Below are 1,023,834 nucleotides of genomic sequence, written 5' to 3'. Positions count from 1 at the left end.
ATCTCGGTTGATATGGTTGCATGTTATCCTGGAAGTGTTCTTGGAGTGGGAGAATGTTCTAAATACTTAAGAGATCTGGCCATGTAACACACGAGATGACCAGATTTGCGATAAACGGACCCTTACTAGATTTTGACCTGATTGGATTTGCTTGTATCGAGTCATTTGAATTTGCACCATGAAGCCTTCATCCGATCGTCGACTTTTGGGTTGGAAAACATTTTAGCGAACGCGGTTGTGCTCCAAGTTTTATTACGATATATACTTGATGTAAAACTATTGATATCGTTGATTGTAAGTGAAGCAACTATAACATATAGTTCACAGAAACAAGATTAGTTACCACAACAAAAGAAATATTCTGGTGATGAAAATCCTGATAAAACTGATTTTGAGAATAAAATAACAAAACATCTTGACACAAAACTTATTGGCAAATTTACGCAAGAAGGACCATATGATTATAAACGACATTGTACAAGATTAATTATAGACAATGCTGAACTCGATTTTATAATTATGAATACAACGGAGAGAAACACATTTATAAGTCAACGTAATGTTAACTTATTGGATGGAACTAAATTAGGTGTAACTGAGTTGCACTGATAGTGAGTCGCCGCAAATTACTCACTTAAGATCTTCAATGCTGGCGTACGATTCGATAAATTTATTAAAACTTTTTACGTGCGCAAGCTGGCCCACGTATATTTATCACGATATATTTACATGATCCTCGGTCGCGATATTGTGTACGTCTTGATACAATTAAGAAACAGTAGCAGGTAGGGTGGCGACCAACAATGAGTGTCCGGGTGGGTAAAAAAACACACATACAAATTTGAAAACACGAGCAAAAAGATAAAATAACAAAATGAGCTAACCCAATTAGAGAAAATCTCGGTGGGTTAGAGGCTTCTGTTGGACGTTATTGACCTGGTAATTTTATTTTTCGTAGGAAGCCTTATTTTCAAAAATAGACACTCCTAAAAATGGGCTGTTCTAGATCTGTGCTGCTGTTTCTTTGAAGTCAGATTTTACTGCATATATAGATTGCAAAGCATGATCATTTCAGTAATGAGAATAGTGTTCAAGTGTAATTCATTTTTATTTAATTTATATTTGAATTGTAGCCATTGCAACGTTGTGTGACAATATTTAAAAAAAGGAAAATTTTGGGCTGTGGAAATTTGAGTCCGTCAAACCTGTCAACTTTTTCAAAGCTAAGCAAGTATAATAACAAATAAAATGGTGAGTTTGGGAAATAAAATAGAGAGATTTTACGTAGCATTTTTTAAAAAATATCGACTGATCTACCGGGTCAAATAAGGGTGAAATTCTCAAACGTTGCCCCCCCCCACCTTGCCTCATTGTGCGATGGGACGCGCTATTTCTCCCTGTGACACGCCTTATCTTTCCCCAAGACATGCCCTCAATTTACAAATTCTGGTCAACTGTCTCTAAACTGCATAATAGCTAAAGGTTAGACTTAGTACACAAGCATAAGGCCAGGGTAACAAATTAATGGTTTATCTTTATCATTGCATTTATCTTGCGAAAAGGCCTGTCTTTCGGAAACTTCAAAGAAACCATGTGCTACGGTGTGTTTTATATAAACACCAGCAATTCATTTTAACAGTCACAAGTTACTGTACATATGGCAACTGTTTTTCCCATGTTTTGTATTACACCTTATTTCCTTACGTTTAAATCTTAAGACATGTGACACTGTTTACTAAATACAATATTGACTCTGAATTGGCTCTTTGGGGGCACATATACTGCGTGGCATATTTTGGTTTATTTCTTTTTTAAATTTAATGATGGTAATTAAAGTTTCCATGTACGGTAAAGGAATGCCAGGTGTTAACTGGCTGAGTTTCTTTGGCGCGAATGGAGATGCGATTTTTGTTAGCGGAGAAAATAACACAGTAATCATAGTGATCATTTTAGGGATTAAAATTCATTGGTGACACTTTTACTTTTTCAATTTGTTTTTACTGCAGTAGGGGTATAAAAAATCTGAAATTTACGTGAATAATGTTTAATTTTAACATTACCTTTACTGAAGAAAAAAAAACTTGGTAGTGTGATACTAATTATTTCGTCACTGCAGTATTCACAAGTGATAAAGTAGAATATGACATACGTGGATTGCATACAATATTTCTATTTATGTATGGTATGTTGGGATTTTTTTTTGAGAAATGAAAATTGACAGACAATATAATAATCGGGAGATCTCTGCGAAAAATCGGGATATATGATGAGATGGGGAGGAAGGTGTGGAAATACCTCCAAAATCAGGATGTTTTTCTCTCAGCTTGAGAGTTGACATATATGAACTGTCCGAGCTTGTGGATTTTCAGTCAGGGCTTGTGAGTTCATTTAAGTCACCAGCCGGGGGCCTGTGCCTAAAACTTTTCTTTAAGCGCTGACATGGTGTAGATTAATATACTGTTACGTGCGTAGGCTCTTTTAAACAGTAACAAAAAAGTGAACACAACAAGCCTTGTAAAAATTAACGAATAATTTATTTCCCTAACAAATGAGGCAAGAAAGAGAAAAAGAACTTCCGATTTTACGAATCAATTCCTAAAATAATCCAAGAATAATCATAGAATTAAATAATAGAAGTCCTAATAATAAAAATTCCTGATGAAACTGAGTTCAAATCCCGACGAAATCTTAAACGACGTATGCTGGTCACAACAAAAACACTTTGTCTTCTCAAGTGTTTATTCCAAGAATAAATTATTATTTCTTAATACATCAATGATGAAACTGGCTACGGCGCAAAACAGACTCCCGGATGTGGGTCAGTCCACTGGGAAACCCTAATTAATACATGTTATTTGTCATATACTTCAGGCATGGCCTCGAATTCACTTACGAATTTTTACTTTGAGAAAGAATTTAAAAAATAGAAAAAAGAAGTTGTTTACTTCAACTCATACTGATTCTGAATCAAGCTAAAAAAATAGGTCAAAAAATAGGTCATCATTAGATACAAAGATTGCATTATTAGTGGTTACGAAAAACAGAACTGAATTTCTGGAAAATGAATTTTCTGGAAAATGTGAAATCAATGAATAAAATTACATTACAATGGCATGTAATGGAGTACAAAAATTAGGACTAACAAATAAACAATTAAATTAAACCAAATATACATAACAATACAATGTGCATGAGCAGATTAACATACAGTATTCATGAGTGTGGAGTAACATACATGACGGGTAAATATACAGTATGCATAAGTGTATATTAATATGTAGTATGCTTAAGTGTAGAGTAATATAAAGTATGCATGAGTATATATTAATATACAGTATGGATATGTGTGGATTAACACATAAATATCCATGAAAGGGTTAGCATACAGTATGCATGATTATAGATTAATATACAGAATTCATGAATGTGGATTATTACACAGTATACATGAGTGTATATTAATATGCAGTATGCCTGAGTATAGATTAGTATACAGTATGTATGAATGTATATTAAAATACAGTATGCATTTGTGTGGATTTTAGATGAGATACATTTTACAATCACTAATTATTAAATTATTCTTCGTGTATTCTGATATTACACTGAAGAGTTGGTAATCGTAAATAGAATGTCATTACTACGTGGAAAACAAGCTATGAGGAAGAGAGACGGTTGTCAGGAATCTGGATTCTCCACCCCGTCTGTTGGGGCATAGTACCGACATTGGTCCTGTTTAATTATTTGCTAACCAGTCTAGTCTTTAATTAATGGAATTTATTTAATTATTCATCGGTCGGTGACTTATGTGCTAACTTAATACCTATAAATACATGTGAAAATACAGCAGAGAGAATGAACATACAAAATATTCAGTCAAAATAGGGCATACAAAAAAGTTGGCATTAGATGGCGGGGCTTGGGTGGAGGGGCCTGGAGTTAGGGAGGCTGAACAGGCCAAACATTTGCGACCTTAGCACGCCATTACCTAAATATATATTATCGGCCGAAAAATCATCATTCCGACCACCGCGTATTGAGGAAGAAGAAACAATTGGAAGTGGCCTTGATTTACGATAGACTTTGCCCCAACAACGTCCTCGCTGATGTTGATCGATCGAAAATTTCGACTGGTGGAAGACGAGTCGGTAATGCTTCCCACGATATCATCAATGAAGCATTTGCAATTTGCCTGCGATTACTTACAGGTGGTGTTGTGAACATCTACGTCTATAGGGCATTAATCAATGGAATTACCGACGCATTTGACATGGCCGATCTGGTAGTTAAAGACGATTCTCTGCGTGATTATCAGTATTGTTCCAATGAAGCACGAGAACCAAACCAACTTGGACGAAACAAATTACAAGTCCAATATATCTCCAGGTATTTCCTACCCGCCGAGACAATCGTTGACGTTCAGTGTAAACTTGTGAAAAATAACAATAGCATATGCAGCAAATGACTAATGTGGCTTTGTTTGTAATGGTATTGTGGCGTTATTTAAAAGTGCCTTGTATAACACCGATGGCAGACAAATCGAAGTATGACATACTGACGTCGATGTTGCTACGATGATACTCGGCCTTGCAAGATCTTTCGATGATTATTCACGATCTGCTGGTTCATCAATGATGTTTCTCAAACGATAACATCGACCACTCTGAACATATACAGTATAACGTAGGACGACCAAGAAACAATGGCAGCAACGCTGACGCCGATGTAGCCCTTTTAGTCATCGCAGTTAATCCCGAATTAAAGTTGGCATCTGCACCACGACGATCACATGTTAACGCCAATGATAGATTCAGCAGTGTGATACCGCTGTCACATATCTTCGGATTCTGTAGCCATGTTAGAAAAGTTATCTTTGCGGCAAAACGTATGGTTCGGTTAGTTCGAAAGGACACCACAACGATATTGCTGCAGCTATTGGTAAAGTGGAACTATGAAAACTTGCATTATGGATGTCAATGATGACACGATCAATCACTGAAGAACAACGGCTACTCTTTTTCATGGATAGCGGTGGTAAGTCGACGCTGTCATGGTTGAAAATGACCACAGACTCAGCCACAAGCACAGCACATTCATTTTCGTGGCAGATAGCGTCTCAACAGGGAATTTCAGCATCACGACATATATTTGCTGCATTTCAAACTAGCTCAGGATTGCAAAATCAATAAAGAATCTACATGGTGTGTGACTCTTTAGGGGTGTCTACGATTTAACTAAGAATAAACGGACAACAGAAACATCCGAAGACATCATACTAAACTTCGTACAAACAACTTAGCACAGGCGCATCATAGTTTCATGATATTCATGGGGCGTAATCAAAATATTGATACAGATCTGTATATGTTTCACCGTGAGTCGTCGTATCCGATCTATTATTTCTCATTGGTACATCTGGATTTGTTCAGATAACCTGTCATTGGCATACACTTACGAGCTGCTGTTAATGATATACCGGTTGGCCCTGATGGTTATAGAGCAATCTCTGTCATATTATCATAGAAAATAATGAAGCCCGAAGATGGTGGTAGACGAATGAAGGTCATTTATGCATCTGTGGGAAACATGTACTTCAATTGCAAATGATCATTCATAATTCAATAATTCATAATATTAGTATGTCATATCAAAACGTCAATGTTACTTTGACACCTGGTCAGATTAAAAAGCTACAATCAGCATCGAAGAAGAATTCTGGAATAAAAATATTACTGAAATCAACAGCGTTGCAAGGTCCAAATAGATTATCACTGACATAAAATCAGCTCAGGCACATTGATAACACGAAGAAATCAATGACCGGTATCAGACTTCATCTTTCTGTGACTGCCATTAATGATATAGTCAAGACTGGTGGCATATTTCCACTTCTTGTAGCTATACCAGCCTTGATTGCTACCACAGCTCCAGCTGTTGAAAAAGCTTTTGGAACTGCTTCCGGGATGTCATATACAAAAGCGACAGAACATGGTCTAAAGTTGTCACAAAAAGAGGACATGGTCTAAGACTGCCATGAACCTCCCCATTCCTGGTTCGAATGAGGTCTAAGATTACCAGGAATGTTTAGCTTAAACTCCCTATGTCCTCTGTTGATTTGGTCGATGCTGCTAGGAGATGAAGCATAAAACATTAGAGGAGTTTTCATGCGCGATCATTTAAGAAAACAACCAGATTGTATTGAAAATGGTATCTTTAATCTAGGTGGAAATTCCGTTCCAGGTACTCGCTGGGTTGCATATACTATTTTTTTATTTATAGATTTGTATGGATTGGCGCCACCTAAAGAATGTTTTGAGTGTATTAGTGGCAATTCACGAATAACGAACATACCGATCTGGTGGTGACGAATGAGTAAATGACACGGGTTCCAGTAAAATACACAGACGATACAGATGTAGTAAATGAATTACTGTATAATTGTTTTACTATCTTATGTGTCGTTGCTCACTTATGTCAGCAAAAATATTCACGTATGGAATTTTTTGAAGATGTTCAAGGCTCGTGTGTTGAATATAGACAGGGAGGTGTCTGAAATACTAAATATTATTCCAAGGACGTTATATCGATTGGCGTGGCTACATGTTATCCCAGAATCTTTCTTGGAATGGGCGAGTGTAAGCCTTATTTGAAGAGATTTGGGCATTTACAGATGAAATGAATCGAGTTGCGATGAAAGATTACTGGATGTTGATCTTACAGGATTTGCCAAGATTGAATCAAATTCAAATGTATTCAGAATTTCATTTGGTCAATACTGCTTGGCATGGTCGTCAATTTAACTTACCAGATCCAGAGATGATTGTCATGGACAACTGCGCAAAAAACAAACGTGGTTATGCTCCAATAGTACAATTGCGATTTATGTTTTATACGAAGCTATTATTATCGCAGAGAGTGAGTGAAGCAATAACTTCATATTGGCCACAATACGAGGTCTGGTTGCCAAAACCAGAAATCAACGACAAGAAAGACAAAGGAGGAAAAATTATTTGTAAATTTACATATGGAGCCTCATTTGATAATAAGCACTGTGTTCCAAGATTAATCTTAGACGAGACAGAACTCGAATCTTTAATTGCTGATACGGCCAAAAATGGCTTATTTGCCATTAACGAAAGAGCAAAACTACCAAATTGGAACTAAATGAGATGCTACTATCAGCTGCTAGGATGGTGATTCGCCGATGTAGGCTCATCTGAGATCTTCAGTGCTCGCTTATACATCAACAACCCTGTTATCGATGATTAATCGATTTCCTAAGGAAGCCTTTAGAGTAGCCACATATTTATTTCATACCAACGAGTCAAAATTAGGCCTGCTAGACGAACGTCTGATAATTGTAGACGAAGCTCCATGGGGACACTGGCGAGTACAAAAAAATGAGCAGAGTCTGCAGATTATTGACCTCTTCCTAAGTATTGCAAAAATGAACAATTGTCACAACCATCAGCAGCATAATCGGTTCAAAATCCCTTCTCAAGGTATGAAACGGTTCATCTTATCGGTTTTGGTGGGTCTGGTAAAGCTACACGTGCGTTAGATTGTTTAAGTCCGATAACCCAACCACCTTGTTAGTGTTAACCCCAAATCACCGACATGACAAGAAGATAAGAGAAAGAGGTATTAAGTCACATATTTATCAAACTTTTGGTCGATGGTGCGGTAATGCGTGAACTTCAGAAGGAATGGGCGAGAAACATATTCCTAAGATCATTTTCGGGGATGAAATATGTAAGGTAACTAAAATATTTTAGAAATGTTTCTTGATTGGCTGTCACCAGAATCAACGGTGATTGGCATGTGCTGCGATCATCGACAACCTCCCCCATTCACAAGAGAATCGCCGAGCGCCTGGTTAAACTGTAGTATGTCGATTATTACGGGAAAATGTTTGAGGAGCACAGATCCACCGGCGAATCATTGACGACGTTAGAAGCAACGATGACACTTAAATCCAAATAATTTCAATGTAAGTAGATTCGCACTGAGATTTCAGAGACTGCAATAGATGATATCTGGAATTTGTAGCGGTCTAATGATCTGATAGTTGCATCCAGGAAAATAGTTCAAGATAAAGTAAACTCACTGCATAAGGAGATAATTCCAGAGGTATCCCATTATGCTATCGCCCAGCAGATACCAGAGAAAAGAATACTGACGTTGAGTTTCCAAGATATTGTTGTTGTCCCCGCTGATGCATTTAAAAAAGATTTAGCTCAGCGATCATGCTGGACTCTTTTATATACAGTAACAATTTACTCATCGCAGCGATTAAACAATCCACGACACCAACATCTGGATTAACGATGGTCGTGTCGAATGGTCAAAATTGGTGTAGCTGGCATAATCAAGAGTTACAAGAAAGTCTCAACTACGCAGTATGGTTTATATTGTGGAGGATAAACAAATTAAAAAAACTAACGAGACTGCGGTAAGAAAAAAAGCTGTTATCAGCGAAATGAGACAACGACAAAACAATCACTTTGCCTGCTGTAACACACTAATGTCATGGTAATATTCTCCTTATGACCCATGCCAATTTACATTCGACTGTGTCAATAGTAGTTAAGTCCATACACGTGCGAATGTGATCCTGATCTGTCTTGAATGTAATAGACTAGCGAATTCATTCTGGTGGTAATTGTGTATCTTCAGGAATTACTTGTAACTGTTCACGGACGAACCCACATTGAGGAGCAGTCGAATCGAGTCTGTAGACTGCAGCCCACTGGAAATTTTACGTGTGATTACACTCCAAATAGGATCAGTTTCTCTTTTATTTGCATTTTAAAGCTCACCAGGTTCATAAAAATACAGAAATACCTGACCGTCACGTTACTAGGTAATGGTCTCTGCGAAAGAGTATCGCGCCGCTTAAACTGTGTGTATTTCTTCGCGATTGCATTGATGGGTGTCGTTGAAATTCCACGATTACATGTACTTCATTGTTTAACGAGATTATTACGCTTGGTAGTCCTGCAACCCATTGTCGTAATCTCGTGTCAATTGAAAGTTCATAAGCTTACTGATATCCAAACAAGCGCTCAGCAGAGTTCAATTAAATTACTCAACGGTTGTCTGATCGCGATGTATTGCGATGTCCCAGTCTGATTATTGACGTTATGTTGTTGCATTACCGATGATAATTCACCAATAAATTCTTTTCCAGGATGAACATGTAGCAATCGTGGCCATCGTAAACGTCCGCGTTAATAAATTAGTTTAAACGCAGTTTCAACTTCAGTTACTGTTTTAGTTAATAGAGGTCCTGCTTCTTTGTACCTATTCGCAACCTCAACAACCGTCAATACGTATTTGTTTGTACGCTAACGACTCTGTCGTTTGTGTTGCGATTACGTGTAGTGCCAGGTAAAACAGAATCCTGTGATAAAAATTATCTGCCTGGAGGTGCTAACATAAGATCGTCCATATTGAATCGTTGTTGGTGGCGGGAGATAAATTTGCCATATTGCCTGTCGGGCCAGACAATATGAGGCAACATTATTCCTGACACCTGCTACATCAGTGTGTTTTACTAATCGCCGCTCTACCTTTCCAGTGTCCTCTTGGACTATAATAAATCGACTCCATTATAATAATCATCGGACAATTAATTTCCAGCCACTACCTCTAGTTTACCACTCATCACTGACATTATCAGCTAACTGTCAAGCGATTCAGTTGAGATTTTTTTTTACAGACTTCAACGTTTGAATCAACTTGACATCTGAGATATGTCGCTGTTGATTTGTAAGCATCATGAACATGACACGCTTGATTAATCGCATTTATTGGATATTCTCCTGGACAGGTTCAGGATGATTTATTTCGTCGAATTTAATATCAAGTCTAGTTCCAAGGCCACACTAATTATATCCCGCAAGATGTTTCTCATCATAACATTTAGCCCATGGAGTTCCTGGAAATCTACTGAGAGCCTTAGCTATACCACCACCACAAGACGCCACAAATTTGTATTTTTCTGTGCACATTTCACGCACATAACTGTAAGTACACGATCTTTGTCGTTATTGTTTTTAATCCACTGGTATGAGTGACGTTTTTGTACCGAACACAATATAAACTCATACAATTATCATATTTGTACAACATGAATGTAATTGACATTTTCAGGAACCCGAGAGCAGGAGCCAGTGTAGCATCGTCAGGCATTACCTATCTCTATTCATGTCATCATCATTGGCCCATCTCGGTCTTGTAAAGCGCAGTTGTTACCTAGCCTCAAAATGAGATGGCTCACGTTAGACAATCTTTATTTAATTGCAACATCCGTGGAAGACCAGTGATGCTATAATGTTCTTAATTAATTCAATGAAAATGCAAAATGTTTGAAAAACTACGTTGACGGTGACGTCATCGAATTTATCACTAACATCGATGATGCCCCATCAGTCGATGATATTGACAGTATAATTAATAATCTAGTTGTATACGATTGTGTTATTATAGACAAAGAAACAAGTTCTACCAGAATATTCTCACGAGATAGACATTAAAACACGAACGTCGTTTACGTCACGCAACGATACATTCAGATCCTAAATGTGATCATAAATAATGCAATCTTCTGGTTGTCTTTAATGGCTTTGATATACATATACATCATGTTACAGTGACATGGATATGGTCAGGTTTCAAAACTTCATAGCTAATGATCAGGAACCCCCTGATGGATTCATTACAATAAATCTACAGAAATAAGGTTTCGCCTGTTGAGCCACCCTCACTCCAGCCCCCCCCCCCATATTTGGACAACGTTCTTGTAATCCTTATTTTGACCAAATATTTGTCTGTTCAGCCTCACTCCACTACCCTTGGTATTAGCTTTGTTTTGCGTGCATAATTGGTCTGCTCAGACTCCCTGCTGCTGAAATTTATCACATGCACTTGCTAACATATTTTTATATTTGATCGACTTAAGCTTAGGGCGTGAAAAGAAACGTACCGAGGTCTTATTTCACAAATTTTTTTTTTCTCTTCGACAAGGAATTTCACGAACGTCTAAGCAAGTTTTTCCAAACCTGTTTTGGCCGCGACCAATAAATAATAGTTTTCTGAGCCTCACCACCCCGCGTCCACATTTTGTTACGTTTTGTCACTCTAAAACGATCCTGCCAACGCTCCACAATCCTCCATTACGTCCTCGTGACCCGAATTTGGTTCGCGACAATGAGGTGGGAGTTCAAAGGTCTATTCAGTGGTCTCAATTTGTTACTGTACTGACCTCGAAGTCATTGACACCTAATTGCTTCCATGGGACCATTTAAAGAGACGCAATAACTAAGGAGCTCCTTTTTAATAAAAAATCGATAATATTAATAGAAATGATTTGTTTTGATAGCAAGGCGTCTAACGTCCACTTATATACATTCATCAAGGAATGTACTCATTGCCGATGTTTCAGATGAGTATACGTTACCAGTATTTAATGGCAAACTGTATTTTTATTGCAATATACAATATTGAGATTTGAAAATTAAACTGTTTGAAGTGTTTTATTTTGAGAGAAGAAAACTTATTAATGGCGCTATTCCTCAAACCTGGCATTCTATTTTAAGATCAGATACAAAAGAACCATTACGACCCGGATTATTAAGCTTCACATACAATATTTTGAAGAAGCGACGTGATCTTAAAATAGTTTACATTATTGTGGAATTAGTTTGCAATTACTTAAACATTGAGTCGGGTATCGTGTGCTACAATAACTCGATCCATGAGAGATGGAAATGAATACTTCACACAGTAACGGAACATTCAGTAAAATACTGACAATATAACGTATGGAAAAAATGATATTTATATGCACAGATATCACATCTACTGGGTTTGAATTTTGACATGGACGTATCAATCGGACTTTTTATTTATTTATTTATTTATTTTATTTTTTTTAATTTATTTATTTATTCATGTTTTATACATGATTACTTGCAGTTGTAATACACAAATGGATAAAGAGACTAACATTATATATTGCCTTTTGAAAATAGACCTTTCTACATTAGGATATCCAAGGTTTCACGTATACGGAAGTATTAAAATGCTTTATTTTGCATATATTTTGTCATTTCATAAGATATCTTACACAGTTTTAATTTTTATATTGTTATAGATATGTCAAAGTAAGCTTTACTGTTTAAATCTTTTTTCTCTTTATGAGGGTATTAGTTATTTATATTGATTTTATATTATGTGCTTGATTTTTGTCCATGTTCAGAGGATAGAGTTTTAATCTACGTGTTCTTTTGTCATGTTTTGTAAGATATTTACTCAAAATTGACTTCAAGACCTAACCTTGGCATGTTCTATAAGTGAACTTGTTTACAATATTTTGGAATTTTTTTTAGTTATTCATAAAATGATATTGCCATATTGGTCAAGGGAGGAATGTATAAAGTAAGTTTCGTAAAATCTTTATATCCTTTTGAAATCATTCTTTGGTAATCTTTGATCAGAGCTTGCAGTTGTGTTCAGATATGATTTGAGACGAATTATTTGTTTAAATTATTTGTCGGAATTGCAAAGCGCACTTTTTTCTGTTACATAGCTTAAGGCCATATAATGATGTGCCCAATCAGTTCCGTTGATAGAAAATGCAAATATTTGTCATGTTTCTACCCGATACTCATATTCCTAATTTATACGGTATCTTATGAACAGGTTGCAGTCTGGTAAGGAGAACAGTACCAGTGAAAAGGTATATAGAAGTTAATACTGCATGGGGTTTTTATATATAAAAAAATGTCAGTGTCTCCAAAACTTGTACAATTCGTCACCGTAAGCATTATCAATAAACATGTTATATGGTAATGTATAAGCATTAGCAATACATATTTTACACTGGAAGTGCATTCTATATATTAGATTTTACATCCCGCAAGTCAACTTGCTGAAATAGAAATTATCATATGCTTTGTGACATTGCATTAGAACACGCGTTCATATGTATATTCAACTATGTATCCTTTCCATATCTATGCGGCTTTATTGTTGAGCCCAATGTTTGCAGACTTTGCAACATGTATTTTGGTGTCTAACTGTATTCCAGATTGAAATCAGTGCTAAATGTTTTTAGAAACTCACTAAATTAAAGTTGGGGTTGAGAAGGAAATTCTCTCGTTTCCTGTGTTTTAATATCGACCGATGAATATGTATTCACCAGTCGAATCGTCTTATGTTACTACGGGCATTCGGGTCATTTCGTGTCATTCCGCATCAACTTTCAATCTAACCCCTCCTTAGCAATTAATAGATTGCTGAAACTGTTTGAAAAGAAGATTCGCTCTGACAAGAAAATAAGTTGATGTAACAAGGTTCGCATTAGTACCTTCAGTGTTCTACATCCTGTGACATTGGATAATGAGTCAAAGATAATCTTAAAATCCTTGATGGCGTCAGTTCCAAATGGATTGTCACATTCCTGATATAACTGGTTTCTAATCACGAGGATGTAATGCAGCGTGTAATTGCTTCGTACTTCATATTACCCAGCTTGGACAGACTTGACTCCGCTCCCCAAAAGTAAAGTAAAAACAAACTGAAAGGCGACGATGTATCAGCAGGCAGGTTGAATATAATTAATATTCGGTCAGAATATAAGGTTTATAATAAAGTTGGTTATACATAGGTGGGAGGCAGCTGAAGACAGATAGGCTGAATAGGCCTTACATTCGAGACCTTATTTAGTGAAATAAGGTTTATAATACAATTGGAGGTGGGATGGTGTGGGAAGACCACTTCGCTTTAGGGGTCGTAAAAGTAACGCTTACCACAAGATCAGTGCTTGCGAAAAATCTCACATATAATTGGGGGTTCATAGACGTTTTAACGATTTTAATACACCAGTGAACGAAATAACCGTCCGATGGTATAACCGTCTCTTGTTTAAAACCGGTTACGAGTTTATAATGGTTGTCACTTACGGAAGATCTCGCGCTAGAGTTACGAAATCTGGTCCCGATACGTTGATTTGCAAATTATGCGACACTAGATGAAAATGATCTTATGAACCTCGATGAGGTTGGCAAGAATGAAATTGTTGTTTTTCAGGATCATCATGGACGGCTAAAGACACATACATTTTTGGGTTGGTTGATATTGTCCGGCGAGTTTTAGACGCTACCACCGATAATATTCTGGTATTTACTGAATCCGGGAAACTCAGGCACTCAAACCTATCACTCGGAAGGATCAGAATCGAGATCAAGTATCGTGTTGCTAAAGACGGCGGTACAATGACTGGTGAGCGCAGCATGAAGAGAAAGAAAATTGTTCTCCGGAAAGAACCAGTGTCTGAAGATGACGCCGTAACGAAGAAATACGTGTACATTAGCGAATCCACCACTGATAATAAATTAGCCACTTTGCGAACTGAGCATGATAGCCAATATAAAGGGTGTATAGGTCTGCGCAGAAACTTTCAACGACTTAATAAAATCACCTATGATTTCTTTGCAATTCCAATGGTCCTGAACGTAAAGCTCGCTGCCGAAATTAACACAAAACACGGCGATCTAGTGAAGATTAAAAAGTCAATCACATCTATCAACGAATCGCTCGCAGCTATATTGGGCAAAATCTCCGACGTCGTTGAACGCGTCATATAGATTGAAGCGGGTGTAATTCATACGAACCCCATACTCAACGCGGTATACATGGCGGGGTCAAGTTCAGCAACATGATCAAAACAAAATAACACAATCAAACATACCACTGAGGTCACTGGAGTGGGTACAGGCTCTCAGTGTTTAGAGCTGCGAAATTTGCTATATTTACGATATATACATGGCGTCATTCACCCGATACATTTTCTGGAACCGGGTCAGTCGTTCTATATCAAAATACCAAGACACCATGGATATTGGATCCCAAGGACAAAAAATAAATTCGGCATTGCACTTGTGGTCTCTTGAATTCGTCTCAAAAACTTCTCAACTGATTACTTAGCATTCATATAATGAATCGCCATACTGACACCCAATCTCACACAGGCTTTCAGATATGATCAAGAATGTGCATGGCAAGCATTCCTGAAACATATCGACACGCACACGACATAAAATATAGTAGGCACGTTGTCGTCATCGACAATGTTGTATACCTCGGTATTCGCAGAAGTCGCTTAGACAATTGCGTTAATTTGTACTTTATCAGCGACGTACGTGATCACGCAGTAATAGGAATCGGTGTTGCCGTTATCGCCGGTGATGATTAATTTTTTAGTATCATCGCGACAAAATGGGGCAAAAAAATTAACATGAACTAACATATCTATTATAAAACACATTGCACGCGCATACACAGCTATCGTCGAAGACAACATCGGGGTTGAACGACGGTGTAATATCCGACGACGAGTTTATTGCAATAAGCAATATTTATCATAACACGCTTGTGATTTTGACAACGTCGATTAGACCACATTTAGAATCTGTGTAAATACTAATGACAGAACATGAAAATCTTACACAATCATTATTAGAACAAATTGTCACTAATAGAACGCCATGAAAAACCACAATGGTATAAGCGACATCAAAGGAATTTGATATTAGTTTTCCTACCCCGATGAAAGCACCCTGATCCGCTTACGGATCAAGCAGAAGATTTGAAATCGCGCTGGTACTATTACGAGTTTAGAATAGTTAGCATAACACGACATAAAAGTCATTCGGTGGATCACTTACCAACAATTAACTGGTAATCAAGTATAAAACCAAAGAGGCCTCTTGTCCCCCCCCCCCCCCACGACAGACTGGAATGCCGATTACATTTCAACAGACTCATATCATATCAAGCAAATCCAAGATGAATTTCAACACAGAATTAAAATTATTACGGAAAAAAGAAACAAAGATTGCTATAACAGTATATGAACCATCGCCGAGTGCCACCATTGAAATATCAACACCAGATTACGCTGGTGATATATACAATTCATCGATCAGAATCGTGATGGGATGGCGGTTAGATCTGCCGGTTTATACTGGACAACCACAACTACAAAGACAAAGATCTCATTATTTATCACACAAACAAATATTTGCAAAACTTCCAGAAACACTATCAAAGGATTTATGATCAGGTATACTATTCTACGCATGGTATCTGGGTGGAAGTTAATGCAAGTGATAAAAAATATCTGGAATGAATATATCTTGAAGAAACACTAACATAACCACTGTTAAAAGAATAGCACGTGAGAGGGTTTCTAATAAAACACTAACATAACCACTGTTAAAAGAATAGCATTTGAGAGGGTTTCTAATAAAACACTAACATAACCACTGTTAAATGAATAGCATATGAGAGGGTTTCTAATAAAACACTAACATAACCACTGTTAAAAGAATAGCATATGAGAGGGTTTCTAATAAAAAAGAGTGTCAGAATATACAAATACACAACATGATCAGAGAAATCTACTGGAGCAATAGGGACTTGAAAATCCGAATGATGTTCTTAAACAAAATCATTCAGAGAATATAACATATGAACCCAGTGAAATCTGATGCAGAATTATTTTTAAAAATCTGCGATAGAAACTTTCAACGGGGTCTTATACTCTCACATAACTCATTATGTAAAAAATTGTTTTCTTTATTATTTTAAGATCACAGAAGATCAGGTACTGATTTTCAAGTTACTCGTACTTGATATGGATATTGTGGTGGTCGTCATATATCACCGTGTGTGGTTAATATTGCATCGACGATATCAGTGAATCTTGGTTGTGACGCCGTTGATGACAATTATCAAGCAGATCTTAGAAAATCTAAACAGGCTCGAAAAGGATATATATTTACAGCTTTTCTCCTGAAGTTCCTACTGGTCATTTGATTGTATCAGTGCCTGTTAATCCTGAATATTTACAATGTCTAAATTCATCATTTTCACGAATAAATTTTCGTCTGACTGATCAAAACGGGCATTTATTGGATACTCGATGTAACTAATTAACCTTGGAATTCGTATGTACGCGACAGACCATGAAAGGTAAAAAACAGTGAATAATAAAAAAGAATCTAAATTAGCGAACAAAAGACATTTTTGTTTTAGTTGGAGTGCTTGCAATTTAGTGCTTTTCATTCTGATTCCTTGGAGAGCTCGTGTTCTGAGGATTCCACCATGAATTTCTGTAGCCGTTTCACAAGCGGAACTAACATATTTTTTGCTTCATATTCTTTAGTGTCACAGAATAAGACAAGAAGTAACTTGGTTTCGCCTTTGAACTATTAAACATTTTTCGTCGTACAAGCGTACAACGTTACCTAGGATGGATAATTGTTTTTCTAAGCAACAGAACCTGCATGTATCTTGTCGTAGATGGCTTGCACTGTATGCACGGGTATTTTACCCTGACTAATACTTTCCTTTGGATTTAAGGCAAGTTCCATTTCTAACTGACACATTGGTCTTTGGATCATGTCAAGGAGTGAACGTTCTCCATTTGTTTTTCTTCAGCAATAGGGATAAGTGTTACATGTGTATTGTATTCGATATGTGATGTGTATTCAGTTTTTAATGTCGTATCTTGAAATTATGCCTATACTACTACGCAAATTAGAAACGTTGTGAACTTTGAATTACAAGTTGCTATTAGAGTTTAATTTAGTAGCATGTATCTATAGATTTTAATTCCGAAGAGAATATAATGACCAGTTTGATTTTTGGTGCAGCTGTTTAGGGCTGTCTGTAGCTGTCTAGGACTGTCTGTAGCTGTCTGTACATATGTATATACGTATGTCTGTGCGCATGGTCGATCCATGAAGGGTGGGCGTGGCCAATACAAGTTTGCCAACCCAATTTTGGAGAACTCTGTGCTGTCGGTGCGTATGTGTGTGAAGGTATATCAGGCTATCTGTCTGGCAGTCTGTGTGTCGATATGGAAGATGATATAACCATCACGGCTATACGAAGTCGAAACTGCTTGTTTGTAAATTGAAGATACCTGCATTTATCGTTGTTTTACGGAATATGCTCCCCAAATATTGTTTCTTCCGTTACTAGGCAGGCAAATTATTGGTAAATTTAAACAAGGAACCTCATCGCATCATCGACACCTGTTGTACACGATGTATTATCGATGAGGCTGAACTAGTTTTATAATGAAAGACGTAACGAGAAAAATCACGATTGCATATACAGAGCGTATTCCTGAACGATGGAACTAATCTGGATACTATTGTGCGTTATTATGATGGGAATTCGCTACAATATACTCATTTAAGATCTTCGATGCTAGCGTATGTTTCCATAAATCTAACATCAGTGATCAACAGATTTCCTGATACAGTGATAAATGGACTCCATTATTATAATAATAATCGTCTGATTAATTACTAAGCCCCTAACACTAATTCGCCTTTCACCGCAAATCTTATCAGCCAATTAGCTAGTGATTCTCGCAGATTTTTATTTTTTTAACCAATTTTATCATGTACATCAACTTCATGTCTGCGATATGTCATTGTTGTAAATCTGGACTTTCATACGCGACATCATGAACATAACAAGCCTGATCAATGGCATTCACTGGAGACTCTCCTGGTTTGGTTTATTTGGACCTTTGTATTTCAGCCATATTTTTATTCCAGAAATCATTTTCGATGCTGATTGTAGTTTTTTAAGCTGACCAGGGGTCAGAGTAACATTAATATGATAACACGTCATTATAATATCATGGGTGATGTAATTACTGATCGTATCCGCTTTCCCGTGATAAAGTCACATGTTTTCCACTGGGGCATAACTGACTCTCATTTGTCCACCAACACCTTCTAGCAATATTGTTTTGTCCGTGTGTATAACGGCGATTGCTCTGTAATCAGTAACACCAGATGGGAGTGTACTTACTCGAGCTCAAAAATGTATGTCAACGACAGATTGCATAAACAGATCCAGTGTTCCAGCTAAATGTAGTAGGTCGGATACAACGTAGACATATCTGCAAACCAGAATTAATATTATGGTCATGCCCCATGAATGTCATCAAATAATAATATGCACGTGAACTGTGATTATTTTCGAAATCAAGCAAGACTTCTTCAGATGGTTCAAACTGTCCATTTATCCTCAAACAAACCTCATTAACACCAAGTTTGTCAACGATCATATGATTTCGTATTTGAAAATTATGTCGTCGGATATAATGAAAAGCTATAAATACATGTCTTGGGGATGAAAGACCCTAAAGTGATGACATGCAAATGTGTCAACAGTTGTGATTGTGATCGAGGCTGTAGTCATCGTCAACCGTGACACCGCTGATACGTCGCCTGAGTCTATAAAAGAGAGCAGCCGTTGTTTTACAGCGAGTGATGGTAATATTATTTGCAGTTTCACTCTTCCAAGCGCCTCAGTTGCAACTGGATCAATTCCGTCAGCGTGCCAGATAGCATTGTTGTTATTGTCTAACATGTCTGCAGAAACCAAAAATATTGACAATGGTATTGCACAGCTACATCTCTCTTGAGGATCAATTTGATTCTAACGTGCTGCGAATCCCTGATTATAGCTGACATTTACAAAGGAACTTTCAACATTGGGACTCAGAAAAGTATAAGTCTGCCTTCTGCACGATCAGCGGTAGGTTTGCAGACATCATTGATTAACAAGCGGACCGCGTATATTCATTGGAATATCTTGCTAGACCCAACTTTGTCGTGGCAACGTCAAAGTCAATATAACAAACCTCAATTTCTCGACTGTCAATAACATATCGTGCATTGCTTAGTAATGCCATAATTCCGTTATTAACAAATGCACCTTGCGCATCACCATAGGGATCACTATTGGCTTTTACAAGTCTACCCTGAACTTCAATGAATGCCGCGACGGTTAATTATATCGATGTGTCCCGGAGTTGTAGTTCGATTGGGTTACTCTGATTTTGTTCTCGCGCTTCACAGACTCATCCTTTCATACTGGTGCGTCCATGTCAAATGCAGGATCCAATACACGTCTGAACGTTTTATTAATATTTGCTGTTATATAAAATTACACAACATCATCGCTAGCGATGAAGACGACGAGATAAACCGCTACCCTCTACCAGATTTGCAGTTATATTCCGAACTTTTCCACCGGCCAATTCATTTAACCATTCATTTGCAACTTGCTAGTCTATCCGTGATTGCTTAGAACGCTTTACTAGCAACATCACCAACAGTACTAGTAACCTTATTATGAACAACATCAATGGCTTTCATTCCTAGTTCCTTTGCATTCGGGATAGCCTTTGGGGCTCCAGTTCTGAATAGACGCTGAACAACATCGCCGAGTCCATTTCCGTAACTTTATATGTTGGTCATCGTGAATGTATCACCCTGACCATCTCAGGTCCACGTTGAGAGTTATGTATTATCATATTATTTTCTAGTCACGGATTTAATTGCATACCTGGTCATTGTCGAGATTCGTCTCTATCGAGAATAGTCACTTTAGTAATCATCGGTGATTTCGTCGATGAGGGCCGATAAACATTAGTAACCATGATAACACCTGTGAATAATCGCTGACAAATAGCAACTGCCTCATTAATGTTCCTGGGGAATTATTGCCGGCTCGTCTTCCACCGGTACGAATTTCTATTCTATCAATATATGCATTGCCGGGAAATAAGTTAATAAGACCGCTATTTCGTGTAGCAATACCACATCCAGTATCCCGCTTCGACAAAGTTACGCTCGTGTAGAACGTAATAAAACTGGCTCAAAAGGTAGAATCATGAACCAGATGCATGGCAGTTGTTTAACTATTACCCTTTTAGCCAATTATATTTCGCCGTTAACGCGTGTGTCGCCTAGTCTGGATAATTTGAAAATCATTGTAATGTGTATTCGTTTTGAGTGGAGTTTGATAATTCTTCTATGGAACTGAATTACTTAAGTTTAATAGAGTTAATGATAAGTAGATCATACGGTTGCGTCTATCATTGTTTTCAGATTAATAAAGGAATGTTTCGCAGAGTCGCAAATACCGCCCCACTCAGTAAAATAGGGCTCGATGGACCGGAACTTTGTCTCGGCAGGCAATATTCTCGAAATTCATAGGTTTCGGAGCCCCCTTTCGGAGCCCATAAATTCAGTTTGGTCTAACTCAGAAAAATCAAGTATAACTTTATGAATAGAAAACTATTTCAGGTGTAAAACAGCCATTTAGTATGGTCGTGTACATTCAGAGAGGGAAATAGTAGAAGGAAATCGAGGGTCAAGGGTGAGACGAAGTTTGGAAGTACTTACCTTGTCTCTTTTATAGTATGATAGACAGGGTTCCTACGTCAAAACAGGTCATGGGGGTAATCTGAGGCAATTTTGTCACTCGGTATGATTAGTTTACCGTTATATTATTGCTTTTTTCAACATCAAGTTTGCGTCGATCACATGTATTCCCTACACTACGTCACTTTCGTTTTGTCTTAAGGAAATTACCGAGCGCGAAATCGGCTAGGAGCGTGCTGCCTGCAGCGTTAAATAATCGATCTTTTGTTGTCATCGATTTCATTAATGATGAGATATTTGACATAATACCTTTACAAATCACATCTAGAAGACTAAATGTATGACATAAACGAAGTTGTGAGTACACTTGTTGACCTTTAAATAAGCGATTTATAAACCATCATATAAAAAATATTTTAACTATCTTAACCTATCACATACAACATCAGTCTTAATCTAGATACATACAACATACAAGTTGCACATATACAACACCAATATCTTTGTTATCTTATAGTCGAGCTTGACCTAGACACGCAATATTCCTAGGATTGTCAAGATCGACTGATTCCTCAATTTATAGAAGATAAAATATCGTCAGTGGTGTTATTCGAATCTATAGTGATTTGCCCTTAAGATGCGCTATCCATTATACCACGAACGCTTGTTTTATTTATATTTCGGAACTCTATTATAAATGTATGCACTGCTGAGAAAACCCCGGAGTGAATCCCTCATCTCCAGGTATTAAACACTACATCATGTTAAATTCTGCCCGCCCACCGATCGATAACATGACTTGCGTTTTATACCTGACTAAAGTCTCCAGTCAGGGTAATACATGAAAAACAGGGTTATTTTACGACCAGCGTTTTGATTTCCTCCTGAGAGTATGTGAAAACCGTAACACAGAGACACACAGAAATCAAACGTCTTACCAGAACCACAAGTTCGTAAAACACCCCGGTAATCGTTTTATTTATGAGTATGGTTTCGAAGCTCTGGATTTGTTGCCACCGCATGGAATACAAAGTTCAGAATTTTCTCTAACACCATTACCGAATTTCAGGCATGGTTTTTGTCATAAAATTCCTACCAAACACATGCCTGATGATAGCCCCAATACTCGTAATATCATGGTTTTCCACACAGAGTTGTTGATCAATCATGAGCCATTTGCAATGTTTCTGTAGTCATGACGTCAATATGTATTAATGTAGGATAATATATTTGCCTTAAGTATATAATGACGGAATGGAGCGCCTTTATGATGAAGAGTTTGCAATATTAGCTATGATCAAGTCCTCCCAGGCTAGGTTCGAGTTTGACAGATTAACCGATAAGGAAAAACACCACATAATACCAAATTTGCAATTACGCAGTCGTATTCGCGAAGCCAAGGAGGAATTTGGGGATGATGAAGCAGCGCACATTTGGTCAACGTTTCAAATTGCTTACTATGATATTTTCAAGGATACTACAATGAACGACAAACAAGCAATGGCGATGTTTTATTAACTTTGACGAATGAAGATACTTTCTTTAGAATCGAATTTATCGTTGTCGTTGGTGGCGTTGTCGTTGACGTTTTAACTTAAGGTGACGATGACAAAGATGGATTACCCGTGATAATGTAACGCTGTTCGGAAATCTCAACATAACCAGGATGTTATCACGTTATGAAAAAATTCTAGACATGGGGTACTGACAGTTATCGACAAGCCATATTATGATTGATCATATCTTCTGACATAAGATTTATTCGTTAAATTTACATAATAGTGATGCTCTTTTAACGATGCGGACTGTAAACAAGAGTAGGACCAACGATCAGATCGTAGAATCCAAACACGATTCTAAACTTTCTAGGCCAAAGAATCGCAGAACATTTCTTGCACACGTCACGAGGAAATGGACTAACAGATCAGCGACGCAAAACAATAAACAAATGGGCCAAATGTGTCAGAGAGAATGTAGCAAAGATATCGCTGACTTAGAAAAAAGTTAAAATTCCCGATAATGTTAAGGACAATAGTCACTGAGATCGTGTGCACCCCTAATTATCAAATCAGTGACACCCCAATAGTAAAATTTGACCACAAAGCCCATGCATGAACCACGAACATAAAAAAGTTCCGCACTGAACAAATGTTATATTTTACTACATAATATCAATAAAGAAGTTCCAGTGTCGGCCTGGCTACCAGATGACGAATATCGTCAGGACTCGCCGGGGGTGAGGGTGGCAGCACACCATGGATTGGATCAATGTACGTTGCCATCTGGTGAACGTTATCGGACGGAATCTCTTCATGAGCAAATGACGTGGGTTGCACTAAAATATTCAAACGGTACAGACGTAATAAATGAATTACTGTATAGTTGTTTTACTATCTCATCTGTCGTTGCTGACTTTTGCCGTCAGAAAAATTCATGGCGATCAATACGTATGGAATTTCTTGAAGATGTTCAGGGCTCGTGTGCTGAATATGGACATGTAGGTCTCTGGAATTCTAAATATGATTCTATTGACGTTATCTCGAATGACATGGTTGCATGTTATTTTATAAACTTTATTGGAATCGGTGACTGTAAGCCTTATTTTGAGAGATTTGGGCATCGGAAACATGTAATGACTCGATTTGCGATAAATGGCCCGCTGTCGGATTTTAAATCTTACCTGATTTGCCTAGATTTATAATTTGAATTTGTAAAAAAAAAAAAAAATTATCCTGTCATTTCTGCTCGGTCTGGTCGTCATTTCAACGGACCAAATCCCGACAAATATTTTATCGATAATGGCGCAAAGAATAAACGCGGTTGGGTTCCAATAGTGTTATTCCGATTTATGCTTGATGAAAAGATAATGTTATCGCTGACAGTGAGTGAATCACTATTTTAACATGTACCACATAAATTGTCTGGTTGCCAAAACCAGAAAGCAACGACAAGAAGGAAATATCCTTTGCAAAAGACTTCGGCCGAAAAATTATTGGTAAACTTACACATGGAGCCTCACCAGGCAATAATCGCCGTTGCACAAGATTAATCATTAGACGAGGCAGAACTCGATGTTATAATTGCTGACAAGGCAAAAAGGTGTATTCGCCACCAGAAAAAAGTGCAAAACTACCAAATAGAACTAAGTTAGGTACTGTTATCTGCTATCCTGATGGGGATTCTGTTTGCTTATTTGAGATCTTCAGTGCTACACGGGAGCAGAAGGAGAAAGTTGTTAAGTCTCATGCATGTCACAGTTTCTTTTGATGGTGCGTTGATGCGTGAACTCTAGAAAGTTTTGAATTTTATATCTGAAAACAAATGTGGAGGATGTAATATAACAACTCTTGAATAAAATGTCACCTAGACCCATTCTTCAACGGGGATTAAACCTGTTCTTTACTGCTGAATGGTGCGCTTTGTAATATCATGAATAAACGAAGTATAAAATAACATTATCAAAGAAAATGATTTAGCTATTTCTGATTGTTCCAGACAAAACTCACCAAAACCATGGCACGCCAAATCAGTAAAAATGAATGAGCTGGAGTAGGCAGGATGCAGAGATCGTTATTTGAGCTAGAGAGGACGTGCTGGAGTTTCCGATAATCAGTTGCATAGAAGAGTTAAATGATATTGTGTGTGTGTGTGTGTGTGTGTGTGTGTGTGTGTGTGTTATTTGGATTTCAACGTGGCTTTGACAATTTTTCAGTCATATCTCTACGATATCTGCAGTGTGGCAGTTTATAGTGATGTCTAGCACTGGGGCATCATGTCACATTATCCTGACATCAGGCCGACCAGTCCGAACACTAACCTCATAATGCTGTGCGCCAAACGAGACAGCTATTGGTACAATTTTTCTAAACCTTGGTATGACTCATCCAAGGCGGGTTAAATGATCGACATTTCTCTATCAGGAAACTGTAAATTAAGGTTTACAAAAGTATCAGAAAATTACTTTCTGAGAATCCCAGTAAAATTCACTTACTTTATTATTTCATACAAGTGCATTCCGAAGTCATACAGTGGTGATCCGAACCTGTGGCAAACAGGGAAAATAAAGTACACAATTCCAGACAACCATATTTATTTAAAATTGGTTTTGTCGATACATAGAATTTGTTGGTATATTTCATGTTTGCTAGTTAAAATCCGTGCAAAATATAATGGTTGTCAATCGATGCGAACAATAAATGCAAATATTATGTGACTAACCTCTGTCCCTGGTCTCTGTGGTTACTGTCATTATAAATGAGGCAGATACAGTAGTTCATGAAAGTGAGGATGTGAGAAGTTTTGTGTTTTTTTTCATCTCTCGGTAAATTTGACTTAGTCATTCGGTCATCTTGCAAGTGCTTGTTAGTCTCCTCAAATCAAGTCAAATTAACTCGACTCAAAAACACAAATGTCCTCACATGCCTCGGTTTCCTTAACTACTAAAATCATTCACATCAAAGTTTGCTTGTAAGTTAACTATTATTAATAGATCTTTTTACAGGAATAAACCAATTCAACTAATAGCATTTGAATCACTGGGCTCAAAAGAAATTCACCTCAATAAGAAGCCTCAACGTGTACTGGACATGCTTCTAGTATTATAGCAAGCTGCTACAAAGACAAACGAACTAACAAGTTTCACTACATACGCGATCTTATTGGGATTTTCAATATGAAAATGAAAAGGCTTAAAATGTTTTACCCATGGTTCGGTTGTTCTTAGAGGGGTTTTCCCCGGGTTCTTCGACCAACTCAAAACTACATCAATTTAAAATATTTTTGTTGGCAAACGAGCTTTGCCAAGGCGGGCATAGTGTTTTTGTTAGCTGTTATAATATTGTTTAGATACAATTTTCAACTTGTTATAATAAAGATTAGATAACTTTATGTAATATTGTTTAAATACGACTTTATTGCTAAACAAATATGATTTAATAACTATATTAAATTGCAATCGACCTTAAACAATTATTGGCAATATTTCGATCATTAATATTAGCAATGCTTTTATTGGGAAAAGCACCTTATTACTAGTATTTGTTGTAAGTTAATGTTTGTTACGTATTAGTACTGTAATTTCCACGTGATGCTTTTTCTCTGCTAGCGCATATTTAGTGTTATTCCATCTAACACCACTATCAACAGCATATGTCTTAATTCCTTTTTTTTTACAACACCATCACCTGTCATTATAGAATACATTTTTCTCCTCAGCCCTGCAAGATCTTTCACTGGAACAAAAGGTTTGTTTTTATCCTTGAACATTCCAATGACATTTTTCTACTTATCCATCTACAGTCCACTGAGACCAGAGTAATCGGAAACCTTTCTGAGTACGTATCTTCATAAAGACCGTTTGTGCATATTTATTAACACAGCAAATCCGTGTCAGTAATTCTGCTGTTGGGTACTGCAGTTTAATAATATTATAATTAAAATTGTACACGTGATATTAAGACAATTCCAAAATTGCAGCGCCAACATAAATCAGCTTTTTTAGGTTTAGATGTGTGTGTGTGTGTGTGTGTGTGAATCGCGACTTAAGATTCATGAAATAGTTTTTAATAGAAGCAAAGTCGTAATTGGTAACAAGTTTATCTCGTATGGTAACATTATTAACAAGCTCAACATTAAAACGTTTCCGAATGTTTCTTTGTCTAATCAAACACAGTAATCTTATATAAGGTGGATTATTAGCCAAACCATATTTTTGTACTTATTCGACAGCATGAGTTTTACCCCCTGATCCCCCCCCCCCCCGGGTTAGCCTCAACATATTTTTTTAAAACAAATTTGTTGAGGCAACAAAATCGATTTATCGATTAGCTAACTCAGGGATCTATCAAGGAAATCACCATCGTCGTCAGAAAACTAGGATTTGCTCAGAAACTATCCATTTTTATAAGACTACTGCAGTTTTAATATATTTTTTCACACAAACGTTGACATAGCCAGTCGAGATATTTTTAACGTCTCATCTCATAGTTTCCTCTACAGTAATATCTCCCACATTTTATATTTAAATTTACAGAGCATCGTATTTCATATTTCACAACTCTGTTCGGTATCACATCAACAAGTAAATCACTCTTGACTCGAAGGTCCTGTATCAGATCTAACACGATGAACTTTTCCCCTCTGTGATAAGCTCGACGCTGATTGAGAATTATGTTGTTGGTTGCTATTGCTATGTTACACAAAGTGATTTTATTCTCGTATTTTGGCTCGCTCTTTTTCTTTATTGTTGATAATATAATACCTGCTCCTGACACCATCATGGATGATGCTATTTCCAATATTGTAAGTCACATAAGAAAGTAGTTTAGCACGCCTGTTATTTGGCAGTAATATTTTCTTGCGCGTCTGACGCACTAACGTTTTTATGATAGTACTTGTAGTATTTAATAAGCTAATCCATGTCGTTGTCTGACAGACCTGATGATATGTGACTGAGTTCGATTATTTCTTCCTTTTTTGTTGTCATTATGAAACTCTTTCAGTAATTATTTCAATTGACGTAGTAAACTCATTTTCAGAAGCAGCCTTTTCGTTCAGCGTAATAAAATTTTTTATTTACTGGATCAGCAAGAAATTCTCTGTACTTATCTTCAGATGAGATATCATTATATCTCCTATCTGTTAAAACTTAATGACATGAGGATGAAAATGGAGGATCAAAATGTGTTGGTGTCTCAGTAATATCATTGATTCTATCACATATCTTCTGTTTCATCGATATAACTAACAACATAACATCACTGTACTAGATTCTGCATATGAATTGCATATGCTGTCGCAAAACTCAAACGATTACGAATATCTGCGTCTTCTATATTTATGTCATTGACGGGTAGTTACAGGTACCAACCAATCAGCTCTTTGATATTTTTGAAATTTGGATCTGTCAGCACATTTTAAGTTTCTTTTTTATAGTTTTTTTTAACGCAATGTTTTTAAAACTATGATGCGCTGAATAATCATCAATATTAGGTTTTACAGTTGTAATATCGTCAAACTCCTGATGAAATGTATCGAGTTCGACATTATCCTATGACTTAATCCTATGCTAAGTTTCTGATATTGCGTTTCGTGCAGCATTAATACCTATTTTATCACCGTTGAGAGAGTAAAACTAGATATGCTCATGTTAACAGGTTAGTATCAGTATGATTATCTACAATTTCCACAACGTCTTTTTATCATAATAGCCCATGCCTAGCACACAAAATATTGAACGTTTAGCAAATGTGTCTTTCAGCTTACGATTTCTAAGAAACCTTAATTTTCTTATTTCAGCTAGTTTGTAAAGCTCATTGTGGACTTTTTTTTACTGGCTCTTGGTTTCGGTTTTTACCAGTGTGTGATTTTGTTTTTACAAGTTTAAATTTATGGATCGTCAAAAGATTTTCCGCCTTTACCTCAAGCAACGTATTGAGAGCAACTTTTCAGCTTTAAAATCTTTTTTCCTCACGATCACTTTCAGGACAGTATTTGCTACTTATATTAAAGTCTCTGATTCCGGATTTTAGTTGAGGGCCTCTCATTCCCCCAGCTCTAGCAAAGATGTAATTTTCTCATTAAAGCGGATGAACCTAACGTTAATTTTTACATTAGAGCAATTATATGTATTGTTCTTGTTTAATCAACACTTCCTGGATTTAGCGACTCAATATCAGCTATTTCGATCTCCGTTTTCCGGTTTAGTATAAAATAATAATGACTCTTTCGCGTCTCAAATGGACAGGGGATCAACATACATTATAGATAACAATTACATTAAATCGTCATCTGTATATATCTGAAACATCGTCGAACCTGGGTATGGACTCTTCGCGTTGGAAACATAAATCCGGAAATGAGTATTCGTTTGTGGTTACTGCCAGATCAAGTGTAAATTGCTGAGATGTACTACCATGAGCAATAAAAATCCTATACAGATTAGTCTATTTTGAGTTATCATTCGATCCTTCTAATTTTCAGTTATATATACACCCGAGATCAGCACTTCGTCTACCTCGTAATTTCCAGATCGCTACGGCCACTTAATACTGTATTTGGAGCCAAAAGTTTAATGTTTTTCGGTTTGGGAACCACTCTGACCCGCCAGATATAGAGCTGTTGAACGCAAACGCCTAATTTGCATCATTTCCCACATATTGTTGTGATGCAGATGCAACAAAATCCAAACGATTATCAGCATCATCAGTGAAATGTGGAAATGATGGACAACATTTTTTTACTTGCTTTGTACTACCACCAATCGCAAGGAATTGGGCAACACTATCCATGTACTGTTTATTTACAAAATCAAATGTAGTAACTGGAACATAAGTAGAAGTTATCTTATTGACAACCATGTCGATCGCACCTGTTATCGTATCTCCGGATGTTTTGACGTGAATTGCATTTTGTTGCAGTAATTGTACTTGCTGATGATGCACTTTGTTCAAGTATTGTTTATTTGTAAGATCCGATGCGGCAATTGCGTTATACGACGATGTGACTTTGTTGGAGTTCATTTTTAACATGCATGATACCTGTCATCGTGTCACTGGATTTTATTACAAAATTGTCTTCGACAAAATTATCGAGTTGAGTATTCAGTATTAATTTTCCAGTCATACCTATGTTTCCAGCCGTTGTTGCACTAGTTACTGACAATTTGTTATTATCTATCTCCTAATCTGTGCATAACTTACAGCGTGTGTGATTTTCGTCAGTAGGAGGGTATTCCGTTTTCAAATTTATTATTTTATTACCTGCCATGTTAATCGATCCAGTCATTATTCTGCCAATCAGTGATAATTTTCTGTTATCGATCCTTTTAAGCTGGGCAACACTTACAGCTTGTGTGTGATTTACGTTCATAGATGAATATGTTGTTTCAAGGTCTAGCACTCACTGACCTGACATACTTAGGTTACCTGTCATTGTATCTCTAGATTTTTTGAGATAATTTGTTAAATCTGCACCAGTTTTAGTTGCTGTTTTTTCCTCTGTTGAGCTTCCAATTAACGTACCAAATTATTACCGCGCGATAAAAATTTCCAAAATACATAATATAGAATTAGCATAATTAACTTTGACGCGGAGCGATAAATCAAACATCAGCACAACCACGACCTACCGAATTGTCATTATGTGATAGTAGGACGAACTGGATTGGGCAAAACTAACCTGCTGATTAATCTGTTACTTAACGACATCTTCAACTACAATAGGGTATATATCTACATAATAAATTCACATCAGGACTAAGAAAGGCTGCTTAATGATTATAACAAAAAACGAAAAAAGAAATGAACTTGGCGTTGATCATGATATTTTTTATCATAAAACAACATGAAGATCTCATTCCTGTTGCCGAGCTAGATTCTGACAATAATTGTATTTGATGACACCCCCTTAAACAACAGCGAAATGAATAAGATAAAATCGAACTTTTCACTGTCGCGCAACAGAAAATATAATGCCATTTATCAAGCAAAGGGCTTCTATAACGTCGATCCATTTATCGGACGAAATACATCTTGTTTTATAAAAGATACATTTTCTGAACTTTATCATCATAATAATGGCCAGGGAAAACATAATTATATTTATTTGACAAGCTAGCACGCGATCAAAATTACATGTTTAGATATGGAATAGAAATGTTTTTAATTGTTAGAACTGTAACATATATCTGATTTAATCATGTTTATTTTTAATTTAATTGTTTGTGAATTTTAACATTTTATTATATTTTAATGTAATTGTTTTCACTAGAGATATTTTTTTTCAGAAAATTCTTTGACATTGACTGTTAGCTTATAAACACAAGGTGTTGATCTAAATTCTAACCTTGATTCAAAATTAGTAAACAAAGTTCTATTTTATTTTAAAATGATTGGTTGTTTCCAAGGTCATGATGGGACTACGTGGGTTAAGAAGTAAACACTTTAAAAAAATTATTCTGGGAATAAATTCATTGGTCTAATCAAGGCCATGTTCTGTGTACGTGATATAAACATGATCACGTGACCCCCTTTTGATTTCACAATTCCGGTTTTTCCATAGCTAAGAATTTGCTACTTTTAATAGAGATGTGTAGAGAGAGATTTCTCAGTTTTGGGTTTTTCACACTGATAAAAAGTTAATTTGTTGTAGCCCGATTTTGAGCAATTATCATCAGATCATTTGTATTTCAAAAGGATTAATTCTTTATTCTCTGGAAATATTTGAAGAGTGCTCACACAGATTTTGGAAGGACATTGTTTACAAGTTTAATTTGGATTTACAATGCCGGAGTGCCGTTATTTGTATTTCTACAAGGAACTGTAGATAAGCACAGAGCAACATCAGGATTCGAACTTGAAATTATCAGAACATTTATTACTAGCACTTTTGCAATTTAATTCGTAGATTTTTTTAATTATCTGTTATGTTTAATTCAACAATCGAACTTGGGCCAGGAACTCAAGTGTATCCGATGCAATATGAAACGCATTAGTTTCAGCTACTGCTTTGTATGCTATGACAAATATAAAACTGACATGAATGACGATTTCACATTTCAATGGAGCCAGCCATGGATATATGTTAAATTACCATGAGGAGCTTACAACGTTACAGACCAAATAAAACAATAAAGTCGTTGATTGCAACTGGAGTTGGATCCGCAGCCGTCAATTTGGAACTTCCTCCAAACTATAATAACCTACGTACCACAATCACGTCAAAAAAGATTTTATTATTGATTTTAGTGCGACCAACAGCATCGGATCGTTGTTAGGCTTTGCTCGACAACAGTACGGATCTAGATCGCAAAGCGATGCAGCTGCTGATTCAATTTCATACGAGGGCGAACTACCAGCGGATATAACAAAAGTAAATAATTCGATATAGGTTATTTGTTCCATTCCTAGCGGATCTTATATGACACGTAGCAGTAGAGGACACACTATTTATTCTTTTTCTCATGATGTTCCACTAGGTTCGCATATGCAAGTAACACCACGGTAAATAATCTACTCTTTGATAAAGACTGAAAATATGATATCTAATATCACGATGACATAATTGCGACAGACCAATTTTTAACAATGGAATTGTGACCTACTATCTGCACTTGAGGTCCTTCAACTAGTAGATGGAGTGAGCTCTGCTCACCGTGATAAATATTATCATGCAGTTTTGTATACCAAGATCAAACAACGAAAAATGTATCGTAGAAAAATCGGAGGAGGATCCTTCGGAAACATATTCTCTAAAATAGTTGAAAATATATCGGGAATAGCTTACAGGGTACCACATATTGCGTCAGACGCAAGATATGTTTTGGCTACTGAGGCTGCAGCTGCAGCAAGTACAGCTGTGAGACAACAGATTACTGATAATATTAAGGGAACTCCAAGTTCAGCAGATACAAATAATTTCTGAAAAATCATCAACATCTGAAACGGCTACGGCATTGATAACTACGACAAAAAATGCTATCAGCGACGGCAAAGAAATTATTAGAAAATTGTTACGAAAACACGACCTCAAGCCGCGGCGCGATTCATTGACGTGGCCGCAGTTTTGCTATATACCGCAAAACGATTCGCGATTTTATCTAACAAGTACAAATGAAAAATGTTTATGAAAATTACCTTGACCTGACAGAGGAAATATCAACAGAAAACTCAACAACAGAATTTGAATACATTAAGTATCTAGATGAAAGATCAGACATGTCTAATAATATGGGCATATATACGTTTAATACACGTGACGAAGACGAGTCTCTACTACCGTATAAAGCCGTACTTGAAGTAATAGGTAGCATAAAAACTGCAGAAGGTGGTAATATTGCTGCTGATACCCAAGCATCACTCGCGAACGGTTAGAGTTTGTGCAAAAGCGCTATATAACAACTAGCTAATCAAACCGTAGAATATATATATATATATATGCATTTGCCAGTAGCAATTACTACTCTTAACGTAGTTACGTTCAGCGACAGCTACTTGCGATCTGTTGAAACAAATATTATGTGATTTAAAGATACTGGACGTGGCGATTCTGTTTCAAACGAGTTTATTTATTTTGATGCACTAGCTGCTAAAGCTGATGCTGCTGCCAGAGCAGTTACGGTAAAATATTTTCTTATCGCAAACGCCACTACATTTGAAATTGATGCACTAGGTGCAGATGCAAGTGCATATATTACAAGGACTTTTCTGATTGCAGCATGTAATTATTTTGGAGTTACTCCACCCGGCGCGGCGGATTATGAAACTACAATGTTTGCAATCGTAAACAGGGTAATAAATATAGTAAATAAATTGAAAATGAGGGATACGTTAAACGAAGAGTGTTCATAGATGTATAGATGGCTCAAATCAAATAGCAATGATGCTTCCGTTCAGCAAAATATTTGGGTTTTTTCCGCCACTACAACTAAATATTTCGCGGTATTAAACATACTTTTATTCTCGATCGAGCAGATCAAAATGATTGTTTGATGCATGCTGCAGGTGTTAATGATGCACAGTTTATAAGTTCACGACTTGCGCTGTGGATGCCACGAGTTGTTGCATCTATTGATAAACAATCGAACTTGAGGCGATGTTGACCACGTTTACCAAAAAAGATATACCTTGAACAAAATAAGATTTTTCAAACGGCTTGGCCGAATTCTACTTATAACACGTGGAGAATAACGACCGCACCAAGTGAACAGCTACCAAGACACGGATTTGTTGCGTTTCAACGTCAAACGTGTTAGTCAAGAGCTAAGCAATTCAGTTTTTGATACCCCTGAAGTCCGGCGAATATATGTCAGAATAAATTTTAAGCAGTATCCAGAAAGAGCGATCGAATGTAATTTTTCAGAAATGTATCTCGTGCGTGTCTGTATCTTATGGAAGCGATGCAAAAGTATCAGGATGCTGGCAGTGGATCTCAAATTTCAATCGAAGAGTTTGAAATACTTTATTCGACATTTCACTTTCACGTCAGTAAGCATAATGAACGAGCTATTGGATCAACTTTTGATATTGATGTTACATCGACACTAGGAGGGATTATACATATGCATTAATTGTACCTGATATTTCATTGTAATCGGGTCTACAAAAGATAGAACGAATATCCAGCTGTGAAGTGATCACCAATTTACAGCAAGCGTATATTGATTTTGTAGCGAGCGGCAGAATGTATTGATTTTCTAACAAAAGGCAGACTGGCTTTCCAGGTGCGAAGTGTTTTGCACAAACAGCAAACGGTACAATTTTATCAAACGAAAGAAAAATAAAATACGATGAAAAATATTATACACGAAATAAACTTATCGCAAGGACAAGTCTTAATACAAACTAACACAGCCTATCGCTAAACTACTGTCTGTTTCGCTGAAGATCGATTTCGAAACGCATAGGGATCCGCACCCAGCAAAAATGATATTTAACACAAAGACAAATCAATAAAATGCGACTACAAAAGCACTTTTATCTTAACTTATCAGCAGCATAAGTTATTGCATTGGCGCGAAGTAAAAACATAAGTAGATGATTCCTTTTACCTGCACTAGCAACTATTGCAAAAACGGTGCTACCGAAATTATTGCACGTATTAGGAACATTCGGAATAGCTGCAGCATCAGGTGCAATATCTGGGGAAAAATAAAAAGCTGTTTAGGAAATTGGAATCAGACAACTTGTGTGATTTTGTCTATGAAACACGAAGTGTACGGAAACGTAAAACAGCAACGATACGCAGGGCAACAGCTAAAAAAAAGAACCTCGGTCAATGAAAAAAGAAGGTGGATTCATAGGGCCATCGCTAGCAGGAATATCGGGAAGTCTACTTCCGAATCTATTAAGAACAGGGTGGGGAATGGAAACGAGAAAACGAGAGGAAAAGAACTATTGCTACCTGGTACCCGCCATTAATCAACTTTCAAAAGATGAGTTATCGTCACAACCGTCGCTGGCAATCAAAGTTGTGTAATAAATATTCAAAATTTAATTATGGATCTGGTACACATTGGGTAGCGCTTTACAACAACTATTTGTATTCGTTTGGTCTACCTCCGAGTGATGTTATCAAACAGTATGTTTTGGATCTAAAATATACAAACAAACAAAAAAATACTCTTCTAAGCAATTTCAGCCAGTTGGAACTTCAACTTGTGGATAATACTGTGTCATGTTTATCAAACAAATGTCCAGGACGCAAGCACAAAATGCAAAGTACTCCACAGGTGATTTTCTAAAATTTATATTCCAATTTACTCAGTATAAAAGTGACTACGTATTGCCTCAAGTGCAGAAGTAAAACAGAAAATACAAACAAAACAATGGGAACAATTAAAATAACAGATTTATGCTATTCAGTGTCTGTGCCACTTGTGGCAGAAAAAAGAGTATGTTTCTAAAACCTAAATTGCATGACTCACTACCTGAAGATCATTGAATACAAAAATGTCCTAATGTTTTTTTCGTGAACGATTAAATTATAAGATGAGCTGCAAATGTTAAGCTCTCTACAATCTGTGTATAGAGCTGTACAAACTAATCACTTCCGTACAGTGTTGTAATCGGATCCGGCTTAGATATTTACAGTTTAATTAGCAAATTACCGAAACCCAAAGGTTGATGGACTTTGCCACCTCGCAAATAAGCTGTACCTTGGAACCTGCTTGATCAACAACTTGACGAAATTGACAACCCCAAACAAAGACAAGAACCTTATAAAAAGTTGCCTCAATTGCAATGCCCCATGACCTATTTTACCTGGACAATAAAAACGATAAACCTTGTTGTGAGCGTGTTATGCTTGACGAACTGAGAGACGCGCAACCGAACGGAAAACGAGAGCAAATTCATCTCAAACTATTGCAATGTATTATTGGTGCAAAATATAAGCACGTGCTCCTCAGCCTCAGATCTGTTAAAATGTCCTTTCTGACACCTTGGTGGATGAACAGCACAACTAAAAATATTTTTTAAAAAAGTTTCCTCGACGAACGTTCATCACGAACACAGTTGATGACATTTGGGCAATAGATCTTGCTGATATGTCAACATTCCACAGTACAAAGACTCCAAAATATACCTGATTAACATAGCTGATATTTTTAGTAAATACGCGTTTAGCACACTTGTCGCAGATAAAACAGGAAAAACTATACCTAACGTAGTAAGAGATAGTATTATTATTAGAACATAAATAAAACCAAATAAAATTTGGACTGAACATGGAGTGGATTTACTTAATAAGCAATTCGAGCAGTTTCTACAACAAAATAGTATCATCAAATACGTCACTGGAAATGAGGGAAAAGTGTTATGATAGAGAGATTTAACCGCACGTTAAAGAAAAAGATCTGTAGGCAACTCACAACTAAAAACACTAACAGGTATACTGATGATCTGCCAAGGATCAAATCGGATTAGAAAAACACTAAACACGAAATATTTCGAATGTCACCGGCGAGCGCAGTTAATTATCCAATACTGGTGAATGAGAATATGTACTGAGGACACAAATTTAGCATTGGAGATAAAGTTAGAATTTCGCTCGTAAAGAAATCATTTGAAAAAGGATTTACCCCAAAATGGCCAGAGCAAGTGTTTTTTGTGGATAAATTTTACCAACAATACCTGTTATGTATAAGCTGAAAGATCTAGAACGGAAAAATAATCCAGGAGAAGAAATTACTGGAAGTTTCTACGAACAGGAGCTGCAGCGGACAGAGCAGGATATATTCGTCATCGAGCGAGTGATAGCAAGAAAAGGTAAGTGAAGTTTGGTCAAATGAAGAGGTTATAGCGGCAGTTTTAATACTTGGATACCAAATAGTGAAATCAAAAATCTTTGATCAGATCACTAGCTATTCGATAAGATTATGGTAAATCTTTTCGTATTTCAAAAGGACAGACTTACATTTCACCGGCCTGCACAATGATATCAAATGTTGTCTTCTCGTTGTTGTTATATCCGTCATCAGGTTAAAAATCTTAATAAACAGAAAATTTAATTTTAGATTTTTTGACGACCATAAACGTCCAGCTGTCTACGATTCTGAACGGCTCTAACATCTCTAGGCCACGTGTTAAATTTCAGTTGTTCCCATAGCGATCAATTTGCATAGTAATTTCTCATCGTTCACCATAACTACTTTCATTGGCTTTTATAAAGATTGCAACTTACTTCATTGACAGGAGATTATGGTCTCTTAGAACTCATGGGATGTGAAAGTAATACCCAAGGCAGCTTGTTTATATTTGACTTTCTTTAACTGTTCAGTCGCATACACTAACAACATAGAGTGATGTTAAAAGTCACTAGAGATTAAATCAGTCCTTAGTGTGAGGACGAAAAGCTTCAGGTTAGCTTTAAATTTGTACTTTGATTTATCCATGTAGCCAAAACAAATATACGAAATGATCGAAAGAATAATTAGCAGTACTTTATTTGATCAAAAGAATATTGAACGGTGTTTCAAATGATAAAAGAAGAAATTAATAAATTTCAGTATTTTTACACAAGTTTTTGCAGCATATCTTCTCCAAAAGTGAGTACACAAGTTATAGCATATCTTTTCCACAAGTTAATACACACGTTACATCATATATTTCCCAATATACACAATTTGCAGCATATCTTTTCTAATACTTAAAATACAAGAAATCATACAGCATCCGCAAATGTAAAACATGCTCTATTACTGGGTCTAAATGGATAAAAAAGACGGTACTTTTCTGCTTTTTAAGTTAAAGAAAAATTCTAAAAGTACTGTTATGTATATCTATATTATGTATCACTTTTCATGATTACGGTCATTTAAAACTTAATATGAAATAATTAATTCTTGATAGCTGTAGGTTTGCACTTCAGTATGAAACCATTCTTGTAAACACAATCCTAGCTTCTGAGATAGTGAGATGTAGTCTTATTGACGTAGAAATGTCCACGAATTTAGTTCATGTCATGGGTTTCCTTAAAAAACTAGGATACATCATTCCTGATTGAATAGCTGCTAAAGTACTTGACCTTGTTTAAAATTAGAGTGATTTCTAATATTTTGCTGAGCCTGATTTTGCTCTCTGCATGGCGTCTCAGTTTTTGACATAATGGATGATTTACTGAACATTAGGTACTGGTAGCATGAACGTCAGTCTTATATTAGACAAATAGTTGTGATAATTGTAATGGATTTACTTATTGAGTTCAATGATTGCATTGAAATTGCAGAGTACTCTTACCTTTAACTTTTAATAGCTGTATTTAATTAGTGTCAATTGATTTAAAGACATCTTGTATTGTATCACTGTGATACAGCAAGACCAATGGTACATCAGCTTTATAGAATGGACTTCATTGGAGTACCTCCGGAATTCACTTAGATTACTCGATACGTTTGGAAATATGATAGAACTTTTAGGACTATTTTGAATCATTTAGTTTACAATACTGAAAGTTGTTTTTAAAATTTCAGTTTTGTAATCTATGGATATAATTCATTTGTTGCGCTTTTCAAAGCTTGGTCTCTTTCACTCTTTTTTGTTACTTAATTTAAGACCAAAGAGACGTAAAAATATATAGCTCGAACCATATAAATGCTCCTTGAAACAATACAGATCTGACCGATGGGTAATGATTCGAATCTAAACATAAGGTTTTTAAGCAGGTCGCATAGGGGTTGAAACTAATTTTATTGATGGATTATCTAACTGATACTATCGCATAGATAGTACTTTTCCGGGTCGAAAATTCCCTGACCGTATTATGAGAATTTGCCCTCCTCTTTAGGTGAACCAGAAAGTTTCAGAAAACTAGATAACCTGGTGACATGGCCTTCAATGATACTCACATGTGGAGCATCATGGAAGCCAACGTATCAGGCTAAACACTAAATCACCCCTGGGAAACCCAGTACTGTAGATGCTCATGCATACTACCTTCATTCTTTTCTAGGAATCAGTCCAAGTTAGTGCAGACTGGGAGAAAGAAATTTGTTAGCAGCAACAGGCAAGTAGTACATCATTAAACTTAATCCCCCACCCACCCCAACCCGCAATAAACTCCACAAAATTAACTACATTTTAATACCATTAGTACATAACCAATAGATGGCGAATAAAAGAAAAGTAAAATTAAAAATATGCAATGAATGCTTACAGTAGGAGACTACAGCTGAATGGAATCTCCCTGGGTCAATTTTGAACGACGACGATTGGGCCCAGAAAGAAGATAGTGGCGAAAGTACAAATAAGAGAGAGTAGGGTGAGTGTGCCAAGATTCGGTTTTCATCACATCTGCCAAAGGGAACTGAGTAATATAAGCAGGTCTCTATCGGTAAGGGACTGGTAAGATGTTTTGATAGTTAATGCAGCCCAACTAGAAACAGTGAAACCTGAATGATTAGGTGAACCTTTAAAAGGCAGCAAAGATGATTCCTACCATTTCTTCTCCATTAAGAGAATACATAATAAAAGCGTAAAGCCTTAATTAGACATAATAGTCATTCTTGGTCCTTCCCAGCACATATACGGCTGAGACTGGCAATTGATGCAAAATGGTTTTCTGCTTAGAAAATTGCGGTTGGGAAAGAAGAAAAACTGACTCATAATTGCCATTGAACGGGGTACAGTCCGGCTCTATGGTTAGGGCATAAAGCTAGCTCCTTCGGTAAAGCAAACAAGAAGACCTTTTGTAAGGTTCGTCAGGAGTTTATTAAGAGATTACAAGACACAAACATGAAAAATTTTATTTCGGCATTAGAGACCGAGGCGGTGGTCTTTGCAGCTCGAAACACCTGACCATGTCAACTTTATGTAAATCTATCCCAATGGCGGGGCCTTTCTCAAATTTTAGCGTTTTGGAAAGAGCTGCTTGATAGTCCTTAATAGAATAAACCGAAAATTGTTTCTGTTACAAAATACAGAGATGAAAATCAGCCACTGCACTCACAGAGACATCTGGGATTTACACGTTTTCTACCATTCAATCATATAAAATCAAACAAAAAATCTCCAATTGACGTCATACATCTTTGACGTAGGTCGTCTCCTGGATTAAATGATGCACTTGGCAACTTTGAACGATGCCTTTTATTGGCAGAGAGATTATTTGAGATGATCCAAGAGTGAAGGTGGAGAATTTGTTGGCTGTTGTGAAAGAGAGAACCCCTGTGCTGAGACCGGAGTTCCTCATCTCAGGTAGGGCCCTTGGATGGTCCAAAAGCATATCGAAAACATCATTGAACCAAGACCGCAAAATGCATAGAGGTCGATTAAAATGAGCTGAACAATGGAGTGTCTGACTTTTAGTACTCTTGGGATCATTCCGAAAGGTGGGAATAATATAATCTTTATTGGGGTTTGCACCAAGACATGGAGATCCCAGACAAGGGTTTATATTATATGTCTCCCCACGAGGCTAAGCAGAGTGGGGTGACAAAAATGTAACACCGAGAATGGGATTTCATTATCTTGGTACAAACACCGATATACATTATTTTTCTCGTCCCATTTTTCCCAATTGAAAAGAAGAAACCTGCATGTTTGCAATATAGTTAGCAGATTCCACAAATATAGAATTAATGAGCAACTAGTGTTGCCTTTTACAGTAAAGCTCATTAGGTATTATACCCTTTTATGAAAATCTGAACAATTATCTAATTATAATTTTACTGTATATGCCGCTCTTTGAAAAGAAAAGAAAAATCAAGATTTTTTTTATATAATTGTTATGTGTTGGAGGTATTATACAACGAGCGGCTTGGATCAAAGTGTTATTGTTTATAGAAATACTTCCCACAGTACGAATATGTTAATGAGGGAAATGGGGTGACCTACCCTAAGAACAGAAGTTCTACGCATGAGAAAATAGAAACATAATTTTGTTTAGATATTATTACTGGATTATCACGTTTAATCGATGAATGTCATGAAAATAACTGATATAGTAAACGGTTAACTTTTGACTCTCATCAGTCCTAATTTGGAAAACGTTCTGTGGTAGGCAAAGGTACGATACTGTGCAGTAAATAGGCCCACCGGGCACAATTATAACTAAGTTGATATTGACTGATGGGATTCCTAAGTCATGACATTCTTGGAAATGTATACATTCTATCCTGGAAATATGGAAAGTATTGCTATCATTAGCGCAATAATACGCTACAAGGAAATCTTCTTGTGGAATAGATTTTGACTGATGAATGAACCACTCTCGCTGGCAAGTGCAGTTTTTATTTGCATGCGCAATGTTATCTTTGATTGAACTTGAGCGGATTCAGGGTGTTTGACAAAGTTAGAAGAAACCAGTTTGACAGAACACGTTTCTGTCTTTTCCGGCTTTCCAGTATCTCTTGAAAGAGTATGGGTTTTTGTATCCAGTGATGTGTATTGCCTGTGTGTCTGGAGCTCTACCACATAGCCCGATTTAGCGAGCGCGTTTGCGTGTGTGTGTGTGTGTTACCAAAGTTTCAGAGACGTTAAGTTGCTTTTTAAGTTAATTTATTTTGCCATATGTTGTTGTTGCTGTTGTTGAATTCTATAACTTTTATAATAACCCCGTCAGGCACAGCAAAAGACAAGAATGATTTCTTTTTTAAATAGTTCCTGGTGCTTGGACACCATAACTGAGACTACCGGACTGAGATAACCAGACTGTGACAAGAAAATTAAGGTTAGACAAACATATATAGATTTCTCTATCGCATGGTGACAACAGACGACCCCACTTCAGACTGAAACCCTACATCGCTCAGTCCCTCTGGTCGGGAGACTTGGAAAACGTAAAAGAGGAGCTTGATGCTTACGTTGGTGCAAACAAGTCAACCATACCAGTAACCTCAAAGTCATAACAGGGAGTCTTATACCGAATTGAGAAGTGGCCATTCTGTGAGGACAATATTCCAATCTTTGACATACTATCCTCCAAACTATTTCTTTTGCCAGGAAACAGGGCAAACATATACGGTAATTCCTTACGAAATAGCCAAGCGAAGGAGCTCCAAAACCTCCACACAGATATAAGATGCACGTGTGTCTCCTTGTATGCCGAAGTACTCCACCACTGACGTTTGTCGTCGGAGACTATCATGCAGCGAGCTGTTATGTGGCGACGCACCCCATAAGAGATAAGGTCAATGCCGTCAGTTTGAAATTGTTGATGTTGAGGGTAGAATATTCTAGGGTGCGAGAACCCTCATGAAACAGTCCTTAAAACTATATATGAAAGCCCCACACTGTTTCTGAAGCATCTGTGAACAGGTCGGGGTAGAGATGTTTTGGGGTGAGATACACGGGGACGTCTGCTAGAAACCGGGTCCGTTTTGTTCACCAAATCAGATAATCCTGGAAATCTAGACCGAGAGAAATGGGATCACTGAAAAGATCCATGTGTGATTTTAACATCGCCAAAACGAGAAGCAAGAGAGGAGGCAAGTGTAGTCTGCGTAGGACAACCAGGTCTGAGGAGTAGTTAAAGGTCCCCAGCATAGCGAGAAAATGGCGAGCTGTATCATTGTAGTTTACTCTTAGCGCCTCCAATAATGGTATCATCTTGTCTATTCTATCCAGAGGGACACTGAGTAATCTCGTCCATGGGAAATTCATCTCCACGTTGACACAATTTTAAGAGAGATTGTGCTCCAGTTTATCCAGATTTATCAGAAGGCCCAGCCTGATCACTCTGTACCAACGGCGAGACAGATGTTATCTGAGAGATTCTAGACGACTATCGTGAATCAATTGTGGAAGTGCTGCATGACTGTGATACAGTAACTTTAAATGGGCTGAGAGACGTTCTTTCTGTACAGAGGAAAGACAAAGATGAAAAGATACGTATCCTGCTAATCTATGGAGGCCGCCCAATCGCCAGGTCTTATGATATTCGTGAATGAGTATGTGGTGTCTATCTTGAAGTGTTCCTCAAGAAAAAAATGTGTTGCGGGAGAAAAGATGGACAATTAGACGGAACGAATTTTCGGAGCTAGAAACATCCGGGAGTAAAAGGTTGCAGATTGATCGTTTAACACCCTCTCTACAGCACCCTTCTGGAAAGGGAGTGAACGCCTTCCATTAAGTGTACCAGGTTTAACTGATGGATGAACATAGGGGAACTTACTAAATGAAGGACGCACCAAAACCGAAGGTGTGACCATCTTTTATGATAGAAAGGACGAGCTATCAACCGTTATGCCAGACTAAATCTGTGAAAAGAGATTTAGTCTGGCTCCTACAGGAACCAATGGAAGATGTACACTCTGCATGAGGGAGAGCGAGTAAATGGGGCTTTCCTTAGCAAAGGGTCCTCAAACCTTCTCCTTGTGCCTTACAGAGACAGCCTGCCCATGCAGAGTTCTGAAATAAGGTTTACACTTTAGCTGAGCCTGTGCATCTTTAAAGAATGTAGCCGATGAACCATGACAGAGGGCAGGATGAATTTGTTTCTTGCGCAGTTTCAATGAGTCAGAACTCAAGTCCTGAATAGCCACGGGGGCATGGTCCATCGGAGGAAAGTCACTGCCTCGTGGAGGAGGAAAGTCTCAGAAATTTCCTACTGTTCTCTACTGAAACCTTTAATCTGTCCAGGGCATTGTCCCTGCTGAGGTGCAGAAGCTCCGCTGACAAGAACATTGACTGAGATTTGGTATGCCTGAATCTTTAGCCATCGCTTCCAACAAATGTTGAAGATCGATCGACGACAGAGATTCCTCTTTCAGCAGACTAAACAAGGCTGTTGAAAAGAGGTCGGCAAGTATGGCCTTAGTTACCAGTAAGCTATACCTTTTTGTTCCATGGATTAGAGAGTTTTCGCCTGGAGGAGAGGCCAGGTCACCGAAGAAATGCCCGCTTAAGTTGCTTCAGCATCCATGGTAGGAGGTGTATTGAATCAAGAAGGGGTATGGAACTTATAGCTATAAGCAGTTACCAGGGGTCGCAAGGTTGAGAGCAGGCAAACTACCTCTAGAATGTCAAGCAAAGTCTTGGCTGATGCTAAACTTTTGAGAACTCCTAAATTGCATCCGACTGAGGAAGCACGAGTTTACCTTAGAAATTTGTTCCAAACTGGAGAGAAATTTAGAGTCACCTTAACCTGAAGTTGGGATTGAATACAGGTCATTTGACGAAAGGTCTTGTTCACCGCTTAATCAAAAGGTCATGTCTCTTCCTGCTCTGTTGCATAGCGAATGGGTGAGACAAGGTAGGGGGTAACACATCAGCCTGTTCTGTATCAATCTCATGTGCAGCCACGTGGGCAGAAATGGCATCTTCATCCCCCTATCTCTCCTGGGAGGCAAGACTTGGGGGAAGAGGAGTTTAAACCAGTTACTTCTCTGAAGGCTCTAATGGACCGTTCTTAGCAGTGGACTAAGAAGGTGGTAGATGATTCGTCACCAGCATAGAGAGTTTGGTGAGAAATATCCATCCCTGTCCTATTTCTTGATATAACATAAAAAGCTATGTAGATCCATGTCCAGCAGCAACTGCCTCACTCTACCATATGGCCATGGTCCATCCAGAAATCCATGGCATGTAGGAAAAGGGCCGCTCATATCATGCAGTGGAATGCCACACCTCGTAGAGATTTAGATAAATAATTGGCAAGGTGGATTCTAGTCTCCTTCCATAATCTGGCATCTGTGATACGATTCACAATCCTCATGGAATGAAATGGCAATATCGACTCGATCCCTATTCTCATGCTGTAGTGGCTCCATTGACTGGTTCCCAGTGACTGTCCACTGGGAAAGACCTGGCATCTGTCAGTCGACCAGTTCTGTAGGAAGACCCTTTCACATATCTGAGCCCTCTTCTCACCTGGTGGCTTGATCTTGTCAGCATCCAAAAACGTCTATGACTGCAAAGTTGCTCTCTTGTCTGTTGTAAATGTGATGGGGCAACTAATGAACAGTCTGCACTGAGTTGTGAACGAGAAGAGTGTGCTGCTTCTTCTCAGGGGTGGAGGTGACAAGCTCTCTGCCATCTGGACAAAAGAGGGGGATGCTTCTCCCTGAGGGGAGGCTGCAACTTGCTGTCTTAATGTAAAAGAGAGAGAGAGAGAAAGAGAGAGTGCTTCTTCTTCCCCTTTGGATGATGCAACACATCTTCCACCCATTTATAACCTCCTTTTGTAGGGGTCCACTGACCCTAAGAGTCTCTTGTGAGACTTGGGCAATCCTTCTCTGAGACCCAAGGACTCAGAAAATGAGAACCCCTAAAGTTCTGAATATGAGGAATGAACTTTCTTCCTCACCTTATAGGGATGCCTATGCTCTGTAAGGTCCCAGATGTCATTAGACCATAGACTGCAGAGAAGACAACTATCTTTTCTCTCATGACAAATGCAAGGGTACTTCCTATTACTGCTTCCAAGTTAAAAAGATTTTATTTACAAAACTTCTATGCAACTAAAAGTAACACAAGAAATGTGTGTACTAAGTCTATGCAAATCATATTTTCAGCAATAAGTCACCTACCAGGAATTTTCACTAATGTATAAAAAAAATTGATTTATTTATTTTTGGAGAAGAAAAAGTAACTAGTGCTAAGTCCAGAAGAGTAAAATACAAAATAATGACATCAAACAGGTTTCAGAAAAAGGTGGAGACTACTAAATTAACAAAAATAAAATTGGTAACAGTCATGGACAGCTATCTGAAACTAACTTGTAATCTGTATTAAAAAACCTGGGCACATAATATGAAGGAAAATGGTGTTGTGTAACCTATGTTACCAAAAGAATGTGAATTAAAACAAGCTGTAATGAATAAGTGTATGAATCAACATTAATATATGGCTACAATTATGAAATGATAGGGAAAGTTCACAAAATACCTTAGCAAGACAAAAGGCACAATCAGATTTTGGATTTTTTTTCTTCTAACCCTTTTGAATTGAGAAAAGAAGGATAAAAAGCAAAGTTCACACAACATGTAAGGATTTTCAAATTCCAGTAACTCAACCGCAAGGAGGAGCTTAATAAACTGAGAAAAAACTTGATCAGAGTACTAATGTGCACTAATGTACCAATGTGAACTAATGTGTATTAATGTGTACTAATGTGTATTAATGTGTACTAATGTATACCAATGTGAACTAATGTGTATTAATGTGAACTAATGTGTACCAATGTGCACTAATGTCTATTAATGTGTACTAATGTCCACTAGTGTGTACCAATGTGCACTAATGTGTATTCAAATGTGTATTAATGTGCACTAATGTGTATTAATGTGTACTAATGTGTATTAATTTGTACTATTGAGCACTAATGTATACCAATGTGCACTAATGTGTATTAATGTGCATTAATGTTTACTAATGTGTACTAATGTATTATTGTGTACTAATGTGCACTGATGTACATGAATGTATACTAATGTGCACCAATGTATACTAATGTGCACTAATGTGTATTAATGTGTACTAATGTGCATTAATGTGTACTGATGTGCACTAATGTGTACTAATGTTTATTAATGTGTACTAATGTATATTAATGTGTACTAAGATGAACTACAGTATATACTCACGTATAAGCCCATTCGCGTATAAGCCCATTCATGTATAAGCCGACCCCCAAACTGAACAGGTATAGACACTAACAAGTGCATGACCCAAGTATAAGCTGACTTACAACTTTGAGGCATCTCAAGATGCATGAGGTAACTTCTAAATGCATTTATTTAGACAAACTTTTAAAAATGTGTATTAATGTGCACTAATGTGTATTAATGTGTACTAATGTGATTTAACTTGTACTACTGAGCACTAATGTATACCAATGTGCACTAATGTGTATTAATGTGCATTAATGTGTACTAATGTTTATTATTGTGTACTAATGTGCACTAATGTACACTAATGTTTACTAATGTGTACTATTGTGTATTATTGTGTACTTATGTGCATTAATGTGTACTAGTGTGCACTAATGTGTATTAATGTACACTAATGCTTACTAATGTGCACTAATGTGTACTATTGTGTATTATTGTGTACTAATGTTTATTAATGTGTACTAATGTGTATTAAGATGGACTACAATATACTCGCGTATAAGCCCATTCACTTATAAGCTGACCCCCAAACTGAACAGGTATAAACACTAAAAAGTGCATGACCCAAGTATAAGCTGACTTACAACTCCGAGGCATCTCAAGATGCATGAGGTAAGTTCTAAATGCATTTTTAGGCAAACTTTTATGCTAAAAAATTACATGTATACTTATCTTGAGGTTGGCATGCATGATTATTAAAAAGAAATGGTATAAACTTGTTTGAAAAGTAATTTATTTAGTTTTCTGTTTTCATATTGTTTCTGCCTAATTAAGATTGTGTATAATTTGATCAAACGATGACAAGAATTTAGCAATCGCAAATTCCTGTCCTGTAACACTACCTCTCTTTTTTGACTCGATTATTGTTTGTTTATGCATTTATTGCACATTTTATATTAGTGTACCAGTAATTACATTTTTACTTGGCTTTGAAACTGTAAATACCCAAACTCATTAAAATGTAATCCCAGTATGACAACACAATAAACAAAACATATGGTTCGATTCAAAGCTAGCAATTGGGCTGCTGAACGTATTTACATAATGGTGCCATCGCATGTACATTGTAGGTTTGATTACATGCTGAATTAAGTATATCCCTTGGAGTCAAATCATGGGCACCATTGTGCTTAACTTTTATTATATCTCCAAAATACAATAATAAAGTGTCGGAAATAATGCTTCAAAAATTATGCTAATACCATAAAAAACTAAGTTGTAGTTCGCTTTGATGTAAGTGACCTTATACCATACCTGTCAACTTTCATGTCGGGAGGAAAAAACTCCCGATTTTTTGGGTCACTCCACGCCTATCTCCCAATTTCATATTTTCCGATTTTTGCAAAGAACTCCTGATTATTACATTATGTCTTCAATTTTCATTTCTTCTAAACAAGAAAAGTCCTACATGTTCTGTTGTGTCACCTGTGAACTATTGTTTTGACGAAATAAATTTTTTAGTATAAAGAATTCACTTCTTCACTAAATATGTGACATTTAAACATTATTCATGTAAATTAATGATTCTTGTTTACATCTATAATAATACAGAAATACAAAAAAATAGCAGAACAAAACAAACCCCACAACAATAAAAGCATCTACAATTAATTTCAGTCCCAAGAATGATCACTACGAATACTGTAATTCCATATGCTATAGCTCCATTCCCATGAAAAGAAACTTACACAAGTGAACACCTTGCCTTTTTATACCATATAAACCAATGTTAAACTGGTATAGTTACCGGTCAAAATTCTCTCTTATCACAAGCCAGTTTCAGGGTTTTAATGATTAACTGGCCTGTACTGCTGTTGCAAAACGAAAAACAAATTCGCTGACTATCAACATAGGAGACATTGAAACATTAAGCTTTCCATTGTGTGGAAAGTTATGTTTGTTCAGCTAAAACAAAACTAAAATTGATTAATGTTGATCTTAGTTGATCTCTATGAGAATTTTAGCCTTTATTATTACCACTTTCATGAACTTATATCTCTTCCTTTATATACGTCTATAACTATTATGTCTCAGTCCCTTTATATACGTCTATAACTATTATGTCTCAGTCCCTTTATATACGTCTATAACTATTATGTCTCAGTCCCTTTATATACGTCTATAACTATTATTATGTCTCAGTCCCTTTATATACATCTATAACTATTATGTCTCAGTCCCTTTATATACATCTATAACTATTATGTCTCAGTCCCTTTATATATGTCTATAACTATTATGTCTCAGTCCCTTTATATACATCTATAACTATTATGTCTCAGTCCCTTTATATACGTCTATAACTATTATGTCTCAGTCCCTTTATATACGTCTATAACTATTATTATTATGTCTCAGTCCTTTTATGTATGTCTATAACTATTATGTCTCAGTCCCTTTATGAATGTTGGGCAAACCTGACCTAATTTAACAATGATCTGTGCCAAGTATGATGAGAATCTATCAAGGGGTTTAGGAAATATATGAAACACTTACGCCAAAACGTAACTGTTTCATATGCAACTGGTATGTCCTGCTTTGCTAATGTGATTCAGCAATAAATCTTAGCTTCCATTTTGATTCATACATTTTCAATAATTTATCACTAAGATGTATGTTGTGGTAGCTTGCTTTGCTTGTAGTGTACTTTCTAACATCTTACAAAGAAAAAAGAATGAAGCTAGTAATAAAGATTGCTTTATTTCTTGATTAGGTTAGATACATTTCAAAATATGTTTATTTAAAAATATACATATTGCTGGAATATATTCTCAAAAGGAATTTTACAAAAAATAGATACAATTTTTCTATTGCGACTAAAACTGGATGTGATACATCAATATCAAGGGACAAAATCTCATACTAAATATTGTGAATGTTTGTATCTGTCAACATTTTGTTCCAAATTAAAATGGCAGGTTACCCAATAACTTAACGCATTTCAATTATAAAATCATTTTTACATTATATATTCTAACAAATTTAGTAGGTACGGTGAAACAACTGACAGATTAATTTTTACATAATTAAAATAAAGTTGAAGGGTTTACATTCAATCCTAGAGATCAACGGAAGAATTTACAACAGGGTCTTTTTTAAGAGCAAGATAAATTCTAAGAAACTGTGGCATAAATATTAAGCTTAGGGTTTTTGTGGAGGAAATCTTCAAAAAAAATAATTGCTCCCCTTTTTAAGACATTTTTGTGAATGGTCATAGAGAAATCCTTTTAATGAAGTATCAATATTCTTTCCTTAACAAATAGTCCCAATCAGTTAGTAATGAAATATCAATATTATTTCCTTTACAAATAGTCCCAACCAACTAGCAATGAACTATCAACATTCCTTCCTTTACAAATAGTCCCAATCAGCTAGTAAGGAAGTATCAATATTCTTTCCTTTACAAATAGTCACAATCAGCTAGCAATGAAGTAACAATATTCTTTCTTTTACAAATAGTCCCAATCAGCTAGTAGTATTATGAAGGATCAATATTCTTTCCTTTACAAATAGTCCCAATGAGCTAGTAATGAAGTATCAATATTCTTTCCTTTACAAATAGTCACAATCAGCTAGCAATGAAGTATCAATATTCTTTCCTTTACAAATAGTCCCAATCAGCTAGGAATGAAGTATCAATATTCTTTCTTTTACAAATAGTCCCAATCAGCTAGTAGTATTATGAAGGATCAATATTCTTTCCTTTACAAATAGTCCTAATGAGCTAGTAATGAAATATCAATGTTCTTTCCTTTACAAAAAGTCCCAATCAGTGAGTAATGAAGTAACAATATTCTTTCCTTTACAAATAGTCCCAATCATCTAGGAATGAAGTATCAATATTCTTTCCTTTACAAATAGTCCCAATCCGCCAGGAATGAAGTATCAATATTCTTTCCTTTACAAAAAGTCCCAATGAGCTAGTAATGAAGTATCAATATTCTTTCCTTTACAAATAGTCCCAAGCAGCTAGTAATGAAGTATCAATATTCCTTCCTTTACAAATAGTCCCAATAAGCTAGTAATGAAGTATCAATATTCTTTCATTTACAAAAGTCCCAATCAGCTAGTAATGAAGTATCAATGTTCTTTCCTTTACAAATAGTCCTAATGAGCTAGTAATGAAGTATCAATATTCTTTCCTTTACAAATAGTCCCAATCACCAAGTAGTATTATGAAGTATCAATATTCTTTCCTTTACAAATAGTCCCAATCAGCTAGTAATGAAGTATCAATATTCTTTCCTCTACAAATAGTCCCAATCAGTTAGTAATGAAGTATCAATATTCTTTCCTTTATAAAAAGTCCCAGTGAGCTAGTAATGAAGTATCAATATTCTTTCCTTTACAAATAGTCCCAATCAGCTAGTAATGAAGTATCAATATTCCTTCCTTTACAAATAGTCCCAATGAGCTAGTACTGAAATATCAATATTCTTTCCTCTACAAATAGTCCCAATCAGCTAGCAATGAAGTATCAATGTTCTTTCCTTTACAAATAGTCCCAATCAGCTAGTAATGAAGTATCAATATTCTTTCCTTTACAAATAGTCCCAATCAGCTTGGAATGAAGTATCAATATTCTTTCCTTTACAAATAGTCCTAATGAGCTAGTAATGAAGTATCAATGTTCTTTCCTTTACAAATAGTCCTAATGAGCTAGTAATGAAATATCAATGTTCTTTCCTTTACAAATAGTCCCAATCAGTGAGTAATGAAGTAACAATATTCTTTCCTTTACAAATAGTCCCAATCATCTAGGAATGAAGTATCAATATTCTTTCCTTTACAAATAGTCCCAATCCGCCAGGAATGAAGTATCAATATTCTTTCCTTTACAAAAAGTCCCAATGAGCTAGTAATGAAGTATCAATATTCTTTCCTTTACAAATAGTCCCAAGCAGCTAGTAATGAAGTATCAATATTCCTTCCTTTACAAATAGTCCCAATAAGCTAGTAATGAAGTATCAATATTCTTTCATTTACGAAAGTCCCAATCAGCTAGTAATGAAGTATCAATGTTCTTTCCTTTACAAATAGTCCTAATCAGCTAGTAATGAAGTATCAATATTCTTTCCTTTACAAATAGTCCTAATGAGCTAGTAATGAAGTATCAATATTCTTTCCTTTACAAAAAGTCCCAATCAGTGAGTAATGAAGTAACAATATTCTTTCCTTTACAAATAGTCCCAATCATCTAGGAATGAAGTATCAATATTCTTTCCTTTACAAATAGTCCCAATCCGCCAGGAATGAAGTATCAATATTCTTTCCTTTACAAAAAGTCCCAATGAGCTAGTAATGAAGTATCAATATTCTTTCCTTTACAAATAGTCCTAATGAGCTAGTAATGAAGTATCAATATTCTTTCCTTTACAAAAAGTCCCAATCAGTGAGTAATGAAGTAACAATATTCTTTCCTTTACAAATAGTCCCAATCATCTAGGAATGAAGTATCAATATTCTTTCCTTTACAAATAGTCCCAATCCGCCAGGAATGAAGTATCAATATTCTTTCCTTTACAAAAAGTCCCAATGAGCTAGTAATGAAGTATCAATATTCTTTCCTTTACAAATAGTCCCAAGCAGCTAGTAATGAAGTATCAATATTCCTTCCTTTACAAATAGTCCCAATAAGCTAGTAATGAAGTATCAATGTTCTTTCATTTACAAAAGTCCCAATCAGCTAGTAATGAAGTATCAATGTTCTTTCCTTTACAAATAGTCCTAATCAGCTAGTAATGAAGTATCAATATTCTTTCCTTTACAAATAGTCCTAATGAGCTAGTAATGAAGTATCAATATTCTTTCCTTTACAAATAGTCCCAATCACCAAGTAGTATTATGAAGTATCAATATTCTTTCCTTTACAAATAGTCCCAATCAGCTAGTAATGAAGTATCAATGTTCTTTCCTTTACAAATAGTCCTAATCAGCTAGTAATGAAGTATCAATATTCTTTCCTTTACAAATAGTCCTAATGAGCTAGTAATGAAGTATCAATATTCTTTCCTTTACAAATAGTCCCAATCACCAAGTAGTATTATGAAGTATCAATATTCTTTCCTTTACAAATAGTCCCAATCAGCTAGTAATGAAGTATCAATATTCTTTCCTTTACAAATAGTCCCAATCAGCTAGTAATGAAGTATCAATATTCCTTCCTTTACAAATAGTCCCAATCAGCTAGTAATGAAGTATCAATATTCTTTCCTTTACAAATAGTCCTAATGAGCTAGTAATGAAGTATCAATGTTCTTTCCTTTACAAATAGTCCTAATGAGCTAGTAATGAAGTATCAATATTCTTTCCTTTACAAATAGTCATAATCAGCTAGTAACAAAGTATAAATATTCTTTACTAAATTATTTTCTTAGTGACATTCACCAATTCTCAAAGAGTCTTCATTCATAATTTGAAAATAATACTGTAACCAGCTTTTGACACACAGCTAGTCTAAAAGAGTCTTCATTTATAATTTGAATGGTATACAGTATTCAGCATTACTGACATTAAGCAAGTCTAATAGTCTTCATTCATGATATGAATGGTAGGTATACTGTATTCAGCATTGGTGATATTCAACAAGTCTAATAGAGTCTTGATAATTTGAACAGTATACTGTATTCAGCATTGGTGATATTCATCAAGTCTGATAGCGTTTTCATTCATGATATTTATGGTATACTGTATTCAGCATTGGTGATATTTATAAAGTCTAATAGTCTTCATTCATGATATGAATGGCATACTGTTTTCAGCATTGGTGATATTCAACAAGTCTAATAGAGTCTTCATAATTTGAACAGTATACTGTATTCAGTATTGGTGATAGTCATCAAGTCTAATAGAGTCCTCATTCATAATTTGAATGGTACACTTATTACGTTTTTACATGTAAAGAAATCATCAACCAGATGTGGAAATAGCTAATGCTTGCATGGAGAAACATATCAAACATAATAAACAGTATCAGGTTGTACAGTGACAATTCCGTATCTAAGCAAAAGTAAAATCATAACGTGTATGCTATAATTTATTCTCAATTGATAAAAAAGGTCCACGACTTTTGGCGTGACTTATTATGAGACTGTATTCTTGAAGATAAAAATCCCAACCTTTCATTTTAGCAGGTTTCATCTTTTAATGTTTAGACACAAGCTTAATATGACCTTTATTCCACCTCTAACTTGATTAGAGACATCGTACATCAATATGACCTTTATTCCACCTATTATTAGAGACATGGTGCATCAGATACATTATCATAAAAACTCATATAAAACAGGGATTCATATAAACAACTCTTGATGGCAACAATATATAATTAGCACATTTTCAAAATGGAGATGACTTGTTCAATCAGAATCCTGTACACTTTTTCTTACTTGATGTTACTGACTAATGCTATGTTGATTAGAACTTAAACACACATGTCATCTAATGCTATGTTGATTAGAACTTAAACACACATGTCATAAATGAAGCAAAATGCTCAAAATCTTGATTAAACATGATGGTTATAAAAACAATGGTGGTGAATTCTTCAATAAGAGTCCCAAGTGGGACAGATATTAATTGCTGAACTTAAAATTATACTAGGGACAGATATTAATTGCTGAACTTAAAATTATACTAGGGACAGATATTAATTGCTGAACTTAAAATTATACTAGGAACTGATATTAATTGCTGATTTTAAAGTTATATTATGGGACTGATATTAATAAGAGTTTAAATTTATAGAATGGAAATGTAGGTAGATTTTATTGTATTTCTTGACACAGAACCAATACAGAGTGTCTGATTCTCCCAGTATGAAACTCTCTGGCAAAACGTTGACAACCAGTCTTCATGCTATGGAATCCACCCAGACTCAAATACAGGATATCTGAAGAAACATTTCTGCAAAATTTGAATAAGACTGACTTGGCCAATATGGAGAAGCTGAAACCAGTTTTCCACCTAGACTCCAACTGAGCCAACACCAATCTTAATGGTAAGAGTTGTCAACTTTGCATAAGATTTAAATTATATCCAATCAGATAAATAGATTCCAAAATAAGATTTAAATTATATCCAATCAGATAAATAGATTCCAAAATAAGATTTAAATTATATCCAATCAGATGAATAGATTCCAACATAAGATTTAAATTATATCCAATCAGATGAATAGATTCCAACTTAATTTTAAGAACAGTTTTAACTTCTGTAGATGGAATATTTGCATGACTGCATTGGAACCTACACCATGGCTAATGAAGCCAACCTGTGCATAATACTTCTGATGGATATCCTAAAATTACATTAATACCAGGGCTGAGTATGTCCTTAAAAAACAACAATGTTATACCAAGTTAATTTAACTTCTGTGGGAACAATTTAAAAACTATTTTCAACCTAGATTCTATAAACACTATACTGCAGCTTAGAAAGCCACCCTGGACACAAATTAGAGTATGCCCCCCAAAAACGATATCTAGGATTGAATTGAATAGATACTGTATAACTAAATTAGCTGTTCTGGAGAAAAGTCAAAAATAGATTCTCCACTTGTCTGCAATGGGAAACACCCCAGACACTAATTCAATAGAGCATGTCCAAATGAACACTTCTGCTAAGTTTGACCAAGTTACCTCATCCATACTGGAAAAGCTATGGAAAACATATCATTGCTAGGAAAGCTACCCCAGACGCAATTTTTTTTCTTCAAAATATAAAGTAGGGAATGTTACTGCCACACTTGAATCAAATAGGCTCAGCTGTTATGGAGAAGTTGATTTCCATCTTGCTTTTATAGAAGTTGCATCACTTATTCAAAGGCAACCCAATATTTGCTTGGATTCAGTATGTCCTATGGAACATTTTTAACAACTTTGATCTAAACTGGCTTAACTGTTCTGTTGAAAATTGGTTTGTCCATCTGGTTGCTATGGAAACCACCCCCTGTATAATTTTAAAAGCTGTCTTAAGTTGCATTCTGTTAATTTAGGTTAAATTCATATGTCTTTCATAAGTTGAAAATAGCAAATGTTGACAGATGGACAGCCTAGCAAACTAAAAACAAATGTCAATCTACAATGTTCTCTTTTTGCAGGTATAAATAAACTCTGCATATTTTCATACAATTAAACAAAAACTTCAAAGACATGACAGGAGCTGAAATATTTTTGATTAAGGTGTAAATGAAACTATGTCATTTTGATACAATGAACAAAAATTTCAAAGACATAACAGACATTTTAGATAAGGTATAATTCAAACTATACATAATTTCATACAATGAACAAAAATTTCAAAGACAACAGACGTTTTTGATAAGATATAATTGAAAATATATAAAATTCATACAATGAAACAAAAAAATTATAAAATTACAGGAGTTTTATTTTAGTACAAGCATTTTAAATTTAAAAGCTAAAATAAAAAAATACATTAACAACTTATTGTCATGTATTTGAAAGGTTTCTCATGTAACATCTGTTGCTACAATACTGAAATGTGTGAGCTCATTTTTTTCCATGCAGAGTACTGTAAATAGGTCAACAATAGGTAAAGGGCACCGGCATTAGGTCAACAACAGGCTTAGAGTACTGGACATAGATCAACAAGAAGCTGAAAATGCTTTAGATGTAAGCAAAAGCTAAAAGCTCCAAGCTTTAATAGGACTCAAGCATATTGCATTTGTAATAAGTAGTGCAGAGGAAGCATCATAAACTTGTTAATGACTTACATTTAACAGCTTTTGGATACCATATTGAAGTCAACTATTTGAATGCATGCATGAAATTACAGCCCTTGAGATATTCACATTGAAATAACATTTGTTGGCAGTCTTTCATTATGTGTCTTTGATGTGAGTACAAGTCCTGATATCTCCTAAATATATGTCCCTGTATATGATTACTCTTCGATTTTTGGAAAACAGCTTCAGTCTTGTCAGGTATCATGGAAGATAGGACTGACATTTGCAAAATCTTTCACATGCAATATGACTGTTCAATTAAAATTTAACATATGTATTTTACACAGAAGATATTTCTTTCCATGCTAGACCTTGAGAATTAGCATTGATAAATCTAAATGGATATATAATTTTTTTGTCTCCAAATCAAGTATAATAACTAACCAACAAGGTCTTATTCAGTACATACTAAAATGAATAGTCATACATAAGTATATCCTACATTTAAAAAATTTTACAAAATAAAATTATGACAAAACCAGTGATACAAGCAGATTATATATATGTACAAAGTTGTGAACATTTCATGGTACTAATTTGCTTTGATTAGGCTGAGAGTTTCCATACAAACTGATCATTGTCTTCCTCATACTTGATGCTAGGTCTCTCTTGGTATGCAGAAATACCCACATCTGACTGCTGGTGGTAGGGATTGTACTCAGTTTCTGGGTTGGCATAACCTGGGTAAGGCCGAGCTGGGTAGGGACTTATACCAGAAGGACCATTATCATAGATTGGGTTGTGGAAAAACTCTATTTCTCCATAATCTCCTCGACTGACCACTGAGTGTTTGTCACTCTTGCCCTTCTTCACTCCCCTTCACAAAAAAATAGAACACACAGATGACAGAAAGAACTTTAAGGAATGAAATCAAAATATATTCTTTATGTGTTTTTATAAAGGTAATAAAATGGGTAGGAATCAGCTGAAATTCAAAGACAAATTAGCAGAACTCCTAAACATTACCAGGGGTCATGCACCCAAGTACATGTAAAGTGGGCAACTAAATCGCCTAAAAAATATAAATGTCACCTTCTTCTGTTTGGAAAGCAAACACTTCATCCTGAGATTTTTTTAGAGGAACAATGAATGACCATCCATTTTGAGATGCCCCCTCACCGTGACCAGGCTAGTCCCAGTGTTATGTTATACCTCAAGGCAAAATGTACGCTTCAAGCCGTCAAATAGTTGGTGTTGATATCAACTGCACCAACAAACTCTTGCACATTCACAGGCATGTGTCTTGATAGCTGATTGACCATTAGCCTTTTCACAAGTAAGTTAGCAACAATTAATGCCTGATTGCCGCAAATTATCCCTTGATGATAAAAAAATACAAACTTGTGTTTCGAAACTTAAAATTATGTAAATAGCAATTTGTGTTTTAAGAATAGAATTGGCAACTTGAATATTTTAACAGTCTCATGTACATTATTTTCTTATAAAAATTAGTTTGGAGCCATAAGTGAACCTCTTAAGGAAAAATAATGGCGGACATCGCTGTGTCTGGGAAACACAACTTTATTAGATTGTCTCTTTTTGTAAACTTTTGGGCAAATATATTCAGGAAAATTCATAGAAAGTCTAAAATATCACGGTATTGAAGATTTTGCTTTAAAATGCAATTACAGTATGTAGGTCAGAAACATACAAGACAATGCTATGTTATGGAATTTGAGAGATGGCGTAACTTTCAGAAAGTCAAAAGAAAAATTCTTGACTAATGGTAGTTGATAAAGCATTTGTACTAACTTGCAATTACAATACTGTAACCTAGTTACTCAATTAAAATGCATTACAATGTATAGCTTCTGTTATTCTCTTTTTAAGTCATACTGTATTGCCAAAATATGAATATGAATATGGTAGTTTTTAAACATGCACCAGATGTGTTTTAATGTAGAAAGAACTCAAAAAAATTTCTACTTGAAAATAAAGGACTGCTTAAAACCAATGTCAAATGCAATATGCATACTGGGAAATAGAGAGCATAATTCAAACAAGAGAATGAAAACAACACACACACACACATCTATCTATCTATCTAGTGTTCCCACTTCTCCCTGTTCAGCTCTCACTTCTCCCTTTCTGTCAAAAAGGTGAAGTCACTTCTTCCTAAAATTCAAGTCTAATGTGATCCCTGAATACTGATTATTGCTGAAATCCAACTTACTGAAGTTCAGGGGCCCCGAGTGGCTGAGTGGTCTAAAGCGCTCTCCGTTACGGATCACTGCCATCTCACCTACGTCTGCATGGGTTCGAGTCTAGGATTCAGGCAATGTTGGTATGCGAGAAAGCTTGCCAGTAGCTTCACATGGGTCAGTGGTTCTTCCCAGGGGTTTTCCCAGGTTCTTCCTCCACCATTAATACTGGCAAAAATGTATAGCCTATCATGTGCTAAAAAATGGCGTTAAACCCTATAACAACAACAACAACAACTGAAGTTCATTTGCATAGAACACATTAGTAGTGCACATGAAATATGGCAAAGAGGACATTTAGTGGAGAATTAAATTCTTTTCGGCACATGACATATTCAGAGTAGCTTACTGGAAATTGTGCAGACAAGCTGAGAGTACAAGTGGAGTTTTAACATAGAATTGGTAAACTCTATGGAATCTAGAAAAATGTCATTATGTATAATTTCCTTGTTTCCAGGAATGTCTGGTCAGGATTACAATTTTAGTACAAGAAAAGAACTGAGATAAAATAAATAGTGTCGCATCTAAATTTGCCTATGAGTGTCTCAAGTGGCCCATGATTCTTATTGAAATTACATGTTGCTGTGTACATTATATTTATGTTCATTTACTAAAGTGATTCTTAAAAAAGAAAACACGGCCTAACAGTCTAAGAAAAAATAAAGAATTCTAACTTAAACATTCTTGGGGTAAAGAATGTAAAAGTAAAATATAATGACCACATTTATCTTCTATATTTAAAGCTTACACTTCACACTGCATTGAACCTTCTCCAATTCTGATATCATTCTATTTATATGTATTACATGCTGGCTGTTGGAGGTCAGCTGGGACTTTAACTCATAAAAACATTATCCTGAGAGCTAAAACTCATTTCTGTGTGTGTGTGTGTGTGTGTGTGTGTGTGTGTGTGTGTGTGCACATGTATTTCTAGTTTATAGATATTTTATTCTTTTGCACTACTGTAAACTCCAGAATCAGGATTAGTTGTTGTTGTTGTTGTTGTTGTGGGGTTTAATGCCATTTTTCACCACATGATAGGCTATGCATGGCAGCCAGTATTAATGATGGAGGAAGAACACAGGAAAGCCCCGGGAAGAACCATGACCCACGAGAAGCTACTGGCAAGCTTTCTCACATACCCACATTAGCCAAATCCTAGACTCAAACCCACACAGACAGAGGTGAGTTCAGGTTTAGTACATTATATGTGAACCCTGTGTTTTATGTAGGTACTAACAGAGCATGGATGACAGGAGATTATTTTTCAATGGGTCATAATAATTCAGTCAGCAACCATAAAGTATGACCTTTTTGACCCCCAAATGAAAGGCTTCTTGCTTCCCCAAAATACAGATTATTTACAAAGTAACTGTAGATGTTGAAGAACTCATGTCTGGAAACAAAATAAGTAACAGATGAATAAAATGTACTGATTACAAAGTAAGACAACATGCTGTGCCATATGTCTGGCACAGAAAAATGTCCAGAATGTTTCTGGAGAAATATGTTCTGACTTTTCATTCATTCTTTGTTTTGGACTGAGTGTTACTGTTAAATTCATTGTTATACTTGCAGCAAATCTACATAAACTTTAACCAAATTACACTTCACTATGATAACATTTAAAGTGAATTTCTTCTCTTTCAAGTACCTAATACATAATATTTAGAGTGAGGTTTGGTAAACACAATTGTTTTGTTAGTCTCCAGTTTAGATTGACTTGTGTGTTTGGCATGATTACAATACTAGTAATTTCTTGATGATATAATTCTAAGTCTGTTATTCAGGTACCAAGTTCACTTTTGGTCATCTAGCATAAAAAGTACTGTATAATGTGGATGAAAATCATTTACAGCTCATCAGATGAAGTCAGTAGACCGCTACCATAATCACATTTTCAATTTGTCACAAAAATTTATTTTCTACAAGACAGCTAGTTTTACTTATAATTATCCAATTTTGACTAATGAAACCTTGTAAGAGCTCAGTTGTCTATATTATGAAAAGTTATGGCCACTGATTGCCTAACCTCGAAACTTTCATTTCCACAGTTGAACTTTAGTAAAGATAGTGAATTTCAACCAAATCTGACATACAGTTTTATAATGAAAAGATCCTGAACAAATCAGGTTTCCAGAGTTCCATGACATAAATTAATAAGGGATTGTGCATCCCACTAACTTTGGTTTCTGTTGCATTACTTTTACCATCTGATTTTCAAGAAAATCTGACATGCAGCTTTAAACTAAGGAGACCTCAAATGAATTCAATTTCCAAAGTAATCTGAGATTTTTTCTCAAATTTGGCATGCAGCTTTATCATTTACAGCAGTTAAGCCCCCTGATTACCTCTCCTCCTTATGTTGTTTTCAGTAGCATAACCATAAACAAATTGTAGGATTTCAACCAAATCTGTCATACAGCTTTATACTAATTTACCAGTGCCAGTTGGATTTCAACTAAATCTGGCATACAGCCTTATTTTATCAATGCTAGTTGGATTTCAACCAAATCTGGCATACAACCTTAATTTACCAGTGCTAGTTGGATTTCAACCACATTTGACACACAGCATTATATTAATTTACATTATGCAATTTGGATTTCATGTAGATTTGATATAAAGCCTTAATTTACTAATGCCAGTTGGATTAAAGACAAATATGGCATACAGCCTTATATTAATTTACTAATTCTAGTTGGATTGCATGCAGATATTGTATACAGCCTTAATTTACCAATGCAAGTTGGATTTCAATCAAATATGGCATACAGTACAATATGAATTTCCCACTGCAAGTTGGATTTCATGCAGGTTTGGCATACAGCCTTAATTTACCAATGCTAGTTGGATTTCAACCAAAATGGCATACAGCACAATATGAATTTCCCACTGCAAGTTAGATTACAGACAAAAATAGCATACATCCCTAATTTACCAAAGAAACTGGAATTCAGTCATATATGGCATACAGCCTAAATTTATCAGTGCTGGTTAGATTTCAACCAAATCTGTCACACAGCATTATATTCATTTACCAATTATAGCTGGATTTCAACTGAATTTGGCATAAAGTATTATAGTTTACCAATGCTAGTTGAATTTCAACCAAATTTGGTACAGAGCATTTATATTAATTTACCAATGGTGACTGAATTTTCAACCAAATTTAGCTTATACCATTTATATTAATGTACCAGTTTATAGTCGGATTTCAACCAAATCTGCCATACAGCATTTATGTTATTTTACCAATGGTGGTTGAATTTCAACCAAATCTGCCATACAGCATTTATGTTATTTTACCAATGGCGGTTGAATTTCAACCAAATCTGCCATACAGCATTTATGTTATTTTACCAATGGCGGTTGAATTTCAACCAAATCTGCCATACAGCATTTATGTTATTTTACCAATGGCAGTTGAATTTCAACCAAATCTGCCATACAGCATTTATGTTATTTTACCAATGGCGGTTGAATTTCAACCAAATTTAACATAGAGCATTTATGTTTTTTTACCAGTGGTGATTGCATTTTCAAGAAAATCTGGCATACAGTATTTATTATTAATTTACCAACACTACTTGGATTAAATGCAAATTTGGCATAGAGCTGTATGCTGAAGCTTAATTTCCCGCTCTCCACAACATCATTTCATGGAAATATGGACCCTGATTGACCATTCACTTAAGTTTCTGCAATTGATATATAACGTTACATAGGAACTGGATTTCACTAACTTTATTAATATTATCAGATCTACATGCACTGTTTTGCCTATGAAGTTGATGGTAGACAGTTAGAGAGAGCTTTTTAACTTGTAGAATAAAAACCAGCACCATTTTAAGCTGACAAATTTTCATCAGCATGAACGCCATTCAGTGGAAATTATATTCCATTTATTTTCTATTCCACTCAAGAAGAAATCAAATGTCCCACTGAAAATAAAGTAGGCCGTAAATGAACAGTCACATCATAAGTAATTTCAACAATTTCTTTTCACAGAGAGTGTTTGTCAAGATGTAGATTTGCAAAATTTGGAAGTCCACTGAGTTGAAAATATGTTAATAGCTTTTACTCAGTCATTGCAATTTCAGCTGCACTGTGTCATGATTTTAGTCAACCTCTGGTACAAACTGAAAATGGTCATTTTGAGCATGTTTTTTGCATATAAACAAGACATAATATTTTCAAACAAAAGACATTAAGTGCATCTGGAATATTTCATATAAGTACACAATTACTGATAGCTACATGTACTTCCAAGTAAGACTAATTTATATAATTGTACATTTAAATTTGATGTTTAACCATACAAACATTAATATCACCTCCACAAGACTCCATGGAATGAATGACCATACCAACATAATAGCACCTCCTCATCACTCCATGGAATGAATAACCATACCACCATTAATATCACCTCCATAACACTTCCTGGAATGAATAGCAATACAAACATTATTATCACATCCTCAACACTCAATGTAATGAATAACCATATTAACATTGATATCACCTCCGTAACACTTCCTGGAATGAATAACCATACCAGCATTGATATCACCTCCACAACACTCCATGGAATGAATAACCATACCAACAATAATATCACCTCCACAACACTCCATGGAACGAATAACCATATCAACATTATTATCACCTCCACAACACTCCATGGAATGGATAAGCATACCAACAATAATATCACCTCCACAACACTCCATGGAATGAATAACCATATCAACATTATTATCACCTCCATAACACTTCCTGGAATGAATAGCAATACAAACATTATTATCACATCCTCAACACTCAATGTAATGAATAACCATATTAACATTGATATCACCTCCGTAACACTTCCTGGAATGAATGACCATACCAGCATTGATATCACCTCCACAACACTCCATGGAATGAATAACCATACCAACAATAATATCACCTCCACAACACTCCATGGAACGAATAACCATATCAACATTATTATCACCTCCACAACACTCCATGGAATGGATAAGCATACCAACAATAATATCACCTCCACAACACTCCATGGAATGAATAACCATATCAACATTATTATCACCTCCACAACACTTCCTGGAAAGAATGACCATACCAACATTGATATCACCTCCACAACACTCCATGGAATGAATAACAATACCAACATTTCTATCACATCCACAACATTCCATGGAATGAATAACCATATTAACATTGATATCACCTCCATAACACTTCCTGGGATGAATGACCATACCAACATAAACATCACCTCCACAACACTCCATGGAATGAATAACCATGCCAACAATAATATCACCTCCACAACACTCCATGGAATGAATAACCATGCCAACATTAATATCACCTCCACAACACTCCATGGAATGAATAACAATACCAACATTTCTATCACTTCCACAACTCTCCAAGGAATGAATAACCATACCAACATTTCTATCACCTCCACAACACTCCATGGAATGAATAACCATACCAACATTTATATCACTTCCACAACACTCCATGGAATGAATAACAATACCAACATTCCTATCACCTCCACAACACTCCATGGAATGAATAACAATACCAATATTTCTATCACTTCCACAACACTCCATGGAATGAATAACCATACCAACATTAATGTCACCTGCACAACACTCCATGTAATGAATAATCATATTAACATTGATATCACCTCATAACACTTCCTTGAATGAATAACCATACAAACATTAATATCACCTCCACAACACTCCATGGAATGAATAACCATATTAACATTAATATCACCTCCATAACACTCCATGGAATGAATAACCATACCAACAATAATATCACCTCCACAACACTCCCTGGAATGAATAACCATACCAACATAAATATCACCTCCATAACACTCCATGGAATGAATAACCATACCAACATTAATATCACCTCCATAACACTCCATGGAATGAATAACCATACCAACAATAATATCACCTCCACAACACTCCCTGGAATGAATAACAATACCAACATTGTTATCACCTCCTCAACACTCCATGGAATGAATAACCACACCAACAATAATATCACCTCCACAACACTACATGGAATGAATAACCATATCAACATTGATATTACCTCCACAACACTCCATGGAATGAATAACCATGCCAACATTAATATTCACCTCCACAACACTTCCTGGGATGAATAACCATGCCAAAATTTTTATCACCTCCACAACATTTCCTTGAACGATAACAACATTAATATCACCTCCACAACACTCCCTGGAACGAATAACCATATCAACATTATTATCACCTCCACAACACTCCATGGAATGGATAAGCATACCAACAATAATATCACCTCCACAACACTCCATGGAATGAATAACCATATCAACATTATTATCACCTCCACAACACTTCCTGGAAAGAATGACCATACCAACATTGATATCACCTCCACAACACTCCATGGAATGAATAACAATACCAACATTTCTATCACATCCACAACATTCCATGGAATGAATAACCATATTAACATTGATATCACCTCCATAACACTTCCTGGGATGAATGACCATACCAACATAAACATCACCTCCACAACACTCCATGGAATGAATAACCATGCCAACAATAATATCACCTCCACAACACTCCATGGAATGAATAACCATGCCAACATTAATATCACCTCCACAACACTCCATGGAATGAATAACAATACCAACATTTCTATCACTTCCACAACTCTCCAAGGAATGAATAACCATACCAACATTTCTATCACCTCCACAACACTCCATGGAATGAATAACCATACCAACATTTATATCACTTCCACAACACTCCATGGAATGAATAACAATACCAACATTCCTATCACCTCCACAACACTCCATGGAATGAATAACAATACCAATATTTCTATCACTTCCACAACACTCCATGGAATGAATAACCATACCAACATTAATGTCACCTGCACAACACTCCATGTAATGAATAATCATATTAACATTGATATCACCTCATAACACTTCCTTGAATGAATAACCATACAAACATTAATATCACCTTCACAACACTCCATGGAATGAATAACCATATTAACATTAATATCACCTCCATAACACTCCATGGAATGAATAACCATACCAACAATAATATCACCTCCACAACACTCCCTGGAATGAATAACCATACCAACATAAATATCACCTCCATAACACTCCATGGAATGAATAACCATACCAACATTAATATCACCTCCATAACACTCCATGGAATGAATAACCATACCAACAATAATATCACCTCCACAACACTCCCTGGAATGAATAACAATACCAACATTGTTATCACCTCCTCAACACTCCATGGAATGAATAACCACACCAACAATAATATCACCTCCACAACACTACATGGAATGAATAACCATATCAACATTGATATTACCTCCACAACACTCCATGGAATGAATAACCATACCAACATTGATATCACCTACATAACACTTCCTGGGATGAATGACCATACCAACATAAATGTCACCTCCACAACACTCCATGGAATGAATAACCATACCAACATTGATATTACCTCCACAACACTCCATGGAATGAATAACCATACCAACATTGATATCACCTCCATAACACTTCCTGGAATGAATAACCATACCAACAATAATATCACCTCCACAACACTCCCTGGAATGAATAACAATACCAACAATAATATCGCCTTCACAACACTCCCTGGAATGAATAACCATACCAACATGAATATCACCTCCACAACACTTCCTGGAATGAATAACCATACCAACATTGTTATCACCTCCTCAACACTCCATGGAATGAATAACGATACCAACATTAATATCACCTCCACAACACTCCATGGAATGAATAACCATATTAACATTGATATCACCTCCATAACACTTCCTGGGATGAATGACCATACCAACATAAACATCACCTCCACAACACTCCATGGAATGAATAAACATGCCAACAATAATATCACCTCCACAACACTCCATGGAATGAATAACCATGCCAACATTAATATCACCTCCACAACACTCCATGGAATGAATAACAATACCAACATTTCTATCACTTCCACAACTCTCCAAGGAATGAATAACCATACCAACATTTCTATCACCTCCACAACACTCCATGGAATGAATAACCATACCAACATTTATATCACTTCCACAACACTCCATGGAATGAATAACAATACCAACATTCCTATCACCTCCACAACACTCCATGGAATGAATAACAATACCAATATTTCTATCACTTCCACAACACTCCATGGAATGAATAACCATACCAACATTAATGTAACCTGCACAACACTCCATGTAATGAATAATCATATTAACATTGATATCACCTCATAACACTTCCTTGAATGAATAACCATACAAACATTAATATCACCTCCACAACACTCCATGGAATGAATAACCATATTAACATTAATATCACCTCCATAACACTCCATGGAATGAATAACCATACCAACAATAATATCACCTCCACAACACTCCCTGGAATGAATAACAATACCAACAATAATATCGCCTCCACAACACTCCCTGGAATGAATAACCATACCAACATTAATATCACCTCCATAACACTCCATGGAATGAATAACCATACCAACATTAATATCACCTCCATAACACTCCATGGAATGAATAACCATACCAACAATAATATCACCTCCACAACACTCCCTGGAATGAATAACAATACCAACATTGTTATCACCTCCTCAACACTCCATGGAATGAATAACCACACCAACAATAATATCACCTCCACAACACTACATGGAATGAATAACCATATCAACATTGATATTACCTCCACAACACTCCATGGAATGAATAACCATACCAACATTGATATCACCTACATAACACTTCCTGGGATGAATGACCATACCAACATAAATATCACCTCCACAACACTCCATGGAATGAATAACCATACCAACATTGATATTACCTCCACAACACTCCATGGAATGAATAACCATACCAACATTGATATCACCTCCATAACACTTCCTGGAATGAATAACCATACCAACAATAATATCACCTCCACAACACTCCATGGAATGAATAACAATACCAACAATAATATCGCCTTCACATCACTCCCTGGAATGAATAACCATACCAACATGAATATCACCTCCACAACACTTCCTGGAATGAATAACCATACCAACATTGTTATCACCTCCTCAACACTCCATGGAATGAATAACGATACCAACATTAATATCACCTCCACAACACTCCATGGAATGAATAACCATACCAACATTGATATTACCTCCTCAACACTCCATGGAATGAATAACCATATCAACATTAATATCACCTCCACAACACTCCATGAAATGAATAGCGATACCAACATTCATATTACCTCCACAACACTCCATGGAATGAATAACCATACCAACATTAATATCACCTCCATAAGACTCCATGTAATGAATAACCATACCAACAATAATATCACCTCCACAACACTCCATGGAATGAATAACAATACCAACAATAATATCACCTCCACAACACTCCACTGGAATGAATAACCATGCCAACATTAATATCACCTCCATAAGACTCCATGGAATGAATAACAATACCAACAATAATATCACCTCCACAACACTCCATGGAATGAATAACCATACCAACAATAATATCACCTTCACAACACTCCATGGAATGAATAACAATACCAACAATATCACCTCCACAACACTCCATGGAATGAATAACCATGCCAACATTAATATTCACCTCCACAACACTTCCTGGGATGAATAACCATGCCAAAATTTTTATCACCTCCACAACATTTCCTTGAACGATAACAACATTAATATCACCTCCACAACACTCCCTGGAATGAATAACAATACCAACATTGATATCGCCTCCACAACACTCAATGGAATGAATAACCATACCAACATAAATATCACCTCCACAACACTTCCTGGAATGAATAACCATACCAACATAAATATCACCTTCACAACACTTCCTAGAATGAATAACCATATCAACATTGATATTACCTCCTCAACACTCCATGGAATGAATAACCATACCAACATAAATATCACCTCCACAACACTTCCTGGAATGAATAACCATACCAACATTGATATTACCTCCTCAACACTCCATGGAATGAATAACCATATCAACATTAATATCACCTCCACAACACTCCATGAAATGAATAACGATACCAACATTCATATTACCTCCACAACACTCCATAGAATGAATAACCATACCAACATTAATATCACCTCAACAACACTTCCTGGAATGAATAACCATACCAACAGTAATATCACCTCCACAACACTCCATGGAATGAATAACCATACCAACATTGATATCACCTCCACAACACTTCCTGGAATGAATAACCATACCAACATAAATATCACCTCCACAATACTTCCTGGAACGAATAACCATAAAAACATAAATATCACCTCCACAACACTTCCTGGAATGAATAACCATACCAACATAAAGATCACCTCCACTTCCTGGAATGAATAACCATACCAACATTGATATTACCTCCACCACACTCCATGGAATGAATAACCATGCCAACATTAATATCACCTCCACAACACTCCATGGAATGAATAAACATGCCAACATTAATATCACCTCCACAACACTCCATGGAATGAATAACCATACCAACATAAATATCACCTCCACAACACTTCCTGGAATGAATAACCATACCAACATTGATATTACCTCCACGACACTCCATGGAATGAATAACCATACCAACATTAATATCACCTCCATAAGACTCCATGTAATGAATAACCCATACCAACAATAATATCACCTCCACAACACTCCATGGAATGAATAACAATACCAATAATAATATCACCTCCACAACACTCCATGGAATGAATAACAATACCAACAATAATATCACCTCCACAACACTCCTTGGAATGAATAACCTTACCAACAATAATATCACATTCACAACACTCCATGGAATGAATAACAATACCAACAATATCACCTCCACAACACTCCATGGCATGAATAACCATGCCAACATTAATATTCACCTCTACAACACTTCCTGGGATGAATAACCATGCCAAAATTTTTATCACCTCCACAACACTTCCTTGAACGATAACAACATTAATATCACCTCCACAACACTCCATGGAATGAATAACAATACCAACATTGATATCGCCTCCACAACACTCAATGGAATGAATAACCATACCAACATAAATATCACCTCCACAACACTTCCTGGAATGAATAACCATACCAACATTAATATCACCTCCACAACACTCCATGGAATGAATAACCATATCAACATTAATATCACCTCCATAACACTTCCTGGGATGAATGACCATACCAACATAAATATCACCTCCACAACACTTCCTGGAATGAATAACCATATCAACATTGATATTACCTCCTCAACACTCCATGGAATGAATAACCATACCAACATAAATATCACCTCCACAACACTTCCTGGAATGAATAACCATACCAACATTGATATTACCTCCTCAACACTCCATGGAATGAATGACCATATCAACATTAATATCACCTCCACAACACTCCATGAAATGAATAACGATACCAACATTCATATTACCTCCACAACACTCCATAGAATGAATAACCATACCAACATTAATATCACCTCAACAACACTTCCTGGAATGAATAACCATACCAACATAAATATCACCTCCACAATACTTCCTGGAATGAATAACCATAAAAACATAAATATCACCTCCACAACACTTCCTGGAATGAATAACCATACCAACATAAATATCACCTCCACAACACTTCCTGGAATGAATAACCATACCAACATTGATATTACCTCCACAACACTCCATGGAATGAATAACCATACCAACATAAATATCACCTCCACAACACTATCTGGAATAAATAACCATACCAACATTAATATCACTTCCACAACACTCCTTTTTGTGTTCCTGTATTAAAATGATGCCAATTCCAACAAACAAAATGGCTGCCATGATTGCTTTAAAGGGCTAGTGCTACTCCTGCATGGGCTGTCATACTGACACAGGATTTTCATTAAACTTCATGGCAACATGTTGTTGGTTCTAAATGAAAATGATGCTGATGGCCATTAACCACTGGTTGAGAAGTCTTATTGTGATCATGTGATCTTACCTGTCAGACAGACAGCTAGTTATTATAACAGACTGCTGTTTTAGGAGTCATGTGATCTAACCTTGTCAAATAGGCAGCCAGTTATTATAACAGATTGATGTTTCAGGAGTAATGTGATCTTGCCTGCCAGACAGACAGTTAGTCATTTTCTATTATGTCCGCAAAACAACTGACCCAGTGAATCTGATTCTTATATAGTATCTTTTAGGTGCCTGTACCTTTTGTTGGAGGTGTTTTCATTATACATTTAATGGTTTCAGTCCTTAAACAATATAGTTAATGGGTAATGGTACCCTTTCCTAAGGCAGCCAGTTATTATAACAGATTGATGTTTTAGGAGTAATGTGATCTTGCCTACCAGACAGACAGTTAGTCATTTTCTATCATGTCTGCAAAACAACTGACCCAGTGAATCTGATTCTTATATAGTATCTTTTAGGTGCCTGTACCTTTTGTTGGAGGTGTTTTCATTATACATTTAATGGTTTCAGTCCTTAAACAATATAGTTAATGGGTAATGGTACCCTTTCCTAATTATAGTTAATGGGTACCCTTTCCTAATTATAGTTAATAAGTACCCTTTTCTAATAATAGTTAATGGGTACCCTTTCCTCAGTATAGTTAATGGGTACCCTTTCCTAATTATAGTTAATAGGTACCCATTTTTAATTATTATACTTAATGGGTAACCACTTCTAATTACATCAGTGTTACAGTTCACCATAGTATAGCTCGACAAGACTTCTAAGGCTATTTAGTTAGCATACCTGTATTAACTATTCAGAACCAAACAGGTCCTGGTGTAATGTGATAATGGCTTTATTAATTAAAACAAGAATTTTTACAGTTTATTCAGAGGTGTGTTACTTGACATTGGAACATAGGAGTACCTTCTCAAGAGGAAGATCACAATTATTAGGTAACTGAATAATAAAGATTGCAACCTGTCTCTCTCCACAGCTACAAAAGCATACTGTTTATTTGAAGATACTGTAGACCTTACACCATGACACAACACTGTTTTATTCATCTCTCTTTTTCGCACACACACACACACAAATGTACACACACAACACAAGAAAATCAAAAGCCTTTTGAGTTCTTATATTTTTTTAATTTTAAATTGATAATGAAGTTACATTGCTGTAAGAATAGAAGTTACACCTTACTGCAACAACAGGGGCTTGTATTTGTTCATTACACTGGTCTTGTAAATAATACATGTACAGTACATAAAATAATATGTAGTACATGTATTATTGTTAGGTAATTATACTGATGCAAGCCTCTGTGATTCTGACCATCTTAATGCCAACATAACAAATCATAACAACTGCAAATTATTACTCCTAAACTAGTCAGACAGACAGTTAATTATTATAGTGTGATCTTACCTAGTCAGACAGCCAGTTATTTTAACAGACTTGTTTTAGGAGTCATGTGATCTTACCTAGGTAGACAGCCAGCCAGTTATTATAACAACTGTTGTTTTAGGAGTAGTGTGATCTGATCTAGTCAGACAGCCAGTTATTATAACAGACTGTTGTTTTAGGAGTCATGTGATCTTACCTGTCAGACAGACAGCTAGTTATTATAATAGACTGATGTTTTAGGAGTCATGTGATCTAACCTTGTCAGATAGGCAGCCAGTTATTATAACAGATTGATGTTTTAGGAGTAATGTGATCTTGCCTGCCAGACAGACAGTTAGTTATTTTAAGACTTGTTTTAGGAGTCATGTGATCTTACCTAGTCAAATACACAGATAGTTATTAGTCCTGTGATCTTACCTAGTCAGACAGCCAGGCTATTATAACAGACTTGTTTTAGAGTCATGTGATCTTACCTAGTGAGATAGACAGCCAGTTATTATAAAAGACTGTTGTTTTTGGAGTCATGTGATCTTACCTTGTCACATAGACAGCCAGTTATTATAAAAGACTGTTGTTTTTGGAGTCATGTGATCTAACCTAGTCAGATAGACAGCTAGTTATTATAACAGAAAGTTGTTTGAGGAGTCATGTGATCTCACCTTGTTAGACAGGTATAGCATCCAACAACTAACAGTATGAGAGTCAGTAAGCCCACTCCTCCCCCAATGGCTCCACCCAAAATGGCATCTTGGTTAGACTTTGGTTCTGAAAAGAAATATAACATATAGCTAAACCACACATCTCCACATAAGAATTTAACCAGTACCCAAAATAGCCTGAGATTCAAAGGGTTAATTATGTGATAAACCTAGCACACAAAGTAGCCTGAGATTCAAAGCATAAATCCTGTGATAGACCTAGCACCCAAAGTAGCCTGAGATTCAAAGCGTAAATCCTGTGATAGACCTAGCACCCAAAATAGCCTGAGATTATAAAGGGTAAATCCTGTGATAGACCTAGCACCCAAAGTAGCCTGAGATTCAAAGGGTAAATCCTGTGATAGACCTAGCATCCAAAATAGCCTGAGATTTAAAGGGTTCTGTGATAGACCTAGTACCCAAAGTAGCCTGAGATTTAAAGTGTAAATACTGTGAAAGACCTAGTACCCAAAGTAGCCTGAGATTTAAAGGGTAAATGCTGTGATAGACCTAGTACCCAAAGTAGCCTGAGATTTAAAGGGTTCTGTGATAGACCTAGTAGCCAAAGTAGCCTGAGATTTAAAGGGTAAATGCTGTGATAGACCTAGTATCTAAAGTAGCCTGAGATTTAAAGGGTAAATGCTGTGATAGACCTAGTACCCAAAGTAGCCTGAGATTTAAAGGGTAAATGCTGTGATAGACCTAGTACCCAAAGTAGCCTGAGATTTAAAGTGTAAATACTGTGATAGACCTAGTACCCAAAGTAGCCTGAGATTTAAATGGTAAATGCTGTGATAGACCTAGTACCCAAAGTAGCCTGAGATTTAAAGGGTTCTGTGATAGACCTAGTAGCCAAAGTAGCCTGAGATTTAAAGGGTAAATACTGTGATAGACCTAGTAGCCAAAGTAGCCTGAGATTTAAAGGGTAAATGCTGTGATAGACCTAGTACCCAAAGTAGCCTGAGATTTAAAGGGTTCTGTGATAGACCTAGTAGCCAAAGTAGCCTGAGATTTAAAGGGTAAATGCTGTGATAGACCTAGTACCCAAAGTAGCCTGAGATTTAAAGGGTTCTGTGATAGACCTAGTAGCCAAAGTAGCCTGAGATTTAAAGGGTTCTGTGATAGACCTAGTAGCCAAAGTAGCCTGAGATTTAAAGGGTAAATGCTGTGATAGACCTAGTACCCAAAGTAGCCTGAGATTTAAAGTGTAAATACTGTGATAGACCTAGTACCCAAAGTAGCCTGAGATTTAAAGGGTTCTGTGATAGACCTAGTAGCCAAAGTAGCCTGAGATTTAAAGGGTAAATGCTGTGATAGACCTAGTAGCCAAAGTAGCCTGAGATTTAAAGGGTAAATGCTGTGATAGACCTAGTACCCAAAGTAGCCTGAGATTTAAAGTGTAAATACTATGATAGACCTAGTACCCAAAGTAGCCTGAGATTTAAAGGGTAAATGCTGTGATAGACCTAGTACCCAAAGTAGCCTGAGATTTAAAGGGTTCTGTGATAGACCTAGTAGCCAAAGTAGCCTGAGATTTAAAGGGTAAATACTGTGATAGACCTAGTAGCCAAAGTAGCCTGAGATTTAAAGGGTAAATGCTGTGATAGACCTAGTACCCAAAGTAGCCTGAGATTTAAAGGGTTCTGTGATAGACCTAGTAGCCAAAGTAGCCTGAGATTTAAAGGGTAAATGCTGTGATAGACCTAGTACCCAAAGTAGCCTGAGATTTAAAGGGTTCTGTGATAGACCTAGTAGCCAAAGTAGCCTGAGATTTAAAGGGTTCTGTGATAGACCTAGTAGCCAAAGTAGCCTGAGATTTAAAGGGTAAATGCTGTGATAGACCTAGTACCCAAAGTAGCCTGAGATTTAAAGTGTAAATACTGTGATAGACCTAGTACCCAAAGTAGCCTGAGATTTAAAGGGTTCTGTGATAGACCTAGTAGCCAAAGTAGCCTGAGATTTAAAGGGTAAATGCTGTGATAGACCTGGTACCCAAAGTAGCCTGAGATTTAAAGGGTTCTGTGATAGACCTAGTAGCCAAAGTAGCCTGAGATTTAAAGGGTTCTGTGATAGACCTAGTAGCCAAAGTAGCCTGAGATTTAAAGGGTAAATGCTGTGATAGACCTATTACCCGAAGTAGCCTGAGATTTAAAGTGTAAATACTGTGATAGACCTAGTACCCAAAGTAGCCTGAGATTTAAAGGGTTCTGTGATAGACCTAGTAGCCAAAGTAGCCTGAGATTTAAAGGGTTCTGTGATAGACCTAGTAGCCAAAGTAGCCTGAGATTTAAAGGGTAAATGCTGTGATAGACCTAGTACCCAAAGTAGCCTGAGATTTAAAGTGTAAATACTGTGATAGACCTAGTACCCAAAGTAGCCTGAGATTTAAAGGGTTCTGTGATAGACCTAGTAGCCAAAGTAGCCTGAGATTTAAAGGGTAAATGCTTTGATAGACCTAGTACCCAAAGTAGCCTGAGATTTAAAGTGTAAATACTGTGATAGACCTAGTACCCAAAGTAGCCTGAGATTTAAAGGGTTCTGTGATAGACCTAGTAGCCAAAGTAGCCTGAGATTTAAAGGGTAAATGCTGTGATAGACCTAGTAGCCAAAGTAGCCTGAGATTTAAAGGGTAAATGCTGTGATAGACCTAGTACCCAAAGTAGCCTGAGATTTAAAGGGTAAATGCTGTGATAGACCTAGTACCCAAAGTAGCCTGAGATTTAAAGGGTAAATGCTGTGATAGACCTAGTACCCAAAGTAGCCTGAGATTTAAAGGGTTCTGTGATAGACCTAGTACCCAAAGTAGCCTGAGATTTAAAGTGTAGATACTGTGATAGACCTAGTACCCAAAGTAGCCTGAGATTTAAAGGGTTCTGTGATAGACCTAGTAGCCAAAGTAGCCTGAGATTTAAAGGGTAAATGCTGTGATAGACCTAGTAGCCAAAGTAGCCTGAGATTTAAAGGGTAAATGCTGTGATAGACCTAGTACCCAAAGTAGCCTGAGATTTAAAGGGTAAATGCTGTGATAGACCTATTACCCAAAGTAGCCTGAGATTTAAAGGGTAAATGCTGTGATAGACCTAGTACCCAAAGTAGCCTGAGATTTAAAGGGTTCTGTGATAGACCTAGTACCCAAAGTAGCCTGAGATTTAAAGGGTTCTGTGATAGACCTAGTACCCAAAGTAGCCTGAGATTTAAAGGGTAAATGCTGTGATAGACCTAGTATCTAAAGTAGCCTGAGATTTAAGGGTTAAACCTGTCATAGTCTCAGTACACCTAATATATGAAGCAAAAGCAGTTGACCAAGAAATCTGAATCAATATGAATGCAGATGTTATAAAAACAACTGTTTCAAGGGTTTTCTAGTTTTTGTATCATCATCCATGTATCAGACTGCACCTCAGCATAAATCCTCCAACACTGAAAGTCCCATGTGGCAGGACACATGTCAAAATTATTCATTATGTTTCTGAAATCAAGTTGTGTAAATATTTTTATACTTTTAGTAATATCAATCATATATGATGATGAAATGGCATCATCTGCATAAATCTGAAAGGCATTCAAGGACATTGTCAAATTTGGTAAAGTTCAAAATATCTGAAGGGCATTCAAGAGCATTGTCAAATTTGGTAAAGTTCTGTATAAATCTGAAGGGCATTCAAGGACATTGTCAGATTTGTTACAATTCTGTTAAATGATTTTTTTGAAGAAGTTTTGTTTAAGGATGTTCTAACTTGGTAATGTTAGTAGCAGCTGTCATATTTGATATTAGATTGTTATTATTTGTACAAACTTACAAGTCCATCATGTCTAAATGTTTTCTCAATTCAGCTCAGCGGGTTTTGAGAAAAAGTTGATTAAAAATATTTTCATTTTGCCATTAATTGTTGCCAAATCTAAGAGCAACTGAGATCACTACACAAATCTGAAAGCCCTTAATAAGGGAAGCTTGTAAGTCAGATTTGGTCAAATTCTGCTCAGCAGTTCCGAAATGACCTTATCAATGATTGCCACATTTAATGGTATATTAACACTATTTGAACAAAATTTGAAAGGTCTTCATGCCAGGATGCCTTCTGTCAAGTTTGGTTAGATTCTATTATGCTGTTTTGGACAAGTCAGTTAAAGTTTTTATTTTTTATTCTTGGTTATAAGAGATATATTTGATGCCAAATTCAATTTCACAGTTTTTAAGAAGATTTCTTTTGAAGGTTTTCTATTTTCAGCAATGGTAAATTTACCTGAGAGCAGATTGGCATCATTCTGAAAAAATATTTTATTGGCATCATTTTGTAAAAAATATTTGAATGACCTTTAAGATTGGCTGAAACTGGTTAAGTGGTTTTTGACAAGTTCAAAATGTCAATTGTTGATGGACCATGCATGCTTGATGCAGAACTATACCAGAAGATCATTATGGCCCCTATGGCTTGCTGAGCTAAAGCTGCTGTTTTTCCTCTAGGTCTTGGGAATTTTCAAACCTGGACAACATGGACCTACAGCTTATTGACCAAAGTGACCCAATGAAATCCATCTGATCCACACAAAATGCATTGAGGGTGCTCTACAACTTTTAAAACAGCTAAAAGCATGGATGTTGCAATGATTCCTGTACCATCCAAGGAGCCACACTGATCATCAAAACTACTGAAATGGCTTAATTTTTGTTACAAAGAGCAATCATTGATTCTGTTTAGGACCCTTGCTAGTATAAGGGTGTTCTGCCATCGTGAAACTTTTTCTTTACAAGAAACTTTTATTTTCATTCATCAAAATTCCTATATAGCTTTCTATGCAGCTATGTAGCTTAACACACTGGATATTGAACTAGCATAAGGATGTTCTGTAAAATGCATATAAGACTGTTTAGTATAAAAGCTGGATTGCTTTTCAATATTCCACCAGTATGATGCATATAAGACTGTTTAGTATAAAAGCTGCATTGCTTTTCAATATTTCAAAAGTATGATGTACATAGGGCTGTTTAGTATAAAAGCTGGATTGCTTTTCAATATTCCACCAGTATGATGTACATAAGACTGTTTAGTATAAAAGCTGGATTGCTTTTCAATATTCCACCAGTATGATGTACATAAGACTGTTTAGTATAAAACCTGGATTGCTTTTCAATATTCCACCAGTATGATGTACATAAGACTGTTTAGTATAAAACCTGGATTGCTTTTCAATATTTCAAAAGTATGATGTACATAAGACTGTTTAGTATAAAACCTGGATTGCTTTTCAATATTCCACCAGTATGATGTACATAAGGCTGTTTAGTATAAAACCTGGATTGCTTTTCAATATTTCAAAAGTATGATGTACATAAGACTGTTTAGTATAAAACCTGGATTGCTTTTCAATATTCCACCAGTATGATGTACATAAGGCTGTTTAGTATAAAAGCTGGATTGCTTTTTAATCCAGGAATATTCAACCAGTATGATGTACATATGACTGTTTACTAAAAAAAAAAAGACCCAACTGCTCTGGAATGCTGTTCAATGACAAAATATTTTACTTTTCTACTGTTCAGTAACGATGACCCAATTGTGGATAATGCTTATTATAAAGGACACAGTGCCATAATATGACAAAATAATGGATAGATGGTGATTTTTGGTAACATGAGAGTGTTCTGCCAGTTTCTTTGTCTATACCTGAATCCTATGTTGGTTAGTGATCTACTTCTAAATAAAATGTCATATGTACCATATATACTAACTTATAAGTCCAACTGCAAAATGCACCGACTTAGATCTGCATTACATAATGTGCCGGCAGAACTGGGTCTGTGCAGTTTCTTAGGAGTAATCAGTTGAACAATCAAGATATACCCTGATCTGCAGGTGCATTATGCTATGGAAGACCAGGATCTTTGTTACTTGCAATTTTACTTTACTTATGAGCAAGTATATATGATACCTTCCCATGCTACAAAGTTACACAAATGTACAAAGTTTACCCATCCCAGATCATACATAATATTTATCCATGTTTATGGCATTTTGTTTCATGCAAACCAAAACCTTGTCATTATCTTTTGTAGGCTGAAACTGAAAAGTGCAAAGTTAACTATAATGCAACAGCTATAACAGTCTTTGAAATAGCAAAAAACTTGATGATTTGGCAGGAAAAGAAGATGATAATTTCGCTGGAAACAAGTTGATAATGGAAGACCAGATCTTTATATGTTGCTACCATAAATAAAGAAAAGGACAGTTTCTCATATTTGTGTTTATGATTCTTGCAGCCATAAAAATGTTTTCAACTGTTATATTCAAGATTTACATCAAGAATGTAAGCTTTGGAAATCTTTGGAAAAACACTTACATTTAAATACAGTAATTGATGTGGTATTAACAAGTAAGCAAGCTTTATTGATGTGGTATTAACAAGTAAGCAAGCTTTATTGATGTGGTATTAACAAGTAAGCAAGCTTTATTCCCCAATTAATCTGACATGTGGATGAATGTATCCACAAGTCATATTTAGTGTGTAATAAACATTCCTTCTTCATTCCCTTTTTCTCTCCTTGCATCCTCAAACTGTCTAATCAGTGCTTACTCCATATATTTTTCTTTGGTTTATTGGCATTTGCACATGCTCTTGTTTACTTGTACCCTCCATACTGATTATTAAAATGGAAAGCATCAAAAATATAAAATATGCACAAAATTTAGTCATTTCATTCATTTCTAATCTGACTGTCACAAGAGGTGATGCAGAATTATTGGTGTCTTGATGTAAGCAAGCATACAGACTGTTCACTGTCTATTTTTGGTTTCTAGAATAGTCTATTTTAGTAAGACATTTGTCTGCATCTGTTGCTTGAAAAGATATACTGGCTAAAGTAAATATGGTGACTGTGTTGCTAAAGAAACTCCTATCTGATTTGAAATGCCAACAAGTTCAGTGTTTGGGACCCCTGGCAGCAATCAGGTTAGAACTAATAAATCAATGAATGAATTTATTTAGTTTTTTTATATTCTTGATGCCATCTGTTTTTAAAACCAGTAGCAGGATACAAACAAACAGGACAGTGTGAGAATACTATAATTCTCACTATCTTCAGCTTAACACTTGTATCCAATGGCATTTCCACTCATTTAGAAACACATATCATATTAATTAAAAACTGTTGTATGACATATTTTCAAGTTGAAAAATGCTATGTTTGTTTCCTTATTCAATCAGGTGGAATTAAGTGTCTTTTTACAAGAATATTATATATTCTGTGCCATATATCAACACTTGCCATTTTTTTATTTTAGCTGAAACACATACATGTATTCATCCATTTTATTAAAACCAACTTATGTATTCTGGTGGGTTTTTTATGCTTTGGTTCTTATTATTATCACAGATTCCCATTAGTACTTATATTTCATAGCTCCCAAAGTTTCAACTGCCCCAGTGGCCTAAGTGGTTAGAGCATCTGCCTCGAATGCAGGAGGTCGTGGGTCAGCCCCCCGCCAAGACAAACCTAAGACTTTAAAAAATGGCTCTAAGCAGCTGCCTCGCTTCCCACTCAGCATTAAGAGGACAGTATTAGAACTGGACAGCCTGGTGTCAGGATAATGTAACTGGGTGGGACATGATGTCCCAGTGCTAGACATCACTATAAACTGCCACACTGCAGATAACCAAAATTGTTAAAGCTACATTAGAATTCTAAATCACACACCCACCCACCAATGTTTCATACTGACTGACCTACGGAGCTCTTACAGACATTAGTACAAACCTGCCCTGGTCTCACATCTCGACCCTGTGTAGCCACTCTTGCAGTCACATGTAGCAGACTGTCCACTTGGTGTACAGTCTCCTCTATTATTGCAGTAACCTGGTTGTATCTCACAGAGTGCTGTAAATATGTAAACAAACTGATAGGTAAATATGTATACAAACTGTCAGGTAAATATGTAAATATGTATACAAACTGTTAGGTTTTAGAAATCAAATATGTATAAAAGTAAATATAATTATTATTTATTTTCCCAATTAGAAGACTAACCATTTAACTTAAATTAGGAAAAGGTGTAATGGCCTTGATGAATGCCTAAATGTTACAGTATGCAATCAGCTGACTGAGAATATGGCTATTAATTTGAGATTAAGTTAATTGGTTTATTATACCTGATTCATCTACACATTGTCTGGTCTTCTCTATCAGTGGTTGTTCATGTGATAAACAAGTTTATGAAAAGGTAATGTCTTCAACACTTTTGTTATGACTCTATCATCAAGCTCCAGCTGAGATTTAGTGACATTTTTACTTTGAAGTCTGCTATGCTTGTTAACAATAACCAGTCAGGAAGGTATTGAGCCTTGATGTTTTTAGAATTTAGCACCAATGTTTCAAAAGAAACATAGACTTCTGAATGCAAATGTTTTATGTTGATTGTGTTATAACAAATTTTTAACTTATAATATGGACTGAGAAATGCAGTATGTTATATTTTCATGCATTATTGTTCTTTTCTTACATTCTTATGATCTATTTATTATCAAATACCTCTGAAGCCAACACCTCTTCCACATCCAGTATGGAGTAAACAAAATTTTACAAGCAATACCTGTTTAAAGCTGTGAAAAATAAGAAGCCACATTGATAACAATCAATGCAATTTTAAATTGATTTTGCCTTGGCAAAAATATGGTTTAGCCATTTAGTGTGATTTACAAGGCATTATTGATAGATACGTGTTCACCTTGCAAACTAAACAAGGGGGAAATGAAGTGAACAAGGGGGAAATGAAATGAACAAGAGGAAATTTCACTTAGATAAAACTTTAAAAAAACATGCCAAAATGGAGGACATTTGTTGTACTGTAAATATAATCTATCTACCATAGATACCCATTCCACCGCAAAGGCTTGCATACAGTAGCCATTTCCACTGACTTGCCAAGATGATGATATGATGATGTACGTGTATGCACTAGAGAAACTACAGGTAACTGATAATGCAGTAAATTGTCATGTAGATTGAAACAATGTTATCTACAAAATGTTTATCTGCATTAACTGAAATAATACATACAAAAGTTATCTCCTAGTGAAAATATTTTAGTGGTTTCACATTTTCATCACTTTCATCTGTCCATTATGTAATACAGTGTGACCCCGCTATAACACGGCAGTTGGGAGCCATAGAACCCGACTGCATTATAGACTGAACCATGTTATAAGCAACCAGGTCAGTTAGCTGGATAAAATTATGCATGTACCCAAAAAAAATTGCAGGGAGGTGGGTAGGTAATAAATGCGGGCTGTAAAATATGTGCTTCATTGGCACAGTTACCATCTTAAATCGATGCATATTAAATGAGAAATACACCTGTAGTGAAAACAGAGAAGACATCTATAATAGTTTACTTTATTTAGAGAACCACGAATTGGTACATTTATGTGATTACTGTTTATATATACATGTATAATGTATAGCACGAATAGTATCAACACCGTGTACTTACCTGTGAACCTCATCATACACATTGAATCCACAATACAATTGATTCCATTGAAAATGTGCGCACACACAGCTTTAAAATATTCAATAATTTTGTCACAGGTCATGTTGGTCTGAATTTAGTGGAAAAATATAGCACAATCATGTAACGAATGATGAAGCACATTTACTTTTCAGTATGTCCCAAGTCGGTAAAAGTTAGCTTGCATTTTAAGCCATCGTTGGTAGCATTTGTAAGCATAAACTCTTTCCCTACAAAAAGAAAACTTTGATGGCACAGTTAACGTGTTCCAGTCACGTTGGAAAATGCAAAAATCCATCAGATTCCATCACTTTCATTTAAGTTTGGTACTGACTTCCTTTGATGAAATGTCTTTGTTTTTTTTTAAAGATTGTAGTCGGCTTTCTTTGATGAAGGGTGCATGCATTAAGTCACCGCTAAAGAACAGCTTTGGAGAACCAAACAAATGCCCATTTTTTATTGCGGTGGCAGAATCAAATAATTGTATTGCATGATTGAGACTGATTTTTTTTCTCCATCTGCTGAGTATGTTTTCATAGCAATCAGTGCTTCAAAGGTAATCTGTTTTCTTTGAAATTTCTGCAAACTATTTTATCTGTGTACATTTTTACAAAAGGAATTGGCCATCATTTGGACTATTCTAGTTACTGTCCCTCCATACCTATTGAATAAACCAATAAGTAAGATGTAGTTTTTATTTTATTTTTTTAAATTTTTTTTTATATTTATGGTAGCAGCATGATACTGCCTTCCATGCATGCATCTGAAAATTAAGAAAGGGTCAATGGACGATAGAGACACAGGTGTTCTGGTTTGATGACAGGGATTATTACAGAAAATGTGAGTTCTAAAGGGTTTATATCTAAGTGAAAACAAGAGGAATTTTACTTACCATCCACATACAAATGTCAGTCTTTGTAAATTTATTAATTACTAGCAAGCAACCAAAAATCTGATGAAAGATAGATTATGTGATAATACCTCATCCGGTTGATCTCCGTTACCAGAAATGTCAACAACAAAAAAGCGGATATTTCACAACAAACAGTACTCATGCTAGATGTCAAAATAAGCGGATTATGATATAACAATGCACTGTTAAGATGGTTTGTCAATATGGACAAAGAATTAGTTTGTGTAACAATAGATAAATTTCAGTGCATTTAAATCCAGTTTGAGGCTTCCTTTCATGGGGCCTCTGAATTTCTGCACTCCAAACCAATCATTGTATATAAAAGTTTAAACAGCCAACAATGTCACCAATAAAAAAAAAAATGCCACATGGTATGTTTTGCCGCCAATAAGGAAAAACAATCTAAATTATGACACTGGCAAAGACCTACACGATCAAAGAATAAACTTTTTATGCATTATTGTTCGTACTTTTAAGAAGAAAAAAATAATTTTTCATGTACAAGAAAAATACATAACAAAATTTCAGGAGCCACGCCACGAACGTCTTGCATTATTCATACTTGATCTCTTCCTCAAAATGATAATACAGTTTTTATGTTTTTTTCGTACTTTTAAGAAAGAACTTTTTGTGTACAAGAAAAATACATGTATATGAAATTTTGGGAGCCACACCACAACCATGTTATATTTAAATTCATGTTACAATGGAGCGTGCTATAGCAGGGTCACACTGTATTACATGTAAACTCATCAGATGAACCAACCAACAATCCTACATATATCTTTTAAGTTGTTGATTATAGAATGCGGCATTGCATGCTTTGTACAGCCTGGGTAAAACAGGAGGTAAATATGTTAAAAGTAAATACATGTCAAGTTAAACTCATGAAGTTTTATGACACTTGAGATCTTGAGTAATCCAAACATAATCAATTGACATTTTTAATCCTGTTCAAAGTACTTTTCTTTATACATAGTACACCTCTCCCTTGATAACTCGTGCACAATGGGGTCCACAAACATAGACATAAACATAGAACACAAACATAGACCACACTATAAGTGAGGGCACGGGTTACCGAGGGACCTCCAAAAAATTGAAAAATTCACTTTGACATCAAGAAAACCATGGTGGGGGGGGAGGGGCAGCATTAGGGAACTCGGCTGTTTAATGACTGAATCCTTATTTTACAATCACATCAATAATAATGTTTAATAAAGTGCTTTTTCTGATGAAGTTATTTGTTATTCTGTTTAAATATCTTTTATTATGCAAAAAATCAGTGTATTACATCACTGCTTTTTGTTTTCATGACGAGTCTGGTTCCGGTAATGATGTTTATAGTGTAGTGTAAGCCTTAATCTAATTAGCTTTGAAACATCACTTGACAGTAAAAGTAATCAGACATTCCACACTGCACTAGAACTGATACACACCAACAGCTGGTTTATGTTATACATTCACTAGGGTTTAAGTTCCATGGGAAATAGACACTCAGGGCAGACTTTACTCCCCTTCCAAGCTGTATTGATGTCTTGTATATAATAAATACTATAGAACGCCTTCTGCAGTTATTCTTCAATAACAAATAACATTACATGGTGGCAGCGGTAAAAACACAGGATCGAAATTATCAGAGTTGAAAATGGCTTCATTTCAATTTACAAATCCGGACAAATTTGACTTTTCGAGACCTGAAACTTGGGAAAAGTGGTTTCAGCGCTTTGAACGCTTTCGGCAAGCATCTGGACTTAGTGAAAAAGAGGAAGAAATTCAAGTGAATACCTTGATTTATTCCATGGGAAGTGAGGCTGATGACATTTTGTCTTCGTTCAACCTGACAGAGGAAAATCAAAAGAAGTGGAAGCCCGTGACAGATAGATTCATGCTATATTTCATTCCAAAGAGGAATGTAATTTTTGAAAGGGCAAAATTTAATCAAAGAAAACAGGAGGAGGGAGAAACAGTGGACAGTTTTGTTACAGCTATCTATGTGTTAGCAGATAATTGTAATTTCGGGCCACTACATGATGAAATCATCAGAGATCGACTTGTAGTTGGACTGCGAGATTCAAAGCTGTCAGAAAAATTGCAGTTAGATGCAAATCTAACTCTAGAGTCAGCCGTTAGTCAAGCTCGACAAAATGAAGCTGTGAAAAAGCAACAAACAACGATACGAGCAAGTGGAGAACAAATGTCTGAAATGGATGCAGTAATATCGTCTTCACTGAAATATGGGAAACAGAAACATAAAATCCCAAATGTTCAGCAAAATAATGTCAGCAGAAAAGGATGCATGAGATGTGGAAAGAAAATTAATCATTCTCGAGACCAATGTCCAGCAAAAGAAGCAGAATGCTACAAGTGTAAGAAAAGAGGACACTATGCAAAATGCTGTTTGTCAAAGTCAACAGTTCGCACAATAGAATCTAGAGAGGAATCTGGATTTCTAGGGACTATTAGCACGAAGAAGGGTCAGCCGTGGATAACGCGTGTGAGATTAAACAACACTTCACTTGTATTCAAGATTGATACTGGAGCTGATGTGACTGTAATTCCTGAGAGAGATTTAAGAAAAATTGGAGACCAAAAACTATCAAAGTCTGATCAAAAACTGTATGGACCTGGAAACTTTGAACTTAAAGTGCTTGGAAAATTCACATGTGGACTTGAATCAAACGATGCATTCAGTGTACAAGACATATTTGTTGTAAAGGGACTGAATCAGGCACTCTTGGGCAGGCCCGCGATTCAGGCTCTCAAGATAATTGAACAGGTAAATATATCCTCAGTAAATGCCTCAGATAAAAACTCACAAAATGCAAGCAAAATTCACGATAAATCCATACATTTAGATAGGGATTATCGCGAGAAATTTCCAAATTTGTTTAAAGGTCTAGGGAAAACAAAATGATTCTATAACATAACTCCGGACAAAAATGCCAAACCTTATGCCTTATCTACCCCAAGATAGGTTCCTATCCCTTTATTGAATAAAGTTCAAGAGGAGTTGGATAGAATGGAAAAAATAGGTGTTATTTCAAAAGTAGATGAGCCCACTGAGTGGTGCGCGGCAATGGTTGTTGTTCCGAAACCAAACGGTACGGTACGAATTTGCGTGGATCTAACAAAACTGAATGAATCGGTTAAAAGAGAAAACCACCCACTACCATCAGTTGAAGAATCCCTTGCAAAACTAGCAGGTGCAAAGTTTTTCACCAAACTTGATGCAAACTCAGGCTTTTGGCAGATAAACCTGTCAGAAGATTCACGCCGCCTTACAACTTTCATTACTCCTTTTGGAAGGTTTTATTTTAATCGCCTTCCATTCGGAATCAGTTCTGCGCCTGAATTTTTTCAGAAAAGGATGTCAGAAATGCTGGAGCGACTTGACGGAACACTCTGTCACATGGACGATGTTCTTGTCTTTGGGGAAACGCAGAAACAGCATGACGAAAGACTAGAAATGGTAATGAAATCAATTCAAAAGGCCGGCGTCACTTTGAACGCTGAAAAGTGTGAATTTTCGAGACCATCAATAAGGTTTCTTGGGCATGTTGTTGACGAAAATGGTTGCCGACCTGATCCAGAAAAAGCCAAAGCTATAACGGAAATGGAAACACCGAAATGCGTAACAGATATACAACGATTTCTCGGTATGGCAAATCAGCTTGGCAAATTTAGTCCAAATTTGGCAGAAAAATCAAAACCATTACGTGAGCTTTTGAAAGGTAAAAACTCGTGGACTTGGGGTCCAGATCAAGAACAAGCTTTTAGAGATATCAAGCAAGAAATGATATCTTCACCAACTTTAGCACACTATGATCCAAATAGAGAAATAGTTGTATCTGCAGATGCATCTTCATTTGGACTAGGTGCTGTGCTACGGCAGAAGCACGGAAGCACTCTGAGACCGGTGGCGTTCGCATCACGAGGTATGTCAGAAACTGAGCAACGCTATGCTCAAATAGAAAAAGAGGCCCTTGCAATCACTTGGGCTTGTGAACGCTTCAGTAGCTATTTAATTGGGTCACAATTCAAACTTGAAACTGACCATAAGCCATTAGTACCACTAATGAGCACAAAAATCTTGGGAGATTTACCCCCTAGAATTCAACGCTTTAGAATGCGTTTGATGAGATTCAACTTTTGTATAGTTCATGTTGCTGGCAAAAATCTATTAACTGCTGATGCTCTATCCAGAGCACCTTTAAGTTATCACTCTGAGAGTGACAGAGAATTTCAGGCTGAAACTAACGCCTATGTTGATTTCGTAGTTAGCAATTTGCCTGCATCAAATACCCGACTTGAACAAATAAAGTCTGAATATCGAAATGATTCGATTTGCAAACAACTTGTACAATTCTGTGAAACGGGGTGGCCAGAGAAATCCGCTATTGACGGAAAACTTCAATCGTACTGGGCAGATAGAGGTGAATTTACAGTTCAAAATGGTCTTTTAATGAAAGGTACACGTCTTGTCGTACCAGAATCACTTCAAAGAGAAATCCTAGAGAGAATTCACGATGGTCACCAAGGCATAGTTAAATGCCGAGAACGCGCCAAAACGTCAGTTTGGTGGAAAGGACTAAGTACTCAGCTAGAGCACTTGGTAAAGTCTTGCCAAAATTGCATCGAAAACTCACGAGATCAAGCTGAACCAATGATACCAAATGAATTTCCAAGTCGACCTTGGCAAAGAGTCGCTTCAGACTTGTTTGAACTGAATGGTCAAACATATCTCTTGGTGATTGATTATTTCTCACGATACATCGAAATAGCAAAATTGCAAGGCACAGGTTCGAAAGCAATTGTCAATCATCTCAAATCAATCTTTGCGCGACACGGTATACCAGAAGTTTTAGTTTCAGATAATGGTCCGCAATACACATCCGCAATACTCAAAGATTTTGCAAAAAGTTATGGATTCAGGCATATTACAAGCAGTCCAAAATATCCACAGAGCAATGGTCTCGCCGAAAGGGCTGTTCAGACAATTAAAAGAATGCTTAAAAAAGCAAACGATCCTTACATAGCTCTTTTGACATATCGCGCAACACCATTACCAAATGGATACAGCCCTGCTGAATTACTGATGGGAAGAAAATTACAAACTACTTTGCCAATGGCACCAAACAACTTAGAGCCGAAATGGCCAGATTTAATGAAACTGAAGAAATCGGAAAACTATCAAAAGCAAACTCAAAAGAGAAATTATGATCGTCTACATCGCGTCCGAAATATGAAAAAACTTCAGGTAGGGAATAAAGTATGGATTAAAGATCATTTTTCTTCAGGGATAATTAAATCTGAGGCATATACACCTCGTTCATACATGGTAGTAACTGATGAGGGAGAGATACAGCGTAATAGGAGAAATTTAGTTCCCATGCCTACCACATTATCGGAGCCTCTAAAAGTGACTGCTTCAGACCCTGATACTTTGACTGACTCAGATGAAAGCAAAGCAGTGCCAACCAGTCAAAACGGATATTTCACACGTTTGGGAAGATTGTCGAAACCACCTGAGAGACTGAACTTGTAAAATAAATTAAGCTGATGTAGCTTGTTTAGAAATGCGGTCATCAGATCACGTTTCGTTTTAATGTAAACTTCTCAGGAAGGGAGATGTAGTGTAAGCCTTAATCTAATTAGCTTTGAAACATCACTTGACAGTAAAAGTAATCAGACATTCCACACTGCACTAGAACTGATACACACCAACAGCTGGTTTATGTTATACATTCACTAGGGTTTAAGTTCCATGGGAAATAGACACTCAGGGCAGACTTTACTCCCCTTCCAAGCTGTATTGATGTCTTGTATATAATAAATACTATAGAACGCCTTCTGCAGTTATTCTTCAATAACAAATAACATTACAATAGTATCCTGCAATGCTGTGAGTTCACAGAGCAGGGAACTAGACTAACTGTTGATACACCACCAAACAAGATTCCGTTTTCCTTTTTTTTTTAAACGCGACATTTACTTCATGAGGAAATTGAATACATTGAAACTAAATTTTTGTATTGTTTAATCAGTACAATATTGATGTCATGATTTAATTGGAAGTAATAATGAAACTTCTTATCATCCTTGAGGATATCTCTAAGTTCCAGTTCAACAATTCTTGGAAACTCACTTGCCCACAATGGTCCATATCTGTGAAATAAAGCTCTTTACTTTATGCAGTATTCATTTCACTCGGCTGCCTTGCTATCTTTGATCACAATTATGAAAGAGTCAGTTAATTTAAGGTAGTTTATGTTACATACACAATAACATTTATAACACTGTTTGATTGATCAAATGAAGTGACTTCACCTGACATATGACCAGGATCGCTAGATTTTAAGTTTGAAAGATTTTTGTGCCTTTTAACTTTTATTTTATTCCACTTACTTTATTTGATTCAGAAGACACAATTAGCGTGATAATACAAAGGAGACAAGCTTTCAATTCAGTGCAACAAAACCACAAATATTTCCACAAGGCAGTTATCAAAACACAGTCGGCTCTTAATTAGGTTCTCAGAGAAATGCACGTGGACATAGCAGTTATGGCAGATTGACGCATTTTACATTTAGTTACAAGAGGACACATTGCATTTATGATGATTACACTTAAAAGGAACAAAAAGATAGAATCAGAACACAAATTTCTATTGATAAAAAAATAATTAATTTCTATTTATTTATTAAAGTACTGCCTCCATATGGTGTAAGTGACATTTTCTTTGATTGAAATTTCCTTACATATCATTAATTGTGGTGTACTAGAAACATTGTTTGGAAAAAAATGTAACAAACTGTATGACCTATTTTAAAATTTTATATTTTATAATGTTGATTACAATTTCCAGGTCCTATCTACCGTTTTTGATGATAAAACAAGTGATATATCAAAGTTTCCATTACCAATTTTGATTGCGATTTTCTTCAAGTTCAACAAATAGGGATCAATCTTGGGGGTATTTTCTGGTTTAAAAAATGGGATCCATGCCTGCCCCTGCATTATAAGCAGGTTCACAAGTTATCAGAGTGTGGGTTATCAAGGGAGTAGTGCATACAATATTTTCCATCTCTGCAACTTTAAGCACCAAAGTACTTTGTTTATACATAGTATACACTATTTTCCATCTCTGCAACTTTAAGCACCAAAGTACTTTGTTTATACATAGTATACACTATTTTCCATCTCTGCAACTTTAAGCACCAAAGTACTTTGTTTATACATAGTATACATTATTTTCCATCTCTGCAATTTTAAGCACCAAAGTACTTTGTTTATACATAGTATACATTATTTTCCATCTCTGCAACTTTAAGCACCAAAGTACTTTGTTTATACATAGTATACACTATTTTCGATCTCTGCAACTTTAAGCACCAAAGTACTTTGTTTATACATAGTATACACTATTTTCTATCTCTGCAACTTTAAGCACCAAAGTACTTTGTTTATACATAGTATACACTATTTTCCATCTCTGCAACTTTAAGCACCAAAGTACTTTGTTTATACATAGTATACACTATTTTCCATCTCTGCAACTTTAAGCACCAAAGTACTTTGTTTATACATAGTATACACTATTTTCCATCTCTGCAACTTTAAGCACCAAAGTACTTTGTTTATACATAGTATACACTATTTTCCATCTCTGCAACTTTAAGCACCAAAGTACTTTGTTTATACATAGTATACACTATTTTCCATCTCTGCAACTTTAAGCACCAAAGTACTTTGTTTATACATAGTATACACTATTTTCCATCTCTGCAACTTTAAGCACCAAAGTACTTTGTTTATACATAGTATACACTATTTTCCATCTCTGCAACTTTAAGCACCAAAGTACTTTGTTTATACATAGTATACACTATTTTCCATCTCTGCAACTTTAAGCACCAAAGTACTTTGTTTATACACAGTATACACTATTTTCCATCTCTGCAACTTTAAGCACCAAAGTACTTTGTTTATACATAGTATACACTATTTTCCATCTCTGCAACTTTAAGCACCAAAGTACTTTGTTTATATATAGTATACACTATTTTCCATCTCTGCAACTTTAAGCACCAAAGTACTTTGTTTATACATAGTATACACTATTTTCCATCTCTGCAACTTCAAGCACCAAAGTACTTTGTTTATACATAGTATACACTATTTTCCATCTCTGCAACTTTAAGCACCAAAGTACCTTGTTTATACATAGCATACACTATTTTCCATCTCTGCAACTTTAAGCACCAAAGTACTTTGTTTATATATAGTATACACTATTTTCCATCTCTGCAACTTTAAGCACCAAAGTACTTTGTTTATACATAGTATACACTATTTTCCATCTCTGCAACTTTAAGCACCAAAGTACTTTGTTTATACGTAGTATACACTATTTACTATCTCTGCAACTTTAAGCACCAAAGTACTTTGTTTATACGTAGTATACACTATTTTCTATCTCTGCAACTTTAAGCACCAAAGTACTTTGTTTATACATAGTATACACTATTTTCCATCTCTGCAACTTTAAGCACCAAAGTACTTTGTTTATACATAGTATACACTATTTTCCATCTCTGCAACTTTAAGCACAAAAGTACTTTGTTTATACATAGTACACACTATTTTCCATCTCTGCAACTTTAAGCACCAAAGTACCTTGTTTATACATAGCATACACTATTTTCTGTCTCTGCAACTTTAAGCACCAAAGTACTTTGTTTATACATAGCATACATTATTTTCCGTCTCTGCAACTTTAAGCACCAAAGTACTTTGTTTATACATAGTATACACTATTTTCCATCTCTGCAACTTTAAGCACCAAAGTACTTTGTTTATACATAGTATACACTATTTTCCATTTCTGCAACTTTAAGCACCAAAGTACTTTGTTTATACATAGTATACATTATTTTCCATCTCTGCAACTTTAAGCACCAAAGTACTTTGTTCATACATAGTATACACTATTTTCCATCTCTGCAACTTTAAGCACCAAAGTACTTTGTTTATACATAGTATACATTATTTTCCATCTCTGCAACTTTAAGCATGAAACACCAGAGGTCTCAAACACACGACTCATGAGCAACATGCAACTTGCCAAGCCCACAAAATGATTGGCATCACAAGGTGTCATGAATAATAGCTCAGAAGCTCCAAGTTATGACACTAAAATGGCACTCATTCCAGGTAATTTTTAGTTAAATCCATTACAGATTATTACTATGGCAACAATTGGTATGTGGCAACAATTGGTCTCTAACCAGTAATGTCTATTGAATACAACAATTCCAACAGATAGTGATTATTGATTTTAGTCAATGTCTGCATGTAGGAATATCATGACAAATGTTTTGGCAAGTTGAGTGATATTCCATCCCTGACATAATGTTAAAGGTCAAAGTTCATGACCAGCATGACATAATTTTTGGCAAGTTTAGTGATATTCCATCCCTGACATAATGTTAAAGGTCAAAGTTCATGACCAGCATGACATAATGTTTGGCAAGTTTAGTGATATTCCATCCATGACATAAGGTTAAAGGTCAAAGTTCATGACCAGCCTTGTGAATATTTTACCTCAAATGCAGAAGAACATATCTGAAACTAATCTGACATGTTGGATTTTCTCTCAAGTATCTGACATGGTTTTAATAATCAGCAGTTAAAAAGAAAGGTGGAAACAAACACACTACTTGTTTATTTGTATCAATTCTTATTGGCCAGTTTGTCAAGTTTATGGTAACTATATCTGACTGCAGATTTCCGTTGTCTGATCACATCTGAAAGCTCCTGGTGCTAGTAAGGTCTTTATCAAATTTTGTTAAAATGTTAAGAGTTTGCAAAAATTTGTTCAGTTTTAATAAAAACATCTATATATAGTAGCAAATTGGCACAATTTATATAAAGCTGAAATATATTAATGCCAGAATAATTTCTATAAATCTTTGCCGAACTCATGAAGTGGCCATAGAGAAGCTTTTACTTTAAGGTTTACCTATTCTATAAGGTAGAAATACATGAGAGAAGATCCTGAGCATTGATACAAATTGTTTAGGTGATGCTTAAAATTTCATTCATTGGTGGTAAAGAGGTTGTGTTTAAAGGTTTCATATGTAAAGGTGGAATGATATCAAAATCATAAGGCAGTTCCTGTAAAACTTGGTAGAAATTATTCAAGCAGTTTTTTAATAAAAAGAAGATAGTGAATGTTGATCAAGAAACATATGACACATGGTCTTGCAACCAGGTAAGCTAATAATTGATCCTATCAAGTGATCAGTAGTGGATAGTTTAATAGTTTACCCTAAATTCTTTCACCCAAATCATCAGCACATTTAAAAAAATTTATTGTGCATTCAACTTTCACATATTATTCTGTATGCTTTAAATGAATTGTTGGAGACTTAGACATTGTATGAATCTGATAGTTGGATACTCACTTTTACACTGTGACACAGATGTTGACCCACTTTGTTGTGTGAATGACTTTGGTTCTACACATATTATACACATGGTCTGTCCTGTCAGATGCTGGTATGTTCCAGTGTCACATTCTACACAGCTTCCAGGAGACTCTCCCTTGGTGCCAGCTGGACATGACACTGCAGAAATTCAGTGAACAAACATTTTTAGTACATTTTGACAACACATCAGATATCACCAGGTTTTGTTTTATATGACATCTTCATATTATAATACATAAAACCATATTTCTGACTGATTCTGCAGAGCCAAAAATAATGACTATTTTGTCCCAAAAATATGCTAAAATATTTATTTCAGGGTCCAAAAAGAAAACAAAATTTAAAAAAATACAAATTCAAGCAACCAAACTAACAAATATGCGATCAGGCTATTCCTTAAGTTATAAATCAAAGTAATTATACTTTACATGTACAACAGTTATTGAAAACCGATATTACTTGCCCAATTTCATCTGTTTTCAGCATACCAAAGAATTGAAAATATCAACAATTTAACATGTGAAGTGAAACAATGTCTTAATACCTAACATCATCTACTAAATATAGATCTAGAAAAGACTGGTTGATCAGTTTATCATTAAACAGAAACAAAAAGAAAATAGATATAATTAGATTAATCTTGATTGCAATTTTCTACATAATTAAATCTTCAGTGAAGTTTGGTAATGAGTAGGAGAGTAGATGGTTGGACCTGAATATTACTGACAGAACCAATAAGCTGTTCTGAGTTTGTGCAGTCTGGTATAGAAACTTATGCTCACAGGCAACTAATGTTTTGTGCGATTTGAATGTGTGGTTGTATACACCATTTAAAAGAATGAATAGTGTAACATGGTTCTAATAAGAAAGTCATTTTTCCATTTTCCAAAAGTGGTATTAGTCCATCTCTCCTGACTTATCATTGCATAATAACAAATTGTGTCCTAAAACATTGTTGATCAGAAAAAATTATTCTAAAATAATGCCAAAAAGTTATAAGGCATCAAAAGTTATTTGGAAGAAAGATTCTACAAATAAACTGTGTTCAAAGATATATGGAAAATAAGGTAACATTGTCAGGTATCAATATGTACATCAGTCAACTGACAATACTAATTTATAGTGTTAAGTTTCAATATGTACATCAGTCAACTGCCAATATTAATTTATAGTTTAAAATTCATTTAAACCTGTGACTTTGATCAATTTCATTCATTCAATATTGAAATTATTAAAACTGGTTTTTAAAAAATGAGTTCACAAAACACTGCAATTATTCAGCTTGTTTGTCAAATTTCACTATGTGTTAATTTATTTTTATAATACTTTAAACATGATCTATCTCTGGTTCTCTGTGATAGTTAATTTGAAGGTGATCACTGTTGAATGAATAATGTAGCGGTTTCAATTTTTATTCCTATTTACATGCATGCTTCCTAAGTGTTATCAGGCCAATGATTAGATGGTCTTGTGTATGTAATTCTGTGATGCCTACTTGACTGAAATACTAAAACAGGATTTACCTTTCAGGTACAGTTTGGGTGTGTATTATCTACCATTTGGGTACAGTTTTGGTATGTGCTACCAACCTTTTGGGTACAGTTTGTGCATTTCCTACCTTTCTAGATACAGCCTGAGTGTGTCATCTAACTTTTTGGTACAATTTGAGTGTGTGTTATCTACTTTTAGGGTACAGTTTGGATGTGTTGTCTACCTTTTAGGTATTTTAGGTACAGTTTGGCTGTGTTATCTACCATTTGGGTACAGTTTGGGAGTGTGTTATCTACCTTTTGCACGTAGTTTGGGTGTGTTATCTGCCTTTTGGGTACAGTTTGGGTGTGTATTATCTACCTATTGAGTTCAGTTTGGGTGTATGTTATCTATCTTTTGAGAACAGTTTAAGTGTGTTATCTACCTTTTGGGTTCAGTTTGGGTGTGTGTTACCTACAGTTGGGTACAGTTTTGGCATGTGTTACCAATTTGTTTGATACAGTTTGTATGTGTTTTGTCTACCTTTTGGGTATAATTTGGGTGCAAGTTATTCTAACTTTTGAATACAGTTTGTGTGTGTGTTCCCTAAATTTTGGGTGCAATTTGTGTGTATGCTATCAACCTTTTGGGTACAGATTTGGTGCATGTTACCTACCTTTTGGGTATAGTTTGGGTGTATGTTACCTTCTGCATACAGTTCAGGTGTGTGCTGGCTACCATTTTGGACACAGTTTGATTATGTGTTATCTATCATTTGGGTACAGTTTGCATATGTGTTATTTATCATTTGGATACAGTTTGGGTTTATGTTAACTTTATACTACAGTCAATTCATAATATATAAATGTGATGATTGATGATGTATGAACCAGACTTTGTTTTCTTGGCTTTCATACCTTTTAGGAAAGAATCTGAATTCCTTGGCTTTGTCTTTGTCCATGAGATCTGTCTTTATGTTCAGGCAAGTGTATAAACTTGGCAAACCATGTGTAATCTCTGCTACTGACACCACTGGGTTCAGACAAGTACATGTCCTGCCACAGCTTACATTAGCAGTGGTTTATTCAAAAAGTAGAATATTGTTTTCTGAGTTTTAAATCTTTTCTTACTGCCTCTATGGGTAACATTACAAAGGTGTTTTTTTTCTTCAAGGATATCCTCATGGAACTTAAGAGTCTAATAATAACATAGCAAACCTCACACATGATACTGAATCTTCCACAATTTTAGTGTTATTTTTTTACAGAAAAAAGCTTAACAATAGCAAGACTTCATATGTGCACATTTTGCCTTAAATTTTCTATAACTTTGATGACATAAATTTTAGGATGTTTTTTTCTGTAACAGATTGCTCTTTTTGCAATGTATGAATGACCTTTCAGAGGATGTATGTTTTATTCATGCTGTAAAGTAAAATGATTTCTGAATTTTACTGAAGATTCATCCTCTCACCTTTTGTTGGAAAAGATTGGATTTTTAGTCTTTATTATTGTTACTTTGAAGTTGACACCATGTATACAATCAGCAAACTAACAATTGTTGTGATTTTTAGATCTAATAAGTATTTCAATCCAAAACCTAATTTATATTTCTTATATTGGACATTAAAGAAATCAAAACTTTAGATACCACATCCATTCTGTGTCAGATTTTGTCCTGCATTGCAAATTACAGTTATCTTTGGGTCAGTCGTAGTCCTCAAACTCAATGACAAGGCCTGAAAAAGACAGAATGAAAAACCATTTAAATTGTTAAAAGGAATGCACAAATCTATGCATTTATCCATCCCCCCAAAATTTGTTTAACTTTCTAAATTTTTCATGATTCACAGAAACCCAAAATTTAATTGTTCAATGACTTCCCATGCAGTACTTTTTTAATGAAAATGGAATTTTCTCCATATATTATGGTATTTATTGCTGCACCAATAAGTACAAATTAGTCAAAGAATACAGCATGCAAATAATTGCATTTATCAACATGTCATTATTGTTAATAAGTATTGCATCATCTGATAACTGTTTGATGCATAAAACTGTCTCCAAATTTATTTATTATCTTTTTTTGGAAACTACACAAATAGCGAAAGACCTGAATTTACAAAACTAATCTATTCATTAATGCTTCCTATTCATCCAGCTTAATTCAAGAAGTTTTAAAAAGAAATGCAAGAAATATTACAACAAATTCAAGAACTTTCCAAAAAAAAAAAAAAAAATTTAAAAATTCAAGTAGTCTTCAAAGCGAACCCTCAGATTCAAGGGTTTACAAGGTTGTACAGACTATGCTCTCATGTAACTTCCAGAGTAGCAGTGTGTGTGTGTGTGTGTGTATATATATATATATATATATATATATATATATATATATATATATATATATATATGTATGTATATATATATATCATGTACACTGATACATGATGCAAAGTGTAATTCAAGTTCACTTTTATCATGGATCTTACAGGAGAATGTTTGATAACTTTGACAATTTTTAAATAATAATAAATAATACCATGATATGAGTTGGAGAATTTTTCATTCATACTAAATAGATTTAACATAGGGTCTTACTACAGCCTATAATACAGGATAGAATAAGGCAATACATCAACAGCATTTATTGTCTCAAGACACCTCATCTTGAGAAACCTGTGCATTATATACATATATATTGTTATGTATATTTGGTTTAATTGAATTGTTTGTCTGATATTTTTTATTTTTTATTTTATACTATTACAGCTATTGTAATGTAATGTTGTTTATTGGACTTGATTTTTCAAAAATAGAAATAAGTTCAGTTCTGTTTGATCTGATTTTTTAAAATTTTCATTGGTAAACACCTAATAATAGAACCACTATATCTAGTTTCTGACCTTGATTCAGAACCAGTGACAGTTTTATTAAACAACTTTATTTTAATTTTTTAAAATTTTTTCTCAGAGTAAGAATTATTAATGTAAGTCAAGGCCATACCTGGACAATGTGCATACCTGGACAATGTGATATTTTTCATGTAATAAACTTCCATTTCTAGAAGGCTGAGTCCCATCCAGGAATATGTTTTGTGTCTTAGTTAGACTTATTACTAATGTTTTGAGAAAGAATTATCAGTTGTGCCTTAACACATGAGACGTCAAGTTGGTTATGTTGTGTCCATTTTGGGGTAATTATTTTAGTTTCTTCAAATTATTTTGAATTCAATGGATCCTTTTCCCTTGAAATACTAGTGCTCAAAATTAATTTTTGGACAAGGACATTTATCAAAATTTATACAGAATTAAAAAATTGGAATAATATTTTCTGTGATTCGACAAGAGACTGTTGACATTGCTGCACTTTGCTGACAATTAATGATGTCATCGTCTTCCATTTTGGATTTCATCAGGATTTGAACTCAGCATCATTCAGGACTTTTTATTACTAGGACTTCTGTTTTTTAATTCTTGGATTACTTTTGGAGTTGATTCATAAAACCGTAAATTCTTTTTTTAATATTTTTTCACTTGATATTCTAGGGAAATAAATTATTTGTTAAATTTTACAAAGCTTGTTGTCTTCACCTTTTTACTGTTACTTTTTGTAAATGCCTAGACTCATAACAATATATAGATATTGGAGAATTGGTCAGTTGACCAAATAAGCTTCTTCTATAAAAAGAGTCATTATTATAATTATTATTATTACATTTACCCTCTTTTTCTTAAGCTATGACATGTTGGAAATAAGATAATGTGATTAGTTTAAAAACAACCAGTATATTATGTATTTACATGGTAGTACATCAGTGTGTTATGACTAGTATATTATAAATGTATTTACATGGTAGTACATCAGTGTGTTATAACTAGGATGTTATGTATTTTCATGGTAGTACATCAGTGTGTTATAACAAGTATATTGTGTATTTTCATTGTAGTACTTCAGTGTGTTATGACTAGTACATTATGTATTTACATGGTAGTACATCAGTGTGTAGTGACTAGTATATTATGTATTTTCATGGTAGTACATCAGTGTGTTATGACCAGTACATTACGTATTTACATGATAGTACATCAGTGTGTTATGACCAGTACATTATGTATTTACATGGTAGTACATCAGTGTGTTATTACCAGTATATTACGTATTTACAAGGTAGTACATCAGTGTGTAGTGACTAGTATGTAATGTATTTTCTTGGTAGTACATCAGTGTGTTATGACCAGTACATTATGTATTTACATGGTAGTACATCAGTGTGTAGTGACTAGTATATTATGTATTTTCATGGTAGTACATCAGTGTGTTATGACCAGTACATTACGTATTTACATGATAGTACATCAGTGTGTTATGACCAGTACATTATGTATTTACATGGTAGTACATCAGTGTGTTATGACTAGTATATTATGTATTTTCATGGTAGTACATCAGTGTGTTATGACCAGTACATTACGTATTTACATGGTAGTACATCAGTGTGTAGTGACTAGTACATTATGTATTTACATGGTAGTACATCAGTGTGTAGTGACTAGTATGTAATGTATTTTCATGGTAGTAAATCAGTGTGTAGTGACTAGTACATTATGTATTTACATGGTAGTACATCAATGTGTTATGACCAGTACATTATGTATTTACATGGTAGTACATCAGTGTGTTATGACTAGTATATTATAAATGTATTTACATGGTAGTACATCAGTGTGTTATGACCAGTACATTATGTATTTACATGGTAGTACACCAGTGTGTTATGACTAGTACATTATGTATTTTCATGGTAGTAAATCAGTGTGTAGTGACTAGTATATTATGTATTTTCATGGTAGTACATCAGTGTGTTATGACCAGTACATTATGTATTTTCATGGTAGTACATCAGTGTGTTATGACTAGTATATTATGTATTTTCATGGTAGTACATCAGTGTGTAGTGATTGGTACATTATGTATTTTCATGGTAGTAAATCAGTGTGTTATGACTAGTACATTATGTATTTTCATGGTAGTACATCAGTGTGTTATGACTAGTACATTATGTATTTTCATGGTAGTAAATCAGTGTGTAGTGACTAGTATATTATGTATTTTCATGGTAGTACATCAGTGTGTTATAACAAGTATATTGTGTATTTTCATTGTAGTACTTCAGTGTGTTATGACTAGTACATTATGTATTTTCATGGTAGTACATCAGTGTGTAGTGACTAGTATATTATGTATTTTCATGGTAGTACATCAGTGTGTAGTGACTAGTATATTATGTATTTTCATGGTAGTACATCAGTGTGTTATGACCAGTACATTATGTATTTACATGGTAGTACATCAGTGTGTTATGACTAGTATATTATAAATGTATTTACATGGTAGTACATCAGTGTGTTATGACCAGTACATTATGTATTTACATGGTAGTACATCAGTGTGTTATGACTAGTACATTATGTATTTTCATGGTAGTAAATCAGTGTGTAGTGACTAGTATATTATGTATTTTCATGGTAGTACATCAGTGTGTTATAACAAGTATATTGTGTATTTTCATTGTAGTACTTCAGTGTGTTATGACTAGTTCATTATGTATTTTCATGGTAGTACATCAGTGTGTAGTGACTAGTATATTATGTATTTTCATGGTAGTACATCAGTGTGTAGTGACTAGTATATTATGTATTTTCATGGTAGTACATCAGTGTGTTATGACCAGTACATTATGTATTTACATGGTAGTACATCAGTGTGTTATGACTAGTATATTATAAATGTATTTACATGGTAGTACATCAGTGTGTTATGACCAGTACATTATGTATTTACATGGTAGTACATCAGTGTGTCATGACTAGTACATTATGTATTTTCATGGTAGTAAATCAGTGTGTAGTGACTAGTATATTATGTATTTTCATGGTAGTACATCAGTGTGTTATGACCAGTACATTATATATTTACATGGTAGTACATCAGTGTGTTATGACTAGTATATTATGTATTTTCATGGTAGTACATCAGTGTGTAGTGATTGGTACATTATGTATTTTCATGGTAGTAAATCAGTGTGTTATGACTAGTACATTATGTATTTTCATGGTAGTACATCAGTGTGTTATGACTAGTACATTATGTATTTTCATGGTAGTAAATCAGTGTGTAGTGACTAGTATATTATGTATTTTCATGGTAGTACATCAGTGTGTAGTGACTAGTATATTATGTATTTTCATGGTAGTACATCAGTGTGTAGTGACTAGTACATTATGTATTTTCATGGTAGTACATCAGTGTGTTATGACTAGTACATTATGTATTTTCATTGTAGTAAATCAGTGTGTAGTCACTAGTATATTATGTATTTTCATGGTAGTACATCAGTGTGTAGTGACTAGTATATTATGTATTTTCATGGTAGTAAATCAGTGTGTAGTGACTAGTACATTATGTATTTTCATGGTAGTACATCAGTGTTATGACTAGTACATTATGTATTTTCATGGTAGTAAATCAGTGTGTAGTGACTAGTACATTATGTATTTTCATGATAGTAAATCAGTGTGTAGTGACTAGTACATTATGTATTTTCATGGTAGTACATCAGTGTTATGACTAGTACATTATGTATTTTCATGGTAGTAAATCAGTGTGTAGTGACTAGTACATTATGTATTTTCATGATAGTAAATCAGGGTGTAGTGACTAGTATATTATGTATTTTCATGGTAGTACATCAGTGTTATGACTAGTACATTATGTATTTTCATGGTAGTACATCAGTGTGTTATGACTAGTACATTATGTATTTACATGGTAGTACATCAGTGTTATGACTAGTATATTATGTATTTTCATGGTAGTACATCAGTGTGTTATGACCAGTACATTACGTATTTACATGATAGTACATCAGTGTGTTATAACTAGTACATTATATATTTTCATGGTAATAAATCAGTGTGTAGTGACTAGTATATTATGTATTTTCATGGTAGTACATCAGTGTGTTATGACCAATACAGGTTTTACACAGGGCCTTACCACACCACTCTACAACAGGACAGGTTTTACACAGGGCCTTACTACACCACTCTAAGACAGGACAGGTTTTACACAGGGCCTTACAACACCACTCTAAGACAGGACAGAATAAGGGGTGTAGGAGTAAGATCCATTAGAATCAAACATATTTTAAATACAGCTATTGTGGTGATCTGTCATTCTTGTTTGGAGCAAATTTAGTTAGATTAGGACATGATTATATAATATTACCCCTTCTTCAACATTGAATGGTACTGGGTCCTGTAAAGTTTCAATCAGGACACTCTCTGCTGACCTCTGGCTTCCATCTGTTTCATTTAAAACTGATCTGAAATGTAAGCAGGAATGTCATGGTATTAACTAAAATTAGAAACTAGTATGTTTTAAATAATTTACCTTCAGAGTTAATGACAATTAAATTGTGAGTAACTGGAAAAAATGTATTGTGATGGATAATGCTAATTGTATTTGTTTTAACTGTGCATTTCTCTTTTTAACAAGGGGCCAAAGTGGGCCTCAGAATGCTCATCTGTCTGATATTGACCTGAAAGCAAAATGAAAGTGTTTTTGGCCAAGAAATTTCAATCAATGAGAAGCTTTCTGTAGACACTGTTTCCAAGGATAAGACTGCATATTTTATGAAAACAATTGTTTCAATGCTCGTCAGTTTTTATATCTTATCTGTATCTTTGATACTAATATCATTTGTCAGATATTGCAAAGCCTTTACAACAAGACATATTCTTGCACAGTTGGTTGAATCCTGCTAAAAGTTCCATTGTTAGTTGCACCAATTATATCTGACAGCAGCTTGGCATCATTTTGTACCTCAGAATGTTCTGGACAGTGGGGGTGGTGGTTTCAGACCAATTTTGGGGGCTATATGGTTGAAATGTGCTGGTGGTAGAGCCTGTCATTGAACTTAGCCTTGGTAAATGAAACGTTTAATTAAATAAAATTATATAATTAATATTATTTGGCACTAATATCTTCTTTATTTTTGTGGCAATTTTACATGCATGATAATATAAGATGATAAATAATATACTGAAGCAAAACTGTTTGGCCATTACTTAATTGTAAAATGTGTGGATGCATATTTTAGAGTTCAAATTTGGCTTTACTTAATTGTAAAATGTGTGGATGCATATTTTAGAGTTCATGTTGGTGTTGGCCATTACTTAATGGTAAAATGTGAGGATGCATATTTTAGAGTTCATGTTGGCCTTTACTTAATGGTAAAATGTGTGGATGCATATTTTAGAGTTCATGTTGGCCTTTACTTAATTGTAAAATGTGTGGATGCATATTTTAGAGTTCATGTTGGTGTTGGCCTTTACTTAATGGTAAAATGTGTGGATGCATATTTTAGAGTTCATGTTGGCCTTTACTTAATTGTAAAATGTGTGGATGCATATTTTAGAGTTCATGTTGGTGTTGGCCTTTACTTAATGGTAAAATGTGAGGATGCATATTTTAGAGTTCATGTTGGCCTTTACTTAATTGTAAAATGTGTGGATGCATATTTTAGAGTTCATGTTGGTGTTGGCCATTACTTAATGGTGAAATGTGTGGATGCATATTTTAGAGTTCATGTTGGCCTTTACTTAATGGTAAAATGTGTGGATGCATATTTTAGAGTTCATGTTGGTGTTGGCCTTTACTTAATGGTAAAATGTGAGGATGCATATTTTAGAGTTCATGTTGGCCTTTACTTAATTGTAAAATGTGTGGATGCATATTTTAGAGTTCATGTTGGTGTTGGCCATTACTTAATGGTGAAATGTGTGGATGCATATTTTAGAGTTCATGTTGGCCTTTACTTAATGGTAAAATGTGTGGATGCATATTTTAGAGTTCATGTTGGTGTTGGCCTTTACTTAATGGTAAAATGTGTGGATGCATATTTTACAGTTCATGTTGGTGTTGGCCTTTACTTCATGGTAAAATGTGTGGATGCATATTATAGAGTTCATGTTGGCCTTTACTTAATGGCAAAATGTGTGGATGCATAGAGTTCATGTTGGTGTTGGCCTTTACTTAATGGTAAAATGTGTGGATGCATATTGTAGAGTTCATGTTGGCCTTTACTTAATGGTAAAATGTGTGGATGCATATTTTAGAGTTTATGTTGGTGTTGGCCTTTACTTAATGGTAAAATGTGTGGATGCATATTTTACAGTTCATGTTGGCCTTTACTTAATGGTAAAATGTGTGGATGCATATTTTAGAGTTCAAGTTGGCCTTTACTGAATGGTAAAATGTGTGGATGCATATTTTAGAGTTCATGTTGGTGTTGGCCTTTACTTAATGGTAAAATGTGTGGATGCATATTTTACAGTTCATGTTGGCCTTTACTTAATTGTAAAATGTGTGGATGCATATTTTAGAGTTCATGTTGGTGTTGGCCTTTACTTCATGGTAAAATGTGTGGATGCATATTGTAGAGTTCATGTTGGCCTTTACTTAATGGTAAAATGTGTGGATGCATATTTTAGAGTTTATGTTGGTGTTGGCCTTTACTTAATGGTAAAATGTGTGGATGCATATTTTACAGTTCATGTTGGCCTTTACTTAATGGTAAAATGTGTGGATGCATATTTTAGAGTTCAAGTTGGCCTTTACTGAATGGTAAAATGTGTGGATGCATATTTTAGAGTTCATGTTGGTGTTGGCCTTTACTTAATGGTAAAATGTGTGGATGCATATTTTAGAGTTCATGTTGGCCTTTACTTAATTGTAAAATGTGTGGATGCATATTTTAGAGTTCATGTTGGTGTTGGCCTTTACTTAATGGTAAAATGTGTGGATGCATATTTTAGATTTCATGTTGGCCTTTACTTAATGGTAAAATGTGTGGATGCATATTTTACAGTTCATGTTGGTGGTGGCCTTTACTTAATGGTAAAATGTGTGGATGCATATTTTAGAGTTCATGTTGGTGTTGGCCTTTACTTAATGGTAAAATGTGTGGATGCATATTTTAGAGTTCATGTTGGCCTTTACTTAATGGTAAAATGTGTGGATGCATATTTTAGAGTTCATGTTGGCCTTTACTTAATGGTAAAATGTGTGGATGCATATTTTAGAGTTCATGTTGGTGTTGGCCTTTACTTACCGTATTTTCTGGCCTACAAGTCGATGCGGAGTATAAGTCGAATTGACCAATTTTGTAAATTTTCCATCCTTCGTCCATATATAAGTCGATTCGGAGTATAAGACGAGGCCAGGTCAATAACTTGGCTTTGTATTTTATACCAGTAACTGCCGGTTCCATGAATATTGATGGTATCATTGTATGATATTCCATATTACTGGCAATCGTGAAATTGCATTACCGATGCTAACATGCTTGTGATTTTACTTCTGAACTGCTATATTTTGTTATCAATTGACACAGCTGAATAAACAGTCCATGCTTGTTTTATTATAATTGAAAGCACATCCATGTTGTAGTTCATTTTATTACCTGTAGTTACGAACGTAACTTATACCAACTTTTCTATCGTAAGTTTGAAAGTCACGGACTTCGTTAAATCGATTCGTATATATATATATACATATACTATTTTTTAAGTGTTTGTTCTGTTTGGACTTGGATATAATTAACATTTTATTACTAATCTATTCAATGATATACCCCACTATTATCTTTATCGGTGAGTTTGAATACAAAGTAATGGGTATGATCTCTTGTCCTTATAACAAATTTTGTATGGACAATGACTTCAATAAAATGTTGACAGATTTTGATTTCCCTAAAAAAGCCTCATTTCCCTACTGGCAGCCTCGCTGATTTGACCTATTCTGTCGATTCTTGCCCTCAATCTGGTTTCAATTATAGCCAAAGCGCTAAGCATGTTTAATTACCATGTAAATAACACTGCATAGCCATGTGGTTGTTGTGACAATGTACATCGTAATTAAAACAAGAATGAATTGTTGATTTAGAGGTGTTTATTGATAATGGAATATAGTAGGCTCGTAATACATGAGGATTATCACAATCGTCAGGTAACTCAAAATACCGTCCTTTTTCTCTTTGCAAAAGCTACAAATAAAAACCGCCCTGAATACAAGGACGATCTTGTACGCAGACAAATTTTTTCATCTCTCACTCTCTCTCTCTCTCTCGTGCGCACACACACAAGCACGCGCGCGCTCACAATATATCTGATTTTAGTTTAGTTTAAACCATATTTGTTTTAATTATAATATCCATTGCAACAAGAGCCACGTTGCTGTGCATGCTATGATTATTCCTTCCAGTTGAAACCAGTCTTGAGTGCAAGATTCAACAGATGAGATAAACTCAGTGAGGCTAACAATAGGGAAATAAGGCAATTCATAGGGAAATCAGAAATGTGAAGAAAATGAGGAGACAGAAAACAAAAGTTGCAAACAAAAAATAAATAAAAATACTTTTCATTATACTTTAACATATCTGTGAAATCCCACCGTTCTCTTCAGCGAACTTTACAACTTCCAGCTTAAAAGCCGCTGTATAAGACTTGCGTGATTTGACGGGAGGCATTGTGAGATAAGTTGTATGATTTGTACAGGGATATTTATATGAATGATTATGACTGAAAAGATTGATCAAAATATACCGAACTCATTAAAATGTGCCCGTACTATAGCAATGAAAACAATGCCCATGGCTAAATTCATTATTTACATCTAGAGAAGGGAGTGGGCATCATTTCCTGTTGTACTTAATCCCATTGATATTAAAAACGGGTAGCGTAATTGATGCGGATTAATGATAAAGAACAATGGGGTACCGGCAATATGGTAACTAGTATCGGTAGCTAAAGCCAATATCAAGGTCTCAACAATTGCGGCAACTGGCTTTGATTGTTGTTGGAAACCAAAGACCAATTTATCAACAACCGGCATAATCAAAGAAAGACACCAAATCGTCAGCTGGTTAAGAATGAATAGAGGTGAAGTGTTGACATTACAATTTGCTTTAAACTGAATTGCGAAACTAAAAATCATCGATCAATGATGATCTATGAGTACTGGTAGTCCATCTATATATCTGATTTTAGTGTAGTTTAAACCTAATTTATCTGAGAAACTTTGTCAAATACAATTAGAAACATATGATTTGGGGGATTCAGTAGAATGCATGATCTACATTATTTTATAAATAATCATAGAACGCTCAAGTTAATATGGATTACATCCCTTTGTAGGATCAATTGGATCAATCAAAAAGCTATGCCGGTAATTGCTCACGTGTGTCCAACATTATACTGGAAAATCAAATATTAATGGACCAGTTATTTCATATCTTTTTTTTTTAGGAACAAACAATATGCTTTGAATTAGTACAGTACACTATAGAGTATAGACTGTAAGTGTGCTATGCGGCCCGGTGAAGTTTTTACCAGTATTGTAAATTGTTTTCTTTTATTTTATGTTTGAGAAATAAGAAAAAACACGCAGAATGCAAAATAAATAATGACAAAACTTACAAATATAAACGCAGTCATATTAGTTTATGACAATTTATTGACAAAGTAATTTAACATGAATTTGTACTTCTATGTGACCTGTTTTCAATTATGCCGATTATAGAGCAATGTCAATAGCATACCGGATACTGTAATCTATATATAAGTCGATGCAATTTCAATGACACAATCCATATATAAGTCGATTTGGAGTATAAGACGAAGACCGAACTTTCAAGTCAAAAATTATCGACTTATACGCCGGAAAATACGGTAATTGTAAAATGTGTGGATGCATATTTTAGAGTTCATGTAGGCCTTTACTTATTTGTAAAATGTGTGGATGCATATTTTAGATTTCATGTTGGCCTTTACTTAATTGTAAAATGTGTGGATGCATATTTTAGAGTTCATGTTGGTGTTGGCCTTTACTTAATGGTAAAATGTAGGGATGCATATTTTAGAGTTCATGTTGGTGTTGGCCTTTACTTAATGGTAAAATGTGTGGATACATATTTTAGAGTTCATGTTTTGCAGATCATTTTGTCACTTAAATAACCCTGACAGTAAGGCATTAAATATTCTTCTATAAGTTAGACAAATTTTAAATATGGAATTAGACAGAAACATGTATTATCAACATGGAAAACATCTGTTTGGGTGAGGTGATGGTCCAACAGCAAATGCAACATCATCTTCAACTAAAAATTGCTTAATATACACTTTAGTTTCATAACTCCCAGTTCAGTTTCAAAAACTGCAGTTGTACACTCCATGGATGATAACCCATATGAAATAATTAGGTGGATTCCACCTGGAACTTAAGGCGGAATCTGCCTAAAATGTTAAAAATCTGGTTAATACAAAGGCAGACATGGAAAATTGGAGAAATCAAAGATGAATCCATCTAGAGTCGGTCTAACTCTAAGATGGACTTTTGTCAAATTCCTGCTATAAATACATCATTAGGCATAATTTTGGACTTGGTTGATTTTCCACCCACCATCTAGGTGGAATTAGGAACTTAGTCACTGGCATCTATTATATGAAAGGAGGAATCTGGACTTAGTTTATTTTCTAACCAACATCTAGGCGGAATGAAGAACTTAGTCATTTACATCACTTAAATAAGGCATAATTAGGACTTGGCTTTTGTGTGTCTGTAAAGTTAAATGACTGAAAATATAGTGATATTTTGTGATTGTAATATCACTGACATTTCAATAAAAATATCAATAAGATATAATAACATTTAATGTTTCTTGTACAATTTGAATGATTTTCAGCAGCATTTATATTTCCTGTTTCTGATAGCTGTAATTTTATTGTTTATTTTTGGCACAATTTATAACTTCTATCCACAACTTTCCTTGTTAAATTTTTTTTCAAATGTGTTGTTGTTGTTGTATTTTCATTTAACTTCAATTGGATTTTACTGCCCTCAAACAAGTTTTCATCTTGTTTTCCATTTTAAAACAGAATTTCATTTTTCTCCTGAACTGAATTTCCTCGATATGGACCCATTTTTTAATATCGTCTCCTAAACTTTTTTTTAAATAACTTCAGAATTTAAGGAGGGACAACGTGTATGTCACTGGTGGGAATTGTTGCAAGATATCCATGTCTATCAAAGATAGAAGATAGTCATATCTTTGCAGAATTTTCTTTGCTGAAAAGTAGAATCTACTTTCAATCTCATTAGGCATTATTGTGTATATTATCAAAATATTCTTGGTGTGTTGTAATTCAGTATAAATTAAGAGTAATTATATCATGATAAATGTTTGTCAGGGCTGCTTATGGAACAAGGACTAATTCAACAGTCCAAAACAGCATCATAGTTTGTGCAATCAAAAATCCAGTCTACAGTACAAGTTACTAGGCGGAATCTTTACTTCTGATGGAAATACCTGCAGAAACCCCATCCAATAATGAAAATGTCATGGCGGATTTCAGACAGTTTTTTTTAAAGCAATTTCTGCCTAAACCATAAAAAATATACATATTTAAAATGGATCATAAATTTTATTTTGACATACATTATCAAATAATATTTAGGTTTTTCTTGTCCTAAGGGGCAATGCCATTTTCTTTCTTGCATACAAAATGTAATCCAACTTGGCATCACTTAAGTATTTTTCATTTCACTTTAAAGTTTGGTGAGATTTCACACATATTTTGACCAAAACTTTCACTGAAATTATGTTGAGGTCTCACTCAAATTTCTTTGAAATATTTGTGAGGTTTCACAAAAAAATTGACTAAAACTTTTGTAAGATTTCACTAAAATTTTGATCATTATATAGTATTTTACTGGAGTTTTTTATAGTGCTTCAGACATTTCAGCAGGTTTCAAAAAAATAATGGATATGAATTAAACAGGACTTTATTAACCAAGGTGATATTTAAGTGTGCATGAAAACAATTACACTGATGTTGTAATTATATGATATCCAAGGCAAGAGAAATGGGAGTTAATAATACTAATTAAAAATAATAATAATAATAACTTTATTTACAGAATGTAATTCAATTAGTTACAGAACTAATCCACTTTGAGGCCTTCTATCTGTGATGTACAACATATACAGTATATACAACATGATATGAAGTATCTGACACTAAATAATTAGGTGGTTTTAAAAATCAAAGTATCAAGCCTGGAACATATGCACAGGCATCTTTGAATACATAAACATATATAAAATATAAAATAATAATCTGCATTGAAAAATTCAACCTTGAAAATAATACAAAATTACAGAAAAGCATCCATTTGAGACAATTTGATTATGAGAAGAAGAAAAGCTAGGAGCCTGCCTTATGTCACTTGTACTGTACACTGGATTTTTGATTCCACAAACTATGATGCTGTTGTGGTCTCTCGAATTAGTCCTTGTTCCATAAGCAGCCATGACAAATGTTTATCAGTGATATAATTACTCTTATTTTACACTGAATTCTAACACACCAAGATTATATTTTGATAATATACACAATAACGCCTCACGATATTGAAAGATGATTCTACTTGTGGGCGAAGAAAATTCCACAAAGATATGACTATCTTTGATAGACATGGGTATCTGGCAACAATTCCCACAAGTGATCTAAATGTTGTCCCACCTTAAATTCTGGAAGTTAATCAGTTTGGAGTTATATAACTTCAAAATCATCCTGGTTGAATTCCTTGTCCTATTTAGTATGTTAGCTGCTTCTGCAAAGCTCTTTATGGCACAAAAACCAAAATGCTAGTCCTGGTGTTCAGTTTTCATACAAATTGACCAATTACATTCCCATCGAATTTGCAATCAACCTATTCTCAATGTCACACATTTTTCAAATAGTTATTCAATCTCGTATCCTGCTAAAAATGTTGAATTCCCATGTTTAGCAAGCATGCTCAGTCCCATCTGTTTCCGTTATGCAACGATTCATTGGGCAAGTACAAAACTTTGACCAATCAGAAAGTTCTTTACAGCGATCATCTGTTAAATAATAAATGGAACAAATACTTATTGGAAAGCTCATTGCCGAATGGGACCAGATAGAACATTATTTAAAAAAAAGGTTTGGAGACAGTATTAAAAAAAGGGTCCATATCAAGGAAAATTACATTCAGGTCAGGAGAAAAGCGAAACTCTGTTTTAAAATGGAAAACAAGAAAACTTGTTCGAGGGCCATTAAATCCAACTGAAGTTAAACAAATATACAACAACAAAAACAAAATTTGAAAAAGTTATAACAAGGAAAGATGTGGAAAGAAGTTATTGTGCCCAAACTAAACAATAAAATTATAGCTATCAGAAACAGGAAATATAAATGCTACTGAAAATCATCCAAAGTGTACAAGAAACAAAAAATTAATTTTATTATATATCTTACTGATATTTTTTTGTTGAAATGTCATTGATATTGCAATCACAAAATATCACTTTTTTCATAATTTCTTGACAAACTCTCAGTGAAATTTCAATCACAAAATTTAACTCATATTTTTAGACATTTTGGTAAAATCTCCTAAAATACCTTAAATTTTAGTGAAAAAAGACATTTGAGTGAATGAAAAATAAATGTCACTGACTTTGCTGAAATTTCAGTCACATTTAAACTAGGGTATGATTTTTGTAAAGCACTTTTTAATAGGAAGCAAAACAAATTATTTTTGAGAGTAAATATCAGATCAAGCCCAAAATCCACCTTGCACCAATTTTCTAAGTCCAAAGATTCCTCTATGCTTGTACTACCAGATATTAATATTCTGATCATGTTTACATTTTCTCTACTTTTTTGGTCATGTCTTTGTCTGTTTTTAAACATCTGTGGAAATAAATTAAAGAAAACTGACATGCATGTGTTTCTTCAAATTTATATGAGTATATATTCATCCTTCACATCAACTACACTGACATATACATGTACTCTAACTCCCATCAATATTTCTATTTGAATCAGATAGTTTAGGTTATTAATTCTTCAGAGAGTATTTTCCATGATGCTATAATACATTAGCCTGCTTTCCATATGGAAAAAAGTGCTTATGGATTAAATTTGCAACTTTATTCCATATGGAATTTTCACTTGCTGTGAAGTACTTATGGAATTGATATGGAATAACTTGTCTGATTCCATATGTTTTTCAGTCCATATTTCTTCCATACAGATTCCTGATGTATTCCATATGGAATCCAAGAGAAATTTCTGTATGGGACATTGTATAGCCTATCATGTGCTGAACAACAGTGTTAAACCACCACAACAAAAATTAAAACCAAATATACTTGTTGCAGTGCTAAAATAAAACTGATTGCCTGATGTCTGGGCCCCTCAGTGTCAGACTGGACTTCTCCTGTCAATTCTAGGCTTGTCTGGAAAAAGTCTCATTTGCCTGAGAAAACTTTGTGTTGACAAAATGTGATTTTTTGTTGTTGAAGTTGTTGAAAGACAAGAATATTATTACTATTTATTTACATGTATGACCCTTAGCTATACGAAGATTGTAAACTAACCATACTTCAATCAAAAGCTGTAAACTTCATGTACAAAGTGAAGCATGTAACCTATATTGCCTGGATTTCCTATAATTAGGGCTCAGCTGGTTTTAACATACATGTGATTCAACTGACAGTAGGACAGAAATACCATTTTTATGGATGTCCTCCAAACATAACATTCTAAGCCAAAATTTACCACTTTTGAAAGCTGAGATTTTATTACATTAATGAAAAAACCATGAACAGTGATTTTTACACAATTTATTCCCATATTACAGAAACCAGTGAGAACCAGACTACTGGGGACCGGAAATATTATGAGTAATGTATGACTGAGTAATAGAATTATGGCTAACATGTCTAAACAACAAGTTGTTAGTTGATTGCAGTTACCTTACAGTTGTAACATGGAGAATTTAGGCTAATTGCATTATGTTCTTTGAGGCCTTATGTGGTTCATGATGGCTTTTGAGTATTTGATTAAAAACTGACCTTTCCTTTTTGTCAGAAACATTTGTGTAAGTAATGCAAGTTGCAATGCACTGGTTAAACATATTTAGTGGCACCTATGAACAACATCGAACATGTAAAGAGAAATCAAGATAGGCTGCAGATACCAATGGAACACCAACACTACCAATCCAATTAGTAAGGTGGATACTGATGGAGCATTCTGACAATGGCTGGCCTCAGGATCTGGAGGAAAACTTTCCAAAAGGTCATTTCACTAAGTCTTACAGAAAAATTGTAAGGGATGGTAGGTCTGTGAATTTTAAAGGCCATCATTGGTTAAATGTTTGTCAAATTCTGTTCAGAAATTTTCAGGAGAATGTAGTTTAAAGGTTTTTCTATTTATGTTATTTGTGGACATATTTAAATTACAGTTCAGCACCATTTGTATAAAACTGAAACTCTTATTTTGCCATTTCTGTCAAATGGTCAATGTTTATTGAGTACTTCATAAATAACTTGTTTAACAGTCTAGTTTTAGTAATGATGGTCACCCTAAATTATAAATTGTCATCCACTAAACAAATTTTAAATGCCTTGATGCTTGAATGTCCATTGTGAAATCAAGTGCACATGGGTCAAGCAGTCTTTGAGAAGTTTTAAATGACAACTGTGATGGAATGGGGAAGGGCCTGCAAACTTGATCCTTGTGCCTTTGTAGAGGTCTGCATTGCAGTTCATGTCTAGTTATATATAGCTGCAAAAGACTAGTTTTAGTGACCTATGTTATCATTTACCATAATTGCTGGTTTTATCAACCAATCGGATAAAGCCTTATATCTTCACATTTGGGAGAATGAACAGATGGCTGAAAAGCAGAACTGTGTGCCAAACAATCTGATTCACTTTCAGATTTCTGAAAGCTGCATTTCCATTCCATAATTGAAAAGACCACCAGAACAGGACCCCTCAGTGGCCACTGTCAGGTCTTCGCATTGGACAGTGGAGATCTGATTTTAATCAGATTGTCAGATTCCATTGCTTTTATTCAAGTTTGTGGTTGGCCTGCATTGATGAAAGGTGCATGCGTTACTGAAGTCACAGTGAAAGGCAAGCTTTGGCGGACCAAACAAATACCCATCAGTTATTATTACAAATAATTGTAGAACAAAATATGGAACTGGCAGGTTGTTGACACATATGATTAGAGAACAAAAGATTTGTTCAATTTGGGACCTAGGGTTTGTGTCAACAATTCAATTTATTTTTCTGTTGATGTTAACATAAGCATGACAAATTTGGTATTAACAATAGACCATGGACCCAGGACTTTGCATTTTCATTAGCATGGGCAGCTTGCCAAGATAAATGATGTTGATGTAAGTGGGTAGGACTGTATTATTATTTTTATTATTATTATTATTAAACTGAAAGCCCTTCAAAGCAGGATCCTTTCTGTACAATTTGAAATCCTTCATGCCAGGATGCTTTTCTGTCAAATTTGAAAACCCTTCACGTCAAGATATATTCAGTCAAACTTGAGGTTAATTTTTTGAGTAGTTTTTGAGAGAGGTTGTTTAATTGTTTTTTTCTTCCATTTTTATTGTCCTACTGACAATATTGAATGCTGGATCAGCATCCTCTAAAAATTCTGGATGCCAAATCACGTACAAATTGGTAAAACAGATTCTGAGAAAAAGTTGTAAATAACTTGTAATTAATGGTGCATGACTGGCTATGCACAATACACACTGACCAAATGAACCCAAACCATGTTTTTTTGGCCAGGTGAGTTACATTTGACACTGTTTTGAAGGTTAGGGATATTGAGATACTCTCCCTCTAAAATGTTTGTTGCTTACTCACATCTAAACTGCTGGGTGACAATGTTGCCCCAGTGATAACCATATGGATGAGGGTTATGTTACCCCAGTGATAACCATATGGATGAGGGTTATGTTACCCCAGTGATAGCCACATGGATGAGGGTTATGTTGCCCCAGTGATAACCATATGGATGAGGGTTATGTTACCCCAGTGATAACCATACGGATGAGGGTTATGTTACCCCAGTGATAGCCATATGGATGAGGGTTATGTTACCCCAGTGATAGCCATATAGATGAGGATTATGTTACCCCAGTGATAACCATATGGATGAGGGTTATGTTACCCCAGTGATAACCATACAGATGAGGGTTATGTTACCCCAGTGATAGCCATATGGATGAGGGTTATGTTACCCCAGTGATAACCATATGGATGAGGGTTATGTTACCCCAGTGATAACCATATGGATGAGGGTTATGTTACCCCAGTGATAACCATATGGATGAGGGTTATGTTACCCCAGTGATGGCCATATGGATGAGGGTTCCCATTATTACCTCACACACATGAAGGGGGTAGTCAGGTGGTGGTGTCCAAGGAGGGGATCAAAGGTCCAATGTACACAAATTGCAATTACAGTGACAGCTGACAGATTCAACTATTTTCTAAACTAGCTTCATATAGCCGTGTCACCGAGATGTATCATTATGTGACAGATTTGGCACTTATAGTCTGAGGTGTGAGGAATATTTTTTGCAATATGCAGTGAAATACTATTTTGATACAAGTCTAATGCCCCTGACAATATCATGCAACTGAACTACAAAGTTTCAAGCAAAAAACTGGGTCCATAAATCTGAAAATTTTATCAGAGACTAAAAATTGAACCCAGGTTGCCATAATTAAAAGTAGGATACCTAATATTGTTTCAGTCATGAAATCCTTAAAACATCACTGAGTGGATAATTAAGTGCTCAGTAAACCAAGTTAAGTGTCCTGCCCATGGTCAAATCATGGCAACCAAACACAGCTTACAAAGTTAAGTGTCCTGCCCACGGTCAGATCATGGAAACCAAACACAGCTTACAAAGTTAAGTGTCCTGCCCATGGTCAAATCATGGCAACCAAACACAGCTTACAAAGTTAAGTGTCCTGCCCATGGTCAAATCATGGCAACCAAACACAGCTTACAAAGTTAAGTGTCCTGCCCACGGTCAGATCATGGAAACCAAACACAGCTTACTAAGTTAAGTGCATTGCCCACAGTCAAATCATGGCAACCAAACACAGCTTATGTGATAGCAGTATTGAAACCTGAATCCTTTTGGTCAGGAGTCAGATATAGTAACCACCAAGTCATCACAGCTCCTCTCCTAAGCAGAAACAAAGTTATGATGCAAAGTTCTTAGAGTGTCAATATCCTAATTACCAATAACATGTTTATATCTGTAATAGTAATCAAATGACACATTTATATCTGTAACAGTAATCAAATGACATGTTTATATAAGTAATAGTAATCAAATGACAAGTTTATATCTGTAATAGTAATCAAATAAATATAATGCACTGTTTAAATTATCTATCATTTATTCATGCATTTTAGAAGATCTATACATTTTTTATTTGCACATTTCTGAAACTTGAAAATCTTTAGACTGTTCATCTGATGCATATGAATAAAAGTTCATAACTCATTATGGTTTTTCTATACTAAACATTTTCAACTCATGGTTTTTCTATACTGAACATTTTCAACTCATGGTTTTTCTATACTAAACATTTTCAACTCATTATGGTTTTTCTATACTGAACATTTTCAACTAAGCCTTTTTAATTTTATGAAAGTACTTCTGAATCCCAATTTCCTCAAAAATGCATTTATATGTAATTGATTAGGTATGAAATTATCAATATCTTTGGCAGGGAAAGTAAAGTTACATGTTATTTTGCACATTTGGCAAGCTGACTAAAAAAAGAAGTAATGGATGTTCTAAATTTGATAGCTAGGAAAATGTCAACTATTATGGTTTGGAACTGTCTTGGTCTTACATTAACTTCTCATTATTTAGCTATTTTTAATCTCAAAAGTAGTTACTGTGACTGGCTCAAGTTAGTGAAGAAGTTCCCTGCATGATTTTGTTTTTGAAAAATAAAACACCATGTGTAAAGAGTAAATGATCATTCATGAATGGAAAAATAAAATGCATGATGAAAGTAATGCTGCTTGGTAGAGAGGAGGAGAATCCACTAACTCACAGTATTTGAAAGAAAGTGAAATTTTAGTAAATAATAAGTAGAAGTATCTATTAAGTCTAACATTACTTACGTAACATTATTAAGTCTAACATTACTTACGTAACATTATTAAGTCTAACATTACTTACGTAACATTATTAAGTCTAACATTACTTACGTAACATTATTAAGTCTAACATTACTTACGTAACATTATTAAGTCTAACATTACTTACGTAACATTATTAAGTCTAACATTACTTACGTAACATTATTAAGTCTAACATTACTTACGTAACATTATTAAGTCTAACATTACTTACGTAACATTATTAAGTCTAACATTACTTACGTAACATTATTAAGTCTAACATTACTTACGTAACATTATTAAGTCTAACATTACTTACGTAACATTATTAAGTCTAACATTACTTACGTAACATTATTAAGTCTAACATTACTTACGTAACATTATTAAGTCTAACATTACTTACGTAACATTATTAAGTCTAACATTACTTACGTAACATTATTAAGTCTAACATTACTTACGTAACATTATTAAGTCTAACATTACTTACGTAACATTATTAAGTCTAACATTACTTACGTAACATTATTAAGTCTAACATTACTTACGTAACATTATTAAGTCTAACATTACTTACGTAACATTATTAAGTCTAACATTACTTATGTAACATTATTAAGTCTAACATTACTTACGTAACATTATTAAGTCTAACATTACTTACATAACATTATTAAGTCTAACATTACTTACGTAACATTATTAAGTCTAACATCACTTACGTAACATTATTGACAGCAACTTCAGCTATCACAGTATCATTAGTTTCACGTTTTCTTCGGTTTCCTCCACATGAGGAAGCAGAGATGGTCACTACAATATTCACACAGTTGTTCTTGCACAGGCCTTTTCCTTTTTTCTTCATCTGAGCATGGATCTTAATCTCAATCTGGTTACGTATTAAACCCCGGTTGCTAGTTCCACAGCGTGTGTTGGAGGTGAAGGTCATGGAGAATGAAAATGATACTGTTTCTATAACAGGTCTAATTGCTGAAAAAGAAACAATGCCTCAGTCTTTCATGTATACAGTATGAGGTGAACCAAAAGATCTATTTATTCAAGATTTAACACATTTTATCATGCAAATGGCAGCTAGTTATAAAATTTGGCAAAATGTCAGTAAGAATTAAATGAACAAATCATTAAGTCAGTTTCTATATTTGTATGATAATTATAAACTGAGAAATATTTCTACATTATTTGTGGATGTGGAACCAAAGTTTAAAATGAACCTTCTTTAATTTATATTAACAAACATGCACACCCAGAGTACACAAAGGCATCAAGATTTCAGGACAGAGGATTAAGAATTGTGGAAAACCAATGATCTCACACCCAAGGTTGTTATCAATATTTAATTTGTATTGTGTGTTGGCTTTTGCCCATGATTATAGTCAGTAAGGGTCATTTTGTAAACAACATATTACAAAGCTAAAAATGTGTCTATGATTGTAGATTATCTTTTAAGATAATCATTACTTGTAGGTAAACATTTTTACTTCAATATGAGTTCAGGACATTGTTTTTCTCTTGGGAATTCCAGGACTACTTGATATCTGCCATGTTTTTGACAAATACCTGATCTTGTTTGTGACTTAGAATGTTCTAGAAATAAACATTTGAAACTTATCCTGGTCCTCTTATTATGTTATAGGTTTTATATTCATTGGAATTACAAAGTACATTTTGGATTATATAACTGTGATACATCATGACTGTTAACACATTAACACTGTTCCAGGATATTGGCACATTGGCAAATCCAAGATTAAAATTCACAGTGGAACACCAATGGAATTCATTTGGAATACTCAACATACAATTGGACTTGTGATAGAACTTTTAGGACTATTTGGGATTAAAATCACAATACTGTAAGTTTGCTTTTAAATTTTCACTTTCTATGCTAGAAAATTGGGGAAAAAGGTTCAGTTTCATAAATGGTTTTATTTGATTTATAAGTTAAAGTTATATGCTAGAGACGGTAAACTGGACTTGTGTACGTCTTGAACTGCCATTGTCTTCTTAATTCCTATTCATAGACACAGTCATTGAAAAGGTTTCTATTATTTGTTAATCCATTGTGAAAATAAGTGTTACCATTGCTAACTCTACTACATGTTATCGATGGAATAAAAAAGTGTCACCATAACTAACTGTGCTACATTTTATGGATGGAATAAGAAAGTGTTACCATAACTATACTACATTTTATGGATGGAATAAGAAAGTGTTACCATAACTATGCTACATTTTATGGATGGAACAAGTAAGTGTTACAATAACTAAACTACATTTATGGATGGAATAAGTAAGTGTTACCCTAGTTAACTCTACATTTTATGGATAGAATAAGTTCGTGTTACCCTAGCTAATTCTACATTTTATGGATGGAATAAGTTAGTGTTACCCTAGTTAACTTTACTACATTTTATGGATGGAATAAGTAAGTGTTAACATAGCTAACTCTACTACATTTTATGGATGGAATAAATAAGTGTTAACATAGCTAACTCTACTACATTTTATGGATGGAAAAAAAAAGTGTCACCCTATCTAACACTACTGCATTTTACAGATGGAACTAGTAAGTGTTATCCTACCTAGTTAACTCTACTACATTTTATGGATGGAACAAGTAAGTGTTACCCTAGCTAACTCTACATTTTATGGATGGAAGAAATAAGTGTTACCCTATTTAACTCTACATTTTATGGATAAAATAAGTTAGTGTTAAACTAGTTAAATCTACTACATTTTATGGATGGAATAAGTAAGTGCTACCCTAGCTAACTTTACTACATTTTACAGATGGAACAAGTAAGTGTTACCCTAGGTAACTGTACTACATTTTATGAATGGAATAAGTAAGTGTTACCCTAGTTAACTCTACAGTTTATGGATGGAATAAGTAAGTGTTACCCTAGCTAACTTTACTACATTTTATGGATGGAATAAGTAAGTCTTACCCTAGCTAACTTTACTACATTTTATGGAGGAACAAGTAAGTGTCACCCTAGCTAACTCTACATTTTATGGATGAAAGAAATAAGTGTTACCCTATTTAACCCTACATTTTATGGATGGAATAAGTAAGTGTTACCCTAGTTAAATCTACTACATTTTATGGATGGAATAAGTAAGTGTTACCCTAGCTAACTTTACTACATTTTATGGATGGAATAAGTAGTCTTACCCTAGCTAACTCTACTACATTTTATGGATGGAATAAATTAGTGTTACCCTAGTTAACTCTACATTTTATGGATGGAATAAGTAAGTGTTATCCAAGCTAACTTTACTACATTTTGTGGATGGAATAAGTAAGTGTTACCCTAGTTAACCCTACATTTCATGGATGGAATAAGTTAGTGTTACCCTAGTTAACTCTGCTAAATTTTATGGATGGAATAAGTAAGTGTTACCCTAGCTAACTTTACCACATTTTACAGATGGAACAAGTAAGTGTTACCCTAGTTAACTCTACATTTTACAGATGGAATAAGTTAGTGCAACCCTAGTTAACTCTACATTTTATGGATGGAATAAGTAAGTCTTACATTAGCTAACGTTACCACATTTTATGGATGGAACAAGTAAGTGCTACCCTAGCTAACTAGGAAGAAATAAGTGTTACCCTATTTAACTCTACATTTCATGGATGAAATAAGTTAGTGTTACCATTGCTAACTTTACTACATTTTATGGATGGAATAAGGTAGTGTTACCCTAGTTAACTGTACTACATTTTATGGATGGAATTAGTAATTGTTACCCTAGTTAACTCTACATTTTATGGATGGAATAAGTTAGTGTTACCCTAGTTAAATCTACTACATTTTATGGATGGAATAAGTTAGTATTACCCTAGTTAACTCTACTACATTTTATGGGTGGAATAAGTTAGTGTTACCCTGGTTAACTCTACATTTTATGGATGGAATAAGTAAGTGTTACCCTTGTTAAATTTACTACATTTTATGGATGGAATAAGTAGTCTTACCCTAGCTAACTTTACTACATTCTATGGATGGAATAAGTTAGTGTTACCCTAGTTAACTCTACTACATTTTATGGATGGAATAAGTTAATGTTACCCTAGTTAACTCTACATTTTATGGATGCAATAAGTAAGTGTTACCCTAGCTAACTTTACTACATTTTGTGGATGGAATAAGCAAGTGTTACCCTAGCTAACTCTACATTTTATGCATGGAATAAGTTAGTGTTACCCTAGTTAACTCTACTAAATTTTATGGATGGAATAAGTAAGTGTTACCCTAGCTAACTTTACTACATTTTACAGATGAAATAAGTAAGTGTTACCCTAGTTAACACTACATTTTATGAATAAAATAAGTTAGTGTTTCCCTAGCTAATTTTACTACATTTTATGGATTCGAACAAGTAAGTGTTATCCTAGCTAACTCTACATTTTATGGATGGAAGAAATAAGTGTTACCCTACTTAACTCTAAATTTTATGGACGAAATAAGTTTGTGTTACCCTAGCTAACTTTACTACATTTTATGGATGGAATAAGTTAGTGTTACCCTAGTTAACTGTACTACATTTTATGGATGGAATAAGTAATTGTTACCCTAGTTAACTCTACATTTCATGGATGGAATAAGTAAGTGTTACCCTAGTTAACTCTACATTTTATGGATGAAATAAGTTAGTGTTACCCTACTTAACTCTACTACATTTTATGAATGGAATAAGTTAGTGTTACCCTACTTAACTCTACTACATTTTATGAATGGAATAAGTTAGTGTTACCCTACTTAACTCTACATTTTATGGATGGAATAAGTGTTACCCTAGTTAAATCTACTACATTTTATGGATGGAATAAGTTAGTGTTACCCTAGTTAACTCTACTACATTTTATGAGTGGAATAAGTTAGTGTTACCCTAGTTAACTCTACATTTTATGGATGGAATAAGTAAGTGTTACCCTAGTTAAATGTATTACATTTTATGGATGGAATAAGTAGTCTTACCCTAGCTAACTTTACCACATTTTATGGATGGAATAAGTTAGTGTTACCCTAGTTAACTCTACATTTTATGGATGGAATAAGTAAGTGTTACCCTAGCTAACTTTGCTACATTTTATGGAAGGAATAAGGTAGTGTTACCCTAGTTAACTCTACTAAATTTTATGGATGGAATAAGTTAGTGTTACCCTAGCTAACTCTACTAAATTTTATGGATGGAATAAGTAAGTGTTACCCTAGCTAAATTTACTACATTTTATGGATGGAATAAGTTAGTGTTACTCTAGTTAACTCTACTACATTTTATGGATGGAATAAGTAAGTGTTACCCTAGTTAACTCTACATTTTATGGATGGAATAAGTTAGTGTTACCCTAGTTAAATCTACTACATTTTATGGATGGAATAAGTATGTGTTACCCTAGCTAACTTTACTACATTTTATGGATGGAATAAGTTAGTGTTAACCTAGTTAACTCTACATTTTATGGATGGAATAAGTGTTACCCTAGTTAAATCTATTACATTTTATGGAATGGAATAAGTAGTCTTACCCTAGCTAACTTTACTACATTTTATGGATGGAATAAGTTAGTGTTACCCTAGTTAACTCTACATTTTTTGGATGGAATAAGTAAGTGTTACCCTAGCTAACTTTACTACATTTTGTGGATCGAATATGTAAGTGTTACCCTAGTTAACTCTACATTTTATAGATGGAATAAGTTAGTGTTACCCTAGCTAACTCTACTAAATTTTATGGATGCAATAAGTAAGCGTTACCCTAGCTAATTTTACTACATTTTACAGATGGAATAAGTAAGTGTTACCCTAGTTAACTCTACATTTTACGGATGGAATAAGTTAGTGCTACCCTAGTTATTTCTACATTTTATGGATGGAATAAGTAAGTCTTACCCTAGTTAACTTTATTACATTTTAAGGATGGAACAAGTAAGCATTATCCTAGCTAACTCTACATTTTATGGATGGAAGAAATAAGTGTTACCCTATTTAACTCTACATTTTATGGATGAAATAAGTTAGTGTTACCCTAGCTAACTTTACTACATTTTATGGATGGAACAAGTAAGTGTTATCCTAGCTAACTCTACATTTTATGGATGGAAGAAATAAGTGTTACCCTATTGAACTCTACATTTTATGGATGAAATAAGTTAGTGTTACCCTAGCTAACTTTACTACATTTTAAGGATGGACTATGTTAGTGTTACCCTAGTTAACTCTACTACATTTTATGGATGGAATAAGTAAGTGTTACCCTAGTTAACTTTGCTACATATTGTGGATGGAATAAGTAAGTGTTACCCTTGTTAACTCTACATTTTATGGATGGAATAAATTTGTGTTACCCTAGTTAACTCTACTAAATTTTATGGATGGAATAAGTAAGTGTTACCCTAGCTAACTTTACTACATTTTACAGATGGAACAAGTAAGTGTTACCCTAGTTAACTCTACATTTTACAGATGGAATAAGTTAGTGCTACCCTAGTTAACTCTACATTTTATGGATGAAATAAGTAAGTCTTACATTAGCTAACGTTACCACATTTTATGGATGGAACAAGTAAGTGCTACCCTAGCTAACTAGGAAGAAATAAGTGTTACCCTATTTAACTCTACATTTCATGGATGAAATAAGTTAGTGTTACCCTTGCTAACTTTACTACATTTTATGGATGGAATAAGGTAGTGTTACCCTAGTTAACTGCACTACATTTTATGGATGGAATTAGTAATTGTTACCCTAGTTAACTCTACATTTTATGGATGGAATAAGTTAGTGTTACCCTAGTTAAATCTACTACATTTTATGGATGGAATAAGTTAGTATTACCCTAGTTAACTCTACTACATTTTATGGGTGGAATAAGTTAGTGTTACCCTAGTTAACTCTACATTTTATGGATGGAATAAGTAAGTGTTACCCTAGTTAAATTTACTACATTTTATGGATGGAATAAGTAGTCTTACCCTAGCTAACTTTACTACATTCTATGGATGGAATAAGTTAGTGTTACCCTAGTTAACTCTACATTTTATGGATGGAATAAGTTAGTGTTAACCTAGCTAATTTTACTACGTTTTATGGATGGAATAAATAAGTGTTACCCTAGTTAACTCTGCTACATTTTATGGATGGAATAAGTAAGTGTTACCTTAGCTTATTCTACATTTTGTGGATGGAATAAGTGAGTGTTACGCTAGTTTACTCTACATTTTACAGATGGAATAAGAAAATGTTACCCTATAGTCAAATGATATGCCATAATGCCTACAGACTCTATGTGAACTTCAAATAAAATAATGTTTTATTATCAATGTATTTTCAGTGCTATATACATTTTTATATGAATGCATGTAATGTTTTAACAAGAACTATATTTAAAGAACAATGTAAAAAGAGTAATTATGCGTATTTTCCTTCTGTGTATGTATATTTTCCTTATGTGTATGTGTATTTTCCTTCAGTGCATGTGTATTTTCCTTATGTGTATGTGTATTTTCCTTCAGTGTACATGTATTTTCCTTCAGTGTATGTGTATTTTCCTTCAGTGTATGTGTATTTTCCTTATGTGTATGTCTATTTTCCTTCAGTGTATGTCTATTTTCCTTCTTAAATACAGACAAATTTCAGCTCTGAAAACTCACCCTTATTCACACACCTATTATGAAAGAAGATCAACTGTCTTGAGCAGCTAGTTTTTGCTTGTAGAAGTGGCAGTCTTTCAAGACTGGTCATGCTGTTTTGGCCATAACTGATCTTTGACCAGTATCATTTGTACAAACTTCAAGACCTTCATGTCTAGATGCTCCCTGTCAAATTTGGTCCAATTCTTTTGGATGATGTTTCAGAACTTATTTTACAAGTTCTGATTAGTGATGGTGTCTAGATTTCATCACACATGTCCATATCTCAAATAATCTGACTATCAATATGTCTGTCTGTCAGTCTTGGGAAGCCTGTTAGCATTTGTACAATTGAAATTTGGTAGATATGTTTATATTCATCTTTAGATGATTTAGTTAGATTTCATACCATATTGACAATTGTCCAATCTGTTTCTTATCTTAACTCTTTGGACCCTTACTTCTTGTGGTTCAGTGGGGTCATACATGTTTTACAATCATAAATATAGCTTTATCATGATTTCCAGTGATTTGGGTTTTTAAGAAATCTTTGTATTCTCAATGTTCCAAAACTGTGTGTTTACAGTTTAATTTAAATTCATGGGTAAATCTTCTTTATTGAAGTTTTACAAGATCAACTGAATAATGAAGATTACCAATAGGATTGTGTCCTGTTTGTAACTTTTTATGGATAAATGGAAATGATTAAGTCTGCTTGCTATTGGGATATTGTCTCATTTTAGGGGTTGTTGGCAGAAGACTGTCAAATGTTTGCCATCTTTGTAGATGTTATAATGCCCATGTTGTTGAGTGAGATAGGCGTGGAAATCTGTTCAGTGTAAATTATTCAGCAGTGATAGAGGCTTTGAAGCTTACCGATCACTGTAGTAGAAGACAACAATTACACGAGGAAGTGAAGGCTCCTTGATAGTTGTTACAACAGTTAGTACAATGTGTAAGGTAAATAGGACTGTGTATAAGTACATATAACAAAGGGGACATAAATCTGTCTTGTCTTGCAAATTATGTAGTATTAGCAAGAGAGGTGAGACTAGAGTTAGAACATTTTCATGCCAATCAGATGGCAAGTATGTGGAACTTACGATCTTTAGTGTCAGGTAAACAATCAAGCTGTGATTTGCTTCCTGTCTGAGCTGTGGATGTGCCAGAGCCACAGAGAATGCAGCCATCCGGCATCTTCAAATCTAGATCTGGTTCTCTGTACTCACCAATAGGACATGGTACACAAGTCCCATTCTTGTAATATACACCACCAATGGTGCGACAATTACCTGCAACAGAAGCAAAACAAAAGATGTCCATTTCATTTCTTTCCTTGTTTTTGATTATAGGTATTAGTGATAGGTATATTGCAAAAGGGATCTACTAAACAGAATTTTGTTGGCTGGGCCTTAAAATGAGAAACCTTTATAATAAGAAACCAAAAGGAGGAAAATGGGCAACCAGTAGATGTAACTCCCTTAGATCATGACATGGAATCCTGGTAATCCAGTTCATTCAGGACTCCACAATATAAAGATGCATAATAAATTTGGTTAAAATCGAACATTCCTTGGTAAAATTCTACTGCAGGAACCAAATCACCCACTCAGTGAAATATATATTTTATTCACTCTTTCAATCAAATATCCACTCTGTATCTATGTTCAATTTCTGTCATTTCTGGCAGTAACTTCACATCCTTGCCATGTATGTAGTTAGTGAAACCTCATGACTCTGTGTGTGTGTGTGTGTGTGTGTGTGTGTGTGTGTGTGTGTGTGTGTGTGTGTGTGTGTGTGTGTGTGACTTGGATTTTTAACATAGCTTTAAAAAAAAATCAGTCATATCACTACTATGTCTGCAGTGTGGCAGTTTATAGTGATGTCTAGCACTGGGGCATCATGCAACAGACATGTAGCATGATGTCCCACCCAGTCACATTATCCTGACACCGGGCTAACCAGTCCTAACACTAACCTCTTAATGCTGAGCACCTCATGACTGAAGTCTTCGAAAAACTTAAGATTTTTTCTAAGGGATTTTTTGGGTTTAGTTTGGTTGTCAAGTTCCATCTATGATTCAGACATGAGACCCTCTAAGTACATGCATCTATTTTTGTGTTGAGAGGAGTCTGTTATGTATATTTCTCAATGATAATATTTGATCTATATCTGTATTTTGTAACTAACCTTAGACCAAAATCAAGTTAATGGTCTACCTGATCAGAGACATTAATGTTGTAAACAACATAATACATACCTAATATTTCTCTGTGAGTATAGATTAAATATTCAGATCATTATTAATGGACGTAAACATGTTTACTTCAATCGAAATTTATGATATTAGTTTTTCACTTAGAAATTCCAAAATTTGCTGACAACTTTTAATGTTTTAGAGAGGAAACTAACCTACATACTGGCTCTATTATTGTGACTTAGTTTTTTACATCAATGTAAATTGCTCATTCCAACCTTAACATCTGAAGTGGAATCAGTCTTATTGTTGTGTCCAGTTTTTAATTTGGACAAATTGAGTTATTTAAATTATTCATTGGAATTACAAAGTGCTCTCTAACATTGATTGGACAAAATTAGTAGTTTGGAATTATAGTGAATTCAGTCAAGGACATCTTGTATTATAATTACTGTGATACATCAAAATACTGTTAACACTTTACCACTTTCCAGGCCATTGGCACATTAGCATATTCTATACTGCAGCAGATCAGCACATTCATTATTAGGATTTATTTGGAACATGACTGGAATTCAATTTGGAACTCTATACATTTGGACTTGTGTTAGAACTATTAGGAATTTAATTCACGATACAGTAAGTTATTTTTTTAAATTTTTACTTTGTATTATATGGAAACAAATTACTTGTTTAATTTTACAAAACGTTTTGGCTTTTACTCTTTTCCATTACTTCGTTTAAGACAATAGAGTAATAGCAAGTCCCTTAATAGGACTGATATAAATAACTTGCTGGCATTTACAATATATTCATTTATACCTTCCTTTAATACTTTTTAACAACCAAGCCCTAAAACCATCTCAGACACAGAAGAGAAATAAGATGATACCAAATTAGGTAAGAGAATATTTTTATACAAGCTATGGGGAAAACATTTGTATGAGTATAATGCAACCTAGAAACTGATCTCATGGATGGAACATCACTGAACTCATCTAAGATGTTTCCATGTTGGGCTTACTTGGTATAGCCATAGGCTGCTTAAAGACCATTGGCTAGCAACATGTCTGATTATTTATATTCATGAGTTTTACAATGTTTAGTTTTGTGTATGTTGCTTTGTACATTAAGTGAAATTCAAGTTTGATGATCAAACTCCCTCACTCACAAACAAATCTGCATTAAGTTGTGTATTTTACTTGGTGTTGTGGACTGCACACACAAACACACAGAAACACACTTAGTATTGTGAGAGAACAGGAAAAGCTGATCGATTCTAAAAAAAACAGAGTGTCATGGTTTTACTTATTAAAAAGAGAATGTTAATTAAAATGGTGAATATGGAAATTCTTACTTTTTTCTCATTCATACAAACTGACATTGTTTACTGGCTTTAGAGATTACTAAAGCAGTTGATAGTCTGATGTTTGAATGGATTCAAATGCCAATAACAAATCAAAAGCCAATACACACAAGGCATTCATGCATCTAATTGCTCCACACCAAACTCATGCTATTTTGAAGGTAAGATATACATAGTCTAAGAACATTGATAATCAGCTATGATGAAAACCATATACAATCAGGTATGAAGAGAATCATATAGATATATAAATATACATACGAATGCAGCTGGTGTTGGAAGAACTGCCAAGTTCTGATGTAGTGTAGTCAACAGCACAAGATAAGCAAAAGGTCTGGTCACTGACAGGCTGGTACTGTCCTCTTCGGCAGAGACTGCAACTGGTATTCCCCTCAGGACGGTATGATCCTGGCTGGCAAATATCTGCGAAGAACAATCAATGAAAATTTATCACTGCACCTGGGACCATCACAAATCTTGTTTACTATCAACTCTACAACAATCTGAAAACTGAGTCTAAATAGGACTTCTCCATCTCTCTGCTCTCCGAATAAAAGTTTATCATTTTTGGGGAAGAGATCATATTTGAATTCTAACATAATATGATCATGGTGTGGGTCCTGCAGTTTCATATATATGTATTTTTCTTGTACTCAGGGATCATGCTGGGCTTCACCAGCATCACAAATTGCAATTTATATTCTGTACTGGCAACAAAATATACCATTTAATTGATTGCTTAAACTTGTATATACAACCTTGGGTTTGGAGTGGAGAAATTCAGAGGCATCATGAAGAGAAGATGCAAGCTTGATATAAAATGCAATGGAATTTATCTATTGTTTCTTTGTTCATATTGACAAACCATACTAACAGTGCATTGTCATATCATAATCTGCTTATTCAGACATTTGTCCCAAGTACTGTATAATGTGAGATCTTGGCAGGTAGTGAAGATCAACTGGACAAGGCACTATCTCATAATGGATCTTTCTGACAAAATAGTGTCAGTTTATCAACCGATCAGCTAAATAATATATTTATTTTGACTGACCTCTTTATGAGATGGTAAGTAAAATTCCTGTTCTTTTCACACATAGAATTAAATCATTCAGAACACTCATATTTTCTGTAGTAATCCCTGTCAGGGCCTAACAGAACAGAACACCTATGTAATTAATTGTCTGTTGGCATTTTTTTTTTTTAAATTCTGATGCATGCATGGAAGGCAGCATCACTCAGCCACAAGAAATGTTACGAACACCCCACCCCCAAAACTGGAGATCTACTTGTTGGTCTACTTATGCAACCAGAACTAGCTACAATTGACCAACTTTTGAAGGCAAAAAAAGTAACTGCTAAAATCGACCAAATGATGACTATTTCCTTTTGTTTTCAAAATGTACCCAGAAACTTTTTGCTGAAACTTCAAAGAAAAATGATAACCTTTGAAGCACTGATCATTCTGCATAAATACTTAGCAAGTGAGAAAAAAAAACAGTCTCAATGTTCTACAATTATATGATGTTGCCACTGCAATAAGAAACAGACATTAGTTTGGTCCGCCAAAGCTGTCCTTTAGGGATAACTTCAATAACACATGCACCCTTATCTAAGAAAGCTGACAACAATCTTCAATAAAAACAACTAACCTTTCATCTAAGGAAGTCAGCACCAAACTTAAATAAAAACAATGGAATCCGATAAATTGTTTCATTTTCCAAAGTGACTGGAACATGTTTATTATGCCATGAAAGTTTCATTTTTGCAGGAAAAATTATGCTTATGTTAGCTACTAACAAAATTAAATTTCCAATCATCTGAAACCATATATATGTGGCCATCAAGTTAATTGATGATGGGGTATCTTGCAAAGATGTTTATTAAACTTTTCAATTTGTTCAAGTTTCCATTTCCCTATCAATAAGCTCATTCCCTGGATATTCTCGGTAAGATGATAATGTATCCAGCTGACCAAAATTTAGGCCAATTGAAGTACATGTACATGTAAACTCCTAGAGCCATGTGCTGTTGGCAACAATTGTAGTGAATTGTTAAGTGACAATCGGTAACTGATCAAGATGAGGATTCCCATTTATTTAATAAATATGTGTTATTTGTGTTTTCTAATGGAATATGAGTCATATGTGAAGTTTATAACATGTGATCTATACTTGAATTCATGGATTTATTATATACAAGTACAGTACTTAACAGATTATGGATTGTACTACACAACTATAAGTTGTCAATATACAAGTGTTTTTCAAACTAGTTTGTCTTCATTTCATACAAAGCACATATTTTTGCGCCTGCTTTCTAAACCCCACCCCCTGCCTGCCCTCCATATTTTAGGTAAATGCATCATTTTCTTCACCTGACTTGGATGGTTATAACACGGTTTGGTCTAAAACACAGTCTGGTTCTATGGACCCCAACTACCATCTTATAGCAGGGTCAGCCTGTGTTGTGCAAAACTATTTTTATTCTTCTAGTCAATGACCTTTAACTGTTTTGGTTGCAAAATCCACATACTTCTAGCTTTCCCCCATGTTCATGTTGTTCACAAAGTTTGGTCAACTGAAGGTAAATATGTAAAACCAGTCTTACAGAATAAAAACCATTTTTATTCTTTCACTTTCAATCATGATGACTTTGATCTTTGATGCTTTTACCCCCAAATTGAATGAATGTTCCTTACAGCATGTACAAGCTATCCACAAAGTTTGTCAAAGATAAGTCCTGTATTACTAAGGTTATCATACACACAAATGGAAACTATAATGACAGAAGTATGAAAACTGGCACTGTAACTCTTTACAATTTTGTCTCAAAATAGTGAAGACCTAATTTGACCTGGTATTCTTAATGCAAAGCCTCACTGCTAAATTTATTTCAGTTCATCAATTTCTTGAAAAGATATTCAGTAGAAATAAAATTCCACAAATAATTGATCTGCAAAAATAAAATTATGACCCATTTATAGAGCTGAGTCAAAATTCCATTCCATTATTTCCAAAATAGTGAACATAAAAATACATAAGTGGAAGCAAATTATGATGCAAAAAAAGGGCCAAACTTGAGATTAAAGGGTGCCACAATTTCATTAATGGGTACCACAATTCGATTAAATTTTTGGGTGAAACATTTGGAAATTGGATCTATCCTAGGTTATCTCAAAGTAAAGCCTCATATCAAATTGATTTTGAATAAAGGAAATGCTTAAAAATGTAATTAGCAGCAGGAACAAAATTCATTGTGGGATGTGAGATTATGCGACATGATGTTACATGGCTCCTGCATAACTATGATGGGCATACAAATGCCTATTTGAAATGAATTAGAACAAGTACTACATTTTGTTAGTCTCTATTAAGATGACAACTCACCCATTTCCAGTCATCTAATGAATGCATGAGGTACAAAGCAAGAACATAATGACGCAAAGTGAAATAAAAAACATGCATAACACTGTATGATCCCTGCATAGATATGGCATGGAAATAAAAATCATGGAAATACAAATCACAACTAGACTTTTTTAAGTCCCAGTTTATGCCTATAAAGATGGTAACTTACACATTTTACATTCCTCTACATGAATCGATGAAGAGCTTCAAAAAGAGAGTAAAGTAAAATTTGTCATGCCATGTGAAATGGTGCGACCTGACAGATATGGTTAGTACTGTGGCAGTGAAATAGAAATCAACATGACATGTACTACATTGTGTTAGCTTTTATGACAACTTACCTAGTTTACAGTCTTCTAAGCTGGAGGAACCAGTTGTCACAGTAGTTTTAGTGGAAGGACATGGGACACATTGTATAATTTGGCTATTCTGTACATTTCCATTGGTTGCTTTGTAGAACCCACGTGGGCATTTGTCACACTTTCTAGTACTACTGTTGTACTGCTCACCTGCTACACACAAAGCTGTATAACAAACAGGCATTTTTAGGAATCTCAGTCACCAGGCATGCTTTGCAACTTTCAGTGGTCAGAAGAATTACATTTTTATTGATACAGAGTTCTTTTTTAAAGGTTCAAAGGAAGATTTTCAAAATGGACATCATAGCAGACATATTGAATGTTATATACCAGCACCATTTTCATTTAGGTCCAATAAAATAGCATATGAAGTCTCTTCGTGAAAAAAACACAACAACATACATGTAAGAAGTAATATTTTATGGCAACCTGGCACAATAGTGGCTACATGGTGCCAATTAAATATAAGTTTCAGAATTGCAGAATTAGACTGCACAAAAATTAAGGAAGAAAAACTCTTCCAAAGAAACGTAAACATGAAGTACAAGAAAAAATATAGAATGCAAAAATCTCAATTCTGTAAAATGTAAAAGACAAAGGTATACCATATAAAATCGTTCAAACATGATCAAAATTTGTTATTCAAAATGCATTTCCACCAATATTTCCAAGTTTATGTTGGATGGTACATCATCACTCAGGAATGTTGACATGACTATCCATTCAGGAGGAGTAACAATAACAAGATTTTCAAGGTGGCAATGTTAGATATCACATTTGCATCATTTTCATCAAAGTCTTGTGATGATAACCCTATCTTGACACTGCTTCTGTGTTGCTGGGGTAGCGATAACTAGGTTTTTAAGATGGCTGCCATGGTGGCAATAATGAATGATAGATTGCTTCCAAGTTTATTTAGGCCCAATGAGACATCATAAGAAGATCTGGGTTGAAAACACCATAGTCATCCATTCAGGATTGAAAGCAATAACAATATTTTCAAGATGGTCACCATGTTGGATATATCAGTAGCCAGATCAGCATCTCTTTTTCATCTAGAAGCAACTAGACATCATAAGAAATATTTTGAAAAGCCATATTAATTTAATCCATTAAGAAGACGTGTGGTTTTGAATAAGGCCACCATGGCAGACAAACTGGAGGTTTAATCAATCAGCACCAGTTCCATTTAGGACCAACTGGACTTCATCAGAAGCCCTCTTCAAATCCTCATGTAGACCTTTCTTTTCTTTGGGAGTAGTAGCAGTTACAAGATTTTTAAGATGGCATCTATGATGGAAATATTGAATGTCAGATTAGCATCCTTTTCATTTTGGACCAACAAGGCATACTAAGAAGTCTTTGATACAAACGATGTCAATATGACCATCATTCCAGTAAAAATAACCATTACAAGACTTTCAAGATAGCTGGCATTTCAAGATGGTGGCCTTGGTAACATTAGCACAATTTTTATTTAGGATGAATTAGATAGCATCAGTTTTCTGGCAAAAACCATATTTTGATATCATTTTCTGGGTAAGTGGAAATAAGAAGATTTTCAAGAAGGCTGTGGTGGCCATATTGGATGCCAGATTTTTGTACAATTTTATTTATAATCACCAAGAAATAATATTCATAAAGCAAAAAACCAATGTTACTGTGACTATCTGTCCAGGTGAAATAGCATCTGCAAGATGGTCACAGTAGTAGATGCTCAATGAAACAGGATTTTCATTTAGGCTCAGTTAGACCTTGGGATGAATGTGCATGTACAGTTTTATGGAATCCTCTGAGTAGTTTAGAAAAAGTAGTAATAACAAATTTGTGTTAATAGATGGATAGTTAATTATCATTACAAGACAACTTATATATGACTGCTAATGAAGGACATCTGTACATAATTTGATCAGTATTTTGGTGTAACCATAGTGAAATGTTACATCAGTGTTTTACACACAGTACTAAATGATGAATGTCAAGTGACTATAAGGTTGATCTAAACATGAAACCATAAGTACAAGACAAATTATTTTGAAAATTATTTGGTTATCAGCTCCTACAGCTTGGGATTAATAATGCACAGCTGTTTTGGGGAGGCTGCCAAATAAAAAGGTCTTGGCCATTTGGAAAATCCCCAATGAGTAGCAAGGGTTTACAAACCGCATAAAAAATGTCTATGAGAAGTGTTCCAAACATGCTGAAAATGTAATATTTGAACTGCATGTTAATGTGATTTTTGTTTCATTTTCTGCAAACAATATGCAAAGTTTTGTAAAATACTTAAATGTGATATTCAATGTTTTAAAAATAGGGCAAACTTACAAACACAGTCTGTGGAAGAATTTGAGCGGGTAGATAATGTAATGTTGCCGACTCCACAAAGTTTACAGCCTGTTTGTCCTATTTCATCTTGGTAGGTGTTGAGAGGACAATTTTCACAGCCAGTTTTCTTACTAGAGTTACGATACTGTCCAACACCACATACCTCTATAGTGAAAATAAAAGTGTTAAAAAATAACAATATTTGTCAACGATAAGGACATAAGCTATTTTAGAAAGTAATCTAATACTATTACAGTCAAACCTGTCTTGACAGGTGGTATCTCATAATAGGTTTGTGTAAGATGATCAGTTATCACAGTTAAAACTGAACAGGTCTACGTAGGAAAAATACGCAAAATTACTGTACATGCATTTTATGTTACTCTTTATTTACAATTCTTGTTAAATTATTGCACTGATTTCATCTCAGAATAATTTTATACAGTAATAAAGATTTATATCCATCATAAAACATTACATCTATATTTGAAGATTGGGTGCATATGTATTAGCATAACTAAGGTAATATTTATATATCTTCACCATAAATTAACTTCACATGACCATAAATTTTCACAGTTATATTAAATGTAGCATAAGAATGACACAGTTAGCTACAACAACAATTACTCATTGCATGTATGAGTGTGTGTGTGTGTGTGTATTTTGGCATTTTAACATAGCTTTAACAATTTTTCAGTCATATCACTATGATGTCTGCAGTGTGGCAGTTTATAGTGATGTCTAGCTCTGGGACATCATGCCACAGACATGTAGTATGATGTCCCATCCAGTCACATTATCCTGAGCACTTAGTGAGCCAGTTGTTAGTAATATTTTTATAAGTCTTTGATATAACTTGGCCAGAGTTCATACCCGCAACCTCCTGCAACCAAGGTGGACTCTCTAACCAATAGGCCACCGGAGTAGTCCATATTGCATGTATGAATTATTGGTTGTAATCAGTCTTTGGGTATATAAAGGGTACACTTCAATGAACAGATAATTGCCAGTGGATGACCAGGTGGTATTAGAAACCAGTAGCCTGTGGATGAACAGTCAGTATTAGAAACCAGTAGCCTGTTGATGAACAGTCAGTATTAAAAACCAGTAGCCAGACTCCATTTCTGTTTGGTTTAGAACAAACCTTCTGTCATGTTTACAAAGGATTAAATAAAAAATGTCTAAGCTCTTGCAATGTGGTCAAATCACAGCATTGTTGTTTAGAATAATAAGTACTTTGCCTGAAGCCACTTCCAATGCATCATGGTTAAAAAGGATTACATAATAAAGGACAGTGATGTTTATCTCTGTTTTTGCAATATGGTTGTTTATAAGTTTTGAGATCAGTTTTGAAGGTGGTCACTCATAACTGACAATCACGGTTTCTGGTCATGTTCTGAAGGTCGTCACACATAACTGTGCAATTATATTAATGAAATAAATGCATGCAACATGATGACTGATGTGTAAATGACATTGTTTCTCACAGCAGTAGTTGCTCATAAGAGGTTTTACTATGCTACTAAATCTCCTCAAACTTGCTTCAACTTTACCAGCCCATTTATTACTGGATATAAGTTTGAATCCTACCACTGGATTCAACTGGACTGGCTACCATGGTGTGCAAAGTCAACCCACTTTAACTGCCTTGGTAGATAATAAACTCTGCATGCAGTAAAACATCAAATTAAAGCAAAACTTCACTAAAAACAAATAAATGTATCTTAATGTGTTAATTATGGACCAATGATAAGTTCAACATCTTCATTATGCCCTTCAAATGTCCCTACATAATACTCAAACAAATTTTTGTTCTTCTTCAGTGTGACATCAGAACTTTGAATTGCTGCCTCCAAAATTCAGAAAGAGGCTGAAAGATCTACATACGCTCAAACTGAGATTACAATGAAAGGTAATATTATCAGTAATAGCAGATGCAGCTTTAGTCTTAGACCTATCATGTCAATCCTGTATGTTTAGAAACATGGTTTAAGGTAAATCAAAACAAACTTGGAACTCATTTCCAGGATTTCAAAAGTAGTACCACTGAAAAGTTTTGTGAAACAAATACTTTTTGGTATTAAATGATCAGAGTCTAACTTGTGTTCTATAATATTGGAGTCTATGTTTACACATTGTCATATGGATCATATAATGGCTTCAATCATTAATTAGGAGTGATATATATATATGTCTTATTTTTGTACTTTCCTGCTTCAAATTCCTTAAAAATTGTCCAGATATTTGTGGTGTTGTTTTTCTGTCATCAAGAATTTTTTGGTAATGGTTTCTCTTTGTTTTTGTTCAATTGTTTTACTTTTTTTATTTCTCCAGATTTTGTATTCATCTTCATTACCTACAGATTTCAAGTGTTCTCATTGTTTCATAATATCAAACATTTCTATGTGTCTTCAAAGGTGAATATTTATTAGCAACCCATAAAAACAGATCAGACCAAGTGCTCAAAATACCTTCAGTATCATCAAAAATTTGATAGTATCCAAGGGGATTTGCTCTAAATCATTTATGAAATTATCATTATTGAAATTTTTAAAGATGTTGTATGTGATGGATTTATGAACATTCTTTTCCCCTACATTGTTTTTGCTTTCTTTTGAGAAAAAGGTTACAAAAAGATCATTTAAAACAATTCTTGGAACAGAAATTCTTTAAACATTTTCTTTAGCATTTGTGTATATACGGTCTATAAGTGTTTTTGAATTGGATGTTACTAGTGAATTTATTGACTAATTGTGAAATCAAACAAGATTTAACAAAATCCAACAAATATTTCATTATTTGTTCATTTAGGAGACCCATAGTTATGTCACCTAAAATGAAAAAATTCTTTCTCTTCATTTAAAACTTTCTTTCTTTGAAATTCAAAGTCATCACTTATGGTTAATGATCTCTCACTCACCTGTATCACACATGTCTGTACTGTTGGCACCTGTGCTCTCTGTGGTTCTACTTTGATTGCATGGGTTACAAGTCATGTTACCAGCCTCTGATTTCCAGGTACCCTTGGGGCACTCCACACACGTTTGGATTTTTGTATCAAGTGTCTTTCCAGGTACACAGTGTACTATACAAAGGCAATTCATACTGTTCATCAAATATAATAACAACTAAGATAAGTTAAAGTTCTTTATCTGAAAATGACAGCTTAATTAGTAAGCAACTAAGTTTCCTCAGGTCTCTCTACTACTCTAAAAAATGTACAAAATAAATCTACACCATGCATGTACCAAAAATCAAACACAACAGAGTAATAACTAAACTATCACTAGAAATATGGTATAAACAAATAGATGATAATATGAGACATTAAATCATGACAATGTAAATTAAGATAAAATAAGGAAACATTTTGGACATGCTGTGACACTGCAATGGCAGGAGGTAAAACTACTTTTAGTTAGAAAGATTTACTCTCTTTGTACAAGAGATATACTTTTTGAGATTATCTGTGGAACTTACCATTCTGATATCAGATGGAAATGAGTTCCATTTCTTATGACGAGAACAATGAAAACTGCATCTGAATTGCTCAGTGTGTGGTCTTGGAATCTATGGATTACACAGCATTGTTGAGAAAAATGAGTAGTGTGTTGAATTAAGTTAACAAAAATCAGTCATGTAAGCAGGTGCACCCATGTATGTTTTGTAAACAAGAGCTGCTTCTGGAAAGTCAGTTTTGGCAGCTATTTTTTTGCAATTTAATTCCTTAAAAAGAGCTGCTGATGATGTAAGATGACTGAGGAGCATCAAAGATAATGTATGAGACACACAATTGTATTCCACATAGTCTGCATAATTGTTCTTCACAACAATTTCTCTATCACTTGTATAATAATCAATGACAGGCAACATTCAGGCATTGGTGTTATGTATTCTTAATAAGATGGCTTCTGTCAAATTTGGTGAAACTCTACTAATTTGCTTTTGAATAGAAGTCATTTCAAGTTGTTCTTTTTAGTAATGATAACAATGGCTTGTGATTGTTATCACTGACCTAAATGTAAAAGGTCTTTACGAAAGGATGATTATCAGTTTTCACACAGGTAACATAATTGGAGCTATAGTACATAAATCGCTATTCATCAATTGAGTGAAATATTTTCTTTCATTTATATATTATTAACAATTTTCATTTATGTCTACCTGCTCCTGAAGCACAACAAGAAACCCAAGTGGGTCTGAGGTTGCTCACCTTTAAAAATTCAAGTGCAGCTAGCCAAGAAATATGGGCCAGTAGGATGCATAATATAGAAACTACTGCAAATGATGACAAATTTTACTGAAAATTAAACTTGTTTTTGAGGTCTACTTAATATGTGTGGCAAAAATTTGAAGTTATCCTGTGGAAAGTATATTACTGATGGCTGGAAATACAGACTGATGAATTGAAAAAAAAATGTGGTTAATATTGTTTTTCTTTTACTTCCCTAAACTTTACCCTGATTACAACTTTTGCTGCAAGTGACATTTCGAACACATTCAAAAAGCCTATTAAGTATCATGACTTGTACCTTTCTTGGAAGAACAATAGTCTCTGAACAAGAAACAAAAGCCTGCATGTCAAGCCTCATATCAAAGGCTCTGAACAAGAAACAGCAGCCCGCATGTCAAGCCTAACATCTAAGGCTCTGAACAAGAAACAGCAGCCTGCATGTCAAGCCTAACATTTAAGGCTCTGAACAAGAAACAGCAGCCTGCATGTCAAGCCTAATATCAAAGGCTCTGAACAAGAAACAAAAGCCTGCATGTCAAGCCTAATATCAAAGGCTCTGAATAAGAAACAAAAGCCTGCATGTCAAGCCTAATATCAAAGGCTCTGAACAAGAAACAAAAGCCTGCATGTCAAGCCTAATATCAAAGGCTCTGAATAAGAAACAGCAGCCTGCATGTCAAGCCTAATATCAAAGGCTCTGAACAAGAAACAAAAGCCTGCATGTCAAGCCTAATATCAAAGGCTCTGAACAAGAAACAGCAGCCTGCCTGTCCAGCCCAATATCTCAAAGGCTCAGAACAAGAAACAGAAGCCTGCCTGTCCAGCCCAATATCTCAAAAGCACTGAACAAGAAACAGCAGCATGCATGTCAAGCCTAATATCAAAGGCTCTGAACAAGAAACAGTGGCCTGCATGCCAAAGCATTGCTGCACAATGTGTTGTCATGGTTATATGAACATGTTACAGAATTAATCATCTTAGCATCATAACCAGCCATCCTCTAATATGAAAAGATCCTTCATGAGAATTAGGAAATATTGAGCCAAAAAAAAAAAATTCATCCACCTAAACCTTAATACAAATTTCTGTAAGCATGGCTTTTACTCTAGTCAAAGGGGCAAGGAAGTGTTTCTCAAAATGACTTGTCTTAGCTTTATAAAGAAATACTGTGAACAGCACATTATATGCACAACTCATGTTTCTTAGTCCCTCTTTGTATGCACTACAAGGTGTAATTGACTCTGAAGATGATTAACCAATAGACCACAAGACCCGGATCTTTCATCAAGGCTGAACTGAAATTTACTTATCAGATTTAATATGACCATGACAACTGACCCTTGGAGGTTTCTTTATTTTGTATATGTAAGCCAGATACAAAGTCTGAACAAAAAACTTACTATTGACCAAAAGATACTCACAAAACCCATTTTTAGCTGAACCACAATGAGAATGACCTATTGACCTTTTCACCCCTAAATCAATAGGCCTCTTCCGTATTTAAAGTCCTCAACATAATTTTGGTTAAGGCATGTGATCCATAATTGTGCTTACCATGCAAAAGCTATTATTCAATGTCTTTGACATTCTGACCCCAAAATCAATAGTCTTCTTTTTACCTAATGTGCAAGTCAACCACAAACTCTGGTGAAGTTACCTTGTTGAGAACTGACACTTTCATACAGAAACCATTTTTATTCTCTCAGTCACAGTGATCTTTCCTTGATGCTTCTTACTTATTCCAAGTGCAAGCTATCAACAAAGTTTGGTTTGTGACTTAGAACTTATGCTATTTTACAGAAGCCTCATTTTTTCTTTCAGTCATATTGACTTTTACTTTTGACATTATGACACCAAAACTGCAAGGTTTTCCTCATCTCAAGTACAAGCTATCCAGAACATTTTGGTAACTATGAAAACAAGTTATCTTGCGGGAAAGGGAAAGTGTGTATGTGAGTGTGTGTGATATGGACTTTTAACATAGCTCGTAACAATGTGGCAGCTAATAGTGATGTCTAGCAATGGGCCATCATGCCACAGACATGTAGCATGATGTCCCACCCAGTCACATTATCCTGACACCAGGCTGAGCAGTCCTAACACTAACCTCTTAATGCTGAGTGCCTAATGAGGAAGCTGTTAGTACCATTTTTATAAGTCTTTGGTATGACTCGGCCAGAGTTTGAACCCACAATCGCCCATATCCAAGGCAGACACACTAACCACTTATGCCACTGGAGCAATGGAAAGGAAATATAATGGACAGACAGGTGAAAAGACAGGGTCACAGCATAAAATGCTCTGTCAAAAGGTTGGCATAAATGGTACAGGGAAGATGATGCAAGAGTTCACAGAAAGCTAGGGACCTTTGGTTAGTGGTCCAGTGAGATCAGTGACATCCCCTAGGTGACTGACAGTTATGAATAGGCCAGTTCAGCCCCAAGCAGTTACTTACAGACTGGACAATCTATGCCTCCATCCATGGATGTATTGCCTGCAGGACATTTCAGACACTCTGTGTTCCCTCTAGCTGATTTATATGTTCCTGCTGCACAGGGTACACAACCAGTGTTGTTTTTGTAATAGCCCTTCCTACAATATACTATGAAAAGAAATTTACACTTCAAAAGGATTCCAACCAGATATGTTGTCTCTTTAAATCTCAGTGAAAAAATCTTATTAAATTTATTTAAAGTGACAAAAGCTACAAATAAATGTGACAAAAATTAAGGGGACAATATAGTACAAATGACAATGAAAATTCCATCAAAATAGTTATGATTTCTTAGTTTTCAACATGTAGATAACTCCAAGTCAATCAATATTAATGATTCTCATAGAAGAGATAACATATTTTTCAATTGTTTTGAACAATATAAATATAAAAATAATTTTGCTGAAAGTTTTAAAATGAATGAAACACTGTTTTTTTTTTATACCAACATTCAGATAGTCAAGAGAATAATTATAGCAGAATGAAAATTAAAATTAAAATAATTTTAAAAAATCTAAATTTCTTCAGATCTCAACATTATAACTGACTGATGTTATTATTACTAGATACAGTTCATTGTAGTGCTAAGAATTTATTGAAACTGAATATTTTTCTCATTCATTTTCCCAGAAACCTCATATTTAAATTTGTTATAAACTGAATTGAAACATTATTGTCAGTAATTTAAACATAAAAATAGCATTTCCATATTCATATATATATATATATATATATATATATATATATATATATATATATATATATATATATATATATATATATAGAGAGAGAGAGAGAGAGAGAGAGAGAGATATGTGTCATCAAAAGAATGCTTATATAATACTGATTAAAGGTAAAGTTCTAAAAATAAAAAATAGTAAAGAATTGCACAAAAATCTTTCACATGATAAACCTTTCCAAATAAATGAAAATATTAGGTAAAATAAGGGGAAAAAGACCTTGAAGGGTCTGAAAATCAACAATACAAAAAGAATTTCCAGGAATCCAAGATTAAACTGATTTGTCTTTTTACTGCTAAGCATTGAATTCATTTCTGATATTCTTCAGCAATAACACAATTTTAAAAGTAGCTCCAGTGAAAGCCATACTGGATGTCAAATTCAGCACCATTTCCATGTAGGGCCACTAATCCATCATCTTTTGGTAAAAACCTAATGTCAGAATAACCAACCATTCATGAGTAGAGATAACAATTTTCAAGATGGCTGTCAATGGCAGCCATACTGGATTAAAACTGACACCTTGTGGAGACATTTTTGGAAAGCCATACCATGTATAGATGCAGGATGCTACTTGAGATCCTTAGTGTATGCCAGTTGTTTATGTCTTCCAGTCCCTCCTTCCTAGCCATTCAGGAGGATACACAAGAATGTCAACATGGCCACAATGGTGGTGATATTGGATATTATTTTGACATTATTTTTATTTAAGACAATCAAAACATCATAATAAGGTTTTAGCTGAATAGTTTCAAGATGGCTGCCATGGCAACCATATCTGAGGTCAAACTGGCATCATTCTATGTACACTAAATACATACTATGAGAAGTAGCCCCATATTAATGCATCTTTCCATTTAGGAGTAGTGATACAGACTTTTGAAGATGGCTGCAATGGGAGTCATGTTGGGTTTCAGATCAGCAAACTTTTTTAAGGACCAAATAGTCACCATGATGAATCTTGATGAAAACCTCATGTCAATTTCACCATGAATGTAGGATGAGTAGAGATAAAACGATTTTCAAGATTGCTGTAATGGTGGCCATATTGGAGGTCAGATATGTACTATTTTCATTTAGAATCAACTCATAATAAGTCTTATAGTAAAATTGGCTAATATATAATGTGACTATGCATTCAGGAAAAATGGGATGAATTTGTGTGCAGACATGTATTCCTGCATATACACAGTTGTTTGTTACATTCTAATTACAGAAAAACTGTCAGTGCTGCTTTAATAATTTCTCGCTGTCCACTTACTGTTTTTTCCCCTGCCAAGGAGTACAAGTATGTAGAATTTAATTCCAGATGGTTGTAAAATTTAACTTGTTTTGAGTAAGCCACAAAACTTGGAATACAAACTTATTCTACAAGTCTATAAGTACTTTTCTGATCAAAATTAAGCATACCTTAATGATTTTCAATTCTGGTAACTTTCTGATTCAAAATAATGTAGTATCTTTTTGTTAAATATAACTCAGCATGACATTTGTCTCATATAACTGACCTAAAATTTATCAATACTGTTTTTACAAAATGACATCCAAAACTAAATAAAGCAGGGCCTCTTTAGCTTCATTATGAAAAGTACATAATCATGAGTCAACAAGTTTCATTTCAAGTAATCCACTATTAGTAAAGAGAGAACTTTGTACTGAAAAGTCATCTGTTCTGTATCCTCAACTGAAGAGAAAGGAAGAAAAGATATTGATACCAAATCATCATGTGACCAATTCTGATTCAAAACAGAATTCCATTTGGTTTCTATTTTAACTGGAACTATTTTTAATTTCCTCATATATAACACATAAAATGACTTTCCTAGTATTTATATCTGTTTTTTTAAAAAGTTCCTGATATTGCACACCCCATATTGCAAAAGTAATATGATATTAAATTTGTTCCGGTAACTCTCTGTATGCAATGAACATGCTATCTGCCTTAATTATATTATTAATAAAAAGTACAGACTTTTCACAACATTTCTTCAGAAAGATTGTATTATCATTTATTTTGATATAGTTATGATACCAGAAGGCAATGGTATAATTTGGGTGAGAGGTGGGAGTTACAGTTTGTGGGTTGTTAGTCATCCAATTCTTACCATGCAATACACATATGTTTCCAAACAATTTTAAACTTCTCTGAAACTTTGTGATGTCTTTCATTACTTAAAAAAAAATAAAATTCTTCCCTCCAAACTCTTCAATTATATCCACAAGGGTTGTGTAATCATGATAGCCTCTGACTAGGATGTTTCTTTTAATTTTGTCACCCTTTCCACAATAAAAGATGTTACAAAAATAGACAGTTTGAATATGCTGCATAATTTCCTTTGAAGAACCATGAAGTACCACAAAACAGTGAACAAACATACAAAAAGCTTAAGATTTGCAACTTTTCCAACCAAGGGCAGGTTTCTAAGGACCAGTTAGCAAATCATTTTTTAACTCATTCAATTTTCTCTGTATAACTTACTATAGTATTGCTTTTGTTCAAATAAAATTTAATTCCATGAAGTTTGAATGACCAGCATAATTCCATGTAATAGTTTTGCTGCTCTTAATCTTTCATTACAACTCCAAGCTATCTGGAATATAAAGCACTGTTGATGGAAGTGTTGTCATAAGCTAATAAGACAGCTGAATCCATAGCATATTGACTTGTCAGGTACTTAATATTTATCCCATTTTTGTCTGGATTGCCTTTTAGTACAGCACTTAATAACTCAAGAGCTATTATGAATAGATATGGGGAAAGAGGGGATCTCTGTCTGATCCAAAGTAGCAAGGAAAGCATTTTGAGCAGCGTTCATAATTTGGCATATACAATGAAAGGCTAAAATAACATTTCAAGATGGATACACCAAAACTAAAACATTCTAATGACTTCTCTACAAAAGACCATTCTATTAAATCAGAAACTTTTTATCAATATGCAAGTCATTTTCACATTTTTTCAAGTAAATAAAAAATGAGGTGTGTAGAGGAACTAACTTATTAACACTTTAAAACACCTGCTTGTGTTTCACATATCTGGTAACGCCTTTTAAAATTTGATTTTTCTTCTTTAGGAATACATATGATAACTCCTTGTTTTTATGTAACTGAAAGACTATTGTTTTTTTCATATGCATAATTTAGGTCTCTAATGAGAAAAGGCCACAGGTAAATCCAGAAATATTCACACAGCATGTCAGAAACATCATTTAATGCAGCTGATGTGCCATTTTTCAAGCTCTTCAGTGCAAATGGACATTCTTGCAGTGAGAGAAGGCCTTTTAATGCTTCCTTCTTGGCTGCAAATAATTTGCAAATAAAGAAACTTGTGGAGTTAACAATGTTCTTCAAATTGGCTTTCTTACTGAGTAAATATTTTTGTCAAGGGTCTATTTTGTCTATTCAATCAAAATGTTAATTCATTTCCATCATCAAGAATAAGCTTCTGTATCATCTTTTCATTGTAAGTTTACACCTCTACATACTCTGAAGGTCACACCTCTACATACTCTGAAGGTCACACCTCTACATACTCTGAAGGTCACACCTCTACATACTCTGAAGGTCACACCTCTACATACTCTGAAGGTTACACCTCTACATACTCTGAAGGTCACACCTCTACATACTCTGAAGGTCACACCTCTACATACTCTGAAGGTCACACCTCTACATACTCTGAAGATCACACCTCTACATACTCTGAAGGTCACACCTCTACATACTCTGAAGGTTACACCTCTACATACTCTGAAGATCACACCTCTACATACTCTGAAGGTCACACCTCTACATACTCTGAAGGTCACACCTCTACATACTCTGAAGATCACACCTCTACATACTCTGAAGGTCACACCTCTACATACTCTGAAGGTTACACCTCTACATACTCTGAAGATCACACCTCTACATACTCTGAAGGTCACACCTCTACATGCCATCTTCAGATGGCTCTTAAGATCATGTCTCCAACTTTCCTTTTCAGAAAAAGTTTCACATTTTCTTCCAGTATGCCAATCTCACTGACATTATCTTCAAAATTGTTATTCTCATCTAAACATTTTACTTTAGACTCAACATCTATCTCCAGCTGATCCTTTGACCATTTTTCTAAAAGAGGAGTAAGAGATACTTTTTCCATGCATCACAACAAAACACCTCCCTACACCATGACTGAAATCCAATCCTGTGACATGTATCTTGTGACATACATGCAGGGGGACAAAACATATTCCAAAAACGGCAATAGCACAAGTCTTCAAACAGAGAACCTTGCCAGAAATGTCTTGTTTACTCAGCACACTTTCACCAATATATTTTGACATTATCTACATGTGTTTTTCATCTTATCAGTTGCTCTATGTTAAGGATAAAATTATTCTGGATATCGTCTAATAGGTCAATTGTGCATTTTTCAAAATGAATGTGATTTAGTTGACTTGGCATTGTGCCAGATCAGAATTACATGCATAACTTTATTCAGTAACTAACTGAAGAGCTCTCCTAGAATCCAAAAACTTGACTAATTCAATGCAAAACACTACACATGATGATTTAAATTACAATGTCATGTGTATTTTCTCTGTAAATTTCAACTTTAATCAATTTTTGTGAAGATGAAGGGCTTTTCCAATTCAGGAACAAACCTATTCTTATTCCCAACTTTTTTCCTTTTTCCTGGAAGTGTGGAAGCCATGTATGAAACATAAAGCTTCTGAACAGTTTGATAGCAATGTTGACTGACATCACATGGTCTCATAAATATGTATTTCTGCAAACAGACCTTTTGACCCATACAAAAGTATATATATAACTGTTTTACTGTGCACTGGTCTGCGATTATCAACTTCCTTGCCAAATGAAACAGTTGTAAGGAATAACCCTTCTTACACTAATATGAGGCAATAAGTGCTGCACAGGTATATCAGTGTTACACTGGCTGAATAGGTATTGTGTGCTTATAATATGGATTTCAGGTACATAAGCCCCAAAATGTAAAGTCAGACCCTCTGAAATTAATTACCCTATGCCATGGTACAGTGCAACAGTACTGTAATTGAAGTATGTTAAAGCCCCTTGTGACCATGTTAAATGCCCCTGTGACCAATGTCAATTTAAAAATGAACACAATAATTGTGTCCTGCATGTTGAATGTCCTCTGAAATGAAAATAGGCAAGAGTCAACCTTTGGTGCCAAACAGACCAATTAGATAACACAATACACCACTAAAATGAAAATAGGCAAGAGTCAACCTTTGGTGCCAAACAGACCAATTAGATGTCAACCTTTGGTGCCAAATAGACCAATTAGATGTCAACCTTTGGTGCCAAACAGACCATTTAGATAACACAATACACCACTAAAATGAAAATAGGCAAGAGTCAACCTTTGGTGCCAAACAGACCAATTAGATGTCAACCTTTGGTGCCAAACGGACCAATTATATACCACATTACACCACTAAAATGAAAATAGGCAAGGGTCAACCACTGGTGCCAAATGGACCAATTATATACCACATTACAACACTAAAATGCAGGCTTTCTTTATACAGCTCATTTTGCAGATGAAGACTGAAGTACTTTCTATTATTGTCTTGGAGTTGTTATCCAAATATTCTGGCAAAAATCTAAAGTGAAAATAAAACCAAAGGGCAGAAATGAATCATTCGGATTGAGATTTTCCCCCAAAATGCAGAATTCTGACATCTTTGAAATAAATGAAAACATGTACTACTAAAAGATTAAAGGTATGAAAGTGACATGAAAATGATAATGAAGGATTCTGGATCAAATGTACCATCCTTTCTTGAGGCTCATGCTTGATAAGCAGTTGTACTTACAGACATCACAAATGGTTCTATTCATGCTAGATGTGAAGTCTTGATCAGGATTGCAGGACACACACTGTCCATAACCAGCCGTGGATTTGAATTTGTCTTCTGGACACAATGTACAGTTTGTACTTCCTTCTTGCCCTGGTCCACACCAAACTGGAATAATAATAATAATAATAATAATAATAATAATAATGATAATAACAACAACAATAATCATCATCATCATGTTTTACATAAAGTAACTCAAAATTAGTTAATAAAATTATTCTCCCTTGAGGCCCTCTACTACGTAAAAGAAAAAAAAGTATTATCTGTTGTATTAAGGCAAAGTATTATCTGTTGTATTAAGGTAAAATATCATCCACTGTATTAAGGCAAAGTATTATCTGTTGTATTAAGGTAAAATATCATCCACTGTATTAAGGCAAAGTATTATCTGTTGTATTATGGCAAAGTATTATCTGTTGTATTATGGCAGAGTATTATCTGTTGTATTATGGCAAAGTATTATCTGTTGTATTATGGCAGAGTATTATCTGTTGTATTAAGGCAAAGTATTATCTGTTGTATTATGGCAAAGTATTATCTGTTGTATTATGGCAGAGTATTACCTGTTGTATTATGGCAAAGTATTATCTGTTGTATTATGGCAGAGTATTATCTGTTGTATTAAGGCAAAGTATTATCTGTTGTATTATGGCAGAGTATAATCTGTTGTATTAAGGCAAAGTATTATCTGTTGTATTATGGCAAAGTATTATCTGTTGTATTAAGGCAAAGTATTATCTGTTGTATTAAGGCAAAGTATTATCTGTTGTATTATGGCAGAGTATTATCTGTTGTATTAAGGCAAAGTATTATCTGTTGTATTATGGCAGAGTATTATCTGTTGTATTAAGGCAAAGTATTATCTGTTGTATTATGGCAGAGTATAATCTGTTGTATTAAGGCAAAGTATTATCTGTTGTATTAAGGTAAAATATCATCCACTGTATTAAGACAAAGTATTATCTGTTGTATTAAGGCAAAGTATTATCTGTTGTATTAAGGTAAAATATCATCCACTGTATTAAGGCAAAGTATTATCTGTTGTATTAAGGTAAAATATCATCCACTGTGTTAAGGCAAAGTATTATCTGTTGTATTAAGGCAAAGTTTTATCTGTTGTATTATGGCAAAGTATTATCTGTTGTATTATGGCAAAGTATTATCTGTTATATTAAGGCAAAGCATTATCTGTTGTATTAAGGTAAAATATCATCCACTGTATTAAGGCAAAGTATTATCTGTTGTATTAAGGTAAAATATCATCCACTGTATTAAGGCAGAGTATTATCTGTTGTATTAAGGCAAAGTATGATCTGTTGTATTAAGGCAAAGTATTATCTGTTGTATTATGGCAGAGTATTATCTGTTGTATTAAGGTAAAATATTATCTGTTGTATTAAGGCAAAGTATTATCTGTTGTATTAAGACAAAGTATTATCTGTTGTATTAAGACAAAGTATTATCTGTTGTATTAAGACAAAGTATTATCTGTTGTATTAAGACAAAGTATTATCTGTTGTATTAAGGCGAAGTATTATCTGTTGTATTAAGGTAAAATATCATCCACTGTATTAAGGCAAAGTATGATCTGTTGTATTAAGACAAAGTATTATCTGTTGTATTAAAGCAGAGTACTTTCATGCAAGTATTTGCATTTTCTCTTAAAAATAAGTATTTACAAGCAAACACAACTACTTATACATTACTAAAATATGTTATGAAAGGCTTAAGATATAAGTGCATATGTAAATTATTGTTTCATCTTTACATCAACTGTGTTTTGATGTGACTTATAGCCTAGTTCCCTCATCTAAATCCATGCAAAGAGCAGTTATGGGAGAAAAGAAAAATATTCACGGCATGCAAACACACAATGATACAGAATAGACTTTATTTTCACTTTAGGTTTTTCCATTTGAAAGATCACACAAGTCTCTCATAACCCAATTTAAAGAAAAAAACAGAGAAAAAAAAAGATAAAGTCAAGAAGTTTCAATAAAGAAGTTTAATCATCAAGTTACTTTTTCCTTATATATATATAATAAAGGATACCAGTAGACAACTTACAAAGTATATTTGACATATATGCTGTCCTTACAAGAAAACAGAAGCAAACACACACAGGACCATAGGAGATCTCTGACAAAGATCACAGAAGGAAAAGGAGGAAGGAAACTAACCTTAGACTTTTGTCTCTGGTGGGAAGTACGGAACCCAAAACCTTAAAATTGGGAATGGCAAGAAACCAGCCCGGGTACCAAGACCAGTAAGAATCTAGGTAAACCAACCCCGAATTGTAAAATAATATCTAAATAAATATTTTAATCCAAATTCTTTTTGATTTCTCATGGAAAAACAACACCACAGACCTTTCAGGTAACATGAACATATAAAAGCCTTTATACATTTTGGAAACATGGTGGGACACCTCATTGGTTACCAGATAACATAGATTGAAGCTAACGAGGAGCTCACATATAAAACAAAATGACTTATAGCAAATTTTTCAGGCATACATAGCAGCTGATGATCACATCTGATTTGATATACCATTAGGCTACACTGCAAAAATGTGACATGTAGTAAAATTTACATCAGTATTTACTTTGTCATAAAACATTATTGGGTACAAAAGTACAGAAAGGAGTTCATACACTGCTCAGATTATCACTTACTTGTACAATCATTCTTACTGACAGCTCCTGTGTTAGAAGTGTTCAAGTTTGTCCCACATGGTATGCAAGAGTTCTGGCGAGGAAGGTCTTGGTACATTGCATATGGACAAAGGATGCAATCTCCTCCACTGATATAGGTCCCTTTTGGACAATCTCCTGATGAAAGGAAACATGTGAAAACTTTCAAATGCAGCTCAAATTAGCATATACAGACCTGTAACAAAAACAAGCACATACAGACCTGTAATAAAAACAAGCATATACAGACAGCTGTAACAAAAACAAGCACATACAGACCTGTAACAAAAACAAGCACATACAGACCTGTAATAAAAACAAGCATATACAGACCTGTAACAAAAACAAGCACATACAGACCTGCGACCACACTAATCATACATAATTACTGCAAAGTGAGGTGCGAGTACCAATGTCTAATTTCATTTGTACTCTGGACAAGAACATGTCAATCACTGATTCAAGTCCAGTCATCGTTGATGCGTAATTTCCTTGTGAAACTGAAAAACAGAGTTCCCAGATCATGGCTAGAAGACATACATGTGACACCTCCCAGATTTTCTGTGAGTCTAATTGAGAATCAGTGAAACTCCAGGTTTTCTGTGAGTCTAATTGAGGATCAGTGAAACTCCAGGTTTTCTGTGAGTCTAATTGAGGATCAGTGAAACTCCAGGTTTTCTGTGAGTCTAATTGAGAATCAGTGAAACTCCAGGTTTTCTGCGAGTCTAATTGAGAATCAGTGAAACTCCAGGTTTTCAGGACAGGTGCCATATCTTTTTTTACTTCAAGAATTTTGTGAAATTTTATGGTGTAACCCATGTGTTTCCCATAATATTGGCTCAAAAATAACAATCCTGTTTAAAATGACATGTGGAATAAATCTGGGCTTGAGTAATGCATCTATTTTACTAATGATCACTATGGTACAAGTCAAAGCTAAGGAACAAATATTAAACTGTCCTGAATTGTCAACTATTTAAGCATTACATGAGTACTCAGGGAATTCAGTTTTGGTGTACACACAATTTCTTGAAATGACAACTCAGCAAACTGAAAACTCACCAAAAACTTTGTTAAAACATTGGTAATACTCATTTCTGCATGATTGTCAAAGAATTAAGCTGCCTTTGATTAGCACTATAAGATTGCTTTTGAACAGAAAATTATCAAAATAATGAGCAGCAGGGGGGGCGAATCGGACATTTTGTCCAATCGTCATTTTGCTTAATTAATACTTTCTGCACTCAGCGGATCCGGTGTCGTCAGCGCCCGGTAAAAAAAAAACGACGTCGTCGTCGGGGGGGTCGTCCAATCGTCATTTGGTTTAATTAATACTTTCTGCGCGCCGATCCCAGCGTCGTCAGCGTCCGGTAAAAAAGCGCGACGACCGCGTCGATGTCATTGCCCCCCCTGCTGCTAAGAAGTTATTTACAATGAAAATTATTTACAACTAACCGAATATTTGGTCAAGTCCGATACGATATCGTGTCCGAGGATCATGTAAATTTATCGTTACAAATCCATGTGGGGTCGACTGAGCATGACTAAAAAAGTTTCGAAAACCATTAAAGTCCATGTCACCGCCACACCAAGTTTGCCAGATATTTCGTAGCGTGTGTGTATCAACGCCGTTGAATACAGCAAGAATATTACAGTTGTCTCTGATTACTTTTGGAATCTGAGTGTATCATTGAGTGACATATATCACGTCGGTGTTTTTATGCCTGCCTCTGGAAAATATCCTAGCTGGTTTTTTTTGATTGTCTAACATAACATCATCGTACACGACTAGATTGTTAACGTCGCCATCAATATCATCAATACCTGGTGCATCATTGATATCTGTAATAAACTCAATAACATTTTTTTCAGCGATCGCTGATGCATTCTCGTTAAAATCTTTTAACACCTCGTAGCATCGTTGATCATCCACGCTAGGGGCGATTAAATACAACTTATCCCACTTCATCCATCTCATTATTAAATTGAGTAACAATTGCGTCTTGCCGGATCCAGATGGTCCGATGATAATCATCTGGATCGAGTTTGGTAACGCTGCAACATGCTTAACTGGTTCTCTCGTTTTAGTCGCCGAAAAATCAATTATATTCATATCTCTATACATAAATTATGGATTTATATTGTGTGAAGTGTAGAGTGCGTACTGGCACAAATGATATGACAACCGTTACAACGAGAAATAACAGATCGGCACTTACTGGTAAGTGTGTACAATGCGGTACAAAGAAATTTAGATTTATTTCTATTAGACCCGGGGATGTTTTAAAAAAAAGCGAGGAGGTGATATTGCAGCCAAGTTATCAAAACTCCCCGGAACACCGTGGGCAAAGTATCCAGGAGAAAAGCACCTCCCAGGATATAGCTACTGTGGCCCCGGAACACGATTAGATATCAGACTCGATGATCAAAATCAGCCCAAACCCGGTGAGTATCCAATAAACGCTATCGATAAGGCGTGTCATGCTCATGATGTTGCTTACTACAAAAGTAGCGATCTGCAACAGCGTCATATCGCGGATGTAAAATTAATTCACGCGTTAAATGCTATTCCTGATAAATCATTCAAAGAAAAATTGGCTTCATGGTTGGTAAAATCGGCTATGAAAGGTAAATTAATGATTGGAAGCGGAGCTTCTCGCGCTGGTAATTGAAAACGCTAGCGTTTATAATAACAACATGGAATCCATCTATTATTCTCCGAGAGGATACTGGAAGGGGAAGGCCGCAATTGGTAAACTCGCAAGCGCTGCAAAGGTAACAAAGGCCACTGCGGCTAATTGGTTATCCAAACAGGCTATATGGCAAATCTATCTACCGCCACCTAAACAAATCAACTTCTCGCGCTTTGATGTCAACGTACCCAATGAAGTTCATCAGGCTGATATACTATTTCTGCCGCATGACAACGGTTACAAATACGCGCTAACCATAGTTGATGTTGCGAGTCGATACAAACAAGCGGAGCCGTTAAAAACAAAGTCAGCAACTGAAGTAGCCGATGCGTTTGAGCGGATTTACCGAAGGGGTCCTCTGTGCTGGCCAAATCTATTACAAGTTGATCCTGGCAATGAATTTCGCGGCGCTGTTTTATCAGCGTTGAAACATCATAATACCGCGTTACGACGAGGTCATACTGCGCTACATCGTGATCAGGCAATTGTTGAACGATTCAATCGGACTCTTGCTGAACGGTTATTTGGGTATCAATACGCAAAGGAATTCATCCAAGAAAAACGATCTCGTGAATGGGTCAAAAGGTTGCCAGGCGTAATTGCAGCGTTAAATAACGAGATTACCCGAGCAATCAACATGAAGCCCAGCGACGCGATTAAAAAAAAGTATATACCCGGAAGATCAAAAATAGATAGCGTTTCCAAGCCGATTCTCGGCGATGTCACTGTTAGATATCTGTATGAACCAGGAGAGCTTGAAGGCGGTAAAAAAAGAGCTACTGATCCTATTTGGAGTGTTACCACACATAACATATCAACGATAACACGATCAACTGGTAGACCACCGATCTATAGACTGGATTCAACTGCCCCACAGCGGGGGTTTACACGCGAGCAACTACAAGTGATACCTGACGATACTCAATTGCCCCCGCGTGGTCTTAACTAGCGCCGTTGCGTCTATTGCACTCAAGACAGGTCAACCTCACATTGTTTTTGACATGACCGAGACTGTTATCGATCCTGTCCACGGTAAATTGGCGAGCGTCTTTATCCGAATAACGCCAGCGCATTACACAATTGCAACTCGCGCAGTGATTATTCTGTTGTTGTCGTAACGCAATTATTAATTCGGCATCAATATCAAAACGCCGCTGTTTTTTTTTATCCTGTTGGCGGTAACCTGAGAGTTTTCTATCAATGACGCTAGCATCAATAATGTCATCGTTGTCACTGGCTTCGTCAATAACAATTCTTCGAAGCTGATTCATTCTCCGTACTCTGGACACTGCAAGATAGACTAGATTTGACCATTCGATGCGATTATCGACCATCCAAACAACTGTGTCCGTGATGGTTAATCCCTGCGAGGAATGTATTGTCGTTGCGTATCCTAGCGTCCACGGGGATTTATCAGCACGTAGCGCATCCTCGACGACGCTGATATCAACGAGCACAATATCATTCAGCACGAGAATTTGTTTTTTTGTCCCTGACGCTGTCGGGCCCGGGATTTCAACTTCAATGTTCTGCCGCCATGTGTCAGCGGGTCTATAACACAACGGCACTGGACGCGTTGGAAACTTTTCCTTATGCAACGCAAACAACTTCCGCTGAAGTGTGTCTCTGACTATCTTTCTACTCGCTACAATCAAATCGTTTGGTCTCCATATTTCCCAGAATTCATTTAACGGCGTTTCCGGAATCACCTCGCGGATTATTTCACATTGAACTCTATCCGGCTGTAATCTGATTAATTTTTTAACCTCGCGCAGTTGTTCATCAAGTGCTCGGTAATCAGTATCGGTTTCTTCATAATAGTCCACAAAACCCTTTAACCAATCATGTGGACCCTCGCCGACAAATGGTGGTGGTTGGCCATGATCTCCGCACATTATCACCACTGTATTCGCGCGCAGCAACCACTCAAGAAACATTTGTAAAACATCTAACGAAACAGTACATATCTCATCCCAGATGATAACCTCAGGAATAAATTTTTCCCCCATTCGATCAGGAGTCCACTCACCGCCGCTGTATCGAAAAAAGCTGTGATAAGTAACGGCGTCAACATTTCGTTGTTTTATCTCTCGTGCTAGTCTATAGGTCGGTGTAAGCACGATTATACTTGCCCGCGTTTGAAATAATTCAATTGCCCGAGTCGTCTTTCCTGACCCGCCACAGCCGCTTAAATAAACTGTTTTATATCTACAAATTGGATCAGAACACGGTGGTGCATTAGACCATTCTGATAGATTATCACCGCGTAAGTAATTATTTTCAACGGTGACATCTGCTGACGGGGAATAATTGCGTCGTATTTCATTTTTAATTCTCCATATACCCCAACTCTCGTCCGGACTAGTAAACTCGGCTATGTTTCCCTTATACTTTACGTCTATGTAAAATGAATCAATCGCAACTCTAACCGCGGTGTCGGGAAATCTATTTATCATCGAGAATAAATTGATAGCGGCGTAACCCAGCATAGACGCCCTCAAATGTGGATATGCCGGGCTGTCTCCATCGCTGTAGGTAACAACTGTACCCAACTTTGTTCCATTGGACAAGAAAGCTGTTTTGCAGTTCACGTATCTATTTTTTGCCACTGCGTCCTTGATTACGAAATCATATTCTGCGTCATCTATAATCAGCCATGAGCAATATCATTTGTAGTCGCAGTTTTTTCCACCTTGTGTGAACTTACCAATTATTCTTCTACCGAGATCTTTTGCCTCGTGGTTTCGTTGGTTGAATATCTTTTTGGACCATTCGATGATATATTCCTCGTCGGCATCAATGTGTTTTCTGGATTCGTCAATTATGCTATCTAGACGCTCTGGTTCTGGTAACCAGACTTCAGTCTGCGCCCGATATGATATTATTGCGTCACTGACAATCAACGATACAAGCATGCTACAATCAATCATATACCGTAGCAGCGCTATTGGAAGCCATCTCTTTTCAGCCATGTGTCTACCGATCCAAATATAACAACAGCGATGAAGTCCTGCTGCGAATTCAAATGATACTATGCGAGCGAATCCGGTTAAATCAAAATCAGGCAGTGGTCCATTAATAGCAACACGAGTCATTTCAGGTCTGGGGTGTCCAAATCGTTTAAAGTACTCAGCAGCGGATCCATACCCAAGAAAACTCGCTGGATAACAGGCAACCATATCAACGGAAATCATAGCGTCGCGGTTGTATTCAGTGTTCCATAGTCCACCGTGATAGTATTCCAAACAACTGGATTGTACATCCGGTAGAAATTCCTTGCGCGTTGGTCTCCACGCATTTTTCCTTGCTGCAACATGAGCCGCAACCGATGGAATCGTAAAACAATTTATTAGCAGTTGTTCATCATGCTCTTCAAATTCCATGGCGGTTTTTTTCATCTTGTTGTGAAACGCTTCAGTGCGATATAATTCACCGTTTGGTCTTACAAACTGATCAAAGGTATCCACATCGTTTTCAGCGCTGCGAAGTAACCACACTGACACAGGGTCGTTTTTACACAAACAAGCAATAGCATCAAATAGTTTCCTCTCCGCGAGAAAACCATCCTCTCCCAGGAATTCCATGGGATATACTTTACTGTTCTATCCCGTGGAAATATTGTGACCGCGGGCGTCCACGCGTGTTCGTTATGATCAATAATTTTGATTGGGGCTCCCTTTGATTTATACTTTGATTCATATAATACTTCACCGGTTATTGTTGTAACGGTTATTGGAAATCTCAACGACGTTTCTAATTTCGCTATGTCGCTGATGGTTGCTCCTCGCTCGCGCACTGTCTCCTCCCATTGGTTTATTTTGCTACGTCGTAAATCGGTCAGTTTATTTCCTCGACACGCATTTGTAAAATGCTCTATTACTCGTTCTGCTACACAATTTATCCCCGTTGACTGTTTCATCGGCGCTAGTTTTCCGATATCAGGTTTCTTATTTAACGGGTATATTCCATAGTCAACTGCTGTTTCAGGATACGCTCGTTCATAGTATGGTCTGTCAATTCCGGTTAACAACCCCGGCTTGGAGTCGCGGCTAACAATAACTGTTTTCCTGTCGCTGAGAACCGGTTCAAATTTATCACGTATGATCCAATTACCTGATTCCACCCGGACAATGAATTTTACTCTGAAAAAATACTTTTTACCGTCAAGTTGTGATATTATCGTTGCCGCGCGTTTGTCGTTCATGGTAGCATCAACAACGCCATCAATTCAAAATGTTGACCAACTATGAGATGCACCATCACGCTTGAATTCATTGATACAATCGCGTATTTTATTCAACAGGGTTCTATCGTTTATTAACGCTTTTGGTGCGTCCTTGAGGACTCTATCGAGATTGAACTTAATATTTTTCCAGGGCTTAATTGCTGCTAGTTTCTTGAACTCCTCCTCCATATAATTAAAACAAGTATTTAAATAAAAGAATATAGTATAATGAATCACTGCAAATGGTTGATGATTGGGTCGACAACCTCGTGCAATAAATCATGTAGAGGTGAATTCTGCGGGTATCATTTACAAAGCGTTCGTAATGGTTCTCTTGGCCCCCTCCCGTGCTTGGTTTGCCACGTTGGTGTAAGAGGAAAATCACAGTTGTGTATCAATTGTGGCGGAAAGCGATACAGAGAGTTAAAACGTTATTACGACAAGCGAATAAAAAACGCCGTCATTGACTCCGTCCTTGACTCCGTCAAGGACAAAATCATCAAAACTCCTCAGGACTACATTGCAAGGTTTATAATTAAACCAAATAATGAATTAGACAAGTAGTATTATTATACAAATGAACCAAGAATTTCAGCCGCATCCTGTGCTCGTTAATTACGAGGCATCTCGCGACGGCGTTGTTAGAAACCGCAGACTGAAGAAGCCGGTTGGTACCGTAAATAATCATGGGTATTTGGTGTTTGGTGCCGGGAAAAAAAACTATTACGTTCATAGAATAATCTATGAAGCGTTTAACGGATTGATCAACGACGGTCTTGTTATTGATCACATTGATGGATGTCCTCAAAATAACAGACTGTGTAATCTGCAAGCCATCTCTCAAAGTGAAAATAGTAAAAAAGGCCAAACTGGTAAATGCTCAAAGCAAGCAAGGGGTGTCAAATCGTTTGATACATCAACGCACGAAGAAAAAATATTTCGGTCAATGAATGAGGCAGGAAAATATTTCGACATTTGTAGTGCCTCAGTACGAAAAGTAGCAGAACGAGTATATCAAACAGCTTTATCGGGTAAAAATGGACACATAATTCGATTTTCGTATATAAATAAATCCTCCGATTATATCAAGGTCACCGTGACGAAGTCGCCATGACGAATTGTCTGTTAAATACTTCATACTAGATAACACACCTCGGGATTGATACGCAGGGTTCATTTTGTAAAATAATTTTTTTTATATTTAGAAATAAGATGTTTTATAAGAATATGAATATCGAAGACATCAATAATATATTAACCGAGATTTCAAAATTAAAAAATCAAGGAATTGAATTATCTGATGGTCTCAACAGCGAAAGAATATTATCCGATTATGAAATTATTAACGAACAATCGAAACGGGGGCGTTTTACCCTGGCCCGCGAGTACGCTTTTATAAAATGATTACAACATACGATTAATGAAAACCTGTACCACAATGACGTAAATGCATTCATTGAACTATTCACTGCCATTGAGACAGTACGAAAAAAACTTGGACGTGTTTATGAACGACGGCGGGAGATTTCTAGTAAGATCAAAAACATTAGAAGGATTATAGACGAAAACTCCGTGGAACCCCCAATTTAATGGCATACCTGTTCACGTAGCGTACGGAAGTGAATTTTTACGTTGTATACATTTTTTTTTCCCCCGATAGGTCGTGGTAACGTGCGTCTGACGCTGCCACAGGGAAATTAGAAATTACGGAGCAATTTATAGTAAATGGTAGGCGAATCACTTACTACTCGGCTAGCCAGAGAGCGGCTAGCAGCGCTTAAAAAGTTCATACCGTTACGAGACAGGGTCCGAAAACAACTTCAAACGCGGCAACAACTACAAACTGATTTTGCTGTTGGAAGTGAACAGTTATTTGCCCCGGTAACTAAAGCGACCAAAGATGTTACGGCGGCAACTGTGCCCGTCCTCGGTGCGCTTGAAAAGATAGCGGCTCAGACCGAACAAACAAAAAAGTCTTTAGAAACACTTCCCGTGGATATAGTAACCACCTCACGGCAACAACAACGAAAAGAACGAGCATTAAAAGAACTACAACAGCGCCAACCACGACCTATTGCACCGCCCCCCGATCCACAAGAACCTTATGTTACAATCGCCGATGAAGAAGAACTAGGCGCCACCGCAAGAGAACCAGAAGAAGAAATACCAGAAGAAATACAAGAACAGGAGGAGATAAAGGAGAATATACCCCGTAATGTACTTAAAAAGAGCACAATAGACACAATCAGAAATCTTGACGATGAAGAATTAGTTAATTTTACTGCCATAAATTTTGATAAGGATTCACGAGAGATGTATATCAATAGCGATTACGAGAAAAATATAAAGTCGTTAAAGGATTGGACAAGAATAGTATATTTGGCAAGTAAATATAAAAATGTATTACCACCGCGTGATAATAATTATATAATATTCCACGATAAAGTAAAAAGTAAAAGACCAACAAAAAGGAAAAGGATACTCTGTTGGTAAAGACGTTACTTGTCCTGGTAATGTTCTCAGTGATATATCACGGCTGGAAGTACTAATCGGAGGAAAACGAGCCGGAAATAACTCTCCGGAAATAATCAATGAGGCCGCTGATATTTGCAGGCGGTTATTTGCCGGTGGTATCATGGACATTAATGTATATCGAACGCTCATAGACGAACTCGTGGACGGTTTTGATGACCACGGTCATTACAGCGATTGACCAATCACTGGTGATCAATCACTAATTGGAAAACACTGGTGTTTTTATAATAAAGATGATTATACACTACAAGCATGATAAACCAGTCAGCATCTACGTGTTAAACTCACGATTGCCCGTATACCGCGCGTGGTACGGAGACGGTCTCGGTAGCACCATTGCGGGGTTATTTACAAGAATGGCTCCAAAAGTGGCGCCGTTAGCTAAACAATTAGGAATGAAGGCTATTGATGTTATTCGTGATAGGGGTATTAGTGCTATTGGAGATGTTGCCGGAAGGGCGTTTTCTGCAGCACGAGATAAACTAATGTCGTTGGTGAGAAAAAGAAAACAGAAACCACCGGTGATGCCATCAACGACAGTGATGCCTGCAAATGTCAGTAAAGTAATAAATAACGCCGTGGAAGAAAAACTAGAGTCGTTGGCGGCTCTGGCAAAGCCATCCACCGATGCAACAACCAACGCGCTCATGAACGCGATAGCGGGAAGTGGCTTAAAGAATTTACGACGAAAACGACGTTGATGAATTTCAATTGAAAACACTCACATGATAATAATAAAATGTTTGCGCGAACCGCTGATCCCGCATTTGATATGGACGCCCCAGTGCGCAGGGATGATTCTGTCCGCGATTATCAATTTTATTCCTATCAACCACCACAAGCCGACCTACGATCGCGAATTGAACTTCAAGTCCAAGATACCAGTAAATACTTTTTGCCGTGTGAAGCGTTTATCGAAATTGAGGGAGAACTTGTAACAAATGTTGCCGATAATGCACCATACGCAAATGACGGTCGTGTTCGAGTTGGCTTCGTCAACAACGGTATCATGGCGTTATTTGAGAGTGCCAGATATCTTATTGACGGGCGAGAAATTGAATCAATAGAACGCGAGGTTGATGTTTCAACGACGATAATTGGGCTAGCAAGATACTCAGATGATTATACAAGATCGGCGGGCCCATCTATGATGTTCGCAAAGGACACCACTAATAACGCTGATCATATTCAGTACATTAACGTGCTGACACCACAAGATACTTCAGTTGCTAATCAAGCTGAAGCAGCCAACCCAGACCGCAGGGCAAGACCAGGTGACAATTTTACTTTTATAAAAAGTACTAACGATAATTTTAATCTAGGGTTTGCAACACGAGTAGCAACATTACAAGGACAACGCCGACAGTTTTCATGCTTGATTCCACTCCATCACATATTCGGATTTTGTAGAAATGTCAGAAAAGTTATCTATGGGGCTAAGCATACAATCGCGCTAACGCGAAGGGGCGATGATAACAATGCAATATGGCGTGCTGCTGGTGTCGCTGCCAGTAAAGTCGTTTTAACTAAAATAGCATTGTGGATGCCGGTGTTGACTCCATCAGTTACCACGGAAGCACGATTGTTATCATTTATGGAACAGGGAGGGAAATCGTTGTTGAGTTGGCTAGCGGTAACAACTGATGCTAAAGAGGATAATGTCGCTGATACATTTACATGGCACCTGGCATCAAAACGAGGCGTTTCAGCCCCGCGTCATATATTTATAGCGCTACAGAATAAGGATCGATTGGGTAATCAAGAACGCAGTCATATGATATTTGATCGATTAGGAGTCAGGGAGGTTTCGCTGAGAATAAACGGACAACAGGAACCATCCGAGGATATACAGCTTAATTACGACAACAACCATGTCGCACGTGTGTACCATCGATTGCTGTCATATATGGGTCGTGATCAAAACGTTGACACCGGTTTGCAAATATCACAACTTGATTTTAAAAACCTGTATCCGATTTATTACTTTTCGCTGGAACATCTTGATTTAACGAGACAGTCCGTCGTTGATATACACTTCCGAGCTCGTATAGCCCCGGGTGGTGTTGATTATAGAGCGGTTGCTGTCATTCTCAGCGATAAATCAATGCTGTTGGAAGGTGTTGGTGGACGAATGAGAATCGTTGATGCACCAGTGGAAAACATGTAATTGAAAACATAAACGCGTTTACAATAAAAATGTCGTATAGTGTTGTCGGTGTAGAGTTGACCGATGGTCAAGTCAAGAAATTACGATCAAAGTCCGCTAAACAATGTGGAACCACAATAACGTTAAAGCCGTCACAGATGGCAGGTGGTAATCATAAGATATCGTTGACGGCGCGTCAAATAAAACATTTCAATGATGCGATGAGGAATAAAAAGGGTGTTCAAATAGATTTTTCGGCCGCAGCGATCAAAGACATGGAAAAGACCGGTGGGATATTTCCGCTGTTAGCTGAGATTCCAGCGTTGATTGCCGCGGCGGCCCCAGCAGTGGCGAAGGCGGCGGCGTTAGGAGCCGTTGGTACCGCGGCGGGAATGGCATTGAAGAAGGCAACCGGGAAAGGCTATAAAAAAAAGAAACGAGGACGACCAGTAGCCGGAAAGGGTCTAAGACTACCGGGAACCCCGTATTCATGGTACTCGGGGAAGGGTCTAAGACTACCGGGAACCGTTTATTAACGCAAGAGTCAATGACTCCTATGTCTAATTTTGATTTAATAGATGCCACCGACGCGTTAGCGATAAAAAACTTCAGAGGTGTTTTTATGAGGGATCAATTACCAACGAAACCAAGGAATATTGAAACCGGTATAATTAACCTCGATAAATCCTCCGGAGCGGGAACTCATTGGGTTGCATACGCAATTGATCCGCGTGCGATCGTCTATTTTGATTCATACGGGTTAGCCCCGCCAAACGAGTTCATGCGGTATATCCGGGCGTGTTCAGCCCCGGTTTTTTATTCCACGCTGCCAACACAGCAATTAAGTGACCCACCGATATGCGGCCGTGAGGTATTGAACGTACTCGCGGAGATTTCATCATCGCGGAAACCACCTCATGTGGTTGTAAACGAATACACTAGTGGGGTCGTAGAGGCCCGGCGGGTTAATTAAAAACACTGTGTTTTTTTACAATAATAATGATTGATATCTGGGGACGACTGGTTTCGGCGCTGAAAGAATCCACGGAAACGCTCGCCACCGATGACATAAAAAAACTAATCGAGGATGAAATCGCTGATACGTTAAATCTAACCAGTGTTGACCCGGGCGAAATAGTTGTATTTCAAGACCGCCAGGGTAAATTGAAATCCAGTAATGTGTCGCTGGATGACGTTTTAACACGACAGCGTAATGCCGCCGAGAACACTATCGCGCTATATATCGGCGACGGACGACTTAAATCAGGTGAATCCATCTTGACGACAAATAGAAAAATAAATACACTGGGTGACAATTATATATCCATGTCGAATTCGTTAAAAAATTTCTATGATAAATTTAACGCGCAAGCAAATCAGTTCGAGGGGATACAAAAGTCTGTCACCGATATACAACTCACTACTGCTAGTTTTTTTGGGACCCCGACGGTGACCGAACCAAATCTTGCAGTGATAAAAAATAGTATTTCGGAGTTTACAACGCTGTCGGGCTAATTTACCTCGTTACGAAAAAATTTTAACAGGGTTGATAACGCCGTTGATAAATTCTTTGGTAGAAAAAATGTCAAATCGGATGAAATTACAATAACTATAAATGATATCACTGCGTATGGACAGGAAATAGAAACAATCAAAACTGATGTTGCAACGAACAAAAGGAGTGTAGACGTGCATGAACGGGAAATAGAAATAATCGGCGCTAATGTTGCAACGATCATAAATAATGTAGACTCGCATGGACGGAGAATAGAAACAATCAAAACTGATGTTACAACGATCATAAATAATGTAGACGCGCATACACAGGACATAGAAACAATCAAAACTAATGTTGCAGCGATTAAGGGGAATATAGACGCGCATACACAGGAAATAGGAACAATCAAAACTGATATTGAAGCGAACAAAAAAAATGTAGACGCGTATTGGCGGGGAATAGGAATAATCAAAACTGATGTTGCAGCGAACAAAAAAGGTATAGACGTGCATACATATGAAATAGGAACAATCAAACTTGATGTTGCAGCGAACAAAAAAAGTATGACCGAGAATACACGGGAAATAGAAACAATCAAAACTAATGTTGCAGCGATTAAGGGGAATATAGACGCGCATACACAGGAAATAGGAACAATCAGAGCTGATGTTACAGATATCAAAGACAGACTACCGGAAATGACAAAAATAAAAATCCCTCATGAGAACACCATCAACACAGTATACACGATTCGGCATGGATCATTCACTTGGACTCCTACACAGAATATAGTAAATATTACCGCAACTGTTAAGGGCATTTATCGATTGACACTGGTTTCAATGATGCAGTTTAATATATTATCGTCGAGTTCATCCGGGTTTAACAATACAATATCAACAATCATAGACAAGGACGCAACTGAACCGTTTACAATTTATGCCGTTGATAGAAATTTAACCAGGGCAAACATTACATGGTATGTGGAATTTGTAGCGGATCTAAGTAATTAAAAACACTAGCTCTTTTAAAATAAAAATGACCGCCAAGGTAATTGAATCAGAGGTATCACCGACGTCACATCAATATCGATTCAATACCGTAAAAGAATTCTCCGCGAATTTGAAAACGCTTTCCGAACAATACCGTGTAAAAATAAAAAAATACCGTCGAAAAATAACCGCCATCGACGCGGTCGTGTACTCGGTGTCAGGTATAGTAGCCGGTACCGGTGTTATTTTATCCACGGTGACCATGATGGCCCCGATCGCTGTTCCAATCGCTATCTCCGCGGTGACAACAATTGCTGGAGTCGCCAACGCAATCACTAGAAAGATATCATCGTGTTCTCAGAAAAAACTCAACGAGTATACAGTAAAACATCAAATAGTATCCGACGCGTACTCGAAATTATCCGGGTTGATTTCGTTGGCAATAGATAATTCGTTTATATCCGATGTTGAATTCTCCACGATGGTCCAGTTGTATGACTCCGCGATGTCAAAAATCGAGGATTTTCAACTGGAAGCTGGAAACCACGTCGCTGAAACCACTTCAATGGGCTTAAAACATTCTCCTGAAAACAAGCAGGTTGTTAATATTCGGTGTTGAAATTAAACACTAGAAACGACGAATAATAATAATGTCGCTGAACCCCGAAGGGTTTCAATTACTTCAACGGATCGCGGAGAACACCACTCCGGTACAAACAAGTATGATATCGATAACATCAACGAAGCCAGAATTCAGTGTAAACTTCCCTTCTCCGATTCCAGTGAAGGAAATAGCGCTGGCAAAATTGCGAGTATATCACAGTTGGCCTAATATCCGAGCGGAAGCATTTAACGGACAACAACCTAATAACTCGCTGGTTTTTGCATGGACAAATAAACCCAATGGGACCCCAGACTGGAAGGAGGTTACAATACCAACTGGGTCATACCAAATAGAACAAATCAATAAAGAATTTCAACGCAGGATAAAATCGATCACAGGAAAAGAATCAAAAATCGATATTACGGTTCATGAACCGACGTTATCGTCGACGATTGAAATAAGCACACCGGGGTATATGGTTGATATTTATAACAGTTCAATAAGAACCATACTAGGTTGGCCCAAGAATCCACCTCATGAAAGTCCGCGGGAATTTCACACGAATGCGCAATCGTATCATGAAATTAATCCCAGTTATCGAGATAAATTGTCTATTATGAAAAACGTGTTATTATACAGCGGGTTTATATTTCAAAACAGGAATACCATGCAATGGTATTTTCATTATGAGGAAACTCCTGAATCGTCCGTCGTGTTCACAGTTAATTTAAATGATATCGATAGTTTTTTTATCGAGATTAATCGTAATTACCGATTGCAACTAGAACAACTACGGAAAACAAAAGCACAAAAAAAACGTTGAGGTGTTAAATCAACTTATATCAGACATGGAATATATCAATGAACGAATCGTTAAAATAATATCCGATAGCAGAGATGATAATAAACAAAAATTCCTAACCGAGTATAATATCACAGAAGCCGATTTACCCGATTTCAAGTTTCCAGGATACAACGCGCCAGAACTAAGAAAGTCTCTTAATGATTTTTTCGGTCCATCAACTATCCTCAGACACGATAACGGAGATGGTGGTAGGCATATTGCCCCATACAACGTAAATATCGCATCGGTGATAGCAATCAATCTAGTGTGTGATGTTATCGAAGGGAGTTACCAGGTAGATACCAAGCAATCAAATCAAGCTCAACAGGGGTATATCCTTTATTCATTTTCACCAACAGCCCCTCCCGGATTCTTAATCGTTGAGAGCCCGATTAATCCGGTCTATATGCGATGCCATAATCGGTTTTTAACGAGAATTAATTTTAGACTTACCGATCAGTCAAATAACCTAATTGATCTACAAGAGGAGGAGTTAGTGATCACTCTGTTTGTAAGATCATTGTAAATAGCCCCTTAGCAGCAGGGGGGCAATGACATCGACGCGGTCGTCGCGCTTTTTTACTGGACGCTGACGACGATGGGATCGGCGCGCAGAAAGTATTAATTAAACCAAATGACGATTGGACGACCCCCCCGACGACGACGTCGTTTTTTTTTTACCGGGCGCTGACGACACCGGATCCGTTGAGTGCAGAAAGTATTAATTAAGCAAAATGACGATTGGACAAAATGTCCGATTCGCCCCCCCCCCCCGCTGCTTAATGAATACATCTTATTCCCTGCACGAAAATGGTGAGATATAGGTATGACATTTTTGTTGGTGATTACGGTGCTCTATATTATCATAATGCTTTTAGCATTTCAAGAAATGTATTAAAATGTGGCACTGGGATTTTAATCCCAACCTTAACAAAACGTGATATTGGGATTTTAATACCAATATTGAAAATGTTGTATTGGGATTATGCCCATATTAAAAATGGGTATTGGGATCCTGGCAATATTAAAAATGGGGTTTTGGGAATATGCCCATATTAAAAATGGGTATTGGGATCCTGGCAATATTAAAAATGGGGTTTTGGGAATATGCCAATATTAACAATGGGTATTTGGAATATACCAATATTAAAAATAGGGTATTGGGAATATGGCAATATTAAAAATGGGTATTGGGAATATATCAATATTACAAATGTGGTATTGGGAATATGCCCATATTAAAAATGTGGTACTGGGGATATGCCAATATTCAAAATGGGTATTGGGATCATAGCAATATTAAAAATGTGGTATTAGGAATATGCCAATATTAAAAATGGAACTACATCTACCATATCTGAACTTCAGTTAATACCAACTCAAACACATTATGTAAGTTTCATTCAAAAGTTTATGGTTATGTGCTAGTCATAAATAAGGATTTGATATACTTGATAGCACTGTTATGAACAAGCTGAAAATATCAGAATCATGGAAACATTTAAATACCCGCCTTGAAGGTTCCTTACTCAACACACTCAGCTCAACCTTTTCTGCATCATTCTCTTGCTTTAGTATGTCTGATATACCTGAAGATCAGAGCCACACAGATAATTCCACGCAGGAAAGTCATGTTCAGAATAAAAATGAAAACAATGGTGCAGATGATGATTTGGAGTTATCCAATATGGCTTACATTTATCCAGAATTCCTGAGGGTCAAACATAATAAATACAGTATCACTGTGAATACAGATCCACAAAAATTTGAGTTTGTAAAACAGATATTGGATTCAGAACCTTGCATGACTTCATGCAGTTCAAGTGTACAAAATGGTATTATCTACAGAACACAAGAGAATTTAAAATGCAATTTTAAGCTGGCCATTGTAGCAGTAGATGATGTAGCACCATTTTCATTTAGAACAAGTTATTGCAAATGGTCTATTGGTGAAAAACCCATGTTGATATAGACATCCATTTGGATGGTATAGAGATAATGACATTTTCAAGATGAATACAATGGTGACCATCCTAAGGGCCAGTTTTCATTCTGGAAAATCTAGAACATGTTGAAATAACTTCAATTCAAGATAAGTAGTAAAAACAAGATTTTCAAGACAGCCATCATGGTGGTCATATTGTACATCAAAATAAATCAGAATCATTTTATTTCACAACCAACAAGATATCTGAAGTCTTCCAGTGAAAACTGCATGCTGACGTGACCTTCTATTTTGGAGGAGTAATGATAAAAAAATGTTCAAGATGGTTACCATAGTGACCAACTGGATATCAGATTTGGACCAACAAGATATAATTAAGGATTCATTAGGCAAAAGCATAACATCAATACAATCAAATATCTTGGTGGACTAGCTTTAGGAGAAAGCACAATATCAATACAGGCAAAGCTGTAATAATATTTTCAAGATATTCATTGTGGTGGATATACTGGAGGTCAGATCTGCACCATTTTCATTTAGGACTAATCAGTGGTCATACAAGGTCTTTTAGCAAAAACCACATGTTGTATAACCATCCATTCAGGAGAAATAGCAATAACAAAAATTTCTACATGGCCAATCTGATGGCCACATTGGATTTCCAAACAGCATCATTTACATAAATGACCAACTGGGCCATGTGATGAATATGTGGACAAAAGGTTTCATGATAATCCTCCCAGTAGTTTAGGAGGAGTTATGATAACAAACTCACATTAATGGGCAGATGATGGCAGATGGCTGGCTGATGATGGACCCATAAACTCTCCTGGTCTATGATCAGTAGAGCTATGTGAAATACAGATCATAGTGACCTTCTTTTGTTGCAAGGTGTGGTACAAATGAATACAGTCATTAAGTTTGATGATTCTAGCATGAATAGAGCTTAAGATATGAAAACAATTTTTTTTCCAAACTCAGTGAATCATGAAAAAGGGTAACATTGACCTACTTGTACAATGGCATTTTGTACTGATCAAAATGTATCCTGTCATCAAATGTTATGATTATGGTGCAACAGGGTAAATACAGGAGCTAAAATTCCTATTCAGTTCAGACCTAAACCAGAAAAATGTAACCTAAGTCATTAAAACTGTCAATTTAGGTCACAATGATCTTCTGTTGAGTGTGTGATACTAACAAATATGCATAAAATCATTATAGTTTGATGACCACAGCATAAATATAGCTTGAAAAATAAACTTAAAATACATAATCTAATCCAAGTCATTGAAGCATAAAATAGTAATTACATGCTCCTATGGGTGTAGTATCCAACAAGAAGCATTCCCTCATCACATCAAACTAAATATAACTATATATATTATGCAAACATTATCTGGTCATCAGCTACTCTCAAAACTTAAACTAACCAGTCAAGTATTATAGAATAAAGTGCCCTTCTTTTGTTGTAACATAAAGGCATGCAGTCATCTAATTTACTTATTCCAGCATGGACAAAGCTAGAGAAATAAACATAAAATGTAACATTTAATCAAAGTCAGTGAAGGGTAGGTGCTCCTACCTGTTCTCAAGGTCATGAGATCCTAACTGTTCTCAAGGTCATGAGAAGACAGATTAGATGAGATTATTATTTATACATTTTTATTTGTGTGGATGCAGACACAGGGGATGGTATCCACATCAAAATAAAAGGATATACATATATACAATCTTACTGAATTTCATTTATTTTCTCTTCCTGTTAACTAAATCTTGGTATTAAAATCTAAAAGCTGGTTGGGGCAAAATGCAAGGTCCATTATGAATTACACTCCACCTCTGATCATTAAAAGTATTTACTAAGCACAGTTACAATCAAGCTGAAAATTATTTAAATCCTTTTAAATCTGAAACATTTCAAACCAAACCTTGTTTTGTAAGTGCAAACCTTTTATAATTTTGAAAAATAAAGTCACTAACAGTGAGTGCAATGTTAAAGAAATGCTATTTTTTGCAGATCAAGCAGCCTAATGTATCTTTTCACATAATTACTAGTTATCACTTACTTCAAAAATTTAAGTAAAAAATGTAGTTGAGAGGAGGGGTGGGGACTAACTTTAAATATGAAGTATTTGTTATTGTTGCACTGCTATATCTTTTTCTGGCACTGGTCCCCAGTCCAAAGTGATTATTCCCTCCTTCAATAAGTAACAACATGATACCATTCTGGTACCTCATTGAACTTGTTATTTTGATTATCTCCTTCTTTGACTTGGAAAATATCTGAAAGGACGTTAATGGAGGGAGGGAAAAGGGAACTGAGCAATAACAGCAGGTAAGTATTACATAAATAAAATTCATTTTCAACTCCAAACACTATATTTTCATAGCAGTAATACATTACCTTCCATTAATGTATTTCAGAATTTGCCAGCCCAGTGGGAGACTGGTGGCTTATGATAAGATGTCATAATGAACTTATCATTGCTGTCAGTAGGGTGCTCAGCTGTAGACTGGAGGATGAACTGACAACTTGCTGGGTTGACATATTTAGGTCTAATGTGTGAATGATTATCTCTGGTGCAACACTGGTTGGAGCTTAAATTCCGAGAAAGTTGAATGAAACCATGAGTAATCTGATTTCATGATATCATTAAAAGAAATCTGATTTCATGATATCATTAAAAGAAATCTGATTTCATGTTATCATCTAAAAGAGAACAAAGATAGGATTAAGGTGCAGTAAAATCCTGACCATATCGGGTTTTTTTTAATCATCATGAGAAGAAAGATCTCTCACAGTGAGAGATAGACAAGACCTTTTAATAGTCTAAACAGTCCACTTTGAGATCATGGCTGCCAAAATATTAGAGGTACCTTTGAGAATGGAAAAGACAGTTCTGACCTTTTCTTTATAAAAAAAAGTAGAAAAAAAGTATGGCCAAATATGGGGATATTAGTAAAAATAGTATGAAATTTATGTAAATTATGTTTAAAAAAATACTTGACTTACTTTTTAAAAATTTGAAGAAAATCATGAATTGTTTATAACCATTAAAGTTTTAGCTGTTAACCATTATGGTCTTAGCTGTTAACCATTATGGTTTGAATTATTAACCATTATGGTTTGAATTGTTAACCATTATGGTTTGAATTGTTAACCATTATGGTTTGAATTGTTAACCATTACAGTTTGCATTATTAACCATTATAATTGTTGACCATTATGGCTTGAATTGTTAATTATTATGGTTTGAATCATTAACTATTATGGTGTGAATGCATTTGTGCATGTGCTATCATATATCATATACACTGTTTGAAGTTGTTTAAAAATTGCTTTAAAATGTTTCTGACTTCATCACTTTTTGTAATATTGTTTTAGAAAATAAAATAAACTAATTGCTTGTTCTGCTGGAAGTTGGTTAAATACCTGTCCAATTCATAATTACAACAATGTAATCTAGGTATTCCTCACAGCTTTAATTAATTAATCCAATTCCTGAATTCACTTCATGCAGCATCCAATCAATTTTTAACATAAAATTGAAAAAAGAATAGAGATGGAAAAGTCTATTTTTTCCCAGCAAGTTTGATAAAATGTAGGAGTAGGAAAAGCTAGGGCTGCTGGAAAGACTGCCAATGAGACTGAATATTTCAATAGGTCCAGAAGCTAGCAAAGGCAGATTCTTGACCAGAAACTCAAGTTGGCAAAGAAGAGAGACTGAATTATAGTTCCCATCTAACCATAAACAACTCTTTCCCAAAGCAAAGCATGAATTTCACTCCTTCTCCTCTGCGATGCAAGGGAGAGAAGACAGTTTAAAGGTGAGGTTCTCAAAGAACAAATCAGTCAGATGTTCATCTGGAGGTTGTTGTTGATGTTGTAATGGGGTTTAATGCCATTTTTCAGCACATGATAGGCTATACATGGCGGCCAGTATTAATGGTGGAGGAAGAACCCGGGAAAACCCTACAAAGAACCACATTAGCCGAGCCTGAGACTCAAACCCATGCAGACAGAGGTGAGATGGCAGTGATCCGTAACAGTGAGTGCTTTAGACCCCTTGGCCACGCGATGCCCCCTCTGGAGGTTAGATAATAACCAATGAACAAACAAATGGTTCAACCTAATCATAAATACAGACCGGTCCCTGAAACACAAAGTACCTGATGACTTTTGAAATCTGTGGGTCTGACCCAAAAGTGGAGCCCAAAGACAGCTTATTAGTATTAGACTCAAACCAACATTGGGGCCGCCAGGTGGTCTAAAGTGCTCACTGCTATGGATCACAGTCATCTCACCTCTGTCTTCGTGGGTTCAAGTCGTGGGTTCGGCCAGTGTGGATATGTGAGAAAGCTTGCCAGTAGCTTCTTGTGGGTCAGTAGTTCTTTCTGGGGTTTCCCAGGTTCTTCCTTCACCATTTATACTGGCTGCTATGTATAGCATATCTTGTGCTGAAAAATGGCGTTAAACCCTACAACAACAATAAACCCACATAGACAGAGGGGAGATGTCAGAGATTAGAAAAGGCAAGTACCTTAAACCAATTGGCTACCTTATGCCCCACAGGTCAAGGAGATCACTTATTACAAATACTTGGCCACCCTATGCCCCACAGGTCAAGGAGATCACTATCACAAACACTAGGCCACCCTATGCAGCACAGGTCAAGGAGATCACTGTATCACAAACATTAGGCCACCCTATGCCCCACAAGTCAAGGAGATCACTGTATCACAAACACTAGGCCACCCTATGCCCCATAGGTCAAGGAGATCACTGCATCACAAGCACTAGGCCACCCTATGCCTCACAGGTCAATGAGATCACTGTATCACAAACACTGGGCCACCCTATGCCTCACAGGTCAAGGAGATCACTGTATCACAAACACTGGGCCACCCTATGCCTCACAGGTCAAGGAGATCACTGTATCACAAACACTGGGCCACCCTATGCCTCACAGGTCAAGGAGATCACTGTATCACAAACACTGGGCCACCCTATGCCCCACAGGTCAAGGAGATCACTGTATCACGAACACTGAGTCACCCGATGCCCCACATGTCAAGGAGATCACTGTATCACAAGCACTGGGCCACCCGATGCCCCACATGTCAAGGAGATCACTGGGCCAAAAGGGCAGCTATCCTGATAGACCATAACTTACAGGTCTTGAATTGGTGAAGGGATTATTCTGAAAGGTGGGATGGCATATGTGTAATGTCACTCCCACTTCAAACTGAAAACATCCACCACCCATGACCTTTGGTCTGGCATTGGAGAGACATAAAACATGAATTTTCATTCAGCCTTGTTGTGAACAAGTCTACCTTTCACTTTCTCCATAGATGATAAAGTGTTTCTATTACTGACTGGTACAGGGACTATACTGCTAGTTTATGAATCTGGACTCCAGTCAGAAGCTGGTCCTGATCAAGCCACTAACAATAAGGTTGGTGCTGACAGCAGGCCTCTGTGTAGTCTCAAGCAGGAATTGGATTGAATTCAAATGAAGTTTCCTTAGGGAAGAGGATCTTAACCTTTTTGGGTGGCAACCTGGATTAGGTTTGTGGTGTTAGCCTTGCCACTATCAAATGCTAAAACACTACTTCAATAGGAAATGTCAAATTATTAAGGATGATCTAGGTGACCCCTTCAAAACAGCATAGTGACAGTTTGGGGTCATAACCTGTGGGTTAAGAACCACTGCACATGGGGAACTAATTCCACCAATGCATCCTGACGTTTTGGGATAGAGAGAGGTAAGGCTGAGCTGATAATGAAGTCTTGGCAAAAAGTTCTGGTATGAGGGACATAATATGAGCAATCCAGTCTACAGGAATGTGAACCCTGATGGGTGAGGAAATCCATCTCCATGTACACGAAGTTCTCAGAAGGGATAAGGACCAGCTTTTCTAGGTTTGGTGCACGGCCCAACCAAGTCACCATCAGCAAACAGGAAGACAGATCCTGCAGAAGTGTATTTACAAGGATGTAGTACACATCAACCTGTCATTGAGATACAGAAAGATCGGGACCCATCAAGACCTGAAGTGAGCCACTATTACCACCATCACCCTGGCAAAGACTAAGGAGTTCAGGCAGGGTCAAACAGAGAAGTCTGAAATTGAAAACTCTGGGCCCAATCTGAACTAGATGCATTTCCTACTAGACAGAAGATTGGTACATGAAGGCATGCATCCTGAACATCTTCCGTTTTGAAATAATATTCCATAAGACATTTATAAAGGCAGAAAGACTGATTATGAGTTAAACTTTTCATCCTTTCCCCAACAATAAACAGAAACATGGACTTTGGTGATTTGCCACCCTGTTAACTGTTTGTAGAAGACTGTACAAGTCTTCCCTTGCATGAACCAGTTTACACTGGTGAAAATATATAGGGGTCAGTGAAAGGGAAGGAGGTTCCATGAAATAAAACTGGTGACCACTTTTTACAGTAGAAAGGACTCCGTGATTCTCAACCAAGCCTCTGAAAACAGGGCTAGTTGTATGCCTACTTGGATGCTGGGAATTGCTGGAAAAATGCAGCTCTCCAGGGTCAACTTCATCCCTTAGAAAACCCTCAGCAACTTCCCAAACCATTGCTGAGCATAGGAGCAACAGAAAATTCTAAACATGAATGGGTGCCAGAAAGTCTCTCCAGACTGGAAACAATCAAAGTGTACTCACCTTCTGAAGGCTTTGGACACAGTTATGCAGGAGAAAGGCTGTAAACATCATTTACCACCTAATCAAAAGACTAGACTTTATTGTCTTCCTAATGAAAGTGATGGTGAGTTTTTTTGGGAAATCATTCAAATCTAGGTGAAGGGAAAGGACATCATCATTTTGGCCTCATTCCCAAGACAAGAGAGGACCATCATTCCATCTCTGGATAAGGAAACATTAAAGCAGGGGGTTCATCATCCCATAACTGCTTGCTAGAGGCATTAAAGCTAACCCAGAATCAATCTTCCATCCTTGAAGACTGGGATAAATGATACCTTCTTGATGATCTAGGAGGGGAGTACTATCTGGGTTCCATTTTGTTCAACAAGTCCAGAGGGGATGGAAAAGGTCCCTTAATACCGCAACTGATGTATAATGAATTGTGAAGAGACATTGTTGTTTTTGTTGTTGTTGTTGTAGGGTTTAATGACATTTTTCAGCAAACGATAGGCTATGCATGGCGGCCAGTATTAATGATGGAGGAAGAACCCGGGAAAATCCCAGGAAGAACCACCGACCCACGAGAAGCTACTGGCACACTTTCTCACATACCCACATTGGCCAAATCCTAGACTTGAACCCACAGAGACAGAGGTGAAATGGCAGTGATCCGTAATGGATAGTGCTTTAGACCACTCAGCCACTCGGGGCCTGGGAAGAGACATGCATGATGTCATGTGGGGAAAAGAAGACTCACTAATCAGTAGCAGGAGTCCCCAAACCCTTTAAGGATCAAAAGGGAAAATATGGAAGGGAGGACATGCTAATCCAATCTCAGGGTTTAATGGCTAACAGACCATCAATAAAAACCTAGTGTTTTCTGGCTGCAAGAAGAGTGTTGGAGGATGACTGGTGCTTGAAGCCTGGTGCCTGATGATCAACTGGCAACCAGTCTGGTGATGATATGATACAAGAATCTCGTGAGAAGAAAATTTAGCATCAGATCTGTTGAAGTAAGAGTGCTGCTCTTCCCTGCCTTTGGTAAGGCATGACATGCTGTTAATTGGGGCTCCAACACATTCCCTTCTTTTGGGATATTACCATAACAGGACTTTTGAGTGATTTTCTAACCTAACCGAGGAAAGTGTTCCTGATTGCCCCTCCACTTGAAATGCTGACTTCCCTAAGACAGCTAAAACAGGAAGTGACCTTGACCACTACTGGGAATAGAGAGAGTCATCCTTGAAAGAGGAGGAGGAAGTGGGGCACTTCTCCATCCTTGACAGGTGTGTTTACTTTCTATCAGGTCACACTGGCTACGAACAGGAAATCTGTCAGTAAGTACATATTTAATGCACACAAGGCATACTGGTACAAAGACATTTCAAATACCCATACTAATTACTATATTAATTGCTGAAAGATAAAAATGCACAAACAATATGAACCAGAAAATGTGGATAGTTGGCTTACATTACAACAATGGTTACTAAGCACGGGTATAATTTTACTGAAACACCACATTGCTAATTGAGGTATAGTTGATGATATGTCCCCATAATAATCTGTGTTGTTATTCAGTACAATTATAATGAGTACATAGGGTTGTCTCTGGGAAGTAGCCCTAATCTGGCCTACGGTATGTTTGGGTCAATTTTACACGTATCAATTGAAGCTCATACTCCATATGTTGGATATAACTGAAGAATCAGACTGGGGTAGTGTTCATTCTTTTATGAGCATCCAATTTAAATGGAGGAGGGAATATTTAGCTTGATTTGGTACATAGTGTCCCAGAAAAGGTAAGCAATGCAAAAGTAGCTGTCAGTTTATCACTGGCATTAAACTGCTGAATAAACCATAAACCAATTTCTAACATTTTTATTTGTCAACCAAGTAATAACTGTTATACTGTTTGCAACAAATTTTGTGGCACAGATGTCTGATGTGTGATGCTTTGCTGAATTTAACTTTGTTGAAAAGCTGCTAACAATGTTGACAGGTGGAAGAGACTGACCTTATATTAATTATGAGAAACTTGCTGTCCAGCCCTCTTTATTCTATCTTTTTTATCTGATTTAAAAAAGTATAGAGTCTAATTTTCCATGTATATCATTGAAAATATTGTAACCTATTTTCTATGGGAATGACACTTTCCTGTACAAAGTCATATACAGACACTTTCCATACTTAGTATATAGAGATACTTTCGATATTTATTTTTCAGATACTCTGCATACTTAGTATATACAGATACTTTCCATACTTAGTATATACAGATACTTTCCATACTTAGTACATACAGATACTTTCCATACTTAGTACATACAGATACTTTCCATACTTAGTATATACAGATACTTTCCATACTTAGTATGTACAGATACTTTCCATACTTAGTACATACAGATACTTTCCATACTTAGTATATACAGATACTTTCCATACTTAATTATACAGATACTTTCCATACTTAGTATATACAGATACTTTCCATACTTAGTACATACAGATACTTTCCATACTTAATTATACAGATACTTTCCATTCTTAGTACATACAGATACTTTCCATACTTAGTATATACAGATACTTTCCATACTTAGTACATACAGATACTTTCCATACTTAATTATACAGATACTTTCCATTCTTAGTACATACAGATACTTTCCATACTTAGTTTCCAGATGCTCTGCATACTTAGCATATACAGATACTTTCCATACTTAGTATATACAGATACTTTCCATACTTAGTATATACAGATACTTTCCATACTTAGTACATACAGATACTTTCCATACTTAGTATATACAGGTACTTTCCATACTTAATTATACAGATACTTTCCATACTTAGTATATACAGATACTTTCCATACTTAGTACATACAGATACTTTCCATACTTAATTATACAGATACTTTCCATTCTTAGTACATACAGATACTTTCCATACTTAGTTTCCAGATGCTCTGCATACTTAGCATATACAGATACTTTCCATTCTTAGTACATACAGATACTTTCCATACTTAATTATACAGATACTTTCCATAATTAGTATATAAAAGGGAGGGAAAAAAGACATCCCTTAAACTCACTATAGGATCATTTACTTGGTGTCCACCCAAGTCTGTAATACATACTGTGGAGAAAAATGTGGTTCATAAATATCTCATGTACAATGAAAGATTTTATATTTTTCTCACCCAATTCCCACTGTGCTTATAGTAAGATATATACAGCTGTACCAGAGACTGAGTTTCATGTGCCTATCATGTATTCAAACCATTTCAAGGTAGTGTGATATTTTAGTGTAAAATATGTAATCAGTTTCCTTTTCATGTTTTAAAACTGTGACATTTAATTAAAAGTGTATAATTTATGATGATTAAAATACATACTTATATTACAACTGGTATTAGAGGTCTGACCATCTCCATTTGTTGTGTAGTTCTCTCTGCACTTCAAGCAGCTGTCAAACCTGAGCTCTGTTGGCTTATAGTATCCCATGGGGCAGGGGACACATTTCTGGGTGGCATTGTCAAACTGCTGACCTCCAGGGCAAACAGCTGAAATGTACCCACAGTACAAGTGCATGAAACTGATGTCAGGCAAAGATGAGCTAAAGGTAATATCGGACATAAATTAGACAGGAACCAATGCTAATCTCATTCAATTTATTTGTAATATTCAAATAACAAACAAAAATGCAAATGTTTGACATTCTAGTCAGTTCATACTGACCTTTAAGTATTCATAAAATTTGTTGTTGTTGTTCTAGGGTTTAATGCCATTTTTCAGCACAAGATAGGCTATACATGGCGGCCAGTATAACTGGTGGAGGAAGAACCCTGGAAAACCCAGGGAAGAACCAATGACCCACGAGAAGCTACTGGCAGGCTTTCCCATGTACCCACGCTAGCCGAGCCTTGGACTCGAACCCATGCAGACAGAGGTGAGATGGCAGTGATCCGGAACGGTGAGCACCTTAGACCACTGAAGGATATGGTTGTATACATACAAAATTAAGCACACAATATAAAATTTAATATGCATAACAATTTGCATATATAATGATTTTAATTCTCAGCAAGAACAAGTACAATTTCTCTTTTCATCTGGAAGAAGGTGATATGTGCAGCCATCAAGACTAAAGCAGAGTTCAAAGTGAAATGGAAGTTGCAAGATAAAAGTTATGCCTTTCAAAGTATCTGGGTCAAAGTCTACATTCTACAATAGTGAATAAATAGCAGAATGACAAACTGAAAATGCACGAAATAAGAAACTTACCGATACAAGCTGTCTGATTTTTGGACTGTATGGATTTGGTTCCTGTGCTATTAGGACATGATATACAACTGACAGATGAATTGGGCTCATTCATTGGTTGGTAATAGTCCACCTGGCAATCTCCACAGGTCTTGTTTGCTGTTACATACTGCCCAGCCATACATCTAGCTGTAAATAAGAATTTTTCTATCAGTGTCAGACCAATCATTAAAAGATGGTATTTTGAAACATAAACTAGCATGCAGATGTAAAGATAGTTTTGTACCCTCTGTTAATGTATTTCATCTGGCACTCAACTAAATGCATAGAAACAATTATTCTCTCTTAAGATTTACCATGAGTAGAACAAATTCTGAGCCTGAAGGCATTATTATCTAATAAGGGTTACCTTGACTAGGTCATCTGAGCTTGAAGCCAGAGAATCAATAGGTTCCATAAGTGTAAGCCATCCAAAGGTCAAGGTAATTACTCTTGAGTAATGATTATTGTAAAATCCTTTTTCTTCTAGTCACAATGACCTTGACCTTTAACTGTTTGACCCCAAATCAACAATCCTCTTTCATACCTTAGATGTAAACAATCCAACAAATGTTGGTAAAGGCAAGTAGTCTGGAACTGAAGAAATTACGCAAAAACAATTTTCTTCTCTCAAAGTAATCTTGAACTTGCTTCTGCAATATTTAATTTGTGTCCTCTCTTGGTATAAATTATTTAATGTGTGTCCTATCTTGGTATAACTTATTTAATGTGTGTCCTATCTTGATATAAATTATTTAATGTGTGTCCTATCTTGGTATAAATTTTATTCTTGTACAATTAAGATTAGTGAAAAAGTATGCAATCACTAAATATAAAAACAATTCACATAGCTTTTTCATTTTCTGAACCCTATAATAGAAAACTACCAATGAGTGTTCCTTACAATCATAAATGGAATAATTTGCAATAATTAACTTGTGTCTAAGATGTGCTCAATAATATTACATTTTGTAAAGAGCTATACCATGTTGTACTTACATATTACATTTTGTAGAGTTACCATGTTGTACTTACATATTACATTCTGTAAAGTTGTATCATGTTGTACTTACATATTATATTTTGTACACAGTTATACCATGTTGTACTTACATATTATATTTTGTACAGAGTTACCATGTTGTACTTATGTATTACATTTTGTACCGAGTTGTACCATTACGTGTACTTACATATTACTTGTGTAAAGAGCTATACCATGTTGCACTTACATATTACATTTTGTACAGAGTTACCACTTTGTACTTATGTATTACATTTTGTACTGAGTTGTACCATGTTGTACTTACATATTACTTTTGTACAGAGCTGTACCATGTCGTACTTACATATCACATTCTGTACAGTTGTACCATGTTGTACTTACATATTACATTTTGTACATATTTGTACCAAGTTGTATTTACAGTTATCAGTCTATACTGTTAAAACATGTAGAAGAAAATAGTGAAAAGCAACAAGCTTTGTAAAATTCAGCAAATAATTTATTTCCCAAGAATACAAAGTGAAAATGAAAAAGGAATTTACTTTATTGTGAATTAATACCAAATAATCTATGAATTAAAGATGCAAATCAAAATAATAAAAGTTCTGAATAAGCTTTAGTGGAGATGCAAATTAATAAAAATAATAATAATAATAATAATAATAATAAAATTGCTTTAATTATAGAGGGCGACTCTTTAATCAAGGACTATTCTCCCCTGAGGCCTTCTTAAGGAGAGTATAACAATGCACATTATATGAAGATAGCAATAATTACTGTTTATTTTAACATGTTTAGTATTAAAATACTAAATTCCATTATATATTAGAAATTATGTCCAATGCTGAAAGTGTTGATGAACCTGTGATGGCTCACAAAGTGTTGATGTGCCAACAGTCTTGTGTAGAAACACAGTAATATAATTCCAGGCTTGAATTCACTATAAATCCCTGTGAATGTCTCTGTCCAAGAATATTATTTTATTTCAGAGCACCCTGTATTTCCAGAGAAAAATCACATGTATTAAACAATGTGAAGAAGGAAATTCCAAATAAGGAAATTCCAATGAGTTAAAGGTCTACAACATAATACAAATGATTCTGCTAAATCTTAGAAAATGAATTAATAATTTTTCCAGTGACAAGATTTGATAGTCCTCTACTTGACCTCAGGTCACAAGTAGCATTTTCTCAAAAAAAATATTACCCAGTAGAAAATAACCATCAAGAAACTTCTTCATGTTTACAAAATAATATGTTAGTTATGATTACTAAAATTAAAATATATAACCTGGACTATATCAGGTATGCCAGGGGAATCCCAATAACCTAGACCCAGACCAAAATAAACAGGTCTACTTCTATTGATAATGATAATAATATTAAACCCATTCACACAGAGAATATTTTAGCTATATATTAGTTGTTTGCAGAATGAAAAATAAATCAATGATTCAGGTCAAGTAGAAAATGAACTCAATTTTGGACAAGGTTAGGTTCAACATAAAATGTTACATTATGAATAGCATATAATGAAATAAAAAATAAAAATAAAAATCCCTAACTAACAAACAATGCAAACTGAATATACATAACATTACATATTACATTTTGTACAAAGATTTATCATGTTGTACTCACATATTACATTTTGTATAGAACTGTACTTTGTTGTACTTCCATATTACATTCTGTACAGAGCTATACCATGTTGTACTTACATATTACATTTTGACCAGAGCTGTACCATGTAGTACTTATATATTACATTCTATACATATTTGTATCATGTTGTACTGTTGTATTACATTATATACAGAACTGTATCATGTTGTACTTACGTATTACACAGCTACTATTGCTGGTAGACCCTTCCATGTCAGTGGTTCTACCTTTATCTGAGCAAGAAACACATGGTCCCCAACGAGCTTCAGGCATGGAGTGATCTTTATAGAGTCCTCTTTTACATGGGGTACAGCTCCCACTTATATTTTCATAGCCAGCTAAACAGAAATCTGGAAATAAACCAAAACAAACACTGGTCTTAAACTTACTTTTAGTACATTTCTCTATTCACACAACTCACCAAATTAAAAGAAGCGAATAATGGTTCTTTTATGGGGATTGTTTTTCTTGGATATCTAGTTAACCATGAAACTGTTGCAAAACTCTTACAGGTAACAATTCTTTTTACAATTAACTTAGACTTTGCCAAAATAAAAGGTCTGAACAGTAACAAGCAACTCATATTGGTATAAACATTGATTTAGTTTGATGAATACAAGTTTTGAATTCATTTGCATTTGCCTTTTTGTAAGCCAGATCTAATTCCCAACTAATATTTCCATAGTTGTCTGCCAGTGATTGTGGGATGATAAGCAATCAGCTACTAAAGGCAGCACTCACTTTGCTTTCCCAGTTGACAACTCCTTTGATAGAGCCATGAACGTGATACCTGTTGAGTGCTTAAGTATAATCATATATTTAGTTAACTGGGGGTGCTTATTTTGAGAAATCTCACAATTTCTTGTGTTCATCTGACTTTAATTCCTTACCATGTAAAAGTAATAGCGATTTTGCTATCCTAGCTGACAATCTTTTGATTGAGCCACAAATCTGTTACTAGTTTAAAGCCCAGTCAAGTCCTATTTTCAGTTAAATGTTTGTGCTTATTTTAGCTATCTGTGATTATGCATCACAAATGACACCTATTCAGTTACAGCAATACCTTAATAGATTTCACCAACCCTAACAAGACCGCCCCATTCAGGCAGTTAATTTTGTTTCCCCATCACAAATGACACCTATTCAGTTGCAGCAATACCTTAATATATTTCAGACTACATGTCACTTAAAGAGCTCAGTCTCAACTTGAGTAATGGTACATGACAGTGACATTTATAGAATAAAGTCAATCAAAAAAGTACATACTTTGGTTTCATTGCTAAATTTGTAGATGGAATTAACATATTATGGGATATTGTTTATCATATAATTATGGACTTCGTTTTTCTTAATGATGGTTAGTGGATTTTTCATTCATTAAGTTTTCACCTCAACTTATAAGTAGGTGATAAAAAAAATGATGCCATTTATTAACTCAGATTGGGGATTTGTCTATAAACAAGTATATATGCTACTTCTTGTTTCTGGTATGCAACAAAACTTCTGTCATAATATGGTTTATAATCAGTGTTAGACCAAACATAACATCACCCATATTTCTGTGACAAGTCTCAAGTTCAAAAATGAATCACCACTACAATGAACAAAATCCCACCATTTCAATTCAGAATTGAATGTTTAGGACAACACTAAACCAAAGAGTTAATGTTAATGTTTATACTTCAAAAGATTTATCAAATGTAATGGATTATTTTAGCTCCTCTGAAGACTACAACGGAAAACATTGGACAAAAAATTAATCTTACCTTTACAGTCTGTGCTATTGGTAGAGCTCACATTCCTTGTTCCATAGTTAGATCCTGAAGTAATGTTGCATGGTGAACAGCTTGTGTTGGAGTAGGGCATGTCCATTGGCTGGAAAGTATCCAGAGGACATGGCATACACCGGTCACTGGATATAAACTCACCAGCAACACACCTCCCTATGAAGAGAACACAATTTTTAACATTATACAAGGAAAGAAGTACATGAATCAACAATTTATGAACACATATTAACCATGCAATAAATAATGAGTAGTTGAGAAAAAACTTTTTAACAATATTAATTTCATGCATAAGCAATTCAAATGGTAGGTCATGAAAACTGTTCCAGCTGCAGTAGTTTCCCTGCAGGAAAATGAATACTGCAAATAATAACAAAAGGCCCCAGCACGTAAGACATCTGTCACGTGTTCAAAAAATAAAGCAATGTCTTAATGATGAACTGAAACATAATAGATGAATAGCTAGTGACATAAAATCAAATAATAACTGGTTCTCATGAGCCATGAACTAATATGAGGGTAAACCAATTTAATGGTATCCATGACCATAAACGTAATAAGAGGCAGTGGTATACTGAGGGGTGTTATAGCAGGGGGCTATTGTATATCCTTGAATGATATGCTATTTTGCAAATGATTAATTCAGAACTGTTTGAAAGACATTTGTTCAGTCCAGTGTCTGACATGCAACTGGAAATAACTCAACATGCAAACTACATCCTTATTGACCAGTTATCATTAAATTGAACACTAATAATACAATTTTTTATATCTGATTTGTATGTATTATCCTCCATTTCTTCATGTAAGAGGATATTCTGTATTGTGCCTAATCACATCCACACAGATCTGAAACTTACTATATTTACTTATTACATTCTTTATAGATCTGTATGATGTTATAATGATAATTTATTAAATTTGGTTTATGCACAACTTGATGATCTTGAGTTATTTTAGGTACAAACTGGCCTTTTTGCAATGGGCTTTGTCTGGTTATGACCATTAAGGGAGGAATTGGTGGTGTGGTAAGCTGATATAATGTTGAATTATAAGGCTTAGCCATTGACCAATACTTGTATAGAGGTGTTGTGCATGGTCTTGAAACTGAGAGGAAGACAGGGTCTTGAAACTGAGAGGAAGACAGGGAATTATGCGTAAGGCTATTACTAGACTCTTTACTTGCTGCCTTCATGGAGGTAAAAGTGTGGGAAGGTCATGTGGGGTGGGCATGATCAGAACTTTTCCTATGGGTTAGCACTGGCAGCTGAATTCAAAGAGCCAACCAATGTCGATAATCTTATATAACAATGCATGATCATGTAGAGTAACATGGGATCAGTCATTTCTCTGGCTTTTCAAATGGGTTAAGAGTCTCTACATCAAACTGTTCTTATGGATTTAATGTGTTGGATTTGAATCTGGTGGTATTCTATATCATTTAAAAATACTTTCTTCCCCTCTCCCTGATTCTTGCGCTATGTTAGGTGGATTTCATATTTCTGTTGTGATTTTATTTCTGTTAGTAGTCCACACTTGGACAACATTAACTTGAACACTGCTGACAGGAATTGGAGAGGCTATCATAACAGTTGAGTTGACCCTCTTGCTAGCCATAATTGGGTAACCATGAAATGACATTACAGGAGAATTGGTCTCTGCCAAACTTAGATAAGAACTTTCTAGTCAAAGCAGAATCATTTCAGCCTGCGATTAACGAAATCTTATCAATTCATCTGTTTAGGTAATGTAGCGGCAACAGCGATAATGATAGTCAACCAGTTCTCAGAACAGACAATTTTGCCCATGCACAACTGGAAGCGCCTTCAACACATTCTAATGATTCGACAGTGACCCAATTGTCAAGGATGTTTAAAGTGGCATTGCAAAATACTCTGGCTATGTTATCTGAAAGCATTTTGCTCTGGTTTTTCTATACATCACCACAGCACTTCCTACTGCCTACCTGTACGAAAACTTCCACCCTGACTTTAACCAGATTCCAGGTGGAATTTTAAAGCTCATTTCACTTAAAGCCTAGATTCCACTTATTATAAATTTTAGGTGGGGTCAGGGTGGAATACAGCCCAAAATAGGCAAATTAGTCCGTCTATTACTAGGTGGAATTTGTTTATTCCGCCTACTAGGTGGAATTTGTTTATTCCTTCTACAAAACGGAATATGTTTACTCCGCTTATTTAGCATAGATTTCCCTTATTATCACTTTTAGGCAGATTCAGGGTGGAATATAGCTCGAAATAGGCAAATTACTGTTACTAGGCGGAATCTTTACTTCTGCCTAATTAGATGGAAATACCTGCAGAAACCCTATCCAATAATGAAAATGTCAAGGCGGATTTCAGACGGGTTTTTTTTAAGCAATTTCTGCCTAAACCATAAAAAATATACTTCAGATTTCTATTAAACTGCCTAATGATTTTTAGACATTATTGGGAATCAATGATAAATATTCACAGTAATATTTAAAATGGATCATAAATTTTATTTTGACAGACATTATCAAATAAGATTTAGGTTTTTCTTGTCCTAAGGGGCAATGCCATTTTCTTTCTTGCATACAAAATCTAATCCAACATGACATCACTTAAGTATTTTTCATTTCACTTTAAAGTTTGGTGAGATTTCACACATATTTTAACCAAACTTTCATTGAAATTATGTTGAGGTCTCACTCAAATTTCTTTGAAATATTTTCACAAAAGAAATTACTAAAACTTTTGTAAGATTTCACTAAAATTTTGATCATTATATAGTATTTTACTGAAGATTTTTTAGTGTTTCAGACATTTCAGCAGGTTTCAAAGAAATAATGGATATGAATTAAACAGGACTTTATTAACCAAGGTGATATTTAAGTGTGCATGAAAACAATTATACTGATGTTGTAATTATATGACATCCAAGGCAAGAGAAATGGGGGTTAATAATAATAATAATAATAATGACTTTATTTAGAGAAGGTAATTCAATTAGTTACAGAACTAATCTACCTTGAGGCCTTCTATCTGTGATGTACAACATGTACAGTATATACAACATGATATGAAGTATCTGACACTAAATAATTAATTGTTTTTAAAAATCAAAGTATCAAGCCTGTTGCATATGCACAGGCATCTGTGAACACATAAACATATATAAAATATTAATCTGCATTGAAAAATTCAGCAGTGAAAATAATGCAAAATTACAGAAAAGCATCCATTTGAGACAATTTGGTTTTGAGAAGAAGAAAAGCTAGGAGCCTGCCTTATGTCACTTGTACTGTAGACTGGATTTTTGATTGCACAAACTATGATGCTGTTGTGGTCTCTGGAATTAGTCCTTGTTCCATAAGCAGCCATGACAAAAGCCAAGTCCTAATTATGCCTTATTTAACTGATGTAAATGACTAAGTTCTTCATTCCGCCTAGATGTTGGTTAGAAAATAAACTAAGTCCAGATTCCTCCTTTCATATAATAGATGCCAATGACTAAGTTCCTAATTCCACCTAGATGGTGGGTGGAAAATCAACCAAGTCCAAAATTATGCCTAAAGATGTATTTATGGCAGGAATTTGACAAAAGTCCATCTTAGAGTTAGATGGACTCTAGATGGATTTATGTTTGATTTCTCAAATATTCCATGTCCGCCTTTGTATTAACCAGATTTTTAACATTTTAGGCAGATTCCGCCTGGAGTCTGCTTAAGTTCCAGGTGGAATCCGCCTAATTATTTCATACGGGTGGTTCTGCTTTCCAATTTTTCTTCTTTCAGGTCTTGTGGGTGCACATGGAATACAAATATTTTGGCAGTCTTGTGGGTGCACAGACTGATACAGCTGCCCACATCATAGCATGACCATCTTACAACACATCTTTCTTCCAGTGTTGTTCTGTGGCATGGAATACAAACATTTCTGGATATTGTGTGCCATTTTGACACATGTGCAGGACTGGTGGTATTTATGCGTGTACATTAAAACTAGGTCAGTGTACAGAACTGGCTTCCAGTGTTTGTTGAATTTTTGGCCATGTCGTGCGTTGTTGCTCATGCTAAGCTCTTTAACCATATTTTCAGAAGATATTTTGATTTATTTTGTCACAAACTGTCACACCATGTGCAGCTGCAGTACTCCACAATTAAGCTCCAGCTTGCAGGAATTAGATTCCATTACGTACATGCTGGTCATAGTGACCCCTTTTCAGGAGTCTGAGAGGCTAGAGTGCATTTCCTCATGCATCTACCCAAGGATTCATGATGTGAAATTTCCAATGGACAAATCTATGTTTATACTCACCTTGGCCATCTTCAAAAATGGACCCGTTTTGTGCTGGTGTCAACATTTCATTCTTTCAGAATTTGTGGCAAGTCTGGTGTCCTTTGTCCCATATCCTGTATGGAGCAGTATTTGAATCAGCTGACTTCTTTCTGCTCAGGAACAGTTGTGGGCATACATTTAGTGTCAAATGCTTTGGACACCATTCCTTCCAAATTGATTGTCACATTCAAACTGGCATCCTCTTTGGGGCTCTCATTTGATATATTTTAAGATCAAATTCAATCTGGCATTTTCCCCCAATCGGTTACTCATATACTATACTAAGAACATAAAGGTCATGACTGTTTAATACATTTCTTTTGTAGTTTTAAATAGGAAACAATAATACTTTCTTCAAGCTGGGATCAGCCTAGCTTGATTCCACTGATCTGGGATCAACCCAGAATACACTCTGATGTGGGGATCAGACTAGCATAGATTTAGTTGAGATAGGATCAGCCCAGAATACAAACGTATGCTGGGATCAGCCTACCACATAGTCTACTTAATGTGGGATCAGCCAAGAATACACCTGAATGCTGGGATCAACCTAGCAGAGACTCTACTTAAGCTAGGTTCAGTCTAGCACAGTCTATGGAAGCTGGGATCAGCCCACCCAGACTACACTTCAATGCTGGGATCAGAATAGCACAAATTATACTTGAGCTGGGATCAGCCTAGAATACACTATAATGATGGGATCAGCCTAGCATAGATTTACTCGAAGATGGGATCAGCCCACCAGAATACACCATTATAGTGTAATGCATCTGCAATTTGCACTCTTTTGGTCAGTGAACACTATGGAATCTGGTTGGTTATTGGTCACATGACCTTTTTCTATGAAAAGCACCACATACATGTAATAGAGAGCTTCACTTATCTTGTCCAGCATTTGGAGCAGACAAGAGTAAGGCATCGGGTGATGTACCCATTTCAACTATTTTATAATGTCTCAAGCTATGTTGGATAAACATAGTCAAGTTGCAATGGTTAGTTCTAATGAAATTTGATATGCTTGCTTGACATTACGGGGAATTCCACAAGTTATTTATTATTCATGAGGTGACGTCTGCTACTGTATTGGTTGATATTTCACCTTTAGTGAATTATCACCGCAATTAATCTATGTAACTGAAGGCGAGAGATCATTACAATATATACAAATTGTTCCCTCAGGAACTTGTATATAAGTATATTAATGCTACTAAACCGTCACTCTTCACCTTCATTAGAAGGTGAACTCACATTGCACCTTCACCTTACAGTACTCATGACCTTGAACACCTGAAGGTTAATACTTCACCTTATTCACTGCCCCGATTTAAGCAACTCTTTCTTGTACTTCCATAATGTGAATTCTATGTGATATAAATCATTACAAATATATTCTTAAACCCACTCAGAGAGAGGTGGAGAAGGTGCAATTATATTTGAAGCTCCATTGCACCTTCCCCCACAGGAGTCAATCACCTTTGTCTCCCGTGATTCTCTGGTTTACATAAGTCTGGTATTAAATCTTAAATGTTTATGTATATGTAACTGTATTGACATTCAGTAATTGCATGTTCACCTGCTCTTGTACTTAAGGTAATTTACAAATAAATACTTTCGATGTTGATTCTATACAATTTTGTATTATTCTTTCTAATCAAAAGCTAGACAGGAGAATCCAAAAATATTGTAACCGTTACAATACTAAGATCAGCTTAGTGCACACCATACCTTATGCTGGGATCAGCCCAAAATACACTCAAATGCTGGGATCAGGGTAGCACCAATTTTACTTGTGCTGAGATCAGTCTAGCACTGATTCTTATACTTGAGCTGGGATCAGCCCGAAAATACACTGTAATGTTGGGATCAGCCTAGCACTGATTGGGAATCATAATCTTGTACATTCAGATTCTAGCCCATGAGTAGCCCCCAAAGAGAGCGACAAATATTTTAAATATTTTATTTAAGTATTGAAGTAATTTTTTGTTATGATGTTGATGTTGTATAATATTGGTAATAATGAATAGTCGTTTGTTTGAGAGAAAGGAAAAGAGTGAGTGAGAGAGAGAGAGAATGAATGCATATATTCATGTATCCTATATTTTCTTACAATGCATGTGTTAAATCTTTCCTTTTACAATTTAGTAGTTTTAGTTGTGCATAAACTTGCATATTAGATTATGTACAGATCTGTACCATCTTGTACTTATGTATTGCATCTTGTACCATGTTGTACTTATGTATTTATTCTGTACCATGTTGTACTTATGTATTAATTCTGTACCATGTTGTACTTACATATTAATTCTGTACCATGTTGTACTTATGTATTAATTCTGTACCATGTTGTACTTATGTATTAATTCTGTACCATGTTGTACTTACATATTAATTCTGTACCATGTTGTACTTATGTATTAATTCTGTACCATGTTGTACTTATGTATTAATTCTGTACCATGCTGTACTTACATATTAATTCTGTACCATGCTGTACTTATGTATTAATTCTGTACCATGTTGTACTTATGTATTAATTCTGTACCATGCTGTACTTATGTATTAATTCTGTACCATGTTGTACTTATGTATTAATTCTGTACCATGCTGTACTTATGTATTAATTCTGTACCATGCTGTACTTATGTATTAATTCTGTACCATGCTGTACTTATGTATTAATTCTGTACCATGCTGTACTTATGTATTAATTCTGTACCATGCTGTACTTATGTATTAATTCTGTACCATGCTGTACTTATGTATTAATTCTGTACCATGTTGTACTTATGTATTAATTCTGTACCATGCTGTACTTACATATTAATTCTGTACCATGCTGTACTTATGTATTAATTCTGTACCATGTTGTACTTATGTATTAATTCTGTACCATGCTGTACTTATGTATTAATTCTGTACCATGTTGTACTTACATATTAATTCTGTACATCCCTGTATGATGTTATACATAAGTATTCCATTTTGTACCATGTTGAAATTGTTATTAAATTCTGTACAGATCTGTACCATGAGGTACTTATGTATTCCATTCTGCAATGATAGGTATGATGTTATACATATGGTTTATATTCTGTACCATATTGTACTTATGTATTCCATTCTGTATTAAGTTGCCTCACTAGGTACTCAGCATTAAGAGGTTATTGTTAGGGCTGGTGTCAGGATAATGTGACTGAATGCAACATCATGTTCCATGTCTGCAGCATGATACCCGGTGTTATACATTGCTATAAACTATCATAGTGCTATGACTAAAATTGTTAAAGCTATGTTAAAAATCTAAATCACATCACACAAGTGAGACTGAGTCAAATTCTGTGAGATTTTCTGACACTGTGAGATTTTCTGACACATTTGCATATGCTCAGTGCCTTACTATATTTGGAACAGTTTGACCCTAAAATCAAGAAGAGGTTCAAGTCGGCCTATGATTGCTCACCTGGCTGATATCTGTCTCAAAGCCAAATGCCAGTGATGTTAGTCAATACATCTAGATTAGTATCATCCTTTCTGACATTTTTTCTTCTCAAATTTAGAAATGTCAGCAATGTTGTATAGCAGACGCTTCTCAAAATGAGAATGAAATTTATGTCAAAATACGTTATTTCAAATTTTGTCAAATTCTGCTAAGCATTCTTTGGGAAGAAGTTGTTTGGAGATTTTTTCTTGTCTTGGTAATTAGTGCCATAGACAATGGTGAATCAGTGATTGTTTGTACAAATTTTAAAGCCCTGCATTGAATAATGCATTAAGAAAGGTAAAATCTGATACCAGAAAATGTCATAAATATTGATGGAATAATAATGCATTAAGAATGGTATAATCTGATACCAGAAAATGTCATAAATATTGATGGAATAATAATGCATTAAGAAAGGTACAGTCTGAAACCAGAAAATGGCATAAATATTGATGGAATAATAATGCATTAAGAATGGTACAATCTGATACCAGAAAATGTCATAAATATTGATGGAATAATAATGCATTAAGAAGGTACTTACAAGTTACTGCATTTGTATGGGAAAATATGAACAAGTTTTGGGATGGAATACTGCACGACCTTGGGAGTGCAGTATATCCTTCCGACAAAATGAGTTCATATTTTCCCATTCAAATGCAGTAACCTTTTTATTATATGCTCATTTTTTAATTCTACCTAAGGTTTAATTATAGAAACAAAATACACTACAAGAAACAACGTAAATGAATGAATGCCATATTCCAAACTAAATACAGAAGCGCAGATTTGTCATTACACAATAACATCATTATTAATTCACACATAACTCCGCCCAGATAAATTTGAACTTAGTCGCGTGCTCGACATAACTTTCAAAAGAAAATGGCACGTCTAGTTAAAATTGAAATTTGCAGTCATAGTGTGAATGAATGCGAATTGCAACAACTTTTCCATTTGATCTGGAATGAATATATTTTGGTATTTTGTTTCGGTTCAATGAAAGTTTGTGATTTTGGACTGGATTCATCTGTGCAAATTATACATGAAATATATCGGATTGAAGCAGCGTGGGAGAAGCATGTTTACGTCTGCAAAAGTGTTTCTGTTTCTGTCATTGAATGTTTGAAATCATAATGTGGGAAAAATATGAAGTCTTTCAATTGCAATTATCAAAAAGAGGCTACGGAATTTAATGCTTATTTCATTTTGAGTGCAGTAAGGAGGATGCAATTGCACTTATCATCGAAATTACAGCACAATTTTGAAATGTGTAATCGAGATTGAAAACCTATGACATGGCTCATGTAATTTGGATTTGCAGAATTAAGAAAATACATTTTGAGGAAATTCAGGATGTAAAACTGTAAGTATATTTTATTTTGCCATTCTTATCACCAGCTAAAGAAGAGAGTATATGACTTGTCACTTGTATGTTATTTGTAAGGACCTTATCTTGCATCTGTTATATACTGTAGCTAGCCTAAATCTGTAACATTGTATCAATGCAGAATGTGCCAAAACAGCTGGTATGTGGCAGTCCACAAAACATCTGTTTTAGTTCATTCAGAAACAAATTTAAACAACCACAATGTAAAGAACCTCTTACACGAGTGTTCATGATTTGTGTACAAATCAAAAATGCTGGTGTCTGCATCCATTGTTTGTTTACAATAGAAAGTAGTTCCTTTATGCATGTGAATGCTATATGTGTATTGTCGTGCAAGTTCAGTATTGGGTAATACTGAACGATTATGACAATGTAAAGTTAACGTGGAAAAAAATGAGCATATAATAAAACCTGATACCAGAAAATGTCATAAATATTGATGGTTGAATAATGCATTAAGAAAAGTGCAATATGAGACAAGAAAATGTCATCGATGTTGATGGAATAATAATGCATTAAGAAGGTTCATCCTGATACCAGAAAATGTCATAAATATTGATGGAATAATAATGCATTAAGAATGGTACAATCTGATACCAGAAAATGCCATAAATATTGATGGAATAATAATGCATTAAGAATGGTACAATCTGATACCAGAAAATGTCATAAATATTGATGGAATAATAATGCATTAAGAATCGTACAATCTGATACCAGAAAATGTCATAAATATTGATGGTTGAATAATGAATTAAGAATGGTACAATGTCATACCAGAAACTGTTATAAATGTTGATGGTTGTTGCTCATATTCAAATCTGCCTGAAATTTTGATGGTACTGTAATTTTACAAGTCTGAATAAAATCTGCTTATAAATACACCTTCTTAATTAGTAACAAGCTCAACTTGATGATGGATCATCTCAAAACTCAGGTGAGATCTTGATGATGGATCATCTCAAAACTCAGGTGAGATCTTGATGATGGATCATCTCAGAACTCAGGTTAGATCTTGATGATAGATCATCTCAGAACTCAGGTGAGATCTTAATGATCATCTCAGAACTCAGGTGAGATCTTGATGATGGATCATCTCAGAACTCAGGTGAGATCTTGATGATGGATCCTCTCAGAACTCAGGTTAGATATTGATGATGGATCATCTCAGAACTCAAGTGAGATCTTGATGATGGATCATCTCAGAACTCAGGTGAGATCTTGATGATGGATCATCTCAGAACTCAGGTTACATCTTGATGATGGATCACCTCAGAACTCAGGTTAGATCTTGATGATGGATCATCTCAGAACTCAGGTTACATCTTGATGATGGATCATCTCAGAACTCAGGTAAGATCTTGATGATGGATCATCTCAGAACTCAGGCGAGATCTTGATGATGGATCATCTCAGAACTCAGGTGAGATCTTGATGATGGATCATCTCAGAACTCAGGTTAGATCTTGATGATTATATGTACCTACATATCAAATTTCTGCTCAGAACACAGCCTCCACATTGGAAATAAATAGAACCAATCATAAAATATCACCTCATTATTATTTATGGGTGTCACTCTTAACTAACTTCAACTGAGATCTTGATGATATATGCCTATAAACCAAGTCTGATCAAAATTTAAATTGTTACAAGCAAGTATTAATGGAGGAATGATAGATACATGGCCATTCCACATGGTTACAACCTACACAATTCTGGCTAATTTCACATTCAATTAGTCATTAACGTATTAACTAAACTCACTTTCAAAGTTAAATATGTCAGGCAAATGTATTTTTAAACCAGTATAATGATACTTACGGACTTTGCACATGTTGCTATTAATGGATCCCTCATCATCAGTGGTGTAATTTGTGGGACAAAGCTGACATTTGCCAAAGTTTCCTATATTTGGATCTGTGTTATTCTTGTATAATCCTCGTGGACACTTCTTGCATTTATTTTGTGACTCAACTTCTTCTCCAGACTGACAGAAGACTGAAAAGAAATATACAAAAAATCCTTTAAAATAATTTATCAAAACAATAATATATGGGCAACAGCTTTATGTAAGCTGCATGGATACATAATTTAGAGAACTAAATTGACTAAAAAATTTGTTTAACAGATTGCATTGACTCTTGAAAAAGTTTAACTTTAAGCACTTAATCTAAAGTCATAAGCGTACTTCTTCTGTGAAAGGTACAGTGAATATTTTATGGTACATTTGATTTATATAAAAGAGATACCAAGTCATGTTCTGGCTGTTCTTGACATGCTTGAAGTAATAGTGCTTAGTTACAATGGACACATCACAAAGAGCCATATAATCAAGGTCACCCTGTGTTAGTCTCAGTGACTATGTTATCTCATACATTTTCCCAGGCATGATAAATTTCCAGTCTGATGTCATTAACAACATACTGGCATGAAACTAGTGCATAGGTGCAATAGAATGTAAACTAGTGTTTACTATTTGTTTTCAGATGATGTATTTGCTAATTTATGATATTTATTTTTGTTACTAGAATACCTAAGTTTTGGGAAATGACTGCAGTTCTGTGGTGATAAAACAACAGCTAAAAATTGGAGTACAACATTTTACTATTTGTAAAGTCAATGGCATGGATAATACAGATAATTTTGTAAGAAAAATATATTATTTACTTATATGGAAAAATGTTCATCCTGAAAACATGAGGAGTTGACATAAATATATCTCTGCCATCCCACACATCCAACCTCTGTACATAGTCAAAACAAGGGTGTAATGCTTCCAAAAACACTGCAAGTACAATCACTGAGGATGGCCATAATATCTTAGTTTTACATCAGTCCACTAAAAATGACAGAGCGGTTGCATTCACAAAATTCCCTCCTAAAACAGACCCAATTGCAAGTAAAAGATAGAATTATCTGTTATAAAAACATTCTTAATTCTAAAATTGTTATGGAAACACAGAGATCTGTCAATTTTTGCATTTTTATATCATGATCATAACATGTACCAAATTGTATAGCAACCAATAAAAAAAGAATTGCATGACAAAATGCATACATTTGTCATCTTGTTCTCAGCATTCTACCCCCCCCCCCATTAGATTTCTCTATCAGACACATGGTGACCACTTCAAACTTTCACTAAACATCCTTAATAAACATTACAAGGAATTTAACCACCAAGGGAATCTATATTTACTGTAATTCAGTCCACCAGCTTGCAATATTTTTAAATACTACATTTTGACAAGAAAAAAGTAAATTCAGCTTTAGTATGCAACCATCATTGTGACAAATGTTAACACTAATGAAATCTGACTGACACTTAAGTCAGACCTGTAAAACTACTAGCAGATATGAAAAGTCGCAAAGTTTCCATGCCCCATCTCAATGAGCACTGGACAAAAAAGTGCAGAAAAGACTGATCAGTAACCTTGACCTTAAGATAAAAACCTGACTGCGATACATTAGATGCCATCAAAATGTGAAGCATAAGTATACTGTGCTTCATCTCCGTATTATTGAACCATGACCTCAATCACGAAGATACCTAATGTAGTACATAACCTTCTAATAACAACACAGAAGTATGCCAATCTTCATCCTTAATCTCTTACCCAATGTAGTACATAACCTTCTAATAACAACACAGAAGTATACCAATCTTCATTCCTTAATCTCTTACCCAATGTAGTACATAACACACCTTCTAATGACAACACAGAAGTATACCAATCTTCATTCCTTAATCTCTTACCCAATGTAGTACATAACACACCTTCTAATGACAACACAGAAGTATGCCAATCTTCATCCTTAATCTCTTACCCAATGTAGTACATAACACACCATCTAATGACAACACAGAAGTATACCAATCTTCATTCCTTAATCTCTTACCCAATGTAGTACATAACACACCTTCTAATGACAACACAGAAGTATGCCAATCTTCATTCCTTAATCTCTTACCCAATGTAGTACATAACACACCTTCTAATGACAACACAGAAGTATACCAATCTTCATTCCTTAATCTCTTACCCAATGTAGTACATAACCTTCTAATAACAACACAGAAGTATACCAATCTTCATTCCTTAATCTCTTACCCAATGTAGTACATAACACACCTTCTAATGACAACACAGAAGTATACCAATCTTCATTCCTTAATCTCTTACCCAATGTAGTACATAACATACTTTCTAATGACAACACAGAAGTATACCAATCTTCATCCTTAATCTCTTACCCAATGTAGTACATAACACACCTTCTAATGACAACACAGAAGTATGCCAATCTTCATTCCTTAATCTCTTACCCAATGTAGTACATAACATACTTTCTAATGACAACACAGAAGTATACCAATCTTCATTCCTTAATCTCTTACCCAATGTAGTACATAACACACCTTCTAATGACAACACAGAAGTATGCCAATCTTCATCCTTAATCTCTTACCCAATGTAGTACATAACACACCTTCTAATGACAACACAGAAGTATACCAATCTTCATTCCTTAATCTCTTACCCAATGTAGTACATAACACACCTTCTAATGACAACACAGAAGTATACCAATCTTCATTCCTTAATCTCTTACCCAATGTAGTACATAACACACCATCTAATGACAACACAGAAGTATGCCAATCTTCATCCTTAATCTCTTACCCAATGTAGTACATAACCTTCTAATGACACCACAGAAGTATACCAATCTTCATTCCTTAATCTCTTACCCAATGTAGTACATAACACACCTTCTAATGACAACACAGAAGTATACCAATCTTCATTCCTTAATCTCTTACCCAATGTAGTACATAACACACCATCTAATGACAACACAGAAGTATGCCAATCTTCATCCTTAATCTCTTACCCAATGTAGTACATAACCTTCTAATGACACCACAGAAGTATACCAATCTTCATTCCTTAATCTCTTACCCAATGTAGTACATAACACACCTTCTAATGACAACACAGAAGTATACCAATCTTCATCCTTAATCTCTTACCCAATGTAGTACATAACACACCATCTAATGACAACACAGAAGTATGCCAATCTTCATCCTTAATCTCTTACCCAATGTAGTACATAACACACCATCTAATGACAACACAGAAGTATACCAATCTTCATTCCTTAATCTCTTACCCAATGTAGTACATAACACACCATCTAATGACAACACAGAAGTATGCCAATCTTCATCCTTAATCTCTTACCCAATGTAGTACATAACACACCATCTAATGACAACACAGAAGTATGCCAATCTTCATCCTTAATCTCTTACCCAATGTAGTACATAACATACTTTCTAATGACAACACAGAAGTATACCAATCTTCATTCCTTAATCTCTTACCCAATGTAGTACATAACATACTTTCTAATGACAACACAGAAGTATACCAATCTTCATCCTTAATCTCTTACCCAATGTAGTACATAACACACCTTCTAATGACAACACAGAAGTATGCCAATCTTCATTCCTTAATCTCTTACCCAATGTAGTACATAACATACTTTCTAATGACAACACAGAAGTATACCAATCTTCATTCCTTAATCTCTTACCCAATGTAGTACATAACACACCTTCTAATGACAACACAGAAGTATACCAATCTTCATTCCTTAATCTCTTACCCAATGTAGTACATAACACACCATCTAATGACAACACAGAAGTATGCCAATCTTCATCCTTAATCTCTTACCCAATGTAGTACATAACCTTCTAATGACACCACAGAAGTATACCAATCTTCATTCCTTAATCTCTTACCCAATGTAGTACATAACACACCTTCTAATGACAACACAGAAGTATACCAATCTTCATCCTTAATCTCTTACCCAATGTAGTACATAACACACCATCTAATGACAACACAGAAGTATGCCAATCTTCATCCTTAATCTCTTACCCAATGTAGTACATAACACACCATCTAATGACAACACAGAAGTATACCAATCTTCATTCCTTAATCTCTTACCCAATGTAGTACATAACACACCATCTAATGACAACACAGAAGTATGCCAATCTTCATCCTTAATCTCTTACCCAATGTAGTACATAACACACCATCTAATGACAACACAGAAGTATGCCAATCTTCATCCTTAATCTCTTACCCAATGTAGTACATAACCTTCTAATGACACCACAGAAGTATGCCAATCTTCATCCTTAATCTCTTACCCAATGTAGTACATAACACACCATCTAATGACAACACAGAAGTATACCAATCTTCATTCCTTAATCTCTTACCCAATGTAGTACATAACACACCATCTAATGACAACACAGAAGTATGCCAATCTTCATCCTTAATCTCTTACCCAATGTAGTACATAACACACCATCTAATGACAACACAGAAGTATGCCAATCTTCATCCTTAATCTCTTACCAATGTAGTACATAACACACCATCTAATGACAACACAGAAGTATGCCAATCTTCATTCCTTAATCTCTTACCCAATGTAGTACATAACACACCTTCTAATGACAACACAGAAGTATACCAATCTTCATTCCTTAATCTCTTACCCAATGTAGTACATAACACACCATCTAATGACAACACAGAAGTATGCCAATCTTCATCCTTAATCTCTTACCCAATGTAGTACATAACACACCTTCTAATGACAACACAGAAGTATGCCAATCTTCATCCTTAATCTCTTACCCAATGTAGTACATAACACACCTTCTAATGACAACACAGAAGTATACCAATCTTCATTCCTTAATCTCTTACCCAATGTAGTACATAACACACCATCTAATGACAACACAGAAGTATACCAATCTTCATTCCTTAATCTCTTACCCAATGTAGTACATAACACACCATCTAATGACAACACAGAAGTATGCCAATCTTCATCCTTAATCTCTTACCCAATGTAGTACATAACACACCTTCTAATGACAACACAGAAGTATGCCAATCTTCATCCTTAATCTCTTACCCAATGTAGTACATAACACACCATCTAATGACAACACAGAAGTATACCAATCTTCATTCCTTAATCTCTTACCCAATGTAGTACATAACCTTCTAATGACAACACAGAAGTATGCCAATCTTCATCCTTAATCTCTTACCCAATGTAGTACATAACACACCATCTAATGACAACACAGAAGTATGCCAATCTTCATCCTTAATCTCTTACCCAATGTAGTACATAACACACCATCTAATGACAACACAGAAGTATGCCAATCTTCATTCCTTAATCTCTTACCCAATGTAGTACATAACACACCATCTAATGACAACACAGAAGTATGCCAATCTTCATCCTTAATCTCTTACCCAATGTAGTACATAACCTTCTAATAACAACACAGAAGTATGCCAATCTTCATCCTTAATCTCTTACCCAATGTAGTACATAACACATCATCTAATGACAACACAGAAGTATGCCAATCTTCATTCCTTAATCTCTTACCCAATGTAGTACATAACACACCATCTAATGACAACACAGAAGTATGCCAATCTTCATCCTTAATCTCTTACCCAATGTAGTACATAACCTTCTAATAACAACACAGAAGTATGCCAATCTTCATCCTTAATCTCTTACCCAATGTAGTACATAACACACCATCTAATGACAACACAGAAGTATGCCAATCTTCATTCCTTAATCTCTTACCCAATGTAGTACATAACACATCATCTAATGACAACACAGAAGTATACCAATCTTCATCCTTAATCTCTTACCCAATGTAGTACATAACACATCATCTAATGACAACACAGAAGTATACCAATCTTCATTCCTTAATCTCTTACCCAATGTAGTACATAACACACCTTCTAATGACAACACAGAAGTATACCAATCTTCATTCCTTAATCTCTTACCCAATGTAGTACATAACACACCATCTAATGACAACACAGAAGTATGCCAATCTTCATCCTTAATCTCTTACCCAATGTAGTACATAACCTTCTAATAACAACACAGAAGTATGCCAATCTTCATCCTTAATCTCTTACCCAATGTAGTACATAACACACCATCTAATGACAACACAGAAGTATGCCAATCTTCATCCTTAATCTCTTACCCAATGTAGTACATAACCTTCTAATGACAACACAGAAGTATGCCAATCTTCATCCTTAATCTCTTACCCAATGTAGTACATAACACACCATCTAATGACAACACAGAAGTATACCAATCTTCATTCCTTAATCTCTTACCCAATGTAGTACATAACACACCATCTAATGACAACACAGAAGTATGCCAATCTTCATTCCTTAATCTCAAATGGCTTTAAACCTATAGTACAGAAATTGAAGTGTGACAGGCAAACTGATGGACAGAACTACAGATACCAGAGCTATTAGCAATGGGCGTGTCACAAAGGATTCTGTTTACTACAATTTCCTACATACAGCCTTAAAATGCAGAAGTGCTTTTGACAAATCAAAGTTAAGAGAAGATGGGGATCTATGGGCTGTAACTCCTCTAATGTTTACATTTGTGTGTGAATCCATAAAAGCTATATTTAGCTTATGTTGACCATGTTATCATGTTGGCAATTATCTCTAGTCATAATCTGCTTGAAGTCCCAAACTCTATTATCGCAACATTGTTGAGTTCAATATATCCTTTAAACACCAAGAGTAACACATGCTCAGACACAGGCTGTTTATAGGAGCCTTTTCCACATCTTTTTTTAAAAATCTTTATCAATTCAAGTGTAAGATCATTCATTAATGATCTGAAATCTGTCTGATTTTCATTCTGAACTGTTTTTGTTCTTGCACAAAAGTAATCCTTTGTGATTTTACTGTCTGGAAAACATGTACGAAATGAGCAACACTAGTAACTGAAAGAGGAAGGTTCATTTCTAATCCAATATGGCAGTTAAAGACAGGCATGGTAAACTTGATTTCAAATGAACCAATCATATTTTAGAACTCTAGTCCTGTACACATGGGATATGTTTCTATCAAAATGAAACTGAGTGCCTGTCCGACAGAGAAAATTGCAAGGAAATGTTTACTTAAAGTCTTTTATTAGAAAAACAAGGAAACCATACACCCGTCCAAGTCCAAAATATGGGGTAAAAGGGGCACTTGGCATCTATGTCAATGTAAACTTAAAAGGCCATTCAGTCAAGTTCCAGATGTTTTGTAAATGTTGGAAATGGTTCACTCAGGTAGTCATAAAACTGAATGCACTTTAAGCTGGTTTTTGACACATCTGACATGTTCTGAAAGGCATTATAAGCATCTTGATTTTTAAGACTCTACTAGGAATTGTGTACAGTGTGGTATGTCTCCCTCACTGGGAACTGATCCAAGAATCTCTCAGGAGAGTGGAATGCACAGTGTTCACAAAATAATTCATCAGATGTTTGCTGATTAAATAAGTTTCAAACAAGGGAGTAAAATAGCTGTTTCAATTATTTTTTTTAGAGTTTAATTACAAGCAACATCCATGTGAAGATACGAAGTTAATTATGGATGGCTATATCAAAATGAAGTTGAATGGGTCTTGAGCTGTGCTGGCTAAAAGCAGCATACCATGTGAAGGTATGAAGTTAATTGTCAAGGGACATAACCCTATTCAAAATGGACTTGACAAGATAAAACCACCAAAAATCATGTGCATAACTTTAGTCAAAATGGAGTTAAGAGACGGAGTAAAAAAAAAAAAGAAAACTGTTGAGTTCAAGTATGCACTACATTCCTGAGCAATGCTAGTACAATCATCTGCTTTACTCAGGATAGAGTGCAGAAAGTATCTTTAAATGGCCAATGTTCTCAAAGTAAATATATTAACTGTGGAGTGCCACAGGGCTCTATCCTTGGAACTATGTTATTCATTACATTTATCAATGGCTTGCCTCTTAAGATTGGAACTTCAATTTCTTCCACTGACCTCTATGCAGATGATACCAAAATGGTACTTGAAAATAACTTACAAGATGCTCTCAACAGACTTCAACCATGGTGCAAGGAAAACAGTATGATCACAAATACAGGATAAACAAAAGGCCTACTAGTTACACTGCAACAAAAACAAGCAAGGCTAGACAGCAACAAACTCCAGGTTCTATTTGACTATGTAAGCCTTAATATGACCTCTAATGTTAAAATTCTTGGTGTATTCAAAGATAACAATCTTACTTGATCTATTCACATTAAACATGTCTCAAAAAAGGTTAATTCTTATCTTTGGCAACTGAGGAATTGAGGAATATCAAAACATACATTCCACTTCAGTATTGGGTCATGTTTTATAAAAGTTATATTCAGCCATATCTGGACTACTGTAATGTAATTTGGGGTGATACCTCTAATTCAAACATAACAACACTTTAAAGACTCCAAAAGAGGGCTTGCCATTTAATTCTGGATCAATGTATAGACATTTTTCAGGATGCAATGAATAATATCAAGATTTTAACAATAAATGAAAGAATATTTCTTAGAAAGGACAACTGATGTATAAAGTATCCAGAAAAGCCATTCATGTCTACCTAAGCAATATCTTTCACCAAAGAGATGCTGATGGCACTCCAAATTTAAGGTCCATAAGAAGAAAAAATTACATTATACCAAGGCCAAAGAAGGAATTTTGTTTTTAAAAAAATTTTTCAATGTACTGGTCCACTGGTATGGAACAACATTCCCAGTGACATAAGGCAGGCTCCTAAGCATTTCTTCTTTTCATAATCAATGTCTTAAATGGATGAATCTTTAGACAATTTAACAGTTCTTGTACAAAAATTACCACCTGCTTTTCTCTAATTCTGCATCATATTTACAGTTGAATTTTTTAATGCAGAATTATATTTTATATATGTTTATGTGTTCAAGATGCCTGTGCATATGTTCAAGGCTTGATACTTTGACTTTTAAAATCACTTAAATATTTAGTGTCAAGCCAGACTCTTCACATCATGTTGTATATATTGTACATAACAGATAGAAGGCCTCAAGTTAGATTAATTCTGTAACTAATTGAGTTACCTTCTCTATATAGTCTTCATTATTATTATTATTATTATTATGTGGTGATTTAAAACTGATTGACAAATTGGAAAACACTTAAAAGTATGTATGTACACCAGTCTCCCTTGACAGCTGGTGGACAGATCACTCATTTACCCGCTTATACCTTGGGATCAAGTATGCATCCCATTTGTCATACTAGACAATACACCCAAAATTGACCATTATTTTGTTGAATGTGAAGAAAATTGCTACTGAAAATGAAACTTTGATATATATTGCCTGTTTTATCATCAAAAACAGTGGTTAGTTCCCAAAAAGTGTTTCAACATCAAATTCTCAACTTTTAATAACAAGTCATATACTTTCCAAAAACATTCTCAGTGCACTGTAAATAGCAACACTCACATTTTCATCAATGAAAATGTCACATATGCCTATCAGTGGCAATACTTCAATAAATAAGTTTTGTCAAGTGAAATTCTTGCTTAAGTTCTATCTTTTAGTTCAGTTTCAGTGATATCATCATCAAGGATATATGCCCACTTGTATTCAAACATCAAAAATGACAATCTACCATTACAGATATGTCTGTGAGCATTCCTGTGAGAACCTAATATGTGCTGATCATGTTTTGATCTCCAACCTGCAGATGTGTTTGTCATATTCTTACACTTAATTAAAAGCAGACCTATCATCTTTGCATCAAATCAAATTAAGAGGGTGGAATATAAAAATGTTAAGTGGCATGCAAATCCTACCTTCATAAGAACTAGTGGTCACAGTCAAATGTCAGGTCAATTGAATTCTTTTTTCATTGTTCTATTAGTAAAATAGTGATACCATAATCTCATTGCAAGTAATTGTGAAACTTCTCATTCTTGAGGAATGCTATGAGTGCATGTCTATTCAGGAATTTTAAGTTCACTACAAATTCTTGAACTTGCTTATCCATAATGAACCGTATCTGGGAAACAAAGCTTTTTATTCACCTAGCACCCATTTATTCACCAAGCACCCATTTCAAATGTTTACCTAGTTATCTTTATTGCATTTGTGAATGAGTAGGCTAATTTAAGGTAGTAATTAATTACATAACTCATCAAGAGTGAAAGCCAGGACATTGAACTCTTGAATCTTATACAGAGTGAAATATAGAATATAAGAAAAAAAAAAACCAACAATGATCAGATCTCAAACAGCATAAAATCATGAAATACATTCAGTAGGGAACACACACCATGTGAGTGAACAGTTCTTATTCTATTTGGATTACTACTTTTTCTGAACAAATGTATTGGTTTCAGACATCACTGCAGTTTAAATGGATTACATACATATGTGCAAGTTTGTTATTGTTTCTCCTTTTATCTGTTATTTTCTGCTAAAAGCATGCTGCATATAATGTGATATCACTCAGTTGCTTAAAGCATGCTGCATATAATGTGATATCACTCAGTTGCTTAAAGCATGCTGCATATAATGTGATATCACTCAGTTGCTTAAAGCATGCTGCATATAATGTGATATCACTCAGTTGCTTAAAGCATGCTGCATAAAATGAGATACCACTCAGTTGCTAAAAGCATGCTGCATAAAATGAGATATCACTCAGTTGCTTAAAGCATGCTGCATAAAATGAGATATCACTCAGTTGCTAAAAGCATGCTGCATATAATATGATATCACTCAGTTGCTAATCATCATTTGTAACTGATATTTTATTCTGAAGATGAGATATTTTATAGATAACAATGAAGACACTAGTGAGTACACTTGTTACACAGATGTTCATTTACTGAATTGCAAAATGGGTGTAAAAGTGGAAAACATGTGATTGTGAGTGTCTAATTAAAATAGAAGGAAGCTTTTAACATCAAGATGCATTGGCCTCAAGTACAACCAAAGTTTAATCATGGGTGGGTGGGTAACATTTTTTCATCAATTTAAATCCTATTAAACCTGATGCAGTTGTAGATATAAATTATGACAAGTAAGTATATTCATTAGGATGAGGTGTTTTAATGTTTTTCTTGATCTAATATGTGTTTAGCTCTTGACCATTACACACTATGCATATACTAGTCTACATAAAATGCCCTTTCTGACCAGTGCAGTCAAACTAAAAATAAACATTTGTTAGAAGTATACTTTTCATATTTATGCATGTTAGGTTACTTTTAGGTGGTCAAGTGTTTCAGCTGGTCAAGTGTTCTAAGATGATCACCTTTACAAATCACTCACAGATCTCACCTCCTTACTTTGTACAGGTGAGCTATAAATCTAACATTCAAACAAAACATTGATATCTACTATGTGATGAATCATACACATACATTCACATAAAGTAATATTGTTTGCTTTTGCTGATCTTGTAGTGTAGTTGACAGGACAAGACTTGCAACTAGTGGCAAGAAGCACATCTTGGAAGTAGCCAATGTCACATCCAACACATTTCCTGTTGTTCTCATCCCAGAAATGGCCCAGTGGACATATTACTGTAAATAAAATACAGCAATCAGAAATCAACAACTTTCCATCATTGTCTGTACATTGATTTGAAAACAATGGAATTACAAATATACTAATTTAAATCTAAGACAGAGTATTGGGAAGAATTTAATGCATGAAAAAAAGTTATATAAAATGACATTTTTAAATATACTTAAAGTCTATATTCATCTTTGCTTACAATAGTAAGCAATGACAATCAGCTGATGTCTCTATAATGACAATCAACTCATGTGCCCATTAGAGACAATCAAATAATGTACCAATTATAGACACCCAAATGATATATCTATTACAGAGAAGCAAATGATGTGCACATTATAGACAATCAAATGATGTACCCACTGCAGACAATCAACTACCCATTATGGACAATCAAATGATGTAACCATTGCAGACAATCAACTGACATGCCAATTACAATCAAATGATTTTCCCATTACAGACAAACAACTGATGTGTCCACTATAGACAATCAACTGATATGCCCACTATAGACAATTAACTGATGTGCCCATGTGCCCATTATAGACAATCAACTGATATGCCGATTACAGACTATCAACTGATATTCCCATTATAGACAATCAACTGATGTGCCCACTATAGACAATCAACTGATGCACCCATTATAGACAGTGCCAATTATGGACAATCAACTGATATGCCAATTACAGACTATGAACTGATAATCCCATTACAGACAATCAACTGATGTGCCCATTATAGACAATCAACTGATGTGCCCATTATGGACACTCAACCAATGTCCTCATCATAGACAATGAAAAGGTGTCCCCATTACTGACAATCAACCAATGTCCCCATCATAGACAATGAACTGGAGTGCCCATTATGGACAATCAAACAATGTCCCCATCATAGACAATGAACAGGTGTCCCCATTAATGACAATCAACCAACATCCCATCATAGACAATGAACTGGTGTCCCCATTATGGACAATCAACCAATGTCCCCATCATAGACGATGAACTGATGTTCCCATCACAGACAATGAGCTGGCATCTCCATTATGGACAATCAACTGATGTCCCCATCAGATACGATGAACTGGTGTCCCCATTACTGCCAATCAACCAATGTCCCCATCATATACAATGAACTGGTGTCCCCATTACTGACAATCAACTGATGTCCCCATCATAGACAATGAACTGGTGACCCATTTTGGACAATCAACCAATATCCCCATCATAGACAATGAACTTGTGTCCCCATCACAGACAATGAACTGGTGTCCCCATTATGGACAATCAACTGATGTCCCCATCACATACAATGAACTGGTGTCCCCATTACTGACAACCAACCAATGTACCCATCATAGACAATGAACTGGTGTCCCCATTACTGACAATCAACTGATGTCCCCATCATAGACAATGAACTGGTGTCCCCATTACTGACAATCAACCAATATCCCCATCATAGACAATGAACTGGTGTCCCCATTACAGACAATGAACTGGTGTCCCCATTATGGACAATCAACTGATGTCCCCATCATATACAATGAACTGGTGTCCCCATTACTGACAATCAACTGATGTCCCCATCATAGACAATGAACTGGTGCACCCATTATGGACAATCAACTGATATGTCAAAATATGCAATGTCTTATTGTGGGAGCAAAAGTTATTGAAGCAAATGAGAGAGGTCTCCAAATCCAAGACACACAAAATATTTCTGATCGGTTATGTAAGGGGCCCAGTTGGGCCTCATATATAACTCACCTGGCTGATGTAACAACTAAATGCTACATTTTGTCCCTCCATCCATGCTTTTTTAGCACATAAACATCATTTTCTCTAATATTGGAAAATTCCCAATGCCTAAACACTTTCAAGCTAGACCATTTTCTGTCAAATTTGATCTAAGTCTGTTTAAGTATATTTATAGAATAATGTATTAATTAAAGTATCACGAAGTTTAGAAATAAACACTATAGAAATAAAGAAGCCTCTAATCATAAACCACAGTGAAACTTGGATCAAAATCTGTCAAGTGCTTTTGAAGAAATGAGCTCTGGTTTATTTTCAGAGGAAATAACTCATCACAAACTTATTACCTTTTCCTAATGATGACATCACAGACGAAAATAACAATTTAAAATAAATTAAATTTTCTTTAACTACTTCATACCTTTCTTTTTTTATTTTCAGGAAAATACTTATAAATACACATATCTCCAGATAAATACATGTATGAATGAAAAAGAAAAAATATTGTAATTAGTGAAAAAAATTGTTTAAATATAAATTTGACGTTTCTGGAAAAATGGACTGGAAAAATCTCCAGTTGCAAAATATTCTTAGCGCAACATTCCTCAACATGTTTAGTGACATATGAATAAAGTTAACCAGGTATAATATTGAAATTTGAAGACATTTTTATTTATCTGAATCAATTTGACATAAATGTTCAGTGTTGCTCAAATTATCCATATACATGTAGATATGTGCAGCACCATCTTCCATATCTTTTCTATTTAAAACTTGCCAACTATTACATGTAGTATGCATTATAAGAGATCATAACAAATTTAAACTTTTTACCTCTACTATGGCATCAATAAATCAATGAATATTAATGAAATAGACAAAAGTTATCTTTTCTGAAATGCTTAACAATGAAATATCTTGAGAAGTTCTTAACTGATTTTGATGCAATTTTTGATTTTCTTTATGTTTTAATGTGATCTTAATTTGTGTTATACTTATTTCTAAACTCATTTTCACTTTAAAGGTTTTACTTTGTTTTTTTTGCAAATGTAATAGGAATCACATTTCAGGGAAGATTTGCATCATTTATATAAATTCTCCTTATGGCAGAAATCCTTCTGTCAAACTTGGTCAAATTTTTGCTGAGTAGTTTTTGAAAAGGATTTTCCACTCTTAGTGACAAAAGCCAGATGGATGGCTGACAGGCTTTATTTCAATAATTCTGGTCACCAAAATATGTCAAGCAGTTTTTCAGGTGATGTAGTTTAATATCTCTTTCTATTATTAGCAACTGTGGCCATATTTTATGGTGTATCATTGTGACATCAGTTTCGGAGCATCATGTGTTTCTGAGTGGACATTTTATCTTGTTGATATCATGTGATAACATGTAACTGATGATGCAATTTTCAGAAATTTTCTCGACAGTTAAGTCATGCTTTGCTACAAGTAAATAAAATGCTTCCAGTCTAAATCCCATAAAATGTGTATGCTCAAAATGATTAGCAATGACCAAAACAATGTAACACTGCCTAATACACTTTTATACCTTTAGTTTTCAATAATGTCAATGAATTGAAACCCTTAATTTTTTTCTTGTTGAATACAATCAGGTGACTTCTATCTCTGTCCACTTTGCATTTTGTTTTCCTATTGAAGCCCATTAATGAAATGATTATAATTTTGCTGCTGAATTTAAGGACATTTTCTTTTTTCATTCTTTCCTTATTTCCAGTACTGAATAAAAACAGTAACCTGAGACATTGAAATCAACATAATGTTTTAAAAAGATATATGGTTATATTTTGGTACACTAACATTTATGTAATTTTGGAAATAAAACAGTAATAAATGTTTCTAAGCCTGTCATAAATGTGTCACTTGCCATTAGCATGATTTTCAGAATGGTAGAAAGCTGCACTGCTATTGTGACCAAGAAGCCTTCACAAAAGCATACATAGATGCTAAGTAGAAAAAAAGATTATTTATTTTATATTCGCCATTGTTGCCATATTTATTTTCTCAACTCTATGATGGTGGTGACTGGCACTGTGATCAACTGCTCTGAAACAGCTGATGTTCTAAACACAAAAGGCAATTCGTGGTACTCAAAAATAAACTGTCACAAAACAAATGTTTGCAGTCATGAATAGTTTTAAGTTTTGAATTTTGGTATGATGATGATTCAAAGTGTAAATTAACTTTTAATAAAACTTTACGTTGTTTACTAATTATTCTGTGATTTGTTCTTAAGGGCTCTGAAACCGATACCATGAGGATATCAACATCATTTTTATAAAACTGAAAGATCTTATACCAGAATGCATTTATTAAAATTTGGTCAAATATTATTTGGTACATTTTGTAAAGAAGTACTGTAAAAGATTTTATCAATTTTAGAAATAGTGACCATATTTCATGATGGATCAGGTATAGAAAGCCATCTGTGTCAAGATGACTTTCATTTTTATGTACTTGGTCAAATTCAGATGAGGAGTTTCTGAGAAGTTGTTTACTGCCAGATGAGCTAAAATGAAGATAATTATTTAGAGAAATGAATCAACTCATGATTAAAACATCAAACAGACATCAGTTTAAACTGAGTATAAAAAAGGGCAGAATCATTGCAAGATATACTGGGGAAATTTACTGCCATAGGACTAGGATGACAAATACTTCAGCTTGTTTATAATTTACTATTTATATTTAAAGTAAAATTGTTATTTCAAAAACAGGCTCTAAAAATCGTAGTTGAAAAAAGGGTTGCAGCTAGGTTTGCCCAAAATTGGGGTATATGGTAAGAAACCTTTAAAATAAAAATAAATAATAAGTAGTCCTGAAATGAATATTTGGATATTGAAAATAAGAATACTTTTAGGTGAAAAGTAAAATAAGAAATCAGTATTTGAATATTTGTTGTATCAGTTATGTATGAATAAGACCACTTATAATGCACTTATAGAGATACACAAACTTTGATATCCCCTGCACTCCCCAACAAGACATAGTGTCATTTAGTGACCATACTTTGTACACATACACATACTGTGGACCTACAAAGCTGGGGACCCAACAACAGCATGGACAATGGATGCAGCAAACTTTGTCAATCCCTAAATTTATCATGTTTAATCTGATAAATGGTTTAAAACACTAACACCAGGCTATGTAGGTAAACATTATCTATAGAAAGAGTGATTACATTGATGGAGAATTTAAATGATGAAAACAGACACTGAGTTGAAAGGTCCCCTCAATGGACTTGATCTAACTACATCAATATAATTATGTTGTAGTTTAGTATATTCCTGATCCTAGATTTAACAGCTGAAAAAGGTTTTAATTGGTTGACTCTATATGATGGTTAATGAGTCATCAAATGCCATTTGTTGTTTGAATCTTTGAAAGTTTGAAATTGTTCACAAATAATTTATTGTTATGTTTGTATTTCTTTTACACAATATCTCTTTAGTGATCAAATGAAGATAAGTGGAACTTCTAAACAATATTCTTGGCTTTTGACCAATAAATGTTACTTATATATCAATGTAAAATTATCCATGTCCAGTCTTCTTGTTTTGTTATTGATTTGTTGATTAGAATTATTATCAAGTTTAGTAATTTAAAAATCTCATTCAGTTGTTTAAAATTATTTTTAATTATTATGGTAAAATTATCTGGTTAAACTCACCTTCTGAATGTTATGAGGAAAGAAATGTAGGACAAACTTAAAATACATAGCTTTAACCTTGACCTTCAAGACAGAACCTCTTTATTGTACTTGACACACCTGCTAATGATCATGTAAAAATATAAGGAAGCAACAAAACAATTTTGTGGAACATGTTTCTGTCAGAGTTATAAAAAAACTGGTGGTGACTGCATCAAGAGGTCAAAACAATCAGGCGATGAAATTCTGGTCAATAAAAAATAAAAAATAATACTGTAAAAATGTCTGGTCTTGAAGCAAACCTTCATGGTTATGGTGTACTTACTAATGTAACAATCTGCTGCAGAGGTGCTTCCATTTCCCAGGGTTGTGTTTTCTGCTGGACATGGCTGGCAATTGTCATGTACACCACGAGTACGATATTTACCTCTTGCACACTTCCTACAGGGGGCATCACTTCCAGTGGCAGGTTCTTCGCCAGACAAACAGTCATCTTGAATTAGAAATATACACACAATCATGATTTTTGTTCCGCAAGGAATGAGACTACTGTAAGGGTTAAGGGATAATGTAAGAAAGGTCTGTTTTATCTGGTATTCACCAAAATACATATAACATAAATCAGTTAATAAGACAATCAGGTTGAAATTGCTGATATGTGAATGTCTTCAGATTTAGCATGGAAATTAACACAAGCATAATGCAAAGAAACATTTCAAATGTATGGTTTATTTCTGTAAAATCTAGATGATGAGCATATGCTGGGGTTTCCCTATTTTCATGGGGTTCCAATTTTCATTAATTTTATGCCTGCTTTAATTTTCAAGCCCCAATTAAAAATGAGTCATGAATTTAAAGTCCCAATTAAAAATTAGACAATTTTAAAGTCCCAATTAAAAGCAAGTCCCACTTAAAAATGAGCCACAAATTTAAGGTGCCAATTAAAAATGAGCCATATTGCTTAGTTATTGATAATTGAAGTATTTTTTATCAGTTAAAAATATATTTTCTGACCTACTATGACAAAAGAAAAAAGAATTATAAGCATTTTATGTTATTTCAATGCAAATATAAGTATGCAACAGCTAGGTGTCTGTTCCACTTGCTACCTTAAAATGAAATAAGAATAACAGCTGTAATACCAAGCATGAATGAAAGAAAAATTAATAATGAAAATTATATTTAATATTTATTTACATTGATCCCTCATACAAGTGAAACTGCTGTCAAAAATGCTTGTTTGTCAAAACTGCACTTTATTCTGTGCATTTTTTTGATTTAAACACAGTCATCATACATCTTATAAAATTAATCAACATAGATAAATGTAAACTTCTGATTACAGTGAGTAAATGTTCCAGTTAAAACTGAAACCTTCCTGAAAGCAGATCTCATTTTATTGAAGCATTTTAATACACAGAAACAACATGACTGTGGGAGGCTATAACTATTTCTTGAAGCACCAGTGGGTAATCAAACACTATGTACATTGTATATACATTGGAAATAGCACATTATTAAAACTCACACATCATGATTTTTAAATAAAACAAGGGAGAAAACATCATGCCAATCAAGTCTCCTGGTACACAAACATTTGCCATATAAATAAAGTCCAGCTTTCCTCCACTACACATAAGAATTCTTTTGCAGCCCTTGTATTATATCTACTTTCCACAGAAATCCCAGTACTGTCAACAGTATTGGAAGCATGATAATGCAAAATCTTGATTTTATGAAAGATTTTGAGAAATGTCAGACCCTATTTTCACTTCAAAATGTCTTAATCAAATTAAACTTTTTGAAAATCTTATTGCTTAGCTGGTAAAAATTATCTACCAAACGTTTGGTAGGCATCAGGGATTACAATAAAGTTATAAAATCCTGAATTTTCCTTGAAGGAGTAATGACTTGTCTCTATGGAAATCTTGAGGTTTCCATTATCTTTCCACTATCTCTACCCCTTACAAAAGTACTTATATTGTATAAGTTGTCCTGAGCAGGACAAGTAAATATCTCAATTTGGTGATAAACTTTTAGAATTTCAGTGAAACAAGGACGTGACTATGATATTTGACACACCATCTCATTAGGATGTATAGCTGGGCAAAGTTGCATGAAAATCTCTCCAACCTTTTCCAAAGGGATGGCCCAGACAATAGAAGGAAAATGCCATAGCATAATAGGTCCTGACTTGAGACAGGTGAATAAATAGTCATGTTTATCACATAATTGAGTGAAATGATTTTAAATTTAGCTTTTAAAAAAATATAAAATATGCCTTTACATGCCCTATAAATAACTTGCATGTATTTTCCATACAAACTAATTACAGAATGTGTTCATTACCCATATGTTACAGTATTTTCCATACAATATAATTATAGAATGTGTTCAATTACCCATATGTTACAGTATTTTCTATACAAACTAATGACAGAACATGTTCATTACTCATGTGTTACAGTATTTTCTATACAAACTAATGACAGAACATGTTCATTACTCATGTGTTACAGTATTTTTCATACAAACTAATTATAGAACATGTTCATTATCCATATGTTACAGTATTTTCCATACAAACTAATTATAGAACATGTTCATTACCCATATGTTACAGTATTTTCCATACAAACTAATGACAGAACATGTTCATTACTCATGTGTTACAGTATTTTCCATACAAACTAATTATAGAACATGTTCATTACCCATATGTTACAGTATTTTCCATACAAACTAATTATAGAACGTGTTCATTACCCATATGTTACAGTATTTTCCATACAAACTAATTATAGAACGTGTTCATTACCCATGTGCTATCGTATTTTCCATACAAACTAATTATAGAACGTGTTCATTACCCATGTGTTATCGTATTTTCCATACAAACTAATTATAGAACATGTTCATTACCCATATGTTACAGTATTTTCCACACAAACTAATTATAGAACGTGTTCATTACCCATATGTTACAGTATTTTCCATACAAACTAATTATAGAATGTGTTCATTACCCATGTGTTACACATTTTCCATACAAACTAATCATAGAACGTGTTCATTACTCATGTGTTACAGTATTTTCCATACAAACTAATTATAGAACATGTTCATCACCCATGTGTTACACATTTTCCATACAAACTAATCATAGAACGTGTTCATCACCAATGTGTTACAGTATTTTCCATACAAACTAATTATAGAATGTGTTCATTACCCATGTGTTACAGTATTTTCCATACAAACTAATTATAGAACATGTTCATTACCCATGTGTTACACATTTTCCATACAAACTAATTATAGAACGTGTTCATCACCAATGTGTTACAGTATTTTCCATACAAACTAATTATAGAATGTGTTCATTACCCATGTGTTACACATTTTCCATACAAACTATTATTGAACGTGTTCATCACCCATGTGTTACAGTATTTTCCATACAAACTAATTATAGAACATGTTCATTACCCATGTGTTACAGTATTTTCCATACAAACTAATTATAGAATGTGTTCATTACCCATGTGTTACACATTTTCCATACAAACTAATTATAGAACGTGTTCATCACCCATGTGTTACAGTATTTTCCATACAAACTAATTTTAGAATGTGTTTATTACCCATGTGTTATAGTATTTCATTATGTCATTTTCATCTCAGCTAAGTTTTGATACCTGATGTTAATGAGGCAAATTAAGTGGTATGACAATACATTTTTCACTTTCACACAAGTAGGTAGATAATATGTAATAAAATACAAGAAAAATCAAATTAAGAATAATCATCAATGTACCAGTTTTAAAGCTAATTATTGCAATGTGATTTAAAGTCATTTGACTTTTACCAGACAGTGTGAAGTTGTTTTTATTCCATTCTATTAATATCATCTGGCTTACCAGACAGTATGAAGTTGTTTTTATTCCATTCTATTAACGTCATTTGACTTACCTAACAGTATGAATTTTTATTTCTATTCTATTAATATAATTTTACTTACCAGACAGTATAAAGATGTTTTTATTATATTCTATTAATGTCATCTGGCTTACCAGACAGTGTGAAGTTGTTTTGATTCCGTTCTATTAATGTCATTTGACTTACCTGACAGTATGAATTTTTATTTCTATTCTATTAATATAATTTTACTTACCAGACAGTATGAAGTTGTTTTTTTTCTATTCTATTAATGTCATCTGACTTACCAGACAGTATGAAGTTGTTTTTATTCTATTCTATTAATGTCATTTGACTTATCATACAGTATGAAATTGTTTTTATTCTACCAGACCAAAGTGGTTTTTATTCTATTCCACTGCTGTAATGTTATTTGTTATTGAAGAATAACTGCAGAAGGCGTTCTATACTATTAATTAAATACAAGACATCAACACAGTTTGGAAGTGGAGTAAAGACTGCCCTGAAAGTATATTTCCCATGGAATATAAACCCTAGTGAATATACAACATAAACCAGCTGTTGGTGTGATATTTCACAGCTGCTTAGATTAAGGCTTACATTACAACTGCCAACAGAGTTTAATACATGGGAATCATATAAAATAAATCTTAATTAAAAAGGATAAATTATGAAATATTTAGCTAATTAGTTTGTAGAACACTAGCAACTTAACTGACAATAACAATATTTAGAAACATTATGGTATATATCTTATGGACATTATGGTATATATCTTATAGACATTATGGTATATATCTTATGGACATTATGGTATATACCTTATGGACATTATGGTATATATCTTATGGACAGTTACATATCTTACAGAATGGAAGAGCATACTGAACCCAATGAAGTGATATCATCAATTTAAGCATGACAGTTTAACTCTTACCAAAAATAATTATATGATTAAATTTAAAACACTGTCACCCCTAAAATAAGTAACATTAAGCTTGCAGGATACCAATGTATACTCGTGATATTTCTTCTTGAATACTATAGCATTTCCTACATAATTTACATGCAGTGGAAGTTTTTTTTGACATAACTGAACAGAGTATTGGAGTACATGAAGCTTTTCTCAAATAGGTATGTTCTTGGTCTTGGTGGATGAAGATTTCAATGTGGTATTGATCTCATCTGGTAAAGTGTTGAATAAATCTTGAAGATACTATGGTGTAACTCCATGTAGATATTTGATGTACAAGAACTGCTCTGAAAATCAATTCTTTCATACAGTGTAAGCAATTTTAATTTTCTAATAATTTTGATGACTAATCAATAGCTGCTCCTTTCTGAAGTTTATCAATCCTGTCCAGCTGAGATCAGAAGGGTTTTCCCCCAAAACTTTTTTGTGTCACCTATCACTCTCCTCACTTACTGAAATCTCCTGGAAATCCAAAATTATTAATAAAGAAATTCAGTAGCAAAACATTTTCCATCTTTTATTTCACATCTTGATTTGCATGTATATTTCCAGTAATGACTTCCTGTGATCACATGACTGTGTGCTGACTTACCCTTAAACATATCACTTTAACTGATAATTTGACAGACAATAACCTAAAATTAATAACTGGATTAAACTATGTGTGATTTGTAGCAATTCAGACAGGATTAAAGACATTAATGGATTATGACTGGATTACTCAAGCTGCATAAATCAATTGACTTTACTTTGGTTGAGATGGATTATACTATGTGTAATCAGATGTAATCTGAAAAGGATTAAAGACTTTGATTATGGTTGGATTATTGTTATTAAAGTACTTCAGTGGCATAAATCAGGTTGATTTGGTATTGATATTGAAGCAGGTTTTATCTCCAAATGCTAAATATTACAATACTACATTTTTGATATTCAATACAGAATAGTTCTTTAATATACATAACAGATTCCAGCCCTAAGCAAATGCGATTCAACAATGAAATAAAACAGTAATCTCAGTGCTTTCTAAGAGACATGAAAAAGCATTCTGCCATTCCTGTTGAGACAATTTGAAGGAGAACTACAGCACCTAGATAGTACCAATTTTGAAAAATTCTGGCAGGCAGTCAGCAACCTGAAAGGCTGGGAAGAATATAAGCTTATTGGTGGACAATGTAGACTTGTACTAACATTGCCTAATTCCAACACAGATACTGAAAGGACATTATTTATTCTGAGGAAAATTCAGGATGACACCAGAGGAAACCTGATCCAGTACCAACACATAGTGTGTTAAGTGTTGAGATGAACAGGGATGAGGACATGCAATTCAGACAATGATTTACTAAGGCTAAAAATGGCTGTGCAGCATACAAGGACACAATGAAAGGCAATAAGTTGAAGAACTGATGTGTTGAAATGATGTGCATATTGTAACACAGAGAAAAGAAATTTGTTCAGAAGTTGTCCTTTTTGTCCATTTTGCCTACTAAAAATCAGGTCTGTGAAAATCCTTTTTATTTAAGTCAAAATCCTGATCAAAGTTTGTTAATCTCTGGATATGTCCTAATCAAACCTCTCTGTTCTGTCACATGTCAATATGGTAATTGCATTGTAAATTATTATCTACTAATAAACCTACAAGCTATTTTCATTATTAATGTTTCAAAGTGACAATTATTTATTGTGACAGTTAATTTTTGGGTTGCCTAATTTATGTAATTCTGATTAGTATTTTGGCTTAAACTATCCAAATAGGGGCAATAAATTAAAACTTGGTTGTTGTCATGGACATCAATGCTAGGTCTGTGATTGCCATCTATGACAACCATCATGCTAGGTCTGTGATTGCCATCAATGACATCCATCATGCTAGGTCTTTGATTGCCATCAATGACAACCATCACACTAGGTCTGTGATTGACATCTACAAAAACCATCATGCAAAGGCTGTGTCTGACAGCATTATGGATGGATTAATATCCACCAGACATTTAGATTTTCTGAAATCTGCAATGCCTGTATTTAAGTCCACAAGTACACTGTTTCCAGAAATGCAAGATAATACCATTCTTTCTTTTAACTGGCTAGTGTTGAAACCATCTCTGATCATCTTCTGTAATAACAATATTTTCAAAGTGACATTTATTGTGATAATTAATTTTTGGGTTGCCTAATTTATGTAATTCTGATTAGTAGTTTGGCTTAAACTATCCAATATGGGGCAATAAATTAAAACTTGGTTGTTGTCATGGACATCACTGCTAGGTCTGTGACTGACAGTAATGACAACCATCATGCTTGGTCTGTGACTGAAAATAATGACAACCATCATGCTTGGTCTGTGACATTAATGACAACCATCATGCTTGGTCTGTGATTGACAATAATGACAACCATCATGCTTGGTCTGTGATTGACAATAATGACAACCATCATGCTAGGTCTGTGATTGGCAGCAACGAAAACCATCAAGCTAGGTCTGTGATTGGCATCAATGAAAACTATCAAGCTAGGTCTGTGATTGACATTAATGACAACCATCACACTAGGTATGTGATTGACATCTATAAAAACCACCATGCAAAGGCTGTGACTGACAGCAGCATGGATGGATTAATATCCACCACATACATAGATTTTCTGAAATCTGCAATGCATGTATTTAAGTCCACAAGTACACTGTTTCCAGGAATGCAAGATAATACCATTCTTTCTTTTAACTGGCTAGTGTTGAAATCATTTCTGATCATCTTCTGTAATAACAATATTTTCAAAATAGATGCTGTGGTCGATGTAATGGATGTCTAATCTCCACTAGTTTCATTTAGGATCAACAAGATATCATCAGAAGTCTTCTGGTGGAAACCTCATATTGATATAATTATACATTTTATGGAGTAATGATAACAAGATTTTACAGATGGCTGCAATGGTGGCCAAATTAGATATCACATTGACATCATTTTCATTTAGGACCAAGTAGACATTACAAAATGCTTTTGGGTCGAAGCACAACATAAATATGACCTACCATTTTGAAGAAGTAGCAATAACAAAATTGTCAAGATGGTCATTGTGGCAGCTACAGTGGAAATCAAATCAGCACCATTTTCATTTACAATCAACTGGACATCATAAGAAGTCTTTCTGTTAAAACCTGATGCTAATACTACCATTCATTAGTGATAAAAAAAAATATGGTTGTCTGACTGACACCATTTTCATTTAGGACCAGCCAAACATAATAAGAAGCCATTCAGGAAAACCCCCATGCTGATAACAACTATACATTCAGGAGTATCAATAACAAGATTTTCAAGCTAATTGCTTACTGAGGTGTCATATGGGATCTGCAAATAGCACCATTTTTATTTAGGACTAGGAAGACAGTACAGGATATCTTCTGTTGAAAGCTTCATGACAATATTACTATTCATTCAACAGGTGTAGCGATAACAAGATGACTGTGGTGGCCATATTGAATATCAGATTGGTGCCATTTTTATCTAGAACTTACTCAGCATGGTCAACAGGGTTAATGTGTTCTCAAAGTTTCATGGCAATCCTCCAAGTACTTAAGGAGTAATAGCAATAGCAAACTTGTACTAATAATAATAATAATGACTTTATTTAAAGAGGGTAATACAGTTAGCTAAGAACTAATCTCCCCTAAGGCCCTCTGTTCATTAAAGTTGTTTTATATCACTGGTTCTTTTAACTTTGTGGTAATGTTGTTGAAAAACTCATTGAAAACGTTTGCAATATCAGTGTCATCAGTGACTATGGTGTCATTTATAAGAAGCGAGTGAATTTTATTTGTCTGATCTTTGTGTGTTCCTCCAGTGAGTTAATTGAAGACTTTCCAAACGGAGTTTTTGTTGCTCTTTTTGTTTTCGAGCAATGATTGATAATAAGTTTTTTTAGCTTTTTGGAAAACAAATGATGTATTATGGACAATAGACTATCTCAATGGAATGACTGTTAAAGGAAACAAAATCAAACTTCTAATGCCACTAATTGATTCAGTTGCATAAAAATCAAATTATTAATTGGCACATACAACCTTTAACCTGTAAATACAAAATCTACTGGTATTCCTGAAATATAATAAGATTTTCAAGCTGATTCATTGCTGAGGTGGTCATATTGGATCTGCAAATAGCACCATTTTTAGTTAGGATTAACAAGACAGTGTAGAATATCTTCTGTTGAAAGCTTCATGACAATATTACTATTCATTCATCAGGTGTAGCGATAACAAGATAACTGTGGTGGCCATATTGAATATCAGATTGGTGCCATTTTTATCTAGAACTTACTCAACATGGTCAACAGGGTTAATGTGTTCTTAAAGTTTCATGGCAATCCTCCAAGTACTTTAGGAGTGATAGTAATAACAAACTTGTAATAATGGATGGATGGACAACAAATTATGTATTATGGACAGTTGGCCATCCTAATGAGATGACTGTTAGAGGAAACAAAATCAAACTTCTAATGCCACTAATTGATTCATGTTGCACAAATATCAAATTATTAACACAAAAAAAGTTGAACCTGTAAATACAAAAACTATTCCTGAAACTGGTCCCATCTCAAGAGTTGCAATGAAAATTCTAAAACCATTATATCTATCTAAAGACTAGCAGGAGTCATATCCCAAAATTCAAAATCATGCTATCAGCTAGATCATTAACAAACAAGCATTTGAAGTTAATTTTTTTGTCATGCTCTTATCTTTCCGGCATCAACTTACATGGTCATTTTCTATAGGTTGGAAGTGTTTAGCTCCATTGTATCTGTTCTCTTTCATGAAACTACTCCCATCTGTACCAATGGTTTTTCCACAAAAAACATTTCCTGTTCTGGAATGTGGGTCTTTATCATGCTAATGTTTATATGGATACATCAGCTTCTATGGTAACAGCCACAGTTGTTTGAATATGTATACCTTATTCCTGTATGCCATTTATAAACTCAAAAATGATGTTCAATGCTTTTCAAAATCTGAAAGTTTGACGTTGATTATCTATGTATACCCAAATGTCTAAAAGTAATTTAGGGGTCAGAAAATTGGTTTTTTACTATGATTCCCTACAGTTTTCGAGAATTTAGTATTCTTTCATAATATGGAGTAGTGTTCCTTTAAATAATGTTTTAACAAAAATTATACCAACTGCAATATTCTACTCACTCTGACACATTACTGAGGAATTTGCCCCTTCATCAGCTGTAACCTTTTGGAATGGACAGGGCTTGCAGAATGACTGACCTTCTTCATCCTGGTAAAAGTGTCGTGGACATTTCTGACAGGAATCCATCAATGTAGTTGTATTGTATTTGTAATATTGACCTTTAGGGCACACAGCTGCAGGAATATAAAGTGTAAAAATAATACATGTGACTGCCCTCACAGGAACATCTAAGGTAAACATATTGTACATTTCCTCACTTTGTGGGTAATATACTAGTTGCATCAAATACAATGAAACCTCTCTTGGCCAAAAACAAACAAGACCAAATTATAGCCATCAGCAAAGGCAGCCATGTTTTAGTCTATGTCCAAAAGATGCTAGAAAATATTAGGAGAAATAAGAAGCTTATTAATTAGCATGATGTATAATACTGCTACCTATCAATGAAATCAAATGTGGTCTGGTCACAACATTTGCATAATCTGGTATTCATTTCATTGTTGTAATTATAAATTTTATTTTTAAGGTTGAAAAAGTTCTTGGGTCAGCATCCAGAAAATTGGATGATCCATATATCTGGGTTAATGGTGATAATTAAATCTGCAAGTGTTTCCAGGCAAAAGCATATTGTGTTCTTGTTTCAATTTATTAAAAGCTAAAAGTACAGAATATGAATTATAAAATTGTTGACAACATGTAACACTATATATATCACACAAAAGTAATTACCATTTACTTTAACACGTCTTTAGTACCATATATATTTTTTTATAAGTTGAGACCATCTACAAAATGCACAGACCCATATCTATCATTGCATAATGCACTGGCAGATCTGGGTCTGTGCAGTTTTTTAAGGCTAATCAGTAGAACAAAAACATAGACCTTGATATGCAGGCATATCATGCTATGGCAGATCAGGACCTTTCTTATTTGCATTTTGACTCGACTTATAAGGGAGTATATATGGTATTACAAATACCAAATTCTATTGCAATACATTAGTAGCACATGCATGCCCAGATATCTCTTCTTAAATAATGTAAAATTTTCTTTGAAAATGACATCCTAGATCAACAGATGGATGGATATTATTAGCACAAAACTTAGTTGATTTTGTTTGGGGGGGGAGCCTAATTACAGGGAAAACAACTAATAAACACACGGACTGATGGAAATGACAATCATAATATATTCCCAAAATACACAGACAAACTTGCTAATTTCAGAGAAGTAAATGAAGACAGGTGACACTCACTATACATAAATTCAATTTACCTGCTTTCATTTTAATGCCATTTATAATGATGAAATAAAATTTAATTTGTGTGATTGTCATGACTGGTGCCATGTACTGTGTGATTCACATGTAGCTCACTAATGTTTTATATGTATCAATTTGTTTAAAAATTACAAATATATAATCATTATTTCAAAACTCTAAGGTATAATTTTCCCAAGAACTTTCTTAATTTTCAGGTATCCTATTTCAAAATTACTTTCAATTTATGCTAATTTTGATTTATACAATAACCTTAACAATGCGTGTATGGCATAAATTCAGTGTCACCTGTATGCAAATATACACAGAAGACACTTACCAATACAGTCTGTTGCTGCTGTGGAACCAATAGTACTAGTTGTCTGGGATGAATTACATGGGAGACAACTCTCTTTACCTTGAAGCTGCTGGTATGTTCCAATAGGACAGAATTCACAAAAGCCTGTCTGATTGTTGTAAAACATCCCCTTCCCACAGTCAACTGAAAACAAGAATCACAATTTCATACATTTTTTGGAAATGTATGGTTTAAAGTAATGTTTGTATATACCTTGCACAAAGATCTAAAAATTTAAAGCAAATTCATGTATAAAAAAGTTGGACAAAATGAGTAAAATATTTTCTGTTATAATATGTACTCTGTACACCCCAAAATGTCCATTATGAAGTGGTTACCATCTTCCCATGGTCAACAGCTAGACATTTCCATCTTCCCATGGTCAACAACTAGACATTTCCTGACCAAATAATCATTTATTATGGCTTTATGTGTAGCTTAAATCAAAATTAGAAACAAAAATACAATGGAGTTATTGGACAGTTACACTGATTGATTCACTCCATTACAAAAATACAATGGAGAGATTAGTTATTGGACAGTTGCACTGATTGATTCACTCCATTATGATGAATATAAATATGACAGGACATGTTTTCACATCAATGCATATGGCACTTCTTTCCCCCAAAACAAAAGCTTCATTTGCATAGAGAGAGTGGCTGCAACCAAGAAATAACAATCTGTTACTGTCATTCATTTATACATGGTATTTAATATACAGTGTCACCCCACTGTAACACGGTAGTTGGGAGCCATAGAACCCGACCGCATTATGTACCGAACCATGTTATATGCAACCAAGTCAGTAAGCTGAAGAAAATGTACCCCCAACAAATTGGGGGGGGGGGGTAATAAATGCAGGCAGGAAAATACGTGCTTCGTCGGCACAGTTACCATCTTAAATTGATGCATATTAAATAAGAAATACACCTGTAGTGAAAACAGAGAAGACATAATATAATAGTTTACTTTATTTAGAGAACCATGAATTGGTACATATACGTGAATCCTGTTTATATATAAATGTCTAATGTATAGCATGAATAGAGTATCAATACCATGTACTCACCTGCGAATCTCATCATATACATTTAATCCACAGTACAAGTGATTCCATTGAAAATATGCACACACACACACACAGCTTTAAAATATTCATTAATTTTGTTACAGGTCATATTAGTCTGAATTCAGTAGAAAAACACAGCACAATCATGTAACGAATGAAGAAGCACATTTACTTTAAAGTAAGTTCCAAGTCAGTAAAGGTTAGTTGGCATTTTAAGCCGCCGTTTGTAGCGTTTGTAAGCATAAATGTTTTCCCTACAAAAAGGAAACTTTTACAGCACAGTTAACGTGTTCCAGTCACGTTGGAAGATGCAAAAATCCACCAGATTCCATCACTTTTATTTAAGTTTGGTACTGACTTCCTTTGAAGAAAAGTTCTTTGCTGTTATTGAAAGATTGTAGTCAGCTTTCTTTGATGAAGGGTGCATGCACTATTAAAGTCACTGCTAAAGGACAGCTTTGGAGAACCAAATGAATGCCCATTTCTTATTATGGCGGCAACATCAAATAATTGCATTGCATGATTAAGACTGTATTTTTTCCATTTGCTGAGTATGTTTTCATAACAGTCGGTGCTTCAAAGATAATCTGTTTCCTTTGAAATTTCAGCAAACTATTTTATCTGGGTACATTTTTAAAAAGGAATTGGCCATTGTTTATACTATTCAAGTTACTGTCCCTCCATGCCTACTGAATAAACCAATAAGTAAGATGTATTTTTTTTTCTTTGTTTTTTAACATTTGTGGTAGCAGTGTGATGCTGCCTTCCATGCGTGGGTCTGAAAATTAAGACAAAGGGTCAACGGACCATAGAGACGCAGGTGTTCTGATGACAGAGATTATTACAGAAAACGTGAGTGTCTGAAGGATTTAATTCTGAGTGAAAAGAATAGGAATTTTTCTTACCATCCACATACAAATATCAGTCTTTGTAAATATATTAATGACAAGTGAGCAGCCTACAATGCGATGAAAGATAGATTATGAGACAATGCCTCATCCGGTTGATCTCCTTTACCAGAAATGTCAACAACAAAAAAGCGCATATTTCACAACATACAAACCTCATACTAGATGTCAAGATAAGAGGATTATGATATAACAATGCACTGTTTAGATGGTTTGTCAGTATGGACAAAGAATTTGTTTATGTAACAATAGATAAATCTCAGTGCATTTTATATCCAGTTTGCAACTTCCTTTCATGGGGCCTCTGAATTTCTGCACTCCAAACCAATGGTTGTATATAAAAGTTTAAACAGCCAACAATGTCACCAATAAATAAAAAAGCCACATGATATGTTTTGCCACCAATAAGGAAAAACAATCCAAATTTGTGACATTGTAGAAGACCTATGCGATCCCAGAATAAACTTTTTATGCATTTTTTTTTCCTGCTTACTTTTAAGAAGAAAAAAATACTTTTCCGTGTATGAGAAAAATACATACAAAATTTCAGGAGCCAAGCCATGATTATTTTGTATTATTCATACGCAATTTCTTTGTCAAAATGATAAGCAACTTTTTACATTTCTTTCGTACTTTTTAAGATTTTTTTTGTGTACACAAGAAAAATATATGTATATGAAATTTCGGGAACCACACCACTACTGCGCTATATCCGAATTTGCATCATAACGGAGCGCGCTATAGCGGGGTCACACTGTACCAGCAAACATAGGCTGTAATCTGATTAAAATCAGATCCCCACTGTCCTACGTGAAGATCTGACAGCAACTTCTTAGCAGCTTATGTTCTGGTAACATTTGAATTAGCCAATGGAAATGCAGCTTTCAGAAATTTGAAAGTCAATCAAATCATTTGGCACACATTGATGCTCTTCAGCCATACTACTCAGTCTCCAAAATGTGAAAGTATACTTCATCTGAAAGTATAGGACTTCATCTGACTGGTTGAAAAAAATTACCAATTATGGTAATAACTTAGGTCACCAGAACATGACTCCTAAGTGGTCACTATCAGATCGTCATACATGACAGCAGATATGCCTGTGACCAAAAGGCATCGCAAGTCTTTAAACAAAGGTGACCTGTCAATCATTGGGTTGACACATATATTTGGTCTTGGTCTGATACTTATTAGACTTCAGACTCCAACTGCAATATACAAGCAGTTGAGCTTACTAATTCCTGTATATGCAAAAGTTAGTTTCTACAAGAGACCCATGCTGACCTCATATCACTTACTGGTTTACATAACTTAAAATTTGATCATCTCACTAAGAAGGTTTACTTAGAATTGCAAGAATACATCCTATCTCTCAAACTTTATAATATCATGTTGATTTAACCTATTTTACAACATCCTGATAAAATATATTTCTAAAGATAAAAGCATAATTAACATGAAATTTTTTGGTCATAATCAGTCATCCAAACAATTTATGATATAAACTGGAGAAGAAATATAGACTCTTGACCTAGACAGGCATCAATCTCAGCAATTGGATGCAAGGTTTCTCATTAATATGCACTGATCCAGTCTGTGACAGTCACAATATATGCACTGATCCAGTCTGTGACAGTCACAATATATGTACTGATCCAGACTGTGACAGTCACAATATATGCACTGATCCAGTCTGTGACAGTCACAATATATGCAAAGGAGGGAGTAAAATCTAATGGTAATTTGGTCTCCAGTGTGGCAACAAGCACACCCAATCAGATAAAAGATTTCCTCAATAATATTAGTAGATCTTGATCAAACTCATCAAACACAAAGATAATATAAAACTATTTGACAAATTTGATAAAAATCTTATCAGAAGTAAGAAATTGAAATCCTATTAGAAATATAGTAGCTAGTGTTGAAAAGCTCAGCCAATCTACTGCAATGTCAACCATGATCTTCATGACGTAGAAAATAAAATATGATGCATGAATACAGATGTTGGTCCGTGTCTATACTGTTGAATGTGTTATTAGTTTATCCCAACAAATATTCTTTATTATATACCAAGGTGAGCAATCAAGGAAATTGTTGGTAAAATAATTATCATATCTTAAAAATCACACACACACACATTAATTTATCCTGGGGCCCAGTGTGGTCAAGTGGTCTAAAGTTATCTCCATTACTGACCATTTCCATCTCACCTATGTCCGTGTGGGTTTGATCTCAGGCTTAGCCAATGTAGGTATGTGAGAAAACTTGCCTGTAGCTTACCATGGGTCAGTGGTTCTATCCAGGGTTCTTCTTCCACTAGTTTAAACTGGCTGCCATATATGGCCTATCTTGAAACTCCATAACAACAACAACAAATATATATATATATATATAGAGAGAGAGAGAGAGAGAGAGAGAATGTACATTGTATCAATGATATACCATGAGATGTATACACCTTTCATTAAAAGGAAAAGAAGATTTTAACAAATTATGCAACCTTAAATGTGTTTGTATGTGTGTATGTGTGTCAACAGGAGAATGCAAGTTCTAGAAGTGGCATAAGACATGAACAATGTTGACAGCTAGCAAATTCTCAAATATGTCTGAATAATGGAAGGCAGTAAATAATTCTTGTTTCCTTTATAAAACATGTAACACTTACCACAAAAACCATTGAGGAATAAACTCCCTGGGTCGCAAATTTTTCTTTCAGAAATTACCACTGAATCCTCCAGCCATTCAGATTGACCAATGTGCTGAAAAAGATATAATCATAATGATAATAAAGATAGATATGAAAATAAAAGCATGTATATTTCATCTGCTGAGAAAGATCATTAGGTACAGTCTTTCAAATCCATGAGGAGCTCCTTCTCAAAAGGGTAAGTAAATACTAATTTGGCCTGGCAATGTTACAGTTGCCCCAGAATTACCATTAACATTCACACATTACATGCTGTTGAAATGTATTTATAAAGCAAAGGCTGTCAAATCAACAGCTGATTGGGGCAGTGATTTCGAAAGGTTCCAGTTCTTCTGGCCATCTTCATTTATATGGTGCCTGTATGTAGCTCTCCAATATTGACCATTTAATACAATTTCCCTTTGATCAGATGCCTGGGTAACTAATTCTTAAGATCGGTGGGTACCCAGTAGGTTTTTACTTAAATTTTCACAGTGCTACTGGTTGAAGAGAATTATTATCAGAATTTTTCTTTTAAGCAATTTTTCTGTGTTTTTACAAGTTCTTCACTGAAAATATAAAAAACACAAGATATTTTGATTGGTTGATAGGAAGGATATCCTCTTATACCCTGTCAACTCAGATGAACCAAGTAAATATGAAGAAAAAAACCCTCAAGATATTTCAATTTGTCAAACAAAGTTTGTCCTGTTCCTCCCTATTGACTCAGAACAACTTGGAAATATGAAACTAAAAAGGCCCAAGTTATTTCAATTTGTCTGTACAACGATTGCCCTGTTACTTCCTGTTTACTCGGAATGATATGTTATTTTAATCAGGAGAATTTTGTTCCCGCTTGGAACTATGAAGTTTTCTACACACAATCAGCAGACTCCTGATTAAATCGGGAGAGTTGGCATATGTCTTCAGTACCCAGAACAAGATTTCTAAGATGGACACTGTGGTGGCTATACTGGATATCCAGACTACACCATTTTCATTACAGAACACCTAGTCCATGAGATGAATGTGTTTTTTAAAGTTTAAAGTTACTGTGCAGATGTAAAGTAAATGAGTCTAATTATCAGGGGAAGTAACCCCACAGAAAGATGATGCAGAATGCTGGGCATCTATTTATTTAAAACCCAGTAAAGGAAATGATTCTGACTATCAAGTGGTTTTAACATTGCTAAATGATTTAGATGCTGAGAAAAGGAACTCAGCTATGGTTTCACCAGTATCCTACTAAATTTGTTTAAAGTCCAATAAGGAAGTCTTTATGATGATGAAATAAAAGAGTGCTTCCTTGAATCTGCTAACTGATGACATAGAATGCTGACAATTATCCTCAGTCAAAGCCTCATCAAGCTGCCAATAAAATCTGGTTGAAATTCAATTAAGAGATTTTTTGCATGAAACGTAAGTGGCTGTCTGACAATCAATAACTGTTAAATAATGTAAAAACTAACAATCAAACTCATTCTCCCTTGCGCCTAACTCTCTGGGTCATAACAAGAAATATATATATAAATGCAAAAAACTGACAACGAATAGTGCTTAACTTTTTTCTAAATAGCCTAAGCACTTTCAACTCTAAATGAGTCTTTTTCAAAGGCAAAATTAAAACATAGATAAAACAAACAGAAAATACAAAAAGCGTTTAAGTTACAAAATTTTACATGACTACTACAACAGGAATAAAAGCTTGGCTTCAACTTCATTTTGATGCTGAAACATATTTCATATTGACGTAGAAATCTATGAGCCATATCACAATCTGTTTTTCAATGTAAATTTGCATAACATCAAGTTATATCCAAGATATTTCATTGCCTTAGTAGTAATTGTAGGCTATTGGATAACTAAGATGCAAAATGAAAGAACTATTTAAATGAAAATGTGCCAGCTAAAAAAAGATGATGACTTTATTTTTGCATGGCTTTCTTTTCGAGTCTTCCTGGTTTAAATTGCTTGGTTTCAATGTTCTAAAGTGGCAAATCCAGTCTTGGTTTAAATTGCTTGGCTTCAATGTTCTAAAGTGGCAAATCCAGTCTTGGTTTAAATTGCTTGGCTTCAATGTTCTAAAGTGGCAAATCCAGTCTTGGTTTAAATTGCTTGGCTTCAATGTTCTAAAGTGGCAAATCCAGTCTTGGTTTAAATTGCTTGGCTTCAATGTTCTAAAGTGGCAAATCCAGTCTTGGTTTAAATTGCTTGGCTTCAATGTTCTAAAGTGGCAAATCCAGTCTTGGTTTAAATTGCTTGGCTTCAATGTTCTAAAGTGGCAAATCCAGTCTTGGTTTAAATTGCTTGGCTTCAATGTTCTAAAGTGGCAAATCCAGTCTTGGTTTAAATTGCTTGGCTTCAATGTTCTAAAGTGGCAAATCCAGTCTTGGTTTAAATTGCTTGGCTTCAATGTTCTAAAGTGGCAAATCCAGTCTTGGTTTAAATTGCTTGGCTTCAATGTTCTAAAGTGGCAAATCCAGTCTTGGTTTAAATTGCTTGGCTTCAATGTTCTAAAGTGGCAAATCCAGTCTTGGTTTAAATTGCTTGGCTTCAATGTTCTAAAGTGGCAAATCCAGTCTTGGTTTAAATTGCTTGGCTTCAATGTTCTAAAGTGGCAAATCCAGTCTTGGTTTAAATTGCTTGGCTTCAATGTTCTAAAGTGGCAAATCCAGTCTTGGTTTAAATTGCTTGGCTTCAATGTTCTAAAGTGGCAAATCCAGTCTTGGTTTAAATTGCTTGGCTTCAATGTTCTAAAGTGGCAAATCCAGTCTTGGTTTAAATTGCTTGGCTTCAATGTTCTAAAGTGGCAAATCCAGTCTTGGTTTAAATTGCTTGGCTTCAATGTTCTAAAGTGGCAAATCCAGTCTTGGTTTAAATTGCTTGGCTTCAATGTTCTAAAGTGGCAAATCCAGTCTTGGTTTAAATTGCTTGGTTTCAATGTTCTAAAGTGGCAAATCCAGTCTTGGTTTAAATTGCTTGGCTTCAATGTTCTAAAGTGGCAAATCCAGTCTTGGTTTAAATTGCTTGGCTTCAATGTTCTAAAGTGGCAAATCCAGTCTTGGTTTAAATTGCTTGGCTTCAATGTTCTAAAGTGGCAAATCCAGTCTTGGTTTAAATTGCTTGGCTTCAATGTTCTAAAGTGGCAAATCCAGTCTTGGTTTAAATTGCTTGGCTTCAATGTTCTAAAGTGGCAAATCCAGTCTTGGTTTAAATTGCTTGGCTTCAATGTTCTAAAGTGGCAAATCCAGTCTTGGTTTAAATTGCTTGGCTTCAATGTTCTAAAGTGGCAAATCCAGTCTTGGTTTAAATTGCTTGGCTTCAATGTTCTAAAGTGGCAAATCCAGTCTTGGTTTAAATTGCTTGGCTTCAATGTTCTAAAGTGGCAAATCCAGTCTTGGTTTAAATTGCTTGGCTTCAATGTTCTAAAGTGGCAAATCCAGTCTTGGTTTAAATTGCTTGGCTTCAATGTTCTAAAGTGGCAAATCCAGTCTTGGTTTAAATTGCTTGGCTTCAATGTTCTAAAGTGGCAAATCCAGTCTTGGTTTAAATTGCTTGGCTTCAATGTTCTAAAGTGGCAAATCCAGTCTTGGTTTAAATTGCTTGGCTTCAATGTTCTAAAGTGGCAAATCCAGTCTTGGTTTAAATTGCTTGGCTTCAATGTTCTAAAGTGGCAAATCCAGTCTTGGTTTAAATTGCTTGGCTTCAATGTTCTAAAGTGGCAAATCCAGTCTTGGTTTAAATTGCTTGGCTTCAATGTTCTAAAGTGGCAAATCCAGTCTTGGTTTAAATTGCTTGGCTTCAATGTTCTAAAGTGGCAAATCCAGTCTTGGTTTAAATTGCTTGGCTTCAATGTTCTAAAGTGGCAAATCCAGTCTTGGTTTAAATTGCTTGGCTTCAATGTTCTAAAGTGGCAAATCCAGTCTTGGTTTAAATTGCTTGGCTTCAATGTTCTAAAGTGGCAAATCCAGTCTTGGTTTAAATTGCTTGGCTTCAATGTTCTAAAGTGGCAAATCCAGTCTTGGTTTAAATTGCTTGGCTTCAATGTTCTAAAGTGGCAAATCCAGTCTTGGTTTAAATTGCTTGGCTTCAATGTTCTAAAGTGGCAAATCCAGTCTTGGTTTAAATTGCTTGGCTTCAATGTTCTAAAGTGGCAAATCCAGTCTTGGTTTAAATTGCTTGGCTTCAATGTTCTAAAGTGGCAAATCCAGTCTTGGTTTAAATTGCTTGGCTTCAATGTTCTAAAGTGGCAAATCCAGTCTTGGTTTAAATTGCTTGGCTTCAATGTTCTAAAGTGGCAAATCCAGTCTTGGTTTAAATTGCTTGGTTTCAATGTTCTAAAGTGGCAAATCCAGTCTTGGTTTAAATTGCTTGGCTTCAATGTTCTAAAGTGGCAAATCCAGTCTTGGTTTAAATTGCTTGGCTTCAATGTTCTAAAGTGGCAAATCCAGTCTTGGTTTAAATTGCTTGGCTTCAATGTTCTAAAGTGGCAAATCCAGTCTTGGTTTAAATTGCTTGGCTTCAATGTTCTAAAGTGGCAAATCCAGTCTTGGTTTAAATTGCTTGGCTTCAATGTTCTAAAGTGGCAAATCCAGTCTTGGTTTAAATTGCTTGGCTTCAATGTTCTAAAGTGGCAAATCCAGTCTTGGTTTAAATTGCTTGGCTTCAATGTTCTAAAGTGGCAAATCCAGTCTTGGTTTAAATTGCTTGGCTTCAATGTTCTAAAGTGGCAAATCCAGTCTTGGTTTAAATTGCTTGGCTTCAATGTTCTAAAGTGGCAAATCCAGTCTTGGTTTAAATTGCTTGGTTTCAATGTTCTAAAGTGGCAAATCCAGTCTTGGTTTAAACTGCTTGGCTTCAATGTTCTAAAGTGGCAAATCCAGTCTTGGTTTAAATTGCTTGGCTTCAATGTTCTAAAGTGGCAAATCCAGTCTTGGTTTAAATTGCTTGGCTTCAATGTTCTAAAGTGGCAAATCCAGTCTTGGTTTAAATTGCTTGGTTTCAATGTTCTAAAGTGGCAAATCCAGTCTTGGTTTAAATTGCTTGGCTTCAATGTTCTAAAGTGGCAAATCCAGTCTTGGTTTAAATTGCTTGGCTTCAATGTTCTAAAGTGGCAAATCCAGTCTTGGTTTAAATTGCTTGGTTTCAATGTTCTAAAGTGGCAAATCCAGTCTTGGTTTAAATTGCTTGGCTTCAATGTTCTAAAGTGGCAAATCCAGTCTTGGTTTAAATTGCTTGGCTTCAATGTTCTAAAGTGGCAAATCCAGTCTTGGTTTAAATTGCTTGGCTTCAATGTTCTAAAGTGGCAAATCCAGTCTTGGTTTAAATTGCTTGGCTTCAATGTTCTAAAGTGGCAAATCCAGTCTTGGTTTAAATTGCTTGGCTTCAATGTTCTAAAGTGGCAAATCCAGTCTTGGAACTCCGTTTGGGGTTGTGAGCAATTGCAATAAGTATCACATCAATGAATGCTTTTTGTGTTTTCTGTTTGTCTTGTCTGTTTTGTATTTGCCTTTGGAAAGACCCATTTAGAGTCAAAAGCACTCGAAGGCTAGTTACATACTAGTTTTTGCACTGTTCATTGTCAATTTATTGCATTTATCTTAATCAATGCCTGACACATGTGATCCCTTGCTGGATCCAGTGCACTTGAAAGGACTGTTATGTTTTGACCTAATTCTAGGTGTGGACAGAAGATGGAAATGCAACATGATGAAAAATCAATGACAATTGTACAAAATTTTCTAAAGTAAACTGCACGTTCTAATAGAAAAAGTCAAAGAGAATGGTGTGGTGTAATAATGGACAACAACAGCAGCAGCAGCAGAAGCAACAACAACAATAATAATAATAATAATAATAATAACAATAGTAATAATAATAATATTAATATTAAGAAGAAGAAGAAGAGGAAGAAGAAAAATAAGAAGGATAATGAATGCAATTACTTGGGTAAATATTATCACAAAAACTGTGGATGGGGAAAACTGATGACTGACTGTAATCTTAATAAGACTGCAATGGAAAGTTAAAATTCTGAGAGTTAGGGTGAATTCCCTATGAGTTTTCAAGTGTAGTATCAAGTATAGTTCCTAAAATGTTTGGTCTATGTTGGTCCACTCCAAGTTTGATTCAATTTGTAACATCTTGGAGACATAAACTGAATGTCCAGTCAAATTGTAGTGGTTGGGGACTTTTGCATTGATTGTGTTGTGACTGGCTTTTGTAATTCTTCATTTGCCTTACGAAATTAATGGTTTCACTAACATATTAAGTGGCACTTTCTGAAATGGTTTTGCCAACATATTGAGTGAATTGAGTAAATACACATACTTGTGGGGCATGCAAAAATGAGTGGAGATATATGACTAACTTTGTAACAAAATATTAAAGGTCACAGTGTGTGTTGGGACAAAGTTGTCAAGACCTGTCAACTGTATATATATATATATATTGCAAATACCTGTATGGAACACAGTAATATAGAAAATAATAGCAATAATAAGGAAAGATATGCTCACAACAGAAAGGGTACACAAGAATGGACCAGGGTTGAGAAAGAGATAAAATGTAAATTACCTCAAAAACAAATTTCCTTTCCACCAGTAGTAAAATTCTTGTAACTTCTGTCAATGTATATCTCACTGTACCAGACAACAAAAATTCTCTGTAATGAGGTAAAAATGATCTGTCAGTCATTGTATAATGTATAGGGTTTAACTCACATCAGCACAATCCTTGATAGATAATGCCAACTGAAGATCTACTTCTAAAAATGGAAAGATAAAAAGTGGATAAATATTTATGAAGACACACCCTTCCAAATAAAAATTAATAATGTACTCCTATGATAAAGAAGATAAAAAGTAAAGATGGATTAATTTTGTAAGGAAAATGAACTAGAAATGCATTCATATAAGGCAGGTGCCCATGTCAATATAACTAAATGGCACAGAAATGAACTAGAAATGCATTCATATAAGGCAGGTGCCCATGTCGATATAACTAAATGGCACAGAAATGAACTAGAAATGCATTCATATAAGGCAGGTGCCCTTGTCGATATAACTGAATGGCACAGAAATGAACTAGAAATGCATTCATATAAGGCAAGTGCCCTTGTCGATATAACTGAATGGCACAGAAATGAACTAGAAATGCATTCATATAAGGCAGGTGCCCATGTCGATATAACTAAATGGCACAGAAATGAACTAGAAATGCATTCATATAAGGCAGGTGCCCTTGTCGATATAACTAAATGGCACAGAAATGAACTAGAAATGCATTCATATAAGGCAGGTGCCCTTGTCGATATAACTAAATGGCACAGAAATGAACTAGAAATGCATTCATATAAGGCAGGTGCCCTTGTCGATATAACTAAATGGCACAGAAATGAACTAGAAATGCATTCATATAAGGCAGGTGCCCTTGTCAATATAACTAAATGGCACAGAAATGAACTAGAAATGCATTCATATAAGGCAGGTGCCCTTGTCGATATAACTAAATGGCACAGAAATGAACTAGAAATGCATTCATATAAGGCAGGTGCCCTTGTCGATATAACTAAATGGCACAGAAATGAACTAGAAATGCATTCATATAAGGCAGGTGCCCTTGTCGATATAACTAAATGGCACAGAAATGAACTAGAAATGCATTCATATAAGGCAGGTGCCCTTGTCGATATAACTAAATGGCACAGAAATGAACTAGAAATGCATTCATATAAGGCAGGTGCCCTTGTCGATATAACTAAATGGCACAGAAATGAACTAGAAATGCATTCATATAAGGCAGGTGCCCTTGTCGATATAACTAAATGGCACAGAAATGAACTAGAAATGCATTCATATAAGGCAGGTGCCCTTGTCGATATAACTAAATGGCACAGAAATGAACTAGAAATGCATTCATATAAGGCAGGTACCCTTGTCGATATAACTAAATGGCACAGAAATGAACTAGAAATGCATTCATATAAGGCAGGTGCCCTTGTCGATATAACTAAATGGCACAGAAATGAACTAGAAATGCATTCATATAAGGCAGGTGCCCTTGTCGATATAACTAAATGGCACAGAAATGAACTAGAAATGCATTCATATAAGGCAGGTGCCCTTGTCGATATAACTAAATGGCACAGAAATGAACTAGAAATGCATTCATATAAGGCAGGTGCCCTTGTCGATATAACTAAATGGCACAGAAATGAACTAGAAATGTATTCATATAAGGCAGGTGCCCTTGTCGATATAACTAAATGGCACAGAAATGAACTAGAAATGCATTCATATAAGGCAGGTGCCCTTGTCGATATAACTAAATGGCACAGAAATGAACTAGAAATGCATTCATATAAGGCAGGTGCCCTTGTCGATATAACTAAATGGAACAGAAATGAACTAGAAATGCATTCATATAAGGCAGGTGCCCTTGTCGATATAACTAAATGGCACAGAAATGAACTAGAAATGCATTCATATAAGGCAGGTGCCCTTGTCGATATAACTAAATGGCACAGAAATGAACTAGAAATGCATTCATATAAGGCATGTGCCCTTGTCGATATAACTAAATGGCACAGGTTATTAAGACATAACTCAGTAAAAGTTTTGATGGAATATAGTGAAAATGTAACATAACCTAGATCTTCTTCAGGTACAGTCTCATACCAATTTAGCTTTCAATCCAATTAGTCTTTCAAAAGTTACTGAACAGAAAATGACAGACAAAGTTCTAAGTAAAACTAAGAAAAGCTGCATAATTTTTAAAACAATTTGTACAATGGTGAAAATCAGACTTGACCTTGTTCTTATAAAATCCAACCTAATAACAAATTTGGCTTCAAGTCATGAAGTTCTATAAAAAAAATTCATTGAGTGGAAATTGCTGTGAAAAGCTAAAGGTTAGCAAAGAACCAGAACTCCATAAAATCTTTCCACAAAACTGAATACTTGTCTTCATTTGAGGGTTTTTAACAGCACATTCAATAAGAGTATTGATTACATCATGCCAAGGAAATGAAGCTAACTGCCTTTCCCAAGGACACTTCAAGGCAGCCATCCCAAGAAGAACTGGGTAAGTATTGGACCCATGTCTCTTGGATTATGCGTCTGGTGCTCTACCAATTAAGCTAAAATGACTCCTGGAAAGCAATGAAAACCAAACTTAGTCAAGATTGCCTTAATGAAAAGCCATGCACTCTACACACTCATCTTAAATTTTAAGGTAAGTGTGTATGTCATGAAAGAATACTTCCCAACATATTTTGAAATGTAGACATATCTGCAGTGTACAAAGTATGCAAATTTGTTGTGAACAAAAAAATTGCACAGCCAGATGGAGATCTGAATCCAGACTGAGTGGGTCCAATTGAGTACTCTATAAACTGAAAATATCAGTACATCAAATGAATATTAAAAAAAACTCGCAACATGAAGAAAAAGAGTTACTCACATTTCTAAATCAATTCGTATAGCCATGACTGCGTTTCCAGCCATACAGTTTCCAAACACATTGATATTTGTGCAGTTAGAGCTGACACAGAGTTGAGGGAAGGTACCATTGCCTGTTATGTCCTTAAATCTCTGCATTATATTTGTTCTGAGTGAGGACAGATACAATTCAGAACACTGTACTTTGCTGAATCGATACTTCATCTGTATATCAATCTGGTATCTATTTAATGATTTACCTGGAAAAGATAAAATATCTAGTGTAACCTTAATTGTTGATCTTATGGTATAAAATCTCATAAGATTATAAAGTATCTCTATTGAAATTATTGTTACCGACATTCAACAGCAATAGTTCAAGAGATAGCAGGGAATAAAAAATTAGCACACTCAATGTAATTTGTCTACCTTAATCTGCTCAGGTAATCAATATACAAGAATGCATACATACAAGCACACCCAATGTAATTTGTCTACCTTAATCTGCTCAGGTAATCAATATACATTTATACACACATACAAGCACACCCAATGTAATTTGTCTACCTTAATCTGCTCAGGTAATCAATATACATTTATATATACATACAAGCACACCCAATGTAATTTGTCTACCTTAATCTGCTCAGGTAACCAATATACATACATGTATGCATACAAACAACACACCCAATGTAATTTGTCTACCTTAATCTGCTCAGGTAATCAATATACATGTATGCATACATACAAGCACACCCAATGCAATTTGTCTACCTTAATCTGCTCAGGTAATCAATATACATGTATGCATACATACAAGCACACCCAATGTAATTTGTCTACCTTAATCTGCTCAGGTAATCAATATACATGTATGTATACATACAAGCACACCCAATGTAATTTGTCTACCTTAATCTGCTCAGGTAATCAATATACATGTATGCATACATACAAGCACACCCAATGTAATTTGTCAACCCTAATCTGCTCAGGTAATCAATATACATTTATACATACATACAAGCACACCCAATGTAATTTGTCTACCTTAATCTGCTCAGGTAATCAATATACAAGAATGCATATATACAAGCACACCCAATGTAATTTGTCTACCTTAATCTGCTCAGGTAATCAATATACATTTATACATACATACAAGCACACCCAATGTAATTTGTCTACCTTAATCTGCTCAGGTAATCAATATACATGTATGCATACATACAAGCACACCCAATGTAATTTGTCTACCCTAATCTGGTCAGGTAATCAATATACATGTATGCATACAAACAACACACCCCATTTAATTTGTCTACCTTAATCTGCTCAGGTAATCAATATACAAGAATGCATACATACAAGCACACCCAATGTAATTTGTCTACCCTAATCTGCTCAGGTAATCAATATACATTTATACATACATACAAGCACACCCAATGTAATTTGTCTACCTTAATCTGCTCAGGTAATCAATATACATGTATGCATACATACAAGCACAACCAATGTAATTTGTCTACCTTAATCTGCTCAGGTAATCAATATACAAGAATGCATACATACAAGCACACTCAGTGTAATTTGTCTACCTTAATCTGCTCAGGTAATCAATATACAAGAATGCATACATAGAAGCACACTCAGTGTAATTTGTCTACCTTAATCTGCTCAGGTAATCAATATACAAGAATGCATACATACATTGGTCATATGACTGACAAGTCCAACCGTGCTTGTTGACTGAGTCTGCAATACTACTTGTACCATTGCAACTACTAACAATGACTTTACTTTCAGAGCGTGATTAAATCAGTTACAAGTAATCTACCTCCCCAACTGTTATACACATATGTACAAGCTAATATTTTTAAAAAAACATTTATGCACATGCATACACAAAGAAACACAAACATGCACACACACAAATAAACACACAAAAACATACACACACAAAGAATCAGACACACACACAAATAAACACACAAAAACATACACACACAATGAATCAGAGATAAACACACAAAATCGTACACAAAGAATCAGACACACACACAAATAAACACACAAAAACATACACACACAATGAATCAGAGATAAACACACAAAAACATACACAAAGAATCAGACACACACACAAATAAACACACAAAAACATACACACACAATGAATCAGAGATAAACACACAAAAACATACACAAAGAATCAGACACACAAATAAACACACAAAAACATACACACACAATGAATCAGAGATAAACACACAAAAACATACACAAAGAATCAGACACACACACACAAATAAACACACAAACACACTTACAAAGAATCACACACACATATATGCAATACATTACCTATTCAAATTAAAGCTATGTTGCTAAATAAGTTAAAAGCAGGAGGTGGGTGGGTGGTGTATCTTACACTTTATAAGTACCTCACATTGTTTAGGATTTGATAATTTGTAGCAACTAATACTTTAGGGCTGATTTAATAACATTAGAAATATTATTTCAAACAAGAACACCTACAAATGCAAATTATTTTTAATAGCTTCTTGCCTGGCTTGACTACTTTGAGATTTTCAGCTTCTAATGATGTAGATTTGGAGTAGAAGTAGATTCTCTTTGTTGAAAAATGTTGTACAGGTAAATGGGGGAAGATTTCATAGACACCTTGTACATCTTTTTGGCCTTCCTAAAGACACATCTTCCATGCATTAATAATACACTGTATACATTGAATTTGCTCATTTTAAGAATTAGTTTACATGCCATTTCCTGAAGCTGGGGAAAATTTCTCATATTCATAGTTTTGTATTCTCCCAAATTATATTAAATTACTGAGTAAGGAATTTAATGTAACTTTTGTAAACCTAGCCCTGTACTGTAATGGAATAAAGACCTTGTAAACCTAGCCCTGTAGTCTTACTGGCAATCACACTATTATAACAGAGAATTTGCAGCATATCACACTGCAGTCTTATTGGCAATCACACTTTTATCTTTGTCATGACAGAGAATATGCAGCATATTACACTGCAGTCTTACTGGCAATCACACTATAATAACTGAGAATGCAGCATATCACACTGCAGTCTGATTGGCAATCCCACTATAATAACAGAGAGTATGCAGCATATTACACTGCAGTCTTACTGGCAATCACACTATAATAACTGAGAATATGCAGCATATCACACTGCAGTCTTATTGGCAATCACACTGTTATAACAGAATATGCAGCATATCACACTGCAGTCTTATTGGCAATCACACTATTATAACAGAGAATATGCAGCATATTACACTGCAGTCTTACTGGCAATCACACTATTATAACAGAATATGCAGCATATTACACTGCAGTCTTATTGGCAATCACACTATAATAACAGAGAATATGCAGCATATTACACTGCAGTCTTACTGGCAATCACACTATAATAACTGAGAATATGCAGCATATCACACTGCAGTCTTATTGGCAATCACACTATTATAACAGAGAACATGCAGCATATCAAACTGCTGTCTTATTGGCAATCACACTATTATAACAGAGAATATGCAGCATATTACATTGCAGTCTTATTGGCAGTCACACTATTATAAAAGAGACTATGCACCATATCACACTGCAGTCTTATAGGCAATCACACTATTATCTCTGTCTTAACAGAGACTATGCAGCACATCACACTGCAGTCTTATTGGGAATCACACTATTATCTTGGCATCATATTCAATGTCTGTAAAGAGTATTCTGGCTGTTGTCCTCATGTTGACTTTAAGTACCACGCAAAGTAATGATATTGACATGCATACACTTGATGAGACTGCATCTCCTATTTTCAGGGAAGGTCATTTCTGAACAGAACAAATAACAATGGTTTTAACTCAACCCTGTGGTACTCCTAATATTTTCTGATGGATGTCCATTTAATAATGACTTGCTTACACAATATAAACTATATAGAAGTAGGAACAGATGAACTAAGAACTGAAACACCTGATTTGCTCAATACATATGTACCAGTATAGTAGATGGACTGTGTGTGTGTGATTTGGATTTTTAATGTAGCTTTAGCAATTTTTCAATCATATTGCTACGATGTCTGCAGTGTGGCAGTTTATAGTGATTTCTAGCACTGGGTCATCATGCCACAGACATGTAGCATGATTCCAACCCAGTCACATTATTCTGACACCAGGCTGACCAGTCCTAACACTCGCATATTAATACTGAGCACCTAGTGAGGCAACTGTTAGTAACATTTTCTAAGTTTTGGTATGACTTGGCTGGGGTTCAAACCCACAACTTCCTACATCTGAGGTGGATGTTCTAACCACTAGGCCACCGGAGTGGTCAGTGGATGAATTGATTGACTGTACATAAGATATAGCATACTATAAGTATAAGATGAAATAACAGAAGTAGCCTACAAACATTTTTAATAGGAAACTACTTAATTATATATATATATATATATATATATATATATATATATATATATCTTTGGCTTTCTTTGGGTCTCACCTTCAATTGCCCTAGTTCACTAAAGCAAGGTGGTAGGAAAGCATACAGTTGCAGTTTCACATAATGACATAATGTATTCTGAAGTATCACCATTTTAATGTATCACATGGAATCACCATTATAACTTAAGGACAGCAATGCAGAGACAGAACTGATCACAATTAGGCAAAGCTGTCATAACTATCTATGAGGAAATCCATAGAAAATATCTAAAATTTGAACAAAACATGAACTCTAATTCAGAACCTTGTAGTACTCCAAAACTTTTGATCTTATTTTCTAATAGGAAGTGAATCACTTAAGAGTATCTTCACTTAATTGATAGATTTTCAAATTTTCAGGAATTACAGGATCTATTAGGTTCAGAGACTTATGAAAACCAATCATTAAAATGGCTACTAGTTCTCCTTCATCAAAGGTTTGCAGCTGCTCATAAATCACTGATATAAATAGTGTCACTGGAATGAACATTTTAATTGATTGTCATAAAGCAGATTGTGATTGTTGACACAGAACAATGTGATAAAACAGAAAGGTAATACTGTTAGCAACAGAAGATGCAGCTGGTACAAAAAGTCTTAAACTTATCATGTCAAGTCATGTAGTTTCAGAAACTTTATTTATTTTTTAAAAGTAATTCAAAGCAAATTCAGAATTAATTTCTGGAACTTCTAATTTTGCATTATTTAGGAGTTTTGTGAAACAGAATCATTTTAGTTCATTTTGATAAGAGTTCAACCCATGTTCATTAATTTTTGTGGCAATGTTTACAAAAAATTCGTTGAAAATATTTGCAATGTCATGTGGATCATAGACATGGTTGCAATGTCATGTGGATCATAGACATGGATCCCATCAGTATATAAGAATGAAAAATTTCTGAATAGTTCTGAGTTTTTTTGTCATCATCAAGAATCTTTTGGAAGTGGTTTCTATTAGCTTGCCTAATGATTTTGTTTACTTTATTTCTCCCAGTTTTATATTTATCTTGAATAGTAACAGACTTTCAAGAGGTCTTGTCTTTACATCGCAATTAAAATTTCTGTGTTCATTGATTGATGATCAGACTTTATGTTTCTTCAAAGTCAACTGACAATCTCCATTTAAGACCTGATCAAATGATTAAAAATATTAACAGTATCATCCAATATCTTGATACTCTTTCAGGGGATATGCTTTGAGTCCTTGAAAAAATATTATTTAAATCTGTTAATATCCTATATGTGATGGATTTATTAGCATGTTTTTATTCTTGTCAGACAAATTACTTAAACCAAATTTTGCAACAGAACTTGGGTAAATATGGTTTCTCGAAACATTTTTTTTTAAGCAGACAACCAAAAGGGTCAGAAATTTAGGTACTGTTTAATTGGTCTGATATTAAAGACAAAAGCAAAGCTAATTATTCTGTATGGTAAATCAGACTCTGATAATAATCAAATTAATGTTGTTTCTATTACTTAAGCATTAAAAATAAATCACAGGATCCCACTTAGAGAAACAGATGTTGTGTCTTAACTTTGCATGTAATTAACATGCATGCCAACCTCCCAGGAAGTGTTGATTTTAAAACACTTAAAGTGTTTGGAGGTTCCAATATGGATCAGTTTGTGTGACCCCAAAAAGCAACATCAAGACTGCTCTTAATAGACTGGGATGGGGTTGGGGTCCTGCATGTGTCATTAGAGTTCATTTTTTCCGTGATGGGATGGGGCTGGGGTGATGCAGGTGTTATTAGAGTTCATATTCTCTGTGATGGGATGGGGTTTGGGTGATGCAGGTGTCATTAGAGTTCATTTTCTCTGTGATAGGATGGGTTTGGGTGATGCAGGTGTCATTAGAGTTTATTTTCTCTGTGATAGGATTGGGGTTGGGGTGATGCAGGTGTCATTAGAGTTAATTTTCTCTGTGATGGGACGGGGTTGGGGTGATGCAGATGTCATTAGAGTTCATTTTCTCTGTGATGGGATGGGGTTGGGGTGATGCAGGTGTCATTAGAGTTCATTTTCTCTGTGATGGGATGGGGTTGGGGTGATGCAGGTGTCATTAGACTTCATTTTCTCTGTGATGGGATGGGGTTGGGGTGATGCAGATGTCATTAGAGTTCATTTTCTCTGTGATGGGATGGGGTTGGGGTGATGCAGGTGTCATTAGAGTTCATTTTCTCTGTGATGGGATGGGGTTGGGGTGATGCAGGTGTCATTAGACTTCATTTTCTCTGTGATGGGATGGGGTTGGGGTGATGCAGATGTCATTAGACTTCATTTTCTCTGTGATGGGATGGGGTTGGGGTGATGCAGGTGTCATTAGAGTTCATTTTCTCTGTGATGGGATGGGGTTGGGGTGATGCAGGTGTCATTAGACTTCATTTTCTCTGTGATGGGATGGGGTTGGGGTGATGCAGATGTCATTAGAGTTCATTTCATCAATGATGAGATGGGGTTGGGCTGATGCAGGTGTCATTAGACTTCATTTTCCCTGTGATAGGATGGGGTTGGGGTGATGCAGGTGTCATTAGAGTTCATTTTTCTCTGTGATAGGATGGGGCTGGGTGTGAGTGTGTGTGTGTGTGTGTGTGATTTTAATTTTTAACATATCTTTAACAATTTTTCAGTCATATCACTACGATGTCTGCAGTGTGACAGTTTATAGTGATTTCTAGCACTGGGGCATCATGCAGCAGACATGTAGCACGATGACCCACCCAGTCACATTATCCTGACACCAGGCCAACCAGTCCTAACATTAACCTCTTAATGCTGAGCACCAAGTGACGCAGCTGTTAGTACCATTTTTGTAAGTCTTTGGAATGACTCGGCCAGGGATCGGGGTGATGCAGGTGTCACTAGAGTTCTAGCCTTGCTCGTTTTTGTTGTGTTGTAACTAGTAGGGCTTTCATTTTTTCTGTATTTATGATCATACTCTTTCCCTTGTACCATACTTGATGTCTGTTGAGAACATCTTGTAAGTCATTTTCAAGTACCGTTTTGGTTTTATCCATCTCAGATGGCATAGGATCATCTGCATAGAGGTCAGTGGAAGAAATTTGAGTTCCAATTTTAAGAGGTAAATTGTTGATAAATAGAATGAATAACAGAGGTCCAAGGATAGAGCCCTGTGGTACTCCAATTAATATTTTTACTTTGAGAAAGATGACCATTTAAAGATACCTTTTGCACTCTATTGGTTAAGTAAGAAGTAAACTTGTTTAGGGAGTTTTCACTGCATTGATAGATTTTAAGTTTTTCAAGCAAAATTTCATGGTCTACAAGATCAAAAGCTTTACGAAAATCAACCATAATAATGCCTACCATTTCTCCTTGATCTAATTCTTTCAGCCATTTATCAATCAAAGATACAAGTGCAGTTTCACAGGAGTGATTCTGGCGAAATCCAGACTGGTTATCATGAATAAGATCATAAGTGTTCAAATAGTTGAGAAAAGAATCATGTACATGTTTTTCTAGTAATTTGGAGAGACAAGGAAAGATAGAGATGGGTCTGTAGTTATTTACATCATCTTTTGTTCCTGCTTTATGCAATGGCATAGCCTTGGCAGTTTTCCATGTTTGTGGAATTTTATTAGACCTAATACTTTCATTGCAAATGAAAGCTATACTCTCTGCAATTGCAGGTGCAGCAACCTTTAGTAGCCTTGGTCCAATCATATCAAGTCCTGTAGCTTTACAATCATCCACTTTTTTAATATATTTCAACACAAATTCTGGACTCATTTCAGGAATTTCAAACTGTATATTGTTTGTTAGATTTTTAGCACAAAAATGTTTGAGTTCCAGATGATCAGATGAAGTTCTGGGCTCTTTAAGTTTTTCAGCAATTTGAACAAAAAAGTTGTTAAAAATATTTGAGATGTCAGTTGGATTATCAGTATAAATGCCCTCATGATTGAGGGATATGATTTCAGTTTAACTGGTTGGCTTACAACAATATCTATGTTCCTAGCATGTCTAGAAGTGTAAGATTTGATCTATCTGATCTCATGGAAGTTAAAAGGGAGTGGTCTAGAGATGATTCATTGAGGACTGTTTTCCTGTCTGCTAATACATTCTTCTTTCCCTGAATGTGTTATATGTATCATACTCAGATGTTCTCCAAGGAAGCCCAGTAGAGGAGACTCAAGATCAGTGCAACTGGTGATGAAAATCTGGTCCTAGTGGTATCAAAACTGATAAAGAATCTCTCTGTGGTTTCCATCTTGTGAGAAGGAGAAAATTTAGAGGGCAAGTATAGAGATGCATCGGCATTCAGGGTTCCCAACAGGGATAGGTATGGGTTGGCTTACAACAACATCTATGTTCCTAGCATGTCTAGAAGTGTAAGATTCGATTTATCTGATCTCATGGAACCTGGAATAAGTTCTGGTTTGTGAGAAAGTTCATCCTCACAAAAACATATTGGAGTAGAATATGTCAGACTAATTGTTCAGAACCATCTTGACTGCCCATTTCTGTAAAAGGGTGTGCACCTCCCTCTTCGATTTCATCAGATAGGACAGGTTGAAAAACACAGTGCTTTTTTCAAAAAGCTATTGTCAGTGACCCTCACAAACAATGGGAAGGACCCATTTATCTGTGATGCCTCTGAAAAGATGCCTAGATTAGCTACTATGGGGATATTTGGAAAAGGAACACCTGCAGGAAATAGGTCCCTATGTCTGCTCCAACTCTGTTTCTTTAGGAAATGGAGAACTAAAGAACTTCCTACTATGGGGCTTCAGTGAATGCACCTTGGTCCCAACAGTTGAGATGGTTTAAACTGAGGTTGCAGATTGGACAGGGATTGCATTTATTTAATTTACTTAGTGAATGGCCTATGAGGGTGATGTGAATTAAAATTGCTATCTGGCTGAATTGGTTTCTGAAGAAGCAGCTGGGAGAGGGTCTTTACTATGGCTGAGTAACATGATGTTGGATGTGTGCAAGTTCTGTTGACAAAACCATAGACATAGAAATAGCATATCAGAAGGTGACAGCCACAGTTTGCAGCACAAGTTGCAACATGGCTGGGTTCAGTGAGGTCTCATTCAGCACAACTAAACAAAGAGAAGAGATCAGCATGAGAAGCTAAGGTATCCAAACCTGAATTTTCAGTTCAATGGTTTTGATTAGAAGATGGGCCCAGGCCCTAGTAGAAAGACGTTCTTGAGATAATCTGACTGGTGACTGGCAACAAGTAGTTGATAACCATTGACCAGTGACTTGTCACAAGACAATGACTAATGACCAGTCAATAATTGGTCAGGTGATATAGATCTGTTTGAACACCATTCCTCTGATCTGCCAATGTGAGCAGTGCAGTGTTTCTCATCCCTCATAAAAGGGTGAGCCCTGTTTTCCTGGAGGACTTCTCTTTCTCCATATAGTGCCTCTATAGGACTCTTTGAAGTTCAGTCCACCCATTATGGAGGGGCTTCAACTATCTCCAGAGAGATAGGGTCCATAAGATCTGGAAGCAAGGCTCTTTGGACAATGACTAGTGACCAGTCAATAATTGGTCAGGTGATGAAGATCTGTTTGAACACTGTTCCTCTGATCTGCCAATGTTAGCAGTGCAGTGTTTCTCATCACTCATAAAAGGGTGAACCATGTTTTCCTGGATGTCAGGGGTGCAGTAATTCTCTTTCTCCATATAGTGTCTCTAGAGGACTCATTGAATATTCAGTCCACCAGTTATGGAGGGGCTTCAGCAATCTCCAGAGAAATAGGATCTATAATTTCCTGGGATCTGGAAGCATTCTTTAGACACTGGTCATCTTGCAGTAGGCCTGATGGATTCTACTAGATAGTCACTTGAAAACTCAAGAAACCTTGTAAAGTTGATATAGAATATAAAGGTGCCCCACCAATAAATGGGTAGGATACAGCCTGACCACCTGGATGGTCACTTAAAGAACAAACGTTTGATTAGGTCAGTTGCCAGTAAGGCAAAATGGGAGGTGCAAATTATGAAAAGAAAAGAAAACTTTCTTGTTGTAATACATTCTTAAAAGATCTTCTGTTTAAACAACAAATATTCCAAAAGAAGATAAATAATAAATATTTGATGAGGCAAAAGATTATTGTCTATAATATCAGATAAACACAGCAACAAATGGATAAATACAGGTAAAAGGGGCAGATGGACAGAGACATCTACTGACATGGAGAGGAACAAATAATTTGCATATGGATCAAATGATGGATGAATAGACAAGTGGCAAATAGGAAGACTTGTGATATCAAGATTTTCAAGTTGGCCATGAAGACTGCCATATTTGACATCAGACATTTTCATTATCATGTCTTTTAGCGAAAACCATTCATTCAGAAGCATTAACATTAACAAGATTTTCAACATGGTTGGCATGGCAATCATACTGAACATTTAAGACCTGTTATATATATACATATATAATGTGTTTAACTTTTGTCCATGATTATAGATTGTAAGGGTCATTTATAAACAACATGCTTGTTCCTGATTGTAGATTATACTTTAAGAAAATGATCTTTTGAAAATAACATATTTTCTTGGATTTGAGATGAGAACACTGTTTTTGCCCTTGGAAATTCTGTGTACCTGATTTTCTTGTCTTGTTTGTAAGTGTGTGTGTGTGTGTGATTAGGATTTTTAATGTAGCTTTAACAATTTTTCAGTCATATCGCTATGACATCTGCAGTGTGGCTGTTTATAGTGATGTCTAGCACTGGGGCATCATGCCGCAGACATGTTACATGATGTCCCACCCAGTCACATTATACCGACACCAGAACAACCAGTCCTAACACTATCCTCTTAATGCTGAGTGCCTAGGGAGGCAGCTCTTAGTACCATTTTTGTAAGTCTTTGGTATGACTTGGCTGGGGTTTGAACCCACGACCTACTACTTCTGAGGTGAACACTTTAACCTTTAGGCCACTGAAGCAGTTTGTTTGTAAGTAATAAATAAGTTTTTGACTGATATTTGAGTTGAAGGTCTAGTTCAAAATTTAGAATGTTCAAGAAGTAAACTTCTGACCCATATCATCGTCATCTTATTGTGTCTAGGGTTTTTATATATGGTTGTGATCAACAAAATTATTTATTCCTATTTTAATATCAGTCTTTATGGAATCACTTTTAGTTGTGTTTAGATATAATCTGACAGAAATTTTTTATTAAACTATTAATTTGAATTACAAAGTGCTCATGAACATTTTGGAGGAAATCTTTATTTTGGAATTATTGTGAATCATTCAAAGACATTCTGGATTATACCATTGTGATACAGCAAGACTGTTGGTACATAAGTTCATTCAAGACTATTGGTACATCAATACATTCAAGCTACTTTTAGACTTGCAATAAAACATTTAGGAATATTTAGGATTCAATTCAAAATGCTATAAGTTCATTTTAAATTTTCACTTTGTAACTTTGACAATTAAATTATTTGTTGAAATTTACAAAACTTCAAATTCAAATCATCATGGTAAAGGCTGATATTCATGTCAAGCTGCATTTACCATTTAGACATTAACAATATTTTGTCTTCTTGGATGATAAAATTTAGGACTAGTTACTCATGTGAACTTGCAGACTGACAACTGATCCAAGGTTGTCTGAACTAACTATAACTACGAACCCATAACCCATTGGTTATAAGCATATGCAAAAGACAGAGCCAAAATGCAGGGGAAGGAACTACTGTAATAGACTGACTTATTAAGATGCATATCACCATACCAATTTTCAATAATTGAAGGTTGAAATTAAGGTTGATTACTCAATGTATAATTCAGTACAAAATACAGAAGACATAACAAACAAATGGCTGAAAATACCAACATCAGTGTGGGAATTCATTCAGAGTGATGTGGTTTGGGAATGGTTAAATTTCTTTCCTTAACATGCATCCAAATACCAATTTTCATGACTGTAAGTGAAATAATTTCAAAGTAATTTATGATTTAATGAACAAATCACTGACAATCCAAACTTCACTCAAGTGTGATAATTAGGTCACAGTGATGTAGTTTTGTATGGTAGAGTTGTTCTTCTTGACATGCAATCACATACCAATTTTCAAGAAAACCGGTGAGATAGGATCTAAGATGCTGAGGATAAAAGGAAAAACAGCTGAAACTACAAATGTTATTCATGCAGTAAAAACTGAAATAGTGACCTATTTTTCATGTCTATAATTCCCTGCTTAAGAGGGCTACGAGTGGCCGAGTGGTCTAAAGTGCTCACTTTTATGGATCATTGCCATCTCAACTCTGTCTGCATGGCTTCGAGTTTTGGGTTGGACCAATGTGGGTATGTGAGAAAGCTTGCCAGTAGCTTCTTGTGGGTTGGTGGTTCTTTCCGGGGTTTTCCCAGGTTCTTCCTCCACCATTAATACTGGCTGCCATGTATAGCCTTTCGTGTGCTGAAAAATGGCATTAAACCCTATAACAACAATTCTGGCACTAAAGGCATTTCCTTTTTCACTGCTGGGTTGATCGTGGGTTGGTGGGTCTTTCCGGGGTTTTCCCAGGTTCTTCCTCCACCATTTATACTGACCACTATGTATACCCTCTCTTGTACTGAAAAATGGCATTGAACCCAACAACAACAAAACCAACAATCCCTTCTTAAGAAACATCCACATACTAATTTTGAGTGTTGGTAAAATAAAGTCCAAGCCATTGAGGGTGTCAAACAACTCATAGATGAAAACATAAAAATTACACAATTGTGAAAAGAAAATACTAACGTCCACAAGAGGGCAGTACTTTGATCTGGTAGGGATTCTTTGAGTCATAAACACCCAGTACCCCACATGGAATATACTTCGGTAGGGCTGCTGTTGGTCCGTCATTTGGATCACTGCAAGATACTACAGATATGCTGTCCACAGTCTTCTCTTTGTTTTTGTACTTGGTTAATCCTGCATCTGTCTTTGGTAATGTACATTCGCTAAAGTCTGGAAAGAAAGTTCATAATTCATTCTTTTAAGTGTGGGAATAAAAATGCAAATGAGAATTACCCAAATATTAACAAATAAATGAATATACTTGTATTAAAAATATGAATGATACTGAGGACCAGTCCATTGGCTTATCCTTCTTGCAGCCAGTTAAGAAAAGAAAGCTTTGTTGTGTAAGAAATGACATATTTGCTATATATAATAAGCATTGTCCATTGCTGCTACATATCAATTGTTACCTCCAGACAGTCTTTGTGTTGTGATCAGAATGGCCTCCATTTTATCATCATTCATATGCAGCTGGTTACATATCATCAACTACATGTACTTCACATTAGAAATGCACCTCTCTACACCTTGGATGGTAGCATCAACTTCAGTTGGGTGGTTAGATTTGTATATTTGGGTGTCAGCATACAAATGGATGATGATCTATGACACTTGAGAGCAGCTGAGTGTATAGAATGTATAGAATGAAGAGAACAGATCCAAGAACAGACCCCTGTGGAACACCACAACATACATCAACTAGGCTGGAGTATATTCCATTTGTGGACACAATTTGTGTCCTGTTGACCAAGTAGGACTTGAACCACATTAAGACTGTATCATAAATGCTAAATACATACTGGAGACAGTGAAGTAATGTATCATGGTCTATTGTGTCAAATGCTGTAGACAAATCAAGGAGAGTGAGGACTGTAATCTTTCTGCTACCAACTGTTACCACCAGACAGCATTTGTCAGATGACTATGTCATTAAAGTTTAGATGCTTAAAATTTGCTTTATCAGATACTGGACTATGAGAAAAAACATCATTATTTCTTTAACTAACTTACACTTGACATAAATTGGAAATCGGCAATCCTGATAGTTTCCACTTTCATCTTTGGCCACAAAGATGGCATCATACTGTCCAAGTGGATATGTTGCATCTGAAAGGTACATGAAAGCTAGATAAAGTTTGCCATCAACTAGAGTTTCAATTTACTGAAAGGTACATGGAATCTAGATAATGTTTGTCATCAACTAGAGTTTCAATTTAATGAAAGGTACATGGAAGCTAGATAATGTTTGTCATTGAATAGAGTTTCAATTTAATGAAAGGTACATGGAAGCTAGGTAATGTTTGTCATTGAATAGAGTTTAAATTTGCTGAAAGGTACATGGAATCTAGATAAAGTCAATATTGAATAGAGTTTAAATTTAATGAAAGGTACATGGAATCTAGATAAAGTCTGTCATTGAACAGAGTTTCAATTTAATGAAAGGTACATGGAAGCTAGGTAATGTTTGTCATTGAATAGACTTTAAATTTACTGAAAGGTACATGGAATCTAGATAAAGTCTGTCATTGAATAGAGTTTAAATTTATTGAAAGGTACATGGAAGCTAGGTAATGTTTGTCATTGAATAGAGTTTAAATTTACTGAAAGGTACATGGAATCTAGATAAAGTCTGTCATTGAATAGAGTTTAAATTTACTGAAAGGTACATGGAAGCTAGGTAATGTTTGTCATTGAATAGAGTTTAAATTTACTGAAAGGTACATGGAAGCTACATAATGTTTGTCATTGAATAGAGTTTAAATTTACTGAAAGGTACATGGAAGCTAGATCAAGTTTGTCATCAACTAGAGTTTCAATTTACTGAAAGGTACATGGAAGCTAGATGAAGTTTGTCATTGACTAGTGTTTCAATTTACTGAAAGGTACATGGAAGCTAGGTAATGTTTGTCATCAACTAGAGTTTAAATTTACTGAAAGGTACATGGAAGCTAGATGAAGTTTGTCATCGACTAGTGTTTCAATTTACTGAAAGGTACATGGAAGCTAGGTAATGTTTGTCATCAACTAGAGTTTCAATTTACTGAAAGGTACATGGAAGCTAGATGAAGTTTGTCATCGACTAGTGTTTCAATTTACTGAAAGGTACATGGAAGCTAGGTAATGTTTGTCATCAACTAGAGTTTCAATTTACTGAAAGTTACATTAAAGCTAGATAAAATTTGTCATCAACTAGAGTTTCAATTTAATGAAAGGTACATGGAAGCTAGATGAAGTTTGTCATCGACTAGTGTTTCAATTTACTGAAAGGTACATGGAAGCTAGATAAAGTCTGTCATTGACTAGAGTTTCAATTTAATGAAAGGTACATGGAATCTATATAAAGTCTGTCACTGAATAGAGTTTAAATTTACTGAAAGGTACATGGAAGCTAGATAAAATTTCTCATCGACAAGAGTTTCAATTTACTGAATGCCATAAAAATGGGAAATCTTAGTGCTAATTTTGTTCTAGCAGTTAATTATTATATTCAGCTTCCCATTCATTAAGATCTTGCAGACTTTGAAAATGTTGAAAATACACCAAATGCAAAGAATGATATTAAAATGGTAACTGTAAGTAAATTTATATTTTTGAGAAAGGCTAGTCTTATGCACATAGTTTCAAACAATATGACTCCATTATATCTCAATGAACTATTTCATGCTAGAAAACAAGGCAACACTCCCAATTTAAGACCAATTTTAGCTAACTGCAATTCCATCCCAAAACCAAAGAAAGAACTCTTTAAGAAAAGTTTTCAATATTGAGGACAGCTAATTTGGAACAGAATCAAAAAATAAATTAGATAAATTATAAATGCAAAGCATTAAATTATAATCTAATTCAATGGATGAAAAGTGGAACCTGCTCTATTTGACAAATATATTACAACCGAAGGTATAAATTCACTAACCTACCATTTTGTTTGTTGTCTCACTACGTTTGTACTATATATACATATATATATATATATATATATATATATATATATATATATATATATATATATATATATATATATATATATATACACACACACAATGTACCCAGTTGGAGCATGATCATTTAAATTTTCTGTTTATTATGTCCATATCTAAATATAGCTTATTATCAATACTCTGTGTGTGTGTGTGTGTGTAACTATATACATGTATTTTGACTCTAAATGTGCATATAATAGAAGACCACAAGGAGGATTAGTTCCATGCATGTTCTTGTGTCACCCTCTTTAAAAAAGTCATTATTATTATTATTATTATTATTATTATTATCATTTTTATTATTATTATTATTATTATTATTATTATTATTATTATTCAGTGACAAGATGTTCACCATGGTCACCATAGTGTTCTATAATGAAATGTTTGAGTGGCACCATTTTAGTTATGGTAGGATAGACAAGACATTATAATCTGACTTTTAGTGAAAACATCATGTCAGTATAGTCATCTGTTAAGTAATAATAACAAGATTTTTAAGATTGTTGTCATGGCCAAGTTAAAATCTACACTGGCACCATTTTCATTCTAACTAAGCTCCCTGTTTGTTTGCATCATGTAAGTGTTTAAATGCCAACAAGAAAATGGAGTCATCTATATCCCCAAACCAATACTTCTATTACAACTACTACTAATACAACTACTACTACAACTACAACAACTACTACTACAACTACAACAACTACTACTACTACTAATACTAATAATAATTAAAATATCTATTAGGGGACAGAAGAGGCTTTCAAAGATTTCCTATTTCAAGTTTGTATTTGCAAAGCATACTGGGAAGTGAAAGGCATTTCGCTTGTAGGAAAACAATTCCTTTAGCAGAAGTAATAAACTAATAGGTAATTACTGAGATGACATACAGATAATTTTTTGACGTAATAGAACTTAATTTACAGTATTTATTTCATCTTTGCATGTGTGTATACACATGTTCGGATTCACATTAAAAATACCATTGAAGCAAATAAATGCAAAAATAAAGTATAAAATCCGTAAATTACAAGTTATATTTTTTGTAATAATATTTTTAACTGTCCAAAAACCTTGTTAACTTAAACTTCATGACAGGATGTATCTCAAGCAAAAAGACTACTCCCATTGGTGACCTCTTATAACTTGCAGGATGGTACACCTGACCTGTTCTACACCCTTAAGCCCACAAATTGATCCACCCCTACTAGTGGTGGCATGGACCAGACTACACTGTTGACAGTTTATGGACTAGTAGTAGCCTGAAAAACTTGCTACACACACTCAAATTATTATATATATATATATATATATATATATATATATATATATATATATATATATATATATATATATACATACCATCAATTAAATCACACATATTTTGATACCTACCCTAACACCATAAATCACAGTGATCTATGAAATGTGTATAAAGATATTAGTTCTCCTTTTATCTTTACAAGGATTATTAGCCACCTTCAATCAAGACAGCTGTCAAAAAGTTTATTAAACTAGCTGAAACTCAAGTGCAACATTTTTAAAAGCAATGAATAAAATTTTGTACTAAATTATTTTCTTTACTGAAAAACATAAATACAAATTCACCTTCTACTCAAAATAAAATGCTAAGACAGCTACATACTTTATATATTATGTTGGTGGGGGTGGGGGCCTGTGCCACTGTACACTGCATACCACGGCTTACATTCTAATAACAACAGGCACAAAGATCTATTATGTGTACCAAGCTTCAAGAGATATCATAAATAGATTTTGAGTTATGCCCTAGATCAGGTATGAACAACTTCCTTCAGGAATAAGTGATTTCTAAAGCCACATCCTACAATATAAATTAATGAATAAACCAGGTCACAGGTCAGACCTGAGCCCCTGGGTCATATTTTACCCACTCCTGCTCCAGATGCAAAAGGGCATAGGATGGATAGAAGGGTGAGAAACAGATTAGGAATGTTGAAACTAATGAGCTGTGGATAGCAAAAGACACATCTCTATCCGTAGTCCAATAACTGAATCAAGACTCATACAGGTAATTTAAACTGTTTTTGAGTTTTGCTCTGGAGACTAAAGTGTGGATGATAGATGCAAGAACAAATGGATAAACATTAAAAATACGGAAAATGTGAATGCCATAAGGAAATAAGGACAGCTAATCTAATGAATATATAAAATTACACAGAGCTTTTGTTTTTGAGTCATGCTTTGCAAACAAAAGTATGAATGATGGATAGTCCAATTGGTGTACCAGTTATAACTAACTTAAACACATGTAATCTACTAGTCCAACTGGTGTACCAAGTAAACTAACTTGAACACATGTAATCACTAGTCCAATTGGTGTACCAAGTAAAACTAACTTGAACACATGCAATCACTAGTCCAATTGGTGTACCAAGTAAAACTAACTTGAACACATGTAATCACTAGTCCACTTGGTGTACCAAGTAACAATACCATAAATACATGTAATCCACTAATTCAATTGGTGTACCAAGTAACAATACATTGAACACATGTAATCCACTGGTCCAACTGGTGTACCAAATAAAAATACATTGAACACATGTAATCCACTAGTCCAATTGGTGTACCAAGTAACAATACATTGAACACATGTTATCCACTAGTTCAGTTGGTGTACCAAGTAACAATACATTGAACACATGTTATCCACTAGTCCAATTGGTGTACCAAGTAACAATACATTGAACACATGTAATCCACTGGTCCAACTGGTGTACCAAATAAAAATACATTGAACACATGTAATCCACTAGTCCAATTGGTGTACCAAGTAACAATACATTGAACACATGTTATCCACTAGTTCAGTTGGTGTACCAAGTAACAATACATTGAACACATGTAATCCACTGGTCCAACTGGTGTACCAAATAAAAATACATTGAACACATGTAATCCACTAGTCCAATTGGTGTACCAAGTAACAATACATTAAACACATGTTATCCACTAGTTCAGTTGGTGTACCAAGTAACAATACATTGAACACATGTTATCCACTAGTTCAATTGGTGTACCAAGTAAAAATACATTGAACACATGTAATCCACTAGTCCAATTGGTGTACCAAGTAACAATACATTGAACACATGTTATCCACTAGTTCAATTGGTGTACCAAGTAAAATTACACTGAACACATCTAATCCACTAGTCCAATTGGAGTACCAAGTAAAAATATCTTGAACACATCTAATCCACTAGTCCAGCTGTTGTACCAAGTAAAATGCCTTGAACACATGTAATTCACTAGTCAATTGATGTACTAAGTAAAAATACCATAAACGCATCTAATCCACTAGTCCAATCGGTGTACCAAGTACAAATACCTTGAACACATGTAATCCACTAGTCTAATTGGTGTACCACATAAAAATACCTTGAACACATGTAATCCACTAGTCCATTTGGTGTACCAAGTACAAATACCTTGAACACATCTAATCCACAAGTCAAATTTGTGTACCAAGTAAAAATATCTAGAACACACCTGATCCACTAGTCCAATTGTAAAAATACATTGAACACATGTAATCCACTAGACCAATTGGTGTACCAAGTACAAATACCTTGAACACATCTAATCCACTAGTCCAATTGGTGTACCAAGTAACAATACATTAAACACATGTTATCCACTAGTTCAGTTGGTGTACCAAGTAAAATTACCTGGAACACACCTAATCCACTAGTCCAATTGGTGTACCAAGTAAAATTACCTTGAACACTTCTAATCCACTAGCCCAGTTGGTGTATGAAGTAAAAATACCTTGTGTTACAGTTTGATCTAATAAGTGTATCAAATTTCAAGAAGTTACTTTAAATGGCCTTGGAGATTTATAATGGAAACAAAACAATGGATGGGGCCCCCAATAGCTGGTTCACCTAAAGTGCTCATTGTTACTGGTCACTGCCATCTCACCTTTGTATGTGTAGATTTGAGTCTCGGGCTGAGCCACTATGAGTATGTGAGAAAACTTGCCATTAGCTTCCCACATAGTGGTAGTTCTTACCAAGGTTTTCCCAAGTTCTTCCTTCACTTATTAGGCTGTCATGAATAGCCTATCTGCACTGAGAAATGGTATTAAACTCAAAACAACAACTAGACAATGGAGAGATAGATACCCAGAAAACATGGAGAGAAAAAAATTAAAATAATATTGAAGCTAAAGAACTGTGACTAATTAAAGGCACATCAACACCTCTAGCCAAATATGTGTATCAGATTCATAGAGATATTATGAACACTTCTTGGAGTTATACTTTGGAAATGAAAGGATAAATAATGAATGAATGGATGGATGAAAAGACACAAGGATGCAAATAAAAAATATTGATATTGAACAATTATGAATAGCAAATGACAATACAAATTTAATACCAAGATACAGTGAGCTTTCAAGTGTGACTTTGAAACCATGGTCAAGTGATGACAAGTGGGAATTATGAATTAATGTATGAACAGACAGATAGACATACCCATTAAAAATACTGAAGCCAAAGAAATGGGAATACCCTAACGTACACTTAAACTGCCTGTCTAATATGTGTATCAGATTTCTTGGAGTCATCTCAAACCATTTTTGAGTTTGGCCTTAGGAAAGAAAGTGGGGATGCTGACTGAATGAATGAACAAGTAGACAAGTAGACAGACTAAAAATACAACTGGGCAACTAGTTTGACCAAAAGTACAGCTGAACAACTACTTTGACCAAAAGTACAGCTGGACAACTAGTTTGACAAAAATTACAGATGAACAACTAGTTTGACAATAATTACAGCAGGACAACTAATTTGACCAAAAGTACAGCTGGACAACTAATGTGACCAAAAGTACAGCAGTCAAGCAGTCAAGGATTATATAAATGTCTTGAACAATTTTGGAGTTGTGAATGATGAGCAATTAGTTGAAGAGAGAGTGATATGAGAGAATGATGTGCAAATGATGTCCACACCACTAGCTGGATATGAACACAATATTGATAGATTTATATATCTAATATATGTACCAAGTCTGAAGAGACATCTTGAATCATCTTGGAGTTGTCTTATGGAGTCAAAAGTATGCATAATGGATAGAAAATTGGATGAATACATTAGGCTGCTTATCAACCACTGGTGTTTGTATTTTTCGAGTTATACTCTGGAACAAATGTGAATGGATGAAATGAAGGTTGAATGGGTAAGCAGAACTCATATCTTGTAGGACAGGTGACAAATAAAGCTTATATCGATCTTTACATGATCTTTTAGTTGTCTAAATGTTTTAATATGTGACAAACCTTGAGGTAGGGTACTTGTCACATTGTCCATATATCTTGTACGTGTTCCATTGTATCCAACAAAGGTAGCTTTGCTTCTGAGCTTCTGATATTCCACTGAGACAAACCTGTCAGTGTTAGAGGACCTTGTGACTTCATAAGGGTCCCTGTTACACTCTGCTTGTGGGGGTGTCTTGTCCACTGAAATCAAAGCATATAATTTTCACACCTTATGATCATGCATTTTTATATTACTTTTCTGGCTTTGAAAAAAAAAGACTGAACTTTCTTTGGTGCTTCAATATGCAGTTTTAGAGAAGTCGCAATATGTTATCATGATTTTCAAGATAGCCACCATGACAGCCAAGTTAAATGTCAGGGAAACGTGATTTTTTTAAAATAAAGAAACAACCAAATATTCATTTAGGACCAACTAAACATTATAAGAAGTCCTGGTGAAATCTGGTTTCAAAATCATCATCCATTTTGAAGGAGTAGCAATTATAATATTTCCAAAGTGGAGGCTATAGTGGCCAAACTGAAGATCATATTGGAACCATTTTTAATTTAAAACCAACTAGCTATCATAAGGAGTCTTCTGGTACAAGTCCCATGTAGATATAACTTTCCACCGACTGAGGAGCAGTCATGATAGGATTTTCACAATGGCCACAGTGGTGGTTATATGGGAAGTCAGATCAGTACCATCATTTAGGATGAAATAGTTATTGTAAGAAGTCTTGTTGGGAAAACATTATCAGTCACATTCTTAAAAGTAAAAAATTGAAGACATGACAATTTGACAAGTAATCTGGAGTCATGGATACCTGATCATGCACCAAATTTGGTGTTTCAAAACCCAGTTTCAGAGAAGTAACAAAAAGTAACAAGATTTTCGAGATAGCCACAATGGCAGCCATGTTAAAGATCAGAGAAGCATGATTTTTATATCTCTGATTAAATTTGAACAGAAATTAATTAATGATCACCTACAGCAGTTCGTGAGTGATTGCATGATTTTTATATCTCTGATTAAATTTGAACAGAAATTAATTAATAACCACCCTCCAGCAGTGCTATCAAAGTGCTATCATGAGTTGTGGACAGGTGGACATACATGTACAACAAGTGCAATCTTCAGTTGTGGACAGATGGACATACATATACACCAAAGTGCTACCTTGAGCTGTGGACAGATGGACATATATATACACTAAAGTGCTATCTTGAGTTGTGGACAGATGGACATACATATACACCAAAGTGCTATCTCAACCTGTGGACAGATGGACATACATATACACCAAAGTGCTATCTTGAGTTGTGGACAGATGGACATACATTTACACCAAAGTGCTATCTCAAGCTGTGGACAGATGGACATGCATATACACCAAAGTGCTATCTTGAGCTGTGGACAGATAGACATAAATGTTCACCAAAGTGCTATCATGAGTTGTGGACAGGTGGACATACATGTACACCAAGTGCTGTCTTGAGCTGTGGACAGATGGACATACATATATAACAAAGTGCTACCTTGAATTGTGGACAGATGGACATACATGTTCACCAAAGTGCTACCTTGAATTGTGGACAGATGGACATACATGTACACCAAGTACTATCTTAAGCTGTGGACAGATAGACATACATATATACCAAAGTGCTATCTTAAGCTATGGACAGATGGACATACATGTACATCAACTGCTATCTTGAATTGTGGACAAATGGACATATATGTACACAGTGCTATCTTAAGCTGTGCACAGATGGACATCCATTTACACCAAGTGCTACCTCGAAGTGTGGACAGATGGACATACATATATAAAAAAGTACTATCTTGAGCTGTGGACAGATGGACATATATATTCACCAAAGTGCTACATTGAATTGTGGACAGATGGACATACATGTACACCAAGTGCTATCCTGAATTGTGGACAGATGGACATACATTTACACCAAGTGATATCTTAAGCTGTGGACAGATGGACATACATATACACCAAGAAACATCTTAAGCTGTGGACAGATGAACATACATGTTCACCAAGTACTATCTTGAGCTGTGGACAGATGGACATCCATATACACCAAGGTGCTATTTTGAGCTGTGGACAGATGGACATACATGTACACCAAGTGCTATCTTGAATTGTGGACAGATGGACATACATGTACACCAAGTGATATCTTAAGCTGTGGACAGATGGACATACATATACACCAAGAAACATCTTAAGCTGTGGACAGATGAACATACATGTTCACCAAGTGCTATCTTGAGCAGTGGACAGATGGACATAAATATACCCCAAAGTGCTACATTGAATTGTGGACAGATGGACATACATATACACCAAGTGCTACCTTGAGCTGTGGACAGATGGACATACATATTCACCAAAGTGCTACATTGAATTGTGGACAGATGGACATACGTGTTCACCAAGTGCTATTTTGAATTGTGGACAGATGGACATACATATACACCAAAGTGCTATTTTGAGCTGTGGACAGATGGACATACATGTACACCAAGTGCTATTTTGAATTGTGGACAGATGGACATACATATACTCCAAGTGCTACCTTGAGCTGTGGACAGATGGACATACAAATTCACCAAAGTGCTACCTTGAATTGTGGACAGATGGACATACATGTACACCAAGTACTATCTTAAGCTGTGGACAGATAGACATACATATATACCAAAGTGCTATTTTAAGCTATGGACAGATGGACATACATGTACATCAACTGCTATCTTGAATTGTGGACAAATCGACATATATGTACACAGTGCTATCTTAAGCTGTGCACAGATGGACATACATTTACACCAAGTGCTACCTTGAAGTGTGGACAGATGGACATACATATATAAAAAAGTACTATCTTGAGCTGTAGACAGATGGACATATATATTCACCAAAGTGCTACATTGAATTGTGGACAGATGGACATACATGTACACCAAGTGCTATCTTGAATTGTGGACAGATGGACATACATTTACACTAAGTGATATCTTAAGCTGTGGACAGATGGACATACATATACACCAAGAAACATCTTAAGCTGTGGACAGATGAACATACATGTTCACCAAGTGCTATCTTGAGCTGTGGACAGATGGACATCCATATACACCAAGGTGCTATTTTGAGCTGTGGACAGATGGACATACATGTACACCAAGTGCTATCTTGAATTGTGGACAGATGGACATACATGTACACCAAGTACTATCTTAAGCTGTGGACAGATAGACATACATATATACCAAAGTGCTATTTTAAGCTATGGACAGATGGACATACATGTACATCAACTGCTATCTTGAATTGTGGACAAATGGACATATATGAACACAGTGCTATCTTAAGTTGTGCACAGATGGACATACATTTACACCAAGTGCTACCTTGAAGTGTGGACAGATGGACATACATATATAAAAAAGTACTATCTTGAGCTGTAGACAGATGGACATATATATTCACCAAAGTGCTACATTGAATTGTGGACAGATGGACATACATGTACACCAAGTGCTATCTTGAATTGTGGACAGATGGACATACATTTACACCAAGTGATATCTTAAGCTGTGGACAGATGGACATACATATACACCAAGAAACATCTTAAGCTGTGGACAGATGAACATACATGTTCACCAAGTGCTATCTTGAGCTGTGGACAGATGGACATCCATATACACCAAGGTGCTATTTTGAGCTGTGGACAGATGGACATACATGTACACCAAGTGCTATCTTGAATTGTGGACAGATGGACATACATGTACACCAAGTGATATCTTAAGCTGTGGACAGATGGACATACATATACACCAAGAAACATCTTAAGCTGTGGACAGATGAACATACATGTTCACCAAGTGCTATCTTGAGCAGTGGACAGATGGACATAAATATACCCCAAAGTGCTACATTGAATTGTGGACAGATGGACATATATATACACCAAGTGCTACCTTGAGCTGTGGACAGATGGACATACATATTCACCAAAGTGCTACATTGAATTGTGGACAGATGAACATATATGTTCACCAAGTGCTATCTTGAGCTATGGACAGATGGACATACATGTACACCAAGTGCTATTTTGAGTTGTGGACAGATGACATACATATACACCAAAGTGCTATATTGAGCTGTGGACAGATGGATATATATGTACACCAAATGCTATTTTCAATTGTGGACAGATGGACATACATATACACCAAAGTGCTATCCTGAGCTGTGGACAGATGGACATACATGTTCACCAAAGTGCTACCTTGAATTGTGGACAGATGGACATATATGTACACCAAGTACTATCTTAAGCTGTGGACAGATAGACATACATATATACCAAAGTGCTATCTTAAGCTATGGACAGATGGACATACATGTGCATCAACTGCTATCTTGAATTGTGGACAAATGGACATACATGTACACAGTGCTATCTTAAGCTGTGCACAGATGGCCATACATTTACACCAAGTGCTACCTCGAAGTGTGGACAGATGGACATACATATATAAAAAAGTACTATCTTGAGCTGTGGACAGATGGACATATATATTCACCAAAGTGCTACATTGAATTGTGAACAGATGGATATACATGTACACCAAGTGCTATCTTGAATTGTGGACAGATGGACATACATTTACACTAAGTGATATCTTAAGCTGTGGACAGATGGACATACATATACACCAAGAAACATCTTAAGCTGTGGACAGATGAACATACATGTTCACCAAGTGCTATCTTGAGCTGTGGACAGATGGACATCCATATACACCAAGGTGCTATTTTGAGCTGTGGACAGATGGACATACATGTACACCAAGTGCTATCTTGAATTGTGGACAGATGGACATACATGTACACCAAGTGATATCTTAAGCTGTGGACAGATGGACATACATATACACCAAGAAACATCTTAAGCTGTGGACAGATGAACATACATGTTCACCAAGTGCTATCTTGAGCAGTGGACAGATGGACATAAATATACCCCAAAGTGCTACATTGAATTGTGGACAGATGGACATATATATACACCAAGTGCTACCTTGAGCTGTGGACAGATGGACATACATATTCACCAAAGTGCTACATTGAATTGTGGACAGATGAACATATACATTCACCAAGTGCTATCTTGAGCTATGGACAGATGGACATACATGTACACCAAGTGCTATTTTGAGTTGTGGACAGATGGACATACATATACACCAAAGTGCTATATTGAGCTGTGGACAGATGGATATATATGTACACCAAGTGCTATTTTGAATTGTGGACAGATGGACATACATATACACCAAAGTGCTATCCTGAGCTGTGGACAGATGGACATACATGTTCACCAAAGTGCTACCTTGAATTGTGGACAGATGGACATATATGTACACCAAGTACTATCTTAAGCTGTGGACAGATAGACATACATATATACCAAAGTGCTATCTTAAGCTATGGACAGATGGACATACATGTGCATCAACTGCTATCTTGAATTGTGGACAAATGGACATACATGTACACAGTGCTATCTTAAGCTGTGCACAGATGGCCATACATTTACACCAAGTGCTACCTCGAAGTGTGGACAGATGGACATACATATATAAAAAAGTACTATCTTGAGCTGTGGACAGATGGACATATATATTCACCAAAATGCTACATTGAATTGTGAACAGATGGACATACATGTACACCAAGTGCTATCTTGAATTGTGGACAGATGGACATACATTTACACCAAGTGATATCTTAAGCTGTGGACAGATGGACATATATATACACCAAGAAACATCTTAAGCTGTGGACAGATGAACATACATGTTCACCAAGTGCTATCTTGAGCTGTGGACAGATGGACATACATGTACACCAAGTGCTATCTTGAATTGTGGACAGATGGACATACATGTACACCAAGTGATATCTTAAGCTGTGGACAGATGGACATATTTCTACACCAAGAAACATCTTAAGCTGTGGACAGATGAACATACATGGTCGCCAAGTGCTATCTTGAGCAGTGGACAGATGGACATAAATATACCCCAAAGTGCTACATTGAATTGTGGACAGATGGACATACATATACACCAAGTGCTACCTTGAGCTGTGGACAGATGGACATACATATTCACCAAAGTGCTACATTGAATTGTGGACAGATGGACATACATGTTCACCAAGTGCTATCTTGAGCTGTGGACAGATGGACATACATGTACACCAAGTGCTATTTTGAATTGTGGACAGATGGACATACATATACACCAAAGTGCTATTTGAGCTGTGGACAGATGGACATGCATATACACCAAAGTGCTATCTTGAGCTGCAGACAAATGGACATACATGTTCACCAAAATGCTACATTGAATTGTGGACAGATGGACATACATATACACCAAAGTACTATCGTGAGCTGTGGACAGATGGACATACATATCCACCAAAGTGCTACATTGAATTGTGGACAGATGGGCATACATGTACACAAAGGACTATATTAAGCTGTGGACAGATGGAAATACATGTATATCAAAGTGCTATCTTAAGCTATGGACAGATGGACATATATAAATACCAAATTGCTATCTTAAGCTGTGCGCAGATGCACATGCATATACACCAAAGTGCTATCTTGAACTGTGGACAGATAGACATACATGTACACCAAGTGTTATCTTAAGCTGTGGACAGATGGAAATACATGAACACCAAAGTGCTATCTTGAATTGTGGACAGATGGACATATATGTATACAGTGCTATCTTAAGCTGTGCACAGATGGAATACATTTACACCAAGTGCTACCTTGAAGTGTGGACAGATGGACATACATATATAAAAAAGTACTATCTTGAGCTGTAGACAGATGGACATATATATTCACCAAAGTACTACATTGAATTGTGGACAGATGGACATACATGTACACCAAGTGCTATCTTGAATTGTGGACAGATGGACATACATTTACACTAAGTGATATCTTAAGCTGTGGACAGATGGACATACATATACACCAAGAAACATCTTAAGCTGTGGACAGATGAACATACATGTTCACCAAGTGCTATCTTGAGCTGTGGACAGATGGACATCCATATACACCAAGGTGCTATTTTGAGCTGTGGACAGATGGACATACATGTACACCAAGTGCTATCTTGAATTGTGGACAGATGGACATACATGTACACCAAGTGATATCTTAAGCTGTGGACAGATGGACATACATATACACCAAGAAACATCTTAAGCTGTGGACAGATGAACATACATGTTCACCAAGTGCTATCTTGAGCAGTGGACAGATGGACATAAATATACCCCAAAGTGCTACATTGAATTGTGGACAGATGGACATACATATACACCAAGTGCTACCTTGAGCTGTGGACAGATGGACATACATATTCACCAAAGTGCTACATTGAATTGTGGACAGATGAACATATATGTTCACCAAGTGCTATCTTGAGCTATGGACAGATGGACATACATGTACACCAAGTGCTATTTTGAGTTGTGGACAAATGGACATACATATACACCAAAGTGCTATATTGAGCTGTGGACAGATGGATATATATGTACACCAAGTGCTATTTTGAATTGTGGACAGATGGACATACATATACACCAAAGTGCTATCCTGAGCTGTGGACAGATGGACATACATGTTCACCAAAGTGCTACCTTGAATTGTGGACAGATGGACATATATGTACACCAAGTACTATCTTAAGCTGTGGACAGATAGACATACATATATACCAAAGTGCTATCTTAAGCTATGGACAGATGGACATACATGTGCATCAACTGCTATCTTGAATTGTGGACAAATGGACATACATGTACACAGTGCTATCTTAAGCTGTGCACAGATGGCCATACATTTACACCAAGTGCTACCTCGAAGTGTGGACAGATGGACATACATATATAAAATAGTACTATCTTGAGCTGTGGACAGATGGACATATATATTCACCAAAGTGCTACATTGAATTGTGAACAGATGGACATACATGTACACCAAGTGCTATCTTGAATTGTGGACAGATGGACATACATTTACACCAAGTGATATCTTAAGCTGTGGACAGATGGACATACATATACACCAAGAAACATCTTAAGCTGTGGACAGATGAACATACATGTTCACCAAGTGCTATCTTGAGCTGTGGACAGATGGACATACATGTACACCAAGTGCTATCTTGAATTGTGGACAGATGGACATACATGTACACCAAGTGATATCTTAAGCTGTGGACAGATGGACATATTTCTACACCAAGAAACATCTTAAGCTGTGGACAGATGAACATACATGTTCGCCAAGTGCTATCTTGAGCAGTGGACAGATGGACATAAATATACCCCAAAGTGCTACATTGAATTGTGGACAGATGGACATACATATACACCAAGTGCTACCTTGAGCTGTGGACAGATGGACATACATATTCACCAAAGTGCTACATTGAATTGTGAACAGATGGACATACATGTTCACCAAGTGCTATCTTGAGCTGTGGACAGATGGACATACATGTACACCAAGTGCTATTTTGAATTGTGGACAGATGGACATACATATCCACCAAAGTGCTATTTGAGCTGTGGACAGATGGACATGCATATACACCAAAGTGCTATCTTGAGCTGCAGACAAATGGACATACATGTTCACCAAAATGCTACATTGAATTGTGGACAGATGGACATACATATACACCAAAGTACTATCGTGAGCTGTGGACAGATGGACAGACATATCCACCAAAGTGCTACATTGAATTGTGGACAGATGGACATACATGTACACAAAGGACTATCTTAAGCTGTGGACAGATGGAAATACATGTATATCAAAGTGCTATCTTAAGCTATGGACAGATGGACATATATAAATACCAAATTGCTATCTTAAGCTGTGCGCAGATGCACATGCATATACACCAAAGTGCTATCTTGAACTGTGGACAGATAGACATACATGTACACCAAGTGTTATCTTAAGCTGTGGACAGATGGAAATACATGAACACCAAAGTGCTATCTTGAATTGTGGACAGATGGACATATATGTATACAGTGCTCTCTTAAGCTGTGCACAGATGGACATGCACATACACTAAGAGCTATATTGAAATGTGGACAGATGGACATATATGTACATCAAAGTACTATATTGAGAGTCCATCAATACTTGTTCAACAATAAGTTTATACAACTTTCCCATAAATCATCTTCATACATGGCTATGTGACCTTCATCCACAGGGGTAAACTAGGAATCTCATTAATTCTTTTCTCTGTTTCCAACATGGCAGCTTGCTCTAATCTGTGTCATATGACTTCATTTTTGGTATACATATCATCTAGATGAAAAGACATTTTTAAAATAACAAAAATATATATCTTTATTACTTCAACACTGCTCTGCTCATCATAAAATCATCATCTGACATAAAAAACAAATATACAAAGAACCACATAGAAGGATTGCAAACATTGTCATGCATCATCTGACATACAAAAATATACTGAGAACCACAGAGATGGATTGTAAACATTGTTATACATCATCTGACATAAATAAATATACAGAGAACCATAGGGAAAGAGTGCAAACATTCTCATGCATCATCTGACATACAAAAATATACAGAGAACCACAGAGATGGATTGCAAACATTGTCATGCATCATCTGACATACAAAAATATACAGAGAACCAAAGGGAAGGATTGCAGACATTGTCATGCATCATCTGACATTAAAAAAATATACTGAGAACCACAGAGATGGATTGTAAACATTGTTATACATCATCTGACATAAATAAATATACAGAGAACCATAGGGAAAGATTGCAAACATTCTCATGCATCATCTGACATACAAAAATATACAGAGAACCACAGAGATGGATTGCAAACATTGTCATGCATCATCTGACATACAAAAATATATAGAGAACCACAGGGAAGGATTGCAAACATTGTCATGCGTCATCTGACATACAAAAATATACTGAGAACCACAGAGATGGATTGTAAACATTGTTATACATCATCTGACATAAATAAATATACAGAGAACCACAGGGAAAGATTGCAAACATTCTCATGCATCATCTGACATACAAAAATATACAGAGAACCACAGGGAAAGATTGCAAACATTCTCATGCATCATCTGACATACAAAAATATACAGAGAACCACAGAGATGGATTGCAGACATTGTCATGCATCATCTGACATACAAAAATATATAGAGAACCACAGGGAAGGATTGCAAACATTGTCATGCGTCATCTGACATACAAAAATATACTGAGAACCACAGAGATGGATTGTAAACATTGTTATGCATCATCTGACATAAATAAATATACAGAGAACCACAGGGAAAGATTGCAAACATTCTCATGCATCATCTGACATACAAAAATATACAGAGAACCATAGGGAAAGATTGCAAACATTCTCATGCATCATCTGACATACAAAAATATACAGAGAACCATAGAGATGGATTGCAAACATTGTCATGCATCATCTGACATACAAAAATATATAGAGAACCACAGGGAAAGATTGCAAACATTCTCATGCATCATCTGACATACAAAAATATACAGAGAACCATAGGGAAAGATTGCAAACATTCTCATGCATCATCTGACATACAAAAATATACAGAGAACCATAGAGATGGATTGCAAACATTGTCATGCATCATCTGACATACAAAAATATACAGAGAACCACAGGGAAGGATTGCAAACATTGTCATGCATCATCTGACATACAAAAATATAGAGAGAACCACAGAGATGGATTGCAAACATTGTCATGCATCATCTGACATACAAAAATATACAGAGAACCACAGAGATGGATTACAAACATTGTCATGCATCATCTGACATACAAAAATATACAGAGAACCACAGGGAAGGATTGCAAACATTGTCGTGTATCATCTGACATACAAAAATATACAGAGAACCACAGAGATGGATTGCAAACATTGTCATGCATCATCTGACATACAAAAATATACAGAGAACCACAGGGAAGGATTGCAAACATTGTCATGTATCATCTGACATACAAAAATATACAGAGAACCACAGAAATGGATTGCAAACATTGTCATGCATCATCTGACATACAAAAATATACAAAGAACCACAGAGATGGATTGCAAACGTTGTCATGCATCATCTGACATGAAAAATATACAGAGAACCACAGGGAAGGATTGCAAACATTGTCGTGCATCATCTGACATACAAAAATATATAGAGAACCACAGAGATGGATTGCAGACATTGTCATGCATCATCTGACATACAAAAATATACAGAGATCCATAGGGAAGGATTGCAAACATTGTCGTGCATCATCTGACATACAAAAATATATAGAGAACCACAGAGATGGATTGCAAACATTGTCATGCATCATCTGACATACAAAAATATACAGAGAACCACAGAAATGGATTGCAAACATTGTCATGCATCATCTGACATACAAAAATATACAGAGAACCACAGAGATGGATTGCAAACATTGTCATGCATCATCTGACATACAAAAATATACAGAGAACCACAAGGAAGGATTGCAAACATTGTCGTGCATCATCTGACATACAAAAATATACAGAGAACCACACGGAAGGATTGCAAACATTGTCGTGCATCATCTGACATACAAAAATATACAGAGAACCACAGAGATGGATTGCAAACATTGTCATGCCTCATCTGACATACAAAAATATACAGAGAACCACAGGGAAGGATTGCAAACATTGTCGTGCATCATCTGACATACAAAAATATACAGAGAACCACAGAAATGGATTGCAAACATTGTCATGCATCATCTGACATACAAAAATATACAGAGAACCACAGGGAAGGATTGCAAACATTGTCGTGCATCATCTGACATACAAAAATATACAGAGAACCACAGAGATGGATTGTAAACATTGTCATGCATCATCTGACATACAAAAATATACAGAGAACCACAGAGAAGGATTGCAAACATTGTTATGCATCATCTGACATACAAAAATATGAAAAGAACCACACAGAAGGATTGCAAACATTGTCATGCATCATCTGACATACAAAAATATACAGAGAATTACAGGGAAGGATTGCAAACATTGTCATGCATCATATGACAATTGTTTTACAGAGAACCACAGGGAAGGATTGCAAGCATTGTAATGCATCATGTAACAAAGAAAAATATAAAGAGAACCACAGAAAAGGATTGCAAACATTGTCATGCATCATCTGACATACAAAAATATACAGAGAACCACAGAGAAGGATTGCAAACATTGTTATGCATCATCTGACATACAAAAATATAAAAAGAACCACACAGAAGGATTGCAAACATTGTCATGCATCATCTGACATACAAAAATATACAGAGAATCACAGGGAAGGATTGCAAACATTGTCATGCATCATATGACAATTGTTTTACAGAGAACCACAGGGAAGGATTGCAAGCATTGTAATGCATCATGTGACAAAGAAAAATATAAAGAGAACCACAGAAAAGGATTGCAAACTTTGTCATGCATCATCTAACATACAAAAATATACAGAGAACCACAGGGAAGGATTGCAAACATTGTCATGCATCATATGACAATTGTTTTACAGAGAACCACAGAGAAGGATTGCAAACATTGTCATGCATCATCTAACATACAAAAATATACAAAGAACCAAAGATGGATTGTAAACATTGTTATGCATCATCTGACATAAATAAATATACAGAGAACCACATAGATGGATTGTAAACATTGTTATGCATCAACTGACATAAATAAATATACAGAGAACCACATAGATGGATTGCAAACATTGTTATGCATCATCTGACATAAATAAATATACAGAGAACCACATAGATGGATTGCAAACATTGTTATGCATCATCTGACATAAATAAATATACAGAGAACCACAGGGAAGGATTGCAAACGTTGTCATGCATCATTTGGCATAAATAAATATACAGAGAACCACAGGGAAGGATTGCAAACATTGTCATGCATCATCTGACATTAAAAAAATATACAGAGAACCACAGAGATGGATTACAAACATTGTCATGCATCATCTGACATACAAACATATACAGAGAACCACAGGGAAGGATTGCAAACATTGTCATGCATCATTTGACATACAAAAATATACAGAGAACCATAGGGAAAGATTGCAAACATTCTCATGCATCATCTGACATACAAAAATATACAGAGAACCACAGAGATGGATTGCAGACATTGTCATGCATCATCTGACATACAAAAATATACAGAGAACCACAGGGAAGGATTGCAAATATTGTCATGCATCATCTGACATACAAAAATATGTAGAGAACCACAGAGATGGATTGCAAACATTGTCATGCATCATCTGAAATACTAAAATATACAGAGAACCACAGGGAAGGATTGCAAACATTGTCATGCATCATCTGACATACAAAAATATACAGAGAACCATAGGGAAAGATTGCAAACATTCTCATGCATCATCTGACATACAAAAATATACAGAGAACCACAGGGAAGGATTGCAAACATTGTCATGCATCATCTGACATACAAAACTATATAGAGAACCACAGAGATGGATTGCAAACTTTGTCATGCATCATCTGACATACAAAAATATACAGAGAACCACAGGGAAGGATTGCAAACATTGTCGTGCATCATCTGACATACAAAAACATATAGAGAACCACAGAGATGGATTGCAAACATTGTCATGCATCATCTGACATACAAAAATATACAGAGAACAACAGGGAAGGATTGCAAACATTGTCGTGCATCATTTGACATACAAAAATATAGAGAGAACCACAGAGATGGATTGCAAACATTGTCATGCATCATCTGACATACAAAAATATACAGAGAACCACAGGGAAGGATTGCAAACATTGTCATGCATCATCTGACATATAAAAATATATAGAGAACCACAGAGATGGATTGCAGACATTGTCATGCATCATCTGACATACAAAAATATACAGAGAACCACAGGGAAGGATTGCAAACATTGTCGTGTATCATCTGACATACAAAAATATACAGAGAACCACAGAGATGGATTGCAGACATTGTCATGCATCATCTGACATACAAAAATATACAGAGAACCACAGGGAAGGATTGCAAACATTGTCGTGCATCATCTGACATACAAAAATATAGAGAGAACCACAGAGATGGATTGCAAACATTGTCATGCATCATCTGACATACAAAAATATAAAGAGAACCACAGAGATGGATTGCAAACATTGTCATGCATCATTTGACATACAAAAATATACAAAGAACCACAGAGATGGATTGCAAACATTGTCATGCATCATCTGACATACAAAAATATACAGAGAACCACAGAAATGGATTGCAAACATTGTCATGCATCATCTGACATACAAAAATATACAGAGAACCACACGGAAGGATTGCAAACATTGTCATGCATCATCTGACATACAAAAATATACAGAGAACCACAGGGAAAGATTGCAAACATTGTCGTGCATCATCTAACATACAAAAATATAGAGAGAACCACAGAGATGGATTGCAAACATTGTCATGCATCATCTGACATACAAAAATATACAGAGAACCACAGGGAAGGATTGCAAACATTGTCATGCATCATCTGACATACAAAAATATACAGAGAACCACAGAAATGGATTGCAAACATTGTCATGCATCATCTGACATACAAAAATATACAGAGAACCACAGGGAAGGATTGCAAACATTGTCATGCATCATCTGACATACAAAACTATATAGAGAACCACAGAGATGGATTGCAAACTTTGTCATGCATCATCTGACATACAAAAATATACAGAGAACCACAGGGAAGGATTGCAAACATTGTCGTGCATCATCTGACATACAAAAACATATAGAGAACCACAGAGATGGATTGCAAACATTGTCATGCATCATCTGACATACAAAAATATACAGAGAACAACAGGGAAGGATTGCAAACATTGTCGTGCATCATTTGACATACAAAAATATAGAGAGAACCACAGAGATGGATTGCAAACATTGTCATGCATCATCTGACATACAAAAATATACAGAGAACCACAGGGAAGGATTGCAAACATTGTCATGCATCATCTGACATATAAAAATATATAGAGAACCACAGAGATGGATTGCAGACATTGTCATGCATCATCTGACATACAAAAATATACAGAGAACCACAGGGAAGGATTGCAAACATTGTCGTGTATCATCTGACATACAAAAATATACAGAGAACCACAGAGATGGATTGCAGACATTGTCATGCATCATCTGACATACAAAAATATACAGAGAACCACAGGGAAGGATTGCAAACATTGTCGTGCATCATCTGACATACAAAAATATAGAGAGAACCACAGAGATGGATTGCAAACATTGTCATGCATCATCTGACATACAAAAATATACAAAGAACCACAGAGATGGATTGCAAACATTGTCATGCATCATCTGACATACAAAAATATACAGAGAACCACAGAAATGGATTGCAAACATTGTCATGCATCATCTGACATACAAAAATATACAGAGAACCACACGGAAGGATTGCAAACATTGTCATGCATCATCTGACATACAAAAATATACAGAGAACCACAGGGAAAGATTGCAAACATTGTCGTGCATCATCTAACATACAAAAATATAGAGAGAACCACAGAGATGGATTGCAAACATTGTCATGCATCATCTGACATACAAAAATATACAGAGAACCACAGGGAAGGATTGCAAACATTGTCATGCATCATCTGACATACAAAAATATACAGAGAACCACAGAAATGGATTGCAAACATTGTCATGCATCATCTGACATACAAAAATATACAGAGAACCACAGAAATGGATTGCAAACATTGTCGTGCATCATCTGACATACAAAAATATACAGAGAACCACAGAGATGGATTGTAAACATTGTCATGCATCATCTGACATACAAAAATATACAGAGAACCACAGGGAAGGATTGCAAACATTGTCGTGCATCATCTGACATACAAAAATATACAGAGAACCACAAGGAAGGATTGCAAACATTGTCATGCATCATCTGACATACAAAAATATACAGAGAACCACAGAGAAGGATTGCAAACATTGTTATGCATCATCTGACATACAAAAATATAAAAAGAACCACACAGAAGGATTGCAAACATTGTCATGCATCATCTGACATACAAAAATATACAGAGAATCACAGGGAAGGATTGAAAACATTGTCATACATCATATGACAATTGTTTTACAGAGAACCACAGGGAAGGATTGCAAGCATTGTAATGCATCATGCAACAAAGAAAAATATAAAGAGAACCACAGAAAAGGATTGCAAACATTGTCATGCATCATCTAACATACAAAAATATATAGAGAATCACATAGAAGGATTGCAAACATTGTCATGCATCATCTGACATAAATAAATATACAGAGAACCACAGAGATGGATTGTAAACATTGTTATGCATCATCTGACATAAATAAATATACAGAGAACCACATAGATGGATTGTAAACATTGTTATGCATCATCTGACATAAATAAATATACAGAGAACCACATAGATGGATTGTAAACATTGTTATGCATCATCTGACATAAATATATATACAGAGAACCACATAGATGGATTGCAAACATTGTTATGCATCATCTGACATAAATAAATATACAGAGAACCACAGAGAAGGATTGCAAATGTTGTCATGCATCATTTGACATAAATAAATATACAGAGAACCACAGGGAAGGATTGCAAACATTGTCATGCATCATCTGACATTAAAAAAATATACAGAGAACCACAGAGATGGATTGCAAACATTGTCATGCATCATCTGACATACAAACATATACAGAGAACCACAGGGAAGGATTGCAAATATTGTCATGCATCATCTGACAAAACAATATACAGAGAACCACAGAGAAGGATTGCAAACATTGTCATGCATCAAGCAAGCAGAATTGTCAAAAGTAAGTTTTGGGATGGATAAAACAGTACTAATGGATTGTGTAACTCATTAACAAACAATCATCATTTTTTAATGTCTTATGTAACACATTAAAAATACAACTTGGTATTCCTGAATGGCTTGTGTTATTCATTAATAACACAACTTAGCACTCTTGAATGTTTCATGTAATTCATTAATAATACAATTTAGCACACTTGAATGTTTCATGTAATTCATTAATAATACAATTTAGCACACTTGAATGTCCCTTGTAATTCATTAATAATACAATTTAGCACACTTGAATGTCTCATGTAATTCATTAATAATACAATTTAGCACTCTTGAATGTCTCATGTAATTCATTAATAATACAACTTAGCACACTTGAATGTTTCATGTAATTCATTAATAATACAACTTAGCACTCTTGAATGTCTCATGTAATTCATTAATAATACAACTTAGCACACTTGAATGTTTCATGTAATTCATTAATAATACAACTTAGCACTCTTGAATGTTTCATGTAATTCATTAATAATACAACTTAGCACTCTTGAATGTCTCATGTAATTCATTAATAATACAACTTAGCACTCTTGAATGTTTCATGTAATTCATTAATAATACAACTTAGCACTCTTGAATGTCTCATGTAATTCATTAATAATACAATTTAGCACTCTTGAATGTCTCATGTAATTCATTAATAATACAACTTAGCACACTTGAATGTTTCATGTAATTCATTAATAATACAACTTAGCACTCTTGAATGTCTCATGTAATTCATTAATAATACAATTTAGCACACTTGAATGTCCCTTGTAATTCATTAATAATACAATTTAGCACACTTGAATGTTTCATGTAATTCATTAATAATACAACTTAGCACTCTTGAATGTTTCATGTAATTCATTAATAATACAACTTAGCACTCTTGAATGTCTCATGTAATTCATTAATAATACAATTTAGCACTCTTGAATGTCTCATGTAATTCATTAATAATACAACTTAGCACACTTGAATGTTTCATGTAATTCATTAATAATACAACTTAGCACCCTTGAATGTCTCATGTAATTCATTAATAATACAATTTAGCACACTTGAATGTCCCTTGTAATTCATTAATAATACAACTTAGCACTCTTGAATGTCTCATGTAATTCATTAATAATACAATTTAGCACACTTGAATGTCCCTTGTAATTCATTAATAATACAACTTAGCACTCTTGAATGTCTCATGTCACTCAGTAGTTACCCAGTGAAGCGGTTTAGAATTTTGAGTCATTTTTTAATGAATGCTTGTTTAATCAGAGTACCCTTATGCATATTTTTTTTAAAACAACATTCCATGGGTAATACCTGTTTAAACAGAACAGCCATTAGCATTTTTCAATGGCTCATGGAACTCAACAAGTGTACAACTTAGCATTATTGAATGATTCGAGCAACACATTAAAAATACAACTTAGCATTCTTGAATGACTCGAGTAACATATTAAAAACACAACTCAGCATTCCTGAATGACTCAAATGACTCATTATTAACACAACTTAGCATTTTTGAATGACTCATTTAACTCATTAAAAGTACAATAATCTCAATGGCTTGTGTAGCTCAAATTACACCATGACATTCTTTAATAACGCATAATGCTACTTTAACTCATTAATAATAAAATGTAGCACTCTCAAATGGCTCATGAAATGTGACAGTTTAATATTATTGAATAAACTCTTCCCTCACCTTGCCCTTGCTGACAACTGCCTCTCTCACACCATCGCTGGTTTAGTTTACTGGGATACTGGCGTGCCACTCCTGGGTGGAACACATAGCTCCACCATCCTTGTGCCAATGTTCCCTTTGGAACAAAGCTGATATTAAGAAAGGAATCTATGATGTCATCAACTGACAGGGATGAATTCCATACTGTAACTTGGGACATTTCTCCTGTGTACTTCAGTCCAATATATGCTTGGGCACTGAAACAGTTTACAATACATAAAACATTAGCAGAAATAAGCCATCTATTTTGCATTGTATAATTTCATTTACTATCTTGCCATTTTTCATGTGATAATTCTGTGAACACAATGAACTGAACATGAATGTATATGAGTAAAATATAGATCAAGAGAGATTTAATAAAAAATCTGTATTTTTTTCTTCTAATAAAAGATCTGGGTTTCAGAAAAATTAAATACTGATATGAACAAATATGGAATCATGGTCCATCAAAATGGGAACTCCTGCTTCTAGTTGTTCAACCAGGCAATACATTTTAACTTAGCATATGCTGTCATTGTGGATCAGGTGGAAAGGTATTAGTATCTATCACTGAGTCTGATGTTCAAATTCCAGTGAAAAGATATATTAAAAAATTTATATGACATGTATGTTAAACAAAGTAAAATCTTAATTCCTTATTTGAAAGTGAAATATAATTTAGTTGATGTGATAAATGCTGCCTACTCACTTGCAAGCTAATTAGAATGTCAAAACATGTGATTAAGAAACACCATTAATGACTTTGATAAATGTGCAATTATACAGACAATTGAAGAAATGACAAATAGCATGACTGATGGCATGATGGATAGCGTGACTGACTGACTGATAGCATGATTGATAGCATGATGAATAGCATGACTGTAGCATGATGGATAGCATGATTGATGGCATGATGGATAGCATGACTGATTGACTGACAGCATGATGGATAGCACGACTGTAACATGATAGATAGCACAACTGATTGACAGCATGATGGATAGCATGACTGTAGCATGATGGATAGCACAACTGATTGACTGATATCATGATGGATAGCACAACTGATTGACTGATAGCAAGATGGATAGCATGACTGTAACATGATGGATAGCATGACTGTAGCATGATGGATAGCATGACTGATTGACTGAGAACATGATGAATAGCATGACTGTAGCATGATGGATAGCATGACTGATTGATAGCATGACTTTAGCATGATGGATAGCACGATGGTAGCATGATGGATAATATGATTATAGCATGATAGGCATGAAATTCTAGCCCTTAAAATCCCTTGGCAGAAACTCAAAGCATGGACTCTAATGACTTAAAAGGTAGCAATTTAAAAAAGAAATGTGAGAGGCCTAAAGTATACATTAATGAAAGAGGTCAATTGATTCTACATCATCCACAAAATGTTGGTAGACTGACAAATTATGCCTATGGTACCTATAAGGAAGAATGATTACTGTGAATTATGGGTCTACAAATGGATTTGCGCTACTAACATCTTTAGTTTTTAAGGACTACTCTTGAATGGTGAATGCCATGCTGAGATGAAATCTAAAAATATCAAGAAGTAGCTTACTAAGTAGCTAATATCTGTTGTGGTATTAAACAATTTCTTTATCATGAAGTCAACGATGGCAAACAGAAATGAAAAGATTGAAGAATGGCCATGACAAACAGACTTAACCTCAGTCAATCAGATGCAAGGTATCTCATGAATATCTTACTTATAATGGTGAAAATATAAGGTGAAACAAGATTCAAATGGAATTTAGACAGGTAACAAACTCAGCCAATCTAATAAAGGATTATCTAATTAATATGCATACATCATAATCACACAATCCAATTAATATGTATGCATCATAATCACACCAATCCAATTAATATGCATGCATCATAATCACACCTATCCAATTAATATGCATGCATCATGTTCATAATCACACCTATCCAACATCCAGATAAGTTTATTTAAAAGTAGACTTTATTCAGCCAATCAGATGTAAAGCCACATCATTTATATTCATGTATTTCACTCATAATCCTACTAATCCAAGATCTTGATGACACAGGATAATCTACCATGTTAGATCAAAAACCAAGAAAAATATAGCAATTCAGGTGCAAGATAACCTTATAAGTATACATGGGTCTCACTCTTTATAAAATTATCCAACATTTGGATGATATTGATCTATTTACAAATGGCTTATTGAAGTCAGTATACAGTCTCTTTGGAGTAAGAAGCTCAGTGAATTATGTGTATGATCACCTCAATAATATGCACAAAGCTTGATCATAAAAAACACATTCTATATCTCGATGAAACAAGCAAGTTTACTACATTAGATAAAAATATGACCAGAAACAAAGCCAGTAATTTAAATGCAAACTGACTTTATTATGCATATGTCTTGTTCATAACACAAACCGACTTTATTATGCATGTGTCTTGTTCATAACACAAACCGACTTTATTATGCATGTGTCTTGTTCATAACACAAACTGACTTTATTATGCATGTGTCTTGTTCATAACACAAACCGACTTTATTATGCATGTGTCTTGTTCATAACACAAACCGACTTTATTATGCATGTGTCTTGTTCATAACACAAACCGACTTTATTATGCATGTGTCTTGTTCATAACACAAACCGACTTTATTATGCATGTCTTGTTCATAACACAAACTGACTTTATTATGCATGTGTCTTGTTCATAACACAAACCGACTTTATTATGCATGTGTCTTGTTCATAACACAAACTGATTTTATTATGCATGTGTCTTGTTCATAACACAAACCGACTTTATTATTCATGTGTCTTGTTCATAACACAAACCGACTTTATTATTCATGTGTCTTGTTCATAACACAAATCGACTTTATTATGCATGTGTCTTGTTTATAACACAAACCAACTTTATTATGCATGTGTCTTGTTCATATGATGGATATTTAAAATATTCTGAACAATAAAGTTACTTTTAATTAAGGAATGGTATGTCAGAGCATCCCCTCAAAGTACATACTCCCCATGCACCTTTACACACTTCCTTAGTCTGATTATCCAATTATTTATGCCATTTTGTATTCACTCTTAGGTAATCCATTCATATAATGGCAAACTGCACTTCCAACACACTCCCATCAGTGAATCTTTGATAACAGCATTCAGCCAAAATTCACATGGAGCAAAACCAGTGCTGTATGGAGGATGTGGCAAAGCTAAATCAGTGTTTTATGAAGGATGTGTCAACTCTAAATCAGGGCTGTATGGAGGATGTGTCAACTCTAAATCAAGGCTATGGGAAGGATATGGCAAAGCTAAATCAGGACTGTATGAGGATGTGGTAAAGTTAAATCAGTATGCTCTGGAGGCAAAGTTAAATCAGGACTGTATGAAGGATATGCATGGAGGGTGTGGCAATGCTAAGTCAGGACTCTATGTAGTATGATGTGACAAAGTTAAAGGTCACTGGCCACCTCTATTGTACAAATGTGTGATATTATTGTAGTCATTAAAAACAAAACATTTGTTATACATGCATACCACAACAATGTTTAATTAAACTAAAATATCCATTTTTTTTAGGAAAACATTATTTGCCAATCTCCATAAAGAATCAAAGGTTTCTGCATGCCAAAAACAGAATGATATGACATACAGTTATCCCTTCTAATCAACCTAGCCTGGAGGATGTGGCAAAGCTAAATCAGGGCTCTATGGAGGATTGTGGCAAAGTTAAATCAGAGCTGTATGAAGGATATGCATGTGGAAAGGCTAAATCGGGGCTCTATGGAGGATGTAGCAATGTTAAGTCAGGGCTCTATGGAGGATTGTGGCAATGCTAAGTCAGGGCTCTATGGAGGATATGCATGGAGGATGTGGCAAGGCTAAATCAGGGCTCTATGGAGGATGTAGCAACACAAAGTCAGGGCTCTATGAAGGATTGTGGCAAAGCTAAATCAGGCCTCTATGGAGGATGTAGCAACACAAAGTCAGGGCTCTATGAAGGATTGTGGCAATGCTAAGTCAGGGCTCAATGGAGGATTGTGGCAAAGTTAAATCAGAGCTGTATGAAGGATATGCATGGAGGATGTGGCAAGGCTAAATCAGGGCTCTATGGAGGATTTAGCAACACAAAGTCAGGGCTCTATGAAGGATTGTGGCAAAGCTAAATCAGGGCTCTATGTATGATGTAAACAATCAAAGGTTTCTGCATGCCAAAAACAGATATGACATACATTTACCCTTCTATTCAACCTAGATATTCAAGTATTTAATTGTTCCACGTAAATATCTATGTGATATATCTTATGACTGTGCTTTTGTACAGCAAATATGGTGCATTGTATTGCATATGAATGTACAGTAGAGCAAATATGGTACACTGTGTTGCATATGGATGTAACCAAAAGAGTGATGATGGGAAAAAAGGGTTCTTTCTTTTTCCAAAGTCCCTATTTGCCACAAAAAAGTGAACTGAAGATGTGGAATCAAATAGGGTGAGGGATGGGAAAGTCCTAAATCCTCCTAAATCCTGTAGAAAGCACTGAGAAGAAAGATAGAAAGAGCGTAAGTAAAATATATCAAAAAAGGATTACAGTACAGTAATGTTACTGCAGATGTAAAATATTAATGTTGAAAATAATCATAATACTTTTTGAACATGTAGAGTGTAGGCTTTGATAAAACTCTTTATTCAGCATTATTATAAATGACCTTATGGACTCCAAAGGATTTTAAAAAAGAAATATGAGGTATTACTCTGGGGCGTTTATCATTTATAAGTGTACAAGTCTGTAGAATCAGTATTATAGATATGTATGTGTGTATATATATATATATATATATACCTTATTTAACATATATATCAGGCCATGATAAATAATTATTTTTTTTCCATTCCATAACTTACGGTGAAACTTTCTGTCCCAAGACTTAATAAATGATTTAATTTTGTTTTGAATTTATGCCCCCCCCACCACTGCACAGTACAATAAATAGATATGAGATAACAAAATTGCAAATGAGATGAAAAGTTTAATATTTTTGCTAGCATGGGTTGCGAAAGTATTATTAGAGAAAGATTTTGCTATTTACTCTACAAATATCAGTTATGATTACATAGGGCACACAAATAGAAGCCTGGGTGATGAATAAGGTTAGAGTATGGCTGGTGACCTTTAAATCAGGGCTGCAGGGAGGATGTGGCAAAGCTAAATCAGGGCTTTATGGAGGGTGTGGCAAAGATACATCATGGCTGTATGGAGGATTTGGCAAAGCTAAATCAGAGCTCTAAGAAGAGTGTGGCAAAGCTAAATTACGACTGTATGGAGGATGTATCAAAGCTTGGATGCTGAACTTATTAAGGAATTCTGCTGCTGTTGTCGATTTATGTACCAGTGCATTGTTATGGAGTAGAGGGAAACCTTGGAGAGCAGTGCATCGACACATGGTTTGGTAGTGTTCCACAGCTTTTGGTAACTCTTTGCAGGCATAAAAATGTCCAGTGACACTAGCAGAGTCAGGCAAAAGTACCTCGTTGAGCAGACCTTTGCACAGAAAAATAATGAGCATAAAACTCTCTTGAAAGTCTGACAACGTCAAGTGATTTATGATTTCTGCTTGTTTCTCTAATCTAAACTTTATTATTTTTATTTAGCTGGGTTGAACAAGGAAAAATTGTCTTTGAACATCTTTAACAATCTCATTCAAATGTCCCTGGTCATTCTTTTCATATTTGCTGAGCAACCTGTTTGGCAATTTCAACGAGTATTTCAGTAATTGGTTTTTGAAAATAATGATAGGTAATTCTATCATAGTGTTTTCATGACTGAGGATTAAACTCAAATTTATATTATTGGAAGACATAAGCATTCTACATGTGTTTGTTGTCTGCAATATTGACTAAATTATCTTACTTGAAAGCAAAATCCAGGGGAAACTCTCCTATCACATTTGTTTTTATTCCATCCACCACTATGGTGGCACTCTTTGCACTGATGGTAAATGCAAAATGATGCCAATACCCATCTGTCAGATAACTTGCTGGAGTTTCTTGTGGTAACTTAAGTGTTCTGCTTGCGAAGTCATGTCCCACTGTCACACCATTAACTGTTACAATCACATAGAAACCATCAATACTTGGGCCTCTGTATCTAACTGCACTTCTATTTCTGAAAAGATACAAATATCAAATTTATTCCAGAGAAGCTAGATAAAGGAGTAAAACTCCAAAATGTAATCTACTACAGATGAAAGAATTTAAATTAAAAAAATTTTCATGTGCCTTAAATGAAACTGACTTACGTCTGACATTCAAATCTGTCCCTTATAAAGCAATAAAACATTCTATAAACTATTTGGAAGATTACTTAAAAATTCTGAAAATAATTTTAAACTGGTTTACATAAACAAATGCAATCTTACCAACTGTTCCTCTACCCAATATAACAATGACGACAATATTTTGCATAAGTTCTTTACTTTATTTACATTTTCAGAAACTTTTCAATGATACAGTATTCTTTTTCAACAAAAACCCCATAGTTTCAAGGTTTTCAGTGTTGACTTAAAAAATCCTATCTTAACATAATGTTTTTTTATTAATTAAAACTATTGTTGTTAAGGAGCAGGAGACCAGAAGAATCCCCCACAAGAGACCCACGAAAGGACTAATGCTGTAGTGAACTTCCAGGAATTCAAATTAAGACCTTTTTCTTCTTTTTAATTGCTGAGTGTTGGAACCATCTGTGATATTCTTGAGTAGCCATGGTAGCCATAATGGATAGAAAGTCAGCACCATGTTTGTTTAGAACCAACTAGACACCTTAAGAACTCTTTTGGTGAAAACCCCATGTGAACATGACCATTGATTCTTCTGGAGACGGGATAATAAGATTTTCAAAAAAGCATTCATAGTGACCATATTCGATGTAAGATTAGCACTATTTTCTTTTGGGACCAAAAAGATATTTAAGCCTTTGAGTGAAAACCCCATGCTTATATGGCTATTCATTTCTGGAGTTGTAGCAATTGCAAGATTTCCAAGACGGCTACCACTGGTGAAGTGCATTTATTCCAAGATGAACTGTCAGATTACATTTGGTAGTAATTGTTGATAAGGTACTGAAATTATATTCCTTATAGGTGACAACCTTTATAAATATCTCAAACTCTATTTACACAAGGATAGGCCTTATTATAAGTATCTCAAACTCTATTTACACAAGGATAGGCCTTATTATAAGTATCTCAAACTCTATGTACACAAGGATAGGCCTTATTATAAGTATCTCAAACTCTATTTACACAAGGATAGGCCTTATTATAAGTATCTGAAACTCTATTTACACAAGGATAGGCCTTATTATAAATATCTCAAACTCTATTTACACAAGGATAGGCCTTATTATAAGTATCTCAAACTCTATGTACACAAGGATAGGCCTTATTATAAGTATCTCAAACTCTATTTACACAAGGATAGGCCTTATTATAAGTATCTCAAACTCTATTTGCACAAGGATAGGCCTTATTATACATATCTGAAACTCTATTTACACAAGGATAGGCCTTTTTATAAGTATCTAAAACTCTATTTACACAAGGATAGGCCTTATTATAAGTATCTCAAACTCTATTTACACAAGGATAGGCCTTATTATAAGTGTCTCAAACTCTACTTACACAAGGATAGGCCTTATTATAAGTATCTCAAACTCTATTTACACAAGGATAGGCCTTATTATACATATCTGAAACTCTATTTACACAAGGATAGGCCTTTTTATAAGTATCTCAAACTCTATTTACACAAGGATAGGCCTTATTATACATATCTCAAACTCTACTTACACAAGGATAGGCCTTATTATAAGTATCTCAAACTCTATTTACACAAGGATAGGCCTTATTATAAGTATCTCAAACTCTATGTACACAAGGATAGGCCTTATTATAAGTATCTCAAACTCTATTTACACAAGGATAGGCCTTATTATACATATCTGAAACTCTATTTACACAAGGATAGGCCTTTTTATAAGTATCTCAAACTCTATTTACACAAGGATAGGCCTTATTATAAGTATCTCAAACTCTATTTACACAAGGATAGGCCTTATTATAAGTGTCTCAAACTCTATTTACACAAGGATAGGCCTTATTATAAGTATCTCAAACTCTATTTGCACAAGGATAGGCCTTATTATACATATCTGAAACTCTATTTACACAAGGATAGGCCTTTTTATAAGTATCTCAAACTCTATTTACACAAGGATAGGCCTTATTATAAGTATCTCAAACTCTATTTACACAAGGATAGGCCTTATTATAAGTGTCTCAAACTCTACTTACACAAGGATAGGCCTTATTATAAGTATCTCAAACTCTATTTACACAAAGATAGGCCTTATTATACATATCTCAAACTCTATTTACACAAGGATAGGCCTTATTATAAGTGTCTCAAACTCTACTTACACAAGGATAGGCCTTATTAACTGATACTAGAAAAGTCACTCACAATGTATCCAATATCTTGATGATATATAATCAAATCTGATTATGATCAGAAATATAGCCTTTAGAGTGCTAGCATGCTCTGCCACACAGACAGATGTAATTTCAGGGATAAGTGGGTGGATGTATATTCATGTCACCATTATCAATATATCAAATATTTCTGATGGCATTCTGAACAAAAAGAAAGAATTTAATGCGTTACAAAAATGTGCAATGTCAGTCTATATATGACAAAGCTAAATAAAAATCTGACAGTTTAAATATAAACACAACAAAAAAATTCTGGCCAATCAGAATCTTAGACATCATAATGAATGCAGAAGAATTCAAATATTACCCTATGATGTATAAAAGGGTAGCATTAGCAGACATCTTTCCCTCTACAGGGTGAAACCTGAACCACATCATCACTGACATCTGATTTCCCTCCAGTCTGTAAACCATCTCTGGCATGGTACCCACTGCCATTCGTTCATCAAACACAATGTCATAATTGGTGGAGACATCTATGAAGAAATCAACAGTTTTGATCAAACTATAAAAGAACAATATATCTGGAATTAGCTAGATAATATCTATGTATTCATATCTGGAATTAGCTAAATAATATCTATATATCAATCAAAATTCTAAACATCTGTTAATAACAGCAGTGGATTAATGATTATCAAGGGTTGATTTTATGACTGGGTCGATGGGTAAACATCTTTATTTGATGACTTACAAGGATACCATAATAGCTGGAAAAAGAAGTGTGTGTGTCTGCATCCATGCATGTGTGAGTGATTTTTGGCTGCAGTTTAACCCTGTGCTTCCCATATTCCCAATCTGCCACAGTTTGTGCTGTGGCATTTAATTACTAATGGATTGATGGATGCTCTACTGGAAGAAAAGAATTTCCAGGAATCCAAGACAAGAACATATGATGTTGTTAGCCACTGAGTGCTGTAACCATCTCCTAAGAAATTCCAACATACCATATAACTTGTTCAACAAGACACCTGTATGTTCAGGACAAAATTTTGTCATGGCCATTGACCATGAATCTGTTAACATGGAAAGAAAAACATCAAACTTGTCTCAATGTCAATTTATATCCATTTGCTAAGTATAAATTAAGTGAATGCTTTTTAAATTAATATTTAAATGTCATGATGCAAGGTTTTCATCACATGCACACACAAACTGGATTTATTTTATCAAGCTCATAAGCCTGTGAAGCTAATACCCAGGGTGATGACCTTTGACCTTAAAATAAATGTTAAAGTACTGGCCATCAATTTGCTAAATCAGGTCAAAATTCACTTGTAACATGTACAAAGTTCCTGTATTATAAGCTCAGTGAAGTACTAAAATGCTGACAGGGATCTTTGACTTTAAGGTCACTTTGAAACAAATCTAAAAACCCCTTCACAAAAATGTTGATATGTTGGTAGCTTGTTTTGGTGAAAAACTCATGTCATTTCCATCATTCTTGCCAGAATAGTTACAAGAACTCTATTAAGATGGCCACTCTGCAAGGAATCATGATGGAGACCAGATGAATTCCAAGCCAGCAAGATATTGCTTTTATGATTTAGGGCAAAACCATCCTATCAGAAGCAGCCATAAAAAGATTTTCAGGATGCCCATCAAGGCAGCCATTTTGGAAAGTGGATCAGTATCATTATCATACAGGAATAACTATGTTTTCTGTTTGGCAAAGTGACTGTTTAGAAGATGTCACATTTTTGGGACATCACACTGGCATTGTTTCTCTTAGGGCTAGCAACAATATGAGAAGCATTTATAATGAAACACCCATTTTTACAGGATTAGCTGTATATAGTGCTTTTGATGTGTAGGGATTAATGATACAATAGTTCAATTTTGTTCTTGCATAGCTGGATCTTTTTCAGATGGAAAATACTTCAACTGTATTATAAAAATTCATTCTCCAACAGGGTGAATCAGAAGATTCAAGAACACTTTGCCACCACTGTTCACTCCACCAATTCCTTGCCCATGTGCACTGTCCATCATTAATTTTTAGGATACAGCCTAACTAGTGGGACATCAGTATGGAGCAGGGGGAGGGAATCTGGCAATAGCAAATGCTAAGTAGTACATCATTAGAACTAGTTTTATCCCACTTAAAAAATACATTTTAATATCATTCATAGACACCTGTTTGTTACTTTGTAGCTGAATTCATTGGGTTGGTTGGAGGCTGATGATTCCACAAATGGCAAAAGTAAAACAAACACATGGACTACTCACCCTTATGCAGAAGTTACAGCTGGATGGTATCTGGATGGGCAAGTTACTGTGTATGCCACTTTTTGAGTTATAACAATCAGATCCAAGAAAAATATGCCTTCACTTTGGTGAGCCAACAGACAAAAGTTAAAGGAGAAGAAGGTAGAGTGAGATCATTAAAACATGACTTTAATGATGTCCTCCAAAGGCAGAGTGAGATCATTAAAACATGACTTTAATCATATCCTCCAAAGGGAGAGTGAGATCATTAAAACATGATGTTCATCACATCCTCCAAAGGTAGAGTGAGATCATTAAAACATAACGTTCATCACATCCTCCAAAGGCAGAGTGAGACCATTAAAACATAACTTTAATCACATCCTCCAAAGGTAGAGTGAGATCATTAAAACATGACTTTAATCATGTCCTCCAAAGGTAGAGTGAGATCATTAAAACATGACGTTCATTGCATCCTTCAAAGGTAGAGTGAGAACATTAAAACATGACTTTAATCACATCCTCCAATGGCAGAGTGAGATCATTAAAACATGACTTTAATAACATCCTCCAAAGGTAGAGTGAGATCATTTAAACATGACATTCATCACATCCTCCAAAGGTAGAGTGAGATCATTAAAACATGACGTTCATCACAACCTCCAAAGGTATAGTGAGATCATTAAAACATGACTTTAATCACATCCTCCAAAGGTAGAGTGAAATCATTAAAACATGCCTTTAATCATGTCCTCCAAAGGCAGAGTGAGATCATTAAAACATGACTTTAATCATGTCCTCCAAAGGAAGAGTGAGATCATTAAAACATGACTTTAATCACATCCTCCAAAGGTAGAGTGAGATCATTAAAACATGACTTTAATCATGTCCTCCAAAGTTAGAGTGAGATCATTAAAACATGACATTAATCACATCCTCAAAGGGCAGAGTGAGATCTTTAAAACATGACTTTAATCATGTCCTCCAAAGGTAGAGTGAGATCATTAAAACATGACTTTAATCATGTCCTCCAATGGGAGAGTGAGATCATTGAAACATGACTTTAATCATGTCCTCCAAAAGTAGAGTGAGATCATTAAAACATGACATTCATCACATCCTCCAAAGGCAGAGTGTGATCATTAAAACATGACTTTAATCATGTCCTCCAAAGGTAGAGTGAGATAATTAAAACATGACATTCATCACATCCTCCAAAGGTAGAGTGAGATTATTAAAACATGACTTTAATCATGTCCTCCAAAGGTAGAGTGAGATCATTAAAACATGACTTTAATCACGTCCTCCAAAGGTAGAGTGAGATCATTAAAACATAACTTTAATGATGTCCTCCAAAAGTAGAGTGAGATCATTAAAACATGACTTTAGTCACATCTTACAAAGGCAGAGTGAGATCATTAAAACATGACTTTAATCATGTCCTTCAAAGTTAGAGTGAGATCATTAAAACATGACTTTAATGATGTCTTCCAAAAGCAGAGTGAGATCATTAAAACATGACTTTAATCAAGTCCTTCAAAGGTAGAGTGAGATCATTAAAATATGAATTTAATCATGTCCTCCAAAGGGAGAGTGAGATCATTAAAACATGACGTTCATCACATCCCCCAAAGGTAGAGTGAGATCATTAAAACATGACCTTAATCACGTCCTCAAAAGGCAGAGTGAGATCATTAAAACATGACTTTAATCACGTCCTCCAAAGGTAGAGTGAGATCATTAAAACATGACTTTAATAATGTCCTCCAAAGGCAGAGTGAGATTATTAAAACATGACTTTAATCACGTCTTCCAAAGGCAGAATGAGATCATTAAAACATGACTTAAATCACGTCCTCCAAAGGGAGAATGAGATCATTAAAACATGACGTTCATCACATCCTCCAAAGGTAGAGTGAGATCATGAAAACATTACTTTAATCACGTCCTCCAAAGGCAGAGTGAGATCATTAAAACATGACTTTAATCATATCCTCCAAAGATTGAGTGAGATCATTAAAACATGACGTTCATCAATCCTCCAAAGGCAGAGTGAGATCATTAAAACATGACTTTAATCACGTCCTCCAAAGATGAATGAGTTACAGAGGCCCATGAGATAGCCTCACTGGTTTTAGTTGTCCTGAATGACAGGTTCTTGTCAAGAAGGTACTAATAAGCTCTCTTGGTAACTACCGTAATCCAATATAAATGGAGGAAGCTGAAACATCAACTGTAACAGTTGATGTGGAGGAAAAGATATAAAGCCTGAATTGGACATAAAAGTCTTGTTCAACCTCAGCACATTAACAACTGAGACTGGAGATCTCAATAGGAGTGGAACGAAAAAATGGAAGCTGGTTTATTTGCAAAAATATCTAGTTGGCAAAGGAGACAAACTAATTCATAACTTCCACTGAAACTTGTACAGCCTTGCTTACAGACTGGGCATGAAGCTTGTTTCTTAATCGTTTAGAATCTAAGGACAGCAAGTAAACTGTCTTGAGGGTAAGGTTCTCAAAGTTAGCTTCACACAAAGATTCATTGAGGAGAATTATCTAGAGACCACATGACACAAGAAAGATTCCATTTAGGCATTAGTGAGCAATGCACTGACATTTGCAGATAAAAATACCTGATCAGGTCTGCTAAGTGAGAGTCCATCCCAATGGCCAGTTCTTTTAAAATGTAAGAGTGTTGGATAAGGCTGCCCTATAACCCTTGAGAGTAGAAACAGCCATTAGCAGTGTTTCTCTTCAAATAGGAAAAGAGGAAAATCAGCTACTGTACTGATAGAGGGACAGTTAGGACTGCACCAATCATAAAAGAATCTTTACTTGGCATCATAGATCTCAGACATGGATTTTCTCCTGGACAGATTTATGCACTTGCCAACTCTATTCAATAACTTTTTCTGGAGAGATTGTTTGAGATTGAGGTAAACATGAACATTGAAAATCTATAGGCTGTTGTGCAGGAGACAGCTCCTTTGCTGTGAGAGGAGGTCATTCCTCTGGGTAATATTCTGGAATGGTCCACCATCAGATCAAGAAAATCATTAATCTATAATTGCAACCGCCAATGAGAGACTATCAAAACTAGCTGAGTAGTAGCATTACTAATTCATGAAATAAATGTGTGATCATCCTGAAGAGTGGGAAGACAATAGAACAGACAATCTCACTTAGGCTGAAAGAATAAACTACTTAGGCCATCTGGTTTGGAACTGGGACAATAGAAAAGGGAAGACTGTTGTTTAGCACTTAAGTATACAAGTACACCTGTGGAGTCCCACTGACTAGAACAGGAAGTCCACAACAAATCGGTGTAAGGACCATTCCATGAGCACTATCTTGCCTTTCTTGACAACCTGTCTGCCAAAAATTTCTTTTTGCCAGGAATGTGGTGAGCTTGGAGGGTAATTCCATCAAGGTTGCCATGCAAAGGAAGGTTCAAACCTCCATGTGTGACTCCTTGTCTCCTGAGGTATGCTACCACTGACATGTTGTCAGAGAAGACCATCATGCAGTGACCTATTATTTTTCGACACACCCCTGAAGGGCTAAGAACACTGCCCTCATTACCAAATTGTTAATGTGGAGGATAGATTTTTCTCAGGACCATGAACTCTGAAGAATCCATCCTTGTAGCTCCAGTTGCACAGGGACTGTGCCTAAAAACTTATCCTGATTTGTCCACCAAATAAGATGATGGTAGAAATCCTGACCACATGAAATGTGAGCAGTCATATGGTCCCTGTGTAGTTTCCAGATCAACAAAAAGAAGAAAAAGGAGAAACTGCAGAGGAACCAGGTCTGCTGAAGAGTTCGGAGTCTGCAGCAGAGAAAGAAAAAAAGAGTGGACGATGCATTCTTCGCTGTCAGTGCCACCAACTCTATCCATGAACTAACCCTCTGTTTGTGAGGATATTCATCCCCATGCAGACAAAATCTTGAGATGGAGTATGTTCCAATCTCTCTAGTTTTGTTAAAAGAAACAATTTGGTCAATATGAACCAACAAAGAGACAGATCTAGTCTAAGAATCTATACTGCCATTGTAGAAAAAAACAGTATTTGACATATTGGACTTGGATACTTAACAACCTTAAATAGGCTACATCTACTTCCATGAACTTGGTAAACATTATGGGTGTGGAGACTAGGCTGAATGGCAAAGCTCAGATCTACGGTATGTATTCCAGATCTGAGCTTTGCCATTCAGCCTAGTCTCCACACCCATCCAAGCAAAGTCAAAAGTACTTCCTGTGGGGAAGAAAGATGCATCCTGAAGATCAGTAAAGACCATTCAGTCACCAGGAATCATGACATTCCCAACTGAGGATGTTCTCTCCATCCTGACATGGTTCACTGCATAAATCTGTTTAAGGAGGAAAGATCAGTAATTACTTGTAACTATCCCTCATTCTTGGGAACCAGGAACATTTGGAAGCATAAGGCTGGAGATTGGTCATTGAAAACTCTCTCTACTGCACCCTTCTTAAGACTGGAGTGAACCACTTTTAATCACATATTAACTGGTGGAAGTACATGGGGGAACTAAAGAGAGATACTAAAATTTAAGCTAGTAATCACATATTATGATTGAACGGACCAAACCATTGCCTGTTACACCAGACCAAGGCTCTGAATACCAGAACCAATGGATGAGGGTCAATATGAAGAAAAGGAAGCAAGTCCCAAGGGATGTAGACTCAGTTCTATGGAAATATGGAGAGGCCAGACAACTTCCCTTGTTGCATGCTCTTTAAGGGCCCAACTGCCAAGAAGGAGTTCTGGAATGGGGTTGTTGCTTTGATTGAGGTTTGTAGCTTTAAAGAATTCAGATGATGGACACCAATTCTGATAAATAATGCTTATCTTCTTGGTTGGTTTAAAAGGGTCAGGAGCAAATGCAAGTGACCAGTGTTGTTGGTCTCTCAAATCCTGAGAAGCCATGGAGGGGATGAGTTTCCTAAAGAGAGTCTCTTTCTCCAGAGGAGCAGCCCTCAGAGGTTCTTGCTATGTTCTAATCAATATCCCTTTTAGAGATGGAGAAGCTAACAATGCCATGAACAAGGATAAGACACACCCAGAAGGTTTTGCCACTGCTACCAACAAATGATGAAGGGCAACTGACAACAGAGATTCCTTAACTTTAGCAGGTTGATGCAGACTCAACAGGTGAGAGTGACTCTCAACTCTCCTGTGGCATTTGGGTGAGAAATGTCTATTTCCTTCCATTCTGACCCAACCTTGTAAGAAGAAGATTTAAGTCCATGGCTCATGGCATTGACCTCTATACCATGTAACCAAGGTCCTGAAGTACAAGACAGCATGCAAGGAAAAAAACAACCAAAAAAGTTCACTTTGAAATTCTTGATCAAGGGTAATTCCATACATCAAAGATGCACATAAGTAGTAAGCGACATTGCTATGTTAACACATTTTAGTGTAAATAAAGTGACCAATAATGTTTGCAACCAAAAAAGAGAATGAAGGACAGTGTCCATGGGTTGACCAGAAGAGACCTAATTTACTAGAATCTTCTGGTTTATCCTATGGGAGGATGAATTCTTACCAAATCAGGACATTTTCCATCTCAAAAAGAACCAGCTATGCAATAGCAACAGGGTATGTATCTAGAAACACACCCTTGCTGTCCACTGAGTAGTAATAATGATATTTATTAAGATGGCTGCCATGGCAGACATACTGGACATTAGATTACCATGATTTTCATTCATGACCAACTAGACACCATTCATTTAGGAGGAGTAGAGGTGGTGGTCATATTGAACATTCCAGTGGAATTATTTTGACTGGACATCACAAGTCTTTGCATGAAAACCTCATTCCTGCTAGACTTCTGTTTAGGACCAGCACTTTCTGTACGGCTGCCAAACAAAACATAACATCAGCATCAGTTTCATTTCCCATGTATGCAGAATTACTGTTATTATTTTTTTCATTTCTTGCATCCTGTTTAGCATATTTAAAATAATACTTCATGTGATAATATATGACTTTGAGCTGGCTTAATCAGTGCAAGATGATCCAGTTCTGATTTCAAGAAAACATTTAACATTTCTTTTATTTTGTCCACAGGGTCGGTTGGCTTCATTGTTAGAATATTGCCCACATAAATTATGCTATGTGTGATCAGACAATTCCAAAAGGACCAGTTATTAATTGTTTATGCTTAGGTTACAAAATAGCTCAATAGGCATAAAACCAGGTCAGTTTGGTTTCATTGTTTAAACTTTGCAGTGATGTCTAAGCATGCATCATCGCCCAATGCTAAAACATCAAAAGCTAAGCAATCAAAATATCACATAAAATTTAAAGATGGATGGAAATTAGGGAACTTCAGTTGTTTGAATCAAGTTCAAAGGACATCAATTCTGCCCTTCCCGTAAAGCTGATTTTAACATCTGCTACAGAGGCAAGGATGACATTACACGTCATTCAGCATATTAAAACATTTTAAATGTAACAACAAATATGCTATCATTGAAATCCATGATCAGTCTCAAATGTGAATCAAAATATACATGCTGGAACAGTTTTCCAACTTTGTAGCTGAATATAATCTACTGCAGATGGTATCAAATCATTTTTCAGATCGATTCAAAGGAATGTTCCCTGACTCGGAAAGACAAACATTCTTTTTGAATGGATGAAAACTTTTAAAACTGTGACCCAAGATTATCTTCAGGACTTATTCAGGACTTTTCAACACAATACCAGTCGAGATCAATATCACATGGAAACATTCTACCACCAAAACCAAGAACAGAGCAATTTAAAAAGAGCTTCCAATATACTCTGGTACAGTTCTGTGGACCAAGCTTCCACTACATGTAAAATCTGCTTAAAATATTACAGTATTTAAGAAGAGATACCATGAGCATGTATGTTTCTAATTTATAATAAAATGTAGTATTTTAATACTAAACATGTTAAAATAAACAGTAATTACTGCTTTCTTTCATATAATGCACTTGGTTATGCACTCTTAAGAGGACCTCAAAGGAGAATAGTCCTTGACTAATGAGTCACCCTTTCTAAAGTATTATTATTATTATTATCATTATTAATGGCCATTATATTGGTTACTTGCTTTCCATCAGTGAAATAAAGGGTATTTTTAAAAAGAAAGAAAACAAAATTATACAATATTTATTTCTAACTACCCTGAATTTCACTATTTTAATGGCACTGAATTTCATTACAGTGGTCCCCCTCATAAACACTCCCCCCACCAGTGGCCACCCACTCTTTATGGCCAGAATCCCTTGGCACTGACGAGTTTGTGTTCAAAAGTACCCCTCAAGAAAGGCCACCCCTCTAACTTGACCAGCAGCCAACATATTAGTGCAGAATTGTAAAATTTACCCCTCACAAGCAGCCACATTGTATTATTATTAACATGTGTCCAGAGTCAATATTTAATTATGGTAAGGTAAGTAATCTGATTATCTTTCCTGATGTTGGTTTCTGGATGTCAGGTTTTCATTGCCAAAAAAGAAGTGCTGGCTAAAGTACATGTACTACTTAGGTTATTATTATATCATTAATGCCAACATTTGCAGGAAATGGGGTCAGCAGTGTTTTGATAGAGCTTTGCGTTTCACACATTATTTTGTTTTTGTTTTAATAGACGATTGCCACCAGACATTTTAACTGTCAAGATCATAACATGGTCAGATAGAAATTGGGTCAGCAGTGCTTTGATAGAGCTTTGTGCTTGACACAGCATTTTTTTTTTTTTTTAAAATTGATGATTACAATCGATGTAAATGTCAAGATGATAACATGGTCAGATAGGCTAAAAATAGATTTTGTGGATTATCACACACACACACACACACACAGAGAAACAAGTAACATTGAACAAAACAGGGTACCAGACAAAGACCAAAAACTCATGTGACAGTTCATGTATCACTTCCTGTATAACAAGACATTTCAGTCACAAATGTCTCATCTGCAAAATTAAATTGCAGTACTGTACAATTATCAACATAGGAATAAATCATTATAAAATTTTAACATGTCATCATGTACATGAAGAATTAATACTTTAGAAGAAAAATTAAAAGTTATTACACTCAACAACAATTGGTAGAGTTCACTTGCCCAAAAATGTTATGTTGGGAAGACTCAAATAAACACAAGATCATAAAAAATAAGGAGAATATTCTGTAACAGTGGTAAAGTGGAATAAATGGAAAGAAAATTATTTTCAATACAGAACAAAGTATGTACCAAGATTTAAATAATGTTTTTGAATGGTTTTGTAATGCGCATGCCAACAATACCCCACTCACATTTCACACATAAGAATACAAACTATTAATTTATGTTACCATGAAATAACTGTTTAAGACAGGAAGAACATTTTAATAATTAATGCTACTTTTAAATGAAGATACTAACTGCTTTTAGTTATATGTAGCTTTTCTACTACATACACATCTCACAAATACAGTTCCCCTCTGGAAAGACCACCTGTCTTATAAAGCCACTTTCCCGGTGCAGAAGGGGTGGACATATATGAGGGGGACCACTGTATTTCTAACTGTCCTGAATTTCATTATTTCTAACTGCCTTGAATTTCATTAATATGTTCAGATCTTCCAAATAATAAAACTCATCAGACATAATAATAATAATAATAATAATAATAATAATAATAATAATAATAATAATAATAATATAACTTTATTTATAGAGAGTGATACATTTAGTCAAGGACTATTCTCTCTTGAGGCCCTCTTAAGAAGGGTATAACAATGTGCATTAGTGAAATAACAGTAATTACTGTTTAATTGATGATTTAAGTCAAGTTAAAAACATTTACTCATGATCTGATATGAAATAGTCATTAGAGTGGCAATATGTTGAGCCATCACTTCATTAATATGTGTGAATATCCCTCATCATCAAACCAATCAAAATGCTTTATGATTCATGCCCACATTCCAAGTTTGATCAACTTTGGAAATATGGCTTTCCTAATGAAAACAAGGGCAGCTAATTTGATGCAAGATCACCTCAATAATCTGTGCATCTCACTCGTTATCAAACTTTGTCCAAGATCATGATGATTTGCCCAAGATGTTTCTTTTCCATGGTGCCACCACATTTCAGTATATAAATAAGAGAGAAAGAAAGAGAGAGAGAGAATGAAGAGATGAAGAGAGTTAGTTTTTGAAGTCAATGCTGGTGAATTGTGAAGATAATGCTGCATTGTTCTTACCTTTACATCGCATTTCAACATAGGGCTTCCCTTGTGGACACTGACAGATGTAATCCGTGATAGTTGACCTACAAGTGCTGCCACCTTTACAGGGACTGCTGTCACATGGATTGGCGGCAATCTCACAGTTCACTCCACTGTATCCTGGGTAACAATACAAGATAGGTTACTGCTGATGGTGATGGAATAATGACTTAATACTGTGAATTCAATAAAGTTGTTAAGTACCAACTGGATACTGGTCAGAATGATTTAATACTGTGAATTCAATAATGTTGTTAAGTTCCAATCAAATACTGGTCATAATGACGTAATACTGTGAATTCAGTACTATTGTTAAGTTCCAATTGGACACTGGTCATAATGAATTCAATACTTGTAGATAAACACTTTCACTCTCCAGACTTTCATCTTTCACTCAAACTCCACTCAAAAAATTTTTACTTTAGGTAAGACATTAAGTTCTAAATGTGTGTTGTAAGACATAAAGTACTAAATGTGTGTTGTAAGACATCAGGTTCTAAATGTGTGTTGTAAGACATCAGGATTTAAGTGTGTGTTGTAAGACATCAAGTTCTAAATGTGTTGCAAGACATTAAGTTCTAAATGTGTGCTGTAAGTCATCAAGTTCTAAATGTGTGTTGTAAGTCATTAAGTTCTAAATGTGTTTTGCAAGGCATTAGGTTCTAAATGTGTTTTGAAAGACATAAAGTTCTAAAGTTACACTGGCATTTGTATTCGAGGGGTTCAAGTGACCCAAATTCCCCTTCATTTTCACAGACAGCTGTTTTCATGCTACACCAGTATCTATGTATCAGTGTTTAATGTCATGAAGTCATGGTTACCTGTTTGACACTGGCATTTGTATCCAAGGGGCTCAAGTGACATACATTTCCCTCCATTCTTACAGGCAGATGTACCATTCTCAAGATTACACCAGTCCTTCACCAGGTCACATGCTTTCCCAGTGTAGTCTGAATAACAAGATCACAACATATATGGATAGTGTTGTCATACGAAGTTGAATTTCTAACTGTCAGAACATATGACAAAGTCCAATTTCTGTCAGAATGTAGTACATATGGGTCATATTTTACTCAATCAGCTCATGTGTGGACTCAATAAGTCCATGTGGGGACTTGCTAAGTCCATGTGCAGACTCAATAAGCCCATGTATGGGCTCACTAAACCCATGTGTGGACTCAATAAGCCATATGTGTGGACTCAATAAACCCATACGTGGACTCAATAATTCCATGTGTCAACGCAATAAGACCAAGTGTTGACTCAACTCAACCCATGTGTGGACTCACAAAAACCATGTATGGACTCAATAAGCTCATGTGTGGAGACAACAAGTCCATGTGTGGACTCACTAAACCCATGTGGACTTCAGGGATTAGCATAAAAATCTGAAGACTGAATATATACTGAACAACACAGACCCCAAGACAACAAATATTTTATAAATTATGACATCAAAATATATCAGTGGGGCATACAGTGAAATGTTTTAATGATGCAGTCATTAGTTTTCAGTACTTGTCTGATACTCTGTAGAAATGACTCATGGCTGATTGATAACTTTGGAAGAAAACAATCAAGTCCAAATTTTCATGTACAATTAGATTTGTTGCATATGATTGTAATATCACCTGATTCACATTATCATGGCAGTGAAGATATTTTCAAAATGTTTGATCTCAGGAGAATAGGTAAGCATGGAATAATATTAATTTGGCATTTCCAATTAACAAACTAATGATGAGTTATGTGGTGGTGGATTATCAACTTGACAGAAATAATCAATAAGACCAAGCGTTGACTCAACCCATATATGGACTCACAAAAGCCATGTGTGGACTCAATAAGCCCATGTGTAGATTCAACAAATCCATGTGTGGACTCACTAAACCCATGTGGACTGCAGGGATTAGCATAAAAATCTGAAGATTGAAAATATACTGTAACAACACAGGACCCATAACAACAAATATTTTATAAATTATGACATGAAAATATATTGATGGGGCATGCAGTGAAATGTTTTAATGATGCAGTCCTTAGTTTTCAATACTTGACTGATACTCCATAGAAATGACTCATGGATGATTGATAACTTTGGAAGAAAACAATAAAGTCCAAATTTTCATGTACAATTAGATTTGTTGCATATGACTGTTATATCACCTGATTCACATTATCATGGCAGTGAAGATATTTTCAACATGTTTGATCTCAGGAGAATATGTAAGCATGGAATAATGCTAATTTGGCATTTCCAATTAACAAACTAATGACTATCAACTTGACAGAAATAATCATGTATTACATATTTTACAATAAATGGCTGCAAACTGTCTTCCAATAAACTAGTTTAAACATCACTGTTCATAGTTTGATATAAAAAAATCTATTGAGCTACCTGACCATAATAAGTTATCCATGCCAATATTATTGTGATAATCTGCTGACCATGCAATCCACTGTTCATATTAGGGCTACACTCCCCATGACAGTGCAATCAACTGTTCATATTTGGGTGACACTCCCCATGACAGTGCAATCCACTGTTCATTTTCCATCCGTAATACTGAAAGTTGTTGTCTTATCCAAAAACAGTGTTTTATTGAAAAAAGTCACTATACTCTGGCCATTTTCCAATGCAAATGTTCTCCACACCATATTTTACAACCTCTGATGCTTTCCTTACTGACTACCAACTCCTTAATCTGCATGTTTATAATTTGTACAAATTCAACAACCTCTGTACATACCTAGTACATAATTTGTCATATAATATTAAATATAATTGGGGATATAAGTCTGCTACCTACCAAATCCAGGCCTGCTAAAGATGAAAATTCATCTTTTCTGCTTGTATTATATAGACAAAGGCTAACAACTCTTGCCCATTACTTCCCCTTGCCACCATTAGTTGTCACCAGTTATTAAGTTGAATGAACTAACAATGAAGATACTTGCATAGTAGAGTGGAAGGAAGGGTTAAGTATCGTGATTGGGTAAGTATTCTTCAAGAAATAAAATTTTCCTTTCTCTTTTAAAAACTTTTGCTATCACATTAACATTAGGAGAATATGTAATATGAGGAAGGATTGCTGAGCATCCTTCCTATCCCTTCAGTACTGTTACAGGGGAAAAAAGATTGGATTCCATATGTGAATGATAACCTGCTCTCGAACTTAAAGTAACACAGCATATGATAATGTGAACCATGACCATTCTATCCGATTAAGAAGATGACTTTTTAAATCTTCTTAGCTGGTATCATCAAAATTCACTGGCAGATACAGCAAAACTAAGAGGCTGTGTTGGTAGGATTGGATCTGGCTGTCATTTAGGCTGCAGTCACATGACCCACCAGATTCAGGTTTTGTCTCTGCAGAAGTAAATCCCCAAGATAAAAACTCGAAAAGATTGACTCTGCATATAGCCAACAGCTGTTGTCATGTTTTGGATCAAAACACTGCATTAAAAATTGAGGATTGCAGATATTTTTCTAATTTCATGAACTCATGAGGTAACTCTGATCTCATGAGACATACGGGTATGCCAAGCATAGGTCCCACTTATGCCATGAAGATTGAGTTTAGGAGGTGACATCCTGCTGTTTTCTAATTTCATGAACTCATGAGGTAACTGATCTCATGAGACGTCAGAGTATGAAGAAACATAGGTCCTACTTAAGCCATGAAGATTGAGTTTATGGGGTGATATCCTGCTTTTTTCTAATTTCATGAAATCATGAGATGATGTTTAGCCACTGCTCTCAGCTTATCTATAGATGATAGAGACTGTATGAATACTCTCTGACTGCAAACAATGATACAGTGGTTCTTGGCATCAATGTCTGATTGTATTATGAGGGTCACTGAACCATGTGAACTGAACTGAAGATAGTCTGGGTCAACTGAAAGGGCATGTAACTTCTTCACCCTCCATGTCAAAGCTAAAGCTATCAGGAAACAGTTTTTGTATAAAAATAGCTTTAGTGAGGTCCATTCTAATAGCCTGAATTATCAGAATTGAGCAAAGTTAAGATCCACAACAGATTCCATGTTTTTAAACAGGATTAGGGATTTTGGTCTCTTCAAATCAAAACTGGCTAGTAGGTTTGAGATAGGGATTTTGGTCTCTTCAAATCAAAACTGGCTAGTAGGTTTGAGATAGGTATTTTGGTTTCTTCAAATCAAAACTGGCTAGTAGGTCTGAGAGATCATTAACATGACCAATATGTCTTCTGCCATGATGCCTGAATGTGTGAGATAACATGGAACAGTAGCATTTAATAATAATAATAATAATAATAATAATAATAATAACAATGACTTTATTTAAAGAGGGTAACACAATTAGCTAAGAACTAATCTACCTTGAGACCCTCATACCAAGGACTTTTTTTAAATATTAGCTGCATCTCTGAAGCCACTGGATATATTGGGTTTGGAAGAAGGAAATAGAGAGGGTATTTCTAATTTCAACTGGAATACTATTCCAGAGCAAAGTTCCAGAGTATTGGAAACTTTTTAAAAATAATTCCTTATTTAGTTTGGGAATTTTGTACTGTTTGGTAGATATGGATCGCAGGTGGGAAGTATTGCCAGGTAGCCTGTACTGGAACAGTGATTGTAAATATTCAGGAGCACTATTATTGGATATCCTGTACATTAATTTGACTTTTCTCAGATGTATTTGGTTTTAATAGGTAATATTTTTAATTTACCAGCTAAATTGTCCTTGCTTTCTTTATGAACTGATATTAGCCCAAATGCTCTTTTTTGAAGATGTGCCATCTTTGGTATGATTTTATCATTTGAATTCATCTTACTCTATTACAGTTGTCTAAATAGGGTTGTATATAACTGTTATAAAATAGTTTTCTGTGCCTTTCAGGGAGAAAATGTCTTATCCTACTGAGAAGCCATAAACTTGAATTGACTTTTATATTGATATGTTTGATATGGTCAGTCCATGATAGGTTAGTATCTACCAAAACACCAAGTAGTCTATCATGACAGACCATTTGCAAATTTTTATCCTTCCATGTGAGACATAGTTTATCACTATCAAGATTTGTCCTTGTTTGCCATGTTGAGATAAGTAATATTTTAGTTTTGCTAGTATTTATCACCATTCCGCTGCATGTGCACCAGTTGTCCAGTTTGTTTAGGGCATTCTGTAAAGAAATTTCGAGGTCATGCTTTGTGTTTTGGATGTCTGACAATGATGTGTCATCTGCATAGAGATCTGTAGATGATATTGAGTCTCTTAGTAAAAGTGGTAGGTCATTAATAAATAAAATAAAAAGTTATGGACCTAGAATTGAGCCATGGGGTACTGCATATCTAATTGTTCCAGGTTCAGACAGAACATTATTTATATAAACATGTTGTGTTCTCTCACTTAAGTATGAAGTAAACCATCTAACTGCTTTCATCACATTGGTAGATTTTCAGTTTCTTCAAAAGGATTTCATGATCCACCATGTCAAAAGCTTTCCTGAAATCTGCAAATACAGATCCTATTATTCTACTTTGGTCAAGTGCTTGAAGCCATTTATCAGTTAGGGAGATCAAGACAGTTTCACATGAATGTTTCTGTCTAAAGCCTGATTGATTAGGGTGTAGCAGCAAGTGTTTGGTTAAATATGACATGAATGAATCATGGACATGTTTTTCAATCAATTTTGACAAGTTTGGTAGTATTGAAATTGGTCGGTAGTTATCAGCATCATCCTTAGAACCAGATTTGTGAATAGAAGTTACTTTTGCAGTTTTCCATATTTTGGGGATGGATGATTACGAGTGTTATGCTATCTACAATAGCAGAGGCAGAAGATTTAATGAGTCGTGGACCAATCTGATCCAGTCCTGTTTATCAAAGCTTTTTGATACTGGTGGAATAGAGAAACATACCTCCTTTGAGATTTTACTGCTGCAGAACTGTTTCAGTTCATTCAGTATGTTTCTATCACTGGTTCTTTCAACTTTGTGGTAATGTGAGTGAAAAAGTCATTGAAAACATTCGCAATGGCAGTGTCATCAACAACTATGCTGTCATTTATCAGAAGTGAGTGAATTTGATTTGTCTAATCTTTGTGTGTTCCTCCAGTGAGTTCATTGAGGACTTTCCAAATGGAGTTTGATGATAATCAGTGCTACATTGTCACCTGACAGATGTAGAGAAAAAAGTCAGCTAGTTGAGGAATCAAGGCATTCATACAGACAATGTTACTGACTTGACACCGGACCCTGAAAACACAACGTTTTTCATTTCAAGCTTTCAGAGTGTAAGGCCTTTTTACTCTCAAGATTCTCTCCAAAATAAAATGTATTCTATCTCTCACAAAGCTGTCCTGACAAGAGCCTGGCATGACCATGGTTGTTTGAGAAGATTTAGTTGGACATAATCTTCCAGTGTAGCCTATCACAAGATCCAGTCAATCATTGACCTCAGAATTGCTACATTAGAGAGGATCATTCAAAATTAGCTTGCAATTCTGACATATTATTTTCATTATTAATCTGGTATTAAGACAATGGGGAGGGTGTGCAAATGCTAATAACCATATTGACAGTGGCGCAAGTTTCTAGGTTCAGAACTGATGAAACAAAGGTGGACTATTTGTCGTTCCACTATGAAACAAAAAGGTCATTCAACAGATGCCCCCAAAGTGCACAAATTAATGAAAAACTGATGGAATACGTGACCATTCCATATAGATAACTTTACCCTTCCTGGAGAACATTGGCTAGGACACTGAGTGTGTTGGGAATGTGTCTGATTTGTACATTGATCTGAAATTAGCAGTATCAGTAAAGAAACTGTCAAAGCAACATGTACAGGTCAGGCAATTTGGTGCCCAACCCCATTTTAGGATAGTTTTCAGTTCAAGGTTGATGTAAAGAATCTGTGCCCCAGGACCTCCTTTGCTACTGACTCTATAAAAGTCCAGCAACAAGTGGGCTCCCCAACCATACATACTGTTTTATGTACATACTGTCGCTTCTGGCTGGGGCTTCTCTAGAGAATTCCTGTCATAAGCAAACTCACTGACACAAGAAAGATGGTACTTGATTCATGATATTGACATGAAAGCAGGCATCTGTGAGATCAAGAGTTCCTTCAGCTGGAGAGTTCCATACTTCTCACTATATCTATTTTGAACCTCAGCAGAAAAAGGAATTCATAGAGGTGACTCAGGTGTATGACTGGTCTCAACCTGCCATTGGCCTTTTTGGTAAGGAACAGTCATGAATAGAGAACTATTGTGTTTTTCTTGTACACCCTCCATTGCCCATTTGTCTGCGAGCAACTGTACCTCCTGCCGAAGAATATCATCCTTCTCCCAATCTGACATCACATCAATTAGAAGAGAAGAGAAAGAAAGAGGAGGGGCCAATAAATGAAATCTGAAGCCTCTCTGAAATGATTTGGATTACCCATTCATTTTGCAGAAACAGGCAGAAATGGGTTTTCATGCCCTCACTGGGTGGACAGATGGATCATTAGAAGGACAAAAATAGATCATTTGATGGATAGATGGACCACTGGATGGATAGATGGACCAATGGATGGACAGACAGACCACTGGATGGAAAATGTGACTGAAGAAGATTAGTTTTGAATCTTAATGCAGAGCACTAATTGAAATTTGGCACCTTTAGATTTACTGATTGTACTTCATGGGAAAAGCTAGGGTAGAACCATTTATTCTTTAGTACTCTATATATCATAGCATATTCACTAACTGAAGTCAAAGCTGGTACCTGTACTAGTAGTCTTAGCTTCTTGCCCACTAAGCATTTGCTGTACATTTTTCATAAGAGAAAAATTCCATGAAGGATACTTACATGATGGACACTGTTTGATATATATTGTTGAATCATTAGAAGGAGTCAATGTGAAAGTCCTTTCTCTATAATGAACGCAATTTCCATTCAGAAATGCAGCTGCTCCACAAGTTACATTCTGCAGACAAAGATCAACACATTTTGTTGAGTTGACTGAAGGTACATGGGTATAGTTCTCACCACCAAAGGTATTTATTTTCATGTCCATCAGGCAGCGCTCATCTTGAACTTTAAATAAAGAACAGTAATTTAATCATTATATAGCACTAAAAAACTAAGTTCTGAGTGGCATCAATAATGTATATAGTATAATTTATATATATATATATATATATATATATATATATATATATATATATATATTATACTATATACATTATTATATATTACAAAGTAAACAACACCAACATGTAAAAATTACTTTCTAAATAAATCTTTTTTAAAACCAGATGTTAGGTTAAGATTTCTAGTTTTTATGACCTGGATTAGAAGACCTTTACTATTTCATATTTTAAATACATTACACCCAACAATTAAATTTACATTAAATGTGTCTATAACTAAAGTATTTTTGGACATAGAAGACATGAAAAATTAAAGTACCATAAATAATACCACTAATGTTCATCAATATTATTTATGTCATCCAAAGCCATGTAAAGACGGAATACCATATAGTCAAGCAAAAAGTATCTCATATAATTTGATTCACAACAATGTAAAATCAGAGACAATGCCAAAGATATCATTCCTTTTGTTTTTGAAAATAATCAAAGTTCATGTAAGTAGTATATGGGGACAATATGGCAACAATGGAACCTTAATGGGGGGGTGCACTTTGGCGACAGCAGGAATTTAATATGGGAATGGCACCTGGGGGTCAATGGGAATAGAACACTGGTAATGTGGTGGGGTTTACAGGGTCAAAACTATTTATAGGGTGAAATGCATTTATAGTGATAAAGGTTGATAGGGGCAAATATAGACATACATAGACATACAGAAACAAGCAAATACACATCCAAACAAAGAAGATAGAAACATACAGAAAAGAGGACAGAGATGTTCAAAGAAAGACTCACAGACAGAATAGAGACTCCAAAAAGAAAAGTCTATTGTATGGGTACAAAACATTTATTCAAATGTATACATGGGTTATCGGACCTGTGTTTTGGCCTAAGCACTATCCATTTAATACATAAAATCTGAACAAGAAACAAACCTATTTACGAGTTATTTAGTTCTTGGAGGTACAACATATGCCATATGAATGGTTACTTTTCCATCGGTGATATCAATTTTTTTTCTCATCATCTGCACATTTTCAATAGCTCTCAAAAGTTTGGAAGAAGTTAATTTTGCACACATACTAAACCTGAGACATACAGGAGTGTTCAAACTGTTGTGATACATAGATAGGCTCTAACGACCTCAATCTTTGACTTGGCACTCATGTTTGAGTTCCTCTAACAGTGAGTCAAATAAAATCATAATGAAACCTGCTGCTTCCTCAGGTGGAATGTCAGACGTGAAGTCTTTAAATTTCACAGTGTAGGTTTAAGTTGTCCTAAATTTTCTTGAAGTCACTGTCTGAGTCATTTGGATGCTGAAATACTTCTTGAAATCTATTGAATCCTTTTCCTTCTTGGACACACTTTGCTGTGATGGTATGGTGGTGAAAGAGGTCAATGATGTTTTGTTCCTTCTCTTTTTTCATCTGCGTAGAGTGATTCATCTTTCTCTGCATTCTTCCTTGCAACAAAGTGTCATTCTTGGAAGTCATCCCTTTTTTATAATGGTTGATATCAGCGTGTCCATAAGGTAAAGTCCTGTAGTCTGGAAGTCACACTGGTTGCACATAGTTTTCCATGGTGTTAGTAAATAAACAGCTAAGATGTGGTACTGCATTGATGATGTGATTGTGAGGCACAGCATCACACTCAAGTGTCTCATTGGACTTGAGTATCTGGGTTGATACTTGCTGTGTCGAGTGATTCATATTTCTAGCTTGGTGTTTGTAGTCCCAATGAAGTGTCAGTCTTGGAAGTTTTTCCCTTTCTGTGCTGACCAATATCGGCATGTCAGTATGATAAAGTGAAGTTGCTGGGAAGTTGCACTTGCACTTGCTTCTGGTATACAATTTGATACACTTTTTCCAAGGGTTGACTGATCATTTGGTGTGTTGGTAAATGTACAATCTTGTGCGGTTCATAGGTCGTCACTCTGAAATCTCTATTCTCTACAGACTGCAACGCTTCTTTCAGCATGCTAAAGTTCACCACTAGACTGGTGTGATGATTTAGAATAAATCCTTTCACTTTACACTCAGTTGGTCCTGGTATTCACAGCCATCATTTTTTGGACTGCCAAAACTTAGAATCTTGCCATCAGGGTGCTCATCTGTCCAGGCTCTTAAATGGCCTCTTTTGATTTCAGGGTGATAGTGACCAAGGCGATTGATGTAGATGCAACTGTCCGTCTGTCCGTGTCAAAATACAGCACATATCTCCAAACTGGTGTAAAGCTTCATACAATTTTAAATGAGCATGGGTTGTCATATAGGCAGCAATGATGACATTTCCAAACTACAGATCTTCTTCACAACTGACCAGGGTCAAGTCTTAATGAATGATATCCATGTGTTTCATGTATTTGGTTTTGTTGTGAATCATCTGAAAGTAGCGGGAAGGTTCTGTCAAATATGCCATTTTGGTAAACACAGCCACTGTGCCATTTTTCCCAACAAGCAATTTAACATCACTTTAGCAAACAATTGCCTTCTTTCATTTTTCTCAATGTGGTCTATAGTGATGCCTTCCAGTTCAAAGTATTTCTCTTGGTCTTCAGGAGTTTTCATGTACATGTACACTTGTAACTTTGATCTTAGGGGATATTTTGCAATTTTATAATGGCAGATTTTAATTCTTCGGGGCATAAAAATGATAGAAATATATCTCTACTATAGCTGTAAAATTAGACATTTGAATATAAAACATATGCATATGGAAACATGTAACATTTTCATGTCTTCTTTAATCTCCTCTCACAAGCCATTTTCAAGGCCATCTGTACATGAACATAAATCTTTTGTCTCAAAATACATCTCATACATGTAAAATACATCACATGAATTTTAGAAATGGTAGAAAAAGACCCTTATTTATAATAGTCCTTTAAAAGTGTAAAATAAACCACAAAAATACAGATTAATTTATTAAAGCCCATTTCTGTCTCCAATAAATGAATCTAATAAACAATGATAGGGCATATTGTTTTATTCAGCTGTTGTTTCCCATTGTCAATATGGCATTGCATCCACAATTCCTTCAAATTATTTATTACAGTTCCAGAATAATATAGTCCAAATAATTTGCACTTTCTATTTCCAATGAACAGTCCAAACAAATGGTTTTCCTTTCAAAAAATATCTAAGTATAAAACCTGAAATATGTCTGCATACTTTCATCAGGAACTAAAGGTGTGAATGACTCCTGAAATCAGAATGGAACTGAATGCTTTACTTTCGCTTATATATACACCGTGTATTGCGACTTTACTTCACAATAGACCCTATGTGACAACATACACTATTGATTTTTGACAAATTAATTCACATGACCTCATGGAACCAATGGGAAACCACATAATTATTCTTGAAACTTCCATATCACATCAGTCACTGAGAAACTATGACATAGGCACCATTTTAAGTCTTTTTATTTAAGATTATTATTACTAACTGTCAACACATACGTAAACACCTATTTATAGGGCCTATGCAATTTGTGTTCTTAACTGATTCACATCATATACACAATTTCTATTAAAAAATAAGTCGTTTACAAATATGAATAAAAATTACGTAAATTAAAAAAATAACCTATACAAGGAGTTACAAAAAATATAGATATCCATAACAATCTACAAAAGCAGAGAATTCCCTACCTTGATAGTGTAAGTGTCCATGCCCTTTTGGTTTAATGCAAAGGTTGTGTGCATGTGTATGTATGTATGCATTTATGTATGTATGTATGTATGTATGTATGTATGTATGTATGTATATATAAAGCAAACTTGATAATGTTCATTTTGCAAAGACATTTTACCTAGTTTACAGGAGCAGCTGGCTGAGCCTTCCTTTTCTTGGCATGACCCATTGTTTGTACATGGATTGGTGACAACATTACACACAGGAAGTCCTGTCTCACATGTCACACCCTTAGTGTTGCCTGGGCACCTGGAGCATGATGAAATAAAATAAGCCATTGGATGAGACAATAAATTTATTAGATCACTATTTCATTGAAAATCAACAGTATTGCTGGTCAGTGTAATTTGTTCTGAAATGGAATATGCCTTTAAAACTGTTATAAATAATACTAAATTGATTATCTTAAATCCATTTAGATTAACCCAATGTGATACAGCCTACCTGGATGTTTGTATCACCAAACTCCATCCAGACTGACAAATCAAATTCTACCTTGAGTGACAGACTAAACTCTACCCAGACTGATTGATCTAACTCCAACCCAAGTGACAGACTAAACTCTACCCAGTCTGACTGATCTAACTCCACCCTAAGTGACAGACTAAACTCAACCCAGACTGACAGATCAAATTCCACCCTGAGTGACAGACTAAACTCCCCCTAGACTGACTGATCTAACTCCAACCCAAGTGACAGACTAAACTCTACTCAGTCTGACTGATCTAACTCCAACCCAAGTGACAGACTAAACTCTACCCAGTCTGACTGATCTAACTCCAACCCAAGTGACAGACTAAACTCTACCCAGTCTGACTGATCTAACTCCAACCAGAGTGACAGACTAAACTCCACCCAGACTGACAGATCAAATTCCACCCTGACTGACAGACTAAACTCGACCCAGACTCACTGATCTAACTCCACCCTGAGTGACAGACTAAACTCCCTCCAGACTGACTGATCTAACTCCACCCTGAGTGACAGACTAACTCTACCCAGACTGACTGATCTAACTCCACCCCAAGTGACAGACTAAACTCCACCCAGACACACCAGTTAGACTTGTCATACCCATGCTTTCTGAAGAAATAATACATTAAAAAATATTACTTGGCAATTTCCTTGATTTAAGGAAAACTTTCACTACCGGATCATTACTCATGTTAACAGATATTGCTAAATTCAGTAAAATAAATCACTTACCATTGTTACTAAGCAATCAAACTACTTAATTTTCAAGCATGAATTACATATATGTTTTGCTTTAAAAAGATAGTCTACTTGAAACAGTAAATGAAATTACTTGACAGCTGTTTAAGCTTGACTTTTCAAGTTTTACAAACTGATTACTGGCTTTTATTTAAAACTAACTCTGACATTTTTACATGGATAACTTAAAAAACTCAGAACAATGCAGTGTCCTAGCATGCTGAATGTACATATGCAGCCATACTAAATTTACATTGATATACATGACAAGGAAAATGTAAGCAATACTGCATTTGTAATTTACATTGATATACATGACAAGGAAAATGTAAGCAATACTGCATTTGTAATTTACATTGATATACATGACAAGGAAAATGTAAGCAATACTGCATTTGTAATTTACATTGATATACATGACAAGGAAAATGTAAGCAATACTGCATTTGTAATTTACATTGATATACATGACAAGGAAAATGTAAGCAATACTGCATTTGTAATTTACATTGATATACATGACAAGGGAAAATTAAGCAATACTGCATTTGTAATTTACATTGATATACATGACAAGGAAAATGTAAGCAATACTGCATTTGTAATTTACATTGATATACATGACAAGGGAAAATTAAGCAATACTGCATTTGTAATTTACATTGATATACATGACATGGAAAAATTAAGCAATACTGCATGTTTGTGTGCTGCATTTATAATTTCAGTTTTCAAGTTTCTAATGTCTTCCCTTCTTGACATGAGAATTTCCAGATCTATAACTACAGAATAATATTTGACTGAGGTCATCTCTGATGCTATTGTTTGAGTTTTTTTCCTTAGGAATTTATATTTTACCTTAATAATAGTAATAATAATAATAATAATAATGCTGCTTTATTTTTAGAGGGAGACTCATTAGTCAAGGACTATTCTCCCTTGAGGCCTTCTTAAGGAGAGTATAACAATGCACATTATATGAAAGCAATACTATCTGAAAGTTGTTCAGTAAGCTTATTAGGTCTATTCCATGATCATTGGTATTTTGTTTTCAAAGATTCACATTTTGTTACAACTTGGTTTTTTCAGACTTTAAACATGTAATTTCTATATGCAATAATCAATTTTCCTTCGACCAGGTTGTTTTGTTTTCCTCCTGAAGAAATTGGATGCTATAATCTACTGTTCTGACTGCCATATCCTAGTTACTTTCCAGCCTAGATACAATTAGTGAAGGGGGCCTGAACCAGGCTTTCCGGGAGTTTTCTCAGATTGATTGGTGTAGCACTGCTAATTTCTACGTCTGAATTTCCAATTGTGAAATTTGTATTTGATCACCACTTAAATGAAAATTATCACCACTTGATGCAATGGAAGACTGGTCTGGGGTGCTACAAATCTGAAATTTACTTTAGTTAATAACATATTCACTATCACAGGTTATGGAAAAAAAATTCTTGAGCAATGGCCTCCCAGTGGGTGACTAGCTCTACCAATCAGATGTAAGATCATGAATTAATAATATAAGCATCAGAATTTGATCAAAGCAGGACCAGAAAGGTAGAATCCTAAGTTGTAACAAGATTAACTAGATATAAGATAACGTCATTAATATGAATCCATCTCATTCAATATTGAACTAGTATAATGATTTAACAAAATCATAAAAATCTGTGATGAGTTCAATTCAAAGTTTGATTGCAAATGGACCATACATATGGATTCTAAAGTGGCAACAAGCAATTGTTAATGAACACGCAAATGATGATGCACAACAGATGCATGGTCATCTGAGAAACTCACTAGGTCTTTATGCACAGGTGAGCTAAAAAGCCATTGGAATAGTTGCACTAACAAGATTGTGTCATAAACTGCATTAGGATACATGATAAAAAATGGCAATTACTTTAATTAGCCTTGCAGGAGCAAGAATGGATCTATGGATATGGGCATCTTCAGGTGATGACCATTATATTTACCTAGTTTCATGGAAATCCATTAAAATCTGATGGACAGAAGAATGGACGGAAGGAAATACACAAAGAATATATATAACCTCAGTCTCAGAGGTGGAGGTGTCAAAAAAGGGCAGAGGTCTTCCAAAAATAGAGGTTGTGATTTGTCAACATGTATATCTCCTAATGATGATCATCCTACATGTGTACTGAGTCTCACAGCAATCAAATAACAAGACTCCTAATGATGATCATCCTACACATGTACTGAGTCTCACAGCAATCAAATAACAAGACTCCTAATGATGATCATCCTACATGTGTACTGAGCCTCACAGCAATCAAATAACAAGAGTCCCTTGGATGATCATCCTGCATGTGTACTGAGTCTCACAGCAATCAAATAACAAGACTCCTAATGATCATCATCCTACATGTGTACTGAGTCTCACAGCAATCAAATAACAAGACTCCTAATGATGATCATCCTACATGTGTACTGAGTCTCACGGCAATCAAATAACAAGACTCCTAATGATGATCATCCTACATGTGTACTGAGTCTCACAGCAATCAAATAACAAGACTCCTAATGATGATCATCCTACACGTGTACTGAGTCTCACAGCAATCAAATAACAAGACTCCTAATGATAATCATCCTACATGTGTACTGAGTCTCACAGCAATCAAATAACAAGACTCCTAATGATGATCATCCTACACGTGTACTGAGTCTCACAGCAATCAAATAACAAGACTCCTAATGATGATCATCCTACACGTGTACTGAGTCTCACAGCAATCAAATAACAAGAGTCCCTTGGATGATCATCCTGCATGTGTACTGAGTCTCACAGCAATCAAATAACAAGACTCCTAATGATGATCATCCTACATGTGTACTGAGTCTCACAGCAATTAAATAATAATAATAATAATAATAATAATAATAATAATGACCTTATTTAAAGAGGGTAACACAATTAGCTAAGGACTAATCTACCTTGAGGCCCTCATACAAAGGAATTTATTTATTTTAGCTGCATCTCTGAAGCCACCAGATATACTGGGTTTGGAAGAAGGAAATAGAGTGGGCATTTCTAATCTCAACTGGAATACTATTCCAGAGCAGAGTTCCAGAGTATTGGAAACTTTTTTTAAATAACTACTTATTTGGTTTGGGAATTTTATACTGTTTGATAGACATGGATCACAGGTGGGGAGTATTACCAGGTAGCCTATACTGGAATAGTGATTGTAAATATTCAGGAGCACTATTCTGAGATATCCTGTACATTAATTTGGCTTTTCTCAAACAGATTCAGTCTTTAATAGGTAATAATTTTAACCAACCAGCTAAATTTTCCTTGCTTTCTTTCGGACTGATATTAGCACAAATGCTCTTTTTTGAAGATGTGCCAGCTTTGCTATGTTTTTATCATTTGAATTACCCCATACTGTACTACAGTAGTCCAAATAGGGTTGTATGTAACTGTTATAAAATAGTTTTCTGTGCCTTTCAGGGAGAAAATGTCTTATCCTACTGAGAAGTCATAAACTTGAATTGACTATTTGTTTACTGATATGTTTGATATGTTCAGCCCATGATAGGTTATTATCTACCAGAACACCAAATAGTCTATCAAGACAGACCATTTGCAAATTTGTATCCTTCCATGTCAGACATAGTTCATCACTATCAAGATTTGTCCTTGTTTGCCATGTTGAGATAAGTAATATTTTAGTTTTGCTAGTATTTATCACCATGTTGTTGCATGTGCACCAGTTGTCCAGTTTGTTTAGAGCATTCTGTAAAGAAATTTCAAGTTCATGCTTTGTGTTTTGGATGTCTGACAATGTTGTGTCATCTGCATAGAGATCTGTAGATGATATTGGGTCCTTTAGTAAAAGTGGTAGGTCTTTATTAAATAAAATGAATAGTAATGGACCCAGAACTGAGCCTTGTGGTACTGCATATCTAATTGTTCCAGGTTCAGACAGAACATTATTTATATAAACATGTTGTGTTCTCTCACTTAAGTAAGAAGTAAACCATCTAATTGTGCTTTCATCACATTGGCAAATTTTCAGTTTCTTCAAAAGGATTTCATGATCCACCATGTCAGAAACTTTCCTAAAATTTTGCAAATACAGATCCTATTATTCTACCTTGGTCAAGTGCTTGAAGCCATTTATTAGTTAGGGAGATCAAGGCAGTTTCACAGGAATGGTTCTGTCTAAAGCCTGATTGATTAGGGTGTAGCAGCAAGTATTTGGTTAAATATGACAGGAATGAGTCATGGACATGTTTTTCAATCAATTTTGACAAGTTTGGTAGTATTGAGATTGGTTGGTAGTTATCAACAAGACTCCCTTGAAAGGACTGATGCTCTAATGACTCCAGTAAGTCAAGATAAGACCATTTCTTTTGTATAAACTGCCAAGTGTTGAAATCATCTCTGATATTCTTGAGTGGCCATATTTTCATACCGGATATGAGATTCTAATTAGTTTAATAACACAAACTAGAAATCATTAGATGACTTTTTGTGAAAACCCCATGCTAACATTCAATTTCATTCCAAATGTGTAGTGATCCTTTGTCCCATCCAGCTGCAAGTCTAACGGGCTAATATTTCTTTAAAAAAATAATGGGAACATAAAGATTTGTCAGTATGTGTATCTTAAAAATGTGACAATATGCACCATGTTTCACAGTAATCCATAAAATAATACATTTCCAACTGTTGGAATAGCTACTATAAAAACAAGGACAATAACTCTGCAGAAACTAATGAAGCAAAATGATTTATCAAAATCTGCCTCTTCAGATTATGACCATAATAATTACTGAGTTTTGAGGAAAAGGGCAATAACTCTAAAACAAATTGTAATGAAGTTATTTATTGATATGCGATGTACAGATGCACAAAGTCTATTTCAGTGCAAATTTACCTGCAAAAGAATGTATCCTCCATGCTGTAGCAAGGTGCGTTATTTTTACATGGCATGCTGCTACACTGATTAGTTGGCAGACTACAATCTTTCCCTCCCCAGCCCACAGTGTCACTGCAGTTACACTGGTAATCATTGACAAGGTCTGTACAGACTCCACCATGTTGACAAGGATAGCTGGCACAGTCATTTATATTTACCTAAAGAAACAAGAAACAGACCAGGAAGTGTCATCTACTGCAGTTACTATGGTGATTATTGAGAAGGCCTGTACACACTCCACTACACATAAATGGATAGAGTGGCATCAATAATTACCTTTTAGAAATCAGGGACAAAAAACAAAATACATACAGTGTGTCAGATCAGTTACACTAGTTACAATATTATACACAGAGTCTGTACACAATCCCCACCAAGCTGACAGGAATATAGCTGGCACAGTTATTAATATCAACCTACTGAAACAAAAAATTAATTCAGCAATCATACTTTTTTGTTCTAACAGGAATAATGGTTTGATTATGGTACATTATTGAATTTGAACAAATCTGACAGCTGAACATGGACATTGTCCTTGTTACAAGCATAATCTTCCTATCTGCCATATACATTTGACAGAACTGAAGTTTTTATGCAATAAAATTATGTCCCATTGTCAATTAACTCTGACCTTGGTGTCTGACCTTAAGGTATAAAATTAGACAATTACAGGTCTCTTAGTATCAAGGGCAACATATCTACATATTAGAGTGAAGTTATGTTTAAAAAATTCTGTGGAAATCATTTTACAGGGGAACTTGATAGAGCATGCTTTGTTATAACATGAAATTGGCTAATAACATGAACATTAAAAAGCCCCTTTTTTCTTTCTTATCTCCTGACTGCACTGCTACTCAAAACATCTGTCATGCTGACAAAGTGACAGTAGGAAATAATTCACTAAGTGTCAGAAACCAACTGCTCTCAGCTAATGAAAACATTTTGCTGTCAATAATTATACAGCAATGTCAAATTGTTTATTGCTACTGTTGGTACAATTGTACATTGAAAAAGTCATTTTACAAAGTGGTGCATGCTGAAAACAAAACACAGATGAAATTTCTATTTTAGGAACTCAACCACATAACCATGATCTTTTGTCTCTAAAATTAGAATTTTGGCATCTACAAGGTTCATACAGTTCCAAAAAGTACATTTTTAAAGACTATTAAAAGAGTTTTTAAGGGACCTCCAACAATTTTCAATATTTGTTTTCTTGTGGAAACTGAAGTTTTGAAATGTTACTTTACTGATCACAGCATGAATGGAAGAAGAAAACAAATGTGCAACTAACAAATGGAAAGGGACACTACTCCATCTTGTAAAATCCCATGCTGTGTGTCATTTGATCGAGTAATTTTATCCCATTTTAATTATATATTTATTATTCTAGGAAAATATATCTTAAATTTTTTTTTAAATTCTGAATTTAGAAAGTGATTGAGTTTCTTCATTTTTGACATCTTGTATTCAATTAATGTCAAGGAGTTTTTCAACAAATTTAAGGATTTCTCAAGGATAAAATCAATTTTCAAAATTCCAGGAATACACAAGGCAATGTTTCAAATATGAACATTTGTCAAAGTTGTATGAACCATGATCCACCTTATTCCAGGTACAAGCCATCTGTAAAGTTCATTCCACGTCTGTGATTAACAGAAGTAAATTTATTGTGCAGAATTAATTTTTCTTCCTCTGTCAGTGACCTTAACCTTTGACAGCAAAATCAATAGACTTCTTCCTTCATGGTTCAAAGCAGACACTTCATTAGGAAATTTAAGCACTTTCTGGAAATTTTCCAAGTATTTTTTAATGGTTTTAAATATTTATCATTAGTCCTTGAGTTGTAAAATCTCAATAAGGAAACATAATACTATGTGATGCCTTCAGATTTTCATATAGGATATGTAACTTGCTTCAGGAGAGGACATACACAAAATGGTACTCGATAGTCTCTCCTCACTAGAACCACCACATCTAAAATGACAAGTTGTGTTTTTCTCCTCTTTTACACTACGATGAAATCTTTTTGGTCCTTGGAACTCAGTATAATTACAGTAACCATGTTATAAAAAGCCAAGACTAATCAGTACTTCATCTTTAGACACCCTATGATGTTACAACAAGCCAAGACTAACCAATACTTACTTTATCTTTAGACACCCTACCATGTTATAATAAGCCAAGACTAATCGATACTTACTTCATCTTTAGACACCATATCATGTTATTACAATGCAAGACTAATTAATACTTCATCTTTAGACACCATATCATGCTATTACATTGCAAGACTAATACTTCATCTTTAGACACCGTACCATGTTATGCAATCATTAGGGCAAGGTCATACATCCTTACCTCACAGTTCTTGCCTGAATAACCCGGTTTACAAGTACAGTTGTAATCATCCACTAGATCCACACAGCTGGAAGATCCATTGCTTGTACAGTTGCCCACACAGTCATTAATGTTGCTCTCACAAGTTGTGCCTGTAAAAGAGATTGCGAATGTGTTTTTAATTACCAGTCTTTAATTAAAAACCTTTAAAGTAACAATTGAGAATGTATTTTCAATTACCAGTCTTTAATTAAAAACCTTTAAAGTAACAACTGAGAATGCATTTTTAATTACCAGTCTTTAATTAAAAACTTTACAAGAGATTGTGAATGCATTTTAATTAATTAAAAACCTTACAAGAGATTGTGAATGCATTTTCAATTACCAGTTTTTAATTAAAAACCTAAAAAGATATGGTGAATGTGTGTTTTTAATTACCAGTCTTTAAATAAAAACCTTTAAAGTAACAATTGAGAATGCATTTTCAATTACCAGTCTTTAATTAAATACCTTTAAAGTAACAACTGAGAATGCATTTTTAATTACCAGACTTTAATTAAAAATCTTACAAGAGATTGTGAATGCATTTTCAATTACCAGCCTTTAATTAAAAACTTTACAAGAGATTAGTTCTTCTGTAGATTCCTTTCCATCATCTATGACTGTTATAAAGTTCCAAATGTAGTCATTAATGAGAATAAATAATTTGAACTGCAAGGCTTTCAGAACAAGAATCCGTCAAAGTGGCTGATGACTGACCAATGTCCAGTTTTCTGAGTCCCTCAAAAGCTATGATGATCTACTGGTTCAAACAAATTATGATAAGATTATTACCATTATCATTTATGACAAACAAGACATTGTAAGAAGTCATTAATCTGTGAATTTCATGGCAATCCTCTATTTAGTTTAGAAGGAGTATCACTAATAAATGTCTGCTGTGGTTGGACAGATGAAGAGTAAATGACAGAAAATAGGCCATCCTATAAGCACTACTGATATATGATGAGTAGAGCTAAAAATAAAGTATACGGATCAAAAAGAGAAGTTGATGGCACATTTTTTCTAATTTCAATACTCTGACATTTAATTAGACAGCAATCTTTGTATGCTGCTTTTTAAAAAATGATTATCATATTGAGGCTGCCATGAAACAGTTACTGATGAAGGATGAAATTTACATCACATTCAGATGCAGTACAAAATTTTTAAAAAATAATAATTAGAGGAAAGGCTTAGTACCATGGCACGTTAAGTCAAAGTTGGTCAAATTCTATTTGATGGTGTTTTCAGATGAAATTGTAGCCATAAACAAACTGAAATATGTACAAAAGGTGACATCTTTACAGAATGCCACAATAACTCAGCTGGTCAAGCATCTGACTTGTAATCAAAGACTGCAGGTTCAATACCTGCACATGCCAAACCAGGTGGCTGCCTTAGAGTGTCTCTGAGAAAGGCATGAAAATAGCCAATAGTGTGGTTTAAATGCCATTACAACCAACAAAAACTGAAACAGAACAAGACCAACTGTACAGGTGCATCCTTTCTGACAAGAGTTACTCTGGCAGTCATTAGTACTGTGCTGACATATGAATCTACTGTGTCCAGCAGTATATTTCTCAATGACCAGACCTAAGAAGACTAAGAATCCTAAATAAGTTATTGCAAATTAGCAACTTTCTGGAGAAGGAGATTGTGAAGTAAGCAGTCAAATGCATTCCACAAATCCATCAAAACAGCTGCAGCATATTTTTTTCAGTCTAGGGCTAAATGCAAATCTTTTAGTAGTCAAATTAGTCTGTAGTTTGACAGCTGAAGCCCATTTTGAAAGCAGAAAGGTTTGAGTGTAAGATATTGTACAAGTAATTAGTGATCCTGTCACAGGTAACTCTTTCAAAAGGTTTTGATATACACTATAGTTAGGATATAGTTTGATACAGTTAGATTTGTTTATCAAGTATATTGCTTTTCATGTATGCCTGGACCACCTGGGCTTCCTTGAGTCTTGTTGGGAAAATGTTATGGTCAAGACAGTCTAAGGGAGTGGTTATAGGAAAGATCAGTGACTGAGTTCCAAGTTTTAAACATTTCTGTGAAATGATATCTGTCCCAGCTGCCTTTTTAATGCTAATATTCGTTATGACTTTTGCTGTAAATTCTTTGGTGACTCTATGTTCCTAAAATATGTAAAAGAAAAGAGTGAGAAGCAACAAGCTTTGTAAAATTCAGCAAATATTTTATTTTCCTAGAAAACAAAGTGAAAATATAAAAAGAAATGAAACTTACTGTATTGCTAATTAATTTCCAAATAATCCTAGATTTACAGCCAAAGTAATAATAATTCAAGTTCTGAATCAACAATAATTCAAGTTCTGAATCAACTTTGTTTGAAATCAAAATTAAATCCAATACTGGAAGTGTCGATGTGTCTGTGGTGGGCCATGTTGTGGTGATATACCAACAGTCTTTTGTTGGATCACAATAATACAGTCCAAGCATTAAATCCTTATTTGAAATTTCACTATTAAATCAAGTCTCAATTTTCAAAAATGCTATTTTGAGCACTTTGTATTTCCAGAGAAGAATTACTTGAATTAAATAATCTGAATAAATTCCAGCCAAAATGAAAACTGGACACAACAATAATACAACTGATTCTGCTAAGATCTTACAGCAAAAAAAATTAATTTCTAGAAAAACAAGATAATATAGTCCTCTACTAGACCTCAAGTAAAAATTCCTAAAAAAATAATGTTACCTAATTGAAAGTTTCTTTTAGAAAATCTCCAAATGTTTACAAGATGAAATCTTAGTTATAATTAAAAGTCTATTACTAAAATAATAATATAAAATGTAGTAAACAACAGGTAGACCTGGTAATTCATGGGGAATTTCCAATGTTCTTGACTCAGATAGAGATAAACATGTTGTTTACAAAACCAAAATCAATGATTCAGGTCAGGTAGAAAATGAACTTGATTTTGGACAAAGTAAAAAATCCAACATACAATGTTACATTACCAATAACATATAATGAAATATAAATAAAAAATAAATAATAAACAATGCAAATTAAATATACATAACAGATGACATGACAGAATTCAAATATTTTTGACATGAAAGTTCTCTACCATTCAGTTGGGGACCTTCATTATAGCCAGTGTGCTCCTTTCACTTTGGCCATTGCCATATTTCTTGCATTCAAAACTTTGCTTTTCTCCTCAACTGTTGTCATTACTTTAATGTATTTAACTAGTATACCCATATACATCAAACCTGCTTCCTACTGTGTGTTTATCAGTATACTTAAATGTATTTAACTAGTATACCCATATACATCAGACCCGCTTCCTACTGTATGTTTATGGGGTATCAAATGTATCATAGTAATCCCAAGGATTTGACTTCTCCAGTTCCAGTTATCAGTTTCCCTATACACCTTGCATCAGCCCCTTGTGGATCCAGATAAAGGTATTGGTCACTCTTAAAAACCTTACAAACTCCCCCCAAGCCTCTCTTTCTGAGGTATTTGTACAGCTGGTGTAGTGTTTTGTAATGTGATTTGCCCTCATTAAGCTAAAGATTATTTTATAGGTACAATAAACTTTACATAAACCTTATGTCTTGTATATTGTTTACATTGGAGAAGTGGGAAGGGGGAGGGATTTGGGTTATTTAAATGTGTATTGGTCAGCCATTACACATGTAATTAGAATATAGGATTCACCAACCCTCAGGCAGTTGGAAGCCCCTGACTGTATTTAAAAACACAAAGCATCATGGATATAAAAAAGGCAACATATTTAGTAATTTCATTCATCAATATATAATCTCGAACCTGACTGCCACCATTAGGGTTGTTAAACACTGTGATCTTGTTCACATTTTAAACCAAAGAAGAGTTTTTTCCACTAATGTGTCTACCATATCTGCATGATCTAGTCCAGATATTTTAGAACAGCAGTGATGTTCTTCATCGTTTCCAATAAGTTCCAAATAATTACATAAATTTCCTTAACTCCAGGAGTTAAATACCTTTGAAATGATAGCCCTTTTTAATTTGGTCAACTTTCTTTTAGGAATAATAAAACTAGATATTGCACATTTTGGATACAGTTTTTTTATAGTTTCAATGTATGTGCAATAAAAAAAGGACCCTTCACTGATAATGAACTTTTCCAGGAACCAGAAAAGGAAAGTGAGTGGCTGGCTGTTTGCACTAAAAACTGTTTTGGATTGAGATGCTAACAAGATGACAGTGTTAGAGACAATTAGGGCAAAAGTTATAAATTAATAATGAAATTACCAAGTAATATGCATTTTTTTATATCCTTTATACTTTTCATTTTTAAAATTACAAGTGGTCTATAAACTGCTGAGAGGAGAAGGCAGACAAAATTTATAGAATCTTTTCACTTAAATTGATTTCTCTGCCATGAATTTTTTAAAATATAATTATAAACTGGGGATGGGGTTGGATGTAGACTGGGTGTGTATTTCTAGCACAGAAATATTACTTTTGTAACCAGTCATTAAAAAAACCCATTAAACAAATATATGTATGTTTGTAGGTATGTCCAATGTTTAAGGTTATTGTTATATCACCGTAATCAGCAAAATAGCTCCAGTGAACTAATGTTATCTTATTATGTAAATGCAATTTAATACTAAATGTGTATAGGACTATGCTGTAGTAATGTCTATACTTCCCATTATAGCCCTTGGCACACTGACTTGTGTGAAAAGGTAACCATCTATGCCTATGCTTACCATTATAGCCCTTGGCACACTGACATGTGTAGGAAAGGTGAGCATCTATGCCTATACTTACCATTATAGCCCTCAGCACACTGACATGTGTCGGAAAGGTCACCATCTATGCCTACATTTACCATTATAGCCCTTGGCACGCTGACATGTGTAGGAAAGGTGACCATCTATGCCTACACATACCATTATAGCCCTTGGCACACTGACATGTGTAGGAAAGGTGACCATCTATACCTACACTTACCATTATAGCCCTTGGCACACTGACATGTGTAGGAAAGGTGACCATCTATGCCTATACTTACCATTATAGCCCTTAGCACACTGACATGTGTAGGAAAAGTTACCATCTATGCCTACACTTACCATTATAGCCCTTGGCACACTGACATGTGTAGGAAAGGTAACCATCGATACAGATGCCTCCATTCTGACATGGGTTACTCAGGCAGTCATCAATGCTGTGTTGACATGTAAATCCAGTGAATCCCGCTTTACACATACAGCGGCCATTATTACATGTACCATTGTTAGTACATGTTATGTTTCTACAGCTGTCTATGAGTTGACACTCAGAATCAACTAAAAAACAGGTTATACATAGTTATTGGTCAATGTTATACAACAATATATATCAATAAACAATAGGACTAATATTTTCAAGACCAAAGAAATATGTGTCAATTTCAGTGTTATGTTTATTAACAATGACTCTTGTCCTTCATTAAAACATAAAGTTACCACACTGCATAATATACACTCCAGTAGACATTAGTTATATTTGTATTTCAAGTCTGTATAGTAATAACCTACATGTTTTATTTGGTAAATCATAAAAATCAATTTTAAAGGGGCTTGAGAACATTGTAATTAAAGATGCCAATGGGTACCCAGGTACTCGGGTACCCGCTGGTTGATAATAACCCGGGTAATAAAATGAGCAACCAGGTAACCATTAAAAAAAAAGATGTTTTCCAAGTTCAGATCGAAACACAGAATAATGATTACAGTTTGAGGTTCGTGTCTTGTGCACATTTATTTATCATCACAGGGGCTCATATGGCTGCTTACAATTTACTTGTCATACATGTACTATATAATAAAACAATACTGTCTGGTGTGACCTATTTGAGAATCAATGCTGATATTTCAAGCTTGACTGTCCTAATTTCATGCCTGTCCATGGTTCATGTGCCATTTTTCTCGCAACTGAAACCCACTTGTTTTGAGATAACAGTGACAGCAAGAACTGATTAGGAAATATTCAATGAAATAAAATTTAAATATGTACTATAATTGAAATTAAAGAAAATACGATAGAAATGTCTGGCTTAACTAATGCCATTTTTGCCTCAAGTTTGTGGCCAAGGAGCGAGTGTTAGCTTTTCATGTTAAGGCTGCTGTTCACATGTTTGTTTATTTGACCTTTTTTATTAGTGTGAAACCCAAGTGATATTTTTTTGTCAGGCAAAGGCATCACAAAAATTTGGTTACCATAACATTCACTTCTTATACCATATTGTTAGGAAAAAAATATTTAAATATAAAGGAAAAAAATCTTTTATATGTAATAACATTGAGAGAAAAAAATCAAATAAAAATTCACCACATGTGTAAATGTAATTTTTGCATGAATTTTACATGAAACAGTTCCAAGAAAACAAACGGGTTTCTTGAATTTGAAACCACTTTCCAAGATTCATTATATTTTGATGCTACATACATAGCAGACCAGTCTAAATTGAAAACAAATGGTGCCAAATATCATTCTAAAAAAATATATAAAAAACCAGGATGGATCAATGTGACTGATGGATGTTATATAACTGAAAAATGTTAGAGGAGAGGAATTTTGTACTGGACTGTCATTAAGGAACGAACCATGGCAGATTGAGGATAATACAACAATCATCATTTGTGGACTTTACAACAACTCACAAAAGTTACTGTAGACATGTAGACAAGTTAAAGTGAGTGATATGCATACATAATTTATCAATTTCTTTTGTGTCTATACTCGTGTACTAATTACTAATTGATATTTGTGTCTATACTCTTGTTCTAACTACTAACTGACATTTGTGTCTATACTCTTATACTAACTACTAATTGACATTTGTGTCTATACTCTTATACTAACTACTAATTGATATTTGTGTCTATACTCTTGTGCTAATTACTAATTTGTATTTGTGTCTATGCTCTTGTACTAACTACTGATTGATATTTTTGAACAAAAATTTAACTGCAGATCCAGGTAAGAAGCAAAATTAAATGTACAATTTTCATAGTTTTCTGTAGTTATGGCCTGTCATATATAGATTGCTCTATTTATGCTCAGATTACACTTTTTGCCAATTATAATAATTAGTAATAAATTAAGCTTATACCTCTCTTGGGAGTTTGCATGTGTGAAACTACAACAAAGCAGTTCACATTCACATTGAATACAATTTCCCTTTGATTGGGTAACTGATCATTAGGACTGAAAGGTACCCGGTAAAATGTTCCCAAAATTTTGACATCTCTTATTGTCATGTAAAAGAAAATTCAATTCAAAAGATGTTATTGTGTTTAGTATGCAATCTTATCTTTATAAATTTGTTTAGGTTGCCTAGGAAATAAAAATGTATAGCAAAATCAAAAATAGTGATTGTTTAGAAGTATCCAGTTGTACATAAAAATTTAAATTTCTATTCTTCTCATGAGATGGAATTTTGACTAATGATTTTCTCATGAGACAGAATTCTGATTAATGATTTTCTCATGAGATGGACTTTTTATTAATGATCTTCTCATGAGATGGAATTTTTATTACCGATCTTCTCATGAGATGGAATTTTTATTAATGATTTTTGTATGATATGGAATTTTGATTAATGATCTTCTCATGAGATGGAATTTTGATTAATGATGTTCGTGTGAGATGGAATTTTGATTAATGATGTTCTCATGAGATGGAATTTTGATTAATGATGTTCTCATGATATGGAATTTTTATTATGCTCTTCTCATGATATGGAATTTTGATTAATTATGTTCTCATGATATGGAATTTTTATTAATGCTCTTCTCATGATATGGAATTTTGATTAATGATCTTCTCATGATATGGAATTTTGATTAATGCTCTTCTCATGATATGGAATTTTGATTAATGATGTTCTCATGATATGGAATTTTTATTAATGCTCTTCTCATGATATGGAATTTTGATTAATGATGTTCTCATGAGATGGAATTTTGATTAATGATGTTCTCATGAGATGGAATTTTGATTAATGCTCTTCTCATGATATGGAATTTTGATTAATGATCTTCTCATGAGATGGAATTTTGATTAATGATCTTCTCATGAGATGGAGTTTTTATTAATGATGTTCTCATGAGATGGAATTTTGATTAATGATCTTCTCATGAGATGGAATTTTGATTAATGATGTTCTCATGATATGGAATTTTGATTAATGATCTTCTCATGCGATGGAATTTTTATTAATGACTTTCTCATGAGATGGAATTTTGATTAATTATCTTCTCATGAGATGGAAATTTTATTAATGATTTTCTCATGAGATGGAATTTTTATTCATGATGTATGCTGAAGTAAACATTTTAATACATGCTTAATATATCAGATGATAAATACTTGAAAACCATTGTTTTGTCATTTTTTTAATGATTAATTACAATTTTACATTATTACCATTCAAAACATTGACAAACTGTTGATTTTTTTAAAAAATATTTACAATTATGCATTCATTATCATGACAATAAGCATATCTGAGGAAAATGGTGGACAGAAACAATGCCTGGAGACATGCTGAGTTAGGTTTGCTGATTGGTTAACTGATTAGAATGGTGGTAAGACAATTGTTGCTTCACTGACTTGTATGAGATGGATTCAATAACATATTTGTATTTCACAAGACACCAATTACTACTGCATCCTTGTCAGTAAAAGTTTTCAAATAAGAGTTCAGAAAAAAACTGATCCATAGTACTACTTTTTGTGGAGAACTTTTATTTTATTCCCATATCTATGGATCAATATCTAAACATTAGACAGTTTCTTTCTGAAATCAGGATTACTTTCAAGATGATTTCTTTATATGTACATCTATAAAAGTAATTTAGTAGTAGATGTCCCTCATTATAACATGGTTGTTGGCTTCATAACCAAGTTATGTACTGAAACATGATACACTGAGAATAGCATAATATACCAAACCATGATATATTGAGAATAGCATACTATAACAAACCATGATACAATGAGAATAGCATAATATACCAAACCTTGATACATTAAGAACAGTATAATATACCAAGTTGTAATATTTTGAGAATGGCATAATATACCAAACCATGATACATTAAGAATAGCATAATATACCAAACCATGACACACTGAGAACAGCATAATATACCAAATTGTGATATTTTGAAATGGCATAATATACCAAGCCATGATACATTGAGAATAGCATAATATGCCATTTCATGATACACTGAGAATACTCTAATATACCAAACCATAGTACAATAAGAATAACAAAATATACCAAACCATGATATAAAGAGAATAGCATAATATACCAAGTCATGATACAATGAGACGATTGCCACAGTGTACATACCAGATCATTAAATCCATGTTTGAGATGAAAATGTTGACAGGAATTTGGTCTTACGGTCTTTCATTTTAATCCAAGAATTGATAATGGATAAACACTACCATCATATTTTATAAAATTTTGATTGTTCAAAACTCTCTGTGATTCAAAAGGCAAATAAAACATATTATTTCACTAAAACATCTGACAGTATTACAAAAAAGAACCCTAGAAAACTCTGGAAAACTTCTAATGACTTGAGGTAAATCTGTCAATAACCTGTCATTTACATGTATTAGTGATGAAAGGCAAATCTGTCAATAACCTGTCATTTACATGTATTAGTGATGAAAGGCAAATCTGTCAATAACCTGCCATTTACATGCATTAGTGATGAAAGGCAAATCTGTCAATAACCTGCCATTTACATGTATTAGTGATGAAAGGCAAATCTGTCAATAACCTGCCATTTACATGTATTAGTGATGAAAGGCAAATCTGTCAATAACCTGTCATTTACATGTATTAGTGACGAAAGGCAAATCTGTCAATAACCTGCCATTTACATGTATTAGTGATGAAAGGCAAATCTGTCAATCACCTGTCATTTACATGTATTAGTGATGAAAGGCAAATCTGTCATTTACATGTATTAGTGATACAAATGGTGATATTAAGCAAGAACCTCTTGAAATTGCAAATACACTCAATGATTAATTTGTGAATATAAATGGAAAACAAGTGGATCTCATAGCTCATCAAAGATTCTCCAGTTATGAATTAAATAAACACATTTCTTCAAATCTAGCAAAGAAGAGTGCTTCAAATCCCTAAAATAAGCCTTGAATTCATTTTAAACAAATTACTCCAACTTGATGTCACAACAGCAAGAGGTCTAGATAATATAAGTGCTAAATTCCTAAAACTCTCATCTCAGTTGATTGCACCCTCACTAATGTATATCTTCAATCTAAGTATTTCCACAGGTATTTTTCCAAACAGGCTATAAATGGCAAATAAGAAGGGAGATCTTTCTGATAAAGATAACTATAATAGACCTATATCAGTTTTATCATCACTTTCAAAGATATTAAAAAGACATGTTTGTAATGAATTTAGAAACTACCTGGAATTATTTAATTTGTTAGATTCATGACAATCAAGCTTCTGTGAAGGTCATTCATGCCATGCTACACTAACTAGAATGGTGGATGATTGGTTAACAGCAATAGAACAAGCAAACCGTGTAAACACATCATTTCTTGACCTTACAAAGGCTTTTTACCTTGTAAATCACAAAATCTTGCTGGAAAAGCTCAGCCTATATCAAGTTAACCATGAGAGCTTAACTTGGTTTTGCTCCTATCTTGAAGGCAGACAACAACAAGTTTCTTTTTTAATTAAACTTTCAGATAAGAAACTGCTAAGTCAGGTTTATCCACAAGGATCAATTCTTGGACCATTACTCTTACTGCTGTACATCAATGATTTACAAAAGAACATTGAGCTATCCACCACCAACATGTTCGCAGATCATATGACATTATATAACATTTGTTCAACAGGCCATGAGATTAGCATTAGATTAAATTAAGTGTTGTGAACACAAAGGTGTAAAGATAAATGTAGCCAAATCAAAAGCCTAATCATAGATAGTCGAGCCAGAGTAAAAGCTGAAAAAAGTTATTTCAAAGAACAGAGAAAGATGTTCTACGATGAATATATCATGTAACACCTAGAATATTGTTGTTCTATCTGGGTTAATCGTGGTACAGAAAATCAGGAAAGATTTGAAATTTAAAAAATGAGCAGCTAGAGTTATTCTGGATGCTGATTTCAATACAGTCAAAAAATGTTTTTATAACCCTAAAGTGGTTTCAGCAGAGAGCAATTTCAGAAGGGTTCATAAGACTATAAATCCTTACATGGTTTAGATCCTGATTACCTTAAATGTAATTTTTAATTTGTAAAAAATGTACATATGTATGAACTAAGATCAATCTCAAACAACAAGTTATATTTAACTAAACCAAATTCTGAGTTTTATAAGAGTTTAGCTTTTACTAGAGCCAAACTATGGAATTCCATACCACCTCATATCAAGTCGGCTGACACATGCCAAGTTTTTAAAAAGCTTCTTAGTCAACATCTACAGAAACAATCATTTGTATGATTTTGTTTCATTCAGTACTACGTTTTACAACATTGTTATCATGTACTCACCTGTAATGTTTAACACGTGTTCGCTACTACTATTTGCATGAATCCTGTATATACTCATTCTTGAAGCCGCATACATATTTTATTGTAGCAGTAGATCAATTGAAATGTTTCTAAAAGACACCTCATCTGGTAAAAACTGTGCATTACATATATGTTTTATCTGGACAAATGTCACTATAAAAGTCTCAAAGAAGGATGTGAGGAATGTGGACATGATTTCCAGGGCATTTTGGTAGAAGAATGTGAGGAGTGTGGGCATGATGTCGAGGGCAGTGTGGTAGAAGGATGTGAGGAATGTGTACATGACATGCAGGTCAGTGTGGTAGAAGGATGTGAGGAGTGTGGACATGATGTCCATGCCAGTGTGGTAGAAGGATGTGAGGAGTGTGGGCATGATGTCGAGGGCAGTGTGGTAGAAGGATGTGAGGAATGTGTACATGACATGCAGGTCAGTGTGGTAGAAGGATGTGAGGAGTGTGGACATGATGTCCATGGCAGTGTGGGAAAAGGATGTGAGGAGATTGGACATGACTTCCAGGGCATTGTGGTAGAAGAATGTGAGGAATATGGACATGATGTCCAGGGCAGTGTGGTAAAAGGATGTGAGGAGTGTGGACGTGATGTCCATGGCAGTGTGGTAGAAGGATGTGAGGAGTGTGGACATGACTTCCAGGGCATTGTGGTAAAAGGATGTGAGGAGTGTGGACGTGATGTCCATGGCAGTGTGGTAGAAGGATGTGAGGAGTGTGGACATGACTTCCAGGGCATTGTGGTAGAAGAATGTGAGGAATATGGACATGATGTCCAGGGCAGTGTGGTAGAAGAATGTGAGGAATATGGACATGACATCCATGGCAGTGTGGTAAAAGGATGTGAGGAGTGTGGACGTGATGTCCATGGCAGTGTGCTAAAAGGATGTGAGGAGTGTGGACATGACATCTAGGATAGTGTGGTAGAAGAATGTGAGGAATATGGACATAAGGTCCAGGGCATTGTGGAAGAAGGATGTGAGGAGTGTGGACATGATGTTCAGGACAGTGTGGTTGAAGGATGTGAGGAGTGTGGACATGACATCTAGGATAGTGTGGTAGAAGGATGTGAGGAATATGGACATAAGGTCCAGGACATAAGGTCCAGGGCAGTGTGGTAGAAGGATGTGAGGAGTGTGGACATGACTTCCAGGGCAGTGTGGCAGAAGGATGTGAGGAGTGTGGACATGATGTCCAGGGCAGTGTGGTAGAAGGATGTGAGGAGTGTGGACATGATGTTCAGGACAGTGTGGTAGAAGGATGTGAGGAATATGGACATAAGGTCCAGGACATAAGGTCCAGGGCAGTGTGGTAGAAGGATGTGAGGAGTGTGGACATGACTTCCAGGGCAGTGTGGCAGAAGGATGTGAGGAGTGTGGACATGATGTCCAGGGCAGTGTGGTAGAAGGATGTGAGGAGTGTAGACATGATGTCCAGGGCAGTGTGGTAGAAGGATGAGAGGAGTGTGGACATGATGTTCAGGACAGTGTGGTTGAAGGATGTGAGGAGTGTGGACATGATGTCCAGGGCAGTGTGGTAGAAGGATGTGAGGAGTGTGGACATGATGTCCAGGGCAGTGTGGTAGAAGGATGTGAGGAGTGTGGACATGATGTTCAGGACAGTGTGGTTGAAGGATGTGAGGAGTGTGGACATGACTTCCAGGGCAGTGTGGTAAAAGGATGTGAGGAGTGTGGACATGATGTTCAGGGCAGTGTGGTTGAAGGATGTGAGGAGTGTGGACATGACTTCCAGGGCAGTGTGGTAAAAGGATGTGAGGAGTGTGGACATGACTTCCAGGGCAGTGTGGTAAAAGGATGTGAGGAGTGTGGACATGATGTTCAGGGCAGTGTGGTTGAAGGATGTGAGGAGTGTGGACATGACTTCCAGGGCAGTGTGGTAAAAGGATGTGAGGAGTGTGGACATGATGTTCAGGGCAGTGTGGTTGAAGGATGTGAGGAGTGTGGACATGATGTCCAGGGCAGTGTGGTAGAAGGATGTGAGGAGTGTGGACTTGATGTTCAGGACAGTGTGGTAGAAGGATGTGAGGAGTGTGGACATGATGTCTAGGGCAGTGTGGTAGAAGGATGTGAGGAGTGTGGACATGATGTTCAGGGCAGTGTGGTTGAAGGATGTGAGGAATGTGGACATGATGTCCAGGGCAGTGTGGTAGAAGGATATGAGAAGTGTGGACATGACATCCATGACAGTGTGGTAAAAGGATGTGAGGAGTGTGGACATGACATCCAGGGCAGTGTGGTAGAAGGATGTGAGGAGTGTGGACATGATTTCCAGGGTAGTGTGGTAAAAGGATGTGAGGAGTGTGGACAGGACATACAGAACTGTGTGATGACATACAGGACTGTGTGGAAGAGCACATGGTAGAAGGATGTGAGGAGTGTGGCCATGATTTCCAGGGCAGTGTGGTAGAAGGATGTGAGGAGTGGACGTGATTTCCAGGGCAGTGTGGTAAAAGGATGTGAGGAGTGGACATGATTTCCAGGGCAGTGCGGTAAAAGGATGTGTGGAGTGTGGACATGAAATACAGGACAGTGTGGAAGAGCACATGGTAGAAGGATGTGTGGAGTGTGATGTCCACAATATGGAGTTTGAAAATAAGTCTATCATTTCTCTACTGTAAATATTTATATCATGTCATTCTTTACTTTTTGCAATCCAATACTATATAACTTTAATGTGAAATATTTTGTTAGCCCAACAGATACAAATATACTTGATTAACAAGGCAAAACTGTGTATCCTGGATAGAAGTCAATAATTCAACTTCATATGTATAATTTTACACTATAAGCAGATTAATATTACCTAGAAGAATAAATATTTCTTACCATCTGAGCATCCTATGGTATAGTATGTTGCATTGATTCTTGTTTCAAGTGGATAGGAGTCGTTGTTGTATCCAATGCATGCCAGATCATCTCGGTAAAATGTAAATGCTCTACAACCCGGTGTACTCACACATGCATGTTCACAACCCACAACTGTTGCACCATTTCCAATCAATGTATAACCATACTGTTCTGGAACTCGGCGATTTTCCGTTGAAGTCGAGATTTTGCAAACATTTAAGTACTCTGTGTTTATAATAAAATGGTTCAAGGTTTATGTGTCTGCCAATTATAACAACCCAGTGACATCCTGACAACTTTTTACAATGATCTGAGAAATGGTTACAACATAAATTCTACATACATTGTAATTATGGAATCAGGTTCATGATTACAACTTACTGAATCATGTCCTAAAATTGAATTCAACATGTTAAAAGACTAGATAGCTTGATGACACTGTCAAATATTCAAATGTCACTTCAAGATAGCTTGATGACACTGTCAAATATTCAAATGTCACTTCAAGATAGCTTGATGACACTGTCAAATATTCAAATGTCACTTCAAGATAGCTTGATGACACTGTCAAATATTCAAATATGACTTCAAGATAGCTTGATGACACTGTCAAATATTCAAATATGACTTTAATATCATGAAAAATATTTGACTATATAACTTGGTATTTGTTTTGCATTAGTATGCACACAATTGTCTCCTTGTGATCTGAATAAAAATTGGACGTAAAACAAAGATATATATGAGGGTTATCTATGAAGTCAGTTAAATGAACAAAGCAACAGAACTGAAAATTTTCAGTATACAATAGATCACAAACTTTAAGCAAGTATAACATTTTAGTGAATTTAGCAAGTAAACCAATGTTTTTAGAAGTATTATTGATACTAAATTTATGTGATGAAAAGATTATAACGCCTACAATGCAAATGCATATAACTATCCAAACAGCTTGTTCTGGAAGTTTCTCACCTGGGTCAAATATTAGTAGCCACCAGAAGTGACATGTTTTGCCATGGATGTTAAACTGATGTGTGAGCAGAAAAACCTATGATTTTGCCTTAGTGAAATACAGCTCTCCCTTGCTATAATGCTTTTCATTATAGCATGATTCAGAATATCATGTGGTACCACTTTGGACCCCATTACCAGAATGAAACCACTGTATCTGAATTAGTTGATCAAATGTATGAAAACATAATTTGAAACAAAATAGCATGAAGATAAGCATTATGTCTTGTTCCTTTTTGAAAGATTATTATTTGATAAAATTAAAAGCCCCAAAAATGTAATTAAATTACATAGCCAAAATTATTACTGTGTTTGACTGGCATTTTGTTCATTTCCCCTACCCATCCCGCATGATAAAGATATATACAATCATTGAATTTTTTATCTTGCCGTACTGAATCTCAGTTCATAATGTGCTATATGTCTAGATTCCTTTATTTCAGAAGTTATAACTTCCATTTAGGTAGAGAGTGATGTTGTATGCATTTTATTTTTCTTGGTCCATGTTTTTTTAGAACTTTGTTAAAAATCCATACCACATGAGCAATGTTGAAAATGTTTTCAATCTCATGGTAAGGAATTTGAGCCAAGTCATAAAGAAACCATCTTTTATCAAAATGTTTCATGTCTATATACTGTTTTTCTGTGTGATGACCAACAGAAGATGTGAGAGTATCTGGTTATACACACTGTATTGTACTAGTCACTTACGGCATACACACCGGATACTAGTCACTTATGGCATACACACTGGATACTGGTCACTTGTGGCATACACACTGATACTAGTCACTTATGGCATACACACTGGATACTAGTCACTTATGGCATACACACTGGATACTGGTCACTTATGGCATACACACTGGATACTAGTCACTTTTGGCATACACACTGGATACTAGTCACATTTGGCATACACCCTTGATACTGGTCACTTTTGGCATACACACTTGATACTGGTCACTTTTGGCATACACACTGGATACTAGTCACTTTTGGATACACACCTGATACTGGTCACTTTTGGCATACACACTGGATACTGGTCACTTTTGGCATAAATAGGTATTTTAATTTCACTAACATTTTTCTGTTTATACGTACTGAATAGTGGTCACTTATGGAATACATGATGGGTACTAGCAATTTTTAGCATAATAGGTATTTTCATTTCACTAACATTTTTATGTCTGTTAGTGTAGATATTGTCAGTAAGTGTAGTGAAGTATATTGGATATCCTTGTTGGTTTATCAATTGTTTGGGATAAATTGTGTGCTTGGAAGAAATTTAACCATTTTGAGGAGGATTTTTCTACAGACCAATATTAAAGTCACCTAGAATGATTTTTTCAAATTCTTCAATCAGAAAGGCCTTTTCAGCTTAGGGGTCGTCCATTAATTATGTCAACAAAATGGGGGAGAGGGGGTTTGAAGAAGTTTGACAATTGTTGCCATGGGGGAGGGGGGAGTTCAAGATAAATTGATGTCAAATTTACAATAAATTTAATAAATCAAAATAGGAAATTAGTCAGTGAGTTGGTATGGCACACACTCGCTCGCCCATCAACAGCCCACCAGTTTAATCCTAAACCAGCTGAGCTCTTGCCAAGGAAGTCATAGCCTTGCATCATCATATTTTGTTTTTATTCAATGTTGATTGTAGACTGTAGACAGATTTTGAAGGGAAGCTGTTACTAAATTCAAAGACTGCACTGAGCCATAGACATGTAAATGGTATAGCTATCCATGGACTTCTATTAAATAGCATCTATGTTATATGTATAGATGCTATATATATATTGAAGTCCATGAGCTATCCCTCCTAGGATGGATAACTGAGCCTAGGAAACTTGAGAGCTTGACTATTATACAGTCATCTTTAACATGATACATAAAATAAATTATGTAGCCTACACAAGCATACAACTACTTCAACCAGATGCAGTAACCTTAATGCCTTACAAATATTGTACACTTTGATAACAGACTTTTGTTCATTTCAGGCAAAAGCCCCCCCCCCCCCCCAATTTGCATGTGCTGTAAAATTGCTGTGGGGGGGGTCACTGAAAGTTTGACAGTTGTTGACCGGGGGTGGGGGTGGGGTAAAAAATTGCCAAAAATTTTTTGACATAATTAATGGACGTCCCTTTAGGTTTCTTGTTTATCAACCTAGTCAGAAGTGGAAGCTGAGGGTCTAGATGAAGAACACAAAATGATTGGTTTGGATGGAGGAAGAGATATCTGAATCCATATTGTTTCTATGTTATCTTTCTAAATCCTGCCATTGCCTATAGCTAAAGGACTGTGTAATGTATAACAATACCCCCTTCATGACCATTTTTGTCTTTCCTTTCCCTTCATAATTATCTATATTCAGTACTTTATTGGCAATTGTAGAATTCCAAAATGTCTCACATAAAAGTCCAGAAATATAGACTGACCCTAAAATTCTTATGCAACATTAACTTAATTTCACCTACTTTAGGGTGAGTGTTTAAATTTTTTATCCTTTTTATCCTTAAACTTTTCCTAGTTAAATGAAATGTTGTATAGTTAATATAAATAGTTTTATTCAAATCAGTTGATAAAATATTATCTCTTAAAGATTTCACATCATTACTGTACAAATAGTTCCAGTATTGTATCTAATAACTCCAACATATCAAGAATTATCATACAACCTGACAGATATTATCTCTTAAAGATTTCACATCATTACTGTACAAATAGTTCCAGTATTGTAGCTAATAACTCCAACACATCAAGAATTATAATACAACCTGAAAGATATTATCTCTTAAAGATTTCACATCATTACTGTACAAATAGTTCCAGTATTGTGGCTAATAACTCCAACACGTCAAGAATTATAATACAACCTGAAAGATATTATCTCTTAAAGATTTCACATCATTACTGTACAAATAGTTCCAGTATTGTGGCTAATAACTCCAACACATCAAGAATTATAATACAACCTGAAAGATATTATCTCTTAAAGATTTCACATCATTACTGTGCAAATAGTTCCAGTATTGTAGTTAATAACTCCAACACATCAAAAATTATAATACAACCTGACAGCTATTTGAGTCGTATGGGTGAGATTGTCCATTGCTGTAATCGTATAGCCTGTGGATTATACAGTTTTTAATTACTTTTAATTTTCATTTTGGAGAAATCAGAAACTATGCACATCAAATAAAAATATCAGTCCTAGTAGTGTGTAACAGCTTATTGACTTGGTACTTGAACAAGAGCAGGTCATTGTTTGCATAATGTGGTCATCTTACCAATTATGTCATGAATATTTTATGCCTGTAAATGTCAGGACATGTGTACAAAAGTCTTCTGACACAAAAGAAAATTATTATTTTTTTGTCCCAAGACTTACAGCCATTACAATTTTGATGTTTTGTCAAAAAATTAATTTTTACCATCCCATACTGTTGGCAGTGATTCATTTATTTTCCCCATGATAGTCTCTTGTTTTGGAACATAACCATATTTTCTTGCATCTTTGTACACAATTATGTATTTAGTGTAAAACTCCTACCAAAACTTTTTTGAGCCATTGGAAAATCATTAGAATTTTATTTCACTATTATGACTAAAATCAAGATTTGCAGGAATTTAATAATGCTAAAGTGTTGTAAATTAATTATACTTTCTGAAGATGTATAAAATTGTGTAAAATCTGCAATAAGTTTATCAATTTCTTCATGGTCAAGTAAATGATATATGTCACATGTCAAAAAAAGAGCTCAAATCATTATTCCAATTCTTGGGATTCCCTTGACAGCTCCATGTACAAGAGCCAAAACTTCACCAATGTATTTGAACCAATATTAAAATGGAAGCATGTGACCTTGAAGGAACTGCTATATTTGCAAACTCTCCACTTTTTTGAGCAGAAAACTATCATCAAATGGGCAGTTTATAGACTTAGTGCTCATGGAAAACTGTCATCAAATGGGCAGTTTATAGGCTTAGTGCTCAAGGAACCAAATGGACAGTTTATAGACTTAGTGCTCATGGAAAACTGTCATCAAATGGGCAGTTTATAGGCTTAGTGCTCAAGGAACCAAATGGACAGTTTATAGACTTAGTGCTCATGGAAAACTGTCATCAAATGGGCAGTTTATAGGCTTAGTGCTCATGGAAAACTATCACCAAATAGGCAGTTTATACACTTAATGCTCAAGGAAAACTATCACCAAATGGGCAGTTTATACACTTAGTGCTCATGGAAAACTATAATCAAATGGACAGTTTATCCACTTAATGCTCACAGAAAACTATCACCAAAGGGGCAGTTTATACACTTAATGCTCATGGAAAACTATAATCAAATGGACAGTTTATCCACTTAATGCTCACAGAAAACTATCACCAAATGGGCAGTTTATGCACTTAATGCTCAAGGAAAACTATCACCAAATGGACAGTTTATACACTTAATGTTCATGGAAAACTATAACCAAATGGACAGTTTATACACTTAGTGTTCATGGAAAACTATCACCAAATGGGCAGTTTATACACTTAATGCTCAAGGAAAACTATCACCAAATGGGCAGTTTATAAAATTAGTGCTCATGGAAAACTATCACCAAATGGGCAGTTTATCCACATAATGCTCATGGAAAACTATCACCAAATGGGCAGTTTATACACTTAATGCTCAAGGAAAACTATCACCAAATGGGCAGTTTATACACTTAGTGCTCATGGAAAACTATCACCAAATGGGCAGTTTATACACTTAGTGCTCATGGAAAACTATCACCAGATGGGCAGTTTATACACTTAGTGCTCATGGAAAACTATCACCAAATGGGCAGTTTATACACTTAATGCTCAAGGAAAACTATCACCAAATGGGCAGTTTATACACTTAGTGTTCATGGAAAACTATCACCAAATGGGCAGTTTATACAATTAATGCTCAAGGAAAACTATCACCAAATGGGCAGTTTATAAAATTAGTGCTCATGGAAAACTATCACCAAATGGGCAGTTTATACACTTAATGCTCAAGGAAAACTATCACCAAATGGGCAGTTTATACACTTAGTGCTCATGGAAAACTATCACCAAATGGGCAGTTTATACACTTAATGTTCATGGAAAACTATCACCAAATGGGCAGTTTATACACTTAATTCTCAAGGAAAACTATCACTAAATGGGCAGTTTATACACTTAGTGCTCAAGGAAAACTATCACCAAATGGGCAGTTTATCCACGTAATGCTCATGGAAAACTATCACCAAATGGGCAGTTTATCCACGTAATGCTCATGGAAAACTATCACCAAATGGGCAGTTTATACACTTAATGCTCAAGGAAAACTATCACCAAATGGGCAGTTTATACACTTAGTGCTCATGGAAAACTATCACCAAATGGGCAGTTTATACTCTTAATGCTCATGGAAAACTATCACCAAATGGGCGTTTATACTCTTAATGCTCACAGAAAACTATCACCAAATGGGCAGTTTATACTCTTAATGCTCACAGAAAACTATCACCAAATGGGCAGTTTATACATTGTCAGTTGTCACTAATGCCACTCAAAGGGTAAATTCACTTTGAGATAACATCAATCGTTTCACAGATTACTTATTTCAATGACAACTACCAGGGTGATTTTATGTTTGCATGCTGAAGGAGCGATGATGAATGAGAATGTTTCTTAATTTGTTTTTATTTCATTGGTTAAAATGGTAAAGCTAGCAGTATGGAAGTATTATTTGTTTTCCAGGCAGATGCTGGAACACAGTTATGATTTAGGGAAGGATGATCCATCTGTCAAGTGAGCAAGGTCAAGCAAAACTAATTTCAAAACTGATTGTCAGAGTTTCACTTCATCAATTACAGGGAAGCATTTCATACTCTGCACATGCTACAAACACCATACTGACAAAAGTCATTCTATAGTTGACACAGTAAAATTATTCTGCATCAAAGCAGCTGAAGAGAAATCATTCTGAATGTTCAGATAAATGAGACAAAATCTTTGGGGAAGTTTGAATAATGGGACCATCCAGTCTCTAATGGGACAAAATCTTTGGGGAAGTTTGAACAACAGGACCATCCAGTCTCTAATGGGACAAAATCTTTGGGGAAGTTTGAATAACGGGACCATCCAGTCTCTAATGGGAGAAAATCTTTGGGGAAGTTTGAACAACAGGACCATCCAGTCTCTAATGAGACAAAATCTTTGGGGAAGTTTGAACAACAGGACTATCCAGTTTCTAATGGGTCAAAATCTGTGGGGAAGGTTGAACAACAGGACCATCCAGTCTCTGATGGGAAATAATCTTTGGGGAATTTTGAACAACAGGACCATCCAGTCTCTAATGGGTCAAAATCTGTGGAGAAGTTTGAACAACAGGACCATCCAGTCTCTAATGAGTCAAAATCTGTGGAGAAGTTTGAATAATGGGACCATCCAGTCTCTAATGGGACAAAATCTTTGGGGAAGTTTGAACAACAGGACCATCCAGTCTCTAATGGGAGAAAATCTTTGGGGAAGTTTGAACAACAGGACAATCCAGTTTCTAATGGGAGAAAATCTTTGGGGAAGTTTGAATAATGGGACCATCCAGTCTCTAATGGGTCAAAATCTGTGTGGAAGGTTGAACAACAGGACCATCCAGTCTCTGATGGGAGATAATCTTTGGGGAAGTTTCAACAACAGGACTATCCAGTCTCTAATGGGACAAAATCTTTGGGGAAGTTTGAATAACGGGACCATCCAGTCTCTAATGGGAGAAAATCTTTGGGGAAGTTTGAACAACAGGACCATCCAGTCTCTAATGAGACAAAATCTTTGGGGAAGTTTGAATAACGGGACTATCCAGTTTCTAATGGGTTAAAATCTGTGGGGAAGGTTGAACAACAGGACCATCCAGTCTCTGATGGGAGATAATCTTTGGGGAAGTTTGAACAACTGGACCATCCAGTCTCTAATGGGAAAAAATCTTTGAGGAAGTTTGAACAACAGGACCATCCAGTCTCTAATGAGACAAAATCTTTGAGGAAGTTTGAATAATGGGACTATCCAGTTTCTAATGGGTTAAAATCTGTGGGGAAGGTTGAACAACAGGACCATCCAGTCTCTGATGGGAGATAATCTTTGGGGAAGTTTGAACAACAGGACCATCCAGTCTCTAATGGGAGAAAATCTTTGGGGAAGTTTGAATAACGGGACCATCCAGTCTCTAATGGGAGAAAATCTTTGGGGAAGTTTGAACAACAGGACTATCCAGTCTCTAATGAGACAAAATCTTTGGGGAAGTTTGAATAACGGGACCATCCAGTCTCTAATGGGAGAAAATCTTTGGGGAAGTTTGAACAACAGGACCATCCAGTCTCTAATGAGACAAAATCTTTGGGGAAGTTTGAACAACAGGACCATCCAGTTTCTAATGGGTCAAAATCTGTGGGGAAGGTTGAACAACAGGACCATCCAGTCTCTAATGGGAGAAAATCTTTGGGGAAGTTTGAATAACGGGACCATCCAGTCTCTAATGGGAGAAAATCTTTGGGGAAGTTTGAACAACAGGACTATCCAGTCTCTAATGAGACAAAATCTTTGGGGAAGTTTGAATAACGGGACCATCCAGTCTCTAATGGGAGAAAATCTTTGGGGAAGTTTGAACAACAGGACCATCCAGTCTCTAATGAGACAAAATCTTTGGGGAAGTTTGAACAACAGGACCATCCAGTTTCTAATGGGTCAAAATCTGTGGGGAAGGTTGAACAACAGGACCATCCAGTCTCTAATGGGAGAAAATCTTTGGGGAAGTTTGAATAACGGGACCATCCAGTCTCTAATGGGAGAAAATCTTTGGGGAAGTTTGAACAACAGGACTATCCAGTCTCTAATGAGACAAAATCTTTGGGGAAGTTTGAATAACGGGACCATCCAGTCTCTAATGGGAGAAAATCTTTGGGGAAGTTTGAACAACAGGACCATCCAGTCTCTAATGAGACAAAATCTTTGGGGAAGTTTGAACAACAGGACCATCCAGTTTCTAATGGGTCAAAATCTGTGGGGAAGGTTGAACAACAGGACCATCCAGTCTCTGATGGGAGATAATCTTTGTGGAAGTTTGAACAACAGGACTATCCAGTCTCTAATGGGACAAAATCTTTGGGGAAGTTTGAACAACAGGACCATCCAGTCTCTAATGGGAGAAAATCTTTGGGGAAGTTTGAACAACAGGACAATCCAGTTTCTAATGGGAGAAAATCTTTGGGGAAGTTTGAATAATGGGACCATCCAGTCTCTAATGGGTCAAAATCTGTGCAGAAGGTTGAACAACAGGACCATCCAGTCTCTGATGGGAGAAAATCTTTGGGGAAGTTTGAACAACAGGACCATCCAGTCTCTGATGGGAGAAAATCTTTGGGGAAGTTTGAACAACAGGACCATCCAGTCTCTAATGAGTGCAACAGTGATAACTAATGACACTTGCATCACCTTCAAACCTTCATTCCAATGAACTACTGAGAGTAGCAATGTCAGCAATTGCAAGTTAATACTGTATTCCACAGTCCTGTGCATTTTAAAGAAACATTATACATTTTGGTATTTAATGACTCTGTGTGTGTGTGTGTGTGTGTGTGTGTGTGTGTAAATATCTTATAATGCTAGCTCTACCAACCATTTTTAGTTTAAAAGTTTATTCAGTGAATAAACTTGTATCTATACCATATATACTTGCTTATTAAGTTGAGTCGAACTGCAAACAACAAAGATCCTGATCTGCCATAGCATAATCCCATAACAGATTGTGGTCCATGTTGTTTGTTCTACTGATGATTCCTAACAATCTACACAGACCCAAATCAAATTATGCAATTGCCGATAATAATAATAATAATGATACTAATAATAATGACTTTTTTTAAAGAGGGTAACACAATTAGCTGAAGAACTAATCTACCTTGAGGCCCTCATACCAAGGACTTTTTTTATATTAGCTGCATCTCTGAATCCACTGGATATATTGGGTTTGGAAGAAGGAAATAGAGTGGGCATTTCCAACCTCAACTGGAATACTATTCCAGAGCAAAGTTCCAGAGTATTGGAAACTTTTTTTAAATAATCACTTATTTGGTTTGGGAATTTTATACTGTTTGGTAGACATTGATCACAGGTGGGGAGTATTACCACGTAGTCTATACTGGAACAGTGATTGTAAATATTCATGAGCACTATTATTAGATATCCTGTACATTAATTTGGCTTTTCTCAGTTGGATTCATTCTTTAATAGGTAATATTTTTAACTTACCAGCTAAATTTTCCTTGCTTTCTTTCTGGATTGATATTAGCCCAAAAGCTCTTTTTAGAAGATGTGTTGCACTAAGGAATGTTTTTGACATTTGAATTACCCCATAATGTATTACATTAGTCTAAATAGGGTTGCATGTAACTATTATCAAATAGTTTTTGTGCCTTTCAAGGAGAAAATGTCTTATCCTATTGAGAAGCCATAAACTTGAATTAACTTTTTTTTTACTGATATGTTTGATATGTTCAGTCCATGATAGGTTATTATCTTCCAAAACACCAAGTAGTCTATCATGACAGACCATTTGCAAATTTTTATCCTTCCATGTCAGACATAGTTCATCACTATCAAGATTTGTCCTTTTTCTCCATGTTGAAATAAGTAGAATTTTAGTTTTACCAGTATTTACCACCATGCCATTGCATGTGCACCAGTTGTCCAGTTTGTTTAGGGCATCCTGTAAAGAAATTTCCAGTTCATGCTTTGTGTTTTGATGTCTGACAATGTTGTGTCATCTGCATAGAGATCTGTAGATGACATTGAGTCTCTTAGTAAAAGAGGTAGGTCATTAACAAACAGCATAAACAATAATGGACCTAGAATTGAGCTTTGTGGTACTCCATATCTAATTGTTCCAGGTTCAGACAGAACATTATTTATATAAACATGTTGTGTTCTCTCACTTAAGTATGAAGTAAACCATCTAACTGCTTTCATCACATTGGTAGATTTTCAGTTTCTTCAAAAGGATTTCATGATCCACCATGTCAAAAGCTTTTTTGAAATCTACAAATACAGATCTTATTATTCTACTTTGGTCAAGTGCTTGAAGCCATTTATCAGTTAGGGAGATTAAGGCAGTCTCACATGAATGTTTCTGTCTAAAGCCTGATTGATTAGGGTGTAACAGCAAGTGTTTGGTTAAATATGACATGAATGAGTCATGGACATGTTTTTCAATCAATTTTGACAAGTTTGGTAGTATTGAGATTGGTCGGTAGTTATCAGCATCATCCTTAGAACCAGATTTGTGAATAGGAGTTACTTTTGCAGTTTTCCATAATTTGGGGACAGATGAGTTTGCAGTATTTAAATTGATTAGGAATGCTATGCTATCAGAAATAGCTGAGTCAGAAGTTTTAATGAGTTGTGGACCAATCTAATCAAGTCTTGTTGCTTTCTTGGTATCAAGTTCACTGAAACACTTTTTAACAACGTTTTTTGATACTGGTGTGATAGAGAAACATATCTCCTTAGAGATTTTGCTGCTGCAGACTACAAAGCTTGATTTTGGTAGACTGGTTCATTTTCAATTTATTCACCTTGTCATCAAACCTTTGTATCAACTGGTGTACATTACAGCACTAAAGAGATTGTGAGAAACATGTTGGGGTTAAGAGCACGACTATATGTAATGGCTTGTTAACTCACTTGTCTCATATGGGTAGGAACAGCTACATCTGGCAGTGAAATTATTAAAGTCATTGTAACAGAGGTTCACATGAGGACATGTTCCAGGACAGTAGTTGGGACTCAAGCTACAGTGGTCTCCACTAAATCTGTTGATACAGGAGCAGCTGTACTTGTTGTCCCAGTCATTACATATTCCGCCATACAGGCAACCTTCTGGATTCTCTTTACAGTCATCTGAAATGAAAATTATTAACCAATATGTACTTTCACATTTTCTTTGTTTTATAGTTTATCTCAAATTGTTTATTTTCAATAATATCAAATGAAGTTGACATAAACATCTCTTCATCTCACCTTTGATAATCAAGCAATTATGGATTCAAAACAAGAGGACTAAATGGACTTGAGATAAATGGCTGACATCTGCCTACTAAAAAATGCATAGTGAAGTTGGCCAAAAAATCTTAGCTAGTAGGAAGTTTATTTATAGAAATTTTCTTCCATGCTGTTGATTGCACATGTACTGAAAAACAGCTGGATGATTTCTCTCAAAGCTTGTTGAAATCTGTTGGGAGGTTTGAAAATATATTTCCTTTATAGGTTTTTCTATTCTTTTGTAATGAAAGCCATATTTGATGCATGCTAGCCACCCCCACCCCTCACCCCCTGAGATATAAGCATAATTTAATTTCTATTATAAGTGGCAAAAATTATAATTTGGGCGAAAAAAGTGTATTCTCTATATTACATGCCATATTTACAGCACATATGAAAAATATGCTTTTATTTTGGCTACTAACCAGGTTCTGCAGTTGGTCAAAATTCTTGTCCCAAAGGGCAAACTCCATATGGATTTGAACCAGAATATTCTCAAATTTGTATGAGTGGAATTAAAGAGATGATAATTAAAATGACAAAAAAAAATATTGCTTTATTTGTATTTATTTGGTAATGTACTAAAACAGAGTAATTGATTAATATGCAAGTGTAAGACATAATTTGATGAATAAAAATGTAATGAGTATGCCAAAACCCTATTGATTATGCCCAAAGCCTACTGATTATGTCAAAAGTGTAATGATTATGCCAAAAGTGTAATGATTATACCAAAAGCCTAATGATTACACCAAAAGTATAATGATTATGCCAAAAGTGTAATGATTGTGCCAAAAGTATAATGATTATACCACAAGCCTAATGATTATGCCAAAAGTGTAATGATTATGCCAAAAGTATAATGATTATGCTAAAGCCTAATGGATGGCATGTATGTTGATGGTGCATTGGCCATCATTTGTATATAACAAAATAACCTTCATCCCATGATGCTGTCAGATTTTGTCAAATTATGCTGAGTTGTCTTTATGAATCATTTAATTCTTGTTCTATTTTTAGGAATGACAGCATTATTTTATAGCATATTTTAACATCATTTGTAGTAATGACAACATAATTTGATAGCATATTTTTGAATCATTTGTAACTATGACAACATAATTTGATAGCATATTTTTGAATCATTTGTAACTATGACAACATAATCTGATAGCATATTTGCAGCATTGTGCAGCAGTGATAACATCATTTGATAGCATATTTTTGAATCATTTGTAACTATGACAACATTATTTGAAAGCATATTTGCAGCATTTGTACAAAATTGAAAAAGCTTTTTACCTAGATGATTTATAACAAATTGGTCCAATTATGTTCAGCAAAACAACTGACAAGTCATTGAATATTTTTTTTTTATTTTTAGTAGCAGCAGCCATATTCGACAAAACTTGTAAAGGCCCTAATTCCATGATGCACTGTTGAAATTGTGTCAAATTATCTTCAGCATTTTTATTTTTTAAAAGAAGAGGTTCTTTGAACTTATATTTGTAACTGCAGCCATATTTGATGGCAGGCTGATATCATTTCATATAAATCTGAAAGCCCTCCATGTTAGCAAAATTTCTTCAAATTTTTGGGTAAATATTCTGCTGTGGATTTTTTTTTAAAGTCATTTAAAAGTTTCTCTAATTATAGAAAGGGTGGTCATGATTAATACATTTTGTCAAATCAATTCCACTCGGTGATGTTTGAAAAATCATTTAAAGTTTTTCTTTTTTTGTAACAGCCACTATAATTGATCACAGATTGATACCAGGTGTATAAACCTGAAATTGTAAAATATTTAAAGTCCTTACACCATGATGCTTTTGTAAACCATGGTCATATTCTGTTGAGCAGTTGTTGAGAAAAAGTTGGCATTTTCTTGGTTTCCCTGTGGCCATGTTTGATGGCAGATCAACATCATCTATACACATTTGAAAGTCCTTCATGCTAAAATACTTTTGTGTTGAATTAGAAAGGATTCTGTTGCTGTTCAAAAAAAGACACTTAAAAATTTCTCTAATTTAAATAAAGATGGACATATTTATTTGGGATCAGCAGCACTGGTCAACTTGAAAACCCTCTGTTTGATTAAACTTGAGAGTTTTTCAAACAGAGATGTTTTCTGTCAAAGTTTGTCAAAACTGATTCAGTAGTTTTTGAGAAGTTTAAAATACCAATTGTTAACAAACACAATGGCATATCATTGTCACCCTGGACATAGCTTTTACCAATACCATTATACCAGTTTTGATACAAACTTACCCATTCTGGAAAAGAAGCTGAAAATTTTGTTTCTTTTTAAATACTATGGAAGCACACCACTGCTAGGAGAGTCATTCTGAACAAGATTGTTTTAGAACCAAGTTTGATGAAAAGCTGCCCAGCTATTTCTGTGGAAAATTGCAATGTTGATGGACAATTGATTAAAAATACCTGGGATGCAGGACCATACCAAAAGCCACAGCAAGCATGACCAGGAGCCATGCAAAATTCAATGATTTAATTTTAGTGTACACGAGGGAAATCGGAACATCAGGGCACCAGTTTATGGTAAGGTTAATTAGTCAACTTCAATTTCCAGTTGTGCTCAAGCAAAATGTCAGGAAAAATGGTGATTATTTTGCTCTTATTGCCCACTATCCTGACCCTTTCATCATTGAAAATAAATAAATTAAATGATAATTTATCATGGAATACTTTTGTCTTTTGTTACTTGGTAACTTACCAATATTAGTCTCACAGTTCTGTCCAGTGAATCCAGGCCTACATGTACATTCATAACGCACAGAGTCAAACTGTTGACATGTTCCCCCATTTTTACAAGGGCTGGAACTGCAGATATTTGATGATCTCTCACACCTGCAAAACAGGCAAAGACATTTTTTAGGGGACCCATGCCCAGCTGTATTTTAATCATGGTCCAATATGAATTTGACAAGAATTTAAGGTCTTCTTGTCTTTTTATTTCTACATCTATGATAGTTCTCCAATTTAATGCATCCGAGCAAAGATTTTGATGGCTGTCTTGGGATATTACTGACCAATGTTTCTCAATGGCCTGAACCTTTGCTCAAGACATGTGATCTTGAAACAAACTTTATGTACAGAAACCACTATCTTCTTAGTAGATGTACCATTTGTATCAGTCTATGCTCTTAAAACAAGTAAGAGAAAAGATTGAAAAGCAGCAGGCATAAAACATTAAACAAATAATTTATTTCCCTAAAATACAAAGTGAAAATGTAAAAAAAGGAACTTTGGTATTGTGAACTGAATCCAAAATAATCCTAGAATTACAGACACAAGTCCTAACAATTAAAATTCTGAATAAACTTTAGTCGAAATCCAAATTAAATCTAACACTGTAGGTGTTGATTTGCCTGTGGTAGCCTGTTTCATGGTGTTGAAACACAGTACTTTAATTCCAGGTTTGAATTCGCTATATATCCCATTGAATGTCTCATTCCAACTAAATTTATTTTGAACACACTGTATTTCCAGAGTCATCAGCTTCACTAACATTAGCTATTGAAAAATAATTATCATCAGGAATTTTAGCTCTTATGAATAACAGAAGAGCATCAAGTTCAATTGGGATGTTAGTCTGGTTCTGAATACTGTTACTGGAGATGCTTATGAAGAAATTGTTGAACATTTCCACAATGTCTTGTACAGATGTTGCTATATCATCATTTTGCTTAAGTCTAGGGGGAAGACAACTGTTCCTGGGTGGGTTCAGCTCTTTTGGATGATTCCACAATGTCTTGGTACTCTTACTTTCATCAATAGCCTGTTTATAGTATTCTCTTTTGTCTTATCTATCAGGTGCTTAGTTTTATTTCTCCACTTTTTATATCTTTTCATGTCTTTTTTCTCGTGGAAATTATCTTTGGTGCCTAGCCTCACTGATCTCAGGGTAATCCAACTGAGTGTAATTTGGTGTTTAACCCTTTCTGTTTTAATTGGGGCATGTTTGTCTAAGGCTGCATGGAACATCCAATACCATTAGTCTAAGGCAGTGTTGACATCAGCTACATTGCAGACTGACTGGAAGATTTGCATTTTATAATTAATCCAGAAAAAAGTGGCACACTATGTAAAATAGGTTGCTGACCCCTGTGCTAGATCTTAAAGCATGAATGAATAATCTTTCCAGTGACAAAATTATAAAGTCCTCTACTTGACCTCAGGTCACAATTAACATTTTCTTGTAAAATTAACACTGCCTAGTAGAAAATAAACTTCTAGAATGTTCTTAATGTTTGCATAATAAAATGTTAGTTATTATTAGAGAATCTGTTATTAAAATTATAACACCAATAAACATGTTTACTTCTATTAATAATGATCCTGATATTAAACCCATACACAGAGAGAATATTTTAGTGATGTATTAGTTGTTTACAGAATTAAAACAAATCAATATTTCAGGTCAAGTAGAAAATAAACTTGATTTTGTAAACGTTTAAGTCCAACATACAATGTGACATTATTAACAGCACATAATGAAATCTAAAAAAATATTTTAAAAAACACCTAACTAAGAAACAATGCAAATTAAATATACATAACACTCTGTCTGTCTGTCTGTCTCTCTGTCTCTCTCTCTCTCTATATATATATATTCTTTATTAACCTAGGTTCAAGCCATCTGCAAAGTCTGCTCAAGGAACATAGTCTAGAACAAAAGGCATTCTGCAAAATCCTTTCTTCTTTGAATTGTATTAACTTGACCTTTGACATTTCGACCCCAAACTTAATAGGACTTTCAAAATTTAAGTGCAAACCTTCCACAAAGTTTGGTCATGATATATGGCCCAGAACTATAGATACAGTAAAACCTGTTATGAGAGACCACCCCTTCTGCCAGCAAAAAGTAGTCTCTCAAGACAGGTGGTCTCTTATAGCAGGTTTGTACAAAAAGACCAGTTTCCAAGGTCCAGTTTCAGAACAATTTTAAGAAAAATAACCACAATCACTGTACATATATTCCATTCTTTATTAATAGTTCTTGCTAAAATATTGTATGCATTCACCTAAAAATCACCTAAAAACAAAATGCTATAGCAATAAAGATATACTTATATTATTAAACATGAAATCACACTTACATTTGAAGGTCACATAATTTAGCATATGAACTCATTTCTGCATTTACTCCTTTTTCTTTATAACAAACTAAATTTGTTTTACTGATGTTTAAACTGCTATTTGGCAAGTGGTCTGCTCTTTTTCACTTCTTTCAGTTACAATAATTATTTTCTCCAGCTTTAAAATTTGTCTCTTTTTAGCTGGAGGTTCGTCCATTGTTATTAGGGTTGTAGGTGTTAAAATTATAAGTGCTCAGTTGTAATATCAAATACAAAGACAATATTTACAGGACTGTGAGAAGATATGAAAAATCTATAAATGTGCATTGCATATCTAACAATTAATGAATAAAAAGAACCAATTATCTCAACCAGAAACAAAACCATTTACTCAGAGACAAAAATCAACAGCTTCATTCAAACATTACATACAGGGATTAACTCTAAAAGCAAATTGTGTAACCCAGTCACACCAACTTGAATAGATGACAGCTTTGTGATTGGGATGTAATCACTTAAAATCGGGGGATGGGGGCGACAACATCACAAATCTTGAACACTATCAATTGAATCCCACAACCAATTCTCTCTTGCTGGTTTAATAGACAATGACCTTATTCACCCCCAGCAATACAGATTAAATCTAAAGACAAACAACATATGCAACTACTGTGTCAACTTTGGCATTACAACAGCAATTCATGACATGTTCATTAGCCTGGTTTATGGACTGTAGCATCTATCACCAGTAGCAACAATCCTTTTTTTAAATATTCCTTTTATGTTTGTTTTTTATCAGAACAATCATTACTAATCAAGCAGTCATTGTAATAATTGATTACATATAGGTCAGTGGTGTCTGTCTGTTCTCGCAATACAGTCATTCATAGGGATGCTGGGTCCTATGATAATTCAGGGAAGCAGGCTAAGTGTGGGAATAATTCTGGTTCCCTGCTTTGTATGCTCCCTGCGTTGCTCACCCCTATACAAATAGTGGAGAACAACATAGAGAGCATACAAAGCAGGGAACCAGACTAGGAAATAATCTACATATACTTTAGTCTGGTTATGACAGAAAATATAAAACACTATAAGTATAGCTAAAATAAAATCAGTCATCAGTAGCCAGCCTATTTTTTTTATTTTTTATATATTATATATTTTGAATGGTATGAGTGGTAGTTCTTACAGGGCTTAAATAAAGGTTGGTGGAGTTTATCCTTGTTTTTGTGATGCGGTCATTCATAGCAGAGTCGAAATGCATATTTTTCCAAGACATCACAGTCACTGGTTGCATTTAGCAGGTGCTTGCTTATAAAAGAGTGTTTATATAATAAAATTAATCCATGCATTATGATTATGGTCAGAAATGACAGGTGGTCACTCATAGCAGAGATCGCTCATAGCAGCTCTTACTGTATAATACAAAAAAAGGTCTTTAAGTTAAAGTAACCTTGACCTTTTACATAGTTCACCCTAAAGCCAAGTGGCTTGTTCTACCATACATGTTAGTTTTCCACACAGTTTCAAAGTATATGGTCGAGACCTGAAAGTTTGTTCTAAGAAATCATAGTTTTTCTTTGAATCACAGTCACTTTACATTAGGACCACTCCAGCAGCCTAGTATTTAGATCATCTACCTCAGATGCGGGAGGTTTTGGGTTCAATCCCCGGCCAAGTCATACAAAAGACTTAATAAAAATGGTTCAAACAGCTGCCTTGCTTGACATTCAGCATTAAGAGGTTAGTGTTAGGACTGGTTGGGTTGGTGTCAGGATAATGTGACTAGATGGGACATCATGCTACATCAATATAAACTGCCACACTGCAGACATCGTAGTGATATGACTGAAAAATTGTTAAAGCTATGTTAAAAATCCAAATCACATCACATCACATCACTTTTCTTTAGACCTTTTGACCCCAGAACTGATTCCTTACCATAAGTGCAAGCTATCCGCAAAGCTTGGTAAAAGTATGTGATATAGTAAATGGTAAAAAAAAAAAAACTTTGCATCTTTTTCAGTTACCTGGCATTAATTTGCAGAAAGTAAACTGAAAACAGATGGATAAACTATCAGATGGATGGATGGATGGATGGATATAAAATGCTCTGCCTGAAGGCAGGCATATAAAAAAAGACAATATGAGCAACATAGATCAATGTTGTTGTGTTGATCACTTAATCAAAATGATTGAGGAACAAATTTATTTCTTGGATGTGAGTCAAATGTGATTCAACTATGCATGATCCTAACTACTGCAGGCACTTCAGCAAACACATGCTGACTAGAGTTTCCTGGGAACTATGAATATGATATGCCCACAGGGCTAATTCAAGTTAAAAAGTCTGACACCCTAAAAGAATTTCTGGAAGTGAAGATGAGACCATAGATTCATTTTAACTGCAGAGTGCTGAAACCATCTCTAATATTCTTGAACTAAAGGATTTCAAATTAGCCACCATACTGTGGTAACCATACAGAATAATAATAGATCAGTACCATTTTCATTTTAAGACAAGCTAGGCACCATTAGAAGACATTTGGTGAAAAACTCATGTTGATATGACCATTAATTGTAGATAATTATTGCCAAGATTTTCAGTATGTTTATTGTCACAGCCATATCTGAAGCCAGGTTGGCACCATTTTCATTTAGGATCGACTAGATATTCTACTTAATCTTTAGAGAAAACCCAAAAGGACTTTCCATCCCGGAGGAGTAGGAATACCAGTATGTTCAAGATGGATGCTATAGTAGTGGCCATAATGGAGATCAGATTGGCACCTCTTTCACTCAGTTCCAACTAGACATTACAAGAAATCTTCTGGTCAAAAGTCAATGTTGATATGATTTCTATCTAGGAGAAATAGCAATAATAAAGATGTATATTGTATATTAGACAGGTACAATTTCTATTTAGGACCAACCATACACTATAATTAGTATTAGTCTACTGGTGAAAATCCCATGTTGATATGACATTCCTTTTAGGAGAAGCAATGACAAGATTTTCAAGAAAGTTCTTCCTGTAGCCATATTGGATGTCAGACTGGCCATTTTCATTTAAGACCAACTGAACACCATAATTTTTCTGGTGGAAACCCTATTCCAATAAAAATTTTTTGAGCACAGATTACGATTTGAATTTTAGTCAAGGACATTAGTTTTTCACTTTGAAATTCTAAAACTTGTTGACAACTTTAAATGTTTTAATAGGAATTTGACCTACATCCTGGCTCTATTATTGTGTCTAACTTTTTATTTCAATGCTGTTTACTTGAAAAATTACTCATTCCTACCTTAATATCTGAAGTGGAATCAGTCCTATTGAAGCATTCACTTTTCAGTTTGGGTGAATATATCTATTTAATTTATTCACTGGAATTACGTGGTCATTTACTTCTTGGACTAAATGATTATCTTGGAATTATTGTGAATTTATTCAAGGACTTTTTGGATTATATTATTGTGATACAGCAAAAGACTTTTCACACATTACCACATTCCAGGCCATTGTCAAATTAGCACATTCGAGACTACAGCCACATCAGCACATCCATTTTTGGAATTCGGATCACCATTATACACCAGGACTTTAGATAGAACTTTAGGACTATTTGGAATTTAACACAATACTGTATATTCAAGCTTCACTTTGTATTCTAGAGAAGTAAATTATTTGTTGAATTTTACAAGACTCAGTTTTTGCTTTTTTCTGTCCCTAAGTTTAATACCACAGAGTCATAACAGTGCATAGTCAGATGTCTGTCTGGCAAAACAGTACCACTTTGGCTCTGTCAATGGTAATTTTGATTTATTTATGAAACTTTTGCTCCCAACTTATACTCTGTCAAGAGTCCCTCTGATTCTTGGAGCTCTGGCACAAGGTATCCCTCCAATCCCTAACTAGAACTACCTTGACTGATACAACCCCAAAGCTACAGTTAGTTGCCTGGCATTATGTTTGAGGTTGTTGGGACACATTCTGAATGTATCTCCTCAGCTTGGTGCACTTGATTAATTCAGTTCTTTTGTTATTCATTAATTCAGTTCTTGTGTTATTTATTAATTTCATCCTTGTGTTATTCATTAATTCTGTCCTTGTGTTATTCATTAATTCTGTCCTTGTGTTATTCATTTTATTCCATTCTTGTGTTATATTCATTAACTCAGTTTTTGTGTTATTCTTTAATTCAGTCCTTGCGTTATTAATTACTTCAGTTCTTGTGTTATTTATTAATTAAGTTCTTGCATTATTCATTAATTCCATCATTTTATTATTTACTAATTCTGTACTTGCATTATTCATTAATTCAGTTCATGTGTTTTTCATTAATTCCATTCTTGTGTTATTCATTTAGTTCTTGTATTATTCATTAATTCAGTTCTTGTGTCATTCATTGTCATTCATTAACTCCATCCTTGTGTCATTTATTGTGTCATTCCTTAACTCCATCCTTGTGTTATTCATTAATTCAGTTCTTGTGTTATTCATTAATTCAGTTCTTGCATTATTCATTAATTCAGTTCTTATGTTATTCATTAATTCAGTTCTTGTGTTATTCATTAATTCAGTTCTTGTGTTATTCATTAATTCAGTTCTTATGATATTCATTAATTCCATCCTAGTGTTATTCATTTAGTTTTTGTGTTGTTCATTAATTTAGTTCTTGTGTTATTCATTAATTCAGTTCTTATGATATTCATTAATTCCATCCTAGTGTTATTCATTTAGTTTTTGTGTTGTTCATTAATTTAGTTCTTTTGTTATTCATTAATTCAGTTCTTGTGTTATTCATTAATTCAGTTCTTGTGTTATTCATTAATTCAGTTCTTGTTTCATTCAATATTTCCATCCTTGTGTTATTCATGAATTCAGTTCTTGTGTGATTCCTTAAGTCAGTTCTTGTGTTATTGAATAATTCAGTTCTTGTGTGATTCATTAATTCAGTTCTTGTGTTATTCATCAATTCAGTTCTTGTTATTTATTAATTCCATCATTCTTGTGTTATTAATTCAGTTCTTGTTATTCTATGCAGCATATTTCCTAAGCTAGTTGTGTGCTGCAAGTGTGCTATGTATCCAAGTATGCCCCTCTATCTATACATATGTAAGTGCATATGCTCAACTGAGTGAACTTTATGAACTCATTTCTTGTGCTATGGCATGCAACATTTCATAGCTTATCAGCTAGTTATTTAGCATGTGTGTTGTGGATGCAGGAGAACAAATCACCCAGTTCTTAGCAAAATTAAAAATTTAGGATTTTATTTGTTGTTTACTGCTCTCACTCTTGCAGTGTCAAGTAACCACACATCTTTTACACACATTCATGTTTTTATTTTTGCTACAATACTGTCTGGAAGACCTGCTATACAATTAATTTCTGAATACAGTTTTTTACATATGCAACTTACTGTCCAAATTTTACAGCATACTGTATTGAATAAACCTTTCACTAGGAATGAAGGGTGCCTAGGAAGTCTGGCAAAACTGATTTTCATCTATGGCCATCCTCATGTAAACCAGTTTAGCAAGAAGTATAATGTAATTAACTATTCATGAGAAATACCAATGACACAATCTTAAAGATAAATACCTTACTGGTTGTGATAGCTGTGTATTGGCCTTATGTTTACAAAAGACCAGCAAAACAATATTAGGTGTACAGTGTTTCTGAAGAGCTGCAAATCAGTCAGAAAAGACAGTTTCAGAATTCAGGAGTACAAATAATGAAGAAAATCATAGCTACTGGCCAAATTACATGCACATGTCAGATTACCTTAAATAAATCAGATTTAATATTTTAAGGACAGAAAACACACTACCACATGTTTCCCCCCCCCCCAGTGGCTGGGTTGCATGTACCAACCATCTGAACTGGCCTTGAGCCTTGCACACATAATTGGTAATGTTATAGCTGTCCTATGTTACCATATTTTCTGACCTTACATATTGCATTCAATCTCTTTAAAGAATGTATGACACCCTCTTTCCTGCTCACACCCAATGGATGACAAATCTCGTCAGTAAAATTTTACCCTGCAGACATCCAATCTCTTTATTTTTAATACTGAGCCAGCATTATCTTTTGCTCTTGAGTATATGTCTATTGCCATAGAGCCCTGTATATGTATATTGCCATGGAACCCTGTATATGTCTATTGGCATAGAGCCCTGTATATGTCTATTGGCATAGAGCCCTGTATATGTCTATTGGCATAGAGCCCTGTATATGTATATTGCCAGAGAGCCCTGTATATGTCTATTGGCATAGAGCCTTGTATACGTCTATTGGCATAGAGCCCTGTATATGTCTATTGGCATAGAGCCCTGTATGTGTCTATTGGCATCAAACCTTGTATATGTCTATTGGCATAGAGCCTTGTATATGTCTATTGGCACAGAGCCATGTATATGTCTATTGGCATAGAGCCCTGTATATGTCTATTGGCATAGAGCCCTGTATATGTCTATTGGCATAGAGCCCTGTATATGTATATTGCCATAGAGCCCTGTATATGTCTATTGGCATAGAGCCCTGTATATGTCTATTGGCATAGAGCCCTGTATATGTCTATTGGCATAGAGCCCTGTATATGTCTATTGGCATAGAGCCCTGTATATGTCTATTGGCATTGAGCCCTAAATAGCTTGAACAAATGAGCTACAAAGCAAAGATAAATAAGTATCATCACAAACAAATGGCATATCCAGGTAATAGGTAACATCTTCATAACTAATAACTGACATCACACAAACAACCCAACGTCTCTCAAATCCAGAACCCTAGTAACAATGATGTGAATAGAACCACACATACTAATTTGGCTGAGGAAAACTATTTAATAGAAGAACTTGTTTTACATTATGACTTTGGAGTCCTTTTTCAGAACCATTTGTTTCAATAAATGTGAGAAAATCAATACTTCAAGAACTAGTTGAACTGATTAAATAGAAAATTTACTAAGTTTTACTTACCCATCTTTATTATTACACCATGTATAACTGGGGGTCAAATTAAAAATTTGCGGTCTCCAATGCACAAATGAGGGTAAAGGGAAACATTGGTAGACAAGACATGTGACAACTGAGTCTTACCTGGGAAGCTGATAGTTGCCATAAATTGGACACAGACACTTCGAGCCATTCACCAGGTTCTGACACATTCCATACTGTGAACAGGGGCTGGAGGCACATTCATTGATGTTGTCTGTTTCACATCTATTCCCCACAAATACTGAAAATACACAATATGAATTTAGTGACTGACCTGTTAAAAGAAATTCTTTATACCAAATACAAACTATCCACAATATTTGGTCCAGGTATGTATTGTTTAACTGATGTTATTATACTGACACCTTTCTTTCTTTCAGCCGGTGACCTTAACCATTTGTCATTGTGTGGGAACCATTTTCCTTTTCTCAGTTACAGTGACCTTTACCTTTGATCCCAAAATCAATAGACTTCTACCTTACCAAAGATCCAGGCTATCCACAATGCTTGGTCCAAGTATGTTGTGTAGAACAAATGTTATTGTCCTGAAAACATTTTCCTTTTTTCAATTAGTGACATTGACTTTTATACATTGGACTTCAAAATAAATAGGCTTCTTGCTTGATGTTGGTCCAAGTTATTCAAAAAGGTCAGGTTTGACATGTAGTACTGATGTTATTGTCCTGAAACCAATTGCCTTCCATTAGTCAGAGTGACCTTCACCTTTGACTACAAAATTGAGTGACCTTGATCTGTAACCTCTTGCCCTCAAAGTCAGTTGGCTTCTTCCTTACCCTAGAAGTGCAATCCATCCTGAAATTTTTTAAACAGCAGATTGTGGAGAACTAGTGATACTGTGCAAAAATGAGATTGGTAACAGTATTATGGCCAAATAATATCATAGCATTATACAGTTATGACAGTTATTGAAAGTTCCAGTAACATTCAATGATTTTGTTATAATTGTTTTCATGGTTGAGTCCTTTCATGGTACATGCACACAAATATTAACAAAACATGGAACAAAATTCATATTCATATGCTGTTTTTAAGCAGTAAAATACATGTCTGTGAAAATAAATACTGTAACAGTTCCAGAGTGTAACATGCAGTTATGTGAGTTAGTAAGCATTCATGCATTTATATTTGCAAATAAAATTACTTACATAATTCACAATTTTTATACAGCAGTATCGAAACATTATTCGGTTTTGGCATGACAAGGGACAGGTTTGTATAAATAACACAAAATCCTTCTGTATAGGCAAGTGCAACACATGCAGCATAGTCCAGACAGACTTTTTCACATGCTGCCTGAGAGGACTGTAGTCCAGATCTAGGTCCATCATAATTGTCTCCACCATAGGTTTTGTTCTGGATGGAACCCATGCTGCATTTGCTATCTGAAATAATCAGAATTATTGCCATTAAGCAAAGCCCACATTCATGAGATTATGAACTGCTACTGAAATATTTATATATTACCATACAGATTTCATGACTTGATTAAATGGTGACTTTAAATAATAGTAGAGAACTAAACATACTGGGATTTCATTGGGTGGGTCTGTGTAAGAACAAGATCTGGGATATTGTAGAAAATGCCCCTGTACATCAGTCTGTTCCTTTTTGTTTATGGCAAAGCTTGGTAAAACTCTTCAGACACCACTTGGAAAATAGTATTGAAACTTTGTAGGCAGGATATGTGGTTGTTATAATAAACTTTTACTTTTATTCAGACACATTTTTATGGTAATCAAAGATAAAAGCATTTTATTGAAACTGTGTACTCTATGTTAGTAGTTGATGTAGTTGCCCTAAATGATTTTTCTCTGGCTCATTTTGGGAATAATCTTGAAGAAGAAAAAAAATGAAGATTATTTTGATAAGGTAAGCTTGTCACTGCATCTCATTCTAGTCTGCTTCATGGATTTTTAAAAAAAATTGTAAAAAAATTTCTTAGGATAAATATGTGCTTATTGTATATGCAACAATAAGGTTTTACTTTTCTCCTCTTCCCATAGTTCAATTTTGGGTACAGTTCTTAAAGAAGAATCCCAATTCTGCCTTACAGTAAATCTGGGTAGCATGACGCTATCTCACATTTTAAGCTTTCAGTAATGACAGCCATATTAAATAGTTACTCAGCATCATTGCAGCAAACACTTTAAAGGTCTTATGCCAGCATGATTTCTATAAAAGAACAAAACTGAATGAGGGCTGATTTTGGCCCACAAATTTGTGATAAAATAAGGTGTTTGTAAGAATATTTGTGATGGTTATAATGAAATCACTACATGTCAACTAAAACATATACACGCATAAATAAACATGATATGAAGCTAATTTTGTTCCTAAACAGGCAAGTGTTCATCCATAATCTCAAATTCTGACTAATTTTCACATCTTCAAAGTCTTCAAAAACTACCAACACAATCAAGGACATGTTTGATTTTTACAGTGTCAGAAGACACTTTTTAACCAACTAGCATGTATTGGCAACAATTTCATTTAGGAAAAAGCAGACAATATTAGATGATTTTTGTGTTAAACTACATGCAAATATGACAATCCATTCAGGAGGAATGTTAACTAGATTTTCAAATCCAGCCTTGTGACAGCCATATCTGATATAAGATTGGCACCACTTGCATTATGAACCAACTATATATCATAATAAGTCTTTTGGTGGACTGCCTCAGTGGCATAAGTGGTTACAGCATCCACCTCAGATGCAGGAGGTTGAGGGTTTGATTCCCTGCTGAGTCATACCAAAAAGACTTATAAAAATAGTACTTGCAGCAACCTCACTTACCACTCAGCAATAAAGGATTAGTGTTAGTAATGGTTGGCCTGGTGTCAGGATAATGTGACTGGGTAGGACATGATACTACATGTCTGCAGCATGATGCTCCAGTGCTAGACATCATGATAAACTGCCACAGTGCAGAAATCATAACAACATCACTGAATTTTTTTAAGGCTACATTAAAATCTAAATCACAAACATGCTCATTTGGTGAAAATCCTATGTCAATATGAACAGTAATTCTGGAGGAGTACTGGTAAGATTTTCAAGATGGCAACAACAATATTAGATGCCAGAATGGCATCATTTTAAATGAGGACCAACTAGACACCACAGGAAATCACCTGATGACAATTACATGTTGATATGGCTTTCTTTTCTAGAACAGCGATAACAATATTTTCATACTGGCTGCCATAGCTCTCTTTAGAATGCATGACTATTCTGGTGTAAACCCAATGTTAATATGAATTTCTGCTCAGGAGGTAAGGCAAAAACAAGATTTTGAAGATGACTGCCAAGTGGCAATATTGGAAGTTAGATTGGTACCATTTTCATTTTGGACCAGCTAAGCATCATATGAAGTCTTCTAATGAAAACCCAATGTCAATACAACATTCTGTCTAGGATAGAAGGTATGATGACTATACTGGATGTTTGAGGGCATTATTTTCATTTTTCAACAACTAGATATCATAAGAAGTCTTCTGGTGAAAAGTCCGTTTCACTTTCAATTTACCTGGACATGATAAGAAGTTATTCAGTGAAGAAAATTTTCAAGATGGCTACTTTAATTCATACTCAATGGAGACTTAAACCCAGGTCCACAGGTAAACAGCAACCATCACCATGCATGCATTCACCAGTCATAGAGTACAAATTTAAACATTTTTAACCTATATGATGGTATTATTTGTATTAAATATTAATTCTGCCTAGTATTATCAAGCATTCTGCTGTAGAATCTATAAATAACACTTTCTGTTTTGTTTGGTGCATACTTGTAATTCTCTCTCTGTGTGTCTCTATCTCTCTCTGTCTCTCTCTCTATCTCTCTCTCTCTCTCTCTCTCTCTCTCTCTCTATATATATATATATATATATATATATATATATATATATATATATATATATATATATATATATATATATATATATATATATATATATACACTACTACCCGTTTATCTCAACATCCTTGGGTCTGGGGGTGATACTGTCAAGATAAGTGGCTGTCAAGATAAGTGTTGTAGTGGGGGGAATGTAGCTGTACATGTAAGTGAAATTAGTCGGTATGGGGTAATGTTTCATCAGTGCATAGGATCAACACAATGTGAAGATAAACAATTGAAAATTTCATTAAATGATGGCAAAAAGACAAAACCAGTTTGAAAAACACTTGTATACTGACAACTTGTGTTTGTGTTACCTTTGCACTATACTGTATAATCCACTGTCAACCATTCAGGAATAGCGTAGTGCATTTAATTAAGCATATTGAATACATTATATTCAAATGGAATTTAATTAAAATTTAAGGTAATTAAAATTATAACCTGTCAGCATGATGGGCAAAGATGTAGACAGTTCTGAATTGTATGCAATCTTATTCTGTTTAGCCTTGATAGTTGTTATCTCTGTACGACTTGCTTCAACTTTTCTAAATGTCCATGTGCTTTTCTGATATTGCCAATGAGCTTGATTGTGAAAAAAATCTAGTCAAACCATTACACATTGAAAACACCACCACTGTTAGCCATCAGAAGCATAAAGTTAACACCTCCACTGTTAGTCATCAGAAGCATAAAGTTAACACCACCACTGTTAGCCATCAGAAGCATAAAGTTAACACCACCACTGTTAGCCATTGGAATCATAAAGTTAACACCACCACTGTTAGCCATTGTAATCATAAAGTTACTTTTTTCCAACAGAAAACAAAACTTGTAAGACACATTTAATTTGTTCCAATCTCCGATAACCTTCGAAAATGCCTTTATACAAATTTGGTACTGACTTCATTTAATGAACGATGCATTGTTTTTAGAAAAGATTTTAGCTGGCTTGTTTTCGTGAAGGGTGCTTCATTTTTAAAAAAGATTGTAACTGAATTGTTTTCAGGAGGGATGCAGTGTTTAATAAAAGATTGTAGCTGGCTTGTTTGATGAAGGGTGCAATATTTTTATAAAGATTGTAGCTGCCATGTTTTTATGATAGGTGCACATGCTATGTGTTGAAGTTGCTGTGAAAACAAACTTAAGAAGACCAGACATATTTCCTTTGTGACAGCAGAATTAAAACTTGGGGGCAACATCAAATAACTGCTGTTTGTCGAGATAAACAATAAGAGAAAAAAATTGTTCAAGTTGTGACTGAGGACTTCTGTCGACATGTACAGTCATTTTTTATCTTGATGTTGACATAAGCATAACATATTTGGTAGTAATAATAGCCAGCAGGACTGGGACTTTGTATTTTCTTTTGCATAGACAGCTTGTTGAAACAAGTGATGTCGACATAAGTGGGTAGCAGTACTATATATATACGGAGGAACCCCACTAAAATGCAATAATTGGGGTCCCAAAAATTGGATTGCATTAATATTGGGCTCACGTTAATGTGGGGTTTTACAGTATTTTACTTTTTTCAGAGAACAATCATATTATATATGGTATTATATCCAAATTCTTACATGATCTATTCTCCAAAATGAAAATAATTTTTTGGCCCAATGTGCAGAGAATGAATTGCATTTGTGAACTTGCTTTTCCATAACGGTCAAATAATTTTATAAAAAATTAGGAAATTAATAACGAGTTCTTAAGCAAACCCCATACACATATAAACCGGAGATCTAAGAGCAGTAGGCCTGCAATGGTCATGAGTCACTTTTATAAAAAATTTTAAAGCTGAATGCATATACAATTTCATACCCCTTCAATTTCCAGTTAATAAAGCAGACATTATTTACTGTCCAACTGATTGCGTCTAATAACAATGCCAAGCCCAGTAAACATGTTGGCGGCTTTCGTTTTTGGATGTTTATTACATTGTAAGAATCTTCTATCAACCACTGCATTGTCTAATGCTTGGTTGTGTATACAGTTAAAGAAGAAATACATGTTGGCTATTGTTGAGCAGTGATTGCATACAGAATTAACTGAAGACAATCACAAGGACGACTTACTCATTGACCATTAATAAGTAACATTTCTGATAATGTTTATTTTGGCATAACACTTCAAGAACCTGGTGAAATTGTTCCATTTCAAAGGCCAAGCCATGATCATATTATATTCAATTTCACACGTGAACTCTTCACCAAAATGATAACAAACATTTTACACACTATTTCTCATACTTAAAAAACCAAAAATTCCTGGTACAACAAAAATATATATACATGTATTTAAATTTAATGAACCATGCCACGATTATATTTAATTCAAATTCATACGAGATCTTTTACCCATAACCATAATACATTTTTATACACTAGTTCATGTACTTTGAAAGAAATTTTTTTTTCATGTGCAAATGAATACAGGAAATTTTGGGAGCCACACCATGACTACATTATATCCTAATTCGCATTATAGCAGGGCTCGTTATGGCAGAGTTGCACTATATATATATATATATATATATATATATATATATATATTAAAAAAACCAGGATAAGACACTATTATTATTATTGTTATTATTATTATTATTATTATTAAAAGAAGGGTAAAACTGTCAAAATTTCAGTTGAAATGAATGTATATTGCAATGCTTGACAAATCTTCTCAGCAGGCCTAATGGCATAAAATCAAAGAGTTGGCATGTGTACTGTTTAAAGCACAATGCACATGGTAAAACTGGGACATGTATAGTGCCAGCCTAGACAGCCTAGACAGCAAAAGACACAATGATGTGATGGCTTCACAGTATTTTAGAATTCATTTAAAGGTTTATCTATATTTTTGCAACAGAAGTGATATCTGATTAGAGATTGTTATCAATAGTATACATTTTTTTAGGCCTGCTTACTGAGTCAAGATTGTTACTGCTGCTAAACATTTTTAAAGGCCCGTTTACTGAGAAGCTTTCTGTCAAATTTGGTCGAATTCTGTTCAAACAGATTCTGTAAGAAACTAGCCATATGTGATAGCAGATTGGCATTATCTTTGTAAGTTTGCAAGGGCTTCTTGTATTTAGGAAGCTTACAGTAAGCATGGTCAAACTCCAAGTGCTTTATATATTTTGTGACTGTGGCTATATTTGAAATATTGTTTTGCACCTTGTGTAAAATTTGAAAAGCCTTCATGCCAACATGGTCTTTGCTATGTTAGGGTGAAATTTTGGCATTTCTACTGTATGTACCATTTGGAGAAGGATTCCTGACCCATGACATTCAAGAAAAGGGATTTGTTTTATTAATTAACTGTTAAACATGGAATAAGACCACACCTGCAATCAATGTAATTACTTTTGGTGGCAGTCAATGTAATTACTTTGGTGGCAATCAACGTAATTACTTTCGTGGCAGATAATTTAACACCTTGCATGGATGAATCAGTTCTAAATTTGTTTCCCACACATTTTTAACTCTCAGGTCAATATATTTTATGACATTCCTACTAATATAATTAAAACCTACCTTTTGGGCAGGTACACTGAACTTCATTATACATGGCAGATCTATTGCACACCCCTCCATTCAGGCATGGCTGGGAGTCACATATATGTACTGCAGTTTCACATCTGTTTCCATAATATCCTGGAAAGAGAAGAACATAGATTATCTTATGACCATACATACTGAAGGAGATGTGATAACAAGGTTTTCAAGATGGCATTCATGGTGGCCATACTGTGAAGGCAAGACTGGCACCATATTTACCTAGTACAAATTAGGCACAATAAGAAGTCTTCTGGTAAAAATACATTTATATAACTTTCCATTTAGGATGAAAGTGATATAAAGTTTTTCCAGATGACTGCCATGACACCCATATTGTATGTCAGAACTGCACGTAGTTCATTTAGGATGAAAAGTGATATAAAGTTTTTCCAGATGGCTACCATGACACCCATAGTGTATGTCAGAACTACACCAATTCATTTAGGATGAAAAGTGATATAAAGTTTTTCCAGACGGCTGCCATAACACCCATATTGCATGTTGGACTTAGTTCATTTAGGATGGTGGCCATAATGGATGTTAAATCAACATCATTTTCACTATAGGACATCCAGACATCATAATAAGTCATCTGGTGGAAACATCATGTTGATATGGCACACAGGACATCCAGACATCATAATAAGTCTTCTGGTGGAAACACCATGTTAATATGGCACTGTTTTCATTTAGAAAAACTGGACATTATAAGATTGTCCTGCAATGAAAACTCAGAGATATTTATTCCTTATACTTGAGAATGAGAATTATGAAGAAGAAAAATGACATACAGATTGATGTGCATGAGGATTTCCGTATCCAGCCACCCACCTACTCTGCACTGATAGTGGTCTCAAAACTACTTGAAAACTTTTAGAAGTTTTTGAAAACTCTTTTGGGGGGAAGGGAATGAACTAAACTACAAGGCTGTATGATCAGTGTTTATTCAGGATTGACACTGTTATCAGCAGGGTGGGAAACTGTCAACACAAAGAATTTTGTCATTCAAAGATTTTCAGAGTTGAGATATTCTTATGTGATAAAGACGTGTGATGTGATGTGATGTGATGTGATTTGGATTTTTAACGTAGCTTTAACAATTTTTCAGTCATATCGCTATGATGTCTGCAATGTGGCAGTTTATAGTGATGTCTAGCACTGGGGCATCATGCCGCAGACATGTAGCATGATGTCCCACCCAGTCACATTATCCTGACACCGGGCCGACCAGTCCTAACACTAACCTCTTAATGCTGAGCGCCAAGCGAGGCAGCTGTTAGTACCATTTTTGTAAGTCTTTGGTATGACTCGGCCGGGGATCAAACCCATGACCTCATGCATCCGAGGCGGACACTCTAACCACCAGGCCACTGGAGCGGTTGTGATAAAGACTGCTGATTAAAATTCTAGTTCATATTAAGAATTCATATTATGATTCAAAGTTCTGAACATCTATAAATCACTTCAGGTGAGATATCCTGTACGAAAACTTCCGCCCTGAATGTTAATCAGCAGTCTTTATCACATAAGAATATCTCAACTCTGAAAATCTTTGAATGACAAAATTCTTTGGTTTTAGCTGCTGCACATTAAGTATGACAGCTTTCCAAGGTTTACTGAAAAAGTGAGGCTTTAAATACACCCCTCCCTTGATAACTCACTTTGGCCAGGGCCCCTCAACAGACTGCAGATTAAGCCATGGTACAAGAGAGAGAAAGGAAAATTCAGACTTTCACCAAGCAATGGGAGATGGAGAAAACAAATGTACTTTGTCCTGAACTGACATTTTTGTTCAGAAATAGTTTATCCAGAAGTTTTTTAAGTGGTAGTAATCATCAAAGTTCAGTCAGTTTGTGATGTAGAACTAATGTTATGATGTGAAAACTAGTGTTACTTTTTCAATAACAGTGACCTTGACCCTAAAATCATCCCAGGCACAGGCCATCCATAAAATCTGGAAACTGCTGAGACCTCAAGCCACTGTGTAAAAACCATTTTGATTTGTTTTGTCACAAAAACTTTGACCCATTTGATCCTAATATTGATAAAGTTCTTCCTTACTCCAAGTGCAAGCCATCTGCAAAGTTTAGTAACTGCTGATGGTGGAGAATTTGAGCTGTTGTAAAAAAAAAAAACATTTCTTTCTTCAGTCAGAGAATTTGACCCCAAAATCGATAGAATGTTTACTTACTCCAAGTGCAAGCCATCCACTTTGGCAACTTTTGGACAACTCAAGTGTTTTATATGGAAGCAAATTCAGTAACAGATGGACAGATGACATCATTACATGATGTGCTCTGCCACAGGACAGGAATGCAAAAAAGGATAAAAGAACCTAGACTTTATTTACAGGCCATTTGTAACAGTCAAAGAATTTTACCACTATTATTTCATCTTTATTTTATTTGTAGCCATGGTACATACAATATCAATGTTCTTACTGTTATTTTACCTAAGTTAGATTCTGTATCACGCCAATCATCATGTACATTAGGCTGCTCCATCTCCAAAACAACAGCACATACTGTACTGTACTCTCACTGTTGATGACTAGATTTGTTTAAATCGCAAATGTCTGCATGCATGGAGAAAGGTATGGAGTGACAATTTTGGGGATAAAGGGATTCACTAATTCTGAGATAGGCTGTAATACTGCCAAGCATTTACTTTCCAAAATTAAGGAGGGCTACCATTAAAAAACCAGTCAGATGCAGACCATAAATAAATTTTAACAGAATCTAGTCAGAGACTTACCAGGGTAACAACTACACACTGGTTTGTGCTCATCGTACATACAAGTCCCACGACCATAACACTGGACTGTTGCATTACAAGCTGAAATATAAAGATATGCCATTCTAGAGACAATTTTATAAATTCTACTTTGCACATATCAGAGTGATCTCCTTTATCAGCTATCATGTCACATGAGGATTTAGCTAATCATCACAAAATTAATGCAAAAAACTGACACAGATCAATTCATTATTTACTGAAGTACTTTCCTTGATGCTTCAGCTATTTAAACTTTGATGATTTTCAGATAAACCTGTATTTCTGACTGCAAACATAACAACAATGCCAATTTTTGGGGTGGTCAAATGTATATATTGCAACAAGTGTATACTGTAGTTGCATTGCATGGTCATTTGACTTAGACTGAAGGCCATCATGAAATTTATTTTGCAATAAATATTCAAAAAATGAGCAAGAAAACATTTTATACATCACTATATATATTTTAGAAATTCATCTCATGAATTGAGACTGGGGTATCCCCAAATTATGTGTGATTTTTCTTCACTTTATGTGGTATCACATGTCTGTAGTTTAATTAGCTGCAGAACACCTGCTGACACAATATTATTCTATATCCTTTTTTCACTCCAATTCCATCAGTTTCTACCTATTTGGAAGTAAATTATCAATTTCAGGTAGTAACAATAAGACATTAATTGTCAAAGAAAGAGTTAGACAGCAATAAAGAAAATAGAAGAGAAAAAAACATTTCCAAATCTCTTTATTCCCCAGAGGGTAATAATGATTTCAGTATATGCAGACATTTTGTCCCATATCCTCAAATGATGTCATGCAGGGGAAGCAACTTAAAACATATCTTTTGTAAGGATGTATAATTTAGTGCTTAACCACATACACATGGTTCATAGTTATTGTGCTTCAAAGTTCTTAAACCCAACTCATGAAAATGACTTTGTCAATTCTGGATGGAATCTGAGACATATTTTATGCAATAACAATGAAAAGAAATGTTAGCACAATGATGTTTATATCTGGACAATATATGGATAGGAAGCTCATTGCAAAGCAGCAGACCACCACTGTTCACAGCACCAAGATCAAATCTAAGGGAGGTTACCCTCAAACTAGAAATGTTACTGGTACATACTAGTTCATAATGACTATTTATTGGTCCTTCTGTCATTTTCATTTGAAACATGACAACATAAATGGCAGCTGAAGCATTTGTCAATCAATACTATGAATGGTCCATTCAGACTAAAAACACAAACTTTGCAGGTAAATTGATTCAAGCACTATTAATGATATTAAAAAATACACAATAGTATTGATGATTGTGTTCTCCCCAAAGAGTATTTATTATAACAATAGCAGGAAGAACCAGTTGCCTCCAACTTTCACCACCTATTTTGTGTGTGTGTGTGTTTTTGTGTGTGTGTGTTTACACATTTATTGAACAGTAATAGAAGAGAAATATCAGATACAATGAGGAAGTATGAGACTGTGAAAAGGTGCAAGTTTTGTTTCTATCATCTCTTTCTGCTGAAGTTAACTGATGACCAGGTAATAATAATAATAATAATAACAATGACCTTATCTAAAGAGGGTAACACAATTAGCTAAGAACTAATCTACCCTGAGGCCCTCACACCCAGGTTGGTTCTCTGTCTTAATCATTTATATAGCAATAGGATCATTGCTGCCTTTTGTGGTTTGATTTCTTACAGAAATAACATCTTTTCTGGGGAATTTAAAAAGTGTTTTTGTGAGAGGATGCTATAAGTCTTACAAGCATTGCTGATGAAGAATATTAACTTGTTGAAAAATTACACCTGATAGGCTTGTTGTGCATCACATTAATCATCAAACCATTTTACAAAGGTAACAATTAGCTCTGGTAGGCTTCTTGTGTATCACACTGATCACACCATTTTACAAAGGTAACAATTACCCCTGGTAGGCTTCTTGTGTATCACACTGATCACACCATTTTACAAAGGTAACAATTACCCCTGGTAGGCATTTTTTTTTGCATCACACTGATTGCACCATTTTACAAAGGTAACAATTAGCCCTGGTAGGCTTCTTGTGTATCACACTGATCACACCATTTTAAAAAGGTAACAATTACTCTTGGTAGGCTTTTTTTTGCATCACACTGATCACACCATTTTACAAAGGTAACAATTAGCTTTCGTAGGCTTATTGTGTATCACACTGATCACACCATTTTACAAAGGTAACAATTAGCCCTGGTAGGCTTGTTGTGTATCACACTAATCACACCGTTTTACAAAGGTAACAATTACCCTTGGTAGGCTTGTTGTGTATCACACTGATCACACCATTTTACAAAGATAACATTTTACCCCTGGTAGGCTTGCTGTGTATCACACCGATCACACCATTTTACAAAGGTAACACTTAGCTCTGGTAGGCTTGTTGTGTATCACACTGATTGCACCATTTTACAAAGGTAACAATTACCCCTGGTAGACTTGTTGTGTATTACACTGATCACACCATTTCACAAAGGTAACAATTAGCCCTGGTAGGCTTGTTGTGTATCACACTGATCACACCATTTTACAAAGGTAACAATTACTCTTGGTAGGCTTGTTGTGTATCACACTGATCACACCATTTTATAAAGGTAACAATTACCCTTGGTAGGCTTCTTGTGTATCACACTGATCACACCATTTTACAAAGGTAACAATTACCCTTGGTAGGCTTGTTGTGTATCACAGTGATCACACCATTTTACAAAAGTAACAATTACCCTTGGTAGGCTTCTTGTGTATCACAATGATCACACCATTTTACAAAGGTAAAAATTACCTCTGGTAGGCTTATTGTGTATCACACTGATCACACCATTTTACAAAGGTAACAATTAGCTTTGGTAGGCTTATTGTGTATCACACTGATCACACCATTTTACAAAGGTAACAATTAGCCCTGGTAGGCTTGTTGTGTATCACACTGATCACACCATTTTACAAAGATAACATTTTACCCCTGGTAGGCCTGCTGTGTATCACACCGATCACACCATTTCACAAAGGTAACACTTAGCTCTGGTAGGCTTGTTGTGTATCACACTGATTGCACCATTTTACAAAGGTAACAATTACCCTTGGTAGGCTTCTTGTGTATCACACTGATCACACCATTTTACAAAGGTAACAATTACCCTTGGTAGGCTTGTTGTGTATCACACTGATCACACCATTTTACAAAGGTAACAATTACCCTTGGTAGGCTTCTTGTGTATCACACTGATCACACCATTTTACAAAAGTAACAATTACCCTTGGTAGGCTTCTTGTGTATCACACTGATCACACCATTATACAAAGGTAAAAATTACCTCTGGTAGGCTTGTTGTGTATCACACTGATCACACCATTTTGCAAAGGTAACAATTAGCTTTGGTAGGCTTATTGTGTATCACACTGATCAAAGCATTTTACAAAGGTAACAATTAGCCCTGGTAGGCTTGTTGTGTATCACACTAATCACACCATTTTACAAAGGTAACAGTTACCCTTGGTAGGCTTGTTGTGTATCACACTGATCACACCATTTCACAAAGGTAACAATTACCCCTGGTAGGCTTGTTGTGTATCACACTGATCACACCATTTTACAAAGGTAACAATTACCCTTGGTAGGCTTGTTGTGTATCACACTGATCACACCATTTTACAAAGGTAACAATTACCCTTAGTAGGCTTGTTGTGTATCACAGTGATCACACCATTTTACAAAAGTAACAATTACCCTTGGTAGGCTTCTTGTGTATCACACTGATCACACCATTTTACAAAGGTAAGAATTACCTCTGGTAGGCTTGTTGTGTATCACACTGATCACACCATTTTACAAAGGTAACAATTACCCTTGGTAGGCTTGTTGTGTATCACAGTGATCACACCATTTTACAAAAGTAACAATTACTCTTGGTAGGCTTCTTGTGTATCACACTGATCACACCATTTTACAAAGGTAAAAATTACCTCTGGTAGGCTTGTTGTGTATCACACTGATCACACCATTTTACAAAGGTAACAATTAGCTTTGGTAGGCTTATTGTGTATCACACTGATCACACCATTTTACAAAGATAACAATTAGCCCTGGTAGGCTTGTTGTGTATCACACTGATCACACCATTTTACAAAGGTAACAGTTACCCTTGGTAGGCTTGTTGTGTATCACACTGATCACACCATTTTACAAAGATAACATTTTACCCCTGGTAGGCTTGCTGTGTATCACACCGATCACACCATTTTACAAAGGTAACACTTAGCTCTGATAGGCTTGTTGTGTATCACACTGATCACACCATTTTACAAAGGTAACAATTACCCCTGGTAGGCTTGTTGTGTATCACACTGATCACACCATTTTACAAAAGTAACAATTACCCCTGGTAGGCTTGTTGTGTATTACACTGATCACACCATTTTACAAAAGTAACAATTACCCCTGGTAGGCTTGTTGTGTATCACACTGATCACACCATTTTACAAAAGTAACAATTACCCCTGGTAGGCTTGTTGTGTATCAAACTAATCACACCATTTTACAAATCATAAAAGTAACTAGATGAAGACTTCATGTCAAAATAAGTAACTGATCTGGAGAAAAGTCAAGCATATAGTAATTTTCTTGTCACGCAGCTACCATTAGAAATCTCTGAGGTCAAATTAACCCAAGAGCCGAGTGCAGATCACAAGCAAGAATCATCCTCCACTGAACTAATTTTATGATCTTCCCATGTTCCTTTTGGGAAACTATCATGATAAACAATTTCTTTATCACCTTCATCTCACATGTTCCAGAGAAGTTTACTTACATGGTAAGTGTCTGTGACTGATGACAGTATGGCAATAGATCACCTCCACTGGTCATTGGTAATAAAAGACTGTAGTAAGTCAAGAATAAATTCAGTATTTGTTGGCATTTCTGAAAGGAATTATTTATTTGCTGGTTTTAAAATACTTTCTTAAATTTCTGAATGACCTGTCTGAAATGTAAATATTAAAAGCTGGACAAGTCAGTATTAGTGCTACCATTTTGAGTTACCTGCAATTAGAAATTAAAACAAAAATGACAATTACCAATTAAGGCAGCCTACAACTGAATAAACTTACTTTGTTTTAGGCAATTGCTAGAAGAGTTGCTACCAGTAAATGATGTTGTACTGTCAGAGGGACATGGCTTGCAGGTGCTTCCCCTGGTTTCATTCTGGTAAAAATTCAATGGACAAGGCATACATGGCATGTACCCAGTAATGGAATATTTACCAGGTCCACATGGAGCTATAAAATAAAATATTTAAGCTAATTAGTATTAAGACATCCATGAATGTATAGATATAAGCAAATATATGTTAATGTTACCGAGCTATCATGATGACAATAAAACCAACTACCTAGCTACAGTGCTATCTTGACGACAATAAAACCAACTACCAAGCTACAGAGCTATCATGATAACAATAAAACCAACTACCAAGCCACAGAGCTATTATGATGCCAATAAAACCAACTACTAAGCTACAATGCTATCATGATGACAATAAAAACCAACTACCAAGCCACAGAGCTATCATGATGACAATAAAACCAACTACCAAGCTACAGAGCTATTATGATGTCAATAAAATCAACTACCAAGCTACATAGCTATCATGATGTCAATAAAACCAACTACCAAGCTACAGTGCTATCTTGATGACAATAAAATCAACTACCAAGCTACATAGCTATCATGATGTCAATAAAACCAACAAGAAGCTACAGAGTTATTATGGTGTCAATAAAACCAAAAACCAAGCTACAGAACTATCATGATAACAATAAAACCAACTTAGTTACAGGGCTATCATGATGATAGTGAAACCAGCTACCAAGCTACAGAGCTACCATGATGACAATAAAACCAGCTACCAAGTTACAGAGCTATTATGTCAATAAAACCAACTACCAAGCTACAGAGCTATTATGGTGTCAATTAAACCTACTACCAAGCTACAGTGCTATCTTGATGACAATAAAATTAACTACCATACTAAAGTGATATCTTGGTGACAATAAAACCAACTACCATACTAAAGTGATATCTTGGTGACAATAAAACCAACTACCAAACTACAGTGCTATCATGAAAACAATACAACCAACTACCAAGCTCCAGAGCTATCATGATGACAATAAAACCAACTACCAAGCTCCAGAGCTATCATGATGACAATAAAACCAACTACCAAGCTCCAGAGCTATCATGATGACAATAAAACTAACCAGCAGGCTACAGTGTTATCTTGATGACAATAGAAGCAACTGCCATCAGCTAATTTTGGATCATTGCAAATTCCAAAGCCTGTCATACTCTTATCATTTATATTTGAAAATTCCAGTGAGGGAGATGTGACCAAGAGGCATCTACAGCTAGGTGATCTAGGTAAAAATAATAAAAATAATACAGCTCTCATTCATTAAAACACCTTCAATTTGTAACAGTTCTAGATATGACATGGTCCCATGCAAAATCCCATCTCAATGCAGAGGCCATATAAGTAAACAAGGCTGCCCCTTTCCTTCTGTCTGAATTTCTCCAATGTTATATCAGTTAGGTTAATGTTACAAAAAGCAAATCCTGTGGAAATCTATAAGATCTGTGAAGATTGTTCATGATTTGCTATAAAAATAATTCTAGGAAAACCTTTTCAAATGTTATAATTTTTCCATCTCTACCCATTGTTTTTATTTCTACAATTCCTTAAATTTTTTAATTTTGTTAAATTCTCATAAGGTGGGGGTCCATTTATATGACTTATGTCCATGAAGCCCCTCCCCCATTGAGAATGAATATGATGCAATTGTGCATGACGGCATTGTTATGTATATTTGATTTGCTTTATTTGCTGGTTAGTTCTGTTCTATTTTGTTTCATTACATTCTGTTGTGGTGTGGCATTGTGTATTGGGCTTGACTTTGGCCAGGGTTGAGTTCATTTCTGCTTGGCCCGGGTTGACTTTTTTTATTTGGTTGATTGTGAACAACTGATATATGGCTGGGTTATGAAGGCACTGTATCTAACATTCACTCAGTGTAATGTATACACAAATCTTATACTGTACTATGACTAAAAACGACTTTCATTTTGTAGCCACTTCCAACCCTGGAGAGTTACGGTCAGGTTGAGACTGCTAAAGGGAGATTATACTAATCATGGAATCCTCCCACAAGGGCAGACAAACCCAGGACATCCTAAGAAAATCAGGACATGGGAGACCCATTCACAAGAAGTACCCTATAATTCACTACACATTGGAGAAGCTATTGGAGGGTGTACCTTCACAAAGAAGCCATTGGAGGGCGTATATACTCATTGAATAATAATTCAGCGCAGAAGTATCAGTGACCACATCATGCTCATAAGAACTTTAACTCATTCGGCCTTAAATCCCGCCTGTAGGCGTGATGAGGCTGTACCCTATTTCCGAGCTCTGGAAAGCATCAAGGTCATTTAAGATACACCAAGTGGGTGGTATTACAAAAAAGCTGACAGATATAGCTCTACAATGATACCAAATAATTTGGTAGTTCTAGTTGCACTACAAAATACAGAGGGATAAACCAAATTTTTAGGACCCATTTTTTTTTCACCCGAAATTTGCTCATGGTCTGAATGCAGTTTTGTGTCCGGATTTTAGACCTTTTAGATAACAGATGTAAGGCAGACCAGTCTGAACTGCAAACAGACAGGTGAACATTTGCATAAACTAGGATACAGTGGGCATTTGGAATAAAGAGTGGTCTCCATATGAAAATGACGTCTATTAAGCACAAAAAAAAAATTAAAAAATTAAAAAATCCACCTTTTACCCCTCTGCTCATGCACAAGCAAAATAACCAATAGAAAGCAATGTTTCTAATACAACAAGGCATTAGTCTCATGGAAAATCTGTTGAAAGCCAAAGTATTACGATGTATTCAGAAATAGCCCCCCAAATGTCCTTCCTACTCGCAGTTCAGGTGAAAAGGACAAAAACCTCCAGGACCAAATGAGTTAAAAATAGCCAATAATATTTAAGAACAGTTTAACTGCAATTTGTTGTTTTCTTTTTACTATTGTGCAAATATTTTTAATTCATCATATCATCTAATTAAATCACCTTAATGTTTGTCCATGTTGTCTCTAAATTCTTCATAAGTAGCATTCCAACCATCCATTCATACATTCTGTGAGTTTATTTCAAGTTACTGTCAATGTGCACAGCAAGACATTTCTCTTTAGTAACATTCCCATAAAGTTTATCTCCAATTTTCAGGCTGAAGTCTTTTTCATCTATCTGTGAGCATGCATCAGTTTTGCAACTCTCTGGAAAAGCAGCATTTTTTATGCTGATAAATCACTATGAAAAACTGATTTATTTATTTGTGTTAATTATTCATACCTTTGCACTGTTGCTGGTCTTTTGCTCCTTCAATATCAGCTGTGCTGTAGTTGGTGGGACATTTAAGACAAGATCTGGAATCATTCCAGTAAGAGTCCACTGGACATGGTGTACAAGGAGAAAGTCCATTAGCAGATGTAAATCCAGCTGGACACAACTCTGAAACATAAATAAATCAATTAAACTAAAGTCACTCAAAAGACCTGATACTCCTTTCCCACAAATCTGCAGCATGTCACAAAAAGTATGTTTCTTCCTCTTTCTGTGTTGTTTATTGCTGGATACCATAATGTATTTCTCAGCTACACCAAAAGAATACAAAGTTCTGTCTAAACACCTTACAATAACCATTGATTAAAATATTCAATAATTATCAGCAGCAAAACAATACAAATCCATAAATACTCTTTCCTAGAAAGATAATGTTTAAAATCCATTAGCAGAGTATCACAGCTGATCTCAAGGTCACATTGACACATTTTACCAGCCAAAAATAATTTTATGGGAATAATATCCGTATTTTCTTTCAAATGTCTGAGAACAGATTATCCTGAAAATAATTCAGAAAATGTATAATTTTCATTAGTATATGAATTTATCTGGACAGACAGAAAAATATTTATTTTTTAGTGTGAGGATAATTTAGTCATTGATGGTAGGAGCATAGTGTTGATGTTGGTAATGTGGAGATCTAGTTTGTTGTCATTTAACCAATTAAAGACATTAGCATCCACAATCTACAGAACTGATCTTGTTTGGTTAACATTTTGATTAAAATGCAACAGTAAAAATGTAGAGCAAAAATACAAAAGCAAAGTAACAAGCAGAATCATTCATGTTTGTTCTGACTTCTTTAAAAGAAATATGTAGATCATTACATCATTACTGACAGTATCCACTATAGTGTCTTCCCAGATAAAATGAAATCAGCAATACATTAAACTGTCTCCAGGTTGGACCCAGGAAACTAAAGACTTATTTCTATTCTCTTTACATTATCAAATATCTTTGAGAAACTGATTGCTAAGCAAGTGTATGATTATTTTAAAATATTTTGTCTCTTTCACAAATAACAATCAGGATCAGCAAGAGCCATTCACACCAAACAGATTTAACACAACTTACAGACTGTTGGCTGCAGGAAATCAACAAGGAGAACCTATTATACATTTTATTGCTTGACTTTTAACTTAGTCAACCACCAGGTTCTTTTATCTAAGCTAATATGCTAATAATAATGCCTAAATCTGATTCCCATCCGATCTTTGTAAGAGGAAACTAATGCCTAAATCAGATTCCCTTCCAATCTTTGTAAGAGGAAACTAATGCCTAAATCAGATTTCCTTCCAATCTTTGTAAGAGGAAACTAATGCCTAAATCAGATTCCCTTCCAATCTTTGTAAGAGGAAACTAATGCCTAAATCAGATTCCCTTCCGATCTTTGTAAGAGCAAACTAATGCCTAAATCAGATTCCCTTCCGATCTTTGTAAGAGGAAACTAATGCCTAAATCAGATTCCCTTCCGATCTTTGTAAGAGGAAACTAATGCCTAAATCAGATTCCCTTCCGATCTTTGTAAGAGGAAACTAATGCCTAAATCAGATTCCCTTCCGATCTTTGTAAGAGGAAACTAATGCCTAAATCAGATTCCCTTCCAATCTTTGTAAGAGGAAGCTAATGCCTAAATCAGATTCCCTTCTGATCTTTATAAGAGGAAACTAATGCCTAAATCAGATTCCTTTCTGATCTTTGTAAGAGGAAACTAATGCCTAAATCAGATTCCCATCCAATCTTTATAAGAGGAAACTAATGCCTAAATCAGATTCCCTTCTGATCTTTATAAGAGGAAGCTAATGCCTAAATCAGATTCCCATCCAATCTTTATAAGAGGAAACTAATGCCTAAATCAGATTCCCTTCTGATCTTTGTAAGAGCATACTAATGCCTAAATCAGATTCCCTTCCGATCTTTGTAAGAGGAAACTAATGCCTAAATCTGATTCCCATCTGATCTTTGTAAGAGGATACAAAAAACGTCACTAACGGAAATATTCCATCTAGCTCAATATGTTCCCCAAGGATCCTTTTAGGTCCTTGTTCTTTCTTATTTTCATAAATGACCTTTCTCTATAATGGATAGAGCCCATGAACACATACTTTTGCAGATGATGTTACAATGACATCATCAGGTAGTGTTGCAATTACTATAACTGCTTCAGGTAGTGTTGCAATTACTATAACAGTATCAGGTAGTGCTGCAATTACTATAACAGTATCAGGTAGTGCTGCAATTACTATAACAGCGTCAGGTAGTATTGCAATTACTATAACAGCATCAGGTAGTGTTGCAATTACTATAACTGCTTCAGGTAGTGCTGCAATTACTATAACTGCTTCAGGTAGTGTTGCAATTACTATAACTGCTTCAGGTAGTGTTGCAATTACTATAACTGCTTCAGGTAGTGTTGCAATTACTATAACAGTACCAGGTAGTGTTGCAATTACTATAACAGCATCAGGTAGTGTTGCAATTACTATAACAGCATCAGGTAGTGTTGCAATTACTATAACTGCTTCAGGTAGTGTTGCAATTACTATAACTGCTTCAGGTAGTGTTGCAATTACTATAACTGCTTCAGGTAGTGTTGCAATTACTATAACAGTACCAGGTAGTGTTGCAATTACTATAACAGCATCAGGTAGTGTTGCAATTACTATAACAGCATCAGGTAGTGTTGCAATTACTATAACTGCTTCAGGTAGTGTTGCAATTACTATAACTGTTTCAGGTAGTGTTGCAATTACTATAACTGCTTCAGGTAGTGTTGCAATTACTATAACAGCATCAGGTAGTGTTGCAATTACTATAACAGCATCAGGTAGTGTTGCAATTACTATAACTGCTTCAGGTAGTGTTGCAATTACTATAACTGCTTCAGGTAGTGTTGCAATTACTATAATTGCTTCAGGTAGTCTTGCAATTACTATAACAGCTTCAGGTAGTGTTGCAATTACTGTAAGAGCTTCAGGTAGTGCTGCAATTACTATAACAGCTTCAGGTAGTGTTGCAATTACTAAAACAGCTTCAGGTAGTGTTGCAATTACTGTAAGAGCTTCAGGCAGTGTTGCAATTACTATAACTGCTTCAGGTAGTGTTGCAATTACTGTAAAACCTCTACCAGCTACCGATAAAAAATAGAGATTTGGTCAAAACAATAAAAAGTGGATATAAAGAAATAAAGCAAAATGTATGGTAACATCTAAGAAACATTCTACTTCTGAGAAACTTGTATTTATGGCAATAACCAGTCAACTCTTTGAAAACATTAAAGAAGAATAACTTTTAAGAGTGATAGTATAAAGTTATTTTATATGGGACATATATATTAACTATATCTGTAGATCTCTAGGAAGTAAAATAACTTTACTAAATAAAATTAAGAAATTCCTACCCATACAAACTAGAATACTGTACTGCAATGCCCAAATTTAGTTACTATTATTTAACAATATGGGGAAACTGTCCCGAAAGTCTGTTAGAATATACCAAAGTAAGCAGCTCACCCAATTCTGGATGCTCTTTTTGAAACATTATCTAGTATTTTTTTCAATATGACTGACATGTTCAGAGTGACATGAAATCACATCAAAAGATTGATCCTTTGTTAAATGTTGTGACTTTGCTTTTTTCTACATATATTGTCAGATACATGCACACAGACTGTTATAAAGTAGCTGAAAGCCTTAATGGAGACTATATACAACTGTATTCTAAATGAGCTATCCAAATAAATAATGAATGATTATTATTGTTATTATTATGATTATTATAACCAAAAGGGTCCCAGAATAAATCCTTGTGGAACAACTGTACCGATAATCTTAAAATCATAAATGTTACCATTATTACAGTTAATTGTTTTCTGTTTGACAGATTCCCCAAATCACAACAGTTCAGTGTCTTTGATGTCATGTTTTATTTTATGTGAAAGAATGAAGCGATTAACAATGTCAAAGGCTTTCTTTTATTTAAGGGCTACCAATCCAATCATCATTCAATTTTTAACAGTGTCAAAGGCTTTCTTTAAATTAAGGTCTACCAATCCATTCTTAACAGTATCAAAGGCTTTCTTTAATTTTAGGTCTACCAATCCATTCTTAACAGTATCGAAGGCTTTCTTTAGTTTAAGGGCTACCAATCTATTCTTAACAGCAACAAAGGCTTTCTTTCATTTAAGGTCTACCAATCCATTCTTAACAGCAACAAAGGCTTTCTTTAATTTAAGGGCTACCAATCCATTCTTAACAGCAACAAAAGGCTTTCTTTAATTTAAGGGCTACCAATCCATTCTTAACAGCAACAAAAGGCTTTCTTTAATTTAAGGGCTACCAATCCATTCTTAACAGTATCAAAGGATTTCTTTAATTTAAGGGCTACCAATCCATTCTTAACAGCAACAAAGGCTTTCTTTAATTTAAGGGCTACCAATCCATTCTTAACACCATCAAAGGCTTTCTTTAATTTAAGGGCTACCAATCCATTCTTAACAGCAACAAAGGCTTTCTTTAATTTAAGGGCTACCAATCCATTCTTAACAGCAACAAAAGGCTTTCTTTAATTTAAGGGCTACCAATCCATTCTGAACAGTATCAAAGGCTTTCTTTAATTTAAGGGCTACCAATCCATTCTTAACAGTATCAAAGGATTTCTTTAATTTTAGGTCTACCAATCTATTCTTAACAGCAACCAAGGCTTTCTTTAATTTTAGGTCTACCAATCTATTCTGAACAGTATCAAAGGCTTTCTTTAATTTAAGGGTTGCCAATCCATTCTTAACAGTATCAAAGGCTTTCTTTAATTTAAGGTCTACCAATCCGTTCTTAACAGCAACAAAGGCTTTCTTTAATTTAAGGGCTAACAATCCATTCTTAACAACAACAAAGGCTTTCTTTAATTTAAGGGCTACCAATCCATTCTTAACAGTATCAAAGGATTTCTTTAATTTAAGGGCTACCAATCCATTCTTAACAGCAACAAAGGCTTTCTTTAATTTAAGGGCTAACAATCCATTCTTAACACCATCAAAGGCTTTCTTTAATTTAAGGGCTACCAATCCATTCTTAACAGCAACAAAGGCTTTCTTTAATTTAAGGGCTACCAATCCATTCTTAACAGTATCAAAGGCTTTCTTTAATTTAAGGGCTACCAATCCATTCTTAACAGTATCAAAGGATTTCTTTAATTTAAGGGCTACCAATCCATTCTTAACAGCAACAAAGGCTTTCTTTAATTTAAGGTCTACCAATCCATTCTTAACAGCAACAAAGGCTTTCTTTAATTTAAGGGCTACCAATCCATTCTTAACAGTATCAAAGGCTTTCTTTAATTTAAGGGCTACCAATCCATTCTTAACAGCAACAAAGGCTTTCTTTAATTTAAGGGCTACCAATCCATTCTTAACAGTATCAAAGGCTTTCTTTAATTTAAGGGCTACCAATCCATTCTTAACAGTATCAAAGGATTTCTTTAATTTAAGGGCTACCAATCCATTCTTAACAGCAACAAAGGCTTTCTTTAATTTAAGGGCTACCAATCCATTCTTAACAGCAACAAAGGCTTTCTTTAATTTAAGGGCTACCAATCCATTCTTAACAGTATCAAAGGCTTTCTTTAATTTAAGGGCTACCAATCCATTCTTAACAGTATCAAAGGATTTCTTTAATTTAAGGGCTACCAATCCATTCTTAACAGCAACAAAGGCTTTCTTTAATTTAAGGTCTACCAATCCATTCTTAACAGCAACAAAGGCTTTCTTTAATTTAAGGGCTACCAATCCATTCTGAACAGTATCAAAGGCTTTCTTTAATTTAAGGGTACCAATCCATTCTTAACAGCAACAAAGGCTTTCTTTAATTTAAGGGCTACCAATCCATTCTTAACAGTATCAAAGGCTTTCTTTAATTTAAGGGCAACCAATCCATTCTTAACAGCAACAAAGGCTTTCTTTAATTTAAGGGCTACCAATCCATTCTTAACAGCAACAAAGGCTTTCTTTAATTTAAGGTCTACCAATCCATTCTTAACAGCAACAAAGGCTTTCTTTAATTTAAGGGCTACCAATCCATTCTTAACAGCAACAAAAGGCTTTCTTTAATTTAAGGGCTACCAATCCATTCTTAACAGTGTCAAAGGCTTTCTTTAATTTAAGGGCTACCAATCCATTCTTAACAGCAACAAAAGGCTTTCTTTAATTTAAGGGCTACCAATCCATTCTTAACAGTATCAAAGGCTTTCTTTAATTTAAGGTCTACCAATCCATTCTTAACAGCAACAAGGGCTTTCTTTAGTTTAAGGGCTATTGATATAACCATCATTCAATTTTTAACAATTACAGATTCATCTATTTCAGGTTTAGGATTGGCAGTATTGTTGTAGGTAAGTAGAATGCAATGACTCAATATTTAGTTGAAATCTCTCTCCTGCCTGTTTCTTTTGTGTATTGGTTTATGATTTTCAAACTACACCAAGTCAGAACTCTTGTATACAGAAGGTGTTATTATAGTTTTTAAAAAGGTATAATTTGTTGTTAACAAAATGAACACAGAGAAAATATATAAGGCTTGTTAGACATGTTCAAGTCTAATACAAATAATTAAACTTTAAATAACAGTTACATATTTGACCATGCTTCAAGGTTTTGCTAAATACAAGTTACACACCAGAGATTCTCCACAGTATCATGTCATTCAAATAAAAAGATCAGGACTAAGAACAACTTTTATGAACTTCAAAATTCAAGATATATTCTTCTCTGGAGAAAGTTTTGAATTTTTACACCGGGTTTAAGGTAAGCAACACCATGTTGCTTATATATTTTTCTGTCAAGAAAGTTTTGAATTCTTACATTGGGTTTTTGATAAGTAAACACCATGTTGCTTATATATTTTTCTGTGGAGAAAGTTTTGAATTTTTACATTGGGTTTATGGTAAGCAAACACCATGTTGCTTATATATATTTCTGTGGAGAAAGTTTATAATTTTTACATTGGGTTTATGGTAAGTAAACGCCATGTTGCTTATATATTTTTCTGTGGAGAAAGTTTTGAATTTTTACATTGGGTTTTTGGTAAGCAAACACCATGTTGCTTATATATTTTTCTGTGGAGAAAGTTTTGAATTTTTACACTGGGTTTAAGGTAAATAAGCACCATACTGCTTATTCATCATAGCTCAATCAAGGACATCAGACTAATTTATTCAGTATGAACAAACATGCACACACTATTTGGAAGAAAAAATCTTTGAAAAAATAATTTAAATGAAAAACACAATCCTACCCAAAAGCTAACATAAAAACTTGCAGCAGCATCACAATTTGGTACTCATAAATACAACACAATGATGGTCACAGTGGAAATTATGGTCTGAAGATCAAGCGCTAACATTATAGGAAGTAGCATTCTTTTTTATCCAGCTGGACTGGATGAATAAATTAAGCACAATAATCCAATGAACAAATGCAAGAGAAAAATAAAAGTAAAGAAAACAGATCAAAACACTTCACTATTCAAAACAAAGATTAAAAGAACAAGGTTTGTTGACAGTACTTAAATAAACCTAGGCAGTGCATGACTTCATATGTATTTACTATCTGTGTTGATGACAGAAATCAAGCATTCCTTGTTAGGAAATATGTGAAAAAGAAAGTAAAAATAAATTGATCTCACTTCAAGCACTGTATCTATTGAGTACATTACTCTGTATCATAGTCCTTCAAGTTCAGAAAACTTTTCTAGTTTATTAACAAATATTAAAACACTCTTTACATAAATATTTCTGTCCACGATGTACATATAATGACACCAATCTATATAGATCCTTTATTCCAATGTAATGGTACCTTCCATACTTGTAGCTATTAGTACCATCACTGGAAGTATCTTTGTTTTGATATCTCAGTCTTAGTTACTCTAACAGTTTAAATATAGTGAGCTGCACAAGCCTCACATATATACATAGCATGTTACTCTGTCATTGGCATCACATGTATACATAGCATGTTACTCCATCACTGGCATCACATGTATACATAGCATGTTATTCTGTCATTGGCATCATATATATACATAGCATGTTACTCTGTCATTGGCATCACATGTATACATAGCATGTTACTCTGTCATTGGGATCACATATATACATAGCATGTTACTCCGTCATTGGCATCACATCTATACATAGCATGTTACTCTGTCATTTGCATCACATGTACACATAGCATGTTACTCTGTCATTGGCATCACATATATACATAGCATGTTACTCCATCATTGGCATCACATGTATGCATAGCATGTTACTCCATCATTGGCATCACATGTATACATAGCATGTTACTCCATCATTGGCATCACATGTATAAATAGCATGTTACTCAATCATTGGCATCACATGTATACATAGCATGTTACTCCATCATTGGCATCACATATATACATAGCATGTTGCTCCATCATTGGCATCACATATATACATAGCATGTTGCTCTGTCATTGGCTTAAACAGGCTCTCTTCAAAGGAAAAGTATCCTATATAAACAAGCCATCTACAAGAAGTATCTCATAGTTATTCTGGCGTTGTAGCAGAGTGATGAGTTCATAATAGGTGTGTCTTTGTTATCAAGATGGTGTTGTAGCCAGCTTATGACATAGTCCAAGCTATACCTGTTATTTGTCATTATTTCTTTTTGCTTATTTGTAATGGCTACTGATGAGGATGAAGTCCTCTCAATTACCAACCTTGAGGCCAACTCAGAATTTTCTGATTTTGGGCCTGATGATATGGCAGCTTTTAGCCAAGTTGAGGCAAGTTCCTCAAAAGAGAGAGGAGTTAAGAAGCCACGAAACAGAAAAATAAAGAGATAAAATTGAAGTCTGTTGTGACTAAAGTTCAGAAAGTGGCAAAATGCAAGCCTGTTATGGCGACCAAACAAGTGAAAAATGTCAGACATTCGAGGACATCAAGTCTCATATACATAAATAACCTGTCTGAAACAGATGTTGAGCTTTTGAAGAAAAAATTAGGCCTGAATGAAATATAGCCTGTTATGGCAGATGACAATGAAAATGATGCCTTTTTGGTGAACATTTACCTGAATTACATGTAGAAGTTGACAATGAAGGACCATATAGCTATTTTGATGTTACCCCAGCAGAGGGTGATACAAGTAGACCAATCAAGCAAATTTCTTTGAGTGGAAAAATAAATGGGGCATTATTTGATATTTTGCAACATAATTACAACTGTCTTTCTACTAGCAATGCTGATAATATGTGGCAGTTACCAACACTGAAAACTCCCCAAAATGGAGAGCCAATACCTAAATCCTTAGCAGAGCTGATTAATACAGCATGTACTTCTTTATGTGTAGCAGATGATATTGTACAGAAGTACAAGATCCCAGAAAACTGATAAGTTGGGCCTCCCACTTGTCAACCAAGAAATTTGGAATGACCTTAGCAAATGAGTTCACTCTTATGACAAAGCCTTTAGGGATATACAAAATCTTGTTGCTGCAGGAATTATGTCAATTGTCCAATTAGCAGAATTACTAAAGTCTCAGATTGCCACTAATGAAGAAGCAAAGACCCTAATTTCAGATGCTATTACCCTTATGGGTCAGGTTTAATATTATCTCTCCCTCAGAAGGAGGTATATGATTTGACCACATTTGAAAAGGAAATGTTCCAATCTTTGTAATATGCATATTCCCATAACATCCATGCTTACTGGGGATGATGTGGCCAAGGAAGTTAAAAGATGTGACACTGGGTGGTTTGCACTTGCAAAAGACAATTTTGGCCAAATTTACAGAGGTTTCAATAGAGGCCATGTTGCTAGAGGCGGTGGGCCCATACGAGGTCCAGGTTTCAATCAGAGGGCAAGATTTCAATCTCAACCATACAGTGCTCAAAATACGTACAGGTATCAATACCAAAATTCCAATAGAGGAAGGAGACCTGCCTATACTAGTCCCCTAGTCTCCACAAATTAAAATCTACAGAGGTAAGTTCTGTGGGAAAACTTAAACACTGTATTGCTACATGGAATAATTTAGATTTTGCAAACGGTTTCTGGGGTACAAAATAGAGTTTGATTCCATGCCTTTCCAGTCCTTTTTTCCAAAAGAAATTCCCTTTTCTGATGAGCAGAGAACCATTATATCCAATGAAATTACTGAACTTCTATACAAAGGAGCTATAGTTCCAACCACATGTGAGAGGAATAAATTTCTTTTGAACATTTTTATTGTTCCCAAACCTAATGGACAATTTCTGACAATTATTAACCTGAAACAGTTGAATAAATTTGTTCATTGTGAACATTTTAAGCAAGAAACATTTCAAATTGTTTTACATCTCATCCAGAAAAATGATTTTTTTACTTCAATTGATCTAAAGGATGCTTATTTTAGTATTCCAATACATATTATCAGAAGTTTTTAAAGTTTATTTGGACTGGTCAGCTTTTTCAGGATGTATATTTCACTTTTTGGGTTTTCCTCTGGTCAAAGAGTTTTCACTAAGATCCTAAAACCCATTTATGCATGATTTAGGCAGCAGTGCATTAGGTGTTCCTATTATATTGATGTCCCATTGAATTTGGATGGTGATGGTCACATTTGCTTGCAAAACACATGGACTATGATTGAGACATTAAAATCTCTTGGTTTCACTATCAATCTTGAAAAATCAGTGCTTATTCCATCTCAACAAATTACCTTGTTTGGTTATGTATTAGACTCCATACAGTTTAAGGTTTTTCTTACTGAGCAGAAAGTGGAAAAGATCCACATTTTTGCCAAGAAGCTCATTGGTAGAAAGTATGTTAGAGTACGAGAGTTGGCATCATTAATTGGTATGCTTATTAATGCTTTTTATGCAATCCTGGAAGCTCCAATGCACTACAGGTAATTGGAACATGATAAAATAAGAGGCCTTAGAAAAACAAACACTTTGATAACACAGTACAGTTATCTCCACAAAGTATCCAGGAACTTAAATGGTGGTATCTAAATGTGGCAGACAGGAATGGGAAATCTATCAGACAAGACAAGATTACTTTTACTATTCAAACTGATGCATCACTCTCAGGGTGGGGAGCTTATGCACTTGATTCAAACAGATCAATCTCTAGTAGATAGGAAAAGAGTGAGACCATTTTTTCCATAAATTGCCTAGAGTTGTTAGCAATTTCTTACAAGCTCTTCATTCAGATAACAAAAATATCCATATTGAGATTCAGTCTGACAACATATGTGCTATCTTGTATATTAATAATATGGGTGAAATGGCACCAATTCAATTGGATCAGCTAGCCAGACAGATTTGGGAATGGTGCTTGGAAAGGGAAATATTCATATCTGCAGTCCTTATTGCTGGCAAACAGAATATACAGGCAGACTTTCTGTCCATGAAATTTCCGGATCTGTTCTCATTAAATTATTCTTTGAATGAATTTCAAGATCATTTGGTGATAATACTGTTAAAATTTTCAAATTCATTTGACTAAATCCTTTTTGTTTTTGTATCCATATTCAAAATAGCCTAGATTTTTTTCTGACTTTCTACAGAATTAATAATCAGAGCAATGAAGTCTTCATCACTGAATTTGTTTTGTTCAATTTCAAGATTTGTTTCACTAATAATTGTGTACATATGAAAATTTGGTTTAGCTAGTTTGGTTTATTTACATTTGAAAATTTGGTTGCATATTTCACTATTCTGATTTATTTAAGTTTGAAAATTTAAATGCATGTTTCACCATTACTTTTCTGGACTGAAAAATGAATTAAAAATAAAAAGACAATTCAACAAATAAAACAAAAAATGAAATGAAAAAAAGAAAAAAGGTATTTTAAAAGCAAATTGAACCTTGCTGTACATTTGTACAAAATACCTAACTCATTGTCTAAACCTTCTATCCTGTGCATAGTACATTGGAACTGCATTGCTTACACTGACTGACATTTCAGAGAAAATTTGCTAAATTTAATCCCTAACTTATGGCAAACTTAGCACAATCCCAACATAAACATAAAGGATTAAACCAAGAAATATATGTCATCATGACCTTTTTTACACTAATGTCTACACAAGTCCTCATTATACAATTACAAGGGATAACAATATTAAGCTGCGTCCACATCTCTTTCATACTAATTATTTAGTCCAACATATATTTAAATATTTAAAGTGAGCCCAAAACTAGCAGTTCCCAGTTATAGTGGACACATCTTTTCATGTCCAATGGCCTGTCCACTTTAAATTCCATAAATAACTATACTTCTCGTAGTCAGAGCTGTTCATAATGGAATGGAAGTCTCACTTTGGGAGGCCACTGATCTGTTTCAGCCAACCCAGGATCATCAAATTTAACTGCTGAATCCAACTTGACATCTAGCCTGCTGAAACCAACCCCCAAAATGTCATAATCACACCTTCTTATGGATCCATAAAACCCAGAAATGGACCCACCATTTTGTTTCTGAAATATGTGTTAAATGGGTCCAAGCTTGTCAGGCAGACCAGGGCTAAAAGAAACTATGTAATCCCAGCAACTAAGTTATGTTATTCCACAGGCAATAGTGCCTGAGAAAAAGAAATAGACACAAATGCAAGCCAAATCTACTGATAGTGGAAATATAGGTCACAATGATCAAGTTTTTACTGAGAGGTTTTACTCCATGTTACAGTGATCAAAGTTTTACTGAGAGGTTTTACTCCATGTCACAATGATCAAGGTTTTACTGACAGCTTTTACTCCATGTCACAATGATCAAGGTTTTACTGAGAGGTTTTACTCCATGTCACAGTGATCAAGGTTTAACTGACAGGTTTTACTCCATGTCACAATGATTAAGGTTTTACTGAGAGGTTTTACTCCATGTCTCAATGATCAAGGTTTTACTGAGAGGTTTTACTCCATGTCACAATGATCAAGGTTTAACTGACAGGTTTTACTCCATGTCACAATGATCAAGGTTTTACTGAGAGGTTTTACTACATGTCACAATGATCAAGGTTTTACTGAGAGGTTTTACTCCATGTCACAGTGATCAAGGTTTAACTGACAGGTTTTACTATGTGTCACAATGATCAAGGTTTTACTGACAGGTTTTACTCCATGTCACAATGATCAAGGTTTTACTTAGAGGTTTTACTACATGTCACAGTGATCAAGGTTTTACTGAGAGGTTTTACTCCATGTCACTGTGATCAAGGTTTAACTGACAGGTTTTACTACATGTCACAATGATCAAGGTTTTACTGAGAGGTTTTACTACATGTCACAGTGATCAAGGTTTTACTGAGAGGTTTTACCTCATGTAAATACCAACTTATGTGACTCTATCAGCAATAGTCTCTGAGAAAATGACCCAAATGCAAGTGCTATCTCTAGTGTTGATGCCAGTTTGTGTGTGTGTGTGTGTGTGTGTTTACCAACATGTCAACACAATAATGGGTAATAGTACCAATCCAAAGCAAAGTTATAAAAATGTAAATATAAAGAAATATACAAAAGCTTTGGGAAGAAAAACCATTCTAAATAAATGTAAAGATGATAATCTACAAGGTTAAGTAAATGGTAATTCTGTCTAAAGTATATAAAATGAAAGAAATAGGTAAAGATAACATATAATCTGTAAAATAGAGGGTCACTTTTTTAATAATAATAATAATAATAATAATAATAACTAAATTTGTAGCTAATATCACATGAGGCCCTCCAGAGTACATGACAACTGTATTCCCTTAAAAAATCCAGGATTTTCTCTGTAGGTACATCATAATAAAATTCATTAATTTAGTGCACATAAAAAACATTTATGTCTAACATGGTGGAAGTTAATAAACTTGACAGGAAGGTGTACATTGGGAGGATAATGACTTGGCCCAAGTTTCACTTTCCATTAGTTATGCATGAGTCAGGTATCCTAAAGGAAATGGACACAATACCACACCTCAACTCTGTGATTTGTTCTTCCGTGTTCACTTTTCATTCCAAATATTATGCCAAGTTATATAAAACATTCCAATTTAATATATGATTTTTGAAGTCAGTTATACAGACTCTAGTTTTATGTACTAGATATAAATGGCATTTGGAAAGGGTTACAGAAATGTAAGTGATAGAAAAAGACTTTCACATCAAACATGAGCCAAATAATTTCCTGAATATAATTCTTGACCTCAAGTCTCCTCTGGTAACAGCTAAATTTTTAATTCATCACTTTTTGTATTATGTCAGGGCACAGCTATGCCATAAATCTTGTCTCTTTGCTACCATTTAATCTGGTTATGGTATCTTTTGTTCATCTTTGATGCAGTATCTGCTATTAGCTTTCCTGTACAAAAGAGTTTAATTAATGACTGCATCCCCTATTGGCTTCCTGTACAAAAGAGTTTAATTAATGACTGCATCCCCTATTGGCTTCCTGTACAAAAGAGTTTAATTAATTACAGCATCCCCTAATGGCTTCCTGGACAAACAAGTTTAATTAATTACAGCATCTGCAACTGACTTTCCGGGAGATAGGAGTTTAATTAATTACAGTTGTCAGCCTTGATGGTTACTAAAACACATACAAGTTGTCAGCCCTGAAGGTTAAACACATACAAGTTGTCAGCCCTAATGGTTACTAAAACACATACAAGTTGTCAGCCCTGAAGGTCACTAAAACACATACAAGTTGTGAATCCTGAAGGTTTACTAAAATACAAACAAGTTGTCAGCTGTGATGGTTACTAAAATGCATACAAGTTGTCAATCCTGATGGTTACTAAAACACATACAAGTTGTCAGTCCTGATGGTTACTAAAACATATACAAATTGTTAGCCCTGAAGTAACGTTACTAAAATAGATACAAGTTGTCAGCCCTGAAGGTTACTAAAATAAATACTAGCAGCCCTGATGGTTACTAAAACATACAAGTTGTCACCCTGAAGGTTACTAAAACACATATAAATTGTCAGTCCTGATGGTTACTAAAACACATACAAGTTGTCAGCCCTGATGGTAACTAAACACATACAAGTTTGCTAAGCATCAATTCCTCTTAAATTGTTTTCCTACTGGACTTACTTTGACAATAAGTCTTTTGTAGTGCAGGTGTATAACCATATGAACAATTTTTGCAAGATGTCTGTCCGTATGTCTCTTGATATGTACCACTTGGGCAGGAAACACAGCTGTTTTGTCCATAGTAATTGCCTGGGGGACAGGGTACTGAAATAAAGATAGGCATATTAATCAACAGAAACAGCTACGATCTTCAAGAAAATTCAGGCTTAAATTCATTATCTAGGTTCAAATAATTGGCTTTTATAACATTTATGCCCCCCCCCCATTATAGTGTCTTCTGCAGAAATTTTAATCTTAATCATTTTGTAATATTAATCATTTAAATCTGGTACAAGTGTTCAATTTTCACTGCACAAAATCCTAATAAGCCAGGATACATGCCTCAAGTTAAAAATTACAAGAGTCTCTAACGGATTGATGCCCTAATAGCCAAGATGAATTTGTTCAGATTCCAAGATTTTAATGCTCGTTGTAAAAAAAAAGATTTAACTTCTCTAATTTTGCTTTCAAAATTGAGCTTGACCATATCATCTAATTTTGTTGAGAATGTAATACATGTACCTAGATACACTGCTGTTGGGCATTTCTGCACACCTAAGGTTTTCGTTTCCAATATTGAAGCAAAACGCATACCTAATTCAAGCGATTGACAAAAATAAAATACAGCAATGCTTACCATTTGAAAAGATGCAATTGTCACCAGAATATTCTGTTCAAAATAATATTAATTTTGGACACAGGGGATACCACCCCCTGTTTTCCTGACTTGCGATATGTCGGCCTATTCTGCGCATAGCTTTGAAAAGATGTAATGTTTATCCATCTTGCTACAGAAATGAAATATATTACTTTTGGACTATTTTTGTCAGCAGTTCAGTCAAGTCATTAGGTCAGGTTTATAGCTAGTTTTATAAAATTCCATGTGAAAATGCCAATAAACGGCAAGAGATATTAAGCAAACTAAACCAATCTTGTAAAAAACTTAGTAAAGTTCAACATTTTATGAAAAATAAGCTATTACACGGAAGAGAAATAACAACGAATAGGACTTAATGTGTTTACAACATCTTGTTGATGGGGAAAAATTACTACAGAATTTAGAAACAGACTATACGCCGGGTAATTTGTTGAGCATTTATGTTGTAATGGCAAGTAGACACGTTGGGTAGCAGACGATTTTGTACGTGTGGGACAACTTCTTGCTAAATTGGAAACTTGGATTAGAATAGCTTTGTTTTAAGGTACACATTTCCATCTTTTATACAATGTATTTATTTGTATGATTCTAAAAGATGCATAATAAATCAAATTTTCTGGGTTACTGCTTCAAGAAGGTCATGGAGTGGGTCTTCAAGTTGCCATTTAGAAATCACATTTTTATGTGCATTTTGAGCCTAAATTTGGGATATTTTTGTCCACTTCATGAATATCACTTTTCTTAATGTATGATTCTTCTTTCTGGATACAAAATGGATTTTTGACCCAAAATAGCACGTGATCAAATGTTTACAGAAATGATGTATCGTTGCACAGAATTACCTGATGTGCAGAATAGGCCGACATGGCGGGTATATGAAATAAGATTTATTCCAATCTAAATCATATTCTTGGCAGTACTTTCTAGTACTTCAATTTGTACTTCCTACCCATACACATTTAGTTATTTCATTATTCATACTGAGCCCTGAAAATTTAGAATATTGGTAGATAAGGTTTAGAGCTGACTTAAGAGAGCCATCCAGGGTGAGAGTGGTGTCATCTAAATACTGTGAAACTAAATATTCTGCGTTATTTATTTTAATTCCTTTAATATTTGGATTTGTTCAATCAAATGGGCTAATATCTCTGGACATAAAAGAAAAACTTATAAGGATGGAGGGTCACCTTGTTTACTGTACATCCTCTTGATTTCAAACCATGGTGAGCACTGCCCATTAAAAGTGGCACAAGATTTACTGTTTTTATAGAAATGATGGATCTAGCCTTGAATTCTTGCTAAAATTTAGAAAATTTAGGACTTTATCAATAAAAGGCCACACAAAAGAATCAAATGCTTTCTCAAACTCAATTAAAAGAAGAAATCCTTGCATTTTTTTGAGCAAAACATAAGGTCATAAAGAGTACAGATATTATCTCATATGTATCTGACTTTAATGAAGTCTGTACAAGTACTACTTATACTTTTTTCATAGCATAATTTAGTTTCTGTTAAAATTTGTAGCTCATTTTGTGAAAGTGTTCCATCTTGTTAAGCTAAATTTGTTATCATCTCACTTGTATAGTCTCTATTTTCCAAATTACAGAAATATTTTGAAACCCTTTCCCCATCTTCAGTCCATTTTGCCTTAGATCTTACTCTGACCCGTTCCATCTTTTTGGCATGAATTTCCACTAATTTGTTCTTTTTCCTTTCTAATTCACGCAGATTATTTATTTTGTTTTCCTCTTTGAAAATAGTTTTTTCTCATTTGTAATTTGATCTTCCTGTTGTGCTTGTACTTTTTTATATGAAGCATAATAAATAGTTTTGCCTCTTATTTCTAACAAAAGCATTAAAAAAATAATTGGTCATTAATGGAAAATCTAGTGTCAGAAGCTGAAAAAAGTTTCAATTTGATGTGGGAGACACATATTTGTTCTGGCACTCTAGAACCAAGTTCTTAACAAATGCTATGTATTCTAACTCTTTCAATAGGGAATTGTTAAATTTCCAGAATGTTTTATCTTTTTATGTTATTCAGAAATTAAGAGTTACTAGGACTAGACTGTACTAGTGGCTTTTCCAGCTTGGTGGGAGGCTGATGGTCCCATGACTATCATTATTGTACTACTGGCTTTTCCAGCTTGGTGGGAGGTTGATGTCCCCATGACTATCATTATTATACTACTGGCCTTTCCTGCTTGGTGGGAGGAGGATGGCTCCATGACAATCATTATTGTACTACTGGCTTTTCCAGATTGGTGGGAGGCTGATGGCCCCATGACAATCATTATTGTACTACTGGCTTTTCTTGCTTGGTGGGAGGAGGATGGCCCCATGACTATCATTATTGTAGTACTGGCTTTTCCAGCTTGGTGAGAGGCTGATGGCTCCATGACTATGATTATTGTACTACTGGCTTTTCCAGCTTGGTGAGAGGCTGATGGCTCCATGACAATCATTATTGTACTACTGGCTTTTCCAGCTTGGACGGAAGCTGATGGTTCCATGACTATCATTATTGTACTACTGGCTTTTCAAGCTTGGTGGGAGGTCGATGGCCCCATGACTATCATTATTGTACTACTGGCTTTTCCAGCTTGGTGGGAGGTTGATGGCCCCATGACTATCATTATTGTTCTACTGGCTTTTCCAGCTTGGTGGGAGGCTGATGGCTCCATGATAATTATTATTGTACTACTTTACTAATGGCTTTTCCAGCTTGGTGGGAGGCTGATGGCTCCATGATTATCATTATTGTACTACTGGCTTTTCCAGCTAGGTGTAAGGCTGATGGCTCCATGACAATCATTATTGTACTACTGGCTTCTCCTGCTCGTTGGGAAGCTGATGGTCTCATGACTATCATTATTGTACTACTGGCTTTTCCAGCTTGGTGAGAGGCTGATGGCTCCATGACAATCATTATTATACTACTGGCTTTTCCAGCTTGGTGGGAAGTGGATGGTCTCATGACTATCATTATTGTACTACTGGCTTTTCCAGCTTGGTGAGAAGCTGATGGCTCCATGACAATCATTATTGAATGACTGGCTTTTCAAGCTTGGTGGGAGGCTGATGGCTCCAAGACAATCATTATTGTACTACTGTACTACTGGCTTTTCCAGCTTGGTGGGAGGCTGATGGACCCATGACTATCATTATTGTACTACTGGCTTTTCCAGCTTGGTGGGAGGTTGATGGTCCCATGACTATCATTATTGTACTACTGACCTTTCCTGCTTGGTGGGAAGAAGATGGCCCCATGACTATCATTATTGTACTACTGGCTTTTCCTGCTTGGTGGGAGGTTGATGGCTCCATGACAATCATTATTATACTACTGGCTTTTCCAGCTTGGTGGGAAGTGGATGGTCTCATAACTATCATTATTGTACTACTGGCTTTTCCAGCTTGGTGAGAAGCTGATGGCTCCATGACAATCATTATTGAATGACTGGCTTTTCAAGCTTGGTGGGAGGCTGATGGCTCCAAGACAATCATTATTGTACTACTGTACTACTGGCTTTTCCAGCTTGGTGGGAGGCTGATGGACCCATGACTATCATTATTGTACTACTGGCTTTTCCAGCTTGGTGGGAGGTTGATGGTCCCATGACTATCATTATTGTACTACTGACCTTTCCTGCTTGGTGGGAAGAAGATGGCCCCATGACTATCATTATTATACTACTGGCTTTTCCTGCTTGGTGGGAGGTTGATGGCCCCATGACAATCATTATTGTACTACTGGCTTTTCCAGCTTGGTGGGAGGTTGATGGTCCCATGACCATCATTAATGTACTACTGGCTTTTCAAGCTTGGTAGGAGGCTGATGGTCCCATGACTATCATTATTGTACTACTGGCTGTTCCAGCTTGGTGGGAGGTTGATGTCCCCATGACTATCATTATTATACTACTGGCCTTTCCTGCTTGGTGGGAGGAGGATGGCTCCATGACAATCATTATTGTACTACTGGCTTTTCCAGATTGGTGGGAGGCTGATGGCCCCATGACAATCATTATTGTACTACTGGCTTTTCTTGCTTGGTGGGAGGAGGATGGCCCCATGACTATCATTATTGTAGTACTGGCTTTTCCAGCTTGGTGAGAGGCTGATGGCTCCATGACTATGATTATTGTACTACTGGCTTTTCCAGCTTGGTGAGAGGCTGATGGCTCCATGACAATCATTATTGTACTACTGGCTTTTCCAGCTTGGACGGAGGCTGATGGTTCCATGACTATCATTATTGTACTACTGGCTTTTCAAGCTTGGTGGGAGGTCGATGGCCCCATGACTATCATTATTGTACTACTGGCTTTTCCAGCTTGGTGGGAGGTTGATGGCCCCATGACTATCATTATTGTTCTACTGGCTTTTCCAGCTTGGTGGGAGGCTGATGGCTCCATGATAATTATTATTGTACTACTTTACTAATGGCTTTTCCAGCTTGGTGGGAGGCTGATGGCTCCATGATTATCATTATTGTACTACTGGCTTTTCCAGCTAGGTGTAAGGCTGATGGCTCCATGACAATCATTATTGTACTACTGGCTTCTCCTGCTCGTTGGGAAGCTGATGGTCTCATGACTATCATTATTGTACTACTGGCTTTTCCAGCTTGGTGAGAGGCTGATGGCTCCATGACAATCATTATTATACTACTGGCTTTTCCAGCTTGGTGGGAAGTGGATGGTCTCATGACTATCATTATTGTACTACTGGCTTTTCCAGCTTGGTGAGAAGCTGATGGCTCCATGACAATCATTATTGAATGACTGGCTTTTCAAGCTTGGTGGGAGGCTGATGGCTCCAAGACAATCATTATTGTACTACTGTACTACTGGCTTTTCCAGCTTGGTGGGAGGCTGATGGACCCATGACTATCATTATTGTACTACTGGCTTTTCCAGCTTGGTGGGAGGTTGATGGTCCCATGACTATCATTATTGTACTACTGACCTTTCCTGCTTGGTGGGAAGAAGATGGCCCCATGACTATCATTATTGTACTACTGGCTTTTCCTGCTTGGTGGGAGGTTGATGGCTCCATGACAATCATTATTATACTACTGGCTTTTCCAGCTTGGTGGGAAGTGGATGGTCTCATAACTATCATTATTGTACTACTGGCTTTTCCAGCTTGGTGAGAAGCTGATGGCTCCATGACAATCATTATTGAATGACTGGCTTTTCAAGCTTGGTGGGAGGCTGATGGCTCCAAGACAATCATTATTGTACTACTGTACTACTGGCTTTTCCAGCTTGGTGGGAGGCTGATGGACCCATGACTATCATTATTGTACTATTGGCTTTTCCAGCTTGGTGGGAGGTTGATGGTCCCATGACTATCATTATTGTACTACTGACCTTTCCTGCTTGGTGGGAAGAAGATGGCCCCATGACTATCATTATTATACTACTGGCTTTTCCTGCTTGGTGGGAGGTTGATGGCCCCATGACAATCATTATTGTACTACTGGCTTTTCCAGCTTGGTGGGAGGTTGATGGTCCCATGACCATCATTAATGTACTACTGGCTTTTCAAGCTTGGTAGGAGGCTGATGGTCCCATGACTATCATTATTGTACTACTGGCTGTTCCAGCTTGGTGGGAGGTTGATGTCCCCATGACTATCATTATTATACTACTGGCCTTTCCTGCTTGGTGGGAGGAGGATGGCTCCATGACAATCATTATTGTACTACTGGCTTTTCCAGATTGGTGGGAGGCTGATGGCCCCATGACAATCATTATTGTACTACTGGCTTTTCTTGCTTGGTGGGAGGAGGATGGCCCCATGACTATCATTATTGTAGTACTGGCTTTTCCAGCTTGGTGAGAGGCTGATGGCTCCATGACTATGATTATTGTACTACTGGCTTTTCCAGCTTGGTGAGAGGCTGATGGCTCCATGACAATCATTATTGTACTACTGGCTTTTCCAGCTTGGACGGAGGCTGATGGTTCCATGACTATCATTATTGTACTACTGGCTTTTCAAGCTTGGTGGGAGGTCGATGGCCCCATGACTATCATTATTGTACTACTGGCTTTTCCAGCTTGGTGGGAGGTTGATGGCCCCATGACTATCATTATTGTTCTACTGGCTTTTCCAGCTTGGTGGGAAGTGGATGGTCTCATAACTATCATTATTGTACTACTGGCTTTTCCAGCTTGGTGAGAAGCTGATGGCTCCATGACAATCATTATTGAATGACTGGCTTTTCAAGCTTGGTGGGAGGCTGATGGCTCCAAGACAATCATTATTGTACTACTGTACTACTGGCTTTTCCAGCTTGGTGGGAGGCTGATGGACCCATGACTATCATTATTGTACTACTGGCTTTTCCAGCTTGGTGGGAGGTTGATGGTCCCATGACTATCATTATTGTACTACTGACCTTTCCTGCTTGGTGGGAAGAAGATGGCCCCATGACTATCATTATTATACTACTGGCTTTTCCTGCTTGGTGGGAGGTTGATGGCCCCATGACAATCATTATTGTACTACTGGCTTTTCCAGCTTGGTGGGAGGTTGATGGTCCCATGACCATCATTAATGTACTACTGGCTTTTCAAGCTTGGTAGGAGGCTGATGGTCCCATGACTATCATTATTGTACTACTGGCTGTTCCAGCTTGGTGGGAGGTTGATGTCCCCATGACTATCATTATTATACTACTGGCCTTTCCTGCTTGGTGGGAGGAGGATGGCTCCATGACAATCATTATTGTACTACTGGCTTTTCCAGATTGGTGGGAGGCTGATGGCCCCATGACAATCATTATTGTACTACTGGCTTTTCTTGCTTGGTGGGAGGAGGATGGCCCCATGACTATCATTATTGTAGTACTGGCTTTTCCAGCTTGGTGAGAGGCTGATGGCTCCATGACTATGATTATTGTACTACTGGCTTTTCCAGCTTGGTGAGAGGCTGATGGCTCCATGACAATCATTATTGTACTACTGGCTTTTCCAGCTTGGACGGAGGCTGATGGTTCCATGACTATCATTATTGTACTACTGGCTTTTCAAGCTTGGTGGGAGGTCGATGGCCCCATGACTATCATTATTGTACTACTGGCTTTTCCAGCTTGGTGGGAGGTTGATGGCCCCATGACTATCATTATTGTTCTACTGGCTTTTCCAGCTTGGTGGGAGGCTGATGGCTCCATGATAATTATTATTGTACTACTTTACTAATGGCTTTTCCAGCTTGGTGGGAGGCTGATGGCTCCATGATTATCATTATTGTACTACTGGCTTTTCCAGCTAGGTGTAAGGCTGATGGCTCCATGACAATCATTATTGTACTACTGGCTTCTCCTGCTCGTTGGGAAGCTGATGGTCTCATGACTATCATTATTGTACTACTGGCTTTTCCAGCTTGGTGAGAGGCTGATGGCTCCATGACAATCATTATTATACTACTGGCTTTTCCAGCTTGGTGGGAAGTGGATGGTCTCATGACTATCATTATTGTACTACTGGCTTTTCCAGCTTGGTGAGAAGCTGATGGCTCCATGACAATCATTATTGAATGACTGGCTTTTCAAGCTTGGTGGGAGGCTGATGGCTCCAAGACAATCATTATTGTACTACTGTACTACTGGCTTTTCCAGCTTGGTGGGAGGCTGATGGACCCATGACTATCATTATTGTACTACTGGCTTTTCCAGCTTGGTGGGAGGTTGATGGTCCCATGACTATCATTATTGTACTACTGACCTTTCCTGCTTGGTGGGAAGAAGATGGCCCCATGACTATCATTATTGTACTACTGGCTTTTCCTGCTTGGTGGGAGGTTGATGGCTCCATGACAATCATTATTATACTACTGGCTTTTCCAGCTTGGTGGGAAGTGGATGGTCTCATAACTATCATTATTGTACTACTGGCTTTTCCAGCTTGGTGAGAAGCTGATGGCTCCATGACAATCATTATTGAATGACTGGCTTTTCAAGCTTGGTGGGAGGCTGATGGCTCCAAGACAATCATTATTGTACTACTGTACTACTGGCTTTTCCAGCTTGGTGGGAGGCTGATGGACCCATGACTATCATTATTGTACTATTGGCTTTTCCAGCTTGGTGGGAGGTTGATGGTCCCATGACTATCATTATTGTACTACTGACCTTTCCTGCTTGGTGGGAAGAAGATGGCCCCATGACTATCATTATTATACTACTGGCTTTTCCTGCTTGGTGGGAGGTTGATGGCCCCATGACAATCATTATTGTACTACTGGCTTTTCCAGCTTGGTGGGAGGTTGATGGTCCCATGACCATCATTAATGTACTACTGGCTTTTCAAGCTTGGTAGGAGGCTGATGGTCCCATGACTATCATTATTGTACTACTGGCTGTTCCAGCTTGGTGGGAGGTTGATGTCCCCATGACTATCATTATTATACTACTGGCCTTTCCTGCTTGGTGGGAGGAGGATGGCTCCATGACAATCATTATTGTACTACTGGCTTTTCCAGATTGGTGGGAGGCTGATGGCCCCATGACAATCATTATTGTACTACTGGCTTTTCTTGCTTGGTGGGAGGAGGATGGCCCCATGACTATCATTATTGTAGTACTGGCTTTTCCAGCTTGGTGAGAGGCTGATGGCTCCATGACTATGATTATTGTACTACTGGCTTTTCCAGCTTGGTGAGAGGCTGATGGCTCCATGACAATCATTATTGTACTACTGGCTTTTCCAGCTTGGACGGAGGCTGATGGTTCCATGACTATCATTATTGTACTACTGGCTTTTCAAGCTTGGTGGGAGGTCGATGGCCCCATGACTATCATTATTGTACTACTGGCTTTTCCAGCTTGGTGGGAGGTTGATGGCCCCATGACTATCATTATTGTTCTACTGGCTTTTCCAGCTTGGTGGGAAGTGGATGGTCTCATAACTATCATTATTGTACTACTGGCTTTTCCAGCTTGGTGAGAAGCTGATGGCTCCATGACAATCATTATTGAATGACTGGCTTTTCAAGCTTGGTGGGAGGCTGATGGCTCCAAGACAATCATTATTGTACTACTGTACTACTGGCTTTTCCAGCTTGGTGGGAGGCTGATGGACCCATGACTATCATTATTGTACTACTGGCTTTTCCAGCTTGGTGGGAGGTTGATGGTCCCATGACTATCATTATTGTACTACTGACCTTTCCTGCTTGGTGGGAAGAAGATGGCCCCATGACTATCATTATTATACTACTGGCTTTTCCTGCTTGGTGGGAGGTTGATGGCCCCATGACAATCATTATTGTACTACTGGCTTTTCCAGCTTGGTGGGAGGTTGATGGTCCCATGACCATCATTAATGTACTACTGGCTTTTCAAGCTTGGTAGGAGGCTGATGGTCCCATGACTATCATTATTGTACTACTGGCTGTTCCAGCTTGGTGGGAGGTTGATGACCCCATGACTATCATTATTGTACTACTGGCCTTTCCTGCTTGGTGGGAAGAAGATGGTCCCATGACTATCATTATTATACTACTGGCTTCTCCAGTCTGGTGGGAGGCTGATGGCCCCATGACTATCATTATTGTACTACTGGCTTTTCCAGCTTGGTGGGAGGCTGATGGCCCCATTCCTATTATTATTGTACTACTGGCTTTTCCAGCTTGGTGGGAGGTTGATGGCCCAATGACTAGCCATCAGAGTAAGCTTTTCATCATCTGCCAGCATGATGCTCTAATGCTGACTAGGATAGCCTGACAAATTGTTGGGGGTAATAGAATCAGGCCTAATGAGTAGATCTTTTCAACGAGTAGAGGTAGGATAAAGATGTCTGCCAGAATGTGATTTTCATGACATGGTTAAGAAAGATATAAGATGCAGCAACAGCTCAAACCTTGAGTATTTTAATCTCACGAGAGAGACATCTCTCTCAGCAAGAGACTGATAAATCAGTCAGTCAGACATGAGATCATATCATCATAACATGTAGATCTCACTCATTATCTAAGTCATCCAAGAGTTTGATCCTATCCAAGAGTTTTATCCTATCAGCCCATATTCAATGCCTGATCAAATTCTAATAATAAAAAAATGGAATATATAATGGTAACAATTTTAGCCAATCCAAATCAAAATACCCCTATTACTATGTGTGTATCCAATGCTTATTATCTAAGATGTCTGAGATCATGATAATATCCTAGTTTAATTCAGCATAACTAAACCAATTCCTCACTTGACTGAAATCATGCAACAAAATTACAACCAGAATGGTCAAAAGCAAATGTTGACAGAAGAATGATGTTAGACAGGTACAATGACATGCCATAAACTCACAAAGTCTTATGGTCAGAATGGTTGCAAGCAAATACTGACAGAAGAATGCTGTTAGACAGGTACAATATCGTGCCATAAACTCTCAAAGTCTTATGGTCAGAATGGTCACAAGCAAATGCTGACAGAAGAATGATGTTAGACAGGTACAATGCCATGACATAAACTCTCAAAGTCTTATGCTCAGAATGGTCACAAGCAAATGCTGACAGAAGAATGATGTTAGACAGGTACAATGACATGCCATAAACTCACAAAGTCTTATGGTCAGAATGGTTGCAAACAAATACTGACAGAAGAATGATGTTAGACAGGTACAATGCCATGCCATAAACTCACAAAGTCTTATGGTCAGAATGGTTGCAAGCAAATACTGACAGAAGAATGCTGTTAGACAGGTACAATGCCATGACATAAACTCTCAAAGTCTTACGGTCAGAATGGTCACAAGCAAATGCTGACAGAAGAATGATGTTAGACAGGTACAATGCCATGACATAAACTCTCAAAGTCTTATGGTCAGAATGGTCACAAGCAAATGCTGACAGAAGAATGATGTTAGACAGGTACAATGCCATGACATAAACTCTCAAAGTCTTACGGTCAGAATGGTCACAAGCAAATACTGACAGAAGAATGATGTTAGACAGGTACAATGCCATGACATAAACTCTCAAAGTCTTATGGTCAGAATGGTCACAAGCAAATGCTGACAGAAGAATGATGTTAGACAGGTACAATGACATGCCATAAACTCTCAAAGTCTTACAGTCAGAATGGTCAAAAGCAAATACTGACAGAAGAATGATGTTAGACAGGTACAATGCCATGCCATAAACTCTCAAAGTCTTATGGTCAGAATGGTCACAAGCAAATGCTGACAGATGAATGATGTTAGACAGGTACAATGTCATGCCATAAACTCAGTCTTATGGACATAATGAGCTTCAAATTCAAATGTCTCCATGTCAGATGCTTTCTCTCAAGTTCCATTTAACAGTTATTGATAAGTTTTTAAGGAGATCAGCATTTGGTAAAATTCTGTTTGGTAGTTTGTGAGAAGATATCATATAAAGTTGTTTTTAATAGTTTTAGTAATAATTGCCATATTTGATGAGCAGTAAAATTGTCCAAACCTGCAAGTGACTTACACCAGTAAACCACTTGTAAAATAGCTATTTTGGAGATGATTAAAGTGCTGGCATAAAATGCATAAATTGCACGACACATGGATGTAAAGACACATGAATGTAAAGACACATGGATGTAAAGACCCATGGATGTAAAGACCCATGGATGTAAAGACACATGGATGTAAAGACACATGGATGTAAAGACCCATGGATGTAAAGACCCATGGATGTAAAGACACATGGATGTAAAGACCCATGGATGTAAAGACACATGAATGTAAAGACACATGGATGTAAAGACACATGAATGTAAAGACACATGGATGTAAAGACACATGAATGTAAAGACACATGGATGTAAAGACACATGGATGTAAAGACACATGAATGTAAAGACACATGGATGTAAAGACACATGAATGTAAAGACACATGGATGTAAAGACACATGGATGTAAAGACACATGAATGTAAAGACACATGGATGTAAAGACACATGAATGTAAAGACACATGGATGTAAAGACACATGGATGTAAAGACACATGAATGTAAAGACACATGGATGTAAAGACACATGAATGTAAAGACACATGGATGTAAAGACACATGGATGTAAAGACACATGGATGTAAAGACACATGAGAGACAAAGAACTATATGATAGTATACTTGGACTTACAGGCAAGTTAGCTAAAACTTCTGAAACTCAATCAAAATTTAGGCAAATGGTAAAGTTCTTCCATGGATGTCAGAATGCCAAATAAGACTCCACACTGGATTGCAAATCACCTGTATTGGAAATAAAAACTTCCTGCATTTGTACTTAGGGTTTATCACATGTATTAAATGTCAGTGATACATATTACTTAATTCTGTTTCTTAATTTTATTTTGCAATCTCTCTGCATGCAATATAAATACTAATACTTACAGCACTGTAATCCTCGATCTGTGTTTGAAAGAGTTTTATCAGGATCACAGGTTAGTCCTGGTGACTCGTCCACTTTTACTGCAGTCACATCCAGAGTGTATGTTGTTGCATTACAAGTCAAGCTTCCATAATCAAATATGCTGGTGGACAGATTGCTGCTCAGAGTTGCACGTAGGTTATTTACACATGTAGTTCTTGTACTATTATTTACTGTTAGGTCATTAAGATTCACAGAAAATGCAGTGATGATCTGAAAAAATGCAAAGAAACATATTTTCTTCAAAATTTCCCTAAAATGATGTGGCTTTAATTGCCATTGAAAAAATTAATTGCTAGCTGCCGCTATTTATTTAACATAAATACACACACATACAAACACAAACATACGATGAAAGTTGAGGAAACATTTGTCAAAGTGATCAAGCAAGTGTGTTATGACTCTATGGTCTTAAACTAAGTAACAAAAAAGAGCAGAAACCAGCACATTTTGTAAAATTCAACAAATAAATTAAATCCCAAATAGAATTAAAACTTCTATCACATTTCCAAATGATCTAAATGAATCCAATACTGAGTGTGCTGATGTACTTGTAGTCTTGAATATGCTAATGTGCCAATGTCCAAGAATGTGGTGATATGTTAACAGTCTTGATTAACAGTCTTGATGTAATACAATGCTATAATCCAAAAGGTCCTTGAATGAATTCACAATAATTCCAAAACAATGGTTTAGTCCAAGAAGTATTAAGAAGCACTTTGTAATTTCAATGAATAATTTAAATTTTAAAAAATCCACACAATTGAAAAATTAAATAATTAATAATTTTGAATTAAAAAACATTAAGATAAATAACTCAGACACAATAATAGAACCAGTATGTGGATCAGATTCCTTTGTAAAACATCCTAAGTTGTCGACAAGATTAGGAATTTCCTAATTTCTAATTTCCTAGATGCAGCAGGGATGGTACTTGGCTTTGCTAATGTCACAAATTGCAATCATTTTTTACTTATTGGTGACAAATTATATCATCTGTCAATTTTTTGGTGACAACATATTTTGGCTGTTTAAACTTGTTTATGCAATCTTGGGTTTGGGGTGGAGAAATTAAAATGCATCATAAATGGAAGCCACACACATAGATATAAAATGATCAGAATCTATCTACTATTACATAAACAAATCCTTTGTTCATCTTGACAAATGCATCTTAACAGTATTTTTAAATTATAATCCACATATGCTTATGCCTACACCTGGCCTGGGTACTGTATGCTGTGATACACTCAGATAGTCCTGCTACCAGATTAGCTACAATCAATCAACAAGGCAGGAACAGGAACAGCTACAATTGACCAAATTACCATTTTTTGTGTGTTTTTAAATATAAAAAAATGTACCCCAAAAATAGTATTGCTGAAACTTCAAAGAAAACTGATTATCTTTAAAATACTGATTGTTCTGTATAAATACTAAGCAAATGAAACAAAACAAAATTGGTCTCAATCAAAGTTCTACAATTATTTGTTGTTATCACTGCAATAACAAACTGGCATTAGCTTGGTCTTTGAAAGTTTGCATTTAGCAGTGACTTCAATAACACATGTACTCTTCATCGAAGCAAGCTAACTACAATCTTCAATAAAAACAAAGCAAGTGAGAACCAAACTTCAGTAAAAAAACAGCAATGAAATTTGATCATTTGTTGCATTTTCCAAAGTGATTGAAACACTTTTTTGTGCTGTGTCAGTTTCTCTTTTGCAGGAAAAATGTTTACACTTACAATCGCTACCAAAAACAGCATAAAACTCAAATTAAATTTCAAATATTTTGAAACTACAAATATTTGGTCACAAAGATGTTTGTTAAGCATTTTAAATTGTTCAACTGTTTTAATTCCCTATTAACAGCCTCATCCCCTTGGTAGCCTCAGCAAGATGATAGCTGTCTCCAGCTGACCAAAATCAAGGCCATGCACATGTAGAATGTAAACAACTATAAAACCACATGCTAATGGTAACAATAAATATCTCAGTAAATTGCTTAGCGACACATATTTGTTGAATATGGAACAAAATCTTTTTTCTTTCTTTATGTGAGAAAGCTTGCCAGTAGCTTCTCGTGGGTCGGTGGTTCTTTCCAGGGTTTTCCCCAAGTTCTTCCTCCACCATTAATACTGGCAGCCATGTATAGCCAATCATGTGCTAAAAACTGGCATTAAACCCTACAACAACATGACACCTATTTGGTAACTGTTGGATATAGATCAAACAAGATAAGCCATTCATCTTTCTGCATACGAGTTGTTTGTATTTCCTAGCATGATGTGAATGATATATAAATTTTCTAACACGTGATCCATACTCAGATTTATGGATTTTTCATATACATGTATAGTACTTTATACATTATGGATTCTTCTACACAACTGTAAGTTTTCAATACACACTGTATTTCAGAATAGTTTTGTAATCAATTATTCAATTAATCAACATTTCCATTGTTTATTTTCTCTCAGCATAAATCCTACTCATTCATGACAGATCACCTCTTACAAATGTAAGTAAAACAGTTTTGTTTATATAATTGATCAAATTCAGATGATTTAGTGGTGTAGATGTAGATAAAGAACTAGTAAATTCTGAGTATGAGAAATGGTGGCTATGGCTGATCACATGGCTTCACTGGCTTGATAGTGAATAAGTTCCCTCAAGATTTTAAAGCACATAAGAAATTCTTCCAAGAAAAATAATTATACAGCTAGAATTATTAGATTTTGCTCTTAAAAGTTTCTATACATATTAGATGTGCACCAAGAATGTAAAATGGTTAAAAATGGTGTTGAAAGTAACATGTACTACACTGATTTAACAGTTAGCAGGCAGAACTATGTGTGTGGAGTCAAATAGGTGTTCTATTTATAGCACACTGTACTGTGTACCTTTGGTACATGTATATCAACTGCCTACAAAGCCATACACTCAGTGAGGTAAAGGGTTAATGTCAGAGCTCTCCCTGCTCAGATTCAAGTAAACATATTTATTCCATTAATAATGATCTGAATATTTATTCTATAATCATACAGAAATATTAGCTATGTATTATGTTGCGTATGAAAGAAATGCCACTAGTCAGATATACCCTTACCATGATTTTGGTCCAAGGTCAATTACAAAATATAGATATACAAAAACATAATCAAAGACAAAAGCCAACAAACTATATAAATATACATAGCAATTGCATGTAACATTTTGACACACTTAGATATACTTTCCTGATAATATACAGATACAATAAATATACTTCCTGAGTAAGTTTGATTTTGCATAAAATAAACAAGAGACCCAAAAGGGCCTATTACTGTTCATTTCACTAAGGAGGCTTGTGTATCACTGTAAGACCACACCCTATGCAAACTATCTCCCAAACTTGCAATGCATCAATTTGAACTATTCTACTATATTATTATAAAAATATCTTTGGAAAGATAAAGGTATAAGTCTTTTGCCTATAATCAAATCATCAAAGATCTTTACATGGTAAAGACAAATCTATAATTTGTGGTTCACAAACAAAGCCATATAATATATAAATTATTATTATTATTATTATTATTATTATTATTCACAAAATAACTGTTTTACTTCACTCTTTTCCAGTGGTTGTAGATGTGAATGTTTCTGTTCCAGATTGTTTGAAGCTTCTGAATTCCAAAGATTGGTTAAATCAAAGTCACTACAGTCAGATTGACTTCCATTGGTTAAATCAAAGTCACTACAGTCAGATTGATTTCCATTGGTTAAATCAAAGTCACTACACTCAGACTGATTCCCATTGGTTAAATCAAAGTCACTACAGTCAGATTGATTTCCATTGGTTAAATCAAAGTCACTACAGTCAGACTGACTTCCATTGGTTAAATCAAAGTCACTACAATCAGACTGATTTCCATTGGTTAAATCAAAGTCACTACAGTCAGATTGACTTCCATTGTTGAAATTGTCATTTACAGATATAACTAAAATAATGCAGTAATGAACTGGGTTATCTCTACCTTAAATCATTTACTTTGTTTTTACTGTAAAAAGCCCATAAAATTTAAAATTTAGCACAAAGAGGATTTTAAGGTATGGGCACAAGAGCCAGAACTCTATCATCAGGCTGAAAACTCCTTCCCTTTCTATTTCTGTCATCCTTTAATTCTATTTTGACTGAGTAGAGTCAAGGTTAGTTCTTGCTACTTCACAAGCATTTGACAAATTAAAATCAGAGACAGAGGCAAGAAGATTAATCTTGGAATATTCATTTGAAAGAAGATTTTATTTTAATAACTACAATGGTCTATAGACAGTATGTCCAAAAACTGTTTTAAAAGGACTAAAACTAAAAGATTCTTGAACTGATTCCCTAACAGCAAATAATAGTAGATGAACAAAGTATCAAAGCATTATAACTGAATCATATTCTTCAAATTTGATAAAATTGTTCCAAATCCCCTTGACCTTCTGGGTAATAGGCCAAGGGAGTTTCATGGGATAGTCTAAGAATTTTCTGTTGATGTGACATCAGAATGGCAATCTGATAGCTACTGACCACTGTTTGCTAGCAAATACCTAAAGTGTATGATAGTACATGGTATGATAGTACTTGGTATGATAGTAATTGGTATGATAGTACTTGTACATATTGGTATGATACTACTTGGTATACTATAGCCACAGATAGTTATGTACTAAAACTGCCTTGTGAAAATCAGTCCTTTCATATATTGCAAGCCATTAAATTTCTATTAACAAATCTTTTGATAAATGATAACAGCATAATGAGTAAAAGTATTGGACTACCACAAAGTCAGTAAAAAATGGGTCTCAGTAACCTATTTTAAGATAAAGGCATAATACTCTCAAGATGCATCCACACCAAATTTCATGAATTTAGGTTTAATAGTGTTAGAAATAAGATATTAAGAACCGATATGGTCATGAGTTAAATGCAAAACCTTAATATAAGCTATGTAGGTCACACTGATATTCTTTTCTTATGAGTCAGTTCTATGAACAGAGACATATACAATCACCTAGCTTGATGACTGTGACATGAATAGTGTTGGAGATTGAACCCAAATCAATGAAGTATGAAATATGGGTCACAGTGACTTACTTTTGTGACTAGGGTATGGTACTCATCAATATATATTTCTGCACATCTACCTGGTTCAACAAAAATATCAAATGTAATTTTAAGTATTTAATGCTTAGTCACCATCAAACTGCTCCCGCTATAATCATGGTCAATATTTAATAATGGCATATATGATTAACGGTAGTGTAAACTATGCTACTGAGTTAAGTTGAGATTTGTACATATTGTTATGATATTACTTGGTATATTAGTACTTGGTATGATAGTACTTGTACATATTGGTATGATAGTACTTGTACATATTGGTATAATAGTATGTGTACTTGGTATGATAGAACTTGGTATTATAGTACTTGGTATATTAGTACTTGGTATGATAGTACTTGGCATGATAGTAATTGTACATACTGGTATGATATTACTTGGCATATTAGTACTTGGTATATTAGTACTTGGTATGATAATACTTGGTATATTAGTATTTGTACATATTGGTATGATAGTGCCTGGTATGATAGTACTCGGTATGATAGTAATTGCACATATTGGTATGATAGTACTTGGTATGATAGTACATGGTATGATAGCATAATAGAACTTGGTATGATAGTACTTGTACATAAAGGTATGATAGTACTTGGTATGACAGTACATGGTATGATAGTACCTGTACATATTGGTGTGATAGTACTTGGTATGATAGTACTTGGTATATTAGTACTTGGTATGTGTCATGAAACTGTGTATGAGTTATATCAATATGTATATGTTGTCAAAAATGTACTTGGGTTTCGTTGCCACGTACAGTGTCACCTGAGGGTGGTATATTTTTTCGGCTCTAGTTATTTCGAAATCCTGAGTGAAACTCAGACCATGCTGCATAAACAAATTGCCTGCAGCTGGGAAACCTGAGTACCTAGCTGCACATATCTGTCACAGCTAGTGTACATATAGAGTAAATTCTCCATAACCAAATTACATTACGCCAAGTCTTGTCAGGAAGTTTACCCCTTTATGAAAGCAAATCTCCAGCTGTAGAGCTTCCTTATGCCATGCCTTGTTTATGGATTGATGTGGAGTCACCAGCTGTAGAGCTGCCTTATACATGCCTGCCATGCCTTATACATCATTTGATGTGGAGTCACAGAACTCTGTGGGGTTTTGTGTGACGTATACGCTGTGTTATGGTGACGTTGGATTGGAAGAGTAGACTGGTTTTCTCGATGTGAGGGACCAGGGCTTTGCGACCATTGGGTCTGTGATGTGAGGGCTCTCAAGGAACCCTTCAACAGACTGAGAGAACAGACCATGCGTGGGTGCTTCTCTGGCCATTGACTAGAGCGCATGGAACCGGAGTTACATCTTGGACGTCAAATGGGAGCCACGATAGTTATATACAGTGTTCCATGTTATTTCCACTATTGCATTTCATAATTTCATTCATTTCAATTGCTATCTTGGTATGTGAATGATTGATAGGTTCATAATTTAATTCATTCCTATTGCAATATCGTTATGTGAACGATCGATAGGTTCATAATTTAATTCATTCCTATTGCTATATCGTTATGTGAACGATCGATAAGTTCATAATTTCATTCATTCCTATCATTATATGAATGATTGATAGGTTCATAATTTCATTCATTCCTATCGTTATGTGAACGATCAATAGGTTCATAATTTCATTCATTCCTATTGCTATATTGTTATGTGAAAAATCGATAGGTTCATAATTTCATTCATTTTTTCAATATCGGTTTATGATCGATAGGTTCATAATTTCATTCATTCATTTTTCAATATCATTTTATGAATGGTACATTCATAATTTACCTGCTTTTCAATATCGTTTTATGAACGATACATTCAAATTTACATTCTTTTCAAAATCATTATTTGAATGATACATTCAAATTTACCTGCTTTTCACAATGGTTATTTGAATGATACATTCAAATTTACATGCTTTTGAATGTCATTATTCATAATTCATAATTTCATGCATTTCAATATCGTTATTTGAATGATACAGTCAAATTTACATGCTTTCCTATATTGTTGTATGAACGATACATTAAAGACTTTCTCTATATTGGGGTGTAGATCACTTTTATTTTTTTGATCGGTGATAGGAATTCACATTTGTTTGAAATTCCATTTGTTAAATTCATGTTTGAGTTTTTTCTCATTGAGTTAATTGTTGTTGATAGTTCCATGTTAGGAACTTTATAATTTTCCTTATCTTTTTGTTTATAATGGTGTCAGATTTGTTAATATTTAAATTGCATTTATAAATAAACATCTTGTAAACGCAGTTGCTTTTGGTGTCTTCCCTAATCCAGTCCCAACCTGGCTTCATCCTGTGACAGTATGATAGTACTTGGTATGATAGTACATGGTATGATAGTACTTGTACATATTGGTATTATGGTACTTGGTATGATAGTACATGGTATGATAGTACTTGTACATATTGGTATGATAGTACTTGGTATGATAGTACATGGTATGATAGTACTTATACATATTGGTACGATAGTACTTGTTATAATAGTACATGGTATGATAGTACTTGTACATATTGGTATGATAGTACTTGGCATGGTAGTACATGGTATGATAGCACTTGTACATATTGGTATGATGGTATTTGGTATGATAGTACTTGGTATATTAGTACTTGGTATGATAGTACTTGGTATATTAGTACTTGGCATGATAGTACTTGGTATGATAGTAATTGTACATATTGGTATGATAGAGCTTGGTATGATAGTAATTGTACATACTGGTATGATAGCACTTGGTAACTCCAAGAACAATCATTTAACAAGAATTTTATAACTGAATGCACCTAAACTGAATAGTCTTGGATACATCTGACAGGTTCCGAAAAGGGTTAATGTCTTAATAATGTCTAGATTCAGTCAGGGGTTGTGTGCACCCTCCATGTAGAGGACAATGGTTCATAAAACTTCCCTCCATGGGAATCCACCCAAATATCTGTTTTGAGAGCAAAATGTGAGTTGTTCACAAAGTAACCCATTAATTATTTTTAAAATGAAATCATCTCCAAACGTATATTAAATCCTTATCTAGAGCTCTGCTTGCAACATTCATGTGACTATATGAAGTTAATTGTCAACAGTCATGTGACTATATGAAGTTAATTGTCAACATTCATGTGACTATATGAAGTTAATTGTCAAAATTCATATGACTATATGAAGTTAATTGTCAACATTCATGTGACTAATTGAAGTTAATTGTCAACATTCATGTGACTATATGAAGTTAATTGTCAACTGTCATGTGACTATATGAAGTTAATTGTCAACATTCATGTGACTATATCAAGTTAATTGTCAAAATTCATATGACTATATGAAGTTAATTGTCAACATTCATATGACTATATGAAGTTAATTGTCAGCAGTCATGTGACTATATGAAGTTAATTGTCAAAATTCATATGACTATATGAAGTTAATTGTCAACATGCATGTGACTATATGAAGTTAATTGTCAACATTCGTATGACTATATGAAGTTAATTGTCAACATTCATGTGACTATATGAAGTTAATTGTCAACATTCGTATGACTATATGAAGTTAATTGTCAACATTCATGTGACTATATGAAGTTAATTGTCAACATTCATGTGACTATATGAAGTTAATTGTCAACATTCATGTGACTATATGAAGTTAATTGTCAACATTCATATGACTATATGAAGTTAATTGTCAACATTCGTATGACTATATGAAGTTAATTGTCAACATTCATGTGACTATATGAAGTTAATTGTCAACCTTCATGTGACTATATGAAGTTAATTGTCAACATTCATGTGACTAATTGAAGTTAATTGTCAACATTCATGTGACTATATGAAGTTAATTGTCAACTGTCATGTGACTATATGAAGTTATTTGTCAACATTCATGTGACTATATCAAGTTAATTGTCAAAATTCATATGACTATATGAAGTTAATTGTCAACATTCATGTGACTATATGAAGTTAATTGTCAGCAGTCATGTGACTATATGAAGTTAATTGTCAAAATTCATATGACTATATGAAGTTAACTGTCAACATGCATGTGACTATATGAAGTTAATTGTCAACATTCATGTGACTATATGAAGTTAATTGTCAACATTCATATGACTATATGAAGTTAATTGTCAACATTCATATGACTATATGAAGTTAATTGTCAACATTCATGTGACTATATGAAGTTAATTGTCAACATTCATGTGACTATATGAAGTTAATTGTCAACATTCATATGACTATATGAAGTTAATTGTCAACATTCGTATGACTATATGAAGTTAATTGTCAACATTCATGTGACTATATGAAGTTAATTGTCAACCTTCATGTGACTATATAAAGTTAATTGTCAACAGTCATGTGACTATATGAAGTTAATTGTCAACATTCATATGACTATATGAAGTTAATTGTCAACATTCATATGACTATATGAAGTTAATTGTCAACAGTCATGTGACTATATGAAGTTAATTGTCAACATTCATGTGACTATATGAAGTTAATTGTCAACATTCATATGACTATATGAAGTTAATTGTCAACATTCATGTGACTATATGAAGTTAATTGTCAACATTCATGTGACTATATGAAGTTAATTGTAAAAGTTCATATGACTATATGAAGTTAATTGTCAACAGTCATGTGACTGTATGAAGTTAATTGTCAAGTGCCATCAATCTATTTGTAAAGGAGTTGATCAGACAAATTCCATAAAAGGCACATCCAGGTCTACAAGACAATGATCCTTACTAAATTCAATCAGAATATGTGGAATGGATCTTGAACTGTGTTGGTTACAAGCAATGTATCACGAAAAGGTATCAAGTTAATTATCAAAGGCCATAGCTGTATCCAAAATGAAATTGACAAGAAAAAAAATGATCAAGTCTATCCAAAATGGAGCCAATATGGCAGACTCATATAATAAACATCTGTGTTAATGAGACAATGTTCTAAATTGAATCAGATATACTGAATGGTTGTTGAGCTATGCCAGTTACTATCAATATCCCATGTGAAGATGTGAAGTTAACTTTCAAAGTCTATAACTCTATCTGAAATGGAGCTGACAAGGCAAACCCATAAAGTACATACTGAGGGCTATGAGACATGTATACACCAAACTGCATCAAAATATGTTGAATGGTTCCTGAGTTATACTGGCAACAAGGCTTTATTGTAGTATAGATATAATATTGACTGAAAAAATGAAACAACCCCATTAATTCTGGACCCATAAAGATCAGTTTTAAATATACACATCTACATGTAATAAACTATCCATGCTGGATGTTTGAGGGACAACATTTTTATTTAGGACCAACTAGATTGTGGAATAAATGTTGTGTTTAAAGTTTTTGTGACTACGGTCTCAGTAGTTTAGAAGGAGAAATACAAAATTTGTGCTAATGAATGGATGATGGACAGAAAATGTACCAGTAGAACTAAAAGTAGCATTCATTTGAAAAAGGTTAAATAATCCAATATTTCACCAGCAATCAATCAATATTAAATGTAATCTCTTGAACAATGTGTGAATGGTCACTCTTGATATTTCTGATCAGCATGACCATCTGCCACACGTAGGAATCTGGAATTAAAGTTCAGCTTAAAACAATGTGTTTCTCATTTCATGCTAAAAAATAGTAATTTGGTAAGAATATAAAAATGAGAAAAATCCTTCCATTTACTCAAAGTGAACCACAACTTCATGAAAAATTATTTTAAAAAAGGAATGACCATGTCAGTATTATTCAGCAACATGATGTTATATAATAAACAGACATGTACTTAATATATATTTCAAAAATTTGATATCAATAAATAGTGAAAAAAATTGTGTTTGTATGATATACACTGCCATAAAGTTAAGTTCTGATTAGCAAACAATGCGTGTTGGTAGCCATTACTGACTCAGCTTTCTTGTCATTATTATATACTCATATTTAAGTGTATCAAGGAAAGCAACGTATAACATGTCAAGGAAAGAAAAGTATAACATGTCAAGGAAAGTAAAGTATAATGTGTCAAGGAAAGTAAAGTATAACATGTCAAGGAAAGAAAAGTATAATGTGTCAAGGAAAGTAAAGTATAATGTGTCAAGGAAAGTAAAGTATAACATGTCAAGGAAAGTAAAGTATATCATGTCAAGGAAAGTAAAGTATAACATGTCAAGGAAAGTAAAGTATAACATGTCACGGAAAGTAAAGTATAATGTGTCAAGGAAAGTAAAGTATAACATGTCAAGGAAAGTAAAGTATATCATGTCAAGGAAAGTAAAGTATAACATGTCAAGGAAAGTAAAGTATAATGTGTCAAGGAAAGTAAAGTATAAGATATCAAGGAAAGAAAAGTATAATGTGTCAAGGAAAGTAAAGTATAATGTGTCAAGGAAAGTAAAGTATAACATATCAAGGAAAGTAAAGTATAACATGTCAAGGAAAGTAAAGTATATCATGTCAAGGAAAGTAAAGTATAATGTGTCAAGGAAAGTAGAGTATAACATGTCAAGGAAAGTAAAGTATATCATGTCAAGGAAAGTAAAGTATATCATGTCAAGGAAAGTAAAGTATAACATGTCACGGAAAGTAAAGTATAATGTGTCAAGGAAAGTAAAGTATAACATGTCAAGGAAAGGAAAGTATATCATGTCAAGGAAAGGAAAGTATAACATGTCAATGAAAGTAAAGTATAATGTGTAAGGGAAAGTAAAGTATAACATGTCAAGGAAAGGAAAGTATAACATGTCAAGGAAAGGAAAGTATAACATGTCAAGGAAAGGAAAGTATATCATGTCAAAGAAAGGAAAGTATAACATGTCAATGAAAGTAAAGTATAATGTGTAAGGGAAAGTAAAGTATAACATACCAAGGAAAGTAAAGTATGGCATGTCAAGGAAAGGAAAGTATAACATGTCAAGGAAAGGAAAGTATAACATGTTAATGAAAGTAAAGTATAACATGTCAAGGAAAGTAAAGTATAATGTGTAAAGGAAAGTAAAGTATAACATGTCAATGAAAGTAAAGTATAATGTGTAAGGGAATGTAAAGTATAACATGTCAAGGAAAGTAAAGAATAATGTGTCAAGAAAAGCAAAGTATAACATGTCAAGGAAAGTAAAGTATAATGTGTCAAGGGAAAGTAAAGTATAATGTGTAAAGGAAAGTAAAGTATAACATGTCAAGGAAAGTAAAGTATAACATGTCAAGGAAAGTAAAGTATAACATGTCATGGAAAGTAAAGTATAATGTGTCAAGGAAAGTAAAGTATAACATGTCAAGGAAAGTAAAGTATAACATGTCAAGGAAAGGAAAGTATATCATGTCAAGGAAAGGAAAGTATAACATGTCAATGAAAGTAAAGTATAACTTGTCAAGGAAAGTAAAGTATAATGTGTAAAGGAAAGTAAAGTATAACATGTCAAGGAAAGTAAAGTATAATGTGTAAGGGAACATAAAGTATAACATGTCAAGGAAAGTAAAGAATAATGTGTCAAGAAAAGCAAAGTATAACATGTCAAGGAAAGTAAGGTATAATGTGTAAGGGAAAGTAAAGTATAACTTGTCAAGGAAAGTAAAGTATAACATGCCAATGAAAGTAAAATATAGTGTGTCAAGAAAGTAAAGCATAATGTGTCAAAGAAAGAAAAGTATAACATGTCAAGGAAAGTAAAGTATAATGTGTCAAGGAAAGCAAAGTATAACATGTCCAGGAAAGCAAAGTATAATGTGTCAAGGAAAGTAAAGTATAACATGTCCAGGAAAGCAAAGTATAACATGTCAAGGAAAGTAAAGTATAACATGTCAAGGAAAGTATAACATGTCAAGGAAAGGAAAGTATAACATGTCAAGGAAAGTAAAGTATAACATGTCCAGGAAAGCAAAGTATAACATGTCAAGGAAAGTAAAGTATAACATGTCAAGGAAAGTATAACATGTCAAGGAAAGGAAAGTATAACATGTCAAGGAAAGTAAAGTATAACATGTCAAGTAAAGTATAACATGTCAAGGAAAGCAAAGTATAATGTGTCAAAGAAAGTAAAATATAACATGTCAAGGAAAGTAGAGTATAATTTGTCAAGGAAAGTAAAGTATAATGTGTCAAAGAAAGCAAAGTATAATGTGTAAAGGAAAGTAAAGTATAACAAGTCAAGGAAAACAAAGTATAACATGCCAAGGAAAGTACAATATAATGTGTCAAAGAAATCAAAGTATAATGTGTAAAGGAAAGTAAAGTATAACATGTCAAAGAAAGCAAAGTATAATGTGTCAAAGAAAGCAAAGTATAATGTGTAAAGGAAAGTAAAGTATAACATGTCAAAGAAAGCAAAGTATAATGTGTCAAAGAAAGCAAAGTATAATGTGTAAAGGAAAGTAAAGTATAACATGTCAAGGAAAGTAAAGTATAATGTGTCAAGGAAAGTAAAATATAACATGTCAAGGAAAGTAGAGTATAATTTGTCAAGGAAAGTAAAGTATAATGTGTCAAAGAAAGCAAAGTATAATGTGTAAAGGAAAGTAAAGTATAACAAGTCAAGGAAAACAAAGTATAACATGCCAAGGAAAGTACAATATAATGTGTCAAAGAAATCAAAGTATAATGTGTAAAGGAAAGTAAAGTATAACATGTCAAAGAAAGCAAAGTATAATGTGTAAAGGAAAGTAAAGTATAACAAGTCAAGGAAAGTAAAGTATAACATGTCAAGGAAAGCAAAGTATAATATGTCAAGGAAAGTAAAGTATAATATGTCAAGGAAAGTAAAGTATATTGTGTCAAAGAAAGCGAAGTATAACATGTCAAGGAAAGCAAAGTATAATATGTCAAGGAAAGTAAAGTATAATATGTCAAGGAAAGTAAAGTATATTGTGTCAAAGAAAGCGAAGTATAACATGTCAAAGAAAGCATAGTATAATGTGTAAAGAAAAGAAAAGTATGACAGGTCAAGGAAGTAAAGTATATCACTTCAAAGCAAGCAAAGTATATTGCGTCAAGGAAGGTAAAGCATATTGTAACGAAGAGAGCAAAGTATACTTTGCCAATGAAAAAAGGTATAATGTGCCAAGGAAAACAAAGTGTAATGTGTCAATTAAAGTATAAAAGTGTCAAGAAAAGTAAAGTATAACATGTAAAGTATAACAAGTCGAGGAAAGCAAAGTATAACATGTCAAATAAAGCAAAGTATAATGTGTAAAGGAAAGTAAAGTATAACATGTCAAATAAAGCAAAGTATAATGTGTAAAGGAAAGCAAAGTATAACATGTCAAATAAAGCAAAGTATAATGTGTCAAGGAAAACAAAGTATAACATGCCAAGGAAAGTAAAATATAATGTGTCAAAGAAAGTGAAGAATAATGTGTGGAGGAAAGTAAAATATAAAGTGTCAAGAAAAGTAAAGCATAATGTGAATAAGCTCTTTCAGCTACATACAAAATTTGGTTTGAATCCAACAATCCTTAGTAAAATTATTTCCAAAAGTGTCTTGGAAAGATGGGCAATCTGAGTTAAAAATGCCGATAAATGAAGACAATAAAGGTTGGAAATCAAATTTGCTGAGATCTTGCAAATATGAAGAAACATACTAAATTTGGTTAACATGCATTAATTCTCAGTGTTGTTACCATCCATAGGTCAACAGATATAAAGACTCATAGCAAGACCAAATGAATTTGCCCTAACTACTGCAGGCAAACACAGCACAACAGTCAAGTTATGTGTCTCTAAGAAAAGAATATATACTCCCTCTGCAATCCAAAATGTTAGTGTCAAAAATTTAAAATTGTTTATAAAAATTTAAACATTTGTTATCATAACATGAAAATATAATAACTCATCTGCATATACATACAACCAAGCCCACCAAATTTCATGTTGCTAACTCAAGTGCTTTTGCATATACATACAAAGAAGCCAACCAAATTTCATGTGGCTACCACAAATGGTTTTAGCTTCATTGTGCTAAAAAGGTTTTATTTCTTTAAAACATGTCCAACTCCAAAAGGTTAAATAAGAAGATATTTAAACTGCTTTAAATCCCCCCATCCCAAGTCATCAGTTGTGTCAAGACTTCTACTACAATACCCTATGATCCAGTACTGTCATATTTTATACTACTTATGCCAGTACTCTAAAGTTGTGTCAGGACTTCTGCTACAATACCCTATGATCCAGTACTGTCATATTTTATATTACTTATGCCAGTACTCTAAAGTTGTGTCAAGACTTCTACTACAATACCCTATGATCCAGTGCTGTCATATTTTATACTACTTATGCCAGTACTCTAAAGTTGAGTCAAGACTTCTGCTACAATACCCTATGATCCAGTACTGTCATATTTTATACTACTTATGCCAGTACTCTAAAGTTGTCAAGACTTCTACTACAATACCCTATGATCCAGTACTGTCATATTTTATACTACTTATGCCAGAACTCTGAAGTTGTGTCTGGACTTCTACTACAATACCCTATCATCCAGTACTGTCATGTTATATACTACTTATGCCAGTACTCTAAAGTTGTGTCAAGACTTCTACTACAATACCCTATGATCCAGTACTGTCATTTTTATACTACTTTTGCCAGTACCCTGTTGGAGAGTACTCTTAATGTATATACCACTTGTGCTACACTTTATTTCCATGGACCAATACTTTTACATTTTAAACTACTTATTCTGGTACTCTGTAGTGCAGTACTCTAACAGTATTTACTAACTATGCTACACTTGTTTTCAAGTTTTCTTGTTGCAATTACTCTAAAGTTGTGTCAAGACTTCTACTACAATACCCTATGATCCAGTGCTGTCATATTTTATACTACTTATGCCAGTACTCTAAAGTTGTGTCAAGACTTCTACTACAATACCCTATGATCCAGTGCTGTCATATTTTATACTACGTATGCCAGTACTCTAAAGTTGTGTCAAGACTTCTACTACAATACCCTATGATCCAGTACTGTTATATTTTATACTACTTATGCCAGTACTCTAAAGTTGTCAAGACTTCTACTACAATACCCTATGATCCAGTACTGTCATATTTTATATTACTTATGCCAGTACTCTAAAGTTGTGTCAAGACTTCTACTACAATACCCTATGATCCAGTGCTGTCATATTTTATACTACTTATGCCAGTACTCTAAAGTTGTGTCAAGACTTCTACTACAATTTCCTATGATCCAGTACTGTCATATTTTATACTACTTATGCCAGTACTCTAAAGTTGTGTCAAGACTTCTACTACACTACCCTATGATCCCGTACTGTCATATTTTATACTACTTATGCCAGTACTCTAAAGTTGTGTCAAGACTTCTACTACAATACCCTACGATCCAGTACTGTCATATTTTATACTACTTATGCCAGTACTCTAAACTTGTGTCAGGATTTCTACTACACTACCCTATGATCCAGTACTGTCATGTTATATACTACTTATGCCAGTACTCTAAAGTTGTGTCAAGACTTCTACTACAATACCCTATGATCCAGTACTGTCATTATATATAACACTTATGCCAGTACTCTAAAGTTGTGTCAAGACTTCTACTACAATGCCCTATGATCCAGTGCTGTCATATTTTGTACTACTTATGCCAGTACTTTAAAGTTGTGTCAAGACTTCTACTACAATACCCTATGATCCAGTACTGTCATTATATATAACACTTATGCCAGTACTCTAAAGTTGTGTCAAGACTTCTACTACACTACCCTATGATCCAGTGCTGTCATATTTTGTACTACTTATGCCAGTACTTTAAAGTTGTGTCAAGACTTCTACTACACTACCCTATGATCCCGTACTGTCATATTTTATACTACTTATGCCAGTACTCTAAAGTTGTGTCAAGACTTCTACTACAATACCCTACGATCCAGTACTGTCATATTTTATACTACTTATGCCAGTACTCTAAACTTGTGTCAGGATTTCTACTACACTACCCTATGATCCAGTACTGTCATGTTATATACTACTTATGCCAGTACTCTAAAGTTGTGTCAAGACTTCTACTACAATACCCTATGATCCAGTACTGTCATTATATATAACACTTATGCCAGTACTCTAAAGTTGTGTCAAGACTTCTACTACAATGCCCTATGATCCAGTACTGTCATATTATATACTACTTATGCCAGTACTCTAAAGTTGTGTCAAGACGTCTACTACAATACCTTATGATCCAGTACTGTCATATTATATACTACTTATGCCAGTACTCTAAAGTTGTGTCAAGACATCTACTACAATACCTTATGATCCAGTACTGTCATATTATATACTACTTATGCCAGTACTCTAAAGTTGTGTCAAGACTTCTACTACAATACCCTATGATCCAGTACTGTCATATTATATACTACTTATGCCAGTACTCTAAAGTTGTGTCAAGACTTCTACTACACTACCCTATGATCCAGTACTGTCATATTACATACTACTTATGCCAGTACTCTAAAGTTGTGTCAGGACTTCTACTACAATACCCTATGATCCAGTACTGTCATATTACATACTACTTATGCCAGTACTCTAAAGTTGTGTCAGGACTTCTACTACAATACCCTATGATCCAGTACTGTCATATTATATACTACTAATGCCAGTACTCTAAAGTTGTGTCAAGACGTCTACTACAATACCCTATGATCCAGTACTGTCATATTATATACTACTTATGCCAGTACTCTAAAGTTGTGTCAAGACTTCTACTAAACTACCCTATGATCCAGTACTGTCATATTATATACTACTTATGCCAGTACTCTAAAGTTGTGTCAAGACTTCTACTACACTACCCTATGATCCAGTACTGTCATATTATATACTACTTATGCCAGTACTCTAAAGTTGTGTCAAGACTTCTACTACACTACCCTATGATCCAGTACTGTCATATTATATACTACTCATGCCAGTACTCTGAAGTTGTGTCAAGACTTCTACTACAATACCCTATGATCCAGTACTGTCATATTATATACTACTTATGCCAGTACTCTAAAGTTATGTCAAGACTTCTACTAGAATACCCTATGATCCAGTACTGTCATATTATATACAACTTATGCTAGTACTCTAAAGTTGTGTCAAGACTTCTACTACAATACCCTATGATCCAGTACTGTCATATTATATACTACTTATGCCAGTACTCTAAAGTTGTGTCAAGACATCTACTACAATACCTTATGATCCAGTACTGTCATATTATATACTACTTATGCCAGTACTCTAAAGTTGTGTCAAGACTTCTACTACAATACCCTATGATCCAGTACTGTCATATTATATACTACTTATGCCAGTACTCTAAAGTTGTGTCAAGACTTCTACTACACTACCCTATGATCCAGTACTGTCATATTATATACTACTTATGCCAGTACTCTAAAGTTGTGTCAAGACTTCTACTACACTACCCTATGATCCAGTACTGTCATATTATATACTACTTATGCCAGTACTCTAAAGTTATGTCAAGACTTCTACTACAATACCCTATGATCCAGTACTGTCATATTATATACAACTTATGCTAGTACTCTAAAGTTGTGTCAAGACTTCTACTACAATACCCTATGATCCAGTACTGTCATATTATATACTACTAATGCCAGTACTCTAAAGTTGTGTCAAGACTTCTACTACAATACCCTATGATCCAGTACTGTCATATTTTATGCTACTTATGCCAGTACTCTAAAGTTGTGTCAAGACTTCTACTACAATACCCTATGATCCAGTACTGTCATTTTTATACTACTTATGCCAGTACTCTAAAGTTGTGTCTGGACTTCTACTACAATACCCTATGATCCAGTACTTTCATGTTATATACTACTTATGCCAGTACTCTAAAGTTGTGTCAAGACTTCTACTACAATACCCTATGATCCAGTACTGTCATATTACATACTACTTATGCCAGTACTCTAAAGTTGTGTCAGGACTTCTACTACAATACCCTATGATCCAGTACTGTCATATTACATACTACTTATGCCAGTACTCTAAAGTTGTGTCAAGACTTCTACTACAATACCCTATGATCCAGTACTGTCATATTATATACTACTTATGCCAGTACTCTAAAGTTGTGTCAAGACATCTACTACAATACCTTATGATCCAGTACTGTCATATTATATACTACTTATGCCAGTACTCTAAAGTTGTGTCAAGACTTCTACTACACTACCCTATGATCCAGTACTGTCATATTATATACTACTTATGCCAGTACTCTAAAGTTATGTCAAGACTTCTACTACAATACCCTATGATCCAGTACTGTCATATTATATACAACTTATGCTAGTACTCTAAAGTTGTGTCAAGACTTCTACTACAATACCCTATGATCCAGTACTGTCATATTATATACTACTTATGCCAGTACTCTAAAGTTGTGTCAAGACTTCTACTACAATACCCTATGATCCAGTACTGTCATATTTTATGCTACTTATGCCAGTACTCTAAAGTTGTGTCAAGACTTCTACTACAATACTCTATGATCCAGTACTGCCATTTTTATACTACTTATGCCAGTACTCTAAAGTTGTGTCTGGACTTCTACTACAATACCCTATGATCCAGTACTTTCATGTTATATACTACTTATGCCAGTACTCTGAAGTTGTGTCAAGACTTCTACTACAATACCCTATGATCCAGTACTGTCATTTTTATACTACTTATGCCAGTACTCTGAAGTTGTGTCAAGACTTCTACTACAATACCCTATGATCCAGTACTGTCATGTTATATACTACTTATGCCAGTACTCTAAAGTTGTGTCAAGACTTCTACTACAATACCCTATGATCCAGTACTGTCATTTTTATACTACTTATGCCAGTACCCTGTTGGAGAGTACTCTTAATGTATATACCACTTGTGCTACACTTTATTTCCATGGACCAATACTTTTACATTTTAAACTACTTATTCTGGTACTCTGTAGTGCAGTACTCTAACTGTATTTACTAATTATGCTACACTTGTTTTCAATGGCAACATAACAAATACTGGATGCAGACAATTCTAAGTATCAAAAAGCACCTTGAATGGTTCAAGAGATATGCTTCAGAATAGAAAATGTTTATGAGCAGACAGGCAGAAAGACAGATAGACATATGGACATTGCAATAGTCTAATATTTGAACAAAATATTTCAGAGATTAAAGGTTTGGAGTGTTACCCAGAAGTGAAAGTATGTGGAAATAAACAAAAACATTAAAAATACTGGAAATGAAGAATTAAGAAAGTATACAACACATAAAGAATATCAATCTGTTCACTCACATTCATGGAGATATCCTACAATGTGTTAGAATATTACTCCAGAAAGGAAATACAAGTCAAGGACAGATGAATGAATACTCAAATGGATGAAAACAATAAAAGGTACTGAATCATCTAAACCACTAGTCAAATGTGTGTACCAAATTTCATTGATATCTTAAATTGTTTGTAAAGTATTGCATCAAAATTTAAGTTTTCATAAAGCACTAATAAACAAACAGATTCAAATATGATAAATATTAGGACTGAAAAATTTTGAATTAAAAAGGAACATGAGCATCACTGGTCTAATAAGTGTACCATGTTCCTTGGATATATCTTAAACAGAAATTTAGTGTAAATGTAGAATGAACAGATAAAAATGCTAAAATTAAAGATTTTGGATAGCAAAAGGCACATTGAGACCACTAGTCTAATATGTGTACCAACATTCAAAGATATATCTTAAATGGTTTTCAAGTATTTCCCTGGGAAGACAATTGTGCAAATGTTGATACTGGCTCCATGGATTGCCTACCCACTTACTATGGTGAAGCACAAAAAAAAAAACACTTAAACAAAACAATTATAAATAACAAAAAACAAATTCAAAATACTCATCTATTACATGTACAATGTTTCATTGAGATACCATTGAATGGTTTGCAAAATCATGCTCAAGAAATGAAGGTATGTTTAATGGATGGATGGATGAACGGGAATAGGGACAAAAACTAAATGCATTGATTTTAAGAAATGTGAATAGCAAGAGGCATACATCAATAATTAAATACGATTACATCTAGATGACTAGTCCAATATGTTTACATCGAGATCACTAGTCCAATATGTTGACATCTAGATGACTAAACCAATATGTTTACATCTAGAACACTAGTCCAATATGTTTACATCTAGACCACTAGTCCAATATGTTTACATCTAGAACACTAGTCCAATATGTTTACATCTAGAACACTAGTCCAATATGTTTACATCTAGAACACTAGTCCAATATGTTTACATCTAGATGACTACCCCAATAAGTTTACATCTAGATGACCAGTCCAATATGTTTACAATCAGACCTCATGTCCAGTATGTTTACATCCAGACCACTAATTTAATATTTTTACATCTAGATTACTAGTACAATACATTTACATCTAGATCACTAGTCCAATTTGTTTACATCTAGATCACTAGTCTGATATTTTTACATCCAGACAACTTGTCCTATATGTTTACTTCCAGACTACTAGTCCAATATGTTTAGATCTGGATCACTAGTCCAATATGTTTACATCCAGACCACTAGTCCAATATGTTTAGATATAGATGACTAGTCCAATGTGTTTACATCTAGATCACTAGTCCAATAAGTTTAGATATAGATCACTAGTCCAATATGTTTACATCTAGATCACTAGTCCAGTATGTTTACATCCAGACTAGTCCAATAAGTTTACACCTATATCACTAGTCCAATATGTTTACACCTAGATCACTAGTCCAATATGTTTTCATCCAGACCACAAGTCCAATCTGTTTACATCTCGATGAATAGTCCAATATGTTTACATCTAGATCACTAGTCCAATATGTTTACATCCATACCACTAATATAATAAGTTTTCATCTAGAACACTAGTCCAATGTGTTTACATCTAAATCCCTAGTCCAATGTGTTTACTTCTAGATCACTAGTTCAATATGTTTACATCTAGATCACTAGTCCAATATGTTTACATCCATACCACTAATATAATAAGTTTTCATCTAGAACACTAGTCCAATATGTTTACATCTAGATCACTAGTCCAATATATTTACATCCAGACCACTAGTCCAATATGTTTATATATTAAGTTTTCATCAATGGACTAAAAAACAAATTGATTCAAATATGATAAATATTAAGTCTGAAAAATTTTGAATAAAAAACAAAGATGAGCATCACTGGTCTGATAAGTGTGCCAAATTCCTTAGAGATATCTTAAAAAGTTTTGAAGTTGAACCCCAAAAATGAAAAAAATGGTGTAAATGAAGGATGAACAAGCGGACAAAAACTTAAAAAATCATATTTTGATGAAATTAAAGATTTGTGTTAGCAAAAGGTATATTTGGACTACTAGTCTGGCATATGTATATATTCAAAGATATATCTAGAATGGATTTCAAGTTTTTCCCTGGAAGGACAAGTGTAGATGTTGGATGGATGGACTGCTCCCAAACCCAATGGTCAACAACAATTGTAAATATATAAGGACAAATGTGAAACACTCATCTATTACATGTATAAAGTTTCATTGAGATATCATGAAATGAAGACATGGATAATGGATGGATGGATGAATAGGAATATCGACACAAATTAAATGCATTGATTTTAAGAATTGTGAGTACAAGGAGGCACATCTACACCACTAATTATATATATTTGCAATATTTCATAGAAATACCATGAACAGTTTCAGTTATGCTCTGAAAACATAATTGTTTATGGAAAGACAGGTGGATTATGAACAGACAGACAGACAGACAGGCTTGAGGAACAAACATGTTTATTAAAAACAATAACCACTCAAGTCTTCTATGTATGCTTACAAAATATTACCACTAAATTTCAAATGGATGCCTCAGATCGTTTTTGCTTACCAACAATTTAGTCAAAATAAGTCTAAAATGTGTTAAATGTGCTAACAAAATTATATATTGTTGTAATAACCTTAAACAGACTGTAGGCATTAAACATGACAACCAAACTTCACAGGGCGTATTTTAGCTCCATCTTTTCTAATGAGCTTCTCAGGGCAGGACAAAAGATGCTGCCTGCAGTGGAGGAAGCTATAAAAACCTTAATATGATAAAAGTTGTGCTACATCAAGACAAATAGACCTAATTGGTATGATAATCATTAATATTATATTGGCAGTCATATTCAGTATTTGGTATTGATAAAAAATGTGCCCAAAAGTAATTATTATCATCACAGTCACTATCATCTACCTTGAATGCATCTGTCATTGTAGCAAAGTTTGTGATTGTCCACTGGATGCCACATATGTGTGAGAAATCATTCTCAAGAGTGATGTTCCATGCCCTGAGCTGATTGTCATGGCTCTCTTTACAATCTCTTGCCAAAGTGTTAAGCTTGAAGTCTACTGTTACAGTTATCTGAAAGTATGGATTGGTGTACTCTGAAATGAAAAAGGGACATAATACATGTACTACTTAGTGATAAATAAAGGGACATAATACAAGTACTAATAAGAGATGAATAAAGGGACATAACACAACAAGTACTACTATATATATATATTCATTGTGGTCATGGTTATATAGCATGTATACATTTTACTTTTGTTCTAGGGTGAAAATGAATGCTGTAATTACAACAAATGAATTCATTCTTATTTTTGTACACTGAGCATGAGATCATGGGTTTCCCACAGTGCTTTGTCTCCTAAATCTTAGCTCCATGCATTCCATGCCTCTACCTTTTTGTCATTATGATTATTTTTATGCTTTGGTGGAAGAAGAAGAAAAAAAAATCACCAATTATGCAAGTCTGTATAGCTCATGTAATTATTAACTCTCCCATCTCTACTTCAATGTATATGATAACACTAAAAAGTGCAAATATTTGCCAAAGTAATCCATATTTTTGGGTTGCAATTCATTACATTCAAAATAATGAAATTCATGAAATTGATGATGGCATCATTATTATCAAGCTGCCAATAAAATTTTTTTTATTTAAAGTCCAATTAAGAGTTATTGTGTGGAAAAAGAAGTGGGTGGGTGTGGCAATCAAAGGATATGATTCTGCTAAACTACAAATGCTGACAATCAATCTATCCAAGATTTTTTTTTTTTAAATCAAGCCCCATACCAAATTAGATTTAAATCCAATAATAATCAAGAAATTTATTGTGTAGATAACAACCTGGGTGGGTCTGACAGTCAGGTTATAACTCCCTTCAATGACAATGTACAATGTTGACAAGAACCCTCAAAGTCCCATCAATATGAAACCCCCATATCAAATTTGACTGCAATCAAATAATAACAAGCAAATTTAGTGACTTTGTCCCCACCTACTGTAATCAGGTAACCGAAACTACAAATACATATCTATCTTCCAACTCCATCCAAACATTTTGGAAAACATGTTCATGACAATTTTTTTGATAAACTATAACTTGATTCACCAAACACCAATCAGGGTTTAGAAAATAATGCTCCTGTAAGATAACCTTGGTCTCCATGTCAGATAGATGGATTAATGATTTAGATCAAATGGAAATAGTTTGATCCATGAAATATGATCTTAGGAAATCTTTTAATCTTCCTGATCAAGATATTCTCATCAATAAATTGAACATTTATCAATGTGACAATTCCATAATTTATTGTTTTACATCATGTCTAACAATGAGAAAACAGTGTGTCAAAATAAATGGGAGTTTTTCCAAAGAAGAAACAATTACATGTGGATAGTGGGTCCTCTTCTTTTTTTATATTTTCATAAATGATTTGCCTCTTAAAATGGGCAACTGTTTTGCATCTACTGACCTCAAAGCAAATGAAACCAACTCCATCAGGTTTCAAAGAGCTAAAATCAAACCTAGAGGTCTCCTATCAGATAGCCTTGCTTTGACTGGCTTCCTGGTGTAAGGAAACTGGGAAGCATTTATTTGATAGAAGAAAAAAACAGATCAGGTTAGGACTGATCAGAAGATTTTCAAAATCTGAGTTTTGACCACATGAAGGGAGGATTTTCATTGACCCAATTTTTAGCACGCAAATGGACACAAATTACGATTACTGAACAAATTTACATGTTTTAAATATTAAAATATCCACATTATCTCATCAACTCAGTCCTTTCTTAGTACAGTAACTTCATGCCATTAATAATCTTCTTATAGGTTTTACGCTGAATTGGCTCATTAGTAACCCACCGATAATCAGTAAAATCCACCTCAACAAGCAATGAAGCCAGCCAGCCAACAGGATCAAAAGGTGAAATTAGAAACTACATGGTCTTGCCATTCTAATGCCAGTCCATTCATGTGATCATAGACAGTATTACTGTGAATATACTAAACAAGAATCAGAATAAGAAAAAATTTTTAAAAAATTAAATTTTTCACTAATAATTTTGTGGGGGTGAGATTTTAGTGAGTGACATGAGGTATGGAAGATAGCCCTAAAATTGGGAGAAAAATCATCCTGTGCATGATATTCACGTATACTTGCATGAAAGAAATATCGACAAGATTAAAATATTAATAGTTACTACCCTAAATAAGAAAATGAAATTGAAAATGACAATCTGAATCTTAAATTGATTTGAATTTGTCTATAAATGGTTTTTAATGACAAAATCCTTCGGTGACGGCTGACAATAATTTGCAATGGAATGAACTCATATTGTATGTCATGAAATTGACTCATATATGTTGTTATGAAGCAAGATTTGGCCATATCTAATTAACTAAACATATTACAGAGCTACTGACAACCATACCTTGATTACTGTCATGTTTTCTGAGGAAGAATATTTGCAAGTTATTCTGCTTGCAAAAAGAGCTGGCAGAATCATCTGCTGAAAACATCCCAACTGCCATCAAGCATATTAAAATGTTAACAGTAAGTTAACAAATATTTTTGAAAAAGTCTAGGATTATGCACAAAGTTTCAAACATTATGGCCCCATTATCTCCATGAACTATTTTGTGCTAGAAAACGAGGCAAAAATCCCAATTTAAAATCAATTTCAGCTGAAAACCCTTCCATCCCAAAACCAAAAAAAAGAACTCTTTAAATAAGTTTTCAATATTCCAGGCTACTAGTTTGCAACTGAATCCCCAAGAAAATTAGAGAAAATGCAATTATAAATGATATAATTAAGTGGATGAAAGCTTTTCCTGTTTGATTTGACAGATATATCAAAGTGTCAATTGTTCAAACTCCACTTTGTTACCTCGTTATTTTGCACTGTATATACCTGGTTGGTGAATGCTGATACAACTGTCTGTATATTATGTCCACATTACTTATCTTATAATTGGTTTCATATTAACTTCTATATTACTTTTGTTTGTGCCTTTCATTTTTGCATTTGCAGCTATGTGCTATGTAAATATGCAAATAACTGAGGATCACAAGGAGGATTAGTTCCATGCAACTATGTCTCCCTCTGTCAATTATTATTATTATTATTAGCAAAATTATATACTGATGAAAGCTGGCTGTGACCGTTGTGACAGACTGAGTTACTACACAAAAATGTCTCTATCTCATGGGGAATGAGAATTAAAGTGCAGAAAAAAAGAGAAGAAACTGGTCAATGACCTTGACCTTGAATTTTAAACCTTGATTGTGATTCATTATATGCTACAAACAGAGAAACCTTAAGTACACCATTGTTCATTCCTGAATCTCAAAGTGTTTTTAAGATATAAAGAAGAAACAAAGCCACCATGAAATATATATACCTTTGATATTGACTCAGGTGTGGAATACAACACGTTTTCTATTGATCTTTCATTATAGTATTTCTTAATCTCACATTGGTCTTAAGTCAGAGACAATCTATTAATCTCATATTGTTCTCAAGTTATACTGTATCTCTTAATCTTATATTGCTCTTACATTAGAGTGTATCTCTTAATACCATATTGCTCTTACATTAGAGTGTATCTCTTAATACCATATTGCTCTTACGTTACAGACTGGAGGAGGAAATTTTGATGGAAAATGATAATAATAACCCATAACTTTGACCCCGAAGAAATGGATTCCAAAACAAACATAATGACCTTAAAAAGATCTTTTCAGTAAGGCAAACAATATTTTGTTTGCATGTTAGACCAATGTTCAGTAGAGTGAAATGAAATATCATGAGATGCTTTTTCATTAATTGTCAATATGCTAAATCATATTACTTAATTATTATGTTTTATCATTTGAATTACTCAAAACAGTATTACAGTAATCTAGTGTTTTATGTAACCATTATAAAATAGTTTCTTTTCTGGAATAATGTCTTACTTTCTTACTGACATATTTAATATATTCAGTCCATGACTGGTAGTACATTTGTGGAGGAGGATCCAAAGAAAATGACAGGAAGAACCACTGACCCACAGAAAGCTATTGGCATGCTTTCTCATACAAGTTGGCTGAGCCAAAACTTAAACCAACACTGAATGTGGTGAAATGTCAGTGATCTACAAAGGTGACAACCTGAGACCACTTGGCTGCCATAGGCCTTGCATAGAAATTGAGAATTTGGGGGAAGCAGGACAAACACTTGTAAGAAGCATACAATCCCATAACTACAGTTTTCATTCTCACTATAATATGTGCCAGTAAAGGACATATTATACCCTCAAAACCACAGCAAAACAGAGATATTTTATTGTTGTATTCACAAAGAAGAAATTTTTAGAATTCTTCTCATTTTTGTTATCTTGTATTTCAGTACTGGGGTATTAACATCTGACATCTTGTATCTCAGTAGTGGAATATTATATGGATTGATATGGGTAAACATCTGGCAGCTTGTATCTCAGTATTTGGACATTAAACATGGACTGCATTGAGTAAACACCTGGCAGCTTGTATCTCAGTACTGGGATATTACATGGATTGCTATGGGTAAACATCTGGCAGAGATCATGAAGGATTGCTCTAGTTCATAGTTTGGAAGTCTTTTCAAACTGCAACATGTAGCATAACAAGTTATTTGGTATAAAAATGGCATACCTAATACATTCCAATGACTGTGTATTGCTGACATCACAAAATCTCAGACATCAATTCAACCTGATTACACAGTAATACATTTTTACGAACAAGTCATGAACCTGGGTTTTACTTGTAATTACAATTACAATGTAGTAATTAGTGGACTGGCTTACTGATACAAGTCTGGAGTGGCAAAACTGGAGACCACAGTCCACCCAGGGAACACACTGCAACTTGTGTCACTCGGCCATCTTGGTACCCATACCCATCGGCACACATATGGGTGACATTCACACCACCAGGAGACAGTACCGAAACTGTCTTATTGCCATGGGGATCATCAGGGATTATCTCATGGAAACAAGCTGACACTGAAAAATAAAATATTTCAATTAATTTACACTGATTAATATGCTAATTGTTTTTTACCCTCTCTCAATGCACAAGAAGGCAAAAGTTCTAGTAATACTGTAATCAATTTTACAAATTATTAATTTTTGCATATGTTATACTATAAAGAAATGTTAATGGCAAAAGTAATCAGTATTAATGGCAAACAGTAATGAAAGTTAATGGCAAACAGTAATTGATGTTGATGGCAAACAGTAATCAATGTTAATGGCAAACAGTAATCAAAGTTAACAGTAAACAGTAATCAATGTTAATGGCAAACAGTAATCAAAGTTAACAGCAAACAGTAATCAATGTTGATGGCAAACAGTAATAGATGTTGATGGCAAACAGTAACTGCTATATATTTAATAAATTTATCATGAAACTATTAAGGACAACTTGTTTCTCTGATATGGCCTCAAAACTATCACAGGTTTGAAATTTCATTACACATATATCTTATTTTCTGAGTCAAACTCATGTTGTTCACGAATAACCCAACCCAACTCTAGTTCCTATCTGAACCAATGGAAAGTATAATTAGGTAATGGCATGGCATTGTATATTCCCACACTTCCAAGCCATGCCACTTTAGGCATGGAGGGAATAGGCTGAACTGGAGGTCAATGTTCCAACATTTCATATATTTATTTATATCTCCATTTCAATACACAGTAAAAACCCTCAATACCAAGAATCTTTGGTATCCTAAATAATGTTTGGTTTCGAGAAGATTTCTGTTTAATGAGGCTTTTGCAGATGCAAAAAATGGTATTATGTGACAAAAGAGAGAAAAAGAGAGAATACAATTATGAGAATTAGTGTCTGCATGTGCACGAGTGCCCAAAATTAAGAAAACTATTAATTTTTGTTTTTAAATACATGTATTTAATGAAGAATTAGCTGAACACTATATGTTACTGTAAAAAAAATCACATCCTGTCACAAAAAAACATTTGTTCCACATTGAAATAGTCCTCATTACATGAAACACCAATGAATAAGATACTTTTATAACTTTACTATAAGTATGTTTATAAATAGTTCAGAAATTGTGAAAGCTTTTAAAGTAGAGTCCCTGGCCATGGGATAGACACTCAACTAGCTTGCAAGAAATTCCAGAAATCCAAAGTAAAACTAATTCTTTCTTTAAACTCTGAGTTTTGAAACCATCTCTAATATTTTTGAGCAACAACATGGCTTTAAAATTGGCCACTGCATTGACCATATTGGAAAAAATCAACTCAATTCTCAAGAGGAGATCATTCAAAGTCACTGCATTGACCATATTGGATATAATCAACTTAATTCTCAAGGGGAGATCATTCAAAGTCACTGCATTGACCATATTGGATAAAAGCAACTCAGTTCTCAAGGGGACATCATTTAAAGTCACTGCATTAACCATATTGGATAAAATCAACTCAATTCTCAAGGGGAGATCATTCAAAGAATATACAAGTTTATCTTGATCATCGCCATGTGACTGAGACTGGGGATCACAATCAGAAGTGGAGCTACCCCTCAGCGCTGGACTTTTGCTATGAAAACTGGCATGCAAAGAAAAGAAACCTACTAATAACTGAACCTAATACAGACTGGTTCTATGCCATGGCCATGAAGCTCACTCTTTTGTCTCATGGATGCTAAGGGAAACAATAAAACAATCTTGAGGGTCAGGTTCTCAAAAGAAGCTTCACACAAGGGTTCAAACAGCATTTTAGTTAGAGACCACAAGACAAAAGATATTCCATCTAGGCATTAGAATGTGAGACACTGGTCTTTGCAGCTCAAAATATCTGATCAATTCTTCTATGTGAGAGTCTAAACCAATGACCAGGTCCTCTGAAAATTTGAAAATCTTGATAGTAGAATGTAGCAATGTTTCTCTGCAAAAAGAAGAGAAGAAATACTGCCACTGTGCTCACAGAAGGACAGTTAGGCTTAATGCACTTCATAAAGCACCACTGACAAAAATATTCCCCCTTTGGCATCATAGATCTTTAGACATAGATCATCGACTTGTCAAATTTGTTTTTAAAAAACCTGTCAAGGCAGAGATATCCCTTGAGATGAGCCAAATGTGAAGGTGGAGAATCTGCACACTGTTGTGTAGGAGACAGTTCCTGTGTTGTGAGGGAAGGTTCCATATAGACAGGATGTCCTCATCGTGCTCCCACAGCAGGGAGGCAGGACTTTGTAACCCAGAGTCTCTCTGTGTGAGATATGTGTCTCTTTGGTGTGCTGGGGGTAACATAAGCCTTATTCTGAGACTTCTTCCACAGGGTGAGAGGACAGTTCCTAATAGCAGACTCAGCTGGAGGATAAGGATGCTTCTTATTCCTGGGACACTTCAGTGAAGAGGGCTTTATCGATCTCTTTACTCTCTGCCTCCATATTGTAAGGAGGGAATGTCAGGCCTGGAATGGAAATATCTACCCTACCTCGAAACCAGGGCACTAAAGTCAATGGCAATATGAAAGAGAAATATAAGTCATTTCTCTGAAAAGGATGACCCCACATCCTGTAGGGATTCAAAGGGATATGGGCAGGAAGGGTGATGCCTTCCTGATCATATTCCCTTGCCAGGCATCTGTATGCTGATACCAAATCCCTATGTGGGTTTGCTGTAGATTGGCAAGATTGGGAGTCTTGATCCAATCCTGTTGCTGTATCAAAGATTGCTGATGAGTAAACACTGAACAGTTATTGGTGTCTGATATCTGGTGACTAAATCTACAGAAGAATCCCTCCTCAAAAATAATCAAGCACACTCATAGCTTTCCCTTACCTTGCAGGCTCGATCAACAAGTCATCACAGGGTTCATTTTAATGATATGTTTAGCACACTGTTATGTAAATTGAATTTGTATTATGTCCTTGAACTTTATTTGTAACTGAGGATAAGAGTTTGGGCCTATCTGACTAATGTCAATTTTTAAAAATGTCATCACTTGGACTTGAATTCATGACCTTAGGTTTTCCTTTGCAAATTATACTGTCTACCTGATTTTTTCATGATGTTCACTTCAATTCATATTCAAGGCCTGAGGCCTGACCTTGATTACCAGTTTGGTATTTTCTGGAAGCAAACTAGTTAACAAATTTTATGGGAAAGATACCCACATCATGGGCATTTTATTCTGTCATAGGTCTGGTGACAGCCTCCACCTAAGGGATGGGTGGGCAATTATTTATTTAAATTTTAATTCCAGTCTTCTTTCATCTAAGTTCCTCTTAAATTTTCACTTTGTAACTTTAAGAATTAAATTATTTTTGAACTGTACAAATCATGCTGGTTTCATTTATTTCTGTTTATTAGTTTACGGCTGTAGATTGATAAGAACACTATAACATACAGAGGAAATGGGAGCTAAATCCCTTTCCTAGGGAAATAGCAAGACCCAAACCCAAAACTAACTGATCACATCTACAGCCAATGATGGAGATCATGTCTGGTGCATTTCAACCAAATTGCCTTTACAGCCAATGATGGAGAGATGGACAAAGGATGTAGGACCATACCAAAAAGTCACTTATCCTTATAGCCTAGTGTAGGACCAAGCCAAAAGGTCACTTATCCTTATAGCTTAGTGTAAGACCATACCAAAAGGTCACTTATCCTTATAGCCTAGTGTAGGACCATACCAAAAGGTCACTTAACCTTATAGCCTAGTGTAGGACCATACCAAAAGGTCACTTATCCTTATAGCCTAGTGTAGGACCATACCAAAAGGTCACTTATCCTTATAGCTTAGTGTAGGACCATACCAAAAGGTCACTTATCCTTATAGCCTAGTGTAGGACCAAGCCAAAAGGTCACTTATCCTTATAGCCTAGTGTAGGACCATACCAAAAGGTCACTTATCCTTATAGCCTAGTGTAGGACCATACCAAAAGGTCACTTAACCTTATAGCCTAGTGTAGGACCATACCAAAAGGTCACTTATCCTTATAGCCTAGTGTAGGACCATACCAAAAGGTCACTTAACCTTATAGCCTAGTGTAGGACCATACCAAAAGGTCACTTATCCTTATAGCCTAGTGTAGGACCATACCAAAAGATCACTTAACCTTATAGCCTAGTGTAGGACCATACCAAAAGGTCACTTAACCTTATAGCCTAGTGTAGGATCATACCAAAAGGTCACTTATCCTTATAGCCTAGTGTAGGACCATACCAAAAGGTCACTTAACCTTATAGCCTAGTGTAGGATCATACCAAAAGGTCACTTACCCTTATAGCCTAGTGTAGGACCATACCAAAAGGTCACTTAACCTTCTAGCCTAGTGTAGGACCATACCAAAAGGTCACTTAACCTTATAGCCTAGTGTAGGATCATACCAAAAGGTCACTTATCCTTATAGCCTAGTGTAGGACCATACCAAAAGGTCACTTAACCTTACAGCCTAGTGTAGGACCATACCAAAAGGTCACTTAACCTTATAGCCTAGTGTAGGACCATACCAAAAGGTCACTTAACCTTATAGCCTAGTGTAGGACCATACCAAAAGGTCACCTAACCTTATAGCCTAGTGTAGGATCATACCAAAAGGTCACTTATCCTTATAGCCTAGTGTAGGACCATACCAAAAGGTCACTTAACCTTTTAGCCTATTGTAGGACCATACCAAAACGTCACTTATCCTTATAGCCTAGTGTAGGACCATACCAAAAGGTCACTTATCCTAGTGAGATACTAATGTAACTAGTTACCGGTAGTTGTATATGTATGTAAACCAATGAAATATGTATAAAAAGGATTCAGGCCACTGAGTGGATCGACAACACCATAACATAATGTACCAAACTTAAGATAAATGAATGAATGGCATGAGTAAACTTATGAATTTTGTAACCTTTTCAAGGTCAAAACCATGGTTTTTAATGTGACATAATGCATGACATGACATAGCCTTTACGCCAGTTTTAAAATCCACTTGTCCTTTGAGAAAGCACCAGGAAAAATTACTTGTCTCTTAACACCACTTGCATATGTCCAGTCAACAAGCTAAAAACTTGAATTCTGTCCCTAATTTGGGGGCTTCTATGAATGAACACACACACACACACACACACACACACAGAAACTAATGAAATACTTACAATTTGTAGAAACTAGGAATGTACAGGTCTTCTCTGTTAAAAATGTATTTTCAGCTACAACTGTGACCTCCATCATGTTGTTCAACAAGTAAGTCATATAATTAATAGTAACTGTCGAAGGAGTAATATTTTTTATATTCCCAGCTGACACATTGACAAAGTCCAGAACATTGTATACAATGGAAGAAGCATTCATTACATCCAGTATCTTGTAATCTGGGCAGGTTAAGATTGGCTTCATGGATCTATCTGCAATGAAATGAGCAAAACATAATCAGAACATTTTGTTTTATTAAATATAACACTATCAATCAAAGTGGTAATAATCATTTAACCTCTGCAAGCCTTCAATCAAACTGATAATCTGACACAAAACCAAAACTCAAACCAAACTTTTGACAGAGCATGTACAGAAAATTTCCTTTTAAAATCCTGAACAAACTGAATGTTGCACTAAACCAGAATAGCCAAGATAAAATATTTATAAATTAACTTCACATCAGCATTGATTAAAAAGTTAAATATTTATCAGATGCAAAATTCATGTCCTGTGCGAGTCCAGTTTCTGTCAAGCATATGCCAACTCTGTGATAGTGTCATCTGAGCTTTGGTTCAGCAAGATGTTTTGACTGAAAGTAGACAATGTGTTGTTTTGTCATCAGGGTGACAGGAGTATGTTTTGAGTGAAAGTAGACAATGTGTTGTTTTGTCATCAGGGTGACAGGAGTATGTTTTGACTTAAACTAGACAATGTGTTGTTTTGTCATCAGGGTGACGGGAGTATGTTTTGACTTAAAGTAGACAATGTGTTGTCATCAGGGTGACAGGAATATGTTTTGACTGAAAGTAGACAATGTGTTGTTTTGTCATCAGGGTGACAGGCGTACGGTCTGACTTAAAGTAAACAATGTGTTGTTTTGTCACCAGGATGACAGGAGTATGTTCTGACTGAAAGTTGACAATTGGTTGTTTTGTCATCAGGGTGACAGGAGTATGTTTTGACCGAAAGTAGACAATGCGTTGTTTTGTCATCTGAATGACAAGAGTATGTTTCAACTGAAATAATACAGAATACAAGACATGTTCTCATGGTCACATTGGTCAAACATACTTATTAGAATTACTAATGTAAGAATAATGACCATACATGGTTGCCAGAACACATGGAAAAGACTTTAAAACCCTTGGACTCAAAAGTCTTCCTTCATAATGTCAGTGTGCATTCTTCTTATAAAGACTCATTACATCAAAGAAACAATTACAACAGCCATTTTACTGACCAAGTGGCATCCAACTGTGTGTAAGGAATGCAGAAAGGCTCATAACACCTAAAAAAACAATTACAACAGCCATTTTACTGACCAAATGGCATCCAATTGTGTGTAAGAAATGCAAAAAGGCTCATAACATCTAAGAAACAATTACAACAGCCATTTTACTGACAAAATGGCATCCAATTGTGTGTAAGGAATGCAGAAAGGCTTATAACATCTAAAAAAACAATTACAACAGCCAATTTACTGACCAAATGGCATCCAATTGTGTGTAAGGAATGCAGAAAGGCTTATAACATCTAAAAAAACAATTACAACAGCCATTTTACTGACCAAATGGCATCCAGTTGTGTGTAAGAATGCAAAAAGGCTCATAACATCTAAGAAACAATTACAACAGCCATTTTACTTATGAAATGGTATCCAACTGTGTGTAAGGAATGCAGAAAGGCTCATAACATCTAAGAAACAATTACAACAGCCATTTTACTTATGAAATGGCATCCAATTGTGTGTAAGGAATGCAGAAAGGCTTATAACATCTAAAAAAACAATTACAACAGCCATTTTACTGACCAAATGGCATCCAGTTGTGTGTAAGAATGCAAAAAGGCTCATAACATCTAAGAAACAATTACAACAGCCATTTTACTTATGAAATGGCATCCAACTGTGTGTAAGGAATGCAGAAAGGCTCATAACATCTAAGAAACAATTACAATAGCCATTTTACTGACCAAATGGCATCCACTTGTGTGTAAGGAATGCAGATAGGCTCATAACATCTAAGAAACAATTACAACAGCCACTTTAAAGACAAAATGGCATCCAACTGTGTGTAAGGAATGCAGGGCTATGCTTGTTATGAGTATCATCACATCTGAAGATATGATGTTGAATGTAAAGAGGAGCAAACAGGGGCCATAACCTCTGAAAATGATGTCATGGAATGGTTGAAGTCAAACACACTGAAAAATCTCATAAATGTGAATGACATGCCATCTCTGGATGAAATCTAACATATTATGGTGAAGGTATCTTGCAGAAACCAAAATCAGGAGGACAAACACTGTGAAATGGAGTTTTCTAAACTGAACATGAAACATTCTTAAAAAAGTTATCCATAATTCCATTAACTGCATTAAAATAAAACTTTACACCCATTAAAATTTGCTGACAATTTTATAAAAATAGCTGGATGCAAATTATCAATAGTGTAAGCACAGAAAAGATGCAGTTGAATGAAAACTAAATACAAATGTATGATCATCTACAGCATGATTGAATGAAAGAGACTATTTCTGTCACAACATAACTTTTTAATTGCAAACTCACTCCCTGTTTTCCATAAAAATGAAACTTGTTCTAAGCAGTTATAAAAACAGAGAGAACTCTTGAAAAGAATGAATACAGTAATAAAAATCTAGTATCTAATTCTACATTGCCTTAAAGTTAACAACTATATAAGGCAGAAAGTATTATTACTTATGAGCACCTCATTAGGCTTTTATCATTTAAAAATGAATCAAGTTAATGGACACTGTCATTTTGCTTGGAGTTTAGGCTTTTATCATTTAAAAATGAATCAAGTTAATGGACACTCATTTTGCTAGGAGTTTAGGCTTATATTATTTAAAAATGAATCAAGTTAATGGACACTCATTTTGCTAGGAGTTTAGGCTTTTATCATTTAAAAATGAATCAAGTTAATGGACACTGTCATTTTGCTAGGAGTTTAGGCTTTTATCATTTAAAAATGAATCAAGTTAATGGACACTGTTATTTTGCAAGGAGTTTAAGCTTTTATCATTTAAAAATGAATCAAGTTAATGGACACTGTCATTTTGCTAGGAGTTTAGGCTTTTATCATTTAAAAATGAATCAAGTTAATGGACACTGTCATTTTGCTAGGAGTTTCATACAAAATACAGTCTCAAGCCCAATGAAACTATTTGCAAACTACAATCAAAATTTGACATAGGTGTTACAATGTTGTTTTTAATCTGAAATTCATAACTTTCCACCAGATTTATCAATTTCAACAAGTCATATCAGTGACAACAACAAAACAATTTCATCATGGTCATTGAAGATATTTTAAGATTTAAAAAACAAAACCAACTACAAAACACAAAAACTTTGATGTATCTTGCATATCACAGCTAGAAGAAAGCAATGCATGTGTGTGTGTGTGTGCGTGTGTGTGTATATGTACGTGTGTGTATGTGTGTGGTGGGGGGGGGCTAAATTGGTAAACAGTGACATTAACATAGACAAATACATAATGCAGACAAACTTTTAAAATAAAGACTTTTCAGCATTTATTTAAAACAAATTTATTTAGCACCAAAGAATCAACTGTGAAGTGAAATGGTCATCATATTCTGCAAGACACTACACTGCCACCTATGAGTTGAAAACTGCTTTCACTTGGTGTATACTTGATAATGACAGATTCTGCCCACATTGTATGTTTGAGAAAAAAAATTGTACTTAATACTTGGGGATAAATTATGTTTATGGTTATTACTTTCTGTTTTATTTATGCTAAAATTTCCTCTTGAGCAAGTTGTGTCAAATGTAGTGATTCAAAGCAGCAGGAAACCACTTCCATGTATAAATTCTATAAAACTGATGACACTATTTGAATGGAAGGGGTGAGAAGCGTCTTTTGAGAACCCCAAATTCATTGAATTTAGTGGAAATTCACTCTTATCTCCCATAAATGTTTAGTATGTTAATGATTTACATTTCACTTATTAGTGAAATATAATTCATTTATAAAGTGAAATGCCTGATTCACTTTGTATATCATTTATAAAACCTGTGTAAATGTCAACAATTGCTGAATTATCCAGTAATTGGTTCTAAAATGCTTGTTCATGAACCATTCATAAAATGCAGCTGAACATTCCATGAATGGTTCATAAACATAAAACGACAAAATGTTCAAGAACTTAAGATCTAAAATATCAGTTCTTCAACATTTCTAAAGTCCCTAAGAATTTTTTTTTGCAGAAATGTAAAATATGCCATTTTGGATAAAATTGCTCAGTCTTATATCCACTAGAAATACTCATTATATGGTCTAATTGATACATATCGACTAACCTAACAGTAGCTGATGGCCACTCAAATACAGATGCTGAGATGGTGCCAGAAATTTACTTGTTCTTGTTCTTGTTATGGGTTTAATGCCATTTTTCATTACACAATAGGCTATACATGGCAGCCAGTATAACTGGTAGAACAAAAATCCAGAAAACCCCTGGTAAGAGCCATTAACCCACAAGAAGCTAGTGGCAAGCTTTCTCACAAACCTATGCTGGCCGAGCCTAAAACTTGAACCATTGTAGACATAGGTAAAATGAAAGTGATCAGTAAAGGTGAAAACCTTACAAAAACAAGCCACCCAAGTTGCCCAGAAATTTACAGCCTGCAGGGATCTTCGCACCTTGACAAAATCAAGGAAAAATGAAGGAAGAAAAAAACTAGAAGAGTTATAATCTTTTATCAGTATTTACCTTGAACATCGGTCTCTTCTGACCCAGTTTCCAATGAATCATTCACAAATTCTTCTGTTTTAACCATCACTTCTTTCATTCCCTGTTTCACTACATTGTACACACTACATGCACTTCTTTGTACAAACAAAATGCACTTAACTACTTTGTGCTGCCAACAATGACATAAAAATAATTTGTAATTTTGTTTCCTGCAATGCTTGACAGCACTGTCATCTATCATCTAATATTAGTCTTCTACTGGAAATAGCATCATATTTGTCGATGTGCATAGTTCAATGTAATGGCATCTACTGGAGAACCCCATGTCTTTTGTCATAAATATTTTACAGGACTTTCATTCAAACTTTTGTAGTCAACCCATGACTGTATTTTTGTTGTTTTGTTTTTTTTTTGTATTGAGATATTACATTTTGTTAGAAAGATTATCCAAACTTTTATAATTCACTGGATTTTCTTTGTTCCTACTTTTTCTGTTAGGATTTATCTCAAAATTATACTACAATGTGCAAAGTGCACAATTCTATGTGCAACTTTAAATATTTTTGCAGCGATTATCACACATGGCTGATTTTTGAAATCTTGAGTAATTTGAACTTTTGCATGCCCAAACAGCTCTGCACATGGGGTACAGACATCATAGAAAAATCCATAAAACCTCCAACTGCTTTTGAGTTTGCTTTGAGATCTGATAGAACATTAAATAGTGCCTTATGGGTTTGCTTTGAGATCCGATAGATCATTAAATAGTGCCTTTTGGGTTTGCTTTGAGATCTGATAGATCATTAAATAGTGCCTTATGGGTTTGCTTTGAGATCTGATAGATCATTAAATAGTGCCTTTTGGGTTTGCTTTGAGATCTGATAGATCATTAAATAGTGCCTTATGGGTTTGCTTTGAGATCTGATAGATCATTAAATAGTGCCTTTTGGGTTTGCTTTGAGATCTGATAAATCATTAAATAGTGCCTTAATGGTTTGCTTTGAGATCTGATATTAAATAGTGCCTTATGGGTTTCTGCACTGAACCATATATAATGGGATTCTTTTGAAGAAAATTCATATATTTTGAGCCTCAAAAGTTATCAAATATTTATCAAAACATCTGTTACACTATGAATGTGATTAAAACTGAGGACTTTTTTCCAGGAAATAGGGAATCACCATATATGTATTTAGCCTCTACCTGAAGAAGTAATCAAAATGATATTGCTGTTTTGTCAGTTATCCACATGAAATTAACAATCAATAGTATAATTCATGTAAGTTAAATATTCCTACCTTTTACACTGATGTTTTTCACACATGTAGCATTATTATCAGAAAAGTCAGTGGCTGTGACAACCAGTACTGTAGTTACAGATATGACATCCCCTTCTCGAATAGCATTGTTGTATGTGACCTGCTTGATTCCTCCAGAATTGTCTGTCACATTAAAAGACTTCCCAAAGACAACTTGGTCCATTACATCTACATAGATATCTTCATTACAGTCTGTGAATATTGGTGGTGTGATGTCTGAAAGAAGAAATACTGGCATTACAAAGTGTAAAATAGAATGGTATCTGTAAGCTAGAATATATCCATGCTATAGATTACCACATTTCTATGTCAGGAATACAGGTAATTAGAAAGTGTAATTTACAATGCTACCAGTAAGCTGGAATATATCCATCCAACAGATTACCACATTTCTATGTCAGGAATACAAGCAATTACAAAGTGTAATTTACAATGCTACCAGTAAGCTAGAATATATCCATGCTATAGATTACCACATTTCTATGTCTGGAATACAGGCAATTAGAAAGTGTAATTTACAATGCTACCAGTAAGTTAGAATATATCCATGCTATAGATTACCACATTTCTATGTCAGGAATACAGGTAATTAGAAAGTGTAATTTACAATGCTACCAGTAAGCTAGAATATATCCATCCAACAGATTACCACATTTCTATGTCAGGAATACAAGCAATTACAAAGTGTAATTTACAATGCTACCAGTAAGCTAGAATATATCCATGCTATAGATTACCACATTTCTATGTCAGGAATACAGGCAATTAGAAAGTGTAATTTACAATGCTACCAGTAAGCTAGAATACATCCATGCTTTAGATTAATCCATACTGCAGATCACATTATTTTAGTTTGTATGTTTACTGGTGCAACAATGAAAAGATATGAGAAAAAGCTCCATTTCTCTTTTCTGAAGTAGACATTACCTTTACAAACTGGTCTACTGCTTGTGTTCCAAGAAACATTGCCACTGGTACTATTATATACACACTCTATTGGACCTGGAGGGTCAGGCTGAAACCCAATTCTTGAGCAGGTGTAAGAAACCTTCTGGCCAATCTCATAGCTGGTTGCATTCTGCACAGTACCACCTGGGGTTCCTGGGTCTGTACAAGTTTTACCTATAAAAAAAAATTATATATATATTTGTTTTGTATAATGATTATACCTCCACTGCCCTATCAAAATAACCAGTGCCTCAAAAGTACCAAAACTGATTTTTAAAAAATGTTACAAATTGCTATGATGGTATACAAATCTGCTGATGTCATCTAAATATGCAAGCAATTCAGCCTACAAATTAAATTTCACTAAGTAGTTTTTTAAATACAGCTAAGGTTTTCATCACAAAACTGTGAATCCAAAAGGTAAAAAAATTACGCAAGATTAGCACTATGAATGGCACACCTGCTCTGTATGTAGAGAACTGAAATTTGTTTGCTGAAAATGTTTTTCTTCCTTCACTTACAGTGACCCTGACCTTTGACTTTTGACCCCTAAATCAATACGCCATCCTCACCCCAAGAACAAGTCATCAACAAAATTTGGCTTGTCTGTGATATAGAACTTATATTATTGTGCAGAAACCATTATCTTCTTTTCAATCAGTTACCTCGACTTTTACTTCATTACCCCAAAACAACAGGATTTTTTCTTACACAAAGTATAAGCAATCCACAATGTTTGGTCCAGGTATGTGACCTTGACCCATGACCTTTTGAACCAAATTTGATAGTTTATCCTTACCAAAAGATCATACCATCCATATTTTGGTAACTACAGCATATATGTGAACCTCCCAGCTCTAAGAGGTTTCCTTCTAAGATGAGGTGTGTCTCCTATCACTCACTGAAATCTCCCACATACTCAAAATTATTTATACAAAAATCTGGAACATAAATTTTTCTAGGCTTTTATCCAGCTTGCTTACAGTATAGTATATTTCCAGTAAAGACTTCTTATGATGACATGAGTGTGAGCATGGCACATTAATTGCAAGAGCTTGAAATTAATAACTGGATTATATTATGTGTGATCAAAAGCAATTTGGAAAGGATAAAATACGCTAATGGATTATAACTGGATTATACTATGTGTGATCAAAAGCAATCTGAAAAGAATCAAAGACGCTAATGGATTATAGCTGGATTAGACTATGTGTGATCAAAAGCAATTTGGAAGGGATCAAAGACGCTAATGGATTATAACTGGATTATACTATGTGTGATCAAAGCAATCTGAAAAGGATCAGAGACGCTAATGGATTATAGCTGGATTAGACTATGTGTGATCAAAAGCAATTTGGAAGGGATCAAAGATGCTAATGGATTATAGCTGGATTATACTATGTGTGATCAACCGCTCCAGTGGCCTAGTGGTTAGAACGTCTGCCTCAGATGCTGGAGGTCGTGGGTTCGATCCCTGGCTGAGTCATACCAAAGACTTACAAAAATGGTACTAATAGCTGCCTTGCTTGTCACTCAGCATTAAGAGGTTAGTGTTAGGACTGGTCAGCCTGGTGTCAGGATAATGTAACTGGGTGGGACATCATGCTACATGTCTGTGGCATGATGCCCCAGTCCTAGACATCACAGCAAACTGCCACACTGCAGACATCGTAGCGATAAGACTAAAAAATTGTTAAAGCTACGTTAAAAAACCTAAATCATGCACACACACACTATGTGTGATCCAAAGCAATCTGAAAAGGATAAAAGACACTAATGGATTACATCTGGATTTGGATGGCATAAAACTGGTTGGTTTTGGTATCCATATTTTTTATAGCTAAGTGTGCATCATCCCCTAATCCTAAAATGCTAAACTATAAACAACTTTAATATTACATAAAATTCAATAATAGACGGAAGCAGACTTTCATTACTTGGAAACAAGTTCAAGGAGACAATGAGGCAAGTATGCTGTCATAGAATTAATTGTCTTATTTTAATTATTAATAATGCCAAGTATAATGAGAGTGTAATTAAAGATTCAGAAAATACAAGCAAATCAAATAATGCCAAAACCTTGGCACATATTTTATATAACTATGACCTTGAATCCCAAATAAATATACCTTATGCTCATCCCAGTAAGCATATTGTACAATACTCATCCAAGTAAGCATACTGTACAATACTCATCCAAGTAAGCATATTGTACAATACTCATCCAATTAAGCATAGTGTACAACACTCATCCAAGTAAACATACTGTACAATGCTCATTCAAGTAAGCATACTGTACAATGCTCAACCAAGTAAGCATATTGTATGATGCTCATCCAGGTAAGCATACTGTACCATGCTCAACCAAGTAAGCATACTGTATGATGTTCATCCAAGTAAGCATATTATATGATGCTATATAAGTAAGCATACTGTATGATGTTTATCCAAGCAAGAATAAAGTATGATGCTCATCAAAGTAACAATATTCTATGATGCTTATCCAAGTAAGCATTATTGTACAATGCTCATCCAAGTAAGCATAATGTGCAATGCTTTGTGCAATGCTCATTCAAGCAATCATACTGTATGATTCTCATCTAAGTAAGCATTTTCTATGATGCTCATCCAGGTAAACATACTGTATGATACTTAACCAAATAAGCATACTGAATGATGCTCATCCAAGTAAGCATATTCTATGATGCTATCCAAGTAAGTATATTGTACAATACTCATCCAAGCAACCATAAAGTATGATGCTCATCCAGGTAAACATACTGTATGATGCTCATCCAAGTAAGCATATTGTACAATGCTTTGTGCAATTCTCAACAAAGCAATCATACTCTATGATGCTCATCCAGATAAGCATATTCTATGATCCTCATCCAAGTTAACTTATTGTATGATGCTCATTCAGGTAAACATATTGTATTATATTCATCCAAGCAAGCATAAAGTATGATGCTCATCCAAGTAAGCATACTGTACAATGCTCATCCAAGTAAGCATACTGTATGATGCTCATCCAAGTAAGCATACTGTATGATGCTCATACAAGTAAGCATACTGTATGATGCTCACACAAGTAAGCATACTGTACAATGCTCATCCAAGTAAGCAAACTGTATGATCCTCATTCAAGTAAGCATCTTGTATATTTTTGGAAGTCTTTGTATTTAACTTCCAAATGTTTATGTTATTCGGACCACTGCAGTGCATGATTAGTGACACACCATGAATAAACAGTGGTAACTAATGGCAGATATTGGCACCTGTATTTATTACATTTTTTCAGGTTTGTCTGTAAAAATGTGAGGGAAAAAATGGTTTGATTGCAGTAATGCCTGTTGCCTGGGAGATAACCTGTTCAAAATTGTATAGTTTATAAAGATGTTTACATTTCTGAGGTTGTGATTTCAGGAGGTCTATGTTCATATCTCCAGCAATAGTGATTTCTGCATTGTCCTGGCTTCACTCACTTCAGTTTTGAACTTGTCGATACATACCTTTTTTCAATTTGGTGGTCTGTACATTGTCTCTACAATGACTAGAAATGGATGGCCTGTACATGGTCTCTACAATGAGTGTGTGTGTGTGTGTGTGTGTGATTTGGATTTTTAACGTAGCTTTAACAATTTTTCAGTCATATCGCTACGATGTCTGCAATGTAACAGTTTATACTGATGTCTAGCACTCGGGCATCATGCCACAGACATGTAGCATGATGTCCCACTTAGTCAAATTATCTTGACACCAGGCCGACCAGTCCTAACACTAACCTCTTAATGCTGAGTGCCAAGCAAGGTAGCTGTTAGCACCATTTTTGTAAGTCTATGGCATGACTCGACCAGGGATCGAACACATGACCTCCCGCATCTGAGGCAGATGCTCTAACCACCAGGCCATCGGAGCGGTCTGTCTCTCCAATGACTAGAACTGGATGATCTGTACATTGTTTGTACAATGACTAGAACTGGATGGTCTGTACATTCCCTGTACAATGACTAGAACTGGATAGGATTTGAGTGAGTCTGTACATTGTACTATGACTAGAATTGGATGGTCTGTACATTGTCTCTACCATGACAAGATTGGATGGTCTGTATGTTGTCTGTACAATGACTAGAATTGGATGGTCTGTACATTGCCTGTACAATGACAAGAACTGGATAGGCTTTGAGTGAGTCTGTACATTGTATTATGACTAGAATTGGATAGGCTTTGAGTGAGTCTATACAATGTTTGTACAATTACTAAAATTGGATGGTCTGTATGCTGTCTGTACAATAATTAGAATTGGATAGTCTTTGAGTGATGCACATTAATTTACATCCTAATGCTTTCAACTGCTGTTTTTAGATGACTACACCCTATACAGTTGTTAGCATTTGATACACAGATGATGATATCTATTACTTCTCTTACCTGTATGTATTGTCTCTCAAGAAAATCCATCATATTAAGTTTATCAACATTCAAACTTTCATTCAAAAATTTTTCACAAATCTCAAAATGTCAATGGATCTTTTTCCTTTAAGAATTTATTTTAATTCATTAAGTTTAAGTAGAATGTGCCTCATGTTTAGGCTACCTGTTCCCAAGCCTCTGGTACATGTAACTAGATGAAATTTTGGAACACTATCATGAACGTCTTCAATTATCTGAGTCATATAACAAAAATGCAGGAGGCTGTGGGTTCAAACCTGGGCTGAGTCATACCAAAGACTTATAAAAATGGTGCTAACAGCTGCCTCACTAGGCACTCAGCATTAAGAGGTTAGTGTTAGGATTGGTTGGCCTGGTGTCAGGATAATGTGACTGGGCGGGACATCATGCTGCATGATGCCCCAGTACTAGACATCACTATAAACTGCCACACTGCAGACATTGTAGCAATATGACTGAAAAATTGTGAAAGCTATGTTAAAAATCCAAATCACACACACACACACATACACATCTAACAAAAACATGCCTTACTTAGGTAACATACATAATGCCAAATAAAACATGCAAGAAATGTCATGAACCTTGACAATGTGTTACATTTAAATTAGCCATCAACTGTGAGTGCAGTGTGCAAATCAGGAACAAGGATATGTTTTGAATTGTTTCAATTAAACAGCACCATATTTGCTAGTGTAAACACTTAAAAGGTTTGGTACATGTTGCATCCTTGCCAAATGGATAAAAAAATCTAGTAAATACACACTCCTTTTACATGCAGCTAATATTTAATGACACTTTGGAGTGTATACACTTAAAAGGTTTGGTACATGTTGCATCCTTGCCAAACTAATATTTAATGACACTTTGGACTGCATGCTTTTCAGTTAAAATTCTTGAGAAAAGTCTAGATAATTAAAAACATGTGTCATGATGATACTCATTCCAATTTTAATAGAAGGTGCTGAAGAAACTGCAGGCCCTCTCTCTCTCCCATGTAATCCCAGAAAGTAGACAGATCATGTATTTATTTTGCAGTCATCAAAAGGTATTTAAAATGTGTTTGTCTATATTTTGGCAATTAATAATATCTCAAGTTCCCAACAATCTGGTTTGACATCAGGAGACACAACATTACTTCAATTAATTTTCATTTTGCATTGTCATTGTAGGGTTTATTGTAGGGTTGAACCCCAATTTTCAGCCAATGACAGGACATACATGGCAGCCAGTGTAATTGGTGGAGGAAGAACCTGAGAAGACCCAGAAAGATTAACCTCCAACACTTCGGAAGCTACTGTCAAGATTTCTCATATACCCACATTGGTCAAATTGAGATTTTAACTCATGCATATAGACATGTAATATGTTGGTGATCAATCATGGCAAGCACACCACTCAGTTTGAAGTTAATTTCAATTTTATGGGGTTTGTTTTAGTACAAAGTGAACTGCACAATTCATGTGTGCACCCTGTTTAATAGTTCTCTAATTAAATAACTTATCCTTTTGGGCAGAAACAATTTTTTGATCATATGCATTTTTCTTACCCTGAGTGCAAGCCATCCATAAATTCTGGACTATATCTGTGGTGCAGAACTAATGTTATTGTGCAGAAACAATGTTTCTTCTTTCAGTTAGTGATCTTAACCTTTGACCTTTCAATCCAAATCAAAAGCCTCCTTCCTTATGCAGGTGCAAGACATTCACAAAGTTTGTTGAGAAATGTTATGTAGGACTAACATTATTGCTATTCAGGAACTAGTTTTGCATTCCTTCAGTCACATTGACTTTGGTCCCAATTCATCCACATGACTGGTGACTATAGATATAATACATAACTCCAGTTATTGTACGGAACCCATCTTCTGGTAACAGACAGGTGGATAAACATCACAGCATAAGAAGATCTGAACCTCTATTAAAACCCTCATGCCACTACATCTAGGTGAGATGCTAAACTGCTGGCCATATTGTCTATCTAAGTGGTATCATTTTCGTTTAGGAACAAGCAAACATGGTACAAAGTCATAGGCTGAAAGCCCTATGCAGTTATGTCCATCAGTTTAGCAGAAGTGATAAGAAGATTTCATGACTTACTGGAATTCTGATTTGCACATCACCAATCATTTAATGAAAAGCCATTCAGATATAACCATCCATTCAGGGTAAGAAATAATAAGATTTTCAAGATGGATTTTATGTCAGATTGGTATCATTTTATTTAGGATCAGCTAGACATCATATGAAGCCCTTCAGTGAAGGCTTCATGTCAATACTGACAACATGAATTTCAAGATTGGTCTGAGGGCCTATGTATTCTTATCACTTTTATCACACTGCTGGCATATGCAGCTTGGTTTGTCTTCTTATCATCACTTTTATCACATTGCGGGCATATGCAGCTTGGTTTGACTTCTTATCATCACTTTTATCACATTGCGGGCATATGCAGCTTGGTTTGACTTCTTATCATCACTTTTATCGCACTGCAGGCATATGCAGCTTGGTTTGTCTTCTTATCATCACTTTTATCACACTGCTGGCATATGCAGCTTGGTTTGTCTTCTTATCATCACTTTTATCGCACTGCAGGCATATGCAACTTGGTTTGTCTTCTTATCATCACTTTTATCACACTGCTGGCATATGCAGCTTGGTTTGACTTCTTATCATCACTTTTATCGCACTGCAGGCATATGCAGCTTGGTTTGACTTCTTATCATCACTTTTATCACACTGCTGGCATATGCAGCTTGGTTTGACTTATCATCACTTTTATCGCACTGCAGGCATATGCAGCTTGGTTTGACTTCTTATCATCACTTTTATCACACTGCTGGTATATGCAGCTTGGTTTGACTTCTTATCATCACTTTTATCGCACTGCAGGCATATGCAGCTTGGTTTGACTTCTTATCATCACTTTTATCACACTGCAGGCATATGCAGCTTGGTTTGTCTTCTTATCATCACTTTTATCACACTGCTGGCATATGCAGCTTGGTTTGTCTTCTTATCATCACTTTTATCACATTGCGGGCATATGCAGCTTGGTTTGACTTCTTATCATCACTTTTATCGCACTGCAGGCATATGCAGCTTGGTTTGTCTTCTTATCATCACTTTTATCACACTGCTGGCATATGCAGCTTGGTTTGTCTTCTTATCATCACTTTTGTCACATTGCGGGCGTATGCAGCTTGGTTTGTCTTCTTATCATCACTTTTATCGCACTGCAGGCATATGCAGCTTGGTTTGTCTCCTAATCATCACTTTTATCACATTGCTGGCATATGCAGCTTGGTTTGTCTTCTTAACATCATTTTTAGCACATTGCTGGCATATGCAGCTTGGTTTGTCTCCTTATCATCACTTTTATCACACTGCTGGCATATGCAGCTTGGTTTGTCTTCTTAACATCATTTTTAGCACATTGCTGGCATATGCAGCTTGGTTTGTCTCCTTATCATCACTTTTATCACATTGCTGGCATATCAAGCAGAGGAAATAGAAGCAATATAGGTTCCTTTCCCAAAAAAACAAAAGGTCAGCTAACTTGGGGTGGCCCAGGTGTGTATGTAATTCCTCAACAATGGATTGAGAGTCTGATTCTCTACCAATCATTATGAGCACCACTTCATTTAGGACAAACAAGATAATACAAGAAATTCTACTATGCTGATATGACCATTCATTCAGGAGAAGTCATAGTGACAAAGTATTAAACATGGATGCAAATGCAGTCATAATGAGTCTTAGATAGACATTATAATTTATTAAGGACTAAACAGATATTATAATTAGTCTTTTAACAAAAGTTCCATGGCAATATGACCATCCATCAAAAGGCATAGCAGGTAGCACTGATATAAACCTCATGGGCTTTAATCTTTACTAATGAAAGATTCTTCATGGAATGTGGATGAAAAACCAATTTAATAATTTATGAAGTCCACCCTGAAACTATGGAAGCTTAAGAGGCTGCCAAAGGAACATTTGCCTAATGATGGGATCTGTACTTTGAGCATCATGACTGACAGATGCTGGGTTTCCCAAAAATCCCTGATTGGCAAAAGAGAGTCGCTAACTCATAGTTGCAACTGAACCACAGACAATCTGTTCTACTGATAGGGCATGAAACTCACTCAGACATCCGAGAGATACTAAGACAGCCTATTCTATTGATAGGGCATGAAACTCACTCAGACATCTCAGAGATACCAAGACAGTCTGTTCTATTGATAGGGCATGAAACTCACTCAGACATCTCAGAGATACCAAGACAGTCTGTTCTACTGATAGGGCATGAAACTCACTCAGACATCTCAGAGATACTAAGACAGTCTGTTCTACTGATAGGGCATGAAACTCACTCAGACATCTCAGAGATACTAAGACAGTCTGTTCTATTGATAGGGCCTGAAGCTCACTCAGACATCTCAAGATGCCAAAAACAGTCTGTTCTATTGATAGGGCATGAAACTCACTCAGACATCTCAGAGGTACCAAGACAGTCTGTTCTATTGATAGGGCATGAGGCTCACTCAGACATCTCAAGATGCCAAAAACAGTCTGTTCTATTGATAGGGCATGAAACTCACTCAGACATCTCAGAGATACCAAGCAGAGTAGAAAAATCATAATGAGAGTAAGGTTCATACAAGAAACTTCACTCAAGAGTTCAAAGGGGGTATTTGTTAAAAACCAAAAACATGACAGATTCCATCTAGGAATTGTGACTGAAACACTGGTCTCTGCAGCTTGAAATACCAGATCAGGTTGGATGTGAACCGATGGCTGGACTTTAGAATATCTGAGTGTGTTAGAGAGGGCTGCCCTATAGCTCTTGATGGTCGAAACCGAGCATTGTCTCTCTTCAAAAAGAAAGAGAATATCAGCCATTGAACTCAGATAAGGAAATTCCAGGATTATTATGTTTCCTACTAAACTAAATATTGATAGTTTAACCAAGCATGAAAACTGAGAATCAGCAGGCTGTTGTGTAGGAGTGATCCCTGTGCTGTGACAGGCTGTACCTCCTCTGGGGTAATGTCTTGAGCTGGTCAACCAGCAGGTTGAGAAAACAGCTGACTCACAATCACTGTGGCAACAGAAGGGTTATCAAAATGAGCTGAGCAGTAAAGTCCTTACTTTCTCAAGTACTTGTACTATCATCCTGAAAGATGGGAAGGTGTAAGTGAATAGACAATCATACTCCTGGCTGAATGTATCCACTGCCCAAGTTCTTTGGTCATGGACTGGGGAAACATAAAAGGGATTTTTGTTGTTTATCCTGTGTGCAAACAAGTCCACCAGTGGTGACCCCAAAGTCTACACTGGGATCTCTAACAGACTGGTGTAGAAATGAATCCATGATGACCATCTTTCTCTTCCTTGACAGACTTTCTACCAAACTATTCTTTTGTCATGAATATGTCACAATCAGAAGGCTGTCTCTTCTGAGACTGCCCAGTAAAGGCAGTTCCAAATCTTCATGTAGATAGAAAGGGCATGTGTGCCTCCTTGCCTCCAAATGTATGCTACCACTGACATGTTGGAGACACCATCAAACAGTGACCTCTTATTTTATCTACACACCTCTCAAAAGGGCTAGAAACACAGCCCTCATTTCAAATCACTGAGTGCTGAAAAACTAGAAAAGAAAGAACACAGACCCAGTCTGACCTCCAAATCATAGACCCATGCAATGTATCCATCCTCAAAGGACATTGGAGTGGGATGGGGGGAGGGAATCTCACAATATAGACAGGTAAGATGTACATTACAAAAATTAGTTTTACCCAACATTTTAATAGCAGTAATGTAATACCTGTCATTATCACCTTACCGAATTTGCTATTTGGTAAGGAGGCTGATGACCTAAAAACTTGGTAGGTAAAATTTGATACACTTGCCATCGTGGTAGGAGTGTCCACTACTGTAAGACAGCTGGTTCATTGCCAGAAACCCAGGCATGAAAAGGCAAAAAAAGGATTCATAATTACCAATGAACAGTAAACAACCTTCTGTACAGACAAGGATGCTCACTCCTACTTGGAGATCCTAAGGACTGCAGGAAGACAGTTTGAATGCATGGTACTTGAAAGAAACTACATTGAACAGTCCACAAGGCGATTTGGCATGTGTCACAAAATACACATCTAGGCATCGGTGAACATGCAGCTCAAAGTACTTAGTAAGATCTGAGAGATGAAGACCAATCCTACTGCCAAGAATAACTTGAGCATGTTAAATAGGGTTGTACTATAGCCTTTATAGCAGAGATTGAACATTCTCTCTCTTTAAACAGTAGAGAAGAAAGTCTGCCACTGCACTTAGAGGAGACACCTAGGATCAGCATGTTTCCTACTGCACCAATCACAAAAGATTTTCCACTTTGTATAGTAGACATTAAACAAGGGTTATTTCTTAATATGGATGATGCAGTTGGCAACTTTTCTCAAAATGTGTATTTGCAGATTGATCACTTGAGCCAAATGAATGTTTCCGTCTGTTCAAGCTTTCTGATCTGGGATTGGGGAGACACGAATAGGGAGCTTGCTCTGAAGTTTTGTCATGAACAAATCCACTTAGAGTCTCCCCCCCCCCCCACCTTGTCTAAGCAAGGGACTCTGCTAAGTACTTGTGTAGAAACCAAACCCTGTGTACAAACTTACCTACCCTGCATAGATAGGATGCCAGAATTGTTTTCTAGCCTCAAATATGTAAAACCTGGAGGGTGATCCCCTCTAAGGTTACCAATGGAAGGAGGTTCCAAACCTCTGTGCATTTAGAAGACCATGTGTAACTCCTTATTTGGATCAGACATGCCTGTATGGGTTCAGAATTATGCCATCTTTTCCAGACTTGATTATATAGGAGATAACTTCTTCCTGGGATCACAAGCTGGAACAAATTACCCTTACAGGCTCTAAGCAAGCATCCTAACCAGGTGATCATGGACTAGCAATGGGACAAATCTTACAAGAGGGACTCTTGGAGTCTCTTGTGCAATTACCAAAGTCATCAAAATACTGGGGGATGTCGTCCCTCAATGTCCACAGGTGAGTAACAAATACTCCCATCACTCTATTAAAAGCACTGGGATTAAAGGCTAAGCTGAATGATAGGTCTCAAAATTAGAAAACCTCCCAATCCAGGCAAAGACAATAAACATCTTGAAAGTTATTGATGACTACCTAGTCCTTGTACGTTGCATTCCTGACTGAGGTGGTTGTCTCCATTTTGAAATGCTCCACCTGAAAAAAGTATTTCAAGTGGAAAGACTGATGATAAACCAAAATATTTCACATCCTTTGGATGCTAGGAAACTACAGAGTAAAAGGACAGTGACAGGTTGTTGTCTACTCTCTATAATGTGTCCTTCTGAATAAGGGTGTGAACCCATTCCCTTATTTTGAAACAGATTTGAGTAGAAGGCTGGGGTCTGTTTATTACCTACTCACTTGGCTGCACTTTATTACAGTTGGGTATGACCCACATATCTTTATGATGCTCAACCGAACCTGTGAAAGAAGGCTGGCCAAGCATCCATTGGAATCACAGGAAGAAGAATGAGAGAGAATGAGTTCCATAGGCTGTACCCATTCCTTAGGAAAATGGACAGTGTATGTGAACTTCTTCTCTGGGTCCTTCCAGACACCACATTTAGTTACAGACAGTCTGGAAAGTGGCTTAAATTGGGATTGCTAAATGAGCTGGAGCTTCATCTATTTAAAGAACTTTACTGAATCACTGAAGGTCCCAAGGGGCTATCAGGATTAACATGCTTTCTGGCCAGTTTTTATGAGCCAGGAGTATTGTTGCATATTTTTGGTAAATCAGGACCTCGAATTCCACAGAGGTTATGTGACCTCTGAAAAGCATCTGTGCCTCCTTTGAACTATTCAGGGCTACATTCCTGTAGAGATGCAGTAGCTTCACTGAAAGCACCATTGACACACACAAGGAATGCCTTTTGGTTTTGGCAATTGCTGCAGCAAATACTGTCACACAACTGGAGACCAAGATTCCTCCTTCAGAAGACTTTAGAAGGCTGCTAAATTGCTATGCATGTCTGTGGTGACAAAAGACCTGTCCACAAATTCGAGCACCTCTGGCATCTAAACTGGAAGGTGATCCAATAACCCCAATAAAATTGCTCTAGCAACACTCCAAGATTCAATGAAAGGGTCTTAAGGTACCAAGAAGAGAAGTGCACTTTGAAGCTAGCCACAGAGACCAGTGAGAATGGAAATGGACCAGAACTTCATTGCTTAGCAAACTCCTGGCCCTTCAAGAACCTTTGATAGATCTTCCAAATCATTGCTGAATGTGGGAGTAAAATTAAATCTGGCCATGGGATTGCCCGGAGAGCCTCTCAAAACTGAAGGAGAATTTTCCTGTCCTCCTGTAACAAACATTTGAGGAAGATAGTAAACTTCAGTTATCAGCTATGAAAAGACCAGATCTCTCTCTTCTCTGCTACCCAAGACTGTGGGTGGGAGAGGACAATGAAACCCAATGGTGAATGATTGGTTTAGTTTTGTGCGTTTAACTCCATGTTCAGCACATGATAAGCTAAACATGGCAGCCAGTATATTTGGTGGTGAAAGAACCCAAAAAACCCAAGGGAAGAACCACCAACCCATTGGAAACTTGATAAGTTTTCTCACATATCCACATTGGCTAAGTAAAGATCCATGGGGACAGAGATGACATGATCTGTAAATGCAAGACCACTCAACCACCCAGTGGCTTTGATGGGAAGAGAAGGCAAACTCTCAGCCTGTTATGCAGTGAACTCAACACTGAGAAGACATCCTCATTCTAATCTCACAACTGGGAAGACCAGTGACCCATGTCTCTCTGTCAAGAGGGAGACCTGGTGTAATGGTATCCTTGTTCCACAGCTTCTCACTGGGAGTGATGTAACTGCTACTAATAGCAGGCATTACAAGAAAAGAATAGAACTTATCAAACTTTTTCTGGCATCTAGGGCAAGCAAAATGGCCCTGTTCCCTTCTCTTCAACTTCAGGCAAGCAAATGATATAGGTCCCATGACCCACAACATCTGTGATGCTATAAGACCGAAGACTAGGTGTACATGGTGCCATAAAATGGAAGGACAATTCCCTTCCCTGAAATATATGCCTCCACATCCCATAGGAATCAAGTGGTATCATAAGAAAGGATGAATGTCAATCCAACCCCCTTCCATAGTCTATTCTGTATAAGCTGACTTCTTGTCCAGAGCAGGATTGATTGATACCATAGCAACAGGAGAATGGAGATGGGGATATCAACCTGATCCTATGGATTATCCATTTAATATTAGTAATACAAAAAAATATAAATATAAATTAAAAATATATACAGAGGTCACAAGAATTCTGGAATAAGGTGAAAGATGATACCTAACCTCAAGATCCAGGAACATCCAAAATAATTACATTAAGGACATGGTTTGAGGATTACAAAATTGTGTTGTGGCTTGTTTACAATGTTATACAAAGTTTGCAAAATTCTGAAACACAGTTATGTATCAGCACACAATCTCCATGTACAAAAGTTGCAAAAGACACAATATCAAACTGGATCAAGACTGTTATGAGGAAGTCTGGTGTTGATACATCAGTTTTCAGGCTCATAGTACAAGGGCTCATCTGTTTCTGTGGCCTTTGCTAAAGGCATACAATTAGGTACAATCTTGAAGGCAGCTGCTTGGGCTAGTTCCTATACTTTCAGGAAATTCTATGACAAGCCTGTTACAGACAAGACTGAATTCACTACAAAGATCTTGTCAGCATCCAGAATTTCATAATGGTAATGTAATGTAAAATGTAACTTTGTGTTATCTGGTTTGTTAACGACACATACAGTTTTCTTCTTCTTTTTGTCGTTGTTGTTAATCTATTCCATAAATGGAAAACTCTCTGAAATCTCATGGGATTATGAGGCACTTATGGGGGAAGTGAAATTGATAAATTAAACTAGACTTACCAAGTCGAAGTTTGATTGTAATTTCATGAACCCCATAAGTTCTTTTATATTATATTCTTAGCCTTTGTCAGTGTAAATTTTGTTTTAGCCAACTAGATAAGAACTCGTGAATATGTAAATGATGTGCACTTATTTTAAAAGGTTTGCAAAATTTTCTGACAGTTCATGTTATAATAGACAAACCAGAGAAATGGCAAGGAGAGAACATGGCTCTGCCTTTTCTCTATATAACTGTGCTGAAAAAGGATATGCAGTGTTTCAATTAACACATGGAAAACCACTTTAATAACAAATTGTAATCAAATTGTTTATCTGATTTAAAAGAGATGTGTAAGACATTATACTGATAAATGTAAAACTACATTTTGCAGGCAAGAATTCAAAGAAAATGCAATGTCTATCCATATGGTTCCAGGTGATACTGTGGTGTGAAAAGTGGCTCTAAGAAATGGTGTACTCACTTGTCCAGGCCTATTATGTTTGCTTATAAAAGATGGTCATGTGGCACTGATATGCTCTAAGAAATGGTGTACAAAACTCACTTGTCCAGGCCTATTATGTTTGCTTATAAAAGATGGTCATGTGGCACTGATATACTCTAAGAAATGATGTACTAAACTCACTTGTCCAGGCCTATTATGTTTGTTTATAAAAGATGGGCATGTGGGACTGATATGCTCTAAGAAATGGTGTACTAAACTCACTTGTCCAGGCATATTATGTTTGCTTATAAAAGATGGGCATGTGGCACTGATACGCTTTAAGAAATGGTGTACTAAATTTACTTGTCCAGGCCTATTATGTTTGCTTATAAAAGATGGGCATGTGGCACTGATATACTCTAAGAAATGATTTACTAAACTCACTTGTCCAGGCCTATTATGTTTGTTTATAAAAGATGGTCATGTGGCACTGATATACTCTAAGAAATGATGTACTAAACTCACTTGTCCAGGCCTATTATGTTTGTTTATAAAAGATGGGCATGTGGGACTGATATGCTCTAAGAAATGGTGTACTAAACTCACTTGTCCAGGCATATTATGTTTGCTTATAAAAGATGGGCATGTGGCACTGATATGCTTTAAGAAATGGTGTACTAAATTTACTTGTCCAGGCCTATTATGTTTGCTTATAAAAGATGGGCATGTGGCACTGATACGCTTTAAGAAATGGTGTACTAAATTTACTTGTCCAGGCCTATTATGTTTGCTTATAAAAGATGGGCATGTGGCACTGATATACTCTAAGAAATGATGTACTAAACTCACTTGTCCAGGCCTATTATGTTTGTTTATAAAAGATGGTCATGTGGCACTGATATACTCTAAGAAATGATGTACTAAACTCACTTGTCCAGGCCTATTATGTTTGTTTATAAAAGATGGTCATGTGGCACTGATATACTCTAAGAAATGATGTACTAAACTCACTTGTCCAGGCATATTATGTTTGCTTATAAAAGATGGGCATGTGGCACTGATACGCTTTAAGAAATGGTGTACTAAATTTACTTGTCCAGGCCTATTATGTTTGCTTATAAAAGATGGGCATGTGGGACTGATATGCTCTAAGAAATGGTGTACTAAACTCACTTGTCAAGGCATATTGTTTTCTTATTAAAGATCGTCATGTGGCACTGATATGCTCTAAGAAATGGTAAACTACACTCACTTGTCCAGGCCTATTATGTTTGCTTATAAAAGATGGTCATGTGGCACTGATATACTCATTTAAGATAGATTAACCTTTGTCTATGAAGCAGACTTACCTATGCATGTGAGATTGCCCAAACTCCATCTTCCATTCTCTTTGCATGTAACAATCATGCCTCCAGACTCACTCTGTCCTCGTGCCTCATACCCTGGCATGCAGCTGAATGTAAAGCTAGGATTGTCCAGGAAGAGGGTTGAAGAGTTAAATATTGATTTGTTTGCTCCATTGGGCAGCACATCTATAACTGGGCCACAATCAATCACTATGAAATTGTTAAGTAAAAAACAGTTTAAATTTAATGGCAATTTCATGTCAATTGAAAACAAGTTTTGTTTTATTTGTGCAAATTACCTAAGCAAAATATGAGTAATAAATTGTTAAAATAATTAATTTAATGGGCCAAAATATTCCACGTCATTTTCATCAATATTTGTAAATAAATGTGTGGATTGAGGATGAGGTCATATTGTTTGCACAGAAGGAGTATTGTTCAAATAGCTAGATAATAATAAACCAGCCACTACACAATATTTTGAATCATTATAAGAGAATTAGTTCATGGATTAAGCATTCTGAGTAGAAAACACCAGTCTTGGAAGTCATGTTAAAAGGAATTTATTTATTTTATTTAATCATTCATTGGAATTACAGTGCTTGAAATAGTTCATATTATCTGGAAGAATAGGTGTATAGAATTACTGTGAACTCATGTAAAGATTATTTGGATTAAACAGCTGTCATGGGATTAATGTGAGACCATTTAAAGACTTTCTGGATTTAATAGCTGTCATGGAATTACTGTTTATTCATTTAAAGGAATTCTGAGATTATATCTCAGTAATTATTCTCTACTGTTGATACATCAGTACATTATTATCATCATTTGAAATACCTTTGGAACTCATTCAGATTATTTGTAATATACAGAACTGACAGAACATTTAAGAGTTTTGAATTTCATTCATCATACTGTGTGTTATTTTACTTTTTAATTTGTACTTTACAGAAATAAGTAATATTTTTAATTTTACAAAACTTGTTGGTCTTTGCTCTTGCTTGTTACTTATTTTAAAACCATAGAGTAGTAATAATACTGACCTGGACATGTCATGCTATCCCCCAGCAGTTGCACTGTACCATTCTTATAGCCACAGATTATTGTTTTGTTGATGTAAGTTGTGTTTGTGTATTGACATTCAAGGTTGACTTGTTCTCCGAAGCTGATGCGTGTTGAATTCTTGAATTGTCCCCTTTTAACAACAGGAAATACAGGGCACTGCAAGGCTGAAATGGATACAAACATGCTATTATCACATGGTCAGTACACTTTGCCTACAGAGTGAAGTTTCATATTTTTGATATTATAACATGTGAACATATCACTTTATGTGATTCTGATTGGACTAAATAAGCCAATGAAAGTATGCACATTATTCTCTTTACCGATTGGCTGCAATGAAGGGAAAACTTTTTTAACCTGTCTTTTGGAATTTTTTGTTTTCAATGAACATTTTGGTGGCTGGTGGCCATTTTTCAATTTGAGTCACAAAAAGAATTGGTGAAAAAATGATCTCATCTGTCTGAATATGGACAATTTACCACTACTGTGGCTTGTCATGTCATGTATAACATCTCATAACATGAAAAATGGCTAAAACCCCAAGACAAGAAGTACAACCAGAAGTAAAACTAAGGGTATTGATCAGTTTTTATAGCGGGTGTGTGCGGTGGGGGTGGTAAATCTGTAGCATGGAATCCACCCTATATATTAGTGTGGTTTAAATGTTAACATAAAGAAGTAAATAAACTCACCTCTGCAAACATCCAGCCACAAATACATTACAGTAAATATGGGAGTTTTTGCATCCAGTAAACCTTCTTTCACATGAATATTGCAACAATGTAACATTTAGTTGTGAAAGTGACATGTTAAGTTATGTAAACATGGAACATCAACTGCACTCTAATGGGTTCTGCATCAAATAATATGACATCATGCGCATTGGACATTCTGTGTGGAAAAATGATTTTGTAAAAGTGTACTGTAATCTACTTTTAAATGTTAATACTAGTTCAACTTTGTTTGGGACTATTTTGTATGCACAACAAATGAAAGGTGCAGCAGCTGTTGGAATGAACATAACCAATCATTCTTCTTTCTATCTAATAATAATTTTCACTGAAATAAAAACTATCTGATAAACAGAATATCAAATGGGTAATGATTTAATATTAAATTTATGAAACTCATTAAATAATGTCCAGTTTTTTGCTCACCAAGGCTCGCAAAAGCTAGACATTATTCTAATCATTTAATAAATTTAATATTAAATCATTACCCATTTGAGATCCTCTATATATCAAACCATGACCAACAAGATATCCATGTCACTGTATGACTAAATTGAACAAAACTAATATCAAACCATGACCAACAAAATATCCAGGTCACTGTATGGCTAAATTCAACAAAACCTTGCTAATATCAAACAATGACAAACAAGAAGTCCAGGGCAGTGAATGGCTGAAATAGATACAAACATGCTAATATCAAACAATGACAAACAAGAAGTCCAGGGCAGTAAATGGCTGAAATAGATACAAATATGCTAATATCAAACCATGACAAACAGCAACTGCTGATGCATGTATACCAAGAAATGTTTATGTGTATCAATCTTTCTGAACCTATTACTTGCAAGAAATGAACTTAGCTGAAAGGCAAAATAGTGTTGATAATAATAGTCCATCTGAGAATGGTGATTTTTCAATAAGACATGACAACTTTTCAAATTAAACATCTGGAAGATGTACAAGATTTACAGATAGTTAATCAAGGTTCACTGGGACTGCAGTCAAGGCATCTTCACTGGCCAAGGGTTGTTGATCCACAATGCATTACATCCATGTCAACTGGCAATCCTTGGCTAGCAAAGATGCAGTTAAATCATCTTAACTTAATAATAATAATAATAATAATAGCTATATTTTAATATTTTCTTATAAAGGTATGATTTGTCCACATTTTTACTATATGTATAATATTCAGGCAAACCAAACCAATTTTACCCAGCAATCACAATGGGTTCAATGTCAACATTTTTTGGTCCATACTTTCTTGTGAATGAGTCAAAGTACTTTCTTCTCTTTATTTAAGAGTGCAATAAAGCATGTTCACAGTAATCACAACTACAGTATAAATTTTACAAACTCAATGATATTAAAAGCCATATCAATGTTGTACACATTAAACTTTTGAAAAACTTGACAGTTCTATTTAGCAGACATGGAAAGAAATCAAAATTTTATTTCTATCTCAAATAACTAAGGACTAAAAGTAAAAAACTTGGACAGATTTTATCAGTGACCTTGACCTTTAATATCTAACCCTGAATGTGTTACATGTTATGCCACCAAATGAGAAACACAAATGTACCATGGTTCATCCCTGCACCTCAAACAACTTTTATGATGTAAAGAAAACTAAATAAACCTACTGAGTTTTCATCTTGACCTGGCTTGCCCAAATTGCAACACCTATTCTAATGACATTATACAAGTATACCAAGTTTTATCAACTTACTTTAAAAAGCTCTTAAGACATAATACAGAAGTCAATATGTCAATAAAATATGTGAGACCATGACCTTGAAGATATGACCCCAACAATGATATATATGTATACGAGGATTCATCCATTTACTGTAAACAGATGTAAAATAAATAATGGAAAGGAAATGAGATGAAACCTTAGCATATTGACATGTAACTCTGACCTAGAGGAAAGAACCCAAATGAGATAAAAGACATTCTTTCTAGCAATGACACATGACTATGTACAGTTTGAAGGATTAGAATGTTACAGAGCAGAAGGGAAAAGGTGAACAAAAATTAAAATACTGACTTTTAACATTGACCAAGAAGAAATGGACAAAATTCTGAGGTGTGACACACTTTCTAGTAATATTTAATCATGCCAAGTTTGACCCCTCAATCTCAAACAACTTGGAAGTTTTAGAGCATAAAGAAAAGTGTCACTGAAAATTAACATGTAGATAAGATGCATTTTTGCATATTTTTTACAAACAAATTGACTAAGATTACAAGACAACATTTTTTTCATGCATTAAATCATGCTAATGGATTTCAAGATAAGCTTGTTGTCCAAGATCATGCTAATGGATTTCAAGATAAGCTTGTTGTCCAAGATCATGCTAATGGATTTCAAGATTAGCTTGTTGTCCAAGATCATGCTAACAGATTTCAAGATAAGCATGTTGTCCAAAATCATGCTAATGGATTTCAAGATAAGCTTGTTGTCCAAAATCATGCTAATGGATTTCAAGATAAGCTTGTTGTCCAAAATCATGCTAACGGATTTCAAGGTAAGCTTGTTGTCTAAAATCATGCTAACGGATTTCAAGATAAGCTTGTTGTCCAAACTTGCCAGTATCCTGCTAGTGATGTGAAGAAAGTTCCAATTGAATGATGGTATGTCCAATCAATATAAACTATGCTATCAGGATAAACTCTGCATGTAATGTCACACTTAAAATAATTCTAGAGACAAACCTGCCATAATGGTCACATCTGTATTGCAGTCACCTGGTGTACCCCCACCCTCATGAAATTTCCTCTCTAAAAGTTATCTAATAAATGGTCACCTGCTTTCTGTGGTCAACAACCTTGTGTTTCCAAGCCAACCAAGACTTGAATTACACACTGGTGTTTCATGCCATCTGCTTGTGCAAAATTAATGCTTACCATTTAATCCAAATTAAAGTTATTTCACTGTGACATCACTGATGTAATGCCACATCTTCCTGGCGTTATCATAAGGCTATGAACTCAGGAAGAGATTGGGCATATAATGAAATGGTTACACTTTCTGTCTCTTATCAATATTAACAATTTGAATAACTGCAATAAGTCTTATGAATGCATATAATGACAACCAAAAGTGACCTGCCATAAATCAGTCACCCATGCTTTCTGTTATGCAAACTGAAGTGATCTCAACAACTTTGTCATAATGAATACAAAACGACCCACCAGCATACACCTTTCATTGTGCTTTGGATAACACATGACTGTGATCTTCAATACGGATAAATATGATCAATTTTTAAAATACTCATTCAGCTATTATTTTATGGACAATCAGTAACAAAAAGATACATAATGACCCTGACTTGGGGGAAATATTAAACTAGGAGTATGAAAATGCACATCAACCGATAAACAGTTTGGTCATTTTGGATTACTGGGGCTACTGTCATTTTGGATTACTGGGGCTACTGTTGTTTCAGATTACTGGGTTACTGTCATTTTGGATTACTGGGGCTACTGTCATTTTGGATTACTGGGGCTACTGTTGTTTCAGATTACTGGGCTACTGTCATTTTGGATTACTGGGGCTACTGTCATTTTGGATTACTGGAGCTACTGTCATTTTGGATTACTGGGGTATTGGCAGAGTTAAATGCTACAAAACTTCAAAAGTACTCACCCTTAGAAGTCTGAATACAAATGACATAATAAAATTATATACCTTGATGGGAACTGGCACAATCATTTCAAACAAACTGAGTTCTTACAATGCAAAGGAAAATGTTAAAGTCTAATGCTCATGTAATTATCAGAGGCTCCTAAGTCAATGTCCTACTATCCAAGTAGGTTTTATTGTTTGTTTTATATATATATAATCAGTTACCTGTGCACACTGGGTCAACTCCTGTCCATGATCCAGAACTGCTACACTGTCTGATTAGGGTCTGGGCACCACCAGAAAAACTATAGCCTACATTGCAGATGTATAGAATTTCCTCACCAAAATAAAAGTTCTCTTTCACTGTAAGGATCGTACCATTGACTGGAACTTGAGGTTTCTTACAGAGTTTTCCTGCAACACAATAAACAAAATCACTCAATTTACTTCAAATTTGTGGGATAGACAAAACACACCACATGTAGCGGATGCTACATCATCGAAAGCAGAGTTTTATTTGTCAATCCCTCAATTTATCTGTCAACAAATTCTACACCTATCAACTAAAATCATGCCTTTATGGGGGTATTAAACAAGATGATTATTCTGTTATATGAAGGGAAGGACAATGGTGATCTATATATAATATGAATTATTATTGTTGTTGTTATTATTATTATTATTACTACTATTATTATTATTATTATTATTATTTAATCAAGATACAAATAAATTATGTTCTTGACTTGTCAAATCAGGTGGTAAAGCTACAAATGACTCCAAAGACCAGCTGTAAAGCCAGGTGTTACAGAATTAGTCTGTTGGTAACTTACGGACACAGGTATGGTTGATGTAGTATGTGTCTCCTTCAAGAAGTCCTGTTTCTGATGGAGCCAGAAGAATCTCATTAGAACCATTCCTGATATAAAGGTCATAACCTGGATAACATTGACACTGATAGCTTCCTGCAGAGTTATTACATATCTGGTTACAGCCTCCATTGTTGATATTGCATTCATTAATATCTGTAATTGAAAATAACATGCAGGTGTAAAGGTCATAACCAGGATTACATAGACACTGATAGCTTCCTGGAGATTTCACAAAATGGCACATGATACCATGCAAATAAAACCCTACAGTCATAGCTGTGTATGGGGGATCTGAGAATCTAAACATGTGTTATGTGGTCCCAAGCAGTGATCAGTGAACAGGACACCAAAAAGCCATGTGGTTCAATTGAGAATATCTTACCAGTGTCTTTATAGATTAGACTATAAAACTTAACCACATATTCAAAGTAAGAAACTAAATGTTTTCTTTAATAATTTTGTACATTTCCAAATAGAAAATAGCTGGTAGACATAGTATTGTCATGCATAATCAACACATATGCACACACACTAATACATTAAATAATAAAATATACAATAGTGGTAAGGCCTAGGATTTTCACAAAAATGTCTGACTCATGAACAGCTCCAAAAATATTCTTGTTCTAATTTACAAGAAAAAATTAGGTCAGTTTATCATATTAGTTTAAAAGAATCTTATTTTGAGAGAAAACAATTTCCTGGTTGAAAAAATATCCTAATTGAAAAAAATATCCTGGATGAAATGAAATACCTAATGCCAATATAGTGTTTGCAGTATGTAAATGAAATACCTAATGCCAGTATAGTGTTTGCAGTATGTAAATGAAATACCTAATGCCAGTATAGTGTTCGCAGTAGGTAAATGAAATACCTAATGCCAATATAGTGTTTGCAGTATGTAAATGAAATACCTAATGCCGATATAGTTTGCAGCATGTAAATGAAATACCTAATGCCAATATAGTGTTTGCAGTATGTAAATGAAATACCTAATGCCGATATAGTGTTTGCAGTATGTAAATGAAATACCTAATGCCGATATAGTTTGCAGCATGTAAATGAAATACCTAATGCCAATATAGTGTTTGCAGCATGTAAATGAAGTATCTAATGCCAATATAGTGTTTGCAGCATGTAAATGAAATACCTAATGCCAGTATAGTGTTTGCAGTATGTAAATGAAATACCTAATGCCAATATAGTGTTTGCAGTATGTAAATGAAATACCTAATGCCAGTATAGTGTTTGCAGCATGTAAATGAAATACCTAATGCCAGTATAGTGTTTGCAGTATGTAAATGAAATACCTAATGCCGATATAGTGTTTGCAGTATGTAAATGAAATACCTAATGCCGATATAGTGTTTGCAGTATGTAAATGAAATACCTAATGCCAATATAGTGTTTGCAGTATGTAAATGAAATACCTAATGCCAATATAGTGTTTGCAGTATGTAAATGAAATACCTAATGCCAGTATAGTGTTTGCAGTATGTAAATGAAATACCTAATGCCAGTATAGTGTTTGCAGTATGTAAATGAAATACCTAATGCCGATATAGTGTTTGCAGTATGTAAATGAAATACCTAATGCCGATATAGTGTTTGCAGTATGTAAATGAAATACCTAATGCCAATATAGTGTTTGCAGTATGTAAATGAAATACCTAATGCCAATATAGTGTTTGCAGTATGTAAATGAAATACCTAATGCCAGTATAGTGTTTGCAGTATGTAAATGAAATACCTAATGCCAATATAGTGTTTGCAGTATGTAAAAAGCATATACTGATTCCTCTGGCTAATGAGCCTCACAGTCCAAATGATCTGATTACCATGCCTCTTACTGACATAACTCATAAAGCACTAAAGGAATATTCCCATGTCAACAGAAGGAAGCCAAGGTTATGCCTGCTTATAAATGTTATTCAAAATCAAATCTAGATAATTACCGACCAATATCTAATCTGCCAACCATATATAAACTTTTTGAAAGATATGCTTCCAAACATCGCTATGGTTACCTGTCAAAGTACCATTTAACTCACCCATCCCAATCTGGATTTAGACAAAATCACTCCTTTCAATATGTGCCAATAAAACTCATTGATGACTGATTGCTTGCTATGGTCAATGGAGAACTGGTTGGAACTATATTCCTTTCAGCTTTGTTTATCAAAATATACTTACATGGAAACTGGAAAAGTACCAATGTTCTCACTTTTTGCTCTCATGGTTCAACTCATACCTATCTACCAGAAGCCAACAAGTTACCATGAGTAACATTAAATCACAGCTGATGTGCATCAACAAAGGATCTATTGTATGGTCTGTATTATTCTTATTGTTTATAAATGATGTTGTTGTTGTTGTTGTAGGGTTTAATGCCATTTTTCAGCACAAGATAGGCTATACATGGTGGCCAGTATAATTGGTGGAGGAAGAACCCTGGAAAACCCTGGGAAGAACCACCAACCCACGAGAACTACTGGCAGGCTTTCTCATGTACCAACGTTAGCCGAGGCTGAGACTTGAATTCACGCAGACAGAGGTGAGATGGCAGTGATCCATAATGGCGAGCGCTTTAGACCACTCGGCCACTCAGGGCCCCGTTTATAAATGACTTGCCCTAATATGTACAACATTAAAAAACTGATCTATATTCTGGTGATGCTACTTTCAATAAGTCTGATTCTAATGTTATAACATTAAATAAATATTTTATGAAGATTTACATCAATATTGGTGATCACTGAATATCATGTTTATCAATACCGTAAAACCAAGGCACTGTTGCTTGGAACTAGGCAAAGATGAACAGTGAACAGAAATCCAAATCATGAGCTGTACATCTTCAATAATCTAACTGAAATTGTTGACACAAAACGTTTTGGAGTTCAAGACTGGTGAAAGTATGTAAAACACATTTGTACTGTAGCAAACTCAATAATTTATCTCTTGCAAAGGATAAAATGTTATGTACCACTCAACTTTAAAAACTTATCTTACAATCCACATCAACCAGCAATTTTATGATCATGAATGGATTGAGAACAAAAAGAAATAAAGCCTTCTCTCTTCTCACTTGTGTCTCTTTGCTCTTTTATTTAATAGATATAGCAAAGAAACCTTTTATAGTATTGTATCTTTTTCTTTGTAAGTGACTTTTCTATCATTTTGTGTCTCTATCATTAATTTTCTTAATTTCTTATTTCCCTATTGGTAGCCTTACTAATTTGATCTCATCTGTCAAATCTTGTTCTAGACAGGTATCAACTGGAATAACCTGGCCAAAACTCTGTGCATATTTAATTAACTTTATTTTAATGTTTAATTTTTTAATATTTAAAATATTTAATTTAATAATAGTGCATAGCCATGCGGTTCTTGTGACAATGTTTATAAAACTTAAAACAATAATGAACTGTTTACTCAGATGTGTCAACTGATAATGTAATATAGCAGTGTCCTTCTACATGAGGAAGATCACAATCATCAAGTAACTGAACAGTGCAGATAACAATGGCCCTGAACCACCACCCCAATTCTCCAAAATGAAATGGGGCAAAAACACATTACCTTCAGTATCTGCCACTTCCCAATTAATCAGGAATAGCATAGTGATATCATTAATATTCATGAAACTGAAGTTACTAATGAAAAAGATGAAGCCAAGGTGTTAATCTAGCTTTGTCTTATACTCAACATTGTCTAAAATATGGCTGAAGGATGAAAAATATACAAAATTAGCAAATCTGACTTATTCTCCACTTTAACCTAAGCCCTGAAAATATGATATTCATTCTTCCTCGTTTGGACAACTAATGCATAATCCAGTTGACAGCAATATTAAATGTATGCATAAACTGTAAAAAAGGGCAGCTAGAATTATTCTAAATTTAGCATTTCATATACACTATCCAAATTTTATTCTCTGAATTGAAATGGATGAAATATGAATTAGTCTACCAAAAGTCCACATTAATGTTCAAAATAAAGACTGACCTTCATCCACAATACTTGCATGGTACATTCCAGTTTAAATTTTTTTTTAAAAAATACCAAAGTCCTAAACTGACACTGATTACAAGAGACAACTGCAGAACACCATTTCCCAAAACAAATACTTCTAAAAAATCATTTGCTTACTATGATGCTATTCTGTGAAATAAAATATCAACAAAACCATTAGATCAGTAACAAATCCAAATGTGTTCAAAACAAACTTTATGGCTACTATGCCAAAAAGCTGATGTCATGGTAAATATTGAAATATTTGCACTGCTGTATATTCTTTTAATGTATGCTGTCATATCATCCTTAATGAATTGAGGCATGTCTTACTATTTTCTTTGTTTGAATTTAAAATAATTTCTTCATCCTGAGGGACTCAGAGGAGAATAGTATATTACAAATAATTGCATTACCCTTATAAAAAAGTATTTATTATATATAATTATTGTAAACTCTAACAAAATGGAGTTCTGAAGTTTAGGTTTGCTGAGCTTTCCTCATACTTTCCTTAATCTCAACTGTTTTTTGGCATTCTGCCTTCCAAAATGAATCTCAAATTCCACATCATTCTAACTACTTAAATAATCATGTTTCTAACTTAAAAAATATGCTGTTATTGACCATTAACTTCTTTTTAAAACAATGGATTAAACATTCTTATTCAAGGCAATGAAGTGTAATTACTTCTGTTTCTTCAGCAAGTCTTTTTAATTTGCCCAACTTCAAATTAATTGGGTCATTCCACTTCATGTACTTTATCTTTGCAAATTGGGTTGTTCCACTTCATGTACTTTATCTTTGCAAACTGGGTTGTTCCACTTCATGTACTTTACCTTTGCAAACTGGGTTGTTCCACTTCATGTACTTTATCTTTGCAAATTGGGTTGTTCCACTTCATGTACTTTATCTTTGCAAATTGGGTTATTCCACTTCATGTACTTTACCTTTGCAAATTGGGTTGTTCCACTTCATGTACTTTATCTTTGCAAATTGGGTTATTCCACTTCATGTACTTTACCTTTGCAAATTGGGTTGTTCCACTTCATGTACTTTATCTTTGCAAATTGGGTTATTCCACTTCAAGTACTTTACCTTTGCAAATTGGGTTGTTCCACTTCATGTACTTTATCTGTGCAAATTGGGTTATTCCACTTCGTGTACTTTACCTTTGCAAATTGGGTTATTCCACTTCATGTACTTTACCTTTGCAAATTGGGTTGTTCCACTTCATGAACTTTATCTTTGCAAATTGGGTTATTCCACTTCATGTACTTTACCTTTGCAAATTGGGTTGTTCCACTTCATGTACTTTATCTTTGCAAATTGGGTTATTCCACTTCATGTACTTTACCTTTGCAAATTGGGTTGTTCCACTTCATGTACTTTATCTTTGCAAATTGGGTTATTCCACTTCATGTACTTTACCTTTGCAAATTGGGTTGTTCCACTTCATGTACTTTATCTTTGCAAATTGGGTTATTCCACTTCATGTACTTTACCTTTGCAAATTGGGTTGTTCCACTTCATGTACTTTATCTTTGCAAATTGGGTTATTCCACTTCATGTACTTTACCTTTGCAAATTGGGTTGTTCCACTTCATGTACTTTATCTTTGCAAATTGGGTTGTTCCACTTCATGTACTTTATCTTTGCAAATTGGGTTATTCCACTTCATGTACTTTATCTTTGCAAATTGGGTTATTCCACTTCATGTACTTTACCTTTGCAAACTGGGTTGTTCCACTTCATGTACTTTACCTTTGCAAATTGGGTTGTTCCACTTCATGAACTTTATCTTTGCAAATTGGGTTATTCCACTTCATGTACTTTACCTTTGCAAATTGGGTTGTTCCACTTTATGTACTTAATCTTTGCAAATTGGGTTATTCCACTTCATGTACTTTATCTTTGCAAATTGGGTTGTTCCACTTCATGTACTTTATCTTTGCAAATTGGGTTGTTCCACTTCATGTACTTTACCTTTGCAAATTAATCTAAGAGGCTCTTCCTCACAAGTTCTCAAACGACTCTTAACACACAATCACCCTAGGTTTTTTCAGTCAGGTAAGTAATCTGTGGAATGAAGGTTGCTTATCTTCAACTGCTTTAACCTTTTAATTGCATCTATGACATTCAACTGTATAAACTGATAATTGCATTTATGACATTCAACTGTATAAACTGATAATTGCATTTATGACATTCAACTGTATAAACTGATAATTGCATCTATGACATTCAACTGTATAAACTGATAATTGCATCTTTGACATTCAACTGTATAAACTGATAATTGCATCTTTGATATTCATTGAACTGTATAAACTGATAACTGCATCTTTGACATTCAGCTGTATAAATTGATCCATGAGCTGTTTATGCATGGTATGGATGTACATCCTGGTGTCTAGAAAATCTCCCCCACTTCATACAGTTCTGAAGAAACAATTTTCAAAGACCTCTCAAGGATTTTACCATGTATTTCAAGGAGTATGTTTCCTGATAACAATACCAACATTCCAAGCAATTTCAAAACCTTTCTAGGAACAGCTTGTCTGTTTGTTTTTTTCTTATTATGCTATAAAATGTGTATATCCAGGGTTCTCAAAGTCCATAATATTTCTGCTTTTAAAACATCATCTTTTGCTATGCAATTACCAATAATACCTGAAGGCAGAGCAGTTGCTGATGTGGGGGTACCATTGACCTTGCAATCCATAGAAAGGGTACAGTTCCAGAATCCTCTCTTTTCATCCCAGACTCATACAATGAATGTAATGTGATAGCATATGAGTTTGCATTTCTCAAGCATTTCTCACTTTTCATATCAGCCTCAAAAGCACTTTCTCCAGTTCTGGAAATGTTTAGTATCTTTTTGCAAGCATACGAATTGCCTTGTTTTTATGTATTTTCTCACAAGCATTACAAATTGCCTTGTTTTCATGTATCTTCTCACAAGCATTACAAATTGCCTTGTTTTCATGTATCTCCTCACAAGCATTACAATTTGCTTGTTTTTAGTTATCTTTCCACAAGCATTACAAATTGCCTTGTTTTCATGTATCTTCTCACAAGCATTACAAATTGCCTTGTTTTTATGAATCTTCTTACAAGCATTACATATTGCCTTGTTTTTAGTTATCTTTCCACAAGCATTACAAATTGCCTTGTTTTTATGTATCTTCTCACAAGCATTACAAACTGCCTTGTTTTTATGTGTCTTCTCTCAAGCATTACAAACTGCGTTGTTTTCATCTGCCTTCAATGTTTTCCACAATCCACAATAAGGTCGGTGACATTCCCATTTGCAATTGTATACACAGCTAATGGTACGTAAGTGTGAGTTAGGTCAGTTATTTGCATTGTTGGTCTGATTACAAAGGAACACTACTCATTCCAATACCTAGCAGTGTCATGTACTAATTCACCAACTCATATTACTAGAATGTAGAACATAATTCTCAACAGACTAGAGCCTCAAGCAGAGAAAATTATTGCTGAAGAGCTGGCAAGCTTCCAAGCAGGAAGTAGCACCACAGAACAAATCTTTAATCTAAGACTACTTTGTGAGAAATATCTTCACCATCAACACAATCTATACCATGTCTAAAGCCTTTGACAGGGTATGACATGCAGACTTATGGGCAACTATGTGAAAGTACAACATTGACTCAAACCTGGTGTTGGTTACAGAATACCTCCATGACAAAGCCAGCAGTGCTGTCATCATCAATGGCAACATATGAGATTGGTTCTGAATAACAGCTGGAGTCTGACAGGGTTGTCTACTATCACCCACACTCTTCAACATTTTTAAGAAAGGGTCATGGAGGATGCCTCAGAAGACCATGAGGACACTCTTAGCAGAGGACATAGAATAGTTGATATTGTTGCTTTAATGATGACATTGATGGCTTAATAGTATTGAGCAACTCAATACAACCTCCACAGCATACAATATGGAGATTAGCACCAAGGGACCAAGAGATAATATTCAGTTGACAGAAGATGAAAACAGTTACAAGCTTCTGATACTAGGGGTCAATTATAACATAAGAGGGCTCCCACTCAAAACAGCTTCCCATGACTGCCGAGACAACAACAGCACTAACAAGGTTGAGACCAATATGGAAGGACAGCAACATTGCTCTTGGTTCTGAAATAAAGCTGATGTGCTCAAATGTCATATCCATCTTTCTGTATGCTTGTAAAACATTGATGCTGACAGCAAATCCAGAAAGAATGAATCAAAATTTGGGACTGAGATGTTACCACAAGACCTTGGGCATCTCAAAATATTACATTGACCACATAATCAATAAAGAGGTCCACATTAAGATCCAATGATCCATCAGACAGGACAAAGACTTCCTGACCACTAAAAATGTGCAAACTGAAGTCATGTCTTGCTATTATATGGACTAGCAAATATAATCTTGCAACACAAAGTAAGAGGGTGCAGAAGAAGTCAAGCAGACAGATAAAGAGTTGGAAAGACTACATTAAAGAGTGGACATGCATGGGGTTTGGAGATTCCCATAGGTCATTGGAGAACAGGGAAAGGTTTAGAGAACTGGTGTTGAAATCATCTGTGGTACCCCGATGATCTTTTGGGTTATGGGATTGATAATGATGATTACAATGATGTATGCTCTTCAATTTTTTATAAAAACTTTCTATTTTTCATATTATATTTTTGCAATTTGGATGTTAGTGCTGATCAAATTCAAGGTATTGAAGTAATGTAAGTTTTTTTCAAGTACTTTTCAAAAGCAAAAACAGACTTTTGTGAAATTCAAGGATATTCCAAAACAACTCCCTGAATTCAAGGATGTTTCAAAGCTATGCAAACATCACATTTCTCTTTCACTCTCAGTTTTTTCATTTTCATAACATTAATGAAAGTTATGTTTCTGTAAAAATTATTATGTTGGGTTTGGGAGTCAAGACCATTTTTATCATGTCACATGTTCTGGCAGACATGAATATTGTCTCCAGTGTGGTAATAAGACCAGTCACTCAGAAACAAAATCACCTCATTACTGTGCAAGTTCTTGTTCATATCAAAATTCATACAATATCTTGATGATGCAAACATATATTACCAGTTTAATCAAAATTAGTTTAGAAAAATGACCTTCAGATTGGTGATTGAAGGTTACATTTTGTTTTGCTTGGTTTTAGTGACACCTTTAACACATTATTGGCTTTTTCAAGCCAAGAAATTGGGAACTGAGTATCTCTCCCAAGGACACACAAAGGCAGCCAACCAAGGCTGACCTTAGCAGGTATCCAACCCACATTGGATTATGCATTTTATTATTACTCTCTGGTCTTAAAATAAGTAATAGAAAATAGCAAAATCAAACAAGTTTTGTACTTGTCAAAAATAATTTATTTCCCTAGAATACAAAGTGAAAATATAAAAATAACTTATGGTATTGCAAATTATATCCAAAATAATCCAAGAATTACTAACTCAAGTCCCAATGAATAAGGTTCTGAACAGACTTTAGTGGTATTCTAAATAAATTCCAATACTGAAGGTGTTGATGTGCCTGTAGTGGCCATTAGTCTCTAATGTGCTAATGTACCAAATGACCTGAATTGTAATATTGTGCCAACAGTCCTTTGTTGAATCATGGTAATTCAAGTTATTGTCTCTGTCCAAGAATATTTTTGAGCACTTTGCATTTCCAGAGAAGAATAATTTGAATTAACTAATTTTAGCCCAACTCAAACACTGGACACAACAAATGATTAGGCTTGAAGATTTTATACCCTGAATGAGTAGATAAATAATAAAACACTAAGACACAAAGCAAGCTATAATCTGTCAAGGTCTGTTACTAGAATTATAATATAGATTGTGGTAAACATCAGGTAGACCAGGTATTTCATGGAGATGTCCAATGTTCTGGACTCAGACTGAGATCAACAACTCACTGCCTCTTACAGTTTGTTCTGCACTATAACAATCAACTCTAGAAATTGCACAATCAGGTAGTATTTTCCAAATGAAATCATACTGTAAGAATGAATTGTGCTAGGTGTCAGCCATTTTGAGTTCTTAAAGTAGCATGTGTTTTAAGCAGCATTTGTAAAAACATTTGCTAAATGAATTGTGGGTCCAATGTACAAATAAAATTTAGTTTCAGACCCATTCATGTCAAACTGAAGTATCCAGATGTGTAAATGATTGTTTACCTGGAAAATGGCAAACTGGATGAACAAATCCTTGGCCACTTCATATGCATACTCAAAGAACTAGTCACAATTTTAAATCTATTGAATACAAAGATACAGCTAATCTTTTTAATAAAGGTAAAAAAATATTTATTGAATGTTCATTAGGCAAGCCATACTCAGAATTAGGTTGAACACTCCTCATGTGCAACTTATGCTGCATCAATAAATTTAATATTTTCTACCTGTCAAACATCACATTAGTTAGTTTTTCAAGGTCTGTGTTTTGTATATTTAACTTGTATTGTGTGCTTGACCTTTTTCTGTAATTGAGAGTTTAGGTTTTTCCTACCTGACTATTCTCATATATTTTTCATCCTCGTAAGTTATAAATAAGTTATTTAATAACACTTGAGCTCAAAGCTGAGCCTTATATACAAACCTAGAATGTTCTGGAAGTGAACTTGTGACCCACATCCTGGCCATTTTATTGGGCCTTAGGCTTTTATATAAGGTTAGGATAAACAAAATCATTCATTCTTATCTTAAAATCCTATCAGTTATGTTCAGATACAACTGAGAGGAAGCATTTGTTGAAAAATTATTCATTAATAACAAAGTGTTCATTGACAGTTTTTAACTTAAACACTATTATGGGATTATCATGAATTCATTCAACAACATTCTGGATAATATCATTGTGATACATCAAGACTTGGTACATCAGCCTATTCAAGTCCACTGGTACATCAGTACATTCAATATTTGCATTCATTCAGACCACTCTGACCAATCCAGTGGCCTAAGTCGTTAGAGCAGCTGCCATGAATGTGGGAGGTCATGGGTTCAAATCCCATCCAAGTCATACCAACAACATATAAATTTGGTAGTAGCAGCTGCCTCACTTGGCACTCCACATTAAGTGGTTAGTGTTAGGACTGGTTTCAGGATAATGTGACTGGGTGGGACATGATGTAACATGTCTATGGCATGATGCCCTAGTGCTAGACATCACTATAACCTGCCACACAGCAGACATCATAGTGATGGCACAAACACAAAGTCAGACCACTAAATACATTGTTTTATGTGATAGAACTTTTAGGCTTATTTGGAACTGAATTCACAATACTGTAAATTCCTCTTAAATGCTCATTTTATATTTTAGAGAAATATTTATTTGTTGTTGTTTTAATAAATTTGCTGTTTTGGCTTCATTCTGTTCCTTGGCAAAAAATGATAGAGTCATAACAGTCTGTCATTTACAGAGAACTTAAAACAGCTTCATGTCTCATTCATTATTCTGTGCCTAGAGAAGTTGCTTTTTATGCAATACACCAATCCCTAGATAACTCACGCCCTGATAACTTGTGACACGCTTATAGCATGGGGTCAGTCATGGATCCCATTTTTTAAACCAGAAAATACCAAAACATTAATCTCTACTTGTTGAACTTGAAGAAAATCTTATCAAAATTGGTAACCAAAACCTTGATTTATCACTCATTTTATCATCGAAAATGGTAGATAGGACCTGGAAATTTGAATCAACATTATCATATTTTCAACTTTTAATAAGAAGTCATATAATTTGTTACAATCTCTTTCCAAACAACATTCTTACTACACCATTATTAAAAATATTCAAGGAAATTTTGATCAATAAAAGTGTTACTTATGCCAAGTGGAGGCAGTACTTTAACAAATAAATACCAAACTTTTATCATGTAAAAATTTGTGTTTTATTTATATATTTTAGTTCCTTTTAAATGTAAACATCATAAATTGAATGTGTCCTCTTGTATTTAAACATATAATGCATCAATCAACCATAACAGCTATGTCTATGAGCATTTCTCTGAGAACCTAAGTACCGGTAAGTGCTAATCGTGTTTTGATATTGGACTAATGGCAGTATCTGTTACATTGCTGCACCTCATTAAAAGCCTCCTTTATATTATCATGTTGATTGTGTCTTTTGAATCAAATAAAAGATTTGAATAAATGAAAAGTTATAAGTCATGCAAATCACACATGCTTAAGATCTAGCAGCATCAGTCATTTCAGTTGATTAATTGAACACTTGCAAAAATGTTATTGTGTACGTAATATAATTAAACTACCTTAAATTAACCTACTCAGTCATAACTGTGATCAAAGATAGCAAGGCAACTAAGTGAAATGAACACTTCATAAAATAAAGAGCTTCAAATCAGGGAACCCAGAACTATCTCTTGCAGGAAATAATCATCCAATAGAAAATGTCAAACATGAAAAGCTTGTAGGTGTGACCGTAGATAATAATTTATTATGGAATTACTATATTGATAAGCTTTGTAAAATACTGTCATCCAAAATTGCCCTACTCAGCAGAATCAAGAAATATTTACCTATGGAAACTCTAAATCTATACTACAAGTCATATATTCTTCCAACAATGGATTATTGTTCAAATGTATGGGAAAACTGTGCTAAATCTGAGCTTGACAGGATTTATAAACTTCAGAAACGAGCAGCATGTGTAATTTTAGATGCATCTATTGATCATCCCTCAAAAGCATTATTTACAGAACTCAAATGGTTCACAATATATGACAGGATAGATTTTCCCAAGGCAGTTCTTTTATATAAATGTCTACGTGGAACTGTACCAGAGTATCTTCAGGACTTATTCAGGCCTTTTTCAACACAATACCAGTTGAGATCAATATCACATGGAAACCTTCTACCACCAAAACCAAGAACAGAACAATTTAAAAAGAGCTTCCAATACTCTGGTACAGTTCTGTGGAACAAGCTTCTACTACATGTAAAATCTGCTGAAAATATTAGAGTATTTAAGAAGAGATATATCATGAGCATGTATGTGCTTCTAATAGATAATGGAATTAAGTATTTTAATACTAAACATGTTAAAATAAACAGTAGTTATTGCTATCTTCATATAATGCGCATTATTATACTCTCCTTAGAGGGCCTCAAGGGAAAATAGTCCTTGACTAATATGTCGCCCTCTATAAATAAAGCATTATTATTATTATTATTATTATTATTATTTCACAGATAAGGGTCATTGTGGGGGAAAAGATTTTCAAAGAATCCCTGAATTAGCACTCAGAGATATCCTGAAGGATAAAAAGAAGTTTCACTATTACTTGCTATGAAATCAAGGCATCAATATTTTACTAAGTGAACAATCAAAAATTGAGTTTTGATATAGACGATCAACTAACAAAATAATTGTCGCTAGTTTTTTTAAAAAAAGGAATATTGTTGGGTGGTGTATAAATAGTATGGTTCCCTGCTACACTCTACACTATTATATACCACTCAGGGAACCAGACTCTAAATCAACAAAATAAAAAACAATGACATAATTCACAAGTGTTTGCATACATGTGATGGTTGTTGAAACCAGTTGGAATAATGTTAACCATGCTTCAGATATTGGATATTCTTTCAAATGAATGTAATTTATACAGAATAAATAACAACTTCACTAGAAAAAGAGCTTTATTGACAATTATTCTCAATGCAATTATAAAATGAGAATTCAGTCATTAAATAGTCCAGTTTCCACCATAACCCCACTTTTTTCTGGATGTCAAGTGGATTTTTTGGGGAGGGTCCTCACTTATAGTGTGGTCTGTGTTTCTGGACCCCTGTTGTAAACAAGTTATTGAGGGAGAGGTGTATATCTGTACATTACAATAAAAATTAAGAAATGGATGATGACAAAGTAATATTGTTTCCAGATGTATAATCACATGGGATATCCAATTTTCCATGTTAAAATGTACATTATCTTTTGATATTAAATGGGAATATAGAGAAATATGTGAACAGTTACAATGACACAAGATGAAATTTAAAGATCAATAACAGGCTCATCAAAATTGATCAACCATTAATTGTAATCAGTGTAAGACAATGTCTTTTGGATACATGGTAATTAATGATCAACCATTAATTGTAATCAGTGTAAGACAATGTCTTTTGGATACATGGTAATTAATGATCAACCATCAATTGTAATCAGTGTAAGACAATGTCTTTTGCATACTCAGTAATTAATGATAAACCATCAATTGTAATCAGTGTAAGACAATGTCTTTTGCATACTTGGTAATTAATGATCAACCATTAATTGTAATCAGTGTAAGACAATGTCTTTTGCATACTTGGTAATTAATGATAAACCATTAATTGTAATCAGTGTAAGACAATGTCTTTTGCATACTTGGTAATTAATGATAAACCATCAATTGTAATCAGTGCAAGACAATGTCTTTTGCATACTTGGTAATTAATATCTTCATTGTTCCCCTAAACTGAAATGGTCAACTGGCACATTTGTTGTTTGACATGCTGATGGCACTTAATAATGGAAGAATATATTTTTAAAAACCTGTTATATATACATTAAATTTTTCAAAAAAGACTTTGTCTAAAAATGCCCAACATAAAAAAAAACTCTTAAGCATTCAAGTTTTATTATCAAAAATCATATATTTGAATGCTTGAACATTTAACTTTTCTGACCAATTTTCAATTATTTGTATTAGTTGTCACACTATTACACAAAATGGCTTACTTTTAAATGTAATGACTACATCATCAAGAACAAGATGATATCAAAATGATAAAAATGAAAGTTGAACTAATCTGGTCAGGAGTTTTGACATAAAATCAGGAGGATTTTGACTGGCCTTATTTTAGAATACAAATAGACAAGCATGATAACTATTAAACGAAATTCCTTTGTCGATATTAAATAATGAAATTCCTTTGTCGATATTAAATAATGAAATTCCTTTGTCGATATTAAATAATGAAATTCCTTTGTCGATATTAAATAATGAAATTCCTTTGTCGATATTAAATAATTAAATTCCTTTGTCGATATTAAATAATGAAATTCCTTTGTCGATATTAAATAACAAAATTCCTTTGTCGATATTAAATAATGCAGTTGAACTGACACTACATCTTCAGCAGCTAAGTTATATAAATGTGGCAAAGGTCAGAGGTCAGCTCAAGACAGATCAGGAGATTAGCAAAATTCGGTTAAGAGTTTCAACTTGAAATTAGAAGGATTTTCATTAACCAAATTTTAGGTATGCAAGTGGACAAAGATGACAACTACTGGACACATTTCCTTTGTCTATATTGACCCATTTCAGACAGGATACAAGTCCAGTCATACTTTACCTTTTCATACTGGATACAAGTCCAGTCATACTTTACCTTTTCATACTGGATAAGATTCCAGTCATTAGTTCACTACATTTCATCTACCACTTATTGAATTTTATGTTTAACTGTGTAATACATCATTATTTTATGTGTACTCTTTTTAAAGAGGGAAATAAAGGCATTTGATTTGAAAACTGAATTTTGATCAAAATGACCATGATCTCATCTACGTTGAAATAAACAGATCAGATAATAAGTAGCTAATTGGTAGTTTTTACTCAGATAGTCACAATGATGAAGATTGATGATCTTCAAAAGAACTTCATGCTAATGGGACATCTGAGAACTTCACTGCTCATAAAGATTGCTGTATACTGATATATGTGCATAAGATAATGAAACTTAACTGCATTCCTGGAAATTTACCAATATAAACACAACAAAACTCAGACACATTAATTTAGAATTTAATATGGAATAAAAACGCTCAAACAAATTTAACAGCTTTGTCAACTTTCTAGCAAGAATCTATTTTGCTTGATTTTTATAGTTTTTTTAAAATTTACTTTCATGAGGACTGGAGAAGTTCTCATGCAAGTAAATTTTAAAAAAATATAAACACCTTTGACATTCTTTATGGAGTTTTATTATTTTAATTATTATTTTTCACTATCTTAAACAGCATAAAATTACCCACATCCAAGCACTTACATAAAGGATGTAAAATTATTATGGCAGACTTACAAATTGCACAGAAAGTAATAAAAAATACCTAAAGCATGTTTTTACTTTTAAAATTTTTTTAAAACCTTATATTTTCAATTAAAAGGTATATGACTTCAAAGAAAAGTTCATGCTTCTTAAATTGCTATATAACTTTAAAAAACTATAATTTTAAAAACTTGTCCTATAAAGCCAGATTGACTAACATCACTGCATTGTCTCATGCTGATATACCACTGATTGAGCAATTTTCTAGATCAACACATATACCTGTTTGATTGGACTTACCGTATATACTCGCGTATAAGCCGAAAATTTAGGCAAAAAATAAGGCCTGGAAGAATGGGGGTCGGCTTATCTGTGGGTCAAGGTCCAAGTCTGAAATTTTTTACGCTTTTTTCCCTTGATTTTTAGTATTTATTGTTTCTGTCGATTGCCGAAAATGAGATCACATACCTAATGATGCCACATGGCTCATAAGATTTGTGCTGTCGTGAAGTGAAACAAATATTTTATTTCTAACTTAACTGGTAGGATAATGAATGAAAAACATGTTTTAACGTATTGGTGTGTATTTGACAGATGTCCATCCACCAGAAAATGCAGCCATACGTGTTATTTGAGCCACGGTGGTGCATGTATTTTCCAAAAGAACCGCCATATTAGTATCTCCAGTCAAGTATTTAACCCTCAGCTAATCAGTAATCATTGAACTCTATGGTATCGTACAAATGCATGCTAGCTTATTTCAGTGTAAATATGAAAAGAATCGACGTAAAAAAAATGAAAGAATTACGATACTGAAGGTATATACGACAAACATTTTGATCGAGAGTAGAAATACATGTACGATAGTCTTAAAGGAACAATATCGAGAGGCTCCATAGGGGTTTGTTGCGCACACGCTTAGGAAGGGTAAATAACAGGGCAATATACCAGTCAGCGTGAATAATTGTAAAACAATATAATTTGTGGAATTTCTTTGACAGGTGTTTAAGAAGTAATTGGCAGCCACAGTTTATATACTACTGTTGTTTGGTTATTAGTAAAGCAAAGTGGTTTGTTAGCGGTTGAGTGTTGTATAATAGCTACCATATGCTTAATCTGTGGTAAATGCCTCGGGGATAATATGAAGAGATCTCGCTAGGATTTTAAAACTAGGAGTCCATGACTCCCATTTTGGTAAAAATAGGAATTCCACCATCAAAAGTTGCAGTCCCTTCTTTTATACAGAATCAACATAAACGTACATGCATCTATTTGTAGAAGGAGAGGTTTTCGTAATGTAATCACTCACTATAATATAGCTTCATTACAAATGGTCCATTGACATGATCACAATTTTTTTTGGTTTATTTATTTGTCTACGTCCTTGTAGTAATTTTAGGCAATTATTAAATAGTATCTTATTTGCTGTTCCTCCCCCCACCCCCCCGTATTTTCGCAAATACGTGTCAGGTCGGAAAACAGATTAGACCTTACAGCACATCTCGCGAATTCCACAACATAGCATTGTCCCATACGTTTTCTGGCCTACATAATTTTCAATTTAAAGTTAAATCTTTAATCAAATAATACCTTGGCGTTGCTTTCAATGATCTGTATATTTTTCTGAAAATAGTTGCCCGATGGTTTAGAAAACAGACAATCTAATAAACTAGTACATCCCAGACTTAGCGAAGTCCGCCATTATTTTCCGTTAGGCCTAATGGTTCACTTAGAGTTTCGAACTAATTTTATGATGAAATAGTGTACATGAGGCAGTCAATAATCACCGATTCTGATCTTAGAAAACATGTTTGTATGTTTTATCATTAAAGGGTATCATGCAGGAAATTGATAGTTGCTAACTTACTCGGAAAAGGGTTAATGGTCAATCAGCTATCAAAACATATGTTTGTGAATGGGTAAGAATTTGTTTGTCAACGTAATTGATATCAAAACTAAGCCTAGCTACTGATGTACTGATGAATACATTTTGATACAACACTAAAACTAACCCGGCTAAGGCAAGCTGCATTTTTAAAAAAAGTATGGTCAGTCAGTGTACCTCTTAAATAGCTCTTGTTCGTCCATCAGTGATACTGAATTTTGTCAATCCAAGTCAGGACTTATTCCAAACACTAAGCTAGGCATCACACACTTTCTTACAATTGGCTACTGTCCTATCTGAACTATCAATGCTAGAAGCTTTAGCACTCTTCTGAATCTTGTTACAATCTTCGTAAGTTTGCCGTTTAACCCCAAAATACTTATCCAAATTACGAATGGCATTTTGTCGAAGTCTCAACATGTCTTGATTCTCATGCACTACTTATTCCGATACATTTGGAAATGAACACAGTAACGAAAGCTAAAGTTGTTTATTTGATGTACTTTTTTTATAAATGACCACATGTACATCTCTGGGTCTTTCTGACTCTGAATTCAATGACTGTAAATATCAGTACATTTTCACATCTGGCTGCCAGTCAAACAAAGCCTTTGATCTTGCCGCACAGCTATTGCATCATGTTCTTTTTGATGTAATCTTATAATGGCAACATGTATGTACATCAAGGGGTCTTTCAGTCACTGAATTCTGTCATTGTAAATATCAGCATAGCTAATTATAATCACATTTTCCCACAAAGCAGGTGGCTGAAGCAGGACTGGCAAGTCTTTGAAATTTGCCGCACACCTATAACGTGAGTACGGAGGACTCCTGCCTCAGGGATTTTCTGTGTCCCAGATCAAAAATTGGCATCCAAATACACGTAATTAAGCGTTTCTGAGATCTCTGATAGGTTTGTTTTGTTGCACAATGCCAATGACTTTACTAATCAGATGTATTGTTTAATGAGATATGGTTGTGGACATGGTTTCTGCTCAAAGTTATAAACTGTCACAATGCTTGAATTATGTCCACGCTGAAACCAATCATATTTTGATCAACTGAATCACACTATCAGATGACCATGATGACAATGACGATGTATATGATGAAAACATGCCCGTAACAGAAGCCGAGTTTCATGAACTGTTTGGCGAGTCTGATACAGAGCCAGATTTTGAAGGATTCTAAAAGTGATAGAACTTTTATAATTCATTATTTTAGAAAGAGGATTAATTAAATTTCCATTAAAACTTAACACTTTAGAATTGTTTTTATTTCAACATATAAATTAGCTTTCTTACTTCATTTTATTTAATAATGTGACTTGCTGAAATAAACGTATTCAGAACTCACTTTGTGCATCTCGTGATGTACCGGTAGTCTAAAAATTATGTGTCGGCTTATACGCAGGTTGTGCACTTTATAACAGTTTTACTGCTTCAGTTTGGGGGGGGGGGTCGGCTTATACGCGAACAGGCTTATACGTGAGTATATACGGTAGGTATGGAAAGACTAATATAAGCACATCACATCAGTCCTTTTAAAGCAACAAGTTACCTTTCATACTGTCATTTTTCAGCTATGGCAAGTCTATTTGGTTTCTTGTTGGACTGTTTGATGGAATGTGGTTGATATAAACAAGAGAAATTTTGACCCTATATTTTAAGGATCTTATATTTTACTTTTTACAGATTTTTCTAACAGTATTATATTTTATCTTCTTTTTCCTGTTGATTTGGAATGGTTGATCTACCAACAGTTTTTCTGCAATTCTTTATATTGACAAATTTTAACACCTAACTTTTAATCTACACCATATACCAAGTACGATGTTGACGTCACATTAGGCTTTAATATAGGTATACATTGTTAGAATGTTCTTTTCTAGACTTATATTCTATGTAGTAGTCTATCATAATTGTGCTGTAGTACTTTTCTCCCAACCTGTATCCAGAAAGAAAACTTTTATTCCAGTCTGAATCCAATACAATTCTGATGTTCAGAAATTTTCAATAATGATATGTAATAAAGTTGTAAAATAAATCATGATTGGCATTACTACTCCTATTCATTTGTATTAAAATTAAAAACCCGTTAGATGAATATATGTGTAGGTCACAACAGATTATAACTCTAATATGCCTTCTCCCCCCCACCACCATGGTAACATATGTTTTCATCTCTCTTACATTTTCATGCTTTGCTCATGCCACAATCTATATCTATGGAGCCCATCACTCAAAAAGCATCCTGGGAAAGGTGTGCAAATCTTTAAAACAGTTGAAAACGGAAGAACTATTGGTATATTTCAGCAAATTATATCCCTTGTACTATAGATAGACGATAATAATATAACCTTGCTGAAGTCACATATATATAATTTTAACGCCACTGGCTTCTGATAAATTTTAGTATTATTGTCTATTGAATACTGATGCAATCTCATTGGGTAATGTATAAGACAATAACTTAAGCATTCAAAAACAGCAATCCACTTAGAATGAGGAGAGATTTATTTTCCTTACCTGTACATGTTGATCCAGCGCCAGATTGCTTCTTGTAGCCTGGTTTACAGTCACATCTGTAAGAACCTACCATGTTGTTACACACCTCTGCATTAAGATTACATGGTGATTTCTCACATTCATTTACATCTATTGGAAATGGAGGAAAAAAGTATATATATATATATATATATATATATATATATATATATATATATATATATATATATATATATATATATATATATATATATATATATATATATATGTTCAACCCTTTACTTTATAACAAGAGTCTCTCTATGGGACTGGGACTGAAAATTTGCATGAGAAATTCATTTCTTCCCTTCTCTTACCTTATTCAATTGCAGAGTATTGCAATTATCTCAGAAGATACTAAATTTGGTAACAAAAATAATTTTTATATGCCTTATTTAATATGATGATACATTTCAGTACAAAAATCTATCATGGCCTCTGACCTTAATCTTGGCCCATATAGTCAATAAACTATTGAAACACAACAACTGAAATTATGCTCAAATTTCCAAAATCTATAATTTTGCTTTCAATGAACTTAGAATCAGTAAAGGGATAATACTGTTACTATATAAACATAAATGTCAAACTTCTACAATATTGAAAGGAACTGAGTATGAATAATAATTTCGGAGTTTTGAGTCGTCTGATTTCACTTATTGCGCTATGATAGTTTTATGATTTTGGTGTCTGATATCACAGGTAAAGTACCAGTCAACTCATCTCAAATACTGTCAAGATATACCCACACACCAAGTTTGGCTAATGCCAAGATATACCCACATGCCAAGTTTGGCTAATGCCAAGATATACCCACATGCCAAGTTTGGCTAAGTCCATAAATAATAAATTTATTATGTGATGGCAGATCTGGGTCTGTGCAGTTTGCAGTTAGATTAAACTTCTAAGCAAATATATACAGTACGGAACAAAAGTACACAAGACAGAATAATACTTTCTAGTTTTTGTTTAGTATTTTATCTAGTAGGCACTTAAAAATATTGGGAGAAATATAAAGTCTTAACAAGTGTGATGTCTAATATGATGACTGACCAACAAAATGATCATTGGGTCATCAGGAAACCAGAAACTAACAGTATTTATAAGTCTTGTAAACATCAAGTGTTCTAAAAACATCTATAAAGTATGTAATGATAGAGGGTCATACCTGTAGAAACATCATCAAGTTATCATGTAACACTGAAATCCCTTCATAAGAGGCAGGGCAATATACCGAGTTTTATGTTAAGCAACTCCTTTTACAAGTTATATCTTATAGATAGTTAAATCTATGAAACAGGAGAGCAACCGTGGCCCCATCAATGGGATTTTCTTTAAGTAATTTGAAACAATTCGTACTTACAAGGGATTTACAAACCAACTTGTTTTGAATGACCAGCCAAACAAGAGGTTTTCAGTATCATTTCATATTGGTGACCATAATTTGGCTTTATTTCTTAAACTCACAAAGTTTAATGCCTCTCGTTGACGAGTTACATTATCAATGTCAAACTCCTTCATACACAAACACATGCACTCACAGCTGAACAGCATGTTTGCATAATCCTAGAAATATAGTGCTGATTAAAAGTTAACACTAGGTTAAAAAATGTAAAGTTACAATTGCACAAATTTTTAGATGGAAACAAATATAGAAACATGGTCCAACAAGATAAAAACATAAAAGGTAATGATGTCAGAATTCTTTAAAAGGTAATGATGTCAGAATTCTTTAAAAGGTAATGATGTCAGAATTCTTTAAAAGGTAGCTAAAATGAATGATAAAGGGAAAACATAATAAACTTTAAATACATGGTGAAAATCTGTCATATAAACTTAATTCTTTAAAAGAAAACCTGGTAGTGCTTGTATTTCAAAATAGAAAATGTCTTATTAAGTGGATCATATCCATTTTTTTATCTGTTGCAGGACTGGCAAGATTTTTCATTAGAGTTATGTTCCCTTACCAATGCATTCTGGTAGATCATTCAAAGTCTGATTGCTGAGACAGAGAACTGTACGATTGTGGCTGAGCTGAAATCCAATAGCACAAATCACATTTAGGATACCTCCAGACTCGACAATAGAGGGTGAAAGTGCCATACTGTTACGGATCACAGGTAATGGACACTTCAACTCTGAAATAAAGCAATCATATACACTGATTTCAGTATTTTGTAGACAACAATCTTACATCTTCTTGTGGTTTATTGTTCTAATCCTATAAATGGACCAACCAAAATCAAAACTGGTCACTCAAAATCTCTAATAGATCATATCCATACAACTATGAAGGAAAATCTGACAAAAATACATATTCTTAGTACAAACTCTAGTTATCACTTAATATTTCTGTATCTGGAAAATCTGGCTTAAAAACAGCTGCACAATCCAAAATCCATAAAACCATAGTAGATCCTTTTAAGGCAAATTTCTGGAAGATTTCATTACTGTTCTTTGGAGTATAGTATCCATGTTTGATGATGTAGATGATGTTGTTGTTGTTGTTGTGGGGTTTAATGCCATATTTCAGCACATGATAGGCTATGCATGGCAGCAAGTATTAATGGTGGAGGAAGAACCCGGGAAATCCCATGGAAGAACCACCAACCCACGAGAAGCTACTGGCGAGCTTTCTCACATGCCCACGTTAGTCGAATCCTAGACTCAAATCCACGAAGACAGAGGTGAGATGGCAGTGATCCGTAATGGAGAGTGCTTAACACCACACTGCCACTCGGGGCCCCGATGATGTAGATGATGCTGTTGATATATGGACACAACTTTTATACAGGTGGTTGATAAACATATACCTTTAAAAAAAACAGAGTAAAACTGGACTTCCAACTTGATTGGTTGACTCCTGGCATTCTATATGCCATGAAAACCTGTGATAATTTCACATATGGTCAACAAGCACATTACAAGACATGGAGAAATAAAGTAACCAAAATGATCAATTGGGTAAAGAAGAATTACTATCAGTTGACTTTAGAAATTAATTGCAATAAGAATTATATGTGGAAAGTTTTTAACAAACTAAATATAGGTAGATGTTTCACAAGTTCATCCAAAATCCACAACTTAGCCAGGAATGCCTGATTAATGATGAAGGTGATGAAATAGCAAATGTGTTCAATCAATGTTTAGTCAGCATAACCTCCAGAATTAAAGAACCCATTGTCAGCTCTAATCACAATGAACAAATATATATGTTCTAAAAAATTTCGCCTGACACAATTTTAGATAAGTGGTACCTTTGAAAACACATTGACTTCAAATCCTGACTGGCTAACTCCTGATAATCTATTCACCATGAAAACTCATGATTATTTTGAATCTGTTGGTCAAAAAGCCCATTATAAAACATGGTGAAAAAAGTAAACAAAATTATCAATGATGCAAAGAATCCAGGTTTAGAAAATAATTGTGTTAAGAATTCTGTGTGGAAAGATACTTAACAAATATTGTGCAGGCAAACATTCTGCAAGGTCATTAAAGGTCATCCAGGAAGGCCAGATAATCGAAGAGGATGTTGAAATAGCAACATATATTTAATGAATTTTTGGCCAATATATTTTCCAAAATTAAGGAACCCATTGTAAACTCCAATCATGATGAATTAAAAAAATTCTGTTTGGAAAAATTCGAAGCTGACACAAAAGTTGTTCACTCTGCAATACCAAATGAAAAAGTTAAAATCTTTCCAAAGTTATCATGACAATGAAATCAACATGCCTAGATAATAATTGACCACATCTCATGATGCTTGTTACAAATATAATATCTGATAGCATAGCTCCAGAACAGATAGATGCATTACTGCCTTAGATCATGGGAAAATTGCTGGATCCTTATATAAGTTGATTGTAGGAAAGCTTTTGACATAGTTGAATATGAATTTCTAATCAAATAAACTGAACATTTATTCCACAACTGGTTGGTTTACATCATATATAACAGTGAGAAAACAGTGTGTCAAAATAAATGGCAGTTTTTCTATAGAAGAACCTATTACATTTGGAGTACTACAGGGATCAATGCTAAGCCTACTCCTCTTTCTCATTTTCAGAAATAGTCTTCCACTGAAAACTGGCAACTGTATTTCATCTACTGACTTACATGCAGATCATGCCATGAAAGTAAACATAGACAAGACTAAAGTATTCATGATTACCACCCAGCAAAGGAGGGCAAAACTTGAAAATAATAATCCTAAGTTTAATGAAATCTGTCTACAAATGGTTACCCACAGAAAAATCCTTGGGGTGATGGTTGACAATTTTTTTTTGCAATGGAATGAATATATTCAAGTCTATGTCATAAAGTCAATTACTGTTTGTGGTTACATAAGCAACTAAGGCCATATCCATCAAATAAGTTAATACATTACAAAAGCTATATACAAACATACTTGCACTAATGTAATGCAAGTTGTAGAAACATTTCTGAAAGAAGATTTGCTAATTATTCTGCATGCAAACTCCTTGATAATGCTGAAAACATCCCAAATGAAATAAATGATATTAAAATATCCACAGTAAGTGAAATTAATATTTTTAAAAAGACTTAAGACTTAATTGTTAAGACTTAAAAAGACTTAATTTGCAAAGTTTCAATCAATATGGCCCCATTATATCTCAATGGACTATTTCATCCTAGAAAAAAGGCAACACTCCCAATTTAAGATCAATTTCAGGTAAACCACTTTTCTACTCCAAACCTATATAAAAAAGCTCTTTAAGAAACATTTTCAATCTTCATGGTCATTAATCTGGAACAGAATTCCAAGGCAATTATAGAAAGTACAATTATAATATGCTCATTTTTTCTTCATTAGCTTTACATTGTCAAAATTGTGCTATACTTTGCATTGCTTCATATTGATGATGTGAGGATAGTATAGTGTATTAGGAACTGCTCTCATGTAGACATACCATATACTCTCATGTAGTATGGTAGATGATTTAAGTTTTCGTTTATTAGAATTGTTTGTGGATGAACTAAACAAGCTGTTTCATCTATTTGAAAGTAGAGATGATAAAGTGAATGATGTGGATAAGTTTACCAAGTCACAAAGATAAAACTTTCAAACAAGCAAATGAATGAACTTGATATTTACCATGTCAACATCAAACGTAAGAGAAGCGGTTATTGAAAATACCATTCTGATTATTTAAACAGTTATTTAGGAGAAATGTTCATAACTTTTCCAAAATGAAATGGTTCAAACTAAGACCAGTACTCTCTGGGGTATGTAAAAATAGCATAGAAATGCATACTGAGACCAAAGGGTATCACATCCAGTACTCTCTAGGGTATGTAAAAATAGCATAGAAAAGCATACTGAGTCAAAAGGCTATCACATCCAGTACTCTCTATGGTATGTAAAAAATAGCATAGAAAAGCATACTGAGTCCAAAGGCTATCACATCCAGTACTCTCTAGGGCATGTGAAAATAGCATAGAAAAGCATACTGAGACCAAAGGTTATCACATCCAGTACTCTCTAGGGTATGTAAAAATAGCATAGAAAAGCATACTGAGTCCAAAGGCTATCACATCCAGTACTCTTTAGGGTATGGGTATGCAAAAATAGCATAGAAAAGCATACTGAGTCAAAAGGCTATCACATCCAGTACTCTCTATGGTATGTAAAAAATAGCATAGAAAAGCATACTGAGTCCAAAGGCTATCACATCCAGTACTCTCTAGGGCATGTGAAAATAGCATAGAAAAGCATACTGAGACCAAAGGTTATCACATCCAGTACTCTCTAGGGTATGTAAAAATAGCATAGAAAAGCATACTGAGTCCAAAGGCTATCACATCCAGTACTCTTTAGGGTATGGGTATGCAAAAATAGCATAGAAAAGCATACTGAGTCCAAAGGCTATCACATATCTATCAGAAACATACCATTCTACAAGTCAAAGTACAAAGTTTGAGAAACAAAATGCAAATTAAGGTTTTGGTAGAAATGTAAGGACCTCAGAGTCAGTAAACCAAGTCAATGAAGAAATTCTCATTTCCAGTGGCTGAATGGACTGTCACACACCAGCTGCTTTGCAATTTTCCACATTAACTCTGTTGAGACAATATTTCAGATTTAGACAGGTAATAGAAGCCATACTAGAGGTCATTACATAGCTGGGGTTCCTACAAGTGACCAGGCATAAATATGTCTTCTTTGGATGGTAATAAGAATGGCAAACAATATACTTACATTTTTACTTGAATTTCCTAAAAATGTACTTTCTTAGTTAGTTCTGCAAATCTGAATTATATGAGTTTATGTCATGGGTTCTAAAACTTGATTAAACACCATGAAATTGTACTGTAATTTTGACTATATTTCCTACTACAACCACATTCTCCTTAATACACTCATAATGCATTGAATGTGATATTTTGATAATTTCAACTGTAAGAGTTCACATATTTCCCACATTATGATTCCAAACAATCAATGACAGAACATAAACACACATGCAGCTGATTCAAGGTGGGTCCCCTACTTCTCAAATCACATGTACTTCATGCGGAACTGACACAGCTGATAAATGCAGTCCATCAAAAGCAAAAAAGCAGAACTGAGTAGAATAACAAAAAAATGATCCATCCATTCCAGATCGGCTGGAAAAGTTGTTCCAAGGTGCATTCATTCAAAATATGACTCTAAATTTCAACTTTAAGTAGATCAAAATAATAATTCTTTTTTAAACTAATGTCTAGTACGCGACAAAGTTCAAACATCGCTGGGCGGTGCTAAGTGCACATTAATATTGTTATTGTGTATTGATGAATCTACAGCTGTGTATTTATTTTGGAATACAGCATGAATTCAATTACTTTGTTTCTTGTAGCTCAGTTTTGATAATTAAGCCTTAGGTAAAAAAACAGAATGAGCATCTAATCTAATAAAAAGTTTACTGCATTACTCATGTTTTTTATAGTAATACTGCACTCCCAAGGTTGTGCAGTAGTACTCCAACAAACTCATTCATATTTTCCCATACAAATGCAGTAACCTATAAATATTATTGTTATCTTGCTATTTTTGTATACAATAGTTGTAGTATGATCTTATTATCAATGCTTTTTTATACTTGTATGTACATGTATTATGTAGGTGAATATGCATATAATAGAGGGTCACAAAGAGGATTAGTTCCATGAAACTTAGAGTGTCACCATCTTTAAATATAGTCAGTATTATTATTATTACTGTATAAGTAAAAAGTAAATATAATACAGCCAATGATTAAGATAAACATGAAGTGAAAGTGATTATTGTCAATTAAAATTGTAATCAAACTTACTGATGCATTGTGGGATTTTCTTGTGGGACCATGCAGTGCCATTACAATAGGAGTACTGAATGCCCTTCAACTCATATCCATTATCACACTGAAACTGAGCCACAGAACCATACTGTCCACTGATGTTTCCCTCTACAAACTTGATGGAGCCAAATACAAGATTGCCTATGGGTGGACAGGTGGTAGCTGAAATGTATGTATATATCTTTGAAAAGCAAAACTCCATAGGTGTATTTCTTATTTCAAATACAACTAATTGTTTTTAGTTATTAAAATATTCAGGAAAAAGTCAAATGATTGTGTTGAAACAGTTTTCCTTCCTTTATTCCCTGTGACCTTGACCTTTGACCTCTTAAACCAAAGTTATATCAGTTTCTTACTTTCCCAAAAATAAAAGCTGCTTGTAAACTTTTACAACAGTAAACAGTAGAGAACTAGAATTATTATATACTCCTTTTTTCTGTTCACTTTACTTTGTGACAATGGTGCAGTATTCTACGATACTGAACACCATGATATTGCATGCACATGCATGACACATGTGCCTAAAACTAGTATAGCATATTAGGAACTAATCTGTAAACAAACCATGTACACTCATGCAGAGGACTTTAGTCTTTAGATTTGTTTGTGGATAACTAAAGCAGCTCTTTCATCTATTTGAAAGTAGAGATGATAAAATGAACAATGTTGATGAGTTTACTGAGTCACAAATGAAACTTTCAAACAAGCATATCAATGAACATGATATTAGCAAAGCCCACAACAAACAAGAGAGATGCAGTATTGAAAATACCATTCTGATCATTTAAACAGTTATTTAGGAGAAATGTTCGTAACTTTTCCTTAATGAAATGGTTCAGACTATGACCAGTGCTTTCTGGGGAATATAGCATAGAAAAGCATACTGAGGGCAAGGGCTATTGCAAATCTACTAGAGATATATGATTTTTTTAGTGAGACTTGAAAGTACTAAATTCATAGGGGGAAAAAGCCAGCTGAAGGTCTTTGTAGAAAAGAAAAGGGCCTCAGAGCCAATAAGCTTAGACAATGAAGAATTCTTATTTCTGCTGGCTGAATGGATGGTCACACACCAGTTGTTTTGCAATTTTCTGCATTAACTCTGTTGATACAATGTTCAGATTTAGGCTAGCAATAGATGCTATACAGGCCATAACATAGATGTGGTCCCTACAAAGAGCATGCAAGCGACCAGGAATAAACATGTCTTTGTTAGTTTGTAATAAGAATGGCAAAAAATATGCTAACATTTTTTGATCTTGAATTTCCCCAAAATGTACTTTCTTAGTTCTGCAAATCTGAATTACATGAGCTATGTCATGGGTTCTAAAGCTTGATTACATGCTTCAAAATTGTACTGTAACTCTGACTAGATTCCAACTGCAATAACATTCTCAAAATGAAATCAATGTGATATTCCATAGCATCTTTTGGATAATTTCAAATGAAAAAGTTCTTCACATTTTTCCCACATTATGATTCCAAACATTCAATGGCAGAACAGAAATACACATGAAGCTGAGTCAAGGCACATCCCTCCCTGCTCAAATCACATGTACTTTATGTGGAATTGACACAGCTAAATCCAGTCCATAATCAGTGGAATTAAGTAGAATAACAAAAAAAATCCATTCATTCTAGACCAACTGGAGAAGCTGTTGCAATGCACATTCATTCGCAATATCACCCTAAGTTTCAATTTTAAGTAGACCAAAACTGCAATTCATTTTGAAAGCGATGTCAAATGCATGACTAAGTTCACATTTTGCTGGGCGTTGCTATATGTACATTAATATTGTTATTGTGTATTGATGAATCTACAGCTGTGTATTTATTTTGGAATACAGCATGAATTCAATTACTTTGTTTCTTGTAATGTATTTTTTTTATATAATTAAGACTTAGGCAGAACCAGGTTGTGCAGTATCCATCCAACAAATACTCATCATATTTTCCCATACAAATGCAGTAACCTATAATTATTGTGCAAAAACTAAATTCATAACAGATGCATGAATGGACACATGGACAGTAACATAATACACTCATCTTTATAGCTAGGTTACGACATTTGGAAAAAGAAATTCCCTCCTATCATAATTTTATTCAGACAGCCATAGCGGCCCAGTTGGTACAACATCTGGATCCCAGATCTGAATAAATATATATACCTACTATCTTCCAATCTACTACCTGGGGCCCCGAGTGGCCGAGTGGTCTAAAGCGCTCTCCGTTACGGATTACTGCCATTTCACCTCTGTCTGCGTGGGTTCGAATCTAGGATTCAGCCAATGTGGGTATGTGAGAAAGCTTGCCAGTAGCTTCTCGTGGGTCGGTGGTTCTTCCTGGGGTTTTCCAGGGTTCTTCCTCCACCATTAATACTGGTCGCCATGAATAGCCTATCGTGTGCTGAAAAATTGCGTTAAACCCAACAACAACAACACTTTCCCATTGCTGTTGCTATTTTGGGTTTAATACCATTTCTCAGCACAAGATAGGCTATGTTATTATTATTATTATTTTTTATTATTATTATCATTATTATTATTACTCGATTGAACTTACTCTAAAAAAGGAGAGTGTGTGTGCGTGTGATTTGGATTTTTAATGTAGCTTTGACAATTTTTAAGTCGTATCACTATGATGTCTGCAGTGTGGCAGTTTATAGCAATGTCTAGCACTGGGACATCATGCCACAGACATGCAGCATCATGTCCCACCCAGTCACATTTTCCTGACACCAGGCAGACTAGTCTTAACACCAACCTCTTAATGTTAAGCACCTAGTGAGGCAGCTGTTAGTACCATTTTAATGAGTCTTTGGTATGACTTGGCTGGGGTTTGAACCCGAGACCTCCCACATCCAAAAAAAGGACAGTATTTGTTAAGGACTTTTTGAATGTGCAAAGATAGAATATAATATTTCAGAGTTTTTAAAGTGGTGATTTTGAACACAGCATATTACAGTATTTCCAGCAATGGTTGTTGCAAGTTCTGAGTATGGCTGAATGCCAAAAGGTGGAATGAAGTCTGGTTTCTAAGCATACAAGGTTTATTAAATGAGCCTAAAGGTGGAATGAAGTCTGGTTTCTAAGCATACAAGGTTTATTAAATGAGCCTAAAGGTGGAATGAAGTCTGGTTTCTAAGCATACAAGGTTTATTAAATGAGCCAAAAGGTGGAATGAAGTCTGGTTTCTAAGCATACAAGGTTTATTAAATGAGCCAAAAGGTGGAATGAAGTCTGGTTTCTAAGCATACAAGGTTTATTAAATGAGCCTAAAGATAGAATGAAGTCTGGTTTCTAAGCATACAAGGTTTATTAAATGAGCCTAAAGATAGAATGAAGTCTGGTTTCTAAGCATACAAGGTTTATTAAATGAGCCAAAAGGTGGAATGAAGTCTGGTTTCTAAGCATACAAGGTTTATTAAATGAGCCAAAAGGTGGAATGAAGTCTGGTTTCTAAGCATACAAGGTTTATTATATGGGCCTAAAGATGGAATGAAGTCTGGTTTCCAAGTATATAAGGTTTATTATATGGGCCTAAAGATGGAATGAAGTCTGGTTTCTAAGCATATAAGGTTTATTATATGCACCTAAAGATGGAATGAAGTCTGGTTTCTAAGTATATAAGGTTTATTATATGGGCCTAAATTTGGAATGAAGTCTGGTTTCTAAGCATACAAGGTTTATTAAATGAGCCAAAAGGTGGAATGAAGTCTGGTTTCCATGTATATAAGGTTTATTAAATGAGCCAAAAGGTGGAATGAAGTCTGGTTTCTAAGTATATAAGGTTTATTATATGGGCCTAAAGATGGAATGAAGTCTGGTTTCTAAGCATATAAGGTTTATTATATGCGCCTAAAGATGGAATGAAGTCTGGTTTCTAAGCATACAAGGTTTATTAAATGAGCCAAAAGGTGGAATGAAGTCTGGTTTCCAAGTATATAAGGTTTATTAAATGAGCCAAAAGGTGGAATGAAGTCTGGTTTCCAAGTATATAAGGTTTATTATATGGGCCTAAAGATGGAATGAAGTCTGGTTTCTAAGTATATAAGGTTTATTATATGGGCCTAAAGGTGGAATGAAGTCTGGTTTCTAAGCATACAAGGTTTATTAAATGAGCCAAAAGGTGGAATGAAGTCTGGTTTCTAAGCATACAAGGTTTATTAAATGAGCCAAAAGGTGGAATGAAGTCTGGTTTCCAAGTATATAAGGTTTATTATATGGGCCTAAAGATGGAATGAAGTCTGGTTTCTAAGCATATAAGGTTTATTATATGCGCCTAAAGATGGAATGAAGTCTGGTTTCTAAGTATATAAGGTTTATTATATGGGCCTAAAGATGGAATGAAGTCTGGTTTCTAAGCATACAAGGTTTATTATATGGGCCTAAAGGTGGAATGAAGTCTGGTTTCTAAGCATACAAGGTTTATTAAATGAGCCAAAAGGTGGAATGAAGTCTGGTTTCCAAGTATATAAGGTTTATTAAATGAGACAAAAGGTGGAATGAAGTCTGGTTTCTAAGTATATAAGGTTTATTATATGCGCCTAAAGATGGAATGAAGTCTGGTTTCTAAGTATATAAGGTTTATTATATGCGCCTAAAGATGGAATGAAGTCTGGTTTCTAAGTATATAAGGTTTATTATATGGGCCTAAAGGTGGAATGAAGTCTGGTTTCTAAGCATACAAGGTTTATTAAATGAGCCTAAAGATAGAATGAAGTCTGGTTTCTAAGCATACAAGGTTTATTAAATGAGCCAAAAGGTGGAATGAAGTCTGGTTTCTAAGCATACAAGGTTTATTAAATGAGCCAAAAGGTGGAATGAAGTCTGGTTTCCAAGTATATAAGGTTTATTATATGGGCCTAAAGATGGAATGAAGTCTGGTTTCTAAGCATATAAGGTTTATTATATGCGCCTAAAGATGGAATGATGTTGTTGTTGTTGTTGTTGTAGGGTTTAACGCCATTTTTCAGCACAAGATAGGCCATATATGGCGGCCAGTATAACTGGTGGAGGAAGAACCCTGGAAAACCCAGGAAAGAACCACCGACCCACGAGAAGCTACTGGCAGGCTTTCCCACGTACCCACGCTAGCCGAGCCTTGGACTCGAACATACGCAGACAGAGGTGAGATGGCAGTGATCCGGAACGGTGAGCGCTTTAGACCACTCGGCCACTCGGGGCCCCTAAGATGGAATGAAGTCTGGTTTCTAAGTATATAAGGTTTATTATATGGGCCTAAAGATGGAATGAAGTCTGGTTTCTAAGCATATAAGGTTTATTATATGCGCCTAAAGATGGAATGAAGTCTGGTTTCTAAGCATATAAGGTTTATTATATGGGCCTAAAGGTGGAATGAAGTCTGGTTTCTAAGCATACAAGGTTTATTAAATGAGCCAAAAGGTGGAATGAAGTCTGGTTTCTAAGTATATAAGGTTTATTAAATGAGCCTAAAGGTGGAATGAAGTCTGGTTTCTAAGCATACAAGGTTTATTAAATGAGCCTAAAGGTGGAATGAAGTCTGGTTTCTAAGCATACAAGGTTTATTAAATGAGCCAAAAGGTGGAATGAAGTCTGGTTTCTAAGCATACAAGGTTTATTAAATGAGCCAAAAGGTGGAATGAAGTCTGGTTTCCAAGTATATAAGGTTTATTATATGGGCCTAAAGATGGAATGAAGTCTGGTTTCTAAGCATACAAGGTTTATTTTATGGGCCTAAAGATGGAATGAAGTCTGGTTTCTAAGTATATAAGGTTTATTATATGGGCCTAAAGATGGAATGAAGTCTGGTTTCTAAGTATATAAGGTTTATTATATGGGCCTAAAGATGGAATGAAGTCTGGTTTCTAAGCATATAAGGTTTATTATATGCGCCTAAAGATGGAATGAAGTCTGGTTTCTAAGTACATAAGGTTTATTATATGGGCCTAAAGATGGAATGAAGTCTGGTTTCTAAGTATATAAGGTTTATTATATGGGCCTGAAGATGGAATGAAGTCTGGTTTCTAAATATATAAGGTTTATTATATGGGCCTAAAGATGGAATGAAGTCTGGTTTCTAAGTATATAAGGTTTATTATATGCGCCTAAAGATGGAATGAAGTCTGGTTTCTAAGTATATAAGGTTTATTATATGCGCCTAAAGATGGAATGAAGTCTGGTTTCTAAGTATATAAGGTTTATTATATGGGCCTAAAGATGGAATGAAGTCTGGTTTCTAAGCATATAAAGTTTAATATATGGGCCTAAAGATGGAATGAAGTCTAGTTTCTAAGTATATAAGGTTTAATATATGGGCCTAAAGATGGAATGAAGTCTGGTTTCTAAATATATAAGGTTTATTATATGGGCCTAAAGATGGAATGAAGTCTGGTTTCTAAGCATATAAAGTTTAACATATGGGCCTAAAGATGGAATGAAGTCTGGTTTCTAAGCATATAAAGTTTAATATATGGGCCTAAAGATGGAATGAAGTCTGGTTTCTAAATATATAAGGTTTATTATATGGGCCTAAAGATGGAATGAAGTCTGGTTTCTAAGCATATAAAGTTTAACATATGGGCCTAAAGATGGAATGAAGTCTGGTTTCTAAGCATATAAAGTTTAATATATGGGCCTAAAGATGGAATGAAGTCTGGTTTCTAAGTATATAAGGTTTATTATATGGGCCTAAAGATGGAATGAAGTCTGGTTTCTAAGTATATAAGGTTTATTATATGGGCCTAAAGATGGAATGAAGTCTGGTTTCTAAGCATATAAAGTTTATTATATGGGCCTAAAGATGGAATGAAGTCTGGTTTCTAAGCATATAAGATTTATTATATGGGCCTAAAGATGGAATGAAGTCTGGTTTTTTTTAAGCTTATAAGATTTATTATATGGGCTTAAAGATGGAATGATGTCTGGTTTCTAAGCATACAAGGTTTATTATATGGGCCTAAAGGTGGAATGAAGTCTGGTTTTTAAGCTTACAAGGTTTATTATATGGGCCTAAAGATGGAATGAAGTCTGGTTTCCAAGTATATAAGGTTTATTATATGGGCCTAAAGATGGAATGAAGTCTGGTTTCTAAGCATACAAGGTTTATTATATGGGCCTAAAGGTGGAATGAAGTCTGGTTTCCAAGTATATAAGGTTTATTATATGGGCCTAAAGATGGAATGAAATCTGGTTTCTAAGCATATAGGGTTTATTATATGGACCTAAAGGTGGAATGAAGTCAGGTTTCTATGCATATATGGTTTATTATATGGGCCTAAAGATGAAATGAAGTCTGGTTTCTAAGCATTTAAGTGAGCATACAAGGTTTATTATATGGGCCTAAAGATGACAACATTTGAGGGATTAGATGGATTTGAAAATAGCTTGGTAGTAAAATGAAAAATGAAAAGCCATTTTCATTCATCTGAGATCAAGTCATGGCCTGTTTACTTCAACATGCAAGTTTTCGCAAGACAAAGTTTAAAATGCACCCAGCCAATGTCTGAATCTTTACCACATATCTAATCAAGGTATGATTTATAGATAAATGAAGTAAAAAAATTTAAACAAAACTTTTACATTCATTATCTCTGTGACCTTGACCTGATGGCAAAGGAACAAGTAAGCATGATTTGGCATTATCTGTCTTATCTTTATAATCATTAATGTGATGAGAATCTATCACAGGGTTTAAGAAATATATGCACATGAAAAGTTTTCATGTCAACTTAAAATGTTGAGGAAGCCACTGACAAAGAAACATCTGCAATATCTTGCTTTCCACTAAGGTGGACTCAACAATAAAGTTGTCAAGGACTTTGTTTCAGTTTACCAGACAGAAACTGAGGTATTAAAAGGACTTTTTTCCAAGTTTTCAAAAGTTTTATTGTTCCATGAAATTTAAACCTAATCCAAGACACAAGTCATTACTGAAGCCTAGGTTGACAGATACATGTATAAACACATCCAAAGTACAGACAAAATTTCAGTTTAAAAAAAAAATAAGAAATTTTCATTCATCATGTGTAAGCATAAAAGCCTAAAATATCCTGTGTAAGCATAAAAGTCTCAAATATCCTGTGTAAGCATAAAAGCCTAAAATATCCTGTGTAAGCATAAAAGCCTAAAATATTCTGTGTAAGCATAAAAGCCTAAAATATCCTAGGTAAGCATAAAAGCCTAAAATATCCTGTGTAAGCATAAAAGCCTAAAATATGTTTAAAATGATGTGTAGCTTTGCAATCACCATTCCAGTCGGATTGCTTTTAGCATCTTTTGTACTTACATACACAACTTGGAATATTTATCCAAATTCCTGAATCTGAGCATACAGCCATATCAGCACCTTCCCTTCTGAAGTTACTATTACATTCATATCTGGCAGTTTTATTGTATGTCACCCCGGTGGCATTTGCAATATATCCATTATCAATGGCAGGTGGAACTCCACAATATGCGACTACAATGTAAACAATATACAGATAATTCTATATAACAAACTACACTACAAACAAAAATACAAACTCAGAAAACACAATAAAATGAGAAAAAAAAAATCGGGGATTTTAGTATTTTCCAAAACATTCATCATTGAATATGCATTATCATAATCTGAATATGCATTCACATCATCTAAATATGCATTCACATCATCTAGCCAAATCAGACTGCTAAAATAAAAGACACATTTCAAATAATGTTTTCTGTGCAGCATGCATAAAACATTGGTTGACATTTTTATTATAAATTACTTGAATCACAAACACCAAACAAAATATTAGGAACCCATGGAAAAGCAGTGGACTGTCTAATTAAGTTGCAGAATACTTAACACGATAAATTCTTGATAATAGCAAAGATATATTAAAATACATAAAGTAAATATTTTGAACAAACAGTATGAACTTTTTAAATACCCCTCCTTTAACCAATGAAATGTAAAGTTGCAAAGTGTACTTTGACAGTATGGAATCCTCTCTTTGTCCCACTGTCCCCGAGAGAGACAGGTCATCTCCACTTGTGACTGTTTGCTGTACTCCTCCTGTCTGAAGGAATAACCTGTGACACATTTCACAGCTACTGTGGTTTCAAATGAATAGGAGGTCACATTCCACACTGTGAATTCTGAGACATTCTCTTTCACTTTGGGACAGTCTGGAAACCAAACACATTATTATCAGGTTTAATATTTCATATAAATTATCCAGGAAGCTTTCTTTTCATGATTATTCCATTTTAATCTATCAGGTTAGTGGTGAACAGCAATTATTTTTAGGGGTACCACCACAAGAAATGAACTAAATTTATTCAGAAAAAACAAATAAGAGTTTTAAGAGGGCCTGATGTACTAGGCTTACATAACTAAACAGTTGACCATTTCATTAAGAAGGCATATGTAGCATTGTAACCTATGTAAATTAGAGCCCAAACTGTACCGTATTTCATTATCGCCCAAACTGTACCATATTTCATTATTGCCCAAACTGTACCATATTTCATTATCACCCAAACTGTACCATATTTCATTATCACCCAAACTGTACTGTATTTCATTATCACCCAAACTGTACCGTATTTCATTAGTGCCCAAACTGTACTGTATTTCATTATCACCCAAACTGTACCGTATTTCATTATTGCCCAAACTGTACCGTATTTCATTATTGCCCAAACTGTACCGTATTTCATTATCACCCAAACTGTATCGTATTTCATTATCACCCAAACTGTACCATATTTCATTATTGCCCAAACTGTACATCATGCTATTTTATTCATTTCACTTAAGTCTGATAAACTTTCATTCTAAAGATAATGGGATAATAACTATGCATAGTCTATTGTTCATAATCAGGTCATCCAAGTTCTTTTAACAGGTACTACTGACAAAGATTTATTTGTTGTCAACATATAGATATTACTTTTACGTGAATTGAAATTATAATTTGCAGGTTTGGGGCTATGGTGTGGGTGTTTGAAGCCATTTATTTGTTTATTTGCTCTTGGTAATTAAAATCTATTGTTCAAAACATAGTTGCTTGGATCAGCCTTAGAGTACAAAGAACTGAGTACACCACCTTACTGAAAAACAACCTTCACTGGATACCGGTTTGATCCAGAATCAAACACAAAATTTGTTCACTATGCTAAATTTCATTAACTGTCTCCAGTCCAATACACCTATCTGACCTTGTCAACTGTCTCCAGTCCAATTTTCCTATCTGACCTTGTCAATTGTCTCCACTCCAATATACTTATCTGACCTCATAAACTGTCTCCAGTCCAATATACCTATCTGACCTTGTTAACTGTCTCCAGTCCAATACACCTATCTGACCTTGTCAACTGTCTCCAGTCCAATGCACCTATCTGACCTTGTCAATTGTCTCCACTCCAATATACTTATCTGACCTCATAAACTGTCTCCAGTCCAATATACCTATCTGACCTTGTCAACTGTCTCCAGTCCAATATACCTATCTGACCTTGTTAACTGTCTCCAGTCCAATACACCTATCTGACCTTGTCAACTGTCTCCAGTCCAATATACCTATCTGTCTTCACCCATATGTACTCCCCATCGAAACAGATGCTCCTCTTCCAACACTTGCATTTGTATTGTTCCCACTGTTAAAATGAAGTCATACAGACTACATCTGCATACCAGGGCCCAACTATGTGGAACGAATTGCCCATAGATCTTACACACAAGGACAATGTGATCTCATTCAAGAGTGCTCTTAAAACTCACCAACTTCAAGTACAAGAAAATACTTCAGATATAATAAAGTATACTTCCTTTTAACTGTTATCAGCATGTTTTTCTTCTGGAATTTCATAGCTTTTGTTTTTGTATTAACCAAGAACAGAGCAATTTAAAAAGAGCTTCCAATACTCTGGTACAGTTCTGTGGAACAAGCTTCCACTACATGTAAAATCTGCTGAAAATATTAGAGTATTTAAGAAGAGATATATCATGAGCATGTATGTGTTTCTAATAGATAATGGAATTTAGTATTTTATTACTAAACATGTTAAAATAAACAGTAATTATTGCTATCTTCATATAATGTGCATTGTTATACTCTCCTTAAGAGAGCCTCAAGGGAGAATAGTCCTTGACTAATGAGTCACCCTCTATAAATAAAGCATTATTATTATTATTATTATTATTATTATTATTATTATTATTGTTGTTGTTGTATATGAGTTTATGTGTAGTACAATATTGTAATGCAGTTAAACTTCTCAAGATTAGGTGCTGTACTAAGTTCACATTTTATTATTATTATTATTATTATTATTATTATTGTTATTATTATTATTGTTATTATTATTATTATTAAAATTAAAGGTGTTTCAAGACAAAATTATATTGGGGTATTTTCTTTTTATAAATTATGCTAAAAATGCAAAATATGAATTTCAAACAGTTTGTCAGTAATGGCACTAAATAGATGAAATGCCATAAAATAATATACAATGCACATTCAATATATTAGATAAATTAGAAATGAGAACTGTTTAGGTATTTTAACATTGCAATGCTAGCATTTGTCAAACTCTTTTTTATCAAACATACCAAACCTGAATTTCAAATGTGGTAAAGGTGTTAGAAATAATTATCTGCAAATAAATGTATAAACTTGGACATATTTCTTGTAAAAAAAACTACATTCTTATTGGATCAAAATCAGTATTAAACAAGACAATTACATGCAAATAAGTATCTATAATTATGTAAAGATATTCTTATCTTTAATTACAACATTCCACAGAGCTAATCAAAGCCTGGATTGATAGTATCTCTAACATCAATGCATCTAATGAAATGTTTCTCAGTTACCATTTCTTATTGGTGCACATTAGAGGCACTCAATAAAATTCCTGGTTCAGCTGGGCTAAACCTACTTTATTGTCTTTTTCCTAGTGACTTTAGTAATTGTTGGACAATGAGAGCACAGTGCCTTGCCTAATGATACAGCACTGCAGCCAAAATAGCCTGGTCTGAGAATCTAACCTGGCACTCTAGCATTAAAGTCCAGCAAACTAGCCACTGACCTACCATGCCTTTCTTCAGTACCACCTCTCTGTGCACTTGCATCCCATCACCTCAAGATTCAATGGCTTCACAAACTGATATTAAACACAATTATTTTATCTACTTAGAGTATTACTTATTATATTTCTATTTAGTAATATTTGTCAGTAATAAATTACAAATTATTCATGTTAATAAATAATATGCATTGTTTTTCATAATTCTGTAAAAAAAAGTTATTGAAATATATGCACCTTTGATTCTGAAATTATTGCATTTTATAAAACCTGGTTTGCATTTTTTTTCAAGAGGAAGAACTGTGTAAGCCCAAACCTGTGATTATCAATGTCATTATCATAGGTTGCTTCCTGTGCTTCCCAACTGATAGGTTTTTTAAAACAGAAAACAAACTGATTACATAACATACTAACAAAACTCTTTCTAACTGTACTGAATTTCATTAAAATGCACAGATTTTGTTCAAAGTGGAAAAATTACTGGATACCTTCATTATAAAAGCATATTTACTAAGTTTGAAAAAGATCTGATCAGAAACATTCATAAAAGTGATGACAAAATCATTCAATCAGATGTAACACAGTCTCACCATGTGCTGATCTAACTGGTCAATGAACCAATCAATAAAAATCTTACTGGTCAATGAACCAATCAATTAAGATCTTACTAGTCAATGAACCAATCAATTAAGAACTTACTGGTCAATGAACCAATCAATTAAGATCTTACTGGTCAATGAACCAATCAATAAAGATCTTAAAGCCTTAAGTATAACCAAGTTGACTCAAAATCAGACCAGAAATGAAGTCCCTAGAGTTCTTACAAATTCAACCAATCCACTGTAAGATCACCTCACTTCTAAATGTTGATGATGATAATATATCAAAATGGTGTGAGATCATGACCATACAAGCCAATATCAAAATCAAATGAGAAGTATGGTCTCAAGAATTCAGTCTGATGGAAGATCGCTTTATCAGTATCCTGGGATCTCATCATCATCAAACTTGTCAAGGATTTTGATGACATAGCCATACATTCCAAGTTTGATCAATGTGAGAAATGTGTCCATCAGTATGGTAGAATGACCAACAATATTATTAATGAGCAAGATGGGCTCAGTGGTTGTAGTACAAGTTTTGCAACCAAAAGGATGCAGGGTTAGAAGCCTACTACTGGTTCAGCTATAGCGGCATACATTTGGGCAAAGCACAACATTCAAATTGCCTCAGCACTGAAGAACTTACTTTTGTTGTTGTGCAGTAAGAAACCAAACTGAACCAAACTCTCAGTCTTAAGCATAAATCTCACTTCATTATGGAACCTGTCCAAGATTTTGATGACATATATTCCAAGTCTGAACAAAATCAGAATAAAACAGGGCTTCATGTGTGACAACTAGCTCAGTCTTATCATCATATCTGAATCCTGCTCAGTAACAAACTCATCCAAGATATCAGCCCATATTCCCAAATTTTTAAAAAATCGAAATCAGGTTAAACATTTAACTTCCAAAATGGTAACAATTAACCCAGCCAGTCAGACACTTTATCTTTTGATTATTATACTTGGATCTCACTTGTTCTCAAATTTGTCAGTGATCTTGATGATATAAGCATATACTAATGTCATTGAAATCAGATGAGAAATATGGCCTCCAGAACAGTAAAAGGTGCACAAATCACAAGCAAGTTCCTCGACTTGTTAATATGCATGGATCTGGTTCAGATTTGACCAAGATAATTAATATAAAAGCACATGTTCCAACATATTGACTGTAAAAGGACATGTTCCAAGATATTGACTGTAAAAGAACATGTTCCAACATATTGACTGTAAAAGGACATGTTCCAAGATATTGACTATAAAAGCAAATGTTTTCCAAGTCTGATTGAAACTGGATTAAAAACTATGCTTCCCAAAGTAGTAAAAGACAATTGTTAAGGGAGGGATGACAGTCACTGGGCCATACCATTGTTAATGAAGAGATGACAGTCACTGGGCCATACCATACATACACTTGGTCATGTGGATAAAAGACTACAAATTAGTCTATTGGCAACACAGATATATAAAAACATAGCGCAAATTAAAGGGTTAAGTTCAAAGTCAGACAAGGAAGACTTTGCCAGCAAATGGTGAAAATCAAAATTCACCCAGATGTTTCTAACTAACTCCTCATAACAAATCTGATTTCAATACACAAAGGCCTTTTAAACGACAATGCAAAAGTTAATTAAATCTGTTCTAGATTATATGTGACAGGATGGACAGATAGGGGTATCGCTATATACCTCCTGCATGGATATGGTGGGGCAACAAAATTGGTTCAGACACCCAACCCCTACAGAATAAGGCTGCAATATTTACACATGTAAATAGCTTAGTTTAGTGTACTGCCTATAAATGTTTACAAAACCATTTACCATGTAAAATAACATGCATGTGACTATCAGTGAGGTCACTTACTGTTACAAATAAACAATATATATATCCACATCAAGTCAGCTTACCAAAGGACTGTTACTTCCTGTTCCAAATAAATGATATTTATCCACATCACTGCTTACAAAAGGATTGTTAAGTAGAATATTTCTGTACAATTCTTTTCTTAAAGTATCTATAATTTTCACATCAAATGTGTCATGGCTAGGAAAATAGCTGAAGTTGACAAGAATTGGTTGTAGTTAACATTATACATCTGGTAGCTTTACTGATAATGCTGATACAATATGTTTAACTGTTTTTGGCTGAAACTATCCCTGATATTCTTCAGTAATAAGGCTCTAAAAATTGGCCCACATGTCAGCCATACTGGATATCAAATTGGTGTCATTCTCATTAGGACAAACCAATATGCCATTAGAAGACTTTTAGTGTATACCCCATGCCGATATGACCATCCATTCAGGAGAATTAGTGACAAGATTTTCAATATGTTCATTGTGGCAGGTATTTTCTGGCCAGTTTCATTCAGTACCATCTACCCTATTATAATTAGTTTTCTTGTGAAAACTCCATGTCGACATGGCCAATCAGCCAAATGAATCTCATAATCTATGATTCAGTTAAACTCTACTAAAACCCAAGAATTCTACATAATTACAAAAGCAGTCTTGCTTATTCAGGCACATTATACTGAAATTCCTCTCATTAACTTTAAAATCAGCTCCTGGAGCAGTTTTAAGATGGCATACCATTATCTGCTGCAATATGATAATTTATTATACATAACATCTTCCTTTCTGGTGTGTATGTCTGTGTGTGATCAGCAATTAATATACATATGGTAAATGTTGTAACTGCTGTACATTCACTATCAGAGTGGGCCACTGGGAAGATTAGAATTTACTGTATGCTTAATGTGTTACCCTCGTTCAATAAAATATATAGTATTATTATTATTACTAGTATTATTATTATTATTATTATTATTATTATTATTATTATTATTACTATTATTATTATTATTCTTATTCTTATTATTATTATTATTATTATTATTACTATTATTATTATTATTATTATTACTATTATTATTATTATTATTATTATTACTATTATTATTATTATTATTATTATTATTATTATTATTACTATTATTATTATTATTATTATTATTATTATTATCATTATTATTACTATTATTATTATTATTATTATTATTATTATTATTATTATTACTATTATTATTATTATTATTATTATTATTATTATTATTATTATTATTACTATTATTATTATTATTATTATTATTATTATCATTATTATTATTATTCTTATTATTATTATTATTATTATTATTACTAGTATTATTATGCAATGGGTAGGTTTATTTCCATGTTTTGTGGGTCCATGAATGAGCTTGAAACTTGGAAATGGTCTGTTAGACAATTAATTTTTCATTGTCTCTCATACACAGATACTAATTCGGGGTAATATTGTGCAAGCTATGTCAAAAGCCCTAAATAAAGTATTACACACTTTCCCAGGACACATCTCTTTGACAAATAATTTGATTACACAACAGAAAAATGAGGAATACTCTTTCCCAGAAAAACATTTGATTGAATGTTTAATTATAATGCAAACATCTAGAGAAATGACTGTTTTCTTCATGAACTGAAAATGAGGAAATGCATATTCAGCTGGTTTTAGCATATACAAAAAAAAAAAACTATGGAATTTTACCTGGACAGCCAACACACAAAATCAAAAGAGAAATGACTGGTTCTCATTTCCACTGAAATGTTGACCACTAAAATAGTTTGATTACAGAAAAAGATCATATTCAATCAGTCTAAATGCATAAAAAAATGGAATATTTCCAGGATAGTCAACGCACATAAACATGCATACACTCACAGTGGAAAATGGTCATAATATATTACTTTATGTATTCAACAGCAACTAAAAGACTGAAAGAGAGTGTGAGACATGAATGTACAGCCTAATGCCACCTCTGTTAACTACAGAATTACTAGTAATTTAACATCTTGTATAACTGTATGGTTTCACATTATATAACAATTCATAAAATATTTATCCTATATGGTTCACATCATCTCATAAATGTATGTAAAACTTTTCAGCTGTCTATTGACTGTTAAGGGCTTTTATTAGTTAAGAAAATCAAAATCAACACCGAATTTCTTAGTACTGAATAAACAGCAAGAATGCCAATAATTCATGGAAATTTTAACATGTTAAGGTTGTAGCAAAGAAACCCATTTTTCCTTAACTTTTCTCTCCACTGATAGCATGTTTTTGGAACAAAACCAGAATGTATCCCAGATAAACATAAATGCCCTATCAGCCATCCTCTTATTGCAGCATGAATTTCATGTCACTTCCTTTTTTGTATCTCTAACACTTTATGACAAGCCCAACTGACTTTTGTTAATTATGAAACAAGTTACAAAAATATGAAGGTCATAGTGACATAGTTTTGTTGGAATGGTATTGCACTCACCAAGACAAAGGGGCATCCATATACAATATATACAATGTTGCATGCTTAGACAAGATGACAATATAACGGACAGATGGACTGACAAGAATAATATAATATGCCTTTTCCACTAATGGAAATAAAGTAAAGAAATGTTTACCTAATGTAATATGTGACGTGATGTGATTTTGGATTTTTAACATAGCTTTAACAGTTTTTCAGTCATATCGCTATGATATCTGCAATTTGGCAGTTTATTGTGATGTCCAGCACTGGGGCATCAAGCCACAGACATGTAGCATAATGTCCCACCCAGTCACATTATCCTGACACCAGGCCGACTAGTTCTAACACTAACCTCTTAATACTGAACACCCAGCAAGGCAGCTGTTAGCACCTATTTTGTAAGTCTTAAAATTGGCATGACATAGATGGGGATCAAACCCACGACCTCCCTGCATCTGAGGCAGATGCTCTAACCACAATGCCATTGGAGTGGTACCTAATGTAATATGAATTATAATTACCTATGGAAAACTTGGCTGAGAATCCTGTGTCAGTAAGAGCTTGATTTGTGATGAACTTTAGTTTGATAATCCCTTCATTTGACTTGACTGGGTCTGGAAGTTGATTTCCTGTGAATCCCATCCCACTGTGGACAGCTGTTTCTGAGCTGTTAATAAACACCTAGAAAAGAATTTAATTGTCATAACTGAGAGATTAACCTGAGTGAATTTAATAGTCAGTCTTAACTGAGAGATTTGCCTTAGTGAATTTAATAGTTAGTCTTAACTGAGAGATTAACCTTAGTGAATTTAATAGTCAGTCTTAACTGAGAGATTTGCCTTAGTGAATTTAATAGTCAGTCATAACTGAGAGATTAGCCTTAGTGAATTTAATAGTCAGTCGTAACTGAGAGATTAGCCTTAGTGAATTTAATAGTCAGTCTTAACTGAGAGATTAGCTAATTAGTGAATTTAATAGTCTTTACTGAGAGATTAGCCTTAGTGAATTTAATAGTCAGTTGTAACTGAGAGATTAGCTAATTAGTGAATTTAATAGCCTTTACTGAGAGATTAGCCTTAGTGAATTTAATAGTCAGTTGTAACTGAGAGGTTAGCTAATTAGTGAATTTAATAGTCAGTTGTAACTGAGAGATTAGCCTTAGTGAATTTAATAGTCAGTCTTAACTGAGAGATTAGCTAATTAGTGAATTTAATAGTCGGTCATAACTGAGAGATTAGCCTTAGTGAATTTAATAGTCAGTCGTAACTGAGAGATTAGCCTTAGTGAATTTAATAGTCAGTCTTAACTGAGAGATTAGCTAATTAGTGAATTTAATAGTCCGTCATAACTGAGAGATTAGCCTTAGTGAATTTAATAGTCGTAACTGAGAGATTAGCTAATTAGTGAATTTAATAGTCAGTCGTAACTGAGAAATTAGCTAATTAGTGAATTTAATAGTCAGTCGTAACTGAGAGATTAGCTAATTAGTGAATTTAATAGTCAGTTGTAACTGAGAGATTAGCTAACTAGTGAATTTAATAGTCAGTCGTAACTGAGAGATTAGCCTTAGTGAATTTAATAGTCAGTCATAACTGAGAGATTAATGAAAGTATGGGTATTTCTAATGCTGAATACAAATCAACTTACAATATTTAAATTATTTAGGAAACTGAAGATGATAGCTAATTATTATGAAAGCTAAATTCTTGAGACTAAATGTTGGCAAATTTTAAACGAAGCCCTAACATTATGATACTGCTTCATATAAAATGAATGTAATTAAAATACAGTAGTTTTACCACGCTCACTGTAATCCATCTTGTAAATTAAATCATTACTGACTTCTAAGTTTGTCTTGTGGACCATGACACAGTAATTTCGCTATTGATCACATGACTAAAACAGAGGACTCTGTCATCAGCCAAATTGTATAAGTTTCTCTTGAAAACAGCTGTTTATGCTTTAGGTCAAAAGATAGTTGGCTAATGTGGAAAAGCCTGCTATGAGTAATAAATTCAAAGAATTTGTATGTGTGGATATTCCTTGTGACCCATGAACTGACCAGTTTTAAAACTGAATACACCTGAACCCAACGAAAAGCTGGGATGTAACTCTTATTTCTTCTAAAAGATGAACATTTTCTTCAGAGATAGCTTTTAATTAATACGCAAACAGATGAATACAAAAAACTATACATGTCACACTATCATATTTCTAACAGAATGACTACCTTTCCCCACCATCTAGCAAACAAATTGCTTTATTCCCCTATCCTAATGAAAAAAAGTGCCTTGGTTTTGAATTTGACAAATTGACACCTTTGAATTATGCTGTCAATATGACTGAAGTATGATGAATAAAGCAAGATAAGAAATGTTTGCACATTGATTCACATGATATTCCTTTATCAAAACAATGCCTTCCTCATAAAGAAAAAATTAAGTTTGCATAGACTGAGTGGTCACAATGGAATAGCTCCATTAACACTTTAAGCAGGGAGAAACCATTGTTTGATTAGGATACACCTGCTGACCATGGAAGGAGGTGACCATTACATACTGGACATTTATACAGGAAAGTTGATTTGATGAAAATGTGGGGTTAGGGTGGGAATTAGAAAAGCCATTATGAACAGGTGACCATTAGAACAGGTTTTAATGTACCAAGAATCACTTTAAATTTGTAGGCATAGTGCTTTTTGTGTCTTTTTAAGTCATGGAAAAGAATAACTCATTTCTTTGCTTGCATTAATATCAACATATTTATAGTAAAAGAAATATATATTGGTATTTAAAGTAATGAGAAACAATGTAAATGTATTCGTTTGGATTTAATTTGTATACAAAATTTAATCAACTTGAAAGCTAAAAACTAATGTATTTTGTATTGGATGTTATAGCTATAAGTACAAAATTATTCACGGTTTGTGTCCTTTCTTACTTCACAAAGCACATATTATACCCACTTAAACTAATTTACAAACACCTGAGAAACTAATTTATAAACACCTGAAAAACCAATTTTTAAAGTAAAACAGGTTTCTTTGCTAATACTCACCAAACCATAATACCTTAGTAGTACATTAACCACTGCCTCACATATCCAGCCCTCCAAGGCTAAAAGGGTAGCTATAAAAGCTTAAGGTTGTCTGTCTATATAGGCAGTACTCATAGTGATGTCCCCTTCATACAGGGATTGATAATATATCCTCATCTGTGCCCCAGTTAAAACTTGAACAGAATGCAAAAAAAGATGTTTTATTTTTTAAAATACACTTCTCAATCATAACACCTTAGAAGAATAGGCAAGAGGTGGAGGGACTAACATCCCATTATCCCAGAGAAGGCCCATTTCCATACCCTAAGGTATGTGAGGCAGCTTCACAAACTCTTAAGATAAACTTGAATAGTGATTCCATATACCTCAGTGCAGGGAATAGAAGTCACAGACCTGCATCACTTAGAAGCTGGAAAAGAAGTCTGATGCATTGCTGCTTTTGGTCCCACCAGGTTAAATGAAACCCTTGGAATGAAAGATTTCAGAAGTGAGAGCCAAATAAAGTCATCTGTGACCTTGATCCCATGACTTGTACATTATAACATTTGCACTTAAATGCAATGCTGGTGGCAAATGCCCTAACATCATGAGCTGAAATACATACCAACCTCATTTGATCTTGGGTTTATTCTCTGAATAACCCGTTTTATCCATGACAATAGAACCTGGGCTGAGATATCATCCTTTCTCTATTTCAAATGTAAAAATAAACAAGACCTCCTTTTTCACACAGGCTCAGTTGGCTTTAGGCAACACATCTAAACTGGTCCTGTAGATGGCCCTGAGGCAAAGGATCTAGTGTGGAAAGAGGTTTCACCTTAAACGACTGATTGCCAATGGAGCCTGCTCTTGCCACCAAAAGCTGACTAAGGGTTGTCATGAGTAAATCAAACTATCCCAGCAGAACTGTAGCCATTCCAGGTTGACCAACTAGGCATGTATTCCACTGATCCTGCCTCCTGACACAGGATGAGTAAGAAACAGGTCCTGTATGAGATGAACAAATGATGCCCTAGAGATTTGTTCAAATGGCACCTCATTCAAATATGTTAAAAGCTCATATGGTAGATTCTATGTCAAAGCACAGTGCCAAAATCTTCAATCATGACAGACCAATGATTGCCAAAGAATGGAAAGGTTTTTGTTTTGTCCTGTATCCTTCCTTCCATGGTGACAGAATGTGTCAGAGATTGTTGAATAGTTAAAGTTCAATTTTATAATAATGGTTTCTAACTTCTTCACCTTAAATAGCCAAAGGAAAAAATTAGCTATCTGGGGCTTATGATGCCTTAAGCAGAGAAATATGTCCTCACTTACACTACTGCAAGAGAGTTCTCCACTTCCCCTCAAACTTTCTGAAAGTGGTGGTCCTTCTCAATTCTCTCCAGCATTTGTTCCAAGATGAGCTTGATATGAGTCTGGATCTCGAGCACACTCTAATTTGTCCCCCTGACATCATTGGATCAAGAAATAATGATGAAGATTGAGTCATCATAAACCAGTATGGCATCAGGCTTCCAGGAGATTAATGATGCCATAGCTGAAACTGTACTTGTTAGTCATGATGGGTCATGAAGCAGTATGACAGTGGTCTATGATGACAAGGACCTGACATGAAGCAGTATGACAGTGGTCTATGATGACAAGGACCTGACATGAAGCAGTATGACAGTGGTCTATGATGACAAGGGCCTGACATGAAGCAGTATGACAGTGGTCTATGATGACAAGGACCTGACATGAAGCAGTATGACAGTGATCTATGATGACAAGGACCTGACATGAAGCAGTATGACAGTTGTCTATGATGACAAGGACCTAACCTATCTAGAGATGTCACTGACTTCCAATCAAGGCTTTGGGGGCTGTTGCAACAGCAGACAGCTCCACTCAACATTCAAGTAATTTGGCATAATAACTGATGTTAAATAAGCTAATACCTATTCCGATAATTAATACAGTAGTTTTATGATAATAGAGTTAGTGTCAATGAAATTGAATGTGCACAGTGTCAGTTATTCAAGAGAATTTTGGAAAACTGTGTTTCTCTTTACCCTCATTTGCACTTCAGAGACCTCCAAATGTTTAATTTGACCCCCAGTTTTTATACCAAAGTTTGTTTTTTACCCAGTCTGACCCCCAGTTTTGGCACCAAGGAGATTTTGTACTCTCAGTCTTGCACACCTAGGGGATACACTGACTGTTCAACAAAGATTTTAGGTAATCTGAGATGGCTACCCAAGTGGATTAAGTTGAATTACAACTGCTATATCTGAACTTCAGATGATATATCATTTACTGCACTGGCACAGAATAGAAGAAATCCATCAATGTTAAGATCAGGATATGACCATCTGGATTCAAAATGAAAGATTTCTGTCCTTTTGTTTGATTGCATTCAGCCCAATTCAGTTTGAAATAAGATATTCTAAAGAAATAAACTTTGCCTTTGAACCTTACCATGGAAGACCCTATCAATCTATTGCGATTCATTCAATATATCTCAAAAGAAAAGCAGCAGCTTCTCTGGATTCTCTAAAAGTGAAAGTTACACTACTGAGTGCCAGGGATCCACAAAACAATTGTCAAATATTGATGATGATAATTACAGCCTAAAATACAACACATTGACTCTGTTTAACTGTTTGTAATATAAAGCTAATATCTGAATGGCAGAACAAGCTGACCTCAAGATATGGTCAAGGAACTGGTGACAGGCATACTGGCTTGATCTTCAAAATTCTGAATTCACCAGAAAATCTGCAGTCCTAAAAAGTTACAGTGACTCTTTATAGTTCCACTTATTCAGTGACCTAACTATAAAGAATGGACATAAACTAATTTTCATCTCCTACCTGCAGAAGTTTATTCTGGAACAAGTAATCATGGAAACAATCAGAATATTTGTACATGCCAGTAGTACCCCAAACGAGTCTTTGCTAACCTCTAGTGGGCCTACTGTTCATTTAACAAAGGGCAATGTACAGCTCTCCCCTATTTGGAATTCAGAAACAGAAATAAGGGCTGTTACACCAATTGACTCTGGTAAAATTCACCTGAGATCTTCCAAGGCTTCAGGAACCAGAAACTGAAAACCACAGTGGTAAGGAAATTTCAGTTGAGCTAGTTGGAGGAAACAATGATAATGAATTGCTCCCCAAGGCCATCACAAAGGCTGATGCTCAGTCAGATAAAGTTTCTGAACTTCAGGGTGAAAAAGACATGAGAGCCCAAATGAGGAAAACAAATTGCTACAGCAAGAACTTGCAAAAATGACAGAAAAATCCATTAAACTGTCAATGGAATGTGAATCTTTAAAAACCAAACAGGAATCTGCAATGAATAAGTATGAAAAACTTGAAGAACAACTATCAGATTTCAAGACTAAATTTATGAGCCTTAAAAGAACAAACAAAACCATCAGATGTGACTTAAGTAAGACATCAAGCCATTCCCTTATTCTGGAAGAGGACAACACAAAAATGAAAGAGAAAGTAAAACAAATAAAGACAAAGATTCACTCCTGTCAGAAATGATGCAGCTTAAATATGGCTATGATGCTTCCAACAGCATGCATCCTGACACTTTAACAGCATGCATCCTGACACTTTAACAGCATGCATCCTGACATTTTAACAGCATGCATCCTGACACTTTAACAGCATGCATCCTGACATTTTAACAGCATGCATCCTGACACTTTAACAGCATGCATCCTGACACTTTAACAGCATGCATCCTGACATTTTAACAGCATGCATCCTGACATTTTAACAGCATGCATCCTGACACTTTAACAGCATGCATCCTGACATTTTAACAGCATGCATCCTGACATTTTAACAGCATGCATCCTGACACTTTAACAGCATGCATCCTGACATTTTAACAGCATGCATCCTGACACTTTAACAGCATGCATCCTGACATTTTAACAGCATGTATTCTGACATTTCAGCAGCATGCATCCTGACACTTTAACAGCATGTATCCTGATATTTCAGCAGCATACATCCTGATATTTTAACAGCATGCATCCTGACACTTTAACAGCATGCATCCTGACATTTTAACAGCAGGTATTCTGACATTTTAACAGCATGCATCCTGACACTTTAACAGCATGCATCCTGACATTTTAGTAGCATGCATCCTGATATTTTAACAGCATGCATCCTGACATTTTAGCACCAGGCATCCTGACATTTTAGCACCATGCATCCTGACATTTTAGTAGCATCCTGACATTTTAACAGCATGCATCCTGACATTTTGACAGTATGTATCATGAGATTTTAGTAGCATCCTGACATTTTAGTAGCATGCATCCTGACATTTTAGCAGCCTGCATTCTGACCTTTTAGCAGCATGCATCCTGACATTTAATAGCATGCATCCTGACATTTTTGCAGCAAGCATCCTGACATTTTAGTAGCAGTGCATCCTGACATTTTAGCAGCATGCATCCTGACATTTTAGCAGCATGCTCTAATTGTACATATGTGTCAGGAGTGAAATTACACAATGATAGACACTGAACATGGATTTATGACAAAGTCTGGATTAGTTCTGGAACTAAATGGCTTAAGATAAAATCCATCTAAATAAGAAAGGTTTATCCCACTTTCTCAATGCAGTAAATGAAATTTTTCCCAATACTAAAGGACAGCTATGACACCTCTACAAGGCATAGAAACATAGATCACAAACATAATTAGGACAGAGTAAACTGTTCTACATTATGTCTTTGATTTTCATTTATCCTTAAAAAGAAAAGTCCTACATAAATAGATATATTGTATATGTCACGTTATAAGTAAGGTACAATAGCCAGATTGCAACATGTATATGCTAGACCCTGAGGCTAATTATTCGCTTCATAAATGTTGCGAGTGTAAGCCGACATCAAAAAGACGGATGGGAAGCCAGTTGTATATAACATGGCCATAGGAACTTGTTACTGGCGCCTTATTCTACTGAATGTGATTCACAGGTAAGTGGCATGAATTGCCGGTGTTGGGCTCAAAGAAACATCAAGTGGGGGTCATAAATCCACCCTTGACAGACTGCCGGGGAGGAGGCAATGTTTGCTAATTATGTAGACTATGGGTGAATCAACATCCACTCGGAATTGAGCAAGGCGTGACCACCATTGGAATTGCAAGTTTAAATCTAGTGTCTTGAAACTAAACGTCAGCAGTCGCTAAACCATCTTGCAGGAATTACATAAGGAAGTTATAAGCTACTCCGATGTCATTCAAAATTGGCAGGAAACATTGTTATTCTGGGAATTACAAAGGAACTTCGGACAGATCAGTGACTCATTTGCTCGATTGTCGCAATTTATTATGGCAAGGTAATTATACTTTAATTATGTGCAGTATGTATACTTCATTACTAGAATTGTTGGTACGTAGAATTACCATTTGTATTGTTTGATCTACATGCATATTTTGAGATATGAGCAATGTTTATGTAAAGAATTAATACTGTAATTTGCTATTTGGTTAATTTGTAGTAACCTCGTGCATTTATTCATGTGATATTCTAGATCTGCAAATGTTGAATTGAATTATAACTTTGTATAATGGTTGCAGTGTGCAACATTAGTTAATAGGGGTATTTGACTATTTGTGTATACTTTGTAGGAGTATAATTTGTAAGGATATATCAGCACATGGATATGTGGATATCTGTGTACATTATCTGTGTACACTTTGTAGAAGTGTAATGTACAGAAATGCGTCTGATTATGTGATATTGTTCTGTATAATAAGACTGAGAATCTATATATACCGATGTGATGAAATCAATTGATATATGCATGATAAGCACTTGATACCGTGTATACCATACCAGAAAGTATGGGTATTTAGATGTGCACGAATGCATGACCATAGAAGGTAATGGCTTATCTGATGATAGATTATTGTTTAGTGTGAAACTAGATAGCTAGAGGAATATATTAATGTCCTTGTGTGTGTTCGGACAGGAAGCTTTTAGGGACCGGAGGAGCTGTAGGAGACAGAGAAGGGAAATACCCTGGTACAGTTGGTCCCAAGTCTCTGGGAGACAACAAAAGGAGAGAACGGAAGTGGAGGTAGTGGAAGGGTGAAGGACGTGGTTGTTGGACTGAAGGGGTACTGGGTACCAGTCAAGAAATACTACAGATGAGTAGAAACACAGGAAGAAAATCTATCACACTAAGTCAGATGATGAAATAGGCCATCACTTGGTTGAGTGAAAGGTGAGTGATAGGGTTTCGAATATTGAATTTCATTTGAGGAAAGACTATCTGTTATTGAATGGCATTAAATTTGTTGTTTATTTGAATTCCACCTTTTGTGTATTCAGTAATTTAACTGTCGGCATCACTGACTGGAGGCTCGGAGCTTTGCATCTCCATCACTACTTCAATTTCTAACAAAAACGAGCCAGGGTGGGTCTTCTGTAATAATTAAAGATAATACTGGGACCACCCCAACCCAACCTAAGGTAGTCTACAAGATCTTTACAGTATGGAAGCCATGTTCTGTTGTATCACCAGTGAATATTGTTGTAATGAAATAATTATTTTGCTAGAAAAAATTTGCTTTTTCAATATATAGAATGTTATGTTTAAACATTACTCACGTGATTTTTTTTTACCTCTACAAGAATTAAAAAAATCAGAAAATAAACCACAACAAAAAATAAACCACAACAATAAAACTGTCGACCATTAATTTCAAGCCCAAGAACGATCACTATGAATGCTGTAGCTCCATATGCTATAACACCATTCCCACCAAAGAAATGTACACGAGTGAACACCTGGCATTTTTATACCATATATGCAAACGTTAATTACCATAATTAAATTAAAAGAAGGAATGTAAGTACATAACACGCAGCATGTGTCCTCCCAAAAAATAATTCAGACTACAAATCTTTATAGTAAGCAATACTAAATGCCTTATGAGTTGACAATAAGGAAATAAGGTCAGATATACAATGAGGGGAAAATAGTTGCCACATGTACGGTACCATGAGGCTGCCTATTTAGGTATCTTTAGTTCACCAAAATTGGGAATCTTTTATTTGCCAATCAATTGCTGGTGCTTGCATAACACTGTAGTGTAGAACATGGTTTCTGTGAATTATGATGGAAGGCTAGTTGTTTTCACAAAATAATTGCATCAATAAGCAGGATTAACTTTTAATTAGTCATACTGGCTTTGTTGCTTGTTTATTTAAGATTAACCTTTAGCTATGAAAATAGGGCATGTACTGGGGGAAAATAAGGGGCATCACAGGGAGAAATGGTGTGTCCTTTGTGAATTTCATGCATATTGGACCTGTAAGATGGGTCAATATTTAGTGAAAATAAGGTTTTAAAATGCCATAAAACCTCCCAATTTTAGGTCCCAATCTCCCTATTTTTTTTATTCAGTCAACCTACTTGGATTTTGAAAAGTTTTCAGGTATACCTTACACCCCATTTTACAAAACTACAGTAATCATGCTAATATTGCAGAATGAAAGCCAATTACACATCAATGTACTGGTATAGTTGCCGGTCAAAATTCCTTCTTACCACAAGCCAGTTTCTGGGTTTTAACGATTAATTGGCCTGTATTGCTGTCAGAAAATGAAAGATAAATCAGGCCACCTATCAGCTACCAACAAATGAGATGCCAAAACATCAAGCTTTCCATTGTGTGAAAAGTTATGATGTTGATTAGCCAAAACATAAAACTAAAGTAGATTGATGATGATCATAGTTGATTATAATGAGAATTTTAGCCTTTATTATTACCACTCTTTGTGAACATGTAAGCTATGCTGGTTATGTGCCTTGTACAATTAAATGCGCAAACAATTTCATACATATTACCTCAGTTTGTAGGATCGCTTATATCACTGAAAATGAGTAACTTGTGAGCGTGTGAGTCAACGTAAATGAAACAGCTATTTAGGATGAGCTGCAATGTTTCTGGAAGAATGCAATTTGGTCAAAACAATGAATAAGCAAAATCTGCATCTAATATGTTGGGGGAAAAAATAACGATTTAAGTGACACTATGCATGCTTTGCACTGTGTAAGTACTGTACATTATAGTTCAGCCTGATCTCCCAGGTAAACTAAACCGGCCCGTGAATTATGAAGTCTGTATTTACCATTATTTAATTTCATGTTGGAGAAATCATAAAATATGCACCTGCAAAATAATAACAAAATCAATCATAGTACTTTATAACAGTTTAATATGTGTCAGGACATCGAAAATGATTTATTTTTTAATGGATATCTCTTGGGACACAGAAAAAATTATTTTTCATGTCCCAAGATTTACAGCCATTACAGTAGTCAACAAAAAGGCTTAAAACTGTCAAGTTTAGACATTGGCCTGTGGATAAGCCGACCCCCTCCCCTTCTTCCAGAGCTTTATTTTTTCCTAAATTATTTGGCTTATACGTGAGTATATACAGTAAGTGGTGTGAACACATTAGAATGAAGATTAATGCAGCTAAATAAAAAATTATGATCATAGGTAGTTGAGCAAAAGTAAAAGCTGAGAAAAATTATTTCAAAGTAATGATAAAAGGTAGGGATATACACAGTGTCAACATGAAAAACTACTTTCAACATCACAGACAATAGCTTGTGCTGTAAAATACAAGTTGATAAAGTCATTAAAAAAAGATAACTCACTGCTATATCTCATGAACACAATAAAATCTTATCTCCCTCAAGAACAGAGAAAGATATTCTACAATGTACATATCATGCCACACCTAGAATATTGTTGTTCTGTCTGGAGTATAGTGGTACAGGAACTTGGGAACTTGGGAAAGATTAATAAAATGTCAAAAAAGAGCAGCTAGAGTTATTCTTGATGCTGATTTAGATACAACATCAAAGAATCTTTCAAAAACCCTAAAGTGGCTTCCATGTCAGCAGAGAATTCAGTTTCACAAGGGGTTACTACTTCATAAATTTTTACATGGCTTGATTACCTTAAATTTAACTTTAAATTTGTTAAATATATACATATGTATGAACTAAGATCCATCTCAAATTATATTTTATATATGCCTAAACCACATTCCGAGTTTTATAAAGAAAGTTTTGCTTTTTCTGGAGCCAAACTATGGAACTCCATACTACCTTATATAAAGTCAACTCACTCATGCCAAGCTTTCAAAAAACTTATTAGTCAATATCTACAGAAACTATTATTCAGTACTACTACTTGTTTAAAACATTGTTATGTCATGTACTCACCTATAATGTTTTACACATGTTTGTTACTACTAATTGGGGGCCCCCGAGTGGCCGAGTGGTCTAAAGCGCTCACCGTTACGGATCACTGCCATCTCACCTCTGTCTGCATGAGTTCGAGTCTCGGATTCGGCTAATGTGGTTATGTGAGAAAGCTTGCCAGTAGCTTCTTGTTGGCTGGTGGTTCTTTCCGGGGGTTTCCCGGGTTCTTCCTCCACCATTTATACTGGCCGCCATGTATAGTCTATCTTGTGCTGAAAAATGGTGTTAAACCCTACAACAACAATAACTACTACTAATTGTATGAATCCTGTATGTACTCAACCTTGACGTCTTGTTTATATTTTATTGTAACACTGTAGATCGATTGTTTAGTTTTTAACAGCATTTGTTGTCTAAAGACACCTCATTTTGAAAAATTTGCATATATATATCTTCCTTGTGTTGTCCACCTTCATGGGGTCATCAGAGATGCCTGTGCACATAGTGTGTACATTCCAGCTTGCGAACCAAAGAGCTGGAGTCTTCTTTGTTGGTTTCTTGTTTCTTTTGAATTTCGGTCTGCTGAGCAACACATTGAGCTCCAGGCACCCACTGGAGCAGGCAGACACCTTACTAATGACCAGCTTGAGGCAGATGGTAGTTGGCCAGTGGGATGCTATGATCCCTCCCACCATCAAAGCTGACCTATGGCGCCCCTTCCCTATGTAAATCAGGTGGAACTTATAACCCATAGATTGCCAGCTTCCATGTTGTTCCTCATTGAGGAGCAAGGCTGAAGTGGCCTCTCCAGGGCGCAAGACTGGGCATGGAGTATGGAGATCCTGGGCTGCCCAGATGTCAGGATCCCCCTCTCATTACTGGTGGGGTCCAAAGGAATGCTTTGCATGACATTTGGCACCAGTTCAGATGCAGGAGCTGCTGGAAGGAAATCGTAGTTGACACCCAGCCACCTTAGGGGCTCCACTCCAGATTTTCTGTCTGGGTATACTCCCATAGCCTTTTCTTCTCCCGAATATATCCACAAGGCAGCAGAGCCATCATCCAATGGCTTTGACTTGGTGGGTTTGGCATCAGAGTTTTCTTCTCCTATATAAACTGCCTGACAGGACTAACAGGCTCCATCTGCCTGGGTTTGGAGTCAGAGTTTTCCTTCTGTTAGACTGGCTGCCTGCCAAGGCTAACGAGCCCAGTCTGCCCATCCAGTTATACCGCCAGGCATTCGGTCATGCCGCACAACAGGTTCTGTGAAAACAGGAGGCCCCGCATGAAGGTGCTGCTGTGGACACAATAGTGTAGGAAAGGCCATATGCAAGTAACCTCCTGTCCAGCAAAGCCAGACAGTGGTCCCGCGGCGATCACTACACCTGAAAAGGAGAGGCTAAGAGAGATGCTTCCCTTTCCTTTGGTGAGCGGGACGTCTAGCCTAGATCTCGCATACCCCCCATTATTATTATAATTATTATTATTATTATTATTACTATTATCACTAGTATTATTATTATTATTATGGACTCACTGGTTTCATAATGGTACTGGGTACTGTGGTATATACCCCAGTACAGTCACACTATATTGTCTATAAAAAAAAACATGGGTTCTATGCTGGGTAGAGATCATGTGATGCTGAAGCCAGTTTTCATGGTGCCTTCTCAGAATACATAATATTGGATCACAATCACCCATCCCTATAGGTATTAGAAAAGGTCATATTAGAATTCATGTTGCCTGTACATATTCTAAACTGGAGCCCAAGGTCCAGTCTTGATGGAACAGAACAATCATTTCCTTCTTTTGTTGCCTTTGTCATAATACCTATCGCTGACTTATCTTTCATGGTCTTGATGTCACCATAGGCAATATCACAATAGGTCATGACCATTTGCCCTGGAGCCATTTCACATTGGTTGATGATGGCATTGGACTGAGATGGGTCTATAAGGTACCAGTCCTGCTGGGATCTATGATAATGGATGTTTCTTCTATGTGCCAAGGAGCCAGGATGGGATGCATGATATTAGATCATCATTAGTAGTCCCTTCAGGATGGAATACATGATATTAGATCATCATTAGTAGTCCCTTCAGGATGGAATACATGATATTAGATCATCATTAGTAGTCCCTTCAGGATGGAATACATGATATTAGATCATCATTAGTAGTCCCTTCAGGATGGAATACATGATATTAGATCATCATTAGTAGTCCCTTCAGGATGGAATACATGATATTAGATCATCATAAGTAGTCCCTTCAGGATGGAATACATGATATTAGATCATCATTAGTAGTCCCCTCAGGATGGGATACATCTTCCCATTGTCTTCCTCCTAGACATAAGCAAAATGATGATATAACAAGACAAGACATTGTGGAAATGTTCAACAATTTCTTCATAAGCATCTCCAGTAACAGTATTCAGAACCAGACTAACATCCCAACTGTACTTCAAGATGCTCTTCTATTATTTACAAGAACTAAAATTCTCAATGATAATTAATTTTCAATAGCTAATGTTAGTGAATCTGATGTTTTTGATATGCTAATTAAGGTGAATATTAATAAATCATCTGGATTGCATAGTATTGGTCCATGAATTCTTGCACCAGTAACAACAAATTGATGCACCAGTAATAACAAAGTCACTAATGCATATCATAAACTTAAGTATAATAAGTGGTAATTTTCCAGAAACACTGAAATGTGCAAATGTTAGACCTATCTTTAAGAAAGGAGAAAAGGAGGATCCAGGGAATTACAGACCAATATCAATTCTACCTGTATTGTCAAAAGTATTTGAAAAGCATATAGCCATTCAGGTCTATACATTTTTTGAAACATACTGTCTATTTCATAAAGCGCAATCAGGATTTAGAAAGTACCACTTGTGCCAAGCAGAACTTACCAAATTAATTGATCTTTGGCTGAAGGAAAAGGATAATGGACATATGACTGGGATTGTTTTCCTTGACTTCAAGAATGCTTTTGATCTTGTTGATCATGAAATTCTGCTGCAAAAGTTGAACTGTTACAGGTTCGACAATCCTTCTTTAAACTGGCTTAGATCATACCTAAACCAAAGGTCTCAACAAGTGAGCATTGGCAATATTAGCTCTCAGACTCACACTATTCACTCAGAGGTCCCTCAAGGCTCAGTTTTAGGCCCCCTCCTCTTTCTTATCTATATCGATGACCTACCACTAAATAACAAATCCACAAATACAGATTTGTTTGCAGATGATGCAACCTTGTATACATCTAGTTCTGATACTGAAGTTATTCAAATGAGATTAAACTCAGACCTTATTAGAGTTCAAAACTGTGCACAACAAAATAGGACGGTAATTAATGAAGGTAAAACAAAATGTATAATATTGGGGGCATCACAAAAGCTACACAAGTCAGGGAACCCAGAACTATCTCTTGCAATAAATAATCATCTGTTAGAAAATGTCAAACATGAAAGGCTTGTAGGTGTGTCCGTATTCAATTATTTATTATGGAATGACCATATTGATAAGCTTTGTAAAATGCTGTCATCCAAAATTGCCCTACTCAGCAGAATCAAGAAATATTTACCTATGGAAACTTGCAATCTACACTAGAAGTCATATATTCTTCCTACAATGGATTATTGTTCAAATGTATGGGGAAACTTGCTAAATCTGAGCTTGACAGGAATTATAAACTTCAGAAATGAGCAGCACTCATAATTTTAGATGTATCTATTGATCATCCCTCAAAAGCATTATTTACAGAACTCAGATGGTTCACAATATATGACAGGATAGATTTTCACAAGGCAGTTCTTGTATATAAATGTCTACATGGAACTGCACCAGAGTATCTTCAGGCCTTTTTCAACACAATACCAGTTGAGATCAATATCACATGGAAAACTAAGCACCGAAACCAAGAACAGCAACTTAAAAAGAGCTTCCAATACTCTGGTACAGTTCTGTGGAACAAGCTTCCACTACATGTAAAATCTGCTGAAAATATTAGAGTATCATGAGCATGTATGTGTTTTTAATAGATAATGGAATTTAGTATTTTAATACTAAACATGTTAAAATAGACAGTAATTATTGCTATCTTCATATAATGTGCATTGTTATACTCTCATTAAGAGGGCATCAAGGGAGAATAGTCCTTGACTAATGAATCACCCTCTATAAATAAAGCATTATTATTATTATTATTATTATTACTCCAGACCATTGGCACATTAGCATGTTCATGGCTTCATACAAATCAACATATTCAATATCGGAATTTATTAGGAACACCACTGGAATTTAATTGGAACTTCATACATTTAGACTTGTGATAAAACTTTTTGGCTAAGGACTATTTGGGATTTAGTTTATAATACTATGAGATCTTTATTAAATTTTCACTTTGTATTCTAGGGAAATAAATCATTTGTTGAATTTTATGAAACTTGTTGGTTTTCACTTTTTTCTGTTACTTAGTTCAAGACCATAGAGTCATAACACCATGTGTATGATACCAGGATGAGTAATAGAACATTGAATCCCTGTGACCAGAAGACAAAAATATTTCCTGGTTTCAAATTAAAGGTATTGATCATACATGATCAAGTCCAACCATGAAGAAACGAGGCTATCTTATCCTCCATACATGATTTAAACTCCGCTATGGCATGTTCCTGATTTGGACAGGGGGAGACAACTGGCCATTACCTAATATATATATTTATGACAAAGTTGTAATTCTACAATATAAAAACTGGTCATCTCAGATAGAAAAGAGCAAGGAATAGTTTGAAATATCAATTGAGTAAAATTACTTCACTGACATAAGAAACCCCTTCAACTTGCTCTAAATTTGAGTAACTGAAACTCTTGATGTTGATTTCTGAGTTCTCTGAAGAAAGCATGCTGCATGGCACAAGTGGACATAGAAAGCGATGTACATATAAGATTTTACATCAATCCTTTATCAAGGGGAAATCACTCTGACTACCACCTATGTGAGCAAGTGAAGTTAGGCTTGTAAAGCCAAATTTTAATCTGGTTTGGTTTTGGGGATTAAAGTCATTTTTCACCACATGATAGGTTATAAATGACAGGCAATATATTTGGTGGTGCAAGAACTCAAGAAGAATCACAGCCAAACAAGGAGATACTGGCACTTAGCTTTCTCATATGCCCAGACTCAAACTAAGATAGACATGAAATATATGTGAGTGATCTGTAAAGGTTAATACCTTAGACCACTGGTTCCCCCCTCTAAAAATGTTAGCCATGGTAGGCTGGATTTGTGATGTAATGGTTGTACTCCTAAGGTTTTATCATTGGGTAATGTATTTGAGGAAGAAACATGACTGCATTCAAGTGAAAGAAAAAATGTCAATCATGGTTTGCACATTTCCCTAACTAGACACTAATGCTGAAAGTAAGAGTACCAAGACATTGTGGAAGCATCTAAAAGAGCTGAACCTACCCAGGAACAGTTTTCTCCCCTCAGACTTAAGCAAAATGATGATATAGCAACATCTATACAAGACATTGTGGAAATGTTCAACAATTTCTTCATAAGCATATATGCCGCATCTCCAGTAACAGTATTCAGAACCAGACTAACAGCCCAATTGAACTTGATGCTCTTGTATTATTTATAAGAGTTAAAATTCCTGATGATAATTAATTTTTAATAGCTAATGTTAATGAAGCTAAAGTTTTTGATATGCTAATTAAGGTGAATATTAATAAATCCTCTTGATTAGATGATATGGGTCCATGAATTCTTAAAATTGCTGCACCAGTAATAACAAAATCACTAATGCATATCATAAATCTAAGCTTGACAGGATTTATAAACTTCAGAAACGAGCAGCACTCATAATTTTAAATGTATCTATTGATCATCCCTCAAAAGCATTATTTACAGAACTCAAATGGTTCACAATATATGACAGGAAAGATTTTCACAAGGCAGTCCATTTATATAAATGTCTACATGGAACTGTACCAGAGTATCTTCAAGACTTATTCAGGCCTTTTTCAACACAATACCAGTTGAGATCAATATCACATGGAAACCTTCTAGCACCAAAACCAAGAACAGAACAATTTAAAAAGAGCTTCCAGTACTCTGGTACAGTTCTGTGGAACAAGCTTCCACTACATGTAAAATCTGCCGAAAATATTAGATTATTTAAGAAGAGATATCATGAGCATGTATGTGTTTCTAATAGATAATGGAATTTATTATTTTAATACTTAACATGTTAAAATAAACAGTAATTATTGCTATCTTCATATAATGTGCATTGCTAGTCCTTGGCTAATGAGTCACCCTCTATAAATAGAGCATTATTATTATTAGTAGTAGTAGTAGTAGTAGGATTCCATACTGAATATGTAAATTAGTGTGAAAGCAATTACTCAGTCTGGTTAAAATGTTAATCATTTCATTAATAAAAACACTTCCATTCCATTTTTTCTTCTATTCATCACAAGCACTATTCATTATTCCATTTAGCAAATGGAACAAAATATTGCATTCTCGTCACTAATTACATTTCATTCTTCTAACTGATGAATAAACAAACAGATCAGTCCCACTTTTTCAAAGCTTAATTGAAATGCATCAATCTGAAATTATATTACTTAAATGTGTGTCAAGATAATTCGCTTTTTATTAATTGGCTTAAGGGATGATGTTTTCCAGGTTCAATTGTTCACAGATATGGCAGTTCTACACATGTGGCTGATGTAAATGTATGCCGCCATTTCCTTCAAATGTGACAGCAGCCCAGAGGTGTCAACTTGTATGGTTTACCCATAATTTGTACGTTTTTTTCCATTTTCATCAGTGTATGGCCGTACAACCGTTTTTTATGGGGTTTTTTTGTTCTTTGTGCATCCGAGAGTCTGGACATAAATTTATTTTAGAATGACAATTCAATGAGTTCAGGGTGGCCCGAAACAACCAATCAGATCATACTCAAAACCGCACTTTTCCTTTGATAATGAAATGAGTTTCATTTCATGGTTCAACTCCTGTGTGTGAAGATCTTGTCATTTTGTCACTCTGAAATTTGACGTTCACTCTGGTTTCTAATATTGGCTAACTACCTGTGTAGTAAGTATGTTTTCTTATTTTATGTATTATTATTTTATTATTTGTACTTATTACTATCAAATGCTCGAAGTTTACATCAATTTTCATACTCTACATAGTGTGGCGGTGATCTTGGTGTCACAGGGGCTCGTATCATTGCTTACAATTTACCTGTCATACATGTACTATATAATAACTATTATTATTATAAATATTAGGCAGTACATGTATGACAGGCAAATTGTAAGCAATGATACGAGCCCCTGTGGTTGGTGTAACTGTACTTCATCCGACTTTTCTGTGTGGAGATAAAGTTGATTTATAAATATTTGTGACAATATGCTAATTAAATAGTCTGCTGAATTTAGCACCAGCATTTTATTGTGCTGTCATAGTTCTGAATTAAGTTTGTCAGATACGTAATGCAAACAGGAAGATGCAACACCAGATATGCAACTTTAATAGAAACAATCAACCGCTTATGAGGCATAAACTTCTGGACTGCTACTTTGATGTTTTTTTTTATTATGTTTAGATGTCAATTTTTTAATAGCTCCTGGCATAATATCTAGGGGTTTATTGGGAAAAATATAAATTCATAACATATTTGTAATCAGGCGATCTTTCTCTATCACACGTCAAATCTAAATTTTTTAATCTTTTTTTATTTCTTTCATCTAGTTGAAATATTCCATCCATCAAATGGCTGAGCCTAACTCAAAGAAATGGAAGCCTGAAGACACTGACCGAGGTCATGACAAGTTTCAGGCTGAGTGGATTAAAGTCTTCCCTGGCATTGTAGATGTATCCAAGTCAGGATCTTCACATGCTTTTTGTAAATAATGCAGTAAAGGCATTAAAGTGGTGTGTCGGGCATATATTATCTGGAGGAACACTTCAGGACAAAACTGAATGAAAGAAAATTGAGCAAAAGCAGGAAGACAATAGTGTTATAAAAGTAAAAAGAATGAAATAAAGTTTCAGAAATGTAAATAATTATGTAAATATGTGTAAAAATAATTTGTGTATTGTTTTAAAACTATTGATCTTATATAATATATGAATACCTTTCTTCATGTAAGTTTTTTTGGTCCTTGTTAGGTTTTTATTGGTCTGGTGTACAGGTATTCATCTCAAGGGGTTGACACCTATGGCAGCCTCTTTCTGTGATGTGGTTTGAAAACATCAAGGAGGACTACCACCTTCCGTTCACATTTATTACAGCCATGGTATTGATTTTGTTTGATATAAATAGTACAAAGGGATATTGGAATCTTGTTTCATTCAAATCTCCACATTTATACAAAGTAATAGCAATGAACATTTTACCTAATCATTCCAATTACTGCCATATGGATTAAGCTTACTTACCTAGAAATGAATTGGAGTGCTAATGACAGTATCATTTTTAGATACATACATCATCGTTCAATATTTTATTATGTTTTTTTTTCTTTCCAAAATGTCATTTTTGTCTAAAATGACAAATTCATGAAATTATGTACCAATGGAATATGATATTTTCTAACAAAACCACAAAATTTTACAACCAAGAGTTTAAAGTAATTCACAATACAGTATATTTGGGAGATTGTAGATTCATCATTTTATGGCTTTATTTTCTGTTTTACTGTTAAAGAAAAGATTAGAGTTGAGTCTTTCCATGTCATTTGTATAGTGAAAATGAAGTAATGCTTGATCATTATTTATTCCATTTGCTAAAAGGCTTGTAAGACATGGAAAAACTCAGAGAAGGCACCTGATAATAACATTTTTATGGACTATTATTTATATTAATTACTTTCAAGAAAATAAACAGGCTCTTCTTTATTATTTATCAAGATCATCTACCTGGACAAAGTCTGCTACACTGTTCAGTGAAAATTCTATAAACCTCAAGGTCATCCCCCTGCCCTTGGCTCTACCAGCATTTAGTATCCACAGGCAGCTGACATTGTTGGGGTACTGTCTCTTTCCAGCATCCTGAATAAACCCAGGAGACTGGATCAGTCCTTCATCTGCTGAAATCTCCAAGTTACAACCTGACACAAAAGAGAATTGGTTTTCTACTAAATTTGGTGTATGCTCAAATACTCTATGATGAATCTGACCTCTCTAAGTAAAACAAAAGAATTATAAGTTATGGTGATCAGACATTTATGATAATTAAAGATCAATGAAATGGTAACTTATCTAGCTCAAAACCTTATCTGAGATTTGGTGGATATAGTTTTCAAATGCATATAAAATCAAACAAAATTATTCTTAAAAATGACAATTAGGTTACTACGAGGCAGAGACCATATGGTCACTACAAAACATAGACAATTAGGTCACTACAAAACAGACAATTAGGACACTAAAAACATAGACAATTAGGACACTACAAAACATAGACAATTAGGACACTAAAAACATAGACAATTAGGACACTACAAAACATAGACAATTAGGACAGTACAAAACATAGACAATTAGGACACTACAAAGCAGACAATTAGGACAATACAAAACATAAACAATTAGGACACTACAAAAGATAGACAATTAGGACACTACAAACCATAGACAGATCACTACAAAACAGACAATCAGGTCACTACAGAGCATAGACAATTAGGACAATACAGAACATAGTTAGGTCACTACAAAACATAGACAATTAGGTCACTACAAAACAGACAATTAGGTCACTACAAAACATAGACAATCAGGTCACTACAAAGCATAGACAATTAGGACACTACAAAACATAGACATATAGGACACTACAAAACATAAACAATTAGGACACTACAAAACAAAGATAATTAGGTCACTACAAAACATAGACAATTAGGTCACTACAAAGCATAGACAATTAGGACACTAAAAAACCTAGAAAATTAGGACACTACAAAGCATAGACAATTAGGACACTAAAAAACAGAGACAATTATGTCACTACAAATTGTAGACAATTAGGTCACAACAAAATAGCCAATTAGGTCACTACAAAACATAGACAATTAGAACACTACAAAACAAAGATTATTAGGTCACTACAAAGCATAGACAATTAGGACACTACAGAACATAGACAATTAGGACACTACAAAACATAGACAATTAGGTCACTACAAAGCATAGACAATTATGTCACTACAAAGTGTAGACAATTAGGACACTACAAAATAGACAATTAGGTCACTACAAAACATAGACAATTAGAACACTACAAAACAAAGATAATTAGGTCACTACAAAGCATAGACAATTAGGACACTACAAAACATAGACAATTAGGACAGTAAAAACATAGACAATTAGGACACTATCAAACATAGACAATTATGACACTACAAAACATAGACAATTAGGACACTAGAAAACATACACAATTAAAACACTACAAAACATAGACAATTAGGACACTACAAAACATAAACAATTAGGACACTACAAAAGATAGACAATCAGGACACTACAGAACAAGAAAAATTAGGTCACTACAAAGCATAGACAATTAGGACACTACAGAACATAGACAATTAGGTCACTATGAAGCATAGACAATTAGGACACTACAGAACATAAACAATTAGGTCACTACAAAACATAAACAATTAGATCACTACAAAACAGACAATCAGGTCACTACAGAGCATAGACAATTAGGACAATACAGAACATAGTTAGGTCACTACAAAACATAGACAATTAAGTCACTACAAAATAGACAATTAGGACACTATGAAACATAGACAATTAGGACACTACAAAACATAGATAATTAGGACACTACAAAACACAGACAATTAGGACACTACAAAACAAACAATTAGGACATTACAAAACATAGACAATTAGGACACTATAAAATATAGACAATTAGGACACTACAAAAAATAGACAATTAGGACACTACAAAAGATAGACAATTAGGACACTACAAAACACAGACAATTAGGACACTACAAAACATAGACAATTAGGACACTACAAAACAGACAATTAGTAAAAAATGTAATATATAATAATCTCAAAGTAAATTTAAATGACGTAGATGAACTTTACTGAACCTCTATCATAAACTAAAATGTTGCAGCATCACTACCAAATTTACCTTTCTGGAAGCGAAGTCTGAATCCTTTACCATTTCCCACGTTAGTCTTCATCCTTATCTGTACTGTTCTGCTTACAGAAATATATATACTAGGATTGGGTACAGATGTAAGACGGGACAATGCTACTAGAGAATTAAGCATATCACCATCTCTTACTGTCATTGATCCAGGAATGTCCATCTCCAAAAACTGAAAGTAAGAATTCTAAAAATATCAAAAAACAAAACTTCTTCCAATTACTGTTAATTGATTCTGCATAGCCACCAGTACACGACAGACTGATCCATGTTAATCTAAAAGTAGCTGCCACTGAAGTAATTAGCATTATTTCTAATGAAAATATACCAATCAGATTTCATGACTGTACACAGAGCAGTGTCCAAGAAAATGAGCTAAGTAATGCCTGCATCATCAAAAGTAGGTCACTCTGATATATTATTGCACCTGCTGACTTCAAAGATGATTACACTCAATAAATTTTATGATTTTTGCATACAAAAGTGCCAAATAAATTGAGCTAAACACAAAACTTGATGCAATCCCTGCAGCAGGAAAGGGAAGTCATGATGACCTACTTCAAGTGACATACTTTTGCCTCTGGTAGGTTACAAGTACCCTCCATGATGAATACACAATACATTTCATAACTGTACTAACAAAAGTTTCGGTCATAAATGTAAAATACTGACATAATTATGAGAGAATGAAAGATAGGTAATAATGATCCACTTTTTTCAATGGTAAATAGTACACTTTTATGTACACACCTATCAAGTTGCATGATTATATAATATAAAAGTGTCAAACAAATTATAAAAAATGTCTTTTAATTGCTGAAGCAGGAAAGGTAAATCACTGTCACCTACTTTTGCTTGTGGAAAGCATTACACTCAGAGAGGAATATATCAATCAAATTTCATGACTCTACATGCAACAGTATTCATGTGATATGAAATCCAAACACTTAATACAATCCCAGAAGCATGAAAATAGGTTACCATTACTACTTTTGCTCTAAGATGAATACATCCATCAAGTTTGAGGAGTGTACAAGAATGGCCACCAAGAATACATTCTCCAAGTAATGAAAATCTGCTGAAAATATTAGAGTATTTAAGAAGAGATATCATGAGCATGTATGTGTTTCTAATAGATAATGGAATTTAGTATTTTAATACTAAACATGTTAAAATAAACAGTAATTATTGCTATCTTCATATAATGTGCATTGTTATACTCTCCTTAGAGGGCCTCAAGGGAGAATAGTCCTTGACTAATGAGTCACCCTCTATAAATAAAGCATTATTACTATTATTATTATTATTATTATTATTATTATTATTATTATTATTAAAAGCAAACGTTGACCTAGAATAAATTAAATGTAACAGCTACTTTACAGATAATGGTAGGTAAGACACAATTTTATCTTTCCTGAAAAAATGGTCCCACATAACATATATGAACATGAAAATTAAAAACTCAGTCACTAAACTGGACACAAGTTTTTAAATGTTTTAAACAGACATAAGATGGTGTTTACTCATAGACACTTATCCCCATGCCAACAGGAGCACATATGGAGTAGAGGAAAATATTAAGACTGGCAGGGAATTTAAAGCCAAGGCATAAGAAATAATGTGCATTCAATAGGGATGTGCAAAGATAACAAACCAAGGTTGGTCTGGACAGCAGATGGTCTGGTTACCTTGGGTTTTGAGTCTAAACTATTAAGTGATCCACCATGTAAAGGAGGTAAATATTTCAAAACTATAAAGTGATCCACCATGCAAAGGAGGTAAATATTTCAAAATTATAAAGTGATCCACCATGTGAAGGAGGTAAATATTTCTAAACTATAAAGTGATCCACCATGTGAAGGAGGTAAATATTTCAAAACTATAAAGTGATCCACCATGTGAAGGAGGTAAATATTTCTAAACTATAAAGTGATCCACCATGTGAAGGAGGTAAATATTTCTGCAATATATTAATCATTACGATGAATGAATACACAAAGTTTCTGATAAAAACAAATCATGATGTGTCTATGTGTAACTGAAAGATACAGAAAATGTAACAAACATATTGCTGACAATTAACAAAAATCAAGCAAGTATGAAATATTAGGTCATAGTGACCTACTTTTGGTATTCCTTCAATGAATCCAATTATCAATTTTCATGGAAAGAGGTAAATGATATTGAAAGTGTAAGTGACTTTTCTATGGTCTGGGATATCAAGAGTGTAAGAAAATGTATAGTCAAATATGTAGGTGACTCAATCATAACAAACTAGATCACAGTAACCAAATTTTCATATATGCCTGAATACCTTTCCTTAAGATGCATCTACATAGCAATTTTCATGTCTAGTTTAAATAAAGTCTAATATACTGAAGCAATAACAAACACACTTAAATTAACATACCAATGAATCAACAACACACAGAAACAAAAAAGCAAAACACTTTATCCCTTCCTCTGCGATATGAAGGCTGTATTGACTGGAGAGCTTAAAATTAAAACTTCACTCAAAAATAAAAAATAGGTCAAAGTAAGCTACTCTTGGAATCAATAATCACAGATACAATAGGGTCCAGGATATTAAGGGTGTAATAAATGAAAAGTTGAAACATTAGGTCACTCAAACATGTCAATCAGGCCACAGAGGCCTATTTTTATAATAATAATAATAATAATAATAATAATAATATTAATAATAATAATGACCTTATTTAAAGAGGGTAACACAATTAGCTAAGAACTAATCTACCTTGAGGCCCTCATACGAAGGAATTTATTTCAGCTGCATCTCTGAAGCCACTGGATATATTGGGTTTGGAAGAAGGAAATAGAGTGGGCATTTCTAATCTCAACTGGAATACTATTCCAGAGCAGAGTTCCAGAGTATTGGAAACTTTTTTTAAATAACTCCTTATTTGGTTTGGGAATTTTATACTGTTTGGTAGACATGGATCACACATGGGGAGTATAAACAGGTAGCCTATACTGGAATAGTGATTGTAAATATTCAGGAGCACTATTATGAGATATCCTGTACATTAATTTGGCTTTTCTCAAACAGATTCAGTCTTTAATAGGTAATATTTTTAACCTACCAGCCAAATTTTCCTTGCTTTCTTTCTGGACTGATATTAGCCCAAATGCACATTTTTTGAAGATGTGCCAGCTTTGCTATGTTTTTATCATTTGAATTACCCCATACTGTATTACAGTAGTCTAAATAGGGTTGTATGTAACTGTTATAAAATAGTTTTCTGTGCCTTTCAGAGAGAAAATGTCTCATCCTACTGAGAAGCCATAAACTTGAATTGACTTTTTTACTGATATGTTTGATATGTTCAGTCCATGATAGGTTATTATCTACCAGAACACCAAGTAGTCTATCATGACAGACCATTTGCAAATTTGTATCCTTCCATGTCAGACATAGTTCATCACTATCAAGATTTGTCCTTCCTTGCCATGTTGAAATAAGTAATATTTTAGTTTTACCAGTATTTACCACCATGCCATTGCATGTGCACCAGTTTTCCAGTTTGTTTAGGGCATTCTGTAAAGTTCATGCTTTGTGTTTTGGATGTCTGACAATGTTGTGTCATCTACATAGAGATCTGTAGATGATATTGAGTCTCTTAGTAAAAGTGGTAGGTCATTAATAAATAAAATGAAAAGTAATGGACCTAGAATTGAGCCTTGTGGTACTCCATATCTAATTGTTTCAGGTTCAGACAGAACATTATTTATGTAAACATGTTGTGTTCTCTCACTTAAGTAAGAAGTAAACCATCTAATTGTTCTTTCATCACACTAGTAGATTTTCAGTTTCTCCAAAAGGATTTCATGATCCACCATGTCAAAAGCTTTCCTGAAATCTACAAATACAGATCCTATTATTCTACCTTGGTCAAGTGCTTGAAGCCATTTATCAGTTAGGGAGATCAAGGCAGTCTCACAGGAATGTTTCTGTCTAAAGCCTGATTGATTAGGGTGTAACAGCAAGTGTTTGGTTAAATATGACATGAATGAGTCATGGACATGTTTTTCAATCAATTTTGACAAGTTTGGTAGTATTGAGATTGGTCGGTAGTTATCAGCATCATCCTTAGAACCAGATTTGTGAATAGGAGTTACTTTAAAAGAAATTTGCAGTTTTCCATATTTTGGGGACAGATGAGGTTGCAATACTTAAATTAATTATTAATGTTATGCTATCTACAATAGCAGAGGCAGAAGATTTAATGAATCATGGACCAATCTGATCAAGTCCTGTAGCTTTCTTGGTATCAAGTTCACTGAGACATTTTTTAACAAAGTTTTTTGATACTGGTGGGATAGAGATCTTTGAAAAGCATCCACATAATAAATTTCTAGAATGTAGGTGAAATAGGGTCCAACATATTGAGTGTGTAATTAAGAAACAGCTGAAAATTGGTCACCCATGGATGAAAATTAGGTTAAATTTGGTATGGCCTAGTTATCCTCCTCACGTTGCTTTACCACACTAATTTTAATGAATGCATATGAAATAGGATCCAAGAGTTGAGAATGCAAAATAAAATAATAGCCAAATGTGACATATTAACAAGCAGCAAAGCTATATTCACTCCCAGGTTTGATGGTAAAGGAATAAAAGCTTGTAAATTTATATAAGGCTCTCATTAAAACCTTTGATTAAATTTCCTTGAGTGCCATGGATTGTAAGATTGTTCCACAATTCAATTTGTATTTTACCAATGGAAGTCTCAATGGAAGGAAGACATGAGTCAGTGAAACAAGTGTGAAAGGATTTTTTGTCTGGATGACCCATATCAAACACAGCAATGACCCATATCAAATACAGTAATGACCCATACCAAATACAGTAATGACCCATATCAAACACAGTAATTACCCATATCAAATACAGTAATTACCCATATCAAACACAGTAATGATTCATATTAAACACAATAATTACCCATATCAAACACAGTAATGACTCAAATCAAATACAGTAATGACCCATATCAAATACAGTAATGATTCATATCAAACACAGTAATTACCCATATTAAACACAGTAAAACATGAGAATATTTACAAGTACTCTGATTTAAGAAAATATTATACAGGCAGCCATATGCTTAATTATGCATTGGCCATTGTGAATCCCTGATACCAGAATAATCCCACACATTTGTAGCTGGCAGTTTTGATACAGAAATTCTTTCTTCTCACCTCTTCTGTTTCTTTTTATAAAAGTATTGTGCTGGAACTTGTCATCATTTGTAAAACCTGTCAGACATTGATGCCAGGATAACCTGTCATACATTGATGCCAGGATAACCTGTTAGACATTGATGCCAGGATAACGATCAGACTCTGTCCAAATTCAATAAAGTTTTTGACAGGAAGCTGTTTTAGTAGCAGCAGACATAATGGACAGTATTTATTGAGAACCATTTACAACAATATGTAATGGACAGTATTTATGCATTATATAATTAAAATAATCTTTGTCACATTTTGTAAAAATTGGTCATGACTTTGTTTAACTTTGTTTAACAGTCCTTCATATTTGGTACATCTGCTATCTATCTGCAGAACTGGATGGCAGATTAAGGAAAACAAATGCACCAATCCAATAAGTTGGTATATACCTTATGAATGAATGGTATTATTAAAGTGAAGTTGTATGCTGTTTCAATTTTAGCAATAAATGCTACTATATGTACAATGTGTTTTGCATCAGTCAAAAAGGAAATGCTTCATATAGGATGTGTTTTGCATCAGTCAAAAAGGAAATGCTTTATGTACGATGTGTTTTGTGCCAGTCAAAAAGGAAATGCTTCATGTAGGATGTGTTTTTCACCAGTCAAAAAGGAAATGCTTTATGTACGATGTGTTTTGCACCAGTCAAAAAGGAAATGCTTCATGTAGGATGTGTTTTGCATCAGTCAAAAAAGAAATGCTTTATGTACGATGTGTTTTGCGCCAGTCAAAAAGGAAATGCTTCATGTAGGATGTGTTTTGCGCCAGTCAAAAAGGAAATGCTTTATGTAGGATGTGTTTTGCATCAGTCAAAAAGGAAATACTTTATGTACGATGTGTTTTGCGCCAGTCAAAAAGGAAATGCTTCATGTAGGATGTGTTTTGTATCAGTCAAAAAGGAAATGCCTTATGTACAATGTGTTTTGTGCCAGTCAAAAAAGAAATGCTTCATGTAGGATGTGTTTTGCATCAGTCAAAAAAGAAATGCTTTATGTATGATGTGTTTTGCGCCAGTCAAAAAGGAAATGCTTCATGTAGGATGTGTTTTTCACCAGTCAAAAAGGAAATGCTTTATGTACGATGTGTTTTGCACCAGTCAAAAAGGAAATGCTTCATGTAGGATGTGTTTTGCATCAGTCAAAAAAGAAATGCTTTATGTACGATGTGTTTTGCGCCAGTCAAAAAGGAAATGCTTCATGTAGGATGTGTTTTGCGCCAGTCAAAAAGGAAATGCTTTATGTAGGATGTGTTTTGCATCAGTCAAAAAGGAAATACTTTATGTACGATGTGTTTTGCGCCAGTCAAAAAGGAAATGCTTTATGTACGATGTGTTTTGTATCAGTCAAAAAGGAAATGCTTCATGTAGGATGTGTTTTGCATCAGTCAAAAAGGAAATGCTTTATGTACGATGTGTTTTGTGCCAGTCAAAAAGGAAATGCTTCATGTAGGATGTGTTTTGCATCAGTCAAAAAAGAAATGCTTTATGTATGATGTGTTTTGCGCCAGTCAAAAAGGAAATGCTTCATGTAGGATGTGTTTTGCACCAGTCAAAAAGGAAATGCTTTATGTATGATGTGTTTTGCACCAGTCAAAAAGGAAATGCTTTATGTACGATGTGTTTTGTGCCAGTCAAAAAGGAAATGCTTCATGTAGGATGTGTTTTGCATCAGCCAAAAAGGAAATGCTTTATGTACGATGTTTTTTGCGCCAGTCAAAAAGGAAATGCTTCATGTAGGATGTGTTTTGCATCAGTCAAAAAAGAAATGCTTTATGTATGATGTGTTTTGCGCCAGTCAAAAAGGAAATGCTTCATGTAGGATGTGTTTTTCACCAGTCAAAAAGGAAATGCTTTATGTATGATGTGTTTTGCGCCAGTCAAAAAGGAAATGCTTCATGTAGGATGTGTTTTGCATCAGTCAAAAAGGAAATGCTTTATGTACGATGTGTTTTGTGCCAGTCAAAAAGGAAATGCTTCATGTAGGATGTGTTTTGCATCAGTCAAAAAAGAAATGCTTTATGTATGATGTGTTTTGCGCCAGTCAAAAAGGAAATGCTTCATGTAGGATGTGTTTTGCACCAGTCAAAAAGGAAATGCTTTATGTATGATGTGTTTTGCACCAGTCAAAAAGGAAATGCTTTATGTACGATGTGTTTTGTGCCAGTCAAAAAGGAAATGCTTCATGTAGGATGTGTTTTGCATCAGCCAAAAAGGAAATGCTTTATGTACGATGTTTTTTGCACCAGTCAAAAAGGAAATGCTTCATGTAGGATGTGTTTTGCATCAGTCAAAAAAGAAATGCTTTATGTATGATGTGTTTTGCGCCAGTCAAAAAGGAAATGCTTCATGTAGGATGTGTTTTGCATCAGTCAAAAAGGAAATGCTTTATGTACGATGTGTTTTGTGCCAGTCAAAAAGGAAATGCTTCATGTAGGATGTGTTTTTCACCAGTCAAAAAGGAAATGCTTTATGTACAATGTGTTTTGCACCAGTCAAAAAGGAAATGCTTCATGTAGGATGTGTTTTGCATCAGTCAAAAAAGAAATGCTTTATGTACGATGTGTTTTGCGCCAGTCAAAAAGGAAATGCTTCATGTAGGATGTGTTTTGCGCCAGTCAAAAAGGAAATGCTTTATGTAGGATGTGTTTTGCATCAGTCAAAAAGGAAATACTTTATGTACGATGTGTTTTGCGCCAGTCAAAAAGGAAATGCTTCATGTAGGATGTGTTTTGTATCAGTCAAAAAGGAAATGCTTTATGTACAATGTGTTTTGTGCCAGTCAAAAAGGAAATGCTTCATGTAGGATGTGTTTTGCATCAGTCAAAAAAGAAATGCTTTATGTATGATGTGTTTTGCGCCAGTCAAAAAGGAAATGCTTCATGTAGGATGTGTTTTGCACCAGTCAAAAAGGAAATGCTTTATGTATGATGTGTTTTGCACCAGTCAAAAAGGAAATGCTTTATGTACGATGTGTTTTGTGCCAGTCAAAAAGGAAATGCTTCATGTAGGATGTGTTTTGCATCAGCCAAAAAGGAAATGCTTTATGTACGATGTTTTTTGCGCCAGTCAAAAAGGAAATGCTTCATGTAGGATGTGTTTTGCATCAGTCAAAAAAGAAATGCTTTATGTATGATGTGTTTTGTGCCAGTCAAAAAGGAAATGCTTCATGTAGGATGTGTTTTTCACCAGTCAAAAAGGAAATGCTTTATGTATGATGTGTTTTGCGCCAGTCAAAAAGGAAATGCTTCATGTAGGATGTGTTTTGCATCAGTCAAAAAGGAAATGCTTCATGTAGGATGTGTTTTTCACCAGTCAAAAAGGAAATGCTTTATGTATGATGTGTTTTTCACCAGTCAAAAAGGAAATGCTTTATGTACGATGTGTTTTGCACCAGTCAAAAAGGAAATGCTTCATGTATGATGTGTTTTGCATCAGTCAAAAAGGAAATGCTTCATGGATGTGTTTTGCGCCAGTCAAAAAGGAAATGCTTCATGTAGGATGTGTTTTGCACCAGTCAAAAAAGAAATGCTTTATGTAGGACACGTTTTGCATCAGTCAAAAGGAAATGCTTTATGTAGGATGTGTTTACCATGAGTGGAAAAGGAAATGCTTCATGTAGGATGTGTTTTGCATCAGTGAAAAAGGAAATGCCTTTATGTAGGATGTGTTTTGCATCAGAGAAAAAGGAAATGCCTTTATGTAGGATGTGTTTTGCATCAGTGAAAAAGGAAATGCCTTGATGTAGGATGTATTCTGCATCACTGAATAAGGAAATGCCTTTAGTGCCAGAATGCACTCACTACATGTGGTTCAACTGATAAAGTTGTTTGTAAACGTTAGAGATACTGCTTTTTTTATTAACGGTTGTGTTATTGTATTGACAAGTTGGGCAGCTGCATACACTTTATAGGCCTTGATGCCAGGAGGTTATTAACAACTGGTTACACATCCCTCAAAAATATTTGATATATATGTGAAAAAGATAGCCACAATTTGAATGTTAGATCTAACTTTCCATTCTTGACACCAAAATGATTTCCAACAAATGTGTGCACCAGTGGTTATGTGGGGGTTTGTTTACAAGTAAAAAATCAGATGTTCAAGAAAGAACAAAAAGCAAATAACAACAAACCATGCATAAGGATGATTGACAAAGATAGTGGGTATACCATAAACTAACAATTATGTGCCTGCCTATCAGTTATTTATTTACACTGTTCAGCTGCATAATGAGGGTTTTCTCTTATCGGTCCTTATGTAAATCATACACACAATGCTGTGTAATGAGTGTTTTCTCTTATCGGTCCTTATGTAAATCATACGCATATCGGTCTTTATGTAAATCATACACACAATGCTGTGTAATGAGGGTTTTCTCTTATCGGTCCTTATGTAAATCATACACATAATGCTGTGTAATGAGGGTTTTCTCTTATCGATCTTTATGTAAATCATACGCATAATGCTGTGTAAAGAGGGTTTTCTCTTATTGGTCCTTATGTAAATCATACACACAATGCTGTGTAATGAGGGTTTTCTCTTATCAGTCTTTATGTAAATCATATGCATAATACTGTGTAATGAGTGTTTTCTCTTATCGGTCCTTATGTAAATCATACGCATATCGGTCTTTATGTAAATCATACACACAATGCTGTGTAATGAGGGTTTTCTCTTATCGGTCCTTATGTAAATCATACACATAATGCTGTGTGATGAGGGTTTTCTCTTATCGATCTTTATGTAAATCATACGCATAATGCTGTGTAAAGAGGGTTTTCTCTTATTGGTCTTTATGTAAATCATACACACAGTGCTGTGTAATAAGGGTTTTCTCTTATCAGTCTTTATGTAAATCGTACACACAGTGCTGTGTAATGAGGGTTTTCTCTTATCGGTCCTTATGTAAATCATACGCATAATGCTGTAATGAGGGATTTCTCTTATCAGTCTTTATGTAAATCATACGCATAATGCTGTGTAATGAGGGTTTTCTCTTATCGATCTTTATGTAAATCATACGCACAATGCTGTGTAAAGAGGGTTTTCTCTTATTGGTCTTTATGTAAATCATACACACATTGTTGTGTAATGAGGGTTTTTTCTTATTGGTCTTTATGTAAATCATACACACAATGCTGTGTAATGAGGGTTTTCTCTTATCAGTCTTTATGTAAATCATACACACAGTGCTGTGTAATGAGGGTTTTCTCTTATCGGTCCTTATGTAAATCATACGCATAATGCTGTAATGAGGGATTTCTCTTATCAGTCTTTATGTAAATCATACGCATAATGCTGTGTAATGAGGGTTTTCTCTTATCGATCTTTATGTAAATCATACGCATAATGCTGTGTAAAGAGGGTTTTCTCTTATTGGTCTTTATGTAAATCATACACACATTGTTGTGTAATGAGGGTTTTTTCTTATTGGTCTTTATGTAAATCATACACACAATGCTGTGTAATGAGGGTTTTCTCTTATCGGTCCTTATGTATATCATACACACAGAAAATGTAAAATATCTGTGTTGTCTTGAAAATTAATTAACTCTAATCACCAATTAAAACTATATACAAGAAAAAGGCAACTCCTCACCTCAACTGATATGACATCATTGTCACTAGTAATTGTCCACTCCAGGTCAAGATTCAGTAGACTGGGGAACTGGCCATAGAAAGGAGATGTAAGTTCCTGCCATGTGGTTGTGGCTGTCAAGTTTCTGGATCTTTCCAGCTCAGCAATGTCTGAGAGAGAAAATTCAAAAACATCTAAACTACCATTGTCCAGAAAGAGGGCTAAATTGGCCAGGTCAAACAAGAAAATATGATCACTCAAACTTGTCATACCTAGGGAGCACATGCAAGGGAGGAGAGGTCCTGTGATAAAGGTAGTTCTGTTGAATGAAATTCAGAAGGCTGCTCCATGTTTTGAGTTATCACCACTTTGCCAAAAAGATTGCATAGTTCTGCTTATCTAAATATATTTCCCCATCAGTGATGTAATCAGATACCTCCACACATGGAAAGTCTGTGCTTGTTGACAATTTTCAGGCATGCAAAAATAGAGAGGTTAGGAATTTATAATGACATCAATATTATCATCCTCATAATAATCATTACAAAATTTATTCTTATTGGTTAATTGATTTGATTGCTTGGAGGTACAAAAAGAACATTACAGACATTACTAATTAACTGGTGCTTATCGATGACTGGAGAAAATTCAAAGATATATACAAGTGTATACTATCAAGGAGTATTAAAACTAAAAGATGCATGTAGGAAACATACAGATCTCTCAATACAAAACATGCAGTGGGATTTTCATTCTTAAAAATACAATATTTCATGAAAAATCTCTATGCACATGTTCAAAAACAGAATTAGCACAACAATTGGGGAAATAATCTTCATATTTCTTTCATTCCTATATTTTCAGATGTAAAAATATAAGATTTCCCATCATGCCATGTGATGCTTGATTGTACATGCCTGCAAAAGTTGAACATGTAACAACAACAAAAAAAGAGTACCTTGTGAACTAGAACAAATAAAAAGAAACTGCCTTACATTAAAGACATAGAAATTAATCTTTGATAAAGAAATTTGATCAGATGCTGTTTGCATCTCTCTAAAATTATTTCCCCTTACTTCCTTGACAAAAATGACAAAATCCCACTGTGATGTATTGCTGATCAGACTTGCATTCTTTTCACATACGGTCAAATAGTTTACAAAATGACAAAAATGTAATTTACCATGACAGATTACATCAACACAATCTGACCACTTTCTTAAGTCATGTATATTTATATGATTTACAGACTGGGTCAAATACCTTACAAAATGACAAAAATGTAATTTAGCATGACAGATTACATCAACACAATCTGACCACTTTCTTAAGTCATGTATATTTATATGATTTACAGATTGGGTCAAATAGTTTACAAAATGACAAAAATGTAATTTAGCATGACAGATTACATCAACACAATCTGACCACTTTCTTATGTCATGTATATTTATATGATTTACAGATTGGGTCAAATTTAAGCTTACAAAATGACAAAAATGTAATTTAGCATGACAGATCACATCAACACAATGTGACCACTTTCGTAAGTCATGTATATTTATATGATTTACAGATTGGGTCAAATAGCTTACAAAATGACAAAAATGTAATTTAGCATGACAGATTACATCAACACAATCCGACCACTTTCTTACATCATGTATATTTATATGATTTACAGATTGGGTCAAATAGCTTACAAAATGACAAAAATGTAATTTACCGTGACAGATTACATCAACACAATCTGACCACTTTCTTATGTCATGTATTTATAGTATCAGGTTATGAAAGAGAGGTGAATTTACAAAAAGGGGTGGGGGTGAGTGTTCTATATTGAAGAATGAGTTTAATCTTCTAAACTTTGATTCAAGAACAAGTCTTGTATATAATAAAAATAAAAAATTTCCTATGTTAATACTGGAAATATTTCCTGTAGTGATACCAGAAACTATATATTTAACTCACCGCTTTGCCACTCATTAAATTATCATGTGTTTGGTACTACATGATGAAATATAACTGCAATTAATGTAGGATAAGAAAATATCCTCTATGTTGTCTTTAATATTGATGACATTGTTATCCTTAATGTTGCTGATATTGTTATCCTTAACGAAGATAACAATGCCCCACCCATCATGGGTTTGATTCAATGTACAGACATCCAAGTTAAACAGTTATATAAGCTACTCAAATATCAATGGAAAACACTGAAGATTACATGAAGATATCATTACAACAACGTATTTAGCAAATCATTTTAATTTAACCAGTCATTTTCAAGAAAAATTGTTATACAAAATGTTGCAAATATTTCATCCAAATCAAGTGGTCAGTGCATAAGATTCCCAAAAATATGGATGAACAGACAGACAGGACCAAACTAAGAGGCACCTACTGTAATTCAATACTATCTTTATATTTCATTTTGCAAACCTATTCCTATTAGCTTTCAACTTTCACTATATTTTGTTTGCTTTAGTCAAAATATCGTAGAGGGCCTGTGTTTGTTACAAAAAATTATTCAGTTATCTACTGATGCAAAGAAAGGGGAGATAATGCAAGTCTTTTCAAAAGAAATTACGTGTCTTTGTCACATTAAAAAATAATATGAAACTTGAAAACAAAGGTTTTACTTTAAATTACATCAAGAAAAAAAAGTAAACAGATGGCATGTCTTAATGAATGAAAACATCTCCATGGCATGTCTTAATGAATGAAAACATCCCCATCTGTGCAGAAACCAATGTGAAAATGAGAAAACAAGGAAGAAAATAAGAAAAAATTTGATCTTTTCCTGTACATGTTTAGCATTGTCTTTTTTTTTCTTTTTTAAGCAACAAAGGAAAGAGAGGAATGCATACTTGTTGTCCAGTCAACGCTAAATCCTGCTGTCTTGATGATACTGTCATCTGTTACAAGGCGGATGAATATGAAGTTATTGGAGGAAAAGAAAGTGCTAGGTTGAAGAAGCCCTGTCCAGTTGGCCAGCAGTGTGGATGTCATAAAGGAAAGACTACTGCTCCCTGTCCACACCTGTAGGAAGTCTGCCATCTCCTCTATATTCACAGCTGACAACTGAAAGAGGAATACCATGCATCCAAATGTGCTTGATTACTTACAATGTTCTGGTTTAAATTAAAAATCAATAATTTCTCATAAATCAAATGCCTATTGCTGTTAAGGAAATATGTAGAAGTTTGTTTTTGAATGATGTTAGATTCATGTGTTCTTAATAATCATTGCAAGATCATTTATTAGAAAAAAAGAATTTTAATGCCATAACACGATATGATAGGAACAAAAAAAACTTCATAACATGGTATGATAGGAACAAAACTTTCTCATTAATTTTTAAACACAATTCTTTTCAGAGAAAACAGACACAGATCATTACTTCTTCAATCTTAATCATTTGAATCAAATATAACCCAATACAATATCAATACCATAACCCTGCTTCTATGATTTTTTTAAAATAGGACATCTACCCCATCCCTTTCTAAAAGTGAGAACATTTTAAATTGAATGAGACAAATTTTGCTGTCTTGAGAATTATGAGTCAAACAGAACAACATGTTTCAAGTGATTGCAGCATCCTTAAAAGAGACAGACAAAAGGTTACTGTGTGTCGATTTATTTCATGTAAGTAATTCTTTAGCTTCTATACCTAATCTGCATTTTTAAAAATATTTACCAAGATGGATTCCTTTCTGATGGCATTCATACATGTCAAGCATGGGTGTAATAAAGCATTTCTCTTCATTTAAAATAGGGCAGCAAAATTATTTTTGATATATTGACCACACCAGTAGCCTAATGGTTAGAGTGTTAGCCTCAGATGCGGGAGATCGTGGGTACGAACCCCGGCCAAGTTATATGAAAGACTTATAAAAATGGTGCTAACAGCAGCATCACAAGGCACTCAGCATTAAGACAGAAGTAGGAATGGTCAGCCTGGTGTCAGAATAATGTGACTGGATGGGACATCATGCTAAATGTCTGCAGCATTATGCTCTAGTGCTAGACATCACTATAAATTGCCACACTGCAGCCACTGTAGTGATATGACTGAAAAATTGCTTAAGCTACTTTAAAAATCCAAATCACACACTTTTTGATATTCAACACATTCTGGTACATTCCTCTTGACTGAACACATGTCAAAGCAGCCTTGGGTTGGCAACTCATAAAGCTACCAATATTGCAGAAAAAGCACCAGTGTGCAGTCTTTCCCTATTTCCTTTCCACCTAGATGATGAGCTACAATGTTCATAAAAGCAGGATTTGCATCCTTTAATGACAGGATTGATAATAAAATTGAGAAGGTCAGTACATAATCCTGTTCATGATCATTTTCACCTAAGGTCATCCTTGTCATGGACAAGAAAATATACTATAAACAAATCTCTTGTACAATATTATACCGTTCATGTATCTGCAAGAAAAACATTTGCTTTCTGTACATTTTTCAGACATAGGGAGTGTATTATGAGCACATTTTTATTCTGGAAAAGGGTTAAATAGTTTGAAGTTTGAAAGATTAGTGAAATTTATGTCTGAACAAAAGGCCCCAATGAGCCAATTATTTTGGTTGATGATTATTACCAGCATTGGAGTAGGGGGAAGAGGTTCTTGTTGGAAGACTTCACTACATGAATTAAGAGCAGAAATATATATTGCTTTGTCCTAACTCTTCCCTTTTTTTTGATTTACCCAAAAAATATATCCACATCCAAAAGCAAAATCTGCACCAGTATCAATCAAACTGTGCGACTTAAGGCACATTGGTTCATTGAAAATAAACTGTGGGATTCTCACAAACCCATGTTCCTAGAAAGAACACTGCAATGTAATTCACAGTTATTCTGGATACTGCACTATCATGATGTTGTATTTTCATGTCATTATGGGCTGTTGAAATTGCTTTTCACCATACTGAAACAAGTTGAATTTCAGAATTCTGCATTCAGTCATGAATTTGGAAAAGGGTTTTTGTGGTGGGTAAAACTGATTTTAATGATGTAATACATACCTGTCACTACTGTATTGCTTTAATACATACCTGTCACTACTGTATTGCTTACAGAGGAAAAACTGGGATGTGAAGATAAACATTCTCAAGGTCAATGGTTGCTGCGTCTTATGGAATTCCCTACTGAACCTGTAGTCTCCATCTTTAATGGTACCTCTGCAAAAAACTTGTTTCAGGCAGACAGACTGATAATCAACCAAAATTTTCCACCCTTTTTGGGAATCCAAGAAAATCCAGGAGCAGATTACAGGAGAATGCTCATTTAACACCCTGCATCCTTCTATAGAAGCCTATGCACCTCTTTTCTTAATTGCAGCAGATTTGAATGGTGGGAAAGCATGGGTCTCCTTGCCTGAGGAAGACTTTTCCAGAAATCAAGCTGGTATCCTTTCTTTATTACTGAGAGGACCCATCAACTGCCTGTTATGCTTGACTAGACAAATGAAAAAAAGAACTAGCCAAGCACCAACTGAAATTCTGGGAGGATGGATGCATGGCAGAAGAGGGAATGACTCCCTTGGGCTGCCTGCCAACTAACCACCATCCCCATTCTTAGGAACTGAAGTGGGCTTTGTAAACTTCCTCCCTGAGTCTTTCCAGTGACTTCATATATCTATATATGGGCTAGAGGTTAGGCTAAGTTGAGTTGCTTCCAACAGTGGGTCTGCATACCTTTAATAAACTTTGCTGAAGGTCACATGTGGCAATTTGGATGAACATGCTTTCTGGCTGTTTTCAATGATCCAGGAAGAGATGTGAGGGACCTGTGTTATTTGTCCTTCAGGTGCTGAGTTGCCATGGAGTGAAGAAGATCTCAAATGAGGGACTCTTCCTCCAAGGAAGCAGTCTGATGAAGGTTCTTATTGTTATCTAGCAACATGTTAAAGACTTTATCAGTGTTTGGATCAACTTCCCAGTGGAGATGGAGCAGCTCCTTTGACAGCACATGGATATTGAAAAGGCATTAGTAAGCGTTTTGACAACTAGAGCTAGCAAATGCAGCTGAAGACAGATATTCCTCCATCACATGATTGGAGGAGGCTGCAGAGAATGCAAGGCTTGCTGAGAATGCAAGGCTATGGTGATGAGCAGCCCAGCCTTAAGTTCCAGTGCCTCCAGTATCTTAAGTGGAAGGTAAGCTCAGGCATGTGTGGAAATCCCAACTTACAATGCTGCAGCATCTAAGGTGGAGTTATCATAGAGGGGGCAACAGACCACCCCTTACACTGTCCAGTGAACTCCTGGTCTTACAAATCATAGCTGATGAGAAACAAACAGGATCTGGGCATGAGGCAGTCCCTAAGAATTTATCAAAGGACCAGATCTTGTCATCATCATCCATTGCAAGAGTTGATGAGTGAGAGGTGGGAAGGAGACACCATCTTGGCCTGTTCTTCAGCAAACTCATTAGAGTCCACTAATGCAGACATGATCTCCTCATCCTGCTCCATATACAGGCAGAATATTCTAACCTCATGTCACTCTTTTGTGGAGGTATGTTCATCTGTTAACACCACATGCAGAGCAATGAGACTGACCTTAGGCAGAAGAATGAGAATGCTTCTCAAGCATCAAAGGGAAGAAGACTCACCCACCTTCCTTCCTCTTTCTCTCCATAAAAACAGGTGATGTTAGTCTACAACTCACAACATCAGCACTGTTATCAAGACAAAACTCTGGTGTCCATGGCAGAGAAAAAGGAAGGGCAATTCACTGCCCAGAAATGGATGTCCCACATTCTGTAAGAATTAAGAGGGATCAGAGGAAAGGAGGGAGGATGCCAATCTGATTCCCTTCCCTCATCCAGTGCATGTACATAGATGCCCTGTCCCCAGGGGAGTTGATTGATAGCTTGGTGAGAGGGGGTCTCTTGCAGAAGGTGTGCTTTTGACCAGAGACCAGTACTCAAAGCCTGATGCCTGAATCCCAATGTCCAGTGACTGGTATCCAGTAAATGGTCTATGACCAGCCAACAGTAAGTGACCTGTCACAGGTGACTCCTTTTCTAGGGTGAGTCCATCTGCTCATTGCCAACACTGAACTATTTGCTTAGATATGGTACTGATGATAACAAGTGGTGCAAGACCACCAAACACACTATTTATAATAATGTATAATAATGAGTGGTGTATGATCACAGAAAACTGCTATTAATGATAATGATGAGCGGTGTATGACCAATGAAAACTGCTATTGATGATAATTATAATGAGTAGTGTAAGACCACTGAAAACTGCTTTTGATGATAATGATAATGAGTGGTGGATGACCACTGAAAACTGCTACTGATGATAACGATAATGAGTGGTGTAAGACCAATGAAAACTGCTATTGATGATAATGACAATGAGTGGTGTATGACCAATAAAAATTGCTACTGATGATAATGATAATGTGTGGTGTAAGACCACTGAAAACTACTATTGATGGCATTGATAATGAGTGGTGCATAAGCACTGAAAACTGCTATTGATGATAATAATAATGAATTGTGTAAGTCCATTGAAACTGCTATTGATGACAATGATAATGAGTGGTGTAAGACCATTGAAAACTGATACTGATGACAATGATAATGAGTGGTGTATGACCACTGAAAACTGATATTGATGATATTGATAATGAATCATGTAAGACCACTGAAAACTGCTATTGCTGACAATGATATGAGTGGTGTAAGACCACTGAAAACTGATATTGATGACAATAATAATGAGTGGTGTATGACCACTGAAAACTGATATCGATGATATTGATAATGAATCATGTAAGACCACTGAAAACTACTACTGATGACAATGATAATGAGTGGTGTATGACCACTGAAAACTGCTCTTGGTGACAATGATAATGAGTGGTGTAAGACCACTGAAAACTGCTATTGATGACAATGATAATGAGTGGTGTATGACCACTAAAAACTGCTATTGATGGCAATGATAATGAGTGGTGTAAGATCCCTGAAAACTGCTATTGATGACAATGATAATGAGTGGTGTATGACCACTGAAAACTGCTATTGATGGCAATAATAATGAATTGTGCAAGGCCATTGAAACTGCTATTGATGACAATGATAATGAGTGGTGTAAGACCATTGAAAACTAATATTGATGACAATGATAATGAGTGGTTTATGACCACTGAAAACTGCTATTGATGATAATGATAATGAATCATGTAAGACCACTGAAAACTGCTATTGCTGACAATGATATGAGTGGTGTAAGACCACTGAAAACTGATATTGATGACAATGATAATGAGTGGTGTATGACCACTGAAAACTGCTACTAATGATAATGATAATGAATCATGTAAGACCACTGAAAACTGCTACTGATGACAATGATAATGAGTGGTGTATGACCACTGAAAACTGCTATTGGCAACAATGATAATGAGTGGTGTAAGACCACTGAAAACTAATATTGATGACAATGATAATGAGTGGTGTAAGACCACTGAAAACTGCTATTGATGACAATGATAATGAGTGGTGTAAGACCACTGAAAACTGCTATTGGCAACAATGATAATAAGTGGTGCATGACCACTGAAAACTGCTACTGATGATAATGATAATGAGTGGTGTGATAATAAAATTGGTACCCTGCAAAAAAAGATTGGTGAATAACAGGAGAGCTGAACCAGCTTTAAATGTCATATCTTATAAGCAACCACTTGTTTTAAACAGCAACATCTGAGATGACCCTACAGAACAACATTTTTGTAGAAATAAACATGTGTTAAAGTTATATCACCAAAATTCAGCCATTCAAGTAATTTCTATCACATTTAACACCCAAGTGAAAAATAATTGTTACCTACATTACACTTATATTTTATTTGCAGTGGAAAATTTATTATTTATTGTCAATGTGACCATTTGAAAATCAACATATAAGATGTCACCATTGTGATAAAACTAAATTGACAGTTATTATATGTGTCAAATCTTCAACAAGACAGAACCAATCAGAATTAACAAAGTTGACACCTCATATGTCTGATTTTCAGCTGCTAACATCAATTAACAATATATCAGAAATTATTCTCTGGAAATATATCCAAAAGGTATTTTGTTTATGGTAAATAAAAATCACAGGAATGCCTGTATCATGATGAAGTGCCTGAATTTGTAAGCACCCACCCACCCACTTAAAGTGACAATTTTTTTCCTTCCCATGATTACTGGTCAACACAAGTTTGACTCTGTATGTTACCACAGGTAGTAACAGGCTTACTGGGTCATTTTAATGAGAACTGGCTGTATTTAGTGTATCAAGTAATCATCTACAGATTACTATGTAATTTTAACCATTTACCGATAGTCTTGATTTCATTTTGAAGTAACACCTGTAGGTAAGCTAAGCTGTTAATCAACACCAACTTACATAATGACCTTGACATTATGTTGTTTGCTCTGTGATTCAGCAACTGACAGTTTATACCACAATAAACTCAGAAAAAAATTAAACTCTTAAATCATCTACAGATTACTGTCATTTTCATCATAAATGGCTGTATTTAGTGTAACAAGTAATCATCTACAGATTACTGTCATTTTAATGAGAAATGTCTGTATGTATTGTATCAAGTAATCATCTATGGATTACTGTCATTTTAATGAGAAATGGCTGTATTTAGCATATCAAGTAATCATCTACAGATTACTGTCATTTTAATGAGAAATGGCTATATTTAGTGTATCATGTAATCAACTACTGATTACTGTCACTTTAATAAGAACTGGCTGTATTTTGCATAACAAGTAATCATCCTTAACTAATTACCATGCTATTTAAATGAGGACTGTAACTCTTATAACAGCTAATTATCTACAACTATGTCATTTTAATGAGGACTAATTCCTTTGTAATATTTTTCATGGTTTGGAAGAAAAAAACCAGCTGAGTCATCCTATGTATGACATAATAGATGAATAGACATCATCAAGCAAGACATTCAGAATCTTGTATCACCCTTGCATGTCCATTTTCAGAGCTATTAAATGTTTTAGCAAAACAAGTTTCTGGTGATTGAAGTAATTAAAAAACAACAAAATGAATTTAATAAAATTATATACTGATTTACTTACAGAAGCAAAAATTGTATTGATATTGTAAACTGGGATTTTGTTTTAAATTCCAAGTATGAGCCTAATTCTTACATTTATTTTGATCCTCTTGCCAACTGGTGCTTCAATAGTCCAAACACATTCACTGTTATTATTAATGCCGGATACTTGGAATCTGTCTGATATTCTTCCTCGAGTAGTTACAAGAAAGTGGCATTGGAGAGCTGAAATAGACAAGACAAGCTCATGTAAAGGGTTACAGTCTGGTTATTCAACTAATTAGAGGAATAATTATGTGTACAGCTGCCTCAATTCAGGTGCAATGAACTATCATTAGTCAACTAATTATGTGTACAGCTGCCTCAATTCAGGTGCAATGAACTATCATTGGTCAACTGATTTCACTTGTTACAGGCAGTAACTCTTTCATCTACAACATGACACTTTTTTTAAACACTGGTTCAGCTACCTACATATGCCACAAGTGGAATGCAATTAATCGACAATCCTTAAGTAGCAAAGATGGTTTCACATGGCATATGCTAATGCTCTTCATCTAAGAAGACTGGTAAAGCTAAAATCAAGATGGTGATAGTGCTGAAATGAATATTCAAATATTTTAATGAGAAAACTTTTTGGCATATATTTAAATCAGACATTTGTATTCAAACATCTATTATATCACTTATTATGAACATGTCCATTTTTAATGCACCATGAGAGTTAAAAATTAGACATTAAGATGGTCCCTGTAATAAGTAGTGTCACTTAGCAACCATTCCTATCAGAGCAAGAAATTGTGTTTTGCCTCTTTTTTCATTTATCAGACAATAATGTGATAGTCACAAGTAATGTAGATAGATAAAAAGTGGCAGAGACAAACTTGTTGGTCTACACTACCCTGTACATATACACTAACTTGTTTCTGTGAAGCTAGCAAGCTGATGGCTGCCATGGACTAATTACAAAGAGCTGTATGGGAGATGGCTGCCATGGACTAATTACAAAGGGCAGTATAGGAACACTTTCAATCTTTGTAAATCCCGATTGGCATTGAATGGTATGACATCTAATCCAATTCAGTTAGAAAAGTGACTCTACTATCAATTGGTGCTGAGACTATTCCATGAGGACCTCATGTTCTTACCTGGAATGATTATCTGCTAGGATATTGCACAGAATATGGCAGTCTCAGAGACTGAGCTCCTCTAATGGGCAGCCTTCCACAAAAAGAGTAGGCACATGTGTACTATCTTGATATCTGAGGTGCACTATAACTGATAAAGCAACCATAACACAGTGATGCATTATAGGCTGAAACACCCTATAAGGCTGGAAATCAGTGCCACATTTCCAAGTTGTTTTATGAAGAGTCGCTTCTTTTTGGTACCAAATCCTTAAGAACTAAATCTGGCTCCATCTAATATTCTGAATCTGTTGCATCAGTGGTGTCTTGGGGTGTTAATGAAGACACTGGTAAAACAAAACAAGCACAATTAGCCACCAAGACAGATGGTATTGAAAATCAGGTCTCCATGGAACAGAGTCCATAGAGTGTCTTTGTATAGTCACTAGTCTGCAAGAAGCAGTAACTGGATAGGGTACAAGTAATGTCTCTCTATTTTGTTCATCCTTACTGGAGGAATACAAATCCTTCCAAGACTGATGGCCATATTCATACCCACAAAGACAGTGCCATGACAAGAAATGAGATCTGACTTCCTAGATTTGGGATAAGACTGAGACAGTTCATGACAAGAAATGAGATCTGACTTTCTAGATTTGGGATAAGACTGAGACAGTTCATGACAAGAAATGAGATCTGACTTCCTAGATTTGGGATAAGACTGAGATGACAAGAAATGAGATCTGACTTCCTAGATTTGGGATAAGACTGATACAGTTCATCATTGTCCAACAGAGGAAGGGTCTTTAAAAGAATCTCTGACAACAATGTGCATCAACCAATCAACAAAATACTGGAGGATACAAATCCCTAGCAACTTCAAGTGGACAGCTATCACACCATTTACACTGATAAATACATTGGGAGCACAGGCATGGCCTAATGGAAATCTCAAAATTGATTTAAAAAATCTCATCGAAAGAAAAAACATATTTCCTTTGTTGACGTAAAATGGGGATATGAAGGTACATACCCTAAAGATAGATGGAAACTGCCCGTTTGCAGGGTCACATGACATTCCTGACCAAGGCAGTAGTATATGTAATGAAGCATTCTTCTGAAGAAATCTATTTAAGACAGAAAGGTCAATAATGAGCTGAAACATTTAGCCTTTGTTTTGACACCAGAAAGATCTAAAGATAGAAACAGAAAACTGGAGCCCAGTCATTTTGCACCCTCTTCACTGCACCATCCCAAACAAGGGTGTGTCCCTCTGCCCTTAATTTAGAAAGACTCTATAGATTGGAGAGTATCTTTTTATCCTCGGAAAAGTAAGGTTTAGGATACAAGTCAGGTGAAGTTAGGATACAAGTCCAGTATTCCTCCTCCTCCAACACCTGACATAACAGGTGGGATGTGCAGGGGACCACAACAGAGGTGAAATGAAAATACCCACTGGTTCCTCTGAGAACTCATTGGAGGAAACTACATCATTGTCCTCAACCCTCTCCTGAGGCAAGACAGGACTTTCCATCCTAGTATCTCTCCAAAAATGGAAACATCAAAATAGGGTTCCCATCATCCTGAAGTTGCTCATGGATGGTGATGGGACTAACTGTACTAGCAATCTGCCAAAAAGAATGGGATCACTAAGGGGTAAATAGTTCCCCCACCTCTTGATTTTGCTGGCCAAGGCCCATAAGGGATGGTGCAGATCCAGGGTCTGTCACATCTGCTCTGACTTAAAACCATGGTGCTGGGGGGCAGGGGGCGGTAAGGAAGACTCACTTTAAAAGGTGGTAGCCACATACCCAAAAAAACAAGAGCTGGAGGGGATTCCAATCCAATCCTCCTCAGTGGTATTATAAGTCCAACCATTATACTCATCAGAGTTAAACAGAAACATATTACAGACAGAGGTGGAACATAGAGGAGGTGGGATTGACTCAGTTATTTTTCCCTGACCAACAATCAAAATGCTGTGACTGGTGGGTTACTAGTGCTTGCTGATGGTGACTAGCTAGTTATGCCTAGTTACAGGCAGCTAGTCCAAGACCAGTCTAGCAATGAAGATCTGATGGACATGGTAATAAAGATCACTGCTCCTTCAATCTCTGCAAAACATGATTGAGTCACTGGGATATGGACCTTGATAGGATACCACCATCCCTAAGTGGAAGGCATTACTCTCTGTAAGGTGTTCTTCCTCCCTTGTTAGCAGCCGAGGATTGATCCCTCACCAGTAGTCTTTCAAAACCTAGGGCAAGTTACAAGTTTTGTGGATTTTAATGCCATCTTTCAGCACATGACAAGCTATACATGGCATCCAGTATATTTGGTAGAAAAAGAATCCAGGATGAACCACCGATCCACATGGAGTTAGTTCAAGGTTTATAATAATGGCAGCCATAATCTTGACAGATCAGAATTATTAGTGACAAGAGTTCCAAGTTGACCTGATATTTCTCACCTGGCAAACATTGGTTTAGAAGGTAAATGTGGCCATATTGCAGATGCCTTTGGTTCAAATACATCGTGTCATAATTTGCATCTATTGGCTGAAAATGGTACTACTTTAAGAAATTTGTATGAATATGAACTGTGCTATTGTTAGAACTCTACCTACCACATTTAGTACAATATATTAAGGCCAATATTGGTGAAAAAGTTTTTCAATTATAGTGTTTTTTAAAAATAATTAATAGTAATACCTGATGGGATTTAAGTATCCATTGTAAATTCTTCACCTGGTTGCAATGGAAACAACAAAACAAGACAACTTTGACAGAGCATATTCAAAGAAATATTCCTAGCTTTTGATGGTAACCTGGCTCAGCCATTCTAGAGATATTGAAATAGGTTGACTGAGGTAGTGTAAGTAAGGTAACAACCACTGACACAAAATTTTAATACAGCACTCTCCACAAACATTCCTCTGAATCATGATCAAAACTAGCTTTTCCTGAGAAGAAAATAAAAATGGTTCTCCATTTGGTTGCTGTGGAAGCAACATTGTTGCTAGGGGATCCTATCCAGACATAATTTGAAAAAGTATGTCCTATAAAACATTCCTTCAAAGTTTTATCAATATTGGCTTAGTTGTTCTGGAGAATAAGCTTAAAAAAGGTTTCCCAACCAGTTGCCATGGAAGCCACACCATGAAGCCAGACTGGGAAGAATTTTTATAGTGATTGCTAACAAACATTCCTACTGAGTTTTACCAAACTGGCTTTTGTAGAGAGAAGCTGAAAGATGTTTTCCATTTTAAATGTTGTTAAAGCCAAGCCACTGTTAAGGAAGCCAACCTGAACACAAATATAGCATGACCTGAGAGGCATTCCAATCAAGTCTTATCCAGAACTCAAGATAATTTACTGTTTGCAACAAATATGATGGATCTTTTAAGTTATTTTTGTTTTCTACAAATCAGTGCATAAATATTTTTTACAAGCTATATTTGGGGATCCCAAAAAGATAAAAGCAAATAATTTTACTTGCAAAATCAAAATAAACATACAACAGTTTAAATTCAAGTAGTCTTTCTCACATAAAAAAGATCACATCTTTGAATGTTAATGTATTCAAGAATGAGACTTTCATGGCAGTAAAGTTTTTGTCTGCTTTGTTTTGTGAGGTTTAATGAAATTTTTCAGCACAGGTCAGCCAGTATATTTGGTGGAGGAAGAACCCCATGAAGATCAACCAACCAATGGGAAGCTACTGAAATAATTACTCACATACCCATGTTGGTAGTCAGACAGGTGAGATGTGTGAGTGATATGTAAGGGCAAGCACCTAGTAGACCTCTCAACAGCCTGGAGAATGCAGGATATTACAATAATCTCATACTTTCCATAATCATTACATTAGAATAATTATACTTTCCATATTTATGACATTAGAATAATTATGGCACTTTCCATATTCATGACATTAGAATAATTATGATACTTTCCATATTCATGACATTAGAATAATTATTGTACTTTCCATATTCACAAAATCAGAATAATTATAGTACATTCTACTTTCATGACAGTAACAACTGATAAATCTTTTAATTTTCCTAATTACCATGATGATTGTTAATGAAACTTTCAGTCCACTACCACTGTCCAATTACTGACTAATGAAGCTATTCAACAAAAACTTACGGCAGTTCTTCTCATCAGAGTTGTCTCCACAGTCATTCTCCCCATCACACTTCCACCTGGGATTCAGACAACCATGTCCATTTTCACATCGGAAATAACCTGCATAAAATGTTTGGCAAATAAACAATGGAGGATATACACACAATGACCTTGACCTGGAAGTTACCAACACAAACATATCAGAATATTTTCATCTTTAAAACATTTCACATTCTAAATTTTATTTAAATTTACTAGAACTAAATTTCTTGTGCCCACATAATTCACAATACTCAGCTTTTTGGTTGGCATTGTATGTCTTATGACCAATTCCCTAGACCACAAATTCCATTATAACATTAGAAGTTACGAAGAATTTCTACATATTATACTTAAGATGTCAACTTTCATCAAATCATAGCTTACTGCACAGTTTGAAATGATGCAGTTATTACATCATGATATAATGCACAGTTTGAAATGATGCAGTTATTACATCATGATATAATGCACAGTTTGAAATGATGCAGTTATTGCATCATGATATAATGCACAGTTTGAAATGATGCAGTTATTACATCATGATATAATGCACAGCTTGAAATGATGCAGTTATTACATCATGCTATAATGCACAGTTTGAAATGATGCAGTTATTACATCATGATATAATGCACAGTTTGAAATGATGCAGTTATTACATCATGATATAATGCACAGTTTGAAATGATGCAGTTATTACATCATGCTATAATGCACAGTTTGAAATGATGCAGTTATTACATCACGATATAATGCACAGCTTGAAATGATGCAGTTATTACATCATGCTATAATGCACAGCTTGAAATGATGCAGTTATTACATCATGCTGCCAATATGATCACTGTTGCCTAAGTGTCAAGTAAAGTAATGCTATGAACTCTGGAATTGAGCAAGTAATATGGCATAGTTGCAACTTTGGTCTCATTAAAAAGCTAGGTCAAAGAAATATGCTCTTAAATTAGTGAAATTTCTGCACAGGCCAGTTAGACCCAGGTCTAAGGCATCATATTTTATTCACATCAAAATTCCAGAGTTTTTTTAAATATTAAGACATATGCTGAAGTGATTAAAATATACAGTGAAGTTACAACACTAATAAGCAGTTGCATAACTTAGATTCACAATTCACAACCCTTCTCGGGGCCCCGAGTGGCCGAGTGGTCTAAAGCGCTCTTCGTTACGGATCACTGCCATCTCACCTCTGTCTGCGGCGGTTCGAGTCTAGGATTCAGCCAATGTGGGTATGTGAGAAAGCTTGCCAGTAGCTTCTCGTGGGTCGGTGGTTCTTTCCGGCGTTTTCCCGGGTTCTTCCTCCACCATTAATACTGGCCGCCATATATAGCCTATCGCGTGCTGAAAAATGGCGTTAAATCCCACAACAACAACAACAACAACCCTTCTCTTCCTGCCACCCCTCACCTCTCTCCAATGGCTTGGAGTTGCACTTATGAATGGACCTAGGGCTGGCAAAAACCAAAATACATTGCTGCTTAAAATTTTAAGAACTGCAAGAATATTCCTAAGAAAGAAAATGATGATGTCAACAAAAAGTATAAGAGACCTTCAGAAATTTTAATGAGTTACAACTTGTTGTAAATCAGCTTCATAGGCATTCACCTGCAGAAAAGTAATGTGACCTGTATAATTTTTATCTTACATAAGCTCTCTCACTAACATCCATTTCTTATGTGCATTTATTAACATGAACCTAAAACCTTAAACAAATCTTCCTCACTCTTCACAGCTTTTCATGGTCCTTTTTTTATTCAGTATTATTAGAATCATGAGTATCAGTGTACTCCTTGTCAGAATCTTGCTAAACACTTACATTTGGTTGTATACGGTATCAACTGAGCATTGCCAGCCTCTCAGTAAATGACCTATTTGATCTGTACTTGCAAGAGAGTCTGAGATAAAGTGCTCCCTCTTTATATTGCTGTTCATAAAAATGACTGTATACTGAAGAATATTCCAACAAGGCTGTCATAACTATGCCAAAACAAAATAAAATATAGATCGCACTTAATTATGAGAATTGGCCAAGAACTAAACTTGGACAAAATAATTCAAGTAGCAATGACAAAACAACATTCAAACAATTTCATGGCATCCATCACTATCCCACTGGTTATAAGAGGGACAGCTTCATACACACCTGGCAAGGTTTACTTTTAGGTGTTCTCAAAAATATGAAAGAGTACTTTTTCTTAAGGAAGATCATCTTTCTATGCATGTTACTTTGTCACTGAGTGTTTGTGTGTCTGTGTGTGCATGCATATGTGTGTGTGTGTGTGTGTGTGATTGATTTGGAATTTTAACATAGCTTTAACAATTTTCCAGTCATATTGCTATGATGCCTGTGTGGCACTTTATAGTAGCTGTGATGTCCAGCACTAGGGCATCATGCTGGAGACAAACTAGTGTCAAAACTAGATGTTCTAAACTGTATATACAAGACAGTGTCAAAACTAAATGTTTTACCCTGCATATGGGCAGCTTTCTTTTGCATACCAGGGCCCAGCAGAATGGAATGAATTGCCCACTGAACTTAGACACAAAGATCACATTCAAGAGGGCTCTCAAAACTCACTTATTTTGACTGCAAGAATAAACTTAAAGGCCTAATAGTGTTTCCTACATTAAATATTCTCAGCATGTTTTTTTAATTTTTAATGTTTTTCTAATTTCATGGTGTTTGTTTTTGTAATAATATTATTATATGTTTTTTATCTTATAGGTATTGTCTAATGTTGTAAAGCACTTAGAGCTTCTAAAGATTAGGTGCTATACAAAGTCCTCATTATTATTATTATTATTATATACAAGACAGTGATAAAATTAAATTTTTACATTGCGTATACAAAAGAGCATAAAAACTAGACATTTCACACACTGCATTTACAAGATAGCATCAAAACTAGATGTTTTCCACTGCGTATACAAGACAGTGTTAAAACTAGATTTTGTATAGTGCATATACAAGACAGCATCAAAACCAGATGTTTCACACTGTTACACTGCATATACAAGGCAGTGTCAAAACTAGATGTTTTACACTGTTACACTGCATATACAAGACATTGTCAAAACTAGATGTTTTACACTGCATATACAAGACATCAAAACCAGATGTTTTACACTGTTACACTGCATATACAAGACTGTGTCAAAACTAGATGTTTTACACAGTTACACTGCATATACAAGGCAGTGTCAAATCTAGATGTTTTACACTATTACACTGCATATACAAGACAGTGTCAAAACTAGATGTTTTACACTGCATATACAAGACAGCATCAAAACCAGGTGTTTTACACTGTTACACTGCATATACAAGGCAGTGTCAAAACTAGATGTTTTACACTATTACACTGCATATACAAGACAGCATCAAAACTAGATGTTTTACACTGTTACACTGCATATACAAGACAGCATCAAAACTAGATGTTTTACACTATTACACTGCATATACTAGGCAGTGTCAAAACTAGATGTTTTACACTATTACACTGCATATACAAGACAGCATCAAAACTAGATGTTTTACACTGTTACACTGCATATACAAGACAGTGTCAAAACAAGATGTTTTACGCTGTTATACTGCATATACAAGACAGCATAAAAAGTGGATGTTTTAATAATAATAATAATAATAATAATGCTTTATCTACACAGGGTGACTCATTAGTCAAGGACTATTCTCCCTTGAGGCCCTCTTAAGGAGAGTATAACTATGCACGTTATATGAAGATAGCAATAATTACTGTTTATTTTAACATGTTTAGTATTAAAATACTAAATTCCATTATCTATTAGAAACACATACATGCTCATGATATCGCTTCTTAAATACTCTAATATTTTCAGCAGATTTTACATGTAGTGGAAGCTTGTTCCACAGAACTGTACCAGAGTATTGAAAACTCTTTTTAAATTGCTCTCTTCTTGGTTTTGGTATTAGAAGGTTTCCATGTGATATTGATCTCAACTGGTATTGTGTTGAAAAAGGCCTAAATAAGTCCTGAAGATACTCTGGTGCAGTTCCATGTAGGCATTTATATAAAAGAAATGCCTTGTCAAAATCTATCCTGCCATATATTGTGAACCATTTGAGTTCTGTAAATAATGCTTTTGAGGGATGATCAACAGATGCATCTAAAATTACATGTGCTGCTCGTTTCTGAAGTTTATAAATCCTGTCAAGCTCAGATTTAGCACAGTTTCCCCATACATTAGAACAATAATCCATTGTTGGAAGAATATATGACTTCTAGTATAGATTGCGAGTTTCCATAGGTAAATATTTCTTGATTCTGCTGAGAAGGGCAATTTTGGATGACAGTGTTTTACAAAGCTTATCAATATGGTCATTCCATAATAAATTATTATCTACAGACACACCTACAAGCCTTTCATGTTTGACATTTTCTAATGGATGATTATTTATTGCAAGAGATAGTTTGGGGTTCCCTGACTTGTGTAGCTTTTGTGATGTCCCCAAAATCATACATTTTGTTTTACCTTCATTAATTATCATCCTATTTTGTTGTGCACAGTTTTGAACTCTAATAAGGTCTGAGTTTAATCTCATTTGGATAACTTCAGTATCAGAACTAGATGTATACAAGGTTGCATCATCTGCAAACAAATCTGTGTTTGTGGATTCATTATTTAATGGTAGATCATTGATATAGATAAGGAAGAGGAGAGGGCCCAAAACTGAGCCTTGAGGGACTCCTGAATGAATAGTGCGAGTTTGAGAGCTAATATTGCCAATGCTTACTTGTTGATACCTTTGGTTTAGGTATGATCTAAACCAGTTTGAAGAAGAATTGTCAAACCTGTAACAGTTCAACTTTTGCAGCAGAATTTCATGATCAACAAGATCAAAGGTTTTCTTGAAGTCAAGGAAAACAATCCCAGTCATATGTCCATTATCCATTTCCTTCAGCCAAAGATCAATTAATTTGGTATGTTCTGTTTGGCATGAGTGGTACTTTCTAAATCCTGATTGTGCTTTATGAAATAGAGAGTATGTTTCGAAAAATGTATAGACCTGAATGGCTAAATGCTTTTCAAATAGTTTTGACAATACAGGTAGAATTGATATTGGTCTGTAATTTCCTGGATCCTCCTTTTCTCCTTTCTTAAAGATAGGTGTAACCTTTGCACATTTCAGTGTTTCTGGAAAATTACCACTCATTATATACAAGACAGTGTCCAACCTAGATGTTTACACTGCATATACAAGACAGTGTCAAAACTAGATGCTTTACACTGCATGTACAAGACAGTGTCAAAACTAGATACTTTACACTGCATATACAAGACAGTGTTAAAACTAGATGCTTTACATTGCATATACAAGACAGTGTCAAAACTAGATGCTTTACACTGCATATACAAGACAGTGTCAAAACTAGATGCTTTACACTGCATGTACAAGACAGTGTCAAAACCAGATGCTTTACACTGCATATACAAGACAGTGTTAAAACTAGATGCTTTACACTGCATATACAAGACAGTGTTAAAACTAGATTCTTGTACACTGCATGTACAAGACAGTGTCAAAACTAGATGCTTTACACTGCATGTACAAGACAGTGTCAAAACTAGTTCCTGTACACTGCATATACAAGACAGTGTTAAAACTAGATACTTTACACTGCATGTACAAGACAGTCAAAACTAGATACTTTACACTGCATATACAAGACAGTGTTAAAACTAGATGCTTTACACTGCATATACAAGACAGTGTCAAAACTAGATGCTTTACACTGCATGTACAAGACAGTGTCAAAACCAGATGCTTTACACTGCATATACAAGACAGTGTTAAAACTAGATGCTTTACACTGCATATACAAGACAGTGTCAAAACTAGATGCTTTACACTGCATGTACAAGACAGTGTCAAAACTAGATGCTTTACACTGCATGTACAAGACAGTGTCAAAACTAGTTCCTGTACACTGCATATACAAGACAGTGTCAAAACTAGATGCTTTACACTGCATGTACAAGACAGTGTCAAAACTAGATGCTTTACACTGCATATACAAGACAGTGTCAAAACTAGATGCTTTACACTGCATATACAAGACAGTGTCAAAACTAGATGCTTTACACTGCATATACAAGACAGTGTCAAAAGTAAATGTTTTACACTGCATAAAGACTGTTATATCTAAATGTTTTACACTGCATAAAGACTGTTATATCTAAATGTTTTACACTGTATTTACAAAACAGGGTCAAAACTAAATGTTTTACACTGTATTTACAAAACAGGGTCAAAACTAAATGTTTTACACTGTATATAAAAGACAGTGTTAAAACTAAATGTTTTACACTGTATATAAAAGACAGTGTTAAAACTAAATGTTTTACACTGTATGTAAAAGACAGTGTTAAAACTAAATGTTTTACACAATATATAACAGTCAGTGTCAAATCTAGATGTTTTATACCATAAATACAAGACAGTGTCAAACCTTAATGTTTGACGTTGAAGCTACGAGCCTTAAGTGTCCTGCACACATGATGGATGTTGTATGTACTACAAAAGTAGATAGACCTGCTGATGACTTCTATTGACAGTGTTGACATTGAGAGAGAGAGAGAGAGAGAGAGAGAGAGAGAGAGAGAGATTATTGTAAACACAAGTTGTGAATGCCAGCAAACATTCTGCAGATGTCTGACATTTTTACACTGACATATTAATTGCACAGCTGGTCTCTGCAGAGTTTCAGAAGTCTCAAGAGGCTAATTGAAAACACTTATTATCATGCAGAAAATACATTCATTAGCTAGAGTGATTTCAATATTTTTTTACATTCAGACTAGAGTGATTTCAATAATTTTTTACATTCAGACTAGAGTGATTTCAATAATTTTGTACATTCAGACTAGAGTTATTTCAATAATTTTTTACATTCTGGCTAGAGTAATTTCAATAATTTTGACAATTTTGTACATTCAGACTCCAGTGATTTTGATAATTTTGTACATTTAGACAAGAATGATTTCAATAATTTTGTACATTTAGACAAGAATTATTTCAATAATTTTGTACATTCAGACTCCAATGATTTTGATAATTTTGATAATTTTAACCTCTGTAACAGGATATAAAGGACATCAAAACAATTAGAAAGGAAAATATCTTTAAATACTATCCCACCTTGATTCATGAAGCTTGATGCATGTTGATAAAGGCTACACTTTTTCTTACTGCAAAAACAGGTTTCTTTGATTGTTACTTCATGCTTCAGGTAATCTAATGAATTTTTTTATATGCTGATGTATATGTCCGAGTCATGAAAATGCATACCCTTACAATCAAAGGTCAATGTGACCAACTAGACCATGGGACCAATTCTTATGTAAAGCTTACTGAATGCTAAAGTGGCACCATTTTCATTTAGGTCCAACTACACCATGGGATGAGTGTGTGTGTGTGTGTGTGTGTGAATTGGATTTTGAACGTAGCTTTAACAATTTTTCAGTCATATCACTACAATGTCTTCAGTGTGGCAGTTTATAGTGATGTCTAGCACTGGGGCATCATGCCACAGACATGTAGCATGATGTCACACCCATTCACATTATCCTGACACCAGGCAGACCAGTCCTAACAACACTAACCTCATAATGCTGAGCGCCAAGTGAGGCAGCTGTTAGCACCATTTTTGTAAGTCTTTGGTATGACTCAGCCGGTGATCAAACCCATGATGTCCTGCATCCAAGGCAGATGCTCTAACCACTAGGCCACCAGATCGGTCACCATGAGATGAATTTTTATCTAAACTATATTGAATGCAGAGAGGCACCATTTTCAATTAGGTCCAACTACACCATGGGATGAATTTCTATGTAAAGTATATGTAATGCCAAAGTGGCACCATTTTCATTTTGGTCCAACTACAGCATGGGATGAATTTCTATGTAAAGTATATGTAATGCCAAAGTGGCACCATTTTCATTTAGGTCCAACTACACCATGGGATGAATTTCTATGTAAAGTATATGTAATGCCAAAGTGGCACCATTTTCATTTAGGTCCAACTACAGCATGGGATGAATTTCTATGTAAAGTATATGTAATGCCAAAGTGGCACCATTTTCATTTAGGTCCAACTACAGCATGGGATGAATTTCTATGTAAAGTATATGTAATGCCAAAGTGGCACCATTTTCATTTAGGTCCAACTACAGCATGGGATGAATTTCTATGTAAAGTATATGTAATGCCAAAGTGGCACCATTTTCATTTTGGTCCAACTACAGCATGGGATGAATTTCTATGTAAAGTATATGTAATGCCAAAGTGGCACCATTTTCATTTAGGTCCAACTACAGCATGGGATGAATTTCTATGTAAAGTATATGTAATGCCAAAGTGGCACCATTTTCATTTAGGTCCAACTACAGCATGGGATGAATTTCTATGTAAAGTATATGTAATGCCAAAGTGGCACCATTTTCATTTAGGTCCAACTACAGCATGGGATGAATTTCTATGTAAAGTATATGTAATGCCAAAGTGGCACCATTTTCATTTAGGTCCAACTACAGCATGGGATGAATTTCTATGTAAAGTATATGTAATGCCAAAGTGGCACCATTTTCATTTAGGTCCAACTACAGCATGGGATGAATTTCTATGTAAAGTATATGTAATGCCAAAGTGGCACCATTTTCATTTAGGTCCAACTACAGCATGGGATGAATTTCTATGTAAAGTATATGTAATGCCAAAGTGGCACCATTTTCATTTAGGTCCAACTACAGCATGGGATGAATTTCTATGTAAAGTATATGTAATGCCAAAGTGGCACCATTTTCATTTAGGTCCAACTACAGCATGGGATGAATTTCTATGTAAAGTATATGTAATGCCAAAGTGGCACCATTTTCATTTAGGTCCAACTACACCATGGGATGAATTTCTATATAAAGCTTATTGAATGCCAAAGTGGCACCATATATATATATATATATATATATATATATATATATATATATATATATATATATATATATATATATATATATATATATATATATATATATATGCTGATCATTCAGCCCTGTTCTTCAAACCAATAATGTACTAATTCTCAATAACAATATCTGACTTCTTACCCTGTAGGCATGCAGGATACTGGCACATAAATGGCAGCTTCATATCACAGTTCTTAACAGCCCAAAAGCTATTATTTGACCCAGCCACACAGGCCCCCACTTCAAAGTCAGGCTCATTATTATTCCACAGTCCCTGCCACAGTGGGTAATCTCCTGTTTCTCCCCAGGCTGCTTCACCCTCATCTTTCTCATATATGCGATTCAGTCCTTCAAAAAAAAAAATTGTCATGTATACAGTTTTTTTCATTTCTTCATTCAACTTATAAACAATGTAATGGATGTAATGAATTCAATTGTTTGATAAGGAACATATCAGCAAAAATGTAAACTTTTTCTAGAATTACTGACATGCATGCAATAGTGAGCCCACTTTCTAAAGGACTGACATTTACATCACTTTTTTATAGACATACATTTGATATAAAAATGCACATTTATCTAGCCTTATATAGTCTGTAGTTAGTGAATTAAAATCAAGTTTCCCAAGGCTGCAATGACATCAGCTAGGAGCTATTTTAATTCCATTAAATGCTTGACGGCAGATATTATTCAGTCTTTCCAGAAAAAAATATAGATAAACTGATGTTCAACTTCTGCATCTTAAAAAAATTTGGCTACTTACATGAAAACAGTAGCCATTGTAAATACTATAATGATCATCATGCAGAAAAACAATCACACAAAAATGATCCTGCAGACAACAAAATATGGCCAAAAGACATAAAACAACAAAAGGAACATTAAGATGAGTTGATAAAAGACAAGAGAATTTATTTCTTGTTTACATCTTTGATTTTAAATTCTGCCTCAAAAGCTATGATCATTATTCAACCTTTCAAACCAGATTTATTTGGGTGACTGTCACAGGCTTTGAGAAAATTTGGAATGATAGCTGACAACAACCATAATCATAGTTCACATATCAGTATTTACCTACGTTAGCCACTACAAATGAGTCCTCATTCATATGAAATGTATACATTCCACACATCTCATTCGCATCACTACAAATGAGTCCTCTCTCACATGAAATGTATACATTTGACACATCTCATTCCCATCACTACAATTGAGTCCTCACTCACATGAAATGTATACATTCCACACATCTCATTCCCATCACAACAAATGAGTCCTCACTTACATGAAATATATACATTCCACACATCTCATTCCCATCCCTACAAATGAGTCCTCATTCACATGGAACAAAAAACAGTACACAATAAGGAACATTTAAACTCAAAATTTCAATAAAGTCACTGATGCTTGTAATATGAGACGTCTTAATGCAACAAGGATGTTGTACTTATCAAGATGAATCCCTGGCTCACAAAGCCTTGTCATTCTAGGTAGGTTGGTATGCATTTTAATGCCTTGTCATTCTAGGTAAGTTGGTATGCATTTTCATGCCTTGTCATTCTAGGTAGGTTGGTATGCATTTTAATGCCTTGTCATTCTAGGTAGGTTAGTATGCATTTTCATGCCTTGTCATTCTAGATAGGTTGGTATGCATTTTCATGCCTTGTCATTCTAGGTAGGTTGGTATGCATTTTCATGCCTTGTCATTCTAGGTAGGTTGGTATGCATTTTCATGCCTTGCCATTCTAGGTAGGTTGGTATGCATTTTCATGCCTTGTCATTCTAGGTAGGTTGGTATACATTTTCATGCCTTGTCATTCTAGGTAGGTTGGTATGCATTTTCATGCCTTGTCATTCTAGGTAGGTTAGTATGCATTTTCATGCCTTGTCATTCTAGGTAGGTTGGTATGCATTTTCATGCCTTGTCATTCTAGATAGGTTGGTATGCATTTTCATGCCTTGTCATTCTAGGTAGGTTGGTATGCATTTTCATGCCTTGCCATTCTAGGTAGGTTGGTATGCATTTTCATGCCTTGCCATTCTAGGTAGGTTGGTATGCATTTTCATGCCTTGTCATTCTAGGTAGGTTGATATGCATTTTCATGCCTTGTCATTCTAGGTAGGTTGGTATGCATTTTCATGCCTTGTCATTCTAGGTAGGTTGATATGCATTTTCATGCCTTGTCATTCTAGGTAGGTTGGTATGCATTTTAATGCCTTGTCATTCTAGGTAGGTTGGTATACATTTTCGTGCCTTGTCATTCTAGGTAGGTTGGTATGCATTTTCATGCCTTGTCATTCTAGGTAGGTTGGTATGCATTTTCATGCCTTGCCATTCTAGGTAGGTTGGTATGCATTTTCATGCCTTGCCATTCTAGGTAGGTTGGTATGCATTTTCATGCCTTGCCATTCTAGGTAGGTTGGTATGCATTTTCATGCCTTGCCATTCTAGGTAGGTTGGTATGCATTTTCATGACTTGTCATTCTAGGTAGGTTGGTATGCATTTTCATGCCTTGTCATTCTAGGTAGGTTGGTATGCATTTTGATGCCTTGTCATTCTAGGTAGGTTGGTATGCATTTTAATGCCTTGTCATTCTAGGTAGGTTGGTATGCATTTTCATGCCTTGTCATTCTAGGTAGGTTGGTATGCATTTTCATACAAAAAAACTGTTCTTTAGTTGTGATGGTGAAGTTCTAAAAGAGATGCATATCATTATCAATTTTTAAGATAGCAAGAACATTGCCTGAAAAACAAACATACAACAAAAACTTTAATGTAAATATCAGTCATAATTACCTACTCCTGCAATGAGTAACACCCATCAATATACACATACCCACACTGAGTTTCATGATTAAAACAGGACAATATGGACACATCATGCAATAAAGACATGATCTAAGGCTGTGGTACTAACAAAATTATGTACAATCATCTAGTCTGACAATTGCATAAACTGAATCAGAAAAATAAACTGAAAACACAAAATGTAAACAAGGAAAATGAAGTATGAACTATGGGTCAGTGTGACCTGCTTTTTAATGAAGCTGTAGTACTTATCATGATTTATCTCCTTATCAAATTTCATGAATCCAGGTATAACAGTGTGTATAAAGGGTGTGAAAAACCCAGAAGTAAATGCAAAATCTGGAACATGTCAGGAATTCCAGACCTGTCAACCCAAAAGAGACCTACTCAGTCAGGCAGCATTGATATGTTTCCATAAGTTAGACCAATTTTCAGATAGGTATAATGACATATGGTGTACTACCATTGTAACATGGAGAAACATGAATTCAAAATTAAATGCATGAATAATATATTAAGTAGATTAAAGCATCTGCATCATCCTCAATATAGTTAGTCTGGTTGCCCAACTAACTCTGCATCATCCTCAATATAGTTAGTCTGGTTGCCCAACTAACTCTGCATCATCCTCAATATAGTTAGTCTGGTTACCCAACTAACTCTGCATCATCCTCAGTATAGTTAGTCTGGTTGCCCAACTAACTCTGCTATGTGTAGTGTGAAACCTAGATTCAAAACCAACCTGGACAAGACAACCTAGATTCAAAACCAACCTGGACAAGACATAACCTGGATTTAAAAACAACCTGGACAAGACATGACCTGGATTCAAAACCAACCTGGACAAGACATGACCTGGATTCAAAACCAACCTGGACAAGACATGACCTGGATTCAAAACCAACCTGGACAAGACATGACCTGGATTTTACTAAATTTTTGCATTAAATAAGCATTTTCATGATGGTTGACTGGTCTTGACTCAAGTCAATTGACTGGTCTTGACTCAGGACGGTTGGCTGGTCTTGACTCAAGTTGGTTGACTGGTCTTGACTCAAGTCAGTTGACTGGTCTTGACTCAAGTTATAACATTATGTTTACAGGAAGTAAAGAACTTAAACACTGTGCAAAAACTTAACCAAGAATGTAAATATAATGTACATGACTGTACAAAGTTATCCCCCTACCCAGAGGGAAGGTTGAATCCCACTCCAAGCTGTTGCCTAAAACCTAGGAATAAACAATATTTGATACATAGTGAGGTTGTACATTTGTAGATATGCTTAATATTACATGCACATTGCTACAAAAGCTTTCTTCTACCTCATGGGCATGCTAAAACAAGCTCTCATCTACTTCATAGGCATGCTACAAAGAGCTCTCTTCTATTTCATGGGCATGCTAAAACAAGCTCTCATCTACTTCATAGGCATGCTACAAAGAGCTGTCTTCTACTTCATAGGCATGCTACAAAAACTCTCTTCTACTTCATAGGCATGCTACAAAAGCTCTCTTCTACTTTATAGGCATGCTACAAAAGCTCTCTTCTACTTTATAGGCATGCTACAAAAACTCTCTTATACTTCATAGGCATGCTACAAAAGCTCTCTTCTACTTTATAGGCATGCTACAAAAGCTCTCTTCTACTTCATAGGCATGCTACAAAGAGCTCTCTTCTACTTCATGGGCATGCTAAAACGAGCTCTCTTCTACTTCATAGGCATGCTACAAAGAGCTCTCTTCTACTTTATAGGCATGCTACAAAAACTCTCTTCTACTTCATAGGCATGCTACAAAAGCTCTCTTCTACTTTATAGGCATGCTACAAAAGCTCTCTTCTACTTCATAGGCATGCTACAAAGAGCTCTCTTCTACTTCATGGGCATGCTAAAACAAGCTCTCTTCTACTTCATAGGCATGCTACAAAGAGCTCTCTTCTACTTTATAGGCATGCTACAAAAACTCTCTTCTACTTTATAGGCATGCTACAAAAACTCTCTTCTACTTTAAAGGCATGCTACAAAAGCTCTCTTCTACTTTATAGGCATGCTACAAAAGCTCTCTTCTACTTCATAGGCATGCTACAAAAGCTCTCTTCTACTTCATAGGCATGCTACAAAGAGCTCTCTTCTACTTCATGGGCATGCTAAAACGAGCTCTCTTCTACTTCATAGGCATGCTACAAAGAGCTCTCTTCTACTTTATAGGCATGCTACAAAAACTCTCTTCTACTTTATAGGCATGCTACAAAAGCTCTCTTCTACTTTAAAGGCATGCTACAAAAGCTCTCTTCTACTTTATAGGCATGCTACAAAAGCTCTCTTCTACTTCATAGGCATGCTACAAAAGCTCTCTTCTACTTTATAGGCATGCTACAAAAGCTCTCTTCTACTTCATAGGCATGCTACAAAGAGCTCTCTTCTACTTCATGGGCATGCTAAAACGAGCTCTCTTCTACTTCATAGGCATGCTACAAAGAGCTCTCTTCTACTTCATAGGCATGCTACAAAAGCTCTCTTCTACTTTATAGGCATGCTACAAAAGCTCTCTTCTACTTCATAGGCATGCTACAAAGAGCTCTCTTCTACCTCATGGGCATGCTAAAACGAGCTCTCTTCTACTTCATAGGCATGCTACAAAAGCTCTCTTCTACTTCATAGGCATGCTACAAAGAGCTCTCTTCTACTTCATGGGCATGCTAAAACGAGCTCTCTTCTACTTCATAGGCATGCTACAAAGAGCTCTCTTCTACTTTATAGGCATGCTACAAAAACTCTCTTCTACTTCATAGGCATGCTACAAAAGCTCTCTTCTACTTTATAGGCATGCTACAAAAGCTCTCTTCTGCTTCATAGGCATGCTACAAAGAGCTCTCTTCTACTTCATGGGCATGCTAAAACGAGCTCTCTTCTACTTCATAGGCATGCTACAAAGAGCTCTCTTCTACTTTATAGGCATGCTACAAAAACTCTCTTCTACTTCATAGGCATGCTAAAAAAGCTCTCTTCTACTTTAAAGGCATGCTACAAAAGCTCTCTTCTACTTTATAGGCATGCTACAAAAACTCTCTTCTACTTCATAGGCATGCTACAAAAGCTCTCTTCTACTTTATAGGCATGCTACAAAAGCTCTCTTCTACTTCATAGGCATGCTACAAAGAGCTCTCTTCTACTTCATGGGCATGCTAAAACGAGCTCTCTTCTACTTCATAGGCATGCTACAAAGAGCTCTCTTCTACTTCATAGGCATGCTACAAAAGCTCTCTTCTACTTTATAGGCATGCTACAAAAGCTCTCTTCTACTTCATAGGCATGCTACAAAGAGTTCTCTTCTACCTCATGGGCATGCTAAAACGAGCTCTCTTCTACTTCATAGGCATGCTACAAAAGCTCACTTCTACTTCATAGGCATGCTACAAAAGCTCTCTTCTACTTTATAGGCATGCTACAAAAGTTCTCTACTACTTTATAGGCATGCTACAAAGAGCTCTCTTCTACCTCATGGGCATGCTAAAACAAGCTCTCATCTACTTTATAGGCATGCTACAAAGAGCTCTCTTCTACTTCATGGGTATGCTAAAACGAGCTCTCTTCTACTTCATAGGCATGCTACAAAGAGCTCTCTTCTACTTCATAGGCATGCTACAAAAGCTCTCTTCTACTTCATAGGCATGCTACAAAAGCTCTCTTCTACTTCATAGGCATGCTACAAAGAGCTCTCTTCTACCTCATGGGCATGCTAAAACGAGCTCTCTTCTACTTCATAGGCATGCTACAAAAGCTCTCTTCTACTTCATAGGCATGCTACAAAAGCTCTCTTCTACTTTAAAGGCATGCTACAAAAGTTCTCTACTACTTTATAGGCATGCTACAAAGAGCTCTCTTCTACCTCATGGGCATGCTAAAACAAGCTCTCATCTACTTTATAGGCATGCTACAAAGAGCTCTCTTCTACTTCATGGGTATGCTAAAATGAGCTCTCTTCTACTTCATAGGCATGCTACAAAGAGCTCTCTTCTACTTTATAGGCATGCTACAAAAGCTCTCTTCTACTTTATAGGCATGCTACAAAAGTTCTCTACTACTTTATAGGCATGCTACAAAGAGCTCTCTTCTACCTCATGGGCATGCTAAAACGAGCTCTCTTCTACTTCATAGGCATGCTACAAAAGCTCTCTTCTACTTCATAGGCATGCTACAAAAGCTCTCTTCTACTTTAAAGGCATGCTACAAAAGTTCTCTACTACTTTATAGGCATGCTACAAAGAGCTCTCTTCTACCTCATGGGCATGCTAAAACAAGCTCTCATCTACTTTATAGGCATGCTACAAAGAGCTCTCTTCTACTTCATGGGTATGCTAAAACGAGCTCTCTTCTACTTCATAGGCATGCTACAAAGAGCTCTCTTCTACTTTATAGGCATGCTACAAAAGCTCTCTTCTACTTCATAGGCATGCTACAAAAGCTCTCTTCTACTTCATAGGCATGCTACAAAAGCTCTCTTCTACTTTATAGGCATGCTACAAAAGTTCTCTACTACTTTATAGGCATGCTACAAAGAGCTCTCTTCTACCTCATGGGCATGCTAAAACGAGCTCTCTTCTACTTCATAGGCATGCTACAAAGAGCTCTCTTCTACTTTATAGGCATGCTACAAAAGCTCTCTTCTACTTCATAGGCATGCTACAAAAGTTCTCTTCTACTTCATAGGCATGCTACCAAAAGCTCTCTTCTACTTCATATAATATAATGAAAATGTAACTGTAATGGATGAGAAATTCTATATTATGGAGTTTTATCCATCTCAAAAAATGAGGAACATTAAAGAGAATTTAATCTGTAATGCTCAGCTTTATTCTGGTTTAATGTTGCTATCATGGAGAAGACCATGACATAAATTTTGAAATATATCAGTGTCAAAGGAAAATATGAACTGTTTAGAGATATCATGGTCAAGACAGACCACATAGACATAACTTTAAGACCATCAATGAGCTTTGGTTGATGCCCCAAGTAATCATTTTAAATTTCCTTTTGAATAGCTCACCTTCCCTCTCTAAGATACAGTAGTGATTTTACTGGGCCAGATAAATTTGCTGTGGTATGACCGTCTTATTTGCTAAGAAAAAAAGAAAGTTTGCTATCAACCAACATACCTATCCAGAACAGATGATCCGGATGACTGGTTGGAGCATTGGGCCTTATGATCTCTGCATACTGAACATCATTGGCCTGAACAAGTTCACTACCACTGGCACTGAAATAGAGGCATCATAAAAAACAGATAAATTAAAAGAACCTGAATATAAAAAGTCTCACTGCTTTCACTAGAATGGAATATATTATGTGATGTCTCCAAGACAACATTTCAACAACCTCTCTCACATAGTAATAATATCTTGAATATACCACCAGAAGGGATACTCTCACATACTAATAATATCTTGAGTAAGATACCACCAGAAGGAGTACCTTCACATAGTAATAATATATTGATACCATCAGAAGGAGTATTATCACATAGTAATAATATCTTGAATATGATACCACCAGAAGGAGTACTCTCACATAGTAATAATATCTTGAATATTATACCACCAGAAGGAGTACTCTCACATAGTAATAATATCTTGAATATGATACCACCAGAAGGAGTACTCTCACATAGTAATAATATATTGATACCATCAGAAGGAGTATTATCACATAGTAATAATATCTTGAATATGATACCACCAGAAGGAGTACTCTCACATAGTAATAATATCTTGAATATGATACCACCAGAAGGAGTACTCTCACATACTAATAATATCTTGAATATGATACCACCAGAAGGAGTACTCTCACATAGTAATAATATCTTGAATATGATACCACCAGATGGAGTACTCTCACATAGTAATAATATCTTGAATATTATACCACCAGAAGGAGTACTCTCACATAGTAATAATATCTTGAATATGATACCACCAGAAGGAGTACTTTCACATAGTAATAATATATTGATACCATCAGAAGGAGTACTATCACATAGTAATAATATCTTGAATATGATACCACCAGAAGGAGTACTCTCACATAGTAATAATATATTGAATATGATACCACCAGAAGGAGTACTCTCACATAGTAATAATATCTTGAATATGATACCACCAGAAGGAGTACTCTCCCATAGTAATAATATCTTGAATATGATACCACCAGAAGGAATACTCTCACATAGTAATAATATCTTGAATATGGTACCACCAGAAGGAGTACTCTCACATAGTAATATCTTGAATATGATACCACCAGAAGGAATACTCTCACATAGTAATAATAACTTGAATATTATACCACCAGAAGAAGTACTTTCACATAGTAATAATATATTGATACCATCAGAAGGAGTACTATCACATAGTAATAATATCTTGAATATGATACCACCAGAAGGAGTACTCTCACATAGTAATAATATCTTGAATATGATACCACCAGAAGGAGTACTCTCCCATAGTAATAATATCTTGGATATGATACCACCAGAAGGAATACTCTCACATAGTAATAATATCTTGAATATGGTACCACCAGAAGGAGTACTCTCACATAGTAATATCTTGAATATGATACCACCAGAAGGAATACTCTCACATAGTAATAATAACTTGAATATGATACCACCAGAAGAAGTACTTTCACATAGTAATAATATATTGATACCATCAGAAGGAGTACTATCACATAGTAATAATATCTTGAATATGATACCACCAGAAGGAGTACTCTCACATAGTAATAATATCTTGAATATGATACCACCAGAAGGAGTACTCTCCCATAGTAATAATATCTTGGATATGATACCACCAGAAGGAATACTCTCACATAGTAATAATATCTTGAATATGATACCAACAGAAGGAGTACTCTCCCATAGTAATAATATCTTGAATATGGTACCACCAGAAGGAATACTCTCACATACTAATAATATCTTGAATATGATACCACCAGAAGGAATACTCTCACATAGTAATAATATCTTGAATATGGTACCACCAGAAGGAGTACTCTCACATAGTAATAATATCTTGAATATGATACCACCAGAAGGAATACTCTCACATAGTAATAATATCTTGAATATGATACCACCAGAAGGAATACTCTCACATAGTAATAATATCTTGAATGTTATACCACCAGAAGGAGTACTCTCACATAGTAATAATATCTTGAATATGATACCACCAGAAGGAATACTCTCACATAGTAATAATATCTTGAATATGATACCACCAGAAGGAGTACTCTCACATACTAATAATATCTTGAATATGATACCACCAGAAGGAGTAACTTTACGTAACATTGACAAATTTGAGAAGCTGGGATTCCTACCTTATGGAAGAGAGGGTTAACTCAACCAATGGATACATAGAAACACTTGTGTATGATCCTAATTTTCAATCCTGTAAAACACTTAACAACCCAGAACTCCAGGACCCCTTCAAGACCACCACTCTTCATTAAAATCCAATGCATTCAGTGATCTACTTCAACCTTTCCCAAAACAACATAAGCAATCATTATTTCCCTAAGTGCCCATGATTGAATAAGGGCATATGGTACAATTTACATTATAGATAATTTGTAATATGTTACAATTTACAACATGGTACAATTTACAATGCTGAAAATGTTCACAAATCTTACACAACATTACCAGTCACTGAAAATATTTCAAAATGAGCAGACTTTAGAGCATTCAATAACTGTCTTCATCAACAAGATGAACCATCTGAAAATATGGAAGCATAAAGTCAGTTAAATGCCATTCACAGCACCCAATTTTTAAATCACACAAAACGTTTAGTCCAATATTTAACTGATTATAGATTTCACTTAATGATCAGGAAGGCCATATGCTATGGGCCATTTGTGTATTTCAGTGAAGGCCACATGTTATGGGCCATTTGTGTATTTTAGTGAAGGCCACATGTTATGGGCCATTTGTGCATTTCAGTGAAGGCCACACGCTATAGGCCACTTGTGCATTTCAAGGAAAATTATGGTAATTATAGAACATAGAAATACTCTTCACATTTAAACAGTACATGGTGTTTATAGCCTTAACATGAATTTCATTAGCATAATGTGATTATACAATAAATGTCTACAAAAATAATTTTAAAAGTATACATTCCAAACAGCACATTTAAACCCCATCCAGTATAATACCTTATTTAAAAAAACACTGCTTCAGACATGTGTTTCAAGGGAGACAATTACTTCAAGCCTCCATATACCCATCCTATACAGGACAACCAGTGACTTCTTAAAGTTGTGTCATGTTAGTCCAATGTTATATCACTTTTTTCTTTATGAAGTGTTTATTATTTCATTTTACCTATTTAACCATGACAAGCATAAATCAAAATAATCTAAACTATAAAATATGAAATTTGAAATCAAACATTTCTATTACAGAATTGAAATGTTTGAACTAAATATATATATAAAAAATTAGTTTTGTAAAGTTTCTTGTTCTGTTTAAAATAAACTAAATGACTCACAGAGTAATGATTGATTTTGTCCTAAATTATCATTGACATTTTTCTGTTGGTCCCATTTCCTTGGCATGATATAACATTAGCTTCTTAAATTGTGAATAGTCTATTGTTTTACCTTAAGGCCAATAAATCTTGGAAATGGTCCACTGAATTTGGCATGAAGAGATACTATTTTGTTGTTCAAAGTAGCCTTCTCAAACACTGGTCATTACATTAGCATTATTGGTTTATGCCTATATTTTGTACTCCTATTTAAAAAAAAATTCTTACTGAAAAAATATGCCTTAAATAATTTAACTTAATTACAGCCAGTCATTAACCTACAACGCTATGGTCTTAAACTAAGTGAGAGAAAAGAGTGAAACAAAAAAGTTTAGTAAAATTCAACAAATAATTTATTTCCCAAGAATACAAAATGAAAATTTAAGAGGAACTTACAGTATTGTGAACTAAACCCCAAACAGTCCTAAGAGTTCTGTCACAGGTACAAATGTATAAAGTGTGCTAAATAAATTCCATTGGTGTCTTGAATGAATTCCAATACTGAATGTGCTAATGTCCCAATAGTCTGGAATGTGCAGATATGCCAGCTCTCGTGATGTGTCACAATAATATAATTTAGAATGTCTTTAAATGAATTCACAAAAACCCCAAAATGATCTAGTCCAAAAAGTCAATGAACACTTTGTAATTCCAATGAATAATTTAAATAAGTAAATCCTCTGAACACACTTAAAAGACTCATTCCACTACAGATGGTAAGACAGGATTAAATAATTCTAAAGTAAATAACTTTATACACAGACTGTTCCCCGACCACTCAATGGAAGTTTCCATCAAATTCTTAAACTAGGTCAGGTCTATTTTTTCTTAAACATTAGCAAACTGCCTGGCAAAGATCAAGTAGACCATGTTTTTCCAGGGGGAAAGTCAAGTATCCTGAACTCAAATCAAAGTAAACATGTTTATGAAACAATGACACTAATCAGGTAGGCCCGAACTCTTACCCTCAGTTATCAACAAAGGTCAATCACACAATACAAATAAATATACATAAATACAATTTTCACATCAAAAGCCTTACTTCATACAGCTTATCCTGGAATCATTCCAGGTCATTGAAGTCTCCACTGTAAGGTAACATACTCCCTTGGCAGCAACCCATCCTGCAAATATCAAATTTTGGATCATAACAAATATCTGTCAGCAGTGTATGTTCTAATTAAATCTCTATTCCTTCCAAAACTGATTCACAACTAATATGTAAAATGTTGGTCTACCTACTGAAATTAACCTATATCATCCAGTTTGGCTTGTTTAATTTGTGAAAAACCAATTTCTTTTGGTATGAAAATTGCATTATTTACACTCATTGGTGCTGTGGATTTAAATGACAAGACACACTGTCCCTAAATTGTAAACTAGGTGTAACAACATTATATTTATTAAATGTATAGAACCAGTTCTGCAACTGATATTCTGAACATATAAATCCAGTATATTTTACCACAATGATACAAATGAATGGATGGATATGTGTCAACATTCCTCTGCATATAGAACTGAGAAATTAGTTTCAATGGTCCTCCTATTACAAATTTTGTCTATACACATTGGCCCAATGAGAAGTACTGTGTTACACACATCCAAATAGCTCCACACCCAGCCATAAACCACCACCAGTCCTTCAATGTAAGATGTCCCAAACATAAATATTAGGGTAGGCATCTTACATGTCCCAAACATAAATATCAGGGTAGGCATCTTACATGTCCCAAACATAAATATCAGGGTAGGTATCTTACATGTCCCAAACATAAATATCAGGGTAGGCATCTTACATGTCCCAAACATAAATATCAGGGTAGGCATCTCACATGTTCCAAACATAAATATCAGGGTAGGTATCTTACATGTCCCAAACATAAATATCAGGGTAGACATCTTACATGTCCATCTGGTGAGTTACCTTGTCACTAACATTTAATATTCTTTTAAGTTTCCAGCCTCTTTAAACCCTTATCCATATGAATCTGTCTGTCTATGCCAACAGGTTATATATAAATGTTTCATTTTTATTACTTTAATTAATCTGTTGCATTTACATGCCTAAATGTGAAAACACCTGATTGAATAAAATAAGAATACTTTACATTAATTGTAAAAAAGTATGCATCACTTATATATGTATTCAATAGTCACCCATTTTTTTAGGGAAGTAATAATACTCTCTTTCAATCATTTTGGAGTATTCACAAAGAACTTGATTTGTCTTCCCTTCTACATGCTGCTGCTGTAAATTTGGACCCCTGACTATGATATGGAATGCTGCATGAGAAATTACAGACACTTTCCTTGGGGCTAGATATTCAGTATGAACATTGAACCTACTGTGCATCTGTGTACATTTTGTCAAAATCATCTGTACAGTTCCTAATATTTCTTCTTTTTTCTATCTTTTCAATTTTGGTAACAAACTTGATTTGTTTTTGTTTCCCAATTCATGTGGTTACACACATACATATATCCTGCTAACTTTGCACTTTTTCAGTTGCTATCATTACATATGAATTTATAAATCTTTTTATTTTTACTGAGTCTACTATACCTTTGTAACTGGACCACATTTTAGGTTAGGAATAAATCTGTCTTGAAGCAGCAAAAGACAATGGGCAGTGATGGTACAAAATTTCTACACTATGCTCTCTCACCCAACAAAATAAAGGCCATTGATCTCCAACTATACTCTCCCACCCATCAAGACAAAGGCCATTGATCTCCAACTATACTCTCCCACCCATCAAGACAAAGGCCATTGATCTCCAACTATACTCTCCCACCCAACCAGACAATGGCCAGTGATAGCACATGATCTCTATACTTTGGTTTGGCACCCCAGGAGACAATGGACTATGATGGCACTTACACTTCACTTTCCAATCTCATAAGACAATGGACAGTGATGGCATATACACTTTGCTTTCCCACCCATCAAGACAACGGAGAGTGATGGTATATACACTTTTTTTGCACCCTACAAGACAATGGACAGTGCTGGCACATGATCTCTACACTAACGTTTTGCAAACCCACAAGACAATGGACAGTGATGGCACATGATCTCAACACTATGTCTTGCAAACCCACAAGACAATGGACAGTGATTGCACATGATCTCTACACTATGTCTTGCAACTCCACAAGACAAAGGATAGTGATGGTACATACCCTTTGCTTTTCCACCAAACAAGACAATGTACAATGATGGCACATGATTTATACACTGTTTTGCCAACCCATGAGACAAAGGACAGTGATGGCACGTGATCTTTGCACTATGTTTTGCACCCAATGAGACAATGGACAGTAATGGCACATGATCTTTATATCATGTTTTGCAACCTCATGAAACAATGGACACTTTGCTTTGCCACCCCACAAGACAATGGACACTGATAGCACATGTTCTGTACACTTTGCTTTGCCACCCTACAAAATAATGGACAATGATGGAACATGATCTCTACACTACGTTTTGCCAATCCCACAAGACAATGGACAGTGGTGGCCTATATACTTTGCTTTAGCACCCAGCAAGACAATGGACAGTGATGGTACATGATTTCTATATTTTGTTTTGCCACCCCACAAGAGAATGGACAGTGATGGCACATGATCTCTACACTATGTTTTGCCACCCCACAAGACAATCGATAATGACAGCACATGATCTCTACACTTTGCTTTCCCACCCAACAACACAATGGACAGTGATGGCACAAGATCTTTACACTCTGTTTTTGCCACCCCACAATACAATGGATGGTGATGGCACAAGATCTCTACACTCTGTTTTTGCCACCCCACAATACAATGGATGGTGATGGCACAAGATCTCTACACTCTGTTTTTGCCACCCCACAATACAATGGATGGTGATGGCACAAGATCTCTACACTCTGTTTTTGCCACCCCACAATACAATGGATGGTGATGGTACAAGATCTCTACACTTAGGTTTTGCCAACCCACAATACAATGGATGGTGATGGCACAAGATCTCTACACTCTGTTTTTGCCACCCCACAATACAATGGATGGTGATGGCACAAGATCTCTACACTTAGTTTTTGCCACCCCACAATACAATGGATGGTGATGGCACAAGATCTCTACACTCTGTTTTTGCCACCCCACAATACAATGGATGGTGATGGCACAAGATCTCTACACTCTGTTTTTGCCACCCCACAATACAATGGATGGTGATGGCACAAGATCTCTACACTCTGTTTTTGCCACCCCACAATACAATGGATGGTGATGGCACAAGATCTCTACACTTAGTTTTTGCCAACCCACAATACAATGGATGGTGATGGCACAAGATCTCTACACTCTGTTTTTGCCACCCCACAATACAATGGATGGTGATGGCACAAGATCTCTACACTTAGTTTTTGCCAACCCACAATACAATGGGCAGTGGTGGCACATGATCTCTATACTATGTTTTGCCACCCCACAAGACAATCGATAATGATGGCACATGATCTCTATACTTTGCTTTTCCACCCCACAAGACAATGGATAGTGATGGCACATATACTTTGCTTTGCCACCACACAAGATAATGGACAGTGATGGCACATGATCTCTACACTTTGTTTTGCCACCCCACAAAAGAATGGACAGTGATGGCACATTATCTCTACACTATGTTTTGCCACCCCACAAGACAATGGATAATGATGGCACATGATCTGTACACTTTGCTTTCCCACCCCAACCAAACAAGGGACAATGATGGCACATGATCTCTACACTATGTTTTGCCACCCCACAAGTTAATTATGGTCTGGGTAAGTATAGTTGCTTCAATGAGACCTTGTTACCAGTTTGTTGACATTTGAATAGAAATTCATGACAATGTACCTAGAATACATGAACCTTATTTAAATGCAATATTGTCTGCACACCATTTCAAGTCTTCACTTGGATCCCTTGTTTGTTTCCTCAAATCTGGTGTACTTTTGTTCAAATATTTTTACCACTTTTCATAAGACAAGTTACAAAATCATATCATGCCATTACCTCAATTTTCAGTTTTATAATGTAATGCAGATTTAAATTATGTTTAATCTGCAATGTAATTGTCTGTCTTAGCTGTAAAATGACTACCTCTTGTTTCAATTGTTACATTGCAAATGTTTATTCTTGTTTGTATTTAAATAATATAAAAATTCATGTTATTTACTTTTTCTGTCAATGGGTCACATAAAATATATGATTTATTTAATCACATATGACCATCACAAAAATGTAATTTATTTATTTGTGACATCAAGTTTGATACAACTTTACAATGGCATGTAACCCTAAAGATCTAACAACATACAGATAAAATCCATTATAACGCGATGCTCAGGGTCCAAAGAATAACATCATGATATAATGGGGATTGCATTAACAAGTTTCTCGTAAAACTTCTCCATAGAAAATGTGAATTTAAATTTCAATGTCATCAGTTTTAACTAACCTCTTGATCATATATCATTTGTTTTGTTCACCAGATTTCATCAGACATCAAATATACTTCAGTTTTGAACTATATACATGCCAATATGGTGGAAACAGCACATGTTGAAGCTACAGCAACATTAAACACAGTGCTGGAATTAAAACTCTGCTAGGGATATGAATAACTGGCTTATCTGAGAGCATGTATTTATGATGAGAGGTTCCCTTAAATTAAAAAATGGGAGCCATGCTGCCATGGCATTATAAGTGGAATCATGTCATAATGAATTATGTTATAACGGGTTTTATCTGTAATTAGGTATCCCTTGGCTTCATAATGAAAATGAAAACTTCCAAACAAGAACTACCCAACAGCCAAATGCAAAGTATTTAGCCAGGTGTGTGTGTCTGTTTATATATATATATATATATATATATATATATATATATATATATATATATATATATATATATATATATATATATATATATATATATATATATATATATATAAGCATCATTGGGATTTCCATTTTCCCCACTCTTTGACCAATCTTTGGGCAACGATGTCTCCTAGATAATTGTGGAACATAATATCAATGCTCCAGTGTCTTCTTTTCCAGGATCAGTGCTGTAGATTACAGAACTCAAATTGCTCCTCAGGAGAGTCAGTGTGGTCAAATAATGTAGTTGGCACCTTTTCCAATACCAGTAGAGTAAGATAAAGAACTGAAATTACTCCTCAGTTAGAGAGACCACTCCGGTGGCCTAGTGGTTAGAGCTTCCACCTCATACAGAGGTCACAGATTCGAGCCCTGGCCAAGTCATACCAAAGACTTATAAAAATGGTACTAACAGCTGACTCACATGGCGCTCAGCATTAAGAGGTCACTATTAGGACTGGTCAGCCTGGTGTCAGGATAATGTGTCAGGATGGGGCATCATGCTACATGTCTGCAGCATGATGCCTCAGTGCCTCAGTGCTAGACATCACTATAAACTGCCACACTGCTGACATAATAGTGATATGACTGGAAAATTGTTAAAGCTACATAAACAAGCCAACACACACACCCACTCCTCAGTTAGAGTCAGTGTAGCATGGTCATCAGATAATGTAGTTGGCACCACAGAATGGAGATCATTAAGTCAATGAGTCTGAATTTAAATGCCTCTGAGCTAGGTACTTCACCTAAAAGGCATTTGAGTCATCCATCTGTGAATGGTTACCTGATTTATAGTGTAGCCTAACCCATGATGGTGTCATCTATCCAATTGAGTCACTTTACAGGATAAGATATGGCTATCCAGACTATAAATAGATTTGGGAATTAATACTTTAATCTATATTTATGTAACTATTCCACTAAGATTCACACAGTATGGTAGTCAATAATTTAAGTACTCACCTTCAGGACATTCAAAGGTCAAATCCCCAACAGTCTCTGTAACAGAACTTGCTGCTTTCTGTAAACAAAAGGAAAACATTCTTTTCTTAAATCAGCTTGGTTTCCTTCTTTACTGACTTTGATGGGAATTAAATTTCAAATGCATTAGCATCATTCAGATACAGAATCCAACTTATGTGTACAAGGTTTGCAATAACTGAAATGATGCCATTTAATAAAAAAACAATTCGAAATTTCAACATTTTCTTTATATATACACATTAGACTTGCTGAGTAGCGTATAGCTATTATAATGTGCATGCTGCTACTTGCTATTCTATCACATCCCTAAGTTATTAGACTCGTCCCTTGGTCTTATCATAGTACTTTACTGTAATTCATCTGGCAACATTTTTAAACAGCAGAGATATTGTGAGAAAAAAAATTCCTTTAAAGGGACTGGTGGTCTTCTGGCTGAAAAATATCCAGCAATTCCAGATCATACCATTCCTTTTAACTGCTTAGTGGTGAAACTATCTCTGTTTTTCTTCAGCAAAATCAAGATATGAAAGTAGATGCTTTGATGGACAAAGTGAACATCAGATACATATCATTTTCCTTTAGGACCAAATTACCTTTGCTGGAAACCCCATGTAGATATGACGTTCCATTTTGGATTAACAATAACAATATTTTCAAGATGGCTACCATGATAGTCATAATGGGCATCAGATTGGCACCATTTCTATTTAGAACCAACTAGACATCATAAAAGGTTACTGTAGACATTACCATCCAACTCAGAGAAGTAGCAATAACAAGACTTTCATGATCGCCATTGTGACTACCATATTAGAATTCAAATTTTCATTTGGAACCAGACTGACATCATAAAAAGTCTTTAAGTGAAAACCCATTGCTAAAAAAAACATTAATTCAGGAGCAGTTGTGATAAGATTTTCAAGATGGCTACTGTGGCAACCATATTGGCTGTCTGAGCAGTACCATTTTCATTTAGGTTCAGCTAGACATCATCAGACATCTATGGAGGAAACCCTATGTCAATGATCCTTATGTTCTGGAGAAGTAGCAATAATAACATTTTCAAGGTGGCAATACTGGATCTAGATCAGCATCATTTTATTGAAATCCCCATACTGTCATGACCATCTATTCAAGAGCAGAGATAATACAATTTTCAACATGGCAGCCATGGTGGTCAAATTGGATATAATATCAGCAACATTTACATTAGGTCCAAATAGATATCATAAAAAGTATTCTGGCCAACAGAACATGTCAACATGACCTTTTATAGTAGCAAAAATAAGTTTTAATAAATACTGGTCATATTGGATGTCGGATCGACACCACGTTCATTCATGACCAACAAAAAAATATCGAGTCTTTCAGTAAATACCCAATGACTGATCATTCAGGACAAGTAGGTATAACATTTAAAAGACGGCCAATGTGGTAGCCATATTTGATGTCTGAACACTATATTTTAGCTAGGGTCCAATTTGACATCAAAAGAAGTGTTTTCAATGAACTCATTATATTGATATGACCCCAGGTCAGGTTAAGCAGCAATAACAAAATTTCCAGTATGGACACTATGGTAGCCATATTGAATGATGAAGTGGCACCATTTTCATTATGACCTCAATGACCTTGGACAGAATGTGTGTAAGGTTTTATGGCAATCCTCTTAGCAGTTTAGGTGTAATGCTAATAAATCTGTTTTAATATATGGATGGACAATGTACAACAAACAGATCATCCCAAAGGAAATAAAATACTAGGTGCAGAATTAGTTGTTATCACAAACTAAATTTCAAATATAAAATCCACACGTCGACATCAACGTTTGTATATCTTTGTTTATGTGTGTGTGTGTGTGTGTGTGTGCATGCGTGCGTGTGTGTGTGAATCCCATTCAAGGTACATGCAAAATGGGTTAAGTGATAATGGAAAAATGTGAAATAGTCTGTATAACCACGTGATATTTGTCAGTGATATACAACAACAAAAATCTGAGACATCATGGAATATAATGTTATTTCTCATAATCCATACTATATTTAGCTTAAAGATAATGTTATTTCGCATAGTATATAACATGAGTGTCGTATAGATAATTTCTTTGTGTTGTCACAAATGTCTGTATATTTTATTGATAAAAGGTCAGACTTTTGTTATATATCAGTTAATTGGTGTTGTTGTGCAAGCTTTTGCAAACTGGTCATTTTTACTAACATTGACTGAATAAGATGAAGTAATCAATATATAAATGAAATCGTAAATTATATTTGTAACGAGCCCTCCGGTGGTCTAATGTTAGAACGTCCGCCTCGGATGCGGGTGGTCGCAGGTTCGAGTCCTGGCCTGTTCATATCAAAGACTTATAAAACTGGTACTAGCATTAAGCGGTTAGTGTTAGAACTGGTCAGCCTGGTGTCGGGATAATGTAAAGGGGTGGGTTATTATGTCGCATGTCTGCAGCATGATGTCACAGTGCTAGACTTCACTATAAAGAGCCACACTGCAGACATCGTAGAGATATGACTAAAAAAATTAAGGTTACATTTAAAATCTAAACGCACACGTATTTTTAAGACTCTCCCTTATGTAATGATGCAAAATCGGTAGAAATTTGAAACAGATTATAACCAATTGTGTTGTGTATATGACCGTCTTGCACGTGTTAAAATATTGGGAGTTTGCTTTGAAAGACTTTTTTAAAAAGTTTTTCACTAGGTAGTTTTTTATATACAGAAACTGAACTTCTCCATATGGTAATTATTTTTCACTATATAAATTGATATATAATGAAATAACTACAACAAAGAGATGCTACCCCATCTAGTTGTTGCTGTTGTAGAGTTTAACGCCATTTTTCAGCACAAGATAGGCTATACATGGCGGCCAGTATAAATGGTGGAGGAAGAACCAAGGAAAACCCCAGGAAGAACCACCGACCCACAAGAAGCTACTGGCAAGCTTTCTCATATATCCACATTGGCCGAGCCCGAGATTGGAACCCATGCAGACAGAGGTGATAGGCAATGATCCGTAACGGTGAGCGTTTTAGACCACTCGGCCACTCGGGCAAACTAAAACACTACTAGTGGATTTTTTTTGGTCCACTCAATTTTATCCCATTCTATTTATTTATTCATTACTTTGGAAAATCCATACATATCTAAAGTCTGAATTTAAAATGTGGTATATTTTATTCATTTTAGACACTTTTTATTCCCTGTACTAAATTCAAGGCTTTATTCAACTCACTCAAGAACTTTTCAAGTAAATAAAAACAACTCTGTAAAAGCTTTTTCAACTTTCAATGATTTTCCAGGCACACATTAAAATTCAAATATTTTTTCAGGGTTTTGCAAACCATGAATTTTGCTGACTCGATAAAGCATACATACTTTCCTGATTATCATCCGTAGGACATGCAAAAGTATTTCGACGAGGGCGAACCACAAAAATCAACACACACAAAAAAAATCCCTAACAGCAGGGTCGACTTGATCGGGGGATTTTCCGCGTGTTCCCTGTTCTGTGGCGGCCCCCAAAACTTCATATTAATTTCGTTCACGTCTGTCCCCTAGATAAAAATATCTTAATCTCAACAAGTGGACGAAGGAGGTAGGGGTACTAATATGTATACCTGGAAGGACCCCAGTCATACCCTGATTTAAGGATTACGGAACAACCATACTACAAACTGTGGCAAACTTTATTTTGTTTCTGTTACAACATTGTTCACGAATTTAAGATCACGACAATTCCCCCAGCTCCCTCTCCCCCCGTCTTATCCCCCACCTAAACAAAATGAGTGAAATAATCAGATCACCATCTTTTAATTTCGAACACACTGTTTTCTCGCTCTCAGATTCACTTCTAACTGTTTTCTCGCTCTCAGATTCGCCTCTAACTGTTTTCTCGCTCTCAGATTCGCCTCTGTCTATTCCATGATTCACACATGTAAAACTTTGCAGACCCAAATCCTGATCTGGAAAGTTCTGCATACGACCTTCAGCATACCATTTCCTCCTTTTGTGTTCTTACTCAAACTTTCCTCAGGTCCGGGTTATTTTCAGACTAACGGAAGACAGGAAGACACTTTTATATTTATGTTTTAGAATCTGATATTGCATTTTTGAAAGTTCATGATACTGGATTAAAAAATGTCTTTGTTTGGTTTCTATTTTTTATATTTCATATTTTCTTCCTTATCCAATTTTCAAATTTTCATGAGTTTCAGGCGTTCTAAGCAATATTAACGTCTCATGCACCAGCGTTTAACCACTGAATCGTTAACTGTGATCAAACGTCGAAGTAATATTCCAGGAAATGTGTATTACGTCTCAAGGTCTTTAACTAGGCAACAGAAAGAAGCGAAACCAAGAAGTTTAGTGAAATCAACAAATAATTCATTTTTTTAAGTTACAAAGCTAAAATTTAAATGATACTGATAGTATTGTGGATTAAATCCCAAATAATTATAAATGTCTTAGCACAAAACCAAAAGTATAGAATGTTCTGAATGAATTTCAATAGTCTTGAATGTACTTATGTACCAATAGCCTTGAATTTACTGATGTACCAATAGTCTTGAATGCGTTAATGTTGATGTACCACAATGATGCATTCCAGCATGTCTTTGAATGAGTTCTCAATAATCCCAAAGAAGTGTTTTAGTACAAAGGTGAATGAGCACATTTTAAGTCCGATGAATAGTCTATATAAACAATACATATACAATTATATGAGCACAACTACCAACGCTGATCATGCGTTCCCAAACACTGATATAAAACAGGAATGAATAACAGCTAATTAAATCACACACACACACACACACACACACACACACACACTTGTTTACTTCTTTGACAACAATCAGGTAGACATCACCCTCAATCAACGACAAAAACCAAGCACATAATACACTTAGATATAGCACAGTAATATACCCACTTACACTTTCCACAATATTCATGAGCTTATTGTCCGTTACCCGTGGTGAAATCTCTCTCTCTCTCTCTCTCTCAGATATATATAAATTCGACTGTCAACATGCAACATCATTCAGGTATGGTTGGTGTAAGATTCTTTGATAGTTCGACAGACCGACACAAATTCATTTACTGAATTTCCGTGCAGTTCACTCGTTATTGTACATTGTCGTCGTTGTCATCAACATCATCATCATCTGTTGGTTTCTTCATGATATGTGTTTTATATGAGTGCATGTCAGAATGTGCAAAGGTGTTTTCTGATCTTAGACGTTAGTTAACATTCTAATAAAACTGGTGTTAGGCGTTCTACTGATAATCTCATTTAAGTTCACTTGGTAGTATTCTAAGTAAGCGTTTGGTGGAGCACTGACCCTAATCATTCTAATGACTTTTGACTTATTCATACATAATAATGTTTATTCCCAGTGTACATCGTTTTATTAAAAATGATTCAGAGGAGTTCTGCTGTTATCGTTCTTAATTATCAAACTCATTTAGTGTATTTATGGACTGAGTTTTTAAACAATTACCTAATAGCATTTATTATCCGTACAGCAACATGTTATCCGTATTGATGTTAAGAAAATGTGGCGTGGAACTTTACTAAACCAGAAGACGGTTTCAAGAGTCAGCTCATATCATCGTCATTTAAATTTGTTTCTTGGTTGGGTTTTTAACAGAATTTTTTGTACAGCTTTTCATGCATGTCTCACATGAATTAATTTTCTCTGTCGTCATTTGACGGAGTTTTTGGCCCTGATATAAATAGCCCCCCCCCCCCAAAAGAAAATGCGGTAAAAGAAGTATTAAAATTGCGGCTTTCGTCTTTACATCAGGTTTACGTATGCACATATATAGGAGCTTAATGTAATTAATCAATATTCTGTTTATTCATTGGAATTAACTATGACCACTATTTTATATATCCATGAAAGGTTCCATCCTGCACATGGATAATACTTTTGCTATCAGACTTAAAACAGATGCGAACATCTGATAAAGATTTCTACCTATGCAAGTGTAAGATTTTAAGATACTCTATTATCTGCAATTATCATATAGTACATATCTTTTAGTCCTATGATTCCCATTCCCCCTTAATAAAACCTCCCAAAATTAACAAGAATAAAAACAAACGTTATCAGTCCGCCCAACTACTTTTTATTATACATTATATTCATATTTAAATATTCTCTGAAATTTAATCGCGTTCGTGAGTTTAAACTACGTACCTATGACGTAAGTATGAAAAATGTAGCTTTAACTATATAATGCAATTTGATTATCTCTCTCTCTCTCTCTCTCTCACACACACACACACACACACACACACACACACTTCTAGATTCAAATTGCCCAAGAGTAACGCAACTTCTGCACTATTATAGTCAAATATCTAAGCTAGCGTGGGGATATGCTATTTAGCCGTGTATTTCTACTTGATTTGTGGACCGAACCTGTGGCCTAAGTGGTTAGAGCATTCGACTCAGATGAGGGATGTCGCGGGTTCGAACCCAGACTGATAAAATATATGTGTATCAGCAGCTGCTTTGCTTGGCGCTCAGCGTTAACAGCTAGTGTTAGGACTGGTCGGCCTGTTGTCAGGATAATGTGAATGGGCGAGTGGGCGGGACTTTATGCTACATGTCTGCGGCATAATGTCCCAGTGCCACACTGCAGACACCCTCTAGCGATATGACTAAAAGATTCTTAAAGCTACGTTAAAAATCCAAATCACACACACACACATGCACACACACATTACTTGATTTTTGTTGTTTAGCTTATGTGTATTTTTAATACAATATGGGATGACCAATTTTGAAAATAGTGTATTTGTTAGGAAATCATAGAAGTATACCACCATTAAATGTTATGTATATTGTGGATCACGGGCCTGTACGGTTATCAAACGTCAAGCGAACCCGTCGGCTTTCAAACCTTGCCCCACAAATTTGTACTGCAACAAGATAGGCATCGTGAATCATTGTTGTACAAATATGAAATTCTACACACACGTTTGTGAATTACGGTTAAGCAAAACAAAAGAAGTAATCGATGCCTCTGACTTACAAAACGTGTGCACTGGGTATCGCTGAAGTATATTACAATAGTTGTACTAAACATTCTGTCTTTTATTGTTTTGACATGTCAAAGTCATACAAGCACATGCACCAAGATGTGCCCGGGCTATTACAATTTCGTAGAAAAATATTCATATCTAGTAAATCAAAAGTAAATATAGTTTTCAAAGTGAACTAAAATGTAAGAATATTTTGAAAATATGATTACACGTTATTTATAGACAATGAATATGTTAGAAGAGCAAAAGAAACTATCTTGAAAGTTAAACATAAAAATATATGTGCTGGACAATTAGAAATGAAAAAATAATATTAAGATCATATTAGGAAGAAATGCATAGGGCGAGGTCCATGGCTAGAGCTATATTGATAAGGCAAGGTCCAGGGCTAGAGCTATATTGATAAGGCAAGGTCCAGGGCTAGAACTATATTGATAAGGCAAGGTCTAGGGCTAGAGCTATATTGATAAGGCAAGGTCCAGGGCTAGAACTATATTGATAAGGCAAGGTCTAGGGCTAGAGCTATATTGATAAGGCATGGTCCAGGGCTAGAGCTATATTGATAAGGCAAGGTCTAGGGCTAGAGCTATATTGATAAGGCAAGGTCTAGGGCTAGAGCTATATTGATAAGGCAAGGTCCAGGGCTAGAACTACATTGATTGAAGAAGGAGACAACTTGACCACATAAAAAAGAAATGACATAAGTAAGACGACGCAGCCTCTTGCTAATCAGCGGGCTGGGCTTTTTTGTAACAGATAGAACAAAAGCTTGGATGAAAAGAAAAGAATATGAATCTGTGTAAAAAGCATGAAGATGCTGCTGTCAATCTTGAAATGTTTCATATTTATATAGATATTCTAGATTAAATGACTTCCTGAAACATTTTTTAACGGTCCTATAACATATATAGCAGCAATGAATGTTCTAAAAAAACAAAAATATCTCATGAAATAAGCGCAGGATAAGCAGATTTCACTTGAGAATTGGTGAGGAAAAATGTAAATGGAAATTTATTAGGCAGTTTCTAGTGAAGGCTTTTACCTTTAGATGTACACTTGGCGAATTATCTTACACACGGTGTTATGTATATCTATATTATGTGTGTTAATTTTCATGATTATAGATTGAAAGGGTCATTTACTAAATAGCATATTAAATAGCTAATTGTTTACATTGTGAGTTTCTACTTCGGAATGAGATCATTTTACTTTTAATCGAAGTAAAGAGGATGAGATGAGTTCAGGTCAAGGGTTTTGAAAAACCAGACTGACCTACGTCCTGAATGATTAGCTGCTAAAGTACCTGGCTTTGTTGGTAAAGTTTGGGTAATTATTTTAAGAAATTCGTTTCGTTCTCTGTATTACGTCTTGGTTTCTTTTAAATCTATGTACAGAAAATTAGTTATTCCTAGTATTCATATTGTCCGTAGAGGAGTAAAATAGTTGTGATCATTTGAGAGAATTAATTAATTTATTTCAATTATTTATTGGAATTACCACGTGCCTAGCCTTTCAGGATAAGCAACTGTATTGGGATAACTTGGAAACATTTTGGATTATATCATTGTGATATATCAAGAATACTGACACATCAGCATAATAGATTAAACTTCATTCCGACTAACACTGGAACTCATCCAGAATACTTGATACTTTTGGACATGTGATCGAATGTTTAGGACTAGTTAAAATTTTATTCACCATACTGGAAGTTAATTTTTATTGTTCTACTTTCTATTTTAGGAAAATAAATTATATTTTGAATTTTACAAAACCTTTGGTTTTTTCTTTATCTGTCACTTAATTGAAGACCATAGAGTCGTAAGAAGAAAATTGGGGTCTCGACCCGCGATACGAATATCTCTAACAATTTCAGATAAATTACAAGTGTTTTTGAAATTTAATTTCACTTTTGGTTTGGAAGTTTCTTAGATCCATTTATTTTAATTTCGCATACGTAGGACATTTTTAGTGAAACAAACAAACTTTCACTATGTCATCTAAAGTGGAGAACATTAGTTCAGACCCTACCCAGTATAGGTTAGAGTCCTTAAAATAAATAATGAGTTGCTTGAGACTCCAGACATTATGATCTTTCGGAAGCTAAGGCTTCTTAAACGAAGCAAGAGTTAGCGAATATTTTTCTTCATTACTTGGTGAAAATGGTAAAGGTGTCTTTGGTTAGATTAATAGGCTTATATCTGATTCAGACAGGAAATGAAGAGAATTACAGTTTAAAAACCAAATAGAAATACAGCTAAGAAGGCCTCATCTTCAGCAGGAAGTAATGCAAATAGAGCAAGGAGCAAGAGAAATGCAAAATGAGGTAAGAGAAAGAAAAATGAAAATATTAAAAGATGAAATGGAAATGCTACATAAATTAAAGAATTAGAACTGACAAGGACAGCAAACTAGCCCTCTTTTCACACAAGTTTAAGTTTTGATGCTACCACAGATATTAAACTAGAAGAAAGAAAAGAAAGATGATCAATGTTGTACTCATTTTGAGAAACTTGCTGAAAATTTTAAATAGCCAAGAGATCATTGGACTTTGTTATTGCAAAGTGCATGTATTGGCAGAGTTCACGAAGTCTACACTTCACTCGCAGTACAACAAGGTGTTAATTATGATGTGGTCAATGAATTATCTTGAAGGGTTATGAAGTGGCACCTAAGCCATATCGTCAAAAGTTTAGAAATTGTAAAAAAGAAACTCGACAAACTCATCTCAAATTTGCATTGGAAAAAAGCAACTATTTGATAGTTGGTGTACAGCCAAGAAGGTTGATAAAGATTACAATAGCCTCAAACAACTCATATTAATTCAAGAGTTCAAGAATTGCATCCATAGTGATGTCAATACCTTGATGAGAAAAAGGACAAACTTCAGAAACTGCTGCTAGCACAGCTGGTGACTATTCCTTTACTCAAAATGTTTATTGGTCAATAAATCTTCCTCTCAGTAGGATTTTAGTTTAAAAAATCAATTCACTCTCACGCTAATACTTTTCAATCTCAAACTCGCATAATGTTTTGGAATCATACGATACGATACGACGGATCAGAAATCCTTATCTCTTCTTTCGTGCACTTATTATAATAAGAAAGGACACGTTATTTTCAGACTACCACATCTTGAAAAGCAAGCAAAATAATCAAGACGGAGCTTTTCCAAATACTCTTATTTCTAAGAGGTCAATGTCACTGTCTAATATTGAAAGCAATAAATGTGTTGGGCCACGCAAACTCCGGTCTGACTTTGTTACTGAGAATTATGAACCATTCATATCAAACTGTTTGTATCACTTGTTGTTGATTTTTCTAAGCCTATTCCTATTATAATTTTGAAAGATACAGGAGCTACTCAGAGTCTTTTATTATTAAGTACTTTGTTTGCTTTATCTGAGAAGACTTTTTCTAGAGAAGTGTTCTTATTCAAGGGGTAGAGTGCATCATTGTTAATCTTACTCTACATTCTTTTAATTTTTGACCAGACGTAGTCTCAGGGCCGTTGCTATAGGACCGTGAGTTTCTTTCCCATTAAGGGTATTCATTTATGACAAGATATATCGTAGCTGCAGAAACGATATGGTTAATCCATTGCAACTAACAAGCTTTCTCTGGACTAAAATGTCGATCCCATTGAAAATGAAATCACTGATTTATACCCGGTTTGTGCAGTTACTTGAGTGATGGCAAGAAAGCTCTTGAAATTAGTGCTGGAAATGATATTATTCCTTTTCTGATACATTATTGGTCAGTCTTTTGAATAGAGCATTGTTGATGGCGGTATCGATAAAGCGAGAGGTATGGAACACAGTGATCATTTTTTAACTACTCATTTTCCCAATTCAAATCAGAGTGACAGAAGACAATCACTAGTTTTCTCACAGGAACAAGATCCAGTGATCTCATGTAATTTCAATTCTATAAGCATCTATTATATAGCAAATATTTTTTAGCAAACTGAAGCCACACATTTACCATTTTGTTATTTTGCACAAATGGGGCCCTGATGAGAAAATGGAGAGCACCCGAGATACCCGCTGATTATGAGTGGTCAGTGAGCAATCAAATTGTTGTGTCCGAGTCATATAGACAGGAAAGTTTTAGTCTAGTCAATGGAACTTCATTCGCTGTTCATCTAAAGTCACGAAGACAAGATCAGAAATGATCCTTATTGGTCGAAAATTAAAAGTGATGTTTCTAAATACTTAAGATCTTGTCACACCTATCAAATGATAGGAAACCCAATCAAAAGATACATAAGGCTCATCTGCAACCTATTCTTGTATTAGACGAACCATACAGTAGAATAATGATAGACTGTGTCATGTCGGTCTAGTACCTAACGCTAAGTCAGGCAAGTTATACTTGTTGACGATTATGTGCGTGTCTACAAGTATTCCAGAGGTTATTCATATGTGGAATATTAACACTGAAATCATAGTAAAAGCTTTAGCCCCCCCCCCCATCATCTGTTGAATCTTACAAAGGTTCAGATTTTATGTCTGAAATGTTCTGCCTGTCAACGAGAGTAAAGGAGTTTTGGAAACATTTCATCAAACTGTGAAGAAAATGATTCAATTGCTTTGAAACTGAACGAGATTTGGATGACATGTTCCGAGACACAGTCAAGTTAAACATGTAGAAGTTAAGGTCAGGGTTATCTCTGAATTCCAAGTGCCTATCAGTTCCTTCAGCTAAATATTTTGGTCATCCATCTTGCTTTATTTTATATTTATGATGAATCAGTCATATGATGAATTCCTATGAAATATCAATCATATGACTGCTCGACTAATGTGTAAAAGAAAGCTTTAATGTATAAATCCTTTCTTTGTGAGCACAATGTTATATATATATATATATATATATATATATATATATATATATATATATATATATATATATATATATATATATATATATATATATATATATATGTATGTATGTATGTATGTATGTATGTATATATATATTTTGCATTGTTTTTTTTTTATTTCATTATACGTTGTGATTACGTAAAATTGTATCTTGTAGCTGACCTTGTCCAAAATCAAATTATTTGCGTACCTGACGAAAATCATTGATTCCTTTTATTCTATAAGCATCTATTATATAGCAAACATTTTTTCGACCAATAAGGGTTTAATATTACGATCAATATCAAGAGAAGTAAACATATGTATCATGGTCTGGATCGAAGCCATTGTGTTTACTATATTCTTATTATAATTTTAGTAACAGACCTTCTAATTATAACTAAGATATTTCTAGAAATGAACTTTTGGCCCTCATATGGGTCATTCTTTTGTGTCGAAGTTTTTCTTAATATAATCTTGTTTACTGGAAAATTAATAATTAATGAGAAAACGTCAGGGCAAAATTCATATATATTGTAGTATTCAGATTTGGATTTGGATGAAATTATTTAATATTGTGAAGAAATGGAAACTGCTCTAGCATCATATTCTTGGGCAGACAGACGTGGGTTTTGTTGTGAATTCAAACAAAGAAACCTTGGATTATATTACTGTGATTCAACAAAAGACTGTTTGTACATCAATACAATTAAGGCCATTGGTACATTACCAAATTAAAGACTACAAATGACATCAGCACCTTCAGGGTTGAGAATTATTTGCAATATCACTAAAGTTTATTCAGAATTTTATTCAATCGAACTTGTGGAAGAACTGCTAGGATTATATGGGATTTAACTCACACTGCCGTCAGTTATTTTTATATCTTCACCTTTTATTCTTAGGAAATATATTATTGTTGAATTTTACAAAACTGGTTGTTTTTCGCTCTTTTCTTTTACCTATTTTATACATTGTGAGTTTGTACATTGAGATGAGGTCATTTGTTTAAACACAATACAAAGCTTCTAGATAATGGAATACTATTTAATAAATGTAAACATGTTAATGAGTTCGGGTCATGGGTTTTTGACCTAATTCCTGGTTGGCTAGCTACTAAGCTGATTGATCTTGTTGACAAAGTCTAAGTGATTTCGAAATTATCATTCAAAACCCATTTCGCTTCTGTATTACGTCTGAGTTTTTAGTATAAGGGATGATTTACTGAAAGTTAGTTATTCATAACATTAACATCAGCTTTAGAGCAGTAATATAGTTGTGATAGATATAGAAGATTTATTAGTTTATTTCAATTATTCATTGGAATTACACAGTGTTTAGTATTTCGCGTCTAGCAGCTGCATTTGGAATAACTATGAATTCATGAAAAGACATTTTGGATTATATCATTGTGATATATCAAGACCACTGGCACATCAACAAAATATATTGCTATTCATTTGGATTTTAACCTAAACTCATTTTTAAACATGATAATTGTAATAAATGAACAAACAAACAGGGATCAATATAAAATATTAGATACTGCCTGAGTTTCAGGTATGTTTTTCAAAGCGTGCCAGATCTGACAGGTTATTTGTAAACCACAAAACTCTTTACCTAGTACACAATTCAATGTATCTTTACTGTGTCATGATACCACCAACAACATTATCAGGGTCTGGTGGATTGTGTGTCAAAACATAATACTTAATTTGCTTTCGAATTATGATAAAAGTTGTCTGTTTCTACGAAAAATAATAACGATAATTATCTGTAATCAAAGCATTTTTATATAACCAAAATTTGTTTTTGAGCTTAAAATCTAGCACTATAAAGCCACCATAAATTAGATTTGGTACAATTATTTTTCTTAGTAATTGTATTTTCATGTGCTTAATGATAGACTTTCATAGAGTTATGTAAATGCGTCTTTACTTTCAAACGCACTTCTAAAATACCAGCGGAACATGTGTAATATTTTCAAGATATTGAATCTCTTTCGATTGTTTTTATGTATTATTTGCATGTCAGTTGAAAATGTTTAACTTGCGGGTACTGCACATGGCCCAACCATATACATTGTTGGAATAAAGTTACACAATAATAATCTTGATCGTGACATATCATATTCACGGCCACTGAACTACTTAATCATTATGTGTTTCAGCTTATCTATTTGTTATCATGCTAAGGTACAGTTATCGAGAACGTATTATAATATGTTAACAATCTATTTGATACCATGCTAAAGTTATCGAGAACATGTCATAATCTGTTAGCAAACCAATTTAGCCTTATTTTCAAACTAGCATCATGAGCTTCATTAAAGTACATTTCATGTGAGTCATAATAGAATTCAATTTGCAACATTTCGTAACAGTATGAACACAATCCGCTTCACTAATTCCTTATCTAATGGGGGTTGAATGAAATGTTTATATTGATGGTAATTTACTCTCTTAAATGTATCCTTATATTCGGATGGAATGTCATTATGTTAATATACATTTTGGTTCCATGCTTTTAACATTTATAATCTTTTCCATAAATTTAGATTTTTAGCACGTTCTTCTACTGATAGGTTCATAAATTAATAACTATCTAAGAATGCGGCTCGTCCTTTTGCTGAACCTGCTTTCTAATATCGACCAATTATGAAGTCCTTACTAAACAAAAAGAAACAAGAAACAAGTTTGAAAATTCTTTGGAACAATTGCTATTTCTTGACATGGATTCTTTTTTTTTACTAAGGCTTTAATAATTACATGATATTCGTATCCAGATAAATTATGAATATTAGTGGCATATAATATATATATATATATATATATATATATATATATATATATATATATATATATATATATATATATATATATATATATATATATATATCGATCAACAACAGGAGATATTTACGAAGCTTGACCTGGATGAATACAAATTCAAAAGGCATGAAATAGTGTTAAAATTAAGTACAATAAAAATATATTCTATAGGATCACCAAGACATACTCCACAAAGACCCTAAAAGTATAACTAAGTATAACTATAATATGTATAAACACTGGTTTGATTAACGTCCAGTAAACATCCAATACATCAAATAAATTGAGAATGAATTTAATATACATATTATTGTCTACGTGACATTCGGCAAACGTATTAAACCTGTTAGAATGAAAGAAAGCGAATGAGATGGTCATTTAGATATGCTAAATGTATTTGATGGCAGCAAATATTATCATTGTGGAAAACAGAATTTGTCAATATGAATCAGTTAAACAAAAGAAAAGATTGCAAGAAATGTCTGCATGTTTTAATTTTTCAATTATTATTACAAATACAAGAATGCCGTAATAAAGATTATATAATATGCATAATGCCTATAGTTAAATTTAAAAACTAACTAAAATGTTCTTTTGTTGTGCTCTGTTGCACAGTGAATTTGAATTGTGTTACGGAGCAAATAATGGGCTGTTGATCGAAATAACGAGTACATCTTGGACATAAAAAGTGCAAAACATATGCTATCAAGATTTTGTCTTTACATTAAAGCAATTTAAAAAAATAATATAAGCTATAGTTTATTATGGAACAGCCTGCATAGATGCATTTTACGAGTATAAGCAATTAGTTTTAGAAAGATAGATAGATAGGTAGGTAGGCAGACAGACAGACAGAAAAACAGATACAGAGATAGATATTCGGCTTACAGATCCAGTATATACAAAAATGTGCATATTTGTCCTTTAAATTTTTGGAATCGTGATATATATATATATATATATATATATATATATATATATATATATATATATATATATATATATATATATGTATATATATATATATATATATATATATATATATATATATATATATATATATATAAGAATTCTTTATTTTATTGAAAAGAATTAACTGAATACTTTTTCTATTTGTCTGCACTTAAAACAATAAAGAAATGACTGTTTTCAAAATGTATCTACTTACAAATGTTTACGGTTATATTAGAATCCATACTTATTCATAGTTACCTGTATAACATCAGTGTGCTTCATGTATTGATTTTTGTTTATTAACTTCACTTCCTCGTTTATGCGTATAGTGTACATAATTAATTAATAAGACCGTTTAGCCCTACGCGTTTAAATGTATTTTTCTCTGCTGTAAATGTTATAAATTTGAATATCAAAAATAACATGTATGGCGCATTCATAAATATACACATCTATATTGCTCTACTTGATGGTGTAATACGCTAATAGTTTGCTGCATTTTAAATTAAAGAATACTGTTAGGTTTCTCGCCAACCGTCCGATTCGATCCCTTTGGCTCGAAAATGATTGAATATAGCAACTTTAAATTTTACACAAAAAAAGCTAAAACCTTAGAGGTGGTTGCAAATACTCTGCTCTTTATGTAATCTAGTTTATGATGTTCGATCTTAGGAATATTTTAATTAATGAGCAACGGGCAGGAATCCAATCCGCCACATCCGCTGGATAGTGGATGGACCTAATAAGCTATGTAGTAAGGTCTGTAACATCTTGTATTAATTTGTATTTGTATGAATTTAATGTGTTGGCCTAAGCTACGACGCATATTTTTTCTCTCGCATGGTTCAAGGTTCTGATTGCTGGTTTTTGAAAAGAGAAAAGATAAAAGACTTGGTAGTTGCCTAAAGTTCATAGCTGTTGTTAATTAATTTGTTGTCTCGAGCGGGTGATCGGTACGGTGATGGCTTTCGAAAAATAAAAAGGGTGTTTTGCTGCTAAGCCAATATTAATCATGTCTACAATACTAAACTAGACCCATAATCATAGCTCTGCAAGTCTGCTGCCAGAAGTTTCCCCTTGAATGCAAACATGTTTTCTAATGTAGATTGCCTGCCATAAAGATGGAATTAATAAATACTGCAGATATCTTCGTGAATGTGATACTGTACATATATATCGATATATCATGAGACATTTCCCTATCTGTGCCACTTTACATATACACTGCTGTATCAACAGATGTATTCATATATATATATATATATATATATATATATATATATATATATATATATATATATCTTGCTTTATCATGAGACGTGAGACCTTTTAATATATATGACACTGTACATACACATTGCAGATCATGAACGTTTATCTGTCCGCACCAGTGTACACATACAATGCTGGAAGGTGTGATGTTTTAATATCTGTGACACTGTACATACATATTGCAGATCACGAGACGTTTTCCTGTCTGTAACAATGTACATCTACAATGCTGCAAGGTGTGATGTTTTAATATCTATGACACATTGCAGGTCATGAGACGTTTTCCTGTCTGTGCCAATGTACATCTACAATAATCATGTTCATACACATTGCAGATCATGAGACGTTTTCCCGTCTGTTACAATGTCAATATACAATGCTGCAAGGTGTGAGGTTTTATTATATGCGGCACTGTACATACACATTGCAGATCATGAGACGTTTTCCCGTCTGTTACAATGTACATATACAATGCTGCAAGGTGTGATATTTTATTATATGTGGCACTGTACATACACATAGCAGATCATGAGACGTTTTCCTGTGTGTAACAATGTACATATACAATGCTGCAAGGTGTGATGTTTTATTATGTGTGGCACTGTACATATACATAGCAGATCATGAGACGTTTTCCTGTCTGTAAAAATGTACATATACAATGCTGCAAGGTGTGATGTTTTATTATATGTGGCACTGTACATACACATAGCAGATCATGAAACGTTTTCCTGTCTGTAACAATGTACATATACAATGCTGCAAGGTGTGATGTTTTATTATATGTGGCACTGTACATACACATAGCAGATCATGAGACGTTTTCCTGTCTGTAACAATGTACATATACAATGTTGCAAGGTGTGATGTTTTATTATATGTGGCACTGTACATACACATAGCAGATCATGAGACGTTTTCCTGTCTGTAACAATGTACATATACAATGCTGCAAGGTGTGATGTTTTATTATATGTGGTACTGTACATACACATAGCAGATCATGAGACGTTTTCCTGTCTGTAACAATGTACATATACAATGTTGCAAGGTGTGATGTTTTATTATATGTGGCACTGTACATACACATAGCAGATCATGAGACGTTTTCCTGTCTGTAACAATGTACATCTACAGTGCTGCAAGGTGTGATATTTTAATATCTGTGACAATGTACATCTACAATGCTGCAAGGTGTGATATTTTAATATCTGTGACAATGTACATCTACAATGCTGCAAGGTGTGATATTTTAATATCTGTGACAATGTACATCTACAATAATCATGTACATACACATTGCAGATCATGAGGCGTTTTCCTGTCTGTAACAATGTACATCTACAATGCTGCAAGGTGTGATGTTTTAATATCTGTGACAATGTACATCTACAATAATCATGTTCATACACATTGCAGATCATGAGACGTTTTCCCGTCTGTTACAATATAGATATACAATGCTGCAAGGTGTGATGTTTTATTATATGTGGCACTGTACATACACATAGCAGATCATGAGACGTTTTCCTGTCTGTAACAATGTACATATACAATGCTGCAAGGTGTGATGTTTTATTATATGCGGCACTGTACATACACATAGCAGATCATGATACGTTTTCCTGTCTGTAACAATGTACATATACAATGCTGCAAGGTGTGATGTTTTAACATCTGTGACAATGTACATCTACAATAATCATGTTCATACACGTTGCAGATCATGAGACGTTTTCCCGTCTGTTACAATATACATATAAAATGCTGCAAGGTGTGATGTATTATTATATGTGGCACTGTACATACATATTGCAGATCATGAGACGTTTTCCTGTGTGTAACAATGTACATATACAATGCTGCAAGGTGTGATGTATTATTATATGCGGCACTGTACATACACATAGCAGATCATGAGACGTTTTCCTGTCTGCAACAATATACATATACAATGCTGCAAGGTGTGATGTTTTATTATATGTGGCACTGTACATACATATTGCAGATCATGAGACGTTTTCCTGTGTGTAACAATGTACATATACAATGCTGCAAGGTGTGATGTTTTATTATATGTGGCACTGTACATACACATAGCAGATCATGAGACGTTTTCCTGTCTGTAACAATGTACATATACAATGCTGCAAGGTGTGATGTTTTATTATATGCGGCACTGTACATACACATAGCAGATCATGAAACGTTTTCCTGTGTGTAACAATGTATATATACAATGCTGCAAGGTGTGATGTTTTATTATATGCGGCACTGTACATACACATAGCAGATCATGAGACGTTTTCCTGTGTGTAACAATGTACATATACAATGCTGCAAGGTGTGATGTTTTATCATATGTGGCACTGTACATACACATAGCAGATCATGAGAGGTTTTCCTGTATGTAACAATGTACATATACAATGTTGCAAGGTGTGATGTTTTATTATATGCGGCACTGTACATACACATAGCAGATCATGAGACGTTTTCCTGTCTGTAACAATGTACATATACAATGCTGCAAGGTGTGACGTTTTATTATATGTGGCACTGTACATACATATTGCAGATCATGAGACGTTTTCATAATTCAGACGAGTGAACATAACAATGTGTGATTAAAGATTGTTTTTGTGGAGAATAATAAAAAAGAAAGCAATAAAAGCTGAATGACAGCCAAACCTGAAATTATTTTAATGCGGTAAAATATGGTGGTGACTTTTATCTATGGTGGTGTATACATCTGCAGATGTATACCTTTAAGAGATGCAAATTTCCACATGTAAAGAAATTTTCTTCTCTTTCCAAGTTGCTCTCTTTCTATCCTTCGCTGTTATCTTTCATTTTATAATAATACACACTTTCTCAAGAACCGCAAACATGTTTTGTCTTACTGCAAAGGGCTTAACATCCTGTTCCATGCTATATATATATATATATATATATATATATATATATATATATATATATATATATATATATATATATATAACCATTGTCTAATAATGGTATTATAATGGGACTAGATCGACATGACAAAAGATTGAAGTCTTCAGAAAAAAAACCCACTAAAACAAGAGCATAGCAGCCACAATGTTTTGCATATAAACCGTGGAGAAAACTTTAACGATCCATGGCGCGTTCAATGTGGCTTTTTAGAACTGTTAAATGGCGTTTAACAGTGGAGGGCTTAGTGGATCGAGGAAGTGAAATTCAACAGCGGGTGCGGCTTGCAAAGCTGGCATGAGCCGCATGTAGCAGCCCTTTATTGTACAGCTGTCGTGTTAAAATGTAAAAATGTTTGGTTTTGGTTTTGTGCGGTTTAACGCCATTTTCAGCACATGGTAGGCTATCCTAGGCTGGCAGTGTATCTGTGGAGGTAGAACCACTAATTCACGGAAGCCTATTGGCAAGCTTTTTCACATTCCTGCTTTGATCGCGCTGAGACCCAGACTCACGTGGACAGATGTGAAATGTGCGAGTGACCTATAACGGCGAGTCCTTAGACCACTCGGTCACCCGATGTCCCATGTAAAGATATTTGGAGAGAAATATAGATAAAAGAACGTTTGGTGAAAATACATTAAAGTGATCGTTGATGGGATATCTCCTAATCCTTACGGACGATATTATTTCTAACAAATTACAAATTCCTTCTCCAATATTCTAGGAATGATGTATCAGATCATGTTGAACGTTTTCTTTATTTGCTAATCACTCTCATCCACTGTCGAATCTGAACACCAATTTGGTCAATTTAGTGGCTAGATTGCAAGTCACTTTCATCTATTGTCGAATCTGAAACACCAATTTGGTAAATTTAGTGTCTAGAACGAAATAGCTCAGCCTCTGTGCTATTGATTGTGAAGAAAAGAATTTAATAAACATGCCCTACATTGCTTAGATTGCTTCAAATTTAGAAGAATGCGTGTTTTACTTGTTTTATTTAATTTTTTCGTCTTATTATTAAAAGGTATACTAATTCTAATTAAAGTTGTTAGCCTTACCCAGATACTGATTTAGAAAATAACCAAAACTAAATCGGTACTTGAATTGATGAGTTCAAACAGACGCCATTCATGAGCCTCATAATACCATCTTTATAGTAAGTATCTAATATTTGCCCAGCATGTAACCTATTTATCTCTCAACATTAACGGCTAAACAGGACTCCTAATGTGTTTTAGGATCAGTCCGACGTACAACAGCAGGAATTCAAGTATACACGTTATAAAATGTGCATTGTGCCCGGCCGGCCAAATGGGACTTGCAATAAATAGTAAGATATATATATGGGAAACAGTAGACGGAGCATATGACGGTTGACATTTGGTTTGCTGTTTCTCATTCCACTGTATATACAATTCAAATCTAAGGCCCAAATGGAACGATGCATAAGCCAAGATTGTGAGCGATTTAGAACTTTCAATTTGTTTTCAATGGTTGCAAAATTGCTACAAAAATTTGAACCTTACATCATGACTTGTTGAGGGTACTTCACTATTTTTGACTTGCAGTATAGTCGAAACTATTATGTATATTATTCTTTTAGTAAAAAAAATCATCAATGACAATAAATGCGCAAATTACTTGCCTGCCAGGTCAAAACATCAATTAGCAAACAGCATGCGTAAAATCCTATATGCCGGAACATTTTTGCACTCAAAGAAAATCAAAACTCCATGCATGCCGCTTGTCTCGAAGCTAAAGTGGGTATACAAGATGTGCACAGGTGTATATTAAAACTGCAGGTCTTATTAACCGGTGTCGAGGTAAATGTACTACCAGGATATATGTCATTTGCTCAGAATATACCAGTTAAATACTCGTTTTATTACCATAATACAGGTTGAATTTGAATATGTGTGAAGTTTCTTTATCTTCCGCAGCGTTGGTGCAAAATATCATATCGCTTTAAGCTGATGCTTTTTAATGGAGTGGATATTAAGTGAAAGCCAGTATTTTCTTTCTAAAATTACAAACCAGCAAACCTTAATTTGATCGATTCATTTTAATCAATTCAAACATGGTCACATTTGCGATGTGAACAATGCATTACTTAAATACCCGATTGACTGATACACAGAATGTTTTGTTTGTCTGCTTCCTTAGCTGGCACAGGATTGTGTGTGTGTTGTTTTTTTCTATTTTAAAAGGATGCATCAGAAAGTATTCTTTCATCCATTTGATATGATTAGGAAACTGTTTACGAAAGCATGTTTAAGTTTGATGGCTGCAAAATGGTTGAATAATATTATAAGTAGATTATGAAAGCCAAGGCATGCGCATTGAAAAATATACATTATGCATCAAAGTAGATTTGAAAACAGATAAGAAGTACAGTCACTGTTACTATAATATTCTTCGAGAATTCTGGCATATTCGAGATTTGGTAGAGGTAAACATGTCATTATTACGTGGGAAAAAAAGCTAGGAGGAAGAGAGACTGGGGTAGAAAATACACCATATATACAGGGACGGGCACGATACCCAGCTACTGGATCTGAGTGCCGATACTTCGTCCCGTAAATGATCTGTTGAACAGTCTGGCCTAGGATTAGTAGATATTTATTTATTAATTTATTTGGCTGGTTGGTGGTGTCTTTTTTGCTAACTCTTGAAAAATAAATCATACGTAAATTATCACAAAGCAATATTCTTTACGAACTATTCGTCAATACAATGTACTCAGTTGTATAACCCTCATAATAGTCAACTTTTGTTTCAAGACATGTACAAATCTGACAATTTTTTTTATGTGTGACTCCCGTATTCAGAGCAGGAAGGAAATTATGACATTTCTAAGTGTTTATCTCACAACAGTCCTTTGAAAAATTATGTCGCCGTTGAAAGAAAATGTCAGAACACCAAAGGGGTATATATATATATATATATATATATATATATATATATATATATATATATATATATATATATATATATAAGAGAGAGGTTAATAAGTTTCGTAACGCAGATTCCAAGCACGTAGGGGGATTATTTGATTTACAATAATTTATTTCTGGATTACTTTAGCATCCTTACAGTCGGGATACCATGGAGGGCAGATGACTTGCATTCACTCTTGTAGGCAAGGCATAGTTTGTAAAAGTCATTTGAATAGTATCGAGAAAAAAATGCAAATTTTAATATTGCACCGAAACCCACCAACTCTGCCTTATACATGATTTGTTTCCCCTCTGATATCCTATCGCTTTTTTACTATAGTGATAAATGTCAAAGGCCTGTGATCTCAACTGACAATCTCATTCAAATCTAGATCAATTTACCAATGCGTTATATAGGAGACTTGGAACATTATCAGATTATTTCACATGTCTTAAAAAAAAAACTAACAGTAGACTGCCTTGTAATCGTTCCTTCGACGTTTAGTTGGAAGACAAAATCAGCACATTATATAGAAACAACAGTATCTATATAAACAGAATAAAACTTTGTGTTTTAACTGTTTTGTGTGACTCCTATCCAAGCCTCCATTCCTTTTCACCCGAAGTACAGACACATTTGAAATATTGATTATACAATGAAGAGAAACGGTGCATATATATATATATATATATATATATATATATATATATATATATATATATATATATATATATATATGTGTGTGTGTGTGTGTGTGTGTGTGTGTGTGTGTGTGTGTGTGTGGGTGGGTGGGTGTGTGACGTTTATGGTTTGACGTCTGACGCAAATGCTGCAATCATTACATCTGTATTAACATAAATAGAAAACAACAGTAATTATCACTTAGGTGGGATGCATGTAATGTACACAATTTGTACTCATGTGATAATGGATTTTGTATGTATGTATGTATGTATGTATGTATGTATGTATGTATGTTATTTTTATCTATTTATTTATTTAACATGGGCACCCACACCTGTTAACGCACAGCCAGGTTAATACGACTAAGATGAGGCACTGACTGGTTAAAATAGACTTTTATCTACATTATGATGGGGGGGGGGGAGTGGACGAGTGGTCTAAAGCACTCACTGTTACGGATCACTACTATCTCACCTCTGTCGGCGTGGGTTTGAGTCACTGATTCGGCCAATGTGGGGTATGTGAGAAAGCTTGCCAGTAGCTTCTCGTGCGTCGGTGGTTCTTTCCGAGGTTTTCCCGGGTTCTTCCTCCACCATTTATAGAGCCTACTGGCCGCCATGTGTAGTCTATCTTGTGCTGAAAAATGGCGTTAAACCCTACAACAACAACAACAACAACATTATGATAGGTATGGTTCATATACGATCTTCCAGATATCTTGCATCCACAACGCATCAGAGATCAAGTTTCATATTTAATAAAGAGAAGCAAACATAACCGTTTACAACAGATGTAAAACTTCAAATTTAGAAAATAATAAAATTGTTATATATAATGACCTATACTTAGATACTAAGTTTTGTTCAATCTATTCCAACTCCAACGATACTACCATAGGGCATGACCTTTTCCGGAGTATTTAGCTTGTACTTAAAAATGAATATCGTAAGAGATAGTGCAAAATATAATACCCTGCAAGCGAATAGCTTAAATCTCGAAACCCTGCATTTGTTTGACAGAAGATGGGATAATTATATGAAAATTCTGATTTTAACCTAACCCCACGCCATTCCACCCTCACTGAAGACACATAAGTGATTATTTGGGTTTTCTAATATTTAATTCATAGTAAATACGGTGCATAAGCTCGGTGTCCCAATACACATGTTTGTAGTATTCGATATTGATCGACACGAGTTCTTGAAACGATTTGAAGAACGACGGCTGAGTAAGTGTCTATAATAGCTAGAGTCAACAGTTGGAGCATGCAAACGATGAGTTTTTAGAGGCTAAAATATTTGCTCTTTAGGGCGTATAAAATGTAATGCCCGTTCAAACACATTTTAAACTATCCACAAGTCTATCAAAGGATGTGTGCAACCAAAACACATTTTGATAAATGTTCGGTTTTATATTTGGTTTAATGTTGAAAGGCACACCAACACATAGGGATTATTAAATGCTGAAGTAAGTAGAGTACCTTGCCCACGGACACACCACAGTAGCCCGCCAAAGCTGATCCGATAGTAGGATTTAAACCCGCGCCTTACGGTCGCGAGTCCGGCATTAAAACCAGTTAGACACCGCGTTTCCCATTAGGATACATGTACCTGGAAACGCCATTCATGTCAAGACTTTTTATCCAAGAAGGAAGTGGGTTTGGTAGAAAAGAAAAATATTAGAAATTTGCATCGCGGACATATGTATTTTATTTATTATATTTCTATTTTCAAATAATTGTACATTATTGTTATTAGAAAAAATTAATTCCACGTGGAAACAGTGGAATTAAGGCGAATGCAAATTATAGGCAAATGAACAATCAAAGTGACTTAAATAATATGCAGTTTTTATTTGGCTTTTTTGGTGTTTATTTGTTTGAGTTTTGTTGTTTGGGGGGGGGGGATTTTTGAGGCAACAAATATCAGTCATACATGAAAAAGTGGAAAGAAACATACCAAGGCGTCAGTCATTGTGCTCTACACACCATGTACTAATGTTAAAAATTTATTTATGTAAATGATTACTGGTTTATATATTTGATTTACTTGTATCTGATTTAATATATATTTATTTCAATTTAATTGTAAGTTTTACATTTTTCATTTTATTGTAATGTTAATTTATTCTCTAGAGATTATACTTTTTCAGAAAATAGTTTGACCTTGACTATTAGTTTATAAACACCAGGTGTTGAATCTAAATCCTGACCTTGTTTCAAAATTTGTAGCAACCATCGTAAACAAGTTCTATTTTATTTTAAAATGATTGGTTGTTTTCGAGGTCATTATGGGACTTTGTCTTTAAGATGTAAACAATTTGTTTTGTTTTATTTTTTTATTTCTTAGAATAAAATGATTGGTTTTCGTCAGGGTCACACTGGGTAAACGTGATCTGTAACAAGTACTTGTTTCTATAACCTTATAGAAGATGATCACGTGACCCCTTTGTTTACGTTTTAGAAAGACCATTTAACCCATGTTTTGGAGAATTAACCTCAGTAGAAGCTGGGCTGTTAAACTGTTAGTTGTATGTTGTGCTGTTTAAAGTTATTTTAAATGACTTGGTTTGGAGTTATTTTAAATTACTTGGATTCAAAAGGATTAATTCTGTTATTTCTCTGGAAAATACTTGTGCTCATGTAATATTGTGGGGGAAATAACAGTTTTTTTTATATCAAAAAATTATTCAGCTATCAGAAACCGGAGTGATTATTTTTGTTTCTACAAGGAACTGTAGACTTCAACACTACAGATAGCGGCATACGTCATCGTCTTCCATCTTGGATTCTTAGTTGTGATTCGAACGTGATATCAGTAGAACATTTTGTAGGACTACTAAAATTTTATTCTTGGATTATTCTTAGATTATTTTTGGATTTGATTCTATAAAACCGTAAGTTCATATTTTTTCATTTTTGCAGAATTTTTCCAGGGAAATAAATTATTGTATTTTTAAAAGCTTTTTGTTTTCATTCTTTCTTGTGTAACTGTTTATTCGAGCCTAAACACGTGACATAAGATTACCTACACAGAAATCCTTCAGGGGGTTCGGGATAGCCGAGTGGTCTAAGACACACGCCTTACGGATTACACACATCTCAACTGTGTCGACGTGAGTTCGAACCTTGTCTCCACCACCGCGGGTAAGTGAGAAAACTTGCCAGTAGCCTCGCATAGGTCGGTGATTCTTCTCGGGCTATCTTTCCATCAAATATATTGGCCGCCATATATAGGCTATCATGTGCTGAAAATGGCTTTAAACCTCACAGACCAAAACATAAAAGACCTTATTAACAAAAGGTTTGTTCCGAAGGCTATTCATTCGTTTTCGTGCCTTCATTATGTTTCTCTGACCCTATGTTCTTAATATAGATTTATGAATCAAAACTCATTTTTCAGCAAAATTTGGGTGGAGAATGATTTTAAATTCTAAGAAATTGATGGTGGTTAGGGTTCGGTGTTATTCTTCAAATAAGTACTGTCTATTTCAGAATCATCTGTTACTGGCTTGGCTAGGTGAACTCAAGTCATCAAACCTTACAGCACGCCTGTTTATAAGACAATTACATATTTATGACGAAATGTAATATTTATAGGTTACTGCATTTGTATGGGAAAATATGAACGAGTTTTGGGATGGAAAACTGCACGAACTTGTGTGTGCAGTATATCTTTCCGACAAAACGAATTCATATTTTCCCATAGAAATGCAGTAACCTTTTTATTATATGCTCATTTTTTTATTCTACCTAAGGTTTAATTATATAAATAAAATACACTACAAGAAACAACGTAAATGAATGAATGCCGTATTCCAAACTAAATACACAAGCGCAGATTTGTCATTACACAATGACATCATTATTAATGCGCACATAACTCCGCCCAGATAAATTTGAACTTAGTCGCGCGCTCGACATAACTTTCGAAAGAAAATGGCGTGTCTAGTTAAAATTGAAATTTGCAGTCATATTGTGAATGAATGCGCATTGCAACAGCTGTTCCATTTGATCTGGAATAAATATATTTTGGTATTTTGTGTCGATTCGACAAAAGTTTGTGATTTTGGACTGGATTCATCTGTGCAAATTATACATGAAATACATCAGATTGAAGTGGCGCGGGAGAAGCGTGTTTACGTCTGCAAATGTATTTCTGTTTCTGTTATTCAATGTTTGAAATCATAATGTGGGTAAAATATGAAGTCTTTCAATTGCAATTATCAAAAAGACGCTATGGAATTTAATGCTTATTTCATTTTGAGTGCAGTAAGGAGGATGCAATTGCACTTATCATCGAACTTACAGCACAGTTTCGAAATGTGTAATCCAGATTGAAAATTGATGACATGGCTCATGTAATTCGGATTTGCAGAATTAAGAAATTACATTTTGAGGAAATTCAGGATGTAAAACTGTAAGTATATTTTATTTTTCCATTCTTATCACCAGCTAAAGAAGACAGTATATGCCTTGCCACTTGTATGTTATTTGTAAGGACCTTATCTTCCGTCTTTTATATAATGTAGCTAGCCTAAATCCATAACATTGTATCAACGCTGAATGTGCCAAAACAGTTTCTTTGCAGTCCACGAAACATGTTTTACTTCATTCAGAAACAAATTTAAACAACCACAACGTAAAGAGCCTCTTACGCGAGTGTACATGATTTGTGCACAAATGAAAAGTGCTGGCGTCTGCGTCATTGTTTGTTTACAATAGAAAGTAGTTCCTTTATGCACGTGAATGTTATATGTGTATTGTCGCGCGCGTTCAGTATCGGGGAATACTGAACGATTCTGACAATATAAAGTTAACGGGGAAAAAAATGAGCATATAATAATTTATCTTAATGCACAGATGAAACACGTCATGATTATCTTGCAACACATTTATTTCAATTTTTATTATAATTATTTGCATTCACAGAATTATTTCTAATGCTGTTCGGCTTGCTCTCCATGAAATCAGGCTACAGCTTTTGCCGCGTATATTCCTCATCCAGAAATGGCCTGACAGTCGCTCTGATTTATCCATCCGTAAAGCATACGTAAATGCAAATGTTTGCATGTTGTAGAAAACGTGTATAGCAGTAATGGACCGACTATTTCATTTTCTGGAGGAAGGGGCTGAAATTTTCTTTGGAAATTAGTTTAAATATATTTTATTTGAAAACGTCGTAGTTGTACATATACAATATAGAAGGATTAAAACGAAAGTCAGTTGCGTATATTGTCCTCCTCCTTTTACGATACAAAATTTGTAAGGATATATGAATATATCCCAGATAATATTAAGGCTTAATTTAACAAAACTTAGTTATTTGATAGACGAGTCTCACACTTAAACATTAGCATTTAGCCAAGCTTCATAAAAGAGGAGGATGAACAACGAGGGAGTAGGTGAAAGACGAGGATAAATAGAAGAAAGAAGTTAAAAAGAGAAAATGTAATTGTGTTCAAATCTGAGAAAAAAGGAGAAAAGAACTATGAAGGAAAAAATAAATAAATAAATAAAAAGAAACAACAATTTTAGTCAAAAGTGAACTGTGCTATGTTCTAGAGTGATTTTTACAGCTTTTCATGATAAGTGGAAGTGTGTATGTGATAATAATTTGCGCTTGAGTAAATCGTTTCAACATTTATGAAAGGTATACAAAAGCGGCGTTATATCGCCATACATTAAGGTATTTACCAAAGACTGTAAGGGACTGAAACAGTCCGTTGAATTTTTCTTGGTAATAAAAGAAAAAATGAAAATGTGTGGTGTTACTTTCTACTGACCCACGTTTACAAGGAGGTGATTCGATTATCCTTTTTTGTAAGTAAATGCTGATTAAGTTCTAAGTCGGACACAAAGAAATTGAAATTTCCGTCTACCCCAATAAAAATGTCTGGGAACAAATGTGTTGTGAGTATTTAATGTGCCTTTTGAAGAAGTTTATGGAGTTATTTGACGAATCTCTAAAATCACGTATTCCATTATAGAATGGCCGAAGGAAGAAATGAGTTGTAATAAAGACTTGTTCTAACGAGTAATATCACTAACAGCTGATGAAATCAGAGATGTAGGATATTAAACAGTTGTCATTTTATACAAGAGTGTGCATTCAAGACTCGCCGTCTTATTTCTATGTGTAGCGCTTCAATAGATGCTAAATACGATGTATCAGTTTTAATTATGGCAAACGTATATTGTAGTGTATACCATACATAATAGCATTTATGTATATTAAGAAAAGTAAGGGACCTCAGGCCGATCCTTAAGACATTCCAGTAATATGCCAAAACTCTGAAAACATGCCGATAAGTTTCAGTCGTTTTCTTCAGCTTTTTATATTTATAGAGAACAATTTCATAAGGCCTCAACTGATAACAATAGCTTTCAATTTGTGAACGAATACCCTTTATACCACATTCGGTCAAAAACTTTACTTATGTCGCAAAACAAAACTCTAATTTCCATTCCAGAATCTATTGTTTGGCAGAACGTATCATAGTGGTATGTTAATTTGTTAATTCTAGAAACACCCACAATAAAACCTCACTGGAAAGGTGTAATCATTTTATTTTCGCTGATACAATTAATTATGTGTTTAAAAACTAGTCTTTCAACATATTTGCCAATAGTTTTGAGAAGCGATATTGGTCTGTAATTAGATATGATGGAACGGTCGCCCTTCATTAAAATTGTACAAATATTTGCTTCCTTCCAAATGTCTAAGAGACTGGTTAAAAAGTGAACGAAGCGGATGTGAGAGTTATTGCACAGCTCACGCAGAAATAGTTATTCAAATCATCGGGACCAGAAGCCGTACCGAGTGGAAGGATTTTGAGAACTGTTACGACTCAATGGTCTAATACTAAGCAAAAGACAAGAGCGAAAGCCAACATATTTAATAAAATTCAATAAATAATGTATATCATTATAGTACAAAGCGAAACTTTAAAAAGAATTTACAGTATTGTGACTTAAATCCTAAATAGTCCTAAAAGTTATATCACAAGTCTAAAAGTATAGCGTATTCCGAATGAATTCCAGTGGTGCTCCTACTGAATTCAAATCTTGAATATCCTGGTGTACAAATAACCTGGAATAGTAAAAAATATGCTAATGATTGATGTGAGAGTCATATAATCCAAATGTCTCTAAATGAATTCACATTAATCCCAAAATAGTTATTTAGTCCGGAAAGAATCCTTGAGCACTTTGTATTTCAATTGAATAAAAATTTAAATAAATAAATGCTCTTATATTAAAACTGACCACAACTAAAGACTGATTCCACTTCAGAGTTAAGATATGAATAAGTAGGTCTAATTATAGGCGAGAGTCAAGTGTTAATTTCTAGTTGCCAACCAGCTCGGGTATATTACTAAACTTTTAATAAAGAACATGTCAAATATCACGTACACTGGGAATTCCCTAGCGAAAAACCGATGTCCTGAACTCAAATCCAAGTAAACATGTTTTCCAAAAAAATGATAATAATCTTAAAATATATCCCCCAATTAAAGACAAAAATTAACTTTGTAATATAATGTTTACATTAAAAAAAGACATTAGTCAGGTTGGCGCAAACTCCTACACTCAACAATTTTATGGACAAAGGTCAATCACACGTCACTTGGCTTATTGGCTCTGAGGCTCTTAGTTTCCTAACAACACCTGAAGTTGCATTTTTTCTCTATCGAACTTAGTGTTTTGACTGACTTGTAAAATGGTAGTCTCTTATAGGTACGCCATAGCCTTTGACCTCAGTGTGCTTTTCTGTGCAGTTTTTATAGACCCTTGAGAACACTGGTCGTAGCCGGAACCATTCTATTTGCAAAAATATTTATCCTAAATGACTGTTTCAACGATCAATATAGTATTTTCGATTACTGCGTCTCTCACGTTTCTTGTTGACATTGCGAAAATCACGTTCATTCGGGTTCATTCTTTTTCTTGTTTTGAAAGTTTCATTTGTGACTTAGTAAACTCGTCCACATCGTTAACTTTATCATCTACTTTCAAATGGACGAATCAGCTTGTTGAGTTCATCCACAAAAAACTCTATTAAACCAAAAGCTAAAGCGTATACTAAACGAGCGTACATTGTTTATAAAGTAGTTCCTAATACAAGATACTCTTTTAGACATACGTGTCGTGCAGTATGAAAAATATGAAACAATTTACTGCACGATTCTGACAATGAATAGATGGGAAAAAATGAGCATATAATAAGTACGTATATGACTCACAAACGAATTACGTTTTGGTTTTCTGTAGTTAAAAGTCCAATAATTGGAACAACAATATATAATATTTTGATGTAAGAAAGTTTATCCGATCCCGCTGAGAACTGAACTTTCATTATTTATTATGAACAACAGATCTGTCAAGGTTGAAGAGTTTTCAATAAAATGATCGGGCTGAGTAATGCATTGGTGAAGGGAACGCTAATCACATGGTGATTTCATTTTTAACTTGAGAATGGATTTAGCATATGGAAGTTAAAATCACTTATTAAATTATATCTCTAATCCTTTACCAACAGCAAGGCGTATGGATTTTTCTAGCATTGAAGTATACGCCTTGTTTGCAATTGAAGGTCTTTCGAATAAGCCTACCAGAATTTGTCTCTAAGCGAAAATTCGATCCACTCTAAAAAAATTAGTTCAAGATTCCCTTGCCTTTGGAAATGAAGCGTTTCTTTCACATATATTGTGACACTACAGTGAGTATCACCTACACGATTCATCCTAATTGGATGTGGCGAAATTAGACTTGCACACATCAACCAAAATAAATGTAGCACTATCATCGCATCTTTGGATCATGAACATAATCAAAATGTGACTCGGTAGTGTACATCTGAGATTAGTACGACGGAAACAAATTTTGAGATTCAGTGTTATTGGAGTTTATTTTCTTTGACCTCAAGATAATTTCTTTCAGCTAATATAATTGATAACATAGGTTCCTTTGTATATAAACAGACCAAGAATAATTTGGGAAGGTATTTGAGGGCCTAAAATTGTATTAAAAATTGTCCCTCCACAAGAAAACTTTACCTAATCGATGCCCTAACACTGGTAAAACATGCTTATTGGATTTTATCTTCTGTAATGCTTTATCTAGGACAATATTGATACTTAATACCATAATACAGCATCCGTCCCTGGAAAAATGTTGCTCGAAAAGACTAATTTCTACATAATCAGTAAATGCATATGTGTGTTTAGTGCGACTTTACATTACACTTCTGTTACCAAAAGATGTATGTCAAGCAAAATAAGCACGTGTGTCTCTGCCACTAAAGTATGCTAACGTGACAATTTCGTATGACACATTAGCTTGTATCTCTGTATCACTTAGTTATAAGTATGGCAAAATGATATTCAAACTGTATCTTTAGATGACAAGTCTTTCTTTCTGTCTGATTTACATTTTGCCTACATCTTTCATTATTCACATACACTAATGTTTTTAACTTTCTTTTAATGTTCATCTTATGATGTTTTTCTGGTTTTAATCCATTTATTTATTAATATAAATTATTTTGTCACGCTAGGAGTTTGTTTTTGCTAGCAGTTGTTAAACTTATTGACATTGTGTCACAGAATTAGGCAAAGAAATAACTTGGTTTTGCCTTAGAACTATTTGACAATTTCTCGTTGTACATGCGTACAACGTTATCTAGGGTGAATACGTGTTTTTCCAGGTAAGCGAATGTATTAACATGTACCTCGCCAGAAATTACTTGTGACGAAGGAACATTAATAACATGATATGCAGGGGTATTTTACCCTGACTATTGCTCACTCTCCTATGGATTTAAGTAGGATCAATTTCTAAAACCGACACTGGTCGTTTTGGATCACGTCAAGGAGTGTACGCTCTCCATTGTTCTCCAACCATAGGGCTGATTGTGTCTGTCGCTGTGATTGTGGGCATGATTCTGATTGTGACTGGCACTGTAATTGTGACTGTGAATATGACTAGAGCTGTCTGAAGCTGTCTAAAGTTGTTTACAGCTGTCTGGAGTTTCCAGAGTATTTAAGGCTGCGTGCTGTCGATACGTATGTATGTATGTACGTATGGCTGTGCCACGGACGTAGACGTAGCAAATTAAAAAGGGTGCTGTATGCTGTCTGTACGTGTGTATACGTATGACTGTAGATGTGGTGGATCCATAAAGGGTGCGAGCGGCCGATAAGAGTGTGGGCCAACCCAAGGAATCGTGCGACTGAACAAGGGGTCTAGAAGCATACGTTTGATTCAATCGTTGTTCCAATTGCATTTGTATGTTCATAAGATCATTTTGAATCTTAGTTGTGTTAATAAGATTATTTTGAATCTTAGTTGTGTTCATAAGGTTATTTTGAATCTTCGTTGTGTTCATAAGATTATTTTGAATCTTAATAGGAGTTCATATTTGAGATTATGTGAATCTCTCTTGCAGTGTAAAATAGTGTTTGAAGCGTATCTGCAGTCCATGAGGTTTCTTGGATCTGTACTTCATATTGATTTAATATTTATGGTTTATTTTCAATGTGTGAATGTTGTGTAGAATGATTTGAGTCAATCGTATGTTGAGAGCGTGAGAGAATCATTGTATTATAACATCATATATTTTTCTTTATTAATTCATTCATAAATTTCCATCTTTCTCACACTGTGTTTGTCTTATTCAGTTAGTCCAAAGACCCACTCGGTTTCTATTTTGCGACAATGGTGTCAGAAGTGGGATCTTTGGATTAAGTGAATCGTCTTCATCTTGTTTATGAAAGTCTACACTTATTGTTTATATTCGAGTGTGACCTTCTTGACAAGATAATCTTCAAGTAGGTGTTTATTTTGTTTAGTTTTTCTAGGTCTGTGGGTCTAGTATAAATACATATTCATTTTGTTTTGGTTGCCTTCATCAGGAATAGTTTCTTTTGTAAAATTAAATTTGTCTTATTACTATTAATTATGTCATCCCTTAAGGACTTGGTCGCCTTCGGCAAAGAACTTGGGTATGAGAGAGAAAGTTTAAGGGAATTTATTAAGGAAGAACTAGCCCGGGAGAGGGATGAAAGGGTAAAGGCGAGGGAATTAGAAAAGGAAGAACAAGCCCGGGAGAGGGATGAAAGGGTAAGGGAGAGGGAATTAGAAAGGTAAGAACAACCTGGGAGAGGGATGGAAGGGTAAAGGAGATGGAAATGACCAAACAACTTGAAAGGGGAAAAAGGGAAACAGAGGAAAGGCGGGAAGAATTAGAGAAGGAAAAGATAGAACTAGAAAAACAGGCCGAAAGGGAAAAGATAGAACTAGAAAAACAGGCCGAAAAGGAAAGGATAGAATGGGAAAGGGGAGCTGAGAGGGAGAAGATAGAGTTAGAAAAACAAGCAGGGTTAGAAGCTTTGGAGGTAGAAGAAAGATTAAGGCAACGAGATCATGAACGTAAGGTAGAGTTAGCAACAGCTAGAAAAGAAGAAAACGATTCTGCCTCTAGTAAATTAAAGGGTCCCAAATTATCCCCCTTTGACGATGAAAAAGATAACATGGATAGTTATCTTCATCGGTTTGAGCGAGAACCAGAAGTGGAGTCGAATTGACTGGGCACTGCATCCCAGTGCTTTATTAAACGGTAAAGGGCTGGATGTATACTCGCGACTTCCTAGAGACGATGTGTTCAAATACGACGTCCTGAAGGAAGCACTTCTAAAAAGGTACGAGCTGACTGAACAGGGTTTCCGTACAAAGTTCAGGTATAGCAAGCCCGAGAAGGGAGAAACCTTTGATCACTTCATCGTTAGAATAGCAAACTATTTTCAGCGGTGGATTGAATGCGGCAAAGCGGTGAACACGTTTGAAGGGTTGACTGATTTCTTGCTCAGAGATCAATTGTTGAACACAGTTGGGCGGGAAATAAGTCAGTTTCTGAAAGAGAAAGTCTATTCAAACGTAAATGATATGGCTAAGCAAGCCGATTTCTACGCCGAGGCTCATGGGGGAACCCAGAACATGGTTTCAAAAGATTTTAAGTCTGGAAACCAGTCTACGAGACCGATGCCTAGGGAGCTTGTGAAATCAGCTGAAGCAAGTAGGTCAGTTAGGGATACAGGTCAACAGGGTATACAATTTTTCTTGTGTAAGGAATGGGGTCATGTTCAAGGAAAATGTCCTAAAAGAAAGGGACTTATGTATAAGGTAGCCGTGGCTATACAAAGTAAAAGTATATCTGATAATCTGGTGCAGGTAGAATCAGGTATTCATACACTTGGCACTTGTCTTTTCCCCGAAGCGCGAGTACCAACCGCAAGAGGTTTCGTGAACGGTCGAGAAGTCGTAGCATTATGTGACACTGGTTGCACGGGTGTAGTGATCAAACGTAGTCTCGTGCAGGATAACCAAATGCTCGGGTGGGAGTCCCCATGTATGCTACTCGATCAGACGATCGGTCGCATTCCTTGAGCAAGGATCACGGTAGAAACACCTTTCCTAACCGGAACTGTAGATGCCCTTTGTATGGAAAACCCTATTTACGATCTGACGATCGGTAATGTTGAAGGTTCCCGTCTTCCAACCATGACAGATTTCAGGATACCTTTGGCCCAGGCAGTCGAAACGCGAGCGCAAACCAGACGAGAGAAAAACGCGTTTCAGAAATTAATAGTCCCTGAATCGATCTCCGGAATTTCGCGTGATGAATTCAAATGAGAAGAAGAACGTGACGAATCCATCAAAACTATTATTGAGAAAATCACGTCCGGCGCAATTAGACACTGCAAGGGTGGGGGAAGCTCGAGATTCGTTCGGAGGAACGAGCTAATTCATAGGGAGTTTATCACTCCGGAGGGGAAGAGGTATTGGCAAGTGGTCGTACCCCAGAGATACAGATCTCAAGTACTTAGGGTAGCCCATGAGTCTAGCATGGCAGGACACCTAGGTAAGGCGAAGACCACCAGCAGAGTAGTCGCTGAATTCTACTGGCCTGGTGTACATGGCGATGTCACACCTTTGTGCAGGTCTTGTGACGTATGCCAGAAAACCGTATGTAAGGGAAGGGTTACAAGGGTGCCCTTAGGACAGATGCCATTAATAGATACACCCTTTGAAAGAGTGGCGGTGGATATTGTAGGTCCAATACAACCAGTTACCGAACGGAAGAACCGGTATATTCTTACTCTTGTAGATTATGCAACCAGATATTCCGAAGCCGTAGCGTTACCAACTATTGAAACGGAACGGGTGGCTGAAGCATTGGTTGACATCTTCAGTAGGGTAGGGGTGCCAGAAGAAATCCTTACGGATTGTGGTGCCCAATTCACCTCCGACCTCATGGGTGAAATAAGTAGACTGCTATCAATCAAACCAATAAACACTACCCCATACCATCCGATGTGCAATGGACTGGTAGAGAAATTTAACGGTACCCTAAAACATATGCTACGAAAGATGTGCGTGGAATATCCACAAGACTGGGACCGCTATTTGAACGCGGTTCTGTTCGCGTTCCGTGAAGTACCGCAAGAAAGTTTAGGGTTTTCACCCTTCGAATTGCTGTACGGAAGAACAGTTCGAGGCCCGATGCGGATACTACGCGAACTATGGACAGGTGACATCGCGAGCGAGGAAATAAAAACTACCTACCAGGACGTGTTAGATCTGCGAGAGAAACTGGAAAGTACATGCCAGATGGCACGTGACGAATTGATGAAATAGGGACGCAGATATGCCAAGTATTATAACCGCATAGAGCGAAATAGGAAATTTCTTGTAGATCAGGTTCTATTGCTTCTTCCTACTAGCACAGATAAGTTACTAGTCCAGTGGAAAGGTCCCTACGAAGTTAAAGAGGTCAAGAATGACATGGACTATAAAATTGACATAGACGGTAATTTAAAGACATTCCATGCTAACATGCTTAAATTGTACATCAAGAGACAGAGCGACAATGTAGAAAAAGAGGTCTTGAATGTTGTTTGTACGGCAGTCATCGACAACGACGTGGGAGAATCAGAACACGAGGTTTCCCTTGAGTGTCCCTTGGGTGTTGCAAGGGAAGGGGTAGATCAAGTCGATGTGAGTGCAGAGTTGACCAAAGACCAGCGTCAACAAATTAATGCGCTTTTGTTTAAATACTCGGATGTATTCACAGAAAGACCAGGTTGTACAACCTTGGTAGATCTCAAAAATAAACTGAATACATCTGACCCCATTAGAATCAAAGGTTATCCGGTACCATACAACGCACGAGAAGCTGTGGACGAAGAGGTGAGTAAAATGTTAGATCTGAGGGTGACTGAACCCTCCAACTCGCCACATACTTCTCCCGTAGTACTAGTCAGAAAAAAAAAGATGGGACGAACCGATTCTACATCGACTTTCGACAGTTAAATAAGATCACGGTGTTCGATGCAGAACCAATGCCAGATATGGAGAGTCTATTTGCGAAGTTGTCGAGCAACCGATGGATTTCCAAATTAGATCTTTCCAAGGGATATTGGCAGGTTCCCATTGTTCAAGAGTCCCGTACAGTGACAGCATTTGCGACCCAGAAAGGATTATACCAATTCAAGGTAACGCCATTCGGGTTAGTAGGTGCCAGTGCCACCTGTTGTTGATTGATGCGCAAGTTGCTAAGAGGTTTAGCAAGTGTCGATAGCTTTGTAGATGACATATTTGTGTACGCGAATACTTGGAGTGAACACGTGTCCGTCTTGGGGGAACTCTTCGATAGACTCCGCAGAGCGAACCTCACAGTGAGACCCACTAAATGCAGTATTGGCTATACAGATTTAGATTGTTTGGGTCATAGGGTCAGTGGTTCGGGTCAGTTGAAACCTCACGCCACGCAAGTGGAAGCGATTAGGAACGCGCCTAAGCCGGATAACAAAACGCAAGTTCGTTCATTTCTAGGTCTAGTAGGGTTTTATAGAAAGTTTATTCCAAACTTTGCAGCCATTGCTAGCCCACTGTCTGATCTGACAAAGAAGGGGCAACCCAACAAAAAAGAGTGGTGTCCGCCACAAGATAGAGCTTTTTGCGCGCTGAAAGAGAAGTTAATCAGTGCACCTATATTAAAATTTTCAGATGTTAGCAAACCCTTTATTTTAAGAACAGATGCCTCTGAAACTGGGTTGGGAGCAGTTTTACTGCAAGAGCAAGATAACAATAAGTTACCCGTAGCTTACTCGAGTAGGAAATTGCTATCCAGGGAGAAAAACTATTCCGTTATTGAGAAAGAGTGTTTGGCCGTAGTGTGGGGAACTGGGAAGTATCATGCGTATCTTTTTGGGGGAGATTTCGTTCTCGAGTCTGATCACCAACCCCTATTATATTTAAACAAGGCCATGGTAGCTAACGCTCGATTGATGCGTTGGGCGCTGACACTACAACCCTATCGCTTCCGTGTAGAGGCAATAAGAGGAGTTGAAAATATAGGGGCAGACTACTTGAGTAGGGCATGATTAAAAATTTGGATAAATTTTTACCCAGTATTGAAAATCCAGATTGCAGTATAACCGGTGTAAATATTGTAACATATCATTAGCAGTTATTTTTCGTTTATTCTGTGAGGGTTTTAAAAAAAAAATGTCAAACATTTTTTTTCTCTTAGGGGGAGGTATTGTCACAGAATTAGGCAAAGAAATAACTTGGTTTTGCCTTAGAACTATTTGACTATTTCTCGTTGTACATGCGTACAACGTTATCTAGTGTGAATACGTGTTTTTCCAGGTAAGCGACTGTATTAACATGTACCTCGCCAGAAATTAATTGTGACGAAGGAACATTAATAACAAGATATGCACGAGTATTTTACACTGACTTTTGCTCACTCTCCTATTGATTTAAGTAAGACTAATTTCTAAAACCGACACTGGTCGTTTTGGATCACGTCAAGGAGTGTACGCTCTCCATTGTTCTCCAACCATAGGGCTGATTGTGTCTGTCGCTGTGATTGTGGGCATGATTCTGATTGTGACTGTCACTGTGATTGTGACTGTGAATATGACTAGAGCTGTCTGAAGCTGTCTAAAGTTGTTTACAGCTGTCTGGAGTTTCCAGAGTATTTAGGCTGCTTGCTGTCGATACGTATGTATGTATGTACGTATGGCTGTGCCACGGACGTAGACGTGGCAAATTAAAAAGGGTGCTGTATGCTGTCTGTACGTGTGTATACGTATGACTGTAGATGTGGTGGATCCATAAAGGGTGCGAGCGGCCGATAAGAGTGTGGGCCAACCCAAGGTATCGTGCGACTGAACAAGGGGTCTAGAAGCATACGTTTGATTCAATCGTTGTTCCAATTGCATTTGTATGTTCATAAGATTATTTTGAATCTTAGTTGTGTTAATAAGATTATTTTGAATCTTAGTTGTGTTCATAAGATTATTTTGAATCTTCGTTGTGTTCATAAGATTATTTTGAATCTTAATAGGAGTTCATATTTGAGATTATGTGAATCTCTCTTGCAGTGTAAAATAGTGTTTGAAGCGTATCTGCAGTCCATGAGGTTTCTTGGATCTGTACTTCATATTGATTTAATATTTATGGTTTATTTTCAATGTGTGAATGTTGTGTAGAATGATTTGAATCAATCGTATGTTGAGAGCGTGAGAGAATCATTGTATTATAACATCATATACTTTTCTTTATTAATTCATTCATAAATTTCCATCTTTCTCTCATTGTTTTTGCCTTATTCAGTTAGTCCAAAGACCCACTCAGTTTCTATTCTACGACACATTGTTTCATGTATAATCTGGTTCCCAAGGTTTTGCTTACATGAGAACAATACGTTTTATTTTTATGCCTGCATATTTAATCAGGTAAATTATGGTTGAGTACCCTAGCGAGTCTCAGGTAACAAGTCATTAGAATACCTTAATTATACAAAGATGTGAGTCACCGGTTTTTCTCATCTTTGTTTCGGAACTTTATGATTTCGCTTTATTTCGTAGACAAAAATGTTGCCGGGTTGAAATACGTTCATTCCAAGTCTTGGCTAGCCACATTTCACAACAAAATAACAGGGTCTCTGAAAATAGGTGGCACTTGGTTTCTCTAAGTACATGATTAGCAACCGAAGAGGAACGTAGACATCTATAGTAAAGGCTTTATAATGTTTCATGAGTTATCTTTAAAGTGCAAATCGTATTATAGGTGTATTTCAATAAATACTATTTTATTATGTGTATATTTTCCTAGTAATCTTGCAATTGTTTTGAATGATGAGGCAGTTATAATACAACTTTCAAAAATGATTTAAATCGACTGCTTTTTAGTCTATAGTTACTAACATATTGTTGTTTATATTCTTTTACAAAGATCAGGATGGGTCAATTAAGATCTCAAGTCAAAAGGTTTTTAAAATTGAACTCTGAAGAAGGAATCTTCAAAGATTCATAAGTTCTATCTTACCTTTTATTTGTAATTACGTTCATGTGAGAACCTAACTAGCCGACATTGACACGATGTATATATTAGTGCATTAGTTATTAGGTCCTTTAAATCTACTGATTCTGTAGCAGAAAAGACGCAGCATGTGAAATGATCTTGTATATTTGAATAAAATTTAACAAATAATTTATTTCACTGGAAAAATACTGTAAAAATAAAAAATAAGAACTTACGGTTGTAAGAATCAGATTAAAAAATAATCAAAGAATAATCCACGAACAAAGCTTTAGAAGTCCTAATATTTAAATGTTCTAATGAAATCAAGTTTGAGGTCCGACGAACAATCCAAGATGGAAGGCGATGACGTATGATGTATCCTGTTCAATGTTGCTGACTTCAGTTCTTTGTAGAAACACAAGAAATAATCCTCCGGTTTTGGAAATCTAAATAAAATCTTTAAGAAATGTCTTTGTTCAAGAATTCCGTATGAGCACTCAAAATATTTTCAGACAAGCGAATTAATCTTTTAGACTCCAAATAATTCGAATACACTTTAAAATATAAAATATAATTCCCAAAATGACACAACAAAAGAAACACCTTAATGTCTCAGTGTTGGAAGCCCAACTGAGATTATTTCTCTAAAACGATGGTTTAAAACTTGAGATTTACGCAAAACAGATGCCCGGATAAGGGTCATGTGATCATGTGTACATATAAAATATGATGAAGCTCCTGTATGTCATTGATAAGAACCAATCATTTTACTCCGAGATCAAAAGTTGATTACTTCACTAAATAAAAAGTATTTACAAGTCGAGGGTCACGTATCCAACACAGCCTCGATCTCAACCTGATTATTCCTACAATGAAAATAATTTTTTTTTAAAAATTATTGACGTGACTGTTAGTAATTTTGAATTAAGGTCGGGAACCAGGACAGCCTTATGTTAAAAAAATAAACAGTCACGGTCAATCTATTTTCTCTAAAAAGTATGAGTTCCTAGTAAACAGAACTACATTATTTTGACATATAATGAAATTAAAAAATAGAAAGATTTTAAAACTTACAAACAATTAAATCAGATATAAATTAAATCAAATATACATAGCAGGTTTTAGAAATAACTTTAGTTCTAAGTTATAATCTAGAAAAAATGTAATAGATTAATTTGGTCTCTTTAAAGAGCGAATTCAACCCTGACATGAATCCTGCTAGAAGTCACTTGTTTTATCTCTTTTCTTTGGACGAAGTAAGACACTGACATCGTCGGGTAAAGTTTTGAAATGGTCACTAAATGTCTTGGAATGGTCACTAACAGTTTTGGAATAGCCACTAAAAGTCTTCAAACATAATGTCAAATCCCATGTTCGTGTCAAGACATCAACCACAATGTTGAATCCCATGTTTTTGTCAAGCATAATGTTAAATGCCATGTTACTGTCCAGACATGAAACATAATGTTAAATCCCATGTTATTGTCAAGACATCAAGCATAATGTTAAATGCAATCTTACTGTCCAGACATCAAGCATAATGTTAAATCCCATGTTACTGTCAAGACATCAAGCATAATGTTAAATGCCATGTTACTGTCCAGACATGAAACATAATGTTAAATCCCATGTTACTGTCAAGACATCAAGCATAATGTTAAATGCCATGTTACTGTCCAGACATGAAACATAATGTTAAATCCCATGTTATTGTCAAGACATCAAGCATAATGTTAAATGCAATCTTACTGTCCAGACATCAAGCATAATGTTAAATGCCATGTTACTGTCCAGACATGAAACATAATGTTAAATCCCATGTTATTGTCAAGACATCAAGCATAATGTTAAATGCCATGTTACTGTCCAGACATGAAACATAATGTTAAATCCCATGTTATTGTCCAGACATGAAACATAATGTTAAATCCCATGTTATTGTCAAGACATCAAGCATAATGTTAAATGCCATGTTACTGTCCAGACATGAAACATAATGTTAAATCCCATGTTATTGTCAAGACATCAAGCATAATGTTAAATGCAATCTTACTGTCCAGACATCAAGCATAATGTTAAATCCCATGTTACTGTCAAGACATCAAGCATAATGTTAAATGCCATGCATAATGTTAAATCCCATTTTATTGTCCAGACATCAAGCATACTGTTAAATGCCATGTTACTCTCAAGACATCAATCATAATGTTAAATGCCATCTTATTGTCAAGACGTCAAGCATAATGTTAAATGCTATGTTACTGTCCAGACATGAAACATAATGTTAAATCCCATGTTAATGTCAAGACATCAAGCATAATGTTAAATCCCATGTTATTGTCCAGACATCAAGCATAATATTAAATCTCATGTTATTGTCAAGACATCAAGCATAATGTTAAATGCCATGTTACTGTCCAGACATGAAACATAATGTTAAATCCCATGTTATTGTCAAGACGTCAAGCATAATGTTAAATGCCATCTTACTGTCCGGACATCAAGCATAATGTTAAATGCCATGTTACTGTCAAGACATCAAGCATAATGTTAAATGTCATGTTACTCTCAAGACATCAAGCATAATGTTAAATCCCATGTTATTGTCAAGACGTCAAGCATAATGTTAAAAGCCATGTTACTGTCCAGACATCAAGCATAATGTTAAATCCCATGTTACTGTCAAGGCATCAAGCATAATATTAAATCCCATGTTACTGTCAAGACATCAAACATAATGTTAAATCACATGTTACTTCCAAGACATTAAGCATAACGTTAAATCCCATCTTATTGTCAAGACATCAAGCATAATGTTAAATCGCATGTTGCTGCCAAGGCATCAAGCATAATGTTAAATCCCATACCACTGTCAAGACATCAAGCATATTTAATAAATCTTGGAGTGAAATAACTCCATGACACTAGAGGGAAATTTAAGCCAAGAGTATGTAGTAAAATCGGCAACCGCCTAAAACTTACAAGGGGCGAAAGCTTCAGCTTCCACAAAGAAACGATTAAAAACTTTCTATTACAAATCAAAAAAGGATCAACAGAGGCTTTATGTAAATCAAAACAAAGTGAAGGAATGAAAATTTTAAAGATACAACCTGTACCCAACACATAGTCCTGGAAAACCTAAGCTAAGAAAAATAAATCTAAAAGTAACACTCTCCGTGACAAAAAGAAATGTAAACCATTCACAAAGAACATTTGTTAGCCCTATACCAGAATGAGGAAATAAATTTATTATTAATAAGTCGGAGTTTTTGTACCCACCCCTATACATGCGAATGACGTAAGCATTAAAAGGACACTGAAAACTGTATCAGAAGACTTAGACTCAGTGCCCTTTTTGGCTTAACACTCATTTGCAAATCTAGGGGTTTTCATCACTTCAGTTGCAAACAACGCTATAAAGACGAAGTATCGACGTGCACTGAGGTTAACCTTTTTAGACGATGAAACATTTAAAAAGGTCCGACGATTTGTTTCAACATTTGATAAACCGAAGCACTTATATTGGAGTCAAGACAAATGGTAAGCAACAAAAAAAAACAAGACAAACTCCCCAAAAAATTAAACAACGCTATCATCTAACAAAATGTACAGAATAGGAAAAGTTTAATGTGATACAACTCATTTTGACTTGTCATGGAAACAACAAAACGTAGATTAAATCATCCAGACACACCAGTCTATTTTAAAATCGTCTGATACAAGCCAGTGGTGGTCTACGACTAACCGAAAATCCTCAGGGATAAATGTAATTTATCTCATCATATGTAAGATTTGCGACCTTCAGTACGTCGCAGGCCGAAAAACTACACAAAAAGATCAATCTTCACATATTTAATTTGATGACTACAAACTTGGGCAGAAGTCTAATAGCACAATACTTATATTTTCCAGGCCAAACATTTAGTGATTGAATAGAAGTCTAGTAGCACAAAACTTATACTGCACTGGCATTGCTTTCAGTAATATGCCACAAGGCTAGTAGCACAACGCTTATATTGCTCTGGCCATGCTTTCAGTGATTGGTCAAAAGTCTAGTGGCACAACACTTCTATTGCCAGGGCCATGCCTTCTGTGATTGGTCAAAAGTCTAGCGGCACAACACTTCTATTGCCAGGGCCATGCCTTCAGTGACATTATACTTATTACCATTGATTACAACCCCAACTGGAGATCCGAAACCATAAAGAAAAGGAATCTTACTGGATACGCCGCCTACGAACGCTGAAACCAAGTGGTTTGAACCCCGAAGATTTTAAAATGACACCTACACGCAAATAAAATCAAAATCTGCTCGAACCCAATATTTTTCAAAACTAATAACTCGTTCCTTTAGATTATTGTTTATTCACTTACCTATTATTCCTGCTGTTTTAATAGTACATGTTGGTGGTATTATTATTATTATTATCATTATTGAAAAATTAATTATTTGGAATATAATCTGATCTGTTGTTATCCAATTTTATATTAAAATAACAACTGGCGCCATACTCCTTCCTTTAGTATATGAATATAAACATGTTTCCTAGGTTACAATCTTTACATTGAAGTTCATACCAATAAAGCGCGAAATCTAACATTTTGAAATAATACTTCCCATAGACATGCAGTTATGTAAAGTGTTGTAAAATTAACTCGTGCTTTCCTTCTTATTGTTTGTTTAGCTTGTCTCGGTATTGTGATTGCCTGCGAAAAAAGACTTAATGAGCGTTGAAAGCACTTAGGCTTCTTACAAACTAGTTCTGTACTGTCCGCATCAAAGTACAACTATGGCAGTACATGCAAATGTGCCTCTTTGTTTGAACATACTGGTCTTAAATAATACAAAACGAATCACTAAGCAAATCAACTGTATCAATTCAAGTCATTATCTAGGAGTGTTAGCATAGGCCGACACAAAAAGAGACCGAAGTGTTTTAGTGTACAGAAAATAAACCACAGGAATGTTATGTTTGTGTAAATAAACACTGGATAAAATTGGGACAATCCGGGTTGTAGTTCACACCGTGGATTGGTTTGAATTTTGAAAAGAGTTCAATAATAGAATGCTTCATGGATCAAGGAAGTGAAATTCGATAGAGGGTACGGGGTGTGGTATAACGATTACAATTGCGCAAGCCGGGGGCTGCAGGTGGGGGTAGAGCTTAATGTTCAAGGCCCATGGTATTCAAAAATAAAGAGCAAACTAGTCTGAATACACCTCCCCGTTTGTTTGTACCACACTACCTTCATTAGTGCGGTCCTTCTCAGAATCATCATAGAGAGGACCCCCTATTGCTGAAAGATTAAATGTTTTTATATCTGTATGTTTTTACATTAACTGTGAGTGTGTATGTGTAAAAACAAATAGAATTTTGGTAAAATTTCATAGAATTTTGATTAGGGTTTATGCAATAGTGTATTACATGCCGATTTACCATGCCGATGATTGCTCCAATTTGATACGAAATGAGTATTCATTTCACCATTTGTAAATGGAATATTTTAATTTCGGTAGAGCCTCGGGATCTGCTATAAACCCTGATAAAGCTGAGAAGGTTTGTAATTCCCTCTCCATGTTAGGAACCTTCATTCCTTCAATATTTTCATTTAATACAATATGTTTGTTTAGCGCTTCAAGCGCTATTACATATAGGAGCATGGACAGGTGACACCCTTGTCTCACCGATCTCTCTACAGGGATGTCTCCCGTCAATGCCCCGTTAACTATAACTTTTGACGAGATGCCATTGTACAGAGCTCGGATTCAACTAATACAGTTTTCACCTAATCCACATTTATTCAGAATTTTCATAAAGCTATGCTCTATCCGATCAAAGGCACTCTCCTGATTGAATATCAGCATGGCTCCTCTCTCATCCATGTGCTCCAGCAAATCAATGATGAAGAGAGAGTTATTTAAAATATTCCGTCCTTGACCTCCATAACTTTGATTGGTGTCTACTAACGATTATATGCATGTACTTATTCTGTACGTCAATATTTTACTCAAAATTTTGTATTCAGTGTTAATTAAAGTGATAGGGCGCCAGTTCGCGATGCCTGCCCTTTCACCGTTCCCTTTACAAATAATGGTGATAATTCCATTTTTCATTGACTTCGTCATTTCTCCTGTGAAAAGGATATTGTTGAATAAGAGTTCAAGTATTGGGCTTAACTGTTCTTGAAATTTTATGTAGAAGTCAGTTGTAAGGCCATCAGAACCTGGCGCCATACCTTTTCATATATTTTTTATTGCGCTAGTGATGTATACTTTGTACAATATACGAGCATCATTTGTAATTTTATTTAACTTGGTATTATTAATATATTGATCCATGATGTTGGAGTCAACGTTTTGAGAAGTATATAATTTCTTGAAATACTCTTGAACTTCTTTCAAAAATTATTTTTTATTGGTTATCACTCTGTTGTTAATCTTTAATTTATCTATCTTTTTATCCTTTCCTCTTCTGAGTTCTAATATTCTATAAATTCCCCTCCCTTTCAACAGGTCGTTGAATTTCTACGTTATAATTTTGGTTCCCTCTGTGATATCTCTCTGTATTTTATCATATTTCTCTTCTATATGTGTATCTTCATTGGGTTTTAACCCTCCTTTGTTTTGCAGTTCTTTTTATTTAATGTTAATCCATTCTTATGTATATTCTAATTTGTGATGTGGTATTTACATATAATTTTAATCATTTCTTTTAACTTCTCCCATTCTACGAAAATATCGGTTGTTCATTTTGTATAAAATCATTGACGTAGTGCTGAACAGTGCTCACATAATCATTATCATTCAGGTGAGCACGGTTCAGTTTCCATATCCCCTGACCTCACTTGGTCAGGTTTTCCATTTAAAGATTAACTATGACTGGTTAGTGATCAGAAATGTGTTCAGACAAAACCGTACATTTATCAATATTTGTCGCATACATTTCTGAAATATAAAATTGATCAGTTCGACTGCTCTTAGGTTTTGTATACATATATGTATATTTGTACTATTAAATGTTTTAACATATGTGTTTGAAGTCGTATCTGAATAAGACATACATCCGTATCTATCCATATCGGTGTCATCCCCATTCAAATCTCCTATAAGGCATTTTTCTAAGACATAAATTTGCAGGTGTGTTGTTAAAAATGACATTAAATATCGTTTCTGGATATTTAACCTTGTATGAATATATATATATATATATATATATATATATATATATATATATATATATATATATATATATATATATATATATATATATATATATATATAATCCAATTATTTATTTTTACATGTAGGTAACGACCTTTCAGTACAATGGGCGTAGGCTCTACTTCAAGATTTAGGCTCTACTCCAAGGTTTAGTCCCTTGGCGTTTCGTCTAAAGATCAAGGATACCCCAGATTTAATCCCTGAGTTGTGCTCATCTACAAAAACTTAAGCGTTCAGCCTTTCTTTTAGCTTATGTATTGTTGATTTAGACGTGTTGTGAGTTTCTTGTACAAGTATAATATCATAGGTTTGAGATAAACAGATTAATTCGTGTTTTTTCAATAATACCGTTGATGTTAACGGTGAGAACTTTGAGGTTAAATCCCTCCGTTTTTACTTGCATTTAAGGTTATATTTTTTCTTTTAAAATTGATAGATACTGTAAAAATAATATTATATTATTATATGTTGACATAATTTAATTGGCCTTCTTGGCCCTGTATTGTTCTAAGCTTGTTAGTTTTTGCTGTTCACCCCTTGTAAAGGATACAGCCCTCCTTTTGGGCTCCATTTTTCCTTGTTCCACTTTCGGGGAGAGCTTTTGTATTTCGCGTGCAATACGCTCGTCTGGTGCCTTGTTTGTTCTAGTAAAGTCTGAAATTTCTTTTTCTTTGGGAATCCTTGGTGTGGACTGTGTCCTTTTCCTCTTTAATTGATTTTTAGGTGTCGAGGTCTGGGATGCTCCCATTTTCTCGTCCCCTTTGTTATTTCCTTTCTCCTCAAGAACCGTGCCTGAGGTAGAGGTTTCTGTTTGAGTGGGTCTCACCCATTGCTATGGCGACATTTCTGTTTACTTCACTCTCATTAATAGTTTTGCATGAGGTGAAGCGTGGCTCTATGATTTCATAGAAGGGAGCTATATTGTTTTCCACTAGTATTGTCTCCTTCTGTTTCCTCATTTCCTTTTTCTTTTCTTCTTGCTTTTCATTTCGCCTTGCATTTTTTTGCCCGTTTTTCTTCTTCTGCCGAACTAGTTTCCTCGTAGTTTAGCCAAAGATTTAAGTTTGTACTGGAGGTTAGATCCCCCCACAGTCATTCCATTTGAGCTTCTGGGACTTTCTATTTGTGGTTCCATATAAGTTTATTTGATCCCGGTTTCTTCTATCGGTTCTGGATCCTCAGGTAATTCTTCTGCTACGCACTCATCCATTTTTTATAGTTGAGCTGCGTAGGTTTTTTTTGTGGTGGGATTTGGGTACTCTATCGGCAAGTGTCTCGTTTTCCCACAACAATAACATGTTCTAATATACTGACACCCCAACCACCGTAGGAATGGAGGCAGCTTTTTGGCGTCTTCCTCACTCATATGAAGGTTGCATACTCCAGTGAGTATTGATGGGAAACCCCAAAAGGTTACTATTTTGTCCTTAGCAATTTGGTACCGTACTTATTTACCAATTTGCTTTTAAGCTCAGAAGTTGGGATTTCCAGTGGGGGTCCTGAGCAATCTATTTCAATATACTTTTCTCCCAGCATATGTGTAATGGGTGGAGGGGACCCTATTTTGATTTTATGCCCCTTGAACTCCAAGAAGGGACCATTGGGATACAAGGGAATGTTTTCCTTAGAAATAAGGAAACATTTCCCTATCCCCCCATTCTGCATTCCCTTAATGTCTTCCACCCTAGTCCCTCTGGCAACCGTGTGCTGAAGTATCCCAGCGGGTCTAGGGCGGTGTTTTTCAGGGATTCCCGAGAGGTCAAGGACCTGACATCCTTTTTCCCTATGCGCTCTGAGGGTTCTCCCTTCCTCGTTGACCTCTAAATCAGTTGGGAAATGCGCCTCTAGTTTTTTCCCCTTTTCCTTTCTATGCTGCATAGCAAAACAGCAATTACAAAATTTAACAATGAATAAAACTTTGCACAATATAAATAATGGTCTAGTAGTATGAATGACTAATTACCTGGCACAGAGTTCCAAATAAGTCCAATTATCCTATGGTGATATAGAAAATATTGTGTGAAAAAGACAATCATTGACTTCCTCAAAGGCTTCTGTATGTAAACTTCGCTTACTCCCCGAACTCTTGCGATGTGTAGGTCCGATTAGAATAATGGGCACTTACAGAATAACTACACTAACGATTTCAATAATGGAAATATTTAATGTGATAAAAAGTGCACAGAATTTGGTGCATTCATTGATATATAACTTCTATCCTGACTGTGACCAGATTGGGGTTAACACCGGCATCGTCTGAGCCTTTTATGTTTAACGGACTTTCCATACCAACACGGCGCATATTGCATACACTATGGGCTAGTTTATTTTGCTCAGACAACAGAGTGACGTAGTATAACTTATTCGGTAACTGCCCGATAATTCCGTAAATTACCATGATGTTGAGAGTTTAGAGTTATATCCCTTTGCGCATATGAACCACTTTCACTGAATTGTATAAATCCTTTTATTTATTAAATACATGTACTCGGGTTTCTTTTTTGTGTACAACGATACCCAGGGTGATTTAAGTATATTGTACAGTATTTTGAAATAGTGAGTTCGGTTCATCCTCTGCCGCACATGCGAATTGCTTTCAGTGGGAATAACCGAATGCTTCCAGCGCACAGACAATGTATGACGACTTCGTCTGTGTATAAATGCTTCAAAGTAAGAATAAATAGTCACATCATGGAACGTCTTGTTAGTGAGCGGTCCACTTGAAGACTTGCATGAGTCGGAATGAATATGGACTATGTTTCAGACAATGGATACAAGGGGAAATAAAAATATAAAACGGAATACAAGAGAAAATCCCCCGGTTTTCGCCGAGACGGATAGATCCTATTTCAATCAAGTGGGAGGAATGCTATCGACATGGAATGAAGGAGAATGGAATTTTATATAATATATTACAATATTGAAACGGAAGCGGAATAAGGACAACGGATGAAGTTTCATATTCTCAATGAAATGAATATAAAGTTTCTATAACAGGACTGTATACAATTCGAGGCATAGAACTCGAAACCAAGGTAACAATACAATAGAACGTATACCAAAGTATACAACTTGGAAGTAAAAAGGATATTGATGCATGAACATTCCACAAGAACAGGTAGTCTAGATCAGGAAAGGACATTGATGCTTCTACGGAATGAATGAAGATATGTTTTAACAGCTTCCTTAACTATTCTCTATACATTATACTGTAACTCTTCTAAACTATTTGTAAACAAACACCACACAAAATGTTATGCATTTTATGTATTTACATTCATTATAAGACTCATTTCAGATTTACCAAATGATTTCACCAGAAAGTAACTTGGTAATTTGTAACTTGATTCTTGAACTTACATTTGTCTTACTCGTTTGTTAGAGTTAATCTAGATTAACCAAATGATTTCACCAGATTTGCTATCAATTGCCATAACTCGAAGGGGTCCTGAGTGGCCGAGTGGTCTAAAGCGCTCTCCGTTACTGATCACTGCCATCTCACCTGTCTGCGTGTGTTCGAGTCTCGGATTCGGCTAATGTGGGTATGTGAGAAAGCTTGCCAGTAGCTTCTCGTGGGTCGGTTGTTCTTTCCGCGGTTTTCCAGGGTTCTTCCTCCACCATTAATACTGGCCGCCATGTATAGCCTATCGTGTGCTGAAAAATGGCGTTAAACCCTACAAGAACAACAACAACAACCATAACTCGAATTTTCTTAACTAATACCTACATGTACTTAATCAGCTTTATTGACAATAAATCCGCAGCACGTGAACTAGCATGACCAGTGCCCACTAGCTCGACGGTGCATAGCGTGTCCGCTGCTCGTGCTTTAACTAAGCGACCCTAATTTGAACTCGTGCGCTCAAGCAATTCCATTGCTTCTTATGCGTTACATTCATTAATTATACTTGTTTCAGATTTATCTAATGGTTTCAACAAAGTAACTTGGTAATTTTTAAAGATTCCTGAATTTATATTCGGCTTACTCCTTTATACTAATTACTAGAGTTGCTCTAGAGTTACCAAACGATTTCATCAGATTTGTTTCGAATTGACACGACTAGAATAACTTTTACTAAACGACCATAATTTTAACTCGTGCGTCAAAAAATTTCCTTATTCTTCTTTTACACCAAACTATTACATTTACTTCCTTCTCTTTTACTTAAAATTAAACTGCTTTAAAAAACTTAAAATCTTGCATGATTAAATAACACAAAAAATTTGATTTATACCAGCCAGTCCGTACAAATACAAGAGATAACATACAAAACAATATAGCACAAAATACATCGCTAACACCAGACAACACTGATCCCTGGCACGGATAACTTCTGTAAATAAAACTCAAGACCAGCCAAGGCCCAAGAGTATCTAAACACTAGTTAGAGAGGTGTACAAACCCTAGAACACAATTTAATAAAATCCAAATTTATTAAAACTGATGCAATAAAAGACATACTGGGGAAAACATAAGTATATAAAAATCCTTTAACTTTAGACACTAGGGGGTCTCCTCTATGATGCAAGTCTGAGAGGGGCCACTTCAGTAAAATTCAAAGACTTGCACATTTGTTCAGTACAGCATAGTACAATGCCACCTAAGCAAGCAATTGGGAGCATATGAAACAATGTACTACAAAGGAAACTACTCTGAACGAACATGCACTAGGATTCAAGACAACGGATACAGGAAATATTTATAAAGGAAACGACTCTGAAAGAATATGGACTTGGATATAAGACATGGAAATGTAACTGACACTACATTAAAATGAATACAACTTGGAATGAATACGGGTTAGGAATCAAGACGGATGCAGGAATTATTATTCTGATACTCAGTTGTGTGGGGTGGAGTCTTGAGACTTCTCGCGATTGATTAACGTCTCGCGATTATTCTCGCGATTGATTAACGTCTCGCGATTATTCTTGCGATAGACACTACTTAACCTTGATCGGCACGTAGAAGGAATCATGCTATTTAAACAGTATATTACAATTTATTTACGAATACAATATCGAAACAGGAAACGACTCAGAATGAACATGACTAGAATTCAGAATAAAGGACGATATTACTATGGAAATGACTCTGAATGTACAGGGCTATGATTCAATAACGGATTACAAGATGTAGAACTAAATAACTAATCGAGGTATACAACTCGATAAGAAAACTAGCAATATAAAAGGATGAATACAATAAGTATAATATAATACTAAAAATTAATAAAAGTTGAATACAACTTGTAAACAAAATTAACAATATATTATGATGTATATGAAACATATTCAGATAACGGAACGCAAAAATTCTTAATGGACAAACAGACTTATAAGCTTCTCTACTTCTTTACTAATTGCTGAACCACTCACTAAAACTTTTCTAATCTATTTGCAAACACCATACAAAATAACTACAAGATATCGTATGCTAGCATTAGAATTGTTAAAGATTCTTAAGTGTTCTCAACAGAAAAGATCCGCTACCAAATTGCCATAACTCGTAACTTGAATATATATATATATATATATATATATATATATATATATATATATATATATATATATATATATATATATATAATTATTTTTATCAATGGTATAACTTGACCTTTAACTTCTTGAATTAATATTTATATATAATATTTATATATAATTACCAATGCTATAATTTCAAACTTCTTGAATTATTAATGGACATTAAACTTGCAGCACACGTGCTAGCATGACCAGCTACTAGCTCATGCAGGACGCAAGTGCTGCACGTGCATTATCTAAACGCGTGCGCTATGCAATCCCAGGTGACCATAATATGAACTCACTTAAGTATTTCCTTCTTCTCTCAATACAAAATATACTCCTGTTCTTACACTAAACTGCTTCTCAAAAAATAAATTATAAACTAAATAACTCAAAAGACATTTTGATCTTTACAAGCTTGTCCAAACAGAAATACAAGGGATAACATACAGAACAATATATCACCAATCACACAGCAATCACCGGACAATATTGAACCCTGGCACGGATCATTTATGTAAGTAACTCTAAGACCAGCCAGGGTCAAAGGACTAGCTGTACACTAGTTAAAGAGGTGTACAAATCCTAGAACAAAATTTAATAAAATCGAAATTTATAAAAATCATTATACAATAAAAGACAGATGTGGAAAAACTACAAAAACACATTTTAAAAAACCTTTAATTTTAGACAATAGAGGGGTCGCCGCTATGATGTAAATATGGGAGGGACCACTCCAATAAATTTAAGTAATTGCACATCTTCAGCTGCAGAGGAATGTGACTTACTAGTTTCTTGTGTATAAGTAATAAGTATTATACTACCACGTTTATTTTTGCATGTTTGCTATGTAGCTTCGGTTTACGTAGTGTAATGCAAATATTTTCTATTCTGGTTTGTGACTTAGCAAGGGATTGATATTAGCAATATAATGCTGCATTTTTAAGAAACGTTTAGTACCGTAGGATTCTTGTCGAACACGGTTAGGTTTACTTCTGAACCTGTTTGTTGTTTTGTAATTGTGCCGATAATATAATCTGTATAACTTACCGTATACAACGTCAATGCGTTTTATCGTCTATGCCCGTGTCATGCATAGTACGCGGTGTTAGATGTATTTTCAGCTGACCCGAGGGATCGGAGCAATCCGAGTTATCGGAGTGATCGGAGTCGACGTGGTGTGAACTGCAGAGCTAACCATGGCAGTTGACCACAGCAGATGTGAAGCTGAACCATAGCAACTGTAGAGCTGAATGAAACGGTGTTGCTGATCGAGTAGCAGGTGATCGGGCGTTGCTGACCGTGATTGGTGGGCGCTGACTGCTTTATTGACCAACCAGGAATACTGACGGCTTGATTGGCCAGTATGACTGGTAGCCGAGTGTGCTGGTGACGGAGTGTGTAACTCATACATGTAATCTTTTAGCCGTAGACTAATTTTGGGGATTTTTAAAACCCAGTGTGGTTTGGGACTGTAAAGATAATTTGTCTATCTGTCCCTTTTGTGTACATAATTTCATTATTTGAGTGAATATATTTTACTATATGAGTAAAATACTACATTTTGATTTACTATTTGAGAAAAACACATCAATTTATTCGTTGTGAAATCACTGTGAATAATTTACCTTTTTTACTGTGTAAGGTCATTTATTTGTATTTTCATTATTAAGTCCGTGCATTTTATGTTAATTGATCCAATATTTTGATACACGCACATATTAATCATAATTAATTGCTCATTCAAATCGTTCGTTAGTAAACATTGTAGTTGTATCACCATCAAAAGTATTCTGTTGTAAATCCGAAATCCCGCCCGATTGTCTTGTTACAACCACTTGTTAAATACACGTGAAAGACAAATTTGTAGTTGCTATTATATTCCATTACTGATTCAACATTGTAAATATCAGAAGCTGACGACGTTGTATTTCCCTTCTATGTATGTACATGCATACACTCCTTCGCTGAAAATGGACTTGTCCAGGAGCTCGAAAGGACTGACAAGGAGGGTAGTCTTTTACACTGAAAACATCCATTTGGAATGAAATGCGTAGACGATAAACAAACGTAGCACAAACCCAACCTATGTTCAACTTTCTCTTGTGTGTAGTGTGATTGTGCTTGCGTTATGTTTGTAGGTTTGCTTATTTTTCTATATCTATAAAGTTATACGTCCCGCCCCACCAGACGGTGTTTTTTATGAATGGTACGGGTTCCCACCCCACCAGGCGATATTTGTGTTCGTTGGTCAGTACCGCGAGGAAGTTAGTTCCCGCCCCGCCAAGCGTTATAGCTTTTTCTCCCCGCTGTCACTGTTTGGCCCGATTGAGGTCAGCCACTTGCAACATTGTTGCCAATGTCAGGTATCGTGACGTCATCATTCCTACTGTCCCATTACAAACCGGACCTATGTTCAACTTTCTCCCATACAAAGAAACGTGAGTGTCGTGACATTTTTTAAAAGTTGGAATAACATTCCCTCTCTCTCAATCTCTCTCTATCTCTCGGGCCCCGAGTGGTCTAAATTGCTCACCGTTACGGATCACTGCCTTCTCACCTCAGTGTGGGTTCGAGTCTCGGGCTCGGCCAATGTGGGTATGTGAGAAAGCTTGCCGGTAGCTTCTCGTGGGTTGGTGGTTCTTCCTGGGGTTTTCCCGGGTTCTTCCTCCGCCATCGATACTGGCCGCCATGTATAGCCTATCTTGTGCTGAAAAATGGCGTTAAACCCTATAACAACAACAACAACTCTCTCTCTCTCTCCGTCGTAAGAAGCTTGATTTAAATCCTAGTTCCTGTTTTAGGAAACCTCTTTTAAAAACACTTATGCCTTGAAATTGTAGAGCGATTTCTTTCCATAAGTAAATCGTTGAATGCTATAACATTTTGAATTGACTTGAACTTGTACACATCAGGTATCCTTTCTGGTACTACCATATGTCACGGGGAAAAAATTTATATTAGATCTACCATTTTTCAGAAAGAAAACAAAAACAAGGCTTTTGCAACAATAACGCGAACTTCACTACACTCTATGACCCTGCCTATGGTAAACTCTCATTCTAAAACCAAAAACATTCGTTCAAAAAATGTAACAATGATTGTCCTAATTTTTATTCTCCGTTGCTTGAGAGTACAGTAGAACCAGACTTTGTTTTGTTGATGTCCGTAGTTTTGCCACATTGTTTGTAGCGTGTGCTGCCAAACATGACATCTCCTAAATTGGGACATCCAACATTTCTCACATAGAATATATCGTTGTCTTGATTATCAGTGTCCTGTAATACCTTTAAAAACTAACAGAACCAAAAAGTGGCGTCCTACATTTCCGTCTTTATCCATTCTTTCTCTCTGCAATGTAAAGTTAAGTCTGTCTGCCCATTTCTCAAATCACTAGTCCCCGTTCTACTGTCACCCAATGCAGTAACACGTATGTGTGTGTGTGTGTGTGTGTGTGTGTGTGTTATCTTTCGTTTGTACCAAACTTTAATATGAACATTACACACAAAGACTAGTAACCACTGACTTAAACCGTTTAATTTCTCCGTGTATGTGTATGTCATCGTTTTCAATTTTTTTCTGCAAGTCACTTTTGAGCTAGTAGGTTATAAAACATAATTTTCTTGAGGCACCAAACGAATTTCTTTCTTCACTGGTTTTGTTGATTCTGTCATCCTATCAGATTTACCACCGTTTTTCTCTCTCAACCTCTCAGTCTCCCTCTGTGGTGGATGTAGATGGTGCTGAATATGAGTTTGTTGTTATTGTTGTTGTAGGGTTTAACGCCATTTTTCATAAGAGGTAATCATATCCTCTTCAAGATCGCTAGCACAAACTTCTACTAACACATTTGGAAAGTATTGTGTGACACAGTTCCTATTGTCGCTTGGTGTCTGCTTTCTCCTTGAAAAGGTGTCACCATTTCATCTTCATTATAAACTTTAATTTGACTAATTTTAAGACTATAATTAAACTGTTTACATTTCACAGTGTAGGTGTAAGCCTTCGTTTTCAATTTTCTGTAAGTGCGTTTTGGGGCCTCTCAAATGTGACTATAATTTTTGGGGACGAATGAATTTATTTGGGACTGAATCAGGGCTCTCATGGTCTTGTGACAGAAGTGGAGGACACTGATGCAGTCTCACTCATGTCGTCTCCGGAATCACTGACATAGGTCTGAGTTAACAGCTCGACTCGCGTGTGTGTGGGATGATGGATAATATAGATAGTGTGATGAATATTATTTTTTGTAATGTAAGGGATAGTATAATTTGTGAGATTTTATCTCCTCTTACATTTGAAGCTAGAATAGAGCGTTTGGATAGTGAGTATGATATGATGGATGGTATAGTGGATGTAATTGATAGTATTTTTGTGGTGTAAGGGATAGTCTATTTTGTAAACTTTCATCTTATTCATTTGCATTCTAAGCTAACACAGGACGTTTGGCGTGTGTATGTGTCTGTGTGTGCGTATTGGTCATTGTTTGTACCTAGAAAACTCCCTTTGTCCCTATCAAATTCATTTCACCTACCTGCCTACCTATAGTAGCGCTGATTCAGGTCATCCACTTGCAACACTGTTTCCATTTTTTCAGAAAGTGTCCAGTACAGTGACGTCATTGAAGCTAGAAAGTTTGAGGCTACAAATATAGACTTGGGTTTTTCCATAGGGCTTTCCACAGGTCGCAGCTATAAATAGATTCTAAGGTTTTAAACACGATCTTCATACAAGTTGAGGCTATAAATATATGCTGGTTTTTCCATAGGAATTTCCTACAAGTTGTGACTATAAATAGACACTAGCGTTTTTACCACATAGTATTTTTGGAAGTGTAAGAGATAATCTATTTTGTGAGATTTCATTTTCTTCTCTTACATTTTAACCTTACACAGGACGTTTGGATAGTGAGTATGATTTAATGGATGGTATAGCGGGTGTAATGGATATTATTGTGTGGTGTAAGGGATATATATTTTGTGAGATTTCATCTCCTTCTCTTACATTCTAAGCGAACACAAGGCATTTCGGATAGTGAGAATGATGTTGGATAGCATAGTGGTGTGATGGATAATATTTTTGTGATGTAAGGGATAGTCTTTTTTGTGAGATTTTGTTTTCTTCGCTTACATTCTGAGATTAAACAGAAAAGAATTTTGTTATAGTTTGTTAAAGAGTGTTAAATGGTATAATTAATGTGATGGATAGTATTTTTTGTGGTGTAAGAGATAGTCTATTTGGAAATTTCACCATCTTCGTTTACATTCGAAGCTAACACATAACGTTTAGAGTGTGTGTGTGTATTGGTCTTTGTTTGTCCCTATAAAACACCCTTTGTCCATATCAAATTCATGTTACCTACCTACCTACCTACCTACCTACCTACAGTAGCGCGTATTCAGGTCAGCCACTTAGTCTCTAGTATAAATTGACCTTGAAATATTACAATAGGGACATAGAAAAGGGTCATTATAGAAACACATTTACGAACATTGTAGGGACCTTAAAGTTACGCAACAATTTTAATCCGAATAGATATAGAGTATCTAATCTTATGTCCCTAAATACACAAATATTCTAAAGCATAGCGGATCACATAGTCTAGCTCAGCTGACTACTCAAATCTATAAATAACTTATATATGCTTAACTACGAGAACTCCTGCTCGGTTCAGCTTAAGCTCGGAGTACTTGTGTGTGTTTGCTAGCGCGCGTACGTTTGTGTGTGTATGTGTTTTTCCTTAAAAAACACTTGTCCCTCCTTAAACACAAAAATAGTGTTTGTGTGTATGTGTTTGTTTTGGTGTGTTTCCTAGCGCGCGTACGTGTGTGTGTTTTCTTAACAAAAACACTTGTCCCTAAACACAAAAAATAGTGTTTGTGTGTATTTTTGTGTGTGTGTGTTTGTTTTTTCCTTAACAAAAACAGTTGTCCCTTTACAAAAATGTGTATGTGTGTGTTTGGATGTTTTTGTGTGCATTAGCGTACGTTTGTATGTGTGTGTGTTTGTATATGTGTTTGTTTTCTTCCCTTAGCAAAACACTTATCCCTTAACAAAGTGTTTGTATGTGTGTGTTTGTATGTGTTTGTGTGCATTCGCGGACGTTTGTTTGTGTTTGTTTTCTTCCTTTAACAAAAAACTTATCCCTTAACAAAAAAGTGTTAGTATGTGTGATTGATTTCTTCCCTTAAAAGAACTTATCCCTTAACAAAAATGCGTTTCCAAGTGTGTATGTGTGTTTGTATATATTTGTGTGCGTTTGCGTACGTTTATATGCGTATGTTTGTTTTCTTCCCTGGCATAAAATGTTTTCCCTTAAAAAGTGTGTGTGTGTGTTTGTATGTGTTTCTGTGCATTAGCGTTCGTTTGTATGTGTATGTATTTTTGGATGCACGCGTTCCTTTGTGTGTGTTTATTTCTCTTAAAAAAAATGTTTATCCCTTAGCAAAAAAAGTGTTTCCTTTGTGTGTGTATTTTGTTTGTGTGCCCGCGTACGTTTGTACGTGTTCGTGTGTCCTTAACAAAAACAACTTGTATCTGCTCAATGTCTTTTTTTGTGTGAATGTGGAGTAAAGTGACTATAACCACTAACTCTTTTGCTGAGGTGATTGTAGGTAATGGTGTTTTTTTAAATAAAAAATGTCCTTCTCCACAATGTATTGATAGTAAATAACGTGGATTTTATTAATATATGTGTGTTGTTTTGTATAAAATTTTATTTTAAGCACTCTCATCACTGACTTGTTTGGCAGGCGATTCTGTCTATAAAGTTATAATGTACCACCCCGCACGGCATTACCCTTTTTCTCCGCTGTCACTGTTTGGCCCGATTGAGGTCAGCCACTTGCAACATTGTTGCCAATGTCCAGTACCGTGATGTCACCCACCTGTTCCATTCCTATTGCCGCTATACAGACCCAATATTTTTGTCCCTATACAGGCCCAATATTCCCATGTTAAAGTCTCATTGTCCCCAAAGTGCCGGTCCTGTATTCCCATTGTTAAGTTCCCATTGTCGCTAGGCTGTCCCAATCCATTGTCACTCTACATCCTATGTTCAATTTCCCTTGCCCCTATACAGTCACAATCCATTGTCACAATACATCCCTATGTTCCATTGCCCTTGCCCCTATACAGTCCCGACCGCTCCGGTGGCCTAGTGGTTAGAGCGTCCGCCTCGGATGCGGGAGGTCGTGGGTTCGATCCCCGGCCGAGTCATACCAGAGACTTAATAAATGGTACTAACAGCTGCCTCGCTTGGCGTTCAGCATTAAGAGGTTAGTGTTAGGACTGGTCGGCCTGGTGTCAGTATAATGTGACTGGGTGGGACATCATGTTACGTGTCTGCGGCATGATGCCCCAGCGCTAGACATCACTATAAACTGCTACATTGCAGACATCGTAGCGATATGACTGAAAACCTGTTAAAGCTACGTTAAAAATAAAAATCACATCACATCACATCACTCTATACAGTCCCAATCCATGGTCACTATACATCCCTATGTTCAATTCCCCTTGTCCCTATACAGACCCAATCCATTCGATTTCCCTTGTCCGTATACAGACCCAACCTATGTTAAATTCCCATTGTCCCTAGAGTGGATATAACATTCCCCATGTTAAATTCCCCTTGAGGCCAGAGTGTATATACGCCTTTTTAACATTAAGGTCCCATTGAGGCTAAGCTGGCCCAATCCCTTGTCTCTATGTTCAATTCCCCATTCATTCCATTTTAAATTTCACCATGTTAAATTCCCATTGACGCCAAAGTGGATATAACTATTTTTAACGTTAAGTCGCCATTGTCGCTAAAACTTTACTACTAATCATGTTTTAGGACGTATTGAACATTTGAAAAGGTTTTAAAACTTCAACATCTTTCATGGTTATTTGAACTTTTGTCAACAGTAATTTTTTAAATATGTAATCATTAGATGCCATTTTTCCCAGTATCATCGAATATACTATATTTCTTTTCCTCTTAGTGAAACAGATGATGAATTATAGAAAGGAATAAATTACTTCCCTGACTCGACATAACAGCAATTAGCCAACAGACTGCGAAATATCCTTTATTTCGCCACATTCTCACACTGAAAGAAATTCAAAACTCCATGCCTGCCACTTTCCTCCAGTAAATAGCGAGTACAATATGTGCACGTTAGTCATTAAACCACAGTTCTTATAACCGGTGTCAGGGTAGATATACCATAAGAATATGACAGTTACCTCAATATGCCTAAGTTTTATACCGCGCATCGGTTTTGTACAGAATATCCTATTGTTTTGAGTTGGTGTTTTAGGTATTGAATGCAAGAGAGCTTCTCTCACTTTTTAGTATTACATACCAAGCAAAACTTTATTCAATCGGTTCATCTAATGAATTAAAACACGATTATATCAATAATGTGTATAATTTAATGAATTAAAACACGATTATATCAATAATGTGTATAATTTAATAAATTAAAACACGATTATATCAATAATGTGTATATAATGTGTATAATGAATTAAAACACGATTATATCAATAATGTGTATAATCTAATGAATTAAAACACGATTATATCAATAATGTGTATAATCTAATGAACTAAAACACGATTATATCAATAATGTGTATAATTTAATGAATTAAAACACGATTATATCAATAATGTGTATAATCTAATGAATTAAAACACGATTATATCAATAATGTGTATAATCCAATGAATTAAAACACGATTATATCAATAATGTGTATAATCTAAAATTTAAAAACTCATGTAAACAAAGCTTTTGTTGTAACATGCTTCCATTTTAAATAAGGGTTTGTATTTTGTTTTTTCCTAAAACTGAATATTTGATTAGATTATTCTACTTATGTATTATCACACACTGAAGAGCTGAAGACCGCTTCTAAAACGTTATGTAGGTTACAAAATGGTTGAATAAACCTTTCTGTAGATAAAACGAATACATTCTAACCACAGCATGAGTTGGGAAAATGTATAGCATGCATAAACGTGTGTGACTTGCTATACAATATGTATGGGCGTGGATTGATATACAATATGTATGGGAGTGGATTGATATACAATATGCATAGAAATAGATTAATATACATTGTGTATGAGTGTATTATGTGTATATATTTTTGTAACTCATGGTACAAGATTTTATCTAATTTTTGTTTACTAAGTTTTATTCATGGTTGTAAATTGTACAAAATATCTTTAGTTAAATTTTGCACACGTGACCGTAGTCTTTTAAGAGCATAGTATTACAAAGGATCTATAAATAGATGCTTAAGTATAAGTTGAAAATTATTAGTAAAAGTCCTATTGCTTAATTTCTCGTTGGCAGATGGGGTTTCGACGTTTCTAGAAGGATTCAGTAACTTCCTGTTGGTTACACTAGGTCACATGAATATGCCAGTTCGACGCAAAATGAGTAGTAAGTTCCGTCACGTGGGGTCTAATGGGCGGGAATACAGTCGCAATAGATGGTGTATGTAAAGAGAGAACTGAGCAATCAATTTCATTCCGACTGTTGGAGTCGTCTTCATTTCTTGTGTTCCTGTTGTAAGTCTGGAGACGTCGTTTTATGTTGTACTTCGGCCATTATGGGTATGTGAGAAAGCTTGCAAGTAGCTTCTCGTGTGTCGGTGGTTCTTTCCGGGGTTTTCCCGGGTTCTTCCTCCACCATTAATACTGGTCGCCATCTATGGCCTATCGTGTGCTGAAAAATGGCGTAAAACCCCACAACAACAACAATGTTGTACTTAGATATTATTCAAAAGGAATAACATTTGTTTGGACTGTTCAGCGGAAATAGAAAGTGCTTATTATTTGGACTATAAATTATATTGGAACTATTGTGAATTATTCAAAGGCGTTCTGGACGACGCCATCTTGACAGCATCACGAACCTAGGCGGACATACAGAACTTTTTATTCATTTAAGGACTTTCATTAAAATGTTATCAGGATTAATCTGTATTCCCATTATAATAATGTAAGTTCCTCTCACATTTTCATTTATTCAAATTATTTGTTAAGTTTTATAATATATTTTAGTTTATAAATCGTCATATGGTTTTGATTCTTTTAAGCCAATAAATCTAGCTTAGTTTTTTAAAGTATGGGAAATTCTTAACATTTCATCTCTCTAATGAGCCATACCACAAAAATCTATTATTAGTGATGTATGACGTCACGGAAGAATTGTCAATTGAATGGACTTTATTTACTGTATCCACATCATGCGACCATCAACATGGCATCACAGACCGACATCTTGCCACCATCTCTTCCCGAGTCACCAATTTAAAAAAAATGGTGACTTTCTGGTATACACATGATCGCCCACTGCAAACATTTTACATTTCACGTGAGAGACCATTCAATAAGTTAGTCTCATAAAGATGTACATGTTCACAGAGTACATAATATAAATATGGTGTCCTTATCAAAATGCAATATATACAAAATTTAGGCAGAAACTCGAAAAAAGGCAACCATTATGAGCCAGAAAGTAGAGGATGGACAGATATAAACAAACTTTTTAAAATATTACTGAAATATAATAATCTATTATTATTAATATTGTAATACTTTGTAAAAAGATATAGCCAAGGAATCTATTTTTTTTAGTAGAAGTAAATAATCGGATTCACTTAGGTAGGGCTGGTTTGTTTTTTAAGTACTCTGTAATTACGTTGGCCCGCTTATCATCAGAGAATTCCATCTGTCCCTTCTCTGGCTCTGGGTCTCTCAAAGTTCCAGTCCACCTATCTCTCAGACGATTTATTTAACGAGGGGAAATTCTTATTGATTTTAATAGTCCCTCAGGCCTTCCACTCGGCAAAAAATTTGGACTGCCTAATATCGCGAGGGGAATTTCTTAAAAGCTTCAGTTCCGTCTGGGATCACATGCATCTTCGTTCAGCTTAGTCAAACAGGATTACTTCGTTAACCGCCAAAAAAAATGTATCACTCCCATCGAAGTTAGAATAATCCTCTCTAGACCGCCTTTATTAATAACTAATCTGGAAATAGAATTTATTAAACCTGTTTTAAATGGCCTAAGTCTTCAAAAAACATTCCCTGGTTTATCATTTACTGCTGTTGACCTTGCGACAACATTGCACTCTATCTGTCTCTTTCCGTTAACAGAGAGAGTCCAAATTAAAATCTACACAGCAGAGATTAATTTTTACAAGTTGCCAAGCTATAGCAAGCCAGCCAATACATCACTCTTAATAGTTACATGCCACGCTGGCTACGACAGAATGCACTGTGAAGTATTCAACAAAATTTAGAACCATTGCAAATAACTCATGTGATATTTTCTGTTTGTATCTGAACTTTGCCTTTCTTATACATTTCTTATAAATATTCTGTTTTTAACAACAGTAATAAATCATTGTTTCTGAAAGTTTTCCGACAGATTGATAAGTGGTCCATATAATTCTTATAACCATCATAACAATGACTATTACACCATACTTTAATTCATTTGGTTCGATAAAATAAATGCTATCGACTTATAGGACTTATCAAATTACTGTTCTACGGGGCCAGTTAAAATCTCCATTAAACCCTCTCACAGCTTATCTATACTACTAGGATCATGAACAGAAATAGTTGCTATACAATTGATAATGTAAGTCCAAGAGGACCTGTCCAGGTAAATGCACCCATCTTACGATCCCTCAAACGGCTATTATCACCTATTCCCAATCCAAATGCTTTACATAAAATCAAGCAAACAAGTACCAAATACTTTTTACCTCTGAACAAAACGAATCTCATATTATCATTATCAAAATCAAAATCAGTGTGGTTTTCTATAGGAACGAGGCCATCTATAACAATAAAATCGGGTTTGAAAACAATCCTTACAGTTAGGTCGCCAGTAACGATACTATCAAAGCTTTCAGATTTTAATTTATTTGTTTTCGTATTTTATCAAAACTATTAATTTGTTAACAAATTGTATGTGAATATTGTACATCATAGTGCTAGTTAATGCATCACATATAATTATTTACGATGGTATACAATATACATGAAAATCAAAGCAGGATGGCCACAAGAAAACTTTTTTCTACGGAAAAACAAATTCAACACAAAACGTCAAATCGTTATATAAAAAAAATACAAGATGATATTTGTACTGCAGACTTCTAGTTGGAGCGTGAGGACGTCAAACAACAACAACAAAAAGAAGCATATACTAGATAAAGCTAAAACTACGAGCGAAAGAAACCAATTTTTTTTAAAAAAAAGGCCTGGATTTGGCGACAAAATGAGACACCAATTTTCCAAAGAAAAAGGCCTGGATTTGGCGACAAAATGAGACACCAGCTATTAGAGCTGAGCATGGACCTTTGGTCCCATCTAAGTATTTACTGACCAGCCCATCTAAGTATTTACTGACCAGTCCAATATAAAATTAAGATTGAATTTATTTATTGACTGGTGTCTTCATTGTCAACTTTAAAAGTAAGGTAAATTGTCACAAGGCTCCGCTGTTATGAAATGTAAGATTCTGTACAAACTATTGGCCACATGTTTTTTTTTTTTTTTTTTTTTTTTTTTTTGTGTACAACTATTATAGCTTTTGAACAGAAGTAGAAATTTGAGTTGTTTTACACACGGTCCCTCCATATTTAGTCTTAGAATACATTTTACAATATGTTTATCTCACATACCTTACGCAAATTTACAGTCGGCTGTCTTTTTGTTTCTTCTCACGGACATTTTTTGGGGCAGTCAGATTAGTTATACTTGATTTCATCGCAGTTTTAACTTGATTATGCTCGAGATCTATGAATCAATATATTATGTTCAAGACCTAGATAGTATTAGATTCACACGAGATCTATGAACCTGTACGTTATGTGCAAGACCTAGATATTATTAGATTCACACGAGATCTGAAGTCACTTTTACATTTATGCCGAAATCAATCACAGCTGCTTCAATTTTCGTGGGATCATTCAGTTGATAAATACAATACAATGCAATGCAATATAATACAATACAATATAATACAATACAATATAATAGAATACAATACAATACAAAACAATATAATTAAATTCAATATAATACAATACAATATGCAGAAAGCTATCCGATGAGCACGGAGGGTTTTGTTTACTCAAGACTAGTTTTGATGTAGCGCTTTTATGTCGATACGACAGTTTTGTACGTCTATTCATTAGTATTCACCAAGGATATGCAATTTGCCGCCGTTGATACACACGAGTAGCTGAATAATGGTATTGTATGTCGAATGAGGATAACAGCGTTCATACCTTAAAAATCTATTTTCTAAACATGAAATGACATTTCAGGCGTATGTTTTTAAGATCAAAACCAGTGACATGTTATTTTATTTTGCACCCAACCCCAAAAAACAACAATAAAAAAGAAATAATACAATGATACGCTGGATCAAGTTTAAGATTAAAATTAGTGATACATTTTCCCAAAATACCGTTTGGAAAAAGAAAGATGAAACCAGACAAAATAAAATAAAAACAAACAAATGTATCCGAGGTTTCAACCAAAATAAACGGTATTCATTACTCAAATCCATTAGCAGGATTCAGTTTTTCTTTAAATGATAATCATTGTTCATATTATACATATTAAACTAATTCAGTACTATACGAAAGATTACCTTAAATTGTTTTGTATCCTATCTTATACTTGTACTGCACATACACACACAAATATATTGCACCCAAGGACACTTTCTCAGACACAAACCCCAAAGGTGTTATTAAATTAAATGTTTGCCTGAAACGTGATACTGTTCCTTTCCCAAAAAACACAAGAAAGTGCATAACACCTTTAAAATATATGGAAAGACCACATATCAAAATTGGTAACACGGTCCAGTCAGTCTGAACATCGTCAATTCTTTGGGTATGTATTTTGGCAGGCTTTCTATGATACACTTCTCATAGCCGGTGGGATTTTTATTTTAGATTAGAACGTGGTCAGTATATAATGGTGTTGCAATCAAAAGTAAAAAATTAATCGACCCAACAAATTAGCTATGATGTATAAAAAACACGTTTTCGTTTGATTCTAATATTCGGGTCCAAAGTTTGGGACCATACCACAAATAATTTCCAAAGATGTTGAGTAACTGGAAATTCGAAGAATAAACGCGCAATATTGTTTCTCTCCTTACGAAAGATGCATTTATCAGTATCATAATAGTGAAAATTTGTGGTTTACTGCAATATTTATATTAAGAAATCTCAAAGCAACTTCGTATGGTTTGTACAAGACCTTAGGGAAAACAAATGAATGCTTCGTCACCACTTGCAGAGTTTAAATGCAATGACCAAATTTCATGTTTACAATTTCGCTTTGTTACGCGAAATAATGAAATTTGATCGACATGAAAATTTAGAGAAATACATTTATTTCTTGATTTTTATTAAACTCTTTAGTTTTGCTTCTTTCTATTACTTAGTTGAAGACCCTGGAGACATATCAACCGGGATCCGAATTTCCTAAAAACGTTTCAGAGATTTTAAAAAGTTTTCTTTAAAAATTAAATTAACTCTCAGAGTTTTCATCGCATTGACCCTGGTAAAGATTTTTTCACATTTTTAAGAAATCTTTAGTGAAATTAATCAACATTCACAATGTCATCTAATGTAATGAACATTGTTTTTTCCAATCCTACCCAGGAGGGGTTCGAATCTATCAAAAAGGACGAGTTTCTTGAGCTTGTCAGACATTATGATATTTTGTAATTAAAGACTTTTTTAACAAAGCAAGAAATAAAGGATAGTTTGGTTAAGTATTTGGATATTAGTGATTTGGATTTGATGTGTAATTCTGTCTCTGGTATTGATAGGAAATTAAAAGAGCCAATTTAAAAAGTAAAACAAAATAAAACAAGATGGAATCGGAATTTAGAAAGCTTCAGTTTCAGAAAGAAATTGTGGAATTTCAAATTCAGAAAGAGAGCACAGTTAGGGAAATACAGATGCAGAAAGAGATATATAGAGAAGAGAAGAGAAACAAGTGCAAAGACAGGAAGAAAAGAAGGAGATGACAAATGCAGACGCAGAAAATTGCTGAAAACTTGAAATGGCCAAATAAAAAATTGGACATTGTTAAAGTGTACTTACTGGCAAAGCTCGTCAAGCGTTGTCTGCAGGTATAGACAAAGAATGGGTTAACGGTGTTTATTTGTTGTTGTTTGCTGTCAATTAATCCATTTAAGAATCATTGTGTTTGAATCCTATTTAACTAGTTTTTGGACATACTGTTCGTGGACCAATGAAGTTATTAAAAGAGAGACGTCTTTCTAATGAGATTAATCTTCTTGAGTATGTCTCTGATTTCAAATATGAGTTGTCAAAGGCGTGTGAAGTAGTGAGAACTAATGTTCACTTTACTCTGTCAAAATTGAAATTAAGATACAACGCATATACAAAGGAAAGAATTTTTCAACCTAGTGTTAGGGTTCTCAAAATCCTCTTCGGGCTAAATTTTATGGTCATTATACATTTGAAAAGAAAATAAATGAATTAAATTATATTATTTATGCTCCTGAAAGGCGGAAACAGAAACAACTGTGTTATAAATATGTTAGACAAGTATTCTGGTAGTTATAGCCCAGTTCATTACTCACTCAGTTCAGTTGTACTTGTCCTACGTAATGTGGATACAAAAGATAGAATGCAATCTGACCGTAGCTACTTAGTTTAACCAAAGTCGAAAAACTGGTTTTGTGAATTATATCCCAAATAATCCTAAATATCCTATCACAAATCCAAAATTATAGAATGTTCCGAATGAATTCTAATAGTTTTTAACATTTTGATGTATCGGAATGATATAATCTAGAACGTCTTTGAATGGGATCTCAATAATCCTAAATATGTGTTTCCGTTCAAAACGTCAATGAGTACTTTGTAATTCCAATGAATAATTTAAATATACCTGAACACAAAAAGAAGCTTTGATCATCGATTCCCAAAGGCTGATATAAAACAGGAATGAATAATTGTTTACCAAATCCTATATATACTATTTTCGCTTGACGCTAGACACAATATAATTTCTTACGGAAAAAAATACCGTTAACTCATAAAGAAATAAATGTATTGAACTCAAATTCAAGTAAACACTTTTTCATTTTTTAGAAGCATGAAAGATATCCGGTAGGCGTTACATTCAATCACTTAGAAAAATTAAGTATACAATATAGATACATATATCAAGTGCTAATCGTTATCTGTTATGATAAAATTGCTAAGATTTAAAACTATCCATTTCTAATATAAAATCCTTGCTGACTGAAATTCATTTTGCGTTGTTGTATGGGTATGATGTGAATTCCTTGCTGACTGAATATGAAATCCTTGCTGACTGAAATGTATTTTGCACTGTGTTCGGGAATGATTTGAAATTCTTGCTGACTGAAATGCATTTTGCATTGTTGACGAGTATGATTTCAATTCATTATCAGGATCATTTTTACAAGCGTCTTCATGAATAGATGACTATCATGACCTGACAAATTATGAATCAATATTGGCATTATTTTGGATACGTGAGATCTAAGTTACAGTCTGTCTGTCTATAACTTCTTTAACTGCCGCTTAGGTGATTGCAGTGTCGTCTCTAATATATTTAATATTTTACTTTCACAAATATGACATGTACTCGTTTCGTTTAAATGTTTCACGACCTCATCCGTGCATACAATAGATTTTGCATTTTCAGTCGTTGTAAACTTGTCTCGCTATCCTATCCAACAAACCTCAGGACTCTGATGTCTTCAACAATTCAATACATATTTAAGGAGATGTCTTGTACAAGTTCAATTACTTTTAAAATACTGTAATGTTGTTTGACATTTGCCTCCTCTGACCAACCCGCATTTTGATGGTCTGTATACATAATAAACTGTCATATTATTTTTTTTTACATTTATGACACCTTTCAAATTTCACCTATTCCGGTAAATATATGTAGGCGCATCCAGTTTATTCCTATTTACGTACAGTCATAAGTATTTAATCCTTTAAACATCAACATTATGGCTTTGATCAAAATTTAATATGCAAATTGTCATCCATTTCATCTTGGTCATAGGTTTTGTTATGTGCTTACATTCCGTGTATTCAATGTTAGATGCAGACTGCTAATGAGTGGCCATAGTTAGGTTAATTAATATATTTACAAACCAACCTGCCAATACGATATTAATGTTTTCATAAGTCACTCCAACTGTAGCGACTGCCGGATACAGACTTAGTGTAATCCACAAAGCCACAATGTTGATGTTTGAAGGAGTGTACCAATTGTACGCTGATGACACCCAAATATACAAATCTAGACACACAACTGAAGTTGATGCTACCGTCCAAGGGGTAGAGAGGTGCATTTCTGGTGTGAAATCATGGATGACTTGTAACAAGTTGCAGATAAACGATGATAAAGCTGAAGCCATTCTGATCACAACACAAAGACTTACTCATTCACATCCTTTACCTCAAACAATAAATATCAGCAATGCCAACATTAAATTCACACAATCAGTACGAAACCTAGGTGTTACTCTGGACAGTACTCTCACAATGCACCAACATGTCATGAACATATGCAAGGCTGCATATCTTGAGCTGAGACGCATCAGCTCAATTCGCAAATATCTTTCAGTTGATACCACTAAAACACTTGTGTGTTCATTGGTACTTTCAAGACTGGACTAACTCAGTTCTGTCTGGTTCGTCTCAATATCTACTCCAGAAACTTCGAAAAGTTCAAAACACGGCTGCTCGGATCATCCATAGAGTACCACGATCAGAGCACACATACCCCCCCCCCCCGCTATGTACCCTACAATGGCTATCTATTCGATCCAGAATTAAACACAAAATTTGTTCTCTGTGCTACGTTTCATTGTCGGACTCAAGTCCAACATACCTATCCGGCCTCACCCATGTGTACACACCAGCAAGATACTTACGCTCCTCTTGTGACAATCGTATACTCATTATTCCCACTATGAAAACAAAGTCATATGGACAGCGTTCTTTTGCATACCACGGCCCAGCATCCTGGAACGAATTGCCCACTGAACTTAGACACAAAGACAGTGATCCTATTCAAGTGTGCTCTTAAAACTCGCCTATTTCAACTGCAAGAACAAACTTAAAGATATAATAATGTCTCCTCTCTTAAATATTTTCAGCATGTTTTCTGTTTTCTAATTTCATGGTGTTTGTTTTCTGTAATAATATCATTATATATGTTTTTTATGTATTAGGTGTTGTCTAATGTTGTAAAGCGCTTAGATATTCTAAAGATTAGACGCTATACAAAGTCAACATTATTATTATTATTATCATTATTATTATTATTATTATTATTATTATTATTATTATTATTAGCAGTAGTAGTAGTAGTAGTATACCTCTAATTTTCTGCGGGACTTTGAAACGTGTATCTGACCTTCTATAATTCTTATAAGTGTGTCGATGTTTCGTTATCAGGGTTCTATTGAAAATAAATACAGAGATCTTATTTTTAGATCTTCCTGGTCTTATTGAATCTGTTTCACCTAGATGACGCAATATTCTTTTTTTGAACTATCAATAACTCGTATCGTGAGTGTATAATGGCAAAAGAAGGTTTAATCATAGTTTGTTCAAGCAGAAAATTACACCAGGAAAGGAGGAAACCCACAAAAACTACTAACAAGATTGCAATGAATTTTTTAAATAAAAGTAAGGTCGTGTCAGTTGAAAAGCTGAAATCAATGAGGCAGACTTTCTTTAGCATGTCCATTGATCAAATACACAAAGGCTTGGCATAGACATATGGTGAATCTTTTCAAGGCTACATCCTGTTACTATATCAATAACACACCATGACATACTCGACTTTTGTTGCTAACTGTTTTGGGAACATGTTGCACTTGACTGTAATGAATGGATATGAACTAGTGTGTTCACGTTATAATTGCGTTTTATACAAGGAAGACAGACATTTAAAAAAAATATCAAAATGATACTATTGAAATACATGACAGTATTATTACTTTTTGCCAATGATATTGCACAGTTTTTAGAATCTTGAAGGTTTGCAAAGCTTGCTTAATACGTTGAAGAATTATTGTAACAAAGAGGCATGGAGGTAGGACTAAAATATGTCGATGTCGGTGTTCAAACTTGGGATTTTTCTGCTCCGACGAACCTTTTTCACTGGTAAATGAAGAACCTTTTGTTCGGTTCTTTAATGGAAAATTTATTGTCGCACAAAGGAAACAATGTTAATTGATAATGTAAGTCTAGACGAGAAGAGAATCAATACATTCCAACTTGGATTTCTGAATTAGTAGCTTCATCAAAATTTAATGTGCACAGAGATTCAAAATTGATATAAAGTTTTTAAAAGATACTTACCTTACTGATTATTACAATCGTATTAATGTCCCATAAGAACCATTTCAAATTTTTGTACAAACTTAGTGATGGATACATTTGTATGGAACCAAGAAAATCGATAATTCATAGATTGCAGATAGACATTACAATGTCTTTGAAAGGAAAATATTGTAATGCGATATATATATATATATATATATATATATATATATATATATATATATATATATATATATATATATATTGTCACAAGATGAAGCCGGGTTGGGACTGGATTAGTGAAGACACCCAAAGCAACTGCGTTAATAAGATGTTTATTTGTAAACGCAAATTAAATATTAACAAATCTGACATCATTATAAACAAAAAAAGATAGGAAAATTATAAAGTTCCTAACATGGAACTATCAACAACAAGTAGCTCAAAGAGAAAACTCAAACATGAATTTAACGAATGGAATTTGAAACAAACGTGAATTAAGTCCTATCACCGATCAACAAATAAAAGTATATTATCTACACCCCAGTATAAACAAGGTCTTATTAAACACCAAGGGATATAGGGATATGTATAAATTTATGAATCTATCGCTCATATAACGATACTGAAATGGGAATGCATGTAATTATTAATATATCGCTCATATAACGATATTGAAATGGGAATGCATGTAATTATTAATATATCGCTCATATAACGATATTGAAATGGGAATGCACGAAATTATTAATATATCGCTCATATAACGATATTTAAATGGGAATGCGTGTAATTATGAATTTATCGTTCATATAACGATATTGAAATGGGAATGCATGTAAATTTGAATGTATCGTTCATATAACGATATTAAAATGGGAATGCGTGTAAATTTGCTCAGATAGCAATAGTGAAAATAACAACGTGGAACACATAATATAAATATCGTGGCGCCCATTTGACGTCCAAGATGTATATCCGGTTCCACTCGCTCTAGTCAATGGTCAGAGAAGCGCCTACGCATGGTTAGCCCCTCTCAGTATGTTGAAGGATCCATCGAGAGCCCTCACATTTAACACAGACCCGATGGTCGCGAAGCCTTGGTCCCTCGCATCGAGAACACCAGTACACTCTTCCGAATCAACGTCACCAGACACAGCGTACACGTCACAAGAAACCACACAGAGTTCTGTGACTCCACATCAAACCATGTATAAGACAGCTAAAATTATAACAACTAAACCGTGTAGTACATATAACACGGTTAAGTACTTCTGCATTGATATATGAATTCGTTACCCATTACATTAATCGTTCAATGCATGCAGCGTATAATTAAATTCAATTTGTCTGTTCAGTTACAACAAATAGCTAACACGAAACAGACTATAGTATTTATAATATGGCGTTGTATAACATAGGTATTGACTCTCTGTAGAACTTAGAATAAATTCTAAAACATCCAAAGTATGAAACAATTCTGTCATATAAAACGAATAGTAATAAAGAATACTTAAATGTCATTACCTCTACAACTGGAGATTTGCTCCCGTAAAGAGGTTTATTGGTGTGGTCCGTCTCAGAATTAACATCATTTAACGGACCCCCTAGTTCCGAGAGTTAAAAGGTTTTTATGTTTATTTGTTTTTCCCTCCATAGTGTGTATGTTTGTTTTATTTATTTTAGAAATTTCATTTTGAAAGATTTTGATCTGGGGTTTCTACACCTGCCTAACTAGTGTATCATTTCTCCTCGACCCAGGCTGGGTTTTGGAGTTAATTATACAAGTGATCCAGCCAATGGATCAATAGTGTCCAGTGTGAGTAGTTAAGTGGGATAGGATAGCGACAATGGGAATTAGCATTACAGGACCCCTTGGGAACATATAGCGACAATGGAAATTTAACATGGAGAAAAATCGTGGGAACATATAGCGACAAGGGAAATTTAACATGGAGAAAAATCGTGGGAACATATAGCGACAAGGGAAATTAACATGGAGAAAAATCGTGGGACTGTTGAGCGACAAGGGGATTTGAACATGGAGAAAAATCGTGGGAACATATAGCGACAAAGGAAATTAACATGGGATTTTTTTTTTAAATTTTAAAAAAATTTTTTAAAAAAGGGGTAGGCAATTCAAAGACTATCTCTTTTCGAGAAATATGGCTGGCCCTGAAAAGGGCCTTTGGTTTATGTTAATATGCCCTTAACATAAAGGGCATTTGCGACATCTTCTTGTCCTCAAACTTCGTCTTACAGCAGGGCCATACATCAGAGTCCTCTTGAGGCAACCTTGTCTCTCTATATAGACTCTTCTTATCCACAGGCTGCTGCTGGTCCTGTGGACAACGGTCCACTTGGATCGGACATACATGAGTATGTCCGTCCTGAACATCATTGTTGACACAAGGGTTGAAGATTCAACGTCGGTCCACATGTTGAGGCTCCTACAATAGGTGAATCAATGCACTGAACTGCGCTTATTTATAGGGACAGGTAGGATTGAAACGGATTGAGTTCATTCACCAATCCGAACACGCGTTACAGAATTCAGTCAGCCCGCATCCAATCCGAAGAGAGCAGTCTGTGACGTCACGTAGTCAATATAGATCTGCTAGCGCTTGTGTGCAGTCAATCTATGCGACAGTGATTCAACATGACGGAAACTCAGAAAACGATCCAATGGGGTGCACCAGCAGCGGAGACCGCCCAAGGGAACCCGGACTTACTTTCAGAAGAGGTGAATTGGGATTTTGTCGATTTTCTCTCCTCGCAAGAATTTGTTCCGGAACCTTCGTTACCTTCTTCATTACCGCAAGTGGAGAATTTTAGACAGAGACAGAAAGAAGAATTGGAGAAATTTATGCAACGACAAAAGGAAGCGGAACAGGCTTTTCTCTTACAGCAACAGCAACAAGAAGAAGAGGTAAGAAAAAAACAACAGCAAGAAGAAGTAGCAGCAAAGAAACAAGAGGGTGAAAATCAAACGGTCACGGTACTGTTGGATATTTTAGCGGAGTTAAGAAGTCTGAAACAAATGTATCAGACTTCTTTATCACGACCGAAGAGAATACGACCTTCCCGAGCTAAACACGTCAACCCTGTGACTAAGCCTACCGTACCACCCTTAGTGATTTCAACCCAATCATTATCATCATCATCAACATTACGCAGTCCAGAAGTAGGCCTTGGCCGTGGCAAAGGCATAAGACAGTTAAAGTTGATTGCTTAAACTCACCCCTACATCGTAAAAAAGGCCCTTTTCAGGGCCACCCACATATCTCGAAAAGAAATACAATTTCAATTTGCCAATAACTCAAAAAAAAAAAAAATAACCCACCCATTTTACCCTTATAGTACGTGTCTGTGTATGAGTGCGTGAGTGTAGCTTCTTATTTTAAAATCATAACTCAAAGACTCTTACCTTATATCATTCATTTATTCTTTTCTCCATTTTTTACAATCCAATTCACAATTCACAACACAACACTTTAATAAAAAGTTCATTGATTTCTTCTTTCTCCTTGTTTAGTCTCTCTGTTTTTTGAATTTCTTCACCGTCACACTCTTTTCCTCTTCTTCCTCCTCACTTTCTTCCCTTCTTCTTTTCTTCTCCTGTTTCTTTTTCTTCACCTGTCTGCTTTCTTCCTCTGAAGAATCCCTCTCTTCTTCTGAAGAATCTTTCTTTTCTTCTGACTCCTCTTGTTTCTTTTTTGGGCAATCTGGAGACCAATGTCCTTTTTCTTTACAATAATAACAGGTATCTTGACTTTTGTCTTTTTTAGCTCCTGTTTTTTGACGGTCTGGACACTCTGAAGACCAATGCCCTTTCTTCTGACAGATATAGCAAGTATCTTGACTTTTATCTCGAAAGGAAGGAGAGTAGTCCGTAGGCTGGTCTGCAGAGAATTTTCTAATGACCCCTCGCAAAGCTCTGACGAAACGTTCCATCTGGTTAGTCTCTTCCATCGTTGTGCTCGGCTTGAGAGTGAAATGAATAGTGAAAGGACAAGACACACACCCTTTTATATACGCTGGTCTGCTAAGACTATAAAGTAGTTTATGGTGTTTGAACTTGAGTCATTTGACTTTTTGCTTTCAAGATGAAACGATCCCATTCATTCGAGAAGAAAGAAGAAAGTAAGAGGCAGAAACGTGATCTATCGCCTCGAACCAGGGCTGAAATCTTGGCACAAATTCATGCCAGTGATTTTGAAGAGGACATGAGTGAACCAGAATTTGAAACCTCTAAACCAAGTTTACCACCCTTAGTCAACCCTGAAAAATACTATTCCATTCGAGAGACGGAAAAGCGCTCCTCTAGAAAATTTAGAACCACGGCTTACAAATACACGGTGAAGTTTAAAGATTTCAAGTCCGAAGTACCGTTAGAGAAAGCAGAAGGGTTCATCACCGGAGTGTGGGATTCTCTGCTCACTGCACTCAAGCGACAATGTCAACCCAAAGAAGACGATCGCTTGAGACTTTCCATACAACACGACGGTTTGAAATCCCCTGTTTGGATCGAGTTTAGCACCCCTGCAGAATTGACCGCTTCCAAAGTCATGGACAAGATTCAACACGTGCAACAATCTAATGACCAGTTTGACATCACCGATGGAAAAGCCACATTGGACATGACCCACGTCTCTCCTCCTCAAGGAACCGGACGCAAAAAGATGTTATTGGTGAATGACCTTCGCAGCATTAAGCGTAGCCTTGTCCAAATTCACAATCCTCATGACCAGATGTGTTTAGCCCGTGCCATCGTGGTGGGACGAACCTATGCCAACAAGAACGACACGGTAGAATGGAAAAGAACCTGGAAAACTATTCAACGATCCGATCGAGCCAAACAACGAAGTGAAGCAGAACTCCTGTTACGACAAGCTGGCATGTCCAAAGACACACCCTGTGGCATACCTGAGATGCAAAAATTGCAAGATGCCCTAGCTCCACGATACACCTTGAAAGTGTACCCTCAAGAAGTGCGCGGGTCTTTGTTGTTTCGAGGGCAAGATTTTAAGGACGGAAAATACATTCACGTTTATCATCACGATGACCATTTCGATACCATTACCAGTATCACTGGATTCCTAGGATACGGTTATTATTGTGAGAAATGTGATTATGGTTATAACAATCGAGAGCAACACAAGCATTGTGGATCGAAATGCCCAGGATGTTTGGCCTCTCCACCCTGTCTGAGCGAAGAACCAGTGCCTTGTTCAACTTGTCTGCGCACGTTTGTCAGCCCTACCTGTTACCAACAACATTTGAAAACACGAGGTTCACAGAAGAAATGTGCTTGTCAACTCCTGAGATTGTGCTCTACGTGTGGACAAGGCATACTTACCAACAATGCCAAGGCACACGTATGTCGAGGAAAGAAAAAATGTCACATTTGTCACCACATCGTGGACTTGGAACACCAATGTTACGTGCAAAAATACCAACCCCCACCAGAGAAAGAGGACGGTCACAAGAAGAAAGGCAATTTCATCTTTTTCGATTTCGAATGCATGCAAGAGACTGGCATTCACATCCCTAATTTCTGCGTGGCTCATCGAGCGTGCGAGAAGTGCATTCAAGAACCTATCTTCAGTCATTGCCCTCACTGCAGCAAGATTCCTGGAGGACGTGAAAAAATCTTTCGAGGACCGAACACGTTAGCCGATTTTGCCCAATGGGTCTTAGACCCCATCGACAAGACGTGGAGCCAAGAGGACATCGAACGTTACCGAGATTGTCATCGTCATGCCACAGTGATGGCTCACAATTTTTCCGGATACGATGGACAGTTTCTTCTCAGATACTATACGGAACAAGGCACCGAGCGTCCTAAAGTGACTTTGAACGGAGCCAAAATCATTTTCATGCAAGTGGGACAAGTACAGTTTAAAGATTCGATGAGCTATTTGGCCATGCCTTTGAGCCGAATGCCTAAAACGTTTGGAATGACAGAAATGGCTAAAGGGTACTTTCCACACTTTTTCAATACGGAAGCCAATCAACACGCCGTTCTACCCCATTTACCTGAGGCTCACTATTACGACCCCGACAACATGCGTACCGAACAACGAGAAGCTTTCTACGCTTGGTACCAGGCTCACGCCTCGGACCCTTTCGACTTTCAGGAAGAAATGCTAAAGTATTGTCGTTCCGACGTGGACATTTTACGGCGTTGCTGTGGAAAATTTCGAGAACTGTTCATGGAACACGGAGGGGTGGATCCTTTGAAAGAAGCTTGCACCATTGCCAAAGCGTGTTCCCTAGTGTATCGACAACGATTCATGCCTGAAAACACCGTGGCTGTCATCAGCCCTCAAACGACCCACTTTGTCAAACGTCAATACTCGGTCAAAGCCCTACGTTGGTTACATTACTTGTGCGACAAGGAAGACAAGTGGATTCAGCATGCCCGCAACGGAGGGGGCGAAAAGACCATCGGAACGTATTCGGTCGATGGCTGGGACTTAGAAAACCCCAAGATCGTGTACGAGTTTAACGGTTGCTTATTTCACGGATGTCCTGTTTGTTACCCTGACCGTGGCACTAAAAATCAGTTTTTGCAACGAACCATGGAAGACTTGTACCAGGACACTTGTCAGCGACGCCTAAAGTTAGAACAGCAAGGATACCAAGTGGTGGAAATGTGGGAACACGAGTACGATCACCGTATGAAAACCGATCCCGAGTTTAAACGCCTCGTGGAAAGTTACCAGTTCATGGACTCGCTGAACCCGAGGGATAGTTTGTACGGAGGAAGGACCAATGCCACCTGTTTGCTGTACCAAGCCGACGAAGAGAAAGGAGAAGAAATCAAATACTTGGACGTGTGTTCGCTGTATCCCTACGTGTGCAAATATTGTCGCTTTCCTGTAGGGCACCCACAATTGTTCACGGAACACATCGACCTTAAAAACATTCGACAATACGAAGGCTTGATCAAGTGCAAAGTTTTGCCTCCCACGAACCTATACCATCCCGTCTTACCTCACCATTGTCAAGGCAAACTGATGTTTCCCTTGTGCCGTACTTGTGCCGAAACGTGCAACCAAGACCAGCCTTGTCATCACAGCCAGGAAGAACGGGCCTTGACGGGAACCTGGGTCAGCGTAGAATTGTTCAAAGCTTTGGACATGGGATACCAACTGTTAGAAGTGTACGAAATTTGTCACTTTCCCAAGACACAACAATACCACAAGGGTGATCCCAGTCAGAAAGGCATTTTCGCCGACTACGTGGATGCCTTTTTGAAACTGAAGCAAGAAGCCAGCGGCTATCCTTCCTGGTGTCACACTCCCGAAGACCAAATACAATTCAAAGAGAAATACTACGAACAAGAAGGCATCACTTTAGACCACATCGAGAAAAACGAAGGCAGGCGATCGTTTGCCAAAGTGATGTTAAATTGCTTGTGGGGTAAAATGGCACAACGACCGTGTTTACCCAAGACGGAATATTTGACAGAACCTTCCCGCTACTTCCAGATGATTCACGACAAAACCAAATACATGAAACACGTGGACGTCGTTCGAGAGGATTTGATCTTGGTCAATTACGAAGAAGATCTGGACTTTGTACAAGACGACCCTTTTGGAAATGTCATCATTGCGGCTTACGTGACAGCTCATGCTCGCTTAAAATTGTACGAAGCTTTAGAACTGTTAGAAGAACGCGTCCTGTACTTTGACACGGACAGTTGCATTTACATCCATCACCCGATTCAACAGCACCCTGACATCGAAGGAGACCGTTTAGGAGCCTGGACAGACGAGCATCCCGACGACAAGATTCTAAATTTCGTTAGTGGTGGTCCCAAAAATTACGGCTACGAATACCGGGACAAACAAGGAGAAGTGCACACGACGTGCAAAGTGAAAGGACTGACTCTGAATCATCGTACCAGTCGAGTGGTCAACTTTGGGGTATTGAAAGAAGCCTTGCAATCGGGAGAGGATGGAAACTTTAAAGTGACCACCTATCAACCGAACAAGATTGTACGTTTACCCACTCACCACATCGTCAGTCGACCCTTGGAAAAAGTTTATCAAATCGTGTACCAGAAGCGAGTGCGACTTCCCAATCACTTTACGTTACCGTACGGTCACGTCGGTATTGGTCTGTATATAAAAAGGAACCCTAGGCAAGATCGATAGTTCATTGGGACTACCAAGACCGAGCAAACAAGATGAATACTTTGAAAGAGACATCGTTCCAGTTTGGGGATTGTAAAAAAGTTGTATCTTCCTCTAGTGTGACTAATACTGGATGGATAAGACCCAGGCATTGCGACGGAAAATGTCCGGAAGGAGACTGCGATTGTCCATGTGGTTACCATTGTAATTGCGTAACGGAGTTTGCAGACGAGTGCGATTGTGAGCCTTGCGATGGATACGATGCTGTACCTTGTGACCTGAGCGATGCCGTAAAGCATCATGGGAACTTTAGTACCCCTATCATGGAAAGTGATGCTGTGCGTGTCAAACCTGTCGGATGCGAAAGTGATGCCGCTCGTCCTCTTGGACATTTTACTGGGTTTCGTTTTAAAGGGGAATGTTCACCTTCACGTCTACCCCCCTACGGATGTCATCCAGCCTTGAGCAAACTCCTACCCATGTCACTCAACCCTCATCGAAACGAACCTGTGAAAAACGAATATTCGTTTCCTGTGCGTTTGTCGGAATACTGCGACTTTGAAAATCGTCTTCAATCGTTCAAAGGAAAATGGCCAAAGTATCTGGGAGGACCGACCCCCGAAGAATTAGCCAGAGCCGGATTTTTCTACTTGGGCGAAGGAGATAAAGTCAGGTGCTTCAGTTGCGATGTGACACTTCACCACTGGGAACCGCAAGATTCGGCCTACGTAGAACATGCTCGATGGTCACCGAATTGTCATTACTTACCCTTAGTGGGACCGAGACATTGAAGTAACTTCTTACCATAATCATCTGTTCATGGATACTTTACAAGAGAACATTCGTGCTTTGCCTGTGGAGTTGAGAGAACGCATTTACCGAGAGCTGGTCAAAATACAAGTGAAACGTAAAGAACAATTGCATCCGTTACGTCACCGGTGTTTGAACCACTGGTACCTGAAGGCTATACAAGGATTGATTCAATTGAAAGTGTTCCATCGGACAGACATTGATCAACGATCCTCTAGTTTTAAAAAGGATTGGTTTGGTATGGACGATTCTACCTACATCATTGTAAACGTACTGCATCGAATTCCAGAGGAAGAGTTAACGAATTACCAACATCTTGAACACAATGTCAACTTAGTGAAAGAGGAAACTTCTGAACGAATTGTCATGTGTAGATTAGTGACTCAACGATTTAAATTTGACACTGAAGTGAAACCATGTTTGTGCAAAGAGTACATTTCTTGTGTCAGACCAAAGAGGATTTAGTATGACCTATTCATGGATACTTTGCAAGAGAACATTCGTGCTTTGCCTGTGGAGTTGAGAGAACGCATTTACCGAGAGCTGGTGAAAATACAAGTCAAACGTAAAGAACAATTGCATCCGTTACGTCACCAGATCTTTAACCACTGGTACCTGAATGGTATAAGAGAACTGATTCGTCAGAAATTGTTTCAGTGGTCAGACCTTGTTCAACACTTTGAGTTAGTGAATGATCGAAATGTTCATTATTTTGGTTACTTCGAGATTCACCTACAGCAATACATTGAGGAAGACAAGTTAAAGGATTATCAACATATTTTACGTGGAATCTACTTAGAGGAAGAGGAAACTTCTAAACGAACTCTGAAGTTTCGGTTACAGTATGCAAGATTTAGATTCCCTACTGGAGAACGAAGATCTCTGGCTAGAAAGTACGTGTATTGTTTCCGAAACAAAGAGACTATAAAAACAGGCTGTCATGCCACGACTTATGTCACATGTCATCCAACAGATTCCGTGGAAGGAACTCAATGACCATATTCAAACCGTGGATCATTACCATCGATTATTACAAGAACTGTATCCATTCAATTTGGGACGACAAGTGGTGTGTGTCTTAGTGACTTGTTTTTTGGGATTTCGTTTACCAGCCGATTCTTTGTGGACTCTTTACGATCAGTACTTACCACCTCCATGGCCTTAAATGGTCACGAAAAACTCCTTTTGCTCAAAGCCTTGCGTTTTCATCTGGATACTTCTCGACCTCTACGGGAAAAAAAGATTCGTCAACTTTTAGCTACCCAAGACGTGTATGACGATGTGTGTGTAGCTTGTGACTTACATCCCCATTGGACAGATGTCCGTGCCTGGAAAGAATGGGATTTTGAGGCTTGGACCCAAGAAGTGGACCAGTATGCACGAGAGTTGTTCAAGGAAAAAAGTTACTTTTCAACCCGTGTTAGTGACGGTGCCAGAAGAACCCGTCACCCAGGACAGGACTGTCGTGGACAGACCTGAAAGACCCTTTCGGGAGGACACTTGTGTGACCTTACCCCCTGTTGAACTGGTTAGAACATTACCCAAAAGATGTGATTTTTGTACAGACACTTGTGTTTATTCCACGTTCATCGTTATCATGTGCCTTTTATCCTTGTACTTAAGCCTTTGGCTTTTATGTATTTTTGTCTTTCGTATTCATGTTTGATAAAAAAACATTCAATAAACGTGTTCTGAAAAAGTATATAAACTCTTGTCTTGTTCGTTTTCGTGTCACAAGTGACATTTCTGACACCATGGCTACCTCTACTGTCTCTGCTCCCTCTTCCTCTACTGTCAAAGTCATCGACGAACACTTAGATCGTGCCAGTTGGGAGGCTTTGTATCTTCGCCATCCCTTTAACATGCTCATTGCTGGACCTAGCGGTTCAGGCAAAACCGAATTCGTCAAACGTTTGATCGAACATAAACATCATTTGATCGATCGGCCCCCTCAACGGATCGTGTGGTGTTACAAAGAGTGGCAATCGGCGTACAGCCTCTTGCGAGAAAGTCAAGGTGATTCCATCGTGTTTGTGGAAGGCATTCCTAAAGAAGACGACGGCATCGTCTCTGACTCCCGTCTAACCCATTTGGTCATTTTCGACGACATGTTAGGAGAAGACGAAGAAGAAATTAAATTGTGGTTCACGCGCAAAGGGCATCACCGTAATGCCAGTGTCGTTTACATCACCCAAAATTTGTTTCAACAAAGTAAAGCCCATCGCACCATCAGTCTCAATGCGCATTACGTGGTCTTGTTTAAAAGCCCTCGAGATAAATCGCAAGTGCAAGTCTTAGCCAAACAGTTAGGAACGCCTTGGCTGACTCAGGCGTACGACGATGCCACTCAAACGCCACACGCCTATTTACTCGTCGATTTGAAACCTACGACCCCCGAGGATTTGCGATTTCGTACCCACTTGTTTCACCACTGGTGCCAAGACGGAGGGCCTGTCCTGTACACGTCTCCGTCCTCGACTTCATTTCACTCCCCATAAAAAATCTATAAAAACCTCAGACCCTTTTTCGTCTGTCTCACACAGTGTGAACATGACGTCCCTTCAGTCGCATCTTCCCGTCAAATTGATTCGTGCCTTGTATGGCATCAGTCGAGAAAAAAATCCACAAACACGAGCCCGTGTCTTAGAAGCTAGTCTCAAAGAAGTCTTACGATGGTTCACGGTGACGGCACGTCAATTACTCCAAGGAATCATTCAGATTCCTCATCAAACCCAACGCTTTTTCGATCGAAACAAAGTCGCTTTGGTCCAACTGGCCGATCCCCGCATCGACACTCAAACCAAAAAACAAATCATTTTGAAACCTGGAGGGAGCGGTACTCTAGGAGGGGTCATCATTCGCTCACTCTTAAGATGGGATCCTAATGCCCCCAAAGTTATCCCCAAGACAAAAGTCCAACGAAGCCCCAAGAAGAAAAAGAAAAAGACCAGGTCCCCAAGAAGAATAACTTCTCCAGTGGCAGGACCCTCCTCTTACCAGACACCACCACCCCGGAAAAAGAAAAGAAGCCCCCAGAAAAAGAAACAGAGAAAAAGTCCCCAGAAAAAGAAAAGTCCACAGAAGAAAACTAGTCGCAAGAGAGGCACTTCGGCCAGGACGCAACCTTACACTCGCAAACCACGACCTGCCACGGCAGTGACTGCGTCTCCGGCATCCTCACGTTCATTCACTTCTCCGTTGATGACACCCAGAACTGAAGAGTACTTGGAGACGTTGATCACACCAAGAACATCTCCGTTGATGACCCCCAAAAGAACTTCCCCAGTGGCAGGACCCTCCCATTTAGCGGCAGTGGCTGCTGCTCACAAAGTACCTTCTCCCAAAATCAAAGTCCAAGAAAGATCGGGCATGTTACAAAGTTTACTGGATTTGTCCAAGCAAGAACTGGCTCGATTTAGTCCGTTGCGTACCCCTGCACGACGTGTCATGCCTGTCCTCAAACTGATAAAACGTAAAGACAATCAGTGGCGACGCGTTCCAGTATAAAAAGAGCCTGTGACCAAGTCGGGGTATCAGTGAACTTGTAAAAAAGATGTCACCTCCAAGAAGCCACAAAAGAAAGAGACAAAGGCAGACGCGTCATCCGACAAAGCGCTTAGCCAAGCATCGACATTACCCTAAGAAAAGACACAGTCGTTCCAAGAAAAAGAGGCGTCAACAAAGGGGAGGATTCCTTGGTGATTTTGGGAAAAACATTGTCACCTTTATGACAAAGCGATAGTCCCAAAAAAAAAGATAAAAGGGTGTGCGTTAAGTCATCGACGTTAGTGTCTGTTCGGTGAATGTCCCGGAACCACAAGCAAAAAATGTCACCCTCCAGAAAACCCCAAGGAAAGAAAAGGAAAGGACTGCCACCACGTTTAGCTAAACATGGGGACCTGTTATCTGTCCTGTCCAAAGCTTCTTCACCCCTACGAAAAAAACTCATTCAAACGGCCTCCAAAGAGGTCATCGATACCGTGTGCGAATGTTGTTTGAACGTTTTGAAAGGCACGATCCCTTTGTCCAAACACCAGAAACAATGCTTAGGCAAACATCGTCACGTTCTTCGCCAAATGGTTCAAAAGAAAATTCCCATTCGTCAAAAAAAGAAGATGTTGGTCCAACGTGGAGGCATTTTACCTCTCTTGTTAGGCCCCATACTGAAAGGAGTCTTGGGAACCATGTTGGGAGGACTGGTGGGAGCAAGATAAAAAGGCCCTCGGAAGTTCCAAGATCTCAGAATCGACCCCTGACAACCCCATGGAAGGACGAAAACTAGCTTTAGTGCCTTACAAACGATGGATGGAATACCATCGGTGGCAAGAACAACGCACCCCGCATTTACCTCCCAATCCCAATTTGAGCGAGATGTCCCAGTTACAACACGAATTGCAATCCTTGATGGATCGCCAAGATTTGTCCGAAACAGAAAAATCGCAAAAGTACGGTCAACTCTTGCAACGACTGCAACTCTTTCACCAGAAAGCTTTAGACGAAACAGCTTTACCCACTTTGAAAGATTTTAAGACCTTGATGAAAAGTCCAGCACCATCACCAGTACCAGTACCAGTTCCACCACTACCCGTGACCAAGACAGAAAAAGGAAAAGAAGAAGAAGAAGAAGGGTTTCAAACTCCACCAGAAAAAGTACGCAAGTTAACAACACCACCTACCTCCAGAATTGGATGGATTAAAAAGATGATGGCCACCCCTTCTTCATCACAAGAGAAAAAGAAAGTGAAGACAGAAGTGAAACAAGAACCGATATCCCCCGCTCAGACATCCTCCTCTTCAACACCTATTGCCGGTCGCACACGCAAAGCCTTGCAATCCAAGAAAATACCCCAAGAGAAAAAGAGTAGCCTCTTCCAAGAGTGGGTGCCTTATTAACACACCAATCAACACAAAAAATGGAAAAAGTCTTAGCTAGCATTTACTACGATCCCTCGCATCCTGCAGGTTACGCAGGAGTTCAAAAATTGTATCGTGCTGCCAAAACGCGACTGAAAAGTCTCCGTTTACCTCAAGTGCAACGATGGTTACAAGAACAAGCTACATACACTTTGCACAAACCCATTCGACGCAAGTTTGCCAGAAGTCGTACCCGAGTGGAAGGCATCGATCATCAATGGCAAGCCGATTTAGCCGATGTCTCTCATTTGGCCAGCTACAATCGTGGTTACAAATATCTGTTTTGTGTCATCGACGTCTTTTCCAAATTTGCCTGGGTCGTGCCCTTGACTTCCAAATCGAGCAGCGAGTTAGTGCGAGCCCTGCAACGGGTGTTGAAACAAAGCGGTCGTCACCCTCTTCGATGGCAAACGGACAAAGGCACTGAATTTCTGAACCAAGCTTTCCAAAAAGAATTAAAGAAACGTGACATTCATTTTTTTACCACCGAGAATCCCGAAACCAAAGCCAGCATCGTGGAGCGTTTTCAACGCACTTTGAAAGAACGCATGTGGAAATATTTTACGCATCACCACACTCTGAAGTACATCGACATCTTACCGCATCTGGTGCAAGCGTACAACCAATCTTACCATCGAAGCATCGGACGTGCCCCGCAAGACGTGACTCCCGACAACGAAGTGTTGGTGTTTGAGCGTCTGTTCGGTACGTCCCCGACGAGGGCTGTCCCCAAGAAAAGTGGAGAGTTGACCGTAGGAGATTGGGTGCGCATTGGCAAAACCAAACGCACTTTCGACAAAGGTTACTTACCTAACTGGACGACCGAATTGTTTCGCGTCACTGGACGAGTGCATGGCCGTCATCCTGCCGTCTATAAATTGGAAGACATGAACGGAGAAGTGCTCAAAGGAACGTTTTATTTGCCCGAGTTACAACGTGTCACCAAAAAAGAAGACGACGTGTACGACATCGAAAGCATTCTCGAACGCAGAACCCGTAAAGTGGGCAAACGACGTGTCAAAGAAGTCAAAGTACGTTGGAAAGGATATCCACCCAGTTTCGATTCTTGGATCGACGCTTCGCAAGTCATCGACTATAAAAAGAAGTGACCATCATGCCCTTTCACACAGCAGACGCAGCTACGTCGACCACTCCTCCTTCACCTAGTTCTTCTGTGCAAGATTTACAAAAACAACCCTTGTGGGTGTGGTGTGGAGAACGTGTGCCTAAAACGCAAATCGTCTTTTTCTGCCAAATCTTCGTGGTGTATTGTGTCATCGGGGCAGCCATCGCCAATTTGAGTTTGCAACAAGGAGACAAACAATTGTGGACCATTTTATTGAGCAGTTGCATCGGTTACCTGCTTCCCAATCCCTCCCTGAAATTCTCCTCGAACGGGAACGTTGTGTCCAGTGCCAGTGCCAGTCACCACTCCAACAACCACAACCAGAACCCCATTTTGGGCGGAGACACACCTCTGACGTCCAGTAATATCCCCTCGGACAGCCACAGAACTCTGGAATTATGAGTCACCAAAACCAATTTTACTTAACTTTACCCAGTGACAGTTCCATGGAGGTGTTTCCCCACAACACGTTGTGCTGTTACACGGCCAAATTACCTCAAGCCATCCCCTTAGATCACGAAGCCCATTGGGAAGTGGCTTTAGTAGAAATGATTCACCCTACACAAATCCAAAACATCACCGAAAAACAAAACTTTTTTGAGGTGGAAATCCTGAACCAACAATTACAAGAAGCCATGACTGACATCGGGTTTTCAGGGATCACAAGACCAGCCAGCAAACCAACCTTCAGTATCTACACCGTGAAAATTCCAGCAGGGTTTTATTTTAGTGGTCAACATTTGGTGGACACTATTGTGGACAGGTTCGAGTTCGCCTTTGGCAAAGCCCTGAACAAAGCCAAAAAAAGTGTCACCCTGGAGTACCATAAAGTGGCTCGTCGCTTACTGATGAAATTTCCAGATACGGACACATTGTCCTTCAGGTTCAATGGTATTTTGTTTGAAATTTTGGGTGGACATTCAACAATGGTCACAAACAATTGGAGCCCCAAGATCAACAGTAATATGGATTTTTACAAAGCTTTTGGAAAACCGGTAGAACTGAACCAAGGAATGAATTTAATGTTCGTGTACTCCGATGTGGTGGAGTATAACGTGGTGGGACACACCTCTGTGCCATTACTGCGTGTCATTCCTTTCAAAGTGGATTCTACCACGAACGTTGACGAGGAAGGTGGAAACACTTACCACGTCCACCGCGAATTTGTCCATCCTCACTATTTGCCGGTCAGCAAGTCGTATTTGGACACGGTCAACATTACTATAAAAGGAGATTTGGGACAAAATATTCCATTCACCAAAGGAAAAGTCACGGTGAAACTCCATTTTCGAAAACGGTTCTCTCACGACTCGTAAGTCATGTATCCAGTGTACCGAGGGGTGGCTCAGCAGCGAGGACACGGTTTAGGAGACATGTTAAAATCGGCCTTTCGTTCGGTGGCCCCGGTGTTGAAACCGATGGTGACACGCGGATTGCACGCCTTGAAAGATGCGGCACTGACGCAAGGCAAAGAATTTCTCCAAAATGTCATCATCGACAAACAAAACCCTAAAGAAGCCTTCATGAGGGCAGGCAAAAATGTCTTGCTGCAAACGGGCAAAGACATTTTAGGCCGACGAGACACACCTATAAATGCCCTGCACGCTACCGAGTCAAGCATTCAGCAAGGACAAGGCAGAAAGAGACGAAGAAGAAAACACCCTTTCACCAGACTTCAAGCTAGAAAGGCCAAGAAAAGAAGAACCGTTCGAGACTTAGACGTTTTCGATTATTGAGAAAAGAGACAAAAAAATGATGCACCGAGAATCTTGCGCTTGTTCCAAGACGGAACTGGATCTGTTTGCCATGCCCCCTACCATGATGACGATGCAAGAATCCCAATGGGTGGAATTTCACCCCGTCTCCTCATTGACAGCCTCAGCTCCCATCGAGTTTGAAATCAAAGGACAGCCCGAAGATTACATCGATCTGAATAGCAGTTACTTGTACTTGAAAGTCAAAGTTGTCGATGAGGACAATTCGACCCTAGATGGCGATGAGGTAATAGCTCCCGTCAACAATTTCATGCATTCCTTGTTTAGCGGAGTGGACTTGTACTTGAACAACAAACTGGTCAGCAGTAGCATGGATACTTACCCTTATCGAGCGTACCTGGAAAATCTCTTGACGTACGGAATAGATGCCAAGAACACTCATCTCAATGCCTGTGTGCTATGGGAAGCTGACGAAGCAGGCCAGTTTGAAGAATTCGAAATTATTACAAAGGATAAAGATAAACCATACAATGAGGGATTTACAGAACGAAGAAACAGAATCAAAGATGGACAGAGTTTAGAACTGATGGATCGTTTGCATTTGGACATGTGGTTACAAGAGAAATATTTGCTAAACGGGGTGAATGTCCGCCTGAGACTGAATCGTAGCAGTACCGCTTTCCATTTGATAGGTAAAACTGCTTGCAAAACTGTCATCGAGGAAGCCAGGCTCTACGTACGACGCGTAGAAGTGTTACCTAAAGTGGGTAACGACATCAGTCAGACGTTGAGCAGAACGACCGCTAAGTATCCCATCCGACGCGTGGAAGTGAAAACCTTCACCATTCCCAAGGGACAACGATCCATGATCGAAGATCATCTGTTTCAAGGACAGCTACCCAAACGTTTGATCGTTGGTATCGTCGAAAATACAGCCTTCAACGGAGATTTGGGTAAAAATCCTTTCCACTTTCAACACTTTGGCGTGTCCAAGATCGAAGTCAGTCGCGATGGCAAGACCTTGTGTACCCGACCTTTCGAACCTGACTTTGAGAAGAAGAATTACTTGAGATCGTACTTGTCCCTGTACGAAGCCACCGGCCAGTTAGGAACCAACACCAGTCACGGTATTACGTACGAGGATTACACAGGAGGCTATGCTTTGTGGGCTTTCGATTTCACTCCTGACCAAGGCAGCGACGAGGGACATTTCCACCCTATAAAATCTGGCCAGATTCGTGTGGAAATTCAATTTGCAAACCGAATCCCTGATGAAACGGTGAACGTCATTCTGTATGCAGAATTCGACAATACCATAGAAATCAACAGTTTGAGAGAAGTCATTCTAGATTACTAGAAACCATGGAAGACTGTTATCCCTCTTTACCTAGTGGAGAAACTTTGGACATGAAATGTGAGGAGACTGTGGAAGAAGTGATCATGATGAAGTCAAGATGGCCAGAACAAGAAGCCCATTTAGTCTCCTGTTTTGCCAAACACTTGGTCGACAAAATGACGGAATTGATCAAGAAAAATTGTTATGGATGTCAAAACGATCATCCCAGTCAAATTCAACACGATAAATGCCTGATGTTGAGTCAAGAAGAAAAATTGGACGAGTATCTGGACGAAGCTTGGAGTCTCATCTCGAACAAAGACGTGTTGCACCAGTGGTATAAAGACTTGCGTGAACATTCTTGTCCACCATTAACCACTCAAGAGATCCATCGTATCGAAGCTCTCCTGAATCAGAGTGAGGAAACAGAACGAATAACCGTTTATTCGTCAGACATTTTCAAGCAAAAAGTCAGGATCGAATTGACGACTTATTATTACCTGTGAAGAAGAAAAAAACACAAATCAATGGATACCTGGGAACTTTATTACCTTTTGAACCATAGTTCGTATACGGCTTCTTGGAATCCTGTCGTCTGTGCTAAAGATGAACTCCCTCATCGCAAACCTAAAGACCATCAAGCTTACGTGATCAACACGGACGAAAGTCATCTCCCAGGAACCCACTGGGTAGCCGTCTACTTTCCTCAAGAAGGATGTGTGGAATATTTCGATTCGTACGGATTGCCCCCTTTGGAAGACGATATCATCGACTTTATGAGAAGAAATGCTCAAACCACCCGATTCAATAATGTGAAATTACAAGGCACAGATTCCTTGGTGTGTGGACAGTACTGTGTGTATTTTCTGCATCATCGCAGCCTGGGCTATTCCTTAGAACATTTAGTGACTCATTTTGATCCTCGTTCTTCTGCTAGAAACGATGTGAAAGTAGATCGATGGTTTTGTGACCATTATGCTTATCTTTTGTCTCAAGCTAGGAAACGTAGTGTCCATCAATGGCCTAATGATTTCCAACAGTGGAAATCACAATTTCATTCACAACGTTGTCAGCCCTGTTTAAAGTAGATTGTATTTGAAGAAAAAAATGTTTGTGATTTGAAAAAAATTGTTTGATGTTATAGTGTTGGATTATTGTTAAAAATGTTGTTGTTTAGTGTTAAGTGATTTTTGAATAAAAAAATGTTGTGTTTTGAAAAAATGCTTTTGTCTTTTGTTTAGCTATAAGAATGTTGAATTGATGCTCTTTCATTTCTTACTATCCCTCTCATGACACTCACTGAACGTTGCGGCTCGAAAACCGTGTGGGGGATGTTTTCCTTCACGTCCGCGCTTTCACTTTAAGAACCGGGGTTGTTTCCAGTCTAACCATCCATTGTCGACTCATCCTCCTACGAAGATGTGCTCCAAACTAGCTAAGCTCAACGAAGCCTACGTGAATTTGCATAGGGTCAGACACAGTCTGATACCGAAGCCAGAAGAAATAGAGAATGTGAGAATGTTAAAAATCACTGAAGACCTGATAGAAGAGCTCTTCAGAGAAGAAGTGAACAGGGAGAAAGAAGAATGGACAGAGAAGTACAGACTTCAAAAACAGCAGCAACAGCAACAACAACAGCAGCAGCAGCAACCTGAACCTGACAGAGGCTTTGTCGATTGCCGTATCGACACCAAAGAGTTCTTCTTCTCTTTCCGAAGAAGCAGACCTATTGCCAGAAAGTCTATAATCAGAGGACATCGCATTCTTAGAAACTAAAAAAAGAATGCCATAGCAAAACAAAAAACAGCCCTTTTCAGGGCTACCCAATACTCTAGAAAAGAAATAACTATTAATTTGCCAATGTGTGTAGGTGGAGTAGTGTGTATATAAACACTAACTCTTTTATAAAAAATGTGAGGGTATGTGTTTGTGTGTTTGTGTGTTTGTGTTTGTAAGAGCTCACGTAACTTGGTAAGGATAGTAGATTAAAATGATGTTAGTTTTTTGGCTGTTAGAGGTGTATATTTGGGGTTAGATTGGATTGCTTTGCGTATGTGGATAGTCTATTGAAGTGATTAATAAAAAATTTTAGAATAGTGAGTGAGTGTTTCTTTTAGGTCCGCGCGTTGTTGTTGATTTTGGTCACGATCTAGGTAAGATCCATTTTATGTTTTTTAGGGGATGTTTTCCATCACGTCCGCGCTTTCACTATAAATTGAAACTCGTTCGGCAGTCCAGCTACCCTTGTTGATTGATCAACACCAAAAAATGAACACGAGACTTGAGAAACTGTTGGAGCTTCATGTGCATCTGGAATATGCCAGGCGCATATTAAATGAACTGGCCGCGGAAGCCATTGTCGAGGAGGGAAGGATAAGAGAGGAGGAAAGAAGAAACAAAGAAGAGGAGGAGAGAAGATATAAAGAAGAAGAAGAAGAAAGAAGATATAAAGAGGAAAGAAGAAACAAAGAAGAGGAGGAGGAAAAGGAGAGAAGAAATTTCAAAATCCCAGAGAGCGAAAATTGGGATTCTGAAGCGAAATATCCTGCCTCTGCTCTCTCCCCCCAAAAGGTAAAGAGTAACTGGGGGATAAGATGCGTATGTGGCGCCAGGCCTGGAAGGTGCCACCATTAACCACCTGTCCATGAAGTTCCAAACAAAACAGCCCTTTTCAGGGCTACCCAATACTCTAGAAAAGAAATAACGATCGATTTGCCAAAGTGTGTAGGTAGAGTAGTGTGAAAATAAACACTAACTCTTTTTTTAAAAAATGTGAGGGTATGTGTTTGTGTGATTGTGTGTTTGTGTTTGTAAGAGCTCAGGTATGTTTGTGTGAATAGTAGATTATGGGTTTCTTAGCGTATGTGAAGAGTATAGTTGGGGTTATATTATATGAAATGAAAAAAGTGGGGATGTTTTCCTTCACGTCCGCACGTTGTTTGGTCATGATCTAGGTAAGATCAATTTTATGTTTTTAGGGGGATGTTTTCCATCACGTCCGCGCTTTTTGTATAAGAACCCACAGTATTCGTGGTTCAAACCATTCTGCAAAGAATAAAAAAAGAAGATGGCTTCAAACCACCTTAACAAAATGGAAAAATTGCAAAACGTCATGGACAATTTAGGAATGTTTGAGCAAATGTTGGTTAACCTAAACGAGGATCACTACTCATATAGTCCCCATAGAGTGAAGATGGAGATAAACAATTTACGAAAAATGAAGGTAATCATCAGTGATCTGTTGAAAGAAATAAAGGAGGAAAAGGAGGATGAAGAGGAAAGAATAAGAATACGCAAATGGAACGAAAAAATTGAAAAAGAAGAAGAAAATGAAAAGAGGAAGAAAGAAGAGGAGGAAGAGAAGAAGAAAGAAGAGGAGGAGAATAAAAAAAAGAAAGAGAAGAAGAGTGTAGGAGATAAAATAAGAACTTGGTGGAGGAAAAGAAGAAATTAGAAGAAGAAGAAGAAGAAGAAGAAGAAGAAGAAAACCCAAAGGCCCTTTTCAGGGCCAGCCATATTTCTCGAAAAGAGATAGTCTTTGAATTGCCTACCCCTTTTTTAAAAAATTTTTTTAAAATTTAAAAAAAAATCCCATGTTAATTTCCTTTGTCGCTATATGTTCCCACGATTTTTCTCCATGTTCAAATCCCCTTGTCGCTCAACAGTCCCACGATTTTTCTCCATGTTAATTTCCCTTGTCGCTATATGTTCCCACGATTTTTCTCCATGTTAAATTTCCCTTGTCGCTATATGTTCCCACGATTTTTCTCCATGTTAAATTTCCATTGTCGCTATATGTTCCCAAGGGGTCCTGTAATGCTAATTCCCATTGTCGCTATCCTATCCCACTTAACTACTAGTGTGTGCTATGTATTTATTGCTATATTGTTTGTATGTTTTTATCCCTTTGTGTTTTTGTACAGACTGGCTTATATGATCAAATTCCATTTGAGTTGTTCTTATTTTACTTTGTTGGAGTTTTAAGAAGCATTTTACTGTAGGTAGCAGATTGGTTGTTGTTGTGGGGTTTAACGCCATTTTTCAGCACGATACGTGGCGGCCAGTATTAATGGTAGAGGAAGAACCCGGAAAACCCCGGAAAGAACCACCGACCCACGATAAGCTACTGGCATGCTTTCTCACATGCCCACATTGGCTGAATCTTAGACTCGAACCGCCGCAGACAGAGGTGAGATGGCAGTGATCCGTAACGAAGAGCGCTTTAGACTACTCGGCCACTCGGGGCCCCAGGTAGTAGATTGGAAGATAGTAGGTATATATGTGTGTGAGAAGGTGTTGACTGTGTTCTTTTTATTGTTATTTTGTTGTGTTAGAAAGATGAATAAATAGGTATATAAAAGTATATACTGTCGTAGAATGATCACCTTAGGTGTGCAAAAAAAATAAAATTCAATTAATATTAAGGTAAAATCATCATTTCTTAGGTTTTAAGTTAAAAATCTTCCCTTCTCGTTTTCATAATGGAGTTGATATATAGTATTAATTCGTTATATTTTCTTGTCGCTGATGTTATTTGTAAATAAAAATTGTGAATCATTTACTGTTCCATATTTAGTTGTGATTTTATTTTTTAAAAGTTGTCTTTCTGCATATTTTTTTAGGACATCGTAGTATCAACCTAACAACTTGCTTACCTCCTACAGCAGAACAACTCGATAACTGTCTGCGTTCATTACTTGACAAACATGCCCCAGCTACCAAGTACAGAGTATCAATTCAAAAGTGTTCTCCATGGTATAGCAGTGTTAGGGACCAGCTTCGCACTGCTATAAGAGACCGCCGTAAAGCTGAGAGGCTTTGGCTTTCCACCAGACTCACTATTCATAAGCAAATCTATGAAGTCGCTAAGAATGTCACAAATATAGTCCATGCAGCGAAATCAGCCCACTACACTACTAAGATCATGGAAAGTTCCAGCTGCAAGGAGCTCTTCGAGATTACTAACAAGCTAATGTCAAGGAATAAATCAACACCACTTCCAACTACTTTCTCTCCATTCGACCTTCCGGACATGTTTGCAAATTTCTTCCATGACAAAGTACAAACCATTAGAGATAAGCTTGACACCACAATTTCAATTGACTCGTCGTCACCATACAGTTGGGATACAGAATTTGAGCGGCAACCATTAGCAGCATTTGAACCTGTCTCTATGGATTTCGTGCGTACAATCGTGATGAAGAGTGCACCAAAGTCATATGAACTTGATCCAGTTCCAACATCACTGCTTCTTGAGTGCTTAGATCCAGTATTGCCTTCACTAACTGATGTTATTAATACCTCTCTCTCATCCGAGGAATTCTTATAATTTTTCAAAACTGCCATTGTAAAGCCACTGCTGAAGAAACCAACACCAGACCATAACGATTTAAAGAACTACCGCCCAGTTTCTAATCTCCCATTCATATCACAAATCTTAGAAAAGGTTGTTCTATCCCAGCGTGTATCTCATCTAAATTCAAACAGTCTTTTTAGCAATGTACAATCTGCATATTGCTTTTGCCACAGTACTGAAACTACTCTTCTAAAAGTAGTTAATGACATTCTCTCTGCGTTGGATAGCGGAAAGATTACATTCTTCACCCTCCTTGATTTGTCTGCAGCATTTGACACAATAGACCATGATATATTACTTCACCGTCTCCAGCATGTATTTGGCATTCATGATACAGCCTTACTGTGGTTCAAGTCCTACTTGGTCAACAGGACACAAATTGTAACTACAAATGGAATACACTCCAGCCTAGTTGATCTATGTTGTGGTGTTCCACAGGGGTATGTTCTTGGACCTGTTCTCTTCATTCTGTACACTCAGCCGCTCTCAAGTGTCATAGATCATCATCCAGTGTCTCACCAATTGTACGCTGATGACACCCAAACATACAAATCTAGCCACCCAACTGAAGTTGATGCTACCATCCAAGGTGTAGAGAGGTGCATTTCTTATGTGAAATCATGGATGACATGTAGCAAGCTGCAGATTAATGATGATAAAACTGAGGCCATTCTGATCACAACAAAACGACGTTCTCATTCACATCCTTTACCTCAAACAATAAATATCAGCAACGCCAACATTAAAATCACACAATCAGTACGATACCTAGGTGTTACTCTGGATAGTACTCTCACGTTGCACCAACATGTCATGAACATATGCAAGGCTGCATATCTTGAGCTGAAACGCATCAGCTCAATTCGCAAATATCTTTCAGTTGATGCCATTAAAACACTTGTTGGTTCATTAGTACTTTCAAGACTGGACTATTGTAACTCAGTTCTGTCTGGTTCATCTCAATATCTACTCCAGAAACTTCGAAAAGTTCAAAACACAGCTGCTCGGATCATACTTAGAGTACCACGATCAGAGCACACATCCCCGCTGCTCTGTACCCTACACTGCCTATCCATTCGATCCAGAATCAAACACAAAATTTGTTCTCTGTGCTACGTTTTACTGTCGGACTCTAGTCCAACATACCTATCCGACCTCACCCATGTGTACACACCAGCAAGATACTTACGCTCCTCTTGTGACAATAATATACTCATTATTCCCACTATGAAAACAAAGTCATATGGACAGCGTTCTTTTGCATACCAGAACCCAGCAACGTGGAATGAATTGCCCACTGAACTTCGACACAAAGACACAGTGATCACATTCAAGAGGGCTCTCAAAATTCACTTATTTCGACTGCAAGAACAAACTTAAAGACCTAATAATGTTTCCTACCTGAAATATTCTTAGCATGTTTTTTATTTTTTAATTTTTTTTCTAATTTCATGGTGTTTTGTTTTTGTAATAACATTATTATATGTTTTTTTATTATCTTATATGTGTTGTCTAATTTTGTAACACACTTAGAGCTTCTAAAGATTAGGCGCTATACAAAGTACTCATTATTATTATTATTATTATTATTATCATCATCATCAAGTGTCCTTTTGAATCTATATGCTTTATACATAGTCTACGTTGTGGTACCGCATTTATTATATGTTTTACAAAAGCAGTCTCACCTGTCATCCAGCTTTCGTGTAGGTATAAACATAGTCTACCTTGTATAGAGGGTGATTTTATTCCTGCAAAGGTTTTCCATATTAATGTCCAATTTAGGTTTGGGTATTTTAGTTCTATTAATTGTTTGTCTTGACAGACTATATTGTTTAGAGTTTTATATATATCCTTTTTTATCCCATATATTTTGATTATCTCTATAGCTGTATAGTAGTTCAGTTATTCATTTACATCTTCCAGGCGGTTTTAGTAGTTTAGTTAATGAATAAATAGTTTTTAAATAGTGGATTTTATTATCCCAGATAAAACTCAGTATTCGCCTTTCTGTATTGTTAATCATGGCTTCAGTTAGTTGTATCGTGCTCATTGTGTAATTCAATTGACTATACCTGTAGGTTTTAGCTACCTTTTCTCTGTCCATGAGGTTAATCCCTGTGTGCAACCAAGCTTTTATTTGTGCTTCTATCTTAGTAACTCACGATAGTTCTTGTGAGTAGAGTTCATTCCAAAATAAATTCCTAGTTCTCTTACTTGTTTTTTTAATTAAGTTGGGAAATCCAGGGTGATTACCTCGCCAGTTTTCTATTAATAAAATTTCTGTTTTGTCATGATTGATCGCAGAACCAGATGCTTTTCCAAATTTTGTCAATTCATATTGTAGATGTTTGAAAGAAAATCCATCTCTGGTAAAGTTGGTGCCGTCGTCTGCATGTAATATATTTTTAAATTCTTTTTTCAAATTTGGTATTTTTATTCCCTGAATATTGTTGTTTTGGTTGATAGTTCTGCTCAGGGATTCTATTGCTATTACATATAGCAGCATAGACAGGGGGCAGCCCTGTCTGACTGATCTTTTTATATTAATTTCCTTAGTAAGCGCTCCATTTACTATTATTTTAGAGGTGATATCCGTTTACATAGCTTTGATCCAGTTTATCAAATTTTGGCCGAAGCCACATTATTCTAATGATTTAAAATAAAATTATGTTCTATTCGATCGAACGCCTTTTCTTGATCAAACAGATACATTGCTCCCTTTTCTCCTTTAGCATTTAAAAGATTTATTATTTCATTAATGGATAGAGTATTATTCGTAATATTTCTTCCCTTCCCCCCACAGCTCTGGTTTATATATATTATCTTGTTTAAACAATTTCCTATTCTGTTGGTTATGATTTTGCTAAAGATTTTATAGTCGTTATTTAGCAAGGTTATCGGTCTCCAGTTTTTTATCAATTCTTCGTCTCCCTTCCCTTTATAGATTAAAGTAATAATTCCCTCCCTTAGTGTTTTCGGCATATCCCCTTTTAACAGTATATTGTTATATAATAGTTCTAGAAAATCAACTAATTGGCATTTAAATGTAATATAAAAGTCCGATGTCATGCCGTCGGACCCTGGTGATTTCTCTTTTTGAAGGCTATTAATTGCTTCTAAGATTTCTTTATCGGTGATAAAGTTTTCGCATTTCTCCTTATCTTCTGTAGTAATTTGCTTTTAATTAGTCTTTTCTATATAATTATTTTATATTTCCTTGTTGATATTTTGAGATTCATATATTTTTGTGTAGTATTGTTTTACATATTCTAAAATATGTTTTATTTTGGTGGATTATGTCGTTTTCTTGTATTGATTCTATCTTTTTATTTTCTCCCCTTTCAATTTCCATTTTTCTGTATAGCCCTCTCCCCTTTTTATATATATTCCCATATTTCCCTGATCTTATTTTTATTCCCTGTGTAATCTCTCTTTCAATTTTCTCCCATTTATTGATTATTTCTATATCTAATTTTGTTAATGGCCTTATAGATGTCATTATTTCTAAATATTTTTCCTTTAGACATTGTTGTTGAAGTTTTATTGTCTTATCATGATATTTCGTAATTCGTTTAATGTCACTTTTGATTGTTTCCCAGTCTTTCATTAGGTCCCCAGTATACTTTTCCTTGAAAATCTTGAGCATGAGATCACTGTTCATTTTCCACACTCACTGTCCCCATTTTATAGTGTTCGGAATAGTTGTTTCAAGTAATACTAATTTATTATCTGCTTTTTTTTTCTTGTAGAATTTCACATTTCTTAATTGCATTTGTCTCGTTTTTAGATATGTAAAATGTATCAATACGACTTTCTTTATGTATTTCATATTTAAACATATATTCCCTCTTATTATTATTTAAAAATCTATAAGCGTCTACAATATTATTTGTTTTTATAAAAGTATGGATCCATTTAAATAGTTTATCATTTTTCGTCAATCTATCACTTTTATCTTCTTCTGTTAGTATCCAATTAAAATCTCCTCCCATTATACATGGTTCAAAAACATGTTTGAGTATAATGATTGATATTTTGAATAAATCTAGTTTTCCTGTTATTTACACCTGGTGGCGCATATATATTAAAGATGTTCCATTTTTTTAAAGTGAATTAGCCGTCCTTTTAGTTCATTATGTATTTCCATATTTTCAGGGTTCAATCCCTTGGCGGTTTGCCTGATAAATGTAGCCACTCCAGCTCTTATGTCTGTAGGGTGGTTACTAATAAAGATTAGCGCATTTAGTTCTTCCTCTAATCTTTTCATAATGTGTTCCGGCATTCCGTGCGTTTCTTGCGTTAATATTATATCATAGTTTTTAGCTTGTGTTATGATATTATTTATACTATTAGTGTTCATAGTTAGGATTTGCAGGTTTGATTCCTCCATCTTGACTATGGGGTAGTCGTTAAGTTTTTATTTTGTGTTAGAAGGTTCTAGTTTACATAATCATTATTTAGTTATTTTGCAATTTTGCTAGTGGGTAGATTTTTTGCCCTGTATTCTTCGATGCTGATTGTTCTTCTTTTATCTTCTCTATTGGGACTGACTGTTCGTCTTGTTTGCTCTGTTTCTTTTATTTCTTTTCTGGATTTGCTTGTCTCGTTTCCTGGTGATCTAAACTCGTCATTAATCTCTTCTTCTGACAGTGTTCTGGGCATTGATGATGTCCGTTTTCTTTTTTGTGTTATTGTTGGTGTTGCAGGCTCTTGTCTTGGTTGAGTTGTTGTTGTTACCACTTGTTGCTCCTTTGAAGTGTCTGTGTCCATTGTCTCTTCAATAGTCGATATATCTGGACTTGTCAGTATATTGTCAAGAGTTTGCTCCAAATTTTGTGGTGTTGCTGTTTTTTGCGTCTCTTCGAGGACATAGAAGGGGGCTGTCTGTCTCTCTATCAGATTTACTTCCTGCTTCTTTCTTTATATTTGTCTGTCTCTAGCTCTTGCCCTTTTCTTTTCTGCTGAGCTAGTTTGGTCAGCAAATTCCCATTTATCTTGTGAGCTTCCTGTAGTGTCATTGTGAGCTTGTAGATCTTGTTCAGGTTCTGGTACTTGTACTAGAATATTTTCAGTCACTGTATCTGTTCCCTTGGGTACTGAACTGGACAGTGCTTCAACATATGATTTTGGGACAGTGTTAATCTGCCTTTCTGTATCAGGTTCTTTACGTCTTCCGGGGTGAGGCTCACTATCCCCAGTCCTGTGTATAGTGAGGGCAATCCTCAGTATGTGACCATTTGTGAATTAGTGATTTTGATGCCGTACTTATTTTGCAGTTTATTCGTTAATTCGATCGTCGGTATTTCCATTGGGAGTCCCGAAAAATGCACATCTATCATTATATCACCAATTTTCTTGATCAAGGGCGGCGGGGCGTAGATATTCACTGGTTTGCCTATGAACTCAATTGTCTGATCATTGTCATATAGTGGCTTTCCTCCTTTTGCGAAGAGTTAGTATAGCCCTCTGCCACCATTTTGTAGTCCTTTGATGTCGTTAGTTTGTGTTCCCGTGCCTATTAGGTACTGTAGGATCTCGGCTGGGCGCGGCCTTTCTGCCTCATTAAAGCTTGTAAGGTCCAACACATGGCACCCTGGTGATCTATACGCAAGTAGTAGTCTTCCACTGTCTGCATTCTTTAAGTCTGTGGGAAAGTAATTTTTAATCTTTCCTCCAGTTTGTTCTTTAGTTGGCATTGCCATTTTGGGCTGTAAAAACTACCCACTTAATTTGATAGAGGCTAAACACCCTTAAACTTCCAAAATGCAAAACAAACAAAAAACAAAAAATGATAACAAAAATTTACACAGTATAAATAATGTCACCTTACAAAATATAGGATAAAGTATACCTGGAGATCCTTGTATGAAAATCACAATCAATCACAATGAATCACAGAATAAAAATCCTTAAAGCAGGGGTAAGCTTCCTGACAAGATTCGTAATGTAATTCGTTTTTAGAGAATTTGCTCTATATGTATACTAGCTGTGACAGATATGCGCAGCTAGGTACTTATGTTTTCGCTGCAGGCAATTTGCACATGCAGCATGGGTTGAGCTTTGCTCAGTATTTCGAAATAACTAGAGCCGAAAAAATATACCACCCTCGGGTGACGCTGTACGCGGCAACGAAAACCGACTACATTTTTGATCACATATACATATGATATAACTCATACACAATTCCGTGACATATATATATATATATATATATATATATATATATATATATATATATATATATATATATATATATATATATATATATAGAGAGAGAGAGAGAGAGAGAGAGAGAGAGAGAGAGAGAGTATTAGTATTGCGACCTAAAGATAGATAGACAGACAGACATACAAACAGATTAACAGACAAACAGACAGACAGACAGACAGATAGATAGATAGATAGATAGATATTAACCACAGTTATTGTATTTTTATAACCCGTATATGATATCAGAACTCGAAAAATCAAAAATGAATCAAGACTAATCGTGCTTTTCTGATCACCATATAGTATGAGAATTTTAATAACAAAGTAACTTTACCAGCAAGACCAGTGGATAGTATTTACATAATTTATATAAAAAGGTACTGTGGCATTATGAATATGAACACGTTTATAAACCCTAATATCAAATATTTTCTACAAGACATAAATAAGGGTACAAATTTACAACATATTAAATTTAATAGCATTTAGAATGACTGCATAAATATTTCTCAAGTTTAACAAGTTTAGGTTTTTACTCAAAGCTAGCTGGGTTGTTTACACTTTACGAGGGAATATAAATACTCTCTAAGCTAGTTGCATTATTAACAGGTTACGAGAGAATATAAACATTTTCTCAGTTAGATGCGTTGTTTGCACGTTAAGAGGGCATATAAACATACTCGCAGCTAGTTTTGTTGTTTACATGTTAAGAGGACACGAACCCCGTATGCATAATATAACAATTTAATCAATAATATTGTTACGTTTAGGCTCTTAATAAACGCAACAAGAAAAGAGTTAAGACAATAAGCTTTTGTAAAATTTAGCAAATAATTTATTTCCCTAGAAAAGCAAGGTAAAATGAGGAAAAGAACCTACGGTTTTAAGAATCAAATCCAAAAATAATCCAAGAATAATCCAAGAATTACAAATTAGAAGTCCTCGTAATAAACTGTTCTCATAAATTTGAATTCTAGTCCCGACGAAAATCCAAAATGGAAGGCGATGACGTATACTGTAGCCAGCAAAGTACTGAAGTGTCAACAGTTCTTTTTGAACAACAAATAATAATAATATTCCGGAGTTTGAATTCAGAATAAATTTCAATAAATGTCTTTGTCCATGAATTCTCTTTGAGCAGTTAAATATTCCCAGGGAAAATAAATAATTCCATAAAATAAAATTTCAACTCAAACTGGTCACAACAGAATTTACACCTTGACGTCGAAGTGTCTAAAAGCCCAACTGACAAAAGTTTCGATAGAAAAAGGTTATACATTAATTTAAGACGCAAAACAGATTCCCATATAAGGGTCACGTGATCACTTTCTAGAACAAGATCGAAGCATCATATGCTTAACATCACGTACTCCCATTCAGCCTCGATTTCACTCTTATCAACCCCACACTAAGAATGAATTAAAAAAGTTGTTTACTCAAACTCTTACTATTTCTTTATCAAGGTCAGGAACTACGTCAGCATTAAGATACAAAGTTCCAATATTAGGTGTTTGCAAAAAAAAAACAGTCAGGTCAAACTAATTTCTGGAAAATATCAAATTCCAGTAAACAAAATTACATTACTATAACATGTAATGGAATTTTAAAAAATAAAAATAATAAACAAAGAATTAAATTAAATCAAATATAAATTAAATCAAATATACATAAAAATATAAACAAATGAAACTGAAAAATACATATAACTGATACACTTTCTCTTACAAGTAAAATTACCAAATTTATTTTAAAACTTGTACTTAGCCGTTCTGTTTAAACCGATCAGACAAATTTCAGCATTAAATCGAGTGAACAATTGAACTCAATTACCCAGCATGCCAGAATAACTTGGTTGGTTGCCTCTAATTCCAAATTCAACGTGGGCGACAGGTTAGAGTCGACGTATTCCTTTTCTCTTTTCATCTCTTCTCTTCTCTTCTCTCTCTGTCTGTCTGTCTGTCTGTCTCTCTCTCTCTCTCTCTCTCTCTCCAGCCTCCTTTCGAATCATCAACCATGATTTGTTTGCCACCTCCATTTGTCCACGGTATGTGTGGATATATGGAGCTATTTAAAATAAATGATAGACAACCTAAATATTTGTCAACTTTGTCTTCTGTGGTCGAACATTAAAACACTCTCCCGTTAAGTCAGATATCGTCATATCTTAATTCAACAGAAACTACGGTTAATATGGATCACTTAGCAGCCCGACAAATGAAACACGTACCCTTGTACAGAAGATTAAGGTATGTCCCTAACGGCTATTTAGTATCCCTAACTAAACTATGACATAATCTAGACCTCTTAATAAACTATTATGCCCTGATCTGGACTATACATCACGAACCGGACCAAGTGTCGGCCGGCAGGCGCTTTCAAAGCTAATACCGTAGATTCTCGGTTCATAGAATTCACATCTTCATTATACGAATAAATTAACCAAATTCACTTCATGTCTTAACTACAATATTTGCAAACAATTTATTGATTGGCATAACATTTCCATACATAGTGATATCATTTCTAGTCCACATGATTCATACAATTTAAGACAGATAAATTCACACAATTCTGTCAAACTTGTATCAGAAAAGTAATGCAAGAAATTCTTAGAATAAACAATATATAACAATGAAGACAAATTAATGCAAAATATTATTTTCCGAACTCATCAAAGGAAAATTGATGTATGAATTTAAAATAAATAAATTCAAATAATTACCAACTCACATCAAAGTCCAAAGTGCATGAGATTGAGACAAACCTTATGCTTTCGAGACTCGCTTACCTCAACGTAGCATAATCTTACTGTACCTTTAAGTTCCGTGTCCCTCAGACTTCCAGACACCCTTCTTTTGGACAATTTATAATGAGAGAATACTTCAAACTTCATTGAAGTCAAGATCTTCCAGTTCCACAGTAAATGTTGATCTAACTTTTATTGCGATGGAAATACTTAAAACATTGAAATTCTTCTTGGAAACACACCCTCTAATTTAGCTTACCCAATCAGGATTAAATTGGTCTAATTTCCGAAAATTAACACACGACACTCAAAGTTAGAATAATTCTTTATTCCACCCCGGTTACAAAATTCCTGGATAATTTTACTTTATGACACTTAGTGCAAAAGGTACAAAATCGTCTATGCATTATCTCCAAGTGGTCATTTTCCCGCTACTTAAACCCGAATTCACTTTGCCTCGTCTATCTGTCTAACCGTTATCCATCTAAAAATCAATCATACCCGAAGCCAGGTATGTTAAATCCAATGCAATCCATTGAATTAATACGGTACCTTTCCCATTAGTCAGTTTAACTTGCTATGTACAACACTGGCCGTGGCTAAATGTGACGCGAAAACATCTACAAAATTCACACTGTGATAATCAGTCATACGTTAAAGTAAATTAAACTGAGTTAAACAACAAAGATAAATTGAGTTGAAAGAATGGTTAACTGAACAATCTATTTATACATTACACAAGCAAACTAGAAAAGTGTTGTCCTGCAAGAAAGTGTATGTATGTCAGGTGGATGACAAGTATGAGGAGACCTTTTTTTATATAAATTTTATTTCACATGCAATGATATAAACAATACAGCAATGGATATAAATCAGTTTTGGCAATTATACATTTTCTTAAAACAAACTTGGGCTGAAAAGATGAAAACAAAAAAGTAATTGGTGCAGACGATGCTTTCAGATAAATACTCAAAAGCAAAGAACTGATAAGTGAAAGTTTGATGAGGAAAAACAATTTTACAAGAGGAATGTTAGGATTTTCCGAACAATGGAAGCACTGCATGCTTTTCAACCTACAGAAAATATCTACAGTGGAGAGGTTTATTAGAACCATAACGACTTATATGTGAAGTATTTCAGTGAAATTAAACCAGAAAATTGGTCGATATTTACTAATGCTAATTGAGGGATACCATAACGCTCACCGTAGACCAATATGACTCCAGTTATTGCAGGTCAAAAGGAAAGCAGATCATAATTATAGGTCAGTTGATTTGATTACCACATATACATTTAAAGGGGGCCCGGAGAGGCTGAGTGGTCTAAAGCGCTCTCCGTTAGAGGTCACTGCCATATCCCCTCTGTCCGCATGGGTTCGAGTCTCAGATTCGGCCAATGTGGGTATGTGAGAAAGCTTGCCAGTAGCTTCTCTTGGGTAGATGGTTCTTTCCAGGAGTTTTCTCGGGTTCTTCCTCCACCATTAATACTGGCCGCCATGTATAGTCTATCGTGTGCTGAAAAATGGTGATAAACCCTATAACAGCAACAACGTATACATCTAGAACGCCTAAATGATGTCTATATGATTTAACCGATGAGTCAAAAGGTCAATAGAACACGACCTCGTATCGATGCCTAATGCTTGTAATTCTTAATAATTATATCTAACGTTTAATCAGAATGACTTCCCACCATCCATCTGGACACACCAGAGTGTTTTGTTTTGTGTTTGAAAGTTTTCATTCTTTAAGCTTGATTGTATTCAACCCATGACCTTCCCTTGTGTTTTCATTGTACAAGTGGCATGAAAGACTGGAATCTCCCCTTGGCGTTATGACTTCCCTTGTGTCTTCATTGTACAAGTGGCATGAAAGACTGGAATCTCCCCTTGGTGTGATGCCTTCCCTTGTGTTTTCATTGTACAAGTGGCATGAAAGACTGGAATCTCCCCTTGGTGTGATGCCTTCCCTTGTGTTTTCATTGTACAAGTGGCATGAAAGACTGGAATCTCCCCTTGGTGTGACGCCTTCCCTTGTGTTTTCATTGTACAAGTGGCATGAAAGACTGGAATCTCCCCTTGGTGTGACGCCTTCCTTTGTGTTTTCATTGTACAAGTGGCATGAAAGACTGGAATCTCCCTTTGGTGTGGCGCTTTCTCTTGTGTCTTCATTAAACAAGTGGCATGAAAGACTGGAATCTCCCCTTTACGTGATGCCTCCAAATCATTAGTTCCATTTACAGTTTCATCCGTTGCGTGCTCACTTAACAGTTAAGTAATCGCCATGTGTTTGTGGTTGTTTAGAGATAGTTGTATTTTGCATTTACAATATGATTTTATCATTAAGAAATACTCCAAGTAGAACCTGAAAAATAATTAAAACTTATTGAAAACATATATAACAATAATTTCATTTCTACAGAAACCGCAAGAGAGCAAACATAGATTGAGCAACGTAACTATTGCAAATGGAACATACAGAGAAACACGTAAGCATTTAACTCAAAAAATGTTGGAAAAACGAATAAATGGAAATTAATTAGACATATGAAATCTTCATGAACGCCAGAGCTGCTATTTTTTCAAGACCATTATCATATTTAAATATCAACACTTCGACATAATTATGAGATTTCTTCCAATCGACCATTTAGATGGTTGGCAAAATGAAATGAGAGATGATTATATGGCTTCTGATTCTTCTTTGGATTTTTGTCATTTAAAACGTTTGAATTTTCTCTGTCTGAATTAACTGCAAATTGTATTACATACATGCAAAGTAATTTAAAAAGACAATATAAAATATAGAATCTGAAAACAAGGAAAATGCTTAACAAACAAACATGTGCTGATGTTTTTGTTGTTGATGTACATGTGCCTCTGGCAGGCATTGCTAACACAACATTGGTGGTAGGAGTGTCTGCCTACGGTACAATAAAGTCGATAATTAAAAACAATTTAAAAAATTATATTCTGGATCAAATCAGAGGCATAGTGTGCCAACAGAAGCAGTGTGTGTCAACAGATGAATTTTGTGCTGACAGAGGCAGTGTGTTCTAAGAGAGGAATTATTCGCTAACAGAGGCATTAGCTGCTAATGGAGGCGGTGTGTGCTAGCAGGAGCAATATGTGCTTACAGAGGGAATGTGTGCTAACCGATACGGTGTGTGTTAGCAGAGGCAATGTGTGCCTACAGAAGCAATGTGTGCTAGCAGAGGTAGTGTGTTTTAGCAGAAGCAACGTGTGCTAACAAAGACAAATGTGTGAACATAGGCAATTGTGCCCACATAGGCAGTGTGTGCTAGCAGAAACTATGTGTGCTAACAAAGGCAATTGTTCTAACAAAGGCAATTGTGTACACATAGGCAGAAGAGGCAGTCATGTTAGCACAGTTTCGATGTTGATGAAGTTAACAATCCTAAAATGAGTCACCTTTATAATCTTCAGAAAGCGTCATGCTTTCACCATTCAAAGTATGACTGAAATATAAGTTTCATTTATCCTGCTTAACTTCTTGAAATACCGTCAGCTAACTTTTAAATGTAATTATTTGATAGCTGCCAAAGACAAACATAAAAAGTCCAACGGTCTACATAAATTGAACTTGGCAAACAAATTGGAAACTATTCACAAGTGAGAACTAGGATTAGGATAGTTAGACTTTTAAAGAAAGAACCAAATGACCGTACAGTCTCGAAGATTTGCAAAGGACAGCATAACGGTATGATACGATTACGCCACGTGAAAGAAAGGATAGTGTTCAAGAAAAACATACTGTTTGATAGGTTGTAGTGTAACCGTTTTTAGGTGTCTTATTTCTTTGGTAAAGTTGTTTCTTCATTTAGTCATTATTAACCAGTTGTACAAAAGATTTTCTATATAGCAAAGAATAATCAATAAATATACAGAAACTAGATACTTTGGAGATTGGACATAATTAAATTATGACAGCATCTTGCAACTAAAACCCAGAAATTCCTTGAGTTTTCCCAGCTAACAAATAACGAAAGGAATAACAAGGGCGTGGTTCGCCAAGGCTACGCAAAACAGATTTCGTCGTGAAGGACACAACATATCTTATTCTTACAGAAAAATAACTAGTGCAACAACTAGTAGTATTAACCCAGTTAACATGCAGCACTGACTCTGATCTTACTGTTGCATAGAGCATAAATTGTTTAAGATGTCAATAAGTCCACTTCACATATGGCTATATGGTAGACATTGAAAAACAAAATTTTTCATTATAAATATTGATTTATTACCAAGTCACTTAAAAATCCACTGCTTAGTGGCACGTGACTTTAACCTGACAAAATTATTAAAAATGGTCACAAAGGTAAAATCAAACTTATACTGTTAACTTGTTTGGTTAATAAATCGTATATATAAAAGACAAACGGATACACGTCAACCTAAAACTAACGTGAAACCATCTCATGCGTTTTAGGAATCTACCCATTCCTTTCTCAAGGGAAATATATATATATATAATTCCTTTGTTCTAATTGTGTGTTGTGATGTGATGTGATTTGGATTTTTAATGTAGCTTTAACAATTTTCCAGTCATATCGCTACGATGTCTGCAATGTGGCAGTTTATAGTGATGTCTAGCACTGGGGCATCATGCCGCAGACATGTAGCATGATGTCCCACCCAGTCACATTATCCTGACACCGGGCCGACTAGTCCTAAGACTAACCTCTTAATGCTGAGCGCCAAGCGAAGCAGCTGTTAGTACCATTTTTGTAAGTCTTTGTTATGACTCGGCCGGGGATCGAACCCACGACCTCCCGCATCCGAGGCGGATTGTTCTAATTGTACTATTTATGTAAATATCAAAAACCACATATTATAATATATAATTACATTTTGTTCTAATTGTGTCTCTAAATATATAAGGCCCAGAACTTTGACTAACAAAACTTGGGAGTAAAGTCATACTGAAGTTGATTAAACAAAGCCAAGTGTTTCAAGAAATCTTGCAACATGATAAGTGGTCGATCTCCTGTGAAAGATAATGTGCATTTGACCTTCCATTCTCAAAGCCAGGGATATATTTGTCTTCTATTGGTGAATTTAGTCCTTTGACGCCATTTACTTAGCTGCTCTGTACAGAATCGATTTGACGTAACACCGCATTCAAATACAAAATCTTAAAAGGAACATTTCTAAGTATTGACATGATTTTGTAGAAAAGTATTAGCTAACCTTGGGCGTGCTATGTATGTTTGAAGCGTCATTCCGCTACTTCACACGATGCCCTTCAATGAGTTTATGTCAGGTTTTGAAGGATAAAATATATGTTTTAATTGTACATGTTTGTGGAAGATTTTAACGGCACTGTGTTCACAAAATGAATCTAAGCTATATCCCATTCAAAACTGATACATAATGGCAAGGAATCCTTTTGTTAATCTGAAATCTGCATTCAAGATACAAACATGTTTATGTGAATACTTCATGCATCGACACACACCCAATAAAATATCTTCAACGTGCAGCGGTGTGAATGCCTTACGACTCATTATCCTATGGATTTGCGTCGTTAACAGTGATAAAAGCTGAATTAATGCTTTTCCCTCTAAATCTTGTAGAACAAGCAGTTGTAACAAGATAACCGGGTTGGATTTCAGATTTATAACAGAACACTTTCATAGTGATACAAATCTAATGTTTAATGATGAATGATTTTAATGAGAAGAGAATTACGATTAATACGTGTACACGATCCAAATATTGGACAAATTAACATAACCCGCACGAACCTAATAATGCAACAAATGAAGATACAAATAAATGACCTTTCACAGTACAAGGACAAAGGTGAATGATTCACTAATTTCACACGACGAAAAAAAATAGTAAAAATGAATTCACTCAAATAGTGACAAATAGGTATTTTATTCAAATAGTAAAATGATGAGAAAAAAGGGACATATATCATACGAAATATCTTTACAATCCCAAAACGCTGGGTATTACACACCATAAAGATAGCCCACGGCTAAAACATGTATGAAGTTCCACAATCCGTCACAAGCACACTTGGCTACCAGTTTCATTGGTCAATCAAGCAGTCAGTATTCCAGGTAGTCACCGACCAATATTCAATTCCTTGGTCAATCAAATAATCAGCACCCATATTCGGTCAGCAACGCCCGATCACCTGCTACTCAACCACTAACACTGTTCACTCAGCTCTACGGCTGCTATGGTTCAGCTTTACAGCTGCTATGGTCAACTTCTATGGTCAGCTCTACAACTGGTACCACGTCGACTCCGATCAGCTCTACAACTGCGACTCCGATCAGCTGAAATGCATCTAACGCCGTGTAATATGAATGACACGAGCATATACGATAAAACGTAATGACGTTATATACGGCAAGCTCTACAGATTACATTATCGGCACAGTAATTACCATCTATAAACAGGCTCAGAAGTGAAGCTACCCGTGCCCGGTAAGAGTCATACGGTACTAAACGTTTCTTACAGATGCAACTTTATATTGCTAATATTAATTTCTTACTAAGTCACAAACAAGAATAGAAAATATTTGCATGATACTACGTAAGCCAAAGCTACAAAGAAAATATACAAAAATAAACGTGGTAGTACAATAGTTATAACATATATACAAGAAATTTATAAATAACTCACATACCTCTACAGCTGAAGATGTCAAGTCCTTAATTTATAGGTGTGGTCCCTCAGATTTACATCATAGAGGAGACCCCCTAGTGTCTAAAATCAATGGGTTTTATGTGTTTTTGTAGTTGTCAGCCATCTGTCTTTTATTGTGTAATTATTTTTATTTATTTCGATTTTAATAAAAATTTTGTTCTAGGGTTTCTACACATCCCTAACTAGTGTATAAGCTATTCCTTGACTGGTCTTAGAGTTTTTTACTTAAGTAATCTGTGTCAACTAGTGTATAAGCTATTCCTTGACTGGTCTTAGAGTTATTTACGAAAGTAATCTGTGCCAACTAGTGTATAAGCTATTCCTTGACTGGTCTTAGAGTTATTTACTTAAGTAATCTGTGCCAACGTTTGAAACGGACTTAATCATACCCAGTTATCAAAAGATTCAAAACCACTCATATATCTTAGAAGGGTATTCCTCAAGACTCCACACGCACAAAGAATACACGTTGACAATATGGTCTTTGTTGCGAACTGGTCCAGGCATATAATGCGCTCGACTGTAATCAAGAGGACAGAAGCCAGAATTGTATTCCATTGTACATTATGGTGTCAAACAAAAATAATGCAAATGTGGCGAAATCATTAAAAAAAATTGTAGCTTTGAGTGGGTACAAAACGAAAACTAAAAATTTCCAAAAGATATTTTATAAATTTTTTGAAAGAAATAGAAATTAAGGCAACTTGATAAAATAGTAATGTATCATTGGAGGTAACTCAAACTACCAGATTAGGATGGTAATGTTTTGATTTACCTCCCCTAACAGACGCTTCGGTTCATGAGTCAATGTGTCAAAATGAATGCACATGGGAGATGAAATCTAACTTGTCATAACACCAAATAAGAATAAAATATTCAACGTGCAATGCAGAAACTGTGAATCCCTCTATGCACTACGTATCAAATGTTAAGAATAATCAAACCATGAACATATCTCTCTATGCATTATATATCAGACTGGAAAGAATAAAACGCTGGTCTACAATTTTTTTAGAAGTCGTCTGCTTCAGAGACAAAATGTGCTATTTATTATGAATTTTGATGTGCTGAATTCAAATATGAGAATTAAAACAACTGATTGGCTACTGTTTCCTAAATATTTAAAGGTCACTGGCCACCTGTATTGTACAAACGTGTGGTATAATTATAGTAAAAAAAAGGAACAAAACAACGTCTTTGTTATGTAAGCACACCATAAAAATGTTTCATTAGACTTTAAAATCCGCTTTTTTAAATGAAAAAAATATTCGGTAGTTTCCGCGTGACAAAAACGAATATGACGTACATTTGTCTCTTATATTCAACCTAGCCATTCAAGTGTTTAATTTCATCACATAATTGTCTGTGACATATCTTACGATCGTGCGTTTGTTCAGCAAATATGGTGTACTGTGTTGCATACGGATTTAGCCAAACGAGTGATGATGGGACAAAAGGGTTCTGGAGATTTCAACTTTCCCGGAAATCTAAACACATCAAAACTCCTGGATTCCATTAATGTTTTCAACCTCAAACAGTCAGTTAACCAATCCATCCATAAACATGGTCACATTTTAGACTGGATTCTTCATAGACTGATGATAACATTCTACGGTCCTCCCTGGTATCCCATGAACTTGCATCAAATCACCTCTGCATTATGTCATCTTGACGTATCAGTCCCTAACCCTCCACCTTTATCTGCTACTAAGAGAAACCTCCGTATGATAAATAGAACCAAACTAATGCATGACATCCAAACAAACCTAACAACTTGCTTACCTCCTACAGCAGAACAACTCGATAACTGCCTGCGTTCATTGCTCGACAAACATGCCCCAGCTACCAAGTGCAGAGTATCAATCAAAAGTGTTCTCCATGGTATAGCAGTGTTAGGGACCAGCTTCGCACTGTTAAAAGAGACCGCCGTAAAACTGAGAGGCTTTGGCTTTCCACCAGACTCAATATTCATAAGCAAATCTATGAAGCCGCTAAGAAAAATGTCACAAATATAGTCCATGCAGCGAAATCAGCCCATTACAGTACTAAGATCATAGAAAGTTCCAGCTGCAAAGAGCTATTCGAGATTACTAACAAGCTAATGTCAAGGAACAAATGCACACCACTTCCAACTACTTTCTCTCCATTCGACCTTCCGGACATGTTTGCAATTTTTTTCTGTGACAAAGTACAAACCATTAGAGACAAGCTTGATACCGCAATTTCAATTGACTCGTCGTCATCATACAGTTGGGATACAGAATTTGAGCGGTAACCATTAGCAGCATTTGAACCTGTCTCTATGGATTTCGTAGTACAATCCTGATGAAGAGTGTACCAAAGTCATGTGAACTTGATCCAATTCCAACATCACTGCTGCTTGAGTGCTTAGATCCAGTATCGTCTTCACTAACTGATATTATTAATACCTCTCTCATCCAGGGAATTCCTATCATTTTTCAAAACTGCCATTGTAAAGCCACTGCTGAAGAAACCAACACCAGACCATAACGATTTAAAGAACTACCGCAGTAGTTAAGTGGGCCACTTTACCGTCAATGGGAATTAGCATTACAAGACCCCATGGGCAACTCTAGCGTCAAGGGAAATTTAACATGGAGAAAAATCGTGGGCAACTCTAGGGACAATGGGAATTTAACATAGAGTTTGGGTCTGTCTAGGGACAAGGGAAATTAACATGGGGAATAGAGTTTGGGCTTTTGGGATTTTTTTTTTTTTTTTTAAAAAGTTTTTTTAAATTTAAATTTAAATTTAAATTTAAAAAAAGGGGTAGGCAATGGAAAAGCTATCTCTTTTCGAGAAATATGGCTGGCCCTGAAAAGGGCCTTGGGTTTATGTTAATGTATTCATTAACATAAATGGTACCGCATTGGTCTTCTTCTTGTCCTTAGGCTACGTCTCACTGTTGGTCCGTAAATCAGCACTCTTTTCAGGCATCCTTGTCTTTCTACGTAGATCCTACGTATCCACAGGCTGGTGTTTGTCCTGTGGACAACGGCCCACTTGGATCGGACATACATGGGTATGTCCGTCCGGAACATCATGGAAGACACAAGCGTAGAAGATTGCACATCGGTCCACATCTTGAAGCGACGAGAACAGGTGAATCAATGCACTGAACTGCGCTTATTTATAGGTAGAGGCAGGATTGAAACGGATTGAGTTCATTCACCAATCCAAACACGCGTTACAAAATTCAGTCAGCCCACATCCAATCGGAAGAGAGTAGTCTGTGACGTCAGTTGGTCTATATAGATTCGCTAGCGCTTGTGTGCAGTCAATCTATGCGACAGTGATTCAACATGACGGAAACTTAGAAAACGATCCATTGGGGTGCACCAGCAGGGGAGACTGCCCAAGGGAACCCGGACTTACTTTCAGAAGAGGTGAATTGGGATTTTGTGGATTTTCTCTCCTCGCAAGAATTTGTTCCGGAACCTTCGTTACCTTCTTCATTACCGCAAGTGGAGAATTTTAGACAGAGACAGAAAGAAGAATTGGAGAAATTTATGCAACGACAAAAGGAAGCGGAACAAGCTTTTCTCCTACAGCAACAGCAACAGCAACAAGAAGAGGTAAGAAAAAAACAACAGCAACAACAGCAAGAAGAAGTAGCAGCAAAGAAACAAGAGGGTGAAAATCAAACGGCTACGGTACTGTTGGACATTTTAGCGGAGTTAAGAAGTCTGAAACAAATGTATCAGACTTCTTTATCACGACTGAAGAGAATACGACCTTCCCGAGCTAAACACGCCAACCCTGTGACTAAGCCTGTCGTACCACCCTTAGTGATTTCAACCCAATCATCAGAAGTAGGCCTTGGCCGTGGCAAAGGCTTAAGGCAGTTAAAGTTGATTGGTTAAACTCACTCCTACACCATAAAGAAAAAGGCCCTTTTCAGGGCCAGCCATATTTCTCGAAAAGAAATACAATTTCAATTTGCCAATAACTCAAAAATAAACCCACCCATTTTACCCTTATAGTACGTGTCTGTGTATGAGTGCGTGAGTGTAGCTTCTTATTTTAAAATCAAAACTCAAAGACACTTACCTTATATCATTCATGTATTCTTTTATCCATTTTTTACAATCCAATTCACAATTCACCACAGAACACTTTAAAAAGTTCGTACACTTCTTCTTTTTCATTATTTAGTCTCTCTGTTTTTTGAATTTCTTCACCGTTTTTTCCTCATTTTCTTCCCTTCTTCTTTTCTTCTCCTGTTTCTTTGCCTCTTTTAAATAGAATTGTCTTCTTTCTTCCTCTTCTTCCTTTGAAGAATCCCTCTCTTCTTCCGAAGAATCCCTCTCTTCTTTTGAAGAATCCTTCTTTTCTTCTGACTCCTCTTGTTTCTTTTTTGGGCAATCTGGAGACCAATGTCCTTTTTCTTTACAATAATAACAGTTATCTTGACTTTTGTCTTTTTTAGCCCCTGTTTTTGTTCTTTTTTGACGGTCTGGACACTCTGAAGACCAATGCCCTTTCTTCTGACAGATATAGCAAGTATCTTGACTTTTATCTCGAAAGGAAGGAGAGTAGTCTGTCGGCTGGTCTGAAGAGAATTTTCTAATGACCCCTCGCAAAGCTCTGACGAAACGTTCCATCTGGGTAGTCTCTTCCATCATTGTGCTCAGCTTGAGAGTGAAATGAATAGTGAAAGGACAAGACACACACCCTTTTTATATACGCTGGTTTGCCAAGACTATAAATTAGTCTGTGGTGTTTAAACTTGAGTCATTTGACGTTCTGCACTCAAGATGAAACGATCCCATTCATTCGAGAAGAAAGAAGAAGAAGAAAGTAAGAGGCAGAAACGTGATCTATCGCCTCGTACCAGGGCTGAAATCTTGGCACAAATTCATGCCAGTGATTTTGAAGAGGACATGAGTGAACCAGAATCCGAACCCTCTAAACCAAGTTCACCACCCTTAGTCAACCCTGAAAAGTACTATTCCATTCCAGAGACGGAAAAGCGCTCCTCTAGAAAATTTAGAACCACGGCTTACACCTACACGGTGAAGTTTAAAGATTTCAAGTCCGACGTACCCTTGGAGAAAGCAGAAGGGTTTATCACCGAGATGTGGGATTCTTTGCTCACCGCACTCAAGCGACAATGTCAAGCCAAAGAAGACGATCGCTTGACACTATCCATAGATCACGACGGTTTGAAATCCCCTGTTTGGATCGAGTTTAGCAGACCCGCAGAACTGACCCCTTCCAAAGTCATGGACAAGATTCAACACGTACAACAATCTAATGACCAGTTTGACATCACCGATGGTAAAGCCACACTGAAAATGGCCCACGTCTCTCCTCCTCAAGGGACAGGACGCAAAAAGATGTTATTGGTGGACGACCTTCGCAACACCAAAAAGAGTCTCGTCCGAATTAACAACCCTCAAGACCAGATGTGTTTAGCCAGGGCCATCGTGGTGGGACGAACCTATGCCAACAAGAACGACACGGTAGAATGGAAAAGAACCTGGAACACTATTCAACAATCCGACCGAGCCAAACAACGAAATGAAGCAGAACTCCTGTTACAACAAGCTGGCCTGTCCAAAGACACACCCTGTGGCATTCCTGAGATGCAAAAATTGCAAGATGCCCTAGCTCCACGCTACACCTTGAAAGTGCACCCTCAAGAAATGCGCGGGTCTCAGTTGTTTCGAGGCCAAGACTTTAAGGACGGAAAATACATTCACCTTTATCATCACGATGACCATTTCGATACCATTACCAGTATCACCGGATTCCTGGGATACAGATATTACTGTGAGAAATGTGACTATGGTTATAATAATCGAGAGCAACACAAACATTGTGGATGGAAATGCCCAGGATGTTTGGCCTCTCCACCCTGTCTGAGGGAAGAACCAGTGCCTTGTTCGACTTGTCTGCGCACGTTTGTCAGCCCTACCTGTTACCAACAACATTTGAAAACACAAGGTTCACAGAAGAAATGTGCTTGTCAGCTCCTGAGATTGTGCCCTACGTGTAGACAAGGCATACGTACCAACAATGCCAAGGCACACGTATGTCGAGGAAAGAAAAAATGTCACATTTGTCACCACATCGTGGACTTGGAACACCAATGCTACGTGCAAAAATACCAACCCCCACCAGAGAAAGAGGACGGTCACAAGAAGAAAGGCAATTTCATCTTTTTCGATTTCGAATGCATGCAAGAGACTGGCATTCACATTCCTAATTTCTGCGTGGCTCATCGAGCGGGCGAGAAGTGCATTCAAGAACCTATCTTCAGTCATTGCCCTCACTGCAGCAAGATTCCTGGAGGACGTGAAAAAATCTTTCGGGGACCAAACACGTTAGCCGATTTTGCCCAATGGGTCTTAGACCCCATCGACAAGACGTGGAGCCAAGAGGACATCGAACGTTACGGAGATTGTCATCGTCATGCCACGGTGATGGCTCACAATTTCTCCGGATACGATGGACAGTTTCTTTTGAGGTACTATACGGAACATGGCACCGAACGTCCTAAAGTGATTTTGAACGGAGCCAAAATCATTTTCATGCAAGTGGGACAAGTACAGTTTAAAGATTCGATGAGTTACTTGGCCATGCCTTTGAGCCGAATGCCTAAAACGTTTGGAATGACAGAAATGGCTAAAGGGTACTTTCCACACTTTTTCAATACGGAAGCCAATCAACATGCTGTTCTACCCCATTTGCCTGAGGCTCACTATTACGACCCCGACAACATGCGTACCGAACAACGAGAAGCTTTCTACGCTTGGCACCAAGCTCACGCCTCGGACCCTTTCGACTTTCAGGAAGAAATGTTAAAGTATTGTCGTTCCGACGTGGACATTTTACGGCGTTGCTGTGGAAAATTTCGAGAACTGTTCATGGAACACGGAGGGGTCGATCCTTTGAAAGAAGCTTGCACCATTGCCAAAGCGTGTTCCTTAGTGTACCGCCAACGATTCATGCCTGAAAACACCGTGGCTGTCATCAGTCCTCAAACGACCCACTATGTCAAGCGTCAATACTCGGTCAAAGCCCTACGTTGGTTACATTACTTGTGCGACAAGGAAGACAAATGGATTCAGCATGCCCGCAACGGAGGAGGCGAAAAGACCATCGGAACGTATTCGGTAGATGGCTGGGACTTAGAAAACCCCAAGATCGTGTACGAGTTTAACGGTTGCTTATTTCACGGATGTCCCGTCTGTTACCCTGACCGTGACACTAAAAATCAGTTTTTGCAACGAACCATGGAAGACTTGTACCAGGACACTTGTCAGCGACGCCTAAAGTTAGAACAGCAAGGATACCAAGTGGTGGAAATGTGGGAACACGAGTACGATCACCGTTTGAAAACCGATCCCGAGTTTAAACGCCTCGTGGAAAGTTACCAGTTCATGGACCCGCTGAACCCGAGGGATAGTTTGTACGGAGGAAGGACCAATGCCACCTGTTTGCTGTACCAAGCCGACGAAGAGAAAGGAGAAGAAATCAAATACTTGGACGTGTGTTCGCTGTATCCCTACGTGTGCAAATATTGTCGCTTTCCTGTAGGGCACCCGCAATTGTTCACGGAACACATCGACCTGAAAAACATTCGACAATACGAAGGCTTGATCAAGTGTAAAGTTTTGCCTCCCACGAACCTATACCATCCCGTCTTACCTCACCATTGTCAAGGCAAACTGATGTTTCCCTTGTGCCGTACTTGTGCCGAAACGTGCAACCAAGACCAACCTTGCCATCACAGCCAGGAAGAACGTGCCTTGACGGGAACCTGGGTCAGCGTGGAATTGTTCAAAGCTCTGGACATGGGATACCAACTGTTAGAAGTGTACGAAATTTGCCACTTTCCCAAGACACAACAGTACCACAAGGGTGACCCTACTCAGAAAGGCATTTTCGCCGACTACGTGGATGCCTTTTTGAAACTGAAACAAGAAGCCAGCGGCTATCCTTCCTGGTGTCACACTCCCGAAGACCAAATACAATTCAAAGAGAAATACTACGCACAAGAAGGCATCTCTTTAGACCACATCGAAAAAAACGAAGGCAGGCGATCGTTTGCCAAAGTGATGTTAAATTGCTTGTGGGGTAAAATGGCACAACGACCGTGTTTACCCAAGACGGAATATTTGACAGAACCTTCCCGCTACTTCCAGATGATTCACGACAAAACGAAATACATGAAACACGTGGACGTCGTTCGAGAGGATTTGATCTTGGTCAATTACGAAGAAGATCTGGACTTTGTACAAGACGACCCTTTTGGAAATGTCATCATTGCGGCTTACGTGACAGCCCATGCTCGCTTAAAATTGTACGAAGCTTTAGAACTGTTAGAAGAACGCGTCCTGTACTTTGACACGGACAGTTGCATTTACATCCATCACCCGAGTCAACATCACCCTGACATCGAAGGAGACCGTTTAGGAGCCTGGACAGACGAGCATCCCGACGACAAGATTCTAAGTTTCGTCAGTGGTGGTCCCAAAAATTACGGCTACGAATACCGGGACAAACAAGGAGAAGTGCACACGACGTGCAAAGTGAAAGGACTGACTCTGAATCATCGTACCAGTCGAGTGGTCAACTTTGGGGTATTGAAAGAAGCCTTGCAATCGGGAGAGGATGGAAACTTTAAAGTGACCACCTATCAACCGAACAAGATTGTACGTTTACCCACTCACCACATCGTCAGTCGACCCTTGGAAAAAGTCTATCAAATTGTATACCAGAAGCGAGTGCGACTTCCCAATCACTTCACATTACCGTACGGTCACGTCGGTATTGGTCTGTATATGAAAAGGAACCCTAGGCAAGATCGATAGTTCATTGTTCATTGAAGTTACTTACCATGTCGTTGACGAAGAAGAAACCAGATTGGTTAGGAGTCAAATGTTGGACATCACCGAGACCAGGGTTTTGAGGCTTGGACACAAGAGGTGGCCCAGTATGCACGAGAGTTATTCAAGGAAAAAAGTTACTTTTCAACCTGTGTTAGTGACGGTGCCAGAAGAACCCGTCACCCAGGACAGGACTGTCGTGGACAGGCCTGAAAGACCCTTTCGGGAGGACACTTGTGTGACCTTACCCCTACTATAGAACTGGTTAGAACTTTACCCAAAACATGTTGTACAGACACTTGTGTTTATTCCACGTTCATGGTTATCATGTGCCTTTTATTCTTGTACTTAAGCCTTTGGCTTTTATGCATTTTTGTCTTTCGTATTCATGTTTGAAACATTCAATAAACGTGTTCTGAAAAAGTATATAAACTCTTGTCTTGTTTGTTTTTTCGTGTCACAAGTGACATTTCTCACACCATGGCTACCTCTGCTGTCTCTGCTCCCTCTTCCTCTACTGTCAAAGTCATCGACGAACACTTAGATCGTGCCAGTTGGGAGGCTTTGTATCTTCGCCATCCCTTTAACATGCTCATTGCTGGACCTAGCGGTTCAGGCAAAACCGAATTCGTCAAACGTTTGATCGAACATAAACATCATTTGATCGATCGACCCCCTCAACGAATCGTGTGGTGTTACAAAGAGTGGCAATCGGCGTACAGCCTCTTGCGAGAAAGTCAAGGCGATTCCATCGTGTTTGTGGAAGGCATTCCTAAAGAAGACGACGGCATCGTCTCTGACTCCCGTCTAACCCATTTGGTCATTTTCGACGACATGTTAGTAGAAGACGAAGAAGAAATTAAACTGTGGTTCACGCGCAAAGGGCATCACCGTAATGCCAGTGTCGTTTACATCACTCAAAATTGTTTCAACAAAGTAAAGCCCATCGCACCATCAGTCTCAATGCGCATTACGTGGTCTTGTTTAAAAGCCCTCGAGATAAATCGCAAGTGCAAGTCTTAGCCAAACAGTTAGGAACGCCTTGGCTGACTCAGGCGTACGACGATGCCACTCAAACTCCACAGGCCTATTTACTCGTCGATTTGAAACCTACGACTCCCGAGGATTTGCGATTTCGTACCCACTTGTTTCACCACTGGTGCCAAGACGGAGGGCCTGTCCTGTACATGTCTCCGTCCTCGACTTCATTTCACTCCAAATAAAAAAATATATAAAAACCACAGACCCTTTTTCGTCTGTCTCACTCTCAGTGCGAACATGACGTCCCTTCAGTCGCATCTTCCCGTCAAATTGATTCGTGCCTTGTATGGCATCAGTCGAGAAAAAGATCCACAAACACGAGCTCGTGTCTTAGAAGCTAGTCTCAAAGAAGTCTTACGATGGTTCACGGTGACAGCACGTCAATTACTCCAAGGAATCATTCAGATTCCTCATCAAACCAAACGCTTTTTCGATCGAAACAAAGTCGCTTTGGTCCAACTGGCCGATCCCCGCATCGACACTCAAACCAAAAAACAAATCATTTTGAAACCTGGAGGGAGCGGTACTCTAGGAGGGGTCATCATTCGCTCACTCTTAAGATGGGATCCTAATGCCCCCAAAGTTATACCCAAGACAAAAGTCCAACGAAGCCCCAAGAAGAAAAAGACCAGGTCCCCAAGGAGAACTTCTCCAGAGGCAGGACCCTCCTCTGACCAGACACCACCCCGGAAAAAGAAAAGAAGCCCCCAGAAAAAGAAAAGTCTACAGAAAACTAGTCGCAAGAGAGGCACTTCGGCCAGAACGCAACCTTACACTCGCAAATCACGACCTGCCACGGCGGTGACTGCGTCTCCGGCAGCTTCACGTTTGTCCACTTCTCCGTTAATGACACCCAGAACTGAAGAGTACTTGGAGACGTTGAACACACCAAGAACTTCTCCGTTGATGACCCCCAAAAGAACTTCCCCAGTGGCAGGACCTTCCAATTTAGTGGCAGTGGCTGCTGCTCACAAAGTACCTTCTCCCAAAATCAAAGTTCAAGAAAGATCGGGCATGTTACAAAGTTTACTGGATTTGTCCAAGCAAGAACTGGCTCGATTTAGTCCGTTGCGTACCCCTGCACGACGTGTCATGCCTGTCCTCAAACTGATACGACGTCAAGACAATCAGTGGCGACGCGTTCCAGTATAAAAAAGGCCTGTGACCAAGTCGGGTATCAGTGTTTTTTCGGTGCTCCTGAAGACTCAAAGATGTCACCCTCCAGAAAACCCCAAGGAAAGAAAAGGAAAGGACTGCCACCACGTTTAGCCAAACATGGGGACATGTTATCTGTCCTGTCCAAAGCTTCTCCACCCCTACGAAAAAAACTCATTCAAACGGCCTCCAAAGAGGTCATCGATACCGTGTGCGAATGTTGTTTCAACGTTTTGAAAGGCACGATCCCTTTGTCCAAACACCAGAACAATGCTTAAGCAAACATCGTCACGTTCTTCGCCAAATGGTTCGAAAGAAAATTCCCATTCGTCAAAAAAAGAAGATGTTAGTGCAACGTGGAGGTATTTTACCTCTCTTGTTAGGCCCCATACTGAAAGGAGTCTTGGGAACCATGTTGGGAGGACTGGTGGGAGCAAGATAAAAAGGCCTTCGGAAGTCCCAAGATCTCAGAATCGACCCCTGACAACCCCATGGAAGGACGAAAACTAGCTTTAGTGCCTTACAAACGATGGATGGAATACCATCGGTGGCAAGAACAACGCACCCCGCATTTACCTCCCAATCCCCATTTGAGCGAGATGTCCCAGTTACAACACGAACTGCAGTCCTTGATGGATCGCCAAGATTTGTCCGAAACAGAAAAATCGCAAAAGTACGGTCAACTCTTGCAACGACTGCAACTCTTTCACCAGAAAGCTTTAGACGAAACAGCTCTACCCACTCTGAAAGATTTAAAGACCTTGATGAAAAGTCCAGCACCATCACCAGTACCAGTACCAGTACCAGTACCACCAGTACCCGTGACCAAGACAGAAAAAGGAGAAGAAGAGGAAGGGTTTCAAACTCCACCAGAAAAAGTACGCAAGTTAACAACACCACCTACCTCCAGAATTGGATCGATTAAAAAGATGATGGCCACCCCTTCTTCCTCACAAGAGAAAAAGAAAGTGAAGACAGAAGTGAAACAAGAACCGATATCCCCCGCTCAGACATCCTTCTCCTCTTCGACGCCTATTGCTGGCCGCACACGCAAAGCATTGCAATCCAAGAAAATACCCCAAGAGAAAAAGAGTAGCATCCTCCAAGAGTGGGTGTCTTATTAACACACCAACCAACACAAAAAAATGGAAAAAGTCTTAGCCAGCATTTACTACGATCCCTCGCATCCTGCAGGTTACGCAGGAGTTCAAAAATTGTATCGTGCTGCCAAAACTCGACTGAAAAGTCTCCGTTTACCTCAAGTGCAACGATGGTTACAAGAACAAGCTACCTACACTTTACACAAACCCATTCGACGCAAGTTTTCCAGAAGTCGCACCCGAGTGGAAGGCATCGATCATCAATGGCAAGCCGATTTAGCCGATGTCTCTCATTTGGCCAGCTACAATCGTGGCTACAAATATTTGTTTTGTGTCATCGACGTCTTTTCCAAATTTGCCTGGGTCGTGCCCTTGACTTCCAAATCGAGCAGCGAGTTAGTGCGAGCCCTGCAACGGGTGTTGAAACAAAGCGGTCGTCACCCTCTTCGATGGCAAACGGACAAAGGCACCGAATTTCTGAACCAAGCTTTCCAAAAAGAATTAAAGAAACGTGACATTCATTTTTTTACCACCGAGAATCCCGAAACCAAAGCCAGCATCGTGGAACGTTTTCAACGCACTTTGAAAGAACGCATGTGGAAATATTTTACGCATCACCACACTCTGAAGTACATCGACATCTTACCGCACCTGGTGCAAGCGTACAACCAATCTTACCATCGAAGCATCGGACGTGCCCCGCAAGACGTGACTCCCGAGAACGAAGTGTTGGTGTTTGAGCGCCTGTTTGGTACGTCCCCGACGAGGGCTGTCCCCAAGAAAAGTGGAGAGTTGGCCGTAGGAGATTGGGTGCGCATTGGCAAAACCAAACGCACTTTCGACAAAGGTTACTTACCTAACTGGACGACCGAATTGTTTCGCGTCACTGGACGAGTGCATGGCCGTCATCCTGCCGTCTATAAATTGGAAGACATGAACGGAGAAGTGCTCAAAGGAACGTTTTATTTGCCCGAGTTACAACGTGTCACCAAAAAAGAAGACGACGTGTACGACATCGAAAGCATTCTCGAACGCAGAACCCGTAAAGTGGGCAAACGACGTGTCAAAGAAGTCAAAGTACGTTGGAAAGGATATCCGCCCAGTTTTGATTCTTGGATCGACGCTTCGCAAGTCATCGACTATAAAAAGAAGTGACCATCATGCCTTTTCACACAGCAGACGCAGCTACGTCGACCACTCCTCCTTCACCTAGTTCTTCTGTGCAAGATTTACAAAAACAACCCTTGTGGGTGTGGTGTGGAGAACGTGTGCCTAAAACGCAAATCGTCTTTTTCTGCCAAATCTTCGTGGTGTATTGTGTCATCGGGGCAGCCATCGCCAATTTGAGTTTGCAACAAGGAGACAAACAATTGTGGACCATTTTATTGAGCAGTTGCATCGGTTACCTGCTTCCTAATCCCTCCCTGAAATTCACCTCGAACGGGAACCCTGGGAACCTTGTGTCCAGTGCCAGTGCCAGTCACCACTTCAATCACAACCAGAATCCCATTTTAGACGGAGACACGCCTCTGACGTCCAGTAACCCCTCCGACAGCCACAGAACTCTGGAATTATGAGTCACCAAAGCCAATTTTACTTAACTTTACCCAGTGACAGTTCCATGGAGGTGTTTCCCAAGAACACGTTGTGCTGTTACACGGCCAAATTACCTCAGGCCATCCCCTTAGATCACGAAGCCCATTGGGAAGTGGCTTTAGTAGAAATGATTCACCCGACCCAAGTCCTCAATGTCCTTCCCAATCAAAATTTTTTTGATGTGGAAGTTCATGACGAGCAAATGCAACAGTGGATGGATAGCAATGTCAAATATGACAAGAAAACCCGTACACAAAAGTACACCACCTATCACTTGTTCATTCCCCCAGGCTATTATTTTAGTGGTCAACATTTGGTCAGCACCATAGCCTCCAGGTTTAATGTCGTGTTTCTGAAAGCTTTGGAGCATGTCAACAAAAGTGTCACCATGGAGTACCACAAAGCAGCTCGTCGCTTCTTGATGAAATTTGAACGAAGTAAAATCATGTCCATTTTATTTTGTCCTGAATTGTTTGACATGTTGGGCGGAGACATGGACATGAGAAAGGCCATGCTCAAGAAAAACGAATTACCCATCGTTTACGACAACGAGTCTTTTAGCAAGTTATTTCGTGCCCCGGTAGAACTGAACCAAGGACTGAATTTGATGTTCGTGTATTCCGATGTGGTGGAGTACAACGTGGTGGGACACACCTCCGTACCGTTACTGCGTGTCATTCCTTTCAAAGTAGATTCTGTCACGAACGCTGACGAGGAAGGTGGAAACACTTACCACGTCCACCGCGAATTTGTCCATCCTCACTATTTGCCTGTCAGTAAGTCGTATTTGGACACGGTCAACATTGCTATAAAAGGAGATCTGGGACAAAATATTCCATTCACCAAAGGAAAAGTCACGGTGAAACTCCATTTTCGAAAACGGTTCTCTCACGACTCTTAAGTCATGTATCCAGTGTACCGAGGGGTTGCTCGACAGCGAGGACACGGTTTAGGAGACATGTTAAAATCGGCCTTTCGTTCGGTGGCCCCGGTGTTGAAACCGATGGTGACACGCGGATTGCACGCCTTGAAAGATGCGGCACTGACGCAAGGCAAAGAATTTCTCCAAAATGTCATCATCGACAAACAAAACCCTAAAGAAGCCTTCATGAGGACAGGCAAAAATGTCTTGCTGCAAACGGGCAAAGACATTTTAGGCCAACGAGAAACACCTATAAATGCCCTGCACGCTACCGAGTCAGGCATTCAGCAAGGACAAGGCAGAAAGAGACGACGAAGAAAACACCCTTTCACCAGACTTCAAGCTAGAAAGGCCAAGAAAAGAAGAACCGTTCGAGACTTAGACGTTTTCGATTATTGAGAAAAAAGAGACAAAAAAATGATGCACCGAGAATCTTGCGCTTGTTCCAAGACGGAACTGGATCTGTTTGCCATGACCCCCCCCCCACGATGATGACGATGCAAGAATCCCAGTGGATGGAATATCACCCCGTCTCCTCACTGGCCGATTCCGCTCCCATCGAGTTTGAAATCAAAGGACAGCCCGAAGATTACATCGATCTGAATAGCAGTTACTTGTACCTGAAAGTCAAAATTCTAGATAAGACTGGAGGTGCTATAGACGATGAAGCAGTAGCTCCCGTCAACAATTTCATGCATTCCTTGTTCAGTGGAGTGGACTTGTACTTGAATAACAAACTGGTCAGTAGCAGCATGGATACTTACCCTTATCGTGCCTACCTGGAAAATCTCTTGACGTACGGAATAGATGCCAAGAACACTCATCTCAATGCCTGTGTGGTATGGGAAGCTGACGAACCTACCAAGTTTGAAATATTGGAAACTGATGAAAAGAAAGACAACAATGATGGATTTGTAGAACGAAGAAAGAGAATCACGGGAGCCGACACAAGTTTAGAACTGATGGATCGTTTGCATTTGGACATGTGGTTGCAAGAAAAGTATTTGCTGAACGGGGTGGATGTCCGCCTGAGACTGAATCGTAGCAGTGCCACTTTCCATTTGATGGCTGATAGTGACGGTTACAAAACCAAAATCCTAGAACCCAGACTCTACGTACGCCGTGTGGAAGTGTTACCTAAAGTGGGAAACGACATCAGTCAGACGTTGAGTAGAACGACTGCCAAGTATCCCATACGACGCGTGGAAGTGAAAACCTTCACCATTCCCAAGGGACAGCGATCCATGATCGAAGATCATCTGTTCCAAGGACAGTTACCCAAACGTTTGATCGTTGGTATCGTCGAGAATACAGCCTTCAACGGAGCTGCCGAAAAAAATCCTTTCTACTTTCAACACTTTGGCGTGTCCAAAATCGAAGTCAGTCGCGATGGCAAGACCTTGTGTACCCGACCTTTCGAACCTGACTTTACCAAGAAGAATTACTTGAGATCGTACTTGTCCCTGTACGAAGCCACCGGACAGTTAGGAACCAATACCAGTCACGGTATTACGTACGAGGATTATGCAGGAGGCTACGCTTTGTGGGCTTTCGATTTCACTCCAGACCAAGGCAGCGACGAGGGACATTTCCACCCTACAAAATCCGGCCAGATTCGTGTGGAAATTCAGTTTAAAGACCGAGACCCTGATGAAACGGTGAACGTCATCCTGTATGCAGAATTCGATAATACGATAGAAATCAACAGTTTGAGAGAAGTCATCCTAGATTACTAGAAACCATGGAAGACTGTTATCCCTCTTTACCTAGTGGAGAAACTTTTAGTGTTGGATTATTGTTAAAAAATGTTAGAGTTCTTGTTGTTTAGTGTTAAGTGATTTTTGAATAAAAAATGTTGTGTTTTGAAAAAAATTGTTTGATGTTATATTGTTGGATTATTGTTAAAAATGTTAGAGTTGTTGTTTAGTGTTAAGTGATTTTTGAATAAAAAATGTTGTGTTTTGAAAAAAATGCCTTTGTCTTTTGTTTAGCTATAAGAATGTTGGATTGATGCTCTTTCATTTCTTACTATCCCTCTCATGACACTCACTAAACGTTGCGACTCAAAAACCGTGTGGGGGATGTTTTCCTTCACGTCCGCGCTTTGACTTTAAGAACCGGGGTTGTTTCCAGTCTAACCATCCTTTGTCGACTCATCCTCCTAAGAAGATGTGCTCCAAACTAGCTAAACTCAACGAAGCCTACGTGAATTTGCATAGGGTCAGACACAGTCTGATACCGAAGCCAGAAGAAATAGAGAATGTGAGAATGTTAAAAATCACTGAAGACCTGATAGAAGAGCTCTTCAGAGAAGAAATGAACAGGGAAAAAGAAGAATGGACAGAGAAGTACAGACTTCAGAGACAGCAGCAACAACAACAACAAGAGCAGCAGCAGCAACCTGAACCTGACAGAGGCTTTGTCGATTGCCGTATCGACACCAAAGAGTTCTTCTTTTCTTTCCGAAGAAGCAGACCTATCGCCAGAAAGTCTATCCTCAGAGGACATCGCATTCTTAGAAACTAAAAAAAAGAATGCCATAGCAAACAAAAAAAAAAACCCAGCCCTTTTCAGGGCTACCCCAATACTCTAGAAAAGAAATAACGATCGATTTGCCAATGTGTGTAGGTAGAGTAGTGTGAAAATAAACACTAACTCTTTTTTAAAAAAATGTGAGGGTATGTGTTTGTGTGTTAGTAAGTGCTTAAGTAAGTTGGTATGAATAGTAGATTAAAATCATGGTTTTTTTTGTGTTTGAGGTGTATATTTGGAGTTAGATTGGATTGCTTTGCGTATGTGGATAGTCTAATGAAGTGATTTATAAAAAATTTTAAAATAGTGATGGGTAGCTTAAAAAAGTGAGTGAGTGTTTCTTTTAGGTCCGCGCGTTGTTGTTTTTGGTCATGATGTAGGTAACATCAATTTTATGTTTTTTAGGGGGATGTTTTCCTTCACGTCCGCGCTTTCACTATAAATTGAAGCTCGCTGGGCAGTTTAGCTACCCATGTTGATTGATCAACACCAAAAATGAACACGAGACTGTCTAAACTGTTGGAACTTCATGTGCATCTGGAATATGCCAGGCGCCTGTTGAATGAACTGGCCGCAGAAGCCATTGTGGAGAAGGGAAGGATAAGAGAGGAGGAGGAAAGAAGAAAAAAAGAAGAGGAGGAGAGAAGATATAAAGAAGAAGAAGAAGAGGAAAGAAGATACAAAGAGGAGGAGAGAAGAAACAAAGAAGAGGAGGAGGAGGAGAAGGAAAAGAAGAGAAGAAGAATAAATTTCAGAATCCCAGAGAGCGAAAATTGGGATTCTGAAGCTACATATCCTGCCTCTGCTCTCTCCCCCAAAAAAGTAAAAAGTAACTGGGGGATAAGATGTGTATGTGGCGCCAGGCCTGGAAGGTGCCACCATTAACCAGGTGTCCATGAAGTTCCAAAAAAACAGCCCTTTTCAGGGCTACCCAATACTCTAGAAAAGAAATAACCATCAATTTGCCAATGTGTAGGTAGAGTAGTGTGAATATAAACACTAACTCTTTTCTAAGATAGTGTGAGGGTATGTGTTTGTGTGTTGGTGCTTGTAAGAGCTAAGGTATGTTTGTGTGAATAGTAGATTATGGGTTTCTTTATTGTTTCTTAGCGTATGTGGAGAGTATAGTTTGGGTTTTGTAACCGCTCACGTACGATTGTGTGGATAGTAGATTATGGATTTTGTTTATTGTTTCTTAGCGTATGTGGAGAGTATAGTTTGGGTTTTGTAACCGCTCACGTACGATTGTGTGGATAGTAGATTATGGATTTGTTTATTGTTTCTTAGCGTATGTGTTTGTGTGTTTGTGTTTGTACCCGCTCACGTACGATTGTGTGGATAGTAGATTATGGATTTGTTTATTGTTTCTTAGCGTATGTGGAGAGTATAGTTTGGGTTTTGTAACCGCTCACGTACGATTGTGTGGATAGTAGATTATGGATTTGTTTATTGTTTCTTAGCGTATGTGTTTGTGTGTTTGTGTTTGTGTGTTTGTGTTTGTACCCGCTCACGTACGATTGTGTGGATAGTAGATTATGGATTTGTTTATTGTTTCTTAGCGTATGTGAAGAGTATAGTTTGGGTTTTGTAACCGCTCACGTACGATTGTGAGGATAGTAGATTATGGATTTTGTTTATTGTTTCTTAGCGTATGTGTTTGTGTGTTTGTGTTTGTACCCGCTCAAGTACGATTGTGTGGATAGTAGATTATGGATTTGTTTATTGTTTCTTAGCGTATGTGGAGAGTATAGTTTGGGTTTTATTATATGAAATGAGAAAGTATAGTTTGGGTTTTGTTATATGAAATGAAAAAAGTAGGGGGATGTTTTCCTTCACGTTCGCGCGTTGTTTGGTCATGATCTAGGTAAGATCAATTTTACGTTTTAGGGGGATGTTTTCCTTCACGTACGCGCTTTAAGTATAAGAACCCACAGTATTCGTCGTTCAAACCATTCTGCAAAGAATAAAAAAGAAGATGGCTTCTAACCAAATGGACAAAATACAAACATTACAAGACGTTTTAGACAACTTAGGAATGATGGAGCAGATGTTGATAAGACTGGTTGAAGACCATTATTCCTATAGCCCCATCGTGTAAAGATGGAAATTAATAACTTAAAAAAGGTAAAGGACAAGATTAGTGGTGTCATGAAAGAGATAAAGGAGGAGAAGGAGGATGAAGAGGAAAGAATAAGAATAAGCAAATGGAACGAAAAGATTGAAAAAGAAGAAGAAAATGAGAAGAGGAAGAAAGAAGAGGAGGAAGAGAAGAATAAAGAAGAGCAGGAGAAAAAAAGAAAGAAAAGAAGAGAAAGAGTGTTGGAGATAAAATAAGAACTTGGTGGAGAAAAAGAAGAAACTAGAAGCAGAAGAAAACCCAAAGGCCCTTTTCAGGGCCAGCCATATTTCTCGAAAAGAGATAGCCTTTCCATTGCCTACCCCTTTTTTTAAATTTAAATTTAAATTTAAATTTAAAAAAACTTTTAAAAAAAAAAAAAAAAAAAAAATCCCAAAAGCCCAAACTCTATTCCCCATGTTAATTTCCCTTGTCCCTAGACAGACCCAAACTCTATGTTAAATTCCCATTGTCCCTAGAGTTGCCCACGATTTTTCTCCATGTTAAATTTCCCTTGACGCTAGAGTTGCCCAAGGGGTCTTGTAATGCTAATTCCCATTGACGGTAAAGTGGCCCACTTAACTACTTACCGCCCAGTTTCTAATCTCCCATTCATATCAAAAATCTTTGAAAAGGTTGTTCTGTCCCAGCTTGTATCACATCTAAATTCAAACAGTCTTTTTAGCAATGTACAATTTGCATATCGCCCTTGGCACAGTACTGAAACTACTCTTCTAAAAGTAGTTAATGACATTCTGTCTGCTTTGGATAGCGGAAAGATTACAGTCCTCACCCTCCTTGATTTGTCTGCATCATTTGACACAATAGACCATGATATATTACTTCACCGTCTCCAGCATGTATTTGGCATTCATGATACAGCCTTACTGTGGTTCAAGTCCTACTTGGTCAACAGGACACAAATTGTGTCTGCAAATGGAATACACTCTAGCCCAGTTAATCTATGTTGTGGTGTTCCACAGGTGTCTGTTCTTGGACCTGTTCTCCGCTCTCAAGTGTCATAGATAATCATCCAGTGTCTCACCAATTGTACGCTGATGACACCCAAATATACAAATCTAGCCACCCAACTGAAGTTGATGCTACCATCCAAGGTGTAGAGAGGTGCATTTCTTATGTGAAATCATGGATGACTTGTAACAAGCTGCAGATGAATGATGAAAAAACTGAGGCCATTCTGATCACAACACAAAGACTTTCTCATTCACATCCTTTGCCTCAAACAATAAGTATCAGCAACACCAACATTAAATTCACACAGTCAGTACGAAACCTAGGTGTTACTCTGGACAGTACTCTCACGTTGCACCAACATGTCATGAACATATGCAAGGCTGCATATCTTGAACTGAGACGCATCAGCTCCATTCACAAATATCTTTCAGTTGATGCCACTAAAACACTTGTTTGTTCATTAGTACTTTCAAGACTGGACTATTGTAACTCAATTCTGTCTGGTTCATCTCAATATATACTCCAGAAACTTCAAAAAGTTCAAAACACAGCTGCTCGGATCATACTTAGTACCACGATCAGAGGTGTTTGTTTCATGGTGTTTGTTTTTTTGTAATCATATCATTATATATGTTTTTTATGTTATAGGTGTTGTCTAATGTTGTAAAGCGCTTAGAGCTTCTAAAGATTAGGCGCTATACAAAGTCCTCATTATTATTATTATTATTATTATTATTATTTTTCCAAAAGACCCTTTTTATCAGAAAAAAATGGATTGGAGCTTTGGGATCGAATAGGGTGAGGGATGGGAATGTTGTACCATCTATGCCGGATTATAGTCAGTTTGGCCCAAAGACAATTCGGCCCAAATTGGGCGTAAATGAAGATAGTTCGTCCCAACCTGAAGTACAATTTGGCCGAACTCGAAAGACGATTCCGCCCAACTTAACAATAGTTTGAACAAGTTCTTTTTCTTCAGAGAACAAGTAGATACTATGTAATATATATATATATATATATATATATATATATATATATATATATATATATATATATATATATATATATATATATATATATATATATATATGACAATTTTTTAGGGTTGTAAAATAAAATAGATTTTAGGATACAATTGAGCAAATTTAAACAAAACTATCTTGATAATTTTTGAAAGAAAATAATCATACTTCATAACGTGCATATATATGAGAGAAAAAAGAATGATATTCTTTCTCATTCTAATTAAATATTTATATACATTTATTTGTTATGCTGAAAAATATATGCATCTGCACAACATTCTCAATTTAAGTCTTCCTGTCAAATTATCAAAATTGAATTATAAAACAATAATACCTAAGAGATAATATTCTGCAGTTTTCTAAGAGTAGCGTACATGATACATTATAACAAATATATTTAATTATAGGCATCCGGTTATAACAATGCTACATATAATACACACTATATTACACATGAGAGAGAGAGAGAGAGAGAGAGAGAGAGAGAGAGAGAGAGAGAATAATGTTGAACATTTTGTCAGTGTTTAGTTGCTGCAATATAAAGCTCTTACCAGTTAATTTTATTGTTTTTTTTTTTTTTTCACGTTGATGTCTTAATGTGTGCGCGCGTAAACTGAAAACTTGTAAGTACTAGTCAATATCGTCATATTTGCTCCACTATTCCATACAAATAAGAAAGGAAATAATTTTGTGTTTAATTTTTTAATTTTTGCCCCCCCCCCCATCAAAAGGTACAATAAAATAGATATATCAACACTTGTTTGAAAATAAAATGAAAGAAACTAACATTACATTGTTATCATTTATTCCTTCCTTTTTCTTTATGCGAAATTTATTTTTAAAAAAACAGCAGCGGATGCCGGCTGGCGTATGCATGCTAACTGTAGTGTTTATCGCTTATGTCAGATAACAAAATCGCAAAAGAGAGGAGAATATCATCCGACTGCATGAAGGCACCTTCAATTCACTTATGATAGGTGATAAGGTGCAAATGACCAAGACTGTATTGTATCCATGTTAACTATACGACGGTATCTCGCAAATAAAAATCGTTCTTTTAAATTACATTCACTGTGAGTGCAAATGATAATCTTTTCGCTAGGAAGGGTTACAAAAGTATTATTAAAGCAAGTTATTGCTGTTCTATTTACCCTGTAAACATCAATTATGATTACATAAAGCAAACAAATAGAAGCCCGGTCGAGGAATAAACACAACTGGCATCGAGCAATAAACTTCTTGCTTGAACATAACGATAGGATATCAAATACAAAGGTTATTATATTACAAAGCAAGCCAACCCCAGAAATTGACTTTGAATTCTTTTAAGTGTGCCGATTTTTTTTTTATAAAGTCGGCCGACATAAGGAAGCCAACTTTGGTTCCTTTGGATTCTTTTAAGTGTACCGATTTCTTTTGTTTTTACAGAGTTCGGCTGACATAGGGAAGCCAGCATCGATTCCTTTTTACCTGTATTAACGGGAATTTTGAAACAGATTGAAACAATGGAACAGTTTTGAAAGCGACACAATCTAGTGCGTCGAGCACGCACATCGATATACAGCTGAACAGTAAATTAGTTTTCTGAGTTTCGTCTAAATGTTCCCTATCCATAGTTTATAGTGTTTTATTTTTCGACAACAAGAAGCATGTACTTCGTCTTGTGGGATAAATGTACCTCATTTCCGGTTGGCGTCCTCTATAGGTAGGAAATCGTAGCTAACGGGAATTAACAGCGTTTTGTACTTCTATTTCCAGTAATTAAATTATTTCTTCTTTACACTTGATAATTTTTTAAATTTTTTGTGCGATTATAACCACATTAAAATCAAGTAATAAAAATCTGATGTAAAAAAATGTTAGACTATGGCCGGTGACCTTTAAGGTTTTAGTTTTTACGTCTATTTATATTGTGTAGATAGTAGAGTTTAAATCATAGATTGTAAACCTAGATATTTTCATGTGTCATGGTTGTTTTAGCTATTCTATTTACGTAACACTTTAAAAAAATAGCAAAAGGGTTATGTAGAGAAAATTTATTATGAAACAAAAGGCAAAACAACTAGTATGTATATATAAGTAGATAGTTTAGTCATTAGTGCCTACTCGGCGCTTCTTGGCTTGCCTCTTGTATTCATTAAATGGAGCATCTCTTGTCACTGTGCAGCAATAGTCTGCAAGCATTAATGGGCTCCATTTTCCCCGATAGCGTTGCTCCATTGTTGCAATGTCCCGGTGAAATCGCTCGCCGTGCTCATCGCTCACTGCTCCGCAGTTCGATGGGGAAAAAATCTTGATAAGAGTGCAAAAAATGTATCTTTAGTGACATCTTGCAAACAAGGCTTTTGTATGCCTTGAGGAGGTTTTCCACCAAGTCCCTGTAGTTGCCTGCCTTGTTGTTTCCCTGAAAATCTATTGCCACCAGCTGGAATATTTTCCATGCCGTATTTTCCCTGCTACGCAGTGCACGGTCAAATTCATCATCTCGAAGAAGTTCACGAATCTGAGGACCAACAAACACACCTTCCTGTATCTTAGAGTCACTTAACTTTGGAAAGTTTCCACTGAGGTACTTGAAAGCGGTTTGTGTTTTGTCCACGGCCTTGACAAAGTTCTTCATCAGACCCAGCTTGATGTGCAAGGGTGGTAATACATCTTCCATGATTCAACAAGTGGTGGATGCTAAACACTTTTCCTCCCGGGCTCTGTCGGAGTGATCAATCTCTCTTGGTGTAGTGGGAATCTCTCGCACGACTCTCCCTTTTGCAGAGAAAACAGCAGTATTTCGTTTATCCAGTCTGCAGACCAAGCAAGAGAGCAAGCACCTTCAAATCGCCACAAAGATGCCACTGATGTTGGTCATAGTTTATGCACCTCAAAAGTTGTTTCATGTTTTCATATATTTCCTTCATATGGACAGCATGACCAACTCGAATTGATGGCGAAACATTGCCATTATGCAGCAAAACAGATTTAAGACTTGTCTTCGATGAATCAATGAACAGTCTCCACTCATCTGGATCATGAACGATGTTGAGGGCTGCCATCACACCATCGATGTTGTTGCAGGCTATAAGATTATCTTCAGTGAATAAGAATGGGACAAGATCCTTTTCGTGATCACGGAACATAGAAACACTAACATCAACTGCCGGGAGATTCCACTGCTATAGTCTGGAGCCCAACAGCTATGCCTTACTCTTGGATAGTTTCAAATCCCTGACAAGGTCATTCAGTTCACCTTGTTTTATGAGGTGTGGGTCAGAGGGGAAGGAGGGGATAATATATTTGTCATGTGATGTTGATGGTTCAGGACTGTAAGTTTCATCCTTTTCCTCAAGTGAGAATGATTCCGGTGCATCAGGAACTGGCAGTCCTTCTGTGTGTGTGGGGGGGGGGGGAGGGGGGTACAGGCCACTTTTTCTTCTTTGACACACCTTTCCCAACTGGAGGTACCATGCAGAAGCAGCAACTTCTGATAGAATCTGTTGGCTCTCTCCAAATCATTGGCACTGCAAAAGGCACATATTTCCTTGTCCTGTTAAACCACTGACGAAGATTTCTTGCACACGTGATGCAGCATATGTGTGGGGCCCACCTCTTGTCCTGATCTCCAATTTTGCAGCCATAGTAAAGGCGCTAGGCATTCCTAACCATAATGGTTATACTCCGCTTTGGTGATGCAAAAGTCACTTCACAACAAACATAGCAGAGGTTATCTGCATTATTCACACAAGTAAGAGGCATCTCTGCCCACTCTGGCTAAACAGAAATGTGTCCCTTTGCAAAATCAAACACTGACAAATAAGAGAGCACGACATTGCATGAATTCTAGAGCTGATATAGGGCAATATGTTCAGCAGACTGATGTAAACGTAGTTATGATTGCATCACCCACTACTTATATGAATAAAATGATGCAATTCATATCATGTATGACGCAATACCAGCTTCAGATTGCATTATTCATTGTTTTGCCTAAAAAGCAAGTACTGTCCAAACCCAATCACAGATTTATTCATATATCCAGTCAAAGATCTATTTTAATCATTTCTGTTTTAAATTAAGATCCCTTCCCTTTATAACTCACTTGTCCTCCACCATTCCTAAGTCAAGGGTCGTATATACGGACCCAGTGTCATATCCTTAAAAATAGAGCCAGTCAAAAACTGTAACCATCATTTTTGTTCTCAGTGACCCAGAATTAGTAAAGTTTAACTACATATATTTCGGAAGCGTTTCGGCTATAGCCCAGTGTAATCAAATCGTGATCATCCCTCTATGCACTTTATATCGAACTGTGAAGAATAATCAAACCGTGAACATCCAGTTCGGTAGATAGTACATGGAAGGGATGTTCACTGATTGATTATTCTCCCAGTTCGATATATAGCACATAGAGTTTATGCATGAAGAATAATCAGAGTGGACGTTGAAAAGAGTACTCGCGATTAACCAATTACTATAGTTATTGTTCATATGGTGACGTTTGAGTAATAAATGAGAAATACATCAATAGCTCGGTTATCATTTGCTGTTAGCGAAGAAAAATGTATAAATGCGAAATTTCGGACAATACTAATAAAGTTTGACAGTCTGAGCGAGTTTTCACTGATCGTTGGCCGCAATTGTTATTTTTACAGACAGGGTCGAATTTTCAGTTATGGAAATCTAATAAGCACAGAAAACATATTCACAGGAAATGATTGTGAGGAAAAGACATACAGTTTCTAAATAGGACACTGATCGATCGCAACAAAAGATAAAATGAGAAATTATCACATGACTGACAGGTGCAAAAGAGAAGCGTTTGAATCGGTACCCAGAGCATTGGTATGACAACTGTGAAAATATTTTCTTCAGTAATACAAATTCTCTCTTGCTTTATCGTAATAATATCAAAATATGGTCAAAAATGATTAAAAACCACCGTAGGAATGTCCCTCAGCTTCATAGGTGCTGGTTCGAAATGATAAATCATGATAACGTCAGATTTCCCCTAGGGCATCCCGGTAACCCCCAAGACCTGATATAAGTGCAGGTTGTCTGGAGTGGGATGCGGGGTGACGGTCCTATCCTGCATACACAAGGTTCGATTCTGTCACCTCTTTATGTATATACACAGAAATGTGTTTGTGTTTTGTGGATTTTTAAATTAGCTTTAACAATTTTAGTCATATCGTTACAATGTCTGCAGCGTGTCAGTTTATAGTGATGCTTAGTATTTGGGAATCATGCCGCAGACATGTAGCATCTTTTCCCACCTATTCACATTATCCTGAAACCAATTTGACATGTCTTAATACTATCCTCTTAATGCTGAGTACCAAGCGAGGCAGCTGCATGTACCATTTTTTATGACTCGGCCGGGTTTCCGTGCCGCGACCTTCCGCATCCGAGGCGGACGCTCTTATTAGGCCACCGGAATATTGACTTGCTATTGGTCTACAATGCGGACTACCTGAATATTGACTTGCTATTGATATACCAGGGGGACTGATTGATTTACTATTGATCTACAATGCCGACTAAATGAATATTGACTTGCTATTGATCTACAAGGGGGGGGGGTACTAACTTAATTATGACTTGCTATCCTGTGTCATACTTTCTGTAAAGTGTTGTATTTTTATTTTTTCATGAAATATCTAAATTTTAAAGTAAAAAAATGCTTCAATAATTTTAGCCCACTTTCAAAAAATAAAAGCTAAAGTGAAGTACTATAAGTACAAATCAGATAGTAAAGATGATTGGTCTGATAAAATATTCAACAAGTTCGAAAAAAGAAATTTAGTATTTGCTGGAGGATGGTTTCATAGAGCCGAGTAAAAGTGACTGAAGTTCACCATGTATTCTTGTGCCGAAACAAGACAATACCTTCTGCATGTGTGTCGACTATAGAAAAGTGAACCGTGTGACCAAAACAAATTTTATTGCCAAGAATTGATGACTGCATTGACAAAATTGAAAATGATAAATGTGACACCAAATTGCATCTTTCGAAAGGATTCTGGCAAATTCAACTGGCGGAAAGGGCAAAGGAAATTCCGGCATTCGTGAATCCATATGGGCTTTAACAATATAAAGTGATGATGGTTGGGATGAAAGGTTCAGCTTGTACTTTCCAATGTTTAATGAACATGATTACATCTGTATATAGAATTGTGATGCTTACATCGATGATGTCAAAATCCACGACACCTGGAAAGATCACTTGCAAAACAATTATGAAGTTATATGGTCGACTCAGTGACGCAAATTTGACCGTTAATTAAAGAAAAAGCGAGTTTTGCCTTGTTTGAGTCATATTTATAGGACATATCGTATAACACGGACAAGTTAAACCTACAAAAGTTAAGGTGAAGATTATCTCTAAATTTCTCGTGCCTATGAGCAAAAAGAACCTGATACAACTTTTGGGTAAGGCTGTATACTATCGGAAATTTTGCTTCAATTTTTCCATAATTGCTGAACCCCTGACCAATTTGTTGAGTAAGAAAACCAAGTTTCATTGATCTGGAAAATGACAGGATGCTTTTGACAAGTTAAAGGCTATGCTAGTAGTGAAGGGGGATACCCTAGCGACAATGGAAATTAGCATTACAGACCCCCTTGGGGCAATCTGGCGACAATGGAAAATTAACATGGAGAAAAATCGTGGGACAATCTGGCGACAAGGGAAATTAACATGGAGTAAAATCGTGGGACTGTTGAGCGACAAGGGAAATTAACATGGAGAAAAATCGTGGGACAATCTAGCGACAATGGGAAATTAACATGGAGAAAAATCGTGGGACTGTTGAGCGTCAAGGGGAATTGAACATGGGAATAGAGTGTGGGTCTGTCTAGGGACTAGGGGAATTTAACATATGGAAATTGAACATGGTGGGTCTGTATAGCGTCAAGGGGAATTGAACATGGTGGGATTGTCTAGGGACAATGATGGTAGAGGGTCAAACACAACAGAGACAGAAACATACATACACTAGTACAAGCGTGAGATTTATATATAAAGCATTACCAAGACCTGAAATCTTGCTGGGGTGTTCAAAAATTTGCATAATTGTAATGATGCTATAAATAGCTATAATCAAGGAAATGCTCAACGACAAAATGGATGTGACTAAAAGTAACGCTAAAATGACGAAATTGTCCCAGAATTTAAAGGAAAATAAACATATCCCCGAAAATTAAGTTACAATGGTTTAGACTAAAATGGATAAAATTAGTAACTACTTACAATATCAACTTCTGTGACGATCTTGGATAAATACCTATGTATCTATAATCAGCTGAAATTCCTATGAAATCCCACTATCTATTTATAGCTCCAACTTGTGGGTTTTTCCTTTGGAAAATCCCACTATCTTTTTATAGCCTCAGCTTGAGTGACGTTCCTGTTTATGAATTCTAGTATATATATATAGCTACAAAATGTGGAAATCCCCAAGTCGATATTTATAGTCTCAAAATTTCCAGCGTCAGTGACGTCACTGTACTGAACACTAGGGGATAAATGGCAACAGTGTTGCAAGTGGCTGACCTGAATACGCGCTACTGTAGGTAGGTAGGTAGAGTGTATCTGATAGGGATAAAGTGAGTTTTATACGGACAAACAGAGACCAATACACACACACACACAACATACGCGCGCAGACACACACACACACACACACACACACACACACAGGGAAGAGGAAAAAACAAACCCCAAATATACTATCCACACTCGGGAGGAAAAAAAAAAACAACCAAATATACGATCTACACAACGTACGCGAACACACACACACACACACACACACACACACACTATAAAATGGATAAAATTAGTAGCTACTTACAATATCAATTTCTGTGACGATCTTGGATAAATACCTATGTATCTATAATCAGCTGAAATTCCTATGAAATCCCACTATCTATTTATAGCTCCAACTTGTGGGTTTTTCCTTTGGAAAATCCCACTATCTTTTTATAGCCTCAGCTTGAGTGACGTTCCTGTTTATGAATTCTAGTATATATGTATAGCTACAAAATGTGGAAATCCCCAAGTCGATAATTATAGTCTCGAAATTTCCAGAGTCAGTGACGTCACTGTACTGAACACTAGGGATAAATATCAACAGTGTTGCAAGTGGCTGACCTGAATACGCGCTACTGTAGGTAGGTAGGTAGAGTGTATCTGATAGGGATAAAGTGAGTTTTATACGGACAAACAGAGACCAATAGACACACACAACGTACGCGCGCAGACACACACACACACACACACACACACAAACACACAAACACACACACAACGTACGCGCGCCGACATACTCACACACACACACACATACCCACACACACACACACACACACACACACTCACACACACACACACACACACACACACACACACACACACACACACACAGAAACACACAACGTACGCGCGCAGACATTCTCACATACACACATAAACACACACTATAAAATAGATAAAATTAGTAACTACTTACAATATCAACTTCTGTGACGATCGTGGACAAATACCTATGTATCTATAATCAGCTGAAATTCCTATGAAATCCCACTATCTATTTATAGCTCCAACTTGTGGGTTTTTCCTTTGGAAAATCCCACTATCTTTTTATAGCCTCAGCTTGAGTGACGTTCCTGTTTATGAATTCTACTATATATGTATAGCTACAAAATGTGGAAATCCCCAAGTCGATATTTATAGTCTCGAAATTTCCAGAGTCAGTGACGTCACTGTACTGAACACTAGGGATAAATATCAACAGTGTTGCAAGTGGCTGACCTGAATACGCGCTACTGTAGGTAGGTAGGTAGAGTGTATCTGATAGGGATAAAGTGAGTTTTATACGGACAAACAGAGACCAATACACACACCCACACAACGTACGCGCGCAGACATACACATACACACACACACACACACACACAGAGGGAAGAGGAAAAAACAAACCCCAAATATACTATCAACACAGAAGGGAGATGATACAAACCCCAAATAAACTATCCACACAAACGTACGCGAACGCATACAGACCCCAAATATACTATCAACACAGAAGGGAGATGATACAAACCCCAAATAAACTATCCACACAAACGTACGCGAACGCATACAAACCCCAAATATACTATCAACACAGAGTGAAGAAGTAAAAGTTTTTTGAAAGCACCTAAGCCCTCACCTGCAATGACCAACTCTGCCAAACACCTACACCCCACCCACCCCCACTCCCAACACTACAAAACCCATTTAACCCGTTATTTTATGGCATCAGTGTGTGATTTAGGAAACATCAAGACACAAAATAATGGAGGAATAGACTGACTATTGTTTACCGACTTGCATGCCTAAAGAGCGTGCGTGAAGGAAAACATCCTTCCATTTCAATTCTAACTAAAACATGATCCAGAGGGATAGAGATAGGTGAAAGGGCACAATTTCATAGTGTGTGAGTAGAAAACAAAACACGCCATCCTTATTATACAATGTCAAGACCAAGAGACACTTACGTTTTCTTTCTGGTCTATTCTCTTTTAGAAGTAGTATGAAATTTCACATCAGGGCCAACGCATCGGCTCACATTGTCAATTTTTCCATTTCCATGTCTTTACTGGCACAAATTCTTCATCATCTTCAATTTCTTCTTCTTCTGAATCCCTCTTCTCTGTTTCGTCTTGTTTTTGTTTATTCTCTTTTCTCGTAGGGCACTCTGAATTCCAGTGTCCTTTCTCCTGACAACGATATTAGGTATCTTAACTTTTGTCTCTCTTTCTTAGACGAAGCAGGTATTCCGGAGACAAATACCCATTTACCTTTGCAGATATAGCAAACTTCATTAGCACTTACACACTTTCGTATGACTCTCATCAGATCAACGACCAAAAGAGTAAGTTTTGTTGCCACTTTCGCATGTGAATTATGCTTTCGTATGACTTTTAGCAAATATTTGACCAGCAGGTCGATCTGTGCTGACTCTTCCATCTTTGATCGTTTGAGAGCGGAATGAATACTCTGACGCTAAGACACTCTCCTTATATACAGAGACCTGCTGCTTATGAAACCTAGTCAAATGTAATTTTGCAATAAGATGAAACGATTTCATTGAGGAAGTAAAAGGCAATGATGTACCGTATCGCCTCACACAAAACCTGAAGTGTTAGTTCAAATCCGTGTCAGCGATTTCGAAGACGACATAACTGGGCTTTAATCAATGCTCTCCATTTCTGCCACAAAACCACGAGTCCTGATTCACGCCAAAAGAAATTTCGTTCGGTCCATAAAAAATAGTATCACATCCGAGAAACGCAAATACGAACTTCCAGAAAACTGAGAACGACGGCTTACACCTACAACGTGAAATGTATGAGTTCAAGTAGTGCGTAAAACTTAGTCAAATTAAATTTTTATAGTCAAGACGAAACGATCTCTTTTCGAAGAAGAAAGCAGACACCAAGCGACAATGGCGATCCGTGTCACACAACACTTTTCAAAATGTATATGATCAGAGGTTTGTTCTAGCGATCTGCACGGTTAAATTAAATGTTGATGTATTTTGCAATAAGACGGACAATGGTCGCCCATGGAACCATTGTTCGTGCATTAGTTTAATTTTTTAAAATATTTTTTTTTATATAAATCACCTATAGGATAGACCCAGTAAAGCATGGCCATTCTCGTCACTGTGTGAATAGCTACTCAAGTCAATTCGAAGTGAACGCGGTAAGAAAATAAGTATAGCCAATGAAATGGCTTACAACGGGTGATGCATTGTTTTGTTCTAGGACTGTGTGGCATAATAATCCCTATGTTCTTGCGTTGTTACCATTACAGTGCAGACAGACTGAAATGTGAACTTACAAGCCCTCTTTGTGTGTGTGTGTGTTGTACCATTTCTTCTTACCACATCAAAAGACTGAGCGTCACAGTATTGGTTCGCGTTTTCAAGCTGACCATTTTTTTTAAATCTCACTTAAACATTTTAACATAAACACTCACACTCACATCGGTAGAGTCAGAACAGACGTGTTACAGTACTGAGGGGCATGTTATCTTTTTTTTTCAAACTAATAAATTTGGGGTTTGTATGAAGTAAAGAACCGAAAGTACAGTGAAACTCAAGGATGATGACCAATCTGTCTGTCTATTGATGCGTGTATTTACTTAAGAAGAAATATGACCTCTAAAACACAAAGAGATACGGCAAGCATGATTAGAATGAACATAACGATGTTTTCCTTCACGTCCGTGTAATTTAGAGTTTCAATCCTCTTTGAAAACAAACTTGGTCTCCTTTTGTAGGGCTTGAAATAATAAAACACCTGAAAAAAATCTTAAGCACTTTGCTATAGATAATTTCATCAACAGACTAAACAACATAAATGCCGTTACAACACTAGAAAGCCTTAAATCTTCTATCAAAAAGAAATGCATCAAAAAATTAAAGATTAACGATAACTAACCAATGAAACCGAATTTAACAAAGGCAGTGACATGTGAAGAAATGTCTCTCACTTTGGAAAGGTAGGCGAATGTACTCTGTCATGCACCATCAACTTGAAAAAAAAAATTATAAACAGAGAGAAACCTGAATTCAAAATTCAGTTGTTTTTTTTTCTTCAAAATTGTTTCGTTTCTTTTTTCTTTTTTTGGAACAAATCTAAGCACTAATATAGAGTGGAAAAGGGAAAATGCACATACAAGCTTTGATATTTCTGAAAAAATGAGGGGATATTCCTAACGTTCATAACCACCTATGGACTTGGACTTGTCTGTGACTTATCCACAAAACAAGATGTACATATTTCTGGTCAAGCTGCAAGTGTGTGCGTGTTTTTGAAAATGGTAAAAATGGGATATACAATTTTCTCGTGATACTTATAAAGTGAAGAGTCTGTGCAAGTGTCAAAAGCCAAAGTCATATAAGTTTTGTATTTTGTACGGCTTGTAAAGATTTCCACTTTAGAAAATGTGAAGTATCACAAGTTATTATCACAAACAGAAGTGGAACATAGGGGCTTGCAAGAAAGAAAATAACCCAGACAGTTGGTGTCATCAAGAGTGCTAGAGACGGTACCCGAACTTGCTTGCTTGCTTACTTGAATTAAAGTGATTTTCGCCCTAATGGAGCACATATCACTGGTTTAATAACGCACCGCGTGATTTTTAATTACTCCTAGGGAAGGAAAGAGAGCCTCATCTCCCAGGCTTTTATGTACTCACATACTACTTTTAAATTTAGCCACTCAGGTGTAGGACTAACTAGTCCTTAACAACCTGACTGAAAGGCTTTAAACATGAGTGGGAATAATCTCACCACACACTCATATATCTGTCCGAGCGTGGTAAAGGAGGAAAAAGGTGCTCAAAAAGACAGCCATGGGTGTTAAGTACTCAACAAAACGCTAGCCCGTACTTATTTCAAATCAAGTCGTGTCACCAAAAAAGACGACGTGTACGACATCAAAGGCATTGTCAAACGCAGAAACCGTAAAGTGGGCAAACGACGTGTCAAAGAAGTCAAAGTACGTTGGAAAGGATATCCACCCAGTTTTCATTCTTGCATCGACGCTTCGCACTATAAAAAGAAGTGACCATCATGCCCTTTCACACAGATTCAGCTACTGCGATCACTCCTTCACCCAATTCTTCTCTGCAAGATTTACAAACACAACCCTTGTGGGTGTGGTATGGAAAACGTGTGCCTAAAACGCAAATCGTCTTTTTCCGCCAAACCTTCGTGGTGTATTGTGTCATCGGTGCAGCCATTGCCAATTTGAGTTTGCAACAAGGAGACAAACACTTGTGGACCATTGTATTGAGCAGTTACATCGGTTACCTGCTTCCTAATCCCTCCCTGAAATTCTCCTCGAACGGGAACCACGGGAACCTTTTGTCCAGTGTCAGTGCCAGTCACCACTCCAACAACAACCCCATTTTGGGCGGAGACACTCCTCTAACTTCCAGTATCGCCTCGGAGAGCCACAAAACTCTGGAATTATGAGCAATAACAACCAATTTTACTTAACCTTACCCAGTGACAGTTCCATGGAGGTGTTTCCCAAGAACACGTTATGCTGTTACACGGTCAAATTACCTCAGACCATCCAGTTAGATCACGAAGCCCATTGGGAAGTGGCTTTAGTGGAAATCATTCACCCAACACAAATCAAAAACATCACCGAAAAGCAAGACACTTTCGAGGTGAAAATCCTGAATGCCCAATTGGAGGAAGAAATCAACAAAATAGGGTTTTTAGGGGACACAAGACCAGCCAGCAATCCAGCCTTCATTATCTACACCTTGAAAATTCCTTCAGGTTATTATTTTAGTGGTGAACATTTGGTGGACACTATTGCGGACAGGTTCAACTTAGCCTTTGGCAAAGCACTGAACAGAGCCAAAAAAAGTGTGAAGATTGAGTACAATAAAGTGGCTCATCGTCTCGTGATCAAATTTCAAGATACGGACACATTGTCCCTCAGGTTCAATGGTAGTTTGTTTGAAATTTTGGGCGGACATGCAGAAATGGTCGCAAACAATATGAGCCCCAAGATCAAAAGTAATATAGATTTTTACAGAGCTTTTGGAAACCCGGTAGAACTGAACCAAGGACTTAATTTGATCTTTGTGTATTCCGATGTGGTGGAGTACAACGTGGTGGGACACACCTCTGTTCCGTTACTGCGTGTCATTCCTTTCAAAGTGGATAGTACCACAAACAATGACCAGGAAGGTGCAAACACCTATCACGTACACCGTGAATTTGTACATCCTCACTATTTGCCCGTCAGTAAGTCGTATTTAGACACTGTCAACATTGCTATAAAAGGAGATCTGGGACAAAATATTCCATTCTCCAAAGGGAAAGTTACAGTGAAACTCCATTTTCGAAAACGGTTCTCTAACGAATTGTAAGTCAAGACAGCGAGGAGGGACATTTCCACCCTATAAAATCCGGCCAGATGCGTGTGGAATTTCAGTTTGCAGAAAATCTACGCGCAGATAATACGGTGAACGTCATCCTGTATGCTGAATTGGACAATACGATATAAACCAACAGTTTGAGAGAAGTCATTCTCGACTATTAGAAGTCATGGAGGATTTTTATCAATGTTTGTATAGTAGGGATTCTGTGGACATGGAATGTGAAGATCCCTGAGGAAGGAGAATCCCAAGACAAAGACGAAGAAGTCATCATGATGAAGTCTAGATGGCCAGAACAAGAATCACATTTAGTTTCCTGTTATGCTATAGTCTTGACAGAAAAAAATTAAGGAATTGATCAAGAAAAATTGTTATGGATGTCAAAACGATCATCCCAGTCAAATTCAACACGATAAATGCCTGATGTTAAGTCAAGAAGAAAAATTGGACGAGTATCTGGACGAAGCTTGGAGTCTCATCTCGAACAAAGACGTGTTGCACCAGTGGTATAAAGACTTGCGTGAACATTCTTGTCCACCATTAACCACACAAGAGATCCATCGCATCGAAACTCTCCTGAATCAGAGTGAGGAAACAGAACGAATAACCGTTTATTCGTCAGACATTTTCAAGCAAAAAGTCAGGATCGAATTGACCACTTATCATTACCTGCGAAGAAGAAAAAAAAAACAAAAAATGGATACCTGAGAACTTTATTACCTTTTGAACCACAGTTTGTACACTGCTTCTTGGAATCCTGTCGTCTGTGCTAAAGATGAACTCCCTCATTGCACACCTCAAAACCATCAAGCTTATGTGATCAACACGGACGACAGTCATCTCCCAGGAACCCACTGGGTAGCCGTCTACTTTCCTCAAGAAGGATGTGTGGAATACTTTGATTCCTATGGACTGCCCCCTTTGGAAGACGATATCATTGACTTTATGAGAAGAAATGCTCAGACCACACGATTCAATAATGTGAAATAACAAGGCACATATTCCTTGGTGTGTGGACAGTACTGTGTGTGTTTTTTCTGCATGATTGCAGCCTGGGCTATTCTTTAGAACATTTAGTGACTCATGTTGATGCTCGTCATTCTTCTAGAAACGATGTGAAAGTACATCGATGGTTTTGTGACCAGTATGCTTATCTTTTGTCTCTAACTAGAAAACGTAGTGTCCATCAATGGCCTAATGACTTCCGACAGTGGAAATCACAATTTCATTCACAACGTTGTCAGCCCTGTTTAAAGTAGAGTGTGAATTGAAAAAAAATGTTTGGTATTTGAAAAAAAATGTTTGATGTTATAGTGTTGGATTATTGTTAAAAAAATGTTAGAGTTGTTTGTTAGTATGAATAAAAAATGTTGTATTTTGAAGAAAAAAAATGCCTTTGTGGTTTATTTGGCTATAGGAATATTGATTCATGCTCTTTGACTTCTCTCTATCCCTCCCATAACACTATTTGAACGTTCCGGCTAGAAAACCGTGTAGTAATGTTTTCCTTCACGTCCGCGCTTTGACTTTAAGAACCGGGGAAGTTTCCAGTCTGCCCATCCATTGTTAACTCATCCTCCTACGAAGATGTGCTCCAAACTAGCTAAGATAAACGAAGCCTACGTGAATTTACATAGGGTCAGACACAGTCTGATACCGAAGCCAGAAGAGATAGAAAATGTGAGAATGCTAAAAGTCACTGAAGACCTGAAAGAAGAGCTCTTCAAGGAGGAATTCAAGAAGGAGAAAGAAGAATGGATGGAGAAGTACAGACTTCATAAACAGCAGAGAGAGCAGCAACAGCAGCAGCATGAACCTAACAGAGGTTTTGTCAACAGTTGTATCGACACCAAAGAGTTCTTCTTCTCTTTTCCGAAGAAGCAGACCTTATCCTATGAGAAAGCCTGTCATCAGAGGAGGCCGCCATCTTATAACCTAAGCGATCGCCATAGCTTCAAGTTCCAAAAAAAAATTTCAGGGCTACCCCATACTCTCGAAAAGAAATAACATTCCATTGCCAATTATGTTAGACAAACGGTATGGCAAACTCAAATGTAATTATCGGAGGCACTACGTTCTTTTCTGGGGCCCAGAGTGGCCGAGTGGTCTAAAGCGCTCTCCGTTACGGATCACTGTCATCTCACCTTTGTCTGCGTGGGTTCGAGTCTCGGATTCGGCTAATGTGGGTATGTGAGAAAACTTGCCAGTAGCTTCTCGTGGGTCGGTGGTTCTTTCCGGGTTTTTCCCGGGTTCTTCCTCCACCATTAATGCTGGCCGCCATGTATAGCCTATCGCGTGCTGAAAAATGGCGTTAAACCCTACAACAACAACAACGTTCTTTTCTCACTCCGATACTACAGGCATTCTCAGCTGAAAGAACAACCACAACAACAATAACAGCGACAGACACCATAGCAGCGGATTTGAAACTATCTACCTCAACTAAAGAATTAGTATCAGAACCAGAAAAGGAAATTGAGGCGGTTGAGGAGGAAGAGGGGGACGCTGACCCTCGTTGAGAAGTACACCGAAATGGGACTAGATCAAGCATTGTATGACGTCAACAAATCAGGGCAGTTTATTAGAGCCATACAATACGTTGCCTACAAATCTCTAGACACCTTTAAACCAAGACCTTCTCAATGGGGATTAGGGTCAGAGTTCTTCCCCAATTCTACAGACAAACCTACACTGGATACCCCCTTAGTCAACTGGTAGAAGCCGCTGCTTACATTGCCGCCCATCATGGCTACGCATTTCCTGATATCAAGAATCATGAGACTAGGAGAGCAGGAAAGAACGTGAAAGCAAAAGAGAGACGTGTTACCTTCTAATAGAAAAAACAAACTTTTTTAGGGCTCCAAAAGATTGCTTTTTATTAAATAGGGAACCATATTTGGCTTGGTATCCCTCCTTGACTAAACTATTCTCGAAACAAACTTGACCCATTGGAACACCGCAACAAATTTAACTTTTTAAACCTAACAGTGACCAAACTGGTATATGTCTCTTAGACATAATAATTTAAATAAGATCAGTATGGCTATTTTTATGTACACTAAGTACTAATATTAGATAGATATGTTAGGAAGTAGGAAATTTAACAGACTCGTTAGATTTGAACTAATTGCACAAGTGGTTAACACATTATTGGTACTTTTTACTGTCCATTAGCAAAAACGGGACTTGATTTGAAATAAGTACGGGCTAGCGTTTTGTTGAGTACTTAACACCCATGGCTGTCTTTTTGAGCACCTTTTTCCTCCTTTACCACGCTCGGACAGAAATATGAGTGTGTGGTGAGATTATTCCCACTCATGTTTAAAGCCTTTCAGTCAGGTTGTTAAGGACTAGTTAGTCCTACACCTGAGTGGCTAAATTTAAAAGTAGTATGTGAGTACATAAAAGCCTGGGAGATGAGGCTCTCTTTCCTTCCCTAGGAGTAATTAAAAATCACGCGGTGCGTTATTAAACCAGTGATATGTGCTCCATTAGGGCGAAAATCACTTTAATTCAAGTAAGCAAGCAAGCAAGTTCGGGTACCGTCTCTAGCACTCTTGATGACACCAACTGTCTGGGTTATTTTCTTTCTTGCAAGCCCCTATGTTCCACTTCTGTTTGTGATAATAACTTGTGATACTTCACATTTTCTAAAGTGGAAATCTTTACAAGCCGTACAAAATACAAAACTTATATGACTTTGGCTTTTGACACTTGCACAGACTCTTCACTTTATAAGTATCACGAGAAAATTGTATATCCCATTTTTACCATTTTCAAAAACACGCACACACTTGCAGCTTGACCAGAAATATGTACATCTTGTTTTGTGGATAAGTCACAGACAAGTCCAAGTCCATAGGTGGTTATGAACGTTAGGAATATCCCCTCATTTTTTCAGAAATATCAAAGCTTGTATGTGCATTTTCCCTTTTCCACTCTATATTAGTGCTTAGATTTGTTCCAAAAAAAGAAAAAAGAAACGAAACAATTTTGAAGAAAAAAAACAACTGAATTTTGAATTCAGGTTTCTCTCTGTTTATAATTTTTTTTTTTCAAGTTGATGGTGCATGACAGAGTACATTCGCCTACCTTTCCAAAGTGAGAGACATTTCTTCACATGTCACTGCCTTTGTTAAATTCGGTTTCATTGGTTAGTTATCGTTAATCTTTAATTTTTTGATGCATTTCTTTTTGATAGAAGATTTAAGGCTTTCTAGTGTTGTAACGGCATTTATGTTGTTTAGTCTGTTGATGAAATTATCTATAGCAAAGTGCTTAAGATTTTTTTCAGGTGTTTTATTATTTCAAGCCCTACAAAAGGAGACCAAGTTTGTTTTCAAAGAGGATTGAAACTCTAAATTACACGGACGTGAAGGAAAACATCGTTATGTTCATTCTAATCATGCTTGCCGTATCTCTTTGTGTTTTAGAGGTCATATTTCTTCTTAAGTAAATACACGCATCAATAGACAGACAGATTGGTCATCATCCTTGAGTTTCACTGTACTTTCGGTTCTTTACTTCATACAAACCCCAAATTTATTAGTTTGAAAAAAAAAGATAACATGCCCCTCAGTACTGTAACACGTCTGTTCTGACTCTACCGATGTGAGTGTGAGTGTTTATGTTAAAATGTTTAAGTGAGATTTAAAAAAAATGGTCAGCTTGAAAACGCGAACCAATACTGTGACGCTCAGTCTTTTGATGTGGTAAGAAGAAATGGTACAACACACACACACACAAAGAGGGCTTGTAAGTTCACATTTCAGTCTGTCTGCACTGTAATGGTAACAACGCAAGAACATAGGGATTATTATGCCACACAGTCCTAGAACAAAACAATGCATCACCCGTTGTAAGCCATTTCATTGGCTATACTTATTTTCTTACCGCGTTCACTTCGAATTGACTTGAGTAGCTATTCACACAGTGACGAGAATGGCCATGCTTTACTGGGTCTATCCTATAGGTGATTTATATAAAAAAAAATATTTTAAAAAATTAAACTAATGCACGAACAATGGTTCCATGGGCGACCATTGTCCGTCTTATTGCAAAATACATCAACATTTAATTTAACCGTGCAGATCGCTAGAACAAACCTCTGATCATATACATTTTGAAAAGTGTTGTGTGACACGGATCGCCATTGTCGCTTGGTGTCTGCTTTCTTCTTCGAAAAGAGATCGTTTCGTCTTGACTATAAAAATTTAATTTGACTAAGTTTTACGCACTACTTGAACTCATACATTTCACGTTGTAGGTGTAAGCCGTCGTTCTCAGTTTTCTGGAAGTTCGTTTTTGCGTTTCTCGGATGTGATACTATTTTTTATGGACCGAACGAAATTTCTTTTGGCGTGAATCAGGACTCGTGGTTTTGTGGCAGAAATGGAGAGCATTGATTAAAGCCCAGTTATGTCGTCTTCGAAATCGCTGACACGGATTTGAACTAACACTTCAGGTTTTGTGTGAGGCGATACGGTACATCATTGCCTTTTACTTCCTCAATGAAATCGTTTCATCTTATTGCAAAATTACATTTGACTAGGTTTCATAAGCAGCAGGTCTCTGTATATAAGGAGAGTGTCTTAGCGTCAGAGTATTCATTCCGCTCTCAAACGATCAAAGATGGAAGAGTCAGCACAGATCGACCTGCTGGTCAAATATTTGCTAAAAGTCATACGAAAGCATAATTCACATGCGAAAGTGGCAACAAAACTTACTCTTTTGGTCGTTGATTTGATGAGAGTCATACGAAAGTGTGTAAGTGCTAATGAAGTTTGCTATATCTGCAAAGGTAAATGGGTATTTGTCTCCGGAATACCTGCTTCGTCTAAGAAAGAGAGACAAAAGTTAAGATACCTAATATCGTTGTCAGGAGAAAGGACACTGGAATTCAGAGTGCCCTACGAGAAAAGAGAATAAACAAAAACAAGACGAAACAGAGAAGAGGGATTCAGAAGAAGAAGAAATTGAAGATGATGAAGAATTTGTGCCAGTAAAGACATGGAAATGGAAAAATTGACAATGTGAGCCGATGCGTTGGCCCTGATGTGAAATTTCATACTACTTCTAAAAGAGAATAGACCAGAAAGAAAACGTAAGTGTCTCTTGGTCTTGACATTGTATAATAAGGATGGCGTGTTTTGTTTTCTACTCACACACTATGAAATTGTGCCCTTTCACCTATCTCTATCCCTCTGGATCATGTTTTAGTTAGAATTGAAATGGAAGGATGTTTTCCTTCACGCACGCTCTTTAGGCATGCAAGTCGGTAAACAATAGTCAGTCTATTCCTCCATTATTTTGTGTCTTGATGTTTCCTAAATCACACACTGATGCCATAAAATAACGGGTTAAATGGGTTTTGTAGTGTTGGGAGTGGGGGTGGGTGGGGTGTAGGTGTTTGGCAGAGTTGGTCATTGCAGGTGAGGGCTTAGGTGCTTTCAAAAAACTTTTACTTCTTCACTCTGTGTTGATAGTATATTTGGGGTTTGTATGCGTTCGCGTACGTTTGTGTGGATAGTTTATTTGGGGTTTGTATCATCTCCCTTCTGTGTTGATAGTATATTTGGGGTCTGTATGCGTTCGCGTACGTTTGTGTGGATAGTTTATTTGGGGTTTGTATCATCTCCCTTCTGTGTTGATAGTATATTTGGGGTTTGTTTTTTCCTCTTCCCTCTGTGTGTGTGTGTGTGTGTGTGTATGTGTATGTCTGCGCGCGTACGTTGTGTGGGTGTGTGTATTGGTCTCTGTTTGTCCGTATAAAACTCACTTTATCCCTATCAGATACACTCTACCTACCTACCTACAGTAGCGCGTATTCAGGTCAGCCACTTGCAACACTGTTGATATTTATCCCTAGTGTTCAGTACAGTGACGTCACTGACTCTGGAAATTTCGAGACTATAAATATCGACTTGGGGATTTCCACATTTTGTAGCTATACATATATAGTAGAATTCATAAACAGGAACGTCACTCAAGCTGAGGCTATAAAAAGATAGTGGGATTTTCCAAAGGAAAAACCCACAAGTTGGAGCTATAAATAGATAGTGGGATTTCATAGGAATTTCAGCTGATTATAGATACATAGGTATTTGTCCACGATCGTCACAGAAGTTGATATTGTAAGTAGTTACTAATTTTATCTATTTTATAGTGTGTTTATGTGTGTATGTGAGAATGTCTGCGCGCGTACGTTGTGTGTTTCTCTGTGTGTGTGTGTGTGTGTGTGTGTGAGTGTGTGTGTGTGTGTGTGTGTGTATGTGTGTGTGTGTGTGAGTATGTCGGCGCGCGTACGTTGTGTGTGTGTTTGTGTGTGTGTGTGTGTCTGCGCGCGTACGTTGTGTGTGTCTATTGGTCTCTGTTTGTCCGTATAAAACTCACTTTATCCCTATCAGATACACTCTACCTACCTACCTACAGTAGCGCGTATTCAGGTCAGCCACTTGCAACACTGTTGATATTTATCCCTAGTGTTCAGTACAGTGACGTCACTGACTCTGGAAATTTCGAGACTATAAATATCGACTTGGGGATTTCCACATTTTGTAGCTATACATATATAGTAGAATTCATAAACAGGAACGTCACTCAAGCTGAGGCTATAAAAAGATAGTGGGATTTTCCAAAGGAAAAAACCCACAAGTTGGAGCTATAAATAGATAGTGGGATTTCATAGGAATTTCAGCTGATTATAGATACATAGGTATTTGTCCACGATCGTCACAGAAGTTGATATTGTAAGTAGTTACTAATTTTATCTATTTTATAGTGTGTGTATGTGAGTATGTCTGCGCGCGTACGTTGTGTGTTTCTGTGTGTGTGTGTGTGTGTGTGTGTGTGTGTGTGTGAGCATGTCGGCGCGCGTACGTTGTGTGTGTGTGTGTTTGTGTGTGTCTGCGCGCGTACGTTGTGTGTGTCTATTGGTCTCTGTTTGTCCGTATAAAACTCACTTTATCCCTATCAGATACACTCTACCTACCTACCTACAGTAGCGCGTATTCAGGTCAGCCACTTGCAACACTGTTGATATTTATCCCTAGTGTTCAGTACAGTGACGTCACTGACGCTGGAAATTTCGAGACTATCAATATCGACTTGGGGATTTCCACATTTTGTAGCTATACATATATAGTAGAATTCATAAACAGGAACGTCACTCAAGCTGAGGCTATAAAAAGATAGTGGGATTTTCCAAAGGAAAAACCCACAAGTTGGAGCTATAAATAGATAGTGGGATTTCATAGGAATTTCAGCTGATTATAGATACATAGGTATTTATCCACGATCGTCACAGAAGTTGATATTGTAAGTAGTTACTAATTTTATCTATTTTATAGTGTGTGTGTTTATGTGTGTGTGTGAGTATGTCTGCGCGCGTACGTTGTGTGTTTCTCTGTGTGTGTGTGTGTGTGTGTGAGTATGTGTGTGTGAGTGAGTATGTCGGCGCGCGTACGTTGTGTGTGTGTTTGTGTGTGTGTGTGTCTGCGCGCGTACGTTGTGTGTGTCTATTGGTCTCTGTTTGTCCGTATAAAACTCACTTTTTCCCAATCAGATACACTCTACCTACCTACCTACAGTAGCGCGTATTCAGGTCAGCCACTTGCAACACTGTTGATATTTATCCCTAGTGTTCAGTACAGTGACGTCACTGACTCTGGAAATTTCGAGACTATAAATATCGACTTGGGGATTTCCACATTTTGTAGCTATACATATATACTAGAATTCATAAACAGGAACGTCACTCAAGCTGAGGCTATAAAAAGATAGTGAGATTTTCCAAAGGAAAAACCCACAAGTTGGAGCTATAAATAGATAGTGGGATTTCATAGGAATTTCAGCTGATTATAGATACATAGGTATTTATCCAAGATCGTCACAGAAGTTGATATTGTAAGTAGTTACTAATTTTATCCATTTTAGTCTAAACCATTGTAACTTAATTTTCGGGGATATGTTTATTTTCCTTTAAATTCTGGGACAATTTCGTCATTTTAGCGTTACTTTTAGTCACATCCATTTTGTCGTTGAGCATTTCCTTGATTATAGCTATTTATAGCATCATTACAATTATGCAAATTTTTGAACACCCCAGCAAGATTTCAGGTCTTGGTAATGCTTTATATATAAATCTCACGCTTGTACTAGTGTATGTATGTTTCTGTCTCTGTTGTGTTTGACCCTCTACCATCATTGTCCCTAGACAATCCCACCATGTTCAATTCCCCTTGACGCTATACAGACCCACCATGTTCAATTTCCATATGTTAAATTCCCCTAGTCCCTAGACAGACCCACACTTTATTCCCATGTTCAATTCCCCTTGACGCTCAACAGTCCCACGATTTTTCTCCATGTTAATTTCCCATTGTCGCTAGATTGTCCCACGATTTTTCTCCATGTTAATTTCCCTTGTCGCTCAACAGTCCCACGATTTTACTCCATGTTAATTCCCTTGTCGCCAGATTGTCCCACGATTTTTCTCCATGTTAATTTTCCATTGTCGCCAGATTGTCCCAAGGGGGTCTGTAATGCTAATTTCCATTGTCGCTAGGGTATCCCCCTTCACTACTTATGCTGAAAGAGTTCACCAGTTCTTTCTGTTTCAAATTTCAGTCAATTATTTACAATGCATGTTGATCCAAGTGCTGATCGGGTTCGTGGAGTATTGATTCAAGAAGACAAAATTGATATAGATCATCCAGGTTGTTATTCCTCTATTAAAAGAACCCAAACAATTAAAATAATCGCCAGAGAAATTATTCTACAATCGAGAAGGAATGTTTAGTTTTGTTATTGGTTTTACAACACTTTGGAGTGTATATTAGTTAAGCTCCTCTAATATTATATTCATTAGAACCTCCTTACTTTCACTGGCAAAATGAAAAAAACAATGATAAGAAATTATGAAGGTGGAGTTTCGTGTTTCAGGAAAACAATATTTACATGAGGCACATAAAGGCAAACGATAAACTAATTGCAGATGCACTTTCATATGCATAGAGTATTATATTGCTTCATGTATATTTTAGTGTATAAATATTTTATGTATATTTAATTTGTATTTGTTAATTTTTTTCTCCATAATTATATGTACAATTTTATTTTGGATTTTACCTTGTCCAAAATCAAGTTCACTACGTACCTGACCAGCAACTCTTATTTTGTAAACAAATAATACATACTTAATATTTATCTGAGTGTGAGTTAAATATTAGATCATTATTACTAGAGGTAAACATGTTTATTTGGGTCTGGGTTCAGGATATTGGAATTTCCCCATTATAAATACCTGGTCTACCTGATGTTTAACACATTCCTTATTACAACTTTAGTAAAGGATTTTATTTTGTTGACAACTAAGATTTTTTTAAAATTAACTATTGACCCTCATCCTGGTTCTACCTTTCTGTCAGTTTTTCAAATCTTGTTTACTTGAGAAATTACTAGTTCTTGAATTTAACAGCTGAGGCAGAAGCAGTCTTACTGTTGCCTTGAGTATGTCAGTTGGTGGACTTTTTATTAAAATTACTATTCAATGGAAATACAAAGTGCTCGTCTATAATACTCTTGATTTGAATATTGATTTGGAATTATAGTGTATTCAGACAAAAACATTTTTGTATTATATTACTGTGATACATCAAAAAGACTTAGCAAATCAACACATTTCAGGTCAATGACACATTACCACGTTTGAGACTTGAATATAAACCAGTTGGAACTTGTTTGGAATACCATTGGGATTGAGTTATACATTATACATTTGGACTTTTGATACAACTGTTATGACTATTTGGGATTTATTTCACAATACTTAAATTTCTTTGAAAATTTTCACTCTGTATTCTGAAACAAACTATTTGTTAGATTTTTATAAAACTTTTTGGTTTTTGCTCTTTTCTGGTATTTAGTTTAAGACCATAGAGTCGTAATAAAATGTACCTATCATATTGACTCATACACACTTGCACGACTGCCTAAAGCTGTTATTTAACCTGAGAGGATGGACGACAACCACTGTTTCATTCAAGATGGGACCACCCTGATGTACCAATAGTCCAGCTTGACGTTATAGCATTAACGGATGAAAACACCTGGTCGCACATTGCAAAGACTGGCATATAAGCACTTAATGATTGTTTCTGCAACGATGACGTGGCATTCGCCAGAAAATCTATCCTGGCTGCACTCTTTGTTGATTATGTTGCACTAACATTACCTCAACCAAAATATGAAAAATCTTGTCCGTTATTAAACCATGACACACTTGTTAACCAGCTTCGGGGCAAAACTAGAACCATCGTTTCAGACATCATTAATTGTATGACAGTTGTACCAGTATTAAAAAATTGGTCATTGGTTGTAAGTGCATGTGCGAGCTGCTCCAAAAATAAAGCCCAGCCTGTTGAGCAGTTATATACCAAGCAACAGAATTAAAATAAATTATGCTAGACCCACAGTAACTATTAAAGTGCACACCAACTGAATTTTTTGTTGGAGGCATATCAATAGTAACCAGAGTGATGATAGCCATACCATGTGAGTGATCAGAGCCATACTATTTGAGTAGTGAGTCATACCATGTGAGGGGGCCCCGAGTGGCCGAGTGGTCTAAAGCGCTCTTCGTTACGGATCACTGCCATCTCACCTCTGTCTGCGGCGGTTCGAGTCTAAGATTCAGCCAATGTGGGTATGTGAGAAAGCTTGCCAGTAGCTTCTCGTGGGTCGGTGGTTCTTTCCGGGGTTTTCCTGGGTTCTTCCTCCACCATTAATACTGGCCGCCATGTATAGCCTATCGTGTGCTGAAAAATGGCGTTAAACCCCACAACAACAACAACATACCATGTGAGTGCCAATAGCCAAACCATGCGAGTGGTGAGAGCCATACCATGCGAGTGCAAAGAGCCATTCCATGTGAGTAATGAGAGCCATGCCCTGTGAGTGCCAAGAACCATACCAGGTGAGTGCTGATAGTCATACCATGTGAGGATTTAGTGTATTCTCTCCGCCATATATTTTAAGTTTATACTCATCTCCTTCTGAGGTCAAAATAGGGAGGAAGGTTGACAGGGTAATTATACATGTGATAAGAATGATAAAATCCCATACTTATCCCAATGATAATTTTGATGCATGATAAAAAGCCCCATCCTCTTGATTTACAACATTGGCAAATATTTCATAAAGATATTTTTTTTCTTCTGAGAGTAAGTTCACTGCAACTTGCTATAAAAAATGTATCTGGCTTGCCCACACCTTATCAAGGGACAAATACTGTATAGACATTTGTGGAACCTTCAAGAAAGGAATCAGAACTCCAGGATTCAGTTCCAATCCAGACACTTTCCTTGATGAAGGGAATCTGACCTCCAGGATAGCCTTCCAAACCAGACACCTTCCTTGTTGTCTTCAACATGTCTAAATAAAGCATGTAAGATTTTTTATATATCAGAACATACAGTTGAGATCATCATGCAAAATGTTATGCTTTTCTTTCCAGGGCCTCAAGGGAGAATAGACCATGACTAAATGAGTCACCCACTATAAGTTAAGCATTATTATTATCATTTGCTTCTTCATAACCATCGCATGAGATCAAATGAAAATTTGAATTCCTATGAAATCTAGCCTAGTTTCAAAATGCAGAAAAACACAGGCCTGATTATTTTTCTGACTAGTATGTAGACAATGAGTACAGATATGTTATTGATACCTTCTTATACACTGGAAATACATGATACAAAATATGTTGAGAAGGTACGCATATAGAATATGTTGTACCATTTCAGTTTAAATAGGGGAAAACAAAAAGAAAGAATTAAAAATTTTGATAATTTATTTAATTGATCAACCTATCCATTTGTTGTCATCCCTATTCACTCTCATAAATAACAAATAAATTTACCATATCACATGCTGATACAACATTCTTGCAATTCACTCTTGTTCAATGTTTTTCAAACAATATCATTTAATATTACTGAAATAGTTAACATACAATGAGATTTAATTTACATTACTGTGGTTTATAATTATACTCACATAAAAAATATGCAATCTGCCAAAGCCTCTAAATGCATGAACCGTACTGAATCCTATAAATACATACACTGTAGCAAATCACTGAGATACATACACTGTAGCAAATTGTCTAGATACAAACAATGCACCAAAATCTCTAAATATATACACTGCACCAAATTGTCTAAATAATTACACTGTAAATGCACAGTATGAAATTATTTAAATAGATACATGTACCAAATTATCTAAATACATACACTGTACCAAATCATCTAAATACATACACTGTACCAAATTGTCTAAATACATACACTGTGCCAAATCAATTAAATACATACACTGTACCAAACTGTCAAAATGCATACACTGTACCAAATCATTTAAATACATACACTGTACCATATTGTCTAAACACATACACTGTACGAAATTGCCTAAATACATAAACCGTACCAAATTGTCAAAATACCTACACTGTACCAAATCATCTAATACATACACTGTACCAAATAATCTAAATGCATACACTGTAATAAATTGTCTAAATACATAGACTTCACCAAAACAGCTAAATAGGTATACTGTCCCAATGCTTCTAAATATTGTCAGGACCAAAACTATTCAAGTTTAAAACTTACTATTTTCTACTTTTTTTTTCTAAAAGAACATTTTAAAACATGTTTCATGTGAAATTAAAATTCCATGTTCTTTTACATTTCCAAATTTGAAGATTATCTTTTCTTGTAAGTCACATACATATGTAAACAGCTATGAATAAACAACTTACATTGATTTTTTTAAGCTTTCAATAAAGAACTTTAAAATTTCAGACCACTCCAGTGGCCTAAGTTGTTAGAGCATCTGCCTTGGATGAGGGAGGTTGGGGTTCAAACCCTAGTCATACCAAAGACTTATAAATGGTACTAGCAGCTACCTCACTTGGCACTCAACATCAAGAAGCAGGTGTTAGAACTGTTCAGCCTGGTGTCATGATACTGTCTCTGGATGGGACATGATGCCACATGTCTTCGGCCTGATGCCCCAGTGCAAGATATTACTATAAACTACCACACTGCAGACACTGTAGCAATATGACTCCAATTGTTAAAGCTACATTAAAATTCCAAAAACACACACTCACACACACTCAAAATTTCTAATTCTAACATGAAAGTGCTTAGCAATGAATCCACTGATTAATATCATTGGCCTTGTTCAAATAATATCTGGCTTTGTCTCCCATGCTGTAGGATTTCAAATATTGTATCATATGAAGGCAAAAGATGGTCAAAAATGTTCAAGCACCTTCTGTAATGAACCGTACACTGTAAAATGCCTGCAGTTAGGTTTGTAAACAATACTGTTTGACAGACCAGGAAAAGTTGACAATGTTATTGATCAGTTAAAATATGCTGCTACTTTCCAAACATTAGAAAACAAAGGTTGACATCAAGATTTGTTTGCAATTTCATGCACATCCCCATCCAATTATGCAGATTATTTAAAGATTTCTTATATATATATATATATATATATATATATATATATATATATATATATATATATATATATATATATATATATAAGCTTCCAAAATGCATATGCTATCTCAGCATGTTTCACATTTGAAAGTGATATTTCCATAATTATTCCATGCTGCATATTTGAAAGTGATATTTCCATAATTATTCCATGCTGCACACCTGAAAGTGATATTTCCATAATTATTCCATGCTGCACATCTGAAAGTGATATTTCCATAATTATTCCATGCTGCACATTTGAAAGTGATATTTTCATAATTATTCCATGCTGCACATTTTAATGTTTCCATAATCACTTCATGTTGCACCTCACTTTATGAGGTTTCCATAATTATTTCTTGTTGCACCTTCTTAAATTGAGGTTTTTATAAATTATTTAAATTATTCCATGATTATGTTTTGCTAATTATTCAAACACTCATAATTCCTCAATGTGTGAAAACCCATCTAATCTTCTCAAAATATGATAACTGAATAATTACCATGCATTCTTCACTTTTGTGACAGGATTGCCTCGAGAATCAAGTAAATATGGTTAGTCTCCCATTCGAGTTGAAAAAGGGTTCAATCTAGAAAAAAGGGGGACCAATCTAGTTATAGTTGGGGCCACTGAATATGGCATCAGCATAGTAACTAAATATGAAAGCTTGGCAAGAGTGTTCTAATATATCCCTTTTACTAATTGGTTTTAAACTATGAAAATAAAATCCATATTTTCTTCTTTTACCTCATATATTAACTCTTCTTTTTACACTTGCCATAAAAAAATAACCAGGCTGAATTTCCACCATACAGTCACTCTTATATCCACTCTTTAGTTCTGAGACTGAACTGAATGTCTGAACTTTGCTGTCACATGAAAGTACAACTGAAATTAAGAATTTACAAAAACACATCCAGTGCTGAATTTTCTTTGAAAATATAGCAAGGAATTGTGAGTCAACATACAGCTGAACATTATGTATGATGAGCTGGCATTACTTTTATTATTGTTTATGTCAATCAATCAAAATTCATAAATAGAACAAAAAGGCGTAGATTTCAATCTGCTGGAGCATTATATGACTACAGTCTGCCAATACATGACATAAACCAGATGTGCATGATGGGGTGGGATGGTCGAATTCTGCTGTCATAACAATCATTTCTAGTTCTGTGAATTCTGTTCTGACATTACCCACATGAAAAATGGAGGCCACATTTTCAAGAATACCTCACAAAGTGGGCAGTCCATATCGAAACTGTTGCAGAGCTTCAACTCAATTTTCTGTATCTGTGTATTCCTTACTGAGTAAATTCAGGTATAATCTAGTGGTTGCAGTTTTCAAATTCTAATGAAAAGCATTTTAGTTCCTTGAAGAGCAATGGTATAAGAGGAATGTCTTAGTTGGTTGAATTAGGACTGAAAGTTTTTACTGAAACAAATGTCTAATCACATTCAACCTAATGTGACTAGACGTATTAATATGATGAGAAAACTTAACTGGTAGTACATCCAAATTCAGCATCCCTTGATAACTATCACTTTTCAACTGAAATGGCAGTTCACAGTAACTAGACTGTCCATGAGCAAAATGGGTAACTTCTACCATTTTTGGAAATAATGTGTACATGGGCCATAAAAATTGGCATTCAATCCTTATGTATGTGCCATTATGCCTGCACTGATTCAAAAACGTTAAAGTTTAGCAAGATTTTCACATCTTAGATGCAATTAATTGTGATGTTATTCAAACGTCAGTCTCACACAGTGTCTATATGTGGCAGTGTTTATGTGGAAGTGTGTCTGTGGTCTCTCTCAGTATCAATATGTGGCAGTGTTTGGTCTCTCACAGCGTCTATGTGGCAGTGTGTGTTTTGCCTCTGTGTCTATATGTGGCAGTGTGTTTGTGGTCTCTGTCTATATGTGGCAGTGTTTGTAGTCTCTGTCTATATGTGGCAGTGTGTCTGTGGTCTATGTGTCTGTATGTGGTCTCCATGTTTTTATGTGGGAATGTGAATGTGTTCTCTTTGTCTGGCAGTGTGTCTGTGGTCTCCGTCTATCTGTGCTCTATGTGTCTGTATGTGGTCTCCATGTCTATATGTGGCAGTGTGTCTGTGATCTCTTTGTCTATATGTGGCAGTGTGTCTGTGGTCTCTGTGTCTATCTGTGGCAGTGTGCATGTGGTCTTTGTGCCTATATGTGGCCATGTGTGTGGTCTGTGTCTATATGTGGCAGTGTTTGTGTGGTCTCTGTGTCTATATGTGAAGTGTGCGTGGTCTTTGTGTCTATATGTGACAGTGTATCTGTGTGTATATGTGGCAGTGTGTCTGTGGTCTCTGCTTATATATGGCAGTGTGTGTGTGTGGCCTTTCATCATGTCTATATGTGGCAGTGTGCCTGTGGTCTCTGTGTCTATATGTGGCAGTGTGTATGTGGTCTCTCAAAGTGTCCATATGTGGTAGTGTATGTGTGGTCTCTCAGACTGTCTATATGTGGCAGTGTGTATGTGGTCTCTCAGTGTCTATATGTGGCAGTATGCTTGCACATACAAGACCTTAAAATAATATACATGTAAGCTATGCCTTAATCAAAAGCTTAGAAAGACAAAAACAACAAAACTAACCTTCATTGTCACACTTAAACAGGGTTCCTTCAACAAATTTAAAAAAACATTCCCGACTTTTTCCATATCGAAAAATAAAAATTGCCTAACCTCCCAAAGAGCTCTGAATCTCTACACACAAACTTCTCCCAAACACAAAGAATCAGTCACATCACCAGACATTTTCAAGACGTGGAAAGCAGTTTTCAAAATTTAAACCTTTCTAGAATTCCAGAACTGTGCGGGAACCCTGTTAAAATACTTTTTGAGGGAACCAGTATGCAAGATTTAAACAGATATATGTGCCTAGTAAGGCCCATTTTGTTTGCATATGGAAAAGGTATAGAGATATTTAAAATCCCTACAAAAACACATAGCAAGTTGCAGCAAACTTTTCAGAAAGAAATTTTTTTTTAGAAGGGGTAAAAATGATTAATAATCAATGAACAGTACTGAATATGAACAGCAAATCCAATATTTTGTGAGCATATATTAATGATGTAAATTCATCTTTTTACATTATTTACAACTTCTAACATTTTCTTTCAAACAAATGATATCCACAAGAGACATGTTCAAACAAATGCTATCCATAACAGGTGTGTTCAAACAAAAGATGTCCACAAGAGACATGTTCAAACAAATGCTATCCATAACAGGTGTGTTCAAACAAAAGATGTCCACAAGAGGGGTGTGCTCAAGCTAACATAGTATCCACAAGAGGTGTTCTCAAATAAATGGTATCCGCAAAAGATGTGCTCAAACTAACCAATGGTATCCACATGAGTTGTGCTCAAACTAACAGATTGTTTCTGTCCAAGACAAATTCATATTATGTTCTGTATTCCTTGCCATTGTAACACCCACACAAACTTAAGAAATGGCTGTAAAACTGATGAAAACCTGGTTGTGAGAAAACTGGTCTTCCTAAATATACTGTAAAACTTAATAAACTTAGGCTGTGACAAAAGTGGTCTTCTAATTATAACAACTGTGATTATTTATAGTAGTCTATTCAAAAGATTGGAAAACTGTAATTCTGTGAAAACCCCTGGCATGAGATTACCCATTTCTTCATGTTCCAATGTTTGTGCATAACCATCTTTATTTCGATTCTAACAGATTTTCTTCATGAAAGATTCTTTCTGTTCACAGTACATCTATGAAGAGTTTAATATTCTGCAATGGTGAAAAAATTGATATTTTACTCACAAGATCATTTTTGGTTTAAATTAAACGTATGCTTCTTTCCAGATATACTACAAAATCAGAAACGTTTGTAGAGTATTTTATCTCTGCTTCACAGATCAAAATATCAACTGATATATTCAATTAGTCCCCACAAGAATTTCTAATTTTGCAGTTGTCTTTACGGTCAGAAGGCAATGGAAGGATAAGGTTTCCATACTTTATCTAGCAAAAGAAGCACATAAAAAGAAATTAATATCATCTTTCTTTATAATAGATTAATGCAATCAAAGTTATTCTTTGTAGAAAAGCTGATTAATTGTGAATCGGAGACAAATAACTTTATGAAATTTTAAGTTTCATTCCTGAGATTACCAACTGAAAATGAGAACTACATGTTTCTTTTCATACACTACTGAGAATAACCTGTATTATTTCAATATCCTCATACAATATAGAAAATAAGTAATGAATAAATGTTATACAATAGGTCAAGAGATGATACCATCCCAATAATTCACTGGGATATCTACAGACCATGTAGTCAATAACGTTGAAACAAAAAAAAAAAACTTCAAATAATATCATAATCGGTGAAGAAATCAATCATGTATATAAAAATTCATAAAGCAAAAATTGGTGATGATTAAGAATTAAAATGAGCAGCCATTTGGAATAATGTCCAACCAAATTTTTGTGGATTTTATGTTTCCTATAAACCACAAAATTTCTTAACACCCAGTAAACAAAGATCATTTCTATTGAAGAAATAGGATTCCCCTTCCCAGCCCTCACATTTAGGTACCCACAAACTTGTCATGTTTTCAAAAACTGATATCCATAACGATAAATAGCTTCACTGTAGTTTACCATAACAGACACCTAAATACATATATAGTGCTGGACAATAGTTCACAATAACACGTAGCCATACACATACAATACCATATTGAAGTTTTTGCAGTAATAATACACACATAACTCTGTATAGTAATTTATAGCAATAGACACCCAAACACATGATGCTATACTGTAGTGTACAGCAACAGATGCTCAAACAAATACAATACTGTACAGTAATATAACAACACTCAAACAAATACAATACTGTTCAGCAGTCTAACAGACACTAAAACAGATACGTTACACATTACAGTACAGAAGTTTACAGTAAGAGACAGCATAACACATATAATATTTTACAGTAGTCTAACAGACACTCAAATACTCTACAGCACTGTACAACAGCAGACACTAACACATACAATACTGTACAGTATTTTACATTAATAGACACCCAAACACATACATTACTGTACAGCAATTTACATTAACATATACCCAAACACATACAATACTGTACAGTACTCTAACAGACACTCAAAATACATACAATACTGTCCAATAGTTTACTGTAACAGACACTCAAAACAAATACAATACTGTCCAGTAGTTTATGGTAACAGACACTCAAAGCACATTCAACAAGCAGCTGACTGTGACAGACACAGAAACACATAATGCACTACAGTAGTCTAAACAGACATGCTGATACAAAAATGAATAGTAGTTTACAGTAATTGGTGTCCCAAACACAAATAATATTGTAGAATCTTGCCAATTCAAAGACCAAAGGACATATCAAACCAGTCTAAAATTAGTAGTTTAAGTCACCGATTGTTATCGTCATTATATCAAAATGTAAAACCATGGAGTCCACATGGTTCTTCAGTAAATAAATTGTACCTGAATTACACTAATGTTGACTAAATGACTAAAAGAAATGTCTCATGGAACAAATTTGAACACTATAACTGTAATATCAAGGACATTTCAATATGTCTGTACTGTTTCAAAAACATAAAGAAAATTAAATATAACAGTACTGAAACAATAGAAACACAGACTAAAATGCACAAAACAATGCATTAAATAACTGAAATGGCATAAATGCCAACAACAATTCATACAATACCTGAAATGGCATTATATTATAATACTGATGTTTTCATACAAAGACATGAAAATTATTTACTAGTAACCATAATCGGATTTTCCATACTCCTTCAACAGAGTTTTCACACACCCTCTTAGCCATCAAACGTTTTCATGTTCTGAATACAATATCAACTCTAATGTCCTAGTATTGATCATTTACATTTACAATTATGTCTAAATCAATGAGATTCATGCCACTAATTCACACATGAAGCTTGAAGAATTTAGTGAAATTCCATACATACCTAGGAAACTTTCTTTTTTTTTGGCTTACAGACTGATTGCAATTACAAGTAAACAAGTTTATTTCATATTTCATCCTGTAAAAATAAGGACAGGAAACAAGTTTATTTCACATGTTATCCTATAAAATTAAGCAAGTTTATTTCATACTTTATATTGTAAAAATAAGGAGAGGGATTATACCACAGCATATCCATAGCTGCCAACCCTCCAGGCTCGCAATTAGTGAAAATAGGGATAAATATTAATGAATTTTGACATGAATTCGTGAAGCGATCTTTGAGTCTGGGAATATTTTTCTGAAAAATGTTTAGCATTGGTCTCCAGCTGATAAAGGTAGATTGTGTTCAACAAGAAAACTCACAACAATGCTTCAGCATTGGCAGCTTGCAGGTCTTCCATCCAGAGCTGAAATCTGCTGCGAGTTCTTAATTTCCTCAACCTCTATGTGCTTTTTGCTACCAATGTGCTTCCTCACATTGTCTCTGCCACCATGCCCAGTGCTAAAATTTGTGGTACACTGCGTGCAAAAAGCATGGTGTATATCGATGTTTGATGACTGAATGCACGGACAATTTTTGGTATATTCCAAACTAAACTTCACTTTTTGTGCAATACATTTCTTTTTCCTTGCTGGTGAAGACATTTTAAGATGCAGTGCCAAACGGTAACTGAAATCAGTGTTTGCGGTGCATGTGCAGAGCCAAATTCCGGTTAGGCCCCAGTCTCTCTCAAAAGCATTTACAAAACTACTCTTATACATATAGATTAAAATATGCTAAAATGCTTGCCACCAGGCCAACTGTACCACTCAGCTATAGTTCTACTAATATTACGACTAGTAGTACCAGACTGTTTAGGCAACTGCTGATATCATGACTAGCGCTTAACAGGAAATTGGTTATTTTATTAAAGATTAAAAATAATTGGGAATTGGGGAATTCGTGATTTTTTTACATGCAGCGTGAATCTGTGAATCGCTGAAAAAGTCATGCAACTCGCACCAAAATCGTGACGGTTGGCAGCTATGTATACCGCTTTTATTTTAATAGCCGATTTTCAGTGTTAAAATCTTTTGCACAATCAGTCACAATTATTTTACTGAATGAAACAGAAAATTTAGAATATTTTCATCAAGTTCAATTTATCCTTCTTTTGCTTTTATATTATTGGGCGAAAAACTGTGTTGAACATAATAAATCTTCACCTCAGTTCATGAACTAATTCCTATATCCTATCACTTAACCCTATTCTGGTAAGAGTCTGACTTCACCTTAAAATCTGAATCCAGCATGGACCCTGATGGTTTATGTGTCATTAAATATTAATCTACAAATTGGTCTTCAGTCAGTTAAACACAGATGGCATAAGGATATATCATACATGACTCTTACATGAACACTTCATAAATAATTTGGCATTAGGACAATTTAAGTATTACAGAACAATATAACTCATAAATTACTGATGTAATAAATAGGTAGAAATACCAGCTTAGAATTAAAAATAGTATTTACACTTTGATGCAAGTTTTAACATCACAATTGAACACATTTTCTGGAAGAACTTATTTACTGCTGCAACCTTTATGGATGAGCAAGGTCTCTAAGTAAATGAAAGACTTTATATCTATCGGTCTTCCATATCTGTATCCTTGCCATAAGTTTGTTTGTGTTGAACAGTAACTCAGTGTTATTAAAATTTCTCTAACATTACTTGATGAATCAACATTGTGAAGCACTTCTTTCCTACTCTTTTAGCCTTAATAATAGTCCTGATGTTGTCTGTATGCTGCAATAATAATAAAAAATAATAATAATATTATGTAGGTTACAGAAAAAAAATGACAGCTGTATAAAAATAGTCATTTACTTCTCTCCAAGTGTCTCATTTAATATTGATTTAAAAAATGCCAAACCTTCACAGAAAGCAAGACGAAGGTGAAAAGATTTGATACACAAATATCTCTTTGCACAACACTCCATGTTGGATACTACTAAACAATATTCATTACTTCTTGCAAGAAGAGGCCCAAGTGGGCTTCATATCACTCACCTGGAGTGAAAAGCAGATTAGTAGTAATAAGGCAGTTATTCATTTTAAGATAAATATCAGCTATTTGCTAGAAACTGGTGGTATTTGGCACACTGTTTAACTCTGTTTCTACTCTGAGTAACTTCAGCTGAACAAGTAGGTACACTGGCATCTTTTGTATGAGTGTATAAGGTGTTCATGCTTGGACTTACATCTGGTCTGATATGGTCTGGCAGTTTTGGTAAAAAAGTTGTTCTGTTGTAAATTTAATATATATATTACTAACAATTGCTAAACGAGAAGAGAAATGAGTATCATCTTAAGTCATTCTACCTGGTTGCTATGGGACTCACAATTCTACTAGGGGAGCAACCCCAAACAATTCTGGCACAGCATACACCAAGAAACATTCCTACCTGTGTTGACAAAAATTGGCTGAGTCATGCTGGAGGCTAGAGATGTCTAATACAGATTTTCTTATTGTCATTGTGGAGGCTTTACTAATGCTGCAGGAGCCAACACTAAAATGCTTTTGGGTAGAGCATCTTTTAAGTATTGTTTTGACCAAGTTTTATTCAGATCAGGGTCAGAAATTCTGAAGAAGTTGAAAACAAGACGTTTTTGCATGCTTGCTATGGAAGTCATACCATTGCTAGAGAAGCTACCCTGCACACAAATCTCATGCAGCATATCCTAAGAAAAATTCCTATCAAGTTTGAACAAAACTTGTAACAGTTGTTTTTCTGAAGAAGATGAACATAGATTAACCACACGATTGCTTTTGGAATACAGACCATTGAAAGGGGATTCATCCCAAACACAATTCTGGTAGAGCATGTCATACAAAATTTTCCTACCAAGTTTGATCAAAACTGCCTCAGCTGTTGTATTAAAGCTGAAATAGGTTTTCCATCTGGTGGCTAAGTTAGCCATGCCATTACTAGAGAAGCCACTCCACACACTACACCAGAACAACATGACCTCAGAATCATCCAGAAAACCATGAAAACTAATACCACAGAAAGAAAACAAATTCACTAACTGGTCAATGTTTCATTAAAATATCTAGACTGGTTTAAAAGCTGATCTCTGGATAATGATAGACTGAGGTTTTTAATCCACTATTATGACCTTCACCTGCAGGCGGGGTGGGGTGGGGGCATGGCTATGGAATGCAATATATCATCTATCCATGACATATAATTCACTAAAGTTTCATTACAATATCTATAGTGGTTCAGATGCTACACTATGGTCAATGATACAAGTTGCAGAATTATACATTTTTCATCAAGTAATCTTGACCCTGACTAGGATATACAACACACTGTCCAGTCATGATATATATTACTGCAAAGTTTTATAACAATTACTAACCATTACAATGCTATGAACCAGACAAACAAATATTAAGGGCTTGATGGGCAATCACAGAGCATCATGGGTGTGCTCTACAGATATTAATTTCTGAGAGAGTGGTGGGTGTAAGTTGAAGTCATTTACATTTAAAACATGCACAATGGAGAGAATATAAGTATATATCCATGTTCTTTCATGTAATGTGGCTGAAATTTCTTTGGATTTTGTACTTGTGGAAAATGTGCATGATTTAAGCACACAGCCATCTAAAATGACTGCTCTCTTGTACTACAAAAATCAGCCTGAATTAGTCTAAAGTATTCTATTGTTTGCAACCATTAAAATAGGGAAACAATTTTTGCCCAACTTGACAATACCAGCTTTTGAAAATGCAATGAATGAATTGCCAAATATATAAAAAGTAAAAAATGTATATCGGCTCTTTCTTTAACTTCTGACTGGTGGGTGTAAGGTGAAGTCATTTACATTTGCAACACGTACAATGAAGAGAATGTTAGTATACATCTATGTTTTTTCATGTACTGTGGCTGAAATGTCTTTGGATATTGTACTTTTGGAAGTTTTAAATGATTTAAGCACACAAATCAACTAAAATGACTGTTCCCTTGTACTACTAAAATCAGCCTGAATTAAGTCTAAAGTACACATCTTTAGCAACTATTAAAATAGGGAAAAAGATCTTGCCCAGGCTAGACATTACCAGAATCTGAAAGTGCATTGAATGACTTTCCAAATATATCAAATGTAAAACGGTCATTGGCTCTTACTTTAAAATTTACCTCTGAAGTCCAGGAAGTGAAAATGACAAAGTAGAGATAGCAGTTTTTTGAAACGTGCACATTTGAAGTAACGCCAAGCCATATAATCCAAAACCCATATTACATCAATCAGACACTGAAATAAAGGGAATTAAATGTTCTTTGGACATTACCTAAGATATACTAGGTATTTTTTAAATAGCCAGTGTAACCTGTGGGGAAATTCTTTTTTCTTTAAAAATCTAACCTGTGCAAAAAGTGAAACTGTAGAGTGCCACCAATAGCCCTGACTTAACAACAGGTGAATAAAAACTGCTTCCTGCACATCAGTAATCAGTAACTATGTCCATGTTTATGTAAAAATTAGTAAACAGAGGAAATCATTAAAATGATACCACTAACATTTTATAAGAGCGGACAAATAATAAAATCTACTCACCATTTAACAAGATCAGCTCCAATAATATCATGAATGTGATATGCCAATCCAAGCCGTGCTGTTTTAGGCCAGTTTCTTATTTCAAGATCCTGTAAGCAACATTACAAATTATTCTACAATGGTTATGTTTTTATACTAGCCAGTCAGAAGAGATATGTTGGACAACGTATCTTCCTAACCTCTCCAAAGTATAAAAATGATGAACAAAAGCCAAACTAATTAAAACTGAAGTAATGAAAACAATGATGGCTTGCAGGGTTGAAGTAATACTAATTTACAATACTCTTGAGTTATTGCTATTCATAGTCCTTTTTACTAGCAAGAACAGACTGTTTTAAATAATCTAAAATTATCATACCTGTCAACTTTTCAAAAGCCAGGTAGGGTGATTGAAAGAAAAAATAGGGAGATTGGGACCTAAAATCAGGCTTTTCACAGTATTTTTTAAGACTCATTTTCACTAAATATTGACCAATCTTCGGGGCCCAATACATGTGAAATTCTCAAAGAACATGATGTTTCTCCTTGTGACATGCCTTATTTTTTCCCCAGGACATGCCCTCTTTTTATATTCTGGTCAACTGTAGCCAAACTGCACAATAGCCAAAGATTAGTCTTAAGTAAACAAGCAAGAAAGCCAGCATGACTAATTAACAGTTCATCCTTATTACTGCAATTATCTTGTAAAAAGGACTGGCCCTCCAACATAATTCAAATAAACCATGCTGTACATAAACGATGCCCTATTTTGTTGAAACTAGCAGTACCTAAATAAGCAGTCTCAAGCTAAATGTAACTTATTTCCCAGATTTTATATCCCTTTTTTATTTTCTTTCAAAAGGCATTTACATTGTTTACTGAATAAAATATATATTCTGAATAATTTTTTTGCAGGCATATAAACTGCATGGCATGTTTCTTAATTCATTCTTTTAATTTAATGATGGTAACTAACATTGTATATATGGTACAGTAATGCCAGGTGTTCACTCATGTAAGTTTCTTTGGTGGAAATGGAAATACTATAGCATCAGAGTGATGATTCTTGGGATTGACAATTTCAATGTTGTGGTTTATTGTTTGTTGTGGTTTACAGTCTGATTTTAGTAGTGTTGTAAGGTTAGAAACATTCACATATTGACTTGAATAATGTTTAAACATAATCTATTTACTGAATTTTTAAAAAAATTAATTGGGAGCTCTATGCAAAAACTGGATGATAATATGAAATCAGGAGTAGGCATGGAACGACCCCAAAAGTTCATGAAAATTTATTTTAATATATGACAAATTATTTGAGGAATTATAGTGCTGATTTCCTTTCTGCTGCTGTTTTAATTATTACAATAAAGTATAATATCTGAGGAAGACAAAAATGTCTACTCATTTACCCTATTTCTAAATTACCTCCCTTGACCTAACATTGACATCCAAAGTGGATCTCTATTTTATTATCCAGATGAAATTATTATTAGTACTACAAGCTAGATTTGGCAAAAGATGTTGAATACTATATCACAGACATGATAAGAGTTGAGTGCCAAAAGAATATTTCAAAAGTGATCTATATACAACTTCACAAAACCATTCTAAAATGAACCAACAATATATTAAATGTCCACATAACTTTGTTTTGCTATGCTTTTTTCAATAATGCCTCAACTCTAAAATCATTACAAATAAAATGTTCTGGTACAAAAAGAACCATTCAAGAAAAGTATTGGAATAATAATTCCTTCACATTTTGTCTCAGTGAAATTTTCAGGTATAATTTTGTCAATTCTGTCCTCTGTATTATTAATTAATTAAATTTCAAGAATAATTATGTCTTCAGTGTTATTAATGCAATTTTCAGGTATAATTCTATCTTAGGTAATATTAATGTAATTTTCAGGTATAATTCTGTCGGTGTTATTAATTAATGTAATTTTCAGCTATAATTCTATCCTTGGTGATATTAATGTAATTTTCAGGTATAATTATGTCCTCAGTGCTATTAATGTAATTTTAAGGTATAATTCTATCCTCAGTGCTATTAATGTAATTTTAAGGTATAATTCTATCCTTGATGATATTAATGTAATTTTAAGGTATAATTCTATCCTTGGTGATATTAATGTAATTTTCAGGTATAATTCTGTCGTTGGTGTTATTAATTAATGTAATTTTCAGGTATAATTCTATCCTCAGTGCTATTAATGTAATTTTAAGGTATAATTCTATCCTTGGTGATATTAATGTAATTTTAAGGTATAATTCTATCCTCGGTGATATTAATGTAATTTTAAGGTATAATTCTATCCTTGGTGATATTAATGTAATTTTCAGGTATAATTCTATCCTCAGTGCTATTAATGTAATTTAAAGGTATAATTATGTCCTCAGTGCTATTAATGTAATAATTATGTCCTCGGTGATATTAATGTAATTTTAAGGTATAATTCTATCCTTGGTGATATTAATATAATTTTAAGGTATAATTATGTCCTCAGTGATATTAATGTAATTTTAAGGTATAATTCTATCCTTGGTGATATTAATGTAATTTTAAGGTAAAACTCTATCCTCGGTGATATTAATGTAATTTTAAGGTATAATTCTATCCTTGGCGATATTAATGTAATTTTCAGGTATAATTCTATCCTCAGTGCTATTAATGTAATTTTAAGGTATAATTCTATCCTTGGTGATATTAATGTAATTTTAAGGTATAATTCTATCCTTGGTGATATTAATGTAATTTTAAGGTATAATTATGTCCTTGGTGATATTAATGTAAATTTCAGGTATAATTCTATCCTCAGTGCTATTAATGTAATTTTAAGGTATAATTATGTCCTCAGTGCTATTAATGTAATTTTAAGGTATAATTCTATCCCCGGTGATATTAATGTAATTTTCAGGTATAATTCTGTCGTTGGTGTTATTAATTAATGCAATTTTCAAGTATAATTACATCCTCAGTGTTATTAATGCAATTTTCAGGTAAAATTCTGTCAGTGTTATTAATTAATGTAATTTTCAGGTATAATTATATTCTTGGTGTTATTAATTAATGCAGTTTTCAAGTATAATTACATCCTCAGTGTTATTAATGCAGTTTTCAGGTATAATTCTGTCGGTGTTATTAATTAATGCAATTTTCAAGTTTAATTATATCCTTGGAGTTATTAATGTAATTTTTACGTATAATTCTGTCATTGGTGTTATTAATTAATGCAGTTTTCAAGTACAATTACATCCTCAGTGCTATTAATGCAATTTTTCAAGTATAATTCTATCCTTGGTGTCATTAATGTAATTTTCAGGTATAATTCTGACCTCTGTTATTAATTAAAGCAATTTTCAAGAATAATTATGTCCTCAGTGTTATTAATGCAATTGTTCAGGTATAATTCTATCCTTGGTGTTATTAATGTAATTTTAAGGCACAATTATGTCCTCGCTGTTATTAATTAATGAAATTTTCAAGTATAATTCTGTTCTGGGAGTTAATATTGCTTTATAATTCTGTCCAGGGTGCTATTAATGCAATACAGTTCTATGCTGGGTTTTGTTAATGCAATATAGTTCTATGCTGGGTGTTATTATGCAATATAGTTCTATCCTGGGTGTTATTATGCAATATACTTCTATCATAGGTGTTAATAATGTAATAAAGTTCTATCCTGGGTGTTATTAATGCAATGTAGTTCTATCCTGGGTGTTATTAATGCAATATAGTTCTATGATGGGTGTTATTATTGTAATATAGTTATATCCTAGGTGTTATTAATGCAATATTATTCTATCCTCAGTGTTATTAATGATCTCCAGAAATGTTATGTTGTCACCTTGATATGTGGCAACAATAAAAAGAACTGTTCAAGAAAATCAGCTTTATGCTATCCACTGAAATGAATGTCATTTTTTTGTCTACATGACCAGTAACAACATCTGAAATGAATTTGTCATTTTTTGTCTATATGACTGGTACCAACATCTGAAATGAATTTGTCATTTCTTGTCTATATGACTGGTACCAACATCTGAAATGAATTTGTCATTTCTTGTCTATATGAATGGTACCAACATCTGAAATGAATTTGTCATTTCTTGTCTATATGACTGGTACCAACATCTGAAATGAATTTGTCATTTCTTGTCTCTATGACTGGTACCAACATCTGAAATGAATTTGTCATTTCTTGTCTATATGACTGGTACCCTCTACTGAGTTGAAGTTGGCATCGTCCTTAGTTGTCAATATAAAAAATTATATTTCCACATAAAATGTAAATGTTTAACACATAGTGATCAAAATTAAATCAACAGGAAAATAAATAACCAATTTGGTCTTACAGCTCATGCAAATTTCACTCCATGCACTTATTTACATATAATGTACTTCATTACTAGTTCGCTGATCTAGGGACAAAAGTAATACTAATTATTTAAGACTTTTGGTATTGAAGTACAATGTAAATGTTACAACAATATCAATATAATACATCTCAAGATTGGACCACTGGAAAAAAGTCAATTCCTAAAATGCCAGAACTATTTACTGCATCATTGTGTTATGAACACATCTGATAAAAGGATGAAAATGTGCAATAAACAAGGCAAATTAATTTTAAAGATCTAAAAGTAACCTGAGATGACAAAGTCGATTAATTTCAAAAACTCAAAAAGTAACCAGCAAATGACAAAGTTCATTTTAAATAATATCTTAACTATAAGGGTTTCTTTCAAAATCTCAAACTAACTTTGCAAAAGCTGAAGTACACATGTGTAGGAGCAGATTATAACCTCTGTACCTCATTTTTGTTGGCCTATGATTAAAGGAAATCTTTCTTATCCATCCACAACAACTTCGGGTTATGCAAATTAAAATCAACAGTTACATTTATAGTGAACACTGACTAACTTATTGATCCACTAAAACTGCAAGGCTATACAAATGAAAGTTCAAGGTCATAGCTGCAATGAACTTTGACTAAAGAATTTCCTGCACTATCCATCCATTAAAACTGCAAGGTTATTTAAATGAAAGTCCAAGGTTACAGTTGCAAAAATGGGTAATCAATTATGATAGAAAGTGGAATTCTGATATGTGACAGAATAATTTCAGAACCCATTTTATATTTTAATACATTTTTAAAACTTTACTCGTCATTGGCACTATATTACTATTATTGTGCAGAAGTATCATTAATTGGCACTATTTTACTATTACTGTGCCGAGGTGTCATTAATTGGCACTATATTACTATTATTGTGCCAAGGTGTCAATAACTGGCACTATATTACTATTATTGTGCCAAGGTGTCAATAACTGGCACTATATTACTTTTATTGTGCCGAGGTGTCATTAATTGGCACTATATCCCTATTATTGTGCCGAGGTGTCAATAATTTTTCACTATATCCCTATTATTGTATCTCCTTATTATTGTGCCGAGGTGTCAATAATTGGCACTACATTACTATTATTGTGCCGAGATGTCATTAATTGGCACTATATTATTATTATTGTGCAGAGGTGTCAATAATTGGCACTCTATCCCTATTATTGTGCCAAGGTGTCATTAAATGGCACTATATCCCTATTATTGTGGCGAGGTGTCAATAATTGGCACTATATTACTATTACTGTGCCGAGGTGTCATTAATTGGCACTATATTACTATCACTGTGCCAAGGTGTCATTAATTGGCACTATATTACTATCATTTTGCCGAGGTGTCATTAATTGGCACTATATTACTATTATTTTGCCAAGGTGTCATTAATTGGCACTATATTACTATCACTGTGCAGAGGTGTCATTAATTGGCACTATATTACTATTATTGTGCAGTGGTGTCATTAACTGGCACTATATTAGTATTATTGTGCCAAGGTGTCATTAACTGGCACTATATTAGTATTATTGTGCCAAGGTGTCATTAACTGGCACTCTATAACCATTGTTGTACTGAGGTGTCATTAAATGCTAATACATACCTGTTCATATAATTACCAGTCAGAAAATCCTCAAGGCAGGATCTCTCACTACCATGAGTTCTAATGTCAACTGATACAATTATTGTCATGATCCTACATAAATTGATGTGAAGCAGATCCATGTCTGTCTTGGTCAATTCATAAGACCAGAAAAGGTAAAAGACAATCCTTCACTGTCACCTTAATAATTACATGCACAGCAGCCTCAGTTATCCAACCCCTAATCTAAAATCTGTTCTATCAAAATTGTCTGCATTTTCTTCATTTTACAGTAAATATATGAACTGTGTTTCCTTAAACCTGTCAATACTGTGGTTCCCTTTGCCTGTCATTACTTGTTGCTCTATACTTGTTAGTACTCTTTTTGTTTCCCTGTACCTGTAAATATTGTGTTGCACTATACCTGTCAGTACTGTTTCCCTACACCTGTCAATACAGTGATTCTCTATACCTGTCAATACTCTGCTTCATGTACATACATATATGATTGCTATAACTTTGTTATAATTAAAACTTCCTTTTACAAATGTATTCTAAAGCTATCATCAAAACACTCATTTCAGAATTTGCATTGTGGCTCACCTTCTTCAAGATTTCTCTATATTTACATCTTCTTATCATAGTTAATAAGGACTTTCTCCCCCTCATGAAATACTTCATGAATAGTCCTGCATTGGGAATAGATAACCACCAGCTTCCAATGTCACGTACAGTAATCACTGAACCATTCACTAATAGCCTACAAAGATTCACATATATTTTATTCAGTATTTTTTATTAACATGAAGCTGGAATGTGCATTGTTTATACTAAAAATGTCTTCAAAATAAATTAATACATCTTTCAATATGTACTAAATGATGTTTCAATAAAAATGTTACAAGATCTGATGTACAGAAAAATATTTTATACTTTTCTGTTTTTCCATAAATATACTTCAAATTAACTTACATTTACTGCAATATTTTTAAAACAAAAAATTAAAAGATTAACCAATGAGTAAATATACCTTTATGATAAAAAAATAATTTTGGTTTACCTTAATGCAATCTTGAAAATGTGCAGTGGGTAATTTTTCTTTAACAAATCATGCTTTGGTTGCTCTGCAATTTAAATGTCAAATCTTTTGCCGGATATTGCATTTGTGTTGTGTGTGTGTGTGTGTGTGTGTAAAAGGATAAAACCACTTACGTAATTTCCTCATCTGTGAAATGGTATTCATTAATCAAGACATTTTTATCCACACTCACATTACGACACTTCTCGACAACTGTGTTGAGAAATTTATCTGTAACAGAATCAATCAACTTACTAGCAAACAGAAATACTGACTAAAAGAAAGAATTCTTTAATATGTCATTACAATTACATTCTAGCATTTATTCAAAGTGTGTAACACTGAAGCAATGTTTCGTATCACATTCACATTTTTTGACAGTATTTAAGCTTTTAGAGTGGACTTTCTTTGCATGCTGTATATAGAATATATCATTTGCTTTTGTTTTAGATTTTCTTTTCTCATGCAATGCATTTTACTGACTGGTTACCTGGATAATAAACATTCCGCAAAAAATGTCCAAATAGTAATCTGTCCTTAGAGCTCTAAAAGCTACAAAGTGATCATGAACCAAAGTGTTAAAATTGAGACTGTGAGATAAATGCAACACTAAACTTATCCTTTCACGGCTTAATCTGTGGAAAAGTACTCTGAAAAGCCAAAACCTTTCCATCACAAAGTAATACAACTGATAGATTCTATAAATCCCAAATACAGTTATTTCACTATGAAGAAAATATATTTGGACATAAAGAGATCAGAAAACCAATTTCTGAATTTACCTGCTATAGTTTTGGGTACTGAGGCCTCTGCCATATTCCTGGCAACATGTGATCTGTAGTCCTCTTTCAACACTATGCAATATTCGTCACTGTCTGCTCCAAGTCGAAACAGATTTATCTCCCCCTGCTGCTGCATATCATTCTGAAATGATCAGAAGAAAATAGAAATAGACTCTATGAAGGTCATTACAATTCAGCTTGACTGCTCCAATGGCCTAAGTGGATAGAGCATCTGCCTTGGATGTGGGTGGTCACAGGTTCAAACCCTGGCCGAGTCATACCAAAGACTTATAAAAAATGGTACTAACAGCTTGCTCATACATGCCAACCCCTGGCGAGGAAAAAGTGTAATCCAAGTGGACAAAAAAGAGTAATCCGAGCAAAAAAATGAAAGAAAAGCACTCTGACCTTGCTCTTTTTGTTGTCAAAGTCTCTTACACAGACTGGGTACAACTTTTTGTCATCATAATCACTACTCCTGTCTGTTGCAATACTAAACGGCCTAATTTGCATGGCTTCTGCAATTTTAAGTGAAGTATCTTCTGCTAAACACCTAAAAATATTAGATGATTTTGTTCTTGCACATGCATATTTTCTGCAACTTTGGAATCAGGAAACATCCGTTTGAACAAAGGACCAATGTAGTCTTCTACCGCTAGGGGTAGTCCGTATTCTTTTAAGAACTCAGTATGCAGCGCCTCTGCATTTATAAAATTTGTGTCCAACAATTCAGTTCTGCTGTAAAAAAACAAACAAAAAAAACCATAGTGCTGGAGTTAGGAAAATGAGCCAATTCAAAGTTTCTTTCTTTTACCACGATGACCAATATTAAAATCCTTTCCACACAACCTGCATGGGGCATGAAGCTGCCCTAGAATGGAACGCTGTAATATGTAGTTCATGTATTCATCTCTGAATCGATTTTTAATCTTTTCTAATCCATCAGTGAAATTATTTGAAAAACATTTTTGCTCTAACACACGCATCGACTAGGCTAAATCCGACTCAACTTTTAGCGCCGAATATCTACATAGTTCTGTACCAATTATTAATTTGAACAAAGAATCTGCGAGCAATGATTACAAGTTAGAAAAGCAGTCTGTTCTCTCCTAACTAAGCCATACAACTGCTATCAATAGAAGCCAAGGTCAAAACTGTTAGGAAAGTACATAGAAGCCGTCTTTTCTAGAATACAGTTTGTGGGATTAATGGGATATTAATAAAAATGAGAAAACAAATTATTAAAAAAAATTTGGAGGGGGGATATATCGAAAACGCGTAATCCGAATACATTTATGTGTAAGGCGTAATTTAGTGGAAAAAAGCGTAATGATTACGCCAAAAGCGTAATGGTTGGCATGTATGCTTGCTTGGCACTCAGCAATAAGAGGTTAGTGTTAGGACTGGTCGGCTTTGTGTCAGGATAATATGACTGGGTGGGACATGATGCCACATGTCTGCAGCATGATGCCTCAGTGCTAGACATCACTATAAACTGCCACACTGCAAACATCAAAGCAATATGACTGAATTTTTTAAAGCTATGTTAAAAATTCAAATCACACAATTCAGCTTGTGTACAGACCAAAGAACTCTTAGTTGATTGAAGCCATGTGGTGGCCTTTTATCTTTTTCAAGTCTGTCCTATTTTTACTCTTATTTGCATCACTCTCCCTTCATATCTCCAAATTTACCTGGTGAAAAAATTCTCTATACTTATGAATCAGAAAATTTTGTTACCACAACTCTTAAAAATCACCCCCAAGAAAGCAAATTATGCTTTCCGAGAATACTTACCTGGTCACATTAACATTAGGAATATAAGCCCCACCACCACCTGAATCTGGCCCTCCCAAATACAAATATTTGACTCTCTGTCCATAATATATCAACAAATGGCATTAACTCTTGCCCATCACCTTCCTTGCTGCCATTAAATGGTGGTAGTTTAAAGCTGATAGGAACATCGCATTCTGGAGAGGCTGGGTGATATTAAAGTAATGTGATCAGGTAAGTATTCTAGGAGAAACATAATTTACTGAAAAATTGGCTTTCTCCTTTAAATATATTCCCTGATCACATTAATGCTTGAAGACGAGGTGATAGAGAGAATGGTACATCCAGGTACACCCCAGGTAAATCTGGGTAACCTCAGGTACATCTGGGTACACCCAGGTAACCTCTGAGAAGAGAATACTGAACACCTCATATAAAGGTTAACCTAATCTCCTACTTGCTTCTAACAGCACAACCAGAGACAACGTGGGTTATGTCTGGATAGAACCAATAATGAGATCTTACCACATAAAAGTTTCTGATGAATCCAGCAAAAGCTGTGCAGGAAGATTTGAAGAAGGAAAATTCACACAAAAGTAGAGTAGTAAAGTGTATGACTGCCACTAGGGGTGACCCACATCTGCTGTGTATCAATATGATTGATAATATGCAGCCTATGATATGATACAGTACACATGTCACATTTGATGGTCTTTGCCTCAATAGAAGATTTGTCAGTTGTAATGTGGTGCCATTTAATGGCTTGACATATTGGTTAAGTTTCTAATAAGATTACAGACATAAACTTATCATCTGACCTCATCCTAAACAAGATTTAAACAAATATTTCCAAACAGACAACCTGTTAGCTGTTAGTGATTATTATTCAACCTTTAGGGATTTCAGGCTGCTCCATCTGATCAGACACAGGGCTCATCTTGGTCATCATGCATGTTTGTATTCCATTACATAAAGGTTTTTAGAATAGCTTATTACCAATTTCAACTCTTTACTAAAATTTGGAAATTATTGTGATGCTATTTTCAAAACAGAAGAAGCAGTGCAACTTCCTCGTGCAAAGAAAATCTAATCTTGAACAACTCTGAATGTGGGAGTATAGATTAACAAATCCTACACATTGTACTTCCTGCAGATGCAAAATAACTGCCGTGAAAAACAAACACTTGTTTCTGCCAGTAAAAAAAGGAAATTGTGGACAACACCCACTCTCCTTCTACGAACTAACAAGGTAAATATAACTCATGCAGTTGGAATCTGGTCTCTTGAGATTTTGTGCAAATTATTTTTATCTAGTTGGCATGTTCAGTCACTTATTACATATACAAGGCCTGTGAAGATGATTTAATATTTTTCAGGGACTAAAGTTACGCAGCTACATAATGTTGGGTAATCAATGAACTATTAATGTGATGAGAAAAATAATCAGAAAAATGGAATTACAAAAAAACCTGTCTTGAAAGACCACTGTTATGAGAGACACCATTACTTTTGACAGAATTGGTGGTCTTTTAAGACAAGTTATATTGTTATATTATAAATGCTGATAGTGAATGAGACAACACTAAAGCTAAACAAGAGCATGTTATGGAACGGAAAATGCCATCATACAGTTTATTTTAGGTGAACCAGATATTTAAACATGTTACTAAGCAAATATGATAATCCCATTTTTTTACCACTAAATGGGTGTTAAAGACATTCGAGTTTTTTCCTGTAGCCTTCCAAATGTTGTATGTCACTCAAATTTAGAAGATGGTGGCCACTGTCCCCTGTCCTTGGGAATTTGGGTACAAGAATAAAAGAGAAAGAGACTGTCTTTTTCTTTTAAAATCTGATCCTTGTAGAAAAAAAATCAGCAGTCTTTCATATTTTTCTGTTGTAACAGAGCAAGAACGTGAGATTAAATTTGCTATCATTACCAAATGTATCACTGACTCACTACATTAATAAGAAAGTAGCATTTTTATATTTATGCATACAAATTAAAACTGGAACAACCACAATGGCTCACAATAAATTTCCATCCTATCACTGCATATTAAACCCCCTCCAGCATCCTATTATCAGAAAAAGTTTCAAAATGCTATTGTAACTGAAATTCTTGTACATTTTACTTTTAATGCGCTTCCATCATGGGATCCCAGGCAGGGTGACCATAACTACAAAGCTTTATGAATTCCCACCCAGTGAATCAGGAAATGTAGCAATAGATGGACAGAGAATGACGCATATCCCATGTATCCATTATGACACGTATCCCATGTATCCATTATGACACGTATCCCATGTATCCATTATGACACGTATCCCATGTATCCATTATGACACGTATCCCATGTATCCATTATGACACGTATCCCATGTATCCATTATGACACGTATCCCATGTATCCATTATGCTTTTTAAAAAGTGCAGGGATAAAACAACTAATGTTTACATCAAAAATAGTAAGTTCAACTTATCAGCAGTTGTGGAAATAAAGTGACCCATAAAAAGAATGCTGTTACATACAATATGTTTGTCTACAATGGTTCTGCTGTCAATAAAGCTGTACAGCTGATGTTTGAATATCACAGGAGGCAGGCGATGCTCAAACTTTTCCACTGGAAATAAACTTCTGAGGTACAGCACAGCTGCCTTTGTGTCATTAGGTACATTGCCCAACTCTGAAACAGAAATTTTTACGTAAGTTTTGTATTGTTTGGGGTCACTGTCCAACTCTGAGAAAGAGAAATTTGTACATCAAGTTTTGTGTCAATCTTGATATTGTCTAACTCTAAAACAGAGAAATTTGTATATTAAGTAGAATACCTTTGAGTAGACTGAATGCAGTAAAAATCAATATTCTTTCGAAATCTACATAACAGTACACTGGTTCATGATTTTACCAGTGAAATTTTTAGACATGGTGAATACAGGAGTGCAAGAACTTCAATTTGCAAAAGCAATTCACATAACTGTGTTTAAACCAACTGTAATTTTATAAAACTGCAAGTATGATAAAAGCCATATAATTACTCAACACAACCAATAATGTATATACATGCAGTTATCATCTGAGATTGATATTTTGTATTCACATGGATGACAAGACTATTCCACATTTCATTCATGTACTGTTAAATTCAATGTTATGCAGACAGAGCTTTGCCTCTAATATGATTTGGTGGTTTTGTCTGGTTTCAATGTTTTTTATTTTATGACTGCAATCCAAACCAGTTTATTTTTCCCCTAAAACTGGGTGAAATATGGATCTTGTCAGGTGGAAACACACCCTTTTGTTCTACAACATTAATCCAAACCAATTAACTGTTTTCAAATCTGATGTGGATTTTGAATGTCAAGATATGGTTTTCAGACACAATTACATTATTTATTTCCAGCTCTCCTTTCATGTTTCTCTCTCTCTCTCTCAAATACAAATTCCTCTTAACCCATCCACCCCTCTCTCTCTCTCATAAAGACATAATGCTACAGAATTTGATGTCATGAAATATGTGTTGCACACAAAATGTGTAACTTTTATCTTGTCCCTGATGAAGGTGTCATGATTAATTGCCTTCATATTGCCCAGTTTCTCTATATTGCCTTCACACTGCCCAGTTTCTCTATATTGCCTTCACACTGCCCAGTTTCTCTATATTGACTTCACACTGCCCAGTTTCTCTATATTGCCTTCACACTGCCCAGTTTCTCTATATTGACTTCACACTGCCCAGTTTCTCTATACTGCCTTCACACTGCCCAGTTTCTCAATATAAAAGTGGTCACTGATGTTAATTTACTAAGAAAGCATAACAAATTACACACACTGCCCAGTTTATCATTATGAGAGTGGCCATTGATGTTAAATTTACTAATAAAGCATAACAAATTACACACACTGCCCAGTTTCTCGTTATGAGAGTGGTCATTGATGGTAAATTTACTAAGAAAGCATAACAAATTATACACACTGCCCAGTTTCTCATTATGAGAGTGGTCATTGACGATAAGTTTACTTAGAAAACACAACAAATAATATACACTGCCCAATTTTTCATCATAAGAGTGGTCATTGATGTTAAGATACTGAGAATGCATAACTCATCATACACACTGCCCACCTATGATAGCTCACACCAAGATAAATTCTGATCAATATAATGAGTGATAAGGTGTAAGCTGGTTTGACATCAATAAAATTGCATGATAATAAGGTATTGGCTTATCTGTAAGACTAACACGAAATTATCCAGCTTAGATTAACTGTGTCAGAGAGATCATGCAATTAGATAAGGCATGCTTCCAATGATAAAATGGGAAAGAAACAAATCCTTGCCATCAATGTAATCAAGGATGTAAACATTTTATTACTCAAATTAAGAAAAACTGCCTAATAAAGCTGAAAAAATAGTGATGTACATGAAAAACAGCCTAATAAAATTGAAAAAAGGGATGTACAAGACAAAACAATCTAGTAAAACTGAAAAATAAGAATTCAGAAGAAATACAGCTAAATAAAACTGAGAAATAAGGATGTACAAATATGTCAACTTTAATATTTTTAATTTATGATTATTCATTTGGAGAATCAATGACTGTGCTACATAATCTTTAACAAGAAAAAAACAACATCCAGTTAAATCTCGAACCAAATGATGAGTTTTCTTACACTGATCTTCATGTACCATACAGTAAATAAGAGTGTGATCATCAGCTGTAATGTACCATGCAGTATATAACATTTGTGATCATCAGCTGTAATGTACCATGCAGTAAAAAAGGTTGTGTAATCATCAGCTGTAGTGCACAAACTGATTATCAGCTGTAGTGTTCCATACAGTATATAAGATTTGTAATCATCAGCTGTAGTGTACCATATGGTAAATAAGAGTACGTGATCAACAGCCACTATCATCAAAGGGAGATTTTTAATGATATACTAAAATTCCTGAATAAAGCTCCCAATGGTGTCTTATGCTGCATCTTTTGCTGAACTCCCTCCTCCCATTTTTTAAATACAAAATACAAATTAACTATCTTGATTCATATAGAAATAATGGGATCACTGTCATTCATATGAAAATAAAGGGATTAACTCCCTTCAAAAGGAAATAAAGGGAACAACTTCTTTCATATAGAAATAAAAGGATTAACTCCCTTTATATATAAATAAATTGTCCCATAGCATGTGTTTCAAATTAAGTAACAACCTATAATAACTGACATTTTTTGGAAAACTTTGCAATGTAACATGAATTTAATGAGAACACAAAGGACAATTTATCAACTTCCAATTTTTTTCTTGAATTTCATCATTCTGGAGGTTTTTCTAATTTTAGTAACATCAGCCACGTTTGGTTGAACTGATTTAGAAGTTATGTTGAAGAAAGCTACAAATAATAAAATCATTTTAAACACAGATTAGCAACATGTACAGCAATACCTTTATCATCGCTGTTATCAAATGATCCATTCAAATGTGTGCTGGGTCCATAACATATGCGCTTCTTTTGCTTGTATATGTCTGGCATCAATGTTCTTTTCCTGCTCATTTTCTGGAACAATCAAATTACACTTCTTAAGACATGATTACGGACAATACCAATCCTACCAAGACTTAAGACATGATTACTGACAATACCAATCCTACCAAGACTTAAGACATGCTTACTGACAACAACAATCCCACTTTACTACATAGGGATCACAATGCATTAATATATGCCTACTGACAACTGCTCCAGTAGCCTAGCGGTCAGAGTGCCCACCTCAGATGTGGGAGGTTGTGGCTTTGCTCCCCGGTCGAGTCATACCAAAGACTTACAAAAATGGTACTAACAGCTGCCTCACTTGGCGCTCAGCATTAAGAGGTTAGTGTTAGGACTGGTTGGCCTGGTGTCAGGATAATGTGACTGGGTTGGACATCATGCTACATGTCTGCAGCATGATGCCCCAGTGCTAGACATCACAATAAACTGCCACACTGCACACATCGTAGCAATATGACTGAAATATTATTAAAGCTACGTTAAAAAAACAAAACACACTCACACTGACAACACCACCAATTCTACTGTACTACATAGCAATCAGAAAGACTAAGGACATGCCTACTGACAATATGAATCATACTTCACTACACAGTAATCGCTGAGACTAGAGACATGCCTACTGACAACATGAATCATACTTCACTAGACAGTAATCGCAGAGACTTGAGACATGCCTACTGACAATATGAATCATACTTCACTATACAGTAATCGCAAAGACTTGAGACATGCCTACTGACAATATGAATCATACTTCAATACACAGTAATTGCAGAGACTTAAGACATGCCTGCTGAATATGAATCATACTTCATTACACAGTAATCGCAAAGAGTTGAGACATGTCTAATGAATATGAATCATACTTCACTACACAGTAATTGCAAAGACTTGAGACATGTCTAATGAATATGAATCATACTTCACTACACAGTAATTGCAAAGACTTGAGACACGCCTACTGACACCACCACCAATACTACTTTACCACACAGTGATCACAAACACTTATGACATGATTACTGACAACACCAATCCTACTTTACTACACAGGGATCACAAAGACTTACTTAATTATTAAGGACATTCCAAAATTTAAGACGTTCAATTCTGTTCATGATACAACCATAAACCCACCCTCTATTAAGCACTGTGCAAAATATTGTAAAACACAGATTCATTGCCATTATTATTTTTAAGTTAACACTGGTCCAGAAAGTACTACCTGGAAGAATGCCTCTTTAATAAATACAGCAATTTAAATTACTCTTTTTATACTTGTATGAAATAAATGGCATTTATACCAGCAGAGCAAACTGGATCTTTTACACAAGAGTCCTTCAATGCAGTTCATGCTTTTGAGATGCTCCTTCAACCCTGCCAATTAACTTGTGTTGCTGCCCCAGGTGAAATGTATATTGAATGCAGCTATAGCAGGTACTCATATCAAATGCATCAAAAAATAAGGTCAAGGTTGTTTTCCTATATCACTCTTGATTATGAAAATATGAAGGAAAACAGTAGCAAAACACGTATTATCCAACCAATACACAATGTTATTATGAATACATACAAATATGAAAATAATGATTTTGAACATTATCTATGGACTGTTGTAAGGAAGCCTGGGAGTAAATAGACACAGTAAGAAAATTGCCGTTTAAAAAAAGTATATGGATACAGCCGGCATGTATAGCACCATATTCAGTATTTGAGATTACTTTAAGTTGTTAGTTCGATGAATAGGTAATGTAATGTCTTATCAGAAGAAATTAAACGTCAAAGTTTTGACGTTATCAAATGGTTGTTCCATTGTTTAAGGTTTATGTGCGCTTTCTTGTCTTTTGCACTTCGACTATAATGACTTTGCATGAGCACATTAGAAACTAGAATTTGAACCATAATTAATACCTAGATTACATCATTACAAATTGCTATAAATAGTTAATCAATATCCCCTAGATCAAGCAATTAAACTGTTCTACTTTTATATTATTCACCAAAAACTGACTTTTCAAAAGATTCACATTTTAAATTTTGAATCTACCTCCTCAACATGCAGTTGTAAAGTTGAGATTACTCATCAATGATCAATATGGTTTCAATGGATGGACAGGAATAGCATAACAAAAAATGGTAACCTCATTAGACCTGGTACTTTCTCCACTTTTATATGCAGAAGACTGACATATTATATCTGTATCTATTCAATGGTTGTAACGTCAACTGTCCATGCTTGGCACGTATGACACTGGGGATTTTCTACAGCATATTCAGTGGAAATAAATGACAACAGAATTAATCAAAATGCAAAAAAAACCAACATATACAAACATCGATGCCTGCTATTTACACACTTTGGAGTTCTGTAAAATGATAAAATGTGTGAATACTTGTGTAAAACCCCATAATTATGTCTTTTTTAAAGGTTACAGATGACAGCAAGAACCGTAACTCTTCCTAGTAGGTGGCTATGTAAAAATGTAAACAATTACAAATGTATGACATAGCTAGTTTTAAAAATATGTTTAAAGGTTAAACTATTTTGCAGAATCTGGAAGAAAAGAAAACCAATTCATGTTATTTTTGTGAATTTCAATAAGAATATTGTCATAATAAGAAAAAATCTATAGCATTCTCTCTTTAAACACATAATCATACACATTTCTTGGGAAGCAACTGAGTGAAAGTTCCTTCTCTCTCTGATTCCACATCTGAACACTTGCCATTACAGTAGTTCATGAACCATGTAACACTGCTCTAAGTAATATAAGAATTGTATTTTTTGCAGTAAATTAAAAATGAATTAAGAGACTTTAAAAAATGAATTAAACCAATGTTTGCCATCCGTTTAGGTGATTATTCCCATTCCAGTGATTCCATCCACTGCATTTCAAGTCTTTATTTATTTTAAATCAACATAAGTATCTGATATATACACTGAAAACATGTAACTATACATGCTGGCTTGTTATAACCTTATTCATGCATACACTATTTCATATTTTAAGCTCTTAACAATTCACCATTTATCATACTGTGCATTCAAATTCTACCGTTTTGCTAAAAAGAAAATTTATAACAAAACTGCATAAATCAAGTTTTGTTTTTTTATTTTAATAAAACAATTACAAATGATAATTTCAGTGCATAAACTGATATACAACTACAGCTAACACGATTTTTTGAAACCATACCCATCATGGTGGGGGTAAAGAGAGTGGAGAGGATTAAGAAAAAACCCTCCATGCATCCTTACAGAGTTGCCAAGCAGCAAGTGGAGAATTAGCATGCACACCATACTTTCTTGTGGAGTCATCATGGATGACCACCAGAGTCGACATGATCTCAATCAAATATAAATGTGCAGAGAGAGAGAGCTGCAGATTCATCTATTCTGTTATCAGCTGACTAAAAACATTTCCAAGTTCTAAAGAAGATAATGTACCATATTTTATGCCAGATCAAATTTTAGAAAATAATAATATTATCTTAATGCCTTGCAAACTGTATTAATACTGCTGTACATTTTTTATTAGAAAAGGCTGATTCAGTGATTGACAGCTTTTGCAATAAGTTTAGTTTTTACTTTATTCAAAGAAATTGCAACAAACATATGCACTGACACGTGTCCTTGTTGAGCTTCTCTCGAAAAACTTATCCTACTGTTTAAAAATGAAAAGTACTCCTTTGAGGTGCAGACAATTAAATTCCAGATGACTGCTGCTTCAATTTATATATAAAAACCCAGAAAACACAGAATTTACTCTTAAATATGAACCATATGTTTAGTCCTTAAAAATGTAATGACCCAGTCACGAGGCTCAATATACATGTACACAGCTATGAACTAATTTAATTCTTACTGTATGTATACTGTAAGGGGCTGGTTATTTAGTTAGGTGACTACTGGTATATTGTTCTTTCCAACTGGGATATTTTTATTCTTTCATTAATAACAAGATATATTTGTTCCAAGTAAAACAAGGAATGGGACAGTGGCCTTTTTATACTACAGATCACAGCAAGACAATTGTTTCCAAGCATTTACCCCCCACCCCTTAGAAACTTAAATGGTCTCTCCCTAATAAAGACTTGGCTTCAGCAGATGTTCTCCAGTAATAATGGCAGTGACCATTGTAAACACTGTTATAAAATGTTAGCATCAGAAAATAATGTCAATTTCAGCTTGGTGAAAGTACATTTCTACCACAAAATGACATCTGACTTGGTGTGTTGTACTTTACTGCTCAGATTGTGGTCCCAGCATTAACAACAGAAGTTTGGTAATTGTTCTTAATTAATCTGACCTCAATGTATTGTTGAAACAAATAATAATGTAGAAATATCAAGTTAGCTGTACTGTACACACAGAAAACACGTAAATGCTTGTGTCTTTCACGTTTTTAAGCATATATTGGTTTTTCTAGGAACCAGTATTTCACACAAACATGTTAGGAGGGTGCTTGATAAAAAGTCACAAAGGCTTCAGACATACCTGGAACACAGAGAAAGTAAATTTATTCTTAAAGCTGAATGTACACAAAACATTTCAATATGGCAATATGTAAGAAATATGCAAATTTCGAAATGAATGACCAAAGACCAATATTAAAAATGGTGGATGGTGCACATGTTTGAATACTTCCTGTATATTTATTTTAAAAGATATCATGACTAAAGATGTACTCATTATTTAATTCTGCACACTAACAATGCCGAAAACATTCCATTTTAAGAGTAACATTTAATTTCAACTTTTGTATCACTCAAGAATATGGTAGTTCATGCAAAAAATGTTAGTGGGTGCTTGGTACAAAGGCAGAGAGCCTTCAGAATCACCTGGGACATAGAAAATGTCAATTTATTTTTAAAGCAGAATGTTCACAAAATATTTCTACATAACTATATGTACGAAATATGCAAATTTCATTTTGAAATAAATAGCACAAGGAAAAGAATTTTCAAAAAGGAATATTATAAAATATTTAAAATGGTGGACGGTATACATTGGAAAGCATGTACTGAATTTATTTCAAAATATATCATAAAGATCAGTTCAATTTATTTTTAGCTCTGCACACTCAAATTATGCATCAAACATTGTATTCTCATTCTCGAATTCTAAAGAAAAAAGTCCATCCTTTTACACACCAACCCACCATTTAATATTGACATAATACAACGCAGTTATCAAATGTGTCGTTGTGCTGAGTTTTCCTTAATTACAACGTTTTAATATCCAAAGCTAACGCCAGAATTTGTAGTCTTACTTTATAGTGCTCAAACTTTCAACAATGTGGTCTCAAAGAAATTTGACGATAAATTTGGTACTGATAGGACACATTGTACAGATAATATTTCTCTGAATCATCTATCACAAGGTCAACTTAAAAACTTCTGAACTACTAAAACGATATGCGAACCATACGAACAAAATTTCAAAATAAAAACTCAAAAAATATTGGGAAATAAATGATAATATGTGTCTACCTTCAGACAGTAGGTCCTTCCTTTTTCAAGGTATCTGGTAACATGGGCGCTGCCATATAACACTATCGCAACAAAATATTTTACGAAAATGGATTGGCTGATATAGAAAATGCTTTTATTGCTATTGGTCAATTAATGAACTTCCAATTATTCCCGGAACAACCCGGAACAAACCGAAAATTCCGGAACAAACCGACAATACCGGAACAAAACAAAAAGATAAATAGTCGAAAATACTAAATATTACTGACATATATGTTAAGGTGGTTTGTGGTGATATGGTATGATTTATTCGAAATAAGTAAATGTGCGTAATAAAACTGTCCACAGGTCCACAAGGTGGTTTCTTTTTCAATTTTTTTTTCTTCATTTTTTTCTCTCAAGGAAAATAGAATATTAGGATCGCTTGAGAATCTTTGTATGACGTCACCTTTAAGCGTATGCAGAGTTCCGGCTGGCAGAACGACGAAGTTAGCGAGACGAAATATGATGCAAATAAAGCGCGTTCTAGCTATATGCAAACGTTAAGTGACATTAAAGATTATCAAGGATTGTATGTATTGTATAAACTAAAATCAAGACGGATTCAACTTGTCTTATTTGTTTGGTTATGGTCATGTATACTGTGTTTTGCATACTGATATTTTTTGAGGGCATTGAGTTCCAAACATCATTATTATTATTATTATTATTACAAATAGGATTGCAATATTGCAAACCATTCTGAAGCAGTGTCATTAAACGAGGAGGATAGTGATAAAATTCTAATATATGTATTATATACTATTATTTGAATCCGGATTCTTCTTTAATAGCTCTTCTAGCTTACCAGTATGAATAATTCTGATAAAATTAGCTATTTTATTTTCTTGCCATCACGCTTTTTTGTGATAATGTACTGTCTCGAACAGGTAAAATGTGTTTAGTTTTGTGGTAGAAACTAAAAGTAGTAATTAACAAGGAGTCACCAACTGTAAAAAGTTGGTCAAGTTCAAGTAAGCTGAAATTATTATATTTTAGAGAGTTGCTAGAAACTGACTGAATAGTCAAAACTATTCCATTTAGTACAATTAGATTATTATTTTTACAGTATTTTCACAGTGGTGTTAATTTCCTGATCTAGTATTACTCGTTTCTTAAGCAATTTACACTCGTCTTAAGTTTTCGCGGTATCATTGAAAGAAAAACAACAACACAAAACTTAACATAATCAGCACCAAAATTCAACGTGTTTGAGATGGAACGTTTATCAAATAATGACTGATTATATGATTTCTGGAATTAAAATCTAACATTAAAAGCACGTATTTATTCAAATAGTGAGTGATTGTATAAGTTCTGGAATTAAAATCTCCCTTTAAAACACTTATTTATTCAAAGTACACCTAGATCCCAACGTAACCATTTCAAGTACAAAACACTGAATCTGACCGAGGAACATAGACGACTCAGAAATACACATGGAGTCATACTGAGTGATGGTTATACGTTGAAAACCGAATTTTTCGAACATATGATCGAGCACAAAGTACATTTGATTGATCGTCCACGCCACCGTATCGTGTACTGTTAGAAAGGGTGGCAATCGGCTTTTATTGCCATCACCAAGAAGAAATTAAACTTTGGTTTAAGTGCAAAGGGCACCATCGAAATGCCTCTAAAAAGTGTCATCACCGAAGACTAAAGTCCAAGAGAGGATGGGAGTGTTTCAAAGTTTGCTGGATTTTTCCAAACAAGAACTGTCACGATTTAGTCCGTTGAAACCACGTCGATATCAAATCATCCCCGTCATGAAGTTGACCCGACATTCCGACTATCAGCCTCATGGATGCAATAAGGATTTAACCTGTAGCAGCTGTGGCCAGTGTAAAGGTCCACGCGAATAAATTCGTTCAAACGCGGCTGCGACTTCAGTTGCTGTTTTAGTCGATAGCATTTCTGCTTCTTTGTATCTACTTGCAACGTCGACGACATTTAACGCGTATTTGTATGTGCGCCATTTAGGTGATGTGCCAATGACGTCATAAGGTAAAAACAATATATCTGCCTGATGAACTTCGTTGGGCGTGTTGACATCAAACCGTCCATGCTGAATCGTTTCAGGACGTGGCAAATAAATTTGCCATATTGCCTGTCGTGACAACCAATCTGCGGCAACAGCTCGTATGACACCTGATGAAGCAGCGACTTTGCTAAACACTTCTGTACCTTTCCAGTATCCTCTTGTACTATAATAAATCGACTTGATTATGTAATTATCGGACAGTTAATTGCCTGCATCCACCGCTAGTTTACCACTCATTGCCGATTTTATAAATCCGAGTGTCGCAGCAACATCACCGCCGGCAATGCTCGTATTGCTGCTCACAGACTTTAATATTTTTTGCCGCATCTCACACACTTTCCCGTAAGCACTTGCCTGTTATTACTCGTCGTTGTTGCGTTTAACTCAGTTGTATCCGTGACCGTCTTGCATCGAACACAACATAAACACCTGATTATAAATAATACAATATTTGTACAATATGAACGTGATTGACTTTCCAGCGACACGCGAGCAAGCATCGGTCAAACATCATCCAGTGTTACAAAATTATATTAGTGCAATCATAATTGGTCCGTCTGGGTCTGATACAACCTGATAATGAGATGGCTCAAATGGGATAAACTTTATTTGGTGGCGCCATCCGTAGGCGTGATGAGGCTGTACCCTACTTCCAAGCTCTGCAGCATCAAGGTCATTTAAGATACACCAACGTGGGTGGTATTAACAAAAAGCAGACAGATATAGCTCTAAAATGACATCAAATAATCTGGAAGTTCTAGTTGCACTACAAAATACAGAGAGAAAAACCTCATTTTTTGGACCCGGTTTTTTTTCTCACCCAAAATTCGCTCGAGATCGGAATGCGATTTTGTGTCCGGATTTTAGACCTTTTGGCCTCAGATCTAAGGCATACCAGTCTTAACTGCACACAGGTGAACCTTTGCAAAAACTAGGATAAGGTGGGCCTTTGGAATAAATTGCGGTCTCCATACGAAAATGATGGGTTCATTAAGCAAAAAAAAAAAAAAAAAAGAACTCCAAATTTTACCCTTCAGCTCATGCGCAAGCAAAATAACCAATGGAAAATGATGTTTCTCATAGAACTAGGCATTAGTCTTAATGGAAAATCTGTTGAAAGCCGATGTATTACGATGTATTCAGAAATAGCCCCCCCCCCCAAATGTCTTTCCTACGCACATTTCAGGAAAAAACGACAAAAACATCTGAGGCCGAATGAGTTAAGGAATTCACTGACTCAGTGGAAAACAACGATGTTATTGAATATATCACTGACATCGATGATGCGCCTTCCGTCGATGATCTTAACGGGGATATCAATAATCTTTTGGTTTACAATGATGTCATGATTGACAAACAAACAAATGCAGCCAGAATATTTTCACGGGGCAGACATAAAAACACAGCTGTCATCTGCGTTACACAGCGGTAAACTCAAATCCACAAAGTTATCAGAGATAACTGTAATTTTATTGATTATTTTTAAGGTGTTGACACACACGCTGAGAAATATTCATCAGATTTGGTGTCCCGGTGACATGGATATAAATAAGTTTGAAAACTTCTTTGCTCATGCTAAAAGGACACCGCATGGATTCACCACAATAAGTTTAGACGATCCAACAACACGTTATCGAATTCGTCTCGATAAAATCTTTTATGTTGCCAAATTCGTTTCACTGACAAGTACCAATGAGAAAATAAGATCAGAGCTATCTATGCAATATGAGACTCGTGCGGCTGTAAGTGCGCGTGCAAGACAACTAAAAACAACTTGTTTGGAATCCGAAAGGAATCCCGAATCCACCAAGGTGGAATAGCAACGTCACCTGTGCCAAACTAAAAAAAAAAATAAAGGACAAAAAATATGTTTGGGTTTTTGTTATTGCTGGTGGAATGAGCTATTTTTTGTCATGGTGAGGCCGTTTCATGGTGGGCTGTCACGCACATACAAACTAACAATTAATTCTTACTTACGTGTGTCCAATAAATCACCGTCTTGGTCGGTTAGACGGAAAAAAACAGCGACGTATTATGACTTCGTAAAGAAACAGGATCAACGGGCACTGACACAATCAAATGACCCGGTGGGATATCCGGAGAAAAGCTGTAAAATACATATCCCTGCTGGGCCTGTCCGTGGGATGCTTGCCCATACGCGGTAAAACTACTATCGACTGCGTCACAGACTCGATTTTCAGAAATCGTCGATGTGATATTGACAATTCCTGGTGATACAAGCCGACCACCAACCGATGGATCAATGTTATGTTGGAGTAGTCTACCACCAACCGGTGGTAATGGTACCATATGCCATCCCAGCACAGTTCTGATTGGGGACCCATAAATGTCAACGACATAATCCGGTGTCTATATGTCAATGTCGGAACTCAACGTTGGCTCATGCACTTTGATAGCTATCTTTGCTTCTTTTCATATTATTGGTTTGATTCTACGCTGAAGTTCATCATTGATTTATTCGATTTGATATGATCCTGTTCGAAAACAAGCTACTTCTGGCCCCTTACATCAGCTCTTGGTCTATACGAAAATACCAGCGAATTGTTAGCGTCTAATCCACCAAACAATACTTCTCTGATGTTTGGCCAACTATAATAAAGTCGTAATTGTGCCAGTGCGGTCTCAAGTGACCGACCAACAGGCGCTGTAAACTGAGTTTGAAAACTGATATCAAATTCCGGCCGCGTTGACGTTGCTGATATTGTGGTCGTCGGCGGCGTTGTGCTAGCGATAATCTGTTTCAGTCGTGTGGTTATTTCTGCGGTCATTATTATCAATTCGGGGGATTCTAAATGTGGCGTTGGCAATGTTGGCGTGGGCATGGTTGTGTTCTTGTGATGCCGATAATAAATATCTCTAATTGCAACAAATTCATTGTCTGATATTGCACATTAGTTTAACCACGCTGACAATATCGATGATATATTTAAACACGCATACGTCTGCGCCCACGTTATTCTGTGTGTTTATGTAATTTCTTACCGGCACATATAGATAGTTTTTTTTCGCGGTAATATTTAGGATACTAGCAACGCCGACAACAACACCGACAACAACACCAACACCAATTTCAACCACAGGCAATATCACGTGCGTCGCTAATCACGTGCCGATTAAATTCATTGTTTGCGACCGGTGAGGAGACCGCATATACAATATAGTCGATGATTATGATTCGTCTCCGATATCGTTTTGTTTTGTCATGTGCTCCTCGATGATTTATTCCAGCAATGCATTCCACGTACATGCTTGATTATACCGAAAGGACTGTGTGGAATCCATTATGTTATATACTAAAAAATCAACTGAGTTGTTTACGCGACGAATTCCAAACACCGCCAATACGTCGTTGCGGTTGATTATTTTGTCTTCTGGATCCAATATGAATGTTTCCTCGGTATTTTGATTTAACACGACCGTGTCGGTTCCGAAAAATCTAAACGGGGGAATGACGACATAGATATGTGGTAAATATATTAAATTTCTCAGCGCTAAACACGGAGAGCCTGTACACCACGGTGACCTCAGCGGTATGTTTGATTGGCCTGTTTTGTTGTGACCATGTTGATGATCCAGACTCTACTGTGTATACCGCGTCGATGAATGAAGTCGGCTTTATCAACACGTTTAAAGATCTCTCATATGGTCCCTCCGATTGATACGCTTGAGTCTTTTATTTTACACTATCAGTAAATACCACAAAGATATCGTTGGTCGCACATGAGACTCACAGGATAATATTGACCTATTTGATATTGCTCGTCTTTATCCGCCCATGTTGATCCTGAAAAACAAAAACCTCATCCGTATCATCCCCGTGGAGGGTCATAAGATTAGCAAGTTCATCTCGTGTCGCATACGCTGACAGATCAATGTCGCCGGGGAACCTTACACTCAGCGGGTCTTCCGTAAACATCTGCCATTATAAATTATCAACCTGTTTAAAATAACTGTTGTGTATGACCTGGTATGGCTTGATCGTCTGATTATAAAATTTGTCTCAGCAAAGTCTGTACTATTAATTTTCTCAAAGTGTTTTGTAAATTTCATTGATACTGATTACATTATTTCAATTATTTCCCGCCTACCAGAGAATAAGGGCGTTTTATGGGAACTCTCCAATGCCAGGTACATCTATTCTATTATAATGTATATCAAGATTCTCCACCTTTTTATAACCAGTATATGAGACTGTTATTCTAAAATACCCCCTCGATTATCTCTTTTGTTCCTATTAGCTTCAAACACAATAACAAAAACAAATCTTAAGAAGATTGTTGTTGTTGTTATTGTTGTTGTAGGGTTTAACGCCAATGTTCAGCACACGATAAGCTATACATGGCAGCCAGTATTAATGGTGGAGGAAGAACCCGGGAAAACCCCAGAAAGAACCACCGACCCACGAGAAGCTACTGGCAAACTTTCTCACATACCAACATTAGCCGAATCCGAGACTCGAACCCACGCAGACAGAGGTGAGATGGCAGTGATCCGTAACGGGAGCGCTTTAGACCACTCGGCCACTCGGCTTAAGAAGATAGTATCTTATTCATCAAATGTAAAAATACTCTTGCTAATTACATCTTTCCGTACTTAATTTATTCTCGTATCCAGATCAAATATCTTATTGTTTATCTCTGTAATCTTTTCATCAAATCTCACAATGTACACCTGTCATTTAATTCCAAGCTCTTGTTGAATATTAATAACTCTATTCTGTATAGCATTTGTGCCTGTTTTCCACTCGTTTATCTTTCCATCAAATCCTTTAATCAATCCTGATATTTCTGTGAGCGTTTCGTTAATCGCTTCGAATGAGGTTTTAACGCCGACCAGTTGTGTGAGAATATCAGCAATCTTAGTGTTACCGAGTATTGGTTCTCCAAAGAAATCATAGGCGCTTGAGGAAGAATCTAATAGTTCCTGATATGGCTCATAAACACGACCACATGAACATCATAATATGACCTCAGTGTTGTTAATATAGCAATCGTTGTCGTTAACGAGGTGCTTGTCGTGGCGTTGCTGTGGTCTTTTTCGTTTCAGCGTCACCGACTTTTTTTGGTTCTCCCAAACCAGCAATTCTATTTCCATACATGACAAGTAAGCCAGTCATGGAACCAACGGATATAGGAACATAGTTGAGGAGAATTTCATCGCGGATCGCGGAGATTGATACATTTGAGATTTGTATTCTTCCATTGCCGGTAAGTAGCACGATGTTATTGTTGGCTGCACTTAAAACTCGCAGGATAATAGCGGTCCACTTAATATTTCTCGTCTTTAACCGTCCTTGCTAATCCTGAAAAACAACAACTTCATCCTGTTCAACCCAGGTGAGACCCATACAAGCAGCAAAAGCGTTCATATTCAGAAAAATCAACTTCACCCGGGTACTTACGTGTAGCAGATCCTCCGTAAATATCTATAACTATAAATTATTAAACCTGCCTAAAACGATTTCGTCTGCTGCTGTAATCATGCACGATTTTATGTGGCTGCGCTGATGCCCTTGCCACGGCGTAAAGTACAACAAGTAATTCAGGACCGCATATTGGTGGATCAATTAATATCTGTGTTGGTAATGTTGAGTAACAGATTGGTATGTCACCGGCTAAGCCACTAAACTGTGAAAATTCTTTTGGTGGAACCAATCCATACGAATAAAAATAAACAACACCACGTGGATCGACCACACATGCAACCCAGTGAGTACCCGGACTAGAAATGTCATCAAGATTAATTTCAACACGCTTTGGTTTTCCTGTAACTGGTCACGCATGGAAACACCTCTAAAGTTTTTTATGTTTAATCGCAGAGCAGCATCAAATAAATCAAAATTGGAGAGGGGAAGTTTTATCGAAACAGCCCAGACAGTCTCAGACCTTGACCGTACCACGTTTCTGTTAATCTTAGACCCTGTCCCTTTTTGAGCTCTTTAGTCCTTGTCCTGCTGATTTCTCCAGCGCCATAGCATCTGTTCTAACGGCATCATGTACGGCTGATTTTGAAACAAATGAATCTGCAACGGCATTCAGCTCTGGTTTTGCCGCTAGAAGCGTAAATATGCCACCGGTCTTTGCAGTATTGCTGATTGCACTAGCAGAAAGATCGATTCTCAATCCAAAGTTTCATTTTTTGAAGTCATTGTAGCGTTTGAGCTGACCTTCAGTCAGTGATAATTTATTGGGCCTTGCAACGCCGTTGGTTTCAAAGATATTTTTTCCCCAGATTCTTTTTTATGCCGACTGCAACTTTTTAATCTGACTGGATGTTAGAGTAATATTGACTTGATGGTATAACCTTATAAGATCAATACTGATCTAACTACATGTGTCCCACCGTTGTATCCATAACTTTCATTCGTCTGCGAACACCTTCAAGCAACGCTGTTTCGTCTGACAGTAAAACAGCGATTGCTATGCAACCACCAGCTGCAAATTATGCTGCACGCTCTCAGAAATGTATGTCGACGAATGATTGCCTAAACAAATCTTGGTGTTACAGCGAGAAATAGTAGATCGGAAATAGCGTTGTAAAGTCCCACTTAGGTATCTGCAAACCAGAATCAACATTCTGATCACGCCCAATGAATGCATTCAACCAAAGATACACACGTGCAACATAATTATTATTGAAATTTAATAACATTTCTTCTGATTGTACTTGATGTCCATTTATTCTGAGAGAAACTTCACTAACCGTATTCGTGTCAAGAACACCATTGGAATTTGTGCTCGTGTATCTACTCGGGTGTTTTCCTGATGCGCTTACTCTCCCTGATGCGACGCTATCGGCAATGTGATTAACCCTTCAACTTCACTCCGGACACTGTATGTGGTCATTATCAACCACTGCAGCGTTGACTTACTATCTACGAAAGAGAGCAACAGTTGTTCTTCAACGAGTGATGGTGTTATTGTTGGCATCCACAACGAAAGCTTTGTCAGCCTCACCTTACCGTCATCAACAGCAGCAGGATGCCAGATTGCATCGTGTCGGTGGCTTTTCTGACAAATACCACAGTGTGTTTAACACCAGAAATAACTCTTCTGACATGTCTGTAGACTCGAAATATGTGTGATAATGGAATTACACGTGAAAATTCACCATTTGACATTGATGTACGTGCAGCAAATCCATGGTTGAAAATTTCACTCATTGATGCAGCTGCATCTCCAGCGCAGTTTATTGTCACGTTATTGCTTTAGGGGTGATCAATGGAATCTTTGACAAACATGAGTGACGGACCGACGGACGTTAATAATTATCAGAATTACTTGCCAGACCCAATATAGTCATGCCAACGTCAACATTTTCGAGACATGATTCAATATCCTTTCCGTCAATGTTGTACGTGGCACTATTAAACAACGCCATAACACCATTATTAATAAAAGCGCCTCGATCTGAAACTCCGTATGCTGTATTATCTTCTTGCAAATGTTGACCTTCGATGTCAATAAATGCCTCGGCGGGTAAGAAATATTTGCTTATATCCTGAACTTATAGCTCGATTCGTCCACGTGAGTCAGGTGCACGCGCATCATAAGAATAACACTGATAATCACGCACGGATTCACCTTTGAGGATTGGCGCGTCAGTGTCAAATGCAGGATCAGATACACGCTTGAACATTTTATTACATTATTTGTTGTTTAAAACGACGTCCGAGCCAGACCACTTTCCGCTATCAAACGTGCGGTTATATTTTTTTCTCTTTCAGCGGCTTGTTGTTTTGTCAGAGATGGCACGTCAGCTAATTCTTTTAATCACTCATTTGCAACTTGACTTATTATTTTACTGACATCTGCTGTCGTCACTTCGGTGCTGGGCAGTTTTACCGGCTCTGGTTTTCTTAGTACTAATCATGCGAATCTGTCTTTGATCGCTGTAAATGCTTTATCAGCAACATCACCAACAGTGCCAATCCAATACCCTTATCACGAACAACTTCGATGGCTTTCATGCCTCATTGATTTGCAATTGGGAGAGCTTTTTGGGCTATTCTTTTGAATAAACATCGAATAACATCGCCGAGTCCGTCTCTGAAGATTCCTTGATTAACCGGTAATCGTGAATTTATCACAATGACTTTTTTAGGTCCACGTTGGGCGTTGTGTATAATCATGTTATTTTGTTATCACCGATCTAATTGATAAATCACTGTAGTAATCGTCGATAATTTCCTCGATCAGTCGTTGATAAACGCTTAGTCCATGACGCCACTGGTAAATAAACACTGACAGCAGTTGCTTCATTGGTGATTTCGTGGAAATTATTGCCAGCTCGTCTTCCGCCAATCAGAATTTCTAGTCGATCAACATCAGCGAGATATTATTTGGACAAATTTTATCTTGAATCACCGGCTAGGTTTGTTTTTTATGATGTCGATCGCTAGTGACTAGACCACTTCCGGTTGCACTTACGGGTGATTTTCGTGTGGATCTGACTGTCATCAGGAGAGCACTGCTGCAGTGCATCTGGCTCAGCTTTTCTCTTTTCCTTCCTGGTTTTAGACATAGGTTTTACTCTAATTTTTTTCTTCTGCTTCTTAAAGTTGACGATTCATTTCTTCTTGTCTTCGTCTCCTTTCTTGGCTTTCTCTGTCAATATACTAATCTACCATCCGGTTAAAAAGTTTACAATTTTCATTATCATCCTTGACCTGCTGAGCGACGGAAACAATGCGATATATATGTGTGTGTATGTATGTATGTATATATATATATATATATATATATATATATATATATATATATATATATATATATATATATATATATATATATATATATATATATCTATATCTATATATATATATATATATCTATATATATATATATATATATATATATATATATATATATATATATATATATATATATATATATATATGTGTGTGTGTGTGTGTGTGTGTGTGTGTGTGTATGTATGTATGTATATATATATATATATATATATATATATATATATATATATATATATATATATATATATATATATATATATATATATATATATATATATATATATATATATATATATATATATATATATATATATATATATATATATATATATATATTCACCAATCATCACGACTTATATTATTCATATATTCAGGTTTTATGTATTTTTCTTTTTCTTTCCACTCAATATGAAGCATTTGATTTTTATCAATGATAGCGTCAATACTTTTCTCAGTAAATGTATCCATCATTTTGGTTTTAACTTTTGGTGGTGGTGGTAGTGGTGAGTTGAGCTTCGCGTGGTCTCTGAACTGGTGGTGGAGGGGATTGAAGACGGCCAACAATATCAACAGGTAATGTCTCAAGAGTTTTTTGTGTTGCCTCAGTTGTTGTAACAATTCTTTTGGATGGTTCGTCAATTGATTTAAATAACTGTTCTTTAACTTCTGTAAATTCCACTTGAGCTTCCTGGCCGCCATGTATAGCCTATCGTGTGCTGAAAAATGGCGTTAAACCCTACAACATCAACAACAACAAATCCTGAGCTGCTGTAGCTACTGTTTGACTGAATCACGGACTAGAATATATTTCTTAATTGCATCTAGTCGCTGTCTAGCTAATTCAGCCGTATGAGATTCCATAGTTAGCACAGAATCACTCATTATTTTTATTATTACAACAACAATTTCATTACAGATCACTGGTCAGTAGACACAAATGATTTCGGTATATACAGTAACGTATTTTTTTACCACAGCAAATTGCCGCAATGCAAATTCGACTCACAATTTAGACATCACAGGTCACGTGACAAGCCATGTAATAAATAAGTATTGTGACGAATTGATCTGCTAATAATAACACGCGGGTTACCTGTTACGATTTACATAACAGAACAGGCACGATTTAAAATGCTCATATACATAATAAATTCTCTCTTTAGTGTTATATAAATGCGTGTATACTATTAAATTTTTTATCTGTATGTATGTCTGTCTGTTCATAAGTGTGAATGTACTGATACATTCTGTGAACATCACTGCTGGTATAAATAGCATGAAGATCAGTAACTTGTGCAGTCATCAATCTTATATTTCATGCAAATATTACTGTACCACAGTATCCATATGTCGGAAAATAACACTTTATATAGAGTTGTAACTAAAATACTCATGTGGAAACTTACTTCAAGTTCTATTCAATGAGCACGCGACTGACATATTGTCAGCGTTAAAAAAAAATATTGTAAGTGGATGGATGTGTGTGCCTGCGATGCACTGAAAAAGGATGTGATATCACTGAACGGTTAGTTGTAAACTTGTAAAACGTAACCCAGGTGCACTTGCTTAGTCAGTAGTGAAGTGGGGCGATATAGGGTCTATGGGAATTAGCATTACAGACCCCCCCCCGGGCCTGTATAGGGTCTATGTAAATTTAACATAGAGAAAAACCCTGGGCCTGTATAGGGTCTAGGGGAATTAGCATTACAGACCTTCTTGGGCCGGTATAGGGTCTATGTAAAAATTTAACATTAACACCCTGGGCCTGTATAGGGTCTATGTAAATTTAACATGGACAAAAAAAACCTGGGTCTGTATAGGGTCTATGTAAAAGTGAAACAGTGAGGGGTTTCTATTTTTTTAAAAAAAAAATAAAAATAAAAAAAGGGTTGGCAATTAAAAATCGATCTCTTTTCGAGAAATTGGAGTGGCCCTGAAAAGGGCCTTTGGATTTATGTTAATATGCCCTTAACATAAAAGGCATCTGCGGCATCTTCTTGTCCTCAAGCTGCGTCTTACTGCAGGGCCATAAATCAGAGTCCTCTTGAGGCAACCTTGTCTCTCCACGTACACTCTTCGTATCCACAGACTGGTGTCTGACCTGTCGACAACTGTCCACTTGGATCGGACATACATTAGCATGTCCGTCCTGAACATCATTGAAGAAACAAGGGCTGATGATTCGACTGTGGTCCACATCTTGAGGCAACGAGAACAGGTGAATCAATGCAGTGAACTGCGCTTATTTATAGGTAGAGAAAGGATTGAAACGGATTGAGTTCATTGACCAATCCAAACACGCGTTACAAAATTCAGTCAGTCCGCATCCAATCCGAAGAGAACAGTCTGTGACGTCACGTGGTCTATATAGATTCGCTGGCGCCTGTGCGCCTGTGCGCTGTCAATCCATGCGACAGTGATTCAACATGACGGAAACTCAGAAAACGATCCATTGGGGTGCACCAGCAGTGGAGACCGCCCAAGGGAACCCGGACTTACTTTCAGAAGAGGTAAATTGGGATTTTGTGGATTTTCTTACCACGCAAAAATTTGTTCCGGAACCTTCGTCACCTTCATTACCACACGTGGAGAATTTTAGACAGAGACAGAAAGAAGAATTGGAGAAATTTATACAGCGGCAAAAGGAAGCAGAACAAGCTTTTCTCCTACAGCAACAGCAACAAGAAGAAGAGGTAAGAAAAAAAAAACAAGAAGAATCAGCAAAGAAACAAGAGGGTGAAAGTCAAATCGTCACGGTACTGTTGGACATTTTAGCGGAGTTAAGAAGTCTGAAACAAATGTATCAGACTTCTTTATCACGACCGAAGAGAATACGACCTTCCCGAGCTAAACACGCCAACCCTGTGACTAAGCCTACCGTACCACCCTTAGTGATTTCAACCAAATCATCATCATCACAAGTAGGCCTCGGCCCTGGCAAAGGCTTAAGGCAGTTAAAGTTGATTGCTTAAACTCACCCCTACACCAAAAACCAAAGGCCCTTTTCAGGGCCACCCACTTCTCTCGAAAAGAGATAGACTTTCAATTGCCAATAACTTTATAAAAAAAACCCATTTCACCCCTATAGTACGTGTCTGTATATGAGTGCGTGAGTGTAGCTTCTTATTTAAAAATCAAAACCCAAAGACACTTACCTTTTTATACCTAATTTATTCTTTTATCAATATTTACAATCCAATTCACAATTCACAACATAGCACTTTAAAAAGTTCATAGACTTCTTCTATCTCATTGTTTACTCTCTCTGTTTTTTCAATTTCTTCACAGTCACAGTCTTTTCCTCTTCTTCTTCCTCACTTTCTTCCCTTCTTCTTTTCTTCTCCTGTTTCTTTTTCTTCATCTGTCTGCTTTCTTCCTCTTCGTCTTCTTTCTCTAACGAATCCCTCTCTTCTTCTGACTCCTCTTGTTTCTTTTTTGGACAATCTGGAGACCAATGTCCTTTTTCTTGACAATAATAACAGGTATCTTGACTTTTATCTCTTTTAACCCCTGTTTTTCTTTTTTGACGGTCTGGACACTCTGAAGACCAATGCCCTTTCTTCTGACAGATATAGCAAGTATCTTGACTTTTATCTCGAAAGGAAGGAGAGTAGTCCGTCGGCTGGTCTGAAGAAAATTTTCTAATGACCCCTCGCAAAGCTCTGATGAAACGTTCGATTTGGCTAGTCTCTTCCATCGTTGTGTTCGGTTAGAGAGTGAAATGAATAGTGAAAGGACAAGACACACACCCTTTTATATACGCTGGTCTGCCATGACTATAAATTAGTCCATGGTGTTTAAACTTGAGTCATTTGACGTTTTCCACTCAAGATGAAACGATCCAATTCATTTGAGAAGAAAGAAGAAGAAAGTAAGAGGCAGAAACGTGATCTATCGCCTCGTACCAGAGCTGAAGTCTTGGCACAAATTCGTGCCAGTGATTTTGAAGATGACATGAGTGAACCAGAATCCAAACCCTCTAAACAAAGTTCACCACCCTTAGTCAACCCTGAAAAGTACTATTCCATTCGAGAGACGGAAAAGCGCTCCTCTAGAAAATTTAGAACCACGGCTTACAAATACACGGTGAAGTTTAAAGATTTCAAGTCCGAAGTACCGTTAGAGAAAGCAGAAGGGTTCATCACCGGGGTGTGGGATTCTTTGCTCACCACACTCAAGCAACAATGTCAACCCAAAGAAGACGATCGCTTGAGACTCTCCATACAACACGACGGTTTGAAATCCCCTGTTTGGATCGAGTTTAGCAGACGCGCAGAACTAACCGCTTCCAAAGCCATGGACAAGATTCAACACGTGCAACAATCTAATGACCAGTTTGACATCACCGATGAAAAAGCCACACTGGACATGACCCACGTCTCTCCTCCTCAAAGGACCGGACAACGCAATAAGGTGTTACTGGTGAACGACCTTCGCAGCACCAAAAAGAGTCACGTCCAAATTCACAATTCTCAAGACCAGATGTGTTTAGCCCGAGCCATCGTGGTGGGACGAACCTATGCCAACAAGAACGACACGACAGAATGGAAAAGAGCCTGGGAGAACATTCGACAATCGGACCGAGCCAAACAACGAAACGAAGCAGAACTCCTGTTACAAGTTGGCCTATCCAAAGACACACCCTGCGGCATTCCTGAGATGCAAAAATTGCAAGATGCCCTAGCTCCACGCTACACCTTGAAAGTGCACCCTCAAGAAGTGCGCGGACCTCTGTTGTTTCGAGGCCAAGACTTTAAGGACGGAAAATACATTCATGTCTATTATCACGATGAACATTTCGATACCATTACCAGTATCACTGCATTCCTGGGATACAGCTATTACTGTGAGAAATGTGACTATGGCTATAACAATCGAGAGCAACACAAACATTGCGGATCGAAATGCTCAGGATGTTTGGCCTCTCCACCCTGTCTGAACGAAGGGCAAAAACCATTGCATTGTCCAGCTTGTCTGCGCACGTTTGTAAGCCCTGCCTGTTACCAACAACATCTGAAGACGCAAGGTTCACAGCAGAAATGTGCTTTTCAACTCCTGAGAGTGTGCCCTACGTGTGGACAAGGCATACGTACCAATAATGCCAACGTATGTTCAGGAAAGAAAAAATGTCACATTTGTCACCACATCGTGGACTTGGAACACCAATGCTACGTGCAAAAATACCAACCCCTACCAGAGAAAGAGGATCGACACAAGAAGAAAGGCAATTTCATCTTTTTCGATTTCGAATGCATGCAAGAGACCGGCATTCACATTCCTAATTTCTGCGTGGCTCATCGAGCGTGCGAGAAGTGCATTCAAGAACCTATATTCAGTCATTGCCCTCACTGCAGCAAGATTCCCGGAGGGCGTGAAAAAATCTTTCGGGGACCTAACACGCTAGCCGATTTCGCCCAATGGGTCTTAGACCCCATCGACAAGACGTGGAGCCAAGAAGACATCGAACGTTACGGAGATTGTCATCGTCATGCCACAGTGATGGCTCACAATTTCTCGGGATACGATGGACAGTTTCTTTTGAGATACTATACGGAACAAGGCACCGAACGTCCTAAAGTCACTTTGAACGGAGCCAAAATCATTTTCATGCAAGTGGGACAAGTTCAGTTTAAAGATTCGATGAGTTACTTAGCCATGCCTTTGAGTCGAATGCCTAAAACATTTGGAATGACAGAAATGGCTAAAGGGTACTTTCCACACTTTTTCAATACGGAAGCCAATCAACACGCCGTTCTACCCCATTTGCCTGAGGCTCACTATTACGACCCCGACAACATGCGTACCGCACAACGAGAAGTTTTCTACGGTTGGTACCAGGCTCACGCCTCCGACCCTTTCGACTTTCAGGAAGAAATGTTAAAGTATTGTCGTTCCGACGTGGACATTTTACGACGTTGCTGTGGAAAATTTCGAGAACTGTTCATGGAACACGGAGGAGTCGATCCTTTGAAAGAAGCTTGCACCATTGCCAAAGCGTGTTCTTTAGTGTACCGGCAACGATTCATGCCTGAAAACACCGTGGCTGTCATCAGTCCTCAAACGACCAACTATGTCAAACGTCAATACTCGGTCAAAGCCCTACGCTGGTTACATTACTTGTGCGACAAGGAAGACAAATGGATTCAGCATGCCCGCAACGGAGGAGGCGAAAAGACCATCGGAACGCATTCGGTCGATGGCTGGGACTTAGAAAACCCCAAGATCGTGTACGAGTTTAACGGTTGCTTATTTCACAGATGTCCCGTCTGTTACCCTGACCGTGGCACTAAAAATCAGTTTTTACAATGAACCATGGAAGACCTGTACCAGGACACTTGTCAGCGACGCTTGAAGTTAGAACAGCAAGGATACCAAGTGGTTGAAATGTGGGAACACGAGTACGATCACCGTTTGAAAACCGATCCCGAGTTTAAACGCCTCGTGGAAAGTTACCAGTTCATGGACCCACTGAACCAGAGGGATAGTTTGTACGGAGGAAGGACCAATGCCACCTGTTTGCTGTACCAAGCTGACGAAGAGAAAGGAGAAGAAATCAAATACTTGGACGTGTGTTCGCTGTATCCCTACGTGTGCAAATATTGTCGCTTTCCTGCAGGACACCCACAATTGTTCAGAGAACACATCGACCTGAAAAACATTCGACAATATGAAGGCTTGATCAAGTGCATTGTTTTGCCTCCCACGGACTTGTACCATCCCGTGTTACCTCACCATTGTCAAGGCAAACTGATGTTTCCTTTGTGCCGTACTTGTGCCGAAACGTGCTACCAAGATCAGCCTTGTCAGCACACCCAGGAAGAACGGGCCTTGACGGGGACGTGGGTTAGGGTGGAATTGTTCAAAGCTCTGGACATGGGATACCAACTGTTACAAGTGTACGAAATTTGCCACTTTCCCAAGACAGAACAATACCACAAGGGTGACCCCACGCAGAAAGGCATTTTCTCCGACTACGTGGATGCCTTTTTGAAACTGAAACAAGAAGACAGCGGCTATCCTTCCTGGTGTCACACTCCCGAAGACGAAAAGACATTCAAAAAGAAATACTGGGCACAAGAAGGCATTCCTTTAGATCGAGAAAAACGGAGGCAGGCGATCGTTTGCCAAAGTGATGTTAAATTGCTTGTGGGGTAAAATGGCACAACGACCGTCTTTACCCAAGACGGAATATTTGACAGAACCTTCCCGCTACTTCCAGATAATTCACGACAAAACCAAATACATGAAACACGTGGACGTCGTTCGCGAGGATTTGATCTTGGTCAATTACGAAGAAGATCTGGACTTTGTACAAGACGACCCTTTTGGAAATGTCATCATTGCGGCTTACGTGACAGCTCATGCTCGCTTAAAATTGTACGAAGCTTTAGAACTGTTAAGGGAACGCGTCCTGTACTTTGACACGGACAGTTGCATTTACATCCATCACCCGAGTCAACAGCACCCTGACATCGAAGGAGACCGTTTAGGAGCCTGGACAGACGAGCATCCCGACGACAAGATTCTAATTTTCGTCAGTGGCGGTTCCAAAAATTACGGCTACGAATACCGGGACAAACAAGGAGAAGTGCACACGAAGTGTAAAGTGAAAGGATTGACTCTGAATTATCGTACCAGTCGTGTGGTCAACTTTGGGGTATTGAAAGAAGCCTTGCAATCTGGAGAGGATGAACACTTTAAAGTGACCACCAATCAACCCAACAAGATTGTACGTTTACCCACTCACCACATCGTCAGTCGACCCTTGGAAAAAGTCTATCAAATCTTTTACCAGAAGCGAGTGCGACTTCCCAATCATTTCACCTTACCGTATGGACACGTCGGTATTGGTCTTTATATAAAAAGGAACCCTAGGCAAGGTCGATAGTTGATTGTGACTACCAAGACCAAGCGAACAAGATGAATACTTTCAGAGAAACACAAAACAATTTTAGAAAGGCACAATTCAAGTGTGGGGCTTCTGAAGTAGAATGCGATTGTGAGCCTTGCGATGGGAACGATGCTGTACGCTGTGACCTTAGCGATGCCGTAAAGCATCATGGGACCTTTGTTCTCACTACCCCTATCATGGAAAGTGATGCTGTGCGTGTCAAACCTGAGGGATGCGAAAGCGATGCCGCTCGTCCTCTTGGACATTTTACTGGGTTTCGTTTTAAAAATGGATGTTCACCTTCACGTCTACCTCCCTACGGATGTCATGCAGCCCTGAGCAAAGTCCTGTCCATGTCACCCAACCCTCATCGAAACGAACCTGTGAAAGACGAATATTCGTTTCCTGTGCGTTTGTCGGAATACTGCGACTTTGAAAATCGCCTTCAATCGTTCAAAGGAAAATGGCCTAAGTATCTGGGAGGACCGACCCCCGAAGAATTAGCCAGAGCCGGATTGTTCTACTTGGGCGAAGGAGATAAAGTCAAGTGCTTCAGTTGCGGTGTGCCACTTCACCACTGGGAACCACAAGATTCGGCCTACGTAGAACATGCTCGATGGTCACCGAATTGTCATTACTTACCCTTAGTGGGACCGAGACATTGAAGTAACTTACCATAATCTGTTTATGGATACTTTACAAGAGAACATTCGCACTTTGCCTGTGGAGTTGAGAGAAAGGATTTACCGAGATCTGGTCAAAATACAAGTGAAACGTAAAGAACAATTGCATCCGTTACGTCACCGGTGTTTGAACCACTGGTACCTGAATGCTATACAAGGACTGATTCAGTTCAAAGTGTTCCATTGGACAGACATTGATCAACGAACCCCTAGTTTTAAAAAGGATTGGTTTGCTATCGATGATTCTATCTACTACATTGTAAACTTACTGCATCGAATTCCAGGGGAAGAGTTAACGAATTACCGACATCTTTTACACAATGTCAACTTAGTGAAAGAGGAAACTTCTCAACGAATTGTAATGTGTAAATTAGTGACTAAACGATTTAAATTCGACACTGAAGTAAAACCATGTCTGTGCAAACGGTACATTTCTTGTGTCAGAAAGAGGATTTAGTATGACCTATTCATGGATACTTTACAAGAGAAACATTCGTGCTTTGCCTGTGGAGTTGAGAGAACGCATTTACCGAGAGCTGGTCAAAATACAAGTCGAACGTGAAGAACAGTTGCATCCGTTACGTCACCAGATCTTTAACCACTGGTACCTGAATGGTATAAGAGAACTGATTCGTCAGAAATTGTTTCAGTGGTCAGACCTTGTTCAATACTTCCAGGGCCCCGATGATCCACGTGTTGATCATTTTGGTTACTTCGAGATTCACCTAGTGCAACGCATTGAGGAAGACAAGTTAAAGGATTACCAACATATTTTACGTTGAATCTACTTAGCGGAAGAGGAAACTTCTAAACAAACTCTGACGTTTCGGTTACAGTATCCAAGATTTAGATTCCCTACTGAAGAACGAAGATGTCTGGCTAGAAAGTACGTGTATTGTTTCCGAAACAAAGAGACTATAAAAACAGGCTGCCATGCCACGACTTATGTAACATGTACTTGAACAGATTCCGTGGAAGAAACTCAATGACCATATTCAAACCGTGGATCATTACCATCAATTATTACGAGAACTGTATCCGTTCAATTTGGGACGACGCATAGTGTGCGTCTTAGTGACTTGTTTTCTGGGATTCCGTTTACCAGTCGATTCCTTGTGGACTCTTTACGAACAGTACTTACCCCCCCCCCCCATTTAATATGAAAGTGGTGCCTTTAAATGTTCACTCCTTTTGCTCAAAGCCTTACGTTTTCATCTGGATACTTCTCGACCTCTACGTGAAAAAAGATTCGTCAACTTTTAGCTACCCAAGACGTGTATGACGATGTGTGTGTAGCTTGTGACTTACACCCCCATTGAACAGATGTCCGTGCCTGGAAAAAATGGGATTTTGAGGTTTGGATCCAAGAAGTGGCCCAGTATGCTCGAGAGTTGTGATCCTTCCTTTCAACGTCCAAAGAAAAAAGTTACTTTTCAACCTGTGTTAGTGACAGTACTAGAAGAACCCGTCACCCAGGACAGGACTGTCGTGGACAGGCCTGAAAGACCCTTTCGGGAGGACACTTGTGTGACCTTACCCCCTATAGAACTGGTCAGAACATTACCCAAAACATGTTGAACAGACACTTGTGTTTATTCCACATTGATGGTTACAATGTGCCTTTTATCGTTGTACTTAAGCCTTTGGCTTTTACGTATTTTTGTCTTTCGTGTTCATGTTTAAAACATTCAATAAACGTGTCCTGAAAAAAGTATATAAACTCTTGTCTTGTCTGTTTTCGTGTCACAAGTGACATTCCTAACACTATGGCTACCTCTGCTGTCTCTGCTCCCTCTTCCTCTACTGTCAAAGTCATCGACGAACACTTAGATCGTGCCAGTTGGGAGGCTTTGTATCTTCGCCATCCCTTTAACATGCTCATTGCTGGACCTAGCGGTTCAGGCAAAACCGAATTCGTCAAACGCTTGATCGAACATAAACATCATTTGATCGATCGACCACCTCAACGCATCGTGTGGTGTTACAAAGAGTGGCAATCGGCGTGCAGCCTCTTGCGAGAAAGTCAAGGCGATTACATCGTGTTTGTGGAAGGCATTCCTAAAGAAGACGACGGCATCGTCTCTGACTCCCGTCAAACCAATTTGGTCATTTTCGACGACATGTGAGGAGAAGACGAAGAAGAAATTAAACTGTGGTTCACGCGCAAAGGGCATCATCGTAATGCCATTGTCGTTTACATTACTCAAAGTTTGTTTCAACAAAGTAAAGCCCATCGCACCATCAGTCTCAATGCGCATTACGTGGTCTTGTTTAAAAGCCCTCGAGATAAATCGCAAGTGGAATCCTTAGCCAAACAGTTAGGGACGCCTTGGCTGACTCAGGCGTACGACGATGCCACTCAAACTCCTCACGCCTATTTACTTGTCGATTTGAAACCTACGACCCCCGATGATTTGCGATTTCGTACCCACTTGTTTCACCACTGGTGCCAAGAAGGAGGGCCTGTCCTGTACACGTCTCCGTCCTCGATTTAACTTCACTCCACAAAAAAATCCATAAAAACCTCAGACCCTTTTCGTCTGTCTCACACAGTTTGAACATGACGTCCCTTCAGTCGCATCTTCCCATCAAATTGATTCGTGCCTTGTATGGCATCAGTCGAGAAAAAACCACAAAAACGAGCTCGTGTCTTAGAAGCTAGTCTCAAAGAAGTCTTACGATGGTTCACGGTGACAGCACGTCAATTACTCCAAGGGATCATTCAGATTCCTCATCAAACTAAACGCTTTTTTGATCGAAACAAAGTCGCTTTGACCCAACTGGCCGATCCCCGCATCGACACTCAAACCAAAACACAAATCATTTTGAAACCTGGAGGGAGCGTTACTCTAGGAGGGGTCATCATTCGCTCTCTCTTAAGATGGGATCCTAATGCTCCCAAACTTCTCCCCAAGAAAAAAGTCAAACGAAGCTCCAAGAAGAAGACAAAGAGCCACGGTGTGTCAAGACCAAATCCCCAAGGAGACCCGTGTCTGCAAGAACTTCTCCAGTGGCGGGACCCTCCTCTTACCAGACACCACCCCGGAAAAAGAAAAGAAGCCCACAGAAAGAGAAACAGAGAAAAAGTCCCCAGAAAAAGAAAAGCCCACAGAGGAAAACTAGTCGCAAGAGAGACACATCGGCCAGGACGCAACCTTACACTCGCAAACCACGACCTGCCACGGCGATGACCGCGTCTCCGGCAGCCTCACGTTCATTCACTTCCCCGTTGATGACACCAAGAACTGAAGAGTACTTGGAGACGTTGATCACACCAAGAACTTCTCCGTTGATGACCCCAAGAACTTCCCCAGTGGCAAGACCCTCCAATTTAGTGGCAGTGGCTGCTGCTCACAAAGTACCTGCTCCAAAAATCAAAGTTCAAGAAAGATCGGGCATGTTACAAAGTTTACTGGATTTGTCCAAGCAAGAACTGGCTCGATTTAGTCCGTTGCGTACCCCTGCACGCGACGTGTCATGCCTGTCCTGAAGTTGATACGACGTAAAGACAATCAGTGGCGACGCGTTCCAGAATAAAAAAGGCCTGTGACCAAGTCGGGGCATCAGTGTTTTTGGTGCTAAAGACTCAAAGATGTCACCCTCCAGAAAATATCCCTCTTCTAAACAGCTCCAAGGAAAGAAAAGGAAAGGACTGCCTCCTCGTTTAGTCAAACATGGGGACATGTTATCTGTTCTGTCCAAAGCTTCTCCACCCCTACGAAAAAAACTCATTCAATCAGCCTCCAAAGAGGTCATCGATACCGTGTGCGAATGTTGTTTGAACGTCTTGAAAGGTACGATCCCTTTGTCCAAACACCAGAAACAATGCTTAGGCAAACATCGTCACGTTCTTCGCCAAATGGTTCAAAAGAAAATTCCCATTCGTCAAAAGAAGAAGATGTTGGTCCAACGTGGAGGCATTTTACCCCTCTTGTTAGGCCCCTTACTTAAGGGAGTCTTGGGAACCATGTTGGGAGGGCTGGTGGGAGCAAGATAAAAACACCCTCTGAAGTCCCAAGATCTCAGAATCGACCGCTGACAACCCCATGGAAGGACGAAAACTAGCTTTAGTGCCTTACAAACGATGGATGGAATACCATCGTTGGCAAGAACAACGCACCCCGCATTTACCTCCCAATCCCCATTTGAGCGAGATGTCCCAGTTACAACACGAATTGCAGTCCTTGATGGATCGCCAAGATTTGTCCGAAACAGAAAAATCGCAAAAGTACGGTCAACTCTTGCAACGACTGCAACTCTTTCACCAGAAAGCTTTAGACGAAACAGCTCTACCCACTCTGAAAGATTTTAAGACCTTGATGAAAAGTCCAGCACCATCATCACTACCACCACCACTACTATCATCCCCAGGGGTCACCAGAGATGCTACCCCACGAAGACCTGAGGACGAAGAGATGCGAGAAGTGTTTCAAACACCGTCAGCAGCTCCCATTTCAAGTAAGATTGCAGCATCCTTGTTGACCCCGTCCCCCACACCCCAACGAGAAGAAATGAAAGCTTGGGTTAAAAAGATGATGTCCACTCCTCCTTCGACAGAAGTGAAAAAGAAAGAAGGGAAACCAGAAGTGAAAAAAGAAAAGAAGACCAAAGCCATTCCATTGCCACCTCCACCACCACTACCTTCGACTTCTACTCCCGTAGCCCATCGGACACGTAAATCCGTTTCCAAACCACCCTTTCGTCCCACCCAAAGTAGCATCACCGAAGAGTGGGTGACTTATTAACACACAAAAAATGGAGAAGGTGTTAGCCAGCATTTACTACGATCCCTCCCATCCTGCAGGTTACGCAGGAGTTCAAAAATTGTATCGTGCTGCCAAAATTCGACTGAAAAGTCTCCGTTTACCTCAAGTGCAACGATGGTTACAAGAATAAGCTACCTACACTTTACACAAACCCATTCGACGCAAATTTTCCAGAAGTCGCACCCGAGTGGAAGGCATCGATCATCAATGGCAAGCCGATTTAGCCGATGTCTCTCATTTGGCCAGCTACAATCGTGGCTACAAATATTTGTTGTGTCATCGACGTCTTTTCCAAATTTGCCTGGGTCGTACCCTTGACTTCCAAATCGAGCAGCGAGTTAGTGCGAGCCCTGCAACGGGTGTTGAAACAAAGCGGACGTCACCCTCTTCGATGGCAAAGGACAAAGGCACCGCATTTCTGAACCAAGCTTTCCAAAAAGAATTAAAGAAACGTAACATTCATTTTTTTACCACCGAGAATCCCGAAACCAAAGCCAGCATCGTGGAACGTTTTCAAAGCACTTTGAAAGAACGCATGTGGAAATATTTTACGCATCACCACACTCTGAAGTACATCGACATCTTACCGCACCTGGTGCAAGCGTACAACCAATCTTACCATCGAAGCATTGGACGTGCCCCGCAAGACGTGACTCCTGACAACGAAGTGATGGTGTTTGAGCGCCTGTTTGGTACGTCCCCGACGAGGGCTGTCCCCAAGAAAAGTGGAGAGTTGACCGTAGGAGATTGGGTGCGCATTGGCAAAACCAAACCCACTTTCGACAAAGGTTACTTACCTAACTGGACGACCGAATTGTTTCGTGTCACTGGACGCGTGCATGGCCGTCATCCTGCCGTCTATAAATTGGAAGACATGAACGGAGAAGTGCTCAAAGGAACGTTTTATTTGCCCGAGTTACAACGTGTCACCAAAAAAGAAGACGACGTGTACGACATCGAAAGCATTCTCGAACGCAGAACCCGTAAAGTGGGCAAAGAAGTCAAAGTACTTTGGAAAGGATATCCACCCAGTTTTGATTCTTGGATCGACGCTTCGCAAGTCACCGACTATAAAAAGAAGTGACCATCATGCCCTTTCACACAGACGCAGCTACGTCCACCACTCCTTCACCTAGTTCTTCTCTGCAAGATTTACAAAAACAACCTTTGTGGGTGTGGTGTGGAGAACGTGTGCCTAAAACGCAAATCGTCTTTTTCTGGACTGAATTTGATCTTTGTGTACTCCGATGTGGTGGAGTATAACGTGGTGGGACACACCTCCGTACCGTTACTGCGTGTCATTCATTTCAAAGTGGATAGTGCCACACCCAATGACCAGGAAGGTGGAAACACCTATCACGTACACCGCGAATTTGTACATCCTCACTATTTGCCCGTCAGCAAGTCGTATTTGGACACGGTCAACATTGCTATAAAAGGAGATTTGGGACAAAATATTTCATTCACCAAAGGAAAAGTCACGGCGAAACTCCATTTTCGAAAACGGTTCTCTCACGACTCGTAAGTCATGTATCCAGTGTACCGAGGGGTTGCTCGACAGCGAGTACACGGTTTAGGAGATATGCTGAAATCAGCCTTTCGTTCGGTGGCCCCAGTCTTGAAACCGATGGTGACACGCGGATTGCACGCCTTGAAAGATGCGGCACTGACACAAGGCAAAGAATTTCTCCAAAATGTCATCATCGACAAACAAAACCCCAAAGAAGCTTTCATGAGGGCAGGCAACAATGTCTTGCTGCAAACGGGCAAAGACCTTTTGGGCCGACGAGAAACACCTATAAATGCCCTGCACGCTACCGAGTCAGGCATTCAGCAAGGACAAGGCAGAAAGAGACGACAAAGAAAACACCCTTTCACCAGACTTCACACGTCTAAAGCTAGAAAGGCAAAGAAAAGAAAAACCGTTCGAGACTTAGACGTTTTCGATTATTCAGACACAAAAAAAAAATGATGCACCGAGAGTCTTGCGCCTGTTCCGAGTCGGAACTGGATCTGTTTGCCATGCCCCCCACCATGATGACCATGCAAGAATCCCAGTGGGTGGAATTTCACCCCGTCTCCTCTTTGGCAGCCTCAGCTTCCATCGAGTTTGAAATCAAAGGACAGACCGAAGATTACATCGATCTGAATAGCAGTTACTTGTACCTGAAAGTCAAAGTTGTCGATGAGGACAATTCGCCCCTGGATGGTGATGAAGTAATAGCTCCCGTCAACAATTTCATGCATTCCTTGTTCAGTGGAGTGGACTTGTACTTGAATAACAAACTAGTCAGTAGCAGTATGGATATTTACCCTTATCGAGCGTACCTGGAAAATCTCTTGACGTACGGAATAGACGCCAAGAACACCCATCTCGATGCCTGTGTGGTATGGGAAGCTGACGATGCGGGCGAATTTGAAACATTCGAAACTGATACAAAGGATAAAACTAAACCAAAAAATGATGGATTTCTAGAACGAAGAGACAAAATCAAAGACGGACAGATTTTAGAACTGATGGATCGTTTGCATTTGGACATGTGGTTGCAAGAGAAATATTTGCTGAACGGCGTAAATGTTCGCCTGAGACTGAATCGTAGCAGTGCCGCTTTCCATTTGATAGGTACTACTGCTTGCAAAAATGTTATCGAGGAAGCCAGGCTCTACGTACGACGCGTGGAAGTGTTACCTAAAGTGGGTAACGACATCAGTCAGATGTTGAGCAGAGCGACCGCCAAGTATCCGATCCGACGTGTGGAAGTGAAAACTTTCACTATTCCTGCTGGACAGCGATCCATGATCGAAGATCATCTGTTCCAAGGACAGCTACCCAAACGTTTAATCGTTGGTATGGTCGAGAATGAAGCCTTCAACGGAGCTATCGCTAAAAATCCTTTCTACTTTCGACACTTCGGCGTGTGCAAGATCGAAGTCAGTCGCGATGGCAAGACCTTGTGTACCCGACCTTTCGAACCTGACTTTGAGAAGAAGAATTACTTGAGATCGTACTTGTCCTTGTACGAAGCCACCGGTCAGTTAGGAACCAACACCAGTCACGGTATTACGTACGAAGATTATGCAGGAGGTTACGCTTTGTGGGCTTTTGATTTCACTCCAGACCAAGGCAGCGACGAGGGACATTTCCACCCTATAAAATCCGGCCAGATTCGTGTGGAAAGTCAGTTTGCAAAACGAGAACCTGCTGATGCAACGTTGAACGTCATCCTGTATGCAGAATGTGATAATACCATAGAAATCAACAGTTTGAGAGAAGTCATTCTAGATTATTAGAAAGCCATGGAAGACTGTTATCCCTCTTTACCTAGTGGAGAAACTTTGGACATGGAATGTGAGGAGACTGTGGAAGAAGAATCTCAAGACGAAGAAGCCATCATGATGAAGTCAAGATGGCCAGAACAAGAAGCCCATTTAGTTTCCTGTTTTGCTACAGTCCTGGCAGATATAATCAAAGAATTGATCAAGGAAGAGTGCTATGGATGTCACAACGATCATCCCAGTCAAATTCAACACGACAAATGTCTGATGTTGAGTCAAGAAGAAAAATTGGACGAATATCTGGACAAAGCTTGGGGTCACATCGAGATAGAATTCGTGTTGAACGAGTGGTATAAAGGCTTGGATAAACATTCTTCTCCTCCATTAACGTATCTGGAAAGCGGTCGCATCGAATCTTTCTTTGACCATAGTAAAAAGTCGAATCTAAACCCGTTTTACTTGTCAGACATTTTCAAGCAAAAAGTCAGGATCGAATTGATCACTTATCATTACCTGTGAAGAAGAAGAAAAAAAAAACACAAAACATGGATACCTGGGAACTTTATTACCTTTTAAACCACAGCTCGTACACAGCTTCTTGGAATCCTGTCGTCTGTGCTAAAGATGAACTCCCTCATCGCAAACCTCAAGACCATCTAGCTTATGTCATCAACACGTACGACAGTCATCTCCCAGGAACCCACTGGGTAGCCGTCTACTTTCCTCAAGAAGGATGTGTAGAATATTTCGATTCGTACGGATTGCCCCCTTTGGAAGACGATATCATTGACTTTATGAGAAGAAATGCTCAGACCTCGTTCTTCTTCTAGAAACGATGTGAAAGTAGATCGATGGTTTTGTGACCATTATGCTTATCTTTTGTCTCAAGCTAGGAAACGTAGTGTCCATCAATGGCCTAATGACTTCCAACAGTGGAAATCACAATTTCATTCACAACGTTGTCAACCCTGTTTAAAGTAGAGTGTTAATTGAAAAAATGTTTGTGATTTGAAAAAAATGTTTGATGTTATATTGTTGGATTATTGTTAAAAATGTTAGAGTTGTTGTTTAGTGTTAAGTGATTTTGAATAAAAAATGTTGTGTTTTGAAAAAAATGCCTTTGTCTTTTGTTTGGCTATAGGAATCTTGATTCATGCTCTTTGACTTCTTACTATCCCTCTCATGACACTCATTGAACGTTGCGGCTCGAAAACCGTAGAGGGATGTTTTCCTTCACGTCCGCGCTTTGACTTTAAAGCCGGGGTAGTTTACAGTCTAACCATCCATTGTCGACTCATCCTCCTACGAAGATGTGCTCCAAACTAGCTAAGCTAAACGAAGCCTACGTGAATTTGCATAGGGTCAGACACAGTCTGATACCGAAGCCAGAAGAGATAGAGAATGTGAGAATGCTAAAAGTCACTGAAGACCTGATAGAAGAGCTCTTCAGAGAAGAAGGCAACAGGGAGAAAGAAGAATGGACAGAGAAGTACAGACTTCAGAGACAGCAGCAACAGCAACAACAGCAGCAGCAGCAGCAGCAGCAACCTGAACCTGACAGAGGCTTTGTCGATTGTCGTATCGACACCAAAGAGTTCTTCTTCTCTTTCCGAAGAAGCAGACCTATCGCCAGAAAGTCTATCCTCAGAGGACGTCGCATTCTTAGAAACTAAAAGATTGCCATAGCAAACAAAAAAAAAAACAGCCCTTTTCAGGGCTACCCAATACTCTAGAAAAGAAATAACAATTGATTTGCCAATGAGTGTCGGTAGAGTAGTGTGAATATAAACACTGACTCTTTTTTATAGTGTGAGTGTATGTGTGTATATGATTGTGTGTTTGTAAGTGATCACGTAAGTTTGTGTGGATAGTAGATCATGATCATGGGTTTTTTTGCTGTTTGACGTGTGGGGAGAGTAGATTTGGGGTTTGATTGCTTTGCGTATGTGGATAGTATATTGAAGTGATTAATGAAAATTTTTAAATTAGTAATGGGTAGTATAAAAAAGTGAGTGATTCTTTTAGGTCCGCGCGTTTGTTTGGTCATGATCTAGGTAATATCAATTTTGTTTTAAGGGATGTTTTCCTTCACGTCCGCGCTTTTAGTATACATTGAAACTCGCTGGGCAGTCTAGCTACCCTGTTCATTCGTTAACAAGACAATGAATACCAGAACTGTAAAGCTTCTAGAACTCCAGATGCACGTGGAATATGCCAGGTGCATACTAAATGAACTGGCCGCGGAGGCCATTGTCGAAGAGGGAAGGATGAAAGAGGAGGAGGAAAGAAGAAAAAAAGAAGAGGAGGAAAAGGAGAGAGGAAATTTCAGAATCCCAGAGACAGAGAATTGGGATTCTGAAGCCACTTATCCCGCCTCTGCACTCCCAAGAAAAAAGGTAAAAGGAGACTGGGGAAGAAGATGTGTGTGTGGTGCCAGGCCTGGAAGGTGCCATCATTAACCAGGTGTCACTGGAGTTCAAAAACAAACAGCCCTTTTCAGGGCTAACCAAACCTTTAGAAAAGAAATAACAATCGATTTGCCAATGTGTGTATGTAGAGTAGTGTGAATATAAACACTTACTCTTTTTATTTGTGTGTGTGCGTGTGTGTGTGTTTGTGTGTGTGCGTGTGTGTGTGTTTGTAAGCGTTCACGGACGTTTGTGTGGATAGTAGATTATTGGGTTTCATTATAATGCTTCGCGTGTGTGGATAGTAGATTTGGGGTTTGTTAATTGCTGCTTCACTTATGTGGATAGTATATTATATGAAATGAGAAAAGTAGGGGATGTTTTCCTTCACGTCCGCGCGTTGTTTGGTTATGATCTAGGTAATATAAATTTTGTTTTGGGGGATGTTTTCCATCATGTCCGCGCTTTCACTATAAGAACCCGCAGTATTCGTCGTTCAAACCATTCTACAGAGAATAAAAAAGAAGATGGCTTCAAACCAACTTGATAAAATGAAAACATTGCAAGACGTCATGGACAATTTGGGTATGATGGAGCAAATGTTGTGAGGCTAAACGAGGATCACTATTCTTATAGTCCCCATCGAGTGAAGATGGAGATCAACAATTTAAGAAAAGTAAAGGACATGATCAGTGCTCTGATGAAAGAAATAAAGGAGGAGAAGGAGGATGAAGAGGAAAGGATAAGGATGAGAGAATGGAACGAAAAAATTGAAAAAGAAGAAGAAAATGAGAAGAGGAAGAAAGAAGAGGAGGAAAAGCCAAAAGAAGAGAAAAAGGAGGAAGAAAAGAAAGAAAAGAAGAGAAAAAGTGTAGGACAGAAAATAAGAAGTTGGTGGAGAAATAGAAGAAATTAGAAGAAGAAACCCAAAGGCCCTTTTCAGAGCCACTCCAATTTCTCGAAAAGAGATCGACTTTTAATTGCCAACCCTTTTTTTATTTTTATTTTTTTTTTTTTTTAAAAATAGAAACCCCTCCCTGTTTCAATTTTACATAGATCCTATACAGACCCAGGTTTTTTTTGTCCATGTTAAATTTACATAGACCCTATACAGGCCCAGGGTGTTAATGTTAAATTTACATAGACCCTATACCGGCCCAAGAAGGTCTGTAATGCTAATTCCCCTAGACCCTATACAGGCCCAGGGTTTTTCTCCATGTTAAATTTACATAGACCCTATACAGGCCGGGGGGGGGGTCTGTAATGCTAATTCCCATAGACCCTATACCGCCCCACTTCACTACTTTAGTCCCCCTAACGAACCCAAATAAGGGTGGTCATTTTATAGCACCCGGGGTTCACTGAGGGTGTGTGTGTACTTTGCGCTTTATTACAAATTAAAATTCAACCTGGACTGCCCTATGAATTTCTAAAATATCGTTCTAAAATTTCGCTTTGCACACAGCGATTCGGCGGGGGTGGGGGTGTTCACATAAAATGAAGAGAGAAAAAATATAACAATTACTCAAGAAAGTCATTCAATAGATATTCAACATTAATCAACTTGGTTGCAATCATTCTCTTGCTATTTTACACAAGGCTAGGATTGGCTCTTGAAGGTCAATAAGTCAGCATTGCCACAGATAAAATCAACACGCTTACAAAGCCCGGATTGTAAAATTGGGCCTTGATGGGGGAGGAGTAGTGAAAGGGGATACTTTACGGACAATGGGAATTAGCATTACAGGGACCCCTGGGTCAGATTACGGACAATGGAAATTTAACATGGCGAAAAATCGTGGGTCAGATTACGGACAAGGGGAATTAACATGGGAATAAATCGTGGGTCACTTTACGGACAAGGGGAATTTAACATGGCAATAAATCGTGGGACAATCTACGGACAAGGGGAATTTAACATGGGATTTTTTTTTTAAATTTTAAAAAAAAAATTTTTAAAAAAGGGGTAGGCAATTCAAAGACTATCTCTTTTCGAGAAATATGGCTGGCCCTGAAAAGGGCCTTTGGTTTATGTTAATATGCCCTTAACATAAAGGGCATTTGCGACATCTTCTTTTCCTCAAACTTCGTCTTACAGCAGGGCCATACATCAGAGTCCTCTTGAGGCAACCTTGTCTCTCTATATAGACTCTTCTTATCCACAGACTGCTGTTGGTCCTGTAGACAACGGTCCACTTGGATCGGACATACATGAGCATGTCCGTCCTGAACATCATTGTTGACACAAGGGTTGAAGATTCAACGTCGGTCCACATGTTGAGGCTCCGAGAATAGGTGAATCAATGTAGTGAACTGCGCTTATTTATAGGGACAGAAAGGATTGAAACGGATTGAGTTCATTCACCAATCCGAACACGCGTTACAGAATTCAGTCAGCCCGCATCCAATCCGAAGAGAGCAGTCTGTGACGTCACATAGTCAATATAGATTCGCTAGCGCTTGTGTGCAGTCAATCTATGCGATAGTGATTCAACATGACGGAAACTCAGAAAACGATCCAGTGGGGTGCACCAGCAGGGGAGACCGCCCAAGGGAACCCGGACTTACTTTCAGAAGAGGTGAATTGGGATTTTGTGGATTTTCTCTCCTCGCAAGAATTTGTTCCGGAACCTTCGTTACCTTCTTCATTACCGCAAGTGGAGAATTTTAGACAGAGACAGAAAGAAGAATTGGAGAAATTTATACAACGACAAAAGGAAGCCGAACAGGCTTTTCTCCTACAGCAACAGCAACAGCAAGAAGAAGAGGTAAGAAAAAAACAACAGCAAGAAGAAGTAGCAGCAAAGAAACAAGAGGGTGAAAATCAAACGGTCACGGTACTGTTGGACATTTTAGCGGAGTTAAGAAGTCTGAAACAAATGTATCAGACTTCTTTATCACGACCGAAGAGAATACGACCTTCCCGAGCCAAACATGTCAACCCTGTGACTAAGCCTACCGTGCCACCCTTAGTGATTTCAACCCAATCATTATCATCATTACGCAGTCCAGAAGTAGGCCTTGGCCGTGGCAAAGGCTTAAGGCAGTTAAAATTGATTGCTTAAACTCACCCCTGCACCATAAAGAAAAAAGGCCCTTTTCAGGGCCACCCACATTTCTCGAAAAGAAATACAATTTCAATTTGCCAATAACTCAAAAAAACTCACCCATTTTACCCTTATAGTACGTGTCTGTGTATGAGTGCGTGAGTGTAGCTTCTTATTTTAAAATCAAAACTCAAAGACTCTTACCTTATATCATTCATTTATTCTTTTCTCCATTTTTTTACAATCCAATTCACAATTCACAACACAACACTTTAATAAAAAGTTCATTGACTTCTTCTTTTCTCCTTGTTTAGTCTCTCTGTTTTTTGAATTTCTTCACCGTCACACTCTTTTCCTCTTCTTCTTTCTCCTCGCTTTCTTCCCTTCTTCTTTTCTTCTCGTGTTTCTTTGCCTCATTTAAATAGAATTGTCTTTTTTCTTCCTCTTCTTCCTCTGAAGAATCCCTCTCTTCTTCTGAAGAATTCCTCTTTTCTTCTGACTCCTCTTGTTTCTTTTTGGGGCAATCTGGAGACCAATGTCCTTTTTCTTTACAATAATAACAGGTATCTTGACTTTTGTCTTTTTTATCCCCTGTTTTTTTTCTTTTTTGACGGTCTGGACACTCTGAAGACCAATGCCCTTTCTTCTGACAGATATAGCAAGTATCTTGACTTTTATCTCTAAAGGAAGGAGAGTAGTCCGTCGGCTGGTCTGAAGAGAATTTTCTAATGACCCCTCTGACGAAACGTTCCATCTGGTTAGTCTCTTCCATCGTTGTGCTCGGCTTGAGAGTGAAATGAATAGTGAAAGGACAAGACACACACCCTTTTATATACGCTGGTCTGCTATGACTATAAAGTAGTTTATGGTGTTTGAACTTGAGTCATTTGACTTTTTGCTTTCAAGATGAAACGATCCCATTCATTCGAGAAGAAAGAAGAAGAAGAAGAAAGTAAGAGGCAGAAACGTGATCTATCGCCTCGTACCAGGGCTGAAATCTTGGCACAAATTCATGCCAGTGATTTTGAAGAGGACATGAGTGAACCAGAATCCGAACCCTCTAAACCAAGTTCACCACCCTTAGTTAACCCTGAAAAGTACTATTCCATTCGAGAGACGGAAAAGCGCTCCTCTAGAAAATTTAGAACCACGGCTTACAAATACACGGTGAAGTTTAAAGATTTCAAGGCTGAAGTGCCGTTAGAGAAAGCAGAAGTGTTCATCACCGAGGTGTGGGATTCTTTGCTCACTGCACTCAAGCGACAATGTCAACCCAAAGAAGACGATCGCTTGAGACTTTCCATACAACACGACGGTTTGAAATCCCCTGTTTGGATCGAGTTTAGCACCCCTGCAGAATTGACTGCTTCCAAAGTCATGGACAAGATTCAACACGTACAACAATCTAATGATCAGTTTGACATCACCGATGGTAAAGCCACACTGGACATGACCCACGTCTCTCCTCCTCAAGGGACTGGACGCAAAAAGATGTTATTGGTGGACGACCTTCGTAACACCAAAAAGAGTCTCGTCCGAATTAACAACTCTCATGACCAGATGTGTTTAGCCCGTGCCATCGTGGTGGGACGAACCTATGCCAACAAGAACGACACGGTAGAATGGAAAAGAACCTGGGACACTATTCAACGTTCCGACCGAGCCAAACAACGAAACGAAGCAGAACTCCTGTTACAACAAGCCGGACTGCCCAAAGACACACCCTGCGGCATTCCTGAGATGCAAAAATTGCAAGATGTCCTAGCTCCACGATACACCTTGAAAGTGCACCCTCAAGAAATGCGCGGGCCTCTATTGTTTCGAGGCCAAGATTTTAAGGACGGAAAATACATTCATGTCTATTATCACGATGACCATTTCGATACCATTACCACTATCACCGGATTCCTGGGATACGGTTATTACTGTGAGAAATGTGACTATGGTTATAATAATCGAGAGCAACACAAACATTGTGGATGGAAAGGCTCAGGATGTTTGGCCTCTCCACCCTGTCTGAGCGAAGAACCAGTGCCTTGTTCCACTTGTCTGCGCACGTTTGTCAGCCCTACCTGTTACCAACAACATTTGAAGACGCAAGGTTCACAGAAGAAATGCGCTTGTCAACTCCTGAGATTGTGCCCTACGTGTGGACAAGGCATACGTACCAATAATACCAAGGCACACGTATGTTCAGGAAAGAAAAAATGTCACATTTGTCACCACATCGTGGACTTGGAACACGAATGTTACGTGCAAAAATACCAACCCCCACCAGAGAAAGAGGACGGTCACAAGAAGAAAGGCAATTTCATCTTTTTCGATTTCGAATGCATGCAAGAGACTGGCATTCACATTCCTAATTTCTGCGTGGCTCATCGAGCGTGCGAGAAGTGCATTCAAGAACCTATCTTCAGTCATTGCCTTCACTGTAGCAAGATTCCCGGAGGGCGTGAAAAAATCTTTCGGGGACCAAACACGTTAGCCGATTTTGCCCAATGGGTCTTAGACCCCGTCGACAATACGTGGAGCCAAGAGGACATCGAACGTTACGGAGATTGTCATCGTCATGCCACGGTGATGGCTCACAATTTCTCCGGATACGATGGACAGTTTCTTCTCAGATACTATACGGAACAAGGCACCGAGCGTCCTAAAGTGACTTTGAACGGAGCCAAAATCATTTTCATGCAAGTGGGACAAGTACAGTTTAAAGATTCGATGAGCTATTTGGCCATGCCTTTGAGTCGAATGCCTAAAACGTTTGGAATGACAGAAATGGCTAAAGGGTACTTTCCACACTTTTTCAATACGGAAGCCAATCAACATGCCGTTCTACCCCATTTACCTGAGGCTCACTATTACGACCCCGACAACATGCGTACCGAACAACGAGAAGCTTTCTACGCTTGTTACCAGATTCACGCCTCGGACCCTTTCGACTTTCAGGAAGAAATGCTAAAGTATTGTCGTTCCGACGTGGACATTTTACGGCGTTGCTGTGGAAAATTTCGAGAACTGTTCATGGAACACGGAGGGGTCGATCCTTTGAAAGAAGCTTGCACCATTGCCAAAGCGTGTTCCCTAGTGTATCGACAACGATTCATGCCTGAAAACACCGTGGCTGTCATCAGCCCTCAAACGACCCACTTTGTCAAGCGTCAATACTCGGTCAAAGCCCTACGTTGGTTACATTACTTGTGCGACAAGGAAGACAAGTGGATTCAGCATGCCCGCAACGGAGGGGGTGAAAAGACCATCGGAACGTATTCGGTCGATGGCTGGGACTTAGAAAACCCCAAGATCGTGTACGAGTTTAACGGTTGCTTATTTCACGGATGTCCCGTCTGTTACCCTGACCGTGGCACTAAAAATCAGTTTTTGCAACGAACCATGGAAGACTTGTACCAGGACACTTGTCAGCGACGCCTAAAGTTAGAACAGCAAGGATACCAAGTGGTGGAAATGTGGGAACACGAGTACGATCACCGTATGAAAACCGATCCCGAGTTTAAACGCCTCGTGGAAAGTTACCAGTTCATGGACCCGCTGAACCCGAGGGATAGTTTGTACGGAGGAAGGACCAATGCCACCTGTTTGCTGTACCAAGCCGACGAAGAGATAGGAGAAGAAATCAAATACTTGGACGTGTGTTCGCTGTATCCCTACGTGTGCAAATATTGTCGCTTTCCTGTAGGGCACCCGCAATTGCTCACGGAACACATCGACCTGAAAAACATTCGACAATACGAAGGCTTGATCAAGTGTAAAGTTTTGCCTCCCACGAACCTATACCATCCCGTCTTACCTCACCATTGTCAAGGCAAACTGATGTTTCCCTTGTGCCGTACTTGTGCCGAAACGTGCAACCAAGACCAACCTTGCCATCACAGCCAGGAAGAACGGGCCTTGACGGGAACCTGGGTCAGCGTAGAATTGTTCAAAGCTCTGGACATGGGATACCAACTGTTAGAAGTGTACGAAATTTGCCACTTTCCCAAGACACAACAGTACCGCAAGGGTGATCCCAGTCAGAAAGGCATTTTCGCCGACTACGTGGATGCCTTTTTGAAACTGAAGCAAGAAGCCAGCGGCTATCCTTCCTGGTGTCACACTCCCGAAGACCAAATACAATTCAAAGAGAAATACTACGAACAAGAAGGCATCACTTTAGACCACATCGAGAAAAACGAAGGCAGGCGATCGTTTGCCAAAATGATGTTAAATTGCTTGTGGGGTAAAATGGCACAACGACCGTGTTTACCCAAGACGGAATATTTGACAGAACCTTCCCGCTACTTCCAGATGATTCACGACAAAACCAAATACATGAAACACGTGGACGTCGTTCGAGAGAATTTGATCTTGGTCAATTACGAAGAAGATCTGGACTTTGTACAAGACGACCCTTTTGGAAATGTCATCATTGCGGCTTACGTGACAGCCCATGCTCGCTTAAAATTGTACGAAGCTTTAGAACTGTTAGGGGAACGCGTCCTGTACTTTGACACGGACAGTTGCATTTACATCCATCACCCGATTCAACATCACCCTAACATCGAAGGAGACCGTTTAGGAGCCTGGACAGACGAACATCCCGACGACAAGATTCTAAGTTTCGTCAGTGGCGGTCCCAAAAATTACGGCTACGAATACCGGGACAAACAAGGAGAAGTGCACACGACGTGCAAAGTGAAAGGACTGACTCTGAATTATCGTACCAGTCGTGTGGTCAACTTTGGGGTATTGAAAGAAGCCTTGCAATCGGGAGAGGATGGAAACTTTAAAGTGACCACTCACCAACCTAACAAGATTGTACGTTTACCCACTCACCACATCGTCAGTCGACCTTTGGAAAAAGTTTATCAAATCGTGTACCAGAAGCGAGTTCGACTTCCCAATCATTTCACCTTACCGTATGGACACGTTGGTATAAAACATTGGTTGTAAGAGGATAGTTACCCCACCAGAAAGATGACTTCGCCACAGCAAGAATCGAGTGAGAAACCCGATGAGAACTCCAAGTTCAAACCCTACCATTTTCCAGTCTTCTTACCTGACTATTGTGATTGTGCCCGTCGATTGGACACGTTTCAGAAATGGCCTACGGATAGGGAACGATTACCTTCTTCGCATGTTTTAGCTAGAACAGGATTTGTCTACTTGGGACCTGAGTCAGGATTGGGATACGAGGTACAGTGTTTCGCTTGCGGACTGAAGTTACGAATGGATCTATGTATCTATAAAGATTCAGCTATTCTGGAACATACTCGATGGTCTCCGCACTGCCCTTACCTTTCTATGGCCTTTCCACCCATCACACTACGGTACAATGTTGACGGTACCTTAGAGACGGTACCTTCCGAAACAAGACATAAAAAACGTAAAAAAGGAAAGATGTACAAGCTGGAGACTGCATTGAGACTAGTATAAAAAGGGGGCTATGGTCAAGATCGATAGTTCATTGTGACTACCAAGACCGAGCGAACAAGATGAATACTTTGAAAAAGACATCGTTTCAGTTTGGGGATTGTAAAAAAGTTGTATCTTCCTCTAGTGTGACTAATACTGGATGGATAAGACCCATGCATTGCGACGGAAAATGTCCGGAAGGAAACTGCGATTGTCCATGTGGTTACCATTGTAATTGCGTAACGGAGTTTGCAGACGAGTGCGATTGTGAGCCTTGCGATGGGACCGATGCTGTACGTTGTGACCTGAGCGATGCCGTAAAGCATCATGGGAACTTTGTTCTCACTGCCCCTGTCATGGAAAGTGATGCTGTGCGTGTCAAACCTGAGGGATGCGAAAGCGATGCCGCTCGTCCTCTTAGACATTTTACCGGGTTTAAAGGGGAATGTTCACCTTCACGTCTACCCCCCTACGGATGTCATCCAGCCCTGAGCAAACTCCTGTTCCTGTCACCCAACCCTCATCGAAACGAACCTGTGAAAAACGAATATTCGTTCCCTGTGCGTTTGTCGGAATACTGCGACTTTGAAAATCGTCTTCAATCGTTCAAAGGAAAATGGCCAAAGTATCTGGGAGGACCGACCCCCGAAGAATTAGCCAGAGCCGGATTTTTCTACTTGGGCGAAGGAGATAAAGTCAAGTGCTTCAGTTGCGGTGTGTCACTTCACCACTGGGAACCGCAAGATTCGGCCTACGTTGAACATGCTCGATGGTCACCGAATTGTCATTACTTACCTTTAGTGGGACCGAGACATTGAAGTAACTTTTTACCATAATAATCTGTTCATGGATACTTTACAAGAGAACATTCGTGCTTTGCCTGTGGAGTTGAGAGAACGCATTTATCGAGAACTGGTCAAAATACAAGTGAAACGTAAAGAACAATTGCATCCGATACGTCACCGGTGTTTGAACCACTGGTACCTGAAGGCTATACAAGGACTGATTCAATTGAAAGTGTTCCATTGGACAGACATTGATCAACGACCTCCTGGTTATAAAAAGGAATGGTTTGGTATTGACGATTTTATCTACTACATTGTAAACGTACTGCATCGAATTCCAGAGGAAGAGTTAACGAATTACCAACATCTTGAACACAATGTCAACTTGGTGAAAGAGGAAACTTCTGAACGAATTGTAATGTGTAGATTAGTGACTCAACGATTTAAATTCGACACTGAAGTGAAACCATGTTTGTGCAAAGAGTACATTTCTTGTGTCAGACCAAAGAGGATTTAGTATGACCTATTCATGGATACTTTACAAGAGAACATTCGTGCTTTGCCTGTGGAGTTGAGAGAACGCATTTACCGAGAGCTGGTCAAAATACAAGTGAAACGTAAAGAACAATTGCATCCGTTACGTCACCAGATCTTTAACCACTGGTACCTGAAGGGTATAAGAGAACTGATTCGTCAGAAATTGTTTCAGTGGTCAGACCTTGTTCAATACTTCCAGGCCCCCGATGATTTACGTGTTGATCATTTTGGTTACTTCGAGATTCACCTAGAGCAACCCATTGAGGAAGACGAGGTAAAGGATTACCAACATATTTTACGTGGAATCTACTTAGCGGAAGAGGAAACTTCTAATCGAACTCTGACGTTTCGGTTACAGTATGCAAGATTTACATTCCCAACTGGAGAACGAAGATCACTGGCTAGAAAGTACGTGTATTCTTTTCGAAACAAAGAGACTATAAAAACAGGCAGCTATGCCACGACTTATGTCGTATGTCATCCAACAGATTCCGTGGAAGGAACTCAATGACCATATTCAAACCGTGGATCATTACCATCGATTATTACAAGAACTTTATCCATTCAATTTGGGACGACAAGTGGTGTGTGTCTTAGTGACTTGTTTTCTGGGATTTCGTTTACCAGCCGATTCTTTGTGGACTCTTTACGATCAGTACTTACCACCTCCATGGCCTTAAATGGTCACGAAAAACTCCTTTTGCTCAAAGCCTTGCGATTTCATCTGGATACTTCTCGACCTCAACAGGAAAAAAAGATTCGTCAACTTTTAACTACCCAAGACGTGTATGACGATGTGTGTGTAGCTTGTGACTTACATCCCCATTGGACAGATGTTCGTGACTGGAAAAAGGGGGGTTTTGAGGCTTGGACCCAAGAAGTGGCCCAGTATGCACAAGAGTTGTTCAAGGAAAAAAGTTACTTTTCAACCTGTGTTAGTGACGGTGCCAGAAGAACCCGTCACCGAGAACAACCACTCGCTTCAGGACAGGACTGTCATGGACATTCCTGAAAGGTCATTCCGGGAGGACACTTGTGTGACAATACCTCATGTAGAGACTGTAAGAACATTACACACTGTCCCTAGGACATCTTGGTTACCCAAAACATGTTGTACAGACACTTGTTTATATTCCACTTTGATCGCTTTGCTGTGTTTTATATTCCTGTACATCACTATTTGGGTTGTATGTATTTTTGTCTTTCGTGTTCATATTTGAAACATTCAATAAACGTGTTCTGAAAAAGTATATAAACTCTTGTCTTGTTTGTTTTTCGTGTCACAAGTGACATTTCTCATACCATGGCTACCTCTGCTGTCTCTGCTCCCTCTTCCTCTACTGTCAAAGTCATCGACGAACACTTAGATCGTGCCAGTTGGGAGGCTTTGTATCTTCGCCATCCCTTTAACATGCTCATTGCTGGACCTAGCGGTTCAGGCAAAACCGAATTCGTCAAACGTTTGATCGAACATAAACATCATTTGATCGATCGGCCCCCTCAACGGATCGTGTGGTGTTACAAAGAGTGGCAATCGGCATACAGCCTCTTGCGAGAAAGTCAAGGCGATTCCATTGTGTTTGTGGAAGGCATTCCTAAAGAAGACGATGGCATCGTCTCTGACTCCCGTCTAACCCATTTGGTCATTTTCGACGACATGTTAGGAGAAGACGAAGAAGAAATTAAATTGTGGTTCACGCGCAAAGGGCATCACCGTAATGCCAGTGTCGTTTACATCACCCAAAATTTGTTTCAACAAAGTAAAGCCCATCGCACCATCAGTCTCAATGCGCATTACGTGGTCTTGTTTAAAAGCCCTCGAGATAAATCGCAAGTGCAAGTCTTAGCCAAACAGTTAGGAACGCCTTGGCTGACTCAGGCGTACGACGATGCCACTCAAACTCCACACGCCTATTTACTCGTCGATTTGAAACCTACGACCCCCGAGGATTTGCGATTTCGTACCCACTTGTTTCACCACTGGTGCCAAGACGGAGGGCCTGTCCTGTACACGTCTCCGTCCTCGACTTCATTTCACTCCCCATGAAAAAAAATCTATAAAAACCTCAGACCCTTTTTCGTCTGTCTCACACAGTGTGAACATGACGTCCCTTCAGTCGCATCTTCCCGTCAAATTGATTCGTGCCTTGTATGGCATCAGCCGAGAAAAAGATCCACAAACACGAGCCCGTGTCTTAGAAGCTAGTCTCAAAGAAGTCTTACGATGGTTCACGGTGACGGCACGTCAATTACTCCAAGGAATCATTCAGATTCCTCATCAAACCAAACGCTTTTTCGATCGAAACAAAGTCGCTTTGGTCCAACTGGCCGATCCCCGCATCGACACTCAAACCAAAAAACAAATCATTTTGAAACCTGGAGGGAGCGGTACTTTAGGAGGGGTCATCATTCGCTCACTCTTAAGATGGGATCCTAATGCCCCCAAAGTTATCCCTAAGACAAAAGTTCAACGAAGCCCCAAGAAGAAAAAGAAAAAGACCAAGTCCCCAAGAAGAACTTCTCCAGTGGCAGGACCCTCCTCTTACCAGACACCACCACCATCACCCCGGAAAAAGAAAAGAAGCCCCCAGAAAAAGAAACAGAGAAAAAGTCCCCAGAAAAAGAAAAGTCCACAGAAGAAGAAAACTAGTCGCAAGAGAGGCACTTCGGCCAGGACGCAACCTTACACTCGCAAGCCACGACCTGCCACAGCGTCTCCGGCAGCCTCACGTTTGTCCACTTCTCCGTTGATGTCACCAGGAACTGAAGAGTACTTGGAGACGTTGATCACACCAAGAACTTCTCCGTTGATGACCCCCAAAAGAACTTCCCCAGTGGCAGGACCTTCCAATTTAGCGGCAGTGGCTGCTGCTCACAAAGTACCTTCTCCCAAAATCAAAGTTCAAGAAAGATCGGGCATGTTACAAAGTTTACTGGATTTGTCCAAGCAAGAACTGGCTCGATTTAGTCCGTTACGTACCCCTGCACGACGTGTCATGCCTGTCCTCAAACTGATAAAACGTAAAGACAATCAGTGGCGACGCGTTCCAGTATAAAAAAGGCCTGTGACCGAGTAGGGTATCAGTGTTTTTAGGTGCTCCTAAAGACTCAAAGATGTCACCCTCCAGAAAACCCCAAGGAAAGAAAAGAAAAGGACTACCACCACGTTTAGCCAAACATGGGGACCTGTTATCTGTCCTGTCCAAAGCTTCTCCACCCCTACGAAAAAAACTCATTCAAACGGCCTCCAAAGAGGTCATCGATACCGTGTGCGAATGTTGTTTGAACGTTTTGAAAGGCACGATCCCTTTGTCCAAACACCAGAAACAATGCTTAGGCAAACATCGTCACGTTCTTCGGAAAATGGTTCAAAAGAAAATTCCCATTCGTCAAAAAAAGAAGATGTTGGTCCAACGTGGAGGCATTTTACCTCTCTTGTTAGGCCCCATACTGAAAGGAGTCTTGGGAACCATGTTGGGAGGACTGATGGGAGCAAGATAAAAAGGCCTTCGGAAATCCCAAGATCTCAGAATCGACCGCTGACAACCCCATGGAAGGACGAAAACTAGCTTTAGTGCCTTACAAACGATGGATGGAATACCATCGGTGGCAAGAACAACGCACCCTGCATTTACCTCCCAATCCCAATTTGAGCGAGATGTCCCAGTTACAACACGAATTGCAATCCTTGATGGATCGCCAAGATTTGTCCGAAACAGAAAAATCGCAAAAGTACGGTCAACTCTTGCAAAGACTGCAACTCTTTCACCAGAAAGCTTTAGACGAAACAGCCTTACCCACTCTAAAAGATTTTAAGACCTTGATGAAAAGTCCAGCACCATCATCATCATTACCACCACCACCACCACCACTTCCATCCCCAAGGGTCACCAAAGATGCTACCCCACAAAGACCTGAGGAAGAAGAGATGCGCGAAGTGTTTCAAACACCGTCAGCAGCTCCCATTTCGAGTAAGATTGCAGCATCCTTGTTGACCCCGTCCCCCACACCCCAACGAGAAGAAATGAAAGCTTGGGTTAAAAAGATGATGTCCACGCCTCCTTCGACAGAAGTGAAAAAGAAAGAAGGGAAACCAGAAGCGAAAAAAGAAAAGAAAACCAAAGCCATTCCATTGCCACCTCCACCACTACCTTCGACTTCTACTCCCGTAGCCCATCGGACACGTAAATCTGTTTCCAAACCACCCTTTCGACCCACCCAAAGTAGCATCACCGAAGAGTGGGTGACTTATTAACACACCAACACAAAATAAAAAATGGAAAAAGTCTTAGCCAGCATTTACTACGATCCCTCGCATCCTGCAGGTTACGCAGGAGTTCAAAAATTGTATCGTGCTGCCAAAACGCGACTGAAAAGTCTCCGTTTACCTCAAGTGCAACGATGGTTACAAGAACAAGCTACCTACACTTTACACAAACCCATTCGACGCAAGTTTGCCAGAAGTCGCACCCGAGTGGAAGGCATCGATCATCAATGGCAAGCCGATTTAGCCGATGTCTCTCATTTGGTCAGCTACAATCGTGGTTACAAATATTTGTTTTGTGTCATCGACGTCTTTTCCAAATTTGCCTGGGTCGTGCCTTTGACTTCCAAATCCAGCAGCGAGTTAGTGCGAGCCCTGCAACGGGTGTTGAAACAAAGCGGTCGTCGCCCTCTTCGATGGCAAACGGACAAAGGCACCGAATTTCTGAACCAAGCTTTCCAAAAAGAATTAAAGAAACGTGACATTCATTTTTTTACCACCGAGAATCCCGAAACCAAAGCCAGCATCGTGGAACGTTTTCAACGCACTTTGAAAGAACGCATGTGGAAATATTTTACGCATCACCACACTCTGAAGTACATCGACATCTTACCGCACCTGGTGCAAGCGTACAACCAATCTTACCATCGAAGCATCGGACGTGCCCCGCAAGACGTGACTCCCGACAACGAAGTGCTGGTGTTTGAGCGCCTGTTCGGTACGTCCCCGACGAAAGCTGTCCCCAAGAAAAGTGGAGAGTTGACCGTAGGAGATTGGGTGCGCATTGGCAAAACCAAACGCACTTTCGACAAAGGTTACTTACCTAACTGGACGACCGAACTGTTTCGCGTCACTGGACGAGTACGTGGCCGTCATCCTGCCGTCTATAAATTGGAAGACATGAACGGAGAAGTACTCAAAGGAACGTTTTATTTGCCCGAGTTACAACGTGTCACCAAAAAAGAAGACGACGTGTACGACATCGAAAGCATTCTCGAACGCAGAACCCGTAAAGTGGGCAAACGACGTGTCAAAGAAGTCAAAGTACGTTGGAAAGGATATCCACCCAGTTTCGATTCTTGGATCGACGCTTCGCAAGTCATCGACTATAAAAAGAAGTGACCATCATGCCCTTTCACACATCAGACGCAGCTACGTCGACCACTCCTTCTTCCCCTAGTTCTTCTGTGCAAGATTTACAAAAACAACCCTTGTGGGTGTGGTGTGGAGAACGTGTGCCTAAAACGCAAATCGTCTTTTTCTGCCAAATCTTCGTGGTGTATTGTGTCATCGGGGCAGCCATCGCCAATTTGAGTTTGCAACAAGGAGACAAACAATTGTGGACCATTTTATTGAGCAGTTGCATCGGTTACTTGCTTCCCAATCCCTCCCTGAAATTCTCCTCAAACGGGAACGTTGTGTCCAGTGTCAGTGCCAGTCACCACTCCAATAACAACAACCAGAACCCCATTTTGGGCGGAGACACGCCTCTGACGTCCAGTAATATCCCCTCGGACAGCCACAGAACTCTAGAATTATGAGTCACCAAAACCAATTTTACTTAACCTTACCCAGTGACAGTTCCATGGAGGTGTTTCCCAACAACACGTTGTGCTGTTACACGGCCAAATTACCTCAACCCATCCCCTTAGATCACGAAGCCCATTGGGAAGTGGCTTTAGTGGAAATGATTCACCCAACCCAAGTCCACAATATCATTGCCCAGCAAAATTGGTTTAAGGTGGAAGTTCATGACAAACCATTGCAAGATGAGTTGGATAAGATTGGCACATCTACCAATAGAACTTATGATGAGAAAACTAAAACGTGGACCTACAACTTGTCCATTCTCCCAGGCTATTATTTCAGTGGTCATCATTTGGTCAGCGCCATAGCCTCCAGGTTTAATGGCGTGTTCCATAAAGCTTTGAGTAATGTCCAAAAAAGTGTCACCCTGGAATACCACAAAATAGCTCGTCGCTTTCTGATGAAATTTTCTGAGGGGTCCAAAAAATTCATGTCTTTCTTATTTTGTCCTGAATTGTTTGACATATTGGGCGGTGACACGGAGATGAGAATGGTCATGATGAAGAAAAACGAATTGCCAGTCATTTCCGACAACGATATTTTTGCCAGGTATTTTCGTTTCCCGGTAGAACTGAACCAAGGACTGAATTTGATCTTTGTGTATTCCGATGTGGTGGAATACAACGTGGTGGGACACACCTCCGTACCGTTACTGCGTGTCATTCCTTTCAAAGTGGATTCTGCCACGAACGCTGACGAGGAAGGTGGAAACACTTACCACGTCCACCGCGAATTTGTCCATCCTCACTATTTGCCGGTCAGCAAGTCGTATTTGGACACGGTCAACATTACTATAAAAGGAGATTTGGGACAAAATATTCCATTCACCAAAGGAAAAGTCACGGTGAAACTCCATTTTCGAAAACGGTTCTCTCACGACTCGTAAGTCATGTATCCAGTGTACCAAGGGGTGGCTCGACAGCGAGGACACGGTTTAGGAGACATGTTAAAATCGGCCTTTCGTTCGGTGGCCCCAGTGTTGAAACCGATGGTGACACGCGGATTGCACGCCTTGAAAGATGCGGCACTGACACAAGGCAAAGAATTTCTCCAAAATGTCATCATCGACAAACAAAACCCTAAAGAAGCCTTCATGAGGGCAGGTAAAAATGTCTTGCTGCAAACGGGCAAAGACATTTTGGGCCGACGAGACACACCTATAAATGCCCTGCACGCTACCGAGTCAAGCATTCAGCAAGGACAAGGCAGAAAGAGACGACGAAGAAGAAAACACCCTTTCACCAGACTTCAAGCGAGAAAGGCCAAGAAAAGAAGAACCGTTCGAGACTTAGACGTTTTCGATTATTGAGACACAAAACAAAATGATGCACCGAGAGTCTTGCGCCTGTTCCAAGACGGAACTGGATCTGTTTGCCATGCCCCCCACCATGATGACCATGCAAGAATCCCAATGGGTGGAATTTAATCCCATCTCCACACTGGCCGATTCCGCTCCCATCGAGTTTGAAATCAAGGGGCAGCCCGAAGATTACATCGATCTGAATAGCAGTTACTTGTACTTGAAAGTCCAAGTTCTAAAAAAAGATGATAGTGAAGTAGATGACGCTGACGAAATAGCTCCCGTCAACAATTTCATGCATTCCTTGTTCAGCTCAGTGGATTTGTACTTGAATAACAAACTGGTCAGCAGCAGCATGGATACATACCCTTACCGTGCCTACCTGGAAAATCTCTTGACGTACGGAATAGATGCCAAGGATAGTCATCTCAAAGCCTGCGTGCTGTGGGTAGCTGACGAAGCGAACAAGTTCGACGCAACAGATGGAAGCAATTCCGGCTTTGAGGCAAGAGAAAGCAAAATCTTAGACAAGAAGAGTTTAGAACTGATGGATCGTTTGCATTTGGACATGTGGTTGCAAGAGAAATATTTGCTGAACGGGGTGAATGTTCGCTTGAGACTGAATCGCAGCAGTGCCGCTTTCCATTTGATAGCTGCTGATCCTGCTAAGGCTCCTAAAAGCATAATTTTAGAGGCCAAACTCTACGTACGACGCGTAGAAGTGTTACCCAAAGTGGCAAACGACATCAGTCAGACGTTGAGCAGAACGACCGCCAAGTATCCCATCCGACGCGTGGAAGTGAAAACGTTCACCATTCCCGCTAACCTTCAATCCATAACCGAAGATCATCTGTTTCAAGGACAGTTACCCAAGCGTTTAATCCTTGGTATGGTCACGAATTCAGCCTTCAATGGAGCCATCAAAGAAAATCCTTTCAACTTTCATCACTTCAACGTAAAGAAAATCGAAGTCAGTCGTGATGGCAAGACCTTGTGTACCCGACCTTTCGAACCTGACTTTAGTGACAAGAAGAAGATGAATTACTTGAGATCGTACTTGTCCCTGTACGAAGCCACCGGTCAGTTAGGAACCAACACCAGTCACGGCATTGAGTATGACGATTATGCAGGAGGCTATGCTTTGTGGGCTTTCGATTTCACTCCAGACCAAGGCAGCGACGAGGGACATTTCCACCCTATAAAATCTGGCCAGATTCGTGTGGAACTTCAGTTTGCAGAACAACTGAAACAGACAGTGAACGTCATCCTGTATGCAGAATTCGATAATACCATAGAAATCAACAGTTTGAGAGAAGTCATTCTAGATTATTAGAAAGCCATGGAAGACTGTTATCCCTCTTTACCTAGTGGAGAAACTTTGGACATGGAATGTGAGGAGACCGTGGAAGAAGAAGAATCTCAAGACAAAGAAGATATCATAATGAAGTCGAGATGGCCAGAACAAGAAGCCCATTTAGTCTCCTGTTTTGCCAAACACTTGGTCGACAAAATGACGGAATTGATCAAGAAAAATTGTTATGGATGTCAAAACGATCATCCCAGTCAAATTCAACACGATAAATGCCTGATGTTGAGTCAAGAAGAAAAATTGGACGAGTATCTGGACGAAGCTTGGAGTCTCATCTCGAACAAAGACGTGTTGCACCAGTGGTATAAAGACTTGCGTGAACATTCTTGTCCACCATTAACCACTCAAGAGATCCATCGTATCGAAGCTCTCCTGAATCAGAGTGAGGAAACAGAACGAATAACCGTTTATTCGTCAGACATTTTCAAGCAAAAAGTCAGGATCGAATTGACAACTTATCATTACCTGTGAAGAAAACAAACACAAAACAATGGATACCTGGGAACTTTATTACCTTTTGAACCACAGTTCGTATACGTCTTCTTGGAATCCCGTCGTCTGTGCTAAAGATGAACTCCCTCATCGCAAACCTAAAGACCATCAAGCTTACGTGATCAACACGGACGACAGTCATCTCCCAGGAACCCACTGGGTAGCCGTCTACTTTCCTCAAGAAGGATGTGTGGAATATTTTGATTCGTACGGATTGCCCCCTTTGGAAGACGATATCATCGACTTTATGAGAAGAAATGCTCAGACCACCCGATTCAATAACGTGAAATTACAAAGCACAGATTCCTTGGTGTGTGGACAGTACTGTGTGTATTTTCTGCATCATCGCAGCCTGGGCTATTCCTTAGAACATTTAGTGACTCATTTCGATCCTCGTTCTTCTGCTAGAAATGATGTGAAAGTAGATAGATGGTTTTGTGACCATTATGCTTATCTTTTGTCTCAAGCTAGGAAACGTAGTGTCCATCAATGGCCTAATGATTTCCAACAGTGGAAATCACAATTTCATTCACAACGTTGTCAGCCCTGTTCAAAGTAGTTAGTAATTGAAGAAAAAAATGTTTGTCATTTGAAAAAAATTGTTTGATGTTATCATGTTGGATTATTGTTAGAGTTGTTGTTAGTTAGTGTTAAGTGATTTTTGAATAAAAAATGTTGTGTTTTGAAAAAAATGCCTTTGTGGTTTGTTTAGCTATAAGAATGTTGGATTGATGCTCTTTCATTTCTTACTATCCCTCTCATGAACGTTGCGGCTCGAAAACCGTGTGGGGGGATGTTTTCCTTCACGTCCGCGCTTTAACTTTAAGAACCGGGTTGTTCCCAGTCTAGCCATCCATTGTCGACTCATCCTCCTAAGAAGATGTGCTCCAAACTAGATAAGCTCAACGAAGCCTACGTGAATTTGCATAGGGTCAGACACAGTCTGATACCGAAGCCAGAAGAAATAGAGAATGTGAGAATGTTAAAAATCACTGAAGACCTGATAGAAGAGCTCTTCAGAGAAGAAATGAACAAGGAGAAAGAAGAATGGACAGAGAAGTACAGACTTCAGAGACAGCAGCAACAGCAGCAACAACAACAGCAGCAGCAACAACCTGAAGCTGACAGAGGCTTTGTCGATTGTCGTATCGACACCAAAGAATTCTTCTTCTCTTTCCGAAGAAGCAGACCTATTGCCAGAAAGTCTATCCTCAGAGGACATCGCATTCTTAGAAACTAAAAAAAGAATGCCATAGCAAAACAAAAAACAGCCCTTTTCAGGGCTACCCAATACTCTAGAAAAGAAATAACTATTAATTTGCCAATTTGTGTAGGTAGAGTAGTGTGAAAATAAACACTAACTCTTTCTTAAAAAATGTGAGGGTATGTGTTTGTGTGATTGTGTTAGTAAGTGATAAAGTAGGTTGGTGTGGATAGTAGATTAAAATGATGTTTGTTTTTTTGGGCTGCTTGAGGTGTATATTTGGGGTTAGATTGGATTGCTTTGCGTATGTGGATAGTCTATTGAAGTGATGGGTAGCATAAAAAAAGTGAGCGAGTGTTTCTTTTAGGTCCGCGCGTTGTTGTTGTTTTTTTGGTCATGATCTAGGTAAGATGAATTTTATGTTTTTAGGGGGATGTTTTCCTTCACGTCCGCGCTTTCAGTATAAATTGAAACTCGTTCGGCAGTCCAGCTACCCTTGTTGATTGATCAACACCAAAAATGAACACGAGACTGGAGAAACTGTTGGAACTTCATGTGCATCTGGAATATGCCAGGCGCATATTAAATGAACTGGCCGCTGAAGCCATTGTCGAGGAGGGAAGGATAAGAGAGGAGGAAAGAAGAAAAAAAGAAGAGGAGGAAAGAAGATATAAAGAAGAGGAGGAAAAGGAGAGAAGAAAAAATTTCAGAATCCCAGAGAGTGAAAATTGGGATTCTGAAGCGACATATCCTGCCTCTGCTCTCTCCCCCCAAAAGGTAAAAAGTAACTGGGGGATAAGATGTGTATGTGGCGCCAGGCCTGGAAGGTGCCACCATTAACCAGGTGTCCATGAAGTTCCAAACAAAACAGCCCTTTTCAGGGCTACCCAATACTCTAGAAAAGAAATAACTATTAATTTGCCAATGTGTGTAGGTAGAGTAGTGTGAAAATAAACACTAACTCTTTATTAATAGTGGAAGTGTATGTGTTTGTAAGAGCTCAGGTATGTTTGTGTGAATAGTAGATTATGGGTTTCTTAGCAAATGTGGAGAGTATAGTTAGGGTTATATTATATGAAATGAGAAAGTAGGGGGGATGTTTTCCTTCACGTCCGCGCGATGTTGGGTCATCATCTAGGTAAGATCCATTTTATGTTTTTAGGGGGATGCTTTCCATCACGTCCGCGCTTTTCGTATAAGAACCCACAGTATTAGTTGTTCAAACCATTCTGCAAAGAATAAAAAGAAGATGGCGTCAAACCAAATGGACAAAATACAAACCTTGTAAGACGTTTTAGACAACTTAGGAATAATGGAACAGATGCTATTAAGACTGGTTGAAGACCATTATTCCTATAGTCCCCATCGTGTGAAGATGGAAATTAATAACTTAAGGAAAGCAAAGGACAAGATTAGTGGTGTCATGAAAGAGATCAAGGAGGAGAAGGAGGATGAAGAGGAAAGAATAAGAATACGCAATTGGAACGAAAAAATTGAAAAAGAAGAAGAAAATGAAAAGAAGAAGAAAGAAGAGGAGGAAGAGAAGAAGAAAGAAGAGGAGGAGAAGAACAAAAAGAAAGAGAAGAAGAGTGTAGGAGATAAAATAAGAACTTGGTGGAGGAAAAGAAGAAATTAGAAGAAGAAGAAAACCCAAAGGCCCTTTTCAGGGCCAGCCATATTTCTCGAAAAGAGATAGTCTTTGAATTGCCTACCCCTTTTTTTAAAAAATTTTTTTTAAAATTTAAAAAAAAAATCCCATGTTAAATTCCCCTTGTCCGTAGATTGTCCCACGATTTATTGCCATGTTAAATTCCCCTTGTCCGTAAAGTGACCCACGATTTATTCCCATGTTAATTCCCCTTGTCCGTAATCTGACCCACGATTTTTCGCCATGTTAAATTTCCATTGTCCGTAATCTGACCCAGGGGTCCCTGTAATGCTAATTCCCATTGTCCGTAAAGTATCCCCTTTCACTACTGGGAGGGGTTTCGCCACTTTTTCGGGGTCGGTAGCCCCACTTTTGCTGCTTCTAACCCTTGATCATTACTTTGTGTCTTGAGTTGAGAGACACCCACAGCAAGGAGGCATTCCTCAAATATGTTTAACACCCTATCGAACTGAATGGCGGATTGAAGTTGATGTTTGTGCACTCCGATGTGGTGTGCACATTATCTGCCACAGCTTAGTCCATAACTTACGCATTCAGCAAAAAAGTAGATGGAAGGGACGTCCAAAACCAATTTGATGCTGTTAATGTGTGTGTGTGTGTGTGTGTGTGATTAGGATTGTAACGAAGCTTTAACAATGTTTCAGACATATCCCTACGATGTCTGCAGTAGGGCAGTTTATAGTGATGTCTAGGACTGGGGCATCATGCGCCAGACATGTAGCATGATGTCCCACCCAGTCACATTATCCTGACACTAGGCCGACCAGTCCTAACACTAACCTCTTAATGCTGGGCGCCAAGCGAGGCAGCTGTTAGAACCGTTTTTTTTAAGTCTTTGGTATGACTCGGCCGGGGATCGAACCCACGACCTCCCGCATCCAAGGCGGACACTCGAACCACTAAGCCACCGGAGCGGTAACTATTAATATGCTATGTTGACTCAAATAATGTTCACACGCAACTAGACACTTCACGCCAAACCACTTTGTAAGCCAATATGAAATAACACACACACACACACACACACACACACATACACACACGAACAAACAAACAACACATAACAACAACAAGACACAAATAAGAAGCTTAAACAAACAAACCAAAACAAAGCATAAGGTTACGCGTATCACCGTGCCGTCCGACACAGATAGTAATTCCTCTTTTGAAGAGCAACAGGTAAATGGCAAAGTCAATTCTTCATTAATGGAGATCCACAATGATACAATGGTTATCTTCCCATCACGGACATAACAATATTCTTGGCTATTCATTATCGCAGACAAAAGTCTTAATGATAACAGTGATGTTGTTGAGAGTATGGATACCAATTCCAAAAACATTTCTTCTGATTCTGTCCAAGAGAATAAGCTAGAACATGAAATATTTGACCCGTTATCTTGTAAAATCCGTGTTTTTATTCGTACGAAAGAAAATGAGCAAAGTGGTCAAGATTAGCATCTTAACAGCACTGTTGCAAACAATCATAATATACCAACTTGTACCGTCCGATCACTAACCGCTACTTGCCGAGACTTGATTGACGCATATATCCTACTTACAAAGTTCAATGTTTATAATAAACATTGCTTAATATATACAGTGTGATATAATTTGGGTACTAATACATTTGAAATACATAGGAGTTATTACCCACGGAATAATCGTACCCTTCCGATATTACAGTATTAATACACAAAAAGTAAAATAACCAACATTAGTATAAAACTAATGAGAATAAAAATATATTATTAGAAGTAAGCAGAATTGTGTTTTAACCTTTGTTCCGGTATTATCTCATTTTTTTTTTCTTCTTTTTTTTCTCTCGATATATTTGTATGTTCCGGCTTGTTCAATTTGTTCCGTTACATTGTCTGACCCAACTTCCGCCATCATGTGGAATATCTTGGTAAAATTGCCGGTTTATGTTTACAAGTGTGGACTAAGTTTGATTCTGTAATCAATGCATGAACAAAATTGGGAAGTGATACATGAAAACGAAATCAGTACAACTTTTGATTATCATAGTCAAGTATATTTACATACATTTTCTTTGTTCAGTGACCAAAATGTTGAATAAACGAAAGCAAAGCGACAACACGAATCCAGAAATTGTACCATACAAAAAGATAAAATATTCTTCGGAGTTTAGTGTCCAACCTATCCAGAGATTTGATGCTGAATTTCCACCTTACAGGCAGCCTGTTGAAATTGGTGCATTTTCCCAGGACTCCAGCAGGGCCTTTCAGAATGGAAGAGGGCAGTTGAAGTTTTACATTAAGCCAAACAAATCGAACTCTGTAAACTTCGACTTGAGAAAAGGATATAATGAAATGATAAGAAAGGATGAGGCTAAAAAGGAATACATCGATGATGTACTGCGATGGATTTTGAAAAATGAAGACAAGTTTGCCCTAAATGAAGTGAAACCACAGAGAAAAACAGCACACAAGTCAAGGTAGTATGGAGTTCTCTTTGATTGCCCTTGCAGTTTAATTAGAGTTAGATTATCACAGAAACTTAGATCCACAGATCAGCCAGAACCTTTATATGCCTGTATTAAAATCTGAAATAATAATCTGCATAGACCAACAAGTAGATCTCTACCTTTCTTTTTTCTGACATTAGCAGAGACCAGTGGTGCTTCATACTGTTTGAGCTGGAGTTTTCAGCCTGTGATTCTCACAGAGTATTGCACTGATTACTTTCACGCATGTTTCAGCAATTTAAAATTGTTCAGGTCAATAACCAATGGATATACAGGTGTTCTCTTCTGACACGGATTAATTCTGAGAAAAGGGGAGTTCTGAAGGTTTTAATACCATGGGCCAGAGAAGAGGGATTTTGCTTACCATCTGTATACAAATGTCAGTTGTGAGTATTCACTGAAACAATGTGCTGCAGTGTAGCAAGTTTTATCTAAAAGCAAATGTTACTATTTTAATTTAATTACAATTGGGACAATATGCCAGTTACATCATGAGAATAGCAGACAAAAAGGAAATGACTGTCAAAGGAGAAAGATTAAAGATAGGGCTAAATGGTGTGTGTGTGCATAGTTTCAACATCATATAATTAGAATATCAAACACTAGCTATTTCATTATCAGCTATTAGTCAAATGAAAATACAACTTACTGCATCATCAAATTCCATTGACAGAGACTTTATCGATTGTTGATGAATTTTACAGAATCTAACAAAGGCAGCATTTCCAATATGTAATTTCTGAATGATTTAAAAGGTGTCACATAACTTTTGATTTGGAAAAACTATATGTCTTAGAACATACATTGTGCACATATATTACTTCAAAAATTAATCTATGGTGTCCCAACAAATACGGTGTCTCAACATATATGGTAAATACAGTAACTACTTTACCACTGATTATAACTTTTTGACATCAGCAATAAAGGAAACTAAAAGTCTTGAATAGAAGCAAACAGACCATTAACAAATGGTATTAAGCAAGACTCTTTTGAAATTAGTATTTATCAGCTTAATACATTATATAATTGACATCAAAACAGTTCTTCATTTGGTACATGATTATGAATTACTCTGACATTTCAGTCTTTCCAGGGGTCATTGGTAATTCAGATGTCAATCATTTATGTCTTCAATCCCCCTATGTAGAGATGCATAAGATGTGGTTTCTTAGTTGTGTGAGTTGGTAGTGGTGAGATGTTAGGTACTTATCCCTCAACCATGGTGCTTCAGTTCTGAGTGAGTGGGGGTGGGGTGGAGCTGGGTTTGATTTGGATTTGTAACATAGCTTTAACAATTTGTTAGACATATCGCTACAATGTCTGCAGTGTGGCAGTTTATAGTGATGTCTAGCAAGGGGCATCATGCCACAGAAATGGAGCATGATGTCCCTCCCAGTTGCATTATCTTGACACCAAGCCGACAAGTCCTAACACTAACCTCTTGATGCTGAATGCCAGGCAAGGCAGCTGCTAGTACCATTTTTATAAGCCTGTGATATGACTCAGCCAGGATTCAAACTTATTATCTCCTGCATCTGAGGCAGACACTCAAACCACATAGGCCACTGGAGCAGTCAAGTGGGGGGGTAGGGGTGTTAACTGCTGAGTGAAGAAATTAAAAATCACATGAGCTGTACTGTATACACTTCTTTGACAAGGGCATAGAACTTGTGTGATTTGGATGTCCATAATCACCAAATAATTATTTTAAAGAACTCAAATTTTGTAAAACTGGGTATCCAGTGCACACATGGTAATGTTTTCCATATCTCCAAAAAAGCCTCACCACTTGAAATGAATGTGTCTTGTGGACGAGTAGGTGGATTGATTAATAATAATAATAATAATAATGATAATAATAATTTGTTTATTTATTAAAAATAAAATACTAAACAAACAGCCACTTTGCATAATAATAATAATCTTTATTTGTCCAGAATGACATACATTAAGTAAAGTTACTTTATATAACAACAATAACAATAATAATAATAATTATAATTATCATAATAATAATGATGATATCCTTTATTTTTCCAGGGTGACACAGTTAGCTAGCAGCTTCTTTTCATTATGGTCCTATGATTACAACAAATATACAAGTAATTAATAATACTTAAGGAGGTTAAAGCCTACTACATAATAAAATATAAGTTAATGCAGGTTATACAAGGTTAACATAGATATAACACAGCTACCAAGTACAAATGTTATGCTGTCATAGGACTGACCATTAAAGTATTTGCAGGGGTAAAATTTAATTTAAAAAAAAATTGAGTATTTGCTTGATATGCTGCAAACTGTTCCATAAAACTGTAGCAGCCAAAGCATAAGATTCCTTAAAATACTTGGACAAGTTTTAGCACATATATATATATATATATATATATATATATATATATATATATATATATATATATATATATATATATATATCTTTGTTTGACTTAATTGTGTCTTTGTGCTAACATTACTTAGAAACTTAAAAACATTAAGATACAAAGTACTGTGATAATAAGTTATTGAAGACCTTGAAAGTTAGAAACAAGTATAATTCTTTATGGCATGCATCTAAGAGTGTTGAACGGAGATGATGTTAACATTAAGATATCTTTAGCATTTGAAATCATCTTGGCAGCTTGCTTGTTTAAGTTGAATGGTCTCAGCATGTAAGACAAATTATAGGATACTCTCATCACAGCAGAGCATGTAAGAAGAAGTTTGTGATAATGCCACAGCACAGCATGTAAGACAAATTATATGATGCTGCACACACAGCACAGAATGTAAGATGAATTATGGGATACTGACCACACAGCACAGCACGTAAGATGACTTATAAATTGGATGCTGCACACACAGCACAGCATGAAATGGAAATTATGGGATGCTGCACACACAGCACAGCCTGTAATGGAAATTATGGGATGCTGCTCACACAACACAGCATGTTAGAGAAATTATGCCATACTGCCCACACAGCACAGTATGTAAAAGAAATTATGGGATACAGCCTACACAGCACAGCTTGTAAGATGAATTATCATTTATGGGATACTGCCCTCACAGCACACACGTATGTAAAATGTGGAAAAACAGCTGTACTGTACACTTTTATTACCAGCTGTTTTATTTTCTCAGGTACTTTTATGACAAGTGTTTAAAAGTGGTAGGGCCTGGGTAAAGTATTATCAATAAAAGTATAAAAATTTGGCATATTTAACACTATTTTTGTATCATATACTATTAAGTACAATTGTCAACATCTGGCTAATGCTTGTGTTGAAGAGATAAAATTTATGTAATTTAACTACGTTTGTCATACATCCATTCATAGCAAATCTTCAAAAAAATTCTCTCAACAATGCTAACATATTTATCACTAACATATTGCAATGTATCGTCTGCATACGTAGATACTACAGAATGTTTCAAAGAGTTTTGGAAAATTATTCATGTATAAACTGAAAAAGACGTCCTGAGTGGTGTACCGGTTGGAAGTCATTGTTTTCATTCAAGGATGAATGGGAAAGGTTCGACATACTATGACTATACTTTAGTTAAATGTGGAACCCACTATGACTATACTGTAGTTCAATGTCGAATCCACTATGACTATACTGTAGTTCAATGTCGAATCCACTATGACTATACTGTTGTTTGGAATCCACGATGACTATACTGTAGTTCAGTGTGGAATCCACTATGCCTATACTGTAGTTCAATGTGAAACCCACTATGGCTGCACTGTAGTTAAATGTGAAACCCACTATAATTGTACTGTAGTTAAATATGATCATGTTACACTGGTACAAATATGATTTGTATTTTCTCCAGGGAACTGAACACTGACTTCATTTGTTGGCGTGGCTTGCTTACCAAATTTCTGTGCACACCCTATGAATCTAAGGAGGGCTGGTTGGTTTCTGTAACCAAGTTCAACAACACTCTTTATCTGTGTGAGTTTGATACAGAGGACAAGAAGAAACAGAGAGAAAGCATGACTCAACGACAAGATGAAATGTGCTGCTGGGGATGGAAATTTGAGCAATATGTGACAGCAGGTACACATGCATTTCTATTTTAAACTGCTGGGGATAGAAATTTGAGCAATATGTGACAGCAGGTACACATGCATTTCTATTTTAAACTGCTGGGGATAGAAATTTGAGCAATATGTGACAGCAGGTACACATGCATTTCTATTTTAAACTGCTGGGGATAGAAATTTGAGCAATATGTGACAGCAGGTACACATGCATTTCTATTTTAAACTGCTGGGGATGGAAATTTGAGTAATATCTGACAGCAGGGTACACATGCATTGTTTTGTATATTTGATTTAATTTAATTGTTTGTCTGATGTTTTAATTTTTATTTTATTTTACTCCATTACATGTTATAGTAATGTAATATTGTTTATTGGACTTGATTTTTTTATAGAATTCAGTTCAGTTGTTTGACCTGACTTTTTAAAAAATTTCCTTGGTAAACACCTAATAATAGAAACACCATATAGTTTCTGACCTTGAGTCAGAACCAGCGACAGTTTTAGTAAACAACTTTTAAAAATTTTTTTTTATATTCTTTCTCAGAGTAAGAAATATTAAGTTAAGTCAAGGCCATACCTGGATTACATGATGTTTGTCATGTAACAAACTTCTTTTTCTCGAAGGTTGACCCCAATCCAGGCATCTGTTTTGCTTCTTAGTTAGACTTATTACTAACATTTTGAGAAAGAATAGTGAGTCATACCTTAACACTGGAGATATCAAAGTGTTCTATGTTGCATCCAGTTTGGGCTAATTATTTTATTTTCTTCAGATTATTTTGAATTCAAGTGATTCTTTTCCCTGGAAATACTAGTGCTCTAAATTAATTTTTGGACAAGGTCATTTATCAAAATTTATACCGAATTAAAAAACTGGAATATTTTATGTGATTCAACAAGAGACTGCTGACACTGCAGTACTTGACAGGTTACAACAGACATCATCATTTTCCATTTTGGATTTCAGTGGGATTTGAACTCAGTTTCATCAGGACTTTTTATTATTATGACTTCTATTTTTATTAATTCTTGGATTATTTTTGGATTTCATTCATAAAACCATAAGTTATTTTTTCTCATTTTTCCCTTGATTTTCTATGGGAAATAAAATTACCTTGTACATATGCAGGGTGGGTACAAGCTACATCAAGCATTTTTGTTTTGGAATTTTTTAAAACATGCATTGGGATGTTTTTAAATTAGAATTGACTTCAAGTCAAATTGAGGTACAAGTTACTTGATAATTTCTATTAAAATAATTCAAAGCAATGAAATGCACTAAAATTGATTTACACGTCGAATAAAAATTGTAGGGTATGCAGACTATACAATTTTAATGATATATTTTACAGGCTGATCAAAGGAAGGAGTTTTGGGTCTGACGGGTGTTGGAGACAGAAGGGAGGGTGGTGGCCATTTATTTAGTTCACCTTTCCATATTGTAGGTCAGATTGTCGCCATTTTCATTTAGTTCCCAGGAGACATTGTGTTTGCAAATTCATCCAACATTGATGCCAAATCTTATCACTACTTCTAAGTGGATAACCGTAGGCTAGCTATGTGTTTATTTTTAAAAAAACAGACTTATCATGTCTGGTTAGTCCTAAATGAAAATGGTACTAATCAGATCTCCATTATGTCAACCATGGTAGACATGGTAAAAATCTTTTTATCGCTACTTCTTCCTAACCAATGAATTGGTGGTTATGTTAGCATGGAAAATTTTACTAAGACATTATATCATTATTTATCCATTGAATGAAATGGTGCTTATGAGACCTTTAATGTTGTACCATAGCCATTTTGAAAATCTTGTTACCACTTCTTTTGCATGAAGGATGACACCAACATTGGGTTTTCACTACAACACTTTGAGAAATATTATATTGGTTCTGAATGAAAATTGTACCGATCTGACCCAGCACGTCAGGGTTCTAAGTAGGTCTAATGTATTTTTCACAGAATGGCTACCAACTTAAAAATAAAGTTGCCATTTACAAACATTTGGTCACCAATTATGATAAAAACTGGTTGACAAGAACAAAACACAATAAGTGAGACTTTATTAACATTTGAATGATGTATCTTTTACAACTACTTTCACTGTTATAAAATCAATATATTTCAGTGTCAGATGAGTTTATATCACTGCTTCTGGTATCTCAAGATGATTTGGCCTGCCTGTGCAGGGAATTTTCCTGGGTTGAGAAAACCATTTCTATACATCTTTAAGGTTAAGCTTTATATTGTTTGATATCTTCTGATTCATGGCTGATTATGATAAGACTTTCAACTGGGGTGGGATTAAGACAGCTTCTCATATCTGACTTATTCCTGTTAACTGCTGAAATTATTCTTGAACACTGCACTGGATGCTGATATGACAAGGTTCACTGCTTTCCTCACAGATGATCTAAAAGTGAGAGGCATACTCTTCATGTCAAGTGCACCCAGCATAAGGTCCTCATGTCTCTTGAAATGTACTCTGTAAAATCTTATTTCTTGTTCTTCTTTCTGGGTTGTCGTCATGTGAAGAAACTTCTACAGGTGTCTATCAACCTTTGCTCTACCAGAATGTGCTCCAATTTCACTTAATTTAATGGCACTGACTGCCATTGGTAAGATTGCTTTGTTACTTCGAAATGTAAGGTATAGTCTTGTAACAATTCCCAGCAAGCCCAGAAGAAAATGACAAAATGGCAGAAATTCAAACTGCTGCATTTATCCTGCTATTTGTTACCCACAAAAATAATGAAATTAAAACATCCACTGATATTTCTATTTTGATACTCATTTTCTTACGAAATTTGGTATACTGGAGTTTCTTACAAATGTCACAGATGGTTTAATTATACAAAGAAATGGATTTTATCTTGGATTCCTGGAAGTTTTTGTTGGGGGGGGGGGCTGTTGTAAATCATCCTCTTCCAAAGGATTCTTGTGAATGAATTTTAACAAAAGATTCAACAGTTGAATTTATTTGATATGTTTAACTTTTTAATTTGACTTAAATTTGATAGTTGAACTTTGCCAAGTGGTTTTAAGTTTTACAAATGGATACAGATAAACATTAACTCAGCATTTTGTTACTAAAATTTGTGCTATCCAGTAGTAACTTGCAATGTCTAACTAATCAGTGAATGCAATTATTAAAGATAACCATGCAACAATGTTGCTTTTTTGCTGCCATGCAGATATGAGTGATTTTAAATCCATTTCAAATTTTTATGATTTCAGACAAACCTGATGGTGTGCCTGATGTCGAAAGCCCAGTTAACAATAATGAAGCATTTGTTACTGTTGTCAGAACTCGTCTGAATAGTCATTCCCTTGGTAAGTTGCTGCTGGAAAATTAGTATGTTTAAAGAAATAATTAGTTGTAAGTAAAGAAATATTTACATGTATGCAGAGGTGTTTAAAATTTAAAAAAAACTTGTGCATTTTAAATTCTGTTTTTACATTGGAATTATTTTTTCCTGAATTGCTAGATATTTGTTCATTCTTTTATATTTTGCCTGAAATGAGGATATGAAAAAGTGTAAAATCTTCTCATCATTATTCAAACAGTCAGTCAAAAAACTTTAAGCTGTGAGTAAAAGTTCAGGATATTACTCAAAATGTACTGCACTATTTTGTAGTTGTCACCTATCAAACTTAGAGATTATTTGTATCCAGTATTGTTTATTCGATGAACATTTCCTTTTATATAACATTCTTCTATTTGTTAAAATCATAAAGAAATTAATGGCATTTGGAGACTGAATAATGTTAAACATTTTAATTACTATCCATGTATTTTCAAGTTGTGTAGTTTGTATTCTTTATATGTGAAGCTATGTGCATTTGCAGTTACAGTGCATTTCACAAGAACAGGATTCATTAAAGTCATTTCAGATATCTTTTTTTGGTCTTGCATGTATCGGTGTACAAGAGGGAGTGTGTGTGTGTGTGCACATTTACTACAGTTTAAAAATATATTCAGCACTTCAGCAATCTCAAACCCACTTCCCTTATAATCCAGTAACCACATACCCAGTTCACTTATTATCCAGAAATCTCAAACCCAGTTCACTTATAATCCAGTAACCACATACCCAGTTCACTTAATTATCCAGTAACCACATCACCAATTCACTTATAATCTAGAAATCTCCAACCCAGTTCACTTAAAATCCAGTAACCATATATCCAGTTCACTTAATTATCCAGTAACCACATCACCAATTCACTTATAATCTAGAAATCTCAAACCCAGTTCACTTATAATCCAGTAACCATACCCAATTCACTTATAATCAAGTTTTTTTCATACCCCAGTTCACTTTATATTGGGAATATGATATGATAACATACATCCCTTTCTTCAAGTACTGCCCATGTCCTAATCATAGACCCTGGGGTAGCAGTACTACCCATGCCTGATCATAGACCCTGAAGTAGTAATAAAATGTTGTAACTTGCATCCATTTATTCCAGCACTACCTATGACCATGGTTGTGTAAAACCCAGGCCACTGGTCATACCCCCTGGAGGAAGAATACAGTGATGTAACATACATATGTTTGTTCCAGTACTACACATGACCATGGTCCAGTACTACCCATGTCCCTCGTCCAATGCTACCTATGCCATTGATCATATCCCCTGGAGGAGTAGTTAATGTCTATATCCCAGGTCATACATCAGGTCCAGTACTACCCATGCTGGGTACCCCGAGTGGAAGAGTGGTCTAAAGCGCTCTCCGTTACGGATCACTGCCATCTCACCTCTGTCTGCATGGGTTCGAGACTCGGATTCAGCCAATGTGGGTATGTGAGAGAGCTTGCCAGTAGCTTCTCATGGGTTGGTGGTTCTTTTCTTGGTTTTCCCGGGTTCTTCCTCTACCATTATTACTGGCAGCCATGTATAGCCTATCGTGTGTCGAAAAATGACGTTAAACCCTACAACAACAACAACTACCCATGCCCATGGTCCAGTACTACCCATGTCCTTCGCCATATCCTCTAGAGGAGCAGTATTAGCCATATCTGTGGTTCAATACTACAAGCCTTGGTCATATCCCCCTTGAGAAGCAATACAATTATGTAATGTACATCCATTTTTTCCGATTCTACCCATGCCCTGGTGATATTCACCTTGAGGAGCAATAAAGTAACATAACATACATCCATTTGTTCCGTACTAGTTATATACCCTGGATGAACTGCAATACTCAGGGACCTGGTCCAGTATTTCCTATACCTGTGGTCCAGTACTACCTATGCCCATGGTCCATTTACTACACATGTTCCTAGTCAATGCCCTTGGAGTAGCAATAATTCACATAATTAGTTTCTGTCCTTGTATCCCTTGAAGTCTCTTGCACTTGAATCATTCTACTAAGTTGAGATGTGACATAAAGGGTTATGCCCCTTTAATAAATCAACAGTATGTATCAAGTTGTGTGTTTCTTAAATCATAGTTCTTGTTTGTTTCAGTGTTTGCTGGAGAAGTAGATGCCATTGACCCATCACTCACAACCAGAAATAAGTATGTTGAGTTTAAGACATCCAGAGAGATTGACAACCCAAGACAAGATAACAATATGAAAAGGTGATGACGCTACAGAGTTTTTTAGTATGTAACACTAAATACAGTACTGAACAAAAATGAGTCACAAGTATATGCACAAGGGAATGAGGAAATATGATCTTCAATTTTTGTGGGATATAATGTTATCAATTTCTGTCTGAATGGTCATCCTTCACACCTTGGTTAGGCTTTGAGTTTAGGTCAGTTTCAGGCATTATGGTCAGTTTCAGGCATTATGGTGGGGCATGCATATTCTGTGAACACATTTTGGTTTTATTTGAGAAGGACATTGATAATTAATTCATGGTCTTCTCATTTGTGTTTGTATCAAAATAGGAATGAAAATTGTTCAGGTACTGTAATGACTAAGTCTTGGGACAGGAAAAAATAATTATATTTAGTGTCTGAAGATGCTTGTGTGTGTGTGTTTGGTTTTTAATATAGCTTTTCCAATTGTTCAGTCATATTGCTAAAATGTCTGCAGTGTGGCAGCTTATAGTGATGTCTAGCTCTGAGGCATCATGCCACAGATCTGTAGCATGATATCCCACCCAGTCACATTATCATGACTTCAGGCCAACCAGTCCTAACACTAACCTCTTAATGCTGAGCGCCCAGAGAGGCAGCTGTTAATACCATTTCTAAAAGTCTTGAATATGACTTGGCTGGGGCTCAAACTCACAACCTCAAGCATCCAAGGCAGATGCTCTAGCTACTAGGCCACCAAAGTGCTGTCTGAAGACTTAACTTCTCGTATAAAAAAAATGTAACCTATCTGGTGTCCCAACACTAACAGACACAAAGAATTTTAGATGTAATCAGTATGGTCAACACACATTGAACACTTATTCAGGTACCTTGTCCATCAATTATTATACAGTACTATGATTTATTTTTACACTTTTCTTTCATGCCTCTGGTCATAGTCCCTGAATGAACAAACAATTAATGTAGTATAAGTCTCTTATGGCCACTACTTCCCATGCCCCTGGTCATACCACCTTAAGCAGTACAAACCATTGCCTTGGTAATAGTCCCTGGAGGAATAAAAAATTAACATCATGTAAATCTTTTTCATCCAGTAGAGTAGTACTACCGATACCCGTTGTGTTATTTTATGCACATACTCTCTGATTTCTCAATAACTCACACACATCTGGGTCCAAAAACATAGACTGCACTATAAGCAAGGGACTTCCATAACAATATGAAATGATGCCATCCTCACCAGACATCATGAAAACTGCTGGGGGTGGGGGAGAACTGGTCTGTTTAATAGTTGATTACTCATTTCAGAATCGCATTGGGAATAATTGTCAATAAAGTGCTTTTCCTAATGAAGTAATTCATTTTTACGTAAAAATGACATTTATTTTCAAGATGCTCAACCACTGAGAGATCGTTAATAACTGATTGCAACAATCCTTCATGTGTACACGAAAACATTGTGTATTACATCACTGCTTTATGTTGTTGAGTAGTCTGGTTCCCTGGTTGCTTTGCTCTCTTCTGTGGAGGAATGCAGCACAAGGATCATAACAAGCAGGGAACCAGACTATCAATTGGTTAAAATTCACAGTCAGACAAGTACCTTTTATTAAATAAAGAATGGAATATTTAGTTCATGTAACAGCCGTCAACATCGAAAGTCATTTTTTTTTAATTGTTCTATTAGTCAAATATTGATGCCATGATTTCATTGCAAGTAATAGTGTAACTTCTCAGCCATGATGACATTGCCAAGTGCCACTTCAGGAACTACAAGTTAACTACAAACTTTGGAACTAGCTTTTCATTAATAAAACATATCTGTGAAACATAATTTTAGTTCATCAAGTATTTATTTTGCTTGGTTGTCTCTCTTTCTTTGATCATATTTGTGAATGAGTATGCTGATTGAAGAAGGTTTAATTAAATTACATCCACAAAAGAATTATAACTGTTCAATTGATCGCTTGAAAAGAGTTGACCTAACACTACAGCTAGCTCTTACGTAGGTTGGATTTGCATGCCTTGTAGCTTTTCATTTATTCCACCCCCTTTATTTGATACAAAAGTATGCAGTTAATGTGGTAATACAAGGACAGCTTTTATTTAATTGCAACAATACAACAAATACTTGTGCAAATCAGGTATCAAAACAATGTTGGCACTTAATTAGGTTCTCACAGAAACACTTGCAGACATAGCTGTTACAGTAGATTAAAATAATTCATGTTGGAATTACAACTGGGTACATTGTATTTATGATCATTACACTTAAACCCAACTAAAAGATAGAACGAATATACTAATTTCATGTGATAAAATAACTTATTTATTTGGTATTTATTTATAATATTTATTTATAATATTGCTGCCTTAAGTAGGCATTAGTGACATTTTCATTCACTGAAATTTTGTTGCATACTGTTATTTATGGTGTACCAAGAATGTTGTTGGGATATAAATTTAAACAAAATGCATGACTTCTTATTAAAAGTTGATAATTTCATAACATTGATTCACATTTCCAGGTCAGATCAAACCATTTTCAACGATAAAACAAGCAATATATCAGGATTTCAGTTTCAAGTTTTCATTGCAATTTTCATTTTCAACAAATAGGGGCAATTTTTGGGATCTTTCTAGTAAAAACAATGGGATCCATGACTTACCCCACATTGTAAGTGGGTTCATGAGTTATTGAGGCATAGGTGTATTTGGTAATTCATTCGTTGCATTTTGAGAAGCTGGTATTGTCTAGTCGGGCAATTTCATTTTCCCTACTTTTATAGGTGCTAAAGATAGTGTACTTTAGACTAATACAGGCTGATTTTTTTAGCACAAGGGAGCAGTCCTTTTAGTTAGCAGTGTGCTTAGGTCATGTACATGGTACTAACAGCTGCCTCATTAAACACTCAGCATTAGAAAGTTCATGTTAGGACTGGTCGGCCTGGTGTCAGGATAATGTGACTGGGTGGGATATCATGCTACATGTCTGTGGTATGATGCCCCAATGCTAGACATCACTATAAATTGCCACACTGAAGACATCATAGCGATATGACTGAAAAATTGTTAAAGCTACATTAAAAATTCAAATCACACACACACACACAAGTCATGTACAATTTCCACAAGTACAATATCCAAAGGAATGTCAGGCGCATTACATCAAAGTACCACAGAGGTATCCCAGCATTCTCTCCACTGTGCATATTTCAAATGCAAACAACTTCACCTTACATATGTCCCTCTCTCAAAATTACATAATAACTAGTGAGCACCCCCATAAAGAGACACAAATGATCAGTGGCTTTATTAAGCACATAATCATCATGTGACTAAAATAATGACATAATTATCATATGACTGTATTAAGCACATAACTATCATGTGACTATTCATATCATTATCACATTCACATAACCATCATATATTTACATAAGTATCACATTCACATAACCATCATATATTCACATAAGTATCACATTCACATACCATGATATATTCACATAATCATTATATATTCACATAAGTATCATATTCACATACCATCATATATTCACATAATCATCATATATTTACATAAGTATCATATTCACATCCCATGATACATTCACATAAGTATCATATTCACATACCATCACAGATTCACATAAGTATCATATTCACATACCATAAAGTATCATATTCAAATACCATCATGTATTCACATAACCATCATATATTTACATAAGTATCATATTCACATCCTATGATATATTCACATAAGTATCATATTCACATACCATAAAGTATCATATTCAAATACCATCATGTATTCACATAACCATCATATATTCACATATCCATAAGTATCATATTCAGATACCATCATGTATTCACATACCATCATATATTCACATAACCATCATATATTCACATAACCATCATATATTCACATATCCATTGTATATTCACATAACCATCATACCTTCATGAAACCATCATTTATTCAAATACCCACCATAGTTTCACTTAACTGTCACATATTTGTTACCATATTGCAGGGCTTGAATTTAACACAAATTTCTTTGTAGCCAGAAGGACTAGTGTACTGAGAAATTTACTAGTCCTACCAAACATTTACTAGTCCTGTCCACAAAACAATGTCACACACTTGTATTGAGATTAACAACAATTTTATTTCATAAATGCAGAGGTACAGAAGTATAAATCCTACTTCAAATCATCAATTAGTCAATTCACATTTCTTGTTTCTCAAGATAATGTGGATCCAATTCCAGAGAGGGATCCAGGTGTCCTTTCTCATCCTCCACCTGCACTCTGGGTCCATATGGGGTTTGTTCTGGTCTCCTTACCCGTCTTCCTGAAACATTCCACAAATGTATTGCTGGTGATGGATCATATGTTGGGATGACATTTGTATGGAACATTATAAACAAATTAACGAGCTGGTCAAATACATTCCGATTTAAACTTTCCAAGATCTAACCAGCGGTCGATTCTTCTGGTGGTATCTGCATAGCTGTTTTTCTCTCTGAACTCTTTTTGTATTGCCCACAGCTTTCATGTGCGTTCACCGATTCAGTTTTAAAGTTCAAACAACCCGCAACAAAACTGGATGTTTTCTCTGTGTATGTTTTTGCGAATTCCATACACCAGTTACACCGCATAACGTTCTTGTCCTCATCATAATTCAGCCATTCCCTGTCTTTTGTCCATGTCTTCTGAAACGTCCAATTACGCTTTTCCCTATCATAAGAATTATTCCTCTCTTTTATGTCATTTTCATTCAACTTTTGCTTTTTTCTGGAGGCTGAACACCTATAAAACGCCACATTTTGCCTGTCTTATAAGGTGGGAATTGTGCCTCATTTTGAAATACGAGATGTTACAGTATAGCTGACGCGAATTATTTAAAGTAAGAAAATGAATGACACAGTGTCCTATATATAAGAAAGTCCGAGCAAGAAACACGTTTCAAAACACGTGCCTTTGCCCCCCAATTAAATGGCCTCTCCCTAATAAAGTCTTGACTTCAGCGGATGTTCTGCAGGATCAAAGCAGTGGCTATTGTAAACACTTATATTAACATCAAAAGATAATGTTAGTTTCACCTTGGAAAATGTGTGTTCCCATCAAACGAAGCCATCTGACTTGGCGCATTGTATTTAACAGCTCCAATTACGGTCTCATCATTAATAGCGTAAGTTTAGTAAGTGTTCCTAATTAATAGGACCTCAGTGTATTGTTGAAGTTAATAATAAGCGGGGAAAATTTTCAAATAGTAGATGCCCATGCTGAGAGATTTTAATTCCCAACAAATGTACGGCATTCTGCTTGGATATCCACGTGTATTCAATTATTTGTTCAGTCTTGTATGGGAAAAATATAAAAACAATTTTTATTGTCATAGAAAAAGTAGTTGTATGGAAAGGATGTGTCAGTAATGTGATCATAATAAATTGATCTAATTCTTATAATTATTTCGATGCAAACGTAAAATATGCAGTTTCCCGTTTGTGACTGTTGGCACGTTTGGCTAGCAAGCAAAAAAAATAAATAAGGGAAACAAATAAGCATGCAAACTAATTTCTTTGAATAGTTGATGCCATGTTCTTTTGTGTTGTAGTTTTGTAGTTTGTTACTGTGGTCGCGTGAATAAAGTGTGATACCAGTTTAATTTTCATTTAATTCGCTGTCAGATTTATTAGGATATAAATTACCAAACTTCCGTTGTTAATGATGGGACCATGATTGGCGCTGTTAAGCGAAATGCACAAAATCAGATGGCTTCTTGTAATAGAAGCACACATTTTTGAGGCAGAAATTGACTTCATCTTCTCATGCTAATATTTTATGACTGTGTTTACAACGGTCACTACGTTGATTCTACAGAATATATGCTGAAGTCACATCTTTATTAGGGTATTGAGTAAACAAATGCTGACTGCTGACAAACAAAACTTACTAGCCCATCGGACTAATAACATTATGATAGTTACTAGTCTGACAGGAAATCTACTAGCCTCGGGCTAGAGGACTACCACTAATTTCGAGCCCTGTATTATCATAATACAGGGTAAAATGCTGAAATAAGATCCTACTATTCTGTCATCAATCTGTTTTGCTTAAAGTTGACACAAATTGTAACACACTATTCATTCCACTGTTGATCTTGTCGGGCTGGCTGGTTCAGCTTGTCCCTTTCATAATAGTTGGTGGATTTGTCAGGCATTAATATGTATTTTGTTTTATGACAAGAATCCATGTCAGTTAATTACTTAAAACCTGAAAATGACTTGGGTAAAGAGAGAATTTGGTTATTTTCTTTTTGTTCTGCAGCTTTAATCCAAACTAGCTGTTTTAAAATCAAATATGGTTGTGTATTTACAAGGACAAGATATTTTTCATGATTGTAATACTAAGTTAATTGGCTCCTCAAAATTTATATTGGGTCAAAATAATTATACATTATCAAGTAAGGATTGAACACTTGATAATTCCAGTGGAAATATGCAAACTTGTTTTCCCTTTTCAAGATTGGTAAATGAACATAAATATTATAGTTAACTAAACATGTCAGTACTTAATGGTCACTTACATCAAAACAAACTACCACTGCAGAGGTTTTGCTAATATTTGTAAAAGTTATAGTTTTGTGATTTTGTTATTTTATTTATAGGCACTAAGTTAAGAGCTATTAGTACCTGTGTAATGAATTCAGTGTAGCAGTCATGTAGATCATTTGTCTCTGGAGTTAATTTTTAGTGCCTTTGTCCTCATCTTTGATTCTAGTAAGTGATAATCAATATTTTGTGTTTGAATGTCATTGTAAAGGGTTGTGTTTGTTGCTTTTTATGTAACAATGATTACAGCCCTCACATCAAGCTGCTATCTGTTCACCATAGTACAGCCAGTTACCAACTTTGTTTAATCCATTTATTTTGTCAGTGAATTAAGTCTTATCTGTTGTCTCTGTGTAACTTTATTCAGCTTCTGGATGAGTTAATTATGTCATTTGATTTCATCCATTGGTATATATATATATATATATATATATATTTTTAAATATTTGCCCAAAGCATGATTAAAACTGACACAGCCACTATTGTAACTGATCACAAATAATATTAATATCTTGATAACAGTGGCAGAGTCTGTCATATGTGTTGGTGTGGGAAATTAGACCCAAGGTCCAAGTCTGTCATATGCCTCAGTGAGGGAAATCAGACCCAAGTTCCTGAGTCTGTCATATGCGTTGGTGTGGGAAATGACACCCAAGGGCCAGAGTCTGTCATAGGTGGCGCTATACAGTTTCGCATTTTGCATAGGGTTAGGAATTTAAAGAAAAAGAATGTCCCCGGCTTTCCTCACTGGTTATACTGGCTATTTAAAAAAGACCTTGTATATCTTAGGTATAATGCAAAGAACCTTTAATTCCCTTTATTTTGGTGTATGATTGATGGGTGTACTATGGGTTATAGAGTATACAGCTTGGCCTTACTTCAAATGTGCACCTTTCAAAAAAGTGCTAGCTCTACTTGGTCATTTTCACTTCCTGAACTTCAGAGGTCAATTGTATAAAAAAGAGCCAATAACTTTTTTTACATTTTATATATTTGGTAATTCATTCATTGCACTTTCAGAAGCTGGTATTGTCTAGTCTGGCAAAATTCATTTTCCCTATTTTAATAGCTGCTATGTATAGTGTACTTTAGACTAATTCAGACTGATTTTTTAACACAAGGGAGCAGTCATTTTAGTTAGCAGTGTGCTTAAATCATGTAAAATTTCCAAAAGTACAATATCCAAAAGAAATATCATCCACATTACATTAATGTAGCATAGAGGTATGCAAACGTTCTCTCCACTGTGCATGTTTTAAATGCGAACTACTTCACCTTACATACGTCACTCTCTCAAAAGTACATATTATCTGGTGAGCGCCACCATATGTAATAATGTGGGAAATGACACCCATGGGCCAGAGTCTGTCATGCATTGGTGTGGGAAATCAGACCCAAGGCCAGAGTCTGTCATATGCATTGGTGTGGGAAATCAGACCCAAGGCCAGAGTCTGTCATATGCATTGGTGTGGGAAATCACCCAAGGGCCAGAGTCTGTCATATGTATTGGTGAGGGGAAATCAGACCCAAGGCCAGAGTCTGTCATATGCATTGGTATGGGATATCAGACCCAAGTTCCCGAGTCTGTCATATGCATTGGCATGGGAAATGACACCCAAGGGCCAGAGTATGTCATATGCATTGGCATGGGAAATCAGACCCAAGGCCAGAGACTGTCTTATGCATTAGTGTGGGAAGTGACACCCAAGGGCCAGAGTCTGTCATATGCATTGGTGTGGGAAATTACACCCAAGAGCCAGAGTCTGTCATATGCATTGGTGTGGGAAATCAGACCCAAGGCCAGAGTATGTCATATGCATCGGTGAGGGAAATCAGACCCAAGGCCAGAGTATGTCATATGCATTGATGGGGAAATGACACCCTAGGGCCAGAGTCTGTCATATGCATTGGTATGGGAAATGACACCCAAGGGCCAGAGTATGCCATATGCATTGGTGTGGGAAATGACACCCAAGGGCCAGAGTCTGTCATATGCATTGGTGTGGGAAATGACACCCAAGGGCCAGAGTCTGTCATATGCATTGGTGTGGGAAATCACCCAAGGGCCAGAGTCTGTCATATGCATTGGTGTGGGAAATCACCCAAGGGCCAGAGTCTGTCATATACATTGGTGCGGGAAATCATACCCAAGGCCAGAGTCAGTCGTATGCATTGGTGTGGGAAATCACACCCATGGTTCAGAGTTTGTAGGGAGAAAAATTGTTCCTGAAAATCAATAGTAATCCATAGAATGTTACTGTCCTATCACACTCAATAGTAATCCGTAGAATGTTACTGTCCTATCACACTCAAAAGTAATCCATAGAATGTTACTGTCCTATCACACTCAATAGTAATCCATAGAATGTTACTGTCCTATCACACTCAATAGTAATCCATAGAATGTTACTGTCCTATCACACTCAATAGTAATCCATAGTGTTACTGTCCTATCACACTCAATAGTAATCCATAGAATGTTACTGTCCTTTCACACTCAATGGTAATCCATAGAATGTTACTATCCTATCACACTCAATAGTAATCCATAGAATGTTACTGTCCTATCACACTCAATAGTAATCCATAGAATGTTACTGTCCTATCACACATTAGAGTATGTGATTATTTTTCATAAAAGGTTTATCTTACAACAAAATGTTTTGTTGTAAACCTGGGTACTCATTAAAGGCTGGCATAATTTGTCTTCTCAGTGTGAAAACCACAAGAAACACTGCAAATGTTAATGTCAGAAAAATAATAACAGCTACAGTGCCAGTGAGTGCAATCATATGATACAGGCTTATTCGAATTGGTTTTCACACATTGGAAAACTTTATCACATGGGCAGACATTATCACATTGTCAAACATTATTACATGGGCAGACTTTATCATATTGGAAAATTTATCACATGGGCAGACTTTATCATGCATGAGAGATCAGATAACCTGTTCTTGCTTAAGCCATTTATTTTTTAACAATTGCAGATTCAAGTGGATAAAATGGTGGGCACAAAGTTTTTTGGTTGGAATACCAAAGATTGTGTGTGGCTTCAGAGATGATGATGGGATTGTTCATAGACTTGAAACTTATGACACTTTAAAGATTCCAAATTTAGTGAAGGTAATTCATTAGCCTGACTAAAGTTATAATAACTTGTATGAAATTTATGCTTGAACAAAAAGCATGAAAGTAGTATGTATATTCTTGTCTTTTTTATATAAATATTGCCAGATTTAAAATGAAGCATTCATAATTTTTGTGTGTTATTATCATGCATGAAGCTAAGTAAAGGATTTTATAGCCTGTTTGCTAACTGATAGATCATAATGAAACTTTGTAGTTTACTAAGGAGGCATGGAAACTTTGTAGATTACTAAGAAAACATGAAAACCTTGTATGTAGATTACAGTGGAACAGGGAAACTCTGTACTATGTAGATTACAAAGAACACTTGGAAACTTTGTAGATTGCTAAGGGGACATAGAAACTTGCATGTGGATTACTAAGGGGAGACGGAAACTTTGTTAACAGATTACTAAGAGAGCATGGAAACTTTGTAGAACATGGAAACCTTGTATGTAGATTGCAATGGGACAGGGAAACTGTATGTTGATTACAACAGGGACATGGATACTTTGTAGATTGCTAAGGGGGCATAGAAACTTTGCATGTGGATTACTAGGGGAAATGGAAACTTTGTTAACAGATTACTAAGAGAGCATGGAAATTTTGTAGAACATGGAAACTTTGTATGTAGATTACAATGGGACAGGGGAAACTGTGTGTAAATTACAAAGGGGACATGGAAACTTTGTATATACATTACTAAAGGGACATGGAAACTTTGCAGATTGTATAGGGGACATATAAACTTTGCATGTGGATTACTAAGGGGACATGGAAACTTTGTATTCAGTTTACTAAGGGAACATGGAAACTTTGCATGTAGAATGCTATAGGGACTTGGAAACTTTGCATGTAGACTATTAAGGGGACATGGAAACTTTGTAGGTACATTACTATGGGGACATGGAAATTTGTATGCACATTACTAAGGGGACATGGAAACTTTGTTTGTAGATTACCAAGGGGCATGGAAACTTTGTATGTAGATTACCAAGGGGCATGGAAACTTTGTATGTAGATTACTAAGGGGACATGGAAACTTTGTATGTAAATTTACTAAGGGGACATGGAAGCTTTGTATGTACATTACTAAGAGGACATGTAAACCTTGTTTGTAGATTACAAAGGGGACATGGAAATTTGCATGTAGATTACCAAGGGGACATGGAAATTTGCATATACTTTACCAAGGGACATGGAAACTTTGCATGTAGAATACTATGGGGACTTGGAAACTTTGCATGTAGACTATTAAGGGGACATGGAAACATTGTAGGTACATTACTATGGGGACATGGAAATTTGTATGCACATTACTAAGGAGACATGGAAACTTTGTATGTAGATTACCAAGGGGTATGGAAACTTTGTATGTAGATTACTAAGGGGACATGGAGAATTTGTATGTACATTACTAGAGGGGCAAGGAAAAGTCCATGGTTCCAGTATTGCTTAAGTTATTCAAATTTCTCATGAAATTTAGATTTCATTGTATGATCCCAAAGATATTCTGGAAAATTTGGTGATTCTGTCAGTAGTAAAAACTAAAAATGGATGAAATTCAACTTCCCATTATGGTTGTAAAACATATATTATAACAACTCTCATTTGGACGAAGATAATTTGACAGAGTGAAGGATACTGGAGTCTATGGGTCAGTGAAGTCTAAGTGAATGATACTGGAGTCTAGTGGATTAGTGGGCTCAGCAATGAAGTGGTATTATTCAATGGAAATTAGAAATAAAATGAATCTTCCTCTATATGTTGGACATATATTTTGATCTCGATAAAGCAGTTGTAATATAGTGAAACTTCCTGTACAGGTTGGGCATATATTTTGATCTCCTTTAATACTGGTCACTTCTAAGTCTAGAATTTTTTCTTGCTGCCTTCAGAATATTTCTAATCCCTGGAAACCAGCAGTATGTTTCAACTTCCTGGATCAGCTGTTGTCTTTCATCAAGGAATCTGTGATAGAGGATAATCCTAGGTAGGTGAAATCATTGGCCCATTGACTTTAGTTTTAAACCATAAATCATCGTCCCCTCCCCTATTTCAGCTTGGCATAGGTCAAAAAGTCATACTATAACATCTTTTACAAAATAAATGTAGCATAATCAACACCGTACAAAAGCGAGAAAGTGCATGATTTCAGTATAGTTAGAGAGATAATTGATGAGAAGGAGAGAAAAAAGGGGAAAGACATAAACAAGAACAAAAGATGATAATAAAATATAAGCTAAATATCTTCCTTTACTGTTATTCTTAAGTTAAATTTGCATTTTTAGTCGTAATACATTTATAGGTATCTATTCAGTACTTAGTGATACAGCTATCCCATTTGCAACTTTTATATGCAGTGTGTTTTCCAGTTTTATTTTTCTTTTCTGCAACCTTTTAAAAAGGTATATATTAAATCGATCATATATAGGATGAAATCTTCCTTGTCTATTAACTGAACATCAGATATTGAGATATGCTGTTAGGAAATTACAGCTTTGTTCATACAAACTGTGCATTACTGGAGCTTATGTACTTGGACCCTTGACCACTTTGATCATGCAAACTTTTCATTTCTTGATTTTTTTCACTTGGACCCTTGATCACTTTGTTTATACAAACATGAATAGCTTGAAATTATTTACTTGGACCCTTGACCATTTCATTTTGTTATGAATCTGGTCTTAAAATAAGTAACTAGAAGGAGCAAAGCAAACAAGTTTTGTATAATTGAAAATGTAATTTATTTCCCTAAAATACAAAGTGAAAAAAATAAACAATAACGTACAGTATTGTGAATGAAATCCTAAAGTCCTAAACATTTCTCTCAAGTCCAAAAGTATCAAGTAATCTGAATGAGTTTTGATTGTATTCTGAGAATCACTATGATGTAATCCTAAAATGTCTTTGAATGAATTCATAGTATTTCCAATACAGCTATTATTCCAATTAATCTGAATTATTTTGAGCACTGTATATTTAATGAATGATTAAAATAAATACATTCCTCTCAATATAACTGAATAACTTCTGAGACTTTTGGTACTAATAAGAATGATTAATTTTAGTAAATAATTCTCTTATATAGAAGGCTAAGACGTAGTTACCAAAACATAAAGACATTTTAGTGAATAATTTACATTGCACAACAAACATGTAAAAAGGGTCATGTGAATTACACTAGCTAATCAAGAATTAGGTCTGCCTAGCCTTAAAAAAAAAAATGACCTCCATTTACAGCATGATTTATATGGATTCAACCTTAGAACTTATGAAGGGATCTATGCACTATTAGACTGACTCATCCAAAAGTACAAACCCATTCATTTAGAAAACAAGTATTTAAAATATTAATTAAATGAATAGCCCTCACTAACTTGAGATTGTTTACTTGGACCATTGGAGTTCAAGCTATTGAGGTTTTACTCTGCATTAGTTAAGAAATAAAAAATTTACATGTGTCACTTGTTTAAAAATATTTTTGTTTCCTTCCAGGGTAGCCTATCTATTCAAGTGGCATCCAGGGCAGAAAATTGTATGTGAGAAGTTACATGAGAATTCTGAGTACACATTTTTACCTGCTTGGTTCACAGACCCACCAGAAGATAATGAATTTCAAAAAAGTTGAGAAGTCAGTGACTGATTCATCTGGTATTAATGAAGGAGAAGTTTGGCCATAAATTCAGTTAATATGGTCATTTATTGTGACCATTAGCTTATGCTTACACACTGATGGCCATCATTATGCTGGTATTTACTATGGACCTTGGATTTCACCTACAGTAACCAAAGTCCTGACCACTACAGAAATAATCCAAAAACAATAAAGGCTACTGGAGAAAATAGAGGCTCACTGGCTGACAGTTTTCATGAAAAGTGATCAGTATGCCAGAAATAGATGCCACATAAACGATGAATAATCTCTGCAGGCTAACTTAGAAAATATAATATGTCTCTACTCTGTGTAATTTACTGTTCATGTGTATATATATATATATATATATATATATATATATATATATATATATATATATATATATATATATATATATATATATATATATACCTCCATTAGTTAAAAGTGGTGATGAAATTAAAATGGAAGCTATTTCCATAGCGTATTAAAATACTTAAGGTTCTTTATGTTTTTATGATTCATTCAAGCTATTGTTAGTCAGTCATCTGTTCCTGTGGGACAAATCTGTTCCTGTGGGACAAAGCCAGGGTTTTAGAGTGATACATTATTTCTCCATTTAATACATTCTCAATCACAGTAATGTTAGGAAAATAAACTCAGCATCTCCCAAATTTAGCCCTCCCAAAAAGATGAAAATTTCACATTTTCTATCTATATATGTGTAGTAAAAATTAGTTTTTACTTTTGATCAGTATTTATGTGCATTTTATCACCTTTGCAGACTTCATTTATTTTGACCTCATGCACCAACATGGTGTCATGTTTGTTTGTTGTTATTCCCACACACTATGTATGTTTATTTATTTCTTCAGTAACAAGTGTTGTTATCGTGATTCCAATTTTTTTCTTGGCAATTACACAATGATGGTGAATTGAAGTGGAAAGTTAGTAAAGATATCCATGAGACATGTCTTGCTTGCATGAATTGTTTTTCATACTCAGAAAGTGTTTTATAGTCAGAAAATATGTGGAGTCTAGTGTTGCATACAAGTATCAAAAATGGGGAGAAACATGCAGTCTTATATGGAGCAGTGTGATGTATTGATCCTCCACTCAATGATGGCTTCAATTGCCAGCATAGTGGGTTAGTTCCCACCTCTTTCAAAAGTTGACATATGATGCCCACAGTGACAATCACACAGGCAAATTCAAGGAACAATGGGTTGCAGAATAACAGGCCTAGAATTCTGCATATGTTTTGACTTGTTTAGGAAGGGATGACACAGTTGATAAATTTGGGACAGTTTGTCAGAAATAATTTGGAGTGTCTGCACATATTTTGACAGCCCAGTGAGTGCCCCTCTGTATGTCCTAGCATTGCCTTCAGGCCTGGATGCCTGGGTTTATGGGTTTTTATTGGATCTTGCTGGTCCATTTCAGCATTCTGGGTTTTATTGGATCTTGCTGGTCCATTTCAGCATTCTTTCATGTCTTATGACATTGTTCTGGCTGCAGATAAGCAAGTCCAGATGTCCAGCCATTTGTACTTGTTGCCCAGTGACTCAGAGAACCACAGCAAGCTATGCCATGCTGATACTGTCTAGTGTGCAGAACCATACAGGAATTAAACTGATCTGTCTGTTTGCTGTACCTTCTGCACAGACAGTTCCAACCACCCACCCAGCCGACAGCCATGCATACATTACAGCTGGCAGCTTGGCTGACCATCCATCCAGCTGTTCATCATACTCTCCAGTGATCCATAAGGGTAATACTTGCTTAGCCAAATCAACCAGGAAGTCATTTACTTATGGCGTATCATTGGATTGATACCATGATACAATTAAGGACAATGGTAATGCCATGTCCATGCCATATAGATGTTTTACATGGATAGGGTTAAATAGCACATGAACTCCAACTTCCAACTCGACATTCCTACTCAGACTTTCAGGTGAAATGTTGTTAGCAAGGGAGAGATGATCATTGGCAAATAGATAAGAAACCAATTACTGCCCAGCAATAGCAAGTTTCCACCTCAATCAAATTTCAGGAGATAACAGGCTCCTAAACTTAGGAGGCAGTTTAATAAAGGGAATGAGAAAGAAGGTTTCTGTTTCTCCAGGCATCGTAACAACTGCTGTTGACTTAACCACTCCAACCCAGAGAGCTAGACTCCTTTATTTCCGTCAGCATTGGATCAGCATATTTTCACAAAAACATATAGATGATCCAAGTTATCTCTTAGGGGATTTAATTTACCCAGTCCCCTCCCATGTTATCTCTGAAGGCTTTGGATTTAATTTACCCAGTCCCCTCCCATTTTGGCTTCCCTGTAATGATAGATGTAATCAGGTCATAACTCAACAAGCAGGTTGTGGAGATAGTTTGGAAACTGAACTCTCCTAGGTTTCATTTCAATGAAAAGCTCAAGCTGATGATCCTTAGTTGTCTTAACAAATACATTGCCATGCCCATGTTCAAGATGGAAATGGCTTGATTATTTAGACTTTCCATTAAAGTGCCAGCTTTGCAATCAGTCTCAACTTGACCAATGCATACTTCAGTGTCTCTAGTAACCCATCCAAATGCAAGTTTGTTTCTGTCAAGGAAAAATACAGCAGTTTCATGCGCTACCATTTGGTGACAGCAAACGTTCATGGGTGTTTACAAAAATTAACAACTACATCATCACCATATTCTAGTCAACTTCTGTGTACAATAACTGTGGTATCTCTGGACAAAATCCTTCAAAAACTTGTGCCAGGTTCTGTTCTGGTGAAGGGCAGGAATGATCTTGAAGAACACATCACAAGCTCTGTTCTGGTGTAACCCCTTTTGGGTTACATAGGCTTAACTGGGAGAAGTCAGATCTCAACCAATCACAACATTTTGTCCATATGAGTAGGGAGTTTAAACAAATTTCAGCATCGTCTAGCTTTCTCATGTACAATGGAAATTAAGGTATGTGCAGATGCCATTTAATATGGCTGGAGGGCCACCTGTTGTCAATCTTTGATATGGTCATTGGCATGTACTGTTCATTGGAATTGCCTATTCTTATCAACCTTCCGGAGGTGAAAGCAAATCAAGGTTTCTCTCTTTTCAGTTATAAAAAAGGCAACATGTACAGTATTACTTTAATCATAACAAAAGGCAAGTTGTACAATATTACTTAAATCATAACAAAAGGCAAGTTTTATATTATTACTTAAATCTCATAACAAAAGGCAAGTTGTATTTTATTACTTAAATCTCATAACAAAAGGCAAGTTGTATATTATTAAATCTCATAACAAAAGGCAAGTTGTATTTTATTACTTAAATCTCATAACAAAAGGCAAGTTGTATATTATTACTTAAATCATAACAAAAGGCAAGTTGTACAATATTACTTCAATCTCAACAAAAGGCAAGTTGTATTTTATTACTTAAATCATAACAAAAGGCAAGTTGTATATTATTACTTAAATCATAAGAAAAGGCAAGTTGTATATTATTACTTAAATCATAACAAAAGGCAAGTTGTATTTTATTACTTAAATCATGACAAAAGGCAAGTTGTATTTTATTAAATCATAACAAAAGGCAAGTTGTATATTATTACTTAAATCATAAGAAAAGGCAAGTTGTACAATATTACTTCAATCTCAACAAAAGGCAAGTTGTATATTATTACTTAAATCATAAGAAAAGGCAAGTTGTATATTATTACTTAAATCATAACAAAAGGCAAGTTGTATTTTATTAAATCATAACAAAAGGCATGTTGTATATTATTACTTAAATCATAACAAAAGGCAAGTTGTATTTTATTAAATCATAACAAAAGGCAAGGTGTATTTTATTAAATCATAACAAAAGACAAGTTGTATATTATTACTTAAATCATAACAAAAGGCAAGTTTTATTTTATTAAATCATAACAAAAGGCATGTTGTATATTATTACATAAATCATAAGAAAAGGCAAGTTGTATATTACTTAAATCATAAGAAAAGGCAAGTTGTATTTTATTAAATCATAACAAAAGGCAAGTTGTATATTATTACTTAAATCATAAGAAAAGGCAAGTTGTATATTATTACTTAAATCATAACAAAAGGCAAGTTGTATATTATTACTTAAATCATAAGAAAAGGCAAGTTGTATTTTATTAAATCATAACAAAAGGCAAGTTGTATATTATTACTTAAATCATAAGAAAAGGCAAGTTGTATATTATTACTTAAATCATAACAAAAGGCAAGTTGTATATTATTACTTAAATCATAAGAAAAGGCAAGTTGTATTTTATTAAATCATAAGAAAAGGCAAGTTGTATATTATTACTTAAATCATAAGAAAAGGCAAGTTGTATATTATTACTTAAATCATAAGAAAAGGCAAGTTGTATATTATTACTTAAATCATAACAAAAGGCAAGTTGTATATTATTACTTAAATCATAACAAAAGGCAAGTTGTATATTATTACATAAATCATAACAAAAGGCAAGTTGTATATTATTACATAAATCATAACAAAAGGCATGTTGTATATTATTACATAAATCATAACAAAAGGTAGGGTGTACAATATTACTTAAATATCAGTTCCTTTTTATTATGTTATCCATGTCTTTGTTAGCTCTTTTTAATTCCATGTATATGATTGACTATATGTACTGTATTTCATGTAATTTTTCGTACACATAAAAAATAAATATTAATTTCAATGTACGAAAAATTATATGTAAAATAAATAATTAACATTTTATGGTAATGACCATGTATGAAAAGTAAAGGGATCAAACCCAAACAAGGTGTACAGAACATGACGCTTGACATCCTAACCTACAAATCTAATGTACAAATTCTGTCTCATTCTGCTCTCAAGAATCCGATTGTTGTTATGAGAGAGAAAGAGAATAATCTTTATTGGTCAGTTACCTGTCAGTTGTGTTATTCCTTATGTAAACACTACAAGGGCACTATTATATTCCATTGGCAATTAAAACCTGAATCAATAAATCATTTTTGTTGTAATTATGAGATCCATTGTCACTGTACCACATGGCTGTGCAGATGTAATATACATGCTAATTAAATACGCTTGACCTTTAGCTTGGTCTTTTCCAGTAAATACTGGATTGAAGACCAGATTCACCTCTACAGATCAAATTAAGGAGGCTCTACATAGGGAAATGAGGCTACCCATGGGGTATTGAAAATGTGTATGACAAGCCCATTAGCTCAAGAACAATATTAATCTACTGATACTTGTTCTGAAGCCAGTTGAAAAAAATGGCAAATGAATTTAAGAGAGAGAGAGAGAACAACAAAGTAACATGTATAAAAAATATTTTTGTATTATAAACACAACATGTTATATTCAAGGATATAATTTGTGATCCAATATTGGACAAATGCACAAAACAAATGCAAATCCATGATGCAGTGAAACATTCATAAGTTTCAAGAGTTTTGCAAGTCTTCCGGCTCAAAACCCTCAAACCATTTACATTCTTCGTTACTAGAAAGACTTTCAAATGGAGCTGCATTGTCACTCCTTATGTGGTGGTCCTCTCTACCATTTAATACATTTGAAAGGCCAGTAACTTTGAAGCTACTGATTATCATATCCTGTTTTTTTCTTTAATTCTTCACTGGCTTCAAAAATCCAGTCAATCATCTGCTGCTTTGAAGGGGCTGGAATTTTTTCGGTTGCCTCCTCACCAGCTTCCCTGGTTGCAATTTTTTTGGAAGCTTCATCCTTCATGTATGTTGACCATTTTTCCTGCAGCAGTCCCTTGAAAGGCTTATTTAGTTATAAATCCAGTGGCTGCAGTTTACTTGTGCATCCACTGGGGATTACTGCCATTGATGTTCAGGATTTTTTCATGGATTGTTTTAAACTCCATCAGTCAAATAGCCACGGAATGAATCCAACACTAGGAGAGAAGGTGCATGCTTCGTGTGTGCTTTCCAAACTTTATCAATGTAATCCAACATTAGGTGTTCATCCATCCATGCTTTTTGTTGAACTTTCACTACAACTCGCATCATTTAGGAGTATCCACCATAATGGAAATTATGGCTTTGGAAATGGTATCAGGCATGCTGTTGAAAACTCCTTTTGTGTGCAACGACTGGAGGATACGGACTTTTGTTAGCCACTCTGGCTCATTAACGGCTTGGGACATCACATAGTCTCAAGAGGTCATCCATGAAGGTGGTTTCGTCACTCGACTAGAACGTTGTGGAGCTGGAACAGGCAAGGAACTCTTCTCTGTTCATAACTGATCAGTAACTACTACGTTACTGGGGCTCTCAACCCTGGTTTGCCCTGGTACTGCAGAGTCATTATCAATGTTGATCACAGTGTCTTCTGGATTCATAGCTCCAGACTGTTCAGCAGTATGACCACTCTGCTCATTATCATCAACTGCACTAGCTGAAACCAACTCTCCTCCCACACTGGGATTACCATCATCTTGGTTTGAAGAGGTTTCATCATCCACTGTAAGACTGTCACTGGAGGAGTCTGTAAATGAATTTTCACCGGCTAAATCATCTTCAACAGTGTTCGTGACAGATATATCTCCGGGATCTGCCGTTGCAGAACCACCAGTTACACCAATCATTTCATTATCACTTGGAAGATAAAGCGAACAGCACAATAAGTCTCACGACCCTCAGCACAATAAGTCCCACGGTGGGCGCCAAATGTTACCGCACTTGCCTTCTACTCATTGGTGAGAAAATACAAGTCCAGTGTTTTGTTCAGAATTGGATTTATTATGCCTTATTGGGTTCATAGGTGGAGATTGAGACATTTCTCCTTGCTTTGTAACATAAACCCTTATCATATGGGACAAAGGCCAATTTACATCTTCTTGCAAGCACAAGAAACTCTAATGGACTGACCACTAATATGCTGTTCATAATATGTTGTTTATACAGACAAGTAGCAAACTAACCAATCAGAAAGTTGTTTACCACTTGTCATACAATAGAACAACCTAGCCTGACCAGCAATCAGGGTAGTTGCATTGCTCAGTGAACAAAACTCTAACAGGTAATCGTGGTTCAAGGTTACCTAAATGGCTAAATATGTGTAAACTGAGAACAACACACTAATTGCAACTGATGACTATTTCACTCAATAATAAACATTAACTACATAAAATAATAAAATACCTATTTCTGCCTAATTAAAACATGACTATAAAATTATAAAACATATGCTCCTGCTAAATATTTTTTAAGTTTCTTTTTCCCCGAGAGATTATCATGGGTGGCAACAAGTCACCAGATGCCAGGCATGTCAATACACAAGTTAAATGGCACTTGTCACTGCTGGTACCTCTAATACATACCTCTCTCATCCAGACTTTATCAGTTATCTTCCCTGGAACCAAGTCGAAATACATGGCATTTTGTCCATATTTCCAATTAATTGATCATCAAATTCTACCTCCTCCCGCAGCCTTCTTATATATCTGGCAAAGCAGTCTGTTTTTTCCTCTAGGTCTTGAGGTAGTTTTTTTGAGTTATTGAAGTTCTGTATCTCAGCACAAGTCGATTTTGCTTGAAAAAGCTATCAACCCATCCTCTTGTGCCCTGAAACTTTGGGTTTTCCTCCTGAATAACTGCAGTAGCATAATTTTGTAACATCACGATTGTTACAGGCACGCGATGGTCCCGCATACAGAGTAACCAGGATCAAATTTCCTGCTCCTTCTCATGCGAATATGTCAAGGGTCGGCCAGCACCTGGGATGGATCCTTTCTTTGTCCCTTGAATATTTTTTGAAAAATCCATTTTCATCCAGCTTGATAAAGTACTTGGTTTAAGGTGGTACTTTGCACCTATGGGCCTAATTCCACATAGTTTTGCCTCCTCAGCAATTCTTATTTTATCGTTAATGTCCCATTTCTTGTACTTTCCTCTTACTTGTGACTTTGCCGTACCAGGAAACTGGCTTATATCCCTCATATCTTTGCTGTAGTCCAGCTTGTCTACTGCAGGCTCAGGAAATTTTTCAGAAACAGTGGGCACCGTTTTGATAGTATATTTTGGTATGATGGCATTATCTGCTGCATCATTATTTGATTTGTGCAGTTCAGCATCATCTTTTTCATTGGCGAGTTCAGTAACTGCAGTAATAGACAGGTGACAGACTTCACCGTTGTCTTTTTTGAGCCGTCCAGGTTCAATTTTCTGCCTTTTGTTTGGTGGTTCAGTGCATTTAGGTGGTGGCAGGATAAAAGTCTCTCCCTTTGGCAGGGGTTTGAAGAAACTTAATAATGAAGACATGTCCAAGCACGAACAGTCTTTGAAGATATTACCAATACATAACTCAAACTCACAGAGTCAATGACTTTTGCATCTATGATTAAAACTGGGTTTTTATAGTTTTTACTGCATTACTATATTGAGACAATAAGATTAAATGCCCAATGGTCTGTGGTCTTCACTTCATCCTGTACTGAGATATTATTTTTACTGTAGAAATAAACTCAAATGGCTTCTGAACTCATTTTCAAATGCACGCGTTTCTTTGTTACACTGACTGACATTATAATAAAGAGTGCTCATTAATGATGTTGTCCAGCTGTTAATGAATAGCAGTATATATTGTAAAGACAATAACAGAACAAATACATCAATCATTACATTTTCTCACAGATACAAAAGACGAAGAAGGACAATATGATGAATGTGAATAGATTCTCAGTTAACAAAACAGTTGCCCTTTCTGAGTAAGCTGAGCAAAGGGCTTTCTACACACTTATAATTGGTGAATATTTCTTTATTTTTTTCCTTCTTTTTCATTGTTAGATGCCTCAGTTATACATTTACATGAAGATAACTGATAATTCTGGTTTCATAGAGGAAACATTTATATTTCTCAAAGGATTATACCAAATATACTTAGCAAAGAATAAATTGGTAATTTTGCGTATTTAAGTGATACATCAGTATTTTTTCTGATGCAGTTTGAACTGTGATGCAATTAAAAACATAAAAAATGTAGTGAAATACAAGAATAAAAGAAAGAAACTATCAATGACCTACATGCATGATTATAAATAATGATTATTATATTGCATGAATCTCCTGATTCACCATTCAATGCCTCAGTTAAGAACGTGCCCAAAGTTAGTCACTATTCATAAGTTGCTTAGCAAAACAATATCCTGGTCATTGGATGTATGTAAAACAAACTTTGGTATATTTTTGAAGCCGTTTGAAATGAGAACCTGCCTTCAGTTTTAACAAAATGAAATAAAAATAATAGATTTTAAAAAATGCAACAAAAACAATGATTTTTATCTCTTATTCTTAGCTGTTACATTTAAAGGACAGTACTTTTTTATCACTTTGGCAATAGTAAATCTTCACAGTTTAAATAATAGCATGATTGACAAAAAAAAATATGTTTTTTGTGTACGAAAAAATATAGATTTAATTATTTTTATGCTTAAAGGGTATGAAAAATAACATGAAATATGGTAACCCATCACTCAGTGGAGGAAGTAAAGGTAGCTTTGTTGAATACTGACTGACTGTAGAGTTATTAATTCTGCATCTAGAAACTTGTGTTGACAGGACACTCTGAAACTGGACATTTTCTGCATACTGGCCTTTCTATTCCTAGTTAAACATTTTTATATTGACTGTTTTAAATGCAAACAACTTCACCTTACATGCATCACTCTCTCAAAAGTACATAATAACTGGTGAGTGCCCCCATAACAATAAGAACAATCCCCCACCCACCCCTGTGATTTCCTATCAAAATTTACAAATCCCAGATTAAAATTGCTCATTAGAAGTTAAAACAATGTACTTGCACAGACCTTCCTGCACTTCATTACTCTTTCCTTTTGCCAAAGAAGGCATATGGCAAGCTCAACAAGCCAATCTTTAGAATTTAATCAATTTAGCATTAATAATATGTTCCAGCAGCTGTTAAATGTCAGGGTCATATCACGAGTTGGGGATCTTACTAAAATGGACACGAGTTTACCTTTGAAAGATCAAAATGTGCAGAAAGCAAGAACAACAAATGCTATTATAACAACACTGGTCATGTGCAAGGGTATTGTTAAAAACAGGACTAGCTTGGTTTAAACAGCATCAACCATATTTTTTAAATTTGTAAAAAAATCATCATAACAAGCTCCTTATATAACTGTCATGACCCACTCTGACACTCTACCGTAATATTTGTACATAAAAATCAACCTATCATGGCTAATGCAGATGGGACTATATATTCTGTCGCAGTGAAGAGGCTAATGAAAGAAAACTTTGAGCTATCTAAAAGTGAACACTTTGTTAATGAAATCTCCTGATATGATGACAGAAAGTACGTAAATTGGAGTTATAAGGATTAAATGATCATGGTTGGGTATTTATCAATGTGTAAATGGTTACCTAATCATTCACAAAGTTAACATAAAGTTCTTTGGACTTTATTTACTTTGTGAGTGATTAGGTAATATTTACACATCAATAAATACCCAGCCATGATCATTTAATCCTATAATGACACCTTTTCTTATTGCTTCGTATATTGTTATTAAGATAATCTAAGTTAATTATACACTTGACACTGTTTTTTGGACCTGACTTGACCCAACTTCCAGCTTGCATCCTTTAATTATGGCTTTCTCTTTGCACTGACATAGGTGGTACTCTGCAGTTTCATATTTTGCATAGGTTAGATTTTAAGATAAAAATAATTTCCCAGGTTTTCAGACTGGTTATAATGGTTATTTAAAATAGACCTGGACTGTATATAACAGGAATTGGTACCAGAACTTTTAATTTGCTTTATTTTGGTGTATGACTGATGGGTGTTATTTGGGTTATAGAGCTTGGCCTTGCTTCAGATGTGCACCTATCAACTCCACTTGGTCATTTTAACTTCCCGGACTTCAGAGATAACTTGTTAAAAAAAATAAGCCAATAACTTTGTTTACATCTTACATATTTGGTAATTCATTCATTGCACTTTTAGAAGATGGTATTGTCTAGACTGCCAAATTCCTTTTACCTATTTTAATAACTTCTAAAGATAGTGTACTTTACACCAACTCAAAGTGATTTTTTAAGCACATGGGAGAAGTGATGAGGAAGACACTGTCAGAAAGGCTCTGAATTATCTTGCAACTGTTAGCATGGCAAGACTTTCTGTGAGGGCTTGGACTTTTCTGTGAGGACTTGGACTTAAGTTTTACAGTAAAGGGATGGGGCTAGTGAAAAAAATAAAGATATTCGCTATTTACATTGAAAGAGTGTAATGAGCTTTGATGAAACATAAAATTGGTAAATATAGAATACTATGTAAATATATGCACTTTCTTTTTTCTCTTTACTTTTATACAAATAGTTTTTCAAGACATTTTATGATGCTACCATGTTCTTATTCCAAAGATATTTTAACAATTCCTGAGGAGATTACTGAACAGTGTGTATAAAGCTGTCAACAGGTTTAGTCCTAATGGTGTCCACAATCCTAATGGTGTCCATGGTCCTAATGGTGTCCATTTAAAGGACGTTTTATTATATTTCATGTCCATATTGATAACTTCACAAATATTTTAAAGTAATTCTTTTACAATAAATTTCAGCATTGGCACTTTCATGTATGAATTGGAAACTCATAAATTCATTGTACCTATTACCTATTGAATCATACTGTATGGTTTGTAACAAAACATTTTGTATTATTTTTATATTTATTATTATTAATATAATCTTAGATGACATTCTTATGATTGTCAGAGTCATTGCCCCAATTATTGTACTTTTCCAGTGGACATGTACATTTATGTAATATATAGACACTACCATGGCATGCAGTATCATGTACGTTCATGCAGTATATAGACATTTGCATGGCATACAGTATCATGTACTTTAATGGAGTATATAGACATTTGCATGGCATACAGTATCATGTACATTAATGGAGTATATAGACATTTGTATGGCATGCGGTACCATGCACATTCAGGCAATATATAGATAATTGTAAGGCATGCAGTATATAGACACTTGTACATGTTATTTATATTTAATTTATATTGTTTGCTTAACTTATGTCCATCATTGTAAGTTGCAGACTTAATGTTTACATAGCATTTGAGTTCAAGGTCAAGCTTGCTTTTAAGTAGACGAGGCTTTTTGATTGGATTCCTTCACATTCTTTTAAGAAATATGTCAAGTGAAAATGTGTACAAATAGGGATTTGATAAACAGATTGTTCATTCCTGGTTTAGATCAGTCTATGGGATCCATTTGTGATCTGAGTTTACAGTTGTGTTGTTGACATCAGATATGATTTGAGATGAATTATTTATTTAAAATATTGATTGGAATTACTAAAGTGCTCATTGACTTTTGTATTAAAATGTTACTTTGGAACTCAGAGATATTCGGGATTGTGTTATATTATGACATTAAAGACTATTGGAATACATTCAGAACACTATCACTTTTGACTTGTATCATGTACATTCATGCAGTATATAGACATTTGCATGCCATGCAGTATCATGTACATTCATGCAGTATATAGACATTTGCATGGCATGCAGTAGCATGTACATTCATGCAGTATATAGACATTTGCATGGCATGCAGTATCATGTACATTCATGCAGTATGTAGACATTTGCATGGCATACAGTAGCATGTACATTCATGCATAGACATTTGCATGGCTTGCAGTATATAGACACATGCATGATCAATATCTTGTTAGCTGTTAACTAAATAATCAGTTCAATTTTCCTGTCTCAGAGGAAGTGAATCATGCTATGATTCAAACAATGAGGTTTGTAATTCTATTTATAACACCATCTCTTTCCACCAAAAACTGTCATAGAACTCTAGACACTAGGATGTAAATGTCTTTGTAGCCAATTTTCATGCATAATTATAATTACTTTCTAAGAGTAAAAACGGATATGGAAGTAATTACTTATTAAAAATACACTTGCTTCAAAAATAAAATCTGTTTTTCACTGCAATAAGCTGACTGTCTCAGATTGAGTCTTTTCATCTGGATTCATTTATGTAACATTAATTACAAGAATAGAAAATGAAATGTAATGGAGTTTAAAAAGAACTATTTATTCACAAAGATAGTGGAATGGAATCCAAACACAACTTGAAAGATAGTGCACTGGAATCCAAACACAACATTTTATTCAGAAAGATATTAAAATCAAAGTCAAACACAACTATTATTTAGAAAGATAGTGGAATGGAGTCCAAACACAACATGTTATTTAGAAGAGTGGAATGGAATCAGAACACAACATGTTATTTAGAAGAGTGGAATGGAATCCAAACACAATATGTTATTTAGAAGAGTGGAATGGAATCCAAACACAACATGTTATTTAGAAGAGTGGAATGGAATCAGAACACAACTAGTTATTTAGAAGATAGTGGAATGGAATTCAAACACAACATGTTATTTAGAAGAGTGGAATGGAATCCAAACACAACATGTTATTTAGAAGAGTGGAATGGAATCGGAACACAACATGTTATTTAGAAGAGTGGAATGGAATCCAAACACAACATGTTATTTAGAAGAGTGGAATGGAATCCAAACACAACATGTTATTTAGAAGAGTGGAATGGAATCAGAACACAACTAGTTATTTAGAAGATGGTGGAATGGAATCCAAACACAACATTTTATTCAGAAAGATATTAAAATCAAAGTCAAACACAACTATTATTTAGAAAAATAGTGGAATGGAATCCAAACACAACATGTTATTTAGAAGAGTGGAATGGAATCAGAACACAACATGTTATTTAGAAGAGTGGAATGGAATCCAAACACAACATGTTATTTAGAAGAGTGGAATGGAATCCAAACACAACATGTTATTTAGAAGAGTGGAATGGAATCAGAACACAACTAGTTATTTAGAAGATAGTGGAATGGAATCCAAACACTACATGTTATTTAGAAGAGTGGAATGGAATCCAAACACAACATGTTATTTAGAAGATAGTGGAATGGAATCCAAACACAACATGTTATTTAGAAGAGTGGAATGGAATCGGAACACAACTAGTTATTTAGAAGATAGTGGAATGGAATCTAAACACAACTTGTTATTTATAATATAGTGGAATGGAATCCAAACACAGCTAGTTACTTAAAAGATAGTGGAATGGAATCCAAACACAACATGTTATTTAGAAGAGTGGAATGGAATCGGAACACAACTAGTTATTTAGAAGATAGTGGAATGGAATCCAAACACAACATGTTATTTAGAAGAGTGGAATGGAATCCAAACACAACATGTTATTTAGAAGATAGTGGAATGGAATCCAAACACAACATGTTATTTAGAAGAGTGGAATGGAATCAGAACACAACTAGTTATTTAGAAGATAGTGGAATGGAATCCAAACACAACATGTTATTTATAATATAGTGGAATGGAATCCAAACACAGCTAGTTACTTAAAAGATAGTGGAATGGAATCCAAACACAACTAGCTATTTAGAAGATAGTGGAATGGAATCCAAACACAACTACTTTTTTAGAAGATAGTGGAATGGAATAAAAACACAACTAGATATTTAGAAGATAGTGGAATGGAATCCAAGCAAAACTATTTTTTTAGAAGATAGTGGAATGGAATCCAAGCACAACTAGTCATTTAGAAGATAGTGGAATGGAATCCAAATACAGCTAGTCATTTAGAAGATAGTGGAATGGAATCCAAGCACAACTAGTTATTTAGAAGATAGTGGAATGAAATCCAAACACAACTAGTTATTTAGAAGATAGTGGAATGAAATTCAAACACACCTTTTTTATAGAAAGATATTGAAATCAAAGCCAAACATAACTGTATATTTAGAAAGATAGTGGAATGGAATCCAAACACAACTTGCTATTTAGAAGCTAGTGGACTGGAAACCAACCACAACTTATTGTTTAGAGGATAGTGGAATGGAATCCAAACACAGCTAGTTATTTAGGAGATAGTGGAATGGAATCCAAACATAACTAGTTATTTAGAAGGTAGTGGAATGGAATCCAAGCACAACTAGTTATTTAGAAGATAGTGGAATGGAATCCAGACACAGCTTGTTATTTAGAAGATAGTGGAATGGAATCCAAGCACAACTAGTTATTTAGAAGATAGTGGAATGGAATCCAAACATAACTAGTTATTTAGAAGGTAGTGGAATGGAATCCAAGCACAACTAGTTATTTAGAAGATAGTGGAATGGAATCCAGACACAACTTGTTATTTAGAAGATAGTGGAATGGAATCCAAGCACAGCTAATTATTTAGAAGACAGTGGAATGGAATCCAAGCACAACTATTTATTTAGAAGATAGTGGAATGGAATCCACACACAACTATTTATTTGTAAAGATAGATGAATGGAATCTACACACAACTATTTAGTTAGAAAGATAGTGGATTGGAATCCAAACACAACTATTTATTTAGAAAGCTAGACTGGAATAGAATCAACACAACAACTATTTATTTAGAAAGATATTGGAACAGAATCCACACACAACTGTTTATTTAGAAAGAATCCACACACAAGTATTTATTTAGAAAGATAGTGGAATGCAATCCACACACAAGTATTTATTTAGAAAGATAGCAGAATGGAATCCAAACACAACTATTTATTTAGAAAGATAGTGGAATAGAATCCACACACAAGTATTTATTTAGAAAGATAGTGGAATGGAATCCAAACACAACTATTTATTTAGAAAGATAGTGGAACATAATCCATTCACAACTATTTATTTAGAAAGATATTGGAATAGAATCCACACACAACTATTTATTTAGAAAGATGGTTGAATGGAATCCACAAACAACTATTTCTTTAGAAAGATAGCGGAATGAAATCCGAACGCAGCTAGTTATTTAGAAGATAGTGAAATAGAATCAAGACACAGCTATTTATTTAGAAAGATAGTGGAATGGAATCCAAGCACAACTACTTATTTAGAAGATAGTGGAATAGAATCCACACACAACTATTTATTTAGAAAGATAGCGGAATGGAATCCACACAACTATTTATTTAGAAATATAGTGGATTGGAATCCAAACCCAACTATTTAATTAGAAAGCACAATAGAATCCGCGAACAACTATTTAATATTTAGAAAGATAGTGGGAAAGAATCCAAACACAACTATTTATTTAGAAAGATAGCGGAATGGAATCCAAGCACAACTACTTATTTAGAAAGATAGTGAAATGGAATTCACATACAACTATTTATTTGGAAAGCACAATAGAATCCACACACAACTATTTAATATTTAGAAATATAGTGGAATGGAATCCAAACACATCTATTTATTAGAAAGATAGCGGAATGGAATCCACACCGAACTACTGATTTAGAAAGATAGTGGAATAGAATCCACACACAACTATTTAATTAGAAAGATAGCAGAATGGAATCCACACACAACTATTTAATATTTAGAAAGATATGGAATGGAATCCAAATACAACTATTTATTTAGAAAGATAGTGGAATGGAATCCAAACATGACTATTTATTTAGAAAGATAGTGGAATGGAATCCACACACAACTATTTAATATTTAGAAAGATAGTGGAATGGAATCCAAACATGACTATTTATTTAGAAAGATAGCGGAATGGAATCCACACCGAACTACTGATTTAGAAAGATAGTGGAATAGAATCCACACACAACTATTTGTTTAGAAAGATAGCAGAATGGAATCCACACACAACTATTTAATATTTAGAAAGATAGTGGAATGGAATCCAAACATGACTATTTATTTAGAAAGATAGTGGAATGGAATCCAAACATGACTATTTAATTAGAAAGATAGCAGAATGGAATCCACACACAACTATTTAATATTTAGAAAGATATGGAATGGAATCCAAACATGACTATTTATTTAGAAAGATAGTGGAATGGAATCCACACACAACTATTTAATATTTAGAAAGATAGTGGAATGGAATCCAAACATGACTATTTATTTAGAAAGATAGCGGAATGGAATCCACACCGAACTACTGATTTAGAAAGATAGTGGAATAGAATCCACACACAACTATTTATTTAGAAAGATAGCAGAATGGAATCCACACACAACTATTTAATATTTAGAAAGATATGGAATGGAATCCAAACATGACTATTTATTTAGAAAGATAGTGGAATGGAATCCACACACAACTATTTATTTAGAAATATAGTGGAATGGAATTCTAAACACAACTACTTATTTAGAAAGATAGTGGAGTGGAATCCAAACACAACTATTTATTTAGAAATATAGTGGAATGGAATTCTAAACACAACTACTTATTTAGAAAGATAGTGGAGTGGAATCCAAACACAACTATTTATTTAGAAAGATAATGGAATGTAATCCAAATGTGAGTAAGATGCACCAAATCAGTCTTAAATTATGTTGGTGATGCTAACATTTTTTCAGTGACAATTTGCACAGAATGATAAGCAGCATACAGTCTCACATAATAATGTAGCAGTCATATGATAATAATAATGTGGACTAAGTACAGTGCCTAGTCTTTTAAAAGTTCTAAGCACTTAACTGTATTCGGTAACTCCTAAAAATATACATATCAACAAGATTACAGAAATAAACACTTTGCAATTACAAAACAAAAACATGTTGACAGTAATTAAGGAGGTAAACATTATTAAGTCTGTTCTTGTAGTTGAAACAGGTGAATTGAATGAGATCACAGTGCCTTTGTGTCTATGATCAATGGACAATACATTCCACATAGTTTGGCCCTGGTATGCAAAATAACATCTGTATGACTTTGTCATGAGAGGAGCATAAGTTGCTAGATGGGGTATACACATGGGTGAGGTCAGATAGGTATATTGGACTGGAGCCAGTCAGTGAAATGTAACATAGTGAAGAGATTTTGTGTTTGGTTTTGCATTAATAGTGTAGCCAGTGAAGGCTACAGAGCAGGGGTAGGTGTGCTCAGTTCCTTGTACTCTAAGGATAATCTTATTAGCCATGTTTTGAACTTTTTTAAGTTTCTGTTATAGATACTGAGATGAACCAGATAGAAATGATCCCAATAGTCCAGTTTTGAAAGTACAAAGGAACATACAAATGTTTTAGTGGCATCAACCTAAAGAAAATTGTGAATGAAGCTGATACATGTCAGTTCCAGCTATGCATCCTTGCATATGTTGATCATTGCATGTTGGTGTAATGACAGCATACTGTCAAGAGTGATACCTAGGTTTAGTACTGACTGTGAATTGTATGTTGTTATTGCTGATACTTATTGTTTGAGTTAAAGGATGTGAATGAGAAAATCTTTGCATGGTGATCAAGATGGCTTCAGTTTTATCATCATTTAATCAGCATCTTGTTAAATGTCATCCATGATTTCACTTTGGAAATACACCTTGGATGGTAGATTTAACTTCAGTTGGACAGCTAGATTTGTATATTTGAGTGTCATCAGCATACAGTTGGTGAGGCACCATATGTCAAAGCATGATACTTGAAAGCAGCTGAGTGTATACAATGAAGATAACAGGGCCAAGAACAGAGTCTTGTGGAACACCAAAACACAGATCAACTGGGCTGGGATGTTTTCCATTTATGGGCAAAATTTGTGTCCTGTTGACTAAGTAGGACTTGGACCATATAAAGTCTGTATTGTGAAATCCAAATACAGGCTGGAGACAGTGAAGTAATATATCATGGTCTATTGTGTCAAATGTTGCAGACAAATCAAGGAGGGTGAGGACTGTAATCTTTCCACTATCCAAAGCAGAGAGAAGGTTATTAACTACTTTCACAAGAGCAGTTTCAGTACTGTGGCGAGGGTGATATGTACATTGCTAAAAAGACTATCTGAATTCAAATGAGATACAGGCTGGAATAGAACAACCTTTTCTTAGATTTGTGACATGAATGATAGATTAGATACAGGGTGGTAATTCTTTAAATTGTTATGGTCAATCATCAGTTTCTTCAATGGAGGCTTTACACTGGCAGTTTTGTAAAATAATGGGAATTCCCTGGATGGGAGAGAAGTACTGATCATGTCAGTAATTGGATGCAATATTTAATCTAAGCACTCAAGAAGCAGTGATGTCAGAATCATGTAGCATTCACATGACTTTGGGGGCTCATCATCATATTTGTAGGTACCAAATCCACAGAAACAAGTTGAAATGATATTAAAGGGTGCCATGTATATTGTGTATCATAACTGTATAGTGATGATGAGTCAGTTGAAATGGTTGTCAGTCATATCACAAATAGATTGAACTTGTCATGGAAGAAATTTGCAAACAGGTCCAGAAGCTTGACCAGAGAGAAGGTCAGTGGAAGTGGTACTGTACATTTATTTTTTGACATGAGCTTATTCATAATTTCAAACATAAGACAGTGACAACAAACAAGACATACACTACTATACAGCCATCATGATAGACAATTGCCATAAACATCTGGACATACACTATTATGTGTCCCCCATGCAAGACAGTGGTCAATAATAGGACATACACTATGATGTGTCCCCCATGCAAGACAGTGGTCAATAATAGGACGTACACTATTATGTGTCCCCATGCAAGACAGTGGTCAATAATAGGACATACACTATTATGTGTCCCCCATGCAAGACAGTGGTCAATAATAGGACATACACTATTATGTGTCCCCCATGCAAGAAAGTGTCCATAAACAAAAAGTATACTATGTAGTCCCCATTCAAGACAGTGGCAATAAACAAGACATACACTACTATGTGGGGCCCCGAGTGGCCGAGTGGTCTAAAGCGCTCACCATTCCGGATCACTGCCATCTCACCTCTGTCTGCGTGGGTTCGAGTCCAAGGCTCGGCTAGCGTGGGTATGTGGGAAAGCCTGCCAGTAGCTTCTCGTGGGTCGGTGGTTCTTCCCTGGCTTTTCCAGGGTTCTTCCTCCACCAGTTATACTGGCCGCCATGTATAGCCTATCTTGTGCTGAAAAATGGCATTAAACCCTAGAACAACAACAACAACAACACTACTATGTGGCCATAATGATAGACATTGCCATAAAAACACACTACTATGTGGCCCTGTTCAAAACAGGACCCACAAACAAGACATACACTACTATGTGGCCCCCATGCAAGACAATGGTAGAAAAGAAGACACTATGTGGCCCCCATGCAAGAAAGTAGCCATAAACAAGAAATACACTACTATGTGGCCCCCATGCAAGAAAATAGCCATAAACAAGACATCCACTACTATGTTCCTGGCCTCCATGCAAAACAGTGGCCATAAGCAAGAAATACACTACTATGTGACATTCATGATAGACAGTGACCATAAGCAAGATATACACTACAATGTGGCTCCCATGCAAGACAGTGGTCATAAACAAGAAATTACTATGTGGCCCTATGCAAGACAGTGGTCATAAACAAGACATGCACTACTATGTGGCCATAATAATAGACAATGGCCATAAACAAGACATCACTATTATGTGGCCCCATGCAAGATAGTGGGCATAAACAATACACTACTACATGGCTAGTGATAGACAATTGGCATAAACAACAGACACACTAATATGTGGACCCCATGCAAGAAAGTAGCCATAAACAAGACATACACTACAGTGTGACCATTATGTAAGACAGTGGTCATAAACAAGACCTACAATACTGTGGGGCTCCCATGCAAGACAGTGATCATAAACAAGACATACAATACTAATGGGGCTCCCATGCAAGACAGTGATCATAAACAAGACATACAATACTAAGTGTCCATCATAAAAGACAGTGGCCATAAATAAGAAATACACTACTATGTGGCCAGCATGTAAGACAATGGTCATAAACAAGACATACACTACAACAGGGGTCTCAAACACGCAGCCTGCAAAGCCGTATCCTGTGGTCGCAAAATGATTAGTGTCACAAGGTGTCATGAGGGATAACAAAGGTGGTGCATCCCTCAGTGTGGTTTGAGTTTGAGATCCCATCACTACAATGTGGTCCCCATGCAAGACAGTGGTTGAAAACAACACATACACTATTTTGTAGCCCCATGCAAGACAGTGGCCATAAACAATATGATACTATGTGGCCATTATGATAGACAATGGCCATAAACAGGACGTACAGTAATATGTGGTCCCCATGCAAGACAGTGGCCATAAATAAGACAAACACTATGTGGCCTCCATGCAAGAAAATAGCCATAAACAAGACACACTACTATACAGGGTTCATACGGTCTTTGAAGGTCTTTGATAGTTTGGGGAAAATGAGGTAGCAATTTCACAGCCTTGAAAGTTTGGAAAAATTGAGCAGATTACTCTGAGGTTTTTTAAAGTCTTTGAAAATTGAAATAAACCCAAACTCTTTAATTTCTTTCCATAATCACAAATAAAATTGTCCAAGTTGTTAGATTCAGATGTAGTCTAGTTTTCCTGATTTCTTTCTTTTGATGACCCATTCAGTTTCATTTCGTCTTTAAACAATATTGTAGTATTTTGCATTCATTATTTTCTCATATAACATAACTTGTATACAAAATGTTAGTGAAAATAGGTATTGGAAATCTATGTTTGTGGTCTTTGTAAGTTTGGGAAAAGTTTTTGAATTTATCATTCAGAATTCTGTATGAACCCTGCTATATGGCCATCATGATAGACAGCAGCCATAAACAAGACACACTACAATGTGGTCATGATTATACAATGGCCATAAACAAGACACACTACTATGTGGTCATCATGACAGACAATGGCCATAAACAAGACACACTGCTATGTGGTCATCATGATAGAAAACGGCCATAAAAAAGACACATTACAATGTGGTCATCATGATAGACAGTGGCCATAACAAGACACTACTATGTGGTCATCATGATAGACAATGGCCATAACAAGACACTACTATGTGGACATCATGGTGGACAATGGCCATAACAAGACACTACTATGTGGACATCATGGTGGACAATGGCCATAACAAGACCCACTACTATGTGGTAATCATGGTAGACAATGGCCATAAACAAGACACTACTATGTGGTCATCATGGTAGACAATGGCCATAACAAGACACTACTATGTGGTCATCATGGTAGACAATGGCCATAACAAGACACTACAATGTGGTCATCATGGTAGACAATGGCTATAAACAAGACACTACTATGTGGTCATCATGGTAGACAATGGCCATAACAAGACACTACTATGTGGTCATCATGGTAGACAATGGCCATAACAAGACACTACAATGTGGTCATCATGGTAGACAATGGCTATAAACAAGACACTACTATGTGGTCATCATGGTAGACAATGGCCATAACAGGACACTACTATGTGGTCATCATGGTAGACAATGGCCATAACAAGACACTACAATGTGGTCATCATGGTAGACAATGGCCATAACAAGACACTACAATGTGGTCATCATGGTAGACAATGGCCATAAACAAGAAACACTACTATGTGATAATCATGGTAGACAATGGCCATAAACAAGAAACACTACTATGTGATAATCATGGTAGACAATGGCCCTAACAAGACACTACAATGTGGTCATCATGATAGACAATGGCCATAAGCAAGACACTACTATGTGGTAATCATGGTAGACAGTGGCCATAACAAGACACTACTATGTGGACATCATGGTGGACAATGGCCATAACAAGACCCTCTACTATGTGGTAATCATGGTAGACAATGGCCATAAACAAGACACTACTATGTGGTCATCATGGTAGACAATGGCCATAAGCAAGACACACTACTATGTGGTAAGCGTGATAGACAATGGCCATAACAAGACACTACAATGTGGTCATCATGATAGACAATGGCCATAACAAGACACTACTATGTGGTCATCATGGTAGACAATGACCATAACAAGACACTACAATGTGGTCATCATGATAGACAATGGCCATAAGCAAGACACTACTATGTGGTCATCATGGTAGACAATGGCTATAAACAAGACACTACTATGTGGTCATCATGGTAGACAATGGCCATAACAAGACACTACAATGTGGTCATCATGGTAGACAATGGCTATAAACAAGACACTATTATGTGGTCATCATGGTAGACAATGGCCATAACAAGACACTACTATGTGGTCATCATGATAGACAATGGCTATAAACAAGACACTACTATGTGGTCATCATGGTAGACAATGGCCATAAGACACTACTATGTGGTCATCATGACAGACAATGGCTATAAACAAGACACTACTATGTGGTCATCATGGTAGACAATGGCTATAAACAAGACACTACTATGTGGTCATCATGGTAGACAATGGCCATAACAAGACACTACTATGTGGTCATCATGGTAGACAATGGCTATAAACAAGACACTACTATGTGGTCATCATGGTAGACAATGGCCATAACAAGACACTACTATGTGGTCATCATGGTAGACAATGGCTATAAACAAGACACTACTATGTGGTCATCATGGTAGACAATGGCCATAACAAGACACTACTATGTGGTCATCATGATAGACAATGGCTATAAACAAGACACTACTATGTGGTCATCATGGTAGACAATGGCCATAAGACACTACTATGTGGTCATCATGACAGACAATGGCTATAAACAAGACACTACTATGTGGTCATCATGGTAGACAATGGCCATAAGACACTACTATGTGGTCATGATGATAGACAATGGCTATAAACAAGACACTACTATGTGGTCATCATGGTAGACAATGGCCATAAGACACTACTATGTGGTCATCATGACAGACAATGGCCATAAACAAGACACACTACTATGTGGTCATCATGATAGACAGTGGCCATAAACAAGACACACTACAATATGGTCATCATGATATACAATGGCCATAAGCAAGACACTACTATGTGGTAATCATGGTAGACAATGGCCATAAACAAGACACTACTATGTGGTCATCATGATAGACAATGGCCATAACATGACATTACTATGTGGTCATCATGATATGCAATGGCCATAAACAAGACACTACTATGTGGTCATCATGATAGACAATGGCCATAACAAGACATTACTATGTGGTCATCATGATATACAATGGCCATAAGCAAGACACTACAATGTGGTCATAATGATAGACAATGGCCATAAACAAGACACTACTATGTGGTCATCATGATATACAATGGCCATAAGCAAGACACTACTATGTGGTAATCATGGTAGACAATGGCCATAAACAAGACACTACTATGTGGTCATCATGGTAGACAATGGCCATAAACAAGACACTACTATTTGGTCATCGTGATAGACAATGGCCATAAGCAAGACGTTACTATGTGGTCATCATGATATGCAATGGCCATAAGCAAGACACTACTATGTGGTAATCATGGTAGACAATGGCGATAAACAAGACACTACTATTTGGTCATCATGGTAGACAATGGCCATAAACAAGACACTACTATTTGGTCATCATGGTAGACAATGGCCATAAACAAGACACTACTATTTGGTCATGATGATAGACAATGGCCATAACAAGACACACTACTATGTGGTAATCATGGTAGACAATGGCTATAAGCAAGACACTACTATGTGGTCATCATGATAGACAATGGCTATAAACAAGACACTACTATGTGGTCATCATGATATACAATGGCCATAAGCAAGACACACTACAATGTGGTCATCATGATAGACAATGGCTATAAGCAAGACACTACTATGTGGTCATCATGATAGACAATGGCTATAAACAAGACACTACTATGTGGTCATCATGATAGACAATGGCTATAAACAAGACATTACTATGTGGTCATCATGATAGACAATGGCTATAAACAAGACACTACTATGTGGTCATCATGATAGACAATGGCTATAAACAAGACACTACTATGTGGTCATCATGATAGACAATGACCATAACAAGACACTACTATGTGGTCATCATGATAAACAATGACCATAACAAGACACTACTATGTGGTCATCGTGATATACAATGGCCATAAACAAGACACTACTATGTGATCATCATGATAAACAATGGCCATAAACAAGACACTACTATGTGGTCATCATGATATACAATGGCCATAAACAAGACACTACAATGTGGTCATCATGATAAACAATGGCCATAAACAAGACACTACTAAGTGGTCATCATTATAGTATCCATAACTATTTTGCAGAAATTTTTGCATGAAATGATGTAAATTTCATACCAAAATAATGTATGTTTTCAAGCTAGTCTTTCATCATTCACAGTTAAATTAAGGCAAGCAATGTGGATACAACTCATTTTCCTCAGTGAGTTATTTTGAAATTATTACAGTTTTCTACCATTACCAGCTATGATTATCATACATCATGAAGATATGTCATATAGTAAATAAGTCTGACATATTTTATCTTTTGCTTTTTCTTTGTAGTTTTAACTGTTCTTATTTAAATGTTTTGCATTTCAACAAATATAAATAATACTATTTATTTTGTTGTCCTTTGAATGAAATAAACAGCACAAAGTCATACAGATCCAACAGAAATAAGAAATTCTTGCTTTTTGCTAATGCTTTCAAGGTTTGTGTCAGCAGGATCAATCTTTGATCCAGTCTTGTACTCTTGTTTCTAGGTTGCTTGGACACAAGAATGGTGGTTGCTGCTAGTATGGTAATTAATTTTGATTAATGATGTGCAATTTGTCATTGATTTAGGCTACAGAATAAATTTTTTATCTTGCAATATGATAATAATTATATTTACATTAATGTCACAGGATAATAATATTTACATTAATGTTGTATTATAATAATCATAATTACATCAATGTCACTTTAAAATAATCATACTGATATTAATGTCACTTGATAATAATCATAATTACATTAATGTCACTTGATAATAATCATAATTACATTAATGTTCCATGATAATAATCATATTTACATTAATGTCACTTGATAATAATCATAATTACATTAATGTTCCATGATAATAATCATATTTACATTAATGTCAGATGATAATAATCATATTTACATTAATGTCACTTGATAATAATCATATTTACATTAATGTCAGACGATAATAATCATATTTACATTAATGTCAGATGATAATAATCATAATTACATTAATGTCACTTGATAATAATCATAATTACATTAATGTTCCATGATAATAATCATATTTACATTAATGTCACTTGATAATAATCATAATTACATTAATGTTCCATGATAATAATCATATTTACATTAATGTCACTTGATAATAATCATATTTACATTAATGTCAGATGATAATAATCATATTTACATTAATGTCACTTGATAATAATCATAATTACATTAATGTTCCATGATAATAATCATATTTACATTAATGTCACTTGATAATAATCATATTTACATTAATGTCACTTGATAATAATCATATTTACATTAATGTCACTTGATAATAATCATATTTACATTAATGTCACTTGATAATAATCATATTTACATTAATGTCAGATGATAATAATCATAATTACATTAATGTTCCATGATAATAATCATATTTACATTAATGTCAGATGATAATAATCATATTTACATTAATGTCACTTGATAATAATCATATTTACATTAATGTCACTTGATAATAATCATATTTACATTAATGTCACTTGATAATAATCATATTTACATTAATGTCAGACGATAATAATCATATTTACATTAATGTCACTTGATAATAATCATAATTACATTAATGTTCCATGATAATAATCATATTTACATTAATGTCACTTGATAATAATCATATTTACATTAATGTCACTTGATAATAATCATATTTACATTAATGTCACTTGATAATAATCATAATTACATTAATGTTCCATGATAATAATCATATTTATATTAATGTCAGATGATAATAATCATATTTACATTAATGTCAGATGATAATAATCATATTTACATTAATGTCACTTGATAATAATCATATTTACATTAATGTCACTTGATAATAATCATAATTACATTAATGTTCCATGATAATAATCATATTTATATTAATGTCAGATGATAATAATCATATTTACATTAATGTCAGATGATAATAATCATATTTACATTAATGTCACTTGATAATAATCATATTTACATTAATGTCACTTGTTTTGCAATTTTTCATACTCTCACTCTTTTCATGACATACCCCAGTTCACCTATTAATCCATGCATTGGTCCATTTTGGAATATCTTCTAAAAGCCAAATTACAAAAATAAATTACCTTGAATCACTTGTATAGCTCTATCTAGTTTTCTTTGTACTCACTTAGAACTGAAAAAGATGCCAGTGTAACAAGATAATCGGGTGAGATTTCGGATTTACAACAGAACACTTTTGATGGTGATACAAATACAATGTTAAATGATAAATGACTTGAATAAGCAATTAATTATGATTAACATGTGCATATATATGATCCAAATATTGGATCAATTAACATAAAACTCACGGACTTAATAATGAAAAATACAAATAAATGACCTTACACAGTACAAGGACAAGGGGTGAAAGATTCACAGTGATTTCACAACAAAAAGATTGATGTGTTTTACCCAAATAGTAAAACAAATGTAGTATTTTACTCATACAGTAAAATGTATTCACTCAAACAGTGAAATTATATAAACAAAAGGGACAGATATACAAGTTATCTTTACAGTCCCCAAAACACACTGGGTTTTACAAACCCCCAAAAATTAGCCCACGGCTAAAAGATTACATGTATGGAGTTACAGACTCCATCACCAGCACACTTGGCTACCAGTCACACTGGTCAATCAAGCCGTTAGTATTCCAGGTTGGTGAATCAAGCAGTCAGTGCCCACCAATCTCAGTCAGCAACACCCAATCACCTGCTACTCAACCAGCAACACTGTTTATTCAGCTCTATGGCTGTTATGGTTCAGCTTCACAGCTGCTATGGTCGACTTCTGTGGTTAGCTCTGCAGCTTGTACCACGTCGACTCTGATCACTCCGATAACTCAGATTGCTCCGGTCACGCGGGTCAGCTGAAAATACATCTAACACCATTTACTTTGCATGACACGGGCATATATGATAAAACATAATGACGTTGTATATGATAAGTTATACAGATTACATTTTTGGCACTATAATTATGAAACAACAAACAGGTTCAGAAATAAACCTAACTGTGCCTGACAAGAATCCTACAGTACTAAACTTTTCTTAAAAATGTAGCTTTAAATTGCTTATATAAATCGCTTGCTAAGTCTGGTAGTACAATAGTTATAACTTATAAACAAGAAAATAATAATTCACATACTTCTACAGTTGAAGATGTGCAAATCCTTAATGTAGACCGCTCACTGACAAGACGTTCTGTAATGTAAGGATTTAATCTTACGGTGAGGCATTTGTATATAGATGAAGTCATCATCCATTGTCTGTGTGCTGGAAGCATTCGATTTTTCCCATTGAAAGCACTTCGCATATGCGGCATAGGATGAACTGAACTCACTATTTCTAAATATTGTACAATATACATAAATCACCCTTGGGTATCGTTGTACACAAAAAAATGAAACCCAAGTACATGTATTTAATAAATACATGTAAAAGGATTTATCAAATTCCGTGACAGCCATACCAACTGTACAATTTCAAATATTATGTTGTGATATGACCCTTTTACTCTTAACTTAATTCTGCCATCTTTTAGAACTTGTATAGATTTTCTCAATTTTGGTTCTGAATCCATTGTAGTATAATTTCATTTAACTTACTTTACAATAGGCAATGTAATTTATACATGCATGATGACATCATAAGCAGATAATCAAACCAGATTTGTACATTGGTAATGCTGATTAATTAACACAGTTATTACCTTAGTACTGCTAATTTATTAATACAATTATTTAATTAGTAATACTAATTTATTGACACAGTTAATGCCTTAGTAATGCTAATTTATTAGCAGAATTACTACCTTCTTGTACTTAAAATGTCTATGTAGGTTCTAAGTCTATTCCAACAAAATTACAACAAAAAACCTTACATAATATATTGAAATTTTAGTTACAGATAATAATGATGATGATGGTGACTGTCATATGCATATGTGTGATACTTCAGGAACATTATTAAGGGATATTTTCTCTTCTTTCGAATATTTTCCAGTGTTCATAGTTTGTATTGGAATTCCCTGATGATTAAGAGATCACCCATGCATGGGCATATAAGACTAATTCAATTTGTATCAGGAAGTCCTCTGATGATTGAAAGGTAACCCATGCATGGGCTTAGAAGACCAATTTAATTTGCATCATGGAGTCCCCTAATGATTGAGAGGTAACCTAAAACATCGGCATAGAAGACCAATTCAGTTTGTATCAGGGAGTCCCTTGATGATTGAGAGGTAAGCCATGCATCGGCATAGAAGACTAATTCAATTTGCATCAGTAAGTCCACTGATGATTGAGAGGTGACCTAAACTTGTGTTATCAATGTTTAATTTAATTTAATTTTTATGTTCTTAATTTTTTTTTAATATTTGTTATATATGCTATGGGTAATGAAAACATGGTAAGTAGTTGCTGACCTTGTTCCAAAATCAGTGACAGTTTTGGCAAACAACTTTTTTTTATGTCTTTCTCAGAGTAAGAATCATTAAGTGAAGGTCATATCTGGACTATGTGATATTTATTATGTTCCAATTGGTAACAAACTTCTATTTTTCCAGAAGAATGAACTTTTGACCCTCATCTGGGAATCTGTTTTGTGTCTTAGTCGTATAACTGATGTTTTGATTAAGGAATGTCAGTTGGGCTATACAAACTTGACATGTTAAGTTGTATTTTGTTGTGATCAGTTGGGGCTGAATTTTATTTTCCTCAAATTATTGAATTCAAGTGATTGTTTTCCCTGGAAATACAAAAGTGCTCTTACAAAATTCTTGGACAAAGACATTCACTGGAATTTATACTGAATTCAAAACTGGAATATTTTCTGTGATTAAACAAGAGACTGTTGACACTTCTGAACTTTGTAGGTTATTACAGACATCATTGCCTTCCTTCTTGAATTTCATTGGGATTTGAACTTAGATTCACTTAAAACTTTTCATTGATAGGACTTGTCTTTTAATTCTTTGATTACAATTTGGATTTAATTCACAATACTGTAAGTTCTTTTTTCTCATTTTTTTCACTTTGTATTCTAGGGAAAAAAATTGTCAGTTATATTTTTACAAAGCTTGTTGTCTTCACTCTTTTCTGTTTCTTATTTTAAGAGCATAGACTCGTAACACATGGGCATAGAAGACTAATTCAATTTGTATCAGGGAGTCCTCTGATGACTGAGAGGTAACCCATGCATGGGCATATAGAAGACTAATTCAATTTGCATCAGCAAGTCCACTGATGACAGAGAGGTAACCTAAGAATGGGCATAGAAGACAATTCAATTTAGATCAGTGAGTCTCCTAATGATTGAGAAGTAACTTATGCATCGACATTAAAAAAACCTATTCAGTCAGCATAGATTTTAATATTAACAGCTTGCAAAATTGCTAAACTTCTTTTATGACAAGACTGGTGTAACATGCATACTATATAGGATCTAGCCAAGAGGAAAGGTTGAACATGATGAAAATAATGACCCTTTGTACCCTTTCTGAGGAACATTCCTTGGTAATGCATGATATCACTCTGTTGTCCATCTATCCATCTGCTAGCATGTTTGTTAATCACTACTCCTCCTAAAAACTACTTGGAGGATTGACATGAAACTTTACATATACATTCATCCTGTATTAAGTCTAGTTGGTCCTAAATTAAAATGACTCTGTCCAGACATCTGGTATAATCCATGACAGCATAAAAAGCTTTCTGTCTCACCTCCTCAGAAATTGATGGTCATATCACAATGCAGTTTCACTAAAAGACTTTTTATGATGTCCAGTTGGTCCTAAATGAAAATGTTGCTGATCTTATTTCCAATATGGCCACTATGACAACTATAAAATGAAAATGTTATTGCTTCTCCTTTTGAATGGAAAGTCACTGTCAAATAGCATTGAAGGTCAGTCATTGTGTCAAATAGCATTGAAGGTCAGTCATTGTGTCAAATAGCATTGAAGGTCAGTCATTGTGTCAAATAGCATTGAAGGTCAGTCATTGTGTCAAATAGCATTGATGTTAGTGTGATATGGTCATATGGCACTATTTAATTTTAGTGTGCATGTTTATACCATCTCCAGTGAAATGAAAGCAAAGAAAACAAAACGAAAATTAGAACAAAAAAAATGAAAGCAAAATTATCAATGATTAAAAAAGTATTGGCATCATGGTTACAAATCATAGATGTTTATTTTTATCATATATTGATTTTACTTAGCAGACTCTTGATTAGCTAGATAAGAGTTAAATAAGGCACAAGATGAAAGAAATCTACTGACAGGGCAAATAACACAGAATTTTATCAAACAATATTATAAAAGCCCAAAGAGGATACAGACATATTTAAATACCTCACTACATAGTTGTTAAACTAACAACCTTCACCATTTAACTCTCTGAGAAAAGTAAAGAAATAAATATATGACAAATATTCCCCTTTATGAACTGTTTACCTTTTCCAAAGTGTCTCTAATATGTTAGTGTCACAGTGAAGAAATTAAACTTAATTTTACATTTGGTATGCAAGTGTGTAATCTACATGATTAATTTTAAACACATTTAATATGCATGTATATAAATTGATGTTTGGTATATACATGTATAATACATGTATAATCAATGAAAATTTAATATAAAAAGAATGGCATTATTATTATGACATATTTGAAGAGATAATATGTATCTACACCCAATATATTGTAAAAGCACATCTAATGTTGTCCACTATGATTAATACCGAATTCACAACAGTCCCTATCTTGCCTATACCTAAATGATTAATACCGAATTCACAACAGTCCCTATCTTGCCTATACCTAAATGATTAATACCAAATTCACAACAGTCCCTATCTTGCCTATACCTAAATGATTAATACCGAATTCACAACAGACCCTATCTTGCCTATACCTAAATGATTAATACCGAATTCACAACAGTCCCTATCTTGCCTATACCTAAATGATTAATACCGAATTCACAACAGACCCTATCTTGCCTATACCTAAATGATTAATACCAAATTCACAACAGTCCCTATCTTGCCTATACCTAAATGATTAATACCGAATTCACAACAGTCCCTATCTTGCCTAAATGATTAATTATGAGGTTGCTATAAGATAATTATAGTAAATACATGTGTGAGAATCAAGTCAATTTATCCACTGGGAACATTTCATTAATCAATTTAGGAGAATGAATATGATATTTTGATGTATTGTAGATCTTTGTTTTTTGGAGAAATATTACTGTTGATTAACAATTAACAATGAGTTATTATCAAAATACTTTGTGTATAAGGTAATTTAAACAACTTTAATTTTGGAAAATTTTTAGATTTTTTTTAGTAGACTTTAAAGTCCATTTACTATGTAAATGTATATCAACCAATCCCCCAGCCCCCAATTATATGGTTTGGATGATGAATCATTAAATGTATTATCTAAATAATTTATGATCTTACCAGACAATTTTTGAGTCTACTATAGTACTGAATTAAAATGAATAAATCCTTATTTATACTGATTAAGTAAACACACAAATTAATTTCATTTGTGAAATATAAATATAGATTGAAAATGTTTAAAGAAGACATGCTGTTGCTGTGTCCTATTCACAAAGGTTAAACTTTTTTTCTCGAAAGAGGATCTTTTTTTTTAAAGGACTCATTTTTAACACTTAATATTAAAAAGGATACATTAGATGTGATGTAAAATGAGTTACTACACAAAATAGTTTAATTTGTGAATAGAAATATTTCTTGAAACTTGACAGTTAGTAAAACATCCTCAGTCCTTTTTGCAGAAGACTAGTCCTTTTTGCAGAAAGGATCGGTCTGTTTAACACTTTAATGACAGCAAGTCCCAATGAGCATGCCTATCCCATTTTTAAATCCAATTAAAAAAACTAAACATGTAAGGTGTACACACTTGACAAAATACGATCTTTGAAAATTTATATCTGATATTTGTTAAGAAAAGTTATATACATATTTAAAGAAAATTTTAATAATGAAATGGTATTTAGATCCACTTCAAAATAAAACATATATGGCATTTAAGGTATAATTAGATCTTTGAACATTTTATCAAATATTTCTTTAGAAAAATATTTTTTTTTAAATATATGTATATTTAAAGTAAATTTGAACACTGAAACATTTTGCGACATCAATGAGAACTCTGCTATAAGCAAGTTATCAACTAATATTCTGGGTTGGCTAAAAATCGGACCCCGACGTACGTGACTGAGGAGAAATGAGAGATCAGTTTGATTAAAATCTGATCTCCACAGTCATACGCATTATTGTGGATATCTGATTTTAACCAGTTAATTACTGACCGGCCATATAATTTTTTTCGTGGATGGGGGTCTAGGATTGTTCTCAATAGACAAAAAGAAAAACACAAAAAAAACAAACATTCCGCCTTCAAAAAGTATTGGTCTGATTTATACCAGAAAAACGATAAATTATATATATCATATCAATTATAAGTAAAATTTATTGCGGTAAAAGAACAAAATTCCGGCGCAAAGGAAATTCCACGCCACCCGCTCGATGAAAAATTAGGCCTAATTGTCGGTTTACATGTCTCGTCGAAGTCTTCAGAATAACCTCCCGTGAGTATGGTGGCGCTATACAGTTTCGCATTTTGCATAGGGTTAGGAATTTAAAGAAAAAGAATGTCCCCGGCTTTCCTCACTGGTTATACTGGCTATTTAAAAAAGACCTTGTATATCTTAGGTATAATGCAAAGAACCTTTAATTCCCTTTATTTTGGTGTATGATTGATGGGTGTACTATGGGTTATAGAGTATACAGCTTGGCCTTACTTCAAATGTGCACCTTTCAAAAAAGTGCTAGCTCTACTTGGTCATTTTCACTTCCTGAACTTCAGAGGTCAATTGTATAAAAAAGAGCCGATAACTTTTTTTACATTTTATATATTTGGTAATTCATTCATTGCACTTTCAGAAGCTGGTATTGTCTAGTCTGGCAAAATTCATTTTCCCTATTTTAATAGCTGCTATGTATAGTGTACTTTAGACTAATTCAGACTGATTTTTTAACACAAGGGAGCAGTCATTTTAGTTAGCAGTGTGCTTAAATCATGTAAAATTTCCAAAAGTACAATATCCAAAAGAAATATCATCCACATTACATTAATGTAGCATAGAGGTATGCAAACATTCTCTCCACTGTGCATGTTTTAAATGCGAACTACTTCACCTTACATACGTCACTCTCTCAAAAGCACATATTATCTGGTGAGCGCCACCTATGACAAGGTACATCAGACGATAAAGTTTTTTTTTCTTTGTAATGCGAACGCTTTCAACTTCGGGCATAATAGTAGTCAGAATTTTACGGGATATGTTCTTGATAGATATAAACTTTTTTTTTTTAAAAATGTGAAAAAAATACAGTATTAAATATATGCTGAAAAGTTTGAGTAATGTATTTTCGAGGACGTTCATCTTAGCTTGTATTCAAATATATTGAAAGTACCATCACATTTACAAAAGAAAGGCCTTTTTATGTATCAGCCTAAGGAAGTAGCAGCGTCTGATAGTTGCAGGTATAAGGTACCACAGCTTTAGCCATTATTGATTAATATAACCATCATTTTATAAGTTTTAAGAGGGGTAAGGGTGGAAGTGTTGATGGAAAATCTGCGCTGCAGCTCTGAAGTTAAGTGTCATGATTGTTTAAAAATAATTTGGTTTTACTTAAAAAAATATAAAATTTATTCTGCTTTGGAGAATTTTTGGTGATAAACGATTCTCATACACCAATTTATTCATTCAGCGGTTGAAAGTTGAGTTTCCTTCTAAAATGATAGGTCAGAGGTTGTTCATTAAGGGCGCAGGAAGAGTATTAGGTTCACTGGGATGCTCAGTTAGATGGGAAGAACAATTATAAATCTGCAAGTATGAAAGAATTTGTTTTCATATAAAGCATTTTTTGAAAATTCACTTAACACCAAGGTTTCTGCGGCATGTAGTTCTAGGGTTTATATATCTGAACCTTGAAAAGAGGATTCTCCAAAATGGGTGTATTTGTATTGGTGTCTGTATAAAGATTTAAGGACCAAAAATGAGGATATGCATGCAACCCTAGTATTTCACACATAAATGGAGAATACTTTATCTCAAATGACCTCTAAATTTTGAAGCTCATTAATGGGTAAAAAGCAGCTATATTTATCTAGAAGAAAGATGATTCAGTTTCCTGTTTAACAACATGGGCAACAATGAATGAACTGGTTAACGAATGTGGTTTGAAATTTCTGATTCAACATACTATTGCAGAATTCATATGACTAACACAGCAACCATCACAGTAACATGAAAACCACGAGTCCAAAATTAACGTGGGTATGTGAGAAAGCTCGCCAGTAGCTTCTCGTGGGTCGGTGGTTCTTCCCGGGGTTTTCCCGGGTTCTTCCTCCACCATTAATACTGGCCGCCATGCATAGCCTATCGTGTGCTGAAATATGGTGTTAAACCCCACAACAACAACAACAACAACAACGAGTCCAAAATCATACCCCTCTTAATGGTTCTGACAATGATAATACCTACATGCAATTCTGATCTAAGTTTATCTTAGTTTGTTTTCTTGACAGATTTACATGCATCCACACATTCTCTTAAACGCTTACATGTATATTAATGAAGATGAGAATATCTCCATGTGATTCTTAGTTTATCCTTTTTAGTTTGTTTTCTTGACGGATTACATCCATCCAGTTATACTCGTAAAAGCTTAAATGTATGGTAACAATGCTTTATGAGCATATTAGAAGCCAGTAGTTGGCAGGGTCTCTCTCTCTCTCTCTCTCTCTCTCTCTCTCTCAATAACCCAGGCTGTTAAAAATAGATCTGAAAGAGATAAAGTCTTATTAGGCAAAAGCAAATAATGCCAGAATCTTTTTTTTATAGTTTTTTAAAACATATTCTTTTGTATTTGTACTTGTCTTTGTGTTTTTTCATTTACTTGAGCTGCTTAATCACCAAAATGTTCCTTATTCTATGAAGAGAGGTCATAAAGAGAGGTAATGTTTATGTACACTTTAACAGAAAAGATTCATATATACCTGCTGCACTTGCAGCCTCAGAGAACAGGTTGGCAGATTAAATGGCAGTTACTAATGATGAATACAGACTGACATTGGCCTGTTCCATGGTGTTTTTCATACTTGTGTACAGGATTGCTCTGATGTAGTACTATCACTGCTCATGTATCTTTATACTGGAAAATATTAATGTCTTAGTCTGTTGCTTCAGCTTTTGTAATAATTCTCCAGGTAAATCGCTACTTTTTGTTCTTACAAAAGGTATAGTCGCACCTGCCTAGTTCAGTTACATAAGTTACATTATTTCTTGCATCATCCAGTGGTCTGTTTCTTGCCTTTATCAATACATCAGGTATTCTTTCACTTGGTTGTCTTTCACTCTTTGATCACATTTGTGAATGAATATGTTAATTTAAGGTAGTTGAATTATATTACGTTTACCAAAAATGTTGTAACAGTGTTTGATTGATCACTTAAAATGAGTGGACCTGAGACTTAGCTGGGGCTGCTAGCCCATATACAGGTTGGAATTGCATGCATTTTAACTTTTCATTTATTCCACCCCCTTTATTTGATACAAAAGGCATAATTAACATGATAATACAAGGAGGTCAGCTTTTTAATTCATTGCAAGAATACAACAAATACTTGTGCAAATCAGGTATCAAAACACCGTCAACACTTAATTAGGTGTGTGATTTGGATTTTTAACACAGCTTTAACACGTTTTGTCTTATCGCTACAATGTCTGCAGTGTGGCAGCTTGTAGTGATGTCTAGCACTGGGGCATCATGCTGCAGACATGTAGCATGATGACCCACCCAGTCCCATTATCCTGACACCAGGCCAACCAATCCTAACCCTAACCTCTTAATGCTGAGTGCCAAGTGAGGCAGCTGTTAGTACCATTTTTATAAGTCTTTGGTATGACTTGGCCTGGAATCAAACCCATGACTTCCTGCATCTAAGGCAGATGCTCTAGCCACTAGGCCACCGGAGCAGTCAGCACTTAATTAGGTTCTCACAGAAATGCATGTGGACATAGCTGTTACGGTACATTGACATATTTTCACATTTGAATACAACTGGGCACATTGTATTTATGATCATTACACTTAAACCAATTTAAAGATAGAAGTAATACATAAATTTCACTTGATAAGAAATAAACTTATTTAATCGGTATTTATTTATAAAATTGCTGCCTCAAGTAGGCATTAGTGACATTTTCATTGGTCAAAAAACAAATTGCATACTGTTATTTAATGTGTACAAAGAATGCTGTTTGAAAGAAAGTTTTAACAAAATGCATGAGTTATTAAATTTTGATAATTTCATAATGTTGATTTATATTTCCAGGTCATATAACGATAAAATGAGCGATATATCAAGGTTTCAGTTATCAATTTTTATCGAGATTTTCTATTTCAACAAACAAGGGTCAGTATTTTTTTCGTACTTACTAGTAAAAGAAATGGGATCAACGACCCATGAGTTGTCAGGGTGCAAGTTAACAAGGGAGTGGTATAATCATATCTTTGGAAGGAAATAGAACCTAATCCTGAGCTTGACACTATGTGTCACAGCAACAATCTTGGTATATTGCATCTTAATATCTACTGTTTGACATCTAAAATTCATTTGATCCATACAAGTACTTAGCAGTTTGATATACTGCGTTGTACTGAAACCTGACTTAACAATTTAATTTCAAACAATGAAATCAACATATTCCATTATTCTGAACTTTTCCATAAGGATAGGAGAACCCTTGGGGAGGAGTAGTAATATGTCAAAAATTGACATGTAATTTTACAAGCTGATCTAGATTTACCAGGGCTTGTATGCATTTAGATGGAAATAAATTTAAACAAGTAGCAAATACTGATTGGAAGGCTATATAGAAAACCAAATAGTGAATCATCTGTTGGATGGTTTTATAGACCACCAAATAGTGAATCATCTGTTGGATGGCTATATAGACCACCAAATAGTGAATCATCTGATTGGAGTGCTGCATAGACCACCAAATAGTGAATCATCTGTTGCATGGCTGTATAGACCACCAAACAGTGAATCATCTGATTGGAGTGCTGCATAGACCACCAAATAGTGAATCATCTGTTGGAGGGTTTTATAGCCCACCAAATAGTGAATCATCTATTAGATGGCTTTATAGACCACCAAATAGTGAATCATCTGATTGGAGTGCTGCATAGACCACCAAATAGTGAGTCATCTGTTGGATGGTTTTATAGACCACTAAATAGTGAATCATCTGTTGGAGTGCTGCATAGACCACCAAACAGTGAATCATCTGTTAGATGGCTATATAGACCACCAAATAGTGAATCATCTGATTGGAGTGCTGCATAGACCACCAAACAGTGAATCATCTGTTAGATGGCTATATACACAACCAAATATTGAATCATCTGATTGGAGTGCTGCATAGGCCACCAAATAGTGAATCATCTGTTGGATGGTTTTATAGACCACCAAATAGGGAATCATCTGTTGGAGGGCTATGTAGACCACCAAATAGTGAATCATCTGTTGGAGGGCAATATAGACCACCAAATAGTGAATCATCTGTTGGATGGTTTTATAGACCACCAAATAGGGAATCATCTGTTGGAGGGCTATGTAGACCACCAAATAGTGAATCATCTGTTGGAGGGCAATATAGACCACCAAATAGTGAATCATCTGTTGGATGGTTTTATAGACCACCAAACAGTGAATCATCTGTTGGATGGCTGTATAGACCACCAAATAGTGAATCATCTGATTGGAGTGCTACATAGACCACCAAATAGTGAATCATCTGTTGGAGGGCAATATAGACCACCAAATAGTGAATCATCTGTTGGATGGTTTTATACACCATCAAATAGTGAATCATCTGTTGGATGGCTGTATAGACCACCAAATAGTGAATCATCTGAATGGAGTGCTGCATAGACCACCAAATAGTGAATCATCTGTTGGATGGTTTTATAGACCACCAAATAGGGAACCATCTGTTGGAGGGCTATATTGACCACCAAATAGTGAATCATCTATTAGATGGCTGTATAGACCACCAAATAGGGAATCATCTGTTGGAGGGCTATATAGACCACCAAATAGTGAATCATCTGTTGGAGGGCTGTACAGACCACCAAATAGTGAATCATCTGTTGGATGGTTTTATAGACCATCAAATAATGAATCATCTGTTAGATGGCTATATAGACCACCAAATAGTGAATCATCTGATTGGAATGCTGCATAGACCACCAAATAGAGAATCATCTGTTGGATGGTTTTGTAGACCACCAAATAGGGAATCATCTGTTGGAGGGCTATATAGACCACCAAATAGTGAATCATCTGTTGGAGTGCTGTATAGACCACCAAATAGTGAATCATCTGTTGGATGGTTTTATAGACCACCAAACAGCGAATCATCTGTTGGAGGGCAATATAGACCACCAAATAGTGAATCATCTGTTTGAGTGCTGTATTGACTGCCAGATAGTGAATTATCTGATTGGAGTTCTGTATAGACTGCCAAATAGTGAATCATCTGTTAGATGGCTATATAGACCACCAAATAGTGAATCATCTGATTGGAGTGCTGCATAGACCACCAAATAGTGAATCATCTGTTGGAGGGCAATATAGACCACCAAATAGTGAATCATCTGTTGGATGGTTTTATAGACCACCAAATAGTGAATCATCTGTTGGATGGCCGTATAGACCACCAAATAGTGAATCATCCGAATGGAGTGCTGCATAGACCACCAAATAGTGAATCATCTGTTGGATGGTTTTATAGACCACCAAATAGGGAATCATCTGTTGGAGGGCTATATTGACCACCAAATAGTGAATCATCTGTTAGATGGCTGTATAGACCACCAAATAGGGAATCATCTGTTGGAGGGCTATATAGACCACCAAATAGTGAATCATCTGTTGGAGGGCTGTATAGACCACCAAATAGTGAATCATCTGTTGGATGGTTTTATAGACCACCAAATAGTGAATCATCTGTTAGATGGCTATATAGACCACCAAATAGTGAATCATCTGATTGGAATGCTGCATAGACCACCAACTAGGGAATCATCTGTTGGAGGGTTTTATAGACCACCAAATAGGGAATCATCTGTTGGAGGGTTTTATAGACCACCAAACAGTGAATCATCTGTTGGATGGCTATATAGACCACAAATAGTGAATCATCTTAATGGAGTGCTGCATAGACCACCAAATAGTGAATCATCTGTTGGATTGTTTTATAGACCACCAAATAGGGAATCATCTGTTGGAGGGCTATATTGATGACCAAATGGTGAATCATCTGTTGGAGGGCTATATAGACCACCAAATAGTGAATCATCTGTTGGATGGTTTTATAGACCACCAAATAGTGAATCATCTGTTAGATGGCTATATAGACCACCAAATAGTGAATCATCTGATTGGAGTGCCACATAGACCACCAAATAGGGAATCATCTGTTGGATGGTTTTATAGACCACCAAATAGGGAATCATCTTTTGGAGGGCTATATAGACCACCAAATAGTGAATCATCTGTTGGAGGGCTGTATAGACCACCAAACAGTGAATCATCTGTTGGATGGCTATATAGACCACCAAATAGTGAATCATCTGTTGGAGTGCTGTATATACCACCAAATAGTGAATCATCTGATTGGAATGCTGCATAGACCACCAAATAGGGAATCATCTGTTGGATGGTTTTATAGACCACCAAATAGGGAATCATCTGTTGGAGGGCTATATAGGCCACCAAATAGTGAATCGTCTGTTGGAGGGCTTTATAGACCACCAAACAGTGAATCATCTGTTGGATGGCTATATAGACCACCAAATAGTGAATCATCTGTTGGATGGCTGTATAGACCACCAAACAGTGAATCATCTGTTGGATGGTTTTATAGACCACCAAACAGTGAATCATCTGTTGGATGGCTATATAGACCACCAAATAGTGAATCATCTGTTTGAGTGCTGTACTGACTGCCAGATAGTGAATTATCTGATTGGAGTTCTGTATAGACTGCCAGATAGTGAATCATCTGTTAGATGGCTATATAGACCACCAAATAGTGAATCATCTGATTGGAGTGCTACATAGACCACCAAATAGTGAATCATCTGTTGGATGGTTTTATAGACCACCAAATAGTGAATCATCTGTTAGATGGCTATATAGACCACCAAATAGTGAATCATCTGATTGGAGTGCCGCATAGACCACCAAATAGGGAATCATCTGTTGGAGGGCTATATTGATGACCAAATAGTGAATCATCTGTTGGAGGGCTATATAGACCACCAAATAGTGAATCATCTGTTGGAGGGCTGTATAGACCACCAAATAGTGAATCATCTGTTGGATGGTTTTATAGACCACCAAATAGTGAATCATCTGTTAGATGGCTATATAGACCACCAAATAGTGAATCATCTGATTGGAGTGCTGCATAGACCACCAAATAGGGAATCATCTGTTGGATGTTTTTATAGACCACCAAATAGGGAATCATCTTTTGGAGGGCTATATTGACCACCAAATAGTGAATCATCTGTTGGAGGGCTGAATAGACCACCAAACAGTGAATCATCTGTTGGATGGCTATATAGACCACCAAATAGTGAATTATCTGTTGGATGGCTGTATAGACCACCAAATAGTGAATCATCTGAATGGAGCGCTGCATAGACCACCAAATAGTGAATCATCTGTTGGATTGTTTTATAGACCACCAAATAGTGAATCATCTGTTAGATGGCTATATAGACCACCAAATAGTGAATCATCTGATTGGAGTGCCGCATAGACCACCAAATAGGGAATCATCTGTTGGAGGGCTATATTGATGACCAAATAGTGAATCATCTGTTGGAGGGCTATATAGACCACCAAATAGTGAATCATCTGTTGGAGGGCTGTATAGACCACCAAATAGTGAATCATCTGTTGGATGGTTTTATAGACCACCAAATAGTGAATCATCTGTTAGATGGCTATATAGACCACCAAATAGTGAATCATCTGATTGGAGTGCTGCATAGACCACCAAATAGGGAATCATCTGTTGGATGTTTTTATAGACCACCAAATAGGGAATCATCTTTTGGAGGGCTATATTGACCACCAAATAGTGAATCATCTGTTGGAGGGCTGAATAGACCACCAAACAGTGAATCATCTGTTGGATGGCTATATAGACCACCAAATAGTGAATCATCTGTTGGAGTGCTGTACAGACCACCAAATAGTGAATCATCTGTTGGAGGGCTGTATAGACCACCAAACAGTGAATCATCTGTTGGATGGCTATATAGACCACCAAATAGTGAATCATCTGTTTGAGTGCTGTATTGACTGCCAGATAGTGAATCATCTGATTGGAGTTCTGTATAGACTGCCAAATAGTGAATCATCTGTTAGATGGCTATATAGACCACCAAATAGTGAATCATCTGAGTGGAGTGCTGTGTTGACTGCCAAATAGTAAATCACCTGTTGGATGGTTTTAAAGACCACCAAATAGTGAAGCATCTGTTGGTGTGCTGTATAGACCACCAAATAGTGAATCATCTATTGGATGGTTTTAAAGACCATCAAATAGTGAATCATCTGTTGGATGGTTTTATTGACCACCAAACAGTGAATCATCTGTTGGAGGGCTATATAGACCACCAAATAGTGAATCATCTGATTGGAGTGCTGTACAGACCACCAAATAGTGAATCATCTGTTGGATGGTTTTATAGACCACCAAATAGGGAATCATCTGATTGGAGAGCAATATAGACCACCAAATAGTGAATCATCTGTTTGAGTGCTGTATTGACTGCCAGACAGTGAATCATCTGATTGGAGTTCTGTATAGACTGCCAAATAGTGAATCATCTGTTAGATGGCTATATAGACCACCAAATAGTGAATCATCTGAGTGGAGTGCTGTGTTGACTGCCAAATAGTAAATCACCTGTTGGATGGTTTTAAAGACCACCAAATAGTGAAGCATCTGTTGGTGTGCTGTATAGACCACCAAATAGTGAATCATCTATTGGATGGTTTTAAAGACCATCAAATAGTGAATCATCTGTTGGATGGTTTTATTGACCACCAAACAGTGAATCATCTGTTGGAGGGCTATATAGACCACCAAATAGTGAATCATCTGATTGGAGTGCTGTACAGACCACCAAATAGTGAATCATCTGTTGGATGGTTTTATAGACCACCAAATAGGGAATCATCTGATTGGAGAGCAATATAGACCACCAAATAGTGAATCATCTGTTGGAGTTCTGTATAGACCACCAAATAGTGAATCATCTGTTGGAGGGCTGTATAGACCACCAAATAGGGAATCATCTGATTGGAAGGCTGAATAGACTGCCAAATAGTGAATCATCTGATTGGAAGGCTGTATAGACTGCCAGACAGTGAATCATCTATTTGGGATTATATTGAATTAAGCATTGAGAGAGTCCAGAAAACTAATAAACCAAGCACAGTTCTTACTTGAGAGTTTAATGCAAATTTTCTTCTTCCTAATACAGACCACCAAATACTGAGCAGAGGTATCTGACACCACTAGAATGAAATCAATCAAGAACACCTGTGCTAGATACAAATTATGGGTCTTTCAACTATTGTAACCTACAGCAAATTATACAAAAAACAACAGTTTTTACAGAGTATTCTGAGACTTTGATGTAATAATGGTGTTAGACCCATAATTTGTATCTAATGCAGGTATTATTGATTGATTTCATTCTAGTGGTGTCAGGAACCTCTGCTCAGTATTTGTCACCTTAAAATGTACTGCCCCAAATTGAAGTGCAGTGAGAGTGATATGGTTATATGAAGGCTAGAGAAAGTTGCATATACCTGGTATTCCTTTGCCATGGAACTCACAAACCTGAAATATTAAGACAACTCATTTGTGTTCTCACTTTTCATTGCTCACCATTAAGAATGAAACAAATTATCATTGCTATTTTATGCTGAATTTTATTACATACTTAAAGGCAATCGTTTTTCTCTGGTTACAGTCCAGATGGAAGAAAACGTGGCCGCAGTTTGGACTCGGACTGTGATGAATGTCTTCCTATCTCAAAGAGAATAAACAGACTTCAAATAAAGTGAGTCAGTGTATTTACAAAAGATATACAGATCTGTAGTAGCCAGTAGATTCTACTGGTTGTTTTTAACCCAGTTGTTTATAACCCATCTTATATCTGTATTAGCCAGTAGATTCCATCGGTTGTCTATAAGCCATCTTGTGTTTGTAGTAGCCAGTAGATTCTATTGGTTGTTTATAACCCATCTTGTATCTGTATTAGCCAGTAGATTCTATTGGTTGTCTACAGCCCATCATATTTGTATTAACCAGTAGTTTCCACAGGTTGTTTATAACACATATCTGTATTAGTCATTAGATTCTATCGGTTATTTATAACCCATCTTCTATCAGTGGTAGCCAGTAGTTTCCACTGATTGTTTATAACCCATCTTTTATTTCATCATTTGTTTATAACCCATCTTATATCAGTGGTAGCCTTTAGATTCTATTGGTTGTTTATAACCCAGTTTATAATCCATCTTATATCAGTAGTAGCCAGTAGATTCCATCAGATGTTTATAACCCATCTTTGATTCCATCGGTTGTTTATAACCCATCTTTGATTCCATTGGTTGTTTATAACCCATCTTTAATTCCATCAGTTGTTTATAACCCATCTTTGATTCCATTGGTTGTTTATAACCCATCTTTAATTCCATCAGTTGTTTATAACCCATCTTTAATTCCATCGGTTGTTTATAACCCATCTTTCATTCCATTGGTTGTTTATAACCCATCTTTGATTCTATTGGTTGTTTATAACCCATCTTTGATTCCATCAGTTGTTTATAATCCATCTTATATCAGTGGTAGCCAGTAGATTATATCAGTTACTTATAAATCTTATAGATTCTTAAAAAAATGTTTTGTATTATTTGTTTAGGTTTTTTCAAAGTCATCATTTTTGCTGAGGAATTGTGCTTTTATCATTGGAGTAGAATGTCAGTCACCCCTGTATGTTAAACACTCATCAGTTCTATATTATCAAGTGTTTCCCTTGATGAATTAGTGGGTGGAGCTTTGTAACAAGATAACCGGGTGGGATATTTTGGATTGACAACAGAACACGTTTTGACGACACAGATATATATGGTTTAATGTGGTGATTTATATGAGCAGTAGGTTATGAAGATGTGTGCGTATTTATAATCCAAATATTGGATTATTTTAACATAAAACACACAGATTTGAAGATGAAAATAAAAATACGAATAAATTAGTTCAGTAACACAAAAAAACACAGGATAAATGATTCACAAATGATTCAATAACGGACAGATGAATATAGTTCACTCAAATAGTAAACGATGCAAGCTTTTTACTCATAGTAAAAATGTATTCGCTCAGGTAGTGAAATTTAACACAAAAAAACACAAGAACGGATATACCATCTATCTTTCCAGTCCTAAATGATACACTGTGTCTTACTAACCCAAAATTAGCATACAGCTAATAAAATACATGTATGGAGATACACTCCGTTACCCGTGCACCATATCCGCTCCACAGCTCCTATGAATCAATTTCACAACTGCCACAGACTCCGGACCCTTGGAATACTATGATCACTCGGAACATTAGACCCTCCTGACACTCCAAATATTAGACCCTCCAGACACCCTGGTCCTTTGACGGCTCTACAGCTGGGTCACCTTAATCACTCTTGACATTAGACACTCCGGACACTAAACATTAGACATTCCGGCACCTTAAACGCTCTGGACAAATGGACGTTTCTACACTCGGACAACACCAGACACCCCGGATATTCCTACCCTCAGACAACACCGGACACCCCGGATATTCCTACCCTCAGACAACACCGGATACCCCCGGATATTCCTACCCTCAGAACAGCTGAAACTATACCCGATACAGTGTACTAAACTTGATACAGACATAATAACGTATGGACGTCATACATGGTAAGTTATAAAGATTATATTATTATGGCAATTACAAAATGGTAAGTTCAATAGTAAACCTAACCCTGCTTGATAAGACTATAGTAAACAATTCTTTATAAAAAATGTAGCTTTACATTACCAACATAAATCCTGTACTACGTTGCAACAAGAATAAAAAAAATTCATGCATTATGCTGTATAAAGAAAACTATATAGCAAACATGCAAAGGTAAATATGGTAATACACTAGTTATCACTTAAGACTGAAAAATTACCTACCCCTACAGCTGGAGTTGAGCGAATCCTTTAAGCAGGCCGCTTGCTGACAAAACCCTTAGTATTGTAAAGACCCTTTACATGCAGTGACGTATTTATACCTTTAGACTTTTCGTTTTGCCGTATCGAAAGCACCTTGCACGTGTGGCATAGGACAAATCGTACTCACGATTTCGAAATACAATAGACCATATACATAATCACCCTCGGGTATTGTTGTACAGCGAAAAGAAACGAAACCCGAGTACATGTATTTAATGAATAACATTTACACCATTCCGTGACAAGCTTGTTTTTGAAACTCCTTCATTTCATTGTCACAGTAGGATAGCTTAGGATTATGCCCCTCTTTACTACCAGACTTTCTAATTTATACTGTTATGGTTTCAGCAGTAGAGAAAAGAATTGCATTTTAAGTGTTGTATCCAGCAATGTCATTAGTTTTCTTCCCTTGTTATTTCAGATCTGCTGGCACAAGTCAGGAAGATAATGAAAAAGGAGAGGTAAGTATGATTTCATATTCCAGTTCACTAACCAATTGCACTTACTCATTGGTATATAATGTTTTTATGTGCTTGAATCTGGAGAAAAGAATTAAATATTTGTATTTTATATCAGTGAACTTTGTTCATTTTGCCAAAGTAAATATATTTATGTAAGTTTTTACTTCTCACTCTCTCGTATTGACACACATATAAAATGCTACTGTGTCAATTGTTTTCACCAGCAGTTCTACAATTTTAGTCCATGGTATTACAAGTCTTTTGCAAGATTTGGGTCACATGTGTTATGGTTATGTTCTTAAACGAGTGAAAACCAACATGTTATGTAAAATTCAACAAATAATTTATTTTCCTAGAATTCAAAGTGAAAATTTAAAAAGAACTTATAGTATTGTGAATTAAGTTCAAAATAGTCATAAAAGTTCTATCTCAAGTCCAAATGTATAAAGTTTCAGTTGAATTCCAGTGGTATTCCAAATAAATTCAATACTGAATGTATTGATATGCCTGCAGTCTTGAATGTGCTAATGTGCCAGAAACCTTGAATGTGATGATGTGCTATGATGCTTTTGATGTATCACAATAACATAATCCAGAATGTCCTAGTCTGAATTCGCTATAATTGCAACTTAATCTTCCAGTCCAAGAATATTACTGAGCAAATTTATAATTCCAGTAAATAATGATTTGAATTAAAAAATCCACCCAAATGAGAAACTGAATCCAACAATAAGACTGCTTCTGCTTCTGATGATTAGGCCAGAATGAGTAATCTTTCAAGTAAACAACATTATATAAAAAGCAAAAACACAATTAAAGAGCCTTGATGTAGGTCAGTCTCTTCTTTAAAACATTCAAAGTTGCCAACAAGTTTAAGAATTTCCAAATAATAATCTTTGTCCTAGACTCGGATTAAAATAAACATGTTTAAGTCCAAATATAATGATCAGAATATTTAACCTATACTCTTAGAGAAACATTAGCTATGTATAATTACATGTATTTTGTTTACAAAATAAATGTTACTGGTCGGTGCAAAATACAGATGTAAATAACATAATCACTAAGAAAAACCAACAGTGTAAATTAAATATACATAACATGTTGTTGTTTCTTTTGAGTTTGGTTTTCCACAGACTATAAATAGCATTGTTATGGTTGTGGAGCATTGAGTTAATCACTTTACATCAAAATTAGCTTTGTGATAGGACTACAAAATTGTTACGTTAAAAATTCAAATCACACACACACACAGACAGACACTAAATTAGCTTTACAATAGAATAAAAAAATTAATTGCACTTAGCAAAGAGTGTTAAAAAATGTTAGCAAAGAGTGTTAAAAAATGTTAGTTCATAAAGATATATGCACACAGGTGTTGCATTAATTGTATGATGCTTTCATATTCAGGAATTTTCCTTCATTTTTGAAGTGTGACCTGGGGCCATAGAATTGGGAAGAGCAATGCATAAACAAATTAGATTGCAAATTTTGAAATAAAATGAAAATTAAGACTTTTTCTCTACTTGTAATTTATTTTATGATGTTAGTTTCAAAATTTTATTTGTCTGTCTTTCTGATTTTGAAGACATTGACAGCAATGTCAAGATCTTGAGTCTGACAGTCACTGCAATCTGACAAGACTATCCTGCATCTGCCTGGGTCTTAGAGGGGTATCATTCTTCAAACTAAAACCACAATAAATAATAATTAAATGAATTTTTGAGCAAAGAGTTGGAATATTTTTCATCATCTAAATAGTCTATAAATAAAAGGAATTTTGAATTTTTTCTTGTCCTGTAAGAGAGAAAAGCTCCTTCCTTAAAGTTTTCAATGATTGTAAATTAAATTTTGAAAATAAAAGATAAGAAAACTTTGCAGGGAAACCAATGATATTCAAGGCATGTGATACATGGATATGCACTGTTAAAATGACACTGAAAGATGTTCCACTGCAAACTTTGCCACAGATTTCACAAAAAATTCAAACATTTTCACAAACATTCCATTATTGCCAGATCAAAAAGCATTGACACTGGATTACTTTATTCACAACTTTTGTTTTTTGATAATTTTAATTTAAATCATTTTCTGTAGCTGTTGTAACAAGTTAATTTAATAGCAGCAATAACTTACCATACCACTATTGCATAGCTTTACTTTTTCATACCAAAAAACCACCATCCATTTTAATGTGAATACGTCCTGCCACCAGGGTGGATAATTCTCAGTATGTTGCATTCCACTTGTGCTCTTCACATTGTTCGTGTGCAGAACTGGCATCTTTTTCAAGGACAGTATGCTATATAGATATCCCTGTTTTAAAGGAAAAACAACAGAACCTGCCTAAGAAAGAGACCTGTGTATTCCTCTCTCTGTCTAAAAAATATATTGACATAGACACCAATAAAAATTAGTGAATTTTTTATGTTTCCTTTAACATGTATATTAATAATTGTACAAACTCTCACTTTGCATTGTTATTGCATGCATGTCTGCATTTTTCCTCATTTGAGGACCAACATTTACTAAAGGAAACAGGTAAATTCTAACAGGTCATTCAGTTGTTTACCTCGTGCATAAACAGTTTTTTTTAGTGAGATGGTGTATTCTACACCTGGTGCCTACTTTTTCATGCTGCTCCTTCCTGCACATATAATGTCCAGGGAAGAGTGTGGCTTCCTCCCACATGGGAAATGTTGCATCACTCCCAACACTTTTGAGGTAGTTGGTGTGTGTGTGTGTGTGTCTCTCTCTCTCTCACACACACATGAATCAGCTGAGGATGAGGTATTCTCTGATTATCACTTAGCATCCTCATGGTACAGATCGAGTTCCCCCTTTACCATCCCATCCTGTTCAAGATTGGGAATCTGCCCATGAGGCTAAGGCTAGGGAAGAGGATCGGATCAGCATCCCCCATTCCTTATTATCCCAATTAATATTTATGGACGGAGGAGCCCTCCACCTCATGTTCCTTGGTCCTTTTTGACTCTGTGGGCTACTGGACCCTGTCCATACAGTAGAGATGATGCAGCCTGTGTCCAACCATCACCTTTTCAGCTTGGAAAGCTAGAGGTATCACATCATCAAGGGAGACAGGTGATATCATCTCCCCCTTGCAACTCTTACCTCAACATGCCCTACTCACCATGCTGAATTACATGCTGTGGCACAAAGTGCTCCTATGCCCCCTCCACAACTGATGACTAACTTAAGTGATGCCCAGCAGCTCTTGCGCTTTAAGCATATGCTAAAGAATGGTAATGATGTTCTCTCTGTACTTGTCAACTCCAATGAGTTCAGAGTTGCAGCAGTGCCACTGATTCCTCCTATCAGGCCCAATCCTTTTCATTTGGATGAGGATGAAGTCTGGTCCTTTTATAATGCAAACAATTTTGTTTTTACTGCCTCTTAATTCTGGACTTGTGCCTAAACCCATCTGGCACACAGTCCAAAAAAGATCCCTTCCTATTTTAGATAAGATGTTGGCCAGAACCTCAACCAGTAATTTCCAGCATTCTTGATTTCTTTCAGGGCTTGGCAGTTAGTTCAGATTCACACCTTGCCAATCTTAATAAGTATTTAATGCTGCATGTCTCCCACTCTGTTTTGCCCAGGTGGAATCTTTCTTGTGTTTTGTCATCTTTAACCAAATCCTCGTATGAACCATTGAGTGAGGCCTCCATTCGGGACCCCATACTCCAGACTGTTTTGACATGCCATAGTAACTACAAGAAGATGAAGTGAGATTCATGCCTTGTCTATCAACACTGGCAGTTTAATAGGAATGATGATTTAATTTTTCTTAATTTTCAGTGTGATTTTTAGCTAAAAATAAATTACTTTTGGTAGCTTCTCTACCTATAGAGATCCAGTCTCAGTTGAATCTGTGTAGCGGATGATCAAGATAGACTCTTATGCCCAATGAGGTCCCTGTTTCTATCTTAATACCTCAAAAAGAAAAAGAAAGGGTAGGAAACGTCCTTTCATTTCTTTTAAGTACTCTGTGGATATTTTGGCTGCCACTGACTAATGATGGATTGTCACTACAATCAAAAGAGCATATTGGTCCTTATCAATCAAGACCTTACCTTTTGAAACTAAAAGCCCATGAGGTTCAAGCTATTGCTGCCTCATGGGCCCATCTAAATCGTTCTTCCTTGGAGGACATCATCAAGGCAGCATTTTGGTGATCCCATACTACCTTCTCATCTTTCTCCCTTTGCATGTTAGCACAATAAAGCACAGGCATTTTTTCTCTGCAACTCAGTGTTATGGCCCAACATGTGGCCCAGAGAGATACCAGCATTCGATAACATCCCTCTCCATCATTGGTGAGTAAATTCCATTTTATTTTGTTGAGCATCAGCCTACCATCCTGAGTGACCATTTCAGCTATGCAGTAGTGATACGTTATTGCGGCTATTAAAATGTAGTTTTTGTGAAGAGGGACTAATTTTAATTATGCAATACATTCGCATCGCTGTTGCTATATGCCCTCCTCCAATCTGTCTCTGATATCTTGATGTAATAGTTTACTGTGAAAAGATGACCATTCTGCACATGGAGTATGGAAAATGCACTAGTGGTTTGCATTATACTGACAATTCTTACTCTGGGGGAGGGTGTATTCACATCAAACTGATGTTTTTTTCGGCATAAAAAGTGAAGCCATGCAGTGGCAACAGGTAAGCATTAGTTTACCGCCACCAATAAAAAAGCTGTAACTTTCTGTTTGAATTGTTTATACCTTATTGTTGCAGTTGCATGTCTTGTGCTATTACAGTGCTTTTCTAATTTTCAGTGACTTATGGGCTGCTTTCTTTGTAATTTTCTTAGTATTTGTAATTTTTTGACCTGATTTTGACAGTTCATGTCTAGTACCCAGTGATTAGCTTTCACACATGTAATGCCAGTAGATTTTACTTATTGTTATAAATCACACATGTAATGCCAGTAGATTTTACTTATTGTTATAAATCAGTAGCAGTCACGGAGCTTCAGTTATTAATCATTGTCATTATTTAAACTTGTGTCATGAAACTTACTAGAAAAGAAGATAATTTGTTTTTTTTAATTAATTTTAACTCATTTCTCACTCAGAAATGCAAGAACAGCAGAATTTTTCAATTCTACTTGACACTACACTTGAATCTCAGATCTTACTCATCTTAATTGGGAATTTGTAGGTCTCATTTGAGAAATTTTTAGGTCCCAACTGGAAATTTTGTGGTCACAATTGGGAAGTTTGAGGACCCTATCGGGAATGTTTATGCCCCAGTTAGGATTATACAAAACTGTGCCCGAATTCTACTCCCTAAAAGCCAATTGAAAGTTCCTGATACACGTTCAGTAACATCATTATTCATGTCTCAGTTTGTTCTTATGCTTATCCCTTTTCCATGTTCTAGGTCTAGAATCTTGTGTGTATTCCCAGGTATTATTCAGGTGTGTTATGTTCTCCAGTTATGTACTGTACTGTATGAAACATGGCTTCAGGAGAGAAAGAAGATATGTTATTTGTCTCCACTGCATCTTTTCACTCAAAGCACTATGGTTATTGGTACAGTTAATGATATACATGAAGGCAATTGTAACTTGTCTCCTTCATAGTAACCTCTCTGTGTTAGATGTAGAATAGTGCATACAAATGAAAGTAAAAAATCTATACATCTTCGCTTAATTGCCTGGCCATACATTTCATGGATTCTTTATTCTTCAGGTATAACATTTATCTTGAATGTTTTGCTGACTTGATTATTTCTCCGCAAGATCTTCATTGCATTGAGTATGAGATGTACATCAAGCATGTCACATCAGCTGATCATGAGAACATTTGTTGATCCAGTATTAATGTTAGCTGTTAAACAATTTGGTTTGCATATATATAAACTTAGCCATTTGTTGAACATTGGGATCACATAAAGTCTGCAAATGTACATCATTATTTACAAAAGCCATCATGATCCTTTTCATGATCATGATCCTTTTGGTTTACTGTGCTATTTATTTCCATTTCAGACTTTCATGGTACATAAATAAAACTTTGGACACAATTAATACATTAATATATATTTTAAAGATATCTTGGCATGCATAACTTTTATATTGACCAAACCAAACAAATTTAAAAAATGCATCCATAAACATTCACTGGTTTAGGAATTTGCATTATTGACATAAGATTTGCCAAATTGTGTGTGAAATCTATGTTACATGCACTGGTGTAGTAACAGTGTCTTATTTTTTCCTTTCCAGAGTCATGGACATAATAGAGACCTTTGTATGAATTGTGCTTCACTTCAAGAAGGAAATGTTCAGAATAATATGGCACCTTTACCAGTCCAACCACATTGCATTCCACAAAATGCTGTAGTGCAACACACATCAACATCACAAAACCTCTGTGATAGTAGGACTTCAGGTTGTCGTCAGTGTGGACTGTGTAGAGTTAGTTTCAGTACAGATGGCACTGCATTACACTGTCCCGATTTGAATGCTAATGAGATGGACTCAAGTGGACTGAGGCTTGAAGATTTGGTTGGTTATGACCCAGAGCTCACTGAGACTGAAAATCCTCACTATTACAGTATTAACCAAGTATTGTATGATGCTCATGTGGAACGGGTAGAACGGCATGGAGTTATTTTCAAGAATATTTGATTTCCATCTATCCTTATGTGGAACGGGTTCAACAGCATGGGATGATTCTCAAGAATACTTGATTTCCAATTATCATTATGTGGAACGGATTCAACAGCATGGGGTTATTCTAAGAAATACTTGATTGCCAATTATCATTATGTGGAACGGGTTCAACAGCATGGGGTTATTTTAAAGAATACATGCTTTCCAATTATTGATCCATTTTATCATTTGTTCTTTAACAGGTTATTTTTCATGTCTGTATTTCAAATGAAGAAATGTTGCCATTGTTGTCATTTTCACTTTTTCCCAAAAATATCTGCACATGTTAATATTTTGTTGCCTTTAATGGATATAAATAATATAGTTCATCATACATTTGTCTCTGTCAGCATCTTCATTAGGTAATGAAAAATGAAAAATTATTGAAACTGTTATCAATGCCTTATTAGTTCTGCTGGTCAGAAGACTTTTAATTTGATGTCTTGTCTGTTCTCTGTCGATCCATCCATTAGTACAGACTTGTTATTTCCTTCTAAACTACTTGGATTATTCTCATGAAAACCTTGCACTCACATTTATCACAGGATTTAGTTGGTCCTAAATGAGTGTCAGTCTAACCTTCAACATGACCATCATAAAGTTGGTCCGAAATGAGTGTCAATCTGACCTTCAACATGACCATCATGATGTTGGTCCTAAATGAGTGTCAGTCTGACCTTCAACACGACCATCATGATGTTGGTCCTAAATGAGTGTCAGTCTGACCTTCAGCACGACCATCATGATGTTGGTCCGAAATGAGTGTCAGTCTAACCTTCAACATGACCATCATAATGTTGGTCTTAAATGAGTGTCAGTCAGACCTTCAACATGACCATCATGATGTTGGTCCTAAATGAGTGTCAGTCTAACCTTCAACATGACCATCATAATGTTGGTCCTAAATGAGTGTCAGTCTAACCTTCAACACGACCATCATGATGTTGGTCCGAAATGAGTGTCAGTCTAACCTTCAACATGACCATCATAATGTTGGTCCTAAATGAGTGTCAGTCAGACCTTCAACATGACCATCATGATGTTGGTCCTAAATGAGTGTCAGTCTAACCTTCAACATGACCATCATAATGTTGGTCCTAAATGAGTGTCAGTCTAACCTTCAACATGACCATCATGATGTTGGTCCGAAATGAGTGTCAGTCTGACCTTCAACATGACCATCATGATGTTGGTCCTAAATGAGTGTCAGTCTGACCTTCAACATGACCATCATAATGTTGGTCCTAAATGAGTGTCAATCTGACCTTCAACATGACCATGATGATGTTGGTCCTAAATGAGTGTCAGTCTGACCTTCAACATGACCATCATAATGTTGGTCCTAAACGAGTGTCAGTCTAACCTTCAACATGACCATCATAATGTTGGTCCTAAACGAGTGTCAGTCTAACCTTCAACATGACCATCATAATGTTGGTCCTAAACGAGTGTCAGTCTAACCTTCAACATGACCATCATAATGTTGGTCCTAAATGAGTGTCAGTCTAACCTTCAACATGACCATCATGATGTTGGTCCAAAATGAGTGTCAGTCTGACCTTCAACATGACCATCATGATGTTGGTCCTAAATGAGTGTCAGTCTGACCTTCAACATGACCATCATGATGTTGGTCCTAAATGAGTGTCAGTCTGACCTTCAACACCACCATCATGATGTTGGTCCTAAATGAGTGTCAGTCTAACCTTCAACATGACCATCATAATGTTGGTCCTAAATGAGTGTCAGTCTGACCTTCAACTTGACCATCATGATGTTGGTCCGAAATGAGTGTCAGTCTGACCTTCAACATGACCATCATGATGTTGGTCCTAAATGAGAGTGTCAGTCTGACCTTCAACATGACCATCATAATGTTGGTCCTAAACGAGTGTCGATTTGATCTTCAACAAACCATTATGATGGTGGTCCTAAATGAGTGTCAATCTGACCTTCAACATGACCATTACAGTATTGGTCCTAAATGATTGTTGATGTGACCTTCAAAATGACCATCATGATGTTGGTCCTAAATGAGTGTCAATCTGACCTTCAACATGACCATTACAGTGTTGGTCCTAATTGATTGTTGATGTGACTTTCAAAATGACCATCATGATGTTGTTCCTTAATGAGTGTCAATCTGACCTTCAACATGACCATCAGGATGTTCGTCCTAAATGTGTGTCATTCTAACCTTCAACATGACCATCAGGATGTTGGTCCTAAACGAGTGTCAGTCTGACCTTCAACACGAACATCATGATGTTGGTCCTAAATGAGTGTCAGTCTGACCTTCAGCATGACCATCATGATGTTGGTCCTAAATGAGTGTCAGTCTGACCTTCAGCATGACCATCATGATGTTGGTCCTAAATGAGTGTCAGTCTGACCTTCAACATGACCATCATGATGTTGGTCCTAAATGAGTCTCAGTCTGACCTTCGACATGTCCATCAGGTTGTTGGTCCTAAACGAGTGTCAGTCTGACCTTCAACACGAACATCATGATGTTGGTCCTAAATGAGTGTCAGTCTGACCTTCAGCATGACCATCATGATGTTGGTCCTAAATGAGTGTCAGTCTGACCTTCAACATGACCATGATGATGTTGGTCCTAAATGAGTGTCAGTCTGACCTTCAACATGACCATCATGATGTTGGTCCTAAATGTTCCTCAATATGACCTTGAACATGACTATCATGATGTTGTTCCTAAATGATTTTGTTCCAGTTTGATTTCCGACAAAGCAACCATGACAGCAGTCTTGAAATGTTGTTATTCCTTTTGAACGGATGGTCATATTGACATGAGTTTACACTAAATGATTCTTTTTGAAAATTGTGGATGATTTGACCTCAGATGATAACCACTACGGCCATCTTTAAAATCTTTGTATTGCTATTCTCCCAGAACAGTTTATTAAATTGGTGTATTGCTACTTTCCCAGAACAATTGGTTGTATTGGTGTGGGCTTTCTGCTAAAACATACATATATATATATATATACACACACACACACACACACACACACACACACACACACACACACACACATATCTATCTGGTCCTCAATGAAATGGTGCGGATATGGCCTCCCAAATTTGGTTTTTAAAGTTATGGCAGAATGAAGCAGTACCTACATTAAAATTTTGTTGATCCAGCTGCTAAATGGCTGCCATGATGGTCATCTACAAGACTGTTTTATAGTTACTTCTCTCTTTTCTATGGTCATATCACTAAAAGATTAGAGTAGTATGTAGCTGGTTGTGACTAAAATGGTGCCGATTTTAGCCCCATCTAGGCACCATAGTGATCATTGACAAGAAATCATGCTATCACTGAAGAAATGGTGGCATTTTCACAGAAAAACTTCTTGCAATGTGTGATTGGCTCTGAAAAAACAATAATGCTGATCTGAACACTAACAAGGAGTTTGAAAATCAAACATAGTTGACCTTGGGGTGGATTTAGAGGTTATCACTTGTATTTTTGAGCATATGAAACAAGATACCTGTACTTAAACAAATTAATTTTGACCAGATTTTAATTTAGTTGTATTCCAGTTAAAAAGTTGATAGCACTCTGACATTGATTTTAATGTCAAATGTCTTGACTCCAGTTTTACCTGCATATGTGTGATCATTCTCAAGCTGAAAATATAGAATCCTTGATCAGAAAATCTGGAAATTTCACAAAACATTAAATTTTGTTGATCCAACCATTTTCTTAAAGTTGAAGTTGATTTTTAAAAATGTTTCAACAAATAAAATAAAGTCTTTTCATGCACTTTATTCCTTCTGGCATTGTTAATCATGTTTGGATGAAAATATGTTTAGAAAATTAATTAGGGCTGTTTCCCATCTTTTTGCACTGTATTTAGCAGACACTGAGCAAATATTTGCATGATCACCAGAAAGTAGACAATTTTGCAATGAGAGAAGTTTTGTATATAAGCTAGTTATATATTTGCATTTGTTCAAACAAACTTTGAATATTTATTTAGTAGGAATTAAAGCATTTTATTTAGATTATTTTGGATTCATTTTAATAAAAATTAATAAATTCATTTAGGATTTTTGAAAATTATGTAATAATGCGGGAAAGAAATTTAGATAATAGTAAAATGTATGCCAATATAAACATAAGAGAATGTAACTCAGCATGATATGTACTGGTGCATCTGGAAGTAAGTAGGTACAGCTGAACATTAGTTATGCTATGATCTGACAACATGAAAAAAATGCAGCAAAGGAGGAAATCGTTCTCTGGGATGTTATTTTGACACAGTGTGTTGAAATTCTTGTCATAAAAATGCATAATTTTTAAAATAAAAAAAATAAAAATTTAATTCTCAAGTCTAGAATTGTAATTAAAAAATTATATTTTCACAGAATACTGGAAGACATGATTGTTCAGTTATCATCTATCCATGATATCAGGTCCAGGGTCAAAGACCAAGGCAGAGACTTTTGTACTGCACTTGAATTGTGATGAACATGTATAAAACAATTTTTTTTTTGTTATCAGATTTTGGAGTTTCTAAAGAGATGGTTTCAGTGCTCAGCAGTAACAAGTGCAGAAGAAACGTTTATTGTAAATGACTGAAAATTCTTGTCTGTCAGGAGAGCATCATTCCCTTTGAGGGACTCTTGTTTATTTAGGTTTAATGCACACCCAGCTGCAGTCTCTGCATAATGTACTTGCAGATCACAGTGCGAGTTCTACTTATCATGTCAGTCACTATAAGCTGTCACACTGCAGACTTCGTAGCAATATGACTGAAAATTTGTTAGAGCTACATTAAAAATCGAAATCTCATCTGATCTCACTTATCATTTCAGAGCTGTTATAGTGTGATGGGCATTGCACATCGATAAAGAAAAGACTGTTTATGACTTGTGCTTTTAGTTTTGAGACCTTTGCTCCATTTGATTCTTGTAAAGAAAATTGCTCTGGGTCAGATTTGAAGATGGGGGAACACTTTTTAACACAAAATTATACATTCCTAAATCTGATTATATGTAAGATATCATCATTGTTTGCCATAAGGGCTTTGGATATGCAAAATATCATCATCCATTGCCATGCAGGCTTTGGATATACAAGATATCATCAGACTTTACCTTAAGGGCTTTGAATATACAAGATATCATCAGACTTTACCATAAGGGCTTTGGATATGCAAGATATCACCAGTCTTTGGCATGAGGGCTTTGGATATTTTGATATGCAAGATGTCATCAGCCTTTGCCATAAGGGCTTTGGATATACAAGATATCAGCCATTGTGTCTTTTGAGAGAAACTGTGTACTTTATTTGTATATTTTGGATTACACTATCTGTTATGTGGACTGGCAAATGAAAGGTTCACAGTTGGATTGACTGTTATATGTACATTTTTGTCATATTTTTTATTGCACTCAGTCCCAAGATTTTAGCTGTATTGGATAAAGGTTTTGGCAGCAGTAGGCACTCTGGGGCTTTTAAGGCTTACAAATTTATGTGTGTTTCAACCCTTTTGTATTGCTGGGATCCGAGGTATACATACTACATTTACATGAAGTTATGTAATGATCTTATTAATGTTTTTTGTTTTTGTCTGTCGTATATCATTCATATATACAAATTTGTTGTCGCTGTTGCTCCTAAACTAGCTGGAGAATTGCCATGAAACTTTACGCATCCATGAACTGGTTAGTCATAAATGAAAAGTGGTGCTGCTTGGATGTTCAATATTGCCACCTCAGAGGCTGTCTTCAAATTCTTGTTATCGATTCTCCCCCTAAATGAAAATCAGATTCAAATAAGGTTTTCACACAAATACTTCTTTTGATGTCCTGTTGGTGCTAAATGAAAATGGTGCTGATGTGAAATCCAACATGGCCAAACTGTTGTTATCACTAGTCCTTCTGACTGTAATGTCATATTGACATGGGTTTTTCAGGAAATGACTTCTTATGATACCTAGTTGGTACTATATGAAAATGGTGCCACTCACCTATCCAATATGGCTGATACAGAGACCATCTTGAAAGTCTTGTTATTACTACTCCGGAATTAATATTCATCTCTAAAAACTGAAAACTTCATATCAAGTCTAGTTGGTCCTAAGGGGGCGCTCACCAGATAATATGTACTTTTGAGAGAGTGACGTATGTAAGGTGAAGTAGTTCGCATTTAAAACATGCACAATGGAGAGAATGTTGGCATTATGTTATGCTACATTAATGTAATGTGGATGATATTTCTTTTGGATATTGTACTTTTGGAAGTTTTACATAATTTAAGCACACTGCTAACTAAAATGACTGCTCCCTTGTGTTAAAAAATCAGCCTGAATTAGTCTAAAGTACACTATACATAGCAGCTATTATAATAGGGAAAAAGAATTTTGCCAGACTAGACAATACCAGCTTCTGAAAGTGCAATGAATGAATTACCAAATATATACAATGTAAAAAAAGTTATTGGCTCTTTTTTATACAATTTACATCTGAAGTTCAGGAAGTGAAAATGACCAAGTAGAGCTAGCACTTTTTTGAAAGGTGCACATTTGAAGTAAGGCCAAGCTGTATACTCTATAACCCATAGTACACCCATCAATCATACACCAAAATAAAGGGAATTAAAGGTTCTTTGCATTATACCTAAGATATACAAGGTCTTTTTTAAATAGCCAGTATAACCAGTGAGGAAAGCCGGGGAAATTCTTTTTCTTTAAAATCCTAACCCTGTGCAAACTGCGAATCTGTAGAGCACCACCTAATTGAAATAGGTATGGATCTAAAGTCCAATATGGCTACCATGGTAGCCATCTTGAAAACTGTGCTGTCGTGCTGATCCTGAATGGAAAGGCATATCAGCATAGGCTTTTCATCATAGGATTTCTTATGAAGACTAGTTACGCCTAAACAATATATATTGCCTATCTAACTTCCATTATGGCCACTACAGCAATCATCTTGAAAAATTTTGTTATCACTACTTCTCAACACAAATTTGTATCAGCCAGAAGATTCCTTATGATATCTAGTTGGTTCTAAATGATGTTGATCTGACCTCCAAGATGGCCACCTTGGTGGCCATTTTGAAAATCTTGCTACTGTTCCTAGCTGGATGGTCATTCAACTTGATGTTTTCACCAGATGACGTGTGTTATGTTGATGGTCATAAATGAAAATAGTGCTAGTCTGACATCCAATATAGCCACTATGGCAGCCATCTTGAAAATCTTCTTGTTTCTACTGCTGAGGTTTCATAATAATTTCTTATGGTGTCTGGTTGGTCCTAATTGAAAATGGTGCTAGTCTGACATCCAATATAGCCACTATGGCAGCCATCTTGAAAATCTTTTTGTTTCTACTGCTGGGGTTTCATAACAATTTCTAATGGTGTCTGGTTGGTCCTAATTGAAAATGGTGCTAGTCTGACATCCAGTATAGCCACTATGGCAGCCATCTTGAAAATCTTCTTGTTTCTACTGCTGGGGTTTCATAACAATTTCTAATGTGTCTGGTTGGTCCTAATTGAAAATGGCGCTAGTCTGACATCCAATATAGCCACTATGGCAGCCATCTTGAAAATCTTCTTGTTTCTACTGCTGGGGTTTCATAACAATTTCTAATGGTGTCTGGTTGGTCCTAATTGAAAATGGTGCTAGTCTGATATCCAGTATAGATACCATGGCAGCCGTCTTGAAAATCTTCTTGTTTCTAATGCTGAAGTTTCATAATGATTTCTAATGGTGTCTGTGTGTGTGTTTTGGATTTTTAATGTAGCTTTAACAATTTTTCAGTCATATCGCTATAATGTCTGCAGTGTGACTATTTATAGTGATGTCTAGCACTGGGGCATCATGCTGCAGACATGTAGCATGATGTCCCATCCAGTCACATTATTCTGACACCAGGCCAACCAGTCCTAACACTAACCTCTTAATGCTGAGCGCCAAGTGAGGCAGCTGTTAGTACCATTTTTGTAAGTCTTTGGTATGACTCGGCCGGTGATTGAACCCACAATTTCCCACATCCGAGACGGACGTTCTAACCACTAGGCCACTGGAGCGGTTCTAATGGTGTCTGGTTGGTCCTAATTGAAAATGGTGCTTGTCTGACATCCAGTATAGCCACCATGGCAGCCATCTTGAAAATCTTCTTGTTTCTAATGCTGAAGTTTCATAATGATTTTTAATGGTGTCTGGTTGGTCGTAATTGAAAATTGGTGTTAATCTTAAAGCTGGTATGACTAACAAAGTGGTTAAGTTTTTTTTAACTCTTCTTTTTTTTCTTCCTCCAAAATATCATTTGGCTTTTGCAGTTAAAAATTAAATGATTGTATCTGGCCAGTAGAATATCAGTCCCTTCAAGGGACTCATATCAGCAGGTATATAAGTATGTGATATATGTAAAAACACAGTTATCCTTTTTGGAGTGAGAATAACATAACAACCCCATTTAGCAGCATGTCCTTTCTGTACATTTGACACTTCATCAAACAGGCAGGTTTCCTTATCATTCAAATTCATCTCGGTGATGATGAATAATTTCATGTTATGTTGGGGCTTTGTGATTTATTGATAGTCTTTTTCAGGATCATATGTGCAAGAATACCATTTCAGTTTAATTTCCTGTTTCGAGTTTCTCATTTGCATCATACATTTCATTAGATATTATTACAGAAGTTGTAATGTGATTTATTTTATGTTTAGTTTTTCAATATTTAATAAAACATTTTACCTTTCTGAGCGGAAATTTTTATTGATGTGTATGTAGTTTTTGCGAGAGATCAAGTATGAATAATATTGTGAGCAAATTACATGAAGTGATGATCACATGCTTACTGACAAAGTTTAATAAATTGCACATTTTGGTTGTCAGGGGTGGGTTGTCAGGAGTGGGTTTGTTGCATCATGCTGAAAGTCACCATAACTGAGATCCTTAAGTCTCTCAAACTAGGAGCATTGTCACATTTCATACCCTCATCCCTAGCTTCATTTGATATGTCATAAATTCCCGCAAAACAAAACATTGTTTTGACAGCTACATGCATGCTTATTACATCACAAAAGATGTTTTACTGTTAATAAATGTGTAAAACTATCGGCTACCATTTTACTCTTCAATCTTATTCTTATTTTTATGTTGAATACAATCAAACTTATGGTATCATAAATTGGGGGGGTGTAATGAAAATTCCAGTTCTTTAATAAATTATGCTAAAACTATGATATCTAAAACTGATTTCTTGATATATAATATCTACAGTAACTCCAGTTTAGATTTTATCATCTTTCCCTAACTAGTACTCTTAAATGAGGATGTATAAGGTCTGAAATCAGTCCTGAATTAGTACTGGATATAAGGACATAACAGATCAGAATTTTGTTAATCTGTTACAAGAAATATTTTTATTAGTGGTATTTTCAAAAAAAAAATTAAACTACAACAGCATGATTTTAGACTTTACTAAAAGATTTTTTTTACAAAGAATTGCTGTAAAAACGTCAATACTTTAAATGTAAAGGTGTGCTGAGTAAGCACTAATATTTAGAATTACATTTTTCAGATAATAAAAGTTGGAATATTTGATATTAAAAGATACTGATGAAATTTTTGCATTAAAACAATTTTTAAAAATAAATATACTGTCCAGGGAAAGAAAGTTTGATATAAAAAATCCATTACTTGTTTAAGAACTTAAAAGCATTTACTACATCAGCATCTGTAATCTGCATAGTCATCCATACATATAAAACCATATACAAACATAGAGCTTCAGCTATTCTGTTCTCCTTGGTTACACAGGCATTGGTTTGGAGTGGGTTTTTTGGCACCTGCCCCCATAGAGATCGGACCATCTTTGTACATGCATGATTTCATTGTTAAAAGAAAATCTTGATTTTTTTTTAAATTAAAAAATTTTTTTTTGGGAGTGATTTGTATGAATTAAATCAAGCAACCACTCATGATGGTGCACAAGTTTTTGTGCTTAATTAATGATTGATGGGATATTTTTGCTCCCAGTAGACATACTATTGTACCTGGAATCCTGAAATTGGGTGATTGCATGCTTGATAAGTGCAATACTACACACTCATAGGAACTGTAGGGCACTGACCCATATTTAATGCTGCACTGACTTTGGTTGAATTTTGTGTTTTATTTGCTTTTAAAGTAGTGTTCATGCTAGGATTGTGAAACTTTATGATTTTGTACACCTTTCTTAGTACCACACCTGTACAGCAGAAAGGTCACTGTGACCTGTATTAAACAACTTATTGTTTGGGTTAAGATTTTGCCTTTAGCTCATGATTACATAGGTTTTTTGTATGCTATGTATATAGTGTTCTCACAAGAATCATAAACCTTTGCCAAGGGATGAAACTTTACAAGTACTACATCTGTATTGCACAATTGTGTCATTATGACCCTTATATTTCTTCACTAATGTTGGTTACATTTTTGTTTTGATGGTAATCTCTCTGATTTAACAGGATATAACCAGGTGAGATTGGATAACTTAACATGATTAAGATGTTTATTTAAAATGCAAATGATAATAAATGAATCAGAAACCCTATTCATGTGAACATAATCCAACAATGGATATAACAAAGCAAGATCGTTCATAAATGGTTACAATCAAAAACATAGTATTTCAAGAAAAAAGATAGGACAAATGAGCCCATCTGTAAATGTACACAAACTTACAAACAGATGTCACTGATACAGGGTTCTAGCAACATCACCAAACATGATAAATAATGGATCTATTACTAGGTATGGAATTTATGAACAGATATAAACAATGTTCAACCACAAGTTTGATGGATATATGATTTTTAACCCAATAATGACCTTAAATTTAATTGATTTTCACATAGAGCACTGAATTGAGGCTCAAAACAAAATATATCATGGCATTTATCTAGTATCCAGTCAGCAAGCATGATATATTTCCAAATCTATGGCTCCCTTCTAATGATGAAAGAATGACCTTGCATGGTCTGCTCTACTCAGCCTGCCAAAGGTTCCCATAGGAACCTCTTTATGCAGAGTCTCGGGTCTACAACCTTTGCCCCTCACGCTGAGTAAATCAGCACCATCCTTTGAATCAATGTCATTGACCACTGTATTCTGCTTACAATGAACCCAAGTTCAACAACACCCTATGAAAGCTAAAATAGGTAATTACTGAGCCATGTGATAGAAGAAACTTGTTTAAGTGTAAATACAATGATATACATGGTACATGCACACACATGAAATTTTTTCTTTTGCACATTAAATTCGTTCACAAGAATGACTATGAGGTTGGTATTATAGCAACTATGTTCATGCATGAATTTATCTCAGACAAGAGTAATTACACTGAACATAAGAACTTGAACATTACTCTTATTTTAATGTGTACTACATAACAAATGATACAACTGAAGTCAGCATGTTTGTCAGCTATGTTCTATCTGATGGCATATTGTTATTATATGGGTCTGACTTTCTAGAAAGCTTTAGATAAATTCAAAATAATTCAGTTTGATCGCATTGGTTGGATAGCAAGGAAAAATACAGTTTACATTTTCATATACCTCAACGGTTGAAGATTGCTCCCAACCTTCTGATAAGACTCAGCTGTATTCTGCTAATACAGAGTGAATTTGGGCTCTAAGCACTCTAGTCACATCTACTGCCAGAGAACTCAAGGTAAAACAGATTCTACACTGCCATTGCTTTGTGTATGCATCTGTGAGTGAATGTAAATCAGTATTTCTAATTTGCCGTGGTTAAAAATAAACACACACCATACACACCAAATGAAACTCATCTATATTTTCATTCATCTAAAATGGATACACATTTTCATACAAAATTCTGTGATACTGGACATTGTTTATGCTTTAATCATCCAATGTTACAATGGTATGCAGTTCTGTTAATACCACACCTATATATTAAAGAAGTCACTGTTACCTATATTTCACATACTGCTGGTTTTGGTTAAGTTCTTTTTTAACTGGTTCTTGTGAGTAGCAAAATGTTCAAAGCAGATTAATATGTAGGTAGACAAAGAGTTATTTGTATACAGTGTGCAACACAACAACTTTGGCTTAATAATAAAGAATTTAGTTATTCGAAAATCAAGCATATTTTCAAGCCAATGATCTATAAACATACAACAGTGAGCACATAAAGGTATTTATACTGCTGAGAATTTTCTGACTCTCAAGATTTCATCCATATCTGACATTGATTATGGAATGCAGTAATGCCAGGAGCCTGCCTTGTGTCATTGGGATTCATGTTCCATACTAGTGAACCAATGTCTTGAAAGCTCTATTTTATAAATTATTTCTTTGGCTTGGACATAATATAATTTTTATTTCTAACAGATTTTAAATTTGGAAAGCCATCAAAAACATTTTGGTGAAAGATATTAATTTGGCAGACAGGACACTTTATGCATAAGATCAGCCTTGCTAAGGGACTTTCTTTCATGTATTGGTCACATTTTAATAATGACAATGACAATAGTTTATTGGTATTGTAGTACATATTACAGTTACACTACAATATTGCAATGAAGTAGAGCACTATATTTCAGATAAATTTAACCCAGTGGTGTGAAAAAGAAAAGAAAAAAAAAGAGTCCAGCACACCCAGTAGAAATAGGCATGAAGATGAAATGGAACTATCATTACATGATTACATAGCTGACAACTTCCATATAGGTAGATAAAAAAATAATATAGTTATGTGTGTATTTGATCTCTTCTGTGGAATGTTGAAATAGCTTATTGTACAAGTTAAGATACTACTTAGGTTTCATCAGGGAATGGAATATTTTTTCACGTTTTTTGTTGTTGTTTTGTTTGGGTTTTTTGTGTTTTTTTTTGTTTTGTTGTGTTTGGTTGCTCTTTTGCTAAAAGCTTTCTGGTCTGAATCTGTTTCTAAGATCTGCATAAAAAGGGCATTGCAAAACAAACTTATATTCATCTTTTATTTGTCTTTTGTCACATATACGTTGTCATTATGCCGTCCTTCTTCTATAGCTAAATTATAAGTAAAACAGTGGAGTCTGTTTAATGCATTTTGTAAATGAATTGGTTAAATTATTGTATAAAAAATGAACGAATAAAGTATCCTAAACTTTATTATAGTGATATGCCAGTAGTGTATGGGGGTAATAGGGCCTCAAAAGAAAATCCAGTCAGAAAGGTGTCCCAGCACTATACCCTCAAGATTTATAGCATCACATAGACTTCTGTGTTAAAAAATGGTCCCAGCACTATAGCCTCAAACTGGAATAAACATGGGCCTGTTTAGACTCAAAAGGAATTAACGTCATGGTAGTGGACACTGGCAACAATGTTGTAAGTGGCTGACCTGAATACACACATACATCGATTGATGAACATATATCTATCACACATAAAATATAAAATCGACTAAAAAATTGTTATGCAAGAGAGATTAGATATCTTTTTAAGGCATATGAGTGGTCCTGAAAAGGACTTGGTTTTAATGTTAACATCATTCAGTTAATATAGATGGCATCGCATATGTCTTCTTCTCTTTCTCAAACATTTGACTTCTGGACCGTAGATGAGGACTCGCATCAGACAGCCTTGTCTCTCCACATAGATCATTCGTTTCTAAACGGTCGTATCGATGATTGTTCTAGATGATTAGACATGCATGGGTAAGTCCGTGCGGAACAGCATCAACAATACGAGGGTAGATGATTCTACGTTAGTCCACATCTTGTTATGAGAACAGTTGAAGGGAATGAAGTGAATCGGGGTTATCAATAGTGAAAGAGCGGATCGAAACGTATTGAGTTTTTTCATCAATCCTAACATGCGTTACAAAATTCAGTCACAGAGTGGAGTCTGTCTTCTAATCTGAAGAGCTAACCGTGACGTCACATTCACTATACAGGTGCGTTAGCGTCTGTGCGCAGTGAATCAATGCGACATTGTTTTGAAACATGACGGAAACTAAGAAGACGATGAATTGGAATGCAATGGCCGTGGAGACGCGAAGCGATGGTATATGAGCGGCTGCCAAAGTCAACACAGTTATACTTGCAGAAGAACCGATTTTAATTGGGATTTAGTGGATTTTCTCTCTTCTTTGCAAGAATTTGTTCCGGTACCAGCACCATCCCCCCCCCCCTTCTCCTTCGTTACCACATGTCGAGGATTTTAAACACCGACAGAAAGAGGAATCGGAGAAATTTTTTACACCAGCAGAAAGAAGCAGAACAAGCTTTTCTTATTCAACAGCAACAGCAAGAAAAACAAGAGGCAAGAAGAAGGAAACGACAGAAAGCAGAAGCAGCAACAGAGACGAAACAAAGTCGAGGAGAGAAGGAGGACAGTGAAAGTCAAACGGTAACAGTACCTTTAGACATTTTGGCATATTTAAGGAGGTTGAAACAATTGTATCAGACTTCTTTAATACGACCCAAGACGAAAAGACCTTCCTGAGCCAAGCAGTTCAACTCCGTCAACACACCTACTTCGCCTGAGGTACCAGTCCTAGTGATTTCTACCAAATCATCGACAGGAGCAGGTCCTGAAGTAGGCCCTGGCTGTGGCAAAGACTTAAGGCAGTTAAAGCTGGTTGCTTCTCGTTACTGAGTTGTTTTTTTGTTAAAAGAAACACCCAACGGTCCTTTTTAGGGCCACCCACCTCTCTCGAAAAGAGATACTAGTCAAATTGCCAAAATCAGTTAAACCTCAAAATCCCTTTTTTGCTTCATGATGGACGTATGTGAGTGCATAAGTGTAGGTCTTTATTCTAAAATTCAAAATCAACATACACTTACGTTCTGTTCTATTCTGGTACAATTTTTACAATCCAATTCACAACACAACACTTTAAAAAGTTCATAGACTTCTTCTGTGTATTTGTTCACGCTATCTGTTTTTTAATTTCTTCACTTTCACAGGTTTTTCCTCTTCTTCCTCACTTTTGCCTCGTCTTCTTTTCGTCTCTTTCTGGACGTGTCAGGGTTCTTCCTTTTTGGAGGGTACCTCTTATTCCTGTTCTGTGGTAGTGGTTTTGAGGGGTTAATGGTGGAGACTCTCTAGGCCTGGATTCTGTCAATGCCCTTTCTTCTGACAGATATAGCAAGTATCTTGACTTTTATCTTGAAAGGAGGGGGAGTAGTCCGTCTGCTTCTCTGAAGAAAACTTTTGAATGACGCCTCGCAAAGCTTTGATCAGAAGTTCGATCTGTGATGGTCCTTCCATCTTTCTTGTAGGTTTTAGAGTGAAATCAATAAAGGGAGCAAAGACACTGACCTTTTATATAGAGAAGACACTGGCCTGACATTGATATGTTTAAAATGTAGTCATTTGACTGTTGCAGTCAAGATGAAACGATCGCATCATTTCGTGGAGAAATGAGAAGAAAGTAAGAGGCAGAAACGTGACCTATCGCCTCACACAGTAGCTAAAGTCTTGGCTCAAATTCATGCCAGTGATTTCGAAGATGAATGAGAGAGCCAGAAATCAGGCCTAGAGAGTCTACACCATTAACCCCTCAAAACTACTACCACATTCGAGAGACGTAAAAGCGCTCCTCTAGAAAATTTAGAACCACGGCCTACACGTACATGGTGAAGTTTAAAGACCTCAGGTCCGAAGAGTTCATCACCGATGTGTTAGATTCTTTGTTAACCACACTGAAACGGCAATGTGAAGCCAAAGAAGACGATCGCTTGAGAATTTCCATTCATCTCTACAGTTTGAAGTCACCCGTTTGGATCGAGTTTAGCAGCCCGGCATAATTGACACATTCCAAAGTCATCTACAAGGTTCAACACGTGCAACAATCCAAAGACACGTTTCACATCACCGAAGTGTGTTTTTTTTTTTGGTGGACAACCGTCGTAGCATCAAGCGTAGCCTAGTATGAATTAACAGTCCTCAAGACCACATGTGTTTAGCCCGTGCCATCGTAGTGGGACGAACGTATGACGACAAGAACGACACGGCAGAATGGAAAAGGACCTAGAAAACTATTCGACAATCGGACAGAGTCAAACAACGAAGAGAAGCAGAACTCCTGTTACAGCAAGCTGGGCTATCCAAAGACACACCTTGTGGAACTCATGAAATGCAAATATTGCAAGACGTCTTGGCTCCATGCTGCACGTTGAAAGGTCATCCTCAAGAATTGCGCGGACCTTTGTTTTCTCTAGGCAAAACTTTTAACGACGGAAAATACATTCACGTCTATCATCACGATGAACATTTCTATGCCATTACCAGCATCACCAGATTCCTGGGAGACAGTTATTACTGTGAGAAATTTGACAACAATCGAGAGCAACACAAGCATTATGGATCGAAATGTGAGGTATATTTGGCTTCAAAACATTGTCTCGGCGAAGGACAAGAATGAGTGCATTGCCCTGCTTGTCAGCGAACTTTTGTGAGCCCTGCCTGTTACCAACAACATCTGAAGACGCAAGGTTCACGGAGGAAAAGTCATACGCACCAACAGTACCAAGTCACACATATGTTCAGGAAAGAAACGCTGTCACATTTGTCGCCAAATCGTGGACTTTGATCACGAATGCTTCATTCAAAAATACCATTCCAAACACGAAGAGGAAGATGGCCAGAAGAAGAAAGGCAATTTCATCTTTTTCGATTTCGAATGCATGCAAGAGACCGGCATTCACATTCCTAATTTCTGCGTGGTTCATCGAGCGCGCGAGAAGTGCATTCAAGAGCCTGTCTTTAGTCATTTCCCTCAGTGCAGCATGATTCCTGGAGGACCTGAAAACTTCTTTCGAGGACTGAACACGCTGACCGATTTCGCCTAATGGATCTTAGACCCCATCGACGAGACATGAATTCATGAGGGCATCGAGCATATCGGAAGATTGTCATCGCTATGATGGCTCAAAATTTCTCGGGGTACGAGGGGCAATTTCTTCTCAGATACTATACGGAACAAAGCACTGAATGTCCGAAAGTGACTATGAACGGAGCCAAAATCATTTCCATAAGTGGGACAGGTGCAGATTAAAGATTCGATGAGTTACTTGGCCATGCCATTGCGCCGAATGCCTAAAACATTTGGAATGACAGAAATGAGCAAAGGCTATTTCCGCATTTTTTCAATACCAAAGACAATCAAGAAGTTAAAACAGCAAGAATACCAAGTGGTGTAAATGTGGGAAGACGAGTTCGTCACCGATTGAATATCAATCCCGAGTTTAAACGCATCCTGGAAAATTACAAGTTTTTGGACCCACTGAACCCACGGGACAGTTTTTATGGAGGATGGACGAATGCCACATGTCTGATGTACCGCGCCGTCTAGGAGAAAGGAGAATAAATCAAATACTTGGACTTGTGTTTGCAGTATCTTTACGTGTGCAAATATTGTCACTTTTTCGCAGGGCACCCGCAATTGCTGACCGTACACATCGACCTGGACAACATTCGACAATACGAAGGATTGATTAAATTTATGGGTTAAATGTAAAGTCTTGCCTCCCACGAATTTGTACTATCACCTTCTACCTCACCGTTGCCATTTTCGCAGACTACGCGAATGCATCTTTGAAACTGAAACAAGAAGAAAGCAACTATATTTCCTGGTGACAGAATCCCGAAGACCAAGACAAATTCAAAGAGAAATACTGGGCGCAAGAAGGCATCACTTTAGACCACATCGAGAAAAACGAAGGAAGGCGGTCATTTGCTTAAGTAATGTTGAATTGAAGAAGAACTTTGTAGAGGCTGACGAATTTGGAAATGTCATCATTGCGGCTTACGTGACAGACCATACTCGCTTAAAATTGTACGAAGCGTTACACCAATTAGGAGACTGTGTGCTGTACTTTGACACGGACAGCTGCATCTACATCGATCGGCTGGGTCAACATCACCCTGTCATTGAAGGAAACCGCTTAGGAGCCTTGACGGACGAGGACTCCAACGACAAGATTCTAAGTTTTGTTAGTGGCGGTCGCAACAATTACGGTTACGAATACCGGAAGTCCCAAGGAGAAGTGCACACGGAGTGTAAAGTGAAAGGATTGCCTCTCAATTATCGAAGTCAAGCGGTGATCTTTGGGTTATTGAAAGAAGCCTTGCAATGTGGAGAGGATCAAAATTTTAAAGTGACCACATAGCAACATCAAAAGATTGTACGTTTAGCCACACACCAGATCGTTAGTTGACCCTTGGCAAAAAGTGTATCAAATCGTGTACCAGAAGTGAGTGCGACTGTCCAATTACTTTATTTTGCCGTACGGATATACTGATATAAAAAAATGGTTCCAAGAGGATAACCACCAAAAAAGAGGATGACTTCGACACAACAAGAATCGAGTGAGAGACACACTTATAAGTTCAACCAGACAATGTTCCTGTCTTCTTGCCTGCCTATTGTAATTGTGCTAGTCGAATGGAAACGTTTCGAAAATGGCCTACCGATAGGGAAAGTTTACCTACTTCGAATGTTTTAGCTAGAACAGGATTTTTTGTCTACTTGGGACCTGAGACTAGATTGGAATACAAAGTACAGTGTTTCAGTTGTGGTCTGAAGTTGCGAATGGATGGAAGTATCAAGAAAGACTCAGCTATTCTGGAATATGTTTGGTGGTCTCCACACTGTCCTTACCTTTCTATGGCCTTTTCCACCCATCACACTGCGGTACATTTATGACGGTACCTTAGAGAAGGTAGTACCGTTGTCCAGGAAGAAAAAATGGAACACTTCCAAAACTAGACATAAAAAGGAAAGATTTACAAACTCGAGACTTCATTACAGCTAGCATAAAAAGGGAAAACGTCCAACACCGATAGTTCATTGTAACTATCAATGATAAGCGAGAAAGATGAATACTTTTAAACAGCAAGTATCAAGCCAGAGAAAACTCGAGTGTAATGCTGTGACTTGCTATTGCAGGGATGCCGTACGCTGTGACCTCAGTGATGCAATGCCACATCTTGGGAACATTGCTATGACTCCTACTACCATACCTACTATGGAAAGTGATGATGTGCGTTTCAAACCTGATGGATGCGAAAACGATGCCACTCGTTATCGTACATCTTTTAATTTTACTGGTTATCATGGTGGATGTCGTCCTTCACGTGAAACGATGCGACTACCACGCTACGGATGTCATCCAACCTTGAGCAAACTCCTGCGGATTTCACCGTACCATCATCGAAATGAGCCTGTAAAAGACGAATATTCGTTCCCTGTGCGTTTGCCTGAATACTACAACTTTGAAAGTCGATTCCAAACCTTCAGAGGAAAATGGCCTAAGTATCTGGAAGGACATACACCCGAAGAATTAGCCAGAGGCGGATTTATCTACTTGGGCGAAGGAGATAAAATCAAGTGCTTCAGTTGCGGTGTATCACTTCACGAGTGGGAGGAGAAAGATTCGGCTTACCTGGAACATGCTCGATGGTCTCCGGATTGTCAACACCTACCTTTAGTGGGACGACCTCAGTAATCTCTGGATGGATACTTTACAAGAGAACATTCGTCGTTTGCAAGTGGAGTTGAGAGAATGCATTTACCGAGAGTTGGTCAAAATACAAGTTCAACGCAAAGAACAATTTCATCCGTTACGTCACCAATGTTGGAACCACTTGTACCTGAATGGTATAAGAGGACTGATTCTTTTGAAAACGTTCTATTGGTCAGACATTGTTGAACTGGACGAGGACCAGAATAATTTGGTTGCTACCCATCATACTACTTACAAGGTGGCCATACTACATCGAATTCCAATGGAAGAGTTGAAGGATTACCAAAATCTTTCACGCTATAAAATTTTGTCTGTAGAGGAAAATTATGTGCGGTGTTTGGCGTGTGAACTAATGACTAAACAATTTTGATACGACGACGGAGTACGATCAGTTTTGTGCAAAAAGTACACTTAATACTTTAAACAATAAGAGGTACAAAAACGGATTACCATGCCACGATCTTAATACAGCGATTGCCGTAGAAGTAAATCAATGACAATATTCAGACGGAAGTGGAATAGCAACCCTTTTTACGAGAACTGTGTCCCATGAATTTGCGTCATCGTGTGGCGTGTGTCTTAGTGACTTGCTTTCTGGGATTTTGTTTACCAGCCGATTCCTTGTGGGGTCTATACGATCTATACAATGAGATACCGCCAAAAAAAAATGAAAGTGGTACCTTTACATGTCCACGAGAGACTCATTCTGTTAAAAGCCTTGCGCTTTCATCTGGATACTTCTCTACCTCTTTGTGAATTAAAGATTTGTCAACGTTTAGGTACTGACGATGTTTACGACGATGTGTGTGTAGCTTGTGTTTTACACTCTCACTAAACAGTTGTACGTGACTGGAAAGGTTCGGGGTTCGAGGCTTGGACAAAAGAACTGGCTGACTATACCCAAGATGTGTGATCCTAAATTCAAACGTCCAGTGAAAAAGTAACTTTTAAACCTGTGTTAACTGGTGTGGTAGAAGAAGAACCCGTCACCGATGAAAAACACTCTCTTCAGGACAGGATTGTCATGGACATTCCCAAAAGGCCATTCCGGGAGGACACCTGTGTGACTGTACCAAATGTAAAGACTCTATGATCATTACACACTGTCCCTAGTACATCACACCTTCTACACAAAAAATTTTGTACAGAGACTTGTTTATATTCCACTTTGATCATTGGAATGTGTATTTTAATGATGTACTTAACCATTTGATTTTTATGTATTTTTGTCTTTCGTGTTGTAACATTTTAACTTGCTATAAACGTGTCCTGAGAAAAGTATAAAAATTGTTGTCTTGTCTGTCTTCGTGTCAAAATTGACATTCCCGGTACTATGTCTACCTCTACTGTATCTGCTCCCTCTTCATACACTTTCAAAGTCATCGACGAACACTTAGATCGTGCCAGTTGGGAGGCTTTGTATCTTCGCCATCCCTTTAACATGCTCATTGCTGGAACCAGCGGTTCAGGCAAAACCGAATTTGTCAAACGTTTGATCGAACACAAACATCATCTGATTGGTCGTCAACCTCAACGGATCGTGTGGTGTTACAAAGAGTGGCAATCGGCGTACAGCCTCTTGCGAGAAAGTCAAGATGATTCCATCGTGTTTGTGGAAGGCATTCCTGGCGAAGACGACGGGATCGTGTCTGACCCCAGTCAAACTAATCAAGCCATTTTCGACGACATGTTAAGAGAAGACGAAGAAGAAATTATGCTGTGGTTTACGTGCAAAGGGCATCATCGTAATGGCAGTGTCATTTACATCACCCAAACTTTGTTTCAACAAAGTAAAGCCCATCGCACCACCAGTCTCAATCATGATTACGTGGTCTTGCTTAGAAGTCATACAGATAAAGTGCAAGTGTTAGCCAAACAGTTAGGAACGCCTTAGCTCACCCATGCGTACGACGATGCCACTCAAACCCAACATGCCTATTTACTCGTGGATTTAAAACCCAGCCACCCCCGATTATTTGCGATTTCGTACCCATCTGTTTCACCACTGATGCCAAGACGGAGTGCCTGTCGCGTACACGTCCCGTCGTCGACTTAACAACACCAACAACAAAATCTATTTAAAAATATCTCCGACGGTTTGTATCTGTCTCACACAGCGTCAACATGACGTCCCTTCAGTCTCATCGACCGTCAGATTGATTCGTGCCTTGTACGGCATCAGTCGCAACAAAATCCACAAATACGTGCTCGTGTCTAAGAAGCCAGTCTCAGAGAAGTCTTGCGATGGTTACGATGACAGCACATCAATTACTGCAAGGCATCATTCACATCACTCATCAAACCAAACGCTTCTTTTAGAAAATCAAAGTAGCCTTGACGCAACTTGCCATATCCCACAAAGACACTCAAACCAAAAGGCAAATCATTTTGAAACCTGGAGTCAGCCGTTTTCTAGGAGGTGTCATCATTAGCTCCTTCTTAAAATGTGTTACCAATGTCCTCAAAGACCTCCCCAAGTATAAAGCCACTCCCAAACATGTCAGTCGGACCCAGAAGAAGAAAAAGAGCAACGGTGTCAAGACCAGGTCACAACCTCAGAAAAAGAAAATTTCCCAGAAAAAGAAACAGAAACGCCCACAGAAAAAAAACCAGAAAACAGCTTCTAACCGCACGAGAAGCATTACGGCCAGTACCCAACCTTACATTTGCAAACAACGACCTGTAACGACGGTGACCATGTAGCCTCTGATTCTTCCACTTCTCCGTTGCTGGTGATGCCTGTCAAACCCAATTTGACACCCGTTCTTCTTAATTTTATGAAACAATGGAAATCCGCGTCTCAAAGAACTTGTCCTGCAGTGGTGACACCCTCCTCCTCTTTGACCGCAGTGGCAACTACTCACAAAGTACCTGCCCCCAAAATCAAAGTCAAAGAGAGATCGGGCATGTTACAGAGTTTAATGTATTTATCCAAGCAAGAATTGTCCCGATTTAGTCCTTTCTGAACCCTCCACGATGCGTAATCCCTGTCATCAAGTTGATACGACGTAACGACAATCAGTGGCGACGCATTCCAGTACAAAAAAGACCTTAGGCAAACGATGGGGATCAGTATTTTTGTGCTTCTGAACTCTCAAAGATGTCCCCTCAAAGAAGTGTACACCGTCACCATCATCGTTCTTCTGTCCAAAAAGGAAAAGGAAAAAGAAAAGTATAGTCTCGTCGTCCGAAAAAAACGCTTAGCCAAGCATCGACGTCTACCCCAGAAAAGACACAGTCGTCCAAAGAAAAAAGAAACAACCAAAGGGATGGATGTTTATACCTCTTTTGTTACCACAGCTTCTTCGAAGTGTTCCTGGTCTATTACCACCAGCACGAAACTAACATAAAAGGACGTATGTCAAGCGATGGACTTCGGTGTATTTGTTTTGCTCCGTAACCAAAAAGATGTCCCATGAAAGAAGCACACACCACTCTCTTGCCATAAAGGGAAAGGACTTCGTCCTCGTTTAGGCAAACATTGGGACATCTTGTCCGTCGTGTCCAAAGCCCCTCCACCCATGCGAAAACATTTCATTCAAACAGCATCCAAAGATGTCATCGATAACGTGAGCGAATGTTGTCTGGATGTCTTGAAAGCAACGATACCTTTGTCTAAACATCAGAAAGAATGCTTAGCTAAACATCGACACGTTCTTCGCTAAATGGTCCAGAAGAAAATCTCAAAAGAAAAAGATGTTGGTGTAACGCGGAGGATTTATACCCCTATTAGGATCTCCTGTCAAAGGGAAAAGCGGAAGCCATTCTGGGAGGAGTCCGGGGAAGTGTTTTACCCATGGTTCCAAGATAAAAAGGGTCAAGAAGATAAAATGGCTTCCTGTAATCAAAAGATCTCAGACGTGACTATTTATATCAGATAGAAGGACGAAAAACTGACTTTAGTGCCTTACAAACGATGGATGGAATACCATCGTTGGCAAGAACAACGGACTCCGCATTTACCTCCCAAGCCTCATTTGACTGAGATGTCCCAGTTGCAAAACGAATTGCAATCGTTGATGGATCGTAGGTATTTGTCAGAAACGGAAAAATCTCAACGGTACGGTGAAGTGTTACAACGACTACAACTCATTCACCAGAAACCATTAGACGAAACAGCTCTTCCAACTCTGAAAGATTTTAAGACCCTGATGAAAAGTCTATCACCACCACCAACCCCAGTGACCAAGAAAAATGTAGCCTCACAGATGCCTTAGGAAGAAGAGTCACGATAATTCTTTCAAAGACCGCCAGCAGCTTCCATCGCTAGTAAGACTGCAGCGTTCTTGTTAACCCCTTCCCCCACCCCTCAACTAGAAGAACTCAAAGCTTGGTTAAAAAAGATGGTGTCCAAACCTCCTTCGACAGAAGTTAAGAAGAAAGAGGAGGGAAACCAGAAGTGAAAAAGAAAAGAAGACCAAAGCCATTCTATTACCACCAACACCGCCACCTCTACCCTCGACTTCTACTCTCGTGGCACATCGGACACGTAAAGGTGTTTCTAGACCACCATTTCGCCCCATCCAAAGTAGCATCTGTGAAGAATGGGTAACCTACTAAAACTGTAAAAGGTGTTAGCTAGCATTTACTACGATTCTGCCAATCCCACAGGTTACGCAGTATTTTAGAAATTGCATCGTGCTGCTAAAATTCGATTAAAAAGTGTCCGTTTATCTCAAGTGCAACGATGGTTACAAGAACAAGCCACGAACACTTTACACAAACTCATTCGACAAAATTTTCCAGAAGTCGCACCTGAGTCAAGGGCATCGATCATCAATGGCAAGCCGATTTAGCCGATGTCTCTAATTTGGCCACCTACACTAGTGGCTACAAATATTTGTTTTGTGTCATTGACGTCTTTTCTTAATTTGCCTGGGTCGTGCTATTGACCTCCAAATCGAGGAGTGAGTTAGTGTGAGCCTTAAAACTGGTGTTGAATCAAAGCGGTCGTCACAGTCTTCGATGACAAGCCGACAAAGGCACATAATTGCTGAACCTAGCTTTCCGAAAACAATTTAAGAAACTAGACATTCATTTTTTCATCACCGAGAATACTGAAACTAAGCTAGCATCGTGTACGTTTTCAACGCACCTTGAAAGAACGCATGTAGAGATATTTTACGCATCAACACACTCTCAAGTACATCGACGTCCTGCTATACTTGGTCCAAGCGTACAACCAATCTTACAATTGGAGCATGGAATGTGCCCTCCAAGAAGTGACTCCCGACAACGAAGTGACTGTTTTTGAGCACCTGCTTGGTACGCCCCCCACGGTGGCAGTCCCCAAGAAAGGCGGAGTGTTGTCAGTAGGAGATTGTGTGCGCATTGACAAAACCAAACACATTTTTAACAAAGGTTACTTAACCAACTGGACCACCGAATTGTTGCTTGCCACTAATGTAGTGCATGGCCGTCATCCTACCGTCTATAAATTGGAAGACATAAACATGGAAGTGGTTAAAGGAACGTTTTACTTGCCCGAGTTACAACGTGTGATCAAACAAGAAGACGAAGTGTACGACATCGAAAGCATTCTCGATCGAAGAACCCGTAAAGTGGGAAAACGTCGTGTCAAAGAAGTCAAAGTACATTGGAAAGGATATCCTCCCAGTTTCGATTCTTGGATGGCCACTTCGCAAGTCATCGACTATAAAAAGAAGTGACCATCATGCCCTTCAATACAGTCTCAAGCGCTACCTCTGCAGTGACCACTACTTCACTCATTTCTTCTCTGCAAGATCTGTAAAAAAAACTTGTAGTGGAGGTGCAGAGAACGTGTGCCTAAAACGCAAATAGTCTTTTTCTGCCAAATCTTCGTGGTGTATTGTGTCATCGGTGCGGCCATTGCCAATTTGAGTTTGCAGCAAGGAGACAAACAATTGTGGACCATTTTACTGAGCAGTTGCATCGGTTACCTTGTTCCCAATCCTTACCTAAAGTACTGCTCTAACGGGAACAAAGGGATTTTTGTGCCCAACGTCAGTCACTCTCCCAACAGTCACCACCCCAACAACAATCCTCTTTTAGACATTCCTCTGACTTTCAGTGACCCCTGGAACAGCAGAACTCTGGAATTATGAATAACCAATTTTACTTGACGTTACCCAGTGACAGTTCCATGGGGTGTTTCCCTAAAACATCTTGTGCTGTTTCACAGCGAAATTACCTCAGGCCATCCAGTTGGATCACGAAGCCCATTAGGAAGTGACTTTGGTGGAAATGATTTACCCTACACAAATCCAAAACATCACTGAAAAGCTAAAAAACACTTTCCACGTCGGAATCCTGAACGAGCAAGTGCAACAAGAGATTAACAAAATCGGGTTTTCAAGCGACACAAAGCCAGCAAGCAATCCATTTTTAAGCATCTACACTGTGAAAATTTCGGCAGGCTATTATTTTAGAGGTGAACATTTGGTGGGCACGATTGCTGACAGGTTCAAGGCAGTGTTTGGCAAAGGCCTGTTCAGATCCCCAAAAAGTGTTAAGATTCAGCACCATAAAATGGCTCGTCGCCTAATGGTGAGATTGTAGGATACCGAAACATTGTCCATCAGGTAGTTTGTTTGAAATTTTGCGTGGACATCCACAGATGGTAGCACAGAATCTGAGCCCTAAGATCAACAACAATATTGATTGGTTACAGGGCTTTTGGATCCCCTGATGACCTGAACAAAGGACTAAATTTGATTTTGTGTGTACTCCGATGTGGTGGAATACGACGTGGTTGGACACACCTACGAACCGTTACTGCGTGTCATGTCTTTATACCAAGTGCAGTGACGAGGAAGGTGGAAATACCTATCATATTTATCGCGAATTTGTACATCCTCACTATCTGCCCGCCAGTAAGTCGTGTTTCGACACTGTCAACATTGCTGTAAAAGAAGATCTGGTACAAAATATTCCAGCTCCGTTTTCGAAAACGATTCTCTAATGAGTTGTAAGTCATATGTCCAGTGTACCGAGGAGTCGCTCGACAACGAGGACATGGTTTAGAAGATATGTTGAAATCGGCCTTTTGCTTGGTGGCTGCTGTTTTGAAACCGATGGTGACATGAAGATTGCATGCCTTGAAAGATGCCGCGTTGACGTATGGCAAAGTATTTCTCTAAAATGTGATCGACAAACAAAACCCTAAAGCTTATCTTGAGAGCAGGCAAACATATCTTGCTTAAAACGGGCAAAGATATTTTGGGTCGGCGAGAAACTCCTATAAATGTCCTCCACGCTGCCGAGTCAGTCATTCTGACTTCTCTGACACCACAGCAAAGACAAGGCAGAAAGTGACTACGCCGATCACACCTCCAGAGCTAGAAAGACGATCAAGAAAAGAAGAACCATCCGAAACTTAGACGTTTTTGATTATTAAAAAGAAAGAGAAAGAAAGAAAATGAATCACCGAGAGTCTTGCGTCTATTCCAAGTCGGAATATGATCTGTTTTCCATGCCACCCCGCATGATGACTATGCAAGAATTCCAATGGGTCGAATTTCATCCCATCTCGTCTTTGACGTCATCAGCTCCCATCGAGTTAGAAATCAAAAGAAATCCCGATGATTACATCGATCTGAACAGTAGTTACTTGTACTTGAAAGTCAAAATGAACGATACGAATGGTACCGAACTAGATGATGATGATGAGGAAGTAGCTTCCTCACAATTTCATGCATTCCTTGTTCAGCATGGTAGATTTGTATTCCAATAACTAACTGGTCAGCAGCATCATGGATACTTATCCATATCGACTGTACCTAGAAAATATCTTGACGTACGGAAAAGAAGCCAAAAACACCCATCTGGATGCATGCGTGGTATGGAAACCTGACAAAGCGGGCAAGTTTGATGAGGTGGCGGGTAAAGATTGCATCAATAATGGATTCGACGAACACTAAAAGAAAATTGGAAGCCGAAGTTTAGAACTAATGGTCCGCTTGCATTTGGACTTGTGGTTACAAGAGAAGTATTTGCTGAACGGCGTGGATGTCCGCCTGAGATTCAATCGCGGAAGTACCTCTTTCCACTTGATGGCTGGTGCTGGCAATTACAAAACCATCATCGAGGAAGCCAGACTCTACGTGCGACGCGTGGAAGTGTTACCTAAAATGGGAAACGACATCAGTCACACTTTGAGCAGAACGACTGCAAAGCTTCCGATACGAAGCGTGGAAGTGAAAACTTTCACCATTGCCACTGGACTCCGATTCCAAGATGGGAGATCATCTGTTCCAAGGACAATTAACCAAGCGATTAATCGTTGGTATCGTTGGCAATGCAGCCTTTAACGGAGCACACAATCAAAATCCTTTTGAGTTTCGGCACTACGACGTGTCCAAGATTGAAGTCAATCGCGATGGAAAGACCTTGTGTACCAGACCCTTCGAACCTGACTTTAGTGACGAGACGAAGAATTACTTGATATTGTACTTATCCCTGTACGAAGCCACCGGATAGTTAGGGACCAAGACCAGTCACGGCTTTTCGTACGAGGATTATGCAGAAGGCTACGCAATGTGGGCTTTTGTTTTCACTCCAGACAAAGACGAGGGACATTACCACTCTATAAAACCAGACAGATTCGTGTGGAACTTCACTTAGCTAGAGCTCTACCTGAGACGGTGAACGACATCCTGTATGACGAATTCGATGATACCATGGAAATGAACAGCTTAAGAGAAGTTATTCTAGACTATTAGAAGCTATGCAAGACTGTTATCCCTCTTTGAATAGTGAAGAATCTTTGGAAATGGAATGGTAAGCAGAAATGGATTGATGAGCAGATCCAAGGACAAACACTAAGAGGTCAAAGTGATGAGGTCCAGATGGCCAGAACAAGACCAACATTTAGTCTCCTGTGTTGCCAAACACCTGGCAGAAACAAATAGGGAATTGATCAAGAAAGATTGATATGGATGTCAAAACGATCATCCCAGTCAAATTCAACACGATAAATGTATGTTCATGTGTCAAAAAGAAAAATTGGATACGTATCTGGAGGACGCTTGGGGTCTCATCTCAGAAGAAGCAGTGTTGCATCAGTGGTATAAGGACTTGCGTGATCATTCCTCTCCTCCATTGATTACTCTAGAGATCCATCACATCGAAGCTGTCTTGGCTCAAAGCGCGGAGACGAAGCGAATAAAAGGTTACTGGTCCGAGATTTTCAAGCAAAAAGTCACGATTGAACTGATGAGTTATTATTGCCTGTAAAAAAAATAGGAAAAAATGGATACTTGTGAACTTTATTACCTTTTGAGCAACAGTTCTTACACTGCTTCTTGGAATCTTGTCGTGTGTGCTAAAGATGGCCTGCCTCATCGCTAACCTCAAAACAACTACTGAAACTGTTGTAGCCACTGGAACCACTGGAACTACAATTACAACGAGAGGGCAGCAAAATAAAAAGAAAACCTAAGGAAAACTGCTTACTTCGCTAGAGTTTCCAGAACAGGCCAAACCACGACAAACGCAACAGCAGCAGAAGCAGCAGCACCACCAACAACAACAAAGACGAAATATCCGACCTACAGCCAAACAAAATGCAGAGGTGATCAACTACATATTTGCCCAGGCAGAACAATTTGGAATAGACTACATGATGGCTGACCAAATAGTACACTAAACTTCATTGAACAGCTAGGTTGTAGATAAATACCAAAAGACAGAACGTCAGGGAATATTCACTACACCACATGACAATTCTTTTCTGAAAACAGCAGTCAGCCTCCGCAAACTAAATGATGAATTCCACCTGACTCCGATGACACTAGTGATATTGATAGCAAATGAACTGATTAAGGCCCACAGCATGGCAACCCCAAAATTCAAGATAACACCTGAATTTTAACACTTGGCCATCAGGGATATCATCTGCCCGAAAATCATAGCGAAAGAAGAAGATGACAGATGGGATTTTTCACCACCAAAACATCTGAAGGGTCTACTATTTCCGGAGAAATATTAACCTCAGCCCTTTTTAGGGCTATCTAATCATTACCTCTTATTAGGAGATTTCAATTTGGCTTGAAATCACGACTTGATAATAGTATGATACCTAATATGATCCTTTGACCACCGTTCTAAATTAAAACCACAATACCTAACTTGCCATTCAGAAAATTTCATTTAGTCTCTTAGACCTAAATTTCTTTTGATTTAAAGTATTGATACACATTTTGTGCATTTGGAATGAATTAAGATAGGAATATGTAATACTTAAATCCGAGACTTTAATTGCGATTGTGGCTACCACAGAATTGGTAATAGGGAATACCCATAATATACGTAACTGGGTTGCATTCGGTGATATTTATTTTGGCTTTTCATGACCTCTCCCCCGAGTCCCTCACCTCCCTGCCTGCTCTGACATTAAAAGACGAGTTAGTGGTCCGATTCCCACTTGTCTATAATCAGATGCCCCGATGAGCGTGTACGCACGGAACCGGGGTTACGTCGTAAGACCAGTGCCCAATCCTGTGAGACGTCTTATCCTGTAGTTAAACCTTCCAACACCGACATTTATTTAACTTGAGTGCGTGTTGCGTCCAATCCCATTCGAGATAGCCTTACATACAGGACGAACGGGACTTATTGTCCCACGACCTGTCGGCTAATCAATCAGCACTCAAATGAATGCATTAATGCGTTGGAGGAAGTGGCACCATTCCTTCCCCCTCGAAAAAATCAATTACTCCCAACGGGAAATTAAATAGTCGTAAATGCCCATATGGGCGCACACGACTCTAATTAAAAACTGACTGACAGTCCGACCATCCATTGCTGACTCATCCTCCTGTGAAGATGTGTTCAAGACTAGCCAGGGTGAACGAAGCTCATGTGAATTAACATCGTATCAGGCAACACCTGATACCGAAGCCTGAAGAGATAGAAAATTTCAGGATGCTGCAAGTGGGCGAAGACCTGATAGAAGAGGTCTTCAGAGAGGAAATCAAGAAAGAGCAAGAAGAATGAATGTAGAAGTACAGAATCTCATTCTAAGTGATTTAGATGTTGCATTGTTTCAATGATTTGTTGTTTTATATCATCATTGTAATGTTGTGATAAAGACAAAAACAGATTTTGTATTTTGTCGATTGATTGTTTGACTTCAGAATTAATGGGGTCGAATACATTTTATAAACGTCCAAGTATCTTATTTCGCCACTAAAAGCATAAATATTATTTACACTATCAGTTCCATTCCACGGGAAAATATTTCGATATTGTTATATATAAAAATTCGTTAGTGGAAAAACCATCTCATTTTTGTTCTGATGGTCCATGATACTCAAGTGAAATTTCTGGCCAACCTAAAACAGATCTAATTTATGATTGATAAATATCTACAACGTAATCTGGAGAATGCATCTCTATCGAGGATGATAACGTTGGTTCGTGAACTATTATAGCTATTTTTGCTTCATTTCCGGTTATAGATTTGATTCAACGTTGCAATTCATCATTGATTTGTTAGATCTGATAACTTTCTGTAGGAATAGCGACAACCTGCAAATCAGGTGTTCGATCTGGTTTATTTTTATTTGCAAATACAAGTGAATTATTCTCCTGTAAATCACCAAATGATTTTGATCTGATATTTGGCCAACTGTAATATACTTGTAATTGTGCAACCGCTATTTCTTTCACTGGAATTGCAGTTGGATGAAGTTGAACTCCGGTATTTTATTCTAAAGCCTTATTAAAATGTTTAAGTTGAGTCTTGGTTAATGACAATTGTTTTTGGACCACCACCAGAAATTGGATCTTTTTTAGTGATATTTTTATTCCACATGTACATGCAAGTTTTGATTGTAATAGTTTTTCACCTGACCGAGAGTCAGAGTGACATTAATGTGAAAGTACGACATTTGTATAATATGCTAAGTGATTTAATTACGTTTTCTACTGGTGCGTCAACAACTTTCATTCGTCCACCAACACCTTCAAGCAACATTGCTTTGTCGCTGAGTATAACAGCGATTGCTCTGTAATTAATACCAGCACCTGGATTTAAGCGAGCTCGAAAATGGACACAACAACAGACTGTCTACTTAAATCAAGATGTTCCAAAGAGACGTAATAGATAGGATACCGATTTATAAAATCTCCCTGTGGTATTTTCAAACCGGTATCTATATTTTGATCACATCCCATGAATGTCATCGAACGATGATATGCACGTGCAACATGATTATTTTCAAAATTTAGTAATATATCTTCAGATGATTCTTTATGTCCAATTATTCTCAATGAAACCTCACTAATTCCAAGATCGTCAAAGATCATATGACTTCGATTCTGTGAGTTTAATCTCTCAGAATTCTGAAAAGTAATATATCGTGGTGCAGAAACACCCTGCTATGATGCTATATGCCATGTAAATAAACCAGCAATATTACTCTCAACACCATCCGTGGTCGTTGTCAACCATGATAGCAATGATTTACCAACTGAATCCATAAAAGAAAGTATTTTTTGTTCTTCAGCAATTGATGAGTCATTACTGGCATCCACAGTGAAAGTTGTCAGTATTACTTTACCAGCATCGCCTGGAGCTCGCCAGATAGCATCATTATCATCATCTTTTTTAACAAGTACAAATGTATGTTTAGCCCCGAAGATAATTCTTCTAACATTTCTGCAAAACCCAAAAATATGTGACAGCGGAATTGCGCATGAAAATATTCTACGATCACCCTTCAACGCAAATCGAAGTTTCGCAAATCCTACATTAAAATCCTGGTTATGGGAAATAATCATAGTTTCTACATCAACAGGTGCGTTTCTAGCGAAGTTACTTGGTCGTGCTATTATAAATTGTTTATAATCAGGAGCATTAGAATCATCTTTCGCAAACATCATTGATGGACCGGCTGATTTTGTATTATCATCAGAATATCTTGCTAAACCTATTATCGTCGTAGCAACATCGTCGTCTTTCTGAATCGTTTCAATATTTATTTTTTTGGTCAATCATATACGTAGCACTGTCAAATAACGCCATAATGCCATTGTTGACAAAACCGATGAGTATCATATGTTTTTATAACTTCACCCTCTACTTCAATAAAAGCTTCAGCAGGTAACAAAATATATGCTTGCATCTTGAACTTGTAATTCGATTCGACCACGCTGATTTGGTAAACGTACATCATAAGAATAAAACTGATAATCGCGTACGGATTCGTCTTTAAGAATTGGTGCATCCATATCGAACGCTGGATCGGATTGTAACGTTGCCCTCTTAGCAAGAGGGGTGGTTAATTGGGTTAGGCTGGCGTTATCTCGATATTATAGCCGACGGGAGTGAAAGAAAAATGGGATTTCAACAGAGAATTGAGTGAGAATAGTAGGAAGAAATAAACAATACGAGCCCCCTTTGTACAAGGAAATAACAAATTTAATCAGAACAAATTAATAACAGCAATTCCAATTCAAGTTAGATTATGCAAGTAGAATTTGACAGGTGTGTCCAATCTGTATTTATTACATCATCATAACGAGAGGTGAAAAGAGCGCAATGTCCACGATCGATTGCATCACCTTCATTCACTTTGACCGTATATCAACGTCTCCAAGTTCATCCTTCCTAAACTCTAGGTTCTGTCCCGTCATGGACTTCCTGGTCCTTTTATTCTGACCTCGTCCTTCTGTCTTTCTTTTCCCCGTACTCCTGTCTTCGGACTTCTCGTCATCCGCTCAGAAAGCTGTTCCTTAAAGGACAAACTTATCCCATAATTCCGTATACCCACTATTTAGAGATACATACAATTCACTTAAAGTTATTCAGAGTATGTTGCTATCCACACACCGCGTAAATTCTGACTTAGTACGGTAGGACATTCAGGTCGCTTTTCAGCGACAGGTCTTAAATTACCACTCAAACGTCTACCAAATATTACCGTATTACTTTACATATGCTACTACATGTTCGATTACTACGGCATTCCTTAACTACAAGATTATCCAAGCATTACAAAATCAGATATAATTAGGTAATTATCGTTAACTCACGACGATCTGTATCGTCCTAACAATAAGGGAAGCTGTTTCATATAACCATATAAAATCCTACACATATGAACATTTGGATCGCATGCAATTGCGCATGAAAATATTCTACGATCACCCTTCAACGCAAATCGAAGTTTCGCAAATCCTACATTAAAATCCTGGTTATGGGAAATGATCATAGTTTCTACATCAACAGGTGCGTTTCTAGCGAAGTTACTTGGTCGTGCTATCATAAATTGTTTATAATCAGGAGCATTAGAATCATCTTTCGCAAACATCACTGACGGACCGGCTGATTTTGTATTATCATCAGAATATCTTGCTAAACCTATTATCGTCGTAGCAACATCGTCGTCTTTCTGAATCGTTTCAATATTTATTTTTTTGGTCAATCATATACGTAGCACTGTCAAATAACGCCATAATGCCATTGTTGACAAAACCGATGCTATAATCAGCATCGTATACAGTATCATATGTTTTTATAACTTCACCCTCTACTTCAATAAAAGCTTCAGCAGGTAACAAAATATATGCTTGCATCTTGAACTTGTAATTCGATTCGACCACGCTGATTTGGTAAACGTACATCATAAGAATAAAACTGATAATCGCGTACGGATTCGTCTTTAAGAATTGGTGCATCCATATCGAACGCTGGATCGGATTGTAACGTTGCCCTCTTAGCAAGAGGGGTGGTTAATTGGGTTAGGCTGGCGTTATCTCGATATTATAGCCGACGGGAGTGAAAGAAAAATGGGATTCCAACAGAGAACTGAGTGAGAATAGTAGGAAGAAATAAACAATACGAGCCCCCTTTGTACAAGGAAATAACAAATTTAATCAGAACAAATTAATAACAGCAATTCCAATTCAAGTTAGATTATGCAAGCAGAATTTGACAGGTGTGTCCAATTTGTATTTATTACATCATCATAACGAGAGGTGAAAAGAGCGCAATGTCCACGATCGATTGCATCACCTTCATTCACTTGGACCGTATATCAACGTCTCCAAGTTCATCCTTCCAAAACTCTAGGTTCTGTCCCGTCATGGACTTCCTGGTCCTTTTATTCTGACCTCGTCCTTCAGTCTTTCTTTTCCCCGTACTCTTGTCTTCGGACTTCTCGTCATCCGCTCAGAAAGCTGTTCCTTAAAGGACAAACTTATCCCATAATTCCGTATACCCACTATTTAGAGATACATACAATTCACTTAAAGTTATTCAGAGCATGTTGCTATCCACACACCGCGTAAATTCTGACTTAGTACGGTAGGACATTCAGGTCGCTTTTCAGCGACAGGTCTTAAATTATCACGCAAACGTCTACCAAATATTACCGTATTACTTTACATATGCTACTACATGTTCGATTACTACGGTATTCCTTAACTACAAGATTATCCAAGCATTACAAAATCAGATATAATTAGGTAATTATCGTTAACTCACGACGATCTGTATCGTCCTAACAATAAGGGAAGCTGTTTCATATAACCATATAAAATCCTACACATATGAATATTTGGATCGCATGCAATCAATTCTACCAATGAACTAATAACTGTAAAATTGAAAGGTAAATTGCATAACAATTCTAGCAACAACACTTTCCTTGAAATTGAATAAAAAAATTGCATAACATATCTAACATCAACAAATTCCCATGAATTGTATAAACGATACATAATATGGAAACGTAATCATAGCAAACACATTTGCATAAAACAAACAATCAAATAATAAAATATTACGTCAAACTAAAATTGCATACCTTGTCGCTGTTTCTTTCAGGATTTGTGCGTCCTAGTACTAAACATGCCTTTCTTTTACACGACGACCACCTGGTCCCTTCCTTGTTTCACGAGGAAAGCACTAATCACTTTTATGCTTTCCACGTAGTCAATTAAGTTTCTTCTTCTAGGAAATTTCCAAACTAAAGAATTTCGGCTAGAGTCGTCACTTTAAAGTCAGATTGCTCTCAAGTATACGCCCTAATTTATTCTACCCAATCGTAGGAGGTGGTCAATAATCTTTCCCATCAAAATAATCCCTTTCATCAGATTTAGACAGCTCAGAATCTGTGTACGACAGTGCATGACAATTTCCCTTTGAAAATATGATAAGTTGACATAGGTTCCTACCAAGCGGTTAGGGTTGGTAACTCAAATGTAATTCAGAATTCGACACTTCACACGGATCTACGCTTGAACATCTTATTATAATTGTTATCATCTAACACAAAGACCACTTCCTGAAATAAAACTTGTATTTACAGGCATACTTTTATTAGTTAACTTTGCAGGAACAACTTCATTAACAGCCAATTCTGCTAGTTTCTCATTTGCAGCTTGATTTATTATTTTACTGACATTTGCGGGCATAACTTCAGTACTGGGTAATTTTACTGGTTGTGGTTTTCGTCTTATTAACCGTGCTAGTCTATCCTTGATCGTCGAGAACGCTTTACCGGCAAGATTACCAATAGCGCCGATGCCCTTATCAAGAACAAAATCAATAGCTTTCATTCATAGTTGCTTTGCAATCGGTAATGCTTTTGGGGATATCCTTCTAAACAGACCTTGAACAACATCACCGATTCCATCTTCGTAAGTTGCTTTATAGGTTACTAATCGTGAGTTTACTACCCTGACCATTACAGGTCGACGTTGAGCGGTGTGTATAACCATGTTTAAATTACATACTGATTAATTAGTTGTTTTTTCTTGTCGCTGTGATAATCATCAACATTTTCATTAATGAGAGAATTATAAATGTTGCGATCCATAACATCGCCTGTAAATAATCTTGACTTGCATATTTATTAGCATACTCAGGTTTCAGAAATACTTTTCTAACTATGCACGGCAAGTGCAGGTAATCTTACCTCTTCAATACCTTTTATGTAGGAAATATTCATCTCGGAAAATTTATCATTTGATTTAGTTCTGATTCCTGCTTGTTTATTTTGGTTCTGATTCTCCACCAACGGCACCTTCAAGTTCTTCTTCAAGCTGAGGAGGAGGTGGAGGTTGAGTAGCAGCTATTTCAGTGGGAAGATCTCGTAAAATCTTTTTTGTTTGTTTAGTTCTTCTTGCTATCTTTTCAGTTTGCTCAGCAGTTTGTTTTACTGCTCGAAGAATGCCTTCAGTAGCTTCTGCAATTCTTTCAGGAACCTTTGTAATGGGTTTAAATAATTTTTCTGTACCTTTTGCAAATTCAACTTGAGCTTCTTGACGTTCTTGTAGTTTTTGCCTGACAGAATCACGGACTGGAAGAAATTTCGTTATTGCATCTAATCTTTCTCGAGCTAATCTAGCTGTGTAAAATTCAGCACCAGGTGCCATTATTGATATAATAATGATCTAATTATAGCAGCAGAGAGGGCGCGACCTCAATGAAACGTTCGGTGGGAAAACGAAAACGCGTATACAAATTTAGAAAAACACTAACAACAACGATACAGTAACAAAATAAGCTAACTCAATTAGAGAAACTCTCGGTAAAATTATAGGCTTCGGTTTAGCGTTAGTGACTTTATTTTTTTTTTCGTATGAGGTTTTAGTTTTCAAAATAACGTTTCAGCAAAAGGTTTGTTCGCCCTCTCTGCTGATAGCCGTATCCTGTGACCCGCAGAATGATTGGCGTCACAATATGTCGCGAGAGATAACAAAGGTGGTGCGGCCCATGGGTCATCGAAAATACATGCACTCATGCGTCCCTCGGGGTGATTTGAGTTTGAGACCCCTGCTTTACACCATATTTACCATCATGTCAACCATAAAAGGAGCAGCAGAGAGGGTGAACAGACCACTTAAGGGAGTGGTCACCCTTGTGTTTTACCAAAAAAAATAGTGACCACTCATAGAGGTCAATTACCACGTCTACGATTATTGTTTGTCCCAAACAGAATTGTAGACGAGCCCTCTCTGCTGCTATCAGTCTTGGGAATCATCATCTGAATCATGGGAATCTTCATCTGAATCTTCGGAATTTGTTCTATGTTTCAAGTAATATTCAAGTTCTGATGGTGGTTTTTCTATTTTTGGATTTATGTTCTTTCTGTGTTTATAATATATCATCAAACTTCTGTATCGACCTCCACCGCAATTTTTGCAAATCTGATATAATCCTCTAACGCCGTTGTTACATCCAACACATCTTCGTGGACCAGCATGAGGATTTTTCTTTATAAGATAATTATGTTTCTTGCAATATTCTCCACGACATTTTTTATTACAATTGTTAGTGGTTCCTTGACGTAACCACGCACAGTTGTTCATTATATTAATGATATCTGTTTAATTCAATTTAATTTTATCATCACCCCTGCTACCCAAATATTTTATCAATACGCACACGATATCTTGTTCTTGGATCATGTAAATTTATTATTATAAATCCATGCGGAGTAGCTTGCGCTCGTGAGAAGAAATTTTTGAATTTAATTATATCCATGTCACCACCACACCAAGTTTGATGAATATTTCGCAGCGTGTGTGTGTCTACGCCATTAAACACAACTAAAATGTTGCAGTTGTCTCTGATCACCTTCGGAATTTGTGTATATCGTTGAGTAACATAGATCACGTCTGTATTTTTGTGTCTACCTCGGGAAAATATTCTGGCTGGATTTGATTGTTTATCTAGCATCACATCGTCGTATACAACTAAATTATTAATAAATCCGTCTATGGAATCTACGGATGGTGCTTCATCAATATCGGTTATAAACTCTATAACATCATTATCTTCATCCAGTAATCGTGCGTTTTCATTGAAATCTTTAAGTACATCATAACATCGCTGATCATCAACGGATGGTGCTACTAAATATAATTTATCCCATTTCAACCATCTCATTATCAGATTAAGTAATAATTGCGTCTAACCCGATCAAGATGGTCCTATGATAATCATTCTGATGGAGTTCGGTAGCGCAGGATGATGCTTAACTGGCTCTCGCTGCCGAGTTGCTGAGAAATCAATTATATCCATATATATTATAACATGAATTTATATTGTTTACGCTGTAGAGTTAAAACTCCAACTACTGATTTAGCCACAGTTATAACAAAAAATAAAAAAATAGCGTACGGTGGAAAATGTTCTATATGCGGTAGAAAGAAATTTTCGTTTTTACCTAATAAGCGCGGTGGTGATATTGCTAATTTGATGTCAAAGTTTCCAGGTGCTCCATGGGCTAAATACAGTGGAGAAAAACATCTACCAGGATATAATTATTGCGGTCCTGGTACCAGACTTGATATCAGGCTCGATGATCAAGATCAACCAAAACCAGGCGAGGAACCAATAAATGCTATTGATCGAGCTTGTCATGCTCATGATGTAGCTTATAAAAGTCAAAATCTACAAGATAGGCATATTGCAGATGTAAAATTAATTCATTCATTAAATTCTATAAAAAATAAAAATATTAGAGAATCATTAGCTAATTGGTTAGTAAGATCCTCGATGAAAGGTAAATTAGCGATTGGGGCTGGTAATTAATAATGGAATCAATTTATTATTCGCCGAGAGGATACTGGAGAGGCAAAGCAGCAATTGGTAAACTCGCTGATGCAGCGGCGGTTAAACATTCTACTGCTAAAACGTGGTTATCTAAACAAGCAATATGGCAAATTTTTCTACCACGTCCTAAACAAATTCAGTACTCGTATTTCGATGTCAGTGTTCCTAATGAAGTTCATCAAGCTGATATTCTGTTTTTACCGCATGATACTGTGCGTGGAAAAACGTACAAATACGCGCTAACCGTAGTTGATGTTGCAAGTAGATATAAAGAAGCAGAGCCGCTATCAGCAAAAACATCATCTGAAGTAGCCGATGCGTTTGAACGAATTTATCAACGAGGACTCGGACCACAAGGTGGTGGACCACAAGGTGGTCTACGATGGCCACAGCTGCTACAGGTTGATCCTGGTAAGGAATTTCTTGGTCCAGTATCATCGTTGATGAAACGACATAATACCAAAATACGACGAGGTCATACTGCAATTCATCGTGATCAGGCAATTGTTGAGCGATTTAATCGAACACTTGCTGAGCGGTTATTTGGATATCAATACGCGAGGGAATTTATTCAGGATAAAAGATCTCGCGAATGGGTGGCAAGATTACCAGGCGTGATAGCTGCATTAAATAATGAGATCACACGAACAACCAACATGAAACCCATTAGCGCGGTCACAAAAAAAAATATACCAACACAACGAAAAGATGCTGGAAAACAAAAAATATTAGGTGATGTCACAGTCAGATATTTATATGAGCCTGGTGAACTTGAAGGTGGTAAAGCGAGAGCGACTGATCCTATTTGGAGTGTTACCACACACAAAATATCTACCGTGACAAGATCCACTGGGAGAAACGCAGGCGTTTCCAGACCTGCAATCTACAGATTAGATTCGGCCGCTCCTCAACGTGGATTTACACGTGAACAACTACAAATAATTCCCGCGGATACACAACTACCACCAAAATCACTCCGGTGATTTCGATCACTTAACTAGCACCCAAGGCGCTAGCGCCTCTACGTCGATTACACTCAAGACAGGTTAACATGGTATTTTCTCGTGTATGACCGCGACTATTATCTTTTCTATCTACGGTAAATTGTCTTGAATCATTACTCGAATATCGCCATAACATTATACAATTACAACTGGTGCAATGATTGTTCTGCTGCTGTTTTAACTCAATAATAAATTCAACATCAAGATCAAAGTCACGTTTATTTTTTTTATCAGATTGTTTGTATCCGATTAATTTTTTTCTTATTATATCATCATGGATGATGTTAAATTTATCAACGATTTCAGGAATTATAATTCTACGTAATTGAGATATATTTCTGACCCTCGATACCGCCAAATAGACTAAATTTGACCACTCGATGCGATCGTCTACAATCCAGACTCGTGTATCAGAAATAGTTAATCCCTGAGACGAGTGGATTGTCATAGCGTATCCCAACATCCATGGAGATTTGTCAGCGTGTATTGCATCTTCGACCACACTGATATCAACGGCGACAATATCATTTAATACGAGATTCTGTTTCCTTGACTCTGTCAAGGGTCCTGGAATATCAACATTAATATTCTGTTTTCGTGTATCTGATGGTCTATAACACAACGGTACGGGTAGTTCTGAATATTGTTCTTTATGTAGTTGAAATAACTGTTGTTGTAAAGCGTCTCTGATTATTTTTCTACTTGCTACGATCAAATCGGTGGGTCTCCATGAGTTCAAAAAATCACTCATTGATGTCTCTGAGATCATTCCGCGTAATATTTCACACTGAATTTTGTTTGATTGTAATCTGATTAATTTTTTAAACTCCCTCAAATTTGCATCAAGAGCTCTATGATCATCATCTATTTCTTCATAATAATCAACGAAATTTTTTAACCAATCATGTGGAGATGGTCCAACAAAGGGCGGCGGTTGACCATGATCGCCACACATTATTATAGCGGTATTTTTCGTCAACAACCAATCAAGAAACATTTTTAATGTATCCAATGACACCGTGCATATCTCATCCCAAATAATTATTTTAGGTATATATTTTTCTCCCATCCGTTCAGGAGTCCATGTATCCCCGCGCCACCGAAAGAAACTATGATACGTGCACGATTGTACTTGCCGCTGTTTCATCTCACGTGCAAGTCTATGTGTGGGTGTCAGCACGATTATATCTGAATTTCTAAAAACATTAATCGTTCGAGTTGTTTTGCCGCATCCACCAGGTCCATTGAGATATACTGTCTTATATCTGGTTATTGGATCACTCAACGATGGTGCTTTCGACATTTCTGATATTTTATTACCCTCACGATAAAAATCTCTCACTGGAACATCTGCTGATTCTGTATAATTGTGTAATAGTTCCTTTTTTATTCTCCACGAACCCCATCGTTCATCATTACTTGTAAATTTCATAACAGGTTCTAAATATTTACTTGAAATATAAAACGAATCTGTTGCGACTCTGACTGCGGTCTCAGGAAATCTATTAATCATCGATAATAAATTTATAGAAACATAAGCCAACATGGAAGATCTTAGATGAGTATATTGCGGGGATACATCATTTATGTAACTAACGATCGTACCTAATTTTGTTCCGTCGGATAAATAAACACTCTCTCGATTTACAAACGTATTTTTCGCTGTTGTGTCAGCGATTATAAAATCGTACTCGGCATCATCTAAAATTAATCGTGCGTGATGTCTTTTATAATCATATGCACCACCTTGAGTAAATTTACCTATAATTTTTCTACCGAGATCTTTTGCGGTTTTGAGTTTATTAGGAATATCATCCTTAAACTCGCTGATAACTTCAGAATCTGACATGGGCAACCAAACTTTGGTCTGTGCATGATATGATATAATTGCCTCACTGACCACCAACGATGTCAGTATCATACAATCTAGCATATATCGCAACAAAACTATAGGTGCCCAACGTTTTTCACAAAAATGTCTGCCAAACCAAACATAACAAATCTTGTGAAGATTTTCGTTAAGCTCGAATGATTCAATACAGGCGAATCCAGTCAGATCAAAATCAGGTAATGGTCCATTAATTGCCACTCGCGTCATCTCGTTTGTAGGGTGACCAAATCTTTCAAAGTACGTAGAACAATCTCCGTATCCCAGAAAACTTCCTGGATAACATGCAACCATATCAACCGAAATAACATCATTGTAATTGTATTTGGTATTCCATAATCCGCCATGTCCATATTCGACGCAACTTGCGCGTACGTCCTCGAGTAAATCAAATCGTGTTGGTTTCCATGAATTTCGTTCTCTGGCGAAATGAGCCGCAACAGATGGAACGGTAAAACAATTAGTTAGTAATTTGTCAGTATTTTCCGCGTGCTTGCACTGTAAAAACGTCGCAAGATTTTTCATCTCGTCATGGAGGGATTCTGTGCAATATATTTCACCGTTCGGTTTGACAAACTGATCAAATTCACACTCCTCATTACTTTTAAATAACCATACCGATACAGGATCGGTTTTACTTATTTCGTTGATAAAATCAAACATACTATCTGCCCCAGAATTATCTGCCCCAGAATTATCTGTGGGGTAAAATCTAACAGTTCGATCACGTGGAAATATTGTTACTGCGTTAGTCCATGCGTGCGCGTTATGATCGATAATATTTATTGGAGCTCCCTTCGATTTATATTTCGACTGGTACAGTACTTCTCCCGTTATTGTCGCCACAGTTATTGGAAATTTTAATATTTTTCCTAACTCAGCAACATCTTTTATTGTAGCACCGGTATCCTTAACCGAATCAGCCCACGAGTTTATTTTTTCACGCCTTAAATCAGTTAATCCATTTCCACGCATCGCGTTTGTAAAGTGTTCTATTACTCGTTCAGCCACACGATTTAACCTTGAAAATTTCATCGGCGCTAGTTTATCAACGTTGGGTTTTTTATTTATCTCATAAATTCCATAAATAACCGCTGTTACAGGATACGCTCGTTCATAATACGGTTTGTCAATACCTGTCAGTGGACCCGGTCTGGAATTTTTACTTAATATGATAGTTTTATTATTGCCAAGGACAGGATCATATTTGTCACGGATAATCCAACTATCTGTTTCTGTTAATACAATAAATTTTACTTTGAAGAAATATTTTTGATTGCCCTCGTATTCAGCGATGTAGTTAATGATAGTTGCCGCTCGTTTGTCATTCATTGTAGCGTCCTTGACAGCTTCCTTGACTCCGTCAGTGCGTATAATCTTGAACGTTGACCATGTATGAGATGCACCATCCGTGTAAAATTCTTTCTTGGCGTCGTGAATTTTCGAGATCAAACTTTTATTTTTCGGATCAACCAGATCTCGCACTGGCAAGTCAGAAGATAATCTGTCAAGGTTGAATTTATATTTAACAGGCCTAGTTTGGGATAATCTCTCAAACTCGTTCATATAATTAAAACAAATATTTAAATAAAGAAAATTATATATATATACAATGTCTCAATGCACATGGTTGATGATCGGCTCAGTAAATCGATGCAACAAATCCTGCAGAAAGGAATTTTGTTGGATGCACTCACAAAACATACGACGAGGAAGTCTAGAACCAATACCATGTCTACGGTGTGGTATTGGAGTGCGAGGAAAGACAGAATTATGTGGGAAGTGCGGCGAGAAACGGTTCAGAGAACTTAAAAGATATTATGACAAAAAAAATAATAGCGGTGAAAACGCTATAAAATCCGTGAGGGATTATATATCAAGATTTCAGACAAACAATGATTTAAACGTATAATATTATTATAATGGAGCAAAATATATTTGTCCCACATCCTGTCATAACAAACTATGAATCAAATATTAATGGTATCATCAGACACTGCAAGTTGAAGAGACCAGTTGGCGTTGTTTCTAATACTGGCTATCTAATGTTTACTGTTGGGAAGAAACATTACACTGGACAACAAATTTTTACAAAAGTCATGTTACTGAAATAAAATTAGTCAATTCTTATCAATTTTTATGTGCTGAACACGAATATGACAGTCAAATTGCAAAATTGGCTCTAGTTCTTTTGTAATCTGCAAGAAATTAATGTTTACATAACGAAATGCATTCCAATAGTAAAAGGTCAACTGTAATAGCCTACCTATAAAAAATCAAGTCATTGACTACATCTTAGATTTCTTCGCCTGTCTCTTGTACAGCTGTTCGGGAGCATCTCTGAGGAGTGTCCAGCAGTAGTCAGCCAGCATTGTAGTGGACCATTTTCCCTGGTATCTTTGTTCCATTGTTGCGATATCTTGATGAAAACGTTCGCCGTGTTCATCACTAACAATACCACAGTTGCTAGGAAAGAAATCCAAATGGGAATGATGGAAGTGAATCTTTAGAGACATATTGCAGCCAAGTTTCTTATACTTCATCAACATGTCTTCTACTAGTTCCTTATAGTTTTCTGCCCTAACATTTCCGAGGAAGTTTGTAGAAACTAGGCGAAAAGCATTCCATGCTTGTTTCGCGTCACCTTCCAGCAAGTTGTTGAACCGGTCATCTTTGAAAAGCTCTCGAATCTGAGGACCCACAAAAACTCCCTCTTTAATCTTTGCTTCGCTGAGTCGAGGGAATTTTTCATGCAGGTATCGGAATGCTGGCAAAGTCCGGTCAATGGCTTTCACGAAGTTCTTCATCAAATCTAGTTTGATGTGAAGGGGTGGTAGCAAGATTTTCTGAGCCTCAACCAGAGCTGGGTGTTGGATATTCTTCTCTCCAATGGCTACATTCTGCCTGTGAGTCCATTCCTTCCTCATGTAGTGCATTTCCCTTGCTCGGCTATCCCACTCGCATAAGAAACACATGTATTTTGTATATCCTTGCTGCAGTCCCATTAAAAGGGCAACTACCTTCAAATCACCACAGATGTGCCAGCTGTACTTGTTATACTCAATGGAATTCAGTAGCTGCCTTAAGTTATCGTATGTCTCTTTCATGTGGACAGCATACGCTACTGGAATAGATGGAAGAATGTTTCCATTGTGCAAAAGCACAGCCTTGAGACTCAGTTTCGAAGAGTCCACAAATAGTCTCCATTCTTGTGGGTCATGAGTGATTTTTAAAGCATTCATGAGGCCCTCAATATCGGAACAGAATATCAGATTACTTTCCTTTCTGAAGAAAGGCTCCAATTGCTGGTGGCGCTTTCGATATGCAGTAATTGTGACATCTTCTTCTAGAATATTCCATTGTTGGAGTCTTGATCCTAGCAATTCTGCCTTGTTCTTTGATAAGTCCAAATCACGAATCAGGTCATTTAGTTCTTCCTGTGTTATTCTGTGTGGGGTTGATGATGCACCACAGTGAAAATCTGGATCACTGCATGCTGATGGACCAGGAGAAGAACAGGTCGACTCACCTTTGTCTTCGTCAGATGAATCAAGAGAATATTCTGCTGGAGGTTCTGGAATAGGAAGTCCCTCACCATGTGGAACTGGTCTCAATGCAGACGGAATGTTTGGGTAGACTATTCTCGACTTCTTTCGCTTCGTTATTCCGCCGGAAAGAGGAGGAACCAAGCAGAAGTAACAGTCATTTAGGTGGTTGCTTGGCTCTCTCCACACCATTGGGACTGCAAACGGCATTGATGACCTTTTGCAATTCAACCACTGTGAAAGCTGTGTTGTACATGTAGCACAGCATATATGCGGAGCCCAAGGCTTGTCTTGGTCACCAACCTTGCATCCGAAGTAAAGATGATATGCCTTCTTCACTTGAGAATTGATACTTTTCTTCTGGTTGGCAAATGTCACTTCCCCACAAATATAGAAAAAATTGTCCGCGGTATTAACACACTTTCGAGGCATTACTGTTCTTTATTGTACGTAAATGGATAAAATAATAAGTTTTATGTAACAGTAGCTTGAACTGTCTCGCACAACGTCTAAAATATTTTAAATGCTGAACCTATCTGATTGGGCTTTATATAGTACACTGCTTACGTCAGCTTCAGCAGCCGCCTGGCATTAGTATAATAGGCCTACACATGTATAGTACACTGCTGACGTCAACTTACTTCAGCAGCCGCATGGCATTAGTATTGCATTGCATCAGAAAATGATGCAATCAACTGTGGATGATGTGAGCATGATGGTATTATGCAATGTTACATCATTATTCCGGATGTTGCTGCAGTCCTACTGGAGAAATTTACACAGTGAAACATAGAAAATGAGGTATATGAATATCTTCAAAACGAGAGCCAATACAAATTTTTCACGGTTATATTCGTGTTCGGCACACCAAAATACTACAGATTAGGGCCTTTTCAAGTCAGTAATGATTTCACTGTTGACCAGTGTTATCTGTGTCATAGATTTACGTATGAATGTCATAATGGGATGATCAATGACGGTCTTGTTATTGATCATATTGATGGAAATCCTCAAAACAATAATTTATCCAACCTTCGTGTTGTCACACGAAGCGTGAACTCTGCATGTGGTAATACGGGAAGATGTAAGACAGTTTCTAGAAGGGCGGTAATTTCCACAAACATAGAAACCGGCAAAGAAATTATGTTTCAGTCTATGAACGAGGCTGCGACATATTTTGATATTGACTCGCGTGTGGTAAAATACGTCGCAGAAAATATAACCAGATCTACTTTCTCGAAAAAATATAAACAGAAAATTACATTTCAGTATCAATAACTATCATCACCACATTATTAACTATCATCACCACATTGAATTAATTTTTTTAATTTATGTCACAGTAGGTCCTCCATACACTACTGAATTTTGATTATATAAAAGGGAGATTACTTTGTAATATATAGTTTTCTTCGTAGATTTTTGGTTTTTTATGATCGTAATTAGTCAGTTTAACTAATTACATCGTAATTAATTACTCGTAGAAGTATTATTTATGTTTTTTAAATATTTCCCCATCATACAACATTACGAGAGATCATGACAATGTTATTGATCCGTAGGAAGCTGTGTGTGGAACAGAAACCGTTGTCATGGTAATCGACCTGCAGGTGTGTGTTCATGCCACTGTTATTATTGATTCTCAGTCTGCTTAGGAAAACCGCTGTTATAAATACAGAAACTGTTATTATTCAGAAACCGCTGTTATAAATACAGAAACTGTTATTATTCAGAAACCGCTGTTATAAATACAGAAACTGTTATTATTCAGAAACCGCTGTTTACTGTAAATATTGGTTCCTTAGCTATATAGCTAACTATATATTAACTTCCGAAACATATGTTCGTAACAATGTTTGATAGCTCAATCAGTATGGTATTGGACTGTGACGCTCGCGGTCCAGGATCAAACCCCCATGGCTGACAATTTGTCGGTGGTGTACGCATAATTGCGATTTTTATAATAGTGGGGGGAACCGCAAAACCCCCCCCCCTCAGCAAAATTCCCACCCACAACATTGACTTGTGGGTGATACATATTTTCGTATCACCCACTGGATTAATTATTGTGGGTGGGATTTTGCTGAGCGTACATGTTTGTACTGTCCTTAGTTAGTGCCGTTCATTCATAATCTGAGCTCGCTAATACACTCGATAGGGGCTCTTCATTCATTGTATATAACCATTTCATTGTATATATCCATTTCATTGTATATATGTTATATGTATATCCTCTAAACTTGGTAGATTGCGGTGGCAAGCTACGAGTTTAATGAGGATTGTGCTGTCCTTGTGCCGTCCTTAGTTAGTTATATGTATATCCTCTAAACTTGGTAGATTGCGGTGGCAAGCTACGAGTTTAATGAGGACTGTTCTGTCCTTAGTTAGTTATATGTTATATGTATATCCTCTAAACTTGGTAGATTGCGGTGGCAAGCTACGAGTTTAATGAGGATTGTGCTGTCCTTAGTTAGTTATATGTTATATGTATATCCTCTAAACTTGGTAGATTGCGGTGGCAAGCTACGAGTTTAATGAGGATTGTGCTGTCCTTGTGCTGTCCTTAGTTAGTTATATGTTATGTGTATATCCTCTAAACTTGGTAGATTGCGGTGGCAAGCTACGAGTTTAATGAGGATTGTGCTGTCCTCCCTCTTGGGCCTCTAGACCGTTGTTTGGCGGGTTAGGGGCTCTCGTAGAGGGAATATTTGCCTAATGAACTTGGTAGATTGCGGTGGCAAGCTACGAGTTCTTGGTTGTGCTGTCCCTGAAACATCCCGACGAACTCGCTAATACACTCGATAGGTGTTCTAGGGATATTTTTTTTTTATTTTGAAGATTTATATATTATATAATGAACCATGAAAATATCAATGATGTAATTGTTGCTATTAAAAAATTGAAAAAAGATGGAATTAATATATCTGATGAACTTAATCCTGAAAAAATAGTTTCTGATTTTGAGATTTTACAAGAACGTAAAACCCAGGGGACACACACACTATCATCTGAATACAGGCTCATGAAACGGATTCAATCGGCAATGTTTCAGTCGCTAGCTACCGTAGAAGATGATCATGTGAAGGAGTTCGTTCCTCTTTCTGCCGCCGTAGAAAGAATTAAATCGTTATTATCCCACGAGTATGAGGCAAAGAAAACGATTAGTACCCGTATAAGACTATTAAGAAAAATTATGTTAGATCGTGAAACGATCCAAAGTAACTTCGTTACTGGTGAAACGATCCAGAGTAGTAATTCCGATGAAGATGACTGAGATCTTTGATCAGAAATATTATTTCTGAATTTGATGGGTTAGTTGGTACTTAGAATCAAAGATTCTGATTCATGCAATTTGCAATTTTGATGGGCTACTTGGTACTTAGAATCAAAGATTCTGAATTATTATTTATTTCTGAATTAATTTATTTATTTACTGAATTAATTTATTTTTTTTTACTGAAATTTAACAAAATTGTACAAATTTCTTAATTTGAGTACCATTTACCCCATCAAAAACATAAAATTGTACAAATTTCTTAATTTTGACTACCATTTACCCCCATCAAAAACATAAAATTGTGCAAATTTCTTAATTTGAGTACCATTTACCCCATCAAAAACATAAAATTGTACAAATTTCTTAATTTTACAAATTATTTATTTCTGAATTATTATTTTATTTCTGAATTATTATTTATTTATTTATAACTCTGATGGGTGAGTTGGTAAACTGTCCATTACATAAAGATCTACGACAAAAGTCTTACGACAAAAGTCTTACGACTTTACATACAGATTTATTACAAGCTCTTCTTCACGTATGTCAATTAAGCGATTAAGGTGGTCTGTGAGTTTAAAATTTATTCGTGTTAACATATTATTGTGACACCGTAAATACACGGGATTAGTTGGTTCTTGCACGATTAAACTTCCAGGGGGAACTTGTGGTGTGAACGTGTACAGGATGTATCCTTGTTGAGCCTGATTTGATCTTCCGAGATCTATTTGATAGCTGCCATCGATTACGTCACAAACCAGATTGACCGCGACCGTCGGTGTTATATTAACGATCCCCGGAGATACGTGTCTTCCACCGCCGTGTGGATCATTATCATGTCTAAGAACAGCTGCTGGTGGTGCTAGTTTTTTCCACGCATCGAGTATTTTAGGAAAAAACTCATCAATGACATCACTGACAGATTTTCTTAACTCGGTTACACTATACCCGGGAAATTTAAAATTTGGTACATCGGCTTCTGTTAATTTATATTTTTCTAACCATCTTTTTGCATCATATCCTTCAAATGATTCTAAACTAACCATCGCTTGAACTATTCGGTTATTAAAATATTCCATATCTGATATAAGCTGATTTAATATTTCCACACGCGTGATGATTTTTTCACGCGATGACGCTGATATGTCAAAAATATGTTCGTTAAAATATTGATTTAGTTGATCTAGTTGTTTTTTACATTCTTGATTGATTTCCTGAAAATATTTAATAATATCACTCCGATGAAGACTAAAACTATTTGCTTTTTCCCCGGAATTGTTAAAAGCCCATAACTCATCATAACTGAAAACGAAAAACCTGCTGAGCATCGATTTACCTTTTAAAATACGTAGTTCTTCCCCGTATGATGGATTAATTTCATGATATGATTGTCTATCCGTGACATAATCAGACTTTTTCGGTTCTGGTGGTATCGGTGTTATCGATGGTGATATTTCAGGCCATCCTAGCACGGATCTTATCGTGGATTGATAAATATCAACGGCATAATCAGGCGAGTTTATTTCAATCGTCGAGGACAGGGTGGGTTCATGAACATTAATTGATATTTTTGATTCTTTTCCCGTTATTGATTTTATTCTACGCGCAAATTCCTCACTGATCTCTTCAATCTGGTAACTGCCAGTTGGTATTCCAACAACAACCCAGTCAGGTGTTCCATCGGGTTTGTTGTTGTTAGTAAATACGAGCGAATTATTTGCTGGTGTACCATTAAATGATTTTGATCTGATATTTGGCCAGCTGTAATATACTCGTAATTGTGCTAGTGCTATTTCTTTTACTGGAATTGCAGTGGGAAAATTAACACTAAATTCAGGATTAATTGAACTTACCGAGATCATCGTTATCTTTGGCGGAGTTGTGTTGGTCACGATCTGCTGGAGTAATTCTGTCATTATTGATACTTGTATCTTTAATACCTTCGTCGTATATTTTGGTTATCATTGAAAATTCGAAATCAGATATAATTCCATCACTGAGACTCGCTGATAACAACGAGGATAATTTCGAGTATGCTACCGTCGCTGTATGTAATTTTATTTTGTAATCGGATAATTTTTCGTTCGTACAAGTACATATTTTTTTTGTGATGATATTAAGCACACCTGCAATCGTTGTTGCTGCTGAAATACAAATAGTTACAGCTACTGGTGCCGTCATTGTCAACGCTGATAATATGACACCGGTTCCAGCAACAACAGCGGATACTGAATAAACAATCACATCAACGATAACCAATCGTCGTCGATATTTTTTTACTTTTACTGTATATTGATCGACTTGATCTTTTAGCGCCGCCTGCCATTCACGTGCTTGATTGTATCTGTATTGTGCATCGTCCATATATATTTTTATGCAGTAACCAATTGAGGTGTTTCAGCTACAAATTCCAAACACCACCAGAAGGATGTTGCGGTTAATTTCTTATCATCTGCTTCCAGAATAAATATTTCTTCGGTTCCGCTATTTAATACAACAGATACAACCCCGGAAAACCTGTCTGTGGAATGACGCCATGGAAACGTTGTAAAGATTTCAAATTTTGCAGCACTGAACACGGACAACCTGTACACGCCAGTGACTGTTGCGGTATATTTGATAGTATTATTTTGCTGCGACCATGTTGCAAATCCCGATGATACCGTGCATACGATGTTTGTGATATGCCCGGGAGTTATTCCAGCTGGAATTTTAATCAAATTGGTTTTGCTGACAATCTCAGGAATTCCCGCTACGATGTCTAGCTGTGTTCGTTTGATCGTGTCTAGGTCAGTTTTGATATCAATGAGTTTCATGTCAATGGCGCGTGGAGTACCGAAGAATTTATCTATGGTATCATCGATTTTTTGAAAATTTCTTCGAAATCTTCCAAAAGCTCCTGCGTGAACGTCATACTCAGCCCGTAACGTGGATAATTTACCGTCTACGGTGCCATAGTTGACATCGACGTATTTTTTTGTTGCTGCGTCTTCGTCAGATGTTGGATCTCTTAAAACTACTATTTTGTTCCCGTTCATGCTAAGTTCACCCATCATTGTGTCACCGGTGTTTCTCACGCGATTAGCAACACTTTTTGCAATTTCATCTCTGATGGTTTTAAGTGACATACTTGAATCTCTGATTTTGCCGCTATCAGTAAACACGGGAATATTATCTGTAACTGCACCAAGTACTCGCCGGACTATATCATTCCATTTGATATTGCTGGTTTTTAGTTTACCATATCGATCTTGAAAAATAACAACTTCATCTGGGTCAACTCCAGCCAGGTTCATGATATCAGCGAGGTCATCCTTAGTCGCATACTTCGACAGATCAACGTCGCCGGGCTTTTTCTTAACGCGTGAAGAAGATCTTCCGTAAATGTCAACCATTATAATAAGATCCGTTGTTTAAAACGCCTTACGCGCAACATATCGGTTGCTTGTATAATCGTGCACGACTTTATGTGGCGGCCTGGATGATTTTGATATAGCGTCGAGTACATTAATTACTTCACGGCCGCATATTGGCGGATCTGTCATTGTTTGTGTGGGTAGCGTTGAATACCAAACTTTGTAACCAGAGGTTTTTGCGTGGAGTGGTGCGACATACTTGATAAATTCAACAGGTGGAGCTAACCCGTACGAATCAAAATAAACAATTCCACGCGGATCAACCGCGTATGATACCCAATGAGTACCGGGTCCGGAACGTTTGTCAAGATTAATAATACCTGTTTCTAGTTTGTTTGGTTGTTTCGGTAATTGATCTCGCATAAAAACACCTCTAAAGGCAGATATTTTTAATTTTTTAGCGGCATTAAGTAAATCAAAATTTGATGCTGGAACGTCTAACGAAATGACCCTGGAAGCCTTAGGCCTCTCCCCCAACGAGATCCTGGCAATCTTAAGCCGCGTCCCTTTTTTTTGCATCCTTGCCCTGTTGCTTTCTTTAGTGCCATTTCAGCGGCTGTTCCAACAGCACCTAACGCGGCCGCTTTTGCTACGGCTGGAGCAGCTGCAGCTATTAATGCCGGAATGGCCGCAAGTAGTGGAAATATACCACCTGTTTTAACCATGTCTTTGATGGCGCTCGGGGAGAGATGAAATTGAACTCCAGTTTTTGATTCTAGGGCTTTATTGAAATGTTTAATCTGATTATTTGTCAACGATAATTTGTTTGGACCACCACTAATCTGATCTCGTTTTAGTGATATTTTAGTTCCGCATTTGTTGGCGGTTTTTGATTGAAGCTTTTTTACCTGACCGGGGGTCAGAGTAACATTAACATGACTATACGACATTTTTATATAAATAATATTTTTCTAAATAACACGATTAAATATTTTCCACCGGTGCATCAACGACCCTCATTCGACCACTGCCACCTTCAAGTAACATGGCTTTGTCGCTAAGTATGACCGCGATCGCTCTGTAGAAGCCGGGAACAATTGGTGGACCGGGTATATCAGGAGGAGGGTTAGTAACATGAGCTCGAAAGTGTATATCAACAACAGATTGTTTGGATAAATCAAGATGTTCTAGTGAAAAATAATAAATCGGATATAGACCTGTAAAATCTAGTTGTGATATTTGCAAACCGGTATCTATATTTTGATCACGTCCCATGAATGACATTAAACGATGATATGCGCGCGCTACATGATTTTGAACAAAATTTAGTTGTATATCCTCGGCTGGTTCTTGATGTCCATTTATCCGTAAGGAAACTTCATTAACTCCAAGGTTGTCAAATATCATATGTGAACGTTCTTGATTATTCGTTCGAGCATTATCTTGTAGTGCAATAAAAATATGTCGTGGTGCAGAAACACCCTGTTGTGATGCTATATGCCATGTAAATAAACCATTAATATTGCTTTGAGCAGCATCTGTGGTTACTGTTAACCATGATAGCAATGATTTACCGCCTTGATCCATAAAAGATAGTAATTTTTGTTCCTCAGTAATAGATGGAGTCATTACTGGCATCCATAGTGAAAGTTTTGATATATTTACTTTACCCTCAGCAACACCAGCACCTCGCCAGATTGCATCATTATCATCACCTTTTCTTACGAGCACAATTGTGTGTTTAGCTCCAAAGATGACTTTTCTAACATTTCTGCAAAATCCAAAGATGTGAGATAATGGAATTGCACACGAAAAATTTCTATTATCTCCCGACAGAGCTGATCGGCGTGTTACAAATCCCAAATTGAAAGTCGCATTAACACTTTTTATAATATCAAAATCAGCACCTGGTCTGTCTGCGTGCTCAAAATCAGCCGTTTGTGGATCAACTGAAGTAGCTCGTGTTACCAGTACTTTGGTATACTGAAAATGATCAGCGTTGTCAGTAATATCCTTAGCAAACATCATTGTTGGACCGGCTGATCTTGTAAAGTCGTCAGAATATCTCGCCAGACCAATTATTGTTGTAGCAACGTCGACATCATTCTGAATTGATTCAATATTTTTTCCATCAATCATGTATGTGGCGCCACTAAATAATGCCATGATCCCGTTGTTGACAAAACCAACACGCAAATTAGCAGCATATGCCGTATTAGCTACAACATTCGTTACAAGTCTACCTTCTACTTCAATAAACGCTTCAGCGGGCAAGAAATATCTACTTGTATCATGAACCTGTAATTCGATTCTCCCCCGCTGATTTGGTAGTCTTGCGTCATAAGAATAAAATTGATAATCACGTACCGACTCGTACTTAAGGACAGGTGCCTCCATATCAAATGCTGGGTCTGATTCGCGCCTGAACATTTTTATTATAGTTACCATTTTTCCAAATCATGATCATCGTCGACGAAGACCACTTCCTGCTATTAAATTTGCTGTTATATTTTTTTCCGCTTCTTCAGATATCGCCACTAGTTTTTGATTTGCAGCCTGATTTATTATTTTACTTACGTCTGCGGGCATCACCTCAGTACTTGCCAGTTTCACCGGTGGTTGTTGTTTTCGTCGCAATAATCGTGCTAGTCTTTCTTTGATCGCCGAGAACGCCTTACCTGCAACATTGACAATTGCACCAGGAGCTTTATCACGAACAATATCAATAGCCTTCATCGATAATTGTTTTGCAACAGGCGCTACTTTTGGAGCTATCCTCGTGAATAATCCCCGAATGACATCACCAAGTCCATTTCCGTAAATAACACTATAGATTGGTAATCGTGAGTTTACCGCTCTAACCTGTGTGGGTTTACGATGATTATTATGCACAATCATCTTATTTTATTTACCATTTATCTAACAACTAGTCATCAACGAGCTCATCAATAAGTTCTCGGTAAACGCCAATATCCATGATACCACCTTGAAATAGTCGCCGACAAATATCAGCTGCTTCATTGGTTATTTCTGGTGAATTATTTCCGGCACGTTTTCCTCCTATGAGAACTTCTAACCGTGACACGTCATTGAGGATATTATCAGGACAAATAAAATTATTTCCCAGACCACTGCCAGTAGCTCCTTCTTCTTCTGATTTCTTAAATAGTCTTAAGGGTGATCTTTTCTTAAATAGTCTTGAGGGTGACACTTCTTCTTCTTCCTCACTTATTGTTCTGAGAGATTGTGATACTTTTGGTTCTTTTTGTGCAAGATACATGTCTATTTTTCTGCGATAATCATTATATACCTCATCACTGGAGTAAACTCTATCTTTATTGTAATATATACGATATATCCATTTATACCAGATTTCAGGATCATTAATACGAGTGGAACTATATTCAGGTCTTAAAAGTTCTTCTTTTTTATTAAAACTTTCTACTGCAAGTTTTGATAACGTATTAATATCCTCAATTTCTTTTATAAATTTGATACCCGCACTAGTAAATTTATTGCTCAGCATAATCGTTCTTCCTTCTTCTGATTTTGTTGATTCACGATCTTTCATATCACCTATCTCAGCACGAAGTTGTCCAATTTCTTCAAGTATTTCCTCACCAACAGGTGTAGGCTGAGCCGCAGCTATTTCCCTGGCTATGCCAGGTGGAAGATCTCGTAAAATCTTCTTTGCCTGTTTAGTTCTTCTTGCTATTTTTTCAGCCTATGTCGCAGTTTGTTTTGATACCGGAAGAAGATCTTCTTTGATGACAGTTGTAACTTGTTTAGTAGCTGCAGTGACGGGTTTAAATAGTTTTTTAGTTCCTTCTTCAAACTCAAATTTTGCTTCTTGCTGCGCTTGTAGATTTTTTCTAAATGAGTCTTTGACAGGAAGAAATTTTTTAATTGCTTCTAATCGTTCTCGAGCTGTTCTTGCAGTATGAGATTCTGGATGTATCATTTTATTATAACATAATAATTTAATTAATATCAGCAGAAGAGGAGCAGCAGAGAGGGGTGATGATAAAATTAAATTAAATTAAACAGATATCATTAATATAATGAACAACTGTGCGTGGCTGCGTCAAGGAACCACTAACAATTGTAATAAAAAATGTCGCGGAGAATATTGCAAGAAACATAATTATCTTATAAAGAAAAATCCTCATGCTGGTCCACGAAGATGTGTTGGATGTAACAACGGCGTTAGAGGATTATGTCAGATTTGCAAAAATTGCGGTGGAGATCGATACAGAAGTTTGATGATATATTATAAACACAGAAAGAACATAAATCCAAAAATAGAAAAACCACCATCAGAACTTGAATATTACTTGAAACATAGAACAAATTCCGAAGATTCAGATGAAGATTCCCATGATTCAGATGATGATTCCCAAGACTGATAGCAGCAGAGAGGGCTCGTCTACAATTCTGTTTGGGACAAACAATAATCGTAGACGTGGTAATTGACCTCTATGAGTGGTCACTATTTTTTTTGGTAAAACACAAGGGTGACCACTCCCTTAAGTGGTCTGTTCACCCTCTCTGCTGCTAAAGGCGTCTCCAGATAATGGAACAATCCCTTCTAAATGATTCCATGGTACAAAATATGGATCTCAATCACAAATATTTCATATGGGGATATATAATCAATCAACACCTTTAGATTTAAATAGGATCTACTCTGCTCATGCCCACTTATCCGGCTCTGACCTGAACTTAACTATAACCTAAACCATGCCATCATGAAACCTCATCTATACCGCATGCTTTGGCGTGTTCCCCTAGAAACTGGCTAAATACTCGGGCTGAGAAATATTTCCCATCACCGACACCCCGGAATTAAATATCTAATCACCAAATTGTTATAAATCTCTAAAATGGAAACGTAAAATATAAATGGTGTATGCCTTAGATTTATTACACTTACTCGTAGTCTTTCCTTTGTCCAGTGTATTTTAAAGGGGACATGTTTATTTGACGATTCCATGAAATGATTCATCCAAGTACCCAAAATATCATGAACATCTTCAAACATTTGGACTGTATTCCACATAATCTGTTTTAGATCTTTCAGGTATTTAGTAGTATCAAATTTTTGAAAAGGTCTATAAGTAATGGAATTAGGGGTAGATCTATAAGTAGTGGACGTATGGATAGATCTATAAGTAATGGATTTATGGATACTATTTTCTTGAATTTGTTATTTACTTTCCGTGTAGGGAAACTGCACAGTGGTCACTTAAACCAGTCTTACAAACCATTACTTCCAGAAAACGTCTTTGATATATATATATATATATATATATATATATATATATATATATATATATATATATATATATATATATATATATATATATATATATATATAATTTAATGTGTTTTCGAGTTTTATGTTACTCTAAGTCACTGCAGAACATTACAAGTACCCAAGTTAAGGCACTACAGAACATTACAAGTACCCAAGTTAAGTTACTACAGAACATTACAAATGCCCAAGCTACGCCACTACAGAGCTTCTTTTACAAGGCACCAGTATAACTGTTCGATCCACCAAGGTGTAGATAGGATTATCATATCGGAACCTTGGCGAGTGAAGATGTAATGAGCCCATGAATTGTGTTTGCGTTTTAAGGTGGTTGTCTCTTCTATGTTACTTTTGAGATAGTTATGTCCCTTGATCAAAGATTTTGCTTATATTCCATCATATATAACATTTTATGACTGTCACACTTTCTATCCACTTCTTTGCAAATAGGGTTGGAAGATATAAACATTTGCATCCAATCGATCCATCGCACTTTGGTTTCCGTCTTATAATTTTCAAGGCCTTTGAAAATTAAAGATAAAATGCGGTGTACTGAAGGGTTGACCATTTAACTGGGGAAGCGGGTACCTTGGATTTTTCTTTGTAAACAAATCTCTGGCCCTTTTATAATTTGAAAAAATATTCTCGCTCTGATTTATTGGGGGAAAAATGAAACTATATCAATTATATTAACGTTATTTAAACCAAAACCCACAACAAAAGAAACGTGTATTTTGAGGTAATCTAACAAAAACAAATATGGCTTAAAATATAAGCTTTTACGAAAATTAAATGGTACATCTCTGCCATGAATTGTAATTGTCATTTGCAACTTTCTATCAATATATGTAAAGAAACCGTAACCATATTTTCTCCCGGCCGCCTGGAAACAAAAACATATCCGCTTTATAAAATATAGTACTGCATCCTGAAAAGCATTAACTACAAATAAATGAACGGTATATATTATGAATCACGCAGTCTTTAATGTAATACTGCAAAGTAAGCTACAAATGAACCTAAAAATAATTTTTATTTAATTTTTTCATTCCTTCACGCGTGAACTCCTCACCTTTGCAGCTAGCGTAGGAATACGACCTTGAGCCGTTCGGGAATCGCCGGTTACCAACATGGGGAATCGTATAGGGTGCTATCCAATAGAGTATAATCCCAAAGTACACGGACCATACAGCCCAGACCGATACTATGGACCACGTATGGAGCAAAACATTCAATTGTTTCTTTGTTCATGCTTTTAATACATGGTTTGATTCGTAAATCGTGAGCGTATTGCCTTTGACACTACTGTAGTGGTTGGGGTAATCAAAATAAGATCCAACGAATTTTGTCCTTACAAGTTACGCTATGATGTAGCAGCTTAACAGACAGTGCAGCACATACATAAAATATCGCGCCATGTTATTTATATGTGGACATACCAGAGTTTTCTAAAAGACTTTAGATGGAAGGCTTATTGACTTGTAGGCTGAAATCTCCAAGAGTCGAAATTTGAAAACTACAGCAACATTGTTGTCCTACAATGTAAGACATAGCACATGTTGGTTTTATTTTAGTGCTATGTCTTACTATCCAAATAACGGCCTCTATCGTTGACGTTGGAACGAGTTGTCAAAGTTTCAGGAATATCTTGCACATTTGGAAGCATATGTCGACACTTTCACTAATTTGTGTAATTAATATACTTACTGTGCTGTCTTTATCCTGGCTGAATGAAAATATGACACTAGCAAATGGACGAATTTTCATGTTCCATTGACATTTGAATTTGTTGCAGTGTGACAGTAATTGAGGTGTGCCTAAAGTATGTTTAAAGTAGGTTCATGTGGCAAATATGTTTCTTGAACGAAACGAAACGTTGCTTTACAGTTCCAATAGGCATAATATATTTTTATTAGTTTCATTAAAGAGTATAATTTCCAAATTACTGAATTTCGGCATTGCCAGCTTTCATTGCTTTCCAGTCAATTGAAATGTAGGCCAACGAAACTTGAAAACAGGCCCATTTCTAATGTGAGAATTTTGAATTGATTAGAGAAAAGACATCAGAGTAAGTAAAATCTGACTAAAACATTATGACTTTGCTTTGTAGAAAAGTGTCGTTATTTTAGTTGCTAGTTGTGTGAGATATTCCTGAAAATTGGACTTTTCATTACAATGTTAGTCGACATTAAAACACACTACACAGCGCTGTTAGTTAGGCAATAAGCCCCTGATGCCCAAAACATAAATGTCAGCGTCACGGTCTTACATGTAGGACTAGGAACATAGGTGCACGATGTGAACTTAATGTTCAAATAAAATCAATAACTTGAATGAAATAAAAATCATACAGAGTGACAAAATTCCCTCAGAGTGCCCTAATTACCGTTCTGACATAGGACCCTGTCTGTCATACTATAAAAGAGACATGGTAAGTAATTTCAAAAAACTTTGTTCAACGTCTGTGCCTAGATTGCCGCCTGTTGTTTTCGTCATTGAAGGCACATGACCATAATCTATTTCTTGTCTTACTCCTGAGACATTTTTCTGTTCATCAAGCTATCATTGATTTTTCTGTGTTGCACCAAGCTGAAGATACGGGTTCTGAAAAATGCAAATTGCTGGGTAATCTGAGGAAATTTAGTCACTCTGTATTTTTTTCCCCCTTCAGGTTTATTGCTTTTTTTCTAAACAGTAAGCTCTCATGTCAAGCACTGGTGTACAGTAAACATCAAAATCTTAAACACGAGTCGTGAGACTGCAGTGGAGAAAGAAAACACTTTTAAAACAAGTTTGCATTTATGGTCAGACGTGTAAAGAATTGAAAAGTCTTGTTTGAGACACAAGTTACACAGTTATAACAAAATGTGAAGTAGAGACCAAAAGGAAATGTTTACATCTCATTTTACATTGAAATGTTCTATTCAGAAACCACTGTCAAAATGCAGCATAATATGTATTGGATTGTTTACAAGGCATTATACTAAAATCTGATTAATTTTCTTCCATGCATATGTGAATTTAAATGTGCAATTCAGAGAAGTGGTATTTTTCAGTTTTTTACTACCACATTCATTTTCACAGTTGCAGTCATTATAGCTGCCTATGAAATAAAGACGAAATATTCCTCTCAGTCGTGGTATTTTTATGTAATACTGTATTTTGACAGTCAGTTTTAATACTGTATTTTGACAGTCAGTTTTAATACTGTATTTTGACAGTCAATTTTAATACTGTATTTTGACAGTCAGTTTTAATACTGTATTTTGACAGTCAATTTTAATACTATATTTTGACAGTTTTAATACTGTATTTTGACAGTCAGTTTTAATATAACATGATGTACTGCGGCAAAGAACAAATAGGAAATAATTCACTTAAATCAGAACTACCACCAGTTAAGAGAGAATCAGCTGAAATAATTAGTATAACAGGATAATAAAAAAACTGATGAACTACAGTAATCATTTCTAGTTGGTTTTTTTTTTATTCATCTGCCATTTTAAATTTCTAACCATTATGGCCAATTTGCTGTCTGCCATTATAAGGAGATGGTCAGTTCTAATTATCTCAATTAAGTGTTGTTCGAACTGTTTATCTTCTCAAAACAGAAGATTAAAGTTTATTTCTTGTGTTTTTTTATCAGGGCTGTTCCATTAAACCATTCATGGACCCAGGGAAAGCACTTTTAAAGTGGGGTGCTCACCCATAGATGTAATTTAGAATTTTATTATCATTTTAAAATGAACTCTAAAATCAAAGTACCCTGGCATGTATTGTTTTAAAAACTGCCTTCCCGGTGTGCCATGTATGTTTAAATGGAACATTCCTCAGACAGTCTCTCTTGTGACTTGCAGCTTTTCAGTAAGAACAAACTAATTGATTAGTGGGTCACACAGGTGCATAATATGGTCATTGAAATGGCAAGATGTTAAAGGTTATTATGCAGTGTTGATTATAGTGTAATACCCTTAAGTTACAACTTACAACAGTCAGACTGATGCATAAGGCAGAATGTACAAGTTTTTAAGTTAGATATGAAAATTATGCATCAAAGCCCATGGTTATAGGCCAAAGGGAAACCCTGTGTAGAACATGCACGATAAAGTACCACATATTTCAATGGAGATGCATCCAAGATTTATAGAACTCTTAGTCTGAATGTAATTGCAACTTAGCGTGATTCCTCCAACTGAAGTGATAAGTGCAGTTGGGAAGCTTAATAGAGTTGTGTTCCCTGACAATGTAGCCTAAGTGAAGTTGTTGAACACTTGGCCATTTTCTAGGCAAATGCTATGAAACTTCAGCAAGTTTCAGAAGAATTATCACAGAAAATAAGTCATCGAACTGAAAACACGTTAAATTTATTAAATTCTTAATTGCATTCTTTGGAGGCTACACAATTTTCAAGTCATTTGAAGTACATTTTCTGCATGGATCATGTAGTGCATGCCAAAGCGTATTTGTATAGTCAATCGAAATGACTTGTAAGTTTGGTCAAGCAGACTGTTTGCCACCTAGTTAGTCCTACAGTATAAGACTTCAGTACTGATATGTGCTTACAGTTGAATATATCCAATCACATTGAATTGAATGGGATCGTACATACTTGTTTCGTTAACTTATTTTCCCCTGGTGATTCTTTTGCATCAGAAATGGGGTAGGAAATACTGTGTTTGATTGGGTTTTTTTGTTTCACTTCTGATTGCATCCAAGGATATAATTCAATGAGATTTTCATTTTTCCAAATCCTTAATTGTGTAAAAGACATTTTTGATTAGCTGTTTCACCCATATATTTGAAGGATAAAAATTTGAGTTTTTCATCGTATTAAACACGCTGTTTTAATGGCCTTTTTACTACGGATCTCGAATTTACCCTACCTTTTTCCAGGGTTCATCTGTTTGTGTGCAATCCAGATTGGTCTGCTTTAGATATAACAGCAAGGAAAATCCAACATTTGAGACAAATTTTAGTTCTGAGCTGGTAATTTTCAGCCTAAAAGAAATTGGTCTCAAAAGTGCTGTTTGTTACACTGTGTAGCATCATTGTAGAATCGTCTAATTTTCGATTTCTTTTATATAATATGATGCTGATGTCACATCTTGCAACTTGGGTACTACCTCATGATACAAACATGACACACAGGGATAAAGAGTTCAAGACACACACCCCAACCAAGTCAATATACTTCTCCATTTATCACCTCCCATTGTTCTTCATCCAACTGAATTGACAGTCAACATAGTTTAAAAAACAAAGGCACATGATTGCCTAGCTTTACTTCAGTAAGAAGGGCATCAGAGTATAGTATGAACAAAGCAATTGGACTTGGCAACAGTCTCAGCTCAGTGGAATATTATTTTTTTAATGTTTAGCCTTCCTTTGTCAGCTAGAAGGAACAGTGCTACACATAACCAGTTGTCTAGGCAGTATTGAAAGATCTTGTTATTGCACTTTCTCATGTATGGATGGTATTGTTGATGTGGGGTTTTAAACAAGACTTCTGATGACATGTAGTGTTCCTAAATGAAGATGGTGCTAATTTGACATCCAGTATGGCTGCCACAGTGGGTCAGTTTGAAAATCTTGTATAAATATCAGAGATGGTTTCGACACTCAGCAGTTAGAAATAAGAAACCTTATCTGGTAAATTCCTTTCTACCAGTAGAGTCAGTTCCTTTGAGGGCCTCTTGTTACCATATTTAGCTTCAATTCATTGAAATATGAATATCAAAATGATTAGATCTTTACGATTATTTGTATTGGATAACCAAAACTAGGTCCAGTTCATTGTCCTTGTCAATAATTTATTTTGTTGATAAATGTGGTGCCCATGAAAATATATCAAAGTGGTTTGTATAGAGAAAGTCAACACCCTGGAGCAATGTTAATGATAAGTTTCTGGCTTGATACAGGATCTTAGTTAGCTTCCAATAAGGTTCATTGCATGAGGTATTCTGCAGTGGTGGAAATGGGATGTGTTTGCTAAGTATATCCACTGCATGAGGTATTCTGCAGTGGTGAAAATGGAATGTGTTTGCTTGGTATATCCACTGCATGAGGTATTCTACAATGGTGGATATGAGATGTTCTTGCTCGGTATGTGTATATCCACTGCATGAGGTATTTTATAGTGGTGGATATGGGATGTTCTTGCTAGGTATATCCACTGCATTAGGTAGTCTAGAGTGGTGGATATGGGATGTTCTTGATAGGTATATCAAAGCATTAGGTATTCTACCGTGGTGGAAATGGGATGTTCTTGCTTGGTATATCTACTGTATGAGGTATTTCTACAGTGGTGGAAATGGGATTTGTTTGCTTGGTATATCCACTGCATGAGGTATTCTACAGTGGTGGACATGGGATGTTCTTACTTGGTATATCTACTGCATGACAACATGAGATGCAGTAAGGTCATGGTTGTATTCTGAGTTATTCATTTTTGTGAAAATATAAAGAAAATCACCCCGGGTAAAGCAAATACCAGTTAACAAAATGCCAAACGTTATATCAAGTATGTAGACAAATAATAAAACCTTATATTTGCAATCCTATCAGTGGACTATTTAAACGAAGCCATAATGTGAGTGTTACATTAAGAAAAGCCCACTTTCAAAAATAAGATGCACTTTTGTATCGGCTGTGTTGATTTGGTTGAAAAAAGGGTTTCATTCATATACTGACTTTAATTCTTCAGTGTGATGTCTATGAACAGTTAGGGCGAAGTTTTATCGCAACAAAAAGATTAAGATGAACAGTATGATCTGAAAGACATGCATTTGCAATTATGTACATGGTACATGGGTTGTTTCAAACAGGTTTAGAAATCTTTTCAACTACCATTTTATAGTGAACTTCTATAAAGTAAAAAGAAAAATTCTTGATTAAGGGTAGTTGATTAAGCATTTGTTCTAACTTGCAATTACAATACTGTAACCTAGTTACTCAATTAAAATTCATTACAATGCATAGCTTCTGTTTTTCTCTTTTTAAGTCATACTGTATTGCCAAAATACACTGAATATGAATATGATAGTTTTTAAACATGCACCAAATGTGTTTTTAATATAGACTGAACTCAGAAAATGTTCTAATTCAGAATGAATTATTGCTTCAAACCAGTGTTAAATGCAAATATGCATACTGGGAAATAAAGGGCATAATTCAGATAAGAGAATGAGAACAATACACAGACACACACATATATATGTAGTATGCACTGTATCAATGATATACCATGAGATGTATACATTTTTTATTAAAGGGAAATGAGTGGTATATTGGGATATCATTGATACAACATACATACTGTACATATATTGTATTTATATCACTTGCAAATACATATATTTTCCCTTTGAACATAGCTAAGATTTACTACAGGCAGCTGTGTATTGACCAAGTGAATGAACTCGCATCCCCGAGTGCATCTGCTACAAAATGTAGTTCAGCACCTTTTGTGGCTATTCACTATCACCTTTGCATATTGATAAATTGATTGTTTTCGTTTTTTAGTTTCAATTTTTCTTCACATTGATTAAATCAATATAATACACACTTATGATTTAAACATGAAAGATGGTTTTAATGATAAAAGTAGAGCACTACAGACACTTGGTTTGCTATGCCATTCACAAGAACACTAAGCTGTTCATGTACTGTCGAATGGAAATTAATGTGGAATAGAAATAAAGCGAAATGACGAACCAACAAGAGGTAATTAAAATATTTTAATGTATTTACAGTTTGATCTAAGTCACTATTCTGCTTTAGTAACAGTTCCACTGACCATAAACTCTCTCTCTCTCTGGTCAGTTTGACTTTAAAACTCGCGCTTTCATTCTGTGGTCAGTTTGAATTAACTTTTACCATCATTCATAACTCCAGAGGCATCATGGGATGACCCAAACGAAAATCCTCTACACTCATCATTTCATAGATTTTAGCCCATATCTTGCTACGATGGTTCAGAGAGAGAGAGAGAGCGGCCTTTGGACATTTTCATATTTAATTAATGATAATGGATTTTTAAAACATTATTGTATGTTTAAGAAACAACAACAAAGCATTAAATACATCACATTATGTGTACCACACATGGTTTGCAACTTTGTATCATTGATAAACACTGTAGATAAATCCCAAGGAACTGACACATATCGTTATGATAAACCATATTCTTGTAGGTTACTTGGTGTAATTTCTGTTTCAAGGTTTTAATCCAGCCCAAATTCCTTTTGTTTTGCACTCCACATTTCTGTGTAGTTTGTCCATTTATGCATTAGAGGTAAGGGGGAACAGAAAGCAGAATCAACTGCAGACGATCTCAAGAATGTTTATATATGAATATTATTGCACCATTGGTGGATCACAATTTGATATACCAATACTATTGGTATATCAAATGCTTTATACCAATACTTTCAATGCCATGTTATTTTTAATGTATGTGGTATAAATATATAGTATACATATAACACCGATTGAGTAGCATCATTTTTTTTTGTGATGTGTGCTTAGTCGTGAGGGTATATGGGTTTGTGTGTGCAGGCAAGGCAATGGGTGCCATTTACCTGTGGACCTGGGTTCGAATCTCCATAGAGTACGAATTAAAAGTTCTCTAACCTGTATGATAGTATTATTTGTATTAAATATTAATTCTGCCATCTATTATCAAGCATTCTTCTATAGAATCCAGGGATAGCACTTTCCATTCTGAGTGGTGCATATTTATAATTCTTTCTCTCTCTCTCTCTCTCTCTCTCTCTCTCTCTCTCTATATATATATATATATATATATATATATATATATATATATATATATATATATATATATATATATATAGTGTCTTGCTTTGCTCTCACTTCTCTCTGTTCTGTCCAAAAGCAGAAGCCACTTCCTAAAATTCAAGTCTAGCTTGACCCTTATTTGTGACTTACTAGAGGCAGATGCAAAACTTCCTTTTCTATTATCGAGTTTTCAAGGATTTTGGCAGTCTTGCAGTCATTTCCAGGTAAATTAAATTTTTAATAAACGTGAGCACCAGAATTATTCAAAATGGGCAATTTATAACAAATAATAAAAGAAAAAGTAAGTATCTTTTTTTTTTTAGGTTAACTGTTGTAGCTGAAATCTGACCCATGATAGTATCCACATCGACAATAATTTGGCCTCATTTGGTCAGTCATTTTTGGGTTAAAGATTCTCTGATGAAAACTGAATACGTTGATATGCACAGCTGGATAAAATGATTGTATGTTCGCCAGCGTCAAAAAGCCTTATATGAAATAACTTGTTTGCTGCTGATATAAATAACACTCAGTTTTACCTTAGCTTGTACATCATGCATTGATTGCCCATAGCTTTTCACTGATGGAAGGGAGTTAAGGTGGCTCAGTTTGAATTACATCAGGCATGATCAGCAGCATAGTGTATCTTTAGGACAAGACATCTTTCTGTGATTGCCTCAGCACCGTGTAATTTCTCCTGCGTTGATTTGCTTGGTTTTTTGGGGTTTTTTTTGCAGGGTATCTCAGACTGAAAAGTCAGTCAGATTTCTGTGTTTTAGCACTGAGTTTTAAATGCCTACTGCATATCGTTTGTCAAAAATAAAATGCAGCATAGACGTACTTTTTAAAATCAATATATTGTGTTGAATATTTTTTCTTTCATTCTCACAGGTGATATTCCCTTTGGTGAAGTGAAATTGCAGGATATACCAACCTGGTTTAGCCGTAGGAAATTCAGCCCAATTTTGACAGTAAATAGAGGTAATAGTCACCAAATATAGGGTTCCTATATGATTAAACATCATCTCAGAGCACCTTATACATGGTATAGGGGAATCTTGTGATCATGAACTTTAAAAAAAAAAAAGGAAGCACAAAAATCAGTTGTTGAATTAGATTAACTCGTATAGCCACACCATGATGTGAGATTATAGTTTTACCATGCATATATCTTGGAATATCATACAGATCCTCACATGAATTTGCTAATAAGAAGATCCATGCATATACATTGGGTTGTAGCCACTCGAGATTATTACCGATGTGAGTTTGAGTGAACTTGGTTAATAGACTAAAGTCAGGCTTAAATGGATGTAATTATTGGGTCAGAGCGATGATTATCATTGAGGACATCTTGCATCTGATAAGTTTCTTACCATAATTTAATTAAACTTTGGTTTTATCAAGCTGTTGACAAGTCTTACTTTGAGTGAGACCTATTTATGCAGTGATCTTCCATATGATTGGCTGAGGTTTTTTGCCACACTTGAGAAATTATTTTTTGATTGGATTTTGATCAAACCAGGTGAATATATTGTCAAGATCTATTTAGTTCGATCATGCATTTTTGATTGAGCTTGTAAACACTCCGGCAGCTTTGATTTTTTAAGATACTTTATATGATCAAGGTAAATGGCCAACTTATTAGCACTTTGAAGACTAGATTTCAATTGCTACAGCTTGGTTGATAAGCTTATCTTATTGTCTTAGACTGCATAATGCATGATTTATGCATATTAATACAATTATCTTAAATCAGATTGTCTAAGCTTATTATTTCTCTAGATGTCTAAGCTTGTTATTTCTCTAGATGTCTAAGCTTGTTATTTCTCTAGATGTCTAAGCTTGTTATTTCTCAAGATCTGGAGAATTTATTTCTAGTTTCACAAAAATTCTCTAAATAGGTTTATATCCTCAAGATCTTGAGTTCTGTTATGAGCAGTAGACCGTGCATACTAATGGTGCCTTTATGGTAGATAGTATTTTTTTTATGATGGTATAGTTAAACAGGTAAAATAGACCTATACAATTTGAGGGTTAGTTTCATAGGGTTATGTTCTTCAGTACTACAGAAGCTTTATTAGTGAACTGGTTATCTGTTAAGTTATGTAAGGCAGGTGCGTAGTATCAGGCCCAACTTGTCGATTATTATAACACAGTTATTGTTGTAAGGTTCTTAATCTGTCAGGTACATTACCTACTACATCACATTTCATTAGGATAATTTCCTGTTTTTCATTTGGGATTACAGTGCTTCCCTTTATGCACAGTTGTGCATCAGGGACACACGCTGGAGAAAATTGACGCACACATTTTGTTGCCATGGTTTTTTTTGACGCAAAGGATTTTTATAATATGATCAGGATTTATTTAATACCCAATGCACTGGACGATGGATGGCATCGTATATACTTAGAGTATGGGCATTGACTGGTTCCCCGCTTTGTGTGCTCCCTGCCTTGCGCTCCTCTATTCGTATAGCAAAGTGCAACGCAGGGAACATATAAAACAATCAACCAGACTAGCATAGGCAATGTTATGACGAAGTAGCTTCCCCTAATCTCGCGAGCTTCTTGCGAGTTCTGTCGAGCTCAGCAAGCTGTCATCTAGATATTTAACCTCAAGGCTTGTTGCACTAGAAAGTGATCTCCAGATTAAAACGCCATGCACTAAAATGTATTAGCGAAGAAAGTGAAAGAAGCAGAACACAAAATAGTAACTGTGGATCTAACATTAATGAAAAATGGAGAAAATAATTCCCTTGACTGGAATGCGGCACATTCATTATGATTACCGGTGTGACTTCTATTCACATGATTGCAAAGACTACAAAAGTGAATAATCTTTTCGTGACAGAATTTTAGAATTTTCAAAAATCTGCCCTCGTTCGCCATAAGATATCTGGAGAACACATTATAACCTAAGACATTATTTCACAACAATGAAATCAGTAAACTTAAAGAGACAAATGCATTATTTGGATTACAAAGTCAGCGGGTCATTGCAGATTTTGTTTGTTTTTAACTTTTGCTGCAATAAAAGAAAGATCTTAAAGTTCAAATGTAACTTATTAGAAAGAAGATGAATCATTATCCTCCTGGATATTTGGATAAATGTGTTCTTGGACGAAGTACAATGAAACCTATGATAGTAAACATGTTATGAAAGGCGGTAAATTAACTCCCATTTCATTTAAAAGATTTATTTGACTTTCTGTATTGGCTTATATGTAATGTGTTGGGCTATAATATTGCTTGAGGAGACTTAAAAGTACGACTTTAAAAGAAAAATGAACTAATACAATTATTCTTTAAATGGACAATGCATTTGTTTGTTAATTGTGCATGTTAGTGTATTTGTATGTTTAGAGAAAGAGAGAGAGAGAGTATGTTGTGCAAGTCGTATGAAAATTTGTCAGTATTTTTTTTACCCCCACATTTTTTATTTTACCCCCAGTGTTGACACCAAGGGTTTTTTTTTGTACCCTCAATTTTACACCCCTGGGGGATACACTGGGATTATAACAGTGGTAGTTTGACCTAACGACTTCACATTAAAAAAATGTCAAAATACATGGTTAACATGTTAGTAAAACAAGGAAATGATAAGTGACCTTTCTGTGCGATTATAAATGGTGGTTCTTTTATATCTCAATCTCGTTTCATTATTCGATGCCTCACTTAAGAACTTACCCAAAGTTAATCATCATTTATATCATACACCATTTATATCAGACACTTAGCAAAACAATACTTTTCATTTTCTGAGTATATGTGATATAATCCCAAATGGAAACAACTATTTCTTGTCTCAGTTAAAACCTATCCAACCATTTGTTAACTTCCTTTAACTTTTTGTAACTGAGGTATCGAATAATGAAATGGGAGATTAAGAAATCAAAGAATCACTATTTAAAATTGTGCCAACAAGTCATTGATCTTTTCAACCTTTTGTTTCTTTTTAACCACATATTTTGATGGGTTTTGTACTTGAACTAAGAAAAGAAGTTCACGTTTCAAATGGCTTGGAAAATATACTGATATTATTACTTTGTTAACCACCTAATTGGATTTTTTTATTTGAAACAGAGTAGTTTACGTTTCAAATGGCTTTGAAAAAATACAGATGTACAATATAAATGGTTCAAACTACGAAGCCATTGACAACACATAATTTCCTTTTGTATGTCCACAAAGTGTAGAATCATTGGCTGCTGCGATTCTCTCCATGATTGACGTTCCAAACTTCTTTTTGATCAGGACATCCCAGAAAGGAGCCAGGAGCAATTTTTTTTTAGTGGTAATCTCTACTGCTTGAGCAGAGTGGAGGTCACCATGGCTCATTTGGGTACGTCTGTTGCAATACTGAGCATATTATTGATCCAGCTTGTTTAATCTTAATGTGACAGTCAACTATTACAGTCTGTGCCCTTCGTTTCTTAATTGTTTTCATAATCAAAACCCACCCCTGTGGGTCCGGGGTTGTAGAATTGGCCCGACATGCCTCACTACGTGCCATAAGAGGATACTAAGTAGAGGCACCCTGTTTACTGTGGGTTGCGTCCCGTGTCGGGGAAAGGATTCTGGTAGTTGAGCAGAGGCTTTCAGATGCAGTACACTACTTTGGCCTCTTCTTCTTCTAGACGGGTGGTTGGGATGGGCCTAGTCTCGACAAATTGGCTGGGTGCACCGAGCCCTAGGAAGTCTTTATTTACTTGCTCATCTACTTTCTTTCTCCTTGTATCTCTCTTGATACTAACATTGCCCCTACAGTCTATCCCTTTAGCTTTCCCTTTCCCAAGTCTTAGAAGACTTCCTAGAAGGTGTTGGCTTAACGGGTCTTTTGGGAGGTAATCATACCTACTGAGTATACCACCTGTGTATCACTGGCACTTGGAAAGTGCCCCCTTGCTGGACTCCGTGGTGGCTGGGCGAGCACAAGTGATGAAATAACAAAAAACAAAAAAAAATGGAAGAGAAAAAATAAGTCAACACCAGAGAACAAAACCTGTTCAGGAGGAGTTTCCGTTGTTGTAAACAATAGGGCTCCTCTTAGCATCATTTCCTTAAACACAAATTTACGAGCCATTGCTGTAAGCATCACAGTACATTGAGTGATTTCCTTTTTCTCAATTTATATACCGCCAAACACCAGCCTAGTACCAAATGACTTTGACAACCTTGTTCATAGAAAAGTCATCCTCAGTTTATATAAAACTTTTATTCGCTCCAACCTCGACTATGGTTGTGTTGTTTATGGTTCAACTAGAAAGCCATATTTGAAGATGCTTGACCCAATTCATCATCAAGGAATAAGACTCGCTCTGGATGCATTTAAGACATCCCCATGTGAAAGCCTCCTCGCTGAAGTGAATGAAACACTGTTATCACATCGTAAAGAAATGCTTTCTCCACAGTATGTTCTCAAATTAAGATCAAACCCCACTGAACCCTGCTTTTTCTGCTGTTTTTCAACCCAAATACAAAACATACGAAAATAAACCAAACACCTTATCTTCTTTGGCATTAGAATATCATCCAGCCTTGACAGGACAAAATTTGATCTTGTAAAACTCAGAAAACATCCATCTCTGGCTACTTAAAGAACCAAAAATACTTCTTACACTGCACGATGGAAAAAATCTTGTATCTTCCACAACTCTTATCTTGAACTCCTCACCAAATTTAAAAACTACACAAGAATGTATACAGATGGGTCAAAGGATGAGGAAAAGCCTGCTGCAGCCTTCATTAATGGAAAACACACAAGTTCGCTTACCAAATGGCACATCAGTTTTTTCTGCTGAAATCAGATCTTGCTCAGCAATATATCGAAAACTAACGTATTTTAAACAGCATCATCTTCTCCGACTCACTATCAGTACTTCAGTCACTACACAATAGAAAACTGGAGAACCCATTGTTGACCAATTTTCTCGACAAAAATACTAAGCCGAGTACCTCCCACAATATTGCATACTGTTTGTTACCTAGCCATATTGGTATTAAAGGTAATGAATAAGCAGATCGTGCTGCTCAAGAACCATCTGATTTTAAAATACCGTATCCTGATTTAAAAACTAGTATCAAAGAGACTTTACATCAAAAGTGGCAGGCATCATGGAATGATATAGTGAATAATAAACTTCATGCCTGCCATCAAGCCAACCCTAGGAGAATGGACTCCTTCCTACAGAACCATTCGTAGGAAGGAGGTAGTTATTGCAAGAATTTGAATTAGTCATGTGTATATAACCCACTCACACATACTAAAAGGTGAAGACCCACCAGAGTGCGTTTCTTGCAATGACCCATTCACTGTTAAGCACTTTATGATAGTGTTTCGACCTTGAACCTATCTGCGATTAATATTACAATGTGCATGACATGAAGGAACTTTTTGATACATTAAACATTACTTGTATTATAGAATTCCTGAAAGCAGTGAACATTTACTCTAAGCTACAACTTTTATGCCATCACCTTGAGCATTTTTGTGTAATGTTTTTACCGTCCCTTATTTTCAACAACTTTTCATCTGTCTTTATTAACATATGCCATTCACATTCCCCATTGATCAGGAAGCTTTATATGTTGCCCTTAACCATCTTATTGTTTTACTTTCACCTGTTTGGTTTTGATATCGCTGGTCAATATAAAATCTTATATAATTTTTAAATGATCATATATATAACCTTTTGTATGTTGCTGGTGCACTGTAAAAATAAAAATCAGTCAATCATAATCAAAACAGATGGAGGGAGTGTGAATGCCCAAATTACCTCCCAGCTGATTAAAAGAGCATGTAAAGCTCATGCTTCTGGGGTCCTGAAAACTTAAAAAGATGTCAGGCATCAGGTGGCTCCAATGGCACAGAGCTGATGGATGGTTCCTGGTGGGACAGCTCTGTGTATGAAGCATTTGACCATCCATGATAATGAGTCTGTTGGATACTAAACCAACCTGGTATGTGTCGGACTTTAATATTACCTGATAGTGGGAGTACCCATGAAGGTATTCCCATACTTTGAGGCAAAGGTCTGGTGATTTTTCCTCGTGACACCACAAGCAAGTTGTCACACATTAAAAGGATTGTGTTTCCATGGATATGTTTCACCCATGCATGGCAAGCATTGAGATTTTCTTTCACTTCCAAGAGGTTGATATGAAAAGCCTTCTTTTTGAAGAATCCACCTGCCACAGTTCCATTGCTGGTCCTTTTCTAAACTGGCTTTGTAACAGGTCTACACCCGCATTGAGTAGGTTGAGGAACATAAGAAATTTTCTCATCTATAGTCTATAGTCTGAATATACCTCCCCGTTTGTTTGTACCCTCCCTACCAATTTTAAAAACGAAAAGCACAAATGAGATGAAAGATGCACAATCATTTATTGATTTATAATTTCAAACATGATTATGCCCAGTTCCTGGACAAGTCCATTTTCAGCATAGGGGTGTTTGGAGGACTGCACATGTAAGGACATAGAAGGAAAATCTATGTTGTCTGCTTCTGATATTTACAATGTCGAATCAAGTAAAAGAATGACAGCTACAAATTTGCCTTTCACTTGGATTCAACAAGCAGTGTAATTTCTATGTACATGTGTGCAAAGGGATATAGCTCTAAACTCTCAACATTATGGTAATTTACGGAATTGTCTGGCAGTTACTGAATTAGATGATCTACATCACAATGTCGTCTGAGGAAGTCATTTTGCCCATAGTGTACGCAAACATGGTACCGTGTTAGTATGGAAAATCTGTTAAGCATTTGATTCTTTCTCCAGCGCATAAGCTATACTTTTGATGCATGTGGGAGAAATATGCCAAGTAAATACATTATTGTTGTAGTTGTTATAGGGTTTAACACCATTTTTCAGCACAAGATAGGCCATACATGGCAGCCAGTATAAATGGTGGAGGAAGAACCATGGAAAACACCAGAAAGAACCACCAACCCACGAGAAGCTACTGGCAAGCTTTCTCACATACCCACGTTGGCCGAGCCTGAGACTCGAACCTATGCAGACAGAGGTGAGACGGCAGTGATCCGTAATGGTGAGCACTTTTGGCCACTCGGGTCCCCAAGATAATACGTGTTAACATGTCCATATCTAGATAGGCAAAATGAGAAGGGATAGTGTCCGACTTTCCTACGTTGATAATATCCACCTTGAACTACAAATGTGGGAAGTAAGGATGTTCAGCTTGTGAATCAGAAACCATACTTATCAAATGGTTTTGCAGTGCTTCAAATCAAGAATTCCACCTTCTCTATGGAGAACATTCTTACCAAGGATATGACTAGGTCTGACATCTTATTGAAGGTCCAAATTCAGCACCTTTTCTAAGTCATGAATGATTCTTTCGATGTATTTGGGAGCAAATTGATGTGTCAAGGGTTCTGTACCTAAATTGACCAAACTGTATGGTCAAGGTCTGATTTCTCTTTAATCTTTATCTGACACACATAAGAGGGAGGTAAAGTTGTTGATGTCCTAAACCAAAACCCAGACTTAACGAATGTTTTTGTGGTGTGACTTGTAGGAATGTTGCCATCTTTGGAGTTATGTCTTGAACTCTTAGTGAAGACTCATAGGCTTTGATCGGGGCCATATCTATTGGTATATGGAAGTACACATTGTACATGTCAACATGTGAAGAATATGGCATGTTCCAGGTTGCAGCCACATGGGCAGGTTTCTAGTCATTGGTCATAAAATAAATATGTAAAAGAACATGTCTTTTGTTGTTTTTTTAAAAATATTACTTTACTTTTATGTACTACTTCTGAATTTTTTTTTATAAAATCATTGATACGGGTTCTGTACCTAAATCAACTGATTTCTAAACTACTGATGTCATGGATATGTAATTGCAAGATTTGGGTAGTCACATGACTAGCAGTGCAAAAGTAGAGTATTGGGTGAGATTTTGTCAGTGCAGTTGTTTCATCTCACCCTATACTGCATTGTTTTGGTTGATTTAAACATTTTCAATAGAAATTGCATTCTAACCTCTTACCATAACCAAAAAGTCAACATACCTAAAATGAGATGGGAAATATCAACAGAAAGTTGGACTAAACAGTCTTTGACATGTGACATTTCTTTCTAAATCTAACAAAGCTGGGAAAGATTTTTAGAACTTCATTTTGAAATATCCAAAATCAGATCATAATTGTTCTAACCCTCTTGCAGAACAATTAAATTAAGTAGCTCCAAGAGGAATTGGGCATTATCTGCTCATTGAGATTTTCAAAAATTATCGGTGATTTTATAAATAATCGTGGACTGGTGACAACTGATAATTTACAGGCTATCCGACTTAAAGATTGTATTACTACTAGACTGAAATAAAAATTATAAGTCATGGGATAACAGACTGCTGATGATTTAAAGCCCTTTAGTGGCTAGTGACTTCAGATCTTGTATTAATGAAATATTTTAACATTTTTGAAATGATTTCATGTTTCAGATATTCTTTCCAGGGTGGTTATCCAAATGTCAGCATTTGGTTCATAGAATACATATTCTCTTTTCTAGCATACTGGAGATGGATCTTCAAGTACTGTGATGTCAAGAAAGGTGGTTTCAGTTGGCTCATGCAGTTTGCATTCCTTGTGTCTGCAACAAGCTACACGATTAGATATAGTCATCACAGTAAGTTTTATTACAGAAAATGTAACATTTTCCACAATATCATAACTAACCTTTTGGAACTGCAACTAATGTTAGAAAATGGCTTTAATAATCTTGAAGAAGTACATGATGCTTGATTCATTTATTTGAATTTTTTAAAGTTTGTATCTCTGCTGGTCATAGACACGTAGATCTTAAGGATAGTTAGGACATCTGTCGACAGTCAGTTAGCAAAAGTCTGTCAAATTCCACTTCTCCAATACTATATGGAGGATTGCAGTGAATCTTTACACACACATTCATCAGTGGGCAGTGCTCAAAATTAATGCTGATCGGCTAACCTGTGGTTATTGCAGTGAATCTTTACACACACATTCATCAGTGGGCAGTGCTCAAAATTAATGCTGATCGGCTAACCTGTGGTTATTGCAGTGAATCTTTACACACACATTCATCAGTGGGCAGTGCTCAAAATTAATGTTGATCGGCTAACCTGTGGTTATTGCAGTGAATATTTACACACACATTCATCTGTGGGCAGTGATCAAAATTAATGTTGATCGGCTACCTGTGGTTATTGCAGTGAATATTTACACACACATTCATCTGTGGGCAGTGATCAAAATTAATGCTGATCGGCTATCCTGTGGTTATTGCAGTGAATCTTTACACACACATTCATCAGTGGGCAGTGCTCAAAATTAATGTTGATCGGCTAACCTGTGGTTATTGCAGTGAATCTTTACACACACATTCATCAGTGGGCAGTGATCAAAATTAATGTTGATCGGCTACCTGTGGTTATTGCAGTGAATATTTACACACACATTCATCTGTGGGCAGTGATCAAAATTAATGCTGATCGGCTAACCTGTGGTTATTGCAGTTAATCTTTACACACACATTCATCTGTGGGCAGTGCACAAAATTAGTGCTGATCGGCTAACCTGTGGTTATTGTAGTGAATCTTTACACTCACATTCGTCTGTGGGCAGTGCTCAAAATTAATGCTGATCAGCTAAACTGTGGTTAGTAACTTTGTAGGTGGATCACTAAAAATCCGCCTGTCACTAGTTTGTTGATGCAGTGAAAACTACCACAGGATGTTGTCATAACAGTTTAGTTTCCAAAAATGTCAAAATTAAGTTGTCTATGGACAGACAAGTAAATTAGAAAGCCAGTTAATGAAATTTGTTCTGATATAACCAGAAAAAGATACCTACAAAACCATTACTGATTGTTGAAGATTTAATCCAAAATTATCATGAACACTGTTGATATTTAAATCATTTTTGATAAATATTCATTGCATTGTGCAGTGACAATTGTAAAAGTGGGGAAGCATTTGCAAGGTGCACAGTAGCATCCAAAATGAGATGATAAGAAGAGGGGTGTGTGCGATTTGGATTTTTAATGTAGCTTTAACAATTTTCCGGTCATTGCTATGATGTCTGCAGTGTGGCAGTTCATAGTGATGTCTAGCACTGGGTCATCATACATATATGCCAACCATTACATTTTTGGCAAAATCAATGTTTTTCATATAATTTCACAGATATATTAGAAAAGATGAAAAATAAATTCAGAGATGGATACATGAATTACATTATACAGCATTCTGTTCTAGGGTAGCTTCACACCCCTTGCATGCTGTGTGGAAAAGATTTTAATAAATTTGCTCATTTTACTAACTCCAATACTAAGGTAACTTCTTTTTTTTACAGCAGAACTAAATTGTGGACACAAATTGTATAAATGCAGAGGCATTGTATATCGAGTTCTTAATAGAATATGGACTACCCCTAACAGTAAAAGACTACATTGGTCCTTTGTTCAAAACATATTTCCTGATTCCAAAATTGCAGAAAATATGCATGTGCAAGAACAAAATCATCAAATAGTGTTAGGTGTTTAGCAGAAGATACTTCACTTAAAATTGCAGAAGCCATGAAAATGTGTCCGTTTAGTATTGCAACAGACAGGAGTATTGATTATGATGACAAAAAGTTGTACCCAGTCTGTGTAAGAGACTTTGACAATGAAAAGGGCAAAGTCAGACTGCTTTTCTTTCATTACCAGAATTAATAGTAGATTCCACTGGAGAAAACAATTTTTTCTTTTCTTGATAATGCTTTGAATAAATATAAGTTGGCAGAACTGTAAGGGGTTTTCAGCTAATACTGCATCAGTGATGACTGGAATTCATAAAAGAGTTGCATTCTATATTTTGAAAAATGTCTCCATCATTGTTCATATCAGGTTGTCTCTGTCATATGATGCACCATGCTGCAGGAAAGGCTGCTGATAAATTAAAAGGAGAACTCCTGAAGTATCAAGTTGGCACTCTGCCTGACAATGTACTTCATGTGGACAGAGTTGATTTTTTTCATCTTATTTCCCAGCTAAAAGACCCAATAACTGGAAGATATAAAGTTCCTTGTCTTTGACAGGTTATGAAAGGAATATTGGTTCTTTACCATTCTATTGCTGACTGTGAGAGATTGTTCAGCATTGCTAACAAAAGTAAAACTGAATTCAGATCCAGGCTCTGTAACCCAGCACTTAGTGCTCTACTGGTGTGCAAAACATCCATAATCTCAGCTGGTACAAAGTAATATGAAATGCAGTATGAGAATCTGTTGCTTTTGAAAGCTCAAAGTGTTCTGTATGAAAACTTGAAGCAGTAATTGATGTTAAACGTCCAGAGGGATAAATCATTTTGTACATATGCTCATTGCATTTTTATCATGTTACATGTGGGTTACACTTTTTCTGCTCAGAATACTCTTTTTTTTTTTTCCCCACTTAGATTACACTTTTTCCTCGCCAGGGGTTGGCATGTATGCATCATGCCACAGACATGTAGCATGATGTCCTACCCAGTCACATTATCCTGACACCAGGCCGACCAGTCCTAACACTAACCTCTTAATGCTGAGCACCAAGCGAGGCAGCTGTTTGTACCATTTTTAAAAGTCTTTGGTTTGACTCGACCTGGGTTTGAACCCATGATCTCCTGCATCTGAGGTGGATGCTCTAACCACTAGGCCACTGGAGTGATCTGAGTGTGATTGCAAATATAAACAAGATATAAGACTTGGAAAGTACCAGAAATGCTCTGCAAATGAATACAAATTGTTAAAATATCACCCAGGAACAGCTGTAATGTGCATTTTCAGCACTGAGTATTAGGATAAACTGTGCATGGTTCTTCATTTAGTGATGGACATTTAAGCTTTCATAAATTGTCTCTGGAATCACACGACTCATGCTCCTACACATAACGGCAGAGGGATACATGACATAAAAACAGAAAGTTGATCTCTCGGAAGCAGGACAAATTGTGGCATCTTAGAACAAAGGTATCTTGAAAAAGCTTTAACATAAACTTTTGTGACTGTTGTTGATGAATTGAGTAGATGCTTATGAATAATAAATGTTCAATTAGAAACTGAACTGACTCGGTTTTATTTTAAGAGTGAAATGTAGAAAGGAGCAGTAAACACTTTGGTGACCTGCGAGCTATTGAAAAAAAATCCTAACTTTGAGTCCTGCAAAGTCATGTTGGCCCTAAATGAAAATGGTTCTGCTTACATATCTGAAATGACGGTCACATTGGCCAGCTTGAGCTGCTCCTCATAAATGGATGGCCATATGACTGTGCAGTTTTCATTAGAAGACTTAATTTGATTGCTGCCTTGGCCTGCATCTTCAAAGCCAGGTTATAAAAACATGGTGATTTGACCACAAGATTTCTTATGTCTATTTGTTCCTGAATGAAGATCCTGTTGAAATGACCTTTAGTATGGCTACCATCTTGTAGACCTTTTTTGCCACTCCTATTATATCATTGGGTCAGTCAAGATGCAGGTTTTCATAAAATGACCCCATATGGTGTCTTGCTGATCCATAATCAGAATTGTGCCAATCTGAAATCCAGTATGGCCACTTTGGTCTGCATCTTGAAAATCTTATTACCACTACTAGTTGATAGATTGTCCAATTGGCATACAATTTGTAGCCGGAGACATCTTATGATTTTATTTGCCCAAGATATAGCCACCATATTTGCCATCTTGAAAATATTTTTATTCCTCCTAAATTGACTGCCATAATGACATGGGGTTTTACTATAAAAAAATTCTAATGTAGTTTATTCCAAATGAAAATGATGCCGATTCAGTGTCCAATATGGCTGCAACAGCAGTCAATATGAATATCTTTTTATTGCATAAGAATATCTTAGAAGGTTTCTCATCTCGGCATTAAAAATGTAGAAACAGTCTTATCTTGGATTTCTGAAAATCCTGTCAGGCAGTAGTGTGTTTGAGGGATTAGATTTTGTTGAGTCTGCACTGGTGGAAGCTGGATATAGTGAGGGCTGTTTCGTTAAAACATACATGGACCAAGGGAAGGCACTTTTTAAAAAGGGTACACACCCATAGATGCAATTTAGAATTTTCGTATCATTATAATTTGAACTCTGTGAAATCAAAGTACCCTGGCATATATTTGTTAAAAACTGCCTTCCCTGCATACCATGTATGTTTTAATGGACCAGCCCTGATGACTTTGGCAGGTCCATGTAACTTTCTGAAGCAAAATTTTTTTGGTACAAGTTGAGTTCTCCACTATCAGTAGATACCAGACTTTGTGTATAACTTGTAGTTAGAGTAAGGAAGAACCCTATTGATTTGGGGGTCAAAAGGTCAAAGGCATGGTCACTGTGACTTGAGGAAAAAAATGGTTTCCACACAATAACTTGAGTTCAGGACCATATGCAATATTAGTTGGCACCATATAGTCATTATTGTGCTGATGTGTGGTAAAGTGCTGCTGTGTACATGCCACATACAGTTACAAAGTCTTGTCAATGGTTTACACATTGGGTTGGGAAGAAACCTATTGATTTCAGGCTCAAAATGGTCTTAGTCAAGGTGACTGAAAGAAGGCAAGTGGTTTCTGCACAATAACTCGAGTTGCTACAATCTGCAGTTCCCAAAATTTGTTGCTTGCACTTGAGGTTGGGAAAAAAACATTTTTTTTTTTTTGTGGTGGGGGTGGGTCAAAAGCTTTAAAGTCAATGTCACTCAGAAACCAACTCATTTCACTTTTTGTTATATGAAATAATCTGAACCAAGAACTGGCAAAAAAAACTGTTACAGATATAGCAAAATGTTGTTGTCAAAACCTCCAAAATAATACTTTACCTTTGTGAATTTAAAATGTGAAGAACAAATCCACTAATTTTTCAAATTTAATTTAATGAAATTTTCCGGTTTTTTCCATACATCCCATTACACAGGCAGATCATAGTTTCATAGCTGCCAACCCTCACGATTTTGGCATGAATTTCATGACTTTTTCAGCAATTCATGGATTCACACCGCAAGCACAAAATTCGTGAATTCTCCAATTCTCAGTTATTTTAAATCTTTAATAAAATAACCAATTTCCCATTAAGCGCTTGTCATGATATTGGCAGTTGCTGAAACGGTCCTGTTCTGCTGGTCACGATATTAGTAGAACTACAGCCGGTTGGTAGAGTTGGCCTGGTAGCAAGCATTTTAGCCTATTTTAATCTATATGTATAAGAGTAGTTTTACAAATGCTTTTGAGAAAAACTGGGGCCTGACTGGAATTTTGCTCAGTGCATGCGTCACTAATACTGATTTGAATTACTGTTCGGCATCGAATGTAAGATCTTGAAAGTTTAATTTGGAATATACCAAAAATTGGCTGTGATTTCTGCTATTAAACATTTATATACATCATGCTTTTTGCACACAGTGTGCCAAAAACTTTAGTATTGGCATGGTGGCAGAGAGGATATGAGGAAGCACATCAGTTGCAGAAAAACACGTAGAAGTTGGGAAAATTAAGAATTCGCAGGTTTCGGCTCTGGAATATTTTAAGCCATCAACAGAATAGACCAACAAGTTGTTCTCCACCTTTTTTTTTTTTTTTGTTTGACTGGTGGCCAGTCAAAAAAAAAAGAAAAGGAGAACAACTTATTGGTCTATCAATGGAAGACCTGCAAGCTACCAACGCTGAAGCATTATTTGTGAGTTTTCTTGTTAAACACAATCTATCTTTATCAGCTGGAGACCTTGCTAAACATTTGTTCTGACAAATGTTCCAGGACTCGAAGATCGCTTCCAGATTTTCCTATGGAAGAACCAAAAGTGCTGCAGCTCCTGCGCATTCCTCACAGTAACAGAGAAGTGAAAGAGTATTTTCTCTAGTGAGGAAAAATAAGACAGACTTTAATGCCTCCTTAGGTGCATAAAATTTTTCAGCAATTTTAGTCACCAAGATCAACCAGCAGGCAAGAAGTCTGAACTGTTTTGAAAACAAATTTACAATCAAGCAGTTGAGGAAGCTCAAGTCTGCCACAGTATCATGTCTTGATAAATAATCACAAGTACAAATGAAGTTTATGAATACCATAATAAATAGAAATGCAGATATGTAGTGTTTTAGTTTTATATTGCAATCCTGATATAGTATATATTGACGGTCAGAGTGGATGGAGTTATTGTCCTGGTATTTTTCACTAATTCATGTCCAAATTCACTAATTTTTATCCCTATTTTCACTAATTGTTAGCCTGGAAGGTTGGCAGCTATGTAGTTTGAGCCACCGTTTCAGCATCTAGTGACACCATATCGAACCAGCTACTAGATAAAACATTCATTTTTACCTCTGAAATTAAAGCCATTTTGAATTATATTGAAAACTCACAAGCAAATAAAAAAATATCCTCTTCTTACCACTTCACGTTTAAAGGTTGCAAAACCAGAAACACAATTTGCTGATGCAGTTTGGTAAAAAAATGTATCCTGTACTTTTGGTGCCAAATCACAATGGCTTTAAGAATACTGAAGGGTTGAAAAATCAGTGAATCTGTTCTACATTCAGTTGTTTCCAAATGTAAGATTCCATATTCTGACAGCAAGTATTATACATATCAGTATGTTCATCATGCTTGGCAAAATATATGGAAAGAAAATTCAGCAAACCAACTCAGAACATCAAATCCATCATGGGACAGGGGCATCCCTAATAGAACAGTTTGCAGAGATGAGGTGGTATTGTGCTATTGACATATTGGCTACATATCCACGGACAGTTGAATCCATTCTTGTTTATCAAGTCAACTTTCACTCTGTGAGGCATACATATTTTTTAATGTGAACTCAATGAAGAAACTGTATAATGATGTACTGCCTAAGGCAATATTGGTCTTTTTGAGGGAATGTGTTAAAAAAATTTACATGTGTTACCTTTATTTTTTTATTTTGTTTACCTTTTAATGGCCTTTTTTATACCTTTAATGAGTTGTCCTGTTGTATTAAATGTTTGCATATATTTATAAGTGTTTATTGCTAAAATGTTTTGTGCAATTTTCATTTTTACATCTTTAAAACACTTTTTGTGTGGAGGTGCCATAAAATGCTAATACATACATACTGTTAAACACATGGAGGGAGTATAATGTGTTGTTCATGGTACTCTAGTTAAATGGAGCTTTGTGTTCAAGGTGTGGTTTTTTGGTAGATTAAATGGTAGCCTGTACATGTTAAAAAATATAGAGGATATTTTTTTCTGTCATTAATGCCTGATATATTTCATAATGTTAGCAAGTGACATAGCCACTTGTTAGAATATATTGTTTGTTGCAAAATGAAATAAATCTGTAAGAATGTGGAAAAGAAATTTATTTTTATTATATACCAGACTTGCTTCAGAATTGAAGTTAGAAGAAAAAACTCTTCAGCACAACACCTTTACCCCCACCTACTTGTTGTAAATTCACATCATTTTCTGCGGCTGGTCATATAAATATACGTGACCAAGAATGCGGGAGATCTGGGTTGACTTAATCTGTAGCAGTAAATTACATTTTTTCCATTTTGTAAACTATTTCACCCTATCTGAAAACAAAATATGTCCAATTCGTATGCAGGTTTATCATTGTTGCCGAGCAAGTATGGGGAAATAATTTCAGAGAGATGTTATTTGTTCATCACAGTTTAATTTCCATGTCTGAAATGTAATGCAATTTCTGTTTATTTGTTCTGGCTCATAAAGTTCTCGTTTTTGTTGCTGCTGGTATAACATTTGTAGGCATACAGAATTGGGCGCTGCAAGGCATGATGGGAAATCTTATATTTTCACATAAGGATATTATATTTTTCATGTGAAAATATAGGAATGAAAAAATATGAAATTACTGCACCTGTAAATTTATTTATATCACACTTAATTATATAATAAAAACTGCCATTATGAAATATCTTATTGTCTCATCTGCTTAAGAACAGTGAGACGTTGAGAAGGTAGCTTATTTATTGCATTCATGGCATCATAGCTAATGTTGAAATTTCTGATACAGGTTTTACAAGCAAGATGCAAAATTTTTGGTAGGATTTTCATTACAAATCAGAGGCCCCGAGTGGCAGAGTGGTCTAAAGCACTCTCCGTTACGGACCACTGCCATCTCACCTCTGTCTGCGTGGGCTTGAGTCTTGGATTCGGCCAATGTGGGTATGTGAGAAAGCTTGCCAGTAGCTTGTTGTGGGTCGGTGGTTCTTTCCGGGGGTTTTCCCGGGTTCTTCCTCCACCATTAATACTGGCTGCCATGTATAGCCTATCATGTGCTGAAAAATGGTGTTAAACCCTACAATAACAACAACGTTACAAATCGGATAATAATGAATATAGAAAATAATACTAACAAAAATCATTGGAATATGCACGTATCAACAATGAAACCAAGATGTTTTCTATACCTATTTTTATTGTCAACAGAAATTATTTTTGCAGTAATTGTTTTGTTCATCAACATTCTAACAAATTTCACAAAGAAATTCCCAAAATAATTACTAATCCATGTCAGTACTTGTGTAAATCACTCCGCAAGATTGAAATGAAGAAGTAGTGTGCGTGGTCTGATACTGAATAGACAGTGTATCAGCAATGAAAACAATTTTCTCAATGAAAAAATGATATTGAAGCCTGCTTAATGAAATTTATTTTTTCTCTTGCAGAATATGAAAGACATGCTAAATACCATTGATGAGAAGATGAAACTTAGTACTTGCCCAGTGTGGCTTGATATTTATAGGATTGTTTGATCTTTTACATGAGAAGACTGACCATGCATGGACAGAGATATGAAATATTACTCTGGTTGAAAATGACAAAAATACTAAAAATAGATTTTTGAAATAAATTGTAATATCAGAGCTTGTCCTTTATTTCTTTTAATTTATCTTACATCAGTAGCTAGGGATTGAAAATTTATTCAGTTCATTGACAAGAACTGAAAATGTGTGACTTGGGACCCACCTTTAAACAGTCAGCCAGACTCCATGTGCCAAGTTAAATAGAATATTAATTTGGTTTTGACTCACAGTACACCACGCAATTTTTGTTGTTGTTGTTTACAAAAGACCAGTCAACTGCTCAGGTGGCCTAGAGCATCTGTAAAGTTCATTAAATCTAATCATTTGATTGATGACATGAAAAAAATCGTGAAGACACAAAATATTTCACAAGAATTACAAGAACATGGTGCTGGGATAATACAGACAGGAGAAAAGAAAATTGGTTCCATTGTTGACTTTCTTTTGATGTGTCTGTCTCATCGCCATGTTGACTCCCTGATTTTTAAAGTGGTATCTAATAAGCCCAGAGGATGACATTCAGTATCTTCTAAGAGATCAAACAAATCAAGATGTAACCTGTATCAACAATCAGCATCTCTTGATACTTTAAGCTTAGGTCTGTGTGAAGTGTTACAATTTTATAGACTTGAAGTATGTAACAGAAAGAAGTGAAACTATTACATTTAGCAAGTTCAATAAATAACTTTATTTCTCTAAGATGCAAAGTAAAAAATTATGGGGAACTTATAGTATTTTGAAATAATTCCCAAATAATCCTAAATGCTCTCTCATAGGTCCAGGCATAGAGAATGTTCCAAATGAATTAAAATAATCTTGAATCTTCTGATATACCAATTGGCTTCATGTATCACACTTCACAATGTCTCTGAATGAATTCACAATAATCCCAAGTTCAAAAAGTCAATGAGCACTTTGTAATTTCAACTAATAATTTAAATAAATCCTCTCATAAATATGCCTGAACACTGTGTGTGTGAAAATGAAGCAGGAATACATATTCGCACCAAATTGCAGAATTACAACATAATGTTGAAACATATGATGATAGATCTCTGATAGTTCCTATCTCACTGAAGAAAAGCCACCATGTCACAGTCATACATTTCATTACTAAAGGCTTCTTCTTCCTGGTAAGCATTTCCTTGCAAGACAGCTTGTGAAATCTGGAAAACTCGTACCCAATCATGTGTTCCTTTCATCTTGTGGGATTGACCAAGATCTTCCAGAGGAATGCAGGATTCATTACTCCTTTTGTTTTCAATATTTTCAAACGGGAAAATTTGAGCTTGCTGACTCTTAGCTGTGAATGACTTTAAAACAACAAGAGGATGGTGCCTCACGTTCCTTTACTATTCCAGTGTTTTTGAACACTAATGAACCCCGACAGCCTCAGGTGTCAATCATTAGATGATTTCTACACATCAAAACTGGTCTCTTAATATTGTCACTTTGAGTCAGAACTGAACAAAACAGTAATTACAGTGGTTTCGTCAAAACATTATCACAGATCAGTTGCTCGTCAATTATCATGCCATAACATCAGCTGACAATATAAGCCAAAGTCTGCAAAATGGAAACAGTTGGGTCAAGAAAGCAGCTGATCCAAAACTTTGTCAGTTTCCAAAGGATTAATAAACCATATCCATTCTGCTATGTAAAATTAAGTGACATCGCATCTACAGAACAGTTGTTTAGACTCCGAAACTGCATAAAGAGAACAAATCAACTGTGCACACTGCCCATCACAACCAAAGGCAGTAAAAAGGATTCTGAAGATGTAATATAATGGCATATTCCACTATGTGAAGAAAAAAATCGAGAATGCAACAAACTACCACAATTAATTAAAAAAAAATTCTGTAATGGGTACTGCAGAAGAGGACCTCAGACGTGGAGTGTACTTTTGCATGTTTTGAGAACCAAACCACGTAGGGGTTGAAATACAACTGGACTAGATATACGTCATTACACCCCATCACATAAGTTCCAGATAATGCCTGTGCAAAGTTTTGATTTTTTTTTTTCATACTGATTGTGAATATTGTCATACAAATGAGCAGTAAGTTGTTTTAAAACCAAAACTGATTTTCTCATCGATACAGACTATGGGCTTTATAAAATTTAAATGTTATAACCAAGGATACCCCAAGACTGCTGACCGGGCTGGCCTGTGCGGGTATTGAATCTGTGATTCTTGGACTGCAAGGCCGGCTGAGATTTGACCGTTGGAACCCCCACAGTTCCATAGACTGATGCACATAAACAGACATGTTCCTGACTCAACACACTCCGCTCAACCTTTGCTGCATCATTCTCTGGCTTTAGTATGTCTGATATACCTGAAGATGAGAGCCACACAGATAATCCTATGCAGGAAAGTAATGTTCAAAATGAAAACAATTGTGCAGATGATGTTTTGGAGTTATCCAATATGGCTGACATTTATCCAGAATTCCTGAGGGTCAAACAGAATAAATACAGCATCACAGTGTATATAGATCCACAAACGTTTGAGTTGGTAAAACAGATATTGGATTCAGAACCTTGCATGACTTAATGCAGTTCAAGTGTACAAAATGGTATTATCTACAGAACACAATAGAAAATGTGACGGCTACATTGTATAAAACATGTCTTACATATACAGGGGCTGAACAGTTTCACATGATTAGATCATATTATCTGTACATATAGACAGGATGAGAATACCCATGCTAAAGGCATTTATAATATGCTGACATATACACCAGTAACTAGCTGTAGTACCAAACATGAAACAGCACCTAAAGTCTTTGACCTAAATGACTCGGGCAATAAAATTAACACCCCTCCAGTGTGTCAGGCAATTACACGCTCCATAAATCATGACCACAGCAGTGATGGCTTAAACCTTAATGATTTCTTCATGTGTGTACATCAAAAAACGATTAGGAACTTGGAGGCCCAAATTGAAGAATTAAAACTACAGTTACATGCTATTAAATCGGCACAGGGAAGGGTTAATGAGCAAGTAACCTCATGTGAAACAGCAATTCAGACAGACTCCCAAATATCAACAGTATCAGACACAGACAATCCCAGTACCAGCCAAAAGAAAATGTAAAATGACCATGCATATAAAAACTGATACCCAAAGTAGCATTGGAAACAACAGTACCCCCCTCTCAGTCATGTGTCACACCTGCAACAGCAATAAGTGTACACCCATGGCTCTCAGCTCGGACAAGTCTCTTGCCTGTACCAACAACTGCATTTCTCAGTGCTCAGACAAATGTGTCAAAATCAACTCGAGTAGTTCACACAACTGAAACACCAATTTCAGCACCCCTTCCTCCAAGATATGTGTCTGAAATACAATCCAGAGTCCAACACCCGACATCACAAGCCAGAAAAGATAGGACTCTAATAATTGGCTCCTCAATTTTGAAAAGTATAATACCAAGGAGACTTTTTAAAACAGATGTACAGACTCTAAGAGGTGCAAAAATCGACAACATCAAGGACAGAATAATGAACAGTGCCCTAACCAAATACAACCAAATTATTATTTTAGTAGGTGGAAATGATGCCTGTTAGGGAAAGTCACTAAATCAAATCAGAACAGATTTTGAAAGTTTACTGTATGCTGCTAGGTATTGCAGCCCAAATACATGTAAAATAATGATATCAGGACTACCTCCTCGTGTGGACACCAAAGCCAAAGAAATAAATGATCTGATAATTGACCTATGTGAAGACTTCAACCTACAGTACATTCCACAATACACATCTTTGTTTCTTCAGAACCAGGATGTCAACCTTAGTCTCTACCACAGAGACATAATTCATTTAAGCAGAAAAGGAACCTCTCAACTACTGAAATATTAACATATATGCTCCCATTTTCAGGCGCTTTAATGAAGAGTACTATCTCTACTGTGGAGGAACTGGGCATATGACACAGGTATGGCAAACAGATTGAGCGCGTCAGATGCCATAAATATGGACACAAACGAAGACTTCATACATCAATGTATTATACATATTAGGAAGCTGGCAAAGAAGAGAATGCCAATGCTTCATTTACAACAAATCTAAATGTACCTAGTGAGACTCTTGTCTCTAACTAACTATTCAATGGACACTATGGTAGATGCAAATGTAAATGTATTTTCTGGGTTTGTATGTGACTTTGAAGATGCTAATATATATGAACATTTAAATATAGAAATAGGATGTAAGAATGATAAAAGTAGTATGGAGACAATCTCGGTGAGTACCCCATTGCATGATGACATACATATAATTGATATGAAACTAAATACAAAATGTACACGGTATAGTGGGAAAAATAGACCAGATTAAGTTAATGTTGTCTTCCAAGGAAAATATTCTACATGTTTTAGGACTCACTGAAACCAAATTAAATGCTAACCACAATGATCTGTTTCACTGTCAAGGCTACAATAAACCATTACGTAGGGACAGAGAGACAGCAGTGGGGGTCTTGTTGTACATATAGGGGAAGATGTAAAAAGGCGACTTGACTTGGAGTCACATGAAATTGAGAGTATATGGGTAGAAATTTTTCAAAATAATGCAGAATCATTCCTAGTTGGTTTCATTTATAGGCCACCTTCCTCCAAAGCATTTTGGAATGATAACTTTTTGAAACAAATGGAAAATGTTCTAGCACAGGAGAAAGAAACATATTTGGAGATATAAATAAGGACCTTCTCAATACTCAAATAAGGAACAACTGGATGGAATTTATTGAATCGTTAGGCCCAGACCAGCTGGTAAATGAGCCTACAAGGGTAACAGAAAAATTAAGAATTCTTATTGATCACATTTATACCAACCTACCAGACAATGTGGCTTTTGTTAATGTACCAAATGTTAGACTTAATGACCACTATCCTACTTTTTTGACAAAAAAAGGTTAAATGCAAGAAAAATACACAAAACGATCACTTACAGATCGTTCAAACATTTTAATGAAGAACAATTTCTCAATGAACTATATACAGTTCCATGGAATATGATCAAAACTTTTGATGACATAGATGAAACCCTGAGGGTGTGGACTGACTTAATCATGGATGTAGTCTCTAAGCATGCACCACTGAAAGTACATCGAAATTCAACCTAATGGCTTACTACTGAAATGCTAGATGCTATGAAAACATGAGACCAATTCAAGGTTATCGGAAACTATGCACAATATAAAGTATGGAGAAATAAAATAACAAGTATGATTAAAAAAAGCTAAAACTACTTATTATCAATCATTGCTTGAAAACAAAAAGAGCAACACAAACTCCATTCGGAAAGTCTTCAATGAACTCACTGGAGGGACACAAAAAGATCAGACAAATAAAATTCACTCACTTCTGGTAAATAACACCATAGTCATTGATGACACTGACATTGCAAATGTTTTCAATGATTTTTTCACCAACATTACCACAAAGTTAAAAGAACCAGTGATAGAAAACAACTTTAATGAACTAAAAAAGTTCCGCAGCAGCAAAATCTCTAAGGAGGTATGTTTCTATATCCCACCAGTATCAAAAAACTTTGTTAAAAGATGTCTCGGTGAACTTGATGCCAAGAAAGCTACAGGACTTGATCAGATTGGTCCACAACTCAATAAATCTTCTGCCTCTGCTATTGTAGACAGATTAACATTCATAATTAATTTAAGTATTGTAACCTCATCTGTCCCCAAAATATGGAAAATTGCAAAAGTAACTCCTATTCACAAATCTGGTTCTAAGGATGATGCTGATAACTACCGACCAATCTCAATACTACCAAACTTGTCAAAATTGATTGAAAAACATGTCTATGACTCATTCATGTCATATTTAACCAAATGCTTGCTGTTACACCCCAATCAATCAGGCTTTAGACCGAACCATTCCTGTGAGACTGCCTTGATCTCCCTAACTGATAAATGGCTTCAAGCACTTGACCAAGGTAGAATAATAGGATCTGTATTTGTAGATTTCAGGAAAGCTTTTGACATGGTGGATCATGAAATCCTTTTGAAGAAACTGAAAATCAACCAGTGTGATGAAGGAACATTTAGATGATTTACTTATTACTTAAGTGAGAGAACACAACATGTTTACATAAATAATGTTCTGTCTGAACCTGGAACAATTAGATATGGAGTACCACAAGGCTCAATACTAGGTCCATTACTATTCATTTTATTTATTAATGACCTACCACTTTTACTAAGAGACTCAATATCATCTACAGATCTCTATGCAGATGACACAACATTATCAGACATCCAAAACACAAAGCATGAACTCGAAGTTTCTTTACAGAATGCCCTAAACAAACTGGAAAACTGGTGCACATGCAATGGCATGGTGGTAAATACTGGTAAAACTAAAATATTACTTATCTCAACACTGCAAAGAAGGACAAATCTTGATGGTGATGAACTATGTCTGACATGGAAGGATACAAATTTGCAAATGGTCTGTCATGATAGACTACTTGGTGTTCTGGTAGATAATAACCTATCATGGACTGAACATATCAAACATATCAGTAAAAAAGTCAATTCGGGTTTATGGCTTCTCAGTAGGATAAGACATTTTCCCCCTGAAACGCACAGAAAACTGTTCTATAACAGTTACATACAACCCTATTTGGACTACTGTAGTACAGTATGGGGTAATTCAAATGATAAAAATATAGCAAAGCTGGCACATATTCAAAAAAGAGCATTTGGGCTAAGATCAATCCAGAAAGAAAACAAGGAAAATTTAGCTGGTAGGTTAAAAATATTACCTATTAAAGACCGAATCTGTTTGAGAAAAGCCAAATTAATGTACAGAATATCTCATAATAGTGCTCCTGAATATTTACAATCACTATTCCAGTATAAACTACCTAGTAATACTCCCCACCTGCGATCCATGTCTACCAAACAGTATACAATTCCCAAACCAAATAAGGAGTTATTTTTAAAAAAAGTTTCCAGTATTCGGAAACTCTGCTCTGGAATAGTATTCCAGTTGAGATTAGAAATGCCCACTCTATTTCCTTCTTCCAAACCCAATATATCCGGTGGCTTCAGAGATGCAGCTAAAATAAATAAATTCCTTTGTATGAGGGCCAGTAGTTAAGGGGGATCTTATAGCGACAATGGGAATTAGCATTACAGGACCCCTTGGGAACATATAGCGACAATGGAAATTTAACATGGAGAAAAATCGTGGGAACATATAGCGACAAGGGAAATTTAACATGGAGAAAAATCGTGGGAACATATAGCGACAAGGGAAATTAACATGGAGAAAAATCGTGGGACTGTTGAGCGACAAGGGGATTTGAACATGGAGAAAAATCGTGGGAACATATAGCGACAAAGGAAATTAACATGGGATTTTTTTTTTTTAAAAAAAAAATAAAAAATAAAAAATAAAAAAAGGGGGTAGGCAATGGAAAGACTATCTCTTTTCGAGAAATATGGCTGGCCCTGAAAAGGGCCTTTGGTTTATGTTAATATGCCCTTAACATAAAGGGCATTTGCGACATCTTCTTGTCCTCAAACTTCGTCTTACAGCAGGGCCATACATCAGAGTCCTCTTGAGGCAACCTTGTCTCTCTATATAGACTCTTCTTATCCACAGGCTGCTGCTGGTCCTGTGGACAACGGTCCACTTGGATCGGACATACATGAGCATGTCCGTCCTGAACATCATTGTTGACACAAGGGTTGAAGATTCAACGTCTGTCCACATGTTGAGGCTCCGACAATAGGTGAATCAATGCAGTGAACTGCGCTTATTTATAGGGACAGAAAGGATTGAAACGGATTGAGTTAATTCACCAATCCGAACACGCGTTACAGAATTCAGTCAGCCCGCATCCAATCCGAAGAGAGCAGTCTGTGACGTCACGTAGTCTATATAGATTCGCTAGCGCTTGTGTGCAGTCAATCTATGCGACAGTGATTCAACATGACGGAAACTCAGAAAACGATTCAATGGGGTGCACCAACAGGGGAGACCGCCCAAGGGAACCCGGACTTACTTTCAGAAGAGGTACATTGGGATTTTGTCGATTTTCTCTCCTCGCAAGAATTTGTTCCGGAACCTTCGTTACCTTCTTCATTACCGCAAGTGGAGAATTTTAGACAGAGACAGAAAGAAGAATTGGAGAAATTTATACAACGACAAAAGGAAGCGGAACAGGCTTTTCTCTTACAGCAACAGCAACAAGAAGAAGAGGTAAGAAAAAAACAACAGCAAGAAGAAGTAGCAGCAAAGAAACAAGAGGGTGAAAATCAAACGGTCACGGTACTGTTGGACATTTTAGCGGAGTTAAGAAGTCTGAAACAAATGTATCAGACTTCTTTATCACGACCGAAGAGAATACGACCTTCCCGAGCTAAACACGTCAACCCTGTGACTAAGCCTACCGTACCACCCTTAGTGATTTCAACCCAGTCATTATCATCATCATCAACATTACGCAGTCCAGAAGTAGGCCTTGGCCGTGGCAAAGGCATAAGGCAGTTAAAATTGATTGCTTAAACTCACCCCTACGTCATAAAGAAAAAAGGCCCTTTTCAGGGCCACCCACATATCTCGAAAAGAAATACAATTTCAATTTGCCAATAACTCAAAAAAAAAAAAATAACCCACCCATTTTACCCTATAGTACGTGTCTTTGTATGAGTGCGTGAGTGTAGCTTCTTATTTTAAAATCATAACTCAAAGACTCTTACCTTATATCATTCATTTATTCTTTTATCCATTTTTTACAATCCAATTCACAACACAACACTTTAATTTAAAGTTTATTGACTTCCTCTTTCTCCTTTTTTAGTCTCTCGGTTTTTTGAATTTCTTCACTGTCACACTCTTTTCCTCTTCTTCCTCCTCACTTTCTTCCCTTCTTCTTTTCTTCTCCTGTTTCTTTTCCTTCACCTGTCTGCTTTCTTCCTCTGAAGAATCCCTCTCTTCTTCTGAAGAATTCTTCTTTTCTTCTGACTCCTCTTGTTTCTTTTTTGGGCAATCTGGAGACCAATGTCCTTTTTCTTTACAATAATAACAGGTATCTTGACTTTTGTCTTTTTTAGTCCCTGTTTTTGTTCTTTTTTGACGGTCTGGACACTCTGAAGACCAATGCCCTTTCTTCTGACAGATATAGCAAGTATCTTGACTTTTATCTCGAAAGGAAGGAGAGTAGTCTGTCGGCTGGTCTAAAGAGAATTTTCTAATGACCCCTCGCAAAGCTCTGACGAAACGTTCCATCTGGTTAGTCTCTTCCATCGTTGTGCTCGGCTTGAGAGTGAAATGAATAGTGAAAGGATAAGACACACACCCTTTTATATACGCTGGTCTGCTATGACTATAAAGTAGCTCATGGTGTTTGAACTTGAGTCATTTGACTTTTTGCTTTCAAGATGAAACGATCTAATTCATTCGAGAAGAAAGAAGAAAAAGAAAGTAAGAGGCAGAAACGTGATCTATCGCCTCGTACCAGCGCTGAAATCTTGGCACAAATTCATGCCAGTGATTTTGAAGAGGACATGAGTGAACCAGAATCAGAACCCTCTAAACCAAGTTCACCACCCTTAGTCAACCCTGAAAAATACTATTCCATTCGCGAGACGGAAAAGCGCTCCTCTAGAAAATTTAGAACCACGGCTTACAAATACACGGTGAAGTTTAAAGATTTCAAGTCCGAAGTACCGTTAGAGAAAGCAGAAGGGTTCATCACCGGAGTGTGGGATTCTCTGCTCACTGCACTCAAGCGACAATGTCAACCCAAAGAAGACGATCGCTTGAGACTTTCCATACAACACGACGGTTTGAAATCCCCTGTTTGGATCGAGTTTAGCACCCCTGCAGAATTGACCGCTTCCAAAGTCATGGACAAGATTCAACACGTGCAACAATCTAATGACCAGTTTGACATCACCGATGGAAAAGCCACATTGGACATGACCCACGTCTCTCCTCCTCAAGGAACCGGACGCAAAAAGATGTTATTGGTGAATGACCTTCGCAGCATTAAGCGTAGCCTTGTCCAAATTCACAATCCTCATGACCAGATGTGTTTAGCCCGTGCCATCGTGGTGGGACGAACCTATGCCAACAAGAACGACACGGTAGAATGGAAAAGAACCTGGAAAACTATTCAACGATCCGATCGAGCCAAACAACGAAGTGAAGCAGAACTCCTGTTACGACAAGCTGGCATGTCCAAAGACACACCCTGTGGCATACCTGAGATGCAAAAATTGCAAGATGCCCTAGCTCCACGATACACCTTGAAAGTGTACCCTCAAGAAGTGCGCGGGTCTTTGTTGTTTCGAGGGCAAGATTTTAAGGACGGAAAATACATTCACGTTTATCATCACGATGACCATTTCGATACCATTACCAGTATCACCGGATTCCTGGGATACGGTTATTACTGTGAGAAATGTGACCATGGTTATAATAATCGAGAGCAACACAAGCATTGTGGATGGAAATGCTCAGGATGTTTGGCCTCTTCACACTGTCTGAGCGAAGAACCAGTGCCTTGTTCAACTTGTCTGCGTACGTTTGTCAGCCCTACCTGTTACCAGCAACATCTGAAAACGCAAGGTTCGCAGAAGAAATGTGCTTGTCAACTCCTGAGATTGTGCCCTACGTGTGAACAAGTCATACGTATCAATAATACCAAGGCACACGTATGTTCAGGAAAGAAAAAATGTCACATTTGTCACCACATCGTGGACTTGGAACACCAATGTTACGTGCAAAAATACCAACCCCCACCAGAGAAAGAGGACGGTCACAAGAAGAAAGGCAATTTCATCTTTTTCGATTTCGAATGCATGCAAGAGACCGGCATTCACATTCCTAATTTCTGCGTGGGTCATCGAGCGTGCGAGAAGTGCATTCAAGAACCTATCTTCAGTCACTGCCCTCACTGCAGCAAGATTCCTGGAGGACGTGAAAAAATCTTTCGGGGACCAAACACGTTAGCCGATTTTGCCCAATGGGTCTTAGACCCCGTCGACAAGACGTGGAGCCAAGAGGACATCGAACGTTACGGAGATTGTCATCGTCATGCCACGGTGATGGCTCACAATTTCTCCGGATACGATGGACAGTTTCTTTTGAGATACTATACGGAACAAGGCACAGAGCGTCCTAAAGTGACTTTGAACGGAGCCAAAATCATTTTCATGCAAGTGGGACAAGTACAGTTTAAAGATTCGATGAGCTATTTGGCCATGCCTTTGAGTCGAATGCCTAAAACGTTTGGAATGACAGAAATGGTTAAAGGGTACTTTCCACACTTTTTCAATACGGAAGCCAATCAACATGCCGTTCTACCCCATTTGCCCGAGGCTCACTATTACGACCCCGACAACATGCGTACCGAACAACGAGAAGCTTTCTACGCTTGGTACCAGGCTCATGCCTCTGACCCCTTCGACTTTCAGGAAGAAATGCTAAAGTATTGTCGTTCCGACGTGGACATTTTACGGCGTTGCTGTGGAAAATTTCGAGAACTGTTCATGGAACACGGAGGGGTCGATCCTTTGAAAGAAGCTTGCACCATTGCCAAAGCGTGTTCCTTAGTGTACCGCCAACGATTCATGCCTGAAAACACCGTGGCTGTCATCAGTCCTCAAACGACCCACTATGTCAAGCGTCAATACTCGGTCAAAGCCCTACGTTGGTTACATTACTTGTGCGACAAGGAAGACAAGTGGATTCAGCATGCCCGCAACGGAGGGGGCGAAAAGACCATCGGAACGTATTCGGTCGATGGCTGGGACTTAGAAAACCCCAAGATCGTGTACGAGTTTAACGGTTGCTTATTTCACGGATGTCCCGTTTGTTATCCTGACCGTGGCACTAAAAATCAGTTTTTGCAACGAACCATGGAAGACTTGTACCAGGACACTTGTCAGCGACGCCTAAAGTTAGAACAGCAAGGATACCAAGTGGTGGAAATGTGGGAACACGAGTACGATCACCGTATGAAAACCGATCCCGAGTTTAAACGCCTCGTGGAAAGTTACCAGTTCATGGACCCGCTGAACCCGAGGGATAGTTTGTACGGAGGAAGGACCAATGCCACCTGTTTGCTGTACCAAGCCGACGAAGAGAACGGAGAAGAAATCAAATACTTGGACGTGTGTTCGCTGTATCCCTACGTGTGCAAATATTGTCGCTTTCCTGTAGGGCACCCGCAATTGTTGACGGAACACATCGACCTGGTCAACATTCGACAATACGAAGGCTTGATCAAGTGTAAAGTTTTGCCTCCCACGAACCTATACCATCCCGTCTTACCTCACCATTGTCAAGGCAAACTGATGTTTCCCTTGTGCCGTACTTGTGCCGAAACGTGCAACCAAGACCAGCCTTGTCATCACAGCCAGGAAGAACGGGCCTTGACGGGAACCTGGGTCAGCGTAGAATTGTTCAAAGCTCTGGACATGGGATACCAACTGTTAGAAGTGTACGAAATTTGCCACTTTCCCAAGACACAACAATATCGCAAGGGTGACCCCACTCAGAAAGGCATTTTCGCCGACTACGTGGATGCCTTTTTGAAACTGAAGCAAGAAGCCAGCGGCTATCCGTCCTGGTGTCACACTCCCGAAGACCAAATACAATTCAAAGAGAAATACTACGAACAAGAAGGCATCACTTTAGACCACATCGAGAAAAACGAAGGCAGGCGATCGTTTGCCAAAGTGATGTTAAATTGCTTGTGGGGTAAAATGGCACAACGACCGTGTTTACCCAAGACGGAATATTTGACAGAACCTTCCCGCTACTTTCAGATGATTCACGACAAAACCAAATTCATGAAACACGTGGACGTCGTTCGCGAGGATTTGATCTTAGTCAATTACGAAGAAGATCTGGACTTTGTACAAGACGACCCCTTTGGAAATGTCATCATTGCGGCTTACGTGACAGCCCATGCTCGCTTAAAATTGTACGAAGCTTTAGAACTGTTAGAAGAACGCGTCCTGTACTTTGACACGGACAGTTGCATTTACATCCATCACCCGATTCAACATCACCCTGACATCGAAGGAGACCGTTTAGGAGCCTGGACAGACGAGCATCCCGACGACAAGATTCTAAGTTTCGTCAGTGGCGGTCCCAAAAATTACGGCTACGAATACCGGGACAAACAAGGAGAAGTGCACACGACGTGCAAAGTGAAAGGACTGACTCTGAATCATCGTACCAGTCGAGTGGTCAACTTTGGGGTATTGAAAGAAGCCTTGCAATCGGAAGAGGATGGAAACTTTAAAGTGACCACTTACCAACCGAACAAGATTGTACGTTTACCCACTCACCACATCGTCAGTCGACCTTTGGAAAAAGTTTATCAAATCGTGTACCAGAAGCGAGTGCGACTTCCCAATCATTTCACCTTACCGTATGGACACGTTGGTATAAAACATTGGTTGTAAGAGAATAGCCACCCACCAGAAAGATGACTTCGCCACAGCAAGAATCGAGTGAGAAACCCGATGAGAACTCCAAGTTCAAACCCTACCATTTTCCAGTCTTCTTACCTGACTATTGTGATTGTGCCCGTCGATTGGACACGTTTCAGAAATGGCCTACGGATAGGGAAGGATTACCTTCTTCGCATGTTTTAGCTAGAACAGGATTTGTCTACTTGGGACCTGAGTCAGGATTGGGATACGAGGTACAGTGTTTCGCTTGCGGACTGAAGTTACGAATGGATCTATGTATCTATAAAGATTCAGCTATTCTGGAACATACTCGATGGTCTCCGCACTGCCCTTACCTTTCTATCGCCTTTCCACCCATCACACTACGGTACAATGTTGACGGTACCTTAGAGACGGTACCTTCCGAAACAAGACATAAAAAACGTAAAAAAGGAAAGATGTACAAGCTGGAGACTGCATTGCGACTAGTATAAAAAGGGGGCTATGGTCAAGATCGATAGTTCATTGTGACTACCAAGACCGAGCGAACAAGATGAATACTTTGAAAGAGACATCGTTCCAGTTTGGGGATTGTAAAAAAGTTGTATCTTCCTCTAGTCTGACTAATACTGGATGGATAAGACCCAGGCATTGCGACGGAAAATGTCCGGAAGGAAACTGCGATTGTCCATGTGGTTACCACTGTAATTGCGTAACGGAGTTTGCAGACGAGTGCGATTGTGAGCCTTGCGATGGATACGATGCTGTACCTTGTGACCTGAGCGATGCCGTAAAGCATCATGGGAACTTTAGTGCCCCTACCCCTATCATGGAAAGTGATGCTGTGCGTGTCAAACCTGTGGGATGCGAAAGCGATGCTGCTCGTCCTCTTGGACATTTTACTGGGTTTCGTTTTAAAGGGGAATGTCGACCTTCACGTTTACCTCCCTACGGATGTCATCCAGCCCTGAGCAAACTCCTGCCCATGTCACTCAACCCTCATCGAAACGAACCTGTGAAAAACGAATATTCGTTTCCTGTGCGTTTGTCGGAATACTGCGACTTTGAAAATCGTCTTCAATCGTTCAAAGGAAAATGGCCTAAGTATCTGGGAGGACCGACCCCTGAAGAATTAGCCAGAGCCGGATTTTTCTACTTGGGCGAAGGAGATAAAGTCAAGTGCTTCAGTTGCAGTGTGTCACTTCACCACTGGGAACCGCAAGATTCGGCCTACGTAGAACATGCTCGATGGTCACCGAATTGTCATTACTTACCTTTAGTGGGACCGAGACATTGAAGTAACTTCTTACCATAATAATCTGTTCATGGATACTTTACAAGAGAACATTCGTGCTTTGCCTGTGGAGTTGAGAGAACGCATTTATCGAGAGCTGGTCAAAATACAAGTGAAACGTAAAGAACAATTGCATCCGTTACGTCACCGGTGTTTGAACCACTGGTACCTTCAGGCTATACAAGGACTGATTGAGTTGAAAGTGTTCCATTGGACAGACATTGATCAACGACCTCCTGGTTATAAAAAGGAATGGTTTGGTATGGACGATTCTACCTACTACATTGTGAACGTACTGCATCGAATTCCAGAGGAAGAGTTAACGAATTACCAACATCTTGAACACAATGTCAACTTAGTGAAAGAGGAAACTTCTGAACGAATTGTAATGTGTAGATTAGTGGTGAAACGATTTAGATTCGACAATGAATTAAAACCATGTTTGTGCAAACAGTACATTTCTTGTGTCAGACCGAAGAGGATTTAGTATGACCTATTCATGGATACTTTGCTAGAGAACATTCGTGCTTTGCCTGTGGAGTTGAGAGAACGCATTTACCGAGAGCTGGTGAAAATACAAGTCAAACGTAAAGAACAATTGCATCCGTTACGTCACCAGATCTTTAACCACTGGTACCTGAATGGTATAAGATAACTGATTCGTCAGAAATTGTTTCAGTGGTCAGACCTTGTTCAACACTTTGAGTTAGTGAATGATCGAAATGTTCATTATTTTGGTTACTTCGAGATTCACCTACAGCAATACATTGAGGAAGACAAGTTAAAGGATTATCAACATATTTTACGTGGAATCTACTTAGAGGAAGAGGAAACTTCTAAACGAACTCTGAAGTTTCGGTTACAGTATGCAAGATTTAGATTCCCTACTGGAGAACGAAGATCTCTGGCTAGAAAGTACGTGTATTGTTTCCGAAACAAAGAGACTATAAAAACAGGCTGCCATGCCACGACTTATGTCACATGTCATCCAACAGATTCCGTGGAAGGAACTCAATGACCATATTCAAACCGTGGATCATTACCATCGATTATTACAAGAACTGTATCCATTCAATTTGGGACGACAAGTGGTGTGTGTCTTAGTGACTTGTTTTTTGGGATTTCGTTTACCAGCCGATTCTTTGTGGACTCTTTACGATCAGTACTTACCACCTCCATGGCCTTAAATGGTCACGAAAAACTCCTTTTGCTCAAAGCCTTGCGTTTTCATCTGGATACTTCTCGACCTCTACGGGAAAAAAAGATTCGTCAACTTTTAGCTACCCAAGACGTGTATGACGATGTGTGTGTAGCTTGTGACTTACATCCCCATTGGACAGATGTCCGTGCCTGGAAAGAATGGGATTTTGAGGCTTGGACCCAAGAAGTGGCCCAGTATGCACGAGAGTTGTTCAAGGAAAAAAGTTACTTTTCAACCCGTGTTAGTGACGGTGCCAGAAGAACCCGTCACCCAGGACAGGACTGTCGTGGACAGACCTGAAAGACCCTTTCGGGAGGACACTTGTGTGACCTTACCCCCTGTTGAACTGGTTAGAACATTACCCAAAAGATGTGATTGTTGTACAGACACTTGTGTTTATTCCACGTTCATCGTTATCATGTGCCTTTTATCCTTGTACTTAAGCCTTTGGCTTTTATGTATTTTTGTCTTTCGTATTCATGTTTGAAAAAAACATTCAATAAACGTGTTCTGAAAAAGTATATAAACTCTTGTCTTGTTTGTTTTCGTGTCACAAGTGACATTTCTCACACCATGGCTACCTCTGCTGTCTCTGCTCCCTCTTCCTCTACTGTCAAAGTCATCGACGAACACTTAGATCGTGCCAGTTGGGAGGCTTTGTATCTTCGCCATCCCTTTAACATGCTCATTGCTGGACCTAGCGGTTCAGGCAAAACCGAATTCGTCAAACGTTTGATCGAACATAAACATCATTTGATCGATCGGCCCCCTCAACGGATCGTGTGGTGTTACAAAGAGTGGCAATCGGCGTACAGCCTCTTGCGAGAAAGTCAAGGCGATTCCATCGTGTTTGTGGAAGGCATTCCTAAAGAAGACGACGGCATCGTCTCTGACTCCCGTCAAACCCATTTGGTCATTTTCGACGACATGTTAGGAGAAGACGAAGAAGAAATTAAACTGTGGTTCACGCGCAAAGGGCATCACCGTAATGCCAGTGTCATTTACATCACCCAAAATTTGTTTCAACAAAGTAAAGCCCATCGCACCATCAGTCTCAATGCGCATTACGTGGTCTTGTTTAAAAGCCCTCGAGATAAATCGCAAGTGCAAGTCTTAGCCAAACAGTTAGGAACGCCTTGGCTGACTCAGGCGTACGACGATGCCACTCAAACGCCACACGCCTATTTACTCGTCGATTTGAAACCTACGACCCCCGAGGATTTGCGATTTCGTACCCACTTGTTTCACCACTGGTGCCAAGACGGAGGGCCTGTCCTGTACACGTCTCCGTCCTCGACTTCATTTCACTCCCCATCAAAAAATCTGTAAAAACCTCAGACCCTTTTTCGTCTGTCTCACACAGTGTGAACATGACGTCCCTTCAGTCGCATCTTCCCGTCAAATTGATTCGTGCCTTGTATGGCATCAGTCGAGAAAAAGATCCACAAACACGAGCTCGTGTCTTAGAAGCTAGTCTCAAAGAAGTCTTACGATGGTTCACGGTGACGGCACGTCAATTACTCCAAGGAATCATTCAGATTCCTCATCAAACCCAACGCTTTTTTGATCGAAACAAAGTCGCTTTGGTCCAACTGGCCGATCCCCGCATCGACACTCAAACCAAAAAACAAATCATTTTGAAACCTGGAGGGAGCGGTACTCTAGGAGGGGTCATCATTCGCTCTCTCTTAAGATGGGATCCTAATGCCCCCAAAGTTATCCCCAAGACAAAAGTCCAACGAAGCCCCAAGAAGAAAAAGAAAAAGACCAGGTCCCCAAGAAGAATAACTTCTCCAGTGGCAGGACCCTCCTCTTACCAGACACCACCACCACCCCGGAAAAAGAAAAGAAGCCCCCAGAAAAAGAAACAGAGAAAAAGTCCCCAGAAAAAGAAAAGTCCACAGAAGAAAACTAGTCGCAAGAGAGGCACTTCGGCCAGGACGCAACCTTACACTCGCAAACCACGACCTGCCACGGCAGTGACTGCGTCTCCGGCATCCTCACGTTCATCCACTTCTCCGTTGATGACACCCAGAACTGAAGAGTACTTGGAGACGTTGATCACACCAAGAACATCTCCGTTGATGACCCCCAAAAGAACTTCCCCAGTGGCAGGACCCTCCCATTTAGTGGCAGTGGCTGCTGCTCACAAAGTACCTTCTCCCAAAATCAAAGTCCAAGAAAGATCGGGCATGTTACAAAGTTTACTGGATTTGTCCAAGCAAGAACTGGCTCGATTTAGTCCGTTGCGTACCCCTGCACGACGTGTCATGCCTGTCCTCAAACTGATAAAACGTAAAGACAATCAGTGGCGACGCGTTCCAGTATAAAAAGAGCCTGTGACCAAGTCGGGGTATCAGTGAACTTGTAAAAGATGTCACCTCCAAGAAGCCACAAAAGAAAGAGACAAAGGCAGACGCGTCATCCGACAAAGCGCTTAGCCAAGCATCGACATTACCCTAAGAAAAGACACAGTCGTTCCAAGAAAAAGAGGCGTCAACAAAGGGGAGGATTCCTTGGCGATTTTGGGAAAAACATTGTCACCTTTATGACAAAGCGATAGTCCCAAAAAAAAAAGATAAAAGGGTGTGCGTTAAGTCATCGACGTTAGTGTCTGTTCGGTGAATGTCCCGGAACCCACAAGCAAAAATGTCACCCTCCAGAAAACCCCAAGGAAAGAAAAGGAAAGGACTGCCACCACGTTTAGCTAAACATGGGGACATGTTATCTGTCCTGTCCAAAGCTTCTTCACCCCTACGAAAAAAACTCATTCAAACGGCCTCCAAAGAGGTCATCGATACCGTGTGCGAATGTTGTTTGAACGTCTTGAAAGGCACGATCCCTTTGTCCAAACACCAGAAACAATGCTTAGGCAAACATCGTCACGTTCTTCGCCAAATGGTTCGAAAGAAAATTCCCATTCGTCAAAAAAAGAAGATGTTGGTCCAACGTGGAGGCATTTTACCTCTCTTGTTAGGCCCCATACTGAAAGGAGTCTTGGGAACCATGTTGGGAGGACTGGTGGGAGCAAGATAAAAAGGCCCTCGGAAGTTCCAAGATCTCAGAATCGACCCCTGACAACCCCATGGAAGGACGAAAACTAGCTTTAGTGCCTTACAAACGATGGATGGAATACCATCGGTGGCAAGAACAACGCACCCCGCATTTACCTCCCAATCCCAATTTGAGCGAGATGTCCCAGTTACAACACGAATTGCAATCCTTGATGGATCGCCAAGATTTGTCCGAAACAGAAAAATCGCAAAAGTACGGTCAACTCTTGCAAAGACTGCAACTCTTTCACCAGAAAGCTTTAGACGAAACAGCTTTACCCACTCTGAAAGATTTTAAGACCTTGATGAAAAGTCCAGCACCATCATCATCATTACCACCACCACTACCATCCCAAGGGTCACCAGAGATGCTACCCCACAAAGACCTGAGGAAGAGGAGATGCGCGAAGTGTTTCAAACACCGTCAGCAGCTCCCATTTCGAGTAAGATTGCAGCATCCTTGCTGACCCCGTCCCCCACACCCCAACGAGAAGAAATGAAAGCTTGGGTTAAAAAGATGATGTCCACGCCTCCTTTGACAGAAGTGAAAAAGAAAGAAGGGAAACCAGAAGCGAAAAAAGAAAAGAAAACCAAAGCCATTCCATTGCCACCTCCACCTTCACCACCACTACCTTCGACTTCTACTCCCGTAGCCCATCGGACACGTAAATCCGTTTCCAAACCACCCTTTCGTCCCACCCAAAGTAGCATCACCGAAGAGTGGGTGACTTATTAACACACAAAAAAATGGAAAAAGTCTTAGCCAGCATTTACTACGATCCCTCGCATCCTGCAGGTTACGCAGGAGTTCAAAAATTGTATCGTGCTGCCAAAACTCGACTGAAAAGTCTCCGTTTACCTCAAGTGCAACGATGGTTACAAGAACAAGCTACCTACACTTTACACAAACCCATTCGACGCAAGTTTGCCAGAAGTCGCACCCGAGTGGAAGGCATCGATCATCAATGGCAAGCCGATTTAGCCGATGTCTCTCATTTGGCCAGCTACAATCGTGGCTACAAATATTTGTTTTGTGTCATCGACGTCTTTTCCAAATTTGCCTGGGTCGTGCCCTTGATTTCCAAATCGAGCAGCGAGTTAGTGCGAGCCCTGCAACGGGTGTTGAAACAAAGCGGTCGTCACCCTCTTCGATGGCAAACGGACAAAGGCACCGAATTTCTGAACCAAGCTTTCCAAAAAGAATTAAAGAAACGTGACATTCATTTTTTTACCACCGAGAATCCCGAAACCAAAGCCAGCATCGTGGAACGTTTTCAACGCACTTTGAAAGAACGCATGTGGAAATATTTTACGCATCACCACACTCTGAAGTACATCGACATCTTACCACACCTGGTGCAAGCGTACAACCAATCTTACCATCGAAGCATCGGACGTGCCCCGCAAGACGTGACTCCCGAGAACGAAGTGTTGGTGTTTGAGCGTCTGTTCGGTACGTCCCCGACGAGGGCTGTCCCCAAGAAAAGTGGAGAGTTGGCCGTAGGAGATTGGGTGCGCATTGGCAAAACCAAACGCACTTTCGACAAAGGTTACTTACCTAACTGGACGACCGAATTGTTTCGCGTCACTGGACGAGTGCATGGCCGTCATCCTGCCGTCTATAAATTGGAAGACATGAACGGAGAAGTACTCAAAGGAACGTTTTATTTGCCCGAGTTACAACGTGTCACCAAAAAAGAAGACGACGTGTACGACATCGAAAGCATTCTCGAACGCAGAACCCGTAAAGTGGGCAAACGACGTGTCAAAGAAGTCAAAGTACGTTGGAAAGGATATCCACCCAGTTTCGATTCTTGGATCGACGCTTCGCAAGTCATCGACTATAAAAAGAAGAAGTGACCATCATGCCCTTTCACACATCAGACGCAGCTACGTCGACCACTCCTTCTTCACCTAGTTCTTCTGTGCAAGATTTACAAAAACAACCCTTGTGGGTGTGGTGTGGAGAACGTGTGCCTAAAACGCAAATCGTCTTTTTCTGCCAAATCTTCGTGGTGTATTGTGTCATCGGGGCAGCCATTGCCAATTTGAGTTTGCAACAAGGAGACAAACAATTGTGGACCATTTTATTGAGCAGTTGCATCGGTTACCTGCTTCCCAATCCCTCCCTGAAATTCTCCTCGAACGGGAACGTTGTGTCCAGTGCCAGTGCCAGTCACCACTCCAACAACAACCACAACCAGAACCCCATTTTGGGCGGAGACACGCCTCTGACATCCACTAACCCCTCGGACAGCCACAGAACTCTGGAATTATGAGTCACCAAAACCAATTTTACTTAACCTTACCCAGTGACAGTTCCATGGAGGTGTTTCCCCACAACACGTTGTGCTGTTACACGGCTAAATTACCTCAGGCCATCCCCTTAGATCACGAAGCCCATTGGGAAGTGGCTTTAGTAGAAATGATTCACCCGACCCAAGTCCTCAATGTCCTTCCCAATCAAAATTTTTTTCATGTGGAAGTTCATGACGAGCCATTGCAACAGGAGTTGGATAAGAGAACAACCATATCTGACATTAAAACCTATAATGAGAAAACTCAAAAGTGGACCTACCACTTGTCCATTCTCCCAGGCTATTATTTCAGTGGTCATCATTTGGTCAGCGCCATAGCCTCCAGGTTCAATGGCGTGTTTGGGAAAGCTTTTGACATTGTCAAGAATAAAAGTGTCACCCTGGAGTACCACAAAGTAGCTCGTCGCTTCTTGAAGAAATTTGAGCGGAGTAAAATCCTGTCCATTTCATTTTGTCCTGAATTGTTTGACATGTTGGGCGGAGACACGGACATGAGAAAGACCATGCTCAAGAAAAACGAATTACCCATCGTTTACGACAACGAGTCTTTTGCCAAGTTTTTTCGTACCCCGGTAGAACTGAACCAAGGACTGAATTTGATGTTTGTGTATTCCGATGTGGTGGAGTACAACGTGGTGGGACACACCTCCGTACCGTTACTGCGTGTCATTCCTTTCAAAGTGGATTCTGCCACGAACGCTGACGAGGAAGGTGGAAACACTTACCACGTTCACCGCGAATTTGTACATCCTCACTATTTGCCTGTCAGCAAGTCTTATTTGGACACGGTCAACATTGCTATAAAACGAGATTTGGGACAAAATATTCCATTCACCAAAGGAAAAGTCACGGTGAAACTCCATTTTCGAAAACGGTTCTCTCACGACTCGTAAGTAAGTCATGTATCCAGTGTACCGAGGGGTTGCACGACAGCGAGGACACGGTTTAGGAGATATGTTAAAATCGGCCTTTCGTTCGGTGGCCCCAGTGTTGAAACCGATGGTGACACGCGGATTGCACGCCTTGAAAGATGCGGCACTGACGCAAGGCAAAGAATTTCTCCAAAATGTCATCATCGACAAACAAAACCCTAAAGAAGCCTTCATGAGGGCAGGCAAAAATGTCTTGCTGCAAACGGGCAAAGACATTTTAGGCCGACGAGACACACCTATAAATGCCCTGCACGCTACCGAATCAGGCATTCAGCAAGGACAAGGCAGAAAGAGACGACGAAGAAAACACCCTTTCACCAGACTTCAAGCGAGAAAGGCCAAGAAAAGAAGAACCGTTCGAGACTTAGACGTTTTCGATTATTGAGAAATGAGACAAAAAATGATGCACCGAGAGTCATGCGCCTGTTCCAAGTCGGAACTGGATCTGTTTGCCATGCCTCCCACCATGATGACGATGCAAGAATCCCAATGGGTGGAATTTCACCCCGTCTCCTCATTGACAGCCTCAGCTCCCATCGAGTTTGAAATCAAAGGACAGCCCGAAGATTACATCGATCTGAACAGCAGTTACTTGTACTTGAAAGTCAAAGTTGTCGATGAGGACAATTCGACTCTAGATGGCGATGAGGTAATAGCTCCCGTCAACAATTTCATGCATTCCTTGTTTAGCGGAGTGGACTTGTACTTGAACAACAAACTGGTCAGCAGCAGCATGGATACTTACCCTTATCGAGCGTACCTGGAAAATCTCTTGACGTACGGAATAGACGCCAAGAACACTCATCTCGATGCCTGTGTGGTATGGGAAGCTGACGAAGCAGGCCAGTTTGAAACTTTCGAAACTGATGCAACCAAAACACCAAACAATGACGGATTTGTAGAACGAAGAGACAAAATCAAAAACGGACAAAGTTTAGAACTGATGGATCGTTTGCATTTGGACATGTGGTTGCAAGAGAAATATTTGCTGAACGGGGTGAATGTCCGCCTGAGACTGAATCGTAGCAGTGCCGCTTTCCATTTGATAGGTAATACTGCTTGCAAAACTGTCATCGAGGAAGCCAGGCTCTACGTACGACGCGTAGAAGTGTTACCTAAAGTGGGTAACGACATCAGTCAGACGTTGAGCAGAACGACCGCTAAGTATCCGATCCGACGCGTGGAAGTGAAAACCTTCACCATTCCCAAGGGACAGCGATCCATGATCGAAGATCATCTGTTCCAAGGACAGCTACCCAAACGTTTGATCGTTGGTATCGTCGAAAATGAAGCCTTCAACGGAGCTTTGGCTAAAAATCCTTTCTACTTTCAACACTTTGGCGTGTCCAAGATCGAAGTCAGTCGCGATGGCAAGACCTTGTGTACCCGACCCTTTGAGCCTGACTTTCAGAAGAAGAATTACTTGAGATCGTACTTGTCCTTGTACGAAGCTACCGGCCAGTTAGGAACCAACACCAGTCACGGCATTGAGTACGAGGATTACGCAGGAGGCTATGCTTTGTGGGCTTTCGATTTCACTCCTGACCAAGGCAGCGACGAGGGACATTTCCACCCTATAAAATCAGGCCAGATTCGTGTGGAAATTCAGTTTGCAAACCGAGACCCTGATGTAACGGTGAACGTCCTCCTGTATGCAGAATTTGATAATACGATAGAAATCAACAGTTTGAGAGAAGTCATTCTAGATTATTAGAAGCTATGGAAGACTGTTATCCCTCTTTACCTAGTGGAGAAACTTTGGACATGAAATGTAAGGAGACCATGGAAGGAGAATCTCAAGACAAAGACGAAGAAGTTGTCATAATGAAATCGAGATGGCCAGAACAAGAAGCCCATTTAGTCTCCTGTTTTGCCAAACACTTGATCGACAAAATGACGGAATTGATCAAGAAAAATTGTTATGGATGTCAAAACGATCATCCCAGTCAAATTCAACACGATAAATGCCTGATGTTAAGTCAAGAAGAAAAATTGGACGAATATCTGGACGAAGCTTGGAGTCTCATCTCGAACAAAGACGTGTTGCACCAGTGGTATAAAGACTTGCGTGAACATTCTTGTCCA

The 1,023,834-nt window shown here is 36.2% G+C and overlaps 7 protein-coding genes and 2 pseudogenes across 10 annotated transcripts; 6 read left to right on the top strand and 3 right to left on the bottom strand.

The window, feature by feature from the left end:
* Positions 1–49,493: 49,493 nt before the first annotated feature.
* On the bottom strand, positions 49,494–435,696 carry LOC149806280 (uncharacterized). Its single transcript, XM_089935557.1, has 54 exons — positions 435,486–435,696; positions 433,220–433,417; positions 428,295–428,485; positions 404,753–405,002; positions 391,677–391,820; positions 376,531–376,689; positions 373,220–373,387; positions 368,049–368,129; positions 365,271–365,390; positions 358,984–359,220; positions 357,920–358,058; positions 348,448–348,581; positions 345,360–345,575; positions 333,582–333,827; positions 324,231–324,446; positions 319,110–319,240; positions 316,707–316,906; positions 310,700–310,830; positions 306,594–306,821; positions 299,565–299,693; positions 298,720–298,863; positions 287,556–287,724; positions 284,611–284,865; positions 278,636–278,871; positions 259,657–259,836; positions 252,361–252,456; positions 251,308–251,517; positions 238,041–238,278; positions 235,155–235,242; positions 228,558–228,651; positions 223,895–224,056; positions 222,293–222,466; positions 212,509–212,676; positions 206,591–206,752; positions 195,016–195,192; positions 183,978–184,154; positions 182,388–182,561; positions 179,524–179,691; positions 178,635–178,802; positions 151,044–151,199; positions 148,324–148,473; positions 141,699–141,845; positions 137,930–138,094; positions 135,007–135,171; positions 132,664–132,846; positions 129,174–129,335; positions 126,453–126,641; positions 118,414–118,681; positions 102,855–102,951; positions 97,222–97,309; positions 94,078–94,239; positions 80,946–81,065; positions 73,154–73,259; positions 49,494–57,377 (listed from the first exon to the last, which is right to left on the bottom strand). The coding sequence occupies exons 1-54, from the start codon at positions 435,694–435,696 to the stop codon at positions 57,107–57,109; spliced, it is 9,198 nt and encodes a 3,065-aa protein (XP_089791683.1). The 3' UTR covers positions 49,494–57,106.
* On the top strand, positions 385,508–386,584 carry LOC149806282 (uncharacterized; annotated as a pseudogene).
* Positions 387,066–387,503, top strand: LOC149806281 (uncharacterized). The gene is made up of 2 exons (XM_089951259.1): positions 387,066–387,134; positions 387,366–387,503. Exons 1-2 carry the CDS (start codon positions 387,066–387,068, stop codon positions 387,501–387,503), a joined length of 207 nt encoding a protein of 68 aa, XP_089807385.1.
* Positions 435,697–435,776: 80 nt separating the features above from the next.
* On the bottom strand, positions 435,777–590,793 carry LOC149806279 (CUB and sushi domain-containing protein 1-like). The gene is made up of 25 exons (XM_089935547.1): positions 590,758–590,793; positions 590,144–590,201; positions 584,299–584,380; positions 579,801–579,901; positions 571,974–572,180; positions 562,788–562,886; positions 557,601–557,731; positions 550,257–550,470; positions 547,408–547,556; positions 536,534–536,723; positions 534,280–534,470; positions 513,534–513,693; positions 504,953–505,150; positions 504,282–504,455; positions 495,990–496,175; positions 490,635–490,805; positions 488,650–488,778; positions 468,088–468,279; positions 467,480–467,668; positions 462,865–463,050; positions 461,822–462,028; positions 445,573–445,767; positions 444,625–444,861; positions 438,547–438,795; positions 435,777–435,898 (listed from the first exon to the last, which is right to left on the bottom strand). The coding sequence occupies exons 1-25, from the start codon at positions 590,791–590,793 to the stop codon at positions 435,777–435,779; spliced, it is 4,053 nt and encodes a 1,350-aa protein (XP_089791673.1).
* Positions 590,794–625,257: 34,464 nt separating this feature from the next.
* Positions 625,258–627,435, top strand: LOC149806278 (uncharacterized; annotated as a pseudogene).
* Positions 627,436–750,414: 122,979 nt separating this feature from the next.
* Positions 750,415–783,509, bottom strand: LOC149806277 (winged helix repair factor 1-like). Its single transcript, XM_089951229.1, has 8 exons — positions 783,445–783,509; positions 777,843–777,954; positions 774,926–775,080; positions 770,617–770,758; positions 769,969–770,065; positions 769,360–769,516; positions 762,790–762,878; positions 750,415–759,969 (listed from the first exon to the last, which is right to left on the bottom strand). The coding sequence occupies exons 2-8, from the start codon at positions 777,949–777,951 to the stop codon at positions 759,927–759,929; spliced, it is 792 nt and encodes a 263-aa protein (XP_089807355.1). The 5' UTR covers positions 777,952–777,954; positions 783,445–783,509; the 3' UTR covers positions 750,415–759,926.
* Positions 783,510–836,669: 53,160 nt separating this feature from the next.
* On the top strand, positions 836,670–873,506 carry LOC149806276 (decapping and exoribonuclease protein-like). Of its 3 annotated transcripts, none has more exons than XM_089951226.1 (7): positions 836,674–837,430; positions 841,301–841,527; positions 844,752–844,847; positions 846,992–847,106; positions 856,693–856,828; positions 858,730–858,824; positions 860,330–873,506. In XM_089951226.1, exons 1-7 carry the CDS (start codon positions 836,964–836,966, stop codon positions 860,460–860,462), a joined length of 1,269 nt encoding a protein of 422 aa, XP_089807352.1. In that variant the 5' UTR covers positions 836,674–836,963; the 3' UTR covers positions 860,463–873,506. The 3 variants fall into 3 exon arrangements, with proteins under 3 accessions (XP_089807353.1, XP_089807352.1, XP_089807354.1); XM_089951228.1 differs by lacking the exon at positions 836,674–837,430 and adding an exon at positions 837,477–837,846; XM_089951227.1 differs by lacking the exon at positions 858,730–858,824 and having other exon boundaries at positions 836,670–837,430.
* Positions 873,507–885,422: 11,916 nt separating this feature from the next.
* Positions 885,423–923,162, top strand: LOC149806275 (uncharacterized). Of its 2 annotated transcripts, XM_089951225.1 has the most exons (6): positions 885,423–886,256; positions 889,795–890,032; positions 890,906–891,111; positions 904,972–905,061; positions 907,689–907,728; positions 913,990–923,162. In XM_089951225.1, exons 3-6 carry the CDS (start codon positions 891,101–891,103, stop codon positions 914,392–914,394), a joined length of 546 nt encoding a protein of 181 aa, XP_089807351.1. In that variant the 5' UTR covers positions 885,423–886,256; positions 889,795–890,032; positions 890,906–891,100; the 3' UTR covers positions 914,395–923,162. The 2 variants fall into 2 exon arrangements, with proteins under 2 accessions (XP_089807351.1, XP_089807350.1); XM_089951224.1 differs by lacking the exons at positions 885,423–886,256; positions 889,795–890,032; positions 890,906–891,111 and adding an exon at positions 894,384–894,416.
* A 49,771-nt stretch (positions 923,163–972,933) lies between these two features.
* Positions 972,934–999,561, top strand: LOC149806274 (putative ATP synthase subunit f, mitochondrial). Its single transcript, XM_089951223.1, has 4 exons — positions 972,934–973,088; positions 981,561–981,650; positions 990,215–990,331; positions 999,364–999,561. The coding sequence occupies exons 1-4, from the start codon at positions 973,004–973,006 to the stop codon at positions 999,390–999,392; spliced, it is 321 nt and encodes a 106-aa protein (XP_089807349.1). The 5' UTR covers positions 972,934–973,003; the 3' UTR covers positions 999,393–999,561.
* The last annotated feature ends 24,273 nt before the right edge of the window (positions 999,562–1,023,834 follow it).

This window comes from Sinohyriopsis cumingii, chromosome 2 (assembly GCF_028554795.1).
Source record: "Sinohyriopsis cumingii isolate HCF-2022 chromosome 2, ASM2855479v2, whole genome shotgun sequence".
Classification (NCBI taxonomy): domain Eukaryota; kingdom Metazoa; phylum Mollusca; class Bivalvia; order Unionida; family Unionidae; genus Sinohyriopsis; species Sinohyriopsis cumingii.
Note: the sequence above shows the minus strand (reverse complement) of the source record. Positions and strands in the feature narration are given on the sequence as shown.

Coding starts and splice junctions, on each gene's coding strand:
- LOC149806281 (XM_089951259.1), top strand. CDS start 387,066: ATGTATATTTCACTTTTTGGGTTTTCCTCTGGTCAAAGAGTTTTCACT. Junction 387,135..387,365: donor AGATCCTAAAACCCATTTAT/GCATGATTTAGG, acceptor CTTACTGAGCAG/AAAGTGGAAAAGATCCACAT.
- LOC149806280 (XM_089935557.1), bottom strand. CDS start 435,696: ATGTTACCCCCAGCACACCAAAGAGACACATATCTCACACAGAGAGAC. Junction 319,241..324,230: donor GTGTGCCAAGGGCTATAATG/GTAAGTGTAGGC, acceptor TCTCTTTTACAG/GCACAACTTGTGAGAGCAAC. Junction 148,474..151,043: donor CAGTAAGAATGATTGTACAA/GTAAGTGATAAT, acceptor TTATTATTCCAG/TTTGGTGTGGACCAGGGCAA.
- LOC149806279 (XM_089935547.1), bottom strand. CDS start 590,793: ATGGAACGTCATATCTACATGGGGTTTCCAGCAAAG. Junction 584,381..590,143: donor GACCTTTGAATGTCCTGAAG/GTGAGTACTTAA, acceptor TGATATTTGCAG/GATGGGTTGCTGCCAAGGGA. Junction 496,176..504,281: donor AAATATTCCAAGTTGTGTAT/GTAAGTACAAAA, acceptor CATACATTTCAG/CTACCACCTGTCCACCCATA.
- LOC149806277 (XM_089951229.1), bottom strand. CDS start 777,951: ATGAGCAGGAAAAGAACATTGATGCCAGACATATACAAGCAAAAGAAG. Junction 762,879..769,359: donor ATAGAGAAATCTTGAAGAAG/GTGAGCCACAAT, acceptor TGTTGCTTACAG/GATCTTGAAATAAGAAACTG. Junction 759,970..762,789: donor GGAGCTGATCTTGTTAAATG/GTGAGTAGATTT, acceptor TTATTATTGCAG/CATACAGACAACATCAGGAC.
- LOC149806276 (XM_089951226.1), top strand. CDS start 836,964: ATGAAAACGAAATCAGTACAACTTTTGATTATCATAGTCAAGTATATT. Junction 841,528..844,751: donor TGAGCAATATGTGACAGCAG/GTACACATGCAT, acceptor TTATGATTTCAG/ACAAACCTGATGGTGTGCCT. Junction 847,107..856,692: donor CAAGATAACAATATGAAAAG/GTGATGACGCTA, acceptor TAACAATTGCAG/ATTCAAGTGGATAAAATGGT.
- LOC149806275 (XM_089951224.1), top strand. CDS start 894,385: ATGTCTCGTCGAAGTCTTCAGAATAACCTCCC. Junction 894,417..904,971: donor AGTCTTCAGAATAACCTCCC/GTGAGTATGGTG, acceptor CTCTGGTTACAG/TCCAGATGGAAGAAAACGTG. Junction 905,062..907,688: donor ATAAACAGACTTCAAATAAA/GTGAGTCAGTGT, acceptor TTGTTATTTCAG/ATCTGCTGGCACAAGTCAGG.
- LOC149806274 (XM_089951223.1), top strand. CDS start 973,004: ATGGGGAATCGTATAGGGTGCTATCCAATAGAGTATAATCCCAAAGTA. Junction 981,651..990,214: donor AATTTTGACAGTAAATAGAG/GTAATAGTCACC, acceptor TCTCTTTTCTAG/CATACTGGAGATGGATCTTC. Junction 990,332..999,363: donor GATTAGATATAGTCATCACA/GTAAGTTTTATT, acceptor TTTCTCTTGCAG/AATATGAAAGACATGCTAAA.